Source organism: Mauremys reevesii, linkage group 1 (genome assembly GCF_016161935.1).
Source record: "Mauremys reevesii isolate NIE-2019 linkage group 1, ASM1616193v1, whole genome shotgun sequence".
NCBI classification, from domain to species: domain Eukaryota; kingdom Metazoa; phylum Chordata; order Testudines; family Geoemydidae; genus Mauremys; species Mauremys reevesii.
Genome location: NC_052623.1, coordinates 351074872 through 352114299, shown reverse-complemented (window position 1 = coordinate 352114299; position 1039428 = coordinate 351074872). Strand labels below are relative to the sequence as shown.

General features: G+C 48.9%; 1 protein-coding gene, 5 long non-coding RNA genes and 1 pseudogene across 22 annotated transcripts; 6 read left to right on the top strand and 1 right to left on the bottom strand.

Annotated features, from left to right (window-relative positions):
* Window positions 1-14768: 14768 nt before the first annotated feature.
* On the top strand, window positions 14769-19078 carry LOC120403716. The gene is made up of 3 exons (XR_005597692.1): window positions 14769-14894; window positions 18074-18153; window positions 18973-19078. It is a non-coding gene; the product is annotated as an uncharacterized LOC120403716 (long non-coding RNA).
* A 43517-nt stretch (window positions 19079-62595) lies between these two features.
* On the top strand, window positions 62596-69346 carry LOC120395368. Its single transcript, XR_005592619.1, has 3 exons — window positions 62596-62749; window positions 65256-65455; window positions 67304-69346. It is a non-coding gene; the product is annotated as an uncharacterized LOC120395368 (long non-coding RNA).
* A 71878-nt stretch (window positions 69347-141224) lies between these two features.
* Window positions 141225-766639, top strand: PLXNA4 (plexin A4). Of its 9 annotated transcripts, none has more exons than XM_039519674.1 (32): window positions 141225-141520; window positions 193693-194950; window positions 217177-217359; window positions 445834-445965; window positions 545334-545434; window positions 590664-590787; window positions 598113-598266; window positions 604277-604376; window positions 606513-606627; window positions 636379-636579; window positions 648211-648307; window positions 651531-651721; window positions 660354-660505; window positions 661371-661488; window positions 667641-667777; window positions 670224-670391; window positions 676044-676137; window positions 681906-682145; window positions 683233-683379; window positions 689145-689379; window positions 689995-690137; window positions 695423-695691; window positions 699967-700033; window positions 704220-704366; window positions 717310-717469; window positions 724938-725041; window positions 728619-728718; window positions 730597-730787; window positions 736656-736825; window positions 739223-739435; window positions 758180-758330; window positions 762144-766633. In XM_039519674.1, the coding sequence occupies exons 2-32, from the start codon at window positions 193772-193774 to the stop codon at window positions 762237-762239; spliced, it is 5679 nt and encodes a 1892-aa protein (XP_039375608.1). In that variant the 5' UTR covers window positions 141225-141520; window positions 193693-193771; the 3' UTR covers window positions 762240-766633. The 9 variants fall into 9 exon arrangements, with proteins under 9 accessions (XP_039375608.1, XP_039375613.1, XP_039375614.1 ...); XM_039519675.1 differs by lacking the exon at window positions 141225-141520 and adding an exon at window positions 156147-156296; XM_039519676.1 differs by lacking the exon at window positions 141225-141520 and adding an exon at window positions 192814-192832.
* On the top strand, window positions 626008-628134 carry LOC120369999 (annotated as a pseudogene).
* Window positions 766640-822666: 56027 nt separating the features above from the next.
* LOC120404614 lies at window positions 822667-830292 on the top strand. Of its 2 annotated transcripts, none has more exons than XR_005598082.1 (6): window positions 822667-823165; window positions 826228-826384; window positions 827071-827403; window positions 827807-827871; window positions 828509-828711; window positions 830234-830292. It is a non-coding gene; the product is annotated as an uncharacterized LOC120404614 (long non-coding RNA). The 2 variants fall into 2 exon arrangements; XR_005598099.1 differs by having other exon boundaries at window positions 827807-827882.
* A 26545-nt stretch (window positions 830293-856837) lies between these two features.
* Window positions 856838-925505, bottom strand: LOC120404528. 4 transcript variants are annotated; one of them, XR_005598044.1, is made up of 7 exons: window positions 924689-924856; window positions 924023-924248; window positions 922749-922842; window positions 921672-921740; window positions 918754-918908; window positions 914087-914156; window positions 909784-910328 (listed from the first exon to the last, which is right to left on the bottom strand). It is a non-coding gene; the product is annotated as an uncharacterized LOC120404528 (long non-coding RNA). The 4 variants fall into 4 exon arrangements; XR_005598051.1 differs by lacking the exons at window positions 909784-910328; window positions 914087-914156 and adding an exon at window positions 856838-857119; XR_005598042.1 differs by lacking the exons at window positions 909784-910328; window positions 924689-924856 and adding an exon at window positions 925341-925505 and having other exon boundaries at window positions 913957-914156.
* A 48875-nt stretch (window positions 925506-974380) lies between these two features.
* Window positions 974381-984344, top strand: LOC120404441. Of its 5 annotated transcripts, none has more exons than XR_005598014.1 (4): window positions 974560-974588; window positions 977376-977484; window positions 982043-982201; window positions 983991-984344. It is a non-coding gene; the product is annotated as an uncharacterized LOC120404441 (long non-coding RNA). The 5 variants fall into 5 exon arrangements; XR_005598016.1 differs by having other exon boundaries at window positions 974574-974588; window positions 977376-977524; XR_005598004.1 differs by lacking the exons at window positions 974560-974588; window positions 977376-977484 and adding an exon at window positions 974381-974440.
* The last annotated feature ends 55084 nt before the right edge of the window (window positions 984345-1039428 follow it).

Genomic DNA, 1039428 nt, shown 5'->3' with positions numbered 1-1039428 from the left:
TCATGGTCACTTCCAAGTAGGGTTCCTCCTTCCCCCCCCAGCCAGGCAGCGCCCCAGTGAGCACAGAGCCCTTGCCCAGAATGGTCTGCTCCACGCCAACAAAGATGCCTGGTAATTAAGGAGGTAATTAGTTGGGTAATTAAAGGTAATTAGTTGGATTCTCTCTCAGGCCAGGGACTGTTGGGGAAGGCAAGACCACTCAGCCATTGTGCTGCAGGGAGCATGGTGCTTTGCAAAGCAGCCTCCAGCCGGTTTAACCCTTTCCCTTCCACTCGTGGCTGTGGCATAGAAGATTCCCAGGGAAGGCACAATTCATAGGAGAAATGACCGTTACTGAAACGTTGCTGCTTGGGGGATCCTCATGCCCAGAGACCCCTGGGCACCTCGCTGTAAAACCAATACAGACTAGAGCCAGAGTCCCACAGCCTTGGCTCCGAGCCACCCCGCCATACATACCACCCGGCTCCTAATCACTGGGATGGGCTCTAGGGCAGCATGCAGTCCCTGGAGCGGCTTGATCCAGAATTAGGAAGGCTTTACAGGCTAACAGCCCTGGGGTGTGCCTCAGGGGTAACTGCTGGGTTTAGGGTTCAGTCCCAGTCGGGTTGCTGACCAGGAATCATTGGGGATTCAGCATGAATATTCGGGGGCTCAGGGGAGTCCAAGGTTTGGGGTTTATAACTGCCCTTATTTTAGTGTTATAGGGCTGCACTGAGATTTCAGCTGAGCAGAGAGGAAATCCCTTAATTCACATGACACTGGGTAAGGATCAGAGCTAAATGTCGAGCATTCACGGCCTGGATCCTGTGAATCCTTATGCACATGCTTGGCTTTATGCATGTGAGTAAACCCCATTGACTTCAGTGGAGCTACTCAGATTTATGCATTTCTGTGGGATCAGGGCCTAAGACAGCTGCACAGGCGCAGCATTGCCAACTCTCCTGATTTTGTCATGAGACCAATGATAATTACTGTTTGCTTTAAAGCCCCAGCTCCTGGAGTCATGTGGATCTGTGATGATTTCAGCCTTCATTCTTAAAGAAAAAGTCTGTTTCTAGCCCTTGTGGCTGTGGAGAAAGCTTCACAATGTGACCCTGGTGTGATGTTACTGACATGAACTGTGACCATATAGATCATTGTTGCGAGGTCCTACAGTTGCACCAAATCTTGTACAAAGGAGGTCAAATAAGGTGTTTATGGAAAGGTTGTAATTTGCTAGTTATGGATATGCTGTCTGTATGTGTGTATCATTTTTGTATTTGAAGTTATGAATATTGTACTTGTTTCTCAATGTGTTTGATTCTAAGTAGCATCAATGAAGCATTAAGTCAGCTTCTTGAGAATGGGCATTTACTGAGAATAGTCCTATCAAGAAACACTTAACTGACAATGGATTTTGGGAGATGCTAATCCACATCTGAGCTTTCCTGGGAACGTTCAAACTAACACGTAAACAATGGCATCAGCCTGCAAAAAGCTGAATCATTCATAGACATGTGACTTGCCCAGGTGGCTACAGACTCCATCTTGTTGCCGTGATTTTGCACAGGAGAGCAAAGAGGTGTCCGCCCACAAGAGAGAGAATATAAAAGGCCCTGGAAACCCCTCCATTTTGTCTTCAGCTCAGAAGATAGCCTCTCCACCCCAAAGAGATGCCTGAAAGAAACTGGAACAAAGGACAGTAACTACGGGGGTGGGAGTGATTCTGGACCCAGGCCATAAACTTCAACATTGGTCTGAAAAGGATTGGGCCCAGACTAGGAAGGAGTCTAGTCTGTGAAAGAAGCTTATTGGAACATCTCTGAGAGTGAGATTTACCTGTATTCAGTTTCCTACTGTATTAGGCTTAGACTTGCGTGTTTTGTTTTATTTTGCTTGGTAATTTAATTTGTTTGGTCTATTATTGGAACCACTTAAATCCTACTTTTTATACTTAATAAAATCACTTCTGCTTATTAATAAACTCAGAGTAAGTAATTAATACCTGGGGGAGCAAACAGCTGTGCATCTCTCTCTATCAGTGTTATAAAGGGTGGACAATTTATGAGTTTACTCTGTATAAGCTTATACTCAGAGTAAAACGGATTTATTTGGGGTTTGGATCCCATTGGGATCTGGGTGTCTGGGTGCTAGAGACAGAAACACCTGCTAAGCCATTTTCATTTAAGTCTGCAGCTTTGGGGGCGCGGGCCAGACCCTGGGTCTGTGTTGCAGCAGATTAGTGTATCTGGCTCAACAAGACACGGTGCTGGAGGCCCAAACTGGCAGAAGAAACGGTCTCAGAGGTAGTCTCAGCACATCAGGTAACAGTCCCAAGGGGGGATCAGTGACTGAACCCGTCACACCCAGTGCATCCTAAAGGCTCAAAAAGCAGAAGGCAAATACAAAGAACCCCACATTTATTATATTTACTTAATCTCGTGATTTTAAAGCTTATCTCATGATTTCCGTTGAGGGGTTGGTTGGAGGTGGATTTCAGGATGGAAGCTGAGGAGACCGGAGGCATGGCAGGTCCGTACTGGCCTACCTCCTTCTCTAGCCAAGCTGCCAATACTCATTTACCCCTTTTCTGCCCCATTCCTCATTTCAAGTGGTTTTCTTTACTTGTATTTTTTCAATGGCCAGTTATTTTTAAAGGGGCCACTGTCAGCTTGAATTTCTTCTAAAGTGATTCCTTTAAAAAAAAACCTGTATTCTGCCATGGCCCCCTTTAAACAATATGGCTTGCAACTTGCAAGGAAGTTAGTTGTGGGGGTGAGGAGCCTGGGCATTGATAACAACTGCAGAGTTCCCAACTCTCGCTATTTTATTGTGAGGTCTCATTATATTTGTTGTTTCACTTCAAGCCCTGGCTCTTGGTGTCAGATGATTGCAGGAAAATCTCAGCTTTCATTACAGAGAAACAAGTACATTTCTAGCCCGCATGATTGCAGAGAAAAAACTTGGAAATGTGACCTGAGTTTAAATTGGAAAGCTCAAAGTCCAGAAGGCAAAGAAAAAGAATCCCCGTTTTATTTGTAAGCTTGGATTTTGAAGCCGTCTCTCGTGAGTTTTGGAATGTTTGGGGTTGGCCACCCCAGGACAGGGGCACATGGCCTGAGGCTGGCGCAGTGAGTGGCCCGTTCATTGGTTTAGCTGGCAATCCCGCTTGCACATTGAGTGGGTAGGAAAGCTCCCGGCCTCTGCACACCTCCCATTCTCAGGTCACGGTTGTGGCCTCACAGGAACGATAAGGAAGCATCTAGGAAACACTGCAGCAAACAGGCCTGTGTGGGTTTGTTTTTACAGGCTGGGAAAGAGCTGGGGTAACACCGGCATGTTAAGTAGCCTCCAGTAACACAGCAGACAGTTGTGAATCCACTTTGAGCTTTTAGGATGCATGCTGTGTGGCTGCTGCTAATGCTACCGTAAGCTCTGGATGTGCTGGGATCTGCATATCAACCTAAGAACACCGGGTTTAGGGCACTGAGTCTAGCGACATCATCCGCTAACTGTGCAGCACGTTTTCCTTGAATGGGGAGCACATCCATCAGGGAGCCTGTAATACTGTGAGTGGCTGCATCGTTACCAATCACTATTAAGTCTCCTCTGTTTTCTTTTTAAATGGAAGCTCTTTAATCTGATGTCACCATAATATTGCTCGGTTTAGGAACAACTCCGGTTGGTGCTGCTGCCGCCAGGAAACCAGAGACAGCAATAAATCTGTTGCGCTGAGCCTTGGTTAACCAAGGAGGGTGAGATTCTCTGAGCAAGGCAATAATATCCTCCCCTGTTCCGTGAAATCTCTTTGAGCCATCTCAGTTCTGTGCAGCACCCGTTACAGTGCGATCCAGGGACCAGCCCTGGAGGAATCAGTTCCTGCTGCTCAGGCCCTCTTCGCTGTCGCTGACATGTCAGATTGCGAGCGGTGGGCTTTGGAAGGGAGCGTGGTCTAATGGTCAGAGGAACAGACTAAGAACTGAGGCACATGGGTTCTGTTTCCTGTGCTGACACTGATTTACTGTGTGAGCTTGGGTAAATAACTTAACTGCTCTGTGCCTCCGTTTCCCCACCATACATTGAGGATAATTGGGGTGTTGCAGGGATCGTTATGTTTTACAGTCCTTTGCGATCCCGGCATGAAGGGTGCTAGAGGGGTGAGGAGAGGGATCATTGCTAGATGGAGCAATTAGGGGTAGTGTTAACTCTTTTCTCTGTCTGTCTAATCCATCCATTCAAGATCACATCAGGCCCTCATCGCCGTAGTACCTAAACACCTCCTTAGAGCAGAGCTAACTGACATAGGGTCTGTCACACAGTGACTGGCCCCTTTAAGAGGGAGTGAGGTCCAGTGCCTCTGTGACTAAATATGTGCTTCCAATGGGGAAGGCAGCACCCACTGCAGCCTGTATTGTTTCCACTGCCCTCAACTTCCTGTTTAAATAGCACTAGGGTGGGGGCAAGGCCTCCTTGATTACATCCCAGGCCATAGAATATCAGCGTTGGAAGGGATCTCAGGAGGTATCTAGTCCAACCCCCTGCTCAAAGCAGGGTCAATCCCCAGAGAGATTTTGGCTCCAGTTCCCTAAGTGGCCCCCTCAAGGATTGAACTCACAACCCTGGGTTTGGCAGGCCAATGCTCAAACCACTGAGCTATCCCTCTTGCGAAAGAGCTAACAACAGGGCTAGATTTCTCCCTCCTTCCCATATGCTTGCTGGACACTGCTCTCTGCTGGGTGGGTATAGGTATGCATGTGGGGAGGGGACACCCACTCCTAGCTTTCCCTGAGTTGTCGCTGCAGGCAGGCGAGGCTGAACAAGCGAGGCTTGTATTTTGTGCTGGAGGCTTGAGGTCTGGTCATTCTCACTGCCTCTGAAAGGGAATTCCGTAGTCTTTCCATAGACTTCTCTGGGCTTCCGGTCAGGCCCTTAACATCCGGTGTCATCCAAACTCTGGAGTTAAGCGTCTCTCCAGCTCCCCTCCTGCAGAGTTTAGCAACGTTACAGCAGCAGACGGGAGGAGCTCTGCACCTCCTGTGTATCAAACTCCCCCTGATTTATACCCTGCGTAACTTTTCACTTAATGACAGTATCTGGCTGGGGGATCTGTGCCACTCTGCAAACTCCATACATACAGGAAACACTTCCCTCCTGGAGAAATTGCATTGCAAATTGCATTGCTTCTGGGTTGGAAACCAGCACACATGGTCCCAGGATCATCACAGCATCCTTCAGAACTAAAATGAAGAGGATTAAGATGAATGAGTGGGAGAGAGATTTGTGGATCTGTGTGCACTTAACAATCTGGTGGTAGGAGGAGATCCTTGCAGGACGTTAGTTTTGGATTGACGCTGAAGAAATATTAGGAAATAGAACTACAGATGAACAGATGGGCGGAGCACTTTGGCCATCACCATGATGAAGACAGAAGGGCGGGGGACCTGGCGATATCCAGCAGAGGCCCTGAAAGCAGACCTGGATGCCTCAGTGGAAATGCTGTACCCCGAGGGATATCTCATCAAAATCCCAAAGAAGGAGACCTCAGCAACTGTGCCAACGTCCTTCTTAGAGAGAATGAAGGATGCCGTCGATCCACAGCTACGAGATGAACAGGCAGGTTGCATCCCAGCAGGTGGTCAACCTGATCAGAGTCGACAAGGATGCTTGTTGTCACCACTTCTACAAGGACAAGACCAAGAAATGGCCCAGGATAGAAGACTATGGAGATCTGTTGTTGGCGGCCCATACCCCGGTTGGGGTGACGGGCATGAATGAATGAATGATGGAAACCAGCAGTCACTGGAACACAAGGAAGGGGTAATTCTGGCCAAGCGCCTCAGAACAAACTCTTCCTCTCGAGGGAAGTGCAAGGGAGTCTTTAATCTCCATGCGGAGCAGCCCATGGTTCTCATCTGCAAGACCTGCAACCTCCTACCCATACTGAAAGCTGCATGGAATTAAATGTATCTACCGTGAAAGGAGGAAGGATGTCTCAGAGATTAGGGTGCTAGCCTAGGATTTAATTCCCAGCTGTATATGCCTTAGTCTGTCAAACAGGGCCGAACACACTTCCCTACCTTACAGGGTGTTGTGATGCATTAAAGGCGGTGCGGTGCTCAGATACTGTGGCCAGTTACGTATGTGAGAGAGACAGAAAGACTGAGTTGATCTTTATGGGAAATGAATGTGTCAGTCAAACCCAGGCCAAGCTTTTCCAAAAGTGGGGAGGGGGCTCCATTTTTGGGTGCCCAACTTGACACCCTAAAAGGAACTGAATCAGAAAGTGCTGAGCACTGGCCCTGTGAAATTCAGCTCCCTTTAAAGTGTGTGAACTTCCTTCCCCAAAATCACTGATCACCTTCGGCCCTGGCCCTTAAGGCATCCCCACCCCTGAACAAAAGCTGCTGACAAGGGGATTCAAGTGGCTAGATACACTTTTTTTTTCCTATGGGTGGGATCAAAACCCACGTTCCCTCAAGGGAATTGTTTCTTTTCCATCCCGAGCATAGTGCCCCCTCTCCAGCTAGTTACCTTCTTTAATGCCAATCTGCTTATAGGTTTTTGATGGACAGGTCTGGATTTTTTTGGATCCCGCCACCCATTCAGCAGGGTGTATCTTCTTTATTTTTCCCTATGAATTTATTTGGCAGTGTGTCCACCCCCCTCGCTCCTTCCTGGCAGGGTCACCAAGGCAGCTTGGGAGGAAAATTCTAACCCCAGGGTAACCCCCACTTATTTGCCAGAGAGTTGGAGACTTCCAAGAAATAAGACAAGTACATACAATATATTCAACACAGTAATTATATTAAACAGGAGACAAATATAACATAACAGCGTAAAACACTATTATTAGGGTCACCGGTGCCCACGCTGATAACACCTGTGACTTTCCCCAGTCACATGACCCGATGTAGGAAATGTAAGATCAGTGTCCCGTTGTTACATGTACTTTGTAGGGGCCCTTGATGACCTATGACCACAATATCTTCTCTGCAGTGGCTTAGCAGTGTGGCTGACTGGGTTCAGTACAGCCCAAAGGACTCACAAGTGGGAGAAGGTGGTAAATCCCTCCACAGGTTTAATACGCAGCAGGTTATAAAATCCCCAAACCCTCACTCCCTGGCTTGAGGACAGAGTTCAGGGAGTAGGGGGTCCCCAAAACAATTTCCCTGACTAACTAAAAGATGGTGCACTCACAAACTCCATGAATGATCCTCAGGTTCAGCACTCTGGACTCCTCGGTCACTGCAGAGGGGCTGATCTCTGCTGGCAGGGATCCTCTTCAGGCAGGAGTCAGGCTGCTTCGATCCCAGGATTTCCCCTCACCACAAAGGGGTGCAGGGCTCAAGGTGCAGATTACACAACTGTACTAAAATCCAAACTGTCGTCTCCTAGCCCAGCGTCCAGACACACTCCCAGCAGGCAGCAGCCCTGGACTCGCAGCCAGAGCAGAGCTGACCGTGTGGCGACTGGTCTCACCTAGGGAGCTGGAGGGTAACTCAGCCTGGCTGGGGAAGCTTCCCAGCAAAGTTCTACAAACTGGGAGTCCTCAGTGGAGAGGGAAAAGCCCAGCTGAGGGATCTTGCTTTCAGGTTCCTAGAGGCCAGTTCTCAGGGGGAACCCTGCATGCAGGACTGGGACTCACCAGCTCCCCAAACAGCCAGTCCTGCCCTGGCCCTGGCCCTGGCTGGCTCCAGACGGATTCAAAAATGGCTTCTCCCCTTTCCTGAACTCACAGACCACCTGGAAGATCTTTCCAAACCAAGGCCATCAGCCCACTTTAAGTAAAATGGGACAGATCCTCAGCTGGAGTAAATTGCCATAGGTCAGTGGCCTCACCAGTTGTAGAAATAAAAACGTGAACGACTGCAGCATTGTCTCTCCAGCTAGGAAACGTCTTGCCAAAAAAACAAGCCAAATAAAATGAACCACTGGGGGGTGGGGGGAAATCTGGTACTTAGTATAAATTTACATTGTAAAGTCCATTTTAGACTCCATTGTCTCAGATATGTGCCTGGGTCTGCTGTAGATTTCAGTTACATGTGAATGTGCTGTCATTACAGCTGTGGAAGTGGATGCTGAATTCCAAGCCTGTGGATCTGTATGATAATTTTTAAAAGCTCCTATTGATCTGTTTGGTTTGAAAGCTTGTTGCAGCTGATGGAGGCTGGGGAAATGCCTGCTTGTGGTACATGCAGGATGCTAGTGTCTTCCAAAGTAATTTTGACAAGGGCTGTCAGGCGATTACAAAAATTAATTGCGATTAATTGTGTGATTAATCGCACTGTTAAACAATAATAGAATACCATTTATTTAAATATTTTTGGATGTTTTCTACATTTTCAATTATATTGATTTCAATTGCAACGAAGAATACAAAGTGTACAGTGCTCATTTTATTTTTGACTATAAATATTTGCACTGTAAAAAAGAAAAATAGTATTTTTCACTTCACCTAATACAAGTACTGTATTGCAATCTCTTTATCGTGAAAGTTGAACTTACAAATGTAGAACTATGTACCCCAAAAAACCTGCATTAAAAGATAAAACAATGTAAAACTTTAGCGCGTACAAGTCCAATCAGTCCTACTTCTTGTTCAGCCAGAGAAACACATTTGTTTACATTTGCAGAAGATAATGCTGCCCACTTTTTGTTTACAATGGCACCTGAAAGAGAGAATAGGTGTTTGCATGGCACTGTTGTAGCCGGCATCACAAGATATTTACGTTCCAGATGCACTAAAGATTCATATGTCCCTTCATGCTTCAACCACCATTCCAGAAGATGTGTCCTTGCTGATGACTGGTTCTTCCCGATAACAATCCAAAGCAGTGCGGACCGAAGCATGTTCATTTTCATCATCTGAGTCAGATACCACCAGCAGAAGGTGGTTTGGGTTCTGTAGTTTCCGCATCAGAGTGTTGCTCTTGTAAGACTTCTGAAAGCATGATCTACACCTGGTCCCGCTCAGATTTTGGAAAGCGCTTCAGATTCTTAAACCTTGGGTCGAGTACTGTAGCCATCGTCTTTGCATTTTGTCAAATCTGCAGTGAAAGTGTTCTTAAAATGAACAACATGCTGGGTCATCATCTGAGACTGCTGTAACATGAAATATATGGCAGAATGTGGGTAAAACAGAGTAGGAGACATAGAGTTCTCCCCCAAAGAGTTCAGTCACAAATTTAATGAACACACAATTTTTTTAAAATGCATCATCAGCATGGAAGCATGTCCTCTGGAATGGTGGCTGAAGCATGAAGAGACATATGAATCTTTAGTGCATCTGGCACGTAAATATCTTGCTACGCTGGCAACAACAGTGCCATGTGAACACCTGTTCTCATTTTCAGGTGATGTTATAATCAAGAAGTGGGCAGCATTAGCTCCCGTAAATGTAAACAAACTTATTTCTCTTAGTGATTGGTTGAACAAGAAGTAGGACTGAGTGGACTTGTAGGCGCTGAAGTTTTACATTGTTTTATTTTTGAGTGCAGTTATCTAACAAAAAAGCTACATTTGTAAGTTGCACTTTCATGACAAAGAGATTGCACTACAGTACTTGTATTAGGTGAATTGAAAAATATTATTTCTTTTATCATTTTTACAGTGCAAATATTTGTAATAAAAAAATAATATAAAGTGAGCACTGTACACTTTGTATTCTGTGCTGTAATTTAAATCGATATATTTGAAAATGTAGAAAAACATCCAAAAATATTTAATAAATTTCAGTTGGTATTCTATTGTTTAACAGTGTGATTAAAACTGCAATTAATCATGATAAAATGTTTTAATTGTGATTAATTTTTTTAGTTAATCGCGTGAGTTAACTGCGATTAATCGACAGCCCTAATTTTGACCTTTTCCAGCCATTGCACGTGAGAGAATAACAGAGGAGGATATGTGTGGTGTCTTTTTTGCTGTCTGTGTATTGTATGTGAAAATTTCTAAAAACTCTGAGTTCAGCAGAATTTGTTCTCAGTGTTGCTGCAGCGTGTTAGAAAAGAGGCACACACATACTGTTCTCTCTCCTGGAAACTTTACTTTTGTTCTTTTTTTTTTTTCCTCTCTGTTTTCCTTCATCTTCAAAATAAGCCACTGTGGAGTGAAAGTGTGTGTGTGTTTTGTTTTGGTGTAGGGAAAGGTAGCAAGATGCGTCAGCACATCCTTCAGTGCTTTGCTGAATCAGAGCCTAGATTTATTCAGGAGATAATTGGATCAAATACTGAGAATGGGTGCCTGCCGTGTTTGTGTGTGTGTATGAAAGAAAGAGAGAGAGAGACCAAATGATTCAGCAGCTCCCAGCACTGGTGAGAAAAATCAGATTTTAAACACATAATTCCACTGGCTATTTCTGTTGTACCTTTGATTTGTATCTGTCTCTAACTACTCTGATATGCCCCTAACAAATCGCAAGGCCATGAAGGCAACAGGCATTCGCTCCATAGTGATAAAAGAAATGAAGCCTCCCATAATAACCATCGTACAGAGAATCCCAAACTAGCGGCTTTGTCCTAGGCAAACAGACTATGCTGTGGATGGAGAAACACACCCAGGAACCGTGCAGCCCTAGGAGAGGAAATCTCCCTCAGAAAAGCAGGTCATGTGTAATCCTTCTGCTAGGTGTGGTTGGAGTCGTGCTTATTTCTCTACGGCCTCCTTCAATAGCACTGGCTTGAGTCCCCACCTAGAAACCTGAGAAAACTAACCCCCACCCCTGGGCTCCCTTGACGGGCAGTACTCCTCCTGTGCAAACACGGAGTCCGTTGCATGAAACAAAGCAAACTCAACTGAGGAGAGGGAAAAGGGACACATTAAATTTGGGGAAGCCAGTAACAAAGAATCCAGACTGATTCTGGCCTGCATATTTATACCTGACTCTGGAAATTTCCATTATATGCATCCGACGAAGTGGGTATTCACCCACGAAAGCTCATGCTCTGATACGTCTGTTAGTCTATAAGGTGCCATAGGACTCTGTTGCTTTTTACAGATCCAGACTAACACGGCTACCCCTCTGATAAAAGAATCAACAAGAGCTCTGTATATATTTCAAGTAAAATTCTATCTCACACATGCCACAGGGTGTATTAAACTCCGCTAAGGATTATTATTATGCTATCCTGATGTATAGTCCCATATAGATTAGGAATGGAGCCTGATACAGAACAGGATTATAGGCTGATCAGGTGTCCTTGTTTATAGTCTGATCTGGTATCTGTACCACCACAATTGGTCCCAATTAGCTTCTTTGCTGGCAACCTTAAGAGGCCAAACACTGTTAATTAACTCTGAGTACTGAGTTAACTATGCTCTCACTTCAGGAAGCAATCCCTTTTAGTTCAGGCTTCAGGCACACTGGTGAATAAACCTGTGCCGTTAGCAGGCGACGTCCATTTCTAGTGCTGTGAGTGTGGCAGCAAATATTACCACCACATTCAAAAAAAAGTTTCATTCAGTTCTTTGTAAAAGGGGTGGGAGTGAGCACTAGAGCTTCTTACACCTCCAGGAATTGTTTATTGGATTCATTACTGATGTGTCTAGAAACCACCTGCATTCAGAAAAGCTAAACAATGGCTAGTCTTGCTAAGCATCTCCATCTGGCTGGCGTGCACTTAGATACAAAGAGAGATTGTTTTGATCATTTGCTGTTTACATATTTTCTTGCAGCTTAGTAAAATACAGAAGCCATCCACAATAAATAAATACTACGCAGAATAAATACAATGCATGGAAAAGAACAGTAGTGGATGTGATCATAATGGGTGAAATCCACCCCGTGTGCAGAGCGCCACCACAAAGCCTGTGCATTGGTCCTAACCCTAGTAGGTGAAACTTAAGTATTTGCTGCCTATGAGTGAATTTCTCCCTACAGGAGAATATATGTCATTTATCTAGCACTGAAGGGCTTTACTGGAGTGTGTTGTATATAAAGGGGCTGAGTCCCGTTCACTACCCCAATCAGATGCACAACCCCCTGCACTAGCACTGTGGTGCAGCAGTGTTTTGGGGGCAGGAAAGGTCAGTCCTTTAGCAACGAGAATTTTGGCCTCCATCTAGGCCGAGAAAGGCCGAGCGTATTTCATTAGTCAGCTGCAGGCATTTTGTCAAGTGCTTCCAAGGGAGGATGATCTCACTCAGGAATAGGGTGACCAGATGTCCTGCTTTTATAGGGCTGGCCCCGATAGTCGGGGCTTTGTCTTATATAGGCGCCCATCCCCTGTCCTGATTGTTCACGCTTGCTGATCACCCTACTCGGGAAGTGAGCTCACTGAGACTCCGACCTGGCCCAAGGCTGACTAGTTCCTGCAATGGGAGCTGTGGCAGGGCTTGGCAGACGGTGCCAAGCACATTGCAGGACTGGGCTCTTTGGCTGTGATTTGACCCCTTGTAGAGGAGCTGTTCATTGTCCTCTTCACCACTGAAGGGCTTTGGTCTAAATCCTTGTCCCGGGGAAGCTGGTGGCAAAGCACCCATTGCCGTTAATGGGGCCAGCACTCGGGCCTGATCATACAGCTTGGATTGTGAGGGGGCGACACAGTAATAACACAGGGTGGAGCTGAACTGGAACCCCAGGTTGGGGGCTCCCTCCCCACCTTTGCATTTGGGAGGAAGGTTGGATCTGAATCCCCAGGTCTGAACCCGTCCCCTTTGTTTTGGGTGTGGGCTTGGAAGGAGTCTGGTTCAGCTGCAGATTGGAGAGGGGGAAGGCTGGACAGGGTGGGTGATCTCATGAGGTGGCCACCATTCGAGGGGCCCCAAGCAGGAGTCGTGGGGAGGGGCATCAGACCTGGGAGCTGGCTCCTATTGGGATCCAGATAGACACTCGTTCCTTGGCTTGGCAGCAGTATTAAATGCTGCTCCCATGGAGCTCTCTGCCTTAGCCCACGTTCTCTGGCTGAGCTAAGCCATGGGACTTACCAGACAGAATCTCGTCTCCAGCCACAGAACAGACAGCTATGGAATAACCTGACCAGAGCGGATGGTCCTTCCCAGTGATGAGTTGCGCCTGACATGGGAAAAAAAAGATGTATGTTAACCCTCCCTAAAAGTTTTTTTTAAAAATGGGGCCTGAACTAGAAATGAGCTCCATTTCACATGTGACCCACCAGGCAGCAGAGCCCCCAGGCCAGAGGTCCGAGAGGCAGCAGCAACAGGGCCAGGAGGCAGCTCACATCCCCAGCTCACCCCTGGTCCTTCCTCACCCCATCCCTTAGTGGGTGGCTGATGCCATGAAGCCTGAGGGCCTTATAAACTGTCTCCTCTCTGACACCACTGGATGTTTTATAGACTCTAGACTATAGGACTGGAAGGGACCTCGAGAGGTCATCAAGTCCAGTCCCCTGCACTCATGGCAGGACCAAATACTGTCTACACCATCCCTGATAGACATTTATCTAACCTACTCTTAAATATCTCCAGAGATGGAGATTCCACAACCTCCCTAGGCAGTTTAGTCCAATGTTTAACCACCCTGACAGGAACTTTTTCCTAAATGTCCAACCTAAACCTCCCTTGCTGCAGTTTAAGCCCATTGCTTCTTGCTCTATCCTTAGAGGCCAAGATTAACAAGTTTTCTCCCTCCTCCTGATGACACCCTTTTAGATACCTGAAAACTGCTATCATGTCCCCGCTCAGTCTTCTCTTTTCCAAATGAAACAAACCCAGTTCTTTCAGCCTCCCTTCATAGGTCATGTTCTCTAGACCTTTAATCATTCTTGTTGCTCTTCTCTGGACCCTCTCTAATTTCTCCACATCTTTCTTGAAATGCGGTGCCCAGAACTGGTCACAATACTCCAGTTGAGGCCTGACCAGCGCAGAGTAGAGCGGAAGAATGACTTCTCGTGTCTTGCTCACAACACACCTGTTAATGCGTCCCAGAATCATGTTTTCTTTTTTTGCAACAGCATCACAGTGTTGAATCATATTTAGCTTGTGGTCCACTATAACCCCTAGATCCCTTTCTGCCGTACTCCTTCCTAGACAGTCTCTTCCCATTCTGTATGTGTGAAACTGATTATTCCTTCCTAAGTGGAGCACTTTGCATTTGCCTTTATTAAACTTCATTCTGTTTACCTCAGACCATGTTCTCATTAGACATGTTGGCATTGGCCATTGCATTCACCCTGGCCCCTGCCACTCCTGCCCTGCTCCCTCCCACCCCCAGTCCAACCCCTTCCCCAAAGTCCCCGCCCCAACTCCGCCCCCTTCCTGCCCCTATTCGACTCCTTCCCCAAATTTCTGCCCCAGCCCTGCCTCTTCCCCACTTCCTCCCTGAGTGCGCCATGTTCCCGTTCCTCTCCCCTCCCTCCCGGAGCCTGCTACAGCTCTTTGGCAGCGGCAAGAGCTGGGAGGGAGGTGGAGAAACGGGGACACGGCACATTCAGGGGAGGATGTGGAAGTGAGGTGGGGCAGGGGTGGGGCGGGGCGGGAAGCTTGGCTGCCAGTGGATGCAGAGTACCCACTAATTTTTCCTCCAGCCCCAGAGCACCCACAGAGTCGGTGCCTGTGCTCGCACGGCTACTGTGTTATTATCTCCAGAGCATTCGGCAGCAGTCCGGGCTGCCCCAGGAGGAAGCTGAGCCGGGGGCGATTGGGGTGGTCAGATTGCTGCTCGCTGCCTACACTAGAGCGCTCCTGCAGGGAGGCATCAGCACACTGCCCTGGCCTGCTGGGGTGTCTCTCAATTGCAGCACTGGGAGCCCAGCGAACAGAACCATTCTGCACATCACTACCCACTCCTTCCCGGCCCCACCGCCCCTTTCCCTCCCAGCGCCCCATGCAGCCAGAGCTAGACAGACAGACACACGGCCAGCCTGGCTACTGAGGAAGGCGTTTCCATGGTAACGAGCAGCACATCCGAAAGCTCTCAGAGCTTCCTCTCCTCCACTCGTGACTGGCCAGCTTGAATGGTGAGAGGGGATAGGAGAGCCAGACGGTTTCCCACATAATCCTGGTACATGATCGCTCCCCCTCTTGTGCGCACATCCCGGTACACGCTTGGGACCTGCGTGTGCACACATCCCACTACACACTCGTTCCCCCTTTTGAGTGCACATCCCAGTATGCACTCGCTCCCCCTTGTGTGTGCACATCCTGGTACACCCTCGTTCCCCCTTGTGAGTGCACATCCTGGTACATGCTTTCTCCCCCTCGTGTGTGCATATCCTGGTATGCGCTCATTCCCCTGTGTGTGCGCACATCCCGGTACACACTCGCTCCCCCTCATGGGTGCACATCCTGGTACACCCTCGTTCCCCCTTGTGAGTGCACATCCCGGTACACACTCGCTCCCCCTCATGGGTGCACATCCTGGTATGCACTTGGTCCCCCCAATGCGCGCACACACATTCCCAGTATGAATTTGGCCTCCCTTAGCACTAGTGCATGCCATGGTACATGCTTGGCTCCACCTATCACATTCCCTGCCCCAGTATATGCTTGGCCACCTCACGTGTATGCACCCCCGCATACTAGTTTGTCCTTTTTCACGCACACACACTCCTTTGTGCATGTTTGCTCCCCCCCTCATGTGCACACAAACCCTCGTACACGCTTGCCTCCCCTCACACGTGCACACACCCCAGTAGGTGTTCGGTCCCCTTCCCCCACTACACACACCCTAGTACCTGCTCAGCTCCTTCCCCCACTGCACACATCCTGGTACGTGTTCGCCCCCGCAGCACCTGCCTGCCCCCTGAGCATGTGCACACCCCCTTCCTCCCTGCCCCCAGTGTGCAAGATACATGCTTGGCCCCCTGGCACTAGCAAACATCCTAGTAGACGCTTGGCTCCCCCAGCAACGCCCTCCCCCAGTAGGCACTTGCGTCCCCTGTCATGCACAGACACCCTGGTACGTGCTCACTCCCCTTGCGTGCACAGAGCATGTATAAACTGGGCATTTGTCCCATTGTAGCAGGGGAGTTTCTTTATGTGCGCTGTGCCCTGGCTGAGTGGCGTGAAGAGAGAATCGAAGTCCCCACGGCGATTCACTTCACCCAGGTGCCTGCCCACCTTGACTGTCCCCTCCTGGCCCCGTGTGAATAGGACTCGCATCACAGGGAGAACTGAGCCCAGGGGTTCCTGCGTGTTTACCTCAGTCTCTTCGAGGGAACGCTGGGCAGGGGTGAGAGTGCCCCTACTCCAAGATCCTCCTAACTCAATTGTTACCTTTGTAACCAGTGATCGCTGCACTTCACTTAAACACATACACAAGTTATTTACACCAAAGCCCTCTCCTTGGGGAGTAAAGAGCCCTTCACGGTCTAAGCCCAGTGAGGACATGGCTTGGGAAAGGTTCAGTGCAGCGGCCTCCAATAAACCTTATAAACTACAACCAATTTACTAGCCCGGTGTCTTCTGCCTAGACCTGGACGTGCTGCTCTGACACTGCAGGAGGGGGTGGGGGTCTGGTGCATAGCGCCCTCTCGCCCAGCCACGTTCCCCCCTCTGGGTCTGGTGCGTAACGCCCCCTCGCCCAGCCATGTCCCTGCCCTCTGGGTCTGGTGTGTAACGCCCCCTCGCCCAGCCATGTCCCTGCCCTCTGGGTCTGGTGCGTAATGCCCTCTCGCCCAGCTACGTTCCCCACTCTGGGTCCGGTGCGTAACGCCCCCTTGCCCAGCCACTTCCTCCCACTCTGGGCCTGGTGCATAGCGCCCTCTCGCCCAGCTATGTTCCTCCCACTGGGTCTGGTGCGTAACGCCCTCTCGCCCAGCCTCGTCCCCGCCCTCTGGGCCTGGTGCGTAACGCCCCCTCGCCCAGCCATGTCCCTGCCCTCTGGGTCTGGTGCATAACGCCCTCTCGCCCAGCCACGTTCCCCCCTCTGGGTCCGGTGCGTAACGCCCTCTCGCCCAGCCACACCCCCGCCCTCTGGTTCTGGTGCGTAACGCCCCCCTCACCCAGCCACATTCCCCTTTCTGGGTCTGGTGCGTAACGCCCTCTCGCCCAGCCATGTTCCCCCCTCTGGGTCTGGTGCGTAACGCCCTCTCGCCCAGCCATGTTCCCCCCTCTGGGTCCGGTGCGTAACGCCCTCTCGCCCAGCCACATTCCCCTTTCTGGATCTGGTGTGTAACGCCCTCTCACCCAGCCTCGTCCCTGCCCTCTGGGTCTGGTGTGTAACGCCCCCTCGCCCAGCCTCGTCCCCGCCCTCTGGGTCTGGTGCGTAACACCCCCTCGCCCAGTGATCTTTCCCACTCTGGGACTGGGCAACCAAAACCCCACTACATTTCAATAAGGGGCCAACAGCCCCTTCACGCTTTGGACACGTTATCCCCCCGCACAGTACACACTTGCTCCACTCACAAGTCACCCTGGTGCAAACCTGCTCCCTCCTCACATGCACACCATGGTACACGCTTGCCTCCTCCCCCACCCCCCGGCCCCGCCCCAGTATATGCTACACATACACCCTCCCTTACGATAAATGCTGCATCCCATCAAGGTATACGCTACAGACACATAAACCCCACAAGCTATACGCAGCATCCCACCAGGGCATACAATTCCCACACTGCCCACCGCCCCCAGCAATTCTGAAAAAAAAAGGTTTTGTGTGGAACTGAAAACAAGTTTTTTTTGCTGTGAATTGAAAAGTCTAAAAAAAAAAAACCAGTTGGGCTCGAATGAGCTGTTTCATTGTGATTTTCAGTGTTGTTGAGGTGGCCCAGGACTGTAATGGCAGGTGGTGCAGCAGGTCAGGCCTGAGGGGCGTTGGAAGAGTCAGCACTGTCCTGCCAGGAGCTGTTTGGTGTGTGAGACCGTAAGGAGACTCAGGGCTGGCAGGACACAGAGATGGTGGTTGTGCCTGCCTGCGTTATATCTAGTCAATGTTGTCCATCCCTTCACTTTACAGGTGCTTGACTCAAAAGCCATTGAAGTCAATAGGGGTCTTTCCGTTTACTTCAGTGGGCTTTGAATCAAGCCCTTAATCCATAAAGGTAAGTGGACAGAACTATAGTGTGTTAATCTCATTCTGGGTCTCAGTTTGTGCAGTTCAATAAACCAGCATTGTGCAGAGCGATCCAGTGGTTTGCCTCAGCCTCCTCGCACTCCAGCCTAGATTACCTGTCATTTACCCTCATGTTTATTCCAGGCAGAATTCTGTTGATACAGCAACGGTTTTTGTCACCAAACTGTCAAAGGAAGAAGCTAAACATCTCTAGGCCTATTTAGGTAACACATCTGTTAATCAAAGTGAGATTTGCATGTATAAACTTCAGGGTAGCTGGGCTGCACATTTCATTTCTTTCCTCATCAGACCCAAACATTTCTATGCAAAACAGACCCTGGGTTTTACCAGATGAGCTCAAATAGATTGCTGTGCGAGTATGTCTGTGTGTGTGTGTTTACATCTAAATGGTGTCGAATTTAAGTGACATTCTGCATATTTAAATTCCCCCTGAAAGTTCAACTGGATAAAGTGTTCTTTCACTTTGCAGCTAAAACTGTTGTGCAGCATTGCTGTGCGCTGTTAAACAGCTGCTGAGGTCCACCCCAGAGGTGGCTGAATTTTTTTCTGAAGTGGTTCCAGACAAATCTAGTTTACTTATATAAAATAAGCAGTCCCACTTAGCTTGAAGGGAGTAAGGCAAATCGGGTTTAGCCCATAGCTTTATTGGTCAGTTAAAAAAACACTTTGGGATCCCTTTTTGGATGAAGACGCTGTGCAAAAATGCTCCTCCATTATTAGCTATGTGATTTAAGGCCATAGTTTAAACTGATGCCAATATGAAAAGTTGATTGGCTTGCACTAGAAGCTCAGATGAAAATACAGCTTTATAATATGGAAAGCTTGGCCTGAACTTCTTAATTTAATCATATCATCTAATTGTTATAGTGTGTATATATTGACATATATATAAAAACCAAAACCTCCTTCACATCTCAGTGTATAAATATAGAAAGTATTTTATCTAACGACTTCACCCTTGCTGCGTTCCTTGATGTGTTTCTATTTCTTCAATGGACTGAAAATGTCTCTCTGTTCTTCAGGTAGAACAGTAAATCTGCATATGTTTGAAGAGATTTTGCTGCAGTGGGAGAAAATGGAAATAAATGTTTAGGGCCTAACGGAACAGGTCCATTGATCCCAACCAGAAATGGATCTCATCTGAGCCACTGGGTCCAGTCACTTGTCATCCTGTTAGTAACAGTAGTATAATTTATTTGTATTGCGGTAGCACCTAAGCGCCCTGGTTATGGGCCAGGATCCCATTGTGCTTAGGTGCTGTGTAAAGGCAGAACAAAAAGCTGGCCTGCCAGAGGCCACTTGGCTTGTACTGAGCATGCTCACACAGACTGAGCATGCTCAGTACCATGTGCTGAAGCTGCTGCCCTCACTCTGCCCCTCCCCTATTGGCAGGTAGGGGTCATCTCTGCGGCCTGTACCCCAGAGAGTTTCCAATCCCACCTTTGCCCTTGGTGAGTCCGTTTCCCACCCACACCTTCAGCCTTGTTAGCAGCAAAGAACTAAAAAGTCAACCCTAGGGGTCGCATGGTCTTGAGAAATAAGCACAGAGCAGGAGCTGCTGAGTTCTAATCCTGGCCATGAGAATGATCTTTGTAAATGTCACTTCACCCTCCCAGCTTCCCTAGGACCTAGGGCAGAATTATTACCCCCCTCTGCAGCTGGGAGTGGGAGAACTGGAGCGACTTGCCTACGCTCACACAGCAAGCGTGTGACTACACTGCCAGTGCTACAGCAGCTAGGCCGTGGCAATGTAGACACTAGTTACAGCAACAGAAGGGATTCTTCCCTCTCTGTAGTAAATCCACCCCCTTGAGAGGTGGTAGCTAGGTTAACAGAAGAATCCATCCATCCAGTGTCTACAGCACAGATTAGGTCGGTTTAATCACACCCCTCGGGGGATGAATTTTTCACACCCCTGAGTGATGTGGTTAGGTCGGCCTACGTTTTAGGTGTAGATCAGGCCTAAGTATGTAGCGCAGTCAGGAAGAGACCCCACAACTCCTGCCTGGGCAGTCTCGTGCTTGGAGCACAAGACCATCCTTCCATGCCACCTCCTTCTCTGCCAGTGAGCAAATCCCTTAGCCTCTCTAGGCCTCAGTTCCCCGTACCTCCCAGAGTACAGGGAGGGTTAATTGGTTACTGCACAGTGCTTTGAAGCTGCAAAGTGTTGTATAAGTGCTATGGATAAATCGATGGGTCTCCAAATCCCCTGGATGGATAGATGAGTGAGAGGCAGCCCATCCTCCCATTTCTATTCTCTGCCACTCTCTCTGACACACACCATCCCGGAAAAAGGAAGAGGATGCTGCTGCCCTTGATATCAGTTGATTGCTATGGGTCCAGGACCTTGGACTCGTTTCCAGTTGAAGGTGAATCGATGATGTGTTCTTCACCGTGTAACAGAGGAGAGACTGCGGGGGAGGGGAAAACAACCCATCCCTGGCTGAGATACACACTTGTCAGCTGCCACAGCAACAGAATGATTTACGTCTCAGAATCCCCTTGAACAGAATAAGCGACAGACCTCAGGCAACGGGCGGCCAGTGGCTTTTGCAGCATCCTCTCTTATCCTTGCTGCATGAGTGGAACATACAATGACTTGAATGGGAGAAGCTCCCATATTCTCCCCTTGTTGCCACTCGCAGATGGTGCCTGTTCATTTGAGGGGTTCCCACCCTGGGGCGAGTGAGCACAGGGCTTGGAGTGGGCTGCAAGAGTTTCATCACAGTTGAGAGGAAGGGTGGGCTGGTGGTTAAGGTGCTGGGATGGGACAGGTGAGTTCAGTTCCCAGCTCTGTCCTACACTCACTGTGTGACCTTGGGTGAGTCACTTAGTAGCTCTGTGCATCAGCTGCACATCTGCACCTCCTTTCTCTCGCTGTTTGTCCGTCTGGGTTGTTTAGATTGTAAAAGCTTGGGCTGGCTCTTACTATGTGCTTGTGTAACACCAACAGACCCCAGGTGGGATTGAACTGGGGACTTCTGGAGCTTAGTGCAGGAGCCTCTACTGCATGAGCTAAAAGCCAACTGCCTATTATCTAAGGCTGTAATGCAGACTCATTTAACTCTCTCTCTAAGTGGTCTCGGTGCCACTAGCTGGGACAGACCACCACACCCAGGAGTTGTGTGGGTTACACGTATACAGGTGACAAAACAGTCTAGGGTTGCCAACTTTCTAATTGCAGAAAACCAAACACCCTTGCCCCCCACTCCTTCCCCATGGCCCCACCCCGTCCTACCCCTTCTTCGAGACCCCGCCCCCGCTCACTCCACCCCCCTGCCTCCGTCACTCACACTCCCCCACCCTCACTCACTCACTCACTCACTCACTCATTTTCACTGGGCTGGGAGTTGGGGTGTGGGAGGGGGTGAGGGCTCTGGCTGTGGGGTGCGGGCTCTGCGGTGGTGCCGGGGATGAAGGGTTTGGGATGCAGGAGGGGGCTCTGGGTTGGGACAAGGGGTTGGTGTGTGGGGTGCAGGTTCCAGGAGGGAGTTTGGGTTTGGGAGGGGGCTCAGGGCTGGGGCAGGAGCTTGGGGCATGGGAGGGGGTGAAGGCTCTGGGCAGTGCTTAACTCAGGTGGCTCCTAGGAAGCGGCAACATGACTTTCTGGTTCCTAGGCATAGGCATGGCCAGGTGGCTCTGCGTGCTGCCCCTGTCTGCAGGCACCGCCCCTGCAGCTCCCATTGGCCACAGATCCTGGCTAATGGGAACTGGGGAGCTGGCGCTCAGGGCAGGGGCAGCACATGGAGCCCCCGTGGCCACCCCTATGCCTAGGAGCTGGAGGGACATGTCACTTCCCGGGAGCCACATGGAGCTGAATAGGGAGCCTGCCAGCCCCGTGCCAACTGGACTTTTAACGGCCTTGTCAGCAATGCTGACCAGACCTGCCAGGGTCTCTTTTCAATCAGGTGATCCGGTCAAAAACCAGACACCGGGCAACCCTACTTCCTCCCCATGCGGGTGAAGAGGAGAATAGCCCCGTTCGCTGCCCCAGGCTCTGTCTCTCCAGTCACAGGGTCCCTGGATGCAGCCTCACAGGACCTATCCGACATGTTGGTCAAGGTTCTGGGTGCATCCTCCTCCAGCACAGGCCAGCAGGCAGGGTCAGAGCTTGCTGCTTTCTGTAGGAGCTGTGATTCTGCAGTCCCAGGCTGGCAGGGGTCCCCCAGCAAACCAGAAACAATCATCTAGGAGGTGGGCAGAACCTGAGGGAATCCCTCTGAAACTAGAGGACTGTCTGTCGCAATTGTCTCATGGCGCAGAAGGGACAGGATGGGTCGTACTGAATATAAAGGAAATTCTTCACTAAGGTTTCTGGACGTGGACAGGACACTGCTGTGGCTCTCTCTGGCTTCCCAGCTCCCGTCCCAGCCCATGTTGCCTAGTTATCATGCAGGGTCTCCCTAAATCATGGATGGGATTGCTGACTTCCCTGCCTTACAAATGTGCCCCGACCCTGGGCTTCTTGGGACCAGCCTATGTGGGGAAAGAGTAGCGAGGTCTCAGTGGCCAGTTAAGGCCATAGCCTCAAGGCTGAGATGTCTATGAACAATGTCTTCCTGTGATTTTGGGGAGCAGGGGGGGGGACTGTTATGCTGAGACCTGTCCCTAGGAAGGCAGCTGAGCACCAGGGACGTTCATCTCAGTCATATCGGAGTGACTTCCAGCCACTGTGGTGGGCCAGATTCAAACCTAGAAGTGGGAGATCCCAGTCCCCTGGACCATTCGGTGGCTCCAGCACCCACCTTCTAAATCAGGGCCTCGAGTCATGTGATCACATTGGCGTCAAAGTGCACCTTTTATTTTTTTTAATGAATATTTCTGGCAATCTTGGGTTGTGAAGAAAAGGTTGAAGCCAGGACCCAGGTGTGATTGACACAACGGTGACTGCCTGAGTCTGTAGACAGCCTGAAGCAATAGCTGTGAAAGGGATGAAATGCCTCTTGCAACTCAATGGCGAGTCAACTCCCAAATCCATTGCTCCGGGGGCTTCCACCGACCTCACCCCCAGCAGAGGGCTCTGTGTATGGCAGAAGGAGTGTGCAGCCCCCGCCCACCCAAACAGATTCACCCCAGCAGATGGGTAAATAGTAGGGAGCCCTCTGCAGCCAGGCCTTGCTCTCCAGGGAGACAGAGGGGATCCCATTGCCAGGCCTGCTGCTCCAGAGAGGAAAGAAGGGAGCTGTATGCCCTGGGAGGAAGGATGGTCCAGCAGGCCTGGGATACCTAGGTTCCCTTTCCAGTTCTGCTGAAGGCTGCCCGTATGATTTTAGCACATGACATAGTCTGTTCTGTAAAATAGGCACCTCTCAGCGGTGTAGCGAGCAGGCATACATTAAAGAGTGTGGGGCCCTCGGTGTGATGCTTCTCGGGGCAGCCAGGGCTGTGTGTCACCTCGGCGCTTCCTTCCTCCAGTGTAATGGAGACTTGCCTGTACCAGCTCCCTAGCACAACCAGCCTGTCAGCCACTCATGCAGTCTCCTCTGGGCTATGCCAGCTCGGCCAGTTGACAAGAGATGCACCCCCCCAGCCCCTGCATCCATTCAAAAGTGTCGCAAAAAAGAGAGAATCCAGATTCAAACAGAGACAATTGTGCATGATGGAAACAAATGGTGATGTACAAAACAAAACCATAAAATGCAAACTAGGGCCTAACGCTATTAATAGTGGCATTTCCTAGCTAATAAACTAGAGTCTCACCCAAGAGTTCAGACTTCTGCAGCGTTTGCTGGCCCCAAGGAGCCAGAACCCAATCGTTCATGAAACGCCCCTGCTCCTCAAGGTCCCACCTCAGTGAATGGATGCAGAGAATCTTTCTCCGCCCGGAGCTACACTGAATCAGTGGTTTGTTCTGATTCACAGCCGGGGCGATGCTCTTACTGTCATATTGTTCCTCTGCACGTCCAAGTGAGTTCAATGTTTATAGTGTAACTCTGGTGATTTCCCATTGGTTTTTCTGGGACGTTGCAACAGTAGACAGTTGAGCCATACATACATCATCAGCTAGAAAGGGAGGGGTGACATGTCCTGCCTGCTTGAATGGGCCATCACTGAGACACATGACTCCCTGACTGACTAAATTTCACTTTAACACCCATAGGGGCATAATTTTCAATATAGTTACATTATTCCTTAAATATCACCTGTACACACATCTTGCAATGCTTAGCAGTCTCAGTACGTTCCCAGCTTTCAGTAGAGACCTCACATGCTACCCTTTATGGCTCAGTACCATGAAAGCAGGGTATTAGCTGTAGTGAGTTTGTCAGGTCTGAGACAGGAGTTGCCTGTAAAGCTCCGTGAACTCTTTGCCAGCTGGCCTCTGTATCACAAGTGTAAAGACCCTGCCACTGCAAGTGAGGGCTGGGGCCTCATGATATTGTCTGGATAGGTTTAATACATCCCTGTCCCTGATATCAAACTGATGCAAGTGTCTGGTCTAAAAGGGACCTATAACTAAGTGTGATAGATGCGTTGATTTTTTTTTTCTGGGGTTTAAACACTTTGCATTGATTTGTGTCTCCGTTTGCGTATTGTATGCGAGGCCAATCTGACGGCAGCGCTGCCAGTCGTCCATCAACGGCTCCAGGTGCTTTGTCTTCATTTTGACTTGGCCGCTGCTTTTCAAGCTCGCAGCAGGGATCCTGCCAAGCAGCAGTGGGTCCAAAGCAGTTATTGGAAATGCTTCACCGGAGGCTTCAAGAACGGGGACAGAAAGTTCTGCTGACTGGATGACACGTGCCATTGAAACAACATCACACGCCGGGTAAGCTGGGTAAAATTCACCCCTGGGCCACCCATCTGTGCCTCCCACTTAACTCCCTGCCTTGGGTGAATTTCACCTGCTGTATGAGTGTTCTTCACTGCACAGGTGCAGGGAGAGCTCCGTCTCACCACTGTTATATTTGCCATGTTAGTGTTGGTGATAGGTGCTGGGCACCACATCCCCTCTGGGCCCCTCTTCACACCCTCCTCCCCAAAATGGGTGCAGGCCAAGCAGAGCAAGCTTCCCTGATTGCCCTGCCCAATGGGTCCCTCTGCTGTCCAGGCTGGAAGGATTCCTTAGTTGAGCCAATAGGCCCACTGATTTCTTAGTTTCCCTGTTGAGATTGGAGGCCAGATTTTGCTGACTCCGGTAGTGCTTTTTGGGATGCAAACGCTTGTCCGGTAGAAAAATGGATGGTGAAAGTCCAGAGCACTAAGCAGCTGTTGGATGCTTGTGATGTTAGAACATAAGAACGGCCGCACTGGGTCAGACCAATGGTCCAGCTAGCCAAGTGTCCTGTCTTCAGACAGTGGCCAATGCCAGGTACTTCAGACGGAATGAACAGAACAGGCAATCAGCAAGTGATCCATCATGCCCAGCTTCTGACAGTTAGAGGCTGGGGCCACCCAGAGCCTGGGGTTGCATCCCAGACAATCTTGGCTAACAGTCATTGATAGACCCATCCTCCATGAACTTACCTAATTCTTTTTTGAACCCCATAATAGTTTTGGCCTTTACACCGTCCCCGACAGTGAGCTCCACAGGTTGATTGTGTGTTGTGTGAAGAAGTACTTTTGTTTGTTTTAAACCTGCTGCCTATTAATTTCATTGCATGACCCCTAGTTCGTGTGTTATGAGAAGAAGTAAATAACACTTCCCTGTTCACTTTCTCCACACCAGTCATGATTTTATAGACCTCTCTCATATCTCTCTTAGTCGTCTCTTTTCCAACCTGAGACGTTTCAGTCTTTTTAATCTCTCCTCATATGGAAGTTGCTCCATACCCCTAATCATTTTTATTGCTCTTCTCTGTACCTTTTCCAATTCTAATATATCTTTTTTTGAGATGAGGTGACCAAAACTGCATGCAGTATTCAAGGTGTGCGCATATCATGGATTTATATAGTGGCATTGTGATATTTTCTGTCTTATTATCTAGCCCTTTCTTGATGGTTCTGTCTTATACTATCCCTTGCCTAATAATGGTTCTTAACCTAACAGCTTTTTTGACTGCTGCTGCACATTGAGCTGATGTTTTCAGAGAACTCTCCACAATGATTCCACAATCTCTTTCCTGAATGGTAACAGATCCCATCATTTTGTATGTAGAGTTGGGATTATGTTTTCCAATGTGAATTACTTTGCATTTATTAACATTAAATTTCATCTGCATTTCATGTTGCCCAGTCACCCAGTTTAGTGAGATCTCTTTACAGTCAGCTTTGGACTTAACTATCTTGAGTAATTTTGTATCATCTGCAAATTTTGCCACCTCACTGTTCACCCCTTTTTCCAGATCATTTATGAATATGTTCAACAGCACCGGTCTCAGTGTAGATCCCTGGGGGACACCACTATTTACCCCTCTCCATTCTGAAAACTGATCAATTATTCCTATCCTTTGTTTCCTGTCTTTTAGCCAATTACTGATCCATGAGAGCACCTTCCCTCATCCCATGACAGCTGACTTTGCTTAAGAGCTTTTGGTGAGGGACCTTATCAAAGGCTTTCTGAAAGTCCAAGTACACTATATCCACTGGATCATTCTGACCCACATGCTTGTTGATCTCCTCAAAAAATTCTAGTAGATCGGTGAGGCATGATTTCCCTTTACAAAAGCCATGTTGACTCTTCTCCAACAACTTGTGTTCATCTATGTGTCTGATAATTCTGTTCTTTACTACAGTCTCAGCCGATTAGCCTGGTACTGAAGTTAGGCTTATCAGCCTATAATTGCCAGGGTTGCCTCTGAAGCCTTTTTTAAAAATTGGCATCCACATTAACTATCCTCCAGTCATCTCATACAGAGGCTGATTTAAATGTTAGGTTACATATCACACTTAGTAGTTCTGCAATTTCATGTTTAAGTTCTTTCAGAACTCTTGGGTGAACACCATCCGGTCCTAGTGACTTATTACTGTTTATCAATTTGTTCCAAAATCTCCTCTATTGACACCTCAAACTGGGATAGTCCTCATATTTGTCCCCTAAAAAGCAGGGGCGGCTCTAGTAATTTCGCCACCCCAAGCAGGGCGGCACGCCGCGGGGGGCGCTCTGGCGGTCGCCGGTCCCATGGCTCCAGTGGACCTGCTGCAGACGTGCCTGCGGAGGGTCCGCTGGTCCCACGGCTCCGGTGGAGCATCCGCAGCCATGCCTGCGGGAGGTCCACTGGAGCCGCGGACCAGCGAACGGAGCCGCGGGACCAGCAGACCCTCCGCAGGCACGCCTGCGGGAGGTCCACTGGAGCTGCCTACTGCCCTCCCGGCGACAGGCAGAGTGCCCCCCGGGGCATGCCGCCCCAAGCGTGTGCTTGGCACGCTGGGGTCTGGAGCCGGCCCTGCTAAAAAGAATGGCTCAGGTGTGGGAATCTCCCCCACATCCTCTGGCAGTGAAGACCAATGCACAGAATTCATTTAGCTTCTCTGCAATGGCCTTATCTTCCTTGAGTGCTCCTTTAGCACTTGATTGCCCAATGGCCCCACCGATTCTTTAGCAGGCTTCCTGCTTCTGATGTATGTAAAAACTTTTTTGCTGTTACTTTTTGAGTCCTTGGCCACTACCAATGTGCCTAGAAATGCTGGGTTTCCATGATTAATCCTCTGAGCCACCCAGTCCCCCTGCGCTATTTGGAAGGCTAGGGTTACTGCAAGTCTGAACCAGTCCAGCGATACTGTACCTCAGGGGGTTACAATTGAGAATACCAAATTCAGGACAAACTGCCGAAAAATAGGGCAGGCACACCCCAAAACTGGTGGTTATTCTCCCATGAGATATATCAAACCAGCAACAAAAGTAAACTTCTGTTTCACTCCACTGGCTAACAAGAAGTCAGAAAAGTAGTTTCCTTAGGTATTCCAGTCCTTGTATCGCCACCAAAAACAAGAGACTTAAAGATGAGTGGTTCTTTCGAACCAATTTCATCAGATAAAAGGTTCTTCTGATCCCAAAGGACAAGCCACATACCCAGGTCAGTATATAACTCAGATCTTACCCAATAATCATGCTGTTGCCAATCCTTTAGTATCTCAAATCTAAAAGTTCATTTTTTAAAGAAAGAAAGAAAGGTGAGAGTTAAAATTGGCTAAAGCAATCAAATACATACAATAACTGCAAAGTTCTTGGTTCAGGCTTGCAGCAGTGATGGAATAAACTGATGTCTCAAGTCAAATCTCTGTTTGCATCCAAATCATTGGAAAATCCTCAGTCCCTTGGTTAGAATGCTCCCATTTGTATAAGTCCATAGCCCAGAGGTTTGAGCAGGAAAGAGGCAAAATGGAGGTGTTTCCAGTGCCTTTTATAGCTTCTGCCACGTGGAGGGAAACCCATTGTTTCAAATAAAGCCCTCAGCACAGCTAGTGGAAAATTATAGGTAAAATATGGAGTTTGGAGTCACATGGGCAAGTCACATGTCCATGCATGACTTTGCTTAGTCATAGCAGGACAGTCCATTATGTGTAGATATGCATCTCCCATGGTCCATTGTGAGTTAAGTGTTCCTTGATGAGCCACCTCATTTGAATAGTCCCTTCAAGATGTGCAGGCTAAATACCTTGTGGGCATTACCCCAGGAACAAACATTTGAATTCCAGGTATAGAGTCAATACTCGTAACGTCAAATACAAAAATGATACATGCATACAAATAGCATAACCATATTCAGCAAATCATAACCTTTCCATAGACACCTTACTTGACACATTTTTGTACAAGATTTGTTGCAATTCTATAACTGTGGTAGCAATAATGATCTATGTGGTCATATTTTAATCAGATAATGTTACAGATACAAACTCAGTGCCAGCTCAGCCAGTGCAGCTCCAGGATGTACCTAGGCAGAGAGTTCAACAGAGAAGTGACTGGGTTTCTCTATGGCATATCAAACAGGATTCATTCCTTAAGGCTTCAGGTTCTTCCTCAGATACATGTATCCATAGACCCTGCCAGGTACCACTGGCTGCCATACCAGTAACACAGGCAGACATGCCAGCGGTAGGTGTAGCAAAACGCAAGCCATGGCAAGCCCCCATGGCAGTTTATTGATGCACCTGCTTCTTCTACTCATATCAGGATACCAAGATGGAGAGCCAATTTTAAAGCAGATGCAGGGGCAGTCAGTGGAGCTGACAACACAGCATCAAATCAATTTCATTGTGTTCCCTCCACACAGTAAATGAACTATCTTCCCGAACTCAACTGGCTTGGCTCCTCCACCCCTTGGTGCATGTACAATAGCTGTAAGCCCTTCCTGGGGCTGAGTAGCAATGGAGCGCATGGCCTTTCTGAACCGTGTGTGTGTGTGTGCGCGCGTGCGCATGTGCAGTCAAAGTGCGATGGCTCAGGGCAACTTTTCACCTCTCAGTCACAGGCTCAATTCTGCCCAGGTCAGTTCTGACCAAGCATCATCATCTGGTGACCATACCATGGCTGAAATGCAATATATCGGTGTTACTCTTGTTTCTAGTGGACAATGGTCCATGTCAACTGGCACTAAGGGCTTGTCTACACTACCTGCCGGATCGGAGGTGAGCGATCGATCCAGTGGGGATCAATGTATCACGTCTAGTATAGATGCGATAAATCGACCCCTGAGCGCTCTCCCGTTGACTCCGGTACTCCACCAGAATGAGGAGCACAAGCGGAGTCGACAGGAGAGTGTCAGCTGTCGACTTACTGCAGTGAAGACACCGCGGTAAGTAGATCTAAGTACATTGACTTCAGCTAAGCTATTCATAGCTGAAGTTGCATATATCTTAGATCGACCCCACGCGGTAGTGTAGACAAGCCCTCATTGGCATCCTTAGCAGAGACACCAAGGACTATATTATCCATCAAAAGGTATTTCCTCCAAGTCAGGGGTGTGATGTAGGGAAGCTATCGGGGCTGGTCTGTGGGGAGAGAACTTTGGCACTAAATTTACACGGGTAGGAAAAAAGAATCCGTAAAGGGGAATACTCCACCCTCCTCAGCCCTCCTTGTTTAGAGGAACTAAGATGTGCCTCCTCTATGACAGGCCAACATGCCATCTCTTCCTGATTGCAGCAAGGCAGAGCTCAGTCACCGTCGTTTCTCAGAAGCACCTGCCAAGAGACAGCACTGCATTATGTTACATGACAACAGCACTTTCCAGGAAATTGAATTATATGATGCACTGAAATGATAGTGGCCTTGGCTGAGTCTGGAATCAGCAACATCTTAGGGCTAAGAGTCAACATCTGTACATGCGTCACTTAAGCCATGGCAGTGTCCGTTGAAATAGGGGATGTTAAGCCAGAGTGTTTAGATGATAACTTGCGGGGTGGGAGGGGGGAATTGGTGTTTGTGTTTAACAGGGAATAAACACAGACAGAGCTAAGAAAGCCCAAATCTCTGGTCTGAGTTCAACCTTCTCAGAGCTGAGTTACCGGGGGAATCCTCTTGTTATAATGATCATTTTGAAATGTCTCTCCCCTCAATCCTTCCTGCTGCCTGGGAAGCTTGATTATTAATATTGATCATATTTTAGGTTAACTGCCACTGCTGGGAAAGGCAAAACTAAAAACAGTGACCCCTGCTCCAAAGAACTTACAGTCAACATGCAAATATAACCAACCCTGCTCAGGCTGTCAGCGGGGTTCAAACACTTCACCTTCAGAGCCCAAAGCATCACCTCCTCATTACACAGGGTCCATAAAAAGGCTCCCACTTCCATAGCTTCATACACTGCACTTACCGTTAGGGACAAGCCCCTCGTTTTGTTTTCTGTGTGCCTAGTGCCTAGCAAAATAGGGTCATGGCGTCTGACTGCGGCTCCGACCTGCTGCCGCAATACAAATAGTAATAATAAGGAATCATCTATTTGGCGCTTTGTTTATTTGAGATTCTCGCATTTAAAAAAGATAAAATAATTCAGCAGCAATGTTTTTCTTTTTAGGCTACAATCTTTCGGTTCAGTTTTAAGAATGACTGTTTTCAAGGTTTCTTGGGGTTGCGGGGTGGGTGTTCTGTCAAGAAGATCATTTTTATACAGAAGATGCTACTCTCTCCATGGAGCTAACGGTACTAAAACACATCTCTCCCAGGGATGAGTTGACATGAGTCTTCTCTGCCCAGCCTCTCATGTTGCTTATTTCAATGGCAACCTTAATTTTTAAACCAGACTGTTATAATACAATGGTTAGTGCTTCTTTGCAACCTCTGCTCTCTGCTGGATGAACTCAGAGCTGGCCAGTTGTGGGTAATAGGCCCTATCTTGCTGAGAAGCTCACACAGCCTCCCCTTTAGCTCAAGGCAGAGGGGCCTGAGCTTTTGAGGCTCTTCCTGCTTTCATCAAGACATTCTGATTGGCCATGTCATGTATCATAGGACTTGTCCATACTGCAGCTTAAGTCGATATAACTTGTCGCACAGGGGTGTGAAAAAACACCCCTCCGAGCAACGTAAGTTACATCCACTTAAAGCAGAGTCTACACAGCGCTACGTCGGTGGGAGATGCTCTCCCGCTAACATAGCTTCTGTCTCTCGTTGAGGTGGAGTGGGAGAATGCTCTCCTGTCCCATCGACATAGCATGTCTTGATCAGATGCACTACGCTGCGCCGATGTAGCGTGGTAGTGAAGACAAGCCCTTAGTAACAGCTGTCAAGTCCTAGCTGGTCAATATTTATACACTACAGCGGAGACAGGGACACGATTGTGCCTCTTTGGCATTGGTGAAGCTCAAGTAGCTTCCTGGTTCCAGCAGCTGCTCAGTGGCCCCCTTGAAATTCTTTTATTTGCAAGCCAGCTCACAGACAGTAATGCCAGTTCCAGCCACTTGCCTGTCAAATGCCCAGTGGTGCAACTCCATGGGCAAGCAGGTCAGATAAGTCAGCAGCCATCCACATATGGGCATTTTTGAAAAAAAATCACCTTTGTACATACGTCTATTCACTTGTGTGTGTGTGGGGGGGGGGGCGGTAATATTGGTTTAGGATAGCGGAAATCAGGAGATTTAATCGCCAAACCCAGCACCCTGAAATGCAATACTGTTTTGTCAGTCGGAGGACTGAAAAGTGCCTTGTGCTGAACATTGAGGGAACACGGGAGCTAAAAGACTTCTGATCCGGCACACTGGCTAGGGCAGAAGAGTATCTAATGCTTGAGGGAAAAGCCAGTTTACTCATAGCGCTTAGGCCAATTGTGCAATGGTACATGTGGGAGAGGGAAGGACATTGCTTCTTGCCTCCTATGGCTTTACACCCTGAAGCATGAAGTTTGATTGGCTTTATCTTAGCATGCGTAGCTAACTACTGGTTATAAAACTAGCCAACCTCTTTTACATTCAGATACTGGGCCAAACTTTGGGGTATTGCACCTGCATGGACCAGGTCTATATTATGCCTACAGTATTTAACTCAACAACCTCCTTTAAGTGGCTTCAATGGGCAGAGAGTGCATGGTGCATTGGTCATTAAGTTAATGGCCACAGATGTGTTTAAAAAGGGACTAGCTAATTTTATCAAATACCACAGTAAGGGGCACTGAGTGGCCATGAAAAACACTTGTAGTTAATTCATGATAAGAGCAGTGGAATCAGTACTCATGCTTCAGGGCATCAACCAATTGCAGGGGTTAGGAAGGAATTTTCCATGTATGCCCAGCATTGCACACTTAGGGGGATGCAAAATGGAGTTGGTTGGTTGTTATTCTTTTCATCATTCACGGAACTATCAGAAACTGCTCCAGCTGGCGGGAGGATACTGCATTTGATTGGGCTGTGTTCTGAGCTGGTAGTTCCTTTGATTTGTTCTAAATTTCATCCTGTGTTTTCACACTTTACTCCCTTCATAAACTAAAACACTGCAGTCAAGTCTTCTGTCAGGGCTCAGTCCTATGGCCCTCATTCATGTCAGTAGTCTCGTTGATTCTGAGAGGTCTATTTGTATGGCTAAGGCCTACCCATGTGAGTAAGAGGTGTGGATTCAGACCTTAGTTCTTACTTTGCAAGCAAAATAATCCTAGTGCCCTCTCCACCTGGATGCAGTCCCGCTCTCTGTAAATCTGGAATTAGGCACTCTCCAGTCCTGAGTTAGCAGACTTTTCTCTGCTGAGCCAGGAGGACATTTCAAGCCGTCACAGGTGACTCCCTTTCCTCCCCCAGCCTGGTCCCTGAGCAAGCAGGCTGTGGTGCTGATCGGTGATGGATGGGAGAGTTCTACTGATGCAGTATTTCCCATTATCATGTCAATACACCGGTGTTATAAATTGCATTCGTACCACCGTGACGGCGGCTGCTATGATCTCTGACTGCCCAGCTGAAGCTCTGATTGCATAGGCTGGGGCTGTTTTGTATTTGCGACGCTAGCTTTGGTCTGCAGATGCCTAACTCATTGCAAGCCTCCAGGCAGCTGTCTAATTCCCTCCCACCACCCCTCCACCCGTGAGCGCCTCTGTTGCTAGCCAAGCTCTTTTTGCTGCACACTGCCTGTTTGCTTGCGTAGTGCAAAACGGATCAGCCTCCAGATTCCTAAGGGAAGCGGAGGAGGCAGCTGTGATGGGACAGTCCTGTGCTGGGATGGCTGGGCACCATGCTGCCGTGTGGACGTGCCCTTGACACAGGGCAGGCACGCAGGAAAGCAGTATTGCATTTGTCATTACATTGTCAGCTCATAAGCTCAAGAGTTGACTCCTATCAACGGTTCACTGCAAGAAAACAAACTCGCCTGCTGAGGGGGAATAACTGTTCCTGGACCCAGCTCTGCTCCCTGGTACATTCATATTGAAACCAGTGCGGGCATGCAGGCCTAATGGAGAGAAGGCTATGGGGCCATATGACGCTCTTCCCCTTATATTGCTTTGTCAGCTCTGGTTTGCTTGTAGGGAGCGGGAGGGCGATTTTGTAGTTAACAGACAGGCTTGGGGAGCAGACGAACTGGGCCCTATCACACTGGGCGTCCCTCACACTGCCCTGCCTGTGTGCCTCTTTCCTGTCCTGGAAAGAGCTTTCGGGGGGAGAGGTTGACTCAGTCTCGCTGGCCAAGTTATACATGAGTCTCTTGACTGCGACTGCCTCCTGCTAGAGCCAACTGTGAAGGTGGCGTTTATGGAGAGTCTTGTTCACATTGGGTGACCAGCCATCCATCAGCTGGTACCAATGTCTGGTCACTTCCAGTCTGGGTGGGAGCTGAACTCAGGACCTATAGGTGCAGGCTCTAGATTCCATTCAGAAACGCCTGAGTTGGGTGGGATTCGAACTAGCAACAGAGATGCAGGCGCTAGATCCCATTTCTAGTCACCTGAACTGGTCCTCCAGATGTTTAAGGCCATATGTTCAGCCATAAATGAAACCAATACATTATGTGTTGGATCTATTTACTGTCCATTGGGTCAGCCCGTAGAGAGAAAGATGCAGTCTGAGCACAGGCCAGAGAGCCAGGCGTTCTAATGCCATCTCTGACACTGATTTGCTTTGTGACCTTGGGCAAATCACATCACCACTCTGTGGTCCAGTACCCCTGTCTGTGGCAAATAATCATCATGGAGCTGAAGGGATGGATCCCAGTTATCTAGGTGATTAGTGATCTGAGGGCAAAGTTGATTTTTGCCATTTGTTTTAAATTGCTGGGGACTAGAATTCCTAGGTATGTTAATGCCATTGGAAATCCCACTGACTAAGCAAGGTCTAGTGTGTGTATTTTGTTAATGTCTCTGACTTGTTCTGATTAATCTTATAGCTGGCCATGTGCTTGAAACTGCTGGTGAGTTCTAATAATTTGGGTATCGACCTTTGTCTGTTAGAGGGTAGAACCAGCACACCATCCGCACACAATATCATTTTTTGTTCCATAGGGTCTTTCTGAGTAGCTGCTCTATCTGGACAGTCCCAGACTGTACACACAACAGTTCTCGCCATATGCTGAAGAGCAGTGGGGAGCACGGCCAACTCTGGCATGGCCAACACACAGGCATCTCTGTCATGAGAAAGGATCTGAAATATAGTTACAGGTGATAAGATGAAAGGAGGAGTTAGCATATTATTCTGGACACCATTCTGGGATGTATTAGCAGGAGTGTTGTAAGCAACACATGAGAAGTAATTCTTCCACTCTACTCCGTGCTGATTAGGCCTCAACTGGAGTATTGTGTGCAGTTCTGGGTGCCACATTTCAGGAAAGATGTGGACAAATTGGAGAAAGTCCAGAGAAGAGCAACAAAAATGATTAAAGGTCTAGAAAACATGGTCTATGAGGGAAGATTGAAAAAATTGGGTTTTAGTCTGGAAAAGAGAAGACTGAGAGGGGACATGATAATAGTTTTCAAGCACGTAAAAGGTTGTTATAAGGAGGAGGGAGAAGAATTGTCCTTCTTAACCTCTGCGGCTAGGACAAGAAGCAATGGGCTTAAATTGCAGCAAGAGAGGTTTAGGTTGGACATTAGGAAAAACTTCCTAACTGTCAGGGTGGTTAAGCACTGGAATAAATTGTCTTGGGAGGTTGTGGAATCTCCATCATTGAAGATTTTTAAGAGCAGGTTGGACAAACACCTGTCAGGGAAGGTCTAGATCAGGGGTCGGCAACCTTTCAGAAGTGCTGTGCCGAGTCTTCAGTTATTCACTCTAATTTAAGGTTTCGCGTGCCAGTCATAGATTTTAACATTTTTAGGTCTCTTTCTGTGAGTCTATAATATATAACTAAACTATTGTTATATGTAAAATAAATAAGGTTTTTAAAATGTTTAAGAAGCTTCATTTAAAATTAAATTAAAATGCAGAGCCCCCTGGACCGGTGGCCAGGACCCGGGCAGTGTGAGTGCCACTGAAAATCAGCTCGCATGCTGCCTTTGGCACATGTGCCATAGGTTGCCTACCCCTGGTCTAGATAATACTTAGTCCTGCCTTGAGTGCAGGGGACTGGACTAGATGATCTCTCAAGGTCCCTTCCAGTCCTATGATTCTATGATTCTATAGAGCAGTTTAATCCACTTGATAAAGTGATCACCGAATCCCATTCTCTCAAGGCCCTCAAAGAGATCATGCCAAGCATCCCTGTTGAAGGCTTTTTCAGCATTAAGCTATAATGCTACCAAAGGTTCTGCTGAATGCTGTGATATTGCAGTTTTATCAATGAGTTACCTGAGGTTCTCATGGGGCAACTGGCCCTCTAAGGGGGTCAGGGCCTCGCCTGCCCATGACAGTCCTCTGAAGACCCACCTGCAAGGAACTGGTTGCCCAAGACAGCTGTTCAATGGCCAATAAGTAGAAGAACACCGTGCCCTGTAACAAAGCTGCCTGAGCTCCGTCGGGGGAAGTATTCCCAGGAAAAATGTGGCTCTGATGAGAAGGGGCTTGCAGGGGAAATGGTAACCCTTAGGGGAGAGTGTTCCCAGGTAGGCCACAGGAGTAGCTCAGGGGAAGGAACTGGAAGGGCTCCAGAGGGAGAGAGAGAGAGAGAGACTGTCCCCCAGGTGAAAGGAACAGGAGTGTCCTGAAGAGACAACTGGAGGCCGCTCTCCACGGGCAGGGAGCAGGAGCAGCCTAGAAGCCCTGGCTCCAGCGGAAGTGCTTGGTCTGCAGTGCCCATGGTTAAAGGACTTAGCGGTTAGTTGGACTGATCCTGCCAGTGGATTTCCAAGGAGGCACCTGAACAAGGTCTTGCTTATGATCATGTTAATCTTTGTTGTTAATAAATGGGACCCTCTGAAGGGGCTGCTCTTTAGCTCACAGACAGTTGGCTTCAGACTTGTCCATGCCAGGCGAGGGGAAACTAAGGCATCATATACAATTAGATGAATAACTTTTGCCAGTGTACAAGTACAGGCTTTGGCAGGAATCGTCACCTCAGAATTTATCAGTGAAATGGGCCTGTAACCTATGCGGGTAGCGGGATCTTTCCCTGGGTTGGGTATAATGGGTTGACTTGCCTTTTGCGCTGCGAAAGTAGGGAACCACTCTTTTGGGCCTCATTAAACAGAGCAGTGGAATATTGGATCCCATTTTTCTTTTTTTATAAAACTCCATAGGATTTACCACGTTCCATTTCTTTCACAGCTAGGTCTGTTTCCTGGAGGCTGAGCAGAGTATCTTGTAGAGCTCCTTCTGGGCTTTTGAGATGTATGGCAACAAAGCTCCATCCAGGGATTGGTTCAAGGCTGCCATAGTGGCTGGGGGAATCTGCTTTGGATAATTCCAAATAATGTTATTAATGTCTCTCTGTGTCATGTACGTCTTCCTTTGGGCATTGCATACTAAGGGTATTTCACCTCGATTGGATTTTGATTTCAGTTTCTAAGCTAGGAGTTTGCCTGCCCTCTCCCCTGGCTCCTAGTAATCTTGTTTAAGGTGAAACATAGTAAATTCTGAGCCTGTTTAATTCGTATCTCATTTGTACCAGGACTTATTGTTTGTCAGGGGTGGCTTCTTTGGCATAGTCTTGATCTACATTTTAAAGTTTTTCAGCAAAGGTTTCTGTTTTTTTGTTACAGGGTCTTTTATTTTATTTTTTTTTTGGCTGACGAAGGCACTCTAATCCTGCCCTGATGTAAACTTGTGCTGCTTCCCGTAATATTGCAGTTGATGGGGCTGTGAAAGGTCTCCAGCTCATCATTGATGAAAGCCACAAAGGTGACGTCCGTGAGGTGCAAAGTCTCCATCCTATCTAGAAGTCTCAGCCACCAGCAGGGAAAGCTTTAGATTGACATTTGCATGGTCTGATACCGAGATCATCCCCACTGTGGCCTCGTTGACAAATTGAGCTAGGATGGGCTATTATAAAGTAATTTATCCTCCAATAGGTAGAGTGAGAGGTTAAAAAAAAAGCTATAGTCATGGGCCATAGGACATTTAAGTGTCCCTATATCTACCAGACACAGATCTAATAGCTGTGATAATATTGCTAGCCTGTTGCTTGAAGGTCTGTGCAGTATGGAGAAGATTTGTCTAATATGGGGTCAAGACTTTTGTTGAAGAATCCCGCAAGGGTCTGCTGATTTCCATTAGTCCTGCCAAGAAGTTATGGAAGTACCCAGGTTCCTCTTTGTTTGGCCAATACAGACTAGCAAAGGTTACAATCATTTAGTGCGACATTTGCCATCACAAATCTTCTGGGAGGAGGGGGAGGGAGCTGGTTTTTGCTCAATGACCTGGGGAATCAATCTTTTGTGTATCTGTCTCATAACTCCTTTAGTGCCAGAGTTGTAAGGACTAGAAATAGAGCTGGTCAGGAATTTTTTGATTACATGATTTTTTCACTGGAAAATGCCAATTGGTCAAAACTGAAACTTTTCCCAGGCCCATACCAGGTTTGATGAAATAACAATTGGAGATATACCCATCTCCCAGAACTGGAAGGGACCTTGAAAGGTCATTGAGTCTAACCCCACCTTCACTAGCAGGACCAAGTACTGATTTTTGCCCCAGATCCCTAAGTGGCCCCCTCAAGGATTGAACTTACAACCCTGGGTTTAGCAGGCTAATGCTCAAGCCACTGAGCTATTCCCCCCCAGCTTTGTAGAGAAAGGTTCCTCAGGTGGGAGAGAGAGATAGAGAGCGGACGAGAGAACAAATGAATGAACAAACAAACACCACCACCACCACCACCTCTGGGCACTCCCATCTGATGGAGAAGACTCCGATTCAAGTGTCTGCATTGCCAAATTCTGAGCAGAGGCTTGGACTGGGTCTCGCAGATGCGAGGTGAGTGCGTTAACCACCAGGCTATGCCGGAGTACATCTCTTTCAGTCTCTTCCATGGAGTGGTCCTATGTTGTAGACATCATTAAATATTCATTGGGCCACAGGGAAACTGTGGCTATAGTCCTGTGGTCAGGACACTTACTTCACACGTGAGAGACTCAGGCCAGGTCTACACTAAGAGTTAGGCCAGTGCACAGGTGTGTGAAAAAACCACAACTCTGAGCAGCAGAGTTAATGCCCGGTGTAGACACAGCTAGGCCAATGGAAGGATTCCTCTGTTGACCCAATGTGGAATGGGAACATTTCTGAAATCTCTCAAAGTTTCATGGGATGGGAAAACCATTTCTGGCCCAGCTCTAACTAGAATTAGCTGCTCCCAGTCCTGCTCCAGTTTTTGGGCCTCTCGTTCAGTTAGAAGGGTCTTTGCTTGGAAGTCGTGAATATATACATATATTTTCTTTTAAGAGCTTGGTAATTTTCCAGGAGACACAATTAAAACAAACAAGAGGAAGTATTTCTTCACACAGGCAACCTGTGGAACTCTTTGCCAGAGGATGTTGTGAAGGCCAAGGCTAAAAGAACTAGATAAGTTCATGGAGGATAGGTCCATCAATGGCTATTAGCTAGGAGGGGCAGGGATGGTGCCCCTTGCCTCTGTTTGCCAGAAGCTGGGAATGGGCGACAGGGGATGGATCACTTGAGGATTACCCATTCTGTTCATTCCTTCTGAAGCACATGGCTTTGGCCACTGTTGGAAGACAGGATACTGGGCTAGATGGATCTTTGGTCTGAGCCAGTATGGCCGGTCTTATGTTCTTATGTTAATAGTACTGGGCATGTTGACTGCAATTGAACAACAATACTCACTGGGGGCAGAAGTTTGTTGTTGTTGTTTTTTTATTGGAAATGCACTTTTACTAAAGCTTTGAAGGCTAGTTTCCAGGCTTAACCAGGGCTGTAACCCAGATGCTCTGGTTCTGTGTCATGCACTGGAGTCGTTCTTCAGCTCTGACTGTTGGAGTGAAATAGACGATGCTTCCTTTGGAGCAGCTGCCCTCAGAGGAGATTAAAGCTGGAGCAGAGCAGCAAGGTTTTCCTCTGCTCAGAAAGTAGAACGCAGTGGGGAGGGCAGATTAGCATTTAGGGGTCAGATTTGGTTTGGCCTCTGGTGGAGACAGCGGCCGGCTGGAAAGCTCAGCCCTGAATTCAGGACCTCAGCTCCGAGGCTGTTTACAGCCAAGGTTTTAGTTCAGACCCATTTCCAGCCCTGTTCAGTCAGCTGTCGTGAGGATCAGGGAGAGCTCCATAGCTGCGAAACATTTGCTTGATTTTAAAATAGTGGCTGTCTCTCTTTTTCACTTCCAGGTGGAGAATATTGGCACCCAAACCAGGCCTGGCCTCAAGGAGAATCTGCAAAGGCTTGGCTGGAAATGACAGACTCCTGCCCATCCCTGGGGTTCTTGGCTTAGTTTGAGGAACCCTAACCCCACTATTGCTCCTCTGCCATGATCACAGTAAATGGTAACATCCCAGCTGGACTTTTCAGTATTATACTGGACAGTACATTGTTGTTATTATTATTTACTTTCTGTATTACCGTAGCGCCTGGCAGCCCTAGGCCTGGACCAGGACCCCAGTGTGCTAGGTGCTGTACAGACACAGATCAAACAGAGAATCCCTGCCCCTAAGTATAAAACACAAGACAACAGAGGGATACAGACAGACCAAAGGGGAAGCAGAAGGAAACACCGAGACAATATTGGTCAGCATGGCAGGCAGTGGTCTCGGCTCCCCCAGCAGTCTAACCGTCGTCGAGTGTTTGGTAGCCATCATGGAAAAGGAAGGTTTTGAGGAGGGTTTTGAAGGAGGACAATGAGGTAGCTTTGTGGTTTTGTATTGGGAGGGACAAGATGGGAGAAACCACCATGGGGCTTGTCTGAAAGTGGGTGAAGGGAGGTTGGCATCTTGAGCTGATTGGAGGAGAGAGTCAGCGTCTTGATAGGTGTTTGGGGGGGAGGGTGATAGGCCAGGAAATGCCTGGAAAGTGAAGACAAGCTTATGTTTGATGTAACAGAAAAGGAGGGAGGCAGTGGAGGGATGCAAAGAGAGGATGTGACGTGGGCAAAGCGACAGGCTGGGACAGTGGTCTCCAAACTGTGGGGCGTGCCCCCTTAGGGGGCACAGAGGAACATTCAGGGGGGTGCAGCGGGGCCTGGGCCAGCACCCGGGGTGGGGGGGCAGGGAGGGAACGCCACGCAGCCCCTCTCTGCCCCCAGCTCCATTCCAACTCCGGCCCCAGCCGAGGCCCCGGCTTTGGCCCCCAACCGTGGCCCAGCCCCAGGCTCTGGCTCCGCTCCCAACTGCGGTTCCCACTCCTGGCTTTCGGCCCAGGCCCTGCTCCCAGCCCCAGCCTCGCCTCCCGGCTCCTGGCCCCCAGTCCCACTCCCGGCCCCGGCTCCTGGGGGGGGGGCGGGAACAGATTACATTACGGGTAAGAGGGGGGTGACATAAAAATGTTGGGGACTACTGGGATAATGATAATGATGTTTACAGCAGCATTGTGAATAGAGATGAGTGGGGCAAGATTGCATTTACCGCGGCCAGAGAGAAGGATGGAGAGAGGGCCAGGACTGGGGTAAACATTGAGGCAGAGTCGGGTGTGCATGTGGGATCAGGATCTGTGCTGGTGGGAAGAGGAGCAGGCAGTGATGGTGGGAACTGAAGAGAGGTGATGGGAACAAGGGTGGGGAAATGCTGCCCATGGGAGAAAGGGAGGGAGGAGGAGGAGGAGGGTAGCTGCCATGATGCACAAGGGGGTGCAGTGAAAGCCATGGGGGAGCGGCCGATGCACAAGAGCACACAAAGCAAAAAGAGTGTGGAAAATGCTGGGGGTGGAGAGAATTGGCACAGGAGCAGCTCCCTGATAAAATGCCTTCTGGCGGGGGAAGAAGGTGGCCAAGCTGCACCTCTGGGAGGCTCTGGCCAAGGGAGACAGCAGGACAGGACCATCTCCCTGGTGATTGAACCTGGACTGGAAGATCCATGAGCTGGGGTTCTGTATCCAGGTCCGAACTTCAGAGCTGGTCTTTTATTCCTGTAATAAGCTGGACCAAGCTCCTGGCTCTGAACTCCAGGAAAGATCAGCTCTAAACTAAGGAGTTCAGAGTGCAACAATGCCACATACCTTACCTCAGCGTTGGATCCCGTCACTACAGGCAGCAAGGCAAATAGACAAACCCATCACGTCTGCTGGGAACAGGTACTGAGCCAAAGGTCAACACATGGGCACCAAGATGCTTGTATTTACAGACCACTAATCCAGGCTGCTGCTGAGCAGGAAAGCCAGCTTCACTGTACAGATGGGGTCAGGCGAGTCACAGCAGGGCAATGATGAGTTGCTTTAGGGAAAAAGAAACACACAGAGCCAGGAGTGTAGGACTGGTAGAGATTAGCTGAGTACAGCTGTCTCAGAGAGCAGAGTTCACCGCTGTCTTTCACTCCAGTGGAACCACCAGGCACTGCGGTGAACCAGGCCCTCCAGAGAAAAACACAGGAGCAGCAAGAGAACAGAGAGGTGCAGCAAATACCTAATGCGTTCTCCTTCGCATCCCTCCCACCTGCGCCTGTGACATGGGCAAATGGTAACGGCCTGGGGAGGCGAGTGTGCTATGGAATGCGCCAGCTCACCAGGGCATCGCTCTCCTCGTCCCCGGAGGAACAAGCTCTGTAATTTTAGAGTGGAAACTAGGTTACCAAAAAAAAACCCAACAATGTTTGCAGCTCAGTAAAGTGCAACAGGATCGGCTGAATAAAACCAGCAGGCGCTTTCCTGCTGACTGTAACGAAACACAAGCCTAGGCAAAAAAGTGCCAGTGAAGTCCTCACTGCTAGGCAGGGCTGATGCCCTTTGGCTGGAGAGTTCTAATGCACCGGAGTTCATAAGCTAAGATGAACGCGGCTATTAATACAAGGCGAGTGGACCTTGGTTATGTTTGTTGTTGTTCACATGTGCCATGTTTACACTGCTTCATTTGCTCAGAAGACAAGGAAATCAGGGCAGATGAGAGGAAGGTAGCTCTTGTTAGACTGGGAGTTATGGATTCTAGTCTCAGCTCTGCCGTAGATTCTGTGCATGACCTTGGGCAAGCTGCTTAGTCTCTCTGTCTCTGTAGTGGGGCAGCTGCCCCACTCTGACATGGAAGGGGTTAGAGCAAGCCAGAGAGGCTGTGAAGAGCCCCAGCCAATCCTGGAAGGGTTTATAGGAAGCCAATCAAGTGGAGGCTTGAAGGCAGCCAATCAGGGCCATGCTGGGCCCTATAAGAAGGCTGCAGGGCAGAGAGGAGCAGAGTCTCTCCCTGGAGGACAAAGGGAGAGGAACTGTCTCTTAGAGGACAGGACAGGACAGGACAGGACAGGACAGGGTCGGGTCGGGTCAGCAGAGGCTGGGAGAGCTCTCGGTTGATGACTGCCAGACAGGGGCCCTGACACACAGGGGTAGAGGAGGTGCTGGGGCTACTGGGAAGAGGCCCAGGGAAGTAGGCAGTGGAGGAGAGTTGGAGGAGGGCAGTAAGTGGCTGCTGCTAGAGGGTCCCTGGGTCTTTCCCCCGCACTTGCCAGTGGTGAGAGTGGCTAAGCCAGACTGCAGTTTGCCCTTGGAGGACGGGGCTAGATGAGGAATGCAGTGAGCCACTGGGGCGAGTGAGAGAGCCAGAAGCTGCCGGTCCCCTGGAAGGTGGGGAGAGCCAGAGGAGCGGGCACAGCCAAAGGACAGTGTCCAGAAGCAGACGCTGTGGTCCGGGAGTGACGTGGGTCGGACGGTGGAGACCAAGAGAGTAAAGATGGGCGAGACGTCACTGGTGAAGGGGCACCGCTGAAAGAGCTAGTTCCCAAACCAACCAGCAAGAGGCGCTGCTGTTGTGAGTCTGTGCCCCGTTACAGACTCACTTCCCCATCTGTAAAACAGGGATAATGAATACTCTCTCTCTCCCACCCTGTGGCTGTCTTTTCCATGTAGACTGTGAGTTCCTTGAGGCAGGGATGGTCTCTTATTAGTTTGTGCAGCACCTAGCACAATGGAACCGTGACCTTAGCTGGCGCCTCTAGGGAATACAAATAGTAATAATGATAAAAGTGTCCGAGTGCCCATGTTGTAACATCATGCCAGAATCCGGACCCCTCCCCACAATACACCTTTCATGATCCATGGGTCCTACCCACACCTGTCTCAACCTATGGTGTACTTCATCCAGTGCACAAAATGCCCCAATAGCAACTATGTGGGTGAAATCAGACAATCGATACGCGCTTGAATGAACTCACACAGGAAAATGATAAAAGCCAAAACCACCCATTGCTTGTGGGTGAACACTTTTCACAAAGCGATCGCTCTATTTCTGACCTCAGTCTTCGTCCTCAATGGAAATCTGCACAGCGCCTTCAGAAGACAAGCCTGTGGGGCTTAAATTCATAACTTTGCTAGATACTAAAAATCCTGGTCTTAATAATGACACTGGATTTATGTCTTATTACAACAATCTGTTACCCACTAACCCTCCCTTTTTTGTCCTATGACTGCAGAGGTGTTAACTGGCCACTTGATCTTGAACGGCTCCTTGGAGTTTGTGTTAGCTATTTATGCTCAACAATCTGTTCCGCCTTGTATTTAGCTGAGACCCTCTGAGCACCTCTCTTCCCTAACAGGAAGCTAATCTCTCACCAACAGAAGTTGGTCCCGTAGAAGACATGGCCTCACCCACCCTGTCTCGCTAATATCCTGGGCTCAACCCAGCTACAATAACACTGCAAAGCTGAAGTGATGGCAGTTTCCCTAGTCGGGTGCAACACCGCCCAGGACCTTTGCAATGCTGCATGCTATGGCCTTGCACCTTCTTTCCACTGGCACCGCCCCCAGCCTTGGCCCTATATTAAGGCTTATGACTTTTTTTCTGCAGTGCCTGCGCCAGGGGATGTTCTTCCTGCCAGAAATGGGGCTTTTTTGGGCCTCTTTACTCTGCTCTGGCGCTTTTACCTGGCTGGGAAGGAGGTGAGAATTTCAGCCCCAGACTTATGGCTATCAGAGGCACTGAAGATAACCTATAACAGCAGCATATTGGTTCATATGTTGACTTACTTATGCTGTAAGTATTATACCTCAAGCTTGCATAGCCTCCTTCCATTAGAGGACCTCAAAGCACAGTAAAAATGCTAATGAATTAAGCCTCTCACCGCCCTGTAAGGGAGGTACATATTATCCCCATTATGCAGATAAAGAGGATGAAGGACTCACTGCAGGTCACAAAGCCCAGATCCCCAAGTACCAGGACCTGTGTTTTATCCACCAGGCCAATCTTTGGCTACAAATTTTACCTAATCACTCTTGCAGAAACTTTTGACACCCTTCTCCGTGCTCATTCACATCTGTCATTTAGCCCTATCCAGTAAGAGGCTTTGAACTCTATTTTAAACAAATCTGAATTTGGCATTGATTGCCTGTCCCAGGGCAGCCATGACCAAGTGGTAATCCCTAGGGAAAATCTTTTGCCTGGATTTTACTGGGCTTGGAATCAAAGTGTAAACAGCTGAGCTTGCTTTGGGACACGCTGCAACCAGAGTACAGTCCAATTGGCCAAGAAGCCAGCCGCACCATCAATGAGAGCTACTGGTGGAAGCATGTGTTGCATTTGCTTCTGAGATGGCACCTATTATCGGTCAACAGGCTGGAAGCCAAATTGCGAAAGACAGCCTGTGAATACATTATTCAGCATGAATTCTCTTGTCTCCTGTCCAACTGGAGAGGATTTAGCTTCTGAGTTCTCAGATTTAATTCACTGTGGAGCCTGGATGCGTTGCTATCACCAGCATGTCTGCTGCTGTTATAGGTTATCTTCAGGTGCCTCTGATAACCATCCCTTATTATAGATAGGTAACTGTAAGGTGAAGGGAATAGCTATGCATCAATCAATCATAGTCCACAGGGCTTACCTGATGGAGTTAGGAGCTAATGCAGTTAAAATGCAACTCTCACTGAAAAACCTTTGATGTCCCTCATATGCAGGTTAAACAACAACCAAAGCCCTCCCATCCTCTTTACTCTATGCTGGCTCTACTAAATGGCTGCATTGCTCAGGACTCTGCCAAAGGTGAGCAGCCAGAAGTTGATCCCATAATGGTCACAATTAAATGGTTATCCTCACATGCAGTTACTCTGGGGAGAGATGGGGTCCACCTCAAGAAGGAGAGGAACAGCATCTTTTCACATCGACTCACCAATCTAGTAAGGAGGGCATTAAACTAGCTTCAATGGTGGCAGGTGACAAAAAGCCACAGGTTGGTATTTAAAAAGGAGACCTTAAGAGAGGGCTAAATGCTGGCGGGAGGGGAAGGGAGAACATGGAACATTACAACAGGGTCATAGGAGCAACAAGAAGGAAAACAGTGGGAGAATCTGCTCAACATTTTAAATGTCTATTCACAAGTGCAAGGAATCTGGGGAATAAACAAGAAGAACTGGAAGTATTGGTCCATATGTTAAATTGTGACTTAATTGGCATCACAGAGACTTAGTGGGATAAATCTCATGAGGGGTGTAGCTTGTTCAGGAAGGACAGACGGGGAAGAGAGAGAACGTGTTGCATTGTGTATGAAGAATGTATTCATTTGGTCAGAGGTCCAGAAGGAGGTGAGAGGCAGACCAGTTGAAAGTCTCTGGGTAAGGATAAAAGGGGAAAAAACAGGGGTGATGTCTTGGTAGGGATCTACTACAGCCCACCAAATCAGGAAGAGGAGGTGGATGGGGCATTCCGAGAACAAATAACAGAAATATCCAGAACATAAGGCCTGATAGTAATGAGGGACTTGAACTACTTAGACATCTCATGGAAAAAAATAATACAGCAAAACACAAAATGCCCAGAAAGTTTGTGAAATATCTTGGGGACAACTTCTTGTTTCAGAAGATGGAGGAAGTAGCTGTTGGTGGTGGGGAGCCATTTCAGACTTGATCCTGACCAACAGGGAGGAATTAGCTGCAAATCTGAAGGTTGAAGGCAACTTGGGTGAAGGAGGAAGGCAAAAGGATGTAGGGACAAAATCAGAAAGGCTAGGACACATAGTGACCGCATGGATTTGTCAAGAACAAATCATACCAAACCAACTTAATTTCCTTCTTTGACGGGGTTACTGCCTTAGTGGATGGGGGGAAGTTGTAGACATGATATATCTTGATTTTAGTAAGGCTTTTGACACAGTCCCACATGATATTTTCATAAGCATAGGGAAATATGGTCTAGATGAAATTACTAAAAGGTGGGTGCATAACTGGTTGAAAGATCATACTCAAAGAGTTCATTGAGTATGTTTCATTTGTGGGGGGACAACATATCTATCAGAGACTTGTAGAGGGTCTGTCCTGGGGTGTGTGTGTGGGGGGGGGGGAATAGCTCAGTGGTTTGAGCATTAACCTGCTAAACCCAGGGTTGTGCGTCCAACCCTTGATGGGGCCATTTAGGGAACTGGGGTAAAAATGTCTGGGGATTGGTCCTGCTTTGAGCAGGGGGTTGGACTAGATGAGCTCCAGAGGTCCCTTCCAACCCTAATCTTCTATGATTCTATGAATACTTTCATTAATGACTTGGATAATACAGTGGAGAGTATGCCCATTAAATTTGTGGATGACACCAAGATGGGAGGGATTGCTATTGGAGGACAGGATTAGAATTCAAAATGACCTTGACAAAGTAGAGAATTGGTCTGAAATCAACAGGATGAAATTCAGTAAAGACAACTGCAAAACTACACTTAGGAAGTACTACACTTGGGAAGGAAAAATTGCTGTGAAGTATCCTTCTGCCACTTCTACTTCTGACCAAAATCAGCTCAGAAAAGGTGCTGAGGATTCACACCAGAGAGCTCCTTCATCTGCCTAGAAGGGCACCAGCTGTTGGAGCAGAGGTGTGGAGGAGATTTCCTATGATTACTTGGCAGAAGGAATTGGAATGAAAAATCCCAGCCACTCCCCTTGGTGTCTACTTTACCAGGGGCCTGATCCACAACTTACTCAATCACAAGATGACTATGAGCCACTGATGTGCTACAGCTGTGAAAAAGGGAAATGCAACCCTAGGAGGTATCCGGTGAGGATTTCTAGTGGAGATCAGGAAGTACCAATGCCGTTATACCAGGCACTGTGAAGACCTCATCTGGAATACTGGGTGCAATTCTGGTCACCCACATTCAAGAAAGATGAATTCAAACTGGAATAGGTGGTGACTAGAATGATCAGGAGAATGCAGGGCTTGTTTTACGAGAAGAGATTAAAAAATCATGGCTTGTTTTAGCCTAGGAAAATGAAGGTTGAGCAGGGATATGATTGCTCTCTATAATTACATCCAGGGGGTAAACACAAGGAAGGGTTAAAAGCTATTTAAACTGAAGGACAATGCTGGTGTAACCCAGACACCTCCGGTGTTCTGTCCCAGCTAGTGGCACCAAGACCACTTAGAGAGAGATTAATGAGTCTGCTCTACAGCCTTAGCTAACAGCCATATGGCTTTTAGCTTGTGCAGTAGAGGCTCCTGCATTTAACTCTAGAGGTCCCAGGTTCAATCCCACCTGCTAATGACCAGGGTCTGTCATCGTTACACTGGCACAAGAACAACTGAGTATAAACTAGCCATAACTAGTTGAGGCTGGAAATTAGAAGATTTCTAATCAGCGGAGGAGTGAGACAAGCAACCTAACTAGTTTTAAGATGGATCTAGATAGATTTATGAACATACTTGTCTGATGTGGTTGCCTGTGATAGTAGGAGACTGGACTTTATGACACAGGAGGTCCCTTCCAGTCCTATGTCCTGTGAAGTCAATGGAGAAGCTCCTGCTGACTTTGGTGGTCTGTGGCTTGAGGTGCACAGTTAGGTCCTGATGTCCACTGGTGTGAGAACCCAAAACGCCGTGAAGTATTGTAGCTCTTACACCAGGCCAGCCAGACGGCTGATTTCAGAGACACCCTTTTTTTCATGGATAGTTTAAAGAAACCCTGCTGAGAATCTCAGAGGAAACCTTCCTATTTACTAAGTCACCATGGTTCACCCCACACTCCTGCGGTAATCTTTAGGAGGGTTAGTTCCTAGCAGAAACTCTGCAATCTTGCTGCTGTCACCTGGCTGTCCAAAGCCTATCCTTGAATGATATACATGACAATCCCAGGAGGCTGCCTGCAGCTGATTGATGTCTATCCAAGGTGGTGGAACAGGGACGATATTTACTACTCAGTGGAGAGCCTTTCAGAAAGATGTTTTATTAGGGCTGTTTACAATACAGGAAATGCAATAAAGAATAGAGAACAAACTAAGTGAGGTAAGTATACCATACCTCCTCTTGGGCCAGCATAACAGCTATAATATACAGGCATCCAGACTCACATAGGTCACTTCTTGGCCATCACCTGAAGACGGGAATAGCTTCTGTTTTCTAACTGATATATTGACCCAATAAAAGGTATTACGGCTCACAGTGGGAGAGCATTATAAAGAGAGAGTGATTGCTCCCTTCGGAGAGCCACAGAGGAGTGTGTGTGAGAGAGGGTGAAAAAGGTTCTTTATGTTGCAGAGAATGGGGAGTTCCAACCAAAGATATTTGATTGATGGATGGATAGCTGCCGGGGCGAGTGCCTGTCTGCAGTGGCAGTGGGCTGCCTCCCGCCTGGGTTTGGCTTCTGGGGCAGTGGCTGAGCAAATTGGAGCCCCCTCGGCATGCTCAGAGTCGGCTCCTGTCCGCAGAAGCTGAGGCTGGACAGGGAGCGGTGGCAGCGGCTCAGCTTCTGGGGACAGGAACCGACTCTGAGCATGCCGGAGGGGCGGCGGGAGCTCCGGCTTGCTTGGCCACTGTCCCCAGGAGCTGAGCCTGGGTGGGAGGCAGCCTGCTGCTTCCGCAGCCAGGCGCTCTCCCAGTCAGCAGGTGCGCTGCAGCGGGCAGCGTCCCAGGCAGCCTGGCTGGAAGAGGAAAGGCTCTGGCCCTGCCTCTTCTCTTCCAGCTCTGGCCTCGTCCCTTCCTCTCTCTGCCCCAGCCGGCTGCTCGGGGCACTTGACCCCTTGTGCCCTCCCACGCGTCGCCACTGGATGGATTGATTTGTTTACACAGTGTGACAGGTGACTGTACCTGTTTTACATGTTAAAAATGTCTGTGTGTTTATGTATAATTGAGGTGACACCTGCTATAATCAGACCTGGTTAGATACTGAAAGGGGAAAGGATAAATATTTCACAAAAACTAGGGGCTTGTTTTCACTGGACCATGTTTGAGTCCATTATCTGTGAACTGACCAGGCTGTTGAGGTGGACTGAGCCGTTTGGTCCAATATGGATATTGGATCGACCAGGGCAGAGGGTCACCCCCTCCCACCTCCCGTGTATTGCATCACATACATTTGTCACATAGCAATGAGGAATAGAGGAGTTGAGAGCACATTCGTCAGCCACTTAAGCAGGCACTCACATACTATAGTGGTGAGAACCTATATAAGAATCTATATAAAATAGATTAAAAAATCTATCCCTATTTAGAAAGTCACTTAAACACATGCTTAAATCCCATAGATGTCAACATGATTTCCGCATGTGCTTAAAACTAGGCACGTGCTTAAGTGCTTTCCTGAATCAGGGCCTTCACCAAGGTGTTATTGAGTCTATGAGAAAACATAGTGATCAGTTTGAAAGCCTAAATTTCAAATATCAATACCGGATACTTTGTCAATACTCCATGGGCTGCCCTCTGTTCATCTCTGACACTGGGTAACTATTTTTTAATACCGTATCCTTTAGAGATCAATGGAATTGGGTGATGAAAACTTTTTCCAAGCAAAAAAATCCTCAATCCTTGCAGAGTTCAGCATTTCAGAACAGCAGGATGGTCCAGTGGTTAGGGGGTTAACGCGGGACTTGGAGAGACAGGTTCAATTCTTGGCTCTGACACAGACTCCCTGTGGGACACTGGGTCAGTCACTCGCCTCTCTGTGCCTCAGTTCCCCAACAGGGTAGTGCTATTATCGCTCATTCCTCCTCAGTAACATGGGGATAATAGCAGGGGCATTGTGATAAATACATTTTTGGTTGCAAGGTGCTCAGATACTATGGTGATGGTGGCAGTGTATGTACCATAGACAGATCGTAGACAGTCAATGTTATTGTGCCAGCTCCAGCAATCACGGCAGGATACTGGGCCAGGTCTTTGTCCCTCTGTTTCCCCCCCAATCGTTGGTCTGTCTTATCTAGACTAAAAGCTCTTCAGGGCAGGAATTATTTAGTACAGGGGTGGGCAAACTATGGCCCGTGGGCTGCATCCGGTCCATCAGACCTTTTAATCTGGCCCTCAAGCTCCAGCCAGGAACCACGGCCAATGGGAGCTGCAGGGGCGGCGCCTGCAGACGGGGCAGCATGCAGAGTGCCTGGCCATGCCTCCGCGTAGGAGCCGGACAGGGGGACATGCCGCTGCTTCCGGGAGCTGCTTGAGGTAAGCGCTGCCCAGAACCTGCACACAATCCCCGCCCCAGCCCTGATCCCCCTCCCACCCACCGAACCCCTCGGTCCCAGTCCAGAGCACCCTCCTGCACCCCAAACTCTTCATCCCTGGCCCCACCCCAGAGTACTCACCCCACACACACACCAACCCCCTGCCCAGAGCCCCCTCCCACACGCCAAACCCCTCTCCCACACCCCAACTCCCTGCCTCAGCCCGGAGCCCCCTCCCATTCTCCGAACCCCTCTGCTCTGCCTGCAGCCCCCTCCCACACTCCATACACCTCAGACCCACCCAGAGCCCCCTCTCCCACACCCCAACTCCTGCCCCAGCCCAAACCCCTCCCACACCCCAACCCCTGCCCCAGCCCAAACCCCTCCCACACCCCAACCCCTACCCCAGCCCAAACCCCTCCCACACCCCAACCCCTGCCCCAGCCTCAGCCTGGAGCCCGTCCCACACCCTGAGTCCTTCATTTCTGGCCCCCCCCGGGAACCCACACCCCAGTCCAGAGCTCATACCCCTCCCGCACCCCAACCCCTCTCCCAGCCCAGAACCCCTCCCACACCCCAACCCCTCCTGCACCCCAACCCCTGCCCCAGCCCAAACCCCTCCCGCACCCCAACCCCTACCCCAACCCAAACCCCTCCCACACCCCAACCCCAGTCCAGAGCTCATACCCCTCCCGCACCCCAACCCCTGCCCCAGCCCAAACCCCTCCCGCACTCCCAACCCCTGCCCCAGCCCAAACCCCTCCCGCACCCCAACCCCAACCCCAGCCCAAACCCCTCCCACACCCCAACCCCTGCCCCAGCCTCAGCCTGGAGCCCGTCCCACACCCTGAGCCCTTCATTTCTGGCCCCCCCTGGAACCCACACCCCCAGTCCAGAGCTCATACCCCTCTTGCACCCCAACCCCTGCCCCAGCCCAGAACACCCTCCTGCACCCCAACCCCTGCCCCAGCCCCAGCCCAAACCTCCTCCCGCACCCCCAACCCCTGCCCCAGCCCAGAACCCCTCCCGCACCCCAACCCCTGCCCCAGCCCAGAACCCCTCCGCACCCCAACCCCTGCCCCAGCCCAGAACCCCTCCCGCACCCCAACCCCCAATTTTGTGAGAATTCATGGCCTGCCATACAATTTCCATACCCAGATGTGGCCCACCCCTGCCTTAGCCTGTCTGAGCTGGGGGTTCATAGCAGCAGGGCTGGGACCAGAACCCAGGTCTCCTGAGTCACCCTGCTCTAACCCCCCTACCCCAAGTGACAAAAGAGGCTCTTTCCCACGTGGTTGCTGTGTCTTCGTTAAATATGGCCTCCTCAGCCATATAAATACAGCGCCTCAAGTGGGCCAAATCACCTCAGTGTTGGAGATTATTGCTTTTGGCACTTGGTACCCAACATTACTCATAACAAGTCCTCCCTTGGTGTAAAAACACTTAGGCGAGATTGCATGTGACAGCATAACCCTCCCTACCCTCTCTTCTGCCATAGATCCCACGTTATGCATTTCAAAGCTTGACCCAAAGGCATTAGCTGGACTCTGTTTCGTTTGGCTGGCACGAGGGGTGGGAATTCCCCTGAGAGTAGCAGCGGCCAATTAGTTGGTGCTGATTATCTTATTCACCGCAGTGTTCCTTTTGAAACTTCAAATCGTACTTCTGAGCTTTGTGATCCAAGGAAGCGGCTCAGCAAGAGAGAAAGAGAGAATGAGAAAGAGACGTTGCACAGTTCAAGTCAGCAGCTTCTGTGGCCAAACGCATTGGAAACGGAGTGGTGATTAGGAAGGACGCTGCAAATTCCCAATGCTTTGTGGAGGCAAGAATTGAGATCATCCCTCCCCCTCCTTTATTTATTATTTACAAAGGATTTATATGTGCGCGCGTACACACAAAGCACGATTAAATTCCAAACTGATTTCCTTTCCCACAAATCTTGGAGCAGTCCGTTTTTGCTACACAAAGAGAGAAAACTCTCTGGATTTTTGAAGCTTCTTAGTGCAGATCACACAGAAATGGGCTGCTTGCTGGCCCCTTCCCCAAAGACACTTGCAGAATGGGGTTAAAGCTGTATCTGCCGGAGTGGGGTTTATTGGCGCGTCCACTGACTGGCCATAATCCAAGAGCACAGAGGTGCAGCAAAAAATTAAAATGAATTGGGAGGAGAGCGGGGAGTTAATGGATTTTTTTCAAAATTGGGGTTGAGTTCTGGGCAAAGGTTCATGTTGGTTCTTATTTTTTCCTAACCAGTTCCCACATCCCTGTCTGCAAAAAAAGGAGCTCAAATTGAGGCTACTCGTGAGTGTATGTCTGATACCCACTTCTCTGAGCTGGCTGCCATTTTCCCCTCTTGACCCAGTGTGGTGGCACTGGCCACTCCCTCTCTCCTCCCTTCCCTCCACTGCCTCTCTCTCCCCTCACTTCACTCCCCCTAACTTCTCCCCCTGTAAAGGGAGATGGGGTGGAGACAGAGGACGGGCAGCATAGGATATGACCATTCAGGGAGGGAAAGGGGCAGGGACAGGGTTGGGGGTGGATCTTGGGCAGTGGGTGGAGCTTGGAAGAGAACCACCCCTTCCATGGTGTCCCTGTCTATGCCCCGGGATGCGTTTTTCCCATGACTGTCCTGCTCCTTGCTATGGCTCAGCATTAGTTAGGATCAGAGTCTAAAATAGGGAAGTCAAAAATTACTTAGACAAGTTAAATGTCTTCAAATCACCAGAGCCTGATGAAATGCCTCCTAGAATACTCAAGGAGCTAACTGAGGAGATATCTGAGCCATTAGCAATTATCTTTGAAAAGTCATGGAAGACGAGAGACATTCCAGAAGACTGGAAAAGGGCAAATATAGTGCCCATCTATAAAAAGGGAATTAAGGACAACCCGGGAAATTACAGACCAGTCAGCTTAACTTTTGTACCCGGAAAGTTAATGGAGCAAATAATTAAGAAATCAATTTGCAAACACCTAGAAGATAATGAGGTGATAAGTAACAGTCAGCATGGATCTGTCAAGAACAAATCATGTCAAACCACCCTGATAGCTTTCTTTGACCGAGTCACAAGTCTTGTGGATAGGGGGGAAGTGGTAAATGTGGTATATCTTGACTTTAGTAAGGCTTTTGATACTGCCTCGCATGACCTTCTCATAAACAAACTAGGGAAATACAACCTGGATGGAGCTACTATAACTGGTTAGAAAATCATTCCCAGAGAGTAGTTATCAGTGGTTCACAGTCATGCTGGAAGAGCATAACGAGTGGGGCCCTGCAAGGATTGGTTCTGGATCTGGTTCTGTTTAATATCTTCATCAATGATTTAGATAATGGCATAGAGAGTACACTTATAAAGTTTGCAGACGATACCAAGCTGGGAGGAGCTGCAAGTGCTTTGGAGGACAGGATTAAAATTAAAAAGGATCTGGACAAACTGGAGAAATGGTGTGAAGTAAAGAGGATGAAATTCAATAAGGACAAATGCAAAGTGTTCCTTCCTAAGTGGAGTAATCAGTTGCACACATACAAAATGGGAAATGACTGCCAAGGAAGGAGTACTGCGGAAAGGGATCTGGGGGTCAGAGTGGATCACAAGCTATCTATGAGTAAACAGTGTAACACTGTTGCAAAAAAAGCAAGCATCATTCTGGGATGTATTAGCAGGAGTATTGTAAGCAACACATGAGAAGTAATTCTTCCGCTTTACTCCACAATGATTAGGCCTCAGCTGGAGTATTGTGTCCAGTTCTGGGTGCCACATTTCAGGAAAGATGTGGACAAATTGGAGAAAGTCCAGAGACGAGCAACAAAAATGATTAATGGTCCAGAAAACATGACCTAGGAAGGAAGATTGAAAAACTTGGATTTGTTTAGTCTGGAGAAGAGAACACTGAGAGGGGACAAGATAACAGTTTTCAAGTACATAAAAGGTTGTTACAAGGAGGAGGGAGAAAAATTGTTGTTCTTAACCTCTAAGGATAGGACAAGAAGCAATGGGCCTAAATTGCAGCAAGGGTGGTTTAGGTTGGACATTAGGAAAAACTTCCTAACTGTCAGAGTGGTTAAGCACTGGCATAACTTGCCCAGGGGGGATTTTTAAGAGCAGGTTGGACAAACACGTGTCAGGGATGGTCTAGCTCAGTGGTTCTTAACCTGGGGTGCATGCACCCTCTGGGGGTGCGAGACATGCCAGATTTTTTTTAGAAGGTAAATCATCGAAAACACAAATTAAGCACAGGCACGTAAATACAACTACTTTATTTAATCAAACCTATGTATTTATTAATATTATACATATTTTAACAATTACTGTAATATACAAACAAAATATATCTAGATTTAAGGGATGTGAGAACGTATTTTTTAGGTTTAAGGGTTGCGAGAACATATTTTGATTTTTGATAAGGGGTGCAAGAACAGATTTTGAGAACCAAAGGGGTGCAGGCTGCAGTAAAGGTTAAGAGCCACTGGCCTAGATAATACTTAGTTCTGCCTTGAGTGCAGGGGACTGGACCAGATGACTTCTTGAGGTCCCTTCCAGTTCTATGATTATCCCTGAAGGTGCATCTCTCTGCACGTGGGTCTCCTTCATAGTTTTCAGGTGTTTTTCTGTTTAGACCGAAGCATATAAAACATTAAAACTCTTTAGTTTTTGCCAGCACTGAGTTTTTGTCTCTACCCTCTGCAGAGGAGATTCTGAATCCACCTCCCCAAACACTTCACATGAAGTTGCTTCACCTCCCTCTTTGAAGAGCTGACAGCAGCTGCAGAAGAAATTGGGCCAACTGCCAAGGATGAAAGTTAGGGTGAGAAGAGGTGAAGTCACGGCGGGAAGGAATGGAAATTTGTTTTGAGGTGTTATGTCAAAAGATTCCTTATGATCCTGTCCATACATATTTCATGCCAGCGTGTATCACAGCCATCTGCCTAGTGCTCTTGGATATAGAGATTTGGAAACAGCGTGCAAGCCAGGGTCCTTGCAATGGTTTTCTTTTATCCACTTTTCTTTTACATTTTCTTTAAACATCTTCATTCTGGTGGAAGGAGCTGGATTGACAGCCTGGGAGAATGAGCTACGCCATTCAGTCCTCAGAACTGCTGCAGCCTGAATGGCAGCAGGGCAATCCTTCCTTCCCATTCCAGCACGAATGTGCCTTCCCATACAGACCCTGCCCTGCAGCTGGAATTCATCCTTGTGCAAAGGGCTATGCAACACTATTTCAAGCAGGACTTCAGGCTGGCATTGGCGAAGGAGTCTAAGGGAGTTAGGCACCAGATGGGAGCTGGGAGCAATTCCCTTTGGTTCCTTAGACAATCCCAATCTAGGCACTGCATAATCCGGGTGCTGGCCCTCTGCATAGGAGTGAATGTCAGCGAGCGAACCACCCACTGATTTCAAACTGCATCTCCGATGCTGATGACTTCTGCTCAGTAGTTCAGACCCAAGCAGGGTATGGTAATAGACTGGCTTGTGTGTATGCCTACCGCCGCCCTCTACTGGCTGGACCAAGAACTACCGAACTGCAGGTACATCATTAGCCCTATATTGTTAAGAGTGAGGAGTGATTCTCTTTAACCCAAATAATAGGTGACTTTGGCTTAGGAGAGGGAAGATCAGAGTTCTGTTGCCACTCCCTGGCTGCATTATGAAGTTGTGAGCGTGCATGATGAGTAGTATAGTGGCACCAGATTAGTGGAGGACTCTCTAGCCTATTCCCAGCCCCCAGAGACATTCAGTCCTGCAGGTTTTGCGCTTATCTTGTTCTTTTCCTCTTGGAGTCTCTGCTGCTTTTAATATCTTTGTTCCTTGCTTGCGGCCTGACTTTGTTATCAGCGCAAAACTTTCCCTGACCTGGGCCATCTGGAATGGAGCCCCTGGACTGAGCGGTGAGGCACTGGAGCAGCTGGATGCTGAGAAGAAAGCTGCAGCTGTGTCATTCTGAGTGAAGGCAGCCTGCAGGTGTCAGTGAATTTCTGACAGTGAGTGCAGAGAGGTGGCTTAAACTTTGCTCAGCTGGCCCCAGCCACTTTTCTTCTATGGCAAAATCCTTCCCCTCCCGACGTTCCCTGGACACGTAAAGGGGAAGATTAATTTTAAAGGAATATTGATGAACTAATAGAACTTCCGAAGAAGTGGGTATTCACCCACGAAAGCTCATGCTGCAAAACGTCTGTTAGTCTATAAGGTGCCACAGGATTCTTTGTTTCCTTTAATAGAACTTTAAGAACAGACTGAAATTAATTCAGTGGCTCAAGGACCATAATCAAAAGAGAACCGGGACATCTCAAAAATCACTGCCAACAGCATTATTATGCAGGACAGAAAGCACGGTACTGGGCAGAACTGGGCCATAACCAGAAACCTACATCAGAAACGCACGTCTCTCTACCCCAGTATTTGATTGGAATAAGGTAGCAGGTGGATCTGAAACAGGTGAAGTTTGTCCCAAGTGGAAGAGTCTGACTCAGGGCAGGAAGAGTAGCCTAGTGGGTAGGGCTGGGACTCAGGAGCCCTTGGTTCATTCCTGGCGTGGCCACATACTTATTGTGTGTCCTTGGGCAAAGACTGTATTAGCAGCAGACTGAAAGAATTGTCACAACAGGTGCTTGGATACCACAGTGATGAATGCAGGGTAAAAAATGCAGATAGGTTAGACAGGGAACGAAGGTGACAGGCACCAGGAAGATTTGGCATTAGGCTGGAACTACTGCAAATACAGATGGTACCAGCCAGCCTATGGCAGCCAATGGTCGGCTTTTCAGGACCACCTCCTTGGTGCTGTGATGATGAACATAGTGGCCATGGGCTAGAGGCTGTTTGGGGAGGTTGGTAATTGGACCCAGTGGACCCTCCCTGAGTCTAAGCATCCAAGCCATTCTACAAAACTAGTGTCAATGGCACTCTTTTTTCTCTGAGTTAGCCCAGAGCCAATACCCAGCATGCTGCTGTGTGCAATGGGCTGCTGGAGCAGCCATCGTTCAATTGACACGTAGAGTTGAGGCCCTGGCCACTTGTCCCATAGCACTGTCTGTTAAATTAGGGGATCCTGGTCTAATTCCTACACAAGTGATTAGTCTGTCTGGAGGGATAGGTCAGTGGTTTGAGCATTGGCCTGGTAAACCCAGGGCTGTGAGTTCAATCTTGAAGGGGATCACTTAGGGATTTGGGGCAAAAATCAGTACTTGGTCCTACTAATGAAGGCAGAGGGCTGGGCTCAATAATCTTTTTGGGGTCCCTTCCAGTTCTATGACATATAGGTATATCTCCATATTTAATTTAAAAACTCCTCTGCAGAGTCAGCTGGGTATGACGTTATTTTCTTCACTTTCCTTCCTGTTGGTAAATGGCAACAGTCAATTGCTTGACCACACTTTGGTTCCTTATTTGATCATGAAACATACTTAAACCCAAATAACCACTTTTAGTCTGGTTTATTAATATGGTACAAAAAAATGTTGCATATGATGCCAGTTTCTGAAGAGCAGTTCCTTGCTGTGATGTTACATTCACCTTAAGAAGGTGTGACCCCAAAGCTATGCCCCAAAGCCATTCTTTACAAGTTTAAGACTTGTTTACCAGAAAAGGGTACCATATACATCATTTTGTTAGTTAGCTTTTGCCCTGTTTGTTCTGGTACCATGGTGTGCCTTCCAGATTACGATGCACCTGTATCTTTGTTCTGAGTACATACATCCCAGGTACTAAGAGGGATGAAGGGACTTCCTAGGTTTGTGTGGGCAACTCCTTTCCTGTTGTTAGATAAATTGTCATTGACTGGTTTCCTATTTATTTAAGCGAAGGCTCACTTCAGCTAATGCAAGGTGTTATGGGATACTTAGCATAAATGTTCAGGATTATAGTAACGGTATAGGCCAATTTTGGCTATATAGCCACCTATTAATGCTTAACAGGTATACTTCAATGTTTAAGATGTGCAATTATTATCAGCATAATATATATGTATGCTAGTCAGTGTATATTAGTCATCACTTCCTAAGCTCTCATGTAGTGTCTCTATGTGCCATTAAACGTCTGCCATGTTTCAGTGACAGATTAATCAATTCCTATACGTACATCTAGTTGATAAAACTTTGGGTTGCCATGAGACCAAAGGCATCAGATTAGTTAGATAATCTTCTTTCAGACTAGTTCCCAATAACTAAAGTGATCCAGGGAACCCTGCACTTTTCCTTCAGGACACCTGTCATCATGATTAAAAAGCCCATTTCTATTCTGGCTTGATGGTTTATAGGCGATAAGATTCATTTTGTGATTTTGTGAGTATAGCCCCACATTAAGGAAATGCTTGTTAATTATCTTGTGGTTAATACGATAATTTAGCAAAAACATCACCTATTAAGAGCTCCTCATTGGGTAAAATGATTCTCATTTTGAACACACAAAGTCTCCAACTTAATGAGGTTCACCTTCGATTTGTAGAGCGTTGCAGATTAAAAGCTTATTCCGTTTATAACTCTCCACATCATTCCATTTGTAAAAGAAGACATAAGTCAGTCTTAAACGTTTAACTGCTGCACTGTCTCTCTCACCCCCCAGTTTCAAAGGCCATCTCCCTTCTTGAAAGTCTTTCTGCCCCGACATGTCTCCAGCTCAGTCCTCTGCTGATTGTGTTTTTCTGGAATCAGCGCCACTGCAGCAGAAGTTAGAACCAGACATGAGCCGGGGTCAGTTTGAGGATAACTCAGCCATGTCTATATTACATGGATCAAACTCTGATTTCAGTGACATCGGCAAAAATCCAAGTAACTCCACTGAAGTTGGTGGAATTTCTCGGGCTTTCCACTGATGTAGATGGAATCAGCACTTGGCCGAACATGTTTGAAATCTTCCTGTTTTAAAATGGGCTTTTTTGGTAAACTGATTAGCCAAGGGTGACTAGCAATTTTGGGGGGAGGGGGGGGGGCAACTTGAGATGCTTTAAAGGAGCCTGATTTTTAGAAGGTAGGTGATCAACACTTCCTGAAAACCAGGCCCCTCCAAAGCACCTTTTATCAGGACCCCCAGCATTGATGCCTCCAAAATTACTAGTCACTTTTGAGAATCTTGGCCATTGTGTCAAAGGAAGATACAGAAGCAGCCTCTACCTTCCCCCTCCACCACACCTTCCTCTGTGACTGGCTGCCGGGTCTGGGCTGACTCTCCCTCCTGCAGGGTCGATATGTAATGGGCCTTTTGACCTGTACATTTGGCACAGCTAGACAATTGCTGTTCTCAAGTGGCCATTTTCCAACTGATGGCTGCTGGCTGTGTCTCCCGTCTTGCTGCCTCTCTTCCAGCTGTGCTCTTAACTCCTCTAGTTTTTCCTTTCTTATTCTGGAGATGGCATGTTCCCAGGAGGGCAAAACCACTCCCATGCTAAAAAACAAACCAGCTCTTTAGTTCCACCACGCAGGCCTCTGCCACTTGAGGTAATGGAGTAACTGATAGCAATAGTAGGTTGTCATCCTCTGGGTGGACCAGCACTGGAGGGGGAGGAGCGACACCTTTTGCCAAGGGGTCTCCCAGCTCTTTGCTGACAGCAGAGGAATGATGAGACTCAGGAATCCTGGGATCAATTACAGGTTCTGGAGGGGAATGTGCTCTGGTGGTTATAGCCCAGAGGTGGGCAAACTACGGCCCGTGGGACCATCCGGCCTGGCCCCCGAGCCCCCGGCGGCTAGCCCCTGGCCCCTCCCCTGCTGTTCCCCCTCCCCTGCAGCCTCAGCTGGCTCTGCCACTGGCGCAGTGCTCTGGGCGGCAGGGCTGTGAGCTCCTGGGGCAGCGCAGCTGCAGAGCCTGGCCTGACTCAGTCTCTGTGCTGCACGGTGGTGGGGGCATGGCCTGGCTCCAGCCGGGCAGTGTGGCTGTAGCGCCGCCAGCCACAAGTGCTCCAGGCAGCATGGTAAGGGGCAGGGAGCAAGTGGGGGGAGGTTAGATAGAGGGCAGGGGCCTTTGGGGTGGTGGTCAGGAGGCGGGAGAGTGGATAGGGGGAGGGGCAGTCAGGGAGGGGAACAGGGGATTGAATGGGGGCAGGGATCCCGGGGGGGAAGTCAGGAAGGAGCGGGGGTTGGAGGGGCAGCGGGGGGCAGTCAGGGGCAGGGGTTCCGGGGACAGGGAGAAGGGGTGGTTGAATGGGGGCAGGGGTCCCAGGGGTCCATCAGGAATGAGAGGAGGGGCTGGCTGGGGTGGCGGGGGTCTAGGGGTGGTCGGGGACGGGGAGTGGGAGGGTGTGGATGGGTCGGGGTGCCAAACGGGCCATCAGGGAACGGGGGGCGGGTTGGATGGGGCAGGAGTCCGGGGGGGGGGCAGATAGGAGGTGGGGCCGGGGCCACGACCCCCTCCCCTGACCGGCCCTCCATACAATTTATGAAACCCGATGCCGCCCTCAGGCCAAAAAGTTTGCCTGCCCATGTTATAGACTGTTCTCCCCATGTCCCCACCATGTCAATGCCCTTTTCTGCTCCTATACACTTCTCCCTCATCCTGGCACCTCCTGCGATACCCTCACAACAATTCTGCTCCTATCCACCCACCCCTGGCTCCATTCTGCTTCTATCTACCACTTACCTCTCTCTCCCATCTCTGTCCTATTTTCATCGCTAGGCATTGGAGTCAGATTGTTTCCTCCTCTTCTTTGCTGCCTGTGCACCAGGGCTGAGAACACAGAACAGAGAGTCTCTCTCTTCACAGTTCCTGTGCTGGTGCCACATTAGCTCCCTGCAGTCAGGAGAAGCAATTGCAAGAAAAGTCCTGCTCAGCCCCTGCAGCCCTTGCCTGGAGCAAGCTCACTTGCTCTGTGTGGATGGCACATGTACAGTGCAGCTGGCATGTAGGAGCTGTAATGGGATGGCGCATGCTCAGTGCAGACAGAATCTCTGGAGAATTTAGCTGCTAATCTGTAGCAAATTGAGCCTGTGAAATGAGGTGTTTTGGAGGCTTAGAACATGGCCAGATTTGCACAGGAACAGCAAAAGCCACGTCCGTGACACTTAGCAACCCTCCAGCCAAATGTCAAATCCCTGTTCCAAAGCACTAGAGCATCTTACACAACACTGGTAAGCTTGTGGGGGGGTTTAACATGGCAAAACAATATATTCCTCCCTAATCTTGTTCTTGGAAACAGCTGCATGGTTTTTGCTGAAACTTTCCTAAAAATTCAGCCTGAGGCAGATGCCCAGGGTGGGAAATTTCAGCCCAAAAGGTTAAAGTTTGGCAAAGTTATAATAGAGAGCAGGATCATTATCATGGGAAGTGTCGAGCACCCTTAAGTGAAGGCGGGATTGCCAGTTCTGCCTGTGAACATAGTTAGAATCAGAAAGAGCAGAGGCCCAGGAGTGTCCAATTAACAATTGTGTTGTCCTTAATGGAGCCTGGCTATGCCCTCATTTGTGTGGGTGACTGACACAGGCTGGGTGGCCCTTTAACCCATGACAGATCATCTACCTCCTTTGCCCCAGCTGATCCTTATCAGCTGGAGATGAGGTGGCACAACTCAGTGACCAGACCCAGCTGCGGGAGAGCTGGGTGAATGCAGTGGGAGATGGAGCGGCAAGGCCCAGCCTTGGTCCCTTCCCTAGGAAGCAGCCTGAAAGAAGGTGAGGAAGCAGAACGGGAAGACAAGCTACTCCCAGTGTGAGCTGGAGCTTGACTGGAAGCAGAGTCCTGGTGAGTAGCAGCCTGTCTGAACCCGAGTGAGGGGAGGAGCCTATCAACCATCAGCTTGAACCCCTGAGTGAGGGGAGGAGCCTACCAACCATCAGCTAGTGGGGTTATTGGAGGCACAGAAGCCTGGGGGGAGGCAGGGGGAAAGACTGTACTGGTTGAGGGGGGGCTGGGAGGAAGAGGCAGGTGGTTGGGTTGAAATTTTGGTTGTTTTCATATTTTGATTGGATTTTTGAGGCCCTGGGAGGGGTTGGAGTCTATAAAGTTGTCTGGCCAGAAGGTAAGGTCGTGTCTATGACCCAAGTGGGCCAAAGAACAGTGGGGGAAACTGAGGCAGAGTTGCTGCCTCCGTCCATCCAGCCCCAAGATGGAGTGCTGGAGAAGCAACTTTGCTACAGTGCTTCTTCTATTGGCTTCGATGGGCAGGGCTGACCCTGAAACGTTCTATATTTACTGCTGCTTCACAATGGACAGAGAATGTAAATGTTGGTTCTGTCAGTATGCCAGATCATATTCCTCTCTATGGCTATTTCAGGGCCATTTAACATGCACTTAGCTTGGCGATTATTCCTACCCAATTGCATCGTTTTACACTTAGACACATTAAATTTCATATTCCACCTCTGAGCCTGTTCACCTGATCTATCAAGATTATCTTGTGAAACGGTTACATCCTTCTGAGGCTTAACCACTGCCCTTATTTTATTATCGTCTGCAAATTTAATGATCTACCATGTCTGAATCATTAATAAAAACATTAGCGGGTCCCACTCCCAATATAGATCTTTGCGAGATTCCTCCGCTCGCTTGCTCTGCAAAGATTAAGTGTTATCGCCAGTGTTGGCGTGCTTAGCCCGATAGGGAAATACAATCTGTGCCCCAGTGAGCTTCCACTGTGAATGGGCAGACAATGCCCCTACCCTAAGACAGAGTCATCTTATTACAGATTGGCTGCCACTGTTGCTTTGCAACAAGGCCGTTCCACCTGAAGGAGGTTTGCCATCAAGCAGGCAGAACTCTGATCACATGTGTTCAGATTATTATTAGTAGTAGTATTATGGTTTGTGCCTAAAGCCCCAACTGAGATCTGGACCTCATCGTGCAAGGTGCTGTACATATATGATGCCTGCCTTCTTGGCTGACATGCCAGCAATTGCACCCCAGCAACTTCTAGAGCTGAAAACATGAGTTGCTACTGATTGACCTAAAGAGCCACACCTCTACAAGTGGTGGATGTAACAACTCGTTAGAGAGGGGGCCCTGTAACACACTCAGCAGTGGGTTACACACAAGGCCCTTCATTTTTAGTTTTTAGTTTGTTTAAAATTTCCTGGGAATTTATCAATGTTTATTACATAAGTTTAAAAAATGGGTGAAAATTGGTGCAAAAAATCAACACCACAGTTTTCTGTGTAAACATTGTGGGTGGGGGTAGTAACAAAGAGAGAAAAATTAGATGATTAGAAATGAAAGCAGTTTAATGCTGTGGTTTATTTCATGAACTATACATGAACTGTACATTCACATGTGCATCTCCCACTACATGACTTACTTTAACAGACAGCATCACGTGTACACTTAGACTAACTTATTAACATAAACACATCGACCTAATGGCATGTATTGGGTTTTCTTAACACCGTATTTTCATGTGACCGAGTGGTCCAAAATTCAGGTGAAATATCAGTAAAAATCACACAACAGTTTTTGTAAGACCCAGACATTGTTCAGTAAAAACTGAAACCAAAGGGCCTTGGTTACACATAGGGGGAGACTGTCTCTATCCTGAAGAGCTTACAGTCTAAACAGACGAGATGGGCAAAGGGGGGAAGAAACTTGCCCAAGCTCACACGACAGACCCAGTGGCAGAGCTCAGATTTCCTGGCTCCTAGATCATGCTGTCTCTCCTACCAGTGAGTGTCTTCCCCTGCAGTAATCTGGGGCATACTCTGCTCCATCCACGGCAGCTCTGGTGGACTCGGAGTCTGTCTAGGCAATCTAACCCATCTGTGCTGAGCTCCTCACTGGGGCATGGGGGTAATTCTGTAGCTTCTGGGGAACTGCTGCAGTTTTGCTGCCCTAGGGGTAGGGGCAGGATTTCAGGACTCCATATAGGGTGACCCGACAGCAAATGTGAAAAATTGGGATGGGGGTGGGGGGTAATAAGAGCCTATATAAGAAAAGGACCCAAAATTTGGGACTGTCCTTATAAAATCGGGACATCTGGTCACCCTAAGCCCATACCAAAATCGCTGCCTCCGGTTCCCATAGGAGCTGCTGTGCAGCACAAAGCTCTCTGCACCTCAGTGCCAAGAGGCAGTTTAGGAGGAGCTGATGCTGTGGAGTGGGGGTGCACGGGCAGCCCTGGGGCTGGTGTGGGGGGCCTTCTCATGCCACACCTGTCTTCTCTGGAGGGGGGGGGGGGATTTACATTCCTGCACAGACACCGCGTGACTCACAAATAAGGATTAAATGGCAGCTCACCCCGATTATTTCTCTTTTATGACAGGCAAACCAGCTCCCAGCCATTCATGGCCTTCCCCTCATGCCAAGCACAGAGGGGCTGTTGTAATGGATGGTGATGTATGGAAGTGCTGGTAAGAGACTGATCTCCATTGCCTGGGCCCAGGTTACAACATTTAACACCCTTGTGACATGACAGCATCCAGCTGTGTGAAATGCTTCAGCTCCATAGACCTACACCTCAGGGTAAGCTCAGTCCTCGATCCTTCCCGTGTGGGTGTAGGGAGCTGAGCCTGTGTCTGTTTCACGCTAAAGACACTTGCTGAGGTCAGGAGGGGTTTAGGAGGCTCTAAGGTTGGATCAGGCCCAAGCAATTGCTGTGCTGTGGACTTTGTGCAAGGGACACAATGGTGATGTTGTTTCTCTGGAGACTGAGGGCAGGTCCATACTCACCGCGCGGGTCGACGCGGTGAGTTCGACTTCTCCTAGTTCGAACTATCGCGTCTAATCAAGACGCGATAGTTCAAACTCCCCGCACGCTCCGGTCGACTCCGGAACTCCACCACCGCGAACGGCGGTGGCGGAGTCGACCTTGGAGCCGCGGAGTTCGACCCCGCCGCGTCTGGACGGGTAAGTAAGTCGAACTTAGTGTAGACCAGGACTGAGTAATGCCAGGAGTGTGGAACACGTGGATCTGTTTTCAGCTCTTGAGGGCTTTATAAAGCATTGGAGGGAGGAACAGAATGGTGTGTCCCTTTGTGGTCACTGGGTGTAACACGAGTGTACTGGTGTAACACGAGGCCTTCAGTGGTGGAGCTTGCTGCTTCAGCTGTGAGAGTTCACAAGTGGGGACCTGCTACTGCTCTGCTAATAAAAGAGCATTAATACTCTCCCTATGCGTGGGCCTCCATTTTCTTTCTTCTAGGCAGCCCGTGGCTTGTGAGGTGAGACATGTGAAGATCCCATGGCGTTTGCCTTCAATTCATGCCTCCTCCCCAACCTTTGAGGCATTGTGCCAGAGGGTATCTGTGATCTGCAAGGGGTGGCTGTAACTGGGGGGGATCCTCTAGGGTGGAAGCGGCTGCTAGCTACAATTAATTTAGGAAGCAGGGAGGTATCCGTTGCACTTTCTGTGGCTGCTGTGCAACCACCTCTGGAATATTGCATTTCATTCCGGGCACCACACTGCCAGCAAGATATTGACAAACTGGAGGGAACTCGGAGAAGAGCAAGAAAAACAATCAAGGAGCTGGAGGGATTTGACTTACAGGGAAAGATTAAGAGAGCTAAATCTGTCGAGCGTGGCTAAGCAGTGAGTGACTAAGGGCAGAGGACACACGATCGCAGTCGGGAGAGATTTGAAGGTTGCAGACAGCAAGGAGGGAGAGGAATTGTTCAGTACGATACACAGGAGTGTAAATAGGAGGGAACCGAGAGGGATAACATTTAAAGCTGAACATCAGGGAAAACTTCCTGACTGTGAGAGATTCTGCGGATATGGAATAGTCTCCCAAGGGATGTGCTGGGCACTCCAGCACCTGGGATATTTAAACCTAGACTAGCTAGCCTGTCCCAGCATGCTCTGGTGGCTCAGGCACTGGCCGGGGGTACAGGAAACCCAAGTTCTAGTCTTGCAAGTGAACTGCTGTGTGTCCCTCCACCTCTTTCTGCTTCTGTTTCCCCTCTCATCCTTTGTCTTGTCAGCTCCTCAGGCCAGGGGCTGTCCCTTGCCATGTCTCTAGCACCAGGGGGCCCTGATCTTGGTGCTACTGTGATAAAAAGAATAATATATTTTAAAATGTACCATAGAGAGCAATCCTGCATTGGCCAAGGGGAGACAGCCTGGCTGATCTACTAGGTGCTTCGATGGATATATTGCAGATAGGTGACCAGATGTCCCTTTTTTAAAAGGACAGTCCCATTTTTTTTGAGGACCTTTTCTTATAGAGGTGCCTATTACCCCCCCCACCCTCTGTCCCGTTTTTTCACAGTTGCATTCTGGTCACCCTAATTGCAAACTTTGTCCTTTGGCTCCTTCTGTTTGTTGCAGTTGCTAATGATCAACAGTTTTTTTTCCCCTGGACTAAAAAACAGGTGAATTCAATGAGTTGTGCTGCCTCGTTCTAAATGGGCCGACTCTGCTGACTCTGAGATGGAGGACTGGTGTGAGGTCCTCTCTTCTTTGCTCCTCTAGCAGCCTCCCCATCCCGTTGATCAGCTTGGCAGAATTCACAGCTCTGTTTGTCAGCGGGAGACCGAGCTTGGATCCTGGGGGTCGACCTCGGGCCCTTCACTAAAGGAGTCGTTCTGTTGGCAGCACCCCTGGGATCCTATATTATATCAGGAGGGTGGAAGAAAAGCTGCTGTTAGCAGGAGGAAATCCAGGCCTGAGGTTTGGTTTGACTTGAGGGGAAGTCGTGACATTGATCAGCAGCTAAAGGAATCTCAGAAACAAAGGGTCCCTCTGCTCCCTTTCAGCAATGGAAAATTATACCATGTATCCTTATGGCTCCCGCACCCCCAGAAAGGGCTGATTTTCTTTGCATGGTCCTGCTTTGCACAGACCTACCAAGTGTGGGAATCATGCTTTGCAGCAAGGATGAGAACTGACTTTCTTCCTTTAAGGATTTCTCTCTTCAGGGCCTCACTCAATTTGAATTGAGAGAGAGAGGGACTGTAGCAATGGGGTGGGGGATGTGACTAACCCTGCTTGACCAACTGACTGGTGTGACCTGATCACAGGGTTCCTGAGTTCTAATCCTAGCTTTGGCACTGACTCCATGGGTGGCCTTGAGCAAGTCACTTCACCCCTTTGGGTCTCAGTAAAATTGGTATTTATAAATAATTCTTCCCTCCCTCACAGACAGGGTTGCTGTGAGAACTGATTTCATTAATACTTGGAAAGGAGACTGAAGATGTTAAGTATTGGGCCAAATATATGGCCCCCTAGGAACTGTGAACATTTCAGCACCAACAGTGTACCCAACGCTGTACAAGACAGACTCTGCCCCAAAGAGCTTAGGTCATGCATGTCTCTATGCAGCACACCGTGGCTAATTAGAACTGCATTGTGACAGCAGAGATAGAACTGCAAACCTCAGGCTCCAAAAGCTCTGCCCCTTGAGCTAAAGGAGAATCTCCATTAACCATTTGTAGTACAGGGTCTATGAAACTCAGTTGAGCAGTTCTGATTCCATCCACTAAATGAAGTTGGTGCATGTTCTCACTAACCAGTTCATCATATTAATATTGTTTCCTTTTTATGAGCTCTTCTGAACCTCTCTCCAGGAGAGCTGCATGATTTAAGAGAAGGTTTCCTCCATAACAACCCACCTCTCCCTCCTGCTGCCTGATCCTGGGGGTTTCCTTAACAGTTTTTATATAAATGCTCTCCAGACTTGGAAAAAAAAAAAGAGCTTGGTTTTCTGCCTGGGGTTCTGCAAACTCTCCTGACAATGCTGACTTTGTGACATTGTAACCAGTTCCATACTTTATAAATGCAGCTTTGAATTCACTGCGTGCAGGAGGGCAAGCTGAAGATGAAGGAAAAATTCTTATCCAGATCCAAATAATTGCAGTGAAGAAACACAATAAATGGTACGTAAGGCATTGTAATCAAGTCGCTAGTGCATATGGATACTAGGCTGCCATCTGCTAGACAGATTCAGAACTGCTCAACTGTGTAGCATATGGCCTATACTGTACACTTTTGATGGTGATTCTCCCTTAGTTTGAGTAATAGGAGGCTATGGTTTTTGTATCTGAGTTCCATCTCTGATGCCCCCATGAAGTTCTGAGTAGCCGCAGAGTGCAGAATGGTTGCATTTGTGAGCCATGGATTTGTTGCAGTATAACTGTTTCCCTAGCTGGATAAATATTCCAATATTTTTTCCCCTTCTTCTGCAAGGATTTTGTGCTGGTAGAGGCACCCTGGAGTCTGAAACCCAGCCCACTATTTAGTCCCAGACTAGATAGAGCATGGTCACTGCCTCCTCTGATTTCCCCTTGCAAGGACTCCCTTTGTGACAGAGCTGCTGTTCTCCGTGTCCTGTTCACTCTTGGCCTTTCTGAACCAGATGCCTGGAGGTGTGAGGCTCCATATCCCATCACTGAAAAATCTTCACAGTGGAGATAATTTGCCAGCTGTAAATGTATTAGTGTAACCCACTGCTGTGGGTATTTTGGCTCGTCCCTGGGGCCCGATCCACAGAGCATAAGAGTCTGTAACAGCCCCGTTTAGGGCCGCTTGACTCTTTAGTGCCATCTGTAGCTGCGGGAAGCGGTGTCTGGCACATCCCTCGGCCGGCGCCACTTTCCGCAGCCCCCACTGGCCTGGAAGGGTGAACCGTGCCAGTGGGAGCTGCGATCGGCCGGACCTGTGGATGCTGCAGATAAACAAACTGTCCCGGCCTGTCAGTGGATTTCCCTGACAGGCCGCGTGCCAAAGGTTGCCGATCTCTGCTCTAGAGGGTTCCCAGTTCAGTCCCCGGTGCACTGGCCAAGATGGTGTCTGTCTCACTGAGTCTCTTCCTCTGGTCCTGGCTGGGGCTCGTGAGACCCTCAGGTCTGACAGAAGCAGCTTCACTGCTTGTGCTGTAGAACAATCTCCACTAATAACGATGGGGGCAGGGGGGAATCCAGCAGCCCTTCTGTACCGACTGCCATTGTGGATGGAACCAGGCACTTCCAGTCAGGGGCGGTGGGTATCATAGGCAGGGGAAGACTGTGCCTCCCCAAACAGCCTAGCATGGCCCTGCACGTGCTCCACCACCGCCAGGTCTCCTCCTGCCTGCTGTTCCCTTCTGTGGCTAAGAGGCTGGAGCAGGCAGGCTGGGGGCTGCAGTGCCTGCAAGAGCCCCCGGGCAGAGGCCACATTGTGCTGCATTGCCTGTCCTCCCAGCGCTGGGACCACACTGCCTGCCCAGTGCTCTGGGCTGGGGGGCGCTCCAGCCACCCTGCTTGCCCCTCCACCCAACGCTGGGGCTGGGGGTGCTCCGGCTGCACCGCTCACCCAGCACACTGGGGGGCTAGCAGCCGTGGGGTGTGTGCGCTCTGGGCTCTGGCGGGGGAGGGGAGGCAGAAGGGGCGGGGCCTCGAGCAGAGGGGGAAGGGCTGGGGGCCAGCCTCCCCCAAAGGGCGTGTTCACCCACCACCCATGCTTCCAGTTCTAAAAGCTTGAGCTAGCTTCTTTAGCTAGTAGCTGAAGCAGATGCACATCTCGGTGGACCAGCTGCTAGGGGAGGGATATAACAGGCCGAACAGTGGGAGGTTTTGCCTGAGTAGGGACTTCGCGATTTGCCCCTGCCATGCTAACAGTTAAAATAAAACCTCTGAATCTGCTCCACACGTGGCAGCAGCTTAGGGGTGCTTCTCACCCTGAGTTGAACCGAGTCAGCAATCGGTTTCCAGGGAGCCAAGAAGGGCCTGCTTGTTTGCCAGAGGCTTGAAGTCTGGCAAACAGCTTGCTGCAGTTCTCGCTAGGAGCTGCCTTAACCCCACAGTTGCCATCAGCCATGATAGGAGAGCACTGAGCACAAACAGGCTCAGGGCATTCGCGCTGAACAGCGAGAGCTCTGCAGTGCTGTTTCCTTGGGTTCAACCCTACACCGCTGCTGTCTCGCACTCATGACTCTCCTGGTTTAGGACACATGGGATGCAAAACCATCCTCCCCTGGGGTTGTGACATTGCCATAACACGCAGCTAAGCAGTGTTGTCTGACTTTGCTTATTTCGTCTTCCAGTGCGACTCCATTTCCACCTCCCTTCTCGTTCCTAATTTCCTCTTGTCATCCTTGACCCAGCTAGCGTGCTTGTTAACAGTAAGCCAATTTGTTTGGCGTTGCGTTTGACTTGCAGGCTGCTGTCTGTCTGAATCTTCCTCTTTACATTTACACTATCCTTTCTCTGGCCTCGCGCTTCCATGTGTGTGTATTTACCCTGCTGCACACCTCCCCTCCCATATTTACATCTAAACAAGCCATATAGAAGTGGTCCCCCAACTTTTTATGGTCATGCCTCCCCCCACACCAGAGCTAGGGCTGGGAGTGGGGTCACAGCTCCTGAGGGTGTGGGGAGGGAATGGACAGGGGGAAGGGGATTGGGGTGGGGCTGGAACAGAGCTGCAGCTGGGAGCCAAGGCTGGGGGCAGGTCAGGAGCTGGGGCCAGGAGCGGAAGCTGCAGCCGAGCTGTGGTCCGGGGCCAGGGCTGGGGGCAAGGCTGGGCCTGCAGGTGGGAGCAGAGCAGAGCTGGGGGTGCTTCCACCCTGCCCCCATTGGGGGCTAGCCCATGCCCCACTGCACCCCCTCAAACGTTCCTCTGCGCCCCCCTAGGGGAAGCGCCCCACGGTTTGGAGACCTCTGCCATGTATATATATTGAGATAGATATGTAGACTGATTTTCAATGGTGTTCCCAGCTCCCATAGGCTTCAGTGGGAGTTGTGGGTGCTCAGCGCTTCTGAAAACCAGGCCAGTAAGTAAATAACAATGCACATTGGTTGAGGTTTTCAAAACGGACCTAGGGATTTGGCCACACAACTCTCATTGACATTAACAAAATCCCCAATGAGTTTTGACCACATCAGCTAGTACACATGTCATTCTTGCATATTCTGTGTAGCATCATTTTATACATGCACGGAATATGTGCCTAAGATACTCTTCATTATTTCCATGGGCTGAGGATATGATATAACCTCTAAATCCAGGAACAAAGCCACGAGCAGGTTGTGGATGCTCACTCCTAAAATATTAAAATAAAATGGGCTTTGCATTCTCCCAACCAGAATGCATCGAGTTTATCCCCAGGCTGTTTTGTCCGTGTCTTTCCTCACATTCTGATGTTTGTAAGAAAGCATCATAGTTTGCATACTCTTATTAAATAGGGTATCCAGACTGAACAACCGCAATCTTACATTGATCGTATTCCCATCACCTTGAAAGAAGCACAGCTGGTTTTGTACGTATGCATGTTTGTGATGAGCTGGTTGCTGTGTATGTGCACCACTGCCCTCTACTGAATGGGATCAGAACTGCTCAACTGGGTGTCATAAGCTCCTTACCGCTAATAGCTAACAGAGATTCTCTTTTAGCTCTGCTGTGCTGGTCAAGCAGGAGTATTTCTGTTGCTTTCCCCATGTCATGCCAAGGTATGCAGCACAGTGACAATGGTGACGTTCCTAAAAGGCTGGGGATTTGTGGCACTATGCATAAATGCGACGCACGTGTCGTCACTTCACAACTGAAATGCAGCTACCCCAGAGCTCAGGACAGGAAGTGAAGAGATGCATCCTATCCAATTCCAACTGTGAGGTGAATTTTTCATATCGGCAGAATATACTGTAATTGCTCAGATTGGAATTTGGCCAGAACTAACACTCTACTTTATACATACTGGGGGATATTGAATGACGGCAGGTGAGCAAGGCCACTGTTTTGTGCTTCAGCTAAAAGATGGCCCCTCCAGCAATGTACTGGAGTGCCCCCTAACACTGTGCTGGCCGTCCCGGATTGACTCGGGGAGTAACTACCACCCACTGAAGGACAGCAGAAATGATGAGAGGCGACGATGGAAGAGTTTCCATCTCAGAATCGGTACTAATGATCCGTCCAGAGAAACCCTGAGCAAACATAGCCACTGTGTAGCAGTAACAAGGCAAAAGATGGGATGCCTCTTCTGCTGGACCCTCCCTTAAAAAGCAGCTTCATTATTTCCAGGAGCCCAGTAAACCGAGGAGGAGGAAAGTCAGCCTGTGCCATCAGAGAGCATTTCGAACTAATTGAATCACTGGGTTAGCTAATGCAGCATCCATTAGGAGTGAGCGCCATGGATTCCCGGAGGACCGTGCTGCCACAAAGGAGAGCGAGGAAGCCCCTGACTATGTCTTGAGTGCACATGACCCTCCAACCCCTATGCTGTAAATTGCTTCTTGGGTGACAGCACTGCAGGTGCTGCGTGGAGGAGGAGGACTGGGACAAGTAGGTCAGAGGTTTTCCAGATGATCCTGACAGGTAGGAGAGGCCAAAGCTGTTATTGGCTGGCGTGGGAGCAGGGAAACGACAGCACGGCTGAGAACTTGGCCACCTCTCTGGCTGAGAGGAACAGTTGGAATCTGCAGAAGCACTTGGGCATATTTTGGACGGGAAAGGCTTCCGAAGCGAGAACTGTCAGCAATGAATCTTGGCCCAGGGCACGGAGTGCCTGGCAGATGGCAGGAGAGGAGGGAGTGGGCGTGCAATGTAATGGAGGATTTAAACATGGGTGGGCCCGGACCCTAGCCAGTGTAAATCTGCACAGTGCCTGGAGCTGCACTGGTCCCCAGCAGGTGAGGATCTGGGCCAGCCACCTCCACTATGTGGTTGGAACCGTGCTGTCTAGTGATGCTGGGATGTAGCACAATTCTTCTGACCAGAGTGCATGGGGATATTTTTTTTTCACGAGCTTTCTAACACTGTGCAAGCTGCTCCCCTTAGGAAGCTGTGTCCTCCGCTACAGTTTCCTGGAGCCATGTTGCATGCCTGGCACACACTGATCAGAGAAATTGGATGAACCAGCTCACATCCATTACTGTGTATGGGGATAGAGTCCAGAGCTTCACAGATACGGCCGATGGTTCCAGACTGGTGCAATGCTTCATAAGGGCCGAATAGCATTCTCAGCAGTGCTGCCCTTCTCCACCCAGTTGGGCCCATCCAGGAATGACAAGGCCAGAGTCTCCAAAGAGGAGTGGTGAAAGACCAGCTACGTGGGATGTGACGTTAACTCTGGACAAAACACTCAGCAGTATATTGTAGGGCAGGGGTAGGCAACCTATGGCACGTGTGCCAAAGGCGGCACGCAAGCTGATTTTTTTTCAGTGGCACTCACGCTGCCCAGGTCTTGGCCACCGGTCTGGGCGGCTCTGTGTTTTAATTTCATTTTAAATGAAGCTTCTTAAAACCTTATTTACTTTACATACAACAATAGTTCAGTTATATATTATAGACTGATAGAAAGAGACCTTCTAAAAACGTTAAAATGTATTCCTGGCACGTGAAATCTTAAATGAGAGTGAATAAACGAAGACTCGGCACAGCACTTCTGAAAGGTTGCTGACCCCTGTTGTAGGGAATAACCCTGTGCTGTCTGGGGTAGCCCTTGACCTCATAGGTCTTTCCCGTATGTTTTAAAATAACTTGTTCTGTGCCATTGCCGAGGCTCCGGGTACATCGTATAGAAACTAGCATCCATTGATTCACAAAACAGGAAAGTGTGAGGTATCTCTGTGTCTGTATATCTGTCGTGGCTCCTGGACCCCCACGTGCAATGATAGGTGGCCAAACGGCAGCCCTTCCTGGAGCAATACAAGGAAACAAACGATACCTTTGTAAATTTGCCCATCAGCAGCTGCGGTGGGATGTAACTATTGCTTAGCAGGCAGGGCCGGTGCATGGATGTTTCGCACCCTAGGTGAAACTTCCACCTTGCACCCTCCCCCATCCCTGAGCCCTGCGGCAGCAACCTGTCTCCCCCCCCCACCCTGAGGCTCCCCCCTCCGTGGCGGCTCCCCACCCCACCTTCCATCCTGAGGCACCCCCCGCGGCAGCTCCCCACCCCGGGGAGCCGTGCGGCAGCTCCCCACTCCAGCTCACCTCTGCTCCACCCCCTCCCCGAGCCCTGCGGCAGCTTCCCCGCCCCCCGCCCTCAGGCACCTCCCTCACGGCAGCTCCCCACCCCCCTCCGCCCTGAGGTGCCCCCCGTGGCAGCTCCCCCCAGCCCAGGGAGCTGTGCTGCAGCTCCCCGCCCCGCCTCCTCCCCGAGCACGTTGTCGCTGCTTCACTTCTCCTGCCTCCCAGGTGCTCAAGCCTTCCCCCTACTTGCTGCAGGCAGCCCTCCCCACGCCCCCCTGTCCCAGCTCCCTCCGCCTAAATGCCGGCAGCGACTGGGGTGGCTGAAGATCTGGCTGCCGTGGTCACCACTGAAGAAAATGCCACCCCCCCAAATCGTAGCGCCCTAGGCGACCGCCTAGGTCGCCTAATAGGTTGCACCGGCCCTGTTAGCAGGAGGCTAGTTTTGTAGCCTCTGTGTCCCCAAGGGAAGAGCCATCTATTGTTCCCCATTGAAGATTTATTACGTCTCTGTTTAGACTGAATAATTTAGCCGGCATGAGCCCTGAACCACTTTCAGTTCAAGAGAGGAGACGCAATCTGGAGCTGCCCCGCACCAACAGCTTTACCCTCATACGAGCCCATCAGCAGGCAACAGACAACGTGAAGGGGGGCGGGCGCTGAGTGGCTGCTGCTTGTGCTGCTGGAGACCTCGATGGTTATGTATCTTTTGTCATTACTTTATAATGATGAACTCCGTTGTTAGGAGCCATTCATTACCACTTAGGCGGTGCGGGCTGATGCTGATTTGATAGGATCCAATTTAGCATTTCACTCTAGGCTCCATTCCATAACCATTTTGGTTTAGATGTAAAAGGCAGTTTGATGTCGCCTTGATGGTGTTTTAAACTGCTGTAAAAAATGCTGGCGCGGCAGTTCGATAGTTGTCTGGCTCGGGAGGACATTGCTGGTTTGCATCTTAAGGCGGCTGCTTTTCTTTGTACTGAAATACAGGGTAAGGGGGAGGAAGTTTGTTTCCAGTCTGCTGAAACGTACGCTGAGGAATATAGTGCAGGGAGCGGGACAATCCTGCATCAGCCACTGGGAGAAATGGGGGTGTGTGTTTGGAACGGGTGACCTAGGAGATACAAAATTCAGATGGGTGCATTCCAATACTGAGGGGATGAGTTTGGATATGGCATTTTGGCTTCTCCTATTCTAAGGAAAGAGCGCAGGTCTGATTCAGATCAGAAACTTCCCAAGGTATTGGGAAAGGGAGGGTCTGGAACAAGGCCTGCCTTTACTCTCTCCCATTTCTACCTTTGTGATTCTATGTATCGGATGGAAGCTAGACTCCATTACCAAAGCTGGCTCAAAATTCCTCTCTTTACTAGGGGTGGGCAAGGGTTTTGGACAGAACAAGATCTGCTCCAAAACTAAGCTGTTCAAGGGTGTGTGTGTGTGTGTGGGGGGAAAGTGATTGAATGTTTGTCCTTGTTAGTTTTGCCCCCTGAAGTTCATGTAGCCTCTGAACTCCTTGGTACTGGGACCAGAAGTGTAAAAATACATCTGTTCCCATGGGATTTCCTGCCTGAGCAGAGGCAGGGAGGAGCAGACTTCTCATGTGATCCAGGAGCCCCCAGATTTGCAGACCCCAGTGTTTGAGAGGCACCTCTGAACATTCACATTTCTTCTCTAGATCATAACCCTGAACCTACCGCTACTTGCTTTGAGGACAGGAGGTGACAAGCCTACCCTGATGTCAGTATTCTCTTCAGCCCTTAAATTGCTTAGGCACGCATTCCGTCGCCATCTCGAGTAACTCGGCTGGGGAACCCTTGTCCACAGAGCAGCTGCTACTAGTCTTGTTGACACCCACGGGTGCACGTAGAAGGCTGCTCCATCCCTTTCTACTCTGAAGGAGCCACTGCATGTGGCCATGCTGGGCGGTGGGCTACACAACAGACCCCCTGCACAGATACTTACCATCCTTTCCCCACATCTCCAGCCCTGGGCCCCTGTATTGGGGCCTTGTGCAGGAGTGCAGAGGGCTTTATCATTTGAATAAGATGCAAACCCTGCTCTGGAGTACTGTATCTCTCCCTTGAAACAGGAGTCTGGCTGCTAGTTACTTAACACGTATGTTTCAAGTAGCACTTGCACTGCATTTTTTTCATCCAGAGAGAGGAGGATAATTTTCAACTTGGTGTTTCTAACTGGCTGGAAACCTGGTCCTTGCAAGCAAAGATTCTGGCTGGCAAGTCCTTGTGTTGCATCTCAGATGACCAGGGTGTAATACAAAGAGCCAAGTAGAACTTGCATTTTGCCAGAGCCAAATCGGGAGCAAACTCCAAAAGTATGGAGATCGTCTTCTGAGTGGCTGATTTCCAGTGTGTTCTAAATCTGTCCCAGCACATTCTCTCATCCCTAATAACTTCAGCTACCCCCATAGGGACACATGGTCCCATTAAGACCAGGCCTCTGACATCCAAAAAAGCCTTTGACTGCCAGCTGATGGGACTGGACAAGAGGGGATGGATCACTCGATAATTGTCCTGCTCTGTTCATTCCCTCTGCAGCATCTGGCACCAGGTGCTGTGGGAAGACAAGAGACTGGGCTAGATGGACCATTGGTCTGATCCAGTATGGCCGTTCTTGTGACTATAGCATATGAGTTCAGCTGTCTCCCAGGTGTTTTAGAGTGATGTGACTCAGCTGTGACCAGAGTCAGATACTTAAGCATGCTGCTACCCATTACAGACAGGGCTATAGGAAGATAACACGAGCCACGATAGTAACCAGAAGTTCTGGCTTAGGAAGAGAGACTTTGAGTCAGGGAGGCATGTCATGAAGACTGGCTGCCCTTCTGCGGCTGAGAGTGATATTAACACCCACTGCTATAGGATCTGTGGGTGGGCATGGATGGAGAAGAACTGGTAGGGCCTTCTTGTCCCTTTCCTTGCTAGCGTAGGATTGTGCTTTGATCCTGTATGTCACCGAATGGGAGTCCGAGTTATTCCGTTTGGGGGACTGGTCTATGTTCCTGTTTCCTTCCATTGGTTTTTGCTCGGCCCACTTTGATAAGCTAACAATCTGCATGTCATAGTGAGTATAATATGGGGCACCCTGCAGCACATTCGGCGGGACTTCAGACAAAGCTCCTAATTGCTCTCTCCTTTGTCAGTAATTGTAGTAAGATTCTGCTCTGTAATGAAGGACATATCTGAGTGATAAGTATGAAAACTAATGAGAGAGCCATTGTTCCGCTGATTAGCAAGGCGAATCAGCAGCAGAGCAGGAAGTGAGCAATTGCACTGAAGAAAATGGATGACTCAGGGGACTGAATGATAGCAACTAGAGATGGAAAAGACCTATTAGATCATCTCATCCCACTCTGGCCAGTGCAGGATTGTTCCCCACAGTGCACTCCTGAGTGCTTTGGCCAACCTGACTTTAAATGATTAAAATGAATGGGGTTTCCACCTCTTCCCTTGGGAGAATATTCTACAGTCTCGCTGCCAGGAAATGTCAGAGCTAGAGCTTAAATTTTCCTTTGCTCGGTTCCATTCAGTAACACACCCTTGGCCTCCCTTCATTATCCCTATTCATCCTTGTTTGCAGGTGTTGTGGCCATGTTGGTCCCAGGCTATTAGAGAAACAAGGCGGGGGAGGTAATATCTTTTATTAGCCCAACTTCTGTTGGTGAAAGAGACAAGCTTTCGAGCTTCACAGAACTCTTCAGGTCTCACACCTTCAAATACTGTGGATGTAGTTCTGCATCCTCTGATATTGTTATTTCAGTGAGTTATACAGGTTCTTTTGATCTCACGGCAGTTAGTAACAGGATACAGAAAGCTTTTGCCTTCAGGTCACCGGCTTTGAAATAAATCCAGATCAGGCCAACTGAAGGTTGTCGCCATTTGACAGCTGTTGGGTGGCCTGTGTGAAATGGGCTACGATTAGACCGGTGTCCAAGTCAGAGCTGGTTCTCTTATCTTATCTGTCTCCACAGAGAGTGGAAGGACTGTTAAGGTGGTAATGGGGTAAATTTTACCCCTGCAGCCCACCCAATGCCCTGATCTGTGCGTAGGAGACATGACTGATTTTCTTTCTTTCTGTGTAAAAACAACAAGGAGTCTGGTGGCACCTTAAAGACTAACAGATTCATTTGGGTATAAGCTTTCGTGGGTAAAATACCTCACTTCTTCAGATGGATGAAATTCCTCCTGTGTAGTGCTCTCAAGTCAATGTCCTTCACAAGTACTGAAATTAAATGACCGTATGAGAGACAGAATTGGGAGTTCTGTTTTTTTTTAACATTGAGTTTTGTTTTGTTTTTCAGCCAGCTGATAGAGCAGGCTGAAAAATGGGGAGGGGGGATTCCATAGGAAAAAAGTGATTTTATTTTTTCCATTTGAAAATTTGAATACTGAAAAATTTTGCCTGGGAACCAAAACACTTTGGCCTCAAAACAAAAATTTGTCTGAAAACTGGAAAAAAATTGATTTGGAAATGCTACCATAGTGTCTCAGGAGAGTTGAAGCTCAGGTGCCTCATGTTCCTGTTCTCATCTACAGGTCAGGGTCCCTGATTGGTCTACATTTCCCATTATGCACCACAGTCTCCCCTCTTGAAGAAGGGTCCCTGACCATAGTGCATCATGGGAGATATATTCTGGCGTAGGAGCCCATCCTATAGTGGAGAATGGGGACATAAGGTAATTGAACTACAGCTCATGTCAGGCACTACAGCAGCATATCCAAACTGAAATATTTGGGAGTTTTGGGGTATTGAGTGTTTTGACACAATTTTTGAAATTTTCCATGGAAAGTGGTAGTTGTTGTGAAAACACTTCATTTACCTGAAAAACTAATTTTCAGTTGAGACATGATTAAGACAAAAATATTCTGACCAGCCCTCACTGCAGCGCTGAACCAGGAAGATCATTAAAATATATACCCATAATTCCAGCTCCGCTGATTAGAAGAAGGGTGGTTCTTGTGGCTAAAGCATTGGACTGGGGTTCAGGAAATCAAGGTGTAGCCTCTAGCTCTGCAACAGACTCCCTGTGTAATGTTGGGCAAGTCACATGGGCCCAGATTTTCAAAGGTGCTCAGCACCCAACTTGCTGATCTCTTTTGAAAATCTGGGCTTGACTGTGGGTGGTCTCTCTCTCTCTCTCTCTCTCTCTCTCTCTCTCTCTCTCTCTCATTTCCCCATGTCCAGCTGTGTAATGCAGCAGTTAGCACAGAGCTAGACCGAGCAGATAGGAGACTTACTCTGCAAGGTTTCCTGCCCAGCAAAACATTATGACTTGTTCTAGCCATTATCTAAAACTGAAGAGTCAGTTCAAAGGCACAAAAGAGAAGCCAGAAAGCTTTTTTTTAAAACCAGCAGCTGTTCCCGAAAGCAAATGTAGGCATCCATCAGCCATGGTCTAAGAGCATCAATATCTGCATCCTGATCCAGGCCAATGGCTGAGCTAAGATCAGAGGGAAAGGTTGCACCCCAGACTCTGGAGCTGGCTGGGTCTGGTAAGCTAGAGCAACCAGCAGCCACCCTTTACAAGCTGAGACTATTTGGAACACAGCAGCTTGCAGGCCACCCCCACTTCCCTGGTTTATGTGCCTATGGCAGAAGATGCAATGGAAGATGCAATGCATGGAAGCCCCCTCCATCAGTGATATGGCTAGGGGCCAGTTAAGGTGGGTCCCTGGCTCCTTGCTGCTCAGGGAAAGGATCAAGGGCCAGCGCTTCCAGCATCCTCCAGTGCAACTATGGTACAAACAAGGTAAAACTTTCTGAAGCTTGGGAACAGCGGGAGCTGCTGCATGCTGAGAACTTTTGCAAATCTGGCCTCTGCTTGGATGATTAAAGGGGAGCAGTGTACCGCTGGTTGGAATTTTTTGTAAGGAAAAAAAATTTTTTTCATTGAAAAATGGGGGTTGGCTGAAAGTGAAATTTGTCATGGGGAAAAAATTGGTTTTGACAAAAAAAATTAGGGTTTTCATTTTGAGTCTGGGGGCTTTTGACAAAATCTTATGGGCATCACAATCAATCATTTCCCAGCCAGCTGTAAAGATGAGTTCTTTTGAAAATCTGGCCATAAGTGACTGGTCAAGTTCATGCTGGAAGAGCATAGCAGGGTCAGAAGCTGACCCTATATCTTCTGAACCCCAGCCCAGTGCTCTAACCAGCTCATATTGTGTTCTGATCTCAGCTGCACCAGTGTAATTCTGAGTAATTCCACTAACGTCAATAGAAATACTCTGTAATGAGACAGACTCTGGCCTCTTCTTGGGCTGCTTCTGTCCTTCCTAATGGATCTTGTCTTTCTCTTCTGCCAACTCTGTTCCCTCCATTCCTCTAGGTGCTGGTGTCTTCTCTCTCTCCCACACACACATGGCATGAGAGCCTTCTCCTCTGCAGCTCCTGATGTCTGGAACAGTCTCCCAGCATCTCTCGAGCATTGTTTCTTCAGTCTCCACCTCTCTTTGACTATAAAACGTACATTATCTTTTTTCCATTGTTTATGCTGCCGTCACTGGCCTTATGACTGAATGTCACTGTTTTTGCAGCACTGCTTTATGTAGCTCATTAATGTTATTAGCTGCATTGGAATGTGTTCTAGAGGGTCCGACTAAGACCAAGGGCCCGTTGTGCTAGGTGCTGTACATTCACACAGTGAGATAGGGTCCTTGGAGCTAACAGTCCAAATAGACAAAGACTGGGAGGGGGAGCAGAGGTGAAATGATTTCCCCAAAATGATAGAGTAGAGGTGGGACTAGAACGCAGGTTTCTTGCAGCCTAGTTTGGTGCACTCTTCATTAGACCACCCTGCAGCTTAAATATGTTGCATTGCATTTAACTCTGAAACACACATAAGATACAGCTCTTTTCCCTCTGAAGCACCTGGCACTGGCCACTGCCAGGAGACAGGATACGGAGCTAGAGGGACCTTGGGTCTGACCCAGTATGGCCATTCTTATGTTCTTGTTAATATGAAAGGTCCCAGTCTAGCTAACGTGTTGTTGTATTTGTGCCTTGGAAATCTGACTCCACCACTGTTCAAGTCGTAAAATGGCACACACACTGAACGAACTGAACAGGTAGGAACCCAAAGGAAAGTTAAGATCACGTCCAAAAGGCTTTTTCTATTCACATAGATCCTCAGAGGGGGTTTTATTTTTTGTATCCTTTTAAGCCCTGATCTGGATTCAACAGCTGGTGCTCTGAACGTTTTTGTAATTTCTATGAAATACTCTGAAATGATGGGCTTCTATCAGTTTAAAAAGGAGGCAACTAGAGGTGATGAATTCATCTTCTGATGCCATGGTAGCCGTTCTCCCAGGAGATTGGAAAAGACGTTTGTAAGGAGTATAGGTTGACAAATGCATTTTAAACTTTACTGCATCTTTTCTCCATTTAAAAAATAAATAAATAAAACCTCAAAGCCTGTAGCGCTGATAAAACAAGAGGAAGTGAGACTGAAGATTTAAGGTCTTCCTTTATGTGTAGAAAAATGGCAAGGCAGTGTGGGCTAGTGGGTAGGACATTGGATTAGGAGCTGGGTTCTATTCCTGCCTCCGCTACTGACCGGCAGTCTGACCTTGTGCAAGTCACTTTCTGTCTCTGTGCCCCTTTGTCTGTCTAGCTCGTTGGCTCTTCAGGGCAAAAGGCTATTTCTTGCCTTGTGTGCATCAATGCCCAGGAGGAACTACAACTGGGAAAGGCTGTGGAATTCAATCAGACAAAGGAAGGGAGAAAGCAAGTGTTACTGTCCCAACTTACAGCTGGAAAACTTAATGGCCTGATTTTCAAAGGATCGGAGCGCCCACAAATTCCAGCAAAGTTTGTGGGCGCAGCAGGCAGTCAGCACTTCTAAAAATCTGTCCATAAGTGACTTATTCAGAGTCACACAGGAAATCACTAGCAAAGCCAGAGATGGACTCCCAGGTCCCAGTCCAGAGTCTGAACCACATTCTGGAGTTGAAGCTTTCTTGCTGGGGCATATCTGAGGTTGTAAACAGATAGAGGGGTGGCAAAGATTCTCTTTAGCCTATCGGTGGTGTCAGCAAGGAAAATTATCCCCCAGCGTGAGCTGATAGTCTTGCGTTAAAACGCTTTCTTGCACAAATGATGCGTGTCTGGGTGCACCACTGATTTAAGTGCCAAGGGGCAGGGAGGGCAAGGAATTTGCTCTTGTGTATTTTCTTGACTTCCCTGAATGCCTTTCCTGTGCTCCTCTGATTAAAGGAGGGGGCTGGAGCCAAATAAACCAGTCTTAAATGGCAGTCCCCTTTTACAAAAGAAAAGAAAAAGAAATCTGCACCGGTGTGTTTTCCTCCAGATGAATATTAAAAGACGGCATAATTGACAGCCCAGCCCACTACAAATTCAGCTCCTGTTTGGAGCAAAAGTGGAACAAATTTAAGTTGTTTTCTTGCTGTGGGCATAAAAGGGACTGTGGGCCTCTAATCACTGCCTGTGGGGTTGACTCAGCCATCCATAAACTGCAATATCCACTCATTTATTCCTTTTCATTCAATTGACTCCAAATTGCTTCAAACCAGCGCCTCGGCTGCCGGGGAAGGCGCAGCGCTGCCGTGTTCTCATTAGAATGGACAGCGAGAGGGGCGAGAAGCGGGAGCCTTGTGCAGTCTGGGCTGTAGATATATTTTTTGTTAGCTCTGCAGAGCAAGGGTGAGCGAGGGCACTTCCAGAAAGCGTCTATCTGGGGATAAGCCACAGTTTGCTGCTACGTTGAGCTCACCCTCCCTTAAATTCATCACCGAGCCATGGTGACTAGGGGAAGGAGATGTAAACCAGCTTCTGCTTCTTCAGGACGGGTGGCGAAGGAGGACACGATACTGTTGTTTAATGGGATGTTGCAAAGCCCTTGTTGTTTTCACTGGGAAGGTGCAGGGGACTGGACTGTGGGACTTTAAGGAGATTCCCTAAATACATCCCCTTAACATACGCACACACAAAGCGATTGTATATCCCACGGACAGATGGCTTACGGCTGCATCAGCATCTAAGTTTAGGCCCAGTACCTAATGCAGTGGGACCCTGGATCTCAGTCAGGGCCCCTAGAGGCTACTGGAATACAAACCATAATCATAGAAATAGATGAGCACCAAGTGGTTCACAGTCTGCGAGTCGCCCCTCGACATTTCCCGTACGTAGCTGAGTATCTTGGGTCTGCAGAGACTGGCTGGCAATCCCAAGCGAACAGCCTGGACCATGAGAGTTCCAGTTCTTCCTGCTGCAGGTCAGACTGGAACGGTGCTTCCTATAGGATCTGGGCTCTCCCGGTCCTGGTCCTGGCACAGCGATGAGCAGAGACAACAGGGAAATGATCAACCATGGAATAAAGAAGGGGTAGTAAGAGGAGTTAGCTGAACTTTGCTTGACTTCAGAAAAGCTTTGGATTGGAGCTGGGGGTGAGGGGGCAGGAATGAGATGTAGGGGAGGTGAGTGATTTTATCTAGATCCTTTAGCTCAGCCCTAGACGTTCCGGGTGTGACGTGCAGGAGTGGTGTGTGTTCCCATTCTCGTTACGCCGAGGGTCAGAGGGGGCACAGTCAGGGAAAACCCCACTGAGTTCACGTGGTCACTGGGGCAAAGGGCGTGGGTGTGAGAACTTGTGTCGCTGCTAGGAACAGGCGTGGGGCAGAACCTTGGCTGTAAACTTCGGGAAAGTTTGGATCTGAATCTTGAAACTTTTTGCTGCTCCTCTGATCTCTAGCCACTACTGTGCTTATTAACAGCCCAGCCTGGAAACCTGTCCTATAAATGGCTCCTCTTCGCTACCCTCTTCCCAGGCCTGCCCCTCCGAAACCTCTCAGAGCTGAGCATCCACGCAGGGAGAGATCTGCAAGATCAAACCCCTTGTTTTCTTTAACACTTGCAAGGTTCCATTGAGTTAAGCAGCTAGAGCAGAAAATACTGCATTGCACCAAAGAGACAGGGAGAGGGAGAGGGAAACCCCACCGTCTGACAGGCACCCTGCTCCTGGCAATCCGCCGCACAGTGCGACGGAGGGAGGCATGAGCGGCACAATGAGAGACATATGGCTCAACGGGCGAGGTGGTTTATTCCGCAGCATTTTCACGGCAGGCCAAGTTGAAGGCTCCTGTCACGGCTCAGGCACGGCTGGCCTCCGCAGGCAGCAGTGTAAACAAGAACCTTCATATGTGCTCAGTGGACGCAGGGCTCCGAAGAGGAGATGAGCTCCTATTTCCTGGTGGCGGCTGCTGCTCCGCTGGGCCTTGCTCTGCTCTTCCTCGGCCTCGCTGTCTTCTCTGCTTTTGTGCAGGCACAACATCCCTGAGCTGGAGCTGCCTCTCTCCATCGTCTGCACTTTCTCTTGCTCTGACACACTCACCCCTACCTTTGCAAGGACAGATCTGCCTAGCTGGGGCTTACAAATATCTAGCCCCAAAAGAGTGGGCACTGATCCAATGACCAATCCTAGCAATCCTGGTCTCTCTCTCTCTCTCTCTCATTGGCCAATGGACTCCAGTCCCACCCATCTGACTTCCTAGGCTCATCAAACAGTCCTGGGGCTTTACTCTCCTGGGACCCCTTTTAGAGTTCCACAGACCCAGCAATGGGAGAGAGAAGCTGCAGCTGGGTGCCCCGGTGCTATGGAGAGCGGCTTGATAAAAACCACCCCCCTTACACCCTACAGTTCACGAACCCCATCATCCTCAAAGGCGTGTCCTCTTCAGTGTACAGGCGGGGGACTACAGCGCAGACGGAGAGTGTGTGTGTGTCAACACAGGGATAAAAAACCTGCAGCTGACCCCAGGCCAGCTGACTCAGGCTTGCGGGGCTGAAAAATCACTGTGTAGACATTCAAGCCGGGGCTGGAGCTCAGGCTCTGGGACACCTGTGAGGGTGAATGTTTGCTAAATATCCCAGCGTGGCGAGAGTGAGCTCGAAGGTGTGTAGCTTGAAATTAGTTTTCAGACTCAGTCGTGCTCTGAGTGGGAAATGGTGGCAGGAAAGGAAGGTGGAGAGGAAAAGCGAATCCAAGCGACAAGAGGCAATAACATCTCCTGCAGAGATGGCAAACACAGAGGAGATGTTCCTGCAGAGCACACGGCAACTGAGCCTGGAATCAGGGAAAGAACTGAGAGGGACGGCAGGGGGAAGAAGAAAGCAAAATGTGTATGTCTTATTAATGGGAAATTAAGTGATTTTCTTTAGTTGCCATTATATATCTAAAAACCAGGGGGGTGGGGGGCTGAACTTGTGTGTGTGTTCCAAAGCAAGAAAAATCAGAGCTCCAGCAGAAAATGGTGAAAGGAAAAAAACATTTAGAACAGATTTGGGGGTGGACTTCCCAAGGGCCTAGGAATGGATCCAGCCCAGCGCTGTGAGACTGATCCCAGCTGGGGACCAGCGCCCCATGGTGCTAGACACTATCCAGATACAAATGACACTCCCTATCCAGGGAACTTACTGTCAACATAGGCTGATAGACAACGGATGGATATTGCGAGCTAGAGGAGGACGATGACAAGGGAATAGTGCAACCACGGTGGTTAGTATAACTATCAGCCACTGAAGCCCATCTGAGAGTAACTCAGAGTCATTGACATCTGAGGGCTGCTCCTTGGCCTTCATAGAATCATAGAATATCAGGCTTGGAAGGGACCTCAGGAGGTCATCTAGTCCAACCCCCTGCTCAAAGCAGGACCAATTCCCCTTGAGTTTGTGGCTCAAAATTCAGGTTCTAGTGGAGCCCTGTCTACTTCCCACCTAGTATGGGAGAGGAAGGATGGTCTTTGTGGTTGCAGCCCAGGAGTGGGAGCCCGGAGATCTGTGCTCTACTCACAGCTCTATGGCAGACTCTCTTTGAGACACCGAATAAGTCACGTCTCCTCTCTGTGCTATGCATTGTCCTCTCCATTTGAAAACTGGGAGAACAACACTGACCCACCTCACTGCCAGGGCATGTGAATCTTGATTTAATCCTTCTTCTGTAATGTGCTCTGAGATCCCCAGGTGAGGTCTCCGTACAAGGACAAAGAATGATTAGCTCCTTTAGCTGGCAGTCTCTTCAGAGACCCCAAGTACTAAATGGACCATGGAGGCTAAGAGGACTGGTGATTTTGGGTGCCTCCGTGTTTGGGACAGCCTTAAAGGGCTCGACCTTGAGAGGGTGGGTACTGTGTATGTTCTGAAACTTAGCCCCTTTAAGGTGACTCAAGTTGGGCACCTGTAAAATGAGGCAGCCAGACTTGTGAGTCACTGGTGAGAATCTTGGCCTGACCTCCCTTCTGTCGCCACTGGGCAGGGTTGAGGTATCTCAGCAGGCCAGCAGGTGGGAGGTGTTACATTGCCCTGTGGGTAACTATTTCCAGTTTCCAGTGGTCTCAATCCAAAGCGGCACAAGCTTCATACATGAATAAATAGAGCAGTTGCAAGGACCAAGGTTCAAACCCCCCCACTCAGCACAAGGGTGGGGTTGGTTACATACGTGACACCCTGCAGGGGGCTTGAACTTTGGTAGGCCTCAGAGAGTAGAGATGAGCTTCCTCAGGTCAGGGTGGTGTGTAACACACAATAGGAAAGTGGCTCTTTGTCCCCCTGCTAATGGTTGTGCCACATAAGTGGTTTGTGAGCCTACTACCACACAGAGCATAGTCCTTTAGATCACATGACAGAGGCTGGTGCTTTTAGTGTTGAAGGACAGTCTCAGCTTCAAACCCTTTTGAACCTTCAAATCTTCTCAGCCTTTTGTCAGCCCTAGTGGGGCCAATTACATTTGGAAGACAAGTGCCAGGGAGCAATAGCTTCTCCGTGGTGTCTGCTGCCCTCCACTATAGCCCGTTTGTATTTCTGATTTTATTTATCTACCCCTGTTTGAGTTGCAAACTCCTTGGGGCTGGGACCATGCCTGCAAGCCCCCATCTGCACCAGCTTTGCACAACCGCTCCAGACGGGTGATTGCACAAACTCTTTCAGAAAGGTCAGGGTGCCACAGTCAACACTGTTACTATTCCCCTCCGCTCCTGTTCTGCCCATGAGGCTCCCACGACTCACCAGGGAAGCAGGCAACAGAGCGGCCAGAGCTACTCTCTTCCCTCTTCTGTGACACAACAGCCTGCCTGATGCTGCTGAGCAGCTGTAGCAGGGGAGAGACAGCAGCTCCGAGCACTCTCAGCTCAGTGCGGAGCTGCAGGGGAGAGGGTTGGGCAGGAGGTGCCCAAGTCTGCCTTTCTGTAGCCATGGGGCTGAATCAAACAAGCCGGTTTAAAGACTTGCAGGTTCAGGGAGCACGTTTCCACTCCCTCATCAGATGCATGTTCTTCTTAACATGGTCACCCTCAAGGGCCAGGCTTTATCGCCTCCAGATTGGAGACCTCTGGCTTATTAATGAAATATGACTCTTGGCTACCTAAGCCATCTCAGAATGGACAGCTCTGCGGAGGTGCAAAACTGGTTCCCTTAGTATTCATTTGTCGATGGGACCAGAACATTTACAGCAGCTTTGCCTTTGGGGGGGCTGATAGGGGAGGACAAGGGGGTCCCTGGGTTCCCATCTGAGGGTGGAATTTGGCCCTCTATTTCCAAAGGCTTCATTTTTTTTCTCTGTTCATTTCTGCCATACAACCGTTCTGTGAGTTTGCCCTGTTTTCTAGCAGGAATTAATTGCCTCGGCGGAGCATAAAGAAAACTCAAATGTTTTATGGCAAGATAAACGTGAATGTGTGATACAATTACTGTGAAGCAGCCTTTAACTGACTCCTACTCAAATACGTTCAGTGAATAGACCTAGTACTTGGTTGTTCCTTTATTACAAACATTCCCCCTCCCCCGCCGTGCTTTCCCACCACTACTTTAATACAGAACTATAGACTCTCCCACGTTCCATGGTATTTCATGGAATGCTGTTGCCCTCAGAGGCCATGTGGGCTTGTGGTTAAATCACTGGACTGTGACCCAGGACACCTGGGTTCAATTTTTCACCCTGCCGTAGACTTCTTGGGTGACCTTGGGCAAGTTGCTTTATCAGTCTGTGCCTCCATTCCCCATCTGTAAAATGGATGGGATAATGCTACAAGGATGTGGTGAGAATAAGCCCCTTAATGAGTGTGGGGTACCTAGATACTAGGACGATGGGGGCATATAAATGCCTAGATAGACAAATAGCTGTTGCTTAGCTAAGAATTTACAAGCAAGTGTGAATGCAGGAATCCCACCTCTCCTTCTCTGATCCTGTGGCTCTTTACAGGCGCTCAGATTGGTGATCATAATGGCCCTTGTTGGCCTTAAAAAAATAGATGAAGTCAATGAATCATAGAAGATTAGGGTTGAAAGAGACCTCAGGATGTCATCTAGATTCTAGTCCAATCCCCTGCTCAAAGCAGGACCAACCCCAACTAAATCATCCCAGCCAGGGCTTTGTCAAGCCGGGCCTTAAAAACCTCTAGGGAGCTGGTGGAATCTCCATCCTTAGGTAACCCATTCCATGATTCACCACCCTCCTAGTGAAACGGTGTTTCCTAATATCCAACCTAAACCTCCCACACTGCAACTTGAGACTATTGCTCCTTGTTCTGTCATCTGGTACCACTGAGAACAGCCGAGCTCCATCCTCTTTGGAACCCCCCTTCAGCTAGTTGAAGGCTGCTATCAAATCCCCCCTCACTTTTTTCTTCTGCAGACTAAATAACCTCAGTTCCCTCCTCCTCCCCTCGTAAGTCATGTGCCCTAGTCCCCATATCATTTTTGTTGCCCTCCGCTGGACTCTCTCCAATTTGTTCACATCCCTTCTGTAGTGGGGGGACCAAAACTGAACGCAATATTCCAGGTGTGGCTTCACCAGTGTCGAATAGACGGGAATAATCATTTCCCTTGATCTGCTTGCAATTCTCCTACTAATGCAGCCCAATATGCCGTTGGCCGTCTTGGCAACAAGGGCACACTGCTGACTCATATCCAGCTTCTCATCCACTGTAATCCCCAGGTCCTGTTCTGCAGAACTGCTCCCTAGCCATTTGGTCCCCAGCCTGTAGCAGTGCATGGGATTCTTCCTTCCTAAGTGCAGGACTCTGCACTTGTCCTTGTTGAACCTCATCAGATTTCTTTTGGCCCAGTCCTCCAATTTGTCTAGGTCACTCTGGACCCTATCCCTACCCTCCAGCCTATCTACCTCTCCCCCGCAGCTTAGTGTGAATGAACAATGAAGCTATGCTGGTTTACACTGGGTGGGAATCTGGCTCAATGTTAAACAGGTGCTGTCCCTTTGAGAAGCCAGGTGGCACTTAGCTGGAGTTTCCATCCGACAGATTGTGACTCATCTTGTCTGGGGGCTTTGCACCTGGAGAAGTCTGCACATAATTACCGTGCACCGATCTACTCCCATCGTGTTCTCTAAAGGAAGTGGGGGCAGGCCCTTGTTTTCTCTCCCTATTTTGGGAAGACAAAGTATGTGTATGGGGGGATGGGAGGGGAATCCTGCTTCTGAAACTGACAAGCTCTGGAAGACCAGAGAGAAAAAATTGCAGCCAGGCCTGCAGGAGAACATTGCAGCTGCAATCAAGATCCGAATTAGGCCTTCTCTGTGCATCTCTGAAGAGAGCTCGCTCTCTCTGCGAGGGGAAGGAGCTGCCTTTCTCTCCAGTGATCTATGCCCAGCCTCATCAGGATGCACCACAGGAGACCTCCAGGAGGCTTTAGGGAGGGATAGTTCATAGGTGGCAGTGAGTTCTTTTTCTTTCTGGGTCGGGTGGGAGGAGGGCGGGGGAAAGGCAGCAGCCTCCATTTCAGGAAATAGAAGAAAAATTTTTAAAGGCCCCTATAACCGGGCTCGGTCATGGCAGATGCACTCTGCTGCATTAGGCGTGGGGGAGAGTGGAACTAGCCCAGAGGAGCTGTTGGGGGTGGGGTGGGAGGCTATGCTTCTAGACACACAGGGAGAAAGCACCCCCATACCCCTCTCTGCTCCCAGCCACCCACAGGCTCTCCTACATGGTCCTTTGGGAGTGGCTTGCAACCTCCCCACCTCCGGTGGCAGTACTAGGAGGGAGCAGTCTTTCTGCCTGGAGCTGTGCAGGGATGGCTATTGTATTCAAGAAGGGTGCAGTCCCTTCCCTCTACCACGCAGCGTGACAGAGGCCCAACGTTGCAGCACAAACCGTGGTGGACGATGGGCCATGCAGTCTGCAAAGCAGCTGAGCATCCAAGCAAGTCCCTTGGGAATCCAGGACTGTGTTCAGTAGGGCTCCAGACACGGTGGGGACCCAGAAACAGGCCTAGCTCGGTAGGTCTGCAGCCTCCTTGCTGCAGTATCTGAGCAATGAATTTATCCTCGCAGCCTCTCCGTAAGGTAGGAAACCACTAGACCCATTTTGCAGATGGGAAACAGACACAGAGGAAGTGACTTACCCAGACAGCCTGGGGCAGAGCTGAGAGTTCAGCCCAGGGCTCCTGAGTCCCTGTTTAAATACGAGACTATCCTTTTATCTGCAGGGTCAGTGGGCATCTGTTGACTTTAATGGGTGTCCGGATCAAGGCTTCCCTGAGTAGCAGGCAGCACAAGCAGCTCATTGGTGTCAGCTGCTACCAGCACAGGGCTCAGGTGTGGAGAGGGGGAGATGATCCTGGATGCCAGTCCTGTGGGACCGGCTGCCGCTGGGAGCCGTGTAGCTGAGTTTTGGTGGAACAGCATCCAGAGTCATCTTACTCCACCCCTGCTTCAAAAGCAGCCCCAGGACTTGTCACGAGGTGGCCTGCCCCTTAACAGGCCAGCTGGCCCTAGTCAGCTGGGAAGGGGCCAGGTGATTCCTACGGAGGGCTGAAAGGGCTCAGATGAAGAGGAAAACTGCAGGACGGAGGGGGGCTTTTGTGGCTGGCTCCGGAGCAGGCGGAGGGACGAAGGGGAAAGGTCCCTGGGGCGGGCCCCCTGCAGCCTGTCTCAGTCAGGGGCATAGTGGTGCATAGTGGGGGAGCCTGAAGATCAATCGCTAAGCAGCTGGCAGAGCGGAGCAGTCTGTGTTACTCTGTGAGTTCTGTGTTTGAAAGAAGGGCCCGAACAGTGGTTTGAGCGTGGCATTGCTCCTTCCTGGGCTGGGGAGACAGGCCAGCAGCCTAGGACATCTCCTAGGACACAGCCAAGCTGACCAAACTGATTACACACCCAGGGATTCCTTCAGGGTGTTTAACAAAGATGGTGCCTGCACTATTTGTTGGGCGGCTATGGACACTATGGCTTCAGTCTTGGCTGGCGGGTGGGTGCAGGGGTGGAGAAGCTGATGCTGCTGAAGATCACTCCTGGGACAGTCCCTCTTCTGGGAGCTCGTCCCGACATAGCCCCAGCTGTGGCGCAGTCTCCATTTGGGGTATTGCCATTAACGATCATAAATAAAATGGAACAAGTATTCCCCGGGGGAAATAAACCCAGGTTCCCAATGATGCAGAGAGACAGCTGCTTTCCTTGCATTTATAACCATCCTGCGTGCCCAGCCGACCCCTGTTCTCTGAACCATACGTAATGACAGACACACGTAAGTCATTTCGCCTAAGCCGGGAGGAAATGTACATCTGGTTCAATACAGCAAGGCCCAAACACTCTAGCTTCCTTTTCTTTTTGTGCAACCAGAGCAGAAAGGTTAGAGCACTGGCCTAGTACATGGGACACCTGGATTCGATTCCCTGCTCTGCTATGGACTTCCTGTGTGACCCTGGGCATGTCACTCAGCCGCTCCGTGCCTCAGTTTCCCATCTCGAAACTAGTGGTACTAATGCTTCCCTACCTCTCAGGGGTGTTGTGAGGGTAAATACATTAACGATTGTGAAGCAGCATGTAAGACACAAACATCTTTTTTATTATTATTTAACCATTGTCCTGGGACCATGTAGACAGGATAACATAGAGTGAGATCAGCAAATCCATCTGCAGCCCCTTTGATCCAAAACGTGAGACATTTCCAATAAGCTCATGTACTACATGTAAGCAAAGAATAATAAAATCCCCTGATCTCCTTCCTCTGGATATTTGCTGTAAGGCACATGGGAACCCAGTTCAGCCTAGCTATCCAGACAACCAATCTAAGCAATCAGCAAGCCGACAAATTTGGCTCATTATAATTTTTCACCCTGGAATGTACATGCTCACTCCCAATACCTCTTAAGAGCCATTGCAATAACCTCACCTCAGCTATATGTCTGTCTCGCTAGTCATTGCAGTCCTGTTATTTCACAGCAGTGCTGTGGGGTTTTTTTATTATTATTCTTTTACAATTCCAGTATTGATGTTTCCTTTTCCCTCTTAGCTGAGATAATACCATAGCCAATAACTTCCCCCTTAAACAAGCTCATGGTCAATAGCAATAGATCTAGCAGGCTCCAGCTGTCAGTCTCTCTGCTGTCTGCTTTGTTTTATTTTTCATCCTCAAAAGACGACTCTCTCTCCTCCTGCCTTGTTACGAAACCAGCCTCCAAATTTCTGATTGCAGTGACCTTCCTTGGATCCGAAGGACTGGAGGACATGCCTTTCTGGAGCCCATTCAAAGCACCTGCTAGCTGAGCTGCTTCGGGGGCTGCATAGTGTGTCCTGGGGGGTGAATGTGATGTGCCCACCGGCCTCCCAAACCTACTAGCTCACAGGGTGAGGGATGGAAGCCGGGTCTCATGAGTAGGGGCTTCTCTCCTGGCCAGGCGGCTTACAGCAGTGGAAGGCACCAGCTCTTCCTGGAGTGAAGATGTCTTGCAAATGTCTAACTTACCCATGGGTAAAGACTAAGGCCCAGACTTTCAAAGGTATTTAATCACCTCTCACAGTCAATGGGAGTTAGGTGCCTAAATACCTTTGAGGATCTGGGCCTAAACCATCATGCCAGGAGCATCACTGCTTTGTGACATGGACTGTCAGGAAGAACACTGCAGTTTCAGTGACAGTAGCTTCTCTCTGTCATTGCCTGGCATGGTTTCCTCTTATGGGAACAGTATGAAAATACAGGAGTTGGGAAGTGGGTGTTTTAATAGACTGACTGGTGTGTACCGCTGCTCACGGCTGGATGGAATCTCACCTGCTCAGGAGTGGACTGTCTCAATTTCTAACTTCTGATCTTCTGCAAAAAGAGGGAATGTTAATGGAGATCTCATGGGAATTCTTTTGCTGCTCAGGAGGTATCAGCCAAACTTCTTTAATCGTCAAGCAGACCTGAAGAAGAGCTCTATGTAAGCTCAAAAGCTTGTCTCTCGCCAACAGAAGTTAGGTGCAATAAAATATATTACCTCCCCCATCTTGTCTTTCTATAATCCTCAAGTGACATGGGTGCAGTTTAGCTGATGACCACGGATGATCTGTTTGTGGCCACAGATTTGTGTGGTTTAGAAGTAGGTTGGGTGAGCAGAATGTGTGATCTACCATGCATGTCTCTGGATGACAGCTGGTGGGGCTGTCATAGATTTATTCCCCACTTTGAACTTTAGCGTTCACAAGATGGGGACCTGCATGGACTCCTCTAAACTAAATCCTAGTTTAGATCTGGTAAAAGCTGCCACCAACTAGAAATTCCAGTGTCTAGTACACTCCCTGTTCCCCCAAACTTTCCCTGGGGAACACAGATCCCAGCTTCCTTGGATCTCAACACAAAGGCAAATAATCTATTCCCCTCCCACCTTCTTCCCCCCTCCCCTAGCCGTGGGAGAGATCACCACACATTCAAACTCCTTGAATCAAAACAAAGAGGGATTCACTTTTCCCCCCTCCCCTTCCCCTGAAAATCCAAACAAGGGAAGAAATCAATCAAGTTCTAAAAAAGAAAAGATTTTATTAAAGAAAGAAAAAAAAGTACACTATCTCTGTATTACCAGGATGCAAAAATACAGGGTCTAACTTATAAACCTGGAGAGGCTTTCTCCCCCCCCCCCCCCCGCTTTCTCAGAATAATCAAAGTAACAGCAACAGAAATAAAGATATTTCTTTAGCAAACACACAATTGCAAATGTAGAAATCAATTATAAGACTAAACCGCCTTCTAACTAATACTCACTATACTGAATAGAAGAAAATACTTCAGGAAACCTTGGAGAACTTGAAGAATATGTCTGGCCTCTCTTAAATCCAAAGAGAGAACGGCAATCCAAACAAAGGACACAGACAAAAACTTCCCTCCACAGAGATTTGAAATTATCTTGTCCCTTGATTGGTCCTCTGGTCAGGTGTTCCTCAGGTTACTGAGCTTGTTAACCCTTTACAGGTAAAAGAGACCTTAACCCTTACTATCTGTTTATGACAGGGGCTCATTCCAAACTTGAAATGTTGAGGAATTTGTTTTGGGGGGGTGTTGAAAAATGTCAACAGCAACAATAAAGCAAACTGAAAATTTCACACACATGTTTTGCAAAAATAGCCTATTGGTTTAGATCACCTTTGGCGCAGGTAAAAAAAATTCCCAAATTTGTAACTGATTACTTTTATTAGACATTATGAATTTTCCCCAAAATCTCCAGGTTTTTTTTTTTTTGAGACCAACTTCACTCTAAACATCCATTTAGTGATTGGAATTTGGGGGGTTTGGTTCTTTTAAGAAAATTCTGTTAATGTAAAGCTGGATTCCCAGCCCAGGAGCCTGAATTCCTCCACAGCTATGCAGAGAAGCGATAGCCCTGGGATCAGCAGTGCATGCATCTCTTTCACCTTCACCACACCCTCAGAAAATGAGCCCCGGTGGGCCACTGCAGCACGATTTCATGGAGTAGTCACTCCTTGGCCGTTGTGTGGTTGCTGGCATTGAGAGTACTCATTGTAGCTGTGGCTTCTGTGTTACTGACTGTTGCCCCCAAGGGAAGGGTGATCCAGCGGTGTGGCACGAGCGTGGGGTTGGGAGTGGGGGGTTTGATTATTTGCTCTGCCACAAACTTCCTGTGTGGCCTTAGGCAAGTCACATAGCGTCTGTGTCCCTCAGCCCTGTAAAAGGGAGATATAGCGCTGCTCTACCTCCTAGAAGAGTTGTGAGGATAAATACATTAAATAGAGTGGGATGCTCAAACATTACAGTAATGGGAGCCATGTAAGTACCTGAGATAAGCAGAATCTGGACTGCAACCTACCAACATAATTCATTTCATCCTCCAAATGCTAACAAGCTTTAGTCTCTCCCAACTTGGCCAGGGTTGGAGCCAGTGACTTGAATGTTAACGTCTATACAGTCCATTATGACGCCCCGGTCTGGTCTATCGAGGCCCATCCCGTAATGATGTTTTTTGTTAACGCTTGTAATGTTGTTTGCAATGCGGCCAGGGGAATTCTACCCTGAAATGCTGTGTTGCAGGGCCAGCCATCTTGAAGGCTTGCTATGTGCTAAAGCTATGCTATCATGTTACTGACAATTATCAGTTCCTTCCCCTTAGAATGGTTGTGTTTGATGTTTCTATACAGTGTATTATAAGCTAATTAATGCCGTTAATGATAATGGTTCTAGTGTAAGAAGCCTAAAGTATTATCTCTATTTATCTTCCTGTCACCCTCCTTTTATCAAACCATTAAAGGAGACAAGGCTATGTAATGGAGCAATCAGCCACTGCTGCTCCAGTTCACTAATCTCCATGTGGAAATGGAAAGCACTTTGCAGATGTCAGGATGGACATTATAGCCAGAGCTGCTCAGGGTCCATTGCAACTGAAATCGCTTGCAACACAGGATCAGATTGGACAAATTTCCTGATCTGAAAAAGTATCCAGAAAAATAGTTGAGGAATTGTCCCCATGTTTAATGTTGATATGTTCTAAACAACAGCAATAACATCCGGGTTTTCATTCAAAACGATGTTTTGTTTAGAAATTTAGACTGAAAAATGGTTTACATTAAGAAGGTCAAAGTCCAAACAAAACACTTTGAGGGTCGTCCCTCCCCCCAGAAAAAAGGGGGGGTTTCAGTTAGTGAATAGTTGCAAGATTCTAACTTTTTGTCAAGTATCAGAGGGGTAGCCGTGTGAGTCTGGATCTGTAAAAGCAGCAAAGAGTCCCGTGGCACCTTATAGACTAACAGACATTTTGGAGCATGAGCTTTCGTGGGTGAATACCCACTTCGTCAGATGCAAGTAGTGGAAATTTCCAGGGGCAGGTATATATATGCAAGCAAGAATCAGGCTAGAGATAACGAGGTTAGTTCAATCAGGGAGGATGAGGCCCTCTTCTAGCAGTTGAGGTGTGAAAACCAAGGGAGGAGAAACTGCTTTTGTAGTTAGCTAGCCATTCACAGTCTTTGTTTAATCCTGAGCTGATGGTGTCAAATTTGCCCCAATTCAAGATGGGGAGGAAAATATTCAAACTCTCAAAAATATTTGTGAGATGGTGTAACAAGGCTGGGCTTCCCCCCAGCTTGCTGAGGCCTCTCTGCCAACCCACAGGTTCTTTTAGGCGGGTTTATTGTCCAGTCTTTAAACAAACAAACCAGTTCCTCAGCTTACCCTTGGCATTTGAGGCCACACTGCCTCCCCTTCCAGGGAACTCTGGCAATCCTGCTGCTCCTGCTTCTAACAGTTTTCTAATCCTCTCTCAGCCAGTTCCCTTTCACTGGGTCTCTCCGACCCCCTATTGCCCCAGCTGCAGGCAGGCCCACCTCCTTAACTGGGACATTTGTGCCCTGTTCTGGCACAGGGGTGCTGGACCGACTTCAGTTCCAGGGGCCAGCCACCCTGTGACAGACCAGAAGAGCATTTCCCACCCAGCTCAAGATGTGTGAAGTGTACCCACACTGGTCAGTTGGGCTTAGACTTCACCCCACTCCCTCGTGGCTTGGACCATGTTGCAAGTGTGCTAGAAGTTGGAGGCTAATTTTTCATCTGCAGTGCACAGCGCTGGTTGTTCAGATTTAATCGGTGATCTTTAATATCAGTTGAAGACGCACCTATTGTTCATTTCCCCCAAACCACAAGTCAACCATGTGGCTGCGAAAGCTGCTGCTGTTTCTTTTTTTTATTTTAAATCCCCCATGAAGGAATTATAGTGGTTGGAGACCGTTCATTTCACTGGCACCAGTGCTGAAAAGAGCAGGATAACAAATGTTCCATTAGTGGAAACTAATGCACTCCACTTACTTGAGATGTACTTTCCAGGTCGTTCAATGACCTGATGTTAGAGAGGCAGGAAATGTTGGATGCAGACTGCCTGGCAAAAGTGAGAGGAAGCTGCTGAGTCTGTGCAGCCCAGGAAGCATTGTCTAAGACACTTTTCATTGGAAAGAAGAAAATAAAGCCTGTCTTGAGGGTCTGCTCCAGCCTGCACAACAGCTGAGAGGTCTAAAGCAGAGCAGAGCCTCATGTCGTGGAAGTTTCAGAGGGGCAGCCGTGTTACTCTGTTTCAGCAAAAACAATGAGGAGTCTTGTGGCACCTTAAAGACTAACAAATTTATTAGAGCATAAGCTTTCGTGGGCTATGACCCACTTCATCAGATGTACGGAGTGAAAATTACAATAGGCAGGCATAAATATACAGCATGAGAAATGATGGGGAGTTGCCTTACCAAGTTGCGGGTCAATGATTCAATCAGGGTGGATGTGTCCCATTCCCCAGCTATTCCCAGTCTTTATTCAGGCCTAATTTGATGGTGTCACGTTTGCAAATGAATTCCAGCTCTGCAGTTTCTCATTGAAGTCTGTTTTTTAGGAGGGGGGTTTGTTGAAAAATGGCCACTTTTAAGTCTGAAATTGAGTGTCCAGGGTGGAAAGTGCTATATAAACATATGGCATTTTTTTATTTTTCGTCTTATCGCTGCTAACATCCCAGCCTCGTCTTCACATTTCCTCCACTCAGATCTCAGCTTGACACCGACTGCTTTTCAATCCAGCTTTAAACAGACCTTCTCGGAACCATTTCTTCAGCAAAGCTGAATGCTCTAGAAATGGGTTTCCTTCTACAACATAAACAACAAGGAGTCTTGTGGCACCAGCAACCAAACACCACATAACAGAAACACCAACTCAGGAACCATCCCCTGCAACAAACCCTGTTGCCAACTCTATCCACATATCTACTCAAGTGACACCATCACAGGACCTAACCACATCAGCTGTCTGTAGCTTGTGCTCTAATAAATTTGTTAGTCTTTAAGGTGCCACAAGATTTCTTGTTGTTTTGTTTCTAGAGCATTCAGCTGAGATCTGAGTGGAGGAAATGTGAAGACGAGGCTGGGATGTTAGCAGAGATAAGACGAGAAATAAAAAATGCCTTACGTTTATATAGCAATTTCTACCCTCGAGGCCTCAAAAGTTCTTGCTGAACTTGTTGCTGGTGGCTGTGAATGCTTGGAAGAAGCTTGGACGCTTGGAAGAAGCTTTTGAGAACATAGGCTGGCAGAGCGAGGAGATCAAGCTGTTACTATCTCCGTGGTGGCCCATCCCCAAGTGTTCAAAGATCATGGCATTTTCTAAAAGAAGTAATAAAATCTGGATTCTTTCTATTTGCCTCCTGATTTCCCAGCCTTTAGGGTTCACGTTGTCCAGCTTTTCTCCACAAGCACCAGGCCTAGAAATGTACTTTTGTTTTTTTCTTTTTTTAAAGGAGTGGTGGGATTCTTATGTAATCCCCTGACTCCGGGTACTGGTGTTTTAAGAAAAAAACTGCTAAATATTGTAAGACTGGCAATAAAATTGCAAGATTTGGCCACACCGCACAGGTGGCTTTCATTGGCTCGTTACAAACCACAGGCCTGATTCTCCTCCCATTTTCACTGGCTTTACCATTGGGTAACTGTTGATTTCAATGGAATTTCCCTTGATTTACACCAACATGAAATCAGAATCAATCCCATATGTATACAATATACCTGGGCTCATTTCATCCAACACTAGGGTGAAATACTGCAGTTCTTAAATGGCACCCAGCAACTCTATGCAACAGCTCAGGGCAGGAAGTCAGGAATAGCAAACTATTGTGAGACCACAATATTAATACTTTTCAAATACCTAATTTAAGCAAGCCAGCAAGATGGCTTTGGAAAAGTCAGTTCCTTTCTCTGTTTCTCAGCTGTAGAATGGAGAAAATACCAACCCATCACCCGGAGGTGCTGCGAAGCTGCTTCTCCATCCCTGAATGTCTTGGCTGGATGCAGGCGACGCAGTTACACCAAACGAGGAAGACATCTTTCCTTTGGCAGCATGGCTTCCCAAACAGTCCCTTCCCTTTAGCAGGTCCAGCTCCCCTCTGGACTATCCACCAAGTGACCATCAATCTCCGCCACATAGGCAGTGCGTTAGTCTTCCTTTGGGGGAGGCTTGCACATGAGTGCTGGAAGCTTCTGAGAAGTGGAGGAGCCACCGGTGCCCAGAATGAGGCTCCGCCCCTCAAAGCTCTTCCCCAAATCTGCCTCTTTCTGCCTCTTCCCCTGCGTCCCCGCCCGTCTGCCGCTTGCCAGCTGCTCGCTCCTCTCCTTGGTGGGGGAGCTACAGGGAAGAGATGGCGTGAGGGCGGAGCCTCGGGGGAAGAGGCCTAGTGGAGGCAGGTCCTTGGGGCAGAGTGCGTGTAGAGCCACAGTCTGGGCACCAGTGGCCCCCCACTTCTAGGGGGCTTCCCTGCTGGTGCTCCAAAGGCGGCGGGCTGGCGTGCATCCGAAAGGAGGCGACCCACACATCCATGGCATTTGCCCTCCTGCATGGCCAGCGTTTTCGGGGGAGGCTTAGCCTCCCCAAGCCTCTTATATGCGCCACCCACGCTTAGCAGCAAACAAAACAGTGTCCACACCTGCGCTATGTGCCAGGACTGAGAAATCAAATTAATGCCTAAATAGCCCTGGAAATTAACTCCCCTTTTTCCTCATCTTCTACCAACCTGCACATAGCGACTGGGGAAGGAAGAATTCACAAGCCCAAAGAGGCAAAGGCACCTGCTTGAATACATATGGCTAAGAAGGCCAAGTATAATACACTCAGCATGGCCCACATGATCACTGTTGGCCCGGTAAAATGTCCAATAGTTACAGGGAAGGGGAGTACAGGGGTTGTGTAAATATGAGAGCCAGAAGGGGGGTTCTTACTTTACACAGCACTGGTTAGACTTTGCTTGGAATAGCGGCACAAGATCAGTGTTTTTGACTCTCGTGGTTTTTCTTAAATCCCCAGCTTCTGCAATCAGGATATTACTTGACAGTCTTGTCTTTCATTTAAAATGGTAAGTAAGTTACTAGGCCTCACGGTTGTGGAGAAGAGTTTGAAAATGTGAAACCTCAAGGCTCCAAACTCAGCAGGTTTTAGTTTTAAAATCTCATGGATTTTTTTAAGCCAATCTGATGATTTTTGAGAGCCACACTCGTGATTTTTGAATGTTTGGGGTTGGCCGTACTGCAGGATTGTCTAGAGACCAATTACTTCAGTAGCCCAACTAGAAACATGTTGGGCATCTTTACAGTGGCAGGATGGTCCAGTGGTTAGGGCACTAGACTAGGGCTTGAGAGACCTGGTTTCAATTTCCTGCTCTGCCATAGACCCCCTATGGGACCTTGGGCAAGTCACAGTCTCTCTCTTTGCCTCACTTCTGCATTTATACAATGAGGAGAACAGCACTGCCCTACCTCCCAGGGGTGCTGTGAGGATAAATACATTAAAGATCATGCGGTGTTCAGATATTTTGATGATGAGATTTTCAAAAACAGGTAGGGCCTGATTTTCTGAAACTGCTGAGCACCAGTTCACAGGAATTGAGCCCCCTTTAAGGTGTCTTGAATTGGGCATCCAAGATCACAGGTCACTTTTGGAAAATCCTGGGCAGCACGTACAGTTTTGGGCACCATATGGGAGGCCCCTGTCATCTCGTTCCTTTTAAGCAGAAGACACCATTGAAGTCAATGCCTACAAATCAGTGATAGGATGTAACCCATAGAAAAGAGATAAATATCCTAGAGATAAAGAGCTGCATGGCGACGTATGAATCCAGATCTAAAGTTTTTCAAAGTCTGGGTATGTTTGGTCCAGGGATTTCAGTTCAGATTTGGGGAGAACAGCTTGGATGATAAAGAGACTGGAGAGAGTGGGAGGGTGTCAGGGACTCCATTGTTTACACTGATATAACTCAGAGTGGAATCTAGCTGTGTGCGTGAGGATCTAAGGGTATGTCTTCACTACCAGTCGGATTAGCGGGCAGTGATTGATCCAGTGGGGATCGATTTATTGTGTCTAGTCTAGACATGATAAATCGACCCCGAGCGCTCTCCCGCCGACTCCTATACTCCAGCTCGGTGAGAGGCGCAGGCAGAGCCGACGGGGGGGCAGCAGCAATTGACTCGCCGCGGTGAAGACACCACGGTAAGTTGATCTAAGTATGTCGACTTCAGCTATGTTATTCAAGTAGCTGAAGTTGTGTAACTTAGATCGATTCCCTCCCCCCCCCCCAGTGTAGACCAGGCCTAATACTCTGGTGTTTAAGTAGACAGAAGGATGCTACAAAGAGGATGTGAACAATTGTGCTGTGATAAGACGAGAAATAAAAAATGCCATACATTTATACGGCACTTTCCACCCTAGAGGCCCCAAAAGTTCTCGCTGATCTTGTTGCCAGTGGCTATGAATCATCCCCAAATAATGTTTAATCTTCATTTCAGTCAAAACACTCCTGATCTGGCTGGGAGTTTCGAGACGATCTGATTGAAGTGTGCCCAGGAAACAATATAAAGCATAAATACTAGGGATGCTAAACATGATACGAACATGCCTAGCCATCTATTTACATCCGAAAACGTCCCTGGAGATAATTCCTGATTTTGATCTGCAAATGAGTTATAATGAGAAAAAGAACATTGGCCAATGGGTGCCACTTTTGCAAACACCTGGTACGGATTGTACATTTGTCCCCACTTATTTCGCTGCTTTATTTGTTTTTCAGCCCTTGCACGTCTGACCAAAATATTAACTCTATCTTTGCATTTCTTCCCAGTGCTAATGCACCAGTTGTCCACATGCAACTGTGTTTCTAGCTGATCAAAGGGCGTGATCCAAAGTCCATTCGGATCAATGAGAACTTTTCCAGTGACGTCAGTCAGCTTTGGATCAGGGCCAAGCTGTGCAGGTCAAAGTAGAGCAGGAATTTCTGCCCAAACAGAAATCTTTAATTACTACTAAGAATATCCATCAGCTGGCAGGTTGCAATTACTGCTGCTGGCTAGCATCTATGAATTGTGCCATCAGCTAGTCCATGCTATAACACCCCTCATTTTTATTTCCTTCTCCTAACTTCCCACTGCCTGCATGTCCGTTTCACTCACCTGTTATGTCTGTTAGCGCTTCTGGGCAGGGACTGTCCTTTTACTATGTGTATGTACAGTGTCTAGCGTAAAGGGACCCCAAATGGGTGGGGGTCTCTAGGCACTACCACAATACGCGGCATAAAGAATAGTAATAAGTGTATCGTTGCACAGCACTTTGCACATTCCCTGCACCAAAAGCTTTTTCTAAGGTCTTGATTTTGCTCTCATTCAGATTATGGCAGAGCTCTGGGGATATGTCTACACGGCATTGTAAATCTGGGCTCAGGCTCAGGTTTGAGTCCAAACCCCCCTACTGGCCAGGCACAAATCAGTCTTACTCAGGTCAGCAAGCCCGCAGGACCTGGCTCCTAGAACCCGCCTGGGAGACAGGGGGTGTGTGTCTGATCCCAAGCTCTGTCATTTTGCAGTGTGGATGCAGCTCAAGCCTGCCTCAGACCTGAGTCAGAAGGCCTGTGTAGTGCAGTATGGATGCGTCAGTGTGGTTTGGAGACCCGAGTCCAACAACTGTAAACCCAGGTTTACAATAGAGTGTGGACGCTCAAACATGGCCTTGGACACACCGAGTCCATAAGCACGGGTTCCACAGACCTGGGTTTACAAAGCAGTGCAGACAGACCCTTATTGTTTTCAATAAGAGAAGGAACGCAGTCTAGGCTAGACAAGGCGAACACCAGACATAAGGCAGGAGTAGAGGGGAGGGTGAGTGGGGGCAGGTGACCACACTGAGAAGCATTCCTGGGGGTTGAAGGAGGAGAGAAAGGGTGCTTGGTGGAGAAGGGAGCTTGAATGAAGGGGCAAAGTTACTGTTTTTGCGCATTTTGAAATGTGTCTTTGCTGCATCTGGAGCAACAATTAGTATAATTATTTCTTATGTGTCTCACTGTAGCACCTAGGAGCCCCAGTCCTGGACCAGGATCCCATTGTGCCAGGTGCTGTACAAACACAGAACTAAGAGAGATCCTTTGATGGGTCCCTTTTGAAATGCATTGGCCATGATTCTTATCTAACGAAGGTCTCCTACACCACTCTGGCAGCGGAAAGTGGTTTTACATTATATTACCTCCATTTTAAGATCCCGTTAAACAGCCAGATTGGTGTAAGAGGGGCCTTAATGTACGAACTGAGCCAAGAAATAATCAAGTTTCCCCTGGTTTCTTATTTCTCTTTTCACACCTGAAACCCCCCTCCAAGGAAGGGGGGGGGGGGGAAGAACCATTTCAATGGAACACTATGGTTGTGATTTAAGCCCCCAGGCGCTGGGAAATGCAGCGTTAAGGCTCCCACGGGCCAGTGTTATATGATCATGTAATGAAAGACCCTACGTCCTACCATAATGACTCCACAGACCAGGTCAGAGTTACGGTTGTCCGGGGAGCCTTAACTCTCCGCGGCTTGATTTCTGTGGCCTTGGATAACAACCTGATTGTGCCCTTGTCTCGCACGCCTGCGTAATGTAAGCACTGTAACAATTATCCAGGTCTCTAATTGTTTGAAGCTATTGGATGCAGCAAATAATATGCCGTGTGACACCAGGCAGTTTTGTTAGTGGTCTAATTCGGGCCACAGTGCCACAGACAGTGGTTCATAGTAGGTTCCGCCATTTATCTGAGAGCCAGAGCCATCATGACAAGCACTATGGTACAAACACAATGCTAGGCAGGCAGGCGAGGATGAGCGCATTGAAGGATGCCTGTCTGCATCCGCGGTGGTATGGAAAGACAAGAGAACGTGTATGGGGTGGGTGCTGGGAGGCGCAAGAGGAGCTCAGCAGATGTGTGCTTGCTGCCTGGTCTCTGGTGCTGTCTCTCGCTCCTTACTGTCCTCTTCACTCTCTTTCTATCCCCTGCTTGCTGCCTCTGAATTGAGCCCTGCATTGGGGACTGCACTGAGAACCACATCAGACCCCCTTTAAGCTCCCAGCTTTTTCTGTTTCCCAGCGTTCTGGCCTGGCTTGTAAAACTCCAGCAGACACAGGACGAGGTTGTTAATGGGTGTAACAGCGGGGGAAGTTAGGCACGTTACAGCTGGCAGCCCAAAGATAAATATAAGGATTGCTCAGTGCATTAGGTGCACCTGTGAACGGAGAAGAGCGCTGAGAGTTAGGGAACCGAGGCTGAAATGCTGGCCCCATAGAAATCAATAGGAGTTTTGCTGTTGACTTCAAAGGGGCCAAGATTTCACCCTTCGACTCTATTCCCGACTGTGTCGCTGACTCACAGCGTGACCTAGGGTAAGTCACTTCACCTGTTTGTGTGTCGCTCTCCCCATCTGGCACATGGAGCTAACATTGCTCACCCACCTTTGTAAAGTGCTTTGAGATCGGCCGGTGAAAAGGGTTTGCTTTATCCAGTAAACTCCCAAGCCTGCTTCCAGTGAAATCAAAACTCCCAGGGTATGTCTGCAGAGCAAAGAAAACCTCTCAGCTGGCCCATGCCAGTTGACACAGGGGCCTCTGGGAGAAGGGGCGGTGTGGGGGCGGGGCCTCGGGGGGGAGGGGGCAGTGGGGGGGTGGGGCCTCAGGGAAGGGGTGGTGCAGGGTGGGGCCTCTGGGAGAAGGGGTAGTGTGGGGTGGGGCCTCGGGGAGATGGGGCAGTGTGGGGTGGGGCCTCGGGGAAGGGGTGGTGCAGGGGCGGGGCCTCTGGGAGAAGGGGTAGTGTGGGGGCGGGGCCTCGGGGGAGATGGGGCAGTGTGGGGGTGGGGCCTCAGGGGAAGGGGTGGTGCAGGAGGGTGGGGCCATGGCTCAGGCTCTGGTTGTCCCCCCTACTTTTAAGGACCTTCCGCCACTGCTGCTCTAGGACCCTGTGAGATGGGAGGGTCCCACAGCTCGGGCTTCAGGCCGAGCCTAGAAGTCTGCAGAGCCATGAAACAGCCCTGCAGCCCGAGCCCCGCGAGCTGGAGCTGGCAGGTTTTTCTTTGTTGTGTAGACATATCTCTGGTGGCTTCAATGGCAGCAGATCTCTGACATCATTTTTCAGCAAGTTCCAATAGCTCAGTGGAGAGTAACTAAGGTCAGGTCTACACTGTACCTACATCGGTATAACCACGTTGCTCAGGGATGTGAAAAATCCACCCCCTTGAGCGACGTGGTTCTACCAACCTAACCCTGGTGTAGACGGCAAGCCCATCGACGTTGCCATCACCTCTCACAGAGGTGGATTAACTACGCCAACGGGAGAAGCAACTCGATAAATGATCCTCCAATACCAGAAGCACCTCCATAATCATGCCCTGTATTAGTTATTGTTATTAAACATACTATTACAGTAGTTAGTTCCCCAGGTGAAGGGTTTTCTGGCTTTCGTTTTAATGGAGAGGATTCCCACACCCACCCACAAACCCTTTTACAGGAGAATTGTCACCCGTTACCTGCTGGTTAGAATTCTCCTCCCCATCTTTCCGGGGAATCCCAGCCCTAGCAGACCAAGAAGCACTTTGGACCCATGCTGCATGCGGGAATGTAGAGGAGCGAGCGGCTGCAGTGCAGTGGGAATGAAGCAAAGTCACTGCAGGCATGTGGCTTAAGGAGATAAAAGGGAAGCAGATGCACATAAACAATGAGCAGACAGGGACACAGGAGGGGCTGGATCAGTGTGGGGAGAGATCGCCACAAGTAGGTTTAAGATTTAGTCTTTTCTGCTGCATCTTGGCTCAGCAGGAGGATGTGATTGTTAATTACAAACCCATCTATACATACACCCAGCAAATAAGTCACGGACGGCATGGCAAATTGGCAATACACACGCAATGCTTGGCATCGCTAGTCGCCTTTTGACCTATTCGCATCTGTGAAATCAAATGAACCCATCTGGGCTGCCTGTTTAGAACCTTTGACCAATCTGATGCGGCACTAAGAGTGGTGCTGACCTTTGGCCAAGCAAAGGCCTGGCCTATCCATCTCAGCGTGGCCACCTGTTGACTGGCCCTGTGATGTGAAAATGTCCAAGTGCCACTCTCTCCGGCTTATGAAACCAGCTTGAATTACAACATCACGAAAGCTCCCAGAATTAATCCACCGCACATCACATAAGTTTAGCCATGTCCATAAAATTGGATTTGCTGATGGCTGAGGGGGTTGGCGCTGCACTCAGCCCTGACGCAGGTAGTGCAGGCGTTTAGCTCTGCAAACAACAGAGGTGGCAGTGACTAGGCGCCTTTGGAGTAACAATGCACAAATCTCAATGAAACCTTAAGTGCTGAGAGTATTCAAGACATTCAGTGATGCCGCTCCCACGGGCTAGGGAATAGATTGAAGGAAGCAGAGCTGGCAGTCATGTGTGAATGAGCGTACCGCAGAGCAGAGCGGGAGAGACGTTTGCTTCTCCATCATTAAAGGTGATCTGCAAAGGAAAACAAACTGAGGGGTTTGCTCTTTTATGCTTCTTTATGGTGCATCTTTAACAAAACCTCCTTTTCTCCCATGTGTTTCTCAGGGGTTTGAGTTGAGTGGAAGCTGACAAAAATAAAATAAAAGTTTTTAAAAGCCTAACTAAAATTCGGTACCCTTCTCTGTTATTCAGCTGTCATCACTTGTGATGTTATAATCCTTCTAGTCCCTTCTTTTCCTTTGTGGATCATCCTGAGGACTCAAGCTACTTTTCCCATATTCATCTTCAAAGCACTTTATGACCATTAACTAATCAAGCCTTTAAATAACCCATATGAAGCAGGGAAGTTATTACACATGGGGAAACAGAGGCAGACAGTCTACGTGACTAGCCCCAAGTCACACACCAAGTCACAGGACTAGACCTGAGGCATCCCTGATTTCCAGTAGCACATGGCTCTGGGGGGATGCTTTACTGCTAGGACCACAGGCTGCAGTCAGCTCACCCCAAGCAGTGACATGGCATTTGTATTGCCATTTAAACCAATGATTCTGAACACATTCACAAAGCAGAAGAGCTGACTCTAATCTTCATCCAGGCCATGAACCAAATCAAACTGGAAACCAAATCAAATTGCCCCCCTGACTCAAGTTCAGAGAACGACTTTTTTCTCCAATTGACTCCCCCATTCCACCCTGTAGTCCTCTTCCGCCACACCCGTTTTTCACCGTGTGCACTTCCAGTATAGGAGTAGGGATTGATGGGCTATAGGAAGGAGAGCCACAAAAACGAGGAAGAACATCGATCAGGGAGCAGATCCTCAGCTGGTGTCAATTGTCTTAGTTCCAAAGGTGCTGGAGGTTCAGATGTTTGTCTGTAGCTGAGTCAGAGCAGGGGCTACTTCTCTTTCTGACATGCTTTGTTAGAGACATGCAAGAAGAAAAGGTCTCCAAGGATTTTAGAGTCTGAATCGGACAGAGAGCACAATAAAGGATGACCACACACTGTGAGGGAAGCCAAAGATCAACACCTTGTGGGAGAACAGCATTTTCCCCAAGAAGGCTGAGCTTTAATTAAGCTGTTCAGGGTGTCTACTTTCTCTTACCACGTGCTTGTACGGTGCCTAGCACAATGAAGCCCTGATCTCTGTTAGGTCCATAATATAGATAATAATAATGAATAATAATGAATAATAAAGTCAGAGGCTAGGAGCCGATAACCCAGAAAGGCGATCAGGGCTGGAGAACTGAACATCAGAATGAGTTTTGAGAAGGGGATGGGAGGAGGAGTTTCTAGGAGACCGGTGGCCATGTCACAAAAAACACAGTCATGTATTCATAGATGTTAGGATCAGAAGGGTCAGGTTTGATCATCTTCCAGGGGTTCTCAAACTTCACTGCACTGCGACCCCCTTCTGACCCTGGGGGCAGGGGGAGGAGGGGACGGACTGAACCCTCAGCCCACCTGAGCCCCCCGCCCTGAGCAGAAGCCCTTGGGCCCCCAAAAGTCCAACACTAGCCCTGGAGACCCCATTAAAACGGGGTTGTGACCCACTTTGGGGTCCTGACCCACCGTTAGAGAACTGCTGATCTAATCTGACCTTCTGCATGAGCCAGAGAACCCCACCCGGTGTAGATGGCTGTTCCTCTTGTTGGCAGCCTCAGCAGAGGTGGGGGTGGGGGAGGGGAATGACCCATGGACACTGATCTCTCCTTGGTGTGATCCTACCAGAGCAGGGTTAAAGCTCATTGGTGAGTGGAGGTATAAGGGCCGATTTCAATGGTGCACCTGTTTTGCAGCTAAATAGAGGGACTGTGGTGCCTTCAGTGAACTGGCAGCTTTCATCAGCATTGATCTACCTTATTATTAAATAGTTTTAATAGACGCGGCATAGCTGGATAGCAAACCACAGAGAGAGCATTTCGGCTCCATCCTATCCCAGGGGCATGGAGTGGGAAGCTATGCTGTACAGCCAGGCCCTTAGCGTTAAACACATTGGCTGCAGCGAGGAGACCCGCTGTTAAATGGTGACAGCAGCTGACAGATGGATTCAGCTGCTGAGGCTGCCACCTCTGCTATCCAGCAGCAGATTAAGAATCTCTTAAAAATTACCCCGAGGAGCGCTCATCAGTGAGGCAGCAGCAGGGCATGTGAGGGGATCCCTTTCGGTGGTGGTCTTCCCATTAGCAAACATGTTATAACACTAAGCGACGTGACTGGAGGCAATTGCATTCTGCCCACCTAAAATCCGAACGTCTGCTGTGCCGTTCTAATGGTGGATCTGGCAGCTGACTTCACTGCTTGTCCCAAAGTCTTGTGTAGCCTGGCTGCTGTTATTTTATTAGAGGTATTTCTTAGGTGCATGTCTCTGGGTGCGTCCAGACTACCCGCCTTATCTGCGGGTAGCGATTGATTTATCGGGGATCGATATATCGCGTCTCATCTATACGCAATATATTGATCCCCGAACGCGCTCCCCATCAACTCCGGAACTCCACCGGAGTGAGCGGCGGTAGCGGAGTCGACGGGGGAGCTGCGGACATCGATCCCGTGCCGTGAGGACCCGAGATAAAACGATCTAAGATACTTCGACTTCAGCAACGCTATTCACGTAGCTGAAGTTGTGTATCTTAGATCGACACCCCCCACCCAGTGTAGACCAGCCCTCTCAGATAAATACATTGTGTCCCACTGCAGTTTTAATTTGATTTTTCACCACTTCCTGAGCATTTCTTTTTAGACAAAGACCTGGACCAGGCTAGACAGCCTATGGGAACAGGAAACACTCCAGGTGTGGATTGTATCCATGTAGAGTTTCCTTTTCACCTAGGCCCAAAAGCTGGCTGCTTTGGTTCCTCATCAACATTGCCAGGACAACTGCATCCCAAAAATCTGGTGTGGGGCAAAAGTCGAAGCCGTTCCGAAGCCAGGAAAATCACTGAAAGATTCAAAGAGCTGTCAACCCATCTCTCTCGCCTGTGTTACATACAAGCTCAGGGAGAGATTGATTCTGGTGCACATCAGTGAGATTATTGAACCACCTCTCCCTTTGTCCGGGCTGGCTTCAGATGTGGATGGTGTACCCAAGAGCGACTTAGTTGCCCAACACAAAACATTGAAGATGCCTTTGAGAAGGGCAGGGAAGTTGGCATCATTCTGGTGGACATGTTGGCTGGCATGGGAGAGTTGACCGCCAAATTGCTGCAGACTATTCCCTGTAAGCCCCTGGGGCGGGTTATCGTGGAAATGATAATGAATCAGCGCTTCATCCTGCAAGCTGCAGACAAAATCACCCAGCTTAGGCATCTCCATACCAGACTTCTACAAAGATCTATTCTGGCTCCTCTCTTTTTCAACATATATTCTTAGGACCTATCAACAATTAAGGCCAAGTATGTGGAGAAGATCTCTCTTGCTGATGTGGGTTATGAGCTACACGATAGTGAAGGGTCACTCAGCCTGGAGCAATGGCTACTTCCTTTAATGAGTGGAGACTTACACTAAGTGAGTCTAAGACAGTGGCCACAACCTTCCATGTGAACAATTGCCAGGCCAATCAACCCCGACAGTCCATGCTGAGGATCGCCCACTCCCTTTGCAGCCAGTCGTCACTTACTTAAGAGTCAAACTGGACCATAGTCTAGCACATCATCCCCATCTAGAATACCTGGGGAAAAAAAAGATCACTTCCATCAGTGCCTTGATCCAGAAGCTAGTAGGAACCTCCTGGAGAGCAGGGGGAAATGTTGTACAGACCTCAGTGCTGGCACTGGTATTCGCTCCAGCAGAATATTATGCAGCAGTTTGGAACAGAAGATGGCGTACGCATGTCGTTGATGTGGAGTTGAACACAGCCTCTTGTATCATTGGCGGTTGCTTTAGCCACATATTAGCAGCTGATTTATATGCGCTGGCTTATTTCTTTCCCAAAACTTTAATCAGACGCCTTCACCCTTAAAGCTACATGCAGGGTTATGACAGATGAAAACAACCTGCCACATAAGGCTGATAATGGTTCCAACAGGTACAAATAAGCAACGCACACATCCCATCAGTCTTCCTCCAGAAGGAAACACATACACCTGCAGTCCCTGCAGACTCGCCATGACTATCTTCGTGACATCCCTTTGTGGTGGCTGGTCAGGCATTCGGGCCTAGTGCTGCCGGCCCTCTGCCAATTTCAGATGAACAATGGCATAGCAACGGCTATGTCCTTGCAGAGAGGCAACAGCTCTGGGACAGAGAGGCCGGCATGCTGACAACTTCAGAAGCTCTGATTTACACCCACCTGTTTGCAAGCTGTGATGCAGGTCCTGGGCTAGGCTTAACCGGGTGCTGACTGGAATGGCAGGTGCCTGATTGATTCGCTCCGGCTTCAGCCCTATATCACACTGGTGGAGCGCTGCCGATTGCAATGGAGTTAATCCTGGTGTAAGAATGGGGCTCTTCACAATCCTGACCCTTTCCCTGCAGCGTACAGAGGTGACTTGAAGCAGCTGTAACTGGTCAAATAAGAAGTCCCCCAACACAGTGGAGCACCACTACAGGCGTGAAGACCACCTCCTTGGGTGATTCGCCAGGGACTGAAGCAGGGACCTCCAAAGCTAAATACATGAACTGCTACAGCTTGAGCTAAAGAGACACCCTCCTGTAGCTGGGGGCTGTAACAACTCAAAGCCTCTGTGGGTTGGCACAGCGGGGGGACCCATAACACACACTCACCAGTGGGTTATATAAGCAACCCTGCACTATCACCAATCCTCGCAGGCCCTGCATAGTTAATAATAATGAACTAGTGTGTGCCCCTGATTGACCAGGAGTGGAAGAGTATTTGCCCATGGTGCCGGGCATTACAGGGATTCTGTAGGAGGCTGCCATTAGGGAGACCTGCTCTGACTTGTGTTGGGGGCCGTTTCAGCTCCCACAGCAGCACAGAAACTGGGGTGTGCTGTAGCTCTCCAGGGGAGATGCAGCAAAGAATCTGCCCCTAGGTATGCAGGAATGGAGAGAGGGGGAGATCCTTGAGTTATGCAAGCATCTCATTGACTGGGCCACTGCTTGAGAGTTTAATCAGAAGAAGAAAATCAGGATTCAGTTTAATTTTCACATTTTTCCATCCCTCCTCTCCAAAATGGGAGAATTCATGGAAGCTGTTTTCTCTGCATCACTGGAGACGTCACACACACACACACCCACACACCCACACACCCCTGGTCTACACTAGAAAATGACGTTGCTCAGCTGTGTGAAAAATCCACACCCTCAGCTGTGCAGTAAAGCCTACCTAAGACCCCATGAAGACGGCACTAGGTCAACAGAAGAACTCCTCCATCGACGTAGCTGCCGCCTCTCGGGTCGGGTGGGGATGGATTAACTATGCCAGTGAGAGAACCCCTCCCATCGGTGTAGATAGTGTCTACATGGAAGCGCTCCAGCAACACAGCTGCCGCTCTGCAGCTGGAGGGTTTCAAGTATAGACAAGCTCACAGTTATTTCCTAGGTTTGCTTTTCAGATCTGCCTATTGACATTCTCCCTCCCTCCCCGTCTTCCCCGTTTTTGCTGCTCCCACTCACACATGCTGTGAGGGACTGGTGTGACTTGGTTCTTTTTAACACTCCCAGTAGCGGGGAGACCCAGGGCTGCTTTGAAAGATGGGAAAATAAAATAAACAGGGAGTGACGTGGGAGAGGGAGAAGAATACATGTCAGTTTCAAACCCTGCTGCTGCTGTGGAATGCACATGGGTTTCCACACATCAACGCCTCTTATCCACCAAAGTTATTTCCCCCTGGAGTGAACCTATCAAAGATTTTCAGCCTCTCTGGAGAGAACAGTTCCAGATAACACTGGATTCCCTTGTCAATTTTTGCCTACCAGGCTCTGGCAGCATTTTATACCTGACACTCTGATCTTGACACTCACATTGAAAAAAAGTGTGTGTGTATATACATCTTGTGCTGCTCCCTTCGGCTTTACAAGCAATGCAGCTGGCTTCAGACTTGCTTGCTGCAGGGAAGAAGGGAAAGCAATGTTTGGCATCTATATAGCTCTCCTATTCATCCATGGATCTTACAGTGCTTTACAAACATTAGCATTATTATTCTATTTAGTATGTGCCAGGCCTCTCCAAATAACAAGTCATGTTCCATGCCCTGCGGAACCTGGGGAAAGATTTTCAGAAGAGCCCAGGATCAGATTTCCAAGTACTCAGCACCTCCAGTTGGGGCTGGATTCTCCAAAGAACTCAGCTCCTGCTTAGGATCCTACCTAAGGGCCAGGACCCAGAGCCTCAAAGGTATTTAGGGATTTGACTTCAATGGGAATTATGTGCATAAATACCTTTGAGGTTCCGGCCCCAGGTGTTCAAAAGCATTCATCACCCCCTGTTGTGATAACCACTGATTTTCAAAAGTGGAATTGAGGCGCAGAGAGGTTAAATTGACCATAATAAAGCACGTCAGTGAAGGAGCAAGCAATAGAACCCAGGAGTCCTGAGTCCTCCATTAAAGACTAGAGTGGTGGTTCACCATGTAATGCCGACCCACACAGGCAGCAGAGATCAAACTTGGGATCTCTGAAGCTCAATGCATGAGCTAAAAGACACACCTCTCTGAGCAGGCTCATCAATTTCTAGGGGGCCTACCCACCATTAGAGGGGCACAGAGTGCCACTCCAAGCAAGCAGGGGGGTTACATACCTCCCCCTGGGCAGGGAAGTGCATCTCAGCTGAATTGCCTGAAATCCCACTATGGGCCACCACTTGTAACCCTGACCCACACACAGGCATTGGCAGTGGAGCTCAAACCTGGGATCTCTGGAGCTAAATGCATGAGCTGCAAGATGCATCTCTCTTAGCCAAAGCCATAGCAGGCTCATCAATCTCTAGCCACCACGAGAGGGGCTAGAGTGCCCCTGCTGGCAAGCAGGGGTTACAGCTGTATGGGACTCCCTTTTCCATATAAGGACCCCACTCCCACCTAGCCAGGATCCCATTTAGCCATGTTGGAAGAGCAGGGCGGTTGTGATTTCCTGACACCTGTCAGTCCATGAGCCATCGGTTCAGAACCACTGGGCAAGGCAACCTCACCCTAGTAGCTTGGCACTGCATGGCGACATTCTCAATGGTTTCCTGGTTGTGACCTGATGGTGGCAGCTGCCCTCAGCATTTTGGGAGGCTGGGGTTTTCGCTGGCCTAGGGCCCTTTCACATGACAGAATTAGCCTCAGGGAACCAGACCGCACCCCCAGGCACCCAGCATTGCTTTGTTCCGTCTCCCTGGTTCGTCAGGCTGCTGCAGGCTCTGAGAACAGATACCCCGGAAGAGATGCCTGCCTCTGGGGACAGTGGTTTCAATGAGCTCAGTTCCAGTGCATCAGCAAAGGGGATCAGCGAGAGGAAGGGGAGGTGGGCACGCTCGTATGCAACCTCTATAACAGGGGTAGGCAAGCTATGCAACAGGTGCCGAAGCACGCGAGCTGATTTTCAGTGGCACTCACACTGCCTGGGTCCTGGCCACCGGTCCGGGGGGCTCTGCATTTTAAATTTAATTTTAAATAAAGCTTCAACATTTTGAAACCTTATTTACTTTACATACAACAATAGTTTAGTTATATATTATAGACTTCTAGAAAGAGACCTTCTAAAAAAGGTTAAAATGTATTACTGGCGCGCGAAACCTTACGTTAGAGTAAATAAATGAAGACTTGGCACACCACTTCTGAAAGGTTGCTGACTCCTGCTCTACAACAACATCTTGAGATGGAACAGTTTCTCTGCAACACACACACATGCACGCACGCACGCTCCACCCCGGCTCGCACTCAACGTTTCTATTTACTGTCACCACACAAATGTCACCCTCTACACTCAAAGCTAGTGTGAGAAAAATTACCTCCCTCTGTCCTTTGGACCGGACAGCAGAACCCACCGCCCACTGGAGCACACCGGGATTGCTTTTCAACTGCTGCTCCAGGGGCCACTTGGGCAGATGTCAGTTTTATAGAGGCATTCAAAACGAGTGCATAGAACGGTCGGGGTGTCTGACGGAGATGCTGACCTGTGTCATTACAAGACTCTGCCTGGAGGGTACAGAGCTCAATTAGCCAGAACAATAAAACAAACCATTTCTAAGTACCTGCAACAATTTCCTCTGGCGTGTATGGCTGGAAAGTTATAGTTGGCACAGCTCAGAAAATGGAGGCATTTGGCCTTCAACCTTGCGCTTCCAAGTCAGGCTGGAACAGGCGTTTATACATCCCCAGCACTGATGTTGGCCCCATCGCAGGCCCAAAACAGCCCCAACGTGATGCTAAAGCTAGACCAGGGCCCAAGAGGCATAGCTGTGAGCTGGGTCTGCAACACGCTGTTCTCAAAGATTAGAAGCATCCAGCTCTAGGAGGTTGATTTGATTTGTTATAGAGAAAGGAGCCAGAAGCAAATATGGAGCAGTACCCAAACTTTCCCCAAATGTAGTAGTATTTGGATTCCAGGTTTTGGTTTGGCTCCGACCAGCTAAAACTGACCCCTCTGAAACTGGTCCCATGCAGTACTGAAGCCAGCCTCAACATGATGATAGGAACTGGTCGCTAGGCTATCTGGGTGGCACTAGAACCAGTCCTACCATGACACATAAAGAAACCAGCCCCAGTGCGGTAAGTTATGTTACCTGCAAAAAATCTAGGGCACCTCGCCTATACCCTACCGAGGGCTCAAGGCGTGACCCAATCAATGTAGTCACCCCTACCCTCAGGATATAAGGCACCTATTCTTATCCACTGGGCTCAGGAAGAAACCTGATCAATTTAAGTACTGCCCTTTTCCTTGGGGCTTTCCGGGTCTGCAGAACCTTTTTCCAGTGAGAGAGCCTTACACAGCTGCACTCTAAACATTTATTTATTAGCAACACACACAAAATACATCTACTAAGCAAATTTTTATGCTCACCACTTCCAATATACAGACAAAATTCACCGGTGGGTGTCCAGAAGATAAGGGACTGGACAGTTGAGTGTAACAAAGTGGGGTGTGGGTAGATTGTGTGGGTGAAATTTTCTGTACACGGATTGGTGCACTAAGTTAAGACAGGTGTAGCACTCATGCTTTGATTTGTTTTAGAGAAAGCCATATTGAAAGATAAGATGGCTGGGCCACTACTGCAGATGGTGGTGTTTAGGCATTTTCCATTTATGCACATTGACACACACCAATCACGCACTGGCACCCATGTTTTCTCCTCCCTGCTCAACTCTTTTTTTTACATTTTATCTCTCATGCCCAAATTGCAACTTATTTATGACCTTCTTTGTTTGTGCAGATGGTCAGCAGAAGTTTGTGCACTGCTCAGAGCTTAGCTTATCTATTTTCCCCATTCTTGGGGGCTTTTTGTTTCCTCCCTAAACTTCCCAGCACCTGGGTGTTATAACTCTTGGTGGGGCATTCCTGAGGTGGGGGCACCTTAGCCGTCATGGAGCATTTTTTCCTTAATTTTAGTGGTGAAATCCCTGAGGTTCATGCAGGGAGCCAGCCCTGGCCCCGATGCGCGCCCCTGCTATCCCGGCGCCGCTTAAAGCGGCACTGGGCCGGAGCCAAAACCCCTCCTGCACCTTCCCCCCAACTCCCTGCCTTAAGCCCCCTGCCTGCACTTCGCACCCCTCCTGCACCCCAACCCCCTTCCCTGAGCCCCCTCATACACCCCACACCCCTCTTCTGCCCCAATCCCTTGCCCTGAGCCCCTTCCTGCACACCACACCCCTTCCCACACCCCGGACTCCCTTCCGCATCCCAACCCCCTGCCTCGGCCCTGCATACAAATTCCCCACCCGGATGGGGCCCTCGGCCCAAAAAGTTTGCCCACCCCTGCTGTAGCACTACTCAGTTTCCTGGCGCACTCCTGATTGAATTCAATAGCTCTGTTTAAAACACACAATGGTCACAGATGCAGGGTGGTACCTTCAAGGAGGAGAGTTTTAGTTGCAACCACTGCTAAAGGCTCCCCTGCCCTGTAACAAAAGACAAGAAACCTCCGCCGCTGGCTATTTCACTCAGTCCCCCCTTCCGGAGCGCCAGCATTCATCAATTCCCGGAAGATCCAATAACACTCTAAAGGCTGGACGTGAAATTGGATTATCTGGGCCTCAGCCTTCGTACAGCGAGGAGGTAACTCCCCTGAAAGGCTGACAACAACCTCGCCACATTGCAATTGCTGCGTGGACCTCTGCTGAACCTTGAGTGGCAAAGCACATGGTTATTCCCGTTTCACCTTGCAGCTGGTTTGCTGTAAATTGATTACATTTGTCAGCTTGCTTTTTTTTTTAAATGTTGTGAATGGAGGCTCACTGCAGGTGTGTGAACGGCAGTAGTGTCTCTGCTACAATAGCGCCCTGTTATTCTATGCTCTGTGCTTATCAGCGCTAACAATGAATCAGATGTGCCAAATCAGACAGAAAATATTGCTTTATAAACCTGAAGAACGTATGCAGGGTCTAATCTATCCATCCATCAGCTCCCTTATCCAATCTACCGACAGGCACTGGGGAGACAGAGAGAGACAACAGGTAACAATCACAGTATCATGGTAACCAGGAGAGAGACGCTCAAGTGGCTCGTACGCTATCAGATGCCGGAGATGGGCGCATAGCCACACACGCCGCTTCCCCGGGCTGGAAGCAATAACCAGACACAAAAGGGCAGATGTCACAGTGGAATAACAGCATTATTATTATTTGTATTCGTGTAGTGTCGGCAAATCCCAGTCAGAGCAGACCCGGCTTCTTGTCTTCAAAGCTGTAAGTCGTCTGGCTATCTGAGAGACCCGGCTTTGGCCCTCACCCCACCACAGCACCTGCATTTCACAGTAAGGCACTACTGTCATAAGGCTCCCATGATGCACCATGTGGCTTAGTCAAAGGGGAGACTACCATGCATCATGGAAGAGGTAGTCTAGCCAAGAAGCCCAGCCCATGGGTGAGAATGGGACACTGAAACACCTGAACTACAATTCCCATGAGGCACCACCACAGCATAGGCCAATGAAGTTTAATGTTGAACTGACTCTAAATAAAATGTTTTAGCTCATTTTAACAAACCAAAAATTTCCAGACAGAAAGTCTAAAAAGTTTGGGAAAATCAAAAAATTTCCCCTGGGGAGTCAAGGTTCTCAGCCAGGCACCATTATTAGACTATGCCATGGTGCAGCTGTTGAGAGGGTGCTGTTTGTGGGGCTTGGGGGTGACCTTGATTTCACAGCAGGGAAGCTGTCGCTTACGTCATCTCTGATGCTTGTACAGATAGACTATAGCTAAATGGAAGGGCAGTAGGAGGAAATAGGAAATCATGGTGCATAATCTTCTTTCTCTTTATCTGAGTCACTGTGGGTGATTCATGTCTATTCCCAGCCATTTCTCTTTTATGAATGCATGCTGGGTAATAACACACGAGGACTCCATGTTTTTAAAGCTAAACTGGACCTTTATTAAGAGAACTATTTACAGGGACTCTGCAATTGCAGCTAGCATTCCTGGCATGTGCAAACAGCCTGATTTCCTGCTGTCTCCTCCAAACTCTTCCCTCCTGAGGCATGTGCTCTTCCCACCAGACTCCATGCAGGTTGCTACAGCTGATGTTTCTTATTTTCGAACAGGGACTGGGAGAGAGGTGATGTACACACAGTGCATGCAAGTGACACTGTGCTGGACCTAGAGCAGCCATCTCAGCCCATTTAATGGTGGCTAAAATATGATAGGCCTAATCCACTAAGTTCTGTTCTGGATCTGAGCTGCTACAACATTCTGGGAACTGCCCTCTGTTCGCTGAACTCTTGTGCGAGAGCCAATCACCAGACCTGGAAACATCCCAAATGGAAAATATTTACTGACCAGTGTATGGAAAACAAAGTTCATTTCAGCAGAGGCTACGCTGTGGAGCTCACTGGTCAATGGAGACTATGGTTTAATCTAAGCAGCTGGTCAGTGAAGGGTATTAAGGTAAGAATACTGATCGCGAGACTCTTCCAGGGCAGGTGTTTGGATTATGATGGCAGCCGATTATACCAAGGTGGAAACTGAGACAAAGAGGAGTGAAGTGGCTTGACCGAGGCTATCCAGAAAGAACCTGTCCTATTACCCCTCCACCAATTTTTAGAGCCCTGCAAACCTGAAAATATCTACTTTATATGCACAGATTGTGTTTGCCGATTGGCTGCGGATACAAAATTTACTGCATTACATAGGTGCTTTAATTAGTGTTTAATTGCAGTGTAAACATTTGGGCTTGGGCTGGAACCTGGCTCTAGGACTCTACCTTGTATTTAGCTGTGACACTGAGTACACTTCCCAGACCTGAAGAAGAGCTCTGTGTAGCTCGACAGCTTGACTCTCTCACCAACAGAAGTTGGTCCAGTAAAAGAGATGACCTCACGCACCTTGTCTCTCTAATACCCTGGGACCTACGTGGCTACAACAACACTGCACACAGTTTGTTATGGAGTCAGGTACTGATAGTGGAAGGGTCAGGACAGGGCAGCCTTAATAACAAGGGGAAGCTAACCAAGCAAAACACGCCCGTGGAAGAAGAAAGCAGGGGGATTGAACCTTAGACACCATAGCAAATGGATTAGTCGCCCAAAGACCCAAGGCGAGCTGAGAGGTTCCTCCATGGAAAAAGAGACCTGAACGCCACAAAAACGCTCTCCCGAGTACATGAAGCAGGCACTTGAGCCTAAAACAGGCTGAAGTGTGGCTATAAATGTGGGGAAGAGGCATGTCCATCTTAAAGGATGTGCATCATCTACTTAGTCTGCTGAGATGCATATTTTTACTTTTGCTGGCACGTTCCTGTTTTCCCCACTAATATATTATGAGGATGATTTGTGTTACAGTCATCCCTAGCGACCCCAACTAAGATCAGGGCCGGGTGCTGGGTGCTGCGCACATAGTCCCTGTCCAGAACAGTTTATTGTCCATAGACAAAGGAATATTTTTATCCCCATATAACAAATGGGGAGTTGACATCCAGATAAAGTGACTTGCCGATGGGCATGCAGAAATGCTGTAGCAGAGGCAGGAGTTCAGCCAAGAGTTTTTTGCATCACAGTCCAATGCTTTAATCACAAAACCATCCTTCTTTTCTGTGCCCCCGTATCAACCAGAGCATCCTATCTGATTTAGCTTGGCTGCTTTATCCCCATGTATCTATTCTAAAGGTCAGGGGCACTGTACTTCAGGGACAATGAATACCCACAGAGAATCTCTGCTGAATGGCCCCTGTCAGCATTTTTCTTCTCCTTGGATAAGAACAGATGCATTTTCATATCGCTTATAAAGGGGATTAGGAGTCTTAAGAGACGGAGGGAGAATTCAAAGCATGCCTGTTGTTTGCAATGACTGTGAATTTCCGTTCTAATACAAATCTTATATTTATACAGCAACTTTAATCCCCAGGGATCCCAAAATGCAATATATACAGTATACAAGAGGGAACGCTTCACCCACTACCAAAATGCAGCCAGCTCTGGGGTGGAACACGGCAGCTTTTTAAGAGCATGCAGGAGTGAAGGATGGTTTTGTATTCAGCTGAAACTGCAAGGGGGAAATTTTAGGTAAGACTGAAAGGCAGGATTTCAAAGTGATAGCTGCTCAGCTAGCAGTTGGAAAAGGGCACCAGAGCTAAAACCTTCTTGGACTTTAAGCTGTGCGGCGTTAGGAGCATGTCTGCAGCGGTGGCGCATCTAGTCCTGTATGCTGATGAGAAGGGAAGAAGTGCTGCGAAGAGGTCAGGGTGGAGCACCTTTCTTCTGCAGAGATAAGCCATTGTAATTATCAGTGTTCGGCAGGTCTTTGTGCGGCAGAAGCCTTATCACACGGATCTGTTCATTTGGCAAATCTGCAAGTAGCATCTCTCCAGGGGGAAGGCATCCTAACTGCGCTGGAGATATGGAATTCCTCAGCAGGAGATAAGGAGGAGATTGCATCACAGGCGAGTGGCAGAGTTGAGTTACGAGCCCTAGGCCATGTGCTGATAAGATCCCAATCCCCCTTAGCGTGGTTATTACATAGAAGACATAGCTGGCTTCCCGTCCACTGATCTCTCCCTCAAATGCAAAGCTACTTGACGGTCTCCTGGAGCTGCTGTGACCCAGTAGTGTCTCCTGAACTTGCTGTTCTGTTCTCAACTAGTCCTTTTCTAGGGGACCCTTCTGCCGAAGGGAATGAGACAGGAGTGGAGGAGGGAAGTAAAAAGGGGAGACAAAATACTAAAGGAATAATATTTGTACCTTGATCCAGTTCCTTTTACCCCAAAGAGCATCCTAAACTAGATTTATCCAGCATAGCTGCAATGCAGATAGCTCTGGGGTGGTGGGGAACAACCAGCCAACACACACCACTAGAGAGAAGGGGACATTTTTGGCCAAAAACTCTGGGGTGGAATCCCTTCTCTTGTGAAAATATCCTGTTGGATCTTTAACAACCCCGCAGAGCAGACAGGACCTCGACATTTGAGCATCTCGCCCCCAACCCCCCAGGCTGTGAACTGCATTGTATTTAATGTCTCTGTCGCCAAAGGATAAATTGACTCTACCATTGTGACAAAGTGGGGCTGTTCTTAACGTTTCCTCTGAATACTGTGAGGGTGCCTCAGTTTTTGGCCGACACTCTGTCTCCTGGCAACTAATGGCCAGGCCCTTCCCCCCTGCAAGGGGATGCTAAAGGTGTGGAAGAACAAAGAGGTCAGATGACTTCCTGGCCCGGGAAAGGAACTCAGCAGAGAAGGAGGGGCTGGAGGGGGTTTCAGTTTGGAGCTGGCTGGGGACGGGAAGTGAAGGCAGACGTGGACGTCTGGCTCGCTGGGCCCCAGAATGGACCCAGCTGAGGAGTCCGGTTCTCTGTACCTACAAACTCTGTTTTAGACCATGTTCCTGTCATCTAATAAACCTCTGTTTTACCGGCTGGCTAAGAGTCACGTCTGACTGCGAAGCGAAGTGGGGGTGCGTGCAGGACCCTGTGGCTTCCCCAGGACCCCGCCTGGGCCGACTCGCTGGGGGAAGCGCACGGAGGGGCATATGCTGAATGCTCCAAGGAGACACCCAGGAAGGTGAAGCCGTGTGAGCTTCTTGCCCTGCAGACAGTCTGCTCCAAGGGAGAGGAGGCTCCCCAAAGTCCTGACTGGCTTGGTGGGGAGCAGTTCCAGAGCATCACCTGGGGACTCTGTGACAACCATGGGGAGTGAACCTGCAGTCCCAGGAAGCACAGACAATTGCTATTAATTATATAGTGCTGAGGGTATTCAGGGTGCCTTATAAGCAGCAGAGAGATAGGGCAACCCCCCTGTCCTGGATCACTTATTGGCTAATGATGACAGTGATATTTTCCTAAGAGGTGCAAGGCACCTGCAATTCTAAGGCTGGGTGGGTGTAACGGGGTCTACGAACCCCATTCTGAGCGTAGACAGAGAGGGGCGAAGAACCTCGCCTGTTTACAAGCAAGCAGCTCGATCACATCCCCACACAGCTGCCAGAGCTGCCAATCATGGAGACAGGCACCCACAGCTGTAGCCAACAGAGGAAACAAGGCTTGCTCGAAAGGAGAGTACAGCGAAGGAAAAGAAGGCAGAAAGATGTGGGTCTGGGACAGGAAAAGGGTGACAGCCCTGCACTAGGCTGCCTCTAAGAAAGGAACTAAGGGACTTAAGCAGATTGCAAGCCATAAAATTGAAGGGCTGCTGGTCTTAATTAGGGGAGACGGTCCAGGAATTGACCTGACTGAAGGCGAGCTAAGGGGGGTTAGCCAGGAGAAGCTGGGGCCCCTCAAAAGACAACACCGAGACCATGACAATGGGAAATGGCTTTCCCATCCTGGGAGAGTTTTTGAGCTTCTGAAAAATGTTCCTGCCCTGAATCAGGACAAAATGTCAAAATCTAAACAATGTGACCCCAAATCGGGAAAAGAATCAGGTCGAGTCATTTGGAATATATCATTACGCTTTTGACCTTTTAGTCATTTTTCAACTTTTTTTTTTTTACTAAAAAATAACTTATACTTCTAAATGAAATGTCATTTTGAACCAATAAATGGAACTTTTTAGTTTAAAAAATGTCACAGTGAGGAGTTTCAACTTACTAAGCTTATATATTCCAAAACAGGAAATTTGTCAAAAATGACCTTTTTTTTTTTGCAAACAGTTCTGATGAGCTGGCATTTTCCGATGAAGAAAACTATTTGTTGCAAATCTCTGAATAGGTAAGGGGTGCCTAGCCCCCATGCTCTGCACAACCAGAATATGAGGGATGCAATAATGATTTTATTGCTCCTTCTCCGGAGACCCTGAATTAAACACCTCTAGCAATCTCAAGTAATACAGCTCTTCCCAAACTCCCGGCAATACCATCTTTAGCACAGACTTTCCTCACCCCCCATCACTCCTGCCACTTACAGTGCTGACTTTTTGTCCTTGTTTTACTCTTTTTGCTTTAAATTCTATCCATTGCTACTGTGTAAATCCTATCCTTGGATATAGTATTATATTGCTTATCACCCCTGTGAGGTAGTAAACCCATTTTACAGATGGGGAAAACTGAGACATGATGAGTTTGAAATACCAGTGCTTTACAGCCATTCTTTAACCCTAACAACAGTCCTGGGAGGTAGCAATCATAAGCATTATCATCCCTACTTTATAGCTGGAGAGACTAAGGCCATGTCTATGCTACAGAATTATGTCAATTTAAGTTATGTTGGAGTTTAGCTGCTGCAGTTATTATATCATTTGTGTGTGTCCACACTACGAGCCTTGTGTCAGTGCTGCACATCCTCACCAGGAGTGTTTGTAGCAATGCAGAGAGCAGTGTATCGTGGGTAATTATCCTACTGTGCAACTTGCCACCATGTAGTGCAGGCAGGGCTGGATTTCTAATTAGGCACAGTAGGCACGTGCCTAGGGGCGCTGGCGTTCTAGCTGCACGTAAAGGTTAGAAATGGATTAAAAGTTAAAAAGTTAATACATACACCTCCCCCATGGGCAGCCAGGCTCCTGGCGTGGGTTGGTGGCCACTCGGCATGTGGGGCTGGAGTAGGTTGAGTGTCTGAGTCAGCCTGCCTGGGGATGCTGTGAGCTGCAGCTGGGCAGGGCGGCTACTGGGAGTGTCCCAGATCCTTCCCAATCTCGGCCACCCACTGCCTCTGCCCTGTGCCAGGAAGGGGCATGGCCGGTGCCTCATTCACTTACCTGGGCAGAGCCAGAGCATGGCTGCCATGCCGGGCTGCAGGAGGGATGAAAGACACCCGGGGACCGCTTGCTGTGGGGACAGGCACAGTCCCCTCCCGGCTGGGAGTGCCATGCATGGCGGAGGGTCTGGTGCCTTCCTGGGGAGGCTGTGTTTATATTTCTTTCCTTTTCAGCTGGCGGTGGGGGCGGGGGAGGTGCTGAAGATGTTCTGATTAGGGTAAGGTGAAAATCCGGCCCTGAGTGCAAGGTATTTTGGGAAGGTTTTGCAATTCCTCACAGGACCAAAAAGAGTCATGCAGAGGTGACTGGGAGCATGGGTTCAACTTCCCATAATGCAATGTTCTCCATCCCAGAATTCCATCTGCCTCCCATAATGTTTCGCACCTCTTTTCAAAATCACCCACACAAACCCGTGTGTCCCTCCTCTCTGTCTGCCATCTGTGACAGCAGCATGGAGTTTGCACAGCTTTGTGCTGTTATAATAATTGTGAGCCTCAGACACCCGATCCTGCAGTATTTGTAGAGACACAAGAGGAGCCGTGGGGAACATGAGGATTCCTTAGAGCCTAGATTGCTGTGGGACGTAGAAAGAAACAATTCAAGGTTGTTAGTGGCATGCCAGTTCTGGGCCTGAGAAACAAGCACTGCCTCGTGGGATCGCATTTTCATGCAGGTTGGGACGAAGAGCAGTGGCTGCAGAATGTTCAGATGTGCCAGGCCACATTCTTGGAGCTGTATGCAGAGCAGATGTCAGCCCTCCAGCACAGTGACCCCAAAGTGAAATCTGCACTCTCAGTGGAGAAGCAAGTGGTGATCGCACTGTGGAAACTTGCAACAGTTTGGAATTGGGAAATCCACCGTGCGGGCTGCTGGGTTGCAAGTGTGCAGGGCCATTAATTGCCTCTTGCTTCAAAGGACTGTGACTCTGGGCTATGTGCAGGACATAGTGGATGGTTTTGCAGCAATGGGGTTCCCAAACTGTGGTGGGGTGATAGATGGCACACATATCCCCATCTGGCACCAGATCTCCTTGCCACAGAATACACCAACAGAATGGGCTACATTTCTGTGGTAATGCAAGCACTGGTTGATCATCAGGGATGCTTTACCAACATCAGTGTGGGTTGGTTGGGGAAGGTGCATGACGTGCACATCTTTAAGAACACAGGATTGTTCAGAAAGCTGCAAGCCCGGACATTCTTTCCCAACCAGTGGATTACTCCTTGCTCTCATGGCTCACGAAGCCATACGCTGGCCCCCTTGATAGCACCAAGGAGCGCTTCAACTACAGGCTAAGCAGGTGCAGAATGACAGTTGAATGTGCCTTTGGTGGTTTGAAGGGTTGCTGGCACTGTCTACTCATGAGATTAGACCTCAGTGAAAAAAAAATTCCAATGGTTATTGCTGCCTGCTGTGTCCTGCATAATATCTGTGAAGCAAAGCGGGAAAAGTTTCTGTTGGGGGAGAAGGCGGAGGCGGATTGGCTGTCTACTGACTTTGAGCAGCCAGGCTCAAGGAGGATTTGAAAGACCAGTTTAGTAGTGAGCCAAAGTAGTATGTGTTGCTGTAGTTTGCTTTACCTGTCCTTGGTCTTCTGCAGCCCTGTATAAACTCTTTGGTGAATGCTGTGTGTGTAGTAATACAACATTGCCAATGCAGCTATTAATACTGTCTATGAATGATGTCAGCACCACCCAGCATATATTGTGAACTCATAAAGGTTAATTATGTTTCCAAAACCAGAGCTTTGCTCTATAACCGGGGTTGGCAACCTCTGGCACGCAGCTCTCCAGGGTAAGCACCCCGGTGGGCCAGGCCAGTTTGTTTACCTGCCATGTCGGCAGGTTCGGCCGACCGTGGCTCCCACTGGCCACGGTTTGCCATCCCAGGCCAATGGGGGTGGCGGGAAGCTGCGGCCAGCACATCCCTCGCCCACGCCGCTTTCCGCAGCCCCCATTGGCCTGGGACGGCAAACTGCAGCCAGTGGGAGCCACGGTCGGCCGAACCTGCCGATGCGGCAGGTAAACAAACTGGCCCGGCCCACCAGGGTGCCAGAGGTTGCCAACCCCTGCTCTATAATGATGCAAATAGAAAAACATTTATAACTTAATAAATTGAGGGAAAAGCACTTATGAAGGGGAAAGAACAGTGATTTCCATTCCAGATACATATACACCCACTGTGTCTTTCACAGGTCAGTGTATGTGCGACTGTCATAGACTCATAGAATATTAGGGTTGGAAGGGACCTCAGGAGGTCATCTAGTCCAACCCCCTGCTCAAAGCAGGACCAATTCCCAACTAAACCATACCAGCCAGGGCTTTGTCAAGCCTGACCTTAAAAACTGTGAATGTCTTTAATGTCCCCAGGGATGGAGTGGTAGGGGGTCGAGCAGTGGCCCCTGATGCCATGCAAGATGTTGGGGGGGGGCATAGGGAGGTCCCAGGATGCAGTTCTTTCTGGGCTGCGGAGGGAGGTGAGCATGGGATTGTTGAACCTGCAGGTCCATCAGAGTCTGCAGCATGTCTGTTTGCTACCTGAGAAGTGCAAGGATCTCCGTTGCACATCCCTATCCTTTTCCTGCACCTTTCTCCTCTCCAGGCCATCCCTGTCCATGCTGCCTGCAAGGGTGATACTCCAAACCCTGTGCTTGTTGTGTGAAGCAGCAGAGGCTTGCAGGATCTCTTGGAACATGTCATCCAGAGCCCTCTTCCTTCTTCTCCTTATGTGGATCAGATGCACCACCATTGTGGATGGAGAGACCCTCAAGGCCATATTTGCAGCTGCTGAAGATACAATACACCGAAGTACCACTGTCAGCATCTTCATGAGATAAATTGAAACTTAGGATACTGAACTTACTCCCCTTGATCCGCACAAGTTGTCAGCACTACATTCTCACTTCTCCTTGGGATTCATACAGCACGGCGGCAGTCACAGCAGCCATAGTAAGTATGGCCCTGGGGCAGGAGAGCTCATAGGTATAAGTATATGTGGAATACTGACATCATTTTCCACAGATGGCGGTGATTTTAGCTGATATCTCACTCCTGAAGGTAACGGAGGCTGAAAGGGAACAGCTCCTGCAGGCATCAGGGTGCTGCCCGGGACAACATGCTGCTAGCCTCTGGGCTTCTGGGCTTCCTGCTGAAGTAGTGGCTGTGTGGCGTGGGAAAGTGTCCTACCGTGGCAGAAGAAGTAAGGCAGAAATCTCCAGCAGAGGATTGCAGACAACCTGCAGGAAAGTTTCATCAAGATATCTACGGAGGATTCACAGGACCGCCCCATGCGTATAAATAGAGCGCTCCGCAGGGCCCCCTCTGCCTAACTTTAGAGGGGGATGAGAAGCAGATAGCAACACTACCTCCACTGGTTGTCTCACTGCCTCTTCAAGCACAAGGAAAAAAGATTAAAATCAACAGCTGTGTCCTGTTACTTTGGGGGTTCCATCCCTATAATTTCAAAGCAAGCAGCACCCTTACCAAAGACTCCCTCTCCAGGCTGTAGGGATTGCCCAGGAGTCAGTTTAATGATGCTGCCTGGGGGTATGGATTTGTCCCACCCCTCAGTGACACAATTAAACAGACCTAATTTTCTAATGTAGATCAGGCCTAAGGGACTTGATCAGGATCACTCACACAGCAAGTCCAGAAGCAGGATTAGAACTCAGAAGTTTTTGATGTTTAGCCTAGTGCTCGAGCCTCTGGACCACACGGCTTCTTAGATACACCCCCCTCATAAGTATCTAGGTATTCCATAGCAAGACATGGCTTAGCCATAGCAACATCTTACCCAAGCAGCAATAGAAATGTCTTACCCAAGACCACACAGCAAGCCTGTAGTATAAATCAGAAGCTCTAGCTCGGGGTGGCCAACCTGAGCCTGAGAAGGAGCCAGAATTTACCCATGTGCATTGCTAAAGAGCCACAGTAATGTCAGCAGCCTCCCCAATAGCTCCCCCCAACCCCTGCTCCCAGCGCCTCCTGCCCCCTGGCTGCCCTGCCGATCAGCACCTCCTCCTCCCTCCCTGCACCTCCCGGTCAGCTGTTTCGTGGGGTGCAGGAGGCGGGGGGGGGGAGGGGGAGATGCCAGGGCACTGCAGGCTCAGGGGAGGGGGCTGGAAGAGGTGGAGTGGGGGCAGGGCCTGTGGCAGAGCCAGGGATTGAGCACTGAGCACCCCCTGGCACATTGGAATGTTGGCACTTGTAGCTCCAGTTCTGGAGTCGGTGCCTATACAAGAAGCCTCATATTAACTTCTGAAGAGCCACATGTGGCTCCAGAGCCACAGGTTGGCCACCCCTGCTCTAGCTAGTGTCTATTGGCGCCAATCAACATACTAGCTAAGTTCCTGGCTGCCAGGCCTGTGCTCGGTTCACTAGCCTACACTGCTTGTCTTCTCCCTGTAACCAAATCAAGCCTCCTTGTGACTAGGGGAACAATATCTGCAGGCAGCCTCTTCGCCTGATAAGGTTACCACCTGTAAGAGCTGAGATCTGACACACAATAATAGCTGCGCTGCAGTAATTTATAAGGAAGTAATTCCCACCAAGGGATTCCAGTGACCTTATAAACTAAGCGAGTGGAGCTTGTTGGCTCGGGTCTTCCCAGGATGGAATGAATTCCCTGTGGTGCTCTGCATTCTATTTGGTGCTATTATGGCCATACAAGCATTATCTATAAAAGGAGGCTATTTTACCCAGATGTATTAAATTGTATTAAGGTAGCAACTAGATTAGAAGTAATTGCAACTATAAAAATTAGCTCAACTCAGAGAAGAAAAAAACTCGTTCCCGGAGACAGTGTTTGGCTCTTTCGAATTGCACAATCCCTGGCACGCTTGTGCAGCTGACAAGTTTGAATGTTCTAATGAAATCATAATCCACTGGGGGGTTTCATAGTGACTTGTGATATTAAATTTCTCACTATACTTGGCCCTTAAAGGTCCAATTGCACTTTACACAATGGATTAGGATTCTTTCAGTGCCTGTGTCCATATTCTGCTTTTCGAAAATCAATTACAGTCTGCATTTCTAAATTCTCCTTATAATTTCAATCAGATTGTGTACTCTTCTCTGCTCCCTGTCCAGTCCTGTGGCGTAGCATTATAATGTGCTCTTCATTACACCAGAAGGACAACTTCCAGGCAGTGTTGGATGTTGTGAGGGCTACATGTTGATTTCAGATAAGAGGAGGTATTGTGAGTAAACCCCTGGACTGCATTCCAGAAGCTCAGGGTTCATTTCGCAGCTCTCCCATAGCCTTCCTGTGTGACCTTATGCGCACAGATTTGGCCTGTCTAGCCACACGTTTTGTCCTGGTATAACTATTTTGTTTATTGTGAAATAGTTGTACTAGGGCAATCTCTAGCATGAATGTTACAAGGGTAACTTATAGCAGGATAACTTATTCCTCTGCCCATGTGGAAATAAACTATACCGGTGTAACACACCTTTATACTGCTATAACTGAGCCCACCCTAGGGACCGTTGTGCTGCTATCTCTAGAAAGGAACCGGTAAAGCAGTACAACTTTCTAGTGTAGACAGAGCCTTAGATTATCTGTGCCTCAGTTCCCCACCTGTTATGTGAGGATAAATATATTATAGATTGTGAGGTGTTCAGATACTGCAGTGATGGGGAGAGGGGGCATAGAAGGACCCCAGAATAGCTTTCTCCTACCCTTTGTCTCTCGTCTATTTAGAGTGGAAGTTCTTCGGGGCAGGGCCTGTCTCTTACAATGTGTATGTGCAGGACCTAGCACAACAGGGCTTTGATCATGGTTGGGGCCTGTGTGTAATACATGTAATACTAATGCTGCCACTCTAGCTATGCCAGGACTCTACGGGATGCATTGGGCTGTCAGGGTCCACTCTTGGGAACGAAGGGGCGCACCCCTGACTCAAAAAGCATCGGTATAAGTCCCACAAACAATTTGTCCGCGGGAAGAGCCATAGCTGCTCCATCCTGAACTCCAGCAGCACCTATGGTTACGTCTACACTGCAATAGAAAACCCGCAGCATTGAGTCTCAGAGCCCGGCTCAATGGACTTGGGCTCCTGGGGTGCAGGAGGCAGGGCTGCACATTGCAGTGTAAATGTTCAGGCTCGGGCTGGAGCCCCGGCTCTGAGGTCCGTGCCCCTCATGGGGTTTCAGAGCCCAGCCTGAGCCTGAACATCGACGCTGCAATTTTTAGCCCTGCAGTCCGAGCCTGAGTCAGCTAACCTGGGCCAGCCACAGCTGTGCTGCGGGCATAGGTGCCGGAACTAGGGGTGCTGCGGTGTATGATGGAAGTGGTTTCCATCATACACAGGGTTTCAGTTTGGTTCAATGGCTCTAAGGCCCTCTCCCACTATACAAATTGTTCCAGCACCCCTGGCTGTGGGTCTTTGATTGCAGTGCAGAGGTACCCTCAAAAGCCACACCAGGCAGTATGAATGAGCTCCTCACTTCCTGCACGGCCGGCCGGTGTAATTACCACTGCCTGTACTTGTTCTGAATGTGGATCCTAATTAGATATAAGTGGCAAAGAAATAAGCTGTAAATGCTGATGTGAGCTGCTGTTGAAGAAATATACCCTGGAATAAAAGAAATTGGGGTCATCACCTGACTACACTTATTTAATGCGAGTTGTTGATTAACTTGTGTTTACATGAGTGGTCACAGCTCCTGCCTCCATAGGAGGCTTCTATCTTCCTTTCAGCAGACTGGCTGAAATGAATCGATTCATTGGCTTTAATTGCCTGGAGTAACTGTGGGTCCCTCTGCAGTGGCAGGCAGCAGCGGTGATAGTAATCCCACTTTGTACTGATGTGCCTCTTTGCTCACAATGGGAGGATCTCCATGGACTATGTGAAGGTGGGGAGGTAGAATCATGCCCATTTCGCAGCTGCAGAAACTGAGGCACACTGAGGCTAAAGGGCCCATTCCCACTCCCACTGAAGTTAATGTGAATTGTGCCATTGATTTAAATAGGTACAGGACCTAAATAAGGAGGAAGGCTGATATGGTGATTAAGGCACTGGACTGGAACTCACAAGACATAGGTTCAATTCTTGGCTCTGGCATAAACTCCCTGTGTGATCTTGAATGGGAAACTGAATCTCACCATTTGAGGTTACCATACCTAAGCATCCCATCTGTAAAACAGGCATGATAATGATACTTTTGTTTCCCCACTCACTGTCTTGTAAGCTAGGGAGTGTCTCTTATATTGTATGTATTTGCAACACTTCATACAATGGGGATCTAATCTTGGTTTGGGCCTCTAGCTGCTGCTACCAACATTAAATAATAAGAAGTGATTTGCCAAGTCACAAACAGCGTCATTGGCAGAGTCTAAAGGAGCAGCCAGGTCTCCTGACTCCCCATCCCTTGCTTTTACCATTAGACAATGCTGCCCCCATCCTTAATTTGAACAAAGTACTGTGAAGGAAAAACCCCTCACAAATGGGAAAATGAGGATTTAACCCCTCTCATGCCAGTCCCTCTCTGAACTCCCTATGGAGTTTGTTCTGACACATACACAGTGCCTTGAGAACAGATTATCATTTGGTCATTATGTGTATGAACCACATTGACATTGTCTTTCTCATTTAGAACATAAGATCCTTGGGATAAGGACCATGTCTTACTTTTCACTGAGGCCCCTAATGCTGCTCAATGAATCCTAATAAAAATACTTATGGCCAAGGACTTAACTTTCATTGGAAGCGGTAATTCAGCAATACCCTTTGACTCCCTAGATAAGCTTTCACCAATCAGTTAAACTACTAAATACCTCAGTGTGAGTTATTCTGCCTCTTTGTTTTACAGAATTAACCCGTGGAACTCTCTGCCACAGGATATAACTGACACGACAACGTAACGACAAAACACACAACACCTGTCTTGAAAACTGCCTAATCCCCACTCATTCTTCTTAAGGTAAAGTTGCTGCCTTGTAGGAACTTTTTCCTAGCATGCTTTTTCAGGGGGCTGGCACTTTAAATTGTGCAAGGCAGCTGCAGCTTTAAAGCAGCCATTTGGTAACTGTTGTATCTTCATCTCCTCTAGCTGACAAGTGCTCTTAACTCCTGTTATGTTTTCCCCTTCTTATTCCTAGCACATTCCCACCAAGGCCAAAAGCTCTGTAAGGCCTGGTCTACACTAGGACTTTAATTCGAATTTATCAGCGTTAATTCGAACTAACCGCTCAACCGTCCACACCAGGAAGCCATTTAATTCGAACTAGAGGGCTCTTCTCCACCCGGCAGGTGGAGTAACGCTAAATTCGACATGGCTAGCTCGAATTAGGCTTGGTGTGGATGCTAATCGCTATCCCACAGTGCACCACTCTGTTGACGCTCTGGACAGCAGTCCGAGCTTGGATTCTCTGGCCAGCCACACAGGAAATGACAAAATTTGAATTCATTTTCCTGTCTGGGCGGTTTGAATCTGACGTTCTGGTTGCACATCGGGCGAGCTCGCAGCACCTGCAACGATGCAGAGCTCTCCAGCAGAGGAGTCCGGGCAATCCCAGAATAGAAAGAGGTCCCCAGCATGGACTGACCGGGAAGTCCAGGATCTGATCGCTGTGTGGGGCGAGAGTCTGTGCTCGCTGCGCTCCAACAAGGAAGGTCTCTAAAGCCATGAAAGAGAAAGGATACAGCCGGGATGCGATGCAGTGCCGCGTGAAAGTGAAGGACCTAAGACAAGGGTATCAAAAAGTCAGAGCCAGACATGCCGCTTCTACGAGGCACTGCATGCCATTCTAGGTGGGTCTGCCACCACTGCCCCACCAGTGACGGTGGACTCCGAGGACGGAATAGTGTACCGGGACAGTTCCTCCTCCATGTTCGCCGATGGGGAAGATGAGGAAGGGTCTTTTGAGGATGGCGCAGGCGACATCGAACCCACTCCCGCTTTCCTGACAGCCAGGATCTCTTCATCACCCTCACCGAGATCCCGGACTCGGAATCAGGGAAGGATCAGGCGGTAAGTGCTACAAACAGGGAAACATTTATTTTTTTAAGAAACAGGGATTATATATAAAAAATAGAAATACTATATAAAAATTTTTAAATATGAAACTATACAAACAGCAGGTCTACACATATAGGAATGGAGCAATAGTCCTCTGGGGACAGTTCAAAAGCTCTCAGAGAGCAGCTGGAAAAGCCTCAGCAGGAGGTTCCTTGGTAGAGGTGCCTTGTTGGGTGCTCCGTTGAAGCACACTCTTCCGCGCCAGGCCATCCTCAGGTAAAGGGGACCATCGCAGCATGGCAGCGTATGGTCCTGGTCTGTGCAGGGCTTCTCTTAGCATCCGCTCTCTGAGTCCGCCTGACACGCCTCAGGGTGATGTCGTTCTGGAAGTGCTGCATCTAATTAGTGGAATTAGTGTACTGTTACTATTGTGAATGGTAGACTTTTACTTTGCATAAGAATGACAACAGAGTTTTACTTTGCATAAGAATGACAACAGACTTTTACTTTGCATAAGAATGACAACAGCCACGTGTTGGAGGCCACAGAGGAAAAGCATACAGTGATCTTTCCCGTGCACTGGCGGGAGGGGTCATCTTTTCTGCTTTGCACATTGCCTCCAGCAGGAGAGCACAGCTAAGCACTAACTGATAAGCACTCTGTACTGTAAGGCTTACCAGGACTTTGTGCAAGAGGGATGCAGCTGTCTCGCTATCCAGTGCAATGGCGCCGCCAATGAGAGCGTATTCCGAAATCTCGGACTAGTTCTGAGATCTCCTGAGACTTGGTTCCCAATTTGGTCTTCTTAACTCAAACTGACTAGACTGTGTTTACTGTTGGCAAACATGTATTTGTTCAAGGAAATCACCTACTTTTTCGCATCACACAGCTCGGCTCCTTCCCGGACTGAGAGGCTGGCTCAGATTAGAAAGAAAAGACTAGGGACGACAGGTTCCAGGAACTGATGGCCAGCTCCAGAGCGGAGGCGGCAGAGCAGAGACAGTCGAGGGAGAGCCTGTGTCAGCAGCATCGCACACACCTGGAACGGGAGGATAGGTGGCGGCAGGAAGACCAGCAGGCGACTCAAACGCTGCTTGGTCTAATGAGAGATGTTCTGCAAGACCACAGGCAGGAGTGCAGTGCATCTGCAACCGCCTCCAACGCCAGGAAGTCCTGTCCCCTCACCCAAAGTTACAAGAAGGAGGGGTGGGGCCGTGAGAACTGTCCCTGCACCAGCACACCGATAATGTTCGAGACAACTCTCGCTGTAAATTTGTACAAGCTCTTTCCTTACAGCATCAACCAGTCCCAACTCCAAGTTCAAACCCCCCACTGTGTACTACATTATTAAAAGCGGTTTGGTGTTACTGACTGTTTCCGTCACGTTTCGGGTGTCAGCAGACTTGCTGTTGTTGTGTGTGTGTGGGAATTGTAATTTCAGTGCATAGCCCACAGTGCCATGCTACAGACTTGGCTGCAGGGTCAACTGCAGGGCACACACAGACTGCAGTCACTAGGCACCAGGGACAGTCTGTGTATGCTGCCCCGGGTCTTTTCTTGATGTGTATGCTTGTCCAGGGTCCTGGTGCCTGCCATCCCCGAATGTAAAGGCAGGCTTCCCTTCACATGCACTTGGACCGTAGCCACGATCCTCCCCGGTGCCCTGAGCCCCAAAAGAGCCCTCATCCAGGGGCAGATACTCACCCTTCCCCACACCCCCAAACCCACAGCCCTTCCTGCAAACCCACCCATCAGTGCACACCTAGAATGCTTCCATGTTTCAACCAAGAAACAGAAAGGCAAAGTCAACGAAAGATTTATTATTAATTACTAAAACATGTCCTCAGTTTAAACTTGGTTTATGATCAGGCTCTCTTAAAATCAAGTGGACAGTCACAGGTTACCCTGCTCCAAAGCCTCCCTGATGCACATCGCTTCCGCTGGGATATTCTCTCAGCACGGGTGTCTGGCTGATCGTAAACAGCAGCCAGGCGATTTGCCTCAACCTCTTGCTCTCACAGAGATTGTGGAGCACACAGCAAGCAGATATTCTTTTCGCTGATGTCAGTCAGTAAGGTCCGCCATCTCCTCCACCACCATTCTGCACTTGCTCAGCCGGTAGTTGAAGAGTTCCTTTTCACTGTCCAAGGCGCCTGTATAGGGCTTCATGAGCCAGGGCATTAGCGGAGGATCACTGTAGGTATCTGCACATCCCCAACCGTTATTTTGTGGTCCGGGAAGAAAGTACCTGCCTGGAGGCGTCTAAACAGACCAGAGTTCCTGAACTTGATGTTGGTAAAACGTCCCCTATGATCCACCACAGCTTGCAGCACCATTGAAAAGTAGCCCTTCGGTTAATGTACTCGCTGGCCTGGTGGGCTGGTGCCAGGATAGGGATGTGAGTCCCATCTATAGCCCGCCATCTATGATGACCTGGACATTTCCGAGAGTCACTACCTTTGAGAGCAGTTGCTCAACGGAATGACAGCAATCCCGACCGGTAGCTGTCTGGCGCTGCACACTCAGGGCTGCTCGCATCCTTGTGTCCTGGCGCTTCAGGGCAGGGGACAGCAAGTCACACAGTTCAAGGAAAGTGCCCAGCCACTCTGTGTCATCCCAGACCTGCAGCACTATGCGGTCCCACCAGTCTGTGCTTGTTTCCGGGCCCAGAATCGCGTTCCACACCATGAACGTGACCCATTGCCACCATGATCTCCACTGCCTGGTTTCTGAGAGGTCTGTGCCACTCTCCTCACTTTCTCAGCAGCTGACTGTGGAAGAGGTGGGCGATAAGGTGCGAGAGTTGACCGCGGCCATAAGTGCAGCGATGATCGCAGCGGGCTCCATGCTCGCAGTGCTGTGGCGGCGCAAACAGATTTCGGAAGAGAGGAGGCGTGATTGACGGTTCAATGGCGACAGTTACCCAAAACCACCCTCGACACATTTTTCCCCAGCATGCATTGAAATCCAATGGGCAGTGGGAACTGTGGGATAGCTTCCCACAGTGCTGAATGTGGACTCAGAGTTCGAATTTGTGTATTTAGTATGGATACACAAATTCGACTTATTAAGGTCGAATCCACAAATTCGACTTAAGTAGATTCGAAATAGTCCTGTAGTGTAGACAAGGCCTAAGATTATGTGCATTTATAGGGCAAATGGGAGCATCCAGGGTGGGCCCAGTGGTTTGATCCAGTATGGCCATGGGCAAATACCTAATTCACCACAGCCCCTCCCTTGCTCCAGAATTCAAACCAGACCTTTTGGGAAGTTCCAGGTTTGTTTAAATCACTTCCTCCGCCTTTGCCAATGCCTGGCTAGCAGCAGAAATTCCAAAGTACGGTGAGAGGGGCTGTTCTCTTGATATGTGTCTCCCGACTCCGTAGGCCTGAGGGGACCGATTCTCCTCTCCTTTATGCAGCTCTAACTCTTTGGAGGTCAATGTGGGACAGCGCCTCAGCGGGTGTAAATCATCATCGCTCCATGGACTACAATGGACATGCCAACTGCAGAGCTCTGGCCCAATGGATTTATACCTGGAGAAAACTGAGCTCAAAGGTTTGGAGAAACAGCTTTACTCTAGGGTAGGGAGCCAAACATTTTGATGGCTCATACCACTGTCAGGCTTTCAAGGCCCTGATCCTGTGAGGCAGACCTGACTACCCAGTGGTTAGGGCACTAAGCTAGGACTTGGGAGACTCAGGTTCAGTTCCCTGGTCTATGACCGTTCTCATGGCAACCAGGATTGTTGGTCATCTCGTTATCTCCTGTCTCCAGCCTAAGAGAGATTTGCGTGTGCTTAACTGGGTGTCAGCTCCCTAATTCTGAGCCTGTTAGCCCATCAAATACTCTCCTATACCAGCTCTGTCTTCGCCTTGCAGGTTAACAATAGGAGCACCTGAGTCCCTTTGAATCGCTCCCCTGTGATATCCAGCTCCTGATGCTGGCTATCCACAAAAATCCCATTTGCTCTGCCCCAAAGCAGCAGTGTGACTTGGTTTACTAGTTTTACCTTAAACCACCGCTCCTGGAAACTGCACCGCACCTGTGAGCAATTACAATCAAACAAAAGTGGGTTTATTTAAGAAAGTATGGAGAGTTAACTAGAACCGAGAGTGAGTAGTGGAAACAAATGGTTATACTGCAAAACAAAATCATAGAACATGAACCTGAGTCCACATTTATCCATAGTCACCTTTCCTATCTGATAAAGTGGGTCCCTCCTCCACCCCCAATCCAGTCTGTTGCAGAGCTGGCTGGTTTTTTCATTGGAGCATCCCTGCTCCCCAAGGTGTCCCCTCAGTGAAAGGCCACCTCATGCCTTCCCCCTTTCTCTGTTATCCTGAGACAGTCTTTTGTCTTTATTCCTGTTCTTTTTTTTACTTCCAAGAGGTTTTGACTGTTTGCAGTTGTCTGATGTTTTTTCCTTTGTAAATCTTGGGATGGGGCGAGACTAAACAACTGAGCCTTGGCTGCATGACTGGCTAAACAGGGCGGGGTGACAACTCTCTCCTGCTTGAATGGGCCACCACTGAGACACATTATTCCAGGGTGACTAAGGCCAAGTCTACACGCAAAAGTTACATCAATCCAGCGGAGTCACTTAGAGGTGTGAAAAACCCACACCCCTGGGCGAGGGACGTAGTTATACCGACCGTAACCCTCCCCCCATGTAGACAGCGCTATGTTGGCAGGAGAGCTTTGCCCGCAGTCACATAGCTGCCAACATAGCTACTGCCTCTCGTGGAGGTGGAGTTATTAAGCCGACGGGAGAGCTCTCTCCCATTGGCTTAGAGCGTCTTCACTAGGCGTGCTACAGGGGTGCAGATGCAAATCTGTAGTGTAGACCTGCCCCTAGTTAAGCAGACTTAACCCCCTGTGAAATCATTGGTCAATTTAGCTACTGCCTCTCGGGGAGGTGGATTAACTACACTGATGGGAAAATCCCTCTTGTCGCTGTAGTGAGTGTCTACACTAAAGGGTTGCTGCAGCAGCAGCTGTGCCGCAGTAGAATTTCAAGTGTAGACAAGCCCTAACTTTTACTCCAAGTCCATAAAGCATACTGTCAGTATAGTTCTAATATTCCTTAAATATTGCCCAGATACACAGCTTGCAAGGATTATGACTCTTTACAAGTTACGAGCTTTCTGGAGATACCTCACGTGCTAGTCCAGTGCTCTACCCACTTTTTAGAGATAAATATCCTGCAAGACATGTGTTTGGTGTAGTGAGTGTGTCAGGTGCGAGACCAAAGTTGTTTGCAAAGAACTGGACCCTTTTCAAAGGAGCCTCTGTATCGCATGCTCTGCCAAAGACTTCCCGTGTGACCTTGGGCAAGTCACTTGGTTTCGCTGTGCTTCAGTTTCCCATCTGTGCAATGGAGATATTAGCTTTTCCCTACCTTACACGGGGTGTTGTGAGGATAAATATAATACAGGCTGTGAAGTGCTTTGATAGCTACTGATGTAGCTATATGAAAGCTGAGTGTAATTATTCATCCTATGACTCCAGCTACTTATACAACCCTCATTACCACAGTATCTAAGCATGTCATAGTCCTTTATGGATTTTATCCTTCCCCAGGAAGCATTCTCTCCATATTACAGATGGAGGTCTCTGTTAGAGCTAGGAATTGAACCTGGGTCTCGGGATTTCCAGACCAGGCCTCTACCCACTAGATAATACTTCTTATGGCCTTTCAATAGGCAGCTTTTTTCCTCAGGCTCACCTCATATGGATGTCTCTCCACGCCTCTGATCATTGTCACTAGTCATTGCTGGATGACATTTCTATTTAAACTGTTTGGATTACAAGCTCTTTGGGGCAGGGACTGTCTCTTCCTATGGGGCTTCAGAGGTGCAGGGGTCAACCCATGTGGATCAGCTGGCAGGAATGAGGCCTCAATGGGGAAGAGAGACTCAGCCAACATAATAAGGGATGAATAGCTTCTTGGGTGACAAAAAAGTCTGCTGATCTGTTGTTATAGATGCGGTTTATGTACTGCACAAACGAAGAGTCAGAGAACGCTCGCTACACCCAGCCATGAACGTTGCACAGCGCAGCATTCATACGTTTGAAAGTCTTAAAAAAAATATTGATTTTATAATTAAAACACTCTACCGTACATAAAGCTAAAAGCCATGTATATATACACACATCACGAAAAGCAAACATCTAGATTTAACGCGGCATAAATGTACTAATCACCAACTGTTTAATATAGATCGGTAGCACATCAAAAATAGATGGGATGGAAATGATTATTTGTATTACAGTAGCTCTAGGGGTCACAATCAAGATTAGGGTCCCATAGCATGAGGCAGTCTACGTGCACAGTGAGAGACACAGCCCCCTGACACAAAGAGCTATCGGGCTAAGTAGACAAGACAGACAATGAGTGGGAGGGGCAACAGAGAGATGGAGGGACTTGCCCAGGGTCACACAGCAGGTCAGTTGCAGAGTTGAGACCAGAAACTGGGTTGTCCTGACTCCTAGCCTAATGCCCTGTCTTTGGACCTCATAACTATAATCAAATACTGGCCAGTGCTCTGATCTGTGCAAAATTCATGGCAGGGCTGGGGCCTAGCAGCCTATGTACTGTGTTCAGCCAGCCACATCATCCTGGTTTCTAAATATCAGAGCCTACAGTACGTAGGTACAGTGGGTATAACGCTGGTCTTACTGCCACTAGATCAAGAGTAACTCCATTGAAGCCAATGGAATGAGGCTAGTGTAACACTGGGTTGGGGTCAGAATCACTCCCTGTCGCTTGAGGTATTCTGCTGGACTGAGTCAGGAGATTTGGGGAGTGTTCGAGTGCTCAGTGGATTTATACAATCACATCTCTTCCCCACTGCAGCTCATCAGTAGGTTTCGAACCTGAGACCTTAGGCCTAGGCACTAAAAGCTGGTAGTAAGAGTAGGCTCCTACCTTATTTTAGTTAGTCCAGCCACTAGAGGGGGACACACAACACACGCTGAGCCGTATTTACTCCATCCTACCTTGCAAATCACTTTCACTCTTCACACCTACCTGTCTGCTCATCTTGACTCAAGCCCCCTCTTTGTCCCTTCATCCTGTCAACGCTTGGGCCTTCTCCTCCGCTGCTGTTCTCTGGAACAGCCTCCCTGGATCTCTCTGCCCCATCCCTTCCATCTCCTCTCTAACCTCACCCTGAACGTCCCCTTTCTCTCTTGCCCTATGCTTCTTAATTGCGCTCTCCTTATGGTTTTAATCATCTATCTCCTCCCACACCACAGAGGAGTTTGAGGTTTCATAAGACATCAAGCTCTTTTCAAGCTGTTTCCCCTGTGACCTCCTCCCTCCTGGAAATACCATGAGATTTGCTGTTCTCATGAGATTTCAGCTGCATCCGAACTTGAACTGGAAAACAGGTCCCTTTGGGGTTTGTAAATAGAAATCAAAGAGGGTCTGAGTTTGCTCCATTACTTTATGAGGGAAATCTAATTTGAAAACCGTGACCAGGGCACTAAAATACGGAAGCAGGCAGCAGCCTGAAACCTGGCTTTTTGCCCAAGCCAAAACAGAAGAAGAACCTTGTAACAGGGTGGCTTGCCCCAGGATTTCCAATAAGGCCAACCTGGGATTAAGCCAACCTGATTACAGAATGACCTCCGCCTGAAGGGAATCTGGCAGTTCCCCATAAAGAGCCAGGCTTATGGGGTGATATGGTGCAGCTAGGGAAAGAGCTGGATGGAAGCTCAGAGCAGGGAGGGATCCTAACCAAACAGAAACATTGAGGAACGTTTGCCAGGCAAGGAGGCCTGGGAGAGACTGTGACAAAACAGGGAAAAAAACTGGGAGCCCCAGAAGGAAAGCAAGAGCCTTGAGGTAGGAAGTGGCCCAGGGGGACCCGGGAAGGGGTGGACTGAAGATTGTGAGCTGCCTGGAGGTCTGAGTTACCTGATGGAGAAATCATCACAGTGTCAGAGTGACTATTGGCAGGGGCTGCTAGCCCAGTCAGAGAGTGGTAATTCCTAATGGTGAGTAGACTCCTTTACAGCCTCCAAAGTTCTCGGTTTTGCATCTAAGTGGTACTGCAATCAGCAGTCCTTTCTGTGACTCTGGAATCCAGCTCAGGTTTTCTTAGACACCTTGAATGGTGACACAATGCAGCACGGGCTGTCTAGTTAGTCTGGGAGCTAGAGAAAACCACAGGGTCTGTCTGTCTAGCAGCCTCAATAATAATTAACGCTAGTGTTTTTCATCCATAGATCTCAAAGTGCTTTGCAAAGGAGGTTGGTCTCACTATCCCCATTTTACAGATGGGGCGGGGGGGGGGGAATGAGGAACATAACGATGAAGTGACATGCCCAAGGTCACTCAGCCAGCCTAAATCCTGTCCAGTTTCTATTCATTGCCAAGTGGGTTCTAAACTTGTTTAAATTGTGCTATCTGAGACTCCATCCCAGAATGCTTTAATAGTCACCAGACCATGGATCTGATTTGTTTGGGTTCTGTTCTGGACTCTGTGTAGGAACTGAAGTAGGGAGAGCGGGGTGACTTGATCGGTTTTATAGCTCCTGGGATTTTGGAGCTGGCTTGGGAGCCTGCCTAGCCAGTGATCTCCAGGCTGCTGTAACTCTGGTCTAGTCTACAGGAGAAAGCGGTATTGGATGAGTTAATTTGGTGCAATCACATGTGTGTGGAATCTTGCATGTTGATGTGAGTGCCATTACTGATTGAACTTACTTTAGTAAGCCATCAACTTGACCTCACTTGATAGGCACTGCTAAACTGAAACAAAGGTGGATACGCAAAAGAGCTGAGCAAACTAAACCAGCACAGCTTTGTTGTGGGGCTGAGGCCTTGCTCTCAGCTGCCATAGGCCCCCAAAGGGACCTTCTCAGCAGTCAAAGATAGCCAGAGAGCAGCTATGCCTCCAACGCATTGCTGCAGCTGGGAAGAAGGTGGCTTAGAGTATATAAATGTACAAACTCATAAGTGTACATTGAGGAGCAAAGAACGTCGGCCATACTTACGGGATGGGGGACTCTATTCTGGGCAGCAGTGACTCTGAAAAAGACTTGGGGTTCATGGTGGATAATCAGCTGAAGATGAGCTCCCAGTGTGACGCACTGGCCAAAAGAGCTAATGGAGGGTTTCACAGTTCCCTCTGAAGCAGAGATATTGGGATGCATAAACAGAGGAATCTCATGTAGGAGTAGAGAGGTTATTTTGCCTCCCTATTTGACAATGATCCAACCATGTCCCGTTCCGGTACCTGCAACTCAGGAAGGATGCCGATAAATTGGAGAAGGTTCAGAGAAGAGCCACAAAAATTAAGGGGTGATGTGATTACAGTCTGTATGTATCTGCGGGGGACACCTTTAAAAAATGAGTCTTTCAGTCTAGTAGAGACATGTAAACAATCCAATGGCTGGAAGTTGAAGCTAGACAGATTCAGACTGGACATAAGGCACACATTTTAATAGTGAGAGTAACTGACCATTGGCACTATTAACCAAGAGTCGTGGTGGATTCTCTATAATCGACAACTTTAAAATCAAGAGTGGATGTTTTTCTGAAAGACGTGCTGTAGGCTGCCTAGGCATTATTTTGGGTAAGTTGTCTAGCCTGCGCTCTACAGGTGGTCAGACTAGATCACAATGGTTCCTTCTGGCCTGGGAATCTGTCGGTACCACCTGGGGAAGGCTCACGTGTCGGGGGAATTCCCCAGTAACCAGATCTACGGGTTCTGCAGCAATGATTCCACACCACTCTGTTCTGCACTCTACCCTAGACTTTCTGCTGTCGGAATAACTTTCTCTCGGAGTACAAAAAGATTTGGGACACAATTTGTTGTCCTCTTTTGGCAGTACCCCTTGAAGAGTCTTGGAGAGTTTCTCAAGAAAGTAGCTAGGACACAGAGAGCTAATTTCACCTAGATGGCTTGGAATAGGCTGATTTATTATTGCAGGATCTTAAAGCTGCAGTCAAAAGTTGGCATTTATTTCTCCTCTTCTATCCCACCCCACTGCCTATGCTTGAGGAAGCACTGATCTCAGGGCTAGCAGACTCTGTGGGGCTTAATGCTATTCCGTTCACCCAAGTAGCCAACCATAAATGCATTTTTCAGAAGGAAAGACAACTCCCATAACTTTTAAATTAAAATTTAAAAGCCCTTAATTACAGAGGCATAAATCACTGGGAGGCCTTTAAATCTTCATAATCTTTTATGGCCCGGCATGTATCATTTCCAATTGCATCCTCGTTGACAGGGGACAACAAACCCTGGGCAGTAACAACCATGCTTCCTAAGAGGGACTGTGAACAGTTCTTCTGTTCTCCAACAGGATGAGCAGTGATGACACGCCGTAGGCAGGCCCTTCATTTGGTTTAAAGTTGGACAGTCCTGCTTTTGTCTGACTTGTTCCCTGTCCAGAGTGATATAAACCAGATGTGGTTTTGTCTGGTATCCCGCATGGCATGGAGGATGGGGCCATTTTGAAGTTCACACTGCGCTAGTGCAGGGGGCAGGGCAGTCTGTTCTTCAAAATGGTGTCCTCCCTGCAGTGTGACTTTGTATGCACTGTGTGTGCGGGGTCATGCCGGTGGAGATGAGCCCATGCCATTCCTGGAAGTACTGGAATGCCCGGTATTCATTGGTAATTACCGTAACACACAGGTTGGGGTGAGTAAGTGGTGTTGGGACTGTTCTCATTTCAATTCGTTGGCAGGACAAGCTAAAGGGTGAGGTCTGTCTTCACACAAACTGTTCCGAGTGGTACCAACCACCAAGAGTGGATGCAGTTATACCAGTATAAAGGTGGCTATACTGGTATAGCTCATTCCTGTATGGGCAGGGGAGTAAGCCATGAGAGCTGGCTGGAAAATGTTGAGTTTGGGGGGAAAGATTGGAATCCAAAATATTTCTATTCACATTTGCTTCATGGGAGCAATGGTTTGGGTGCCTCATACTCCCATTCTCCTGCATAGGCCAGGCTCCTGGTCGGACCATGGGTTCCATGATGCACCCTGGTCTCTTCTGATGGTGAGGAAAAAGCAGACCTTACAGGTGTCTCTCAGGGTGGGAATATCACCCACCCAGAATAGGGTTACATGCTGTGCTTGGATTGGAGGCTGACCCCTGTCTGTTCCTGATCTGGTGGCAGGTTGCTCTGTAGCGTGGTGCCATGTCTCTCCTTTCTCCCAGGGTCAGGCACAGATTTTCCTCATTGCTTTTGGATGCAATATCTCTTATGGTGTCAGATAATCTGAGGAAATCTTTCTCATACATCCTCGTATTTGGAAGATTGGACCAGTGAAAGAAGTGGTTGCTTGAAACCCTGACTTCCCAAACTGGCCCTACCACTCATGGGTTAATACCACCCCCCACCCCCCGTCCCCTGCAGGGAAAACATGCCAGCAGATAAGAGATGTGATCATTGTTTATAGTGCATAGTGCCTATCGTAATGGCTCTCTGATTTATTATTATTATTAATCAATCATTACAATAATGATGTGTTAGTGCTGCTTGGGTGAATTTTTACTTTGGCATTTTACTTTGACATTTCAATGTATGTCAAGGGGAGCCCTCACTTATGATGAGGAGTCATTTGGTGTGGAGTTTAAAGCCAAAACCTAAAGACTCTAAAAGTCTTGTCTTGCTTGGACCACTAAAAACTAGTGACTTCCACTTATCCCCTGGAGACAATATCCTTCCATCTCCTCTTCTCTCCTTCCCCTCCCCCCATTGAAATAGGGTCTAATTCCTTCTTGTCCCACATGGAGTATGGTAACTGTATGTGTAGCCCTCCTATGGGAATACCAGGATTACACTTACCTGCGCCTTGTCTCTTTACGGATTGAGCGTCTGCTGAGGGGATTAAAGGGGAGCAGGGAGTGGCTGCAGCAGCAGAGTTTGGTATGCTCTGGAAAATCTCTGCACCAGGGGAGCTTGCACCAGCTGGGTGTGATATTTTTGGATACTAAGTAGTGAAACTCCAGTTTTAAAACGGTCCCTGGTCTGGGAATGTAAATGCATTCAGGTCATGAGTGAATGTCCTCGGGGAATGGCAGTGACTGTCTTCCACTACCAGCTATTGGCTCAATAAATACAATGGGCCAGATCAAGTGGGTGTAAATCTATCTCCAGTAGAGCGAGGCTGTATCACAGCAGCTGAGGCTCTGGCCCAATGTATACTGTCAACTCCCAAGGCTTATAAAGATAAACATGTACAAAATTGTGTTAAAACCCAATGTATTTAGATTGTAATCTCTTTGCGGGGGGCAAGGTCCCTGTTTCCATTCCTCTCTGTAGTATACCTAGCTCACAGATGGGGCTATATTACGTTAGCACAAAGGGGAAGTGACTTGTCCAAGGTGTCCCAGTGTTCATGGCAGAACCCAGTCCGGTGCCCAATGTATTGGACCATACAACATGGCTGTGTGCCATTTTGATAGCTAAAGTGCTGCACTGGGCCTTCCGCTGGCTATCCACACCAAAGTGAATTTTACCTCAGAGCCTCAAAATGTGCTAAGGGCTCTGGCTACTTGCAAATGGGGAGAAGGGCCAAATTCATCAGAATTTATTCATAACTAACAGGTTCAGCTGGTTGAAATGAGAGTGTCCTTTTAATTGTCTCAGCCATTCAACAATGAAGCTTTCCACATAACGGCTTCCTAAGTAACTGTCAGTCTACTGTATAAACTGCTACTAGAGTTGGCTTTTGATTGGCCGATTGTATCACCCACTGCTTGACTTTATTTTCGCTTATTAAAATTGATCCTAAATAAATTTGATATGCCCCAAATTATCTCCCTTAAATTAATTCGAAGGCAATTTGTCTCCTACTAGATTTGCTGCCATGTTAAATCTTCCAGTGCAAACACAAGTTTGTTGGGTCACTCTAATTAATTTGATTTCACATTTCCACCTCCCCCCTCCCCGTTATATTGAATTATTTGGAAATAAGAGATAATGCCAACAAAATAATATGCAGTGACAGGACCGTGGTTTGCTTCTTTGGAAGAAGAAAAATGGTGAGGTGGTTTATTTTTGATTAAATGCCTCAGCTTTGCCTTGGCATTTATCTTTCAGTGGCAGTCCCCGATCAGACACAATGCATAATTCCATTAACATTATCTCTCTATTCATTTGAGAGGGGCTTCAGTGGGGCTTCATAGATATAAAGGGCTACAACATGCACAGCAAGCTTATTCCTTTTGCAGCTTTTATTCCTTTGGCAGGTTTATTCCTTCATCGGGAACTTGTATAAAAGCAGTTGTGGGGGTGGGGCTGTTGTCAAGTCATGAGATGAGACATTAACTGAGTTTAAAGGGACAGCATTATTTTATTTGTCTTATGGTAGTGTCTAGAGAGGCTGCAACTGAGATTTGTACAGCAGGCAGCACAACGGGAACCAGTCGCATAGTTAGAGACAGTCCCTGCCCCAAAGAGCTTGTAATCCAAACAGTTTAAATAGAAATGTCGTCCAGCAGTGAGGAGTGACAATGATCAGAGGCATGGAGAGACATCCATATGAGGTGAGCCTAAGGAAAAAATCTGACTGTTTCGAGGGGGCATGAATCAGAAGGGATTCAAGGAAGGTATACAATATAATGAATGGCCTAGAGAAGGTAAACTGAGCACTCCTACTTGTCCTCAAAATACAAGATCAAGGAATCTTCCGATCAATCTGGAAGGTGACCAATTTAAAACCGATTGAAGGACATACTTTTTTTAATACAGCCTAATTAGCTTGTGCGGCTTGCTTCCAGAAAGTGTTATTGAGGCAAAGATCTTAGCAGGGTTCAAAAAAGGAGTGGGCATTTTATATGGATAACCATATCCACTTGAATAAAATAAGGTTCCAGGGTATATGCTAACCACTAACTGCATGGCCTGATGAGACTTCTATAGATGTCATCTATGGGGTGTCTGGCACCTTCCTCTGAAGTGTCTAGTCCTGGCCATGGGCTGAGACAGGATCATGGACTAGACAGATCACTGCTCTGCTCTAACCATTTCTATGCACCTAGATGCATAAGGAATTCAACTCCCTGCTCTAGATGATGTGACACCAACTCTTACAGGGAAGGCCCAGTACTGCAAAGGGGTCAAAGACCTTTCAAATTCATTCCCAAAATGGTCCATTTTCATAGCAGAATAACCCTCCTGGTGCTGAAGCTAAAGTAGTGACACCTTAGTGTAGGTCCTACACATATACAAAGCAGGGCAGAGGACTGTCCTAGTGTGCACAGCATCTGTACTGCTTTAACTGCAGGACCTAGCATACATGCATGTTTGTTTTTTATTTGTAAGCACTGAGTAATGGGAAGGATCGATCGACTAAGCCCCTCTACATTGAGATAAAGAGGATATTCCCTTTGAAAATGGGCAACTTTAAAGGATGGTTACATAAAGGGACTTAACAGCATTCTTCTAACTGTAAATAAAGGATACAGTGGGGACTGTCCATTGATTCTTTAACAAGTTCTGTTGTTCATCAGGGAAATGGATTTCACTTCCCCTTCCTGTTTCTTTCTTCACTAACCCCTTTCTTTTCTGTTCTTTCTCCTTCTGTCCTCTTTAGTCTGATACCATGGTGATGAGGATGGTATGCAAATATAGGCGTTCTTTGTCTTCTTGTATCTCGCCCCCTATGAAATCACGCCCCTCTCTTTCCATGCCTGGTTGTACCACCTACTATTACCAAAAATCGTGAGTCAGAACCCCCAGGATCAGGAGTGATCGCTACAGAGCGGTCTGAGTATCAGCCACCAGAGAGCCTTGGGATGTGCTTGGGTGTTTAGTCCAGGCTGCCACAGCTTTGCTGCACTCGCTGCCCAGGGCCGGCTCCAGGCACCAGCGCAGCAGGCAGGTGCTTGGGGTGGCCAACGGAGAGAGACGGCATGTCCGGCTCTTCGGTGGCTCCCTCAGTCCCTCTCGGAGGGAAGGACCTGCCGCCGAAGAATGAAAAAGCCGATTGCGGATTCCCCCCACCCTCTCTGCCATCCTCGGCATCAAAAACGCTGGAGCAGGCCCTGTCGCTACCCAAGCTAGCTCGGATATGTCTACATTGGCTGCTATCTGAGAACATGAAACAATGGGTGTTACCATACACACTCTAACGAGCTATTAAGGTAATAGCTCACCTTAACTGATCACGTGTGTGTGTGTATACACACACACACACACACACACACACACACACACACACACACACACACACACACACACACACACACACACACACATCTTCCTAATGTATTTTCCACTGCATGCTTCTGATGAAGTGGGCTGTAGCCCACGAAAGCTTATGCTCAAATAAATTTGTTAGTCTCTAAGGTGCCACAAGGACTTCTGTTCTATTAGCTCTGTACCAGTTACTCTGCCTCACCCCTCCATGCTGAACATCCCAGGTCCTTATCTCCCTGCAGTATTCTCCCACCTCCCTTGCTCGATATTGATTATTCTTCCTATTTGTATTGTCCTCCATAATGAAAAGGCAATGAATTTGTCCTCCTTGTATTCAGTCATTCCACCTGCCTGCTTCCATATCATGGCCTCTTGGCCTGTCTCCTGCAGTTTGAAACGTCTTCTCTCTCATGTCCTCTTAATTCCACAGCGCCGGGCTATGCTTTCTGCACTCCTTATCATTGTCCTCGCTGGTCCCCTGGATCTCATTTCACCCATCCTTCCTCCAGCTGCCCCTTTGCTGTTTGGACGCATGAGAGCCAGGGTCTGCTAGAATGGCCCACAAACATTTGAAGTGGGGGGTGGGGGGAAGAGGAATAGTTCAGTGGGGTTCCGAGGACAGGCAGCTTTTCAGGGACCCAAAGGGAGAGGAAGGAGAGCCTCGGTGGTTGGAAAGCATTTGCAAGATGAGGTGAAGGGGTTGGTAACTGTCTGTCGAGCACTACCTTGGTAGCATACCCCAGGGCTAGGCGGCGCTAGCAAAATGGGAACGAATGTCTTGTCTGCTGATCCCCTCTGGGAAGAAGCAAGCCCAGGTCCTTCTTCTCAACCCACCATGTGGGACAAGAGGGGAGAAAAAAAGATCCAGAGTCGTTCACCTTGTGGTTGAGCGCCACATCACCACCTTCCCGGTGTTGGTCCCGGGCTATTTGAGAGACAAGGTGGGTAAGGTAATACATTTTATTGCACCAGCTTGGGGTCTTTCTGTTGTGTTTCACCAACATCAGTGGGTCCAATAAAAGAGATTATCTTGCTATTATCTCTCTAGAGAAGAGAGAGATTGGAGTGTTGTGGGGGTGGGGTGGGGAGTGGGGGAAGGAGGGGTGGAAGATTGGGAGACTGAAAAGCCTAAAAGTGTTTTTAGACCTAAGGGGGTAGCAACCAGGAGATGGGGGAGGGGGGAGAATAAGGCCGAATAATCAGGGACAGCTTCCTGCCAGTGAGAGCTGTTTGACTGGGGAACAGCCTCCCAAGGGAAGTGGTGAAAGCCCCATTGCTTGAGTTGAAAACTAGACTGGATAACGCAGCAGAATACGTACTGTAGGGAAGAGTCCTGGACTGCTGAGGGGAGGAAGAGGGAGGACTCTCTAAACTATTAGGTCTCTCTGATCTCTAATGATCTGATTTCTGACCATCCCCCTCCTGCCTGTTGCCCAATTTTCTCACAGGGACAATGAGAAACGACTCCTAGGCACCTGCAAAAACTGATGAAAACAAGTCTGGTAGGCAACACATCTAGTACACGAATAGTCCAGCTGCTTGGCAGTGTCCAGAAGGGAAACATTTTAATGGGCACTGATTGACCAGCGTGTCTCATTGTGTAAATGGGTTTCCAGCCTGGTGTTTCATATACGCATCTGCAAATGTTAAGCTGTGCACTACTTATCTGCTGCCTCACAGAGGGAAAATGTTGTAGAAGGGGAGAAACTGTGGCACAGTGGAGTTAAGTGACTTGCCTGAGGTCACGTAGCCAGTCAGTGGCAGAGAAAGGAATGGAACCCAGGCATCCTTCCTCCTGCTGGATTGCTAGGTCAAGCTCATCTTTGCTCTAGATGACCAGGTCCTATCATGTCCCACTGCATGCCTAGTTATATCCTAGCAGCAAGAGCATATGAGTGTGGGGCAGGGGGCGGTGCTTTTTGGACCCCACACAAGTATGGTAAAAAGAGAGACACAGGTGCTTTCCAGATACTCCTTGGGACTCACTCCTTCCCTGTCACTTGAGTATTTGTACCTAGATTCTCCTCCAGAAGCAGGCACTCGACTACGTTGCTGACAGAATCCTGTTCTTCCCACGTTCCCCCCCTCCCCTTCTCCATCCTCCTCTTCATTGCCGGCTGTTTGTGTTCCCTTTCCAGCCGTTCTGTCTTTTTTTTTCCTTGTGTGCCCATACTGGAGGCTGATAAAACTGCAGAACAAATGAGCAGCTTTCTGAATCTTGTGGAGCTTGGGGGGGGAAAAACACCCCAACCCCCAGCTGGCATTAGGGACAAGATTGTAGATCCCTAGAAGGTAGATCTGGAAAAGGCCTATCGGGTTATTCTAATTTTAAATCTCTCAAGCGAAGATTAAGGGACAAGACTTCTTGCTTTTCACACATACTTCCCACCTCCTTTTTCCTGGCAACAACCGAGGGCATGTATTCTGTGCAGTCGGCTGGTTCGGTCTCTTCTAGTCTCAGCCAATCCAGAGAGCGATACTTGGTCTCCATTTGTCCTAGGAGTGTAAGGAATGACCATGCTAAGCACTGGGCCAGCTTGAAAACCAATTGTAATGAAATTTTTATACTCCAATAGCAGGATGAAGACTTCCTTTGTGAGAGACAAAAATGGTGACAGCTCGATAGAGGAGGCCAATTTTGTTTTGGGTGTCGGCCGAGCTGGTGAAGTCGTTTAAGCTTCAAACATCTGAGGCGGGGGGGAGGGGGTGAAGCGGGTGGCCTTCTGCGAGCCGAGCCGAGCTGAGCTGTGTCACCATCCTGAGTTCTCATTGTTTCACTGTGGCATTTAGTGTACAGAAAATTAAATTAACAGCTTTTGAGGGCGGGTGCTCCTTCAGGATGCTGGAGCAATAGGAGGTGTCATGCTAGGGTAACCCAGGCCTGGGGCAGCTTTGTGAGACACTAGGCGAAATGAGGGCCGTAAGGAGCTGAGAAGTGGCATTATCCCAGCCACGTGCATGCCCTAGAGTGCGTCTGGGTGCAATTACACACTGTCAGGAAAACCCCTACCCAGGCTGTCTGGCGTGTCTTGTGTTTTTTGTTTGTTTGTTTTTTTTAAATACACTCATCGCTGTGGCCTGTGGTTTCCAGAGCTGCTGAAATTTCGAGCCCCCTGCAGGTGGCGCTATAATTTAGGTTTTTAACTCTGATTCAGCCCAAGCTAAAAAATCCTCAAGCAGCATCAACTGATTTATTGAGCAAGAATATCTGGCTTTTATCAACTTAAATACAAGGTTGGCTTACAGACCTGTAAAATGGTAGGAGGAGGACAACTTGGAGGGTACTCCCCACCCTCTTTTATTCTTTTTTTTAATTGGCTTCCATGCCCTGTAGTTAGGGGCAATTGAGACTTACGGAAAAAATACCCTAGAAAAAATATTTTTCTGCTTAGAAGCCTTGGATGTTGTCATAAATGCTCCCTGTATGTGGTTGGATAACAAGGGACAAAATGAAAGGATGTGTATGCTGTGAGCTATACACCCAGTCACCATCAGGGAAGAAATCTCCAACCGTTTAAATGGGCAGTGTGTCAACTGCATCAAAATCTAGGACATTATTAGCAAAGGGATGCTAAACAGGATGTTTTTGAATGTGGAGCAAGGGGGAAATCAGGCATTGCAGGTAGAGTGCATGGAAACAGCTCTGATTTGCTAAGCTCTCTCCACCCTAATGCACAATGAGGCCTCGATTCTGATCGGTGCACATTGGGGGGAAAAATAACCCCAACTATACATACAATATGATGGGGGCTAATTTAGCTACAACAAATCAGAAAAAGATCTTGGAGTCATTGTGGACAGTTCTCTGAAGATGTCCACGCAGTGTGCAGAGGTGGTCAAAAAAGCAAACAGGCTGTTAGGAATCATTAAAAGGGAGATAGAGAATATATTATTTCCCTTATATAAATCAATGATACGCCCATATCTTGAATACTGCATACAGATATGGTCTCCTCATCTCAAAAAAGATATATTGGCATTAGAAAAGGTTCAGAGAAGGGGAACTAAAATGATTAGGGGTTTGGAATGGGTCTCATATGAGGAGAGATTAAAGAGGCTAGGACTTTTCAGCTTGGAAAAGAGGAGACTAAGGGGGGGATATGATAGAGGTATATAAAATCATGAGTGATGTGGAGAAAGTAGATAAGGAAAAGTTATTTACTTATTCCCATAATACAGGAACTAGGGGTCACCAAATGAAATTAATGGGCAGCAGGTTTAAAACAAATAAAAGGAAGTTCTTCTTCACACAGCGCACAGTCAACTTGTGGAACTCCTTGCCTGAGGAGGTTGTGAAGGCTAGGACTATAACAATGTTTAAAAGGGGACTGGATAAATTCATGGAGGTTAAGTCCATTAATGGCTATTAGCTAGGATGAGGTAAGGAATGGTGTCCCTAGACTCTGTTTGTCAGAGGGTGGAGATGGATGGCAGGAGAGAGATCACTTCCTCTGGGGCACCTGGCATTGGCCACTGTTGGTAGACAGGATACTGGGCTAGATGGACTTTTGGTCTGACCCAATATGGCTATTCTTATGTTCTAAGTATTTGCCACTCCTCTGAAAGTTGTGGGTGCTCAGCAACTCTCAGGATGAGAGTCTTTGCATCTACACAGCACTGGTTGGATCCTGCTGTCATTAAAGTCAATAGCAAAAATAAATAAATCTGGATGACAGTTCTCCAGATCTGGGTAATATGTCCTGGAGCTCTTTTACTGCAGCTATTCATAGGGCCAGAAGAGGCCATATGGGTTATCCAGTCTTGACCCCTTTCTACCCCCACAGCTTTGTGCATGAAAGAGCCTATAAATAAAGTCTCATTTGTCACTCATCCTTATGGAATCCAGAGATATGAGCAATATATTGACTTGAGCCATTGTTTTAAGAAGTAGAAAGAATCACATTGATTCGTCTACCTCCTCAGATTAAAACAAAATGGCTTGCCAATTACAGAACCAGTTTCTCCTCCCTTGGTTTTCACACCTCAGCTGCTGGAACAGGGCCCCATCCTCCCTGATTGATCTAACCTCGTTATCTCTAGCCTGCTTCTTGCTTGCTTATATATACACACCTGCCCCTGGAAATTTCCACTGCTTGCATCCGACGAAGTGGGTATTCACCCACGAAAGCTCATGCTGCAAAACATCTGTTAGTCTATAAGGTGCCACAGGATTCTTTGCTGCTTCTACAGAACCAGACTAACACGGCTACCCCTCTGATACTTAACAAAAAATTGGTTAATCTACATCGTCTGTTTTAGGGATAGCTGAGTTTTAAAGGCAGAACTGACTTTCCCTGTGATTTTCATATGTATTATTAAACGGAAGTGCAGGTAAGAATGGGCATTAAATAATACCGTACTATTCACAATAGCAGTGATCTGCAGAGGTTATTCACCTTCCATTGTATCTTGCAGATTTGTCTTGCTCTTCCCATGTCATTTGGCTGTGTTATTACTCTTCAGGCTTCACATGGCATTCATTTCTCTGAATGAAAACAAATGATTCCTTGCAAGACGCAAGAGATAAAGAATAATAAATACATTTTATGCACCACCTTAAGAAAAAAAAAAGGCTTTGAATGCCCATCCATCAGGAAATGTAAACCAGGGCTCAGGCAACCCCCATGAATATACACACCCTAGGGAGATAAAATTTGTTTCAAGGAAAACATAATATTGTTTTTAAAAAAATGTACTGGTGCAAAAGGGGAGGGAAATAGATTTCTGCCCAGTGTTGTACTGTGTGCATTTAAAGGTGAAATACAGACTATTCAAAACTTGATATTTGTTTGTACTGTGTCATCACCTCGAGGCCTTGATCAGCTCACCTTGTGCAAGGTGCTGTACACACACCTAGTGAGACACAGTCCTGCTCCCTAAGAGGTCACAAAAATACCTGTTACTTTTGTAAATAACTAACACGGCTGCTCCTCTGAAATCTATTAGTTTTGTATTTATGGTGGAGCTCAGAGCTGCCAGGTAGGAATTTGTGGGGGCATTGGGCTGAGTTCTGCACAAACACGGACAGTCCTGCAGAGGCGGGATTGGTACCTTAGATTTCCCCCGGCTGGAGGCTGTACATGGCACCCGTGTATAGCGCTGCACATGCATTTCTCTTCCCTTTATGTCTTGGACATTTTGTCAAGCGTCCATCACCATAGCATCTGTTCTGCTGATCTTATACTGAATTGAGAGACAGACCTGTTGCTCTGGCTGCCACTAATTCCTTAAAAGCAACGCCCACCCTTCCCCCCGCGCTGCTGCAGACAGGGTCTGTGCCCTCTTGAGTTGCACAGGGCTCGCCCTTTACCTGGCAAGAGGAGGTGCGATTTGGGGGGGGGGGGGGAAGTCTCACGTGCCTGATCTGGAAGGCAGCGCGGGGGGGGAGGCTAAGCCGAGCAAAGATTGATTAATAGGAGCGGATAAAATAAATTATGAGCTTTCCCCCTTCCCCGCGGCTGCCAGCGGTGAAAGGAAGAAGCAGGCGGTGGAACAGCCGCTCCAGGCTGACCAGCCTTCAGCCAGGCGGCCGGAGCGACCGCCTGTGCTTTCCCCAGCCCCTCGCTACCCTGGTCGGATCCTCCCCCATGTGCAGAAGAGCGCACAAGGCAGGGAGGGGGGGCAGCGTGTGAGGGGTTTTATTTTTGAGCTGGGGGGGAGCAGCGTGTGTGTTCGCTGCTTGAGCCCTTGTCTCCCCCTTCCCCCCCCGGCAATGAAATTTCACAATTAGCCCAATCAGGTTGGAGATCCTAGGTGTCACTAGTGAGTAGAGAATAGAGGGGGGGGGGGGCAGAGTGAAATCAAGGCAGCCGGAGTTGCAGGCTTGGCAGCGCTTCAGTGCACGCGCCGCCGCGAGCCGGAGGCAGCAGCGAGCCGCGGAGAGTTTGGTGGCAGCCGAGCTCCAGCAAACTTTGAGCGAAGCTGCCGCGGGAGGGGTGGAGGGACGCGAGCCCGGGGCCCCTCCAGCACCCGCCGCGCCTTGGAGGGGGGCCGGACGCAGGAGCAAGTGGCCGGGAGCGCTGCACACCGGGATTGGGGAGGGTGGTTTTTGGTGCCAACGCCCCCCCACCACCACCACGTTGCTACAGGATCGGCCTTGGCTGTTTGGGCTGGAGGGGGGCGCTTGTGTGTGTCTAAAGACTGAGCCACCCCCTTCCCCCAGCCACCATTGGAGAGCGAGCCAGCGCCAGCGGGAGCAAGGCTGGCGAGACAGCCGCAGTGTGCGCCCTCCCCGGCGGGCACAGAGCAGCGGGGGCAGCCGCGGAGCCGGGCATGGCTGAGTGAAGACGCCCCGGGTCGCCTCCTCCAGCCCCGGGGGAACGGGCGGAGAGGTGCCGCTCCGGACCGCAGCCCAACCCGCGCGCTCAGCGCCAGCCCCCCCGTGCTGATTGGGGAAGGGAGGGAGGGGGATTTTGTGGGGGCTGGCGGGGCATTTCGTCTTGGACGCTGGAGGAAGGAGCTGCCCGGCGCGGGGACGGGCTCTGGGCGCTGCAGCCGTGGAGTATTGGGGGGATCGGAGACACGTTTCCAGAGACACCATCTGCAGTGTCAATGCGGCGCCTGCACTGAAGACCGGGGGAGGGGGGGAGAAGGAAAAAAAAAGCAGCTTTCCCAGGTAAGGAGCCAGCCAGCCAGCGTCCCCGATCTGCGCCAGCCCGGGGGGCGGGGGCGTAGGGGCAGGTAGAGACCCTGCCACACCTGGGCGCTTGGCAGGGTGGGGGGAATCCCTGATGCTATTAACCAAGGGGGAGGGATTCCTTAACCCTCCCCCCAGAGCCGGCACCCTCCCCCTCCAAAAAGAGTGGGTGGGTGTGTTAAAATGAAATCCGCATGGATGCCGAGATTCAATCCAGATCGGCTTCTTAAAACGAGCCACGACTCCAGAGAGAGAGGGAGGGAGGGAGGTTGCTGCATGGGCGATTTGTGTGCGAGGAGCGGATGCTGGTCCTTAGATCCAGATGTCGATCTAGTATCGTCAGCATCTGCCTGTCCGCGCCGTTCGAAAAGCCAGAGCCAGCGACTTGTTAGCAGGCAAGTTTCAGTGAGGTGGCGGGCGTGGGGTGTGTGTGTGTGTATTTGCCGTCGCCTCTTGAGTTCCCCCTTCTGCCTGCCTGCAGCTTTCCCGGGAGGTCCCTTGCTCGGATTCTCAGCCGCGGGAATGGGGGATCCCGCCCCCCACATCTGGCAGCCGCTAGCGGGGCAGGGGGCTGCCAGGATGGGCTTTGGGAGCGTTCCTCCCAGATCGGCCCTTGGAAAGGGATGGGGGTTGCCAGATCCTAGCCCACCGCCCAGTCTCGACGTCCCCCCCCGCCAAATTTCATAAGCTCCCCGTTTGATGAACTTTTCTGGAAGAAACAGACACACTCCAGCTGCTGCTTCTGCAGTAGTTTTTCCTCTTCCTTTCCCCTTCCCCTCCAGCCTCCACTGCAAAATCAGCGCTGGGGTGATAAAGTTTCCCCAGCAGATTCCCCTGTGAGAGCCAGAGACTGAAGTTATTCTGGTTTGCCTGCCAGAAATAGAGGCAGATGATGCCTTCTCTTTAAAAAAAAACAACAACAAAAAAACAAAAAACATCTGTGTGGAAAATGCTAAAGAAATGAGAGAACATGGTCTGGGTGAGAGACTTTATATTGGGGTTTTTGTGGGCCCAAAAATTGGGGTGTGTGTCTTTCTCTATAGATAGGTGTATTCCTCTGTATGTGTACATAGGAAAATGTGCAACGTGAAATCAATCAGACTTGACAGGCTTTATTATCGGGGCTGTTGTTGAACTCTGAGTAAAGCGTGGAGTGTGTGTGTGTGTGTATCCATTGTAAAGCAAAAGCCATCCAATCTGACAGAAGATGCTTTGCCTGGGCAAACCACTGTGATCTCTCTCTCCCTTAGTTCCCATATACTGTATTTTCAAACTTTTTCTTCACTTGACAAGGTTGGTAGCAGACCCTGTTTCCCTGGGAGAATTATAGTTTTGTGTGTGTGTGTGTGTGTGTGTGTGTGAGAGAGAGAGAGAGAGAGAGAGAAACAGCCCTTTTGCTTGATTGGGGGGGGAACACCCACCTCCGATTGGCAATATCTAGGGAAAGAGAAAACAGTTTCTTTTCCACAAGCTGTTGGTGAGGTTTTTTTAATATATCTAAATCTAGCCTGCACAGTTAGTCCTGATAAATCTCTTTGTGCCTCTGTGTACTGCAACTGAAACCTGAATATTGATGCTCCTCATTTATCAGACATATGCCCCTAAATTATGTAGACAGGGAAAAGTGATCTAAACACTGAGCGGCACATGGTTTTGATAGAAATATAATACTCCAGCAGCAGATGAGGTCCTCCCAGCTAAACCCAGGCTTGCAAAGCCTCATCAGTTTGAATATTGTTTAGCTTTATAGTATGTGTGTATATATAAAGAGAGAGAAACCTCCCCATATACCATCACCCACTTCCCTTCTAGGATTTTATAAAGTTATTGCTTTAAGGAAATACTCTCTCCTATAAATGGCATCTTTATTCTTATGAAGAGGTGGTTATGCAAAATACGGGGCTGTATTTTTTTTTATATATATATAAAGTGCAACCTGGAGTCTGCACTAAACTGGTTTCTAGTACAACATTCAGGCATTAATTAGCATCTAAAAAGCTTGGTGTAATGCACTGGAGTTCCATGGCTTCCCTCTGCCACAAGGAACGTGTGATTTGTTACTCAAGTTAGCTAGGCGGTGGATGGGAGTGAACTGCCGCACAGGTAGGGGCGTGTGTGTGTGTTTTGAAAAAGGGGTGGATCTGTGTGGCAGGTGCACAGCTCTGGCTGCTAGAGGTTGCTATCATTCCAGGGAAAGCATGAAAAAGGTTCCAGGGAATTTTACAGCCAACTGAATACCTTCTAGCCCCCCCCCCCCTCCGAAGGACTTATCTTGAGCATGCACCAGCACTCCACAAATATTTTAGAAGGCATAAAGCATGTTAACTTATTCTCTTTATCTGTCCTCAGTTTCACCCGGGTGTTTATAAAAGCTATTTAAATCTGTGAATGCAGAGAACCAGTGGAGCATGGGGTTGCTTGCCTTTGCCTTTTTTCTGATTTTTAATTACAGTGTGTGCCTCTCAGTGTGAGATTAGGTGCTTTCTCTCTCTCTCTCTCTCCCCCCCCAGCCACAGTCTGAAGGCTTCAGGGCTTGGAGAAACATGTAGGTTATCATTTTGTCTAGTTTTTTTTAGGGGGGGAGCTCTTATTAAGCATGCTCTTTATAAGAGATGGGCTTCAAACAGTGCAACAGATGTGCTCTATGTAGCTATGTCTGTTTTTCTTACATGTTCAGATTGAAACATACCAAAAAAAATCCTAAAGGATAAGATTTTTCTTCCCAGCCTGAATATATTCAATGTGGGGACACCTTTAAAATAAGTGTTTCCTTTTAGTTAGATCTCATTTTTAAAAAAACAGCCCCCAGCCTTTCACAAGAATCTGCCATTCAGTCCTGTCTTGAATTTGTGGCAGTCAGAGAAATCAATGGGATGCAAACTTCATGACAGCTGCATGATTAGGTGTGGCTTACATCGACGATGGGCATTTAAAAATACTTCCTTATGATAAATCCCGGTGCTGTTTGGGAGTCTTTGCTGGATAATTGTAGCTGCCTTCCAGGCACGAAAGGCAGTTGAGTCCATTCAGCTTGCAATCCAGCTCTTGGCTACTATGGTGATGAGGACTGTAGAAAATCCTTCCCTAGACAGAGTTTTTCCCTTGAGAAAGAAAATACTCACACCTTCCCCATCAAACTACCTCCAGTCCCCTCTGTGTACATGGAGTGGTTGGCGCTGGGTTTGGTTTGCTCTGAGGGGCTTAGCAAGCTTTGAGGCAAACCAAAGTGATCCAGGCGCACCAGCACTGAGGACGAGGCTCCCAAGTGAACCTTTGCCACTGAGTTATAATAGGTTAGTTTTTTTAAAAGGCTCACAATTGAGTTAAGGACCTGGATTTCGACGTCTCTGGCTTTGTTGGGCTGGGTCGTTAGTCCTCTAATTTCACATCCACTGGCTGAACTGAGAGCCAGGAGTCTGGAGTTCTGTTGTCGCCTCTACCACTGCCTCCCCCTTTGGCCTTAATGAGCCACTTTGCCTCTCTGTACCTCAGTTTCCCCATCTGTATATGTGTACAATAATGGCTACCTACTTCCCAGCAGGTGTTGGGAGGGTTAATTTATGTGTTAAAGCACTCTGAGATCCTCAGAGGAAAGGCGTGTGAGTCGGAAGTATTACTGGAGTTCAGGCTTAGTTGGGGTTAACGCTTATTTGGAATTCATTTCCTGTTTGGAAGGAAAATTGAAAAGCAAAATCTGAGGCTCCTCGTGTTTGTGAGCTAGCACGCCACTGCTGTGTGTTGTGACAGTATTAACGGGGGAGCCTTTTCAGTTCTGGGGTCAACAGCGCCATGCTTTGCGGATTAGGATCTCAACACCATCCTAGTCTAACATCTTAAAGAGATGGTGCCTTATTTTATCATCTAGTCTAGGTATTTACATGGCCCGCAACACTATTGCATCTGACAATCATTAATGGATTTCATTGTGATGCACTCTGGGAAGTAGGGATTTATTATCCTTGTTTTATATATGGGGGAATAGAGGTCCAGGCTAGATTAGGTGACTCTCCCAAAGTCATAAAGGGTCTGTGGTTGTGCTGGGATTTGAACCCGGGTCTCTCAAGTCCCATTCTAGGATCTTATCCACTACAGGGGTGGCCAAATTTACTGACTGTCTGAGTGGAGAGCCAGGATGTGTCTGCCGGGATTGGACGCTTCAGCCCTGGCGGGCGCCTCTTGTGAGACAGAAGTCCCAAGACCCCCCCTCCCTGCAGGGCAGAAGCCCTAAGCCCCACCACCCTGCTGCAGGGCAGAAGCCCTGAGCTTCTCCCCCCCGCCCCCGCAGTCTGGTTATGAGAGGGACGGGAGGGGTGCTCGGTGTAAAACAGCCGCATGTGGCTCGCGAACCGCAGTTTGGCCATCTCTGCATTAGACCATCTTTTTGCTTGCAAGTGTAGTCTGGGGTGGGGTTGTCATCCTGAACGCCTCAAAGGGTATGTTACTGACTGAGCAGGTTGCTAATGGTGACACTCTCTGTAGCAAGAACTGGGTAAAGGCCCAATCCCAGCGCCTGCCTTTCTCTGTTTTTGAAGGGCTTTTTCTTTCTTGTATTGTTTTCCAAATAGACTGTAACTCCTCCCAACAACAGTCACGGAGGCCTGACCAACAAATTCGTCTGTGTGCGCAAAGTGCTGTGCTGTCGCAGTGCTGGGCATTGGATGAGGAGGGTAGTTGTGTTTCAAGCGCATTCGCTCATGAGAGTTTGGGGTTCTCTCTGCTTTTCCCACAAGCTGCTCAAGCGAAGAAAACTGAGCACTCCTGCAGTGTTTGGTCTTTCAGAGATCTTGGAGCCCTTGAAAAAGCATAATTATCCCCATTCTACGGATGGGGAAACTGAGGCACGAGGCGACGATTGGTTCAGCCCAACTCCCGTCAACTCAAAGGGGTCTTTCCACCAACTGTAATAGAAGTTAGTTTGGAACCTAATAGCTAGCCCAAGGTTAAGCAGTGAGGCTCTATCAAGATCCAGCTCTTCTGACTCCCAGCCCCTGTGCTTTAATCACCATGAGAGTGGGAATATTCAGGATGAAATACTTGCAAAATCCCAAAGACAACTCAAACGTGTTGAAATTCAAGTGGCATCAGAATGCCTTAAAATGAGGAAAGCCTGGCCTGGTAGTTAAAACATGAGGCTGGGTTGTCAGGAAGTATGTGTAATTGTTCTAGACCTGTCACTCACATGCTGGGCCACTTTGGCTGAGTCAGCCGCCCTGCCCCCCTGTGCCTCAGTTTCCCCTCTTTAAATTTGGGGTGCTAGTCTTTACAACAGCCTGGGAAGTGTGGATTGTAACGCATGTGGATTGCGGGCACTACAGAAATGCTAAGTATTACTGTGATGATGAAAGCCTATTGTAGTAGCTGTCTTTGGATAAAAGCGGCCCTTTCTCTTTATTTTTTTGCCTGGTACTACTGGAGCTATGTAGCTGTCTTTTTTCCCCTTAATTAGTGTTTCTGCTGTTCTAACTTGGTACATTCTTTGCTCTTTGGCATCCTTTGTAACATAAACAAAACCTGCCCAGCTAAGAGGACCTAAACACTGAAAATGTTCCAGCTGAGCATTTACTATAGCCACGAGCATGACTATGGTGCCATAATGCAGACATGCTTGTTCACAGCACTCGTATAAAGCCCCCCATGGGCCGAAAAATTTTGAAAGGACCCTCTAGGTTTAAAGATCTTCTTCCTGCAGCTTGCTAGTGATCCCATGTTAGCCAAAGAGTGTCTTCCAAAGCTCCCCCAGGCCTGGGCATTATTGGCAATGAGAAGCACTTTAGACACCTTATGTAGGGCTGCTCTTGGATGGAGGCCCTAAGCAGAACACTGCTAGTTCCGTCCACCTTAAGTGCCTGGGTGAATCTGATGGCGAAAGGTGCTTGATTGATGTTCCTGGAGGGCAGACTGAAATCCAGAGAACAGGATCCGTGCAAGCTTCCCTCCGTGCTCCCTTGCCTCCCTCCACTAGAGTGCATCCCTACCCTGCAGGCAAACCTGCTCTGGGAATTGACAGGTCATTTTGTCCTTGACCTCACTGCTGAGGCTGCCACCTAGTGTTGATCTCAGTAGTGGATTTTGTTTTCGGGACCCTTGTCCCACTAGGAAATGGACCAAGACTCACTGAATTGTTTGCAGAGGTACTAAATTGCAGCTGCTAGTAACCCAGGCTGGATTTGAACTGGTGACCTGGTAGCAAGCGTCTCTGTAGCCAACCCTCATCTCTCCTGGCTGCAATGTCTGTTTTCTGACTTCCCCTCCAGCTGTATCTGTTTGTGTGCAAGTGGCCTGTCTGGGTTTCCACACCAAGACTCTGAGCCATCAATTAATGTGAGGTGACTGGCATTAGAACTTTACCTTGTCCATTTGACAGGGTGAATGTGTGGCTCTAATGCAGATAATATGGAATCAGTTTCCATTAAACGCATCTGCATGATCTATTCTCACACTTTTCTCCCCCTGTCCTCATTGCCTGTGATGTACAAGGACCGGGGAAATAAATCTTGATGCTAGATGAACTCTCCAAGCCAACGCAGCATTGAATGCATGTAAATGTTTTGCAAAATGAACCACTCTCTGAATCGGCTTTTGATTCCATTTGAGTGTGAAATACCATATTGGAGAGGAAAGATGGGGGGAAGCATAGTTTATAACCCCAGAGCTGTTTTGCTCTTAAATCATTAAGTGGCACAGTATGTTTCTCAATCTCTGGAAGCGCTGGTACCTGAACCAAGAATTGTGTGTATAGATTTTTTTTTTCACTCCTTCTGAAGTGAATAACAGTTGCTAACATGCACTTACTAACAAAATTCCCCTGACGCCCATTCATAAAGAACCGCGCTGGTGATTCTATCAGCATTAAACTGTTTGGTGACTGAATTTAGAATTATAGGAATCGGAGCAATGAATTAACAGTAAATCAAATCCTTACTGATTCTGTATCCAACTGCAGTGAGATTTAAATTCAAAATATCTTGCCGAGATGAAGTAATCATAAGTCAAGCACTGGAGTTCTGTCAGTCTGGGCTTCTGAGAAAGGAGCACAGCCCCTTTTGAAATAAAAACCATGACAAGCCCATGTATTGATCCCCAGCCGAACTGGGAAATTGCCACTTCATTTCTTCTATAATCTGTTTGCTTGATTTTTATTTTTGGAAGGGAAGATGGTTACACTGGGATGGTGGGAACGGGTTTGAAAATTCTGTGATCGTGTTTCTGTTTTACTTGGTTAGAGCATATTTGATCATCAACAGTGCGTGTTGTTGTGTTTTGTTTTTTTTTGACTAGGGATTTGTCCATAATGTTACATTAGAAAGAAAACTCAGTTAGGAGACGAAAGCGGGGTATCCTGTTGCAAGAGGCTATCGATGGAATAGCAAGCACTTGATGCACAATGCAGCTTTGTTTTATTTTTATAGTATCTTTGTACAAAATGTATTGGAAGGAGACTCTGCTTCTATCACAAGTCACTTGCTGGACAAGTCATTTAGCCTTTCTGTGCCTCAGTTTCCCCATCTGTAAATTGTGGATGATGGTACTACTTTTGAGTTCTGTGGCTCTGCAGTGCTATGCAAACATTACTAATTAAGTCATAATTATACTTCCTAAGTGAGATGGATGAAAGTGGGGGGTGGAGATTCAGATCTGGAACTCATTTTATCTGAACGTCTCTAAAGGCTTAGGCGAATGGTCCCTGTTTGCCCATTGCTAATTCATTTCTCTTTCCTCTGTTTATTAGATGTGTGTCGGGGTGGGGGAAAGAGGTTTTTAATGGGAGTATATGGAGAGGGACAGGAAGGTTGCTCTAGATGAAAGGAGGTGCAGAGGAGAAAGCTCTCTCATCTGTTCTGTGCGAAGAGACAGAACGGAGGCTGTAAACCTGGCAATTTTCAAAAGGAATAGATGTATAGCTGTTCAAGCTGGGCTAAAATTTCCCTTCACATTTTCTTCGATGGAAAATGACTTTTCCATTGAAATGGAAACTTCCCCAGGACATTTTTGTTTTTAATGAATTTTGGGGGGAGGAGGGACTTGGCTGAAAAATGTTTAGCTTTCAAGTTTTTTGGCTGCCCTCCCTCCCTCCCGCCCCCAATGGATAGAAGCCCCTAAGACCGACTCTAATTGTTATTACTTTGGGGATGGGGGGGTTCGTTTTCTTTTTTTTTTTAACATGGTCTTATCTTTCTTTGAATTCTTTGTTTTAATAATAATCTCCCCCCTTTTACATGGGACTCTGAGGGAAACTGCCTTCCCCCTTCCATTATGCTTAGATTTTCCTTTCATGTCAATGAACATCTGTTCCTTTGCAGTCAGTTCTCTGTTCCCCATTTGATTCCATGTTTCTTCCTGGATGTATGGAGCGGTGGGGGGATGCCATCAGTTCTCACTGGGAGCTGAACACAGGATTTAGAGTATGAAGACCATGAGCTTCTACCACTTGAGCTGAAGGTTGATTCTGGTAGCTGTGGTAGTGGACCAGCCACTAGAGGGGGACACAAACACTTACTGAACAGTGGGGTTGCATATTCATTGCATTGTCGTGTCTGTGCTCTGCAGTACTGCCCTCTGCTGGGTAGAATAATAGACCTGCTCCAAGTGTATGTTGATTTTGGCCCTCTAGTGCAGAGGTCGGCAACCTTTCAGAAGTGGTGTGCCGAGTCATTCATTCACTCTAATTTAAGGTTTTGTGTGCCAGTAATACATTTTAACGTTTTTAGAAGGTCTCTTTCTGTAAGTCTCAGAGTCGCAGCTGTGTGAGTCTGTATCCACAAAAAGAACAGGAGTACTTGTGGCACCTTAGAGACTAACAAATTTATTTGCGCATAAGCTTTCGTGAGCTACAGCATCCAATGAAGTGAGCTGTAGCCCACAAAAGCTTATGCTCAAATAAATTTGTTAGTCTCTAAGGTGCCACAAGTACTCCTGTTCTTTTTTCTATAAGTCTATAATATAGAACTAAACTATTGTTGTATGTAAAGTAAATAAGGTTTTTAAAATGTTTAAGAAGTGTTATTTAAAATTAAATTAAAATGCAGAGCCCTCCCAACCGGTGGCCAGGACCCGGGCAGTGTGAGTGCCACTGAAAATCAGCTCGTGTGCTGCCTTTGGCACATGTGCCATAGGTTGCCTACCCCTGCTCTAGTGTTTGGGTTCCCAGAGACAGAAGGCTCAAGCATCACCTTTAGGTGAAGTGGTCGAGGTCTGTTTTCTTAGAACAGAAGGACTTATGTTCTTTCCCTGTGTATAGCTGAAGATCTGTATGTATAATAAAATCATAAAGCTTTAAATAGCACATGTATCCCAAAAAGCTTTATCAGCCGTAACGAATTCAGGCTGAGAGCTCTCCTTTGAGATGACAAGCCTTGTCACCCCTGTTTCACAGGTGGGAAACTGAGGCACAGCGGAGGGGGGGTGAAGCAAGTGGCCCGAATCCTTTGAGTGAGTTGGTAGGAGAGTCAAGACTTAGGTCCCGCAACTCCCTGTCGATGTGAAACCACAAAAGGGTTTTTGTGTTTTTCCTTTGAATGCAAGAATGAAAGTGACCAAGATGGAGAGAAGTGAAATTAAAGTGGAAGGAAAATAGAAGAAGGGATGAGAACATCTTGGTTGAAGGACTGATTAGTGGCTATCGCTCATAGTACCATCTTGCCATGTTTCCTGTGAGTGTTGCTTCTCAGACCTGGCCTTCTGCGCTGCACAAGCTCTTCCACTCGGAGCGCTGCCCTGTTCTGATTATCCCTGTGTGGCTGGACTGCAGGCTGCATTGTCAGCTGGAGGATGCAGGGGCTGGAGCTGGATTTGTACCCTTGCATGTTCAGGCCTCTGTGTCCTGTCCTGTCTCTCTTAGCCCAGTGCATTCCTGTAAGGGCTCGTTGATATGTATCTGCGGCTCGTTATCAATTTTAAATGCCTCCTTCCTTCACTTTACACTAGTGCCGCTATTATTGTCTGCTGCATGTTTGCACTTTTGAGGTGCTGCACAAAGGGATCATAAATTCACACTTGTCCACCTCCCCCTGCCAAAGTCTTAAGGCACCCAGCAGTTCCATCTTCCCACTTGTCTCTTTGCACCATCTTCCAATCCATCCTTAGTGGCTGGAACTCCTCCCTCTCCTTGTCCACCCTTTCAAATCCCTCCTTCACACAGACCTTTGCGGAGACTTTCAGCGAGGACCCACTCTTGCATTTAGTCCTCCCTAGAGACCTACTGAGATGGTTGCATTCTTCGGGAACGATGCCGCAAAGAGCCTGCAATGAAGCGTGTGCATCTGCAGTCAGTGGGACCCAGTGGTGGAGGGAGCATGGCCTTGTGATTTAAGGCACTGGACTGGGTCTTGATCTGGGTTTGAGTCCCAGCTCTGTTACAATGAGTGATCTAGGGCAAGGCACAGGACCTCTCTGTGCCTCAGTTCCCTAGCTGGACAATGATGGGGTGTGCAAGGATCTAGACAGGTCACCTGCCTGCAGGACAAGCAACAGCAGAAGATTAGACTTAGCCAAAGCCCTGATCAAGTTGGCAGCAGCTTCTTGCACCTACCTATTTGCTAAAGGCGCAACCATGGTCAAGGAAACCAACAAACAACCACCAGCTGAGTTTCCTGGGAGCTGAAGAACAGATTCCAGCATGGACAATTGCCACGTGGCTCCTGACCCTGCAATCAAATCAACATGGGTGGATCCTTGCCAAGCCCCAAGGAAGTCAGGTTGGAGCCTTATTTTGTGCAGTGCTTAGATGCTATGGTGATGAGTTGCTATAGAAACACATAAGTTAGCATTGTTATTGAAAGGTGTTTCAGTTCATCTTTAAACACAGAACCGGGATATAAAGAGCCCGATGATGTGGCTTGCTCAGTTGCCCAGATCGTGTGTGTGTGTGTGTGTGTGTGTGTGTGTGTGTGTGTGTGTGTGTGTGTGTGTACCACCTTCCTCTGCCGTGCTGGGCACCATCCACTGCAGGAGACAGGAAACTGCACTTGGATGGCCCAGGGATCTGATCCAGTTCATCAAATCCTACAGCAGGTTTCCGTCACAAGTTTGTTCCTTCATCAGATATGCCCTTTAGAGAGGAATTTGAGTGAATCGTTTCATTATAATTAGCCTCGTCATTTCCAAACTAGTAATTGTGTGTCACCATTTGGGGCGAAGCGTTTGCATTAAGTCCTGTAATAATATGTCTGTTCATCCATCACAAATATCATACTCACAGGATCTGTGATGAGTGTCTGGTAAATGCAGTCTCCTATCTTGCTCATTCTACTCCTGCTTATTTCTCTGTCCCCTGTATGAGCCCAGGGGTGTGGGCTCAGATGCAGGACGGTAGAAGGAAAGCTTGACTTCTGTCCCCACTGCAATAGGCAGGGATGGAAGTTCCTGCTGTGTGGGGCTCTCTCTGGGTAATTGCTGCACTGATCCTACTTGTTAATTACCCACGGCAATTGGGGGCTCCGTATCTGCTAATTGAGGTGACGTTACAACAGGTGACTTCACATGCATTAGAACACCCACTTACAGCGTGAGATGGTTTAATGGGGCAGGATGCAGCTCAGGGCAATGGATCTGATGCCACGTGATGTGTGTGAATGCTTATATATGAAACAGGGTGTCATTACCCCCTGTCTACTGTCTATGAATGGGACCAATTTCAACTCTGTCATATGTTCATAGGTGTTCTTGAGTCACTCCTCTCTCTGCCCACCAGTGGTACTGCCAGACATCACGTGGCAGCCTTGGGAATTGACACGCAGTAGGAGGCGCAGCAGTGTCACTCCTGGAACCATCCACAGATTGATGCTGTGTGGTGGATTGTCTAAGATCCTGATCCTGAGAGGGGCCAAGCAGTGATAGCTCTTATGGAAGTCAGGGGGGGAATTGCTGGCTTCAGGGAGAGTTCCTAGAATGTGTGCACGTTAGTGACCTCTGCTGGATGGAACCAGGCCTGCTCCAGGGTTTGTGTTGCCCTCTAGTGGCTGCTGCACAGGTGGTTGAGGGCGGAGCATTGGTAGCAGGAAAGTCCTGGATTCTACCTCTGCTTTCGGCGTGGTCATGTGACGAGGGAAGTCTGGAGTCAGTAAAGTCCCCTGTGATCCCGGTGTCGTGATGGCTGGAGCTAATACTTGACCTCGTTCAAATCCATTGCCCATGAATGGAGGCTGTCACAGTTGCCTCTAGTGGTGATGCGAGAGAGAAAACAGCAAGGCACAGCTGAACATTACAGTTCAGTGGCAGTGCGTTTTGAAGCAGGACTCCTGGGTTCTATCCCATATGCTTCCATGGGTTTGTGGGTTGGCTGGGGCCTATCGTGTTTCTTACATCTAGCTACAGATGTGTTAGACCACAGGAGTTTCTGTGTCACAAAGACCTTGGTGGCGCTTTACAACTGGGTTATACCCCACTGCTACTCTCTTGTAGAGGTGCCGTGGGTGCGTCAGCACTGCCGTTCTATCTTCCCTTCGTACCTACATTCGCTAGGGCTTACGCAGAGCACTTAACAAAACTTCACTCCTGCAGCAGGAGTCCTTGCTGCTTTTAAGCACCTTTGATGGGTTTATCAAAGCCCAGGAAATGAGGAAATCTCATCAATCATTGCTACTGACTTCTGGGCAAAGCTGCATTAGTGGCCTTACGAGGAAAAATAAACTAGGAGATCAATCAGGCAAATCCTCTCTAATTGCCTTTCATGCCCTGTTAGCTGGCAGCTGGAGAAGGGGCGATGCTAGCACAGATGCACCCCAAGGCACCTGAGATGAGTGAGTCAGTGGGGCCAGAAAATGCAAGGCAAATTTTTAAAGGCACAAAGGGATCTATTGATTTTCAGTGGAACTGGGGAACCAACTGCCCTTTGTTCCTCTTGGGAAATCTCCTTTAGTCTCCACCGATGGCCTCCTGAGATTCCATGTGCTGTCAAGGAACCAGACTTGGGTGGGGGGAGGAGTCTGACTCATGATCCTCTCTGCAGAAAGGGGTAATGGCTCCTGTGCCAGGACAGTGGCTACGGGAGCGATTGCTCCCCTTTGTTTCACTGCTTTAGCTGTGCCCGTGCCCGGAGGAACTGGCTTTGCCAGGAACTGAGGTCAGGAGTGAGGATTTATTCTGCTCCTCATCCTGCTCTTGTCCCGAAGGAGCCTGATGGAAAAGTTCCAGCATGAGGCTTCCTTGGTACGAGAGCAACACCTTCTGTGTCTTGATGGGGCTCTTAGGGGTGCTGAACGTGATATGGCCATCGGTGCCTTGTGCAATTCTTCAGGTTAAGAAAAGAACACTCGGATCTCAAGTTTCAAGGCGTGCCCTGTCGATAGAGGGTTTTTCTACCCCATCCTTTGCAGCATTGCACAATTGGCCAGGGGCAGCGTAGGATTTATTTTTGCATCTCTGAAGCATCTGTTAATAGCTACTGTGTGGAGGCAGGATGCCAGCACTGATGGACCAGTGATGGAGGCTGGTATGGCAGGAGGTGGGATACAAGATGGGATGGACCAATGGTTTAGTGCAGCAAAGAGTGGCAGACTGGATTTAGATGGGCCAATGATATGCTCCAGGATGAAAATCCCTTCATTGAGATACAGCTGAAAGAGCTGGTTCCAGGTGACCTGAACTGACTGCCATTTGTAATGGAGGTGGATCAGACTGACCCTGAAGCTAATGGAGAGACTTGAGGAGGGGCTTTCCCTGCACCCGGGTGCATTTGATTGTTCGCCGTGTTTGTGGGTGGGTTGGATTGTTTTACGGCAGTGACTCTGAGTTGTTACTGAGCCGGGCGTGGGATTGGCGCTACACGAAAAGCCTCAGCCGGTAGCAGGGCCAAAGCTTCCAGCCTGCGTGGCTCTGCAGTGCTGCCTGTGGCCATGCCTCCTGGTGACACTGTAACACTCATTTCACCTGCCTGTTACAGCTCGGAGTTAGACTTGTTCTTTCCAGCCGTACAGAGTGTGGAGGCATCTCTTTAAAGGACTGGGGGTGGGGGGGTGTCTCTGAATGTTCTTTAACTCTTCCCTCCACCTCACCCCCCCCCATATCAGTCAATAAGGAACATGCAGCAGGGAAAACTTAGTTTTCCGGGCATCAACGCTGCTGCTGTTTCATCAGGTGAATTTCGTACCTTTTGATTTTATATTTCCCTTTCTGCTAAGAGATGGGCCAAGGAAGCAGGGTCTGGAGCAGGCTTCTGGTTCTGATCTGAGAAGGGAGGGTATAGGTTGGAGGCCAGAGTTTGGACTGTTTTCATGAGCTCTCCATTCAACTGGTGGGAAAATGGCAAGATCAGGTTCCCGAGGAGGTACTTGCAGCATCTGAGTTTGGGGTGAGAAAATGGATTTGGGAATCAAAATATCAAGGGGTGGGTTTGAATACGGCGCCCCCTCTCCCAGAATTCAGGGGGGTTCCAGGGCCTCATTAGAGGCAAAATCTTGCTGAGGATTCTCGCTGGGCTAGGGCCTGATCCTGAGAGGTGCTGAGACCCCTCATGTCCCACTAAAGTTAAAGGGAGCCGATGATGCTCAGCCCGCATGAAAAGGCACAGAGTGTCTTGAAGAATGGGCCCTTGGGTGTGATCTCCTGCCTCGGTGGCAGTCTGAGTGCATCCAAAGGCAGAATTGTACCCCGTGTAAAAGGGGAAGGGCAGAGTCTAGTGTGGGTTATTGGAGAGAGCTGACTATACCCAGGGGTGATATCGCATGTAAAAAGGAGACTGGAGAGGTATTTTTGATGGCGTCATATGGGGTTTATATAGTCTTGCATGATGGGGAGTGGAATGGGTTTCCTTGGGGACACATTGGTTTGTTATTGTAGGGTTGCTCTTCAGTGGCTGGGCTCATGTTTGCTTATTACCCTGGGGTCACTTATAACTCCTGGCCTGCACGCCTGCTGGCTTGGTGTTGTCAGACTGCTCAAGAGGATCGAGGGATGCACCCTGGTTTTTCGTTATTGCAGAGCTGTGCTCGGGTGCCAGGCTGCGTGTGGTTGTCATCCTTCCCCAGCGCCACATCATGGTGGACTGAATTCACCAGGGAACAGGTGTGGAACAAGGGCTATCAGGATGATGAGGGTAATGGAGAGCCTAAGAGCTCGGCTTATTTAGCCTAGCCAAGTGAAGGCCGACAGGGGATCCGACTGCTCTCTATCAACACATAAGGGCCATAAGCAACATTGGCTAAAGGACAGTGTTGGCACAACAACAAATGGGTATAAATTGTCCATGAAAACATTTAGCCTGGCAATTAGAGAGAGGTTTCTAACCATCCTGGAACAGCCTCTTGGTAGGAAGAGTGGGAGCCAACAACTGAACTCGTTCTAAAATGGAGCTCCAGAAGTCCACGAATGGGATTAACTGATGGCGCTTCCCGCAATAGCAGGGTACTGGACTCAAAGTCCCTTTCAGCGCCATGTTCAGAGGGTCCCAAATTCTGCAGTCCGGCCCCCTGCATCCTGTGCCGATGTTCATTTACACTAAGTTCGCCCTGGCCCCAGGCAGTTCCCTTTGCTTTTTGCAGAATAGATCCTGAGCTCTTTCCTCTTCCTTTCAACAAAATGAAAACCTAAATGCCTTTTCCCTCTGGCTTGTTGTTTTAGAGCTGCTCACTAGGGCTCAGATTCACTGACGCTGTCTTGGTTTTTAATAGGGCTGCTCGTGTGTGGACTTGTTTTACTGTTTCTCAGAAATATGAGGCTGCAGGCGGACTAGTTGGTTCGTTACGGGTTTGCTCACGAGTGCTGGACGGCATTGCGGTGGTTTGCGGCTGAAGGGTTGCTTTTGATCCCCGGACTGCTGGTGTGAACATGTTTGCTTGAAGAAAAGTCATCTAAAGAATGCCATGAATTTTGCAACCTGGTATAATAAAGATATAGGCCATAGTTTGGGTCCTACCTACCAAGACCGTGTCGCCTTTAAAGTGACTCTCCAAATCACAGCTGAGCACTGTGTTGTCTCCTGCCGTAATCTGATATTTTTACAGCTACCGACTGCTTGTCCTGATTCTGCGTTCATTTACCAATTCCAGCAGCATCTCACCTTAGCCAGGGTGGCTTTTCAGCCACCTGCGTAGCAACATCTTTGAGTGGAGCTTTATTACAGCGGGGCAGTGTCATAACATTTTAATAACATCTAGTCAACATGGAGACAAGAAGAGAGACTCAGAGCAGCCTTGATTGGAAAGTGGGGGAGGAGGGAAACAAATTTAATGCAGCAGAAAGAAAAGCAAAGAGAATGCATGTCAAAAACCAAATCTATTCCTCTCCCCCCCCAACCAAGGGAATTGTCTCCTTAGCTCTATTTCACTGGACAAATGGCTCCAAGGGACGAATCTGAAGGAAAATAGCAACTTTAAGACTAGGTTTTCTATACATAATTTCGCAAAGAGATCAGGAAAAGGAAATAGCAAGCAGGCATAATTAGGTAAGTATTATCCATTAGAAGGGGGAAGCATCTATCAAGTCAATTTCCGCTTCAGTGCACAGTCTCTGTACTTTGCATGCCTGATTTTTCAGCCACTCCAAGTGGTGGTATTTGAAATAGGTACTTTCTGAGCATGAAGTAAATAATCATAACACACGGCACTTCTGTAGCACCTTTCATGGGAGGCACTCGCAACACTCTACACCTAGTAAGTGAGCCTCACAACATTTCCAGGCATGGGTAGGACGTATAGTTATAGATGGGGAAACTGAGGCACAGAGTTAAGTGGCTTGCTCAGGGTCACATCTCGAGTCAACTGCAGAGCCAGGAATTGAATCTAGGAACACGGACTCCCACTCCCCTGCTCTGGCACTAGGCATGTTTCCTCCCTATCCCCGTCTGCCACTGAGCGGTAGGTGACTTTGCCTTCTGGACCAGTCTCAATACAAAGGAAGAGTTAAAAACAGAGACGCTGCAAGAGAGTACGAGGTGTGTTAGAGCTCAGCATAGGGGGATGTGAAAACATCATGCACACGTCAGAGCACATATAAGGTGTTCTCTGAAGTCTACAACATCCAGAAAACAGTGCTTCCCAATATCCAAAATACCCTTTAGGCAATGGGACCCTCCCCAATTCAGAGAGCCTAGTTTGCTTTCCCTGTTGTGCCCTCTGTTGGCTGTTAGAATAACAGGTCCAAAGCGTGGACTGCAATTATATAGCCATCAGCGCTTGATTGTAACCCATTTTGGCATGGATGCTGAGATTGATTAAGAACCAGCCTCTAATAGAATCCTCCATCTCCCCCCCCCCAGCCCCTCCCGCGCCCGCTTCTGTAAGTGGTGTTATTAAGGGCTGTCAAGAATTGCTGTCATTGGCACATCTCCACGGCTGACACCCGGCAGCCCTCAGCCTTTGATTCATCTTGCGAGATGAATTCAAGAGTGTGTGTGTGTGTGTGTGTGTGTCCGTGCGCACACAGTTGGCCTATATCTGTATCTGTTTGGGTCCCCTTTTAATTTTTTTAAATTTCGGATAAAGAGCCTGTCCTGTCCTGACCCAGGCTTTGGGGGGAAGGGATCCGAGCTCTTTATTTCACACCCTTCCCGATATCTGCCATGATTCTGTAGTTCCTTTGCAGCCATGTCACTTAGAGGGTGACACTGTCATTCAAAGGACACCATTCTCGGGGTGTCCAGGGGGGTCTGTGAGGGGGGGGGGGTAGGGGGGAGGTCATGGAGAGGCAGGAGTTCCCTGTTCCTCTCCTTCCCACCCTCTTGTGTCTGAGGAAAATCTTTAGCTCTCAGCTTTGCCAGAAGCCCCTAAATTAGCGGCAGCGGTTAGTTGTGTTGACCCAGGTTGTGACGCATTCATCTCCCCTACTCCCCAGGAAGTATCCCCCCCAGCAGCCCCTAGACCTGCAGGTTTCCTGCCCTGCCCTAGCTGCTTTTTGCTTGGATGCCAAGAGATCCACCACTCCCCCTCTCACCACTTAGTAGCTGCCCCATGGTGCACCAGCTACAGCTGTAACCCCATGGTGTCAACACAGACTACAGCAATGGAAAGGGTTTTTCTGCAGTAATCCCACCTCTCCAAGTGACCATAGCTAGGCCGATGGACGAATTCTTCCCTCAACCTAGCTGAGTCTGTGCCAGGGGTTAGGGAGCATAGCCACTCGTGGGGTGGGTTTTCCACTTTCCTGAGCGCAGACACTATATTGACCTACGTTTTAAGTGTAGATGAGGCCAGAGGTTACTCTCTCCTGCTACATGCTGTGCTACATGGGTGAGTCCTGGCGAGCTGGCGAGGCAAGGCACACCTTTTCACTTGCACAGGGGGGGGGCAAGCAAGCAACCTGGCCAAAAAAGAAAGAAAAACTAAGAAACAAATTAAAGCTGGAATAAAAAGCTTTTTCCAAACTGCCCCCACCCCCCATTTCTTTTGTAATCTGAGTTGCTCAAAAGGTTCCGTACTACAGTAGACAAAAAGACTCCAGACCCTGCGCTGTCTTCTCTTCTCTCTAGTCAGTCTTACTGGGTGTCTCTTACTACCCCACCCCCCCCTAGCCATGGTCTGGTCTGGTCATCATTGCTGGCTAATGCAGAAGCATTGCACAAAGCATGCAATTTCATGAAAAAAAAAACCACCCACCCAGGGGGGAGTTCCAGAGCAGATTTTTTAGGACTTGGACGTGTTGCTCTGTGCTCAGAGCTTGTTGTCTCTTCAGAGGTCAATTCCTTATGCCGTTTGACCCATTCATTCTTTCCTAATGCCTTTTTTTTTGCAGATACTGGGGGGGGGGGACTATTGGTCTCACACACATTCTCCCAAACCCTGTGCCATCCACTTTGCCGCGTTTGGGCTGCCAGGATTACAGAGAAATGGGTTTTAGTTTTATGTAAAGACATTCCCCTGGATTCAGGCTGCGCACCAGCTCTTGTAAGATGGCTGGGGGATCCGTGAGCAGAAAGCCAGGACGGAGGCAGTCAGCAGGGGTGTTATCTCTGAGGAGAAGGCCTGTAACAAGCAACTCTAACCTGGAGCAGCCCGGGGCCCGGGGCGGGGGGGGGGGGGGGGCGCGGGGGCGCCCGGGGTCTTTCGCCCGCCGGCCCCGCCCGCGGGACGCGGGGACCGCCCCGCCGGACCCCCCCGGCGCAGCCCGCCGCCCGGCGCACTTCGCGGCGGCGGCGCCGGTCTTGGTCTTCGGCGGGTTCGCGGCCGGTCTTGGGCCGCGGAAGGGCCCCCCCCGCCCGCCCCCGCCCGGGATTACCGGCCGCGGCGGCGGGCGCCCCGGTTCGCGCAGTAATCGCAGCGGGGGGTCGCTTCCCGCGCCAGGCGCCCGAGGGCGCGCGCCGCGCGAAGCGGGCGAAAGAAGCCGCTCCCGCGCCCGCAAGAAAGAGGGGGCCCCCCGAGAGTGAACCCCGCCCCCAGGCAGGAAAACTCCCGTGGGGCCCCCCGTGAGGCGGGGGGGGGGGGGCATGCCCCTCTTGCCCCTCCCTCTGGGCGGCCCTGACCTGGAGTTCAACCCAGCTTTAGGGCCCTGTCTCCGACCTTTCCGAAAGCCCCAAGCAGCCAGTTTATAACCTTTATCCTGAATCTGCTCTCCAGGGAACAAAGGGTTAACATCAGTCAAGCTACTCTCCCCCCTTGCACTGGGTGCTCTGGGACAGCCGTGCAGCCACTGGGAGGTGTAATTCCCAGCACAGGTAGACAGATAGGCACTATCTCCGCTCGAGCTAGCGCCGAAAACCAGCAGCATGGCTGTGGTAGCGGCATAGGCTGCCTGCCTGAGTATGTACAGAGGGGGTCAGGCTGAATTGTACTGGGGTGCTTAGTTCATGCCGCCCTGGCCACGCTGCTATTTTTAGGCTCTAGCTGAAGCAGAGCTAGTGTGTGTCTGTCTACCCATGCTGGGAATTGCCCCTCTCAGCTGTTGTGTAGCGACAAACCCAGTGCCCTGGCCGTTGCCCGTTCAGTAGTTGTGTGGTGGCATTGCTCAAAGGCGCCAGTCAGGATGGCGTGAGGTGCTGTACAGACACAAACCTCTTGTGTTAACATGCACACACCCGGCGACTATGGGGACTAAAAGGAGTTGGTGCACCAACTACACTCGCACGCTCTCTCTCTCCCCTCTGCGACTCTTTGAACTGTTCCGGTCACCAGTGTTCACCAACATGGCTTCCATTGGCAAATCCTGCCCTGCGAGAGCTAGCGCCCAAGATTTTCAAAAGCAACTAATCATTTTGGGAGGCCTAACGGGAGACCCCTTTAAGGCCTGATTTTCAGAGGGCGGGCAGGCACTCAGCACTGTCTGCAAAGCAAGCCCCTGTCAGGGGTCCCAAGCGGAGGCACCCAAAATCCCAACTCCCTTTTGGGCACCTTGGCCATTGCTGCCTTGTATTTCTTTTCTCAGTTCAGGATCCAGCTGTGCAACATGGGGGGCGTGGAAGGCAGGATGATCAAGCGAGTGCAGATTTATCAGAAGAGATGCATTTCCATAACCAATCCAGATCACGTAGGCCTCCTCTGCTTTACTTTTCAAGTCTCTTTGGGGGTGAGGTGTGCTGGAGGTGTGGATGCAGAGTATGTCGCGGAGGAAGGGTTTATTTTTGACTTCTTGGTGCCGTGTAGAGACTCTCCATTCTGATGTCCTAGTTTTCAGCTGCAGCAGCACTTGCTCTTCTGCACAGGTCAGACCAAACAAACCGCCAATGGAATGTTACCTTGTTTCCTGTAGCCAGTAAGAGAGGGAACTTTCTCTACTGAATAAGCAGGGGCGGCTCTATGTATTTTGCTGCCCCAAGCACGGCAGTCAGGCGGCTTTCGGCGGCACGCCTGCGGGAGGTCCGCTGGTAACGTGGATTCGGCGGCATGCCTGCGGGAGGTCCGCTGGTAACGTGGATTCGGCGGCATGCCTGCGGGAGGTCCGCTGGTAACGTGGATTCGGCGGCACGCCTGCGGGAGGTCCACTGGTAACGTGGATTCGGCGGCACGCCTGCGGGAGGTCCGGCGGTCTTGCGCCTTCGGTGTACCTGCCGCCGAATTGCCGCTGAAACCGCGGGACCAGCGGACCTCTTGCAGGCGCGCCACTGAAGGCAGCCTGACTGCCACCCTCACAGCGACCGGCAGGCCGCCCCCTGCAGCTTGCCGCCCCAGGCACATGCTTGGTGCGCTGATGCCCGGAGCTGTCCCTGCGAATAAGAGAACTTTTTTAGCTGAAAGGAGCTAATTTGGTGGGGCAAGGGCTGGGGTAGTACGATCAACATTATGTACCAGTGGACAATTGTCTTCTTACTGTTCATTCACTGTACTGCAGAGAAACTCTTGTATCTGTGTATTTGACGGTTTTGATCCCATATCATCACTGTTTGCAATTAAAGGCTTAACTGTGTGCACCATAGCCCCTATATGCAGACAGCTAATGGGGAGTCTCCCTTTGTGTGAGTGGTAGGGGCATGTGCTTTTGGAGCAAGGGGGAGATCTGAGTTTGGGCCAAAAGCATACAGCATGGTAGGAGCTGGGATTGGATGAGCCAACGATATGGTCTGTATGGCAGCTGCTGTTCAGTCTAACTTTGTAACACTGGTCTGTATCTTTTTGACAGTGAGGAGCAAGGCAGCAGGACCCCGGGTTGCTCTGCAGAGGACTCCATGGGTCTATTTTTAGCTTTACATTTGTTTTGCTGATTAAGTTTATTTTTTAAAACGTGTGGGGAGATGTTCTCTGTGAAACTGCCCCTTCTGCCCGGTGTGTCAGCACCGTTCCAGCCAGGGCTGTAGTCAATTAAGCAGTCCTGCCTTCAGGAACAGGTACTGGATTTTCAGCCCCAACACATTGCAGCCGAAGCACGAGTCTTACAGGGGTTAACTTCTGAAATGAGAGCAAACTGCAGAGCTGCTTTCAGATGTCCTCCTAGTCCTGGTGTTTGCCGGATAATACTCTAATCCATCCGCGGCCACCTGAGACTCCACAGCTGTCACTAAACTGCATATCCTGGCTCCTCGGAACTTCACAGCAATGGCAGGAATCGAACTTGAATTCTTCTGCCCCTAAACAAAGGCACTCTATGGCTTGAGCTAAAGGAGAATCTCTGTCAGCAGTAGGGAGCTTATGATTAAAGGTTAATCAGTTCTGATTGGAACCCATAGAGGGCAGTGGTACGTGTGTGTGTGTGTGCACGCACACACTCTCTCTATATATATCTATCGATAGATAGATATCGATCGATATAGCTGGCTTCTTACTGCATTTGGCAATTCTATAATGCTCTGCATCTTCAAAGCACTTTCTAAGCAGTAGCTACAGAATCCCACACTCCCGTGAGGTAGGTGAAGTGTCTCCTATCCCCACTTTGCAAAAAACGGGGAAGGTGAGAGACAGAAGTGATGGGACGCTGCAAAGAGTACTTCTGTACTAAATGTACTGTGAGAAACAATGGGGCACATGGAATAGATGACTTAGTAGTTTTCTCTCTGTACATCCCGCTGATGACCTTTCTAATGTGCCCATCACCATGGTATCTGGCACCCCACCTCTAATTTCTAGGATTCTATGCATAGGTGCTGGAACTAGGGCTCCTCCTGCACCCCCTGACTTGAAGTGGTTTCCATCATATACAGGATTTGCAGTTTGGTTCAATGGCTCCCAGCACCCCCACTATACAAATTGTTCCTGCACCCCTGATTCTGTGGATGAGCAGACCCAATTCTAACATCCCTCACTTCCAAATCCCCCTCACTTCATGCACAACTGCCCTTTAGGCTGTGGGTAAACCAGAGACGAACAAAGCAGATGGTGTTTGGATCTGAATCAGGTTTGTGTTCGGTGGTGACATTTTGGTTGCACCTGAACCAGAACTGGAAAATAAGCAACTTTGTTCTAGTGGAGCTGACCCAGATCTGAAATAATTAATTCTCCTGGATCCTGAGATTCAAGCCCATAACCCTCCCTTTCAGTGGAAATCTGAAGGGGCTTGGATTAGTGGTCCTGGTTTTGGTTGGTCTGTGTTATACCTGTCCCCTTAGCAAAGCGAATCCTGCGAGCAGCTAAGCAATTACCTCGCCCTCGTTGTGGCTGCTCTAGAATGATTGTTGATAGCACCAAGCTTCTGTATGTGCAAACAAAGGGCCAGATTCTGAGAGGCTCTGAGCACCTGCAGCTCCTAGTGATGTCTGAGGATCTAACCGGAGAGGATATTTATGAAAGGAGGGGGAATCCACTCTCTACAGATGTGCTTTGCAGCGCAACAAGCTGCCTGGAGCGTGGCATTGCGAGGCAGTCATTTAAATGTTTGCTTGTGTGCGGAAGGGCACATTGAAATCCAAGAAAGCTTTAGTGGCAGAACAGCCGGACGAGGCGACCCCCGGTGGAGCTGCAGCGCGAGCCCCAGGCCTCTCGGCACCTTATCACTTCAGGATGCCTTGGAAGCATCTATTCAGGCTCTAAATTGAATGCAATGACCACTGAACTATTTAAAGTGTTCTCAGCAATGGAGCTCGAGTGTGTAATGTGCCTATTCTGCTGGCGTTGGCAAAGTAGTTATGGGCTGGGCGGGGTAAGGTGTTGGGTTTTTTTTTATGTGAATTTATAACCCCGGGAGCCATCAGAATGGGCACGTTTATAAAACGTGCAGGAAGGAGATTATAGTATGTGGAACTGCATCGGCGGGAGATCTGTGCTGAGAGAGTGCGTATATAATGCACAAGTGGGAGAGTAGTCTTGCGGCAATCAGTCTGCTGCCCCTCACTGGGCCACACGCTGCCGTAGAACTTTGGTCAAGTCACTTTCCCTCTTTTGTCCTTTTTTTAGATTGTGAGATCTGGGAGGCAGGGGCCGTCTCTCGCTCTCTGTTTGTACGGTGCTTAGCAAGGAGGCCTTCTCAGCTGGGGCCTCCAGGGGTTACTGTAACACACACAAATGTATTATTTTAACCGGGGTAGAGTCCAAATATGCCATCAGGCTCAGAGCCCCATTGTATGGGTGCTGCACAAACACCTAGGAAGAGACAAGAGCCTATAGTCTAATTCAACACAAGATGCAACAAGTAGGTATAACCAACAATGGGGAGCCAGGCTAACAGTAACACACACACATGTAGACTGGCACCGCACAACCTGAGGCTTCCAAATCATTTATGTGGTTTCAAAATCTACCCCCTCCCAAATATCAGCCATCCCATCTTGTCCTGTTTTTGCCTATTCTCAGTGGGCAATTTCTTGTAGGCGTCGCAGGAAAAGTTGGTCTTGAATAGAGGTTTGAAGGAGGACAGGGTATTGTCCTTAAAAACAAGGTTGGGGAGGGGTGTCCTATGCATACAGGATATATATAACTCTGTGTGTGTGTCTGTACATTCACGTTCCAACATCAAACACTCAAAGAAAGGTTAGGATATACCAGGGTTAAGATTGTCTGTGCAACTTTAATTCAGCTGTGTTGTATGTGTGCATGCATTATGGTATAGTCTTAAACTCCATGATCACATCCCCCCCTCTTAACTTTCTCTTACTGTATTGTTTTATATGTAGTCCTTAGAAAAGCTAACTGGAAACTTCCTCACCCTCTCATCCCTTGGTATTCCAGTCTGGCTAATTAACCTTCTCCATGCTGTGGTCTGGGCACCAGCAGGGGGCACGGCGAGAGCGGAGGAGAGACTGTGAGTGCCACAATGGTCCCTGGCTGTTGGGAAGAGCAATTGTAGGGAAGGTCCTGCTCCGTCCCTGAAACCCTGCACTCGAGCATACTCACTTGCTCTGTTGGAGATGGTGCACGTACAGTCCAGTCAGCATATAGGAGCTGTGAGGGGATAGAGCATGCTCAGTGCAGATGTATTCTTCAAAGACTTTATCTGCCAAACTCTAACAAGCGTCTACTGAGTGTATGCAAACAGTAACTTGGCCAAATTGGACAGATTTTCACAGGGAGGGCAAAAGGCGCATGTCTGATACCAGGGTGACCCCCTGCCAAACATTGGTCCTTGATCCAAAGCATGGAGGTGCTAGAGCTTCTTATAGAAACGTTTTAAAAAAAATCTTACAGCTGATGCATTTTCCTCTAATTTTGTCCTCTGAAATGGCTGAACTGTTTTTAGTGAAGCTTTCCCTCCAGAAATTCAGCTCTGGAGGTAGATGCCCAACATGGAAAATTTCAGCCTGAATGGTTAAAATTTGGCAAAGTTGTGCACAACTGAAAACAGGGTCTAATAATGGAAAATGTTAGGCAGCCTTAAATACTGTATAGGCATTGGTACTTTTGCCACTTATGACACGCCAGAAACTTCCTGCATCACACAGTGTTCTCATGAATTGTACTGATCTGTGCAGAAATATATATAGACAGGCTCTCTATTATACTGTAAATATTCAGTATGTGTGCAAATAATATGTAAATTGATCATACACAGTATCAATCTCTCTCATAAGCTTGTCTGTATCAGTATAGCAAGTATTTGTCTCTTGTCCATATTTAATCCTACCTACATCCATGATGTCTATTCCATTAGTATCCTGAGACTAGAACATAGGACCCAGTGTCTGTAACCTTGGTGCAAGCGCTGTCCTGGCCAGTAAGAATAACTCCCCATTGGCATTCAGACCCTGTGCTGCAGCTGGGTTTGTTCTTTACCTTTGGTTTGATGACGTAATGGTTTGTCAGAGAAGGGAACTTTTAATGAGATTGTTGCCACCTGGTTGGGGGGACCCAGCTGCTCCACTGGTCGTGTCCTGGGGCTGGTTACCATAACCTCCGCCTTCCGTCCTCCCTTCTGTGAAATGGGGTAACGATAGTGTCGTGTTAGGCATTAAACGTATCAAGCCACATCCGCCTTCTCCCCCTAAATACCCATGAACAGAGTAAAACAACAGTTGAGTCCCTACTTATCTGAGCTGCCCAAATAGGCTTTATTATGGCTATCAGAAGACCACTTAGAGTCAATCACCCTTGCCACTGCCTGGCTCAGAATTGCTTCCCAGCAGGAAGCCTCTGCCAGCACAAGTACAGCACTCTCCATTACACTTTACTCACCTCATTTCTCCTGCGTCTTGGGTGACAGCTGCACTGCCTTTGAGGTTAACTGTGACAAAACCCAACTGAAGGGAAAATCTGAGGAGAGGGATTTTTTTTATCAAACATGCCCTGAGGAAAAGTCCTCGAAACGTGCCATCTCTTGTTTTCTTTGGCCTCTGATGTCCTGCTCTCTGGGACTTTATCCCAAGGCTTCAGATGAGGGCCAACTTTGCTATAATTTGGCAAGAACTATTTTGTTTAATGCCATTATGCTATTTTTTTTTCAGTATATCTTTCCTGAGCCATAATTTCATTCAGTAGGAGAGCCCCTTCCTGCACAGTTCTATTCGAGCTGCAAAATGGATGGAAATATCACACAACAGCGTATCTGGCAACATTTTTGCATTCCGGGTCTCAATTCTAGTCAGAACTAGGCAATGCTGTGAAGTAAAGCAAGCACAAGGAGATGATAAACGTTTTCTAATCTCAGCCGTAGTGGCTACCATTTAAAAAGTCAGCATTTACCAGTAGCTACCACCAGGGGTGCTGGAACAGTTTTTGTAGTAGGGGTGCTGAGAGACATTGAACCAAACTGTACACCCTGTATATGATGGAAACCACTTCAAGCCAGGGGGTGCAGCAGCACCCCTCGTTCCAGCACCTATGGTTACCACCTGGTGTTATCTGAGATATCCTTGGCATTCCCCTACATTTAGGGTGACTAGATAGCAACTGTGAAAAAATAGGAGAGGGGGTGGGGGATAATAGGTGCCTATATAAGGAAAAAGTCCCCAAAAATGGGACATCTGGTTACACTACCTACATTTAGAAGAGGAGAATTTTGGCTTTTTAATGGCAATCTTTGTATGCTGAGTTCCCAGTTCTGGGTGAAGACTTGGGATGGTTCAACTACCCCTTCTTTATAACATAGCACTCTTTCCTCCACGGCTCGTTTGACTCATATAGGAACAAGGGGCCAGTGAATCTGTGGTATCAGATCAGGCCATTGGTCCTGTCGGATCACCAGTGCCCCATAACTGATGCTTCAGAGATAATTGGAAACCCTCTCTTGACTAAGTCGGGCTTTGGTCTGGTAGTTAATGCACTGGACTAGGACTCAGGAGCTGTGGGTTCAGTTTCTCACCTCTGCCACAGACTCTCCTGTGTTACCTTGGTCAAGTCACTTAAGCTCTCTGCCTCAGTTCCCATCTGTAAAATGGGGATAATAATAACGCATCCTTTCTCCCACCTGTTGTCTGTTTTTGTCTATTTAACACAGTAAGTTCTTGGTGTTAGGAACTGTATGGATGGATATATCGTGAGAAACAGTCTGTGCCCTAATGGGATCCTGATCTCAGTTGGAGCCTCTGTACTCTACAGTGGTAAAAATGGATTGGCTAGTTGTGCTGTGGGCGACCTTCCACCCTGCCTGCTATTCCAGTGCTGAGTTAATCCCCTCTTCCTTGCTCTGCTAGTGCCCCTGCTTATACCAGTCCTTGGCCCTGAACTCAGCTCTATCGATGCACCCCAGTGCTGCTGCTACCCTGCAATCTTTTGCCTCTGCCAATGCGTCTCCGTCACTAGCTCTGTTATATGTCTGGGGTAATCGGGGAGCAGGCATCCCCTGAGCAGAGGCAGTCAGTGGCACTGAGTGGGGAGGCGGTTTCCTGAACAAAATGGGATTAGATTGGGAGATCCTCAAATGTCTATTTAGTTCTGAGCTGGGCCAGAATTCTCTGGCCTCGCCTTCTCTGCTTTCTGAATGCCAGACCCGGAAGACAAGGAAGGCTCCCCTGATTTTTTTTGCATGCAGTCTTCCCCACTCTAGATGTAAGGCCCAAGGCTACCACAGCTTGTGGGGTTTCTCCAGTAGCTCAGGCAGTATGGACTTGTTTCATTGAGTATATGAGTTGAGTTCCCCTTGTGGCTGCATGGAGTGGAATAGCTCATGACCACAAAGTCTCTGTGATTATGGACTGACTGACTTACTTGGTTTCTCTCTGCCAGGATTTCAGGCAGGCAGCTGAAATATGGTTTGTTGTTATGGGGTTTGGCTCACTCGCCGATTTACGTGAGTATAGACTTCTGCTAGAGACTCGTGACTTCCTGATCTTACTAAAATTACAAAGGGGGAAAACATCCGCCCACCGGTACTAGACTGCAACGGCAACCTTGTCTACCAGCCCGAGCCAGCATGAAAAGAGCTGCTTGCTGAGTCATGGAGAGGCTGTAGGTTTTCTGAGTCAGATCCTCACGTTCGGCTTCCTTGCCATTGCTGGGAGAGCAGTGGTGTCTAGGAAGTGCTGTTCACTGCTCCGAAAGGCTAAGGTGCTCGGTTTGGCTGCTGATCTGAACTGCTTTGGCTGGGATGGAAATCCTGTGGAAGCCTGCCGGGTACTAATGGTCCGTGTGGGCCCTGCTGCTGCGCAGTAGAAGTTCCCTAGCACGCTTTGATCTACTCCTGTTTCAAAGTGGTGTAGATCAAAGTCCTCTAGAGAATTTTTAGTGCGTGGCAGCAGGGTCAACAAGGACAGTTAGTGCACGGCAGGGATAGTGCAAGAGAGATTTGCACACCAGCTTGCTGCTGACTAACTGTTCATATAGACAGGCCCTTAGACTGTCATTTCTCTGGGGCAGGGATTGTGATGATCTGTTTGTACAAGGCCCTGATCTTTATCTGGAACCCTAGGCATGACCATAATACACCTATTAATCTCTCTCCTTCCTGCCTTCCCAGTGCGGCTCTCTAAGAGTTCCACAGGTTGACTCCTTGCCTGAGGAGGTTGTGAAGGTAGGACTGTAACAGGGTTTAAAAGAGAACTGGATAAATTCATGGAGGCCAAGCCCATTAATGGCTATTAGCCAGGATGGGTAAGGAATGGTGACCCTAGCCTCTGTTTGTCAGAGGGTGGAGATGGATGGCAGGAGAGAGATCACTTGATCATTACCTGTTAGGTTCACTCCCTCTGGGGCACCTGGCATTGGCCACTGTTGGCAGGCAGGATACTGGGCTGGAAGGACCTTTGGTCTGACCCAGTATGGCCATTCTTATGTGCAGTACCTCATAAGGCTGTTGTGAGGCTTCATTGGTTAGTGACTACACGGTTCTTAGAGATCCTCACTGCAGACAACTATCTCGCCATTTCATGAAAGGGAGATCAAGAGATGGGAGGTGACTTGTCCAATGGCTCATAGTGAGTCGGTGGCAGAGCCTGGAGTAGAATCCAGCTTGCCGTTCTGTCCTTTAACCACCATGCTGCCACTCATCTCTGCAACTGATCTTGTTTCCAAAAAGGTACCTTCCAAAAGGTACTGAGAACAAGCCACCAAGATAGACAAGATTTTAGTCACCACCAACCCAGGCAGGATTTGAACTGACAGCCTACTTTGGTGGTGCAAGGCTATTCTGTCTATCTTCGGTACCTATGTGACCCACATTAGTGTGATATCTGAGCTTCTGACAGTCTTCAGTGCATTTATTCTCACAACACCCCTGCGAGCTAGGGAGGTGAAGCACAGTCAGAGTGACTTGCCCAAGGTCATAGAGGAAGAACGTAGCAGAGCAAGGAATTGAACCTAGGTCTTCTAATTGTGGGTTAGTGCCTGAACCACTAGACCAGTGGTTCTCAACTTATTTATCGTTGTGGGCCACATATACAGCCCACAATGTGTCACTTGGGCCACAGGTTGAGAACCCCTGCGGCTCCCCCATGCCCCCTCTCAGAGCCCTATGCCCAGAGACCCCTCCTCAGAGTGGGGCCAGGAGTGGACCCCACTGCAGGGCTGGATGGCAGGGCAGCTCTGGACCCCGCTGTGTGGCAAGGCAGCGCAGCCCCAGCGCCCTGGACCCTCCGCGTGAGGCAGAGAAGGGAAGGGGAGCCCTGGCGGCCCCGGACCCCAGCCACATGGGCCCTGCGGCCTTTAGCACACAGCTGTGTGCTAACATGGCCCACGCATTGAGCACTGCTGCACTAGAGCATCCTGCTCTGCTCACCATAGTTACGGCTAGGACACCATAGGTATTGTATTTTTTTTTTTTGCTGTAGTCTTTGGGGAGCACATTCCCTGAGGGTCGCAGGACCACTCCAAACCTGACAGCTTTCCCTTCCAAGCATGAAGTGCGCTGCTTTGACCTGCCTTCGCTGATAGAAACCCAGAGTGCATCATTCATAAATGGAAAAGTACAAATCAAGTCTGCATACAATTTTCCCCCTTTGGAGAAGGAAAGAAGCACACAAGACCGACGGTAATTGCCTCACTCAGGGCTGGTCTACACTAAGGGGAAAAATCGATATAAGATACGCAACTTCAGCTACGTGAATAACGTAGCTGAAGTCGAAGTATCTTATATCGATAACTTACCCGTCCTCACGGCGTGGGATCGATGTCCGGGGCTCTCCATGTCGACGACGGCGGTGGAGTTCCGGAATCGATTGAAGCGCGTTCGGGGATCGATATATCGCGTCTAGATGAGACGCGATATATCGATCCCTGAAAAATCGATTGCTACCCGCCGATACGGCGGGTAGTGTAGACGTAGCCCAGTGATGACCTCTGGAGAGGGCTCAGATACTGAGGTGATGGGCACCATCCAAGAACCCAAACAGAATAGCCTTTGAGATCCATGAACATCACGGTGCATAGCTGGTGCTTTAAATGCCTTGGGCGTAACCTACTGCAGAAGTTAAGCTCTCTATTTAGGACAAGCTGCAGGTTTTGCTGGGATGTGTTTTTTGCCACAGGCTCAAGAGAAAAGCTGCTGTAAAGTGGGGCCCCCTCAAAGAGAGAACTGCCTTCAGTTTCCATCAGGCAACAAACCGACTGCAAGTTCAGGGAGGAAGGATTTAGCTGAAGTTAGAAGCCGGTCTTTGTTGGGGAGTTGTTGACAATGTCCTTGTATGAGTTCTCGCTCTATGCAACTTTCCAAAGAAAAGCCTCTGTCCATGGTAATCAGGGTTTATTAAAAGAAGCCAGGAAAATGTTTAGCTGAGATTAAAGGGATTGTGTAGCTGCACTTGGTGCTGAATTGCTTCACAGCGACTCTGTTGCTGGGAGCCTGCCTCGTCAGCATACGTGTCCGGCCTCCTGTGTCCCGGGAAATGAATAGCTGTGCATGAGTGGAGCAAAAGTAAACAGCGGAATGCACTGCCAGATTAGTGCTGGGCTTCATTAACTGCTAAACCCATACAGCAGGCGTCTCCTAGCAGAACTGGGCACAGGCTTGAAGAGAACTCGCCGGATCACTCTGGTCAGGCTCTGTGTCACAGCGGAGACCTGACTCTCTCTCTAATCACAGACCAGTTGGGGGGCAGAGTTGTTGGCTGAGAAACCCCCTAATGCCTGTGGTTGTGGGATGGTGTCTCATTCGTATCCTAGACTCAAACCTGTCCTTTGATTTTTGGCACCTAGCTGATCCCAAACCCAAAGGGGCCTGTCTTGGCCCAGTGCAGCTGGAATATCATCAGTGATTGTTCTGGCAGAGGATCAGCCCCCCAGGGGCCCAAATCTCACAGCTGATCTTTCACAATCTCTGCGGTTGGATGGGACTATAATCAAGATCGGTTGATCTCATCCGTTTTCCACCTGTTCATACCAGAAGCGGGTGTGTGTCACAAAAGGAGGAATGTTTAATCTCCTGTGTTTATGCTGGGGGATGATCCAGGTGTGGTGGGGCAGAGATTCATGGCAGGGTTTACAATAGCAGTCAGGGGAAATCAGGGTTGGGCTCCAGCACGGACTGCTTTAAATCTGAGCCCCTGCCGCAGCTTGTGAAGCGAGTTCAGTCTTTTGTGTGACCTTGGTGCTGCCGAATCCAAATCCAAACCCGAATTCTCCCCCTGCTTTGGCTTGGCACTCACCCCTCCCTGTGCACTGCTCCAGATTCACATGCCAACCCCTTGCCCCCGCTGTGTACAAACTGCTTTTGAATCCACCCTCTCCTTCCTTGGACAAAAAGGAGCTTGTTTCATTTTTCCCATTGAAACTTGCTGCGTTTTAGGATGAGCTTAACATGTCATGCGATCCTTGTGTTGTAGTTTGAATATCACATGAGTTGCATGTAGCCCCATTGCTCCTCTTCCCAGAGGGCTGCACGCTGTCCTGTCTTTGGAATCGCCCACTAGAGGTTCCTGAGGAAGGGCCTAATGGTATCCTCTAACCAAGATGAGACTGAATGTGGGGGGCAGATTGTCCTGCTTCTGCTCCTGGGGGGTTCACCCACCTTCCTCCGAAGCAGCGGGTACTGGTCTTTGATGGCGATAAGACACTGTACTAGTTGGACCTTGGGTCTGGTCCAGTCTGACAATTCCTAGGTTCCCAGGTGTCATTTTGATGCACAATGTAACCTCTGCTCTGGTGCAGCTCCCCTTTGGGGTGCAGAAAGGGAGAGCAATATCTTCCTTCTCTGGCATCCCATGGAGGTTATGCAGGATCCGGGCCATATGGGCCTAGGGGGTGTGGCAGAGGGGCTGGCTGCTCTGTCTAGCGGTGTCATCCCGGAAATACTGTGAGCTGTTAGTGCTGCGTGATGCTGCATTAGGTCTCGCAGTGTCCCCTTTGCTCTGGTGTGGGTGGGGCATACAGAGGTAGGTCAGGCCAGCGTGTACAGGCAGCTGTCCCTGCACTGGATTGGCTGCAGCCTCTGAGGGGATGCTGCCCATGAGACTCTGCAAGGGGCACCATGGAGAGTTTTCCATGGACGAGGGCAATCTGCCCCACCCCAGTTGCTCCAAAATCCCGTGGGGGTGAAGAAGCATAGAGAACTCATCTCAGATTTTCCATTGAGCCCAGTGCATGCTGGGACAGAGATTTGGGGGTATTGCTCAGTGTTATGTACAATTGCTTTGGGGAGGAAGAGTTAGCTCAGTGGTTTGCACATTGGCCTGCTAAACCCCCCAGATTGTAAGTTCAATCCTTGAAGGAGCCATTTAGGGAACTGGGATAAAAATTTGGGGATTTGGTCCTGCTTTGTAGCAGGGGGTTAGACTATACAATCTCCTGAGGTCCCTTCCAACCCTGATAATCTGTGATTCTATGTGGATACCCAGGCAGCACAGATGTGATCACTCAATACTGTGTCTCAGCTGAGGAGCATTCAGTAACTTGAGATACGGTGCCTGTAATTTGCATATTTTTTCAATATGGACTACAGGTCCCAGCATGCACTAATCTATCTTGATGGTCAACTTGGATCAAGATAGAGCATTGCATGCTGGGACATGAAGTCTCCACAGGCCACACCTTCACGCTTAGTCAAATCCCTAAGTGCAGGCTGCACTGTAGATCTCTGCACGAGGCTGACTTGGGCTCTGGGTTTTTTTGTTTTCCCTGGTAAGCAAATAGATCAGGGGTTCTCAAACTTCATTGCACCGCGACCCCCTTCTGACAACAAAAATTACTATATGACCCCAGAAGGGAGGACCGAAGCTTGAGCCCGCCCGAGCCCCATTGCCCTGGGTGGTGTGGAGGGGCAAAGCTGAAGCCCAAAGACTTCAGCCCCAGGCAGGGGGCCTGTAACCTGAGCGCCGCTGCCCAGGGATGTAGCCCTCGGGCTTCGGATTCAGCCCCAGGCGGTGGGGCTTGGGCTTCAGGCCGGGGCCCTAGCAAGTCTAAGCCAGCCCTGGCAACCCCATTAAAATGGAGTTGTGACCCACTTTGGGGTCCTGACCCACAGTTTGAGAACCACTGAAATAGATCAAAGCCTGAATGCCAGATCTCATTTTCTGCTCCCTTCCTATCTTTTGTTTCCATGTTTATTTGTTTTCTAATCAGTCTCTTTCAGGCCCTGCGGAGTGACAAGCTGGGTATTCTTACTGCATTGTATTGTTTCTGTCTTCCCAGTGGCTGTAATTTCACCATCCCCTGATGTGGGTGATAAGCATTTTGAGATGCACAACACTCTCTTTCTCTCTGGTGCCTCATCTAAGATGTGGCAGGAACGCTGCCCACTCTCTGCTCAGTAAATAACTAATTACAGGCATCCATGTCTCTGCCCTATGCTGTGACAAACACTTCGTTGGTTTTTTTAATAAACCCAAACAATGATTGTAGCACCCAGAGGCTCCATCAGAGATTGGGTCCCCATTGTGCTTGATGCTGTATATTTACCTGGTAACAGACAGTCTGTGTCCTGAAGAACTAACAGACTAACAAGACAAAAGGTGGGAGGAGAAACAGAGAGGTGAAGGGATGTTCCCAAGGTCACACAGCAGCTCAGTGGCAGAGTCAGGAATAGACCCTATATCTCCTAAGTGCTTTCAGCTCTGCTGTCCCTGTGCCTAGCACTCCCTCTGTCTCAGGACATTGGGTGCTCACCTTTGTCAACACTCTTTTCTTTTATGAATCTCTCAAATCACTAAGCCTTGCCTGCCCCTCACACCTCAATAAAGAAACCAACCAAACCTCTAAGGCAGAACCTCCTCCAGGCCCGTCCCCCGATCTGTTTAGATGATGAACATCTCAGGCCAGGGGCTGTCTTGTTCAGTGACTGGCAGGGCAGATGCTTGTCAGACTTCTCCCTGTATGTGAAGACTTTCCCCCATGAGGCTCACTATTTTGAAGTGCATTTTATACTCTGTAAAAGTATTTGTGGCATCTGAAAGTCAAGCTGGGTTCTTTCTGGCTTATGCCTCCACGCTTCTACAGGCTGGCGTGTGTTCTCCGTAACCCCTGTGTAGCCAAGTTGTTTTCAGTCAGCTTGCCTAGCTGCTACCATGGGATGAATTTTCCTTTGCGTTTGGACCCTAACTTCCTGACCCAACCATGAGCTCTGTATAGGCAGACCTCACTGCAGGATTGGGGCCTTGGTTAACAGTGTGATGCTTGACCCATGAGCCACCATAGAACCTGTTTCCTTATCCTGTAGCTGTGCTGTCTTTGCAGGGCTGAGAGAGAGGAAAAAGTAATAAAAACTTTTCTTAAAAGATGCTTTTCCCCTTACGTATTTCTAGTGCTCCAATCACCCCGGTGTCTAGGCAGCCATTAGAAACACAGATTGTAATTCACAAGTGACAAGAACTAGTTTTGGGGGGCACCGTGTGACATTTCAGAACACTGGGTCCAGCTTTCTCCTTTGAAAGAGTCCACCCTCGAGACAGGAGCTGAAGAGGAATCGCTGCACAGGGACAACTCATCCCGTCGCCACTCTATCCATCATAATAAAGATTATTAAAAGCCCTGCTTACAGCCCCGTGTGACTGGCTGGCTGCAGAGAGAACTGTTTCTCACTGATGAAAGAGAGAGAGAGGGAGAGGGAGTCTCTTGAACTTTGTTGTGTAAACTTGATTGTCAAAATATTTGTTGGACCAGAAGGCCAAAGTAAACATGCCTCAAGTAAACTCAGCATGACCTCTGCCCAGCGTGTGTCAAATGCAGCAGCTGGAAAATTAAAGCTGGGGGTGGGGGGGTGGAGGAGAGAAATGCAACTGTCCTTTGTGAGATTTTTGTGTAGACCTGAATTGCGTAAAAACTCGGAAAAGTGACTGTGTGATGCCAGATTTATTCCTTCTGGGTGGCTTTCTGGTCAGATCTGATCAGCTTCCAAGTCACAAGAAGATAGGCCAGACCCTCAGCTGATGTAAATCCTAGAATATCAGGGTTGGAAGGGACCTCAGAAGGTCATCTAGTCCAGCCCCCTGCTCAAAGCAGGACCAATTCCCAGACAGACTTTTTTCCCCCCAGATCTCTTAGTGGCTCCCTCAAGGATTGAGCTCACAATCTGAGTTTAGCAGGCGAATGCTCAAACCACTAAGCTATCCCTCTCTCCTGTTTGTAGCTTTATTGATGTTAGTGGATTCACACTAGGTGTGGATCTAGCCTAGTGGTTCTAAGGCCTTAGCCGCACCTTCAACTCTCTGGGATCCGAAAATCCTGCTGTGTTCACCTTGCCACTTGCAATCCTTGGCACCAGATCTCACCACCCTTGTTTCATAATTAACACCATTTATATCAGTGGAACAACTCAGCATGAGTAGGGGTGGCAGAGCCTTGCCCTTTGAGATGGGTTCCAAAGGAGTTTTGCTTCTGCTCCTGATAAAGAGAGAAGGGGCACTTCGTGAAAGTCTGACCCAGGCTTTGAACAGCCTAATGTTCCGGGGTGTGTGGTTTGTGACTGTCTTTGATTTGGAGCCTGCTCTAATGGTTGCCTCTAATAAGATTTTTGCGCTCAGCACTTAGTTGAAAGTTCGGCATGTGATGTGTGAGCCAGAATGAAATCCAGCTCAGTCTCCGGTAGCTGTATGAGCTCTGCAGGACTCAAAGGACCTGAACTGGCTTTTGTTAAATAAGCAGCTATGAAGAGGAGGAGGTGCAGTTTCACAGGTCCTGGCTACCATACAAATGCAACTATGTCAAGGAACCCAGTAACAATAGAGCTGTCTTCAAACATGGCCAAAGCAGGATTCTGTCTCTGGGTAAAGAGAGGAACTTAGCTGTGTGTTTAAAACCTATGCCAACTTAGAGCTGTCTCTTTAAACCTACGCAGTTAAAGCACCATTCAGAGTTTGCAGTGATGCAGAACAATGGTGTTGGGAAACTCCTTTATGTGGATAGTGTAGACAGGCTAGAAGGACACCGAGTGCCAGTATATGTATCATCTTTGGCTGCACTAAAAACTGCAGCTCCAAGGCGTGAAACGGAAAGGTTTGGGTTCCCATTGGGGCTGAACAGAAAACCGTTTTGTTTCATGAAAGATTTCAGAGTTTCAAAATTTTGATTTCATTCTGATGCAGAAAAAAAGTTCCTGCCCTATCTGATTTGGAGCAGGGACCTAAACCGAGGTGTCCCATGTCCTAGGTCAGGGCCAAAAACCAGGCTATAGAGTCGGTGTCTCTTTCTGGCTCTCTCCTCTCTGGTCCTATGAATATTTAATTTATACAAAGTGGAACGGCACCAGGAGAAGAGGGAGGGAGGGACACTGACTCTATTAGTTACTTCTAGGTAAGAGGTGACTCTCTATCAGAGAGAAAGGGTGGTTAAGGCACTGAGCTTGGCTACAGAAGATCTGGGTTTAATTCATATCTCTGCCACCCATTCCTTGGGGAAGTCACTGAATCTCTCTTCTACTCAAGTTTCCCATCTGTAAAAAGGGGATCATAATTCATTCTGTCTTGTCTGTTTGGATTGTAAACACAGGGACAGGAACTATGTGCCTATATAGTGCTTAGCACAAGGGGACCCCTGTCAAAGCCAGGGCTTCGTAATGCAAATACTCATCCATATCTGTGGCCATTAACCCTTTACATTATGCTTGCTTCCAATGCATTTCTCTGTTGTGTTATTGGGGGGGTGGTGTGGCTGGTTATTAATCTGGCATGAGATTTCTGCCCGTCTTTTCTTTCCAGGAGGGTTCCTTTGTGCTGGTTTTATAGAGCGAGAGCAGAGATGAGAAAGGTGGCATTAGCAATTAAATGTGCTCTGAAGATGACATGGTTTTGAAGGCTGGAGGGGCGGGAAATTCTCCATAGTAATATACTTTTGTTTTCCTCTCCCTTTGCTTGTAGGACAAAATCCACGAAGGGACTTTGAAAACACTTGCTGTTCCGCATCCTCACTCGCTTGGGAATACAAAACTTTCTAACCATGTCGGTGGCCATGTGGAAATGGACTTGCCTGATTTCCCACCTGCTCCTATCTACTATGATGTCATCCCTCGCTAGGCAACAGCCGCCTCATCCAAAGAGGCCCTTTGCCACTTTCCCCGGAGAGCAGGCAGAGGGGACTTTTAACCACTTGGTGGTTGATGAAAAAACTGGGCACATTTACTTGGGGGCCGTCAACAGGATCTACAAACTCTCCAATGACCTAAAAGTTCTGGTGACCCACCAGACTGGTCCAGATGAGGATAACCCAAAGTGCTATCCTCCCAGGATAGTCCAGACTTGCAATGAACCCTTGACTCTCACTAACAATATCAACAAAATGCTCCTGATAGACTACAAGGAGAACAGATTGATCGCCTGTGGGAGCCTTTACCAGGGGATCTGCAAGCTGTTGAGGCTGGAGGACCTCTTCAAGCTGGGAGAGCCCTTCCATAAGAAGGAGCATTACCTCTCTGGGGTAAACGAGAGTGGCTCTGTTTTTGGAGTCATTGTTTCTTACAGCCACATGGATGACAAGCTGTTCATCGCCACAGCCGTGGACGGCAAGCCGGAGTACTTCCCCACCATCTCCAGCAGGAAGCTCACCAAGAACTCCGAGGCGGACGGGATGTTCGCTTACGTCTTTCACGACGAGTTCGTGGCCTCCATGATCAAGATCCCCTCAGACACGTTCACCATCATCCCAGACTTCGACATCTACTACATCTACGGCTTCAGCAGCGGCAACTTCGTCTACTTTCTGACCCTGCAGCCCGAGATGATCTCCCCGCCTGGCTCCACCACCAAGGAGCAGGTCTACACCTCCAAGCTGGTCCGGCTCTGCAAGGAGGACGCAGCCTTCAACTCCTACGTTGAGGTGCCCATTGGCTGCGAGAAGAACGGGGTGGAGTACCGGCTCCTCCAAGCAGCCTATTTATCCAAGGCAGGTGCCATCTTGGCCAGGTCCTTGGGTGCCAGCCCCGACGACGATATCCTTTTCACAGTCTTCTCCAAGGGGCAGAAGAGGAAAATGAAGTCCTTGGATGAGTCTGCTTTGTGCATCTTCATCCTGAAAAAGATCAACGACCGCATCAAAGAAAGGCTTCAGTCCTGCTACAGGGGAGAGGGGACCTTAGATCTGGCCTGGCTCAAAGTCAAGGACATTCCCTGTAGCAGCGCGGTAAGTCACGTGTTTAACCAGCCATGCTGAGCTCCACCACCTGAGCTACTTTATGTGGCTGTTTTGTACCAGGACAGTGTGGCCTACTGAGTAGATCAGACAACTAGGCGCTATAGCTGCTGGGACCCATGCCAGGCTCTGCTGCCAACTCACCATGTGACCTCTTTGTGCCTCAATTTTCCCATTTGTATATTGGGGAGCATAATGCTTTCTTACCTCACAGCAGGATTGTGATTTGTTAAAGAATTAGTGTAAGGTGCTTTGAGATATTCTGAGGGAATCCTCCTATTTACTTAGTTTTTATTCCACAAAATAATTAATTAGAGATGAAATTCCACCTCCATCCAGAAGACCAGCACAAATCCTCTGCACCACTGGAACCCTGACCCCTTATGGTGGCACCTCTGAGTGGAATTTTACCCCAAAAATCTTAATTTGAGGCAGAGTCTAAACTAATTTGCACAGTGAGATTTGCTAAGAAATGGCTTGATTTTTTTTTTAGGGGTCTGGAACATAGACCATTAACCCACTGAAGTCCCCAATTCCCAATGCAGAGCCAGCTCTGCAATGTCTGTGCACCAAAAAATGATAAGGGAATAGCTTGAAGATCAGAGCTAAATACTACAAGATTCAAGGGGACGATTCGGGGGGCGGGCGAGGTGCTTGGGTTTATTCTGCAAATAAGCCCAAGCATGCTTGTGTTGACTGGTCGTGTAGGCTACACTTGTTGGGATCTGCCTCAACCCGGGCGGTGTATTGCAGCCTTTGATATGCTGTACCGAAATCAGCAGTACAGCGTGCACTGCATCGGGGCTGCATGTAATCGTTAGAGCGCTGTGCTTTGGTTTTTCCGTCTTAATTAGCTCCGTCAAGTGAGAGGCAAGTTCAAGTCTGAGCAAAGGGAGAATGGAAAACACAGTGTGCTTCCACTGCCCCCCGGACGAATGGCAGAGTCGGAACGTGAGCACTTAATTTGTGCCTGGGCTTGCATTGCTGAGCCTGGTACCTCTAGGCTTGGCAGGCAGTTCATAGCCCCGGCACCTCTGGGCTTGCTGTATCAGTTATGAATGTAAAATAAGTGCCAGAGCTCCGGCGCCTCTTTCATTGCAAACTAAGCCCTGTGGAATGCCCCCCAGTCAGGTGGCAGACTTGGAATGCCTCCTCTTTGATTCGCACGGTACCCACCCCGCTTTCTTCTGGGGAGTCCCCATTTGGTTCAATGGCAGAGAAATTTAGTCTGATTTAGTTTCTGTGGGTAGTTTCCCAGGATGCTCAGGCCACTGGCAGCATAAAGGGACCTGAAAGCGGGCAGAAATCCCATCTCTGCTCCTGGTAGAAAGAGGCCTTGGTGTAGATGAGAATCAGGCCCTCTCTTTGAATCGGATTCCTTCTGCCCATTGGAGCCAAAGCAACCCTCCTGTTGACTCCAGTGGGAGAAGGATGAAGCCCAGAGGTACATCTGGGTTTGAGTTTCTGGCGCGTGGCCATTTCAAAGAGCTGCCCTTAGGTTGAAGCTGAGGACTTTCCGCTGGGGTTACTTGGTTGGGCCGCTAAACCTCCCCACATAGGGGTATGTGCTGCCTGTAGACATACTCCCAGCGAGTCGTGCTGGGAGTTTGGGACGCTGAAACAAAACACTGAACCTCACTAACCCCATCATTTCAGTGGCGTTGCTAAGCCATAAAAGGGACAGTTAGCTCCCTGTGGTCCCTATAATGAGTCCTCGACGAAAACAATTATTACATTGCATAGGAGAATGTGAGCAAAGAGTTGGAGGGATAGCATGGCCTAGTGGTTGGAGCAGGGGACTGGGACTCTGTTCCTTTCCCAGCTTTGCTCTGTGACCCAGGCAGGGAAAGCTGCCAAAGCATTATTGGGCCTCAGTCTACATCTGTACAGTGGAGAAAGTGCATAGGGAGCCCCGAATGAAAGGCACGATTCGGAGTATTGTTCGATTCTGAATCCTTACATCCAGAAGCACTTTGCTCTGGAAGCAGCCCTCTGGATTTCAGTGGGCTGCCCCAGGGAAAGGTACTAACTCCTCAACTTAAATACAGCTGGCAGAACCCCAGCCCCTAACCCTGGACAGTATAGTCTTTCAGTAAGTGGAGGTGGCTGCAGAGATGTCTGGGATAGACGTCTCTCTAGGGCCTTCTGTCCATTGGTGATTTGCCCCAGTTACAGCCCTTGTCAGCCATCCGTCAGCAGGGCTGCATGGTTGCAGGCGTAAAATGTATCCACAGAGCGGCTTTGCCTGTCAGCACAATGGGAATTGAAGGGTGGCGGGCTACACTGCTGCCTCGCCATCAGAAACTGAAGTCCCCAGCCTGGCCAAAGGCCTCGGCTGACCCACGGGGTGGGTGGTGAGAAGCTCTGGGAATGCTACAGTGAGACTGACAGAGATTAGGCGGAGCTGGTTGGGCTTTTAAGAGATGTGGTCAAACAAAGGTCTTGATTTTTTTGCTCTCCTGTAGTAAACAAAGAGTTCATTCCTAAACCCTACAGCAATAGCCCCCCACGCTGTTGACACATTGCCGTGAGCTGGAGCGCAGGGTACGGCTCCTCCGGCCCCATGTTTTTCGAATAGGGCAGCAAGCAGTTAACAGAAAATCCGAGTCCCCCCCGCTTTGTGGCTGCTTCTTTTTCCTTCCCCGTGCAATGGTTGTTCACAGCCACGACCAAGTTCGTAGAATCTTATCAGTGAGCCATCCCGGCACGCGGCAGTAACGGGACTGCAGCATGCACACGAATAATTACAGAGAAGACGGGGAGGGGCGTGCTGCACTTGACTGCTCCAGCCAGTCAGAGCGCCTTGCGGCTGAGCCAGAGCGGCAGCTGTGACCGCTGGCATCAAGCGGAATGAGCTGTTGAGTTGGTGACTCAGCTGGCCTGCGTGCACCAAGCCTCATGCTCATCGCTTGGGCAGAAGAAGCTGGGTCTGAGTCTCTCCAGCGAATGGCCCTAAGGCTTGAGCTGGCCTGGCTTGCAAAGTGAATTGGAGGCAAAGTACCAGGTGCCATTGCTTACAAAATCTGAGAGAGAGAGAGAGAGAGAGTGTGTGTGTGTGTGTGTGAGTGAAGGGGAGTAAACTAACCAAGAGCAGGGGGTTTTTGGCAGCACAAACTTTCTCACCAAGTAAAGTTTTCAGAAAGGGAAGAATGAAGAACAGCAGATAAATGGATGAATGAAAGATAGTGCACGTCCCTTCCCTTCTAAGGGCAGAAGACAGTAGTTACTAATCTGCAGCATAAATCAGGGAAAATTGGTCATTTTTTATGACTGCTCGGTGGCTTTTCAAACAGGCATTATTCACTTGGGTGATGAATGGTTCCAGGTAATGCTGCAGCATCTCCCTGTTCCGTCAGCACTGTGTACATATGAGATAAGAATAGCTTACGTTTGAATAATACATTTGATCCCACAAGGCTCAGCAATCACATCACCGATCACTATCTGTAACCCACTCTGCTAACCCTCCTTTGCCCTAGGACTGTAGGCGCGTTAACTGCCCACTTCACCTTGAACAGTCTCTTGGGAAATCCGCCAACTCCTGATCTGTGACACCCTTGTGCTGAGCGATGACATTGTGAGTCCCTTTCCCGGAGCTGAAGAAGAGCTCTGTGTCGTCCCGAAGCTTGGCCCTTTCACCAACGTAAATGGGTCCAATCAAAGCGATTACCCGCCCCAACCTCATCTCGGGTTTGAAATGTTTCATTCGTCACAATTATTTGTCACTTTTTAAATCCAAATGTTTATCGAAATGATTATTGGCATTTTCCATGGATAGCGAAGTTTGGTAGGAGGTTGGAGCTCCTACCATTTCAGTGGCTGGTTTGATAACAATTTTTGGGGGAAAAAAATGCGTTTTAAAAACAACCAGCACAAGTAGGTTTACTTTTTAAACCGTGTGACAGGGAAACAACTTTGAACTTTCAGAAAGTTTCATGAAATGTAATTCTATACCTATGGGGGCTGGGGGGAGAAGGAGAGAGACCAGCTCTACTACTAAGGAGTTTAGGACAGGAAGTGAAGAAGAATCTCTTCTTCTCTGATAGAAACTATAGGAGGCATGCAAGTCTGTGACTGTAATTGCTCACGTTCGGAAAACCCAACATAATAAGGGACACAGGGTGAGTGTTTGGGCCAGGAGCGGTGGAAGCACCCTAAAAATGTGGGGGGGCACAGGAGCCCAAACCATGCCCCCACTCCCTGCAGAGCCCCTTCTCCCCAAGATCCCACCTTCAAACTGCTTCCCCTCGCCCTCACACTGCCTTTTCCCCCAAGGCCTCCTCCCACACTGCCTCTTCTCCCCGCCCCCCCAAGATCCCCCTCTCCCGCTCGCTCCTCTCTGCCCCATCCCCCCATTGCTTGCCCTTACAGCTGGTAAAAAGGGGAAGGCAGTCTTAGCCATTCCACTTTTAAAAGTGTGTGTGGGGGGGGCGGGGGGCATGGCCTCCAGCCCCCCCGTTCTGGTGCCCATGGTTTGGGCATAATGGATTTCCACAGGTTTCAGGTGCATTGTTTCTCTCTCTATCTCAGGTACTTATAGGACCCCCATCGCTGTCGTATTTGAGCGCTTCCAATCTTTTAAAAACATTTATCCTGCCAAGTCCCCAGTGCTATTTATCCCCATTTTACAGATGGGCACTGAGGCACTAAGTGACTTGCCCATGGTCACATAGGAAGCCTGTAGTAGAGGAGAGAATCCAACCCAGGAATCCTGAGTTCCAGGCTTACGCCCTAACCACTGGACTATCCTTCACAAGATTTAAAAGCCGGGTGCCTTCGCCCACCTGGGAAGTGCTGGCACCTTGGGCTACCGTGTGCTGTTGCTTTTATCCACATTAAAAATCCTTAACTTATTTTAGGGGATGCGCTTCAGGTCCCGCTCACCTGCCCGTTTGTCTTTCCTTATCTCCCACTGGCTGAAGCCCATCGACATTATTGCTCCCAAGGATCAACGTTTTGGGGGGAGCCTCCTCTAGTGAGCCTCCTCCTGGGGCAGCCTCCCCAAAGGGATGGTACTTCCCAGAGCAGGGTGCTAGTTGGAGTCCACTCTCCATTCTGCGGTTCATCTTCAGGGCCCAGGGGAGCCATCTACGGCCCATTGCTGCTGGGAACAACCAGGGGGTCTGCTGCCCTGACACACCAGAGCGGGATGGGATTGTAGCGGGTATATCCCAGAAGATAGCACTGGTGTCATAGCACTTGCTTTGGAGACCCCAGGGGAAGGGAGCAGATGACCTGACTGGGTGCTGGGTGGGGATTGAAACCCAGCCACGGTGTCTGGGGTGGTGATGTGGAAGGTTTCCTCCGTTGACCCTCGCTATTCTGGAGAGCGAAGGAGTAAGCTCAGCCGCTCATCCTGGCAGCCAGGTCTTTTCATCTGTCTGATTGGATTCTTATTTTTCACAAGCTCCCGCTTGATGAACTGCAGCATAACAAAGCCGAGTGCCTTAAATGAAAAGGTGTCACCTTAGCCACTGCCGCCAGGATACTCTAGTGAAATATCTGTCCAAGATAATCAAGCGCCGGCCCTCAGCCACCACCCGACTGCTGCCTTTTGTGTGTATTTTCGTTTGTCTTTTGGCAGGAAATGGAGTTTGACTGTCTAAATTACTGTATTCAATCTCTTCTTGTTTCTTGTGGCAGCCCTGGACAAAAACCTTTCTGAGCTCAGGAGCTCTCAAAGGGTTGTACAATAATTTCCCACCACTGTAGGATAGTGGGGCTTTGGGGGGCATATCTGGGGGGGGGTTGAAGTTATTCCCTGGTGAGTGGCTTGGCTGGGAGGACAGCTAAAGAAGTGCTCGGATAGCCTCTTATTCTGAGGGATCAAAGTGTGAGTCACAGGGAGGCAGAGTTGCCAGGTAGTTTCAGCAGGGGAATGGTAGTCAGGACTCCTGGGTATATTCCCAACCCTCCCACTAACCTTTTTATGTGAGCTTGGGGGAGTCACTCACCCTCGCTGCATTGATGATGACAAGGCCGGAACATGCTGTGCAAGTGCAAAATGTTATAACGTGGTGACTGATGGGTGCACCACTATCCTGTGGGCGAGAACCAAGACTGCTTAATGGTGTGTCATAGACCCTCTATGGCTAGCAGCTACAGGCAGAGGGTCTTATAGCTCAAGCAGTAGGGGGTCTGTACTTGTACTCATAACACAAGAACTATGGGTCACCAAATGAAATCAGTAGGTTTAAAACAAACAAAAGGAAGTACTTCCTCACACAATGCACAGTCAACCTATGGAACTGTTTGCTAGAGGATGTTGTGAAGGGCAACACTATAACAGGGTTCAAAAAAGAACTAGATAAGTTCATGGAGGATAGGTCCATCAATGGCTATTAGCCAGGATGGGCAGGGAGGGTGCCCCTAGCCTCTGTTTGCCAGAAGCTGGGAATGGGCGACAGGAGATGGATCACTTGATGATCACCTGTTCTGTTCATTCCCTCTGGGGCACCTGGCATTGGCCATTGTCGGAAGATGGGACACTGGGTAGATGGACCTTTGGTCTGACCTAGTATGGCCATTCTTATGTTCTTAATATAGGAGCAATTGAGTTCTATGCTTGCTGTTGTCCTGAAGATCCACGTGCCATGCAACTGTGATGAGCAAGTGGCTGTGAATGTTAGTGTGTTACTATTCATCTCTCCCCTCCCCTACAATGGGTTATCAATTTCGATTTCTGCTTTTGTTGGGAGAACAAACACCCGTCCTAGCAATAATAATACCAAGTTCTTACACCACATTTTTCATCCAAAGATTCCAATGTGCGTTACCGGGTAAGGAAAGTATCATTATCCCCATTTTACAGATGGAGAAATTGAAACAAAGAGAAACACAATTTGCCCAAGATCATGGGGTAGGTCAATGTGCAGCTCAGAATAGAACTCTGGTCTCCTGAATCTGTCCTGGGCACTGGCTACTGGACGACACTGCCACTTGCTAGTCAATTGTTCCCAGGAATCCCCACCTGGAGCATTCTGTCTGCAAAATAGAAGCCTCCATAGAGATGGGTGGCGGTGTGGTAAGAAGTGCCAGCATTTCCAGAGGCTAGGAGAAAAGTAGTACCAAAAGCAAAGCCTTGTGTGGCCTCTCGCCTTAGCTTTCCCCTTTTCAGTCTCCAGGAACAGTAGGGGAGTGGTGGTGGATTATTGTACAGCTAAAACTTTTATTCAGTGCATAGGAAAATATCCATTTCTCTTTGAAAAATGGATGGACAGTTGCGTTTGAATTAAGGAGGTGGGACCTCTGATGCATGGGGTTGTGTGGCATTGCCATACCTTCAGTGTATGCAAGGATCACGCAAGGATGACGATTGGATCAGTTTAGGACAAGTTCAGTAAAGGGTTCTGGCCTCTGCATTTTTGCACATATGATCATTGCACTCATGTCAGTATGAGTTGAGCACTCTCTCATTCTGAGTAGTTCCTGATAGCAGTAGCCTATCAACTTCCGTGGGACTAATTCATGTAACTGCGCTCACCAGTGGGAATATTTTCGGTAAATCCCGCAGTGTAGATGTAAGCTGCACTAGTATGCTGGGGCTCTGTCTCTCTCTAGTGGACAGCATAGCAGTTTGAGTCCATGGGTGCTTCTGAACTAATAAAGCTGCCCTTGTAGCTCAACCTGTAGCGGCTTATTATGTGTTTTAGATCCGGAGGTCTCAGGTTCAGTGTCTGCTGAGGCTGTGACCAGGGAAATAGTTACCAAGCTATAGCCTTAGGGACTCTTCCATGATCCCCTCATTGGGAAGTATTCCTCCTATCCTCCTTTACATTTTCCTTCCGCTTCATTCCATTACTCACACTTCTTACCTTTTTCAGGTTTCCTAAATCCACATAGATTACCAACAGGGGACTCTTGAGCAGGAATAGAGAGGTTATTTCACCTTTATATTTGGCACTGGTGTGACCACGGCTGGAACACTGTGTCCAGTTCGGGTGTCCACAATTCAAGAAGGATGTTGATAAATTGGAGAGGGCTCAGAGAAGAGCCCTGAGAATGATTAAAGGGTTAGAAAACCTGCCTGACAGTGACAGACTTGCTGTATTTAGCTTCACAAAGAGACAGCTAAAAGGTGATGTTATTAGTCTATATTGACCTGGGAAACAAATATTTAATAATGGGCTCTCCAATATAGCATAGAGAGGTATAACATGATCCAATGGCTGGATGCTGAAAGTAGACAAATTCAGGCTGGAAATACGCCATGAATTTTTAACTGTGAGTTTAGCTGACCATTGGCACAATTTACCAAAGGTTGTGGTGGATTCTCCATCACTTACCATTTTAAAATCAAGATTGGAGGTTTTTCTACAAGAGCTTCTCTAGGAATTGTTTCGGGCTGGTGCTATGGCTTGTGTTCTACAGGAGGTCAGACTAGATGATCACAATGGGACCTGGGACAAGTTCTTTCCCGTCTCTGTGCTACGGCTCCCACATCTGACCTTTACCTGCCTTGTAAAGCAGATTCGTCTCTAGGTGAAACATGCTATGGAAGGGCTACATTTATTATCCCTGCACTCTGGTCGAACGAGGACAGGGCTGGATGACTAGAGCTGCTGAGTTCAGCGTCCAGCTCTGCCACTGACTTGCTGTGTGACCTCGGGCAAGGAACTTTACCTCTTTGTGCCTTAGCTTCTCCTCTGTAAAATGTGCCCAGCAATTCTTAACCATTCCACTGAAGCAGCCATGCAGGTTAATTAGCTGATGTAGGTAGAGTGTACGGAACACATGGAGTATTCTAGACTGGACAGCTGGGGCCCAGTGGAGCTGAGTATATGAGAACTGGGTTTGTCCCAGCTCTCCTGCTGATGACCTCTGCGACCTCGGGCAAAGCCTTTGTAATGTTTCAGAAGCACTCAGGAGTCCGGTCTCTCAGATGAGAGGACACAACACTTTGATTAAACATATAAGACACTCAGGTTAGCCTGACTCCTGCTCAGCCAGGACAGCAGGTTGAACAGTAACAGGCCCAGAAATAATGCCTTGTGCATTATTCACACCTTATTCATCCAGTTCACACTGGGCATGCTCAAAGGCTGAAGTTTGGTATTTGAATGGACACGCCCATACTAACATGACATCTCATTTGCATAGTTTTTACTTGATAGCTGCTCTGTAAAGTGCTTTGAGATTTATGGCTGAAAAGTGCCTTTATAAGGCCATGCTGCAGCAAAGCACGTACGCACCTACTCAAGTCAAAGCATGTGCTTAAGTGCATTGCTGAATCAGGGCCTAATGCCCTAGACATGTTATTTATTAGAGGCATCAAGTATTATCCACAGCAGAAAGTAGTCCTTGTTACAGAGAGTACATGCTATGGTAACGCCAATAATAATCCTCCACTAGTTCAGTTTGTCAGCCTGTAACATTGCAAAACAAATATCCCTTGGAAGTAAATTCCTTCCGGTCCTCTCCTCTCCTCTCCGCTCCTCTCCAAAATTTCTTGTAAAGAAAAAAATAAAGCTGCAGATCAACCCCCTTTTAAAATATATTTACTTTAAAAATATGTAAGATTTCTGTCCCTTTAAATGGCTGGCTGCCCTAACCCTGCGCTCTGTGCCGTTCTCTTGGCTTCTTGCTTGCTTGTTGACCCTGCTCACACACAACGTCCATTGACGGTGGAATGGGGCCCGAGGCTGCTGAGTAGTGCTGTTGTGTCTGGGATGTTTCAGGCAGTCTCTCTTAGCTCCCTCCCCCATGTCGCCCCCTCCTCTGCAGGCCGCGTTCGCACTGCATTTGGTGCGATGTGCTCGCCGCCCCAGGGGCGGGGTCTCTTGCAGGTGTGCTAAGCAGCAGCCCCGCCCTGGCTGCCTGAGTGGAGAAGAGCTTTGCTGAGTTTGTCTGAGCCGCTGCAGGTTGCTCTTTGCCATATGTCTCGCAACCGATTAGATTTGTTGTTCCGGAGCTGATTTTAGCCGCTTCGGCTGCCAGGGACCCAGCAGCTCCATTGCACGTGGCTTAGCCTAAGGTTTTCTGTGGGCTCCATATGATTGCCTGGCACTTGTTTATATGCCAGGTGAACAGCTACTTACCAGGCCTGACCTCACGTTGCCTTGCAAGTTTGCCAGCCGAAGGGGATAGTTACGTAACCGCTTTTTAAAAAAAGCAGCAGAATCCAAGAGTCCTACAAGAGCCAGAAGCAAAGGCACTCGGGCTCTCCCTACAAGCCCGATGCTATTTAAAGCACCACTGGCCGCAGGCCCGGAGCCTCACAATATCCCTTCTGTTGAGGAAGGGGGTCAAGGGTACGTTTGAATTTAGCTTTGCCCTCTGGGCCTTGTCGTGCACTGACTTCCGCCCCCTCTCACTTCCCTGACTCCAGTGGAGTTATGTAGGGTGTAAGTCAGGGCTGGATTTGGACTCAATATTTAAAGAACCAGCTAGTGCACTAAACTGGCAATGTCCTTAAAAAAAATTTACATGATGTTTCAATGCTCCTGGGGTGTCCTATGAGATCGCACCCAGCACACGACTTTGTAGAAAGCAAATCTCCCCAAAGCAGCACAGCAACTTGCTCATTGTTATTACTATTGAAGGAGAACCTGGAGGCCCCACTGTACTTGGTAAGAGACTGTATCTCTCCTGAAGAGTTTATGCTGTAAATAGACAAATCAGAATATCAGGGTTGGAAGGGACCTCAGGAGGTATCTAGTCCAGCCCCCTGCTCAAAGCAAGACTAATCCCCAGACAGATTTTTTTTTTGCCCCTGATCCCTAAATGGCCCGATCAAGGATTGAGCTCACAACCCTGGGTTTAGCAGGCCAGTGTGCAAACTACTGAGCTATCCCTCCCCTCCAATCATTAGGTCCCATTTTACAGATGGGGAACTGAGGCACACAGAGGCTAAGTAACTTGCCCAGTGTCACAGAGGAAGCTTGTGATACAGTTGGGAGTTGAACCCAGAGCTATAGAGTGTCTTAGTCTAGTGCATGAGCCACACGGCGAGTCTCCCTTCCCGCTGGCTACCTCTCCCTTGCTTAGACACATGCCAAGAATAAAGAGCGCGGCCTTGCAGGTTTTGCTAAAGAACGAGACTCTTAATATGTCAGCCTATGAGATGTAGCAAGTCTGAATGACCCTTCACCAGGCATGTGCTATATAACATACTGGCTTGTGTGTGAGTGACATCAGAGTCCCTGGCTAGCCCCCCAGCGAGCATAAAGGGATCTAATCCCACCATCACCAGAAGTTTTCCTTTGGTTCCAGTGTTACAGCTGTGCTGTCTGGAGCCGAAAAACCAGTGTTCTAGGCCCAGCTCCTGCTGTGTGTGCGCAATTGATATAACAGTGCCATCCACATCACCCAGTTTCTTTCTCATTTCACCAGCCCCCCACTGTTTAAATCTAGGTACTGTTAGCGAGTCAGTGGCCTGTTTCCCACAGCGGTACAGATACTGGGGAAGTAGGTGTGTTAGTAATGCTTTAAAGATGGGAGAGGCTAGACAAACCATCTATAATATGGACGTGTCCGTGTACATCCCAAAAATGGTGGCTCTGGTGAGAGAAACCGAGACCTCTGTCATCTTGGTACAATAGTGAAGTTGGCATGGCAGCTAGATCATGTGGGTGACATGAGATCAGTAGGAGCAACACAGTATTTTCCCTGTTTCAATGTCATTACCATGTCGCTGTCAGTGTTCCAAAATATAATAGGATTTGTTCAGCTGATTTATCCTGCACACAAGTGACATTATCCAGACGCACACTCGGGTATGGAGAGAGAGCGGGGGAGTCCGAGAGAGAGCAGAAGGGACTAATGAAATATATTCCTACTAATGAGCGAATGACCCATCCCTTGCCAGTGGATCAGGGCTATTGGTCAAGAGTCTGAGCCAGGAAACACAAGCATGTAATCGTTATGGCATTACTGCTTAAAACGAGCGGCCGCGGCTTTCCACAGTACAGATGCGGTAGGAGTTTGGGCTTAATGGCTTGAGTGAATTTATACTGCACTGACTGGTGCGCTCTGTGTGTCTCAAGTACTGATCTCTGGAGAGACAAAGGTAGTAAATGGGAGTTTTTCTGTCCACAGTTTAGGGGGGGTGGGTTTTTTTTAGAGTGATAACTAGAGTTCTTTAAATTCACTTTCAGTTGGATGCTAAGGCCAGCGAGAACTCAGTTCTTCCTGTCCCAAAAGCACAGTACTTGAACTAAAGGGGATTCTCTGTTACCTGTTAGAAATATAGGGCCTTTGACACACAGCTGAGCTGGTTTGCTTGTATCAGATAAAAGGCAAGAGCACATACACAGTGCTCATAGCAGTCCTTAAGCTAACTTCCCAGCACTGTTGTGAGGCTTAATTAATGTTTTTTAACAGCTCTGAGATCATTGGGTGAAGGTGTTTAAATGAATGCAAAGCAGCGTTGTTGTTTAATTTATATAGTCCCGTTGTCACGCATAGCACTTTGCAGCCCAAATTATCATTTTGTCTGTATAACAAAATAATAATTATAGTAATTGTTATTCAGTGGAGAATCTCTCCCGGTTCTGGCTTTGGGGGAGGCATTTGGACTCAATCCTGACAGGTGCTGAGTGCTTGCATTTGCCATTTCCTGGAAGGGGAGTTGAGGGTGAGCAGCATCTTGCCAGGTTTAACGCCTAGACTGCTGGTGCGCGTTTGAGAATAATCAATCAGAAATAGGCCATTGTAGGGGTCTTTCCCCACCCCACCATGCATAACTGAAAAGCTCACCCAAATAATGATCACGTCACTGTTCATATCTGGCAAAAGAAAACATCTTACACATATGTAGCTGCTTATGTCCTGAACGATCCCAAAGTGCTATATGTAAGCCTTGCCAGGGAGACACCAAAAGGGGAGGGGAGAGAGAGAGGAACTGAGGCCATGTCTACACTGTCACTTATGTCAGCAAAACCTGTGTGGCTCAGGGATGTGAAAATAAACACACCGCTGAGCGATATAAATTTCACCGGCATAAGTGGTAATGTGCACAGACTGTGTCGGCGGGAGAGCTTCTCCCACTGACATAGTTACGGCTGCTCATTGGGCGAGGGGGGGGTTAATTATGTCGACAGGAGAGCTTCTCCCACTGACATAGCTACAGCCGCTCATTGGGGGTGGTTTAATTATGTCGATGGGAGAGCTCTCTCCCGTCGGCATAGAGCGGCTACACAAGAAATCTTACAGCAGCGCAGCTGAATCATAGAATCATCGAATATTAGGGTTGGAAGGGACCTCAGGAGGTCATCTAGTCCAACCCCCTGCTCAAAGCAGGACCAATCCCCAATTAAATCATCCCAGCCAGGGCTTTGTCAAGCCTGACCTTAAAAACCTCTAAGGAAGGAGATTCCCCCACCTCCCGAGGGAACCTATTCCAGTACTTCACCACCCTCCTAGTGAATTTTTTTTCCCTAATATCCAACCTAAACCTCCCACACTGCAACTTGAGACCATTGCTCCTTGTTCTGTCAGTAGAGCTGTGTTGCTATAAGGTCTCGAATGTAGACAGGAGTTTACAATCTAAGGCCTTTTGGGCAGGGCTGTTTTTTTTGTTCTGTGTTTGTACAGCACCTAGCACGATGGAGTTCTGATCCATGACATGGGCCCCTAGGTGCTGCTACCATAATATAAATAATAGCAGGATCCCACACAATCTATTCTATTCCATTCTGGTTCTTCTACTGCCTGCATCACTGTAGTAGCTGAGTGCCTTACAAGAGTGAATTATAGAGGAATCCTTTAGTCTATCATTGAAATGCAGCCTGGGGTGGAATGCAGCAGCTGTCTATAACAGGGCTTTTCCCTCTTTGGAAAGCAGCTTCATGCTTATGCAGAGCAGTTCCTTTTGGCAAGAGATTTTTCTTCTCCATGATGGAGCAACAGCACCACACTCTTGATTGCAGCAGCACTAAAGAAAGTGAAGTGCCACTATCTCTCTCTCTCTCTCATACACAGCTTTGCCGCTGGGATATGTTCTTACAAGAGACCTGTTGCAGCTTACTTGATCAATACTTCACTTTTTAAAAGATGCCTAAATGCATATTTACTCAATAGACCTTAGTGGCTTCAAAGGGAGTCTCTCTCCAGTCAATAATCTCTTTCAGTATGAAAAAGATCAGTGAACTTCAGAGCTCATGGAAAGTACTTGGCTGAGAGCCCTGGAACCACTGTTCCCCACCACACCTCAGCCATATGCTTCTCAAACCCTGAGTGGCAGGGGTTACTTTGGGGGCACAAACGGGGAGTTCAGGTTCCTTGCACATTCAGGGTATGTTTTTAGCTAGTCTGCAGATGCCACTTGGCCTTGTGGTCAGAATTCATGCCTGCAAATGAACTGCAGGCACAAGTCCTAGTAGTTGCATTCTGATGGCCTGATCTGCACCTGTGATTGGGTAGCTTGATGTGTTACCATCCAAGACTTGGGCTTGCAAGGCCAGCTTCTTTTGTGCAGGGGGGCTGGAACAATGTGGATAGTGGGGGTGCTGAGAGCCACTGAACCAAACTGTAAATCCTGTATATGATGGAAACCACTTCAAGCAAGGGGGTGCAGCAGCACCCCTAGTTCCAGCACCTATGCTCTTGTGGGTGCAAATTGTACCTGCCAAAGGAAGGCCTGGCTGCTGAAAAGTTGGTCTCAGATCCTCAGCCTCTCTGCTGATGCAATCATGGTGTTTGGGTTTTGGAATGTGGAGGCCTTGTCCACTAAGAAAACATCCTGGAGTCTCCAACTCAGCTCCGCAGCTCTCATCAGGCTCAGACAATGCAGCCAGTCTGCTTTCCCAGCATCTGGCTAAGCTACAGGCATGGCTGAAAATGAGTTGACTGAGGCTTGCTGGTGATGCTGATTGGTAGGGGGATGCATCTGGAGGGTAGGGCACAGGTGTGCCATCTATGGGTGGTACGTATTCAACATGGTGGGGTTACATCTGTCTTGCTCTTCAACTACTTGATTTTTAATGGTGTCTGGAAGTACCCTGTTCTCTCTGTTTAGCTGGAAGGTGACCATGACCCTCTCTTGCTGCAGAAAGCACCAGTTATCCTGGCTTTTGTGGCCTCCAGACTGGATGATTGCAATGTGCTGCCCTAGAAGGTCATTCAGAAGCTTCAGCTGGTGCAGAACACAGCTGCTTGCTTCACTGTTAGCTTTGCAGCGCAGGCTCCCAGTTCATTTCTGATGTGGAACCACTACCCTGTGACTCGTGACCAATCCCACACCATGCATGAGAAAGAGGGAAGAGTTTGCAAACACTCCATAGCTGAAAATTGTTCATCCAAATGCCTCCTCAAATATGCCACAAACATTGATTAGTCAGGAAATCAGGATGGGGTTTGTGAGTGACTCTCAAATGATTATTTGCAACAAATAATCAGCCCAGCTCTATTAGCAGAAGGCCTGAAGATTGAACGAAAACTGCTAGCCTCCATAAGAAATGCAGCTGCCTCTTCAGGAAATTGCAGTTTTTACAATGTGAGGTACATGGGATAGACTTGCACAAGCCATGTGCTGGGAGCAGAACGGTAACATAAATGCAGGTATGTGCTACCTTAAGATTGTACAGTGCTCTGCAAGCTTGCCACCAATCCTTGAATTTACGCTTAAACTACAGGCCAAAAAACCCAACATTTGTTCAAACCCTAGTCAATTAGAGTAACTTTCCCTCCCCCTCCCCCTCCCCTTCTTTGCTTCCTGAATTACAGGTGAAAATCTCTTAGCGTAGTGGGTGCAATTGCTCTGTAATTGGTAAAGTAACTGTAACTGCACTGTCATTTGTATGCAGTGACATGTAATTGCACAGTAAGCATTGCTGTGGTTGCACGAGCGAAGTGCAGTTTGTAATTATAATGTAACGCCAAATGCTGGCTTCTAGTCCCACTCTCATTGTATCACAGAGTTCCTTTGCCGAAGGGCGCTGATGGATTTGGGTGTCATTTGGCTGCATGTTAACTGCTGAAGAGAATGGTTGGTTGGTGGTCTATGCTTTCTTCGGCGAGTGGCCTATGTGTTCCATCTTTCTAGCCCACAAGATGGAACAGACCTGCTAGACCCTCCAGTCCATATCCCTGCAAACACGGGATAAAGATTTCCTTAGCGCTTCTGTCCTGCCTGTCGTTTAACTATCTCCCCAAATTAGCCTTTTTTGATACTTTCTGTTGAAAAGATCTTGAAATCAGCCGATGGAAGAGGTGCTTGTTATCTCCTTGCAAAGACCCAAATGCCTTCTGATGCTGAAACTGTATTCCTATCGGCTGTCGGGGTCGGCTCTGCTGGAAGCATGACCAGTTTAAGTGTGTGCATGCATACTGCAGTAGCCAAGGCGATGATAACTGCGTGAGTAGCCAAGTACCAGCCACTGTATAAAGAGAAAACTTCTAGCTATTAGCTATAAATCAAAAGCAAGGCCTGGCCATTGAGGACAGCCTGATCCCCAGTGAATCTCTGGGATAACTTTGCAGACTGTTGAGATTCCTGGAAAAAGGCCCTTCTGCTGCTCTGTGCTTTGATTAGTGTGAGAGACGCTGCCAAAATGAAAGCGAGGCAGAACTGGGGATAGCTAATCCCATCTGTAGGATTTCCCCAAAATATGGATTAGGCAGTGTTCTTTGTCTGGGGCTGTTTAGAGACACATAGCTAAAGCAGATGTTTAAAGGACAATTGAGATTTATTGCAGCTCCCGTTCAGGCCGGGCTCCCTGATATCTGGCACTTAAATCCGCCAGCTTGGCCAACTTGCTCTCTTCTGCCTGTGGGATCAGATGAGGTGGTGGAAGGAGGCGCGTCAGAACTGTAATCCCTCTGCTGACGTTCAAGTTCTTGGAGGCCCTGACAATCCCTAGCAAGAGCAGAGATGGGCACAAGCCACAGCTGGCCCAGCAAAGTCATTCTTTTCAGGAGGGCTTGGAGCTCTTTTTAATGGACTTAATCTAGGGACCATCACGGTCCTGCCAGAATCCCTCACTAAATCAAACCATTCTCCGCACATCCTCCTGATTTTCCTAAGCAAATGTACTGCTCGGCCAGCGTGTCCCACTGGCAGCTCTGCACACTGCAGTCCTCTGTTTATCCATCCACAGAATGAGGACGATGAAAACAGGCAGTGAGAGTATCCCCAAGTGTCCTGCCGATGTGCCTCGGCCCTGAACTGGAGCGGGAGCTGCTAGGGCTTAGAGAACAGTCCTGCCCCCTTGTTAATTTAATGGCCAGCTGCCAACTATTTCATGTGACAGTGTTTCTGATCTATAGAACACCGTGGGTATAAGTGGTCCCCGGGGTGGGGTGTTAGGCCGGGCCAGTCCCCATGGGGAGTGTGGGGGAGCGCCACCCAGCCCTGCCCCACCCCTAGCTCTCCTCTGGCCTCGCATACAGCCGCAGCTCCAGCTCCCGACCCTGTGCCTGGCCCCATCCCCAGCCGCGGGGTGGCTCCACACCTGGCTGGGGGTCCAGCTGCCAGTCCCCAGAGTGGCCTGGCTCTGCCCCTGCCCTCCGCCTCAGCCCTGGCCATGTGTCTGTCCCCAGCCTTGTCCCCAGCCTCAGCCCCTGGCGGGGGCTGCATTCCCAGCCTGGCGTCTAAGCTGGGGGCAGGATCAGGGATGGAGCCGCACCCAGTCATGGGCCTGGCTGCCAGTCCCCACCATGGCCTGGCTGCGGCTCTGCTCCTGTCCTGCCCTCAGCCTCAGTCCCTGGCTGCAGCTCCGGCCCCAGACCCACCCTCAGCTGTGGCCCCAGCCCCTTATCCCTGTCTGTGTCACAGTTCACCCAACCCGAGCCATGGCCCCACTCCTTGCCCTGGCTCCGGGGAGGGCTGGGGGGCGTGGATGGGGGAAGTGGGGGTGTGTGACCCTCAAAATTTGGGGACCACTGCTGTAATAGCACCTTACAAATTAATCTGTCCTCAGAATACAGCGGGGAGGGAGGGTTCTCTTATTATCCCCGTTTTACACGTGGGGAACTGAGGCAGAAAGATGAAGTGACTTGCCACAGGTCACACAGTTTGTGTCAGAGCCAGGAATTGAACCCCAATTTCCTGGTGTCCAGTTCTGTGTCTCAGTCACACAACTGGCTTCAGCTCATAATATGATTTTCTAGGCTGGATTCGAACTGACACAGTGAGTGAGAGGGGGCAAGACACTGATCCTATTCCTGTTCCCTGGGTATGTCCTTTTGCATCTTTCAGATGTCCTAATTCGGCCAACAGCCATCCTGGAACATCTGGCATTCCTGGTGCTTTAACGCACTAGCTGCAGTTTTTGTTCTTAAAAGTAGTTAATACAAAATTGTCTAGCTGAGAAGGCTCTGGAGAATTTAGCCCGGCTACTCTATATTGCCTTTAGGAGTGTCTGGAATTGAAAATAAACCTGTACTCGCAGCTCCTGACCGCCCCAGCATAAATCTGAACTTACTTTAATGTTTCTGCTGACTAAAGGAGATGGGTATATTGTTATCTTAGCTGTGTATAAGATATAAACACTATAGCTGAGAGCCACAACTGCAAGGGGCTAGGTAGTGGTATAGATAGGGGACTTTTTTTTGTATCTCTGTAGTCGATCTTGGAGAAAGAATCATATTAGCTGAAAATCATTACCATGTGGTGTGTCTCACTTGCTAGCCTCAGTTCATTTTTGGACCTAGAGGACAGTTGCCTGCATAGCAAAAAGTATCCCTATTATTGGCATTTGCGTCAGAGAAAGTGATTGATCCATGGAGATGGAACTAGACGTGGTCTGGCAGGGTTAGAGAATGTTGTGGAGGACTCTGGTCCTGCAGCTGCCTCTTCTGAGGATGACAGCAGGCATTTCACTCTTGAACAGTACCCATGAGCACCAGACTGTGTTGCTTGTAAAAGCTTGGATGAAATAAACAGGTTTTCACCTTTTTGTTTTGCATCTAAAATGGACAAAATTGTGACATCGATCTGACTTCAATGCAAAATGCGAGTTCATTTGGAACCAGGTCCAGTCTCAACCAGAAGGAAATAAGTCACGGTGATCAGAGTTAAGTCTCCACTTATCGGGAGATGTACTCAAGAACTGCTGGTTGAGCTAGTGCTCAGTGCAGGAATCATTGGGTGAGATTTTACAGCCTGCATCATGCAAGAGGGCAGACGAGATGACCACAATGGTCCCTTCTGCCCTTAAGCTCCTTCAGCCAGACAGGTCAGTGTTTGCTGCAGTGAGGTGAGTGGAGTATGCGGGTAGATAGTTATACCAGAGATGCCTTGACCTCATGTCTAAGGATCACGTGCCAACCAGCCTTCACCTCTCAGTGCTTGCCTGCTGCCAACCCTGATGTTTTGGGTGGGGTTTCATATCCTGGATCCAGGGTGAAGTGTCTTGGTTCCCATTAATGAAATGCATCATTTTAGTGGCGAAATAGGTTCCCCCTTCTTTCTTCAAAGCCATGAGAAGAAATAGGGGGATTTTTTTTTCACACCAATAGGATGGGACTTCTTCATTTCCCTCTCTGTCTGTCTGACAAGTGGACCAGGCTAAATGTGGGCCTGGTTTTGTTACACATGTGAAACATCAATCACATTAACAGCAAGGTTCGCTAAGGGTTCTGGTCGAACTGGGCCTGCTTGCAAGTGAATTTTGGTGCAATTTACTCATCCTAGAACATAAGAACTGCCATTCTACCTCAGACCAACAGTCCATGTAGCTTGCTGTCCTGTCTCTGACAATGGCCAGTACCAGATGCTTCAGAGAGAAACCCAGTAGCAGACAGCTATTGAATAATCAACTCAGTGTGTGTTTCTTCCTGATGCAGTTAGTGGTTGACTGAGTCCCTGAAGCATGTTTATTTATATCCCATTTATATTTTTTATCCTATTTAATGTAACTGTTGATGTTCCCATCCATATAAATATTCAAACTTTGTTCAAATACTACTAGCGTCTTTGTCCCAGTGGTATCTAGCTCCATTGAGTTCTACAGGGTAATCACCGTGTACAGTTCTCTTACACAAAGGATGAATTTGGCCTTTGGAGTTTGGCCACATACCTTTTATGCTAAATTGTCTACTGGCGTGTAAACTCATGGCACCCAACTGTGACTCATGGAGCCCTAAGATTTGATCCATGGTTGCTCTCTGAGTTGATATTTTAACTCCTAAGGTGCAGTTCCCAGAGATTAATGATTGTAACAGGCTAGAGCTCAGGTCTTGTTATTCTTTTCTAATAGCTCTTTAAATACTTTGGGGGTGCTTTGTATGTTTATAACTATTTTTAGGACACATTACTCTCCTGTTCAATAAAACCATCTGCAATTACTCCCTGTAATTGCCAGGTGAGGACAAAGCTGATCAACTGCAGGCTTTTATTGCTAGGGAACTCAAGCAAGATCAGTAATTTCTATCTATGTGTCAAGGAAGATATGAGCAAATATAAAGCAAATATAACAGTAATGCTCATGATCATTTATTATTGATCTAAGAAAATTAGATAGACATTCTGCGCACTTATTTAATTAACACTTATAGGCCTCAATCCAGCAAAGCATTTAAGCACATGCTTATGTGCTTTGATGAATCATGTTCATAGAACCTATTGCCTTGGCAAATGTGCTATTATACACCACACTCTGGCCATCTAGGGCTGCTTTCTTGTCACCACCTAGCGTGCCATGACCAACTGGAATGTCACAACACCAGCACTGATAGAACTGCAAAAGCGCGTATTGCTGCTACTAGAGCTAAAGGAGAGAAACTCTGTTAACAGGATAGGGTCTCCTAACATCCAGTCCAATGCCCTCCTCAACAAACCGTATTGCCTAAAGCTAGGGTAGAAGAGATGCCTCTGCCAGTGCTGTCTGCTGCAGCGAATGCATTGCCTATTGATCTCCTAGGAAGCAACATCAAAGAAGCCTAACCATATGCTAAACCAAATGTATTCACAGCTTCCACTGTATCTGATGACTGTCCACTTTAGGCTTTCGTGGACCAAGTTCCAAATATGAAGGTCCTCTGCTGCCAATCCTGAGGTATTCAAGTCCAGAAAGAGACCGTAGTAGCCCAACAGATTGTAGTGGCTGTGAAGGTGTATAAGTGGGCAGGGCAGTTTTTTCAGGTTGTTAGGGGTTTACGGATGTCTTCAGCACTTGGAAATAAAGAGAGAGCCACTACAGAGCTCCAGTTACAGAACCTGTCCTCCATGGGCCCAAAGTGCTTTACAGACACTTAATGAGTTAATCCTCCTCAAAATCCCCCTTTGAGGTGGGTAGGTGTTAGTGACCTCCATTTTACAGAGGGGAAACTGAGACCCAGAGAGGTTAGCTGACTTGACCAAGCTCACATTGTGTGACTGGGGGAGCGGGCATAGAACCCAGGACTTCTGACTCTGATTCCCTTAGAGAGACAAGGTGGGTGAGGTAATATCTTTTAGTGGAATAGCTTCTGTTGGTGAGAGAGACGAGTGTCCGAGCCACACAGAACCCTTCTTCGGGGCTGGGAAATGAGTCCCTTGTGATTTATGTGCATTTCAGACACAACCTGGGAATATTTAAGCTGAGATTCTTTACAGACCATGGGCTTGGTTGTTAGATCATGAATGATAAACTAATAGGCAAAAGGATGAGGTGATGTGGGCCAGTGGGTAGGGCACTGGACAAGGATTCAGGAGGCCCTGGGTTTTATGCATGACTCTACTACTGACTTGCTGTGACAATGGGCTAGTTGCCTCCCCAAAAGTGTGTGTGTGTGGGGGGGCAGAGCCCTCCACCCCTGGCCAAGCCGGAAGCTGAAGCTGGGCCGGGAAGCCACAACCCTCCACCTGCTCAGGATGGGGGTGGGGGACCCAAGAGCACCCAGGGCAGGTGGAAGGTCCGAGGTTCCCCACAGCTGTCCGTGTGGTTTTTATCCTGACCCGGCTCCGGTTGGGGGTGGGGCCTCGGACCCGCAGCCCAGCCATGGTAAGAGCTGCATGGGCAGCTGTGGAGAGCTGGGGTCCCTCCATTTGCCCTGGGTGGGGAGCCCGGCGGGGCAGGGACATGGGCCAGTACTGCTCTCAGGGTCAGGTGGATGGTCCATGGCTCCCCAAAACTGCTGGGCTCCACCTGCCCCCATTCCAGCATCCCTGGCTGTTTGTCTGTCTTGTTTCTTTAGATTGTAAGATCTTTGGGCCAGGGAATGTCTCTTACTGTGTGTTTGTAGAGCATCTGGCATGGGGCTCTGATCTTAGCTGGGGTCCCCTAGGTACTCCTGTATTATTAATCCATGTTCAGTGGCCTCATGCTTTCTCTCCCCCTTCCCCTTTCTGTTCACAGTTGTTAACAATTGATGACAATTTCTGCGGCCTGGATATGAATGCCCCTCTGGGAGTATCGGAGATGGTGCGAGGACTCCCCATCTTCACCGAAGATGGGGACAGGATGACATCTGTGATCGCCTACGTCTACAAGAACCACTCACTGGCATTTGTGGGCACCAAAAGTGGCAAGATGAAAAAGGTAGGCCTGGTCCAGCGTGGCCTTCCGAAGTCAGTGCTGCTAGTTGCTATGGAGACTGGCTGCATCGAGATGAGTGGGGAGCATTTTATAGGCCTGGTGCACGGTTACCTATTTTGTGAGTTGAATTGTATTTGTTGGTGCAAGATTGCACTTCAGCTCTGAGGGATTAGGCTGACATGACTGAGGGGACAAGTTTTCTAATGTTGCACCTTCCAGAAGATGCGTGGCCGTGGGTCTAGCCACCTTCAGACTCTGGTGTAGCGTGGATCCAAGTAAAAACTTTTTCAGCTCAGACTGTCTAATTAAATGGCTGATCACAGGGTGTCTGTGTGTGCGCTGTGGAGGAAGAACTTACTGGCATTGTGGGTTATTAAGAAATATGACTCATGCTTTGGAGATGTTGCTTCAGAGCGATGTGACCAGACATGCTTTTACCACAAACCTAGCATGGAAGTTAGTGGTTGCTTTATCTGGGTAAGGCTGAATGTGTGGTTTATGCAAAGGGAGAAGGATTTCTATGAAAGAAGAGCTGTGTTTGAAAGGTAATAAGCATTGTGTTTACTGGGTAACCATGGTCGATGCCATATAAATAAATACTCTCTTTATGGTATCTGGGCTTAAGTCCCTCTCAAAGTTACTAGGTACCCTCCAAATGAACTGTACATGTCCGTGGCTTAGCTATAGCTTTGTATTGTAACAGCTGCTGTCATTTTATTATATGGGGCACTAGTGTTTATCTTTTGAAGCTAAAGCCAAGACTGAAAGACTTTTACCAGTGGTTTTGGCAGGTGTTTTATTCTTCAGCTACTAACAGCCATTAAAGGTAACCTTCCAATGCTAAAAATGGGCTCTGCGCCCCCTTTTAGAGCCCCGTATGATGCAGGAACAGGCTGGTAGTGTTTGCCTGCATAACAGAGCCGGAGGATGTGCCTGCTGCGAAGTGCTGTGCATCATTACCACATCAGACTATAGAGGTGTGGGAGCGGCTCTCTAGAGTGGAGAATTAGGATGTGTACTGAGCCGTCCTCATGGAGGAGCCTTGGAAGCTGCCAATCTTGGGAAGAAGACTTGGGCTGGATTTTGTGGTGTTTACTTTTATTCACAAAGGGAATTCAAAATGAAACCCCAAGAGAGAGTGTGTGGGGGGGAGTGGGTTGTGTGTATGTGTGGGAGGGGTGGGGGGCGTTAACTGGTGACCTGTTACAACTTGTGTGGACTGTGTATGGAGCAGGGTGAGGGAAGTCACTTGGTCACAGGTATCTACTGCTTGCTTTTTATCTTAGAAGTATCAGGCATGTCAAGTCTAGTCCAGCCTTCCCTGTTCCCGTGGAGGTCTGCCCTGGAGGACCAAGATATGTTCATTGGGAACTGTTTCAGTCCTTAATTAAAGGGGGGTAGGGCTGCTGAATGGTCAATAAGAGTACTTTTCTCTCACTGCTGTGTGTTCAGACATGAGTGAAATGGTCTCAACCCAAACAAGCTAAGTCGTTCGTAAAACCATTTGAGTAAAAATAATTTTCCCCTCCACCATTTAATTACTTTTCACTTCCCTGTTATCCGTGATGTCATCGTAACCTGGCTAATTCTCCAACAGCCTATAGTGTCTGCTAGGAAAAAATAGGGGAGATGAGATCTGAATTACAAATGTTAAAAAAAGAAAATTAGGCTCCACCCCCAACACTTTCATACCTTCTTTATGTATCATAAGATGCAAAATCAGGCACAAGCTCTCTCCTTTCCCCCCCTCCTTTGCAGGTCATTTTACAGACTCTAGGAACTGATCTCTTTCTGTTGGGAGCATAGAAAACCCGGGCATACAGGCTGGGAGGGCTTTTATTTTTACAGTGTGTGGTGGAGACCAGGGGCATCCTTTTAGGGTAAAGAATCAGAGGAGGGAAGCTGAGCTGCTGACGGGAACCTTGGAGAGCTGCCTTTTGTTCCATGTTTACTAAACGTGAATAATGTTCTGCAGACTGTAGCTAACAGGGAATGGACGTGAGAGCAGTGCAGGAGCACAGGGGCTGGGATCAGCAGTCAGCCAACGAAGTGTCTTTTTGAGAGGCAGCTTTCCCCAGGCAGTGTGCGGAAAGCTGCATTAGCCCAGCAAATTTGGGGTACCCGTTCCCTGCAGAAACCTCTCTCATTCCATCATCCCTCTTGCTAGGAGAACAGGATGCGACTCCCAGCAATGCTGCTCCTGTGACTCCTGTTCAGCCTAGAAGGATGGCCAGTGAGCAACGGCTCTGATCTTAGAACACGAGGTTCCCTTCCCTTCCAGATCCCACACATCATGGGAAATTTAAAGGGCCGGTCCGATGCTCAGACATTGCTCCCTCGCATTGCAGGAGCATGGCCTTGCCACTAGGTCTGCTCAAGAGCCTTGGATTTTCACCTGGGACTAACTGGCGCCTGCTTTTTGGGGCTTCACAGTTGGTTTGGTCTCGTTACCCTGGAGGTCTTGTTCTATAGCAGGGGAAGTGGAGTGGCCGAGAGACCTGGTTCCAGCTCTCCCCGTCGATGCTGCCACTGCTAACCCATCCAATTAGCATAGTGTTTGATTTGGGGTTAGAGAAATACCTCCTTGGGGCAAATCAGTCTCTGAAATAACCTGTGTAGGCTCAGATGAACCTATGTCCCCTATGGACCAAGGCCAAGGGTCTCCCAGTGCCTGTCTCCCAATAGATCCTAGCAACGATGTATTTTACTGCTCTCCCCACCCTGCAGACAGCTGGTGTAATGTAACCTGCAGGGCCATACCTGGTGATCTGTTTCTGGGTCAGCCAGATTGGGTGAGCAATATTGCATAAGGGATGGAGTTATAATACACTTGTTTACCTTAAAGGTACAGAATCTATTTCCTTCTTGATACTGAAAGGTTTGCTGCAAGTAATTAGCAGACCATTTTGGAGAAACCCTGTTTCTCCGCAGTTAAGAATGTACTGGTTTGTGTGTGTGTGTGTTTTATATAAATGATACAGATCATATCTCAGGTTCTCAAGATGCACCATTTGTGGAAGCCCTGCAAATTACCCAGTCATAAAGCAATATCAGTTGGCTGATATACAAATGTTATATCCGTCAAAGGAATTTTCCAGTGACAGACAATTGAAGTAAAATATTGTGCTTTACAAGAACACATCATTAGAATGAAAACTAGCCCTGTATCGAGAGTCTGGCCATGTAACCAAGACAACAAAGAAGAAAGAAAAGGGAAAACCAAGCTAGAGATGGAGTGGAAAAAGAGTGAATGAAACAGAATGAAGAGATAAAAAGGACAAAAAGCAAAGTGGTCTAGAGGGAAAATCCCCCACGCACAAGCACATGTTAGAAACTGGAAATGTTAATTGAAAGCTGGTGTCACTTATGGAGATATACCTATCTCATAGAGCTGAAAGGTCATTGAGTCCAGCCCCCTGCCTTCACTACCAGGACCAAGTACTGATTTTGCCCCAGATCCCTGAATGGCCCACTCAAGAAGTGAGCTCACAACCCTGGGTTTAGCAGGCCAATGCACAAACCACTGAGCTGAGTGGAGGGTTGGCTCAGTGGTTAGAGACTTGGGAGACCCAGATTCAGTTCCCTGCTGTGCCACAGACTGTGTGACCTTGGGCTAATCACGTCGCCTCTCTGGGCTTCAGTTTCCCCTCTGTAAAATGGGGATAATACTTACCTTGTGGATAGATCAATCTATAGACTGCAAGGAAGCTGTGTCCAAGCTGCACTACCAGCCCTAGTGTTAGGGAAGGGCAGATGACCATGCAAAGCAGAATGGAGGTTCTATGTGCGTGTGGGGTTGAGGCTTGGCCTAGAGAGAGGGCTGCATCAGTTCAACCCTGCAGGGAATGATTTCCACCCAACTCTTTCAACAGGGCTGTGCTGTAACCAGGCACCGTAGCTGTGTAGGGGGAGGAATAGATTTATTTATTCAACAACATTTTACCAGGATAAATAGCTCTTGGAGCCGGGAAAACCACAGAGGAGCGAGTGTGGTAATGGTGGCTGTGTGTGGGTTTGTGTAATTGGGCAGCACGGCTGCAGAATACTAAAGCACTTGTGTAAGGAGAGAGACTTTTTTTTTTCTTCATCCCTTATTCCATCTGTGTCCAAAGAAACTGAGCAAATAAAAGATCTCCAGGTTTGTCATGTGGAGTTGGTGAGTTCCCATTAATTGCAGGTAAACACAATGATCCTTTACTATTTATCCATGCGATTGGGTTTCTGAATATGCAGCTGATGATGAGCTGGTTTTGATGTTCCCTGGAGGCCACTCGGTTGCTGATGGCTCCATGCAAGGTGTCAGCAGAGAAACCAACTTTTCTCCTCCCTTCTGCTTTGAGGGAGTATGATTTGTGAAAGTTATTTTTTTAAATATTTGGTGACTGGACTTGACTGCAATGCAAAATAACAGTGTGAAGTCTCCCACATCTGCTGAGAGGTCGTCTCCTCCCAGCTTCTGACATCAGCTGGAGTCTGAGAATTATTCTATCTTCTGGTGATGGAGCTGGAAGATGCATCCCTCTCTGTTCTATTTATTGATACCTCTGAAAGTTCTCTTCATCCTCCAAACATGTAGAGCCATATTATGAAAGATGTGTGACCCTGTAAGAGTTTATGGTTCTCTAGATTAATGTAGTTCCATCTCCATGGCCCATATGCTTCAGAAGAGTGGTTCAATCTCCGCGGCCCATCCCGTCCTTGACACCTGTGCTGAATCTGCCAACAAAAGAGCCCAATTAGAGCAGTGGTGGGGTTTACGTGGGCAACTGCTTACTGGGAACTGGAGTGAGACCCACTAATTTGGTCCATGTAAGCCTCTTAAAAGCCACAAAAAAAGATGGTAATGGCATTTGGTTGTACTCCAGCATGATCTAAAGGTGAGAGGCACTTGGATACCAGAGTGATGGGTGCAATATAAGGACCTAGATAGATATAGGCTTGTGTGTCCCATTACCAGACCCTTGTGGCATCCAGTTCCACTTCCTCTTTTAGCATCTGAGGATGGGCCCATTTCTTTACTATCCCTAATCTCCTCTGAGGTGGAGGTGGGATTGCATGAGAAGAGGGTTTTCCCCCATGGTCAGTGCCCAATGTATGCTGCAATTCCATGGTTGCAGAAATTGTTGTGGAATCAGTTCCTTGCCATTTCAAAATCTAATCTACAAACCACGGGGCTGATCCTTGGCACCAAACTAGCACTCGTGACGCTTGTTTTGGACATCTGCTGAGTGCCCAGTCAGTGCAAGTTACCACTCCCACCCAGCGTGTAACACAACACCGTCATTTACATCACTGCACTGCTTAGAACCCTGGCCCTTCCAGCTACACCCTGTATGTGCAACATACTGCAAAGCTATCAAGGTTCCTCACGGTGCCTAGTACAGCAGCAAAACTCCGTTCCATCCACTGTGAAGGATTTACAGTTCCCAGCAAGAACCGGATTTGAAAGAAGCTATTTGCTGGTTCTGGCACAGAGCATCACCTGGCTCCCTTGAAGCCCCCCTAGCTATTAAACCATCCAGCCATCAAGGTGCTGAGAGGTTGTATGTGCTGAGCACTTCCTTGACTTGTTTTCTCTCTCTTGTGTGTGTTGCGTGCTGCTGTCTCCCCCCCGCCCCCTCCCGAGGCTCTGATTCAGAAGCTCCTTGGCGTGTCATGGGAGATGGGGTCTCGGAGCCATGCAATGAGACCTGTGAATGACAATATAACTCCCCTAGATCCAATCTGTACTTCAAAGTCTAGGGGCAGTTGGTTGCTGCCACTACCAAGTGTTTTGTGTTGGCAGTGCTGCACCAGGCCTTTTTACTTAAAAACACCAGCCCAACAGAAACATCAGAATCAAAGGGACCACTGGCTGTGAGAGAAGCAGGGGCCAGGTGATGGTGCACCAAGGGCTTTCCCATGGTAAACTGCAATCTGAACTCAACTGACTTAACTCCGAAGCAGCCAAAGTTGTCCCAAGGCTAACCCATGGGGCAGGCTCTTCCTGGTAAGGCGGGACAGGATGCCATGCCATGTAGGGTGCTGCTTTGGAGGCAGCTGGAGCGCTATGCCGTGAGGGCTCTTCTCAGGTTGGAGAGGACAGTTGGCTATGCCCTGCGGTGGGCTCTTTTGCCGGCCACAGGGGGTGCTGCACCTTACAGGCCTCTGTGGGCCATGCACTGAGGGATGCCATGATTTGCAGCAATGCTTCAGGTTCCTTTGGGCAGGTGGGGGTTCTGTGTGCTGCAGCACGTGCTACGCTGCAGGCACCGTGGGGTATGCAGGCTGCTGGGCTGGACAGTCTGTTCCTTGTGGTGTGCGAGTCTCCTCCTGTGGATAACCATGCACTGCCCTCCTACTGTTACACCGCAGGATACCATGGGGCAGTGGGATCAAAGAAGAACCGAGGCACCAATGGTCTCTGCATTGCCGACTTTTCCCACCCAACAGTCCTTCTCCTCTCATTTGTTACTTGATGGGATAGTAAGTAATCGGCTTATTTCTTCATCTGCCTCTCCAGCTTCCCAATGATGACAACGTGGGGCTCTTTAGCTGGCCAACGCTCCATCTAGCGCCCAGCTAGACGGCCCAGCCAAAAATGGTGAACTCTTGTTTGATTTTTTTTTTCTCCCTGGCTGGCTTGCTCTTTTAGTGCCTCTTGCGTCTGTCTTTCACTTGATTGCCTCTTGCCTGCTGACCCCTCTAACGGGGAGTTGGGTTAAGTGCGATTCTCCTAATTAATTCTGCTTTAATTTAATCTTTTGAAAGAATTTTATCAAAAGAAGGAACCTCTTTTCTCCCCTCCTTATTTCATGGGCTAGTTTAATGCACAATCTCTGGGTTTATTTTTCTATTTCCCCCTGTCTCCAGATAGGCCGTCATTTGCATAGTTGATTAAGCTTCTTATGTTATCAGGAAGCTAGTTGGAATAACAGCCAGTCCCCGATAAGGCACTGCACATCCATCTCTCTTTCACCATGAGCCACATTATTCTCACCCCCATTTGCCTGGGGTAGCTGTTTCCTATGTGTCTGCCACTCCTGCCTTGTGTTTTTGCTCCCTTTGATCTGGCTGCTGATCTCTGGTCCAGGCTGTAGTTGGGTGTGGTTGTCAAAGCCTGGCAGGCCATTCTTAGAGGTGGGAGTGAGCTGATTGCCGGTGTTCAGACTGACAGCCTTGGAGACCAAGGGCCTGATTCAAGAACTGAAATGACACTGGAGTCACTCCCTCTATCCAAGTGAACAAAACTCGTCCGAGAGCAGGATCTGGCTGCATAAGTTCTCTTCCTTGGGGGGAGGGGGGAAACAATAAAAAGCCCCCCCTGCTCATGCCTCCATTGGAGGAATCACCTCTGGGGTATTTGTGTGTTGCCAGAAGGTAGCTTGTTTCCATAACTCATTCATCCCTCTCTGACCTCTTTGCTGAGACTCTCATATCCCATTCAGCGTCATTCATGGTGGTGGTTTTGTGATCTAAATACCTGGCCACAGAACAGGAGAGCTGGCGGGGAGATGTAATTCATGGAGGGAAAGATTTTTTTTTTTCTTGTTTGTTTTTTCCCCCCAAAATTTGCAATGTCATTCAAAATACTGTGATCTGCTCTGTTCACCAGCTGCTCTGCGTTTGAACCATGAACAATTCCCCTTCACTCTGTGATATTCTTCCTTTAAATGAGCTGTTGATGCCTCATGAAAACCTTTGGGGGAACGTTCTACGTAGAATCAGTTCCTCTCCAAATGCCCCAGCCCCTGCCACTTGAACTACGGGAGACTCTCCAATAGCTTTTAACAGTATAGGGCCTAAGACAGAGAACTGAATAGTTCTGATTCCATTCAGCAGAGGGTGGTGGTGCACGTACACATTGCTGAAATGGACACTGTGAGGTTGTTAACCGTAGGCAATGTGCTCTGTTTTGGGTGCCCTGTGTTTGAATATGTTCGCCTTGGATCATTAGTCTTTGATCATTAGCAACAAGCAGTGAATAAGCGGTGAGTTCTTGCTTGGCAAAACCCAGCAAGTCGCTGCTTCTCTCATAGGTTGTGGAGTCAATCCCCCCTTCCCCTGCTGGAGGTTTGCTGGCTGTAACACAGATTTGTGATCTTGGGCAAGATACTTCCCTTCGCTGTGCCTCAATTTCCCCCTTGACAAAACGTGGAGGGTAATATTTCCCTACTCCCGGGGCTGGGGTGGGGCTTAAGCCATGGATGTCTGAGATCCTCGGATGGCGGGCCCCATAGGAATGCACATTATTACTCTTCCTTTGGCCCAAGCGATTAGCCAAAGTCTGGGGCCTTGCAGGGTTGTTTCAGCTCAGATGAGAAATCAGTGATCTGAGTCAGGTATATTCTTGGTGGGGTTTTTTGTTGTTGTTGTTGTTGTTTGTTGAAGTAGGTAGGAACACACAGAAGGAACAAATAAGAGCAGCCAACCATTTCCTTACTCCAAACTCCCCGTCTGCCGCTCCAATGAGGTGTGTGCCCAAGAAGCTCTGTTTCTGCTTTCTCTCAGGGTGATGATGCTCATAACTCTTTCTCTGGGCTTTCTATCTTCAACACACACACAGCCTCTCCCCTGCATTTGCAACCTGGGAAACCCCTCAGTTCACACAGCTTCACTTTGACCTGCCATGCAGCCTAGTATCTGGAGCGCTTCCCTTCCCCCTCCCCTTGTCTGCAGCTATTCTCACTAGATAAAGGGGCTTGACTGCTCCTTCTGCTGAGCCTAAAGGAGGGTACAGGACACACTTGTTGGCTTGAATGAGGCCTAGGTTTGTCTTTGGATCTAAGGGCATGTCTACACTTGCCATTTAAAGCAAGAAAAGTCCCTTTTTTGTGCAAAAACCATGGGAGCAGCTACACTTGCGAATGACTTTTTGCAGTGAAACTCGGAAGTTTCACCACAGAAAGAAAACCACCTCCACCAGAGGCGTACAGCTCTTACCGGTGAGATGCAAGTGAAGACACGTTCCTCCTGTTTACATAGCTTTTAGCTTCCTGAGGATATCCCACAGCACCTAGGTGACCACTCTAGCCAGCAGCTCTGCTGCTCTGTTGCCAGGTAAACAGACATCCACCCCTCGCCCTGTAAACAAGGCCGGCTCAGGCTTTTTTGCCGCCCTAAGCGGCGAAGGGGGAAAAAAAAGCCGCGATTCGGTGGAAGCTTAACTGTGCCGCTTCATTCCTCGGCGGCAATTTGACGGCGGGTCCTTCAGTCTGAGAGGGACTGAGGGACCCGCCACCGAAGAGCCGGACATGCCGTCCCTTTCCATTGGCCACCCCAAGCACCTGCTTCGTTCGCTGATGCCTGGAGCCGGCCCTGCCTGTAAAGCCCCGGGAACTTTGAAACTCCCCTTCCTGTTTTCTTGGCAAGTGACAGGTTTCAGAGTGGTAGCCGTGTTAGTCTGTATCAGCAAAAACATCCAACGAGGAGTCCTTGTAGCACCTTAGAAACGAACAAATTTATTTGAGCATAAGCTTTCATGGGTAAAAAGCCCACTTCTTCAGATGCATGGAGTGGAAAATACAGGAGCAGGTATAAATACATGAAAAGGGGGGAGTGCCTTACCAAGTGTGAGGTCAGTCTAACAAGATAAATCAATTAACAGCAGGACACCAAAGGAGGAAAAATAACTTTTGAAGTGGTAATGAGAGTGGCCCATTACAGACAGTTGACAAGAAGGTGTGAGTAACAGTAGGGAGAAATTAGTAGTGGGGAAATTAGGTTTAGGTTCTGTAATGACCCAACCAATCCCAGTCTTTATTCAGGCCTAATCTGATGATATCCAATTTGCAAATTAATTCTTGGCAAGTGCTCACTTATCTGGCCAGGTGACAATGCCTGCTCCAGAGCAAACGATCCCCTGCTTGGAGCACTGCTGAGCTACTGGAGCTTATCAGTGTTTGGAGAGCGGAGGCTGTGCACAGACCCAGGATGCCCCGAGATCACCCGCTCCTTCCCACAAGACCCATCCTCAAACTGGAGAGAGCTGCGCTGTGGAAGAGCTGCCCTAGAGCGCTGCTCTCATCCCCGATGGAAGTGCTGCTAATGTAAACACTCTCTGACACCTGAGGAATTGAGTATTCAAGCCAGCACTTTTCTTTCACTGGTTCCCTATCACCAGTGAAACGTACAGCGCAAGAACTCTGCAAGTGTAGACACACCCTAAGGGCTTAGCTACACGGGCAATGCTAAAGCGCTTTAACGTGCCTTGTGTGGTCGCGGCGCAGTGCTGGGAGAGAGCTCTCTAAAAACTCCACCTCCATGAGGGGCGCAGCTCCCAGCACTGGGGCACTGTCTACACTGGCGCTTTCCAGTGCTGTGCTCGGGGTGGGGGGGTGTTTATTCACCCCCCGAGCGAGAAAGTTGCACCGCTGTAAAGTGCCAGTGTAGACAAGCCCTCAGACTCACTTGCTGCCAGCCATTAGCACCTGTCAGCATAACATTTGTGATATTCTGAGAAATGGCAAGTGGTTAAATGTTGGCACGTTTTGTGGGCCATCAAAATTCTTTCAGGGCCATTTGCCATCCCACAACCCAGGCGTGCCAGGAGTGGGACCACCTGTCATTTACTGGGAGGATCCTGGAAACATGGGGAGAGGTGGCAACCCTAGGCTGGACTTGCTGTGCCAATGCGAGACTCAAACCCAGCTCCCTGGATTTAAGAAGAATTGTCCCTACACGTCCCCTGCGTGGCTGATGCAGAAGATGATAGGAGGTGCTTTCTCAGCTGGAAACCTCTCTAATGCACATTACAAAGGGAATGTGTGCCCCCTTTGAGTCACACGGAGGACGTGAAGGTACCCAGAGGAGTGTGAGTGTGTTGTTCCAATGGCGGGAGACACATCCAGAAGTGTGCTGGTGGATTAGTCAGAGAGCATTCGGTAAATGCGTATGTCTGTAAGAGCAGAGCTACTAATGCGTGTACGGAGGGTGGTTTTTTTTTATTTTTTTTAAAGAGAGTCAAGATCTGTTTGTAAAAACCACAGGAAACAAAGCTCACGTAATTGGACATGTTACCTGTGGAGACGGCAGGTTGTATAAGTGGCCCCAGGGCTATTGAAAAGGAGTTTCTCTCAGCCAACACCTGAAGCACAGGAACAAGGGGTTTGATTTATAAGATAACTTTTTAATGAAAAGGCGAAAAGAAACCTCTCACCTTGTTAGTGATTTTCAGCATGAACTAATTTGAAGAATCTTCTTCCCTCCTCTCCCTCCGCCCCACACCCAATTCCCCGATGCTGCTTGTGATTTGGAGTCAGCGCAATCCTATGATTACTTACCCTTTTTAGGGCTGTTTCTGTCACTGACTGCATTTCTACCCTTAGGACAGCCTGCCCTGCAGCTTGCAAACTCTGCTACGGAGCATAGGTTTTGCTCTCACTTGATTTGTGCAAGTCCTCGTACAGACCATTAATGTCCTCTATTGAAAGGGATGCTGTCACATACGTTTAGGGGGAAAAAACCCAACAATATTGTTTCCAGCTTGGCACTGGTTGCGAAACCCACGCGGCAGGCAGAGATAAAACATCTTTTTGTTCCTTGCCAATTTGATCTCTTTCCTCTGGCATTCTCCTCCCCCGGCCCAGCCTCTGCCCCCCGGTGGGTTTTGATTCTAATTAGAATGGATGCAGTAGGTTTATTTTGTTTTGTTTTAACAACAACTCCGGCTTGTACTGCTGCGCCTTTTTTTTTGCATTGGCTTCGTGTTTGGTGCACCCTGAGCTCCGCAGGAATTGGCATCGTTCAGATTCGCTAGGAGGAGCACAAAACATTAGTGTTTTTTTTTTTAATAAACCCCACAAAAATGGGCTTCTATGAAATCTATTAGTAGTGATAACTTTGGGTGGGGATGTGTGTCGTTCAGGATCCAGAGGGTCTGCCTCAAAGGTCTAGCAATTTTTTTTTTTTTTAAGCCAGGATAAATTTGGGTTTAAGAATGTGGCTCAGGCCTGGAAACCCCCTTTAAGTTAAACCATAAGCAAGCACAGCAGCTCTCTGCTGCTTGCTGAAATTCCCAGCCCTATGATTGCCTGCTGAGGGTGCCGGTGTAAAGATTCAAGGATGGGATAGGATTATTAATCAATGCAGTGCCCCCATTGTAGTCCTGCTTGGGTATTGTGCCCTGTTGTGGCAGGACGGAAGGAGAAGATGGTCTGCCCCCAAAGAGTTTACAATCTAAGTATTCCTGTAGCTTTTACCACACCCAGACTATATCCCTTCTGGGTGATCATCAATAAAGCACATGCCTCAGTTGCCACTGCATGTGTCTCTGTGTGTACCCCGACGCCACGCTGTGCTAGCCATGCCACCTTGTGTTGTGGAGCGATCTGATTTCCTCAGTGAAGCAAGGTTAGGCAGGCTTTGTATTTGGATGGGAGACCTTGAAGAGAAATGGAGGTGCTGCAGGAAGTGATGCTGGTTCGGTAGCTGGTGCTCTGCCCTCTGAATTGGTGCTGAACTTGTGCCCTGTTGTGGTGTTAAGGGACGCCATGTGACTGCAGATGCTATCGCTCAGATACAAAACTGAGGCCGCATTCCACTGAGGGTCAGTATTGATCTTATGTGTTACGATAATTGTGACAATCAGGTCTGAGACCCCTCCCAGGGGTGAACAGGGGGTCTGAACCCCAGAGAGTAACAGATTGAACCAGCTGGTTGTATACAGCGTTCCTGTGTGTTTAAAATATGTCGAGTAAGGTCGTTTGGGAAAGCTTGTAACGTTCTGAACTTGATGGTCTTTATAAGATATAGACACAGACTGTGGTTATGAAGCTATGTATTTATGGGTATAGAATAGTATGCTCATGACCAGTACTACAATTTCAAATACACCTCACAACCAGGAGGGACTCCACTCAAGTCAGTTGTTTATATGAAACTAAATGTAAGTACCCATCCATTGTCCAGCCAGGAAAAGACAATGGTGGACCAGTAGAGTTAATGGGAAAACATTGAAACTGAAAGAAAACCCAGATTAAAATGCTAAAGCTAAGTACACACCACAGCTTAGGTGGGTATAAATTATGTCATTTGGGGGTGTGACTAAGCCACCCCCCTGAGCAACTGTAAGTTGCATCGACCTAAGCGCCGGTGTGAACAGTGCTATGGCGGCGGTAGAGCTTCTGCGACCGACACAGCGATCGCCGCTCGCGGGGGGCCGGAGTAATTCAATCGACAGGAGAGCTCTCACGCGTTGGCTTAGAACAGCATCTAGGTGTGGTGTTTTCCATGAAACACTAGGTCTGCCCCCACGACAGAGGGCGAGCTAGGAAACAGTTCAGAGGCAGTGAGTAACTTGTATTAGAAAGGGGGATTTAGCTAATAGCAACGTGTGAAGCCTGAGGTTGCATCTTTATGTTTATTTTCTGTGTCTCTTGTTCGTGTTTGCTTTTCCTTACTGTTTCAACATTGAGTCTGATTTGTCTATTAAAAAAACTTTTGGTTTATTTTTACCTCAAGCAGGTCTGTTGTGCAAACCATGTGGCGGGTGTGTGCCAAAGTGAACTGATAACTGGGGGCAGGTTTCACTCCTTCGGGGGGGATGGACCAGAGGGGAAAGGTCCGAATGTCTAGTAGTTAAGAACTCGAGGTAGATGGATTTGGGGAGACTTGGAGCTAGAAGGGTTGTGGAGGTCGCCCTGCAAGGAGGAACTAGACTGAGGGCAGGTGGGGTGGGAACATAGCACTTAGGCACCCAAGGTTACAGAGCAAGCGGTGACAGAACCCCTCACTGATATGGGTGATCCTCAAAACACCACAGTAATATCTTAAGGCCTCAACCAGTTACTAGAGCCCCATTGTGCTAGGTGCTGTAACCACATCTGACTTAAAAAAAAAAAAAGGTACCTGCCCCAAAGATTACAATCCTGGCTACTAAAATCTTGTTGTTTGTGTTACTCCATTCCTATCTTAGATTTTGTCCACACATGGAGGTTTTTGGAATATAAGCTATTCTGCTTATATTCACCCTTTCATGTATAGACCAGCTCTGAAACTGCTGCACAGCTGTAATGAGCTGTGGCCTCATGCATACAGAATAGAGCTGTAGGGAGGATGGGAGTTGTGTTTCATGATGGATTTTGAATTTTTGAAATCTGGCTTCATCCTGAATAGGAGTGAAACCTGACAATTTCAAATTTCTCCCTGAAGGAAAATTATACGTATATTTAGGTCATTTGAAACATTTCATTTTGATTTTGACTTTATTTTGTATTATAATATACTAGTAGCTGAAAGTCCATGCAGCTGAATGGGTGTAATTTGTAAAGTCATGTGTATTTAAAAAAAAGAAAAAGTTGAAAATGGCTGAGAACTTAAAAATTGGATGGTAACAAACCGTGATTCCCAGTGATGCTTGAACCTGGTGGTATTCAAAACAAAAAGAACTCTGTCATTCTTGTAGCTGTTTGCATTGCTTCACACTGATTCACTGCATGGGTGTAATTCATAAAGTTATGTGTATTTAAAAAGAGGTAGGGCTGTCAAACGATTTAAAAAAATTAATCGTGCTGTTAGACAACAACAGAATACCATTTATTTAAATATTTTTGGATGTTTTCTATATTTTCAAATATATTGAAATATATTTCAGTTATAACACAGAATATAAAGAGCACATCACTGACTTAATATTTATTTTTATTACAAATATTTGCCCTGTAAAAAACAAAAGAAATATTTTTCAATTCACCTAATACAAATGCTGTAGTGCAATTTCTTTATCATGAAAGTTGAACTTACAAATATAGAATGATGTACAAAAAATTGCATTCAAAAACAAAACAATGTAAAACTTTAGAGCCTACAAGTCCACTCAGTCCTACTTCTTGTTCAGCCAATCACTCAGACAATTTGTTTACATTTGCAGAAGATAATGCTGCCTGCTTCTTGTTTACAATGTTACCTGAAAGTGAGAACAGGTGTTTGCATGGCATTGTTGCAGCCAGCATCGTTAGGTATCTCCGTGCCAGATGTGCTAAAGATTCTTGTTTCCCTTCATGCTTCAACCACCATTCCAGAGGACATGTGTCCATGCTGATGATGGATTCTGCTTGATAATGATCCAAAGCAGTGCGGACCAATGCATGTTCATTTTCATCATCTGAGTCAGATGCCACCAATAGAAGGTTGATTTTCTTTTTTGGTGGTTCAGGTTCTGTAGTTTCCGCATCAGAATGTTGCTCTTTTAAGACTTCTGAAAGCATGTTCCCCACCTCATCCCTCTCAGATTTTGGAAGGCATTTCTGATTCTTAAACCTTAGGGTCAAGTTCTGTAGCTATCTTTAGAAATCTCACATTGGAACCTTCTTTATGTTTTGTCAAATCTGCAGTGAAAAAGTTCTCAAACCAGACAACATGTGCTGGGTCTTTGTCCTAGACAACCATAACACAAACTATATGGCAGAATGCGGATAAAACAGAGCAGGAGACATACAGTTCTCCCCCAAAGAGTTCAGTCACAAATTTTAATAAACACATTTTTTTTAAACAAGCATCATCCTCATGGAAGCATGTCCTCCGGAATGGTGGTCGAATCATGAAGGGGCATATGAATGTTTAGCACATCTGGTACGTAAATACCTTGCAATGCCAGCTACAAAAGTGCCATGCAAATGCTTGTTCTCACTTTCAGGGGACATTGTAAATAAGAAGTGGGCAGCATTATCTCCTGTAAATGTAAACAAACTTGTTTCTCTTAGCGATTGGCAGAACAAGAAGTAGGACTGAGTGGACTTGTAGGCTCTAAAGTTTTACATTGTTTTGTTATTGAGTGCAGTGTTATAACAAAAAAACCCTACATTTGTAAGTTGCACTCTCACAACAAAGAGATTGCTCTACAGAACTTGTATGAGGTAAATTGAAAAATATTATTTCTTTTGTTATTTTTACAGTGCAAATATTTGTACTCAAAAATAATAGAGAGTGAGCACGGTACACTTTGTATTCTGTGTTGTAGTTGAAATCAATATATTTGAAAATGTAGAAAAAACATCCAAACATATTTAATAAATTTCAATTGGGATTCTATTGTTTAACAGTATGATTAAAGTTGTGATTAATTGTGATTAATTTTTTTAAGTGCGATTAATTTTTTGAGTTAATCGTGTGAGTTAACTGCGATTAATCAACAGCCCTAAAAAAAAAAGCCAAAAATGGCTAAGAATGTAAATATTGGAACTTTGTGCCAGAATTTTGTTTCAGAAGAAAAACAACCAACACAATTTCATGAAGCGCTTCGATTCTGACAGAACTGCATATTCTAACAGAACGTGGCTCCATCCAAGTTTCTTCAACCAGCTTTAATACAGAAACTGTTGTCTATATCCAGGATCAGCCCTGGGACCTTCTGCTCCAAAACATCAAACCTCTATCATTTGGCCTAAACCTAAAAGTAGCAGGTTGTTATGATAGCTATGGCTGGTTCTTAATTGCATGCATTTAACCAGTATATTAAATAGTGATGCTCTGCGCTGTTAAATAGCAGCTGTGTTCGTCTCCAGAGGTGACGATTGCATTTTAGTGGTGGGTGATTAATGGCAAGTGTTAGGCAACCTTAATTAATGACATTGCTGCCAACTCTGCCTATTGTATAGACACTGGGTAAAATTTTCAAAAGCAGTCCAAGTTCCATGGTTCCTAAGGCCTGGATCCTCAAAGGTACTTAGGCACCTAACTCCCATTGTGCATTAAGCATCTAAATACCTTTGAGAACCTGAGCCTAAGTGCCTGTCACTTTTGAAAATGGGATTTAAGCTCCGAAGAGACTTTGGCACTTCTGAAAATTTTACTCGTAGTTTGGACTGTAGATCCCTTTTGTTATATTTGCAAAGGATCTTTGGTGCCTAAGGGGTGCTATAAATGCAAGATACTGTTGTGATAACCCTGCGAGCTTCACAACCTCCTGTTGCTGTGGTCTGTGTACATGTTTTGGAATTAATCTGCCTCAGGACTTTCAGTAACTTTCTCTGAACTGATGGCTGACAATAAATTATAGAGCTGCGGGGAAAAGGTTATCACTGATGCTGGCACAAATCTCACCGTATTAATTTTTCAGAATCTTTCTGATGAAATCTAATTAAATACAGTGACCTGGCAGTGCACAAATCTCCCTGTGTTTGCCTCATTTGTGATACACATGATTAAAACAGGGTTATCAGGGGGTTAGTTATTACCAGTGGTATCAGATGAGGTGGCTGGGGTTTTGCACGCTGCAGATACTTTGATCATTTCCCCACTCCCCATGTTTCTGTCATGGATTTCATGTGCGATCGATTTATCTCCTCAGGGTGTGGGGGGAATGTATTGATGATAGAACTAACCTGAACAATAAGTACAGGGTATGCATGCTAATGCAATTCCTCGCTGCCTCTTAGACTGCAGAACTGTGCTGTCAGGGTAAGAATCTGTCATTGCAGGAAACTTGCAGAAGTAAATGGCTGGGAACATAAAAAGCGGATGGTATCAAACCACTATTCCCAGTGATGACTGAACCTGGTCATATTCTAAATAAAAAGAGCGCCCAGTCATTCGTGTAGCTGTTTCTATCAGTTCACACTGACTCCACAGAGATTCTAGGCATCAGAGTGATGTTTGAGGTTATTGTGTGTGGTGCTTTTGGTATTGTGTGGACACTTCTCTCTGTCTAAGCATATGATATATGAAGCTCTGCAGAATCTTGCAGGCTCACTGCATTAATGCTCCTGGTTCAACATCTTTTAGCATTTTAGATGGCATGGATGCATCAGACTAGGTCTCACCTCAGAGCATCTTTTGTGAAATAAATGACCATAATACAGTTTAAAAAAATCATGTAACCCTTTCTTTAATATGAAAGTTTTGGGAATGAGCAGTTTTCCTGTGAAGGGAAATAGGCTATACTGGTATAAGGTACCTTTATACTGGTATAAGGTACCTTTATACTGGTTTAATTGTGTCCAGACTAGGAGCATTGTATTGCTCTTAACTGTCTTAGTGTAAAAAAAAAAAAAATCTCATCCTGTAACTGACACAGTTATAAAGGAACAAACGCTGTTTATAGCTCAGGACTCAGTTCTGTTACTGTAGTGCCCAGATCAGCATGCAGGGCCTATTGTGTTACATGCTGTACAAATACTAAGTACGAGTCAATCCTTGTCCGAAAGCATTTACAGTCTGACGTAAGTTTGTGATAGTGTTTAAGGTAGCCTTGTAAAATTGTCATAAAAATACAGTGGCTCGAGCAGCAAAATCTGTTCACTTGGCCTTTGTTATGCTGGGTAATGCTAATGTAGACAAACCAATGGAAGTTTTCTTGTCCTTCAAAAACAAATTACTTGCCCCGGGTTTGGATGGACACGTGGAATAGAAGCAGCATTGGGCCAGTGTATGAAAAGATTGGAGGGTTAAAATTTACCATACTGGTTTCTCTATCTAAGGTGAATCATGCAGATTTTATTGAAAGTCTCATGATATTTGGTGTTTTTCTTAAAGCCCCAGCTCCTGGAGTCATAAGATTATGTCAGAATCTCAGATTTCATTTGAAATGGGTGAACAAAGTTTCTAGGCTTCCTGGTTGTGGAGGAAAGCTTGAAAACATGAAACCTAATGGTTAAAAAACTGGAAGGGAAGTCAAAAATTGTTTTAAAAAATCTGATGATTTTTAAGCCAAACTCAATTTTTTCAGGCCAAATTCATGATTGTTGAGTGTTTGGGTTTGACAATACTGTGAATGATGTGCAAAAAGTACTGCAAAGGGCAAACAGTGAAAGGCTACATTTTATAAAGTGTTCTTTCTGTTTTTAACTTTGCAACACAGTGGCTAATCTGCATGTGCACCAGCTCCCTCGGCTAGACGGAATCACCACGGTTCATGTGTGTGTCATTTGCCTTATACTGCTAACAGAGATTCCCCTTCAGCTCAAGCCGGGAGGGCGGGCCGGTGGAATAGGAGGATCCGAGTTCTATCCTTGCTGTTGCTGTAGTGATTGAAGTGGTATGCAGCAGCGACAATTGTGAAGTCCATAAACGACCACAAACTCATTACACCGCCATATGGCACTGTTAATTAATAACATAAAAAAAGAGACTTGTTTCCCCAAGTCCATGATTTTCATCATGACCCAACTTTGCAGCCTCCCGCACCTGTCTCTATCTCCCATCCTGTGATCCAGCTCATTTAAGCTGCTATGCCGCTCTCTTCCCTGATAAGGAAATCCCAGGCACCATCCTCTCAAACGTTGTGATGGCAGCATTGCCCTTTCGTGCTCTGCGGCATGCGGGCCCCACTAAGCAAGATGATATCACTGGCACTAAATTTGTATCAGCCATCAGGCCCCTTTCCCGGTGCCAGGGATGTACTGGCAGGCACTGACGTGACTTATTTTCTATTTTCTGTTTTGTTAGTCCTGTTGGTAGCAGGTGATTTCATTAACTGCTGCTTAATTGTCTGTAGGGAGCCCAGCTATTTGTTTGTTTGTTTGTGTTTCCTGACAGAATCCACTCTGTATGCTTCCTCCCACTTCCCTCCTCCAGGACTGACTGATCGTTGTCATTATCCTGTTTCCAAACCCAGTGCTGAATTTTAAACAGAGACCGGCTCGAGCTACTGACTTTGGATCCTTATTCGAACTCCCAGGTTCAGATCCAGGGTTTTGGCTCTGGCCCATCTCTGATTTTACAAGGGGAATGAAGCACTGGAGTGGGAGTAACAGGCTCTGGGTTCTGCCACTGACTCAGTGTGTGACCCTGGGCAAGTCATTAGACTTTTCTGTTACTCAGTTTCCCCATTAGTTAAAGGGGGTGGGGAGGCAAAGGTGGATGGTTAATAATTCTAACCAACTATATAGAAATGACTAGAGCCCGAAAGGTTACAAAATGCTAAGTATGATGTATGAATGTATTGCAGAAGCTGAAACTAGTGATGGTCCAACAGTAGCTGGAAGATTGATTTAGTTGGGTACTTCATCAAACCATCCAAATGCTGTGGACTCAATTCAGCCATGATCTAAGCAGGTGCAACTCCATTGCGGCTAGTGGGAGTGGGCTGGAAACCTTGCAGTCTGTCGGCTTCACAGCACTGACTGCTGGGAGGACAGCCTTTCCCTGCATTTGCCTCCACTCTTCGGCCTTCAATCCCATCCAGGACATGGAGTGGTGGAAGAAAAATGGCATGTGGGGAAAATGGGGAGGGAGGGCATTATGGAAGGGCAGAGTAAAGGGGGTTTAGAAAGGAATTGAACTTCTCCAAATGTTCACTTTGGGGTGAGGGTACGGCCTACCGTCTCCTTGAAGGTAACTTACGCCTTGACTTGCTCTTGTCTTCCGTGTGCTGTAGTCTCATGCCTCTTGTCTCCTATGGACAGTGTGCAACCTCATCACCTCAAATGTCCTTGTCCTCCTTTCCTGTGGACCTGCCTAGGCTGCCCTCATCCCCTTTATCTCTTTACAGAGAGTCCATTGCCTCCTTACCTGAACTTCCTTTGCCCTTGTTCTGTCATTTCAGGTCTCCCTCCTCACTGTTAGGTTGTCCACTGGCTCCTCCTTTGGAGTCTCCACCCCCTCTGGATATTCCTTTGTCTTCCTCTCATCTTGACTCGCTGGGCTTGTCTACACACTGTAGCCATGCCCACTAGATTTTAGTTGGTGTTGGTCCAGGTTTGAGCAGGGGATTGAACTAGGTGACCTCCTGGGGTCTCTTCCATCCCTAATCTATGGTTCTAGAGGGATGTGAATTCTAAAGTGCACCAGTGTGTTGCTAACTGGCTCATGTACTGGCATGCACTAAAAAGTTCCTTAGCGTGCATGAAAGTTGTACTGTGTAGACAAGCTTTCAATCCCATGGTTATCAGACTCCTCAGTCCGCTTGCTGGATGGTCCAGTAGTTAAGGCATCAGCCCAGGATTTAGGAGGCCTGGATTCAATTCCCTGATCTGCTACAGACTCTCTGTTCACCCCAGTTCTTCTTTTGTATGGCTTGGGTAGGTAGCAACAATTACAAATGTATATCTAGATCTGAGTACTAGTACGTTGCTGCAGCAGTGAGGTGGTGAACGTCCTTTTAGGGCCCCAGCCAAAGAACAAAGGGGGCAATCAGCTATGATGTGCTCCATCGTTTTCGCCTGGTGACCACAGCTGCATGCAGGGATTTGCCTCATTTTCCGTTTACAGAGGGTTTTCCACATCTCCCAGGAGATGTCCTGATGCGATTCAGTCTGCACCAGACTTTCCGACAGAAATCAAAACCCGGTGGTTCCTTGGCAGGGTCAACGACGAGCTGTGTGTTTTGAGTGTCCCAACGCTCCATGTGGCTTTCCATTGAGCCTCAGCATAGAAGTTGAGTGTAAGAGTCCTGATGTGGTTCCATAGAGGGTTTGGGGATTTTAATCGTGTCTTTGGCGGGTTCTGCAGTGCAATGGGATCCTCGTGTTTGCATTGATGTGGTTGAGAAAGCAAGATGTCTGGGCAGCTCTTCTAATCTGTGGAGGCTGGATGTGTGACAGGCCTGGGAGCCAGTTGACTGGAGTCGATTAAAGCATCCCTGACATTATGCACGTGCCGTTACTGAGTTGAGTATGAAGGAGTTTAGTGTGACTGCTGTGAGATCACCCAGTGAAAATAACCCACCAGCCTCGGCCTACAGGCATGTGAAACCTGCCTAGGAAAACATTGAGCAGCATGAAACTTACATGGCTCTGAAAGCAAGAAATCCTGTCAACAGCATAGCATGCATACACCTGTAAATGATTGATTCCCTTTGTCAGCACAAATGTACTTTAATCTGCTAAAAGATCAGGAAAAATACTTAGGGGTGCATTTAAAAGAGAGAGAGATTCTGTGGAAGTCACAATGTCAGCAGCAACCCAGGGTGCCAGTGACAATGCAGCCAGTTAAAAAGCTGGGACAGTCACAATATCCATTGGTCTCTCCTATATCCTACAAGCCTATGGTGACGAGCCACCCTTCGCTCCCCGTGAAGTCAGGCGGAGTGCAGAATGCTCAGCATCTCCCAGGAGGTGTTCAGCACCTTGTTGAGATCAGGCTTCTAGCCTGTAGACCAATTAAGGCTGTGGATTTATTTTGATGGTTGATTGTAACACAGCATCCCTGGATGGTGGTAGTGATTCATCCAGCTGTGAAGATGCCACATGGTCACATGATGCTTATGGCATTGGGGGGAGGCACCCAGAGTGGCCTGACAAACCGGGCTGGTTGGGTGCTGCATATGGGAGATAATGTGGAAGAAGAGACACCCAGGCAGGGAGAGTAGATGGAATAAAGCCAACCTGACGTAATGGATGGGACGCTAGACTGGGTTTCAGGAGACCTGGGTTCAGTTTCTTGCTCTATCACTGTCTTGCTATGTGACTGTGGGAAAATCCCTTCCCCTCTCTATGCCTCTGTTTCCCCACCCACCCTGTCTTGTCTGTTTAGCTTGCAAGCTCTTCAGGGCCAGGACTGTCTCTCACTATATGTCTGCACAGCGCCTGGAATGCTGGGGCCCTGATCCCAGCTGAGTTCTCTAGATCATTTTTATTCATATTTCAGTAGCACTATGCAGGGATCTCTGATGTTCACCTGCCCCTAGGAGTTGACATCACTCAAGAAGGCCCTTTACCAACCGCAGTGCTGCCTCCATCCACATCTGCTCTCCAGTTGTGGGGGGGTAAGTAGGGGGTTGGAAACAGATTTTAATGCACACTCTTCTCACCCCAAATGTGCTGCTTTCTGTCTCCTCGCAATATTGCCGTGCGGAAATGCCACTCTCCAACTCCCCCCTGCCCCCCATCTCCTCCTGGCAGGTTGATCATAAATTAGGTTCTGATGCGAGTATTGAATTTCACTCCAGTTGCTGTTGCTGTGGCACATCTGTGGTCCCTCCTGTGGGTTAATGGCTTCGCAAAAATGAAGTAATAAAGGTTATGATGGCTGTGTTTTAACCTCCTGGCCCCCATTCTATCTGACAGTCATGCTTCTCGGGAACAGTTAAAACCTACTCTCTGCATTTTAAACATCTCCCGATAATGTGGTGTTTCTCCGCAGCTTTTTTTCAAGTGGCTTTTTTTTGGTATTATTTAACAAAGCTGAAGTGACTCTTTCTCCCCCAACCCCGCAAATGTATTTCTTTTTAAAAGGAGAGATGAATTCATGCTACTTAAATAAATAAACCGCTCTCTAATATATGCCATGATTTAATATTTGCATATGACAGGGAAACTAATGCAAAGGGGGAGGGGGAAGGGAAGCACTTCTGTTTGAAATCTTTTGGTGAAAATCTGTTATGCTTCTCTTAGGAACCGGCAATGACTGGTCTATCAAGTCTAGCGCACTGGTCTGGTTTCTTCAAGGGAAAGTGATCCCCTTCTCATGTAGCCCCACTCCCTATTATTGTGGTTAGCCAAGTTTTTCATGGGTGACCGGGGATTTTGGGTGATCAACCTGGAACACTTCAAAGGGGTCTGATTTTTAGATGGTGCCCAGTGCTGATCTCTTGAAAATCTTGGCCATGGTTTGTTACAGTAATGTCTAGAGGCCACACCCAAGATCAGCGCCCATTGAGCTAGGTTCGCTACATGCTGCCGATCAATGGCACATACATAGTTCTATTACTATACTGAGTCTTTAATTTGGCTTTATCCTGACAATGCCCCTGTGAGGTAGGGCAGTGCTATTATCCCCATTGTACAGATGGGGAACAGAGGCACAGAGAGACTAAGTGACTTGCCCGAGGTCCGACAGGAAGTTGTGGCAGAGCATGGGATTGAACTAGGTCTCCTGAGACCCAGTCCAGTGCCTTAACCACAAGATTATACACTTAGGGCTCTTACTGGCGCGGGTGCGGGCGGGTCGACGTTCTTCGGAGTTTCGACTTTCGCGTCTAATCTAATCTGGATAGTCGAACTCTCGCGCGGCGGCGACTCGGTACTCCACCACTGCAAACAGCGTGGCGTAGCGGAGGAGTCGAGGAGCCGCGGGATTGATTCGCGCGGCTGACGCGGGTGGTAGGTGAACTACTAGTACTAATTTTCAGCGCGCTATTCACAAGCTGCTGAACTTGCGTACCCTAGTTCGACCCCACTTCTTAGTGTGGACCAGCCCTTAGTTAATTGTCATGATGGACATGGTAAAGGAAGAAGCTGTGTATCTGGCAATGGGGTAACCGCTTCTGGAATAGTGTGTCCAGTACCGGTGCCCACAATTGAAGAAAGACGTTGATAAGTTGGAGAGGATTCAGAGAAAAGCCATGAAAATGATGATTAAGGATTAGAAAATATGCCTCATAGTGATAGACTCAAAGACTTCAATTTATTTAACTTAACAAAGAGAAGGTTAACGGCTGTCTTGATCACAGTCTGTAAGTACCTGCATGGGAACAAATATTTGATGATGGGCTCTTCAGTCTAGCAGAGAAAGGTACAGGAAGATCCAGTGGCTGGAAGTTGAAGCGAGACAAATTCATACTGGAAATAAGGGGTACATTTTTAACAGTTTGGGTAATTAACCATAGGAACAATTTATCAAGGGTGGTGATTGATTCACCATCACAAGCAATTTTTAAATCAAGACTGGATTTTTATTTTTTTGGTAAAAGCTATGCCCTAATTCAAAAGGAATCATTCTGGGAATGTTCTCTGGCCTGTCGAAGAAAAGAGGTCAGACTGGATGATCACAATGGTCCCTTCTGGCCTTGGAATATACAAATCTATGCAGAATTCCTTCCTGACCCTCTTGCAGGGATCAGTTTGCACCCTGAAGTATGTGTTTATGTGAATGTTATTGTTTCATGATCCAGCCCTCGTTAAAACCCACCAACAACATTTGACTCTCTGAATTCCTGCAACAGCAAGTTCCATGCGTTAACACAAGTGCTCTGAAATTAAATATCTCCTTTCATTGATTCTAAACTTATTTGCCATTAATTTCATTGCTCTCTTATTATGCAGCATATTCCCTTCCTCCCTCTCTCCCTTACTCTGTTAAAGCTACAGTGTCTCCAGCATAGACTAGAGTTTCACCCTGAAAATGCTTTGTGTGGATCCAAGTTAGTTACTGGCCCTGGGACAGTTTCTGAGGAGGGAGCTGGTGGTGGAGATAATGAGCTTGCCATGGGAAATGTATTGGTATCCCTAGTGACTCCATCCTAGGCTGCTGTATCCAGTCTGTGTGCAATTGAGAATAGAGTCTGTGACAACTTCAGACTTTCTTCTTTATTTTAGTACCGTGTGTTACAGCTGCTTGGAGGGAGGAAACAAATTTCTCAATCAGTGAATCTGGTGGAAGGTCACATTCGCCAAGGCAGGAGCAATTGTTTTTCCTTTGACTTGAATTCTTCATGATATCTCCAGAAGCTTTTTTTTCCCCCCCCAAATGGAATATTGTCCATTTTACCACTGATTTACAAATATTAACAAATATGTAAAATGCTGCTGCTTTTCACTCAGCAAAGGCGTGATTGCTGGTGGCAGTAGCCAGGGACAGATTTCTCAATGGCGCGCTCACGTAAGCTGTAAAATAGGAAGTGGCTCAAGGAAAGTGGCTTCTAGGTAACATGGTGATGCGGCCCCTGGGAAATATCTAACATGGATGGATAGACAGTCAGGGTGGGCGCCTAATTGCCTGCAGTGTTAAAACTAGACTGGACAAAGTACTAGTGAGCATACATCCCGGAGCGCCTGGGTTAAAAGGACCGAGGACTAGGCTGGGCTGCAAGAGGTCTCGAGGGAACGCTGAAAGATGGGTACACCTAATCCAGGGCACACCGGGCTCATCCCCATGGTATCCAAGATGGCTCTTGCACCATGTCCTATAGGTCAACCATCCAAACTCCAGAGCCAAGGGCCCCTACACTGAGAATTCCCTTCCATCTGCCCTTGGACAGCTAAGTCTGGGACCATCCCAGCTGAACTCAGCCTCCTTAGTGTCTCCTGGGGAAGGAGGTGTCTGCATCTAGTCAACTGTCTCTGCTACTGTCCAAGTGTTCCCAACCATATGTTATTTAGTTATCTATCCTGTCTGTTCTGAACATCCCAAGCAATGGAGCTTCTGCCCCGTACCTTGGGGACGTCTTACTGTCTAATAGAGCTCACTGGCAGAAGATATTTGCTGATCATCTCTCTGAAATTTTCCCCTTGATTTGGTCCTGCTACTTCCCTGGTGATGCATTTTCTTTCTTTCTTTTCTTTCCATTTGGATATCACCTGAGCTGCTATCTCCTTCTGCATTGGAAACTATTAAATGGATAGATATGTTAATCGGCATCATTACAACAAACTGTCCCAGTCATACTGCAATTCAGGCGTACATTTCATGTTGCCATTTAAATGATGAGATGTTTTTTATGCCACTGACAGCTACTTGAGTTTAATTCATTTTGATTTTGTTAGGAGTGGGAAAGTTATCAGGATTCCATAATTAAAAATGCATGCTTGGGTTATTTATGCATGCTTCATATATTTGTGTATGTTCCATTATAATTCAACATTGGCCAACGGAGATATCAAGTGTGAGGGGGGCCTGGTGAACGTATGTATCATTCAATTACATTTGTGACATCACATTTCATTGGTTGATTTTATGACACCTTTCAATATGTGCCCTGGATACGTTTGGATAAAGTGGGAGTTTTCTCCAGAGATTGCTGGGACTTGGTAACAATGGGTCCACATCCCTTTCCACTTCCACACCGTTCCAGTGTTTGGGGAAGCTTGGATCCAGAGCTGAACTGTGCAGTTGGTTCCGGTCTGTATAGCAGAGTGGATTGAAACCCCAGATGTGAATGAGCCCAGACGTAGCTTGAATGTAAGGCCTTGTTTGCCTCCATGCAAAAGTTGTACTGCCTTCTTTATACTACTATAATTAAAGTGAAACAACTCCCCTAGTGTGGATGCAGTTATACTGGTATAAAAGTGCCTATACTAGTATGGCTATTCCCACATGGGAATGCGAATAATTTATACTGATACGAGACACCTTAATTCTGGTACAACTGCATCTACAGTAGGGGTTGTGTTGCTCTAAATCGTTTGGTAAAGAAATGACACCCAGAACCAATATAGTTATATCAATGCAAAAATTGTGTGCAAACCAGGCCATAGATTCTAGAGACCACTGTAATCGTCTAGTTCAGTCGTTTTCAACCTGTGGTTCACGGACCCCTGGAGGTCCACAGACTGTGTCTAAGATTTCCCAAGAGGTTCGCACCTCCATTTGAAATTTTTTAGGGGTCTGCAAATGAAATAAGGTTGAGAACCACTGGTTTAGTCTGATCTGTGTAATACAGGCCACAGAATTTCACTCGGTGATTCCTGCCTTGAGCCCAATAACTTGTGGTTGCACCAGAGCGGGCATATGGTGTAAAGGGACATCCAGTCTGAGTCGTTAAAACTATTGCTCATTTCCATAGTTCCTCCCTGTGCCTATGGTGCAGCGCTGTGGGTGTTGCAAACAAATGGCAAATCCCAGCATTCTAAAGGCACAAGTGAAAACCCACAGTGCAATATACGACGGGCTGTGGGTATTAGTAGTGGAATGCTTCCTCGAATAGGTGTGGTTGTGGGGGAGATTAGCATGTATTGGTTGAGAAGCTTTCCCAGGTGCGTGGGGCAGGAAGGGTGGCCAGGTGTCTGGTTTTTTACCAGAAAGCCTGGTCGAAAAGGGGATCTGACAGTGTCCGGTCAGTTCTACTAACCAGATACCCAAAGTCCGGTTACTGCGAGCAGAGGAGGTGGGGAGGCACTGGGTCATCACACACGCTAGTCCCTATTCAGCCAGGATTGCCTCCTACCTGCATCAGGTGGGTGCAGCTCTCAGCCCTGGCTCTGCAGGTGAGTCCCTTCCGACCTGGGCAGAAGGGAGTGGCGGGGGAAAGGGGAAAAGCGGCGAACGATGGGGGTGGGGGGGAGGGGAGCAAAGGAGGCGGGCCTTGGAAGAGGCGGGGCCTTGGGGGGAAGACGTGGGGTGGAGGCAGGGCAGGAAAGGTTCTGGCACTCCGGCTGGAGTGTCCGTTTTTTAAATATTACAAAGCTGGCAACCCTAGGCAGGATGAAGAGGGGTGCAAAAATGGGTGTGAGTTTGGATAGGCCAGGATTTAACTCAAGAACAGGCTTTTTTTGTGGGGGTTTGTCTTGTTCCGGTCAATGATCCAAAATGAAGGCGGGAGGAGTGATGTCATGTGAAAATGAAAGGCCCTGCCAGCTGTTTGCACAGTTCAGTGAAGGTTCCCTTCCGGTTACCTGAACGGAACTTTTCTGCATGAGGTTCAGTTCTGCTTTGCTTCCGCCTGTCTGGGCTCCAGTTGCTGAGGGTGGAAGGTGCTGAAATGCAGTGCTCGCATGCGCTTTGCTACCCCCAGAGCTCCAAATAATTCAGACCGGCTCCAGCTGGATTTCCAACCATTTGGTGGCATATCTGAAGGGGACCGGAGAGGTCAGCCTCCTGAGCTGCTCTCAATGCCCTCTAAGGCATCACCGGCAAGCAGAAGTGAGGTTAGAGGGACCTACTCCGAGTCCACATCCCACAGTGGCAGGTTGCGGAGCTCTCTGAAGTGGTGTTCTCTGTAACCATGAAGGAAATAGCTCTGGGCAGGGTTCAGAGATGCGCCGGATCACCGGGAATAGAGAGTTTAGAGACACCGCCTGTGCCTAAGCGACCATAGCCTACGTGCTTAGAACTGCCTTTTTCCTCCTGCCCCAAGCCCTGCCTTGTCCTCTACTTTCCACTACTGTATCTGGTTAGGTCCTGTGTGTTCAGTCTCCATTGAGGGGTTCCAGAAGAGGCACGTCCATTTTTTCTAGAGATGAGTCTCCCACACAGCACTGCTGGCCGGACCTCAGAGCTGCCCACCAGCTATTCTGTAAGGGGATGACAACCCAGAGATGGGACTCAGGCAAACTCCCACCTCTGAACACGCCTGATCTTCGGGAAAGTCCAGATGCATGGCTGGTTCCTTATCTCTATAATGGGCCAAATGAGAAGCCTGGATCTGAACCCCACTGGACTCTGGATGAGTATCTAAGCTTCACAGGTCGTGCCAGTCTGTCTCAGTAAGTAAATCATATCGTGAGCCTTGTCTACTCACCCCTCAACGATCAGCCCCTCTCCCCTCCTGAAGTCTCTCTCTAGTGCATCCCTCCTCCTTCTTTAATGGAATTAATCTTTCCCTTGCCAGAACTGCCTGCATTTTATGTATGCATATATCAATAAAACAGAGGCCTTTCTCCCAGCGGTGAAGGGATTAAACCTTCCAGGAGGGCAAAGGGAGGCTGAGCGTTAGCAGGTGGCACTGGCCTGACTCACCACCTCCCCCTAATCCACTATTCCTGGGGTCGAAGAGGGGGCAAAGCAGAGGTTGCCCAGTGTAAAAAGGCCATTATTTCCATAGCAGAGCGGGGAATGAACAGCTGACCACCTTTACCCTTTGCCTCGCCCCCGGGGAATGGGAGCGAGAAGACAGGCAGAGAGAGCGCAAAGGGATTTAGCGCCACACTCTGGCAGGCAAAAGGATGCAGAACTCCATGCGAACTGTTATAGCTGCAGAGGCTTGGAGATGAGGGCTTCAAGGCAGGGTGTGGGGTGCAACCCTCCAGACACAGCGTGACCGACACTCCCTCTTGGCCAGGCATGTTCCTCCCTCCTCTCTGTTTTCACAGGGGAAATGGGTGCCAAGTATCTAGTGCAATCAGTGGAAAGGACAAGTGAGAGGCAAGATGCTCTTGTGTTTAAAGCACCGGCCTGCAGACTCAGGAGATCTGAAATTGGTTCCCACCTCTGCCACTGACTCTTTGTGTGACCTTGGGCAAATTACCTAATCTCCCCTGTGCCTCAGATCCCCATCTGTACAGCAGGGAGAACAACACTCGCTTTCTCCCCCCCTCCACTGTCTGTTTAGCCTGTAAGCTCTTTGGGGCATAGTCATGTGTACGCATTATGCTGTGCACCATGGGGCCCAGATCTCAGCTGGGGCCTCTAACCGGTGCCAGAATTCAAGGGTTCTCTGTGCCGTTATGTGTATTAGACAGGTTGAACAAGAACTGCCAGCACAGAGTTTTCTCTTCTGCTGCCTTTCTTCAGCCCCATCGATCATGTCTTAATAGCCAACACGTCGCCTCTAACCCAAATATATAGTACCTTTGATAATACTGTGCTCTTCTATAGCAGTTTCGATGGAACACCTCTGAGCACTTAGCAAACTCTAATGAATTAAGCCTGAATACTGGCAGGTGATAGTATCCTCGTTTTACAGATGGGGGAAACTGAGGCACAGAGAGGCTACGTGGTTGTCCCAAAGTCACCTACAGTCTGAATGGCAGAGTGAGGAAGAGACACATAAACTTCTGATCCCTAGACTTGTGCTTTAAAGATAGGCCCATTCCATCTATTAATGCTGCTGAATTTTCAATTGCAGCTCCAATGGATACGATTGTAACTACGTGCAAGCCCTCTCAGGAGACGCTATCCCGTCATTTCTGGCTGGAGATAGGTGCCCTGTATCACCAGCACAGATAGGTATATGTACTGCAGGTTCTCTGGTGGTCTGTACTCTAAATGGGCAAAATTCACCCCTGTATAAAATGACCACTTAAGCCCATTTTTGTGTTGGCCCTTTGCACAGGGGTGAATTTCATTCCATCTTGAAAATATAATAATATACATAAAGAGGGATTTCTATCAAGATCAGAATATCTCTCTATCTGTTAGAGAGAGTGTATGTGTGGGTGTGAGGAGGGAAAGATTATAGCTACAAAAGAACTATGGAATACATAATGTTGTGGTATAAAGTTATTTTTGGCATGAGTTTGGGATATTTTTAGACTGTAAGTAGATTTCTTTTAAACAGCAGCTGTGTTGAACCTGCTGGAATGTTAGAAGTTGTCCCGACGGAGTTAGATTAGCAGGCAGAGTGCAGATGAAAAGTTTGAAGCTGCAAAATTAATACCACTTATCCCATGTTTTTCAGTTTATTCACTGTTTATCAATCATGGTCACGTGTACACAGGTGCGCATATGCACATACACAAACACTGCACTTCTATAAGACCTTTCATTAGTGAATCTCTAAGCGCTTTACAAAAACAGGTATGAATTATTATATCCATCTTATAGGTGAGGAAACTGAGGCACAGACCTGTTAAATGACTTGCAGAAGGTCCCATAGTGAGATGATTGTAGAGTTGAGAATAGACCCGGTGAGTTTAATACGCAGTACCCTGCTCTGACCAGGACTAGGCCATGCTTTGTTAGAGACTTGGCCAACAATTTAACTCGGCCAGTTCCATGCACGCAAATATACCCTCTGGATGTTTTTTTTTTCACCTTTATTTTGTTCCACTGAATTTATTCAAGAGCCATTGTTGCTCTTTGTAACAGGGCCTATTGCTTGTCTGTGGACTATAAGCTGGAGGGCGTGTCGGGTTAGTTACTTGCTTTCTTCCCAGTTCCCCCAGCCTCTCTCACAGGACAATGTTCAGAGGTGCCGGAACTCGGAGTGGCTAGATTCAGACATGGGCTGCACGTGAGGTGACCCCATCACATAGTGATCTCTTGTGAAGCCCACAGGCCATCTCTGGGAATGGGACTATGGGCCCGTCCTTCTGTCCCCAGATCCTTCCCCTTTGAGTGGCAGAGTCTGACCGAGATCAAGCATAGCAAAGCCCCTGTGTGCTCTCTGCAAGGTTCTTGCTGCAAAATGAATTGAGGTGCTTGTGTCTGAGGAGGGCCCTATAACCCCCTTTCAGATCTGCCCTAAGCCAGAGGCACCAGACCGCCTATTATCATTGGTATTACGGTAGTACCTAGAGGCTTGGATCAGGATCCTCGTTGTGCTATGGGGTGGCCGTGCACACTCAGATCCAGCATGTCTATGAATCCAGTGGAAATGACAGTGGGACATGGGCCTCTAGGGCAGTGGGGAAGGAGGGAAGGTTTGCAAACAAATGTCAAGACCACCCTTCCCTTCCCATATTGCTAAATGGGAGAAAGATCCTGGCTAGGTCTGAGTGCGGTCCTTGCGGGGGCGCCCTGGTAGGGAAGAGTTTGAGAAGCCTTGTGCTAAGGCTTGGCCTGGATGCTACTGCTTGATCGCTTGTTTCCCTGCCTCTGTGCCTTTCCTCTTTCACCTGGGCTAAAAATGGGATATTGACAAAGTCCTAATGCTGCCCACTGGGACGTGGGAGAAAATCCCCAAGCCAGCTCCTCCTCCTCCTCCCAGTCTACCCCTGCCCTAAACTATCCTCTGATTCTTTGATGAAAAAGAACAGCTCTGCTAGGTGAAAATTTTCTCGGTCTGGAGGATGCAAAATGTGGTACTGCATTTTACCAGTGTGAGTGGTAACCGGGGCCCAGAAAATGCTGGACAAATGGGTGAATACTTTCTCTGCAAGGCTGCACGTATCATCATCTCAACACAACCTATGCATGGGGGTGGGAGAGAACTGGCTAATCATCTTGGATTTGACGTGTCCATGTTACATTAGCCAAAGGTTTAGCAACGTTTGATTCTTACATTTTTATAATTTCGCCGGACAATATTTGCCTTTATTTTAAGCATTTAATTTTTTTATCTATTTAAATTTTTAGAGTGGCTGGAAATTATGGGGGCAGGTCAGACAATGGGGAGATCTGATGATGATTATTTAACGCCAGTAGACATTGAGATTCAAAAAGTTAGAGTTTTATAATTGTTAAAACACAGATTGTCAACATCACGTGCCAAAATATACCAAGTAAATATCCTTAAATCAAACACTAAAAGTTCTCAGGTAGCATTTTTCTTTCTTTGCCTGCCTGTAAATTTCCATCATCATTGATGGAACTATATTTTTGTCAGTTTTAGTGTGTACAGTGAAAGCAACGTTAGCTGACATTTAATGATAATCAGATCTTTCCAAGCCTAATTATCCATCTCTGTGCATACTGAATGTCAATTGCAAACAGCTCCCCATAGCGGCTGTGTTTCAACCCCTTTCTGCTGCTGGCTGACTCTCTGTAGCCCAGTGGGAGGCCCTGAAGCCACAGAAGAGACAGCTGCAGGCCAGCCTGCTCTGGACTGAGTTCATACTCTGGTATCTCTTTCCCTTTTCCTCCTGGAGTTGTATCATCGCCTGCAGTAGCAGAACCCCTGCCACCTGTTGCTAGTTAAATGCTGTTTGGAACATTCCAGGCTTTGCATGAGTTGAGTTGGGATGAACTTGGCAAGGCCCTTGTACCTTCATGAATAAATGAGGAGGAAAACTGCAAGGTTTCTAGTGCTTACAATGCTGGGAGCATGCAGGCTCTCTTGAGAGCCCGGAATAAAGCAGGCTTGAAGGTATGACTTGCTGAGGCTGCAATAGCAATATATATGCTTTCCACTAATATTTCTGTGGTGCCGCCTTCATGGGCCATCAGCAGGGTTTGAACCATCAACTTTCAGAGCTGCACCATAGACCTCTATCACTTGAGGTGAAGGAGTAACTCTGGTAGCAGTAGTACGTTGTTATCCTCAAGTGGACTAACCTCTAAAAGGGGATATAATATTCTCTGCCAGTGTGTTACATTAGTACCAGCCAAGAGTAGGCCAGACAAGGATCTGGAAACTGCCTCTTCATTTCATACCTAGGAATTGTCATATCCTAATGGACAAGTGCCCTCTAGCCTAGCTTTGATGGCAGACAGTTCCAAAGGCTTCAGAGGAAGACACAACGCCTGACCCCACTACTACCCCTTCCCCCCGCTTCCCACACAAGGAACCTAACTGTGAAAATCTATTCCGTAGTTGGGGCAAGGAAGGTATGTCCTATGTGCTAATCAGCACAAGCCCTGAAGCAACAGGATTGAATAACTATTGTAATTTTTATTCCAATCAGAGTAACTGCTTATGCTACTCTTATCCATGTAATTTTCCTTAATGTGCTAAACTAGTTTTGCCACAGTCATATCAAGCAGCAGTGAGTTTCACAGGTTGGTTTAGACCCTTCTTTGTGGGTGAAGCTGAGGCTTGGATTGAGGATGAACTGGGAAGAGAGGAAGTTGTCAGTCACGGAAAATGCCATGGAAAAGACCATGTGGACTCTCCTGGTGACTCTGCACAGTATGTTCATGGAGCAGTACGTGTGCCTAGAAAGAAAACCATGCCCTTATTGTGGGAGTGTGTGACACAGCCACAATGCAGGCTTGCACATCGCTGCCCTGTCCAGGTTGGTAGCTGTCCACTGCAGCTCTCAGGTGGCAGCATTATGGGAAGCTATAATCTAGACAGGGGCTGGGGTTTTACCATCCTGTCATCTAATCCCAAACCCCTCCTGATGCTCCAACCATTGCTGCTGCCAGGGGAGCTGCACGAGGGGCAAATCTTGGGTACCATTACGACTGCCGTAGTGTGATGTTTTCACAAGAGAATCCGGGTGAGGAAGCCTGTTTGATGTGAATAGCCGCTGCAGCTTGCAATGACACCCCACAGCCTGTTCTTCCGCCAGGTCCTACAGTGCTGACTGCAGCCTAGAGCAGTGCTTCTCAAAGTGGTGGTCCGTGGACCAGTGCCGGTCCGCGAGCCATTGGCTGCTGATCTGCAGCGAGTTTCCTAATAAGAGCGTTGACTAGGATAATAATATGGCACCGGTCCCTGGCACATTTGGAAAAAAAATTGCCAGTCCCCCACATCAGATAGCTTGAGAAGCACTGGCCTAGAGAACTAGGGAGGGTGGGAGACCGTGGGCAATGTCCTGCTCCATGGCAGAACCCTGCTTCTCCCACCCCCCGGATACGCAATTGGTCTTGTCCACTCTGAATGGAGAGAGCACAGCGGGGTGTACTACCCCACTGTGCTGGGCCTGTCTGTGAGATGCCTGGTTAACTGTAAGCACCAAAGGCTGAAATTTTCAAAGCTGCCTAGGAGATTCGGATGCCTGCTTCCCAGCATCCCAAATCCCAGAGGTGGCTTTGGAAACCCCAGCCTAGCAGCCCGGAGGCCAGATGGCTGTTGGAAGCGAGCCAAGATGTCTCTCTTATCCCGTGTTTGATTAAAAGAATGAACTCGAAGGCCCCGCTAGCCCTGGGATTGGAGTGACGTGAGACAGCCAGGCCTTGCAAGCCGCGCTCCCTTCAGCATGCCGCTAATGGCACCTTCAAATCTCTCCTTTTGTTACGGCCTCACAAAGAGCAGCAGCAACCCAGTATTTAGAATGTCTTGCCTCTAAATGCCTCTGCCAGAAACATTTGATAGAGACACATGCTCACCTCACACATCCACATGCACCAGACATATTTGATGAAGGCATTTGTTAGCGGAGATACTTACAATGCGTGCTCCTGCTGCCACCTTCTCTGATTCCTGTAATAAAGAGGAGATTTTTAAAGTGCTATTCTGACGGCTGCTTTACATCTCGGGTGGTATTATGAGGAGTCTGAGTCAGCAGTTTAATACCCAGCCATCTCTTGGAAGAATTTGGACTGTTTGTTTACTATGTTGAGCACAGCCTGCTCCTCTCCGCTATTAATTGACAGGCAGGGATGCTTTCTCGGTCGTTTTAGAAGGCTTGCTGCATCTGCTCAAGGCTCTGGGAAATGCACATTTGGATTATTAGCAAATAGGATATTATTTCAGTGCAAATGTATTTCTTGATACCGGAGGTGTCAAATGCTCTGCCTAACCATCATTTTTTAAATATAGTTTATAGTTTTCCTTGCTTCCCTGCACCACCTACTACTGTATCTGCATTGTAAAATCCTTGTACAGCGTGTCTGTGTGTAAATTATATAGATCTATAATTACACCCACAGAGAGAGATCTATCCATATTTAGATATAGGAGAGAAAGAGAATGTCTTACACACAACCCCTTTTAGGTCACACACTCTGATAATTACAGTGTAGTTACACTGTGGTTGTGCATTTTTTGCTACCTGTAATTACCACTAATTCCTACAACCAGAAAGGTCACCAAGTGATTGAGAATAAATACATTGTAAACAGGATGTAGTTAATAAACCTGGATTCTAATGGTGCTTGTATTAAATGCACCGGGGGGTGCTAAGTAAAGCAGCCATGTCATTGAGGTTCTGATTATATGAATTAATGGTAGTTACATAATGAAAAGCCAAATCACTGTACTTGTATCAAAGTGACTTTGATGTAGTGTAACAATTACACTGAGTGCCGTGTAACGACACGATAAATACAGCGCCCTTTTCAGAGTGTGACCCACTCTTTATTCACTAATATTACTATGATCAAAAGTGCCAAGTGCATTTATCTGTGATTCATGTTTATCCATATCCCAACTGCTGCTGTGTATTGGGGGAAATTTTAGGGAATCTCCTCAGTTGACTTCTGAACATTCACGCCTAAAATACTTCATTTCTTGTTTGACAAACTTTTTTTAAAACAAGAGAACCAATAGGGGAGCACAACACTGCCATCAGCCGCAGGCTGACCAATTGCAGAACAACAGTTAAAAGTGAGATGTTTTGCAAACAACTTGTCTGGAAACTTGCACTGTAACTCTTTAGGAAATGCTTTGTCAGAATGAATCAGTGCATGGAAATTGGGATTAGTTCATGAAGGATTTTCTGATTTTTTGGGCACCGTGGATAACGAATATTATTGGGACCAGCTCTAGTTTTGTGCATGGGCAGGTCACAGGAATGAATAGCCCTGGTAAGTAATATATCCTGGGGCCTGGAAGACTCTCTAGCTTGAAAATCCTTGCAGTTTCTTTTGGATGGATGGCTGTGCAGTGTGCACATGGTGATTTGGGTCTGGTGTATATGACTGTGTATCTGGGAGGAAATCCTGGACCCACTGCAGTCAATGGGATTTTTGTCATTTATTTCAGTGGGGCCAGGATTTCACCCTTGGTGTCTGGGTGAGTGGGGCTAGGCGCATGTGTCAGTGGATCCGTCTTTTTGGTGTCAGGGAAGGTAGGGGTGGAGGGGTGGTACGTATCTGCTCTGTGTGTGTGTGTGTGTGTGTGTGTGTGTGTGTTTGCTTGGGAAGGATGGCCATGAAATCTGCCTCTCTTCTACCTGCTTCCTTCTCCCTGGTCTGATCTCTGCTTGTTCTCTCCTGCAGTCCCACCTTTGGGATCCCCACCCCTGGCAAACTTACTTCTTGAGAAGATAAAATACAGCTTGGCGCGCGTGTGTGTGTGTGTGTGTGTGTGTGTGTGTGTGTGTACACACACAATATAGTATTCTATACAGGTGTGTGTGTGTGTATCTAGATATAGCTATAGATATATCTGTCTGAGGCTCTTCTTCTGATGTCAGGGCCTCACATTCTTCCCATGCACCTGCCAGGAGAGGCATGGACTGGAACAGCTTTGCTTGATGATTTAGCATTTTGTGTCTGTATATAAAGTGTGTGGGGGGTGGGAGGGAGGGAATTGCTCCTCTCTCTCGCTCTCCAGGGTTGCAGGTGTAGTAGGCTCCCTTCCTAGGCACCACAGCACCGTCTGAGCTGCTGACAGTGAGTGGTTCTTCAGGCTCCAATACCTGTCTCCACCAGGCAGCCAGGTGATTTTGTGATTAAGGGAATGTCTGTACGGCAGTACCTGTGGCACCGAGTCTCAGAGCCCAGGTCAATTGACACCCAACTCCCCTGCAGAGTTTCACAGCCCACTGCAATTTTTAGCCCCACAGCTGGAGCCCCACAAGCCTGAGTCAGCTGACCCAGGCCAGCCATGGCTGTGCTGTGCCCTGGGACTTTGACTGGAGTGTAGATGTAGCCGTAGGCACTGGACTGAGGCTCAGGAGAGCACCTATCGCACACTTGCATGAGAGAGCAACAGGATATAACCAGGGATGGAAAGAAAATCCAAACCCTCCACCTTTCCCCCTGCATCATCTGTTTGCTAACATCCTTCTCTCCCTCCATCAGCTGTCACAGTTCTTCCCTCCTCTCATTTCATCCTCCTGCATCCCATTCTGGTCGATCCCCTCCTGTCTCCCTCTTCCTCGCTAACGCTTCACCCCCTGCCTTCCATCTCTCTTCCCTCCTCTCCCGTTCTGTTTTAATTGGCTCCTCCAGGTCATCCTAGTTTCCTGGCCTCTGAACTTTCAGCCAGAGCCGAATGGCCTGTGATTTCCGCTCGCCTCTGGATCTAAACCCTGTCACTGCTAACCTGCTACAGAAATCAGCAGAATGAGAAGTGTGGGGGAGGAGAGAGAGGAACGGACTAGCCACAACTCATCAGCCAGCCTTGGTCTGCAGCAGGAGTGATCACCTCAGATCCCGGGCTAAGGAATCACTTTTCATAACCCGGTATGGTCCAGAGAGGTGCCAACAGGGCCCAGAGATTCTCAGCCTGCTGAGAAGTGCTGTGAGAGACCGACTGTGCGCACCTAATTAAACGGTAATGAAAAAGCAAAGCACAACTTGGAGGAAGGGGAAAGGCAAGGGGCCATTATCAGAAATTCCCTCTTTCTCCCCACCTCCAACCTCCATCAGTCGATGACTGGGCTGACAGGTTGTGGAACTGCAGTGACTGCAGACATTCAAGGCCGAGACTAGACACAAATCTAACACAGGGTGACAAGGCGTCCGGTTTTTGACAGAACACCCGGTTGAAAAGGGATCCTGGCGGCTCTGGTCAGCACTGCTGACTGGGCCGTTGGCTGTTCGGTTGGAGGTGCTGCGCAGCGGGGCTGGCAGGTTCCCTGCTAGCTTCTGCGCTGTGCGGCTCCCAGGAAGCAGCCGGCATATCCCCCCTCCAGCTCCTACATGTAGGAGCAGCCAGGGGTCTCTGCACACTGCCCCTGCCCCAAGCACCGCCCCTGCAGCTCCCATTGGCCGGGAACCATGGCCAATGGGAGCTGCGGAGGTGGCACCTGCAGACGGGGCAGCGCACAGAGCTGCCTGGCCGTGCCTCTGGATCGGAGCTGGAGTGGGGACATGCCAGGGCCGCCCAGAGGATTCCGGGGGCCCGGGGTCTTCGGCGGCGGGGGGCCCTTCCGTTCCTGGACCCGCCGCCGAAGTGCCCCAAAGACCCGCGGCGGGGGCCCCCCCCCCGCCTAATTCCCGCCGAAGCGGGACCCGCCGCCGAAGCGCAGCCCAGTCTTCGGCGGTAATTCAGCGGGGGGGGGGCCCGCCGCGGGTCTTCGGGGCACTTCGGCGGCGGGTCCCGGAACGGAAGGGCCCCCCGCCGCCGAATTACCGCCGAAGACCGGGCTGAACTTCGGCGGCGGGTCCCACTCCGTCTTCGGCGGTAATTCGCCAGCAGGGGGTCCTTCCGCCCCGGAGCGGAAGGACCCCTCGCCGGCAAAGACCGGGAGCGGCAGAAGCTCCTGCGCCCGGCCGCACAAGAGTTTGCCGGGCCCCCCGGAGGGAGTGAAGGACCCCGCTCCGGGGGCCCCAAAAAACTCTGGTGGGGGCCCCCGTGGGGCTCGGGGCCTGGGGCAAATTGCCCCTCTTGCCCCCCCTCTGGGCGGCCCTGGGACATGCTGGCTGGTTCTGGGAGCTGCTTGAGGTAAATGCTGCCCAGAGCCTGCACCCCTGACTCCCTCCCGCACCCCAATCCTCTGCCTCAGCCCTGATCTTCCTCCCGCCCTCTGAACCCCTCAGTCCCAGCCCATAGCACTTTATTACATCCCAAACCCCTTATCCCCAGCCCCACCCCAGAGTCCTCATCCCCCTGCATCCCCCAACCCTAGCGTGGAGCCCCCTCCTGCAGCCTGAACCCCTCATTTCTGGCCGCACCCCAGAACCCGCACCCCCAGCCCAGAGTCCATACCTCTTACCACACCCCAACCCCCTGCCTCAGCCTGGAGCCCCCTCACATACTCTGAAGCCCTTGGCTCCACCCCCCTGCCCGGACCCCCCTCCTGAACCCCTCATTTCTGGCCCCATCCCGGAGCCCTCACTGCCAGCCGGAGCCCTCACCCCCTCCCAGCCCCCTGAGCCAGCTCGGGGGAAAATGAGTGAGTGAGATTGGGGAGAGCAAGCGACAGAGGGAGCGGGGGATGGAGTGAGTGGGGGCTGGGGCCTCGGAGAAGGGGTGAGGCCCGCAGGCAACCCTAATCTAACCGCATAATGAGAATGAACGAACCCTGGAACCCAGAGATCAGCCAAAAGCCACCTCCAAGCCAAACAATTTGACTCTAACAGGAATTGGCTGCTGCCTCACAGAAGGCTGCAGCCTTTCTCCATATTGGCAAATCAGTCCGAATTTCTACAGGTTTGTCTCGCCTCCTGTAACCTGGGCCTGAGGTGGAAATGAAGATTCTCCTGTGAACTTCTTGCAGGGTACATGACATCACAATGCAACACAACCACCCTGTTAATGCAAAAGTCACAGTCATGTGACATATCATAAAGCCACAATTACTTGGTCCCACAGATTTTGAGAAATGGATACACACGCGCACGTGCACACAGAGAGAGAGAGAGAACCCAGCTGGGCTTTTCTGGCCCTCCCCAGACTAACTGGCACTATCGGCAGCCTTTCACTTCAAACTCTTTCCTTTCCACCTAGCATGGGCTCCTCCTTGAGCCACTTAACTGTGATCGGGCCGGGGGAGTGAGGCACCTGCTTGACTAAACTGTCTCCAAGCTGGCAGCATATTATCATAAACACACACACACCCACCCACCCAGCCCCCGGAGTGACCTGCAAAAAGCACAGAGCCACAACTGCCATCTCTGCAGCAGTACGCCTCCCCTCTACCCCCCCCAGTTAAATTCAAAGAAACCCCACAAGGTGTCCCACCAATGCTAAGTGCCCCCTCTAACCACTCATAGACATCCCCCAAAAGCTAATGAGCCAACCTCTTTCTGGCGAGCAAACAAACAACCCAATACCAGGGGGACAGGACCACGCTCTCTCCTGGTGCTGGGGCAAAACCCCCATGAGGGTTTAACCTACGTCATCAGAGTGCTGGAGAGGAGGAAAACAGCGAGCCCCTCGGGGATGGGAAGTGGGGGTGAAATTTCTTGAATGATGAAGCACTGTAAATACAGATCCCATACATAGAGCTGAATGAGCTGTCCCCTCCCAGCCTCTCCCTCCCCGGCGGGACTCAGCTACATCCTCTGTTCAGGTTTCAGCATCCATCTCTCTGCAGCAGCAGCGTATTCCTCCCACACAGACCCTGCTGGGAGCCTGGCACCATGCTGGCAGCCTGCCATGCTCCCATCTGCCTCCCACTCCATCCCAGTCTGCTATTGTTTCCAATCAGTTTAGGAAACAACACTGAGAACAATTAGAAAAGATAACGAGGAGGAATTACATAATTACAGGCCATTGAATCCAAAGCATTTCACAGGCTGAGTTCTGCCCAAGAGCAGTGAAAGGGGGGAGAATAATCACACGCTTCTTTGCCTTAACTTGCCTACCTGAAGGGTGTCCTGGCTGAGCTTTGCAAGGTCCTTGGCTGGCATGAGAAGGGATTTCCCCAGAAGGCCAGTGCTTTACAGGGCCAGAGGAAGGGGGAATCAGTCATTTCTTCCATCCCATATAAAGGGCTGGTAGCGGTTTCAGATTCAGCATTACCCAGTGGGTCATCGTTACACATCGGCCCTAGCTGGTGGCAATAAGGAAGATGTTCAAGGAGCTAATCCGCTATCGAGGTCCCCAGTGAGGCTTATGCAATAGTCCCCCTGGCCAACTGATGGCTTCCGTGTGCCAGCAGCAGGACACCAGGCAGGCAGCGGGCAAGTGGCTGTCAAGGATTTAATAGCAACCCTTCGTGCTGCAACAAATCTGTGCCCACCTAGGACTTCACGGTTGTCACTCTCCTGAAAACAGTTGCCAGCTGGAACTTGATAGGTGACAGCAAAGATCAAACTCAGATTCTCCAGAGCCAGAAGCTGAAGGCCCCTCCATTTAAACTAAAGGGGACTCTTCCTACTTTAAGCAGTATAAGGCCTATAGCACATAGGTATGCTGTATTTATTCTGTCCTTTAGAGGCAGCATTACACTCACACTCTCTCTCTCTCCCTCCCTCCCCCCATTTCATTACAAATTCTGTTAATGTACAGGCTGCAATTGCAAATATAGACCAGGTTTCTTTTTTCCTTCCTGCCCCCCTTGCTCAAAACATCTGCCATAAAGCCCTTCACTCAAGGAGGGTCCCTTCTAATGAGGTTGTCCAAAGTGGCTTTTAGTGAAGGACCCATCACACTTTACTCTGTTCAGATTTGAGTGCATCTCTGTATCAGCCATTTTCAGCATCCCCAAATTCCCTACTGAAAAGCAGTTAAAGCTTCTTTGCTGATCGCTTACATTTAGATAGCACCTTCCGTCACAAACAATCCCACAATAATTTGTAGCCATCACTGCATCCATTGTTGTAAAGCAGCCACTGCAGGAGTGGAACTCAGCAGCTGTTTAACTGCACTCAGGAACACTGCACAAGAATAAAAGGGAAAGGGAAGAACACTCCACCCATAATCACTGATTTGTGCTGCATTCCTCCCCAGAAGTGGCTGCATTTCAAATGATGGGACAGGCAATTCTTTTTAATGTATTGCTTTGCGACCTGTGGGAATGAAACGTACTATATAGAAATGTAAGGTGTCAGTACTTGGATGTTGATTACATAGTGATATTTGGGTCACTGTTACAGCACGATGGGAACTGGTTTAAAGATGAACTCTGATATCAGATGATTCTCCACCCCGCCCATATCTTTGATTCTTGTGTAGTGTTCCTGACTGCTATTAAACAGCTGCCATGGTCCACCCCTGCAGTAGCTGCTTTACAATGATGATGCAGTGATGGCTACAAAGTGTTCTGGGATTGTTTGTGATGGAAGGTGCTATGTAAATGAAAGTTAGTTCCTGTCTGCACAATAAACTCAGAGACCACTTGGCTTCTGGTCTATTCATCCTGGTGGAAAATGACGTAAGTAAACCCTGCTATGAATGGGTTTGTTAACCCTCCGAGACAAATGCTCATCTGGTTAATTTCACCTCTCAAACCCCCTGGTGTAGGTATGCCACTGTGGCCTCTTGCACTAAAAATACCAGCCCCCTGCATACACAGCACAAACCTGGTGAGTTGTTTGTATGGCTGAAGAGAGAGAAAACAATCCTGTGTACTTCTACTGCACTTTTCACTGGAGGATCTCAAAGCACTGGAGGACCACATCCACATCTTCCTTGTGAGGTAGAGATCACTCACAGATATGGGTCAGTACAGAGGTAACTGGGTGAAACTCGATGGCCTGTGTTATACAGGTGGTCAGATTGGATGACCTGATGATCCCTTCTGGGCTTTAAATCTATGGATCTATAATTTAATATGAATCAGTAATGACCCCTATACAAGTCATCAGCAGGATTTGAACCAGAGACATTCACTACCATGCTACAGCCCACTACCATTTGAGTTATTGGAATAACTTCTTTAAAAGTAGCAACTGCAGCAGGCTGCTATCTTCCACTAGACCAACCGCTTGAGGAGCATGTGACATACCAATTATTAGGGTGTTATACTGGGAATACAGAGCCCAGAAGCCCTAACTAAGCCTGTGATCTTATGCTGACCATGTGCCTCCTCAATAAGCCACAAACCAGCCTTCTCCTTGACTCCAGACATGCTCTGACTTCCCTCCATCTTCCTAGCCCTACCTATTACGGCTGATTTGTCATTTGGTTTTGATTTCCAAGAAGAGAGAAGCATCTTGAAGCTCAAGAACTTACTTGTTTGGCTGTATGCACCTCCTAACAGACAGAGTAATTAAACATCACCCATGAGTACTAGCATTACCGGTGATCTTTGATATCTGCTCTGGCTCTGAACACTCTTTTTTATCCTGATTCAATCTATTGCAGCTGCTTAGTATGAATTCCCCCTTTCTTCCTTAACTTCCTGACCTTAGCAATTTTACCATTACCATGTTCTTTATGGTCTAGGTGTATTTCACACCTTCTGAAAAGAAACCACTGCTGCTCCCCTTTCCTGACAACACGGATTGGGACGCTCCCGCAGAAAGACTTCTGGGCCTTCTCTTACCCTCAGTGACCTGTTACCAGCTCCCTATTAAAATACAGTAAAACCAGACACTACATAAGCATTGCAGTAGCCTATTTTTCAAATTTAAAGTCCTATCTGAAACCATACATACTATGTGTATGTGCAAATGAGCTTCAAGGTCTCATTCCAGCTCTGCTACTGGATAATAGTACTCACCTTTGTAAAGTGCATGGATCCTTGGATCCAAAAACAAATAAAAAAATGCATCATTATTTTTAGAGAGATTAGACAGGATAACTCTAGAATAGATGAGATGCACACGTGGCAGGAGTGGACATTTCCTATTTAACCAGTACATTTGGTACTTAATTACCACAGTGATGGGCATGCCAGAAATGCAGAGAGAAGAGAAGGAGAGAGACTACACATCGTGATTCATCGGGAGAAAGGATGGTATTGTGGTTAAGGGCTAAAGTTAGAACTCAGAAAATAGAAACTCATTTGCCACCTCTGCCACAGACTCTCTTTGTGATGTTGGGCAAGTCACTTAATCTCTTTTTGTGCCTCAATTCTATATCTGTAAAATGGGGGATAATAATCCACTCTTTCCCCCACACTTGTGTGTTTAGATTGTAAAATCTTTGGAGCAGGGAATAAGTATATGTGCAGTACTTTGGGGCCCTTCATTCCAGTTGGGCCCTCTAGATGTTACCAGAATGTAATTAATAATTTGCACTTACAAAATCCTCCCATTCCAAATATGGTCATTATGCAGAAAACTAGGAACATTTGGGTTGGGAACAGGGGGAAGCCAGGACTTCAAAGGGAGAGATGGGAAGCAAGAGCAGATGAAATACTTAAGCAAGGGAGCCTGTGTTCATGAAAGTGTCTTTGTGATTAATGAAATAAGAGGCAGGTAAAAACTCAACAGCAAATGTCTGATGGTCTCTAGGTAAAAGGCTCTTCAAAGCTTTCAACCAGGCGACAATGGCTCTTTAAACTATCAATGGTAACAAACCATCACGCTGACTTTTTTATGCACTTCAGCAGAACGAGGGCCCCTGTTCCACGATGGGATGGGGTCGGGGATGTTCAATTTTTGTCTCTCTTCAGAGACTTTCTTTATGGCACCGGTTTGATTTCCCATGATTCCGAAAATGGCTGCCCACCATCAGGGCCATTCCCAGTTGGAACGGCACAATGAACGCAGCAATTTGATTTGATGTGCGAAACTGAAAGGGACCCCTGCTGCCCGCAGGCTCACTGTCTCCCATCGAAGCGAAGGCTGTTCAGTGTTACTCCATCCCTTTCCTTCTGCAGCAGAAGGCCGAAAAGAACCTGCCCAGGCTTCTAGGGAAAGACGCTCCCTCCATCTTGCCACTAACCATAGCAATTTGTCCACCAGCACCCTATGATCTTAATTCCTTGCAGATGTCTTCCCTCTTCAGACTCCATCCTATTAGTGGTCCAAACACCTGCTTTCTAGAGGCATTGGAGGGGGGGATAGGGTGGGCATGAGTCTGTTTGAACCATCCGAATTGCGCTTCGAAGATCCTTGGATGCCTTCCTGCACTCAAGTTGCTGTCGGCAAAACACCACCTAGCACGAACAAATATTAAACAAAAAACGGCGGCGACAAAAAAGAAGCAAAGAAGAGTGAAGAGGAAAAAAAGGGGTTTCAAAACCTGGACAACATCAAGAGCCTGTTTCCATGGCAACCCTTCCTCCATACAGTCGCTCAAGCCCGTTTTAATCAGTGGCAGCATTTGCCAATAAAGTCGACTCTGCTCTGTGCTCCTTCCCACAGATCAACCCCAGGACAGGCAGGGCTGCGTGCCCAAGAAGCAAGGAGGATTTTTGCAGTGAGGTTCTTGAGGTGACAGTAGCTAGAGAGGAGATGCAGGCCCTTCTGTTGAGGAAGGCTTGTGGTGCAGAACTCCCAGGCGTGGGGGGCGCATTGTGCGTATCTCTGCAGCCTTCTCTGCACTAGCTGCTGCTTAAAATCGCCCCAACACTGCAACTTCACCAGTGGAAGTTTTAGCACAAGCATGAATGGACCTGTTGTTTTAACCACTGTGCCCTCTTTGACCTGTTCCAAGCATGCTTGGGCTTCGTAGTGGTTCAGAGACCAGCAGTTGCCTGCTCCCTGTCTCACTAGCACTGCCATTATCGCCAGAGGGCAGCTGAGCCAGTGAAATCAAAAGCAGGAAAAGTTAAGAAACAGCAGGTCTTATAGACACAACTGCAAATCTGCCTGCAGTTACTGCCTACGGGGCAACACTGAGGAGGCAGAGAATAGGGAGATCCTGACACTGGGCCTTGGGTCCAACTGTAGGTAAGCTGGCCTGCCAAGGTGGTGAATGGAGGTCTTGTTTGAACTTTGGCAGCTGCTGAGAAAGTGAGACAAAGTGTGTTAGGTTAGAGCATAGCAGGCATTATCTGTGCCCCTCTGCAGCTGCCCTGATTTATTCCTCAATAAGTTTCGTGGGACAACAGGCTTGGCCAATATATTATGGGCTTACAGGACAAGGCAATTGTCTTGTCATGGACTCCTGCTATTACCCCTCCCCCGTAAGATGCTGCTGTCCAGAGTGAGGAAAAACAACCCCAAAGGGATGAGTGCGCCAAGAGCAAATATATATATATATATATATATATATATATATATATATATATATATATATATATATATATATATATATATATATATATATATATATTAGAGTTTTATAAACAAAACTTTCCAGCTGATTCCAAACTCCTCCCCTCTCCAAGCTTCTGACTTTGGCGTCTTTGTTCAGGTCTGTGCCCAGGGGCTGTGCCACTATACGTACTAAGTTGAGAAGCAGTCCCGATATCACAGGCATGGCTAGGGGAATGGCAGCGGGGTGGGGGGGGCAGGAAGAGAGGGCTCAAACAGCAAAGGCCTTACAAAGAGAGAAAAATGCAGCATTTCTTGCCTTTTGCTTGACTAGGTTCTGGGTGGGTCAAATCCCACCCCCCACTCCCAAGTTTCCCTCTTCACTTCCTGTCCTTACCTGTTGTGTGGTGATGCTGCCATGCTCTTATAGCAACTGCGGCATTTCAGCCCAGGCTGCATTTCAGTGGTAGATGAATGATTCGGGTGTACAAAGGATGTAATCCCGCAGACCTTTACTCTGGCCAGAAGTCCCACTGAACTCAATGGGGCGCCCTGCCTGTGTAAGAATGACTCACGTGAGAAAGGGTTTGCAGCAGGTCCATTGTTTGCAAGAGGTTTGTCAAGCACTAAGGGGTCTTTGGAAGAGAGGCTCTGCACAAGCATCTGTCGTGGTTACCCCGTTACTAATTAATGATTTCAGCAAGAGTCCGTTTCCCCTACCATGACACTGAGTCTCCATCACAAGAACAACAGGTAGAATTGCTTCTCTTCTCCCGTCTGAAAGCATCTTCCACCACCCTTCCACCATCCGTTTGCAATTCAACCCAAAGCAAGAATGACTGAAAACTGTAAAGCTGGGTGAGATTTTCAAACATATAATATCCTAAAATATCCGTTAGCTGGACATTATTAACGACTAGCATTCTTCTGGATCATAACCCATATGAATCATCACTTATCCTGGCCATCCACACCAATAAAATCAGCTACCATTGACAGCCATTATTACTAAATGAGAACCATCCTTAACAACGACAACAACAAAAAAGTGAACAATGCAGTGCAATAGCTGTCTCCAGCCCCGTCACATTTACATGGGCCTGTCGCACCACGCAAGCTCAACCAGACATGGGAAATAACATTATGACATGCGACCACCAACGCGGAAAATAAATAAATAAAGTACCCGCTCCTGCTCAGCGCTGCCCCCCGCCCCCTGCAGTCTTCAGCTTGCAACGCTGTCTCTGAGCTAACCAGCCTGATATTGCCTAAAGGAGTCTGACAGGTAATTTTTACTATGGCAGAGGATAGTAATTTTGCTGTCCAGAGGCAAGATCTTCAACTGCATCGGAAAATACTTACACCCGTAGAACACAAGTTTAATATAATAACAATTCCAGGAGAGCACAGTGAGTAATTCTCTTGTCCTTCCCCCACCATTCCCTTTCCTCCTCAGTGGTTGACGAATGCTTACAGAGTTTTGCTTTAAGAAACACCTCCAATGAATCTCCGTGGAATAAATCAGATATCTCACCCATGAAGGGTGATTATCCGTCTCTTGTTTGTGCAAAGGACCTTCAAGCGATTGCTAGGCCCCAGACAGGCTTATGAGTTATTGGCTTTTCCACGCTCATGAAAAAATCATCATGTTTATCTCTGGAGGTGAAATACCCTTTTCTAGACACAACCCACAGGGTGGGATGGGAAGAGAACAGGTGGCACGTGGAGGGCTGGCAAAGGAGGATTTATGGCATTAGAAGCCTCTCTGTGGGATCCAGATACAAACCCCACAAGGAAAAGTCTCTGATTGTATTGCAGATAGAAACGTTCAGCCCAATGGACAATGCACAGCACAAAGGCTCTTGTATAGAAGGGATTCTCCCCATCCAAAACAATCATTGCTCTGGGGCAAATTCTTCCCCAGGGATCTGGGTTACAGACCAGGGGTGTTCTCTGGGAACTGGGGGACATAAGATCCTATCCATTCATCACCGCAAGCTGCAGAATCTCTCCATGGCCTTAAGGCTCAGCTGGGAGCAGACTCATGAGCCATGCCTGTGCCCACAACTACCCCACCCGTTTGTGGCAGCAAGCAGGGAGCTCCCATTAAGCTGTGAGCCGTAACAGGGGATACATTACTGCTCTTAGCACACCTCCTCCTGTGCACCACAGAACCACAACACATCCAGGGGACTGCAGACCTTTGCACCCAAATCTAGGGAAAGACCGGCCCCCATCTGCAGTATTTTACTATAAACAAAAGAATGTCTCCCTGCCAAAACATCCCTCGCATTCCACTCCAGAAGAGGTGGCAGGGCCTCCATCCACCCTGTAGTCCAAGGGACACGGGCAGCTGAAGAAAGCCTCTTGAAGGCCATCTTCACTCCCTGCTGAGATCTTCTCTTCTAAGTCTGGGCAGAGGAGAAGTGGGACGTGATCATCCCTTCAGGCCGTAAAGATCAAGAGGCTCAGCTCAGGTGCTCTGCCAAACCTTGGGCCAGATCCTCAGTTGGTGTAAATCAGCATGGCTCTATTGAGCTCCATGGAACCACATGGATTTATACCAGCTGAGATACCGGCCCCTGAACCTCCTGGGTTTGCAGAACTGGGCTGGGAATGCCACAAGACCAGCCTTTTCTGGTGGCATGTTGACATATTCCAGAGGGAAGAACGGTCTTTGTTTAGGAGAGGGGGCTGGGATAGGCGAGACTCCTGGTTTCCATTTTTGTTGTTATGTATTATTTGCATCGCTGTAGTGTCTAGGTGCCTAAGTTGTGGAACAGGACCTTGTTGTGCCAGGCGCTGTACAAGCACTGAACAAAACGATGGTCCTGGCCCCAAGGAGTTTACCAACTCTGCCTTGGACTCTGCGTGACCTTGGGCAAATCACTTAACTTTGGTGTATCCCAGTTGGAAAATGGAGAGAAACAATATTCCTCAACCTCGCAAGATTGTGAGGAAGAGTGAGCACTTGGTCGTGCATCCATCCAAGTCAACAGGAAAGCTGTTATTTCTTCAGATTAATAGATGGTGGCAGTGGAGGATCAAGGCCCAATTCCTTAAAATCCCTTGGAAGGCCTGTCTGCAAAGAATTGCTTATTTCTCCTTGTAGTCCCAGCTAAAGCCACAAAGTTCAGAGAGAAATAAAAACACGACTGGGAAGCAGAGACAGCTTTATCCCAACTTTCACCAACCTCAAAAAAACTTTTGGGCTAATTCTTCCCCTCTCCGAGCCATTTACCAGCCACGGTTTGTACAGGATCTGAGTTTAATCTTGAACATCACCCACAATTTAGTAATCAGATACGATGTCTCCCAAGGAAACCTTGTGACTATCAGTAAGAGGGACTCTGACTTGCTGCATGAGCTAACGGGGAGCAGACGCGGCAGGTTGGTGATATGCTAGCCTTTTACCTCTGGCAGCCTAGATTCAAATGGGGGTGTTGTGTGAGGTCCCCCATTCCCTGTCATCATCTTTCTCTCCATCACTCAGGCCTGTAACTTGGGAGTCTTCTTCAGTTCCTCCCTCTCTCTCTAGCTGCCTCACATCCTGGGTATTTTCCAAATCCTCTCACTTCTTCCTCCATCACATCTCTGCGATCCAACCTTTCCCCTCTGTCCAGCCAGCAAAAGCTCCAATCTAGGCTCTCACTGTCTTCCATCTCCCAGTCCTGGGATGGGGATACATTTCAGGAAACCTATGGCTGCTGATTCAATGCAGTCTGTTGTTATGGAATCAGAGTTCAAAGCCGGAAGGGACCACCAGATCATCTAGTCTCCTGCACATCACAGGCCACTAAACTCCCCCACCCAGTTACACCATATTGAGCCCAATGATAGTTGGTTCACAATCCCACCCACCCCCCAAAGCCAACACTCTCTCATTGGCTAGGGACCATGAGAGGCTGCAGCATATTCTCAAAAAGTGAGAAGAAGACAGAGATCATAGGAACATAAGAATTGCCAGACTGGATTGGATCCAAGGTCCATCTAGGTAATAATTGGAGATTGGTATATCTCCTAGAACTGGAAGGGACCTTGAAAGGTCATTGAGTCCAGCCCCCTGCCTTCACTAGCAGGACCAATTTTTGCCCCAGATCTCTAAGTGGCCTCCTCAAGGATTGAACTCACAACCCTGGGTTTAGCAGGCCAATGCTCAAACCACTGAGCTATCCCTCCCCACCAGTGGCCAATAGCAGATGTTTCAAAGGAAGGACTAAGAAACATGTAGGAGCAGATGCAGGATAATCTACCCCCATATAGGTCTCACCCTGATCTCTAATAGCTAGAGGTTGGCTTAATCCCTGAAAAGCTTTAATATCCCTTTCAAAAATAGTCATTAATTCTAATTCTGGCTAGACCATTGTGGATTTGTCCTAGTATCACTGTGTAGCTGCAATACTGCAATTCCCAATATGGACAGACAAAGTTGCTATTTGCACCAATGGGGCTTACCTCTGCTGTCAGTGCAATAGCATCTTCACCTGTCTCTAGGAGGGACTCATACAGGGCGGGTGCACGGCTATCTGGCCTCCAGCATCTTGAATCAGAGCAAATCCTCAATCCAAAGGGTGTGGTTCACGTGCCTGACTGAAAGGGGATAACATTCTCTTTTCTTTAAATCCAGGAGTTTCTTCCTTTCCACTACAGGCGAAGGAGCTGCTTTGGGTATTTTAGATCAAGAAGCCGAAGGTTACTGAGCCAATCACTGCGCTCAGACTCTGTTTCGTGGAGTCTCTGTTGGACTCAATCTGAACTAAGTCACCTAGGCTGGAAATACACGTTTTGCCCTTTGTGAATATGAGAAACACAACAGGGAGAGACAGAAAAATGGGACAGACAGGTTGAAAGAAGTGGGGTGGGGAAGAGGGATAGAGAAAAAGGGAGAAAAATGAGAAACTGCCACTGTAAATGCAACCAAGACCCCTGAAGGCATTCTAACCCAGCATACACCAGCTCTGCTCTGACAGGCAGTTAGGTGAGGTGGGAGGAGAGGGGTCGGGGTATTCCGGGGACACCTATACTGGAATAAAAGACCTGTGGTATGGTTGCAGCTGGCCTGGGTCAGACGACTCAGGCTTGCAGGGCAGACAGTCAGGCTCTTCCTGGAATCCAGGCTCGGACCCTCCCTACTTGAGGTCCCAGAGCTCAGAGTCCAGCCTGAGCATCTACACAGCAATTTCACAGCTCCGCTGCCCAAGTCCCGCAAGCCCACGGCCACGGGCCAGCCGTGGGTGTTTAATTGCTGTGTACTCTCCATTTCCTGACACCGCTGCAGGGAGCTGGCCAGTGCCAAGAGGCGCAGCATGTAAATTCAGGCCTGGGGATTTTAATGCCAGCATGTCCCATGAAGTCTGGATTCTGCCCTGCCTGCTGGTGATTGGCTGGGAAAGCTGGCGACGACTATGGGAACGAGTTGCCTGGCACATCTATCACTGTTTGGGTTTTTTGGTTTTTTTTTTTGGTCTGAACCAATTGTAAAAGTGTTGGATGGAATTCAGACATCACCGGGAGTTTCACAGAGAGAAAACACAGCTGGCTGTCACGTGATAAAGGTAAAGAATCCAAGAGAGTCTCTCTCTTCTAATACTGATCAAGGAACTTTCGTAGAATTAGGGAAATGCTATCTGCAAAGCTACTCAGGCTCTCTGCTTCCCTGGGAGCACCCTACTGACACAGATTTAAAACACATAGATTGGAAGGGGAAAGAATGGGTGAGCACCATGTGTTCCATGCCAGTTCCATTAGGAGTCTGGGATTCACGCACCCAACAGCTCCAGCATGCATCAAACTATGGACATACAATGTGGGCCTAAAAGCTCCTTGTTGCACCTTTGAATTTTTAAACGCCTGCAATTTCGGGTCAGCCTCTGCTGCCAGAGCCTGGTGGGTAGGAAGCCAGAGGGATAAGCCAGCCCAGGAAGCACCCAGGAGCTCGAAGGCAGCTCATGCCAAAGACCGTAGCTCTGTGTCTATAAAACTCTTCTCTGAAAGAATGTTAGTCATAGACAGCACCGTAGATCATCTCGCTCATTAAACTCCATTCAAATCCCCCTGGTCCTACCACATCACCTGCTGCTATAGAACACCCTTCATTGCTCTGCTCTGTTGGGAATGGGGCAGAAGCTGTGTTTCCCCCAGCCCGAACCAGAAATAAATGATCCAGCAATATGGGAATGATACCACCCCTCATTGGTGGGGAGGAGGTCAGGGTTTCTTTCCTTTTCCCCCTTACTCCCCAGCCCACGGGCCTGAATCAGCCTGAACCCTCCTTCTGGTGAAGAAATGTAGGGTTTATCTACACTGCGCTCAAACACCTGTGACTGGCCCGTGTCAGCTGAACTGGGCTTGTGGGGCCTGGCCTGCAGGGCTGTAAAGCTGTGGTGTAGATGTCTGAGTTTGGGCTGGAGCCCAGGCTCTGGGACCCTCCCCCTCTCATGGGGTCCCAGGACACAGGCTCCCTCCCAAGCCCGAATGTCATAATTTTACAGCCCTGTAGCCTGAGCCCTGTGAGCCCAGGTCACCTGGCACAGGCCAATTGTGGGTGTTTAGGTGCAGTGTAGACATACCCGTATATGCAGCTCTTCCTCCAGTGCTTGATGGTGCCACTCAGAGGCCCATTGACTTCAGCCGGCCTTGGACCAGGCCTTGAGTGCATGGCAAGGGCCCACTAATCTTGCAGGAATGCAGGATCCCCCTTCACCATGCTCCTGCAAAGCACTGAGAGGTGTATATTAGAGTTTAACAGGACAGCTCAAACGCTTTCTGGATCCCACTGCCTGAGTGGAAGGAGCAAACTGGCCAATCACCCATCTTTTATATAGAAAGGAGCAGGTTGCCCTGGAAGGCCCCTTAAAGAGGAAACCCCAGTGCTGTAAGGAGCTAACACAGGCTTCTCACCAAGAAGCTTTGCCAGCAGGTAAGAATTGTCGGGGAATAGAGGGAGGGTGCCGGGGCTCTTTGAAGGACCGGCCACCCTTCCCTATAGCTGAGATGTTCAGCACATACAGCTGTTCCTATATGGGTTAGGTTCTAGGCTCATGGGTTGTTATGTTTCCAAACCAGTTGACCATCCACAATATGTGGTTCCTTCTTGACACCTCTCTTGGCTGAGTTTTATGTCCTGTCATGCCAAGCTCTTTGGCCTTCCTGGATGACAGACCCATGCTGCAGGGATCGGGATGCTTTCAAAATTCCGCAGTGAAATCCTCTTTTTGGATTCACCCGCTTCCCACCAACACGCACACCTTGTTCTCTCTCCCTCTTGGTTCTGCACATCTATTATGCGCATTTTCATTAGGAGCATTTTGCAAGCGATCTGTTGATTCATTGTATTAGAATTGCAAACAAATGGTATCATTTTCCCTGCACGCTCTTCATTTAGAATTCAGCATTGATTTCCCAGCATTGTTGGGCCACTTGACTGACACTTCTCGTTGATTTCAACCCTTTAAGATTGCTCTCCAAAATGCTATGGCTCATCAGTTCTTCTGCTAGGCTTTGAGACTCTGCAGAAGCACAAACACCTGTATTAGTTTATGTAGGCCCCATGCCTCCCTACTCCTTATATGGTTTGCCTTGAAACCTTATAGTGCTGGGGAGGGTTGGGAGAGAGCCGGGGGTGAATTTCAAATAAATCACTGATGTAACTTCACTGACTTCAGTTCTTCCTACCCCATAGGAGTCTGGTGGGCATATGCATGCCTAACACATACCAAAACTTAAAATGGCCCTTGAAAATGTAGGCAATGAATCCTCCAAGTACTGGATTTTGGATCCTACCTCGCACCCTGGACAAAGGAATGCTTGGGAGGAGTTATCTGTCTGGCATCAAAACAAACCAATATACTTCAAGATGTCACAATATTCTGTACTTGGATAGAACCTCAAATTCAAGGATTTCACAGATCTATACAAATACGCATTGTTCAGTTCTTGCAACCAGCCTGCAAGGTGGAGATTAGCACCCCCGTTTTGCAAAGGGGGTAAACCAAGGTACAGGGAGAGCAAGGGACTCATCCAAAGTGAGTGGCACTGGCCATAGCTGGGGGATGGAATGGAATGGATGATCTAGTAGATTGCAAACCCTCCAGCACATTTTTCCTTTGCTGACTTCAGATCCAAGATCTGACTTAGTTTTCCCAGGGGATTCAGGTGCACCCCCATATGCATAAACACAAGCCCCTTTGACCGCTAATGTGCCCCCCAGACAACCTTTGGAAAACCCAGTTCTGCACCTTTAATGCTAATATCTCCTGTGTGTGTGTTTCTCTTCCGAATGGCTGATGGATTTTACTGCCGCGGCAGAGCATTGCGAATATGAACTGCTCAGTGTACCAAAATGACATTTGTGCAACTTACATTGTAAATACCTCCTGACGTGCTGACTCCATTGTTAATGTAAGAGCTTTAAGAGGCTATTAATTTCATTATTGCTTGATCAGCAAGGAGCGCTAATGTCCCCCTCTGACACCCTGCTGCTTGGCTGGTTAGGGCTCCTACGGAGAGGAGACTGGAAATGCTGATCAGAAAACACAACGTAAAATAATGACGCAAAAGGGTGATATTCACCCCACTATGCACAAAGCCAGTGCATGGTTTATGCACTACCTTAGCCCACAGAGGGATGGGCTAGATGACTTTTCAGGTCTTAAACTGGTGGGGCTTACTAAGTGTTCTGCTGGCTTTCTGCACAGGGGCTGAATTTCATCCCGTCCGAGCCAGATGGGGACACCAACAGACAGAGGAATCTGTGCCCTTTTCCATGTGCTAAAGGCCAAGAGGGGATGATCCCTCTTGTTCTTTCTTTGTGTTCCATGTCTTTTTCCTCTGCACCCTATCCTGTCTCTCCCACACCGCGGTAAACCCTGCTGGACATCTGAGAAACCCCAGATCTCACAGGGATTGGAGCTGTCCGCATCCTTTCAGCATTCCATGCCACTCAAAAGGCACCCATATCCGTAACACAGGAGGAGCCAGTCTCCCTGTATCCAGGAGCCATCCTGAACTTTACAATGAGGGCCTCAGAACCAGTGAGGTTTGGGAACAGTGATGTCCTGGTTGCTCGCTACATTAAATCCAGTTCTCTTTCAAATACCATTGGAGTTCAGAGCAAGTCAATTCCCCTTGAAATTCAACAAGTTAGAAAGGGAAAAAAAGACTTGTAAAGTCTTGTTGTCCAACCTTCTCCACATGCAGGAGAAAGGAAGTTCCCTTCGAGAGACTAGAGTGAAAGGACATAGACAGCTTTTGTAATGGAAAAAACTATTGGCCCAATGAGCTGATAAAACAACAGACTGATAAGAACTAGGATGAGTCTGAGGAATAACTTCATGAGCCAGATCTATCAGGCAGTGGGAGGGTCTCCCAAAGGAAGCATTAGGAGGCCCAGCACTGGAGTCATGAAGAACTGGACAACACTAGGAAGCAAATCTTCAGGGAGTGAAGGAGGCTGGGCTGGATGTGGCCTACAGCAGTAAGTCTTTTCAATATTTAATGATCCAGGGAGGTGGAAATGCTGCATTGTTTGAAGCTGCAGGATGACCTCAACAAGACGAAAACACCAACTAATGTGTATTTTCATCACCCATTATTTATTTACTGTCATGATGGCCACTGGTCGGTAGACAATTATTCTGGAAAATATCAGCCTAACTCCCTCCCCACAATTTTGCACCAGGATATCAAGTGACAACATAGCCAGTTAGAAGCCATTCAACCTCAGCACTCACTTCCCATTAGCTGATCCCACCATATGGACAGGACACTTGTTGTCAGCTTCTGTTTTTTACTAAGCCTTTTATGTGTGCCCATAAACCTGGGGGGTAACCCAGGGCCAGATTAGAAGAGGATATGGCCCTAGAGCCATAAAGATTTAGAGGCCTGTAAGCACATGGACTCACCCCTGCAGCACCTCCTGCTGGTCTCTCAGGGAATTAGCTTCATTTCCAGCCTGGAGCACCCTCTGCAGGCTGGTGATCTGCCACATCTGGCCCCCATGTCTCTCCTGGACCCTGGTGCCCATTCCCCTTGAGGTGCTGCCCCCTGGCAATACCCCAACACTCTCTGTGGGTCTCCCTTCCCCAGGGAACCCCCACCCACTACCCCCACCTCACCTCTGTCTGGGCTACTGCCAGTCCTCACCTAGCCCACTCACTGGGGAGGACTGCAGTATAAAAGCCACTCATGACGGGCAAGGGGGGTTTGACCTGCTGCCTTCTTCTACCAGCCAGTACCTCTGTGGGCCTGGAACCAGGCCCTGCAGCCTGGGGAGTCGCCAGCCTGGAGCTCCCCTGCTCCTCTGGCTCTTCCCCAGCCCTGCTTCACGCCCAGGTACCCACTTACTCCCCTGCAGCCAGGCCAGTCTCCCTCCACGGCTAGAGGAGAGACTCTGCTCAGCTTCTGGCTGCCCTGGCCTTCTTATAAGGCCCAGCTGCCCTGATTGGGGCGTGGCCCAGGTGTAGCTCCTTCCCCAATCAGCTTGGGCTTTTTCTTCTAGCCCCTAACCCTCTCCTCGGGCTGGCTTCTACCCTGTCGGGGCTGGAGTGGGTAACCACCCCACTACAAGGCCTCTAGTCTAAACTTTACATCATGGATGGGAAAATGCTGATAATAGCCCACCTTAAATGATTAGTCTCATTAGAGTTGGTATGGCAACCCCCATTTTTTCATGTTCTCTGTATATCTATGTTTTCCTGCTGTATTTTCCACTGCATGCATCTGATGAAGTGGGTTTTAGCCCATGAAAGCTTATGCCCAAATAAATTTGTTAGTCTCTATGGTGCCACAAGTACTCATTCTTTTAGCAGGGACTATTTGCAGAAGCAGAAGCCTCCCATGAGTTAGGACACCTGGCTTCTTTCACCAGCTCTGCCTCTGGCACTGTTTGACCTTGAGCAAATCACTTAATTTTGCTGTCCTCGGTATCTCCATCTGTATAATGGGGAGAACAACAGTGAACCACCTTTGTAAAACACTTTGAGATTCTCTAAGTATTAAATAATTATTACAGCCAGTGTTTTAAGGGACAAAACAACTTTCTAAGAGGCCAGGCACATCCTGGGGACCCGGGCAATGCCCATTTCAAATCCCTGATTAGACAATATACCCAACAGGGGCACATTTACAAATTTTGGAATGAAATTACAAAACTTTCCCAGTGTTTGAGTATGTTTGAGTAACTCTTAACAAACTTTGTGTAACATTTGCATTGGGAGTTTAAATTCAGGCATATTAGACAATCCTGCAGTGTTTTACTGCAGCGGCTTCATGTTTTGATGATAAACTGCTCTTAATTGGTTGTTTTGTCATTTGTAGAACTAGGTGGCAAATTATTCCCTTCACTGTGAAATTATTATTTTTTTAACTAAAATGACTTTTTTTTTTCATTTTAGTCAAACATTTTCTTTAGAAATTTCAAGTTTTTGTCAAAAAATTCCCAAAAAAGAATCAGTTTTCGGCAACTGAAATTTTTCAGTTTAAAGCTGGCATTTTGGAGTTTATAAGCTTTAAATAAAATAATTTTCAGCAAAAACTGACTTTTTTTTTTTTCCAAATTTTCCCTTTTCTATAAGTTTTGAGTGGGCTCCAGCCATTCCTTCTAGAGCGCTGTGGGTGTGGAATTGTGTGGACATCTTTGTCTTCCAGAGTAACTTTCTATTCCCCGGTACTGCTGCAGTGCAAGCAATCACTGTAGGAATTTTTGTGACTAAGGGGCTTCCTTTTGCTGGCCCACCCCAGCACTTGTGCACCTCTCACAGGCAGTTCCCGCAGGAAGAGAGGAGAAATCACCAGTCCCTCTCCACAGGGAGCAGGGGAAGCAAAGGATAGATCTGATCTGGTTCAGAGGGCTACTGTGGTTCTGCTCCCTGACAGATCTCACGTGAGAATTCCCCTTAGCAATACACTGGTTTTTACTCTCCCTTCTGAATGTAACATCTTTCTGCTAAGATCATGCAGGGTCCTTTCCCCCGCTCCCTGTCTTCACTGTCCTTCCAATCCCTCATCACTGCTCCCCAACCTGGCCCTGCTGAGCTGCAAGAAGGCAGCTTCTGACACCTCAAACGGTTAGTTAAGAGGCCTCCGTTCTTCACCTGTGCCTCTGGAATTCCAGAGAGGCAGAGCTGCGGGGTTTGTTGCCAGCAGAACAAATGAAAGGGGGATGGAGATGGCGAGAGAAAGAGAAAAGGAAAGAAAAGATTATTTGAAGGATCTAAACAACAAGAGATCAGCAAGAGCCTGGATAATCTAGTGGTTTGGGTGCTAGCCCAGGACTTGGAGGTAGGTAGAGCTGGTGGAAATACTTTTGAAGCAACTTTTTTGAAGGTGGAATATCCTTTTTTTTCCCATTAAAAATACTATTTCATCAAAACCAAAATGTTTCACAGAAACATAACCCTGATCTGTAGCAGCGGTCTCCCACTTCCCAAGCAAGTACCCTAGCCCCCAGGCTTTCTTGCCATCTCTCCTATTGGAGCTGTTCCACTTTGTATTTATAATTAACTATTTATTGGGCCTATAAGAGAGACTGACTCTATTACCCAGTGACTAGTGTATTCACTGGGGATGTCCAAATCAGCGACTTAAGCCTGTATCTCCTACATCCCACCTGAATGCCGTAACCACCAGGCCAGCATGTATCCGACGAAGTGGGTATTCACCCATGAAAGCTCATGCTCCAATACGTCTGTTAGTCTATAAGGTGCCACAGGACTCTGCTGCTTTTACAGATCCAGACTAACACGGCTACCCCTCTGATACTTGACACCAGGCTAGTGGCAGTCTGGGGTGGGCAAGTCTCATTTTTCCCCCCACAAACAAACTGAAAGGGTCTCATTGTCATTTTGATGCAGAAGGAAAACGGATTTCCAAACCTTGAATTTTTTTTGCAAAACGGAATTATTGTTTCCCAGCCAGCCCTATTCAGAAGACCTAGGTCAATTTGCTGCTCCACCACAGACCTCCTGGGTCACACTTGGGCTCTGTGCCTCAGTTTCCCCTCTGTAAAATATGCATAATACCTCCATCACAAAGGTGTTGGGAGGACAAATAAATTAATAATCCTTCGATGCTCAGGAATTATGGTAAAGGGGGCCAGATAAGTACCATAGATACACAGAAATCAGTCAGGCAGACAAAACTCCCCACTGGAAGTTTTTCCTTTGTCAGTAATGAGGCCCAGGGAGGGAGAGACATTGCTTAAGGTGGCTTTAGGACATATGGGATAAAGTTGAGCAGAGGGTAACAAAGGCTAAATCCCATAATACATTTCCTAGCAGTGAGCTCCATCAGCTTGCAGCCCAGTCTCCCAAAGGAAGCAGGGAATGCACCTCATTGCTTGGGACTGGGGCATGTGCCGAAGGGGCGATCCTTTGCTGACTGGGAGGCTGGATTCGTTATGATCTTCTCTACACATGTATCCTCCATCATTGCGGGACACAACCTCGGGGTGGCGGGGGACCATTCCAGAATTTGGACCAATTTGCAGAATAGTATTTATTGGTAAACCAGCTCACGAGGAAGACAAAGGCACAAAGGCCTCTGGGAAGGACCGTCCTTGTACAGTTACGTTACCGAGGAAGTCAAGCCTTATTACAGTCCACTCTCTGCGGTACTGAGGAAGGTCATCTCAGAGCAGCAGAGAAACGACCCTTTCCAAAGAGTCATTCCACCCGATAGCAGAAGGATATTCCACCTTCAACCCAATGTCTGCCTAATAGGGCCAGAGGGGATGTCAGAGGGAAAAATAATGAAGGAGGAATTCAGCATCAGTATCCAAAGAGCACAACGCATGCTGAAGAATCCTAAAAACACAGGCAATGGCCTCATGGGAAGAAAGAAAGCCACGGCCGGGGTCATCCTCAACCATTAGATGTGGTCCTGGGGAACCAGGAGCTGGGAAGACAGAATAGTCTTAAATGGGATGCATGTGTTAGGGGCTGTCTATTAGACCCCTTATCCCCTGCTATATTCTCTTTGCTCTCGTTGTGCTTGTGCTGAATTTACTCCCAATGAAATAATTCAGGGGATACGGTCTCCTGGCATGGTTTCGGAAGGTCGTACAGAATTCTTGCAGTACTTCCATGCCTGCTGTTTAATTTCAGGATGCAGAGCTATCATTAAGAGGAACCTTTGCTCCTGCAAGACACTATAATAGCGGCTTTCATCTCAAGTGCTTTGGAATGACAAATAAACAGCACCACCAATATGCAGCCACCTCGTAAGAGATGACGGCAACCCAACACTGAGAGGTTTTTGGCTAGCGGTGCCAAGACAAGCCAACACTCTTATACAAAGTGCCATGGGATCATTCTCTTGTGCCTATGAAAAGTAGGCAGGGCGTGGGACGTTTAACATGTATGAAGATCTTAATGTGCATGGCATCTTCTGATGTCTCCACCTGCCTGACAGCAGTGGCCACGGTACTGATGAGTTCAAGTGAGACATGTTTTAGAGCCACACACACACGTATGGGCAGACACAAGTAACCAGTGCAGGATTATTGTTAGTTGAGATGGGTCCGAACCACAATGCTGAGGTCCACAAGTTCAAGTGGATGTAGGGCATATTGAGATCCAGTGGTCCAGCTCAGAACCATCCCTGACCCTTACGCCCGTCTGATCTCTTACAGATTTAACTAGCTCTTTACACTGCGCATATCATCACCGTGCCTTCACCAAGCAGAAGAGCACTCCACAGCTCCAAAACACCCGGCGACACCCTCCCCATCCTTGTTCATGCCATCCGGCCTGTTACACCACTGGCACTGCCCACCAGCTCACATTGGCTCTAACATGCAAGGGGACAGGAAGATAGCATGACCATGCTAGTCTGCATGAAAGCAGCTAGCAATGGACCTGATAACAGCAAGGAGAAAGGCAGGGACATGAACACTGAGGACAAAGGGAAAACTAAGTCAGTCCTGCGAATAGCTGGAGTCGCACTGGTACATTCCATGGGGAATTTGGCCTCAGTGACTGTTGCCTTGGCCCATTTTCCATCACTTCAGGCATCAGGAGGCAGATTGGTTAGCAGGAATGGATGTAAACTCTCATGCTTCAGGCCCCAGGCCAACCTCTAACTGAAGGGGTCAGGAGGAAAAGCTTTCCTTGGGGCAGGTTATCCCATAAGTACTTGCTGCAAGGTGTCCTGTATTATGTTGCTTTGAAGCAGCTCATGCTGGCCACTGTTAGAGACCGAATCAGATGGACCGCTGCCCTGATCCAGTCTGGCCATACCTATGTTTAGATACCTCGGCAATTATTTCGCACACTGAACTGCTCAGGCATGGACAATGGGTATTTTGGTTAGGAAGATCAGAGGGAGAGAGAAAGCTGGAAGCTGACACTTTTACATACACCGCATTCTAATTGGGGTCAAGGGATGCAACAGTTCGGTAGCAGCAAGTTATTTTCTGCATCACTGGCCTGTCAAAATATGTTTCTACCCAGATATAAGGAGGGGAGAGGGATAGAGTCCGGAAACAGCTGCCTGACAAGTCTGCTCTAGAAAACGTGGAACATCTGACAGCTGCCAATCTGGGCCAGGCCAGCTAGACGATTTGCACCATGGATCCAGGTGCCTGAGAAGGAAGAGGAGCTAGGAGTCGCAAAGGGCTGGGGCATTGGCATTAACCTATCGCAACGGAGAGGGGAAGGGAGGCATGTAGGAGGCTGAAATAGAACTGTCCCGAAAAAACAGTGCCCTGGTTATCTCAGGCCTGCGCAGCAATTTGATCCTCCTGTTTCTGCCTCTGAAATGTCATTTACTTATCTTTATCCCTGATCTCTAGGGACTCCAGTGGTCAGCAGTCACTGGAGTGACCCCATTACAAAACCAGTTCAGATGAGAGCAGAATCAGTGCCTAGAGGCATTCACAAATCCAGCTGAGCTAGTGTCAACATTTGCCCAGTCACACAAACTGAGACCCTCCCCACTCAGCCAACCCCCTTAGAAAAAGCCTGGACAAGCTGGCTTGGCAGCGCTTCCTGAAAAGCCACAGACTCATGAACCAGCTGATGGAGGGGTGTGATCCAGAGCTCTCTGCTACCAAGGTCCTGACTCTAGATGAACATATCTAGGGACTGCCTTAGCACCAGGGCTGGCTTTAGGCTGGGTCCCGCGCCTTAGGCACTTTTTAAATTTTTTTAATTTTGTTACATACCCGGCGGCGGTCCGGGTCTTCGGCGGCACTTCGGTGGCGGAGGGTCCTTCACTCGCTCCGGGTCTTTGGCGGCACTTTGGCGGTGAGGGATCCTTCACTCACTCCTTCCCCCGCCACTGAAGTGCCGCCGAAGACCCAGACTGCTGCCGGGTATTTGCATCGGACCCCGCTATTCCTAAAGCCAGCCCTGCTTAGCACCCCCTCCTGGTTTTAACTGCCAGGGTAAAAGAATAGGAGAGAGGAGGTCTCCGAGATAGGCAGGTCACATACTACAAAGGACTTATGTGTATATATATATAAACTCCTCTTTGTCTTATCGGTTTCATAACAGGGTTCAACTGTATATATATATATATATATATATATATATATATATATATATATATATATATAGTTATGCTGGAAGATGTTAACAGCTGCCCCTCAGGTCACAGACCTGGTTAAAACTGATGGGTGTACTAAGCACCCTGCATTCAGGCTAAACAGAAGGAGAAATTAAGTGTCTCTTTGTGTAGTGAGAGCTGAAACTATAGAAGCCATCACCCAAAGTACTGGCCGGCATGGCAAGGTCTGAGCAGAAGCTAAGCCGTGTAGACTAAGGGGTTTCCCTGTGGACTGATTGCAACAGATTAATGCCTCAGACCCTACATTAACGTGTGTCTGGGTGTCAGAGAGACAGAACGCAAGCAGAAAGCCAGGAGAGAGCAAGAGAAGCAGTGGAGAATGTGGCCAGGGGAGGAAGCGGAAAGAGAGTTTTTGGGGGGCACAAAACTTGCAGGAAAGGCAGGCTTGGATTTCTGAACAAGGGAACTGCCTTCTTTTTGTTTCTCCTGTTTCCAGGGAAACTGGACTGTGTGGCCATCCTTTGCAAACAAATAGGACGGCACCAAAGAAATACCTGACGTGTATCATCAGTTTCTCTTCCTAGTGGAAACAACCCAGCAAGACCCCAAATATTGGCTATGCAAAGGGGCAGCTATATACAAGCAACAGGTTAATGGCAAAGAATATCATTTAACATGAGATGAAGCCAATAGAAACACTCCCAGCCTGGGGCTATCCCCTTTTCTCATTCAAGCGAAGTTAGCGCTGGGGAAAGGTGCAGGAGGGATGGCTCCACAGCCCATGTACTGCACAGACAGCAACAGCGGAAGCTTTCCCCACACTGCTAAAATGCCTCAAATCTGACCCAGAGCCTCCACCTCTAGGGAAAAGAGGGTCCAATCTCTCTAGGACCCATTCAGTGCCTGCCCTCTCTGCTGAGACTGTCCATAAAGAGAGAGACCCAAAATTAGTGCCCCATTTTGCTTAGCCTGCCTGCACTCCTCAGCCTCCTGCCTACACTGAATTGCACTGAGCGAGGTGCTCAGCCAGAAGATAATCCCGTGTGTAGCACTGTGTGTGCAGAGATGCCCCCTACACACAGCTCCCTTTAAGCCTCCTTGCCTCATAAATGAAGGCTGAACCTCCTTTAATAGAATTAATTGTAAATGCTGATCTCCAGATGGATTATCAATGTAAAACAGCAGCATCAGAGCAGGCAACTTGCACAAGGAGTCTGAGCCAGGTAGGGTGACCAGATGTCCCGATTTTATAGGGACAGTCCCGATATTTGGGACTTTTTCTTATATAGGCTCCTATTGCCCCCCACCCCCTGTCCTGATTTTTCACACTTGCTGTCTGGTCACCCTCGAGCCAGGGCAGCTTGCTTTCCGGTGGCAAACAGCTGTCAATTAACTCAACGCAGAGGCTGGGGAGGAAGCACTGGCACCATGGGACCCCAGATGAAGAACCAGAGACTTCATGCTAAGATGTTTCTCACCGACTCGGACTCTCTGAGCTTGACGGCCCCTTCACCGCCACCGCACAGTCTGGAAGTGGGGTTCTATGGGAGAGGAGTCTCTTCTGATTTGTCTGAAGGTAGCAGCTGACCAAAATCATCCAAGCCTTGTGATAGGAGCCAGACAAGCAGTGACAGACGGTCCCTGCCTGAAGAGATTATAATGTAAATAGACGGGAAAGACAATATTATCCCCCGTGGAGAAACGAGGCAGAGAGAGATGAAGTGATTTGTCCACGGTCACCCAGTAGGTCAGCGGCCGGGCTGGGAATTGAATGCTGCAGACCAAGGCTGGCTGATGAGTTGTGGCTAGTCCGTTCCTCTCTCTCCTCCCCCACACTTCTCATTCTGCTGATTTCTGTAGCAGGTTAGCAGTGACAGGGTTTAGATCCAGAGGCGAGCGGAAATCACAGGCCATTCGGCTCTGGCTGAAGGTTCAGAGGCCAGGAAACTAGGATGATCTGGAGAAGCCAATTAAAACAGAACGGGAGAGGAGGGAAGAGAGATGGAAGGCAGGGGGTGAAGCGTCAGCGAGGAAGAGGGAGACAGGAGGGGATTGACCAGAATGGGGTGCAGGAGGATGAAATGAGAGGAGGGAAGAACTGTGACAGCTGATGGAGGGAGGGAAGGATGTTAGCAAACAGATGATGCAGGGGGAAAGGTGGAGGGTTTGGATTCTCTTTCCATCCCTGGTTGTATCCTGTTGCTTTCTTGTGTTTGCGTGCGTGGGGATTTTTGTCAGCTTGTGCATGAGAGTTCACGTACAGTGGTATAGCATGGGCCAGGCTGCCTTAGCAATGCGAGCAGCAGCCACAGGGCTGGGGAGAATCCAAGAGCTAGAAGCTGCAGACCGGATGCTTTGAGCCTGTCTTCCAGAGGGGCCTGAGGTTTCATGTGCTACGGCCATGCTCCCCTTCAGGTAGTTATCCCGCTGCAGGATCTATTGTGCAATGGTTAAATGGAGCGGCTTGGAAGTGGATGAGAATTTGGAGCCAGCAAACCTAGGGGGTAACATGGCAACACGTTTCCACCCAAAGCTCCTCCCATCCCGTATAAGAAATAAGGCAGCCCGGGCCCTGAAGCAAAGGAGGGGATAGGCGGAGCATGAGACTCCTAGATGACAGGCTAGGGGAGAGGTTAATCACAGCTGTGAACTGCTTCCATGCCAGTCAGGAGTACCGGAAATGGAAAGGCTCTTCCTGGAGCAAGCTTCACTGGCAATGGACACTGCCAACCTGTTGGCACGGGTCTCTCTTTCCTCCTGCCTCCTACCGTACTTACCTAGCAAAGGAGGCCACATCCAATATGAATAAGAAAAAAACATCTGCTACTACACTAGCTAAAGTGGGAATCACAAAGGATTTTGACCCTCATGCTCCAAGGCATTCACTGATCCCAAACTGGAGTCAGGAAGAAAATCTGCCCCCACACCATCACTTCTCCCGCAGTGCAGTACTGTACAGCTAGGACAGGGTTTTTGTTTTCTCCTATGTGGGTCACTGCCTCCAGAGACAGAGATGGACCATTGTTCTCTTCTGGTTTGGCAAGTCCTCTATTTCTGTGAAATGAGCCAGCCCATGAAATCTGACAGCAGTAATTTTGTTTCATGGGAAGCAGGCGTCTTGAGGTTGATGTATTAATGCTTGTCTGGGGGTGCTGAGACCATAGTGTAATGGCGTGTAGAGCCATGGCATGAATGCTCTGTGGGGCGTCATGTAGGACTATGATACAGATGTCCCAGGGGTATGCTGTCAGGTAGTGCTACATAATGACTACATTCTGTTGGCATGCAGATTGGCGTAGTGCTACCGTGGACGTGTCCTGTTGGCACGTATCGTCACATAGCGTTGTGTCGCGAAGGTTCCATTGGGACATGTTATGCTGTGTCATGGATGTGCTATCAGCAGACCTTGTCCTATAGAGCTACATCATGGATGTTCCATAGGCAAACATAACACAGGAACATAGGAACCGGCATCGTGGATCAGGTCCATTTAGCCCAGTACCTGTTTCTGTCTGTGCCAGGCACCAGGTGTTTTAAAGGAAGGTGCAAGAAATCCTGCATTTGGCAGATGTCGGTCTCCCCCTAATCCAGTAGTTGTCAAACTTTGGTACTGGTGACCCCTTCCACATAGCTAACCTCTGAGTGCGACCCCCCCCCTTATAAATAAAAACACATTTTTATATATTTAACACCATTATAAATGCTGGATGCAAAGCAGGGTTTGGGGTAGAGGCTGACAGCTTGTGGTCCCCCCATGTAATAACCTCGCGACCCCCCTGAGGGGTCCCGACCCCCAGTTTGAGAACCCCTGCCCTAATCCATAACAGACATTAGTTTAAACCCTGAAGTGTGAGGTTTAATTTCTCTTCCAAAATTTGTTAGTTTTAACTATTCCAACTCTGAATATTCTTATCCATAGAAATGTCCAATCCCTTTTTGAATCTTACCAAGTTCTTGGCCTCAATGATTTCCTGTGGCAGCGAGTTCCACAGCCTAATTAAACACTGTGTGAAAAAATATTTCCTTTTATCAGTTTGCTATTTCCCAACCTTTAATTTCGTTTACTGTCCCCTTGTTCTTGTGTCGTTATCAGACAGGGAGAACAGAAGCTCCCGACCTACTTTCGTGATACCATTCCTTCATTATATTCTTTTAATATGTTGCCTCTGGTTCACTTCCTTTCTACAGTAAACAATCCCCATCTTTTCAATCTCTCTTAGTCTCTGAACTCCCTCTAATTCTGCACACACAACTACATTGTACATTTGCACAGAGCCGCCCAGAGGATTCAGGGGGTCTGGGGTAAAGCAATTTCAGGGGCCCCTTCCATTAAAAAAATTGCAATACTATAGAATACCATATTCTCGTGGGGGCCCCTGCGGGGCCCGGCACAAATTGCCCCACTTGCTCCCACCCCGACGGGCGGCCCTGGGAAAAATAAACCTTCTGCATCTCGGCACAAACCCAGTTTTGAGAAAACTTCTTTACAAGGTATCACTGGTTCTCAGCATCAGCTAGTGCTAAAAGGCACTAAAGCTCATTAAAAGGGTTGGACAAATATTTTCCGTCAAAACTTTTTCTGGATCGAAAACTAGGGGTTTTTAAAAAGCAGAAAAAAAATCACGGACAATGTCTGCTTTCCTTCAAAATTTGTTGTGGTTTTTTTAATTGAAAAGCTGAAATTAGTCTGCCAAAACCTGAATATGGTTTGGGGTTTCAGAAGTGCGTGGCCAAATATTTGCTGCTTGCTGTGTTTGATTGTTTAAAGAAACAATAAAAAAATTCTGCTTAAAAAAACCCCAAAACTTTTGAACCACCTCAGCTTGTGACCAAACGCCTGAGCCCATCCAGTCAGAGATTTTTCCCGGTTTCTGATACTCTGCTGGCTTCCTTGACTCATATCTGTCTCCATAACTTTGGGTTCATTTAGGTTAGAACATAAGAACAGCCATACTGGGTCAAACCAAAGGTCCATCCAGCCCAGTATCCTGTCTACCGACAGTGGCCAATGCCAAGTGCCCCAGAGGGAATAAACCTAACAGGTAATGATCAAGTGATCTCTCTCCTGCCATCCATATACACCCTCTGACAAACAGAGGCTAGGGACACCATTCCTTACCTATCCTGGCTAATAGCCATTAATGGACTTAACCTCCATGCATTTATCTGTTTCCTAGACTCCATGGGGTCCCTCACAAAGTGGAGATGGTTAATGTGGGTTTGTCTTTAGTATAGCTTATGTCCATACTCCACGAACTGAGCATTTGAGCTTGTTCCAGAATCTGGGATGAGCCTATGTTGTGAGAACTGAAATGCTCAAAATAGCACATGCATGTGAATGGACACAGGGTGCTAAAATTAAATTAACCCAGGGGTTCTCAAACTAGGGGTCAGGACCTCTCAGGGGGTCACAAGGTTATTACTGGGGGTCGTGAGCTGTCAGCCTCCACCTCAAACCCCGCTTTGCCTCCAGCATTTATAATAGTGTTAAATATATAAAAAAGTGTTTTTAATTTATAAGGTGGGGTGTTGCACTCAGAGGTTTGCTATGTGGAAAGGGGTCACCAGTACAAAAGTTTGAGAACCACTGAATTAACCCCTCTGGAGCCTCAGGGAATGCAGGGGAGGGGGGTCTCCCTTGGTAGGGTTGGGAAGGATATTGCTCTTCTCATGTGATCCCTCCCTCAGTGGCTAATTTTAAATGAAGCTACCCTCCCCTGACCTGAATCTCCCTATGGCACTGAAATTAAATATAGACTATAATTTGGCATTTGAGAAGTGAAAGTAGGGTGACCAGACAGTAAATGTGAAAAATCAGGAAGGGTGTGTGTGTGGGGGGGGGGTAATAGGTGCCTATATAAGAAAAAGCCCCAAAAATCAGGACTGTCCCTATAAAATCGGGACATCTGGTCACCCTACATGAAAGGGACGGTAGCCCTAATGGAAAAGCTAACGGCTTGGCTCTTCTGCAAGCCTCAAACTGCTGAATGAGCTTTAGGGTAGGGAAGGCTGTGCCTCCCAGACAGCCTGGCCCTGCCCCCTATCCGACCCCCACCCACTTCCTGCCCCCCAACTGCCCGCCTTTCAGAATCCCCGACCCATCCTGCTCCTTGTCTCCTCACCATCCCCCAGAGACCCCCCAGGACTACCCCAGGACCCCACCCCTGCTCCCTGTCCCCTGACTGCCCCGACCCCTATCCACCCCCCGCTGAGTCCTGACAGGCCCCCGGAATGCTCACGATCCAACCCTCCCATTCCCTGTCCCCTGACTGCCCCCCCAACCTCTGCCCCCTCCCTGTCCCCTGACTGTCCCTGGGACTTCCTGCCCCTTAGCCAACCCCCCTGGCCCCCTCCGCTCAGCCTGGAGCTCGCAGCCCTGCCCCCTTACCATGTGGCTCTGAGTGGGGCGGAGCTCAGGGGCCCCGCTGGAGCCATGCTGCAGCGCTGTCCAGGGACGCTCCTGGATGCGCTGAGGCTCCGGGAGAGGGGCGGAGACGGGGTCAGGTCGGGTCGGGTGGGGCCAGGGAGGGAGCCTCAGCCATTCTCATAGGGGCCCCTGCAGAGCCCAAGGCCTGGGGCAAATTGCCCCACTTGCCCCCCCCTCTGAGCGGCCCTGCATTTGCCTGGGATGTTCTGTCAGAAGACCCCATCCCATAAGAATACATCCTGGATGTTCCGTTGGCCCATGTTCTGTTGTGTCAATGGTGTTCTCTCAGAAGGCCCCATCTCGGAGGGATATAATTTGTGAAAAATCTAACGCTGTGTCATGGGTGCTGAATGGGAACACACCATTATGCAGGGCGACATCAAGGGCCTTTCATCGTCACCTGATATCGGGAAGTAGCTGTCCATTTCAACATCAAAACATTGGCAAGCTTTGGAAAAGCCAACCTGCAGGGAGGGGGCAAGTGAATTCTTATTTACTTAGTGTATACAAACATTGGTTTCCAGCAAATATTTCTCACGCTGAAGAAAAATCCTTCCATTTCCATTTTCCTGCAATTACCCCTCCCTTTTTTCAGGTATATATTTGCCTTAATTTTATTACACGTTTGCATTACACTCACCCCCTCCCTCGAAACACACGTCAAGGCCTAGCTGCCGGGAAATACAATCAGAGCAGCTCTTGTTATTCCAGAGTGTTTTACACAGTTGTTTTTCTTCTGTTACTAGGGGTTTTTTCCCCCCTCCTCCCTTTCTTTCCCAGGCTAGTGCAACTGGCAGAAAATTGGCAGCTGTCAGTGATCCAGAGGTGCCTTTTTCCTTCTAAGTAGCTTAATGGGTCTATATTTATTTTTTATTGTTTTTTCCAGCCTGTGGGTTAATAGAGTATTTAAAAAAACAAACAAACCCTAAGACTCTACATCCCGAACCAGCCTCCTCCCACTCTCACCTTGCCAGGCTGCTTCATAAAGTCCCAGCTCCAGCTGACCACAGGCTTTGCAGGAAGGCTTCTGGGCCATGCACATTTTATTAGTGCTGTCTACTCAGTTTGAAAATGTGCTGAATGGGTTATAGGCTCTAATGAAGGAGGCTGAATTACACTCCAGGCCCAGCTTTTTAATGGACAGGTTAAAACAGAAACAGGCTTCCTTGAATCAGCCCTGTTGTCTCCCCCCACCCTTTTTGTTCAGTTTCTTAATTTCTTTTACTGTTAACAGTGGAAAGACGCAGTGGGGCCTTTGGAATCTTAACGCTTTACATTCTGTAGATACACAGACACAGCCTCATTTAGGTCTGCCGATGGCATAGCAACCAAAGCTGGTTTTGTCTTCTGATCTGCTCTAATGAGTATCCTATGTTGATTTTAAACAATGAGATGGGCCACCAGAGGCCACGCTCCGAATATATTGGCTTCTACTGTTAGGAGTTGAAGGTTGGCTCATTTGTCATAGAACTTGGGAGCAGTGAGAAGATGTCCTCTCAACTCTGAGTTCACCAGGACAGCTTGAGAGATTCATCGCTTTGGGGAAATGTGAGATAGATCCACCTCTGTCCATATCTGCTGGTTGAGGGGAAAGGTTGCTTTCCCGGCTAGCCCTAATGCCCTGTGTAGAATTCCCTCTGCTAGCAAAGCAGATTTTCATGTCCTAGGCTGTTTGGAATAACTGCTGCTGCACAACTTCTGGGCTCTCTCAAGTCTCCACAGGGAGTGTTCGGGGGGGTTTCTTTAGCATGGAAGGAAGTAAATAGAACCCTTTTCTTTTCTGTTTTTACTTTTGGACTGTGACACCTGACTTATTTTTGGTTTTAGATTCTTCGCAGGTACAGACAAAACTATTCCTGTTCAGTTGCTTAGGTGATAAAGCCATTGCTGGCCTGCAGCCATATCACCTTGCATTGTGATCTTCTCCTATTTCATAAGCTGTGCAGAGATGAGCTGCGCGAAAGGGAAATCCCAAGGAACACACAGGTGTTGTAGAAACAGAGGTGTGGATGAGTCAGTGGATTTTTCCTCTGAGTCAGTACAGCAGCAGTGTGGTGTTAAGAGGTCTGGGGTGCCATCTTTCCAGAGAGATCTAAAACCGAGACCATGACTCTACGTCTGGTAGTTACAGATTCCAGGGTAGTTTACTCCAGAGTATAGATATTAGCTTCACTGTTCTGGTCAGATTCCAATATGGGACATTGCTTCACATTATCTTACCTGAATCACCCTGGTATTTGTAACTGGGGATCTACACTTTGCTGTTTAAACAACACAAATACTGGGTTGCGATTTCTCTTTTTTAGAAGCATTTTTTATTTGTTTTAATGCCTTATATTTGGAGAATTGGGCAAATATGCTGATTTTTAGCAGTGACTGAATTTGTCCTTGGGAAAGTTTCTGATAAATCTGCCCAAAATGGGATGCTTTGCCTCTCTTGTGTCTGTGTGATTATTAATATCTCGTGATGTGAGGTCATAGGTCACATCAAGGAACTAACTGCAGATCTAAAAGGAATTCCTTTTCTAGTGATACATGGCTTGACCTTCACCTCCTCTGTAGGAGAGGTGTTCAGGCCTTCAGAATGCTCAGATCGTATGGTAAGACATGATAGCCCTTAGCCAGAGGGATATTGCTCAACTTATCCTTCCATGGCCGTTCCTGTGTGTAAGTCTTGCAGATGAGACTTTAAAAACTGGAGTCCTGTCTGCTCTGGGAGAATACAATGGAGGCCAAATTAGATGATCTACTCATCCCTTCTGGCCTTAAAAATCTATGAATTTAAGAGATGAGGTTTAACCTGGTCTTCTTTACCAAATATTCCCCTCTCACCCTTGTTGTACAGCATGCTGAGTGCAAGCTGTCTGCCTTCCTCTACACCAGAAGTGTTTGCATTCTAGTACTGCAGTACTGTGTGGATAAAGGCCAAACATTTCCTAAAATGAGGGCCTAAAGTTGGGCTCCTAAGTTCATATTTAGGCACCTAAATAAATGGCCTGATTTTCAGAGGTGCTGAGTAGCCAATAACTTCCACTAACTTCAAATTAAGTTATGGGTACTCAGCACTTCTGGAAATCCGGCTTTAGGCCTCTGGACTTGGGCAGCCAAAAATCAGGGCACTGAAAATGAGTGGCCATTTTTGAAAATGTTTTCTTATCTTGTCTGCCTAAATACCTCAGTCTGTAGAATAGGGACAGTGGTACTTATGGTGGTATTCTGAGGATGTAGTTAATGTTTCTGCAGTGCTTTTAATAAGTAAAGAGCTATGGAAGCACAGCCTCCAAAAGGTTAATCCTCAATTGTATAAATAAGTGGTGGACAAACTACGGCCTGCGGGCTGGATCTGGCCCATCAGAGCTTTGGATCCGGCCCGCAGGATTGCCACCCCCGTGTTGTCGCGAGCCCCGCACCGCTCCCAGAAGCAGCCAGCACCACATCCCTGGGGCCCCTTGGGGAGGGTGGGCGGAGGGCTCCACACGCTGCCTTCGCCTGCAGACATCGCCTCCCCCCCCCGCAGCTCCCATTGGCCGGGAACGGGGAACCGCAGCCAATGGGAGCTTCGGGGGAGGTACCCACAGGCAAGGGCAGTGCGTGGAGCCCGGCTCTGCCCTCCCTCCCCCAGTGGCTGCAGGGACGTGGTGTCGGCCACTTCCCGGAGTGGTGCGGGGCCAGGGCAGGCAGGCAGGGAGCCTGCCCTGGCCCCGGTGCGTGCCGCTGCCACCCCGGCGCTGCTCCAGGTAAGTGACGCTGGGCCGGAGCCCACACCCTGCACCCCTCCTGCACCCCAACCCCCTGCCCTGAGCCCCTTGCCACACCCCGCACCCTTCCTGCTCTCCAACCCCCTGCCCTGAGAACCCTTGTACACCCTGCACCCCTTCTCTGCCCCAACCCCTTGCCCTGAACGCCATCCTGCACACCGCACCCCAACCCCCTGCCCCAGCCCTACATTCATAGCCCTGCATGCAATTTCCCCACCCAGATGTGGCCCTCGGATCAAAAAGTTTGCCCACCCCTGGTGTAAATCCTTCAATGAGTGACTAATTTACTTTAAACAGAAGGCTCAGAACTTCCTTCCAAACGGACCAGAGCCAGGGTTACCAGACAGCCTAAATTTTGTTGGCTGTGTTTGACTTTAACCAGTCTATCCTGTGCAATTCAGGATGGCTGGCCAGCATAGCAAGTCACCTGCTGCACAGAAGAGTGTTCGAGAGCAGCCTCTGGGTTTCCAAGAGGCCAAGCACTGGCACGAAATGACAGATCTCTTAGGCCTAGGTTGACGCCCTGTATATATAAGAATATATGAATTGCCAAGGCAGAGCAATGATGCATCTAGTCCCATTTCAGGATTCTGCTCTGCTGGAATTGTCCAATGAGACATCTGGTTGGGTATCCTAATCCCATACACCAACTCAGATTAAATATGCCAACGGTCTGGTATTCTATCTCTAGCCATGACCAATGCCGCAAGGGAAGGCATAAACCTCCCATCATGCCCCTCATTGCGACCCCAGCTCTTGATCATATTTAGCCCCAAAGCAGGGAGAGAAATAACGACTGTTACAGTCACTATTATTCTTAATGGAAATGTGTCATTTTGGAGCATCAGTTTCAAGCATAGCTGGATGGAAAGACCACTCGCCTGCAGGTCGCTCATGAAGCATCTGGAGAGTGCAGACAATTGAATTAAGATCCCACCACGGAGTTAATTCCTAAGGTTCATTTTGCCACTGGCAGCTTGTCAACCTTTAATATTTTTCACTAGTGCCTGGGTACAAGGAGGGAGAGATTTTCTTTTTCTTATTCAGACGGTGGGATAATTAGCAGATTTTAAATGACAGCTCGAGAAATCTACCTAATTAGCTATTATAAAAAAAATCAGCTCCTAAATCAAACCCACAAAATATCCAGCCAGACGCTTCTGACCGGATGTGTCTCAAAGACATTTTTTCAAGCTAATTGTGAGCGTCTGGCACTCAGTGTATTTGAGAGCCAAGTATTACATGGAAAGTGATATTCCTCTGCAGTACAGCAGAGGTGCTAACCACCAGCACCTTGGCCATACTACTCACCATGTGGGCCACTTCCCTCTCTGCCTCCTGCAGCCACAGCTCTTGGGCTAGGAGCCTGACTCTGTGGAATGTGCCTTGAGCTACCTCTAGAAGAACAGGCTTGCAGACCCGAGTCGGGAGTCCTATGACTACCTATGAATCCAGCACCCTTTTATTTGGTGCTTGTAACACAATGCAGTTAACACCTTATAGCCAGGAGTTACTGTGGCTGCAGATAGAATTTTTCAGGAGCTAGTTGTGACAGGGTTTTACAGCACCATGTCATCTAGGATTCCCCATGGTGCCCTCTTACTGCGTTATAGGTGAAACCGACTTATATTGAACTTGCTTTGATCCATCGTAGTGCGCGGCCTCCCCGGAGCACTGCTTTACCGCGTTATATCTGAATTCGTGTTATATCGGTTGGTGTTATATCGAGGTAGCGGTGTATCAGAATCACTGACATCAACGTAGTCTTTTAACCTGCTCTTTCCTTCCTCGCTGGTTTCCTGATGAACAATTAAAACATAAGGCAGCTTAGTGATGGCCGTGGCTGTTTCTGTTAGAGAGGCAAAAGGAGTGGTTTCTGGCTAAGCATGGCTCCTAGCAGGATTAGCCAGGGATGGGAGACTGCCAGAGCCCTGTTCATATCTTAGCAGCGCTAACATCTGACACATGCACACAGTGAGTCCGGCCATTGAATGGGAGTCTAATTGGATGGCTCCATTCTGATGTATGGCTGGCTTAGGCTCCAGGGCTCTTCAGCTTGTTGGATTTTATAGCCTGCTTTCGCCCCAGTTCTGCACTGGGTTCCCACCGAGACAGGCAAGCTAGAGGGAATACATAGAAATGGCATCCAACATAATACAAGGCCTGGCGGATAAAACACTCAGAGTGAGGGAGCAACATTTCCGCTGGAGGCTGGGAATACGAGGTGTTGAGGGAAACATGATCATCATCTCTAAAATCCATGTGGAGAAAACATGGTCTAGTGGTTAGAGCCCAATCCTGAAAGGTAAGGAGATCTGGCTTCTATCCTCTCCTTGCGTTTGGCAAAAGATTGACAGCTGCTGTGCTGTGACCTCCAATCCTAATTATCTCACTGTTACTTTGTACTCCACCTGCTGCCTCCTACGTGGACTGTCAGTTCTTTTTGCAGTGTTGTACATGCCATAGCACACTAGGGTCCTGAATCTGATCCAGGAAGGGGGTCTCTGGGCACTACTGCAATACAAACGAGCAATGATTCCTTCCTTCCTTCCTTTCCTTCCTCCCTCACCCTTCTCAAAAACCGAGACCCTTCCCCTTTCCACAACTCAACAGGAGAAAAGCCATAGACTCCATGGAGTCCACGAGGGGCTTTACTATTGCCAGACTCTGTTACACAGAGCATGCTCAGAGACTACGATAGGTATCAGTGCAATACCTTAAAGACAGACAGGCAGATGATAATGACTTCTCTGCCTCAGTTTCTCCATCAGTAAAACAGGCATAATTCTTCCATAGCTGCTAGGGATCCTTAATTCACTGAGGTCTATAAATAAAAGCCCCTTTGGGATCCTTGGATGGAAGGTACTATAAAATCCTAAATGCAATACTACAAACACTTATTACATGTTTAATTATTACCGACAATGTAATGTTAATACTTGGAGGGAAAGAGAGTTCATTTCCCTCTGGGGGGTTTTCCTTGTAGAAGGATAAACGTACAGGAGAGATTCCAGATATAAGGGTAATAGGCATTCTCAGATACACGTGTAAAACTGTAAATGACTAAAGGGGCTTTAGTCACAGTTGCCAGAGGCAGGTAGGACAAGAAGCAACGGACGGGAGCTAAGGAAAGAAACGTTTGGCTGGATGGTAGGGGAAAAGAGTAAGAGTAAACGGGTGTTGGAATAGTGTCCCAAAGGTGCTGGTAAAAGGGCCATGGGTGTAGAGATTCAAGCAGAGGTAAGTAAAACACTAGTGTTTTGCTAAATAGGGATGAACTTGAGTTCTCCAATCTTAACAGATGTTAGTCACATTGCTTCATGCCCTATTAGAAGACACTCAAATGCTACAGTGGTTAGCATAGTATAAGAATCCATATAGAATAAAATGAATTGCTTTTCTGAGTCAGGGCAATAGGGAGTAGCCCTGTAGAATGCAGAGATGAAACGGTGGGCGGGGGGGCTCTTGTCTCTTCTGCTCCTCTCTGAGGCAGTGCTCGAAAGGACTGGCCCATCAGTCACGAGAGAACCGCAGCATGAGATGAAGTGGAACAGAACTTTACTGAGTGCCTTTCATATCCAAATGTATTTTAAAAAGTGTCACCAAGATAATTGAAAATAACAATAACAAATAATAAATAATAAAAAATAATTAATAACAATTGATAAAAACACGTAACTGGACATGGCTGGGAGAATCCCGGTCTGCAGTAAGCGACAGCTGAGGATCCATAAAGAATCAGAATGAATTGTTCATCTCTTGCGCCTTAAATGAGATTCACAAGAAAATTGCTGAGTTTTGCATGAAAAGCCTCCCTTCTTCAGAGAGATCTCCCTGCCCATTGGAAATGCTTTGGTGAAGTTGGGCAAGGGATTTGTTTGGTCCTCAGCCGAACAACCATGCTTTAAGCACAGCGTTTAGTTGCATTGAGGGGAGCTTTGCCATGGCTCTTCAGCTAAGCAGAACTAGACTAGGTCAGACTTTGGATGGGAAACTTCAAAGGAAATGCCAGGTGCTGCAAGAAGTTGTGGTTGCCTGATAGGAGGCACTCTTCCCTCGGAGTTGGTTCTGTATTGCATTCATGCCCCAGAATGAGTGCTGTTTAAAATGTAGACCCCTCACCCCTTATGATCATCAACATTTGTTTTCTTGGTGTATGCGTATCTGGGTATTAATCTCAGAGTCCTGTCCAAATTCCTACATGTTCAGGCTCCTTAAATGTCTTGGGTAGCAGCTGACACAATATTTCCCTCTACTTCCTGCCTTAAACAGTTGTGCAAGGAAAGAGGTATTGAGTGAAGTGCATGCAAACGAGACAAAGTGATGCGGGTGTGATGCAGACTATTGTCATACTTATGGAAGATGACTGAGCATGCCATTATGTGGGCTAGGGTTGAGATTTTTCAAAGGAGTTTTAGACATGTGTCTTCCACAAATGGCCCTTTTTCTCTGTGACTCCTCCCTTCAAACTCCCCCTCCATCAGTGGAGTCCCATAGACTGCTCTGAAACATCTCAGCTTAGATGGTTTCAGAAGCCTGAGCAGACTTGAAGTCAGCTGAGTGCTCATGCATTTTCTAAGAGTGCTGATTCCCCTCTCCTGCCCATTCTGGGAGGTTACTAACCATTTCATGGTTGCCATGAGCAGCATAAACAGCTGCCAGCCCTTAGCCCAGTTGTGTCTGCATGTCAGTGATGAGTGATGCAGCTCCTTTAAGGTGCTTTGGGATTCTTCAGGATTAAAGGCGCTAGAGAAATTGGCAATGATGTTATTGTGAGCATCTTCCGAGTTGCTTTCGGAACTACATCAGCCCTGGAGGATCTGAATTTCTGTGTTACGTTTTTTCTTGGATCCACCCCATGGAGCCGATGGAAGCACCTCACTTTCAAATGATTATATATTACCGTGAGTCAAGAGCCCCTGCCACGTGCACTATCCCCATTCCTTGGTGCACTGGCTTGTTCATCAGTGTGGAGGCAATTAGAACAATTACTAGCATCTCTACCAGCTGAGCCCTCCCCCTGGTACCAGAGGGTGGAATTTCCCCTAACGCGCTGAGGTTCTGCAGCAATAGGGGAATTCTAGCAGTTACATCAGATTCTCTATGAAACCCCCACATCCCAGGGGCCCTGAGACCCTTTAATATCCCTGCAAGGAGAGCTGCCAGGTGACTGCAGGGCTCCTCTAGGACGGGATCGTTCGGACGGCTTGTGAGTTTTCATTTCCTGAAAGTCTTTCAGTCCAGCGGCTGTGATCAGGCATCTAAATTGTGAATGAAATATTAATGCCAATGGCCAAGTTTGCGTGTTAATAATTTAAACTGTGGTGCAGTGGCATCTCTGCTTACCAGGTGGTGGGGGAAGGGAGCCGTGGTGGAGAAGAAAGGGGGGGGCTGCTGGAGAGCAGAGGATGGATGTTGGAAGGGGGAGGTGTCACAGAGAAAAGGCATCTCTTTTGGGGGCAGGGGACTGTAGAAAGGACTGCTGGAAAAGGAACTATGTGTGCGTGGGGGGGAAGTTTCTTGCTAGGAGATGGAATTGGGAGGGAGGAGTCACAAAATAAAGGATGCTGGTTTGGAGTCTGGGAGATAAAAGATGGGGGCCAGTTTGAAGCAAAGAGTGTAAAAGGGGCCCATTTGGTGATAATGGGAATAGGGTTGGCAACCAGGGAAGGAGGGGCCTATGTGTGGGTCAGGCAGATGCAGCGAGATAAGGATGAGGCCTTTGTGTCGCATAACCCTTTGGGACGGCTGTGTGGTTTGGATTGGGGGCTGGGTGGAGGCTCGGGTCCTGGTGCCTGCCTGCCTCTTCATGCACCAAGGCTTTATATGCCAGCCCACTGATTTTTGCCTGTCTGAAATCTCCTTTCATTTGCTGAGCAGCCTTTTAAACTCATGTCCCTTCCCATAATCCTCCCTTTAATTTTTGGATTGATTTATTCAGCCTCTGTCCCATCACGTCCAAACAGCTTTGCTGCTGGCGTGCTCCGTCGGGTGGTGACTGCTGGATCGCGTCTTTGCTCCTTCCTCCTGGCTCTCCTCCTTCCTCCTGGCCTCTCCTCTCCTTTCCCATACATCCCCCTCCCAGGAGGGTTAAGTGCCCTTTGGGGTGGGAGGGAAGTGATCAGAGAAACTATACAGTTGAGTCGGCATCTCAAGACATTTGTATCCCCACCGCTCCCTTCCATGCACACACTAACACGAATGGGAGCATTACTGTATTAGGGACTGATCCGAAGCCCGCTGAAATCAATTGAAAACACTGACTTTGATGGGCTTTGCATCAGGTCCCTATTAACTAAGCTCTTGGAGGAGAGACCATTGCCCTGTATGTTGGGTGGAAGCCATTCTTCCATGCAAATGTCTGCAGCATCTATGTAACAGGAACCCTGAGACGTGTGTGTGTGTGTGTGTGTGTGTGTGTGTGTGTGTGTGTGTGTGTGTGTGTGTGTGTGTGTGTGTGTTGCTTTAGAAAGATATTTATTGGCATTCATGTTTACTCCAAAATAGTCTTCCTTTCAAATACTGCCCTTTCCGTTAGCTGAGTTTAATTTAAGGCTGCCAAATAGATCAGTTAGGAAGGACTGTCCTGAGCAAATTGCCTTCCTCCCCAAACAGACTCACTTGAGTATGGGTCACAAGAAAGGACTTCTATTGCTCAGTCTCATCATTCATGTGGTCCTCTCCACTTGCAGTCACCAGCCATCTTCACCTCTGAGTTCCCAGGCATCAGAGATCAGGATGAAATCCTGGCCCCGTTGAAGTCAATGATGAAACTCCCACAGACTTCAACAGAACCCAGAGGTGTCAGTCCTCTGACTGGAGTGGTGCCAAGCAGTCAGATTGCTGCTGTGCTCTGCTTCTTCCCTTTGCATCCCTTAGGGGAGCCAGCTACGGGTACGGTCGCTCTATCTTCGGGAATGTCTACACAGCGTTTCGTAGCAAGCCGCTCATCCCAGGGCAACAGACTCTGGCTAGCGGGGCTCATGCTACCACTCTAAAAATAGCTGTATAGACAGTGCTTTGAAGTAGCAACTTTGGCTCTGAAGCTTAGGGAGCCGGGTGGGCTTCAGGGCCTGAGCTCCAACCTGAGCTGCAACTTCATTGTGCTGTCTAGAGCACTTGCACAAGCCCCACTATCCTAAGTCTGTCAATCTGGTCTGGGAGTAGGGTTACCAACCCTCCAGGATTGTCTTGAAGTCTCCAGGAATTAAAGATTTTGTCATGTGATGAAACCTCCAGGAATATGTCCAACCAAAATTGGGAACTCTATCTGGAAGGCTTGCTCCCGCTCACTCCACAATGCTGTGTAGACGTATCCTTAAAGGGCCCACAATGACACTTGCTTGAAGATTAGTATAAATCAGATGCTTCCTGGGGTTACAGCAATGATGGTCTAAAACTCACCCATTGCTTTGACTAACAGCTCAAAGGGCCCTGTTCTGATCCCACTGCACAGAACTGTCCTGCATCTGGATTGCAGGACAGTCAGTCTGCTTTATGTGGGGTAATGCCATTGATGTGGCAGTAGGCAAGGGGCTGGTGATGGTCTCCACCTTTGGGTGCATTTGGCACACCATTCCCACCTTTCAAATTCATTGGAAGTTTGGTGCCTAGCTCCTGTAGGCTTCTCTGACAGTCTCAGCATATCTGCGGAGTGCAGAAAGTGTGCTCGGTACTGTAGAGCAAGAGGAAGACATGGTCCCTGCCTTGAAGGGTTCCTACGAGACATGTGCCTGAACTGGAAACCCAGTTCCCAAGCCCTCCCAACTTTTGGAAAGTTCAGATTTGGATCAGGATCCAGTTCCATATTCCTCAGCTCAGCCCCTCTCCATTGTTGTGTAGTGTTCCTGTGGGTAGCCGTACAATGACTGCATTCCACCCCAGAGAGGGCTGCCTGGGAAATGATCCCTGTAGTTTGAAAAGGCTGCTCTTTCAGGATGAAAGGCAGCATAGAAATATACAGCATTTGTAGTACTGGTATGGATAATGCCGAAGATAACTTGTCGCTGCCTTGAACATCGCACTCTGTGTTAGGCTCAGTGAGATATAATGAGATGAGACTTCGCCGTGACCTGATGCCTGAGGCGAACCCAGTTTGCTCCAAGTCTGCCAAAGCTTTTCCATCTCCATATTACCTTTAGGTGACCGATTCCTGCTGATCCCTTATGGGAAAGTCTTGTAGAATTAAAAGCAAACAATGTCTCTATAGGCTTTACTTTAACCATCTTCTAGATTTGAATAAGAGAAGTCTGTCCCCTGCTATAGAATGCTACAGGAATGTTCAAAAAAAATATGCACAGGAGCTCATTCTCTGCCTAGTAATTAGTCATTTCTATACTCCTCTAATAAATGTCTATTGCTTGTTGGTCTCACCCCAATTCAATTCCATGGGATTTTTCGTAAGGGATGTTCTGCTGATGGATTCAAAATCCCTTCTTTATCCCCTGATGTCTGTCTGGCATTTCATTTAATTTTTTTTCTCATCAGCCAGAAACATTTCCTGAAAGCCAGAGGCACTGATGGGGCCAAGGCTGGCAGCTTGAGACTCGATAAATATTTTCTCTCTGGAAGATTTAGTGTTCGCAGAAGGTGTGTGATTCATCTCCCCGGTCACTTATTTGAAGTAAAATGAAAAGAGAACTTCCAATAAACCAAACCGCTATTCATTTGGGGGTCATAGATCCATGCCCAGAGAGATTCAGTGGAGAAGGGTCTCCAACACGTCACCCGCCCTTTGATTGTCATTATTAAAAGGATACAGTAGAATCCCATTTATAGTAGAGTCATTTTTGTTCAAACACCCTTGAGAGGGCGTTGTCTGTAATTGGGGATACACCTGGCACATTACGGTGCTTTGGGGCCATTCAGGATTTTCATTCAGCTTCACTATACATGGGGTTTTACTGTAGGCAGTCAGACGTTGTGGGGACTGTGGACCATAGTAGCCCCTGGATAGATAAGATAATCGGGGGGTAGTGTGGTGGAACTCTATTCATGCCTCATGCACCTTGCACCTTAATGTCTTGAGGTGAAATCCTGGCTCCATTGAAGCCACTGGGAGTTTTGCAACTGATGTCATTGGGACCAGGATTTCACACTTGGGCTATTACTAGGTGAAATGAGGTGCAATTGATAAAAAGGTACTAGTGCTAAACCGCAGCTCCTTCTGGTGTGGAAGATGGCAGATGTTAAACAGCCCACAGCAGCACTACACAGTACATCAAGGTGAAAAGTGCCAACTACTCCATACAGTTGCAGCTGTGAAGGGTGTTTCATCTGGCAGACCCTAGATTGTATTCCTGTTAGGTTTGCTGTGAATCTGCTGTTTGGGAAAGCAGCAGCAGCAGCCATCACAGCCTCAATCCCAGCCAGCAAAGGCAGCAGATGCCAACTGAGCCTGGCTGGAAACCAGCTCCGATCCTCCCAGATTATATCATCATAAGGTGGCTGACAAAAAAGGGAGGTCAGGGATTGCTCTAGGGTTAGCATCAGAGAAGGAACAGCCTAAAGGGGCAAGATCTCTGGAGAAGTCATGGACATCACCTTAACGTAGGCTGGCAGGGAGATGAGTAGGCAGTTTGTCTCTTGATAGCACTGAGGTTTCGTATTGAAGCCCATCACATTTAATTCAGAAGTCTTATAGTGCCATGTGAATATGCGATAGGAGCTTATGTGGCAGTTGAGGAGACTGCTGGGCCTCTTTTTAAATTAGCCCATAGAAAATCTAACAGATGTTGCTCCTGTGGGTGAAGTACTAGCCTATATGTGGCTTGAACTGTCTGTGTGCGACTGGCTGCAGTAATCTGGCTGCGGAAGATCACACCTGGGACCTGTAGCACATAAGGTGTTGAAATGGATCTTTAATGGCCCACAGCTGGGCAGATTGTTACCAGTACCAGTGAAAATTCGGATTCAATTTGCTCAATGCACAGCAGTTTATTGGAGAAAGAATTATACAAGCAGTAAAAGGTTATATAATACGTCTTCCTAATAAGCCTCAATTCCCCCAAGCATAAACCCTCAGTAACTATGCTGGCCTTACACAGTATCCTGAGTGGCAAACAAAGCAGATATAGCTACCAGTCCTAGATGGAGACTTCTTCTCTTCTCTTCTCTTCTCTTCTCTTCTCTTCTCAGGTACTTGGTCTGTCAATGTCTCCCAAAGCAGGGTCTTGGCTACCCTGAGGCCTTCTGGTTCAAAAGTCCCTCATACCAGGGCCTTGGCTACTCTGAGACTCTGTCTTACAGCGTCACAAACCTCTTCAGATGTTAACTAATTATCTCTGCTTTGCATTTATACCTTTTGTTCTCAAAGGAGTGACATGTCCCAGAAATATGCCCGGTGGGCATTCCGTTACTGGTTTTTCCTAATTAATATTTTAGAAGAGACTGCAGAGCAGACAGAGACCAAAGATCAGGTGACATTTACCCTCTTATCAATCATTCACTTGAAGTCTTAGTGTGGTGCCATCCCAAAAGGGTCATTTTGACCCGGGTCAGCCTGTACCAAGCCCACTGATCGTGTGTTTTACTGGGTGAGCTGGTCATTGGCTGATATGTTTCCAAAGTTTCAAGTTGAAACACACGCATGGATAGAGGCTCAATTAGCCATTCAAGTGCAATTTCAGCACTCTCAGTAAATTCCATATCAACTACCTGATACTAAGAGAATCCTGCTCCCATAATCCTCTAGTAAATTCAGATGTACCAAGCCATACCAAACTCATGTTCCCCACATTCATTCATATCAATCACAACCATTCATATCAGTTTGGCAGCGTTCCAACAGACGGCACATGTTCCTACTGCCTGAGCTAAAGGAGTAAGGAGCAAGCTGTTATGCTTGATTCAGGGCCAACCACAAGGAGATACAATCTAAGGGCCTGATCCAAAGCGTATTTGAGTCAAGGGGAATCTTTCCATTGGATCAGTCCCTGTAACCATCAGCCACTGTACTACACTTGCTGTTTCTGGTGGGTTTTAGTCTCCAGTAGGCGATAACTGACAATTGAATGGTAAAAGTAGCCAAAGCAAATTAGGAACCTGGATCACTCACTCAGTGGGTCAGCAGGGGCTGGGAGAGTGCTGGGGAAGGAGGGCACTTAGTCCCAGGGAGAGAGGAAGTGATGCATCATGGTACTCAATGGCAGATTTTCCAGGGAGGTCAAGGAGCAGCAGTGATGGGGAAGGTGACACCTCTTGGTTCTCGGCTGGCAGAGTGGTGCTTACAGCGTGAAGATCAGAGGGTGAGATGGTTGGGGATGGGGGAGAAGGTGGTTGTCAAAGTGTGTGGAGGAGAAACTGGACCAGTGGAGGTTGAAGAGGGATGGAGAGTATAACCTGGAAGGGGGTGGGGCTCTGTTTTTTATCCCCCAGACTCCCTTGGGGTAGGGACTGGCAGGGGTGTGTGTGTGCGTAATAGATATCAATCCAACTTCCAAATGAAAGGTTGCGAAAATCCCCATGTGCGCTCCCGGTGAGCGATTGAGATTAGCTAAATCCCTCACGTGAACTGGAGCCCTAGGGGTGGATTGGACCGTGCACCTCGTTGCGATGGATCATTTTGAGAGCAGTCCTTGTTTTTGCTCCCCACCCCGTCCCCCCACTTTTCAGGAAACACTGCCACACAAAAACAACTTTTACAGTCTCAATGTACGTGCACCAATGCAGCTGCTCAGCTGTGAGCTCTCTAGTATCGCTGCCCTAAGCCGATGGGAGAGAGCTCTCCCATTGACTTAATTAATCCACCCTCAATGAGCAGTGATAGCTATGTCAGTGAGAGGAGCTCTCCTGCCCACACACCGCTGTCCACTCCAGAGCTTAGGTCGGTGTAACTACGGTCGCCCGGGGGGCGGAGAGTGGCTTATTCACACCCCGAGCGACATAAGTTATACCAACATACGTGGTGGTGTAAGTGTTTGAACAGGGTAGATTTACCTGCTGTCTCCTCCCACCCCCACACTGATCCGGCCTTTATGCTGAGAGCCTGTCAGAAGGAAGCAGCAAAAATCCAGTAGCACCAAGGCCTCCGCTTTTTCCCAGTGGCAGGTCAAGCATTGGCTCGACTCAGTTAGTGAACAGTTTCTAACAGGGGACCGCGCTGCAGAGTTGCAGCAGAAGCAAACAATTCCAGCTAGTCCAATTAACTCAGATCCAGAATCATCATTATAATAAAACTACCTCTATTCTTATGTGTACAACCCAAGATGAGAGGACAATATGCACTTCATGGGCTTGTCTGAAAATACTAAATATCTGCAGCAAAATGACTTCTGTTCTGACCAGGCTTGGGCTGCATTCATCACTGGCAGTTACCCTGTGTGATTGCATAGCCAGACAAGCCACCAGTGACTGTATTCAGAGCATGCTTTGGATTTCTCACTTAATTTCTCTCCTAATGCTTGGGAACCCAAGACTGTTTTGAAAGGCACATGTGTGTTGTGTAAGTGTGTGCGGTGTCTGCATCCTGGAATATGTGAGTATGTTTTGTTGTGTTGACAGTGTGTATTGTGTATTTGTGTTTTTATCATAAGGGCTATTTTTGAGTCTATTTGAATATGTTGCTCCAACTGTGGTGTTTGTCTGTCTTTAGGAGGTGTGTGTGTATATGGGGATGTGGGTGATTGCATATGCATATAGATGAGTGTTGTTGTGACTCCATATTGTTTGTGTGTAAATGGGGATGCGTGTGTATAGGAATGTGTATGTTTAGGTGGTGCATGTGTATGGATATGTGTTGTGACACGTGTTGATATGGATGTGTGTTGCTGTTCCTGTATTTACAAAGTGGGGGGTGGGGATGTAGTGTGTGTGTGTCTGTTTTAAAAAAAAAAAAGAAGCCTGTGAGACCTCCAGTCGGACCTGAGACTAGAATGGCGCAAGAGTGCTCTCTCATACCATTCTTCTGCTGACTTAAAAAGCCAGCTTGGTGTGTCCCTCCCCAGCTTTCTCCCAGAACCCCATACCAGGCTGGGAAGGAGAGAGGGACCTGCTGTGAAAGTTAATTATATATATTCCAGTGGCTTTTCCTTAGTGTTGCTCCAGTTGACCTTGACTGAACCCGTTGCTTTTACAAAAATGAGACCCATTTCTCATCTGAAGTGGGGAGGTTGGTGCTTGTCATTTTTTCCAAGGATGATCCCTTAGTGTCTCCCTCCCACTATCTTTCTGGAATCAGTGAATGGAGAGGAGCAAGTCAAGGGACCAGGGCAGGCCCCACTGAGTGCCCCAGGAATATTGAGACAGACGAATGAGGGAGCTGCAGTGCCTACGCAAGGCTTTGTGGCCTGTTATCCTCAACAGGCCCTGCCTTTGTGTGTCTCTCCCTGCTCCCAGGATTAGTGATGTTATCTGACTAGCTCCCTAGATTTTCACCTTGCCTCAGCTGGCACTTGGTTATCAGCTGGAGATAAAGAAATAAAAAGCATGTACCTCTTTAACCAGGGCTGCCCGAGAGGGAAGCCCGTGTACTCAAGCAATGACCCAGGGAATATAGAATGCCAGCTACATGCTTCACTACATAATAATGCCATTGTTTGAGCCATTCGGATTGGGAGCAGCAGCGGCAGCCAATTTCTGTTGATGTAGCATCTGATGCCTCCCCGTTGGCTCCTGTTCTTCGAGCCAGACTTGGGCTGAAGGTGTCTCCAGGCTTTAATTCTTTATCAGATGCTGCACTTCTACGAGATTAACTGAGGCTGAATGCCCAAGATCAGCAGATTGAAATCTAGAGAGGGATTCTGCCCGCAGTCCCTATCCGCTGCTGTGGTGGCCTACAGAAGCCATAAAGAGCCAGCAAGGAGCTGGAGGAGAATTTCTCCCAGTGCAGGTACTACGTGGGGCCACAGTAAACAGGGTTGTATTGTCCCTCCTGTAAGCCCTGCTAGAGACTGCAGGCTGAGGGAGCAGCCAGGGTGAGTGTGGGTGATGTCAAAGCACAGAAGGGGACTCTAACTTCTCTGTAGTCTGGGCGTGGAGTAGCCCCTGGGAGGCTGGTGTACATTAGAGAAGTGTCTGGCTGTTCCCATTTACTCTTGCGGCTGCACTGGCCCCAGGAGCAGCCCAGAAACCCCAGGCTCAAAGCCACCTTTGCCCCCAGCCCTCTCCCCAGAGCTCAGCCCCCTAGAGGCACAGCCCAGAATCTCAGCACTGGAAACTAGGGAACGCGGGCAGAGTTCAAGAAGTCCTATTATGGCACCCAGAGTAGTTCTTCTCCTCTCAGCCAGTGCGGGATTGTTCTGAACATTTGTGTTCTGTCTAGTCTGGCTTTATGCGGCTAACGTGACGGGGTTTCCATCTCTTCCATGCTGGGAGGTTATTTCACTGAGAAAGACTATCCACAGATTCTTAGGTCATATAGATACCACAAGGCTTCTTCTAAACATCCCAGGTAGGAATCATCAGATATTCTTTCCGGTAGTCTTTTTCTTAGGGTCACCAGATGTCCCGATTTTATAGGGACAGTCTGGATTTTTGGATCTTTTTCTTAAATAGGCTCCTATTACCCCCATCCCCGTCCTGATTTTTCACATTTGCTGTCTGGTCACCCTACTTTTTCTCCCGCTTTCCTGCTTTGCTACTTATTTCATCTGAGCCTTGACACACTCTTATTCCAGCCGGTGGAATGCTGGGTTAGCTTTTCAGTCAGCTAGGGAAAAGGAGAGGTATGTTAGAGGGCAACCAATTTATTTGTTTATTATTCTGAGAGTAGGGTCCTCTGGGTTCCTTAGCTACACATGTCCCTGACATAATAACCCTATTGGAAAACAGGGACAGATGGGTATGTAGCTTTAATACAGGCTTGCACAGTGTGTTAGATAGATTTCATTCAATTTTCTATATGTACAAAACAGCAGAGACCACTTAAAATTGTTTTCACAGATCAAGAGAGCGGAGGTATTTGAGGCGCTGTGTCTGCTGAGAGAGGGAGAGGTGTGCGTGTGTGTGTGAGAGAGAGAGTGTATGTATGGGGACACTCCCTGAGATGAAAAGTTGTTCTGGTCAGAGCAGCACACATGTGAAGAAGCTCTAAAGGACATACCATTTGGTAATGTTCCACTGATTCCAATTGGCAACTAGGAGGAACAATGCATTGCGACTGTTAGTCTGTTGGTTCCTGGGCATAGACTGATCACTAGCTGGGGGCAGGAAGACATTTCCACGAGACGTGTATTATAACACAATTATGTACATTATGGGTATGCTAGGAGGTTGTCTTCCCATGAAGCATTTGGCACTGGTTGCTGTGAGATAGGATACCAGCCTAGAAGGCTAATTGCCCTGTTTCAATGTGGCAGTTCATAAGTATTCTGTCCCACCTTAAGCAATAGGTTTAAATCTATGATCACTCAATTCCTCTTCAGTCCTGATGTGGGGTTGGATTTCTGCTAACCACCACCATCACGACAACAGAATGTCCCACTGTAAGGGTCACAGCAGTTACATCTCTTTGTCTTTGATACTTTTCACACACTGATCATGGTTCTTTGTCAGGATGCAGAAGTTTCCATGTGCTTTCGTGGAAAGTGAACATGTGAAAATATTTTTGAAGCAAAGCCACACATTGTTTAGTTTTCACAAAAACACAGTTATCTGGGGTCACGCCAATGGTATGCATTATTCCACATGGCCCTATGCCTTCTCATCAGCCAGTGATAATAGGAGTTCTTCAAAACATCAGGTATCCTGAAACCTGATTGTCTGAGCATGGGAGGCATAATGCTTTATAATCACCACTGTTGTTTAGTCCTGTTCCTGTGAAAGTCCTCCATTCCTGTAGAAGGGATTTTTCTTTTCTTTTTTTTTTTTTAACCAGGAACTTCATGTTATCAAACATAATTTACCCTGTAGGACAGAAGGAATTTTTGAAGAGTAACGACTGTTCTGATACCTTAGATCAACATTCCATGCCTTGCATCCAAAGTGCTTTATACTTCACCCACCTCAGTCACATGCTATTCTGTTCCCTTATCTTAGCTCCAGCCCCAAACGAATTTTGTTTTCTCATGCAACCCATTTAGCTTAGTTATTAGTCAGAGCTCACTCACAGGCTTGACGGTTGCTTTCTGCAAACATTCGGACGAGCAAATCACTGCTTGCAGGAATGGTCTTGAAAAGCAAACTATAAAGGGCATCAGATGTAGGTGAAGCAAAGTTCAATGCAGAAGTTGCCAGTCAATAACTTTTCTCACTCTTGGCCCACCTGTGGGGTGGAACATGACACTTTATTTAACAGCGCAATTCGGAGCAAGATATAGCTATCGAACTTACTTATCCCTGCTACGGTAGCATCTGAGCACTTCCTAGCCTTTAACAGGGCCGCCCAGAAGGCGGGGCAAGTGGGGCAATTCGCCCCAGGCCTCCATGAGAATATAGTATTCTATAGTATTGCAACTTTTTTTTTATGGAAGAGACCCCCGAAATTGCTTTGCCCCAGGCCCCCTGAATCCTCTGGGCAGCCCTAGTCTTTAAAGTATTTCTTCCCACTATCCCTCTGTATTATTAACCTCATTTTACAGAGGGGGAACTGAGGCACAGAGAGACTAAGTGACTTGCCCGAGGTCTCATACGAAGTGTATGGCAGAACTCATGATTAAACGCAGGTCTCTTGAGTTCTAAGCTAGCAGCCTAACCACTAGCTCATCCTTCCTCTCAAATTCAAAGCTCAAAAATTCAAACAATTCCAGCTAAAGATATTTTGTTTCCTTGGAACTGCACGGTAACATCCATTGTACCCTGCAGAGAAGATCCTCTCAGAAAACCACTGGCGGCTTAGTTTTCCTCAGCAGTCGCCACTGTATTTAAAGTATGTGACAAGCTCTTTAGTGGTGCTAACAACATAATGTAAAAAGAAATTAATCCATCTGCTAAACCTCAACATGTCATCAGATAGTTATCAGCACCGTATAATCGCCTCCTTTTATTATATTAAAAATAACTCGGCCTGCACTATAGCTGAACTAATAACAATGTGTTTTTCCTACAAGATTTCACATCTCTGAGTTAAAACATCCAATTATTTGCCAAAAGCAGATTTTTTTGGATGGGGAAGATTTTTTTTCTTTTTAAAATATGGTTTGTTTGGGTTTTCGTGAGTGTTTGTCCGGGTTTTTTTAAAGATATTATTGTCTTGAGCAGTTTAAGATTATTTTAAAATTCAGGCAGCCCTACTTACTGCAATTCTCAGAGATCACAGATTAGCTGCAGGGAGTTTTGAGTTTAGAAGAAGCTAATTTATTTTAGTTCTTTCCCAGAGTATTAACATGTATCCAGTATTTAAAACCCATGAAAGGGTTAATTTGGAGAGACAGCCTGCTCTCAATATTTGCTAGGTCATTGTCCCTCCCTCAGAATATGAATCAGTGCGGCTTATGATGCTGTAATAGAGAGGTGATGTAGCCTAATGGATAGAGCATTGTACTTGTACTCAGGAGACCTGTTTTCTATTTCCCACCTCTATTACTAGTGATCTTGGTCACTTCCTCTCTCTCTGCCTCAGTTTCCTTACCTGTACAATGGGGCTAATTACACCCACCTGCTTTGTAAAGTGCTTTGAGATCTACTGATGATAAGAATTAGGGATGAAGATGATTATTGTCTTGTTTGATTGGCCATAAGTGCTGTCACTCTATATCATGTGTGTGTGGAGTTCTGGGAAAACCTGATCTATCCTCTTCTAACTTGCTCATTTAGTTTGAATTAAGCTGAGCAGAATGAAGAAGTCTTAAATAAGAAGTTGTCATTTTTGTTATTCCCCTCCAGACACTGTAAGTTATCCCACCAACCCAACAGGGGGAAGCTTGTTAGATTCTTCCATTATTTCCGACCTTTCTTATTTAAACCACGTTCCTTCACCTCCTTAATTCTAGCCACTGGGCCCATGCAGAACCAGCAAATATCACCGCCTGCTGTGCTATTGTACTGAACGGCTCCAGCTGTAATCAGGTCCCCATTGTGGTAGGCAGTGGGCAAACACAGAGTGACAGACAGTCTCTGCCCTGAAAAGCATACCTTCTAAATGGAGAATGCAAACAAAGGGAGTAGTATAATCCCCATTTTACAGAGGGTGAAACTGAGGCCTAGCAGGAGAGTAAGTAACTTTCCCAGCATCACCAGAGGATGTCTGTGGTAGAACCAGGAACCAAACCTATATCTTCTGAACCATAGTGTGGTGCCTTAACCACAAGCCCATCTTTCTCTAGGTAGTTAATAATACGAGTATTTCTTTCTCGAGCACCTTTCTTTGCAGGCGAGGAACCCCCGTCCCCTTTAAATGACGAATGAATTTAGTCACAACACCCTTTTCTCTTCATACCCACAGGACCGCACATTTGACCAACTACGTTATGTTCTGGTGGATTTATTGTTTGGGTTTCCCAAAAGATTAAGCCAGAGGCCACTGCCAGAGGCGAGATTCCACTCTTAGTCATAGAATCATAGAACCATAGAATCTCAGGGTTGGAAGGGACCTCAGGAGGTCATCTAGTCCAACCCCCTGCTCACAGCAGGACCAAACCCAACGTGGCATGACTCCTGTACCTCTGCCAGCAGTGCTTATGCCGATCACGGTTTATGGCCCACTTAACTGGGCCATAAACCTTCCTTAACTGGGAAGGCACCAGGAATAATCTCCATTCGGGGGGAGAAGGGGGAAGGAGCATCGAGGTGAAGCGCCTGAAAGGGAATGCAAAATGACAGGTCAAGTGTAGGCAGGGAACTCCTCACAGGCTGCGCTAAGTGGTGCTAATATGGTACTTGCAAAAGGTTTGGATTTCTCCAAGTCAGCTCTGTTTAGTGATTCCTGTGCAGAGCAATTCCACTCGCGGGGGGAAAGGTCCATTGCTGGGGTAGGCTAGATACAGCCGTGTGATCCTTTCTCCTGGGTTCTCTCTTCTCCCTCCTGTGAGACTTCACAGCAAAGAATTTGAGACGCTTCTTTCTCTGGACTTGAAGAGCCCCGTAGAAAAGGGGTTTTCAATCAGCCTTTTTTAAAACACCAAACTATGGTGGAGTTCACAGCTGGGCTTTAAAATCCCAGCGCCAAGGGTTCCATGCGTCTGGGCTGAGAAATCAGCAAGTGAAGGGGGTTGAGTTGGATACTCCCACAAGGCCCTGTTAAGTCTTGTGCACATTGGGGATTTCACCTATTGATGGCCAGCCCCTGGTACAGCCACACTAGTGCCCGGAAACCCATCCAGTACCCTATGCACTAGCCCATCCTCTCTGCCCAGTGAACTCCTGGAACAGCCATACCCGTGCAAACCCCTGATGTAGATGATGTAAAGAGCCATGCAAACCAAGCAGGGGTGCTCCCACTGATGCAAATAATGGCTCTGTTTATGCACAGTCAGGGTTTGTGTTGGTTGCGGCTCACCCAGCCGTAATGCCAAGGAAAGAGAGCGACTGATGGGGGGAACTGAACAAACACAAACTTTGGCTGAACAATACTTTTTCCTATAAGAGCCCAGTATTCCGCTGTGAATAGTGATCATTAGCACTTCCATGAGGCTCCGGCCTTTGGAGCTTGGTACGGACTTTCATTAGCCTTTCCAGCTGCTCTGGGAAGTAGGAGGAGGATATCCCCTCTGGTTGGCAGGGGACAGTGAGCTAAATGGTGTGTTCCATTCTGGTTCTTGTGACTCTAGTGCTTTGCTGGGAACTCCGCAGCTTCCTTTGCCGTGCCTAGGGATGGCAGTTTTCTTACCTTGGGGGTAGGAGTGAAATGTAGTCTGGAAGATTGAGCATGGAGTGGGCAGGGGGGTGTTCTGTTCAGGACGTACACAGAGAGAAGTTAGATAAAAACGTAAATACTCTTGTTGGAAGGTAGTTGCAACATAACACTATTTTATTTCTTAGAACTCAGAATGATAACACACAAGTACACAAAAGCAGAGAGGGAGGAGACAGGCTGCTCCCTAACTCCTCCCTCCCCACCTTGCTTTAAGCTGGCTCTTACCAAATTGACTCTGATTGCATGCTTCCCTCCAGAGCCTCTTATCCTGCAAGCAGGACCAGAAAATAACCTTGCTCTGAAAGTGATAACTTGCCATTCCAACGCAGTCTTCAATACACCACAATGGGAAACAAAAACTGCACTTAACAGATGGCAATGGGCAAATTGCTGTCTCGCTCTGTGCCTCAGTTTCCCCTTCGGTAACATGAGGCTGCTGTTACATACCTCCATGTCTCACAGGGGTGTCTGGGGGATTCATTCATATTTACAGCCCCTTTTGAAAAGAAGGGTAAAGCTCTAGACTTGGGCTAAACATTCTGGATCATTGATTTCTTGGTCTCTGCAGACAGCAGAAGAGACGCTGTTACTTTGAAACAGTAGATCACCTGCTGCTTTGCTGTGGGTTTGCATTTTGCAAATGAGCCAGGTGCTCTGGCTGGCAAGAGTGGCACTGGGAGGAGCTCTCTTTTTCTTGGTGTGGGGATGTCAGCAGTGGGCAGGGAGGTGGTAACAGGCAGGAATTCCCCGTGTTCCCAGGTGGTGGGTGTCGGAAAGGGTCAGGCAGTGGTGCACTCAGAGTTCAAAGTTCCCCTCGCTCTCCCCACGATAATGACAGAGCTCCCTGCTGCCCTGCCCCTACCCTCCCCCCTCATCCCACTTGGGCACATTCTCTTGTGGCTGGAAAAGCCCTTTGGCCGAATGCCGAGGGATGCTGTGAGCCCGCCAAGCAGCAGCAAAGCCCCTGGTAGCAGCAGGCCCAGCTGGCGCTCAGCCCCTTTCTGGATTTAGCCCGAGGAGTTGATCTCCGTGGATAATGCATTGCAAAGTGCTAAAGCGGGGCTTTCAGCTCAGCACAGAGTGGAAATCTGCCCCTGCCCTCTCTTCTGACGGGGACTCTGGTCAGGTCTTAGGAGATTGTGATGGGTAAATTGGCAAGGGGGGAGGGGGGAGAATTTTGTAGTAATTCAGCTTAGCAAATAGACTGTTGCATCCTTTGGGAAAAGCATGTTATTCTCTCGTCGAGGCCGGGAGAGCAAGAGCATTGAATTGATTTGTGAGGGTAAATATGCCGCAGATCAGGCTTTTGGAAGCATGCTTCCCAATCACCTTGTGCGGCTCCACAGTGCACTGCAAGGAGGCTAATCCCTTTTCCATAGCTGAATTCACCCTTCCCCTCTCCTGTTTCCCATGCTCCTTGAGTAGAGAGGCTGTGATAATTTTTTTTCCCTTTCCCCATTTAAGTTTGCCTGGTACGAATGATTTACCTTGCAATGGCACATTCTGCCTTTAACTCTTTAATTACCAGGATGACCCATACTGGTGGGAGCGAACTTTGAGTCATTCAACTGTGTTATAAACCTTCTATGCACAGTACAAGTGATGATCCATAACTAACTTCATTCATTGGGATCACTGGGCTTTTACACAGCATGAATGTGTATTGGGAGGTAGGTAGAGGGGCATTGCACCCAGCATCAGTCGTTGGAGGTTTATTACAGATAAGCACTGAGGTGTTGGTGTGTGTGCACCTGGGGCGGTTTTGGGGGATGTGGTGTGAGCTCCTCTTCCCTGTTGTCTGCTGCCCAGTGCAAAAGGGGCATGGTTATATAGCCAGGCATGCACTTTCAGTCCCAGATGACTTACTTTAGATTTAAAGATGGTAGTGGTGGGGAGAACAATGAATGCCTCCATGAATGAGAGCACAGTGTGTGTGTTCTGTATCTAATAGGCTGCAGCAGCTCAGAGAACAAAATGGCTGCTGGGTGGAATTTTTCAAAAGCACCTATGTGACTTAGGTGGACACATCCCATTAAAAGTTACTTCAAAGTTAATTTAATTAAAATAATTAAAATTAATTACATTGAAAGTTAATGGGATGTGTAATCCTAAATCACTTAGGCTCTTGAAAATTCCACCTGCTGTGTCTGTAGACCGGCAGAGTTCTTAAAAATTTAAAGATACAGTACACTGAAAAGAGGCATCACACTTTGAAACAGAGCTGCTTGAAAATTCTCCAATAAACCATTTTTCCATTGGAAAATACAATTTCATCTAAATCGAAACTTTCCATGCAACTGTCGAATTTGACAAAATTTTGTTTAGAAAAAGGATTTGAAAAGTGTTTAGGTAATGTTGACATTTTTGGAACAAAACAGTTCAACTTTCTGTCTTGAGATAATTTTCATTACAAAATTTATTTTCTATTATATAATGGAGATAAATGTTAGGTCAAAATCTAAATAAAAAATTAATTTTATCAAAAGGAAATGTTTTGACCCAAAACGATAGGGGTTTTTGAAAAATTTCATTAAATGGAAAATCTGGAAATTGGACATTTCATAACAAAAACAAATATTGAAATCGCGGAATTTCTTGTGAAACAGAAATTCTGGTTCCCATGCAGCTCTGCTTTCAATTTGCATACAGAAGAGGCTCCTCCTTTTCCTCTTTGGGTTGACCAACTGCATCCGCAGTGCTAATTCTCCCCCTCTTTTGCGCTTACAGCAACAATTATCAAATTCACAGTCCATCTGTTCAGCAGGGGTGTAGCCATGGGTAGGCTGGGTGGGCCATGGCCTACCTTCCTAGCATCCAGGCCCACCCAAATCCACAGCTGGGACTCCTGGACCCCGGCTCACTGTCCGGCCGTGTCCCTCTCCTTGGTCTCAGGCCTCGGTCTCTGGCCCCAGTTGGGGGTGTGCATTGTGGGGCCAGGTCGCAGCCAGTGGCGGATTAACCATTGGGCCAATGGGGCCATACCCAGCGGCCCTGGCCACTTGGGGGCCCTGAAAAAATGGATGCTCTGTGCCCTGACCTGCTCTGCCCACCCAGCGCTCCTGCCAGGGAGTGGGGTTGGGGTGCAGGGGCTTGCCGCGCTCTGCCGCCCACCTGACGGTGGAGCAGGGCAGGTCCCTGCACCCCAACCCCGCTCCCCGGCAGGAGGATGGGGGGCAGTAGGGGGAAATGCAGATGGAAAGGGTGGCCTAGGGCTCCACAAAACCATAATCTGCCTCTGGCACTGGCGCTCCCCTCGCCCCCCATCATTGCCCGCCCACCCAAAAGCTGGGGCCCACCCAGTTTTCCTGTCCTAGCTACGCCACTGCTGTGCGGCTGCCAGATTATGTGTGTCTCCTTGTGCCCTCTTGCAGGGAAGAATGGCTCAGTGTCGTTAAATGTTTCCAGAAGAATGATCAGAGATCTGAGCTCTATTTTTCATAAAAAGTATAAAGGGCTCCGAGATACTATCAAGATCTTTCAGCTTCTCTTTTCCTTCCTGTGCAGCTTTTCAAGTGGGAAGCTGGCCTGTGTATCTCTGAGCCATTTACAAGTTGAAGGAGGAAGTGCAGCTCTTTAAAGGGGGACAGGGCTGTGCTTTACCATAATTACAGCAACATGGACAATATTCTCTTCGTATACGCTCATTATAAGTTCTTTATAAACACAGAGAAACCAACGCTCAGATTTCTGTCCAATCTCCATGGGAAATTAGGGCCGTCTCATCTCACAAACGCTTTCTCAAACACAGAGGAAGGCCGTGTCATCTTCATTATTGTTCCGTCTTGGAACGCGTATGTTGGAAAACTGGGGCGTGATTGTCTCCTTGCATATACTGCTGTAAATTAGGAGCAGTTCTACTGGAGTTACTGGAGCTCTTTGGAGGTCAAATGTAAGTCAAAGGAGAATCAACTCCACGCTTCTGAAGGGAAGCAGATGTTTGTAGTGATGTATTGGGCCTGATACTGCTCTCATTGAAGGCAAAGGTAAAATCCCATTGAGTTTAATGAGGGCAGGATTGGGACCAATATTCTGTGCCATTTATTGGAGGAAAAGAATGAGTGGAAATCTGGGGTTGATCATATTTTAAACTTGAACAAGGGTATGGTTTGTATCCAAGATCAGTAATAGGCGGAGGGGGACTTGGGTCAGACCATTCAAATGAAGATTCACATTACATGGGGGCCGGTTAAGAGCTGGCTTTGCAGTTCAAACCAGTGTCTAACATTAAAGAAACCCTAGTTGGTTTGCAAGGGTCTGTTTAAATCCAACCCTTCCCCCATCCTGTTTGAAATGAAATAACAATAAAAAAGAGAGACAAGAATTATTTATGAAATTGCTACCAGCCTCCCCCATTTGTCTTACACCGTAACAAACCCTAAATGCTGGGTCTAACGGCCCTTTTGAGAAATATCCCACCCCGTCCCAATTCTGGGGACTAAGGGTCTAATCCAAAGCGTATTGAAGTCAATAGGAGTCTTTGCATTGCCTTAAGTGGGTTTTGATCAGGCCCTAAATAGCTGCTATTCGTATCCTGGTGATTATTCGGCGTTATTTACTCTTAATTAGCATCACCATAGATCACTCTGTGTGTGTGTGTGTGTGTGTGTGTTTGTCAGTGCAGTGATGCCCATGAGTGAGCCTCTTTGCCCCCTGCATTGTTTGCCGTCTGTTTCTCCAGGGTGGGACAATCTGTTTAATGGAAGCCAAGCTGGAGACCCGGCCGCCACCTCAATTAATCTGTAACCCAGGTCAGCCCCGGCAAGGTAAAAGGTCGGGGCAGGTGCAGTGTTGGGAGCCTTTTTAGCCTGTCTCTTAAGTGCGCTGACCGCTGACCTCTGGAGCTGAGGTCACTCATGGTTTGATGGATGCCCCCTCACTGCTGCCGGCTGATGGGAACCTGTGTGTCTCCATGGATGTTTCAGCTAAAGCTCTGCTCAGCCTGGTTCGTGGATATTGGGACCCAGTATCTGAGCCATTACTGACTAGAGGCAGAGAAGTGTCGTCATTACAGCTGGTTGGAATATAGAGGATTTTTTTGTTTGTTTCCACTGGAAAAAAGTTTCAGTGGAAAATTTTTAACCAGCCCTCATTTTACAAATGAGGGAAACTGAGGCACAGAGGCACCATGACTTGCCTACGGTCATGCAGCAAGCCAGGGAATAGATCCAGGAATCCTGACCAGGGCTGTGTATGACTTTCTGAAGGAACCAAGAGACACCAAGGTATAATGAGTATAGTATAAAAGCCTAGACTGGTGGAGCAGGTAGAAAACCCCAGCTCTGCAGAAGCAGGCTTGAAATCAGATCAGAATCCAAACTTCAGCATCTATGGCTTCAGCTCACTGGAGAGAGAGATTCCAGCTCTGATATGAACCTGGGTCCCAGTTTGGGCCCATCTCTAAGTTAAATCTACAGTCACAAACCCCAAACTCCGGCTAGGTTGGTGAGAATCATGAATGCTCTGCAACAGCCTGTGCTGATATACAGAACAAGGTGGTAACCATGCAGTCACTACTAAGTGATTGCAGTTGGCTTTGATCCAAACTCCAGCAAATCTCCATCCAAGCTGCCCAGTTCTGCTAAGAATTGTTATGGTCATTCCAATACCAAACTCCCAGCTGAGGGGTGTGTGTCTTGGAGCTTGAGTGGGAATGTCAACACTGCTTTTTTTAGCAGGGATGTAGCCATGTAGCATTAGTGGCAAGACGGGCACACCACGATTCACACCACCCCATCCAGAGTTTCATTAAACTGCAGCCCTACCTACAATCCCTCTCTCTCCAAGTGCTTAGCATTCTGCCTGTTGTGGTTGTCAGGGGGGTTTGATGCAATGGATGAATCACCCCATCTGTCACCAGCAGTTGATGCTACTGACTGCCATTTGCTCACTGCTGCTTCCTTTGGTTTCCTTTATGGCACTGATACTCATGAACGTACTGCTGCTCGTTTTGCCTGCGTTGGTCCCTGCGTATCCCGCGAACCAGAGGTTTAGCACGGGGAAGGAGGGTTAATAGGCTGCTTCTTGGATGGGCCTCAGTAACAGAAATAAACTTTAACCAGTGATCAAGGGCAAAGGCTGGGTGGCACAGGATGCCTGTGTTCTGTTCCGAGGTCTGCCAGTGGGGTGTGACTGCTCTTGGGCCTCAGTTTCTCCATCTGTAATCTGTAGATGAGACCTAAGTTCCCTCTAAGCTGTGCGGCCGCGCAGTAGGCTAACAAGGGCCGCCCAGGCACACCGTGGGGAGAGACGCACTAAGGCCCACCTGTAGCCAGGAGAGCTGGGGGGAGTCCTCTCTCTCCACTGCAGCCCGGAGCAGCTTGCACCCCAAACTCCTCATCCCCACCCCACAGCCCTTACCCCCAGCCAGAGCCCTCACTCCCCCGCACCCCAACCCTCTGCACGGAGTCCCCTCCCACACTCCAAACCCCTTGGCTCCACCCCCGCCACATATCACGCCTATATTGGTGCACGTAGCAAAATTCATTCCGCACATGGATGTAAAAAATTAGATGAAACATTGGATGAAACTCATCTCACCTGATACGAGGATCAGTTTGTTAATGTTTCTAATATGCTTTTGGATCATAGACTATCAGGGTTGGAAGGGATCTTAGGAGGTATCTAGTCTAACCACCTGCTCAAAGCAGGACCAATCCCCAACTGGCCCCCTCAAAGATTGAGCTCACAACCCTCAGTTTAGCAGGCCAATGCTCAAACCACTGAGCTATCCCTCCTCCTCTCAGCTGAAAAATGCTCGATGAGTGTTAATGCATTACATGCACTTACCAAAGCCCCAAGGGGGCTCCTTGGGTCTCAGGGAGGGCCCTCATGGGATTCTCTGTGGTAGACATCATCAGTTTGTTGACTGGATGGGATAGCGGGGTGGGGATATGAACCAAACCTTTTTGAATTTCACCCATATTTTGTGCCTGGCCTACATCATGCTCACAAACTTGAGTCATTTTTCCTTTGATCCCAGTTGCTTTGCCTGTCTATCTCCTACCCACAACATGCTCTTTGCTACCGGGGGTAGGATCTCTGAAACCCACATATTATGCCAAATTGGGAGGATGGTAACTATCAGTGTGCATCAGCCCCCGTAATGTTGTACTGGCTGTGTAGAGAGCATTCCTCTGCCTGTGGCCTTTCACCCGGTTGTAGGCATGGCTGGGTCCTAACTGTGGGTCTCTAGACTGACTCTTGTTTGACTGTGAGGAGGGACATCACAGCTAAGCTAGGGACCTTGAGCATACCGGAGAGAGGTTAGGAACAGGAGGGGATGGTGAAGTTTGAAGGCTCAATGGCTAACGTCCTGGTAGAGAATTCTCTTCACCGATATTTTGGGGGTGGACAGATTTCCTCCAAGACTCCCCCATTTTTTACTTTATTACCCATGGAAAGGCCCTAGATTGGGCTTATCCCCCTGCCCATCCAAGACATTGCTGGCTGGAGCTCCCTCTGAAGTTCATTAATGTTGCTTAGGAGCCCTCTTCAGGGGGAGGATTCATTCATCGTAGAGGCGGAGCATGCTTCCTCCACAGCCTTCCCTGCTCCCTCTGCCATGGGGTGTGAAGGATCTGAACCCAGCACCCAGGGTCCGTCTGTCTTTATCTATCTCACTTACTCCTTTTGATGGTTCCCATCGCTATTGTGTCTGAACACTTGCATGTTTCTGAAACACAAGGAGAGCTGTCTCCTTTCTATTGCATATGCTTCACTACGAACAGCTTTGATTTAGAACAGAACGTTTGGCAAGCGATCAGTCCATAAAATATTCTAATCACGGATGGTGCTTTAAATTAAACGTGTAATGAGGTCTCTCTCGTGTTTGGTGGGGTGGGAGTGCTAGTGGTCGGGTGGGAAGGGGAAATGTGGGATATAAAGATTGGATTCCAATTTCAAAGCTAGATCTAGTCTCTCCTGCTCCCTGTACATTCTTTATAGAGTGTGATTGTGCTCCAACCTCCGGCACAGGCTATCCTCTTGTAGGCATTGAGCCGGCTGAGTGTCCCCGGGGGAGCTCATCTGTTTGTGTTTGCAAGGATAGACATGGCAGGGTTGTTTGGACAGATCCCACGATGTGCTAATTAGAAGTTAAAGATCCAGTTTCCAGCACGAGACTTGAATGCATTAGAGTGGGGAGCGCTTTGTAATACACTGGCTTTTTCAGACTGCACACCACATTAAAACCGACTGTGCCTCTTTGATCCACGCCACTAAAATAATTCCAGGGACAAACACAAATGGGATAATAACTAATTTAACTGGAATTATTGGAGAGAAAGCTTGCAGAAGATTAGAATGTACGAAGCAGCCTGTAATTGTTCAGAGTGGGGTCTGATGCCTGCTTATCTATTCTATTCATCTCTCCACTGCATCTGGCCATCTACTCTCTCAGCTGCCCATTAGCCATCATTTAAGTACTGTTTCTGCCTATTGTCTGTCTACTTTGTCTTGCCACTGTATCTGCTTGTTACTTATATCTTCTATAACTAAGCCCGATTCAGTGCAGGAGATAGGTACTAGATATGGTGGGCCGGATTTTGATTTAATATATTGTGGCATAAATCTGGAGTAACTTCAATGAAGTGACTGGAGTTGCTCTGGATTTACACTTGCGTGACTGAAAGCAGAATTTGGCCCAGCATGTAGTCGATAGGTCATAGGCAGATCAAAATTAGCTGCCGCTTTATCCTCTGTCTACAGAACAGCTTTGGTTCTAGTCATTTAAAGGTGGGCCTGGAAAAGCTGGGTTCTAGTCCTGGCTCTGGCATTGATGTCTGTGAGATCTTGGGCTAGTCACTTCATCTGTCACACAATTTCCCCCTCTACAAACGTGAATACGCATGATCATCCCTTTTTAGCAAAGTGCCTTCAGATTTAGAGATAAAATAGCACAATATGCACCAAAAGTGGCGGTGTTGCTGTGACTGTCCATTTTCCAACCAGTGTCCCTATCTACATCATCCATCTACTGTATCTGACTATTATCTATCATTTGCTATATCTGTCTATTTATTGTGAGTGCCTGTTTATCATCCCTGCACTGTACCTATCCATCATCTATCTATTGTATCTAGCTATTACCTATCCATTTCCTGTATCTCTCCATTTACTGTGTCTGCCTATGATCTGCCATCCCTCTACCTGGTATCTATCTGTTCTCCTCATCTACCTTCAGTTCATTTAGATGCCATTTACCTATTCCTTGTTTGTTTTGTGTATTAAAACCTCAGTCCATTTTTGCTTAGCTAATGGGTATGTTTATTGGATCTTTGGAACGGCACATTGCATGTTACATCCACAAGAGGCCTCGATACCAATGTTTTATTCCTGTGAAAACCAAAGAAATTAGGCATGTTTTCACACTGGTCTGAAAGCCTGACCATCTTGCTAAGGTAATGTAAGGTGTAGCTAATGAGTAGAGCTGAATATCTCCAAATCTGCCTTGGAAAACTCCCTCAAGTCAGTCTGAGAGGAACATATATGGCATGCAAGAGGAATAATTAAATGAAATTAAGGAGCTGTATTGATATATCTATGTAAACTAAAGAAAACACAGACCCTGGAGGCCTCTAGGAATCGGTTGCTTTGAGTATTCTTTAAGCTTCCATGGATTTTTGCCTGTGTGTCTAAAGTATTGGTAACCCCTGAGGAAATTTAGTGCATGGGATCAATGAACGTAATACATACATGCCTAATAATAGAAAATGGGATTGACGTGTTGTTCTGGTAAAATCACCCCAGCAGTTAATTTTGCTGCTGCAACAAGCACATCAATAAGGCTCCCTGCTGATTAGTGGAAGGGGCTGGGGACATAACATGGGGTTTGAGAAGACAGTGGGGGTTGGCTTTTCCTACCACTGGAGTTTTGGGGCAGTGGAAAGGTGAGGACTTTTCATTCCAGCAAGGAAGATGTATACCTGGGAACAATACACAATAATGCTTAGCACTTCTCTAACACCTTGCTTCTGAAGGCTAATTAATTTAGCCTCATCATCCCTGGGAGGTCAGGCAGTTTTATGACTCCCTTTTTATGGAGAGTGAACATGGGATGAAGTGACTTATCCAAGGTCACGCACATCAGAGTAGGGGACAGAACCCAGACATCCTAATTCCCAGCTTTTAACTCCTGCTGTAAAACCTTCCCAGAAATCTTGACAAAAACTAGACTCCAAATGATGAATTCCTCGCTGCTTTGAGGCACACAGACTTCATACCAAGTCCAATAAAAATTACCATATCTGAGTTAAAAAAAAAATCGTTGCATCTCAAATCCCCTGTAGATCTGACACTGTATAAATTTTTGAGTGTAAGCAAAACAATTCTGCATTTGCTGTTTTCAGAAATGACTGACTGAGAAAATGGGACAAAAATCTTTTCTTTGCCTGGCTCTGCTGTTTCAGGGGTGGAGAGCAGTGGGGTTAGAGTTTCGGGGGATCCAGAGTTCAAAATGTTGATCTGGGCCTTCTGAATGCTGCCCTGTTACCTACCCTCATTTAATCACAGGGCTGGGGAAGGCCTATATTGGCACATCTGGTTTATCTCCCCTGCAATGCCGGATTGTTCCCTATTGCGCATTTACTAACTAGAGTGAAATGTCGGCAGTCATGGGGCTTCCACCACTTCCCTTGGGAGTCTGATCAACAGCCAGTGCGTCTGGGAGTGCAGCCTGACCAGATCACCACTGTCTCATTGCGGGTTAGAGCTGATTTTTTTCAGGTAATTACGGAACTTAAATTCAGCCTAAGCTTTCTCCTCAAACCTTGACTGCTTCTGGAGTTTCCTGCAGGGCCCTCCCTGTCTCTGCCCCTGCTTCCCTCCATCCAGAGGGCTATGCCCAACTCTCGTATATCCTGGTGGAGCTAACTAGCCATACGTGCCTCAGTGAATCAGTACGCAGCATCTTTCTGCAGCATTCTAAAGTGCATCCTGCCATCCTGTAGTTCTCCTATCTGCCCTTATCTTATCCTATTGCTTAGCCAAGCTATTCAAGTTTAGCTCTTTGCTCACAAATCAGTCCCTCCAGCCCCCTGGTCCTTTTTTGTTGCTCTTCCCAGAACTTTATCCATCTGCTCAATAAGCTTTCTGGTAACATGGTGGTGCCCAGGACAAGTTATCCAGGGTCAGTCTCACACGGAGCTGTGTAAAGCGCAATGGTTATCTTTACGGCTCTCTCATGGACAACTATTATGTCCCTGGCCTAGAATGACATTGGGTTTAGTTGCTGCCATATCACATGGCCAACTCACAAGCTGTAAAAATAAACACCCTAAATCAGAATAAAGACCAGGAAATCTGACTATAAATGGTCGAACTCGGACCACTCTGTATAGCTCCAGAGATGGGGAGTAGCTGGAGTTTTCAAACTGCCCTTCCCGTCACCAAGCAACTCAAAGGAGATTCCATGCAACTAGATTTCACCTGTGTTAATGCTTCAGTGCTTGTTCTGTTGTTCAGTTCCATTCTGTAAGTGTTCTTGCTGCGTGGGCTGCAGGCTCTTCAGTGCAGTGAGCGATTAGGTGTAGTAAACCTGTTGTACAGGTCTCTGCCTGCTTATGGAGATGTGCATGATCAGTGAAATTTGGATCTGGGCCCAAATTTCAAGGGCTCCAGATTTTCGGGATGTTTCGATCTGATCTTTGCATTAGAGGATGCAAAAGTAGGCATGGATTTCTAATCTCCTCTATCCCCGAACCCCTTCCAAATTCCGGAATATTGGGACGGGGGTTTGGAATCAGGCCCATCTCTCTCTCTCTAAATAACAATGAGGGGAATTATCCCTCCAGGGGTGCTCTATGAGAGACTATCTGGGACTCATGTGTTGGTTAATTTTTGCAGCCACACATACCATACCAAAAAGCATCAATCTGCATCGTACAGGGACTGCCGGGCAGCGAGCTGTCTAGTCGGCTGCAGTGGATACTGTACTCTTCCCTAGTTCATTAAGGATCAGTTAAGAAATCACGAGGGGAGAGGGTGTCTGTGGGTTTCTGTTAGATCTGGGCTTCTTTCCAGCATGGATAAAAAGCAAGCAGTGTGTCCTGAGAAATCAACATATTGGGTTTTTTTTAATTCCTGTCAGCTAATCTACACCGAACAAGATGCTGCTGGCCCCAGAAGAATATTGTAGTAATAAGTGCAAAGCATTATTCTAGTGGGTAGCACTTTATGGGCCAGATTCTGACACCACTTTTACTGGTGTCATTCCATTTAAATTACTCCTGATTTACACCAGTGGGTGGATAATAAAGCCCCATATCTCCAAAGCACTGGGAAAACGTTGGTTAACTCTCATAATATATGTGAGGTAACGTGGCATCATCCCTGTTTTCCAGACGACGAAACTGGAGCAATGATCATGTAAATGACTTGCTCATGTCTTCGTAGGAAGTTAGGGAAGAGCCAGGATTAGAATCAGGCAGTGCCCGCGTCCCTGGCTCAGTCGGCTGGCCCGTGCTGTTGCTCTTATAAGAGAGCGCTAATATTGTCCTGTGTCCTGAGATTTCCCTCCCCTCTTCCTATTTTATTTTTTTCTCCACCCAGATGAGAGGCAGAGAAACAAGCTGGATGGATGCTCGATTGGACAATTAGTTACAGCTGGGGGTCTAATCTGATGGCATTTATTTTTGGTGTTATGACTCCTGTGTGCCATGGAAGGCTAAGCATTAGGATACTCTTATTTAGCAGTGGGTCTTATATGGGACTGACAGATGGTGCCAGCGCCTATACCTCGCCTCCTGGACCGTTTCAAGCTTGACTCAGATGACTGCTTCCTGCCTAAGCAACTAGATGGCATGGATAGCTGTTCATTGGGAACCAGACTGACAATGACCTGCCTACTTCATGTAGGCCACTGAAGAGCCATTAAAAGGCGATCCCTTCTGGCCATTACCGACCTGGTCTGGATTTGCACCGGTGACTAGAAGTGAAAGGCTGAGTAACCCCTTCCCCACAGAATCAAAGAAATGTGGGGCTGGAAGGGACCTCGAGAGGTGGTCTAATCCAGCCCACTCCCATGCTGAGGTTGGATTAGGTCTTCTAGGCCATACTAGTCTTACTGTCTCTTCTCTAAACAATGAGGTTCATGCAGGACGTTTCAACTGGCTGCGTGGAGTCTGGGGTCATCCGGGGAAGGCTGGGTGGCCTGAGAGTGTGAAGCAGAGAGCGCAGGCTAGGATGGGTATTTGTACCCAGTTCATTAGCAGGTTCTTTCCTCCATCCTGGTGCAGAGACAGCCATGCCGATGTCTCTGGGGTCTGGCTGAGCCTTCAAGCTTTGTAGCAGAGCGCTCTGAATATCAGGCTGCAGCGGGTCCCAGGAGTGAAAGTGATCGTGTCTGGCTGGAAAGCCATCGCCCATGCTGGCCAGGTTCAGCCATGAAAGCTGTTCCTTTGCAAAAGCCAGATTATGTGAAAGGAGCGCAGGCGGAGCCCGATGACAGCCCTCGCCTTCTGGCACCCGCACCAAGCTGCGCAGCCTCCTTTATGTCTCCTGAATGAAGTTTTCACTTGCGTGCCAGGATCTGGCATGTTTACATATCTGGGGGAAGAATCAGTCACACGTCGCCTCTGTGCTGCTTGAACTGCACTTCCCAGTATTGTTTCAGGGATTCTGAGCTGACAAGCAGCCCGGCTTAGTGCCGGGGACCAAAGAATCACACACCGTGGCTCGCAGAAGGGGAGGCTACGGCTGTAAACGACCAACAGACAGTTCGCTGCATGGTGGGGGAAGCATCAGAAGGCTGGGGGAGGCACCCCAAAACGTAGATACCCAGTGGTTCTCAGCCTTTTCCTGCCTCCCATGTAACTGGAATCTAGCTGGCTCCCCCTCCCATTTAGCAATATGGGAAGGGCAGGGTGGTTGTGATCCCCCAGGGTTCATGGCCCCCAGGTTATTCTTACCCTGGGCCATCCTAACCAATCCTCCCATCTATCGCACTCTTCACAGACCTGTAATGGTTCGATCTGTCTTATTTATCCAATCTCTTCTGTGTGTTTCAATCAGCAGCTCCAAGGAGCTGGGAATGCCCATGTGTTTGCAGCAGCCCCTTGTGTTTAGATGCTCCTCTTGCTTTGCTGTAGATTTCTGATCTCCCTCTCTCCCTGTACAGGTTCTGCTGGCTTTATACTCTTCACAACCCGATGTGCCTGGTGGGATCTATTAGTCTACTCATGTGACTGCCCCATTAGCTACTCTAACCAAAGCCTCAGGCAAATAGTCATTGAGGCAAATAGTTTTAAGCAGGATTTTTTTTTTATTAAAAAAATAGGATTAGATTTTCCTATGAACAAGAATAACATTAGCATCTGTGCCAGCTCAGCTGACATGATCCCAGCCCTTGTATCATAAGCTGATTGCCTATGTGGGTCAGGATATCATCCGTATCAGTCCCTTCCACCCTATAGCATTGCACAGGCGTGGTATTATTTTCGTAGTACTATTGGTGCGAGTGGTGCTTCGCGCACAAAGACGTTGATTCTATCCCACGGCACTTATCCTGTAGTGGTACAATGGTAGAAGAGACTCTGTGGTGCTGAGCACCCTTCCTTCTAGATGAGTCTGATTTCAGAGGGTGTGTAGGGGACCTGGCATCGCACAGAGAGGTGCTCAGTCTCTCCTAACAGCAGCCCTGAGGTAAGACACAGCTAACTCGGTAAAAGACAGTAATAGTGACCAGGTTGGGCGTGAAGGAAGGAGAGTGCACCCTGGGAAGGGAAGACAGCTGCTGCAGGAGTGCTGGGAGAGGGATCAGCTGGTCTTGATTTTCATGCATTTCTGCTTTGCGAGGAATTTTCCATTTGCTGCTTGCGGTCTTTGCCGCGGCCACACACAGGGCTCTGACCTAGAAGGGTGGATGGCATCTCCCATGTCCCAGCTGTAATGAAGGTGCAGCAGCGTCTCTGTGCGTTACTGATGCCACCCTGCCGTGTATGCTGGGTTGAGCACTCCCGGCAAAATAGCACAGCACCTTCCAAACTTTCCTCAGCTTCTAGCTCAGTCTTCCATACAGATGCATATGAGCTGGTCTCTTGAGTTAGCCCTGAAAGGTAATAGCAGAACCAGCAATGGCAGCTTGAGAGCCCCAGGGGACACCCCACGAGGAGGCCTTTCTGTAGCTAAACATTGTGGAGGAGAAACCTGGGTAGTCACTAGCTTAGCTAGGAAGGAGCAGTTAGGACTGCTGGTATGTGCACCAGCCAGGTCTGCTGCGTCCCCCTCCAGAGACTGCTCCCTACAGACAGGGAGAGCTACTGTCGCTGCCATCTTTGAGTTCCTCCTTCAGCTCAAGAGGCAGCAGCCTGTACTTTGCATGGAAGGCTCTGGTTCAACCCCTGTTATGCTGAGGGATGTTACATTGGCAGGTCTGCGATTTGCTTAACTGTCTTTCCTTTGAATGTTTTCCAACGAGGTCTTAATTCCGGCCCGTGCATTCTCCTAGTAGAGACGGGGACAAGCCTGTGTACGCTTGTGCGGTCTCTCTCTGTGCCGTGTTACATCCTGGTGTTTTTACTTTAACACACCCTGATGCTGTAGTTACAAATAAACCTTTTCTTCATACCTAGCGTGGCCAAATTCTGTTCTCAACAACTTGGGTCCAATCCCCTTGAAGTCACTGATCCCATTTAACTGAGAGCAGAATCTGGCCCAGAGAGTCCGAGCTGATGCTTTTTGGTTGGGCCGGGAGGTTACCTGGGGCGGATAAGATCAGCCTGGTACAGAGGCCAGTGGCAAGGAACTGCTATTACTGAATGTTTCCACAGTAGCACAGATCTGCTGTAATGAAATATATGGAGGCAAGTCCCTGCCCTGCGGTTCTCACAGTCCAAATAAGGTCTAATGCAGAGAGTGATGACACCAGACAATCTGGCAAGGAGGTTACATCAAATAAAGATCTCAGGCCAGATTCTGATCTCAGCTACAGCAGAATAAACCTGCGGGAACCCATTGACTCTAGGGGAGCCATTCGGGATTTACAAGGAGCTCAGGATCTAGTCCCAGGTGATTTGTGCATGTGTCTTGTTCGTCTTAGTTGCACTGCTCATGATTCATCTCGGAGGCTCTAGTATGTGCCCGATGCATCCTCCCCTGCACTGTGGTGCAGGGAGTTGGAAGCGTGCTGCCAGTAGCTTCACTGCCTTGTCGGTATTAGTGTTAGTGGAAGACCCTATCGCAAAGGGAAATCAGCATGCAGGAAGGAAAGCGATATACAGGAGGGGGTGATTCTCTCCCAGCCATCAAGTCACATCTCTCTGCTCTTTCGAGAGAAGCCATTTCCTTTAGTACAACATCTGCTGTGTGAAGTGTCCTCTTGAACTCAGCTGTGTTGGGAAGATGGCATGTGGCCTGGGCTCTGTGAGTCTATGGGGCACTCCAGGCCCTCCGAGAGAGGTTGCTGGGCCACCTGCACTCAATTCAATGCACTCTGTGATTTCACAAGGTGCACATTGTACAGGAGGAGACCGTCGACTGCACTGCAGCGGGCCAGCTGCCCTGATCTAGGGTGGAGGGGAGGCTGGAGATTGTGGGGGGGAGATTGCCGCAGGATAGCTGAGAATGGATTGCGCACTCTGCCAGTGCCGGCCTGAGATGGAAACAGCTTCTAAAATTGGCTTGTTGCAATGTACCGGGCAATCTGTTCGGTAGCACCGAGGTGCCAGGCTTATTTTAGCTCACTCTTCTGCCACCTTCAGCATCCCTGCCCCTGGGAACGCAGCACCACGAGCCATCTAGAAGAGCGCTCGTTCCTAATGCAGGTGCTCCTACCCTGGCAAGTGCCGGACTGTGGTGTTCCAGGGTCACCGCGCACCTCACCAATAATTGCCAGCGGGGGTTGTCTTCTAATTTTATTATAAATAATATCAACATTCACCTTTAAATCTCCTCATGCTAAACGCTGAGCTGGCATGGAGCTAGCGACTAGCTTCTGTTTCAGAAGAGGGACCTTGCCAAGAACTGTGGGATGTCCTTTGAAGATTAGGAAGTCAGTGCTATAAAATTATGCAGGCATTATTATTATTTGGTCTCTGGAAGCATCCGAGACGCCTTCTTTTTTTCCTCTCCTAAAGTGAAAGCAGCTTTAAGGTAGCCTCAAACAGATCAGCCATTCAGCAAAGCTGGACCTCTCTATGATCTGCTCCTAACTCCTGTTCCTCTTTGTAGGCTTGTGCACTGTCATCTATCCAGGTGGGATGGAAGGAAGCAGCCAGTTTCCACCAGCGACACAGCACAGTTTAATGTTACAAAGGGTCATTCCACTGGTGGCTTACATCCAAGGATATCAAAACACAGTCCAGCCTGTCATACATTATCTCTCTCTGCACCCCGGGAGTCAGAGGACAGTAAGACCTGTTAATAACAGCCACCAAAGGGACTGCTATTTTTCTGCCCTTGGTACCATGAAGCTGGAGACCGGGGTGTGTTGAGCTCTCATGGGACTGGAGTTTGACTAGCCATAAGGGCAGGTGATCATTTCGCTGGACTCGCTGTATTATCACGCCCATTTTAAAGATGGGAAAAACTAAGGCACGGCAAACCAAAATGTGCTGTCTGAAAAATGTGCTCAGGTTCAGTTCCAGGTGACTGGGCTTGATGTAGGAATCACTCGGTGAAACTCAAAGGCCTGTGTCATGCAGGCAGTCAGACTGCATGGTCATGGTGCTGGCTTCTGGCCTTAACATCAGAGCCACGGATGGCTTGCCTAACTTCACCGGAAGAATAGAGAAGGGAGCAGAACTGAGGCTTTGCCTTACCGCCAACTAAATGGCTAGCCCTCTGTGGCTGCCAGTCTGTGCCCTGACTTCACTGCACAAGTACATGGGGGGTTGGGGGAAGGAGCAAAAGCCCCACTTCCGACACAGGGAAATTAAGTAATTAGCAAACGTGGCAAGAGGGAAGATGAAAAACAAGTGCAGTGATTCATGTTTTATGTCTCCTACGGTACAGAACACTTTAAAGTGTCAGACTGCACGACAGTCACTCTTTAAAGCTAATTAAAGTTTTATAATAAATAGAAACGATTTAAAAAAAATCTTTCTATCCATTTGGTGGTGATGTAGCTCAGTCTAGACACCATGGTGACGAGAAATCCAGCGCTGGCTGAATACACAGATGTGCATTTAAAAAGCCTTCTTTACGCAAATTATTTTCCTTCCTTAAATTCAGTGCAGCCAGTTAATGTAGTAGTAGTAATGCTGTGCCCTTTTATAGTGCTGTTCATTCAGGGACTGCAAAGCAAGCCGACCAGTATCCTCCTGAGGCTCGTAGTTCATCCTGTGCCGCTGACTCGCCGAGCCGTCCAGTTCCCCCACTGATTACCGTCATTCACGAGCTGTAGTACTTCATCCTAGGTGATGCCAGCGCATCCAATATCCTCTGTCACTGTCTTCTGCCACTTCTTCATTGGCCTTCCAGGCTTTGTCTTTCCTCCCTCGGGTACCCACTTAAATGCTGGCTTAGCATGTCTCCCATCTTCCATATGGTATCCATGTCCCAACCACCCGATCCTTTTTTCTTCGATGACATTTTCTAACATGTCCGGCTCCATTACTCTTCCATTTGTTGTTTTGCCTTTTCCATTGAGTCTGAGGATAGGTAGGGGTATTTCCCCATTTCACAGAAGCGTAAATTGAGGCACAGAGTGGTTAAGTGACTTGACCAAGGGTACCCAGCAAATTGGTGCCTGAGCTGCGTGAATTTAACTCTGGAATCCCCAGTCCCATGTGTCTTTTATTGGACCACTTCCTCTTGGTGAGAGTGACATGCTTTCGAGTGGCACAGAGCTCACAGAAGAGCTCTGTGTAGCTTGGAAGCTTCTCTCCCTCACCAACTTAAGTTGGTCCAATAAAAGATATTACCTCACTCACCTGGTCTCTCTAATAATTAAGTTTGAGGCTGCAAGGGAATCCTACAGCTCTTGCCAAGTCTAAGGAAGCAGTCGAAGGCCTAATCTCTGCCCTGTTTCAACCACCACTGCCTCTCCCTCCTCCTCTTTTTCCATTTACTCTCCCATCAGTGCGGCTGATAGTTATGGAATCTTTATCTCACACGTGCCAAAATATACATCAAACCCAATTGAAATTCTAATCCAATTAACATTAAAAGGAAATGAAAGCCCATCAAAATTGGAGGTCCCCATTGCATTAGACACAACTCCCCCTTGGCTTAAATATATCTATGAACCTTGTTAAAATTTAGCATGTGATTCCCAGAGGGCCATCATTTTAATGTTTTGGAGTGGGCACCTCAAAGGCAAGAAGAAGCCAGGCCTGTTTCTCAGATATCTCCTCCTCTTTATTCGGGGGGTGCTGAAATTATTCAAAAGCGTTCTAACCTTCCTGCCTGAGGGAAATAGAGGGTGGCTTTCTCTCCACTTCTCTCTGGAAGTAGCAGGGCTACAATCCTTCCTTATTTGACTGTCGTTCCCTGTGAATGGCTTTTAATGACCCTTCGCCTATGTTATTAAAAACACACGTGCTGACACTGGGAGGAAATGTAGCAATCAAAGAGAGATCCTGAGAGATCCGGGAGAGCCACATTTTCTCTCGCCTTTGCTAGGGGGAATGCAGGCACGAGAGCAGAGCTGTTGCTGTGAAAATAAATCTGCAGCAGCAAGGTTTCTGCATCCCACAATGAGTGAGCGCAGGGTTAACTCTGGCAAATTGCAGAAGTTCAGTTAGCTCAATTAGCAAGTTGAAAGCTATGGCAGCTCTTCCTGAACTCCCCTCTAGGTCCCTGGGCTCTGCCGGCATGCTCAGTGCACACCCACATGCCCTTTTCCCTTGGCTTGCAGCTTCTGAGGTCAGCCTACGTTAAAGAGACAGGGATGGATTCTCATCAGTCTGCCACCAGAGTCAACCTAGAGGCACTGCACAGAAGTCAACAGAGTTTCCCTGCATTGGCGGTGGTGTATGTCAGAGGTGAATCTAGGTCAGAGACCTCCAAATAAGGAAAAACTTACTAATAGATGTTACCGTCTTCCTTCTGCTCCACGTTGGGTGTTTTTAATGTACTTTTTAGTGAATGTGAATAGCCTGCGTTCAGTGCATTAGCAATAAACACCCAGCAAAGCCCTCAGCAGCATCATTCTTTGCACTTTGAGGGCACCTTCCATCTAATGATCTGAAATGGGGAAGCTCATATAACAAAGTTGGGGCATCTTAGACACTACCCAGTTGTCTTTAAGCGGCACGCTGTGTCCATCAGGAAGGGGGTAGAACCGAGAGCCATTACTCCAAAACAAAAGCTGAACTAAGTGAGAGTCTTCTTTAGCTGTGAGCAGTATTGGTTGTCTGACTCTCAGCAAGGCACTTCTGATTCCATCCAGCAGGAGTCATTCTCTGCTGTAATATTCTTCACAGTGTCTTATTCTTAACTAAGGATACGATTTAGTCATCGAGATCACAGATTCAGTGACTTTAATGAACCTTTGTGACTCCTCCGGCTTCAGCCCTTGCGGCTGCGGAGACACAAGGCTAATAGCTCCTTGCCCTTGCTTATGGTAGGAATGTTGTCTTAAAACTTTCCCATGGTTAGCACCACTCCACCACTGGTGATAATAATGGCAACTAGATAAAGCCTTACTCCCGCAGTGCCAACAGCAAAAGTTAGAGCAGGATCCCTCCTGGTTTACCATATGCTAGAGCAGGGTAGCCTTGAATCAGGGAGCAGCATCTGGCTCCCTGCAGTTATCCTTCTCCTCTACCTCTGAACACACTTCGGGTGTAGTGCAGCCCTGCGGTCAGGAGGTTTCTCTTTTTTTTAATTTTTTTATTTTTTCAGCAAGCCACAGGCTGCGGGTCCAGGAAACATAAAACATTTGCTCCCACATTTTTTTAGCTTCACCCCCAAATGATCATAATTTAAACCCTCCTGCACTGCAAATGGCATTATACAATTGTGTTGCCTGAGTCACTTTGGGCTATGGAAGTTCTGTATCATCCTACAAGTGACCGGTTTATCCTGTCTCAAGCGGCTGCATCTCTCTCCATTCAGTAATAGCCAGGACGCTTCCATACTAAGGCCTGGTCTACACCGGGGGAGGAGGGAATTGGTCTAAGTTACGCAACTTCCGCTATGTGAATAATGGAGCTGAAGTCGACGTACTTAGATCGACTTACCATGGTGTCCTCACCCCGGTGAGTCGACTGCTGCCGCCCCCCTGTCGACTCTGCCTGCGCCTCTCACGGAGGTGGAGTACAGGAGTCGATGGGAGAGCGCTCAGGGGTCGATTTATCATGACTAGACTAGACACGATAAATCGACCCCCGCTGTAGATGTGGTAAATTGACCCCCCTCTGGATCGATCGCTGCCCGCCGATCCAGCGGGTAGTGTAGACATACCCAGAGAGAGGGGGCAGACTCTCGCCAACGGCAGTAAAGCAGCAGCTTTCCCCCCCTACATCTGTCCAATTCAGACCAACAGGCTGGCACCATGCTTATGTTCACTGACGCAGGTTCCTTTTGTTGCGCTGGCATCCCGCACTGCTGGCTTAGATGCCATCTGGAGGAAGTCTGCCTCCGCCTGACAGCATGATGGATGGTGACATAGGTGATGCAATGCTGACACCTGCTTATCTTTCTGTGCCCAGTTGCCCCAACCCCTACACATTCATTAAGTCTGCATCTGTTTGCAATAGTTTCACAGCATCTGCTCTTAGTTACCATTGTGTACGCTGAGTTGTATGGACTGGCAAGGATGAAGATGCTGGACAGTTGGAGCAATTTAGGTTTATGAGCACTAAATGTTTTGCTGGATTGATTTATAATTATACTGTTCCCCTCCCCCAGGAACGCTGTGCAGTTTCTCTCTCCAGTCTTGAAGGAGCTACTCATACTAATGGCTTCATTTTCATGGAAGGAGCAAACTTACAGGCTTGTGTTTCTGCAGAGCTGTGGCTTCTCCAGAGCTGAACACGTTCTGAGCTTTGTGGCCATGACTTCCCACTCGGGGTCAGCTAAGCGTCCATCGCAGGCTGGTATATCTGGTTGACAGGGCTCTGTGTGACTGCTCACGCTGTTTCATGTCTATGATACACTCCGTGGCTGTTTCACACATGAGCGTGCACACGCATTCATATACATGGACACCTAAATATCATGTGAGTGCTTTTGCATACATACACATATACACCTCTACCTCGATATAATGCTGTCCTCGGGAGCCAAAAAATCTTACCGCGTTACAGGTGAAACTGCGTTATATCGAACTTGCTTTGATCCGCCAGAGTGTGCAGCCCCCCGCCCCCGGAGCGCTGCTTTACCACGTTATATCCAAATTTGTGTTATATCGGGTCGCATTATATCGAGGTAGCAGAGTATGTACCCCTAAACACACACGCTGACCCTGCATCCCTCTCACTTCTACACAGATGCACTCACCTGCGCTCCTAAACACTCCCTATCTCTCCCTGGCATGCACACACACATACTCAAATGCACATGCTGAATTTGTCTGTGATGCATACACACGTGCTCCTAAACATGCATACATCTCCTTTCCCGCAGACCCACACCCACTGCTCTTCCCAGGTGCGTGTGTGTCTTGCACAGTCACATGTGCTCTCCCAAGGACGCTCCCACATGAACCGCACCCAGCCGCATGCTACAAAGGTGGTGCTTTTATTAAGAGGGCAGTGACAGTGGAGCTCGTGCTGTCAGAGCCCCTTGGTGAAAACGTCGGCCTCTTGAGCATGTGCACTTCGGGTGTATTTACAGTAACTTTTAAAAATGCTCACAAACTAATAACAGCCCCAGCCACAGTAAACACGAGCCGTTTTACGGGCCAGCTGAGACCATTTAATGCCATTCTTGGTGCATTTGTATTTGCTCAATGCCCTACAAGTTTGGCTCCCTCTTTTATCCCTCAGGCAGCATTTCAGTCCTCTGGCCCTCCAAACCAGCCTGCGTTTGAATAAGATCCTTCTGGTAATGGTATTTGTAAAGCGTGTCCTTTACACTAGTCAACGGGGGGGTCCCGGTGCCTGTGCTGCTGCCCAGCCTTGTGGGCGTTGGCAGCAGGGTGAAAGCTCAGCACAAGAGCGGGTTCAGATTGCGCTTAGGAGGCCGGGATGAGCAGGGTGGGAAGGGTGTGCCTCATCGATTAAACCAAGTGCTGCCAGGGAGGGAGTAAGGCGAGTTTCTGGGGTTTCTGTGCGGATGAGTCTCAGGCAGTCTGGCGGGAAAGTTCTGATCATCCCCAAAAGGTTGGATGTTTGTCTGAAGCGTAGCTAAACTTTGTAAGCTCACCTCCCTGCACTCGCCTCCACCCTCTGCAGATCCCATTCTCCTTCCTGCAACCCCCTCGTGGGCCCTGAAACCTGCCCACTCTTGCCGCAAGCCATGCCACATCCCTTTCTTTCCTCATGTTCACTTCATCCTACTTTCTCGTCCTCTTCCTGCAGCCACCCCTTTCACTCTCTCCTTCCCTCTCCCCTGCCCTCAGCTCCTGCACCTCTGAGTGCCATCAACACTCTGTCCTGGACAGAGGAATCCTTGTTCCCTCCCCATGCTTGTTCCTTTCTTTCCTCCTCCCCACACCTATTCTTGATTCAGCCCAATGTTTGCCGTCCCTGCATCCTTGCCCTAGCAGATATCAGTTCTGCTCCATAGTGGAATCTTGGCAGTTCTGGCAGTCTTCTTGGGGGCTGGCTACTAGCTTCTTAAGTTGATCAGAGGCATCCATGTGCCTTCTAGGTTACCTCTTAACTGGAGAAATGCCACAGCATGTAACTGTGCTGGCCCAGCAGAGAGCTGCCACGTTTTCTGGCACTCTGCCATGGGCTTTGTAGATTTTCACAAAAGGTGATGGTGATGGTGGGACCTATTAGGCACAGAAGGGACCTTGCTTTGGGTAGCATCAAGCTTATCCAAACCCTCCATGCGGACTGGTTCACTAATCTGGCAGGCTCTTCTATTTCCTGGAACCAGTTCTCTCCTCCTTAATTTGTAGGTCTCTAAATGTTTCCCCTTTCCCTCTTTCTCTCACTAACCAACATCAAAGACAAATCTCAGTTTCCAAAATGTGATCCCAACTATCTGTTCCTGCAGGTTTAGCTAGAGCCTCGTGACTATGGTGCTTTTTACAGTGACAGAAGCCGCTACTGCATAATTCAGCAAACAATCCAGAAGAACATCAGAATCCAAATTACTCCCATCAGAGGGATCGTTATGCTAAACGCTGCCTCTTAAAATCTGCTTTACTTAGCTTGGTGCCAGTGTTTTCCCCACTGAATTTGTAGGGTTTGGGGGAGGGGGAGAAAAGAGAGACAGTGAGCGAGAGAGAAATGTGTCCTTATCAAATAAAACCCTGAATTGATCCGCGTTTACATCATGTTACTCTTCAGTTTTTTGTGGCTTTGTAAAACCAGAATTCCACCTGGTCAAGGAAACCTCATCAGGTTTGACACTGATGGTCCCCCACCCACCCTACATGGTTAACAGCAATGGATCCCCTCTTGAGGGTGCAGACAGGAGTGAACCTGGGTACTTAGTCTTTTTAGATGACGTCACACCAGTGGTTCTTCTGATGTAGTATCCTCTCTTCTGACAATAGCTGTTGTATGATGCTTCAGAGGAATGCAAGAACCTCCCATAATGCATCCAAGCCAATGATGTAAACTCATCTCAAAGAGGTGAGGACAGCCCTTCCTGACGCTAGCTGTGATTGGCTAATTCCAGAAATAAGTAAATTATAGCAGGAGAGCCAGATGATGTTCCAGGAGCACTGAAATGCAGTGTATGGCTACCCTGTCCTGGTAGCTATAGGGTGAAGAGGACACTCTTGCGCTTCAGGACAAGGTTTTATTATCGTAGATCTCTTCCAGCATATGATTTCTATTCATAGCTCATAGAAGACACAAGTATTAACAAGCTCCATGGTTTAGTTTTGATACATAAATGTGTATGAATATACATGTGAATTAAGTGTGAGCCTTGGCCATCTGGTAAACAAGTTCTGTGGCACTTATTGTTCTCAGGCCTTGGAGGTGTATATGCTGAATTCTTGCAAGTTATTTTGTAATAACCAGCCTAGCACTGGCCCTTGGGGGAAGGACCACATCAACTGATAGGCATTCTCCATTTCAGCTGCTGCTGAAATAGAATGTCCAGTTCTGTTCTGGTGTCCACCATTCAAGAAGGATGTTGATAAATTGCAGAGTTTTCAGCGAAGAGCCACAAGAATGATTAAAGGGCTGGAAAATATCCCCTCTGGCCTAATAATCTATGACATGTGTGTAGAGCTCTGGGAATCATGCAAAAAAAATCCATTTGAGTGAATGTGCTACTCTTGTGTTCATGCTGCTGTTGTCTTAGCTCTGTGTAGATGTTCTAGTGTGTAGGACAATTAATCATAAGAGCACATTCAAAATGAATGTTCTCAGAAAGCGTGTTTCATAATCCGGTTTGCCTGCTTTGAAGAGTGACATTCATTCAGTCAAGGAGCAGAATTATAACACACAACCTATGTGTCCAATCAAAGCAGCATGAATTGCAAATGTTACTGTTAATTATGCATATTACAGGAGCATCTAGAGGCTCTAACTGAGACAAGGTCCCTAGTGCTAGTGAGTCGCCTCGAAAAGCTGCCCACTAGACAAGACAATGGGTGGGAGGAAGACAGGAAGTAGCATAGTCCCCAGTTTATAAAAGGGGAAGTGAGGCACTGAGAGAGTAAGGATGAAAGATTCAAAGCCAACGAGGGTATTTAAGCATGTTTTCATTCATTGCCAGGGAGATGGGGTTGTTAAATCCCCTAGTTAGCTCTGAAAAAGTCTCCATCTCAGTAATGTGCTCAAGGTCACAGAGGGAATCGGGGACAGAACTGGGAATAGAACCCAGATCCCCTCACTCCCAGCCCACTGCCTTAACCACAGGGCATTCCTTTGTCTCACTATGGGTATGTCTACACTGCAATTAGACACCCCCTGTTGGCCCATGCCAGTTAACTCAGCCTCACAAGGGGTTATTTAATTGTGTTGTCCGGTCTTCGGAAGTTGCCCGAGTTCTGGGACCCTCCCATCTCACAGGGCCCATCTCCAGCCCGAGCCCGAACATCTATAGTGCAATTAAACAGCCCGTTACCCCGAGCTGTGGGGTTTTAATTACAGGGTAGACCTACCCCATGAGAACAGCCTCTGAATGAACAGTTCACCTCCAGGGTGCACATCATCCACGAAGGATTCTGAGGAGAAACCCACCCCATGGAAATCTTGATCTGATGATGAACAATTAGTGAGCAGGAAAAAGGACCAAATCCAATGAATATGTGGTTCTCTGTAAGGAATTTGCCCAGCTGTAGGCATATGGGTAGAGGCTGTCATGTCTGAACGCAATCTTTCATTGTTTTGAATACCACTATCAGGTTTCCTCTTCATTGAGCCAGACAGCTCAAGTCTTGCTTAATCTCTCCTCCATGTGTAACCATGCCCACATCCCTTGGCTTGCAATCCCTGTACAGGGTGTGATCACCCTCGTTAGAGAATGGAGAGCCAAGCTGCTGATCTCACAGGACGCCACAAAGCACTGATATCAATACTCGGTAGCATTCTTTCTGGTTTTATCACTGGGAACTCAAACTCAGGCTCTCTGATCAATAAGTGCAGGTGCAGTCAGTGCTGCAAGTGGATGTTATTTATTTTGTTTATACAGCTAGGACCAGAGATATAAATATCCCCGTTGACACAGTTATGGAAACCAGGCCCAGGCTGTGGACGGGCGTAAGTTTACACATAATGCAGGGGGTAGGAATCTTTACAGGGGTTCTATTTAGAAGGTTACTCCTACATCTCTGATTGACTAATAATTGCAAGCTCACACAGCAGCTGCTTGCCTGCATAAAGCAAACTGGGGGCTGTGAGAAATACTCACTAGGAAATGTGGGGGCATCTCCACACCCTGAGGTTTTCAATCAGCCACTATTGCACTGTCACACCAAGGCAGTGCCATTTAGTATGTAGCTCAGGGACTGGGGGTGAAGGCTTCTATTCCTGGTTCTGCCATTGACTCTTGGTGTGTCTTGGTCAAGTTCTCTGTACCTCAGTTTCTTCATCTGCAACATGAGAATATATTGTATCCTATCTTACAGAGGTGTCAAGGCCACATTCATTAATATTTGCAGAGTGCTTTGAGGACCTCAAATGGAAGGATCCATTTGGTGGAAGAGGAAAGTATTATTATTTTTTATTAACACCAGGGGAAATAGGTTGGTTTTCCTTCAGAGACTCCTTTGCATCCCTTTTAGGCCTCTGAGCATTTCTGGCTTCGATCACAATCTCACTGTCATCCTTATGGTCCCCCACCCCAAGGAGAAATGGACTGAGGAGATTCAACTTCTTTGGAGAGGAAGGGAGAGGAAGAATTTGGTGAGAGGAGGAGGTGTCTGGATCTGGGAGGAAGTTCAGGGAGTCCAGGGATTGGGTTGGAAGGTATAGTGTGGTCATGGAGTGGGAGAGACAATGACAGAGTCAGCCCAGAGGTGTGAGCTGGTTAGCGAAGAATAGTTCTTCTTTGAGTAGTGTCCTTGTGGGTGCCCCATTTCAGGGCACCTTTGATAGGAGATTTTTGGTAGCAGTGCCCATTCGGCCCGCCCAAGTGACTCACACATCCTCATGCCCCGCGCCGAGACAAATATGGGTTTGCATGGGCAACCCGCCCTCAACTCCGTCTCAACTGTCTTTAGCCCGAGACAGAGTCGACTGTGTGTCTCCTCTCTAGTATTTTAGCTTTTCTCAGACAGTTACCTTATAGGTACAGGCCTCCTAGTGTTACAGTTGTTGGAACAATTGTTCGATTAGTTTTTTCTTTTCTTTCTTAAAATAAAATCACTTTTTATTCGTAGAGGTAGTTATATAGTTAGGAGATTTCCCCTACTGGGGGTTAAATTTTCATTTTACTTGGGAATGCTGGCCTCCTGTCATGAGGCTATTCCGATAAGTGACAGACACTCCTAGTGCTTCCGCTGTCTGATTCTCATATCCCCAGCAAGATCTGCACTTCCTTCAAGGGTAGATTCCCCCCCCAAAATAGAGAAAATAAGTTTAAACTCCTAACAATGAAGCAAGCACTACGTCCAGCTCTGGATCCAGGAGTGGAGGACATCCCACCCTGCAAAGAGGCTTCCCAATACAGCTAGTGCCCTGTCCACGTCGACATCTCAGTCACCGGATTTCAGTAGAAGGGTAGGTGGTACTGTGGCACCAACTACCGAAGTCACCTATATCTGTCTCCTTAGCAGAAGGAGGTAAGGAGTAAATCTCCAAGAAGTTTCGGTCACCATCTCACAAGGAGTCTACGAAGACCTCAGGTATCAAGGGGGAGTAAAGGTACCATGTAGGCAGTGAGTGAGACCAGTACAAAAAGGAGTCGGTCATCTCAGATAGGCGCAGTACTGAGTTCGGATATCTGTACCCAGAACAGCAGAGACAAGGTTGAAAAGACATGACATGGACGTATTATATCAAACATCAGGAGGGTGCACGTTCCTCATCTTTCTGTTCTGAAATGATTCTCAGCTTCTTACTCTCCAGATATTCAGAACTCTGTGGTAGATGTCCTCAGCAGACATTTATTTCTTAATTATGAATGAGAACTGAACTCCAGAGTTCTCCACAAGATATTCTTAGCCTGCGGGTTCCCAGGGGTCAATCAGTTTGGCATGGCAGCCCACGCAAAATGCATCAGGTATTCCTCCAGTGGGGGACTCGATCCGGAATCCATAGGAGACACACTCCTTAACTCATATCTGCTGGCACTGTTACTGTTAAAGGTTCTTAACAAGATCAAACAAGACTGAGCCAGAGTCATACTGATTGCATCAATGTGGCAAAGAGATCAGGTATCCTTATTTGATCAGACTCACCTCTTGCCTTCATGGAGGTTTCTGATCCATCCTTGCCTACTGACCCAGCATGCCAGTCAAACACTTCACCCAGAACCTGCCGATTCCGAGGCTTCAAGCATGGTTCCTCGAAGGTTTTGAGAATAAAGATATCCTGTTTGTCAGAAGTAAAACCCTTTTCATTAAATAGTAAGAAAGAACATAAGAATGGCCATAGTGGGTCAGACCAAAGGTCCGTCTAGCCCAGTGTCCTGTCTTCTGACATGGCCAATGCCAGGTGCTTCAGGGGGAATGAATAGAACAGGTAATCATCAAGTGATCCATCCCCTGTCGCCCATTCCCAGCTTCTGGCCAACAGCGACTAGGGACACCATTTCTACCCACCCCGGCTAATAGCCATTGATGGACCTATCCAATCTACAAGAAATACTTAGCTCCAGAAATGAAAACGATATTATTTTGGTGTAACAGTTGTCAGATTTTACTGACTCTCTCTCCTTTTCCCAGGGTATTAGATTACCTATTGGAACCAAAAACTTGGGCCATTTCATGAATTCCATAAGGGTTCACTTAGCAGCAATGAGGACTTTTCACACACCCATAGGGGGGTTTTCACTCTTCACTCACCCAACTAGGACAAGATTCCTAAAAGGTTTATTGAATATCTCCCCACAAATCAGAGATTCTACTCCAAGCTGGGACTTGAACTTAGTACTTAACTGCCTTATGAAACACCCCTTTGAGCCACTAGCTACATGTTCTTTATTTGATTTATCAATAAAGACATCTGTCCTGGTAGCAATCACTTCTGCCTGAAGGGTGGGAGATTTGGGGACCTTAATGGCAGCCTCCCCCATTTATGGTATTCACCAGAGAGCAAGTGTCACTATGGGCACCTCCAAGATTTTTACCTAAGGTGTCCTCAGAATTTCATATTAATTAGACCATTCAACTCCCAGTTTTTTGTTCCAAAACCACTCCGGACTACTCAAGAAGTCATACCCTAGATGTCAGGAGGGCATTAGCCTTCTAAATAGATAGGACCAAACCATTTAGAAGATCTCCTAGACTATTTGTATCCATTGCAGACAGAAACAAGGGTTTGGTAATTTGGAAACAGAGGTTATCAAAACATATCTCCTGTTTTATTAAGATTTGTTATGACAGAAATCATATTCAACCCCCTTCGAGAGTGATAGCACGTTCCACAAGAGCACAATCTATGTCTATAGCCTTACTTAAGGATGTAACTGTTGCAGACATCTGTAGAGTGGCAACTTGGTCATCTGTGTATACTTCTTCTAATCATTATGCTTTGGTACCAGCAGCAACATCAGATGCAGCTGTAGGCAATGTTGTTTCTCTCTTTTATACTGGACTCAGCTCCAAACCTCCCACCTTCTTAATGGGAGTACTGCTCAGGAGTCACCTGAAGTGGAGCATCCACAGGGACACTACTCGAAGAAGGAGAGTTGACTCACCTTGCGCAGTAACTGGAGTCCTTGGAGGTGTGTGGCCCTTTGGGTGCTCCACTACCTGCTCTCTTTCCCCTCTGCTTTGGAGTGTCCCTTGTGGGTCTTTGCAATGGAGAAGGAACAGAGGGCGGTTCACTTTGGTAGCCCCACATAGTCTCTGCGTGGGGCATGAGGATGTGTGGGGTGCATGCAGGGGCCAATTGGGCACGGCTCCCAAAAATCTCTGATCAAAGACACAGGGCGCAAGCACATCTGGAGTGGAGAACCCATAGAGGGACACATCTCAAAGAACTCCAGTTACTGCACAAGGATATGTAACTTCTCCTTTTTTCAGGGAGCCCCACAGCTTGGTGTGGACCCAGAATTAGGGAAGAGGTAAAGATTTGGTGGATTTGGAACTTGTTCAGTCCTACTGCACGCATAAGTGAGCTTAGCTCCTGCCAACACCTGGGCGTGAGATATGACAATAGCTGGGCACTTAACCCTTCTGAACTGGCTGCACAGGACACTTGGGGTCAGATTTCTAAAGCTATTTAGGTATGAGAAGGATGATGTCTTCAGCCTCTGAGAATGTGCTATGCTTATGAGAGGGAGAAGCTCTTAATTTTAGTTTGGGGGAAGGGAAATCTTTTTAACGTGCCAATAAATCACGATGGACAAACCTCAGCAGGTTCAGAGAAACCCCAAAGCTCGCATTCCTCAGAACTACCCAAACCACTTGAGTCTTTTGAAGGCAGGTTGGATGAGCCATGGCTGAATATAGGCTTTTCTGTGAGATCTCAGGTACCTCCCAGTGGCCAGCCTTTCTCAGGGTATTCAAGCAGTCGTGTTTCTGGCTAGAACTGGGAGGGGAAGAGATACTGTGGAAAGGGAAAGCAAGCCAAAGGATCATTTTCAAACTTGAGCCTTCCAAAGTGGGGGGCTCAATTTGAATTTCAGGTCAGTTCCAATTTCAGTCAGAATCTGATTTTGGCCAGCCCCTGGTGAAGATGCCTTTGCTTTAGCAGGAGGCTACTTGCTGGAGCCTTGTGTCTTCCAATGCCATCTGGACCGAGTTTAGCCATATATCTCTAGAGGTTTAGAGCAAGCTGGAGATTGGTTGGGCAAAGCTTCAGAGAACTCTTCCGTTCCTCCTAGACAGGCTGTGCTCAGAGAGAAGGCTTTGCATAAGGGAGCACCACTGTCTCTTTGAGTTGGATCATGTATTTAAAATATGTCAGGCATTTGCTACTGAAATCCCAAAGCTCACAAGAACCTGATGCATTGTGATAGAGCGATAGTGTGGCCACCTTGGGGCGATAGAGGGAATGATGCTAGATGCAACATCTGTTATGGCTTGATTCTCGCCACCCAACTTCTCTTCCTTATGCATGAGGAACGTACACTAGAGAAAAGGGAAGACAGGAATGGATTTACCCCTCCCTTCTCTTCCATCTTAATCCTTGCCCTGCCTTCCCTATTTCTTGTTTGGGTTTTAAATAGAGGTGAGCTTGAATGAAAGCCCTAAGGCCAAACAAATCCAAACTCTGTGCAGTGAATGGAGTGGAATCTGAGCCCAGGCATGGATCTGAATTCTGTGGGTGGCTCTGATCCCCCACAATGGACTGAATCAAAATCTGGCCTGCATCCCCTTGGAACTGGGGGTGGGATTCAGAATCAGAATATGGACCTAAACCTAAATTTCATACCTGGTCTCTCTGTATGTAACAGATTCTGATGCCAAATGGCCCTGATCGTTGGAATCCAAACCTGGATTCAGATCTATACTTCTCTGCCAGCCCTTTCTGCTAGAATTGTCCTGAACCAGAACCCTGGATCCAAATTCCGTCCCAACCTTGGGAAAGTTCCAATGTGAATTTAAACTGCTGCTTTCTCTCTCTGTTATGGGGCCTGGATCAGATTCCTGGATCCAGACTTTTGAGGAGTTCATAATCTGAATTTCACTGCACAGCCCTCTCTATCCTTTTATATACGACCTTTGCTTCTCTCTCAGCCCTGAGCCTTCATCCCATTGGCTTGCATCGTGGAGTCACATATGAGACTGATTATTGTGGATTCTTCATGACATAGAAACCCGTAGCGTTTTGCCTTTGCTGCAGGACCCAAGGAGAGGAGAAGCTGGGCACTGAGGGGGCTGAACAGCACAGATATAAGGGGAACGCTGTCCATTGCTTTGCCTTGAATGCCCTCTATCAGACTGAACCCTAGCAGACACGCTCTTCCTTCTCACCGCAGGATGTCAGGGATGTTTTGTTTCAATTCATCCTTTGCTGGAAGAACTAAACTTTTTTAAACATGGAATTACTGTGTCCCAGATGTGAACAAGCCAACGAGCATGGTGCCTGGAGAATGATTGACAACCCCCTGTGGAGAAAGGCTAGTGTTGATCATCGTGTCAGAGTCACAGACAGAGAGAGGTGGCCATTGAGTGTCTTGACATCAACAATTTTCAGCTTTAGTATTCCTGATACCAAAGCAAAGTCCCACTGCATTTAGATCTGTTGGGTACCTCTATTCTTCTGTGTGTGCTTCTCATGTCCAGGTCCTTTCACAGATCTCTCATTTTGCTGGCTTTGTGTCTATGGTGGTTGGCCAAAACCCTAACCCAACTCATTGGATTATAATCAACACTGGCCATTACCCAAGCACTTTCCTGGGACAAATTGTCAGAAATTATCTCCAAATCGGCATGCCTGAAATTAGACCAGCTCATGGAGTGGCGGCTTAGTTTTAAGGGCTAAAGCCTGATATGGGGGATCATAAATGGCCCCTTTGCAAGAGAAGACTGTGCTGCAACATTACAGGAAGTGTCTCAACAGAGAAGCCCATTTTAATCAGCTGCCAACGATAAGAGAGCAAATTAAAGGCTCAATAATTAAATGGTTCAGAGGTTAGGTTGGGAAAGTTGGGATGATTATGCAAAACCAGTCTCAAAATCTTGCATCTTCTGAATTGGGTAGGCAGTGTTGAGAGTCTGACCATGGTTGGTCCTTCTGGTGTTCATGAGAATCTCGAGGGATGGAGATGGGTGAAAAGCTGTAACCTTGGGGTGAAAGAGGTCATCTGCTTTTTGGCCTTCAATTGCTTCATGTTTGGTGCGTGGTCTGAGCGTATGTTTGGATCCGCTTTATTGAGTTCACTCCTTCTCTACAGCAACAAGATTCTATCTGAATTCTGCTGCTTGGGAGAAGCCTCCCTGTTAGCTGTAAAAAGTGCAGCATGTCCGGTTGCTCTCTCCAAGTCCTCTGTGCTTAGCCATGTGGCCCCTCAGGTCCCATTCCCGGCTGTTTGGAGAGTGAAGCACTTTTGCAAGTCGCTCACCTTCCAGGCACACATGCACATGGCTGTTTTTAGAAGCAAACAGATGATGTGCTAATTAAAAACAGGGCACAAGCCCATCCGGATTGGTTTCAAGTGCTGTTCCTTTCATCAGAGCTCAGACATTAACGGAGCTCATTGGCTGGGGAACAGAGCATCTTTCTTTGTTGGAAAGAACAAACATCCCACAGACAGTGATGGGAGAGCAGCTCTGGATTTACGAGCAAATGGTAGCACTTTGAACTTGATAGGCTCTGTGGGGAAATTAGGGAAGACCAGTAGTTATACCACTTACAGTCTTAACGCCATTGATGCCAACAGAACTGCATCCACTTTAACCAGGGTCGAATTTGGTCCTGTAAATCTTGATGCTGGTTGTATCAGGCTGCATTTCCCCTTGTGCAAATCTTTTCCCTGCATTTTTGATCTTACCTAATGCCAAGTGCTGAATGGACCTGTCAGGATGGGGAGGAGTTTAGTGTCTATGTCTGGCCACATTGTCCAGCGGCGAGAATCTATGGCTGCGTCGCCCAGTGGCAAGAGACTACAGCCAGGGGTAGGAGAACCCAGGCCCTCCCTGCTCCACCAGGTTCCAAACCAGGGCCCAGTGAAACAATAATTCAAAATATGAGGCCTGGGGACGGGTGCCCCCATGCCTGCTCCTGGGGCCACTTCTTACCCTAGCTTTGGTCCCCCAACAGATTCCACTGATTTGTTTCTGAGTCCCCCCATGGTTGCGGTCTGGAGGGTCTTCCTCTCTTAGTTGGTGCTTATTGTTGCTGTCCTCCATGGTTGAAGGACCTTGATGGTGGGGCCTGGTCCTGACCATCTGGGGCCCTGGAAGCTTCTCGGCAGGAGCCTGCACCACACAACTGCTCTCCTGCTTGGTCCACCTAGGCTGAGATGTGCTGGTCCCTTTTGAGCCCATCCTCCATTGTGAGCATGCACAGAAGGGGTGGCTGGGCGTGGTTTTCTGGGCCCAGAGCTGCTTCATAGGATATAGTCAAAACTCCACTCTCTGCTGTAGAGGTCAGGACTAGGGCACATTGATAGACCAGGGTGCTACTGCCCTTGCTGTCGCTGTTCTGTAATTAATAAGGGCCTCTTCCTCCTCTGAATCTGTCTTCCTGGCACCTTTCACTAGCATTAAGTCCACTTGATACGTCTTGGTCAGGATGGCATTCAACCAGCCACGCTGCTGCTTCTGTGATGTAGAAGGCAGGTGAAAGGATCAGAAGAGGAATATGGGCCTATAGCACTCTTACTCCTCAAAATTATCATAGTAACTATGGTGGAGTGACTCTTCCCATGAAGACAAACTAGGAGTAGGGGTAGGGTTAGTGGCATCGCACATACAGATTTCAAGAACACTACCAAACACATGAATTATCAGATTGAGTAGCGCTAGCTTGGTAGATTGGGCACACATAAATAGTATGGATTTTAACATGGCTAAATGTAAAATGTGTACATCTAGGAACAAAGAATGTAGGCCATACTTACGTGATTTTTTTTTGGAGAGATGAGGACTTCAGCTTGGGAATCAGTGACTCTGAAAAGGACTTGGTGGTCTTAGTGAATAATCAGGTTAGTTCCCATTGCAAACTCAGTGGCCAAAAGGACTAATGTGATCCTTGGATGTATAAACGGGGATTTCAAGTAGGAATAGAGAGGACATTTTATCTCTGTATTTGGCAGTGGTGTGACCACTGCTGGAATACTGTGTCCACTTCTGGTGTCCACATTTCAAGAAGGACATTGATAAATTAGAGAGGGTTCAGAGAAGAGCCACGAGAATGATTAAAGGATTAGAAAACCTGCCTTCTAGTGATGGACTCAAGGAGCTCATCGCTGGAAGTTAAACTAGCCAAATTCAGAATAGAAATAAGGCGTAAATTTTTAACTGTGAGAGTAATTAACCATTGGAAAAATTTACGAAGGGTCATGATGGATTCTCCATCACTGACATCCTTTAAATCAAAATTGGATGTTTTTTCTAAAAGATCTGCTCTAGGGATTATTTTGGGGAAGTTCTGGGTCCTGAGGTCAGACTACATGATCACAGTGGTCCCTTTTGGCCTTGGAATCTATGACTCTTTTCAAAGAATTGAAAGTCGGGGAATCCCTGGGCATGGTGGCTATTGCCTGGATGGGAGAGTTTGTTTCAGCAAATTGCAGTTGCCTGCCATGGTTGGGAAGAGGAGACCTGTATTATGGAGCTGAGCCAAAGCCCTTTAAAGCTAATGGAGAGTCTCCCAACGACTGCACTGGGTTTTAGATTAGGCTCAGGGAAGCTGTTCTCACAGGGCATTCAAAGGTCTCTGTACTGCTCATTGAAAGGTCCCTATTGGCATGAGACGGCCTGGCTTCTCCTATAGCCCCTCTCCATAGTGCTTCCTGGTGGCTCTTTTGGTTGTGCCATGTGAAACCTGTCCTGCCAAAGTCTCTGGTTTCCCCCAATTCATTCAAAGGTATCCACAGTCCATTCCCTAGCTCACCATTGAATGCCTTGCAGTGGATGTGAGATTTGCCTTCAGACCATTGAAACCAGAGTTATAAAAATGGCATCAAGAAAACTGAGCTCCTAAGATGGGACCCAGGGGCGGCTCTAGGCACCAGCAAAACAAGCTGGTGCCTAGGGCGGCAAAATGTAGGGGGTGTTCCCTGCCGCCAGGGAGGGCGGCAGGCTGGGCTGGCGAACCTGCCGCAGTCATGCCTGCGGGAGGTCCACCGGAGCCCCGGGAGGACCGGACCTGCCGCAGGCATGACTGCGGAGGGGGCGCTCGTCCCGCGGCTTGGCTGGACCTCCCGCAGGCATGACTGCGGCAGCTCAAGCGGAGCCGCCGGACCCGCAAACCGTCCGCAGCCGCGGGAGGTCCAGCCGAGCCACGCGGGACCAGTGGACCCTCTGCAGTCATGCCCGTGGGAGGTCCGCTGCTCCCGCGGCTCCGGGGCGCCTCCCGCGCATGACTGCTTGGGGCGGCCAAAAACATAGAGCCGCCCCTGATGGGACCTTCCAGTTAGACGATCTTGTGACCGAGCGCTGAGCACCAGCAGCTGAACCAGGTCTTGGGTCACTGTAAATCTAATTTGTTCCCCTGGCTAAGTACCAGATCATCCTAGGCTGGGGAGAGCTAAGGAACTAATTAGCCCGTTAACTGCAAAAGTACAATAGGAACTCAGGCAGGGAGTGCAGGGGGAGAGAGAGAAGGAGAAAGGCCAGCAGGGCCAGGGTAAAGAGAGAACTCTTCCCTCTCTAATGATTGCAGGGCACTGTAAATAGAATTGCTGCACAGGATCAAACACCAATTGCTGTGGTTGCTACAAACTGGGGGGCGAGGGGAGACGGTAATGAGGGCTATGCCCTGTTTCCGATCTGGTGTCTGAGTGGAGTAAGGAAGATGGTTGCCATAGTTGATGTTGGATAGACTAGAGGGGAAATGGAGAGACCGTTCAGGCTCAAGGGAAGATTGTGCCCCATCGTTGTCTGGATTCACTTAAAGTCCATTGATTTATCATTTTCCTTGTTAAAAAGCAATTATGTTTCTTTGACGACATATGTTTGTTTTTATTAAATGGCAACAGGGAAATGAATGGAGAGTGAGCGAGCCACCACCTTCCATTTCCCTTTGCAGACAGAGCTGTCAATCTGGTACCTTTCACCAGTGCTATAGTCACTTGTTATTAAACAATGGAGTGGGATGAACTCCATCTGTCCCATCTGAGCCATTGCAGCTTACCCTGTCATAACCCACCCCTTCCACTGTCAGGCTTGCTATATATCCCCTTCTTGTTTTCCCATTCTGAACAAGACCCTGTTACATTTTGTGATGGTTTAGTTAAACAACTTTCACGTGACTCACGCGGCTCTGAGGTTTCTGGAGCGAGAGGGTAATAGGTATTTCTACACTTGTTTTACAAAGGGAGTTAAAAAGAAATTTGTATTGGAGAAAAATGAATTGAAGTGTCCTGTTCAGAGCTGCAGTGTCCTCTGCTCCAGTGTAACCAGAAAGGAATTTCTTTTATATTAAGAGCATTGATCTCAGCAGGAGAACAAAAAGATTAAAAAATGCAAGGGAGAGACATTGGGGGAGAGAATTCCTTCATAGTGTATGGGAGCAAAGCCTAAGGTTTCATTTAGTGTAGATGTTATAATATAATGAAGTGCGTGTTCTGGAATATTTTATATGGTGCTGCTAAGACGGGTATTCTTTACGGGACTTGTCTAGCGGAGATGCCATTGTGGACTGGTCATTTCTGGTGCACACAGTGTCATTTATGGAGTTCCAGTCATAGAGCTCATTCTAGAGATGTTACTTTCAGAGTCACACTACAAGAGCTTCTCTGGCTGTCTCTGAGGCTTCCTTGCTGCCTTCTCTGTATTCTTCTGTGGGGTGTGTTTTTGTTTGTTTGTTTGTCGTTGTTGCTGGTTCTCTTCCAAGGACACATACAGCTCCAGTCCCCTGAGCTTGCATTCGTCCTCCCAGTGAAATCCCTTCTCTCACATAGCTCAGATTCTTGACTGACCTTGCATGTGGCCTGTGTTTTGGGCAGTTGCTTCCATTGTTTTAGCTATATTGTTGAATTAAGGAGCTTAATTGTTTCTTACATCTATCCTAAATGAAGGGCATCTGTCACACCCACCAGCTTCAATGAGGTTTCACCCAACCCCCAGTGTAGCATTATTTATAGAGCATCCTCAGAGTAGTTGTAGTCAGTGCTTTTTACAGCAGATGTTATTTAGAGAGTGGTTCTAGAACAGATGTCTTTGTTCAGGAAAGAAAATTGATCTGATTCTGCTGTCACTGCTGTAAATCAGGAGTAGCTCCATTCAAATCAGTTGATTTATGCCATGGATGTGAGAAGATGTGTTTGTATGCCTAGATTGTTTCCATTTGCAGAGCATTGCTAGAGGAGGATGGAGATGATTCTCCACCACTTTGCCCCATGTCTAGTCAATTACACCTGGACTAAGTGGAGGTCAAAGACTGCTGCTCTGATTTGGCCCTACTTGGCACAGGGGAAGTGAGGACAAAAGGGACAAAGCAGTGGAGAATAAGCCCCCGTTCTGCTGTTCCTTGAGAGTGTCTAGAGGAAATTGTTTGATTCCTGTCTTGTTTGTTTGAAGAATTAGGTTTAAAAGAATTGGGACTGTCCTGTGCAAACTCAAGCGAGGGCAGCGCTAATGATGCATGGCTGTGCTTCTGGCTGCACCTTGGAAAATCCATATCCAGTAGCCTTAGAGAAGCTCTGCCAGTGGTGCTTTGTTTTTGTTTAATGGAGAGGTGAAGGTGTTTGGGAAGCTGTGAGCACTGCCTGGTTCCTAATGGCTGATCAGATTAGAAACATGGTTCCGGCTCAGCGACGCCAGACATTTTACGAATGCTAATGGAGACTCTCTATGTATTCAACTGGAAAAGAAGAGACCAAATCTAAATAAACTCTCTACCTGTCTCTGCCAGGCTTAGCATGTTTGCCTGATGCATTATGCACAGCACATCTCTGCTTCTGGCCTCTGCTGCTGCTGTTTTCTCCATTGGAGCATGCACGGTCAAAGATTAGATCGCTGGATATTGAGCTAATGCGCTGCTATGGCTTTTAACTTCTAGAAGCTGGCTCTGCTTCTGGCTCTTAGGTGGGTCAAAATAAAAAAAAAATGCATTTGGTAGTATCTCCCTAGGCCCTGATAGATATTTGACCACATCACTTCATGACCCCTACAGTTTGATTCCTGTTTGTCAAGTCTGTAGGTAAGAGCTAGTGTTGTCTAGTGGTTTGAGCATGGGACTGTAATTCTGAGTTCTCTTTCAGGTCCCTTTTAGAGCTGCTTGGAATTTTTCTGTCAAACTTGCTTTTTGATGGAAAATTGGGAATGGAATTCTTCATGAGGAGTGTCTGCCTGCTACAGGGAACATTGATTTTTCATTGAAAAACGAATAAGTGCAGACAGAAATATTTCAATTTGTAAATGCTGCAATGGTGACTCATGTGAGTTGTTTCATGTCCCCATTCTCCTTCATGGACTGGGCTGCAGAGTGATGCACCTTGGCCAGAGACTACCAAGAAGCACCACTTCCTCTCACCAAGAAGAGGAGACCATGCTAAGTTGTGGGAGATGTGGTCTGACCAGAGAACCGTGCTTGTAGAGGAGACTAGAAGCTTGAGGCATGTGAACTACAACTCCAATGAGCCACCATGGCAGCATTTCCAAATTGGAATATTTCAGTTTTTAAATTTCTGCTGAAAATCGACATGATTGTCAATGCCCCCCACCATGCCCTGTTTTTTGACCAGCTCTAGCATGTAGTTGCTGACGTTACCTTGGGCAAGTCACTTCACCTCTCTAGGCCTCCAGGTTCCCCATCCTTATGATGGTACCTGCCTGATCATAGTGTTGTGAAGCTTAGCTTATGTTTGTAAAATGCATTGAGATGAAAGGGGTGGTGTAAACATGACATGTCACTGTGGTCTCTCTAGGGCATGGAATACCATGTGGCCGGTCAGCATTGAGGTGCTTTTCCAAAGCTGAGTGTGGAGGAATCTTATCCTGCTAGTTCTGGATTTCTCTCTCTAGCGACTGCTCTTCACAATATTTCACTTTCACAAGAGTCAAAGTGGATGGGAGTCCGGCTGTTCTAGAACCTTCCTGTTTCTATGGCTTGTTACACCTTGCAATAGCAGCACCAATGCTGCGTGCGACCTATTGCTGAGGGATCTGTTTTCTGCTGTTGTGACTGATCCTTCTCCTGAGGACACAGCCCTTGAGGCAAAGTGGTTCTGCCTATACAGGGCTCATCCATTGCTTAAAGAACAGCTGGTGTTGGGGGGAAAGAGAGGAGCTCTGGAACTTTCCTTCTGTGTACCGTCCACACCTTCCAAGAGCTATTTCCCCTCTGCTCTACCCAGTATCTCCCTGATGGTTGCAGCATCTGGTTACATGATGCTGGTTATATCTGGCTCCCTCCCCATAGCACTGCTAAAATTTCTGATTCTTAGAGGCAGTTTTGAGGGCATGAGAAATCCTGACCAAAAGCCTGAGATTGAGCAAGTATGGTTAGCCGTGAGGTGCCTTCACGGTGTATGTGGTGGCCCTGGGTTAGAGTCAGAGTTAAAGTGTGTGATTAGCACAACTGGGAGGGTAAAGGACCTGGCCCCTACCTGCATGCGCCAAGCTTAAACTAAGTCTATCAGCCCCTTTTTTTTATAAGTATTAAAACGCACTAGATTTATCCAGAGATGAGCTAAGGAGCCTTGTCTTCCACAACAGGTCAGAGGGGAGATGGATGAGGTATGGGCTCTGCAGGTCAAAAACAAGCAGGGGGCTGAGATTTTCAAAGTTTTAGCATAGAGGGGCTCTAGCTTGTCTTGATTTTGGCCCTGGTTTTAGATTTATTTTTCATTCTCCTCCTGATCTTTTTTCAGCCCTCCTGCTAGAGTAAGACTCATGTTCCTTGTGCCCAAACAGACTGGCCATGGCACCTTCTCTGCAAGTGGCAACCTGAGTATTGATCAGGAATGTGAGTTGGGGCAGGGGGGAGGAGAATCAGGTTTCCATTTCTGTTTGTAATCCAGCCATTTACAATTCTTCTCTTGCCTCTCGTGCCTTCCTTTTAAAGAAGGCAAATAGAAGTGTGAATAATCAATTTCCTAACTGGAATTAAAAATGGCTCCAGTTAAAATGAGGGAAAGCGTGAACCAGCATGTAAAGTAGCGTGCAGAGGTTATCTAGGTTCTGATTAGCATACTGATCATGTACGAGAACAATTAAAGTGTGCATGAGAATGATTGAGCAGGAGGTAAATTACGTGAAACACCCGAGGATCAGGGGAGCAGGCGCACTTGTGGGGGAGGGCTGATCAGAGGGTTTTATGACTTAGTCAGAGTTGGGCGATTCCAGCTGGAAAAAAATAGTGGCTTCCAGTTGCTCAGAGCAGTGGCCTGAAAATTCATGGTGTCAAGCCAGTCTTGTCACATGGTTTAATTGAGATGGACCCATTCCTTTTGGATAAAAAGAAGTACTAGGGCTGGCACTAGGTGAGAATTGTAGGGAGGAGACTCTACATTCCCTTAACTCTACATGTGCTCGTTAGTTAACGGACTTTTGAAAGTGCTGCAAGGTGCTATGTTGTGGCTGACTGGCTACTCAGTGCCATCCTGTTGCTTCTGTTGTGTTGGAATGTGCTTTTGTGTATGACCCAACCTGGAGCTGTTGCTCCTCAAGGGTCCTTTAACTAGAGAGCTGCTCCAGTCAGCAGCAGGGAATGGCATGGAGAATCAGGGCGAAAGCAATTTGTTTTTCCACTTCATGTTCTCATTTTTTTTCTGACTGGAGCCACACTACAGGCTGAGAAATATCAGCCTGAGCTTTTGCCCAAACTGAAATTAGATTCCCAGCCCTTCTATAGAGGTCAGAAAAGCTTTATTAAAAATAAAACGTGGTATTTTCTGATTTCAACAAAACCACAGGATGATAGAGAAAACAAGCTGGAATTCACACTTATTGGAAATCTGTTGAAGCGCAAGGCAAGAATGAATTACTGTCCAGGTCGTCTACTGAATATAGATAGTCAAGACTCTTCCAGTTCTATTTCTGGACCCAGTCATTGCAGTGGGAACCCAGAGTATATGTCCTCAATTGTTAGGAAATATTGTGTCCACTTGATCGTACACCTCCCAAACACTGACAATGGGCACTGTATGCAAATAGATGTTGTAATGATAATAGCTGGCTTAATTAATTAGCTGATCAAATGGAGTTTGATCTGATGGTTAGAATAGGGCATTGGGAATCAGGACTTCTGGGTTCCATGACTGCCACTGTTTCATGTGACCTTGGGCAACTCACTCCGTTGTCTCCTTTGGTGTCTCCTCTGATGATTGTACTTAATTGCCCGTTTGTGAATCTTTTTGAGATTTGCCAGTGAAAGCTGCTGTACAAGTGCAAAGCATTACAATAATTATGGACAGCTACCTTTTCTTGGGAACAGAAGGGTACTTAGGGCCGGTTAATGCCCTAGATACCTATGCATAAATCCTGCTGACATCCATGAAAGTACCTAGTTTAGTTAAGATAGCTGCCATGTATAAAATGGAATATATAAGGGTTGTAAAGATGCAGATCTGGGACAGTAAATGGCTGATGATGGAAGAGAAAACTACATGCCTGCAGCTGTTTGGCCGTTTATATGGAAGATTTCCAAGGTATTTGTAGTGAGATAATATGATGGATTTTAAAGGTGCTCAGAAATATAATGGGTGATCCCTTTCTTTAAACACTGCATGGATGGCATAGCAAATCACAAAGGATGCCTTCTAGTAGTTCTGACAACAGGTATCAACTATCAACAAGGATAAAGTACGGTCAAGTGAAAGGCTATTATTGATCCCAGAAACCTTCAAATTAAATCCATGTTGCCCACTCGGCATGTGGAACTGAGGTGAGTTTCAAAAGCTCTGTTCTAAATGGCTGCAAGGCTCAGTAATAGATATCCATCAGAAAAGAGACTTGGATCTTGCTGTAATCAATAAACAGGGAAAGGGAATCAGATTGAAACAAAGGAGTGGGGGTGGGGCTAATTCCCTGTGATGAGGGAGCATTACAGAGTAATTTATGACATACATCATTTTAAAGAGAAAAATAAAATTTCCCCAATTTCAAAAGCATAAAAATTCTTCTAATGATGGTTTGGTGCATCATGGAAATGTGATCTTGGTGCTGTCAGATACTTTTAAGGTAAAAAATGTAAGTTTAAAAGTGTTGTCATGGTTTACAAAAAAAAATAAAATGGAAAAAAAAATATTTTCCTTGTTTTTTTCTTTTTCAAGTTGAATTAAACATTTCCTCTGCGGGGCTGGAAAACCAGTCCCAGCAGCATAGTTCAGGCGCCCTGAGACAAGGCAGCGGAACTGTGGAAATTGACTAGTCTTATTTCACTGCCCAAGCAGAACGAAGTGGGGAGAGTAGACCAGCAGTGTGAATGAGGGAATGTCCTCTTTTTCTTTTTACACAAACCCAGGGCCTGGTTATTTTATTTTGCACCATTTGCACTTCTGCAAAGTGAATGTAAAAATGCTGCTGAAATCCACTGGTTCAGTGTGATTTCTGTCTCCTGCCTTTCCCTCCCCCACACATACCTGAAAAAAAAAATAGTGCCTGATCCACATAAAAGGAATGGAAAGCTGAAGGAGACTTGAGGAGAGAAGGTTTGTTTTAACCAAAAAGAGATTGAGAGGAGAGAAGATTGAGATATATCATATAAATATCAGGAGGGAGAGGGAGAGGGGAAGGCAGGAGACTCATGGAATCCAAAATGAACAAATGGAAATAATACAATAAAAAGGAAGTTTGAGGTTAGAAGGTTTGAAAACCGAGGAAATTCTAAGGGAGAGAGAAATTCTGGAAACACAGTGGAAACAAGGGAAACAGTGGAGGAAAACTACTCTTTAAGATTAAGAAGCTTTTTATGGAAAGAATATGGAAGGAATGGTTGATAGGATTTTTATATAAGTCAATAGGTCAATCAACCACCGAGGGTGAGTGAGGGGTTGATTGGGGGATATTGAGTCTTTTTTCTTCTGTCTGTGGCTGGAGAGTCTTGCCCGCATGGTTCAGTTCATTGCCATATTTGGTTTGGGAAGGAATTTCCTTTTTAGATTGGCAGTGGCCCAGTGGGGTTGGTTTTTTCCCTCCTCTCCAGCATGGGGGGGGGGGGCGCTTGCTGGGGGATTATCTGTCTTTGAAGTCTTTTTAAACCAGGATTTGGGGACTTCAACAGCTGAGACAAGGGAGAGAATTATTTCAGGAGTGGGTGGGTCAGCTTTTGTGGCCTGCATCTTGCGGGAGGTCAGACTAGATGATCATAATGGTCCCTTCTGATCTTAAGTTCTATGATTCTATGATAAGTGCCCACTACCCGCTCCTGGAGTTACTCCTTTAGCTGTAGTGGTAAAGGCCTCTGCTTTTAGGGTATTTCTACACTTTGAGCTAAGGGTGTGATTTCCAGCTAGAGAAGACATATCTGCGCTAGCTCTGATTGAGCTAACACGCTAAAAAGAGAGTGTAGCCACAGCAGGAGGGCCCAGAGTACATACCCATCCAAGGCCTTGGGTAGCTAGTAGGGTTCCCAATTTTGGTTGGACATATTCCTGGAGGTTTCATTGCATGACATCATCTTTAATTAAAGATGAATCTTTAATTCCTGGAGACTTCAGGCCAGTCCTGGAGGGTTGGCACCCCTAGTAGCTAGCCTCTCCTGCCACTCACATCACCACGACTACACTCTATTTTTAGCATGCTCGCTCAATCAGAGCTACCATGGGTATTTCTCCTCAAACTAGGTCTTACACCCCCAACTCGAAGAGTAGACATAGGTGGATCATGTGTTCAGACCCCACTGACAACCCATGGTGGGGGCTTGTTATGCTACCATCGTGATCTGGTACCATTTTACAATCACTGTGTACACGAGTCAACAAGGACACGAGGTACAAGGCAATAGGGAATTGAGCCCATAGCTTTTACCCAGGGACGACCTGGGTGCAGCAGGAAATGGAGCCTTCCATTCCCCCTCCAGGAATCCCTGAGGAAGGGGGAGGAAAAAGAGGAGGAAATAGAAAATCTGTTTCAAAATTCATAAAAGCGGGAAGTGAGGTTTTGTTGACATTCATGTTTGATGAAGAGCGAGCACGCAGGCAGGATGAGTTACTTTTTAAACAAACACTGCTGCAGGCTGTATTCCACACTTCCCTCTCAAAGCAAGTGATGTGATTAGCTCTCGTACAGTGTGACAGGGGAAAGCAAGGCTTTGCTGATCAGAATGCTATTTACAAAGGGTTCGCTTTAGTTTTGGTGATATGTTGGATGGGGATGAATGAAAAAGGAGCTAGATAGCAACTCATTAAGCTTTTTGCAGTTGCACGTTCTGCTTGAACAACTGCAGAATCAGAGAGGAAGGGAGTTCATGTCATCCCTGGCTATTCCCCGAAGAAGTCTGAAAGGGCAGGAGATGTTAAATGGAGTCCATTGAATTAGATTAACGGAGATTAGCCCTTACTCCTCCACTAGACTGGGAGATCAGTTGATCAGTTGTTGCTAATTTTTCCTCTTGGGGTTCAGTGTTATCTGAGATTGATCAAGACCTTGGAACATTGTATCTCAAAAGGAATTGCCTCCTTGGTTTAAGTCTTAACAGCTGCAATTTTGGCTCTTTATGAGTTTGCGTCTTGCTTAAAGCCTTTTGGTTAAAATCTCCGTTTTCACATCAGTTTGGAAAGGTGTTCATTACAAAAAGCCTTTCTTTTCCCCAAAGGTATGTTGAAACCAGAGCAGCGTCTGAATGAGTTGATTCAGCAGCTTAATGGATGTGATACTGTGGGATAGGGATACCCATTGTCTCGATCAATCTCAGAAATGGAAAAAGGGTTGTTGCTTTTTGTTTTCTTTGTCCGATAAGGTTGTGTGGGTCCTTTTAAGATCAGAGGAATGGAAAGGGAGCAGATCTTTAATCAGCTTGGATTAGGGAGGGAGTGTTTCTAATTCTTAAGGAAAGGCAATAGTCTTGAGCCGAGATTCAGGAGAGCTGGGTTCAATTCCCAGCTCTGCTGTAAACTACTTTGTGATGTTGGGTAAGTTCATTGTAAGCCTACACCAGCGCAAAATGGGGTGTAAACCATTTCCAGGTCAGAATGGTAGCACAAGAGCAAAGCCTCTACGACTGGGGCCTTTAATCACTCTGTGCATCAGTTCCCCGTCTGTAAAATGGGGTTAATAATCCCACCCTTTGTCTGGCTTGTCTAGTTTGATTTTAAAGTCTTGCTCTCTACGGCTATGTACACGCTGCAGCTTATGTCGGTATGTTGCTCGGAGGTGTGACTAAGGGCTTATTCAAGAGTGTGAATAAGACATAAATTACACTGATCTAAGCACTGGTGTGGACAGCACTATGTCGGGGGGAGAGCTTCTCTGGCCGACATAGCTACCACCGCTCGCGGGGGCTGGAGTAATTAAGTTGACGGCAGAGCTCTCTCCCATTGGCTTAGTCATAAGCGCAGTTGTAAGCTCGGTAGGGTAGCCAGAGCCTATATGTTTGTATTGAGCCCTGCACAAAGGAAGCCTCTATATGCTACTGCAATGCAAATATTAGCTCAAGCGCAAAAGTAGGAGTCAGGACTCCCAAGTCCTACCCCTGGCTTTGCCAGTGTCTAGCTCTGTGACCTTCGGTATGTCATTACTGCCCCTGTGCCTCATCTTACCCATCTGCAGAATCAGGCTAATAATGCTTTACCTGCACTGCGGGCTGAGGCTAAATTCACTCATGTTTGTCAAATGCTTTGGGAGCCTCAGAGAAGTGCCGAATCTTTGGCATCCTTCTTTTGGGCCACACCAAATAACCTCCTTTGTCTCCTAATTAAAGCCACTTGGACATTATTTTTTATCAATACTATGGCCCTGACCCCGCAGCCCTCACACACTCCAGACTCCCATTGACCTCAAGAAAGCAGGACTAGGCCCTGAATGAGTTCCTCTTCAACCAGGAAATCATATTGTCTTGAACCATGATGGTAAGGAGTCAGATTAGCTGAAATAAGGCTGACCATGCCTGACTGGTCAGTGCAGACTGGAGCAAGCCGTGTTCAGCATTATGTCAACTAATCTTGGTTAAAACTTGATGTGAGATCTCATGTGTAGGGGCCAATCGCCATGGCAGGACATTGTTAAACCGGCTGGCTTCACATACCCGTTATGTACCATTTAACCAGGGTGACCCATATTTCCCAAAGGGAAAACAGGACACCACGCGGGGCTGGCCCAACCCTTGTCCCCTCTCCCCGTGTGGGGCTAGCGTTGCTGCTCACCCGAGCCCTGCCTGTCCACCCCCACCCCATGCAGAGTAAGAGCAAATGGGACAAATGCCCACTTTTGGCAAAAAATCCGGGATGGCTGGGACAGGGCTTTAAAAGGGACTGTTCCATCCAAAACGGGACACACGATCACCCGACATTTAACTGCCTGCGTTAGACCACTGACCCTCTGTAATTTCCTGTCTGCAGCAGCAGCCTGGCTCCTCCCGCCAGGTAGTCCTTGAAATAGGTGGAGGAATTAGGTAGGTAAAAACAACGTTGCATTTGAAGCACTGAATTAGCTAGTCTGCGTCGTTCTAGTCAGAGCAAAGAATTTCCTTCCATGCTACAGCAGCCATGGAAATGCTACTTGATTAGCGCATTTCTGAAGCTTACAGTTTGGTACCTAACTTGTAATTAAAAAAAGAAACTGCCCGCTCTTGACTGGAGCCATTGTAGAGAATGTTTCTGTATTGAAATCCAACCCATGCCACTGATGTTTCTTTCTGAAGAGGTGGTTGACTGATGCTAAATGACAGTGGATCACCCACAGAACTGTAAGTGACGTCCACTTATGGGATTGTATGTGACAACATCAGGATCAGTGCTCCTAATGGATCCAATGTCCCTCTCCTAAGGGGCACCTTAAGGAGTTCTGCATGGATGGTTCTCAAACTTCTGTATTGGCGGCTCCTTTCACGCAGCAAGCCTCTAAGTGCGACCCCCGTTATAAATGAAAAACACTTTTTAAATATATATTTAACACTATTATAAATGCTGGAGGCGAAGTGGGGCTTTGGGGTGGAGGTTGGCAGCTCACAACCCTCATGTAGTAATCTCCTGACCCCCTGAGGGGTCACGGCCCCCAGTTTGAGAATCCCTTTGGTGGCTTTCAAAGGCAGATGCCCTTGGGGAAAAAATAGCAAGTCTTATCATCTTGGAACATTTCTTTTATTTTTGTTACTTTAAAGAAAAGTAAGTGTTGATTTCCCCCTCCCCTCCCAAAAGCTGAGCCAGTGCTGGAGCCAGGTCTCTCTGTGACTGGGCTGGCTGGCTGGATCAGTTATCAGACACTGTTGTTTATTTTCTGATTCTGGAAGGAAAAAAAGTACTTTCTGGCACTATTTATATTTCCCAATCTGTGGCTCAACAATGCACCCCAGCTGTTCTGAAGGGTCCAGACCACCTGAGTTTAGATCCTATCCTGCCTACATTAAACTTCTCATATAATACATCGACCACATGGGAAAATTTAAGAAAAATGAGATTTTATTAAAACCAGGAGACCCCCTGACTGCAGGGAGATATTACACCAGTGTTACAAGCGTCTTATCTCACATGAAAGTTTCACATTTCCCCAGTTTCCTTTCCTTTATGCTACTGTGCTTTGTCCCCTCCCCCAATCCCATGTGGCTGCCGAGATATTTAATGCAACTGTTAAGAAGCCAAGACAATTAATAAGAAAACTGTCCAAAATCTTTTATTTTTAAAGAAGGCCCAGCAGATTTTTTACGTTAGCTGAATGACATCAAGGGTTGCTGATGCAGTGCTGAGCTTCTGAAGGGTAATATGAACTGTGTTTCAAGAGGAAAGAAAAAAGGGAAGAAAGAGAAACAGCTGTGTTCTTGCAGAGGTATCAATGGCCCTTGTGTTTTGGGCTTGAACTCATTCTGCATTTTCTTCCTTGCTGGGCTCTGCCAAGTAAGCTCCACCTGGTTTCTAAGAATTCAGTTGGTGTGTAGACCTTAAGCTCATCAGTTGTTCTGCACACTATGGCAACATGGAGTTCACACTTTTGGGGGGAAATGGAACATAGGCTTTTCTGCTCCAAATGCACCTTATTTTTATTATTTATATTGTAGCAGTGGCTAGAGACCCTACCTGAGATTGGGTCCCCATTGGCTATGTTGAAGGAGCTACTCTCTCTTAACTGTAGAAGCATTAAGTTTTATCTCCTTCATTGGCTGCAGACATCAGACATTAGACTTACAGCTAAGCATTCCAACCAGGATAGGGCAAATGTGCACATGCTCCCACTGAGAGAGAGTATTCTAGTCCATCAGTGTCCACTCCTCTCACAAAATTGCTCATGTGGGGTATGCCCACCTGACTCTAACAGATGGTCCTTACTCAGTAGGAACCTAGAATTTATCAGAGTGGATCAGACCCCACTAGTCTATCTAGTCTGGCATCAGCCTTGTCTGAAGCTTCAGATGAAAGTGGGAAATCTCCATAATGCGCCTTGTCAGCTGTGCAGTAAGAATTCCCTCTCGATCTCTGCTGTGGTGAACTGGTGCCCTGATGATTGAGGTTTTTTGCTACTACTTTTATTTTCGTATCATGCATAACTCCAGAAGTAGCCAAAAAACTCATTTCCTCGTGCAGTTGGTTGCCCCAGTCTTTATTGACCCTCCTTGTATCCCTCAAAGAGTTACATTCCAGATCTTCTCATTGGCTTTCCAATCCATGTTACCCTTTCCCCACCCCTCATCCTCTCTCTCTGATTATACCTCTGGGAATGTACATTATCAAGGAGCTGTGTGCAGCCCACTTGAGATGGAAACAGGGAAGTCTCTGTGCATTTCCAGATAATATTCTGGAAGGCGAAGCCAGCACCAGGACTTGCTAAGAAACTTCCAGTTCTCCATTTCCTCTAGTGAAGAATCTCTTAGCTTTTTATCACGTTACGGTGGCACGGCTGTACCTATTTTAAGGACAGTCCCAGCATTCTGTACTGGATGAATTAGCTATCAGATTCCTCAGTCTGAGAACATTATATAAAAGTTCAGTTTCCTTGATGAGCTTTAGGCTCAAAGCAATGGCTTCAAGGCAGTTAAGGTGCATTGGCTGTTCAGTTTGTGCAGCTATTGTTTTATGTCAATACAGCCATTTATTTGGTGCCTATATCCCTTTCTCTTCTCCTCTGGGTTTCTCTATTGCCAGAGGCAATGAGCAATTAGCCAGATGCCTAGGGACATTCTGTTGAGATGATGGCTCAGGGATAGAAGACATCAGACTGTGCTGGTTTCACTTGCCTTTTGCCCTCCTTGAAGTTGGGGAAACTTTCTCTCATCCATGTTGGAGAGTCATGGGCTGTTTTCGCCAAGAAAAGCCTGTTTGCTGAATAAGCAACGTATTTAATTATGTTTCTTGCACATTAGTGATTTAGAGGCAATTGTAATCTTAGCCCTGGTCTACACTGGGGGGGATGGGAGGGAATCAATCTAAGTTATGCAACTTCAGCTACGTGAATAACGTCGCTGAAGTCGACGTACTTAGATCGACTTACCGTGGTGTCTTCATTGCGGTGAGTCAACTCTCCCGTGGACTCTGCCTGCACCTCTCGTGGCGCTGGAGTACAGGAGTCAACGGGAGAGTGCTTGAGGGTCAATTTATTGCGTCTAGACTAGACGCGATAAATGGATCCCCACTGGATCGATCGCTGCCCGCCTTATTGAACAGCCTGTGCTACTGATTTTGCCTGAAGGGAAGATGAGAGTTGAAAGGGGCAGTGGTTGTAAAAAACAAACAAACAAACAAGAAAAACCCAACCCCACCCAATGAGACTGTTTCCCCTCTTATCTTAGAGCGTCTGCAAAGTTTTGGACTGCAAGCCTCAGGAAGGCTTGAATAGAAAGGCTTTGATTGGGGATGTAGCATAGGCTGAGGTGTAGGATATAGAGCTGGTGTAATGAATCCTGGGTTCTATTCCTGCCTCCATCACAAAGTTACATGGACTAGTCATGCCATGTACCAAATGAGAACTGTGTTACTGACCTACCCTTGCAGAACACTTAGATCACTGGATTGAAATATACTGAGTCAGGTGCATGCCCATCGCTGGAGTGGAGGGGGCCAGTGCAGAAAGGAGATAGTTCCCTGACCCTTTGGGGAGCCTGGTGCCTTTTGGAGCACACGTCTCTGTCAGTCAGGCCTGAACCAGCCCAGTTAAGGAGCTCTCATAGACATAATAAGACCTTTATGTTCATATGAAGCACTTTGATGTTGCAAAGCACTGTGTTAACTGGAGATGCTTCTTCTTTCACACGTTTGGTGTTTACGCCCCGTTTTGCAAAGAACATGGGACTGGAAGGAACTCCTGGGTTATCAAGTCCTGTCCGCTGCTATCGTAAACAGCCACGTCTTGTAATCCTGTTCATGAACTTATCAAGCTCTGTTTTAAAACTAGATATATTGTGGGCCCCCTGTTTTATTGGAAGGCTGTTTCTGTCTTCAAGGCAGATTGGTTTCTTCTTTACTAGGAACTTAACCTGAGAAACCTCTATAGCTTTTGGCTTTAGCTCTCTGGCTGCTTCTGCATCTCTCTCAGGAATAGAGCCCTGCCTCGGAGGTTTTTCACTGTGAATCTGTCCAATAGGAAGCACTGTCAGTGCAAACTGCTCCCCTTCCCTGACACCAGTCAAAAGAACCTATTTAGTGGCTTCAGACTGGAACTGACCCAAGGAAAGGTTATGGAATCTGAATAATTTTTCCTTTCTTCTGATTCCTTGGCCTGGTGTGCCTTGGTGAACTGGGGTCTTTTGGTAGGCTGCCAGCAAATCTGAACAGCTGTGAATGTCAGCGAGTTTTTTGGAAAGCAGCGCTCCCCAATGTGTCCTCTGTTTGCTCCACGTGTTTGTTTCTGAACATAAATATGTAACAACCAAAATGCTAATGAATTCCTCCGCTGCCTTCCTCCCATACCCTTAACCCACACACAGACTCATTGCCCAGGCACACCCTCCATGAGTGAAAAATTGCTGCTTAATAAGCCTTTTTTCCCCCTTCACTCCGTCGCTTTTGATTCCAAGCCCAAACAGTGCACGGGCCCCAGCCACACAGCATGCATAATATCACCATTTGCAAACTGTAGGCCTGCGTGAGTGCTGCTGGGGCAGCCTTTGGTCTAGCTAATCTATGCTACCGCTCGCTAGCAAAGGAAAAGAAGAGGATGCCCAGCTCCTCCAAGGTGTCTGGCCAGTGTGTGAGACCTTGGATCATGCAAAGACAAATTTGTAATTGGCTTGTGAATTCCCTGTTTAGACCTTGATGCTCCAGAGAACACAGTGTGGTTGTGATCTAATGTACTAGAAAAAGTTCTTTTTTTTGTTTTGCAGCAAAAAAAAAAAAAAAATTATTTCTTTCTCCAGTAATTAGTATGGAGGAGAGAGCCATAGACACACACACACCCCCAGTCTGGACAGGTCTCTCAACTGGTAAACAATCACAGCAAGCCTTTATACCCTTTTTAGACAATTTCTACAATAATAATACACACAAAAAAAAAGCAAAACACATTTTGTTTTATACATAGCAAAAAAATATCTTATTTGTCTCAATCCTAAAAAAAAAAAGCAAGCCTGCATTTTGGTTAGTGATTGCAAGGTAATACTTTGTACAGTAGTTCCTTCCTGTCCTGTCGCCTCGCACTATCTTTGCTCCTACAAGTCTTACGTCATTAAGGTTACAGTATGGCCTGACTCTTGCTAACTAACATTCAGATCCCTTCAAACCTATATTAATTAATTCTTGGCCTCCACAGTACGCATGGAGGATACCTGGGTGAGCAAATAGCATTAAGTGCAAGGCCCAGTCCTCTTCAATGAGCCTTGTGTTTTCTGTCTACCTACTCCCTTCCTCAAAGTGCGCTTGGTGAGAAAGGGATGGGGCAGGGGTGGAGAATGAATGGGTCTTATGCTATATGGGCTTCTCCTTATGCTCATAAGGTATTCAGCTATGTGCTTCCTTCCTGAGGCCTTACTCCTGCTTTCAGGCAGAAACAGATTGCAACGGTGTCTCTGCAAGGCAAGATCAGGATCCCCTGCACTCTGCCTCCGCTCATCAGTTTCTGCCCTGCCCTTACATTATACCTGTCCACATGATACCTGGTCCAACCAAGCTCGTACAAGCCTCCTTCCCTACAGAGCCTTTAGAGTTCAAACAGCCATCCAAGTTTGTACAAAACAAGCTCCATGAAAAGGTCTGCGCCATCTGCCAGCCATCTGTGGAGTCTGGTGAGAACATTGGACGGGGTTTTTGAAAGCTCGCAATGCTGCTCCCCTTGAAGAGAGTGGAAGTTTGATCATTGGCTTCAGTGGGAGTCACGCCAATGCTGTGCATGTTTGAAATTTCAACGCACAATACTGATCACTTATATGTTGATCGCAAAGGACTTAACAAAGAAGGGTGAGTATCATTATCCCTGCTTCTCAGATAGGGAAACAGGGGTATAGGGCTAAGTGACTTGACCAACATCAGATAGTCAGTCAGTGGCAGAGCTGGGAATATAACCCAGGTGCCCTGGTTGCCAGTACTATGCCCTCTCTCCTAGAAACCACACAGCCTCCTGTTCTGCTCAACTCCCTTTACTGTCCTACAGCAGCTCTTGGTTTCTCTCCAAAAGGTGAAACTACAGGGCTCCTGAAAGGGGCAGAAGGTTACATTGTGTAGTTATTACAAGCCGATAAAGTTTATGCCAATCTTCAAAACATTCTGACTCTAATGTTGGGGAGGGGAAAGTTGTCTGTCCAGTAATTTAACTTTATTGGCAATATTGCTTTTCCAATACACCTTCTGCTTTTCATTTGGCAATCACATAAGGTTCATTTCTGCTCGAGCTTCACTTCTGATCCAATTGAGTTATTGATGTGAGTGAAGAGAAAGGAAGAAAACAAGATTTGTGTCAGTTTCTCTGGGCTCCTACTCCCCTCCATTGCTGCTTTACTTTCACAGATCAAAAAAGGACAAAATAAAACTTTAGATATAATAGAACACATTAGGAAAGACTGCAGCAAACAAAATTGTGTTCAGGCTTCTTTACCATGGCTTTAATCAGGGTGTTGGAGACAACACAGAAGTGATTCATTTAACCAAATCTCCCTCTCTTGCTCTCTCCCCCTCTTTTTTTCTTCTTATTAAAGTTGATTTTAAAAGATTCTCGGAATACAGGGCTGGCTCAATTTTGTTTTCCTAGCAAATAACCCAAAGCTGGATCAGCTATTTTGCAGTTGACAGGTCTGCTCTAAACTAGATTGTCTTCCCTGTTGAATCCATCCATCATTCCTAGCAATAAATAAATAAATCTGAATAAAAATTCTCCCTGAAAGCACATCAGGTACTTACTGCACTGACCTAAGTTGATCTCTATTCCCAACATGGTGAGACCATGGCCCTGCCACAGTATCATGAGCTACTGTGATTTGTTGTAGTTCTTGACATGCGAGTACTGGGGTGAGCTGAGGGTGACTGGGGCAGAGTGTTTGCAAGATCTCTTATTAGGGATTCCCAGTGGAGGAATGGGGCACGGCCTCCAGGCTGAGTGGGATGAACTAGGAAAACTAGGAAGTGGGTTTGGAGTCTGGATGACTCAATGTATTGTCACCAGGATACAGGGCCTTTCACCTTTCCAATCTCACCTGGCCCAGTAGTGACCAGCAATTGTTACTGGCGGGTCTCACATGTGCTTTCAGACTGGAGCAGGTGCAAAGAAGGGCTACTAGGATGATCAAGGGAATGGAGAGCTGATCTTATGAGAGGAGACTGAGAGCCTGGCTTGTTTAGCCTAGCAAAATGAAGGCTGGGAGGGATTATGATTGATCTCTATAAATACATACAAGGGCAGGGAGAAGAGCTATTCAAACTAAAGAACAATGGTGGGACAAGAACAAATGGGTATAAAGTGGCCGTGAATAAATTTAGGCTGGAAATTAGAAGGTTTCTTACCATCAGAGGAGTGAGGTGGTGGAATAGCCTCCCCATAGGAGTGGTTGAGGCAAGACAGCCAACTGGTTATAAGATGGAGCTTGATAAATTTATGACAGGGTTGCCTGCAATAGCAGGGACTGGACACAGTGACCCAGAAGGTCCCTTCCAGTCCTGTGTTCTTATGTTCTGTAGTTTTATGGTCTCAGTCCAGTTCCTAGTGGACAAATGTCCACAACATCAGCACAGTAGGCACTATGGGGCCTCCTTGTTGGTCCTCTCTGCTGTGACTGTCCACCAGGGGGCCAGTTGTGATGGAGGTGTCTGTGCTATGGGCAATATACCGGTGTCATGATGCATGCAATTATCCATCATAACGCTATGTCAGTAATCTATCAACTATGCGTGGTAACAATCTACACATATCTGAAGGGCATACACACCACGGAGGGGTGGGAATTATTCCGGTAGGTATAACTAAGAGAGAAGGATGGAATGAAATTAAGAAAGGGGAATTTTAAGGATCATATCAAAACTTCCAGACAGTGAAATCTGTTAATATATGGAACATTATCTTTGGATTTATTTAAAACTAGACTGGGCAAAAAGGAACTATAAGGAACCATGCTAGTCTAGCAGGGAGCTGGACTTGACCTAATGATCTTTTCCATCTCTAATTTCTACCCTCTTGCTTAGCTTATTTCTCACGTGTTTGTAAGCACTGCGTGTGATCGGCACCTCTTGGCTTCCTGAAGACCAGTTCAGAGAGCAGTGCTCTGGGCTGTAAAGGGCAACAGAGTTCCAGCTCGGAAAGTCCATGAGAAGCTTGCAAGCAGGGAGGTATTTTGGAATGTTTGGTAATTTTGTAGGAGGTAGCAGTAGGAAGAAGCGACATGGTATCTTTAACTGCAGGCCCCCAAAGGGAATATATTTGTTAAACATTATAATTACCCTTCAGTGCTGAACTCTATAGCAATTGAATCCACAGTGATGCACATTACCATTTCTGAAATGATGCTTTCATTTAGATAAGACATGCAATTATACATCTTGATTAGGTCACTGTTCCCAGGGGCTTTGGGTTATTTATTATACGTTGCCCCTTCTTGTAAATTATGCTGTGAAGCTGTGGATAGAGACACATTCTCTCCCTATTCTTCCCTACCCTCTCATTCCTCACTCCACCTTCATCTTTGCCCAGGCAAAATCAGAATACCCAGTAACGCAGAGAAAAATAAACAGAAGGGAGATGTGTAAAAGAGGTGTTGAAAGGATAGTTTCTTGACTAGTCTGCTGACACAGTCAACAGGGCGCCAATTGGGATGGTGGCTTTTTTGATTTAGGCACCGGCCCTCTAAGAAATGGGCTGAGATCCACCAATTTGTTTCATATTGGCCACTGAGCAGCCGTCAGAATGTCACCAGATGCACACGAGAGTGTGAGAGGCTCTGAAGAGCCGAGGTGAAGGGAAGTAGGTGGTGGTCTGGCTAGTCTCAGCAGAGAGCCCAGCGACTGAGTGGACTCTGGTGTCTGACATGCCCTTTTGCCCTTAGAAGTGGCTCTTCTAAGTTAGGGTTTCATTGGCTAAGCAATATAGAGGAAACTTACCCATATCTCACCTGTATTGTTATGTGGAATAAGAAAAGGCATCAGGCTTCATAGATGTCAGTTTGGGACCTTTTTACCAGAGCTAACGAAAAGGAAATTGTTCTGATGAAAATCAGAGCTAGTGCATGCCCATGGTGGGCAGGTCCAGACAACCCCACCCAACATGTCACTTCTCTAGATGTAGGGCATGGCATAGAATGATAATGCACAAGCAGAAGGGGATGGACTAGTGGTGGGATTTTCAGTAGCACTTACTGGCCTAAATCTGTTTCCATCTATCAGTGGGACCAGTTAGGCCAACGCAGAGCGCTTATGGAAGTCCTGCCCTATCTGACCAAATACATCTTTCCTGTACTCCTATGAAGCTGCCATTCCTCAGAGGAGCCAAACAGTTTGTAAGCAGCAGGGTGTAAGCCTAGCCTTTCTCTCTGCCAGTTTGACTACCTCTGTCTCTTCCTCCTCTTCTTCTACTGTGAATGAGAACAGCTCATCATCACCTGTCAGTGACATCACAAAGACATTTTCCACTTGGCTGGAATGGGCAACTCAATCTCAACTTGTAGAAGCAAAGCCCGGGAGAGGAGATGATGCGTCATTTGAGAAAGTCTCCCACTTGCAAATATTTATTTGTAATAATTATCCTTCTTTGAGATCAGAAGAGCCACCGGTATATGAAAGTTAAACTGCCTTTTCACTTTTTTTAAATAATATGTTTTGAAAGTTTGACCAAGCATGAAAGTTCATGTTTTATTATGGCTACTTGTAATCCAGTAAACAATATTTACTGTATCAGAGGGGTAGCCATGTTAGTCTGGATCTGTAAAAGCAGCAGAGAGTCCTGTGGCAGTGGGTATTCACTCACGAAAGCTCATGCTCCAATACGTCTGTTAGTCTATAAGGTGCCACAGGACTCTTTGTCAATATTTACTGTGTTATAATTGGTATCATTAAACTTAGGTGACATTATTAATATTACTAATTAAACTGCTAAAAACCTAGTTTACAGTTACATAAACACAGCAGATCCTGAATTACCTGCCTACACATTTCAGCATCAGGGGCTGGATAAAAGCAAATTCAAATGCAAATGGTATAAACACAGAGTAATCAGAGGAGCAGAGAAATCTAAGACAGAAAAGTCTTATGAGATCTTGTCCATTCTCCAAAGGCTGGGGCACGATAGTTCCCCCTAATAGATTCCCAAGTGCTTTGTCCAGTCTAACTTTAAATGTCCCAAGCAATGGGTCTGCTTCTGTTGAGAGACCATTTCACAGACTAATAGATATCACCATCAGGAAACCTACACCCAGCCTACATTTCTCTTTTGATGAATTCAATCCCTTATTCCTTGTAATAACTCCTAGGACAAAATCAGCTGGTGCAAAAATGGTGCCCAGAAGAGTATTAATGTTAGATGGGCAATCATATTCAAAGGCCAAAGAGGAGAGACAGTAAATTTTGAGGGTATCTGTAAAGACAATTGTTGGTCTTGCCATGTCACAAGATATGCTCTTTATTGGTTTAGGCTTCTAGCAGGATCGGAGCCATCCTAACTCAGCTGGAACTACCTAGTGATGGGCAAAGCCTGAACATTTAGGAAATGTAGTTTGGTTAAGCAACCAAAAGTTTGAATGTATGGCCCAACTTTAGAGCGTGGAAAATCTCTTTATATACATATTTCCTGCCCTTGGCTGATTCAGAAATATTACGAGGGCAATATTTTCCCAATATTTTAGCATTCGAGTCCCAGAATGTGTAGGGCCATGTGGGGAGTTTAAAGTAAATCCCCTGATCGCCCCCCAAACCTTCTGCTTAGGCTTGGTTCAAGTCCTTGGTGAATATTCAGGCTGGATCTTTATTTTTATCATCAAGCGTGTTTCCTTCTCATGCTACCTCACATGGCTGGTGAACCATCTGAGTCTAAGGCAGAAGGAGATATAACAGCAGCTTTGTGATTATTTCTCTCAGTAAAGATGTGTCTGCTAGTACAGTTGCTTCTTGGTACACGGATGACTTTAAAAAAGCAAACCCAGGTCCATCAGTTGGATGTTCTAAGATCTCTCATCTGTGTGGTTGCAGTTGTCAGGGAAACGTCCGCAGCATCCTCGACGTTCAGCACAAGCTCACCTGTCTCAGTTGGCACTGGAGAAAAGAGAGATTCCTAGAACTAGTGAAAACAGATGAACTTGGACCATTCAACAAGATTTACAGCCATAATGTTGCTGGTACTATATTCTGTACAATGTGGGCCTTGGCTGGTGTAAATCAATATTATTCCATTGATGTCAATGGAGTGGCACTGATTTATACCAGCTGAGGATCTGGACCTGAGTCTGTGCACACGTATGGGTCTGTATTTGTGTGTTTGTATCCATAGATTTGACTTGCAGTCCATAAAACCAGTAGATTTCCTGAGACTCACAAATGCTTCTTGCCCCTGCCTAGCTGCCTTGTTGGTCTTCTCTCGCTGCTGGTACCCCCATTTAGCTGTGCATTAATGTTATCCAATCTGGTTTGTATTCAGTTAAGTTCTGGGTGAAGAGTCACATCACTTCTCGTTGTAGTCATACTAATTTGCCTAGCCTGTGTTAACACCTTTTGACTGTTGCACTGACATTTGTGCCAACCCTACAGTGACGGGAGCTACCAAAATACTTTGATAGGGTTGAATCCAGTAGCTTTTCCCCAACTTCTAGCCGTGCCATCCCCATTTCACCCACTTGGGATGTGTCTGTTGGAATATAGCACAGGAAACCTTGGATCCATCAGCCCTGTTCAGTATGTCTGCACTTCTCAGCTACATCTTGAAGCAATTGATACAAAAGGAACAAAGTTTGTCTCATTGAAAGAAAAATCACCATCCCCAGCAGCTCAGTGCTTGAGCTAATAAGAAGCAGCTGCAGAGCAGTGACACATCGGATCTCACACACATGCACACACACACACTCTTGAAATACTGCAGCAATAATTCTGCTATGAGCCACTTTCCTGGAACCATTAAATGCCATACAGCAGCATCCTTTGAACTTGCTGCTGGGGGTAGTGGAGGCTGCTGCAAATTCATTGCTTTCTCAGTGTTCCATTAATGATGACCATGTGTGGCTGGGGGATATGGGGAGGATGGGAGAAGATTAGAGGTGAAGAGATGCACTGTGGTCAACAGAGTTCAAGAGGAGCTGGGCGGAAGAGGAGGAGAGTTAGATCATCTCATATTGGGGTTCTGTGCCCTGAGGCATGGAACTATAAGTGGAGTCACTGCAGTTATTCAGAGTGATTTGGGAGCAGAGGTATGCCATGTGCAGTCACTTATTAGGACTACTCTGTCTGAAACACCATTGTGTATCAAGTGAGAGGCCAGGCTCTTCAGGCTCCATCCAGCACCCTGTGAAGGGTTCTAACCTGGAATGGCCAATGAGGGCAGGGGACTGGACTCGATGACCTCTCGAGGTCCCTTCCAGTCCTAGAGTCTATGAATCTATAAGAGTCAATATTGCAAGTTTATGACAAATATGGGACAAACCTTATTACTAGGGGGACACCAGCCCATGGTCTTGTATGCCTGGTACAAACCATACCTTTGTATCACAGGGGATGATCATCTTCATGACTGTTGCTTGAACAGAGATCAGACACCTCTTAATAGCTCCTTATTATTGGAAGCCAGTGGTGGGACCTTAGGTGCCAGATAAAAGAAATCCCTTAAAATACAGGATGAGTGATCACCAGTCCTAGCCTGTATTGAACTGAACCTTTCTTGAGACACACAATGTTTGGTTCACTTATTTTTTTAGTGTTCTTCAGTCTGCAGGCATCTTTGTGTTAAGCTATTTTCTCAGTCTAAATATTGCTTGTGCTCATTTTGTTGAGACTGGAAAAATGCCAAAACAGTGTGAAAGAATATTTTTTGTTCTCTGGGAAGCAGGAAGCACTGAAGTCCACCTTAGGCTATGTCTTGTGACTTCCCAGCCTAAATGTGACTGTGTTTGTCTAGACGACACATCATGCATGCTATGCTAACACAACTGTCTAGAGTTCGATCCGTATTGCCGAAGTCTTTGGGATGAAGAGATGATTTGTCTATTGTTCCAATCAACAGGGTGATTCTCTGAGCAGAACTCCTGACCTCTGAACCTCCTGAGATTTGTACATTTCTAGTCAGAAGATGGTTGAAGGAGTCAGGTAATATAGAAGCCCCCCAAACCACATTACAAGCAGATGAGGAATTATATTTTTATTAGTAGCCATAGCTCTGGTACTACCAGACCTTTGAAGGTTGAGGCGTCGGCTTTGAGACTCTGTGATTGTAACCTTCCACAAGCGAATACTTAACATGAATTCTCCTCCAGTACTCAGTTTGCTTCCAAGAAAATGCCATTTCTCCAGATTCGCATGTGAACTGGAGCACCGGCCAGAGCAGTACATCTTTTGCTAATAAGCAATGGTGTGTGTGTTATAGTTTTGGCAGCCAGATTGCTTATCTGCCTGATTTAGAGGAGTATAAGCAATTACATCTGGTTCTGAATGGGTTACCCAGCCTGGTTGACTGCTTGGGATTCGTGCCAAGGGAAAGCAGAGGAGCTGTGAGGAGAATACCGAATTTCCCCCTGCGAGGGCTGATTTTAGTTTAATGCAGCCTCCTCGCCCTTAAATCCAATTAAAGGCCTATATTATGTCAGTGGAAATTTATGCCAATCCTAATATAGTCTAATAAGCCTTAAAATAGCACTCTGCTAGTGAAAAGCCCTGTAGTTTAATTTGATTCTGAGCCTAATAACAGGCTTAATATGAGGGAATTGGCCCCCTTTTATTTTCTGACTGGTCTGTACATGCTTTCTTTCCTTTTTAGCCAGTGAAGATTTTTTAAAGCATGGAGGGAAAAAGAAATACATCAGCAGGTTGTCCCTTCTCTGCTGTTGCTTGTTTTGATGATAGTGGTAAAGGCTTCCCAGCTTGGGGTTCCCCACCGTGATGCTACAGACCGACAGACTGTCTAAGTCTCTCTCTGCCATGTCCTTGTGGATGCCTAGCCCTCAGCGCAAGCTCCACATGGATAAAAGAGAGCTCTTCTTAATCCCCCTTCCCATCCCCACACCTCCAGCTCTCTCCGTCACCTCGTTTCTTGATATCTACGGACATTACCACCAAGCTGCCTCCATTCAGGCCCGTAACCTGGGCATCATTCTTGATCTGGACACGTCTCTAGGCTGCTCTGCATCACCTCCAGGCTGTGTCTGCATCTTGCTGATTCTTTCCGCATAACATCACTAAAATACGGCCTTTTCTATCCATCCATACAGCTAAAACTCTCCTCCTGACTCTCATCTTCCTGTGTCTCGATTACTGCAACGGCCTTTTCTCTGTCCTTGAGAAATGCAACCTTGCTTGCTCTCATATCCACTGAGAATTCTGCTGTAAAGATCATTCTCCTAGCCCATCACTTTGACCCCCTCTTTGCATCCTTCTGCTGGCTCCTCCTTCAAGATCTCATGAAACTTAAGCTACTTGTCTTCACTTTCAAGACCCTTCACAGCCTATCCCCACGCTACCTCTCATCTTTCATTCAGTATTGAAAAGTAGACTCCAGCCTCCAGTTGGCCCACAATGCCAACTTCCAATGCCCACTTGTTAAATTTTCAAACATCCCCTTTTCTGTTTTCTCCCACGCTGCCCTGCATGCTTTGGAGAAGCTCCTGTAAACTTTACAAAACCAATGCATTATCCTCATTCAAACCCCTCCATAAAACACTTCTTTGCTGTGATGCCACCAAAAATTTGTCAACGATTAAGCTGCTGGTATGCTGAGACCACTGCTGATCATGCTAACCAAAAGTTAGATTTTTGGGTAGAAATCTAACCCTTTTCCATGAATTGAGTTTGGGAGATGTAATGGGACCAAGTTAGGAATATATATATAAGGATGCAATATAATTTGTATCTTGGAGCAGGGTTCTTGTAGGCCAGCACCATGTTGCTGGAGCAAGGGAGGGGCAGAGATTCCCACTTCGAACTGGATAAAATACTCTTCTTTTTCTGTCCTAAACTATTGTGTAGTATTGCTGTGCGCTGTTCAACAGCTGCTGCATTCCAGGCCAGAGGTGGCTGCATTTCAGCAGTGGAGAAGTCATTTTGATTACTGTACTTGCTAAACAACTTTGAGATAAAAGTCTCCGTAGAAATGTAAAAGATCGTCTGAAATGTAAGTTGTTACTGTTATTTCTTGAGTAAAAACAGTAAGTTACTTCAGGTAAAATATTTGAAAGCATCTAGCCAGTTTTTGAGCCTAATCCCCATTGAGTCATGAAGGCTGGGACCCCAGCTGGCATGATACTGCCCTGTAGTCTGAACTGAAGTGAATATGTCTTCCCCAGTAGGCCAGCTAATCCCTGGGGTTACTCCCTTGCCTTCAGATGGGTTTATGCCAGAGAAGAATTTGGCCCAATGCCTGAAAACTGATACTGTGGAAATATGGTCCCAAACTTGGTCTGTGTCATTGGGGCTTTTTGTTTGTGTATGTCCTTTGTAGGGGGTGACACAATGACTTCTTGCTTGCTGGCACACCCTCCCCCAGGTCTTCCTTGCAGCAGACTGATCAGTTAAGGGCAGTTTATTAACAAAATCATCCTCATATGTGCTCAGACTGGAAAAGTGGCCACTTTCTCTGTGCAGCCATGTTTGCGGACCAGTAATGTTCCATGTCCAATCAATTACCCTGAGGTCTCCAGCTGCCTGCTTTGAGCGGCTTCTTTGGCAAGGGCTGGATTGTTCTGGCAAATTCATCTGTCCAATGGGGAAGGGGGCAGACGGCGAGGAGGTGGGGGGAGTGTAACCCTGAAATTGTGCATTTGAGAGTTGGGGGAAGGTGGCTTGCTGGAGCAAAACAAAAGCTCAGTGTAATGCATGAGTAATTGCATGCTGACAAAGAGCTACAAAATTGGCATGTTCTTCACCCAGAACCCTAGTGCTTTGTCCCTTTGATTAGAATATCTAGCTAGGGGCGTGTGTGTGAGAGAGAATATATATACTGTATAATATACATATAGCCACGTGAGCAATGAATTTATCATACACTTTGAATGCCTATCTTCCATGAATCCACACTAACATTCCAAACTCCTGAGCAACTTCAAACAGCTGCCAGGTGGTTTTTTTTTTTTTTTTAAGAAATCAACCTGCCAGAGTAGTACAGGGGCACTTTCCAGGTGTCTGGGCTTACAGCAGGAGGGAGACCTGTCTGTCCCCTACAAGGGGAAAGTCTTCCAGCCACTGGCTGCTGGCAACACAGGGTGCTCTGCTCCAGGCTCTGTGACCCCTCTGCAGCTTAGAAGTTTACACATCCTGCTTTGTTAAACTGGATTGCCCACTTCCCTATTTTCAGGCCAACCAGTCCTCCGCCTCCATGGAAGCAGTGCACCCCAGTTCACTGGTTTCATCTTAATTCAGTACTCTCCTTAGCACAACACCTTTGGACAGCTTTGTTGACATTTTTTTTTAAACTGAAGTTTATTTAACAGAGCTCGAGGTAAAGATTCCAATATAAGGATTTGGAAACACGAGGTTACAGGTAAAAAAAAGATTTATTAACAAGTTACTTTCCTATCTAATAAGGTTTTTCTCACCACCTGGTTAGTTTTGGTTTGAAATAAAAATATTTTTTTCCAGTTTGATCATTAAGGAATTAATTGATTTTTCAGTTCAGCTCTTATTCCATATATATTCTCTAGTATTGTGTGTATGTTTCCTTTTAAAGAGCTACTGGGTTCCAGCAAGAGGTTTGAGTTTGCTCCCTATGGCAGAGAGACTTGGATTTTTTCCCTCCCTCTTTAGTTGGCCCTCCCAGTTCTGACCCTGTCTATTTCCTCTCTTCCTCACTTCCTTCCACTCTCACTGGTGGCATGTGAGTGCCACTCATCTGCAAAGAGCTGGTCTACTCCTCTCCTTCTGCTAATGCATCAACAGCAGCTCCAGGTGTGCCTGACACACAGGGCCAGAGCAAGAGATGTGCACATAAGGACAGCGCTCGCCTGTGAAATAGAATCAGGAGCATCCCCTGGTAGGCACTCTCCTCCCATGAGGCAAAAGGACAGGCTGGCAGAGTAGCATGGAATGACTTGAGCAGATAGTGGTTGAGCCTTGGCCAACTCATCCCCTGTAGAACACGTTCTTGAGCTGTGGCAGGAGCCCAGGAGAATATTCACAACTGCAAAATCATTACAAACATCAGAGGCCAGATCCTCCGCTCATGTAAATTAGAATTACTCCATTGAAGTCAATGGAACTTCGCTGATTTACACCAGCGGAAGATCGGGCCCAGGTGCTTTAAGTGGACCTAACTCAAAAGGAAACTACTGAGTGTTACTGTTGTCTACCAGTGGGTGGCAAAAGCCTGGAGAAGCACTGAATCCATTAGCATAGTTTCTCCTTTCTTTCTCGATTCTCATCATTTGCCTTTCTCATGTTACTACTACACTGGATAGTCAAACCAACCAGCTGCCTCAGGCTTGTAGGCAGCTTCTCTTGTAGGTGTTGCAGAAGGGAGTTGTACCCTCACACTGAGCTTGTCGCAGCTGGAAGTCACTGTATTGTATATTCGTTTGCGGCAAAAAGAGAATGTTGTGAATTGTCAGCCAAAATTGAAAGGAGAAGAGCATGGCTCTGAGAGAGGGGTGCCCTTTTGGAGGTGGGGGAAAGAGGGAATGCTGTTCTGTATGGGAAGGGGTGAGGCGACCCTTTTCTCTCACTCACATTCACAGAGTCTTGCTGTCTCCAGCCCCTCTTGCTGCCAATCTCAAGCAAAGTATGTGGTAGGCTCCTCCACTGTGCTCTCTATTGAGAGGTTGGAGGTCAGCAAATTCCTCTCCTTTTTCTTGACCCAAGGAAGGGCAGGTTGACCCTTCCTTCTCCAAAAACCTCACCTGAACCCCTGTCTCCCAATGGGCACCTGGTGGATTAGGCAGCACAGGTGCTAGGGGTGCCCTGGCTTGAAGTGGTTTCCGTCATATACAGGGTTTACACTTTGGTTCAATGGCTCTCAGCACTTCCCCTATACAAATTGTTCCAGCACCCGCTAGGCAGTATCCTACACTTTAGCAGTATATCCAGACACCGCTTCATATGTTTCTCTGGCCACAGCATTTTTAAACAGAGATGGGTTGAGGAGGCAGCCTTTCATTGAAAGATAAAATGGAAACCTCTTCCATGTAGAGTGCTCTGAATGCCCTGGTTATCTAAATTCAGGTGCCGTACAACAGAGCAACTAACTCCAAACATCAGAAAAATCACAAGTCAGCCTGCAAAAAATCAGATCAGGAGATTAGCTTAAAAATCAGGAGACTTATAAAAAGTGATAGATTTTAAAAAGTAATCAGTTACGGGACTAGTATTGGTTCATTGTTTCCTTGTGCTCTTCCCTGTCTCTGTCTGTATCCACCTCTTCTCTCATGTTTTGTACTTAAATTGTAAGATATTTAAAGCAGGGATCATCTTTTTGTTCTGTTTGTACAGTTTCTAGCACAATGGGGCAGTGGCCCATGACTAGAGTTCTTAGGCACTGTTGCAATAATAGTAACTTTATTTGTCTTTGAGTCTTTGGAGTATACTCGGATCACATTTTCAAGTGTTTTGCCGCAATCATGATGGCTAAAGACTTGCTTTTAAAAAATAAATGTATGAAAGTGGAGATTCAAAGGTAATCAGCTGAATCCAGGAGCTGGAACTTTATGAAAAACACCAAATACTGCAAGAACCTTGATAAAATCGCGAGAGTTGGCAACACTACAACACTACAAGCCACACGCACACTTCAAATGGAGCCAAGCTGGCCCCTATCTGCAAAGCTTCCAGGTAAAGCCTTACTCTAACACAGGCTTAGTTACCATAGAGACAACTAGGCCTCACTTGATCCAGAGGCACTTGAGCTATTCATTTGCAACCTCTCTGGATTAAAGATTGAAGGTTTTGGATCGTTCTCTTTATTTTTATCAGTGGTATAACACACAGTCTAATCCGAGTTGTACCTCTAAGAAAAAAATAAGGCAAAAAAGCCGACCTGCTTTTCCCATGCTTGTTGTGTAGGCCAATTATCCCAAGTGGTGACAAGTAGAAAATGAATTAGCCATAGCTTTGTAATGTCAGCATTATTTATCTTTTATAAGCTTTGCCCAGCTCAGCTGTGGATCAGCAAAGGAGCTCTTTTATTCTTCCATCCCCTCTTTGATGCTGTTTTTTCACCCTCCTCTTGATATAGTCCCTTTGCTCCGTTGCACCATCACTGCAAAATCTTTTTCTTCTGCTATAAAACGGGAGGGCTTTCTGAACGAGATGAAGGGAATGTGGGGAGAAGCCCTGCAGGGGGTTGGAGTGGGGTCTCCCCACTCCCACCCCACCCTCCACCCCTGCCCTGGCTGCACCATCCTAACCCCTATGATATTGAAATTAGTCTGGGTTTATTTTCTCTGATCTTTAATGCCCAGGAACAAAATAAATAGTTCTGATTCTGATGAAAGCCCCTACTACATACTTTCTTGCCCCGTGTATTTTTCACTGATTCTGTGAGCTCTTTCAATTGTTACAACAGTGACTTTTCAATAGAAAAATGGTATTTGTTAACGGAAGATGGAGACTTTGCAAGAGACCCATGAGTGATGGTGGACATCAAATTAGAAGACAAGCTTGAAGGGCAATATTGCAGAAACCCCCCCACAAATAGTTGGGAATTTTTGGGCATAATGTCATGGACCAAAGAGGCATTAGTGAGTCTCTGTAAAACAAAGGTGAGAATATAAGAGAATACAATATTGCATTCAGTTCCAGGCATCTTAACACCATAAAGTTGTCAGTGGGGCTACTCATGGAGTAAAGTACAACTCAGTGTGAGACAGGGTAGCCAAATCCTACATTTGGCTGGCTAGAGCGATGATTGATTTATGTGGCAAGAGTAATGGAATTATATATAAACTCCAATAATCTTGCCTCATAAATCAATCATTCCCCCATTAATCCAAAATGTATATATATTTGCCAAATGAGAGTTAATGGGAGAAGGATAGAATAACCCTGTAATGAGTTTCAGAGGGGTAGCTGTGTTAGTCTGAATCAGCAAAAACAACAAAGAGTCCTTGTGGCACCTTAGAGACTAGCAAATTTATTTGGGCATAAGCTTTCGTGGACTATAACCCACTTCATCAGATGCATGGAGTGAAAAATACAGTAGAGAGATATAAATATACAGCACATGAAAAGATGGGAGTTGCCTTACCAAGTAGAGGGTCAGTGCTAACGAGCAGGGCCAGCTCGAGGCACCAGCAAACCAAGCACGTGCTTGGGGCGGCACATTTTCAAGGGCGGCATTCCGGGCACCTTTTTTTTTGCTTCCAGCGGCAAAAGCCTAGAGCCGGCCCTGGCAGCAGCAGCTTGTCATGCGCGGGGGCCGCCCTGGAGCCGCTGCAGTTTGCGCCATGGGGAGCAGCGCTCACACCTTGTGGCTGGGCAGGGCAGGCTCTGAGTGGGGGACACTGAGGCTGGGGGCCACCCCGCGGGGCACACGGAGCTGCTTGCAGGTGCCGCAGGGCGGCCACCCCCCAGTGCCGCAGCCAGGGCTGGGCGAAGCAGCCTGAGCCGCCCAGGGACTGCGGCAGGGCAGTCAGATGCAGCAGCAGCAGCGGGGCCATAGAGGGCGGGGCACTGCTGTACGGGGCCTGCATCCCGCTCTCTGGGGCTCCGCTCCCTCTGGGGCTAACCTGCTCCTCAGCCCCCTGCCGGGGCAGTCCCCCGGCTCTGCCCTCCTTCCCGGATCCCGGCCGGTCCTGGGGGCGGGAGCCCTGGCTGGAGGGACACTGGGCTGAGGCGTGGCCTGGGAGCCCCGCTGCTTACCCTGACCCTGCCAGTGCAGGACTGGCTGGAGGTGAGGGGGGAGCGGGTGGAGTCAGCACTGGTGGGGGGGACCCCAGGGCTGGGGTGGCATGGGGTGCGGGTGGGGGAGGGGAAGAGAGAGCCCTGGGCTGGGATGACATGGGGTGTGGGTGGGGGAGGGCACTGATGGCGGTGGGGGTGAGAGCCCAGGGCTGGGGTGGGGGCAGCCAAAACTTTTTTGCTTGGGGCGGCAAAAAACCTAGAGCCGGCCCTGCTAACGAGGCCAATTCTATCACAATGGGAAAATTACTTTTTGTAGTGAACCAGCCACTCCCAGTCTTTATTCAAGCCTAATTTGATGGTGTCAAATTTGCAAATTAATTTCAATTCTGCAGTTTCTCGTTGCTGTTTTTGAAGATTTTTTTGTTGATGAATGGCCACTTTTAAGTCTGTTATTGAATGTCCAGGGAGATTGAAGTGCTCTCCTAGTGGTTTTTGAATGTTACAGTTCTCCATGTCTGATTTGTGTCCATTTATTCTTTTGCGTAGAGACTGTCTGGTTTGGCCAATGTACATGGCAGAGGGGCACTGCTGGCACATGATGGTGTGTGTGTGTGTGCGCGCGCACTGCCTTCTCCTGGCTGGAATTTCAAGCCACCTTGAGTGTGTGTGAATGTCACCCTCTAGTAGCTGCAGTCTGCAGAGGATACAAGCCCTAATATTGCAATCGCAAATGGAGTGGGTCCTCCAGGCCAGGATCATGTTTTCATAGCTGAAGGTTGTGCCACATGTGTGTGGTTTAGTTGGTGTCCTTTGCTTGCAAAATCAGCAGTCTGAAAAGTATTTGAAGGGTATAAATTCTAATGGAGCTTGGGTGGTCCAGCGAGGCATACTGGAGATCCTACTCCTCAACCTGGCAGCTGTGTAACATGGGACCCAGATCTCCACTAGATCATGATTTTCTCAAAGTCATTTGTTCTTTTGAGTTATTTGCAGAATAATTTTTGTGAGTAGCTCGTTTGTGAGCAGTTCATCTCAAGTACTTGCTATCCAAAAGTCTGGCTGGTCTGATTGTTACATGGTACGTTTTCATTTCCTGATTGAATGATGGTAACTCTTGGAATCAGATTTCTGGGGTGACCATTTGTAGTTATGAATGCTAAATTCACTACCAATGAATCTTCAGCCATACTTAAAATCGGTGGAAATTCCTGCTAATAAACTCATTTGATAAACATCAGATGCAAGAGGGCTATGAATACAGGCATAGCCAAATTGGAATAAATATTTCTAGACATTTTTTGCAGGAGTATTTACTTTTTTTTTTAATTTTAGACCCAAACCTCTAAGGTTAATGTTAGGGAGGTGGAAGTTGTGTGTTGGGGCGGAGGGAAAATGATACAAAATATCCATACCCCGACATGTTTTCAGTAAAAAATGCAGAAGTTGCTGTTAATATCCTCTGTATGTACCAACAGCACTTTCAAACATGGCTAGTTTAAGACTGCTTCTATTGTATTTAATTAAGTGATATTGAAATAATGGAGAGGCTACCTCAATACATCCTTTATCACCTCTCTTTAATACCTGACCTGTACAACAGCAGCACCGAAAATAGCTAACCATCAAAAGGTTTGCTTCTCAGTTTAGAGAGAGTGAGAGATTGGAAGATTGGATTCCATAAAGGCAAGCTCCTACCCAGGGCCGGCTTTAAGAACTGCAGGGCCCGATTCGAATACCTGGCAGTGGTCCGGGTCTTCAGCGGCACTTCGGCGGTGGGGGGTCCTTCCCTCGCTCTGGGTCTTCCGCGGACCCCCCACCGCCGAAATGCCGCCAAAGACCCGGAGCGAGTGAAGGACCCCCCCGCCACCGAAGTGCCACCAAAGACCTGGACCACTGCTGGGTGAGTAAAAAAATTAAAAATTAAAAAGGCGCCTAAGGCGTGGGGCCCGATTCTGGGGAATCTGGGGAATCGGCCTAAAGCCGGCCCTGCTCCTACCTACAGTATTCACCTGGCTGCTGTAGCAGGATTACTGGGTAAATCCCCAAAATAGCTTACTAAGCCCATTCAACCACTGCTCTGTGGCCACAACGGCAACTGCTTTTTTCCCTTAACATGATATGCAATTTTATTTTGTAATATTTGGATTTTTTGTAATGACATTCAGCCCTTGGGAAGTTTTGAGAGGAACCCCAGAATTTCAGCTCCTATCCACACTTCTTGGATCTATAGCCTTGGGCTGGGAAGCTCATAAGAACTATACGTGTCATGGATCTATCCAGTACTTCTGACTTTCATAGGTGTCAAATAATAACCTCTCACGGTGTGTCTCAGCACTCCTGCTTCTGCCCCCAGCTGAAGCCCAGAAATATGGAGACAGCACTGGTATGAAAAAGTAATTTAAAAATAAGTTTATCTGGCTTTTATGCATCTCACAAGGATCATTTTGAGTTTGAACTAAAGGTCCATGTTGGTTCTGACATTTAACTAGCGATGGATCCAAACCAACCCCCCCAGATCGCAAAGCTTAAGCTCTGTGGAGGTCTAAAATCTGATCTGAACTTCGTGGCATGTCCTTGTAGAGGTAATGGGCTGAACCAAAATTCAGCATCCAAACATTCCAGAATCTCCAACCTGGATCTGGACTTTGAGGCTTAAGCCAATCTCCTGTTTAAGTGAAAGACCAGGTTGACATCCTGGACAATGTCAGTGAAGGGGAAATATAACCATTCTGGTCATGGAGTCCTGAATCTCTGGTCTTGAGGTGAAGCTTGTGCACAGGTCACAGTGCAAGGCGAGACCCGATTGCTATGCTGAACGCTTACACTCCTGGGACCTGTTCCAGCTGAAGGCGCCCCACAATGCAGGTGCATAAGGTACACGTTAGACCCTAGTTCCTCAGCAACAAGCAGTTCAGTCACTGTCATGAGGCAACATGCAGCTGTCATGAGCAAAGCGTGGATGGCAGGCAGCTGAATGCAAGTCTCCAGTGCAGTTCAGGGAGGTTGGGAGGGAATTTACCCCTTTGCTGAGAATAGTTGCTAGTGCAAGTTTGGGTGACAATTTAAATCAATTGTAGTTTGTAGGGTGACCGGCTTCATTGAACTTAAATTAGCCCTGTCATAGATAACATCTGTGTAGAATGTACCAGCTGTGCTGCTAGACGTGCAAACACTATATTGATTTCACAAATGGCAATGGAGTGATGGTGATGCTGGACGTGTTAAAGGAAGAACCAGCAGGGAAAGAGTTAAGTGCCTATTAGAGTCTGTCCTACATTAACAAGTTAATTGTGCTGTTGTATTTGGGCCGTTCCCCTCACAAGGCAGGCTCCATTTCGAATTGGGATTTACCCAATACTGGTCACACCCAGTGTCTCTTTTTGTCGGGTCAATACATGTGGTCCAATGTTTCCAAAATCCTGGGCCCAAGTTAACCCAGGTCTCCTGCCCAAATTTCTGTCTGGGTAACTCATCATATTCTGCCTCTCTACATTCCCCTGCTCTTTCACACGGGCAGAGCATTCTTCTTCCCTTTCTTCCTGACCTTTGCTGGCAGAAATGGAGCGTGGAGGCCGTGGTTTGGAAAGTGCTTTGAGATTCATTGGGATAAAAAGTGCTCTTTGAATGAAAGATATTTCCTGGTTTTAACAATCTCTGCTCCCCACCATTGAGCCTGATAACACGGTACCTGCAGCCAATGGAATTGAAAAACACTGTTGGCCTTATCATCGAGCGAGAGACCTGAATGCAGCTGAGCATTGGGGTAGAGGTGTTCCTCTTTGCCTAACATTTAGCATCTCCTGGCCCCCAGATAGAGGGTAACTTTCCAGATTCCTCTGGAAGCTAATTTGACACAACTGGTGACATGATGCCCTGGGCAAGAGGTAAACGGCAGCATCCGTGACTATGCACTGTGCATTACATACAGCAAAGAAAGAGAGAGAAGGGGAAAAAAGGACAAGGAAAAAAGGAGAGCGTGTTAGTGTAAGAGAGGAGACAGCCTCGAGCATTGATCTCGGCGCGAGGGGGGCTGAGGAGTCGGGGGTGGGAAAGCATAGTGCTGCAGTTTTCACAGTAAATATGCTGGTGTGTGTTGAGCTTGCTCACCCAAAGTAAATGCCTGTATTTGGGGGGAGGGATAGCTCAGTGGTTTGAGCATTGGCCTGCTAAACCCAGGGTTGTGAGTTCAATCCTTGAGGAGGCCACTTAGGGATCTGGGGCAAAAATTGGTCCTGCTAGTGAAGGCAGGGGGCTGGACTAGATGACCTTCCAAGGTCCCTTCCAGTTCTAGGAGATTGGTATATCTCCAATTATTACCTATTACCTATCATTGTCGGGGTGATTTAGTCTCCAGCCAGGCTCTTTCAAGAGGGAAAGGAGGTTCCATCCCTGTTTTTCAATTACTGCTGCCTTGAGGAAGTGGAGCTGCCGGATATAGGGAATAGAAGCTCCCTAATTTTACCAGGGATGTGTGTGTCCTTGTGCTTTTTTATAGCACCCACTTCTACAACTCGTCTGCTTGGCTCCTCAGGCCAGTGAGGCACTTGGTGTTTAGGACCTGCTCTGGTGTAGGTGTTGATATTGTGTCCATTATTTAGGCCTTGTCTTCACTAGGGAACAAAGTTTACTTTTAACAGGTGTTAGTTATCATGTATTAGCTAACACATGTTAAAAATGCACCTTTTTTCCTAGTGTAGACATGGCCTTAATGGTACTACTATGACTGGGGGGTGCATGGTGCAATGTGCACTGAGCTGCCCCAACTGCATCCCTACTGCTCCAAGGACTCCATCTTGTGTTTGTCGTTCACTTAAATGTCCGGTGAATGTCAGTGGCAGTTTTGGATGCTTTACAAACTGTTGGATTCCATCCCAGAGGTAGCTGCATTTCATCAGATGAAGTACATCTAGATAGGCCTTTCACTTACACTAGTGTAAATCGGGAGTAACTCCCTAAAACTGGTGTGAGAGCGTAATCAGACTCTCTCTCTCTCTCTCTCTTTTTCTAATGTTTATAGCTATAGACTAGAAAACACTTTGGGATCTTTGGGGATGAAAGTCACTATAAAAGGGGAAATGGGACACCACACGGGGCTGGCCCCGGCCCTCCCACCCCCACAGGGCTGGCCCCAGCTGCTCGCCCGAGGCGCCCCCTCCAGACTGTCACTGGTCACTCGAACCCTGCCGGCCCCCCATTTGAGGCTGTGGCTGGTTGCTGGAACCCTGGCAGGTTCCCCCCCCCATTTGAGGCTGTCACTGGAACCCTGCTGGCCCCCCATGCACTGGAACCCTCTCCCGCCCCCCAGTCCAACCTCCCCCTGCAAGGGGCTGGACTTTCTGCTCGCCCCCGCCCGTTCCTCCACACTGCACCCCGCCTTTGTAACAAAAATGGGCATTTGTCCTGTTTGCTCTTGCCAACTTGATCAGTTGGCGGGAGCAAATGGGAGAAATGCCCACTTTTGCCAAAAAAGTTGGGATGGCTGAGACAGGGCTTAAAATAGGGACTGTCCCATCTAAAATGGATATATGGTCACCCTGTAAGATACTTGACTATATTAAGTCCTGGGGAATCAGATAAATTCCATTGACTTTCTACAAATTAAAGTCAAAGAGAGAGAGAGAGATTTCAAGTGTGTTTGTATGTTAGGGGACAAGAATGCAAAGGGAATGCAAGATTAGGTTCCAAAGGGGCTAAATGAAAACTTAATTGCTTAAAAAGCTTCTGTTGCTTCACAGCAAAATTGGAAAATATTCTACTTAGAGACCATTCTGCTCACACATCAGATGTTTTCTTTAGTTCTTTCTCTGTCATTAAAAAAATATATTACCAGGGACATTTTGCATGAAAAGGATCTTTGTATCTTGTGTCCATCTGCTTCTGCGGTTTATCCTTCCCCCCATCTGATGCGCCATAACCGTCTGCTTGTGACATCACAGTCATCTTTACAGCAACCAAAAGTAATGGCCCAGCCAGAGGGGGATATGATACCTTAGTAATGTCTAGTTTTCATATAACCCCATCTATCCCAAAGGATCTCAAAATGCTTTCTCAGTGTGACCAATTAGTGTGCAAACGATACAAAGGGATGACTTCTTTCGCCACTGAAGTGCAGCCATGTCTGCGGTGGAATGTGGCAGACGGCTAACAGTGCACAGTAACATTATACATCCATTTAGGACAGGAATGAAAAAGACTATTGGATCTGTAAGCAGGTTTGGGCAGGGACTGTCTTTTTGTTCTGTGTTTGTACAGCACCTAGCACAACGGAGTCCTGACTGAGGATCCTGGTGCAACTACAATACAGATAATTATTTATTTATTATTAAGAATAAGAATAATTAGGGTGGCCGAATGTAATTGCCTGTGCTTGAATTTGTCCAGTACATTGGAACTAACACCTCTCTGCTTGCCAAAGTGCCATGGTAACTTTAGTTACCATAGCTAGACAGGATATCCATTTTATATCTCATCTCCAAACAAACAGGAATGTAATGTCCTTAGCCAGGGGAAGAAGGAAGTGCAGAATTCTGCTGGGGACTGGCTATACCTGACACGCACTTTGCTACCACAGAGGTGGGCGCTATAGAAAGCCCTACGATGGAGCTCAAGATAGCCCTTCCTACTGGGGCGGGGGAATTGAAAAAAGCAGATTGTTTCCCTTCTCTGTCAGCAGGCACGTTAATCTCATTGCAGAGCTGCTGCTGCTGCAGCAGGTGCAGAAATGGACTGTAATATTACCTACTATCCAAGCCAGGAGTGGATGGCAAGGGAAGCTTCATGTTGGATGATGCTGCTCACATAATCCACTTACTGGAGATACTTTTTCAGTTTACTTTGAATACAGGCTCTCCTCTGGCTGTGTGTCTATCTGTGTAGGCACCACTCTGAGCGACTGGAAACTCCTAATCCTTTGCAAGCATCTGTCCAATAATGTCCCCATCTGGGACCCTTCTTCTCTACGAATCTGGAAGCCTGCCTTGACTTCCCTGGGAGATCAGAGCGCTCAGCACCTTGCAGGATCATGCCCTGGTTGCAGGCAGGGTTGGGGACACAGTGATGCTTTGGAGGGCGCGAGGTCCTCTACCCACCCTGACTCCTTTTGGTTCTGGGGGTGGGCAGGCTGTTCAAAATCAGTGGGGAATCAAACCCTCTTCTTTCATATTCCAGCTTTACAATGTGCTTCCACGCTTGCGATCATCGGTAGAGAATTACAGCCCTGAACTTTGCTAGAGACTAGACCGGGCCCCAGGGGCTCTCCTGTTTGCAAAGTGGCCACATGGCAAACTGGAGCTGATAACATGCCGATACTGGTGAGAGCTGGCAGGCTGAGCACACAAGACAATGCTCAGCAGCTGGTGCTGTGTGGGAGTCAGACATTCTGAGACCAGCTGTCGGAAAGTCAGAGGTGGTGGGTTTGCCTGCAACAAGGGTGTGGGAGTGGGGGCTCTTCTAGGTTGGCTGCCTGTGGAAACAAACAGCCCTGTCTCCTCGCGGCTCCCATAATGGCATCAGGATGATGGGTACAGCTACAATTTAAAAGTGCCATTCATCCTCTAAAGCACCTTATACCATGTAGGTGCGAAAAGGGTTTTGAAGAGCGAATGGGAGAAGTATGGGCACCAAAATACAGAAGCATCACTGTAATCAGACCGCTGGAAAACGGCAAGCTTGCTGAACCCAGGCCACTGCTATGGAACAGACTCAGTGCAGCTGATTTCAGTGGGTCGTTCACAACTAAACTGGAGAATGTATAGTACGGAATGGTCCTGCGCTGGCAGGGAGCTGGGTTAGATCCAATCTGATTTCTCTAGCTAGAATTCCCATAAATCGGTGGGCTGCAGTTATGCCAGTATAAATCGACAGTAACTCTGCTGACTTCATTGCTATGTATTAAGCCTGATTCTTCCCTGACACCAGTGTCAATCAGGAATAACTCCTCTGAAATCAATGAGCCAGATTTTACATTCTAGAAATCTAGAGTCATTTCACTGAAATAATGCATTCATTGGTCTTGATTCTGGGTAGAGCTGGGTGAAATTTTGTAGACAAAACTGTTTTTCAAAGCAAAATGCAGATTTGGGTTGAGAAAAACATTTCAGGAATTTGTGTCAAATTCACCATTTTTTTTGACAAAAACAAAGTTTTTGAAAAAGTTAAAATGTTTTGACTTTTTGATTCCAAAAAAAATTTCATTTAAAATTTTCATTGTTTTTAGAAATGTTTTTAAATGGTGAAATCATACATTTAGTTTGATCAAAAATTTTAAAAAAATCAGCTTTTTTGGTTTGCTGAAAAATTTTCATTTCAGATCAATTCATAACAATTTGGTGTTTTTCTTTTCCTTTCAGCCACAGAATAAAAAAATATATATATCTGCACACAGCTCTAATTCTGATGTCACATCCCTATAAATCAGGAGATACTCCACTGGAGTCAATGGTATTACACAGGAGTATAATTGGGTTGGATTGGAAGCACTTTAGGGGCAGGGACTGTCTTTTCCCCCCTGTGTTTGGAGAGAGCCTAGCAAAATGGTTCATGACTGGCACTTCTAAGTGTTACTGCAATATAAATAATAATAATGAGATTGGAATCAGGCCTGGTAAATGGCACCGAGGTCAATAGAGTTGCTCTGGATTTACACCGCTGTTACCAAGAGCAGGATTTGATCCACATGCCAGCATGCTCAGATATTTATCTGTGTATAATTATATCCAGTAGTTACCAGGTGTATATTGGCACTTCTAGCCCATCCTGCTGCTTGGCAAGCGTCCAGGTTAGCCTTCCCAGAGGCCCACCCGCAGCAGCTCCCTAGCAAGCACTCCAAGATACCTAAGAGCAGGTCACCAACGCAGGGAGGAGCTGGAGTTGAGATGTCAAGTGAGGGCAAAGCTTGCATTGCGTGCCGCTCTGCACTGGGCCTTTCAGCCTTGTGTAGAAACATCTTTCCCATGATTAGGGAGGGTGGCAGGCTGTCAAGGTTTCCTCTTTGTTGTATTGATTCTTCAGCCTGCCTTCCGAGAACGGTCCTGAAGCATCTTCTGGGCTTTTGGCTATTCCCAGCAAGTTAGCTGGACGGCTGGATGGCTGGAGCATACCTTTTGGCACTGCCTTGGGCTGTCTTGTCTCCCGCTTTCCTCCTGCTGGAGTTGGGACACCATGTGCTCTTTCTGATGTGGTTTCAGGGTCCAGAGCTTTAACCTACAAGTTGGACTTCATGCTGCAAGGCATGTTTGGGACCAGGGGTGGCTCTAGCCTTTTTGTCGCCCCAAGCACGGTAGTCAGGCAGTCTTTGGTGGCATGCCTGCGGGAGGTCCCCGGTCCCGCGGATTCGGCGGCTTACCTGTGGGAGGACCGCCGGTCCTGCGGCTTCGGCGTACCTGCCGCCGAATTGCCGCCGAATCCGTGGGACCGGCAGACCTCCTGCAGGCGCGCTGCCGAAAGCAGCCTGACTGCTGCCCTCGCAAGGACCAGCAGGGCGCCCCTCCGTGGCTTGCCGCCCCACGCACGCGCTTGGAGTGCTGGTACCTAGAGTCGCCGCTGTGTGGGTCCACAATACCCCACTGTCCTGCTCTCTGCACTAGCTCTCTGTGCAACGCCAAGTCCAGTTCCAAGTTTCTGTCTTGGTATTCTGTTAGCTATGCTGATTTTTAAAAACGACTTGTTTCCCTGGTCTAGCTAAGGTCTGTGTCATCTGTTGCTCTCTGCATGGCTAAGCCAGCTCCTTGGGTAAATCCAATGGTGCTTTTAGGCTTTGCGTATATGAGAATAGTTGCACTGGTTTAAACGATACTAATTATACAACTCTATCAATATAAAACTATATTGATTATAACCCCCCAGTGTAGATGCACTAAAATAATCCCCAGTTAAATCAGTGCAGTTTAAATTGGTAATTTACCAGTGCATTTAAACCAATTTACCATTTAAACCAATTTACCAATAGGGCTGATTTTTCTTGACTAGACAAAGCCTTTGAGTAGCTGGTGATCCGCACCACTGACCCCAACTCTCTGATCCTAGAACCTAGCACTCACCTCCATGGGGAGGGATAGCCCAGTGGTTTGGGCTAACCCCAGGGTTGTGAGCCCAATCCTTGAGGGGGTCATCTGGGGCAAAATCAGTACTTGGTCCTGCTAGTGAAGGCAGGAGGCTGGACTCAATGACCTTTCAGGGTCCCTTCCAGTTCTCTGAGATAGGTATATCTCCATATATTTATATTTTATAATCTGTACTCTTTACTTAAAACCTCCCCAGTCAAATAAAACAACACACACAAGCAAAGGGGAATGAGAATGTGTATACTCTACATGCAGGATCCTTGTGGTGGATGCCAAAGAATCCCCATTGACTTGTTTTGTTTGTTTACGACTTACTGAGCTATCCAGGATCCATCGGAGGCTGCCAGAGAACTGAGCAAGAAGACTTATCTCTGATGTTTGTTTTAAAAAGAGCCAGGCGTTTAGCTTCTTTCACAGTAATTCACACCCACCCTTGAGTGAGTGCAATTAAGATGTGTTGTCATTGTAATGGGAGACGACTGTAAGTGCTCAGTTGCTTTCAGTGATGGAGCAAACTTCAGGGAACCCCAGCAAATCTGCCTGCTACTGTGCGGCTAATTGGAGTCAGTCATTGCACCAGATTGCACGCGTTTGGGTCTGCTGGTGTGTGTCTGTGAATGTGTGCGTACGCAGGATAGCATCAGAGCATGGGAATGCACATGCACATTGGGCACAAGTATGCATTGGGGGCATAGGTGAACACACATTAAGGTAGGCACGCCCGCATGCATCAGGATATTGGGATGTGCTTACACATCGGGTTTGGGTTTGTGTGGGAACGGCTGTGACTTCATGCTGGGGCATAGGCGGGTGCCTGGAGCATTACAGGTGTGGGTCTGTCCATGCACATTTGTATGTGCGCACACACACGCATGCATGTTGAGTGTAAGTGCAAAATGGGGTGTATGTGTGGCTCTGCACCCTTGAGTGTCTCTGGGTGCCCGATGGGGAGACTGGTCTGGATCTGTGTACGCACATTTGTAACTGTGTCCACATATCAAGTATAATTCCGCACACTGGGGTTTACAGGCGGGCCTGCTGAAGTACATTTATGTGTGGGTCTGCCGGGGTGTCTGTGAGTGGGGACCTGGTGGGGAGAACGGTTTGAATATTTCCATTCCCCTTTGCTTGTGTGTGTTGTTTTATTTGACTGGGGAGGTTTTAAGTAAAAGCCCTGGCACTGAGTGAAGGGGAGCTGATGGAAATATTAATGCCACTGTGCCCTGCAGTCATACTGCTGCAGCTTTTATGCTGCATATTACACAGCAGTGGAATTTAGTTAATTTTATGGTGTGTTATTACAGGATACAAGCGGAGGGTGAGAGGCAGCTTTTGTTGGCTTAGGTTCTGTGTTTATTTCCCAGGAGTGGGGCGAGCAGAGTTGGAAGAAGTAGGTCCCAACACGTGAGAGCAGATGTGCACAGCTTTAGATTAGGCTCTCCTTGAACCAGAAAACTGGGCACTTCCACTCCTCCCCGGGAGCCGCTGAGTGGGGGATTCCTTGCAGTGCCTTGGGACATAGTTGGCTTGCTCTCAGCAGACCCAGCTAGGTGCAGTAGCAGCCTGTGGGTACCCCCCACACCTGCAAGCATCCAGGGAGGGAAATATCCATCCTTCAGAACAAAACAAACCCATTAGCATCCTTTTTTGTGCTGCTAATGAAGCTAATGGAACTGCATTCAAAGAAACAGAGGTTGAGCTGGTATTAAACACCTGGGGAGCACAAGGCAATTTCACCAGAACATGTTTTTCCTTGTTGCCTTTGAGAGCCAGGTCTTTTGATCCCTAAACAGATTACCAGGAGGGGGTGAAGGTGAGCAATCTCCCCTCCTCTTCTCCTTGTAAAGAGCATTCAGTGCCGCACAGGGTTAGCTCCATGGAAGCGTTCAAGCCCCAACAGGTGGGGGTGCTCAGGATGCTTTTCAGTTGACTCTTGTTTCCTCTTCCTGTCGAGAAGTTTGGTTGCAGGTGAGTGGTATTGGCCAACGTTGCCTTGTACTCGCTTCCCCTCTGCCTCCCCTGCCCTTCCACACCCTCCTGGCCTGCCGTTCACACCCACTCTCACACCAGGTTACCAACATGCGGTTTATGACAACAGTTGCTACTGCTCAAGGGATAGAATAGGGAGATGCTGTGAAGCATCTCCTTTCCCCTAGCTCAGTCCTAGCTGCCACCATCCAGTCTAAGTTCTCACGCAGGGCCGTCCACTAGCAGGCCTGTGGCTGTGTTGGAGATACCCAGGGGTGCTTTACCAATGCAACTGGCATCTCCTTTGTTTCCTGATGCAAACTTGAAACTTAGCCTAGTTTTGCTGAAGAGTCATGAACAGGGCTCTACCAAATCCACGGTCCATTTTGGTCAATTTCACGGACATCGGATTTTAAAAATTGTAAATTTCATGATTTCAGCTATTGAAATTTGAAATTTCACAGTATTGTAATTGTAGGGATCCTGACCCAAAAAGGAGTTGTGGAGGGGTGGAGGGGTTGGGATCACAAGGTTATTGTAGGGGGCGTTGCAGTACTGCTACCCTTACTTCTGCACTGCTGGCGGCAGCACTGCCTTCAGAGCTGGGTAGCAGGAGAGCAGCGGCTGCTAACCAGGAGCCCAGCTCTGAAGGCAGAGCCACTGCCAGCACCAGCACAGAGTAAGGATGGCATGGTACGGTATTGCCACCCTTGCCACTCTCCGGCTGCCCAGCTCTGAAGGCAGCAGTGCAGAAGTAAAGAGTGGCATGGTACGGTATTGCCACCCTTACTTCTGTGCTGCTGCTGGCAGGGCGCTGCCTTCAGAGCTGGGTGCCTCACCAACCACTTTCGAGCCACCCAGCTCTGAATGCAGTGCAGAAGTAAGGGTGGCAATACTGCAACCCCCTAAAATAACCTTGTGACCCCCCCTGCAACTCCCTTTTGGGTCAGGACCCCCAGCTTGAGAAACACTGGTCTCCTCTATGAAATCTGTATAATATAAGGTAAAAGCACACAAAGGACCAAATTTAACCGGGGGAGGGGGCGGGGGGAACAGACCAGATTTCATGGTCTGTGATGTGTTTTTCATGGCTGTGAATTTGGTAGGGCCCTAGTCATCAACTTTTCCAGCAGAGATAGATCCAGGATGGATCCTGGATTAGAACCTTCTGAGCTGAGGCCATATAGATCTGGGTCTGATCCTTGCCACATAGATTTTTCTCCTCTTTCAAGTGAAGTCAGGGCCTCTTCAGGATTCTGTATCTAAAGCAGGTGGTTTTGGCTAAGCTTTGCTCTGAGGTTTTAGACTGGAACCTGGAGATTCCTAGTGAAATGAAGGGGTGAGAACCCACTGCAGACTGAAACTGAAGAGCCCTAAGACTGCCAAGACACAAACAGTGCTGTCACGGGAGGGGTTTAGCTGGGACCCACTGCCCTTGGGGAAAACTGCCAGGAGGTCTTTAGAGGTCATAGGCCTGATCCTTTGCTGACACTAGCATGACTCATATGGAATTGCTGCTGGTGTGCATTGGGGTGGGAGCACAATCTAATCTCACGGACAATCAGCACATGTTGGTTTGTGCCTCTAAAAGGTGGTACCTGTAGCACAGCGCCCCCTAGCACCATGCTGGGGCATTGGTTCAGTACTGGCTTAGAGGGAAGAATGCCACCTACTGAATCACTCACCGTGTTCTCAGGTGTTGTTTGCCCTGCAGTGAAAGTTCCTCTCTAAGGAATGTGTTTGGTTCCCTGTGATGATCATGACTGCATAGAAATAAGAGAAATGTGGGGATTTGATTTATTTGGCCCACTGCAAAAAAACAACGCCCCCAATCCTGATGGTGGCCTAAAACAGATCTCTCCATGTGCAATCAAAGATTGTCCTGGGATTCCATGAGTGAGCTGCCTAGCATCTCACATGAGATCCTCGAGAGCACCCGAGGAATTAGTGGGAGGAAGAGGTGGCTGTTACAAGAGTGCTAAGCAAGCTGTGTGTGTGTGTGTGTGTGCGTGCGCACTAATTAGTTAGTAGAGCACTATCTACTGGAATCTAAGACTATGAGCATTGTCTATAAGTTAATAGGTTCAATAAAGTTATTTTTGTGCACTGCAAATGGCCATCCAGGGTGCAGCCTCTTCACCTGCAGCTCCCCAGCGTGGCAATATTCCCATCCATGATAATCCTGGGGGGGATACCACATTTTCAAGGTGCTCTCTTCATCTGCTTTCCCCCTGGCTGCAAGGTGCTGTTATGATCTCACTGCTGCTGCCTTCACTTCATTGTGAATTCCAGGGAAGTGCTGGATTCCGACCGGGAGCAGGTGCAGCAGTTTGGAGAGGTGGGGCAAGCCATTATCAGCTTGAACATTAATTGTCAAATTAGCGTCACACTGCGAAATATGAGTAAATAAGAGTTGGCAGTTTGTGTTTCTTACAATATCCCCCTGTTCCAAGCCGAGGGTGTCGGGGGTTAAATGCACTCATCTCTTTGCCTTCTTCCCCTGTAAAGCCCATCTTGCTCTCTTTGCGCAGGTTGCAGTATTGTCTAAGCAGCATGCAGGGGGTTGCTCTGATCTGTAGGGAATACCTCTTGGGCTGTGATGTTATCTGCTCTTAATAACTAAGCAAAGTTTAACCTGGTCATTATTTGGAGAGGAGGCCTGCAAGGTGCTTCAGGAAGTGGTGTTAGTGATTCAGAAGGCTTTCCCCTGAGTCAGTACCAGCTCCCATACCCCATCATAGTGTGATCCTAGAAGTGCTGGCACATAACTAAGATTCTGTGTGTGCAAAAGCGGTGACATTAACTCTGGTGTCCTGACCAAATTTCAGCTGGGTTGAATATGTGTTGCCTTCCTAAACTCCACCTGAAATTTTGGTTGGATACAGTATCCCTGGCCCTAACCTGCTGTGCAAAGTTGTTGAGAGCCGTTAAACAGCTGTCATGTGTTCCACCCCAGAGACAGCTGCATTTCAGAGGTCGGTAAAGTGATTCTTCTAACAGAACTCTCCTTTTCTCTATACATCTTTATCTATACAGTAAGTATTGTGGTTTCTTTGGGATTACTAGGTATTTACAGTTGAATAGATGGATTGCTTAGCCCTAACTGAGTACTACAGAGATGGGAGCATTAAAGACAGGCAGATAGAGGTGCCACTTGATTACATAAGAACTGGATTTCAGCAGAAACAGCTGGGAGAGCAGTCTCACCTTGAGAAACAACAAATGCAAACGTCTCCTCCTTGAACTGGCTTCCAACTCACACAAGATGTGTGTCCCTGTGCATCTTGCAAGGGTGTGGGATGCCAAGAGGGCAGGCAGGCCTCTTTTATCCTTGGCAAAGAGAAGTCACCTCTCTTTGGCAAAAGGTGAGGCATGTTAGTGGTGGCAGCTTGGCCCAATTGGCAGGGTTCAGAGGCCTTGACCAGCAGGGTGTCTCCAGCATTCCTCTTCCTGACCCTTTCCAAGCGAACTCATTAGGATGTATCTCACTCTGCTCTGATTGCTCTTCTACGCTATTAATTTGTGGTCATATTAATTCCTGCTGCTATTATACAGTTAGGTGATGCAGAACAAAGCTACTCATTAACATGTGGAGGAGCGATTGCTGCTCCTGGTGCAGCTTCTCCCTCCCACTGCTGCCTATGGAAACAGACTCCACTACTACTCTTGCCAGCCGGGTTCAGCTCAGTAGCAGCCCTGATGGCCATTAGAAGGCTAGGGCACTTAGTAAGGAAGGAAGCCCCAAGCACACATGGGGCTGAAACGCTGTTTGTTAGGTCACCGGCGAAAGTCAGCGTAGTGGCCTCATCTCTGTTGTAAGCCCATCACACAACCTGGCAAAAGGCTGGCAGTCTCTGTGAGGCAGATGCCCAGGACTGGAACAGAAGGCTGGGTTGCCAATTTTGGTTGGACGTATGCCTGGAGGTTTCATCACATGACATAATCTTTAATTAAAGATTAACCTTTAATTCCTGGAGACTTTAGGGCAATCCTGGAGGATTGGCAACCCTAAGCGGGTGCTACTGATCACTCCTAGGGTGCACTGGCAGAGCTGTGAGTGTGTGTGTGTTTGGGGGGGTGGTAGAGCAGGAGCAGGACTGGAACAGCATGGGGTGCTGCAGGTCAGGACTGGGCTCTATTGGTAGGATGGCATGGGAAGCTCATAGGGGATTGGTGCTTGTACGAGTACCACAACTGAAATAGCAGGAGGCGATTGCTGGTCAGGATTGAGGTGCACTAGCAGAGCTGGGTATGGGGAGCTCAGGCTGGGAATAGCAGGATGTCCTGTAGGTCAGGAGTGGGGACATTGGCAGGGCCATGTGGGGCACCCTGGACTGGAACAGCACTGCGGTAATGGGGGCGTTGCTGGGCACAGCTGAGGTATGTCGGCAGGGCCGTGTGGGGAGCCCGGCACTGCGGGAACAGGGGTGTTTCTGGGCAGAGCTGAGGTATGTTGGCAGGGCTGTGTGGGGAGCCCGGCACTGCGGTAATGGGGGCGTTGCTGGGCAGAGCCCGGCACTGCGGTAATGGGGGCGTTGCTGGGCAGAGCTGAGGTATGTTGGCAGGGCCGTGTGGGGAGCCCGGCACTGCGGTAATGGGGGCGTTGCTGGGCAGAGCTGAGGTATGTTGGCAGGGCCGTGTGGGGAGCCCGGCACTGCGGGAACAGGGGTGTTTCTGGGCAGAGCTGAGGTATGTCGGCAGGGCTGTGTGGGGAGCCCGGCACTGTGGGAACAGGGGTGTTTCTGGGCAGAGCTGAGGTATGTTGGCAGGGCCGTGTGGGGAGCCCGGCACTGCAGGAACAGGGGTGTTTCTGGGCAGAGCTGAGGTATGTTGGCAGGGCTGTGTGGGGAGCCCGGCACTGTGGGAACAGGGGTGTTTCTGGGCACAGCTGAGGTATGTCGGCAGGGCTGTGTGGGGAGCCTGGCACTGTGGGAACAGGGGTGTTTCTGGGCAGAGCTGAGGGCAGGGCTGTGGGGAGCCCGGCACTGCAGGAACAGGGGTGTTTCTGGGCAGAGCTGAGGTATATTGGCAGGGAGGTATGTCAGCAGGGCTGTGTGGGGAGCCCAGCACTGTGGGAACAGGGGTGTTTCTGGGCAGAGCTGAGGTACGTTGGCAGGGCTGTGTGGGGAGCCCGGCACTGCAGGAACAGGGGTGTTTCTGGGCAGAGCTGAGGTACGTTAACAGGGCTATGTGAGGACCAAGCATGGCGCCTGCGTTCTTTGTTTCTGACTGGTCTGGCCAGCGTTTAGTGCCTCATTTTTAGATTGTCTAAACTCCCCTGCTATTCTGAAGGCTAACACAACCTGAGCGGTGTGTTCCCAGCAGGGATTTGCTGTGCGGTCCTGCACACTCAGGAGATGCTCACACGGCTCAGCGGGTGCAGTGTCTCAGTCCTTAGGTCAGTTTGCTTGTTTTTCCCTACCTGGGGCAGGGAGACATCCAGCTTCCTGTCCAGCAATGTGTGTTTCCAAACCAGGCTGACTGAAGGGTGTGGTGGGGGGATCTCCCAGTGAGCTACAGCAAAGCATCACTGAATCCAAGGAGTTGCCAAGGAAGGGCTGCTGGGAAATGGGTCTGATACCCATGTGAAAAAGGTAACAAGATCCTCGCCGTATGTGCACGTTCCTCTAATGCTGATGTTATTATGACAGAATGCCAGGTCCGGGGGCACTGCTATGCTATGCCATTGGGAAGGAGGAGGATAGAGGGAGAGGGTCAGTCATGGAGGACTGGTCTGATCTGGCATATACCTGTTCCACTTCTGGTTCACAAGAGGAGAATCCAGGCCCTGAGAGTGAAGGATCCAGTTACTTGATGTTTTAACTTTCACAACACTTTCCTGCCTGCTCATTGCTAAAAGGCTATTGAAATTGAAGGGAGGAGACCTAGAGACAAACTATTATAACGAGAGATTGGTTTCATTGGGAAGTCTGAATTTGGGGTTGGATCCAAGCACCTGCATTCTGGAGGGTTGAGATTTGGTCACCCGGTTCAATCCATTATAGAGAGATGTTCCCTAAAGCCCTGGGGTTTGGATCCAGCATACCCGCTTGGGCCCATGTCTGCTGTTACAGCACAGTAAATGTGCACAGCACTGTATGGTGTGAGCTGTGTGCCAAACAAAGGCCTCTCCCCCAAAGGACTTACTATTGCTGATGGCGTATTAGGACCTGGTGGGAAGACGCGGTGCAATGAGACACATGTCCAGAGTGGGGCATAAGGCCAGGAGCTGGAGATGGGTTTTCAGACATTCTTTGAAGGAGGATTCAGAGGGAGCTTAGGTATATAAGTGAGGTGGAGAGAGAGAGACACACTAGGAAAAAGAGAGAGATCATGGAGACACCCAAACAGAGAATGGTATTGCTGGCTTGATTGCTTATTATTCCTTTATTTCTCTCCTTTGCTTAGTAAATAGACTGCAGTCCAATCCACCTGCCTGCCAGTATCCCAGCCAGGCCCACCTGCCCCACCTACCCCCCAATTGGCTCTCTCTAGCTGGCATTGGCTTTCCAGGCAGGCTTATTAATGCTGACATCTCGGGGCACCTACGGGCGAGGCACATGTGTGTGCGGTGCGTTCCCTCCTACTTCCCCACACCACTGCTCCGGGCACTGGAGTCCATTGCCTCTGCGTGTCTGCGAACATCATGTAGCTGCCTCCTCGCTTCTCTCAGCTGCTGGGAGATGAATGGGACAGAAACTTGTAGCTCTTGTTCTCCCATGCTGGGCCCGTGGGTTGCGGGGCAGGAGGTGTTACAGTAAGGCCCGGCCATTCCCAGATGCCTGGGACTCCTGCAGAGCCACCACCATCTGCTGCCCCAGACATGGGTGGACATGGATCATTTCAGTGTCAGCCCTTTTATATCTTAATGCCCTAGTGCCAAAGGTGCAATGGCAGGCACTTAAATTTCACTGCTGCTCGTATCATTCTGACAGACAGCGTGTCCCTCCCCCTCTGGGGCATTCAGGAGTGAGGACAGGCTGCTTGAGTTCATTAAAGCAAAGCATGCACAGAGCGTAGGAGCAGCTAGCGGCATTCTGCTCCATCCCCAGCAGGTATGAGGGGAACAAGCAGAGCTGGCTTTCCCCAGGGTGAGCTTGCTACAGGGCAATCTTGGTGATTGCAGTGGTGCTGTGCGCACAGAGGACCCCTTTTCCTTCCCCTGGTACTGTGGATTAGAGTGGTACAATGAATACTGGTGTTCAGTTGTCTCTGTATGCACCCTGCTGATAAGGAACCTAGACCATAGAAGTCACCATAGTAGATAAGCCCCTTGATCCTTTCAATTGAGTATTCTGTTTCCTGATATATTTGAAGAAACCACTAGTCCATGAAGTTGGCTATACTGCTCCCTGCTGTATGGGATCACCCCATTGATTCATCAAGACCTATACCCCTCTTTCTGCTATAGCAACACAGTCCATTGGTCCATCAGCTCTGATTTCCTGCCTCCAGCCCAGGGGTGGGCAAACTTTTTGGCCCGAGGGCCACATCTGGGTATAGAAATTGTATGGTGAGCCATGAATGCTCCCGAAATTGGGGTTGGAGTGAGGGCTCTGGCTGGGGGTGTGTGTTCTGGGATGGGGCCATAAATGAGGAGTTCAGGGTGTGGAAGGGGGTTCTGGGCTACAGGTGCGCTTACTTCAAGTGGCTCCTAGAAGCAGCGGCATGTCCCCCTCTCCGGCTCCTACGCAGAGGCACAGCCAGGTGGCTCTGCTGTGTGCTGCCCCATCCATAGGCACCACCCTGTAGCTCCCATTGGCCGCAGTTCCCAGCCAATGGGAGCTGCAGGGGCAGTGTTTGGGGTGGGGACGGTGTGCAGAGCCTGGCTGCTGCTATGTGTAGGAGCCGGAGGAGGGACATGCCACTGCTTCTGGGAGCTGTGCGGAGCGGCTCCCAACCCTGCTCCCCAACTGGAGCACCAGAGAGGGGCAAGCCCCAAGCCCCACTCCCCAGCAGGAACTCGAGGGCTGGATTAAAATGGTTGTTGGGCTGGATGCAGCCCATAGGCCGTCGTTTGCCCACCCCTGCTTCAGCAGTAGTGAAAACTCTGATGTTAGAGAAGAAGTAAATACAGATAACTTAGGAGAGGACCTAGGCAATTGTACAGTGTTGTATGAGGAGTGAGCAAGTGTGTAGTTACTTACTGACTCCTGCGATGATCAGCTCAGATTGTAAAGAATGAGACTTTGAGTTCCATCACCTTAGCGCACACTACTACAGATGGTGCTGTCAATCATACAATTATCCAGCCATTTTTAAAAGTTCAGCCATGGCACATGACCAGATCTGTCCTGGGCCATGGAGTTCCGCAGGTATGTGCATACAGAGTGTATTGAAATCCACCCTTTGTTTTCTTTCTGCCCTTCAATTTGGGGTTTTATCACAAAACTGGTCCTCAGCAGGTGGAGAGTTCTGGCAAATCTACGGGTGGAGACCTCAGCTCCACTGAAATTCACTGCAAGCCCCTCTTCCCTTCATCTTGCTTGTTAAACAAGATTCCTTGGTGCAGGTAGGCAGAAGCCGCAGTGGCACCTGAGCTGCCATTTTGGGCCATCTAATGCCAGGCCCTTAAAACCGATTAGCAAAGTGGCCACATTTCAGAGGTATTGAATATCTACAGCTCCCAGTGAAGCTGAAGGGAGCCAGATGGATGGGAGCCAGCAGTCCTATTAATCCACCCCACAACCACAGCAGCAATGGCAGGTGTTCCCCCTAGCATGCCTCAACATGGCCCATTTGCTCCTGGGTACTTCTTATGACTGCCAGCAAGGAGGCCAATTAGTGCTGGTGAGGTGAACAACTGGGACCTGGACTGGAGCCACTGACTCAGTCCAGTTACTAGGCCGCAGAACAGCTATCACATGGCAATGGCCTTCGTTCACTATGACGTGGGATGTCTCTGCCTGTGTGACCCAAGAGTGAGAGCCTTTGCACTCGGCCCACAAGCGGTCATTCAATCCTCCACCGATGGACCTCGCTCTCAGAGATGTGAGCACAGCGCTTATTCTACCCTCTTCTAAGTAGATCTAGAGATCACGTGGATCACTCTGTTCCAGCGTCTGCCTACAGGGCCTGTGGTGCCTGTTCCCTTTTGTTGCAGACCTTGCTGGGAATGGCTGCAGTGTTACGGGAAAGCAGCATGGAGAGGAAAAGAGAGGCTCTCTCGTCAGGGCCACTCAATGCCTGTTCCTGAACTGCTGAGTCATGTAGCTTGCTACAAAGAAGCACAATCGTTCTGGGGGAATCAAGCTACTGCATCCAACCGTGAGAAATCCTGGTTTCCCTTATTATAAGAACATAAGAACGGCCATACCGGGTCAGACCAAAGGTCCATCTAGCCCAGTATCTGTCTACCGACAGTGGCCAATGCCAGGTGCCCCAGAGGGAGTGAACCTAATAGGCAATGATCAAGTGATCTCTCTCCTGCCATCCATCTCCATCCTCTGACGAACAGAGGCTTGGGACACCATTCCTTACCCATCCTGGCTAATAGCCATTTATGGACTTAACCACCATGAATTTATCCAGTTCTCTTTTAAACGCTGTTATAGTCCTAGCCTTCACACCTCCTCAGGTAAGGAGTTCCACAAGTTGACTGTGCGCTGCGTGAAGAAGAACTTCCTTTTACTTGTTTTAAACCTGCTGCCTATTAATTTCATTTGATGACACCTAGTTCTTGTATTATGGGAATAAGTAAATAACTTTTCCTTATCCACTTTCTCCACACCACTCATGATTTTGTATACCTCTATCATATCCCCCCTTAGTCTCCTCTTTTCCAAGCTGAAAAGTCCTAGCCTCTTTAATCTTTCCTCATATGGGACCCTCTCCAAACCCCTAATCATTTTAGTTGCCCTTTTCTGAACCTTTTCTAGTGCCAGTATATCTTTTTTGAGGTGAGGAGACCACATCTGTACACAGAATTCGAGATGTGGGCGTACCATGGATTTATATAATGGCAATAATATATTCTCAGTCTTATTCTCTATCCCCTTTTTAATGATTCCTAACATCCTGTTTGCTTTTTTGACTGCCTCTGCAGTCCACTGACTGCGTGGACATCTTCAGAGAACTGTCCACGATGACTCCAAGATCTTTTTCCTGACTCGTTGTAGCTAAATTAGCCCCCATTATGTTGTATGTATAGTTGGGGTTATTTTTTCAAATGTGCATCACTTTACATTTATCCACATTAAATTTCATTTGCCATTTTGTTGCCCAATCACTTAGTTTTGTGAGATCTTTTTGAAGTTCTTCACAATCTGCTTTGGTCTTAACTATCTTGAGCGGTTTAGTATCATCTGCAAACTTTGCCACCTCACTTTTTACCCCTTTCTCCAGATCATTTATGAATAAATTGAATAGGATTGGTCCTAGGACTGACCCTTGGGGAACACCACTAGTTACCCCTCTCCATTCTGAGAATTTACCATTAATTCCTACCCTTTGTTCCCTGTCCTTTAACCAGTTCTCAATCCATGAAAGGACCTTCCCTTTTATCCCATGACAGCTTAATTTACGTAACAGCCTTTGGTGAGGAACCTTGTCAAAGGCTTTCTGGAAACCTAAGTATACTATGTCCACTGGATCCCCCTTGTCCACATGTTTGTTGACCCCTTCAAAGAACTCTAATAGATTAGTAAGACACGATTTCCCTTTACAGAAACCATGTTGACTATTGCTCAACAGTTTGTTTTTCTATGTGTCTGACAATTTTATTCTTAACTATTGTTTCGACTAATTTGCCCGGTACTGACGTTAGACTTACCGGTCTGTAATTGCCGGGATCATCTCTAGAGCCCTTTTTAAATATTGACATTACATTAGCTAACTTCCAGTCATTGGGTACCGAAGCCGATTTAAAGGACAGGTTACAAATCTTAGTTAATAGTTCTGCAACTTCACATTTGAGTTCTTTCAGAACTCTTGGGTGAATGCCATCTGGTCCCGGTGACTTGTTAATGTTGAGTTTATCAATTAATTCCAAAACCTCCTCTAGTGACACTTTAATCTGTGACAGTTCCTCAGATTTGTCACCTACAAAAGCCAGCTCAGGTTTGGGAATCTCCCTAACATCCTCAGCCGTGAAGACTGAAGCAAAGAATCCATTTAGTTTCTCCACAATGCCTATATCATCTTTAAGCGCTCCTTTTGTATTTTCATCGTCAAGGGGCCCCACTGGTTGTTTAGCAGGCTTCCTGCTTCTGATGTACTTAAAAAACATTTTGTTATTACCTTTGGAGTTTTTGGCTAGCCATTCTTCAAACTCTTCTTTGGCTTTTCTTATTATACTCTTGCACTTAATTTGGCAGTGTTTATGCTCCTTTCTATTTGCCTCACTAGGATTTGACTTCCACTTTTTAAAGGAAGTCTTTTTATCTCTCAATTAAAGGAAGTCTTTTTATCTCTCACTTTATTATCTGCACCTCAAAGATGATAGGGACAGAAACCAGCCTCAAAAGTGAAACCAGTTGTCTTTTGGAAGAGACAAGAAATGGATGTCCTGACCTCACTGGGTCGCTAGATCCTCTGGCACTTTGGGAGCAATCGGGGTGTGATGAGAGTCCATCGTGAGCAAATGCATTCTTAAAATCCCTTCTTTCCTCTTCCTTCCCCCAGTTGCTTGTAATTGGACGTGGTGGTGATCTTCCTTCCCACTTCCTAAAGTCATGCGCTGTCAAACAGCTCTTGTGTTCCACCCCCTAACCCCCAGCTCCTCCAGAATTGCAGCTGGGGAGGGAGGGAGGCAGGGGCACCACGATGGTGCTAACCCAACCCCCCCACTCCACCAGAACCGCACATGACACCAAGTTCCTGTGAGTGTCATATCACACCCATCCAGTCTCAATTATGAAGGACTCTGGCAACAAAGTTGTTAAGTCCCCAGCTCCCCCAGAGCATCAGCTGCTGGAGAGGGGGAGTAAATTAGTAACTTCTTGTCCTCACTTTACAGCTGACTCGGATGAGAGCCAGGAGTGCAGGTAAGAGATCCTAGTGATGTGCTCCGACCTGCCGCTCTCATCTTCCTTGCAGATTTGGTGGGTGATTATTCGTCCAATTGTTTTGCTGCTGTAAGAGAGGAAAGAATAAGTTTCCACCTAGATAAACTCAGCATGACTTTTCCCTGTGGGTCTGCCCAAGGGGAAAACCCTCTTCTGACTCACCCATTAAAGCAGAACAGGAGTGACCAGACTGCGGTCTCAGCAGCCCTACCGAACAGGTTGCAGAATCTGGCTACTAGGTGGGAGATTCTACAGCTTGGTTAAGTTCTGCTCTGCTATCGCACCACTGGGTGACTGTCTTTTGGAGAGATTTCAGTGGCTTCCTAACAAGGATGTTGACAGGGTTGGAATTATGGCTGAAGCCCCCCCACCATCCGAGGTGCCACCTACCTTGATGCTATTGGTGGCATCCTGGTTGGTGCAGAATTTAAAAGTTTTTCCCAGCTGGTGTTGCAACGTCACTGTGTCATGGCATAATGTGTTGATATTGCATTGTGATGCTACATTGCAGTGTGTGGACAGACCTTCAAGGACTCAGCCTCTCTTTATTTCAATCAGAGGATCTCTTGTTTTGAAATCTGTCACAGCCACCATGATTACATGCTAGCCAGTTCATCTGTGAGCCCACCACTGCCCTCCACAGGGTGGAATCAGAATGGCTCACCCGTGTGTCATAGTCCCCAGACCGTTTATGGATATTCACCTTTAGCTCAAGTGGTAGGGGCCCATACTTGTGGAGCAGGAATAGCATAAGAACATAATAACGGCCATAGTGGATCAGACCAATAGTCCATCTAGCCCAGTATCCTGTCTTCTGACAGTGGCCAATGCCAGGTGCTTCAGAGGGAATGAACAGAACAGGCAATGATTGAATGATCCATCCTCTGTCATCCATTCCCAGTTCTGGCAAACAGAGGCTAGGGCCACTCAGTGCATGGGGTTGCATCCCTGCCCATCCTGGCTAATAGCCATTGATGGACCTGTCCTCCATGGATAGTATCAGTTCCCTCTCCACTGTCACTATGAAGTTCCAAGTGTCTGTGGTGTGAAGCAAAGCGACAGCCATGGAGCCTCTGAGTGGCCAAGTATTTGTTACAATCTGTTCTTTAGTTCCTTACTTTCCCTCCTCCGCTTCTCTTTGTATTTGTACATCTGACCTTTCTGAGAGCGGGGCCACACGTGGGCGGATATTTACACAGGAGCCGTTCCATGGTCGAGTGATATTTAGGAGCACAACCAGCCGTTTTCTCCAGAAGTCCCAGGGCTTTGACTCAGCCCAATTACCCACGCTGCCTCCCGGGTGCCTCTTTGGAGTTTAATTCCTTTAGCTGCGGCAGGGTCCTGACAGCAGCATAGCTGTCCACGAGATGCCTGCTGGTGGGTAAATAGGAGTACGGTGCTGACATTTCGGAACACTAATAACCCTGGAAATATCACTGGGGACTTTCTGGAGCTTGGTAAGAGCATAGCCCTTTCCCGTTAGGCGGTGGGCTCTAAGTACAGCCGTCTTTTAGTTTTTATTAATTATAAGGAACATGGGCACAAGCTGACATTAGGTAGCGCAGGCTATAGTTAGGAAACAATGGGCTTATTTATACCACATGTCAGACAGTCAAATTGAAATATGGAGTGTTCCTGATAGAAAGTGACACAGCCTCAATAACACAGTAACCGATATTCTCCCCTTAACATCACGGTTCCCTAGATTTACCAGGCCCTCCTTCCTTACAATGTACCTCCTAGCACTCTGCTCCCCATCATCTGTCTCTCCCATTCTCACCTCCCTTTAGGTCTTTATTTGAACTCTCGCAGGTGCTTTTCTCTCTTGAAGCCAGCAAAAGCCCTATTTTGGTAGGAGAACTTTCCCGGTGCTGGGTTTATTGTGTCTGCTAAGTTGTAGCTGCATGCCAGAGTGGCTCTAATGCTCCCACCAATACATCAGCCACTGGTTGGTCTGGCTGGCCTCTTCTGTTTACTCCAGGGATTCTCAAACATGTTACATCGTATGACCCCATTGTCCTCTAATGCACCTCGGAACAGGAACATCACAGCACATCGGCACAGCTGTTCAAGGATTGCACCTGGCATCAGAGAGTGCCTGGTTCCACGGAAGTGAGATGCCCACTTCTCCGGAAGACTGGAGACCAGGAATGTGAGACAGCTAACAATCATCATCCTCTGCAGCCAACTGCTGGCAGGCCTTCTTGTGGGCTGAGAACAATTGATGCCGTCAGTGGTATTTGTAGCAGCTCTGGCACATCCCTAAAGTATCTAGACATAATGTGTGCTTGATTCTTGAGACTCTGGTCCATTGTGTGGGATGAAATAGTTGGAAGTGGCGGAAGGGGAGAGGAGAGAGGGAAGAGGAGAAGGACTAGGGAGTCGATATGATGATGGGATGATGGATGTTATGCAATGTGTGTAATGCTAAAAGCTAATGCATTAGTAGAGAGATAGAGTAGAGAAGTAGGTAGAGAGAAGTTGTATAGACCTAAGTTATAGACTGTTTGTGTTTTGTTGTCAGTTTTGTTGTGTGTGTTTTTAAAAAGTGAATGAGTTCAGGAAGAAGGAATTCAAACTGGAGGAAGAATAGAAGGAGGAATGGAAAGATGAATGGAATGGAAAGACTTGAGAGAATTGTTTGTGAGGAGGGTTTTTTGTTTAAGGAAGAGGAGTTGAGGGAGATCTTTATATATATCAGAGGAATAATATCAGGGAAGGAATTAGGAGAGAGAGGGACTGGATCAGCTCAGTCACGAGAAAATGGGGAACAAATTGTTGGCAGTCGTGAAGTTTGAAGGAAGTTTAGGAGGTTAGGTTTCTAACCATCAGGGGAGGAAAAGGGAGTGAAACAGGAAAACAACAAACAGGGGAGGGGCGGAGGACCTCTGGCTTTAAGTTAAGTTAATGGAGGGAATGTTGGTGGAGGAGGATATAAATAATAATTAATCAATAGGTCGTCAAATCCGGCCGCAACTGTCAATTAGTACCCATGGGTGGTTGTTGTCTTTTTTGTCTTTTTCTCGAGGCTGGAGAGTCTTGTTTGCTCGGGTTGCATGCTCGCGCCATATTTGGGGGGGGGGGGGATTTTTTCCAGGGAAGATTGGCAGTGGGGTGGGAGGTTTTTTTTTTCGCCTCCCTTGCTCATGGGGGGGGGGGGGGGGCTGCTGACGACACTGCTGCTACTTAGTCTTAAACCAGGATTTGGGGGGGACTGCAAGCTGAGAGAAAAGAGAGAATATTTTCAGTGGTGGTGGGTCAGCTTTTGTGGCCTGCATTTTGCGGGAGGTCAGACTAGATGATCATAATGGTCCCTTCTGATCCTAAGTTCTATGATTCTATGATTGGCACAGTTCTATTAGGTGGGTCTCTCTTCCCCTTCCCTGTTCTTCAGCAGAATTAGTAGGATAAGCTAGATTTCGTTGGAAGCACCGTCTGCCACTTGCAGTATGAGAGGAGTGTTTTCCTTGATGCTGCTGGAATTTAAACCTCAGACTCTGTACCTTTTTCACCCATGGAGAAGACTGCTCAGTACTGTCAGACATTCAAGGCCTAGGATTTCCACTCTAGTTGCACTCCGTTCACCTGGCTAGCCAAGAAAGTCTTATGTGCTACCTGCATACACATGTGATCCTCTGGTCTGGGCTCCGGGGGGACCTTTCACTAAGGTGGGTGCAGACTGGCCTAGGGTGCTTGGGATGATAACAGCATCCCCGTCTGTCTTGGTCATTGTGCCCAGTCAAACAAAAACTGGTCATTTACTAGCCAGATGATCTATGTCCATTTACTAGTTGGGGATCTGTACTGGGGAGGAAGCACACTGACTGTGTCTGATACTTATAGTGCAGCAGCCTACCCTTTCCATCCGCCACTTGCCTCTAGGGCATATTTTTAAGGGCCTTTTGGGGTAGATTCACACCTTCATGAGCAGGGATCATCCACTAGGATCAGGTGGATGTACCCTCATGGGCAGGGATCCTTGCGATCCAATCTCTTCCCTCCCTCCAGGAGTGCTGTGTGCGGCAGCGCTCGCTTTCACAGTCCCAGGGTTTCTGCTGGCTCGCAGTTTGCGCTGATGTCATGGAGCAGCCCTGCCAGGCAGTCGCAAATGTAACTTAAAATAGCTCTCCATGCAAGGCAAAGGGAGGGGGGTGGCAGGCTTCTGCCTGACACATTGACAACTTTCCGCCCAGGGCTAAACTCTCCTCTTTGACTATTGTGTCTCCTTCCTCGTTGAAACCCTACAAGGGAAGGGGGATCCAGTGCCCGGTTGACCCTGCTAACCTTCCTGGCTGGAAAAGAGAAATAAAATCAAACCAAAATCCTTCAGAAGAAATACCAGCATGGTCTTGATAGAAGCAGCAGCACCTCTGCTGATGGAGCTCAGTGTCGCTCAGAATGGAGAAGTCCACTAGCACAGGGAGGAGCTTAGCAGGCCTCTGTCTGACTCTGACAAGGATGGGGGCACCCTTCTGGCTGCTATGCATCATGAGGTTTAAGTCTCCGCTGAGATGACATGCAAGATAGCTGTGCATGCTGTGAATGTCGCCCCCGGATGGGGGACTCCACGGATGGGTTAAGCCTGTCTGAGCCACCTGGCTGTGAGCTTGGAAGATGTAACGTGCCCATGTGGCAGAAGCTGGTTAGAGGCAGCATAGACCAACCTAGAGATGAGCTTTTCTTATTAGCACCTGGAACAAGTGGGTAGGGCCGGCTCCAGGCACCAGCGCAGCAAGCAAGTGCTTGGGGCGGCCAACAGAAAGGGGTGGCACGTCCGGCTCTTCAGCGGCGGGTCCCTCAGTCCCTCTCGGAGGGAAGGACCTGCCGCCGAATTGCTGTCGAAGAATGAAAAAGCCAATCACGGCTTTTTTTTTTTCCTTTTTTCCCCCCGCCGGGTGTCAAAAACGCTGGAGCTGGCCCTGCAAGTGGGGCCTGGTGCGTCACCTCTATTACCCTTTTTACTGGGTGTAGACATGGAGAATGGTGCTGGCAGCACTCATCTGCCTGGAGTGAGTGACTGGCTAACATCCTACCCCTGGGTCCAATGCTCAACAGCAGCCACGGAACTGGAAGCCAATTCTCCTGGCACATCTATGTCAGACTCTGTTGTGGCTCAGCAGTGGGCCACCACACCACTCGGCATCCTGGATGTCTTGCATCACACAGGGGGCCGCGGTTAATTGGAGACAGTAGAGTAGTGATATCTTATAGTCTCCGTGGGTTAGATTTGATGGTGGGTATTTCACTAGCGTGGTGTGGCACCTCCTCACCATTTGTGGAAGAGTTTCCAGACTATGGGATCCCACCTGAGTTATTTCTCTAAGGATTCTGAACCCTAGGATCTCAAATCTAATCGAGTGCCTCCTGCAAATGGAAATGTCTGGGTGTGGGGACTAAGATAGTGTGTGTGGGGAGGTCTCTCCTTGAGCATATGTGGAGTGAGGAGATGTCTACGGGATGGTGGCACATGATTGAAACCAGCAGCTGCCTTGCTGGGAAAGGACGGTTCTGTGTTTGTGTGTGGGGTACCATTCACTTGTCAGCTGTCAGCACGCCTTCTTGGGAACAGAGAGCTAGGTAAAGGGCCTTACACTTTCCTGGCTGTGATGCTATTTTCTCTTCACAATCGGTTGGCTCAAGTAGTGATCTTCCCCATTTAAAAAAAATTTTTTTTTGCCAAGTTGAAACCTGTGTCTCGTAGGTGTCCTGCTCCTTGTCTTACACTCATAAATATTCAGCTTCTCTGCTACAGGAGCCTTTGGGTTGAGGCCCGTCACAGCAAGCATCTTGACTGTGCTATGCACAGAGCATTACACAGATTTTCCTGACCTGTCTCCCAGCGGGATTCAACGTCCAGTACTACATGCTCCTGTCCTTAAAACCTTACATTTTATCCAGGGGAACTTTGACAGATCAGGTTTGAGGTTGTTTGCATTGCTGGCTAGTGGCTTAGTGAGGGCAGGCTCTGGGCAAGCTTCTCACACACTCACAGACATCCTGATCCACTCTTTCAGCCCTGGGATCCATTCCCCTCCTCCCTGCTTAATCTTCACCTTCACCACACTCCACTATGCCAGTCCTGAATGAACGCTAGCTCTGCCACTGCACTTCGCTCCTGTCCCCCAGCTACTCCAGGGCCGTCCCAGCTTTGCTACTCAATGCCTCTTTTCAGCAAAGCACTGATGCATGTGACTTCTTTTGGACATATGTACATGCTTAAAGTTAAGCACGTGCTAAAGTGTTTTGGGGCCTTAGTCTAGGGATTCTGGACAGATCTGTTAATGCCCCTCAATCCTGAGCCTATGCTGTGTTGCGTGGTCAGTTTCTGCTGTGGACAAATGCACTGGAGTGAGACCATCCAACTCATTCACCCTGGTGTGACCCAGCCTGGGATTTGAATCTCAGGGGTTCGCTCCCCTGCAGTACCATCCCCTCAGCCTCCCCGTGGCCCTAGCCACGTCTCCTTAGTGGCTGCTCTGCCTAGACGTTGGTTGAATCCACATATGGCGAGTCCCAAGTCCCTAAGAAGTGGTTGGAAAGAGCTCTCCATGCAGCGGGCGTGCTGAGCTCTGCTTTGAGAAGGGTAGGGTAGGTATTACTGCCAACGCCTGCTGGCTACAGCTGGGTAGCTGCCGTCACTTGCCACTTTCTCATGCTTTAAGTAACCCCCATCCCTCCACTTGTCTTTCAATGGAAGGCACTGCCTCATGCCCCTGGGCTGCAATTTACCTGCAACTGATGCTGCATCTGCAGATAAATGCTCAGCACTGCATGATACTTACCAGGGCAGTTTCTTCTTTCTGACAGGCGCTGGGGCTGAGCTGCGCCACACCCATGCGAGGTGTGTTCCCTCCAGCTCCCTGTCAGAGAGATTAATGGGGCTGCTTTCCTGACGGCTGGCTGAATAGGGCCTGTCCTGTAGGGAAATGCACAGTGCTGCTCGTGCTGCAGAGGCAAATGGTGCAAGCTAGTTACTGCAAACCAGCTTGTGTGAGTGAGAGATTCCTTGGGGGATAAGGGGTTCTGTGCAGGGCCAGGCTACTAGAACATTCTGAAGCCGGCCCTGCAGTTTTAAATACCTGCCATCTGTATGGATCCTATGTGATACGTTCCCAATCACTATCTAAGCTCAGTCTCTCTGGTTCCTACTTCGGGATTGTGGAGGACCAGCAGAGAGCAATCGTTCTGGTGACATGGTTGCTAGGAGAACTGATCAGGAATTTTTTGACTAAATGTTTTGATTTTAACACATTTTTCATCAGGGAGATTTCTCAGGCCCAGGATATGGGAGTGGGGGAAGAAATCCCGCACCCAAGACTGGCCCTATCATTGAGTGGTTAGGGCATGGGGGAGACCCACATTCAAGTCCCTGCTCCAAATCAGGCAGAGCAGGAACTTGAATCTGGAGTTCTCAGGGGACTGCCCTAGCCACGGGGCTAGCAGCTATTGAATGTGGGGCTCCCAGGTGAGTGCCCTAGCCAGGGGGCTAGCAGCTATTGAATGTGGGGCTCTCAGGGGAGTGCCCTAGCCAGGGGGCTAGCAGCTATTGAATGTGGGGCTCTCCGGTGAGTGCCCTAGCCACGGGGCTAGCAGCTATTGAATGTGGGGCTCTCAGGGGAGTGCCCTAGCCAGGGGGCTAGCAGCTATTGAATGTGGGGCTCTCAGGGGAGTGCCCTAGCCACGGGGCTAGCAGCTATTCAATTATCAGCTTCATATATTTTTTGAGAAACCCCCTGGGAGGTCTGAGTTTTGTGCACTAGTTGCTGGATAATTTGTCTGGTTAACCTTCGGCCCTGGGCTGTGATGCCTACACACCCCACAACTGTAACAACTCTGCTGGATCCCCCCGCTTTGCTGAATGTGATCTCAATACTCAATGCTGGGATCCCTTAAACCTTCTCCAACCAGCAAAATCAACCCAATTTTCCCACTAGCACATCTCAGGTGATTCAATCCCCGGAGCAGTGATTGTGCTGTGTGGAGTCATCTGACTATCCTCCAAGTCCCTGGACTCCACCCCTGCCTTTGGATCCCTTCTGCAAGCTCTGGCACTTTGAGTAAAGCACCTCATAGGTCTTTGTAGATTACATGCTCTGAAGTGTGACTGCCTGCTTAGCAAGTTAACCTCCCTGTCAGCTGTCCCAGGCACACAGGCCCTGGCTCGTCCACCTGGGCTCCATGCGCCTCATGCTACTCTGAGCGCCAGGGTCTGCTCCCATGGACATCAATGGGAGTCTTTTCATTGGTCTCACGGGGAATCGGTGCAGGTCCTTATAGAGCTTCCTGACTGACCAACAGGAAAGGTGCAGAGGCCTCATTAATCTATAACAGGCCCTGGAGCTTTGCTGAAGTGTCTCTCTAGCATTTTAAACAGCTGGCATTCATTCCCCCCCGCCCCCGGCACACAAAGGCGAGAGATTTATTCTGGCCAGTTTATCACAAGTAAATCTCCTCGGTTGACTCCATTTTCCATTTTAACGAGAAACGAGCACTTTATAATAACTGTAGAGATTAAAGTCTGACGGACTCTCAAACCATTAACCTGAAGGAAATGTAACAATAAATTAAACACATTAAGGAAGCTGTACTACAAGCTCCAAATTTGTTAGGTAAATTGTACAGTTATTAACAAGCAACTCGACTTATCACAATCCATCACGGGGGAGGAATGGGCTCAAGCCGCCAGTCCGTGATGCGGAGACTTGTGGCACCAGGAACTGGGTAAATACAATTATTAGCCTGCATCACCATGGAAAGCAAAGAATCCAAACACCACTCGCTGTTTGCTCCATACTGTCACCCCCTTTTTAGTTTTCTCTCTCTTCCTCCCAATGTGAGAGAGAAACCCTTGTAGTGCAATGAATGGGGGATTATATACGTTGCTACTGGATGTGATCAGAAGGGCTCAGCTGTGTGTCATAGGCCCTCTGTTTGTTAACTGCTAATGGCGAGTCTCCTCTAGCTTCAAGTGGTGGGTCTGTTTTTGGGAGGGGGCAGGAGGATCTAAGCACGTTACCCACAGAACAGCAGTGCAGGCTTTCCCCATGCTGCCCCCTCCCCCAGTGTATTTCCACACTGGCTGGCTGGGGTCCCCCCTCCCGGTATGATGTGTGCTTGGGGGACAGGATTCAGTTTCTATGGCTCCTTTGAATCTAGTCCACGCTAAGACAAGGAGGCCAATCAGTGCCTATGTGGTGGTGTTTTGCATGATGTAAACTCTAGGGGCTGGTCTTCACTGCCAAGCTAACTCGGATTATAACTCCAGTCCCACCCACTCACAAACCCCCTGACCTTGAGTACATTGGTGCTTTTAACTCTAGCTGCTGGCCCGTCACGGGACACGGGAAGTGCTTGTGGCGCCGCAAGTGAGTGCAGCACCTGGGCGGATGCAGCATCTCAAGGGTGATATCGCAGTGTGCCTGGCCTGCTCTAACTCAAGCTGGGCTAACTCGAGAGGAGTAACTGGAGTGTAGCTAACTTGAGTTAGCCCTTCCCCAGAGGGATGGGGATTCTTCACTGCTCTATGTGAAGCACTGCTCTTGTGGCCCAGAGGAATACCCCAGATGAAGCAGATGCAGAGCTGGCTCTGGCCCCTGCTTTCTCCTCCATGCAATGGGGGTTCTGGGGGATTCCTATGATATTCTGCAGCTACCACTAAGTCTACGGAGCCACAGCAAAGCTAGGGTAGCCCTCGGGACTGAATAGACCCTCAGCAGCCATAGGACAGGAGAGACAGAAGCTGCATCCCGGCACTGGGGAAGGTATGAATCTGTTCCTAGTAGCCTAGAGATTGGACTGGGAGTTCCCAAAGAGCCAACAGATGGGCAGTGACCCCCTGGGCTGGGTTCTACCCACCTGCTCCCCATTAGGTGAAGGATCCTCCCATTCCTGGCAACCTGAGCTGTCCAGACCCCTGCACCATAGGCACGGACTTTCTGGTTCCCAGGGGGTGCTTGACCCCTGCTCTGCCCCGGGCCCCGCCCCTTCACTCCTTCCCCCATGACTCCGCCCCCACCTCTTCCTGTCCCGCTCCTCGCCCTCCGCCCCAGTGCCTCCTGCATGCCATGGAACAGCTGCCGGGAGGGAGGAGAGGTGGGCAGGAGGTGCTGGGGGAAGGGGGAGACGCGGATTGGGGGCCAGCCCCAGAGCACCCCCGGAGTCAGCGCCTCTGCCCGTGCTGAGTCGCCCGAGTGCCTTCGGGACGGAAGGCCCTGGTAAGTGCGCCATTGACTAATTAGCAAGCATGGCAGAGCTGTGGAGGTGCGGGCAGGAAAGGGAAAAGGGATTTCGGTGCCGTGGTGGGACGCTCCCCAATGTGCAGTTCCCTCTGCACATGGAGCATAGAAGTGGGAGAGTCTGTATGCAGCACGCCAGGCAGCCCTTTCTACTTGCTCCCTTTGAAGTGTCAATCAAATAATTTTACATTGATTTTTTTTTAAGCTCCTCTGCTGCTGCTGTACTTTTTTCTCCAAGAGGCCGTTTCTCTCTGGGAACGCCAGGCTTTTCGCTGACAAGCGCTCGCTCCAACCTGAGCGAGGTGGGAATTTCGAGGCCGCTCGGTGTTAACTGCCTTACAAACAGGCTACGCTTTCAGGTCACTGCATGCAGGGAGCTCCCCTGTCCCCACGCAAGCCTGGTTCCGCCTGTTGGCGGCAGGTGTGCAGCGGATCACACTGGCCGCTGCGGTTGCTGTGCTGGCCGCCTGGCTGGACTTGGATGGGTGGAGGCTCAGGTGCCAGTTTATGTCATCGGTGCAGTTCAGACATGCAGTGGGGATGAGGGGTAAGGGCGATTCCTGGAGAGCAAAAATAGTATGTGACCCTGTAATGAAAGACTGTCCCTGGATGCATATGCTCAAGGCAGCTGAATTAAAGTTTCACAGGCAGCCTTAATTCTGGCATTTCCTAACTTCTGAGTGCTTGACTTCGCAACCTGAATACTTTTAACACAGTTTCTTTTTATCCATAATTGCATGTTCAAAACTGCACTTTCTAATGTGCATTCGTATTGCTGCCCTCTACTGGATAGAAGTAAACAGCTCTTTCCTGTGTGTCAAGGCCCAGCTGATGGAGATTCTTTAGCATGATGAGTGGTAAGTGCCTCTGCTTTTGAAGCAGGAGCATCTGAGTTCTACTCCAGGAAACATAGTGACATCTGGGCCATGGTAGCTGGCTTCAGATTTGTAACTCTATTTTGTGTGTGTACACACACACACACACACACTCTCTCTCTCTCTCTCTCTCCCCCTCTGTGCCAGACTAAAGGGGAAGTGAGCAAATATTGCAAACAGCTGGACCCAGTTTGTGAGGAGCTTGGAGGAATTGTTTGCTTTAAAGGTCTTCTGTATGTCTCGGCGCTGTTGTTTCCTTCTACAGCCTAAAAATGCTGCCCTGAATGGCCCCAGAAATGCACCAAACTATTTGGATCACTGGATGTTTGGTAAATATTGGATCCTATTGCACAAATATGTCTCTCATCTGGGGGCCAAGTTTGGATGGATGATTTGATGTAGTTAGGACGCAGTTAAAATTATCCTGTATGTCAAGCCACGTAGACTAGTGTTTTAGATGATCAGGACTAGAAGGATTTGAAATAGGGAAAATACATTTCATTTCAATCCCCTTTCCCAGCTCTGCCATTGCCCCCCCCATCCTGACCGGCATTCCCCTCTGCTAATTCATATATCTCTGCCAGTGCACCTCTGTACTGACCTGCCCCACTTGCTGCCTCCACTCCAACACCGATGCCCTGAACTGCAGCATCCCCTGCTCTGCTCTCAAGCTTCCCGTGAGCAGAGTTACAATTCCCAATTTAAACTCAGACCCGCGAAGATGAAAAGCCAGTGCCTTAACCCACTGCACCAAGGAGACTCCTATTTCAAGGTTACTTATATGCACTCTCCATATCCAGGTGTCTTACTTAAAGTCTCCTCCCCTCAGTCTTCTGGCCACAAAGACCCAACCCGAGTGGTCCGCTGGGCAGGTTGGCTCTGGGGTAAGGTACCTGCAGAGCTTTCCTGGATGTAGCAAAGTGGGGACATTGGAGAACCCCCCGATGATGCAGAAGAGTCACCACAGAGTGAGGTTTGGAGAGGCTGTTGCTCCCAGTCTGTTTCCTTTTCCTTTTAATGCGTTTGCTCTCTGATGTGTGTTGACACAGCAAATACACACGTTTGTACAAACATCCCAGCCGAGGATTCCTTGGGTACGGGATGGGAAATGTGCTGAGCAGATGTCGGGAGGCGACCTGCTGCCTGGCACACTTTGCCTTTGCCAGCAACTCTGAAGTGTCCCATCAGGATCAGCTCACTTGGAATGTGTGGGGGTAGTGGACGCTGAGCCAGAGGAGTTAGGATGCAAATCCCTGCTACACGGAGCCTTGGAAATCCGGGGCCAGCTGCAGAGGGGTGTAAGTTACATATCAGTAAATGTGTGCATGGGAACCTGAGTTATTGTAAGTTATGAGCTCATGTAAGCTACAGGAGCTAAATTACACAATGTGTAACTGACTGAGGGCTTAGCTTGTCTGTCTCTCAGTTCACCCCCCTCCCCCTCCATTTGACCATGGAATCTGTATAAACCCCTCTCTGAATTTCCATGGTCATTTGGGTTGTTTTGAATATACTTAAACCCTGCATGTAAAGATCCTCACCCTAGGTGGATCTCCAGAGAAAAAAATGACTTATTTTGCAAACGATGACATGTATGAATCCCACAAACCTCCCTTCACAAGAGAGCAGGATAGGAGGTGAGCCGCAAGAATGACGAACAAGCTGGAGCAATTGCCTTCTGAGGAGAGATGAAAAGAATACGTGTCTTGTGTTGGGGTTGGCGACTCAGTGGACTGGAGACGAGTTAACTACAAGCATTCAGAGGGTGCAAACAACAAGGAATGAGGGGAATTGTGGAGGGTGGTTGTAGACGGGCCGGACTCACCCCTGCGGCGCCTCCTGCTGGTGACTTCGGGAATTAGCTCGTTCCAGCGCTGGAGCGCCCTCTGCAGGCCGGTGATCCACCTGTCCTCAGGCCCCCGTGTCCCTCCCTGGACCCGGTGCCCTTTTACATGGGGATGCTGCCCCCTGGCAGTAACCCCTTTTCGCTCAGGGCTTCCCCTTCTCAGGGAACCCCCACCCTCTATCCCCACTTTGCCTCCGTGTATGGCTACTGCCAGTCATTGTCTAGCCCCACGCCCTGGGGCAGACTGCAGTATCAGCCAACTCATCACTGGCAAGGAGGGTTTGGGCCTGCTGCCTTGGCCTACCCCTGGGCTGCCCTCTGCAACCGCCAGTACTTGTTAGCCCAATGCTAGGCCGCAGCCTGGGCCTTTCCAGGCTGGAGCTCCCCAGCTCCTTTGCCTTTCCGCAGCCCTGCTCTACTCAGGTACTCGGTCTAGCTCCCTGCAGCCAGGCCCATCTCCCTCTGAATGCAGAGAGAGACTGTCCTGGCTTCTGGCTTCCCTGGCCTTCTTATAAGGCCCTGTTGCTCAGCTTGGGGCGTGGCCCCAGCTGCAGCCACTTCCCCCAATCAGCCCAGCCTAAAGGCTGTTTTCTCCCACCTCGGCCCCTTCCCAGGGCTGTTTTCAACCCCTTCAGGGCAGGAGCAGGGGTCCACCCTGCTACAGTGGTTCATGGACATAGAGCTAGAAGCAATGGGGTGGGGATGTTCAAAGGGAGCCTGAAAATCAGAAAAAAATTGTCTAGTGGGGAGATATACTGAGGCCTCTGAAGGGAAAGGATGAGAGCTGAACTAATTTAAAAGTGTACTGGACAGAGCACTGGAGATTGTCGGTGACAACTCTGCATGAGATACAGAAGGGCAATCCTTATAGACCACACAGCATGTAACCTCCTGCTTTCTACTCTATATTGATTGGGGCAGCAGAAGGTCATGGAGTGAAGCGCTCAGGCATGGTTAGAATGTGAGATCCTTCAGGGCTCCTTCAGTGATGATTCACAGGTGTTAGTGCACCTGTTGTTCTGCCCAACAGCCCATCTCCCCAGGATTTCCATTCTGTCCAGCTCCCATTAGCTTCTCTAGGGCTCCAGCACAGAAAGTGTCCATGCTATGGACAAGGAGCATGCTATGGGCAAGGAGCATGGGTCATGAGGCCCTATGGATAAGTGAAATGGTTTAGACAAATTAAAAACAGACCCCCATCTCTATTCAAAACTGAAACAGCCACAAGGTGAACTAGTAAAATGCCATGGACTCAAGGGCCAACAAAATGCAGATGACACATCACTCTACCTGTCCTTCACCACGTACAACCACACCACTGCTGCCAAGTTGGGTTGGACAGTTTCGGCTCATGGATGAAGAACAGCCGGCGGAAGCTGAACCCAGCAAGACAGAGGTGATGCTGGTGGGCAGTGGGAAGCATTTTGAAGAGTTTGCAGCTATGGTGCCTTCTCTTTTGGTTGAAGTTTGACACCCACAATCGGTCAGTTCAATCTGAAGTTTGACGTTCCTGGATTCCTCACTGATGCTAAATTCTCACATAACGGCATCCATGAGTACTGCTTTCTACCATCTCTGGTTGGCTAGAAGACTCCAACCCATCCTGCTGGACAGTGACCTGGCCTCAGTTATTCACTTCTCCGTAACCTCCCAGTTGGACTTCCGCAATGCGATATACCTGGGTATGAAGCCATCAGCCCTTGGAAAATTCCAATGCTGCAATGCGTTTCCTCAGCATCACAGGCTACCACAAACACATCACTCTTGTTGCCTGCTCCCTGTACTGGCTTCCCATAGAATATTGAGTCCAGTTCAAGGTTTCAGTCCTTCTCTTCAAGATGTTCAATGGCTTGGGCCCGGGTATCTAAAAAAACCAAAGGCTCCAGGGTGAACACCATGGTCAACAACTTCACTCCTCTGACCCAGTGGAACTCTACCATCAGGGCAAAGCTTGTCTGTGCAGGAGACAGAACTTTCTCAGGGGTTAGTCCAAGACTGTGGAGCAAACTCCCTCAGGAACTAAGGAGCATCACAAACCTCCCCACCTTCTGCTCCGAGTGCCAGGCGCATTTCTCTGATTTGTCTTCTGTAATAGAAACACACAACAGTGCAGCTATTGTAACCATAACCAAAAGCCTACTAAGACAAACTGCTCCGCTGCATGCACAATTCTCCCCCAGGAGTGAGGCTTAGGAAGAGTGACCCACATGTGACAGATGATAGTCACGTCACTTATTGCAGGATGACTGGAAGGTTCTCAGATGCTTCGGTGCTGAGGGTGGGAGACTAGAACGGAACTGCATCCTGATCAATCTCAGTCACCCACCCCCTTTGGAAAGGTTCAGTTCATCTTTCCCACCCACCTTTCAATTCCGTGCGTCCCTGTCTGCCCGGCTTTTAGGTGGGGTAGAGGTGGAAGCAGTTAGATAGGAAGGACCTGGTTCTGATCTAACGCTGGTGTCAGCAGTGATGACTCTGAAGTCAACTGACACGAACTGCTGTAAGATGGGCGTAAGTACAGTGAAAGCTGGAGCCCAAGGGAAGGGGCTGTTCTTCCAGTGTTTACAGCTCAACTGTCACCAGGCCGTGTGGGAAATTCGATGTGGGAGCCTGTTCCCTCAGGCCATTGCAGACTCCTCCAGTGAACACTTCCTACATAGATGTCATTTTCAGAGCATGATGCAGACATTCACTAACTGAGCCTCACAAGACTCTTGGGAGAGGTGTAGGGAGCCATCACTATCTCCATTTTACAGAGGGGGAAACCAAGGCGGAGAATGGGAAGTGAGGTATGGAGGGTGCAGGATTGGGATTTGACTTCGCCGTGCACTCCGGTCACTAAACCGTGCGAGAGGAGTGGGCACTCATTTATTGTGTCTCTAGTCATGGCTTTTTACAAACACCAAGAGAGGCCTGGTGTCCAAAGTTCTTCTGTTGCTCGTCATTGTACATCCTGCCTCAGCAATAACGGAACCACTTCAAAGGCAGGTGTGGTGCCTCAGCCGCCCTGGAGCTCGTTAGATCAAGGTGCTGGGGCTCATTAAGGAGAAGCATAGCTAGGAGCTTTATTGATCCTCTTGTACACTGCATGAGCATTCACACAGCTTTCAGTGAACTCCCAAAGTCCTGTCCCAGGTTGCCACAGGCTCAGTGTAAAACCTGGGGAGGATTCTCTGGGAGCAGGTGGTTCTTTGGTCAGGGACAGAAAGTGGGCATAGCCCAAGAACTTCACAGCAAGCCTGCCTTGCAGCATAACAGTAAATGTCAGTGTGTTAATAGTCCCACAGTGGATTGCTTTCATATGTATGCTGCCACCCTGTGGCTGCTGTAAGTAACTGCATCCTCTTGTGCAGGTAACATTCTTAGCAAAGCTATTTGGCAAATTTGGGGTAAAAAATTTGTTTCCATAAAACTATGCCTTTTGTAAGGCAAAATGGTCCCCAAAACATCTTCCAGCTTGGGATTTTAATGCTAGTGAATGAATAAAGATGGCAGCAGGGTGGATGGCACTCTGTTAGCTGCCATCACTTGTTGGCACCATCTGGCAATGGGCCAATCAGAGAGGTGCAGCTCCAAACCTGGGAAAATTTTATATATTAAAAGAAGGTCTCATTAAAACTCTCACGATCCTAATCCACCCCCCTCTTGTATTTCATTTCTCATCCTTGCCAAGATACATGCGCACAGACTAATATTTCCTCCACTGTATTTCCTTTTCCCCGGCTGCCAAGAGATCTGTGTGCAAACACAAGTTTCTCCTTTTTCTAATCATCTGTCTCTTCCTCCTCCAAGGGAGTAAAACAAAACCGAGACAAAAAAAGAGCCATGTTAATTTCGGCTCCATTCAGAAACACAAGGGGGTGGGAGGGAATCGGCCAAGGACAAAATTGGCAGAGAAATAAGTTTTCGTTTTCGGCTTTGAGGATGGGAGCAAAAGCAGCCAATTGCCCTAAAGGGAGGAACGTGTCCCTTTAAACTGCAAAGCCAAGACTTCAAAGATAGTCTGGAGTCCAGAAAATAAAGGCTTAGTGGTGCCTTCCGCTGTCACTCCTGGACAGAAATATTAGTCCAGGGGGAATCATTGCAGCATTGATGAGAGGAGCCAATCTGTTACAGCTAATGAGGTAGTTTGCTGCACAGCAGATCTCTGGGTCCAGAAGGGTGCAGAGACGCCTTATTGCAAGACAAGGCAGAATGAAGTTGCTGCAAAGAGATGCTTCTGTCCTAGAGCAGATGGTTGGGATCCGGTCCCCCTCTGCCTTGATTGTCACTGATGCCAGGCTAAGTCAGCCTGGGAGAACGTTATGAGAATTAGGGATGGTGAAAAATTCCCCACATCTTACCACCAAGGCTGGATTGCTCCCCATGGGCCATTATCCTCCAGTCCTCCGTCTAGTTCCTCTTTAAATATCCCTGGGAGAGCTGCAGGGCTCAGCCTGTGATAAGGATCTTGATGCTCTCAATGTCCCAGGAGATTTTGATCTAGGGTTTTGCTTGACAGGCACCTCTGGTCTCAAAGGATGGGGGTTCTGTCAGTTCCTGGCAGTGACTATGAAGCTGATGGTTATCCTCACCATTGGGCCTGAATTTTCCTCACTCTTTCGGACAGCTAGATTCTGTTTTCATTGACACTGGTGTCAATGTGGAGTAGGCTGGTCCTGTGTATCTGAGCTCAAGATCCGATCCCTCATCTTCTCTGGGCCTCTTGTATCCCAAGACAGAGCTTCACAAGGAATGCCCAAAGGAGTGCCAGGCTGACACAGGGCTGACAGACTTAGTGCTTGCCTGCATTTAAGAAGGGACTATCCATTTCATTCAGGACCCCAGAAAGACACCATTTGGAGGTTGGGAGGGGGGAAGGGAAGTGGGCTGCAGCTGGTCACCTGTTGCAACTGCGCCATCTGCTGCACAGAGAAGCATCAGCTAATAATAATGCCCAGGCCTGCTGTCCATTTCCAAGGATCACTCAAAACACAAGTGGCCAAATATAATAGACTGCAGAACGCAAACTCCCGATATTCCGTTCTCGTCAGGTTCCTGTGCTGTGCCCATCACCACGGTATCTGAGCACCTGTGGTCACCTTCCTACCATTCCCCTCATACCACTCTCCTCCACCCAGCAAGGAAACCTGGGCTAAGCTTGGTCAGAATTGGTTATTAAACTAAAAGGAGGCCTTTCCCTTACCTTTTGCTAGGGAGACCCGGAGACGGGAAATGTAAGCTCTGGTCAATTGCAAATATATCTTCCCTAGCGCTGTATGAAATATCCTCTGGGGTAATTTAAAGGTCTCATATGTGAGGTTACTGCATTTGGTTTCCATTTCTTCAAGTTGACCCAATTTTGCAAGAACAAAGTCAACCCCCCAGAAATGTCGAGAGTTTTCACTGCAAGGGAGGGGGTCAACTTTTGAGTGAAATTGGGCAAATGTGAACTCCAGGCCCGTTTTCAAGCAAAATCCTCAGCATTTTAGAGGTTTCGAACAGCTGTTTGGCTGAAGATCAGTTTGTGCCTTGAAGTGTGCTGGATTTTGCACATTTATATCTGGAAATGGAAATGTCACCCAAAAAAGCAAACCTTTGGGGATGGGGAAAGAACTCAAATATTGGGTGGTAAGATTTAGTGAGAGGATATTTGTTCTTTGCATGGAGGTTTTAGGGCCTGACTCTCCTCTTGCAATGGTGTCAATCTGGAATAACTCCACTACAGTCAGCCCTGCTACCTCGGTGCAAATCTGAAGTAACTCCACTGAGGCCAGCTCTGTTATTCTCGTGTAAACTGGGTGTAACTCTGTGGAAGCCACGTCATATGATGGTGTCAGGAGTAACTCCACTGAAGCTAGTGCTGTTAGCAGTGGCAGCTGGTGGCTTTTTGGACAGGTGAGGCACATATCACGGTCTCACAAATTCCAGTATACGTCCTCCTCCTTGCAGTCCTGGCCAGGGGTCTCTGCTCTGCCCTGCCAGGGCCGTAGCCTCCTCGATGCATCTTGCCTTTGCAGGGGTCAGGTGTCAATGGACCGTGGCCCTGCAGGGAGCCCTCTGCAGCTCCACTGTCATGGCCCCGCTCCCTCTCTCAACCACCAGCCGGGATTGTGGGAGCCATCCTTGAGCAGGAACTGTTCAGCAGAAGGGTGGCCTCCCTTGTGGCTGGGACTTGTCCTCCTCCTTGCAGTCTTGGCTGGGGATCTCTGCTCCACCATCGAGGATGATTGCAGCCTCCCACACACCTTGCGCCTGGTGTCTTGGGTTCCTCAGCTGTGCAGGAAGCCCAGTGCAGTGTCAGTGTTGGGAGGCAGGTCCCTCGCAGCCCCGCTGTGAGAACCAGCCTTAACCGCTGCAGTTCTGCCCCAGACTCACCATGCCCTGGTTACCACAGCAACGCCCTCATAAAGTGACTCCTGAGGGTAGTAAGTTGACGTGGTAACAAGGCAGCTTCCTGAGGCACTATTACCTATGCCGCCATTTGTGCCTCACCCGCAGCACTACCGTTTCCGGCGTCGCGTTCCACTATGGAGAATGTGCGAGTAATGGGACAGATTTAAAGCAGATCAAGTCTTGTGGAGTCACATTACTTATTTAATGTAGACATGCTTAACGGGCCTTAAAAATCTGTACATATACCCAAAGGGTAGTTTGGGGGAACTCGCTTCTCAATTCTTTGATTAGGCTGGGCCTCACTTACCTAGGCTGATGAGCTGCCACTGGCCATTAGCCCCATGCAAGTGAGAGAAGAATCTGACCCCTCACATCCCCTATCTCCCAGTTACTCTGTCCTCCATTGGGTCAGAGCGTGAATGGGCCTTGCTGGAGCCCCTGGGGGAGGTGGGGCGAGGGAGGAAGGGGCCTGAGGAGGTTTGCAGACTGCATTAGCTAGTGGTGCCTGAACTGGTGTCAGAGGCTGGAGGAGTGGAGGATCCAGTAAACCACTGACAGCTGACAGGAGAGCTGGTTACAGGTGAAGGAACCTCTTGGATGGTCTTGGACTTCACTCTGGAAGGGAGGTGTCACCTCTTGCCGTGACAGCAGTGCCCGTGGTGGGCACCAAGGGGAGCAGCCCAGCCAGGGAGAGCCGTGTGAACCGAAGGGGTCGATACGAAAATCCACGGGGATGAAAGTGGCTGCAATTACGTGTCTCAACATTCTCCCTCCCAGGCAGCACTTGATAGGTATATCTGATCCCCCGGCCTTTTGTGTAGTGACTGGCACTTGTTGTATTGATGTTGAACTCCCGACCTTGCCTTGTCTCGCTCTGTGACCTTATGTCAAAACCACTTCGGATAGAGTTTCACTGACTGGGTTAACTCAGGTTCCCAAAGGAAAGCGATCGCTCTTCTCCCGTGAATGACATGCTCTTTCTCTCTCCCACCCTCCCCTGAGGCCCCGGGCTGTAAGGTGAGGGATGCGGGAGGCAGCCCAGAGAAGTGGCTGCGTCTCGTGCTCCACAGTTAATGCTGAGCCTGTCACATGCTCCGTCTGTCCTTAAATGCTTTAGATCAGTGGTTTTCAAATGGGGTACACATACCTCTAGGGTACGCGAGCTCTCGTCAGGGGGTACGTGAGAGAAATCCTGTAATGGTGGACCATGCATTTTATTTAGTAAGACTTGGCAATCTAATCAACGGTATATTCTGACCCTATCTCAGATAGGGGTACATGGTAGTCGACATTATTTGGAAAGGGGTCCGCAGCCTAAAAAGTTTGAAAACCACTGCTTTAGATCAGAGGTTCTCAAGCAGGGGTACGCATTCCCCTGGAAGTACACAGAGGTCTTCCAGGGGGTACATCAACTCATCTAGCTATTTGCCTGGTTTTACAACAGGCTACATAAAAAACACTAGCGAATTCAGTGCAAACCAAAATTTCATACAGACAATGACTTGTTTGTACTGCTCCGTATACTATACACTGAAATGTAAGTACGGTATTTATATTCCAATTGATTAATAATGTTATGGTAAAGATGAGAAAGTCGGCAATTTGTCAGCAATAGTGTGCCGGGACATTTTTGTATTTTTATGTCTGATTTTGTAAGCAAGTAGTTTTTAAGTGAGGTAAAACTTGGGGGGTACGCAAGACAAAGCAGACTCCTGAAGGGCTTACAGTCATCTGGGAAGGTTGAGAACTACTGCTTAGATCATGGGGAAAGGTGCTGGTTGGACATCCCTGGGGACCTGGGGCCCAGAGAGCAGGGTTGTGGCAAAGCAAGCTTCCCCAGATTAGTGTGCCAATGCGCCTCGCTCCCTGATTGGGAAGGAGTGCCTCCCTGGGTCACGGGGGGGTACTGCCAATTGAGCTTCCAGCTGTGATTGTGGTTTCTGTGCCATAGACACCAGACCAATTAAGAAGCAGGCTGAGAACCAGACCCAGCTCATGACACACAGCTATAAGGCTGTAATTATTTTTGGTCACCGTCAAGTTGGGGGCAGATATGAACCAGCCAAAGGGAGTTAAAAGCCAAGCACCAACCCCCTGAACCATTCAGACCCTGGGGATTCTTGATGGTCACTGTGGGAGGTGCTGCAAAGCTCCAGAGGCTGCTGCCCATGTGCCCTCTCGTGCTCTTCGTTCTTGACTGCAAACTGGCGCCCCCTAAGGGTGAGTTTCCCTTGCATGCAGAGGCAACGTTGCAAGGCTAACTCTAGAAACAATTTGAATTTGTATACCGGGTATGTATTCAGAAGTGCACAAAGGGATGGGGGAAATAGCTTGGATGTTCTGGCTCCTGGAGTTTCACTCCAGTTACCAGGCCAGATTCTTCGGTCTGATCAGCTGCGTGGCCTGCTCTTGCTTGGATCCAACGCTGGAGTGTGCTGCATTGAGGTGGCTTGCAGCCTGATGGAGGGCTTGTGAGGGGCCCAAGGGAGATGGTGAAATGCAGTGCTTGGATTGAGTTACTTGGCTGAGAGGAGACGATTCTTGTTACATCTCTGTGCTGTGTGGTGGCTATGCACCACGCAGATCCCAACACGGCTTGCCTAGAGACAGCCCATGAGGACCCCAGAGAACACACCCTTTCCTTAGACAGGCCGCTGCTTCCATGGAATAACACGCCTGCACTACTTCAGGAGGAGACAGTATTAAACCAGCAAAGTGGTCTTGAAACATATTGGAACTCCCAACCCCTCCCTCCAGCTCCATCTTTGATGGGGTCAGCCCAGCCTCACTGATGACTCAATTACTGGCTCAGTCAAGCATCCGATTCACTGATCAGCTTCCCAGCCCCGGCCCTATCTAAAGCTGTCCCTGGTCGGTTAGCCATCCTCCCTTCCCAGGAGTCTCCCTGCCTTCATCCTGGTGCAACAGATGGTCACCACTCACCACTTCAATTCCTCTCACTCTCTTACTTCTTCCTTAATGGTGTCTTGCACCTTGCCCTTCATGCTGGGTGTATCTTTCAGGACCTTTCACAGAAAACCTGCTAATCCTTTAAGTGCATACATGGGGCCTGCTCCCTCTACAGGGCAAGGGCCTTCACTCCCATAATCTCGAATAGGTCTTCTGCATGAAGTTGGGATCATGTCTGTTTATGAGACGCTTGCCCCGAACCTTCTAGCCAGAAGCTTTTGTTGCGTTATTACAAAGTGTTTTTTACACATATGAGAGTCTTTCACTTACTCTAGTGGTTGATTAATTTAATCTTCCGTTTAATTGGATCAAAACCTCTAGAGTCAAATCCTTTATTTTAACAAATAATGCACATTCCAGCCTTTGTTTTGATTAATTTTGATCACAGTTAGACTGATGTTACTGGATAATTCAATCACTGGCTCAGAATATGCAATAACAAGAAGGGACCAAAATTCTGAAGAATCTAGCAGAAACGTCTGTGTTAAGAGGGCAAGAAATTTCTGCACATTATGCTGATACTATTACTGGCCATAATTATTTGGTCTATATAGTTCCTTTTATCTGAAGATCCCAAATACACATGGATTAGGCCTCTCAACAGCCCTGTATGGTAGGTGACCAATGAACTGATGTGTGAGTTTATGGGTGTAGCCCATTAATTTCCATTGCATGGGATCAAAAGTGTTTGATATTGTGTCATAGGCTCTATCATGCTGACAGCTAATGGAGCTTCTCCTTTAGCTCAAGGGGCAGGGGCCTGTGGTTTTGGATCAAGAGAGTCTGAGTTCTAGCCCCATTGTCTCCATGAAGTTTCAAGTGTCCCTAGTGTGCAGTAAAGTGGAATCCACGCAGTCCATAGGTGGTACAGCCCAGATTTGTGAGAGTATTCTTCTTCTTCTTCACATTTGCTAAATGGGAAAACTGAGGCACCATGAGTAAATCAGCAGCAGGCCCAAGATTAGAACCTGTCTCCTCCCAGTACCTTACTCCAGCCAGGAGGCAACCCTGGATGGTGAAGCACAGACTTGACTGGGGCTGTGTATATATAAGGGGAGGAGGGGATCCAGTACAGAGAATTCAAAATAGCAATTGCGCCAAATAGATTTGTTTAGTCTGAGAACATGGAGTGAGTGTGGCCTCCCCTTGGAGTCGCTTTGAGGGCCGGGCATTGCTCTTGCCTCTCTGCTGGTGGCTGTGAACTGTCAGCAGTGCTGGTTCAGGGCCAGGCAGGGGAAGGAACTGATACGTATGTTAACACCCCTTTGGCTCCCTCTGCAAGCAAGGGAGATCAGAGTGAGAGCCGCTTCCTGCTGGAGAGGGGGATTAGCCCAGGCCAGGAGCTGCACATCTGCATGGGTGGGCACCTCAAACAAGACCCCATCAAAAAAATGTTGAGGAAACTCTCTCAGGTTCAAAATGAAATCGCTCAGGCACCGGTGTTTCTGTCCTGTGAAGGACTGTAGAGGGCTTTGAAATCCTTGGATGAGAGGGGCTTTTGTAATGGCCAGAGTGCCGCGCAGGGCCCCTGTGACGCAGCCTAGCACTGGCGTGGGATACCGGGACAATGGGCGCTCTGTACACCAGAGACGGGAGGTGTCAATGGAAGGAACTGCAAAGGAGGGGTGGGGGAGACCTTTTCTGAGCGGGTGGCAGAGCTGCAGATGCTGCTACGTGGTCACTTAATCCCTCCCCTTGGCAGAGTGACTGGAGAGAGGGGGCAATTTACAGCTCTTTTTCCCCCCCCACCCCGAAAGAACACCTATACTCACTCTCTAGCACCACAGCGCCCCGTTCTTAGTAGGAGCCCCAACCTATCCAGCTGGGCGTGGCTGGCAAAAGGGAGAAGAAGTGAGGGCTTGGCCAATGGAAAGGATTGATCAACTGGAGAGGAAGTCTCCCATTGGGCTGGCTGATGGGAGAGGTGGCCCTCGCTGGCGATTGGCTGACGATCGAGCTGGCTTTCGGCGGGCGATGGGGAGAAAGGAGAGACACCTGTAGGGGATCAGTGTATGAAAGCTGAAGGGAGGGGAACAGACCTGCTTTACCATTCCAGCTCTGGATCAATTTCCTGGGCTGCTCACATGAAAGGGGAGAAAGGTCAAATGTGGAGCTTTGTCCCCAGACAGCACTTCCCTTTTAGCTGTGGCAATATTGGAAGATAAGCTCTTTTCTTTTTTGGCTGTAGATAAACAGATGATGAAGGTTATAAAGGCTTCCAGGGATGGTTTTTATGTGATATTAACTTCTTAATAGGTCACCTTGGTGTTGAGGAGCCCAGGAGCGAAGAGACTCTGAAATTGAATTACACTAACCTTTGCAGAGCACAACGCTGGCAATGGGGCTGGTGACTGGGCCCTAGAGAGATGGGGCATCTCATTGCATTGACCCTCCTAGCCTCAGCCACAGGGAAGGTGGCCGGCTGAGGGGTGAGGACTTTGTGATTACTTAGGAGCGCCTGTCTTTTGGGTCCCCCCCTTTCTTAGTTCATTAAAGGTATGTGAGGGGGGGAATTCGGGCTGCTTTTCCACATACAGGCTCCAGTTCCCAAGCCACTGCTCTGTATCCCTTAAGCGTAAGTTCCCAGAGCACACAGGAGAGCCAAGCACGCTGTCCCATGTCCCTCTGATGCATCGTGACCTGCACCCTGTGTGGTCATCGGGCATTGGTGGCGATGTTTTACACCCTGCGTGAATGGCTTCAGGCTGACGGCGAATCAGCCCCCAGTGCCTGCCACAGGAGTTCTGAAAGGAGCCAAAGTCTGCTTGGAAAACATCCTACTTTGAAACACAGTTTAAGATCCCAAATGCTTAGTGCAGCAGAGGGCTTAACCTGGAGCTGTCACTTTGTAAAGGGTACTGAGTGTGTGCTTTTTACCTGCCAGGACCTGAATCTGAGGGGGCAGTGTTTCTTCTGCAATACTTAATGTTGCCTGCCACCAGGGCCGGCTCCAGACCCCAGTGCGACAAGCACGCGCGTGGGGCGGCACTTGCCGGCAGGGGCGGCAGATTGGGCCGGGGACGACCGGACCTGCCGCAGGCATGACTGCGGACGGGTCGCTGGTCGCGCGGGTCGGCTGGACCTCCCGCAGGCATGACTGCGGCAGCTCAACCGCAGCCGCCGGACCAGCGAACCGCCCGCAGCTCCGGGAGGTCCAGCCGAGCCGCGCGACTAGCGGACCCTCAGCAGTCAAGCCCGCGGGAGGTCCGCTGCTCCCGGGGCTCTGGGACGCCTCCCGCGCATGACTGCTTGGGGCGGCGGAATATGTAGAGCCGCCCCTGCCTGCCACCTGCTGCTGCCTGTGTGTGTGTGTGTGTGTGTGTGTGTGTGTGTGTGTGCGCGCGTGCAAACCCCAATCCAAGTGTGTGCTCACTTAGCTTAGTTTGGGTGCACACAGTAAGGGTGTGTGTGATGTTCCTTTGCTCTAGTGTGGGGGTGTATGTGCACATGCTTGGGTCACACTGATTGTGTGGATATGTCTGTGTGCATCCCACTAGTTCCTGTGCCCCCGTGTCAGTGTGTGTTTGGGTGACTGTGCCCAGTATAATTGTGCATATCTGGCTGTACCGCAATGGGTGTATGTATGTCTTTGTCAGGGCCTCAATGTGTGGGGCGGGTACATCTGGACTTGTGTGTGTGTGGGGGGTGGCACCTGCACCCCAATGTGTGCAGTACATGTGTGCAATATCTGCGATTGCCAGAGGTCAGGCAACTTCCTTTCAGTGCAGAATGGTGGGCAGCTCAGAGCCCATGCAGTCTGATTTCCGTTGGTTTGTGGATCAGTCAAAGGGCCCTTTGTGATGCTGCTCGGCGCACCCCTGCGGGGCTTCCCGGCTCTTGGGGTCACTGCATTCCAGGCCTGGTGGGATGGATGATCTCATCTCCAGGAGGAATCTCTGGCTTCCAGCTCCATGAACAAGCGTTTATAAAGAAGGAGCTAGGCCGTGACCCTGAAGGCCCCTGTCCTGTCTGGGAGGCGGCCCATGGAACAGGACAGCAGATAGCCCACCCCACAGCAAGTACACCAAGCCAAAGCACCTCAGAGAGCTTGCTTGTCATGTTCTGATTGGCCAGCAGTAGCTTGGGACCATCCCTCCCCATGACCCTAGCCGTGATTCTTGTCTGTTTCCGGTTTTTTGGTGCTTGCAGTGATACCAGCCCAGGGAATGAATTTTGTGTGAATTTTCCAGCTACAAACAAATCTTGGGCCTTCTTGTGCTTTGACTTCTGATTGTTGAGCTCTTGGTGTTGGTAATCTTGGTCCATCACCCTCTAGAGGCACCTATTGAGTACAGATGTGGTCTCCTCATCTCAAAAAAGATATACTGGCATTAGAAAAAGTTCAGAAAAGGGCAACAAAAATGATTAGGGGTTTGGAATGGGTCCCATATGAGGAGAGATTAAAGAGGCTTGGACTTTTCAGCTTGGAAAAGAGGAGACTAAGGGGGGATATGATAGAGGTATATAAAATCATGAGTGGTGTGGAGAAGGTGAATAAGGAAAAGTTATTCAATTGTTCCCATAATATAAGAACTAGGGGCCACCAAATGAAATTAATGGGCAGCAGGTTTAAAACAAATAAAAGGAAGTTCTTCACACAGCTCACAGTCAACCTGTGGAACTCCTTGCCTGAGGAGGTGTGAAGGCTAGGACTATAAGAGGGTTTAAAAGAGAACTGGATAAATTCATGGTGGCTAAGTCCATAAATGGCTATTAGCCAGGCTGGGTAAGGAATGGTGTCCCTAGCCTCTGTTTGTCAGAGGATGGAGATGGATGGCAGGAGAGAGATCACTTGATCATTACCTGTTAAGTTCATTCCCTCTGGGGCATCTGGCATTGGCCACTGTTGGTAGACAGGATACTGGGCTGGATGGACCTATGATCTGACCCAGTATGGCCGTTGTTATGTCCTTATGTACCTCTGCAGCTGGCCAGTCTGCTTTCCCTCTGCTGCTCTGTCTTGTATCAAAAACTCCTTCCCTGCCCCAGCAGAATGTCACTGTAACAACTCAGTGGTCTGTCTGTCCCTAAGTGCTCTGCAGCAACAGGCAGCCATTTTTTGTGTTGAGCACTGTGCAGACTTTTACACAGGAGACGTGTACACACACACACACACACACACACACACACACACACACACACACACACACACACTGCACTCTCTCGCACAGGCTTCACTTTTGGGTTTTTCAGTTGTGCTGTTCCCTTAATCCGAACTAAAAATCATTCCGACTGAAAACATCTGTTTGCTCGCTCTGTACAGAGAACCAGAGCGGGAGTCAACAGTGTGATGAATGGCTTTAAACAAGCTGTCCCCTCCCACGAATGTTTGTGGCACACTAATGACATTTTGCCAGCTTGAGGCAGACCAAAGGACCTGGAAAGAGATCAGGTCTGGAGCAGCCATTAATACCGTAGGGAACCTGTTAGTTTGCGTATGAACTGCTGCCCTCTATTGGATGGAATCAGAAGGGCTCAACTGTGTGTCAGAGGCTACTGGGGATTCTTTTGCTCAAGTGACAGGACCCTGTGCCTTTTGGAGAAGGAGGGGCTGAGTTTGGAGTTGCCTGAAGCGTGCAGCATACTGACAGCGGGCAAGTTCCTAAGTGCTAACAGAGCTGCATAATACTAAAGTTAAACTCCCCTGACACTGTCAGTGGAATACTCCTTTGGGATGTTCCATTGCACAAGGGGACAACTCGTTTCTAACCAACAGGCTCTGCCAGTGGATCGTGCAGTTACCAGGGGGGATTGAACTTGGCACCTCTTAGCGTGAGTCCTTATTGTGTGAGCTAAGGATCAAATCTCTTAGCTTGGAGGCAGCCGTGAACTTATAAAACCTCTTATGTGGATCTGCCACTAGAGAGGGACAAAGACACACTTGTCTGGTGTGTTACACCAAGAATGGCCAATCCTTAGAGGGGTTAGATGTTGAGCTTCAGTTTGGACCAAACTCATATGGCACATCCTCATCCAGCAGGCCAGCTCCTGCATCCCAGAACCTCTTTCGACATGGCCAGGGTAATGGAGACCATGTTATTAGCTCAGTGCCTCCCATAGTGTTTGCTGCCACCTGCTTGTATTGCAGAATGGCTTCGTTCCTCCTCGGAGTCTGTATTGCTTTTCTTCCTAGAGGAACTATTTTGTCTGGCACAGTGACACATGGAAAAGATAAGGCACATAGGTGCTGTCCTGGTGCTGAAATGTCATGTTTCATACAGAAGTAGCATAATGCCAGATAGACGCAGAGGGCTGGAGAGGCGCCTAGCAGTCCAGTCCGAGTAAGGGGCCGAGTGTAGCTGGCATTGCTCCTAATTCCTCCTCTCGCTCTGGCAGGGAAGTCAGATGCTCTGGCCCCTTTCCTGGAACAGCCTGATTCCCGCACGGTGCCAGATCAGCTACATTGGCTAGCACTGGGGGGCGGAGCCAAGAGTCTGGATCTAGATCTACAGTCCATGATGTTAGAAAGGTCTCTACATTTGGCAAAATGTGGGCTGGACCCTGCCGTTTGCTTTGAGATTGCTGGTAACTTTTCAGGGTGGCCACACAGGCTTGATCCTTGGGTTCTCCCTGTTATACCTCTATAGACAAATTGCAAAACGGGACCTTTCAGCCAAAAGTTACTTTTATTTTCTAGTAAGGGGAGAAAACTGAAGAAAGCACAAAAGTAAAGCCTCCAGGGAGAATGTGCAGTGTATGTGACTCCGCAACATGTGTCCAGAATCTGAGTGCAAACTGGCTGCTGTCTTTGCACACTAGGAGGAGCAAAGAAATGCAAAGGTGTAGTATACAGGAAACCACAGGAAACGCACTTTCAGGGCTATATACATCTCACTCCCTTTGTAAAAAAAAACAGTGGCACAGTCCACTTCTCAGGGTAGGGCTTGGAAACCACTGGGCCTCTGCCTCACAGCTTAGGTATGTACCAGTAGCCTGTTAATGACACCCTGGCATGGCTTATTGCTGAACACTGATTGCTTGGCAGGCCATTACCTTGAAAAATGAGCCCTGCCGAGCTTGCCTTGTGTTGTTACAAACTAATGATTTGCATTGATTAGCACGTGACTTGTGAGTGTCTAATTTATCAATCAGTCGGCGCCATGGGAGTGTGTGTACACCACGTTTTCAAAAATTATGTCATCTGTCAACTGGCTGGTGAATGTTAATCTCATGCACACCTGACACAAAGTCTCACTCAGATAGGGAGACAGGAAGGAAGATGTCCTGCTCATCTCTATCTGGCAGGCAGCATGGTCCAGTGGTTAGAATAGTGGCCTGGGAGGTATGAGACTTGGGTTCTCTTCCCAGTGCTAATAGCTTCCTGGTGTCATTACTATCTGTGTTGCGGTAGAAGCCCCAGTCATGAACCAGGACTCCCTTGTGCTAGGGGCTGTACAAACACAGAACAGAAAGATGGTTCTTGCCCCAAGCACGTATCTTTGTCTAATTTAGATCTACTCTTTGGGGCAGAGAGTGTTTTTCTATATCTGTATGTCTATCTATCTGTTGATGCAAAGTTCTGTCTCTCTGCAGAGAGCCTCTCTAATGGGTGTTACGCACTATACCCTTTCTCATGCAACACTGCCCCATGAAACACAAGCATGAGGCTGCCATGTGGAGCCGTCCAGGACACAGAAAATACAAATGGATGGTTTGTAGTTCCTGGTTCCACCTGGTTCTCCTAAGCAGGGAGGAGCTGTCGGCTCGTGTGTCACCAGCAAGTCACAGCTCAGACCCAGCCTTCAGGCAGCTCTCGCTTTGACCTAATTTTTCAGCCCAGCTGGCTGATTTACCAAAGAGGTCAGTGGGTGACTCTGTGCAAGGATTAGACTCCCCAATCCTGCCAGTTGTGGAGCTCTCTGTGCATGCTATTGGAGCCCAGCTGATTGCATGCGGTGGGATTAAAGTGGAATGCATGTTGGTTAGACGGATTAGCCGGCGGTGTTTTAGGGAATCCTTTTCCTTGAAAACCGATGTTTTGCTGCATGGAAAATGCTCCGGGAGGAGTTGACCACCCCTGACTCTGGTAACACTGCTGTGAATTATTTGTTAAAATTATTTGATCACATTGACCGTAAAGTTTAGTCCTTGCAGGTGAAATGCATAAGCCCGGAGCCTCGCCTCCACAGCGAGTGACTGTACAGCAGGCAACATCAGGATCCCTCTGGGGCGGGTGGGTCCGTCTCTCTCAAGGAGGTGTGGTGGAGTTGGTCTTTGGGTGTGCGGGCACTGTGGAGTCTGCAGGATGCGTGTTTGTGTTTGCAGACGCATTTGCAGGTTGTATGTGGTTGTGCAAGCCTTTGCAGAGGTGTGGGCATTTGTGAGTGGGGGGGGAGTTTTGGGGTCAGTTCCAGTTGGGGTGAAGGGTCAGGGTCAATCCCAGTCTCAGGTGAGGCCTTAGGCTGCCAGCAAGTTTGAAGTGAAGGTGTGGGGTCACTTTGGCCATGGTTTGGGGTTGGTTTTGACTCTGCCTGGACAGGTTTGCCTCACCCCTGGTGTGAGTGGCAACTATCACTGAAACAGAAGTGTCTGGAGAGGCTCTAAAAGCCCTGGGTGTGGAAAGGAAAGAATGCCCAACTTGCCATGCAACGTTCTGACAAGACCAAGTGCAGTGGTGGATTGTCAGGTGAACCCTGAGCTCTCACCCATGGGTCTATGGGCATCAGTCAGATCAACAGTCTCAAAACCTTATCCGGACAGAACTAGAAAAGGCAGGTTGGCTTCATGGCTCAGAGATAAAGTTGTGAACCAGTTGTGCCATTCTTCACTTTTTCACTGATTTTTGTCAAGTCACTGAACTGCTCCATGCCTCAGTTTCCCCATCTGGAAAAAGGGGCTAACGACGCTCACCTGACTTGGAGAGGGAGCCTTGTCCCTTCACTCAGTAGCACTTGGAGAGGACATTCACACCCGTCAGTAAAAAGGCCTATAAAAGTGCAAAGTTTTATTATAAATTGATCAGCTGTTAATGGACATTAGACAAATTAGAGCAGCTCGTTTGGCCAGTGAGCGTGCGCCGAGACGGAGGGAAAATGGGGAAAAGATGGTGTCGCCAGCCCGCTCCCCCTTTGCCAAGATCGATAGAGCTACATCATGTAACCAAAATCAATGGAACAGCAGAAATAGATCATCATAATAACATCCTGCCATTAGATCATACGCCGTCTGCTGTCTCTCTGCCCCCTCCCCACACCAGCAATAGTAGCCAGCGGTGCCGGAGTCTGCTGGGAGACATTAGGTTCATAAAACAGGGAGGAACTGATATTGGAAAAGCAATAAGGTATTAGAGAGGCCCCGGTGCAGCCGTAACGCTGCAGCCGGGCGCCACTCAGTGCGATCGGAATTAATGTGCTCCGCTCCAAGGCTACGTGGACCTTTTGGAAACGGAGCTTTCAACCCCTTACTCCAATCGCGGGAAATGAGGATGTTTTCAATAAGAAATAGGGGACGAGGGGGAGTATGGCCTAGAGCTTAGCGCAAGAGCTGGTTGTTAGCTGTACTGGGCTCTGGCCAAGGCTTTTGAAAGAGCCGTGGGTGGCTCAGTTTATGGTGGGCCCAACTTGAGACACCCGAAAGCGGCCTGATTTTCAGAGGGCAGGCGGCCCGGTCCTGTCGGAAAATCAGGGTCCTTTAAGGTGTCTCACCCTGGGCGCCCCAAAATGCAAGGCCCCCTGATCATTAAATCTTGGCCTTTATCCACTAATTCTGAGTAGCTTTGGGTGAGTCATCTGACCTCTCTCTGCCTCATTTGCTGCCGTTGGCAGTAGGGTGACCAGATGTCCCGATTTTATAGGGACAGTCCCAATTTTTGGGTCTTTTTCTTATATAAGTTCCTATTACCCCCGACCCCCTGTCCTGATTTTTCACACTTGCTGTCTGGTCACTCTAGTTGGCAGCCTTGCAGGGGTGCTGTGAACGTAACCCAGTCATGCCTATAAAGAGCGCTGAGACCCGCGTGTCAAGGGTGCAGTGAAAGGGCAGGGGGCTACCGTGAATAATTGGAGATAACAAGGGGGGCTGGCAGTCAGATAAGGGTTGCTCTTTCCCACGGTCCTTTTAATTTTTTTTCTTTTCAAACGTGGCTGTTGCCGTTGGGTTTCTGTTTTTCCCTGTGCAGCCAGGTGGAGGCTGCTTGTGCTGATCCCAGTGACCTGCGGGCCGCCGGCTTTGAAATACTGCCCCATAATCCTCATTCCAGTCACTTAGGCATCCCCCCTGGGAAATTGGGCAATTTCATGGCCAAAATCAAGCATTAGTGCTACCTGAATGGAAGCTGCTGGAGCGGTGGCCTGGAGGCGTCTGGGCAGCGGATGAATTTCCGTTAACTTCATCAGCGAAAGGCCTGCTGACGCCGCCCGGAGAGTCTTGGGCGACATGCTGTTTGGGGGCAACTTTGCTGATCCAGCCACGACTCTGCATTTCTCTGCCCCGATTGTTTTTTTAAAAATGACTCTCATTCAGCCAGGTTCTTAGTCTGCTGCCTGTTCAGCCAGTGGAGTAACAAGAACATCATAGAAGCAGCAAAGAATCCTGTGGCACCTTATAGACTAACAGATGTTTTGTAGCATGAGCTTTCGTGGGTGAACACCCACTTCTTCGGATGCAAGCAGTGGAAATTTCCAGGGGCAGGTGTGTATATATAAGCAAGCAAGAAGCAAGCTAGAGATAACGAGGTTAGATCAATCAGGGAGGATGGGGCCCTGTTCCAGCAGCTGCAAATTTAACACCATCAGTTTAGGACTAAACAAAGACTGTGAATGGCTTGCCAATTACAGAACCAGTTTCTCCTCCCTTGGTTTTCACACCTCAGCTGCTGGAACAGGGCCCCATCCTCCCTGATTGATCTAACCTCGTTATCTCTAGCTTGCTTCTTGCTTGCTTATATATACACACCTGCCCCTGGAAATGTCCACTGCTTGCATCCGAAGAAGTGGGTGTTCACCCACGAAAGCTCATGCTACAAAACATCTGTTAGTCTATAAGGTGCCACAGGATTCTTTGCTGCTTCTACAGAACCAGACTAACACAGCTACCCCTCTGATACTTAAGAACATCATAGTACTCCCACCAAATGTCCTGTAGTAAAGTGCTCATCAAGGGGTTAACTGGGTTACTCAGCATATTATGAGTTGCGGCCATGCTCCACTCCCCCCTTACTTCCTGTTCAGTTAGTGTTTCTCCCAGTGCTGTTTGCGTTAGAGTGGAATAAAGCAGCATGTCCCAGCCTGCAGCACTGTAAGTAAACTCCCCTGGGCTTCAGTGAAGCAGAGTGGAGTTCAAAGTGTGTTACAAACGTGATTTAAAGAATGAGCGGATCGAGTTATGCAGGGAAACTGGCTGTGATGTCCCAAGCAAAGGGAGATGGCTTTTGGGGAAGAAAACGCAGGCAGAATCGATGGACCAAGTGACAAGGATGCTATTTTTCTACAAACTTCTCCCCTTCTCCCTTCCCCTCCATCCTGAAAAAATAGTGTCCTAATGCACAGAGCACTAGACTGGGAGTCTGTAGCCCTGGGTTCTGTTCTCAGCACTGGCCTGCTGAGTGACTTTGAGCAAATCAGTTCACCTCTCTGGGATGCTGTTTCCCCATCTGTACAATGGTGATAACGATACTGCTCTTCATTGTAAAGCATGTTGAGATCTATGGCTGGAAAGTGCTATGTAAGAGCCTGGTGGTGTTATATCTGATTCAATAGCAGAATGCTGCTTATCACAGTGCAAAATGCAGGTGTTTGTGCTTTACTAGTGCGCTTAAAAATGTGTGCTTTTTACCACTAGCGTGAGTTGTGTTTCATCAGCATTCTCTTCCTATCTCCTCCCTCCTAGTACCTACCACTCCTTTGGGGTTACACCCATTTCTTCCTTGTCGACACACATCACATACCCTGCTACCTCAGCCAAATAATTTCGAACTCCTACATCAGCCCCTCCTGTCCCAGGGGAGATCTGCTCCCAGGCACCAGCCAGCCAGCCACCCATTCATCCCAGTAGATCCCAGCGAAGCCTCTCCCAGCCTTGGACCCCACGCCAGCTGGAGCAGCTCAGATAAAGCTCCTGAGTGCCAGTGTGATGAAGGAAGCTCCTTCCTTCTTTCAGCCTCCTGATCTCATGGGTGTCTCAAAAGAACTCCTTCAGGGCTGGCCGTGGCCAAGGCTGTGAGCGGTGGAGAGGAGGGAGCCTGCATCTTTAAAGATTAGTAGCATTGTTTGCTCATTAAGGAGATCATTTTGAGGCCCATGCTAGCCAGAACGCTTGAGTGCAAGCATCTGTTTGCTACTGGGAGAAGATATTTATTGTCTGCTACTTCAATGGCTGCAAATAAATAGCCAGACCCAGATAATGTTCAAACAAACAAACAGCCAGCTGCCAGGCCGGGTCCCCCAATAGCTGACCTTTGTGAAGCGTCATGCTGATGTTTTAATAGCAACCCGCCTTGCGGAATAAAACCCAAAGACTATAGTCTTCCAAGGAGCGGAATTAATGTCATTATGGCAGGGCCCTTTCCAACTGCCAGATTGGCTTAGTGTGGGGTGGGTGGAATGGCCTGGGTGGATGGCTGTGTGCATGGACGCAATGTGTGTGTGTACATCAGGTGTGGCATGCACTGGAAGTAGGGGTTACTGCAGTGGTACTGGAGGTAGATGAGTTTGTGTACATGTTGAGCAGGTGAGCATGTGGCTATACGGCCATTGGAGTTGGATGCGTTTGTAATGGGGGGGTGTGTGTGTGAACCAGATGTGTTTGTAAACCATGTGTAGAGGTGAATGTGAGCTGGGTGTGCACACTGATCACAGGCAAGGGTGCACCGATGCAGATTGCAGGTGTGGGTGTGCGTGGGTGCGCACTGATTGCAGGTCTGTGTGTGTTGGTAGAGGGAGTGTGGGGATCCACTGGGTCGAGGAGTGCCCATATTAGGTATGGGGGTATTTGCTGAGTGTCGGGGTGAGCATGACTGGATACGTACGAGGTTTGGGGGTGCTGGGTGGCGTGTGTGGGTCTATATGCAGGGGAGTTCCATTTGGGTTGAGCGTTCATTAGAACTCTCTGGAGATTGTGCCTGTCGATGTATTGGCACATCCCCAGCACTTGTATTAAATCAGGAGGGCAATTGGGTTGTACAGCCTCTGCCCGCAGGGCTCCCTCCACACCACCTGTGTATTATACAATGGACAACTCGCAGTTCGGTCTCTCTTTAATCCTCGTCAGCTGCTGGTTCCCCCAGCAGCCACTCTGCCGGGCCAAAGCCATGGGGAATCCTCATGGCAAATCCTCTTTCCTTTTTAAGCCCAAGCATAGGGGTGAGCAGAGACCCCTTGGATCAGTCAGTGTATGGGTGGGGGGGGTGTTGAAGTGGATCAATGCTGCATGCCTCCCTCATCCTCACACCCACTACAGCTGTGGGGGTGCAGGGAGGTTGATCTGTAACACAAATCTTGAGCATTGGATCCAGTTGCCTGCACAGATCTGAAGGGGGCCTAGCAGGTCTTCGTTAGTTCCCAGCGAGCTCACAGAGTGATGGTACTGGCACCGGGAGGCCTGTGGCAGAGTTGGACGCAGGCCAGTCTCCTTCAAGCACTCTTGGTATCACTCCGGCACAGTGGCTTCGGCCCTTACATCTGATGCTTCCCTGGGCAGGAGGCCAAAGCCGCCCGCCCGCTGTCAGGCTCAGGTAGCTAATCCCAAATGGGGATTCGCTCCCAGAACAGCAGAGGGAGGTTGCTGTAGGCCCCGCGCTGAGCGATGATTGTTTTCCGTTTTGATGTGCTCCTTCTTTATTTTCCCTTTAAATATTCCCTTTGCTGGAAACCCCACCATGGTGGCGTTGGGCTGGGGCCTGGGAACCAGGAAATGGCTCTGCCTCTAAACAGAGGGTCAAACCAGCCAGGTGAATGTTATGCTCAGAACTGAGAGGGAAGGGTACATGCAATAGCTGCTGTAGTATGTTGTTGTGTAACATCCCTTTAAGCAGTTTGGGAGCCTGCTACCAGAGGCCTGCCAGAGCAGCAGTGGACGTAGGTAGATAGATCCTGCATATTTGTACATAGTTCATACACGTGGTTATTTGGGATCTAGCTGTGCCATCATGGCTACCCCCTATTCTTAACATTGGGGACAGAACAAGGACTCAACAGCTGCCGCGTTGGCCAGTGCGGAATGGATTAGACCAGGGCACTCTGGAGCTTAAAGCTCGAGCCTCTCTCTGCAACTAGAGACAAAGAGCCAGGCTCCCTGGCAGAGCCGTAACAGACTCGCACAGGCACAGACAGGGCCGGGTAACACAGTCATCAGTGGGTTACACGTACGAAATGACCAACTCGCATAGCCAGGGAAAAGTGGATCCAATGTACTAACCCCACACTAGAACCTTCATTTGTACTGAACGGTAGGGACAGTTTGGTTTCTGTGTGTACAAATGAGTGTGTAGAACAAGGTTGATCCCTCCCTCCTCCCCCTATAGCTGCAGAATGACTTTGCAGCCAGTTAGGTTAGCAGTGGCTGTGAAATCACGTTCTTGCTTCTCCCCTAGAATCGCTGCTTTCCCGGTGCAAGGCTGCTGCAATTGTTTACCTGCACCATACATACAGGGGGAGCTCCCTGGGGGCCACACACTGCGTCTGCACAGATCGGTAACTCCAGTCTGCTGTTTCCTCTGCCTGCCTCTTCCGTCTGGGTGCGCGTCTTCTCTAACAGGCCCAACGCAGGATGAGGGCTCTGGCTGAGCCCGGAGGTGGTCATTGCTGGCTTACCTCTCAGTGCACACACCTGACCCCGGCAGCAGCTAAGAGTGATGGAAACCAGTGACCAAAGTAGCTGCTTGATAGGGTTTCCTAATTCGTTTAGCCCGGCCAGAGATCGATACGGGGAGCTGCGAGTGTCAGAAGGATGGAAACCCCATGGAGGGGGAAGAGGTTATGTAGGATCATGCAAGCAAGTAGAACTTGGAGCTTGAGGATGAAGCTGAGCGACAGGAACGGCACCGGTGAGTGCTTCCCGACAGTGATATCGACCGAGCTGAGGAATAGTCTCCTAAGGGAAGAAGAGGTGGAAGGCTCTATCAGTTGGGCCATTTGAAAGCGGGATGGAAAGAGCCCTGGGCCTCGGGAATGCACAGTAGGGAACAATCCTGCCCTGGGTACAGGCTAGATTAGCTGGCAGAACAGGTCCTTTCTGGTGAGTCGGCCTGTTGGGAAGCTCTTGCCACGTTTTGGGCTGTGGTCATTTCTGAACCAACGCACGGTGCCCAAGGTTTTAGGAAGTTTTTCCCCTTGGGGGCAGGCAGCCTAGATCCCCACACTTTTCTGCACTCCATCCTTCTGGTGTCCCCCATCACACCCAAAACCACCTAACCCATGGCCAATACCACCGTCTGAGGAAGGCTTCACCTCGAATCCTGTGGATACTGTGCCTGCATTTGTCCACAGGGAGGCCCCACTGTGCACCAGCAAAAAAGTCAGTTCACGTGACCTCCCTCTAGCAAAGGGGCTCCCGCAAGGGAATGGTGTGCAAGGGGAAGGTAAGGGAGCCAGTTGTCTGTGATGCACTTCTGTGAATAGGAAAGAGAGCCAATGACATCATTCTCCTAGACCAGGGTTTCTAAAATGTGGCCACTAGTGGATTTTTTTGCAGCCATGACAGCTTCCTGGGCGGAGATGGGGGGCAGGGGAGGAAAGCAGCGGCCCCTCCCTGCAGCACCCAGCTGTTGCTCCTGGATGCACCACCTCGGCGTTTGCTGGTGCTGCCAGCAGGGATCGGCACCCTGCACCGCACAGCCTCCTTGGGGGCTCTGGGCAGCGCCTCTGGAGACATGGGAGGCCAGTGTGCATGGCACTGGAGGACCCTGGGACTCTTCAGGTGGCTGGTGAGTTCCCGACCCACCGTCCCGGGGGCGGCAGGGCTCAGGCTTCAGCCCCGGGGGGGTGGCAGGGCTCGAGCTTGGAAGAATTTTCAGAGCGGCCACCAGCAAGAGTTGGTGGCTGCAGTCTGCGGCCAGCAAAAAATGTGTCGGGAGAACCCCGGCCCTAGACAATAATAAATAACAGAAGGAGTAGACAGTGTTCAGTGCAGGAGTCTGTGATCTGACCACCTCCTGTAGGAGTTATTGAGAGTGACTCTGTCACCAGATCCATCAAGGTGACCAAGTGGCTGCAAATTCTTGAGCCTCTTCCAGGCTGCTCAATGGTTAGCGCTACTTTCTTGCTCTTCCTGAAGGCAGATCTGGTGGGTGGAGCACAGGGCTGGGATCCAGGCACTCCTGACTCCGATGCCCTACTGACTTGCCATGTCATCTTGGGAAAGCCCTTTAACTGCTCCGTGCCTCAGTTTCTCCATCTGTCAAATGGGGGTAAGAATTCTTTGCAGCCTCACCTGGGATTGGTGAGGACTGAGTTCAGTTTGTATGGCCTGACCAGCTCTACTCTCTGTTCATGTCCTCTCGTTCCTGACTCCTCTCTGTGTCTGTCTCTCCTTGTGCCTCTCTCTCAGGTACAGCAGGGCTCTGCTCCATTCCCACCTATTATGCAGAATGACTCAGTGATTGATTTTCCTGGCTGAAAGGTTGAGTTAAAAGAAACGAGCTCACAGACTGGGTGTAAGGGAAGGAAACTGGTTGGTTTCTCAGTATTGTCAAGAGCCAGTGTCCTGTTGTTTCCTCTGGGGTGAGAGGAGAGAGCAGGAAGAGGGGAAGGCGGCCTGTTCTGTACTCCGTTGAGAGAGAGCGTGGGAGCTGGAAAGTGACTGACCTGGATTATTAAGTCCTGGTAGCCCTCGGCCTGCGTTAGTGAGCAGCAAATTGAGAACACGAGTGCAGAGCACCAAGCCGTTGTTCATTCACCCACTATCATATTCACATTGGGCTTTGCCTTCCCTCCTTCCAGGAAGAGCCCATTACTCCTCCTGAGTCGCCGTGCCGGGGAGAAGCAGTGGCTGGGGCTTTCAGGCTTGCCAGCCCTTTGGTGGTTTGGCTGGCGAAAGGGTCCCCTGGCTTTTGGCTACTGGAGAATGGAAGAGTCTGTGAAATCAAATGGCAACAAATTCAAAACATAAAAGGAAATGCTTTTTTCACACAATGAGGAATTAGACTGTGGAACTCACTGCCACAGGATGCCATTGAGGCCAAGAATAAACTAATAATATTCAAAGAAGGATCGGACTTTTATCTGGATAGCAGGAGTATGCAGAGTTAATGTTATGTTGGGAGGGATCGAAAACCTCCTGCTTCAGGGTTTAAGACCTGCTTGGGGTTGGCGGGCAGATTACCCCACATCTGCCTACTGTGGGGTTTCTTGCACCTTCCTCAGAAGCATCTGCTTAGCCCATGTCAGAGACAGAAGGCTGAAGTAGATGGACTGTTGGTTTGATCCATTATGGCAATTCCAATGGTCCTAAAATCAGTGACCTCCCTAGATCATAAGTGATATTCTACTCTGAGAGGAGACTGGCATCACAGGATGCCATGTTTGTGGCGGGTAATTTCTATATGAAACGCGCTCGGTGGCAAGGAAAAAGCTCCCTGCCGTTCTAAGCATCTGCGTGGGACCCATTGCCGGAGGGAATTGCATGCCTCCTCTTGTTTTTGTTGCCCCCTTTGCTCCCCTCCTGACCCACTTGTTTGTCTCACCCACTTGCGTGTCTCACCCCCTTGCAGACTGCAAGCTCTTTGGGGGCGGGGCTGTCATTTTCAATATGTTTGTGCAGCACAATGGGCCATCACCTAGTTGGCCTCTCGGTCCTACGGCCATATAATAATGGTATCTGAACACCTTTTCCAACCTGACAGTCCTGCAAACTCCACTGGCGTTCTTTCCTTTCCAGGTTTCAGAATGGTAGCTGTGTTAGTCTGTATCAGCAGAAACAATGAGGAGTCCTTGTGGCACCTTAGAGACTAACAAATTTATTCGGGCATAAGCTTTCGTGGGCTAGAACCCACTTCATCAGATGATGGAGTGAAAAATACAGGAGCAAGTATAAATACATGAAAGGATGGGAGTTGCTTTACCAAGTGTGAGGTCAGTCTAACGAGATAAATCAATTAACAGCAGGACACCAAGGGAAGAAAAATAACTTTTGAAGTGGTAAGAGAGTGGCCCATTACAGACAGGTTTCAGAGTAGCAGCCGTGTTAGTCTGTATCTGCAAAAAAACAAAAAAAAAAAACAAACAAACAAAAAAAAACAGGAGTACTTGTGGCACCTTAAAGACTAACAAATTTATTTTAGCATGAGCTTTCGTGAGCTAAAGCTCACTTCTTCGGATGCATAGAATGGAACACACAGACAGGAGATATTTATACATACAGAGAACATGAAAAGGTGGAAGTATGCATACCATAGGTATGTTCTCTTTTCATGTTCTCTGTATGTATAAATATCTCCTGTCTGTGTGTTCCATTCTATGCATCCGAAGAAGTGAGCTTTAGCTCACGAAAGCTCATGCTAAAATAAATTTGTTAGTCTTTAAGGTGCCACAAGTACTCCTGTTTTTTTTTTTTTTTCCCCATTACAGACAGTTGACAAGAAGGTGTGAGTACAGTAGGGAGAAATTAGTATTGGGGAAATTAAGTTCAGGTTTTGTAATGACCCAACCACTCCCAGTCTTTATTCAGGCCTAATCTGATGGTATCCAGTTTGCAAATTAATTCCAGTTCTGCAGCTTCACGTTGGAGTCTGTTTTTGAAGTTTTTTTGTTGAAGAATTGCCACTTTTAGGTCTGTTATTGACCAGAGAGATTAAAGTGTTCTCCTACTGGTTTTTGAATGTTATGATTCCTGATGTCAGATTTGTGTCCATTTATTCTTCTGCGTAGAGACTGTCCAGTTTGGCCAATGTACATGGCAGAGGGGCATTGCTGGCATTCCCTGGCATCATCACCAGTAACAAAAGGTTTGCAGGACATGCCCTAGATGAGACCTGGGCAACCCCCTGGGTTTGTCCAGAGGGCAACCATACACTGCTGATGCAGCAGGAGGAAAGGCGTGCACGTCTCCCTCCCATAGTTCTTTTGGGCCTGCAGAGCAAACATACACTGAACATACACAGAGCAGATTGGTTGAGTAATAGGCTGCTGCTATTACAGGGTTGCTGTGGTTTTGATACTTGGGAGGTTTGGTCTCAAATATCCAGCCCCACACGTCCAGCCTCACCCATCTGCATCCTCAGGTGGCCACTTTTAAAACCTCCCGTCCCCTCCAGATAAAATTGTCAGATCATAACGTTTGGGTTGGGATGCTGTCTCTGTGTTAAGACTCGTGTCTCATAGATTCATAGACTTTAAGGTCAGAAGGGACCATTATGATCATCTAGTCTGACCTCCTGCACTCCTATAACAAACCCCTAACCTATGTCTGAGCTATTGAAGTCCTCAAATCGTGGTTTGAAGACCTCAAGCTGCAGAGAATCCTCCAGCAAGTGACCCGTGCCCCATGCTGCAGAGGAAGGTGAAAAACCTCCAGGGCCTCTGCCAATCTGCCCCGGAGGAAAATTCCTTCCCGACCCCAAATATGGCGATCAGCTAAACCCTGAGCATGTGGGCAAGACTCACCAGCCAGACACCCAGGAAAGAATTCTCTGGAGTAACTCGCTATGTCTCCGTTCAGCCTTTTAAGACACTGGCACTTCAGTGTCCATCACTGATGCTATGATGATGGGCCCAGCATGGGCCACCTAGGCATGCAAGACAAGCCCATCCAAACAGAGAGTGCCCTGGAGCTAACCCTTGTGCCTCGGAGCCCATGGTCTGTGCGGTCCCAGCTCCTCTCCAGTTTGGATTAGCACTTCCTGGGCTTACTGGGTGGGGGTACTGCCGTGAGCATGGTTCTGACGGTGATCCTATGTTGCAGGAGTGTGTGTATGGGGAACGGGGTGTGTGTGTGTGTGGGTGTGTGCATATCGGGAGAGGGCTGTGGGCTGTCTGTGTGTTTGCTGGAGGAGTTTCTAAGCAGCTGCCGGCTTGCAGCTGGATCTGAATCACAATGTGCAGTTGAAGTGACAGCCCTGTGGTGTTACAGGGCCTTATCTCAGTGCCTCATTTGCCTGCGGGGACTACGTCACGGGGAAGGAGTCCGTGGGCAACCCTGTCCTTGCCTTTCCTGTGCAGTACTCTCACTCTGGGGCCTGGGTGGTGTGTAGGGATGGAGGCACATCGTGTGTGTGAATAGATTATTCCACAAAACCCAATGTCGGCAATTTCCTGTAGTGCCACCTGCTGGCTAAAGGAGAAATATTCGTTCACATGGAGATGTTCCACCTCTAACCCAATAGGAAACTTACTAAAGCATTATTTTACCTTTACCTTTGCTCCTCCATGCAAGCCCCACAGCTGGGAACGTTGTGTGAGGTGAAATGTACCTAGGACCATCCTCGTAGATTGTTACATAAATTATCCATCCCTCCAGGATGTCCTGGACAAGGGTTGGCTCCTAGTATTAACCTTTGGCTGGGAATGCAAGGAACAAGACTAGCAATGTTTGGGCTGTGATGCAGCTTCCCCTGGAGTGGTCTATGTTTCCATGGTGGAGTGAGCTACTAATTCATAGCCCACTGATTGGCTTGCAAACCCTGTGCCAGGAAGGGAAGACACTCATGTTCTCTCTCCCCATTTGTCCTTGCTTTGCAGATCCGCGTAGATGGCCCCACCAATAGCGCCCTGGAGTACGAGATCGTGCAGGTGGTGGACACCGGCCCCATATTACGGGATATGGCCTTTTCAGTGGATCATGAGCACCTGTACATCATGTCTGAGAAGCAGGTAAGCCTCCCAGGTTGTTTGGGATGCTTTGAAAGCCTTGATTCTGTGGCTGGCTGACTGGCACCCAAATGTCTGAAGCAGCAAGTGCAGCCACTAAAGAGATGCTGAGGCTTCAGGGAGCATCTTGTGATATGTTGGGTTTAGAAACGATTGGACTGATATTTATAGTGGGCCGGCACTGAAGAGTGCAGGAGCAGCGCTGAATTATACTAGCAGGTACCATTCTTTTTGCTCCAAGCAGAATATACGAGGGGCTGGAACCTCTATTGGGCAGAGGGAACTAGAGTCTGGGGCAAAGAGGTCCTGTGGGGGAAATCTCAGAACCAGCCACACTAGAGGTGAAAGTTTAGATGGAAGTTTATGTTATTTAAAGTACCAGTAAAACCAGACATCAGGAAGGGGACAATTTGTCATCCAGGGTGAGAGCTCCACCTGCTTCCAGCCACCTTCCCTTCCAGGCCTATGGAGGGGGCTTGCCTTGCTGGGTGTGGGAGATGGCAGGGCTGCTGCGGTGTATTGTTGTTGAGAGTTCTAGGGGTTTATGTTGGGTGCCTGGGCACAATGCTCATTTCCCAGAGCTCTTGAAGTCCATTGTGCATTATGAGGTTTTGGGGGTGTATGAAGTTTTCTAATGCGCTCAGAGCTTAGGACAGGGGCTTAACCAATCACAATCAGTGGAGTTGTGCAGGCTTGTAAAGCGCTTTGAGATCACCATCTGGAAGGCCAAGAAAGGGAAAATGTATCATTGGTCCTTTGTGTGATAAAGGAACGCTCATGCCCTGCTTGCCACTAGATGGCTCTTTGTGGTACTGGAGACTGCCAGCAAGGGTGCCAATTGGTGCCAGTGGGGATAGGGTTTTCTGCATTCTGGGAGCCACTGACTCATTTCATGGAGGCCACCTAGCAGCCCTCAGATGGTAACAGTGACAACCAGCTGGCAAATCAGCTGCCTGTAGGGCTCCCTAGTCCACTGCCAGTCACCTGGGGGGTGCAAGTCCCTTTGGGTAGGACGTGCTTTGCTAATTCTTTCCACTCAGCGGAATTCCTGTTCAGTCTCCCCTCCTGCCCAGTTCCCTTCTCCCAGCCACTCAGGAGTCAGACACAGCATGTGCTTTGAAAGCCTCTCTTAGCCCTCCCACTGTCCCAGGGTCACTCTGCACGCACCAATAGCCAACAGCCTCCTGGAGGGAACAGACCTTCCTTCCTCTGGTACTTTCCAGCTCTCTCTTCCTCTCCTCCCTCTCCAGCAACCTGACATCCACTTTCCTCCCAAGCAAGTCCTCTTTATGTGGGTACCCCTATCCTGGCCTACAAACTAGGGACTGAACCAGAGACCTTCTGAGCTGCTACTGCTTGAGCTAAACAGCCAAGCCACCATAACTGGTGCTGTAAGACAGTGGCTCTCAACCTTTCCAGACTATTGGAGTCCGATTTGTCTTGCGAACCCCCAATTCCACCTCACTTAAACACTACTTGCTTACAAAATCAGACATAAAAATACAAAAGTGTCACAGCGCACGGTTACTGACAAATTGCCGACTTTCTCATTTTTACCATAGAATTATAAAATATAAATATTGTACTTAAATGTTGTCAATATTTGCAGTGTTGTTGTAGCCATGTTGGTCCCAGGATATTAGAAAACAAGGTGAGAAACAAGCTTTCAAGCTACACAGAGCTCTAAGCTTCTTCAGGTCTGGGAAAGGTACGCAGAGGGTCACAGATAAATACAACCTCGAACAGATTGTTTAGCATAAATAGTTAGCACATATTCAAGGGACCATTCAAAGTACGGTGGCCTGTTAACACCTCTGCAGTCACAGGACAAAAAGGGAGGGTTAGTGGGTTACAGATTGTTGCAATAAGCCATAAATCCAGTATCATTATTAAGTCCATGATTTTTAGTGTCCAGCAAAGTTATGAATTTAAGCTCCTCATGTTTTGAAGGTGTTGTTCAGGGTTCCTTGGAGGACGAGGACTGAGAGGTCAGATACAGAGTGATCTCTTTATGAGATGTGTTTGCCCACAGGTGATATAGTGTTCTTGTCTTTTATCATTTTTCTGTGTGAGTTTATTTGAGAGCGCATTGATTGCCTGGTTTCACCCACATAGTTGTTATTGCGGCATTTACTGCACTGACTGAGGTATATCCCATGTGGTAATAGGCCTGTGTAGGACCCATGGATGTTGAAAGGTGTGTTGTGGGGGGGTTATTGATCTTGGTAGCAGTGGAGATATGTGTATGGGTTTTGCATCTGTTGTTCTGGCAGGGTGAGTTGGTGGGTCGTGATCTCTGGGGAGCTTGCTTCTGATGATGAGCTTGGGGAGGCTGCGGGATTGTCTGAAGGCCAGAAGAGGGAGTTTGGGAAAGATTTCTTTCAGGATGTGGTCCCCATCGACTAAGGGTTATAGTCATTTAACGATGCATCACAGGGGTTGCATGTCTCATCAATATTTTTTCTCATTTTTTGTCAGACTTTGAAATGTCAAAGATAATGTTGCTGGAGTGTTGTCCAGCTGTGCTACCTAGCTCATGGCAGTATTGCCAGATCCATATGACACATGGCTAAACTGGAGCTAAACAAGGTGAAGTGGCCTGTTTAGGGATACAGGGTGGTGATAGGGCTGAGAATAGAACCCAGGAGTCCTGGCCCTCAACTGTATCAAACCACTGTCCCTGTCTTACAGCACTGAGGGTGGCCAAGCTATCGGGGGTAGCCAACAGAGCACAGGGTGTTTTTATTTTATATATGATCTGATTTGGTGAAACATTCAAAGCAACATAAGCCAGTGCCTGTCCCTGATGCTTTCTGTAGGGCAGCCAGCCATGCTGGTGACAGCATAACTAACCTAGTAAGGACGTTCCCTATATGCTCATGATATCTTGCACTTCAGGTGCTGAAATGAATTAGCATTTGCAAGGGCTGGGCAGAGAGAAGGGTGGGGTGAGGTGGGGTGGGGGTTGAGAGCAATTCCTGTGGCTGTGGTGGGTATTTGTTTTTCATAGAGATTCCCAGGATACTGTTAATTGTGCTGCATGTAAACTGCCTGGGTTGTGCCCACAAAGTGCTCCTGGTGTCTTCAGGCCTGTGCAGAACCGGAGGTGAGATTTCTCCCCGAGAGTCAGGGGGAAAATGGGCCCAACAACGTAAGCTGACATTTCCAAGCCTGGTCGGGAGTTGGATGCTCAGCTAATGATCAGCTTTATAAACTCAGCTCCATCCCTAAACGTTCCCTGGCATCGCGTGACAGCATGCGCGTGAGCTCCAGTGCCAGGGCTCGGTTCCCACTCAGGTCATTACTTCCCGCCTCCCCAAACCCCCTTGCGGCTGTAGTTGGGGGTAGTATTCCTCTTCACGGCCTGTCCTGAACTGTTCCGCAGTGTTGCTTAATGCTGTAAGGTCCTGATCCACTTAGGCACATGTTTAACATTAAGTGCATGAATAGCCACTGGAACTACTCCTGTGCTTCAAGTTAAACACCGCTTAAGTGCTTTGCAGGATCAGGGCCATGGTGCTCAACCCTAACATTCCGGGGGCAGCTGCAGATCATGGGTGGGTGAAGTGATTCCTCTCCATATAAAACACCTTGAGATCCTTTAGGATGGAAAACCCTTTAAAAACAGGATTTTATTATTCTGGAGCTGGAAACAGCTCAGGATCTACTGAGAGATGGTAAACGAGAGCCAGTCGTTCAGAAGAGCCTGTGTCTTATGGCCTGGACTTAAAATCCCGCAGCTTGTGGGAGATTCTAGCTTTTCTGGCTGACACGTGATTCTGGGGTTAAAGGCGAACCACAAAGCTTTAGAAAACAAAAGAGAAGTTAGTCGTGTTATCCTGCCACCTCCTGCCAGTGCCAGGGGCCGAGCTGGGCACGGGCACTAAGGGAGATACTTGTCCTAAGGTAGCCACTCTGCACCAGCCCTGCATGGAGACGTGCGGCCCCATTCTCCGGGCTCAGAGCAGTGCAGCTGCACTTGTATAAATACTCAATATAAACCAGCCCTGAGAGTCCTGTTTCCCAGCCCCTTGCTCTATTAGACGGTGCTCCGAGAAGGCTCCCCCAGTATGCTCATGTGCTATCACAGCCCCTAATTGTCTTTGTTTTCAGCGTGCGGTTAGGGCTTTTTGTGGGGGCGGGGAGGTAGGTGGCTAAATGACAACAGTGCCATGTGCTGCCTAGATTCAAAGTAAAGAGCGGGCCTGGCTCCAAGCCTGCCTTCTGTGACCGATACCAGCACGTTCCTTTCAAGCAGCAACTCTGTATGCTCAGACGTGACAACCAGGACTTGTCGGCACAGTCGGAGGCACCCATGGGCTTAGGAACAGGATGCAGCAGAAGGGCTCCACTCTATATAAATATAAATAGGGAGAGAGTGATAGAGAGAGAGAGAGAGAGAGAGAGATTGATTTGTAACCAAAAGATCAAGGAGAGCCGCAAAGGCTCCATTATTTCGCCAAGGTGCAGCTGTATAATAAAGCAATGAAAACATATGTTTCAAGTGCCTGTCCCTGGAGTGGGTAGGATTGGTGTGTATGGTGGATCTGTCATGATTTATCATGAAATCTGCCATTTAGTCTAAGGATTCACAAAGGGCACCGAGTGACTTATGAGCGGGGTGGCTGCTTCTCCGTGAATGGGAGGCGTTGTGAGGTGCTGACAGGAAAGCTGCTGCTCAAAGGTGTCATTTCCTCACTTATCTGTCTTGATGACACTTCCCGCCCCCCTCCAACTCCTCCATCAGTTTGGCAGGTTTTTATCATCAATTTCAGTGTGTGGAGACATTCCCCCGCGGTGATTGGAATTTCGGTACATGAGAGTCAATCGTTCTCTCATATACACACACACACACACACACACACACACACACACACACACACACACACAGAGACACACACACACACACACACACCCTGATTCTGCACTGCCTTGTGCAGTCATTTATGCCTGTGCAAAGTGGGCGTAAAGTGCTTTCAGAGCAGAGTGGGAGCCATACAAGGCAGTGTGGAATCAGGCTCACAGAACCTCTTACATCTCTCCCGCTTCTTCTCCCACTTCCAACCAGCTCACCTCCCTTCCTCAAGCCCCTACACTGCCTTCCTTTCTCCTTCCGCATTAAGGCCCTGATCCTATGAGCTGCTCCCCATGGGTGGACCCCTGCTCAGAGTCCTATTGACTTACAGGGTGTTCATGGGGGGCTGTCTGCATGGCGTAGCTTGAAGATTGGGACCCTAGTCAAATGCCTCATTGTCCCTTTAGCTCTGTCCCTGCCTATATCCAATCTCTCGTTTCCTCTCCGTTTCACTGCCCACTTCTGATCTTGGTACTGTAGGGTTTACTTGAGGCAGCCTCCCGTCCCCCACACACCTCCATTCTGCCCTCTTCTGTGAGCCATCTCTGTTCTGATCTGCTTGCTGAGGATGTCTCCACACCTGCTTCAAGCAGAAGTGTTCAGGTGACGGTGTGATCTAGCAGTCTGAGCCCAGGACTGGGAGCCAGGAACTCTTGGATTCTAATCTGGGTTGTCACACTGTGAGCTCAGGCATGTTATTTGAAAGGAGACAGTGAAGCCAAAAATCATATTGCCATATCAGTGTTGTCGACTCTTGTGAATCTCACGATATTTGGTATTGTTTCATAAAGCCCCAAGCTCCTGGAGTCATGTGATTACATGATAATCTCAACTTTCTTTTTAAATAGAAGTTACATTTCTAGACATCAAGTTCACAGAGAAGGGCTGGGAAACATGAAACTTAAGGGTTCAAAACCCAGAAGCCCAGTAACAAGAACCCTACACTTATTAATGTTCAAAGCTCATGATTTTTTAATCAGTCTCATGATTTGGGAAGGGAGCTGATTCATGATTTTTGAACAGTAATGGTTGGCAAATACTGCATTCTGACAACGTTGTACTTACTGTTGCCAAAAGTAACCTCTATATGACAAGAAAATGGAGAGGGTGTTTCCCCGCCCCCCCGTATTTTTTTAAATTTGTTTACTTGGTACATTTGAGTCAATTTCACTCTTGAAATTTCACTTCCTGTCTCATGCACTATTGGGATGACATTACTCTAATGCATTGCTCTGGGAGCAGCTCAGTTGCAATTGGCTGCTGTTCTTTGAAACAGCCTTCGCACATCCCCACTCTTAGGATGGCACATGTCAAGAGTGGGACTCTGCAGAGGTCAGCCCGAAGAACTCTGATTATTGGTGGGTAACCTCTTTTTGACCACCACCACCAGCAGCAGCAGCAGCAAAGCTGAAGTTAAAATGGTTGCAGACAGGAATGTGTGGGTGGGAGATAGGTGTGTGGGCTGCACCAGGGCTGATGCATGGCCTGGGATCTTCTAAATATTGGCACAGCAGTATGAGATACTCATATAAAATATGTTTTAAAAGGAATTTAACAAAATCACTGAGGTGGGACTAAGGAAAGGATGCTCTGTCTGAAAACAGAGGTATTAAAAGTATGCAGTGTTGTTGTAGCCATGTTGGTCCCAGGATATTAGAGAGACAAGGTGGGTGAGGTAATATCTTCTATTGGACCAGCTTCTGTATCTTGAACCTCTTGGTGTCTGCTTCCCAATCAGCAAAATAGGGAAGATTGATACTTACTTGCCTCATGAGATGTATTAATACCGCTGAGTCATTACAGCCAATAGAATAGCTGCATGCAAATTAGCTGTAGAGAATAAGGTGATGATTGATTGAGTAACTTCTGATGTCACAATGTCCCCCCTCTTGAGTTAACTGAGGTGTTGATCTGCCCCAGTCTAGAGCCTATTAGTTTCTTCATTAATTAGTTTCTTCAAATATAGCCTATGCATAAGATTTCAATTATTTTTAACTATATGGAATGTTTCTAGTTTCTTGGCCTACAACAGCTGGCGAATCGTGTCTACCCTGAATCACAGTACGGATTCAGGGCTGGAAGATCAACTATAGACATGATATTTTCTCTGTGTCAACTGCAAGAAAAGTGCAGAGAGCAAAACTGACCATTGTACATCGCCTTTGTGGACCTAACCAAAGCATTCGACACAATCAGCAGAGCAGGTCTGTTTGCAATACTAGAAAAGATAGGATGCTCACCAACTCTGTTAAATCTTATATGTTCATTCCACAACAACATGAAAGTTTGACAGGTCCACTTCAGACAGCTTTGAGATGAAAAGCGGAGTGAAGCAAGGATGTGTTCTTGCCCCTACACTCTGAAATCTTCTTCTCGGTACTCTTGAACTGTGTGTTTAAGGACATGAAAGATGCAGTGTGTCTCCACACAAGATCAGATGGAAAACTCTTCAACCTGTCCTGACTTAAGTCAAAGACTAAAGTCAGAAAGGTGCTAATCAGGGAACTTCTATTCGCTGATGATGCTGTCCTCATAGCCCACAATGAAGATCTACTACAAGAACTCATGGACTGCCTTTCAAGTGCCTGTCAGGCATTTGCTCTCATCATCAGCATCAAGAAAATGGTTGTACTAGGACAGAGGGTTCCACAAGATCCTTCAATTACCTTAAATGCAAACCAGCTACAAGTAGTCCAGATGTTCAGCTGTTTAGATTCTACAGTGACCACCAACCGTTCACTGGATGAAGAACTAAATGTTCTCATTGGAAAGGCTGCCACCACCTTCAGAGACTGACTAAAAGAGCATGGAACAACCCAAAGCTGACCACTAAGACCAAAATGCTAGTGTACCAAGCCTGCGTCCTCACCACTCTCATGTATGGTTAGGAAACATGGACAACTTATGCTCCTAGGAGAAAAGGTTGAACAGTTTCCACCTACGCTGTTTACGCCGCATACTCAACACCAAATGGCAGGATAAAGTTACCAACGCAGAGGTTCTTCAAAGGGCAGATTTACCAAGTGTGACAGCCCTGATCAAGCAAAGACAAGTTTGCTGGCTGGGCCATCTGAGTAAGTTGGAAGATGGATGCATACCCAAGGACATGCTATACAGGAAGCTATCAGAGGGAACAAGAACAGCACATCCCAAGCTTTGCTAGAAAGACACATGCAAGTGAGATATAAAGGAATTTGGAATTGATCCTGACCAATGGGAAGTCTTGGCAAGTGATCATAACAAGTCTCCATTGTCTCCATCAGGGTATCAAAGTCCATGACAGAAGCTGGCTCCTACAGCTTGAAGAGAAAAAGCAAGCAGCTCCCAGCCAAGATACAGACATTTGCAATAACTGCCAAAGATCATGCAAATCTCGGATTGGCCTATTCAGTCACATGGGACATTGCAAACCATCTACATCATACGCTGCAATCCCCACTGTCTCTCGCAGACAAAACAATGCCAACAAATGGAAAATTTGAAATGTGTGAGTTATTCCAAATAGGTCTCCTCAATAGTATTGCTAATCCCAGGTGTTCCAAAATCCCGAGTCGGTGCCCGGAAATAACAAGATTGGCTTAAAAATCATAAGATTTTTTTTAATTGGATTTCTTTTTATTTGGATTCCGGTTTCTGAGCCCTTAGATTACACTCGGGTCGCATTTCCCAGTTCTCCACAGGCATGAGGCCTAGAAATGTACTTATTTAAAAAATGAAAGCTGAGATTCTCCTATTATCCCATGACTCTGGGAGCTGATGTTTTAAGAAAAAAAAAATCAAATATCACAAAGCTTGTGATAAAATCCGAAGGAGGGAGAGATGTTCTTTCTGTAAATGGGCAGATCTGCTCCCAGTCCAGGCCAGAAACAATAGACAAGAGGGTAGGAGGTGAAAGTTCCCTGAAGATGGTTTGAGTTTTCAGCAAAGGTTTGGTGTGATTTGTGTTATCTCTCACTCTTTTCTTCTGTCCCTACCAGTCCCAGCCATAATGCTTAGCGATACGTTAAGTGCTAACTCTCAGCCTACCCCTGCCCTTCCCTTTGCCTCATTAAGTATCTGTTCAATAAGATCAGGTGGATCCCTTCAAAGAAATGACAGAGTCAGCACCACACTGGCCTAGCGCTGAGCTGGAAAGGGGAAAGGCACCGGGTGCGTGTGTGCGTGTGTAGATCAAGCCTGCCTGTATTTCTCGGCCAAGAATGATAAAAGCTCTCTGGCCCAAAGGCAAAACGGCAGCATATTGAGCTGCTGAGTCTCTTGAAATAATTTCTTTATCAGCACAATGCATATTATGGCAAAGAGTCATAATTTAGCCTGGTTTTAACTCTTCTGCTGCCAGCATGCAGACATTGAATGAGCAGCCGGTGCTTTGGTGTTCTCTGGGCTGTGCTGCCTGCTCCGTTTCGGAGCCTGGATGGGGCTGAATACAGGTGCCATGGGCAGCAGGCAGAGGGAGTTGAGATGCACAGACTGTCCCATTCAAAGGAGGAGAAGAGATTCCGGTGGCTGTTGGGTCATGTTTCTCTGCTCAGTCCTGCAGGGCAGCATTTGTGTTTGGAATTTCATCGCTGTGTTTGGTGGCCTCATCTGTAGCCTTTTTGCGCGGGGATGTAGCTCTTTGTTGCCATGGGAATGCTTTTTCAAGCAAATTTGGTGCTGAGGAAAGGGGATGGATTGAAGTTATCTATTTATTCATGGATCTGGTATTATTAGACATGGTGTATTGGAAGGAAGGCTGGTCTTGTGGTTAGAGGACCAGACAGGGCCTCAGGAGATCTGGGTTTCATTCCTGGTTGTGTCACAAACTTCTTGTGTGACCTTGGAAAAGTCTCTGTGTGTGACAGTTACCTGTGTGTAAAGTGGGCAAAAGGGCACTTTCTTAGCTCACAGATGGGGAAATGAACTCCATTAATGATTAGGGGGTTCCCATGTTGCACAGGGTTGAGGGCATATCAACATAGATAATGTGCAAGGGGAGGTTAAAAATCATGCTGAGGTCTAACAGAAAAGCAATGGACCATCAAGGAACTCCTGTTACATGAAGGGATGTAGGTGATCCATCTCCACTTCTTTCCGCCATCTGCTAAAACACAAAATGAGTTACACCTGGCAAGAGACATAAAAGGCAATCAGAAAAGCTTTTATAAATGCATTAGGAGCAAGAGAAAGACAAAATTGTAGGTCCTCTGTTTAGCAGGGAAGAAGAGCTAATAACTGATGACATCAAGAAAGCTGAGGTGTTTAATGCCTATTTTGAATCAGTATTCATCAGAAAGATAAATTGTGACCAGATACTTAACACAATATTAACAACAAGGGGGAAGGAACAGAAGCCAGAATAGGGGAAGAACAGGTTAAAGAATATTTAGATAAGTTAGATGTATTCAAGTCTGCAGGGCTTAATGAAATTCATCCTACGGTACATAAGGAAATAGGTAAAGCAATATCTGAACTCTTAGATCTGGTCTACACTGGGGCGATCGATTTAAGTTATGCAACTTCAGCTACGTGAATAACATAGCTGAAGTCAACGTACTTCGATCTACTTCACTGCGGTGAGTTGACTGCTGACACTCCCCTGTTGACTCCGCCTGCGCCTCTCGCCCTGGTGGAGTACCAGAGTCGATGGGAGAGTGCTCGGCAGTCGATTTATCGCGTCTAGATTCGATGTGATAAATCGACCCCCGCTGGATCGGTCCCTGCCCTTCAATCCAGTGGGTAATGTAGACAAGCTTGCCCCTAAGTGATTATCTTTGAGGACTCATGGAACATAGGTGAGTTCCCAGAGAACTGGGAAAGGGTAAACATAGCGCCTATCTTTAAAAAGGGGAACAAAGAGTATCCAGGGTATTATAGACCATCAGCCTAACTTCGATACCTAGAAAGATACTGGAACAAATTATTAATCAGTCTGTAAGCACCTACAGAATAATAGGGTTGTAAGGAACAGCCAGCAAGGATTTGTCAAAAACATCAGGATTTGTCAAAGATTGGTCAAAATCATGCCAAACCTTCCTAATTTCCTTCTTTCAGTGGCGGATTAGCCATGCTCAGGGCCCCCAGCCAATTGAGGGGCCCTGGAAAAAGGGTGCTGCAGCAGAAAACTGCCGCGGGGCAGCAGAAACCCGGAGCCCTGGCAGAAGCCGTGGGGTGGGCAGGGGAAGCCCCAGTGCCCTGACCCTGGTCCCCAGCAGAAGCGCCGGGCAGGCAGGGTTGGGGAAGTCCTAGTGCCCGGACCCCACACTGCAACCCTGGGGACTGGAGGAGCTCTCGCTCCCCCTGCGGCCCCGGGACTGTGGCAGGGGAACAGTGCTTCTTCGGTCTTGGGGCCGCAGTGGGAGGGCGGGCGGGCCAGAAAGGAGTCAATGGGGGTGGGGTTGCAGGGGGGGAATGGGGTGGGACTGTAGGTGAAACAGGAGCAGGGCCGCGGAGGAAGGGGTGAAATGGGGTGGGGTCGCGGGTGGAACAGGGGCGGGTCCGCCAGGGAAGGGGCAGAATGGGGTGGGGCCATAGGCGGGGCTGCAGGCAGAAGGGGTGGAAGGAGAGTGGGACCAGAAGTGGAAGTTCTGGAGCCGGGCCCCCCCCCCCCCACTTGCTCTGGCTCAGGGCCGAAGAGATCATAATCTGCTTCTCCCTTCTTTGATAGGGTTACTAGCCTAGTGGATGGGGGCAAGCCGTAGACAGGATATATCTTCATGTTAGTAAGGCTTTCGACAGGGTCCCACATGACATTCTCATAAGCACATTAGAGAAATATGGCCTGGATGAAATTAATATAAGGTGGGTGCATAACTGTTTTAGAGACTGTGCTCAGAGTAGCTATCAATGGTTCTCTGTCAAACTGGGAGGGCGTATCCAGTGAGGTCCTGTAGGGGTCAGTCCTGGGTCTGGTGCTATTCAGAATTTTCACTAATGATTTGAATAATGAAATGGAGAGTATGCTTATAAAATTTGCGGATGACACCAGGCTGGGAGGGGTTGCAGGCACTTTAAAGGACAAAATTAGAATTTAAAATGACCTTGACACATTGGAGAACTGGCCTGAAATCAACAAGATGAAATTCAGTAAAGATAAGCGGAAACTGATACACTTAGTAATTTAAAATCAAATGCACAACTACAAAATGGGGAACAGCTGGGTAGGTGGTAGTACTGCTGAAAAGGATCTGGGGGTTATAGCAGATGGCAAAATTGAATATGAGTCAACAGTGTGATGCAGTTGCAAAAGAGGCTAATATTCTGGGGTGTATTAACAGGAATGTTGCCTGTAAGACTTGGGAGGTAAGTGTCCCACTCCACTCGGCACTGGTGAGGCCTCAGCTGGAATACTAGGTCCAGTTCTGAGTTCGACCCTTTAAGAAAGATGTGGACCAATTGGAGAGAGTGCAGAGGAGAACAAAAAAAATGATAAAAGGTTTAGAACTTTGCCATTGGATTCTGTCTATCTAAGATACTTGCATGGGGCTCCTCACAATCTTTTTAACGTTTTTATCTACAGAGCCCCATTGTACAGAGGGGGAACTGAGGCACAAGGAGACTAAGTGACTTGCCCATGGCACACACAGGAAGTCTGTGGCAAAGCAGGGAATTAAATTAGGGAGCCTCAGACTTGTGAGCTAACAAGTTGACCATCCTTCCTCTCTGTGTGCAGCAGTGGAAAGCAGCAGTCTTTGGGGCGCTGCTGTGCCATTTGGATGTGACTATTTCAAGGGTGATATAGCACTTGGTACAGTCGTTACCTTTCAAAGATTCCTGTTCCCTCACAGTGGCCACATGACAATACTGTAGTTGTTTCCTGTCCTAAGTGTGCTGCATTAGGTCTATAACCAATGCTTTAAGACTAACAGCTGTGGCACTATTTGAGTCTCATCTGGCTGTTAGAATTCTTGCAGATCCAAGATAGTTCCTCCTTATGCTGCTCAGAGGCAACTTTTCTCCATAATGCAAGGAAGAGAAGGCACACAATGAAATTAATTGGTGTCCGATTTAATCTGGGAGAAGGCAATATTTCCTAAGAACAATGTCTAATGGATCGGAGGAACTCCCTGCTGCAGGATGTTACTGAGATTCAAGAAAAGAACTAGATTGCACATGAAGAATAGAATCAACGGTGCCATTCACTGGGATGGATATGAGGACTGTTGAGTCTCATGTTTCAGGGCATGAACTGATCCCCAGTTGGAAAGTTAAGCAGACATTTCCTCTGTGGTGTAGGGTTGCCTGATCAGGTGCGTTACAAATTCTCTGGTATTGACAGAGACAGTCTGCTTGGCTAGATGGGCCATGGGTTTGCTCTGCTGTGGGATGGCCTATGTGGAAACACTCAGCATGTTTTGTGAAATGACTGAACCACCTTGGGACCCTGAAAGGAGCGTTGGAGTTAGAACCAAAGTGCCTGGTTTTAATTCTTCTCCTCCTCCTCTCTCCCCGCTCATGGATTTCCAGTGGCTCTAAACGGAGGCAGATTGGCTGTTTGTGGTTGCAGTTGAGAAGAGGTCAGCATATTAAGTGCAGCTCAGAAAGCCACCTCCTTCTAATCTTGAGGAATTTAGTGGCAAATCTGAAAATCTCCATCCTCCCCCTTCCCCCCAACCCTGTAATAGACCCGGGAGAGGAGAAAAGAGGGAATCTAAGAAGCCGGTGATTACATGAGGAGCCTGGCAGCTCTGTAATCCTGGACTCCATTAAACATCTGTCTCCGCCAATTGCTCTGACAGTCAGGTCTCCTCCTTTCAAGTGCCTTACGTTTTCAGGTCACCATTTCTTAATCAACCCCCGCCCCCACCCCTTTGATATTCCACTCAATCCTGGAGGATAGGGCACCAGTGCCCACAAGGAAGGGGCTTTAAGTATTTCAACACAATTGTAGTTGAGTATATGTTTCAAGTGAAGCTGGTGCTTAAGTGTTTTCCTGAATCAGAGCCCCAGATCATTTGGGGAGTTGGGTGGAAGAGAGTGCGCTGCTTGTTTCCCACATCCTTCCCGTTTTCAGTGGGGCTTGGAAGCTGCTTCCGTTGGTGGTTATTGAACCTTCCTATCTGTGCCCTTTCTTAGAAGAAAACAATTGCTGTCTCTGAGAATGTCATTATACCCGTTCTGCTGTGGTGCATGGAGTTAACAAAGTCAGATGCCCTTTACTATCTATACACTGCACCTTTAAATTTCTAAGCTTCCTTCACATGTACAATGTTCAGTAGCCATTTTGTTGTCAGAGCTCAGCGCAGACTGTCTGAAGAGAGAGACACACTGCTCTCTCTCTCTCATGCACACTTTACTTTTGTTCTTTCTTGTTTTTGTCATCATCATCATCATCATCTAAAGGAAAGGTCATTCTGTGAGCGAAAGTGTCTGGCCACTCTTGTGTGTAAAGTAAACACAACTTCCCAGTTGAATAATACTGCACTGTAGCTCTCCTTTCATTGATCTTATAGCAATTATTGTTGGAGATGAATATATTGGATCAGATAAAATCAGATCCAGCAAAAACCTTCACTCAAAACTCAAACTGAATCTTTTTCCTCTTTTTTGTTGTTGAATGTTTGAAAAAGTGCCTTAAACTTTAATGTCTCTGTGAAGTTTCTGATTGTAACTGGAGACAGAGCTGTAACTAGGCATTTTAGTGCTCAGGGCAAGCAAGCGTATTTGTGCCCCTTACCATTTTTTTCATCATTTTTCCAACCCCGTAGCTTTGCGCCCCGCCCTGGTTACAGCCCTGACTGGAGACAAATGAGAACTGAGTGAGACAAGATGATGCAGAAAGTGGTTCTGGGAGGTGATTTATTTGAGCATAAGCGTTCGTGGGAAAGTTTATGCTCAAATAAATGTGTTAGTCTGTAAGGTGCCACAAGGACTCCTGTTCTTTTTGCAGACACAGACTAACAGGGCTGCTGCTCTGAAATCTGGTAGGTGAGTATGTGGCTTGCTTTCCTCTGAGTCAGGGTCCCAGATGGCCAGTGCCATTTGTCCATCAAATGCCCCAATGTACCATTTTTTGGATCAAGTGTAAAATTTCAGAGGTTTTGACCATTTTGATCATTAAGGCTCTAATGACCCTCTTCCAAAGAGTAAACTCACTAGTCCTATTGTCCTAGCTCAGTGCCAGCTTGGGTCATTACCATTCTGCCTCCCTAAAATCCCTGCCATGGTTTTAACTGGATATAGGATTGTTATCTACGTATTGTCTTTAACTGCGCAGTGTTAAACTGCTGCTGTCTCCTCCCCCCCAGAGGCTGCATTTCAGTGATGGATAAATGACTCCCTGTGCATAATGTGTGTATTAGCTTATAAAGTCTGGTGGTGAAAGACACTATATTAATGTAAGGTCATTGTAATAGTTTTGGATGAGCATTCACGCCTTGGGAAGCTGTAGCAGGGTGCTGGTGCAAAGGCACGTAATTAGCCCCTGCTCAGCGAGCCCCAATTAGGGGAAATAGATTGGAGCTGGGGAGAAGTCTGGTGCCTGGCCTTTAGAACTGGCTGCACCTGAAGGTTCAAGGGCTATAAAGGCTGGCTGGCAGCCCGAAGAAGGGGGGAATGGCCAGGGGAAGGTCAGTCTCCGGGCTGAGGGCAGACTCTCAGAAGAGGAGATTGCAAGGCCTGCAAGCTGTATATAGCAGCAAAGAATCCTGTGGTACCTTATAGACTAACAGACGTTTTATAGTCTATAAGGTGCCACAGGATTCTTTGCTGCTTTTACAGAACCAGACTAACACGGCTACCCCTCTGATACTTAAGCTGTATATAGTATATCACTGGTGGTGGGAGAACATGGTGTAAATAAAGCCACGGGTGCTGCAGAAGGAGAAGCCTCTCTGTGCTTTATTGGGGCAGCCAGTGGGCCCCAGGAAGAGGGGTGGGCAACGGACTTGTTCCAGAAGCTCTGTCTGAAATGAACCTTCTGATCACTAGCCGCTGCCCCAGACTGCAGCCTTTAACCCATGCCTGGTATACCAGGAACGGGAATGGAGTGATTCTCAACGACAATACACGTACCTCAGGCTTTTGTGCCTGGCCCTCTCACTAGTCTAGCGTTCATCTTCATGGCAAACTTAACCCAGGCTCAGGCGAGGTAGGCGGCACCCCCTGAGCTCCAGGGCAGACCCCAAGGTAGCTGTTAATGCGTGTTGCTACCTCGACGTAACTGCAGTGAAGGCATGTAGCCAAGGGAAATCACAACAGTCGAGTCACGATGGTCCTCCAATCCTTTCCAATAAGCCCCCTGACCAGAAGTGGATGATCAATCTGCCTCTTATTTTTCCCTCCAGTATCACCTGATCATGAATCACATCCTGTGATGGCCGATAAGGAACAGAGCTGTAGATATCACTTGTGTTACGCGTTATCCAAGCAGGTGGAACAGGCACATCCCTTGGCAGAGAAGTTGCTAGTCCAAAGAGAAGAAGCAGTTTGGCCAGGAAACCAAGGCATAAAGCTGGTGCTGGAATGATGTCTGGGAGCCATGCCATCTAGCCAGAGGAAAGAGACCGGAGCATGGGTGTGAAGAGAAAGTGATGGTGGCCGGATAGCAATTTTATTTTAGCAGGCTCTGAAAGGCTTCATTGTCTATGGTATTTGTGTGGACACTCCTGAAATACGTGCAGCACAGTAAGGGGTGGTAGGATCAAAAGAGATTTGACGTCTGGATCGTAGCTGCAAGGTTTGGTAAACTCCAAACTCAACATCATCACATGGAAGCAGCTGGCCGTTTGGTGGGCAATGCAAAATGAGTTTGGGGTTGCTTGCTCCCTGCTTGGCAGCCTCTACAGGGTGCCGTTGAGGCTGAATTACTCTCCCTTCTACTCAAATACATGTGCTAGTCTCTAAGGTGCCACAAGTACTCCTGTTCTTCTCCCTTCTGCAGTGGTTTCTTCAGGGCAGAGGTGTGACCCATTGCTGGGCCACAGCATGGGGAAGCATGCAGTGGGCTGCCCCTGGCCTGTAGAAACAGGCCCTCAAGCTGACCCCTTTTGCCAACGTTAAATCCACGTGCGAGGGGAGAAGTGGAGGGCAGAGCTCACAGCTCATGGCTACATGGGGGATTTGTGTATGGCCCTGTGGGTTGCTGAGTTCCTGTCCTTGTGCTGTATGACCTTGGGAAATCACTTCTCCTCTCTGGCCTGCGTTTGCCCCATCTTTAAAATGGGGATGCTACTGATTCACTTCACAGGAGTGTGAATGGGGCATTCGTAGTGTAGCGCTTTGGAAATGCAACACCCTTTACTGCTTGGATCCTGAACCATCAATCTCCACAGGCGTGTTCCAGTTGCATCTGGCTCCAGTGGAAGAGCCCTTCCAAAGAAGGCTGCTTGTTTCCCCCTCCCCCAAGGAAATGAGCCCAGGAGTCATGGCCTGAAGCAGTTGAGTGAAGCAAAGCAACAGCCTAGGTTGGGTCCCTGACCTGCCAACTGGCGTAAGAAGCAAACCCATCTACAGACATCAGTGGCTGAGCAGGGGCTGCTGCCTCCTTTCCAGTGTCGGTCCTGTAATATCTTCCAAAGTGGCCATTTGCCTTTAGTTTCAGCCTGTCTCTCTCTTGCTCGCTAAGAGCATTAACTGCCCCTAAGGCTTTCGCCTCGGGCCATTAACTAGTGGGTTGGTCATTATGAACCACTTGGCAGTGACTGATTACGCTGGGCCTTTTCGCTTAGGAAAATGTGGAACTGATTGGCTGCGTGACCCCATTTGACCTCTGGAATTCTGAGTGTAACCTGGCTTCAGAAATAATAAACTCAAATAATTAGCAGAGAAATCCTCCAATGACATGACTAATTGATTGGAAACACCAGTCCCCAAGACAGGCCGGCGGTAAACAGAGACACTTCTAGAATTTCCTTGCACTGGGACCCATCTGATGTTAATCCCCTTCTTTGACAGCGGGCTGGGCATCTTGGGCAGGGTAGCAGTTGGGGGCACGACTCTTGCACAGAAATACTCAGGAAGAGGTATGGGAGCTGAGGGCCTGTCTGCTTTTCCTGCCATTCATCAGCTGGAAAGCTGAGCTGTCACCTTCTGGAAAATAAATCCAGTCTCTCCCCCATGTAGCTCTGCCATGTGTTAAGAAAGACCTACCCTTTTCCACACACTTCACCCTTTGCTAGTCCTTAGTGCCCCCCCCCGGGGGGGGACGGGACATGCCCCACACTGGTGTAAATCTTCGTAATACGATCCCTCCTGCCCTTTCTTACATGCGTCTCTGAGCCCTGAGACAAACAGTTAACGGTGTGAACATTTCAAGTATCATCGGTAGCATCTCAGTGAGCACCCACTGAAATGACTGAGGCACTTTGCACCTCAGAGCTATTGTTTCAGGCTCACCGCAAATTCAAGCAGACGTCGGTCACATTTTGAAGGTTCTCTTCGCAGTCCTAACAATGAGAGAATTCTTTTTTTAAATGAAAGCTGAGACTGGTGAACAACTGAGACATCTGTCCCTGCCTCTGGCTAGTCCCTTGCAGCGGGCGAACCCCTCCACTTCGAGAAATGCTGCTACGCAGTGAAATTCACTGTAGCGCACAGGGACAGCCTAAGACACATCACCCCTATTTTGAATAGTTAAATGGCGCTTTGCACAGAGGTGCATTTCACTCCTACTCCTTATTCCCAGCTAAGGATTTATTTCCCATCTAGCTAATTGACTTAGCTTTTGTTTTCTGTTAACATCTTATCCTCAGGCTTTGATTTGCACAAGCCTCTGTGGTTATTCATAGTTGTTTGACCCCCGATGGGAATGTGATTGGTCACCTAAGTCACATGATGTTGTTCCTGCAACTTTAAGATGGCCACATGAACACTGCCCGTGTGGGCATTCCGATGGGGTTAGGGATCTAGCTTGGGAGGGACTCAGGAGGCTGTCCCGGCCAGGACGTGGGCAGTTTGACATAGTGATCAGAGCAGGAGTTGGAATCCAGGCCGGGTCAGATGCCAGGAGGTTAGAATCTGAGATATGCCAGGGGGCAGACTGAGAGGTGTCAGGCGGCAGGCAGGGTCAGGTTACCAGGAGACCAGAGTCAGGCAGTAGGAGCAAGTAGCACAGGAGAAGCCCAGTTGCATGGACAGGTTTTTGCACGGACAGGTTATTACAGGTTCTCCCCACTCCCACGCAGGCCAGACGACCTTCCCTTTTCTCCATCAGACTGTATTTCTTTTTTAAACAGACAATCAATCCATTTACTACGAATTGTGGCATAAAAATCACATGAGCAGATAACCATCTGTATTCACCGATTCTTCCACCTGCCACCACGGGAACCTGTTCTGAAGGATTTAGGGGGCTTATTCTTTCTACCAAAAGGTAGATGCAGCAAGATGTTTGAGGCTTTTAATTCTGACTCCTCCCGCCCCCAACAATGAAAGTTCATAGATGCAGGTATCGAGAGCGGGGGAGGGGAATTGCACACAAGGTGAAAAATTGCAGGTTTTGGTCTGTTTTTCTCAAAAGCAAAAATGGGGGGAGATTATTTGGTGGGCAGGTGGCTCATCCCTAATTCCCCCGCTGAGTCCTACAGAAGCAATGGCCAATTTTTTATTGGGCAGCTGAGATTCTCTTGAACAATTGGTATTTGTTTTGGGCCTGGATCAGATGCCTGGAAACATGTCATGTATCTCAGTGAGATGATTTTTTTTGTTTGCCATTTATATCTAGCCACCATTCTACCCCAGAAAAGAGCAATCTGTCTTCTCTGGTGCAAATTTACCCCAGGCTTAATATTAAACATGGGGAATTATCATCTGCTCAATCCACAGCTCTGGCTGAGGTCTGCTTGGTACAGGGAGCAAAAGCTTTATGGAACCTTTGCACTTCTCTGCTTCTTCTACCTGGTGTAAATCAGAGCTCCCTTAGGGCTGCTCTAACTTTTACCCAGCTGTCTGAAGAAAGCTGTTGGTAAATTGGAGAGAGTTTAGAGAAGAGCCATGAGAATGAATTATTAGAAAACCTGCCATGTGGTGATAAACACCAGGAGGTCAATCTATTTAGCTTAACAAAGAGAAGGTTAAGAAGTGACTTGATCATGATCTATAAATACCTACGTGGGGAATAAATATTTAATCTTGGGCTCTTCAGACTAGCAGACAAAAGTATAACGAGATCCAGTGCCTGGAAGTTGAAGCTAGACAAATTCAGACTGGCAGTATTGCATAAATGTTTAACAATGAGGGTCATTAACCGTTGGAACAATTTTCCAAGGGTTGTGGTGCATTCTCCACCATTGGCAATTTTTAAAGAAAGATGTATGTGGTTCAAAAGGAATTTTTTCAGGGACGTTCTCTGGCCTGTGCTATGCAGGAGGTCAGACGTGATCACAATGATTCTTTCTGGCCTTGGAATCTATGACTCCGAGGGCTCCTTCTAGCTCCTGGAAATAGCTGAGGTGTAGCGATGTTTCAGCCAGATCCCATATGTGGGGGGCTGAATGAATGGTGGAGGGAAACACGGAGCAAATCTGCAGGCTATACGATCCTTGGTGTTTCCCTACTCTAAGGAAATTCCCAGCTTCTCTGAGTCTGCCAGATGTATGCCAGAAATTGAGTGAAAGGAGGCTATGATAGAAAATTGGTCCCGGTATTTCAAGCAGAAACCTTATGGTTTATAAATGATAAACTAGACAGTATAACGTGTCTTTGTTTATAATGTGGTGGACAAACGTGTGCCAAAATACATGCCTGTAACATATATCTATGCACACTTACATAGGATCTCAAAGGGTTTTACACCATGTAGACTTGATTCTGCAACCCTGGTGTGCTCAAGCTCCCCTAAAATTAGTGAGAGCCCTATGAGATAGACAGGGATCATCACGGCTTTTTCCACCACTGACGTGCATCTGGGGTGGAAGGCAGCAGCTGTTTAACAGCACCATTATACTAATGTGTCTGCAAATGCACCAGGAGAGTGAGGGGGCTATTTGGATAATGGAGTGGCTGAGACAATAAAATTAGAATTGTATTCCTAGCCTCAGTCGGGTGGAGGGGAGAGGTCCCTTTCCGTTTTTCAGAGCATCTCCTGATTTTTTATTCCCCCGTGACATTCCTGAGAGAAAAGGAGGAGGATTGGAGAGGAAAGGGAATAACGATGACACTCTGCACTTAGATACCACAGCACCTTTATTGCTATTATATTGTCTAACAGATATGGAAACTGAGGCATTAAGAGGTTAATCTGGGAACAGGGAACCCAGGGGTCCTGACCCTGTCCTGTGCTCTAACCACTAAACCACACTGAAAAAGACAGAATCTGGAGCATGACTAGCACTTGGGACCCCGGCAGAGACTACCCCTGGTTTAATTTAACCCAGGAGTGCCGCTGGGCTTGGTTCCGAGAGTTCAGGACGTTGGTGCATATGGATGAGCTGACGCAAAATGCAAAGAGTGGGGGAAAGGAGACAGAGATGTGCAGCCAATGGACGCTCAGTGCTTTTCTACAGCCAAGGGCTCTTCACAATCAGGCTTGATGTGATTGACGTTCACTTTAACCCATCTGTGTGCTGAGATGTGATGCAGAGGAAATTCTCTGCAGTCACAAAGCCATGAGGGATTAAGGGCCTGATCCAACTCCCATTGAAGTCAATAGAAAAAAATACCATTGGCTTCAGTCGTTGTTAGATTGGGCCCTAAGAGAGAATGTGGCTGTAGGTTAACGCAGTGCACAAGTGTCAGGGATCTGCCTATCGTATTTGCAAAGTGCCCATCACCATGGTATCTAGGCTCCTGGGTACTTTCCCTGTTTCTGCTGCTGATTTACTGGGACCTTGGGCTAGTCACTTAAGCTCTATGCACCTCAGTTTCCGTTCATGTGTAACAGAGTATAATATGGATGAAGGGTGCTTTTCTGTTGATCCAGCAGAGGGATGGGTTCCTGAAAGCCCACACATCTGCCACATGTGGCAGGATCAGTGGGCTGGCTTGATGTGTAGATCATTCTTACTTAGGGAAAGTCACCTTGGTCAAGAACCTGTGAAATTTTAATGTTGCGTATTGACACTCTGAGGGCATCCGAGTAAGCTCTTCATGAGGAAATCGATATTTGTCTGACGTTTCAGTGGATAATGTTGCTTTTCTCTGATTTTTTTCATTGGATTCGGCTAGCTTTTACCAAATTCACTAAAAGGGGTGTGAATGGATCTTTAATCACAGAGTTAAAAGAAGAAATGCCCTTTGGTGTGTTGCTAACACCACCGTAAACTGAAGGAATTTTATCCACTGTGCCCTCCTAGATGAGGTTTGTATGCTTTGTGCACTTCATTCAGCTCCGGCAGCAAGGCTGGCCTGGCCTGGTTAGCCAGTCTGGTCAGTTTCACTTTTTCTGAGTATTGCACAGTGCTGCTCTGTTGGGGTTCCCAGCTCGGCGGGAGAAAGTTTACAGCTGGAATTTAGGCATGCAGAAAGATGCCATGGTGAGGAACAAAACAGAAAATAAAACTTGCCTTAGTTGAAAAGCCCTGCTCCTGTTCCCCCTGAAGTGGGTATCAGAACACTCTGTGGCTCAGGATCTGTCCCATTAACAATGAATTCTCTGTAGCACATTTTAGGTGGGGCCAGAGCTACATATTTGCTCCTTAATAAAAGGCACATTTGCAAGGTCCTGTCTGTGCTCTGCTGTGGCTGTCAGGCTAATCAAGACCTGCTGCTTTGGAGCCCGTGAGTGGAATGCCATGTGGGGCACTGAATCATCTGCCCTAGATGGCCTACGGCAGGGATCGGCAACCTTTGGCACGAAGCCCAAGAGGGCCGGTTTGTTTACCTGCAGCGTCCGCAGGTTCAGCCGACCGCAGCTCCCACTGGCCACGGTTCACTGCTCCAGGCCAATGGGCGCTGCGGAAAGCGGCATGGGCTGAGGGATGTGCTGTGGTCTATGGTTTAGAAGAGCTATTCTGCTAAATCATTAACAGCGAAAGGAGCATCGGCCTGGTATGAAGGTAAATTTAGTTCACTCTGATTTAATAATTTTTGGAGTGCACAGCTTCCTTGGTAGCAGAACCATTACCAAGTGTTGTAAACTCACCATCCATTTGGGGCCCACCTTAAGTTGATAGAGTCTCCTTAAAAAGAAATAACTCCATCGAGCATGTCAGCAGTAATGCATACTGACCAATTAAAGGATTGACAGTTCCTGCTCTGGACTGCATTTAGAATTCATTACATTTCGGTTTTCAAATGGAAGCAGTGCAAATGCCAGAAAGAGTCATAATGGAGCTAATGTTTATTTCTGCTTACACTTGTATGAGTTAAAAACAGATTAACCTTTATATACCAACAGAAAGTCATTTCCTTGCGGAAACAGATGACTCAGGAGATAGGCACAGGGCCTTTCACTTCTAGACCACCAGTTCAGATGCTGTCCCGGTTTGCAGTTCATCCTATCTGATGCCAGTTTGATGGCCTTTGTGAAACAATCTAGAAGCCTTAAAACCCAATCCTGTGCCATTGAAGTCAATGGGAGGTGTGGCATTGATTTCAGTGGGCGTAGGATCAGGCCTATAATCCATCTCCTAGTGGACAATGGACATGCAGGTTGTCTTACAAAAATCCCCTTCTCCACCAGCACCAGCTGGCTCCCTCATGGATCTTCGCTCACATATGTTGATATGGTCCCACCAGGGCAGGGCTGAGTCATGTTAGTGGAGAAGCTTACAGTGGTGGAGAGTCCTGTACCTGTTCCATGGATATCCAGAGGACCTCAGTCTCCTGCCCTGTCCAGTTTCAGTAGCACCGATTTTACATGAGAAAGTCTATCGCCCCAGGAAAATGGAATAGGAAAACCCTGGCCGAGCGTTAACTATAGACTCAGGCCTGTGCTCTTCCATAAGTGCTAATTATTTATTCAGCAGAGTAGAAGAGCGAGTAATGATCTTACATGCAGTGCCCTATTAAAAAGTGTCTCCACTTAACTGGAGGTCATGGACTGCTCTCTCCATGAATGACATCGTCATTTCATAAAAAAGCTTTTTCATTAATTAAAATCCTTTAACCTTATATTGCATCCCGGCTCTGGTAAAGCCGTACCATTTCCCAATCAATACCTATTACCATATTTCCTAGAAAGGCGCTTTCACCCCTTTACCTAATTATCAGATGAAACTAATTGTGCACATTCAGAAGCACTTTGTGTCTCTAATATCCATTAACTAGATCAGAGCTGTGATCCGTGTGTCCTTATGGACTCTTGTCCATATCAGTAGTCCCAAAGAGTATAAAACGCTGTTTGGTCTCATTCAATTGACATTTCAGTCAATGCCAGGGGAAAATCATAATTTGGTCCTGTCCTTTTCTAGACAGGCTAAGAGGAAGGGGATGGTCTTGTGGTTAAGTCACTGCTTTAGGAGTCAAGGAGATCTGGGTGCAACTCCCTGTTTGCCACAGGCTCCCCATGTGACCTTGGCAAATCACTTAGTCTGTGCCTCAATTTCCCCTTTGAAATACGAGGATAATATTTGTGTACTCCCCCTTTGTCTGCCTTGTATTGTTACTGTCAGCTGGTCTGAGTAGGGGCTCTCTCTTACCGTCTGTGTGTGTGTGTTTGTGTGTGTGTATACAGTGCCTAGCACAATGGAGCTCTGAGCTTAGTTGAGGTTTCCAGGTCCTACCACAATAGATACATAATAATAACGACACAAGCACTGAATATGAAGCGGAGAGAAGTCACTTTAACTCTAGATCCCTACCCCCAAAACTGGGTCCTACCCTGCAAGTCCTTGAACACCTTCAGCACCCAGTGATTTTCATAAGAATTGTGGGGGTTCAGCACCTCTTATGACTTGGCCTTGCCTACAGACTTGTGAACCAGCAAAGCTTTCTCCCCGGTAGCTGGAATTAATATTCTCGTTCCAGTCCCCCCAGTACTAACAGCCTAAAAATTAGTTGTCTGTGCGCACGAGAGGTGAGCGACCAGGTGCCCGAGAATGCACAGTGGAATTATTGAGCAATTCTGCTTTAATTAACCGCGTCAGGAAGACGGGATTGAGGTGCTCAGCGGCGGCGGCAGCATCGCTCAGATGACATGAACGAACGGCTGCTGCCCGGAGATGATGGAACTTACCCAAGGAATATGGAAAGCTATTTTAATGTTGGATTCCTTTGAGAAAGCTGGAACAATAGCCAATAACCATAAAATCACTGGGGCAGAGCTGCAAACACATGAGGGGCATCCCTCAAGCACTTAGCGCTGGGAAAGGAGGCTTTTTATCAAGGAGATGAGAGCACAACAGTACCGGCAGCTGTAAAGCTGTCATCAGCATGAGGGAGCCTATGTGGACGTCAGACTGAAATTTCCTGTCACAATCTCCACTGCTATAGGGGGAACAGTCCTGGGAGTTAGGACTCTGCGGTTCTAGTCCCAGATGAGCCACTCCTTTTCTGAGATAAGATGCCAAGGCCTTTGTCTATCTCAGTTTCCCTCATTTGTAAAATCAGCATAATATCAGCGTATCTCACAGGGGTGTTGTGGGGCTTAAAATACTATTTATTGTGTGTATATAACACCGTTCTTGCCAGTATTAATGGGCGTTTACACTGGGATCTATAACACTGGAATGCAGCCACTTCTGGGGTGGAGGGTCATAGAAAGTGGGCAGGACATTGCCCACTAGTGGAAGGAGGACCAATTTTGACCAAGTGCACTGGGACAAAGATCTTTTACAAACAAACAATGCCATGGAGATTTAGGCCCCAATTCAGCAAAGCAGTTAAGTGTGTGGTTTAAATGCATTGCCTGAATCATGGCCCCAGCGTCCGTCTCTGTACATATTTGTACAGCTCCCTTCACCATGGCACATTCACGCGGCACCTAGGGTTAGGAGGTCTCACCCGACAGTTCCCCGCACACTAAATTCCTGCTTCTCTGCTGATTTACTTGGGGGAAATGAAGCGCTGAGTCCATGTCGCTGTGACTGGACCTGTTTTTCCAAGGCATGTAGGTGTTTTGAACTTGAGATTTAGCCAACTTTCATGTACGTAAAGTGCTCGAGCCCCTCAGATAGACGGTGCTGTCTAAGAGTCTGATCCAAAGCCCATTGTCAGTGGGATGCTTTCAATCAGGCCCTAGAATGTACCGTCTCTTATTTCATAGGCAGATGTCAAGGTTTGACTAGTGCTTCAGAGGCACATTTAATTCCCTTCGCTTGGCTTGCTTATCACCTGCTGGGCCTGGGCCTGAAGCAATGCAGCCATCAGTGCTGGGATGCATCCTGCAGGGACACGCCAGCCGGCCAAGCTCTACATCTGCTCAACGGTGTGTGCGCGCACGCTTGAGTTCTCGCTTCAGAAATGTGATGGGACATGTTCTAAGCCCCTCTGCTGGTTGAGAGCACCCATCAGGCTCCTTCAGCTCTTCAGGAAGTGGAAGTGCTGTGCACCGAAAGTCAGGGATCTCAGGGCTGAATCCCACCTCCCCGCTCTTGTTTGCTATTGTTGCATCAGTGATCTTTACAGGGAAGCTGAACTAAGCTATGGGCACCTTTTCATTGTGCGAGGGCACTGAGTTATATCTCAGGCTGCTTATCCAGGGCTCCCGCCTGAGCTGCGACTTGAGATTTTCTTCCAGACGGGAAAGCTCTTCTTATCCCTTTGTGAAGTCCCAACAGCCTCCCCACCCAATCATTTTTACCATGCACAGGGCTCCTGGGTCAGATAACTTGTCCCTAAAGCTGAGGTGGCCTGGATCCAGATTCCTCCCCTGGGGCTGTTCCCAAAAGGGCCAGTCGGAGGTCACCAGTGAATGACACGAATGTGCTTCCTCAGCCCTCTGCATCTTTATTGGCTTGGGAGGGAAAGACCACGTGTGATCCTCATACTGGAGTCTTCTCGCTGCTTTGTGTTATGCAGTTGCTGGAGCGCTAGGCCAGGCCTGTGTTGCCGCGTTTTCTCGTTTGCTTACCTGGTGGATGGGTGCATAATTCACTTTCCAAAAGGAAGACTCTCTTGCTATTATGGGGAGGAACTGGGTCTCTGAGTGAGGTCCAAGTCTGGTTTCCAAAGACAAGGGGATGGGCCCAAACCTTAGAAGGGGAAATACCAGGCTGTGATGGTGCCGGGGGATGACGGGTTAAGTGTGGTTCCATAAATCAGTGGCTTCAGCCCAGCCTGGGCCTCTAGGCCAGAAGCAGAATTGAAGATCCCTTGATCCCCCAGGCTGGCTGGCGTGGATGGCAAGGCTGTGCCAGGCTCTGGGTTTGAAGCTCTGTAGAGGGTCCTCCTCCTCCTGGAAGGGTTGAAAGTTCAAGCCTGGGGGGGTCATAACTGAAGTCTGATTAGCTAACACTGGGTTTTGTTAAAGATCTTGTGGTTAACAAAGGACACAGACAAGGCTTTAGGTGGCACCTCCTCCGGGGCCCTCTTCCTTTTCCCCCTGCAGTCCCAAAGATCCCGCACATGGGCAGCCCACCCCTCTGGTTGAAGGGGGTGGCCTCAGCTCCCTTCGGAGCTCACTCATGCTGCTGATTGGCTGGCCGGGGTTTGAGTGCACCACATCTTCAATGAGCCGATCCCACTGCAGGCAGCCCAGAAAAGTTCCCGTCTGCTCCTTGCGTCGGGAGTGCGGGAGCATCACAGGCTGGGATTTATATTTTTTTGTGAGTCGGGCTGTGCCGGCTTTCAAACAGCGGTTGCCAGGGCTGAGATTCAGAGCATTGGCAGGGTGGCTATTGCTAATCCATGGGATACTGAGCTGCTGAAACCTGGCCAAGTGCATTAACAGCAGAGAGATTAGTCCTCAGTATCTCAGCCTTTAGCTCGGTGTCTCCAAATGAGGCACATTAATTCCTGGCAGGTGAATGGCCAGTGGCTCTGCTGGAGCAAGAGGCGAGGAAGCACTCTGGAGTAACTGAAAGATTAAGTGGCTCTCTTTGTGAAGGTGTAGTCATAGGCTGAAGGGTGCAAACTGGACAGCGTGGCAGGGCCCAGACCATGCATGACTCAGCAGGATCACTGCTGTGATGGAGCCCAAGGGAGAACTGGTCGGAGCAAAGGGCAGGGAGAGGGCTGTTGGCCAAGAAAACTCCAGAGCTGAAGAAATGAGATAGAGAGCCGTGCTGCTGGGGTGCAGAGAGCACGGTACGGCCCAGCTCTCTGCAAAAGCACAATAGGGTCCTTCCTGGAGAACTGATAAGCCGTTCTTGAGAATGGGTTTGCTGCGATGGCACATGGGAAATGCCTAGCTAGACAGGCGGAGCTTGCTAAGCTAAACCCCATCGTTTTTATATTTGTGACCCGGCAGAATGGCCAGATTCCAGTTCAGATCATGACATTCCTCCTGAAGTTTCCATTATGTTCAGGATTCTTCACTTCCTCCTGTAAACTGCTGGACAACAGTGTAGGGGCAATTGCAGGGTTCCGCCCCAGACATGTCTGCATTGCAGTTATAGTAGAGTGCTCCTGGTGTAATATTGTAACCTATCCAAAGACTTCCTGGTTTTCACAGTGCTGCACACCATGGCTGCTGAGAACATTGCCATGATAACAGGGATAGGATTGCAAAAGCACAAGTCTTTGCTATTTGAGGTAAAGGAGAATCTCCATTTGCAGTTAGCAGTATGGAGCCTATGACACACAGTTAAGCCATTCTTCTTCCATCCATTAAAGGGCAGTGAGGCACATGAACTAAACGGCAAGATAGTCTTAAAGTGCTTTGGAATTCTTCAGGTGGCAGGTGCTATATAATTTAATGTCAGGCTTGAACCAAAACCCCAGAGCTAAACACTTTGAGAACATGAGATTCTGGACCCAACCTTCATGACTCACAGTAACTAGTGGTTACAGAAGACCAAGCGGCAGTCTGTCCTGCCTCATGCCCCATCAGTAGTAATGGCCAGGACTGGAACATCAGAGGGTGCAGCGGGTCAAGCTAACAGCGCAATGGCAAAGTTAGGTGTGGCCTAAAAGCGGAATAGCAAAGAGCTGCAGCAGATCAGTATTGGCAGAGCTGTGAGCAGCCTAACACTGATATAGCTCAGGGGAGCAGAGTCAGGCTTGAGGCCCATTGGCGGAGTTCTGTGTATGGTCTAGAACTGGAATAACAAAGGATGCAGCTGCTCCCAAAAGAAATTAAGTGGATCTAAGACAACATCTCCGCTTTGCACTGGGGTGTGATTCCCAGCTCGAGGGGACATGCTCACGCTGGCTGTCATTCAGCGAGCTCAGTAAAACTACTAGTGTCACCACAGTAGCGCAGGCAGCGGTGAGTAGCAGCACAGGCTACTCATCCTGAGTACAAACCCACTCGAATGCCACGACTAGGCCCTAGGGGTTGCAAGTGTGGCTACACAATTATTTTTAGTGTGCTACCTAGATGAGAGCTAGTGCGAGTAAGTTTGCTTGTGTTGGGATTTGCATCCCGGCTCCACGTGTAGATGTAGCCACACATCCTGCACAACTATCCAGGAGCACCACGTCTCCCATAGCAGGCCAGGCCAGAAACCCAAGATGAGACTAGGACAGGGATGGGCAAACTACAGCCTGGGGGGGGCCGCATCCAGCCCTCCAAACATTTTAATCTGGCCCTCAAGCTCCTGCCGGGGAACGGGGTCCGGGGCTTGCCACGCTCCACGCGGCTCCTGGAAGCAGCGGCATGTCCCCTTTCCAGCTCCTACATGTAGGGGCAGCCAGGGGGCTCCATGCACTGCCCCACCCCAAGCACTGCCCCCGCAGCTCCCATTGGCCAGGAACCAGAGCCTGAAGTAAGCGCTGCCCAGAGCCTGCACCCCTGACTCCCTCCCATGCCCCAACCCCCTGCCCCAGCCCTGATTCCCCTCCCGTCCTCTGAACCCCTCGGTCCCAGCCTGGAGCATCCTCCTGCACCCCTAACCCCTCAGCCCCAGCCCCACTCCAGAGCCCCCAGCCGAAGCTCGCACCCCAACCCCCAATTCCGTGAGCATTCATGGCCCGCCATACAATTTACAATCCAGATGTGGCCCTCAGGCCAAAAAGTCTGCCCACCCCTGGCCTAGGAGGAATAGTGCCCCAGCTCTGGGGGAGGTCCATTAGCAGAGCTCTTCATCAGAAATATGAGCAGCATCTTTCATGCCGCACATGGCTGTAACCCAGTGCTCATCCACCTACAGCTTGAAAACTGAAATCTGTCCTTTTAGCGTCAGTGTGAAAACGCCAGATTTCTTTAATGCTGCTTTGATATTTACAGCACTTAGCACATTTCAGTGGTGCAAATAGACTTTGAGCCTGCTCTGTAAAAATAAAACCTCCACTTTGCCTCTTACATATATCTATCTATCTATCTATATCTATATCTATATCTATATCTATATCTATCTATCTATATATATATATCTCCCCCCTCTCTCATTGTACGTGCACTGAACTGGTCATTAGTTCGGAGTTTTTGTTTTTTGTGCTGCAGGGGGAAAACATTCCCTCATAAATATTTGATCGTGATCATGTTATTACTTATTGTACCAGCAGCACAGCACAGGGTGAGATTGTACCGGTAGTCACCTTCAGCACTGGGTCCTGGACAGCGCCTTGTCCTTACTTGTGCTCCCAGGGCTATGTCTACACAACAGCTCGGAGGGTGCTTCCCAGCACTGGTAGACAGACATGCACTAGCTCTGCTCGAGCCAGTTTACTGAAAATAACAGTGTGGCTGTGGCAACTTGGGCTAGCCACCTGGGTACGTACCCAGGGGGCCAGGGGCGTGAATGGGTTCACTCTGGAGATTAGTAGTAAATTCCTAGGTTTCAGTGCATGTGTGGTTCTTCTTCGAGTGATTGCTCCTATCCATTCCATGTAGGTGTGTGCGCGCCGCGCGTGCACGGCTCTTCGGAACATTTTTAGCCTAGCAACTCCGGCGGGCCGGCTGGCGCCCCCTGGAGTGGCGCCGCCATGGCGGCGTATATATACCCCAGCCGGCCCGTCCGCTCCTCAGTTCCTTCTTTCCGCCCGTGACGGCCAGTAGGAACAGTGGAGTGCTCTCCTGTCCTCCACAGCTTAGCGTTCTCCGTTAGTTAGTGTATATAGTTATCACAGTTGTTAAATTTTGTTACTAGTTCTATAGTTAAGGTTATATTACTCATTAGGGAGTTAGAGGGATTAGCCCTCTTCTTCCGCTTATGCCCGGGTTTCAAGCCCTTGCCAGCGGTCTATGCCGGTGAGTGACCCGCACGACGCCTGCCTCCGCTGTCTTGGAGAAGCTCACCGGTCGGACAAGTGCCCCATCTGCGTCGCTTTCAAGCCTCGCACGAGGAAGGAGCGGGACTCGCGCTTGAAGCAACTACTCATGGAGTCGGCCCTCCAACCTCCGGCACCAGCACCGGCGGCGCCAAAGACTGCCTCGTCTAGCAGCGCGCCGACCGCACCCAGCCGCCCCGGTGCCGAGGATGCAGCGCGGCACCCGGCACCGCTCCGCCTCCCCGGGAAAGAAGCGCAAAGTGCCGAAGACGGTCTCGGATAAGCAGAAGAGACCGTTAGCCCAGCCGCCTCCGACTATAACGGTGCAGGCTGAGGCTGTGCACAAAACGTGCACCGTGCCGTCGACCGGGCGCCGAGTCCGGCACCGCCCAGCTCCCGGTGCCCACTGACGAGGCTGAGGCTGCCGTCCACGCCCGAGGCGTTCGCGACGGCAAGACATTTAATCGAACTTACCGCTGATGCAAGCGCTCAGCGGCCGGTGCCACCGGTGCGGCCTCTCAAGTCTATTGGGAAGCCACTTCGACCCCGTCCCGGGCACCGAGCCGATCGCAGCACCGCCGCCAGGTCGCGATCCCGTTCGCCACGGCACCGCTCTCCGCAGCACCGGGCACGACGATCCACGCCACGACGACGCTCCCGCCTGCTCGCTACCGCTCCCAGTCGCAGAGTCGCCGGTACCGTAACAGGTCCGGCTCCAGGCACCACGAGAGGCGGCGAGAGTCGCGTAGTCGCTCCAGGCGCCGCCGCACGCGGTCCAGATCCGCATCCCGGCACCGTCGGTCGCGCTCCCGACGCCGCCGGTCGAGCTCCCGGGGCCGCCGGTCGAGCTCCCGGGGCCGAAGGTCGAGCTCCCGGCACCGCCGGTCGAGCTCCCGGCACCGACGGTCGAGCTCCCGGCACCGCGACACCCGCAGGTCCCGTTCGCCGGCCAGAGAACGGGACGACCGGCACCGTCAGGCGGCACCGCGGGGGCCCTTTACTCCGGCACCGGACGTCCGCCCGGCCACCGCTTCGGCGCCTCCCTGGCCATCAAGAGAGCCCTCCGTCGCCTCCCCTGGGGGCAGCGCAGTTGACTTCCGGGCGGGGTCCCTCCCACCAGAACATGGGCCGCAGCAATGGGGATTTTGGGTCCCTTGGGCCGAACATGAACAGGGGCCCCCCCTCCCGCCGCGACAGCCAGGCTCGGTGCGGTCGGTACCGGTAGCCACTGTCAGCAGGCCACCTCCGTCCCCCACTCCACAGGCCGCCGACCACGGCACGCTCTTGGGGCATGAAGCGGTTCCCGCACACACGGAGCAGGCACCGGAGGAAGTGCTACCGGGTCCTTCCTCATCCTCCTCCCCCGATGAGGCGGTGGCAGGGGCGGCACCGTCGGAGCCCCCGCCGATCGACCTCAAGACTCACCAGGACCTTCTCAGAAGGGTAGCTAAGGCCATCAACCTACCCGTGGAAGAAGTCCAGGAGGTCGAGGACCCCATCACGGACGTGGTGGGGGAGGACGCCCCCGTGAGGGTAGCGCTCCCCTTCATTCGAACAATACAAAAAAACAATGCCGCTATCTGGCAGTCGCCTCCTCCGTCCGCCTACAGCGGAGTTGAGAGGAAGTACTCGGTCAATACCTGTATGTTCACCCGCCGGACTCTCTAGTTGTCCAATCTGTCAATGACCGGGAGCGACACGGCCAGCCGCGCGGCCCCAAAGGCGAAGGAGTCCAAGCGCATGGACCTGTTAGGCGGAAAATTTACTCGTGGCGGCCTCCAACTCCGTCGCCAACCAAATGGCCTTGCTCTCAAGATATACATTCAACATCTTGGGCTGCCTAGCCAAATTTGCAGAGCTCACCCGCAGGATTCCGCAGGGAGTTCTCGGCACTGCTGGAGGAAGGAAAGCTAGCTTCACCTTAATTAAGGCAGCGGTAGACGCAGCGGACTCGGGGGCCAGGACCATAGCGTCAGGGGTAACCATGCGACGCATTGCATGGCTTCAGTCCTCTACTCTGCCGCCGGAGGTCCAGTACACGCTCCAGGACCTTCCTTTCGAGACGCAGGGTCTATTTTCTGAAAATATTCAAACCCTGAAGGACGGCAGAGTGGCGATCCGCACATTAGGGATGCACACGCCGGCCACCCAAAGGCGTCCCTTCCGGCAGCAACCTTATCGCCCTTTCCAATACAACAGACCTCGCCCGCCTAACAATCGGCGCTCGGCCCCCTTCCGCCGCAGACCATCGGGCGGGCGGCGGAACCAAACCCAGGGATCGACCAAGGCCCCTCAGGGCCCAAAGTCGGCCTTTTGACGGGACGCCCGAGGGCCGCTCACCTCTCTCCAATCAGGATCCACCCCTTCTGTTTTCCGATCGCCTTTCCCGCTTCCTCCAGGCGTGGTCATCTGTAACTTCAGACAGCTGGGTCCTCAGCACGGTCCAGTACGGCTACCGCCTACAGTTCATTTCGCCCCCTCCCTGTCCCTCTTCAGGGACCCCTCTCACGAGCAAGTCCTCTTACAGGAGGTCCAGTCTCTGTTGAGCGTGGGTGCCATCGAGGAGGTGCCTCCCAGCAGGCGAGGCAGGGGATTCTATTCCAGATACTTCCTCATCCCCAAGGCGAAAGGCGGCCTTCGTCCCATCTTAGACCTCCGAGAGCTCAACAGATACCTGTGCAAGCTCAAGTTTCGGATGGTGACCTTGGGGTCCATTATCCCTTCCTTGGATCCTGGAGACTGGTTTGCTGCCCTCGACATGAGGGATGCCTACTTTCATGTGGCAATCTACCCCCCCCACAGACGCTTCCTCCGCTTTCTGGTCGACGGAGCTCATTACCAGTTCGCTGTGCTCCTTCGCCTCTCTACGCGCCGAGGGTATTCACCAAGTGCATGGCGGTCGTCGCCGCAGCCCTCCGCCGTCGTCGCATCCACGTCTACCCATATCTCGACGACTGGCTTATTCGGGGCCGCTCCCAAGCGCTGGTGGCGAATCAAGTATCCGAGGTTCTACATCTGTTCCGGTCTCTCGGCCTCCTTGTCAACACCGAGAAGTCCCTCCTAGTTCCAGCGCAAAGAGTGGAGTTCATAGGAGCGGTCCTAGACTCCAATCTGGCCAGAGCGTGCCTACCTCGCACTCGGCACGACACGTTGGCCTCCCTCATTCGGGCACTGCAGGCCTTTCCGACGACAACGGTGAGATCCTGCCTCCGCCTCCTCGGTCACATGGCAGCGTCCACGTTTGTGACCGCGCACGCCAGGCTACGACTTCGCCCATTCCAAATGTGGCTGGCGTCGGTGTACCGTCCTCATCGCGATCCCCTAGACATGGTGGTGACGGTGGCAAAGCCCGCTCTCCAGACGCTCACCTGGTGGCTGGACCCAGAAACGGTCTGCGAGGGAGTTCCGTTCCGCCCGCCTCGCCCGTCAATCACCCTGACGACGGACGCCTCGGCTGGGGGGCTCACGTAGGAGACCAACACACCCAGGGTCTCTGGTCGCCCCAGGAGCTCTCCCTCCATATCAACGTCCGAGAGCTGAGAGCGATCCGCTTAGCTTGTCTGGCTCACCTGCAGAACCGCTGTGTAGCGGTCTACACGGACAACACCACAGCCATGTTTTATGTCAACAGGCAGGGCGGCGCGGTCCTCCCCACTTTGCAACGAGGCATTGCTCCTCTGGGATTTCAGCCCACGTCGGCCGCCGGCGTTTTTTCTGCCGGGAGCGCAGAACACGTTGGCCGACCGCCTCAGCAGGTCCTTCGCCTCTCACGAGTGGTCCCTTCGCCCAGATGTGGCGTATTCCATCTTCCGGAGGTGGGGCTTTCCCCAGATAGACCTCTTTGCTTCCCGGACCAACCGCAAATGCCACAGGTTCTGCTCCTTCCAAGGCCAAGCTCCAGGCTCCCTCTCAGATGCGTTTCTCCTGTCATGGACAGAGCCTCTTCTCTATGCGTTCCCTCCGTTTCCGCTCGTCCACCGAGTATTGCTAAAGATCCGCAGAGACAGAGCCCGCATCATCCTCGTCGCTCCGGCCTGGCCGAGACAGCACTGGTATACCCTGCTGCTCGAGCTGTCGGTTCGGGAACCCATTCCCCTCCCGCTGTGGCCGGACCTCATAACCCAGGACCTCGGCAGGCTTCGTCACCCGAACCTGCAATCGTTGCATCTTACAGCTTGGTTCCTGAGTGGTTGACCGACGCAGAGAGGGATTGCTCCGCAGCGGTGCAGCAAGTGCTGCTCGAAAGCAGGAAACCTTCAACGCGAACTACTTACCTCGCCAAGTGGAAGCGCTTTGCCCTCTGGTGCGACCAGAGAGGTATCAACCCTTTCTCGGCCCCCATCCAGACTGTCCTCGACTACCTTTGGTACCTCAAGGGTCAAGGTCTTGCACTCTCGTCCCTCAGAGTGCATCTGGCAGCGCTGTCAGCATTTCGACCAGCTATAGGAGGTCGCTCGATCTTCTCCAACCCGATGGTGTCACGATTCCTTAAAGGGTTAGACCGTCTCTACCCGCAGGTGCGGCCTCCTGCTCCGACATGGGATCTTAACCTGGTCCTCGCCCAGCTCATGGGCCCACCCTTCGAGCCCCTTGCTACTTGCTCTCTCCTCCATCTTACCTGTAAGACGGCCTTCCTCGTGGCGATCACATCTGCCAGACGGGTCTCAGAGCTCCGCGCCCTGACGGCGGGTCCCCCATATACCGTCTTTCACGGGGACAAGGTGCAGCTTCGACCTCACCCGGCCTTCCTCCCCAAGGTGGTGTCGCCCTTCCATCTCAACCAGGAGATCTTCCTCCCGGTCTTCTTCCCGGCCGCATGCCCGCCGGGAGCAGCAGCTGCATACCGACGTCCGCCGTTCTACATCGACCGTACGAAGCCCTTTCGGCGTTCGTCCCAGCTGTTTGTGGCAATAGCTGACCGCATGAAAGGCGAGCCAGTCTCCTCGCAGCAGATTTCTGCCTGGGTGACGTCCTGCATCCGAACGTGTTACGAGCTTGCTCGCGTTCCCCCGTGTCGACTCACCGCCCACTCCACAAGGGCACACGCCTCATCGGCCGCTTTCCTGGCCCATGTCCCCATCCAGGACATCTGCAGAGCGGCCACCTGGTCTTCAGTCCATACCTTCGCTTCCCACTACGCGTTGGTGCAGCAGTCTAGAGACGACGCAGCCTTCGGCTCTGCGGTACTACACTCCGCCACGTCTCATTCCGACCCCACCGCCTAGGTAAGGCTTGGGAATCACCTACATGGAATGGATAGGAGCAATCACTCGAAGAAGAAAAGACGGTTACTCACCTGTAGTAACTGGTGTTCTTCGAGATGTGTTGCTCCTATCCATTCCAATCCCGCCCTCCTTCCCCACTGTCGGAATAGCCGGCAAGAAGGAACTGAGGAGCGGACGGGCCGGCTGGGGTATATATACGCCGCCATGGCGGCGCCACTCCCGGGGGCGCCAGCCGGAGTTGCTAGGCTAAAAATGTTCGAAGAGCACACCTACATGGAATGGATAGGAGCAACACATCTCGAAGAACACCAGTTACTACAGGTGAGTAACCGTCTTTTCCTGTTTGCTCTGTGTGTGTGTATATGTACATTCACACGCACAGAGTAATCACACAATTATAGATAGTTGTCTAGCGATAGTTTTGTTTATTGTATATATCATCATCATCATCATGTTCCCATTACGCCTCTGGCGTTTAGGGCAGCGACGAAGCTCCTCCACTCCTGTCTGTTTCTGGCAAGTCTTTCAATGGTTCCCCAGCTGTGCCCCAGGTTTTTCAGCTCAGCTTCCACAGCTCTTCGCCAGGTTCATTTCCGGCGGCCTCGTTTTCACTTGCCTTCAGGTGTCCATCTTATTGCTACTCTGGTGATGGAACCAGTTTCCATCCGAAGCACATGGCCGATCCATCTCCAACGCCTCCTGGCAATGAGGGTGCTCATATCCTCTTGGCTGCACTGTGTCAGTAGATCTTGGTTTGAGATTGTTCTGGGCCAAAGATTTTTCTAAGCCACGCACACGCTATAGAGAACCATCTAGCCATAATGTGTGTGTGTTTAAGTGTACATATATATGAAACTTTTGAACATGGCCAGCGTCAGAGTCCCATTTTGCTTGACTGGCTGGTGAGTTGATCTGAATTTTAAGCTATGCGTATGTAGACAGTTGTAGCTCAGTGTATAATTCTCAGTTTTATCTTCATTACCTCCCCATCCAAGTGGGTTTTAATGGTTTAATTTTTAAAGAACATACCATCCTGGAAGTGGAAGACGGGCAATGACCTTCTGGGATGGGTTGCTCTACTCACCACTGGATGGTGCCACCTCCTGGCAGTTCTGGGGATTATCTTGGTCAAGACTGACGCCCCTTTCAGTGGTTACACCCCCGCAGTTTCTCCTCTGCAGCCCCTCTGTTGCTCTCAGGAGCCACAGCTGTCCTCTTCATGACTCAGCTCTTCAGCTAGGTCTCTATCATAGTTCCCCGGTGAGTGGGGTGGAGCATATTCAGATTCCTGCTCTCCAGCAGTCTCAGGCAGTCTTCTGCTTCACAGCCCCATGCTGCCACTTCTGCTGTGGCTGGCAGGGGAACCCGCGCCCACCCTCTCCTCCAGGTTCCACCTCAGGGGCTCTCTATGCAGCAGCCAAGGTCCGTCCCCTGCACCTTGCTGCTCCCTGAGCCGCTTCCATACCTCCCCTCCTGGTTTTCCCTACTCTCCTGGGTTTGCCTGTCTCTTTACTCCCCCCTCCCGGGAAGGAACTTTAGGTAACTTGTCTCTGCAGCCCCACAAACCCTCCTCCCAGGGAGTGACTGCAGACTGCTCCTTGCTGCTTCCATTTTCCTGTCGTTTATAGAAGCCCTTCCTGTCTCTCGCAGGCGAGCTTCTCTTTAATTAATCGCCTCCAGCCAGGGCCATCCCTAGCCATTTTGGTGCCCTAAGACAGGGTGTGTGTGTGTGTTCCCAGGCCTCCGGGGCGGGGGGGGCAGGGAGGGAAGCAGGCTTGGGAGGCAGGGGCACGAGCTGGCAGAGCAGAGCGGATTGGGGCTGGGTTGTTCCACTTCCCGCTGCCTGGTGAGTGCAGGCCCAAGCCCTGCTGCAGTCCTCAGGGGAAGGGGGTGGAGTGGGGGCAGAGGTGGGGTGGGGGCAGAGCAGGGGGTGGGGGCTTTGGGGAAGAGGCGGGGCAGGAATTGGAGCAGCACGCAGCTGTGCAGAGCACCAGGAAATCTGGTGCCCCAAATTTCCTGGTGCCCTACGCAGCTGCGTACTTTGCATACGGGTAGGGATGGCCCTGTCTCCAGCCTGGAGCCCCCCCTTTGCAGCCTGATTAGCTGATTGGGCCACCTGGATTATGTTAAACAGTGTACATTGGAAGGCTCTGATCCTGCAAGCTCATATGAATGGGTGACCGGCTGTTCTGCACAGAGCCCCATTCATGTCAGTGTGTTGAACCAGTTGCAGGATTGGTACCAAGATTTCTATTACCGTACAATGCTTGGCCTGATGCTGGGGACTTCCTCACATGAGTGCTCCCATTGACTTCATTGGGACTACTCACATAAGCAAGGATTACTCAGGTGTGTGGGAGCTGCGTTATCAGGGCCTAGGGTTTGGGCACTGGGCTGGGAGTCGAGAAAGCTGGGGTCTAGAGCTGGCTCTGCCATTGTGCTGTATGACGTGGGGAAAGTCACTCTGTGCCTCGGTTTCCCCTTTAATGCTCTTTGCCTATTTAGATTGCAATTCTTTGGGGGCAGGGGCTGTCTCTCACTCTGTGTCTGTGTAGCTCCCAGCACAATGGGGCCCTGATCTCAAATGGGAACTCTGCATGCTATCATAATACCAATATTATGAGGAATATAAATGTTTACTTTGCTAGTATGCTTGTTCCATTGTCTGTATTTAAAGAGAATCAATCCCCAAGCTCATACACACACATGTAAATGAGCATGCAGGCAGAGCCAAGCTCTGTGTTCTTGACTCACTGATTTCAGTGGGAGTTTGCCTGAGTAAGGACTGAGTAAATCCCGAGTGAGGAGCTCAGGATAGGGCACCTTGCAGGATCAGGCCCTAGGGAGACAAGACTCCTCTTAGGAAAAACAAACACTGTTGCTCTCTATTATTTTTGCCAGTTGCGTAGGCACGTTCCATGCGATTCCTAGTTAGAAGTGGGTCTGGGTCCATATTTCCGTCAATGCGGCGTGGCTGCTTTCTCTGACCTCTGCCAGACTGCCTATTACCTCAGCTCTGCTTCTCCTCACTCCCGATCGCGTTATTAAAACATGCAGCGGTGTCTCTTGACTCAACAAAATGTAACAACGGTGGCAACAGAAGAGGCTAATAAAGATAAATCAGGTGCTCGCCGCTTACGCAGAGGAAAGATGAAGTAGCAATGGAGCGAGTTGGAAAGCACAGTGCTAGTCGGCAAAGTGACTCTAGAACAGGGGCTGGCAAACTTTTGGCCTGAGGGCCATATCGGGTTTCCAAAATTGTATGGAGGGCCGCTTAGGGGAGGCTGTGCCTCCCCAAATAGCCAGGCGTGGCCTGGCCCTCTGCCCCCTATCCAACCCCCACTGCTTCTAGCCCCCTGACAGGCCCCTCCCTGGACTCCTGCCCCATCCACCACCACCCCTGCTCCCTGTCCCCTGACTGCGCCCGGACCCCCTCCCTCTGACTGCCCACCACCCCATCCAACCTCTCCTCTCATTCCTGACAGGCCCCCGGACTCCTGCCCCATCCACCACCACCCCCGTTCCCTGTCCCCTGACCGCCCCTGGACCTCTTCCCCCTGACTGCCCCCCACCACCCCATCCAACCTCTCCTCTCATTCCTGACTGCCCCCCGGGACCTCTGCCCCCATGTTCCCCGCCCTCTGACTGCCCTGACCCCTATCCACAACCCTGCCGCCTGACCACCACCCCCAAATCCTCTGACCCTTATCAAACACCCCCTGTTCACTGCCCCCTTACTGCGCTGCCTGGAGCACTGGTGGCACTACAGCTGCCCAGAGCACCAGGACAGGCAGCCGTGCCACCCGGCTGGAGCCAGCCACACACCGCGCAGCACAGAGCACCGGGTCAGGCCACGGCTCTGCAGCTGCGCTGCCCCAGGAGCTCGCAGCCCGCTGGTGGCGCAGTGAGCTGAGGCTGCAGGGGACGGGGAACGGGGGGAGGGGCCAGGGGCTAGCCTCCCAGGCCAGGAGCTCAGGGGCCGGGCAGAGGGTCCCGCGGGCCGGATGTGGCCCACGGACCATAGTTTGCCCACCTCTGCTCTAGAAGATGCATCTTATTCAGGCGGCCCATTGGCAGCAGCTACCTGGGTGTCTTCAAGTCCCATTGGCTAACTTGAGCAAAGCAGTGGTGCATTCCCATTGACAGGGCCCTGGACTGGGACATGGCAGACCTGGGTGCCATTCCCAGCTCTGTTACTGATCTTGGCAAGCTCCTTCACCTCTGTTTCCCTCCCACACATTGTCTGTTTTGAGGGGATCTGCTCTCACTATGGGTATTGTAAAGCGCAGTTGGGGTCCAGATCGCAGTCACCGCTTCTAGGCACTAATATAACCCCACTAATCCTAAATCTCACTGAAAGAGCTGGAAAGCGTAGCGCTGGAGTAGACAGTGACTCTAACAAGGGCATCTTCTTTCTTCACATCCCAATATCAGATCCCTAGGAGTCTTCAAGTCACGTCTGCTAATTTTACCAACAGAGAGCCACCCTTTGCCTCAGTACAGGTGAGCAATTCCCACTGAAGCCAATGGAAGTGTGTGCATTTAGCTATCCTGACCCTCCTTAGCCGTGCAAAGCCCAGAGAGCTGTGGGAGAGTGAGTCTGCTAATGGACGGGTCTCATCCACTAAGATCTGATGGCAGAATCTTTCCTGCCAATGCAAGAGCCCAGCTGGGTTTTCAGATCCCCGGGGCAGCTTGCAGTGCTGGAGTTATAAAAACAAACCTTCTTGTAAACGACTTGACCTGAGACACTCGGTAGGGACCACTTGAGACCCAAACACACTCGGACTTCGGCAGGGTTGGATCTAGATCTGAACTTCAGAGCAGACTCAGATCGCTCTGATGGGCCAGCCCCAACCCCTGGAACTGAACAACTTGGGGGTATAACATCATCTTCCCATCTCTACGGACAAAATAGCTATGGAGCCCCATGGTTACAGTTGCTTTTCTGACTCTCACTGCGCTTCACCGACACGCAGTAACTCGGCGCATTTGCTGTTTAATGGTAACGCCTGGAATAAACACACTCCTAACTGCAAGCCTCCCCCCCCCACCAGGTTCTTAAATTGTTAAATGTTTTGCCGCATCGATCTGAACAGCTGAGCACAAAACGCTGAGCTGTAGTTGAGACCTCCTGCAAGCCCAATAAACTTAATGGAGATCCTCAAGAACTTTAACTGGGAAGATTTAGTTCCCAAGCAGGAACCTTGTCTGGTGGTGTCCCTCGTTTTGCCAGCAACAGCTGTTCACACTGCGAGAGGCTCATTTGCACAATCAGAACAAAATGGGGGAGGGGGGAGATCAGTACAACTCAGAGCAGGCGCCAACTGCTTCAGGGTGAATAGAGGAAGACAAAATAAACTAGCTTAGGGCCCGATCTAGCTGAGCCCCTGCAATTGTGATTGAGAGCTGTCAGAGCAGAGGTACACCACAGCTCCCTGGATTAGCCCCATACTTGAGAAAGGATGATATGGGTGGCTGGGAGAAGACGGGTGGTTCCTTGTAACTAGTGCCTGGCCCGAGTGCATGTGGCTGGAAGCACTAGCATTCCCCTTGCCTCCTCCCCTTGCGTGACTGGTTTGGATGGGTTCACTCCCAGGGGTTTCGCCATGAGCTGTAGGAGTGTTGGCATCAGTGGAGGGAGCCAGAGCACGTCCACATGAGAGACAAATGCCCCAAAGGGGGAAAGTGAATCCGTTTACAAAGAGTCTCAACAGGTGGAACTTTAACCAAGTTACACCATATTTTTATGTTGGTGAGGGTAACTAGCCATTGCACCAGCTTACCCAGGGAATTGGTGGATTGCCCATCACTTGCAGTCTTTAAATTGGATGTCTTTCTAAAAGATATGTTCTAGCTCAACCACAAGATATGGGCTTGATGCAGGACTCACTGGGCAAAATTCTCTGGCCTGTGTTGGGTAGCAGGTCAGACTAGATTGATCACAATGGTCCTTAAATCTATTAAATCAGTAACACGCAGTGACTTGATCTAGAGAAATGAGAAATGAGAGAAATGGGAGAAATGAGCAGGGCTCTCAATCCTCATATTTCAGAGCGTTGGCTGATCACCAGTAGGGGTCAGGAAGAAATTTTCCCCTGCCCCATGGACCAGCCTATTATTGTTTGATTGTCCAGCTGCACTATGGGGGAAGGGGAGTTATGTGTTTAGAATCAAAGTGGGGCCTGCTCTGTGCTTCCTAACAGTTAACTGGTTCATTAAGGCTACAAGGGAGGAGGAAAGACTCCCAGAGGAGCACGTCACAGTAAGTTGTATGCATGACTCAGGGGCTCATCCCCGCACGTGAATTAGGAGCAGACACCCTGAGTACCCTGCTCAGACAATCAGTACAGCTAGACAGCATAGTATCATAGAATATCAGGGTTGGAAGGGACCTCAGGAGGTATCTAGCCCAACCTCCTGCTCAAAGCAGGGCCAATCCCCAACTAAATCATCCCAGCCAGGGCTTTGTCAAGCCTGACCTTAAAAACCTCTAAGGAAGGAGATTCCACCACCTCCCTAGGTAACCCATTCCAGTGCTTCACCACCCTCCTAGTGAAATAGTGTTTCCTAATATCCAACCTAAACCTCCCCCACTGCAACTTGAAACCATTACTCCTTGTTCTGTCATCTGCTACCACTGAGAACAGTCTAGATCCATCCTCTTTCGAACCCCCCTTTAGGGAGTTGAAGGCTGTTATCAAATCATCCCTCATTCTTCTCTTCTGCAGACTAAACAATCCCAGTTCCCTCAGCCTCTCCTCATAAGTCATGTGCTCCAGCCCCCTAATCATTTTTGCTGCCCTCCGCTGGACTCTTTCCAATTTTTCCACACCCTCCTTGTAGCGTGGGGCCCAAAACTGGACACAGTACTCCAGATGAGGCCTCACCAATGCTGAATAGGGGGGAATGATCACGTCCCTCGATCTGCTGGCAGTGCTCCTAGCATTCCACAGTCTGTGTCTGAGCTGGCTGCTGGGTATCATCAGAGATGTAACACCATGGGCTGCGAGTGAAACTCCCCTTCGGGAAGGCTAGCACCCCCGGTCCCGAGGCTCCTTCCTTTCCAACCCCACATGCCCACCGGAGCCCCAAACCCGCCCCCCCCAATGGCTGGAGGAGCCACAGTCGAACTGCCCCAACCCTCGGGCTGCCGGCTGGCCTGAGCACCAGTCCAGACCCTGGCCCAAGCCTCCCCAAACCCCCGAACTGCTGGCCCCACTGGCTGGCCCAAGCCCTGAGATCCAGGCCACCAGCTGGAGCTGAGCCCCCTCCAACTGCCGGGGAGAGAGGGGAGAGGCAGGATGTAGCGGGGAGGGGGTCTCACAGGGAGGGGTGGAGGAGAGGAGGGACCAGCAGGCAAGGGGACCTCCAGAGAATGGGGGTGCAGTAGAGGAGGGGGAAGGAGAGACTCCCCAGGTAGCAGCTGTGGCGGGCAGTGGGGCCTCGGGGAAGGGGTGGAGCAGGGAGGGGATGAGGCGGAGCACAGGTGGGACCACCATGTCCCATTCGTTCGGTGGTGGGTCAGCGGGGGCTGCACCACGGGAGGCTTAGCCTCTCCTGTTCTATTATACCCTCCACCTATGGGTAACCCTTGTCCTGGGTTCTAAACCTACTATGTGAAGTGCTTAATTCAGGGTCCCCTTTCTCCTTGTGCCTCTGTCCCCCAGGCTAAAGCTCTCCCCTGTAATCATATTAAGCAATGGCCAACACAGATCATTGGGCCAAATTCAGCCCTGAAATAAGTTGGCATTGGCTTGAGCTGAGTTGTGTATAGCAGAATTTGGGCCATCATCCCCCCGTGTTTGGCTGTTTGTTCTGGTCACCTTTCGGTAGGTGGTACTTCATCCAGCATGAAATACTAGTGTGATGGGCCTTTAGCAAAACAGTAAAGCAGCAGAGACCTCAGCTCTTCCCTGAAATTTGCCCCACTAAGTGAGTGAAAGATAGAAATGATGGTTCAGGGTTTAGAGATTAATGGGACCCAACCAAACATACTGTTTACCCTGAATGATCCTCAAGTGTGTGGCAAAGTTTGCAAACTCATTGCATGCCAGATACACAGGGATTGAATCACCTGTCACTGAAATGCAGTTGCCTCTGGGGTGGAACTCAGCAGCTGCTAACAGTACATGGCAGTGCTGCTCAACTGTTTAGAATAGGAACTCCTCCAACTGAAGGACACCATGTTCAGTTGAAACTTCAGGGGGAGCTTAGGGAGGCAGAATGTAACTACCCACAGGTAAATCCCCCAACTTTATGAAAACTGTAATGGGATCTTCACAGGCTGCAAGTGACTGGGGCCTTGGTTTAACTTCTCAGCCTTACCCTGTGACTTGCATGAGCTGCATGAACACACTTATCCCGTCCCTCTCTCCTTTGGTGGTGGGAGCAGATGAAGGCACATTTGTCTCCAGCCTTGGCTCACACAAGGTTAATCTTGGCTCCTTCCAGGGCTAATTCACTGCTTGTAGGGCCCTGCCACATGCCGTATTGATCCCCTCCCTTGATTAGTCAGTTTATTGAATACCCCGGCTTTTCTAATCTAATTAAAGCAAGATAAATACTCAGCACTGGGTCCTGGAGCCCTGTGCTGGGAGTAATCAGGGAAGGGGCTGATTAAAAATGCAGTAGGCTTCAGGGATAATTTATGAACTAGCCGCCACTGCCAGTATGGCAGGCTGCTTTTGAAGGGCTCTGCTCCGTCTGCAGTTTGAAGTTGGTGCACCTCTTTCCCAGGAGGGCTGATTCCCTCATTCGAGCGGGAAAATCTATCCTCTAAACACAAACTTTTCTTCCTCTTTCTCTGGATGTTTGGCCAGGCCCCCGCCCTGCTGTGCGGACTCATGTGGGTAGTACTTATATGAGAAGGCATCCTCAGTGGAGTAGGAAGGACTCCTGTGAGTACAGATTGAAGGAGCATGATCATCTAGACCTCTTCCTTGCCATTCTAATTACAGTAGCGCAACGCCAGGCTCAATGGAGATTGGCGTTATGAGTCAGGCACTGGAGCAGGACTCAGGAGATCTAGGTTCATTCCCAACTCTTCCATAGACTTCCTATGGCACCCCAGGCAAGTAAGTTAATCTTTCTGTGCCTCAATTCCTCCCAGTGTCTATCTTGTCTTTTGAGATTGTAAATTCTTCTGGATAGGATGGTCTTTCACGATCTGTATGTACAGCACCTAGCACAATGGGGCCCCTGTCTTGGTTACGGCCTTTAGCTGCGACTGTAATACAAATAATTAATAATAATCAGGCTTAATTCTTGTGCGTTCCTGTCTTTGCTTAGTGATTATAGACAACAACGTAATGCCCCCGGATGGTATTTGCAGCTGTGCCAGATAAAATGATAATATGTAACTCTTTACAAACAAGAATTGATTGACCCTCACAGCCCCGCTATGAGGTGGGGGAATCTCATTGTCCCCTTTGTATGGGGAGGGGGAACTGAGGCAGGGAGGTTGCAGGGATTTGCCCAAGAGGAGAGCGAGTGCCACAGCTGGGATTAGAACTCAGGAGTCCCTGGCTCCCACCCCTGTATGTCCTCCCAATGACTAGATTAGGCAGATCTTGTGTTTTGGGGAGAAAGGTAATTACCTATGGGGCCTATTTCCAGTCTGACCAGGTGAATTCCCTCTGCCATGTCAGCCACTGCCAGAGGCAGGACTTGAGAGCTCAGTGACCTGCTCTCATGCGCTAGAAGTGGAGATCCCAGGCTTGGGGTCTTATTCACTCCTGAGTCTTTTGTGGCAGAACTCAACTCAGACCCTGGCGCACACATCAGAGGGTGCAAATTTCTCCTGCTGGAGGGGCTTATAGACATGCGCGCACACACACACACACACACACACACACACACACACACACACACACACACACACACACACACACACACACACACACACGTCAGCCTACCACCAACTGGGGCTCTGATGAAGTCCTGGCCTCATGCTAAAGCTGCTCTCTGTGGTGGAATCTCTAAGGAAGTGCAGCAGTGGAAGCATTTCCCCTGGCCATGAATGAGTCTGGGGACACAGTGACTTGCTCAAAATCTAAATATCAGCCTAGGTGTATGGGGGGAAATGAGGAGCCAGGGTATGAAACATTAGACCAGGGGTCGGCAACCTTTCAGAAATGGTGTGCCAAATCTTCATTTATTCACTCTAATTTAAGTTAATTTAAGTATCTTTCTATAAGTCTATAATATATAACTAAACGATTGTTGTATGTAAAGTAAATAAGGTTTTAAAAATGTTTAAGAAGCTTCATTTAAAATTAAATTAAAATGCAGAGCCCCCCAGACCGGTGGCCAGGATCTGGGCAGTGTGAGTGCCACTGAAAATCATCTCGCGTGCCGCCTTCGGCACGCATGCCATAGGTTGCCTACCCCTGCATTAGACATTAGGAAAACCCTTCCTGACGGAGGAACGCTCCCAAGGGACCTGCATCGTTTGCAATCAGACTGGACGATACTCAGCAGGAGCCAACCCGCAGCATGGCTTATGGGGTCTGCACTGGAGCCCCCTTTGCCATCCGCTCACCGTGTCTAATCTGTTCCTAGGATCCTGTGTTTATTTGCTCGGGAGGGGACTGTGTAAAGAAAACAGCAGTGCCATTTGTTCTGATCTCTTTCTCTTGCACATGACTTGACTTCTCCCAGACAAGAGCGCAAACCCAGTCGGGGGAAGGCAGCGAGGAGGAGTTCAGCAGCCAGATGTAATTGCATTTTCCTCCGTGATCGCCTCAGGCCTGAGCCAAGGCCCTTCTGTGCCTCTCTCTCCTCGATGCATTGTGTAGAACTGGTCGAAAATTCAGTTAAAAGGCCACTTCTGGGTCTCGGCTGTAGGAACATAAATTGTGCGAGAATTTTTCGCTTGCGTACGCCTGATGGGTTTTGCCATCCAGCTCTGCAAGGCTGGGTCATATTTCATGCTCCTTCCATCCCCCTGATCCTCGCTCTCTCATCAGGAGTCCTCGTAGTTACATATGTGAGCTCTCTCTTGCGGCGGCTGTACAGCAGGCCTGTGTTTTACGGCGATGTCCTAGTGAAGGGATATCTCTTATTGCGTTTATAAAAGGCGTGCCAAGATTGATGGGGTGTTGGAGTGGATGATCGCAAATCCAACAGCCCCAAGCTAGCTGGGAACATAGATGGGGGATTGCAGGGGCAGGGTAGCTTCCTAGGGGACATGTGTCATGCTTCTGGCAGAGAGGTGCAATTTATATAAACAAGGGGTGAGATGTAAATCCTGTCCAAGTTGTACGAGGCTTCCTCTGGGCAGCTAGAGCACCTGGTGCTGCTGTGATGGTTTGAGTCGAGACCTTTTACAAAGCACCTGGTACAGTAGTCCAGCCGGCCTTCTTACCCTCCTCTACCCCCTCTCTAGGGTTCCCTCCTTTTCCATTGATGCCCATCAGCGAGTTCCCTCCTCTCCCTCCTACAAGAGTCTGAGACTGGTCTCCCACCTCCCCAAAACTGCTCTTCAGCACCATCTGAGACAGTGTTGGTGCCCATTGGATCCAGGCTGCCAAGACTTTTCCAATAATTCTGTTACACTGGGTGACTTCCTAATCTGAGACATTGAGCTCACTAAAGATCTTCCAACTCCATCTTGTTCACAGAGGCAGGGTTATTCACTCTGAATTAGCGCTGTGTGAATAACCATTTTTAAAAAAAATCACTGGCAATTCCAAAAAATCGAAGAAAACGATTTGTTTTTTGTCAATCCGAAAAGAATTTTTTTCCAAAATTGTCAGTGAATCAAACAGTCAAAAAGGGGAAAAAAATCATGTTGGGTCAAACTAAACATTTAGCTTTGATTGTTAGCAGTTCTTTAACAACTTCTAATTTTTAAATAAAATTAAAGGACATTTCAAAACAAAGTCCTTTCGAATTGACAAATGTACATTTGTGAAAATATTGTAAAGTTTTGGTTTTTAACCAAAACAAAATGTTGGGTCAACAGAAATCTGCATTTCTCCCCCCCCAACCCTCCCCCCAACCTTTAGTTGAAAACTTCTGCCCAGCTCTACTTTTAATACTAAAACGTAAGAGCAGAGGATTTGACAGGACCTCTTGGCTCAGAGTCCAGGCCCTCCTATCACAAGGCAGCTCTGTATAATCCCTTTCAGAAACGTATCAAACACCATGTTAAATCAGTTGGGTTTCTTGTCCCCACTCCTGTCTGCGCTGTTTTTCGGCCTGCCGTCCTTGAGGGAGCCTGGGGCAGGAGTGTCTGTCAGAGGACCCAGTGGTTGCTATGTGGCCTTGGCGATGCCACAGTTCAGTTTCTCACATTCTGTGCTTCCCCTACTGAGGCTCTAGGAGAGATGGCGAATGAGCTAATTCGGTTCCTGCTCCTCTCTCCTGGAGACACAGAGGCAGTCGCACTCGAGCGCAGTCACCGGTAGGCTCTAGCAGCTATTGTGCACACCACAGCTGGTGACTCGCACCCACTTGTCTCCCAGACACGCTCACATTCTCCCTCCCTACAGAGACAACTGCCCCGAGTGTCCCAGACACACCCACTCTCACTCACACAATGGCAGTCTACACAAACACCCACACTGCTTCCTTTATCACCAAAAGGGTCACGTCGGCCCACGCACACCCACCCATCCACTCATCATAGTGGCAGCCCCAGAGTCACGCAGCCAGGCTAATCCAACCACAGTCACACGCCCCTGTAGGCACATCACAATTCACACAGCATTTACACAGACAGGCCAACAGCCACACACCGTCAGTGCCCTCAGACATACAGTGTTACAGGCTCAGAGGCACACAGGATCACCCAGTCCATAATACCTCATCAGCATGGCAAGTGTTGTCAAAATGTAACAGAGACAGACCTGTCAGGTCTCTCTCAGAGGGAGATGACAATCTGCCTAAGATAAGTCTTCACGCTGTATTTGGGGTTTGATTCCTGATGTGGGGTAAGGCCGCTGCACATCGCACTGTTATCTCTGCTGATTTTCCTGTTGAGAAGGCTTGTCTGGTCCCGGAGAGCTTGAGGAAATACACTCCTTTGTATTTTGGATGTCGGAGTAGAAAGTTCTTGATCCAGCATCTGTCACGGCGGTTGCACAATCGCTTTTCTCTGGGTTGTGCTTTACATCTTCCAGTTTCCACTTCTAAATTACAGTCTCTCTCACACACACACACACACACACACACACACACACTCTCTCTCTCTCTCTCTCTCTCTCTCTCTCTCTCTCTGAGTAGCTCTAACAGTTTGAAATAAGCCTTGGGAAAAGGAAAAAAAAAAAGAAGCTTGCTACATGTTGCTCCAGCAAACGAATAAATCACAGAGCTGTGCAGTAATAAATCTTTCATGAGATTAGGGCCATCCGGCGATTGTGTAGGGAATGTATAAATTTCACAAGCAGATATATTAAAAAAAATCTTTAGATTAGTTATTAACTTTGGAAACACTTGATGAGTTTCGATTCATTAAGTGTTTCACAGTCTTGTTAATTTAATAAGTGCCAATGAGGCCATAATGTAAGACAACAATCAGTAATTTGGAGGTGGGGGGGATAATAAAGTAGTCATTACACAGCAGAATGTTTAATCAAAGAATGTGGAAACTTACATTTCACATTAATTTGAAGAGGCTGGAGATTTAAAATTTATATTAGTTCTGACACAGGCAGGCTTTCACAACTAGCCCATATGTCTTGTATAATTGCTCAGAAATGAATTAAAAAGCTTGTAATTTTAGTGGCTTTGTGTTGGTTATTGTCTCCCCTCGCTTCTTAGGTAACATGGAAATAAAGGGAAAACAGATATGGTCCTTCAGAACCACGCATAGTGCTCACCTGAGGCCTTATGCCTACACATCTCATGGCAATTGAGATCCAGTTCAGGAAAGCATTTAACTAAGCACCTCTTGAAAATTAAGTGCCTTCCTGAACTATGGACATTCAGAAGTGCTGACCAATCAAAATTCCAGTGGAAGGGAATGGGACCGTCAATGGGATCTTCAGCACCTCTGAAAACCAGTGTCTTGGTGATCTGCACAAGTGCTACTGGCTACACTAAAATTGATTTTTTTGTGGTTACTGTGTCCTCCCTAACTTTGGCTCTCTCCATTGGTTGTCTCTTGTGCTAGGTTTGATTACGTGTTTGTGCAGCACTAACACAACAAAGCCCTGATCTTTGACTGAGGTTTGTAAGTGCTCCTGCAATGCAATTAACAGGGATTGGAGGGGACTGCAAATAGTAGGAGCCAATCCTCCCTGGGCTTGCTCCTCTCTTTCCCCAGCCCAGTGCTATCTGAAAAATCGAGGCGACAAACTCATTGTGTGCGTGGGTGTGTTTGTGTTAGGCATTGTGGGTGTGGGGGTGTTTGTTGGTCTGTGTGCAGGAGTGCTTTGTCTGTAAGTCAGTGTTCCTTGGTTGGTGACTTTGTCTGTGTGAGAGTTTGTGTTTTCAGGTATCTTCTTCAGGTTCCTGCCCAGGATTTCACAACATCCACACAAGTGGCTGACCCTCAGAAAATCCAATCCAAGTCGTTCGCTCTGCCCAGTGCTGAGATAGGACTTTGGGAGTTTAGCTAGTGCTCACGCAGCAGTAGGGTGAGCAGATGTCCCAGTTTTATAGGGACAGTCCTGATATCCAGGGTTTTGTCTTATATAGACACCAATTACCCCCCACCTCATGTCCATTTTTCACACTTTCTGTCTGGTCACCCTGCGCAGCAGCAGTGCAGATATAATACTAAAACTCATGGTTAGGTATCCCTCTCTCTGCATCTCAGTGATTTGATTGAAGCACCTTGTAGGAACTTGGGACACTAACTGTGTGTGTGTGCATGTTTGTAACATGAGGGAGGAGAGGGGTCTGAAAGAAATTCCCATGGAGTACCCAGTGTCCACTGTGTAACAAACCCAAGTCACTGCATGCACAGTCTAGAGCAGTGGTTTTCAACCTTTTTTCATTTATGAACCCCTAAGAAATTTAGAATGGAGGTGTGGGCCCCTTTGGAAATCTTAGACATAGTCTGTGGACCCCCAGGTTGAAAACCACTGTTCTATGGTAACAACAAGCTTTCATGGACCCCTTAGACATTGTCTGTGGATCCCCGGGGTCCATGGACCCCAGGTTGAAAACCACTGGGTTAGAGCACTGGGTCTGGGCAGAAGCACGCCATGGGGCCTGTATGCAGGGTGCAGTCTCTTAAGGTCAAGGTGTGCATGACAAAGTTTTTCTGCAAAAACTTGCATCGATGCATAGTTGATTATTTTTTGATTGTTCAAGGGTGCGTGAAATCCCAACGGGCTACAACCAAATCCCGGCTGCTCTGGTGCTGCAGTGGTCGGAGCTGATTTGCTCAGCCAGCACAAGGATGCTCCCTGGCTAATTAAACACACCTCCTTGTAAACATCTGAAAGGGACGGAGTGGAGGGTACAGCCTGGGCAGGCAGTGAGACTGCACTGCATCTGGATTCCATCTGGTGCTGTAGCCACCCGCATTATCATTCCCCTCCTCTTAGAGCTTTGGACTCCAGCACATTCTGAGGGAGGTGAGGACGGAAGTTTTGAGGCTTTCATTCCCCTCTGATTTGGCTAAACTCTTGAGACAAGGGAAAACCTGGGCAGCTGTAATTTACTACTCCATTACGCAATGTATCTAGCCACTTTCCCAGCCTTTTACAGCGCTGAGGGGAGAGAGCAGGAGCTGCCTCCTGGGGTGCACAAGTGGCTTTGAAAGTCTGTTTTCGTAGTGTGAGGCGGTGCGGTCCGATTCAAACACCATCCAGGCTGGGATGGGCCGAGGTGTGGGCTCTGCTGCTGCAGGGAGCCAGGAGTGTCCTATGGGATTCTTGTCCGCAATCACGACCGTGGGAGGGGAGTCGATGTGGGCAGCGAAGGAGTGCAAACACTCCACTTTTTGGAATGATCTTAAATAAGACCTGACTCTTACCTAGTGCTGTATGTGCACTGCTACCACACTGATTGACGTGGTATAAGAACCTCAATCGATTTGTTTGCCCACTTTAAGAGCCTGGTTGTAAGAGTCTTAGTGTAAATGAGAATCAAGCCCTGTTGAATTTATTCTCACAAACATCCCTGTGAGGTAGGGAAGCATTATCCAGATAACGGAACTGAGGCGCCAACAAAGAAGTAACTTTACCAAGGGACAAGAAGTAAACGCAGGTCTCTGGGATCCCAGAGCCTTAACCACAAGACAATCCTGCCAGGATTCCCTTCATTTCCAGGTAGGGAGTTTTGGTGGCACAAGAGAGAGTAGAGGAAAAAGAACATCCCCTCCAGTATGGTAATGTAGCTGGAACTCCTGTACAGTTGGAACGCACAACATTTAACATTCCAGTCTCTGTCCCTAGCCCCGGTCTCCTGGCCTCTTTTCCCTCTAGTATCTCGGCCTCCCCATCACTCTTCTTTATCTTCATCCCAAGTATCTGCAAACCATCTGCACATTTCTGATACAGCAGCTCTCACTCCTCTTCCCTCAGGCTGATGGATCCTATTCTTAAATTTCCTACATTCCCCCAAATAAAGCCCCGAATAAGATTTTTTTTTATTAAATACTTTCACGACACCGGGAGCTGCATAATGATAAGGAAGCAAATACACCTAATATTTGTAAGGCTATTGCAGGCTGTTAGGTATCCTCAGGTGGTTATTTGCACAGTAAAGAGACTGATTTGGGGGCGAATACTCTATTAAGTAGTTTCCAAATATACATCTATGGATGGATGGATCATCTGTACATTCTACTGGTTTCTGATGAAGGAGGAGGGCAGGTTTTCTGGCTGGAATTGAAAGCCTGTTTTTTTGCTCCATTCTCTGATGCTACTTTCCACGCTACTCTTTGTGTACTGAGTGGGTTAGTTTAGTGCTACAATCAGGCATCGCAAAGGGCAGGCACTGCCTGAGGCACCTTAATGCTGACCTACAGTGCCCCCCACTATTCCTGGCTTGCCCCCTCCACCTGCGCTGGTGACTGTGCTAGTCCAGCCTAAAAGTCTACACTGCAATTAAACAACCCCTTAGCCCGAGCCAGCTGGCATGGGCCAGCCAGGGGGTCTTAATGTCAGTGTAGACATACCCTGGGTGGCCACAGGACAGTGTGCGGAGCTGCTCAGTAGCATGGGAGCAGGGACTGTGTGTATGTATGCACGTGGGTTTGGATGTCTGGCACTGCAGATCCTCCAAATGGATGATTTCCCGGTGGGTCTGGAAAGATGGTCTGAGTGAGAGGCTGTTGCTGCACCAGGGCATGGGGCTAGGACTTTCTCATTGCCGTCAGTTTAGTTGGGGATGAGGAGCCAGGCATCCAGTATATATCGGCACTTCTTCGTCCGGAGACGGTAGGACCCAGTTCTGGGCCAGGTTTTGGCCTTTGTGCATACCTCTCCCATTTCATCCCAATTCTTTCATCTCGTTTCCACAGCAGCCCAGAAGACGGAGCCTTCAGTTCCGTGAGCCCCATACCAGGTGGTAATGTATATAGTCAGCATTGGAGGACTAGCTATGTTCTTAAATGACTCCTCCTTCTTTAGCCAAAGCATTCAGGGCCCTGTGTAGGAAAAATACCATCATTAGCATCCAACTGAAAGCATAGTCTCTTGAAAATTCAAGTGAACAAGGGGCTCTACCACACCCAGAAGGGAAGAGGGCGATTGGGAGGGAGGTTGGTATCAGTATTTGGCTAGCAGTGGCCATTGCAAGAGGCAACTCTGAAATAAAGAAAAGCCCTTGAGCTTTGCGAAGAATGAAACTGAGTCAGTTCCACACCTCAGGGCCTGCTACGGTAAGGCATGATGGTGGGATCCCTGACCTGCAGGTGGTGTCTGCAGTGTCGTCGGCATTACCTCTCCTGACTCTTTAGTCCGGATCAGGATTTGGGGAGACCCTGTGTCCTAGTGACAGCAGGCAACACAGTCTGGGAACTGCTGGGCCAGAGGGATGCTGTCTGTGTTCAAAAGTAAAGGACTGCCTGGCTAGTCATGACTGCCAAGCCCCGTCTCTTGTCTACAGGAAGGACGCAACCATCTCAGAGGACACACAGGCTCAAGGAGGAGGTCTGGGCTCAGACATAGCCAGAACGTACCTATTTAGGGCTTTAAAATGAAGCGGAGAGCACCTTTCTCACCACTCTCACAGCCAGCTCCAAGCAGGCCATTCTGAGCTCAGCATCAGGCAGCTTCTGTTCAGAAGTGCTGCATTAAGCTCATGTGCTGTGCCTGACTGAGCTCTCTGACCCCCTGGGGAAAGCAGCCAGCAGCCCATAGGGGCTAGGGCCGAGGGCGTTCACGGGGGCAGCCCACGTGGTGACTGGCTCGTGGAAGCAGTAATTGGATTGCGCGATGAGTCAGCTTCTAGCAGCAGCGCCGCGGATCGGGACGGCTGCTTCTTTTCGTATTTGCAAAGCAGGCGCTGGCCTGGAATTATTTCCATCTGTTTCAGAAGCGTGGTTTGTGTGTGTGTGTGTGTGTGTGTGTGTTATATAACACCAGGGGTTTCACACCCCACTGAGCAGCCTGCACTCACTCTAGCCGTCACCTCCTTCCCTGTGTCACTGCGGGACGCCCACCCTGGAGGAGAGCTGGACAGATACGTGGGGCTGGCCAGGTTGGCAGATGGGATTCCTAAACAGCCCCCACAGGAATCGCTCCTGTTTCTGAATGGCCCGATCACTCAGATGGCGGGGGACATTCTCTGCTCCTCCAAATGAAACACCACCGGGTTTGACTCAGTTGGTGCCCCTGGTTTAGCCCCCCCGATGGCGTGGTCACTCTATCCCGTTAATGCGTGCTCCTCCAAGCTGTGTCTCCTTCTCCCAGTCCCCTCCGTTAGCTTTTCTCTCTCATTAACTGTATGGGAAACTCTCTGTGGCCCAGACATCCTTGTGGGAGTGGGACAGCGTGCAGTGTTTCAGTGGAGGTGGGCTTTCCCTGTAAGGAAGAGGCAGTGTTTGTCCAAGTGTTGGAAAAGCACCTTCATTTACTGTTCCTGGGCATCTAGCACATGGTAGATTGCTAGTAATGTAGCCGCCGGCTCGGCTAGCACAGTAATGAGTGTGGGATGGATGGCTGGGCAAGATTTCTGTTCTGCACAGCACAGAAGCAGTAGCAGCTGGCAGCTGATGGCATCAGCAGAAGCAAGTAGAGGTGCAGTACGCATGTGGGAGGTGATTGGGTAATAGAAATACACCTCTATCTCGATATAACGCTGTCCTCGGGAGCCAAAAAATCTTACCGCGTTACAGGTGAAACCGTGTTATATCGAACTTGCTTTGATCCACCAGAGTGTGCAGCCCCGCCCCCAGAGCTTCACCGCGTTATATCCGAATTTGTGTTATATCAGGTCACGTTATATCGGGGTAGAGGTGTATAGTCCCATGCCCCAGATGGACACCCATGACAATTGTGGTGCATGGGAAGAATTTCTCAGCTGACATGGATGCAAATATGTACAGATATGCTGTGTCTAATAGTGCTGCACATACAGTGCCGTGTTACTTCCGCTTTACCCATCCATACCTGTTAGCTCTGGGGTGATCATCTCATAGAGGCACCTGCTGTTGGAATGCAGTGTACACTTAGCGTTAGAAAACGGAGCAACATGGGGAAATGAATGGGAATCATGCTGTGCCTGTAACAGGTGTCTGAGCTAATCAGAGACAAATGTGTTAAATAAATAAATATGCCCCCACACTCAGTTACATGAGTCTAAAGTCTCTTTTATCTGAGGGTCTCAAAGCACTTGATGAACATTGGTTCTTTAGTGCACACCTCAGCCCTGGGAGGTAGGTGAATATCATCACCCCCATTTCATACAGGAGGAATCTGAGGCACAAGGAAGACAAGTGATTTGGTTGAGGCCACATTATGAGTGAGTAGGAAAGCTGGGGACAGAATCTCAAGCACCTTGACACCTGCTGTGATCATTGGGCAACACTCCCTCACACTAGAGAAGCAACGAGAACATTGAGTTCAATGGAGCTATGTCAGTTTACACCAGATGAGGATCTGTCCCTTAATCTCTCTCCAGCCATCCCCTGCTGATAGAGGATGTGGGGAAGGGGAATAGTCTCTCTCCCCATGTAGGAACCTCCAGCCGCCCTGATCATATTCACAGCTGCACTGTACACTTATTTGTGTGCATGTTTTTCCCTTGTTTACATCAATAACTTTCTCCTTTCCCCGTTTGTTTCCCCTTTCCCATAATAACTTTTGAGAAGGAGGAAGGGGATGCGTGAAGGCTGAGTGAATTTCATGCATGCAGAGTTTTCCAGCCTGCTGCTTTCGCTGTCCATATCCTGGAGATTAGATCTGAGATGGATCTTCTTTTGTCTGAGCTGTTTGACAAACTTAATGTGCAGCCACATAAATTATTCTCCCTCGAGGCAGTGGAAATGTCGGCCTGTGTCTATGCCAGTGACACAGCCGTGTTTACCCAGAGTACATCTCTACCAGACAGCATTCACAGGGCCCTATCTCTCTACACCCACTTGTGTGCACACGTGCGTTACATGACATGTCTAATAAAACACAGCCCACCCGAAACAACCTATAAATAACATGCATATCACACAACCACATTACACAATACATATGATACACAGGACATGCAATACCATATAGAACATGCATGGCACACACAAATCTGTTACATTATACAGATGAGACACAGCACACACAGCTCATGAAATGTGTACCATGCATTTCCTGGTTATTATTACACAATACATATGCTATGCATATGACATGCCATACACAATACATAAAATACACATACCACACAACACACACTATATAGAGCATATGAATATGTACCCATAAACATAAGATACTCACAACATAATACACTGTATATAAAACACACATGCAAAGATGATTTAAAACATACACACACAGTACTTTTAATAAATAATACACATAGCATACTAATTATACATACAATATGTGATATCTAACATATAACACACACACCAGACATGTATATTTATATATACACACATAACATACAATTTAAGTGTATATACATAGAGAGAGATATGGATATCTCCTAGAACTGGAAGAGACCCTGAAAGGTCATTGAGTCCAGCCCCTGCCTTCACTAGCAGGACCAAGTACTGATTTTTGCCCTAGATCTTTAAGTGGCCCCCTCAAGGATTGAACTCACAACCCGGGGTTTAAGCAGGCCAATGCTCAAACCACTGAGCTATCTCTCCCTCCACAGTACATGTAACACACACATGCATACAGCATGTAAACCCACAACAACATGAATACATTCACAGCAGTCACATAAACAGACATAACACACATGAATGCATACACAAGCACTACATGCATGTACAATGTGTACACTTATCACATTACTGTGGGTATTAGGCTCTGCATTTCTTCCTCCATCCGCAGCAAAGAATCCCTCCTCGGAGGCAGGCTGCATCTCTTTTATTAGCTTGCTCGGAAAGGCTGTGTATTACAGAGGTCAATTTGTGCTGCATCACATATATTTTTTTAAATAACCTAAAAAAAACCCCATTTATCTCTGAGATATTTTTATGCAGAACTGGAACTTGGGCACTGAAGTAGTGCTTATAAAAAGTAAATCTTACGAAAAACAGTGAAGCATAAATTAAAGTTTGCTGGGGCTTGGGTTTTCATTATACTAGTCTGAGACACCATGCACTGTGGCAACATTTCCATCTGTAGCCAGCGATGGCTGACCAGCTCCAAAGAATTGTGTTGTCTATCTAGTCTCTGTCTCTCTTGGCCCCCAGACCTTTATTTGGAGCCTCAAACCATCTTTCCTTCACTATCTCTCTGCTTCCAGTTCAGTGGACTCTTAATCCTATTTTTTCCAATGCCTCTGACCTCTCACAAAGAGCTGTCCCATTTTAATTGACAGTGTAATTTTTTTTAATACTGATTTATTTAAAACAAAGCAGCTTTGTGTGTGGCCTCTATTCTATCAGTTTAAACCTAGCTTATATCCGTTTAGGTGGTGTTGGTTAATGTACAGGTGCAAGCTAAAACAATAGAACTCATTTTAAACAGATATAAGAGAACCCACATACAAACCTTGCTCTGGTTTAACTAAACCAATTTTAAGTTAAATTTAGTGCAATTTCTGTGTATAGACAAGCTGGAAATGTCTCAACTTGTCCTGTGCAGCAGGGACCCATTGGGCCAGACTGGGTATAAATTGGTGTGTCATTGAAGTCAAGTGAGTGAATCTGATTTACGCCAGCTGAGGATCTGGCCCATTTTGTCTGAATAGTAGTCGGGAAAGGTTGGTTTCAGTCATCTCATTCCAAGTGGACCCATCCTTTGACTAGAGGTTGAATTCATGGTGGCTAAGTCCATAAATGGCTATTAGCCAGGATGGGTAAGAATGGTGTCCCTAGCCTCTGTTCGTCAGAGGATGGAGATGGATGGCAGGAGAGAGATCACTTGATCATTGCCTGTTAGGTTCACTCCCTCAGGGGCACCTGGCATTGGCCACTGTCGGTAGACAGATACTGGGCTAGATGGACCTTTGGTCTGACCCGGTATGGCCGTTCTTATGTTATGTTCTTATGTTAATGAAGGCTTGGTTTTGCTACCTAAGAGCCTAGTTTTTTGTGTTCTTTTCCAGGATTAGAAATTCAATCTCTGAGTCTAGTAAACTACTATACTTTTATTAAACAAAAGTGAATGAAAGGAAATTAAAAGAATCACAACAAAAGTTCAATATAGGTAGGAGGGGAATGAATAGTTCTATAAACTCTGTTTGCAAAACAATCACTCAGGCATTATATAGTGGGTCTTAAGTTATCACCAGAATATACAGTAGATCAGCATTTCTGCATGAACCGTAACATCTGCTTTTGGGATTACATATGTGTATACTTGGATGCAACCAAATACAAATCTATTCTAGATAAAGGAATATATGAACCCTACCATGTCAGCGATTGCCTCTAATCCAGGGTGATTCCTGCAAAGTTCACTACAGAGATCTGCAGGCTAGGTATTCTGGCAGGTTGTCAAATATCATCTAGAACTGAACATTTTAACTCTTTATTTTCACTCAGCGGTGGCTCCTCATTTTGTGTTGCAACAGTGTGGGGCTAAAGTTCTGTTTAGTTTCTCTTGGGCATTGTTTTGGAAGTCTGTTGTAGTTAATCATCTGGATGATCCTGGCTGGTGGGTAGCAGAAGGTACTCAGTGTGGTCTCATATATCTTGTGTCTGATCTTCACTCACTTATCCTCAGGTGCTTTCTTCAGGTCTGGTCGGGCTTGCTTGTTGGCTATCTCATGCCAGCAAAGACAGATCTCTGACTTCTCAGGGATCATTGAGAAAAAAACTTCTTTTCTCTGGAGGTGCCTTACAATCCTTTTTAAAGGCCAGGAATTGGCAGTAGGGCTTTCTTCCCCTGACAGAGAGAGTTAAGTTGGCAGCTTTATTTAGCACAGTAGAAAACCTACTATCAATTAAAGACACATGGCCTTGTTGAGCATCCTCAACTTCTGCTGTTGCCAACAGAGGCTCGGTGCCCACCACATCTGGAAATCAGGTCAGCAGTTACTTATGTCTACAGAGTTCCCTGGTTTTGAACTTCCCACATTGACCTCCTGGTCTTCAGGCCTAGCTGTTACTGTCTTTAGTTTTTTTACTTCTGATACAGATCTTTTCTCTTCCTCTCTTGTCTGTCTTTTGTCTCTCTCTCTCCCTTTCTTGCATGCTCTGTTGTCCGCAGAGTCTCTGCAGACCCTATTTACACATTCCTCTTTGAACAGACTGATCACAACAGTGGCATTCCCATAAGCCTGGTCCTACTAGAGTTATTTGGTACTTCTCTGGAATGGGATTAATTGAAGAAGAATGAAAACAAGGAGGTGAATGGCCTTGACCATGGAGTTGGCTTTTGAAAGTAACATTTTGAAAGGACTCATTCGAGTTAAACTTCCTATACGTGTTTTCAGCTGGCCTTGAACTGCTCCTGTCACTTGTGTTCTCAAGAAATTTTATATCGTTTATTACTAAAGATGTTTAAGCGTTTTCTTATGCGTCTGGGGCAACTTTTCCTTCTTGTTCCCTCTTTTTGAACAGAAGACGGGTTTACTGTTAACACATCTACTTTCCACCTACCAAGACTTGCCATTTGCCATTAGAATAGTTGCCATTCTCACGTAGGCAGCTTTCATTGCAATATTATCAAACTATAAAATTAAGTGATGCATAACTCTTTGAGTAATTGATACATAATTAACAGGCAATAAGTGCATACTCTAGTAAATCGACTGATACTTAGGAGGCAGATGTTGGAACCCTTACTTAGTTTTACAGGGTCCTTATTCACACAAAACAATCAGCAAAATCAGTGGAAGCCCTGCCATGTAAGGGCAGAGGAAGAAGAGAACAAGGCCTTCAGGAGCTGGAACTCCAGTAGTAACTAGTAACACACAAAATTAGGTTATAATTTGGTTGTTTCCAGGTTTTTTATAGTGTTGTCTCGCACAACTAGGAGTGTGTTCCCAATCTCCCAGAGTTGTTCAAATGTCTGCTCTGGCTGCTCCAGCTCGCCTTCCAATGCAAACATGAGTGGGATTATCCCAGAAAGCCATACAGCAGCCACTCATACTAACACTAATAACAACAATAGGCATAGGAGGGGACAAGGAGGCTGCTGTGTCTTGAGTGGCCAACCACTGTAAAAGACTTGCATCTGCTGGTCATTCACTGCCAGGTAGACAATTCTAGAATCTTTGTTTTCTAGCATGTGATCAATGTTCTGGTCAACTAGGAGTCTGTGGCCTCTAAATGTATCAACAGTCTCTACTTCATCCTGGTGATATTTTGGCTGTAGAATTAAGTTTCCTACAAAGATCAAGGCATCTGGTAGCACAGCTATCAGGTTAACACTGGATGTTAGGTGAATCGCAACATGCATATCTTACATAGGATAGACAAGAGTTACACTTGACTCCTGGGTGCTAACCAACCACTGGTCTTTCTGATCTTGACAGCTTCTTTGGAATTTGTGATGGACAGTTTACATTTCTCAGTCACTTCCTGACTTCAAACCATGCATCACTTCATCAGCATCTGTTAGGCACAGCTTGATAAAGCATAAGCAGTGATCCTCTTTGATTTGTCAATTCATATTTGTTCTGGGTACCGTCTACTGATGTTGGATTCTTGGTAGGCAAACATGGGTGGAGTTTCAAATTGCAGGTAGGTATCTTTCAGCCAGTAACCGACACTGAGAACTAATTTCAGCTGATACACGTCATGCAATTCAGCATGAGGCAAAATTAGCAAAAATGCCACTTCTATCTTCTCAACATCAGCATGGATTTGGAAGGCACTCCCTATGCTGTATGCGACTTCACTTTGAAGAGGATCAAAGTCCACCCCTTCTGGTGACACATACTTTAAGATTTCTTTGAGAACCTCCTGGGGAACTAGATGGGCTGATATCTGGATTTTGCATAAATCCCAAAGGCATCTGTCAATCTGATTTAGCACCTTGATTATTAACTGTGAACCTGGCTGTCGAATGGAGATGTCTTTACTGACCGTGGCAATTTCAGGGACATGATGGGAAGGGCTACTAGCCAGGTTGTGGTAGAGATTAATTAGCACCATTGCCTCATCAGGAGCTGATCCCAGGTTCACCAGGCCTCTCTGCTGCTTAAAGAGCTGCTTCTGGATGCTTCCATGTTTGTCTTCAAAGCTTCAATATTTGACTTGAGGGCAGGAATAAGGTCGAAAGTAGGGAATGCTCCAGACATCAAGATGAAGGCATCATTGACTGATGAGCCAAAGGAGGGTGCAAGGTTTTCTGTCACCTGGAAGTCTTCTCCATCTAACTGAATTTGTATCAAAGCATCTTCCAGCTTAAACATGTATCGTTGTTCGATTGACTGGGCACCAATTGCCCAGTTGTGGAACCATAGTTACCCATCACTGACTAACTCTTCCAAGAGTCCTCCCAGGTATTGCCTGAGGTTATGTGTTGGATCCAGGCTCATTAAACACATTGGGGAGCCACAGATATGTCAGTCAATACAAATCCAGCTGCTGCACTTGGCACCACTCCTGACTTCAGCTCCCCCCCGCCCCCCCCCCACCATGTCAGCGGGAATCCTGGTAGTTTTGCCTTCACAGACAACCCGAAGAATGGTCAGGATGATGGTCGTCATCTGTAAAACACATGCAAACTCATACATTATGTTGCATGAGTATAGTCTCCATTCTTCATCTGCTGCCCGGCCTCTCCTTATGCAGATAAAAGAAGCTTGCTTAATGTTTGTTTATAAAGTGTTAAAAAACTTCCAATGAAAGAAAAGTTCAACACACAGAGTAGCCTCAGTTTATATTTATTTAGCATCAGTTATTCACTAGGATCCAAAAATGTTTAGGAAATGATTTACTTAGGAACTGCCATAGCGGATCAGACCAACCGTCTATCTAATCCTGTATCCTGCTGCTGACAGTGGCCAGAAATAGGAATCCCTATGCCCCTCACTGAAATGCAGCCAAGCTTAGAACCAGAGAGCAGCAGTGCACTGCACAATAGAGAAGAGTGGGGTGGGGAGGCAGATTTTTTACTAGAACCACCAGGACAAACCTTTATGATCTTCAGTGTTCATTGGGAGCAGTGATGTTCCCCTCTGGTGTTATCTGGACTGGTGATCTGCTATGTCACGCCAATCCTTGATTCTGGGGGCCAGCCTTACCCTCTTCTGCTGTGAGAACCTCCACTCCTGGGCTGTTCACGCACAGCCTCTGGCATGTAAGCTGCTCCTTGGATTGTGCAACCGAATGACACTAGCCAATATCTCCGGTCCCAGACACAACCCTAGGAACCTCCGTCTTGCAGTGTCCAGTTATGCCCACTAGATGCTGGAAGCTTATATGAGTTTGTCAATTTTACAAAGAAATTGATATGTACCAGGCTTGTTATCCCAAGGGGAGCCTCTGACACACTTCAAACCAAACGCACTGCTTCAGATAGAATAAACAAACAGATTTATTAACTATAAAGATAGATTTTAAGTGATTACAAGTCAAAGCGTAACAAGTCAGATTTGGTCAAATGAAATAAAAGCAAAACGCATTCTAAGCTGATCTTAACACTTTCAATGGCCTTACAAACGTAGATGCTTCTCACTACAGGCTGGCTGGGTGCTCTTTAGCCAGGCTCTCCCCTTTGATCAGCGCTTCAGTCGCTTGGTGTGGTGGTGTCTGTAGATGGAGGTGGAAGAGAGAGAGCATGGCAAATGTCTCTCCCTTTTATCGTGTTCTTTCTTCCCTCTTGGCTCTGCCCCCCCCTTCAGAGTCAGGTGACCATTACCTCATCGCAGTCCCAAACTGGCCAAAGGAAGGGGGGTGACTCACTCGAAATCCAACAGAATCTTCTGTTGCTGCCTAGGGCAGTGTCCTTTGTTCCTGTGAGGCTGGGCTGGGTTTGTCCCATACCTGCCCTGATGAGGTATGAACTGCCCCTCTGTTCTTGGAGAGTTTTTGCTTGGGCTTGCTTTAAGCCATGAGGACACATAACTATATACATGAAATTATAACCTATAACATCACTGTAACAGTTATTACACCTCTACCCCAATATAACACTGTCCTCGGGAGCCAAAAAAATCTTACTGCGTTATAGGTGAAACCGCGTTATATCGAACTTGCTTTGATCCGCTGGAGTGCACAGCCCCGCCCCCCCAGAGCGCTGCTTTACCACGTTATATCCGAATTCGTGTTATATCGGGTGGCGTTATTTCGGGGTAGAGGTGTATAACAACAATGCTCAGTATATCATGAGCATTCCGAAGACACTCGACGTAACAAACTTTGCACTGGATACCACACAACAATCATTTTACAAGGATGAATGTGGGGGTGCTGGGTGTTCCCCCGAGGTACAGAGCGTCACAATAGGACCTTGTGTTTGTTTTCAAGGTCTCATCTGAAATACCAGGAGGTCCATGGAATTATATTTTTCCACTGCAGGGGGATGAATTATCAGATTTCTCCTGGCAAGATCTAAACTGCAGCTCCAGAGAATTTAGGTGTTTCAGATCAGGTGCTTACTAAGCCCTAACCTTCTGGGAGCAGGCTGAGGTTGTTCCAAATGGTGTTGAACATCACAGATATATGCTTGTCAAAGCGAATTAAAGTAAATTAAAAAAAATCTTAGATTATAAGGCCAGAAGGGACCATTGTGATCATCTAGTCTGACCTCCTGCATAATACAGGCCATAGGACTGCCCTGAATTAATTTCTGTTTGAACTAGAGCTGAGGACCAAAGGACTTGGATACTACTAAAGAGCAACGGTAATTAATTCCATAGTGGATTCTCATGGAGGAGGGAGATGGTTGTTCATGTTTAACTAGAGTGAGATTCACCTCCATGCAGAGGGACTGGACAAGTCCTTCTTATGGTCCCAGTCCAGCAATGTCCTGAACATTTCCTGTCACGGAGTCACTGGGCGATGCTCTGGAACTGCTCCCCACCAAGCCAGTCAGGACTTTGGGGAGCCTCCTCTCCCTTGGAGCAGAATTGTTCAGGGCAAGAAGCTCACACGTCTTCACCTCCTGGGTCTCTCCTAGGAGCATTCAGCATCCTCTGCCCCCCCGTGCGCTTCCCCCAGTGAGCCTGCCTCAGCGGGGTCCTGGGGAAGCCACAGGGTCCTGCCCCCCACTTCGCAGTCAGACGTGACTCTCAGCCAGCCAGTAACACAGAGGTTTATTCGATGACAGGAACACGGGCTAAAACAGAGCTTGTAGGTACCACGACCCGGACCCCTCGGCCGGGTCCATTCTGGGAGGCAGTGAGCCAGACCCCCACGTCTGCCCTCACTTCCCGTCCCCAGCCAGCTCCAGACTAACAACCCCCTCCAGCCCCTCCTCCTCTGCTCAGTTCCTTTCCCGGGCCAGGAGGTCACCTGACCTCTTTGTTCTCCCACACCTTTAGCATCCCTTTGCAGGGGGGAAGGGCCTGGCCATTAGTTGCTGGGCGACAGAGGGTCGGCCAGAAACTGAGGCCCCCCCACAGTATTCAGAGGGAACATTAAGAACAGCCCCACTTCGTCACACTTCCTGCGATGAAGGTGACAGTGCTCAGCACCATACAGCTTTAGGTCTTAAGTGAGACTTATCCTGTGTATGGGGCCTTATGAGGGTCCCCTACACTGGAGGGAATTTCACCCACAGGGCCAGCTTCAAAGCTGATTCAAGTGTGTTTGCATAAGCCTAGAGTGAATCTACATTCACCTTCTTCTAGGTTCCTTGACAGGTACAATTTGACATCAGTTTAGGCTGTTTTTAGTACCCTCAGCCTTAGGCTTCCTTAGAGCTGTTTTTCAGACCAGCGTCCACTTCCCGTGGTGTAGCTAGACTCCCCTGAATTTGGCCCACTGAGTCTATGTGAGTATAAAGAAGCCTAGAACGTTATGTGCACAAACTGTTTTTCCCCATGAAAATTTCCCATCCTTGCTACTGGTGATGCAACTCCCCCAAAGCTAGCATTAGTATGTACAATGCACTAGTGACTACTGCCTTTAGACTTGTCCTGCTCCACCCTGCTCAGAGGGGTGGTTGCAATGAAAACAGGCCTGTGTAGGCAAAGCCTAAAGTTTAACTCACACTGCGTTACACACACCCCTGCATTTGGCCCTCCGTGTTTTGATGGTAATTGCTTATCTGCTGATAATTAGAAACAGGTCTGAAAAACAAAATACTGTCTCTTATAAAAGTCTTATTAGCAAATAATTAGGATGTATACTCCAATTAGAGAGGGAAATCAAAATCATAACTCCATGATTGCAACTTTAGCAAAAGCAGCAGAGAACAAAATAAAAAACATCATTAATTGGACCTTGCAGTGGGATTTGTCCTATGGGTCAAAAAAGGAAGAATATTTCCTGAACAGTTTTGAACAACATCTAAACAGAATCCTATTGTTCAAAATTTTTCATGACATTTTCCGTCTTTCAATGATAAAATTTCAAAACAATTTTAATTTAAAATTTTCATTTTTGTGAGGAACCCACCCCTCTACTTTCTCTCAGTTTTTTTACGCCTGCTCCATTTCCCCCCCCCCCCCCAGTAGGAAGCAGTAAAAAAAAGTGGAAGAAAATGGTATTTTTCTCACCAAACAATTTTTTTTTTCAACAAAACAATTAAACCAAAATGAAACTTTTCTGCAACATTTTTTCTTTTGGTCAGAAAGCCATTTTTCATCAAAGAACATTTTGATGAAATAATGTTGACTAGCTGTACCTGGGATCAGCAGAAAGATCTATTGCTTGGGCAAAAGGAGTAACTCCATTAGCTGGCAGCAGTAGTAGGCTGTTGTACTCTATTGGATGCAGCCACTGGAAGGGTATACAACATACATTCTGCCCATGTATTACATTTACATGGGTGCATGCATTTTTGTGGGTGTAATTTTGGTGCAGGTATTGGAAAATCAGGTGTTAAATTTAGTTGAAGCTACTTCTGAGCCAACTCACTGAACAAATTCATTCAATTCACTGTCTCATCCCCATTAGTGGTGGATCACGTGCACTCAGCGCAAAGGAAAGGTTAGATATTCCCCTCTGACAACAGACTGGAAGCTGGTCTACATCTCCCAGGATAGAGAACAAGGTGATCATTGTTCTGCAGCTGTATCTGAAGCTGCCCCATTTCCAGTGGCTGTCAAGAGTATTAGGGTTTTTACTGAGATAATGAAAAAAATGCTACCCTGAGAGAGAGAGAGTGTGTTCAGATTTCAGGTCAAAAAGCTGTTCCAATAAACTAGTTATTCTGTTAGCTGCTTCCTGCAGACAATCAAGCTGGGGTTTTAAATAGAGTTTAGGGGACTGAGGTTGTGAAATCCCTATAGGAATTAGGTGTCTAACTCCCTTAGGCTCTTTTGAAAATCCCAGGACTACTCCTGAGCTGAGTGAGGCTTCGCTCATGGTAGCAAGGTCTCATCGGAAAGAAGAGGTCACGTCTCCTAGTTATTAACGGTGGTAACCTTAATCCTACAAGTGCCTGAATAGTGTTTGCTGCCCTCCAGGCTAAGTGTGAGTGGGGGCTGTGCGTTGTCACAGCCCCTTGAACTGACCTGCAGTCAGGTACCCTTGCAGTCCCGCTCCTACACGAGATAAGAAAAGGGGCAGGAAATGGATGTGTTTGAAGAGATCCGGGCTCCAGCATGGCCCTCCTCATGCCAATGATGAAGCTCCCCCTTGGCTTCCTCCCTGCTACTGAGCAGGAGTAATTGAGCAGCGTCGTCTTAACACAGAGTGGGCTTCCCTTGAACTCCTGAGCCTGCTGTCCTGACACAGGCAACGTGCCACCCAGGTGCTATGCAGGATCCAGCCTTCATAGGAGAGAAAGTCATATCTTATGTCCTTTATTGTAGGCCCAAGCAGTAAATCCAGCTGTAACTTTAGTGCCCTCATGGCCAAGATGGAGTCTGCTCTGCAGGCAGCTCTGGCCAAGAGAAGGCGCACGCAGGAATGCAGCAGGAGAAATCCCTTCCACCCCAGGGGCACCTGTCCCAAACCCCCCAGAGTGAAGAGACTCACCCACCAGAAAAGTACAATGGCTATAAGAAAGGAAAATATTTATTTACAGAGGGATGAGAGGAGAAATACAACAAGGGGAAATATAGGGGGAGCAGGAAAACAGGGTTGCAGCCAAACCAAGGCCCCACGGGCCCAGTGATAGCACAGTCTGGAAGGGCAGACACCGAGCAATGTGTCTGCACACAGAGTTCGGGAGTCCTGAGCAAAGTTCCCGTCCAGTGGTGAGTCTTGGGTGCTCCTGGTCGTCTTCGGCGCCTGTGAACTTTCCCCCAACAAACCCCTCTGGTGCCCTCTTCTGCCGCTCTCTGCAAAGCCACACAGAGCGACCAGCTCCCCACTTAACTAGCTACAACCTCCCTCCTTGTTCCCAATGCAGAGTCACAAGCCCCAGTACTCCCAGCCCCATGGAGCTCTGGGCAGCTGTGATACTGGGTCCAGCTCCGGCCTGTCCTTCTCGGGCGATTCCTTCCTGGCATAGGGCTCCTCCTGGCTCCTGTCCTGGGGTGTCCCCGATCGACCACCCTGACCTTCCCAGGCTTCAGGCAGGTTCTCTGCTGCTTCACTTTGCGAGGGTCTCTCCCTCCGAGCTCCAGAGCCACCCCCTGGAGTTTCCCTCCTTTCTCTCACTGCTCCCTCTCCCCCCTTAGGAAAAAGATTTAAAGGGGCCATGCTCTCTAAACCCCAAAGGGGTTACACAGCCTTCCAGGGTAACTGCATGTGTGATATAGACTTTAGATACAGGCACTGCATCCGCAGAGAGCTGGGCTGTGTGCGGCTGCAGATAAACGGGGAGAGACATAGCGGTGGAGAAGTGAGTATACGGATGCAGATGTGTAAGTTATCACCTCTAATAACTCCTGACGATTTAGCACTAACTATCTGCAGGTGCTCTGGCATTAAGGAGCTGTTTCTCGCCTTCAGCTGTGAGTTTAAACTCCAAGCCTGAGACTTGTTCCTGGGTGTGCTTGGGTCAGGTTCCAGTGACAGAGTTTCCCGCAGGCGTTAGTCTGGCAGCTGCTGTTGTGATTAGTGTCAAGGGGATACCTTAGCAGGTTGGTGGTGATAGACCCTGGTTTCGTGGCTGCTCAGTGAAGGACAGCAGCTCACCTTCTCCATGTTTGTCTCAGCTTATCCCTCGGGTCTGTAGTGCAGGCACTAAGTCAGGGAAATGGGGTTCCTGGCTCTTGAGGGGTCACCAAGCAAAATCCCTGCCTGCCATGCAGTGCCTGAAAAGGGGCAGCTTTCCCTTGCATGCCCGAGATTCGTGATAAACACCCCTCTCATGGCACGGCTGCAGCCCTCATTGGGAAAAGCCCTGCTCCAGAGCCCACGACTCCCAGGTCTTCATGCCAAAATGTTACTGTCTCTAGTCTGTTTCTCTCTCAGTTGGGCGGGAACGGGATCGGAGTCCCTGGCTCCCGCCTGTCTCTTTGGGGTCTCTGCTTTCCCTTTTAGCAGACTCCTTTCTCATGTCACACACAAAGGGGAGGCTGTTATGTCTGCCTGGCTCATTAAGGTGGCAGTTGTTTGTTTGTAACCAGTCTGGGGCAAGATTAACTGGAGAGGAATGAAAGCAGGCAGGAGGAGAATAGCCTTGATTTACAGGTCTGTTTTGAGCAGGTTTCTAGGTTCTCTGGGGTGTGCTCATTAAATACAGACGTTCTTATCTGTGTCTCTCACCTGACCTTGAGAGGCTGCATGACTTGGTTCCTCAGAGAAGAGTCAGAAAGTCTGTCGCACTGATCAGTTCTGGACCCAGGGTAATTGTGCCTGGAAAGCAAAGCCATTCGCTGTATCTAGGGAGGATTCTTATTCATGCCAAAACGTTCACCAGTGTGGGTAAAACTTAGTGACTACATCAGGACTGGGCCCCTTAATAACACTGGGGTAGGATTTCCAAAGGGCTCAGCAACCTGTTAGGGAAAAAGGTTGGGATGCCAGGTGGTGAATGGAGAGGCCCAGGTTCAAGCCCCTGATCTGCCACAGACTACCTGGGACAAGTCACTTAGGTCTACATTTTTAAAGGTTTTAGTCACTGCTCCACTCAGAGTTGCACCTAGGAGCCTCAGTCTCATTGAAAAGCAATATACCTTTAAAGATCTGGGCCTTGGCCTCTCTGTGCCTCAGTTCCCCATCTGTACAATGGGTATAATAGCACTGCTCTGCCTCCCAGGGGCCTTTGGGGGTAAACAGTTGTGAGGCACGCAGCTAGACAAATGTAGGCACTGAAGTGGCAAGATTTTTTTCAGTGGGAGCTGCTGGATGTTGAGCGCTTCTGGAAATCCACTTACTGCTTTGCATTCCCAAAGCTCTTTGAACTAAATCTTGTACCTCTTGGACATGAGGGAAGTGTGGTGTTAGAGATAGAATCATAGAAGATTAGGGTTGGAAGGGACTCTAGTCCAACTCCCTGCTCAAAGCAGGACCAACCCCAACTAAATCATCCCAGCCAGGGCTTTGTCAAGATGGGGAAAGCCAGAGAGTTTAAGGGACTGTCCCAAGTTAGTAGCAGAGCCAGGATTGGATATAGGAAAATCCTGGCCCCCAGCCTGAGCTCAGACCACTAGACCATGCTGCCACTTCTTTGTTCATGGTTGCAGGTAACTGGTCTCTTTCCCTTCTGCTTCACTCCTGTTGACTCCTCCAGTCACCATGTCTGTGGGTGTGTCTTTCACACACACAATGCTATATACTCCCCCCTGTCCTGAAGTGGAACACCTCCTTCTTACTAACCAGGGCCCTGACTCAAAGCCCAGGGAAGTCAGTGGGAGGTTCCTTTACCATTAATTAGCAGCGGCCTCATAATTGTGCCCCCCAGTGGCAGAGAGCGGAATCACAGGATGCCGTTCTATCTTTGAGAGCCTTTCACAATCATCGGAATGTCTGTCTCTCCAGAGCAGCACAAGTCCCGATAAAGGCACCCATAACAATTATAATTAATAAAAAATGTAAATAGCCCTGTTACACTAAGAGACATGATACAGCAGTCCAGTTGGGAAGGATTAATTAGCTTCCTGCAGTGCAGTTTGATGGATCGTTTACCCCAAAAAAGGAGACACAATGAATGATTTCCCCTCCCCCCCCATATAAAAAATGAGGGCTCTTGTCAAGAGGTGGCTTGCAAATCAAGTTACAGCCAGTGTTATTTGTTTAAAAATGACTCAGGTCCCATTCATCTCACTGTTACGCCATTAATAATGCAAAGGGTAATGACGGTGATGAATATTGTCCAATGAATGCAGGGGCCTGTTCCAGAGGGAAAATGAGTTATTAGCCCCACCCCCCACTTTCAGGTGTAACCTTCCGTCTATAATTCGCAGAGGCTTTTTATGATTTATTGATACGGCAAACGGATTTTTATAATTGAAATTGATTTTCAGCTTAAGCTTTGTAAATAGACTGATCCATAAAAACTCGGGTCAAGTTGTACGGGAGAGGGAGGGAGGGAGGGAGGGGAGAAGTAGGAGGGGCTCCCAGGGAGACAGGGAAGGAGACAGAGTGGGTGTAGAACAGAAGGATGGTGTGGAGGAGAGATCGGAAGGGAAAGAGGAGAGAAGTGTAGGGGAGAGGGATGGAGGGGGGAATGGTAGAGTGGGAGGGAAATGAACACGGGGAAAAAAGAGAGAGCTGAGTGGGGATTAGTGTGGAAACTACCAAGACACGACATGGGTTTTCTGAAGGTCGTGTGGGTTGCATTGAGCTCTCTGTCCAATGAAACACCGACATGCAAAGAGCTGGAACTGGGTCCTCCGGCTGCTTAGAGAGAGCCTTTGGGCTCATATTGCTGACAGGTGGAGATTCTTGGGAGCATCTCTCCTGCTTTCGAGCCCACAGACTGTCTCTTGGACCAGCCGAGATGTGGGAGCGCAGCAGAGAGGGACACTGGAAGCATGGGCCCTTTTTGCCGAGCAAGAACTTGTTGTTGTTGGACTGGAGGGAGTTTTCTTAAGCCCAAGTTCCATCATTATCAGTTGTAATGACTCCAAGAGCAGCCAAGAAAAGCAGCTGGAGCAGGGAGCAAAATGTTGCCCATTGTTATGGAATGTTGTGCAAAAAGCGACCTAGGGCCTGGGTTCCTGGAATGGCATTAGCTTGGAGAGCGGCAGGGCCGCCCGGAGGATTCAGGGCGCCTGGGGCAGGGCCGGGTCTTCAACGGCAATTCAGCAGCAAGTCCCTCTTGAAGGGAAGGACCCGCTGACGAATTGCAGCCAAAGAAAGAAGCGGTGGCAGTAGAGCAGCCAGGTGTCACCGATCGCGGCTTTTTTTTTTTTTCCGCAGCTTGAGGTGCTTGTACTCACCCGGTGGCGCTCCGAGGCTTCAGCAGCACTTCAGCAGCGGGTCCTTCACTCACTCCGAGTCTTCAGCTGCACTGAAGGACCCGCCGCCGAAGACCTGGAGCGAGTGAAGGGCCCATCGCGAAAGTGCTGCCAAAAACCTGGAGCGGCTCGCGGAGCCCCTGTGGGGCCCGGGGAAAATTGTGCCACTCGCCCACCGCCCCCCACCCCTGGGTGGCCCTGGAGAGCGTTGTGTGTTGGTATGAGGTGTCACATTATCAGCCCCCAGCCACTGGCCTCCTCTCTTTGGGCCATATTTTCATCTCGGTGTAAGCCCAGAATAAATCCACAGGAGTTACTCCATATTTACACCAGAGTGATAGGGCAGAATCTGCCTGGCATGCACAGAGCAGGGGCAGTGCAGGCTTCCTCTGCAGTGCCTTGGGCCTGACCTGGAGTGGAGAGAAGAGAGCTCAGTCTCCGGGAGCTGGTCACGAGGCAGCCAAGCATGCCAGGTCCGATGTTATTTTAGGGGTGTGGATACCAGCCCGTTTAGAAATGGGCCACAAACCCACCAGCTTCTTTCACCCCAATCACTGGATGGTCTTCAGATGGCAAGAGCTTTTGCTCACAGCTGACATGGGCTGGGTCAGAATCAGCTAGCTGGAGGTGAAAGGCTACGCAGCCCACTAGTGATCCCTGATCCATCCTATCCCAAGGGCACCAGACCCAGTGAACAGGGCTGAGCTTACATTGGAAGGGTGGCCACTCGCTGCAGGTTAAATAATGACCACACAGAGGGTGCTTAAAAAACCCAGTTTCTGCAGTATAGGGGTTGCCACTGTTAGCTAATGCTAATACACAAAAAGTGTTCCATTCAGTACAGGGAACAGACCCCAGCAGCAGCACGGTCCGGTGGCCAGAGCCCAGGCATCAGGGGACCCGTGTTCTGTTACTTGCTTGGCAAGTGCCTTCACCACTCTGGCTCAGATCAACACTGGTAAAACAGCAGTGATGATTCTCGCCTGCCTTTTAAAACGTGCTAGAGAAGAATAGATGGAAAGTGCTATGTCGTCTTCTGGGCTCAAAATTCTACCTGTTCTGCAGGGTGACTAGCCCTGAGCTCCTGTCCAGGGGAAACTCTCCCTCCTGCAGGATTGCTAAGGCTCCAGGAACATAAGTGCTGTGCATTATTGCTGGCAGGTTGGGAGTGGTCAGTAGTTCATGCTAGAATCAAAACACGAGAGATCTCAAAACCCTTAAACCTTCAGGCAAACCACTGTATTAACTTTACTGACAAACCTCTTCCCAGCATAGGCAATACAGCCTTCACTCTGGCTATTCCTGCTTCTGAGTCACTTTTCTAGCCAGCCTGCTTTTATACCATGACTCCTTCCCTTAGCCAATAATCTTGCTGTATAACCTCACCGATTGCTTTTGGGAAATCTATGTGCATAACACCTATTACATTTCCCTTGCCTACCCTGACGGTATTGCTGTAGCTTCAAAGAACTCCAACAGGTTAGTTAAGCAAAGGGCCTCATGCTTGTAAATCCACGCTGGCTGTCTCCTCTAATCCAATTATGCTTTACAAGGTGCTCTCTTGCTAAATCCTACAAAATTGTTTCTGATATTTTTACCCACAATTTATGTTAAGCTTCCTGGTATATAATTGCTTGTCTAATCGTGTGCTCCCATTTCTGAATAATAGTGCTAGGCTTCATGTTTTTTCAGTGCTCCTGTGTCACCTGAGCACTGCTAAAATATCACCTAAGACTTCACTCATTTCTTTCCTTATTGCTTCTAAAACGTGGATTTACATTAGCTGCACCTTGTCTTTACTTGGCATTAAGGGAGAGGCCCTTTATTTTCACTGCTATCTTTACACCATCTAAATCCTTCCCAACTATGCCAAGAATCAAAATGAGACTCTTTCACGAGGGCTGGGCTGTGTTCAAAGGGAGGCTGGGTTTTATTCAGAATCGGGGGGACATTACTCAAATAGGATGGGCCTTACACAAAAGAGGCAGATCGTTGCTCCCCGGACATGGCCTTGCCATTGAAAAAGAAGCGCGGGAAACCCATAAGAGGATGAATATGTCAGGCTCCTTGACCTCAGGGTTTTACTGCTGAATTCTGGGAATTTTTCAAGTTAGAAAAGCACATGCTGTAAGGTAGCTGCCCTAGGGAGGTTAAAACCAAAACCTGGGTGCAGCTTAATGAGAAGTTAATGGGTAAGAGGTGGCTATAGGGACGGAGGTACGATAGGTTGGCTTTGTATGCGTTTGTCCCTTTGTCCTGGTCTCACAATTTGACTGGTGGGTGTGACTCCCACCTAGGTCAGGTATACACTACAGACCTATGTCGGTATAACTACATTGCTCAGGGGTGTGACCTTAACCCCCCATGTAGACAGTGCTATGGTGATGGGAGAGCTTCTCCTGTTAACGAAACCATCACGTCTTGGGAAGGTGAATTAACTGCGCCGATGGGAGAGCTCTCTCCTGTTGCCGTAGGAGTGTCTTCTCTTAAGCGCTCTAGCAATGCAGCTGAATCAAGGCCCCTAATCTCGAACATGTCTTGAAAACCAATGACAGTAGCAATTCTGATGGCTCTGTCCCAGGCCATTTAAGACAAATCAATAGGACCATTCAAGAAATCCTAACACAGTAGGGGTAGGACATTGTGTCATGATGCTGCATCATTACGTAGCCATCATCAGTAATGTCACAACCTTGCAACATGACGATTTCAATCAAGTGGCAACCCCTAGTCTAAATTCAACCAACAAGAGGGAAGAAAGCCGAGCTGGGAAACTGGATCCTTAAATTTGGTAAAAGGGAGTCGATTCTTCAGTTTGATTCCCTTCCTCTCAAATACCACATTTCAACCTTCAGCCTTCGTTCTAAGTTACAACAGAACATTGTCCCAAATCAACCCCCCTGCGATTAAACATCACATTCCCTTAACTGGGTTTTTGTTTTAGGAATCTAGATCCGTGGTATTTTGAGCCAATAATTTGTGCATCAGGTCCCCCCAGCTAGATGTAAAGTAAAATGGATGAATTGTAACCCCCTGGAAATGATGTTTATAATGGGAACCGATGGATCCTTAGCTACCAAACGGAGAAGGCAGATCTGTTGTACAACAGGCGAGAAGGCAAGTGTAGGTGATAGAAAGACTTTTGCTCCCCCATGCACATGTTTCCCACGTATAAATCTTGATGTGTACTTCCCCATTGCAGCATCACTGAGACAGTCCATTTATGAAGAACTATCTCTGATAGATGGGGGTTCAGTCCCGCCTTGAATATTCCCAGTGAGGGTGACGTCAAGGCCTTCCTTGGTGGCCAGTTCCATAATCCAAACTACTAATATTCTACTGGAAATTTCCTTGGTCCCAATCTTCTTCTGCCACCATTTTCCCTTCATTCATCCTCCATTATACCTTTCCTCAGTCGTCTTTTCTCCAGGATGTCCAGCTGCAGTTATATGGACAGAGGATGGGTATAGGATATGCATGTGAATACTTAAAAAGCAGCAGGGCTGGATGGCTTCAGGGGATTGTTAGTAGTATATGGAGCCTTATCTACTAGGTGCACTTGTCCGTTACCTTCTGATGATTATATTTAATTTGTCAGTGGTCTCAATTTGGTTCCTAGAGGGCAGGAGTCAACATCAGATAAGCCACCAGAATTGGCGCTAGCTGGCTCCTTTGTTTGCTGTCTTAGCGGAGAGGCCAGGGATTGCATCATGGAGACTGAGCTCCTCTGTTATCCCATATAGGTGCTCCCTCCAGGTCCAGGTAGAGGCGCGTTGGCCTGGCTCCACCACCAGCCACACTGTTGTCTTTTGCCCTTCACTCAACCAAGGTAATACAAAGGAACCACACAGGTACAGCACTGTTCAAATCACAGCATTTACTCGCTGTGTACAGCCTGGCTACATGTATGCACCGGAGGCGCTGTTAATTTCCTCAATTTAGCCACATGTTCAGCAATTGCTTCATTTTCGTTTTGATCCCATTTATACGAGCAGAATTGCTTTGCAGTCCCCGGTGGCTTTAGGGATAAGTGGTTTGAAGAGTTTCCACCATCTCAGCAAACACTTTGTCTGGATTTAACTGGAGCTGTTATGCGGCACAGCAAGTTATACGTTTTAGCCTCCATTACGCTGAGTAACCATCACCTTTTCTCATCATTTACATCATTAGCTATTACATACGGTTCCAGTCTCCTGATAAAGGTGGGCCAGCCCTCTGCTGAGCTATCAAACATGTCTATTTGCTCTCAAGAGCCACGTGTTTTAAATGCTTTTCCCTCCAAAATGAGCAGGTTGCTCTCGATCCCAGTGGGTGCGCTTCCCCTTCCAGGTTCACAGTCCGTAAACCTTGTCAGTCTCTGTCTCTCTCTCTGTAGTCCTGGATAAGAATCCCATCTGCATTTCACAACTCAGAGATGTGGGATTTTAATCCAGGAATACAGTAAATGGGGAGAGGGCAAAGGACAAGGGAACGTGAAACTGAAAAGGTAAAAGAAAAGGTGTGTTAAAAGAACTGTGTTTGCATATAATTTTCCTCTCCATCAGAGCATTCATTGTTTTTCGTATGGGCTCATAAACAGCCCTCAGTAATCAGCACTGCCTAACAAAAATAGGCAGAGCCCCTGGCACTGTGGGGATTCTAACCACCTTTACATTTGTTTCTCCACACCCCCAAGACTTTTGAAAACACATCTAGTTGCTTTAGCTCCTCCCTTTGCTGCTCAGTGTCTAGAGAACATCAGTCAACTGCAGGAGCAGCAGAAGCTCATTAAAAGGGGGGGGGGGGGCTGAACTGTGGCCCTGCCCCCTGCGTCATGCTGCCCCCAAGGCTTCACCCATGCACGGCCCCGTCTCCCCCACCCTCATGCTGCCCATTTCCCCCGAGGCCCCGCCCTCACTCTGCCCCTTCTCCCTGAGCCCCCATCCCCTCACCACCTCTTCCCCTGAGGTCCCACTCCCACACCACCTCTTCCCCCCAAGACTCCGTCCCCAGCTCGCTCTTCACCGCCCCCTTCCCCCCGACACTTGCAGTTATGGCTGGTAAATGTGGGAGGGCCCCCATGGCCCCCCGCCCACCCTCTTCCGGCACTCCTGGTCAACCGAACCTTTTCGTGTAGCTGCCTCTTGAACTCAGGAAGGGACTGAACTTCTTTCACAGCATTCTGACTCACTCAGGGCCTGGAGGAGTGAGTTTCCTCACGCTCCGTTAATGGCACTGAAAGTACTAAGCAGTCTTTGCTTTCTTCACTGTGTATTGTAATGCAGGTGGTCTTTTCCCACATAGGCACCAGAATAATCATGGCACATGGGTTGATTTGTACCATTTCACCTGGGCTTCTGCCCCAGCAGCCACATTTTGGGGCCTCATGAGTTATCAAGGACATTTCCAATTTATCGTTCACTGCTTGGACAGGCTGTCTGGTCTCAGACCTTCCATCCCTAACCCCTTTCTTCTGAGTCTTCTTCCAAGTCTTATAACCTGAACTTTCTTCTTTGAATTGCCCACTTGATTCCTTATTACCTGATCCTTTACCCCACTTTATGGGGAAGATTGTTCTCCACCTTCCAACGCTAGCTGAGCATTTCCAGATTCAAGAGCCCACCTAGCAAGTTACTAGAGGCCTTCCATGGAGAACCTCTAGCCAGCCATCCTTTCTGAGCTAAAGCAACGATTTCTCTCATAGGGCTCTTATCTGGGTTGACCATCAACTCTTTGCAGTCCTTTACAAAAATGGGTAACTTTCTCCAGACACAACTACTTCAGCGAGAGTGATCGTGTGTGTCACCACTGCTTTCAGCAGTAATACAGAACCATCTCATCAGACTGCGTCCCACATGTGTCATCCATTACGTATAACATATAACTTTATAAATAAGAGCTGTTGGGCTTATCATTTCTGTATGATGTATCATCAACTCCTGGCGTGACTAATTAAAGTCTCCACTCACTTTATCCAGCCAAACTCTAGGGTTAGTAGTAGTCAGTGTCCACCTCAGAAACTCATGTTATAAGCTTCTGGGATATTTTCAAAGGCCTTGGGGAAGTCCTATCTATGGTGATATGCTCACAGATTTGTGCTTCCTTCTTATGAGAATCCTACATATCAATTTGCTTAGCCTTCTCAGACAACCCTCTCTTGTCTGGGATCCAGACCTTAGTCTGTCGCCTAGAAGATACAGTCAAGTCTACAGCCTGAGTTCCTGTGTCTCCTGAGTTTTCTCTAATTTCCACTTCAGAGTATCCCTCTCTGCCTAATTAATGAGTCTGTTCTTCTAATTACTTGTATTCTTTCTCCCTCTTAGTCAGTCTTTCACATGCTGCATTTAATGACCAGCTTAGTTTATCATTGTACCTCTGCAGAACCCTGAACGTTGGATTTCTCTTCAAACCTCCTCTGACACAATCACCAGAAAGGCTGAACCATATGCAACATTCCTGTTGGCATTAGGATACCTCTTCTCCTGTCCTTCACAATCCCAGTAGGAATTTCTGCAATTTGTCAGAGTACCAGCTGTCCTACTCTGCTTGATCAACACCGCCCCCCCTCCATCCGGTATTGTTGCAGTTCCGACAAGGTGTGCACTTGTGTTAGCGGGACAAAGGATGTGGCGATGTGGGGAGGTGGAGAGGTCATCTACTGTGAGTCATTGTCAGAGACAGGATACTGGATTAGATGGACCCTGGATCTGATGCAGTGTGAAATTCAGGAAGCACCTTACACCAACAAAGTTGCAAGCCACTAGTATTTAAATCCCCATTACTTTGCCAATCCAACTGAAGGGGACTTGAATCAAAAATAAAATTCATAACTTAGGTAATCAATACAGCAATTTAGAAGAAATCCAGAGGCGGCTGAGTCTGTCTTTGCTCACTAGCAAAACCACAGATGGGTCTTTCCTGCTGCATGCTGGACACTTCGCTGCTAGCATTAGTTCTGCATGTCACAGCACTGCTTGCTGTAACAGCCTGGTGATTCAGAGAACAGACCCCGTGTAAATAGCAGTTCAGAAACAGTGTGGCAGTAAGGTGAATCGATATATACGTCGACTTTTCTTCCAAAAGCTAACAGGGTGAGAACCAGAGACTTATTAGCAGAATCTAGTCAGGCTTTTAGGTTGACTGGCTGGTGTCCACCCCTGGCCCTTGTTGATTCTGGACCCGTGTTGCCTATGGAAAGAAATGTGACTCCGTCAGTCTCTGTTTTATATATTAATGAAAGCTCTTAGACAACTGAAATAAAATCAAGAGGACATATCACCACCAAAGCCAAGTTATTCCTAAGAAAGCAAAACTAAGATTAAAACACCACATCTATCAAAGCAGAATCAAATCAAGATCAGATAAAAAAAGTCAAGCAAGTTTGCATCAATATTGGATTAGATTTCAATCCTTGTTTTTTTTTTATGAGAAGTTGACATTTGCTATGGAAAGGAGATGCTTTCCACAAAAATATTCATTTAACGGAAACCCCAATCTCCCGCCAAAAACAGTCATTATGGAGAAGTTTTGACCAGCCCTCGCACACACTTTAACAGAACACACTTAATAGGCAGAAGCTGCACAACTCTTACTCACCAGAAATGAGAGAGGACAATCTCAGGGTCTCTCCAGATCTTTTAAACCGAGTACACAATGAGCATCTTTGTGAGACAATATTTACACCTCTTTAGACCTGGGGAACTTTTTACACCTTCCCCGTCGGGGTTTTAAGGATGTTCACACGCCCTCATTTACTTTCATTTTCACATCCTACAAATAAATTAAACAAAAAGCTGGGACCTCACTCAAGACAGACATAAAACAAAAACAGAAACATAGAAAAAGTGTGATACTGAAAATGACAAGGGGCTCGTGAACTCCTCTGCTCTCAGTGTCTTCTGGACTCACCTAGAGCAGGTACAGGACATGCAGACAAGGATCCAGCTGGTAATGTTCTACTGACACAGTGCTGCTCCCAAGTGGACCTTCCCTTGGTCTAGGGAGAGATTGGCTGAAGGTTGGTGTGACCTATTTGTGGATGTTGTGACTCCCTCTCCCCAGGGTGATCAGTGCTGGAGATTCTGGAACATCAGTCTTCCCTCAGATAGTGTGTTGACCTAAAGGCTTCTCAGCCTTACCCCTGATTCTTATCGTTTACGAATTTTACTCTGCTTTGCAGAGCCTCCCACCAAAGTCCTGGGGCAAATCAGGTGTGAGGTCTACCTTGGAGCCTACAACTCAGTCCAATTGAGTTTGATTTAGATTGTTTTTAGTGAGCATCAACTCAGAAAAGTCCCATTTAAGTCAGTAATTTCAAAGTTTTTTGGTATTTTTCATATCAGAGAGCCCATTGGACTCACCGGAAACAGCAAAAGTCCAGATGTGCAAGACCATTTTGGAGAAGTTAGTATGGTCTTTTCTGGGTCGAATGTCTTAAAAAGACATTATGTCACCAGTTTACAGAAGACTCAATATAAAACTCCTATAAAAATAACTGATGAGAGAAAGCACGACAAAGCCGGCCAGTCAAACATCCTGGCATCAGCAAAATAAAAATAAATTCAGACTTATGGTAAATTTTATCACCTCCACTTTCTCTTCTGCTTGTCTAAAACCAGAGATTCTTATTCTTCTCGCAAACAAGGCAATTATGGTAGCCTTTCTAGTTTGGAACTGGGCTCTAGGACAGAGAACATACCTTCTGAAATCTAAATCTTGATAGAGAAAAGTTATTTTAAAACTCACCAAGATGAAACCCATCAAAAAGATAAAAGTTTAAATTGGACGGAAGGTCTATATATGCCTATCCCAGCTATTCTCATCACATGGTGGAAATTATTATTGCAACTATTTGGCAAATACTTATAGATTCATTGAGTGTAAAGACAGAAGGGACCATTGTTCTTATTGAGTCTAATCTGCTGCATAACACAGGTCACAGAATTTCACCCAGTGATTCCTATATCAAGCCCACGGATGGAGAATCCATCTCATCCATATCTCTGTATCTCTTTCTAGTTCTTAAATGACCCTCAGTATCATTGCATCTGGGGCACCTCCCAACACCCTTGTGAGATAGGGAAGGCCTATAACCCCCATTTTACAGCTGGGGAACTGAAACACGGAGGTAGTGACTTGTCCAAGGTCACACAGGAAGTCTGTGGCAGAGCAGGGGCTTGAATCCAAGGCCGGTGGCCTGACTGCTGTGCCGTTCTTCATTTCGGGACATTTTTTTCCCCACTGGAACAAATAAACACATTTGCAGAAATCCCAGATGGGAAAAAGAGCTGAATTCGCAATGGATTACTGGGCCAACTCTAAGGAAAGGAATAAAGATGAAAAATGATGGGGTTACAAATGTCCCCTATTTTCCATGCAAGCCTGAGATGTGAGGTCTTATAAAATCTATACATCCTTCGTGAAGGATACAAACATCCATCGAAGAAAGGAAGCTGGGCACAAGACTTGATTTCTATTTTACTAAAGAAAAACCCGTAAGAATGTTGTAATCCCTCAGGTGACTAAAGCAGAAAATATACCAGTGACCCCAGCCAACTCCCATTGATTTCAGTCGAAGGAAAGACAGTCACTGACTTCAGAGGGATTTGAATCTGATCTCCAGTTCTTGTATGTGTTCCTGTTCTCCTGTGCTCTGTGAACATATGAGCCTCATTCTCCTTGGAGGGTTATTTTTGATGCCTGCTGTTGGTGGCAATAAAAGACATGGAGGGGAGCTGCTCTTTCTGGAGGAGTGCAGAGTATGTTCATGGAAAGATCAGAGATTTGCAACCAAGCGGTAGCAGTCTGGAGTCACCAGCTTCCACACAGTGATTGCCACACGCTTCTCCACCGAGAGGGCAGCTCTCATTTGGGTGTCCTTGCGCTGCAGGGCTGAGGTGAGCTCAGCACACAGTTCCAGGAAACTGGCTTTCCTCATCTGAAAGTTCTGCAGCCACTGCTCATCATCCCAGACCTGCATAACTATGCGATCCCACCACTCAGTGCTTGTTTCACGAGCCCAAAAGCGACGGTCCACCATGTGCATCTGCTCTATAAAAAGCAACAAAGAGTCCTGTGGCACCTTAAAAGACTAACAGATGTATTGGAGCATGAGCTTTCGTGGGTGAATACCCACTTCGTCATCTGCTCTATGAATGCCAAAAGCAATCTCATGTTGGTCCTGTTGGTGTCGGACAGCACGTCAGGCAACTGTGACTTCCGTTGACTTTGGAACTTCAAGATTAACTGCACTGCCATTCGCAGTGTGCTACTGAGAGCTAGCAGAGCATGGGAGGACAGCACAGGATCCATGGCGGGGTGAGAAGAACTCAAGGGACATTGAAAAATGCTGAGAACTGAAGATGGAAGCACATGGAATGCTGGGATGGAGAGCAATGCATTATTGGACAGTGAGCCTGGACCCATGATGTGCCGCGATCCACTCTGCCTTCCCACAAGACCTAGAGGCAGAAGGTGGAGAGCTGAACTATGGGATAGCTTCCCACAGTGCATTGCTCTCACTGTCAGAACTACTGACCCAAGTGTGGACGCACTATGGTGACAGAGCAAGACAGTTTGAACATGCAACAACCATTTTCTTTTAGCACTTTTGAATCATCAATAAAACTTCCGGCAAAAAAACTCTGACAGTGTAAACCTAGCCTAAAGTTAAACTTCTTCTTAGCTTGTTCATCATTGCAGCCTGTGTGTGTGTGAGATAGAGAGAGAGAGAGAGAGAAGAGGCTGGGGAAAGATGGAGTTATAATTTTACAGTTCACTGGTGCGAAATGGAATCCGATAAGTAAAGCGCTCTCTGCAGCTGCTTCTGCACTGTGTAAAGCTGCAAGAGCTTGCAAATGTTATCAGCTGACTGCATGGGCACGTGTGTGCAGGCATGTTTCTGTGTGAGCATGTGCAGCGTGTGTGTAATACAAACACCAGGACAGCTCTTCTCAACTGGCCATCCTTTACCAAAAGACCAGAGTTGCAATGCTGGCCAGGCAGAAAGAGCTCTGGTTCAGTGCAAAGGCCTCAGGCTGGGCACCTGGGGCTCAGCCTTAGGACTAATCTACAGGAGGAAGATTCATCAGTTTAACATAAGGTGAGATTTTTAAATCAATGTACTATGAAACCAGTGCAAAAGGCTGTGTGGACACTTTGACTTTGGTTCAAAACCAGACTCATTTCACTTTAGTGCAAGTTGATGGGCAACAGGTTTAAGCTAAGCCACTCAGAAGCAGAAATGAATGTGCCCATGTAGGGGGGGTTTACTGGCTTAAATGAATCGGTTAAATTAAACTGATGCAAATTGGTGTATAGACGAGGCCTTAGACTCGCTCTTTAACCTTGAGCAAGCCACGTAACTGCTCTGTGTCTCAGTTCCCCCCAGGATGATGCTACTCTCCCCCCTTTGTAAAGGGCTTTGAGATGTATCGGTGACTAGTGCCGGTATTGTTGCAGTTCCGACAAGGTGTGCACTTGTGTTAGCGGGACAAAGGATGTGGGGAGGTGGAGAGGTGGAGAGGTCATTGCTGTTTCTTCCAAGGTCCCTCAGTTTCTGCAGCCCAGCTCTGAGCCCTTGAAATGGGACTCAGCGAGCACGTTGCTGGAGTGGCTTGGCGGGGTCAGCGGTTTCCTGTCCTGTTAAGTGTCACTGGAAAGGGAGGCTGTTGTTTTATGTGGGGGCTGGCCCCCAGGGAAACTTTTACCTAGTTACTCTGGCTGATCTGAGGGGCGGGGCTTCCCTGCCATCTCAGTGCTCTGAGTCAATGAGAGGGGAGGCTCTGGCATCCTGAAATTACAGCCAAACAATTGGTATCCGTGGAATTTGGTAGTGATGGGAGTTAGGAGAGCAGAATGAGAACAAGCCCTGTGAACTCAGAGTCCTGCCCTGCTACCTGACGGTATTAGGACCTGGGGCATAGGCGGTCAGGCTTAATGGTCAGAGTCGGGAGTCGAGGGCCAGAGCCGGAGTCAGAGTTGGGGATGGAGCTGAGGGTCATGGTCAGGAGTCAAGCCAACGTTGGTAGCCAGAAGAGGAGCCAGGGTCGGAGTCAGGACTGGTAGCCAAAGGTCAGGAGTGGAGTGTAGGGGCAGGAGCCAGAGACGAGGCCAGGATCAGGCACGGATCAGGTGCAGGGCAGGAACAGACGACAAGGGCAGGACCGAGGCAGGAACCAGGAACAGGCTAGAACTGGAGCAGGAACTGTGAACAGGGGCTGGATACAGATTGCAGGACACAGGCAAGAGCTGGGTCCAATGCAGCAGCAACTGAGAATCTGCCCGGTTGCTTGGACAGTCCACTTCAGTCACTTCCTGGCTTGAGTAGTGGGTGCGAGCCAATCAGGCGACAGCATGCCTTGGGCGTGCCGATAGGATTTACTGTGGGGACTGAGCTTCCCAGATTTGTGAGGTGCTGCTTCATCTGTCCTGCTAGTGAAGGCAGGGGGCTGGACTCGATAACCTTTCGGGGTCCCTTCCAGTTCTATGAGATAGGTATATCTCTATACATTCTACCTTGGACAACCAGGGAGTGTCAGAAACCTAGGCTCCCCACAGCCCCGGGTTCTAGACCCCTTGAAACCAAAGACCCCATCATTCTTGGATCCTTACAGACAGATAGGGCAGTGCTAATGTTTCAGAGGGTGGATCAGGACGAGCCCTTTTAGCCTTGCAGTATTTCTTTCTATGTGTAGCTTGATGCCAAATAGACCCCCTCTTTCTTTGTGGCCTGGGATACAAAGGTTTGTGTTAACAAGGCTTGGTGTTCACTTGAAAAGCATGTGAAATGCATCTTAGCAAATCCCTGAGTCCAACTCAGGTTGCACTGCGGGCTTTTGTAAGTGATTCCTTTAAAGAGCTAGGTGTAATAAGAGCCACAGTGTTAGAATTGCTTTGATCTTCCGTGTGGAGAGCTCCTTTGACATGTCTCAGTGTGCTGATCCCACTCGCTTTCAAGATACCATCCTGGAGACCACCTGGATAGTATCAGCAAAAGCTCTGTAGGGTCTTTGTGTAGTTTGGCATCTCTGTCTCTGGGGAACTGTGCCTCAGGTGTGGTACAGCTGATGGTGTTTTCCCTACAGCCATCAGACACCATCAGTCTCTCTGCCTGTTCAGTCTTTTCTGTTGGGCAAGGATCCTGCCTAGTGGTGGATTTTGTGTTGTGAGAGCCTGACAATGCAGAATTGAATCAAGACCCCCATTTCACATAGTCTTTCAAAGAGCCATCAGAGGGTAATCAAGTCCTTAGATTGAATCAGCTCTCTAGTGCCTCATTACCAGTTCCTAAGCCATCCATTCCCACAAGTGCTCTGGGTTCCATGTGTGCATGTGGCTTAAGGCTTAAGGAGCTGGAGTCTCAACTCCTTGGTCCAGCTAGTGGTCAGAAATCACCTCAGTCCAAGAAGATAGAAACACAAAGGAAAGAGAAGCTCCCACTAGAGATCAGCTTTAATGGTGGGAAGAGAGATGGTCCTGAACAAAACCCCAAGGAATGGATCAAACCTGAACTCTGATGGGGGAGCCAAACCCAGATCTTGCTTCTGGTGCCCATCTCTAAATTGTGTCAAACCGAATCAATCAGCCAGCATGGTTTTATGGACAGTAGGTCTTTTCAAACAAGCCTGATTTAGTTCTTAGAGTAGGTTACAAGTTTGATTGATAAAGGTAACTGCATAGTTGCGTTGACTTAGTACTACATGACATGCTGATTAAAAAAATCATACAGTATCAAGCACACGTTAAATGGATTAAGAATGGGCTAACTGACATATCAAAAAGTAGTCGTTAATGGGTAATCATCACTGAATGGGGCTGCTACTGTTGGGTTTCCATGGGGATTAGTAGTAGACCCAACACTATTCAACTTTTTCATCGGTGATCTGGAAGTGAATACAAAATCACTGCTGATAACATTTGCAGGTGACACAAAAATGGCAGAGTGGCAAATAATGATGAGGACAGGGCAGTCATACAGAGTGATCTGGACTCCTTGGTCAGCTGGGCCCTTTCAAACAAAATGCATTTTAATACAGCCAAATGGGATGTTATACATCTGGAGCAAGGAATGCAGGCCATGCCTACAGAATAGGTGACTGTAACCTAGAAGACAGTGCCTCTGAAAAGGATTTAGGCATCACATGGCCTTCCAATGCAATGCGGTGGCAAATAGGGTTAATGCAATCCTTTGCTATATAAACAGGGCAGGAGGAGTAGTGAGGTGACTTTCCCTCTGTTCATAGCTTGGGTTAGACCAATACTGTGAACAGTTCTGGTGTCCACATTTTCAAAACAATGTTGAAAAATTGGAGAGAGTGCAGAGAAGAGCTACAACAATGATTTGAGGACCGGAGAAGATTCCTCATAGTGAGAGACTTAACTAACTCAACCCATTTATCAGAAAGAAGACTGAGGCGTGACTTGATTAGAGTGTACAAGCACCTTCCTGAGGAGAAAATACCATCATCAGAAGGCTTATCTAATCTAGCAGAGAAAGGCATAACAAGAACCAGTGGCTGAAAGCTGAAGCCAGACAAATGCAAATGAGAAAAAGACACAAATGTTAAGAGTTTGGACGATTAACCATTGGAACAGGCTGCCAACAGAAGTGAGGGATTCTCCATCTCTTGATGTCTTCAGATCCAGACTGGATGCCTTCCCAGAAGATATGCTTTAGCCAATCACAAGTTATGTTTTAGTCAAAGACAAGCTATTGGGCTCAATACAGGGGCGGTGGAGTGAAATGTAATAGCCTGTGACATACAGGATGTCAAACTAGATGATCTAATGGTCCCTTCTCGCCTTACACTCTGTGAATCTATGAAATCCCTGAACTTGAACACTCTAGAACATCCTTTAGAGAATGTACAGAACCTACAGCCCTGACCTGGCCTTCTGATCCATCGATGGAAATACACTTCGAGGGGCTGGGAGGGAGGTTTCAGTGTCTGGATCTGAATTTTTCATCTTAGGCCCAGCTCTGATCGCAGATGTGTGAAACTTGAAACCGTGGAAAATGCTGCAGTTTCCAACTGAGTTTTTCTTGGAGCATTTTGGTTCATTCCAACCTGAAACTCTGGGGTGTCAGAACCCAGCTGAACATCAGCCAAAGAAACAATTGTACAGATGCCTGAAAACGACCACAGCTGGGTAGCACTAATGATTGCCCAAGCTTCTGAGTATACAGCTGAGTCTTCATGAGATTCCTCCAGCAGTAATGGCACTTGCTGGTTTTCCCTCGTTTAACAAATTGCAACATGTATTTGAGAGCACAGGCCGCTCTCTTTCCTCCCAGGGCTGCTTGTTAGCTCTAGACTCAGACCCTTGTTAACACTGTGGCAGTGGGTACAGCTCCATGGATGAACAGGTATTCAAATAGTCATGAATAAAGTATCTCTCGCTCTTTTATTGGCAAGAGTTTGTTAGCCAAAGCCCAGATGAATTGTGAATGCAGCTTATTGCTCTTCAACTTCCCTGGTCTTCGATCTTAGGCCTCTAGTTTGTAGATCAGCTGGCCTGACCTTACAGTATCTCTGTTGATGCTATCGTAGTGTTTGGGGCAGACCGATGAACGCTGCTCAGACAGTCTCAGCAGAGAGCTGAGGGCACTGCATGGAAAACTACTCGTGGTGGAGAACAGAGCGGACAGGTGAAGGGAGAGAGACTGAGTGGGCGGAGGGGTGTCAAGCTGCCTTGCAGTGAGTTCCAACCTCAGGGCAGACTCTTAAGAACCAGGGCACAGACCCCAAATTGGCTGTGAGTTCTATACTTAGATTTCACCAACCAATGATCACCTGTAAACTCCTCATACATTGTCACAGACAGTCCCCTGGGGTTCTCCAATCTGTCTTGCCACCCAGCTGAGCCTAGCGTTTTGATAGATGATCTCTTACACCAAGAATCACAACAATATTCTAGTTACTCCCAGTTCTAAAGGACTAGTCACTTACCCCAGGTCAATTGCACATTAGATTTCACACCAAAGACAAGTCTATTAGCTAATCCTTTGATAAACTATATACAGATTTATTAATAGGAAAAGGAAACAAGAGTCATTTATAAGGTTAAAGCAGGTAAACATAGATACACACATGAGTTATTATCTTAAGTTTCGAAAGGTAATGGGAGCATATATAATAAACAAGGTCTATATGTTCTTTAGGATTAACCTCAGCTAATCAGCTTATGCCTAGAAACCTTGCACCCCAGAGTCCAAGCAGCACAGAGATACAGTTTCTTCTTGTTAGGGGTTTTTACCTCTCCTCCCATGTGCTCTGAGCTGTGGTCTCAACTGATAGGAGGAATCCACTTGCATGACTCGTCTTTATGGGAGGGACAGCAGAACAACAGTATTTTGTCCTCTTTAATGTCCCACAATAGCCCGCCTGGTATCAAAGGACCTTCCCTTTTGGGCTGGACATACCATCTTCTGCTGGAGATCAGCACATCACACTAGTTAATGTCTCTCTTCATTCTCGTGATTTACACAGTCACGGGAACTTAGACCAGGGCTAAACTACAAACCTATATCAGTATAACTACGTCGCTCAAGGGGGTGAAAAATCCACACCTAAGCCCCCATGTAGACAGTGCTATGGTGACAGGAGACCGTCTCCCATCGACATAGCTACAGCCCCTCGGGGAGATGGATTAACTGTCCTGATAGGAGGCGGCGTAATGTCTTCGGTAAAGCACTACAGTGACGCAGACAAGCCCCTCAGTACAAATGCTCAAGTAGTGCCGTACAATATGGGACATAGAGGTTTCCTGTGAGATTAAGGCATGGAGCAATTTACAAGCATTCAATAAAGTCCAAACACTAAACACATTCTTATCATTCTAATACCTGTTTTAGCAATACAGACACACAGGTGAGCCAGGCTGATCCCAGCTATGTGTTTGTTAGTAGTCAGATGAGACATGGGGACCTTGGCATGAGCTGGCACCTGGTGTGCCAGTGTCACAGCAGGGGAAGTATTTACTGTCCCTGTCCATGCAGGGACATGTATTTCCTCCAAGGAACTGGGATAGGAAACAGCACCCTGTTTTTAGTGATGCCCCACTTTAGGCAGGAGCTTACCTGACAGGAGACCTGTGTTCTAATTCAGACTGTGCCACTGGCTTGCTGTGTGGCCTTGGTTGAGTCTCTTTGTGTCTCTGAGCCTCACTTTCCCCACCTGTAAAATGGGGCTAATGATGCTTGCCCACCTTTGTAAAGTGCTTTGAATTCCAAGGCCGAGGAAGAAGTTGTTCAATCGAGTGGATTACAGTCACACAGTGAATGAGGCCTGGACATGTTTGGGTTAGTGGTGGATGAGCTCAGGAGTTTCAGCTATTTGGTTCATAGGGAAATCCAAAGGTTTCCCACCCACTGGAGGGGAACAAGCTGGCTCTTGAGAGTCCTGGTTCCTGCAGTGTCATAAGGGACAGCTTTTCTAGGGGCATCTGAACAGCTCTGCTTCCACCCAAAACCAGGAAGTGCTGAGGCTCATGGGAATGAAAAATGTTACGTTGCTGAAATTATTCTGATTGCCCCTCCCCCTCCAAATCAGCTCACCTTTGAATGAAGGTTCCTTCCTGTTTCTCAGCTGGTTGCTCCCTGTACCAGACTAACGTCTACGTACAACATCTGCTCCCACATCAGCTGCTTCCTGTAAACCCCAAACATTTACAAACAAGCTGGGGAGACGGTGGGGACGGGGGAGACTATGCCAGGGAGTGGGTGAGGTGTGCTAATGTGAGGAGAGGGAAGGTGTGGATGCATTGGCAAGAAGATGGGACCGGATAACTGAGAGAGGGGATGGAACTCCTCTTGAGGAGATGGTGGAACAAGGTGACCTGGGGAGAGGGTGGAACATGGTAGCCATCATCATTAGCAGTAACAATCCGACTTTCCCTGGGTGATTTAGCTTTTCACGCCTTTGACATTAGCCCTCAAGTGGTGCCGGACTTCGAAAAACCCAGCGCTTTGACATAAATTCCATTGCTGGGCCCAATTAAATCTATATATAGTCTTTATAGAGCCTAGCTAACGATCTATCCCTCACTCGGCATGCACGCCTCAGTAACCGCACAGGAACCGGTGCTCATTAAGATTGGGCTTTCTCTCCTTTAATTGTGACACTAGGCTCTCCATTTTGAAGGCTTTTGAGTGCAAACATCTTGCCAAACCTCATTTGTTATACGATTTGCAGCCTGCAATTATTTGAAACACTTAACTTGTGGGACCACGTGAGGCCAGATTCATCAGTAACCAGGCTGGGGATTTGGAGGGAGCTGAGGTGCGTGGATCAGGAGTGGAGCTCAGGGACAGCATGAATTGCAAGTTGACCAAAGTTGGGTGCTTGCAGGAAAGTTAGTGGGGAGAGGCAAAGATTGTTGCTGGTCCTGGATGAAGAGGCTCTGAACCCTCCAGAGGCCTGAGCTAGTGGGGTGGGTTTTGTTTTTAACTTGTGAATTCTCTGGCTTAGTGTAGAGAACTCAGTCTTTTTCCTTCACCTTTATGTTTGCCCCATATGATCTCCCTCTGTCTATTGCTGGGAGTGTCACTGGCTGCACAGAGGAGAACCCGCTCACACAGCTAGAGAGGAGAGTTGGGGATAACAGAGGAGGGAGGGACAGATCCTGGACACGGTGATAGGCAGAAATGAGTGTGTGACTTGAACAGGTAATTTACCCTACCAGTGCCACGCAACAGCCACATTGACCTCAAGCTTAATTATTGTGTCATATGTTCTCAGCAGCTACTGCTGCTTCTAATTAACTCGCCTTAATTAAAGCCCCTGGTTTTTAACGTTCTGAGCATAGGAGAATAGATTTGCTGGGAGGAAGCTTTACACTGAGAAGGAATAGTTTGGAGTGGCATGTGCATTGGCTGTGCTGGGACAGGAGAGTGGCGTTCGCATTGGCTGTGCTGGGAAGGGAGAGTGGCGTTCGCATTGGCTGTGCTGGGAAGGGAGGGTGGCGTTCGCATTGGCTGTGCTGGGAAGGGAGGGTGGCGTTCGCATTGGCTGTGCTGGGAAGGGAGGGTGGCGTTCGCATTGGCTGTGCTGGGACAGGAGGGTGGCGTTCGCATTGGCTGTGCTGGGACGGGAGGGTGGCGTTCGCATTGGCTGTGCTGGGAAAGGAGGGTGGCGTTCGCATTGGCTGTGCTGGGACAGGAGGGTGGCGTTCGCATTGGCTGTGCTGGGAAGGGAGGGTGGCGTTCACATTGGCTATGCTGGGACGGGAGGGTGGCGTTCGCATTGGCTGTGCTGGGAAGGGAGGGTGGCGTTCACATTGGCTGTGCTGGGAAAGGAGGGTGGCGTTCGCATTGGCTGTGCTGGGACAGGAGGGTGGCGTTCGCATTGGCTGTGCTGGGAAGGGAGGGTGGCGTTCGCATTGGCTGTGCTGGGAAGGGAGGGTGGCGTTCGCATTGGCTGTGCTGGGAAGGGAGAGTGGGCATTGGTTGTGCTGGGACAGGACAGCTGTGTGCAGTTTGCAGTGTCATTCCCACACCCCATTGGAGGTGAGATGTCACTTACATTAGGTGTCTCAATGTTGTGGACTGGAATGGAACCCAGGATCCATTTCTAGTGCAACTGGAGGATCTCCTCTTAAACTGGTTTTAGAATCATGTAAATAAAAAATTACTCCTGATTCACACCAGTATACGGTAGAGGTGGGTGGATCAGGCCCAGGGTTTGGTTTTCAGTTGGGTTCCTGCTTTTCACACACCTTCCTGCTGGGATTATGCACAGGAGTTGCAGAGACTTGCCTGAGATCACACGGTCAATGGCCCAAGCTGGATTGGCATCCCAGCTCTCCCAGAGTCCTTTGCACTAACCACATCCTCAGGAGCTTTGCTAAGGGAACACAGAACCTGGTTCTTGGGTGGTTTTTGTCTCAACCTATTCAACAAACAGCATTAGCGTGAATGCTCTATTCAGGGCTTTGAAATGAAATCAGCCTCTCTTAATCTTGCTGCAGCTTTTTGGGGGCCAGCTGAGCCTTGAAAGATAGGAGCAGCATTCACTGAACCCACACAGCTTGACAGAGTCACGTTCAGTGTTTTGGAAATGTATCTTTTGACTATTGGGAAGGAAATTGGCTACTTAAGATGCCTTTTTGTACATTTAAATTGACTTAGTCCATCAGACTGAATAAATCCAGCTGCTGTATTAACAGCCAATTATAAGAGCAGAGATGGAGCAATAATTCACATTTTGACCAGAATGGCGGCAGCTTAGAAAAAAGGAACGTGTATATACTGAAATGATAAAAGAGTCAAATATGGAAACCAGAAAACGAGGGCTGAGCAAATACCAGGAGCCTTGTATAATGGCAGAAGGGGCAGCCAAATTTCTAGCAGGATTAGCTGATTAGTGTCAGCCAAATCCAAGACCTCCATCATTTTGTTTTAAATGACTCCATGTAACTCAGTTATACTAGAAAGAGATGAAAGAGGTGGTTTTTGGAGGGAGCTGGTCCTACTTATGGTTAATGTAAAGATTGGAATTCAGGTTTCCAGTTGATTTGTGAGGAAGGGTGGCTTAGTGGTTAGGACACTCAGTCATAGGCGCCGAACACCCACGGAAAAAAATTAGTGAGTGCTGAGCATCCACCAGCAGCCAAGCTCCCCGCCCCTAGCACTCCTGCCGGTCAACTCCTCCTCATCCCTCCTGTGCGCCGCAGAACAGCTGTTCAGTGGTGTGCAGGAGCCACTGGGAGGGAGGAGGAGGAATGGGGAGGAGGGGTGCTCGGGGGAGGGGGTGGGAAGAGGCAGGGGTGGAGCGGGGATGGTTCGGGGCCTTGGGGGTAGGTGTGGAGTGGGGGTGGGGCGGGACTAGGGGCAGAGCAGTGGCAGGAAGAGGCAGGGTGGGGGTGGGGCTTTGGGGAAGGGGTGGAGTGGGGGCAGGGCCAGGGGCGAGATCTGGAGAAAGGGGTAAAAAGTGAGGTGGCAAAGTTTGCAGATGATACTAAACTACTCAAGATAGTTAAGACCAAAGCAGATTGTGAAGAACTTCAAAAAGATCTCACAAAACTAAGTGATTGGGCAACAAAATGGCAAATGAAATTTAATATGGATAAATGTAAAGTAATGCATATTGGAAAAAATAACCCCAACTATACATACAACATGATGGGGGCTAATTTAGCTACAACGAGTCAGGAAAAAGATCTTGGAGTCATCGTGGATAGTTCTCTGAAGATGACCACGCAGTGTGCAGAGGCGGTCAAAAAAGCAAACAGGATGTTAGGAATCATTAAAAAGGGGATAGAGAATAAGACTGAGAATATATTATTGCCATTATATAAATCCATGGTACGCCCACATCTCAAATACTGTGTACAGATGTGGTCTCCTCACCTCAAAAAAGATATTCTAGCACTAGAAAAGGTTCAGAAAAGAGCAACTAAAATGATTAGGAGTTTGGAGAGGGTCCCATACGAGGAAAGATTAAAGAGGCTAGGACTTTTCAGCTTGGAAAAGAGGAGACTAAGGGGGGATATGATAGAGGTATATAAAATCATGAGTGATGTTGAGAAAGTGGATAAGGAAAAGTTGTTTACTTATTCCCATAATACAAGAACTAAGGGTCACCAAATGAAATTAATAGGCAGCAGGTTTAAGACAAATAAAAGGAAGTTCTTCTTCACACAGCGCACAGTCAACCTGTGGAACTCCTTACCTGAGGAGGTTGTGAAGGCTAGGACTATAACAATGTTTAAAAGGGAACTGGATAAATTCATGGTGGTTAGGTCCATTAGTGGCTATTAGCCAGGATGGGTAAGGAATGGTGTCCCTAGCCTCTGTTTGTCAGAGGTTGGAGCTGGATGGCAGGAGAGAGATCACTTGATCATTGCCTGTTAGGTTCACTCCCTCTGGGGCACCTGGCATTGGCCACTGTCGGTAGACAGATACTGGGCTAGATGGACCTTTGGTCTGACCCAGTACGGCCGTTCTTATGTTCTTATGTTCTTAAGACGGGGGAGGGAGGGGGCTTGGAGGAAGGAGTGGAGTTGGGGCGAGCCTGTGGTGGGGGGGGTCGAGCACCCACTCTGAGTAGAGAGCAAGTTGGCGCCTATGCACTCAGTTAGGACGTGGGAGATTTAGGTTTAGCTCCTGGCTCTGCCTCCGACTCCTTGTGTGACCCTGGGCAAATCACCCAATCATAGTCCGTTTCCCATCTGTAAGATGAGGTTAGCAACACGTCCTTCATCTGCCTTGTCTATGTAGATTGCGAGCTCTTTGAGGCCAGGACAGCCTCTTACTAAGTGTATCTGCCGACAAGCACAATGGGGCCCGATATTGGTTAGGCCTCTAGGCACAATAGTAATATAAATAATATCCCAGCTCGTGCTGTTCCGCACCAGCGGCACCTCAATGTTTGGGATCTCCGATCTCCCCACCCTTGGTTAGGTGTGTCCCAAACACTCATTAGAATTCCACCTCGGTAGAAGATCACTCCTAAGAAGTGTCATCGGGAATGGTTTGAGTGTGTCAGAGGGGCGGGGTGGGAATTAGGTGTGCTGGAACATGGGGACCAGGGGCCATGGCCCCAGCACTTTAAAAAGGGGATAGGTGGTACAGGGAATAGGCGGGAGTGTGGGGAACAGGCCGGGAGGGAGGCAGGCTCAGGGAGGAGTAGCGCGAGGGCAGGGCCTCGGCGTGAATGGGTGATGTGAGGGCAGGGGCTTGGGGGGAAAGGGTGGCATGGGGGGGCAGGGCCACGGTTTGGGCACTGGTGGGCCCCCCCACTTTTAAGGCACTTCTGCTGCTCCTGGTGGGAATCAAAATCTGGTTTCAGAGATTGTTTCAGCCTTCACTGCAGAAGATGACTCGATTCTAATGCCTCTATCAGTAATGATGAGGAGAAGACGTGATTGCAGGGCTGTGTGGACTTTTCTTTTTCATATATCTTTGGGGCAGCGTCAAAGGCTGATTGCTCCTAGAGGGCACGGACAGTTCTTGAGACTTCAGACTCACGGAGATGAGCTGAATTAATTGCAGATTATGTTCCAGGGTGAAATATGAGCTCTGATGTTGTCTTATTTGCTCGATGTTCCCTTCTCTTAAGCTGATGACCCCTTGGTGGCTTTCCTTTCAGTCACAGCTCCTTTGTTTTCTGTGGTCTCTCCCTTTATTAATTAGAAGGGCTGACACTGCAGCTCAAGACATTTATCAGCCTGGTACAATTGTAATTAATCTCACAATAAAGCTGCTTGAGATGAATTCATACAGGACCCACTGTACCAGCAGTAGCACACAATGATAGGAGTGGTTATACTGGACCCTCTCACTAGGGCCTACACCACAGAACATGGCGCATGGTTTGGTGTGAGTTCATACTGGGTAGCTGTGTGTCTTGGAGGCATTAACACAAAACAAGATGTGTTGCTGTAGCACATACCCATGTGTCTCAGGTTCACCAAACGGGATGCATGCAGTACAGGGCCAGGTATGTGAAATAACCATACTCCCTAGGTCCTGCTGCTGCTCTCACTGGATGGCTGAATGGTGATCAGATACCACAGTGATGGGCAATGATACAAAAACCTACAGAGGTAGCTAATTTCTGTTACATCTTTGCAACAATTTGCCAATGAGGCCACCCCACCTGGGTAGTTAACACCTGCTACTAGCACAGTCAGGCTTTTGCGTCTGGCTTGACAGAGCGTTGTCTTTTCCTCAGAGCTCCATTTTCATTCTAATGCTGGAGTCACAACTAGAGGTGCGTGTGGACCAGGACGCCAGACTGGAACCCCATGCGATGACGGAGAAGTGCACATTCTGATCTAAACTTCACAGCTCAGACCCCTTCATGTCAGACGGGTGCAAACAGGACTAGAGCCCTGGCAGACTTTGGGGAAATCGAGGTCTTCAATTAAAGTGGAAAATCAGAGCAGAACCCTGTCTAACATCAGGGTAGTTTGGATCTGGATCTGAACTTCATAGCTGAGACCCACCTGTATTTACAAGTTTCTGTCCTTCAAGGTGGATGAAGGTCCAATACATAATAAATTGCTTTTGGATTAGGGAAGGACAGATTTACAGTCTTTAACCACTGAATTATGAGCTACTTTTGCAAGTATTTTACTGGGTTAAAATCTAGGGATAGTCCAACCAGACCTGAGAAAGGAAGAACCAGCCCAGCCCAGTTTTTAACGGAGGGTGATTAACCAGTGGAACACACTACCAAGGGAAGTCATAGAGTCTTCATCTCTTGATGTCTTCAAATCAAAACTGGATGCCTTTCTGAGAGATAGGTGTAAGGCCAGGTTTACCATGCCAAGTTTGATTGGCACAGTCAGGGGCATGAAAAAAACACACACACGCCCTGACTGACATAGCGATACAGGCGAAACAGTCCATGTAGGTGCAGCTATACTGGGGAAAGAGTTCTTTTACCAGTACAGGTTATGTCGTTCAGGGAGGTTTAACTAGACTGGCAAAAGAACGCCTTTTACGGCATAAGCTGCATCTCCACTAGGGGGCTCTGCTGGTAGAGCTGGATAGACAAAGCCTTTGGAGTAGGGATGGGCAAACTTTTTGGCCCAAGGGCCACATCAGGGTTGCAAAACTGTATGGAGGGCCGGGTAGGGAAGGCTGTGCCTCCCCAAACAGCCTGGCCCCCTCTCTCTCTATCTGCCCCCTCCCACTTCCTGCCCCCTGACTGGCCCCCTCAAAACTCCCGACCCATCCAACCCCCCCCTGCTCCTTGTCCCCTGACCGCCCCCTCCCAGGACCCCCCCACCCCTAACCACCCCCCAGGACCCCACCCCCTATCCAACCCACCATCCCCTGACTGACCCCTGACCCCCATCCACACTCCTGCCCCCTGACAGGTCCCCCAGACTCCCACGCCTATCCAACCCCACCGTTCCCTGTCCCCTAACCACCCTGCCCCAGAACCTTCGCCCCATCTAACTGCTGCCTGCTCCCTGCCCCCTGACTGTCCCCCGGGACCCCCTGCCCCTTAATCCAACCCCCCTGCTCCCCGCCCCCTTACCATGCCGCTCAGAGTGGCAGGATTGGCAGCCATGCGGCCCGGCCGGAGCCTGCCACACTGCCCGAGAGGAGCTCACAGGCCCACCGGCCAGAGCGCCAGCAGTGCGGCGAGCTGAGGCTGCAGGGGAGGGGGGACAGCAGGGGAGGGGCCGGGGGGCTAGCCTCCCTGTCCGGGAGCTCAAGGGCCGGGCACTCAAGGGCCAGGCAGGACAGTCCTGCAGGCTGGATGTGGCCTGCGGGTCGTAGTTTGCCCACCCCTACTTTGGAGTGTAGATTATCCCCAAGTCCAACAAGTTATTGGGCTCAATACTGAAGTATCTGAGTGAAATTCTATGTGTTATACAGGAGGTCAGACTAGATGATCTAATGGTCTCTTCTGACCATAAACTCTATGGTTCTATGGACTCTCTACCCCATCCCCCCCATAGCATCCCCATAACCTCTTGAACCTTCCACCAAAACTTTTTAAGGTGTGAAAAAGTTTGTATCCTGTTTTCCCTGTATTATTTTACCTATTTCCTCTGCCCCTTTGGCCTGTACTCATGAGATTTCCGTGGCCACTTTTGTAGGCCCAATCTTCTAGAGGTTTCTTTGAGCTTTTGATGTTTGCCCATAGTTATGTAAAAGTGCCCAGCTGCAGTAGCTGGTTTCTTTGGGGGATTTACCATAGGCAATGGTTCTCAGCGGTGTTTCATCAGGGTAATAACATACTGTATCATCTGAAGGAATAAACTTGCCCTGCCATCATGGGCTGGTAGGAAGGTATGGGTGATTGACTGTATATTACGGATCCACTCTGGAGCTCATTCAGTGGGAAAGACACTCTCAGGTCATTGGACACAAAATGTAGATTTTGGTTTAAAAAAATGGAAATCTTTGCCCTGTTATACGGGAGGTCAGACTAAATGATCAGAGAGGTCCTTTCTAGCCTTAAACTCTATGACTCTGTGAAATGTTTTAATTAAAAAGAAAGAAAGAGAGAGCAAGGAATATGCAAAGATGCTTTCTCGTGGTGGGATGGTTAAAACACTCCTCTGCAGCCAGGCTCACAGCCGTCTCTTTCAGATCACAGTGCCGCTAGTTCCAGCTCTCTGACTGCTTATATCCTATAGCCTTCTCTGGAGATTAGCACCTCTACACACTGAGCTACAGGAGCTTGGAGCGGCAGCTTGGAGGCATGGAGAAAGTCATAAACCTCTTTATGTTGTCTCGCCACTAGAGGGGACAAAGAGACACGGTGCCAATGTGTCAGTTGGCAACAGCATTGGGCTAGGATAGGAAAACCAGGAAGTGAAACTGTGTGTAAACAGAAAGCCCAAGTGGAGCAAAGTGCGGCGTATAAACAACCGCCGGGAGGTTTTGAAATTCCTTCAGCTGCCCTAAGTTGGAGCTGAAGTCCAGGGGGCCGAGGGCTAGAGGAATGATAGCTGCACGTGGAAAATAAAATAGCTGGAGTTTCCAGAAGAAAAGATGGGCTTGTGGGCGACGCTTGGTGTGCGATTTATTGACCAAGGAAATATTCACCATGGAGTAGGTGGGGCAAAGAGGTCTGGAGACAAGAGACCAGGAGAGAGCTCTTAGAATGGAAGAATGGCCAAGTGGTTGTAGGCTGTTATCCTAGGACTGGGTTCATGTCCCTGCTCCACCCCAGACTTCCTGTGTGCCCTTGGTTAAGGCACTTAGTCTTCCTGTGCTTTAGTTCCCATTAGTAAAATGGGGATAATAGGCCTGCACTAGCTCGCTAGGGTGTTGTGAGGATCAGATGCTGTGATAAAGGGGGGCCATATAAGTCCCAGAGAGAGGTATCTAGAGATACTTTCAGAGCCTGTGGTACCAGTTCAGGCCCCGCAGTTGCCCTCCAGGGCATAAGCTGAAGGTGTGTTGATCAGATGAATTAGCAATTTAGCAATGCGTTCTAGAGCCGGGCTTTGCAAACAGGCTGTCTGCTGTGCTGAGCCCGGGTCTGTCCAAACAGAACTGAAGCAACAGGGCAGTATGTGTGGGGCGGGGTGGACGTGAGCCTGTGCGTGGGTGTTTGTTTCAGTGCTGGGTGTGTGTGAGCAAGGGAGAGGGTATGGGGCAGAATCCCCTGGTGTAACGCCATTGATTGTAATAGGGTTGTGCCGGGTTGGAATTTGGACCAACGTGTGTTACAAACAGCTTTATTCAGGGGCCGCACTGCGTCATTCCCTGCGTGGCTGGCCTGGGGAGCTCTGCACAGGTTCCCTTCTGAGAGGCTTGGCTCCAGATTGCTGCAGCAAGGAGCGTGAACGGCTTCACACCCTGCGCTCCAGAGTGTAGCAAGACTGAAATGTTCTCTCCCTTCCTCCCGCAGCTGACCAGAGTGCCTGTGGAGTCGTGCGGGCAGTACAAGACCTGCAGCGCGTGCCTGGGCTCCGGGGACCCCCACTGTGGCTGGTGTGTGCTTCACAACACGTGAGTACGGCCCGATGGCATTTCCCTCCATCCGGCCCTGCCTCCCGTGCGCTTTTCTCACTCTCTACCGGGGCACGCAGCAAAGCTGCAAATGGACAGGGCTGTCCCTGGGGGGGCACAAGACATCACTCGAAAATGCGATCCGAGCAGCTCAGTTGGGGCCTCGGAGACTGAGAGAGGGGGTCCTTGCTGAAGCAGTCGTCTTCCTTTCACTTAGAATGGTAAAGAGAATAATGACAGAGACAAGGCAGTCTGGGTTTCTCCCTTCTGAGTGCACATGTGAGTGGATAAGGAGGGACTCAGCAAGACCCTGGTCCAAAGTCCATTGAAATCAATGGAAAGGCTCCTGTTTGCTCCACTGTGTTTTAAATCAGGCCCATTCGCTCTCCACTGACTCTCCACTGTTTACATTGTTTTGACCGCTGTTGATTTCAAGGGAGTGACTCCTGCTTTACACTATCTTGAGAGGAGAATCAGGACTTCAGGATTCCATAGGCACAGGGGGCCACATTCATAGGTAACGTGTAAGGGGGAACTGCCCCATTTCATCTCAGTCAAGTGTTAGCTCTGAAACCTAGTGACAACAATTTAAATGTCAGCCCAACTGTTTCAATGCAGATCCATCTGGCTCTTCTGGGACAGTGGGCAAAGTCTGAGCGGATAATTTCCACCCCACGTGGGTCCCAGGATCAGTGTCCAGGAGGGAGTCTGCTCACTAAAATGGCACTGCAGGGAAGGAAGCCATACTCTGAAATACAGCCTTGCCAGGTGCCTCTAGAATGAATGCAGAACTTCAGTTGAGGTGGCCCGAGGCCCTGCTGACATTGCAGCACTTTGTATTGTTTTCCTTTGACCCCGAGGCTTCCTCTCACTAACCTCAACACCCACCTCCCCTTCTGCCCTGCAGAGAACCCTCTTCCAGTGCCAGAGAGAGCTGGGTCTCAGGCTTGTCGAGCTCAAGGCTGGGGCAAGCTGTGAATGGTGGGATAGCATCACATGCCAATGGAGCCCGTGACCTGGCAGCATGTCTGATCTTCATGGCCATATATAGACCAGCAGAGTGCAGCTGGGGGCAGCGGGGATGAATATGCCCAAAACGAGGAGTCAGGTCCCGCCTTTGCTTAGGCCCTGGGCTCACTCAGGAGATCCTGGGCACACCTGGCCTGAGCTGAGGTTTGTAAACGTTACCCCAGCTATACCGAGCAAGCTGCATCCAGGGCCCTCCTGAGAACGTGAGGCCAACACTTGTATTCAACAGCCAGATTTGGTGTATTCTCCCTCTGCTCTTCTTCTCCCGGGCCCATCACCGTGGCACCCGAGCAGAGTGCTTTTTGCTATCAGTGACCTAGCCAACGAAGGGGCCCACCTCTTCTGTATCAAGGACCTGGGTGGATTGCCATTATTGATTTGTTTATGTAGCATCTTTCACTGGAATCAGTCAGCTTTATGTCAAATGACCCTCACGGGACAGAGGGATTGGCTGGCGTGTGGGCTTGGTAATGGGCTAGGAGGCCTCTTATCTCTAAGTCATCAGCTCCATCCATCCCAGAGTGACTGAATGCCGTTAGTGTCTGATCGGTGCTTGGTGGCTTGCATGCAATGAATCGGTGGCTCTTGGTTCATTTCCTAGCAGGCAGGTGTCCACCTCCCAACAAACAGCCACCTTTTGTGCACTGATTGGTCTCTTCAGTGAGGGTCTCTGCAGAGCAGCCATGAACTCCGTCCCCAGCTCTAGAGATGGTTCCTCTGGGTTCAGGTTGAGGCATATTGGAGGCATCAGCATAGGGGAAGCGTATGGTGCCTCTGCCAGCCCTGCACCCTTTGTGTAGGCACATAGGGGGTGTCGGGGCTGTCAAAGCACGCTGAACCCCCCACCTGTGGGATCTGGTGCTGTGTGGCTGATGATCACGTGCAGCGTATTCTGAGGGTGCAAGGAGTGACAGATCCTCCCTCCTACCCAAGTCTATAGGAACCTGAAGAACACTTTGGTGTGACTCAGGCACCCATCACTGCTGAGAACCCCCCAGGCAGAGGAGTGAACCCAGCACCTCTTGGTCTAAAGCATGAGCCTCTACTACTGGAGCTGAAGGACTCATTCCTTAATTGGAGAGCAGTAGCAGGCTGTTATCCTGTGTGGATCAGCCCTGGGGAGTGGGGGCACAGGTATGCTTGTCCAGTGCAGTGCATTAGTTTGATGGTGATTGTGACAGTGATGTATGAAGCACACGGCCGCATCACCAAGGTTCCTGAGCTGTGGCACAAACATCATGAATACGTCACGTATCCCCTCCTCTCCAAACCAAGAACCAAACACGGCCGCCTCCGTACCGAGCGGGAATGGGGGGCCCTGCCCAGGGTCTAGCATTAAAAAGCAGCTCAGACATTTTTCAGACAATAATTGGACGTCGGGCTAGGGGATGGCAATGCAGATAAGGCAGGGAGGGTATTTCCATTGTCTAGCTAAATCCCATTCATTTACCTGCAAGGTGAAAGTGGAGTCCCTGAAAGGTGGGTGAAGTTAGAGCACAGACCCAGGTGTGCCTTGAATACCAGCCTGACGTCACCCAGCTCATTTCTTCTATTGGAGGAAGCATGTAAATCTGGGTCTCCAGGTCTGGCCTGGAGAAGTAGGTGTCATTGCTACCCGACTGGCTCAGTGATAGGGATTCCAGATGCATAGAAGAGATCATCACACCACATTAGCTGCTGATTGAACCATGGCAATACCAGATATTTCATCTCAGGCTATTGCTGCAGCCACCCAGGGTCAGTGGCAGGGATCAAGCAATCAATGCACCTAGCAATAAATCCCCAGAGAGAGAAAAGGGGCAGAGACAACTGCAGATTGCACAGCAACTTGGTGCAAGGGAGCTAAAGAAAATGCTAGCCAGCGTATAGTAGGGAAAGGAGAACTGGATTCAAGACTAGGAATCCCATGTGCAAACCTTCCCCCCAACACCCCCCTTCTCCTCCCTTAAGGAGGAAGGATGACCTTGTTGTTAATACACTGGCCAGCACAGCAGGATTCCTGGGTTCTATTCCCAACTTTAGGACAGACCTGGGGGCTTGTTGCTTAACCTCTGCTTCCTCCTCTGTAAATGGGGCTGCCCTTTATTTACATGCCTTACGGTAGGGCCATGAGGGCTAATTCACCTTGGCTTTTGAGGTGCTCCGAAAGGAAAACATGTAAATCCTCCCTCTAAATTCCTTTCCTTCGTCCTGCTTCCCAGCCGTGAGCTCCGCGCCAGTGCTGCCCACGGCCTCGCCTGTCCTTGGGCGAAGCCACTGTGTGCTAGAACCCGAGTCCTCCCTCGCTTCCCCCAGTGCCACGCCACTGACCTCAGGAAGGTAGTGCTGGGGGGAGGAGACTCAGGCTCTATGGGTTTTACTAGGAAACCGTATAAGTCAGTGACCACAACTCCCTAAGAAAAGACGACAGTGCTGTGGCCACTTCACCACTCTCTGCCCTTGCCTTGTTGTCCTGTTCCCGCCCCATTGCGTCCCGGGGCCTCTCTCCAAAGCTCCTGTAATACGTCTGATCTGGTGGGGCTGGGTGAGCAAGTTTGGCTCCAGTTAGAACCACCCGGCCTGGCAAAGGACGCTTCGCCCTGAAACCAAACCTGGAGTGAACTAGGCACTCGGGGGGGCTGAGAAGGTTCTTTGTCTTCTCTGCGATCTCTGGGTTTATTTTTTTTTATTTGCCTGCCTCTGCCCCTCACACTGGGCTTGGAAGCAGCAGGGCCAAACCACAATAGCCGGGCTGTCCAGGGCATTTCCAGCCAGGCAAGCAGCCGGCAGTGCGATATCCCTGGGCTCCCATAACCTCCAGCTCCTGTTCTGCAGAGTTAAGCTGTCCAGCTGCCTCAGGGTAGCAGCACCTGGGTGTTTGGGTCCTTATTGGCACTGAACCTTAGAACATTGTGAAGTTCATTAATCAGCCTTTCCTAGACTTGCTGTCCAATCAAACCCCCACCCCTCTGCCCACACGAGATCTCCAGGAAAACCTGTCAGAACCGTTGCCTGTCACTAGTGTTAATACATCACCCTGTGTCACCTTTCAGCCAAGGGTCTCAAACGCTTCGTAAGCAGGAAGGAGTCCAGCCTCCTTTGAGGTAAAGTGATCCCTGTTTTACGGATGGGGAAACTGAGGCATGGAGCAGGGACGTGACTTATCCAGGCCCTCGCTGAAAGAGTAGGAATGGAACTCGCAGCTCCAGACTGCCAGGCGTGTGCCTTAACTACAAGAGCATCCTTCCTCTCCAGTATCAATCATCTTTAATTAATGGCAGTGCAGGGCATGCCGTAAATTGCTCACCTAACGGAGAAGGGTGGCCTGTCGGGTGTGCGTAGCTGTCTGTTTATTTCTAGAGTGCTTCTCACTGTTGGATCTGAGCATCAGTAACTGCGGTGCTCAGTATAGGTGTCAGTGCACGCGGCTTGTAAGGTTACCCACAGCCCCATCCACTGGAAGCTCTGAGTCTCCAGCCGGTGATCTCTAGTGAATGCTTTAGCCCGGAGGGCTGGGAGCTGGGATGGTGTCTGGTGACTGCTTTGTGATCCAACTTTGCATTGCGATCCTGAATTCTCTGTGCAAGGGGCAGCGTGCCAGCGCCCAGGAATTGATTTCTGTGACTCTCCCATCCTAATCTTACAGGGGGAAATTTGACTCTATTGAGAGAGACGGGGGTGGAGGGAAGCGTGAGGAGGGGGTAGGGAGGGACATTGATTGGCTTCTACATGGCAAGGAAGAGAGCCGGTCACTGGAGCTTTGCATTGCTGTATCTCTAGCTCTCATCTCATTCCTCTCCTTTCAGTGGCTCAGCTCCCCTCCGGGGCTGCGTTTAGGCCTCTTTAGGCTGTGATGAATCATTTAGATGGTATAAATTGAAAACATGGGGCTCGGCTTCTGCACAGGTCTCCAGGGAGGCTGAGGGAGGGGCGGTAACCAGGCTGGCACAGAGAGACCAAGTGCCTAGGACAGAAGGCAGCTGGTGAGCCAAGGCCAACTGCAAGGTCACGATAGTGTCACTGAACCAGAGCACGAGGACGGGACGGTGAAAGTTTTCTCTCAGTGGGAAACAAATCGCTGCTTTTCCACTTGCTGCCGCAAGAGGCATCATCGTGCCAACCAGCCTCCTGAGCCGAGCCCTGCCCAGCAGTGCCCTCCAAATCTGGGGACAGACCCCTCACCCCGCCACTTCCCTCCGCTTGCCCTGCCTCCTCTGTCTCTGGGCTTTCTCCAAATGGTGTCTCAGTGCTTCCCAGCCATGGAACAGCTGAGGGTTGCGGGACTGAGAGGAGCAAGGAGGCAAATGGAAGGATCCTCCCCAGATGTTTGATCATGACTCCAAGACCGTTGGAGAGTGGCTCAATCTCAGGCAAGGAATGTATATTTTAGGATGGGGGATAAACCTGCTGTGTCCATAGCTCCCCCTCCCTATTTGGATGGCGGGGGAGGAGTCACTGGCTTGTGGCCATATGAATGCCTGTGCAGCATCCTGCACACACGTGGCTGTGGCCAGGCGCACAGGGATACATGCCAGTCCCAGCATGCAAAAACACACCCACCAGCAAATACCTTGCCCAAAGCACACACATCCACAGCCCGAGGCACCAGCACCCCAATCACTTCCAGCATGCGCAAGCACCCCCCGTCTTCCCGCAACGACGCTCTTGCCTGTCATGCAACCCACACGTGCCAAAACAGACATGCGCACAGAGACACGCATGCAAATGTATGCCACATAAATGTGCACTGGCCAACACCTCTCACTCCCTCACGCACACACACTGAGTTACATTGTTGCCTTGCTTCCAAACCTGGACCCCCACCACTCCATGTCAGTCTCGCCAGCTGCAGCAGCGGGCCCGTGCCACTTATGGAGATGAAAGAGTGTGAAAACACCCTCCTCTTCACAGACATACCCTGCTCCTGCAAACACACATGGTGACCAGTTAGGATCTTAGCAACGTATAGCACCAAGTTAGGCCACAAGCTGCTGTTCCTCCAGCCCTGAGCAGCGGCAGCGTGGAGCTAGGACGTGGTTGCAATGACTACCGGAAGGGGATTCTTTCTTGAGGCTGCTGGCCAGAGGCAGGAGTCTGTGCTTTAATGCACGCTGGGCTGCCTAGTGTCACTGCTATGTAGGGACGCCGTAAGGGTATGTCTGGCCTGGAGCTGGAAGGTTTCATTCCATACCCGTTGAGCTAACTTACTAAAAATAGCAGCCTAGCCATGGCTTGCCCAGTTGCCCAAGTCCATAGCTAGAGTTTCAGGTGGGATTGTACTTGAGCCGTCCCACCGGCCGTGGCTACGCTGTTATTTTTAGCAGGCTAGCGCCGATCAAGCTAGCGTGGGTCCGTCTGCCGGAGCTGGAAATGACAGCTCCAGCTCCAGGCCAGACATAGCCTAAATCCTGGCCGAGGCTAAGCAGTCACAGCAGGAACTGCTGGCTACAGCACATCGCCCAGCTGCAGGCACAGTCTGCAGCCAGGGAATGGGATAAGAAGGAGTTGCCAGGAGATTTATCTGCTAGTTCCCAGCCTTGGGACCTGACCTTGCTCTTGCTGAAATCAAGCCACAGGGAAGAGAGAGAGAGAGAGAGAGAGAGAGAGAGAGAGTGTGTGTGTGTGTGTGTTTTGCTCGGTCGTGTGTGTGATGCTCAGGGACCGCTCAGTGTTTGAAGAGCGCGGCTTTATTCTGCATCTGGCTCCAGCCGGCTGTTTGGAACAAGAGCTTCACGGCACCCTGCCCAGCTTGTCTGTGGGAAGCTCGGCCCAGTCCCCAGTGCCGCACCCCACAGCGCTGCCCTGTCTTATGCCAGGGGAGGAACTGACCCCAAACAGCCCTGGGACAGGGGAAGCACAAGCTGCCTCTCTGGGTCCCCGTGCGGGGCTCTGTGCGGTGCTGCGATGCATTGGCCCTGTCACCCAGACTGCCTCAGGCTGCTCTCTCGGCTGTCCTCCAGCGGAGCAGGCTGGGCCTGGCTAGCGATTAGCTACCACCATGGGGAAACAAGAGTTTCTGGGGCAGAAAGTCCTGTCTGAGAGGGCGTCTATCCCGGCAGTTAGCTCTGGTCTTCGGTGTCCGCCCCCTTTCACCCTGGGATCTGGGGAAGCTTCTCCATCCAGAAGTCACGAGGCTCATTTCTAACAGATTGTCCTGGTACAAAGGAAAACTGCACTTAAACAACTGGCTTAGTCTGGGGGCTTTTTTCTTATTTTTCTTCCTCCCGCAGACTCATGCCCAGACCAGAAAATAATGCTGTCTCGCCTCGGCAGGTAACGTGATGCCACAGAGTAGGCACAGTCTCATTGATTGACCCTGACTTTACCTTTCTTGGTCAAAGTCTTCTGAGTCGCTAAAGAGAGTCTCCGGTAACCCAAGCCGCCTGCAGAGGCAGCGATAAGATCAGGCGCGAGCTCTTTAGAAGTCTTTCTCTCGCTTGACTTTTAGTCGGCTGAAAGGATGTCGCTCCCCCGTGGGCTGAGGTTCTCCCGCTCTGAACTCCTTTAACAAGCGCTGCCATGGGAGACAGGAAATGTCGGGGCCCGCTCTGGGAAGTGATGTTTGCATGGGAAGGCCAGGAGGGATTCAGAGGGGGGGACAGGAAGAGCACCCCGAGCCCCACGCTGTTCAGAACGTCAGCTCGGAGCACTGGCGAGTGAATGGGATGGTGGAGCATGTAGATTCCTGCTCTTGGCTTGATCCTGATCCTGGGAGGTATCCTGCACCCACAGTTTCACTGAAGAAACCCGCCCTCAGGGGCCCAATTCATTATTGTCTGTGTTACACCAGGATGTAAACTGCTGTCACGTCAGAATGGTAATGTTTTTTGCATTGGTGTAAACAACTGCACAAGAGCAGGGCAATGATGAATTAGACCAGGTATCGGCAGCCTTTCAGAAGTGCTGTCCCGAGTCTTCATTTATTCACTCTCATTTAAGGTTTCGCGTGCCGGTAATACATTTTAACATTTTTAGAAGATCTCTTTCTATAAATCTATAATATATAACTAAACTATTGTTGTATGTAAAGTAAATAAGGTTTTTAAAATGTTTAAGAAGCTTCATTTAAAATTAAATTAAAATGCAGGGCCCCCCGGACTGGTGGCCAGGACCCGGGCAGTGTGAGTGCCACTGAAAATCAGCTCGCGTGCTGCCTTCGGCACCTGTGCCACATGTTGCCTACCCCTGAATTAGACCCAGGAACTGCAGTTGCGACTGGAACCCTGTGTGGGGTCTGGAGGGCTTCTTATGCTCTTCCTACCCTGGGCATTAATCCCGCAGGGGCCTTGCTGTCTGCAAAGAGCGTTGAGAGCTTCCAGTAGGAGTCAGAACAAAGGTACATTGTTTGTTAGAGGTGAGCCTGACTTCCGCTGAATGGTGGCAGATTTCAGATTCAAACCCAGCTCTGGCTCTGAAGCTTGTGGCTGGCACAGAAGGGCTGAGCTGAACCCCCAAATGCTGGGGAAGTTCAGATCTGCACTTTGCTCCTTTCGCCCTGTTTGTTCTTCCACCTACATGCGTAGCTGAGCTTAAGCCCCATTTCCTAGTGCAGTCGGAATGGCTGTTGGGCAGAGTTAAGGTTGTTGGACTGGTTGGAGTCACATAGGAGAAAAACGTTGGAAGAAAATCCTGAAACATGGAATTTGGTTTGGAACTCTCTGAGGTGTTGCTCGGAAGTGGCAGTTGGGGGAGAGGGGGGCGTAGCCGTTGAGCTGCATCCCCAAGCTGTGGCTGGTTCGGATCATGCGCTGTCTCAGCCGGCACTCAGACTGAGTCTGTAGCGGAAGCTTGGTCAGAGAGCTAGGCAGAGTGGAGTAATCTACCTGAAATGGGCCTTGACACAGAGTGAATCCATCGCTTTCTCAGGTGGTTATTGAAAGAGGAGAGGATGTTTTCTGCTTTGCATAAAGGTGCTCGCAGCAGGGGGACCTGATGGCTCGGTGGATTTATACTGGGCTATTCAGCATCTTGCATCACATCTATGTAAACTTTAATCATAATCCGTTGGTTGAGGCATATCTAATGTACCTCTCCGTTTAGCACCTCAGCATCAGATCTCACCTGGAGCAGAGCAGAAGTGCCCAAAACATGTAATCATCTTGGAGGCTCTTTCATGGCTTTGTGAAATGAGTTTTAGGTCCAGAGAGAGCAAATCCCCTGTTAACGTCCGAAAGGCTCTGAGGCAGTGGTTGGCTCTTGATAAATCACATCCGTCTGTGGTGTACAGGTGTGGACGTTGAACAAACCACCCTGAATTGCACCCGGTGGCCTCAGCAGAAAGGCCAGTGACAATGCCTGGAGACCCTACTATCCATACAGGTAGAGGTAGCAGGGTCAGCCTGGAGCCAGCTGGCACTGCCCCTGCCCCTTTTCTGATCTCAGCCTGCCAAGATGCCACTCAGATCCCTTTCAGGAGCGCTCCATTGGTTTCCCATAAATAGTGGCGCAGGACAGGCCTGTGCCCTTCGCAGGCTGATTCATCGGCACGGCTGTGGCTGCCTGAGGCGACACACGGATTTTACCGGGCCCCGCAGACTGGAATACGCTGGTGTCTGGTAAATGTATTTTGATAACAGGCTTTTCCCTTGATTAGTTCTTCCTAGCTAGAGGGCAGTGGGGCGGGGTGGGAGGCTAATTAGTTTGTGCAGCGGGTTTCCGAATGAGCCTTTCACTACAGCAGATCTGGCGAGCTTGGTGTCGTACTTGTGATTTGTCTCCATGACAGAGCAGCCGCTTTGCAGTCTCTGCTCAGGGGAGGTGGGAAGGTGGGGGGCTGTTGCTACAGGTCAAGAATGAGGAGCATTGGCAGAGCTCTGTGTGCGAATCGGGACATGAGGCAGGGCTGCCAGAGCATGGCATGTTGTACATCAGGACTAGGATCTGCCACAGCTCAGGGCAACTGCCCCTGTATTTCCCTTCAGTGGTCCAGCCAGGGCGCCCGCTGTCAGGCTGCTGGCTCCCCAGCCGCTGCCCTTCTGGGTGGAGACCCACATCTTTCTCCCTTCTGACAGGGGTATCTCCAGCCTGCACAGCTCGCTGCTTCCGCTGTGCATTTCCCAGCGCAGACAGGTTAGCCAAGCGAAGCGCACCTCCTTGCTTTCTCTTCAGAGAGAGTTAACAGGTGTAATGGCTACAGACTCCAGGTACCACACAGCACTTCCGATGCAAGCCTGCTCTAGTCTTACGGGAAAAAGCAGTACAGAGAAAACATTAAAAACAATAGATGAACCTACGCACTAATAAGCTTACCAGGCACGACCCCAACTCGAACATGGAGTCTTTCAACCCCCCGCAAGGGGGATTCCTTGGGGTTACCAATTCATCACAGCTTCAGCACCCAGTCTTATGAGGCTTCAGTAGGCCAGTCCTTCGAACCCTTCCCAAAGGATTGGGGCCCTCCATGGACCAGTGATCCTGTCTGTCTGCTGGATCAGGAAGAACACCCTGACCCAGTTTAAAACCAGGCTACTTCTCTCCAGACCTTCTCTCTGTCTGTTGGTCCCTGGAGGATCCAGTTGGAAGGGGGGTGGCTTCAAAAGGTTGATAATAGAGGAAGTTCATTAGCATCCTCCCCTCCCTACTAGAGAAGGTACATTCAGTGCCACAATAACCAGGGCCGTCCCTAGCTATTCTGGGGCCCTACGCAGCCTCCCCCACGGGGTGGGTGAGTGGGGCCCCAGGCCTCTGCGGGGTGTGGGCGGGGAACAGGGGAGCTGTCCCCAGGCCTCCACGGGGGGGGAGGGGAGGGGAAGCAGGGGGGCAGGCCCCAGACCTCCCCGGGGTGGGGGGAGCAGGGCTGGCTTGGGGGGCAGGGGGGAACTACTCACCGGCGGCGCAGCTGGGGTGGGGTCTGCACTTCCCGCCGCCGGTGAGTTCAAGCCCAGCCATGCTGCAGAGCTCAGGGGAGTGGGGGCGGAGCAGAGGTGGGGCCGGGGCGGAGCAGGGGCGAGGGCCTTTGGGAAGAGCCGGAGCAGGGGCTGGAGCAGCACACAGCTGCACAGGGCACCAGGAAATTTGGTGCCCCAAATTTCCTGGTGCCCTACACAGCTGCGTACTTTGCATACGGGTAAGGGCAGCCCTGACAATAACACATACACAAGTGAATTTTTAATGCAATGGACCCTAAAGGTATTAACCCTGATTCAATAAGGTTTTAACTTAATTCAGTAAAGTTGATCTTAAGTCCATCAGGTTTGTTCAGGATATTACAGGATATTGTCCGTCTGTCACAGGTTGCCTCAGCACAGCTGTGTGGGGATCTCTGGGCTACAGTTGCTGAGCGTCCCGTAGATCAGAGTCAAGGTGCCGCGGCTGCATTCCACAGGGCCCAGGACTGGAATCTCAGGCAAGGCTGCAGGTCAGGACTGAGATGCATCAGCCGCATGTTGGGGGCCCAAGACTAGGGTAGCAGTCAGTGGATGGTGCTGTTCAGCATTTATGTGTGTGATCAGAGGAGAGCCTGGGACTGAAATAGCCAGGGCTGCTACGGGTCTGGATTGATGTGCATTAGGAGGCCTAGGTTACCTGGTGCTTTGGTAGATGAGGATTGAAGTGCACATTGGTAGAGCTGCATGGTAGATGCAGGCATGGGAAAGCAGAATAGATGTGCAGGGGAAAGTTATGCTGTGTTTGAATCTAGTGAGTGGTGTCCAGATGCTGACTTGAATGTTCATGATCAGGGCCTGTTTGTATAAGTGGGTGTATTGAAACCCCAAATCTGAACACCCTAGGGGAGGCCAAACTCCTGATCTGAGTTTTGCAGCTTGGGCCGCTCTTTGCTATATACAGAATTTCACGCTGGGTTTCTGGTAAGCAGTTCCACTGCGTTTCTAACTTGCTACAGATCAGAATAATGAATGCCCTGTAGGGTTCCTTGCAATGCCTTGCAGCCTCTGGAGCAAAATCACAGAGAGTTATGATGGATGGATGATTTGGAAAATTCAGTTTCCGTCATAGGGCTGCTTCCAGGGAATTGATTTCTGTCTTATTGTCAGACATTCCTCAGTATCTCTGCAGCCAATAACCTGCCAATGAGAGAAAATGGCACAGCGAATGAGTTCTCCCAGGGCGGGGTCACGTCTGCCTCCGAATGTGTTTTCTCCCTGACATTTCATCATCCTTGACACTGTCAGATTCCTGGCAGGTCTCAAAAGGGGGAAAAGCAGGAGGGTTTCCCTCCTGAAATCATTGCTAGGAACTTTTTAGGACACTCAGCTGCCTCCTGGTATGGATGTTCATGCACACACGGGGTCACACACAGGCCTGTCTGCTCTTATTGCACGCACTCACACACACATACAGAGAGAGTCTTCTTGGGTTTTTTTGCGCACACATACGCACAAACACACCCCACATTCTCTGCGCGCACAAACACACCAACAAACTCCCCTTAGCATGGCCACCCGTGCGCACTCTCTCTCTCACACCACCCCTTAGCTTTCCCTGTCATGTTCACACACACACATTCGCACCTCCGCCCTCTCACGCACGCTAACCCTTGAATTGCCTCATGTCATCCCTGCTCTCAAGCGAGGGGGCCTTTGTCACTGTCCCCTCCACGCACAGCGGCTCTGCACGAGAGGAGGAGTCTCGGCGAGAAATGAAAAGTGCTCCCAAGGGCTGAGTTGGGTGGAAACCTGGGCTGGCTGTGCGGAGTCCCGCTAGGCGTGGACAGCTTGCACATGGCAGCAAAGGATCGAGCTGCTCAATGTGCCCTGATGTGGGGACGTTCTCCGGGGAGCAGACATTGAGGGGAGCTGAGGCTCCACATTTGCCTAGATTATTTTCTTCCAGTTCTCTCTATATGCTTTGGTTTCATCCAGCCCCGCATCCTCTGCCACTCTCCTCCCCCAACCACCCTCAACAACACACAGACCTCTTATTTCCTTCTGGGCTTTGAGCAATGAGCCTCTTTCTCCTTTCTGCAGCATTCCTTCTCCCATCAGCTCTCACCCCAGGCCTCTTCCTTAGCTGATTTGGAATAGCATTGAACTGAGAGCATGAAATGTCTCCCAAGGCAGAAGCCATTGCTTTAATTCCTTAGCCCCCTGCCATGAATTAGGGCAGCCAGATGAAAGGCTGAACCCTGGCCTTGCGGGGAGATACGGGAGTCCTTCCCTCCCCCGTCCCTCTTTACTCAGTCTGTTCATAGTGCGGCTTAGAATATTTATATGGAATATATTCCAATCTGGTACCACTGGCTCCTCCTGTGAGAATAGGGAGATCCCCAGTAACAGAACAACGTGCCCTTAGACTGGTGAGCTGGGGCATCATCAGCTATTTACAGAGGAAGAAACTGAGACAAAGAAAAATGAAGAGATTTGGCCAATGTCACAGCTGGGTATGGAACAAAGGACTCACGACTTCCAGGGAAATGCCCCATCCACTGGCCTGGGCTAGTACCCGGTGGTGGTTGGAGGCCTGAGTGTTGAATTTTCACGGGGGCCGTGTTGCGATAGCGATGGCTAGACCTAGGCCTATAAGATGTGCAAATGCAAAGAACAAAAATGTTTAATTGCAAATCTATTTCCTCCTCCTTCCCTTCCCCCCTCACAGCCTAGTTGCCCCTGGCAAATTGAGCCACAGCCAGCACAAGGCGCTGCTAGGAAGCTACATGCCAGGAACAGACACACTCTTCTGCTGGCGATCTTGTTGCAAAGACAGGAGTGAGTCTCAAAAGTGCTGAAGGGTCTGGAGTGAGTGATCAGGAGAAGTTAAAAGAACGATAGCTGTGAAGCTTGGTTACACAGTGACCCAGGGTGGGTTGTGGTAGGCAGCTGCCTCTAAGGATTGTAAGGGTCTAAGCAGCAAGGGAGCCAAGAGGTTATAGCAAGGAGCACTGGGGGGGTTAAGGAAAGTTTGTGCTGAATGCTAAGGAAATTTCCTAACGGTGAGATCCATTCAGCTGTGGAACAGCGTTCCAAGGGAAGCAATGGGAGCCTTTTTGTGGGGGACATCTAGAGCTGAGAGGAAGTAAGATCCAGTGGTTAGGGTACCAACGTAGGACTTGAGAGAGCTGCATTCAGTTCCCTGCTCCGTCACTGCGGTCAAGTCACTTAGCCTCTCTGTGCCTCAGTTCCCCATCAGTGCAGTGGGAATAATAGCACGGCCCTCCCTCAGAGGGAGGATAAAGACATTCAATTAGGACTGCCAAATGATTGAAAAAATAATCACAATTAATCGCAAGATTAAAATAATAATAATCACGATTAATTGCACTGTTAAACAATAGAATTAACATTTATTTAAATATTTTTGGATGTTTTTCTACATTTTCAAATATATTGATGTCAGTTGCAACACAGAATACAAAGTGTATAGTGCTCACTTTATTATTTTTTATTACAAATATTTGCACAGTAAATAGATAAAAGAAATAGTATTTTTCAGTTCACCTCATACAAGTACTGTACAAACAAATGTTTAGCACATCCGGCACATAAATACCTGGCAACACTAGCTACACAAGTGCCATGCGAATGCTGTTCTCCCTTTCAGGTGAAATTGTAAAAAAGAGGTGGGCAGCATTATCTCCCATAAATGTAAACAAATGTATTTGTCTGAGGGATTGGCTGAACAAGAAGTAGGACTGAGTGGATTTATAGGCTCTAAAGTTTTACATTGTTTTGTTTTTGAATGCAGCCATGTAACAAAAAAAATCTACATTGGTGAGTTGCACTTTTATGATAAAGAGATTGCACCACCGTACTTGTATGAGGTGAACTGAAAAATACCATTTCTTTTGTTTCTTTTTTACAGTGTAACTATTTGTAATAAAAATAAATATAAAGTGATCCCTGTACACTTTGTATTCTGTGTTGCAATTGAAATCAATATATTTGAAAATGTAGAAAAACACCAGAAATTATTTATAATAAATTTAACTGGCATTCTGTTATTGTTTATCAGTTCGATTAAAACTGCGCTTAATCGAGATTAATTTTTCTAATCGAGTTTATTTGTTTTGAGTTAATGGAGTGAGTTCACTGCGATTAATTGACATCCTACATTAAACCCCTACATTATATGCATCTGTGGGTCATAGCCCACAAAAGCTTATGCCCAAATACATTTGTTAGTCTCTAAGGTGCCACAAGGATCCTCGTTGTTTTTGCTGATACAGACTAACACGGCTACCCCTTTAAAGATTGTGAAGCGCTCAGATACTCTAGTGGGGGGAGTCATAGAAGTACGATGGATGGGTAGAATTGGGCCAGAGGAGAATACACTGTCCAGTAGGGGCCTACTCAGTGCTGGTCATAGGGCGTGCAGGTCTTTTCCATCTTGCAATCTAACAAGCAGGTTTAGGATAGTGGGGACCAGAGAATTAGACCATGGGACATCAGTATCAATGGATGAAAGATAAATGAATCCTCATTGGCTGTGTAACTTCTTGGAGATACAGCCTGTGCCTACATCACCCTGAGCATTTGCTTGTCTGGCAGAGAAGTGGCAGCATCAGAAGGGTTAAAAGAGGAAGGACCCATTTCTATCTCAGCAGCAGGTTTGGAGGGGAGGAGAGCTGCCTGCTCTTTTGACTTGCAGCATAGTCTCTCCCCTCTGTGCTTCTTTCGGGCCCCAGGCAGGAGAGTAGATCTACATTGGAATTGAGATATATTCAGAAAATAATCACAATCTAGCTACCGCATGCCTGGGAGTGTCATTCCTCCAGCTCGCTGCAGCTTAGCGCTGGCTGGCAGTATTTTAAATACCCATTTCCCTCCCATTGCCTGGCCCTGGAATGTTGGACTCATTGAGAGACGGCAGGCTGCTTTGTCTTGCTTAGGTTTGGCATGAAGGCAGCAGGTGGTGCTGCCAGGAAAAAGTAGGTCTGGGAGAAGGGCCTGACTCAGGGGGCCGTGGGGAGGTGGAAGGGCCTGGCTCTGGAAGAGGCTGTGAGAGAGAGCTCCCACCACTTGTGTCCTCCCTCGGAACCTCTTTGAGTCAGGAACCAGCAGTCAAAACCGCTTCTGTTCCTCCGCCCTCTTTGAAGGCAGGTCAGAGTCAATTGGCCAACCCTGCCAACTAGGCTTGTGTATTCCATGAAGCGCAAGGGTCAGGATTTTAATTGAGATAAAGTTTTCTTGTTGTGTCTGTTCTGCTCTCTGAATGTCACCCCGCCTGGATTATGGCTCTGTGTGAACGGTGCGTCTCTGTCGGACACATTAACACAGGTTGCTGGCTAGAGGTGTTATTTTTTTTTAATTCACTGATGCTCATCTAAAGCCACGATTGGTGGCCCTCCCTCTGCAATGGTGTCTATAAGGAATCAACCAGTTAACAACGGCATGAGGGGTAGATTGGGACAGTTGTCACTGATTTGATATGTGTATAGTTACTGGGGGTAAAGGTAGATTGCAAATGTATACAAAAATACATGAATTGATTGCATCCCTCTCCCCCTTCCCATTATGTGTCACTTCTTGTCTTAGACCTCGATCCTGAAAACAGGCATGGGAGTAACTTTAACCCTGTGCATAGTCCCGTGGAGTTCAAAAAGAGGTGTGCTGGGACTGTCTCCCCCTGTGTGTTTGTACGGTGCCTCTCATCAATGGAGCCCCGAGCTGAACTGGGCCCTGCCAACATGTAAACAAGAGTTTCTTACCCCATGCTCTTCTCTCTGCCCTAGAGAATTAAAAGCATAATACTGAAATCAACAAGTCCCTTCCACCATCTACAAGGCCTGAGCGAGGAGGAGGAAAGGTTCCGAGTGTGAGGTTGTTTTAAGCGTAGCTAGTGGTTTAAACAAAACCAGCCCACAACCACTACAACGTTTCTTTACCTCCTTCCTATTTAGGCTATGGGCTCTGATTTTAATGGTAAACTCCTCGGTTAGCTAGAGTCGGCTGAGTATCTTAACGATTCGGTCGGGTGGAAATTAGGGCTAGCGCCAGTGATCTGGCTATGAGCCTCATTCTGCTATCGGCCAGTGGGTGTGTGACCACACAAACTCTGAACTTCAATCTGACAGGGTCAGGTGCACAGGAAGCTCGATATTTCAAAATATTTTTCGTTTGCCCGAATCTGCTCTCCGAAGCGCGAGCCGATGCAAATGAAATCAAAATAAAATGTCAGAGCTCCAAAAAAATTCTATCATGTGATCGTTAAGGGCAGGCAAATCCATGCGGATCATCATCAAAAGACAGCAGAAAGATCAGAATCCTTTTAAAAATTCCAGACAGATGCCATAGCAGGGACTCCAGCGACAGCGCAAAGGGATGGAGGAAGCCAAAGAAACAAAAGGGCTGAAGCATGGACCAGGACCTGAGCCCTATCCACAGTTCCTGCAGAAGCAAGCAAAAGCTTCTGCAGCCTGGCTGAGCTCTCTTCTAGGTCACACACAGTGTCAGCAGGTCAGGGCCATCCCCCCACCCACCCCTACCCACCCCCCCCCCCCCCCCAGAAGAAAAGGTAAAACACCTCTGACTCTTTTACATATCACCTGCTTTCTGTACTGAATTGCTGCATCACCACACCATGCTGCCTGCACCCCCCGCCATCCCCTGTTCCCCGCCCATGGCGGTTGATGCATCAATAATGGAAATCCATCCTCATCATCAGCCTCTGATGATGCATCATCATCATCAGTCATCCTCTCATCATCAGCAGATCAGTAATGGTACAAAAAGGACTGGTAATTGGCCTGCCAGCTGGCTGGCTGGATGATTTTTTTTGTGGATGTGGATGCATGGTGCAATACAGCATCATAGCATCAGGGGCTGGGCTCCAGGGCTCCCCCCCCACAGCCCCCAATTGCCCATGAAAAGGATGCTGGGCCCCCTGGCTACACCCTGGGATGCTGGGCTTCTCTCCTACTGTCTGTGGAATGTCCTGTCTGGCTGCAGCTCACAGCTGCTTCTCCTCACTAACAAGTCACTCACTAACATTTTTGTGTATTTTATCATTATTTATTAATTTCACACAACAAGGGGGACAGGGACAAAAAGGAAAGAAAGGCTGAGGAAGAACATCAACAGGCAGTGGGACCACCCTGTGATAGCAGGCCCAGAATAATTACATACAGCAAGCAGGCAGCTGTCTGCTCTCACACTATGATGCAGTGGTTCTCTAGTCTACTATCCTCTGGTAGGCAGCACTGATTCTATTTTTATGATTCTAATTTTTAGAAAAGAAGGGGGGATTGACTCAGGATCATTCCCAATTTTGCTTGCCCCTGGCTGATATTGCTGGGGGGCGCAGCAAATGGTACAAAAAATGGGGCAAAAAATGGAAGGTGCAATAATGTGGCTAACCAATCTTGGCTTTTTTGGCTGGGCGCTGGCAGGGGGGCACTAAACAAATGTACAAAAAAAGGACTGAGCCATGAGATCATGATCATCCAAAGTGTGAATTTATGATGGATGTGGATGGTGCAAGTAACCATCTCTGCTGTCATGCAAAAGCAAAAAATGCAAAGCATGCTTCTGCTGCTGCTCTGTCTGCATCTAGTACACATACGGTGAGAGTCACAAATGGCAAACAAAGCTCAACAATTGCCATGATTGCCATGCATGCTGCTCAATCAGGGCAAAAGGGGAAATGCTTGTCTGCCGTTGCTTTCCCAGACGAAGCCAGAGTGACTGACGACATTTACCCCACCCCACAACGACAATGATTTTTTTTGCCCCATCAGGCACCTCATCGGATCTCAGGGGCGGGGAGGGGGGGGAGGGGGGGGGAGGCTGGGGGGGATAGCTACCCACAGACAGCTACCCACAGCAGAAAGATCGGCCAGCTCGGACCATGGACACACACCACGATTTAATGTGTTTAGTGTGGTGTGGCGCTTTTCGATTTTATAAATCTCTTTTTTACAAAACCGGTTTATGCAAATTCGGAATAGTCCCGTAGTGTAGACGTACCCTGAGTCTTCCTGTCCCATTGATAGTTCGTCATTCAGTTGCAGCTCTGGCAGCTCAGGAACTGATCGGTTCAGCTGTTGAGTGTTACAGTTAATATCCTATTGAGCCTGGTGGAAAGTGGGAGAAGATCTCCCCTGAATTAAAAGTAAAAGTAGCTGCAAACGGGTTGACTTTTCACTCTGCCTGGATGTTTGGGGAATCTAATAAAAAACATTAAAAGAAAAAAAAACACGCATACAGCAAAGGACAGCAAAATCAATTAATAACAATAGTAGCTATTAAACATATTGCACTCCGGAGCGTTATGGGACTGGCCTGTAGCCCTGACATGATTATGACATTATTAACATAATATAAGAAGCCTGCTGAAGCCCAAAATTAAGGCCAAGCAGTGCAATACTATATCTTTAAATATCTGAAATAGCAACTTGTCTCTTTTGGGGTCAGAGACATTTATAGACCAAACGTCTACCGGAAAATGGATTGCAAAAAATGGCTGTTGCAGCTTCCCCCTTGGGATGAACGCAGTGGGGGTTAGCTCACTTTTTAGAACAGTTTGAACACCAAGAAGGCAGAAATTCGGGTAAATCTGGCGTGACTCCATCGGCGGCAGTGTGTCACTGCAGTCCGTAGTCATGCCAGTTTTACTCCAGTGTAACTGAGGTCAGAATCCGGCCTGTTACCTGTACACGCTGCTGGCCTCATTTTCCTCTCATGTGCATAACTTCACTGATGTCTCCACCAAGAGGAAGGAGGGTTTGTGGTTAGGGCACTGCACTGGGACCCAGGAGATCTGAGTTCTATTTCCAGCTCTGCCACAGGCTCCTCGTGCGACCTTGGGCAAGTCACTTAATCTTTCTGTACCTCAGTCCTCCGCCTGGAAAAGGGAAATAACTCTGCTCCCTTTGTCTAGATTGTAAGCCCTTCAGAGCAGTGACTGTCTCTCACTCTGGGTATATGCAGCACCCAGCAGAAAGGGGCTCTGAGCTCAGTTGAAGCCTATGGGTGCTATTGTAATACACATAATCATGGAGTTACGCTGGGGAATTCAGAGGAGAATCTCAGCCCCTGCTGTTCCAGAAGGGGCTTGCTTGGGACCCTTTCCCACAGAGGTAATTGCTAAACTGCTCCTTACTTCTCCCAGGATGCAACAGGCAGGGCTGGCTCTGAAATGACATTGGAGCAGGATGGGGTTTGGCAGCTCCCCCATGCTGCCCCAGAGCAGGGAGCTGCTTTTCCATTCAGCTACTCAGCGGTCCTGCTAAGAAACCTCAACTCCCTTTTATTAGTTGCAGCCTTTGAACTGCCGTCAGGCGCCTTCTCTGAATTGTGTTTGATTAGCTCACTAACTGCGTGAAGGGGAAGCCAGGATCTTTTTACAAGCCTTTCAGCAGCAACAGCGGGGAGTAAAGATGCCCATTAAAATGTGTGTTCAGCTCGGCTCAAGTCAAAGTCGCTTTCGCTGGCTCTCTCATCCTTTCTTTTTTCCTTCTTTGATTTCGGTTGAGAAAGAGGTTGGTACCAGCGGTGTCTTTGTGAGTGTAATATAAAGCAGCGTCGTCCCAAAGGATCAGGACTCCTGGGTTCTGTCTCTACCTCTGCCACTGACTTACTGTGTGACTTTGGCCTTGTTAGGTCACTTCTCCGTGCCCCAAGTTCTCCATCTGTAATGTGATTAGCCAAAGGGCCATATTCTCCCTCATCTAACCAGTAGGATACATGCTAAGCTTATCTTAGGTGCCTCTAGATGGGTGATGGATGCGTTATGCATGGATATCCCCTCACGCCATCACTCCCAACATACGATGGTTCAAAGTCACTGGTCTCAAATGCAGCCTGCTGGTCACTCTAGTGGGACACAAGGGATCTGAGGGTCGAGAATCACCTGAGAAATGCAACCTGCCAGGAGCTAGCCAAAGGATCCCCCTGGATCTAACTCTTGTCTCCTCCCATTACTGGGAAATATCTAGACACCCCTGCTGCATCTCACCTTGACATTGACTTGGTAACAGAGTTGTTAGTTTTCCTTAAGCTACCACTTAGAGGCCATGTAAGTTTGGAGATTGGTGGGAATTCATCACAGGCCAGGGCAGGAACAGATGGTTGGATCCAGCTCATGTTTTAATGAGAGCAGCCCCTCATTAGAGCCAAAGAGTGAGCCAACTTTTCCAGGCTCTGCATTGCTGGCCTCCTCCTTCCCAGCTGCACCCAGAGCATTACCTTGTGTTATTGATGGTCCCTTTCTCCCTTTGGAACTAGTCACTAACTATTTTTTTTTGGGACGGGGAAGGAGGGAGAAAATCGTTAGGGCAAACACTGGCTGAGACTGAGCCATGACTGTCTGGTTGTGTCCGAGTGGCTGGAGGATTGGTTGGGAGCAGTGAAGGCTGGGAGGAAGTATGTAGATAGGCATACATTGTGTGTATCAGCACCGTGCAATCAGTCTCTTTCTTAGGGGCACTGATTCTTATCATGACCAGCAGGATTTTATTATTATTATTATTATTATTATTAGGGCTAGTTAGAAAAAAAATGTCCCCTTGAAAATTTAATTAAAAATGGGGTGAAGGGGGGGACATTTTCATCAGCATTTGACACACAAAATTTTGAGATTTCAGCAAAAGGTTGAATATTTTGCCCAGAACTCAAATGTTTCTGATTCAGTAATGCCACCATGGTACTCCCTGAGCACTGTAGTTTGGACACTTCATGCTCCCATTACCCTTTATGAGCCAGTGTCCCTGGCCAGACTACATCTCCCATAATGCATCACAGTCCCCCCTCTTTGCTGAGCTGCTGTGGTGCATCATGGGAGTCCCTGGCTGCAGTGCATCATGGAGGCTGTCTGGGGAAGCTGGTCTATAGAAGAGAATGGGGGCATGAGGCACTTGGACTATGTCTCTACTGTGGTAGCATTTCTGAATATATATATATATATATTGCTTTTTGTTTTTTGTTTTTAATGAAAAGCCAAAATTTCCATGGAAAACAGACCGTTTCCATGAAAAAAAAATGTTTAGACAAAAACCCAATTTTCTGTTAAAATATTGTTTTGATGGTAAATATTCAACCAACCCTATTCGTTATTTATGTTATTAGTATTATGATAAGACCTAGAAGATCCAGCTGAGATCAGGACCCTATTGTGCTAGATGCTGTACATACACACATTGAGAGAGTCCCTGCTCTGAGGAGTTTACAAGATAGAGAGGGAGGGAGAGTATTATGATTCCCATTTTACAATGTGGGAACTGAGGCACAGAGAGATTCAGTGACTTGCCGAAGGACACAAAGGGAGTCTGTGGCAGAGCCACCATAAATTGTCCCCACTGTATTCTAGCTTCTCCATCTCTGCCCTGAGTTCTGCAGGATGTGTGGTTTAGGGGCGGCAGATCCAGTGTTCCTGGGCTTCATTCCTAGCTCTGCCACTGACTGGATGTGTGCCCTTGGGTCAAATTACTAGTTAATTACTCTGGGCCTCAGTTTACCTGCCTAAGGCAAGGGGATAATTGTACAAGGCTGTTGTGAAGCTAAATGCCTGCAGAGCACTCTTAGGTCTGTTTCTTAGGAATGTGTGTTTTTGCAATGTCAGCCCTGTTCTTGCCAGATTCTGTGAGCAGGGCCTGCCTCTAACTCAGCCTTTATATCAGCAAAGTTTTGACAGCTACTTTAGCCCAGGCCTTGGGCCTCATACCAGGCCTCTGATACGAGGGCTTATGTTTCTGGCCCTCTTCCTACTGCAAGGTCCTTAGATGAAAGGGTGCGGTAAAAGGGGACCATGTTGTGTTCCACTGGTTATTCCCAAACAGTGGAGAAGTGGATTCCCAAGCCAGGGGCAGGGAGCCTTTTCTACTAGCGTGCCAGTTTTCACACAAGCTGCCAGTCTAGCAGATGAGCCTTTAAAACAAAAAACAAACCAACAACAAACCACCCAGCTAGAACTGTGCACATTTTAATTGCCTATTGAATTGCCCCCCTGGAAGCCAGGCTTCCAAGAACAGCTGAGGTCAGCATCCCCTTGTCTGCTCAGCCTGAGCTGGCTGTTTCTGTGGATTGCCCAGGTCTATACCTGCCAGTGACCTTCCTCTAATTATTTGGAATCCATATTATAGACCCTTCTGCACAATGCAGCCAGTGCTAGGCGCACAGATTAATAAACAAGACTAGAACTTGCTGTTCAATGGACTTGGCTGTTAGCCATCTCCCTCTATTGCTTCAGCATCTGATAAAATGACACAAGGCCTTGGTCAAAGATGCTTTGCCTGCAGGGCTTTGTTAGATTGATTGAGTGCTTGATTTTGTAGGAGAAGAGGGGTGATCCCACTTGGAAAAATACAAGCTAATACATCTGCAGAAAGATAATCTACTCAGAAGGGCAGAGAAGCCTGGGAGAGCAGGGACATCGATGGTGGGTCAAAGCTGCCTGTGGACAGTAACTGCGATTCAGGGTCTAATTTTCAGAGGTGCCGACGATCCACGTCTCCCATTGACTTTGTGCGGAGTCACAAGTGCTCTGTGCTTCTGGAAACCCAGGCCATACTGGCTACATTGAGCCCTGATGGAAGGAAGCACAACTCACCGGCAGCTAGTGATCTGTCCATGAGTCTGCAGTTCGATACGGCATTAAAAAAAGTCCAGTGCGTGCCTGGGGCATCACATCACAGAGGAGGGTGGTCTGGGTGACGCTGCTGCCACTGCACCCGGAATAGCACGTTCAGTTCCAGGCGCCAGGCAGGGATTGACAAAGGGGAGGGCGGGCAGAGAAGAGCAACTAAAAATGATTAGGGGGCAGGAGGGGCTGGCTGCTGAAGAGAGAGATAGAGCTCGAATACATCTAGCTTGGCTGAGTGAATAAGAGGAGACGTGATAGCAGTTCACAAGTACTGGAAGGGTGTGAATACCAAGGAGGGAAGGGGATTAGATAATGTAATACATGGAGTGTTTACTAAGAATAATGGGACAGTGGAGGCTGAATGTCAAAGGAAAGTTCCTGCCAGTGAGATCCGTCAGCTTGCGGAGTTGTCTTTCCAGTAGAAGTGGTGGAAATCTTAACAGGAGACTGGACAAAATGCTCGTGAATGTGCGTAGGGACCTACCCTCTGTTGGCAGAAAATAGACTGCATTAGCTAATAGGTGTTTTTCCATCACTGGATTGTCTGGGTTGAGAGACACACAGGGTGTTTACCACAGATGGAGCTGGGGGTTGGAGGAAGGCTAGTGATTGGCTAGAGTGATAGCTCTACTAATGTGTAGATTTCATGATAGGTGCCCTGTGGTTTAATTTGCAGGGGCGGGATGTGAACCAACTCTTGTAGTTTCAGCATTGGCTTGGATTAACCCCAATTCCTGCAGAGCCCCCTCTATACCCACCCAGCCATCCCTTCTCTCCAGTAAGACCTGAAATTCCTTCCTTACCTTAGCTGTATTAGAGGAGACGGAACATAGGAGTGCAGTACCAGGTCAGACCAGTGGTCCGTTTAGTCCATTATTTTGTCTCCAACAATAGCCAGTACCAGCTGTTTCAGAGAGGATGCAAGAACTATATACATATATTGTTCTCTAAGGCAGTGGCTCCCAAACTGTGGGTCCCGACCCCCTTTGAATGGGGTCGCCAGGGCTGGCTTAGACTTGCTGAAGCCCGAGCCCCACTGCCGAGGGCCGAAGCCAAAGCTCAAGGGCTTCAGTCCTGGGGGAAGGGCTCAGGTTGCAGGCCCCCTGCCTGGGGCTAAAGCCTTTGAGCTTCAGCTTTGCCCTCCCCCCCCCCCCCCCCCGAGCAGTGAGGCTCAGGCTTTGGGGGCCCCCCCCCCGGCCCGGCGTTGTGAAGTAATGTTTGTTGTCAAAAGGGGGTTGCGGTGCAATGAAGTTTGAGAACACCTGCACTAAGGTATCTGCGGATGTTCTCATTAGCCATCTAAATGCTTAATTTTAATTTGAACCACACTAGGCCTTTCAGATCCTGAAGAAGAGTCCTATCTTTAGGCAGGACAAGCTTGTCTCTTTCACCCACAGAAGATGGTTCAATACAAGATATTACCTCCCCCATTTTGTGTCTCTAATCTCAGGGACAAATCTGGCTACAACAACACTGGAAATATCTCTCTGTCTGTAGAACCACAGAGGTATGAACACCAGAATTACGAACTTACCAGTCAACCACACACCTCGTTTGGAACCGGAAGTACGCAATCAGGCACCAACAGAGACCCAAAAAAGAAGCAGCAAATACAGCACAGTACTGTGTTAAACATAAACTACTAAAGCTAAAGGCAAAGCAGCATTTTTCTTCTGCATAGTGAAGTTTCAAAGCTGTATTAAGTCAATGTTCCGTTGTAAACTTTTGAAAGAACAACCAGAATGTTTTGTTCAAAGTTATGAACATTCAGAGGTACGAACAAGCTCCATTGCAGAGGTGTCTGTAACTCAGAGGTTCTACTGTATCTATCCTGTGCCCATCACCATGGTATCTCAGGGCTGTAGTTGTTCTGAGAGTGGAAGACATCTATCTCCAAGACTGTCAGACTGGCCCTTTCCAACAGCACTACATTCATTAAAAATAAGAGAAGAATTATTGGAGGACTCACTGTTGTGTGGACGTTCTAATAGATTTTTTATTTCCCTTTCCATACAGAGATTGCACAAAACCTGGCCATACTAACGCTGTGTTACTTCATCAATTATTGTGACTGGTAATGCCGATACTGTGCAGTTTGCCAGGCTGCATTAAGCATGTTCTGGTCTGTTCTATTAAATGGCAAGGAAGCCTTTTGCTGATGGATAAAGTGGGGCGTAAAACCTGACTGGAATCAATCAGCGTAATTGTCTGAATGTGTGGCAGGTAATAGGAAATGTTCCGCTTATTATTGGTTGTTTTATAGAGAGAATGGATTAGTGTTCTGCCACCTTTTGTGTTTCATATCCTCTCCTGAGCGATGCGGGAAATTGATGGATTTAGTGGATTGCTCGTGACAGACCAGGTTGGAGTGTAGAGGCTGGCCTTGTACTCCATGGCTGACTAGGACACTCAGGGCTTGAAGGGGAGTCTAATATTTTACATTTCTTCCACCAGTAATTCTGCCTTGATTGCCACTGGGGGAAGTGCAATCATCAGCCTGTTCCATAACCGAGAAGTCCAGGCCAGGACTTCAGGAGACCTTGTGTGGTGACCCTAGGCACCAGAGGCTGGAACCTAGAGGCTTAAAAACACACCTGGGACAGGCCATCAAGTTACAAGTCACAGCTCTCTCCACTGCAGCCTGGTAGGAGTAGGAGTGCATTTCGACAGGGGGCTCATCCCCTGGCTTGGAGACAGGAGGAAGGAAATAGTCCACATTGAAGTGCTGTCACCCTGTGCAGATTCTAGACCTGACAAAAAACTATCTGGACTGCTACTGCTACTAGCTAATGGAGATTATCTTGTAGTGTAACTGGTAGAGTTGCTGGGGTGGGATTTGAGGGTCATCAGCTCCAGACCAAGAATGAACAGAGGTTTTCTTGTCCCTGATTAAGGAGCAATCTAATGCTCCTTAGCTAGAAGCAGGACTGCTGAGAACACTCACCTTTATCCTCTTGGCCCTGGCTTCAGGGACTGCCTGGCTCACCAGTGGGTCAGTCTTCTCCTTCTGCCTGGGTGCGTATCTGGCCCGTCATCACATCCCAGCATTCTTGTGAGGTAGGGATTTAGAACCTTACAGGCGGGGAACACAGGCCCAGGGAGATCCGTGACTTGACCAAGCTGGAAATTGGATCCAGATCTGAGTCTTAGCCCAGTGTCTAAGCCACAAGAGCAACCTTCCTGTGTGGCTTGCCTGTTAACATGAGCTTCACAGACAGGAGGGTACTTGGTGCAGGCTGCAGTCAGGGGCTAGGAGAAGCAGGGTCTCCTGCCTGTTTCCAAGGGGAAGAGCGAGACGCTGTGAAAGAGCTTTTCGTTCACTCGTTCCTTTCCTCGTTGGGGAGAATTAACCTTCAAGGCAAAATTATATTTCATGCCTCTGGGAATGAGGTAAACAAAATTAGCTCTCTGCTGGCCTTCCAGGCACCATCTATGTTTGTGTGCAGGCCCATTCCCCTGCAGACCAGGTGATCAGAGCATTGTGTTGAGGAATATATGGAACCCCTGGGAAGAGGTTTAGGGTCAGAGTTCAGCCAGGCTATGCTGCACATCAGCACATGGGAAATCAAGGTGAACGAACGGCCCTGATGCCTTGATAGCTATAGTTCTACATGTTAGCTGTAGTTCATGAGACCAGATCCTCAGCTGTGTAAACCGATGTAGCTTCCCATGGAACTAGGATCTGGCCCATAGACTTCAGGGCCGGAAGGGACCATTGTGATCACCTAGTCTGATCTCTTGCAAACCACAGGCCAAGTCGGCTGATATCAGAGCTGATTCTGGTGCAGCTCCCCAACATCTGGACACAGGCCCAAGTCCTCCTGTCGCATTAGTACCTGTGTTCTTATCTAACTCCTTTTAAAAACCATTTCAGCTTGTGAAATGCTCATTGCTGCCTTCATTAGTCTGTCAGCTCCTCTGCGGAGTCACATGTGCGCACCTTGGGTAGGGTCTTAGAGAGAGATCTTTCTAGTCCATGGCTTGCTAGATCCATGCCCATCCCTTGTGCTGTGAGTCTGGCAGATCACACACACTAGCTGGGGCCAGCCCAGGACTTGGGATGGAGCCTTCTAAGGCAGTGATTCTCAAATGTATTTGGTCGGGCCCCTCTTCTTTGTGTCTGTAGTCATTTATGCCCATCACCACCACCCCCGCCGCCACACAAGTACATATACCACCACCCAGCTCTGAAGGCAGAGGGGAGAGCAGCGGCCGCTGGCTGGATGCCCAGCTCTGAAGGCAGAGGGGAGAGCAGCAGTTGCTGGCCGGGTGCCTGGCTCTGAAGGCAGAGGGGAGAGCAGCGGCTGCTGGCCGGATGCCCGGCTCTGAAGGCGGAGGGGAGAGCAGCGGCTGCTGGCCGGGCTCCCGGCTCTGAAGGCAGAGCGGAGAGCAGCGGCTGCTGGCTGGGCACCCAGCTCTGAAGGCAGAGGGGAGAGCAGCGGCTGATGTCTGGGTGCCCAGCTCTGAAGGCAGAGCAGTGAGCAGCGGCCGCTGGCTGGGCGCCCGGCTCTGAAGGCAGAGGGGAGAGCAGCGGCCGCTGGCTGGGCACCTGGCTCTGAAGGCAGAGGGGAGAGCAGTGGCCGCTGGCTGGGCGCACGGCTCTGAAGGCAGAGGGGAGAGCAGTGGCCGCTGGCTGGGCGCCCGGCTCTGAAGGCAGAGGGGAGAGCAGCGGCTGATGGCCGGGTGCCCAGCTCTGAAGGCAGAGGGGAGAGCAGTGGCCACTGGCTGGGCGCCCGGCTCTGAAGGCAGAGGGGAGAGCAGCGGCTGATGGCCAGGCCCCCGGCTCTGAAGGCAGAGGGGAGAGCCGCGGCTGCTGGCCGGGTGCCCAACTCTGAAGGCAGAGGGGAGAGCAGCGGCTGATGGCTGGGTGCCCGGCTCTGAAGGCAGCGCTGCGCCCGCAGCAGCACAGAAGGGCAGAAATGTGGAAAGTGATATTTGTCAATGTCACTTTTCACAGCAGACTTAGTGCCCCATTGACACCTTTACTTCCGTGCTGCTGCTGCCACCCCAAGGCTGACAGCTGGAGCCTTACTGCCCCTGGGCTGACAGCTGGAGCCCCAACAGCCCGATCTGTCAGCCCCGTCACCCCACCACCCATCTCCGGATGAGGGATTGGGGAATGGTGGGGGTGGGAGGAGAGTCTGAGCCCGGGTGGCGGGGTTCCAGCTGTCAGCCCCAGGTCGGGGGTGGCTCCGGCTGTCCCTCCTCCCTTTCTCCTGCATGTGCACAGCCCTTCTGCACAAGCCTCAGCCACCCGGGGCTGAGAGCCAGAGCTCTTTAAAAAAAAAAAGCACACAGCTCACGCCTCCCTTGACAGGTTCCTGCGCCTCCCTTGGGAGGCCCGCCCCATAGTTTGAGAACCACTGCTACTGCAGGCAGTGGTGATGATGATGCAGTAGGGGGCGTTTTTCCGTCTGTCCTGGTCACAGCAGGACATCAGGAAGAAGTTCTGTGCTGCTGCAGAAACCACCTTTTCCATGAGGTCACAAACCAAGCTCCTGAACTTGATTGGCTCTCAGACTGTCCAAGGAGAACAGAGCCATAAAAATCAGGATGGTCTCAGAAACCCCAAGATGGGCTGACCACCTTCACCAGAGCAGGAGAGGATGGGCTTGCCTTTGTGGCATGCATGCATGTGACGGTTGCCAATTTTGATTGGCCATATTCCTGGAGGGTTCATCACACCACATAATCTATAATTAAAGATTAATTTCTAATGCCTGGAGACTCCAGGACAATCCTGGAGTGTTGGCAACCCTAATGCATATGTACCCCCTCCCACTCAGTGTTATCCCTGTCCTTAGCTCTGCACTGTTTTCTAATGTGGCCATGGGTGCGTCATCTAACCCCTACCTGGACTTTCCCATTCCCATTCTTTCTCTCTCTCCCCTTCACATTTTATAGCCCTGGTCTACACTGGGGGGAGGATCAATCTAAGTTACGCAACTTCAGCTACATGAATAACGTAGCTGAAGTCGACGTACTTAGATCGACTTACCGTGGTGTCTTCACCACGCTGAGTCGACTGCTGCCGCCCCCACGTCGACTCCGCCTGCGCCTCTCGCGGCCCCTGAGTACAGGAGTCAACAGGAGAGTGCTCGGGGGTTGATTTATCACATCTAGACTAGGCGTGATAAATCGATCCCTGCTTGATTGATCGCTACCCGCCGATCCGGTGAGTAGTGAAAACATACCCTGGGTGTTCTAATGTGCATTGACCATAATAGCTAGGTGGGCTGTCTCTGTGTGTCGATCACAGGCCTCTCTCTCGCTTGCTGTAATACTACAAGGTTTGTCCACCCCCTGAGTCCAGTCTGCTGGACCTGTCCGGCACTGAGTACAGCGGCCGAGCTGTCAGCAGACAGAGCAGCAGTGGGTGGGGAGAGGGCTATGGACTCTTTAGCCTTGGCAGGGAGGAGGCAGAATCCACAGGCTGGGGACAAAGCTGATATCTTGGGTGGAAAATTAAATCAACAAGTGCAGCATAAGCCAGGCACCAAATAACGCTGTAGCGGCAGCAGCAAAGCCGGCGTCTAAATTGAAATACGTTTGCCAGGGATTGTCCACTGGTGCTGGGAGTTATTCTTTCCATCGCTGTAGTTACAAATTAAGTTCTGCAGAACGTAATCATCCTCTCCTCCCTACAATCCCCTCTTTCCTTTTCGTTCTAATTTTCCACTTGGCTGGGAATTCTCCAACAGCGAAAGTTCAGGCTTAGGGGAGGTCCATGCAAGCTGCTCCATTAGACTGGATAATCTCACTGGAACCACTGACCTGAATAATAACACCTTTACCTCACGCCTTGTGCCATATTCAAATGGTGCTTAGCACCTCGGACTGTGGGGATGGCTACGGCAGAGTGAAAGGGGGTGAGGTGGGGCTGGTGTCTGCACCAAGAGGCTTTTGTCTTGGGCAGTGCCACTGTCCTCTGTTCCTCCTGCCTCACTCTAGTTTTATAGATCTTACTATTCCCCTATCTCAACAGACAGTGAATAGGCCTAATTCGAATCCCCCTTATGCTGGGTTTGCACCCCTGATTTCAGTGGAGTTACTCCTGCTCTGTGCCCCTGTGAGAGCACCTCCCCCAGCATCGAGGTGTCTGGGCTGGCTAGAGTGTTTCTCTGTCTTTAGGTCACAATCAGAGCCTTGAGTCCTGAGACCTTTGAACGTCTGCTGTGAGTGGATTCAAAGCTGAATCCACGGATCTGAACCCAACCCTGTGGGATGGTTCTGGGCCAGAGCCAAGTCCAGCAGGGGCCGATTTCTCAGTTTGGATGTGACTGGAATCTGTTCTCATGAGGTGGGCAGCTCATGAGTCAGAGTCGAACTTGAACCTAATCTGGACTCTGAGACCGGGGCAGCTTTTCGGCATTTCATCTGTCCCTGGAGGAGGAGAGTTCTTACATCACTTCCCTGCACCTGGGCGACAATGAAATCTCTTGGAATCTATACTCCGGTGACAAAGAGGAAACAATTCCATCCTCAACAGCCATACAAACACCAGGGTTTTCCCCCAGGGCCTCAAGATCCACCAAGGAGAAAGGGCAGGGATTATAGGAGATGACATCTGCCACCCTCCTCTTCAGCATCAGCGGGCTCATCCTATCCAGCCGCCTCATCTACACAGACATTTTGATCGGTTGGTCGAGGGCTATGTACCAGTGACTGTGGATCCATCTGTTTCCCACCTTTTGTTTACAAATTGCTTATCCCTCTTCCTACGTGTTTGGGCCCATGTAACTTTGCATGCCTGGGTCTTAAGCATCGTGGAACTGAGCTATGCCCTCCAGTTCATTTCTACCTCTCCTTCCCACTGCCCCATCCCTCGTGTTCCTGAGCCCTCTCAGAATGTGGTGACCGTCACGCAGTGGGAAAGGGGGAAATGGGGTCTTTCTGTCACACTGAAGAGGGCCAGCTGAGAGGTGCATTTCCTTGTCCCCAGCCCTCCCTCCTCCCCACTCATTTCCTGGGCCGGCAAACTGTTTCTAATTTTTCATGAAACAAAGGCTCTGAATTTCCAGGGATTTGCATGTGAAGTGTTTCCGTTCATTTCTGGCATTAATGAACCATAGACCCCCCCCCACCCCCTTGCAACCCACCCTTGGCCCTTCCTCATCGGGAGCTTGTCTAGTGTGGGTCAGTGCCATTGCTGGGCCATCTCAGAACCAAGAGTGCTTGTTCTGGGCTTCCCAGGGCCCCTAATGGAGCTTGGATCCTTCTGTGGCTGGGGGTGAGAGTCACTGGGCTGCCACTCCATTTACGCACATCCCATGGGTAAACTGAGCAATGACAAGACAATCCGCAGCTCCAGAAAGGGGGAGGGTCAGGCCCCCCGGGAGCAGGGGTGTTATTTATGAAATCTTTGAATTTGTAGGGCGGGAGGCGGGAGAGCAAATCCCTTGCACACATGCCCCCGAGGCCTTGGGGGAACGTTTATTAAATCACTCCGATTCAGGGAGGGGCCCACCTGGGGACAGAGATAACAGGACAGAGACTGCACTGAGGTTCTGCAGCATGAGCCGGGTGAGTTATCAGGGCAGCAATTCGGCTTCTATTACCATGCATTAGAATAGATTAGCAGCCAGAGCAATTATCATCTTCACTCTGTTTGGCTAAGTGACAGGGTCGGGGGCAGGCCAGAGATGTGCAGGTGAAGGAGCCAGCCTCTGCCCTCCTGGACCACTTCCTGGGGCAGCAAGATCACTGGCCTCTTGCCCCCTGCCCCCAGGGCTCTCCCAGTAACACCACGGGCTGCAAGTGCAAGGATCCTAGGAGTCAGAGATGGAAAAGGCCTATTACTGTAGGTCAGGGGTAGTCAATTATTTTTTGTCAAGATCCAAATTTCTTGGTCAAGGTCTAGTCAAGGTCCAGAGACAATAACAATAATGATAATAAGTAAATAAAAAGATTTTGGGATCTGTTCAAAAGACTCTGGTGGTCTGGTTTTGGGTGGCGGTTTGCCTATTGACTACCCCAACTGCCGATCAGCTAGCCATGCCGTGTAGACCAGCTCCCCTGATATTTTCTCCAGGCTAGTTTTAAATGTCCCAAGTGATGGGACTACTGGAGAGGAAGGAGGCTTTGTGGGTAAAGCAGTGGACGGGGACTCATGAGATCAGTTCCCAGCTTTGCCACAGACTCCTTGTGTGACCTTAGCCAAGTCACTTAGCCGCTCTGTGCCGGGGTTCCCCATGGGTAATAACTCCTCCTTGTCAATTTAGCTAGTAAGCCCTTCGGGATGGTGTCTCTGTAGCACATGGTGCCTTGATCTGAGCGGGTGTTGCTGTGGCATCCGTGATAACATTCCCTGCTCTAATGGATGTCACAGTTCGGATGCATCCTTTGCTGAGTTTCATCCCTCCTCCCCTAGTTGTGTCCCTCTCTCTCTGGGGTGTTTACAGCCTTTCCACCCTGCAATGACAGCACCCGGGGTTGATATTTTGGGGCGGTTTAACCTCTTTCAGCCTGAGGTGGGTAGGCCTTGCGTGTTCTCTAGCAGGAATGGGAAGCAAACCAGCCGCCCGCCCCCGCCCTGATGCAAGGGGATGGCAAAGGGGGTGGAAAGAATCAAGATTCACCACATTAGCACAGAAAGTTTAAGGTCAATTATATCTACGTCTCGACATTTCTGGTGTTCCTATCCTTAGGACCCTGGGGGAGACTGGAAATGTCAAAACACCGCAGGAGCTGACCTTAAACTTTACGTGCTAGTGCAGTTTTGTTTCCTTATCCCTTTTCTTGACTCCAGCCAGAAAATTGCCAGGATCCTGTAGAAGGAAAAGCAAATTTCAGCTTCCTCCCTCCTGCCCCAGCCTCGCTGTCTTCCCAGGCTAGGAGAGGAGGGTGATCTCAGGAGAGATGAGGCTGGTTTTCTGCAGTGCCTGTATGAGACCAGTTTGTGGGCCTGGTACCTGCTTATTTGTTCCATATCTGGCACTTGGCATCTTGAAGCAAAATCCATCCCCGAAAGCAGTTCACCTTGTCACGCTCCATCTCGCACAACAGACAGACTAACAGGGGAGATGGGGCTGAGCCCAACCCCCCATGCAAACCACTCTGAACACCAAGGAATTTCTGATCCCAATGTCATGCAGCCCCATCTCTAGGCTCAGGCGAGCCTTCCTTTTGCTGGCTGAATAGGCCATGATCATGATGGCACTTGGCTTCCATAGAGCTCCCTCTGCTGGCCAGTTCATGAATGGCATCTCTGAGCTGACTGGGATTCCGTATTTCAGAGGGCCGAGGTCGAATCAAGCAGGACGAGGGCTGTTTACAGAGCTAAGAGAGAGGGGTCTGGGGAGATGTTGCTGTGTAAGGCTTGATCCGTGGGAAATGACTCAGGAACCTACTCAGCAAAGGCCGGTAACAGCTGAGAGTGGCACAGTGCAGCGAGGTGGCGATAGCCGGCAGGAGCGGGGCATGCAGCTGCCGCGCCAACCCCGCGGGCAGAAGGGGGCCATCAGAGGTGACCTGACGCAAGCCCAAGCGGGCTGTGTTTTCTGACCTGACCTGAAGCCGACATTTGTAGTTGGGTCCTGTCGGGTTACAGAGCTCTAGAGAGTGTGTAGGCAAACCTGGCACATCAATCCAGGGCCACCCAGAGGATTCAGGGGGCCTGGGGTCTTCGGCAGCGGGGGGTCCCCGCTTCGATGGTAATTCAGCGGCGGGGGGTCCTTCCACTCCGGGACCCACCGCCGAAGTTCCCTGAAGACCCGCGGCGGGGGCCCCGGAGTGGAAGAAGCTCCGGGGCGGAAGGACCCCCCACCGCCGAAGACCCGGAATGGAAGAAGCTCCGGGGCCCCTGGAGCGAGTGAAGGACCCCGCTCCAGGGGCCTCGAAAAGCTCTCACAGGGGCCCCTGCGGGACCTGGGGCCTGGGGCAAAGCCCCACTTGCCCCCTCCTCTGGGCGGCCCTGCATCAATCCGCTCAGATAAGCCAGTGCCCAGCCGCGGGTAAGAATTGTACTGTCCCTGACTCTGTCCACAGGAGCCTCCACTCATTTCACTCAGCATGAGGCTCCATCCCACAGTGACATCCTATCAGTGGCTAGGACATGGGCCCAGGACTCAAGACACCTGGGGGGGGGGTCTAGTCCCTGCTCTGCCACTGACTCGCTATATGACCGTAGGCCAGTCACTTAGCTCCTAGGTGTCTCAGTTTGCCCCTGTGAGAAGTGGGGATGATGATACTGATCTGCCTTTGTCAGGTTCTTTGGATGAAAACACTAAAGAAAAGGATTAGAATCAGGGCTCATGAGGAAACTGGGACCAGGATCTGTAGAAGGAACTGGTCTCCATCTGCAATTTGGTGTCATTTTGGGTCTTGGGGGATCTCTCTGCAAGTTCCCATCCGGGCCCATACTGTCCCCAAACACATTAGGGTCAGCTGCACATTTCTGTAAGTGTCATCCTGGAGACCCTGCATCAGCATTTCTAGTGAAACCATAACCCTTCCCGCTCCCCCTAGCCCTTCCACACTGTGTGATCAGACCCATGGGTTATCTGGGAACTCGGGGGGGAAAGCGGCAGATGCCAGTGCTGTACAGGGCAGGGGCTTGGAGACACAGAGCTTCCTGCACTGTTCAATTTGGGAAGAACTCTCCCATTCTCCTCTTGGGGCTGGTGGGGGAGCCAGACCTGAGTGTACTGATCCCTGGACTCCAGGGCTGCCCATCCAGTCCTGCATCAGGAGTGGGAGAATCCTGTCAGTTGGACCCTTTGCCGCCCACCTGCAAATACACCATCCTGCTCCCCTCGCTCTGGCCAGTGCTGTGAAATCACTGCTTTCCTCCTGGGGCGAAAGGATGGAGACCCCCTGGATCCTGTTTCTGTCTCGCTCTTGGGGATGGAGACGATCCTGTTTCATAGAATCACAGTGTCATAGAATATCAGGGTTGGAAGGGACCTCAGGAGGTCATCTAGTGAGACCAACCCCCTGCTCAAAGCAGGACCAACACCAACTAAATCATCCCAGCCAGGGCTTTGTCAAGCCTGACCTTAAAAACCTCTAAAGAAGGAGATTCCACCACCTCCCTAGGTAACCCATTCCAGTATGTCACCACCCGCCTAATGAAAAATACCAGTGTAGGCGATACCACTGGGGCGAGAGACTGGGGTCTAGACCCACCCCCCGTTGGCAGGTTTCAGAGCCCCAGGCCCCTGACCAAGGAGGAATGTCTACACTCATATAGCATGAGGAGCGTTGTCAACTGTCTAATCGCAGAAACCCAAACATGCTTGCCCTGCCCCTGCCCCGAGGCCCCTCCCCTGCCCCACCCTTTCTCTGAGGCCCCGCCCCCACTCATTCCATCGCCCCCTCCCATCGCTCACTCTCCCCTCACTCACTTTTGCCGGGCTGGGGCAGGTGGTTGGGGTGCGGGAGAGGGTGCGAGTTCTGTGCTGGGGGAGCCAGGGCAGATAGGGAGCCTGCCTTAGCCACACTGCGCCACCGACCAGTTTTTGAGCAGCTTATTAAAATCTCCCAGATTGATTTCAGTAGCCACCGGGAGATCAATTCCGAGAGATTCCTGACCAATCCGGGAGGGTTGGCAACCCTAATGCGTGAGCCCCACAAGCCCATGTCAGTTAACCTGTGCTCTGAGACTTGCTGCGATGGGTTTTTTCTGCAGCACAGAGATAGAGTCAAATTGTGAACCTTTTGCTAACGTTGAATAGACCCTTACTCCACAAGTAATCCCACTGAATTCACTACTCACTCAGAGTAAGGGTCTCACAACCTGGGCCAGAGAGATCATGTGACTTGCCCAAAGTCCCAAATGGTGTCTCAGTCAGAGCTGGGAAGTGAACCCTGATCTCCTGAGTCCCGGTGCAATGCCTTCACCTCATCCTTGGTTTCAGGAGCACTGGGTTCTGTTCCTGCCTCTGCCACAGACTTACTGTGTGACCTTGTACAAGTCATTTCCTCTCTCTGTGCCTCCATTTCCCATCTGAACAATGGGAATAATATCAACCTTGCAGGGGTGTTGTGTGACGATTAATTAGCTCTGAACAAAGCCCTTTGAGATCCGTGGACCAGATGCTGTACAAGTGCAAAGTATAAATTTCATATTATTAAAATAATCGATCAATGGGTAGAGCCTAGAGGGTTGGAGTTAACACCATTTGTTCTTCATGGAAGCGGCTGAGGAAATGGGATTCCGTATTAAGAAATCTGATCCCAGCCCAGAGCTGGGATTCCATCCAGCTCTGGACTGGGATCAGATTCCTTAATCTTTGTACTGATTAGACAGACAGAGCCAGGACATGTTTGTTTGTTTAATGTGCAGCCGATACTGACGTAGCAGGAGTGGTTAAAGCACAGAGGGAAGCAGCTCTTTTACACCATAATCTTATGAGAATGGGCTCCAGGGTGGAATATGACATGTTATATGTCTTAAATGTAATGTGATGCCATTGGGTAGAAACAAAGCCCAGGCTAATTTCAGTGTGAACAGCACTGAATTAGATTATACAGCAGTGAAAAAGGATCCCCGTGTATTGACAGACCTGATATTTTAGAGTTACTGATGTTTTATTACAGGGAAATAGAATTGTTGGCAGCGCAGGTTATTTTCCTGGATACGCAGTAATAAAGAAGGTATCAGATGCACTGGGTAAGGGAATACAACAGTCAAGGCAACATTATGAGGTTCGGGGCTATGCAGGGTCTTATCAGAGAAGACATATCAGTGGTTGGTTTTTAATCTATTCAGTCCACTTGTCTCAAATTCCCTCAAATAGCTCAGCTGTTTAGACAGGCTGTAATTCTTTCATGTGACTCACATTTTGATAGTGGACATATATTTCAAGAACCCTTACTTAACATATGTGTAGCTGGTAGTGATGCCTATAGTTAAGGTTGGGTGACAGTTCCCATTATAAGACCCTGTTTTCAGTTGCTTATAACTTTGCCAAACTTAAATGATTTCGGCTGAAATTTTCCATGCCGGGTATTTGCCTCAGGCTGATTCTTTTATTTCAATACTTTTACATTTCAGCTAGAATGGTTCAGCCATTTCTGAGAATGAGATTAGGGGAAAATGCTTTAGCACCTCTCTGCTTTGACCCGAGAATGAGATTAGGGGAAAATGCTTTAGCACCTCTCTGCTTTGACCCAGGCACTTGAAACTTGGCATGGGGTTTGGTTTGCCTTTTGTCAGGGCTGTGCCTTTTGCTGCCCCATGAAAATCCACCCAAAGTTGGACACATTACAAGCCTTAAAAAAACAACAACCTGTTTGTACATTCTCAGTAGAGATTTGTTAGAGTTTGGCCCCTAAATTTGCTGAAGATTCTGTCTGCAGTGGGCATGCTCCAGCCCAGGGATTGAGGGTTTGAGCAGGACTTTCCCTGCAATTGTTCCCGCCACTAGTCAGATTTGTCTGTGGTGTCGGGCACAGATACTGAGAGCAAGGAGACAGTCTCTCCTGTTCTCTCAGTGCTCCCTCTGCTGGCACCCAGGAAGGGAGGAGGAGCAGAAGGAGAAAGCTGCCTGACTGGAATGCAGCAGAATGGGAGAATAGGAAGAGTAAAGCAGGAACCAAGGAGTGGATGAGGACAGGAGCGAGGATACAGGGACAGGAGCCAAGGTGGGGCAGATAGGAGCTGCAGGAGACAGGGCAGAATTGTCTATAACTACTAAAGCACATTCCCCTCCAGAACCTGGAATTGAACCCAGGAGTCCGAGTCTCACCATTCCTCTGCTGTCAGTAAAGAGCTGTGAAATTTTCTGGCATAGGTTGTGTCTCATCTTCCTCTAGTGGCTGGTCCACATAAGAGTAACCTGCAACTGCTGCCAGTTGCTTTGTTAGCTCACGTGGTAGAGGTCTGTGCTGTGGGTCTAATGGGCTGAACCCTGCTGGTGACCCAAGTTGGGGATCACTATGGCTCCATTGGATATAATTTCTGTTCGGTCACATTGCTGCATTTTTTTAAATTAGGAAATTACATTTAAAAAACAAATAAATAAAATGTTAAGGCTGCAGAATCTAGCACTCAAGTGGTAGAATTAAGACTGTGTGGGGAAAAGTAGTATGTGACCACGCAGTGAAAGGCTGTATCGTAATGCATGTGCACGGGGGGCGGGGGCAAATTAAGGGTGCAGAGGGAACCCAATTGTGGCATATCCTAACTCTTGAGTGCTTGACTTTGCAACCTTGACATTATATTAACATAGTTTATTGGATAGAATAATTATTTATATTACAGCAGCACTTGAAGTCCCAGCTTGTTGTACAAACATTTACTGGGAGCCAGTCCTTGCCCTGAAGCGCGTACAGTCTAAATAGACATGACTGGCATAGGGGGGAACAGGAGACAAAGGGGAGGGTCACACAGCAGGTGAATGGCAGAGCTGGGAATAGATCCTGGGTTTCCTGAGTCCCAGTCCAATGCCCTAGACCAGTGGTCCCCAAACTGTAGGGCACGCCCTCTAGGGGGTGCAGAGGAACGTTTCGGGGGGGTGCACAGTGGTGCCTGGGCCAGCACCCACAGGGGGTGGGTAGGGAGCACCCAGCACCACCCAGCCCTGCTCTGCCCCAGCCCAGCTCCGCCTCCAGCCGCAGATCCATTTGGCCCCTTGCTCTGCCCCCAGCCCAGCTCTGCCCCCAGCTCCGCCCCCAGCCTAGCTCCACTCCACCCCCAGCTCCGCCCCCAGCCCAGCTCCACTCCTCCCCCTGCTCCGCCCCAGCCCAGCTCCGCCCCCAGCCACAGCTCCACTCCGCCCCCAGCTCCGCCCCCAGCCCAGCTCCACCCCAAGCTGCAGCACCACTCTACCCGCAACTCTGCCCCCAGGCCAGCTCCAGCCCCAGCCACAGCTCCACTCCACCCCCAGCTCCGCCCCCAGCCCAGCTCCACTCCTCCCCCTGCTCTGCCCCCAGCACAGCTCCACCCCCAGCTCTACCCCCAGCTGCAGCGCCACGGCTCCCCTGCTCCGCCCCAGCCCTGCTCCGCCCCAGCCTCAGCTCCACTCCACCCCCTGCTCCGCCCCCAGCCCAGCTCCACCCCCTGCTCTGCCCCCAGCACAGCTCCAACTCCAGCCCCAGCCACAGCTCCGCCCCCAGGGCAGCTCCAGCCCCAGCCACAGCTCCACTCCTTCCCAGCTCCACCCCCAGCCCAGCTCCAACTCCAGCCCCAGCCACAGCTCCGCCCCCAGTCAGCTCCGCCCCCCGCCACAGCTCCACTCCTCCCCAGCTCCGCCCCCAGGCCAGCTGTGCCCTCATTCCCTCTCTGCTCCCAGACCAGCCCCGGCTCTAGCCCCAGCTTCTCATCCCCAGCTCTGCCTTCATCCCAAGCTCCACTGCTGAGCCCAGTGTGCAGTAATTGGGGGGACGGGATGGACAAGATGCCATTACTGATAAGGGGGGGCGCGAGAGGAAAAGTTTGGGCACCACTGCTCTGGACCATGCTGTCTCACCAGTTTCCCTTGGAAGTCCCTCATGTGGGTTCATGCTGCTCAGTGGGAGGAAAGGTGCAGACTGACTGAGAGCTGGAACACATTTTTGGCTACGATCACCAGAATTCTGATCAGGGCCCAGATCCCCAAAGGTATTTAGGTGCCTTGCTCCTACTGAAATCAACAGGAGCTCGGCATCTAAATACCTTTGAGGATCTGAGCCTACGTGTCTGCCTGACTGACTTCAGCAAAGCAGGGCATTTCATTAGTGCTGGAATGAGAGGAATTGCCCATGAGGTGTATGTATCCCTCAAATAACTCTTCCATCAGCTTTTTGGCATCAGGCCAGTAGCCCGTCATTCTGGGCTTGCTGCCTTCCCCGGCCCCACGTCGCCCCTTGCCCCCACTGGCGTCCTGGGCTCCCCACCCCACCCATCCCCCCATTGCACTGGCCCCCATTTCCTCCCTGGGCTCCCCACCCAGCCCTCCATCGCCCCAGCCTCCGCTGCTTCTCCTGGCCCTCACCCATCCCCATCCCCACTGCTTCTCCCGGCCCCTCACCCATCCCCATGGCCTCCGCTGCTTCTCCTGGCCCCTCACCCATCCCCCCATCCTCCACTGCTTCTCCCGGCCCCTCACCCATCCCCCCGGCCTCTGCTGCTTCTCCCGGCCCCTCACCCATCCCCATCCCCGCTGCCTCCCCAGGCTCCTCACCCACCTCCCCGTTGCCCCTGGGTCCTGCTGCCTCCTCGGCTCCCCATTCCCTATCTCCCCAGCCTCCACGGCTTCTCCCGGCCCCTCACCCGTCCTCCCAGCCCCCACTGCCTCCCTGGGCTCCCCATCCATCTCCCCATTGCCCCAGCCTCCGCTGCATCAAAGAAATAAAGAAAGGTAAAGGGGTAAAGTCCAGGTAATCCAGCCCAGTCACTGTCTGTCGACCTCTGGCCCCCAGGTGCAGCAGGAGTGGAACCTAACAGGCACATGCAAATCTCTCTTCTCCTGCCATCCATCTCCATCCTCTCTGACAGAGAGAGGGGGACACCATTCTACCCATCCTGGCTAATAGCCATTTTATTTATAGCCCCCATGGAATTTTCCCCCAGTCCCCTTTAAACATTGTTTTAGTCCTCCTAGCTTCAAAACGCCCTCCAGGTAGGGAGTTCCACAGTTTGACTGTGGCGCCGTGAAAGAGAACTTATTTTTTTTTTTTGTTTTACCTGCTGCCTATTAATTTCATTTGACCCCCCCTAGTTCTTGTATATGGGGAATAATAACTTTACTTTTTATCCACTTCTCAAACATCACTCTCATTTTTATATATACTATCATCATCCCCCTTAGTCTCCTCTTTTCCAAACTGAAGAGTCCTAGCCTCTTTAATCTTTCCTCATATGGGACCCTCTCTAAACCCCTAATCATTCTAGTTGCTCTTTTCTGAACCTGGGCTCCCCATTGCCCCTGTTCCCTTCTGCCTTCCCAGGCTCCCCTCCCCCATTCCCCTAGGCCCTGCTGGCCTCCCCCCCATCCCCGCCCAATTGCCTCGAGCTCCCTTTTGTGGCCTTGCACCCTAGGCCGCCATGCTCCTTGCCTCTTGATCATGGTGCCACCACTAACCGCAGCGGCCTGGGTGGCTGCCCACGTTACCCACCCGTAAGGCTGGCCCTGCTGGGCTATTCCCAGGAGAAGACTCCTCATGTCACAGCTTTTCCTCCAGTGTTTTGTGTCCATTTTCTGCTGTAAGGGTGGCGTGCAGAAATCTCTCAGCAGCATTTCCCACTGGCGTTCCCGCGGAGAGGGCTGACTTGTGGTATTCAGAGCAGTTAGCATTCTGTCCTTCCAGCCCTCTGGAGACCCAGCATTTAAAATTCCCCATCCAGCTTGCAGCAGCAGTAAAGAAGACTAATGAGACATTGGCTCCTAGCAAGAAGGGGGTATATTATATGAGTGCAAAGATAATGTGTGGCTGTCACGTTCCAGATTTGCTAACTCAGGCTGCAAATCTCATGAGAATAGCTGAGATCTCCAGTTCCTACACTTCCAGCCCAACCCAGGAAGTGAGAAACTTTCCCCCAATCAGCGACTTAGGCTTTGGATGATGATTCTTGTCTCATCCAGGCTCAGCCACAAGAAAGAAGCCCAGGGGCCAAAGTTTGGATGCAGATCTAGGCTGCCCCAAATCTCAGACATGCTCAGGGGGGTTGGACCCATCTCTAGCTCATACCTTTCAGCTGTACTCTGCTGTATAATATTCTGATTATTTAATTGATATAATTTGTTGTGCAGTAGCACCAAGAGAGCTCATTCAAAGACCACAGCCCCATTACGCTAGGTGCTGTACATGCTCAGAATAAGAAATCATCCCTGCTCCAAAGAGTGAGGCGTCTTAGTACAGATACTTCTCAGTCCCTCCCCTTGCACACAAGTTTGGAAGTAGGTGAACAATTTAACACCCACACTTAAACTTCTGAGCAGATTTGAATGGAAGCAATATTGCTGCTAATAATACAATCCATTGAAACAACCTTTGCAAATTCATACCATTAGCTTAATGGCAAAAGGTAATTGGCATGCAATTGGAGCTGTCCTGTTATATTAACCCTGTGGGTTTCTAGGCAGACGTCTTCCTCTCGCTGAATGTGACGGGCAACAGGCATGGAGCCTGTATTTTTCATGCTGGTTGAAAAAAGATTTGGAAAGAAATCGTCTCAAGCCTAGCAGTTCATATTCTAGTCCCATGTTTACGGGGCCCTCCTGAGATGATCCGAGACAATCTGAAACAGCACAGATAATATTAGCACTCCTGGAACACTTTACACTTTCAAAGTAGTGTCCGACCCTTACTCCATCCTCACAGCCTCTGGGAGGGGGAGAGGTGAATATTATTAGCCCCATTTTATGGATGGGGAAACTGAGACCCAAATGTGTTAGAGCAAACATTTTCCAAAGTGACTGGTGATTTGGGGTGCGTAATTGGGACACTTAGGGCTGGCTTTCCCCAGTGCATTCGCAGCTGCCATGGAGATTGACTGGAATCGTGGCTGTTTAGCATCTCGGAGAATCTCTGGGCATTGGAGCCTCAAAATCAGTGGCCACTTTTGAAAACTGTGTCCTCAGTGAATTGCCTCCGGACACCTAGTGAGCCAGGGACAGTTGGGAATCCCTTATGTCCTTTTCTGGGAAGGGACGTACCAGGTTAAAAGATGGGAAACAAAGAGCAGGAGTAAAGGGTCAGGTATCACAGTGGAGAGACATAAATAGCAGAGTCCCCCAAGGATCTGTATTGGGACCGATGTTGCTCAACGTATTCATAAATGGTCTGGAAAAAGGGGTAATAAGTGAGGTGATAAAGTTTTCAGACTATACAAAATGACTCAAGAGAGTTAAATCCAAAGCTGACTGCGAAGAGTTACAAAGGGATCTCACAAAACTTGGTGACTGGGCAACAAAATGGCAGATGAAATTCATTGTTGATAAGTGAAAAGTAATGCACAATCCCAACCATCCATACAAAATGATGGGGTCTAAATTAGCTGTTGCCACTCAGAAAAGAGATCTTGGAGTTATTGTGGAGAGTTCTCTGAAAGCATCTGCTCAATGTGCAGCAGCAGTCAAAAAAGCAAATAGAATGTAAGGAACCATTAGGAAAGATATAGATAATAAGACAGAAAATATCATAATACCTCTATATAAATCCATGGTACACCCACACCTTGACTACTGCATACAGTTCTGGTCACCCCATCTCAAAAAAGATACAGTAGATTTAGAAAAAGTACAGAGAAGGGCAACAAAAATGATTAGGGGTGTGGAACAGCTTCCATATGAGGAGAGATTAAAAAGACACGGTCTGTTTAGTTTAGATAGAAGATGATTGGGGGAGGGTATGATAGAGGTCTATAAAATGATGAATGGTGTGGAGACAGTGAACAGGGAAGTGTTATTTACCCCTTCACACAACAACAGGGAGTCACCCAATGAAATTAATAGGCAGTAGGTTTAAAACAAACAAAAGGTAGTGTTTCCTCACGCAACGCACAGTCAACCTGTGGAACTCGTTGCCAGCGTATGTTATGAAAGCCAAAAGTATAACTGGGTTCAAAAAGGGATTTAGAGAAGTTCATGGAGGATAGGTCCATCAATGGCTATTAGCCAAGATGGTCAGGGATGCAACCCCATGCTCTGAGTGTCCCTAAACCTCTGACTGCCAGAAGCTGGGACTGGACGACGGGGGATGGATCACTTGATAAATTTCCGTTTTGTTAATTCCCTCTGAATCATCTGGCACTGGCCACTGTTGGAAGACAGGGTATTGGGCTAGATGAACCATTGGTCTAACCCAGTATGGCCGTTCTTATGTTCCTGTTGGAGGATTCTTTATTCCATGGTGAGGGAAGTACCCTAGGATTTCCAACTCCCAGATGATTTCTCCTGCCTGCAGCAACCTCTTGTTCCCAAGTGCTACCTAGGTGCAGTGACCTGAGCAAAGGGAATGTACCTTGCATGCAATATGACTGCTGCAGCCACTGGTACCCCATATTCTGTCCAATCCTGATCTGGAATCCCATAGCCTAGCTGGTAAAGGGGCATGTGATCTTTAACTGCTTGGTCCCCAGGCTGTTTTTGACCCAAAGCTGTTACCCTCCGAAGGCTACCAGGGGCCAGTGGGAACTGAGTAGGAGGATTCAGGCCATTTCCAATGGACAGGTATCCACATCCCAAAAGTCACCAACAGAAGAGGTACTAACGGGCAGAGAGGCCAAGAAATAAATGTGCCATGCAGACTGGGCAGCCCTCTCTGCCAGAGGTCAGGGCTGAGGTATGTAGGGTTCCATAGTGAGGGAAGCTTGCACTGCTCTGTTCATAAGTAGAGGACCTGTCTCCAGAGCTGTCCATCTTTTTCTGGGGCTGGGCTTGGATCTTCTCTACGCACCTCCTGCAACACAGCATTGTGTAGCTTCACTTTGTAGCTACGTCATCCCTCAGAACAGGTGCTGCATTCTGACGGCACCAGATGCTTTTAGCCCAAGGCTCAGATAACTCCCTAGTGAAGTGCACTGCACGTGCAGCAATTCTACCCACTTAAAACTCCCCCTGTAGTTTTGATTGGATATGGGCTGCACTTCCTAGCTGAAATGGCTGCTGTGCATTGCTAAATGCCAGCCCCGCAGAATCTGGTGAGACACAGTCAGATGATCCTGTGAGGTTGTGGTGAAGGGGTGATGGCACTTACCCCCTTCTCCTTTAGCCGGTGGCAGCCCCCGTGGCACAGATTCTCTTCTTGTGTCCCATGGCAATCACTTGCCGTGCCACGCGGCTTTGTCGTTAATCTCTGGCTCTGTGTGTTCCCTTTTTCTTAGGTGCACCAGGAAGGAACGGTGCGAGCGCTCCAGCGAGCCTCGGAGATTCGCCTCGGAGATGAAGCAGTGTGTCCGGCTCACCGTGCATCCCAACAACATCTCCGTCTCCCAGTACAACGTGCTGGTAAGCAGGATAGACCCTCATCTCCACAATGTCTCCTCCTTCCAGGGAAGCCTAAAGAGGTCTCACCCTCATTGCCAGGATTATGTCCCTGGTTACCCGTAACCTTTCATTGACGCACTCAGGCTCAGTGGGAAGGACTAGCAGCATTATTGGATATATTTGGTCTGGCCGGATGTCTACATAGAACTCACTGTCTCCCTGGGTGCTCCCTGACATACACTGGGGTCTCACCCAGGGAGGAGGCTCTCCACTTTGATTGTTCCCGATTAGGAACATGGAGGGGATCTTTCTTATTCAAGTGTTTGCACATGTGCATTCCACTCATGGTGTGTGCATGCCCCGCACACAGTCGTCAGAAATGTTTCTCTCCGTGGTACCCAACGGGGCAGCTTGAGCAGCCTCTGCTGCTGCGTGCCACTGTGTGCCAATATAAAGGGCCCAGCCACTCCCGAAACCTCTCAGTTCCTTCTAACTGCCTGTGGCAGTCGTTGGAATTGCTTGGCTTACCTTAGCAGGTGCTCTCAGTGTGTTCATTGTAAATTAATTGCAGATCAGTTTCTAGAATCATAGCATCTTAGTTAATACTGTAGAGAGTGTACCTTTTCTCTTTTGGTCCCCAGTTGGGGGCTTTTTCCGTTAGTCAGTACAAAGGGGTGCCTCACTCACTGGGCTTCAAGCCCTGCATCTCTTGCACGAGGCCAATGCCCGTGAGTGACCCACACTCAAGTTACTTGAAGTGTTTCAGGGAAGCTAGTATTCAGGATCATTGCCAAATCCACAAAGTCCTTACGCTTCAGACAAGGAAAGACAGAGAAGCGTGGGAATAAGAGTAGAGTGCAGCAGAAACCTAAGCACTCCTCTTCTGTGGCACTGTTGACTCCGGCACCAAGGCAGGTATCATCGAGTCCGGGGCTTGAGGGAGCACCTTCTACATCTGCGGAACTGCACCATCCTGAGAGCATCTCAGTACCGGCCCCACTGCAGAGAGACATTCAGAACCTTTCAGTGCTGGTATGTCTGGCGGTGCAGGAGACCGCTCCGCTCAGTACCTGCAGACAGAGGGGCACCAGCAACATTGGTGCAGCACTCAATGCTGTGTCAGCCTCAGTTGTCTCAAACTGCACGTCCATCGGTACCGCTGAAGGGGGAGCCTGAAATGTTGGCTGCACTGCGTCCTCCTTTGATGAGGCATTGGTCTCTGGCATTGTTGGGAGTGGCCTCTCCTTGGTCCTTTGAATCGGAGATTGGCTCCTGTTTCCCACTCTCAGAGCCACTCTTGCTACTCTCCGCCAAGGGACTACTACCCTGATAGGGAACCTTCGGTGGGAGTGCCATCGAGTGGGTGGCCAGGGGTCACTGCCACTACCTGTCCAGTGGCTTTTTTGGAATCTGTGGGGTTTCCCCACTGTTTACAGGTCATACATGAGACGTTCCTGTTCTGTGTCCATAGAGAAGTGTGAGATAAAGTTTCGCATGGTCATCTTGGCTTCCATAATCCCCTCCCTGGATCCTGGAGACTGATACACTGCCCTTGATTTAAGAGACACCTACTTTCATGTGGCAGTTTATCAAGGTGACAGAAAGTTTCTCAGGTTCATACTAAAGCACTTTCATTACCAGTTGACTGTGCTGCCTTTCGGCATGTCAGCAGGTCCTTGGATTTTCACAAAACGTGTGGCAGTGGCAGCTGCTTTCCTGAGGAGACTAAGAGTACAGAGTCTGCCCTTACCTGGATGACTGGCTAGTCAAGGTCTGGTCCAGGGGTCACTTTCTCTCTAGTGTTCAACTCATCCAGTCAATCTTCAAAGCTGTGGGTTTACTGATCAACACAGACAAGTCTACTCTTTGTCCAGTTCAGAGGATAGAGTTTATAGGAGCAGTGCTGGACTCTACCCAAGCCAGAACATTAAAATTCAAAACAATTTGCTGTCTTGTGACCGTTTTCAAGGTTCACCCAATCACAGCATCTCCAAATGGTGTGAGGCACTTGGGGCATATGGTCTTATGCACATAGGTTGTACCTCAGGACTCTTCAGGTCTGGCTGGCCTCCATTTAATCACCAAGTTGGCACCATCTGAACACTGTACTCACTATGCCCTTTCAGGTTCTCACTTCGCTAGATTGGTGGACTGATTCACTCAATGTTTGTGTGGGCATTCCCTTTGTCCACCATCAACCTTCACAGACACTGGTGATGGACACATCTGCCCTGGCGTTGGGGGTTTATCTGGGCCCTCTCTGAACTCAAGGTTTGGGGTCCTCAAGGAATCTCTCTCTTCATATGAAAGTCAGGAAGCTAAGGGCTGTCTGCCTAGCCTGTCAGATCTTCCTACTCCACATCAAGGGAAAAAACCTGTTTGTTCTCCCAGACAACATGGCAGCCATGTTTTACCTCAACAGGCCAGGAGGTGCTCGCTCTTCCCTGCTTTGTCAGGAAGCAGTTCATCTATGGAACTTTTGCATTGCCAATTCAATCGACCCTGAGTCCTTCCAGGGTGCAGAATTAGGAGGCGGACCACCTAAGCAGATCATTTACGAGTCACCATGAGTAGTCTTCCCACCTGGATGTTGCCAGATGTATTTTCCAGCAGTGGGGGACTCCCTAGATAGACCTTTTTCAACCAAGGACAACAGGAAATACCAATAATTTTTCTCCCTGCAAGGCCACAGTCCTGGTTCATCACAGACACTTTCCTGCTACCGTGGATGAAAAAGTTCTTCTACACCTTCCCCCCAATCCCACTCAGACACAGAGTGCTGAGAATGATCAAGTGGACCAGGCCTTGACAGCACTAGTTTTCCACTCTACTGGATTTGTCAGTGGAGGCTTCAATTTTGCTCCTGTTGCACCTGGACTTGATCTCCCAAGATCTTGGTTGACTGCACCACCATAACCCGTGGGCCCTTCATTTAACGGCCTGCAGGGTCTATGGCTAACTTCTAGAGAGAAGTCTTGCTCAGAGCAAGTTCACTATGTCTTGTTAAATCGTACAAAGCCTTCTAGCAGAGCTGCTTACATGTCAATATGGAGGCATTTTTCTGTTTGGTCTTGTCAGTCTGGAGCCTAGCCAATGCAGTCCTCTCCAGCATATCCTGGACTATCTACTGCACCTAAAATAGCAAGTATTAGTAATATCTTCTATCTAGGTCCACCTGGCAGCAATATCAGCTTTTCATACTCATGTGGATAACTATTCTATATGCTCTAAGGATATGACAATCAGATATGTGAAGGGCCCGGAAAGGTTGTACCCGCAAATAAAGGAACCTATCCTGCCCTGGGACTTGAACCTAATTTTATTGAAGATCATGGGGTCACCATTTTAGCCTCTAACAACATGTTTCTTACTGCACCTATCTCTGAACTGTGTGCTCTGACATTCAAACCGCCCTGCACAATCTTTTTTAAGGATAAAGTGTACTTGCACCCTCATCCAAGATTTCTCTCCAAAGTGGTATCTAATTTTCATATTAACCAGCCAATTTACTTACCAAAGCCACATGCCAATAGAGAGGAGCAACATCAGCACACATGAGATGTTAGAAGGGTGCTGGCATTCTACATAGACATGACTAAACAGTTTTGTTTGTCAATTCAATTGTTCAAGGCCATAGCAGACAGAATGAAGGATTTCCTGGTCTCTTCACAAAGAATTCCATCTTGGATAACTTCCTGCATTTGTGTGGGATTCAGCAGGTATTTCCCTGCCAAGCAAAGTGATGGCACATCCCACAAGATCACAAGCAGCCTCGGCGGCGTTCCTTGCACAAGTCCCTATCCAGGAGTTCTGTAGAGCGGCCTTCACACCTTCGCATCCCATTACGGCATTATTTGGTACTCCAGAGATGATGCTACATTTTGATGAGTTTTACTCCAGTCTGTGTGCACATGAGTGCCTCTCCCTCCTCCTACTTTATGAGTCACCTTCAGTGGAATGCACATGAGCAATCACTCAGAGAAGAAAAATGAATAACTAATCTTGAATAACTGTTGTTCTTGGAGATGTGTTGCACGTGACCATTCCACCACCCACCTTCCTACCCCTCTGCATCAGAGTTGCCCAGCAAGAAGGAACTGAGGGACGTCAGGGACGGCTGGGCCCTTTACACCAGCATGCATGGGCATATGGCACCAGAGGGCACTTGAGCTTCCCCGACAAGGGGAAAATTTCCCATGACTGTGCGTGGGGTGGTGCACATCACGAGTGGAATGGATGCGTGCAGCACATCTCAAAGAACAATAGTTACAAAAGGTTAGGAACTGTTTCCTCCAGTTCATTGCGAGGAGTTGAATGCAGTTCTGAAGAGGAACCACAGATCCATCAAAGAGGAATGCTTACCCATTGCAGCCAACTTCTTTACCTCAGACACCAAAGATATTGGACTCTATAGCCGTGTGCAAACTATGGGCAATTGGCATTGGCTGTGTTAGAATTCAGCTTCAAGGACTGCAGTGGGGAAGCGTGCTAGGACCATTTAATATACTTCAATTTCCTTTCACTTCATGGACCAGGGTCTCTTTCTTGAACTACCAAAGCACCCAGGCCTGGTACAATTTCAACACTGAACACCCCAGAGCAGAGGTATGGGAACGCTAGAAATAGCAGCCTGCAGCCCATCTCTGCCAGGGTTTATGCTTTGCTACATTCAACCCCCTCTCTTCCTCGGCGCTAGGTGTGGCCCCTGTGGCAGAGAGCTATTAAAGGCAGCAGGACAGTTATGGTGCCAGTGGAGCAACGAGTGTTTCTGTTCCTTGTGGAAAGGCCTTTTCTAGGGACAAGAAGGGAGTTCATTGTAAAGGACTCATTCAGTTTCCAACCTGTCAGCAGTGCCCATTATATTGGAGTTTTTGTGTTGTGAACGTGTGCCCACTAGGAACTGAACTGGGGCCTATTTTATACAGACCACTGAACAGTTGCCACATGGTAACTCTTTCTGGTCATATTGACCTGGGCTGGATTTGAACTCACAGCCTAGAAATGAAAAGCTCCATCTCCCTTCAGTGTTCCTTTGAGCCAGTCAGTAGCTCCCCATTCTTTGTGGGCTCAGTGGAGTGCTCAAGGTCCACTAGCTGGCCATCCCTCAGGTATTTAGGGTAGGGTGTTTGAGGTCTATTTTTTAGCCTGTATGTCCAGTCCCTGTGCTTTGTTTCTGCCTCTTACCTTTCCTGTGACTTAACCTTCCCAGGTGTACGACAAAAGTGATCAGAAACATCGTAAATTGTTTGTTCTGGGAGTGCAACTTATTATTTTTAATTCTCTCAATAGTCTTTGAATTCTCCTATGTTAGAATAAAGACTGGCTCAGGGTTATTGAGTCACCGTGGCAGTGCAAGTCAGCCCAGAGCTATTGTTGTCCTCAGCATATTGCTGTCTGATGGCCCTTATGAACTGAGTTGTTGGGTCTCAGTCAGCTCCTAGTGGACTGGTGTCCACAGCACAGTAACCACCATCTCAGATGGTTTATTGGCAAACCCGAGCACAAGTCAAAGACTGATTGGATCATGGAGACTACACTGAGTTTTGGGCAGTTCTGGTTAGGGGAGAGCCTGTTCCGCGATCATGCCAAGTTCTTCCCTGACGTGAGGGTAGAGAATGTGCCTGTTTGCTCAGCCCGTGCTCAGACCTATGGAAGGTATTGTCCACATGGCAACACTGACTCTTCTTTGGCAGCAGAAGTGCCCAGGGAATTGGGAGTCACATCTGGGTCTGGCTCAGTCCTAGGACTGTGCGAGAGGAGAAAGGTGCTGGAGAAGAGGGCGTTCTCTACCCACTGCAGGGGCTTCAAAGCAGGAGCTTTTGTTCATTGGTGGCAGCTCTAGGCTTATCACATTTGTGCCCAAGCTTTCCAGGCCTTTTCCTTGGCGACTGTGCTCGGAGAAGCGACAAATCTGCATTCTGCATTTTACACACTTGTGAGCAAGTTCCGTGGCTGAGGCAGCGGCCTGGTGAGAGCTCCAGCCTTCCCCTCCACTGCTGGTCCGGGTGCATTGGTGGGAGGGAAGAAGTGACAGAGGTGGAGCTATTCAATAGAAGCACTATGTGTTGTCCCAGGGACAAACCCACCCCAGTCCTCAGGGCTTCTCCCTCTCCCCTCCCATAACTTGGCAGGAACAAACTACTCCCCTTAACCAGGCAATGAATTTACAGGTGAATTATAAGACTGGTCAGACTAATGGTCCCTGTCTTCTGCGCCCTTGCTGTCTCTGAGGTGGTTAATGCTGGATGCCTTAGGGGAAGGCACACAACTCCCATAATGAACCTCACTGGGTGATGAGAACATACCATAGGAAGGCAACGAGTGGGATTTTGTTCCCTCCTACTGCTTCATGGATGGGCAGAGGGACAGGTCCATTATGCCGGTAGCGGCGCTCCCGCTGCATGTGATTGGGTCTCAGATGAGACTCAGACTCATATATTTGTGGCCACGGTTTGTTACCATGGCATGTGGGGGTGGTGGGGTGGATGCAGCTGACTGAGAGCAGAGTTATAATTAGAATCATAAACGGAACTCATGTAAAATGGATCTTCCATTCCAAATGCTAAGAAACCCAGTGAGGCTTTGTGAGAACGTGAACGTCCTGGAAACCAGCTGTTTGATTTGTTTATTTCATTACACTTTATTAGTGGCAAAGCCAGGGGATGTCAGGGATTCCAGAGTGTCCTTTTATTTACGATGCTAGTGCCCTAACACATCGTGACCTCGAGGCCTGCTGCTCCTGTAACCGAATGATCAAACGGGGCAGGCATTTCTGAGCTGCCTGTAAAGGTGAAGTAATTCAGCTGGCCCACTAGAGGGAGCGGATGCTGGTGGCTTACTGAAGGCTGTAACTAGACTCTCTATACACAGGAACTTGTTGGTGACAGAGAGCTCCCTCTGCTGGTGATGCTAGGAGAGGAGGCGTAGAGAGTTAGACTGGAGCGCTACAGTTTCTCTGTAGTCCGCAGAGTGCCTCTTGTGAGTAATAGTCACCTTCCTCAGAAACCTTGTGCCAAGGGGCCAGCAAGCCCCAGTCTTCACAGCCTATTCCAAAGACGCCCTTGCATGACCGATGTTGAGCACGCCACGCCACTGACCCGACTTGAACTCACCCTGCACGGTGAAGCAGCAGCCACCGCCCCTGCATAGCCACACGCCACTTGTGTTTACATTTGCATTCCATCCCCCACTCCCCAGAGTCGCTGCTTTCTGTTGAAGGAGGATCCTTTATCTAGCAAGAGGCTCTTTGTCCAACCTCTCCAGTGTAATTCTCTTCTGCTGGCCTCGTCTGTCTGTCGTTGAGCTCAGCACTCTCTTTCTCTCTCTCCCGCTCCCTTTGCTTGCAGCTGGTCTTGGAGACATACAACGTCCCTGAGTTGTCAGCAGGGGTCAACTGCACCTTCGAGGACCTTTCCGAGATGGACGGCTTGGTGGTGGGGAACCAGATCCAATGCATCTCCCCGGCTGCCAAGGAGGTGCCCCAGATCATCATGGAGAACGGTGAGTGTCTCAGGCCTTCCCTACGTGAACACTGGGGTGGGTGCGCTGCTTCCCTCTGACCTGTTGGTGAGAGCACAGCAGCTGGGAGAACAGCACATTATTGGTTGGGCATGTGTCCGTACGGGTCCTAACGCTGCCGGTGTAGCAGCAGCACATTTACGAGCATTTTGTCCAGTCCAGTCTTATCCATCTCACATGATGGGGCTTGCATCCCAGACCAGTACATCTCCGTGTCAGGTACTTTATCCAGCTATTCTGCCTGAATGATTCCCTCCTTAATTTCATCACACTCCTCCTAGTTACATCTCTGCGTGCAGCTCCCTAAATCAGTCTCTTCTTCTCTGGCTTTTACACCCTTCAGGTATTTGCAATCTGTTATCCTATCCCTTTCCCATAATAACCCCTTGCCCAAGCCAGATGTGCTTATCCTTCCATGCCAGCCCCTGATCTGTTTGGTTTCTCTTCCCTCTGTTGTCTCCAGTTTATCCGCAGCCCTCTGCAATGGGCACTCAGAAATGAACGCAATATTTCCGGTGCATGTAGGGCTCTAGCTCCCCCTAGTTGCGCAGCAAGACACTGTAAGATGTGCCTATGCTGCTAGGCTTCCCCCAAGGCCTTAAATTGGGTCACAGGCGGGTGGTCAGGTGCAGGGAGAAGCTGCCATTCTTATTCTCTGTGTTATTTGTGAACTCTAGCGGTGAATTTAGTCCCAGTGAAAGATGCCTGGAGGCCCACAAGCTCTCCCCGCTTGCACTTCAATTCTGGAGTAAGCTAAGGAGTCAGAAGGCAGTTCCCGTCTCCACTTCCCACTCAATCCTTGCCTGCTGTTGACTAGCCTACCAAGAAGGATGCTAGCTCGCAGCGCTTGTGATGGGGACTTCTCTGGTGCGGACCATTGTCCATTAGGGACCCGGCTCAGAGCCACGAGCAAACGAAAGGAGTGACACTAGAGTGATGGAGAAAAAGGGGCACTTCTAGAGTCTGATTTCCAGAGCAGTTGAGTTCCCACGGCTCCCATCACCGTCAATGGCTGGTGTTCTGCACCTCTGAAAATACGGCCCTTGGTGCAGACCGCCAGAGGGTGGATTGAAGAGAGGGGTGGGAGGTTCCATAGCTTGTTCCCAACCCCCAGAGCCAGCCAGTCCCCAGAGCACTGGCAAAGTTGTTAAATATGAAGCAGTTAACAGAGCTGTCAAAGCCATCGGCAGCAGATGGGCAGTAGAGTCGAGTGCTGGTGGCACAATGTATTCAGGAGTGTGTGTGCGTGTGTGTGTGTACATGTGCGTGTGGAGATGAATTGTCAAACTTGTTTTGGCCTGATTGATTAATGAATCTTTCTGCTGAGGAGGAAAATAATAGAGGTGGAAGGGCCAGCCAGGTCAAAGCCTTGAATTAAACATGGGCTCCTTCATCATAAAATTACTGCAGTTACTTCACGCATATAACATCCGCTGCGGGTGGGCCCAAGGGAGCCGACTGGGAGGTATGCGGGGTTTGGAGTTGGTGGAGAGGCAGAAAGGGTTAATGATAGTGGAGTGGACGGAGGATGCGGGTAGATGAGGAGTGAGAAAAGGAGTGGGTGGATTTGGGAGCTGGATAATGGGGGGAGGGGTCGGCTCCAGGGGAGGCTCAGTGTCTGCTGTGGATGTGGGGCTGGCAGCCTGTGAGCAGTGCATGTTCCCTATGGGATGAGAGTGGTGCATGGAGGTTGCTCTGGGAGAGCATGCTCAGAGGGGAGCAGGATGGAAGGAAGCGAAGAGATGTGATTAGGTGGGGGAAAGCGGAAAGAGACTTCAGCATGGTATTGAGCCCCCAATGTTAGGGGGGCTCAATGCTAGGAGAGGAACCCCCTAAAGACTCAACACACACCTGAGCATGGCAATCCCCTGGGGAACTCAGCAGCTCCTCCCAGCCCCTGGGGCTGCTATTCACATGGGGATCGGCCTTGGTGGAGTTCGCAGAGGACACCCCCTTCGGGACTCAGCACAGTGTGATGTTCACAGGAGAACCCCCACCCGAGGTGCTGCACGTCCCCACAGCAGGCTGGTCCCTGGGTTCATCCCACCTCAGCAGAGCAGGTGTAAGGAGGGCCTGTCTGTAAGGGAGTGTAACTTACACCACTCACTCATCACTTGTGAATGTAGCACCGCGCCCCCGTTGGGTCACACTCACCCCGCCCAGGCTCCAAGCCTTTAGCAGCAAGCAGCGGAAATAAATGAGGGCAGAACGTTCACCCGGAAAATGAGTCCCCAGCAACGGAGAGCAGGCGTGCCCTTCCAGTCCTGTGACACCACAAGGCTCAGCAGGCCAGCCAGTCATCCTGCAATCCACCCGGCCTCCCCTCCTGGGGGCATGTTGTGACCGCCTCAGCCTGCAGAATGAAGCACCGTTGCCGTAGCTTTCAGTGTTCATGTCCTCCTTAGTCCGATTAGCTCCACACTAACATCGCTCCCTCCTCCTCTCCGCTCTCAGCCTCTCACTTGTTGGCCTGAATTATCATAGACTCTGATTAGTAAGAGATGGAAAAGACCTGGCCAGCCCTGGCCAGTCCAGCTCCCCCATTGGCGTATGAAAGAGTATTCCCAATGGTAAACTTTCCCCTGGCTGATTTTAAATGACCCAAGAGATGGGACTCCCATCACTGAGAAGGGTCAACCATCTAAAAGAGACCTGGAAGCTCTTATCTTAGATTTTACTCCCACTGACTGAGCTTCTTGAAGTAAGGACTTCACGGGTCAGGCCCAATCTACCTACATTTTCCTGTGCACAATTCCTACTTATCAGGCCTAGTCCTGGGGCCTGTACTCAGGCATAGCTCCTGCTGACATCACTGGGGGGTTTGCCTGTGTGAGGACTCCAGATCTGGCCCATTATTCCTAGCTGTCTCCTTGGAGTACCATAACCAGTTCAACCACAGCATGTCTAAATTTCAAAAAATGGACAGGGGTTAGGAAATGCCATGCTCTGATAGCACAGTGATGCGTGTAGTTTAAAAATCTAGAGGGACAGTCCTTAGTCATTGCTTGGCCAAGCCATACATATTTAATCCTCTCGAATCTTTCCTTGTGAGTTTTCATTGCTCTTTCATTGCTCTTCAGTGGTTGGGGTTGGTCCTGCTTTGAGCAGGGGGTTGGACTAGATGACCTCCTGAGGTCTCCTCCAACCCTTATAGTCTATGATTCTCTGATTCTTTCAATTTGAGGGATCCGTTCTGGGGCTGAGGTGCCCAGAATTGGATGCGCTATTCCAAATGTGATCTCTCTCTGTCTCTTCCCCGCCTCCCCAACACACCCATCATTGTGGAAGCTGACAGCCTGATGATGTGATAACACATATAGCTAAAAATTACATTGGATAACGTTTTCCAAAACACCTAAATGACTAAAGCCCTGTGTGGATACAGAAATGTGGATCTGCATCCGATCCACGTCCGCAGGAATCAACTTGTATCCACCCCGCGATTCACAATTTGTCTTTTATCTGTATCCACATATGCACCACACCCACAGCTGCACGCTACCTGGAGTGTCTGTGTGCATGTGTTGTGTACTGTATAAGAAAGCTATATAGCTTAATAAACATGCACATTAATATTACTATTATTGTTGTTATTGTTATTTTAAACATCAATCTGATTATACAACCGGCATCAGAACAAATAGCTTTTTACATTAAAAATAATGAAACAAACCTCTCACCTCAATAATGCTTCAAAATCACAAACTGAGCTATGAAATAAAAAAGTCTGTGGCCTATTTAGCTTGTGATTTATTAAGTCTCATAGACTCATAGATTTTAAGGTCAGAAGGGACCATTATGATCTTCTAGTCTGACTTCCTGCACAACGCAGCCCTCAGAATCTCACCCACCCACTCCTGTAACAAACCCCTGACCTATGTCTGAGCTATTGAAGTCCTCAACTTGTGGTTTAAAGAGCTCACCAATCCCAGTTTCTTTGCACCAGCCACTGTTCACCCTGTGGAAGCATGCAAGGGGAATACAATCGCTGGGCTACAGTGCTTTTTTGTCAGGGTTTGCCAGGGCTGAGCCCCGGCACCTCTCGGCTTGGCAGGTCATTCTCCTGTGTGGGGGAGTGAGGAGCAGTGACAGGTGCTCTGTGATTCCGGGACAGTTTCCCCACGTGGGCTCAGGAGGGGGATGCAAGGGTTAGGGGTACAGGAGGGGGGCAAAGGTGCTCTCATGTTGCTCAGCCATTGATTAATTTGTGCCATACCAGGTCAGCTGAAGAGGGAGGCAGCTGCTTCTGCAGAGTACATCAGTGTGGCTTCCCTCTCCGACTGACCTGGAACAGCAATGAAGTCAGGAGTGGTTTCCTAAATTGCTTGGCTGCTTAAACTGCCATGCTAGGAGCATGCGGGATTTTGCTTCCTGTCTTGATCTATCACCTCCCCTTTCTCTGTAGGGGGGGTTGGGAGGGTTGTAGGCTCTGGAAGGCAGGGAAGCAGCCTCATAGGCTATGAGCTGCAGAAAGCTGCTTCTCTGCCTTTGAGGGCCTATATTTAGAGGCCTGTGCGAATACAAAATTTGTATCCGCATCCAATCCGCCATCTGCAAAAATGGTCCGCGGATTCAAAGTGAATATCTGTGGATTTACAGGGCTCTATAAATGACCAAGGAGCCTAAGTCACAAATGCATATGTGCCTTTTGAAAATGGGATTTAGGCTTGTAAGTTACTTAGGTGCTTTGGAAAATGTTACCCATTGGCTTTATTTCCTACCACCATGTGGCATTGCAGGCTTCTGTCTGCTGAAGTTTATTATTCATGGAGTGGAGCGTAGCATTGTTAACAGCGGCTACATTCCACTCCAGAAGCAGCTGCATTTCAGTGGCAGGTGGAATTATCCCTATTTCTCCCTTCCCTCCCTCACAGAGGTATTGAAAGCTTTAGGTTAGTTAACATTTATAAGCAATTTGAGGTACAGTCTTATGCCTGGTCTACACTAGGAAATTAGATCAGTATAACTTCGCTGACGGTGTGAAAAATCCATCCCCCTGAGCCGCTTAGTTAAGCCGACCTAACCCCTGATGTAGACAGTGCTAGGTCTATGGAAGAATTCTACTGTCGCCCTAGCTACTGCCTCTTGGGAAGGTGGATTAACCATGTCAACAGGAGAACCCCTCCTGTTGGTGTAGGTAGTGTCTACACTGAAGCACTACTGTGGCACTGCTGCAGCATTTAAAATGTAGACAAGCCTATAAAAGTAATGCCTGGAAAAGACCCTGCAGTATTAGATCGAGTCCAGAAGAGAAGTCTAGAGTCTGCAGGCAGGGGATGTGGCAACAGAGCAGTGTTATGAAGTAGTATTGTTGGTCGTTATTTGTCGCGCACGATCAGTGTGAGTAATGCTGTACAAAACACAAAGGCAGACCCTGTTTCCAGGACCTTCCTGTCTGAATTAGGGGCAAACAGCTCAATTCAGACACACACAGCACTGGACTGGGTACCAGGAGGCCTGGGCTCTATTTTCAGCTCTGCCACTGACCTGCTGTGTGACCTTGGACAAGTCACTTCCCCTCTTTGTGCCTGTGTCTCTTCCCAATCCCACCTCTGTCTTGCATGTTTAGATGGCAGGTTCTTTGGGGGTAGGGACTGTCTCTACCTCTGTGCAGGCCTCTGATCTGAATTAGGGTGTCTAGGCGCTACTGAAATACAAATTCAGAATAATAAGAGCATTTTCTTAAGTGGCCACTGATTCTTGGTGCCTCAATCTTTGGGTGTCTGGCTTGAGACCCTTTTGGCCTGACAGTGGAATACCCAGCCCTCCACTCAAACCCAAGGAAGCTGGAGGTGCTCTGTGCTTCTGAAAATCAAGCCCTAGACATCCCAAGCTGGGAGCCTAAAAACTGCCATAAAACTCTTGGTCCCATTTGGCCATATTGCTGTGGGCTGTGCGATGGTGCAGATTTTTGACATGGCCGTTAATGATTCATTTGGTTATTAATACAATCGTCCAGTCATCTCTCATGATCCTTATGCTTTTTCCACAGGAGACCATCACATTGTCCAGCTCCAGCTCAAGTCCAAGGAGACAGGCATGACCTTCGCCAGCACCAGCTTTGTCTTCTACAACTGCAGCGTCCACAACTCGTAAGTTTGTATTCCCCTGACGTGCATCTTCCCCACCACAACCTTATCATGCTGCTTTGAATCTGTCCCAGCTGCCCACCGTGGCTGGTCCAGGTAGCACAGAGACGGCCACTTAGGTGTCGAGGAGACCTGCAGTCATGTCTCTTGGGGCTTGGTAGAACATCTATCCCACAGATTAGCCTATGCTGGGTGACAGGTACCCTCCTGCTATTGGAAATGTGCAGGACAACATGGAAACAACTTATTAAACTTCCTAGTCATGGGCTTTGAGCTGACTTGGTTTGTACTCAGGCAAAACACCACATCAGTGGGGATTTGTCAGAGGACTGACTGAGTGGAAATTGAGTCACAACCTCGGCAAATGGCCATGTGGACTTTAGCGGCTACTCATGTGGAGCGTGATCCTGCACACTCTTGTGCTTTATCAATCCTTGCTCATGCCATTAGTCACTGGGACCACTCCAGTTAGTTAGCACCTGGCTCGGTACTAAGTGTTGGCAGGATTGGGCCTTGAATGGACAGAGGGCCAATTAATGGTAAATTTGTTTTTGTGTGTGATGTGGACACTGTTCTCTAGGAACTGGATTGCTACCACAGGCTGATTGGCCATAGAATAACCTTTTCCTACCAGGAACCCCCTTTCCATCCTGGATTCTCCTGCTGTGTATCTGGGATCTGGCTGGAACGCCCATCCTGTTAAGCATTATGGGAAGAGCAGGGTGGTCTGGACCGATCCACCGAGAACTCCTCCTTTAGAACATCCGATGTGGGACTAGAGTCATCACTGCACAGGAGATGAGTGTGTAGGATTCATATTCCAAGGCAGAGGGAGGACCCCTCTTCAGTGGATTGCTCTGTTCCTGAGCAAGGCAGATGGGCTGTGCCCCCATGCCCAGGCCATCACCTTTCCCAGACAGGGCTCCGGAAGTGCCAAGAGGCGATAATTACTGCAGCGCAGTGATTCACAAGCAAAGGCAAATCCTATTTCCGTGTCCCCGCTGCTTTGACAAACAGCAGCCGGGGGGGAGGAGGGGAAGAAACGAAAGTGATGGGGTGTTAAATATTTATGGCATGTTTTGGTTTCTGACTTGACAAACTATAATACGCTATCCATTTTTAATTTGATTTATCAGAGTAAGTACTTGTTACCAATTTAAAAACCAGCTCTTTGCATCAGAGCTTAGGGTGGATTGACACAGAGCAAGATTTCAGAGAGGACGGAGAAGTGATGTCTGCCTGATGTGGCTGGGTGGTATTTTTCACACATGTATGTTTAAAGGATCAAATGGCACATCAGTGCTAGTGAAATTCCCCCTGTAGCACTATTTAAACCCTCCCTTACACGGGTGGGACCGGCATTGGCCATCCTGGCCAGATGAACATGTGCGCAGGGAGCAACTGAGAGTCCTACCATCTGACGGCGCTGATCTCAGTTCAGTTCCTAGTGAGTCCACACAAGACACAAAGAAGTAATGAGCAAGGACACGCAGTTGCAGTCAGCCTGGCTTTCCCCCAAGAAAGCAAGAGATGGTAACATATGGGGAAAATAAGCAAAAAAGCCGACCTGTCCTTTGACCCTGGGTGATGAGCTTTTCTCCCGAGTAGCTGCTCTGATAGCCCTCCCCCTGCCCACCCTGTGCCAGGGCAGAGGGGAGTGGAGCCAAATTAACCCCGTGCTCACCAGAGAGTTGTACCCTGTTCCACTTGGAAAGTGGGTCAGTAAAGCTGACATGGAAAGGTGCATTCAGAGCCATTTTGTACAGGCAGATAAGGGTCATAACGGGCCTAATTCTGTTCTCTGACACGGGGTGTAATACCCGGGTACCTCTGTTGACCTCTCTGGAGTTACTTTAGGTTTACTGAGGTGTTTTTGGAATCAGGCCTAACGTCTCTGATTCACACCAGGGTTGGCAGTGCCCATTCTGCTCACCGCCACTGACCAAAAACACCGTCATGACTGGCATGTGCGTGAACCAGTTTCCTTATTGGCAGCCGCAACAGATAGACCAAGGACTGAGTGGCCATGGAGACTGTGCTCCCCTCTGAGTCGTAGGGCAGGGGGGCCCTTGACAGGGGAGTGTGTGCAATCCCTGGGTTCTTGAGGGCTTCAGTGAGTTCTTCTCTCTCTCTCCCCAGGTGTCTGTCCTGTGTGGAGAGCCCCTATCGGTGTCACTGGTGCAAATATCGCCACGTCTGCACCCACGACCCCCGTTCCTGCTCCTTCCAGGAAGGGCGAGTCAAGCTGCCAGAGGTAGGAAGGGACACGGGGGGGACACCGAGGGTTCGGGGGCTGGGCAATGCTTATGTCTGACTGAAACCAACAAACTGCCTCCTTTCCCAACCACCCATTCCTGCCCCTTCTACCCTGTCACTGCAACAGCCCTCCCCTCCCCCATTCCTGCCCTTTCCGCCCCCTCACTGCAACATCCTCCCTGCCCCTCCCCCTCCCCCTCCCCCATTCCTGTCCCTTCCACCCCCTCACTGCAACATCCTCCCTGCCCCTCCCCTATTCCTGCCCCATCTACCCTGTCACTGCAACAGCCCTCCCCCTCCCCCATTCCTGCCCTTTCCGCCCCCTCACTGCAACACCCTCCCTGCCCCTCCCCCATTCCTGCCCCTTACTACAACATCCTCCCTGCTCCTCCTCATCGCCCATTCCTGTCCCTTCCACCCCTCACTGCAACATCCTCCCTGCTCCTTCCTCCCCCATTCCTGTCCCTTCCACCCCCTCACTGCTACACCCTCCCTGCCCCTCCCCTATTCCTGCCCCTTCTACCCTGTCACTGCAACATCCTCCCTGCCCCTCCCCCATTCCTGTCCCTTCCACCCCTCACTGCAACACCCTCCTGCCCCTCCCCATTCCTGTCCCTTCCACCCCCTCAATGCAACACCCTCCCTGCCCCTCCCCATTCCTGTCCCTTCCACCCCTCACTGCAACACCCTCCCTGCCCCTCCCCATCCCCCATTCCTGTCCCTTCTACCCCCTCATTGCAACTTTCTCCCTGTCACTCCCCCTCCCTCATTCCCACCCCTCACTCTCATGCTCCCCTCAACTCACCTTCCCCTTCCCTTCCTCACTTTGCTGCCTCTTCCTACTCTCCCCTCACTCCGTTGAGCCCGGCCCTTGCTGCTCTGTGCGCTGGACACCTGCTGATGTGGGCCAGCATCTCTGAGATCAGGCTGAAAGCCAAATAACTTCCCCTGGCTGGCTACCCCAATCCCTCAGCACGGTAACGGGTCGCACGCGGGTATTGCTGCAATGTCTGACGGCTGAAGCCAGCTGCCAGGAATAGAGGCGAGGGTGATCAAAGTGCTACCACTGGAGAGAGAGCTGGCGGGACAAAAGCACAGCCTGTTCGATCGGGGGAGTCCTCTGGTTCTGTTTTCAAGCGCTGCCATCGCCGGGGCTTGCTGTGCGTTTGGGTCCGTTCTCAAACTGTCAGGGTGTCAGGCGCAGAGGTGCTTGCCGCCAGCCGGTGCGGTCCGACTCGCTGTCAGCGTCTGAGTGCCCGCATTTCTGAGCTGAGCCAAGAGCTCTCCCCAGCTGGGTTGTTGTCCCTGCCACGCATGGTGGAGCAGGCGCCGCAGATACATAATGTGTTGTCAGCCTTTCCCGGGCTTGACTTGGACATCCGAATGTAAGACAGGAACGTAGGGAGCGTCAGTGATGGAAGCCATTACAGCTGCCACTGCTCACCGACAAACAGGCTTCCTGGCTCTCGAAGCCAAGGGGGCTGCAAAGATAGGATGCACTCGTACGGGTGAGGGGGGCTGCTGGGGGGAGGAAGCGGCTTTTAGGCTTGTGCTCCTGGTTACTGGGAGCCTCGATTTCCCAGTCCATCACTGCTGTAAGCAGCCGCCCCTGGAAGGCGAGGAGAGGCCTCAGTGCCACTTGCCTAAGACAGGGCTGTATTGGGCCCTACGGATTAGCACCAGAACTAGCTGCTGCGCCCAGCCTGGCCGGAACCCGGTGAGCAGTCACCGCCGAGCGGAGCTCAGGAGAATACAGATGGAAAGCCACTTCATGACTGCGTGGTGAGGAGAAGCATGAAAGCGTTCTGGCCTGGCGGGTAAAGGACCCGAGCTGACCTGTCTATTGCCTCTCCAGAGGGACCAGTATCTATTACAAGGTCTGATCTCTCATGACTCACCGGGCACAGAGACTGTCGCTGAACTCCAGCAGAAAGCTGGGAATCCCTGTTCTCCGCTGACAGGTAACAATTTTTTTCCTGGCCGTGAAGGTTCGTAAGGTATAAAACCTTAAATTGACAATGTTGAGATGACACCCTTGCATCTCTGGGGGCTATAGGATAGCACCCTGGTCTGTGACCCAGCCAGTCTGTCCCCAGTCCTTTTGCTGGGCCGCCACACATTTACTGCACCCTCTTCCCTCTCACTTCTGAAGCCACCCTTCTTCTTTAGCAGCCTGTGGGTTGACAGTTCAATCCTGGAGGCAGCAATCTTGAACTACAGTGACAACTGTGCAGGACATAAATATTCATGGGCAGGAGATTGCCGGTACTTGGCCTGTTGGGACTCAGCCTTCACTGTTAGTCTGCTTTGAAACTTGCTGGGGACTTGGCAGGAAGACAAGCTGTTCCGGCCGTCAGTCCAGCATTTGGTGTTTCTGGTAGGTCTTTCCCAACCAGATGGCTGTTATTCCCCAGGATCAAGCATCATGAGGAATTGGCCACGGCCAAACACCCCTGCCTGTCACAGCTTCTTTCCACCTTTCACCTCTGGATCAGGTGGGGCCTCAACTCGTCTCATAGGTAATATTTTCTGTTGCACATGTTTCTGCTTTCTGATGGTGCTGCAGTGCGATGCCACTGTGGTTTGGATCCTTGGCCATCCCTTTGTTCAAGCTGCAATGCACATGCAGATTCCTAGTTACCCAGTCAAGAAAACTGGTAGGTGGCAGTGCTGTTTGATCAAAAATGGTCCTTTCCTCTGCAACTGGTGCCATCTAGATGGAGTGCCACCCTCCTGCTTTTGAGAACTGGAGTGGATGCTGGTAGCCTAATTTTCCTCTCAAAACATGAACAAGTAAGCAGCAGTTTAGGTGGCTGCTTCATACCTTCAGCTGATTTGTTTCTGAGATATATTATATGTTTGGCTGTGTGAATTGCACTCTCAGTCACCCCGTTTGGTAGAGGATACTCCCATAAAGTTACAGTATTCTCCTAAGTGGCTTGAGAAAAATCTTAGTCTCTTGGTTTACAAATGAGGCACAGGCACAATCATCTTTCACTTTGGACCCAGCATCTGGCAAAAAGCAGCTCAGATCAGGATATGACATTCTTTGTCCTGCTGCCTCATGTAGATGAAGCACCGCTGAGTATTTGGAAAGATGACTCAGCATCAATAGGGACGGACAACCTCCAAAATCAAAATCAACCATGGTGGTTTGCTGCCTGGAAGCACGAGGAATGCCACGTGGCTGCAGGGCAGGTTCTGTGCGGTTGCTGGCCTGGTCTCCACATGTTTGGCATTCCTCAGTTAACTACACCATAGAATCAAAGAAACTGGAGCTGGGAAAGACCTTCTAAAGCATCTAGTCCATTCCACAAAGGCCAACGGGGGATTGGCCCAGAGCATATTCTGAAATATTTTGTCCAGTCTCCTTTAAATTTCACAAGTGGCAGGTCTTCCACCACCTCCTGGAGACATTATTCCATGCCTGAGAGATTTCTCAGTGAGTATTTCCTGTTATTCAGCCCAATATTTTCCTCTTTTAATTCCATTCCATGTCTCCAAGTTGTGTCCTTTTCAATTCTAGTCCTTTAACCATTCCTGCCAAACCCACTAACTACTTGTGCTGGAGCACTGGTTCCTCAAGCCATATGGCCTTCGAGCTTCTTCAGATACGGCTATCCCTTCACCTACCCTCAGGAGCCTTTCATGAATGTGGATGAGATGTTTCACTGCCCAGTGTGGGCATCAGCTGGGACCCAGTTTCTGTCTCCTCTACAGCCTGCCTTCTTTCTGTCATCTTCCAAAGCATTCAAAACACCATGTCATTAAGTGAACCTTTTTCTGTTGGTCTTTCCTCTCCATCCCTAATGCCCTTCTTGCTACCATGATGTGCACTTTCCCTGCTTTAGGAAGTTCTTCACTTCCCCAGGGAAGGGGGATGTTGCATACCACTTGGGAGAAGGATATATCTGCAGTATCAATTGAGCAGGCATTCATACCACCTTAAAGTCCCAGTGTGATGGACAGAGCATCCCATTTGCAATCTTGCAGACACACAGCTAAGCAGTTTAGTGACTTCTTGCCAAGCAAACAAGCATTGACGGAACTTCATCACATGTGCAATTGCCAGCAACTCCTCCTATTTAATCAGCATTTCAGCATATCAGACTTGTTCCCTCCCCCACAATCTGGCCCATTTGCTGCCCCACTCACCTTAATTTGACTGTCTTTCTATCTCCTATTGCAGCACGTTGAAACCAAACCCCAGGCCTAGTGTGAACTCAGTCTTCCCAATCTGGTAGCACATGTTCTGGCTGTGCTTATATTCATGACCCCTCTTACGTGCTGGAGTGCTGAGAGGGATCCCTCAGGGGCTTGTGTAGTCAAAGCTTGTGTCTATGTCCCACTTTCCTCAGATGTTCCTCACGTCTCCTGGTATATATAGGTCTGACTCCCTTGCTGGTCTCTCTCATAGTCTCGTACAGTATGTTCTGATGAGAACTGTTGTGTCTTTTATTGTTATTTACTGATTTGATAGGGTACCAGCTTGCTTTGAAGAATTATCCTACATAAGAATGGCCATACTAGGTCAGACCAAAGGTCCATCCAGCCCAGTATCCTGTCTACTGACAGTGGCCAATGCCAGGTGTCCCAGAGGGAGTGAACCTAACAGGTAATGAGCAAGTGATCTCTCTTCTGTCATCCATCTCCAACCTCTGACAAACAGAGGCTAGGGAAACCATTCCTTACCCATCCTGGCTAATAGCCATTAATGGACTTAACCTCCATGAATTTATCTAGTTCTCTTTTAAACCCTAAATCCTATGGGCTGTGAGGTCATCTACTTCACCTCTAGCAGGGCCAAGATTTTCCTTGCAGTATAGGCTCCTCTTCACCACCTAGGACATGGCATGTGACAACCCTGGGGGTGGAACATGGCAACCATTATAACAGCACCAGCAGCACTGAACGAGATCCACAGAAGGAGAGAAGGATACCCTAGCTGAACATGCAGGGGGAATTTTAGACAGGCAGAATATAATTACCAAGGGTCAGATCTTGAGCTCCATGCTCAGTTCTCACCCACTGAAGTCAATAAAAGTTGGAATAAAGACCTCAAGATTTGGTTCCTAATTTGGGACCAGTTTCCTGTGGGCAGGGCCGAATTAAGGTTATGAGGGGCCTAAGGCTCGTGGGAGGGAAGGGCCTAAGTATGAATTACATATTGCAAAAAAAATTATAAAGTCATCAAACATTTCTCTACACACATATTTACATATTATTTATTCAGCATTGGCACCCCACCATGTCCCTGAGAGTGATTTGGGCAGTAGGCATCCCTTGGGTGGTGAATCTCTAAGAATCAACCAATGACTGGTTGATGCAGAGAAAAAAATGTACAATTCTTGGACAAATCCAAAAAAAAAAGAAACTGCTTCAACATAACAATAAACAGCAGACTGGCCAACAAGGTTGAGTGAGTGTGTAGCACATGGTATGTAGTCAACCATTTTGTCTTGGCCTGCATCCCTGAATATTTGCCACTCATATTACTTGCATTGTCATAGCTTTGGCCACAACAAAGGCTGACATCAAATCCCATTTTCAATGGAGTAGGTACGCGGCAAGTTTCTCCCCTGTGTTGGTGATGTTTATGAAAGTCATGAAATACTCAACTGTTCCACTGGATAGACATAACGCAAGATGACAGTCAGCTGATCTACATGTGACACATCCGGTGTTGAGTCAACGGACACTGAAAAATATCCCACATCTTTGATCTCGTCTACAATGGCTGATAGCGTCTTCTTTGCCAGCAGTGCAATGAATTCATCACAAATAGTCTTTGAGAGATGTGATGTATGGCCTTTTCTACGATTTGCGTGTTCATTGATGCTGAGCTAAGAGTCGAATTTAGCGATTAGCTCTAAAATGCCAAGGTAATTGCCATTGTGTTTCGATCCAACAGTCTCATCTGAGCCACAGAATGGCAGACCACGCTCAGCAAGAAAAACTATGGTTTCAACTACTCATCTGAGAATGTTCTTCCAATAAGCACGAGCTTCCAAAAATTGGTTTTCCATTTGGGTATCAATTCTGCCACTAACTTTCTTTCGGGCATGGTAGCTGCTAACTGACAATGCATGCTGCTCACTCATTGCGTGATTGGCAATGTAGGCAGTCTTCTTCCAATCACCTTCACAGAACATTCCCCACTTTTTGGTATCAGAAACCAGGCAGCAATAAAAAACAGTTCACTTTCTTCTTAGAAGGTGAATAGATGGGCCATTCTCGCTTGCCAATCTGTTTGTTAGGCTTCACATATTCAAGCACCGATTTGGTCAGAGAACGATTCTGATTAGTGTACTCTCGCTTTGTCAGTGAAAAGGCAGCATCTAGATTCTGGCATTTCTGTGAGCCCTTCTCAGTCCAATATGCCATGAGATCTTGAGAAGTCATGTCCCATTCGCCTGGATCGCTGGAGAAGGATATTTTTGTATTAATATCACTGGGAAAGTCTTAAGAGGAGTGGGGTGAGACTGCAGCTAGAGAAGTCACAGGAAGCCGGTCCTTTTCATCAGGCACAGCAGGTTCACTTGGGCTGGTATTCGCCTGGACTTCCTCACCACCAGACTTAGTAGGAGGCAAAAACGTTAGGAGAGAGAGAGAGTACCTTTCAGCACTGCATCTTATCTTTCCCATCTTTCTTTGGCCTCCTTCAATTTCTGCCATCCTCCTTTCTTCGACACAGTTTCTATCGTGCAGTGTAAGCCTACTCTGTACAAAGTTCAATATTGCTTGGGCCCACACACACTTACTTAGCCCACAGAGACAGAATCACAACCACCATCAGCTGAATCTGCACTTTTGATGGATTAATTTGTACAAAGCAATATCTAATGAGACAAAAAATTTCCGATGGCCCCCGCTACCGTCGCTCAGCTGTTACTTCAATATGGAATGGAGGGCTTAAAGGGCTTAAAAATTAGGGCCTAATGTAGGGCCTAAAAATAGGAGGGCCTAAGTCTATAGCCTTATTAGCCTATGGGTAATCTGGCCCTGCCTGTGGCCCTTTAATTAAATAGTAGTTTTGCTTGGTTTAAGAGTGAAGAATTGGCTCTTGGAATTCAGCCAGGATACTGCCCTGACCCTGCTCACAGAAAGTGCCTAGATACTCTGGTGGCGTGTGCTTTGTAAATTACACAGACAGACAGATGTTCACTGTCAGGACTTTGGCTCTGCATCTCATGCCTAAGCCAGGCAAGAGTTTGGTGAATCAGCGCTGGAAAGGTGGGCATGAATAAAGTTGTTTTGAAGCTGATTGGAAGAGGCGTGTTTGCTTTTGGTTAAGAACTTCAGCAGGGCCCATAAAACAAGAGTATTTATGATTATGGCGTTGAACTCAATCAAATAGAGTTGACGATGTCTCAGGGTGATTTGTGGCAGAAATACTTCACCCTGACATATAATTTCCTTTTACAGCAGGTTTTTGAAGGCTAAGTCTGCTGGCTTGAAATATACCAAGCGAGATCCGGCTTTATAAAAGGAGTTGATATTATTCTATTGGGTGGGGAGGAGACGGAAGATGAGGAAGCAGATCAGAGATTTAAATACTAAACTGTTTTGTCCAAGGAGTCATTTACAAAAGCCAAAGAGGTTTAAGAATCCCTTAGGAAGAAGGAGAGAGGTAGTTTATTCCACAGGTAGGTGTCCTGCATCTTCCTCTAAAGCATCTGGTACCAGCCAGTGTTGGAGACAGCATATGAGACTATCATTTGCATAAGAGTAGCACCTAGATGCTACAACTGAGATCGTGGCCCCTGTGCTCTGCACAGTATAGGTGTAAAGATCTTACAATCTAAATCAGGGGTTGGCAGCCTTTCAGAAGTGGTGTGCCGAGTCTTCATTTATTCATGCTAATTTAAGGTTTTGCGTGCCAGTAATACATTTTAACGTTTTTAGAAGGTTTCTTTCTATAAGTCTTTAATATATAACTAAACTATTATTGTATATAAAGTAAATAAGGTTTTTAAAATGTTTAAGAAGATTCATTTAAAATTAAATAAAATTCAGAGCCCCCCGGACCGGTGGCCAGGACCCAGGCAGTGTGAGTGCCACTGAAAATCAGCTCACATGCCGCCTTCGGCACACGTGCCATAGGTTGCCTACCCCTGATCTAAATGGACAAGACAGTCAAGGAGTAGGAAGGGAAACTGAGGCAAAGTGATTTGTCCTTGGGCACACAGCTGGTTAGTAAGCAGAGCCCCTATCCACTAGAGCAATGCTGCCTCCTATAGGTGAAAATCTGCTCTGATCCAGAATGGCATTCTCATGTTGAGTCTTAAGGCTTGATGGTAAGCCAGGAGTAACCTACTTGAGTTGATGGGATAAAGAATTAAGGTTCCTTTTGTGCTGTATTGCTCTGTAAGATGAACACTATCGTGTTCTGGTCCTTGCAAGGATTTTAGCTTTGTATGGAAAAAAGAAACGCAAAAAGCTAACCCAGATAACAAATCTTTATCTGCTGGGTTTAAAAGATACATAATCATTTAATTACCTTGAAGGAGGTTTTCATCTTTCCATGCTCATCCGGCTTGTGAGTGTGTATGTGTTTTTCTGCCTCCCCCAAACAAGCTTTTCATTAAAAGGATTTTCATCTGTCATCTAAAAGGGAAAAGAAGAAAAAACCCGCGCACCAAAGTGTTTTATGTTGAGTTGTACGTGCTAACGACAGTAAAGCCCACATAAAAGAGCAACTGCTTCAAATGTTAATTTGTCAAAAGCAAGAGAAAGCCCTGGGAGCCGCATGCTGGGGAACAGCTGCCGAGGAGCCGTGCACCCAGTCTCCAAGTGCTTGTGCCTGCCTCACACTCAATGAGGAGCTGCGCCGGAGGCCTTTGCGGTGAAATGTGCTGATTTCTCTTTGTCCCCCTGCTTGTTCTGACTGAGTAAACATTGCGGGGGCGGGTGACTGTGCTTGTGAAAAAGGGGGGCGGAGAGTGACATTGGGAACCAGGTGCTGGTCAGAGATGTGCAGGCAGGTGCCGGTGAAACTTCTTCCCTCTCCCCCTCCTCCCAGCTCTGCCAATGCACCTCTGTCCTGTCCTGAATATCCCCAATGCTGAGGTGGCACGAGGTGAACTTCCTGTAACCTCTTGGGCACGTTATTTTGGAGTGTAGTTGGGACTTTCTACCCAGGCCCATGTAACTCAATTGCACCGGTCCTCCTACTTCCCATAGTGCATTGCCCTATGCCTCACTGGTTTGTGTGAATGCCCTCTGGGCTCTCTGTCCCCTCCTAAGGCACTACGGCAAAGGAACCCATATTTTCCCAGAATGCATTGCTAGAAACACAGATAGCCCATCATGGTTGTGTTCTGGGAAAAGACTCCTGTGCAGAGACATCTGTGGTTGTCTATTTTCTGATTAGTGTCAGGGACTGGTTGCACTTGTATTGTGGACAGGGCCTTGAAGTGATACATGTCCAGTCGTTACTGTGACAACAACTCAACTTCCAACCCGTGCCTAGTTTACCAGCTACTGTCCCTGTCCTGAGACGCAGCTGCTTAAGGTGTCACTGCTGAAAAATTCCATTTCTGCTCATTAATGGGGCCGTCATTCCACGGGGAATCCAGTGACAGCTATAGAGATGCCAATATCGCTGCCTCTAATTCTTCCCCTCTTGTTGATTATCCACTCATTTATCCTGGCACCTGTCTGTCATTAGGAAAAAAGAGTGAGGTTTTGTAACTATAGCAACTTGCAGGCAACCTGCTGCGTTTGCATGAGCATGAAGAGAGGATTGTCAGAGGAGTGAAGGTGAAGCGATGAGAGCGGAGTTTGGGAGCCAACAGCAGCTCAATTAAGACACAGTCAAGCAGGCATCTTGGAGCTTGGCCTCCACAGCGCCCCCAGCTGGACAGTGCAAGTGGAGAAAGGATCGGTACTTTCATTCTAATTAGCTGAAGTTTTTGGAAACCCCCTAGAGTGCAGGATAGTTAAAGGCACAGTCTTACAGAGGACCGTCCTTTCCAAGTATTTGAAAGGTGGAAGCTGGAGAAAGTCCAGAGTCACAGATTTGAATCCAGATGTGGCTCTGGACTCCCTAGAGACTGAGGGAATTTCCAAAATGCGGGCTTGGTCCCAGCGCATCTCTACTGCAAACACCAAGAAAGGAGAGGACTTGGATCTTCAAGAGGGGGGTGTAACAGAGTAATGAGATGAGATTAAATAAGGAAAATGTAGACTGTCAAAAGACATTCCCTATCCATTAGATCTTAGATCTGTTAGACTGAGAAGTAGACAAGGGTGTAGTGGAAACGACTGAAAAGTGGTTTAGTGGATAAGGTGCTGGATGGCATCTCAGGAGATGTGGTTTCTATTTCTAGCTGTGCCAATGACCAGCTCCCCTCTCTTTGCTCTGGGAAAGTGAGTTCCCCTCTCTTTGCTCTGGTTCCCTCACTCCCTTATCTATTTAGATTGTAAGGTCTTTGGGGCCGGGAGTGTCTCTTACGGTGTGTTTGTACAGCACCCGGCACAATGGGGCTCTGATTTCAGATTTGGCTTCCAGGTACAATTGCAGTTCCAATAGTATTAATAAGCCCTGTCATTTGGGACATTTAGAACTGGGCTACAGAACTGATTTTAGGGAACAGTCTTGTACTGGCCGGGGATGGGATGGGGAAGAAGAGAGACTAGATGTGACCCGGCGCTGTGTGACTCAGTCTGGTTTTGTATTGCCTTCATGCCTGCTGTCCTTGCCATCTTCCAGCCAGCGCACAGAAAACTGCATCTGCTTTTCATCTGTGTCTTATCAGGATTCCTTATTCCTGCAGAGTTGTATCTGCCGGAAATCGCTGCTGGCTCAGGGCTGCTCTGCAGCTGCTCTCCCTGCCGAGATCTCTTGCCAAATTGCAACGGGAATTGAGATTTGTTTCAAACAGGTTTGGTCTCCCAGTGCCCACCCCACATCTTGCCATTCCACTCCCCTTCCCAGCCACCTAATGTGGCCTCTGCAGGTCTGCCCCTTGTTGGGGAATTTGCCTGGCCTCCATGGGTAGTGGCTAACCAAGAACGTACTGCTGTGATGTGCTTGAACAGCACTGAGAGGTGGTATGATGGAGGTGAAAGAAGCCTCTGGCACCATAGACTAACCATACCCCTAACTCTTACCAGTTGGACTAGTTGCTGTCGTGGTTTGAGCTTATTTATCCCGTGGGACAAAATAATCACAGAATGCAGCGTGGCAACATTTCGCTCTTCCCACCGCTACATTGCATTGGTGTGAGATGATGCTGTTTCACCTCCTGCACTGATATAGGGTCACAATACTGTGATGCCCAGAGCAATTGTGGGACTTTCTGACTATCTAGCTTGCAGTCTACAACACAGGACGTCAGGACTGTAGTATTATTTGGGAGCCAGCAGTTGCCACTAGTACAAGGAAGAAGGAAAAACCCCACCATTCAGAGCCTGCTTTGGGTGTTCACCTGCCTCTGAAGTATGTGGCTTTGTCTTTCCCGCATTTTAACTTCAGCTGCATTTGCTCCCTTGGGAGCTTTGAGCATCTGGGCCTCAGCCAAGGGGAAAAGCTCTCAGGAAGGGGCGATGTTAAGCCAACAGATAAAAGGTGACACTGGAATACGTCTTCCACTCAGCCTGGGCTACTCCTTTCCCATAGTCCCAGGAGTCTGTGGCCAGACCCTCCCATTGGCCACACATCTATTTGCTTTGGCTTGGGCTTTATCTCTTGCAGTCACCAATCTGTGGGAGAAGGAGGGTGGGAACAATCCCACTGTCACTCTCCTGACCTTCCAACTGCAGAGGCCAAAGGGTTTCAAACTCCATGTTTTTTTCAAAATAAAAGCTGTAGAGCCTGATCCCACTGAAGTCAACGGGAAATTTGTCATTGAGCTCTGTTGGGCCAGGTGAGTATCTGAGCGGGACAGGGGTAGCCTCGGGGGAGGAGGGAGTCACGCAGCTATAACACTTTGGGTGCAAAAGGGAAGTGTCCCAAGAAGAATTCTGTCACAGGGTGGCTGGCCCTTTAAAGGGAGACGGGTCTCAGCCCCACCTGGACACCGCCAGCTCTCCTCCCCAGGAGGGTAAAATGAAGCTCATGTGGCCATGGGACTGAATCAGACCTCAGGGGTGGCTAAGGGAGAGGCTTTGGGTGAAGCGGAACTTGAGCAAGAGGAGCTGCTGGAAGGAAGAACAACGCTGCCAACCCACAGTGCCTAGAAGGAAGGCTTGAAACCCTAATCTAAAGGGGTGAGTTTGTGGGCCAGGCTGGCCAGGATTTAGTAATCCCAGGAGGAGGGCTGTGGAAACCCTGGGTGAAAAGGGGGCTCATTTTGCTGGACTAGGTTAAACAAACTAGACCCCCCAGAGAGTGGGAATGTTGTTTTCAAGATTTGTGCTGTGAGAATGATTTCTGCAAACCTCAGAGGGAAATCGAGGCAGGCCGTCTGCAGGGCTGTCGCAGGCCATGCAGGGACGCTCTAGAGGTGGAGACTCTGTTACAAACTCCTGTTCATATATAGTCTCATTTTTGAGGGCTGTATATGGGGTGCCCCCCAAAAAAGGCTCAGGTACATTAAGTAACCCTGTCCCCATGTGGTTTGGGCCTTCATTGAGCAGTCACACTCTCCTTTTATCCAGGGCTATCACACTGGATGGGCAGCGGACCGTGCGCAAGATGCTCCCGAATGCTCTCTGCCCTTCTCTGCTGCAACTTCACTGCAACCATGAGGCAGAAAGGAGCAGAGACTGCAAAAGGGCTGAAAACACTGCAGCAGGGGCAATTATACCCAACTGGCATGACAGCTCCTTTCATCTCTGCCCCACTGTGACAGCTCCTGTAGTGGGGACTGGAAATGAGAAGATCTCTGTTGCTAGCACCTCCATGGACTCACTGTGTGGCTACGGGTTTTAACCACTCTGTGCCTCAGTTTCCCCATCTATACAATGATACTTACAATGTTATGGGACTGTTCTGAGGGTTAATGATTTAATGTGTATAAAGGGTTTTCAGATCCTCTGATAAAAGTCTTTGCAGAAGTACTGAAGATGAGTATCCATGTTCACTGAAAGGAGTCCATACTAGAAAGAAGGACGCACATTCATCAAAACTAGAGGTGGAAAGATGTACGTTATGAGGTCATACAGTTTGTGCAGAACTGTTCTCTGCACCACATTTTCTATGACTTTGTCCAATCCATTTTTAAAATTCCCAAGCAAGGGGGCTTTCGCCTCTTCCCTGGAGAGCTATTTCACAGTTTAATCAGTGTGAGCCCATGTCCACACACACAACACGTAGTGCAAGGGGACCTTTAGGTGCTACCATAATAGGAGTATTAAATATCAGTCCTGGGCAAAATAATGGAATGGCTAATTTGGGACTTGATTAATAAAGAATTAAAGGAGAGTGGTGTAATTAATGCTGGTTAACATGGGTTTATGGAAAAGGGATCTTGTCAAACTAACTTCAGGGGCAGCATGGTCCAGTGATTAGAGTGGAGGGCTTGGACTTGGGAGACCTGGGTGTAATTTCCTGTTCTGTTGCAAACTTCATTTGTGACCTTGGGCAAATCCCCTAGGGTATGTCTACACTGCATTGTCAACCCGGGTCTGTGGTAGTGCTGCCCAGAGGGGGGGGCAGGCAAGTGGGGCAATTTGCCCCGGGCCCCGCAGGGGCCCCCACGAGAGTTTTTCGGGGCCCCTGGAGCAGGGTCCTTCACTCGGTCCGGGGGCCCCGGAAAACTCTTGCGGGGCCCAGGTCTCCGGAGCATCTTCGGTGGCAATTCAGTGGCGGGGGGTCCTTCCGCCCCGGGACCCGCCGCCGCAGTGCCCTGAAGACCTGTGGCGGGGGGGTCCTTCCGCCCTGGGATCCACCACCGCAGTGCTGGGTCTTTGGCGGCAATTCAACGGCAGGGGCCCCCCGCCGCCGAAGACCGCAGGCCCCCTGAATCCTCTGGACGGCCCTGGTCTGTGGGACCCAGGTCTGTGGACTTGGTGTTTCTAAGCCTGGACTCGAGCATCCACGCTGCATTGTAAACCCGGGCTTCCAATTTCTAGACTCAGGTCTCACAGCCATGCCAACATGTCCGTATTGAAATACGCAGACTCTCTCGCATGGATCTGTGGCTTGAGCTGCATCCATACCCAAAATGTCAGGGCTTGGACCCACATCATAGTGGGACTTGAGCTCTGGCCCATCCCGCTAGCAGAGGCCTGGGTTCTGAGTGCTTGCTGACCTGAGTCAGACTGATTTTTGTGTGGATGGGAGTGTGATGGAGCGATTCTGGCGGGACCCAACTGAGAGTGCCAAATCAGGACCAATTGCTTAAACTGGGCAGTCACAGCCCTAGGCTGGGGTTTTTCCACCTCTAAGGCAAACCAAACCAGCCAGACAAAAAGGACTTTGGTCTCACCCCACTGGCTAACCACAAGTCACACAAGCAATTTCCTTAGACACTCCAGTCTCCCAGTATCCCCACCAGTGCACTCGTCCTGGGGATGAATGGTTATGAAAACCAACACCCCAATAAAAGAAAAAGGTTCTCTCGATCCCAAAGGACCAAGCCCCAGACCCAGGCCAATATACACATCAGATCTTACCCACAAATCACGCTGTTGCCAATCCTTTAGAATCTAAAATCTAAAGGTTTATTTACAAAGGGAAAAAGGTAGAGATGAGAGCTAGAATTGGTTAAATGGAATCAATTACACACAGTAATGGCAAAGTTCTTAGTTCAGGCTTGCAGCAGTGATGGCATAAACTGCAGGGTCAAGTTAAGTCTCTGGAACATCCCCTGCTGGGATGGGTCATTCAGTCCTTTGTGCAGAGCTTCAGTTTGTAGCAAAGTCCCTCCAGAGGTCAGAAGCAGGATTGAAGACAAGATGGAGATGATGCATCAGCCTTATATAGGCTTTTCCAGGTGTAAGAACCTCTTTGTTCTTACTGTGGAAAATTACAACAAAATGGAGTCTGCAGTCACATGGACAAGTCTCTGCATACCTTGCTGAGTCACAAGGTGTGTCTGCGTTCTCTCCATGGGTCAATTGTGTAGCTGATGGTCCTTAATGGGCTATCAAGCTGGCTAGGCAGGGCTAACACCAACTTGTCTGCGGGGTTACCCAGCAGCAGAACACGCTACAAAATACAGACAGTACAAAGCCAATACTTACAACTTCCACTACAAAATGATACACAGACATACAGACAGCATAATCATAACCAGCAACCCATAATCTGTCTTTAGACACCTTAGATGACCCCCTTTATCTAAGATTTGGTGCCACTGCAGGACCTTGGTTGCAACCCATGTTCTATATGGTCCCAATTTATATCAATAACGTCACAGGGAGCAGGGCTTGGGCTGAAACCTGAGTCAGAGCCCAGGCCTGGTGTGCACCGTAGCCATACCCTTAAGGCTCTCTGTGCCTCTGTTCTCAACCTGTAAAATGGGGGGTAATAGCACTGCCCTGCCTAACAGCGGTGTTGTGAGGATACCTGTAGGGGATGGTCACCTGCTCCAGCCTGAGAGGGCTGTCGCTGGGAGCAAGCAGTTCCCAGGCTGATTGGGGAGGCAGGCTCAGCTGTGGCCACACCCCAATCAGGGCTCAGCTGGCCCTTATAAGAGGGCAGTGGGCCAGGAGCAGAGTGAGTCTCTCTCTACTGAGAGAAGGGCCTGGCTGCTGGGAAGCTGAACAGGGCACCTAAGAGGAGCAGGGCTGGGGAGCTCCTACCTGGAAAAGCCCCAGGCTGTGGCCTTGTCAAAGGCCAGAAAGATACTAGGGTGCAGCCCAGGGTAGGGAGAGGCAGCCTGTGGTGATTGGCTTATACAGACTGCAGTCAGCCCCAGGGAAAGGGAGCTAGATGATGACAGGCAGTAGCCACTGAGGTGAGGTGGGGGTTCCCCTGTGTGGGGAGACCCAGACAGTGGGTGTACTGCCAGGGGACAGCGCCTGAGGATGAGGGGCACCAGGTCTGGGAGGGACACAGGGGCCAGCAGCAGTGAGGCACCAGCCTGCAGAGAATGCTCTGGGTCAAAGGAGCTAATTTCCAGGAGGACCAACAGGAGACACTGCAGGGGTGAGTCTTGCCCCCGTTACAATACCCATTAAAGACTGTGAGGGGCTTTGATGCTATGGGGCCATTTGGGGACCTAAAGTAGCTGGATTTCATTTTCTGATCAGAATACAAGTTTGATTGATAATGGTAATAGAGTTGCTGTAATAGAGACTTAGACTTGTGTAAAGCATTTGACTTGGTGCTGCATGACATTTTGATTCAGAATGATATGAAATCAATACAGCACACATTAAATGGATTAAAAACTGTCCCACTGAAATGTCTCAAAATGTAGCTGGAAATGGGGAATCATCATAGAGTGGGTGTGTTTCTAGTGGGATCCTGCTGGGCTTGATTCTTGGCCCTATGCTATTTAACACTTTTATAAATGACCTGGAAGAAAACATGACATCATTGGTGTCAAAGTTTGCAGAGGACCCAAAAATTGGGGGCATGGTAAATAATGAAGAGGGCAGGTTGCTGATACTGAGTGATCTGCATCACTAAGTGAGCTGGAATAGTATGTATTTCAGCAGGGCTAAATGTAAAGCCATACATCCAGGAGCAAAGAATGTAAACTCTACTTCCAGGGGGCTATCCTGGGGAGGGGTGAGTCTGAAAAAGACCGGGGGATTATGTTGGTTAATCAGCTGCACATGAGCTCCCAGTGCAACACTACCCCCAGTAGGACTAATGGGGTCCTTGGGTATGTAAACAGAGGAATATTGAGTAAGTGTAGGGAGGTATTTGTCTCTATTAGCACTGGTGTGACCACATCTGGACTACTGTGTCCAGTTCTGGTGTCCACACTTCAGGAAGGATGTTGGAAAAATTGGAGAAGATTCAAAGAACCACAAGAATGATTAAGAAAACATGCTGTGATGAAGCAGAGAAACTGCCAGCCAGCACAGCAGAGGTTAAAGAGAGCTTCTGGGCCCAGCTAGCCCCGCCCCATTATACCCACAGCCAATGCCAGGCCTGGAGGGGGAACAAAAGGAGAGAACCTGGCCCAGTTCGGGGCTAACTGGTGCAGAGGCAGGAGCTTGCTGCCTCCCTGCCTGAGGGGAAGGAGCATTAGGCAGCCAACAGGGAGTGAACACTGTCTCCCCAGTCCAGTGAAACTGCGAAGGGGACCTAGGCGCTTCCAGAACCTGAGCTAACTGAGTGAGCGAACCCCAGAGACATTACAGGGCCTGTCCTCAACAACCTGTGGGTGCCCTACCCAAAGGAGCCTGGGACCATGGCAAGGCAGTGCTCAACACTGGACTAGAGGGGCCACACCGCAAACTGAACAGACTGGTAGGAAGTAGCCCAGGGCAGCAGATTTTTACTTCTTGCTGGGAGGAGTCATTTCCTTCCTCTCTTCCTCCCCCCCCGCCCCGGTTCAGGGGTTGACATACACAGGGCCCTGGGCTGGGACCCAGTGGAGAGGGAGGGCTGAGGTCCACCCACCCCCAGCCTCAAAGACTGAGGCTCCTCAACCAAAGCCCATTCTGCCCTCTCCTCCTCACTGCCTGGGCACCAGAGGTATCTCTGAGAGCACAGATGAGACAGTCTCATCACCTGGCCCCAACCCAGCCCACAGCACTCTGGAGCTGCAATTGCAGGGAAAGTCGTGCTCAGCTCACTTGCCCTCGGCTGGAGCATGCTCAGTGGTGATGGAGTCACCAGAGTTTTTTAGCTGTGATGCTCTAACAAGTCTCTACTGTGCATGTTCACAAAACAGGCTCATGTTGAAGGATTTCCTGACTTGGGGGAAAAAAGTTTTAAAATGGTTGTAATGTTTTTAGACATTTTCCAGTTTTCTGGTTCTAAACAACTTTTCATTTTGAAAGCTAACCTAATGAGAGTGAAAAGGGGGTTTAAAAAAGAAAAGGTCAAATTTGAAACAAAACCCCCTGAACTGGGGGAATATTTGAATCCAGGTCTCAGCTTCCAGCCTTGGGCTTGGCTCTATAAACAGCCCAAACAGGAATGCCAGATCCAATCCTCCTGCACTGGAGGAGGGCGGGGCTCCTTGTGGCAGCAGCAGGGCTGCTCCTGTTCCTGTTGAAATCAATGGCAAAGCTGCCGTTGTCTTCAGTAGTGAAGGGTATGGTTCTGGCCTCCGTATTCCTGTTGCTGTGGACCATGAATAAATACCCAGTATAATGAAATGGACAGATCAGCCTTCAGTGATTGAATCAGTTCAGCCAGTATGCGGAAACATGCAGAAAATGGGGGTGGATAAAGGCCCTGTAGTGGCTTCTTGGAAGGGTGGAAGAGACCCTCATGCCGCCTGGTGCTGTCACCCATCCATCAAATGAGACCTTCAGAAGTCTCGTTAGGAGTTGGGAGCAGGGATAAGAGTCAGCTGGGGCTGACAGTTTTGCAGGAGCCAGAGAAAGCAGCTGAGGATCACCAGAGTTAGGAAGAGCCCCCGAAGCTTACACTGCTCCCAATCGTCTTCCATTGATCATTAGTCAGTTCAGCATGAGGCCAAGCTGAGTGCTTCCCCTTTACTGGATAGTGACTGTATCCTCAGCTAATAAACACCTTGCGTCTTGTTTGTAGCCCAGGATGCTGGTATATCCGGAAGCAGCCTCAAGTTTGTATCTGTAGCAAAGGGGCTAAATCCTAAGTCCCTTTGACAGCTCAGCTCTGTGGATGCTTTCAGAGTTGTAGCAGCCTGGTTTAGAGACAGAAATAAAGTGGCACTACTGCTATGTCTGTTTGCATGGCCACATGCATCATCAAGAGAACAGCCAAGTGTTCCAGCTATGGGAGCTGCACCTAGCAATGTGTGGAGAGATGTGCACCTCCATTGCCCCATGACCTCTGTACACATCTAGTGCACTTCAGCTTGGTTGGGAGAGACGCGGGCTGACTCTCAGATCTGCAGGTCTGGGTGCTTGTAACCAAAGTCACTGTGTAGGGTAACCAGGTGTCCTGATATTCAGGGCTTTTGTCTTATATTCGTGCCTATTACACTCTAACCCGTGTCCCAATTTTTCACACTTGCTATCTGGCCACTCTATCACTGTAGGACAATAAATATGCTGCCCAGGAGGCGAGTTGCAGGATTGCTATGCCCAAACATTCAAAAATCATGAATCAGCCCCCCTACAAATCATAAATTGTTTTAAAAAATAATTTTATTTGGTTTTTGAGCCTTTGAGGTATACTTGGTCTCATTTCTAAGCTTTTCTCTGCATGAGTGCTAGAAGCTTGCTCTTTTTTAAAAATGAAAGCTGAGTCTCTCAGGTAATCACATGACTCCAGAAGCTGGGGCTTTAAGCAAGTGTAAAATGTTGCAAGACTTGTGATAGAATTGTGAGAACTGGCCACGCCACTGTTTTTCAATCCCTTTTCAGAGTAGAAATGGAGGCCACTAAATTTCTCCTAGTGGGGGGCTGGGTTTACTGGCTCATGTAATGGACTGGGGTGTGGCCATGCAATCCTGATGGACCAGAATCCTGTTGAGGATTCTGACATGTCAAGTTGTTCACAGGAGATGAGTGCTTTCTCCTGAAGGCCCAGAGCCTCCATATGTCCCCCCAAGTCTCCTGTCCCCTATGGCTTTGTCAGGAGTCATGTTGACATGCAATCCCCAGCTGGCCAATAGCCTATCTCTCTGGGGTTGGACAGCATAGAGAGAACACCTGCATAACGTAATGTGAAGAGCATCAGCATGATCTTATGATCTTGCCATGGGAGACTCTCAGAGTGTTACAGGGGGTGAATGTTGCCATGGAGAGTTGCTCATCCCCAGCTCCGTCCCCTGAAAGCCATGTTGTCGGAAGAATGTAGAGTTGGCATGAAGGGGCTTCGTGGAATCAGAAATGGTGGGGAGATGGATTCCCTTGACCAGAGGAGCATGTTATCCACTCTCTTCATCCCCCTCCTTAGCCCTAGGTTTCTCTCAACACTGCAGTCAGCTGGCACTTTGTCAAAGTATGTGTGAGCACATGGGGGTGTCTTGTCAGATTTCCCCCAGTATATCTCCAATGGCAATGGCCTCACACTGTGGCAGTCTCCTCTCCTTCCTGATTGTGTCAGATGGAGTGCTCCCTTCATCCTCACCCTAGGACCTGGCCCACTGGCTCTTCCCCTTGCTCCTCCCTAGACGACATGTGGTGCTCACAGCACCATGTTCCCAGCCCCTCCCATCCTGGACAACAAAGACGCAAGCTCAGGATTGTACCTTGGTCCCCAGTCTGGCTGCATACTCTGCCTCTCCACGTATTGGCCAGCTGTATATTAGAGTTGGTGCTGCCGGACTGGAGACCCTCTCTTTGAATTACCCGGAGGGATGAATCCATCTCAAGTCAGCAGAGACCTCAAGGTACCATCCCAAGGCTGTTAGTGTCCTGTGTGAAATGAGGGGGGCTTAATGTAGTTCCTGGTACAGGGGGGCTGACATCGCTGCAACCACCATCATACATCATCCCACCTCTATGGCTGTCACAACCAGGGCCGCCCGGGGGGGGGGGCAAGTGGGGCAATTTGCCCCGGGCCCTGCGGGGCCTCCCACGAGAGTTTTTTGGGGCCCCTGGAGTGGGGTCCTTCACTCGCTTTGGGGGCCACGGAGCTTCTTCCGCTCCGGGTCTTGGGTGGCAATTCGGCGGCAGGCGGTCCTTCCGCCCCGGGACCCACCACCGAAGTGCCTTGAAGACCCACAGTGGGCGGTCCTTCCGCTCCGGGACCCACCCCCCAAGTGCCAGGTCTTTGGTGGCAATTCGGCAGCGGGGGCCCCATGCCGCTAAAGACCCCAGGCCCCCTGAATCCTCTGGCTGACCCTGGTCACAACACAAAGGCCAAACAATGGACTATGAAGCCTGAATTTATTTTCTGCCTTTCCACCCCTGTATTGCAGCGCCTAGTGTGGTAGTCCCTCCAGGTCACAATTGACACATAGTGCTAGAACACAGTAGACAAAGCTGGCACTGGACAAGTACTTGGTCTGTGGATAGAGGGCTAGTCTCCGGGCTGTCAGGTAGGCACCTTTCCCGAGCACTAAACAGATCCAGTCGTGGCAAGGGCGGAAAGGGGCTGGGTAAGGGAGGTCCTAAGAGGCACCGCGAGGTCTTGCGCGACAACATCCAGGGCATTACAAAGCCTGCGATCTGCCGGTTGGCTCGCGGCGGCAACGTGAAGCACATCTTGGGGCTGATCTATGAAGAGACCTGCGGGGTGCTGAAGGTTTTCCTGGAGAACATGATCTGCGATGCGGTGACCTACGACGGTGATGGCCACGGATGTGGTGTACGCCCTGAAATGCCAAGGGCGCACCCTGTACGGCTTCGGGGGCTGAGTCGGCTTTTAACCCAAAACTAAACTCGCGTTCAGTGTCTAAGGACACAGAGCTGGTCTTTGTAATGGAATCCCTGACAGACCCTTAACTAAGACAGAGTTGCTGGTCGCCACAGTTATGCCAGTCCTCAATTATTCTGTTATTATCTCTGCAGATGTTTACACTTTCCATAAATCCCACTGCCTTCTCCTCATCAGCTGCCTTTAAGGTTATGGGCATTTTTTTATATATTATTACTTTTGCTCTCCCTCAGTCACTCTAATGGCATTATAAACCTCGGAAATACAGATAAAATATACGGTGCATTAAACAATTCTTTGGCCACTTGAGCTTTTCGGAGCCAGTCTGATTGCTGCCAGTGCCGATGTAAATTTGGAGGATGTATATCCAGAAATTTATGAAGCCTGGAATCCTGCTGGCAAAGCATTGACCTGATTCCACTTTATAACCTAATAATGTTCCCCGATACCCTTCCTGTAAATTTTAAATTTAATTTTACAGCAATAAGAATTAGTGGTGTAATAATGTAAACATAGTGTGCGCTGTAAATCAACAATGTCCACCTGCTCCGTGTACAGAGATGGCTTGCTTATCGCTTCACCTAAGTGCACTGGTTTATTCCACTGGGATTTTTTTGGCAGAGTGGCTGTGTGTTTTCAAAGGAGTCTAAAGATGCCAGATTGCCAGCCTTACAGACTGAAGCCTTGTGTTTTCCCATGCTGTACCTGTAGTGTGGGCCAATACGAGGAAAACTTCCCCTGCTCTGCCTTCCCACTATCTCAGTCCTGACCCGGCGGGATGAGCTTTAAGGGTGAGAGGGGCAGGGCCAGATTAATCTTTTGTGAGTCCCAGTGCCCAGATCATGGCCCCACTCCCTGCTCCGCCCATACTGAGGCCATGTCCCTGCTTGGGCTCTTCTCCCCAAGGATCCGCCCTTGCTCTGCCTGAGGCCCTGCCCCCACTCAGCGTCTTCCTCCCGATGCTCCCACCACCACTTGCATGAGGGGGCAGAGAGGAGCGAACGGGGCGATGGGGGGAGGGGGCAGAAAGGGGCGAGTGAGGGAGGCCTTGGGGGAAGAGGCTGAGCGGGGCAGGGCCTTGGGGTGGAGCGGGGGGCAGGGTCCCTTCTGAGTGTGGACCCAGCACCACAGCACCATTGGTGCTGTTGTAACCCCAGTACTGGAAAGGGGAGATCAGTGAATGGCCCATCCAGCCATTGGCATCTCTCTCTCTCTCTCTCTCTCTGGGTGAAATCCTAGCACCAGTGAAATCAGTGGCAAAAATCCCTCTCTATCAAGCTATTCTGTGCCCATCACCATACCATCTCCGTGCTGTAGTTGTTCTGTAAGTAAAAGACATCTGTTTTCAGGACTGTCAATCCAGCCCTTTCCATTGGCACAGCAGTCATTAGCCATGTTCTGCACAGTACAGTTTTGAAGACATGGTCCCTGCCCCTAAGAGCTTACAGTCACAGGGTGGCCCTATGAAACTTACTATCTCATTTCAGCGCTGACATGAGGTGGAAGGGCAGGGATAGGCATCATCAATGAATATATGCAGTCATCCAGCCAAGGCTAATACACAGCCTGTTGGAGCAGAGATTTATTTTTTCAAAGTGTATGTGCTAGATAAATGTCTTTGTCTCACTTCTCCTGGGCATTGGGTCTTGTGGGGTTTGAATGAGGAGGGTCTGGTGATGGTGGCCAGGGGTATCAGTCTAGCAGGGGGATTCCAGTTATAGGAGATGGAGTGAACAAAGCATAAAGATGGCGGTGGGAGGAGTGGACAAACTGGGCATTGAGGATGGCGGCCCTGGGAGAGCGGATGGGTAGGAATGATGAGGGACCAGCTCAACTCAGTCAGGAGGTGCAAGGCTATACAGGGCCTTGATGGTGAAGAAAAGAAATCTGAATGTGACATACTGGAGAAGAAGGAGCCGGTGGATAGAGCCAAAATATAGGGTGTTGTGGTCAGTTGGATAGCCAAGGCAGATGCTCTTAGTGGCTGTGTCTTGTATGGAGTGGAAGCCAGAAAGGAAGAGGTTTTGGTAATCTAAATGGGGGCTGAAGGTCTAGCTCTGTCTGTCTTGTCATTTTCCGGTCTCTCTCCAATGCACATATCACTGGTAAATGGGTACCACTGCCTGCTGAGACTCCCAGTGAGGGTGTCAAGCCAATTAGTACCAACACTGATGCGAATCCTCATAATCCATGTGATGTTTGTATTAGCCTGTTTCTCACCCTTTGGTGCTGAGCTTTAAGTGGCACCTCTGCTTGAATCTCACTGCAAAAGAGCTGTGCAATGGGGGGAGAAGAGCAGAGAGATAATGGAGGGGAGATGTGGGGCTTTCATCCTCTGAATGCTTTGTGTGAGACCAGATGGTGAAGGTATGTGGTTTTGCATCTCCCAAACCGGGAACCCAGGGACACAGAGAGGACATTGAGAGATGCATGTATGTGGCCAACCTCATGGATGCGGTACCTTTTCCCATTTAAAATACCTGGAATTTTAAATAGTTAAACAAATTTCTCCCCTTTAGCATCCAGAAAATGGAACAATTTGGCCATGACATTTAAAACCAAGGTCCTGATCATATGGCCATCAAAGATCCCCAAATGCTTTTCATAAGAGGAAGGGTGTCAACCCAAATCCTGGCCAGATCCTAGCGCTGGTAGAACAGTGTTCTGGTGAGGTGTCAAAATTTCATTAATGTGTATAGATGCAACCATGCAGAAAAAAGTCACTAATCTGCTCTCTGTTAAGCCACATCCATCATAGTCTGCACAATATTGGAGATCTCTCTCCACCTCTCAGCAAAGTTTTAACAGAAGCTCCTGTAGAGGGATCATTCATATACTATAGTGGTGAGGCCCATATTAGAAGATAGACAGAAGTCTCATATTGCCAAGACTTATGGACCAGTGGGATCCAGTGGATATAATGTACTTGGACTTTCAGAAAGACTTTGACAATGTCCTTCACCAAAGGTTCTTAAGCAAACTAAGCAGTCATGGGACAAGATGGAAGGTCCTCTCATGGATCAGTAACTGGTTAAAAGATAGGAAACAAAGGGAAGGAATAAACAATCAGTTTTCAGAATGGAGAGAGGTAAATAGTGGGACCTGTGCTGTTCGACATATTCATAAATGATCCAGAAAAGGGGGTGAACAGTGAGGTTTGCAGTTTGTGGACGATACAAAATTACTCAAGATAGTTAAGTCCAAGCTGACTGTGAAGATCTACAAAGGGATCTCACTGAACTGGGTGGCTGGGTGACAAAATGGCAAACGAAATTCAGTGTTGATAAATGCAAAGTAATGCACATTGGAAAACATAATCCCAACTATACATATAAAATTAGAGGCAAATTAGCTGTTACCACTCAAGAAAGAGCTCTTGGAGTCCTTGTGGAGAGTACTCTGAAAACATCTGCTCAATGTGCAGTGGCAGTCAAAAATGCTAACAGTGTTAGGAACCATTAGGAAAAGGGTAGACTTAAAAACAGAAAATATGGCACTGTATAAATCCATGGCATGCCCACATCTTGAATACTGAGTGCAGTTCTGATCGCCCCATCTCAAAAAAGATATATTAGAATTGGAAAAGGTGCAGATAAGAGCAACAAAAATGATTAGGAGCATGAAATGGAGCAACTTCCATATGAGGAGAGATTAAAAAGGCTGGGACTGTTCAGTTTAGAAAAGAGATGACTGGGGGGATATGATAGAGGTCTATAAAATCATGAAAGGTGTGGGGAAAGCGAATAGGGAAGTGTTATTTATCTCTTCACATAACAAAAACTGCGAATCATCTGATGAAATTAATAGGCGGCAGGTTTAAAACAAACTTAAGGAAGTACTTCTTCACACAACGCACAGTCAACCTGTGGAACTTGTTGTCAGGAGATGTGAAGACCAAAAGTATAAGAGGGATCAAAAAAAATTAGAGACCTTACAGGAGGATAAGTCCATGAATGGCTATTAGCCAAGATGGTCAGAAATGCAACCCCATGCTGTGGGTGTTCCTAAACCTCTGACTGCCAGAAGCTGGGACTGGACGTTAGGGCAGTGCTTCTCAAAGTGGTGGTCTGCGGACCGGTGCCGGTCCGCAAGCCATCGGCTGCCAGTCCGCGGCGAGTTTCCTCATAAGAGCATCGAATAGGATAATAATATGGCACCGGTCCCTGGCACATTGGAAAAAAAAATTGCCGGTCCCCCACATCAGATAGCTTGAGAAACACTGCGTTAGGGGATGGATCACTTGAAATTGTCGTTCTGTTCATTCCCTCTGAAGCATCTGGCACTGGACACTGTCGGAAGACAGGATACTGGGCTGGAGGGACTATTGGTCTGACCCAATATGTCAGTTCTTGTATAAGCCTTTGTTATTTTTGGAGCTTTAGAGCGTACTACAAGGACTTATAAATAGTGAAAACTAAACTACCATTGACAAAATGCTATAGCATCCTTGGTTGTTTTATTCTCTGTTCACTGACGTGCTAACTGGCAAAATTCAGCCATTTGCAGTGGGTGTCTGTGCCAACAGGGCGAATTACAAGCTTTGAGTGTGTGCTTATTAGCTTAATATAAAGAGTTACACGAAATTATAGAATTAAACTACACAAGTTAAATAAATTAACAAGGATCCACTCTGCAATGCATGCCTTGTATAAATGAGATTAGTTTTTTTTTTTGTTCTCTTGGAATCTGATCTAACTCCCATTGGAGACAGCAGAAAGACTCCCATTAATTACTAATCAGCGGTAGCGGGATCAGGCCCTTACATGCTTCAGTCATTCAGGGTAGGTCTGTTATGGTTTCCGTACACACAGAGCAAGAGGTGCTTTTCCAGCCTAGGTGATATGTATTTCAGATTAAGGAAAACAACAAAGGAAGAACAAATGTAGTGTCCATGGCAGTGTACGTTTCACTCTCTTGAATCCCCCTGCTGCTAGCAGGCAGACTTCTTACCTTTAAAGGTACAGTCCTGAGCAAACACCCATAACTAATTACCGCAGAGTATCTTCGGGATCAAGGTTATTAACTAGTTCCTCCTGACACTTCGTAGGAAGTAAATGTTGGATGCAGATTCGAACCCGGGGCCAGGACTGAGCGCCCTGGCTTTGTACTGTACATCATCCAAAGAAATTGCCTTTTTAAATTTCAATTAGAAAGAACATTAGGTCAATCAGATAAAGCCACATTGTGAGAATTTCCTCTTTATGGCGCTCGCCTCTCCAATTATCTATAATGAACTTCCTAACAGAGCCGCAAACCTTTTTATATGCAAACGAGTCCTTTATTGGGGCTGCCGCAACCACCGCTTGTTAATGAACTCGAAACAAGTGTTATCAGAAAGGTTACGGTGCTTGTGGGGAGCGGTTGGCGGTGGCGGCGGCAGTGGTGGCAGGATGCGGGGGACAGGGATAAAGGGAAACAAGAAAATTCAGTCTTTGGGGCTTGGAGTGACTCCCAGGTAATATCTTCCTCCCCTCAGCCTCCCACCTGGTTCTTAGGCCTTTATATTTGATGTATGTCAAGAGAATCCCCCGCCCCAGTGGCAGATAGGGTTTGCCCACCTTTCTGCCCCAAGGATTTGCTGTGTAAATGTGTCCCCACTTGCAACCCTGTAGCTGGAGGCAGAAGCCATTACTGGGGTGGGTTTCTGGGCGGTGCGGGAGCAGGGAGTGATTTTGGGATGTGTTCTATGGGAAGCTTCGCCACAGGTGACCCTGTCTGGAGGGCTGAGCCCCTACTGAGGCAGGGAGAAAACCGAGGCTTTCAGTCGCCTTTGGAAGCAGGAACCCTGTGCAATGAAAGCCAAGCAGCATGGCTAGCGATCAAATTGGAAGTGATGCAGAGCGCGCCCAGTGCCTGGTTCCCTTACAGAGTTTAAATTCGGACACCATGTTCACTGATGCAATCGCTGAGTGGGCACCTGCTTTCAAGCAAACCTGGGGCCTGCTGAGGGAATTTGCATTGAGACCATGAGAACTGCACAGGGCTGAATGAGTCTCACCAGAAACATGGTGGCCCTCATGGATTCTGGTGGCATTTCCGTTTGAGATTTTGGATTTGTAACTGTAGTGAACCCCACGCAGATCCAAATGAGCAGATATCTTCATCCTCGAGTCTCTGCAAAACTGAGCCATGACTGGGGCCCACTCACTCTGGGAGCCTCCCCATTTCCATTCCACCTGCCCCCACCACCATCTGCCTTTCTGTTGATCTCTATAACATTGGGCTGTACTCTGCCTCACTCCCACTGAGTAGCGGTTTAACCCTTGGGCCAGGCCTGAGGTGAGGTGCTACCTGCTTCGGAGGCTCCGGTGAGGGTGATGTGGAGCCGTAATACTGAGAAAATCCTCTTCTGGTTGGCAAAGGCAACAGTATAGCCCCTTAGTGCTGCCAGAGTGGCCTTTTGTTCAAGGCCTGGCTGGATGCATTCCTGTCAGGGATGCCTAGGGGAAGTTGTCCCAGCCCTGCCACAGTGCTAAGTGTATTCAAGCCCATATAGAACTTAGCCTTGGCAAAGCCTCGTTGAAGGCAAAGTGGCTGTTCCCTCATTGAGAATCCATTACTCTTAACAGTGCCGTTGCCGTTGGATGGATTCACCCGTGTATCTCCAGGGGGCAACTCTGCAAAGGTGGGAGGGGGCTTGTCTGGGAGGAGAGCAGGTTCTGCCAGGGGCAGGCAACTTCTGAACCGGGCTGTGGCTCAGTAGGAGCTCCTCTGAGGGAGGCCGCTCCCCTGGTGGTCATGTCCAGCCTCTCCTCAGCTGTGCTGGCCATCTGAGGAGTCCCTGGCAGACCCGCATCACTTCATCTCTTGGCAGCAGCTTTTCGGAGGCTCTTAGTAACATAGCGTAGATGTAGGTGCATACAGGTGGCAATGCCAGGACAGATCAATGGACTATCGGTCCAGTGTCCCCACTCAGACAATGGCCAAGTGCCGAAGCTTCGAGGCAGGGGTGAACCGTCCCACACCTTATCGCATCTAACTTATCCCATGTGGTGGGTGTGGCTGGGATATCTTCCTGACCCCTGTAGAGAATCAGCTCACACTGCAGTGTGACCATTGATGTCCCTCATCGTTCTGTTCCTAGCTGGTATAAGTGCCGATGTTACATGTCGAATCCATTTCTCCATCTTCCTTAGATATTTGCCTCCGTAAGATACTCCCAGCACCTGCAGGAACAAGGTCCCAGACTCTCTCAAGCCATAAATCCCACTCTCAAGGCTTCCATTTTCCTCCCCACTCCTACATAAGTCATGCTAAACCTCCCCCTCCTACGCCCCTATATGCAACCTACACAATAACTTAGGGACATACATGGTTCACCTGCATTTGCCCGTATAGATTATAAAGATTGATTGTCAGGTGCTTTTTGTGTGAACAAGCAAGACAAAGTGACCGGATAGCACGGTGTGCTTGATGTAGCAGACTCTGCCCTGTGGCGCTCTGACCCTGGCAGAGGGCAGGCGGTGTGAAGGATTGGGGGCAGCGCAGTGAGAGATCCCTGATGATAATCTCTCAGGCCTTGTCTGCATACAGAAGTTGTTAACTAAAAGTGTGAAGTTAAACAGCTGGAGATAACTGGCCTAACTTTGTATGGGGACACTCCGCAGGGGTGTTAAACCTGGCTTGCTTTGGTTTAGCTGGCGAAGCTAAGGTTTAAACTCAGGTAAAGTGCCCACCTGCAGAGTTGCGCTGGGTTAGCTAAATCAGTTTAATTGCACGCCGTTAATTCCTTGTGTGTGTGTAGAGCAGGTCTTATGCTCACAGAGCCCCTTTGATCCAAACTGCCATCCCAGTGCCCCCAAAGAATCTCCGAGGGTTAAATTCCTTCCCTCTCTGAAAGGCAGGGGCAGCCCATCTGTTGGGAGCTGCGCTACGTGACTAGCTCAGGACAGAGCCTCCTAGATGGGCCTGAGCCATCAGATTCCCTTCCAGCGCTGAACTTTCCCAACATTTCAGGATATTTGGATCCAGGGTTTTGATTCGTCCATTATTTGTCCCTCCCCTTGCGGTAGGTGAAGCCTGAACCCCCGATCTCATCACCTCCAAACTTAAGGCACTTACATTTTGTGGCATGATCCCATGTCTAGCCGGAACCAGCTTTTCTACTGAGTGTTCGTTGGCTAGTGAGGGTGGCGGTGCTTTGTGCCTACATCCAGCCTTTCTCTTTCAGTGCCTTGGCAGTGGAGCAGTGCTGAGTCCCAGCAGAGAGGGACTCTTTATAGAAGTTTCCCACCAGCTGATTAAGGCACAGGCACCGAGGAGTTCCATATGGAGCTTCTTCTAGTCCTCATAGACCAAGCCTGCAGTGTGCGGGGGAGTGAGGGGGTATTGGGAGGTATCTGTAGCGCACAGGAGGACTCAGTCTGGGGCATGGACCTCCTACTAACTGGCTTGGCATGTTTTCTCCTCTCCCCCCAGGACTGTCCTCAGTTGCTCCAGGCAGACAAGATCCTGGTGCCGGTGGAAGTGATCAAGCCAATCACCCTGAAAGCCAAGAACCTGCCACAGCCGCAGTCGGGGCAGCGGGGCTATGAGTGTATCCTGAATATCCAGGGCAACGAGCAGCGGGTCCCCGCCCTGAGGTTTAACAGCTCCAGCGTGCAGTGCCAGAACACCTCGGTGAGGGAGTCCCGCGGGCGGGCCCTTTGCAGCGGCGTGGGGGTGGGCGAGGGGAAGGAGCCCCACAGTATTGGCCTGGTGGGAACCCTGAAGGAAGGTGACAAATTCCTAGTTTCCATCCCTGTTTACTGCAGGGAACAAGCTGCCCTCAGATCAGCCCCACACGTACCAATGCAGATGGGCCCCTCACCCACACCACAGCATGCGCCCCACCCTCATTCCCAGGAGTGTGAGCCACGTTTCACAGCTCCCTTGGCCTGGCTGGAGATTGCGGGGACGTGAGGGAAGTGCTGCCTAACACCTGGGAGGAAGCTGCTCAGGCTGTCCTCGCACAACTGCATTGCGCTTCGAGCCAGGACTGAAGCCCCCCCCCCCCCCCCCCGCCAGTCCAGCTCTGGACTTCCCGCACAGCCCTGCCAGTGCACCTCAATCCAGTCATTAGGACCTTAGCCTAAGACTTAAGAGACCTAGGTTCAGTTCTCTGTTCTGCCAGAGGCTTCCTGTGTGGCCCAGGGCAAGTCACTTAGGCCCAGATTCCCAATAGTAGTTAGGCTCCTATCTCCCATTGATTTCAATGGCCCCTGACTCCCTTTCTGAAGCCCACCATCTCTGCTTCAGTTCCCCCTCTGTAACAGGGGGCTAATAGCACCTCCCTGCTCCCCTGCCGGGTGTGAGGCGGAATCCATTAAAGGTTGTGAGGCGCTTGGAGATCTAGTGATGAAAAGTGCTACATCAAAGCTAGGTTTTATGACTAGATCCGCTGCCTTTAGAGTCCTGGGGCATCACACACTGCTAATTCCAGCGCTTCAATCCCGTCATTCTGATCCCCTTGGCATTACAGTGCTGGGTGCTGCACGCGACTCTGCCAATGCACTTCAATCCTGATGTGCGGCGCCCCTTGCTGTAGCAATGCTGGGGTGCCATCCACTGCTCTGTCAGGTCTCCTCAACTCTCATGCAGCTGCCCCTGTAGTTCCAGTCCTAACCTACCACATCTCCCAGCCACTTCCATTTCACCACAATGCCAAGTTATTACCCTAGTGTTATAATCCAGAGCACTTCTGCAGTATCTTCTATCCAATGAGCTCAAAGAGCTTTATAGACATTAGTTAATTGAGCCTCACAACCCCTTATCAGGGAGGGATCATCATCTCCAGTTTACAAATGGGGAAACTGAGGCATAGACAGTTGACGGGCCTTGCCCAAGGTCTCCCAGCAGGTGAATGGCAGTGCCGAGACTTGAACTCAGTCCTAACTCCTAGACTCCTACTCCACTAGTCATGAGCATCCTGACATGCGCGGTTTGTCCTGCAGGAGAAGCCAAATAGATGAAGCATTTGTTCAGAAGGGCCATCAATTGGAAGCCAAAGCAGCAGCTGTAAAGGGAGCATATTTCACACAGTAACAGAAAGAATCAAGGTTAACACAGTCAGTACCACTGTGATGGGGCCAAATGAGAACCCAGATAGACGAGCAGGCAAAGAACAGGGAGTGTTAAAGGGCCCGGAGCGAGAAGTGGTGTGAAATGGTTAGAATCACAACTTCACCCTGCCAGTGACTCACTGTGTGACTTTGGGCAAGTCACTTTGTCTCTTTGTGCTAAATTTCCTCCCTGTGTGACCCAGGATTACTAACTCTGCCCTGCCTCACAGGATGGATATGAGGATCATGGGAGGAAAACCCGTCTTAAGAGCCAAAAGTGATTTCTTATTGAAGCTGGTTTTCCAGCAGTGTGTGTGAGTGTGGAAGGGTCGTTCAAGGCAGGCGGTTGCCCAGGCAGGGTGATTTCATGTATAGATTTTGCTGTATTATCATTATTGTTGTTGTTATTTGATGATTTATTACTCAAAGGCTTAATTACAGGCATCAGCCACTTCCCTCCAGCACTCAAACTCAGGCAGTATTCTGTTGCATTAAACAGCATGTTGAAGGTTATAGGCCGTTAACCGCATTTTATGATCAGTTACAAGTGAGCATTTCCCCATCAAAGCCCCTGTTTGTCCCCCTGCTTCCATTACTGGGGAGCGCTTGAGTTCAGGATTTTGCAGAAATTTGTGGTTTGAAAAATGAAGAGCCCATTAAACACCTTCCATTTCCTTTCATGTGAGTGAAAGACGGAAGTGAAGAGGGATCTGCTAAGGTCTTTATAACTGGCCATAAAGCTGTAGTGGGGAGAGAAAGCAGCCAGCCAGTCTACGCCGTGAATTCCCAGGGACACTGTTATATGGTTCAGTATCAGTCTGGCAGCCCCAGAGATGAAGGTCAGGATTTTCAAATGTGCCCAGTGACTTAGAGTGTCTCCATTTTAGGGGGGCCCAGCTTGAGATACCTTACATGGGCATGGGGAGCAGCAGGGCAAGTTTCCCCCATATGCCCCTCTCAGTGTGTCTACAGCGCCCCTCTCCGGGTGAAAATGACATTCCATCTGCACGGCCCTTTCAGGCCTTGGCTTCCTTGCTGGGACTGCCACGAGGGTCCCCCTGGCATCCCTTGTGCTGATGGGTTTCGTTACTTAGCCATCAGTCCCTGGGAACTGAGCTCTTCAGGGCAGGGAGTGGATCTGCTTGTGCTGGTGCTGCCAGATTCTCCATTCCAGCCGAGATGGTCTCAACACAGGAGCAAAGGAGGTGGTTTTAGTCCACCCTTGTGCCTCCCAGATTCTGTTGGTCCCAGGCATAAGCTAGAGCAGCCCCAGGGATTGAGCTAACCTGCACCCTGCTACAACAGTCCCTCTACAGCCTATGGCAGCAGTCCCAAACTGCTAGGGTGCGGCATGCTTTAGCCAACCCCCTCATTTCCCCCAATAAGCTCTGTCCTTACCCAGCCCCACTAGCTCTTCAACACAAAAAAAGAAATGCGAGGCCCAATTTCTGATCTCAGTTATACTGGTAAATTGGGAGTAACTCTCCTGAAGTCATGGGAGCCGCTTAGGATTTACACTGGAGTAGCTGAGATCAGAATCGGGGCCTTCCTCTACTGGCCTTGTGGAGTTACTCTGGATTTACACTGGGGTAGCTGAGATCAGAATCAGGCCCTCTTGTTTTAAATAGTTACAACTTCAATTAAGCAATGCTCTGAGGCCACTGGGAGGGGATCAGCCTCTCTGAGTGGCCGTGAGTGATGCTGTACGCACCTCTGGCTCTGGAAGGCTGAGTCCGGCTCTGCCTTGTCTTCTGGCCTTTGTGGCAATATTTCATTTAATAACTGCAATAAGTCACACCAGGCAGTGCATTTCGGAGCAATTATTGCTCTTGTCAGGTGGTTTGAGCCTCTCAGCCTGGGCCTCGTGCTCCATCACATCACCCAAGGCATGCAATTATCACCCACCCAGACAGACCCTGCCTGCCATTACATATTGCACTTCTTATTCTGTGTGCTGCAGCCAGGCTGGCCCAAGAGTGAGGGGATGAAAGCAGAGAGCGTTTAGGAGGAGTGTTGAAAAAAAAACCTATCAGGAAGAATGGCTGTAACGGTGAGATCTATTAGCATGCAGAACAGCCTCCCCTGTGGGAAGCAATGGGAGCCCCGCCGCTTGCAGTCATTTGAAGCTGGACTGGCCAAAGCTCTGAGCAAGCATCATGCACAGGCAGCTGGCAGGTGGGTGAGAGATGGACTGGGGGACCAGGAAGGTCTTTGCCATCACTAACTCCTGTGATCTGTGTACACACGCCCACTCGGTTTGATCTTCTGCCCCTGGCTGGCCCCAGCACTCGCAAGCTGCATGGACTGATCCTTGGCCGTTAATTCCCTGCCAGTGCTGCATCTTATTCCTCGTCGTACCCCTGCACACGTGAGCCTCAGCGCTGTGTGCCTGAGACCCCTGTGTAGCTCCACACCGAGTGAGGATGAGCTGCCTTGATGGGAACTTCTTGCAGTTGAGTTTACTGAGCTCAGGAGTGTTTGTCTGGGTGGCACAGAGAGAGAGAGAGACATTGTGACCCTGTTTGTAGGAGACATTAGAACTGCTCTCTTATGTGTAAATCAAAGATGGGCAGAGGGTTGGGCACTCACACATATCTTAATTCAGAATTAATAATTCTTATTTGTGTATATTAAAGTAGCACCTAGAAGGCCCAGCGAAGTTCAGGACCCCCTTGTGCTAGATGCTGGGATCTACATAGACCAGACAGACCGAGGTGGGAGAACAGAAGGGTTACTATCCCTGATTGATGGGTGGGGAACTGAGGCAGAGACAGGCTAAATGACTTGCTCAAGGTCACACGGGGAGTCTGTGGCAGAGCCAGACACAGGTTTCTGGAATCTCAGCCCAGAGTCTTCGCCACAAGAACACCCTTACCATACTCAGGGGACACGAGGAAGTACTAAATCATAATACAGTGCAGCCTCCCTGGGGATGTTTCCCGCTCCCTGTGGAGGCCAAGCCTTGGGTGGAGAGGGGATGAAACACTTTGGCCTCGTGGCATTGCCCTGGGTGTGCTGGTCTGAGGCTGGCCACAAATGGGATTTGTCCTGTGATCTTGACCTTTGACCTTTCTCCACGCAAGCCGGGTGTTTGGTTCGCTAACTGCTCGTGCCTGGCTCTGTGGAAATACGCAGTCTCATAGGCCTGCTAGACTGATGTGGGTTTTTAATTAAGGGTACTTGTGGTAATAAAATCCCCACAGAATCTGTCGAGGTTTCATAGCTCCAGACTCAGTCTAGGTTTACACAGAAATGTGTAACGCAGTCACGGAAACCAGATGTGAAATCAAGACGGGCGACATATGTACCCTGTTAAAGATCCATTTGTGCCCCGTTCCCCCCCCATATACACACCTCCCCACGCTGCAGCTCATGAAAATGTCATAATGCCATTATATAAATCCATGATATGCCCACACCTTGAATACTGCATGGAGTTCTGCTCACCTCATCTCAAAGGAAGATGTATTAAAATTGGAAAAGACAAAGAAGGGCAACAAAAATAATTAAGGGTGTGGAACAGCTTCCCTCTGAAGAGAGATTAAAAAGACTGGGACTGTTCATCTTAAAAAAGAGAGGATGAAGGCGGGATAGGCTAGAGGTCCTTAAAATCACGGCTGGTGTGGAGAAAGGGAACAAGGAAGCGTTATTTACCCCTTCACATAACACCGGAACCAGGAGTCACTCAATGAAATTAATAGGCAGCAGGTTTAAAACAAACAAAAGGAAGTACTTCTTCACTCAACACACAATCAACCTGCATTGCCGGGGATGTTGTGAAGGCTAAAAGTAGAAGTGGGTTAAAAAAAGAGTGAGAGAAGTTCATGGAGGACAGGTCCGTCAATGGCTATTAGATGAGATGGTCAGGGACGCAACCCCATGCTCTGAGTGTCCCTAAACCTCTGACTGCCAGAAGCTGGGACTGAATGGCGGGGCTGGATCACTTGATAAATTGCTCTGTTCTGTTCATTCCCTCTGAAGCACCTGGCGCTGGCCACTGTCAGAAGACAGGATCCTGGGCTAGATGGACCATTGGTCTGACCCAGTATGGCAGTTCTTATCTTCTGCATTTGGTGAACTACATAGCAACTTTGGTTTGTGGCACACTCTTTCCTAGCTGCAAATGCTGGAGCATTTTTTCCGATTGCATTTCAGGAACAGAGGCAGTGGGGGCTAGTGAATAGTGTCTGGGGGTGGGAGGCAGGAACACCAATGTCTCATCCCATCTCTGCCACTGCTTGTGTGTGTGACCTTGGGCAAGTCTCTTCACTTTGGTTTCCCCATCTAGAAAACGAGAGGGGCTTTGTGGATTAAACAGTTAACATTTGTAAAGTTCAGTTATGTAGCGATAGACTTGATTTTACTGTTCTACTCCCAGCCTCTCTCTAGACACAGCAATAATCAGAGAGTTTAACCATCCCTGCATCAAACAGCCATTCAGTGTAGAGTGTCTTGTGGCTTAAGGATTTAAGCTATGTAGAGGGACTGTGGCCAGAAGCTGTTTGGTATATATCACAGGGCTGCTCTCTATCTGTATATGTAAACAGTAAATAAAGAGCCAATAGCTGGTACTCCAGAATATATATATATATAGTTTCTGGAGTTTGTAGGACCGATCAAACTTCGTATGCTCTGCAAATGGCTTCCTCAGGCAGCCCTTCATCAGCTCGTGAGCACTGAGCTACATCTGTGAAAGGGCAGCCTCTCCTTTGCAGGTGCAATTTGAGCCTCTACAATTTGTGCTTCGTATTCTGCACACACATTTGACCTGTGGTTGTGACTCCGGTTGTTAGAGGCGGAAGGGCTGAGATTTGCATTCACGGTTAATTTTTGCCAGCCCACAGTTACCGATATCTATTTTACAGGGGCAAATTGTCCCTGGCAAATGGAAGGTTAACAGACTCAGGGGGCTGTGAGCAAACTCCAGAGCCTGCCACTGACAATGCACCGAATATACCAATCCGGTGCCTGGGGTGTCCTAGCTGGAACTGCACCAGCAGTCTCATGCAAAATAGGGCTCAAGTGGGACATAAGTGGTGCCCGGGCCTAATGCTGAACCTCTGAGTGCAAAGAAAGAGCTGGTCTCTGAGCTAGCCAGAGCCAAACCATTGTCAAAGAGAGGCAGCACTTGGGATGCACCTGGGAATTAACTGGAGGGCGGTGCAGCCTCTGGTGTGCGGGTGTAACATGTTCCCTGAGTGCAGCAGAGCCACGTGGGCAGGCAGGAGCATTGTGCACCTGCTGCGCTCTCCGAGTGCCCACGAAGCGGGCATGGCCGTGATAGTGTCTGGGAAATGGCTGGGAACACTGAATGTGCTAACTCTGATTCTGTCAGGCACTTCCCTGCAGCTAATACGACCCCTTTGTATTGGCCCACCAGATTGCTTCCAACAAACTTCTGGGCCTACAAGGGGTAGAGGACAGTCTCCCTGGGCCCTTTGGGGTCAGTTCTGCTCCGTGTGTGCAGCAGCACGCATCAATGTCAACAGGAGTCACCTGTGCATAGCCAGGGAAGGATAGACCCTGTGTAATACCCTGGGGAAAGCTGCACTAAGCAGTATACAGACACAAACCCTGATGCTCGGAGTTTTCCAAACCACAGGAAACTTGCCGCTCCACCATGGATCCCAGAGACTGACAGGCCCTTCTGTCTACCCGCCAACATACTCAATGCATGTTTTTAGGGCCAATGGAAGGACTCCCAATGACTCCAGTGAGCTTTGGACTGGGCCCTCAATGACTCCGAGTCAAACCAGGAAAGCAGGACCAAGAGTGTTGTGGTTTTTGTTTTGCTCTGTGAATTGCTTTGTCCCAAAAGGTATCTACCCCCTCAAGAACAGCCTTCAAACCCAGGACAGCGACAGTAAGATGAGCAGCCTTGGGCTCAGCTCCTCAGCAGGTGCAGACTGGCCGAGTCGAAGGAGTGTTGCCAAGAGAGATCTGTGAATCCCAGTGTTTATTCCCTCTGAGTTGATTCTGGTTGCAGATCAGCTCTGCTAAGTTAACAAGTTAAAAATGTCACTCCCACCGCAACTTCCAGTGCTGCAAACAGCCCAAGATCTAAAAAGCCAGCTGGGTTCTTGCTGCTGGCACGGACATCCTCAGTGGATGGAAGGCTCCAGGAGAGGCAGGATGGGATCCAGCTGGTTGTTCCCTACTGTGCTGGCTCTGCAGTGCTAACTCCCAGCACGCTCAGGGAGATGATCTGTTGAGGCAGAAGGTGCATATTGTTAGTCACTCATGTGACTATACCTGTGTTTAAAAGTGCCCCCTGGTGCTATGTGGCCCAGGAACGCGTCTGATCATTCATACTGACTGGCCATGAGTGAAGCGTGCATTTCACACTGGAGCTGTGGCAGCTAACGAAGCTCCCGCTGGCATCTCATTGGCATGAGGGAGCAGCAGAGGACAGTTCTACCTCCCTAGAACCATCCTGTGCCATGAACAATACACTTTCAGCCATCGCGGCTCGAGGAATAAGCCTCCCCTCCCTCCGACTGGCTTTCATTTGTCTGGTGCGAGTCCTTTTCTGTCATCAGGCAATTGTCTGCAAAGGCAGCCTCAGACAGATCAGCAGGCTCAGGATGTATTCAGAACAAATTGACACGTTTCACTGTCTCATAAAGATGAAGGCTCCTTTTGGAAGCTGGCTGGGCATCTCCCCATGCAGCAATGTGGGCAGAAGGCATTGATTCAAGCAGAGGGTGGGGGGTTGCAGACTAAAAACATGCTGTGGGAAGGAGCCAGTTCACCTGGGGAGATGATACATTCATTGGCTTTCCCTGTGATCTTTTCTGATAGGATTCCCATTGTGCCATCTCCCACGGCTTTCCTGGCTTTAACTCATTCCTACAATGGTGCAAACAGGCAAGGAAGTATTTTTATCACCATCACACAGGTGGGGAAATTTGAGGCCCATAGAACCAAAGTGACTTGCCCAAGATCCCACAGCAAGTCAGCAGCAGAGCCAGGATGTGAAGGACCCAGGTTTCCCGGCTCTCACCTATTTACTTTAACCACTAGGCGGCTTTAGCATTTAGGGGCTTCCTCTGCTGTTTAATCCGTGGGGTCAGTTAGTGATGATGGGGACTTTAAAAGGTTTGGGAAAGTGCTCCAGAGTTCAGACCCTTCTCAGAATCTCCTGGGACCCTCAAAGTGGGCTGGTGGAGAGAAGCATAGTGTGTGCTGTTGTGCAGCTTCTCTTTGCCTGGCCAATGTGATCTAGCACAGACCTAGGCACCAGGACTCCTGAGTTCTCTTCGCAGCTCATACTTACTCATTGTTTGACCCTGGGCAAATCATGTCACCGCTCTGTGCCTCAGTTTCCCTTGTAAAATGGGGACATTAGCAGCTACCTATCCAACAGGGTGTTGCCAGTTTTAATTAACTGGTGTTTGTAAAGTGCTTTGAGATCTGCAGATGCTACAGAAGTGCAGAGAATCCATTCCTCAGTTTCCCTGTCCGGCAGTCCTGTGTCTCAGGCTGGTCTGGGCTTGCTGTGGTGAAAGGGTGCTTTGAGGAAAATCAGTGTTTGGGGGAGAGGCTGTTTTGAATTATCCCACCGTTTATTCCTGGTGACATGGAGAAGTGTCATAAAAATGCTAATAGGGAGCAGATTGGCGGGTGCAGCTATACAGTACAGGGCACTGCTATCCTGGGAGCACGCTTTACCTCCATGGTAACCACGCAGCTCTTACCCGTAAATACCCTGCAACTAAATCATAATCACAGGTTCCTGCAGATTACAGGCTAATTGCGTTTAGCTTGCTCTGAAAGAAATTACCATGTAACTAGCACTAACTCTGCTGTAATGGGCAGAAATCATCATACCTTTTACCCTGCAATTACATGACAGTTTGTAGTCCTGGGTGAACCCACCTGCAAAAGGTTCAGAGCCTTGGCTTCTGCACAGCCATTTGGTCCGGAAATCAGGCTGGGAATCTCATGCGAGGGGGTGATCTTGTGGGGTCTCCACACCTTTCCTGTGCTTTAGAGTGGGCCAGAAATATCCCAGGCCAAATCCTGGGGCCTTACTAACTTTGTGTTCGGTCTGTATTTAGACGAACTCCCATTGACGTCAAGTGGGAGTTTGGCCCAAGCGTGGACGGAGCAAAACTGGAATAAGCACCCCAGGATCCGTCACCGTTCTTTGTGGGTTGTCAGCAGTTCTGCTTCCTGTCTCGCAGGAAGTGCAAGAAGCAGCATAAAATGACGGGTTGAGGGGAGAAAGGAGCAAATGTGACTCAAACCTCAGGAAAGGTTCCCACTTGAGTTTGGCTTGAAGGTTCAGATCAGCTCTTAATCCCTTTTCTCATCCCTGAAAGTAGCTTGCCGTCCTCTTAAGAGTAGGCTCTGGAATCATCATTGTCATGGAAGCTGCTGCTCAGCCCAGTTTGACCATCAGGTTCTGCTTCACAGGCCTCCCTCAAAAGCATCAGGCTAGTCCTTAACAGTGCGAGCAACAAAGTAGTGCAGTATGGACCCAAGGGGGGTGCCCAGGGGCCAGCACCACAGAGATTCAAGAACAGCCACAAGTTATCAATAGGAGTTAGGTACCTAGATATGTGAGGATCTGGGCTCTGGGCTGTAATCTTAGTTCTCAGCAGCTAATTAGAAGTGGGTCCATGTGACGGGATCTCTAGAGTCATCAGCGCCCTGACACGCCTCTGCCTAGACAAACCTACTCAGGCCTGGGTACCACAAAATTTAGCCCTCCAGGGCCTAGAGGGCGAGGAAGGGACAATAACCAATCAGGAGCCAGCAGGCCAGTTAAGAAGACTTGCCTGCTTTTTCCCCGGGGAGTGCAGGCAGAGCTGGGTCAGGAGCAGAGCTTCTTACTCCTATCCCAGAGCTCTGGGTGGGATCAGGGCTTCGTTTAAGCCCTGCCACCAAGCCGTTACTTTGGGTTTGTTTACAAGTTTCAAGGCACCCCCTCAGCCAGAGTTTGAGTTTAACTTGAATTAGCAAGGAAAGAACGGACACCATGCTCTCTGCACGAATTTCCTTGCTCCAGGTGGGCTGCCGCAGTCTGGTGATGGGAGAGGAGCCCCGTGGGGAAGCAGAGCGTGCCACGCACTGTGGCCTTGGTGACTGGTCACTAGTGGTTTTCCTTCTGAATAAACATGGCAGCAATCATGCAGGCATGTGGGCCTGGGGCATTGTGGTGGGGTCTTTTAAATGAGATAGGAAACCCATAGTCTCACCACTTGTGTCCATTAAAAATCCAATGAGCCTTGTCTCAAGAGTAGGGATGTTAGCCTTGGTGGCCTAGCAGAATTCCAGTCCTGGTAACTGTAGTCAGATTAAAATCCCCCTTCCAGTGTCAACTCAGTACAGCATTCTTCACATCATGCTGATCTGCTGTGTAGTGTTGCTCTGCACTGTTAAACAGCTGCCACCTTCCACCCCAGAGGTAGCTGCATTTTGCACCCAGCTTGTAAAACATTTTCTGTCTCTTTGAGGCGGAAGATGCCAGTGATGTGGCACTGCGGGGTTCTGTAAAATACAGTAAAATGAGTGCTTGGTTGTTGGGCTGGTCTCTCTGATCTGCCTATAATTGTCTGAATCTATTCTAATGATTGTGATGCTGTAAGGGAATAAGTCTTCTCTAGATGATATACGGTTAATTTTTGTGGGATTATGCCGATTTCAGCACCAAGCCCCATGCAGATGCACCTCAGAGATACACCCCACACCGCAGAGATACATGCAATGCCTCAGAGATACACCCAAAGCCATAGAGATATACCCAACACCTCAAAGATATACCCAACGCCTCAGAGATACACCCAATGCCACAGAGATGCATCCAATAACTGGATGGGACACCCCAAAGATATATGAAATAACAAGAAAGCACACCCAATCTCTTGAAGGTACACCTCAGAGATGCACTCAAGAGCAAATACACCCAACAGCTACAAGGTACACCTTAGAGATACATGCAAAATCAGGAAGACGCACCTAAGAGATGCATCTAACTCCTAGGGTGTTCCCTTAACTGCTAGCACCTCAGGGCCATCAGACATTGAGAGAGAGAGAAGTTCCCTGCACTGAGAATGGCTAGTCACCATCCCTCTGAGAGCTCAGCAGTGGGAGTCCCTGCAGTCAGTGGTGTGTGGAGAGGGTGCCATTTCCCATGTCTGGGGCTCATGGTGGGGGCTGCCCCACACGCTGGGCCTGATGTTTTGTTTTTCTCTCCTGTTTTTAGTATTCATATGAAGGGATGGAGATTAACAGCCTGCCGGTGGAGCTGACAGTCGTGTGGAATGGGAATTTCAACATTGACAACCCAGCGCAGAACAAAGGTAAAGAATTATTTCAACTTGTCCTTGGAAGCGGTAACCTTAGCAACAGACCACATCACTCCACACACTTAACAAAGCAGCCACTGTTTATCTGCGCAATCTACCTCATGGTTGTTCTGTGCACTCCGCAAATTACTAATTTCTGTGCTCTGTTTTTCCTCCGAGCACCTGAGAAGTGGGACTCCCCTCCCCCCGCTCCCTCCCACGCTCTCCACCTTCTCTGTTTCCTCTTCCTCTCTCCCTGTCTCCTCTTGTGTCCCTCCCTATCCCTGCGCCCCCTCCTTCTCTCCCCTTCACCTCCCTTTCAATAAGGCTCTTCAAGTTAATGCACCCACAGCTTGTCTCTGGTCTCGGTTCAGATGCGATGTGGTAATGAACAGGGAGGGAGGGGGCAGCGTGCCGGCGAGGAAAGGTTGAATGAAGTGAAGTGATAATGGAAAAGGACTGAGGCCCACTCCTGGCCAGAGAACCTGGCTCCAGTTAATTGCAGCAGATGGCCAGGGGCTGATCTGACTCTCACTGGGGAGCTATCGCCCATTCAGCCACATCCCAGAGACAAGCATATTAGTCCAGAGTTTCACTGCAGCTGGATCTTCCACTTCTTCGCCAGCCTCTCCTTCCCTCCTGCCCCTTGCCCTCAGTTACCCAGTGGCCCTGGGCTCCCTCTCTTCTCAGATCCTCTCTCGCCTTCCATCGCTTCCCTTGAAGGTTTTCCTTTCCCCCTCCCTTCCCCTTTCCTGTCCCCCTGCTTCTCCCCTCACTCGCTTCTCCTCTCTCCTACTTCCTTCCTCCTCCTCAGCTCTGCATCTTCCCACTTTACTGTCCCTACGGCATCTAGAGGCCCTCCCTCTGGCTGGGGGGTTTGGGGATGTGGTTCTCTCCAGAACCTGCCCTGCTGCACTGTGGGAGTGGGGACTGGAGCACGACAGGAGGGCAACACGTCTTCTCCCACATAGGATGCCCCCCTGTTCCCTCTTCTTCTCCCTGCACCCTCCTCCGTGATCTCTGCCCCTCCGCTGGATCCCCTGGGCAGCTGTTTTCCTGCCTGCACATTGTCAGGGACGCGGGGGCTGATATTCAGTTAGTGACAGGTGACACGTTCTTCTAAGCTGTTGATCGGCTTGTTCGGCCAATGTGCCAGGGCCCTACTCTCCGCTGGCAGCTTGGTGGCCCAGCACATCAGCGCTGCTCTGACCAGGCTCCAAGCAGGCAGAGCAGGCTCTTCCCATGCAGCCGCAGGGCTGCCTGGCTTGCTCTGCGGGAGTCAGTTGTCCGTTATCCACTCCATCCAGGGCCTCTCTGATGAGGCTGCCAGGAGGGAAGGCCATCGGTGATGTCCATAGCTGGCCACTATCCCCTGGACTGTGACCTCTAGCCTAGTGGCCCTATAGCAGCTATCACATAGTCACCATTGTTGGTCACCACCAACCTAGACTGGGTTTGAATCCTCAGTCGAGAGGCAAAAGGCCCCGCAGCCTGTTACTTATCGCCCTAAGCCACTCTGTCCCTTCTCTTGAATTGCTGTCTTTTGAAAGTCAGTGGCATGGAGTGTAATGGGCGTGAATGGCTATTGACTGTGTGGAGGGAATCAAAGGGGTTTTCCGTCAGTGGCACATGAATGGCCAAGTTAACAGTATAATTTTCACAGTGGGAAAAACCCAGCCCTTCTAATCAGCTGTTCTAAAAGCACTTCCCTTGCCACAGCATGCTGTGAGCCTGAGTCCCTGCTGCAGTCTGCAGAGAGCAGAAGGGCTTGCCACAGACCTGTTCCATATGGAGACTACAAGCTCTGAATGGCAAGGACCGGCCTATGCCGTGCTCAGCATGTGCTAGGTGCTGTACAAATAATACCACCCTGCGAGGATGCTCTCTGCTCAGCATCACTGGATTATCTGATTTCTATGAGACTCGACACAGTACATTTAACATAGACTTCACCCAGTGAGCCCATATGCTAACAGACCGACAGACTGACTGTGACTCCGAGAACGAGAGCAGATGTCACCCCAGAGGGACCCACTACAAACTCCATTAGGCCAGTGCACTCGGTAATGCAATGTGGTTGTTAAACACTGGCCTTTCCTCTCTGGAGATGGGAGTCCAGATTTTGGCCAAAGTCACCGATGGGGTTTGATTGGCCCAGCCAAATCCCAGATGGGCACAGACAGAGCCACTGCATAGGTTATGCTAAGATCTGAGGCCCATCACCAAACCACCCTACTATTCCATTCCACGGGCAATCTCTGCTGAGAATGGACCCAGGTCTGGGGTTAGTGAGGGATTCTTGCAGATCAAGTTGGAGATGCCTTTTGGGATTGACCCGAAACCATTTTTTAATTTTTTTCCCCCTGAATTGCCAGGGAAACAAAAAATCAGTTCTTTGTGTAGCTTTAGTTATCAAGGCTCATTAGTTGCAATATGGAAAATGCTTTCACATCTTCATAATAGCATATTATTATACCAAAAATCAAAGATGAGTTTTAATCCTTGGCATTTGTATTAGAGAAGGACCAAAGTTAGTCCCTCAACTCCCACATTTCCTGAGGTGGCGGAAGAAGGGGAAATGCTCATTTTCAATTCTGGATTCAAACCAATGCCCAGAAATTCTGCATCTGTTGTTATTAATGATCATTCTTTATTATTTATTTGTACTATGATAGCACCGGGAGGCCCCAACAAAGATCCCCATTGCCTGAGGCACTGTGAATGCACATAGAGACGGCCCCTGCTCACAAAGAGGCACAATCCAAATAGACAAGACAGATAAAAAGTGGGATAGAAGCTGGATTATTATCATCCCCATTTTACAGATGGAGAATCGAGGCTGAGACAGACTAAGTGACTTGCCAAAGGTCCACAGGGAGTCTATGGCAGAGGTGGGAAATGAACCCTTATCTCCTGATTCCCCAGCCAGTGCCTTGACCACTAGCACATTCTTCCTCCTGGCTCTGATGCAACTAAAATGTTGTGAGATTCCTGATCTTTGCCCAACCTAGGACTGTAGCAACTGGGCTTCCGTTCTTTATGCCCCTTCGGAGACTCTCCTTCCATCTAATATGTTATCGGCTATAGAATATATAATAACTTCTATTTGGCCTATGTTTCCCTATGTTCATTTCTGATCCATTGCTCCTACTTACCCCTCTCAGCCCTCCCTCCAGACTTCCCCTCCCTCCATGGTGTGTACACTCCTCAGGATCTCTCTCCTTCGCTGTCCCCACAGTGCACCTGTACAAGTGTGGGGCCATGCGGGACAGCTGCGGCCTGTGCCTGAAAGCCGACCCAGACTTCGAGTGTGGCTGGTGCGAGGGACAGAACCAGTGCACGCTGAAGCACCACTGCCCCATCCCAGAGAACCTGTGGCTGGAACTGTCCGGGACCAAAGGCAAATGCACCAATCCCCGGATCACTGACGTAAGTTGTTCTCCGCACTCTCGTTAGTGTCAGGTCACCAGCTTAAAGAGCCCATCTCTCTTGAGCTGGTGGATTTCTCTGCTTTGTCTTTGGCTCAGCATTGGAACTGCGCCAGGGCTAAGCTCTGTCAGTTCAAGCAGAGCACCCGCTGCCTCTCGCGATGGGAGGTCAGACTCAACATGTCTCATGGAGGAGCCCCCGGTGCCTTCCATGACAGCAGCCCAGCTGGGATGACACAGTCCCCTCCCCCCCCCCACCTGGAGCTGGCTGCTGAATCCCAGCCCTGATCCCAGGCATCCTGCCAACTCCAGTCTCCGGAGCACTTTGTGGGTGTGAAGTGAAGTGAGAGTGCAGGCTGCCAATAATGCTTCTTGACACCAGCAGCACAGACAGAACCACTGCCTAGATTATGCTGAGATCTGAGGCCCACCTGGTGTAAACTGGCAGGACTCCATTGACATCCATTTACACCACCTGATTGTTTATGAGTGGGAAGCCCCCTCAGAGGCACCATGGCCCTGGAGAACACGGGCCTTCCAGCATTCAAGCCTTCACGTGAGTGGGATAATTACAGAATTGTGTAGTTTAAGGCCAGATAGATGGAAACTCCATTGCTGGAGACTTTTAAGAGCAGGTTAGACAACCTAGATAATACTTAGTCCTGCTGTGAGTGCAGGGGAACCTCTCGAGGTCCCTCTCAGCCCCACGATTCTATGCTTCTATGACCACCAGCATATCCAGCCTGACCTCCTGTATGCCACAGGCCACCGCCACCACCCAGCACCCGCACACAAAACCCAACAACCGAAATGAGACTGAAGTGTCACGGCCCACAGGCGACTAGACTGTTCTCTGCCATAGGCAGAGCACAGGAAGGACCCCCAATGGCAGGGAAATGTTTAAGTGAGATATACCCAGATAGTCCTGGGAAGTGACCCACACTGTCATGCTGCAGGGGAAGGGGAAATATCCCCAAGCTCACTGCCAATCTGCTCTGGGGGAAAATTCCCTCCCAGACCCACATGTGGTGATCCTGAGCATGTAATCAAGAACCAGCCCAGCCAAGCAAGCCACCTCGGAGCCCTGGCCCACCCCACCCTACCCAATGTCCCATCTCCAGCTGCCGCCATCCCTGATGTTTCAGAGGAAGCAGATGGGGCAAAAAAACTCTCTCAGAGTACACAGGTCTGGCCAAAACAAGAGAACTCGGAGGTGTGTCAGTCACTGGCAAAGGGAGAACAAGGCTGCTCTCAGGAGGAATGCCTCCTCAGTGAAACGGGGAACCCACAATGGGATGCTTTCCTGTGAGGTTCCTGTCATCTGCATTGTTCAAGGAGAAAGAGGTGAAGGGAGAAAGAAAGGGAGAGGGGCAGTAGGAGAGATGGGAGGAGAGAGAAGACAACTAGAGAGGAAAACGAGGTCTCAGGTCTCGTGTGGTTTTGGTTGTTATCCCTTGGGAGGTGCTCAGATACGGTGGTGATGAGTGCCATTATAGTCACCAGGTAGTTGAGACAGATCTCAGCACTAATGATGGGGACCATATAATTCCCTAGGTAGACAAAGAGATTCCTCTCCTTCCTGCTGGTGCTAGGGATGTAAGTTCTGGAGTAACTCGTCCAGAAGTGCATAGGGAGGGTTATGACTAGAGAGATGGAGAGGCCTGAGTGGGAGAGAGACAGATTAGAAACAGCAACTTTAGGAGTCGGGACCTGATGAAATAACACGACTGCCCCCACTGAGAATCCCCACATGGGCTCAAGCACCCATGGGAAAAAAAAAAAGGGTGCTCAGCACCCACCCATCACAGCTGTTCCCTGGGGCAGCTGTTTGGTGGATCAGCTGTTTGGTGGCTGGCGGAGAGTGACGGACAGGCAGGGGGCCTCAGGGAAGGGGACAGAACAGGGGTGGGAGGGGCAGAGCAAGGGCAGGGCATTGGCAGAAGGGGCAGAACAGGGGCGGGGCCTCAGGGAAAAGAGCAGAGAAGGGGCGGGGCCTCAGGCAGAGAGAGGGTGGAGCACCCACCAGGAAAAATAAAAGCACCTGTGACCCAGTGGTATGTTTGGTGCTCAGTGCCTGCCCAGCTGTTTGCAGCAATACAGTGTTAAGAATGAACCCTGGTGTGGTGCTGCTGTGCCTTCCATCCCAGATGTGGCTGGGTGGCGGTGGAAGGTGAACTGATCCTTGAATATACAGGCCCATATCATCTTCTAGGTGGCACAAAACACAAGAAGGGGGAGTTCCCAGATGTCTACCAAACTGTCCACTGCGGAAGGGCTTGGCTCTCTTTCCCTAGGTAACTGACCCCCTAAATCTGCAGCTATTGGGAGATCTGTGGAGACCAGTCCATCGAGGAGAAGACCCTGCCCCTCCCCCAGATTAGTCACTGTCTCCATTTTCCAAAGGACACTTACATGAGCATTGTTCTTGGGGTTCGGGGTGCGGGGATGGTGTGCGGGCAGCAGTTTCTGCAAGGTCGAGGGAGGACAAAGGTCCTATGTCTGGGTCAAAGTGGGACAAAGTAGGCAATCTGGCCTGTTGGGATGAAACAGGACTGAGGTGAGCCAGTCCTCGCCATGGCTAATGCGTCATTTGCAAATAAAAAATGGTAGAGTTTGCCAGCGGGTTTCTTTCTCAGGGTCCAGGGATCTCCGCTGGTGATAAGCAAATCTCCAAGGGCTCTGCCAGCTCTGTTTAGAATCCAGAGGTACAGACTCTGTAGCAAAGTCTGTCTGAATGTGTGGTCTGGGGCTGGAAGTCTCCTGAGAACAAAGCCTGGTGGGAATCCTGATCCTTTATACGTAGTTCCACTGGGGTCCTAACTTCTGTGAGCGGAGCTTCTCTCTGTGTTCAGCACATCCTCGTCCATCCCAAACAAACTGCCAGTCTTCTCCAAAGCACCCCTGTGATTCTGGGTGTTTGCATTTCTGGGTACCTGATTTTTCAGAGATCCTGGCACTCTCAGCTCCTATTGTCTTCAGCCAGCTCCCAACACCAGGCCAATGCATCTCAAGCTGGGCACCCAGAATTAGTGGCTACTTCTGAAAACTTTCACCCGGGACACTTGAAATTTAAAGTGGGGGGGAAAGTTGAAAACTATTTCCAAAGTTATTTTTTCCAAATCCTGCCAAGGGTTCAGAACTTTCTCATAGACCCAGAGATTTTAAGGCTGTACGGGACCATTACGATCCTCTACTCTGACTTATTGCATAACAGAAACCAGAGAACTCCACCCACAGTCCATCCATCAAGCCCATATCTTGCAGTTGACAATTCTGAGAATCCACCCTCTGTTTTTGCGCCAGGCTTCCTCCCTGCGCCTGTTGTGTTTGTGCAACAGGCGGTAAAGCATCCATGCTCCATCCTTCAGATGCAGCATGGAGGTGCATTGCTGTCTCTGATGGCATTTCCTCCAGCCACAACGGCCCCACGGCTCCTCCAGATCATCGCTCTATTCGCTCATGAAATCTTCTGATTGTCTGGCATGCTCATAAGTAGCTCTTGGAAAGTCTTTTTCTGAGCCATTAGCATGGAAGTAATCTCAAGTGGCTGGATATATATTGCAGCTAATGGTATGTCTGGAGCAGTTGGTGAGAGCATTCTCGTTCTGGCTGGGAGCCAAGAAAATATCCATGAGGAGTAGAGCGGATGAAAATTAAAAACGCACACACACAACAACACAAAAGCTCCCCGGTTATTTACTGGCTCCTGCATTTATATTGCCAGTCAATGAAATTAGAGGACTATAAAATTTCTCTTTAAGAATGACAAGTGAGAGCTGTAGCATTAGGCTGTCGTTAGCAGCAGGTGTAAATTGTGACACGGGGTCTCCTGGCTGAATGTATTTATGGCGGTGCCTAGGCCTCTTGGCAGTTTTCAGTCACCCTCCCTCTGCTCCCCAGACTGAAACTGACAATCCTTGTCCCATTTGTTTGAACCAGGATGGAAACGTGCGGCCAGTTCTTCTCTCTTTTCTCTGAATCTAGACTCAAGCAATAACACGCTCTCCTCTGTGCATGAGTGTGTGGTCTGCAGGTTAGAACGCTGCCCCACAGGAGCTGAGGGAATACCTGGGCAGCCTGATCCAAAGCCCATTGAAGTCATGGGGAATTTTTCAATTTCAATGGGTTTTGGATCAGGCCTTTTGTTGGGGTAGCCTCTGAGACCTCTGAGGAGTATCCTGGGGTGGCTTCTCAGATCTTCTCCACTCAGTCGTCTCGGAGACCTTATCCACTCAGTTCCCAAGAGCTCAGCTTGACTCGGAACTCGTCACTGAGGTTCCTTTATTGCCATACAGTCAAACTACACTTGAGTCGATCAGGCTCAAGCGTAGGGGCTGGGTACAGGGCATGCCACACATCCAAAGTTACACAGCAGCCCCCTTCCTTTATATACCTTTACACATCACATTACATTCACTCTACATTGCATCCCGCGTTTTGGGATTGGCTTGGTTACTTTGCAGGAACTAACCCATACACAGCGTGCTCTGTCCATGTTCGACTTTACTCTTTACTTCATGGTTACACCCCTGATTCTCTTGCCCGTTGTTAGCTTGCTCTTAGTAATTGGTTCCCAGGGTGTCTCCCCTCTTCTCTTCGCTTGCTCAGGCATTCTGTCTTTTAGCTTACGTTTAGCACAAACACTCCATTTTCAGCTTGCTGATCTAGTAGCCTCCTTAATCCGGTCTTCTAAGAAATGAGGCCTCCCCCATGTTTAATTACTCATGGCAGTGGCCAAAGTTGCACAAGTGTGAATGGGCTTTTCTAAAGCACTGTGTAGGCCTCAACTTGCTTTCACTGAAGTCAGCTGGTAAAACTCCCACTGACATCATTGGGAGCAGAGTTAGATCAATGTGGAGTGCTTTTGAAAATCCTACTGTTTGATCCCAGAGGGGCCCAACGTAGCAAAGGTTGCACCCAGATCCAAGCTCCCCGAGCTGCTCGCATGTTGGGATCTGAGCTTTTGTTTCTTCCCCATCTCTAGTTTTAATGAGCACAGGAGTGATGTGAGGGATGAGCCCTGGAAGTGCGACTGAGACCCCAATCTGAGCCAGGCCAGTCAGACTCAGCACCGAGTGCCTTGACTTCGGGAAGGAGTGTTCCTCCTACTGGACCGATCACTATTCCCAATGCCCAGAAAAAGGTATAAGAAAGGGCCGGCCAAAAGGGGGCAATCCCCGGCACTGAAGACAGCCAGGCATGGGGATCAGAGTAGAGTGTGATCTAAGCCAAAGCGCTCCTCTGCCTTGATAACACGGAAGTTGACACCATTAAGTTTGGTCCCAGAAGAGCCTTCTATATTTGCAGCAGTGTGTAGCACCAATGCTAACTCGGTACCCACCACACCAAGGCGTTTCCCACTGCCAGGGACCTTCTCTTGCTGTCAGTACCTATATCACCGACAGTACAGGAGTCGGTGTTATCAGTACCGGTGCAGAGGAGTGAACCTTCTGGGTCCTTTCAACATTCAGTACCACACCCTTTGGTACTGTCAAAAGGGAAACCAGCTATGCTTGCCACACAGTAGACCTCTCCACTATGACATCGATCTCTGGCACTGGTGGGAATGGCACTCCCGTGGCACTGGACAGAGACTCGTCCTCTTCCGAGTGGGAGATCAGGTCCTAGTCCTTCCATCCTAAGAGCTGCTCTCATTACTCCTCCAGGCATTTCCACCCTTCCATGGACCCAGGCATAGGAATAACATTGAGTAGTTGGTCAGGAGGTCACTGGGGACCTACCCTAGTCCAGTGGTCATTTTGGAACGCATGGAGGTTTCCACCAGTTTCCAGGGTGTATTCCAGGTACTCCTATTCGGTGGCCTTGCAAAGATGGGCACCACTGTCCCATTAGGCAGCAGCCAGTCCAGACTCTGGTACCAACCCTGGTACTGAACGATTCAGGATATTTGTAAAGCAGCAACCTTGTCATCAGTGCACATGTTCTCCTCCCATTACGCCATCCCTCAGCATTCCAGAGATGCTGCCAAGTTTGGTTGAGCTGTACTGTTGAGCTCTGCTGCAGTCTGTGTGTTCATTAACTCCGATCCTTCTGCCTAGTCAACTGCTTGGGCGTCACCTAGAGTGTTATGCACATGTGCAATCACGCGAAGAAGAAAAAACGGTTACTAACCTTCCGTAACTGTTGTTCTTCAAGATGTGCTGCTGATATCCATTCCACAACCCACCCTCCTGCCCCCCTATGTCAGAGTTTTCCGGAAAGAAGGAACTGAAGGGGCTGTTGGACACTTTATACTGGCACTAACGGCCTGCGGCAGCAGAGGGCGCTCAAGCTGCCTCAACGGGTGCCGCTAAGGGGAAAAAAATTCCAGCAACTGTGCTTGGGGTGCGTAGGCACCTAGCGTGGAATGGACACGCGCGACATATCGTGAAGAACAACAGTAATGGAAGGTTTCCACTCTGGGAAACGTTTCAAGATTTTGACTTTTTGTCACAATACAGGAGAAAACAAATTTCAAAATGTTGGAGTTTCCTGCTGGACAGAAAATTCTGTTTTCTGCTAGCTCTACTCTTTAAACATACTCCTTGCTTTCTGAAAAATTCTCATCTCTCTCTCTCTCTAATTGCTTTTCCGTAGCTCCTAGCACCACAGCATCTCCACCCAAAGGTGAAATCTTTGGCAAGGCTGAGGAAAATCTCCTCAGCTGTTTCTGAGAACATTGTGTTCAAGGCACCGTCCCACAGGAATTAAGCATCTTACTAGGTGTCAGAGGTGGGAGTGACACACAGAGCTGGGTTTGAATCTCAGGTTCCAACTTCAGGGGCATTGGAATGTGGGCTTTTTTTGCTTGGCCTGGTGTAGAAATTGCGGTCAGCTGTGGAGAAGGGGTTTTTTTTTGGATTTAGGAGATTAGCTCAAACTGGCTCCAGTGTGAAGCTCTCAAAGAAACACCAATGGACAGAACAAATGATCATTCTCACTTTGGTGATTTGGAGCTGCCAGGTTTGGTGGGGATGATATGGCGGGGCACTTCATCACCACTGGAAAAACGCGGTTTCATTGCAAAGAGCAGGCTGCAGTAGGTTCCCCTTACACCAAGGCTCACTGTGCCGTCTCCAGGCTGGGCCTGTTACAGGAGCTTCTGCAAAATCGAGCTTTCTCAAACTTAAACTGATCAAGAACAGCTGCCCCCTGCTGGATAGAGTACAGTCAGATCTGCTCCGGGGTCTGCCAGTGTCTCACCCACTTCTGCTCTGAAGCCTAAGGACTGCACGGAGTAGAGATGTCTGCTTTTGCAGCAGAAGAGTGTCAGTTCTATTCCGTATGCTGCCTGTATGCATTTAGCTAGCAGCTATAGCAGCTGGTCCTGAGTTGTTACTGATTGGCACCCTTTGGGGCTATAATTCAGCTACACACCCACTGTTGCCAGCTATCTATGCATACGTGGCCTAGGGAATATAACTCACCATCTCCCCTCTTATATACAGTCTCTGTCCTTTGCATGCTGGTACAAACTGGGTTGGTGGCACAGATACTGGAGAGTCAGCGGAGCAGTCCTATAGCTGTAGGAGGTGGGTTGCAAATCCCAATACCATACCCCTTTGCAGTCCTTGATCCTCTCCCATGGGGTCCATCATCACTCTGGTGCCCACCGTAATGGCAGGTGGGGCCTTGACAGTGCAGTTTGTGGGAGGTGTTTCAAACTCAGCACTGGAAGGCAGCAGAGAGCCGCCAGGTTCTCCCAGCTCTTGCCAGCATCTAGGATATCTTTGCCGGGGAAACTGCAAGGCAAGAATCTAACTGCCAGCATGGCTTCCCAGCTGGCAGTGCTAATAGCAAACAGGTGAGAACATCTAACAGGGAATTCCCACGCCCCATCATTTCACTGTGGCGTGATCCATGCCAGTGCTGGCAGATGGCGCCCAGGGCATCATCTGAATGGGCAGCAAAGGCCTTTGGAACCATCATGAGAAGCACCTTTCCTTCATCATCTCATATGGCAAATCATTTAGGTCCCATTTAGGCTGATCCAAAGCTCCTTGAATGGGAGTCCATGTCCTGACTTCAATGGGCCTTGGATGAGGCCCTGAGTATGTAGGAGAGATTGGTTGGACCTTTCTGTCTTGGATTCCTCTCATCCCCCTGCTCCCTCTCTTCCCCCACAGCTTTCCACTGATGAAGTTTTAAGGCTGATAGACATTTACAAAACCTGGAGCTTAACCTCAGTGCAAAAGTCCCACCCCCGCACAAGTAGATAGACTTGTTCCCAGGTATCCCTTGGTAGGCCGCATGCAGAGCTGGCCTGGTGCAGCGTTGCTCATGTAGGAGAGGCAACGGGATGTATCCCATGGGGTGGAATTTTGGAAACCATGTGTTTGGGACCAGAAGCGAGACACAACAATGCAATCCTTGAGGAGGCCATTTAAGGAACTGGGGTAAGATTCTGTTTGGGGATTGGTCCTGCTTTGAGCAGGGGGTTGGACTAGATGACCTCCTGAGGTCCCTTCCAACCCTAATATTCTATGATTCTATGATTCTAGATGTATTTGGGAGGGAGCCATTCACGGTGACGTGAGCCTGCGATAGTCTATGAGATGCTGATACCACTTCTGCCTTGGTGGCCTTTGATATGCCAGTGTGTTTATCTGTTTGCTCTTGCCTCTTTTCTTCAGATCATCCCGGTGACAGGCCCTCGGGAAGGAGGAACCAAAGTGACGATCCGGGGGGAGAATCTGGGCCTGGAGTTCCGGGACATTGCATCTCATGTCAAAGTGGCTGGAGTGGAGTGCAAACCACTGGTGGAAGGATACATCCCGGCAGAGCAGTAAGTTGGACTTGTACTGGATTGTGAAACAAAATGCTCAGTAATAGCCTCTGCTGCCCCCTCCCCCTTAGCTCCGTGGGAGGAGTCAGAGCCCCCAGGAAGCCAGGAGAAGCCAGTATTTGAATGTATTCTTTGTGCAGACAAACCACGCACAAACAGCCCAGGAAGAGGAGGGTTGGGTAATGCGTAGCTCCTCTCCTACTCCAGCTACCACAAAGTCACTCCCAAAGCACTGCATCAGACTCTGGCGTGGCAGTGAGTCTGTTGTGGTCTTCCCTGTTCATGCTCCCAGCAGGAGCTCCCACGCGCCCCCCTCCCCCCGGTTTTGTTGAGTAAGGGCATGTGGATTGTCCCCTACTCCTGGGATCTCTGCCCCACCTTGGTTGACAGCCACCAGCGATGGGCAGAAGAGAGCTGGTTTAGGTCCCATCTTCAGGACAGAAGCACTGAGAACTGAGTTTGCACTGCAGTGGCCAGCAATGAGTGGGAGCCCAAGAGCTGATGTGGGATTGGAACCCACAGCCCAACCCAAAGGTGAGTCCTACTGCTGTGCTGGACTAGCAGATGGATTGGTAAGAGGAGAGGGGAGAGACTAACTGGCCAGATCCTCAGCGGGTGTAAATTATCCTAGTTCTATGGCTTTCAGTGGAGTTTTGCTGATTTACACAAGCTGAGGAGCTGGCCAAATGGTCCAGAGACGTACCTGATCAGAGAACAGCTTTCCCCAGGGATTCCTTTGGGTCCAGCGCTGGCAAGGAGTGAGCAGGGTCTGTCCCCAGGGCTGCGGGCTCTGCAGAGACAGGTCAGTTGTACCAGCGTGAACTGACCCGAACCCCTTGCCCTCCCCTCTATGCTTTCCATGCAGGATAGTGTGCGAGATGGGAGAGGCCAAACCCAGCCAGCACGCCGGATTCGTGGAGATCTGCGTGGCCGAGTGTAAGCCCGAGTTCATGGCCAGGTCCTCCCAGCTGTACTACTTTATGGTAAGCCCCATAACAGAGCATCGCCCTGGGATCAGAAGGAACTAAGCTCCCATCCAACTGCCATTTAGATCAGTTAACGTCTTTCCATTGAGCTTGAATAGGAATGGAGTCTGTCCGTCATTTTCTCTCACCTTCTTCTATGCTCCTTCTTTCCCCTTCCCCTCCACCCCAGCAGCAGGGCCCATATTCAGCATGCATGACCATTCCTTCCCGCTAGAAATCTACATGCCATTGGCTGGTGTTCCTATAGGATGCAACAGCTGTAGCAAGTGGTGCTGGTGCCTTCCGGGTGCATTGGGGAAAGCAGTGCTGTGATCTGGAGGACAGTTTGGGCTGATTAACCAGAAATCTGAATGGTGGGATACACTGGACTATAGAACAGTCTCCCAAAGGAAACTGAGGAAACCCCATCCCTGCAGCCATGGAGACTATACTGGGGAACCAATAGGGAATGGGCTAGGATTGTTGTCTGCAGGGAACTCAGTGTGTGATCCAGGCAACTGTCATCCTCAGGAGCTTTTCTAGCCCATCCCAAATATTCTCCATCTCATCATGGCTGCCCTCTTGTTCCTGTTCCAGGCACCATAGCAAGCACTTGGAGATGATGGGGATGGGGAGAAACTAGATGGATGGGCCTGGCTTAAAACACAAGAACCTTGGTATTCAGACTATTTTGATGCAGTGAGACCTTCCTCCCACCTACCACCAAATCCTGAGGAGAACTAGTGCTTAGCCCTGGGCCTGAGGGGTGTTGGGGGAGAGGAAGAGCTAGCCCATCTCTCCCGGGCCTGAGGGGCAGTGTGTAGGGACGTGGTCTAGCTCTGCTGGGCCTGAGGGGTGACAGGGGAAGAACTGGCCCAAATCTCCTGAGCCAAGGGGACACACACACTTGGTTCTGCTGGGCCTGAGGGGCGATGGGGGAAGAGCTGGCCCAGATCTCCTGGGCCAAGCGGGGGGAGCACACTTGGTTCTTCTGGGCCTGAGAAGCCATCCTGTGTCCCAAGCCTGGGACCACAAAGGCTAAGGAATAGCCAGACAGCACCAGAATTTGATGGCAAGAAAGCAGTGCGAAGACTGAAAGGCTCTTCGCCATGCTAACAGTGCCGTGAGAGAGTGAGCAGCTGAAGGGAGCAGCTTGGGTGACAGCTGGGAGCAAACTCTCGGCCTATCCAGTGGGCACCCTGCAAACCCCATCAGGGAGTGTGTCACCACCCTGGCTCTCAGGGTCACTTATGCCTGCAGATGCCATCGTTAACTGCATGGTAGATGCTGGGGTGGGTCATGCCTGCTGCTCCCAGAGGAGCCCCACTGCAACATAAGTGCTAATGAGCATTTCAATCACAGCAGCAGCCTGGAGCCAGCCCTGGAAAAGGAGCTGGGAAACTAACGGGAGCTGCTGAAGGGGGTGGGGGAAGGCAATAGAGCTCACCAATACCACCACCCAGGTGAGAGCCACCGCTGGTATGGGATACACACTGATCCTTAGTACCACCGCTCCATGGACAGTCACCCCGCCCTGGCTGCAGTCCTGGGGATGGCCACATGTTCCAAGAGGAACATCCTGTGCCTGATGTGTGGGGCTGGAGAGAGATGTGGTCAGAGCCCAGGGCTCAGCTCTGATAGTGCCTCTATCCATTGTCCTGGGCCCGTACGTTCAAGCATGACACATCTTTTACCATCCCTTATTTCTGCAAAGAAGAGTCTCAGAAGAAGGGGATGTGCAGGATTCCCGCTGTCCCCACAACAAAAGGCTGTGCTTTGGGTTTTATCTGGAGTCAACTTTGTATTCGAATGTCCACCTGGACACGGCAGCTACGCTGCTGTTTTAAGGAGGTAGCAGCAAGCAAGTGGATTTGTACTTTCTGCTCAGGGCATCAGTCCGCGATAAGGTGTGGCAGGCAAACAAGGAGGCTCTGGGCCTGACTCTGCTCTCAGTTACATCAATGTAAATTAGGAGTAATGCCACTGAAGTCAGTGGAGTGACACTGGTGTAAAACTGATGTGAGAAGGGAATCGTCTGTCTGTGTGCAGTCAACTCCTCCTCCCCCTCACTCCATCTCCCCTCGTTTCCATCATGGACCACTTGTGTAAGAGACCTGCTAAGGCCCCTTGCTAGGGTGTGCTGGGCTTACTCGGCCCTTTTTGTGTCAGTGAATGTGCATACGTGAAGCCAGCAGATCTCGATGTGTTTTCAGTGAGATGCTGTCTTCATTCCCAAAGAGAGCTGGCTTCGCCTCAAAGGGGTTTGAATGCATCTGAGCATCATTTTTCACCAGAACGGGCATTGGTAATGAAATGTCAATAGCTGCGGTTTTCACATTCTGCTAGGGATGTTTCGCTAACCTCTAGCTCTCCCAGTGCTATTCAGAAGCTACGGTTATGGGGACAGAGAAGTGCCTAGACCAGGGGTCGGCAGCCTTTCAGCAGTGCTGTGCCGAGTCTTTGTGTATACACTCTAATTTAGGGCTTCGCGTGCCGGTAATACATTTTAACGTTTTTAGAAGGTCTCTCTATAAGTCTATAATATATAACCAAAGTACTGTTATATGTAAAGTAAACAAGGTTTTCAAAATGTTTCAGAAGCTTTATTTAAAATTAAATTAAAATGCAGATCTTATTAGTTTAGTGTGATCCTTGCCCTTGCTTTTCCTTGCTGAGTTTTCCAATGTCTAGTGGCACGTATTTGGATACTTTAAGCTGCACACAGGCTTCTGAGTGATCAGTTGTTAACTGGCTGGAACCCCAGATCAGCCGCTGAGGTTAGTGGAGCTGGCGGCTGGTAGGGCTGAGCAGGGACAGAGGCCTGGACCCTGTCTGGCAGGGGCCCTGCGCTGGAGTTCCAACCGGAAGCAAGGTGAGTGGGGCTGCAGTGGGGACCCCGGCTGGCAAGGGGCCAGCAGCCAGAACCCCAGAGTGGCAGCAGGCTGAGCGTCTCCGCCCGTCCCTGCTCTGGGGTTTCAGCCGCTGGCTCCTGCCAGCCAGGTTCTCAGCCCACTGCCAGCCTGGGGTTCCTTCCCCCCGGCCATCAGCGGGCGCTGAGTGGGACTGGTGGCGGGTCCCTGGCTGTCAAGAGGCCAGCAGCGGGAACCCCAGAGCGGAGATGGGCTAAGCGGCTCAGCCTGCCCAGCTCTGGGGTTTCGGCCGCTGGCTCCTGCAAGCCGGGGTCTCAGCCTGGGGTTCCCCTAGGCCAGCAGTGGCTGCTGAGTGGGACCGGCAGTGGGACCCCAGAGAGGCAGCAGGCTGAGCGGCTCAGCCCGCCCAGTGTGCCATCAAAAATTGGCTCGCGTGCCACCTTTGGCACGTGTGCTGTAGGTTGCTGACCCCTGGCCTAGACAGAGAGCTCCCATCAGGCAGAGAGAAGGGCTCTTCCAAGACATTACCCTTTAGCTTGTTACCTTTGTCCGTTGGTAACAGCTTCTTCCGCTGGCTGTTGCCTTCTTGGCTGCCACTTACTCCATCCGTGCCTGAGTCTAACGTCAGTGGGGTTTTCTTTGCTGAATACCTCCATACCGTTGTGCTAGACAGGGAAAACAGCTGCTCTCTAGCCCACCCTTCTGATGCCTTCTCCCATGTTCATCGCTCCTTCGTCGGCGAGTCATATTCCTGGCTCTGCTCAGCCCCAGTCCCAGGGAGATGGTTACGTTACCTACACATCACGACAGGCCTTGCAAGGCTGCAGCGGGATTTGACATACTAGACTCAGGGACGGCAGCTGCAAGGACAGAGCGATGCTCAGTGATCAAGGAGGGGAAGCTGCCACGGGAGCAGGAAGGGTTGGGAGAAGGATGGCCCCAGGTCAGGCATAGTGGTAGCAGGCAGAGAAGGGAAGCTCTGGAGTAGGACACCCTGGGTGGCATCATCAGTAAGTGCAGATTGTGCCAGTGGCAGGGTGGGGAAGCGGGTTCACAAGAAGGAAATAAAGGGAAGAGAGGACGAAAGCACCAAGGAAGGACACGCACTGTTTGTGGAAGATGGATTGGACATCTCCATCTCCATCCATTCAGCCTGTTACAGCTCCACTAATCCTCCTTGCATTTTCGGTTGCATTTTGCCAACAAGGAAACGGTAAAGAGTCTGGAGTCTGATTTTTAGTGTAAATACCCTAGCCACAAATCCTCTGATAATACCCCCCCAAAACTCAGTGACCCTCTGCAGCAGGGCATCTTGGTTGGGATTCCTTTTTGGTGAGGACCATTGAAGGCAGGCTGGTGAAGTCATTTGGATAGGTTTCATATAAAACTAAACAGAGGAGAAGAAAGATGCCTCAGGAGATTGGGACAGGGATATGGAGCCTGTCACCTTTAGGACACTGGGGCAAATTTCACTGGGATTCTTAGTGATTGAAAGTAGCCAACATCCAATGGCTGTTTAGTGGCTTATGTGGAATGAGCTGGTGATTTTCAGTCCAAATCCTGCTAGCTAGACAGAAAACTGCATCAAAGCCAGGACCTTGACAGTCAGCACTAATTTGCACCCTGGTTGGCAGTCTTGAGTGAGAGGCTAAGGAATCAATCGGTGGGACATGGTGATTGCACCTGCATCTCACCGAAGGATGATCCCATGAGAGCAAGGTGCCAATGCAGGGAGCTTACCCTGCTGTGTAGAGAAACTTCACACTCCTGGGCTGCTGTCAGTTCAGCCCCTTTTCTAAGTGCTAACTTCATTTGGAATGAAAGCAGAGCAGAAAGGTTTCTGTTGTGTTTCAGTGTGTTTTCAAAATGATTAGCCAGTGATGGGGGGGCTGAATGAGGGAACCAGTACGTGTGTTGGGTGGTTTTATACAATTTTATCAATGGTCTCCAAAGCTCAGGAATATGATAATGTATTGTACCTGCTTGTTCAGAGGAGTTGGGAGAGCTTCAAGCTTTTGTGCTATCATTCTTAAAAAGAAAAAAAAAACTTCATTTAAATGCAGATAGTAGCTTTTCACTTGGGAGTGAGTGGAAAGTTTTTCTATTAAAATGCTAATGAAAGAATAAACTGTAACTTCAAATTTCTCCCTGAAAATGGACGCCTCCTCTCTGTGTTTTGGTATCATTGTAATCTGTGCCTTCGGAGTAGGATTATTGTATCTTGATTGGAGGGGTGTGGGGGGAGTTCATTTTTTCTTGGCCGTTAAGGAATCTTTTCAGATACATTTGTCCAGCATCTGGGCATATTTTGAAGAGCAGCTCAAAAAAATAAATAAAAAAAGAGCACCAACTAAATGAAATGATGATTTGGAAATGATACCTTCCCTTAGTAGGAGTGTTAGGGTAGCTCATACAGATAAATGCTTTGTTGTGCCGGGCATTGTAGATACACCCAGTCCCAGACAGTTCCTGCCCCAAAGATCTCACCATCTAACAAGATAAGACAGGTAGTATTATAACCCTCATTTAACACATGAGTAACTGAGGCACAGAAAGATCCAGTGACTTACTCAGGGGTCACCCAGCAAGTCTGTGACAGAGCCATGTGTTGAACCCAGATCTTCAGAGCCCCAGTGCACAAGGCCACCCTTCCTTTCCTTTTTCCCTTATGGGACAGTCCTATGTAATCGACTAGAGAGTGGTCAGCTTCCTACAGAATGTTCAGCCCCACTATAGAATTCCATAGCAGGGTTATTATCCTGTCACATTCTATACCTTGGCTTCGAAAACCTGTAGAAAGGAGCTCATTTGCTATTAACATCAACTGGGTTTTTGAGTAATGTCTCTATTGTTTTTGTCTCTGTTACGCCCTGTCGGATTTCTTCATGCGGTTGATATAACAGACATTCAGTGCCGCTTCCGATCTATTTAGCCAGTGCAGGATCTGAATGGCTTGGCTTCCTGGGGCGCTGCTGTATCAGAGCAAAGTTACTTCTGAGCTTTCTCTGAAGGGCAAGGGAGACCTGGGGCCCTTGGCTCTGGTCACTCTATGCTTGCAACTCCCTTTTGAAATCATTGAACGTTTATGAGCAGCTGGGACATCTGGCCCAGTTTCAGGAGGGAAAAGGTAAGAGACAAGACAAGATAAACCAATAGGATCATGGTCGCCAAGGCTCATGGCGTCTGTTGCTTACCAGCCCAATAGAATAAGGCAAAATACTAAAGACACCCCATTCCTAGTGGTACCGACTGGCAAACATACCCCCAATGCACTCTCAATGTGACCCTTTCTCTCCACAGACTCTGACTCTCTCTGACCTGAAGCCAAAGCGGGGTCCAGTGTCGGGGGGCACACAGGTGACCATTACAGGCACCAACCTGAATGCTGGCAGCAACGTTGTGGTGACATTTGGCCGGCAGCCCTGTCTCTTTTACAGGTGTGCACATAATCCTTCCCTGCGGCCCATGCAGGGGGCAGGGAGCCGCGAACAGAGGGATGTGGCTGGCGTTGTTTTCTGATGGGACTGTTGGGGCACCAGGCTATGAAATAGCCTCCCTCTGTCTGTCCAGCGTCCTTGGTGCTGGGCTGAGCATGTGGAACGTGGTTACAGTGCTCCAGCACCTTCCCCATATGAAAGGGAGCTCATTAGGTCTCATCCCTGTCCCTATAGGATATTAGTTCTCCTCACCTAATCGCCATACAGGGGGTCCCAGCTCATGGAGAGGTGACAACTGGACTAGCAGGGGGGATTGCAGATGAGGGTTTAGGTTCACTGGCTGAGACGTTTGGAGTCTTCGGACTGGAATAGCTGGGAGTGTTACTGGTCACATCTGAGCCACATGGGTAGCGCTCTTAGGGGAAGTGGAGTGACCATGTCGGCTGGACAGGACAGTACTGTCACCCCCTCCCCCTTGCATCTATAAGTACCAAATCATTCAGGCACCATTTATATTAAAATTAAAAATCACCATGAAAGGTGTAACTCAAAAGGGAGGGAGCATGAAACCAAAGACTGGCTAGACCTTCCCTAAGCACCCTGAGGACCGTATTAGTATAGGTGTGAAGCAGATATAAATCATAGTAGCCAGGCCTATTATAGTTTCTCTCTTCTATGCACACAAGCACATCTCTTGTTGTGTGTCAGTTCTGTTCTGCAGATAGAGACCCACCTCCTGCAGTCCATTAGAGGATCCTTATTTTGCGTGTCCCTGGGTGGGAAGACAGGATTCATTTCACTGTTTTGATTAGTATTTGATGTACATTTTCGATGGTCCCTGGTTAAATTTCATTACCGTTCTCCGCGGGACCTGTGCTCTGCTAGTCATTGTGGGAGTACTGTGCAAAAGATTCCATCCCACACCCCTGCCTTATCAGGGAAAAAACTGATTGATTCTAAGTATTAAAACAACCGATGGCTCAGCTGGAGACAAGGGCACAGAACTTTTCAGCTCTAGATCAGCAGTGCACTTCCACTCCAGGACGGTGGTGTCCAAGAGTCAGTGTCCTCTACTGGGTGTTCATTAATCCACGTGAAAAGGAGTCCAAGTCCAGGTCTTAGTGGTATCTACAACACAAAATCTACCATCCCCACAATCAACACTAATGTAGCAAGTAGCAACCAGTGGTTCCCAGAGAGGCCAAACACTGAGCAGGGTTTGAGACTGAATGCTTCTCCCACCTCCAAGGAGGCCTGCCCATTGCAGGGTTGAGGCACATTGGCAAGGTGATGGAGGGGGAAATTGCACAGCTATCATGGCCCACGCTGCATCTGTTCTGGGGTTACAAGACTTCAGTCTCCTGGGCTGTCACTATTGCATTTTTCAAACCCTTTGAGTCATTCACGGGTGTGTGGTGACCTGACGCCTGTAATTTATGGTCATGTGGTAACAGCCTGGGATTTAGGAGTTCACATGGGCACTGCAGCTGCATCGGCACTGCTTAAAGAATCATAGAATCGCAGGGTTGGAAGGGACCTCAGGAGGTCATCTAGTCCAGCCCTCTGCTAAAGCAGAACCAATCCCCAACTAAATCAAAGAAGAGTGAACAGTTAGTGTTCGAGGAGCAGTGGAGCCTGTAGACGGACACTGTATGTGAGGGCAGCTGAAGGGAGGCCGGAGGATAGAAAGGGAGCAGACGTGAGCATGCAGGTAACAATGAGCTCAGTTTGATCTTCCTGTGATTGTAGTTAGTGATGAGACTGAGTAACAGATCACTGACTCCTAAAAATCAAAGGCAGTAGGACCTTGGGTCTTGCTCCACCCATTACAGAGGGGGAGGCCAGCTGCAAAATTCAGACCTAAATCGGGGTTTGAACCTTGCCACAAACTGGGGTTTTGGTTCGGGCTCCTCTCTAATTACAGTAAAATACCTCCCAGTGCATTAGCACCTTCCGTCCAAAGATCCCAAAATGCACTGTGAACATTAATTAGCTGAGCCCACCGGTCCCCCTGTGAAGTAGGTGGTGTCATCCCATATTACAGGTGGAAAAACTGATGCAGAACCAACCCGCGGCCTTTCTTATGGCAGTGGTCACTGCTGAGGCTTTGAAGGAAGAAACCAAGCACTCATCAGACTCTTAATCATGCAGGGCTGTCCCTGGATGGAAATGTTTCTTGTCAGGTTCTGTTTATGCCCTGAGGCCTGAGCACTGAGAGCCCTTGCAGTTTGATCCTAGCTAGTGTGAATGTAGATGCTAATTTTTAATCAGATACATGGGCTATTCTGTTCCCACAAAGTCCACAGTAGGGAATTCCCCAGGTTAGGGATGGGTTGGTTACAAAGCACTGAATGGGGATTGGGCAGCAGGGTTGGTGGCAGAGCCCTTTCATGGTGACATTGTCCTGCTCACACGGTTCATGCCTGGCTGTTTGTTCTGCTCACAGGAGGTCCACGAAGCACATTGTCTGTAACACCACGGCCTCGGACGACGGCTTTGATAAGGTGAAGGTGTCCGTGAGGGTGGACAAGGCCAAGATACATCAGGAGTTGCAGTTTGAGTACATGGAGGACCCCACCATCCTGAGGATTGAGCCAGAGTGGAGCATCATCAGGTACTAATACAGACCCCATTTCCTCTGTCCTTGGCTCCCGTTTGTTCTCTGTTGCACAGCTGGTTCCAGGCGGGTGGGCTTCTCCTGCTGATTAAGACCCCAGTTCAGCCATGCACTTTCCAGTGGGACTTAGGTGATGTGGCCTTGACTTCAATGGGGCCTAAGCATGTGCTTTGCCGAATCAGGCCAAAGAGCCTAATGGGAGCAGAGGGTGCTCACAGGGCTACGCCTGGGTGACGATGCCTTACGCTGTACATAGTGCTCTTCAGCGGGGTGGCTTCCAAAGCACGTTGGGTGTTGTGTCTTGTGTGTGCGCACGCGCCATGCATATGGAAGATCTTCCGTTGACCAGGAAGAGTTCGATGGTGACTTTGGATGGTAGCTGTGTTCCTTCCAGGAGCCGCAAGGGGACTTTGTGCAGTGCTTGTGTCTAAGAAGCCTTCTGCATCTCCTCTAGCAGGGCACAACTTCCCTGCTTAAGGAAGCAAAATCCACACAGGAGCCTTTGCCGAATGCATGTCTTGGGAATACCGTGGCGATTGTTTTAATTACAAGGTGGTCTCGTGTCTGAGGTTAGAGATTTTTGCCCTGGTACTGAGGACTGGAGAGTTTCACCCTCCACTTCTATGTCAACCCCTCCGCCTCCCAAGTTCCAGGCTTGCCTCCCAACTCCAGGATTTTCCCTATAGGCGGTGGGGAAAAGGACTGGATTATTTTCTGTTGAAGACTCTTCCACTTTCCCCTGTGGCTGGCTAGACCTATGCTGATGTATCTCCCAGAGGATCTCAGGAGAGAATTTTGTGAGCCCTCTGGGTTTGGCAGACAAAATAAAAACCCTCTGGAACTTGAACTGCTGCTTTTTGAATGAGGTTCGAGCAAGTTTGCGTCACATTACTTCCTTTTTGAGCTTTTCTACACCATAGGGTAATGTGCTCTCCAGGGGTGTGATTTCTCAATTGCACAAACATGTTGCACATTAATTGGTCCATTCAGACCCTGCCGGTGAGCACTAAAGGTTCCCTTGTGTGCTTTAACATTGCGCTGTTTGAAACTGTGCTCCGTCAAATCACACTAGGAAATCTTCAGTGCCCGCCAACAATGTCTACACCGGCCAATTAATGTGCACTTTAGAAATCACATCCTCCTAGTGCGTGTTACCCCATCACAAACAAACCGTTTACTTTCCACTGCTTTCCTGCACTTGCTCCAGTTGGTTTCCAAATTGCAAGCGCCGGAGGCGATTTGTGGCCTGGCGGGGTCTCTCGTTAGATCTCCAGCCCACGTCTGCAGGCCCAAAGGGTTCAGATAGCGTGGAGATGCCTCCCTATTACTGAACCGTCATCCTAACCAAACCTCGCAGCCATTGGAACCCTCGCGAGTTTCCTCCAGGACAGAGAGGTCCACACCACACCAGTCACTCAGTCCCGAGTTGCTCCATACCCCGTTGTGACTGTTTTAATATTTGTTTTGCCGTAGCACCCAGCGGCCCCAGAACCCCATTGTGCGGCACAGACACAAAGAAAGACATGGCCCCTGCCCACCAAGCTGCACATTCTAATAGCCCTGACCTGTGCCAAGCCCAGCTTTTCCCCTTAGTTCCACTGATGCAACCCCATTTGCTCCAGCGGGGTCGCACTGAGAACAGTAGCTGAGAGGAGACTTTGGCCCTGAGTGTGGAAGGAAGCAAAGCCTTAGACAAATACTGTCACAAGCCTGCGAGACTGGCCCAGTGAAGAGAGAAATTGGTCATTAAATGCTCTAGTATTTCCTTTAAAAGATACCAAATAAGAAATATGAGTCTCCTCTCATCCATCCATCACAGCTCTCAGCTCCCCTGTCAACCTGGAGTGATTGGAGTGTCTGGGGATTAGGTCGTGTCTTGTAAAGACCCCGGCTCAGCTCCCATCCAGAAGATGTTTTCACAAATCAATTAATGACTTTAATTACGGTGGGGAATTTACCAATTTTGCCAGATTGAATCTTTCCACATTGGGCTTGTGGCTTCAGCGTCTGGATTTTCCATTTGGGGGGAGTTGTTAGTCACAGAGTTCAGGTTATCGCTGAAATGAGAAAGCGTTTTACTCTGTTCCTCGGTGAAAGCGAGTTTAGTGCTGGCGAAAGGCGCTGGATTGACGGCTCTGGACTGGAATAGCAGGGCGGAGAGACTCCCTGTCCCAGTGCCCGTTCCCCTGAGCCATCCAGTGCTCCATTGCTATAGACAGAAATGAAAACCTGTGGTGCCCTCGGACTGAGTGTCTGTTCAGCTGCCAGCGGGTAGCACGGACAGATGGGAGGATGCATCTCGCTGTCCAGTTAGTCCCTCCGCCCCTTGCTGTTCTAAGGGGCTAGTAGGGGGGAATCACCAGTGTTCATTTGGTGGAGATGAACAGCAATGGCTTGAGTGTAATGAGTCACCTCTGAACCCGACGAGTGCTCGCTGAGCCCCGCCAGTTAGCGCCGCTGAGCTGCTGAGCTATCCCTCGGCCGCAGCTTGCACGTCTATCTGCCAGGCCTCAGCCAATCCACAGGCTCAGGTCTAACCAGGAGTCCCCAAGGCCAGGGATGGGGGCTCCCATTGAGAGCAGCCACTCCAGCCTGCTCAACGTCACTACCTTGCCCGGAGTATCCCCTGCCACTTGGAGGGTCTTACACGCTGCTCCTGTTCCAGCCTGCGCCTGCTGCTGCCTTGGTCTTGTTCCAACCCTGTTCTTGATTCCTGCTCTGACTCCTGGCTCTGGTCCCCAGCCTGACCGCTAGGCCTGACCACCGCTGTTCCAACCACTTGGCCTCACTATCCACTTCTCAGTTTGACACTGAGTCAGGCACAGTGCCAGCAAGTGTGGCAATCTAATACAAGGCATCCAGCGCACCTCAGTCCTGCCTTCAGTTCCACTTCTGAGCCTCTTCTTGAGGTCAAAGCCTTGGAGAACGGTGAAGGGGGACAGAACAGAGCATCCTACATTAGCACTGTATCTCAGCATCTCTTTTCCTAGTGTGGAGCTAATCTCTGGAGCGCTCCGCTACAGGCAGTCATTGAGGCAAGCAGCAAAGCAGGGCTTTCAGAAAGGGCTGGATCACTGTATGGCCAGTGGTGACGTGCGGCTTTTTGAACTAAATCAAGAATGGTTTAATTGACCCTCATGCTTGAGGCTGTAAGTTGATCAACTGCCAAGGTCAGGGAAGAATTTTCCTTCTTGCCTCTACTATAGTTTTGCATTCTTGGCAGGGGAAAGGTCACCTTCTAAGCAGCAGGTATTGGCCACTGCTAGAGGGCAGGGTGCCAGATGAGAGTTTTATCGTACAATACACTTCATCACAGCAACTTATGGGTCTCTCTTCGACTTGCCCCTGACTTCTGAGTTAAGATCTCTGAAGGCTGAATGAGTGTCATTACACCAGCCTTGCAAAGTCTGTATCAGGCCAGGCACAAATTCCACTCACCTGCCATTTTCCATGGCAATAATAGAAACAAAAGGATCTTATTTGACTTACACATCCAAAAAATATTACTCACACTGGGTGAGTAGAATTTTACAAGGCTCCATTAAAACAGATGGTCTGTGGTTGATTTGAGTTACATTTAGCATCAGCTGGCTCTGAAGAGTAAAGAAAACATCATAGAGCCTCCCGTCCAGTCAGGGATCCACTTGAGAAAAATCCCAGACCCCAGCATTATCTGACACACAAGCTGTCAGCAGCGTCCCCATCTGCCATAGGCGAGATGTGCCCAGCCAAGCCCAGAGCCAGAGGTGGGGTGGGGAGAGTAGGAGGTGAGGAGTTGTAGACACAGGCATCATCTCTCCACCTAATGCAGTGTCACGTCCTCAACATCCCATAGTTTCTTCCCTTCCATTTCTCAGCATGCACAATAAAGGAAGAGAGAGATTGAATGGCCATTTAATGTCAGGTAGAGAGCTCTCACCACAGCAGGGAGGCCAGGGAGTGCTGGAGAAATCCTTACAGAGCTACTGGTGTCTCATAGAATCATAGAATCTCAGGGTTGGAAGGGACCTCAGGAGGTATCTAGTCCAACCCCCCGCTCAAAGCAGGACCAATCCCCAACTAAATCATCCCAGCCAGGGCTTTGTCAAGCCTGACCTTAAAAACCTCTAAGGAAGGAGATTCCACCACCTCCCTAGTGAACCCATTCCAGTGCTTCACCACCCTCTTAGTGAAAAAGTTTTTCCTGCTATCCAACCTAAACCTCCCCCTCTGTAACTTGAGACCGTTGCTCCTTGTTCTGTCATCTGGCACCACTGAGAACAGTCTCCATTCGCTTCTAAAACCAGAGACACTGTTCATCCTCCCATGGCCCAGGGTGACTGTGCTCTGAGCTACTGCCAAGCGGGATGCTCAGGGATTCCGGCTGGGGAAAATCCTGATTGACCTAAAGCCTGGGGGGAAGATGGAGCGGGCTGAGTGAAGATCTCAGCGAGACAGAGGGGAAGGGGCGGAAGGAAGGGCCAAGCCAGTCAGAGAGGCAGGAGGTGGACCTGGTTGGTATCAGCCACAGAAGTAAAGCCTTGGCCAAAGGCGGTGGGACCAGGGAGAAGTGTGCTGCTGTGCATGCCTCCGGCTGGGGCCTCTTAGTGCTCTGATCAGCTGAGCTGCCTCTTCCAATCAGGGGTTGCTTCTCCAGCCTAAACACACTAATAGGCCCTTTCTCAGCTTTCCGGGCTAGTATGGGGTGAACACCACCTTACACACAAGTAAAGCTAGTCACAGGTATGTCTACCCAGGCTGCAGTCACATCTTGGATTGCAGTGTGGACATGGGTTTGAGAGCCAAGCCTAGATCCAAATGGACATTTTGCAGGTTGCCTCCTCTCTCTAATGGGGTGGACCAGAGCCATGGATTAAAACTGAATGCTGCAGTTGGAGCCTCTCTCTTAGGGCGTGTCTGCACAGCAGCCGGGAGATGGGTAGACAGACACACTCTAGCTCTGCTCAAGCTAGCACCTAAAAACAGCAGTGTGGCCATGGTGGCTGGTCTGATTACATAGCGAGGGGTTCAGGTGGGTTTATACTGGGGCAACTAGCCCGAGTCACTGCCCGTGTCACTGCAACGTCGAGGCACTAGTGTGAACACCTCTTGTGCAGGTATGTCTCTCCGCATTGGGAATGACACCTCCCAGCTGCTATATAGAGAGACCCTTCGATTCTGCCATTGATCTCCAGAGATCAGTGTGCCCACGAGGGTACAATCAACTCATTCATACACTTTGCAATGAATGTTTAGAAAGTGAGTGTAAAGCAGGTGACAGGTCTGAGAAGGAGAGCACCAGAGAGCGGGGGCTTCTGTGTTCAAAGCCGTTTGAGTCCCCTGTCACAGAAACAACAGAACAAGATGCACCCTGGAGAGATGCAGCTAATACCCGTAGTGAGAAAGAACCCAAGCTACAGGTGCTCAGAGGGAGGGGAATACCTGGGAGTCACAGCAAATCAGATGGGGGTTTACAATGTGACGTGGCAGCAGAAATCCTTGTGTGAATGTTTGGACCTGATAGATGGGGCATCACCTCCCAGACCAGGGGTGTGGAAGCCCCTCTCTGCCTGTCTGTCCAAGGGATTCGCAGATCACCCATCACTGCAACATTCAGTTCCGGGCCTCGATAACAGGCAATTCTTGTTGTTCCTTCTTTCTGTTCTGTAGTGGAAACACCCCCATAGCCGTGTGGGGAACTCACCTGGACCTTATCCAGAACCCTCAGATCCGGGCCAAGCATGGTGGGAAGGAACATGTCAATGTGAGTATTGCTGCTGGGAAGGGGAGCGGTGTTAAGGAACGTGGCTGGGCTGGTGAAAGGGGCTATGGGACAGCACTGGAGATTGGAGTCTCCTGTTTAGCCACAAAACAGGCATAGCATTAGCAGCCCAAGCAAGCCTGCCTGCCCAGTGTGCCTCAAATCCAACCTGCAGCAGCGAGAGGGGAGTTGATTCTCCAAGATCCAGGTGGTCCCCAGTCTCTGCTGTGACAGTTAGTGGCAGGGATAGTTTCTGTTATGTGGACACGTGTCATCTAGGAATTGTCACCGATTGCCTGTTGCACACAAGGCCCCACATTGCATTCCGATATTAATGATGTGGGTCACCCAGCTGCCATGCCAGAGGGTGGAAGGTAAGTCGGGCACACTGGAGCAGCAGGGACTGGGAACACCCTGCTGTCACTTTAGCAACACCCTATTAATGTTGGCAAAGTGCTTTGAGATGACTGCCTAGGAGTCCTGCGGAAAGGGATCTGCGGGCTATAGTGGACCACAAGCTAAATATAAGTCAACAGTGTAACACTAATGCAAAAAAAATCAACATCATCTGGGATGTATTAGCAGGAGTGTTGTAAGCAAGACACAAGAAGTAATTATTCCGCTCCGCTCTGTGCTGATAAGGCCTCAGCTGGAGTATTGTGTCCAGTTCTGGGGGCCACATTTCAGGAAAGATGTGGACAAAATGGAGAAAATCCAAAGGAGAGCAACAAAAATGACAAAAAGGTCTAGAAAACATGACCTGTGAGGGAAGATTGAAAAAACTGGGTTTGTTTAGTCTGGAGAAGAGAAGGCTGAGGGGAGACATGATAACAGTTTTCAAGTACATATAATGTTGTTTTAAGGAGGAGGGAGAAAAATTGTTCTTGTTAACCTCTGAGGGTAGGACAAAAAGCAGTAGGCGTAAATTGCAGCAAGGGAGGTTTAGGCTGGGCATTAGGAAAAACTTCCTGTTAGGGTAGTTAGCCACTGGAACAACTTGCCTAGGGAGGTTGTGGAATCTCCATCATTGGAGGTGGTTAAGAACAGGTAAGACAAACACTTGCAAGGGATGGTCTAGTGGGTGTTACATAGTCCTGCCTTGAGTGCAGAGGACTGGACTAGATGACCTCTTGAGGTCCTTCCAGTTCTACGAGTCTGTGAAACCCTTGGAAGAAAAGCCCCAGAGAAGAGCAGAGGATTTGTTCTTACTACCAGCTCCAGACCCTATGAAACACCCACACTCTCGCTCAGCCAGGCCCCGTGGCCTTGCATGCTCGTTGCCCACCAGCAGCTAGCACTGAGTGATGCCTCAGACTCCAGCTGCCTGTTCACACTGCGGCTGAGGCTCTGGCAGGCCCATTTTCACGGAGAGAGGAAGCAGGCAGCGGCTGTGTTGCCCTTCTGCTGACATGAAGAGTGACAGTCATGAGGCTGCTTGAGAAACCAGAGGTCCCATACACCTGCCCTCAAAATGTCAGCTGTCCCCAGCCTTCTGGAGCCATCCCTGATGTGTTCTCCACAGCGAGTTACAGAGAGAGGCTGCTGACCCAGGGGAGTGGCTGGACTCCACTTACTGTGAACACAATAGTCCAGCCTGGGCATGACCTGAGGCCCTGGCACTGCTGGCCAAGGCCCTGATCCTGCTGGATGCTGAGCACAGCCTGAGAAGGGTTGAGTAGCTGATGGCATTCTGCCTCTGCTGGGATCAGGCCCAGACTCTGAGTGAGGTACAGAGGCCTGCCTCAGCCCACCAACCAATACTTTCCTCCAGCAAAGTCCCAGGGAATCCCAGGCTGGAATTCCTCATCCTCATCCTCTCCCCTGGTGGTTGGTGACGACGAGGAGCTAAACACACATGCTGGCTTCCCTGGCACCTCTTCTCTGCCTCTGCAACAGCACAGCAATAAACTACATCTATCACCCACAACTACATCTGCTACCCACAAGCCCCTGCAAAATGCCACCAATCCCTTTAGCCTGTGAAGGTCTGTGTGCCTAGCAGAAGTGACTGGTGCAGAAATTACCCTGAAAGCTCCAAGGTCCCTTCCAATAATACATCCCTTCAACAAACCAAGAGCCAGAACCCTCCTTTCCCACCCCATCCCTTCCGCCTCGCCGGTATAATAGGCCAAGCCACTCTTGATTAGGCTCTATGCCAGCTCCCAGAGCGCTCATGTCGAGCTAAATCTGGAGTGACACCGCCTGGGCCAGCAGCGGCAGCGAGAAGAGATTCGCCTGTGCCCAGGAGTCCCCGCGGCAGGGCGAGGAGACTGACAGGGGCAGGCTTTAATCAGGGCTTGTTGCTGTGAGGAGCAGAGATCAAAAGAGCCGGGGGGCAAGGAGGGAGAAATGAGCTTCCTTCTCTTAAAACCCTGTCTCATCCGAAGGAAACCACACGTACGGCTGTTGGAACATCAAGCAAAAAAACCCACCAAACAAACCCATAACAAATAAAACCCAGAGACATCCCTGGGTGATTCTGGAGCGAAATTAAAAGGGTGCAAACTAGAAAGGGTCATTGTGACTGGCTAGGAGGTTAGCATCAGCTTCATAGTGCCTCCGGCCTTACCTTGCTATACACAGGGATGGCTTTTTAGGGAAGGTCTCTGCTGCAGGGGACACCAGCTGACACTGGCCCAGGCTTTTCTCAGGGAGTTTGGCATCGATTCTTTGGGCCCCTCTCCCCTTGCTTTGCTCACTTTTACCTTTGCACGGACACACATCGTCAATAGCCTCAAAGGCACTAGTGCCCTCATTTTCAAAGACGCTGGGCACCTCCAGCTTCCATGGGCTCCCTGGGGTTTGGGGGTACCTGGCACTTCTGAAAATCAGGCCAAATGACCCTCATTTTCAGAGATGTTGAGCGCTCACAGCTCCCACTGACTTTAGCTGTAGTGTGTTCGTGGCTTCTGAAACCCCAGGTGCTACTGAACAAATTCTTCTCTCACTTACTGGTGTAACACCACTGGCTGGTGAAGCTGCTCCCAATTTACACCCAGGGCCGGCTCCAGACCCCAGCGCGCCAAGCGCGTGCTTGGGGCGGCGTGCCAGCGGGAGGGCGGCAGGCGGCTCCAGTGGACCTCCCGCAGGCGTGCCTGCGGAGGGTCCGGTGGTCCCATGGCTCCGGTGGAGCATCCGCAGGCGTGTCTGCGGGAGGTCCACCGGAGCCATGGGACCAGCGGACCCTCTGCAGGCACGTCTGCAGGAGGTCCACTGGAGCCGCGGGACCGGCGGACCCTCTGCAGGCACATCTGCAGGAGGTCCACCGGAGCCGCGGGACCGGCGACCGCCATAGCGCCTCCTGCAGCGTGCCGCCCTGCTTGGGGCGGCGCAATTCCTAGAGCCGCCCCTGTTTACACCAGGGTAAGTGACAGCAGACCCAGGCCATTAAGTCCTGGTGGGTCTCCTGGCTGCGGAGGGCTGGCTATGCTGCTCCTGAATTGACCAGAGGGGGAATTCATGTTACCCCAGTGAATCCGTGGTAGAGCCAGGAATACGACTCAGGAGTCCTGATTTCCCATCCTCTGCTTTAACCACTAGACAACACTCCTCCCCTTTTGTCCTGCTACCTCCCTTTATCCCAGCAGTGCCATGTAATGGCTCCTAGCCTGAGAGGTAGGGCCAAACCCAGAGAGAGGCTGAGCCCCTGCAGCCCCGTTGAGTCAGTGAGTATTCCAGGTGCCTGTGGCCCCCCAGCATTCGGCCCCTACAGAGGGTGTGGGAGGCACGTTCTTGGCTGGACCCGAGACATGGAGTTGGGTTGGAGCCTGATTCCACCTCCCATGACCTCCCCCCACTTACAATAACCTCTGGGGGCGATCCTGGGTCATGCTAGGTATTTTTCTATCCTGTTGTATTTAACCAAGTGTCACTTGGCCGATAGATTCTCCAGCATTCGGAGCTAGCTGCCTGCAATGCTTCATCCTCTTCAGCAAGCACTCGTCATCCCCCTGAGAGGGAGCAACGTGAGGCTGGGCCACCTAGTGACTAGCTCAAGCTATAAGTGCCCTCGTCGGCCGGCTCTAGGCACCAGCGCTCCAAGCATGTGCTTGGGGCGGCACTTTCCAAGGGGTGGCACTCCGGCTTGGGGTGCCAAAAGCCAGGAGCCAGCCCTGAGCAGAGGTGAGCTGCAGCGGTGGGGGGTGCGGGAAGGGCTGCAGGAAGTAACCGCTCCCCCCGCCAGCTCACCTCCGCTCCAGTGCTGCCTGCTCCCCCAAGCGCGCCGCCGCTCCGCTTTTCCCCTCTCCCTCCCAGGCAAGCCTGGGAGGGAGGGGTAGGAGGGGAAATGTGGCACACCCGGGGGAGGCGGTGGGGCTGGGGATTTGGGGAAAGGGTTGGAATGGGGCAGAGAAGGGGTGGAGTTGGGGCGGGACCGGGGGGCGGGGGGCAAGGGAAAATTGTTTTGCTTGGGGCGGCAAAAAACTTGGCGCCGGTCCTGGCCAACAGGCCATGTTCTAATTTCACTTACTCCGGTGTCAAACCAGCAGATCGCCACTGGAGTTACACCAAGCTTAGATCAGAATCAGGCCCCATGTAGACTGCCCAGCTGTCATGGGCAGATGACCCCTGGAGAGGGATTTAAACGTGCGAACTGCTGGTTGACTCGGCGGGTGAGAGCTCTTGGTACCCAGTCATAGCCTGAGCTCCTGTGCACAGGCTGATCTTCAGCCTTTCAGTGCTAGAGCAGAGCTGTCCCAGTGCAGCTCATCTGCATGGCTGCATCCTCTGCATTTCATTTGGTCCAAATCACTTTTCTCATCTGAATTAATCTGGGCAAAATCGACTCCAGCCCCTGTATTAAAGTAGACGTAATAGTGAACGCTCTTTGAGCAGGGGCGGATTGTGGCAAACAGTCAAAGGGATGTTTGAAAAGGAAAATCATAAAGCCAGGCTTGGGTTCATGATTATTTGTACTAAAGTAACTTTGAGAGGCCTCCGCTGAGATACGGTCCCCTTTGCTGGGCGCCGCACATATGCTTGGTGAGAGACAGTCCCTGCCCTGAAGAGCTAACAGTCCAAATAGGCAGGACAGACAAAGTAATATTACGCCCATTTTACAGGTGGGGCTCTGAAGCACCTTGTCTACATGGGGAGTTATTTCAGAATAACTCTTCCTGATGAACACCAGGTGTGGACACTCTTGTTCTGGAATAAGAGGAATGCCCAGATCTCCTGGGTCCCAGTGCAGTGCCTTAAATGCGAGGCCACCCTCTGGAGCCAAAATTTGGATACTCCAAACTTTGAGAGGCGGGGGAAGGCAGGTTCAGTTGACCAGCCCATTATTGGGATTGTGGCCGCTGACAAAACTGAGATCCTTCTGCAGGTGCAGCTTTTGGACAGTTACCGGGGAGAAGGGGATCTGGAGCTCGGGTTGCAGGACAAGGCAGAGCTTTCCATTCCGGGGGGAAAGTGGTGACACCAGCATCCTTGGAGTTCAAAGCCCCCCATGGAACAGGGCCAAGCTGCCCTTCCACTGGCCCCCACAATGTGCCTGAGCCCTGAGCCGGAGTAACTGAGGACTCGCTTGCAGGAGCGACGGACTCCCCACGCCCCTTCCAGCTGTGGCCCCGGCTGAGTGTGCTCTCAAGGTGCTGACTGCAGTGGCGGAGTGACTGTGGTGCCCCAGCTGGTCCCTCCCAGCAGCCCAGTACCTTCCTCTCCCCAGCCGTGGGTGGGGTGTTGTTTTATTGGAAGGGATTCAGTCGCTTGCAAAGTGTCTGTTGGGGGAGGGGCTGCTCTGATAACGCTCCCCCTTGGCTCATGCCCTCTAGATCTGCGAGGTACAGAACGCCACGGAGATGACCTGCCAGGCCCCAGCACTGGCCGTGGACCCAAATCACCAGTCCGAGCTAACCGAGCGCCCAGAAGAGTTTGGTTTTATCCTGGATAATGTTCAGTCCCTGCTGATCCTCAACAAAACCAACTTCACCTACTACCCAAACCCAGTCTTTGAGGCTTTCAACCCCTCGGGCATCCTGGAGCTGAAGCCAGGAACGCCCATCATACTAAAGGTGAGGAGATGGGGGTAAGGGGGCAGCATCAGAGAATGATGATGCCCTCCAGGAACACATCCGGCCAATCACAGCTCATGCCAACATCCTACCAGTCCCAACAGAGCCCTCACCAGCATCTCACCAGTCCCAGCATCACCAGTCCTAACAGAGGGCCTGCCAACATCCCTCCAATCACAACAGAGACTCCACCAGCATCCCACCAATCGCAGCACTGCTCCTGCTAACATCCCACCAATCGCAGCACAGCGTTCTTAACTTTACCCCAAACCACAGCAGATATTATCTTGTGCTGTAGGACCCTGGTGTACAGATTAGATTTAGCAGCGGCAGAAACTGCACTGAAAAGGGAAGCATGGAGCGAGAACGTTTGTGATATTCCATAACATCCTAACCACAAGGGACAGAGCTTCGAACAACTAACCTTTTCACTTCTTGACAGTTCACCCTAATGGAAGTACACGGAGTAGACCCTCAGCTGGTGTAACGCAGCATAGCTCTGTTGACTTTCCTGGAGCTACACTGATTTACACCAGCTGAGAATCTGGCCCCATGGCTCTGCCGTACGTGACAATATGTTTATTATGACAGCCAGATGCTGCACGTTTGGAATTATAAAGCTTGCTCACTCGCCATTTGTGCAAATCCGAGAACAGCCCCTTTGTGGTGTGAGACATTCTGTGAGCCAGACAGCAAGCAAGAGCACTTTATGGCCTACATTTTCCAGTATGGGCCCCTGTATGTGATGTGTGTGCAAACAGACAAAAGACACTTTCACATTCAAAACAGGTCACCATTTTGCAGGTGTAAGTGTGTTTTGTGGGTCCAGTTAGTGGCTTGTGCAGGCACAGACTAGACTAGTTTTGCAAATATAGGCCTGTAATTCCAAAGAGACAAGACTCAGGGGAACTCTGTACCAATCTGTCCCAATCTTCCAGGGGTGGGTCAGGATTTACTCTCATTGGGGAAGGCCATAAATGACGAGCCAAGGAGGGCATGTCTAGTGGTGGCACTCACATCACAGGGACAACCCAGTGGCAGGTTACACCCTGCTGAGACGTTTGTGGGTTTGCTCCTCTCGGTCCAGGGGAAGAACCTAATCCCGCCGGTGACTGGAGGGAACGCCAAGCTGAATTACACCGTGCTGATAGGCGAGAAGCCATGTGTGGTGACCGTGTCGGACGTGCAGCTGCTGTGCGAGTCCCCAAACCTCATTGGACGGCACAAAGTGATGGTAAGCCGGGCGTTAATGGGAAGCCCCGAGAGAATGGGAACCACTGAGAATTCCGGGATCCTTTGGCATTTGGAGCCCATTATGGTAGTCACTAGGGACTTGGTGACCCCTCCAGAAGGCAACGCCCCAGTCCTGGGTGGGAGTGTTAAAATAAACAAACTTGGAGACCCTTGTAGCTCATGGGGGATCTCTTAAAAGCATACAGCCCCGAATAGCCTCCTCTTGCTGGCACCCTCCTTATAGGGAATCCCTTCAGTAGAAGCCCACTTCTCTGCTTTGCATGGGACCAGCTGTGTGGTGCCAAAGTACTTGTGCAATGTGGCTACATGTATGGGGCATGATGCCTCCATGCCACCAAATGCTCCGGGCGGGGCGGGGGGGGGGAAGGAGGCTGGGAGGGGAGTGCTCTGCTTGGCTTAGCACTGGCTGCAGCAATAGTCAGCATGGAAAGAGTTAAAATCTGCCACCTAGGAACAGAAAGGAAGTGCAGGGCATTGACCATAGGGTGAATGGATCTTTGGGCTTTGGTGCCAAAAGATTACGCAGCCGCCGGCATAATTTAGTATTATTGTTAGTATTATTCCTATGAAAAATGAAGATAGTGGTGAAATTGTGGCCTGAGAGGTAGCTCCTCCTCCCCCCTCCGGATCACTCCTTTCTCCTCCTCTTCTCCATACTTTGAATGAGTCAGCAAAATCATTTGCATTCTGCAATCCTGTTGGTTGGAAGAAATGAATCTGCAAATGACATTACACCCTGGGCATGCCAACAGACAAGGCTGCTGTCTGCAAATGTGGATGGGCAATGTTTCTGATTGACCCTGATCAATTTATTCCCCTTCCCCTCTCCAGGCTGGTAGGGGAGATTTTTTTTGGTTCTAATTTCAATGATGAGAAATCTGTAGAGGTTGCTGGAGATATAATATTTGGGTACGTAAGGAGGGAGTGTTTTCTGAGTTAGAGCAGAGAACTGGTGGTTAGGATGCCCCAGTTTCCATTTTCACCTCTGCCGCAAACTCACTTTGTGACCTTGGTCACTTCACCTCCCTATGCCAGAGTTTCTCCTGCTGTAAAATGGAGATGATAATCCGTGCCAGCCATAATGCGGGGCTCAATTAATCCACAGTTGTAGAGCACATTATGATCCTCCAAGGGAAGCACTAGGGATGCCATTCTCTGCTTTAATTCCAGGGCTTTTGAATAGCCCATAATGAGTCTGCCAGCATTTTCATGGATGTAGTTAAAAGGGTGCTCAGTCACGGGCTGGCAAAGCCAAGGCCTGGGAGATAAGCCAAGAGGCAGGAGGATGGCAAATGAACCCAAGGGGTTCAGTGAGACTGAGAGCAGAATCGGGCCTTTCCATGACACAGGGATTCTCTGATCACTGCAGCCCTGGGCAGGTAGAGAGAGTCATAGAATGAGGCTTCCCCTGTACAGGAAAGGCCCCATTAGAAACGTGGGAAGATGGTTGCGTTTAAACATGTTTGTGAGCATCAGTAACACAACAAAAAGAACGAGGAGTCCTTGTGGCACCTTAGAGACTAACAAATGTATTTGGGCATAAGCTTTATGCGCAAATACATTTGTTAGTCTCTAAGGTGCCACAAGGACTCCTCCAGTCTGTATCAGCAAAAAGAACAACACGGCTACCTCTCTGAAACCAGTAACATGACAGTGCACTAAGGGTGAGTTAATGCCACAAATCTGCAAACACGGAGCCATTGCTCTGATAATGGCTGAGCTGTGAATCAAGGACAGACGGTTACCTGCAGTAAAAGCCACTGTTTTAGGAATGGCACAGAAGCTGGAATTAACCAAGGGAACAGCTGTTCTGGGGAATGCCTTCTCCAGTATGACACTGTTGTTCCTCAAGTTAGTGCCTCGCTGTTTCACTGGAACGCCACTGTGAGGATGAGGACGGGGGTGGGAATTAACAGTCAGATCTCCTGGGTCCTTCTGCCAGTGATACGCTGCATGATCTTGAGCAAATCACTAAACATCCTCGTTGCTGGGAAGCTGGGGGGTGGTAACACTTACCTAGGTCCACAAGGGCTTGTGAGACTGTATGAACAATTGCAAAGTGGGATAGTGAAGTAGGAAACCACGGTGATAATGTTTTGTGTTGATGTCAGCGTGTTCCCTCCCTCGGTCAGCTCTCGGTGCAAGGATCAGCAAAACAGTGACAGAGTTAAATAACAGGAGGAGAGAGAAAACTAAAAGACCTGGATCGAGTGCATGGTTTTGAGATGAGCTATGAAAAGGGGGAGAGGGTCACTGAGGTGAGAGGCGCAGGAGGGCTCTTCCAGAGGGGAGAAGCTGCAGAGGAGAGAGATGCGTGTACAGTATGTGAGAGGAGGTGTGGGGGGGAAATGGACGATGAGAATAGGGTTTGCATGGAAACCTCAACTGAGGCTGTCTCCCAAATCCTTAGTCACTCCTGTGTGGAGGTCAGGTCTCCAGGGCTAGGTCTGGGAGGGAGGGAGCATGTGCTGGGATGTATAGAGTCCTGTTGCAACAATAGAATTAGCACAACGATCATCCTATCGTAAGCTAGATTGTGAGTAGAGGATCTGGCACAAATCTACTGCCACTGGTGCTGGATTCCAGTTTGGCCTGAGGCTGGAGGAGAGACCTGATACCACACACAGTCTCACTCCCAGAAAGTATGTCCAGGTCGAGGTCTTTGGCCAGGCTATGTGTGTGTAGAAAGGATATGGAGGCATCTGCTCTGTGCTTGGACCATATATGAAGTGCAGGATTCCAGGTTTCCGCTGATTTCTGTCCCCCCCCAGTCCTCGAAATTGCAGGAAGGATCTGAGCAATGTGTTTGCAAGAGGCGCGGATCGTTAGCCTCAGTGCAGTGAAATCAAACGAGGTCAAAGAAGGCAAGAGAAGAAGAAACTGACAAGGAAACCAGGTTGCTTCCTGTGAAGCCAGAGCTGAGAGCAAGGATGTTAACTCACAGAATCCTAGGAGCTGCTGATCAGCCTGTCTGCTAGGGTGACCAGACGTCCCGATTTTATAGGGACAGTCCCAATATTTGGGGCTTTTTTTTATATGGGCTCCTATTACCCCCCACCCCAGCCTGATTTTTCACACTTGTTGTCTGGTCACCCTACTATCTGGTCACATCTAGTACGTCCCCCAGGCAGGGCAAGATTGCTCAATCACGTCCATGTTCAGGGCCACCCGGAGAGGGGGGGGGCAAGTGGGGCAATTTGCCCCGGGCCCAGCAGGGGCCCCCACAAGAGTTTTTCGGGGGCCCTGGAGCAGGGTCCTTCACTCCAGGGGCCCCGGAAAACTCTCGCGGGGCCTGGGCCCCCGGAGCTTCTTCCGCTCCCGGTCTTTGCTGACGGGGGGTCCTTCCGCTCCGGGGTGGAAGGACCCCCCGCCGCCGAATTACCGCTGAAACGGGACCCGCTGCCGAAGTGCAGCCGAAGACCCGTGGCGGGGCCCCCCCAACGCCGAATTACCACCGAAGACCTGGCTGCACTTCGGCGGCGGGTCCCGCTTTGGCGGTAATTCGGCGGTGGGGGGTTCCCGCCGCGGGTCTTCGGGGCACTTCGGCGGCTGATCCCGGAGCGGAAGGACCCCCCACCGCCGAATTACCGCTGAAGCGGGGGTCCCCCGCCGCCGAAGACCCCAGGCCCCCGGAAACCTCTGGGCGGCCCTGTCCGTGTGAAATAGTCCCTGCAACAGGGCAGCCTCATTTTGGGAGACGAGCCAATGAGCTGAGGCGTCTCTCTGGTAGGATGCATTCTCTCACATTTAGTTTAGCTTTCCTGTTCCTTAATCTCATCCCTGCTTCTCGGCAGCTCCTGTACACTCCCCAGGACAGACACCCTGCTCTCCTCCTCAGACAGTGCCCTGGCCTCTAGAGCTGCCTCTCACTATGCATGGCACACGCATTCGCAAGAACGCTCTGCAGGAAATCCAGGCTTCCCTTCCATGTCTTTCGAGCGGGTGTTTCATTTTTAGCAAGCTCTTGATAAGCAGGTTCTACATGCAGAGGCCCTGGAGCTGCAGGTCCTGATCCCAATCCCAGCAGCGCCCACTCAGCCCTTCACCTTCCCATGGTAGACACGCTGGGCCAGATCTTTAGCTTGTGCAAGTCAGGGTAACGGCACAGAGGGGCGGTGTCGATTTACACCCCCTGAAGATCTGGCCCCTTTAGTTCCCTGCTGTTTACTGTGGGTGAGTCCTGCAGACAAGACCATGAAATCCAAGGTCCCGCTTGCTCCGTGTGGCCATGAATCCCTGGCACATGCTGCCCCACAGCCCGTTGTGAAAAAAAATCTCTTTCCTCCAGCGCTTGTTTTCTGGGTCACCCCTGCTCTACCCCGCTGGGACTGTGTGTAACTCCACAGTGCGTGAGGCATGTTGTGTTCCTGCAGCATGACCGGCAGTATGTGCGTGTAGGACGAGAGTCGCGCTCCGCTGGGAAGAATTCCTTCTGTCGGCTCTCACAAAGTAGAGCCTGAAAAACAGGTCCCTGCCTGCGAGGAGGAAAGAGCAGGCAGGAGAGGAGCGGTCTCTCCTCAGACAACTCGGGGCGGCTCCAGCCTGGCGCCGAGGCTTTGCTGGAATGCACTGGGTGCTCCTCAGCAGCAGCCAGCGTCTCAGGCAGGGCCTGCTGTGCCTGGCAGGGAAGAAGAGCTCAGGCAGGATCCGCTAACCCCAGCGACAAGGCTGACTGGGGCACAGGCCCTGCACAAAGCTCCTGGGGACGACAGTAACGTACGCTGCTCTCTAGGCCAAGCCGCTGCCTTCCCCTCCCCCGCCGCCTCTCTGCCACCCCTGCTCGCGGGGCTCCACCCCAGGGCGGTAACGCTGCCCAGGGCCAAGTGTGTCCCACTCTATACAAATGACTGGGAACAGCATTTAACAACTAACCCTCTAGGGCTGCAGTCTGGAGCTATGGGCAGGCTCTGACGACACACGGGCTCCCACCAGCCCCGTCTCAGAGGTGATCCGGGGGGGCAAACCTCTGGGGGTCAGCAGCACGATCGGTTGGGGTGCCCGCTACATGGTATCGCCTCACCAGGAAGTGACCCCTAGGAGGCCACCTAGAGCTCCAAGCAGGGCCGTCCCTAGGGGGATGCGGGGCCCAGGGTGGAAGTGAAGAATCTCCGTGTTTTTTCGTCCCCTGTGGCTTCTGGATCCAGTTTGTTCAGTTTTACAAATCAGTAGAAGACTGTTCTTCCCGCCAGCTCTGCAAACTGTCCCTGGGCTTTGACATGTCAGCTGGCTTCTTCTAGCGCCCTGCCCAGTAACGGGGGCTGTCTCATCACAACGCAGCTGAGAGGCCGATGCACATTCTGGGGCGGGGTGGGGTGGGGTCAGCGCAGAACAGCACAACACAACACAACAGGGTCAGGCAGCAGATGACAGAACATACCCCAAGCTGCAGTTCAGCCAGGACACTGGGACTAATAATTCTGTTCGCACAAGAAGGTGTTTATAGATCACACGCCACGTGAACTGTACTGCTAACGCCAGCCTCTAGCACCATGCTGGGCTCAGTGTCCCGTCAGAAGGAAGTGTGCCACCTCCTGTCACTGGCACCACTTTTCTGGGGTTAGCGGTCTCCCATCCGAGCACTGAGTGCTTCAGACACTGTTTAGCTTGGGAGAGCAGGGAAGGTCATTGGCTCAGGTGCTATTGCTGCAGGTTGAGGTGGTTAGAGTTCCTCAGAGGAGTAGCCAGGCTCTGGGAGGTCCTGTTTGCTGGTGTTTGTAACGTGTCTGTTTGCTAATTCCCCTGCAGGCTCGAGTGGGAGGATTGGAGTTCTCCCCAGGAATGGTCTACATCTCTCCTGACAGCCCACTCAGCCTGCCGGCCATCGTCAGCATTGCCGTGGCTGGTGGCCTGCTCATCATCTTCATCGTGGCCGTGCTGATTGCGTACAAGCGCAAGTCCCGCGAGAGCGACCTGACCCTCAAGCGACTGCAGATGCAGATGGACAACCTGGAGTCCAGGGTGGCACTGGAGTGCAAGGAAGGTACGATGGAGAGGTGGGGCCCCCAGGCCTGGCAGAGGACATGCTGAAAGGAAGATATTCAGTCCCTGAAGGATTGCAGTGAAAATACAGCTCTAGCTAGAGGACCCCAATCCACCAAGTTCGGATCTGGCTTTGGATCACCCTTCTCCAAAGTTCTGGCCAATTTAGATCCAAGATCCAGTTGGGTCTATTCAAAAGATAAGGTTCAGCCACTGAATCTGGATCCGGTACAGGAGCCAGTCATCCTTGGAGCTCAGGAGCATTTTCGGACCCAGTCAGGCCCATCTCTGGTTCTGACACAGTTTGGCCCCATCCACCCGGGCTGGACAAATGGTGATAAGAACGGGCTTTGCTGGAGCCCTGTTAAAACTGAGTTTCCTAAATCAGGGTGGGGCTCTGTCTAGATGGACCCTTTGTCTGGCATTAGATGATGGGCAGAGGCAGGTGGGTGAGCAAGTACAGCCTGCTCCTTCCCCACCTATCTCTCCATCTGCACATCCTCCTCCTCCCCCGTCACTGGTTACACCCATACAGGTGTTAGCCTGACCTCCTTCCAGGTAGGGTCAGGGTGGATCTGGACCATCACTTCACTGGGGATGGGTTTCTTTGTCTCAGCTTTTGCAGAGCTTCAGACAGACATTCACGAGCTGACGAGCGACTTGGATGGTGCTGGCATCCCCTTCCTTGATTACCGCACCTACACCATGAGAGTGCTTTTCCCTGGCATTGAAGACCACCCTGTCCTGCGGGATCTGGAGGTAAGCAAGAACAATGACCATCTCCTCCCTCCAGCTGCCTGTTTGGCCCCTGCCTCCCCATTCTGTCTGTCACGGCGCCGTGACACTGAGTGACACGAGCGAGGTCACTGCCTTGTGACACGGCCTAATCTGTATTGATGCAGCATAAAGACACCACATCAGCTCACTGGGAGGCTGCTCTGCAACAGCTGAAATAATGGTGGGTCTCCCGGATGAGCCCGGATGCCAGGCTCACAGGGGGGAGACCGGAAAAAAGGGAGCGTTCCACCAGTGATGGGATGAGTGGTGCGTCCATATTGAAGAGTGCCAGGATATGTGTGTGTGTGTCTGTCTGTCTGTCTGCCTGTCTCCACTGCATTAACTTCCTCATGGGATCGGGTCCTCTTCCTGCTGGAGTGTGTGTGCTCTTGAGTTTTTCGCTGAACAGACACTAGAGGTGGGGCCCCAGGCAGATCCACATACCCGTCCATGGCATTGCAGCATTCCCTGGCAAGTGCACTGCCCGTGAGCACGCTGGCCCCCGGGACGTCTGTGCAGCCCTCCAGGCATGGTGCCCCCCAGGACATCTGCGCTGCTCATGGGCACGGTACCTTCTCAGGGACCTCTGCACTACCCAGGGCTCTGGTGTCTTCCAGGACGTCTGCGCTGCCCATGGGCACAGTCCGTCTGGGATATCTGCGCTGCCTATGGGCACAGTGGTCCTTGGGACCTCTGCGCTGCCCACAGGCGCGGCACACCCGGGACGTCTGCGCGGCCTCTGGGTGCGGCACACCTGTGATATCTGTGCTGCCCATGCGCACAGCAGTACTTTCAGAAAGGATTGGTAGCACCCAGACAAGATATTTTGTTAACATGTGAAACGTGCTCTGTAACGGCATTGCTCTTCTGGATGGGATAACAAACTAGCCGCATTAGTGCTCAGCTTCAAACGCTCCCTGGGCTTGGAGGGAGCTCAGCACCCCTGGGCTTTTTCCACCCAGGGAACCTCCCTGGGTCCTGCGGGTTGGTGCGGTGCAGCACATCACTGGTGGGAGTGAGTGTGGTGAGCCTTATACTAGTCCCAAGTGAGCGTCTGTCCACATTGCAAAGACCACGTCAGAGTTTGGCGCAGCAGCCAAGCTCTGCTCCAGGGAGACCTGGGCTGGGATAGCTGGGCGTGCTGCGAGCCAAGCCTGAGAGGTGCATTGGCAGAGCTCCCTGTCAATCTTGGCAGGCTCTGTGCTGTGGAGAAGCCCAGGAATGGGCTAACAGGGAATGCCTGAGGCCAGGACGGAGGTGCATTGGCAGAGCTGCATAGGGGAAGCTGGCACAGGCTCTACCCTGGACTGTGGAGTCATTGGATGTAGCTGGTGCTCTCACTCCTCTTCATGGGGGCTGAAATTCAGCTAACGCTAGAGGAACACGCTTGCATAGAGCAGTGACCGTTCAAGCTTCCTTATTTGCCAGCATCTTCCCGGGAGGGCTATCAGGGAGGCCAGTTGTTTCTCGCGCCCCAGTAAGGAAAGGGAAGTAGTGAAGCAGCTCGGATGCTACTTTGTGGTGCCCAGTGGCTTTTTATTGGTGAGCATGGGACAGCCATGTACCCGGAGCACAGACGTACCCTGGGCCTTGTCCTGCTCTCCCCAAGCTCTCCTCATTTGGTTTTATTGAATAAACAGTTTCCCCCAAACAATGCATTTGCACACATACGTGCACACACAAAGGTGCTTGCACGCCTAGGGCCAAATTCTGCCCTCATTTACACTAGCAAACACCAATGGACTAGAATAGAAATTGGCCTATCCAATGCACTTAGTGCCTGCTCCCATATACACACATACACAGAGAGCGAGAGCTTTTCCCAAGTGCATTGCAGCCAACCAAACCTTCCAGCGCTCAGAAATCAAACCATTTCTTCTGACCCCTTTGACCTCTTGCTCTGTTTCCCCATCATTCAAATCCAGGCACGTTTTTTCCACCTCGTAGGCGACAGCAGCACTTCCACTGCCGGTCTGCTTTGCTAAAGAAGCCAGTGCAGGGTCTTTTCTGCTACCAGGGCTGGCTCCAGTGCTTTTGCCACCCCAAGCGGTGGAAAAATAAAAAAGCCACGATTGGCACTTCTACTGCTGCCACTTCATTCTTCAATGGCAATTCGGTGGCAGGTCCTTCCCTCTGAAGAGCCGGATGTGCTGCTTCTCTCCGTTGGCTGCCCCAAGCACTTGCTTGCTTTGCTGGTGCTTGGAGCCGGCCCTGTCTTCTACCTTCTTTCTAGCGCCAATAAAGAGTTAAAGTGTATGAAAAGAACACACACCATGCCTTGCCAGCTTGGTGAAGGTACCAGTTGGGAAAAAGCCCCAGCACGGGGCCTATTCAGAGCAGGTTCTCATTCCCACCACCTTTTTAACTAATTAACTACTTCCAGACACAGCTGAAATAAACTTTATGCTGCTCCAAAATTTCCATGGGATTAGCCAGTATTAAACATGCAAGCAAGCGAGTTAGGGCTAATTATTTCCTCACTGGCAGGGGTGATGGGTTGTACTTGTTTGTTCCGTTTTTTGCTTACAGACAAGTTTGCAATCTGTAATTTCTGGGAAAAAATTGACCCCTCTAAAGGAGTTGACAGTGAGGCAGTTAAACACAAAATCTGGAAGCATCAAAGCTGAACCCTCAGTCCACCTATCAGTCTGCACAGCAGCACTGATGCTCCATCCCGCAGCCAGGTGCCTGGCAGGACAGCTGTCCCAGGAGCGAAGGCAGCTCCTGGGAAGCTGCCATTCAGGGTTCAGGTGATGTGTGGAAATGAGCCTGGGGCCTTTGTCTAGTCCCCGGGCCTGGACTGTGGCACGGGGTGTGGAATGGAAAATGCAACTCGGCATGGCTCCATACAGGAACGTGCACCAGGACTAGACTAGCAGGGGTTATGCAGGTCATCAGGTTTTAGGTTTATCGGTTGAGCTGCGTGTAGGAGCCCAGGAATGGAATTACATGGGGGGGGGGGCTGCAAATCAGCACTGGGGGGGGGGCAATGGCGGAGCTCTGGGGCGGGGGCAGGATTGGAATAGTCACTGCGATAGGTGAGGATTGAGGTGGGTTGGCGAGCTGGAGTGGGGGCTGGATTGCAAACAGTGCGTGCAAAGGGGAAGGCCGGAGGAGCTCCATCGGTGTGAACCGGAGTAGCAGGGGCTGCTGCAGGAAAGGACATCACAGCTTATTAATTTAACGCAGGTAAATCCCCCCTCCCCTTTAAACACAGCGTAGAGTGGGTTGTTGGTAGAAATGAAATGAATTTGTTAACAAAATGTACATAAAATGAAGTGAACTCATGTGTGAGGAATGAAAGGAGAAAGAGTGACAAGTAAAACAAAACAAAATATGCCTTTAAAAGTCTAAGATTTAATCTAGCAAGATACGGGCTTTGTTCCAGGTGGGTTCTCTCATCAGTCATTCTTCTTCCCAGCCATGGCTGACTCACTCAGTCTGGACCTTCCACAGAAGTACAAGGTGTTGGCTTCCCTTGTCTTCTTAGGTGAAAGATCTTTGCCTAAGTAGGATTCTCACCTATATTCCATTCCAGAGACTTCAAGCCCCCTTGGTTGAAGGACCCACCTTTCTCAGCTTGCAAGAGCCCTACCATCTTCTGTCTGCCTAGTGATGGATGCCAAAGATGGTGTCTGCCCTTGCTTATATCTTCCAAAGTTAAATGACTTTGTTTCAAGAGACAGGATGATCTCATGCTGTTCTTTCCTTCCCGTGGGCTTCCCATCCCCCCTGTGTAAATGGGGCTTCCGTTGTTTCTAATTCCACCATGCTTAATGTATGTAGGAGACAGGTAGACAGCTGTGACATCCCCTCCTGTATGGGCAGACTGTACAGCCTAATATCAATGAGTATCCATAATTCCTTACATAGTGTTAATACAGACATTTCACGTGGCATTAATCATTGTGCGTCATTAGCTTTCAGAAAAGGCCTCACTCTGATACTTGTACAATACAATAATATTGTACACAATCAGCTGATTCAGTTGCTTATCACTTACAGTTCAACTCCCCTGTCTTTATAGATCAGGAAACCTTTGAAATTGAGTCTTCTGAAAAGTAAAACCCAGCCCCAGCTCCTCTCTCCTACTGGATGTACACTCCATCCTGTTTCCTCCCCCACTTGTATGTGTGCGGTTTGCCTCCACCCCACGTTAACTTGATGGGTCTGTTCATTGGTTATATGTAAACTGAGGTAAACACACCTTCCTTTATTTAGGATAACAACTCCCCCTGACATAGCTGGTTCACACAGGGCAGGTCTTCACTAGTGTAGACTCAATAAAATCGATCCCCAATCGTGCTCCCCGTCGACTCCGGAACTCCAGCTCACGAGAGGTGGAAGCGGAGTTGATGGGGGAGCAGCAGCGGTCGACTCGCCGCCGTCCTCGCAGCCAGGTAAGTCAACCTAAGATACGCCGACTTCAGCTACACTATTCACGTAGCTGAATTGCGTATCTTAGGTCGACCCCCCCGCTAGCGTGGATCTGGGCACAGACGTCGGTTATAATGCCAGCATAGATTCACAACCCTTAATACCCATCATGTACGTACCTTATGCAAGAATATTAATGATCAGTGAGTTGTTAGTTTTCAAATGATACCTCGGCAGGCATATTTTGTACAAAGATGATTTGTGTGGAGGGTGTGAATACAGGGGTGTTTGGTGTCACGGTTGGCATGAGCCAAGTGCCGATGGGGTGGAGTGCATGTGTGGGGCGGGTTAGTAGGAGCTGGCATGGCCTGGCCCCTCGTTACAATGGTGTACACTGTTGCAGTGTGACCTCATCAGGCCATGAAATCAGGGGAGAGTTAGTGGCTTTCACAGACGCTGACTTTTTGTTTCCCCGGGGATGCTCCACCCCCTGCTCTGCCCTGAGGCCCTGCCCTCACTCTGCCCCCTCCCCGAGGCCGCGCCAGTGCCTCCTGCCAGCCACTTGATGCTCCCCTGGCCACGCCTGGACCCACCAAACAGCTGATCGGCGGGCAGCCCCGGGGGCCAGAACCACCGTGTAGGGTGACTACACAGCAAGTGTGAAAAATCAGGACAGGGGGTTGGGGGGTAATAGGAGCCTATATAAGAAAAAGACCCCAAAATCGGGACTGTCCCTATAAAATCGGGACATCTGGTTACCCTACCACTGTGGCTGGTGGGTGCTCAGCACCCCCTATGTTTTTCTGTGGGTGCTTGAGCCTCGGAGCACCCGTGGAGTCAGTGCCTATGGTGGCTTGAATGTGAAGGAAGCCATTTTCCTCTTTTCCCAGGTCCCCGGCTATCGGCAGGAGCGGGTAGAGAAAGGGTTGAAGCTCTTCGCCCAACTCATCAACAACAAGGTGTTCCTGCTGTCCTTCATCCGCACGCTGGAGTCCCAGCGCAGCTTCTCCATGCGGGACCGTGGCAACGTGGCCTCGCTCATCATGACCGTGCTGCAGAGCAAGCTGGAGTATGCCACCGATGTCCTCAAGCAGCTCCTGGCCGACCTCATTGACAAGAACCTGGAGAGCAAAAACCACCCCAAGCTGCTGCTGAGGAGGTGAGTCACCATTTGGCTGCTGGCTAGTGTGTGCACCCAGCTGCCCTCTACTGGCAGCATCCTCCTGTCTTTGGTACTCTCCTCTTCCCTGAATTTCCTTCCCAGCCGCAGTTCCCACTCTTGGTCCTCCCCAGCCACTAAAATAATCAGTGATTAAATAGTTAATGTTGACACTGAGGTGTCACCACTGGGGTTTAAAGTTGATCGTTCAACCAGATGATCTGGGGCAGGAGCATTCCAGTTCCCCAAGTCCTTGTTTCAGGCTGCTTGCAGACTCAGACAGTCCTTCCTGCTTCGCTTATACTCAGTGTCAGGAGGGATGGGTTCTTTGTTTTTTGCTTACAGACAAGTTTTCAATCTGTAATCTCTGGAAAAAAATCTAGAAGGTCACATCTAGAAGGTTGTTTCTGAAGCCACAATAGGTAGAAACTGACTTTATTTTTTTTTTAAATGAAAGCCTGATAATCTAAGTATGTTATGCAGGCCATATAAATACACCACCCATGAGCCAGACGTTTGACAACCACTAGGTTAGTGTATGTGCACCACTGCCCACTACTGGATGGCACCAGAACTGCTCAGCTGTGTGTCACAGTCCCTGTTCCAATATGAGCAAATGGAGAGTCTCCTTCAGCTCCAGTGACAGGGACTGCATCTCCATTCAAGCACTGTCTTTAGGAGCACCGGGATGCAAATTCTATCGCTGCTGTGGCTGCCAAGCCCTGAGTGGCACCAATGAGCAGTCTAGTGGTGACTGTGAAGTCCTGGTGTGCCGTGGGTCTGTTAGGAGCTCTCAAGGAGGGTATGTTGGGTATGATCCAAGCTGGAACCACTGCACTCACAGTGTTTCTGCCTCCATCTGAAACCAGGAAGCGGAGTAGACTGGGCAAATCAAAGTGATTGAGCTGGGGCAGACGGCTGGGCTGGCTCCTGCTGGAGTTGAAGGGTCTCATTTAAAACACCAGTGCCTGGAAGTCCTCTAGTAATAAATCTGCTGTGCTGTCTTCAGCTAATGCTCCCCCCTTTTGCCAGGGCATGATCCCTCCCAGCTAGTCCCCATCAGTACCTCTGCACAATGGAATGGGTCACCCACCTGACCCTGCTTGATTTTCCCAGGACAAGCCAGACGTTCCGGGTCTCTCTCTGCTCTCAGTGAAACTGGTGTAAATCCCCAGTCACCCCACTGGCCTCAGTGGAGTTACACCAGCACAAGCTGAGCAGAGATTGGCCCTCCGTATAATTTGGCCGTGCTGTTAACAACGGAGCGAGCGGCTCTGGCGGAGGAACGCCTGGTGCCGTCTGCGAGGGAGGGTGCTACGTGGCACGCAGCCCATGGAGCAGTATCAGTGGAACAGAGGACAAGTGCAGCCGTCTCTCAGCGTTTGAGGCTGCTGAGTAGGGAGCCAGGAGCACAAAGCAGCTCTTGCTTTTATTTTGTTTTACTCTTGTAAAGTAACTACCCGCTGTCATAATTCTAGGCTTACAGCCGTGCTGGCAAAATTCCCACCAGCCATTCGCCTCCTGGAGGTGTCTCTGGTATCTTTGCATCTCCTGCTCTTGCTTCCAGCCGCCCTCTCTTTTCCCCCACTCCTCCTTCCCTCTCCTCCCTTTGTCTCTGCTTCTTTTTTCTTCCCCCATTCTCCTCCTCCACTCCGGACACTGTTCCCTTTCTGCCCAACCCCCCTTGTCTTCTCCCGCCACCTGTTCTCTCTGCCCCGTCCTCCTCCTGACAAACTGCACGAGTCCCCTGGAACTTGCGCAGAAGCTTCCACCTGAGTGCAAGGCGGGAGCGCGCTGGCAGAGGTCAGCGAGGTGCTTGTTCTGCTGAAATAGAGGTCCCCCGCTGGGCAGCGCCAGAACAGAACCCTCTGATCTTACAAGGGAACACGAAAGCCCCCAGGCCATTTTCTACTTTGGAATGCGAATGAGGTTGTTGCTAGGCCATGATGGGGGCCAGGCTGCTTGGTGCTTAACTACTTCTCCCCCATGGAGCCTCTGTTGGCAAGCAGCAATCTCACTCATTTGCGGAGCCCGAATCCCTCCCTCCACGGTCTGGGTCGGCATGTCTGCCGGGAGGAAGGAGACGATCGGAGAGGGTTTCCCATCTGGTGCTAGCTGGTAAAATCCCATTGCAGCATCTCTGTGACAGTGCTGAGGATGCTAGATCCATAACTGAATAAAGAGGTATCAGGGTCCCCAGAGCCGGCAGGGCCAACAGGGCATTCGGTTTTCTTTATTGACGTGGAACTGGATTTGTGACATGCGGTGAGCATGAGGCTTCAGGGCTGGGCCATATAATGCAGAATGGGCACTGCCCCAGGGTGCACAGCACGCTGCACCATCGGGCCATGTGGTGCAGGGTGGGCACCGTGCCATGCCACGAGCTGTGCGCTGCATGACACTCGCGAAACACCAGGCCACAGGATGCACTGTGAGCATCAGGCCATCTTTGTGCTGCAGCGGCAGGTCGTGTGAAACTCAGGGAGCAGCGGGCGTCAGGCTGTGCCATGAACACCGGTCATGTGAGCACCAGGCTGCGTGACACTCCGTGATCATGGGCCGTGTGGGACACAGCAACCAACCGACAGGCTAGTGGCAATCACTGAATGAAGCGGGTGGGCGAATCAGGCTGATTCGAAAGGGGGAAATCTGCATACACAGCCACCTGGACAGCCAGAGGCGGCGGGAAAGGAGATACAGAAAAGGCACCAGGGAGTTCCCAAACTAGACTCTGAGGCTGGCAAGGGCTTGTCATCAGCTCACCGGGCTGCGTAGTAAAAGGGGCATGGTCCTGTCAGACAGGGCCTGGAAGTTCGGGTCTGCTTTCACCACCCCCGGACCGGGCGGAACAGAGACATTCTAATGGGAACAGCGTTCAATCGAAAACAGGCTCTTCGGGGAAGCGGGATCTTCAATGTGTGTTTGCGTGGCATTTAGTACAGTGGGGCTCTGGACTGAATGGAGGCTGCTCCCAGAATACAAAGACGCAGGAACGAACATCCAAACCCACGCCCCTGCAACGGTTGCCATCCAGACCCGCAGCGTGTGGCTTATGCATGCAAAGCAGGAAGCAAAACTAGCTAGGAACCAAAGGAAGCCGACAAGTCTTTAAGTCAGGGCAGTGAGGTACACCAAGAGCAGAGAGGCGGCATCAAGAGAAACAAGGACATTCTGGTGGTTCAGCAAACTCGCGTGTCCTAACAATAGAGAGAGAGGAACCGCACAGAGACCCAGAGGAGCGTCACTGACCGTGCTGGGGTTATTCTGGGTTCATGCCGGTGTAACTAGTGTCTGGCACGGCGGTTTTGACTCAGTCCCTCGCCAGGCAGAGCTCCCACTGAAGAGTCAGCGCGAGTTCTGCTTGAGTACGGATCAACTCGTAACAGAGCGAGAGCCCCACAATTCTGAGGAGGGCTTTTAACTCCCCCAACTCAGTCAACAGATCCAGCTGCCCTGATACTCAGCGACAGGTGAATTTCCTCCACTGGTTTGGATCCATCTTAGGGATTTATTTGGCCCCCATCACCGCAGTGTCTGAGCGCCTCACAATCTTTAATGGCCCCAGGAGGCAGGGCGGTGTGGTGAGCCCATTGTACAGCTGGGGAAGTGAAGCACAGAGCAGCTAAGTGACCTGCCCGAAGTCTCACAGACTCTCCTTCTTCCTGATGGGTCACCAGAATCTTATGGCCAACCCAGACAGTGACTTTCCTGGAGCTACACATGGGGGGCACTTGGCCCCTGGAGCCCTCTCGGTTGGACATTTCCAGTGTGTCCTTGTGTGTGTGGTTTCAGAGTGGCAGCCGTGTTAGTCTGTATCCACAAAAAGAACAGGAGTCCTTGTGGCACCTTAGAGACTAACACATTTATTTGAGCATAAGCTTTCATGGGCTAAAGCCCACTTCACCAGATATCTCACACAGTACGCAGGCACTTTCAATCCAAGCCAGAAGGTGCAGGGCATGGCGTGTGGTGGGAGAGAAGTTAATCCAGACTTTTCCAAACCTCCAAATAAAGGTTTGCAGTCATTTTGGTGGGTGGGAAAAGATTTCAGGTGCTTTTGATTTAGTCTGATCTGGTTTGCTCGTCCCAGTAATAAGCAATGCTCTGTAGTTTGCTTCAGTAAGGGGACGGCAAGCTGCTGCCACCCCGGGCTGTCCCGGGCGTGGCCCTGACCTGCTCAGACACCTCTTACCCTTAGCAGTAAGCTCCTTCGGTCCGTCTGATCAGTGTGACTAACCATCTCCCATTCTCTTTTTCTTCCGGGGGTGATTGTAGGACGGAGTCTGTGGCAGAGAAGATGCTCACTAATTGGTTCACCTTCCTGCTGTACAAGTTCCTCAAGGTAAGAGGGGGTGACCCTCCTGGCCATGAGACCACATCACTCATGGATGATTTGGTGGGGGGGGTGGGCAGACGGTGCTGGGCGCTTTCCAGACACACGAGAAAGGACAGGCCCTGCTGCAAGGAGGGCCAGGCTTAAGGAAAGGGGTCACGGGCTAAGGGCATTATTTCTGAATGCTGCGAGAAAGGGGCAGTAGGAAGGCGTGAGAACTGGGTGAGACCAAGAGGAGGTCAGGAGGAGGGAACGCTGCTCAGAGCAGCTGGCTGGCAGGTTTTTGTCGTACAAGAGATGGGTCCCTGAGGGGGTGTTTCTGCCAGGACGGGGACCCAGTGAGCAGGTGAGGGAGCACATTGCAGCAGAAAGCTCAGGCTGTGCTCTATCACAGCCCGTTCAGAGTGCAGCTCTGACCCCACCAGACCCTTATCCTCACTGGTGGGACCTTCTGGGTCCAGTGGCTGGTGACGAGGAGGCCTTACCTTATCCTGGTTTTCAAAGGCAGCAGAAGATTGTCTGTCTCGGCACTTTGCCTTAAGCTGGGCCAAAGAGCAGCCATCATGGCTTGTTCAGTAACTCTCATACCAGGCTCCTCACCAGACCTCCTTCACCCTGGGCTAAGACCCTTCCAAAGGTCAGGAGGGGAGTGTGCTGCCTCCGTGATAGCCTGGAGCCTCTCCTTCCAGCACAGACAGAAAGCCATTCCTGACAGCTGGGCTAGGTGGGAGAAGTTGGCGGTTCTCAGTCTGGTTCTCTGTCCATGGCACTGGCACCCTCGCCTGGAGAATTGGCAGGAATGAGAGGGCCACGGAGTATGAATTTCAGACCCACCCCTAACAGGGTTTCTCCCGAGTAGCAGGCAGTGGAAGTTTGCCTGCTCTGTGGGTGGCCAAGGCGTTCAGTGTGCAAGACACCAGCACTGAATTCACTAGGGAGGAGATGGTATTGTAGCCTTGGTTCCCATGCTGAGACTGCCAGCAGAGGTGCTCATGATGATGTTGCCTTCTGAGAGCCCACCGTGCCTCCCCTGGGCCACCACCCTAGAGACAGAACCCACTTGGACTTCAGACATGGGCCTGAGCTTTCCAGCAGCACACGTCAGATTCCTCGTCCTTCCAGCCACGCCGGGGCAGGATGGGAACTGGCCAGCTCTCCCAGTGCCATTCCCCTGAGCCAGCCAGCCGCCCCCAAGGCACAGCCTCTCCTAGCAGGAAGGTTTGGAACGTCCCTGGATGGTAATTTCAGTAGCTCCTAGTACCAGATTCCCATTTTCAGATGAAAAGCGGGGCTCAAACGAGGTGACTCACTAAAGCTCTGCTTTTATAAGATACACCCCCCCCCCGCCTTCAGCTTCTTGTCTTCCCGCCCTAGCCTAGACACCAGCCTGGTAAGGGCACTAGACGGGCACATGGGAGCAATATGCGGCAGGCAGATAAGCTAATTAAGTGGCAGATGGGTGTAGGAGCTGAGAAAGGGGCCACGTTGCTTAGGATTATTAACTTGTTTTCTCCAGGATTTACACCAGAGGACAACGATCCCGCTCATTGATTTGGGACAGACTGCTAGAGCAGAGGGGCAGCAGTGCAGGGAAGGGGGAGGGGAGGGGGCGGGAGGGGAAGCAGTGCAGGGGACGGGGAGGAAGCCGTGCAGGGAAGGTGGAGTGGAGGGAGGAGGAAGCCGTGCAGGGAAGGGGAGGGGAGGGAAGAGGGGAAGCAGTGCAGGGAAGGTGGAGGAGGAGGAGGGGAAGCAGTGCAGGGAAGGTGGAGGGGAGGAGAGGAGGAAGCAGTTCAGGAAGGTGGAGGAGGAGGAGGAGGGGAAGCAGTGCAGGGAAGGTGGAGGGGAGGAGGGAGGAAGCAGTGCAGGGAAGGTGGAGGAGGGAGGAAGCAGTGCAGGGAAGGTGGAGGGGAGGAGGGGAAGCAGTGCAGGGAAGGTGGAGGAGGGAGGGAGGAGAAGCAGAGCAGGGAAGGTGGGGGGAGGGAGGGAGGGGAAGCAGTGCAGGGAAGGTGGTGGGGAGGAGGAAGCAGTGCAGGGAAGGTAGAGGGGAGGAGGGGAAGCAGTGCAGGGAAGGCGGGAGGAGGAAGCAGTGCAGGGAAGGCGGGGAGGAGGGAGGGGAAGCAGTGCAGGGAAGGGGAGGAGGGAGGGGAAGCAGTTCAGGAAGGTGGCACGGAGGGGAGGGGAAGCAGTGCAGGGAAGGCGGGGAGGGGAGGAAGCAGTGCAGGGAAGGCGGAGGAGGGAGGGAGGAAGCAGTGCAGGGAAGGCAGAGGAGAGGGGAGGGAGGGGAAGCAGTGCAGGGAAGGGGGAGGAGGAGGAGGAAGCAGTGCAGGGAAGGTAGAGGAGGAGGAAGCAGTGCAGGGAAGGTAGAGGGGAGGGAGGGAAGCAGTGCAGGGAAGGCGGAGGGGAGGGGGGAGCAGTGCAGGGAAGGGGAGGAGGGGAGAGGGAAGCAGTGCAGGGAAGGGGGAGGGGAGGAGGAAGCAGTGCAGGGAAGGGGTAGGGAGGGAGGAAGCAGTGCAGGGAAGGGGAGGGGAGGGGAGGAAGCAGTGCAGGGAAGGGGAGGGGAGGGAAGCAGTGCAGGGAAGGTGGAGGGGAGGGAGGAGGGAAGCAGTGCAAGGAAGGGGAGGGGAGGGGAGGGGAAGCAGGGAAGGGGAGGGGAGGGGAGGGGAAGCAGTGCAGGGAAGGGGAGGGGAGGGGAGGAAGCAGTGCAGGAAGGCGGAGGGAGGAGGAAGCAGTGCAGGGAAGGTGGAGGAGGAGGGAGGAAGCAGTGCAGGGAAGGCGGAGGAGGGAGGGAGGAAGCAGTGCAGGGAAGGCGGAGGGGAGGGAGGAGGAAGCAGTGCAGGGAAGGCGGAGGGGAGGAGGGAGGGAAGCAGTGCAGGGAAGGCGGAGGGGAGGGAGGAGGAAGCAGTGCAGGGAAGGCGGAGGGGAGGGAGGGAGGAAGCAGTGCAGGGAAGGCGGAGGGAGGAGGAGGAAGCAGTGCAGGGAAGGCGGAGGGTGGGAGGAGGGGAAGCAGTGCAGGGAAGGCAGAGGGGAGGGAGGGGAAGCAGTGCAGGGAAGGCGGAGGGGAGGAGGGAGGGAAAGCAGTGCAGGGAAGGCGGAGGAGGAGGGGAAGCAGTGCAGGGAAGGGGGAGGAAGCAGTGCAGGGAAGGGGGACGGGAGGGGAGGAAGCAGGAAGGGGAGGGGAGGGAGGAGGAAGCAGTGCATGGAAGGCGGAGGCGAGGAGGAAGCAGTGCATGGAAGGCGGAGGGGAGGGAGGAAGCAGTGCAGGGAAGGCGGAGGGGAGGAGGAAGCAGTGCAGGGAAGGTGGAGGGGAGGAGGAGGAAGCAGTGCAGGGAAGGCGGAGGGGAGGAGGGAGGGAAGCAGTGCAGGGAAGGCGGAGGGGAGGGAGGGAGGGGAAGCAGTGCAGGGAAGGCGGAGAGGAGGGAGGGCGGGAAGCAGTGCAGGGAAGGGGGAGGGGAGGGAGGGAGGGGAAGCAGTGCAGGGAAGGCGGAGGAGGGAGGAGGGAAGCAGTGCAGGGAAGGCGGAGGGAGGAGGGAAGCAGTGCAGGGAAGGGGAGGGGAGGGAGGAGGGGAAGCAGTGCAGGGAAGGGGAGGTGATGGGAAGCAGTGCAGGGAAGGCGGAGGAGAGGGGAGGAAGCAGTGCAGGGAAGGCGGAGGAGGGAGGGAGGGAAGCAGTGCAGGGAAGGCGGAGGAGGAGGAGGGGAAGCAGTGCAGGGAAGGCGGAGGGGAGGAGGAAGCAGTGCAGGGAAGGGGGAGGGGAGGGAGGGAGGGGAAGCAGTGCAGCGAAGGGGGAGGGGAGGGGGCATGGGAAGCAGTGCAGGGAAGGTGGAGGGGGAGGAGAGGAGGGGGAGGAGCGTGGAGGGTGTGAAGGGGAAGGGAGGAGCGTTATGAAATTGGGAGAGGAAGGGGGTGGATGGACGTGCCGGGGAGAGAGAAGCAGTGGGAGGAGAGAGGGGGGATGAGTGGGAAAGGGGTGAGAGGACGGGGAATGGAATGGAAGGAGAGAAGAGGAGAGCTGTCGGGAGCAGAGAGGTTGGGGGCTCGAGTGACCCTGGGCCAAGTGCCAGCAGTGCAGTACCAATGCCCGGCAGGAGACGGTTCCCCCTTTAGGGCTGGGCTTGTGCTTGGAAGCCGGCATGTAGATACCGATGATCTGCGGCACCGGACATCACCGGGTTTCCCTCCCTCGTGTCTCCGTGCAGGAGTGCGCTGGCGAGCCGCTGTTCTCCCTCTTCTGCGCCATCAAACAGCAGATGGAAAAGGGCCCCATTGACTCCATCACCGGGGAAGCCCGCTATTCGCTGAGCGAGGACAAGCTCATCCGGCAGCAGATTGACTACAAGACGCTGGTGAGTGCTCAGAGCAGCCCCTGGGATCTGCTGGGGAAAGTGTCTTCCGGAAGGGTCAGCGGCCGGGCTGCTGCCAGGTTGGACAATTGCCATTTATGCTGCCGGAAGGACACAGCCTTGCTGGACCAGCGTCTCCTCAGGCAGGGTTTGGGAGGCACGGTGTGCAGGGAGAGCTGGCAGGTCGTGTGTGGGCCTGGCTGAGACTCCTACAGGGCCGTGTGTGTGTGAAGAGAATAAAGGGAACAAGGCGGGAGGAGACAGACCATGGGGGGGCCATTTGTGGTGCCGAGTGAGGGCATGAGATCTGAGCTCCAGACCAGGGCGAGTGGCTGCACTGATGCTGGTTCAGTGTGATGTACGCTAACTGAGCCCCAGTGAACTCTGCCTCTGCTGCTAGTCCAATGGGCACGTTCTTTGGGCACCAACTCCACAAAGGCCGAGGTTACGCTAACAGCCATCCCCAAACCGCAGTGCTCGGGTTCCTGCAAAGAGAGCGCTGCAGGGCGGCCTGTGCTCACAGCACGCGGAATGAGCTTGCAAACAGAGCTCGCGATATGTTTTTTGTGTCCCACCGTGGCTGTGTACGCTGGGGTGGGGGAGAGATGGGGAGAGATTGCTCATGAGAAGCAAATGGCTGAGAGCGGATTACTCTGTCGCTCCGGGGAGCAGGCCTATATCCCTCCATCCCCCGCAGCCAGGCTCACAGCTTCCTACGGGCCTCTGAACCCACTGCAGCACTGCCCTGGCATCTCAAACCTCTGGGGGGCCTTCCACCCCTCCCTCTGAGCTTCCACTGGCCCCCTTCCCTACTGCTCTGACCTCCAACAGCCCTCCACCCGTAGGTGCAGGGTTGCTTTTCATCCATCTGTCCTGCCTGCCAGCTCTTCCCTGCCCTTCCTCAGCTGGCCCCCCGAGTCCTTCTCCCTCTAGCTCTCGCCCGGGACCTTCCTGCCCCTTCAGCCGACCCTTCCTCTGAGCAACCCACCCCCGACTTCTGTGGTGCTTCTGCGGGAGGATCTCGCAGTGCTCCGCCCCAGGAGGCTGGCATTTCGCTGATGCTGAAACTGCGGTTAATAGGGAGCACCAGTGCCCTCCATCCTGCTCCCTCTGCCTGGCCACAGCTTCCCTCCTCCGCTCTCCTCTCTGCCATCGGACCGACGCTCCTCCCTAATGCTCACTCCCACACTGGGCAGCCAAGAGTGCAGAGGCTCCTGCTGCAGCGTTCCCCGTGTGAAGTCCCTGCCGCCTCAGCAGCTCCGTGCGTTTCATTTGTCTAGGACATATGGACCGGGGGCAATTCCTTTCCTCTCCCCATCTGCGTGTGTGGGTTTGTACTGCACACCTCATCCCCTGCACGAAGACTATGGAGCAGGAAGACTATGACTTGCGTGCAGGATTTGCAGTGGGGATGAAGATGTGTCCCCGGTAACGTAGTGACAGCCGAGTTACCGCCTGGCTGGTTTATGGTTCGTGCAATTTGTGCTGGCAGGGAGAAGAGGAGAGAGTAAGAATCCCAGATCTCCTGTATGACGAGGCTATAGGCGCCGACTCTGTGGGTGCTCCGGAGCTCAAGAACCCACAGAAAAAATAGGAGGTGCTCTACAGCCACAGACCGAGGCCCCGCCCCCACTGCCCCAAGGCCCCGCCCACACTCCACCTCTTCCCCTGTGGCCCCGCCCATGCTGCACCTCTTCCCGCCCCCGCTCCACCTCTTCCCACGTGGCCCCGCCCACACCCCGCCTCTTCCCCTGTGGCCCCGCCCATGCTGCACCTCTTCCCACCCCAGCTCCACCTCTTCCCACATGGCCCCGCCCACACCCCGTCTCTTCCCCCGTGGCCCCGCCCATGCTGCACCTCTTCCCCGGAGGCCCCCGCTGCTGACTCCTCTCCACCCTCTCCCCTCGTCACTCGTCCTTAAGGCAGGAGAGGGCAGAAAGTAGCAGGCGGGAGGTGCTTGGGGGAGGAGGCGAAGAGACGCGAGTGGGGGGTGAGTGGAGGGAGCCTCAGGGGAGGGAGTGGGGGCAGGAAGAGGTGGGGTGGGGGTGGGGCCCTGGTGAGGGGGCAGAGTGGGAGCGGGGCAGAGCGGGGGTGGAGCACCCACCAGCAAAAACACAAGTCAGCGCCTGTGTGCTGAGGAGATAGCCGCGCCAGCTCTCAGTTAACCCTCCCACCGTGGCATTGTTAGCAGAGATAAAGGACAGTGGCAGCTGGTGGGGGAGCTGGAGCAATGGGGAAGACAGAAGCAATAGAGGAGGGGAGCTACATCAGGGGAAATGGAGATAGGGAACTGAAGGACGGCAGTGCCCAGGGACGACCTAGGGATGGAGCAAACCAGCTGTGGCAGGTGGTTGACATGGGAGCTGCAGCTGTGCCCAGCAGCTGTGCTGTGGGAGAAGCTATGTGATGTCGCGGCTGGGGAAGTGAGGAGGGCAGGCATGGAGATGGGTGAGGACAGGTAGGGAGCTGCAGGCTTCGCCAGGAAGATCAGCTGTGTGTGAGCAAAGAATTTCAGCAGACTGATGCTGTCAAACCATTGAACAGAAGCTGTGATGACCCCCTCTTTGACATCCATTGTCAGTGGCAGGTCATTTCGCTGATGTAGAGAAGTCTCAGATCAGCGACACCTTTGATCTTTGAGCAGCTCCCAATGTGGTGCCTAAGTGGTACATAGGAATTAAAGAGTTAAAGACAGGAGAATCAGCTGGTTCAAAGCAAATAAGAACATCCTGGAATATGGAACCTAAAACTCAAGCCAGCCCTGAACAGAAGCTTTGTTGAGGTTGGGAAGAATTCTGATAACTTTTCCAAAGATCATTGGTCGTTATCTTCAGAACATCCATGAAATATCCAGTAGTTGCTCCAAATTGCCATACTGTGATTTCTGAGATACCACAGTTATTTTGCAGGAACACAGTTTCGCCCTAAGATATGCAACTTCAGCTATGAGAGTAGCGTAGCTGAAGTCAACGTATCTTAGGTCAACTTACCTTGACTGCCGCCACTTGCCCGTCGACTCTGCTTCCACCTCTTGCCGCGGTGGAGTACAGGAGTCGACGGCAGAGTGATTGGGGATCGATTTATTGCATCTACACTAGACACGATAAATCAGTCCCTGGTAGATTGATCACTACCCACCGATCCGGCGGGTAGTGTAGACATACCCATTGGAATGGCCATAATGGATCGGACCCAAATTCCATCTAGCCCAGTATACTGTCTCTGACATTGGCCGTACAAGCTGCTTCAGAGGAATGTATCAAAAACCCTGCAGAAGGTAGTTATGGATTTACCTACCCCAAGGGAGTTTCTTCCTGACCCCTAAGAATGATTGGGTTATGCCCTGAAGCATGAGGGTTTATATCCCTTACTGCAGTTGATTTCCTATTCTGAGTGTAATACTGCAGTAGCTTCACAGTGCTGTTAACTGCGGCCAAGTGTTGGCTTTTAACAGTGACTATTGTCTATCGGCTCCTAACTAGGATAAACAGGATGAAATGGAGTGGGGAATACTGAGGCTGCATATCAAGTATAACTTACTGACTGGAGGACCTATTCACCTGTGGAACAGTCTCCTAAGGAACATGGGACAAGCCGCGTTTCTTTAGACTGGAGAAAGCAGAGAGAATGACCCTGCCTTGGCCAGTGTTCAGATAGACTGGATGAGCTAGTAGGTCTTTTCCATCCCTAGCTTCTACAAAAGCCATCCTGTTCTAGAGCCGGTTCACACAGCATCTCAGTATTGTGACCCCTTCCTCCCAACAGCATCCTTCACATCCACTCTTAAAGGTATTCCGCATGAAAAGTCACTTCCCATTCACTCTGCTGAGGCATTTAGCACCAAGGTTTGCATTGCAGAAACTCAGTGTAAAGATCTATCATAGCTTCTCAAAAGGAAAGCCAGACTTTCCCCCCCAGCAAACCACAGAACTCCCCCACATCAGTATTATAAAATTTATAGCCTCTAAGGCCTCATCCAACCTGACTGCCTACAAACCACAGGCCAGGGAAAATCTGAGCCACAGTTCCTGCATCAAGCCCGTGACACGAGTCAGAGCATCTCTTTTTTCCAGTATTGATGTAAAGACTTCAAGTGATGGAGAATGTCCCTAGGTAAATTGTTTCAATGGCTAATTGCACTCTCTGTTAAAAAAAATTGTGCCTATCTGTAGCCTGAATTTGTCTAGCTTCAGCTTCCATCCCTTGGATCGTGTTCTGCCTTTTTCTGTTAGACTAAAGAGCTGTCAAGTATCAGAAATCTCTTCCCTGTGTAGGTACTTGCAGACCAGGACCAAGTCCTCCCTTGACCTTCTCTTGGATAAATTAAGTAGACTCAACTTCTTAGGGCTCTCCACTAGAAAGCAGGTTTTCTAGTTTTCCAGACCTCAAATCGTTCTCGTGGCTCTTTTCTGAACCTTTTCCAATTGGTCTTCACCCTTTTTGAAGTATGGGAACCAAAACCAGGGCTCCAATAATGTTGTCTCTAGTGCTGTATACAAAGTTAATACCAGTTCCCTACTCCACTTGATATTTCCCTGTGTGTGCACCCCAAGTGAAGCGGGAATGCAAGGGGAAACCCACCCCAACTCCTCAAGCTACCCTTTGACGTTCAGAGAAAAGGGGTTGGGGAAAAGAGAGGGTGAGCGAATAGGAAAGAGAGAGAGAGATTAATTGCTTTGCTAATGAGGTGAGGGGTGTGAGATAAGGGGAAGGATGTTCTTGTGGTCCAGAACTTGGGCAGGGACTCAGGAGAGTGCAGGGTCAGGCCCCAACTCCATGTGTGGCCATGGCCCAGTCCCTTAATCTGTCTGTGCCTCCCCTGCATGTGTATAAAATAATAATTCTTCCGTTTCCCTGCTCTTTGTCTGTCTTGCCTGTTTAGATTGTAAGCTGTTAGGGCAGGGACTGTCTCACTACGTGCTTGTCCACACCTAGTGTCATGGGGCCCAGATCTCACTTTGAGAAACACGGCAAGGGAGAGAAAAATATAGACCCAGATTGACAGAGGAATCCTTTCCACCAAGGAAATCCCTCCAATCCTTTAAGGTTGGTGGATATAAAGACGGGGTAGTAATTATGCATCAGCCTGAACAGAGCTCTCTTCCATTCACTTGTGTGTTGTTTGATGTTAATCAGCTTTCCCTCTTACATCTCAAGAGCAGGCAAATATATCCCGATAGGAATCTTAGCCGATTTGCAGAGATCAGCTCCGGCGATGGAGATTAAAAAGAAGCAGAATACGAATGAGGCTTTCCTTCCTTTTGGTCTCTCTCTTGTTTCAACTGGGTTGTTTTTTCCCCATAAATAGATGTTGTTTTGGTGTTGTTTTAAAAAATGAAACAAAGGAAGAACTGCTTTAGATTGCTGTTAACGTGATAGAAATGCCATTGAAGCAAATCCCGATCCCTCCTCTCTCTAAGTCAGCTGGTCCCCTCTGAAGAGTTTTGCACTATGTCTGGATAGCAATCACAGGGTTTGGCATGTGCCAGGGTGTGGCTATACGATCTTAATCCACCCAACATGCCCGGGGTCCCTGGTACATGACACTTGGAAACGGCTGTTTGTAGCAGTTGGCCATGAGGTGCCAGTCTAGGGTTGGGGAAGGAGGAGGTTTTTTTATATACAATGTTTTATTATTCATATCTTTATTTAAATGATTACTGAAAACAGAATCAGGAGAAGTGAAGCAATTTAGGGAGTCAGTATTGCCCTCGGGGGTTTCTCAACCTCACCCATGTGCCTGGCTGACTAGGTTACACTGCTTGGGGCTGGTTCAGCTCCAAACCAGGTTGCTCATCCATGGCAGCAAAGTCCTGCCAGTCTATCTAGAAAGTGACGTCACGGAGTCCTAGAGTTCAAGGCCAGCAGGACCCACCAGATCCTGTAGTTTAACCTCTTGTGTATGACAGGCCACCAACACCACCCCCAACAACCAAAATGAGGCCAAAGTATTGCAGCCCACAGGAGATTAAACTATGATGTGCCATAGGCAGAGTAAGAGGGACCAAAGTTCACCAGGTGCCTGAGGTCCCTGCAGTGACAGGGAAGTGATTTAAGTGAGAAACACCCAGATAATCCCAGCAAGTGACCTGCGCCCACATGCTGTAGAGGAAGGCAATGTCTAGGCATTGTGTAATGTTCTGTCTACTGGTGTGAGTGCCCCCTGGAGGCAGCAGGTACCTAAGGAATCGTCAGTCAGAGAGAGATGACGGGAGAACAGATTTTTAGTGGTCAGATGCTCGACTCGAAAAAAAAGTTGCATCACAGTCGACAATGAGCATTTCTCCAAACTCTGATTCCTATACATTCAGATCAATAGAACTGAGAGTGCTGTCTCTAATAGTGCCACCTGATGTTCTGTGCCTTAATCACATGGGAGTGAACCTCTGCCTGGTCTACAAGCCTTTTATAAAACTCACCTAGATTGTTCCATATCTTAGAGCTAGGGTGACCAGACAGCAAATGTGAAAAATCAGGACAGGGGGTGGGGGGTAATAGGAGCCTATATAAGAAAAAGACCCAAAAATCAGGACTGTTCCTATAAAATCGGGACATCTGGTCACCCTACTTAGAGCCATTTAGCTCCCAGTCTGCAATGTGCTGAGCGCTCATTGCCTTCACTGGGAGTTGCAAACGCTCAGCGGCTCTGTGCAGAGTAAGACACTAGATGTGAAGCTCCTCACCCTGCACCACCTCCCTGCCTTCCTCTGCTGGGAATGAACAATGACCCATCTCCTGTCCAGCCACAAATAACACAGATTGACACAAATAAGGCAGAGGAGCAAAGGCCCCAAAGTCCCTTTGAAGCTGTTGAGAGAATTTTATAGTTGGTGTGTGTGGTGGGGTGTCCGATAAATGTTGAGCGCGTGTCTGTCTCTGAGCGGCATGCGCACACTGTGTGGTCCCCGCGCACTGCGACGGCTGTAGAACTAATAGCCTAATCAATTAACATCGGTCAACACCGTACCCTGTTGGGAGAAAACATTCTCCAAGCAGCCCTTGAGTAAGGCCCATCAGAGGGAAAGAAACCACTAATGAGCCATGAAAGGGCTCTCCTGTGTCTCTCCTCTTTGGGGATTACCTCCTGGATTGATTTCTGCCAAGCACTGCCACTGAATGCCTCCTTCCAGGGCTAAGAGCAGGCGAGGAAGAGTTGGCACTCCCCCACTGCTGTCCTCAAGCCTCTGGGTGCAGTTGTCTCCATGTCACAGCACAGATGTGTCCAGGCGTGACTGCAGTGTAAACATCCCCAGGCTGTGATTATTATTTACCTAGAAGCCCCAGCTGAGAGCAGGGTGCTGCATATACACACTGTATGGGATCAGCGTGTGCTGAAGAGCTTGTGATGTAAGCAGATAAGGGATGGGAAGGGAAACAGAGGCACAAAGAGATGATATGCCCAAGGTCACCCAGCAGCTCAAGGGCAGAGCTGGGGTTAGAACCCAGGTCTCCAGACGCCTGGTCCTGTGCTCTGTCCATTAGACCATGCTGCCTCCGTGATTGGTGCCCAGCTTGCTGCCGCTCAGTGTGGCATTACACACCTGCAAAGCCTTCCCTCAGCTCTTCCAGTGACCTCCCAGGAGAGGCCTGGGTAAAGCAGGACAGGTGACAAAGGGGGAGCAGAAATGTCTCGTCTCAGGAGCTGTCTGGTGGTTCTCTGCAGGGCGCGGGGACAGGTTGTGAATGGCTGGGTGCTGGCTGCTCATGCATTGGTGTGAGTATCAAAGTCTCAGTGAAGCACACAGCCCATACAAGACTAGCCAGCTGGAAAGCACAATGAAGCAGTGCAAGCCACCAGGAGCCTCCCCCTCCCGGCTCTAAGGAATGTGTCTGTGCCTCTCACTGGACCACTGTGAGAACTACGGTCCTGGGGTGCGTGTCACCCATTGGCTGCCCTATCCCGGAGCGCAGCCAGGCTGCAATGGAAAGTCCCCAGGCACAAGCTGCCTGCAAGCTCTGCCCTTCCATTGGGGACTGGAGCTGTCCCATGCAACCCAATACATGGGTGGAACCAGTCCTGGAAGGGGTGGAACCAGGCCAGGCAGGGGATGCTCATCTTCTGGTCAGCTTCCACCAGAGGGGTCCTGTGGCAACCCCACTGGAGTTTAAAGCTGCCCTCCCCAGACAGAATCTCTCCAGGCATGCGTGGGGTTCGGTTTGCTGAGTGGGAGTGAATCTGGCCATTTGTATCCTGGGGGATCCTGGAGAAACCCCCCATTGGATCCCGCAGCCTACATGAAAGGGGCAAAGGGGATGTCCGCCAGCCCAGGGCGTTATGGATAGGGCTCCACCAATTCATGGTCCATTTTGGTCAATTTCATGGTCATACATTTTAAAAGTCATAAATTTCATCCTGTCAGATATTTAAATCTGAACTGTCACAGTTTTGTGACTGTGGGGGTCCCCACTCAAAAGAGGCTCTGGGGGAGCGCAAGGTTATTGTAGGGAGGTCGTGGTATTGCCACCACTAATTCTGTGCTGCCTGTGGAGCTGGGCCCTACACCAGCAGCTGCCGCTCTCCAGACACCCAGCTCTGAAGGCAGCAGCACAGAAGTAAGAGTGGCATGGTATGGTATTGCCACCCTTACTTCTGCGCTACTGGTGGTGGGGCGTTGACTTCAGAGCTGGGTGCCTCGCCAGCAGCCGCCGCTCTCCAGCCGCCCAGCTCTGAATGCAGTGCAGAAGTAAGGGTGGCAATACCATGACCCCCCCCCCACAGTAACCTTGTGAGCCCCCCCATGACTGCCTTTTGGGTCAGGACCCCCAGTTTGAGAAACGCTGGTCTCCCCTGTGACATCTATATAGTATAGGTTAAAAGTGGACCAAAGAAACCCAGTTTTCACGAAGGAAGAGCAGATTTCACAAAGGAAGAGCAGATTTCACAGTCTGTGACATGTTTTTCACGGCCATGCATTTGGTTATGGGGGATGCTCAGAGACTCATTAGGGGCATCTCCAGCAGTCCCACTCGGGAGCGGACAGTTCACCCCACAGTTGCAATGCATGGAGGAAGTTCATTGTCTAGAGTTAGCTCCAAGCTCCACAGCTTGTCTCTCTGAGTTTCGGGACCTTGAAAAGGGATTGTTTTCGGCAAGTAATAAATGTGTTACATAAAAAACCTGAATAAAGAGGCCTGACCTCCACTGATATGTACACCAGACGACAGTGTTTAAATTGCACTGCATGGGAGGAGGAGTGTAGAACTGCACTGGAAACTGGACACTGGCTGAGAAACAAGCGAGCGGCAGGGAGAGCTCAGATTTGTACAGCTGCGGGGGCTGCAAGAATCCAGCCATCTGCAGTGCAGTATAATGGGAAAGAGACGGGAACAGAGGCTACACAGCCCCCAGCCCAGAGAAACTATGGTTCTGGCCTTTGCAAGTACAGGGAGGTGACAGGCGTAATGGTTCCCTCTCTGCGTTTGGTTTGGATTTCCCGCAGAGATGGGTTACATTTCCAAAGCAGAGCGTTTGGGAGCCCCTGCCCTGCTCTTTGAAGAGTTACCTCCAAATTAAGTCGTGTTCTCCCCTCGTCCCTCCAGCATGACTGGTCTGGGAAAGAAAAAAGTGAGAAGTGATGTGATCAAGGCAGATCATAGAATGACTGGTCCAGAGGGAGTTTTTCTAATCCCATAAGGAGAGGACACCCCATGAAACTGAAAGGCAACAAAGTTAAAACAGCTTGACATCTCCCTAGGGCGCACATCACAGGTACTATCCGAGTGCTGATACAGCATCACACAATGGGCATTATTGGGAGCTGACATCTTCCTCCAGAACAGGTGGCATTAGTCACCATCAGGGACTGGACAGTCACTGCTCCTGTTCCATTATGAGAGTATCTGTGTATCTAATCTTTCCCAACCCCATTCACAGTTTAAGGGAGAACATCCATTCCCATCCCCACCCTGAGGACCTTTTCACTGGAATGGACTGTGATGGGCTGTATGAAGTATTTGTTGCCCTGTGCTGTGGCACACCCCACTCAAAGAAACAAATTTAGACCTCCAAGAATGGCCTAAGAAAAGCCCTCCCAGGGTCAACTGCAGGTGGAACCAGTGAGAATTGGTCCTCCAGCAGTTAGTAAGGGCTGGGAGCCCAACCAGCTGGTAAAAAGGGCTGGCTACTTCCTCCAAGGGTCAGTTCTAGGTGATGAATGAGGAGGGATTTGATAGCTGCTTTCAGCTACCTGAAGGGGGGTTCCAAAGAAGATGGAGCTTGGCTGTTCTCAGTGGTGGCTGATGACAAAACAAGGAATAATGGTCTCAAGTTGCAGTGGGGGAGGTTTAGGTTGGATATTAGGAAAATCTTTTTCACTAGGAGGGTGGTGAAGCACTGGAATGGGTTACCTAGGGAGGTGGTGGAATCTCCTTCCTTACAGGTTTTTAAGGTCAGGCTTAACGAAGCCCTGGCTGGGATAATTTAGTTGGGGTTGCTCTTGCTTTGAGCAGGGGGTTGGACTAGATGACCTCCTGAGGTCCCTTCCAAACCCAATATTCTATGATTCTGTGATGCTGTGGTAGAGAAAGAAGGAACCTCCCTGCCTTGTCCTGAAAAGCCTGAGCTGGTCAGGTGCCTAGATCTAATTGCATCTTTTGATTGAGTCAGCAAAAGGCTGTTTTGTTTCCATTGTCAAATGTGAAGCCAGGTGGCCACCTTGAGTTTGGACATCAGTGTGGCTGCTGTAAAATTAAAGGGAGCTTGCTGCTGGCAAACCCGAGACACGGACATACAGCCGTACACTCACTCTCCTGTGAGCTCTTGCCGTGAGCGGCAGGATGGTAAATAATCAGCATGCACCATCAGGACCGCTTTCGTCCTTGCTAGGGATGAAATTGACAGGGTCCATTCTCATCAAGGTCAGCTCAATCCATCGTGCGTCAGCTATGGATCAAAGGAGCCCTGCGCCATTCATTTTGTAGGGGAAACACCTTAGCAAAAACTCCTCTCTCTGGATTTTTCACAAGAGCTGAGCTTTGCCCAGGTGTCCTTGATCAAAATGTCCCGTCTCTAGAGTTGTGCGTGATGGGGCTAGTTGACACCCCCAGCAATGGCCTCATTGTAGTGATGCTCTTTGTAAACATCTGTGAGATCCTTTGAGGCGAAAGATGCTAGAGAAATCTTACTTGTTATTGTATTATTGGCTTGTTTATTAGCTGAATTCATGCGTTTCCTCCACTCTTGGAGTGACACATAAATAACAGTATTATAATCGTATTAATATCTCACATGTATATTGCACCTTTCATTCAGAAGATCCCAAAGCCCTTTGCAAACAACGTACAGTGACTGCTTCACCCACCACTGAAAAGCAGCCGCTGGGGTGGCACGTGACATTCCTTTAATAACACAGAACAGCACTGCTCAGTAGATTAGGACAGGAAGTGAAGAAGAATCCTGTATCTAGTGACTCCTGGAGCTATGGAACACTACAGGGGAATTTACAGTCAAAATAATTTGGCCAGGACACCAAGATTAACACCTCTACTCTTGTAAAAGGGCCATGGGAACTTTAACAATCACATGCAACCAACAGCTCAATTTAACTACCCTCCAAAATATAAAGGTGCCTTACGTTTATAAAAGTTTATACACTTAACCCTCCCTGGCCAAGAAAAAAACAGAATGCTGAACTTATAAATGTCCGTGAGTTAGTGGCCAAATTTCCATTACATTCTGTGTGTGACTTTAAGATATCCCCTCCCCTGCCTGGCCCCCATCTGCTTTGCATTTAGCTGTTGCACAGAGGCTGGGGAGCAGATGCTGTTGTCCTCCGAGGAACCAGAGGCCTCTTTAGTTGGGTAACGTTTCTTGTGCCAAGTGCCAGAGCAAGATGTAATTATTCAAGAATCCTTGTATTTCCAAGTAATGGAATTCACCTGATGCAGAGGCTATATAGGATCTCAGGGTTGGAAGGGACCTCAGGAGGTCATCGAGTCCAACCTCCTTCTCAAAGCAGGACCAACACCAACTAAATCATCCCAGCCAGGGCTTTGTCAAGCCTGACCTTAAAAACCTGTAAGGATGGAGATTCCACCACCTCCCTAGGTAACCCATTCCAGTGCCTGTCCCCTAATTCTGCAGAAGAGTTTGGACAGAAAAGAAACTAGGAGTTCAGGGATTCAAGACCAGGCTACCTGGACAGTCAAACCAAGGAGGCGTTTATTGAACTGTGAAGCTCTCGAAGGGGCTGTGGAAGACTCGGAGGACTAGGTCATCAGTTCAGATCTAGCCCAGGGTCAGCACTGATCAAAAGCTGTGAACGTTTTGTCAGTGGCTTGTGTGAAATGAGTTGATTGGTTGGCCACTGTCCCATTCCTAATGGGACAAGTACCCTGATGGCAAATGCAGGGCTGGCAGTAATGGGCTCCTGGATGGCAATCACAGAAGAGAATCCAAGGTGAGGCTCAAGGAAATTGATGAGCTAGCTGGGTATTGTGACTCCATTGGGAGAGGTCCCCACGTAGAGGGGAAGGGGTTGAAGAGAGACAGACGAGGAGAGCAGACATCCCTCTGCATCTTGCTTGTTGTAAGATCCTGAGCAGGCAGCTTGGACTCCAGCTGTAAGGGCCAAACCCTGCTTCCAGTAAAGACAGTGGGACATTTGCCATTAGCTTCAGTGGAAGCAAGAGCAGACCCTGTGTGATGCTAAATGACCCCGGTGTAAGGGAGTGTAGGCAGCCCCGTCGTTGATTGACCGATATAGACACCTTGTTTGGGTCTCCAGTGAGGGAGGAGAATGACCAGGTTAATGAATCATATAGGTGTTGAGCATGATTCTTGTACCATTCCTGGCTAGAGTCACCTGAAGGTTTGCCCTGGAGCCACCCATGCTGTAGGACCCTGTGGCTAGCTCTGAGCTGTCTGTGAAGGAGTAGCGATGAGGGGGTCCCATGTCTTCCCCAAGGGTGTGGCTCTTCTCACTGCCCTTCTGTCTCCCTCCTTCAGGTCCTGAGCTGCGTGAACCCTGACAACGTGAACAGCCCAGAGATCCCCGTGAAGATCCTCAACTGTGACACCATCACGCAAGTCAAGGAGAAGATTCTTGACGCCATCTTCAAGAATGTGCCGTGCTCCCATAGGCCCAAAGCTGCTGACATGGACCTGGGTATGTGAGCATGTGCCCCATCACGGTGAGGGGAGGGAGCAGGGAGGGCTGTAATTCAAACCCAGCTGGGACCTTGTGTTCAGTTCTGAGCCACCACCTCACCAGACAGAAGGGGACCCACTGGGACGTGTTCAGAGCAGAGCAGCAGAAATGAGAGGTGGGCTGGCGGGATCAATAACTGGAGACGCTAGACCCTCCCTGCCCTCCAGACCATACACCTCTGCTCCTCCTGCCCCAAGGACAGCCCCAGAGGGAAGAGAAGCCTGCGTTCCTGCTCCTGCGCAGGGGAGCCCAGCTGGCCAAGGACTGGAAAGGGTCGCTGCGGTGCTGAGAACCCTAGGGCCCAGTTGCCCCATCCTGCTGGAAAACCCCCAGGAGTGACGGTGATCTCAGTTAGGTCCCTCTTGCTGAGATCTCTTGCTAGTCCTTCTGTCAGGCTGGAGGGTTCAGGTGGGGTTTGCGCCCTCGCTGAGACAGCCCCTTGGCCCAGGTAGTATTGATTTCCAGCCCCCAGCTCCACTGGCCACAGGGATGGGTGATGTGACTCCCCATGGTCCCCAACACAACCCACCCCCTGCTGGTTGCCTACCCTGCCTAGGTCCCACAGTGGAGAGCAGCAGGGACAAGGGGGAGTGCCAGGAAAGTAGCTGAGTCTCCTCCCTGCATAGGAGCGGGAGATACGCACCCGGGGCTCCAGAGTGCTCGTAGGCTCTTCACTACATTACGTTACCGCTTTAGAGTGTTATAAACCAAAGGACTTCACAGAGCTCATGCGCTTTTCACCACGACACATTGTTTGCTCTTCAGCACTTCACTCGGCTTGGACAATGGAACGAGACATGTCAGTTTGTTACATGTCTAGTTGGGTTCATAGTCCAGTTCTCAGGCACATTCTCTAAGCTGCAATGTTTGGGGTTGCACAAACACGGTCTGAGTCCAGAAACCTCTCTAGCCTAGCTCTGAAATGAAAGCACGGGGAAGGCTGAGAGATCTGCAATCGGGTATAACAGCAGGTCCCAGATAGCTCCTCTTTGCTGGAGGTTCTGGCAGGAGGATAGATGAACAGACACAGCACTGTACTAAGTGCTGCTCAGGGCCACCCTTATGGTCCCTGGTATGGTACTTGCGATTGCATCCTGGGAGCAGACTAGCCAGAATTTGCCCTCTGTGACCTTAAACGAAAGAGACTTGAGTGGAAAATTATGGAGTCTATAAAATCCTGCAAAAGCAGATGAGAAACCAAGAGGAAAAGGAATGGACTGATGCCAAGAAACCATTCAGGACGATAATGAAGGCAGAAATGAGAGGTCAGGGATTGAAGTTAAGGGCAGGGGAGGGGGAAGGAGAGGGATGCCTGTCAGCAATTGCAGCAGGATTCTTGCTCACAAAGGGTGGTTAAAATAATGGAACAAGCTGCCAAAAGCAGCAGCAATAAAAACCAAATCATATAAATTAGCAAGAATGAACCCGAGATATTTTTGGAGCGGACGAGTATCAGCGAGGGACTGGGTGAGGGTGAGAGTGAGGCCAGCCAGGAACTGGAGACCCGGGGGCGGCGGAGTCAGGCTGGATATATTGACAGAGGGTGCTGGGTCTGCTAGGGGACTGCGGAATACGTAGGAGCGTTGGTAGGACAGGGAGCCAGGAGATCCATAAGCACTATGAGGAGCTGAGGCTGGATTCGAACCACCTCAGACAATGGTGATCTAGAGGACAAATGAGCTAAAGGTTAACGTGCTTTGGCCTTAATCAGCTAGGCCTGAACGAGACCCCCAGATCCCACGCCCTCTCCAGACTGTGAGCAGGTTTAGATCCAACTCTGAACCTCCGAGCGTGGATCTATCTCTCAGCTGGATCTGAACCAGAATCCTGTATCAGAACCGCCCCCCACTTCCTGGGAGAGTTCGGATTAGGACCCTAATGAGCCATGTGATCTCTGCTCTGGTCCTTACAAATGCGTTGGAGCCGCTGAGTGATGGGGAAGGGGTAGTGGGTCCAGCGGGGATTAACAGGCATTATACACACCTGCCCCCGGGAAGGACATAACTTTCCGTGCCCGTAAAGGGGCTCATTAATAAAGAGCTTATTAACATGAGGCATCCACACTGGAGATGGAAAAGACCTAGGCATGCCTCATCCAGGATAAGCCTGTTCCCAGCAGCGAGTAAAGCAACAGGCTCTCTTAGCTCACCTGCCAGGGAGGATGGAGAGGTCACCCTCTTTGGAGGAGTCCGGTGGGGAAGAGGGGTGTACATCCAGAGGGAGACACAGCCGTTCCTCCCAGAGAGACAGAAGCTCCTTGGAACATGGGGGTCCTTCAGTGACAGTGAAAGGAACACAACGTGGACGAGAGGGGGGTCTGCTCTTCGGATGTTCATAGCCTAGGTGAGCATGAAGCTCTGGGGATCAGTGCCACCCTGGTGTGACCACTTTGAACAGCAGGACTCACTGGGTGAACTTCTCTGGCTAATGTTATGTAGGAGGTCAGACTGGCTCTCAGTGGGCCCTTCTTGACCTTAATCTCCATGGGTCTCTGTTTTGCATTGCCAGGGCTGCTTTGCAGGGCTCTCTGTGCAGGGAAGGAAGCAGCAGGCTAGCTAATGAGTTCCTTTGTGTTGTTAAGTGCAGGGGAGCTGCGGCGGGAGCAGAGGTGTGTAGCTGCTGAAAGTGTCCTACTGTTGTTCAGTTACACGGATGCCCTGGGGCGCTTGTTGGCTGAACTCCGTCATTCTGGGCACCTCGAGGTTACAGTTTAGTCCAAGAGCCAAATTACTGAAGGCTTCTTTTTACAGCGCCCATTTCAAAACCCCCTAACTAACGCAATAGCCACATCTTTAAACGAGCGTTAAGGGGTGGGGGAGGATCCCAAAACAGCCTCTCTCCAAATGGAGAAATTCCCTCCTTGCTGTGCTCTGGTTGCTTTTAGCAGGGAGTGTAGCTGGTGGAAAGCGATTGATTGACAGCCCTGGGTAGTGGACAGGTACAGCCTGGGCGATAGCAGGGCAGGTGAGCTGTGACCTGGAAGGATCAACTCTAGAATGAGGAGTTCATTTAGTCTCTATGACCCATCTGAATTAAATACTAATACAGGAGCGGGACGGCCCTGCCCCGCCATGGTGATGGACGAGATGGGGCCTAGCGGGGCTCTTCCCTTCTCACCTCTGCGGTGGGAGTTCGTGGCCCCTCTGCCCACCAGCGGTGCCAACCACTACCCGCTTGCGATGTTCATTGTGTCAGCAGTGTGGAGACCTGCCCGCTAAGAACAGGGCGGAGGCTCCCAACTCACTTCCCACAGGCCACCAGTCAGCTAATGGTAACAGCTTTCAGTCACTGCCTGTCTGGGGGTATTGGAACCCGTAGCATAGGGAGGAAAGGCTCCTCATCTCAAGTCTAATCCCCTGAGCCGGCCCATCCCATGTCTGGCGCTCACTGTTAGGTGTGAAAAGTGTCCTGTCTACTCCAGCACTTGGGTGCCAAAGTAACCAGTGATTTTGGGGGCCTTAATTTTTGGGGGTGCAGCTTGAAATGCTTTAAGGGGGCCCAGGTTTTGGAAAGTGCCTGGTGGGCACCCTTTGAAAATCAGGCCCCTTTAGGGCACTAGCAGTTCGGGGCCCAAAAACTGAAACATCCAAAGTCACTGATCACATCAGAATATCTTGGCCAGGCCCTGTTAGGGTTTGGAGTCGGTGGGATACTCCCAAAACGTCTAGGCGTTTGGGGCCTGGTAGGATTGGCTAAGTGTGTTACAGTCTCTACCTTCCTTTCAAGAGCTAAAGCTGGCTAACGCCCAGGCTTAGCAGTTGGGGGATCTGCATTCTGCCATGAACTCTTGGGGTGTCCTTGGACAAACTCATCCAAGACACATCTGGGAGTGAGGTGACCAACGTTCACTCACTTGAGATGGGACCCAAGCACCTAGTTGCCCTTCTTGAAAATCTCCCCCTGAATCTCTCTCTGCCTCAGTTTCCTCCTTGGTAGACTGGGGCTGTTAATGCTCACCTGCCTCAGAGGGGCTGTGGGCAGGGTTAACTCATTCCACTGCACAGCACCACGGGGAACCTGGCAGGGAAGGGGAAGTGGTTAATGGGATTAAACAGTAGGACTCCAAGATTCCAGGCTACTTCTCCCTGGGAGTCCGCAAGCCCCACCCAGACATCAGCTGCAGCTCAAATAACCCCTCTTGTCAAAGGCCTCGGGAATTTCCCTTTTCTCTTGAACTAAAAGAGGATTTTTAAAAAAATAAGTCATTCCTGCGTGCGATAAAAGGATACGCTGTCTGCTGAATGAAATATGGAGTTCATAGCAACTGTCTCTTGAGTTTGCATTTACCGCCACTCCCGATTGGAAGGCAAGATAAAGATAATGGGATTTTTACCTCCCTCCTGCTCTCTGGAAAGTGGAAGTGTAACAAATTGGATTGGAGTGTCTCTCTCCTCTGTGCTGGTGCTGTGAGGAGTGCGCTGATCTGATGGGAGAGGGGACGGTGAGCAGCGGCTGAGGAGAAAGCTAACAATCTTCCCTCAGTGCTGTGAATATGAATGCAGGGGTCACCTTTATCTCCTTCCTGTCCTCCCCATATCGAGCACTTCCCTTTCAGTGCTGGGAGTGACCAACCCTGTCAGTGCTAGCACAGAGGGAAAGGGGATTTAAGGAACAGCTGGGTAAACTGTGAGACGTTAGTTACTAAAGGGTGTCTTTACTCAGACTAAACTCCCACTAAAGTCAGTCGGCCAAATTCTGGAGTCGCTTCTCAGCCCTGCCCCAGATGCCCGCTGAAGTCCGTGGCGCTTGGCCAGAGGAAAAAAATTCAAGAAATCCTGAGTAAGGGCTTCAGGATTCAAACCTTTCAGTGGATTTTCACCCATGGAGATGAATGGCTCTTGTGTGGCTTGAAACATTCCCCTGCGGAGTTCCCAACCCAAACACAGCCCTGGGCTAGCCTGGGAGAAAACGAATGAAACTGATGAGAAACAAATGTAAAATCAAGGGGCCTGATTAAAGGGGCCTTAAAGTGGGTGGAAATGAGAAGACGTCCCGCACAGGGCACTCCCTGACCAGTGTGGAGCTGGTGTCATGACTCTACATTAGCCCTGCTGCCAGTCCCCAGGAGATGGGGGGGGGGAATCTGAGGGGGTGACTGGAGTGCACTGCACTATGGCTATTCTCCTCCCCCCGGGGCCTGTCAGAAGCAGAGAATGAGTTAGATCAGCCCTGCACAGTCCTAGAATACCGGGAGAGCAAAGAGAGACAAAAGCTACGTTTCCCCTCCATTCCCAACCCACCCACAAAACTGAGAATCGGGCCTGTCTGTCTACTGACCTAGCTATGCAGGAGTGTATATGGCACTGAACGATTGCAGTGTCACTGACCAGGGGTGCTGCTTTTTTGGGGTGGGGGGAGAATTAGACACAGGCGCAGGCAGTACTGGCAAGGATAAGGGATCCAATGAGGAAAGGCCTAGGAGGCATTGACAAAGCGGCAGTGGAACGCCAGCTATTACACTCTATGGGACACTCTGGAATAGAAAGAGCTCCTTCCGCATGCTCCTCCCCTCCCACCTGGGTCTAGAACAGCTGGGCTCTGGGATTCTTGGCAGGTGTGGCTCGGAACAAAGGGTTGTGCTTTGACAGTACCGTGATATCACGGGTGTGATTTAAGGAGTTGGGGTAAATCCTGGCCAATCTGGGATCATCCCTAACCATGGTAACTGTTACTGACCAGCCAACTGCTACATCCCTCAGAGATCTCTGTTCTCAGTGGCATCCAGCAATAAACACTCAGCACCTGATCTTCTGCTAATTAAAATGAATAGTAAAAGCAAGGGTCAGTTTTATGAGTAAAGTTTAATTGTGGGATGAGAAAATTGCTGAAAGCAAAAGAAATTTTCAACAATTCTTGACTTTCTACATTAGAAGCAGTAAAGAGAGTTGGCAGGTGATGTTTCCACATTCAGCGGTTCATTTTAATTAACTCAAGGACATGGATATGGTTTGATGACTGGGCTCATGGTTCAGCTGTATTTGGCAGTGACCACGATGGTTGAACCATGGGTGGTTCTTTTTGCCTTTGGTTAAACCAAAGTTGTCTATGGCTAACCCATGGTTGGCTGTAGTTTCTCCCAATTAAACTACTGTTTGACATCTTTGGTCACGTTCATGGTACTATTGGCTATTCCCACACGTGGTTAGCCCAGGGGCAAATAAGGCAAGTCTTCAGTCTGAGGGAAACTGGGGCTGTCCCGTTCACATGGAGGTATATATCAACCCTAGTTTCAATACAAGATTCTCCCAAAGGCAGCCACCAGATGGGACTGCCCAGTCAGCAGAACATAGAGACAATTACCAGCACCGCATACTCATTCCAGCACTTGGCATTTAGATACCATGCTGATTGGCATTAGATTAGATGCCTACTGTAGCTGGTGAGAAACAGGATCCCTATGCATTTGCATATGGCTGGGTAGGGTTGTGTTGGAGGAGGCAGGGTCTTATAATGGGCAGGGCGTGGGATTGGAAGGCAAGAGGCTTGGGTTCTGTCTCCAGCTTCGCCCCTGGCTGGCTGTGCGCTGCAGTCTCCTCGTCTGTAAGAGTGTCAATGGACCTCCCCCTCCCTACAGGCAGCGCTTGGAGATCTGCGGGTGAAAAGTGCCGTACAAGCACCAAGCACTAGTATTGCTTGAGCCCAGTGGTCCACTTGGTGCTGTGCAAACCACTAAGGACAGCACCGTCCACACCCAAGTTGCTGTCACTCTATGGCTCAGCTCTTCAGCTGACATCAATCAGCTACACCTTGCAGCCCAAAAAGTCCATGGCCCTACGACCAGACTCAGAGGCCCCTGGGGTCTGTGGGCAACAGCTACATTGCATGATCCCAACGGCTGAGGTCGCAGGAGCTGGTCTGTGCTCATCTCAGCCAGGAGTTAGACTTTGGGGGCACGTGTGTGTGTGATGAATGGTAGTGGGATATATGTGTTTTATCCTGAGCAAGCAAACCCGTTCAGGTAATGTAAGAACTGACTCAGAACTTTGCCATGTAGTTTATGCTTTTGGGTACTTCCCTGAATCTTTGAAGGTTCACCTGTCCCTGGTTTGCAGGGGTATACGTGGCATGGGCAGGTATATGGAGTGTGCCTTTTCCCGTGTGTGGGGGGAAGGGTAGGGTGACCAGACAGTAAGTGTGGAAAATAAGGACAGTGGGTGGGGGGTAATAGGAGCCTATATAAGAAAAAGACCCCAAAATCGGGACTGTCCCTATTAAATCAGGACATCTGGTCGCCCTAGGGAAGGTGTCGTGTGCATCTCTGTGCACTGTGTGTATCTTTGGGTCACCTGACAGATGTTTATGGGCCGGTGTTGTCATGCTTGATGGTACGTGGTCTCCATGTTACATGTGCAAGGTTTATGCTGAGCTGCCTCCTTCTCTCTGGGACTCGGCAGAGCAGAGTGAAATGTGCCCTTTCTCCCTGCAGAGTGGCGGCAGACGAGTGGGGCCCGAATGATCCTGCAGGACGAAGACATCACCACCAAGATAGAGAACGACTGGAAGAGACTCAATACCTTGGCGCACTACCAGGTAACGAGACAGGAGCCCTCTGCCAGGGACACAGGCCTGGCCAAGTTACCTGCCTCTGCTAGCAGTGCTCAGTGCCAAACAAACAACTGGACTGGCACTGCCAACACTTGTCTCTCTCTGCTCCAACCCATCTACCCCTTCTCCAAAGGCCACCGACAGATCTCACCCCAGAGACTGTCGCTGTTGCACCATCTGGTCTCCTAACACAGTCTCTTTGCACCTCCTAACACAGTCGCTTTGCACCTTCTCTCTTTCTCCACAGGAGTGTTACACTGCTGCTCTCATCATCTGAGCTGCTGCTCCCCTGCCAGCCCTGTCTGAGATCCAGGGCTGGAACAAGCAAAGAGCAATCCCAGGCAATGACACTCTGTAAATAAGTTCTGTCGTTTCCCCCTTTCCCCCCACAAAGTGTCAGACTGTTTCGCTACAACACAAACAGGAGACACTTTGAGCTAGAAAGTAGGATAAGATGTTTCAAGCTGAACTAAGTAGCAGCTGCCCTGAATGGCTTTTAAAAATAAATAATATAAACGGTCAATAAAAACGGTTTCTGCTATTATATTATGTCAGATGAGAACATGATTTGACATGATATGACATCATATTCTGCACTATTACTGATGGGTCTTGAAATAATGTAAAAATAATGCTACTAATATTAAAGTAAACTACATTTTGAAACACAATTTTTGTTTCTGAAATGAAATTTCAAAATTTTCCTAAACAATTTTGCTTCTGTTTCCAAAATATTTGTTTTTGTGGAAAATTTCATCAGAATCGATGCAATTTCACACCCAAAATCAGTTTAGTTGAATCAGCATTTTCCAGCAAAAAAATATCTAGACAAAAATTTGATGGCCAGCTCTAACACCAACCTCCCATGATTCTTCTAGTGAGGATTTCCCCCTGCCTACTCTGCCCTGTGCGATAGGCGGGGAAGAGGGCAGATCAACAGTAGGAAGGGGAATAAGAGAAGGGAAAACAACTCTGCTTTAAGGGACGAAGATTGACAGCTACTCAGCTGCCAATCACTGGGAAGGAAGGGGGATCTTTGACATTAGCAGCGGTAGGAGTTGGCCTGTTGTCTGGAAGCTGGAGGGAGAGCAGTGGAACAGACAGCAGCTTTGTCCAGCAGTGAGGGCGCTGACCAGATCCTGGTTCTAGTCCCAGCTCAGCCACTTTGTCCCCATAGAGGGGGTGTCATTTCCCTGAGGGGATAATGATACTAACCAGTAGGGACAGCTGTCCTTACCTACTGCTGGAAAGTACTTTGCGATCTACGGCTGGTAAATGCTATAGGCCAGATCCTCAGCTGGTGTAAACCACTATAGCTCCACTGGAGTCAGTAGAGCCACACCAGTTTACACTAGCTAAGGATCTGACACTGAGAACAGGGCTGGGAGCTCCTGAGTTCTAAGACTTGCACTGGCTCCCTGGGCACGTCACATGGGACCAGGTTGCCAAACAGAGTTAGGTGCCTGAAGCTGTAGATAGGTGCCGAGTGGGATTTTGAAACGCACCTAACTCCTGTTCCTAGACTGCCAAATCAGAAGGGCCCGTTGTGATCACCTAGTGCAATCCCCCGGAGAACCCAAGCCAGAGAGCTTCCCTTGTTTGAGTCAGAGCAGATCTTTTAGAAAAAAGCATCCAGTCTTGATTTAAAAATTGCCTGTGACGGAGAATCCACCGTAGCTTCAGTTGTTCCGATGGTTAATCACCCTCCCTGTTAAACATCCGATGTCAGTGAGAGTTTGGTACCGACACGCTCTGGAAAATCCCACTAGGGGTCTAGCTACGTCTTTAAGTGCGTAAATACATTTACAAACCTGACCCTTAACCTCTTAGTGCCCCACCTGTAATATGTGGCTAATACCCAGAGATCTTACGCAAGGGTTGAGAGAGCTGATTAATTAGTATCTGTAAAGTGCTTTGAAGATGAAAAGATTCTGTATAAGAGCTAATTATTATTATTACAGAGACAAGAGCTCGTAGCTCTTCACAGGTTTGGGGGGCGGGTGGGAGAGGTTTCTTCTTTTTATAACTTCTTATTTTTCCAAAATGCTCCTGATACAGCTTCGCTTTGCTTCCCCACTGGCTCAGAATTACTTATTGTTTCACTTGCTTTTGAAAGGAAGCCACACAGATGCCTAGCTAATGGATCGGAAGATTTGTCTCGTTTCAAGAGGCTCTCTCCCCCTTTGAGATGTTATGTGAGACTTCCTGCAGCACAACAGATATCCAGCTGCCATCTACAGGGGCAGAACAATAGAAACACCATTTTCCTCCTCTGTTGCAGTAGTGGCAATGCCCTGCTGGTGTGGCAAAGTCCTGTGCCGTATCAGGAGTCTGTGCATGTCTGCTCTGATGCCAGGAGGTCGTTTGTCACCTTGTATATGAAATGCCCATTCCCATGAAGTGTTGTCTAGGGGGAAGAATACTGACACGTGTCATGCCCAACTAATTTGCTGAGACCTTGGAGGAGCAACTTAATTTCAGTCTGTGAGGGGCACTACAAGGAACCGGGTCCCAGCTGTTCCCCTAGATCTCAGAATTTGGCCTCCCCAATGAATTTACTGTCTCTGTTAACATCAGCTTCTCTTTGAGTGTTGAGTTCTTTTCCCATGGAGATGGCCTGAATCAGAAGCTCAGATCCAACCTCCTGAAAACTTGAAAGGATCTGAATTCCCAGATCCTAACCCATCACTGGTTCTGGTTTGGATCCATCACTGGAGTGGGCCTGTTTTCCAGGCCCCACATAGATGAGGCTGAAATCAGATTCCAGCCAAAAATGATGGAGAATTTGCAAGATCAGCTGGTCTCATTAAACTTCCACTAGTTGTGGCTGAAACCTTGTGAGAACAGCTGATGAGATTTGGGGACCATCAGATCTGAACCTCAGAACCTGGTGTGTCTTGATCTTGAACCCCAAGCTCTAGCCAAACCCTATTTCAGACTCTTCAGACCGTCTCTCATTATAAGAGCTTGTGTCATGGACCTTTTGAATGTCACACTTCTGTTCTATGGACTATTGAACAATTAGAAGAATTGGCACTTCCCCACGTTTAAAAGATAAGCCTGTTGCAGTCTCTTGTCCATTATAAAAACAATCATGTGGGTATGGATCTCACGCTGGGCACTTTACAGACATGCACAAAGACAAGGCCCTTGAGCGAATTCCGTGTCCTTGTCCTACAAACTCTTGCTCATGGGAGTAGCCCATTAATGGCCTGCTCCAAAGTCCATTACAGTCAATGGAAGGCCTCCCATTGACTACAGTGGGCTCTGGGTCAGTCCCTCTATGGGCCAGATTCTACCTTCATACCAAGTAGGCCCATTGACTTGAGCAGAGTGATTCCAGATTTGCAGTGGGGGGCAGGAGAGGAGTGAGCAGGGTTTGGCCCCACTCCCATGAGGAAGGGTTTACAGGGGTGAGTCATAAGTAACTAATGATGAGATCCTTCCAGCAGGGACAGTGATTGATCACTCGAGTTTCACTGGCTGGGTTTCCTTTATGTTATCGGGTGTGCTTTTTGGCCAGCTCTAGGAGGATTATTCCTAAGTTCTCTTTCCTCCGCAGGTGCCAGATGGATCGGTGGTAGCATTAGTCTCCAAGCAGGTCACTGCCTACAATGCTGTCAACAACTCCACTGTCTCCAGGACCTCAGCTAGCAAGTATGGTAAGGGCCTGTTTGCTGATATATGTTAGGGGATATATTGGTGGCCACAATGGTGGGGAGATGTTGAGCACGTGCAAAGGGAACAGCATGCCACAGCCAACTGACATTTGTACAGCAAGTGAAGATGAAAAGCACTGGACAATCCAAGGGCTACGTTATTCTAATTAATGGCATCTATGGAAGATCACTCTTTTATCCAGGTGACTTTGGCCTGGGTGAGATTACACCTGGAACAGTAAAAGTTAGCGCTTCTCTAGCGCGTTAGCTCTCCAAGCACTTTACTGAGCAGCTCAGGTTCCATTATTACCATTTAACACATGGGGAGACTGAGGCTAGGTGACATGAGAGATAAAGTGGGTCACACAGAAATTCTGCTGCAAAGCCCGGAATAGAACTTAGCTTTCTTGAGTCACCAAGACCATCTCCTCTCTCCTTCCCAACCGGCCGCTGATGCCCCCACCTGCGTAGCTGCCTGTTGGTTGGACTTCTGGCCCAAAAAGTGCAGCAGCAGGTGAGGGTTAAAGGGAAATGAGTTTCCAGTCTGCAACAGGAGAATGATACAAACCATCCACTGCCCTGGATCCAGCTGCCTCATCCAGTTTTTTAAATATATGAAAGTAAGTCTGATCCTCCTCATCCTCTGTAGCTTGGGGGAAAGTACAGTTACTCAATGTCCAGGGGAACTCGCTTCCCCTTACTCCAAGGACATGAGCAATGCACCAGGACTTATTAATATTCATGTTCTTTGCAGCGTTGTTGCCATTCTGGAAGGACACTATGACCTTTGCAAAAAAGGGGTTTTGGGTGGTTTCATTATTGTTATATTTCCTGAGTTCTGTGCTACTGGATTATTAGAAGAGGGGCTGAGGGACCAGTGGGGGAAATGTGGTGAGTCAGAAGTGATTGTTAATTGCAGTAAAGGGAGCAGCAGCCAGAGGGAACATGGGTACTCCATCCAGTAATTAATACAGGGAAGCCAGTAATGCATTAATGAAGCTGCTTCAGAACCTGCTACTGGAAGGGGCACCATCTGTGTGTTAACTACAGTTGAAATACAGTTAACTTGTGGCACTGCTGGAGAGCCGGGGGTTTGCCCAGGCTGTCACCCCAGGCCTGTGGAAAGGGAAGTAGTAATGCTGGAGGTGGCTTTCAATGGGGAGTCACGCCATCCATGTGGGCATGTTTGGGGACCCAGGGTGCAATGAGCTGAGCAGCCCCCTTTAGAGGAGGGAATGACACAGTGGTGAGTAGTGAATGGGGTGCATGGGGGGAAGGAGGGAGCAAATGGCTCCAGGGAGAGGTGTACCAGGCCCAGCACACATCCAAAGACAAGCCCATGGACTGTGAAGCTCTTTGGGCCTCGCCCAGATTGCTGCTCAGCATCTGCAACTTCTGCAGGAGCCAGTGAGAGCTGTGGATTCTCAGTATCCTGCTCTGATTACACACAAAGGAACCCATTTCCAGGAGTGGCTGCCTGCCCTCAGTCACAGCAGTAACATGTCCAGCAGCACATCGCCAGTGCTGGACCATCTCCTTTTCTAAACATACTAGTGTCTTGTCCAGCCTGGCCGTCGTTGTGCGGCGGGATGAGGCTCCCATCCTTTCCCCCAGGAGATCCTTTCCCGGGCTAACTGAACTCATTGTAGGAAAGTTTTTCCGTGTATCTGCTCAGTTGCCTAGGAACATCTAGATGTGTGCGGATGTTGTAGGTGCAGCTAAGGCAGCCATTGTGGGGAATTTGGTAGTGGATTTCCATTTTTAAAGCAGACACGACCGCAGAGTATTTCCTTGGAAAAACACCTTGACCCCCTGAATGTGGCCACCTCTTCCTGAAGGTGGAGGGCTGATTCTTGAGTAAGCTGTGGCTTTGTGTTCCAGAAAACATGATCCGTTACACGGGCAGCCCAGACAGCCTGCGCTCCCGCACACCCATGATCACACCTGACCTGGAGAGCGGCGTCAAGATGTGGCATCTAGTCAAGAATCATGAGCATGGAGACCAAAAAGAAGGTGACCGGGGCAGCAAGATGGTGTCCGAGATCTACCTGACCCGGCTGCTCGCCACCAAGGTATAATGCCGGAGAAGGGCAGTGGAACTTTGAAGACATGGGCTTCAGAGGGGTTGAAGGAGGAGATGGGACTCTTCACGAGCAAGACAGGAGAGACTGTTCCCAGTGTAAGGGGAAGCATGAGACGAGGTGTGAAGCCAAGGGAGGGTAAAGGGAGAAGCTTGGGAAGTACGTGGGGAGAGCGCAGTAGAAAGTGAGAAGAGCTTGAATTTAGGAGCCAGTCAGTGGAGAGGGCCAGAATGTGGGGAGACAACATGTGCAGAGCGACGGGACAGGAAGTTGGCTCTGGGACCAATGGTTTGGGTCGGCTGGCTTGGAGGAGAGGGGAGAAGAGGGGAGACCAGGAAGAAGCAGGTTACAATAGTCAAGGTGGGAGGCGATGAAGGCATGGACAACGGGTTAGTGAGGAAAGGGTGGCTTTTGGTGGTATGAACGAAGGGTTTAGTGAGAGACTGGGGAGGGGGAGAGAGAGGGCAGCAGCGAGGCTGTGAGCCTGGACGAGGGAGGAACGGTGGCATTACCAACAGTGGCTTCCTGCACAGGGATCCCTGTGTGTGCAGAATTATGTGGGCAGCAGCAGATTGGTTTGAGGATATACCCTGAATTGTTTGTAGAGCCGACCACATGTGATTCAAGAGGTCAAGGGGAGCCTAGGGAGCACGTCCTGGACATGTTCAAAGGACAAAGCCAGCCTGGCAAAATGGGACTGTGAGTTATGCCACAAACCCGTAGGGAACGTTACTCACTGTCCCACCCCTCCCTCTGGCCCACGCGGACACCAAGCTGTCTCACCAGTGGTGCTTGCACTGGAAGGCGTACCAGCCAGTTAGATGCTTCATCATGCATCGTGGAGGGGCAGCTCAGCAGGATGGGCTGAGACAAACACGCTCACCTCTCCGCAGATTAGGTTATGTCACTCACAGAGAGCTGGGGGAGCCATCTTGCCTGATGCATGGACAAAGGAGGGAGCGAAGCGCTCAGTGGAGCATGCTGGCTTGACAGGGGGGAGCAGCAGGCATCTGACGGGCTGCGGGGAGCACATTGGTCCTTGGCAGTGAGCACTCACTCTCTCGTCCCGCGCAGCCCTGCATGGCAGATTGCCTGACAGATCTATAACTTTTGTCCCATAAATGCTAAACTTCTGCACGGCCCCACCTCAATGTCACGCGGTGCTGGCACCTAGTTATTGACCCGGAATTGATTTTGCTGACACCTCAAATGCTGCTGGCAGCGCAGCAGGCAGGGGCTGCAAAGGGATGCTGCATTTGGGGATGGAAACAGCCACTACAGGGTGCTCGAGTCCAGGTCAGTTCTCAATCCTTATCTTCAAGGCGCACCGTAGCCTGGACCCAGGGTATCTAAAGAGCCTGAAGCCCTGGGATGAAAACCATAGTTGACCGCTCCACTCCGGTGGTCCAGCAGAACTCTCCACCACCAGGGTCAGGTTCATCTGTGCAGGAGACAGAGGTTTCTGGGGCTGGTCCCAGACTGCCCAGTGAACTCCCCCAAGAACTAAGGATCATCCCAAACCTCCCCACCTTCTGCTCCCCATGCAGAGCGTGCTGCTTTGGTCTGCCTCCTCTGACCCCAATGCAGTGACCAGGTATGGGTATAAAACAAACCCTAGCATTCTGCTAGGCACACTGTGGAGAGGAGGAGAGAACAAACCACGTGACCGATGTTCGTCACATTGCGTAATGCATGACCAGAAGGTCCTCGGATACTGCAGTGATGGGAGTGGAATAAGAACCTGTAGACTAGAACATGGGAGGACATGCTGGCTCAGGGGATCAGCAGAGGGCCACACAGCCTTTCGCCACCTTATTGCTGGTGGAAATCTGGCTCGGGTCCACAGTGGCCAATAGTCATTAACATCTGGTGGCTGTTCAGGGGCCTGGGCAAAAGGAGTTGGCTGCATTTAAGTCTTGTTACTAGTACAAAGATCTCTAGCAGAATCATAGACTCATAGAACCCCAGGGTTAGAAGGGACCGCAAGGAACATCTAGTCTAACCCCCTGCCAAGATGCAGGATTTGTTGGGTCTAAGCCATCCCAGACAGATGGCTCCAGCCTCCTTTTGAAAACCTCCAGTGAAGGAGCTTCCACAACTTCCCTGGCAGTCTGTTCCATTGGCCGGCTGTTCTTACACTTAGGAAGTGTTTCCTGAGATTTAATCAAAATCCGCTCTGCTGGAGTTTGAACCTGTTACCTCTTGTCCTGCCCTCTGTGGCAAGAGAGAACAATTTTTCTCCATCTTTTTTTGGCAGCCTTTCAAGCATTTGAAGCCTGTGATCATGTCCCTCCTTAATCTCTTCTTTTCCAAACTAAACATACCCAGGTCCTCCAGCCTTTGCTCGTATGACTTGCATTCCATCCCTTCAATCGTCTTTGTCACTCGCCTCTGGATCCTTTCCAGTTTCTCTACATGCTTTCTATACATTAGTGACCAAAATTGGACACAATACTCCAGCTGAGGCCTCACCAGTGCTGAGTAAAACGGCACTATCACCTCCTGTGACTTGCATGCTATGCCTCTGTTAATGCAACCCAAGATTGAATATGCTTTTCTTGCAGCAGCATCACATTGTTGACTCATGTTGAAGTTGTGATCCACCATAACTCCCAGATCCTTCTCAGCAGTGCTGCTGCCAAGCCAGTTATCTCCCATTCTGTAGTCTCCCCTTGTTGGCAGTCTCATTAGAGAGGCCAAGGATGGGGTTCGGACTCCATCCATGGAAACTGAAAGTCTCTCCTTCCCTGGGTCAGGGCTGGGCAGTTTTCAGCACTGCTGGTTGATAGGCAGATACCTAAAGCATGTCCATGCATTATTAGCATTACATGGATGTGAATAACTAGCAGTGCTGACCGGGGCACTTCCCCACTAACCAAGGGGCTTTGTGCGACTGCCCCTGATTAGAGAGGTTGCTGGGCCCGCTCTTCTCTGGCCCCAGGAGTCTGCCGACCAGCCTGGGGATAAGGGATATGAAGAGGGCCAATCTTAGCACAGCTCACACGAGGACCTGTCAGAGGGTGAGGCTCACCTGGCACACCTTCCACATCCTGCAGCGGGAACCTCTGGCACCGGCACGTCACTCTCCTCTGGGGCAGACCCATCAGCAGTAGCGGTGGTGGAAGCTGCTGTGTAGACAAGGCTCAGACGTTTATAACCATCAAGTTATCTAATCCGATTCTGAGCAGAGTTGGACAATACAGTGGCAAGACAGCCTGAGGCCTTCCTACTCTGTAGCAGCCACCATTGCTCTGACCGGTGGAGATGTAGTGGTGGCGAATTCGTCTGCACAGCCATAGTTGTGTGTGTACACACACACACACACACACACACACACACACACACACTCTCTCTCTCTCTCTCTCTCTGAGTCTGTCCAGGGGACTCTGTCAACACATAAGTCCTGCTCTGGTGTTTCAACTGTGTGCTCCGTCCCCTGATGGGACAGCCTTTGGAATCTAATCCTCGGCAACTGAATACGAAATCCTAACCAGGTTATTCTTCTGTCGATGGACACAGAGTATGCAATTACTCTGTCTGTCTTTGAATGTGCCCTTCCCCATAGCATCTAGGGGCCATAATGGGTCCGGCAATGTAAAAATAAAGGGGCACCCCCATGGGGCGAGATCCCTAGCTGATGTAAATCAACAGTCATTGGAGCAAGGCTGATTTACACCTGCTGGGGATCTGGAAGCCACTGAACATCCTTGGTGTTCAGCTCAGATACTGGTGGACCACAAACAGAACTCCAGATTCTGCCTGTCCCATCTGCCCTCTCTTGGGAGCCAGGCAGGGAGCCGTCTGGGAATTTGACACAGCTACAAGGAAAACCAGAAAGCCTATTCCCCCCCATCCTGGCACTTGGTATAAGAGAAATTTCCTCTCCGCATCTTGTGCCTCTGAGAGAGAAGGAAGAGCAATTGCTGCTAACACAGTCCGGGGCATACTTCGCTAAACTGAGAATGGTTTTTACCCTGCTAAGTCCCTGACCTCTGAGAACTGGAATCTTTTGCCTAGAAGCCTTGGAGGGTTTCTTTGCATTCGGCTGGGCAAGTGAGAGAAGCAATTCCCCCTGGAAACTGATCCTGAGGGCAGCTCCTCTGTATTCGATTTCCCCTCCGGGCCCTCCCCGTGCTCAGACGTGCTGCAGGGTTTTGTTCCGTTTTTCAGGAGCTCTCTCTCTCTCTCAGTCTGTTTGTTTCTCAAAGAATACATCAAATGGGGCATCAGCAAGGGACATCAGCCTGCTAATTAAGCTTTGGTGCGTTCGTTAGTGCTGTGTAAACTCTACCCACCCTGGCAGAACTCGGCACTCCACTTCCAGCGAGGGGAATCTTGTCGTGCATCTGCCGAGACAGCAGGAACCTTTCCATTGCAGGGAATTTGTCACTTTAGGAGTTGAGCTGGTTAAGCAGTTACAGTTATTAACGTGTTGTAGGTGGAGATTTCCTAGCTCTGCTGAAAGAGGAGTGCTGGGAACACAGGCTGGAGCTCGTACACAACCACCTTTGCCAGTTGCATCTCAATCCTGGCCTGCAGCTCACCTTGCCATTCCAGTCCGGTGGCAGCCTGGTCCTCCTGACCTGCCCTGCCCTCGGATTTCCACTGCCAAGCCTGCGCCCCCTCAGCATGCACCAGCTTGGTCACTGCGCCTCAGCTGTGACCTACCTGAACCTCTGTTCCACTCGCAGGCCCCAACACCACTTCCCTCATTGCACCCCCAGTCCTGACCCACCTGACCTCCAGCACTCACTGCACCTGCTATCAATGCACCTCCATTGTGATCTCTGTCACCCCTCCTATCCCAGACCTGGGCACCACTCCTGGCTTCTGCCTGGACACCAATCCTGACCTGCATTACTCTTCGCTGTTTCACTTGCGAGCAGAGATTGAATTCATAGGAAGAGTGGGGTGTGGTTTTATGGTGTTCATCACTCATGGGGAGGACCCTGGGCCGTTGAAGATGATAGGTGTGTTAAGTACATGTGCCCACTCAACCTCCAGACCCCTCACGTTCAGATTGTCCCGTTAGGTGTCCTGTTCCTGCTGATCAGGCAGTGATCACGGTGGTTTCTAAGCATGGTGATCTGGGATCTCTCCTATGGGAGCGGGAGGAAACCTCATCAAGCTCTACACTAGCATATATCGAAGCCAGGTTCCACTTATGCATTGCATGATGGATGCTCTTTCAGGCCCTACTCCCAGTGAGAGGATGGCAAAATATCGTTGGGAGCAGGATCAATCATTTGTTGCTCAGTGCACAGGTCAGGCTTCTCTCGCATGCAAAATGCCCACCTCTCCCATCCCCATCCCCACAACACACTGGAGCAGGTTGACTTCACTGGAGTATCACCAGTGTACACCTGCGGCAGATCTCCCCAAACCTGAAATCTCACAGTCCCTTTTGCGATATGCAATGTGCCTGATGCTGCTCACAAATCCCTTGGCATTCTGTGACCTGGGGGCCAACAGGAAGACCCCATTTAACAACACAGGAGAGCAAACCCTTCCCTTTCTCCGCTGAGTGTTCCCCACCACTGCACCTCAGCCCTCTCTAAGGAGAGAGAGGTAGGCAGCTTATCTGGCCTGTTCAGTCCGTGGCTGCTTGCTGAGGCTGCTATCCAGGTCCAAGGCCGAGGGGGGTCCCAGTGATACGTGTGCCTGGCAACAGGGTTTAAAGCTCCAGCTTATTTCCCACTGCACAGCTGTCAGATGGCACCAGCTCTCAGTCGCTACTTCCAGGGCTGCAGTCTAGTAGCACTCCTCTGAGCCAGCCTGGCAACCCAGATTCCCCAGGGAGGACATCAGAGCCCCAGGGCAGTGTCTCACTCTCTTCCTCCTCCTCCCCTCACCCCGCAGGGCACTTTGCAGAAGTTTGTCGACGACCTCTTTGAGACGATCTTCAGCACGGCGCACCGCGGCAGCGCCCTGCCCCTTGCCATCAAGTACATGTTTGATTTCCTGGACGAGCAGGCAGATAAGCACAACATCCACGACCCCCACGTGCGGCACACCTGGAAGAGCAACTGGTCAGTGTGATCCCTCCGGCGCGGCCCTGCTCCGGGTCCCAGGCGGAGGGGGAAGGGTTTGGGGTTCTGATGCCCGGGGAGGATGGGCTTGTGGGTAAGGCACTGGCATGGGCTGCAGGACACCTGGGTTCATCTCCCGGCTCTGCCGCAGACTCCCGGTGTCATCTGGGGAAAATTACTTGGGGTGCATCTCTACTGCATTCGGGGGCGGGGGTGTGATTGTAGCCCCAGGAGACGTACCTGAGCTGGTGCGGGCTGGACCCTGGGTAATTACTCATGCACCTAGCTCGTGTTGCCGCAGCTTCATTGCTCCGGTACCTGACTGAGCTGGATGAAAGCTAGCGCAGGTATTTCTCCTCAAGCTGAGATCGCACCCTGTGACGACAGGCTAGACATACCTTTAGTCTCTGTGTCTCCCTCTGTGAAAGGGGTCATGGTAAGTCCCAGGGGTGCTGTGGGGATAGAGCCATTAAGGGCCGTGAGGTGCACAAATGGTGACAGGGCCACACAAGCACCAAGTGAGGACAGAGCTAGGTAGAGCCTGACTCTGCTCCAACCACTAGACAACGCTTCCCTCCCCACACTTGTTGCACGTACTGGAATAGAGACAGGGGGCTGAGATCTCGAGAGAGAAGGATCCCTGCTGCTTTTATCCTTTTAGTCTCCCTGTTGCAAAGAGTCCCCTGGGGAATCTTTCCCTCCCTACTTCTGTGTAAATAGGAGGGACTATAAAAGGCACAGCAGAGGAGAACCACAGGACTCCCAGCTGATGAGTTTTCTCCTTTTACCAGCCATGCTGACTGGCAGGTCGGCACAGTGCCGTGAAATAAAAAAAGAAACCCCATGCATCAAAGAGGCTTTCAGCTAATGAAACATTAGCATATTATTAACATTATCTGTGGTGCTAATCTAAGGCTGATTGCAGCCACTCAGACTAAATGAGCAGGAGGTTTATTTAACGGGGGTAGGGTGGAGGAAGAAATGATCTCTTCTCAATCAGATTAAATTAACTCCAAGTCACTTCACAGGCCTCATCATTCCCAGCCAGCATTCCCCGCGCTACCTGTGGCTGGCTGGAGCTTAGCATCAGAGATGTTAGAGATGCAAAAGACCTGTTCCAGGCCACCTTCCCCAGCTCCTCCTCCTCCTGCCTGCTGCTGTTGCAGGTGCTAGCACAGGCCTCTATTCTCCTAGCGCTTCCTCAGGTCGAGTTTCAAATATCTCCAGCAACTGGGCTTCGGGCGCTTCCCTTGGGGAGACTGTTTCACTGGAGCCTAATGAGATTGTCTACTGGGATGCTTTTTTCTGACGTTCAGCCCACAAGTTTCCTTGCTCCAGAGGAGTCCGTGGGGAAGATCAGGTGGTGATGTAGCCAAGAAGGACGTATTAACACTGCCTGCTGGTATCTGGAGGGTGTAGACACCAGTGGTAGAGGTGAATTGTTTAGGATGGTATTATGGACACAGGACAACTAGAAGCAATGGGATGAAATTAAGGAAAAGAAAATGTAGGTTGGCTGTTAGGAAAAACCCGCTGTTGTGAAGATCTGTTAGGGTGGAATAATCTCCCTCCAGGAAGTGATAGAAGCCCTAGCCCTGGAGACATTTGAAATTGGACTTGCTAAAACCCTGGAGATGGAGATCCAGTGGGTGGGCTCTGATAGCAAGGATTCATCTCCCAACTCCTAGTTATAAACACAGAGCTGTGCAACGCCCAGCCTGTTGGAACTGGGGGCTGGCTGAGGGTCCAGCTCTGCAGGATGGCACAGGATGGTTACATGCCATTACGGTATCAACTGGTGCACAGAGTTATAGCTGTGAAGCTAAACCCCAACTCCCCAGTATTATCTGTCCATGTCCACCCCAGGTATTGCTGAGACCGAAAAGCCAGACTGCTCCCCACTTACAAGCATTAATTCTACTAAGGCTTTGCATGTATATGACCTCTTCTGGCCACATAGGGTGGAGTGATTAGCAGTCAGGTCTCATCCCAACACCCTTGCGAGGCCGGTAAGTATTATCCCCATTTTACAGACATTAATAGGAACCACCGAGAGGGTAAGGGGCCAGTTCTGCCAGCCCAGCTAGTTCCATTGATGTCAATGGGGCTCCTTGCAGAGTAAGCGGCTCCTCAAGGCGAATAAAGGTGTCCGAATCTGGCCCTCCGTGAATGATCTAAGGATGCCCTGGACCAAAGCCAACTCTGGAGTCAACTCCCTTGACTTGAGTAGAGTCCCATCAGGGATGAGTTTGAGCCATTGCGTAGCAGTTTACAGCCAGAAAGCCTGCCTCCCAGTCACATGCTCCAATCCTGTTGTTACTGTAGTGTAGCGAGATCGCCTGTGAAACAACACCCCGACTGAACCATCTTCTTCCACCTCTGCCTTCCTCCCTGCAGTTTGCCACTACGATTCTGGGTCAACATGATCAAAAACCCCCAGTTCGTATTCGACATCCACAAGAACAGCATCACAGATGCCTGCCTCTCGGTGGTGGCTCAGACCTTCATGGACTCCTGTTCAACCTCGGAGCACCGTCTGGGCAAAGACTCCCCTTCCAACAAGCTTCTGTATGCCAAGGACATCCCCAGCTACAAGAATTGGGTGGAAAGGTGAGTCCTACACGGCGGAGACGGGTTGGCATGAGCCAGAGCTGTACAGCGTGGGCCTGCTCTGTGGGCAGAGGCTGCAGCCTGGCGTCCCGTGTGCTGCCACTGGTAACGGAGCTGCATTAGAAGGCTTCAGCGCTTGGCTATTTAATTTGGTTTAAGACCTGATGGAAAGAACCATCTGGGCCATTTAGCTCGATATGCCTCACGCCAAAGATGGACAGGTCAGTGAGAGGAATATGCTGAGGTTGTTTTCGGATGTTATTTCTCTGGCGGAGAAACTGGTGTGTGGAGACTGAGGGAAACGGATAGTGTGACTGATCGGGGTTGAGGCCTGCCACCCAGTCTGGGAAGGATGGCTCCGTGTTCTAAGCATTGGGTGTGTAATCTCTACACACTGCAGAGCCACCAGTGCAAATCCTGGTTCAGCTGCCTTGTTTACCTTCTGAAGCTAATAGATTTCCATGCAGGTGACCATGTGTTGGGTCCTTTGGATGAAACCCTGAAGAACAAAGGGACAGGCTACTTTGGACTTAAAGATCTCCAGGCATTCTCTGACAGAGCAGGGGTTTGCCCAAACACCCTAACCATAAACTCCCCCACCTGCATACTCACTGCTGTGCAGTGGACTGTGCACTCTCCCAGTTCCTATCTGCACAGTTCAGTCAGTGCTTTCTGCCCAGTTAATGTAAGATTTTTCTTTTCATCTTAATAATAGAGAGGTAGATCTTGTGGGACCAGCTCTGGCAAAGCTCCTATGGACTTCAGTAGGAGTTTGCTTGAGGAAGCTTTGTAGAATTTAATGCATAGTTTGTTTTCCAATGTCCCCATGTTTGGTAGGCAGTACTGACAGGTTTTGGAAATGCACAGCTGGAAAATGCTTGCTGTACACTAAACATGGACCCAAGGTTAACATCAGGGAGTTCATATAAAACTGTGCAGAGTTTTAAACAATTATTCAGCTGGCTGGATAGATAGATACTGTCTACAGTTGATCACACACCACACTGGTTTATATGAATTCTTCGTTATTGTAGCTATACCTGTGTATATCACAGTATATTTCTTTTAATGGAGGGGTTAGTCATTCTGATATGTCAGCGAAAGGAGACCGTAGCTGGTTAAAGGTTTCTATGCTTTAGTCAGAGTTAAATGAAATCCTTTCTAATGCAGCTACTGTCGGTTACTGATTTTGTCCAGACAATTATTTTTAGCAGCAGTTTAGACACTTCCATTTTTTACGAATGTAGTTTCTTAGCAACCAATCGGGCACTTAGGAGCTACCTTGCTTAATTATGACCTATTTCTTATACTGTGCCCAAGTTTGCTCATATGTAAAGAGCTTGGGAACAGGCTGTATCTGGACACTGGGAATGAGCTATAGAGATATTTATTTGTGGATTGTGCATTCAGGTCATTCATGACCCAAAGATGTTATGATCTGGTAGCTCTTTGGTGGTTTGTGTGAAATGGGATGTTGGTTTCAATGGACAGATACCTAGCTCACAGCCTCCACTGCAACTTGTACGGTCACTCTCATTAGCAATCAGCTGATAGGTCCAAGGACTGAAAGGGTCATGGTGACCAAAGTCCCTTCCCATCCCTAGAGGTGTCTCTGTCCTTCAGGTTGTGGGGTGAGGGCACTTTGGTGGGAAGGGGGGTATGGAGAGCTTGTCCCAGTGCTGTGCCTCTTCTCTGGATAAATAGATAGCTTCAGTCTCCAGGGCTTTTACCAGCACTGTATTCATTAAAACTGGATCGTGTGGAAGGATGATCCCCAGCAGTAGGTGTTACTCTTTCTTGGAAGCTTTCCCAGAACAACTGGATGAGTCTGCATTCATAAATCAGGTGCATCAAAGCTCCCACTGCTAGTTAATATTGCCAGCTTTTATCTGAGACAGACCCGGGAGCTGCTGGGGTGATTTTTAATGGTCTACAAAAACTTTGCAAGGTTCCTTGCTGTTGTATTAGCTGAAGCCCAAAGCAGGTTGTGAGTCTGTGAATATCAATGTCGGTTTTGCCACTCTTGTCTTTCCTGAAATGCAAGTGCCTGGCTCTGAGATGCACAATGCACCTGGAATGAGGATGATTGTTGCTTCCATTTCAGAGAAACCAGCAAGCGGTGCCTAGATCCTAGGGTGATGGGTGTGTTAAGGATGGAAGATAGGACGGATTTGCACCCAACTGCTAATGAATTCCTTGCTACTTTTTTACAGCCAGGTAGGGTGTGAGTTATTCCAGTTAATGCAATAGTCATCGTCAGCTGACAGGATCGTCACTCAAGACAGTTGGGTTTTAAAGACAGGGAGTCACAGCCAGAGAGTTTCTGAGTTGCTAAGGAGTTTGCAAGAAGGAACCTGAAATCAGATGAATTGTCCTGTGTAGGAACATTAGAGCTAACAGTGATTGTGCACGGGTGCTTGGTGACAATATCTATCTGGAGGAACTCTGGAGCAAAAGCAAGGTATCTGTCCTAGTATGCATCTATCTAAAATTAATGCTGACTTAGCTAGCCCATCCCAGACACCCCCGTGCTCCAAGCCAGCTACTTGTAGCTGCTGGTTTCTCTGCTTGGAGTATGTAAGGGTGCTCAAAAGACATGAAAGCAGGGTCAGCGGCCATGGTTACTCCTGGGGGAATTCTGCGTCAAAAAATTACAAACTCCGCGCCAAAAAATTAAACATTCTGCATATTTTTATTTGTCAAAACAACACAATATAATCCACCAGTTTCAATTATTGTAGTAATTTATTTCAAAATACCCGTCAGCAAGTATGTCTATAACAATACAGACAGCAAAAAAGATTCAGGAAATGTTTTTTGACAGATTCCTTACTAGGCATATTAATACAGAACGCTGAGTGCTAATTCATTTACACTACAATACAGAACCATATTTCCCACACCCCTCAGAAGCAGTGCAACGGCTTGGGGGAGTCAGGGGCAACGGAGGAGCTGAGGAAGAGGGAAGTAATTGCTGGAAAGGAGCCTGGGAGTGAATTTGGAGGGTTGTTGGGTATGGTTGGGAAAAGTATGGAATAGGTTTTTTGGGACGACGGGGAGGGATTGTTAGGGAGCTTCCTCCATGCAGCCCCTGGCTGACCCACAGCCTTTCCCATTCAGTCAGGCACATCTGCCTGTGTCCCTCCATCCCCACTCAGACACCCACTCCCCCCATCCCCATGTGGCCCTGCACCCCCTCAGTCAGTCCCCTCCACCTGTCCCCATGTGTCCCTCCACCCCCCAACCCCATGTATCTCTGTGCTCCCACTCAGCCACCCCCCTTCCCCCATGTGGCCCTGCACCCCCTCCTCCATCCTCATGTGGCCCCACACCCTATCCCCCTGTGACCCTGTGCCTCTGCTCCCATTCAGCTCCAGCCCAGTCTATCCGCACTAGCTCGTATGAACCCATCTGTGACACACACTCCCAGCAGCCCCATGTGCCTCTCACTGTCTGTCTTCTGACCTGGCCTGACAGGTGCTGTGAAGAAGGCACTGCAGGTTCTTTCTCTTCCCTCTGGTAGCTGGGGCTGGCCGGGAGTGGCTGCTCTGTTCTAGTGCCACAGTGCCCTCTGGTGGGCAAAAGACAGGACTGCAGCAACTTCCCAGCAAAAGCTATTTTCTGCGGAAACAATTAAAAGTATCCATGGCACATGAATTATGCGCATGCACAGTGGCACAGAATTCCCCCAGGAATACATGGTACATGTTTCAAGCAGAACATCCAGCAGCACCAGGTGAAAGTAAGTGCTGGGTATGGATGAGCACCCAAGCAAAATACTACCCAGGCAGAGCTTGGGCTGTGGGTGCAGGATGGGGGGGGAACAAAAGCAGGTTCAGACCCTGACATATTCCCAGCTTGCTCTTCTGGGCCCATGGTTTAAATGGACTTCTAGGTTTCAGTGCTGCTGGACGTGGAGCTGAGCTCTAACCAGAACCCCGATCTGAACAGCCCTGAGATTTGGAAGAGCTGAGTTCTGGATTCAGTCTCTGTAGCTGAGGCCACCTCTGGGTGAAAACATGCAGCGAAAACTAGCTAGAGCCAGCCAGAGCTTGGGCATCTCTGGCACAAAAGGTGAAGGTAGGATGGGGCAGGAGAATGAGATGGAGAACACAGGAAGAGACAACCAGGTATGTGTGTGTGTACCAGCAACACTCAACCGGTGGTTCTAGAGGGACAGGTGGCTTTTCAAGACCCAAGATGTGCCGCTGTTGTCTGATTGGAGCTCTTCCTTGCTCTGCAGCCGGACAGAGGGGAAAGGACAGAGGAGAGAGTGGGCCTGTTGCCGATCTCACCTACACTGGTGTAAGGCCATAGGCTTCACTGGAGTCACCCTGGATTTACATCAGCGCAGCTGAGATCAGAACCTGTTCAAGTTTGCTTCAGTGCCAATATTGCCCCTTTGAGCCTAGAAATCCTGGGGATTTGGGAGCACTTAACGTAATCCCAGAGCACTGAGAAGGGGAATGTGTTCTGGCTGGGACCGGCTCATTAGTATTCACTAGCGCTGGAAATATGACAAAGGGCTGCGGCTGACCTTTCGTTTCTCTCCACGCTGCCAAATTTATGATAACACTTGTTTGAACTTCATTAACACGGCTTAATTGCATTCGTCACGATCAATAAATCGTTGCCGTACAGAAGCCTGTGGCATGAAGGCAGGAACGCAGGGACCCAAAAGAGGGTAGTGGGACAAAAGACCAAAAGCCACTGTACGTTTCCAGCTTATGCCCAGGCATCGCATTAAGCATTTAAGATACAAGTGGTGGCACAAAGAAAAGATCAGGTGCTTCCCTCTCACCCTGATGCTCCTCCGCAGGCTCTTACTGTGCAGTAGCAGTAACTACTCTGAGTACATGGTGAAGCGACATTTATGAGCTTTATTTTAGACACACTCTTACCCCTTCCAAATTCTGCCATCAAAGAAATTTAAGTCTCAACCTTGGTGGATTGAGTCTGGGGCCAGGAGACAATTTTTCTGCTATGTTTGAAGTGAACTGGACAAGGGGTTCCTGAATTATGATACCCTAAAATCCAGGTGTTCAACAGAGTTTGAAAAGCTGGCTAACCTCTTCTGGCCATTTTACAGCCAGAAAAGAGAGCTAGTTATGAAATGGACTGACCTAGTGCAACAAAAACTTATTCGCGGAATAAACTCTAATTATAAAAAAATATCGAGACTTTAAATAGTAACATCAGGGTGGTTCACCAACTCCAAGGAGTTCAGAAGAGAGATCAAAGGACTGCTGGAAATTTCAGCTTCCACTTTAAACAACAGTGAGTTTCTAGCCCCTCTGGCACAGAGGAGGCTCAAAATGTAACTGATCACTAGGAAGGGGTCTTGTCAATAGAAATAATAATAATAACCAGCTCTTGTCACCTGTAGAGCTCAAAGGAGGTCAGTATCATTAGTGCCATTGTTACAGATGGGAAAACTGAGGCATGAAGTGGGGAAGTGACTTGCCAAAGATCAACAAGCAGGCGAGTGGCAGAACAGGGACTAGAACCTATTTCTTCTAAGTTCCAGTCCAGTGCTATACCCACTAGGCCGTGCTGCCTCCAGCAGAAGGCTGGCGTTATTCAGATGAGCTGAGATCCACTTTAAGGAAGCGATGCTCACCAGTTAGAAACATCTAATCTTTTCATCACAGATCGCAACATGAGAACAGAGAGTGGGAGCCACTTAAAATTAAATCACTCGATTCATCTATTCAGCGGCAGGCTGGAAGGGGGTGCATCCCTGTGCTGCCTGTCCCGTCCTTCCTAGCCCCACTTCTTCCCTTTTGCAGACCTCCTCAAATGCTCATTGGCTCTGGACTGTAGGATGCCTGCAGGAAGCGTGTGTGGGCTGGGCTGGGCTGGGCTGGGCAGAGCAGGGAGCTGAGAGGTGCTGGGGGAGCAGTGGAGATGGGAGCATGGGCAGGCAGCTGAGATGGGACAGTGGAAAGGGGAGGCAGACTGTATTTGCAAGGGTACAATATATGGCCCTCAAAGGGTCTTTAATGAGCAGATGTTAGTTCCTTTCCCCTGCCTTGCGGAGGTTGGGGCATTCACTGTAGGATTAGCTGCCTTTACAGCAAGGCTGGCTGAAGACTTACTAGCCTTTGGCACAACAGCCCCACCAGTTCCCCTCGGAGAGGGTAAGGAGCAGAAAAAGCCATAAAATCAAGACACAAGAGGCTGCCTGCAAAGGTAGAACACTAGTTACAAGCCATTAATAGCAGATCTCTTGATCTGAAGAATGGGTGAGTTGAGCTTCATTTGGAGTCAGGGCCATCTGTTCAACTATAAGACTAAATATTTCATACCCCAATTAGATGCTGAGATTCCTGCCTTGAACCTAGGCTCTCTCTGCAATCAGACCAATTTGGTGTAACAGAGGCTTGTGGGGGTACCCAGCTGAGAGAGCTAATACATAAACTTAAGCAGCTGTGATGCCTATCAGCCGACCAAAACAACCCCTTAGTCCATCTGCGTATGATTCAACAGATGAAACAACTTCATGGGCTTGAATTGCTCCAATTTGCTGCTAGTTCATTACCAAGCTTTTCTCCAGACCGTCTCTGATCTACCAGTGCCAGGTCTGTCAGATACCGAACTCCCATTTGCATGCTTCTTCCTTCGCAGTGTGCAGGATTCGGAATGCTATTGCATAACCCTAATTATGTTATTTCTGTAATTGCGTTTGCCGTCTGCAGCACATGGATTTGTTACAGGCTGCTCAGATGCTAAAACGATTATTAATGAGCACGATCCCAAACCAGCAACGACAACAACAAAAAAATCCGGAGGTAGGCGATTAGCTCCACTAGCCAGGCCCAGGGCTCCCTGGAAGAGATCAGCGCTAAGGGCCGCACCAGAGTTGGTCTCTTCTCCCTTGATGAGTTAATGAGTGACTGGGTGCAGACAGTGACAGCATGGGCAGGGCGCTGCTGTAATTCTGCAGCCTTGTGAAACAGGTCCCATAAAACAGGGTTTATGATGCCCAGTGCAATGCCACAGGCATAAGCAAAGGGGCCAGGTTTATTCCCCTGGCTGATTTGGCTCGTTTTCTTTCAAGAGATAATTAATTGTAAAGCTCTTTCTCCTAAGGGGACAGGGAGCATGAGGAAGGGAGGAGAGTAATTTCTCTCCCTTTGCTAAGAATGAGTGAGATGCCCACCAGCAGGTCTGATACACTCCACCCAGCACCGATCAGAAGTGCCCAGTCATACGAGCCAGCCCTGCTTTTGTTCAAGGGGCTAGCTACAATGGTGGGAAATTTCTGAGCTGTACCACAAAGTCAGCTGTTCCTCCAGTTTTACCTGGCCCTTGCTTGGCTGCGTAAGGGCTAAGTGAAAACTGAGTAAAGACTCAGTAAGGACGTGGCCATTTCGCCTACCAGGATTCTCTACTACATGAATTTCTGATGGGCTTGGATACTACATCAATCGGTTCCTAAGGGTATGTCTTCACTACCGGCCAGATCGGCAGACAGCAATGGATCCAGCAGGGATTGATTTATTGTGTCTAGTCTAGACTCAATAAATTGATCCCTGAGCGCTCTGCCCTCGACTCCTGTACTCCCGCTCAGCGAGAGGCGCAGGCAGAGTCGACGGGGGAGCGGCAGCAGTCGACTCACCGCGATAAGACCATCTAAGTACATCGACTTCAGTGACGTTATTCACGTAGCTGAAGTTGAGTAACTTAGATCAATTCCCCGCCCCCTAGTGTAGACCAGGGCTAAGAAACATATAGGTGCTAAGAACTCACCTAGCTATGGTCGGACTGCGATGGGAGAAAGCGAAACTGGTGGGTTCTGTAACGGCCAGCCTAGTTTGGTTGTAGGGTACATGGTTTAAAAGCCTCTCCAAAAACTGATTTCTCAGTTGAGAAAACCGTTAGGGCCCAGCTGCTGCACTGCCATGGTGATGAGCATGGGTAGATAAGCCAGAGTGTATGCAGGGGTGGACAGAGGAGGGTCTGAGCCATAAGGTGGGAGAGGGTCCATGGACCCACCAAGGTTGGACCCATGAGGGTGGAAGGCTTGGCCAGAGAGTGCTGGAGGTAGCTATGAGGGATGGGGAACAGCAGGTGGAGTTCTCAGGGCAGGCAGCCAGGAGCACTTGGATTGGTCCACTGGGGATGCTTTGTTCAATTAGATTCACACACCCATGTCTAGTTTCATCCACCAAGGACTGCGTCTCCAAATGCCTAAAGCAGGGAAGGGTTCTGCATCCTCTCCCCTCCAGCCTGTCGCACCTTCCTGTGGAAGCTACTTGTTCTGCACAGCATTTGTGGGGCGGAGGGGCAGGGTTAACTGAGACGCATCGGCCAAGGAATGATCCAGTGGGTCATACAGGTTGGAGGCAGTAAAGTAAACGCATTACTAGTAAATGTCAATTTCACCTGACATATCGAAAGCGATTAAGAAGAATATCCATTGAGAACAATTGCCACACGCAGCCTCCCCCACACTACCAGCACCCTGCAGGGCACCCTCTGCAGCCCCACTGTCATAGCCCCACTCATTCACCGGCCGAGCGTGCGGGGGCCATCCCCAGGAGGAGCTGTTCAGCAGTGGGATGGCCTCCCCCTCAGCTGGGGTGTCTCTGCTCTGCTACTGCCCACACCTCATGCCTGCAGGGATCCAGTGTCACCAGCCTGCAGCAGCAGCCCTGCTCTCATGGCTCGCTCACTGCTCGCTCATTCACCAGCCGGAGCACAGGGGTCATCGCCAGGCAGAAGCCATTCAGCAGTGGGGTGGCCTCCCCCTCGGCCGGGAGCTCATCCCCCTACTCACAGCCCTGGCCAGGGGTCTCAGCTTTGCTGTGCCAGGCCCACAGCCTCCCTTCCCCCCACCTCCCGGTGTGTGGGTGTCTTGGGCCCCGCTGTCAGCATTGCCCTAACTCCAACCTGAATTTCCTACAACTATGAAAATTAAAATAGAACCATAGACTATTAGGGCTGGAAGAGATCTCAGGAGGTATCTAGTCCAACCCCCTGCTCAAAGCAGGACCAACCCCAACTAAATCATCCCAGCCTGAGCTTTGTCAAACCGGGCCTTAAAAACGTCTAAGGATGAAGATTCCACCACCTCCCTAGGTAACCCATTCCAGTGCTTCACCACCCTCCTAGTGAAATAGTTTTTCCTAATAAAAAACAAGGTTGGATAAACCTAGAAACCCCCAATGCCCCCACTGCAACTTGAGACCATTGCGCCTTGTTCTGTCATCTGCCACCACTGAGAACAGCCAAGCTCCATCCTCTTCGGAACTCCCCTTCAGGTAGTTGAAGGCTGCTATCAAATCCCCCCTCACTCTTCTCTTCTGCAGACTGAATAAGCCAAGTTCCCTCAGCCTCTCCTCCTAAGTCATGTGCCCCAGCCGCCTAATCATTTTTGTTGCCCTCTGCTGGACAGTCTCCAATTTGTCCATATCCCTTCTATAGTGGTGGGACCCAGACTGGATGCAGTACTCCAGGTGTGACCTCACCAGTGCTGAATAGAGGGGAATAATTACTTCCCTCGATCTGCTGGCAATGCTCCTACTAATGCAGCCGAATACATCGTTAGCCTTCTTGGCAACGAGGGCACATTGCTGACTCATATCCAGCTTCTCGTCCACTGTAATCCCCAGGTTCTTTTCTGCAGAACTGCCGCTTAGCCAGTCGGGCCCCAGCCTGTAGCAGTGCATGGGATTCTTCCTTCCTAAGTGCAGGACTCTGCACTTGTCCTTGTTGAACCTCATCAGATTTCTTTTGGTCCAATCCTCCAATTTATCTAGGTCACTCTGGACCCTATCCCTACCCTCCAGCATATCTACCTCTCCCCCCAGCTCAGTGTCATCCGCAAACTTGCTGAGGGTGCAGTCCATCCCATCATCCAGATCATTAATGGAGATGTTGAACAAAACCAGCCCCGGAACTGACCCCTGGGGCACTCTGCTTGCTACCGGCTGCCAACTAGACATCAAGCCATTGATCACTACCCATTGAACCCGATGATCTAGCCAGCTTTCTATCTACCTTATAGTCCATTCATGCAATCTACACTTCTTTAACTTGCTGGCAAGAATGCTGTGGGAGACCATATCAAAAGCTTTGCCTTCGTCAAGGTATATCATATCCACCACTTTCCCTATATCCACAGAGCCAGTTATCTCATCATAGAAGGCAATCAGGTTGGTCAGGCACGACTAGCCGTTGGTGAATCCATGTTGACTGTTTCTGATCACCTTCCTCTCCTCCAAGTGCTTCAAAATGGATTCCTTGAGGACCTGCTCCATGATTTTCCTGGGACTGAGGTGAAGCTGACTGGTCTGTAGTTCCCCGGATTCTCCTTCTTCACTTTTTAAAAGATGGTCACTATATTTGCCTTTTTCCAATTGTCTGGGACCTCCTCTGATCACCGCACATTTTCAAAGATAATGGCCAAGGCTCTGCAATCACATTAGCCATCTCCCTCAGCACCCTCGGATGCATTAGATCTGGACCCATGGACTTGTGCATGTCCAGCTTTTCTAAATAGTCCTTAACCTGTTCTTTCACCACTGAGGGCTGGTCACCTCCTCCCCATACAGTGCTGCCTAGTGCAGCAGTCTGGGAGCTGACCTTATCTGTGAAGAGCAAGGCAAAAAAAAAGCATTGAGTACTTCAGATTTTTCCACATCATCTGTCACTAGGTTGCCTTCCCCATTCGGTAAGGGTCCCACACTTTCCCTGACCTTCTTCTTGATGCTAACATACCCATAGAAACCCTTCTTGTTACCTTTCACATCCCTTGCTAGCTGCAACTCCAATTGTAGCAGTGAGCAGAGATTTCTGCACAGGAGTGTTGCTGGATGCGGGAGAAGTGAGCAAGGTGATTTATCTCTGATTAATCCCAGAGAATGACTGGTGCTAACGGAGGGCTTGGGAAGTGCCCAGGCAACCCCCCATGAGCTGAACTCGTTCCGTTGTGCAGCACAGTCACGCCCACCTACATGGGTCGCTAGCCACCGGAGAGAAGAAGGGAAGACACACAAAACGGGCAGCGCTGGAGCTGTAGGAGATGCCATCTTCTGCCTCCCAATCTCCCCTCTCTGCTGTCTCCGCCTTTCTGCAGGGATGACTGATCTGGAATAACAGAGGAGACTCGAGCTGCAGAGCTCCCAATCCTAGCAGGCTGCTGGAGCTGGCTTGCTGTAAATTGAACTGTCATGCCATCATAGGCACTTGAGCTTGGTATCTGGAGTGCCACTCAAGTGCCACCTCGGTTGGGCTGTCACCCAGCTGTACAGAGCACCTGGGTTATGATGTGGAAGAGAGACAGAAGTGAAGGAGAAGGTAGCAGCACAGGAAGGGGTGTGACACAAGTACTGGAGCAGGTACACGTCCTTGTAACACTAAACAGTTGTTGGCTTCCAAGCACTTCACGAGCGCTGCAGAGAGGCTACTCCGTATACAGTGCAGGAGGACCAAGTCTGGCTGAGGGGGATTCACATGGTGAGATAGGCAGCCTGGCATCCTCCCTGCTAGAAGCTCCTCTCCACTAGCTCCCTACTGAAAATCTAGGACGGGGTAGGCAACCTATGGCACGGGTGCCGAAGGCGGCACGCGAGCTGATTTTCAGTGGCACTCACACTGCCTGGGTCCTGGCCACTGGTCCGGAGGGCTCTGCATTTTATTTAATTTTAAATTAAGCTTCTTAAACATTTTAAAAACCTTATTTACTTTACATACAACAATAGTTTAGTTATATATTATAGACTTATAGAAAGAGACCTTCTAAAAACGTTAAAATGTATGACTGACACACGAAACCTTAAATTAGAGTGAACAAATGAAGACTCGGCACAGCACTTCTGAAAGGTTGCCGACCTCTGATCTAGGATATCACTACAAGCTCCAGGCAGGGAAGCAGGGGCTAAAAATTGGTGTGATTAGAGCTGGCCAGGAAACTGTTTTCTTGTCCCTCAAATATTCTTGAGAGTTTAACATTTTTTCCCTGTCTTGAATCGGGACCAAACTTCAAAGTCTTGAAAATGTTCACACGCTGAAACACCAGAAAAAAGATTCGTTTGGGTCAATCGAAACGTCTCATTTTGAGAATTTCAAAACGTTTGTTTTGATTTCAATCTTTTCTAACTCTTTTTTAGTCTACTTAGCTGACGTTTCTAAACAAAAAGCTTTGAATCCGAAAACTGGAGTTTTTCATTGAGAAAGTGTCCACATGACGCATTTTGACAATTTTGAAATGTTTTTTTTTTTCAACATTTTTTCGAGTTGGGCGATTCATTGAAACCGACCAGGAATCAAAGCTTTTCAGTTTTGACAAATCAACATTTTTCACCAAAAGCACTAGGCTCCTCAGCGATGTATTTCTTCTCAGCAATATATTTCTCCTCTTCATGGGTATTTCTCACAGGAGCCTTTCCCCTTATTTAAAGCATGGACAGACAAGTGCTTCGGCGTCAAATTCCCGACCAGCTCCAGTTGCGTTTGGCTGGATGCACAGTGGCCTGTTGCTGGTTCTCAGTCCGGTTTGTAGTTGGTCCAGTGTCCACCTCTCAAAATGCACCACCACCAATTTGAACACCAGGCCCCCTTCTTGGCAGTCTCAGTGGGGAAGCCTGAACTGCAGCCCCCTCCAGGTTAGATCTGAGGCACATTCACAGGGAGCAGGGTGGGGTTAGCTTGCACCTGGGCCGCCTCAGCAGAGCCTGTTCTGCACACACAGAGGGCATCAGTCTCTAGAGCGCTCAACCCGGCACCTGGGAGAGGGTTACAATTCACTGGAAAACTGGTAGGGGGACAAAGTGCAGGGCTGTGTGAGGTCCTGCAGTGGCTGCTCATGGCCAGCCGCCATCTTGGATCCACTCACTGTGAGGGGCCAACGGTGAGCAGCTTTGTGTGGAAGGACTCTTCTAAGATTGCCTGGTGGTGGGGGGGAGACATTGTCGGGGGGGGCAGCCCCTCTTGAGCAGAGACTGCCTGTGGGAGACACCGTCACCTGTGGGCAGCATTGTTACTGCCCCATGCCTGGGAGGAGAGAGGGGCCCATCTATGCCAACAACCTTTTAGTGGCATTTGCTGGGGGTCGCTGCCTACAGGAGGAGCAGTTGACGCTCCTGGTCTACTGGAGGCATTGCCTAGGGTCATGTTAAAATACCACAAGGCCAGGCTGGGAGAGCCCCTCACATGGAGGTGCTGAGGGCCAGGGGACTCCTGGGTTCTCAGTCTGTGACCACAGATGCAATCCCTGCACTGAGGGGGCGTGCAGGAAGTGCACCGTCAGTTCATCCCAGTCATGCCACGACCCAGTTTTCCTGCCACACTGGCCTGCAGAGCAGCACAGCGTGTTCGGTACACCTGTCCCTTGGCCTGCACCTCACTGAGACACCCCTCCCCAGTGGACACTGTGGCTCCACACTGGCTCCTATGGAGGCAAGTGGCGAAATACTACAATCTGACCATTAACATTTGTATAGCATTTTCCATCTTCAAGGCCCTGCTGAACGTTAACCAGCGAATTCTCACAACTCCCCAGTGAGATGGATACAGCATTGCTGTCCCCATTTTACTGAAGGGCAACCTGAGGCCAGGTGATTTGCCCAAAGTTAGATAGCATGAGAGCTGGGATCAGAACCCAGGAATCCCTGCCTCAAAGCCCTGCCCCTCAGAAACGAAGCTTCACACTCAAAGTCTGGGACTTGTTCCACTCTGCAATAGCTGTCGCTAGCCAGTGTGGGGTGTTTCCCAGCTCCCACAAGTAAGGGAGCCACGCTACTGGTAGAGCACCGGTAAATGTGGGGGAGAGCCTGGGCTGAGTGTGCGGTTTGGGCTTGCCAGGCCACATTTCCCCTCCCAACCAACCGTTCTGATGACGCTATTAACTGGAGGGCAAGGGAAGGTTCAGACTGGTTCTGAAGCCGGGCCCGTTTACATAGTGTGCTGTGGCTTCTCACCAAAGGCCTTATTGATTTTGAACGTGATGTAATCCCAGTGCTCTCTCATTTCGCCCAGTGGGAGGGCGCCCATGGAATATTTATAAAGAGCAGGGCTCCTCTCCACTGGCAACTCTTCGGTTCCATAAATCAATGCACTCACATTGCACTGTGGGCTCTGATCCCCACCTCTCTTCCCCACAAGCTGCGCTGACTGCACTTAGTCACGGAGTCCTCCATGTGCCAAAATACGTGTTCATTTCTCAGCCAGCTGGGCACTTTAACTGGAAGCTTTAACTCAGAGGAACATGGGATTATGCTCCAACAGAACCATTACTGAGGTTACCCAGCCCCCAAAGCCCCCCTCTTGAGAGCAACACAGGAGCACTGAGCAGGAGCAGCAGAGACCCTGTAGCATAGAATCATAGGACTGGAAGAGACATCGAGAGGTTGTCTAGTCCAGTATCCAGTCCTCTCAAGGCAGGACTAAGTATTATCTAGACCATCTCTGACAGGTGTTTGTCTAACCTGCTCTTAAAAATCTCCAATGTTGGAGATTCCACAACCTCCCCAGACAATTTATTCCAGTGCTTAACCCCCCCTGACGGGAAGTTTCTCCTAATGTCCAACCTACACCATCCTTGCTACAATTTAAGGCCATTGCTTCTTGTCCTATCCTCAGAGGTTAAAGAGAACAGATTTTCTCCCTTCTTTTTGTAACAACCTTCTATGTACTTGAAAATTATTATCATGTCCCCCTCAGCCTTCTCCAGGATAAACAAACCCATTGTTTTCAATCTTCCCCCATAGGTCATCTTTTCTAGACCTTTAATCATTTTTATTGCTCTTCTCTGGATTTCCTCCAGTTTCTCCACATCTTTCCTGAAATGTGGCGTCCAGAACTGGACACAATACTCCAGTTGAGGCCTAATCAGTGCGGAGTAGAGTGGAAGAATTACTTCTCGTGTCTTGCTTACAATACTCCTGCTAATACCTCCCCGAATTATGTTTGCTTTTTTTGCAACATTTTTGCATTGTTGACTCATATTTACCTTGTGATCCACTAGGACCCCCAGATCTCCTTTTGCAGTGCTCCTTCCTAGGAAGTCATTTCCCATTTTGTATGTGTGCAACTGATTGTTCCTTCCTAACTATGCATTTGTCCTTATTGAATTTCATCCTATTTACTTCAGACCATTTCTCCAGTTTGTGCAGACCATTTTGAATTTTAATCCTATCTTCCAAAACACTTGCAACCCCTCCTAGCTTGGTATTGTCCACAAACTTTATAAGTGTACTCTCTATGCCATTATCTAAATCATTGATGAAGATATTGAACAGAACCAGAACCAATCCCTGCGGGACCCCACTCATTATGCCCTTCCAGCATGACTGTGAACTACTGATAGCTGCTCTCTTGGAACAGTTTTCCAACCAGTTATGCACCCACCTTATAGTAGCTCCATCTAGGCTGTATTTCCCTAGTTTCTTTATGAGAAGGTCATGCGAGACAGTATCAAAAGCCTTACTAAAGTCAAGATATACCACATCAACCACTTCCCCCCATCCACAAGGCTTGTTACCCTGTCAAAGTTTTCAGGTTGGTTTGACACGATTTGTTTTTGACAAATCCCTGCTGACGGTTACTTATCACCTGATTATCTTCTAGGTGTCTGCAAATTGATTGCCTAGTTATTTGCTCCATTATCTTTCCAGGTACTGAAGTTAAGCTGACTGGGCAACAGTAAATGTGGGGAGAGCGTGGACTGAGTGTGCAGTTTGGGCTCGCCAGGCAGCATTTCCCCTGTGAGCCCACTAGCCATGGCCATGGGCAGCAGGCGTTTGAGTCCCTGAGCTCTTCTGTTTCTTCTGCAGTCAGTTCTGCAGAGCTGGCTCCTGAGGAGGTTACGGGATGCTCTGCCTGAACCCAGACTCTTCCCAATTGTGTTATCAGGCTCCGGAGCCAGTTATCAAAGTGGCAGGGCAGGTTGCAAAGGCTCGTCAGGCAAGTACCACGCCAAGATCACTTTCCACTTGAGGTAGTACAGTCCAGTGAGTGGGGCACAAGGCTGTCAGTCAGGAGACCTGGAGGCTCCGGACTGGCTCTCAGTCCAGTTCCCAGTGGACAGGTGCCTTTGTTACAGAAACTAACACCACAGTTGCCATTGATTTGGTGCTCTTGTTGGCAGCCTCATCAAAAAGACCAAGGGGTCTTGGAGACTGCACTGTCCTCTCCCCGGCCTCCTGGAGTCTTGATCTGGAAGCTGTAGGCTATGCACAGAGCTGAGCGTCAGGACACCTGGCTTCTAGTCCTTGCTCTGTTGTGGCCTCGGCGTTGTCCCAGCCCCTCTCTGTGAAGTGGGGATAGTAACTCAGAGCCACGCAGTGGTGTAAGCAGTATATGTGGGCAGGCGTACACAATCAATGCTCAATCACCGTGGCCGCCTGGAGGAGCCGGGGGTACTACAACGTGCCGGATCTCCCACTGCAGCTTATGGCCATCCCCTGCCCGGAGAGCAACAGGGCCCCGTTTCGTGGGCGACGACTCCGCTCTCCACCCTGCGCAGTCAGGGGTGTTCCCTTGCCTGCCTCATGGAGGGATTCTCATACAGCACGTCGGAGTCCAATTTCCCTGCCACGGAAGGCGGCCTGTGGCTCAGCAGGTGGCTCGGAGCTGTTTACAGGACACCTGTCAGCTATTTTGGCTCCTTGTCCTTTCTGCCTCCTAATTATAAAATTGTGGATCCCGTTGGCGAGAGGGTTTTTTTGTGCACAAAATGTCAAATTGCAGAAATTAAAAATGTAAATGCTGGTGTCTAATTAACCAGTTGACAGCAGAGCACAGCTGCGAGTGACAGTGACGGATTGCCTTCTGCAAACTTTGTCCTCCAAGCCCTGCTGTACCTGGGGGAGGAAGGACATCGAAAATAGCAACTTCCTTAAAGAGAGACAGCCCGGTGTGCAATGCCCTGTGCAGTAGCAGCAGCAATAGCCCCGCAGCTCCAAATCCCAGCGGTGAAATCCCGGCCCCATGGACGTCGGTGGGAGTTTTGCCATTGGGGCTGGGATTTCCCCCCATGAGCAGGTTGGGTGCACAGGGAGCTCACTGCTGCGCTGGGCCAGCACATGTGTTTATAAGACCGATCTGGGGGGAAATAAGGGGAGATGCTGGTAGATTTTTGGTGCAGTGGGGTTGTGGGGGGGACGTGCTGGGAAGGTTGGAGTGTGGACGTGATTGTGGATGCATGTGGGTGTGTGAATGGAGTTGGCATAGGTTGTGTGTACTGTGGGTTGTCTATGTTGAGGTATTGGGATGAGAGAAGATGCATGCAGGGGTGCACGTGGGGGTACAGCCTGTGGGGGACATCTGGGGGCATGCATATGTGCAGTTGGCGATATGGATGTGGCATAGGGTTGCCAACAGTCCCGTTTCACATGGGACATCCCTTATTGAAATAGAAAATTGCCTGTCCCGTACTAAATCAGTATCCAGCACCTTTTATCCTGGCAGGTGGGGCAGGTGGGGTGGTTTGTATGCAGTTGCTTGGGCTGTCTGCTCATAATGAGAGCACAAGATCCCCAGCTCCTAGCAATAGGGTTCTCCTGATTCCCCTGGCCAGCAGTCTGGTTCCGCAGTCCCCATGCTGCACTTAGCACTGGCCTGATCCCACGTTGTGTCTGACAGTGGTTTTGATTCAGCTGACCTGGGCCAGAGCTGCAGAGCTGAGCTCCAGAGCTGAACTCGGGGGCTGTTTGGAGCCTGGGTTTTGGGTTGGACCCAGTTCTGCTCTTCTGCTTAGCACAGTTCTCCTAGAACCGGCAGTGCCACTGCTCACCTACCTGATGGGCGGCAGCTTTGGCCAGTGCAATTCGACTCCTCGTGCCGAGCACCTTACAGTGAGGGCAGGACAAAGCGTTCCCCAAAGAAGAAAGCTGCCGCTGAGCTGCAGCCCGGCCGCGGTTGGCAGAGTCCATTCTCAGGACGAGCCCTCCACATGTGCTGTCACCAAACAGGACTACATGGTCCAGCTCACTAGGAGGAAGCAGGCAATCCCCAGAACCATTAATAATTGTCTAAGGCCCCAGCTGATTATCTGGAGGATTCTCTGCACCTTGAGGTCTTCAAACCACGATTTGAGGATTTCAATAACTCAGACATAGGTTAGGGGTTTGTTACAGGAGTGGGTGGGTGAGATTCTGTGGCCTGCGTTGTGCAGGTCAGACTAGATGATCATAATGATCCCTTCTGACCTAAAAGTCTATGAGTCTATGAGCTGATGTCCTCCTACCATCTCCAAAGTCCCAAGGCTGATGAGAGCGCACGGTGGGTGCTGCCATAAATAACAACCCCTGATGTGTGGGTGCCAGTCGAGCGTGCACAGATCTGTGCCTCTGAAGATCTGCCCTTGGAACACAACATCACAGGGGGATAGAGGGTGCTGCTTATTCCCTTGTGGCTATGGGGGAAGATTTACCTTGGATTCTTAGGGGAGGTGATGCTACCTTGGGGCGAGTGGTTCAGTAGTTAGAGCACAGGGGTGGGAGCCAGGAGGTCTGGGTTCTTTTCCAAGCTCTGCCTTTGACTCACTAGGGGCACTTAGGGTAAATTCCTTTTCCTCTCTGTGCCTCAGATTGCCCATCTCTAGCATGAGGCGAATGATGCTGACCCCCTCCGAGGGCTGTTGTGTTTTCACACCCAGGAAGTGCCCCAGCTCCCATGGTGCAAATACGCACATAGCTTTTCCATACCACCTGCCTGTTGTTAACTGGCAGCCCCGGCCAGCCCAGACCCTCGCCTGTTCCCCAAGCAAACCTGTCGCTCTCTCCATTCCCCCCTTAGGTACTACTCGGACATCGGCAAAATGCCGGCGATCAGCGACCAGGACATGAACGCCTACCTGGCGGAGCAGTCTCGCATGCACATGAACGAGTTTAACACCATGAGCGCGCTCTCCGAGATCTATTCCTACGTGGGCAAGTACAGCGAGGAGGTGAGCGAGAGGGGAAGTGGGGCGTGCTGCCAGACTGCCTGAGAGCACAGGCCGGCCAGGCCAGAAACCCCATCGCTCACCGGTGCCCGTCCGGTTTATTTTCAACAGAGGGCTTGTGCGGGTGAGGGACGGGGAGCAGCAACTCAGACTGTGCAGGCTTCTCACCCGCCCCGCTCTCCTCCCTTGTTATTTCACTCTCACCTGGCCTCGCTGTGGAGTGACACCAGGGATGAATTGGGCCCTTCAGGGTCTACTTCCCAGTGTTTGCTTCCTGTTCTGTATCCCATAGAGCACCCGGAGCCCCGTCTCGTCTCTGAATGTCCATCGGCACCATGCCGGAGGCCCTGGGTGCAGAAACAAAAGGAAGCTGATTTCAGCTCAGATAAACTCAGGCTGCCCAACTGAGCACGGTGCAAAGCGGGGATGAGGGGAGTTTTGGCCGGGCAGGGGGGTTAGTTACAGCCGGCTGTGTCTCATGAGCTACACCAGGCAAGCAGGAAATTCTGCAATCTAATTAAAAAGAGCTGACTTAACCACAGGTGCGGATGGCCAACATCTGCCAGCACTAAGGCAAGGGATTAGCAGGGGAAACAAATTCTCTCAAGCCGCTAGAGAAACAGAAGCCATTCCCCGGTCAGATCTAGACAGAGATGAGCAGGAGAGAGGGCTCTCACTTCTCTCAGTGTTTGTGAGCAGAGCCCTGCGCAGATACAAATTTATTTCCACGTATATCCGCATCCGTGCAGGGCTCTATTTGTGAGTGGACCTGGTGTTTGACAGGGGCTAACTGCACTGGCTAGAGCCAGCAGGCCCTCTGCAAATTACTCCCCACATCCCATGCATCCAGGGCCGGTGCAACCATTTAGGCGACCTAGGCGGTCGCCTAGGGCACTGGGATTTGGGGGGTGCCATTTTCTTCAGCAGCAACCGCGGCAGCCGGATCTTCGGCCGCCCCGGTTGCCGCCGGCATTTAGGCGGGGGGAGAGCGGGGAGGGCCGCCTGCAGCAAGTACGGGGGGGTGGTGGGTGGCATGTAGGGGAACTCCCCGCCCCAGCTTACCCCTGCCCCGCTTCCTCCCCGAGCATGCCATGGCTGCTTCACTTCTCCCGCCTCCCAGGCTTGTGGCGCCAATCAGCTTAGGCACGGCAAGCCTGGGAGGCGGGAGAAGTGAAGCAGCGACGGTGTGCTCGGGGTGCTCGTGCTCGTGCGTGGAGCAGGGGTGACCTGGGGTGGGGGGGTGTCTCAGGGCAGAGGGTGGGGAGCTGCCATGGGGGGCTGTGCCTCAGGGCGGAGGGGGGGAGCTGCCGCGGGGAGGGGGGCGCCTCAGGGTGGGGGGTGCGGGGGGGCACAAGGTGGAAGTTTCACCTAGGGCGCGAAACATCCTTGCACCGGCCCTGCATGCATCACAACACTGCCTTTGGAATGCAGTGCCCCCAGACTGCTTCACTCGGCCACTTCTAGCCAAACCTGCAGCCCACATCCCCTGCTCTTCGGTCATTAAGTTTCCTAACAGCTCTGATGGCGCAGCTCTGTCTTCCCCTGATGCCCTTTCAGTGCTAAGCCCTCAAAAAGCTCTGCCAATGCACCGTACTCAGCAGCATTCCCTGCAAAATCAGTCCGAGGGACATCTCTGCAGCATCCCTTGTGACTTCAGTCCTGAGTCCCCAATGCATCTCCCTCCTGAGCCTAGGGGGAGGGATAGCTCAGTGGTTTGAGCATTGGTCTGCTAAACCCAGGATTGTGAGTTCAACCCTTGAAGGGGCCATTTAGGGATCTGGGGCAAAAATCTGTCTGGGGATTGGTCCTGCTTTGAGCAGGGGGTTGGACTAGATGACCTCCTGAGGTCCCTTCCAACCCTGATATTCCATGATTCAGTAATACCTGCTATGCCAGGGTCTGGCACCACCTTGCTCTGCCAGTGCTTCTTAGCCCTAGCCTGCAGCTCCCCTGCTGTTCCAGTTCAGAGCTCTGCCCATGCACCTCCAAGTCCTTCCAGCTTCTCTTGAGCAGAGAGAGGCCAGGTGTGCTTTGTGGGGCAGTGCTGTCACGATGTGTGCCACTGAGGACTGGGACTACTAAATGGCTAACAGCATTTTCACTTGGGATCTACAGCCCAACCTTTCAGCCCTTACTCAATGGAGTAAGTCTATTGGAACTACTCATTGGTGAACGGCTGCAGGATCAAGCCCCTAATTGGTTTTGGTTTCAGAACCTGAGTATCCAGATGCAAAGGGCTAGTGAGAGAACCCTTTGCAGCAACACCAGGAGAAGGGCAGTGTTTAGTACTCGAAAAGCACCCGTGTCAAAAATCCAGCATTGTGCTGTTAAGGGCCCTGTAGTCTCCTACAGTCCCTGGGCTGTCTTCCCTTGACTGAGTGCCCCTTGCCGCATAGGGTGAGTGCACATGGCTAAGACTCCCCCCTGTGCAGAGGGGCCGGCCTACAGCGTATGCACCACTCACCTCCGTGGCTGGGAGGGTGAATCAGATGCTCCCCTCCAATTAGTGCAAAGTAAAACAAGTATAGTTAACAAAGGACCCAGCATAAGGAATAAAGATAAGGAAGGGTTACAAGCAACCAAAAGTAAAAATACACTTCTAAGACTAAAACCTGATTTTACAAATTAGCCTCCCTTCTTCCCAGAAGGGTTTCTCACCTCATGTCTTTTCCTGCCTGTCTGGCCAGGATCCTTCACACATCTCAAAATGCCCGGTTCCTTTGTCATCAGGTGGAGGATAACTTAGGGGTGGGCTCCCACTCTCTTTACAGACCAGGAAGCCTTTGAAATGTGTTCTCAGATAAAGTTCCTTTTCTCCTGGTGATTGTAGAGGCCATGTGGGCTGCTGAAGACTTCATGCTGGTTCCTCCCCGGTGGTGTTAGTCCAGTGGCTCTGCCCGCCCCTCACTAGGCTGATGGCTTTGGTTACCTTCTCTGCAAATGGACCTTCACTGTCACTTGCCTGACGAGCAGGCTGCTCAGCCGAGCAAATCCCCATCCCTTTGTCTAGGGCAGACTGGGCTTATACCTGGTTTGCCAAACACATTTTAAGAACATAATTCTAGCCCGTGTTGCTAACCCTTTGTACACACCGTGTACACCCCCCCCCCGCAGTGATTGGCGGCACCAGCGTGTCGCCGGTTCGTATCTGATCCCTCACGTGACACCTTTTTGATACAGATTGCAACACCAGCCTGAGGTGTAGTGTCTCTGCCAACCTGCCCTCTCAAGGGAGCAGCTTCTAGAGCACAGACAGTGAAAGCACCCTGCTAAATGCGGAAGGGGGGCTGCTTCGGCCTGCACAATCACTGTCCTGTCAGAACCTCCCTCCCTGCCTGGTAAACTGCCTTGTGGGGCCACGGGCTAAGCTGACCCATTCCCCCCATCCCATTTACAGACCGCCTGCCCCCCCCCATCCCATTTACAGACCACCTGGCCCCCCCGCTCCCCCCATCCCATTTACAGACCGCCTGCCCCCCCCCGCTCCCCCCCATCCCATTTACAGACCGCCTGGCCCCTCCCCCGCTCCCCTCATCCCATTTACAGACCGCCTGGCCCCCCCCGCTCCTCCCATCCCATTTACAGACCGCCTGGCCCCCGCTCCCCATCCCATTTACAGACCGCCCGGCCCACCCGCTCCCCTCATCCCATTTACAAACCGTCTGGCCCCTCCCCCTCTCCCCTCATCTCATTTACAGACCGCCTGGCCCCCCGGCTCCCCCATCCCATTTACAGACCGCCTGGCCCTCGTTTGTGAGACAGGACGTGGGCCTGCTCGTAATGAATGACGCCATCTCTTCTCTCTCTCCTTTGCAGATTCTCGGAGCCCTCGATCAAGATGACCAGGCCGGGAAACAGAAACTCGCCTACAAACTTGAACAAGTCATAACCCTCATGAGCATAGACAGCTGAGAACTGGCCTGCCAGGGGACCCCTGGGAGGGAAAAACCAAGCCGTGCCTCAGTCAAGATCACCATCTTTACCAAGTGCAAGTGTAAGCAGAGTCACCTGATCAGTGCTCTCTCTCTCTTCCTCTCTCTCCTCTCTCCAAACCTCTAGGCCAAGCCCCAGGATTCCCGGGAAGTGGTGGTGGAGGAATCTCAGCTTTGGGGGACATCGAGACATTCAGGTGGAGCTCTCTTGTTCACAGCTTCTCCTTCCTCCCTCGCCCTAGAAATACCAGATCAGCTGTATCCAGATGGGAAGCTGGAAGGTGGCCTCTGCCATGCTGCTTTAACTGCCCTCCTGGGCCCATAGCCCCAGAGCGGCCATGGAAACAAACTCAGTATTATTAGAGTCTTGCCAAGGGGAAGCTACTCCCCTTGCTTAGCCTGCCTCCAGGGATCCCAACGGGGGCAGGAGTGAACCTGGATCCTTCTCCAGCAGAGCCGTTACAGCGCCTTTGGTCAACCTCAATCCCACAGGTGGGAATTCAAGGCAGATCTGGGAAGCCCCAGGGACCTGGTTGAAATTGGAGCAGGACCGTCGTGGAACTGGGGACACTAACTATCTGGGTGAACAGCAACGAGAGCTGTTCTCCAGGGATGGGGGAAGGTGGGGGCCTCACCTTGCCCCCCGCCCAGTTTTTCGTACGTTTATTATTATTTTTAAAACAGATCTGTGTCCCTCCCAGTCTTTCCCGGTGTGTCCTGTCAACCATGTAACTGCAACAAAATGCTCTCTGCCTAGTTGTACCCCATTGGTGGTAATTGTGTCCTCCTGGCGGTGTATAGCACCCCGTTTCCAACCACGTCCCAGAGAAGACAAAGGAAGCACGCTTCATTCTGGCCTTGAAAATCATGACGGCCCAGGAAATGGATAAGTTCTACTATGGGATTTTTGTTTGCTTCTCTTTCTGAGCTGGAACAAGATGGTTTTTGTTGAACGACGTGGGGTGTTTGCTGCAAAACGTGAGGGTAGGTCCGTGGGACAATCATCAGTAACTTCCTCTCAGGCTGCTCTCAGGAGGAAGTGACCTCGCTGCCAGGGGGGGAAGTGACCTCACACCTATTGGGCCTTTTTCTTAAAAACAGTGCAAAGTTTTCTTCTTTAATATTCCAAACTAAGTGACTGTTTTTTCGGTAAACACCGAGCCACCCTTCTCCCCCTTGCTCTCCTTTCCTGTCCCCAGACATTCCTCATGTCCCACTCCCATCTCCCTCCCCGACAATTGACTCATTTTCAAAGCACAGCTGGTGCCTGCAAACTATATCCCTGCTCCTCTGGTCCCTGGTGCCAGCACTCATTTGTCTCCCCTCCCTCCCGAGGTCACGGTCGTCTTGGAATGGGCATGGATGTGAGATGATGCTTGTCCACTCCACTTCCCCAGAACAGCTGCATCTCCGAGGTCCAAGCCATCTTGTAATGAAACACAGGAGAGACCCAGTCCTCTCCTCGTTTTGTTTGATCGCAAACTGCTCACTTTGATACCATCTCAGCTCAGCGTGGCAGAGACACCGACCCCAGAGCACAAACCAGAAAACCTCGAATTTGGCACATCACTGAGCGAGGATGGAAGGAGGCGATGGGTTTGCACCTGTCCCTCAAGGAAAACAAGAATGCTTGCTAAGAACATGCACAGAAGTGGACTGCAGCCAGCTGCTTCCATCCACAGAGGATAAGCTTTGGAGAATGCAGGGAAGAGGACATCTGTTGAGTGTGATGGGGAGGTGATGGTCAGATGCAGTCTGGTTCATATAACTTGCTATCAAAGCAAAAGCACTGTGTGACAGGGTATTGCCCGTGGATTGAAGGGTGGGCAGAGTAGGGGAAAGAATTAGTTATCAAGCTGATTTCATTCATCCACACACTTAAATACATAGGCAGTGCTTTCTACAATGGCCAATGAACGATGATTCAACAGTAGTAAGGAGGCTGTTGCAAGATTTATATTCAAACAGCAAAGCTTAGGGACACATTTTGGTTTTTAAATACCAGGCATTGTGTGTGAGTGTGTGTGTGATTTCTATTTGTTGTGCTTGCTTTCTTTTACGTTGGTCAACTGACCAACTTGTCACGCACCTTATGGACATTTCAACACTTGCTAGAGGACTGAGTGCTGGGGACGTTTTGGTTTGGGTTGGCAACGTCATGGTTTTAATAATTTGGTTAGGTTGCAGTGTGTCCCTGATCAGATGGTTATGGCAGTGAAGTGGAAAGAGCCATGGGAGCCAGTGATAAGGAAACACACACAAATTGCTTTTTTAAAAAATACATTAAAAATGAAAGAAACCAAAGGTTTTGACAAAGTGCCACAAATGATAAATACAGACCCTATTCCCATGACTTTTACTCAGCAGGCTGGTCGGATCTAAGGATAAAAAGCTGGTTTCAGAGAGATGAGTGACCGGCAGCCAGCTGTGCTGCCCAGAGATGGATTTTGTTTGCACATGTGAAGGGAGGGAAGGCGACATATATATATATGTGTGTGTAAGAGGTATTGAAGGAAACATGTGTGATTTTGCACAGCTAGAGAAGTTAAAAAAAAAAAAAAAGAGAAAGAAGAGACGTGTCCTGATTCTGTTTAGAGTTGCAGGCTTTTCATTATTTTAATTTTTTGCCGGTACAGAATTTTTCAACTTTTTTTTTAATTTGTCAAAGAAGAACTTGAACACCTCAGAGAACTGGCGAGAATGAAAAACTCATTGGAAGTGGGAAGCATTGTGAGCTTCAAACCCCGACCCCCTTCTTCTCCCCCACCCCCGAGGATTTTAAACAAATCTATATTTTGCTTCATTTTTATTTTTGTATCTGAGCTTTTGGTTGGTTGGTTTTGCCTTGAAAATGTGCCGAAATTGTGATGTGAATGTGTGAGCTCTGCTCTCCATGCCCCTGTGCCCCCCGTACTCCCACCTTCCCTGTAATCCACGGTCCTAGGAAATGTCTTGGCTCCCCCCTCCCCAATTTAATTTATTTTTTTTATGTGCATGTGAAATACAATTAAAAACAAAGACACACTAACTGAAGGAAGAATGAGCCTTGCTATAATCTAGGTGAGTTACTTTCCTGATTCCTTTGCCTATGTCTTTTCTCTGGCTGCCTGTGACCACCCAACCTGAGTGGTATGTCACGCTCAGGCCTGGGATTTAAGCTACCCATTGAGGGTTTGATCCAAAGCTGAATCAGTGGAGAAATGTTCCACCCTCCTGGCTTCGTCTCAGGGCCCAGAGTTCCTAGATCACGTGTTGCTATTTCATGGGTGTGACCCACATGCTGCAGGCAAGACAATTAAAGAGCTCTGAATGTCACCAGATGTCACGAGGCAGGCCTGGGGGATTCTGGCAAACTTCCGGACAAATCCTAGCCCTGGCCCTGTGGGTTTAGGTAAGGGAAAGGAAGAGTTAACTTGGGGGATTGGCACCTGGGTCTGAACATGTGGCAGCCACAGTACAAAGCACTGCCTAAGCGACCATGTCCTCACTGGTGCTGCGCTCCTCCATCTGTGTTGCTAGGACTACTGGAGCACCTCCTGTGGATCCTTGTGCTGCGTAAGCTGAGCTGCTCTATGATTCTTTCCTAGTGAATTGTGGGAGAACTTGTCTGTTCTTCTGGGCACATGGGAGGATTGTGGGAGGGGACTGGAAGACGATCAGCACTCGAGTGATTTAGCCTGAGTCCTCACTGCAGCGTGAGTGAGAACGGAACCCAGACTGTAGTGTAGCCTGTATCCCCAGCTAGCCCGGTGAGAGGGATTTGTGTGTGGACAGGCAGTAGGTTGGGGAAATGGCTGAGTAACTCAGCATTGCAGCCATACTTTGAGGTCTGTAATGGTGGAAACTTTAGCAAACACTGTGAAGCGTAGGGATGATACAAACCCAGGAGAAACCCTGGAACCACAGCCTCCTTCCTTGCAGATGGGACTGGCCCCACACTGGTCCTGGGCAGATTCAATTCATAGGGCAGATCCTCATCCGTTGGACACCTGCATCACTCCACTAGCTTAAAGGAGCTGCAGCACTGATTTAGACAAGCTGAGGCTCTGACCCCTGTGATTACCTCTTCGTCTCATTCAGAGTTTGGTGCCCAGGCATGAAAGCTAAGATCTAAAGAAGCTTTGCCAGCTGATAGCTGGTTGATAATTGGATTGCTTGTCAAAAGTGCCGTGCTGGCTAATTGAACCATCTTAACCATCATCCCCAAATGGAGGCTCTTACCCTAACGAGAGATGGTCAGGGCAACAAATTCACATTTTGGTCATTAACAGTGATAGATTTTGTAAAGTATAATGGCCTTTTTCCCCATTGGTGCAGAGAGCCAGCCAGGGCTGGCTCCAGGCACCAGCGCAGGAAGCAGGTGCTTAGGGCAGCCAATGGAAAGGGGCGGCACGTCCGGGTCTTCGGCAGCAAGTCCCTTGGTCCCTCTCGGAGGGAAGGATCAGCCGCCGAAGAATGAAGCAGTGCAGCTGAGCTGCCGCCGAAGTGCCGCCAATCGTGGCTTATCTTTTCTTTTTTTCTTCGCCACTTGGGGCAGCAAAAGGGTTACATGCCACTCACAGCAGTCCACAGGCAGATGTAACTAATGGTCAAGAGATGAGACAGCACAAGAAAACGTTGGCTGATATCAAGAGGAAATGGCCTAATAATAAGCTCTACTGTAGAGAACAACCAAAGCCACAAAGTGTGGATCTTTGGCATAGTCTCCTAAGGGAAGTGCTAGAAACCCAAATGGATGGAGTCCAGTTAAACTGGGCTGGGAATAGCATTGAGTTGTGACTAGACAGATGGCCCTAAAGTACAATCCTGCACTCGCAGAGGGATGGACAAAAAAACTCAACTTTTACTTGTCTTTCCTGCCTCTGACACCTATGCCTATTAGTATGACAGGCCTACACTCAGCTGCTGCTAGGAGAATATGGCCGGAGTATCATTCTTGTGGCCTGCTGCTCATTGTGAACATTGGGATTTGGTGAAAAGACTTCAATCAAGAGCGGCAGCCTTAAAAAACCTGAGAGTGACAAGTAAGGCCCTGACACAAAGCCTATAGAAGTCAGTAGAAACGTTCCCACTGACTCCAGGGGGGTTTGGATCAGGCCCTAATGGCAGCAGAAAATTGACAGGCGTTTCTGACTGTGATTGATTTTTCCAGCTCTAATTATCTGTGATTCAGTCACTGGCAATTGCGGCAAGACAAACAGAAAAGCCAGGGTGAGGAGAATGAACTGTGTTTCCTCCAGCGGGAACGTCCTTGTTCAAGGTCCCGTCAGTTAAACCTGTCTGAAATTCATTGAATTTTGAGATCTGAAAAATAAATGTTGGCAACATTGTAACTGAATTTAACCACCACCCCCCACACGCACACACACACATACACACACTTTTAAAAAAAAAAATTTTTGACCAATTCTCGAGACTACAGGAATAAACTACCTAGGGAAGTGAGGAATTCTCCACCTCTTGATATCTTGAAATCCAGAATGCCTGTCTGGAAGTTATACTTTAGCCAAACACAAGTTAGGGAGCTAAATACACACATAACAGGGTGAAATTCAGTGGCCTGTGAGATTCTGTGTCCGGTGTTGGTCACCGCTGTATAGCAAGCATGTAGAGAAACTGGAAAGGATCCAGAGGCGAGTGACAAAGATGATCAAACGGATGGAATGCAAGTCATACGAGCAAAGGCTGGAGGAACTGGGCATGTTTAGGTTGGAAAAGGGGAGATTAAGGAGGGACATGATCGCAGTCTTCAAATGCTTGAAAGGCGGCCAAAAAAAGATGGAGAAAAATTGTTCTCTCTTGCCACAGAGGGCAGGACAAGAGGCAACAGGTTCAAACTCCAGCAGAGCAGATTTAGATTAAATCTCAGGAAACACTTCCTAAGTGTAGGAACAAGAGAACAGATTATCTGGGGAGGTTGTGGAAGCTCCTTCACTGGAGGTTTTCAAAATGAGGCTGGGTGGCCATCTGTCTGGGATGGCTTAGACTCAACAAATCCTGCATCTTGGCAGGGGGTTAGATTAGATGTCCCTTGCGGTCCCGTCTAACCCTGGGGTTCTGTGATACAGGAGGTTATCCTAGATGATCTAATGGTTCCTTCTGGCCTTAAGCGCTGTGAATCTATGAGCTGGTGAAAATGGTTTGAATTTAAAAAGAAAAGGTTGAGGGGAAAATGTGTAAAATGTTTGGGGAAAAGATGGGACAGGTTTTTCCTTTTTTTAAAAAAACAACTCATCACGAGGGACAGCCCTGGCACCTGGTAGCAACCCTCCTGAAGTTTGGAAGCTGCTATTTATAGGCCACACAACTTTCTTAGTGTCCCTTTGACATTACCAGGTAAATTGAAATAGGGAAGCAGCCCCATCTTCTGGGCTTGGAAGCTGTCCCCAGCTTGCAGTACAGGCAAACCCAGGTCCAGATGCCTCTGTTGTGGAGACTTTGGAGAACACCCCGTCGTTCAGCCTTCAGGGGTTTGTTCATCACCAAAGTTCTGTGGCTTTCTGTGCTAGGATAGGCCACCCCGTTTTGAAAATGCCACATGCAGAGAAGCTATCAGCCATAAATCCAGACAGCTTTCCCCCCCTCCCCCGCCAGAAGCCGTTTTGGCCCCTTTTCTCCTTGACTGTCCGGGTCTGAAGACGCAGGGAAGAGGGTGTGGTATGTAAATGTGTGTGCCTCCCCCAGCAGGGGATTCTGCATGGCCACCAAGAAAAGACCCCCATGGTCCAGCTCCTCCACTGGTGTAAATCAGTAAACGGTGGTGCCACTGAAGTCAACGGAGCTACAGTGTTTGTGGATCTGGCCCACTGCATCTGCAAATGAGGTTAATCCAGCAGGGACTGAGCAGCCCAGCGACCCTCGGGATGAGCTTTCAGTAGTCTCCTACCATTGGAGGGCGTAGTGGGGAGTTCCCTGCCAACATCCAAGCTCCTATGAGTCACACTGCGAGGCCCTCTCCCCAACACCAACCGGTGTGTGTCAGCAGCCTGAGCGTGCTCAGCATAGCCCCTGTGACATGCATTAGATACGCATACGCCGCAGCGTCCTCCAGGACAGGTGGGAGAACAGGCGTGGCGATGCTGTGGCAGAGCAGCACCCTCATTCTGCCATGGATCGGGATGCAAAGAAGGACCACTTGCCACTGTGATTCGGCGAGCTGCCATGCCCGTTGTGCATGGGGCGAATTCCCTCACCCTTTCTTTTCTAGTTTTGACACAGCAGCTGTTCCTGTTCTTAGGGAAGCAGCCTGATCTAATGGAGTGAGCCCAGTGCCAAGAATGCCTGAATTCTAAGCTCAGTTTTGCACCTACCTCCTCGGGCGGCCCTGAGCACGTCCTTAACCTCGCTTCCCCTGTCTGTGGAACGGGTGACTAGCAGCGCTGTGCCTGTCCCGAGGCCGAGAGGGTTAATGATTGTTTGCAATGCACTTTGAAAATGGGAAGTGCTAAGTATTAAGGATTATTTTGGTCAACTGAGTTCCGAGTGCTCCACACTATTTTAGAGGTGCACGGCAGGGTCCAGGCTTCAGAGGGAGAATTAATTTGCAGAATGATGTTGAGAAAAGATTTAAACCCAGAAAATCTTACCAAAAAAAAAAAAAAGGCGAGAGCGAATATAAAGCTGCTTACGCTGATCCAATGGTCACGAGTGCGATTTTTTGTTGTTGTCGGCGTTGTTTGTTTGTTGGCTTTTCTGTTCTAAAAATGGAGCGTTTACCTCAACAATTTGTTTCTACTTGGAAACAGATCACCTGCAAGAGACTTTTCACCAAGGAGCAACATTCAGGGAGGGCGGGGAGAGGGGACCTTTATATTAAAAGGAGGGGGAAACATTCTATGGTTAGTACATGTCTGCATTTCCCTTTCGATGAAAATACGCGTGGGGTCAGATCCTGAGATAGGCTCCTTCCTAAATCACTCCATTGAGTCCAGCAGGGTTTGCAGCTGCTCAGCTGTACCAGGATTCAGCTCGTTAGCAGATTTGGCCTTCTGCTCTCAAATGTCTCTGCTGGGTTCCTTCTCTCTGCACACTGCAAGCTGGCTGCATTCCTGTGTGCCTGGGATATGGACCTAGGGTCCCATACTCGGCACTGCAGCTTCATCTGCAAGATTGCCGAGGGGAGGCAGAGAGGGACTAAAATTATACACGCAGATCAGGAAAGCCACTGGGCCAGCTTCTCAGCTGCTGTAAACCAGGGTAGTTCCATTGACATCAATAGAGCCACTCAAACTTCAATGAGCTACTCTCACCAACGCAATCGATGAGCTGTCCAGCCGCAATGCGTCTGATTCACAGATCTAGATTATGTCACTCTCTATAAGATCCTCTTCTACCTCTAGACTCCAGCGTTCTGCTGGTTGAATACCTTCAAGTATCCAGAGAGCTGGACTCTGAAATTCTGCTCCCCCTGCAGAATTTTGCCATAGGGAAGGGATGCTGTTGTTAGAGGGAATAGCTTCCAGTAAATGGCAAGCAAGGAGAACATGAGGAGAGAACAGATCCATGTGGCTGACCAGCCATCTCTCCCCTGATCTGAAACCCCTCTGCAAAGACACCCTTTCTCTAGTTGTCTCAGCTTGCTGAGCTAAGCCAGCAACCCGACAGTGCCCAAGCTGCATCCTGCACAATAACTGCCGTGTCCAAGCCAACGCAGAAATATCCTGCACAAACTCTGTGTTGTTTTAAATGTCGGTGCTGGCCTTTTGCAAATCCTGGGAGCAAACCATTTTCCAACACAGTGAGGTGGGGCAGCGGGGGTGGGGGGAATCAAAGGGAGATCTAGGTGCTAGCCCAACGTGCTCTCAAAGGGCCCCCAAACACTGCATTGGCTAACAAACCAGTATAAGTGACAGCTGGGTCATTTCAAGCAACAGGCCAGTCCCTTTCTCGTTTCTGAACTGGACACAAATTTTCTCAGATGGCTCACGCTCCCCGCTGGCTTTGATAAAGCTTCCACCTTAAACACGAACTCAACGTAAAGACATATCCTTGGACGACAGTGTTACTATGCGCCTCAAAGAGACGACCGCATTAGAAAGGAGGTCGGGATCATTTTTGTTGTCGTTGTTGGTTTGTTTTCTTTGGAAATGATCCTAGTTACAAAGAAGAAAGCTCTCTACTATTTAAATTGGAAAGCCGTTGTTACTTGGTAAAGGCAAAGCTTCTGTACCTTTGTTATAATTAATTGTATACCTGTGTATGTAAATATAAGGCATTCCTATTTTGCAGTCCAGAACAAAAAAAAACTATTTGTAATATAGAATAAAGTTTATTAAAAAAATAATAAATAAAAAAGAACAACATTGTGATTCCCTGACATCTATGACTGTGTGGAGCCGGGGGGCTGGATGCGACACAGAGACGGGGGAGGAGAACCCCAGCCTGCACCCCAAACGCGGAGGATGGGCTACTGCTGAAAGCCACACCTGGGCAGAGTGTTTCTCAGATTAAAATTTTGACACCACTTGACGTGTTAAAAAAAACCTTCAACAAAATGGTCTTGACGTTTCCCCTCCCCCGTTCTCCCCGCAGTTCTAGAGCATGGCGGAAAGCTTCACCGGATCACCAGCTTGAGTTTACAAAAAGGGTGGAGAGACGGGAATCGGGGCCCCCCCCCTTCTCTTTGACACTGGCGCTGCTTAAGTGCTGGGGCTGGGAGTCACGTGACCAGCTCGAAGGCGGCTGAGGACTCGCCCAGGTTGGCCCTTTAAGCAGTGGCATACCAGGGACTCTGCAGCCGAGCCAGCTGCCCCTCGGGCCAATGGGGTCTTTCCACTGACTTGATTGGCCGTTGGCTCGGGCCCTCCCTGTGAGCCGGGATCTGGCCCTGTGCCCATCCCAGGGACTAACGTGGCATTGGCCTTCAAGCAATGCTACAAAGCCACTAAGAGAGACAGCCAGCCAAACGCAGCCCAGCCGGGCAAACAAAGGCACCAGCACATGCACAACGAGAAGCTAGCGAGCCACACCGAGCCCACAAGGCAGCACAGTATCCAGCTTTCCCCAGGCCCTGGTGCGAGGCTGTTACACTCTTCCAGCTGTGAAACGTGCCAGGGAGCGTCACTGCGAGTGGTCAGGAGCTCAGCCCAGGCAGAGGCAGCCCCACCAATGGCACAGCGCCCTCTAGCACCGTGCTTGGGCACTGAGGGCAGGACGGACCCTGAGGCAAGTGCGCCAACTCTGAACCCCCAGCTGTGCTTGCAAAGTTCCTCCGCTCCCTCGGCCTGGCCATATCCCACAGGGATATTCCTTAGTGAATATCCAACCTCCCATGGGGGGTGCCCTGGACCTGCAATGCTGCACCCCCTGGGCCTACCTCGCCCCCGCTTGACACCTGCCTAGTCATTGAATCCTGTGCTGAGCTCATGGGAACTGGCACCATTCCCAAGTGGGAGCGTTTGACTGACAGCCACTGTGCACACGTCAAAGTGACAAGAGGGGACTTGCTGCACCTTCCTCTGAAGCAGCTGGTGCTGGCCACTGTCAGAGACAAGAACCCGGGCTAGAGGGACCCTCCTGGGCTGAGCCAGCCTTGCAGGTCCTATAGTGTGACCCAAATCCTCTCCACTGTGGAAATAGGTGGCTTGGTCTGTGAGGCTGCCCATGCTGGGGCTGGGGTCTTGTCAGCCATGGTCTTGGAACTTGCCTCTAAGGTCAACAAACTCAGTTGCCATCTGACCAAAGGAGGAAACAATTACCAGCCCCCAAGGTACAAGCCACCAATGCAGCCCAGCTAAGCTCCGCTGTCAACATCGAACCTCAAGGTGGCTGGGTCATGTCTCATAACCCTTCCCACCCCCACCCCTCCCCAGCAAACAAAGAGCTAAGTGGGTCCAGGCTTGTTTGGTGAGCAGACGGGGGCCTGCAAAGGAAAAGCCACAGTGTCCCTGGAAATCATTCCACTGAGTCTTCAGTGGGTGCTGAATGGCTGCCCCTCCCGGGCACTGGCCCCACTCTGGCTGAGCCCTGAGACCCATAGGCTGTGACAAGGCAGGTGTGTGTATGCACCAGGGGAAGAGCCCTGTGTCAGGCAGCAACTGGGGCTCATTAGCAAAGCTGGATGGAGACGTGATTGGTCAGGTTCAAAGGCAATTCACCGCCCCCCCACCCCCCAACCACCTGATTTTTTTCACAATTTTCAGTCTATCAAGATCCCTCGTAAGTCCGTTCCAGAGCAGGGGTTCAAATCTGGGTCTCCCACACCCCAGCTCTGTGCCCTAAACATGATCCCCACCCCCCTCTGGCCATATTGTGAATGGCTGAAATGCTGTGTGTCAAAGTCACCAAAAGGTCTGGTCGACCGAGGCTGCATTTTTTGGCAAATAAACGATTCGGGTGCAAAATGTTGCCCAGCTCTGCTAGTCAGTAGCCCTGGGGAAGTCACCACCCACAGTCCCGACTGACCACAGTATGTGGGGGGCAGCGCAAGCAGCTCACTGGGAGGCAGCAGGCATGTGGCAGGGCTCTTACTGCCACTCCTTTGGCCAGCCCGTTACCGCTGCGTCTGAGCACCTCACAGCGTAGGTGTATTTTTCCTCCCACTGCGCCAGTGAGGTAGGACTGTGCTATTAAGCCCGCTGAGGGCCTGAGGCACAGAGTTGCTAAGGGACTTGCCCAAGAGCATCCAGAGAGCCTGTGGCAGAGCTGGGCATTGACCCCAGGTCTCCTAAGGCTCTGGCTAGTGCCCTAACCACGGGTCCAGCCAGCCTGTCTGGTTAGCTCTGCCTGGACCGTGAGTCTGCTTCAAACCAGTGAAGTGAATCCCATTATCTCATGCACCTCCCCCGTTCGCCCGCCTTTCGAAACACGGCGGCTGGTGATGCTGCTTCACAGCCCCGTGGCTGTCACGGCCCTGCTCCCGTCGCACTTCCTTGTCCCTGCGCACCGAGAGGTTAAGGCCCCGTAAGCTGATGAGGCTGAAGAAAGCTGGCAAGATCGATGGGCTTTTCAGGCCACGGTACAAACGCAATTTGTCCAGGCCTTTGGGACGCAAGTAGCTGCTTATTGATCCCAGCCTGTTGCTGATCAGCTGAAAAGGGAGCATGAAAACAAGCAAGAAAGCCTGTGTGAGCGGGGAAAAGGAGCGGCCCCCCCACAGCACCTAGGCAGGGTTCCACTGGGCTACATAGCAAGTGTATCAGTCACTACTTACTCAGTAGCCCTGGCCTGGGGCCCCATTGTACAAGACACGGTACAAAGACATAGTGTGACACAGTCACTTCCCCGAAGCCCTTACACGCTACACAGACAAGGCAAAGGGTTAGGAAGGGAAACTGAGGCACGGAAGTGTACCATGACTTGCCCAGGGTCATACAAGTCAGTGGCCAATGCTGCCATTACTGTAACAAAAGGGGGTGATGAGCGAGGGCGCACAGCGAGGCCGCACTTGGGTGGCCGTCTCTTGTCCAGCCTCCAGCTTCCTGTCAGACACACACTGCCTCGTATCGGTCAGGCAAAGAGTCACGACAGGGCCGCACTCACCCCCTTCCCCTCATGCAGCACCGTTCGTGCCAAAGGCGACACACATAATCACAAGCAACACGGGAATCACGTCACCTGAGGCTGAAAAGCGCCCACAGCTGGGGTGAAACAGGGCAGCTGTTCAGCAGGACGCACAATGGTGCAGACAACTAGGGTCGCTCACTGGACTTGCAGGGGGAGGGTAGAATGAAATCACCAGGCTGGCCAGGAAGCTGTGGTTAATATCACCCCTGCTCTTCGGTTGGAAATCTTCCCTTGCCAAGCGTGAGCAGGATCCTTCATTACCTCCCCCTCCAAAGACAGGCCCCTGGGGGGTGGAGAGCAGTGAGTCAGAGAGAGGAATGACACATACTGACTCAGCAGCACGCCCACATCCCTCATCCTCAGGCAGCACCATGCCCTGCCCTGCAGATCTCCCACCGAAGTACCAGGCAGGACTACCACTGCTTAGCACGGCAGAGCCAGCCAGAGGAAGGCTCATGGGAGCCACCCACGTTCCATCCCTTGCTACTCATCGAGTTACAAGAGGATGGATACTTTGGCTTGATTGTTATTAGCAGAGGATTTAGCAGTGGCTTGACTCAGACAGCAGCCAGAGCGCTAATGCCCAGGGAGACGACAAGCAGACTGCTGCCCAGCTAGCCGGGGGCAGAGCGTGCTGGCTAATGATGGGTGGTGGCAGGCACCTCTCCCCGATGAGCAGTGCAAAGCAATACAGACCAGCAAGTGCAAGCGAGGTCTCAGCTGCGCAGAGGTTGCTCCCTGGGGCGCGGGACATGTGCATTCGGCACAGGCATGTCTACGCTGGAGCCGTTAGCCACCACTGAGGATTTAACTGTAGCCAGGACACAGACGGTTGCTGCTAGTCGTGTTCAGGCTGCGGCCTACAGGAAGCGGATCAGCCAGGTGAGCGCTCTCTGGCCAGCCCAGTAGGAGGCGCTGTGCTAAGCCAGACATTGCTCTCGGCCCATCTCACAATGGTATTTGGCTGGAAGCGTATTTCAAGGGGTGCTAGGTTCTCCTCTGGCCTTACCCACCCTGGCAGGTAGGGGAGGAGAAGGGGGCGTAGACTCATTAACAAGTGGAGGCTTCCACTAGTAAAATTCACAGGAAACCCCATGGCACATCCCCTCCCCAACGTGGCAACTGTCTATTGCACCTCGGCCTAGCTGCCCCACCTGGGTCTTTGGCAGCAGCACGGTCGAGTCTTTAGGCCGATGCCCTGGCACGAGGCTCGGGGGCAGGGGAGGTGGATCCTGAGAGCCAGGTGGCCGAGGGTTTTTGCAGCATTCTGTATTTTTTGCTCCTTGTTTAAAAAAACTGCTGTGAGTGGATTTAATGCCAGGGAAAGGAGCAAAGAGCTGGCGAGCCAAGGGCTCTCAGTGCGCCCCCCACCCCGCCCCCCAGGACAGGCAGGACGCGAGCAGAAAGGGCCCAGGGCACTGCACCAACCCCGACCACCAGTTCCCAGCCTTTTCCATAGCAAGCCCCCACTTGCAAGAGCAAAGCGTTTTGAGGCTCCCCCATCTAAAGGGAGGGTAGTGGGGCCCTCTTCACGCCGCAGGCCGAGCCCCCAGGCGGCCGGTTTGCCACCGGCATGCCCCGGTGGCTCCAGTCCGCACAGCTGACCGGGCCGTTAAAAGTCCAGTTGGCCACAGCGGCCGGCTCCACGCAGCTCTGCTAGGTGCAGGAGTGACCAGGGAGTCTCCTCCCGCTGCCCCCGTACACAGGCCCATGGCCAATGGGAGCTGCGGAGCCAGGCGAGACATGTTGCTGCTTCCTGGGAGCCACCTGAGGTAAGCGCCAGCTGGAGCCTGCACCCCAACGCCCCCCTTCCCCAGCCCTGAGCTCCCTCCCGCACCCAAACTCCCGACCACAGCCTGCACCCCACATCCCCTCTCGCACCCCGATCCCTGCCTCAGCCCTAAGCCCCCCCACCACACTCCAAACCCCTCGGCCCTACCACAGCCTGCACCCCGCATCCCCTCTCGCACCCCGATCCCTGCCTCAGCCCTAAGCCCCCCACCACACACCAAACCCCTCGGCCCTACCACAGCCTGCACCCCGCATCCCCTCTACTTTTGATCCCTGCCTCAGCCCTAAGCCCCCACCACACTCCAAACCCCTCGGCCCTACCACAGCCTGCACCCCGCATCCCCTCTCGCACCCCGATCCCTGCCTCAGCCCTAAGCCCCCCACCACACTCCAAACCCCTCGGCCCTACCAGAGCCTGCACCCCCAGCAGGAGCCCTTCCCCCACCCCTACATGCCAACCCTCTTCCCCAGCCTGGTGAAAATGAGTGAGGGTGGGGGAGAGCGAGTGACAAAGGGAGGAGGGCTGGAGTGGACAGGGGGCGGGGCCTCGGGCGGGGGCGGGGCAAGGGATTCCGTTTTCTGCAATCACCTACCCACGGCCCAGGCAGACAGCGCATCCAGCCCCACAGCCGGCGCTCCAGCCGTGCCCAGCTTTGCTGTCGCAGTGCGAAGGCCGCGCCCCAGATGGGCCTGTGAGCTGATGCATTGCTGGGGCCCACGCTCCTTCCATCGAGGAACCACTGCCCGAGTTCATCAGCGTCCGTGAGCAACCCTCGTAAATGACATGGGAAAACAGGGCCCTTCTCTGCAGGGGCTTATAGTCATCAGAGCGATGCTTGACCACCTCCCAGGAGAGCACGACGCGCCATGCCTAGCGGGCACGTGTTGTGCTCCCCTCCTCGCCCCAGGAGGCGACGCGTGTGCGGAGCCGTGTCTTGCTTTGGTGGGGTTGGGCGGGGTGTTAAATACACCTGCTGCTCTCTGCTGTGGTTAGAGATGGCAAGTTGCGGCAATGCACCCTGCCCCGGGCGTGGGACGTGGGGGGGGTTGTGATGGGTGTTAATCTCCGGGGAGTTGCACCGTTTGGGATCAGCCCCCAAGAATGTTCTGGCTCCTGCCCAGACGAGCTTTACCCTTATGGCGGGGGGGGAGGGGTTGGAAGGTTGTCTGCAGCCCATAAGCAATCCCAGGTGGCAGCCGAGAAGGGACCTTGTAAGACCCAGGCGGGAGCTCCTTCCCTTTCCCACCTCAGCACCCCCCACAGCTCATGGACACTGCACAGCGTCGGCAGCCTGCATCAATTCAACCCCCCTGCGCTGAGAGACGTTTCACTTAGCCTCCCCAGCAGCTCCCCCACACCCGCTGGCCAGCAGGTGTACGAGGGAACGCCCCAATGGACTGCCTGCGAGGCCCGAGCCCCTCCACACCTTGCCGCGTGAGTCTCCCCGAGATGGGGACGAGCAGCCGTGGTGTGAATCACGGCCCAGGCGGAGACCAAGCAGCTTTCGGCAGAACACGTGGTTCAGGGGGCTCCTTTGATCATCGGGGCTTTGCTAGTGGACTGCCCTTTGCGGGCAGCCGGCCGCCACACATGGTTTGGCTCTGAGTGGCTCCCTCTTGCCCCCTGTTAACAAGTGGATGGCGTGTTGGGCTGCAGATTGATTTTCCTACGCACACCCCATGCTATTGCTTGGGGAGGTGAAGCCGGTGATAAACAGCAGGGGGTGGGGATAACTAATTATTTATCCTGAGCCAAACCCCCGGAGCTGCACACCGCCCGGCCAGAGGTCACGGCCCGGCTGGGCCCCTGAGCTTCCTGCTGTGCCCTAGCCAAGCACCCCTTTCTCTCCTTGCACTGGGGAAAGAAGCAAACCTGCTTGGGACTGATCCGCCGGGAGGCAGTGCACCCTAGCGGCTAGAGCACCGGGGCGCAGGAGGCCTGCCATGGACCTGCCAGGTGATCTTGAGCCACTCACTCCCCTCGCTGTGTTTCTGCGCCCTGCCCCTCGGGTTGCCTTGACTATGCCAAGCGCAGTGGCTTCAGAACTCTCTCTCACTGCATGTACATACAGCGCCCGGCACATCAGGGCCCGATCCCAGCTGGGCCAGCCAGGTGCTACCATAATAGACGTAGGGCTTGACATAAGACCTAATCTTGACCTTTGCCCAAAACGCAGAGGCTCAAAGAAAAAAAAATGGGGCATAACATTTTCCCATTCCACGTTATCTTCTGCTTTGAATTTCCTGGTTGCATCAACTCTAGCAGAGAAGCTCCTCATGAACGTTATCGCCTCCAGAGACAAAGCCTTACTGTACACGAGCTCGCCCTCAATAATACACTACAGAATGACCTACCCATGCTCTGCCATCAGCCTGGCGTGGTGGGATGGGCCCACGTAGCACCGACTCCTCAGCACGCCGATCCCGTACCGCGGCACTGAGCAAGACCCAGGGATGTGGACAGATTACAAATCCCATGAGGCAGGCTGGTCCGCCACGTTCTGGACTGGCTGGGACCAGCTCAAGAGAACTTGTTCTCATGAGATTTTGAGCCCAGTTTAAAATCAGGCTGGTACTTACCAGCAGGAAGAGAGGGAGAGGCAGCGAACTGCAGTAGCCAGTTGCAAAATGGCCACTCCAGGGCGTAGCTGCTTCTCAGTGCCAAATTGAAGGGGCCAGCTCCCAGAAAGGGAGCCAGAGAGAAAATTCCTATGAGCGGGCAACCCTGCAACAGGGAGTGTTTGGAGGAAGCAGGAAGTCACCAAGGGGTTGTGCCATACACCACTGGCTCATACTAGTGCCACCCGAGTGAGTTTTAATGTCACTGATACATGCACAGTCTAGGCCGAGGTGAGGGGTGACAGGATGAGCTCTGCTAAGTTTGGAGTTTGTGGCTAGCCCTGGCGGTTGGTGGACGTGAACCCAACGGCCTGCTCTTTCTGCATGTGCATTAGAGCTGTTTAGCTGCTAGAGAAGATGACCTGTAAGGGCATCAAGGCCTCACCCCTCAACCAGCACAGGCTTAAGCCTTGTCTGTTTCCTGGGGCTTTTCCCAGGTTGTTTGAATAGCCCTGAGCAATGCGTCTCCCAGCCCTGCCCAGGGGGAACTGGTCGGCCAAGTAATAGGGCCCACTGTCAGGAAGGGGATTCTCCCCCTGCTGTTCAGCCTCTTTTTTCAGCCTGTAATGCCTCGGTGCAGCCTCTGGGGGGCGCTGCCGCAGCCACGTTCAGAAGGTGGTGTGAGCGCCGGCACTCAGCCCGGCTAACACCCGTGACCTGCTAGCCAGGTGCAAGGCATGGTGGCCAGCCATGTCCTAGCCCAGTGTCTCACCCAACGGCCTGGGCCAGCTCCTCAGCTGGCGTAGGTCCACTGACTACCCGTGGAATTCCTGGCCTTATGTCCTTCGATACCCCCCACCAGGGGTGAAAGGAACCCCAAAGACTGACCGGTACGGGGGCCAGGGCCGGCTCTGGTCCCCGAAGGGACGTGGCTTCGGGCGGAAGGGACGTGGCTGGGGGGTCAGCATCCCCAGCCAGCCCTTCCAGGCCGCCTGGCCCGCGCCGCCTGGGCTCCAGCGGCGATTTAAAGGGCCTGAGGCTCCAGCCGCTGCTGCGGCAGCACTTTAATGTGGGCTGCATACGGCCGGTACCGGCTTCTTACCGGGATGCTGTGCTGTGCCGGCCCGGCCCGGCTCACTTTCACCCCTGCCCTCAGCCCATCGAGCTTGCAGAAAGAGCCAGACTAGCCTCGTTACCAGCCAATGCAGGTCTGGAGCCCTCCGCTCTCCCTGCCACTGGGGTGTGAAGCCCCGGGCTGTGAATACCGAGCCGATGATGCGAGCGGCTCCTGAAGCTCTTGGCTCCCTTCGCGTCCCACGCCAAGCCAGCCGCACGGGCGCACCAGGAACTCGCCTGCTGCAGTACGCTGAGCCTGGCTGACGGCTGGAGGAGGGTGCAGCGCCGGCCTGCGCCTCTCTTATGCTATCAAAGGCCTCCAGTGAATTAGCTCCAGAAGAGGCAGCTGTGCGTTACGGGGCTGGAATGCCATCAAGGGTTTCTGGCGAGGCCATAAACCATGGCTCTCCCCCGTTCCTCCCAGATAGAATTATAGCCCCATAACTCAAGAGGGGCCTGCTTTGTGTCTGAGAGAGCGGATACTAGGAGCCAAGCGGAGGGGGGGTTGTCAATCGTCTGTTCGCATTCGCTCCCGCCATCCTGCCCCCCTGCTGCTCCAGCCCCAGTGGTTACAGAGGAGGTGCTGCTCCTCCAAATTCCTGTCCTTTAGCCCCCTATTCCCCTCCCACGACTGTCTCCCCTCCTGCCTCTGCGCCACCTGTTCCAAAGTGCGTACAGGCTCCTCGGCAAAGCGTGGTCAGGGCTCCAGGACGAGTGACTTTCCCAAGGTCGCCCAGCAGGTCCAGGGCAGAGCTGGCACTCGACACTGGGTCTCCTGCTGATACGGTGCCCGCATTGCCCCCCCCCACCGCCCCAGAGCATTCAGAACCAGCTGGCCACTGAGCCCTGGCCCTCCGCCAGGCGCGTGCCCACGAGCACCTTTTAAAAGCCTTGGCTGGATACTACCAGGGTTATCAATGGCTGGAAATTGCTGCTCGGATGCAGCGGGGCATGGTGCCAAGCCTGAGGGGCTGCTTCTCCTCGGACGAGCACTAGCAGAAATCAGGCGCAACCAGGGCTGGCTCCAGCACTTTTGCCACCCCAAGCGGTGGGGAAAAAGCCGCGATCGGTGGCACTTCAGTGGCAGCTCTACCGCCCCCGCTTCATTCTTCAGCAGCAGGTCCTTCCCTCTGAGAGGGACTGAGGGCCCCGCCGCTGAAGAGCCAGACGTACTGCCCCTTTCCATTGGCCGCCCCAAGCACGTGCTGCTGCCTGGAGCCAGCCCTGGGCGCAACCCCACTAAAGTCACCTGTGTGGACTCAGGCTCAGGCCTGGAATGTTTCTACACCCCGAGGTGCATGAAGGACTCGCATGCATTTCTCTTAAGGCCCAAATCCCGAGTGCCTCATTCTGCGCTTTGAGTCACTTCTGGGAGAGAATTAAGCTAAATCAAAGGGAGAGGCACTTTAATTCTGACCAAGAGAGTCCACATAGCGACTTAATGTTGTTTAACGACTCCACTTTAAATTCACATGCTTGGCTTCCCTGAGTGTCCCTGTGTAGACAAGCTCTTAGGCAAAAGGCCCAGGCCCTGCAAAAGGCGGTTGGTCTGAGAACGGATGGAAGAATTTGGCCCTAAGGGTCTAATATCAACGATCAGGGCCACTCTGGGGCCAGCAAATGCAGTGACCTGCTCACTGGAGCAAAGTGACTCATGTGCACGTTTGCAGGCTCAAGCACTGCACGTTTAACCACGCCGCTCCGTAACACAGGTGCAGTGGGGATCTTGAGCCGGCTGCTCTTGCTGGCTGTTTATCTCCAGTGGAAAAAGACAGCTGCAGCGCGGCGGGTGCCCGGCACTTCCCGTTATAAGGAGATCGCTTTTGTTGCTTAGAACTGTGCCGCACTTTGGCCGTGCCGGCTGAAATTTTTCCAGGCTGGGCCTGTGAGTTTTTCCAGCAAACACAGTCAGCCATTTCTGAGCCGCGTTTAGTGGGGAAAACTAGAACTAAAAAGTTCTTACAACCATTGAGAAATTCTACCCTCTCTGGGTATGTCTGGGAACGAGCCACTCGGCCCAGGTAGGCAGCCAGGTATTAGCTCGGTTTGGACTAGTGTGCTTAGAACAGCAGTGTGCAGCCTGGGTGTCAGCCCAGACTGTCTCCCTGAGCACAAGCCCCCCTGAACCCTCTGGGTGGGACCCTGGGCTCAAGGAAGTGCCTACTGACCAATCAGAAGCGAGGACTCCATTGTGCTTAATCCGAAAGGGGTGGGGTCATCACTTTGCCCAGACCCAACATGGAATATTTCAGCCCCTGGCAGTACATTTTCCAAAGGATTAAAAGCAAATTGCAATGGAGGGGCTGGCCCAATGTCATTCTACTGAGCTAGATTCGGGTTTTTCACAGCAGCCTACAGAATTTAGTTGCCCAACTCCCATTCAGCGGAATGGCCACTAGGCATCCAACGCCTCTTGGCAGTTTTGAAAATCTCTTGTTCTCTCTCAAGCCAAGATTAGTGACAAGAATTTCTCAGCCCTGTCTGGGGGAGCAAGGGAGGGCTTGGGGCAGGGTGGGGAAGCTCTGGGCTGGAGCGCAAGATTGTTGAGTTGCCGTCTCACATCTGCTGCCAAGGTCCTGTGTGACCCTGGCCAAGTCACACAACCTCCCCCTGCCTCCAGAGCCATCTGTGAAATAATCCTCCGGCCACACGCTGTTGTGAGGACACATCCAAATCAGAGGAGGCGCTCAGGTAGGACTTGTGACGCAATCTGGTCCAGCAAAGCACGTAAGTTAAGCATGTGAGCAGTGCCACTGGCTTCACTAGCACGACCCAAGTGCATAAAGTTACGAATGTGCTTTATTGCTTTGCTGGAGCAGGGCTGCCTTGTGTTGCACCAGGCAGGGTGAACCTCTTACCGTAGTGTGCGCTATACAGAGCCCTAGATAACTGACCTGAGGCAGTTCCTCCGCTGGTCTAACTTGTGAGAGTTCCACTGGCTTCCATGGAGCTCTGACAGTTTCCACCAGCTGACGCTCTGGTCTATAGATTTTAAAGCCAGATTATGATCATCCAGTTCAACCTCCTTGTAGCGGGGTGGTCCCCTGCTCCTGCCCTGAAGGGCTTGAAACAGCCCAGGAGAGGGCTGGGGCTGGGGCCAGAAGCCTGGGCTGACTGGGGAAAGTAGGCTCAGCTGTGGCCATGCTCCAGTCAGGCCCAGCTGGCCCCCATAAGAGGCTGTGAAGCAGAAGCAGCCGTCTTCCTCTGCCTGTAGAGGGAGACGGGCCTGGCTGCAGGGAGCTGGCGACAGGGTACCTGAGTGGAGCAGGGCTGGGGAAAGGCAGAGGAGCTGGGGAGCTCCAGCCTGGAAAGCCCCAGGCTGCGGCCTAGCATTGGGCTAACAGGTACTGGGGGTTGCAGAGGGCAGCCCAGGGGTAGGCCAAGGCAGCAGGTCCAAACCCAGCCTTGACAGTGATGAGTAGGCGGATACTGCAGCCTGCCCCAGGGTGTGGGGGCTAGACAATGACTGGCAGTAGCCTGATACTGAGGCGAGGTGGGAATAGTGGGTGGGGTTCCCTGGGGAGGGGAGATCCTAAGACTGGGGGGTTACTGCCAGGGGCAGCACCCCAGGTAAAATGGCACCGGGTCCAGGGAGGGACACAGGGGCCAGAGGACAGGCGGATCACCGGCCTGCAGAGGGCGGTCCGGAGCTGGAACCGAGCTAATTCCCAGAAGTCACCAGTAGGAGGCGCCGCAGGGGTGAGTCCGCACCTCTACACGCCTGTATAACACAGGACCGAGAATTTCACCCAGAGATTCCTGTGGCCAGCCCACCACTTCTGGCTGAGCTAGTGTATATTTGTTTTGAAAGCTATCCAGGCTTGTTTTAAAGATGTTGAGTGAATGCGAAACCATCATGACCTTCAGTAACAATGGTTACTGACCCTCAATGTTAAGCAACCCACCTTCGTTCTAGCCTGGCGTTATCCTCCACCCGTTGGAGCTTGTTTTGCCTTTCGTTAAAAAAAAAGTCTCTCACCGTATCGTCTCCGTGACTTTGAACGGTGCTGGCCTCCATCCTTGATGCTTCCCAGCAGGAAGACCAGTCGAGGCGGACACAAGGAAACAACGCCTTCCTTGGAGTGCATGAATAAAAGGCAAGCGACTTTCAAATATTTATTGCAAGGTAAGTGCTAGGGCAGGGGTAGGCAACCTATGGCACGGGTGCCGAAGGCAGCACGCGAGCTGATTTTCAGTGGCACTCACACTGCCAGGGTCCTGGCCACCGGTCCGGAGGGCTCTGCATTTTAATTTAACTTTAAATGAAGCTTCTTAAACATTTTAAAAACCTTATTTACTTTACATACAACAATATTTTAGGTATATATTATAGACTTATAGAAAGAGTCCTTCTAAAAACGTTAAAATGTATTACTGGCACATGAAACCTTAAATCAGAATGAATAAATGAAGACTCGGCACAGCACTTCTGAAAGGTTGCCGACCCCTGTGCTAGGGTTTCACTTGGTCAGCTTGCCGTGTGTTTGTGACAAGATCCCTCTCGCAGGTTTGCAGCCGCAAGAGGCAGAGATGGTCATCTGACCGCGCGTTACAAATATTTCCCTTTCCTCAGAGCCCTTCGCCAGAAATGGCTAAACAGCATTATACCGGGTAGGGTGCACTGCGCTTTCAAACGCACGCTGCAAATCACATGCTAAAATCTTTGGGAAGGAAAGAGAACAACAATGGCAAGGTCAGCAAACAACGGAGCTGCGAATTGGAGCCGACAAAGCTGATAGGGAAAACATCTGGAAAAATGAGATTAAAGTCACTCAAATATTAAAGATTTACATATGTCTGGGCTAACCCCAGAAGAAGTGCATGGTACAGATAGGATTGTTCCCTGTGATCAGCTCCGTGGTCTTTCAGATGCATATAAACTCCTTTAATTAGCCAGATTACGCCGTGTAACTTCTAATAATTCCGCTTCCTAGAAAAGTCGCCGGAAGGGAGGGGTGAGAGCCACTGGGGTGGCTCTTGTCTGGGGGAGGGGTCACCTCAGAGGCTTGCTTAGGGTTTTTTGTTGTTGTTTCTTTGGAAAATGGTCCTGTTTCTTCCTTTGGACTGAATTTCAATTAGCAGAAGGACAATGCTATCAGGAGGCACTGAATAGCTGTGGAGATAAATCTGGCTAGGAGATGCCGATGGAATATCTGAAATAGCCTGAGTGTAGCAGTCCTGTAAAGCTTAGATTACTTTGACAAAAAAACCCAGTTTGCATGTCAGAGAGAGGGAATAAAGGGGAGAGGAGGAAAGTTGCCTATTGAATAGTTTTCTTTGACTCCAAAGAAAAAGGATAAAAGAAAGGAAGTGGCTCATTAAGGACACCCAAACTGCCTGATCAGCAGGGGAAGGACTCTAGTGCCATCTCAAAGTGTCTAAGCCAAGCTCCAGGACAGAGCATGGTGAGCCTTGGCTAGTATGTATTTGGGAGAGCACCAAGGAAAACTCTGGGTGCTGTAGGTGTTGACAACAAATTCCCACAGCCTGGTGAGAACATTCTGAGACAGTGCTTGGCCCAGCGTCCCAGCAGGGTGCTAAGGGACACTGTGCAGCTGGAGTGTTCATGAGATCGCTTGCTAGGGTGACCAGACGTCTCGATAAAATTGGGACTGTCCCGATATTTAGGCATTTGTCCCGTGTCCTGACCGATGTTTGGTCGGGATGCGATTTGTCCCAATATTTCGCGGCGCTCCGGCTTTTTTTTTTTTTTTAATTTTTTTGCTCTGCCAGCGACCCCCCCCCCACAAATGTGTCCTGCTATTTTCTTCCTCTCATCTGGTCACCCTATCGCTTGCAGCTCTTCAAGATCCAGTCATTTCAAATGGCTACAGCATTCTTCACTCCCAACCCTGTATTGTTGGTGGTGCTCCTCTGGTCCAGCCCAGAAGTGGCTGCATGTCAACGATGGTTGATCTACGTAGATATAAGGGAAATTTTTCAATTTGCCAAGGTTATGTAGGATTGCATGATGCTGGGACGTCTGCTCCCGAATCCCTTAGCTATGTATGACGATCCTCCTCTCTTATCTTCAGAGCCTTCTGGCTGAAAGGTCTGGCACTGCCTTCATACTTCTGCATGAGAAGAATAAGAGGACAGGTAGGTCACCACATGGCCACTGTTAGTTCTAAGAAGAACAGCGGTGCCCACAGGTAAGAGGCTGTGCCCAGGGGACATTACTGGAAGCCTAAACAGAAGCTAAACCAGAGGTGGGCAAACTGTGGCCCACGCAGGGCCGGCGCTTCCATTAGGCGACCCTAGGCGGTCGCTTAGGGCGCCAGGATTCGGGGGGCAGCATTTTGTGCGCTCCCCACGGGGCGCGCGGGAGCTTCCGGTTCCGCTCCCGGCGCACCGCCGAAGAAGGACCTTCTGCCGACGTGCCGTGGGAAACAGAGGCAGGCAATTGAGTAGCTCAATGACTGCCGCTGTCGCCTGCGGCATTTCAGCGGAGGGTCATTCTTCGGCGGCACGATGGGAGTGGAACTGGAAGCTCCCGCACGCCCCATGGGGAGCACACAAAATGCCACCCCCGAATTCTGCCTATGGCGCCAGAAACCCTGGCGCCGCTCCTGGGCCCACAAGCCACATCTGGCCCACGAGACCATCCTGCCTGGCCCTTGCGCTAGTCCCCAGCCCCTCCCCTACTGTCCCCTGTCCCCCGCACCCTCAGCTTGCCGTGCCGCCAACGCTGTGGGCAGTGGGGCTGCGCACTCCTGCTGGGCAGCACGACGTTGTGGTTAGCTCTGGCCAGGCGGCACGGCTGCCAGTCCTGCTGCTCTGAGTGGCATGGTAAGGGGATGGGGAGTAGGGGGGAGTGGGATGGGGCGGAGGTTCCGGGGGGGACAGTCAGGTGACAGGGAACGGGGGGAGGTGGATAGGTGTGGGAGTCCTGGAGGGCCTGTCGGGGGGCAGGGTGTGGATAGGGGTCAGGGCAGTCATGGGACAGGGACTGGGGTGTTTGGATAGGGGTGGGGTCCCCGGGGGGCAGTTGGGGCGGGGGGTCCCAGGAGGGGGCAGTCAGGGGACAAGGAGCAGGGGGGGTTAGATGGGTCAAGGTTTTCTGAGGGGGGAAACTCAGGGGGTGGGAAGTGGGAGGGGCGAATGGGGGCGGGGGCCAGGCTGTTTGGGGAGGCACAGCCTTCCCTACCAAGCCCTCCATACAGTTTCAGAACCCCGAAGTGGTCCTCGGGCCAAAAAGTTTGCCCACCCCTGAGCTAAACTTTACTCTAGTGTCATTGGTTGCAATGAGCCCAAACCAAAACCTAAATATGGGGGATTTGGAATCCAGGTCTGCACTGAGCCCTGCTGAGGACTAGCCTCTTTGAAGAGTTAATATTGCCCTGACACACACATGCTAATAACATGCCTTGCTCATCTTTGCACATTTCATGCCAGGATTTGCCCTCCTGATGAGTCATGAGTTTGGAGGATCCCTGATGTTATAATTTACGGTCAGGGCCGGCTTTAGGCAGATGCCCCTGATTTCCCCGAATCGGACCCTGTGCCTAAGAGGGCCCTGCACCCTAAAGAAGATCGCCTAACTTTTAAATTTTTACTCACCCGGCAGCAGTCTGGATCTTCGGTGGCGGGTCCTTCGCTAGCTCCGGGTCTTGGCCACATTGCGGCGGCAGGTCCTTCAGTGCCGCGGAAGACCCGGAGCGAGTAAAGGACCTGCCACCGAAGTGCCGCCGAAGATCCAGACTGCCACCGGGTATTCAAATCGGGACCCACACTTCCTAAAGCTGGCCCTGTTTACGGTACCTTTCCTGGATGCCTGGAAAGAAATCAGCCACATCAAACTGGAAGGGACTGCCTGGGTCACCGAGTCCAGGCCAGTGCTATCACTGGCAGCCACGTCATAAAAGGCCATTCAGAAACTTATCAGGCTCTATGGGAGGTGGTGGAATCTCCATCCTTAGAGGTTTTTAAGACCCGGCTTGACAAAGCCCTGGCTGGGATGATTTAGTTGGGGATTGGTCCTGCTTTGAGCAGGGGTTTGGACTAGATACCTCCTGAGGTCCCTTCCAACCCTAATCTTCTATGATTCTATGATTCCATTTTAAAACCAGTTAGGTTGTTTGCCCCCTGCTACTTATATGGGGAGGCTGGCCTCAGCTCTGGAAAGGCTACTTCCCACTTTGCTGGTTAATTGCATGATAACCCCTACAGCAAACTGGGGCAGACACCTAGTGAGTTAGCTAGTACAGTATCTCTTCCAGGTAGGGAGAGAAAGCATGCTACTTCCGATTGACCCCAACAGGAAGAGTCTGATCCAGTGGCTCTGAGCACCACGCCTGGGCGAGTTCACCAGAGGGGTGCCCTGGCCATCGAAAGCCTAGTAAGAAACAAAATGCAGTCATGGACTCTTGGAGTTCTTCTCCCCGGACAATAATGTGATGTCCAGTTCCTTCTCCCAGCCCTTCAAACCATTCTAGCAGCTTCGTGGCCCAACAATACCAGAACCAACTCAGTAAGTAGCTGATACCGAGATGGCTGCCAGATACCAAGATGGCTGCCAGTGACCTCCACCATGGCCACACATCAGACAGTATAGGCACAGTACAGTCTAACTTCCCTAGAGGAGGGGATGCGCTGATCAGAAAAACCAGACAGGAACATAACTCCTCCTTCCCCTTCAAACCACTGACCTTCTCATTCACCTGGCGAGTTTAATGGGCTGAGATCTCCAGCAGCAGAACCTAATAAACATCATGGCATGAGATACTGCAGGGCTGTGACTGCTGTTTGAACTTTGGGTCTGAGAATCTATTGAGCACTTTAAGAGATAAGACACACAAGGCTCAGATTCCTTTGGCCGCTTTATCTGCTCACATCTGTTTATCTTTAATACAATCTGGTCTCGGCAGTGCAGTCGCTGGTTAATTGCCTGGTAGCCCCTGCGGCTCTGGCATGAGGAACAGGATGGGAAGGCCCCTGTTAACCTATTCCAGAGTCTTAAAGGAGCCATGAATCTTCCTGTTTCAAAAATTAAAACCAATTAAAATCCCCGTTAGCTCAGGCTGTAAAATATCAAACATATTGTCCAGAGACCACCAGAAACAGCCTAGGATTCCCGAGGAAAGCATGGCACCATCAGATGGAGACCTGGGTCCAGATCAAGCATTCACCCTGCGGTAATTAACTCCACTGAAGTCAATAGAATTAGTGGGCCTCGAACATACGATGGCGTTGGTGGCTGATGGTGTCTACGCACCAGGTGGCTCCAAGATAGGTGAACTGGTTCAAATAAAGTGAGAGCTGGCATGCACCCAGATCTGGGTTCCTACAACAAAAAGGTGCCTGGGGAATATTCATGGAAATGATACAGGATTAAAATACATGTTACATTAGTGCTGGACTATGATGACCATATTTTCCCAAAGGGCAACTGGGACACTTCACAGTGCCAGCCCAAGCCCCCCATGCTGTCCGCCTGCTTGGCCCCTGCTGCCTTCTGGTCTGGCTGCTGGCCTGCCCTGCCGCCCCCTGCCGGCCTGGGGCTGCCCACCAGCCCACTCTCCTCCTGAGCACAGTTGGATGATTGATTTGGTTGAGATGGTCCTGCTTTGGTGAGCAGGGGTTGGACCCTCCTACTCCTCCAGGTCCCTCCCCCCCTGATTATTATGATTGCCACCCTTCCCCCCCCCCCCCACCCTCCGCGTTCCTCCCCCCCCCAGTACAGGTTGCACCCCACTTTTTTTTGGCAAAAAAAAACAATTTAGAAGAGGGTTGTTGGAAGGACTCAGAGGATCATCTAGTCCAACCCCCTGCTCAAAGCAGGACAAATCCCCAGACTTTTTTTTTTTTTTTAAACCACAAGTCCCTAAATGGCCCCCTCAAAGATTGAGCTCACAACCCTGGGTTTAGTAGACCAATGCTCAAACCACTAAGCTATCCACTCTTGTTAACTGACCATCAGGATGCATGGGACAACCCATAGATATGAACCCAGATCTTCTGAATCCCAATCCACTGCCTTAACTGAAAGAGCCTCCTTAACTCTCGACAAAGCCCCCTCTTTGCTTCCACTTGTACTCACGGCCCCTTTTATCTGTGAGCCTTCAAGCAAACAAGTTCCTATTGACAGGAATGTTTGTAGAAAGAGTTGTGAATATCACGCGTTGTAAATATCCCCACGAGCAGTGGCCCCAGATATCCCCTTGTGGCCATGGGGGAATCCATAGGGGAAAGCCCTTTTGCAGTATTCACATAATGGATCCAAGCAATAATGAATGTTTGCAAAGATGAAAAGGGCCATCCAATCAATGGACAGAAATAACACCATGTGACTTAGGAAGCCAATCACACAGCACAAAGATCAAACTCAACAGCCTGATTTACGAACAATTGAGATGATAATGTTTATTCACACAAGTATTTGAATAATCACAACTAACAAATAAGGTCATACAAATGTGCTGGCTAATTCACAGCCTGGCAAAAAACCCGAGAAGGGCTAAATTTGTGAAATACATTAAAGACGTTAATTCGACCAGCTGCAAAATTCTAGACTGCAATGTCGGGGTGGGCAGTCTCCCAAGGACAACTGCTCTTCTGAGATTTCTGCCACTTCCTGTGGCTGCTAAGTCTAGCCACCTCGGTTGATATTTCATAGCTTGTGGCTGTTCAAGAAGTTGCTTGTGAGGTTTTCACTTCAATTAGCCTTGCTCGCTCTGCAGCTATGGTCAAGAGGCATAGAATCATAGAATATCAGGGTTGGAAGGGATCTCAGGAGGTCATCTAGTCCAACCCCCTGCTCAAAGCAGGACCAATCCCAAACTAAATCATACCACCCAGGGCTTTATCACACCTGACCTTAAAAAGCTCTAAGGAAGGAGATTTCACCACCTCCCTAGGTAACCCATTCCAGTGCTTCACCATCCTCCTAGTGAAATAGTGTTTCCTAATTGTCCCTGCCAGCAGGTAGGGGATCTTGGGGGACAATTACTGCACTGGTGGGGTGCAAAATAAACTTTATTAAGCAAATGCAAAAATAGAGAAAATTTAATAGTGAGGGGTATGGGGTTTGTTAAGGTAGACAATTGGGGAGGGGTTTCTTTTGGTGAACAGTAAGGGGGTTTTCAATAGTGGGGTACAATCCAGTAGGATACAATACAGTGGGTAACCAATTAACACTGAAGTATAAATGTAACAGGTAGCTAACCATTTTCTATGTAAAGGGTGTGTCACAGCAGCATATAACCAACTAACAGTTATGGAAAAATATGTCAAATAACAAACAATTCTAGGTAAAAATGTGTCACAGTGGTGTAAATGTAGAATGTGAGGTGTATCAGAGAGGAAAAAGTAACCAATGGGGTTTTATGCTAGACTTCAGCAATAGGAGCGGGGTGAACACGTGAGGGAAGGAATTAAAAGAGAGAGAGCATGAGGTGGAGGGAGATTTAAACTTAGGGAGACACAAAGAACAAACAGACTATAAATGGCTGGGGAAGCCTGTGGTGGGGAGGGGGGTGGCTGACAGTGGGAAGACAGACTTAATCACAATTATACAGAACACAGCAAAATCTTATCTATGATCTAACTTAACCAAGACTACACAAATTAGCAAGTAACAAAACACAATGCAACAATTCTCTAAGCCTAACTTACAGAGTACAATGCTAAACCTAACTTAACCACAGCTATGCAAAATGAAATTACAATTTATTTACACTAAAGGCTAAACCTAACCTAATGGGTGCACCTTATGCTAAGGGTAGTTTTAGAGGGCAGAGTGGTGTGTGCCCAGTGGTGGCTGCAGCAGTGGGGCGGCTGCAAGCTAGAAGCAGATTACAGATACAGACCAAGGAGTTATTTTGGGTCTGTCTGTTGGGGAAACAAGGCTAGCAGCTAGGACGGGGGGGTTTGCAAGAGGGAGTTCTTACCAATACCCAGGACAGCAGCAAAGGCAGAAGCAGGTACAGCAGTTTCAGCATCAGAGGACTCAATTCGCTCACAATAATCAGGAGATCTCCAGGCAAAATTCGTTGTTCGTGGGAGGGGAGTTTAAAAATGGGGGTACGCTCAAAAATAAAACGAGAGCGGAGAAAGGACCCCCCCAGAACTCCTGGCTGATCAGACCAGGCAGCAATGCAGGAATCTTTCCTAAGGTCTGATTAGAAAATGTCTGGTTATAAAGGCAAACTTAGGCAGTTTCCCGCCAGTAACTTTGATTGGTTCCCCTGGTTAGAGGGGAGGAGAGGAGACTTCAGGTGGCACAGACATGTCTGGGCTAGTTTCTGAGCCACAGGCATTACTCATACACTTAGCTATGTGGCCATATTAGGTCTTGCATACCTGGGCAGAGCACCTCTACACCGAGCCCAGGTCTAAACAAAGGAGCACAAAAGCCCCCCTCCCTGAGCAGAGCAATGGCTCCAGTTAGTCTGCACAGGCCATTTCAATGAGCAGGGCCAGGCTGTGACTTTTGTTAGCCCAAGGCCGGGAGGGGCGGCCACACAGAACACCAGAAAGGCGAGGAAAAAAAAGGAAAGCAGCAGGGAGACAGCTGTAACAGACACTAATAACCCTCAGCTTTGTCGCGGTTTAAGGTAGTGGATGTGGCTGTGTTTTATTGCTTATACTCAAGGGTCTTTCAGTTAGCTGCTGGTAATATCTGCCGCCCCAAACTATTTGCTACACACACCCACACAGTTACAGACAACAGTGACAATAGGCCACCCTATTTGCCTTCACCCCACCAAAGGGAACCACCCCATTAAGGCAGCCAGCAAAGGGGCTCAAGTGCATTAAGCACAACTCTGACATATTCCACCCACAAGAGGGCAGTAGTGGGTGAGCACAAGCAGGCTCACACACACAAACGCACACCAGAAGGGGGAAGTGATTTACACAGAGGCAAAAATGTGGTCTAGCGGTTAAACCAGGGAGCTGGGAGTCACATCATTTTGACAATGCAGACCAGTGCGGGGCTGTGTCGCTCCTGCCCTGCAACCTGGGGTGCCCCACAATGCATTGCTGCTGTAGCTCCCAACCTGGGCTCCTCACAAGCAGCCAGACAGAATGCAGGTCACACCCTGAGCATCTGAGTCTAGCCATGGCCCTGGTCCAGCAACTCTGACCCCAGCCGCCTGCCAGCAAACAACAGCCACACTCTGGATTCCACCAGCCTGGGTTAGTACTTGCAGAGTGACCCCAGCACACTCCCAGTCCCAGATTTTCTCCCAAAATGTGGGTTTTGTGCTGTTCAGCCCTCTCCTGGCAGTCCAGATATATTTGGTCCATTGCCCTGCTAAGTGGGTAAAGATACAACAGTCTGCTACCCTAACGAGCTACTCACACAATTCACAGCACTGGCCTCATTTTGATTAAAGAATAAAACGTTTATTTAACTACCCAGCAACTGGTTTTAAGTGAGTACGAGCACAAGGCATGAAAGTCAGAAATGGTGCCATGAGAAAGATGAGATGCTTTCTAGAGCTAAAATGTAACAAACTAGACTTGATGCAAGAGGAAATTCTTACCATTGGTTCCCAGCAATAGGGTGACCAAATTTCAGGTCAGGATCTCTTCCAAAATCCTATGGATGCTTCTTTTGTCGCATTAGGTGAAAAAGCAAGAGGTAAATAGGGAGAGAGAGTCCTTGGGGGTCTTTTTGCCCCTCGCTTTATAGTCCAGTCCCTGTTTGAAATGCTTTTTCCTCAGGGTTACCTCTAGATAAAGTTCATTCCCACGGTGAGGTTGGAGTCATGGGGTCTTCTGGTGAAAGAAGTTCTATGCTGTTGTTTGCTAAGCTACAGATCTGTTTGTTCCTGTCCCCCCCGCCTCCCCTTCCTTTGCAAAGAATGGCCACTTGATAGGTGACAACCCTTCAACTTTGATGACACCTGGCTAGAAGCATCAGCTTGTTCTTTGTCTTTGAGAAACAGGTTCAACCCCTCCCCTGATTTGCCTGATAAGCACATTTCAGTCATGATTTTTACTTATGTTCATAACTTTGCATACAATGTTGCTACACACATTTCATCATGAAATTATTGACCAGCGAGTTATTTGTTGTCAAACAACACCTCACAAGGCGGATTCTGTACAGAGCTTATTACAGTTGTGTGTAGGGTACGAATAGAGGGGTGCATTCGCTCTCAGTCACCTGGGTTCAATTCCTAGAGCAGTGTTACTAATTTATTGTGTGGCCACGGAAAACTCATCAGCAGAACTCCGCACCCCACCCCAAATTGTGGAGTTTCTCCTGAGCTAACAGGCTTGACCAGCCAATCCCAGGAGTTCAAATATCATGAGTCAGCACCCCACAAAATTATGAGCTCTGCCCTGGGATTGGCAATCAGAAAATTAACATAATCATAATAAGCCATGGTTTGTCATCTGTCTTCTAGATCTGGGGCTCCCCCTCTCTCTGGGTCGGGGTGTGTGTGTGTGTGTGTGTGTGTGACGAGACCGATTGCTGATTCAACTGTAAGTACTCACAAAAAAATGCAGGCGTCATCTCCCCGCAACCCTCCTCTGCTCCTTCCCACTACCCACAGCCCCCCTGGTTCCTTCCTGGAAGATTCAGGCATTCCCCCTCAACTGAGGCTGATGCTGCTGAGCTGGAAAAGAGGCAGTTCCACCCGGCCACACCGGCTCTGCCCTGCACATTGCACAAGGGTGCCCTGGAACTGCAGGCCGCTGGAGTGACCAACTGGCGGGGGCTGAGGCAAAATTTGCCAGTTTGCTCGTGAGATTGCTCTGAAATCACGATGGTAACGAGTATGTCAGCAACACTGCGCCCTCCCCCTTCCTTCCCCCGTGGCTCTCTGACAAGAGATGTCTAGGCCTCAGGCAACTCACACATTATCCCACACCCACCCTTGATTAATGGGATGCATCAGGCTAGAGAAATAGGTGTCCCCCCCATGCAAATCATAAAAGGGGCTCCCCCTGCCCAGTGCATCATGAATAATTTATTGTCTATCCCCCTTCTCCCGTCCCTCCATTTGCTGCCAGCTAGGAGTGAGGTCAGCCCCAGGGCCAAAATCTGCTGCCATCAGTCACTGCTGCCGACACTTTGAGGAAGGGTCTAATGGCCCGTTGCCTGGGCTAATGACCTGAGAAGGTTCCCTTGCATTTAGCCATTTTAGTGACTGTGGATGCAGACGCCAAGATCACGTCCCTCTCATTGGCAAGGAAGGGAGGCAGAGGGGAGATGGTCTCAACCAAGATGGTGAGCCAGCTTATGGCAGCTTGGCAAACTGCACAAAGTTGTTCAGGAAGGAGCTGAGGAGAGCATGGTTTCCATGACAGCAGAGCAGAGAGTGTGCCGTCAGCACCATGGCACACTGGGTGGGCCACAGGGTGCAGTTTGGCAGCACCAACAACCCCCTCATAAGCCTCCTCTGTGCATTCATCTAGCACTGGTCAGAAAATGGAGGGGGCGGGGTTTCCATGGAACTTTTCGAGTTTTCGGTGAAAACTGAAATATTTCAAGTCTGAAATGCCACCATGGTGCCTCATGGGAGTTATGGGGTGAGCATCTCAAGCTCATTCTTACTGATAGGCCAGGCTCCCTGGATGGACCACATCTCCCATCTGCTGGTGACGGGAGGCAGTGCACCATGGCAGTCTCATGGCCGTGTTGCATCATGGGAGGTGAAATCTGGCTGAAGACCCCGGCCCGTGGAGAAAAATGGGCTCATGAAACACTCAGACGATAACTCAGGTGCATTGCTAGGCATGAGGCACCATTTCAGAATGGAAATATTTCAATTTTGGGCCAGGCATTTTTTTGTCAAAAAGCTAAGATTTTCCAAAGAAAGCAGACACTTTACTGAGAAAGAGGCAACTAAGGGGGATAGGATAGAGGGCTATAAAATCAAGAATGGAGTGGACAAAGTGAATAAGGAAGTGCTATTTACCCCTTCACATAATACAAGAACCAGGGGTCACCCAATGAAATTAATAGACAGTAGGTTTAAAACAAACAAAAGGATGTACTTCTTCCCACAATGTACAGTCAACCCGTGGAACTTGTTTCCAGTGGATGTTGTGAAGACTATAAGTGGGTTCCAAAAAAGAATGCGAGAAGTTCATGGAGGACAGGTTCATCAATGGATATCAGCCAAAATGGTCAGGAATGGAACCGCATGCTCTGTGTGTCTCTAAACCCCCAACTGCCAGAACCTGGGACTGGATAACAGAGGATGGATCACTCAAAATGACCCTGTTCAGTTCATTCCCTTTGAAGCATCTGGCGCCGGTCACTGTCGGAAGACAGGATACTGGGCTAGCTGGACCATTGGTCTGACCCAGCATGGCCGTTCTTGTGTAGTGGTTGGAGGATACACATACTCCCCAAGTGCAGGTGCCTTATGTTGCTAGTCACTAAGGCTTGCCTCTCCATGTGTGATAGCCATCATCTTGGCTGACACTGGGGAACTGAACCGGGGACAGTCCAGAGCTAAAAGCACAAGCTGCTACAGCTTGAGCGAAAGAACTAGGCCTCCCTAGTGGCTCAGTAGCAGACTCATATCCTCTATGAACTGAACAAAGACGGAGACCCACAACACCACTCAGCAGTGGGTTACACATGTATCTCCCCCCGGTGTTCAGATGCATCTGAAGCCGAGGGTCCCTCTCTGCAGCTCAGCTGCCTCCCCAAGGAAGGATTTTGTCCTGTTGAAAAGTGCCACCAGAGCAGTGGCAGTGCATGAGCTCCTTGACACAGTCCTTCCAGCCACCCAGACACTCAGTACCCAGTGCTGGCTGCCCAACAAGGCTCAACCTTGAGCTGGAAGGAAGCTCCCCCAGGCAAAGAGTGTGTGCTCAGTCTCCGTGCCCTGTTCAGTTACTGGCCTCCCGACTGAGACGCCTAACAGGGGAGTCAATGTCATCACTAAGGCTAAGATTTTGTCATGGTTATTTTTAGTAAAAGTCACAGACAGGTCACCGGCAATAAACAAAAATTCGCGGAAGCCATGACCTGTGTGTGACTTTTGCTGCTGCAGCTCCATGGTTTCCCCCGCCACCGTGGTGCCTGGGAGCTGTGGGGGTCCCCCTCTGCCCACGGCAGCTGGGAGCTGCAGGGTGACCATATATCCCAAAGAGAAAACGCTCGCCCGAGGCGGCCCCCCTCCATCCGCACTGTGCAGAGCTGTCGCCTGTTGCTGGACCCCTGAGGAGGCCCTGCTCAGGAAACTGTCACCTGTGGCTGGAACCTTGATGGAAGCCCCCTGTCGCCTGTCGCTGGAACCCTGTCAGGGCCCAGCTCCAGAGTCCGGCAGCCCCAGAGGCTGAAGCAGAAAATGTCCCGGAGGTCTCTGGAAATCATGGATTCATGGTGATGTGAGGACCTGGCCATTATGAAATGGACTGCAACCACCCAGCTCTTGTCCTAGGTCTGGCAGTCGCTCTCTTCTCTTAGTGGAGCTCCAGTCCCCACAAGGCGACTACGGGGGCGTTTCCCCTTCCCACAACATGGAAAAAATATTATTATGCAAATGATTTTTTTTTTAAACCTAGGGCTACGTTGCAAAGGGGAGGAAATGCTCTGACCAGGGAATCCAAGCCAACGCTGAATGAAGGGCCTATGTCCATTGTGAGTAAACTAGGCTCTGCACAAATACCCCTCTTTCCCCCCCCACCCCCCGGTGGTGAGACATTTTCCCTCGGCAGCCCTGCTACTCTTCCCTCTACTGGCTCTATGGACTTGGAGTTTGACCATTCACCAGCAGCCGCCCCAACTGCTACCATGAACCAGTCACTCACTCCACATTTGCATGGATCAAATTGGTCACATGTGAAGCAGGGATGACCTTTTAGCTTGGGACATGGCTCATGCAGGTCTATTCCTTCCAGAGGTGGGGAGAAGAGACGCCAGTAGAAGAGAGGCAGCCACCGTGGCTGCAAAGAAAACTTGCACGTCACGAACCAGGTGTAAAAAGATGCAGCCTGAACCTGTATCTCCGAGAGGTGTGAACGGCCCCCGCACACCTCAATGGCACGTTAACGCTGAAGCCCAATCATGACTGTTTAACATTAGCATTGGTAGTCAATCAGCTAGTTCACCGCTGATCAAACATGCAGAGAAAGAGGGACATACATATTATGAAGATCTGCACAATCTACTGCAGGTGGCATCTCATTTTGGCGTCACCAGAGGGTAGAACTTGATTTAGAAGTGGCGCCTGGGATCATGCCCCTACCTCCCTATGCATTTTCCACCCCGGACTCTCCCCTAGTATGTACTCCAGTGCTAAGCAACAATGCATACAGGGCAATCAGAATTTCCCTGCAGTACCACACAATTCCACAGCCTTTTGCTTTCTTGCTCAGCCTTTGTGGTGATGAAAAGCTACTCCTCTCCCTTCTCTTTCCTCCTACGCTCCCACAGGCCAATGGCCAGAGTAATCCAGGTACAGAATACGTAGCAGCATGAACCCAGCCCGGATGAAGTCAAGCCAGTACGGAGATAAGATTTAGTAGTGGGGGCCAGCTGGAGGGCGCAGGAAGAGATGTTCCGTGTCCCAGGCAATTATCTGATTGATGTTCAGAGCCAGAGGGAGTCGAAGGGAGGACGTCGTAATTCCTAGCTCACTAATCCCAGAATCATTTAATTTCCATGAGAGAAGGAATCCTCCTTCGTGTACCTAGGGGTCAGGCTGAAAAATGTTACTGACAAATCAGTCACCTGTGAATGAACTTCATGAGCCGGCTTCCATGCAATGCCACTGACCGTGTCGGCCAATAGCTTCTGTAGTTCTACTTCAGCTGCCCTTCCCTGCATGAAAACCCCGGAATGGCCTCTCTTACAGCCTAAAGACACTCTCCAATCTCATGCCGGGAATTGGGTCACACAGCTCTGAAATGCAGCAAGCTCTGGGGCGGAATGTGACTGCACAACAGCTTAGGGCAAGAAGTGAAGCACCCATTCAAAACAGCAGGGAGGATTCTGGGAGGCAGACCATAAATTACCCAGAGGTGGACTTTGACTGGGACTCCCCTGCACCTGTAAGAAGTGGGTTGGGGTCTTTAATAGCTACTGATGCCCACCCAAGTTTAAAGTTAAGGGAGCACCTCCAGCTGCACAGCCTCCTCTAGCACTCTGCTGGGCCATTTCTCCAGAATCAACAACTCAGTTCCTTGCATCATCCCACATTTTCCTCTGCGGCCTCTGATCCAAGCACTGCCCAGGCCTAACCCTCCTTAGTTTAAGAGACTGGCAGTGAAAACCACCATCAGAGCATAGTGTAGAGCAGTGGTTCTCAAAGCCGGTCCGCTGCTTGTTCAGGGAAAGCCCCTGCCGGGCCGGGCAGGTTTGTCTACCTGCCGTGTCCGCAGGTTCGGCCGATCGTGGCTCCCACTGGCCGTGGTTCGCTGATCCAGGCCAATGGGGCCTGCATGAGGGGCGGCCAGCACATCCCTTGGCCCGTGCCGCTTCCTGCAGCCCCCATTGGCCTGGAGCGGCGAACCACGGCCAGTGGGAGCCACGACCGGCCGAACCTGCAGACATGGCAGGTAAATAAACCGTCCCGGCCCACCAGGGGCTTTCCCTGCACAAGCAGCGGACCGGCTTTGAGAACCACGGGTGTAGAGCACTGGTGAGGGTGCTTTACAGGCCTCTTTTCCCCTTGCTGACCTGCAGAGCCGTTGCAGACCCCCAGCTCTTGAGGACTGGCTTCCTAGTGAAAGCTGTAGCAGCTTGTGCTTTCAGCTCTGGAGATCCCTGGTTCAAGCCCAGTTTGTAAATCGAGAGGGCGGTGGGCACATAAGCACATGACCCCAAGACCACATCCTGCAAAGGAACTGCGCAGTTACTGGGGAAAGTCAGAACGGTTCCGGGGAGGATCCTTAAAATGTCTCATTTTGCACTGATAAATCTCCTGCAGAACACCAAGAGGGGACAGCATTTGAATTCAGCACTTGAACACCAATCACTGCCTAGAACCCCAAAGGAACAACCTCGTTAGCTCTGCTAATAGTCTGGTCTATTACAGATGAGCAGCTCCATTATATTCCTCTTGCGCACAGAGAAAACAAACAAGCCAATGTGCCCCTCGCTTTTGGGAAATTAACCTCCAAATATGTGTTTCCTTCCTGGTGAAAAGCATGGCTCATTCTCTCCTAAGTGGAGAACCCACTCAAATTGCTCATTGAGGAAGAGCTATTCTCTGGTCCCCCCAGCAATTTGCCAGATGCTCAGCTGCAAATTTCTATGGACCTTACTACCTGTGCTGGATGAAACCTTCAGAGATCTCTCCGGGGTATGCAGCCGAGAGCAGTGACTTGCTGGTGAAGCCCTGCAGGGCTCTTGAGAGTCACAGCTGCCAGTGCTTTGGTGCCTTAACTGTGGTAGCCACAGCCTCTTGTCAAGAAGCCCTTAAGCCATGACCCTAGCATGACGGTTCTCGGGTACCCAGGACTGTGAGTCACCATGTCCTCCCCGGCCTCCAGCTGGAGGGAGACTTGCTTGTGCTTAACGGGGTGTCAGCTCTCTGACATCACCAGTCTGTGAGCCACACAAGCACTTTCCTCTGGGCTCTGCCAGCCCTTGCTTTGCCCTGCAGTTTAACGATAGGTGCACTCCTATCCCCACGCCCCTTCTAATCATTCCCCTGTAGTGTTCGGCCCCTTATCCCCTGAACACTCACAGACACCAAGTCCTCAAGGGAACGGCGCCCACACCAGCTTGTGTGATTTAGCGCAGGATTAGTACTCAGTTTAACACCGCAGCACTGAGATATAGTGATAGTGAAAACAACCATACGTTTATTATCAAAGGACTAGTGAGTAAGGATAATGGAAACAAAAAGCTACATATAAAACAAAACCATAACACACTTTCTAGAGACTACACTTAGCAGGCTCACCTCCTGGCTAAAGGAGTCTTATCTCAGCCAAAGGCTTCTGCAAAGCATCTCAAAGCAGTTCCAGTTGTGTCTGCTGCAAAGAACTACCTCATTGCCAATGCAGATTGGTAAATGTCTTCTCGATGTTTGCCTCGCTATGTCACAATATAGATTATAGTGTCACATTGCATTGCCATGTTGCAATATTGCGTGTCCACATCACAACACTGCACCATCATATCATGGCACAAACAAAGTAATCCCTCCCCATGGTGAGCTGAGAATTGTTTTATGTTTCAAGGGCTAGATTCTTAACTGCCATAAATCACTTCCACTACCATTAAGTGAATATATAATTGGTTAAGCAGCCACAAAGAAAGAGTAACTATGAATGGAATCAAGTATCAGAGGGGTAGCCGTGTTAGTCTGGATCTGTAAAAGCAGCAAAGAGTCTTGTGGCACCTTATAGACTAACAGACGCTTTGGAGCATGAGCTTTCGTGGGTGAATACCCACTTCGTCGGATGCATGGAATGATGTCAGATTGGAGGGAGGTGTCAAGTGCGGTTTCACACAGATCTGTTCTGGTTCCAGTGTTATTTAACATCTTTATTAATGACCTGGATATAGGAATAGAGAGCATACTGATCAAATTTGCAGATGAAACAGTGCTAGGTGGGGCTGCAAACACTTCGGAAGATAGAACTAAAATTCAAAGGGATCTTGATAAATTGGAAAACTAGGCTATAGGCAACAAAATGAAATTCAACAAAGACAAATGTAAGGTTCTCCACTTAGGAAAGAAAAAACAAATGCACAAATACAGACTGGGGGATAACTGGCTTGGTAGCAGCACCACTGAGAAGGATCTGGGAGTCGTGGTGGATCACAGCCTCAACATGAGTCAACAATGTGATGCTGCTGCTGCCAAACCCCCCCAAAACAAATGCAATTTTGGGTTGCATTAACAGAGGCAGAGCATGCAAGTCATGGGAGGTGATAGTAATGCTCTATTCGGTGCTGGTGAGGTCTCAGCTGGAGTACTGTGTCCAAATTTAGTCACCGCTGTATAGAAAGGATGTAGAGAAACTGGAAAGGGTTCGGAGGCGAGTGACAAAGATGATCGAAGGGATGGAATGCAAGTCATATGAGCAAAGGCTGGAGGAACTGGGTGTATTTAACTTGGAAAAGAGGAGATTAAGAGGGGACATGATAGTGGTCTTCAAATACTTGAAAGGCAACTATAAAAAAGATGGAGAAAAGTTCTCTCTTGCTGCAGAGGGCAGGACAGGAGACAACAGGTTCAAACTCCAGCAGAGCAGATTTAGATTAAATCTCAGGAAAAACTTCCTAACCGTAAGAACAGTAGGGCAATGGAACAGACTGCCAGGGAGGTTATGGAATTTCCCTCACTGAGGTTTTCAGAAAGATGCTGGCTGGCTATCTGCCTTGGATGGTTTGGATCAGTGAACATAAGAACGGCCATACTGGGGCAGACCAAAGGTCCATCTAGCCCAGTATCCTGTCTTCTGACAGTGGCCAATGCTAGATTGATTTACCCCAACTGAGGATCTAGCCACAAGTGTGCATTTCCAGTGCGGGGTCAGACGTTTGAGTTGAAACCTGGCCAAGCTTTTGGGACAACAGCCAGAGCCAGCTGTGCCATGGCTCATCCCCCCCCTCCCTTGTACAACTGATGGCTTTTAAATTTGCTGTGCGGGAAAATGTGGAAGTAAACGTTGACGGAACCTCAGAAAAGGTTCAGGGTTCAAATCCTGACCAGCGGCTGGTAAGGGCTCTTACTGTATCTACGCCCATTCAGCCGTCCCTCACGATACCTTCCGTGGTAGCTTTTTCTAACTATGATTTACTTACTGTACTTTGGACTCTAGTACCTCATTTGTTTTATTTGTTAGGCAACAGAGGCTTATTTCAGTGGCTGAATAAATGTCTACCATAGATTTTATGCTGGTCTCTCTTGTCATGTGGTTATTGCTGCTTAGGGCTAAGCCTCTGTTATCTCTTGATGCTGCCGCTGAGCTGAACAGCTCATTCTGATCTGGTGATGGCAGTACAATAACCAGCTGTTCTGACTCAGAGCGCTGCCAATAGTCATAGATCTCAGGCAAGCTCAGCTCATCGGCTGGTCCACCCACCAACAGGCTGAGCACTTTGGGTCCATTGCCGTATCTGTAAACAACATTTTCCTCATTGTTACAAGGGAGACCCTCCCACATGCTGGCACAGTAAGAGCTTGGACGCTGCCGACCCCTGGCAATCCAGGGTTCGCTCAAATCACCAACAGTCCATAGTGTGGAATTACATCAATCCCGTCATTCCTCATCTGCCCAATGGGCCACATTCCAAACCACCGCTCGCCAATCAGTCTGGTCCTTAGCCACTGGTTAACAGGATAATTCAGTTCAGAGGACTCCACTAATTTTCCTGATCCTCCAATTCTAGCGCAAACCCAGGCACTCAGATAACACAGTGACGGCCAGAGGATAAGACCCTGAACAGAAGAGAAGAATCCTCCCTATAGGATCTGGCTTCACATACCACATTTGATCGACTGGTCCTCCCAAATATCGCTGGTATTTTTGGAATGTTAGTGTCCTTTGCTGGTTCCTATAGAAGTTTCCTACATTTCCTGCCATCTGGGCAAGAGGTAACCCAAATGGAGTTCTTCCAGGGATGAAGCTGGGCCTCTGTAGCCCTCCCCTCGGCACCGCGAAGTTGCTCCTGTCACCATTAATTAATCTGCTCTGGGTCTCTGATGAAAAATGTGGCTGTATTTACCACAGAGTCACAGCCTTCCTCAGCCGCAGACATGGAGAGCAAAGAAGGCACTTGCAGTTTCAAATGCCTTGTTTTAGATAAAGGGAGAACACAAGTTGAAAGAACAAATGTAACGTCTCCACACAAGAGAGAGAGCACAGTGTGCATCGTCTCTTCTCTAACATGCTATAAAGAAATACAGATTTCAAATCAAGGGGAAAGCTGCTCCCCCCCCCCCATCACCCGTAGCTCCTCATTCAACATTAGAGGAGCGAGTTGTGCTCCTCCTTTCAACCTCCCCCCACCCTATCACCCCAAAGAAGACACCTCGGCGTTTCAGCCCCAAAGGTGAGGCTCTGCAAACGGTCTGGGTGAAAGGAAATGTGCATGAAGAGGATTTAGGATGAAAACTGGTTTGGAACCATTCATGCAGCAATCTCCTCATATGAGAACTCCTTCTTCATCGCATCCTGCGGGCACTGGAGGGGACCTGACGCTAGGTCAGCAACATGGTGAAAGTAAGCTGGTACGCCCTGGTACGGCATGCCAGCAAGAACTATTTAAAGGGCCAGGGCTCCCACTGCCTCTACTGCCTTGAGCTCTTTAAATAGCCGCCGGAGCCCCGCCGCTGCTACCCCAGGGCTCCGGCGGCTATTTAATGGACTGGGGCGGTAGAAGCAGGGAGTTCTGGGCCCTTTAAATAGCCCCCAGAACCCTGGAGTAGCAGTGGGGCTCTGGGGGCTATTTAAAGGGCCAGGGGCTCCCGCTGCCTCTACGGCCCTGGCCCTTTAAACGGCTGCTGGAGCCCCCAGCTGCTGCTGCTACCCCAGGATTCTAGTGGCTATTTAAAGGGCCTGGGGTGGTAGAGGCAGGGGAGCCCCGGGCCCTTTAAATAGCCCCCAGAGCCCTGCTGCCGGAGCCCTGGGGTAGCAGCGGCAGCTGGAGGCTCCAGCAGTGGTTTAAAGGGCCTATGGCGGTAGCAGTGGCCGAGCCCTGGGCCCTTTAAACTGCTGCCGGAGCCCCTGGCTGCTGCTGCTACCCCAGCGGGGGAAGTGAGAGGCCACTTACTGGTACAGGACAGGCCGGGGCTGGCTCTGACCCTCCCACCCTCGCCCCTTCCACCTGAGGCCCTGTCCCTTCCAGGTGCCAGAGCCGGCCCCAACCCAGCCCCGTACTGGTAAGTCCCTATTTCTACTTTCACCCATGGCAACATGAGAGGCAGGATTCACATACACCTGGGAGGCAGGATTGACTCGGGTGCGGGTCTGCTGAACCCAGCCCAGTGCCTGCATCGCAGGACTCAAGGTGGTGAGGGTGTCAGTTACGGTCTGCCTGTGGACGCTCAACATCAGCAAAATGTCTCATGGCCTGAAGTCAGATTCCCCAGATGGGCCGCATGCAGCCCGCAGGTTGCCCACCACTGCTCTAATCCCTTTGGGATTGCACTCTACTTCCCCAGTGCCACCCACTCCCTGTCCACCTGCTCCTTTCCTTTCTGCCAGGAGGGCCTCACAAATGGGGAGTGAAAGCCTCTCCTCCTAGCACAACCAAAGTTCAACCTCCGGTTGGTAAACAGCTGTAGCTGGGCGGATTCCAACGAGGCCGAGAAATACAATATGTACTCAGCAGTAAAGCTGCTTTGCAGGGCCATCTATCTCCCTGCCGTGTGCCGGCAGTAGATCAGTTCCTCTCCTTCGTTTCACCAAGGGAGATGCGGGCCCCGAGGCATGGAAGCTTAAGATTAAGCTTGATAAGTTTATGGAGGGAATGGTTTGATAGGATAACGTGATTTAGTCAATAGGTCAATAACGTGCCACCACTGGTTATTACTACCAAGGGTCAATGTTGGGATATTGAAAGTCTTTTTTCCTGAGTGTCTGGCTGGTGAGTCTTGCCTGCATGCTCGGGGTTCAGCTGATCGCCATATTTGGGGTCGGGAAGGAATTTTCCTCCAGGGTAGATTGGCAGTGGCCCTGGAGGTTTTTTGCCTTCCTCCGCAGCATGGGGCAGGGGTCGCTTGCTGGAGGATTATCTGCTACTTGAAGTCTTTAAATCAGGATTTGGGGACATCAACATCTGAGTCAAGGGAGAGAATTATTTCAGGAGTGGGTGGGTCAGCTTTTGTGGCCTGCATCTTGCGGGAGGTCAGACTAGATGATCATAATGGTCCCTTCTGATCTTAAGTTCTATGATTCTATGATTCTATGAAGCTAAAGACTTTTAACTGAAGGGCTGATGTGCAGGGAGGATGCTGGAGCATGAGCCAAAGCCTGATGCCGTCCTTCTCTAAACCCTGAGGGGTTTCATGGACCAAGGCCAGTCCCAAAGTGGCTAGTGTCAGAATGAGGCCGGGCTCAATTCCTGGTTCTGCTACAGACTCCCTGTGTGAACTTGAGCAAGTCACTTAACTTCTACATGCCACCTCAGTTCTGCTGTAAAATGGGGGTGACAAGACTGCCTTGCCTGGCACTGCAAGTTCTTTGGGCCCAGCGCTCCCTCTCACTATGTGTCTTCACCGTACCTACCGCAACGGGACCCTGATCTCAGCTGGGATCTCTAGGAGCTATGGTAAGGTGAGTACATCGTAATCAAGGTGGGGATCCGAATTTTGTAAGTGGTCCTTGGCTTGTTAGTGGACCAAATCCAATGTTGGAGCTGAACCACCTCCCTCCTCAAGGTGTTTGTAATCCAGGTCCAAGGTAGGTGGCTTGAGCCCAATTCACTAGAAGAGCCCCCTTCCCCAAACCTACCCAGACACTGGGCTACAGCAATGACTAGGGAAAGGCAAACCACTATAGCTAGCCAGAAGTTCCACCTCCTCTTGGACTTTCTACAGCCAAAGCAGTCCCTTGTGAAGGGAGGGGAAATAACATGGTTCCCTTTTGGTTTCCAAGTCCCCCTGGGTCACAGCTCAGGGCAACTGCACCTGTATTTCCCCTCAGTGGTCCAGACAGGGCGCCAACTATCCGGCTTCCGGCTCCCCAGCCGTTGCCTCTCTTGGGTGAAGACCCACATCTCCCTCCCTTCTGACTGGAGTATTTCCAGGCTGCACAGCTCGCTGCCTTCACTGTGCATTTCCCAGCGCAGATGCTCTGCCTAAACAGATCTGCTTGCTTTCTCTTCCAAGACTGGTACCACAGTGAGATTGCTATGGATAGAAGTTACCACGCAGAGTCTTCTAGGCAGGCTTACTTTATTCTTAAAGGTTAAAGCAGTACAGAGAAAAACCTACTAAAAACAATGAAAGAACGTACACACTCGCTAATAAGCTTACCAGAGTTCATCCCAATTCAAACATGGGCGCTGACAGGATCGGTCCGTCAACCCCCCACCCTAGGAGAGTTCTTTGGGTTACAAGTTCATCACAGCTTGAGCTCAGAGCAAGCACCCCAGGATAAGTTTCGTCCACCCATTTACACAGATCAAGGGGCCTTGATCTGGAGTTTCCAGAAACAGGTAGTTAGTATACAAAGGGTCTCCCTCCCCAGAGCATATCTTCAAAAGGCTGGTTTTGGAGGGGGAGAATTTGCATTCCTCTCACCTCAAGGTATTTCCTAAGGAAATCCACTGCACACATGTTGTTCCAAAAAGACCTTAGAACTTCCTCATCCCTTTCAGAGATTGCATTAATCTTGTCTTCCTGCTCAAGACGTTCCATACTCCCGCCCAAGGATACATAGACATGTGCATGTCCCATATAATGTACCCCAAGGGTATTAACCCTAATTCAATACATTTTCATTGAATTAAGTAAAAGTTTGTTCAGGACATTACTGGATATTGTCAGCCTGTCACACCCGGGGTTCTGCCCTGGGCAGGACATACTATACGGGTGATCTCAGATCTTAGCCTCTTTTTACAAGAGTCCCATGAACACTGAGACGCCACACCCAAACTTTTGGTTACTTCTCCACTAAACCCCCAAACCTTTGGAACATTGCACATGCTCAGTGTTTGCTGTACACCCAGCGGCATTCGTCACTGCTTTCCACCTTGTGTAATGGCACCGTCACCGACCCCATTGTAGAGCGTCGCCGGGCTACTCCGTTCCCTTCTGGCCGGACGGTAGCGGGCTCTGTGTCACGCTGTACACTGCTGCCAGCACCAGGCTCTTCAAGCTCTAACTCCTGGTGGGGTCCCATAAACACAGACACTCTGAGTAGCGGAGGATTCCTTTACTGCGGCTGTCCCAGACACTCAGTGCAAACCCGCCCACAGCACAACTGCTTGATCAGTTACCAGATCAAACCAGCAATCCCCAGCCCAGCCCCCAGGTACACCCCAGAGTACAGGGGTAACTGCACTCTGGCTCCTCAGGCCGCTGCCCTGTATCCTCCTGCTGCTGATACTGTTATCACCCTGCCAGCAACTGGCAAAGGGTTGATCCCCTGCCCACCTTCTAGCCCCAGCTCTCGGGTCACCTGCTGCCTGGCCTGGCCTGCCCCACTCTGCTGTGCCCTGCCCTGCCCTGCCCTGCCAGCTTTCAGGTTACTTCCTCCAGCCTGCTGCTCCAGCTCCAGCTCCCAGGTAGACTCTGCCCTCAGGTGACAGGTCCCTTTCCTGCATGGGAGAGGGCCCCCTACTGGTTGTATCTCAGGGTAACAGTCATGAGCCAGTAGGTTAATTACAGTAGGATTTTATACCCATGGTGCACTCACTTTATATGGGTGCAAATGACCAGACGAGGGGCTGGGCAGGGGAGAGTCAGACCCTGACACTCAAGAGTGAGATCGATCCCCTCTGCACAGAACGGGTAGCCACACTCCACCGCCAAAGTCCTGTCCCAGCATGCCCTGGGCACAGTGCAAAGCCTGGGGTGGATTCTCATGGGGAAGGTCTTTGGCAGCTGTTCCAAAGCCCTGGTCAGGGACATAGACTCTCCTTGGGACACTGCAGTGGTAGCTGAGAAAGGCTGTGTTCAGATCTGGATCCGGATTAGGATTGGAATTTCAGGCTCTTAGCTCCTCTTTTGGGTTTGGATTCCTCAGTGCTACAGGATTGCAAGGGGAGCCTTACCAGAACTTAACCCAAAAATAGTCTTCCAAAATTTCTACCAGTTTCTGCTAAAAGCTTGTAAGGATGCTGGGTTCTCCCAGGATTTCAGCCACGGACAAGCTAGGCTTGGAGAACAACCCAAAGGGGGGGGGGTGGACGGACATAGTGTACTTAGATTTAGCCTTTCCTTTGGTCCAGTCCCAAAGGCTCTCTTGACAAGGTCCTCAAGTAAGCTGTAAAGAAAAAGTCCTTTTCATGGGATTGAGAACTGGTAAAGGACAGGGAACAGGGTAGGAATTAATGGGTAATTCTCAGAATGGAGAGGGGTAACTAGTGGAGAGGGGAGGTCAGTGGTGTCTCCTTATCCACCAAATATTTTCCCATTTATTAAAAAGAATGGAGAAAAAACAGTGAGGTGGAAAACAAGTTTGCAGATGATACTTAAGAAGATACAGAAGATTAAGAAGAAAAAAAGACTAAAAGAGAAAAAAAAAAATCTCACAAAACTAAGTGAAAAGGCAACAAAATGGCATAAAAAATTAAATGATAAATGTAAAGTTAAATGTATTGGAAAAAATAACCCAACATACATACAACATGATGGGGGCTAATTTTGGGGGCTAAAGTAAGGGAAAAGGAAAAGATAGTGGAAGATGATAGTTCTGTGAGATAGTGAAGAGAGTGCAGAGAGCAAAAAAAAAAAAGTCAAAAGCAAACAGGATGTTAGGAATCATTAAATAGGGATAGAGAATAAGATATATATAATATTATATAAATCCATAATCCATCCACATCCCACATCTGTGATGTGAATGTCTCCAGTCTCTCAAAAAAAAAAAAAAAAAGCTAAAAGAAAAAGAAGAAAAAAAGAGCAAAAAAAATGAGAAGGGTTTAAGGGAGGAAGAGAGGAAAGAAAGAAGAAAGAGGCTAGGACTCAAAGAGAAGAAAGAGAAGAAAAAAGAGGAGATATAGGTATATAAATGATGATGTTGAGAAAGAGATGTGAAAAAGGTTAAAGTTTTTAAGGAAAATAATACAAGAACTAGGGTCACCAAATGAAATTAAGCAAATAAATTAAAAAAAAAAAATAAAAAAAACTTCTTCTTCTTCTTTCTTCAGTCAACTTGTGGAAACCCCTACCTGGGAGTTGTGAAGTGACTAGGAGGGAAGTTAAAATGTTTAAAAGGGGACTAATAATGGGCATGGTCCATAAATGGCTATTAGCCAGGATATTAGCCAGAATGGTGGTCCTCCTCTCTCTGTAGGTCAGAGGATGATGATGGATGGAGAGAGAGAGAGAGAGATCATTGTTGCCTGTTAGTCTCTCCCACAGGGGCACCTGGCATTGGCCACTGTCGGTAGACAGATACTGGGCTAGATGGACCTTTGGTCTGACCCGGTACGGCCTTTCTTATGTTCTTATGTTCTTATGTTCTCATTTTGGAGCTGCAACGACCTCCCCAGTGTCTGTTATCAGCAGAGAAGGCTTTATCCACAAGGTGTATTTTATACCTTGATCTGGACACAGTCAGGCTTGGGCAGCAGTATAAAACCCGGAGAGAGACAGATCTGGTACCATAGTCCTATGGTCTCCACTCAACTGGATCAGGGCTGAGCCACACCTGCGGTCCCAGGTGTCCCTGAGCCACACCTGCGGTCCCAGATGTTCCCAGGGCTTGCTTATTTAGAACGTGAATCTATCCAGCTGCATTACCCCAGAGGAGCACATTTGTCTGGGGAGGAGATTGTGGAGAACATGGCAGTCTCTGAGGTAGCTGGGTCCCTATTCATTAAGGGCCTGATTTCCCCAGGTGCGGAGCACCTGCGCCCCCATCGATTTCAGCTGCGCAGCACCTTTGCAGATACACCTGGGACCTGTACTCTGCTGACACCCAGAACAACCTCCCTGCTGTCTACTTGGCTGGAAGGGGTAGGTGGGTATTATCTGCTATAACTGTGTTCTCAACTGCATCACCTGACCATCCCACTTATACTCAATTTGGGACACTGTAACTGACATGCAGAGCTGTGACCTTCTTCCACCTCAGCCCTGCAGCTCTGTAGCAGCCCAAGAGGAGCCAGGAGCCGGCCAGTATTTCAACGTATTTCAGCTGATCAACTGTGTGATCTGAACTCATGCTGCCTAATCAGGATCCAAGCAGGCTGTGCTAGAGGGCTGGGCTCCCACCGACATCCTCCATCTGCTACGGGGATGGTCAGGTGCAGTCATTTTCCTCGCTCCCTTTGTAATAGCCATCACTGGGAATAATGTGGCTCCACATTTATATGCTTTAGTTACTGGGGTGTGGCCATGTTACCTTGGGCTAGGCTTCCATTGCATGCTCATGCGAGACAAGCAGGTGTGGGTGTGTTCAGCGCATGCATGAGAGACCTCCAAGGTGCACCAGGAAGCAGTGCATCTTTCTGGTGAAGACGGTGTTTATCACCATGGTTCCTCAGTACCTGCTGACTCAATGCCCCCAGGAGGGAGAAGATGTTCAGATACCACAGTGATGGGCAGCAGTATAAAACCCGGAGAGAGACAGATCTGGTACCATAGTCCTATGGTCTCCACTCAACTGGATCAGGGCTGAGCCACAGTGGTGGAGGAAAGAATCCAGTGGGTTGTTATTATTATGTGTATTATGGTAATGACAAGTAGCCCCACCCTGGAGCCAGGCGAGGCCATCTACATTCACAGAGTATGCGACAGTCTCTGCTCCAAGGCGCTTACAGTCTAAATGGACAAGCCTGATGCTCATTTACACTCAGGCACCTTCACATCACTCCATCAGCATAAAGGGGCCATAAAGAGGGTGTGAATTTTAGATAAAGGGGCCTTGACTGTAATTTACATACACTTTAAGGCCCCTTTACACTCCCAGAGTGACGTCAAGGGGCATTAGTGTAAATGGGAATCAGGCCTAAAAGGTGGAAAGGGAGTATTTTTATCCTCATTTTACAGATGGGGAACTGAAGCACAGAATGATTAAGTAACTTGCCCAAGGTCATAAAGGGAGTCTGTGGCAGAGCCAGGGACTGAATCCAGATCTCCTAAGCACTAGATCAGAGCTTTAATCATAAGATCATCCTTCCTAACAGCCTCAAACTAGAAACGCAAGCAAACAGGTTTCTACGCAGCTTGGGTTCCAACTCTGTCTCTCTTGTTTACCAGGGACCACACTCCATCTGGCAATCACACAGAGACATCTAGTGGCTGAATAACATACTGCATATAAACATATGACAAGGGGGTAGGGCTGGGTAGGCCCTAGGGGGTGGCAGCAGTGGTGGGAGGGGGTCATTTGGCCCAAGATCCACTAGCTGTTCTGTTCGGGGTGAGGGAGCAGAGTGGCTACAGCAGCTTTGAGCCAGGAAGAGAAGAACGAACCCTATCAGAGAATCACTTGAACTGTCCAATACCTTGTCCAGCTGCCATTATTCCTATCATCTGTAAATGCATAAACTCTCCTCCACTGTCTGGTAATGGCAATCAAGGGGGGAAAAAAACCCCTCAAAATAACCCAGCAACTTTAGAGCTCCCCTGATTTATTCGAAGCCATTAGGAAAGAAAGGAGACAATGTGAACCTGGAGACAAGGAATGTAATTAAAAGGAGGGGAGAGCTGGCTTCTCTTTTGTAATCACTGCTTCCGGAAGGCAATATGCTGGGGATTATAGCGTTTCAGGCCCAGAGTGGTAACATATGGTGAGTCTCTGCTCGTTCTACATTAAATCCTGACATTTTGCAGCTGTCAAGATAAAGCTGTTTATATGAGTAACATTGTCGTTTGTTTATAGGGAAATAATATGTAGCGAGTTATGATTAATCAAGGTGTCTAAAACCTGCTGCAGGCTTCTTAAATAGATTGGGTTTTGTGCCTGAGTTTTTGTCTCTTAAATTACTGACTTCATTTTTCCCTTTTGTTTCTAGACCTCCCGGCTTTGTTTTCGTGTTCCTTTCTGGAGCCCAGAATGCGCCTCCTGTGTTCCTTTCTGGAGCCCAGAATGCAACAGGCCAACTGCGGCTGTCGTTTATACCAGCACAGCCCTGGCATATCATCTCTGCACGGAGGAGAGGGAAACCACGAGAAAAAGATTCTCAGCTGGTGTAAATCCACTGACGTCAGTGGAAGTGATACCAATTTACACTAGCTGAGGTCCTGGCCTTTCGCTCCTGGATACCCAGTTTGGGTGCCATTCCCTGCACTGTTTCAGCGCTGTAATATCACTACCCGCTGCAGGGAAAGTGTGGACTCTGAACAGGGCTGGGCAGGTAAGCAGCGGAGCTGCTTTCTATCGCAGACAGGTACAGAGAACACTGTCAACATCTCAGCACTTGGACACTGATGAGAACCAAATGTTTGGCTCTATTGTTTGTGGGGATGGCGTGTGTGCTGCAGTCAAGGAAAGTGACTGTATGGTAATAATGAGTACTGCACTGGAGCAGCACCTAGGGGCCTCAATCAGGATCAGGACCCCATAGTGCCAGATGCTGTATACCGCCCCCCAGCAATGGTCCCTGTCCCAAGGCGCTTCCACTCAGTACATAACACTTTGTGTGGCTCCTCCTGCATGGGGATCTCAGCACTCCAGCTGCGCAGCGAACAGTAATTCAGTTTCACGGAGGAGCTCAGAATTTTGAAAGGTGATATCGTTCTGATTCTGAAATTCTCTGTGCAGCAGAATCTGAAAACCAGGGTCTTGAAAAATCAACACATTTCACGGTGATCATTTCAAAACATAGTTCTGCCGGGGGCCTGAAGGGTATCTGGGAGCCAGGAAATGCTGACTGAGCGAGGAGTTCAAAGCTTGGGAACCAGCCTCCCGGGGTCTTGAGTTCCTGTCAGCTCGCCAGGCGGGTTGCTGAAGATCTGGGAGCCGGGAATTCTGGGTTTCTGGAGAGCTGGGCGATATAATTGGCAGGGAAGCAGGCAGGTTTGCAGCGGAGCCTTGTCATAGAATCACAGACTTTAAGGTCAGAAGGGACCATTATGATCATCTAGTCTGACCTCCTGCACAACGCAGGCCACAGAATCTCAGCCACCCACTCCTCTATCAAACCTGTGTCTGAGCCATTGAAGTCCTCAAATCATGGTTTAAAGACTTCAAGGTACAGAGAATCTGTCTGTGTTCCATCGGCCCTTGGCAAAAAGCAAACCATTTCCATTGTGATGAATCTGCATCCTCTGGCAGAAAACCATTCTGTGTGTGGATTGCCAACCAGCCCAACTGGAGAAAGTCAGTTTTATCTCTGGGGATTCAGTGATGCAGACAGGCCATCTTGGAGCATGGCCAGTGGGTCTGTAGCAGAGCTGGGATCAGAACCCACAGGTGCACCCCCAGAGACCTGCAGGCCACCCACAAGCCCATCCCTTCCCTCCTTCTAACTCTGAGCACAGCCCCTAGGGGAGGAGGGAGGTCTCCCCTAGGGAAAGCAGGAGCCTATACAAGAAGGATGCGCTCCACCTAAACCAAAATGGAACCAGATTGCTGGCACTTAACATTAAAAAGGTCACTGAGCAGTTTTAAAACTAAGGGCTGGGGGAAAGCCGACAGGTGCGGAGGAGCACGTGGTTCGGACAGAGACCTCTCTTAGGGAAGGCTCTATTAATGGAGATTCTCTATGTCCCAGTAAGGAGGAGAGGATGGAAGATGATAAACTACAGGTAGGATCTGATGAGGAAACACTCAAATGAAAAAAAAGTCCCATTCAATTACATCATGTAATGGCAGACAGCTAAAAAGTGACAAGATTTTAAAAGTGCTTATATACCAATGGCAGCAGTCTAAATAATAAAATGGGTGAACTAGAGCGCCTCGTATTAAATGAGGATATTGATATAATAGGCAGCACAGAAACTTGGTGGAATGAGGATAATCAATGGGACACGGTAATACCAGGGTACAAAATATATCAGAAGAACAGAACAGGTCGTGCTGGAGAGGGAGTGGCACTATCTGTGAAAGAAAGCCTAGAATCAAATGAAGTAAAAGTCTTAAATGAACCAAACTGTACCATAGAATCTCTACGGATAGTACTTCCATGCTCTAATAATAAGAATACAGCAGTAAGGATATATTACCAACCACCTGATCAGGATGGTAACAGTGGCTGTGGAATGCTCAGGGAGGTTAGAGAGGCTATTACAATAAAAAACTCAATAATAATGGGGGTTTTCAGCTATCCCCATATTTACCGGGTACATATCACCTCAGGACGGGATGCAAAGAGATAAAGTTTCTTGACACCTTAAATGGCTGCTTCTTGGAGCAGCTAGTCCTGGAACCCACAAGGGAAGAGGCAATTCTTGATTTAGTCCTAAGTGGAGCACAGGATCTGGACCACTTGGTAATAGTGACCATAGTATAATTAAATTTAACATCCCCGTGGTGGGGAAAACACCGCAGCAGCCCAACACTGTAGCATTTAATTTCAGAAAGGGGAACTACACAAAAATGAGGAGGTTAGTTAAACAGAAATTATAAGGTACAGTGCAAAAAGTGAAATCTCTGTAAGCTGCATGGAAACTTTGTAAAGACACCATAATAGAGGCTCAACTTAAATGTATCCCCCAAATTAAAAAACATAGAGAACCAAAAAAGAGCCACCGTGGCTAAACAAGAAAGTAAAAGAAGCAGTGAGAGGCAAAAAGGCATCCTCTAAAAAGTGGTAGTTAAATCCTAGTGAGGAAAATAGAAAGGAGCATAAACTCTGGCAAATGAAATATAAAAATACAATTAGGAAGGACAAAAATAATTTGAAGAACAGCTAGCCAAAGACTCAAAAAGTAATAGTGTTTTTTTTTTTTACGTACATCAGAAGCAGGAAGCCTTCTAAACAACCAGTGGGGCCACTGGACAATCGAGATGCTAAAGGAGCACCCAAGGATGATAAGGCCATTGAGGAGAAACTAAATGAATTCTTTGCACGGGTATTCACGGCTGAGGATGTGAGGGAGATTCCCAAACCCAAGCCATTCTTTTTAGGTGACAAATCTGAGGAACTGTCCCAGAGTGAGATTTCATTAGAGGAGGTTTTGGAACAACTAAACACTAAGAAGACACCATGACCAGATGGGATTCACCCAAGAGTTCTGAAGGAACTCAAATGTGAAATTGCAGAACTACTAACTGTGGTATGTAACCTATCATTTAAATCAGCCTCTGTACGAGATGACTGGAGGGTATCTAATGTAATGCCAATTTTTAAAAAAGGCTCCAGAGGTGATCCTGGCAATTACAGACCAGTAAGCCTGACTTCAGTACCAGGCAAACTCGTTGAAACTATAGTAAAGAACAAAATTGTCAGACACATAGATGAACGTATTTTTTGTTGGGAAAGAGTCAACATGTTTTTTGTAATGGGAAATCATGCCTCTCCAATCTACTAGAATTCTTTGAGGGGGTCAACAAGCACGTGGGCAAGGGGGAGCCAATGGATATAGTGTACTTAGATTTTCAGAAATCCTTTGACAAGGTCCCTCACCAAAGGCTCTTAAGCAAAGTAAGCTGTCATGGGATAAGAGGGATGGTCCTCTCATGGATCAGTAACTGGTTAAAAGGTAGGAAACAGAAGGTAGGAATAAATGGTCAGTTTTCAGAATGGAGAGAGGTAAATAGCGATGTCCCCCAGGCGTCTGTACTGGGACCAGTCCTATTCAACATATTCATAAACAATCTGTAAAAAGGGGTAAATGGTGAGGTGGCAAAATTTGCAGATGATAGAAAACTATTCAAGATAGTTAAATCCCAGGCAGACTGCGAAGAGCTATACAAATATCTCTCAAAACAGGGGGACTGGGCAACAAAATGGCAGATGAAATTCAATGTTGATAAATGCAAAGTAATGCACATCAGAAAACATAATCCCAACTATACATACACAATGATGGGATCTAAATTAGCTGTTACCACTCAAGAAAGAGATCTCGGAGTCATTGTGGATAGTTCTCTGAAAACATCCACTCCATGTGCAGCGGCAGTCAAAAAGGTGAACAGAATGTTGGACATCATTAAGAAAGGGCTAGATAATAAGACAGAAAATATCATATTGCCTCTATATAAATCCATGGCACACCCACATGTTAAATACTGCATGTAGATGTGGTCACCTAATTTAAAAAAAAGATACATTGGAATTGGAAAAGGTTCACAAAAGGGCAACAAAAATGATGAGGGGTATGGAACGGCTTCTGTATGAGGAGAGATTATTAACAAGACTGGGACTTTTCAGCTTGAAAAATAGACAACTAAGGGGGGATATGATTGAGGTCTATAAAATCATGAGTGATGTGGGGAATGTAAATAAGGAAGTGTTGTTTACTTATTCCCATAATACAGGAACTAGGGGTCACCCAATGAAATTAATAGGCAGCAGGTTTAAAACACACAAAAGGAAGTACTGTATTTCTTCACACAAATGCACAGCCAACCTGTGGAACTCTTTGCCAGAGGATGTTGTGAAGGGCAAGACTATAACAGGGTTCAAGAACTAGATAAGTTCATGGAGGACAGGTCCATCAATGGCTGTTAGCCAGGATGGGCAGGGAGGGTGCCCCTAGCCTCTGTCTGCCAGAAGCTGGGAATGGGTGACAGGGGACGGATCACTTGATAATCACCTATTCTGTTCATTCCCTCTGGGGCACCTGGCATTGGCCACCGTCGGAAGACGGGACAAGGGGCTAGATGGACCTTTGGCATGACCCAGTGTGGCTGTTCTGATGTTCTCAGGGGCTCTGCATTACACTGACTCCTGATCTCACACGGGTGGGCTGTGCATGGCTCCCCCCGCAGCCTGTAAATGCCAGGGTGAGAGGGCTCCCCTTTCTTTCCTCTCCAGCCCATAGGCAGGGCCGGCTTCAGGCACCAGCGCAGCAAGCAGGTGCCTGCGGCAGCCAACGGGAAGGGCCGGCATGTCCAGGTTTTCGGCGGCAATTCGGTGGTGGGTCCTTCTGTCCCTCTCAGAGGGAAGGACCTGCTGCCGAATTGCCACCGAAGAATGAAACGGCAGTGGTAGAGCTGCCGCCAAAGTGCTGTCGATCGCGGCGTCTTTTTTTTTTCCGCTTGGGGTGGCAAAAACACTGGAGACGGCCCTGCCCATAGGGGCAGAGTCTGCTGTTCTACAGCAGATCCAGGATACTGTAGTATCACTAGATCATTGGGACGCGCTCCGAACCTATTTGGTTAAATCTCTAAGGCATATAAAGCACATTTAGGGCCGTGGCTCCTACGTGGCTCTCCATTGCCTTAGTTCCTGTATTCTCCACTTAGGAAGGAACAATCAGTTGCACACATACAAAATGGGAAATGACTGCCCAGGAAGGAGTATGGCAGAAAGGGATCTGGAGGTCATAATGGATCACAAGCTAAATATGAGTCAACAGTGTAACACTCTAGCAAAGAAACCAGACATCATTCTGGGATGTATTAGCAGGAGTGTTGTAAGCAAGACACGAGAAGTAATTCTTCCGCTCTACTCTGTGTTGATAAGACCTCATCTTTCCAGTTCTGAGCGCCACATTTCAGGAAAGATGTGGACAAAATGGAGAAAACCCAGAGGAGAGTAACAAAAATGATTAAAGGTCTAGAAAATACGATCTATAAGGAAAGATTGAAAAAATTGGGTTTGTTTAATCTGGAGAAGAGAACACTGAGAGGGGACATGATAACAGTTTTCAAGTCCATAAAAGGTTGTTACAAGAAAGTGGGTGAAAAATTGTTCTTCTTAACCTCTGAGGATAGGACAAGAAGCAATGGGCCTAAGTTGCAGCAAGGGAGGTTTAGGTTTGACATTAGGAAAAACTTCCTAACTGTCAGGGGGCTTTTTTTCAATCTTCCCTCAGAGGTCATGTTTTCTGGACCTTTAATCATTTTTGTTGCTCTTCTCTGGACTTTCTCCAATTTGTCCACATCTTCCTGAAAGTGGTGCCCAGAACTGGACACAATACTCCAGTTGAGGCTTAATCAGTGCAGAGTAGAGCAGAAGAATTACTTCTCGTGTCTTGCTTATAACACTCCTGCTGATACATCCCAGAATGATGTTCATTTTTTTTTGCAGGTGCTACACTGTTGACTCATATTTAGCTTGTGGTCCACTCTGACTCCCAGATCCCTTTCTGCAGTACTCCTTCCTAGACAGTCATTTCCCATTTTGTATGTGTGCAACTGATTGGTCCTTCCTAAGTGCAGTACTTTGCATTTGTCCTTATAGAATTTTATCCTGTTTACTTCAGACCATTTTGCGGTAACCCATTCCCTAGGATTCCCTGTTAATCTCTTTAGGGATGATTAATGTGGTTGTATTTATCTGACTACATTGGAGTTAGATCTTGGAGAAATGCGTATTGTTGGCTGCGATGCAGAAGCATGAGCACGTCACCAGTAAACTGTTCTCCTTTAGTCTCTCTCTCAATAACTTACTTCTCAGGTGTAGCTGATGCCTCCAGGCTGTGCCTACACAAGCAGACTTTGCCCCTTGGAGGCCATACCCAATCCTGTCGACACTCAGTGCCGGCTTTCGGTACCGTGGGGCCCAATTCGAAGGAGCTGCCACTGAAGTCACGCCGCTGTCTGCAGCGGCAGCTCAATCGCTGCCGTGGAGGAAGGTCCCTCCGCCGAAATGCCACCGAAGACAGCGGCAACGATTGAGCTGAGGCCGAAGACAGTGGCGGGACTTTGGTGGCAGCTCCTTCAGGATGTTGCGGGGCCCTCTTAGGGGCGCGGGGCCTGATTTTGGGGAATCGGCTGAATCACCCTAAAGCTGGCCCTGTCGACACTTTCACCCTGGTTCTCGTTTCCTCCTATTCCCCATCTTGTGCCTGGTGCGCTACTCAGTCTCCTGCTCAGCCAACCCTGCTCACACCTCTGGTGCCACTGGCCCCACTCCAGCCCTCCTGTCTGGTTTGTGTTGCATTGGTTGGACTACCTCTTCGCTGCAAGGGATGCAGGAAATGAGGAGAACCCCTTCCCACGGGAAACTGAAAGCCCTCTTTGCCCTGCTTTTCATGCATCCAGCCAACTTGTTTCTCAAGACGTCTTGTGCCAGCTGAGGATCTGGCCCCTTATATCCGTATGGTGCTTTGAGATCCTCACTGTCGAACAGCTGCCCTCGCTAAGCGGGTTCCCTCTGCTGTAGTTTGCATTTTTGCTACTCCAAAACCACGACATGTTTCACAAATCTGATTTTCCCGTCGCACTAAAATCTCTGTCCATTAACTTTGGATCAGGCCTTATATGCTCAGTTTACAGGGTTTTATTATTATTATTATTATTACTATTATTTATACCAGTAAACACTCATGCTCTCTCAGTGGTAATGCAGTGATCTCTGACCTTGTTCACTTACCCCTGCTGTTTGCCTTCCCAAGTGAGTTAATAACTTCCCTCTAGAGCCATCAGCCCCGGAGGCTGATTGTTACATAAGTCCATGTAGCTCATCTGGAATAAAATGTTAGGTTAAGCCAAAAGCAGCTTTTTTTTTCTAGCTGAATTGTTTAAAGGAAATGGTGCTGGTCCTGTTGTCATTATAGAGAACTGTTAATGAAGACTGCAGGGATATTTATAGATATGCAGTCCATAAATCACGTTGATGAAAGTCCCTAATAGCTACTTAATTGCACATAGTATTTTCCTATTAAAAGCATTTGAGGATGTTTTGCATCCACTCGTCTTTCCGGAAAAATGTTCAAATAATGTATTTGCAAGGCTGTGCTAATCCACCCTGATCTCACCTGCCTTTGAAGGATTAGTCGGATAAAAGGATTTTAATGGTGATAAGTAACTTCTTGAGAATGTTCTGACTCTGTGGCGGATCCTAGAGATATTTGTTTCTGATGATCTGCTCAGAAAATTGTTTTGAAAAGTGCCACCTTCTTAGCTGAATCAGACCCTTTGACAGAGTGTTTAGGGCTGGATCCAAAGCTCACTGAACTCAACTGGAATCGTTTCATTGACTTCAATGGCCTTTGACTGACAGAGGCGAGTGAAGGATTCATAGTAAATTATTTTGTTCTTCCACTTTTGCCTCTTTTTTAAATCTTCATTATCTGTCAGCCGCAGGGCCGGTGCAAGGAAGTTTCGCACCCTAGGCGAAACTTCCACCTTGCGCCCCCCCCACCCCCCAGCCCTGTGGCAGCTCCCCCCCCCCTGCACCCTGAGATGCCCCCACTGCGGCAGCTCCCCTCTCCCCGCCCAGGAGCCGTGCAGCACCTCCCCACCCCAGCTCACCTCTGCTCCGCCTTCTCCCCAAGCATGCCGCCCCCGCTCTAATTCTCCTCCTAGGCTTGTGGCGCCAAACAGCCTAGTTCGCCTTAATGGTAGCACCGGCCCCGGTCAGCAGACTGCAAAATCTGCAATTTCTTCGTGAATTTCTCCTTCCAGATAGTTCTCTCGCACACAAGGAATTCCCGGCATTTACTTGATCTTCAAACTTCACCCTGTACTGGTCATGTGCATGAGTCATGTGACATTGCTTCTGTCCCCTGATTGGGAGCCTTCTGTAAATAACCACGGGGAATTTCAATCAAGTGGGAATTTCAGATTTGGGCTATCCAGTTAGGAGTTTCTTTTCTGGGAATAGTCACAAAATCACACATTTATTTTTGTTTTTATTTTTTATTGTTTGTGTCACGTAGTGCCTAGGATCCATCGCCCGGGGTGCTAGGGGCTGTACGGACTCAGAACAAAGGGACAGTCCCTGCGCCTACGAGCTGACAATCTAAGTATAAGACAAGAGTCAAGAGATGGATACTGACAGACGGGGAAGAACAAGGAAACAAGACAGTACTGGTCAGCATAACTGGCAGTGGTCTCATGACACCGGCAGCCTAGCCATGGTCAAGTTCTTTATAGGCCCCGCAGGAAAGGAGAGAGCTGAGAACTGATTTTGTGAGTGTCTCTGCTGCCAAAGCTGAACCTACTGGGGGCTCCCCAAAAAGCCCAACTGTCTCCCCCAGCCCAACCCCCCAGCTTTGCCCACAACAGCTACGATTCAGAAATGATTTGTCAACATACAAATTGGTGGCACATCGAAAACGGAAAATTTGGGGCCAGCATGAAATAAATGGCATTGCATAGAAATAGAAATGCTGGGGGCTGGTTTCATCTGCATGTTTAATTAATTACAACCCTCTACTTTCTTTTAAAACGTAAATGAACCTGCTGAAGAGTTTCCAGCCTGGGGTAGAATTTGCCTGGCCTGGTGAGCTAACTTTTTGGAGTACCAGGGACCCTGCCAATTCCCTGGTAATCCCAGTGGAGTGAGAACAGCAGAGACACTGAAATATAGAGGGACATTAGAAGAATTTCAGAGATTCCTTCTTAGCAGCATAATGCAGCTCAACCCAGCTCTGTGCTTCAGCCGACCCGACCCCAGGTCAAGAACGCGGGAAATCTTTGCATCCATAACAAACGTTGGGAGCTGTGTCTTTGAACTCTTTGCTCGCTAGCAGTTCCCTAGACAGCGGCCAGACTTGCTCTGAGTGTGTGAGTGTGAACGGGCGGATGGATGGATGTCATGCACTTTGTCACATCTCAGACCCAGAGTGGTCTCCTGGTTAGAGTTTGGTCCAGTGGATAACTAATAGCCTGGGACTCAAGAGATTCATTAGATTCATAGATTCCAAGGCCAGAAGGGACCGTTGTGATCATCTAGTCTGACCTCCTGTGTAGCACGGGCCAGAAAACTGCCCCCAAATCATTCCTAGAGAAGCCCGTTTAGAGAGACAGCCAGTCTTGGTTTCAAAACTATGAGTGATGCTGCTCAGTGTCACCTCATGGCTTAGAACTCTCCAGTATCTCATAATGGGAACAGATTCCGCAGACCTTTGCGTGCTCCAGCCTTGTTCTTGCTCCAGCCTTGTTCCAACCCCGATCTGGACTCATTCCAGATCTGATCCCCCCGGCTTCATCCACTAGGTCCAACTGCCAATGTGCTGACCCCTAAGCCCGACCATCCCTGTCATACTTTCTGACACCGCTCCTTGCCTCTCTCAGGTCATGCCTTTGGCCTTATTTTCAGAAGCACTAAAGGCAATGGGTGCTGCAGGTGAAAAATCTGGCCAGAACGACCCAACGTTGTGCCTTCCTTCCTTTGGAGAACAGATTCAATGTCATGGGAAGTCAGGGAAAGACGAATTGTTCCCGGAGATGCAGCCGCGCTAACCATTTGTTTGACACACGGGCTGTTTTCAAAGGTCATTCCATGGCCAGTCGTAGCCATCTGTTTTTTTTTTTTTTGCAGGATGAGAGATTGAAATAGAAATCATTGCTGAAATGGAAGTGTGTGTTAGTGATAGAGTGACCCTTCCACAGTTCAGTGTGCTGTGACCTTCATTAATTTAGAAGTAGCAAGGTCCTGGGGTACGTAAACTAGTCATCTTCTTCCCACCCACAGTGGGTCTGGTGACACTGCATGGCTGTGTTGGAGGCTAAGAGCAGTGGGCATGGGCTCTCCCCAGTTCCTTTGTGAGACAAGTGTGTAGATCCCTGGTTAACTCTTTGGCTGCGGCACCCAGCAGATATGTAGAAGCTCCATTAGTTCCATGGGGCAATGGATTTAGGGGCACTCAAGTCATTGAGGGTCCGTGTAAGACAGTTTTACTGAGGTTGACAGGGACAGAAATAACTGTGGATTCCAGTAGAGCAGCAAAGACGCCTCTTTTCTTAAAGCACGGTTGTGGGACCTTATAGAATGACACATTCACACCAGAGAGCCCCTCCTTGTTCACATTTAGAGTCACAGCTGCTGAACCTAGTGAGGAAACACCACTGTCACTAGCACATTCCCCTGCCAGCGCAGCACTCATAAGGGAATGTCCGGGTTAGCTTTACCTTGTCCCTTGGCTGAGGGGAGCCAATGGGGTAGACCTGGCTGGGCCAGCAGCGTGGTGTGTACTCTAAAAGGGCTTGTGCAAGCTGTATTTATTTGTTCTTTGATACTAAGTTCAATAAACCCTACTTTTAAAACTGTCCCCGGTCTGGGCGTGTACCGGTGGGCAAGCACAGGCAGCAGAAGCTGAATTGCAACGATCTGGCCTCTTTGAGAGACGAACCTACCCGAGGGTGCTGGAGACTGTGCCAGGAACGGTTGCCAGGGAACAGTTAATGGTTTGCAAGCACAATGGCTGGGAAAGAAGCAGAGAACCTTCCCACAGAAGCATTGAAATGCAGGGCTGGAAGGGCCCTCGGGAAGTCATCTAGTCCAGCCCCCTGTACTGAGAAAGGGCCAAGAAGACCCTTAAAAACCTGTTCTTAAAAAACTGTGATGATGGGGATTCCACCACCTCCTTTGGAAGCCCGTTCCAGAGCTTAACTACTCTTAGAGTTAGAAAGTTTTCCCTAATATCTAACCGGAATCTCCCTCGCTGCAGGTTAAGCCCATTACTTCTTGCTCTGTCCCCAGTGGACACAGAGAATTGATCATCCTCCTCTTTATAACAGCCCTTAACATGGAGGCAAGGGGCCTTTTGTACTAGGTAAAGAACAACGGTGACTCTCTGGGCATTCCTGGGAAACGTCACAGTGAAACTGCAGCAAAAAGCTGTTTTGCATCAATCAAATGTAAAAGAAGCTACTTAAGGGAGCAGGAAGAGTTGGATTGTCTATCTGGCAATAACACCTCTTTGCTACAGCACAAAAAAGGAGCCAGCTGAAATAACGGAAGTAGAGACCATTTGGAAGCAATATGCTGCAAAATTCAAATGGCTTGAACTGAAGTTTCAGGAAAGCGTGAAGGCAATGGAAAGCCAGTTCTCAAGAGCAGTACAAGAGCCAGAAAAGACCCCCGCAGGATTTCCTGCTCCGGCCACTTGATTTGAGACAGGAAGTACTGTCTGCCTCCCAAGAAGCTGACTCCAACATCAGACATGCCCCTGTCCTGGTACAAACACGTCCCTCCATTCAGTCCTCACAGGGCTGCAGAATGACAGTCCTGGGACTGTGACGTGCCCTTATTTAAGAGATAATCAGGTTGCAGGTGCGACCTCGTCTGAGAGCTGTGCACTGCTAGAAGTGACGAGGGAGCGAAGCAGTAGAGGCTGTGGAATGGACCATGTGCTGGTGCTGTAGCACGTAATTCTGTGTTGTGGCTTTAAAAAATGAGCAAAACAAGCCCGATTGGTCCAAAAAAACCTCCCCAAACCACCTGGGAGTGGGGTTAGCACCTGTGCATCATGACACTGGGCGGGGTTTGAGTCATGACATCATTGCACTGGGCATGGGACATGGTCCAAGAAACAAACAGGCCCCAGAGACTAGTGGAAAAAATGGCAGGCTACATCTGTATGAAAAATCCCGCCCACCTCTTCATCGAGATAAGAGAACTAAACACCAGGGCTGATGAGAGCCACGGGGGGAAAGCCCAAATTAACCTACTAAAGCAAACTGTCCAGGCATGTGCCAAAAGAACCCATGATGCTATGAGCGCTGTGTTGCCCAGACACTGCCGTTCTTGCAATCGCTGGGTCAGATGTGGCGGGCAGTGCGGGGAGATCATCCGATCTGGGGGTGAAACACTGACACAGCCCTGGGAGGGCGAGCTGGATCCCATGCTGAGTGGCGCACTGCCATCCAAATTGTTAGCCAAGTCCCAGTGTCCAAATCTCTGTGTCTGGTGACAGAGTGTAAGCCAGAAAAGAACCCAGCTCAGCTGGGCTCCTTCAGATCCCAGGCTGATGGCGCAGTTAAAGAATGTAATCCTTCTTGCTTCTCCTCCATCCAAACAAGCCCATGGCCTTCCTGTGTATATTCTTTCCCGCTCCATCCAGTCGGACACTCTGATAAAACTTGGCGGGTTAAACTCCTTGGGCCAGGGACTTTGCATATCTACAGCACTATGTGAAATTGTTACATAAACGAATATAGCCATTTAGTAACCGCTGTGCAGCACAGCTGTTAAACAGCGCCCACATCCCACCCCAGAGACATCTGCATTTCAAAGCTGGGTGAAGTGATTCTTTTATATATGGCCAGCTCTGGGTCCTCTGCTCTGATTTCTTTGTGCTGCTCCAGTGGCACAAAGAGGACGGGGTTGGGAGTTTCTTGAACAGGGCTCCCAAGGATTCTCCTGAAATAGGGAGCTAGCCTGCTCCCCCAGTGGAGGGGGAATCCTACCCCAATGCCAGGGGCAGGGTGTTCCTGGGCAGGCCAGGATCATGGCCGGGAATTTGAAGGGGACTGCATTCCTTAGAGCAGCCCTTAGGCTGCTCTAGGTGACTCCAGAAGCAGGTTTGGGCCCCAGCTGGCCTGAGGATCAGAGAGCAGAAAAGTGTCTTAGACCCTGCTACCTTGTTCCCCTCACGCAGCCCAAGTCCTGCCCAGCTCAATCAGACCCTGGGACCCAGCCCGCCCCGCCAGGTTGGTGACCCTTTGTGCAGCCTTCAGGTATTCTATAAATCCAAGGTCATTATTGTTGTTACCGACAGTTGATACCAAGAGGGAAGGGGGCAGCTGGAGTCATCTCAAGGAGTCGCAGCAGAGGGGCGGGGCCAGGCCATTTCACACCCATCCTTCCTGACTTATTCCTCCACAACAGGCCTTTCAAACGGGGGCACGGCATGCAGGCGAGATCCTGCAACTCAGGTAAGGCTGGCACTGGCTGGGCTACTACTTTTTTCCCCACCCTCACTCCAGCAGACCTAGGATCTTCATTCCAGAGACTCTGTATTTCCTAGACAGGACGAGCGTTCCCTTTGCAAACTGCCTGGGAAGCAAAGTCAGGCTGACTTACAGAGTGCAGATTAAACAAACACACTCCCTGGCGGTGCCTGTATTATTTTTTTCCCCCTTCCCTCTGCCTCCTTCTCTCGCTCTCTCTTTAATTAATACACAGCTGCACACCTCTCCCTACAGCAATTACAAGGTGCTAATGTTCTCAGACAAAAAAGTAAAGGGAGCAGAAGGCAGATAGGCTACGCGATCACAGCGCCCGTTCCCCAAACGCCTTCCCTTACATGCCAATTTATCCCCTGCCAAGAGATAGCCGTGTTGGAAGGGGAGAGATACAGCTTCAGATTGGTGCTGCGCACCAGCCGCGATCAGCGGGTGGGAGCTGGAGCGGATTGCACAAGAATGCTGCAGGATCCCACCCCTCCTCCTGGGGGCGCGAGGGGCTCGCGCGGGGCTCACGCACCCCCCCGGACTCGCGTCCACAAGGAAAGCTCCTGGTTTCAGAAGGGGATGGACTGCTCGTCTCCCTGCCAAAGGGAAGGGCAGCGGGCTGTTTCGTTGTTTAGAGGCAGTGGTTTTCAACCTCTTTTCATTTGCAGACACCTAAAAAATTTCGACTGAAGATGCGGATCCCCTTGGAAGCACCCAGGGGTCCGCAGACCACAGACTGAAAACCACTGGTTTAGAGTCAATGGAAGCGCTCTGAGCTCAAGAGTACGAAACTGACTTGATCTGTGAAGTCCATCAGCTCAGTAGAGTCGATCCACAGCTGAGGAGCTCCTGAGAATCCAGACTGGCCTGGCCTTTAAAAACAGGCATTTCCGGGGCTTCTGAAAAGAGGATGGTCTTGTGGTTAAGACACTGGACTGGGACTCTGATGCTCAGCTCTCCATGTGACCTTAGCCAAGTCACTTAGTCTCTCTGTGCCTCAGGTATTGCGGGGGGAAGGGGGGTTAATACCCCTTCTTTTGTCTATTTATATTGCAAGGAGCGGGTGTGGCTTTTGCTGTGTGTTTGCACTTCACTAGCACAACAGAAGTTGGTGGGTATCCGTTAGAGTCTGTACACACTCCTGTAATACACACAATAAATAATAAGCAACTGTGATGTGCAGGGGATCAGACTAGATTATCAACAAAGTCCCTTCTAGCCTTAAAGTCTATGAGTCTCTTGTAGTACTGTAGTGTTTCTATGTGCTGTTAGACAGTGGTCAAGTGTTATCCTAGAGGTGGCCGCATTTCAGTGGTAAATGATGATGCCATACCTGTACCTAGTCTGTAAATTGCTTTGGAAATCAATTTCAATTGTAAAGCTCTGTACATATTTTTAACGTAGGGCTGCTGACAGGTGCTGGGTTGACAGCGCTGGACAATGGAGCCTTCTGATTGTCTGCAGAGCAGGTACTGCACAGGTGGGAGCATCCCCTGGACACCCCAAGCAATATACCTCCCCCGACAATGCAGTTTCTATGGCCTAATCGCTCCTTGGCCATTCTGCCAGCAAGAGTCACAATGGCAACTGAGGGCAGCTTGTGGGACCTGTCTATGTAGGACTGATTCTCCAGCTGACTTCTCGTCAGCCATCAAAGAACATTGAGATGGCACTGACTTCTGGCCACTCTCAATACGCTTGGGCTGGATTTGAACCAGTAACTTGAATTCACTCCATCAGCTACACCCTAGACCATGCATCTCTCTCACAGAGTACGGTGTGCACTTCTGCCTGGCCGCTATCACATATCCCACACAATCACTGCAGGAGAGGCCCCACCCAGCTTGATTTTCTATGCCCTACGGACCCGTTGTGGAAGATACAAAAAATCCTGCTGATCATTTAGGCTTATCCCATGACCCAATGTGGTATATGGCACTATGGCACCACTGCATGGGATTCCATTTCTGTGTGTTGCACCTTTAAGTCTAAGGCTTGTGCAGCCGATCGACAGTAGCAGCCATTTTGTGTTCAGTCCAGGGCAGATTGTTACCGATCTCTCTCACTTGTACACACACTGAGTTTTGTTCTTCCTTTTCCTCCTAGCTGGAAAAAAACAGTCCTTCCGTGCTTGCTGTCCGTGCATGCTGAAATGGAACAGCTGTCAGCCTTTGTGCAAGGAACCCTGACAACGAGGACCTTTGGGATGCAGGGAGGCACCACATGACATTCCTTTCAGGGCCAATCTCCGCAGCCCAGGTTTTCGTAGACCACAGGGAGCCCTACTGGGGTTTGCAGAGGTCACTGAGGTGGCAGATGCCATAGCATGGGCAATCATGGAGCCTTTTTACCTTTTGTGACTGTCGACAGAGATGGTTACCAGCCATACTGCACCATCTACTAATCCATAAATTGGTAAAAGATGATCATGGCTACCAGTCCTTTGCACTGCACCATTTGTTATATCTAAAAAAAGAAAGTCCTCCTAGAGAATATGGGCAAGTGTACTAGAGAACCACTGTATCAGAGAGCACAGCTGCTCTGTGTCAGATCCTGCAGAAATTATGAGTTTCCCCCTCCCTTCTGGGCTTCTTCCCTCTTCCCCCCCATCCTTGTGTGTGTAATAAAGTAATATGGAATGAGACAATAACTGAACTTGGAGAGAGATGATGAGAAGGAGGCCTCCTCCAGCTGCTATGGTGTAGTCCACAGACAACAGGGGAGAGTGAGGGAGGAGGAGAGGAGCCCAGCAGGAGAGCTGAGGCAGTTGAATCTTTGTTTTAACACAGGGGTTTGGGGGGGGGAAGGACTGATGCAGCTGTGGCTGCTTGATGATGATGATTTGATGATGATATGATGATATACCCCACAAATTAGGCACCAGCTACAGCAAATAGACCTCACCAATGCTAGTCTGCATGGTTACTAGCCCTTGCTGTTGCACCCCCCCAATGCCCCATGAGATGATGAGTAGGACAGATACCAGTCCACCATGCACATCAGCCACCCATGGCGGGGTTGGGAGGAGGAGGTGTTGAGGCATGCAGCGCATCGCTGCGCAGCATTAGGTCTAGTGCAGTAAAAGAGTAAAAGAGAGGATTGTTTCCTTCACTGGGTGGGGGTGGGGGGGGTGGAGGGGGGGGGGGTGCCCTGGGTGCCCACCCTGGACACTGTGTGACCACCCAGAAGCTGGAGGAGCTTTGCCAAGAGAAGAAATACTGGGACCAGCAGAATGCTGGGACTGGGGGGATCCTCCAGTCCCAGTCCATCCATTTGTCCTTTTGGCTTTTTCTTTTTTTCATTTTTTAGTTGTGCTTGTGTGCGCTGAGCCCCTGCTATGCTGTCTGTTTTAAAGATTTTAAAAATTTTTTTTTTTTCTGTTTTTCTTTGATAGAACAGATTTGCCTTGATTTGATTTGCCTGCCACATCCGATCGCATGCGTCCATGCTTTCTTTCTTTTTTCTTTTTTTTTTTTTTTTTGCACATGCTGATGATCTGAGCTGCGCTCAGGCAGCAAAAAAAGAAAAAAAATTCAAAAGTTTTTTCCTGTCTACCTGGCCACTGCATTGCCTCCAAGTCATTGAGGTGTGAGAGGTCAGTGGTGCACTGTGGTACCGGCCGCGCCAATACCCGCCAATCTGCGCCACACACTAACCTAACTAACCCTAAATAATTCCGAGCAGCTACTCTCTCTCTCTCGGAGGGAGGACAGAAGTTTGTTTAAAGAGCCTTTATATATATATATAAAAGGGTCTGTGTGTGTGTGTGGCGTTAAATCGGTTTTACGCTCCTAAAACCGGTTTAAATGCCTAGTGTAGACCAGGCCTGAGGAAGGCACAGCTGTGATGAGACATAAGGGGCCAAGAATGCCTTTAAGCGGATGATGGACAAGCTGCTGACATCACGGCAATAAACATGTTCAAACGCAGCAGTGAATACTGACAACCTGCCACAGGTGTCAGTGGCAGATTTCCCCCCTTGCTCCTGTACCATTAGGTCTCTGGCCTCCTGCACATGCAGATACCTGGCTTGCCAGTGCAGCACTGACATGCCCCACTACATACTCTCATCTGTGAGGCCACCTGGGCTTAGTACCTGGAAGTAGAGGCTGAGGCAGGCCAACTCAGAGAACAGCAGTGACCCTATTACTTGTTCATTAGCAAGCAGCCACTGCAGACCTTGCTACTGCACTCTAGCTAGAGCACCCCCAGCAGGTCAGGGCCACACACACAGAATCATAGAACATCAGGGTTGGAAGGGACCTTAGGAGGTCATCTAGTCCCACCCCCTGCTCAAAGCAGGACTAATCCCTGCACAGAATTTTACCCCAGTTCCCTAACTGGCCCCCGCAAGGATTGAATTCACAACCCTGGGTTTAGCAGGCCAGTGCTCAAACCACTGAGCTATCCCTCCACCTAGCAAGGCAGAGCACCTGATCACTCCTTATAAATGTCCTACATCAGCCACACAAATCTCCTTCTTTGTACATCATGGGTTATGCCTAGAGATAGGCCTGAGGCAAACAGACCCCATAATCTTGCGGATGACGAGAGACGGCGTTTCAGAATCCAGGTTTCGAGCCAGGTGCGAATTTTGCAGCTTGCTTCTAGTTCTGTAATGGGAGCCGACACACTAACATGTAACTTACAGCCCCTGAATACGCCCCCAGGATTCACCTGGGGTTCTCCAAGGACTCTCCGCATAACCAATCCTTACGGCGCTAGCTCCCCTTTAGAAAGGCGTCTGAATTAACCTTACAGCACCTCTTAGTGGAAGACAGTGATACTGCTGCAGATTTGTGTCCGTTTAGTAAGCAAACCTGTTTCCATCCCAAATTACGACACTGGATTCTCCTGTTGGGCCTGGGGTATCCAGAACCATCCTGGCTTTAGACGTTCCAGTGGGGTTTTGTAAACCTTGGTGTGAGATGAAGAACTAGGAAAACAGTAACAGATGGAGGAGCCAGGAACAGGGTCGGGAGGTATTTTTACGACTTATTTTTGTTGCATTCTGATCGCCCTCGAAGCTTTAATTAGATTTAGGCCCTGTCTATCCGAGCCCTGATTGAAAACATACTTGTGATATTCAGCCACCAGCTAGAAAGGAAACTGGTGCAATGAGATCTTGTGGCATGGGCGTGGGTGGGGATGTGGGGGGAGGGGGGAAGGCCATAGCAACAGAGAAAGCCTAGCAAGGGGGCTACAACCAGGAAGGAACATAGGAGGAGATGTAAATGCAAATCAGGGCTGGTCTTAGTGTTTCATGGTCTGTGTAAGAAAGGGACAGAAAACCCCATCTGTTTCCTTCCCCTGTTATGGGAGAGCTCCCAGACTTTTCTCCCTACAAGACAGTTGGCCAGCACTGTGGGTAAACCCACTCAGTTCAGAGGGGCACTGGCAGAGGAGATGTTTGGCTCTCTGGCCTTCGACCCCTCACACTGAGACCCTGGATGGAGGCAAGGCTTGAACTAGGTGGAGCTGCTCAGCAGAATAGCGAGGGCTGGGGGAAACAGAGAGCTGGGGAAGAGAGCTGTGGTTTAGGGTGAAGCAGTGCTCTCCATCCAGCTTGCAAGGTGCATTTCATCCACCAGGCTTGGGCACAGAGGACTTTTTTCTACACTGTCCATTCTTTTCTGGCCACAGTGCTACTAGCAATGGGGCCGTGATGCTCCATGTAGGACTGAGCCAGGTGCAGAGAATGGGGGAGGGGAGAAGACCACATGCATTTGGGGCTGGAAGTAAATGTCTGGTCCTTAGATCTAGGAACTTTCAGGCTCAACATTATTGAGCTTTGCTCAGCACCACATCAACCTAAACCCAGCCAGCCTCTCAGGGGGCCAAGACAATGAAGTGTGTGTTACATTCTCCCCCAGTGACTGGTCTACATAGAGGATAATAGCCTACTGCCGTTACTGGCAAATGGCTTACTCCTTTAGCTCACATGGGAGAGGTCTTTGCTGTAGGCCTGGGTTCAAACCCGCCTGCGGCCCTTTGGTTTGGAGTAATTGCATTAGGCAACGAAATCAGATACTCCTCTGTATATTGCAGATAACTGGATTTAGATAAAAGCCCCTCACTGACAATATCATCCACATGGTACAAATCACCTGCAGACCTTTCTGGCTGTTTGCTGAGGAAGATGCAAGCATCGGCCAACGAAGGAGGAACTCCAAGGCTTTGTGGATCTACACCAGGGCGACTGAGCTAATCTCGGCTAATTCAATTTCAGGCAGTATGAGAGTAAGAGTATTCTGCCTTCGGAGATGCACAGCAGACGTTGATAATGAGGGAAGATAAATTAAAGACAGAAGAAGTCTTGGAAAGTGACCCTAGTTTGAAGTGTACAACTTGAAATACATCCAAGGGGCTATCTGGGAAAGCAGTGGGAACGGCGATTGCAGAGCATGGCTCTCATCTGTGGTACGTAGAGAGATGTATGCGATAGGGCACAGTTCCAGACCCCTACTCACAAACAAATGGAGACTATCTATTAACAGCGCCAGTGATGGGCTTTTTGCTGCCCTAGGCACCTCACACTGGTGCAGTGTCCCCTGCATCCCAAAAGCTGTATTGGGGGGAAGGCAGCCAGGCCAAATCCACTGAGGTGGCTCCCAGCTACTGATGGACAGGCCAGAGTCACATAGTCACTGCACAGCAGCTCCCATCTGATAGTGCGGGGATGGAAGACAGGCTGAGGGCACCCCCTTAAAAACATCATTCTTGGCATCTGCTGATATGCCCTCTGCCTAGCCCCAGCCCTGACTCTTAGAGGAAATACCCTCTCCTGAAAGGCCGTTTCACTTTCACAAAGCACGCAATACGGTCTCTGCACAAACAGCATTGACCTTTTTCACGGCCGTATCACACTGGCAGCTCATAGTCATGCTGCTATCAATGCATACACAATGCATCTCCTCCTCTCTCGCTTCCAACTGATACGTCCTCAGCTTAGAGCAAAAATTCTTCTTGTTAATCCCTAAGTGCATGACCTTGCACTTTGCACTATTAAATTTCATCCCATTGCTATTATTCCAGTTTTCAAGGTCGTCCAAATCTGTTTGTGTGATATGCTTGTGTGATATTCACTGGTATATCCCACAATACCTTGGAACAGGACAACTCAGCATTTGGCATAAGTGGATAGGAAAACTGTCAAAGGCAAAATACACTAATATTCTGCCCTGGTACAAGCGGGGAGGTTCCTCCATGGACTCGTACCTGGAATGCAAGTATCCAAAAGAAAGAGAAGGTACAGAACAAGTTAAGGAACTGGCTCTTAGATGGTGTACAAAATTCTTTCTATCTTGTGAGCAACCATCCTATAAATACAAGGAGTCTTGCAGGCGTATCTTTGAAGCACACCTTCTGTGTAAGGGCTACACACTGGGAGAGAAGAATTGCTTCTCTGCAGGAGGGTACATGAAAGAACATAAGACCGGCCATACTGGGTCAGACCAAATGTCCATCTAGCCCAGTATCCTGTCTTCCGACAGTGGCCAGTGCCAGGTGCTTCAGAGGGAGTGAACAGAACAGGTAATCATCATGTGATCCTGTCGCTCATTCCCAGCTTCTGGCAAACAGAGGCTAGGGACACCATCTCTGCCCATCCTGGTTAATAGCCATTGATGGACCTACTCTCCATGAACTTATCTAGTTCTTTTTTTAGCCCTGTTATAGTCTTGGCCTTCACAACATCCTCTGGCAAAGAGTTCCACAGACTGATTGTGTGTTGTGTGAAGAAATACATACTTTTGTTTGTTTTAAACCTGCTGCCTGTTAATTTCATGACTCCTTTTCGTATTGTACTGCTTTGTCTTTAGATAATAAATTTGGCTACGTTCAATTATTTGGTCTCTTGAACATTTTTCAGAACAAACCGCGAGTGTAGTCAAGCAACTGGCTGTACTTTTAATCGATAGATTGGTACTGACGCAAAGGGAAGAGCGCCACCTATTGACTCACCAACACCTTCAGCTCTCCCAGTCGAGGCTGACTGGCTCTGACTCTGCTTAACTTATGAGATCTGACCAGATGAGCAAGAAAGTGGCTAAGGGAAGGAGAGGAAAGCAGAAGGAAAAGCAATTTCTCTTCCCTTGTAGGATAAACGCCTAAAGAGCTTGTGTTAAAAGTACAGTGCTCTAATCAGAGCCGATTTGGTACTGACATTGAACCACTTCTAAAGGCTCCGGGGAGAGGAAACAAGCGTAATCTCTGATGAGCAGGTGCAAGACAAGAGGATGGGTTAAAAGCGAAGACAAGAAGAAAACCTCCCCCTTTGCACAGTTCTTCAGAAGCGAAGGCTGGTGAAAAGAATCCGACGTTATGCAACGTATCAAAGAGTCTCGATAGGATCGCTGCGCCAGAATCACAAGAGGATTTCTGAGCCAGCCCTGGAAAATTAAACGGACGTGAACAACAGCACGGACCTTTGGAAGCTCTGTGATCTGTTTGTCATTGATCGGCGTGGTCTCCCAGCACAGCTGGGTGTGTAAGCAGCTTGTGTGCCGGAGAGGGAGGCAGGGGCAGATGTGAGCCTATGATGGTTTCCGAGGAGGGGCCGTAGGAAAGAGAACATGGACATTTCTCTGCAGTACTCGGGCTGCTCAGTGCTGGTGAACCCCTAGGGTGCCATAGCGTGCTAGGTGTACAGTGCTTCACCAGCTGTAGCCCTGGTAGGTCCCCAAACAACTCAGACACATGGCTAAGGGGGAGGGTGTTTTACTAGGGCTGGCAGGAAAGGGGTAGGTTGCAGATCCCCTAGGACAGAAGCTTAAATGGTTTCAGTTCAACGTGAGCCGTACTGGTTCTTGTTTGGGCCTCTGGGGAGTCCCAACCGAGAGCCAGGGCTCTCCAGGCCTAGTGCCTGCCCCAGCCGAGTCTCTATTCCAAGCAAATAGGGGCTTGCCGACAGGGCCGGCTCTAGGTTTCTTGCTGCCCCAAGCAATAAATAAATAAAACCTCTGGGAGCGCAACTGCCAAAACAAAACAAAACAAAAAGGTCTCCGGAATGCCGCCCCTGAAATTGTGCTGTCCCAAGCCCGTGCTTGGTTTGCTGGTGCCTAGAGCCGGTCCTGCTTGCAGATTACAAGACCAGGCTCAGTTGGTGCCCTCTGCACTGGCCTGGGATTGCCACCTGTCCCAGTTTTCCCAGGATTGTTCCTTTTTTGAAGGAGCTGGCCTGGGAAATCTGCTGGGATGCTCCGTACACACTGCCAGCTGGCCAGTTTTATGGGCTCCGGCTCGTCCCAGAGGTGCCGGGGTTTTGTACCTCCGAGGTGGCAACCCTAATTGGCTCCCTGCCCAGCCGCTGCTGCTCCCCAGTAAACCCCACTAGACCTGCACCTGTCAGGCACTCACAGCCTGTCCCAACACACAGCTCTGCATATGGCTCCTGGGGAATCCATGTCTAGCTTCCCTGCAGCTGCGGCTTTCCAACACAGCTCGGCCCCTTCCTGGCCCAGTCAATGGGCTTTAGACTCCAAAGTGCCTAAATCCCTTTTTGAAAATGATTTATGCTCCTATATCAGTTAGGCATTGAGACACTGAGCAGAGCAACGCCTAAGTGCCTGGGTCCCAGAGACCCACCCAAAGTAAGTCTCTGCCAGAGGCAGGACTTGAACCCCACTCTTCTAAGGCCTCCGCTAGGGCCTTAGTCATGGGACAATTCTTTCTCTCAGGGTATGTTTACATTACCTGCCGGATCGGCGGGTAGTGATCGATCTGTTGGGGATTGATTTATCATGTCTAATGTAGACGCAATAAAATCGATCCCCGATCGCTCTGCCGTCGACTCCGGAACTCCACCGCGCGTGACGGGAGCAGCAGCGGTTGACTCGCCGCCGTCCTCACGGCCAGGTAAATTGACCTAAGATACGCCAACTTCAGCTACGCTATTTGCGTAGCTGAAGTTGCGCATCTTAGGTTGACTCCGTCCCCTCCCCGGGTGTAGATCTAGCCTCAGATGCAGGAGACTTAATTTCCTGCTTCATCACCTGTCTGCAGCATGGGCCAGTGGCAAGTGCATTTGACTTGCAACCAGCAGGTCTGTTGTATTAATTTAGGTGGAATACATGGGCCCAGCGAGTCGAAGGTGTTGACATTAAACAGTTGTCGATAAGGTTTGGCATTCAGAGACCTGAGCCTGCTTAGCTGGGTGGCAAACATCCCAGGAAATCCATGCGAAGGTTTGGAAGTGTCTGGGTTAGGAGACACAAGTGAAAAGGTGCTAAATAAACGATAAAGGACTTGGAAAATGAAATGAAACGATTATATAAAAGAAACAGAACCAAACCCCATTAGAGTCCCCTTCAACAGAGAGGGTATCAGCTAGATCCTCTTCTTTTCCGGGACACCCTTTCTTGGTGGAAAGGCAAGGGGTAGGTTTTTTGCTTAGCTCCGACAGGTGGAAGATGGTCACTATATTTCTGTTTTTGACAAGCAGGCAGACACAAGGGGAGAAGAGGCAGGAGAGTAAGAGAGGGCGGGACAGAATACGGCTTTTATTGCTGCTCTTGGGATTCTGGGCTGAAGGTTGGATACAGACAGCTGCTCTGCGGTGGCAAGTCAGCCATGACAGCTGTTGCTCTGGGCCCCGGTTCATCGCCTCGGCTGGGGTCTCTCTGTCTAGCACTGTCCTAGATCATCCAGCTGACAGCAAGAACTGGTCACCCACAGAATCTGACGTTCACCTAATGATCAGCTGCATTGGGTTAGAACCACCAGGGATGCAGACCTCTGGACTGGGAAATGAATGTAGAGGAGGTCGATTTCACTCTCTGCAAGCAGTTGGGTGGCAACACCCATGGGCCAAATTATTAGCTGGAGGCAAATGGGAATAGCGCCATTCAGGCCAACAGAACTATGCAGAGGCATGTTACAGGCCCAGATGCTCAGCTGGTGTGAACGGGTTAGCTCACTTGGCAGTACAAGCTTTATGAAGCGCAGCCATCGCTGGGATGGGAACGCATCAGCTGCTTAACAACAACCCGCAACATGATACCACGTTTCAGGACCGGAAAGGAAGACAATGGAGCTGTACTAATTCACAGCAGCTGGGGATCTGGGCCTGTAACATACACACATAGCCCCTCGTCAACGAGAGCTGGATTAACCTGCCGGTGAAGGACCAGAAACACCTATTAATATAGAAAGAATTCCCATTGGCTGGATAGCTAAGAATCCCTCCATTAAAATACTCCGGCTGTTCTCCTCGGAGGCTTCTTTATCCCCATCACAAAAGAAAACTCAGAAATATGTTGTGTGAAATATCAGGACTAATGAGACCAAATGGTGCTCATATGTGTGGCTGGTTTTCTGGGGGAGCTCGACAGTTCACCAGGCGTGCGTTCGCTTCAACTAATTAAGAACGGTTCTTCAAATAGCAGCAAACGGCTACGGAGGGCATAGCCGCGGAGTCAGGCGAAGAGGGAGCGTGTGTGCGTGGCAGAGGTGCAGAGTGGCTAGGTGTGTGCGAGACGGGTGAAGAGAGGTGCACGTGTCGGGGATTGACAGGCAGTGTTGGTGGTGAACGGTATATGGGGAGGGTGTGTATGGCCGGTTGAAAGGTCAGGCATTTTGCTGTGTGTGTGATGGGGAGTGGGGTTGTGTGGGTTGGGGATGGTTGGGATGTGTTGATGGTTAAGAGTAAACCTGGAAGATGGATGTGTGTGCGTGCTGGGGATTGAAGGACAGTGTGCTAGGTGTGTATGTGACGGGGGTGGCTGCGACATACTGGTGGGTAGGGGTATGCAGGAGGGATGGATACTGTGTGTCTGGGTGAGAGAGAAGCTGGGTGGTTTGTTATGTATGTGAGAGTGACAGAGACAGAGACGCACGGGTGTGTTGGTGATTAAGGGTCTCGGGGGGAATAGCTGTAGTGAAACACGTTGAATGCCCTGCTGAGCAACACAAAGATCTTGTGACTCACATAAGATCAAGGACCCATATACTCTGTAGTGAGGTCCCTGGGTTCTATGGTACTGTGTTGAAAATCCTGGGAAGTCTGTGCCAGCTTCTCAGTCCTCAGACACAGGAAGTTTGTGCTGCATTAAATGTATCAAGGGATAATACAGTCCCCTGTGTTATTCATTTGGAGACAGCGAGAGAAGCAAATTACCCAGAGATTTCTGCCAAAATGATCAGCAGTGAAAGAGTTAACATGATATTGACATGGTCACCATTAGGGCTCAGAGTCAACAGCCCGTTGAGATGGATGGGCATTTCAGAGGTCAGACCTGGATCCATCTGAAGATCCAAGTGTTCGGATCTGGTGTTTCTGTTTTGTGAGTAAGAATCCCTCTATGAAAATGCCTCACTCTGATTCCTTAAAAGTGTGTTTTAACTAACTGGGGCATGAAAAGCCCAAAGGTAGGAGCTAGTACAGGCAGTGGCCCCTGCTTTCCCAGCTCTCAGTGTGACAGGGACTTCCATCGTAGCTGTAGCTGCAAACTTCACACAAAGACAACATTCAGGGATGCACTCACACAGCATGGCAGCTCTGCAATCACCAGAAGACAAAGGCTCCAAAACCTCACAACATAATGTAATACACTGCCAAAGTGTGTGCTGTGTCCCCCTCTACTGGAAGGTCTGCATAGAGCATAACAACCTACTACAGCAGGGGTAGGCACAGGAGCGGCGCCAGGGTTTCTGGCGCCCTAAGCAGAATTCAGGGGGCGGCATTTTGTGCGCTCCCCACGGGGCACGCGGGAGCTTCCGGTTCCACTCCCATCGTGCCGCCGAAGAAGGACCCTCTGCCGAAATGCCGCAGGCAACAGCGGCAGTCATTGAGCTGCTCAATTGCCTGCTGCCGTTTTCCGTGGCACGTCGGCAGACGGTCCTTCTTCGGCGGCACGACGGGAGCGGAACCGGAAGCTCCCGTGCGCCTTGTGGGGAGCGCACAAAATGCCGCTCCCCCGAATCTTGGTGCCCTAGGCGACCGCATAGGGTCGCCTAATGGAAGCCCCGGCTCTGGGTAGGCAATATATGGCACGCGTGCTGAAGGCGGCACGCGAGCTGATTTTCAGTGGCACTCACACTGTCCAGGTCCTGGCCACCAGTCTGGGGGGCTCTGCATTTTAATTTAATTTTAAGTGAAGCTTCTTAAACATTTTAAAAACCTTATTTACTTTACAGACAACAATAGTTTAGTTATATATTATAGACTTATAGAGAGAGACCTTCTAAAAATGTTAAAATGTATTACTGGCACACAAAAACTTAAATTAGAGTGACTAAATGAAGACTCGGCACAGCACTTCTGAAAGGTTGCCGACCCCTGTACCACAGCTTCCAGCTCGAGCCGTAGAGGGGCTGAAAGCCCCGAGGTTCAAACCCTGCTGACAATCCATGAACAGAGTTGCTATAGCAACACTCAACATCTGATGGGCTAAGGTCCTAACCAGGGCGGGGCGAGTGGGGCAGCCGCCCAGGGCGCAAAGCCATGGAGGTGGAGGGGGGACGGGATGCGGGATCACGTGCTCTTCCCCAAATTTCTGCTTTCCATTTAGCACAGAGGTTTTACAACCAGGAGCCAGTGGATTGGAAGCTGGTGGGAGCTGCCCAGCTCGCTCGTGCCTCTGGCTCTCCACGCTATGGGAGCTGGGGCACTGGCTAGTTGCCCGCCACCCCTCCCTGCCCTGCTCCTCTGCACAGCCAGGCGCTCCCCAGGCAGGGCGGGCGGCACAGCTCAGAGCTGTGCCCCTGACGCGCTCTTGCCTCTCCTCCAAAGGAGACTGGTGCTGGCTGGTGAGGCCCCCTGGAGCCGGCCCCTGCCCGCAGAGCCCGGCTGCCATGAAATGCTCCCTGAGGAGCAGCCTCAGAGCCAGGAGCACCGGGGCACTACGATATTAAATATGGATCTGACGGTCTTGAGTCCCGTAGCGCGGTGGTCACCCCGCTCCTGGAAAGGGCTTAAAACAGCCCTGGGAGAGGCCTGTGGCGGGGGGAAAAATCTGGGCTGATTGGGGGAAGCAGCCACAGGTGGGGCCACGCCCCGATCAGGCCATGGCTGGCCCTATAAGAGGGCTGAGGGCCAGAGACTGGGAGGGAGTCTCTCTCTCATGCTTCTTGAGCTAGAAGAACCTGGCTGCCGGAGAGCTGAGAAGGGTACCTAAGGTAGAGCAGTGCTTGGGAAGGGCAGAGGGATCTAGGGTAAAGGGCACTAGGGAGGGACACGGGGCCAGCGGCAGGCGAGACACCGGCCTGCAGAGGGCACTCTGGGCTGGAAAGAGCTAATTCCTGAGATGACCAGCAGGAGGTGCCGCATGGGTGAGTCATCACCCCGCCACAAGCCCCCAAGAGACAGCCCCATCAGCCCTGAATTGACTTTATTCTGCCTCAGCTGCTACACACCCAAACTTCTGATCTGCCCTTAGCTTCTCTGTCCCAAACAACTCTAGTTACGCTGGCCTGACAGGGCTTCCTTCTGCTTCTTTGGCTTGGGTCAGTTCCATACACACTTAGCTGACAGTTCCGTGAAAGGGCCTGAAAAAACCGTAGCAGAACTAAAGCAATTATTGTAATGCAGCTTTAACAGGGGCTGTAATGAGACAGAATTAAAAATGTGCCAGCGTCATCACAATCCGCCGTTCCCAGTGACCTCCCAGAGGCACTTCGCTTGGAAATGACAGCCAGCCGGGAAATCAAACAGCCCTTCTGACTTCACCTTCTCCTCTATGTGAAGGGTGGCTGCCGACGGAATGAAAATCACAGCCAGGCCAGCTTCCTCGGAAGTTCTGTCTGGGCATTGCCGTCTCTTTTGGACAGGGTGGTGGTTGGTTTTTGCAGACCAAAGCCCAGGCGCCATATCCCTGCCCCCATCCAGATCCAAGCTTTGCAACTAGTCCCATTTCTACCACTGGCCAACGCAAACCTCTGGATCTGAACAAGCCAGTGTTGCCGCCGATCTGGGCGGTTTCACAGAGATGGGTCTGAGCTGGGAGGTTCAGCACCGAATCCAGACTTTGAGTGTGGGGGAGAAGTGGCTGTGCAGGCAGGCTGCGGACGTCAGAAAGGGGCCTAGTGGAGAGGCTTCCTTAACTATCTGCAAAGCTCACTGAGATGGGGTGAAAGGCAGGGGCGGCTCTAGGTATTTTGCTGCCCCAAGCACGGCAGGCAGGCTGCCTTCGGCAGCTTGCCTGCGGGAGGTCCCCGGTCCCGTGGATTCGGCGGCATGCCTGCGGGAGGTCCACCGAAGCCGCGGGACCAGCAGACCCTCCACAGGCAAGCCGCCAAAGGCAACCTGCCTGCCGCCCTCATGGCAACCGGCAGAGCACCCCCCGTGGCTTGCCGCCCCAGGCACGCGCTTGGCGTGCTGGTGCCTGGAGCCGCCCCTGGTGAAAGATGCGGGGAAACGCAGAGTTAACACCACCACCTGGTGATTTCCAGCTTCCTGGCCCCGCAGCTACCCCTAATATCATTAACCATCGTTGTTAGTCATTAAAGGCAAGAGACAATTAGATGGCTCCTGGCAACCCCTCTGTCCCTGCCCGAACCGTAAATCATCATCATCATTCATGCCCGTCACCCCAACCGGGGTATGGGCCGCCAACCGTAAAGCCCAATAGGAATCCCATGCGACCAGGGCTGGTGAGGAGCCGCTGCGCCCGTCTGTGCTGACTCTGCCTCCCCTGAGCTGCTTATGCAATGTGATCTATCCGCAGCCCACGTCAGTGTGCAAAGCGCCTGTCACTGCACCAGCCTCCCCCCGGAGTGCCAAGGAGAGGCAGAAAGGGCACTTAACACCGAGGACCCGCACATTGCAGACCCTCCTCCCCTTTCTGGTACGGTTGCCAAGGCTCATTAACACACTGTGTCTGCAATGAAAGAAGCCCACAAGATGCTGCAGCCCAGCCCTGGCAGCTCTGGATGGATGGCAGGCCCCATGCAGATAAATACTGCTGGGCTCGTCATGCTGTGGGCTGTTTTCTCCTCTGCCTTCCTCCTCCGAACTTCCATCTGTTGTAGCCAAGCTGAGGTGTGAATGGTTTGACAAGGAAAATTCTCCCCACCTCCCCGCTGCATCCTCGGGCCGACCTCGGGCAGCCTGTCAATCTGCCAGCACCTGAACGAAGGGATTAGAGGAGCGGCCGGGACATCTGGGAGACCCAGACGATCGATAAGGAAGGCTCTGCTTTCCCCAAGGCTTTGAGCTCGCCGGGCATCTGCACCAGACCCTGCCACGAGTTGTTGCTTGCTCTTGGAGTGTGTTGACATAGGAACCGACAGCAGCCGCTTCAGGCCTGGCACACGTGGAGCACGGCGCTGCTTGATGTTCCCTGCGAGGGATGTTCGACTCCCCTTTGGAAAATGTGGGCCAGATGGATGGTGTCATCCTGATTGCTGTCACGGGGAGCGAGACTCGGGAAGAGGCATAACTTAGCCTTGGCGTCTCTTCGCTTCACCCAGCCAGGGCTAACTGGAAACCTGCTAGTGAGCGGGGAGCCCATGTCCTGGGCGCCGAAAGGCACAGGGGCTTTGCTGGTCCATGACCCAGCTGGTGCTAAATTTCAGCTGGGACGCAGGTACCCTGGCTACCATCAGCAAATCGTCTGGCCTAGTGGTTTGAGCCAAGCAGTGCAGGAGAAAAGGACGGTTATCTAGGGGTGATGTGATGCACCAGTTTGCATCCATTTGTGCTAGCTACAGAGGTATGAACGTTTCCAAACCTTGGAGCGCAGGGCTCAGGGATCTAAGCATCAGGTGTCAGACGCCAGCATCCCTTGGCATGACAACCCCGAAACCCAGTCGACTCAATCGTTCACTCTTCCAGGGTTGATATGTGAGGCCTGATTTTCCATCACATCAGCTTTATGCTACGTAGACTCCACTGAACTGATGTACTGCAGAGCAGAGTCAGGCCCATTAAGCTCTGTACAGTTTACTACATAAAGGCTTTAAAACTTGGGTCCCGCCAGTTCAGTGACAATGTTAACAAACCCCAGCACTCTGTCTGCCCTACACACGCAGCCGACTCACCCCTGGACAGCAAAGGCTTTTCCCGAACCCTGTGATAAGCATGGCTGCAACATGTAGTGACTGGCCCAAAGCTGGACAGAACCAGGCTAAAGTTTTAAGGCTTTAGTGCACAAGCTTTGTAATTAAGATCGACGTTTTCAATGCGTCCCTTGTTTTGGGCATCTCCATTTTTTCATGCCCAAGTTGAGACATCTAAGACTTGTTTTCAGGGGTGCTAAGTGGTGTCTGCAGCTCCTGGAGGCGTGGGTGCTTGGCTCCTCTGAAAACCCAGCGCCAGATGTCTCAAGTCAGGCACCCAAAATCAAGGGACCCTTTTGAATAGTTCCATCATCGCACCTTCCATGCGAGGGTCTTAACAAGACGGTTACAAATATTGATGGATTGAGCTTCACCACCCAATTGGCCTGATTCTCATTTACACCGAGGCCCCTTCGCACGGCTCGAGCCACGTAACGGGGCCTTAGCGTGATGGCACTTCAGCGCTTATAAAGGGCTCTTAGTGTAAATGAAAATCAAGCCCATGAAGTAGAATGGTTCTAGTCAGTATCAGCCTGTGCCTTTAACTCTTCATAGCAAGGGCCTGTTGTTTGTCTGGCCCCGTTATATTGCGCTGCCCCATGTGGGAGAAAGTTTGTGGCACATTAGCCCAAGCGTATTTACACCAGGCTAGGAGCGAAAGAAATGCCTGTACATGGGAAGGATCTGCCCACTGAGCTGCTTATCCCAAACACAAGGGTGTGCGGTGTAATCGTAGGAGAGGAAAAGCTCGCAAAGCTTATTATGCTACCTCTGCAGAGAGCGGAGGACCGTTGCTGCTTGCATCTGCAGCATTACAGCTCCCCGCCTATTAGTAGGGAAGAAGAACAGCTGGGATAAGTAATTCCTATCTATAAATGCAAAGAGCATTAACTCAGGCACTCACTGTAGACTGCACATGTTCAGGTGTTAGGGAGGGTCCATCCGTGGCCCCAGATGCCATTAACTGGTTCTAGAATAACGCTGTTGACAGCATCCTTCCTGGTGGAGGTAAAGTTGGAAGAGGATCGAATCTGGTTTCATCTACTGCCATATCCATAATCCACTCTGCAGGCAGGAGATGAGCTCTGGGGTGGAAGGCACCAAGGAAAGTCCCAGTATTGCAATAATAGTGCTGTGAAGTGCTGAGTCCTCAAAAGCTTACAAGGTTCATAGCCTCTGTGCTGGTGACTTTCACCCCGATATAGAAAGATGCTGAGGCTCTTGTCAGAGGAGACATTGAGACAATCAGGTGCTTTCAACTCCTGTGTCTGAAGGAAAGGTGAGCTGGAGAAAGGCTTCCTCCAAAACCCAGGACTTGGACAAGCCAGCTCATCTAAAAGCAAGGAGGGAAAATTATGCTGGACCCTGTGAGACAGGAGAGTGATGGGGGAGATGGGGTTGCATAGCACCTGCCACCAGATTAGGTAAGAACATAAGGGATCAAACCCCAAACACAGTGTATAACCCACCCCTGTGAAGATCATACTACCGCTTACCGGTACCAGGGGGTTGTACACTTTGGCCACACTTGCTTATGCTATCATTAGAATATAAGAATGGCCACACTCAGTCAGACGAATGGTCCACCTAGCCCAGTATCCTGTCTTCTGACAGTGGCCGATGCTAGATGCTTCAGAGGGAATGAACAGAACAGGGCAATTATCCATCCCCTGTCATCTAGTCCTGGCTTCTGGCAGTCAGAGGTTTAGGAACACCCAAAGCATGGGTTTGTCTTCCTGGCCATCTTGGCTAATAGCCATTAATGGACCTATCCTCTAGGAACTGATCTAATTCTTTTTTGAACCCACTTATACACTTGGCCTTCACAACATCCCTTGGCAATGAGTTCCACAGATTGATTGTGCATTGTGTGAAGAAGTACTTCCTTATGTTTCTTTAAAACCTATTGCCTATTAGTTTCATTTGGTGACCCCTGGTTCTTGTGTTCTGTGAAAAGGTAAATAACGCTTCCCTATTCACTTTCTTCATACCATTAATGATTTTATACACTTCTATCATATCCCCCTTAGGTATCTCTTTTCTAAGCTGAACAGTCCCAGTCTTTTTAATCTTTCCTCACATGGAAGCTGCTCCATACCCTTAATCATTTTTGTTGCCCTTCTCTGTACCTTTTTCCAATTCTAAAATATCTTTTTTGAGACGGGGAGACCAGAACTGCACACAGTATTCAAGGTGTGGGCGTACCATGGATTTATATAGTGGCATTGTGATATTTTCTGTCTTATTATCTAGCCCTTTCCTAATGGTTTCTAACATTCTGTTTGCTTTTTTGACTGTGTCTGCACATTGAGTGGATGTTTTCAGAGAACTCTCCACAATAACTCCAAGATCTCTTCCTCGAGTGGTAACAGCTAATTTAGACCCCATCATTGTATATGTATAGTGGGGGTTATGTTTTCCAATGTGCATTAGTTTGTACTTATCAACCTTGAATGTAATCTGCCATTTTGCTTCCCAGTCATCCAGCTTAGAGAGATCCCTTTAGAACTCTTTGCAGTCAGCTTTGGAATTAGCTACCCTGAGTAATTTTGTATCATCTGCAAATTTTGCTATTTCACTGTTCACCCACTTTTTCAAATCATTTATGAATACGTTGAGCAGTACTGGTCCCTGGACAAATCCTTGGGCAACCACACTGTTTACCTCTCTCCACTCTAAAATCTGACCATTTCTTCCTACCCTTTGTTTCCTATCTTTTAATCAGTTACTGATCCATGAGAGGCTTTGCCTCTTTCCCATGACAGCTTGCTTTGCTTAAGGGCCTTTGGAGTGGGAACTTGTCAAAGGCTTTCTGAAAGTCCAGGTACTCTATAGCAACTGGATCAGCCTTGTCCATATGCTTTTTGAGTTCCTCATGTTGACTCTTCCGTAACATATTGGGTTCATCTATGTGTCTGACAATTCTGTTCTTTACTGTAGTTTCAACCAGTTAGTAGTTCTGCAATTTCATATTTGAGTTCCTCCAGAACTCTTGCGTTGTCACTGTTTAGTTTATCAATTTGTTCCAACACCTCCTCTCTTGACATCTCAATCTGGGACTGTCCTTCATTTTTGTCACCTAAACAGAATGGCTCAGTTGGGGGATCTCCTTCCCATCCTCTGCAGCGAAGACTCATTGGAGCTAACTGTCTGCAGCACCTCCTTCTGGCAGAGTCATGGAATGGCAAGCACCACCCTGCCCACCTTTCTGGTTGTGTAACGTGATGGACAGTCAGCACTTGAGTTAGCAGGGAGAGGAGCAGGAAAAGAGGCTGAAAAACTGTATTGTTTAAGAGGGTTGATTAATAAGGGGTGTGTGTGTGACTGCTGGAGTGCTGTGTATCACTCCATGCTTGGTTAATTCACGCGTCACAACGACGTACCTGCAGTAAGATATACTCTTCAGAAACAGGCTTTGTAATCATGATAAAAACGGGGGAGACCACGCACAAGAGCTAGTCACGAAAACAGGTGAAAACCAGCCTTTCAGCAGAGCTCGCACTCCAGCCAAGATGGACGGCTCCCCGAGTTCACTGTTTTCTGGGCTGTAATCTTTTTATTCCCTGCCACGTGCCAGCTTATGAAGTTCCATCCTGGAGAACACGTCATGGAGCTCACGTGTCTTCTTCCGTTGGTGTCGGAGGCTGGGGGTAATAATAGCAATGAGATGGATCTTGCCTGTCAATCAATGCGTTGCTGATGACTGCAAAGGCACAATTGATATCCTCAAAGGCAGCCACTGCTCAGGGTCTGATCCAGCCCTCCTTTGCCCCCCTCCCCCTCCCACTGGCTGCAGGTCAGTGCCAGCCATGCAGTGCATCTGCGAGCAGACTCTGACTCCAATAAGCCACGGGGACTTGCTTCAGAGGTTTATTTATTATTGGCAATATGGTACAGGGGACTGGCCACTCAGTGTGAGGCCTTCGGCCAGGAGCAGCATTCTGGGCACTTGTGCCTGGCTAGTCCTCCTGGCAAGGTTCTAGGGGAACCCAGTCCCTCCCTCTACCATGGATTCCAGCCCACGGACCCTTGTGGCAAGTGGTTAAGGTCTGTCTGACCAGAATCCAGGCCCTCCCTCTTGCTTCTCCCCGGGCCCCTAGTCTCAGTCCCCAGGTGACAAAGGAAAGGAAACAGAAATAAGGAGCTGCTGCAGCATCTCTGTCCTCTCCGGACCCTACCACCCTGTGTGCTCATGCTCCACCGAAGGCCTGCCGTGCTTCTATCTGCGAGCTGAGCGTGAGAGCTCTGTCCACCTCCCGAGGCTGGGGCCTTCTGAACTGAGCTTCTCCCAAGACTCTCAGGCCTGGCAGGAGTGGAGGGGTGGGGCTGCCTGAGGCCAAAGCAGCTTTTTAACCCAACCCTTCTTGCCTGGGACGGGGTTTGTATACCCCATTGCAAGCCCCCACGTGCTAGGTGCTGTACATATACATACAAAGAGAGAGTCTTTGCTCTGCAGAGCTTGTGATCGAGACAGACTACAAAAAGGGTGGTGGAAAGGAAGCGTTAGAGTCCCTGAGACAGGCCTGTAGAACTCCTGTTAACAGGAGAATTATCCATAGTAAGAGCACTAGAATAATATACTGGCAAGTAGGCATCCCTATGGCTGCCCTCTGCTGGGTAGCATCAGAACTGGGTGTGACAGGCCTCATACTGGCACCCACTATGGGCAATTCTCTTTAAGCTCAAGTGGCCGGAGTTTGTTTTTGAGTTGCGAGATCCAAGTTCTAATCCCACTTTCTCCTGGACTCTGCAGTTGGCCAGAGTGAGCATCACTTCTATAGAGCCACCCACCTTTATTAATCTCCATTTCCCTTTTAATTTGTTTAAAGGACAGGAAACTGCCAACTCTGAGCCTGGGTCTGTTCTCAGTGACACTGCCAGAACCCCACTGAAACAGCGAGGCTGCACGGGGGCACATGAGAGCAGACGTGGGACCAAATTATCACGGTGTTAAAAAAATAAAAGAGAAAAGACCCACTGTGAGTGGAGGAAAATGTAATCACAAGTAGATACAAGAAAAGGAAGATTTGGCCTCTCGTCAACCCCACTGGCTAAAGTTCTTTGCACCAGTGTAACTAAGAATGAAACCTGCCCATTGGCTAAAGACCTTTGCACCAGGGTAATTAAGAATGAAATCTGCCTCTCTGTCTCCCTTCTATTTTCCCATACGTCATTGCAGTAGTGTTTGTTGAACTGGAAACAGTATATTGTTAGCCCTAAAAGCAATTTGTGGTTATCCTAATTCCATCAGTAGTGTTCTAGCCAGGGTGTGTCTGCCACTGACCTGCAATCAGAACAGATCCACTGTGTGACATAGTCCCCATACAGCTAATGGAGGTGCACCTTCAGCTTAAATGACAGGGCTCTGTGCTGTTTAAAGGAGAAGGATCTGCGTTCTTTCCCACTGTCTGTGTGAAGCTCTGAGTGGCCCTGGTGTGCTGCATAGACATAACCACTGAGTCCTACATGGCCATGGATTGATTACTTTTTACATAGAACGTGTAGCCTCCTAGCTTGCAGTTACCTATGTAGATAATGGGTCTTGCCTGTCACATTGTCATCCTCAATTTATTTAGTTTATGTCGTTAACCAGAAAAATTCGATTAACATGACACCTCTGGATTCCCAAAGGCCCCCGAGACAGCAACACACAGTCCTGTATGTGGAGCTCCTGCCATATTCACAGTGGAATGGAAATTAGAAATGAAAATCATTCATGCTTGGGGTTCAGTTTCCCAGGAACCCACCCGAAAACCCTGTAGTGCTTCTTATGGGCATTGGGAGGGAATTCTGGGCGAGCACAGTCCTACTATTGAATGACATGGTACAAAATCTAGGACAACAGCCTCCTCTCACAGCCACGTTGTGGATTCCAGCATGGATAATCTACTCAGCCAATCAGTGTGGCTCTCACGCTAACAGCAATGGCAGTCCTGCATGTGTAGGGGGAATAAAATATTAGGGACAAGATCTAAAGCCAGCCCCTCTGCTGGTGATAATCATAACTTCAGTGGAGCGAGTCTGCTTTTCACCAGCCCTGCTGTGTGAGTCTAAAAGAGGACTCTCCATTAGCTCTGAGCACTATAGATCATCTGACACAGAGTGGAACAGTTTGGATTCCATCCAGAAGGGGGCAGCAGCACATAGCTAAACTAGCTCTTTTATCACAGTATAAAGGGCATTGAGGTGGCATTGGTTTAGCCCATGGGGTGGTTTTGATTATTATCATCACTGGTGAGTGCTCTGCTCAGCAAGTCAGGGAAGATGGGCTTAATTCCGCTTTCTATCACCATAAGTGCTGCTGATGGAGCCTCTATGGAAAGACTCCAGTGGGAGTTTGAGCGAGGTCTGAATCAGTCTCAATATGCCCATGTGGATGTTGGTAGGTATCAGACAGATGTCCTGGAAGCCAACTTCAGACTATTCAGGGAAAGAGTTAAGAGCATCTGGGGTAGCTTTCTCTGAAATGCTTCCAGTTTCACCTACAGGGCGAGCTAAACAGGGGGAACTTCAAGTTCTCAGTATGTTGATGGTGTAAAAAGGAGGGGAACAGATTAGGCACTAGGGAACTTATTGGAAAAGGGACAGACTGTGTCTAAACCAATGTGGAACCAGGTTTCTGACAGGGAAAATTAACAAGGGGTTGAATAAGAAGAGGCACATAGCCAAAAATACAAACACCAAGGATGAGATTTTCAAAGCCACCTAAGGGATTTGGATATCAAAGTACCTGGAACTAGGCTGCCAATTCCCATGACAGCTTTGAAAGTCTCAACCTTAATGTCTGTACCCCAGTCACTGGCATCTGAATGCCTTTCCAAATTTCAGTGACCAACCGATTGCCTAGTCTAATGTCTTTCTTTGGAACTTCCTCACCCCTTCCAGATTCAGTCCTCAGTACGTTTTTATGCTTATTTTTATTCTTGCTATTGATTCTTTGTCCTATCAGTGATGATTGAGGGAAAGCTGTGTCAAAGGGTATGTCTAGATTAATGAGTCGTGTCCACTCAGCGTAGTGCTCTGTCCCCAGCTATATGGCTAGGCTATATAGCAACTGATGAACTTGCTACAGCTATGGCTGCGAGAACTGCCACTAGAGGCTCCTGTACTAAGAAGTTAAAGGTTCCCACGTTCAATTCTCACTGCTGACAACCTAGCCAGGGCACTAGTCCTCTGTTAGGAAAAAGAGGCCATGGTTAGGTTAAGAGTAGTTAATGCTGATTTTACTCTACACTAGTATAGAGGCAGATTAACCCTTTTACTTCCATTCAGCTCTAGGGTTGACCACAGTCAGATGGATTGAGGTAAAAGGGGTTTACCTACTTCTACACTAGGGAGGAAGTCAAAGGTAGCAACACTGCCTTAGCTTACGCCAACTTAACCTTGATTGCTTTTCCTAGTCTAAGAGATGGGTCTTCGTCTGATGTCAGTCAGGTTTGTGACCGTTCTGAGCTCTTGTGGGATGGAGTTTTCACAGCCAGGGGCCAGCTGCCGAAAAAGCTGTGTCTCGCTGCCACTAGCCTCAATCCTGTGGTCGACCGCTCCGTTATTCTAGAGGCGTACTGCCGCTGTGGTATAGCAGGTCCTGAGACACCTGCTCTTAGAAAGAATCGGTCTCTTAGAAAGCTCATTGAGGCTTTGAAGATCAAGATCAGGACTTGGAGGAGCAAGACCAAAGATAAAAGCATTGGCGTGATATGCTCTTGATAGGCCGTGGCTGCTTAGCAGGTGGGGCTTGTTCCACCAGGTGAAACTCTGTTTCAGTGACTCGAATTTCATTCCCAAGTATCGTGTGTTGTAAAAATCAAGCCTGAAAGTTGCCAGTTCATTGGTCACCAGCCCATGCCCACTGCAAAGGGGTGCAGTCTCATGGCCAGCAGAATGTTATTGTACAGCTGTTGCTACTGGAGTAGCTAGTGTCAGTGAGGAGTCCAAGAAGAGCCCTAGGCTGAATACCACTTGAATGATGGCAAGTGGCAGAGGTTTTCCTTTGAGGGTGGATATGGTGGCGGCTAGGCCCTTTGGTACATTTCCCTCTTCCCTCCAGCATCTGGTCATCATGCAAGATTTGAACACCTGCCTATTAGGAAACAAATTTAAAACTAACAAATCATTTCACCTTCCAAACGGATGCTAACAAATTAGAAAGGGGTCAGAAAAGGGCTCCAAGAATGATTCAAAGCCTTATAGTGAGTGGCTGATGAAGCTCTATTTATTTCATTTATCCAAGAATTTAAGAGGTGACTTGACCTACAGGTGCCTGCATGGGGAAGACATTTCTGATAGTAGACAGCTCTTTAATCTAGCAGAAAAAGTCGAAACAAGGTCCAATGGTTGGCAGCTGAAGCTAGAGAAGTTCAAACTAGAAATAAGGTGCATGATCATAGAATCATAGATTAGGGTTGGAAGAGACCTCAGGAGGTCATCTATTCCAATCCCCTGCTCAAAGCAGGACCAACACCAACTAAATCATCCCAGCCAAGGCTTTGTCAAGCTGACCCTTAAAAACCTCTAAGGAAGGAGATTCCACCATCTCCCTAGGTAACCCATTCCAGTGCTTCACCACCCTCCTAGTGAAATAGTGTTTCCTAATATCCAACCTAAACCTCTCCCACTGCAACTTGAGACCATTGCTCCTTGTTCTGTCATCTGACACCCACTGAGAACAGCCTAGATCCATCCTCTTTGGAACCCCCTTCAGGAAGGCTGATATCAAATCCCTCTCTTCACTCTTCTCTTCTGCTGACTAAATAACCCCAGTTCCCTCAGCCTCACCCTGTAAGTCATGTGCCCCAGCCTCCTAATCATTTTCATTGACCTCTGCTGGACTGTCTCCAATTTTTCCACATCCCTTCTGTAGTGGGGGGACCAAAACTGGACGCAATACTTCAGGTGTGGCCTCACGAGTGCCGAGTAGAGGGGAATAATCACTTCCCTCGATCTGCTGGCAATGCACTACTAATACAGCCCAATATGCCATTGGCCTTCTTGGCAACGAGGGCACACTGTTGACTCATATCCAGCTTCTCGTCCACTGTAATTCCCAGGTCCTTTTCTGCAGAACTGCGGTTTAGCCAGTCAGTCCCCAGCCTATAGCAGTGCATGAGATACTTCCTTCCTAAGTGCAGGGCTCTGCACTTGTCCTTGTTGAACCTCATCAGATTTCTTTTGGCTCAATCCTCCAATTTGTCTAGGTCACTCTGGACCCTATCCCTACCCTCTAGTGTATTTACCTCTCCCCCCAGATTAGTGTCATCTGCAAACTTTCTGAGGGTGCAATTAATCCCATCATCCAGATCATTGATAAAGATGTTGAACAAAACTGGCCCCAGAACTGACCCCTGGGGCACTCCGCTTGATACCAGTTGCCAACTAGAAATTGATCTGTTGATCACTACCCATTGAACCCGACAATCTAGCCAGCTTTCTATCCACCTTATAGTCCATTCATCCAATCCATACTTTTTTAACTTGCTTGCAAGAATACTGTGAGAGACCATATCAAACCTTTGCTAAAGTCAAGATATACACATTCACTGCTTTCCCCATATCCACAGAGCCAGTTATCTCATCATAGAAGGCAATCAGATTGGTTAGGCATGACTTGCCCTTGGTGAAGCCATGTTGACTGTTCCTCTCCTCCAAGTGCTTCAAAATGGATTCCTTGAGGATGTATTTATTGACAGTGAAGGTAATTAACCATTGGAACAACTTACCTAGCAGTTTTCTATCACCTGAAGTCTTTAAGTCAACACTTGACATCTTTCTAAAAGATCTGCTGTAGCTCAAGCAGAAGTGATGGGACCAATGCAGAAATCCCTAGGTGATGTTCTCTGGCCTGGGTTATACAGGAGCTTGGACAACGATCATAAAGGTCCATTCTAGCTTTCAAATCTACATATCAATGCATTTCACACAGGCCAGAGAATAGCAATCAAGTAGGAAGAACCTTCATTCAGAATTGTCCTGAATAAGTACCCTAGGATCATGAGGCCCCATGGTATTGCTGAACCCCTAAAACATCCATCTCCCCTCCCCCATCCTCTTCACTTCCTCATTAAATCCTGTCCTCCTTGGTCCAAAGAGAGGAAGCAAAAGAGGAAGAGGGTAAGAGAGAGGAGTAAGGGACCTCGCCCTTTCAGCCTGTGACAGCCACAGTTCAAAAAGCTGATTTCTTTTCTTAACACAGTTCACAGACCAAGCCAGAAGCTTCCCAATGCTAGAGTTCATACAGTTATTTATTTGCAGCAGATAAAAAAAAATGAACCAAGGAAAAAGCCCTGGTCTTCTTCTCTCTGGTAAAGTAAAAAGGAAATAAAGGAGATTGATCTTTGATCTTGGATTGGGATCAGCTGTATCTATCATCAATCAATTCCCTGCCTTTGCAAGGCTTCAGGCACTGGTGCACCTTGGTCCCTCTTATTCTGTCCCTGTGGCATGCAATAGCCTAATCTCCTGAGGGCTGTAATACTTTGGTCTAATTCTGGTTGTCAGGCTTGGCATGGGGGTGGCTGGGTGGTGGGGGTGGTCTGTAATATACAGGAGGTCAGACCTCCTGCAAAGACTCTTCTGGCCTTACACTCTCTGTCTATATGAAATTCTAGCCCTTTTGAAGTCAATGGGAGTTTTCCCATTAACTTCAGTGGAGCCAGGATTTCACCCTTTGCCTCTCTTCCTCATCAGACGGGGAGCAGGGACACAAGGGGTGTATGGATGGGTCAGGGTGGGTGCATGGTCTTCTTTGTCTTCCCATAGACTGGAGAAGGACAGGACAGGAAGGCCGGTAGGCCGGTCAGGACCTGGATGTACGTTCCAAACTATTATGCAATGCTGCGTGTGTGGGAATTGCTAGCTGCATTCTGACATTGTTTCCATGGTAACTGATATACTTTCAAGTGGCGAAAACAGAGGGAGACTTAACAACGAGACGAAAAGCCCGGCACAAATGACAAATGAATTGCGTGGTGGTGCAGACAGGCCAGGACACCGTAGTGAGCGCTGGTTTGTTTGCAAAGACCGATGTGACCCCGACACCATGACAGGGCCGGCAGCGCTGTCCCTCCTCACCGCTTTTCAGGACCATGTCACAGCATCACTTCGATGGGGTGAGACCCAGCTGGGGGCTGGGGATTTGACAGCTAGTGCCTTCCCTTCAGTGAGAGTGGTGAACCAATGCCGGCATGTCCTGTGATGCTTCCAGAATAGTCAAATGATTCTATTAGGGTAGCGCCTACACAGGGGCGGATTAGGGTTTTGTGTGGCCCCTGGGCCAGAGCAGGTAGGGGCTCCTCCCCACCCCTTCTGCCTCCAGTCCCTCCCGCCCATGGCAGTCCTGGTGGGGAAATGGGGTCGGGGCACTGGGGCTTGCCCCGCCGGTACGACGCTCCTTCCCGGAGCAGGGGAGCGGGGTCAGGGCACAAGGGTTTGCCTCGCTGTGCCCGCCTGCCTGGTGGTCCTGCAGGCAGAGCAGGACAAGACCCTGTGCGGTAACCCCGCTCCCTGGCTGGAGTGCTGGGCAGGCGGAGGGGGTCAGGGCATGGGGGCTCCCATTTTTCCGGGGCCCCCCCAATTGGCCGGGGCCCCAGGGCACAGGCCCCGTTAGCCCAGTGGCTAATCCACCACTGCACCTACAGGCCCAAACTGAGATCATGGCCCCGTTGTGCTCGATGCTGTACGTGGCCGCTGCCCCAGAGAGCTAACAATCTACACAGGCACAGTCAGCGCTACTACCCCAGTCTTACGGAGGGGGAACTGAAGCACAGACAGAGGCAGGGACTTGACTAGCTCACACAGGGAGTCTGTAGCAGAGCCGAGAACTGAACAACAGATCTCTTAGGGCTTGGCTACACTGGAGAGTTGCAGCGCTGGTGGAGGCTTTACAGTGCTGCAACTTAGTAACTGTCCACACCTGCAAGGCACATCCAGCGCTGCAACTCCCTGGCTGCAGCGCTGGCTGTACACCTGGTCTGCTTGGGGTATAACGAGTGCAGCGCTGGTGATGCAGCGCTGCTCGTCAGGTGTGGACACACACCAGCGCTGTTATTGGCCTCCAGGGTATTAGGAGATATCCCAGAATGCTTTTAACTAAATTACTCTCTTTGTTTTGTTGTGAACTCGGGGCCCCGGGAGCTGCCTATCTAAAAAACAAACACAGCTCCTGTTTGCTGTGATCAATCTGTAACTGACTGTGAACAATCAATTGAGATAACCCACTACCTTGCTGTGAATGAGGCAGGCAGGGGGATGAGTGTTTGCTTGAGGAGAGAAACAGCGGGGGCAGGGGGAGAAAGGGAGTCCGTTGGAGCAGCTGCTTATCTGGTCTGCAGGCTGTTTGCAGTTAAGAGTAAATGAGGGGTCGAGGAAATTTTCAGATTTTGCAAGGCAGGGAGCTGAAGTGTTGGCTCCAAAAATCCACTCTCTCTCTCTCCCCCGCTCCCTGTCACACTATGCCCCACCCCACCCCCCTCTTTTGAAAAGCACGTTGCTGCCACTTGAAAGCTGGGATAGCTGCCCATAATGCACCACTCCCAACAGCGCTGCAAATGCTGCAAATGTGGCCACACTGCAGCGCTGGTAGCTGTGAGTGTGGCCACACACCAGCGCTTTCCCTACACAGCTGTACGAACACAGCTGTAACTCCCAGCGCTGGACATCTGCAAGTGTAGCCAAGCCCTTAGGGCCCTGGTTAGCATCTTAACCACAAGCCTCCACCCCCCTTCACTTTGCTCAGTTTCTTAAGAGAGGCCAAGACCACATTGGGCTCCTGAAATGAGGCCAGCTCAAAGGTGTGTGTTGTGATGCTAAACATATGGACAGTAGGAAGCACCTAGCGATCCTAGGAGGGGAGGTGCTAAAGGAGTGCAAAGGGCTGTTATAGACCAGAATATAAACCCTTTATAGGACGCAAGTCCCTGCTCTCTGGGCGCTGCCTGTCTCTGGTAGCAGCAATAGCAAGGCCCAATTCTCCTCTCTCCCGGGAGCACTTGTTAATGTGCTAGGAGACCACACGGTGCTTGAACCCATCTGCATCTCTCGCAGCTCAGCACAGAGGAGTTAATGGTTCTGGTCGGCGCTTTCACTAGGCGCCTCAAGGAGTTTCCGAGCTTCATAACTGGGCTATGAGTACGAAACGTCTCTGGAAATAGACAAACCCTAAACATCTTGGCTCCTACTGGGCTGACCTTGTACCAAGGTGAAAAACACACTAATCACTCAGATCAAGGCATGGTCATTTAGCCCATTAACAGCTCCCCCCACACGGCTCAGAGGGAACCTGGGTGTCAATGAGATTGCTGCTGTTGTCGACAGCTGGTCCCTAGAGAGGCGAGAACACAGACTAGATAATGTATTTATCTTAAGGGAAGAGCTGGGAGAAGAGGAAGCCACAGGCCAGGAGAAACAATGTATGTCTAGGTTTCAATCTCCTTAATCTACTATAAAGAAAACAAGTAATGGGGAAAAATAGACCAGTCTCTAGGCAGAGGGTAGCCTCTTCCGCTTCTGCTTAATTGATTAATTCCTTCATAGCGGAGTTATCTCTTTGATGTGCCTTTCCATAAAAGCAGTTCAGAAAGTTCATGGGAGTTAATCCGTGAAGATGGCTGGAGCTGCAAAAAGAGCCATCTGATTAAAGGACGAGGCGATCACTTACACCTCAGCGGCTTTCAAAGTTGTTGTGAAAGTCTCTGTTAACCTTCGCATTTCAAAGTTCGGTTCTTGGCACTGGGGAATGTAAAGGAGATTTTTATTAGAATCAAAATGAGCATAAAAGAAATTCAGGGGAACTTGAGCAAAATTACACACACCACACAAAATCACACGAGCAAAGATAGGCAGATCACACACACACACACACAGGTCAAATTCAGCCTTGATCAATGGCCTTCTTTCTTTCTTTTTTTTTTTGAGTCTTTGCTGCTCTTTATTGGCAGATCCACATGACACACACACACACACACAGGTCAAATTCAGCCTTGATCAATGGCCTTCTTTATGCTGGGGATTTTCTCTGACTTCAGCCACTGTTGTAACAGCACTTGTGCAAACCCCTAGTGCAAACAGGCAAAGCGATTATTCCCACCAGTGTAGGTTACCCCGGCTTGCAGCCAGCCTCAGCTGAACCAGTCCAATATCAGTTTATTGCAATTTATCCGGTCTGTCCCAGGACTTTGCACTGGTGCAGCTTACACCAGTATCTGGCCATCAAGGGGTGAAATGAGGGCAAGTCCCCAGGGTAGCCAAGACCCACCTCCATTCACTTTCCAGCTTCCCAGTGGCTGCAGACTGAGCTGGCATTCTGTCCTGGACTAGCACAAAGCATAGCTGTTTCAGTAGGTGATACCTTTCCTTAGAGCGAGTGCTGAGCCAGTGCCTTAGGGACACTGGTTTTAAGATCAGATGTGAAACCGAGGCCCTGGGCACCCATGACTAGTAAAGATTCCTGGGGGCAGTTCGCAGAAGCAGGGCTGTTAACCGCAGCCTCGCTGCTAAATCCTCTCTGGGTCCCTGGTGGCTACATTTCTGCATATGCACATTTCCCTTGAATTCAACCTGGAATCCTCCTTCACGTCATGTCCTAAGCAGAGTGTAGCTGTGCACCCTTAAACAACTCCTGTATTCCACAGAGGAGGTGGCTGCAGTGCAGCAGTGTGGACTGTAGATACATTTTAAAGTGCGTGGGAATCCCTGAGACATTACACAAACGTAAGATACCAAGATCTATTTGTGTCAGCGATAGAAGCTTCAAAACTCCAGATGAGTCCCTGGGGCTTCTATTCATCTACCGCTCACTGGTTATGTAATGTACAGGGAAAGCATTCATTGTGTCACCCTCTGGTGGCTAGTCCACTAAAGGATAACAGCCTTCTACTGCTACCAGCTGATAGGATTATTCCTTTAGCTCAGGTGGTAGAGGTCTGTGCTAAAGGTCTCAGCTTCAAACCAATACAATACACTTATTTTTCCAATTTGGCAATACTTGTTGTTAGCTGAGAGCTAGCTCCAGGTAGAACAGCAAACTGGGATGAGGATGCGTGTCAGATCCCTGGTACTCTTCCCTCTTTCCCATCCCACCCCCAACTTTGGCCAACCTGATAGTGGTAGCGGAGGTCACCCAGGAGTTCTCCTCCTGTGACAGATCATTCAATGAACGGCCAAACATTGACACATTTGCTTTTAGCACCATGGTCAGAGCCTGGAGGGGAAATGGTTGCAAGGAAGAACCCACGCGTTTCTTTGTGCTGAGCTGCTCCAACCCCCAAGAAGCGGGGGAGAGAGATGGAACAGTCCTGCAGCTCTTTATGGCTGCATCCCTTCCAGTGAGATCACTGAGATGGACAGTGCTCTTCCATCCAAGTATGGGCCAGGCCTGACCCTACTTAGCTGAGGAGAGCTCTGCCCAGGATGCATTAGCTCCAAAATTACTGGCAGCCACTGCCTGCCCCGGAACAGAATTCTGCTCTGGGCTAGGTAAGGCTGTAGGATGCACCATGGCTTAGTAGCATGGGCATGGGCACAGACGGCGCAAGATCTGGGTTCTAGACTCAGCTCTGCTCCTCCCTTTCTGTAGGATCTCGATGAAGCACTTTGCTGCTCCATGAGTCAATTCCCCCTCTGTTCTGATGTGGAGCATCCTTAGTGAAGTGCTGGGAGGTGACTGGGTGAAACGGGCTGTAAGAGTACACAGCATGATGACGATGACGTTGCCTTGTTTGGCAAACCATGATTTTAGTTCAGCTGGTTTAAGCCCCCAGCAGCCCTTGGGTAAAGGAATCGGTGTGTCGGAAATTAGGCCTCCTCGGTGAACCAGATCAGGAGGGGACGTGCTATTCTATCCATCATTCCCTTGGGTGACCAGAGAAGCAGCTAAAGGCAAAGTCCTAAACAGCCCAATGCTAGAACTCAGCTGCTAAGTCTCAACGTGGTTGATGAGATCATGGGCCGGGCTTGTGTTTCCCCATTCTGTGCTGTTTGTCCTGTTTGGTCTTCAAGTAAATGAGACTGGACTTGAACAACACCAACGACTGCTCCAGCCCATCTCAATTAACGTTTTTGCCATTCCCCAAAAGGACAACTCTTACCATCTTGAATACCACCTACGAGACTTACACACAGGGCTGGGGGTTTTCTTCCTTCTACAGACTGTCTACAGCTAAGGGGAAATAGAGGAAGGGATATTGTTAAAATGGAAGCTTTACTTAATACTCTGCATGTCAAATGTTTTCTGTTTTCCCCTGTATCTCCAATAGAAGGCTTGAGAGATTCGAATGGTGGTTGTGCACCCTGGTACTAAGCAGGATGAAGTCTCTGTATTCCAGAACCCTGAACCTTGTTTAAAATCATTTAATGTTGGTCAGTGACAGGATCATGTTAACACCTTTGACAATCTGGGCCCATTTATTCCATTGAAATCATTACAATGGTCCACAGGCATTAAATGAAATAATAATAGCCACAAGTACAATAGCTTCAGGCTGCTGGTTCAAATCCGGATCTGGTCAATAGTATCTAAGAGCCTGAGCCTGCCAGGTGATGGGCACCTTCAGCTCAATGACTTCAATGGGAGCTGAGGCGGCTCAGCATCTCACAGGATCAGCTCCTGAAAGCTGCTGGCGTCTGATGGCTGTTCCATCTGAAATGAGTTTGCTGGGTTTCGGTCTAATTCCCAGGGAAGTGGTGTCCACAACACCAGACACACATCCTCACCACTGGAAATAGCTTGCAGCCCTGTCAGCAGGAAGGCCAAGGAGCGAAGAAGAGACCTGACTCCTCTCAAACCCCTAAAGATGCTTCTCCCTCCCACTAAAATGGAGGCATATCAACTGGGCAGTGTGTGAAAGTTTGCACTGAAACTTGTACCTCTACAATGTCTAAGTAGAAGGCTGAAGGGCTATTAGTCCTTGGATTTCATCAACATTCACACCATATGGAACTCCTGCCTATAGGAGTTAAGGTTTGGGTTTGGTTCAGTAAAGGATCCAGGAGTATGAATGGCCATCTAAACGTGTTGTGTGGAAATCTCATAAGAGAAGCTCTCTTCCAAGATATCTCCTACTTCTCCAGATGCTGGAAATGCCATGTGATATAAGCCCTCCCATGGTATTTTGACATCTCTGCTTCCAGTCTCCTCCAGAAAAGCATCACAATCAGGAACAATGGTAGGTGGTGAGTCTTAAGCAATTTTTCCTAACCTGAAAAATAGCCTTGGTGTCTGGCTCCCATTTTGGGTGGATTCTTATTGTATCCACACTGCTGCACTCAGCCTAAATAGTCATATCACAGGATCCAAAAACCCTGCATCATCTTGTCAGTAGCCACAGCTGGCTAGCAGCCATCAGCTGCAGGTAGCCACAGCTGGCTAGTTCATTGAATCTCCCAACTAAATTTGCAGTGTCCTTATTTTTCAGCAGCTGAGGAAACAAAAATAATGTAAAAAAACCCTTTAAAATACAAGAGCCAGGCTGTTAAACTAAACAATCTTCCTCTCTCTCCCGCTGTAGTTAGATATGAAGGGTTAAAATCCCACTCTTTCCATCTGAGGACACCTTAACTGGCACCTTGGATCTGTTCTTTTGGAGTCTGTATCCTTGGCAGAGTTCCAGACTCCCCCCCCCATATCACTCCTTTGAAATCCATCCTCCTTTGTGTGTGCAGCTGAGCTCCTTTGAGAAGACATGAATGGGGCCCTGACTGGGCTGAGACCAACAGCAGAAGTTGTCAATTACGGTCGGGTGGTTGTTTCGCTGGGTTCTTCCCAGATCCTTGCCTCCCGTTCTCTGCTTCAGTTTGATTATTCCGTCCTGCCTTCCCCCCTTGTTTACTTTACCTCCTTTCTGGATTCTGGTTAGAGCTGGCTGAATTCTGCACAGCAGTGTTTGGGAACAAATGTCCCAATTCCCAATCCCATGACATCCCTTCTTGTTCTCCATTCATGGACATTCATGTACATGGGGTTTGTTGACACTAAAAACTGCCCTCTCGGTAGCAAAGGGCCACCAGTAGCATTGTGGTAGGAGGAAAGATGGTCTTGTCTTCAAAATCCTGGAGTGGGACTCAGGAGATCCAGGCTCAGTGCCTGCCATAGACTCCCTGGATAAGCTCGGTCAAGTCACTTAAGCCCTTTGTGCATAAATGGGAAGCCAGGTTGCGGTTTCTTTGCTAAACCAGTCACACTGGGCCCCCCATTTGGTGAGCTCTAAGAAGAACAGCTCCCAAATAAAGAAACTCTCCTGGAAACGTGCAGCCAGGGGGTATTTCAGCTTCCTTTTAATTAATTTTTCAGATGAGTTTAGTGCTTGTGAAAGGTGCCAGATGAATAGCCCTGGAGAGCAAACTTTGTGTGTTATCCCTAGAACGGCAACAGGAACAGACGGAGTGGAGCAAGCTTCCCCCAACCCACCACTGAGCCATAGCCGTAAGCTGGACGGGACACCTCTAGGTGAGAGGGGAGCTCAACCTCCAGGACCCGTTCAGGCCTTGGATTCTCTGCTGAGGTGGGGAGCCAGTTACAATGAGATCCACTGGGAAATGGACTGAGACCCCTCGGCCCCATTCACTTGGGCACAGCAGACAGCGAAGAGATGCAAGTTGATCCAAACTGGAGAAAGGCTATCAAGATTGCTAACCCTCTCTGTTACCCAGCCCCCACTAACAAGAGCCTGGGGGGTGACACCAGCCTGGTCTGTTTGAAACACAGGGCTGTGTTCTGCCCAAACAAGCAAAAATACAGGTCATTTGCCAGGCTAGCCTCTCCTGCGCCTTTGAAGGGATGGGATTTGCCTGCCAGCAGCAGAGAGGCTGGCTCTGGGGCCAAATGGGGGATCAGCACTGAAACAGTGAGGGTCAAAACTTCTTTCGGGAGTCAATGACGGCGTGTGTCTTCCTGCCTTTGGCAAGGGCCCTACATCCCACAGAGTGACTGCTTTTAATGATGAGGGGACCTTTTCCCTTCTTCTGCCCTTCCTTTCTTCCCCACTCCCTGTCCACTCACCCCTGTGTTCCCTGAACAAAGGAGCTGTGAAAACGTAGCTTAATCCCTTGGCTTCCTGGCTACTGAAAATCTGTCTCAGCAGCAGTAGCTGCTGCCACAAACGAAGAGTGAGGGAGCATCCCCATGGAAAGGCTGGGGTTTGCTAAATGACGCCAAGTCCAAAACTTGAGACTCAAACACCTTGGATCTTCCTAAGCTTCAGCACCCTTGGTAGGAGACGACAGATGGATTCGCCCGTCTTCTGTCTGCAGCGCTGCTGTCTGAAGGGAGATGGTTTTTTCTACGCCTTTTAATCTAGGAGAGAGGCACTTCATTACAGGGAGATTACCGAGACAGCACAACAGAAGGAAACGTGGGCAGAATGACAGCCCGCCAAGCGGCAAGGAGAACACTGGGTGCAGGAGCGTTGAGCCCGCTGCTAGCCAGTCAGTGGCAGCAAGGCAGTCTTGTGATTGAGCATGGGACTGGGAATCAGGAGAGCTGGCGTCAGTTGCTAGCTCTGCCACCAACACCGTGTGTGGCCTGGGGCAAGTCACTTTCCCTCTCTGTGCCTCAGGTCCCCACCTGTACAATAGGGATATGATACTTCTTCTCTCCTGCCCTTTGGCTGTCTTGTATTCAGACCTCACTAGGGCACAGAACGCCTCTCACTCTGTGTACGTATGGCTCGATGAGACCCTCTAGCACTACTGTGACAATAGTATAACCACCCCTGTAGGCCTGCTGCAGCAGAGGGGCATGGACAAAAGACATGTCAAAGTCCAATAGGAAACAACTGTGCATGGACCAGATGGCCTATTAGGTCTCTAACATCTAGGAGTGAAGGTGGTGAGATGGTCGGGGTGGACTGGGACAGGAAAAGGTGTTGAGATACATTGACAAAACAAGTATCATTACTCTCGCTCTGCAGACGGGGACCTGTGGCACAGCGTGATTATATTACTCCGCAAGGCCATATAGGTAGGTAAGAATTGACCCTTGCTTTGGTGAGCTACGAGCCCCTGCCATTCGTTCAAGCCCAGCCATCCCCACTTTAAAGCCATGCCCCGTAACTGGATGACAACCTACTGCTGGCCCAATAAGCTGCCCAGGATCTAGGTTTCCAATCCCAAATTGAGAGAGCATCAGGTAGAGTCTAAACGAAAGCTGGTTAGGAGAGGCCCATGTGCTGCTTAGCGGCTGCCCTTTGCCGTGCTTTGCCTTGACATGGGCTAAGGAGGCCAGGGGGTTGGTTTTACTGAGGATCTGGCTCGGCTTTATCCAAGGCACCAAAGTTCAGGATGTTTGGATAAGAGGTTTTGTTTCATCTGGCTTGATGCAGGCTGCAGGGTACATATGGGACTTACTGTCCCAGGAGGCCACTGAGGTCAACGTTGCGTTTTTGAAAGGGTTGGATAATTTCATGACCATGATTTATAGTGATGTAAATTAAGATACTACAGATTGTCAAACCTCACGTTTCCAGGTATATCCAGGGGAGACAACGGGGGATTTTTCTCCCAGGTATAACATCACACTATAGACCAGGTGCATAGTGAGCTGATTTGGACTCTTCTATGAATCATTGCATATAAGCCACTGCTGGGGGCAGGATGAACCAATGATCTGATGTAGCCTGCAGAAAGCACCGTAACAGAGTCTGATGCAGTACAGCAAAAGGTGGATGCAAGGCTGGGTGGCTCAATGATAGGCTCAGTATGACAGGAGGCAGGATAGCGACTAGATGGACGGATGCTGTACGCCCAGGATTTCAAACTAGTTCGACGAGTGGTCCGGTCCAGCGTTACAAATCCTTGGTAAATTCTATTCTCGGTTACACTGGGGCAAACCCAGAGTAACCCCACTGATGGCAATGCCTTTATTCCAGATTTACACCACGTAACCATGAGCAAGATCTGACCACTCGAGGAAATGAATCTCACAAGTTCCTGGCTCTTTTCACAGAGTTAAAGGGCAGAAGGGACCCTTAGATCATCTAGACGGGCCTGCTTTGTAACACAGGCTACAGAATTTCACTGTTACCCCTGTATTGAGCCCAGCCACTTGTGTTTGACTAAAGCACATCTTCCAGAAAGGCATCTAGTCTTGATTTTAAGAGAACAAGGGGTGTTTCATTACATCGCCAGTGGTTTTGTCCAGTCCCTCTTGAGAACTTTTTACAAACCAGAATCCATGTACTTGGGAATGGCTACTGAATTATTTTTTCCATTGGGTTCATGAAGGCAGGGACGTCTGAGAGTTGCTTTAGTTTTCAGCTCTTCTGCCTTATCACTCTGTGAAGTTTTATGCCAGCTGTGGTCACCTGTTTGATTACAAAGTGTCTGCCTTTAACTCCAAATTAATTCTGATTACTTAAACTTCCCTTGCCTGGCGGGGGAGGGGGAGCTCCAGCTGTGTGAATTCAGAGCACCGGCTTTTTTTAATCTCTGTCTCTTTCCCCTGCACTGACTCTAATTTTGTGGTTCTCTGCATTCCCCGAAAATAACCTTCAGTCCCAATTTCGATCTGTCATATTCATTATATCACAGCTGTCTGCAGACTATACTTATCACTCGCAATCCACTCAGTTACACTTGTGATTAAAACTGATTGCGAGTTTGAGCCTGACTGCACTGCCTGGAAATTGGGAACGTCTTTATAACTTTAGACAGCAGATCAAAGGGCCTCTGATTAATATTGCAAGGCCATGGAGATGTTACGCTGAGTCTCTCAATCCCAAAACGCTTGAAGGTGTACAAGGTATTTATGTATCTGGACAGATTAGGGACAGGCCAACTGGACTGTTTAAAATTAGAAATGGGCCCAAACTGAAATCCCAGATGTACATTTGGGGAAGGTGGGGATTGAAATCTGAGCTCAGATACTGGGAACTCAGCTCATTCCCTGCTCCAAATGTTGCAAATGGCCTGAAAATCTTTATATTGGCCTGAACCAAACCTTCATATTCACAGATTCATAGAGTTAAAGGCCAAAAGGGACCATGTGATCATCTAGTCTGACCCTCTGTGTGCCACAGGCCATTAAATGTCACCCACTTACTCCTTATCGAGCCCAATAACGTGTGTTTGATGGATGCATAACACATGATTGGTTAACGCGTATCTTCCAGAGGGGCGTCCAGTCTTGATCTAAAGGCATCAAAAGATGGAGACTCCATCAATTCCCTTGGTAGTTTGCTCCAGTGCTTAAACATCCTCACCGGTATGAATTTGTTCCTTATTTCCAATTTGACTTGGTCTGACATTAGCTTCCAGCCATTGGTTCTTGTTATGCCTTTCTTGCTAGATTAAAGAGCCCTTTCGTACTCAGTATTTTCTCGCCAGGTAAGTACTTATACTCTGAATTCAAATCACCTCTCAATCTTCTTTTTGGTAAGTTAAACAGACTGAGGTCTTTAAGTGTCTCACTATGAGGCATTTTCTCCACCTTTCATGCATTTTATAGTTATTTACTCCTCCTCTCCAATTTGTGAACATCCTTTTTACAATGTAGACACCAGAACTGTACGCGGTATTCCAGCAAAGGTCTCACCAATGCTGTATATGCAGCGAAAATCACCTCCCTGCTCTCCTGTTTATACATCCAAGGATCACATTAGCCCCTTTTGCAAGAGCATCACTTGGGGAGCTCACGTCGAGTTGCTTGTCCACTGTGACCTCTAAATCCCTTTCCGAGTCACCGCTTTCTGGGGTACGGTCCTCTGTTCCATAAGGACAGCCTGCATCCCTGGTCCCTAGATGTCTAACCTTGCATTTGGCTGCATTAAACACATTTTGTTTAAATGGGCCCAGGTTAACGAGTAAGCTAGATCACTCTGTATGCCTGCCCTGTCCTCTTCATTATTTACCACTCTGCCAATCTGTTACCCAGGGTTCCTTCAACCCAAAGCTATTGGTAACTTTTACTCTGTGCAAGGAGGTGTCAGGAAATAAATCAGGGGAGACACGGCCGTCCGACCGATAGATGGCTGGCACAAACAGGACAACACAAGAGTGATTTCACTTAAAGCTAAACTTTACTTAGTCTCAAGCACTTACACACGTCCGCAACAAGCTAGTAAAACACCCCCAACTTTCAATAATTACTGAAGCTGAGTGTGGCTCTTGAGTGGCACAGTGGCAGCCCGTCTGCTGGTGGGGAACACAAGATGCATCCAGAGGGAGAGACGAGTCCCGAAGGGTCCCCCTTACCTCAAACTTTCCCCCCTTATTTATACATTAGTAATAGAATGACATGTCCCTTAAAGAAACCTTGTTAAGGAAGCAGTTTCAATGATCAAGCAAGAGACTCCTTCTGATTATTGATTAACCAGGTGTGGGTTTTTCCAGAGTTTGAAGCCTTGAGATGCCAAAAGACATTCCTGGGGCACATCCTGCTCTTCGAAAATGTATCAGCAACTTCAACACAATTCTTATCAGGAAGGACACGGGGTCAAGCTGCCCTTTCTGTGGCAGCCAACTCCCTCCCCTCCTGCCTTGGTCAAGCTGAGATTGTTGAATGGCCAATAGCAGCTTGCTGACTAGGCCGCCTTTAACAATAAGCCATAGTGGTTTCAAGCTCTTTACTGGTTTGGCAAAGTCTCCCTGTTTAGATCATTGTGTCATCCGCAGTAATTTTCCATTTATTTCCAGATCATTGATGAAAACATTGAATAACGTCAGATCTAGTGCTGATCCCTGCAGAACCCCAGTAGAAACAGCCCCGTTTGATGACTCCCCATTGAGAACAACTTTTTGATATCTGCCAGTTCACCAATGCCTAAAACTTTTAACATGTGCTTTATTGCTATTGTATAGTGCATATTTTTGTATCTGAATGTCAGGCTGCACTAAGTCAAATGCCTTAGAAAAGTCTAAGTATATTACATCTATGCAGTTACCTTTCTCAATCAAATTTGTAATCTCCTCAAAGAATTACATCAGGGTTGGCAAGACCTATTTTCCAAACACCATGTTGAGTGGCATTAATTATGTTCCTATCTAAACATTCTTTGTAGTGTCCTATGGATATCCACCCGTCTAGATTCCTGAACGCAACTTTGAAACAACCAAAGAAGAGGCGGATGAGAGTGATTCCGTTCCAGGTTTTATGCTGAGCTCATTGCCATGCAGTAACAGGACTTTGGGAGTCCAGTGGGTGCTGCTGGATACCAGCACAGTGCAGGGATGATCAACTAAGCTTCTGCTCCTTGTCTCACTTCGCATGGAGTCTCAGTGCTTTGATTTAAGGAGCCCCCAATAACTTGGAATACAGTCTCCTCCAGCTTTGAAGGGCTCACTAGACATATGCAGATCAGAACTTTATGGTTTGGGCTCCTCTCAAAACAAATTAAGAACTGGCTTGAACCATTGCTTGACCCTCGCCTGGGAGTGAATTTTGAGCTTAGAAAAAGGAGCACTAACCTATTGAGTTTGGGCTTCAGGCTTGGCAAGAATTGAAGCCTCCTGAATTACGGACACTGTCCTGGTTTGTTTTGTTTGGATTAGAGCACATGAAATTCTTATACCAAAAGTCAATGCGGCTTTTTCAAAGCATTCAAGTTTTGAGCTGAGGTTCAGGCACCTTCTGATTTTGTTTGAACCACTTCGCCCATCTTTTGGTGTGAGAGCACTCGACAGAACCATGCAATCCTGAGCATCAAGCAACACCAGGCCTACAACCACACGCCATATGACAAAGAGCAAGCAGCCTTCCTCTAAGAACAAATGCCAATTCTCCTGGGGAGCAGCCAGAAGCCTGGAGCAATCTCTCACTAGATTGGTTGCAGCCAGGAGATTTCCTGTAACAACCCTGAGAGTGTAACCTTATGGCCAAGGTCTGACCTCTCCCTGCTGCACTGATTACTACAGGCTCTCAGATTGCAAGGGAGGCCCTTCCGTTCTTCATGCTCAGCTGGCTGCGATCTGGAATCAGAATTAGTTCTGATCATTAACACTTGGCTTCCTCCCCTCCCCCACCTCCCACCCCAGTGCTCTCCAGGAGAGAGTCCATTGCCACCCTACACAGGTTTCAAAAGCATACTTGATGTAGCTCCACTGAATGAGAATCTGTTAGCCTAAACCAGGAAGACATTACACTGACACATAATCATACACGTCTGAAAAATCCCCTACGCACCCCAGGCAGATCTTATCACCGATGCACAGCAACATAAGGGTTCTTCCTACCGCTATCTGATCCATAGTACTGACAATGGGAATCATTCTTGTCCACTCTATTCTGCAGAGCTTTTTATCATCGAAGTCTCTGAGCGCCTTCCAGTCGCGCATTAAGTGATCTGACTAACATCTGTTGTTTGCAGTGTTGTTGGAGCCGTGTTGGCCCCAGGATGTTAGAGACACAGGGTGGGCGAGGCAATATCTTTTATAAAATCTTTATGGTATCTTTTATAAAGAGACACACTTTCAAGACACAAGCTACACAGAGCTTGAAAGCTTGTCTCTTTCACCATCAGAAGTTGGACTAATAAAAGATATTACCTCACCCACCTTGTCTCTCTAATAGGACTAACATCCGTCACATGTGGTTCGTTCTCTCTCATCCTCACCCCAGGGGGAGAACTGTGTGTAGTGAAGTGGGTTGTTGTGGTGGGGTTTGGTTTTTTTTTTTAAATGCATACGCTGCTCTGTGTTTATATCGGAGAAGGCAGGTCAGAGAAGTGTAGGGTGACCAGATGTTAAGGGGAAAATATTGGGACCACCTCAGGGGGGGGATTGTTGTTTTTTTAACACTCACCCGTCCGGGAGTTCGGCGGCAATTCGGCGGTGGGTAATAAACCTTGCCACCAAAGACAGAAGCACATGCCGCCGAATTGCCGCCAAAGACCAAGAAACAAAATATCGGGACAAATGGCGTCCCAACCGTACTCTGGTCGGGACGCGGGACAAACTCCTCAAAATTGGGACAGTCCTGATTTTATTGGGACGTCTGGTCACCCTAGAGAAGTGCGCCTTGCACTTGGAGCAGAAGTGGTGAGGTTTGGGATGGTCCTTGGTTCATCTCATCTTTCTACAGTAACTTTCACCCAAAGTACCACAACACAGGGATTTGAGGGCGCTCTCACGTTGGCAAAGTTGTAACGAGTGAGTTTTTCTGAATACTAATATGACATCACAAAAATGTGGGTAAACTATTAACATCCCCACTAATAAGTCACAACACAAGGACAGCACGGTGACTGCAATCTACTAATTGTCAGCAATGCACAAAAGCAAAGTGGAAAAGAAGCAAGAAAATGCAGCTATGCCAGCTTTGCTATGGTAATACCGTATTTTGTCATGTATCACACACATTTTGGTTTTCTGAATGTTCCCTATAAGCGCCAGTGACGTTGCTTTATTGGTCAGAGTCCAGCAGGGCACACCAGATAAAACCGACACGACAAAGAAGACATAGAACTGAGCATTACCAGCCTGTTCCATATGTAGCCCATTCGCCGTTCCTAAGTTACCATTCATCTCATGAATAAATGACTATCCTCCGTATTTATATGATTAAGAACAGTTAGGCAATAAAACTAGAGCTCTGATCCTGCAATTCACAATGGACAGATTCCTGTGCAGCCCCTCAGAAGACTTCAGTAGGGCTCTGTTCAGACATAGGCCACTGTCATTGCATTGTAAAATGGCAGGATTGGGGCCTAGATCACTAAGAACCAGAGGTAGGTGAGGCAAGAAATGATTCAAGCAGAGCTTCAGTCAGACCTGACAAATGTCAGATCAGAAGACTTAAGCAACTGCCATTTACTATATTGTTTGTACAGCCCCTAGCACAATGGGGCATTGATCTGGCCAGTCTCTAGACCAGGGGTGGGCAAACTTCTGGGTGAGGAGATTGCATGCAGGGCCATGAATGTAGGGTTGGGGCAGGGGGTTGGGGTGCAGGAGGGAGTGCGGGGTGTGGGGTATACGAGGGGGCTCAGAGCAGGGGGTTGGGGTTCAGGATGGGGTGCAGAGTGTGGGAGGGGGGTCCTGGAAGGGGGTTGGGGCAGAGGAGGGGTGTGGGGTGCATGAGGGGGCTCAGGGCAGGGGGTTGGGGTGCAGGGAGGGGTGCGGGGTGTAGCAGGGGGCTCAGGGCAGGGGGTTGGGGTGCGGGCTCTGCCCAGACACCACTTACCTGGAGCGGCTCCGGGGTGGCAGCGGCGCGCTGCGGGGCTAAGACAGGCTCCCTACCTGCCTGCCCTGGCCCCACACGGCTCCCGGAAGTGGCCGGCACCACATCCCTGCATCCCCTGAGGAGGGGGGGGAGGGGCAGAGGGCTATGTACTGCCCAACGGGGAACCACGGCCAATGGGAGCTTTGGGGGTGGTACCCACAGGCAAGGGCAGCGTGTGGAGCCCTCTGTCCTCCCACCCCCACCCAGGGGCCGCAGGGACATGGTGCCGGCCGCTTCAGGAGCAGCGCAGGGCCCGTGGTACCATGGGAGTGGCAATCCCGTGGGCCGGATCCAAAGCCCTCAGGGGCCAGATCCAGCCCACGGCCCGTAGTTTTCCCACCCCTGCTCTAGATGTTATCACAATAGATCGATGTTCAACAGTAATAGGCCAAATGTACATAGCTAAGGGAGGGCTTCACAAAAAGTCGCATGGGAGAGGAATAGAATAATCCAACTTTTTAAATAAGTGTTTGGGGCCATTTTCCTAGTCCTTGTTCATGGGACAGGTGACCCTTAGCACCACAATCTGCTGCTTCCCGATTTCATAAAATACATTTTTATTTCTACCAAACATTAAGACGATGCCTTTGACACACATGTAATAACAATTAACATAAGCAAAGAGGAAAACAGCTGGTTCCTCCCAAAACAGCCCCACTCCAGCCTTTCCCAAAAGCCGGGGGCGGGGGGAGGGGAAGCGCTCTGCAAGAGTGGAGAGGAGAAAAGGGGGGCTCGTATTACAGCTCAGACAATGCCAATGTCCAAGCTGGATCTTGGTTCCAGGCACAGTCAACAGAGGTTTCAAGAATATGTCGTATCACGCAGCCAGTTCTAGAGGTTTGAATCACATTTCTACATGTTTCTAAGATTTATTACAGGGTTTTCTTTGTGAAGAGCAAATAATCCCTCAACATACCGTAGTAAAACAATGGAAGTGACTATTTCAGTGCCTGAAAACCTTCCTAATGAGCCTAGAACTATTTTTACTCCACAATTCCTTCTCTCACCCTGGCTGTCAAGGATTTTTGGTGTCCTGGACAACCTAGGAAATATATATCCAGCCCAATTCCTGCAGTGACTAACTCAATAAATGTCATCGAACGTTTGGGGCCCCAGGCAAGTCACCTGTTCTGCCTGCAGCGCCTGCCCTATAAACTACCAAAGCCAATACCTGTGGTATTAACTTGAATTATTATCCCCCTGCTCTCAGTAATTTCCTTTCCAGAACCTCTTCGCGCAAGTAGGCTTAGCGAGATCGACAGGAAAAAAAGAAGATAAATCCCTGGTTCTTAATACCACCAGAGATCATTAAAACAATTGGACAACTCTGGTCTTCTCACTATTCACATTATTTTCGGTTTAGCCAATGAAATGGGATTGACGTGTTTCTTTCTGTATCGGTTCTAGTCAGTTATGCTTCTTGGTCCTCAGACACTGTGCAAAGCTCTTATTTCACAGCCAACCTGTGTGCAGACACCTTCCAGAAAACACACTGCCAGCCATCCTTTGTCTCAAGGGTTTTCATTTGTTTCCAAACAACACAGTGTGTGAAAGCTTTAATACTATGGTGATGGGCACCGTGGAGATACCGATAAATAAAGGGTCCTGACATTGCATCATTTGTGGCTTTGTTACAAACTCAGCACAAAGGCATCAAAAGGTTTATGAACCTTCCAAGCTCATGTGGGTTACTTAACTGCTGTATCGAAACTATGTCAAATCCACCGCTTTGCATAATGCTGAAGTGGAACTAATGTTTTGTTTGGGGTTTGCTTTCAGTTTTGGGGATTCTGTCAAAACAAAAACTCCGAACAAAAATTAGGAGGGTGCTGAGCCCATATGACACAAAACTGAAACATTCATGGACCCCTGATAATCATAACCAGGCAGTTTCACGCAACTCTCATTCACAACCCTGCAAGGAATGCTTAAAATGCACAGAAATACTCATTTAACTGACATTGAAAATATTAAAAACGCTTTCATTGCCCTTTGATGCCAATCGTGCTTTTTGGATAGGCTTTTTTTTTATGATATAAACATGTAATGTTTCAACTGTTTGTGATATATTAAAATTGTTAATGCAGCCCGTGGAGCATCTCACTAGGCTGTTTAATATGCTGGTGATCTCATGGATAAAGCATAGGCCTGGGGGTCAACAGATCTGAATTCTATTCTTGGCTCTATCAGTGACAGATTGTGTGATCATGGATATGCCATCTAAGTTGCTCTGGGCTATCTGTAATATGGGGATAACTATATTTACTTCGCTTCCAAGGGAGTTGTAGAACTTAATTCTTGAATAGTTCTTTGAGACCTTCTGGGGGACGACATAACAATGGGAAATATTATTACACAAAACACACATTTTGGACCTAACATAGGGTGGCACTTTAAATTCTATTCTATTTAGGTTGCATTGCGCCACCACTACGGGAAATGAGCTATGCCCACCTTCTCCACCAGCTTTGAGGCCTGGATGGAGAGCATTCAAACCAAGATGTCATTTCCATCCGCTTTTTGAATGACGACCCACCAGCTTTTTAGCTGCTTTTTTTATTTCCGTTTATTAAGCAGCTAACCAAAGATCTAAACGTTCACTTTCCAACACATGTCACAACTCCCCAGTCCCCCCAAATGAAGTTATCCACCTCCACTGGTTTAGGAGTCACAAGTTTCCTACCCAGCACAAACAAGTTCCTCCCTGTTCAAACCAACCGCACCCTGCTCAGCCCCTGTGTGAGAAGCATTTTGTGTTTTAATTATTGTTTATTATTACACGGCGAGGGTTTGTGCAGGCCTTTGAGCACATTAATGACGATGATTTATCATCATGGTCCAGTGGACAGGGCATGGGACAGGAGCCAGGACACTGTTCATGGCTTGGTCACTGCAGCTTCCTGTACCTCAGTTTCTCCCCCACCCCACTGTTGAAACTGAACACCCTAACCCCGCCCCTTCCCCGAGGCCTCGCCTCTCCGCTCACTACATTCCCCCTCCCTCGATGGCTCGCTCTCCTCCACCCTCACTCACTTTCCCTGGGCTGGAGCAGGGGGTGGGGATGCGGAAGGGGGGTGAGGGCTCTAACTGGGCGTGCAGGTTCTGGGGTGGGGCCACAAATGAGGGGTTCATGGTGTGGGAGGGGGCTCCAGGTGGGGGGATAGGGCTGAGGGATTCGAAGGGGGGCTGCAGGTTAAGGCAGGGGGTTGGGTGCAGCAGGGGGTGAGGGCTCTGGGGTGGGGCCGGGATGAGGGGTTCATGGTGTGGGAGGGGCTCCAGGCGGGAGATAGGGCCGAGGGATTCGAAGGGGGCTGCAGGTTAAGGCAGGGGTTTGGATGCAGGAGGGGGTGAGGGCTCTGGAGGGGGGCCGGGGATGAGGGGTTCATGGTGTGGGAGGGGGCTCCAGGCGGGGGGATAGGGCCAAGGGATTCAAAGGGGGGCTGCAGGTTAAGGCAGGGGGTTGGGTGCAGGAGGGGGTGAGGGCTCTGGAGGGGGGCCAGGGATGAGGGGTTCATGGTGTGGGAGGGGGCTCCAGGCGGGGGGATAGGGCCAAGGGATTCGAAGGGGGGCTGCAGGTTAAGGCAGGAGATTGGAGTGCAGGGGGGTGAGGGCTGGGGGTGCAGGCTCTCAGGTGGGGCCAGGTGTGAGGGGTTTGGGGTGCAGGACGGGGCTCTGGGTGTTTGGGGGCTCAGAACTGGGGCAGGGGGTTGGGGCTCAGGGTTGGGGTATGGGCTCACAGTCAGCGGCGCAGCAGGGCTAAGGCAGGCTCCCTGCCTCTCCTGGCTCAGCACTGCGCCCCAGCTTAGGCACCGCAAGCCTGGGAGGCGGGAGAAGTGAAGCGGCCGTGGCGTGCTCGGGGAGGAGGCGGGGCAGGGGTGAGCTGGGGCGGGGAGTTCCCCTGCGTGCTGCCCCCCCCCCATTACTTGCTGCAGGTGGCCCTTGCCGCGCTCCCCTGCCCCAGCTCCCTCCACCTAAATGCCGGCGGTGATTGGGGCGGCCAAAGATCCGTCCACCGCGATAGCTACCAAAGAAAATGGTGCCCCCCAAATCCCAGTGCCGCGGTCGCCTAAATGGTTGCACTGGCCTGAGTTTAGGACAGAAAGTGAAGAACTGCATCCAGCTGAAACGACATGGAGCATTTAGGGAGGTGCCCAGATTTTAATCTGGCCAGGACATCATGGTTAGCTCTTCTGAACAGTGCCATGCAATCTTTGCTAGTCACAAGCAATCAGGAACTCGAGTCTATGTTCCAGGGGTCGGCAACCTATGGCACGCATGCCAAAGGCGGCATGCAAGCTGATTTACTGTGGCACGCTGCTGCCAGCCTAGCGTCCCGGCTGCCGGCCCCACTCACCTGCTGCTGGCCTGGAGGTACAGAACCCCGGGCTGGCAGCGGGCTGAGCGGGGCCGGTGGCCGGGACCCCGTCTGGCAGGGGCCGGCCTGGGGTCCCAGCTGCTGGTCCACTCAGCTCACTGCCAGTCTGGGGTTCCATCTGTCAGCCCCTGTAAATGTAAAATGTATTCCTGGCACGCAAAACCTTAAATTACCGCGAATAAATGAAGACTTGGTGCACCACTTCTGAAAGGTTGCCAACCCCTGCTATATTCCATCCGAAAGACGGCATCTCCAGCAGCACAGTGCCCCCGGCACCACGCTGGGACACTGACTCATTGGGGAAAGTGCCACCTACTCACTAACCACTTCTGGCAGCAACCTGGGTTTTCTTGATGGCGGTCGTTTGAGTGCTGACCTCACCCCATGCAGCCCAGCTCACAAGGTCCTCCCCTGAGACAGCCAGCAGCCAGCAGCGAGTGAGGCTGGGCAAATGATCAACATACCAGTCCTTGATGGGATTCTGGCAATGTTATAAAGATTTTATATCTGATCCTCGCCTTTGATTTCTGCCCAGGAAATACAGCCCCGTTTTATTATGGACCCCTAAGTAACACAGCCTCTTGGCACATGCCCCATGGACTTGATCAGAGGCATTCATGAGTGGTGGCCTTGTTGGGCTGGAGCTTGCAGGGGACTGTGAACTCACATTGAGGACCAGCAGAGACTCCTCGTATGACAGCTGGAAGCAGCTGGATAAAGCACCTGGGTATCCCTCTGTCTGCAGCAAGGACTATAACTAACCATTTTGCATCCCATTTAGTGTGAGAGGAACTGCTGCTCCCCACAGACATTTGGGGCATTTCCTGTCAAGTGCATCATGGGTCACAGAGACTTGGGCCTCTCCCAAGTAACAACATGCAGCTATTTCTCTCTGATGGTTATCTGGAGGCCTTTCATAGAATCATAAAATAATAGAACTGGAAGGGACCTCGAGAGGTCATCTAGTCCAGTCCCCTGCACTCATGGCAGGACTAAGTATTATCTAGACCACCCCGATAGGTGTTTGTCAAACCTGCTCTTAAAAAGCCCCAATGATGGAGATTCCACAGCCTCCCTGGGCAATTTATCCCAGTGCTTAACCACTCTGACAGGAAGTTTTTCCTAATGTCCAACCTAAACCGCCCTCGCTGCAATTTAAGCCCATTGCTTCTTGTCCTAGCCTCAGAGGTTAAGAACAACAATTTTTCTCCCTCCTCCTTGTAACAACCTTATACGTACTTGAAAACTTTTATCATGTCCCCTCTCAGTCTTCTCTTCTCCAGACTAAACAAACCCAATTTTTTCAATCTTCCCTCATAGATCATGTTTTCTAGACTTTAAATAATTTTTGTTGCTCTTCTCTGGACTCTGGACTGTTCACATCTTTCCTGAAATGTGGAACCCAGAACTGGACACGATACTCCAGTTGAGGCCTAATCAGTGCGGAGTAGAGTGGAAGAATTACTTCTCGTGTCTTGCTTACAATACTCCTGCTAATACATCCCAGAATGATGTTTGCTTTTTTTTGCAACAGTGTTTCACTGCTGACTCATATTTAGCTTGTGATCCACTATGACCCCCCAGATCCCTTTCTGCAGTGCTCCTTCCTGGGCAGTCATTTCCCATTTTGTATTTGTGCAACTGATTGTTCCTTCCTAAGTGGAGCACTTTGCATTTGTCCTTATTGAATTTCATCCTATTTACTTCAGACCATTTCTCCAGTTTGTTCAGATCGTTTTGAGTTTTACTCCTATCCTTCAAAGCACTCGCAGCTTAGTATCATCCGTAAACTTGGTAAGTGTACTCTCTATGCCATTATCTAAATCATTGATGAAGATATCAGGGCTGCCCAGAGGGAGGGGCAAGTGGGGCAATTTGCCCCGGGCCCCAGTGGCCCCCAAGAGAACAGCTGAGGCTCCCGCCTCCGCCCCTCTCCTGGAGCCTTAGCGCATCAAGCGGCGTCCTCAGACAGCGCCGCAGCGTGTCTCCGCGTGGGGAGGGGGCGGGGCTGGGAGCTCCGGGCTGAGCTCAGCTCCCTCCACTCGGCATGGCGCTCACAGCCCCGCCCCCTCCCCACGCGGCTCTGAGCGGGGCGGGGTTCAGGCCCCCGCCGGAGACACGCTGCAGCTGTTCAGCGAGGCGCTGAGGCTCTGGGTGAGGGGGGAGCCGGGGGTAAGAGGCTGGGGCCAGGGGGGTTGGCTAAGGGGCAGGGAGTCCTGGGGACAGTCAGGGCACAGGGAGGGGGCAGAGGTTGGGGGGGCGGTCAGGGGGCAGGGAATGGTGGGGGTTGGATAGTGGGCGTTCCGGGGGAGGGGGGGTCTGTCAGGACTCAGTGGGGGGTAGATAGGGGACAGAGAGCGGGGTGGGGTCCCAGGGTGGTGGTGGTGGTGGTGTCTCTGGGGGACGGTGAGGGGACAAGGAGCAGGATGGGTTGGGGATTCTAAGGGGGGCAGTCGGGGACAGGAAGTGGGTGGAGGTCGGATGGGGGTAGAGCCAGGCTGTTTGGGAAGCAGAGCCTTCCCTACCCTAAAGCTCATTCAGCAGTTTGAGGCTTGCAGAAGAGCCAAGCTGTTAGCTTTTCCATTAGGGCTACCGTCCCTTTCACTTCTCAAATGCCAAATTATAGTCTACATGTAATTTCAGTGCCATAGGGAGATTCATGTCAGGGGAGGGGAGCTTCATTTAAAATTAGCCACTGGGGGGAGGGATCACATGAGAAGAGCAATATCCTTCCCAACCCTACTAAGGGAGACCCCCCTCCCCTGCATTCCCTGAGGCTTCAGAGGGGTTAATTCAGTGGCTCTCAAACTTTTGTCCTGGTGATCCTTTCACATAGCAAACCTCTGAGTGCGACCCCCCCTTATAAATTAAAAACACTTTTTAATATATTTAACACTATTATAAGTGCTGGAGGCAAAGCGGGGTTTGAGGTGGAGGCTGACAGCTCACGACCCCCAGTAATAACCTCGTGACCCCCTGAGAGGTCCTGACCTCCAGTTTGAGAACCCCTGGGTTAATTTAATTTTAGCACCCTGTATCCATTCACATGCATGTGCTATTTTGAGCATTTCAGTTTTGACAACATAGGCTCATCCCAGATTCTGGAACAAGCTCAAATGCTCAGTTTGTGGAGTATGTACATAAGCTATAGTAAAGAAAAACCCACAGTAACCGTCTCCAGTTTGTGAGGGACCCCATGGAGCCAGTGTCTAGGAAACAGATAAATACATGGAGATTAAGTCCATTAATGGCTATTAGCCAGGATGGGTAAGGAATGGTGTCCCTAGCCTCTGTTTCTCAGAGAGTGGAGATGGATGGCAGGGGAGAGATCACTTGATCATTGCCTGTTAGGTTCACTCCCTCTGAGGCACTTGGCATTGGCCATTGTCGGTAGACAGGATACTGGGCAGGATGGCCTTTTGGTTTGACCCAGTATGTCTGTTCTTATGTTCTAACCTAAATGAACCCAAAGTTATGGAGACAGATATGAGTCAAGGAAGCCAGCAGAGTATCAGAAACCTGGAAAAATCTCTGCCTGGATGGGCTCAGGTGTTTGGTTACAAGCTGAGGTGGTTCAAAAGTTTTGGATTTTTTTTAAGCAGAATTTTTTTATTGTTTCTTTAAACAGCAAGCAGCAAATATTTGGCCACACACTTCTGAAACCTCAAACCATGTTCAGGTTTTGGCAGACTAATTTCAGCTTTTCAATTAAAAAAACCACAACAAATTTTGAAGGAAAGCAGACATTGTCCGTGATTTTTTTCTGCTTTTTAAAAACCCCTAGTTTTCAATCCAGAAAAAGTTTTGATGGAAAATATTTGTCCAACCCTTTTAATGAGCTTTAGTGCCTTTTAGCACTAGCTGATGCTGAGAACCAGTGATACCTTGTAAAGAAGTTTTCTCAAAACTGGGTTTGTGCCGAAATGCGGAAGGTTTATTTTTCCCAGGGGTGCCTGTGGGGGGGAGCAAGTGGGGAAATTTGCCGTGGGCCCCACAAGGGCCCCCAGGAGAATATAGTATTGCAATTTTTTTATAGAAGGGGCCCCCAAAATTTCTTTGCCCCAGGCCCCCTGAATTCTCTGGGCGGCCCTGGAAGATATTGAACAGAACCAGAACCAGAACCAATCCCCGCGGGACCCCACTCATTATGTCCTTCCAGCATGACTGTGAACCACTGATAGCTATTCTCTGGGAACTGTTTTCCAATCAGTTATGCACCCACCTTATAGTAGCTCCATCTAGGTTGTATTTCCCTAGTTTGTTTATGAGAAGTCTTTTCTGAGTCCACACCAAAAGCCAGCGCCCAAAGTTGGCACCCTCAGCAAAGAGACCAAGGCCTCAGTGGCCCAGGGAGGCTGAACTCCCCTCTGATCCAGGGCCCTGGGGCACATGGGCAAAGCAGGAGAGTGGGAGCATCCTACATCTGTCTGCTGTATCCACCTCTTCTATGCTGCGCCTCATCCAGAGTCCGCACCACGCCTCACAAAGGAGGTAAAACCCATTATCCCCATTTTACTGATGCAGAAACAGAGGCACAGAAGGGAAAGTCATTTGCCAGGGCTCCCACCACAGTCCAGCAGCACAGCCATGAAAAGAAGCCAGATCTTCTGAGTCCCAGCCCAGTGCTCTATCTGCTGGGTTATGCTCTCACAGCACGGCCTGTCTCTTTGTTACATGGCCGTACAGTGCCTAGCGTAACGGGGCTGAGCCTGAAGGCAAGACTGCAGGACAAAGGATTCCTAACGAGGGAAGCTTGTACAGCCAATGCTGCATCTGCTCTGAGGATTTTACTCTTCAGGATTGCAAATCAAGCACGGCTCACCAGCCATACATGTGTTTAAAGAGCCCAGAGCTCGGGGCACACAGAGTCCCTCCCTGCAGAGGGTGGGGCTTCAGAACCCGAGCTCCAGCTGGAGACACAAGATCAAAGTGCTGTCTATACAGCTATTTTGAGAGCGCTAGTGTGAGCCCTGCTAGCCCAAGTCTGTCGATCCGGGCTGGGAGGGTCCAGCTCCCTGTTCAGTCTTCGAGGCTGCAGCCGCCACATCCGAGCTGTGTATTCTGTGGCCTGGCAGCGTGCTGGCCATAGTGACATCGGCTAGACGCTCACTTTCAGAGCCTAATCCAAAATTAGCATGCAACCTGCAATCGGGAGGGAGTAGGCTGCAAATGAGAAGCAGCAGCTTTGAAAGTCACTTTGCCTCCTAAGTAAATAAATAAAGACGAAATAAGTAAACGGGCAGCAGAGAGTAGGCTAAGCCGAAGAGATCCATTCCACGGACAAGGCTTGATTTGTTTGTTGTTGTTGTTGTTGTTGTTCTCTTCCCTTTCATTTCTGCAAAGGTCAGCTCTAATAGGGGACCCTTGTTATCGCTCACACATACTGCACACCCTTGCCAGCCTGCTGATTTCAGAAACCCTACTGCCAATTCAGAGCCCGAGCCGAGCACAGAAATAATGTCATCTCTGCTGCTGATTGCTTAAATTAGACCTTGTGTAAGCACAGGGAAATGACAGGTGGGCAGATTTGCCAGAAAACACCACAGTAGCCTCTGGGATGGAATCTGCAGCCTCTTGCTAAATAAAAATCACAGGGTGTTGTTTTTGCACAGGGTGTCTGAGTCTGCCCACTCGGCAGATTCAGACAGGGCTGGGTTCTTCAGACGTCTCTTTCCTCTTACGATCTGTCCGCAAAGAGATCTGGCCAAGCTTCTCTGCTGGAGTTAAACCTGCAGTGACTTAGGTTGTGTCTACATTACAAAATTAAGTTGACCTAACTTAAGAACATAAGACCGGCCATACTGGATCAAACCAAAGGACCACACAGCCCAGTATTCTGTCTTCCAACAGTGGCCAATGCCATGTGCTTCAGAGGGAGTGAATAGAACAGGTAATCATCAAGTGATCCATTCCCTGTCGCCCATTCCCAGCTTCTGGCAAACAGAGGCGAGGGACACCATCCCTGCCCAACCTAGTTAATAGCCATTGATGGACTTATCCTCCATGAATTTATCTAGTTCTTTTTTGGATCCTGTTATAGTCGTGGCCTTCACAACATCCTCCATCAAGGAGTTCCACAGGTTGCCAGTGCGTTGTGTGAAGAAATACTTCCTTTTGTTTGTTATAAAACTGCTGCCTATTAATTTCATTTGGTGACCCCTAGTTCTTGTGTTATGAGATCACTTCCTTATTTACTTTTTCTGCACCCATGATGATTTTATAGACCTCTATCATATCCCTCTTAGGGTTAGCAAACAGGCATGGCAGTAATTACATCACTTGTGCTAGTCTACACCTTGCTCCTTCTGTTGGTGGTGTGCATCTTCACCAGGAGCATTTGCCCCAATTCAACTCTCAGAATGTGGGAAGGCTTATGAAAACCAGCAACGGTCGATGTAAGCAACGGGGGTGGGGAGGGGGCTCTGTCCTTCTCCCGCTGCGCTACCCTTCCCCCACCATGGGCACGGTCAGCTGCTTTCCCTGGCAGCTGGGCCTGGGTGGAGAGCAGGACGGAGCTGCTCTGGGTCCCTGCTCAGAGAAGTGTGGCGGTTGCCTGAGAGAGCGTGGCTGGGGAGGCGGTGTCCCTCTCTCCGCTGCCTGCCCAGCCCAGCTGCCAGAGAGAGGGGCCGAGCATGCTGGGGGGCAGGCACAGAGGGAAGACAGAGCCCCTCTTCCTCCCCCCCGGCAGGCCAATCTGGGGGTGCACTTGACCCTGCATGCCCTCCCACGCATCGCCTCTGCTCCCAACGGAGTCTGGATCAGGCCCTAAGTGATTTGCCACTGGCTACTCCGGGGAGAGGCTGGGATTCACTCTAGATATTCACAAGGCCCCTATCACCATGACAGTGGAATTCCTGACTCCTACACCCACGGTCCTTCCCCCAGACCCCCGACACGCAGCGTTTCTCTAGGTATCTCTCAGCCTACACTACTGCCCCACTAATCCGTCTACACCGCTGTCTATAGCTATCTAGCGAGACTGGAACTACACTGGCAGGAGCCCAGGCAGACGTCTCCTTTCTTCAGCGATAGTGAAGTCTGCACCATTAAGATGATGATAATTGTTACCGCATGAGCCAGGACATGATTAATCATTGCCTCTTCTTTTTTTTTTTTTTTTTAGAGGTTGGGAAATGTCATTGCCTCCCTAGTCACTTTAAAATCCTTGTCGTCCCGAAATTCTAGCTGTAAATACAGAGAGGAGAGAAAGAACACGGGCGTCCCAAGAGAGCACCCCCACCTCGGCTTTCCCCCCCCCCCGCCTCCCTCTGCCTGATCTGACTTTCTCCCCCATTCTCTTCATCGTCCGGGCTCTTCGGAGCTCTGCCAGCCACCCTGCTGAAGGGGAACTGAATGGGTGGCTGTACATTGAAATTAACATCCAGCCAAAAGGAATACAGAGCCGTGATTAATGGCTTTTTAATGCTCCGGCGTTTTACACAGAGAGCACTTTGTTTTAGTGCTGCGCGCTGGGGTCTGTCTAGCAGAGAGTGTGCGTGTGTGGAGAGAGAGTTTTCAACCATTTACAAAGAAAGACCATCCAGGGCTTTGTGAGTTGTAATTAGCCAGAAAGCTTTGTGTCTGGAACATCTTAACTCAAAAAGGAAAGAGAAAAAAACTCATTAAAAGACATGTCCCCTAACTAGCTGCTATGCTGCTAATTGACTTTCTCCTCCTTGGTTTAATTTTGAAACAGACTACTTGATTAATTAACTAAGGCACCGGGGTTCCAGCTAGCTGCACTGGGAGTTCATAGCTCAGTGTCCCAGCCTCTCTGACACACGTGGCTTCTTTAAGGCCATCTCCGTGGGTAATGGCTGACACTGTTCTCGATCTCATGAGTTAAAGAAACCAAATGGCTGTTTATGCCTCCGTAATGGTTATCGGCAGGGAGGGTACGGACAAGAGCTAAAAAAGCCAGAAAAGTCTTTCATTTGTTTAGCTGATTTCTTTCTTTGTTTTACTAATCTCTTTATTTCTTTTATAAAGATTGTTACACTTCTGTCCTGCAACCTGTTCCTGCCAGTATGTTGACTGGTGGAAAACCCTGATTATATTTGGGACCACAACAGTTGTCTGGATTTCCCCAGAAGTCCACCTAGCCTGGTGTCCTGTCTCCTGACAGTGGTTAGTACAAGATGCTTTACTGAAGTATTTATTATTTGATTGTTTGACTGTCCTGCATAGCAAATCGTCATGGATCAGGAACTCATTGTACCAAAAGGTGGTCTCTGCCCCAGAGATTCGATGCCTTTATGGAAGATATGGATTAGTCACACACAAGTTATTGGGGTCGATGCAGGAGTAACTGGCTGCAGTTCTATGGCCTGTACCATACAGCAGGTCAGGAGATGGTCTAATGGTCCCTTCTGGGCTTAGAATCTATGAATGCTTCGGGGAAGGTGCAAGGAGTCAGGGCCGGCTCCAGACCCCAGCGTGCCAAGCGCGCACTTGGGGCGGCATGCCGCGGGGGGCGCTCTGCCTGTCGCCGGGAGGGTGGCAGGTGGCTCCGGTGGACCTCCTGCAGGCGTGCCTGCAGAGGGTCTGCTGGTCCGAGGCTCCGGTGGACGTCCCGCAGGCGTGCCTGCAGAGGGTCTGCTGGTCCGAGGCTCCGGTGGACGTCCCGCAGGCGTGCCTGCAGAGGGTCTGCTGGTCCGAGGCTCTGGTGGACGTCCCGCAGGCGTGCCTGCAGAGGATCTGCTGGTCCGAGGCTCCGGTGGACATCCCGCAGGCGTGCCTGCGGATGCTCCACTGGAGCCGCGGGAGCAGCGGACCCTCCGCAGGCACGTTTGCAGGAGGTCCACTGGAGCCGTGGGACCGGCGACCGCCAAAGCGCCCCCCGCGGCGTGCCGCCCTGCTTGGGGCGACGAAATTGCTAGAGCCGCCCCCGCAAGGAGTTATGGAATAACCTCTTCACACAGGGAGTTTCCTGCTGACCCCCATTAGCTAGAGGCTGATTTATGCCCCACAGCATGAGGGTTTCTAGTTCTTCCAAACTTTGGTATTAACCTTTACTAATGTAACTCTGGGTGTACTTTAATCTTTATGAATACCAAATCCTCTCCTGAATCCTGCTAAGTCTTCAGTGATATATTGTGGCAGGCTGTTCTGCTGGCTTAGAAAAGGACCTAGGCCCATGTACAAATATTAGAAATTATGATCAAGGCTGAATTTCCTTCATACGAACTGATTCTGATGTCCAGGGATGCTTCCCAAGGCTTGGAAAACACATATAGTCCAACAACACATGAGGACCTGTGTGACATTCCCCTCTGGTGTTGTCTGGACCGGTGATCTGCTAGGTCACTCCAATCCTTGACTTTGGGAGCCAGCCTTACCCTGCTCTGCTGTGAGAACCCCCACTCCTGGGCTGTTCACACACAGCCTCTGGCATGTAAGCTGCTCCCAGCCATTGCAACCGAATGACACTAGCCAATATCTCTGGTCTCGGACACAACCCTAGGAACCTTCATCTTGCAGTGTCCAATTATGCCCGCTGGATGCTGGAAGCTTATATAAGTTCATCAATTTAACAAAGAAATTGATATGTGCCAGGCTTGTTATCCCAAGGGGGCTTTCTGTCATGCTTCAAACTAAACGCGCTGTTTCAGGCAGAATAAACAAACAGATTTATTAACCACAAAGATAAATTTTAAGTGATTTAAAGTCAAAGCACGACGAGTCAGATTTACTCAAATGAAATAAAAGCAAAACGCATTCTAAGCTGATCTTAACACTTTCAATGCCCTTACAAACGTAGATGCTTCTCACCACAGGCTGGCTGGGTGCTCTTCAGCCAGGCTCTCCCCTTTGATCAGCGCTTCAGTCGCTTGGTGTGGTGGTGTCTGTAGATGGAGGTGGAAAAGAGAGGAAGAGCACGGCAAACGTCTCTCCCTTTCATCGTGTTCTTTCTTCCCTCTTGGCTTTGTCCCCCCCACCCCCCCTCGCTTCAGAGTCAGGTGAGCATTACCTCATCGCAGTTCCAAACTGACCAACGGAAGGGAGGCGGGGGTGACTCTCTTGAGAGTCTAACAGAGCCCTTTGTTCCTGTGAGGCTGGGATGGGTTTGTCCCATACCTGCCCTGATGAGGTGTGAACTGCCCCTCTGCTTCTGAAGAGTTTTTCCTGGAATTGCTTTAAGCCATGAGGATACATTTTCAGCCTCATAACTATATACATGAAATTATAACCTATTACATCACTGTAACAATTACTATAACATCCCTATAACAACCATGCTCAGTGTATCATGAGCCTTCCGAAGACACCCAACATGACAAACTTTGCCTTGGATACCACACAATCATTTTATAAAGATGAACATGGGGGTGCTGGGTGTTCCCCCAAGGTGCAGAGTGCCACAACCTGGTCACAGATATTGAAACTAATGCCCCACCTCCGAGTGCCTCAGGTCCCTCCACATAGCCCCCTTTAGAAAAAAAGTCCAGCCTCGCAATGTGCTCTGCAAGTCAATGTACGGGGGTTCTGGGGAGCAAAGGGGAGAGTAGTGAGTTCCAGACTTGCACAGGGAAAAAGCCCTATCAGCAGCTCCTTCTGCTTCTAACAAGAGAGTACTAGATGGAAGATCTCTGATGACAACCAATGTATCAAACAGGGACAAAGACATCTCAAAAGTACTTAGGGGCCAAGGTCCAGATCCTCAAAGGTATTTAGGTGCCTAACTCCCATTGAAATCAATGGGAATTAGGCACCTAAACACCTGTGAGGCTCTGAGCCCAACCCATTTAGTGCTTTATAGTTCAACACCCCCCAACTCCAGTTCCACCCACAGGCCAGAGGAGTCTCTGGAGCAGCAGTGTAATGTTCTCCCCTGCACCAAGCACTGCTTTGCAAGCCGTCAATATTCTGCACCAATTGTAGCTTTCTGAAAGCTTGTAAGCTGCAGCCCCAGGTACAACACACACTTATCTAGTCCTGAGGTCACAACAAGGGAGCCAGTAGAGCTGGCCAAATATTTGTGTATCTCAACATTGTGATGAAAAGCTACGCATTAGGTATTCATTGATAATAGCTGCCTTGTCATTAAAAGAGCTTTGGTGCTTGTGAGGGGGAGAAGCATTTTTGTCCCCAGGAGGGATTCTGCACACAGAGAAAATGAGGCACAAAGAGGTGAAGTGGCTTGCCCTACACAGCAGATCACAGGTCACTTTAATGGGGAAAGTAATTAGCCACTGGAACATATTTACAGGGCCGGCTTTAGGACGTGCGGGGCCCCATTCGAAAGAGCTGCCGCCGAAATGCCGCCGAAGATGACGGTAACTCGGCGGCAGCTCAATCGGTTGCCGCTGTTTCCCGTGGCACTTTGGCGGAGGATGCGGGGCCCTCTTAGGCGCGGGGCCCGATTCCCGGGAATCGGAGGAATCGCTCTAAAGCCGGCCCTGCATATTTACCAAGGATTGTGGTGGATTCTCCATCACTGACAATATTCAAATCAAGATTGGATTTTTTTTCTAATAGATTTGCTCTAGGAATTATTTGGGGGCAGTTCCCTGGCCTGGGTTATGCAGGAGGTCAGGCTAGTTCATCACAGTGAATCTATGCATGTATTCAACATAAGCCAAGTCTCTCAACTCACATTCTAGGGCGCTCCTCTGCCTCTCCTGAGGATCAGTGCTGAATTTCACATTCCCATAGGTGCACAGAGGAAGAGACTGTGGCTGGATTTAGAAAGGTTGAGACCCGGTGGTTAGAATATATTCGGGGTTTGCATATTCTAACAACCCTTGGCAGTTTCTCTCGAAAGATGACATTTCTGGTGTTAAAAAAATTACCTTTTTGTGGAAAGGCATTTGAATGAGAGTTATTTTAATCACACATGATCTCAGGAATCATTTTAAATCATTGGAAGGACAACTCATCACCTGTGGAGAACAAATGAATTGTGTCTTCAGCTCAGATGGCATCTAATGAAGAGGTTATTCAGCGATTACTGGACCAAATGGACAAGCTTGATAACATCCACAGTGTATTTCTTTAAATCAGTGGCTCCTGTACAGTGGCCTCTGGGTCACCAAAGGTCAACTGAACATTGGTTGGAGGGCTGCAGAAAGCTGGGTGAAAACAGTGCAGTCTATTCTGTTTCCACTTGCTAAATTGCATTAAAAGGATCAAGATATTCAAGATTAACATTGGCAGAAAGACAAACTAAACTTCCCAGAACTTGTATGTGCACTGCATAAAGAAAATCTGGGAATTAAATCTCATGCTTCAGGGCGAAAAGCATGGTGGTTAGGAAGGACTCCCCCTCCATTCCCAGCCAGGTATAGCATTCTTCAATTAGCTAGATGGATCTAACCCATCTCCTACTTACCTACCTACTGCGTCTAGGTATGCCCAAACGCCATGGTAGCTAGGCCCCAAATACACGAGTTAAACGATTCCGCATTGTACCAGCCTGACCAAATCCTCTGCTTCATCAATCAGAGAAGTTACACTCCATGGCCCTGACCCAAAAGGCTCCCACTGACTTCAGGGGACCTTAGATCATGCCCCACTTGTCTTCTCTGGAAGTAAGATCTCTAGTGGAGATAAAGCACTCATTGTCTGCTATGTTGCTGTCACTTTTAGAGAAGGTGAGCTTGGAAAGAAACAAGAGATGGATTCCTCCTGGGGTGCGAGCTCTATAGTTGGGTTTGCTTTGCGCAGAAGCTCTTGCCCGCATCTCCTGGCAGTCTCACCTGTTGATTGTGGACGGTCTCCTGGGATCACCGCAGAGGGAGAATTAAGCCCTAACGTGTTCCTTGCATGTCTGGACGTGGGGTACCTCTGGTCAGGATGCCAGATCTGATGCCCCACTGGTGCAATCCAATATGTCACACCTGAGGTTCCTATGAAATTTACCAAGCATCGGAACCAAAAGCTGCTTTCTGAGGCTACCCAATGCTCACAAAAATCCGAAAGGTGACCTCCTCAATGGGTCTAACCATCAGTCGACTTACCCCCTAGCATGTACTTTCAGAGAATCCAGGACTCCCCTTGAAAAGGCTCCAGCAAAGCAGCAGGATGCCTCCCCCGGGTGGTGTTATTTCAATTGCCATAGTGACAATGACATTTAGGATGGGTTGCAAGCAGTGGTATCAACTAATGCCAGACAAGGGCCTCATCATTTCTCTGCTGCACGCTGAAAACAGTCCCCATCCCTCATGGCACAGCACGAGAAAGCAGCTCTTGCACCCTTAACCCATACAATAGCAGAGGGCTCTAGAGCTGTAATAACTAAGAGAACAACCTTCTCTCTACCTGGCATTAGTAAGGACAGATAGCATAGTGTTCCGCCTTTTGCTCTGCACCTCAAGGCCATAAATACACCCCTCCCACTCTGCTAATCTGTCATCAGGACATGGAAAAGGCACCTACTTCGAAACAAATCGATGTAAATTTGAAGAGCTTGATTCCAAGTTGTCCCACCTTAAACAACTCTGCTCCCTGCTTGGTGTTTCTATTTGCCAACTATGATTATTCCCCCCTTGTTAGGCATCCATGAGACATAGACAACAGACACAGCTCACGCATACCCAGGGAGCTGAGACTAGAACCCTGAAAATCCAGTTCCAAACACCAGGCCTCTAATGCTTGAGATAAAAGAAAACTCTCTTAGCTGATACAAGTAGTAGAAGTAGCTCCCTTGTGTTGTCCTGGGGCTCGGCCACTAGAGAGCAGCATCACTTGCTCTCCCTCCCAGACAAAGTGAGTTACACCACCTGCTACCTCCCTGGGTCACTGTTCTGCCAATCAATGCACATTCAGTGTGTGGGGCGTAGCGACAGTGTTCCTCCCTCAGCATCACTTATCAGACAATGAGAGTTGTCCTGCAGGCCTAACGCCTCTTTCTCATGCTTCATTGGTTGAGTGCATTGTCACTTTGCGGGTGGGGTTTGAGTGTCACATTGTCACATTGTGGGTGGGGTTTGAGTGTCTTAGGGAAGACCGGCCCAGATTCATTCCTGGGTCCATATCAGATTTTACCCAAGTCCCTCCCGCTGAGAGGTCAGTTGAGACGTGGGCTGCAGCACGGGAACCTGGCCACAACCTCCCCTTCACTGGAGGTCCAAAGAGTGGCCTGGTTAGAGCACAAGAGGAATAGGTTAATTCAAAGCCTTCCTGTGGCAATCTCCAGCATGGGCATTCCCACCCGTCACAGATGTGATTTAAAGCTGCCCCCACCCAGCAGTTACCTCCAAGGGAGGGCAGCAGTGGCAGCCCCACCTGCCCTTCTAGAGGATGCAGGATGGAGTAGGTCACCCCTTCATCTTGGGGGACCCCAGCCTTCCTCCTCAACTGCTGAGCAGGGGCATGATAGCTCTCCCTTAACAAGTGCCATTATTCCTCTACTTTGCCTTTAAACCCAGACTGGATGAGATGGATCTCCTGCTACTCCAGCCCCATACATAGAGAAGCAGGAGCACCAGCATAACTACAGAGACAGCCAGGGGTCCAGAGACCCCACCTCCCCCTGGTCCCTAACGTGGTGCCTCGGCATACGTACAGCATGCAGACCCCTACGGCCTTAGCTTTTATTTTGCTGTTATATCACATTGCAAGCGGCCCGCTAGCTTCTCACCCTTTGGCCCAGTTTGGATGACTTTCCCCCAGGCGTATGCACCTGCGTTTGTCTGGGTTCAGTTCACGCTGGACCCACAGATATAATGGAGCCGTCTGGCTCCACTCAAGACTCATCTGCTAATGACAGGTAGGGCGGACGTCCTGATGGCCAGTTCCAAAGTGCTCTGCTTCTCAGGTGATTATTTACGGCGTGTTCAATTTATTACCTCCCGAGGAGCAACGCTATACAGCGCATGAGCTATTACACATCAATGAAAGCTCATTCGCAGCGTATTAATGTTTGCGGGCCCATGCACACCCACGTACACCAGAACAGTTGCTGGATGCTGTTGTTTTTTTCTTCCTCTTTGGGTTGTAACCCGCTCTGGCTCAGGTGTCAAATCCTATATCATGCTACAACATGACGACTTCATGGTCCTTACCCTGCTGCATGGCCTGGGTATTCGGGACCTAACAGCAACAGCAGGGACAGACCTTGAATCTTCCGGCTAACTTGAATGAATGGGAATCTCTAATAGCAGTAAAGGACCTTTGATACTCAACTGAGCAGTTCTGATTCCATTCACTAGAGGGCAGTGGCATGCAGGTGCATGGGCAAAGTCATTGCAGTACAATTCAATTTAATCACAGAGAGCAGGGCAGGGGGTGTCAATTTTTTAAAAAACAGTAACGGTTCATTCATAGAATTGGTTGGAGAGTGGGCTGGGTTCCCATGGTAACCTGTTGGCAATGAGGCTTGCAGGGAGAAAGTATTCTGTTTGAAATGGCTTCTTATGCTGCCCTGAATTGAACTGGAAATATGTTGTGAATTCCTGCATTGGCTAGAAGACACAGGGCCAAAAAAGTCTGACTCCTTGCTTCACCTTTGAGACAATGAGTTAATGTAGGAGGGATTGCAAGTGGGTTCCTTTCACTGAATGCTGATTGGTTGGTGTGTTAGTTAATATAGGTGCTAATACTGGGAACTTCCATCTAGCTCTGTTCCATCCTCTATGATCTCAAAGAGCCAGATTTGCCCATGCTTACTCACCACAAGTAGTACCTTCCTTGGTGAGTAGTTCCAGGGATACCCAGGAGATTGCACCAGGGGTACAGTCCTACTCAATGGAAGGGTGTCCCAAAGAGTGTTAATAGAATATCAAGGTTGAGAAAGGACCTCAAGAGGTCATCTAGTCCAACCTCCTGACAGATTTTTACCCCAGCTCCCTAAATGGCCCCCTCAAGGATTGAATTCACAACCCTGGGTTTAGTAGACCAATGCTCAAACCACTGAGCTATCCCTCCCCTCAAAGGCCCTGATTGGTTGCTGCCTTGTGCCTTCGTTTACATTACAGCTGGTTGGGAATTTTTAGGCAAAATGTTTTTTCACCACAAAAATGCCAGTTGTCCAAAAGGAAACTGTGGGACAGGGTCACCTCTGACAAATTACTGGATTCGGGAAAGAAATGTGGAAAAATAAGTTTCTAAATTGCCAAAATGTCCCTTTCCTAACATTTTGGAAACAAAAAGTTTTAGTTGTTTGGTTTGAAACGAATTTCCGTTCTGAATTTAATTTATACTAATGAAAAGTCAGAAGAAATAAAAATAGAAACCATTTTGAAAAAGAAATTTGGTTTGTCGGTTTGCAAAATTTGGGGGAAATCTTCTCTAAAGCTCAAAAATTCTCACAAGCCAGGATTGCTCTAGCTCTCAGTAAGTATCTTGGGATAATTCATCGAGGCTCTGGATTTCAGAGGAGCTGAAATGGTCTCGCTGTGAGTGATTGCAAGCTGGTCGGGGCAGAGAGCTGTCACTGTGCACAGGGCGGTGGCCAAACACCTAGAGCTGGCTGGGATCTGAAAGCTTGATTCTGCTGTCAGTTTCGATGGCTTGAATCAGGAGACTCCCCACTGGAGTCAATGGTGTACAATGGGTATAAGTGAGAGCAGAAACAGAGCCTGAGCCTTCAGGCAGCTCTGTGGCACGTGCCGCACACCAGCGACGGAGCAGTGCCGGTCGCACCCTTATGGCAAAGCCAGCAGAGCTCTCTCACGTACGTCTACACAGCACACGCAGCCCTGGTTTGTCGGATCTGGGCTTGTGGACTCGGTGGGTCCAAGCCCATGCTTGAGGCGACATGTTGGAGGAACACAAAGGGGGGCATCAGCTAAGGGGAAGTACGTGACCCCCCGCTTTACTCCTCCCCACCCCCAGGCTGGGGCCCCCCACATGGTCCCTGTCCCCTCACCATTCCATGTTACCTGGGGTGGGGGCTTTGTCTTCCCGCTGCGCCGGCTTCCCCTGGCATGAGGGGCCACTCCCAGATGCTGCCCGGTGCCACCCAGCAGCTACCTGGGAGCATGCAGTCACTACGCCGCAACGGGCAGCGTTCCAGGCAGTGTGGCCAGAAGAGGAGAGCCTCTGGCCCTGCCTCTTCCCTTCCGGCTCTGGCCCCTTGCCCCACACAAGCGTTTGGGGAGGGGCATGTGACCCTTTGTGGCCCCCCCCCACGTCTCCCCTGTGATTGCAAAGCTGGGTTTACAATTGCTGGACCCAGGCCTCACAGCCACAGTAACACATCCGTGCTGCACTGTGCAGGCCTTCTGACTCAAGTCTGCAGCTTGAGCTGCGTCTACACAGCACAATGACAGGGATTGGACCCAAGTCACAGAGGGAGTCGGGCTCTGACCCACCTCTCTAGCAGGATCCTAAGAGCCAGGTCCTGAGTTCTTGCTGACCCAAGGCAGACTGATTTGTGTGTGGACGGAAGTAGGGATGTGGTCTCAACCCTGACTCAGAGCCTAGGCTTATCATGCAGTGTAGCCATACCCAGATTCTTATTCCTCAGACAGGAGCATTCTGCTAGCTCCTTGAGGCTTCAGCACGGTTGCAGGCAGGGCTGCCAGTCCAGGCCCTCCCTGCTGACACCTGAAGAATTGACAATGAGCCACCAAAAACTCTCCCTTTCTCCTTCTTTTAAAGGGGAGCGCTGACCAAAGCCATTGGAGATGGTGACAAACCTTTTGCTGCCTCCCTGATCTAAGATCCTCTCTCACCCCAGGGGGGCTGGCAATGACAGCTCTGGGGGAAGGACAAAGCCAATTGCCTACAACTATTTCACACTCTTAAAAACACCCAACCCATTATCCTGCAGTACTGTCCCCCGCACTCCCTCCCTCACCCCTCTGTGATACCATTTTCCACTAGGCTGGTTTTGGAATAATCCTTGCTACTCGGAATGAGCCTACAGGCATTGGATTATTATCCGATCTGCATATGAATGGCAGCGCCCAGCGCGCGAGGAGCAGCCGCTGAAATGAAATGCTAATGCCCATGCAGCTGGTGGCAGGCAGCCTCAGCAATTCCCCTGCTGCTGGGATCGCAGAGGGTCAGGGGAACGTGGCTGCCTTTTGGATCCCATATAAATCCGCCTTCCAGGGCAGGCATAACACTGAGGGCCTAGGTATTAAAGATCCCCTGGCACTTTTTGTAAGAGGTGTCAGAGCCCATCTACCACCAGGTTGTAATTGGGAGGATTATGTTCTATCTCCTAGGCACTTCTACAGCCATCATTACTGTAGTATCTGAGCACCTCAAAATCTCAATGTATTTACCCTCACAAAACCCTCATGAGTGCGGTTATCCCTTGTTTACAGAGGGGGAACTGAGGCACACAGAAGCTAAGAGGCATGCCCAGGAGTGTGTGGCAGAGCAGGGGAATGAACCCTGGCCTCCCAACTCACCCCTACCCCGTAACCACTGGACCATCCTTCCTCTCTGCTGCCTACCTTAAATACACAGGATAGGTTTGCTCGTGTCATGCTGCTGTACACGTTTGTCACCTGAAGCAGAGGCTGCACACAGACAAGGCTTGGGCCATGGACTTTGGGATCAACAGCACATACCTGTCCCCCACGAGCTAAAGTAGAACAGCTCTGCCTATGATGAGAAGTCCTCAGTGCTAGCTGCTAAAAGGGGACATGCCCACATGTCATGAGCCAGCGCAATACAATTCAAAGCACAAGCTGCCCACCAACTGGGATCAGGGAAAAGTCTCTGGTGGTTCACTATGGTGTGGTTCCTCAGGTGTGTCTAGCATCAGCCATCGCTGAAGACCATAACAATGGAGGACATGTAACATGGCTCTGTCCCAGACCTGTCTTCTCCAGGGTTCTGCATTAGCGGGGAGGGGGAAACCTGCATACAGCCCAGGAGACACAGCATCATTTTCCCAGGGACTCGTTCTAAAATGGACTATGGCAGTTAGAGTTTCTCCTGAAGATATGGGAACATGATCAAAGAGGTCATAGTTACCTAGATTATAAGGCCAGAAGTGACCATTGTGGTCATGGGGTTTGACCTCACATATAATACAGGCCACGGAATGTCCCTGAAATATCAATTCTGGTTCAAAGAGGACGCCTTTTAAAAAAAACCTTCCAAGCTTGATTTAAAATTTGCCAATGATGGAAAATCCACCATGACCCTTGGTAAATTGGTCCAGTGGTTGTTAACTCTCACTGTGAAACATTTCAATCTGACGCTCTGCCCACTGGCAGCACCGTTGCCTGGTCGTGGCTGAGCTCAAAGCACTAAAGAGCAAAAGAAATACCCCCATGACGGTGGACAGAGTCTGACACTATCAATAGAGAATCTGGCGGGCTGTCTTGGAGAGAGCATTCTGCCCTGCTACAGAGCCATGAGTAAAGCGCCACGAACGCAGCACGCTCCCATGTCTAATGCTTCAGAGTGCACACTGACGGGGGTGGGAAGGAGTTCCTCTCACCCACACGCCCACCGTCCCCTCAGTTACCATGTGTAGGGCTGACTCCAGTCCCCCACTTCACTCTGCAATCTCAGAGGAAGCAGCATGACCAGACAGCACAGGCTCTATCCCACCCTTTCCCCGTGTCCCTGCCCTCTCTCTTTCACTGGTTTGTAAAGCTCTTCAGCGCCTTACTGCTCTGTGCACCAAGAGCTGAGTGTGTTTGGAGAACAAAGACATTCAAAATGGAGGACAGGCAATTTATGGAATAAGCCCTCCCTGGGGGTGGGGCTAAGGCCCCTATATATAGCTCTGGGTGGGCCTTAGAGCTAGAGGAGGGAAAGAGAGAAATAGATTACTCCAAGGCTGTTACAGGCCCTGCTCTGTGTGCTGTTTTGAGGGAGGGGAGAAAGGGGAATTAGCCGTGGTTCAGAGGTGGGGAACAGAGACTGAGTGACTTCCCGAGGTCACACCAGAAGTCTGTAGCAGAGCCAAGAAATGGATCCAGATCCTCTTAGTCCTAGCTCGCTGTCTTACCCACAAGGCTCTGCCCCTGCTCTTTGCTAGAGATATTCTGTAATTTTGGCTGAGAAGAATCAGCCATGCCCCCTTCCCTGGAGCCTGTGAAGCTCCCTGCTCTGCAGGGAACAAGGGGGTGGGGTAGGGTTAGCAGTGCAGCCTCCCAACAGGAAAACCACATCTTCCATCCCCACAGCGGGACAGCTCCACTTTCCTGGGGGACCCTGCTGGTAATCAGGTTTCCTTCCAATAAACCCCAGCACTGAGCAGGCTGCTACCAATAACCAGAAACAAGTCACATGCTGACAAACCCGCCAGCGCCACTAGCATGTTCCCAGGGTACCAATTCCTTGTTCCTTCCCCGCCACCCGCAGTCCACCAGGGGCAATAAGATTAGATCTTTGTCTCATTTATAAGCTCAGCTGCAAAAGGCAGTTGAATGGCATCTTGATGTATTAGAAAGTGCAAGCTAAGGACTTTACGCTCTGCCTCTGGTGGCACACACATGAGAGGAGGAATTGCGCATTGACTAATGTGGATGAGGGGGACACGCGTCTAATCCAATGAATATTAATTAAAGCAGCTGCGGATAAAAGATGCACTCACAGAAGGGCGGCAGCTTTTCCATTTCCCCATAAAATTGTATTGGATTTGACTCTGCAGCTTAATTTCTCATCCTTCCTGTCCCCAACCCATGTGTGGAGCTGATGACAGGGAATCGCTCGCTTGGCTTTGCAGTGCGTGTGTGGGAGGGGTGATTGGACGGAGGCGGGAGTCCCACAGGCGGCTGGAGAAACCCCAGTACTGGTATATTGGTATTAACAAAACAAGAGCAGAGGGGGAGGGAGAAACTCGTTTTTCCGGGAGTGCTGCCTGCAGAGCTTTGTCCATCTATGGGTGGGAGGGAAACCACAGGGCTAGGCAGTACAGATGGGGAGGGGATGAGCTGGGAACTGGAGGGAGCATAGATGGGCCACCAGCCTCAGAGTGGCAACACTGCACTCACCTCAACTCTGCCATGGTCTCTTGGGGGTAAGCTGATGCAGCCTGGGCATTAAAGTAGGAGGCAGGAGACCTGGGTTCTGTTCCTTATCTCCTTGAATTCAGGCAAGTCACTTTGCCTTGATTTCCTCTGTCTGTCTTACCTATTTAAATGCTTGGGTAGAGACCAGCTCCCACCCTGTCTGTACAGCACCTAGCACCACAGGGCTCTGATATTACTGGATACAAGCCATATGATTATTTTAATTTCCCTTTGTTCTTTCTCTGTGGGTTGGCATTCAAAGGAGACTGTATATGGGGTGCGGGGTGGCAGCAGGGGTCTAATAGCACAGCTCATGCACTGTGGTATCTGGGAGCTGAAGGCAGCCAGGATGAAATGGAGAAATAAGGGGCCATCTGTTAATTACCTAACACATTTTTTGTGATTTTTAAGACCCATCCATCCCTCCTACAACTTCATAACACTGAAACAAACATGCAAAAATTAAGGACCCACCCACCCCTTAATGCATTACGTAATTTACGGACAGTCCCTAATAATAATGAATAATACATTCTAATCCCTCGATCCAGTGCAAACCGAGAGTCCAGGCCAGCTCTGCAACCATTTGCTCTCACTGACGTCTCTGGAATTGCTTGCCGTACTAAACACGAGTGAAGGTTTGCCCCATTGCACTGCAGATCGCGAACACGGATGTGTTAATGGCCTATCTGTAAAAAAGGGAAATGATGGTGCAGGAAGCAGCCACATTGCCAGCTTGTTGATCTCTGCCAGGAAGCTGTAGCTAGAGACACAGGAAGCTATGGCCAGTCACAGGGCTCAGCGAGAAGTTTCTACGGTTGCTTTTGCAGATTCTGTGCGGAGCTGGTTGGAAAGTACATTTTTTTCCCACCCAGAAAAGGTTGAGTTTTCGGCAAAAAATCAATGTCTGAAATGTTTCAGCCAAAAGCCGACATATTTCAATTCTGAACTGCCCCGCAGTGTCTCATGGGAATTGTCATTCTGGTAGCGCATGCTTTCTTCTCCTTTATAGGGCAGGCTTCCTAGTCAGACTGTATCTCCCATGAGGCACCAGGGTCTTCCTCTCGGTGAAAGGAGGGGGTGATAGCATGGCTGTGGTGCATTATGGGAGATAAAATCCAGCTTGAGAGCCTGTGATTACTAGGCACCCCTGTATTCATACCCTATACACTATTACAATGGTATCTGTACAAAATATGCCTTGTGAGGTATCGTATGAAAGCTAATTACATGCTGGTTATTAATATCATTGTAAAATGCATGTGTTAATGTTAGATATGAAGTTACGAATTCCCTCTGTATGACGTTACTAGAACAGCCTAGCCTAGGTACAGGTGACAAACCGTCTGTCCTAGACAAATGAATATGGAATTACCTCAGTGTACATATTAGCCATAAGCAGAGCTATCGAGCTAAACCAGCAGGGGTTATCCTGAGCCTGAACTTAGACACAGAGAATTATCATGGCTTCTGCACCCCAGAGACATAGAAGACTGAATCCCTAGAAGGCTTCACTGACTTGTATGACAAAGACATCCCTTTGGGGCTATAAGGAACTGCGAGAGGCTCCATTTTTATTTATCCTTCTCCTTATAGGCGACAAAGAAACCAAGCCATCTGAGCTCTGTGATGGGTCCTGGGCAGGCTAGTCAGTAAAAAGCTGGGAAGGAGATGGGGGGTGGAGGTGAGAGAAACCATCTTGAACAAAGACTGTCTTGCCAAGTTAAGTTTTAGATTTTTCGATGGGTTTCCACTCTTATTTCCATATAACCATCTCTGCCTTTATCTCTTTTACTTGGTATCACTGGATCCATGCTCTTTTGTTGCCTCAGATCGTTTTACTATAAACCAACTCAGTACTGTGTTTGAAGGGCAGGGTGTATTTACCCCAGGTAAATTAACAAGCTGCAAGGTACTGATTCTTTAACAGTGCAGCAAACTTAATATCGTCTGTCAATGCACAGTGGTAACGGCTGTGCATTGCAGAGAAACATCTCTGAGGCGCTCAGGGGCTGGAAGTCGCTGACTGTTACCTGCTAGGTGAGGTTTGGGCCGGGACAGTTTGCTGGTGAGGAAGACGGCTGGGTGTGGCAGGGAGATCTGATCGCCAGCAAAACTCATGCTTGCTGAGGCAGAGAGGTAACACAGTACAGTAGAAAGAACAGGAGTACTTGTGGCACCTTAAAGACTAACAAATTTAAGGTGCCACAAGTACTCCTGTTCTTTTTGCGGATACAGACTAACACGGCTGCTACTCTGAAACAGTACAGCAGGTCACAGCTCTGGGTATCCCCAGCAGCGTGTTACAGGGTCCAGCCCATAAAGGAGAATGGGAGCTTGAGGCACTTGAATTACAACTCCCATGAGGCAGCATTTTAGAATCCAAATCCATCACTCTTCACTCGGTTTGGGGGCTTCCAGCTTTTCAACAAAACAATCAAAGCTTTTGCTGGAAAGCAAATTATTTTTCCCAACGCATGTTTTTTGGTCCCTATTTGTGCATGTTTTCCTCTGGAACTTCTTTCTAATCTAATTTAGATCTCTCCAAGGCAGCTGTGTGGGTCTTCTGGTTTGCGGGGTGGGGGGATGTTTTCTATTTTTCCAGCGTATTAGTGCCTTTGTCAGTGCTTGGTGTGGTGCCCAGGTCGCTGTTCCCCTGAGCAGTCATTTCTCTGCAGTGTGTTTGGGTCTTTCATACAGCAACAGGGGAGGGAAAAAAGTTTGTAAAATCAGTCTAACCAGACAACATGGTAGTGAAGCTACACAACTTTGCAGGGGAACTTGGGCAGCTGTCACTCTTAACTCACTCCTTTTCCATTGGCTAGAATTTGAGTTGTGTTCCTTTAAATTTACTAGCAATCTAGGTTGAGCCTAAGGGGCTCCAATGGAGATCAGGACCCTAGGTGCTGTACAAAGAATCATTTAAAAAGCCAGCCCCTCCCTCAAAGAGCTTACAATCTAACACCACAAGCCTGCTATTGGCTCCCTGTGAGTGAGTGCCATTGACTTCAATACAGGAATCCTCCCACACAGGGTCAGTTGCAGGATATGGGGTCTAGGGTACAATAGGTGGGTGAAACAAACAGGGTAGGGGGCAGAGGTGGAGGACAAGGCAACAGTCAAACGAACATGAAGTCCATAATTCACAGGGGCCAGAAGTGACATCACAGCCCAGATGGATTAAAAAAAACCTCCTCTCCTCTGGCCAGCCGCTGAGTTAGATTAAAAATCCCATTTAGTGGAGATATTTTGACATCTGTAATGTTGTTTGGAAATAGAAAAGCACTTTAAAAAGAGAGGGGAAAAGCACCAGCCTCGCCATGGGAATGGAACTGAAAACAACTGAAGGGAGTGATTCACAGGTCACCTGCTGGCGTGCATGAGTTTCACTCAGCTTCAAATGGCTCCTGACGGCTTCCAGTTGTCTCCAATCCGATTTATCAGGGTTACATTGTACACGGGCCTCCCTCTTGCTTTCCCTTTCTGGACGTGGTGCTTCCTGCCAAGTTTCTAAGCCATTTAAACTTGGTGCGGTTTCCAGTCCCCCAACTATCAGCCTGGTTTTGTTTATCGGCTGCTCCCAGATGCCGTCATCTGAGGGAGCCTGGAGCAGCCTTTGAGCTGGACTGCTTTTGAGCCATAAACAGGGGGAAGGGGGCAATCCTTCAGCTTGAAGATATCGGAGTTCCTTATTAGGGCCTCCAAAGCAACTTAGAAGGATTAGAGATGGCATTAATATGGATGTGGTTGGAGCTCTGTAAACAGAGGGCCCTGCTCTACCATGATTAACTGACTGATGTTTGGGCAAAGCTGTTAGAGCGATGTTAGCCTGGGAGAAAATGCTGCCTCTCAGGAGAACTGTTGGCGTCATCTCAGTACCTCTTTCCAGTTCTCTGAAACTATCGTGGGAGGTGGGAGAGGCATGACAGGCTGGTACTAAAGATTGACTCCTCCCTCCATTGAACTCAATGGCAAAATTGATCACCGATGCAAACTGGGCCTGGATTTCATGCCGAAGTTTTGTCTACATGAAAAAGTTGCACCAGTTCTGTTTCTAAACTGCTTTAGTTAAACCAGTGCAACCCCCTGTGTAACAATCTGATTTCATTTTAAGAGTGGTTTAGCGTAAACCGATTCTGAATAGGCTTCAGCTAAGCTGAAATCAGTAAGGCTGAAACCCAAATAACAGCATACATGCAGGCTTCTGCACTGGTTTAAAAAACATACCTTGAGTTAAACCAGTGCAAGTTTCCCAGGTAGGCATGGCCTGGGCCAATGTCCATCTCAAATGCATCAGAAACCTGAGACATGCGTGGATGGACAGATCTGTAAGTGCTCAGCATTGGATCTGGTTGCAAAATGGAGTTTCTATCTCCAGAAAATTCTGAGCTTTGGGGATTTATTTGGCCTAGTGGCAGATTAAGTGCCATAAAGAGAGAGACAACATCTTCCACCTAAGCATTAGCCTGACTCATACAAATAGATGGGAATATTTCTTACATGCATTTCTTTTTAAATATATCTTACATGCAAATTTCAATATATGCCACTGAGCCCTCAATAAAAAAACAACAACTTTCCAAATGAGCCAGTTCAGGGCTTTGAAAAATGACATTAAGGAGACAGCATGGTCCAGCAGCCTGGGATTCAAAAGACCTGCCACTGACCTGCTCCGTGACCGTGGACAAGTCATTTCTCCTCCCTCGGCTTCTATTTTCTCTCCCATCCTTTGTCTACCTAGACTGTAGACTCCTTGGGGCAGAGATTGTGTCTCACTCTGTGTATGCGCATTGTCTATCACACTGGGACCCTGATCTCACTAATTGTAATATGTCCAGTACAAAGCCTTCCATCAGCAGAACAGGTTTGCTCTTGGACATGCTTTCTTGAAGGATCCGTGACTCCACATCACAGATGACTTATCCACGGCAGCTAAAAAACTGGCCCCTGACGTGCCTGTAGGTACAGACCATACTTTATGCTGTGCCCAGAGAACAACAGTGGAACATGCTGCAGGGCTGATGGCTCTTGTCTCCAGGGAGCAGATACAGTATCTTGCAAAAGGTTGCCTTGTCTGAGTATAGACAGTGTTCCAGCCCAATCCCACTGCTGCAAAATGTTTATTGATTTCAGTGGAGGCAGGATCAGGCCCCCTATGTGCATTCCTTTACTTGCACAGTTCTGTGTGTGCTGCTCTCATCTTCCCTTCTGTGTTTCCAATCCCCCAGCGAAACCTCACGAATGTTGCCAGTCAATCAAGGCTATGTCATTTTCACCTCATGTTACACGTATAATTTATAGTGCAAAGTTCAGTCTAGCTTCAGAGCTCAATCGAGTGGTTAGCACAAGAAACCAAGACTCAGGACTCCTGGGTTCCATTCTTGCTACCCAATCACTGTGCGATCTTAGGCAAAGCTCTGACTCTCCTCAGCAATGGAAGGAGAGCAGGGATGCTGCATGGTTCCTCCTCAGCTGCAAAGGTTGTGTCATCCAGGGCCATGCGCTGTGAGATCTGCTTTACTGCTGCTCCAAAAAGGATCAGCGTGTCACAAACAGCAGCACAGGCATTAGCTGTCTGAGGGCTTGGTCTTACGGGCCAGGGTAGTAATCCAGCTCCTTTCCTACTCTATTCTGGACTGGTCCTGCTCCGTTATTTAGATGGGGGTGGGGAGGCTGTCTGTGCCCTCTTGTGGCAGAGTTAGAAATACAGCCCAAATCCCCTGACTCCCAGCCCTGTGCCTAGCCCTCCTTCCCTCTCTGTAATATTCTCACACCACTCAGGGTACGTCCTTATGCAGCGTTAACTTGAGTGATCCGCGCCTGGGTTAGCCTAGCCAGGTGCAGGCACCCACATCGCATAGTCCAGCTTGAGCTACCATGCCCTCACTGGTGCTGCGTTCCCCCACTTATGCCACTAGGACTTATGGAGCATGTCCCATGGTCCTTTGTGCTGCAGTAACCTGAGCTGCTCTATGATTCCTTCCCAGTGAGTTGTGGGAGAACGTGTCTGTCCTTCTGAGCACACAAAGGGGATTGTGGGAAGGGACGGAAGGACTATCAGCACTTGAGTGGTTTAGCTTGCATGCTCACAGCACGGTATGGGGATACGAGCCCGAGTGAAAGCTCTTGCAGAGCCAGCTTGGTGAGGGGGCTTCACGAGTGGGAAGGAGGAGGGTTAAGAGCAACACCCCACTAAGAGCCCAGACTAACTCTGCAGTGAAGACAAGCCCTCAATGTTACTCTCTGACATACCAGCAGCTCATTTCCCCAGTTTGAGTCCTCCAGGCAGCCAATGAAAGTGACTCCCATTACAATGTGATTTCTGTTCAGTGTCCTGCGTGAGATGAGTGGGTGGTGATCTCAGCCTGGTTCTCATTAGGTATGAGAGATTGTCCCCATCTCCAGATGGTCACTCCCACAGATGACACCCTTCTTGCCAGGGCTGCGTATTGGTATTTAACTGTCACGTCTGTTTCTCTCTAGGTTATTTGGGTATAAACTGGCAAGGAATAAATGAAAAATTAGAAGAGGGTTTCTCACTATCCGAGGAGCCGGCTTCTGGACCAGCCTCTCAGTAGGAAAGAGTGCAGGCAAACTACCTAACTTGTTTTAAGATGTTTCTTGATAAGTTTATGAATGTGAGTATGTGATGGGGCTGCCTGTTAGCAGGGGACTGGACTCAGTAATAATAATGGAGATATATCTATCTCCTAGAACTGGAAAGGACCCTGAAGGGTCATTGAGTCCAGCCCCCTGCCTTCACTAGCAGGACCAAGTACTGATTTTGCCCTAGGTCTCTAAGTTGCCCCCTCAAGGATTGAACTCACAACCCTGAGTTTAGCAGGCCAACACTCAAACCACTGAACTATCCTTCTGTCCCTCATGCCCAGTGACCCAGGAGGTACTTGCAGTTCTATGCTTGTATTCTATGGCCCACCTCATGGTACTGTCCCAGCTGTTAAGGAATTTAGCCTGGTATCCCCTCCTCTAGTAATACTTAGGACAATAGAGCAGGGAAGATTAACTGGCTGGCAATGGAAAAATACAGGCCCAGCTACAAGTCTCTTCAAATCCCTTTCTGCAGGATTTGCTTTATTTCCAAAACCCAAACCCCTGTGTAAAAGCCACCTCAGGCTTTCCAGCTGGGAGCAGAAAGGACTCACCCTTCTCTTTTAGTAGCCTTTCGTGGCTACTAAGGAAGGGCCAGAGCAGGACTCTTCTGACCTTGAGTCTCCTGGCTCTGTCTGAGAGGCGGGAAGCCTTATATGGCTTCCTGCTGGTCACAGGCTGGCTCCTAATCATGTACCCTTTGCCAGGTTTAAAGCACCCAGGGCACCAGGGGCGGCTCTAGGAATTTCGCCGCCCCAAGCACGGTGGCACACCCCGGGGGGCACACTGGCGGTCGCCGGTCCCGCGGCTCCGGTGGACCTCCCGCGGATGTGCCTGCGGAGGGTCCGCTGGTCCCGCAGCTCCGGTGCCTGCGGGAGGTCCACCGGAGCCGCGGGACCAGCGGACCCTCCACAGGCACGTCTGCGGGAGGTCCACCGGAGCCACGGGACCAGCGGACCCTCCGCAGGCATGCCTGCGGGAGGTCCACCGGAGCCGCCTGCCGCCCTCCCGGCAAAATGCCACCCCAAGCACGCGCTTGGCGTGCTGGGGTCTGGAGCCGGCCCTGCAGGGCACACAGGGATGTGTACACATGCCCCAAACCCTCTTACTAGCAGATTTTCAGGTGTAGCTCTTAAAGCACTTCCCGAAGGCAGGTAAGAATCATATACCCATTGTCTAGTTAGGGAAACTAAGGCACACAGAGAAAGAGGGAGACAGGGGAAGTGACTTGCAAAATTTCCTATATGCCTTGAACCCAGATCTCCTAAATTCCAAGACAGCAGCGTAATCAGCCTTCCAGTTTCTGCACAACACACCTGTCAACCTGGCAGACCCTGCTGCCTGCAGCGTCTGCCGGCCATTTTGTGTTCAGATCTGACTGTTACAGAGGAGACACGCCCACTGTGCTCTTTCACGGAGACTTGATTTTTATTCTTTCTCATTTAGTTGGTCTCTCCACGTAAACGAAAAGTCTGGACATATATTTTCTCTTGGTGGATGGTGGAGTGTAACAGATCCTACCTCAGCTAATGCAGGCAGTGAGCCATCCCTTCCTCCCTAGACGTGGCCTCCAGAGTCAAGGTATATTGGGCAGAGAGAAGGTTGCGATTCTGTGGCTTGGGCTAGCTCTGTTTTATAGAGACAAGACATCAGCAGTGTCAGTCAAACCTTTTTCAGCTACAGGTCTCGCCTTGAGTTTAAGGCATTAGAGTGGGAGCCAGCTGACCTAGGTTCAGGTCCTACTCCTGCCACCAACTCCCTGTAGGAATGGAGGGTAGGCAGGTCATCTCAGTTCCTTGTCAATCCTTCCTGTGTCTGTTTAGAGTGTAAATCCTCCTGGGCAGCGGCTGGATTAGCCCCTATCACAATGGGGCTCTGATCTCTGTGAGAACTTGCCTAAGTATGGTGCTGTAACTCCGTCCATAGACTCTTGCTGCTCCTATAGTGGTGACAATGTAGAGTCAGCTTCTCTGCAATGACTGTGGGATTTATGTGGGCAGAGACAAGCTCAGAATCTGTCCCAGTCCCCCAGTAATTTCCCCCACTGCTGCTCCATCATCCAGGGTTTCTGTAATTAATCCATTACTGTGATTGACACAATCATCACTTGGAAGAACCAAAATGCTTATTACTTATTTTGAAGGGGTTCAAATGCCAGCTCTGAATCTTCCCTCTCTTTATTTTTTTTTCGGCATGTGTGCTGTGGAACTGTGTCACCACTTGTGATTATACCGAGCAGAAAAATTACAGGAGTGACACAAATTACTAATTACTTTATTATGCAGCGAAAAAAAAATGAAAGGCTGGAAGTTGTTTTAGCAAATTCTATTTTTAAAGAAATAATTATTGGGTTTGAAATGTACTAAATTGAGTAATTCGCTGCCAGATCCCCCTCCCCCGTTAATCTTCTTTCTTTGCTCTATAGCTGGTATTCCAGATAACATTCAAGTTGCGTGTTTTTTAATCCACTATTGTTATTAATTATCTAGACTACAGTAGCACCCTAGCTCAGATTGGGATCCCATTGTGCTAGGTGCTGTACAGACACAGAGTCCCAGCCCCCAAGAGCCTAGGTTCAAAGGTATTTAGGTCCTAACTCCCATTGAAATTAATAGCACCTAAATACCTTTGAAAGGCTGGGTCTTACAGTCTAAACAGGTAAGACAGACAAGGGAAGAATTATCCCCATTTTACAGATGGAGAAACTGAGGCACACAACGATTTAGTGACTTGCCTAAGGCTACACAGGGAGTCTGTGGCAAAGCTGCAAATTGACCCTAGATCACCTTAGTCCCTGCCCAGTGCCTTCACCATGAGACCATATAATTGCCACAAAGGAGCCACTCGTCCGTGCTTCCTACATTGTTGTTGTAGTGCAAAGCTGATCACTGTCCCACAGGACACTTATCATTAGCTTGGAGGATCTGCTGCTGTCACTGTAGGAGTCCCTTGCTAGAGTCCCTCTTCCCCCAGTCTGGAACTGTTTGTCCATTGCTGGGCACCGAGTGGCTGGTCATCTTGGGGCCTGGCCCCTCTCCATTGAAATCATTAGTGGAACTCCCACTGGCTGCCATGGGAGCAGGCCTCGGGGAGGCAATGCTGTGACTGAGGTGCAAGTTCCATTGAGATCTTTCTTTGTGGGGGTTCTACACACACACACACACACACTGCAGAGCAAGCCAGAGTCCAACTCACAAAGCCAGTCCAGCAAGTCAAACGTTTCTTTCTGCAAACTGCTGTTCAAATCCCAGGCCACTCTGAAATGTTTTATATTGTCCAGGCTCACGGAAATGCTGTTTGACAGTTTAATGGCCTCGTTCTTTATAATGTTTACGTACGTCCTGTGCCAGAATAAATATCTTCCAGCCCCATGCAGGGGTCACAGCCAAGTTCCCCTTATTCTTTTGTGTTCTCCACTTGTAGCTGAGCCCTCGTGCGCAAATTCCTCCTGGGACCACCCTCCACTTCTGATTAAACACAAGACGCTGACGGCTGCAGCCCACGACAGTCTCAAACCTGCCATAACGTGAGGCAAATAAATAAACCACAGACGCAAAAAGAAGAGAACAATGAACATGCGCCAGGAAAGAGGAGACCGTTCAGAAGCCAAGTCTCAGCAGAGGCATTAGGGCATTTGCACAGTGCACCAAAGGCCACTTGGAGAAACTGCCATCAACCTGTCACACAGAGTAACCATTACGCTGGGAAGCAGGCGAGTGGACAAGGCCCAAGATTTCCTTTCCGAGATAAGATGTATCCCTTTACATGTAAATACAGTAAGGAACTGGCATGTGTGTATTATGGTTGAACGGTAGCTCTGCTCGTCTGCCCTCTACTGGACGTTGATGGGATCAGAATGACCAGATGGAGAGAGAAGGTTGAAAAAAATTGTTACATTCCGTTCAAAATGTTGAAGTTGTTTCTGTTTGGCAGGGTTTGAAATTGAACGGTTTTGGGTGGTGAGTCCGTCCCTCCCTCCCAACAAAAATGTCAAGTCACTTTTCCGTTTTCAAAAAAGGCCATTTTCTGATAGGAAAACAAATGGCAGTTCAGAAGGCATCAACCACCGCTCCTGAGAAACTGGTGCATTGTACGTAGGTTAAGAATGTGCAGTTGCATTCAGCATTGAATTCACAGATGAACCCAGGCTTTATTGCAGGTGAAGGGGAACTGCCTTTTCAGTGGCATATTATGCAACCTAATACTCCTACCAGTCCATCAGGAGGCTGGGTCTGTATGTTCAAGGTCATAGGTAAATGCTGAGAGGCCACAGGTCAAATTGAAGGTTTGGTGGCAACTCTCGGGGAAGGCCCTTTCCGTGGATGGGGCGATTGATCCCGGAGGAGGTTCTGTCCAGCCATTCATTCTGCACAAGCTGATTCTATCAGAGGCGTGTGACAATCAGGCTCCAGACACCCCAAGGGGAGAGCGGAACCCCCAAAAGAAACAGTTAAACTGAGTGAGTGAATATTATGTCATTGTGTTGTACAAATATGTCAAATCAGGGCTGCCCAGAGGATTCTGGGAGCCTGGGATCTTCGGTGGCGGGGGGCCCTGTTTCGGCGGTAATTTGGCAGCGGGGGGTCCTTCCATTCCGGGACCCGCTACCAAAGTGCCCCGAAGACCCGCTGCAAGGACCTCCCGCCGCTGAATTGCAGGCAAAGCGGGACCCGCTGCCAAAGTGCAGCCGGCTCTTTGGTGGCAATTCGGTGGCAGGGAGCCCCCGCCATGGGTCTTCGGGGCACTTCGGCAGCGGGTCCCAGAACGGAAGGACCCCCCGCCGCTGAATTACCGCCGAAGACCCGGCTGCACTTCAGCGGCGGGTCCCGCTTCGGCGGTAATTCGCCGGCGGGGGGTCCTTCCGCCACGGAGCAGAAGGACCCCCCGCCGGCGAAGACCGGGAGCGGAAGAAGCTCCGGGGGCCCGGGCCCTGCAAGAGTTTTCCAGGCCCCCTGGAGCGAGTGAAGGACCCCGCTCCAGGGCCCCCGAAAAACTCTCGTGGGGGCCCCTGCGGGGGCCGGGGCCTGGGGCAAATTGACCCCCTTGCCCCCCCCCACCCAGGCGGCCCTGTGTCAAATAAGGTCTTTTATGACAGCCTGTAATGTTCTGAAGTTGACAGGCATTATGGGCAGGGGCGGCTCTAGCTATTTCGCCGCCCCAAGCATGGCGGCACGCCGCGGGGGACGCTCTGCTGCTCGCCGGTCCCGTGGCTCTGGTGGACGTCCTGCAGGCGTGCCTGCGGGAGGTCCATCGGAGCCGCCTGCCGCCCTCCCGGCGACTGGCAGAGCGCCCCCCGTGGCGTGCCGCCCCAAGCACGCGCTTGGTGTGCTGGGGCCTGGAGCCGCCCCTGATTATGGGATATGTATACAGTCCATGGTTATGAATTGATGTATTTTTGTATATAGACGACCGTGCTCATAAATGTCTGCTCCACTTCACAGCAGGGCAGGAAGCAGTCAGGCAAGGAGCGGCACCTGACAAGCCAGTTGTTTTCATAAAACCAGCTTCAAGTGCTCATCCCTTGTCCACCCCTAGAAAGGACTGTTAAAGTCAATGGAAAGAACAACTGGGATTTTCCCCCTGCTCTGAATAACCATGAGTTACCATGCCAGGAGCAGGTGGGGGAAAGGGGTACAAATGCCTTTAAAAAGGAGGCTTGAAACTGAAGTTTTTATCCAGAAACTGAGGGGCAGTCACTTGGTGCGTGCTCTCTGTGAAACCTGGGGTGTGCTGGGAAACTGTTCAGAGGCAATAGGTAGGGCCATTCATTTTCAGTTTTTAATTATTTAAATGTTCCTGGGAATTTGTCGGTGTTTTTTACCACAACAACTAAAACAGGTGAAAATCAGTGCAAAAAACAATTAATCATTTTTTCTGGGTAAATATCGGGGTTTATTTTGGTGGACGTAAAGAAGGAGGAAAACGTATTCAGTAGATTAATGCTCTGAACTCCGGTCATCAGTGGGGTTTGCTGCAGAACTAAAACAGAACTCAAAACACAACGCCACTTCTGAGTTTAAGAAAACAGTACATCTCTAATCCCCAAATAAAACTGTCAGTTAAATAAACAGTTTACTGTTGTAGACTTAGAACTATTAGCCTATAAATATTTACATTTAATAATTGGGCCGCACCATTTGCAGCGCGTACACTCAACTTCATCCTTTTCCCCTGTTTTTTTTTTAACTTTTAAATACTTCCTTGTGTTCTGAAACCTAGTCTGATCCAGCTTTTCATTTTCTTCCCATTTTAGTGTCAGATCTTTAAACCGTTATCTGCTAACAGCTTGAAGTGTGTACGTGGTGGGCGTGAGATTCACCAGTATGTTCAGATGCGCACACACTTCAGAGCTTGCGGGCGGGCCTGTTTGTTTATTGTATGTATCTTCTAGACTAATACATAGCCTGACTTCAGCAGGCCGCTTTGCATATACACACAGACTAATGTATTATCGTAATACATAGATCTCATGCAATGTATTGTATTTTCCTAATAAAACAAGTTAGTTTTTATATATTTGAATGATACAAAAGTAGGGTGAAAATCAGAAAAAAAGTGAATAATACTTTTTGTAAAACCCGGGAATTTTTCAGTAGAAATCAGTTTACACTGAAAACGAAGGGGCTTAGAAATCGGTAACTTGTACTAGATCAGGGATTTTATCTCATTTGAAAATGGAAAGCCTGAGGTTCCAGGGTGATGTTTATTTTATTTTCTGTGTAACCGGTCTGTGTTTGCTTTTCCTTACTGCTGCTGCTTTGAATCGGTGATTTTTTTGTTAAATACACTTCTGTGTTTTTACCTCAAGCAGGTCTCTGGTGTGCAGGCCGTGTGGAGTGTGCACACCAAAGGAAGCTGCTTCCTGGGGGGTTGGTTTCGTGCCTTCGATGTGACCAACTGGAGGGGAAACGTTCCCGTGTCTGGTAGTTAAGAGCTCAGGGAGGCCGGATTTGGGGAGATTCGGGACTGGAAGGGCTGGTGGTGTCACCCTGCATGGTGTAACTAGACAGCTGGGAGCCAGGGTGTGATGATGTGCTGGTGGGCTGGCCACTGGTGCCAGGAGTCTGAACCAAAGCCCCACAGCACAAAGGTACCCAAGGCTATAGGGCTGGTGGTGGCGAGAACCCCTTACTGGTCTGGGTAGTCCCCAAAACGTCACATAGGCCTGAATGGAGACACCAGATACACAGGGCTTCAATCCTCAGGAGTGGCTGCAATCCATATGCAAATTATGTAAACGGCCCCTGTCTTTATTCCGGGCCAAGCTAAAACCTTTGACAACCCCAGCTTTTGAAGAGATTCAGAATTCAGACCTGGACCCAAGTTTTGTGGCTTAGGCCCAACTCAAGAATCAGGACAGTGAAGGACGCTGCAGCAGCCTCTGTGAGAAATGTGTGGTTAAATTGCCGGTTAAAGTGACCTCCACGTGGGAGCGGAGAATTGGTTCCCTCGGGCTCATGGGAGATGGGAGCACAACATGATCAGCCCTTGGGGAGTGCCCTGGTATGTGTTTGCATTTATGTTAGTTAGCCACTATATATCTCTCTGTGTTATACAGTTCCAGAGAGAGTGGGATCCCTGGTAAACAAAGGAGACAAAGCTAGAACCCAAGTTGTGTGGAAGCCTGTTTGTGTTCATAGTTCTAGCTGTTTTCCTTAATAATCACCTCCTGCTTCACGTGGCCTGAGATGCTATAGAAAAGGAAGGGAATGCATCATCCGCTCAGGCAACCTCCTTCCCCTGCACACCTACACATACAGCCAAAATTCAGATCAGGGCTCATGCATGAAGGAAGTCCAAATCAAGGGAAGGTCCCTGCCATTCAGTGTGTGTAGGGGATTGCTTAGAACACCTTCACAGACATGAGCTACTGTGCGCTGCCATGCAAGACAGCCTCTTCTATTGCCAAGCACAGCAACCACAGACATGATCAATCTGAAAGGGAAAAACCAAAAGCCTTAAAAGACACGTCATTCTTTTTCTCTTGCTAAAATGCACTGTAATGAACTGGTTAGTCTATGGGTATGTGTTTGCACCACTGCCCCCTATTGGATGGAATCAGAACTGCCCAGCTGTGGCCAGATGGACCCTCTATTTGAAAGAGTCAGAGGCAATTCTCCTTCAGCTCAAGTGGCAGAGGACAGTGTTTTTGGAGCAGGAGGCACCGCGTTCTGTCACTGAATTTCCAAATGCCCGTTGTGTGCAGCGTAGCAACAGCCATGAAGGCCTGGTACGCAGGGATTAATTCCAAACCATGCCAGTCTCTCCTTGTTTGGGGGTTTTCAATGCAGACTCAAATCATCCTCCTCAAAAAGCTTGCTGAGGTTCACTTCCATTTGGATGCAACCTGAACCACGCTGCCAGCCAAACCTCGGCTTGTTACAGGTTTGCATCACATTCTGCAGAGATCCCAGTTTCACGAGGATTTTGACCCGAAATAGAACAAATCATGGGGTCTGGATCCAGGATGGGATTTTAACCCAAATTTCCCTCAACCTGAGTGTGCTGGGGCTTGAGGAGGCGGGCCAAGTGCAAAGTTGAGTCCCGGTCCAAATGTGGATCTGGATCTAACCTCAGGATCCAGTGTTTGGTTCAGGCCCATCCCCAAACTCCCAGAACCGTGGAGCATTCAGAACCCAGTTCCAGGTCTGAAATATCTTTATAATGGACCAGTCTCCACTGACCGTTAGAAGTACTGAAATCCCAGCCTGGATTAGAACTCTGTGCCTCGCATGACATCTCTCCAGGTGCTCCCAGCCTGCACTGTCATCATCATGATGGCATGGTGGCAAATGGTTCTGTATTCCATTAACCCCCACATGCCAACCATCCAATCCCCCCTACTGCATGTCTTACAATATGCCAATACGTTTAAAGGGGTTGGAAGGGCATATATTACAGCCTAATGGAAAATCAATTACACAGCATGTAAAATGAGAAAATTCCCTGTCATTTTCACCCAGTTTCTCACACCACTCCCTGCTCCTGAGTGACAACAGCAGATTATGTCTATTTACGGCTATGTCGAGGAGCACAGAAATAAGCAAAGGTAGAATCCAGACCTGGGGCCTTTCTCTAAATGTTCTGTCAACCTGGGAGTGAGTCATCGCACAGATGCAGTTCTACGCTGGCTGTGTAAAAAGCACTTCTGTTTGCCATTATGGGTGGGGGAAAGAAATTTATTTCTGGGTAACAATTTTCTCCTATATAAACAAACAAAATCCCTAACAAAACAAAACACGGTGTCTAATTGGGAGCTGCAGAAGACAGCATCCCCTGGAGGGAAACATACGGAGCTTTAAAGAGGTTAATACCTCGGAATGCATGCCCCCGCCTCTGATGTTCACAACCTCCACAGGACTGCTAGCAACAATTGTTGTTAATGAGGGTTGTGATTTTTAAAGAGGTCTAGGGGGTTTAGAGACATCTTTCATTAAAGTTAATGGAAGATGTGTCTAAATCCCCCAGACAGCTTTGAAAATCTCAGCCAAGATGCTTAAGACTCTGAGTGTCTAACAAGCTGTAAATAAGGACCAGCCCCAAAGCCCACAGCAGTCAGTGGAAAAAAAACATTGCCTTGGGTGGATTTTGGATCAGGCCCTAGAAGTATAACTACACTGGCTCATAGAGGTGGTGAGGCTAGCTCCTGATTACAGAGCTAGGCAGTGTACAAGGCAGAATTAGAACACAGAGCTGGTCATGCTTAATGCTGTTGTTTACCCACTAGACCACATGGTCCTTTAAGCCAATAGCTTCTCTCTGGGCCAGAGTCCTCCCTGGTGTGATGCCACAGGTACCACAGTGTTACATCAGGGATGCATCTGTATCTCATTTATTCCATCTGTGAAATGGGGCTCCTCGTACCTACACACAGACGTGAGACAACGCCTAATTCATTAATATATGTTTAACACATACAGTAGGGGTCAGCGTGGTAGCCCTGTTAGTCTGTATCAGCAAAAAGAATGAGGAGTCCTTGTGGCACCTTGGAGACTAACAAATTTATTTGGGCATAAGCTTTCGGGTCATTACAGAAAGTAAAAACTATTTCCCCATGCTAATTGTTCCCCTACTGTTACTCACACCTTCTTGTCAACTGTTTGAAATGGGCCATCCTGATTATCGCTACAAAAGTTGTTTTTTCTCCTGCTGCTAATAGCCCACCTTAACTGATTAGTCTCATTAGAGTCGGTATGGCAACACCCTTTTTTTTCATGTTCTCGGTGTATATATATCTTCCTACTGTATTTTCCACTGCCTGCATCTGAAGAAGTGGGGTTTAGCCCACGAAAGCTTACGCCCAAATAAATGTGTTAGTCTCTAAGGTGCCACAAGGACTCCTGTTCTTTTTACAATAAGGGGCTGATCCTAAAGCCCACGGAAATCAGTAGAAGACTTCAATAGGGATTGGATCAGGCCCTGGTTCCAGTGTATTATTATATAACATGTTCATAGGACTGCCATGTGGGATGAGTATGAACAATAAACTGATACGTAGCACATCTCCAGTACCTTGGAAGATAGCCACGGGCTTAACAAACCTTCATGGATTTAGCCTTATGACACCCTTTGGAGACAGGCCACAGGTAGCCTACGTGACACAAGGAGAAGACAAGTGATTTGCCCAAGGTGATGCAGCAATTCACGGGCAGAGTTGGAAATAGAACCCGGGCATTCTGAGTCTCTAGTCCCCGCTCTAACCATTGCACAAGTCGCCTTGCATTTAAATCCCCTGTTGCTGGGCAGTAGGCTGCTGACATCAGGCTTCATTTCAAATGTGAGCGAGAAATGTGCTCAGCTTCCTCATCTTTTCATCCCAGCCATCACGCCTTGAGCTTCAAAGTCATCGGCTCCCCTGAGCCTAACAGGAACAGCAGCCTGAGACGTGTTCATCCTAGATGACACCCAGGGAATTCACTCTGCGCTCCTTGCTTCTATCCCAGTCGCGAGCAGCTTGGCTGAGTAACCCCCTCATCTACAAATCAATGGGAGAGTCCTGATTTCAGCAGCTCACTTCCCAGCCCCATAAGCCCAGGGTAATTAAGCAGTAGTGGCTTCATTCCCGACACCACATTTTCTCTGTTTTGCATGCTTAGGCCACCATGTCGTGACAGGGCCTGTTGACGTCAGGTCGCAGCCCAACTTTATCACACAGAGTTGTGATTCTGTCAGCCTCCCAACGGGCTGACATTGGGGACCACTGGCAATAAGAGAGCAGAAGTTGATGTTACACAAGCTACGGAGCCATCTGCTCTTGTTGAGAGCTGTAGTATAGAATATCAGGGCTAGAAGGGACCTCAGGAGATCATCTAGTCCAACCCCCTGCTCAAAGCAGAACCAATCCCCAAGCAGATTTTTTATCCCAATTCCCTAAATAGCCCCCTCAAGGATTAAACTCACAACCCAGAGTTTAGCAGGCCAATGCTCAAACCACAGAGCTATCCCTCCTCCCAGCCTCAGCTCCTCTGGGAATCGGGCACAGATCAAGACACAGACAGCACAGTGGCCAGTAGGTTACGCAGCACCCTGGCACAAAGACCCTCATGTCACTAAGCACCACCACAGCACGGTTATTTTGCCCTGCAGGCAAACAGGGAACAGGCGATCATCCTGCTGGGCCCTGGAGCCAGGGCTGAGTGGGTCAGGCCGTTAGTGTGGGTTTAATAAGACTTTACACCTTCAAAGTACCGTACCAAACTGTCGCTCATTTCTCCTCGCACGGCTGCGCTGAGACAGGGCTGGCTGATGGGTCCACATCTACAGCTGGGGAACAAGAGGCCCAGGGAGGTTAAAGCCAGTATTTGGAGAAGTGGCTGCTGCTTTCGCAGTCCCAGCTCGTCCCACTTCGGGCCTCGTTAGCTGCAGTGCTGAGAATCCAGGGTTCCGGGAAGGAGGTGAATGGGTTGGACTGGGACTCAGGAGAGCCGCGTGTGATTTCCCCAGGCTTTCGGCATCACCCACTCTCTCTGCGCCTCAGTTCCCCGGCTGTAAATGGGGATAATGACCCGGTTCGGGTTGCAAGCTCTCCAGGCAGGGACTGTGTGTCTACAGCACCAAGCGCAATGGGCCACTGATCTCTGCAGGAGCCCTAGCTGCTGCCCTAATCCAAATAATAACTGACAGTAAACCTAATTAAAGCCAATGGAGCTGTGAGTGCTCAGCACCTGGGAAAGCCAGGCCCCCAACCTGGCAGCCAAGTTGGATCCATGTGGCAAACAGAACCAGCAGAGCAAATGGGAAGCAGAGAACTCAGGAGCTCCTGGGCGTGAGTCACATGAAAATGCTGGCTATGTACACGGGCTATAGCAGGTACCACCTCGGCACCGAGGTGCTTTGTCCTTTGCCTTCTCACCTAAGATAGGGTGACCAGATGTCCTGATTTTATAGGGACAGTCCCGATTTTTGGGTCTTTTTCTTATATAGGCTCCTGTTACCCTCCACCCCGGTCCTGATTTTTCACTTTGCTGTCTGGTCACTCTAGCCTAAGATCACACCGTGAGTTCTGGCAGAAGGAAAAGAGCTCAGCTCCCTTGAGTACCAGATCTGCACGTTAACGCAGCCCAGCCCGCTCCCCGCTCGTAATAGTGCCTAGCTTTTTCATCAGTGCACAACAAAGCGCTTTACAAAGGACGGTATCCCCACTTTGCAGAAGAGAAAACTGAGGCGCAGGGACTTACCCACAGTCACCCAGCAGCAGAACTGGGACTAAAACACAAGTCTTCTGGGTCCTAGTCAACTGTGTTATCCACTAGGCAACTCTGCCATCCACTGCATTGTGCTGTCTCTTTAATTTCCCTCGTCATCATGAGCACTGGAGCCCGCCCCCCCGCATTCCACAGTCCCAGCAAAGAGAAGAATGAGTTCAGAAAACCATCCCCACACAAATGCAAGCTGCAGCCTGTCTCTCTGATAGCATGGGCATATGTGCCCAGTGCTCATTGCTGGTGTATCCCAGGAGATACATTAGATGGATGTTTATCTGCAGGGCTTGTGCTAAGCGGCCTGTGCACCCATCAGCAGATGGCAGAGCCGCCAAGATTGATGGGTAGCGCACAGAAAGAGGACATTGCGGGGGTGGGGGTGCAAGATAACCCTGGTAGTCTCCACCGCTGACGTCTAGGAGTGCGTACGCTTTCCGGAGACGGAAAAGAGTGAGAGTCTCTCTCTCTCTAAAGATGACTGCAGATTCAGAAGCGGATGAGGAGTTATTCCATTAGCTTCATCCACACTGCCTCTGGACTCAGAGGCTTTATTTTGTTATGTTGGGGCTGGAGATGTTTGTATTGGGAAAAGACCTACACCCAGCACTGGAGAACTCAAACCAGGAGTTAGCCCAGGTCCCCCCTTCTCCTGTAATACCCAGGGACAGGGCATGGGCCCTGCTCCTGCCCCCTATACACCACTCCAGCAGTGCATAGGGGCTATTAAACTGCTTCGAGAGGTTGAGGGAGGGTTCCGCAAAGGGGCTCTGTCAGGGCCCCTGCACTGTCCCTCTTGCAAGCCTTGGCAGAGGGGGCATCGGGTCAGGCCCCTGGCACATGGTGCTACAGGGTTTCTGGGCTGCTCAGCTGCCCATGAGCAACCTTGGCCAGACTGCCATAAACTAGAGCAGCCCAGAATATGTAGGGCACAAAAGTGGCATGAAGGTACATTCGCTGGAATAACTCACGACTCCCTGGCGGAATGAGGAAAAGCCACGGGACACGGCAATACCAGGGTACAGGTGAAAAGGTAGGAAACGAAGGGGAGGAATAAATGGTCAGTTTTCACAATGGAGAGTGGTAAATAGCAGGGTTCCCCAAGGATCTGTACTGGGACCAGTGCTGTTCAACATATTCCTAAACGATCTGGAAAAGGAGGTGAACAGTGAGGTGGTAAAATTGGCAGACTATACAAAATGACTCAGGATAGGTAAGTCCCAAGCCGCCTGCGAAGAGCTACAAAGGGAGCTCACCAAACGGGGTGGCTGGGTGACAAAATGGCAGATGAAATTTGATGTTGATATGTGCAAAGTAATGCACACTGGAAAACATACTCCCAACTCTACCTACAGAATGATGGGGTCTTGAAATCATCATGGCTGGTTCTCTGAAAACATCCGCTCAATGTGCAGCTGCAGTTACAAAGCTAACTGAATGCTAGGCACCATTAGGAAAGGGATAGCTAATCAGATAGAAAATATAATAATGTCACTCTATAAATCCGTGGTACATCTTGAATGCTGCACGCAGGTCTGGTCACCCCATCTCAAAAAAGATAGACTGGAATTGGAAAAACTATAGAGAAGGGCAACAAAAATAATTAGGGATATGGAACAGCTCCTATACAAAGAGAGATTAAAAAGACTGGGGCTGCTTATCTTAGAAAATAGATGACTAAGGGGGATCGGATAGAGGTCTATAAAATCTTAAATGATGTGGAGAAAGTGAACAGGGAAGTGTTATTTATCCCTTCACAGAACATAAAAACCATGGGTCATCCAATGAAATGAATAGGCAGCAGGTTTAAAACAAACATAAGGAAGTATTTCTTCACACAACGCACAGTCAACGTATGGAACTTGTTGCCTGGGGATGTTGTGAAGGCCACCAGTATAACTGGGTTCAAAAAAGAATTAGATAATTTCATGGAGGATGTCCATCAACCCCATGTTTTGGTATCCCTAAACCTCCAACTGCCAGAAGCTGGGACTGGATGACGGAGGATGGATCTCTCAAAATTGCCTTGTTCTGTTCATTGCCTCTGAAGCATCTGACATTGGCCATTGTCAGAAGACAGGATACTGGGCTAGATGGACCTTTGATATGACCCAGTATGGCCGCCCTTATATTCTTGCTCCACATTCTGAGCCGTTCCATCTGTGTTGTTGAATCCGGCCACCTCTGTCAAATCAAATCACATATTTCTAATATTGTGATCATTCTAATATCTCACACAAATATCCCTTATCCTCTAGGTCTGGTCCAACCCCATTCAGCTCACCATAGCTGTAGAAACTTGTCTTTTGATTTTAAATTAAAGATCCAGCCAAAAATGCTATTTGTGTCCTGGTGACTATTTCATGATTTGACATCCAGCTGCAATACTCAGAATACTCTTCACTTTCATTACAGTGGAAACCTTCAGCCAGGCACTGGAAGCATTGATTAGTTCTCATCACCATCCTGGCTGAGGCAGCTCAGCGTGTTTAATCATTTTACATATGGGTAAACTGAGGCACAGACAGGTTAAGAATTTTGTCCAAGGCCATGCCAGGGCTGAGAGCAAGAATACAAGAGCTCTGACTTTGAATCCTTTGTTCAGACCATCAGAAACGCTTCCTCCCATGTGTAGTTTATAAGGGACCTGGTCCACCCAATCTAGGTGGGGACAGAAATCTAGAGATGTTCCTCTAGGCACTTCCTCTTTTTGCCATCTGAGTAAGCTGATGGAGGGGGTCTTTCAACCATCCAGATATCCTCGCTAACTCTCTACACTGAAGATTGTCTGAGGGTTCCCAAGTTAATTCAGAGCAGATCATTGGCCCATCCAGGCCCATATGTTATCACCAGCAGCAACCTGTACCTGATGCTTTGGAGGAGGTGAAGCCCCCACCTTCCATAGCAATTCCTTAAATCTCACTGTGCCTATCCAGAAATGAAGTCCTGCTGGTTTATGGCAGCAGCATTGGGAATTTCAGGATGGGTTCTTTAATAATCAGGGAGCAAATGCCTAAAGAGGCTTTGCATGTCTTCAGAATAGTCCTGCATAGACATGCAACACTGCCTGAGTTTTAGGCTGGGCGCCATGCTGCACCTGGGGTAACCCTGTACAAGTAAGAAGGGAGATGGGGTTCCTTCTTGGCACCTCTAATGCCCCAAAGTGTGATGGTGTAACACCTCCATAACAGGATCTGAGCCTGCATAGCTGCAAATGTTACTAGCACTCAAACACTTAGCTAGTCCATTACAATGATCCCAGCTATAATGTTTTTCTTCATGAAATGCAGCTGCATTAGTAGCAAGAATGTTGCGCGTCTCTCTGGAGACCCTTAGGCCTACAGGATAATAGTTTGAGATCTTCGGGTAAGCTAAGGTCAGACAGTGCCTGAGTGGGGCTCATTCATTTATTAGTAGCGGGAGTGATATAGTCTGAGCCCAGCAGTGGGAGCCAGGAATTCTCAAGTGCTAATCCCAGCTTTGGCGCTGATGCCCTCTATAGCCTTGAGCACGTAGGTGGGCCTCAGTTTGCCCATCTGTTAAATGGGGATAATAATACTCCCCTAGCTCACAAGAGGCGTGGTGCAAATCAGTTACCTAATGCTGTCAGATAAAGCAGCGCTAGAGAAACACTAATTAGCAGCAGCTAGGCCCCTTCTTACCAGGTCAAATTCCAGCTAAGCCAAGCCAAGCAGTCTCAGGAAGCCACAGTGGGCCATGATTTCAGTGGAGCCGCTCCAGATTCACACCAGTGTAACCGGAAGCAGAATCTGCTCCATTTCTGAAGACACTCCGGTCATGCAGATTGAAGCGACACCTCAGGAGAGAGAAAACAAAAGTCTGTCTTTCTCAGGACAGCCCATCTGGAAGAAGCCATTGTCTCCCCCGACCACATGCCCAGCTCTATCCTTTCATAGATCATAAAGCCCCCTGGATGCCAAAGGCCTGGTGGTGTGATCATTTCCATGTGTTCTCATGAAAAGGGTGAGCCGACTTCCCCCTCTGGCCACGGGATGGAATATGGGACTGATCAGGAAAAGAGCTGTTGGAACAGATTATTTATTATTACCAATAACATCTAAATCTCCTCTCTGTTTGAAGGATACACCGAGTACAAAATTCAGCCCCGGTGTAACACCACTGAAGTCAATGGAAGAGTCAGACCAGGGATGATTTGGCCATTAGGGACTTGCTCAGGCAACATGACCATTGAAATGCTGAAAACAATGAGCGCTGAAGACACTCAACACCTCTCAGGGGGTTCTCAACATCCCTCCCACGAGCCCTGTATGACGGCGGTGGGATCTGGCCCATTGTAAGTAGAGGTCCCCATGGTTGCAATGCAGTCACTTTTGCAGGGGAAAAGAGGCAGCTGTTTAACAGCACACCGCAGCATACGGCACTGCTCCTGCTCCTGTTGACATCAAAGGAAAGACTCCCCTGGCCTTCAGCGGCTACAGGGTGAGGCTAGAAGAAGGGGAATTAGGAAGGATGCTACATCCAAACTGAAACCACTGTGGGAGGCTGGGCGCTTGGAACGTCAATGGGAATTTTGCCAGCACACCAGGGGTCTGCAGTGACCGCTGCTAGGCAGGATCTGGGTCTTACATTACACTTGAAAAACAGCGGCATAATGCCCCAGCGCACGGGTGTATTGATTCAGCAAAGAGTGAGAGGAAGAAAGTGGGGTAAACTAAACGGACAAGGCATTCTTCTTCTGGAATAAGAGTGTCCACACATGGAGCTAATCGAGTGCAGCAAATCAGGGATAACTCCATGCATAGGTACATCCCACGTGGCACTACAGTGGTGAGCAGAGTTACACTTGACACGGAATTAATCCTCAGGCCCACCCACTAACTGTGCATGTTTCATGCCAGGCCCAGCTCTGTCTCCCTGCTCAGGCACCACTGATGCTCACCGCGCTGAGTCAAATGTCTTTGGAAAGAGCGGAACTGGCCCCAGTGACTGGCTTTTCCTTTTAAAGCAACCCCTTGTCACTGGCTGGCACCTCGCTAGCCGGGAACAGCGCACAAATGACAGGCTGAATGGATGTTGGCGTTTATGGCATACAGGCCTGGGGCACAAATCTGCACCTGGGAAACGTCGGATCCATTCAGCGAAGCCTAATTGATTGTTTCCGGCTAAACCGCTGGAGGGGAAAGGGAGTCAATGGCTGCATAAGCTTGTTTGCAGTTGTAAAACAAACATCTCCTCTCCTGCATTAAGCAGAAGGATATTGGCCATGCCACACTGGAGAGAGGGGTTAGTGAAGGGGCAAAGTGTCAGGGCGAGGATACCCCAGCTGAGCTGGCCCACTCCCCTCATCTCTACCTCCGCTTCTGACCCGCCATAGCCAACCAAGAATGGCTCTTCTAATAGGCCATTGTCAGAGCCACATTCTTCTGCTCGCTCTCTCTTCTGTTCCCCTTCCCTTGTCACCCCCAGCCCTCTCTTTCCATCTTCCTTTCGGGCTCTGACCCTGGATGCTGCCACGTTGGACAGTCCTGTGGCAGTCAAATATTTGCAGAAATCCCAAGCAGACGAGGAGTCCCACCCTCCCTGTGGTCTACAGCCCATAGGTGGTGAGATCACTTGGTCTCTTCCCCCCAGAATGAGCGAGACACCCTTGGGCTAGGACTTGGCCATCGGAGAGCCTTCCGTGCACCCAGTACCCTCTGATGGCAGTTACATTTGGCGCGTGCTGTTGGTTTGCTCTACATTGCAACTGGCCCGTGCCAGCTGACTTGGGTTCGCGGGGCTCGAGGTAAGGGGCTGTTTAACAGCAGTGTAGACATTAGGGCTCAGGCTGCAGCCTGAGCTCTGGGATCTTCCCACCTCACAAGGTCTTAGGGCCCGGGCTGCAGCTCAAGCCCGAACATCTACACCACAATTAAACAGCCCCTTAGTCTGCGCCCCGGACGCCTGACTCAGCAGGCACAGCGGTGCGTTTTTAATTGTAGTGTCGACATACCCCTAGTGGTGATTTCTCAGCCGACAGTGCCTGCCTTTGGAATTCACGCCCCTTGGCAGCATGTCAGAGCTCATGTCTTGCAAAGAAGGCCACTCACCTGTAGTTGGAGTTCTCCAAGTCTATTGTCTGGGCATATCCATGCTCTCAGGGGGTGTGCGCCCACTCAGAACCCTCTGGAAAGCCGTGACCAATGCAGCTGTCTGCACTGTAGTACCCTGGTTTGAAGAAGTGCCTGGGTTGGCCCCCAAAGAGTCTAAGAAATCTGCTATGGGAACTTCTCCATTAGTTCATGAGGGCGCATCCAGTCACTTTGAAGCTGAAGGACCAGGGATCTAATCCTGGCTCCCGACAAATAGGGTGTGTTTGATGTATATGGAAATGGCCCGATTTCCAAAGGTGCCAGTTCACTTCAGTGGGATTTATGGGTGCTTAGTGCCTATGAAAACCAGGCTACAATTGCAGATTCTGAAAACAGGCATTCATTACAGCATAGCCCTGATAGAGCCGAGCATTTAGAACAAGGGCACAGAGCTGGGTGGGTGGCCCCAAGTTTAGAACAAGGGTGCACATGTCCCAAGTAGAAGGATCTGCACAGGAAGCTCTCACCTGGGCACAGCGGCTTATTTTGTTTCATGTTCATCTCTTTTTATTTTCTGCAGTTAAAGCCCCTGGATGCTGCAGAAAGAAGAGCAACGGAAAGCAATGCCTAGTTAATCCACCTCACATCGAGCCCTGTAAAACCGGTTGTTGCTGTACATCCAAATGAAGAAAGAAAAAAGCCAGCCCAACAGCCCTCGAATCAACTCCACCTCCCCTTGCCAAACCCGTCACAGCCTCCAAACTTTGCATCCTCTGCATAAGCAGTCACTGCTACACACACCGATGAGTTAACTCACACTACCTGAACACAAACAAGCTCTCCTGTGCGCTCCCGTTAGTTCTGTTTGAAATGAATGACGTGCCCATCTCTGTCTGTTGGCTTCCACTACTCCACATTACACATCCCAGTCTGTGCTGGGGTAGCTTACAAAAATGGGACCTATTTAAAGTGACACTGATATGCAATTCTAGTCCTCAAATTTAGGGGCTTTTTGAAGAAATGGAAAGTTTTATGAAAACTCTTAGGAATATAAATTGAAGCTAGACAAATAACTGATTTTAAAGTTCACTGAAAGTTCTGAAAAATCAGGTAAAAAATTGTTTCAGGTTGATGTGCAGCAAACATTTTGCGGAGACCAAAAAGTTGGAAAAAAAATCCAGTTGCTTTTGAGCTTTTTAAAAACATTTAACAAAATTAAAATAAAATTGCTGTAAAATTTGAAACAAAAAGTCACTTCAAATGAAAAAAATCAAAATGTTTCATTTAGAAAATGTTGAAAAAAAAAGTTTCAACTTTTTCAGATTTTTTTTTTTTCGTGACCAAAACCATTTGGGAAAATCAACATAAATTTGCTAAATGTTTTGGTGACCAGAATTTTTATTTTTTAGTGAAAAAAAGTTTTGTTCAGAAAATTTCATCCATTTCTAAAATAAATATTTTCATCATTTAAAAAAAAATCAATGACGTTTTGATTTCTGTTGGCTTGTTTCTAGTTTAGACAGTTAGCAGCAGTATTGGGATTCCAACCACAAACGCCTGGGAAGAGTGCCTAGAAAATGCTACGAGAAGAAAGTGAAACATACCAGTCTGGTCTCACTGTCCATGGTGCGCCGTGTGTCTCACACATGCAGTCAACAAACAGCATCAGTGTTGTGGTGTAGGAACTGGGGCAAAGACCTTCAAAAGAAACCAGTGATTTTGGGGGGACAACTTAAGGTGCTGGTTCTCAGAAAGTGCTGAGCACCTGCCCTCAAAAGATCAAGCCCCTTTAACATGAGTTAACCAAAGAGCACTAGCCTTTATCTACCTAAGGCAATGGCCTGCATCACCTTAGTATCTGAAAGCCTCACAATCTTTAATACATTTATCCTCGCAGCACCCCAGCAACACAGGGAAGTGCTGTTATCCCCATTTTTCAGATGGAGCACTGAGGCACAGACGGACTAGGGCCCAGATTCACAAAGGTAGTTAGGTTCCTAGTGTCTATTGAAATCAGTGCAGGTTAGGAGCCTAAATGCCTTTGTGAAGCTAGACCTACGTGATTTGCCCCGGATCGCATAGGATGTCTGGGGCAGAGGAGGGAATTTAACCCAAGTCCCTGGGTAGTGCCTTCACCTTTGCACCAGCCGCCCTTTCTGTTAACATTGGCCTAGGACAGGGGTGGCCAACCTGTGGCTCCGGAGCCACATGCAGCTCCTTGTATAGGCACCGACTCCATGGCTGGAGCTACAGGCGCCAACTTTCCACTGTGGCAGGGGGTGCTCACTGCTCGACCCCTGGCTCTGCCACAGACCCTACCCCCACTCCACCCCTTCCTGCCCCTTCCCCTGCCATGCCCTCACTCCTCCCCCTCCCCCCAGCCTCCTGCACATGAGGAAACAGCTGAGGGGAGGGAGGGAGAGGCACTGGCTTGCTGGTGGGTGGGAGATGCTGGGAGCAGGCTGGGGAGCTGCTGACATATCACTGTGGCTCTTTGGCAATGTACATTGGTAAATTCTGGCTCCTTCTCAGGCTCAGGCTGGCCACCCCTGGCCTAGATTATTGAAATCCTGTCTGTCTCAATAATCTACCCTAAGGGTTTGCAGGTAGCACGGGTGGGATATTCAACTCTCCGTCTGCCTCTCTGTGCCAGTGTTTATACAGGAGGGTTTATCTCGACGATCTCCCTTTAACGGGAAGGAGATTTTCCCGTCATGTATTTGGCACTCTAGAGAATGGAGGCACCAGCGCTGATATGAGCAACAGCTCTGCGAGCAGAGGATCCAGAGTGCAGGAGATTTGTGATGCAAATGATTTACTAGTGTTCAGCTGGAAACATAAGGGATTTCAATATGGTGAGCCAAATCGGATTCATTACCTGACAATTAGCTCTAAATTAATGCAAAACTTGTACAGCGTGATTGAGCTCGGAGGGGAGAGATTTTTCTGACAGTCGGAGTCAGTGAGATGTGTGGAATTCAAACCCTGTCTGTTTGGGGTAGGGTGCAACCGCTGTCACTGGGGCAGGCTGGCTCTGGTGAACTCGTGGCCGTAGGAGCTAATGGCAAAACTCCCGGTGATTTCAGTGGTGTCAGACCAGGACTCTGGGGGGAAAAGGGGTTTAGATTTGGCGGGAAGATAGGCAGACAAGCAAGCCTGGGCGCTACCACAACATATACATAATTAATAACAACATTCAGATCTGGATCCTGATGGCCCCAAAACTCAGGGGTGATCGGCTCCAGCCTTCTGTCCTACCTCCAGGCCAGGAGATTCTGATCAGAATCCGAATGCTCTCAGAATCTGGTGATATTTGGACCTGGGGTTTTGTTGGGGTCTTCGCCAGCCCTAAAGTAATACCCAGATATTGGAGAATTTCTTGGTGAGATTTCCTCCCCTGCCCCCAGGGCCGGCTCCAGGTTTTTTGCCTCCCCAAGCAAAAAACAGGGAACAACACTGAAGAGCAACACTGCTTGGCCACTAAATCCCTGACCCCTTCCCCTGACCTCTGAGCGTGTGGGTGGGAGAGGGAGCCCCCCCTTACCCTGATGGGGATGGCAGAAGAAGGGCCTGGGGCAGCAGGGGCATGCTGGCACTGGCCTCCAGTTTCCCTAGTCCCAGGGTGGACTCGGCTATTCAGCTGAACCTGGCACAGTCAGGCCAGATGCTGAACCATCAGGAGAGCCTCTTGGTGCAGAGATGAGGGAGGAGAAGTAGCATCTCGTTGCTAGGCAACAGCTCCTGCCCATCCTTAAAGGGCCAGGGCAGGGCCTTAGCTCTTAGCAAGTGCTGTTTATTTGTGCAGATCAGAGTGATTTCTGCCGCCTAGAAACCCGTCGCCTAGCAATGAGACGCTAGCTCCTCTTTCCCATCCAGTGAACCGAGGCTGCTCCCGCTCCGGTTTGCTGCCAAACCTTCCCCTTCACACCCCCTCTCAGCCTATGGCAAGTGCTCAGAACTCTCCTAACTGCCAAACTCTTGGGCTCCCTCCCACCCAAAGCATCTGCTACCGCAGAACGGAGGTCCTGTTTGTTCTGGTGCTGGGGACAAACATGACTTTCCACCATATTGTAACAAATCCCCGGCCAGCTAGGACATCGCTGTTGTCACGACGCCTCATGCTGCTGCCATCAGAACTTCCCAGCTGCCGTGAGGATGAAACCTAGATCCTCTTGCTCTGAAAGCTCAGTCCTTACCTCCTCAGGAGAAAGGAGGATCTCCATGAGCTGTTAGCAATCTAGGGACCATTGCACAGTTCTGATTCCATACAGCAGAGGACAGCGGCCCAGGGATGCATTAGCCATTCCACTGAAGCCAGAGCCGCAGGGTTGAATAGTGTGAAATCTGTATGTCACTGATAAACTGATCCACGGAACCACCACACTGTCACAATGCATCCAATAAGCTTCTGCCTATACTAGGTGTCTTCTGCCTATAGTCAGCTTCTGGGACCCATCAAATCAGCCATCCGTCTGCGAGACGTTCCTAAATCTAACACAGAACCGTTTGGTCTGCCACTACTGCTGTGATTTAAGGCAGAGTTGGAAGAGCAAAGATCAGTGTGGAAACCATGCTGGCCACCGCTGGGGTCAGTCACCACCTCCTTACCACCACAAGGAGCGGGGATAGAAGGGAGTCTGAGAGATGATCTGCCCTACCTCTTCTGTGAGGGGGAAAGAGAGCAGGTGTAGGGAAGGGGATGGAGGGAGGGGAGAGGAGAGACTGAGTGGGTGGGTTGGGTTGGGTTGGGTTGGGTGGGAAGAAACTAAGAATAAGAATTATCCTACCTGGGTAATAAAATCGACATGCTGAAGATGACAGGCCCAATTATTAATTCAATCACACACAAAGATGCCTGGGGAGGTAAGACTAGAACTCTGGACTATCAAACTCCAAAACCACAGCTCTCAGCCACTTGAACCAAAGGAGACCCTTGTGATGACCACCATGTTGGCTAGCAACCCAGTGCTTGAACCCGCCCTCTCCAGAGCTAAGATGGATGAGCTGCTACAAGGCTGCCAAGGCCCTTGAGCTGTGGGTGGGAACAGACTCCTGTCCTCAGTGTAGTGAGCACAGAGGGGGAGCCGTAACACAAGCTGACCAGTGGGTTGCATCAGCGCTTGCAAAAGATTTTGTCACCTCTCTGCAGCTCAGCCAGGAGGCACCACATTTTCGAAAGCGCTCACCTCCTTCTGTGACACTCGTGGCTGGAGCTTCAGAACTGCTCAGCAATCGACGGGGAAAACCTGGCCATTTCTTTTGTGTGCTTACATGGCAGATGTGCTCGTTTGAAATTCTGGCCCCCTCAAACAGGTGACTCTAAAGGGCTGCGTGATCTGTCTCTCACGCACGCAAACACACATTATGGGACCCCCCGACACTGGATCTACTGCCCTCGCTGTGTCCCAAAGAGGAGCAAGACGGGCTGACAAATCCATCACACCCCACACTCTCAACCTGGGATGATTTAAAAACCTGTGAGCCCCTTGCGCCAGGCCCATCCCCAGATGGAGAGCACCATTACTCCATGGCCCACGCCATATGCGTCTCCTTTCCCCAGGCTACACTGGCTCCGAGAGAAACCAGATCAACAAATCACCAAACAACGGACTGAGATGAATTAACACTTGTTAAAAGAACAAAGCCTGCAAGCCAGTCTGGGCGCAGCCATCCCTTTCCTAGCGAGAGCGTGATTGCAGTGGCCCAGCGGTTCTTGCCACCTCCAATCCCCCTTTCACACTTTACCATACTTTGCTTTTGGGGTTGCTTTTTAGATTGAATTTGTCAGTCACCATTCTGGAGATAGCAAAGCCGCTTTCGCTGTCTTTATTGTGGCGGGCGTGAGGCAATTCCAAAGCATCTGTATTCATTCCAAGCAGCATTAGGAAGCTGATGATTCAGCCAGCTGCCGGCAGATAGCGGCTCTCTCCTTGAGATGACTGAGTAATGCGGGAAGAACCTAGGCAGCTTGCTCCCCTACGGTGTCTCTTGATTTATTTATTTATTTTAAGCAGAGCCCATTTATCATACACTTACAGGAGCTGAGCCTTAAATGGTTGTATCCCATTAGACACGGGGATGGGGTCAATTCTGCCCCTAATTTACTTGAGAGACCTTAAGAGACATAGTTGCTGTATGGAGGGAACAGGGGGCTGGAGACTTTGGTGTGAGGTGCATGTATATGTATTAGTGTCTGAGGCTGGGAGCTCCATGCACCAGCACAGCCGGTATATGAGTCGCAAAAACACCAGTGGCCCTGGGATTAGCCCTTGCAGCTCCAAAAAGCAGCGTGTCTGCCATGCGGTAAAGGGAATGACGACTAGGGGATGCTACAAATAGGTCCCTTATCCTCCCCTTTGGGCCAGCCAACGGGATCAGTGCCCTACAACGGGGCCAAATGCAGAGCTGGTGTAAACACTCCGACAGGGTCAAGTGAAACTGAGTTTGCTGCTCTCTCCCAGCCAGGGCCAGATACAGACCTGGTGCGACTGGGTGCAGGTTCAGACTGGGGGTGCGTTCTGCAGATCAGGGCTGAGGAGCAAAGGCAGAGCTGAGTGAGATGCTGCATGGAGGCACTGAGATGGCAGAGCAGAGACTGTTGTGTGGGCTGGCAGGCACGCAATTAGTTTCTTCAGAAGCAGATTTGTGCTTTTGATGCTGAAGGTCCCAGGTCCCATCTCTGTTGGTGACAGCGAAGTCCGTAGTTAGGCAGGAACAGGTACGTTCCACAGAGTCAAAGGGACACAAGGTGGGAAGGGTCACATTCATCTCTCGTGTAATCTCCCTGCCTTCAGTGGAATTCCCCCATGGCTGAATCTCTGGTATTTGGGACTGTGCGTTTAAGGGGTGAGCGACTCGTAATCATTTGGCCTCTATACAGAAGAAAGCAGGTCTTGCGAGCTCCTTAAGCACTGAGGCCAAGATGTTCAAAGGTAATTAGGTGCCTAAACACCTTTGAGGAGCTGAGCTGGAGTGAAAAGTGCCCACCACACCGTTGTGGTTATAAGACCCAATCCAAAGCACGCTGAAGTCACTGGGCTCTGGCTCAGACTCATCGTGAACATTACTCTGTCCCAGTGCTGGAGACTGGAAGAGCCGACCTGCCTCTCCTCTGGAGATCCCAGGGCCTGCCGGCAGTGTTCCGCCTAAAATGCCCTACACTAGGTTAATGATCTAGGACTTCGGCTAAGCCTGGAGTTCACTGCTGTGACTGCTGACGGCGCAGCTCACTCCTTCATAGCAGAACCCAAATACTGATGCCCCGTACCCTGCTCGTCCTCCGGATATTCGACCTCTGGCTCTCATTGTCTGCTGCTGAATGTCAAACACTTAGAGAGGTGAGCAAGAGCGACCTTCTGCTATGCCCCGCGGCAGGCCAGGCTGGGGCTGAGGTGCCAACAGACCTCACAAGTTAATCAGAGCCTGGCAAGTGCTTGGACAGGAGCATGGTGAAGTGGGGAGCGGCACTGGGGGCTCAGTAGGGACCCCCCTCGTTACAGAGGTCCTGGTGCTGGCACTCACTGCGGTGCAGGATGAGATGTAAAGCCCAGGCCCTGACCACTTGTGGCTGTTTGCAGGCAGCTGCCGGTGCAGCTCAGTCCAATCCTGCAGCATCCCTTGTTAGGCAGGTCCGGTGCACCCCCTGTCCTGCCCCCCCCGCCCCCCCGGTGATCTCTTGTACATGCCTGTATCTACCTAACCCCACTTGGTGTGTCGATGCCATATGCACAATTCAGAGAGCAGCATTCTTTCCAGAGGTCCTTGCCTCCATCCCTCCCCTGATCTTGCCTTTTCCTTGTCCAAGGGAGAACACCCTATCGGTTGTCTCTGCTCCCCTAAGAGTGGAGCCATCTTTGTGGCTGGGAGGCCTGTGTGACTCAATCCACGTTTGCATCATCCCCTACAAGATGGGAGACTTGGTCTCATCCCGTATCTTCTCAACCCCCTGCTCCTGCCTTTCACCTTGGGCTTTGTGCATCTCTGCAGCCATTGCAGTGGGTCATGGGGAGAAAGGCAGCCGCTCAGACGCTGGCATGTTCCTCTTGAGTCGGCTGTAGCAGGCCACCTAGCATGTTCCTCCTCCAAAATATCCAAGCCGCCACCCTGCCCTGATTCCTCTCATGCTCCCTGCCCAATAAAAGTTACTTTGATTACCTTTAGATTGAACTGCCGGGGGAGGGAGCGTAAAGTGCTGGAATGGGACGCCATCCTTACTGCTCAGTCCATGGGCACTGCTGTTAAGTTGCCACGGCAGATGTATAATTGCAGCTCACTTAACAACATGCAGCGCGGCCTATGGCTCTGCTGGTCAGAACTTGCCTGGTAGAAAGCGATGCCAGGTGCAATGCAGTGGGGAGGGAAGATCCTCTCTTTGCAATGCAAGGAACTTAGGGAAGAGAGGGAAGATGAAAGGGGGAGCGGTAACATTTCAGGCTTGTAACTCAGTTACAGCGTTGAGAATCAATTCGCTGCACCTCAGATGCCGGTTTGTTTTCATAGGAAAGCTGAGAATTCGGAGAAGAGGTCAGGTCCTGCTGTCAGCTACAACACACAGCCAGGGCTGGGGAATAAGATACAGGAGCCTCGCAACTCTATGCTGCTGGCGCAGATCCAACCCAGTGCCTGAAAGCTGCTACAAGCAGCTGACCTGTGTGGAAAGAGTTTGGGGGTGGATCTCTGGCCAGCTGGTTGCAAAATTGACCAGCGCTCACTGGCTCCTTTGTAGGTTGTCTCAGGAGACAGGACAATGACTGAATGGGATTGTGATGTCACTAGAAGTCACCCCTCCGGGCCGTCCCCCAGAGAGGGCCCTTGCAGGTTAGGATTGGGGCAGTTGAGGGTGGGGGGAATAAGCCTGTGATGTAAGTGAACTGAGGGATTCAAGCTCCAGGGCTGTAAATCAGGCAGCTTTTGTCCATGTTAAGGCCTGGCCTCCACTGGAGATTTTAGATGCATCAGGGCCAACCCCCTTGCATAGACAGGCAAAGCCACTGAAAGCTCAATGTGAACGGGTGCAGCTCACGCTGGTTTCAAGCAGGAGTGCATGTGCCGTGCTATAGCAGCTTTGCCTGTCTGCACTAGAGTCATGCACTGCAGCAGCAGCACTGACAGCTGGAATCAGGTGAATTCCCAGGGCTGACAGGGCTGGAATCCGTTCACACAAAAATTGTGTCCCGAAGAAAGCAGAGTATAGCACACAGGAAATGCCCTGGAAAGATCAAGTGGGCACATCTAGAAGTCTGACAGATTGCCCCAGTACAAACCTCCTTCTGCAGCGCTGGATCCCACGTGGCCATGCAATTACTCCCACTGGAGCCTGACAAGCAGGTATGGTGTCAGTATCTCCTCTATGGGAGCAAGCACAGCACAAAATCTGGGACCAGCCTGCTTCCTTCCCTCACCATCTTTGCCCTTACACAGCCCCCATCACCGCAGTATCTGAGCCCCACTGATCATGAATGGGTTTTAGCCCCCCCAGTACCCCTGGGAGGTAGAATGTCTACTTTATAGCCAGGAAACTGATGCAGATTAAGTGATTTGCCCAAAGTCACAGAGGGTGTCCAAGTCAGGAACTGAATACAGGTCTCCAGAGTCCCAGCCCAGACCATCTTACATATACCCCTAGACCATTGTCTATCAGTCCAGTGTAATTGTTTCATATTGACTGCACTTGTACAAAGAACAACAGATCTCCCCTAACGAACCGGCCACAGCAGCAGAGGAAGGGAACCGCGATGTTACACTCACTCTCCCGCTACACTGATTTCAGAACAGATCCCAGAATGCATTGTGGTTTGGAGAGGCATGTCTCAGGCCGCCGGGGAAAAAGGCAGCGCAGGCATGTTCTTTTGAGTGATTTCCACTTGAACTAGGTGCCCTGACAGGCGCGGGACATTGGGGATTTTCAGAGTGTGTGTGGGTGTGTCTGGTGTGTGAGTCTGTGAGGGTGTTTCTGGGAACTACAGCCCGTTGGGGACTTTCCCCACTTGCTGCATGGAGCCTGTGCCACAGAACTGCCACCGACACCAAAGCAATCGAGGCTGGTGATTTGCAATGAAGGAGGCGCCAAAGATCAAGCAATTAGGGGCTGGGGCTCAAGCAATTTGTTTACGTTCATAACTGATGCAGAAAGCCCAGATGTGCCAGGGCTATGAACTGCCAAGTCCAGATGTGCTGGGGCTCTGAACTGCCAAGCATAGAGGTGCTGGGCTCAGCCCTGGCACAAATTAAGCACCGTTGGTGACACCAGATGAGGGAAGTATTGTTCAGAGCCAATTTGCCATTCTGCTCTCACTCACCCCAGTGTAGTTCCACTGATGTCACCGGAGTCACTCCTGATTTGCACCCAGCAAAGTGAGAGCAGGATCAGGCGCTGTGCAACTCTAGTGCATACAAGGCGCTGCAGTCTCCTAATGGTTAATGAGATTTTTCTGTAGGAGTTAATGTTTCGCACCAGCCTGCATGGAAAGCAGCCGGAGCCCTTGCTCTGAATGACACCCAGATTTTGTTCAGCGAGGTGCTGCTTGGGACTGCCGGCCTTGTTCTTTTTGCAATGTTATCTAACTGTGGTGGAGGGTTCCCTCTACTGGCCAGAAGTGTGATGGCTTCGGTGCCTTGGCTCTGTTATTTAGTGCCTGTTTCGCTGCAGAAAAGCAGCTCTGGAATGGTTGGTTGGTTGGCTCCAGAATCAGAGGAAAGAACCAAAATGGGAGGGTTTGTGGGAATGGCTCCTTCTCTGCCTCTACGAAGAGTATGAACTTTAGCCTTGTTCTCTGGGTAACTGCATGGATAAATGAGCTGAGATGATAGGGAGCTGTGAGTTACAGACAGCTCCTGCCCACCTGAACCTAGCTTAGCAGAGCTCCTGCTTGCTTTGGCAAGAAGAAAGAAATGGATGATACTGAGATACCCACCCCAAACGCAGCTCCAAACTCATCCATTTCATCCTCACCCATAAAAATTTCACATTCAACAACAAATACTTTGTCCAACCACAGATACTAGGATGGCTCTCCAATATGCCAACCTCATCATGGGCCACCTAGAAGAAGAATTTCTGGACAAATGCACCACAAAATCAATGATATACCTGAGATACAGCGATGATATTTTCATCCTCTGGACAGACGACTTAAACTCCCTCACAGATTTCCACCACAACTTCGACAACCACCATCCGGACATTAAACTCTCTCTGAAACACTTCCACACTAGCATCAACTTCCTGGAAACCATGATCAGCTTCAACAAAGGAACCTTATAGACAATTATATACAAAAACCCCACAGATCACCACACTTACCTTCAGAGATCCAGTAACCACCCCAAACACATCCAGAAATCTGTTATCTACAGACAGGCACTCAGATACCACAGAATATGCCCAGAGAAAATGTCCAGGATATGCACCTAAACATACTCAAAACTATCTTTACCAAACAAGGACATTCCACCAGAGAAGCAGATCACATCATGGAACGAGCCACCCAAATACCCCAAGAGAACCTGCTCCAGTACAGAAATAAAACTCCCTCTGACCACACATCCCTAGTTGTCACCTACCACCCCACACTGCAACCTATACAGAGTACCATCAAACAACTACAACCCATACTCAATGGGGACTCCCTCCTGAAAAATCTTTCCTGAACCTCCTCTTCTGGGCTTCAAACAATCCCCAACCTCTCCAAATTCATCATCAGAAGCAAACTCCCCGCAGACCAGGACACACCAAATCAAAGTGGCACCAGACCCTGCCAGAACAACAGATGCAAAACCTACAGACATACCGCCACTGCCACAATGATCAAACACCCATCACAACACACCTTTCAAGATCCATTGATCCTACACACGCCTTTCATAACATGTGGTGTACCTCATCCAGTGCACTAAATGCCCCAATAACAACTATGTTGGTGAAACCAGACAATAACTACGCTCTCGAATGAACTCCCACAGGAAAATGATAAAAGACAAAACCACCCTATCACCTGTGGGTGAACACTTCTCACAAAGCGATCACTCTGTATCTGACCTCTGAGTCCTCATCCTCCAAGGAAATCTGCACAACGCTTTCAAAATCCGAGCCTGGGAGCTTAAATTCATAACTTTGCTGGACTCTAAAAATCATGGACTGAACAGAGACATGGGTTTATGGCTTATTACATCAGTTGATAACCCACCAGCACACACACACCGCAGCTGCGTTCCCCCTCCTCTCCTTTCCTCCATGTGACTGGAGTTAACTGGCCACTTCATCTTCAACGGTCCCTTGAAATATGCATTAACTACTTATGTTAAAAAAGCTGGCCCAGCTTGTATTTAGCTGTGACATTCTGAATATGTTTCCCAGACCTGAAGAAAAGCTCCGTGTATCTCGAAAGCTTGACCTTGTCCACACTACAGGTTACTTTGGTATAACGTCACTCAGTGGGTGTGAATAATCCACCCCCGAGCGACATCAGTTACACCGACCTAAGTGCTGGTGTGGACAGTGCTATGTCAGCGAGAGAGCTTCTACCACTCACATCGCTACCGCCCCTCGCTGAGGCAGGAGTCAGTAAGCCGACGGGAGAGCTCTCTCCTGTCGGCTTAGAGCATCACCACCACAAGCGCTATAGTGGTGCAGCTGCATTGGTAGGCACAAGACAAGTCATTGGCAGGCACAAGACAGAACAAACCATGGCCGTATCTGTGCCAGGAGCAAACCCAGGACATTTGGCACCAGTCGCAGGCCACTGCCAGCCGACCTAAAGAGCTCTCTTAGCTATGAGTAGTGGGCTATTACACTTGCTGGGTCCGACCACTAGAGGGAGACATGATCACAGTAAGTAATTAACCAGACATGGCTGCACTCCGGGGATGGTTTGGGGAAGCCGTCCTGCTGGAGTAAGCGCACAGGGACAACAGGAAACCATAACGGGGCAGCACATACAGGGATGCCACACACCTTTACTGCAAAACAAGAGAACAGCCCTACGCAGTCGTCCGCTAGCAGGATGGGTATGTTGAAAACAGGCCATTTACATAGGGCGGCTGGACTGTGCAGCTGATTCAGTCCCAGGAATAGTACCAGGCAGAGACGCACTGGTAGATAGAGAATGCAGTGACCAAACAAAAACAGACTGGAAACTTCCCAGTTGTAATAATTCTCACTCATCTTTTCTCTCTCGGCTCCTTTCCTTCCTTTCCCCCTCTCTCTTACTCTCCCTTCAGGCCTCCTCCCATCCCTTTGACACATATACCTCTCTTTCTTTCTGTCTCTTTCTCTCCTCCCACCTCTTCCTCTCTCTTCCCAACTCTCCATTACTATCAAAGAGAAATGTCTGAAGGGCCTGAGGCACTGGATAGTCCCTGTATTTCAATCCAACTTTGTGCAATCTTAAGTGAACAGCTTGGTTGCTTCTGCCTGTCAGAGAATTTAAATTGCAAATGAAATAGTGAAATGCCGCAGCCAAGGGTCTGTATCAGTGACTTTGGAGAGCACAGCCATTGCTTAGCAACCGGAGGGCGGGGGAGACCTTTATGCAGCAGTTACGTTCCATTTGCAGGACTCCACCTGACCCAGGAAGGTGGGGAAGAGGCAGGTCGTAGAACACGCCAGGGACTCAGTAAGGGGTGTCTGTGCGAGAGACATTGACACTGGCAGGCAAAGGATGCAATTTGCGGGAGCTCAATGGAGGGGAGCCCAGTGTCATGCCTCTGACAGTGGCCAATGCTAGATGCTTCAGGAGCAGGTATACAACTTCCCATAATGTACCTCACAGTGCAATACACTTCCATGCAGAGAAATTCCTTCCAGACTCCAGATGATGGTGAGCACCATAGAGCACGAGGACTGAAAGTTATAACTGGTGTAACTGCTGAATCTGTTCTTACCTTGTAAATGTCTCATTCGTTCTTAACATGCTAACCTAGGCAAGTTACTGGTCTCAATACAGAGGTAACTGAGTGAATTTCAATAGCCTGTGATATGCAGGAGGTCAGACTAGATGAGCTACTGGTCCTTTCTGGTCTTAAAAACTATGAATCTGTGAAAACTCACTTAGCTATTGCAACAACAACAAGCTCTTCTACACTGATTTTCATCCACAGCCCTCAAAGCACTTTGCAAAGGAAATAATGTATCATTATTTTAGTGTATAATATAATGTCCTGCAGCAATGAGTTCCAAAGGTCTATTACATGTTGTACTTAAAACTAATGCCAGTATCTGCCTGTTTAACAATCAGACAGACCTGGCGGAAGGCATTTTCTCTCCCCGTTGTTCCAACACACAGGGTTAATGTACAGAGGTCTGACTTTCTTCCACCGTGTTGTGGGAATAGACAAGATCCAGAAGCAGAGCTCCATGACCCAGTGAACCTTGTGTCATGTCTTATAGATGGTGTATTTTCTCCATGTGCTTGTTAGACAAAATGTGCTGCACATATATGGAAAATACGTGGTAAACTGTAGGTCACCAGGCCACCTTGGATTGTGATCTTGGGAGGTCTCAGTCTAACGAGGGTAGACCTGGCACAGTATTTGGATGGCCACCAGACAAGAGGTGGCGCTCTTCCCTTTGAGTCAGTAGTGAGTAATCAAAGCCTCAGTGTGGCACTAAAGGCCACATTTCTGTCTCAGGGGTCAGGGCCGGCTCCAGGGGTTTTGCCGCCCCAAGCAGCCAAAAAAAAAAAAAAGCCGCAATCGCGATGTGCAGCAATTTAGCGGGAGGTCCTTCACTCCGAGCAGGAGTGAGGGACCCTCCGCCGAATTGCCGCTGAATACCTGAAAGTGCCGCCTGGCTCGGGAGTTGCCGCCCCAAGCACCTGCTTGATAAGCTGGTGCCTGGAGCCGACCCTGTCAGGTGTGGTCTCTCTGTTTGTACAAATGTGTTGGGGGAAACATTCCCTGCTTCAAAGAACTTACAGTCTAAGTAACTAGCAGAAAGGAAGTGGGAACTAACTAAGGCACAGAGCGACTTGTCTAGTATCACAGGAGAAGCCTGAGGTAGAGTCAGGGATTGAACACATTCCTCCTGAGTCACAGGACCATCTTTTCCGTCCGTTAAAGCGTTCGTTCAACTGTTCTTAAATGGATTGATGCCCAGGGATATGGCCATGGCCCATTCCTGGTGCCCAAGCTGCATTCTTCACTTCCTGGCTTACACTTTTGTGTGGCGTTACTGGCAGCTGTTAGCAGCTGATGAATCTCACCCCAGAGGTGGCCGCTTTTCACTAGTTCGGGAAGTGTTTCATATAAGTCGCTCACCTTCCTCAGAGGGGTTTTGACACCTAATTGATTGTTTGCAAAGTGATCTGCAACATTAACATTCAAACGAGTACTACAGACATGCAAAGTATTGTTCTTATTAAAGAAACAGAATTTTACAAAGCCAGACAGTTTGGCATGACTTAAAAATGCATCCAGTGACATAATACAATCCTGGGTGTCTAAGGGCTTGTCTTCATGTACAGGGGCGCAGCTGTTCCGCTGTAGCACTTTAAGGAAGCTTTTCCTATATTGATGGGAGAGCTTTATCGGTTGGCATAGTTAATCCACCTCCCTGAGAGGCAGTAGCTATGGCAGCGGGAGATGATCTCCTGTCAACATAATGCTGTCTACACCTGCAATTGCAGCGCAGATATACCATCTGCCTGCCTGGGCCTCAGTTCCCCATCTGTAAAGTGAGGATAATAATATTCCCTTTCTGTCTTGTCTGTTTTGATCATAAGCTCTTTGGGGGCATGGCCTAGCTCTTATTGTAAATGTACGGCACCCAGCACACTGAGGCCCCAATCTCATCTGGGGCCTCCGTGAACGACTATGATATGAATCATATTAAAAGCCTGTGGAGCACAGTCCCGAGCCATCGAGTGCCGTGCCATCATGCCTGCAATGGAACAACAGCAGCATGCTGCTGCACAGATGCTGGGTTGGCTAACCAGCACTGAAGTGGTTAAACCAACACTGCCACTTCTGTAACTTATAGGCTGAGCACCCACCCAAAAGAGCCAGGAGACTTGGGCTCTGAATCCTACTGCAAACACATTGCCTCCATACCCAGACTTATCAGCTCTATGCATGGCTGGTTCACTTGTCTGATAGCTACTCTACTTACATGATTTGCTCAGGCTGTCATCTTCTTCTAAGTCCTCCTGGTCTAAACTCCAGGAGACTTGCAACTGTTTAATAGTGTGGGCTTCTCCCGCAGGGCTCTTTGCCTGGTCTCTCAGGTTAATTGATTTGGGCTTTGAAGAGGATAAAGTCATGGAGACCAGGAGCCAGGGCTAGTCTAAACCTCTCCATTGTAATCCGCATTGCAGAGAAATAGCTTTCCCATGTAAATCGTCACGCTCCAGGTACAGACTGTAACAGCTGCGAGTGAGGTTAGAGAGTCAGGACCTTGCCGACACAAAGAGAATGTTGACCAGCGCGTGCACAAATGCACAGAGGAGTAAGAGGTAGTAGGGGCCCTTGGCCAGAGACAACTGCAATCTCTGAGCTCTCGTGAGCATAGGAGGGCTGCCTGTTACCAACCTCGGGGGCGTTAGCCTCCTCAAATGGCTCGGGGAGGAATGGGGCAGGGGCAGGACTGTGGTGGAGCTGGTGAGCAGCAGTTGAAGGACATTGCGCTTTCCTAAGGAGGGAGGAAGCAGACGCATGTGAACAACTCCAAGGTGGCAGGGCTCCAGTGACCCCGGCAATGAGTCACTTGTGGCCTAGCCCTGGATATTTTCCTGTTGGGTGGGCACCTTTTCACAATCCGCACCACAGGAGAGAGAACCAGGCTGGCAGTGGGGCTGGATCCTTATTGGGAAAGGGTGTTGTTCCTGAGACCAGGGACAAGGCCAGGCCTTTGAAGGCCCATTCCAAGGCCAGAAGGGACCACTGTGATCATCTAGTCTGCCCTCCTTTGTAGCATGGGTCAGAGAACTTCCCCCAAATCATTCCTACAGCAGCTCTTTTAAAAAACATCCAGACTTGCTTTAAAAGTTGCCAGTGATGGAGAATCCGCCACGACCCTTGGTAAATTGTGCCAATGATTAATTACTCTTATTGTTAAAATTTCCACTTTGAACTTGTTATGGACTGGGATGTAGGCAGCCTGGCCTACTAGTCAGAGCAGGAGTCAGGTCTAGTGGGCAAAGCAGGTGTCCATGTTGAGGAACACAGCCAAGGGTCAGCACCAGAGTTAACTGCTAGTGACCAGAGCCAGGGGGCAAGCCAGAGTCAGAACCATGAATCAAAGCTGAGGGTCAGAGCAGAGGTCAGATACCAGATGCCAGAGCCAAGGGTCAAGCCGCAGTCAACATCAGAGCCAGGACTGGGAACTGATGGCTGGAGACGAGGTGTAAAGGCAGGAACTGGAGGAGAGGCAAGGATCAAACGTTGAGAACAGGCTTGAAGGCAAGGGTGAGACAAGAGCAGGGCAGGAATCAGGAACAGGTTTGGGTGCAGGAGGCAGGCACAAGCAAGGTCTCCAATGCAGCCCCCACAGGGAATCACCTTGTTGCTCAGACAAACGTCCTGTGTCTCCTTCTGGTTTAAATAGCACGATGGGAACAATTGGTGGAGCTTGGAGATCCTCCAATCAGGGCTCCCATAGGTGGTGGGTGGTGCCTTGGCTAATGTTATAGTCCTGCTAGCTTCTCGGCCCACCAGCAAACATTGGGTGGAGGCTGGGATGCAGCATCTGTCTGGGCTCAAGACCTGGGATGTCACACTTGGACTAGCTTCAACTTCTAGCCATTGGATTTTGTTATCCCTTTCCCTGCTAGATTGAAGAGCCCATTATCAAATATCTGCTCCCCATGTAGGTACTTATAGACTGTAATCATGTGATCTTTAAACTTTCTCCTTGTTAAGCTAAATAGAGTGAGCTAATTGAGTCTATCGCTGTAAGGCAGGTTTTCTAACCCTTTAATCACTCTCATGGCTCTTCTCTGAACCCTCTCCAATTTATCAACATCCTTCTTGAATTGTGGACACCCGAACTGGACACAGGATTCCAACAGCAGACACACCAGTGCCAAATACAAAGATAAAATAACCTCTCTACTTCTACTCAAGATTCCCATGTCTCTGGATCACATTAGCCTTTTTGGCCGCAGCATCATACTGAGAGCTCATGTTCAGCTGATTAACCACCACAACCCCCAAATCTTTTTCAGTCACTGTTCCCTATGATAGCATCCCCCATCATGTACGTATGGCCTAATTTTTTGTTCCTAGATGTATACATCTATATTTAGCTGAGACTATATTGTTTGCCTGTACACAACTTACCAAGCGATCCAGGTTACTATGTATCAGTGACTTGGCCTCTTCATTATTTACCACTCCGCCAATTTGTGTTGTCTGCAAATTTTATCAGTAACAATTCTGTGTTTTCTTCCAGGTCATTGATGAAAATGTAAAATACCACAAAGCCAAGAACCAGTCCTTGCATGACCCTACTAGAAAGACATGCTCCATAATGATTCCTCACTTACAATTACATTTTGAGACTTATCAGTTAGCCAGTTTTTAACTGATTTAAATCCATGGATTTGATCTATTTAAATCCATATTAATTTTGTATCATTCTAGTTTTTTAATCAGAATGTTACGTGGTACCAAATCAAATGGCTTATAGAAGTCTATTACATCAAGACTATTACCTTTTTCAACCAAACTTGTAATCTCATGAAAAAAAATTTAAATTAGTTTGATGGGATCTATTTTCCATAAACTAATGTTGACTGGCATTAATTATATTACTGTCCTTTAGTTCTTTATTTATCTAGTCCCAAATCAGCCGCTTCATTATCTTGTCCGGGACTGATGTCAAACTGGCAGGCCTATAATTACCTGGGTCATCCTCTTCACCCTTTTTAAATATTGGCACAACATTATCCTTTTTTCTGTCTTCTGGAACTTCCCAGTATTCCAAGACTTACTGAAAAATCAACATTAACAGTCCAATTAGCTCATCAGCCAACTCTTTTAAAACTCTTTGATGAAAATTTTCTCGATGTGCTGATTTAAAAATGTCCAACTTTAATACCAGCTGTTTAACATCCTCCTGAGATACTAGTGGAATGGAAAGAATGTCTTCATTATGATATGATATGACCACATCATCTGTTTTCCCCCAAATACAGAATAGCTTAATTGAACTTTTCTGCATTATTATTGATAGTTCTATCATTTCTAGCTAGTAACGGACCAATACTATTGTTAGGATTCTTTTTGTTCATAATATAATTTTAAAAAGCCTTCTTGATGTCCTTAACTCTGCTGGACATAGATTTTGCCTTGTGCCCCATTGCCTCCCTTATCAGTTTTCTACAATTCCTAACTTCCTATTTATAGTCTTTATTATCAACTTCCCCTTTCTTCCAGTTGTTTTATATGTATGATTTTTTCTAGCTGCTTTCTCTTCCCCCTCTAAACCAGGTCAGTTTTTAAAGCAGTGCAGCCTTCTTTCTTGTTTATGGGATTGTGGCTTTTGGAATATTTAGTAAAGTGTTCTTACACAATTCCCAATTATCATTCACTTACAATGATCGGGGGCGGGAGAGCAGTCGTTTCACATGTTACAGATAAAGAAGGGTGCTGAGCACCTGAACTCCAAATACGGTGACCAGACAGCAAGTGTGAAAAATCGGGATGGGTGTGTGTGTGGGGTGGGGGGAGGGTAATAGGAGCCCATATAACCCTCACTCCCCCCCCCCCCAAATATCGGGACTGTCCCTATAAAATCGGGACATCTGGTCACCCTAATTCCAAAACAGCTTTACAAACAGAGAAATCACTTCACCCCCCTCTGGGGCGGAGCAGGCAGCCCCTTAAGAGCAGAGACAACCCAGGTCTCCCAAGCCCTAATCTCTCTCTCTCTGCAGATTTAGCTAAATGTAAAGATCCTCTGGTACATTTTCACAAAGGTAATTTGGAAGTGTGTTCGCCCAGGGTAAATTGCACTCTGCTTCCTTCATTTCTCGCTGCAGTTTCCATATTAGGCTCTTTAACAAGGAGGCATTTATAGAGCACTTTGAACATGAAAAGCAATATTCAGGTTATCTCTCTGATGGTTTGATACTGCTGCCCATCACTGTTGTAGTTGAACCCTCTATATTATCATAGAATATCAGGGTTGGAAGGGACCTCAGGAAGTCATCTAGCCCAACCCCTTGCTCAAAGCAGGACCAATCCCCAACTCAATCCCCAAATTACCGCCTCCAGGATTGAACTCCCAATGCTGGGTTTAGCTCAAACCACTGAGCTATCCCTCCCTCCCTATATGTGTATATATATCTCAATCTATTGATTGATTTCCCCTTCTGAGCTATTATGGGGCACTGGCGGGCACTGTTAAGCTGTTGCCATGCTGTGCCACAGAGATGGGTGCTGCAGAGAAGCACAGGCCAAAAGATACATAGTGATGGAGGTGCATTGACCATGGCCTCCAATGTGTCATTCCGTGCAACAAAATCCTCCAGTCTTAGACATCAAATTGTCCTGATTGGATATCTTTTTCACCATGTGACATGGTTTGGCCTGTTGGTATGGATACTGCACCAGGCACTTCTGCCCTGATTAGGCTCTGTGGCCCACGCAGCCCCAAAGGGGAGCTTACCCAGGGGGAGGCTGAGCTTACCAGAGAACCAACCCAGGTAGGCAGTGATGGTGAGGGAAAGGTGGGCACATCCACCCTCACGTGGGGCATAGCTACTTTCACATAAGAATGCAGAAAACTCTTCCCTCAGCTCTCCAGCCTGTAAAATAGGCCCCTTCTTACTGACTCTGCTGTTGTCCCTGACCCCTGGGTCTCAACAAACAGATGCTGAGATCCCAGCAATATGCCTGTCACCTCCCAGACTGGCACCTGCCAGGTCCAGAGAACTGGTGTTCCCCTCCTCAGCCTCCTCCCCAAGGCATCATGTGGTGTTTCAGGGCTGTCCAGAAGCAGTTCTGGCTTCATGGTTGGAGTTCCAAGGATTCCACCCAATTCATTGTAAAAAGGGCATGTTTTCAGCCACAAGGCAGACCTGCCATTATTGTCCTGGGTCCTGAGACAGCAGATGCAGCCGTCAGTCCCTTTATCTCACAGTTCTGAGCAATGACCACCTTGGCCAGTCACCTGATCCTATACTAAAGTATGTGTCCACTAGCCCTGGATCTCCTTGTCGCCCCAGAGATCCAGCAGTTCCTGTACAGTGGCTTCAGGCCAGTGGGCAGCATGTTTGTGGGATGAATTCTTCTGCGACAGGCTTGCAATAGAATCAGATGATGTGAAAGCTGAAGGAGGAAGAGTCGATCGCTGCGAAAAGACCAGGCCATTCTGCTCCATGGTGTGCACAGCACTGGTTGCACAGGCAAGCGGCTTCCACTCAGCATGACCGCGGGGGAATGGAGAGCAGAGAGCACACCTGGCAGACCACTTAAGCAGTGACCAGAGAACTTTGGTATGGCAGTGGGAGATGTATTTGCACCACTGGGGCTATCAGCTCAGCAGTCCCCATTCACAGGGGCACGGCCCGAGTGGAAACTAGAATGGTGGAGGACATCATGGTTAGTCTTGCCTGAAACATGTCTAAACCCAACCACCACCTATATACTGTTAGAAGCACTTTTCTGTGGGGACACAAGGGGTGAATCCTGGCTCCTCTGAAGTTAACAGGAGTTTTGCCATTGACTTCATTGGGGCCAGGATTTCACTCAAGGTGCATTACAGTGGCAGAATCCAGTGGAAAGGGCCAGTCTCCCTTTCTGCAAAACAGGCAGAGGAGTGTCCTCAGAGGGGTGTCAGGAAACACAGCTAATTACTGTGCATAAAGCACTTTTGGATCCTGGGATGAAAGATGCTGGAGTTGTACAAAGCATCCTCATCATTAAACTCCTTAGCCACGGTAATTCTACACGGTCATCACTTATGTGAAAGTGTTTTATTTGAGGGAGAATAATCATCGCTTGCTGCCAACACATGCAATCCAATTACACTGTGAACGAAAGGCCGTTTTAAAGGCTTTATCACTTCCCGGCTTCATCATCTTCAGCGAGAAGCCGTGTTTTCCTCTTTTCCTTTGCTATTAGGTATTTGCTTCCTTTTCCCCTTCCCCTTAACTCAGTAAAGTGACCATTACAAAGACTAAAAACATTGGCTGCATGCCCAAATCCTCCCTGACTCCCCCAAGAAGTAGAGAGGACCCTGTCAGCACCTGCTTTGGTTTAATTAGCAGCAACACTTTGCACTGGGAGCGAAGAGACCACAGCATTGAATTGATGAACAATAGCATCACTTTGGAGAATTTGTGTCTTGCCTCTTTCCTTCTTTTCAAAAATATTTTTGCTTTGAGCAGTAGATCTTATTCCTTTAACAGTTCTAACTCTTTCACAGCATCCTTCTGTGCAAGAATTATTCTTTAGTCATTAAGGACGTTCTTTCTTTCTTCTCTCAAAGTTGCAACAAAAAGTGTTAAGGCACTAGTCTCATCTCCTGGTCTTTGTCCCTTTAAGGCCAGGTATGCTTTGGGAAATTGATCACGGTCTGAAAGTATTTTCCGCAATTGGGTTTATTCGTACATTCATAGATTCTATGGCCAGAAGGGTCCACTGGGATCATATAGTTTGACTCCTATATAACACAGGCCATAGAACTTCCCAAAAATAATTCCGGCTTATGACTGGTAAGCAGCATGGCTACCAGTCAGTCTGGATGGGGTTTATAACTGGGGGTCAGACTGGATAAAGTAAGTGTTGGTATTCTCCTAAGGCCCACCCACAACTCAAGCTCCAGCAATATATGACACTAAACTTAGAGCTGCATGAGAAACAGCTTTCCCCTCCCTTGGGAGTTTTTGGGTTGTCAGCAGTTTTTCCTGTCACAAATTGGGACCCAAAATAAATAAATAAATAAAAATCTTGAAAATTTTCTCAAACTGATATTAAAAAAACAAATTTTTTTTTACCAGATCAGTTGAAATGTTTCATTTTGAAGTGCTTTGTTTTCAAACATTTGTTTAAAAAACTTTTTTTAATATAAATTAAAATGTTGAAACAAAGCCATTTTGAACCCAAAACCAAAACTTTTCATTTTGAAAACATGAAAAGGGGACATTTAGACAATTAAAAAAAAATTGAAAAAAAAAAATAGACTCGGGATTCGTTGCTACGGGCCCTTTCCTGTAATAGTTTTGGTTTCACCAAATCATCATTTTCTGATGAAAAATGTTTTCTTAGAAAATTCCCAAACAGCTTTAGCCAAAATGAAAGGACACTTACAGTGACTATATCAGAGGCAGTATGGCCTAGTGGATAGGGAACTGGACTCTTCTAGGTAAGGTCTGTTCTTCACTATGTGTTTGTGCAACACCCTGATATTGGTGAGGCCTCTAGGTACCCCTACCCTACAAATAAATAATATCTGCATCATATGATTGTCCCTCTTCTTTCTTATAGGACTTGGTCAGCCATGTAACATTTAACAATGTTGCAGCTTAGATAGTCATCCTGGGATTCAGAGTTAACACCACACTGAGCTGAATAGCGGCTTGTCAGCGGATTACCCTTACTGGCCCCATGTGGCCTGCTGGCCGCAGGTTGCCCACCACTAGCCCAGAATCTTTCACAGGCGCTTATTTTCACAGGCAGCTAGTTTTCTATCTAACCTTTGAATAGATCTCCAGCTCTCGCAGCCGTGTGTTGGCACTGAGATAGCGTCTGAGTTGAAAATTTTGTTTTGTTTTGGGACTGTAGGTCTGTGATATCCATACTTTGCTGAGTTTAGTGAATGCTCTGGATGCCTTTCCTAGTCTTGATGTCACTTCTTGAGGTCTCCATTGGCTAGTATGGCGCTGCCCAGGTAAATGAACTGTTCAACTCTCTTGACGTTTTTGCCTTCTAATATGCTGTTACTGCTTGATGGCTGAGTTTCAAGCATGTTTGCTTTGGCATAACTGTAAAAATTACACAGAGGAAATCTAACAAATGAATGCCCAACCCGAAGCAGAGTTTTTGCCTTGAAAAGAGAGAGATGTTAGGGCCTCTATGAAGTCATCTAGGGACTTTGCCATTCATGGGCGGCAGGTATCATAGTCCGGGGGAGGCTGTGCCTCCCCAAACAGCCTGGCATGGTCCTGTCCACAATCTGCCTCCAGGCCCCCTTCTGCAGTTCCCACTCTTCCCTGGCCCAGGCTGGCTGGGGCTGGGGCGGGCTGGCCTGCCACCAGGACTCAGGCCAGCTGGCACCGGGCCACACTGCCCATCCAGCACCTGGAGCCATGGGACCGTGCTGCCCGGCGCTGGGGACGCTGGGACCGTGCCGCCCGGCACTCCGGGGCTGGGGACGCTGGGACCGTGCTGCCCGGCGCTGGGGACGCTGGGACCGTGCCGCCCGGCACTCCGGCGCTGGGGACGCTGGGACCGTGCCGCCCGGCGCTCCGGGGCTGGGGACGCTGGGACCGTGCTGCCCAGCGCTCCGGGGCTGGGGACGCTGGGACTGTGCCGCCCGGCGCTCCGGGGCTGGGGACGCTGGGACCGTGCCGCCCGGCGCTCCGGGGCTGGGGATGCTGGGACTGTGCCGCCCGGCGCTCCGGGGTTGGGGACGCTGGGACCGTGCCGCCCAGTTCTCCAGGGCTGGGGGTGCTCAGGTGGTCCAGGGCTGGGGACCGCAGTGGGGGTGCTCTGGGCTCCTGTGGGGGAGGAGGGAAGAAGGGGAAGGGGAAAGGCAGGGCCTCCAGCAGAAGGGGAGGGGCCAGGGGCTAGCCTCCCCCGGTGGCCGGTTGAAGGGTTAAAATCCATGTGCATTTTATATAACAACCATTCCATTGGTATATGGATTGTGCCAGCTCTTTCTCAGAACCAAAATCCAGAGTTTGGCCTGGAGACCAGAGGCCTAGCAAATAGTGATTAGCTAAGAGAAAACTGGGGTAAACAGATAATCTTGTTTTGCGAAAATAGGCCTGGTCAGCAAATTGCCAGGTGTTGGAGCTAAGAACTAAATAATTGTGTCTTATTCAGAGTTGCAAATTGAACAAAGGATCCCTGTTCCTATTGTGTCAATCTCTTCTGTAGGGAACGTTCTTCCCACAGATCCAACCTTGAGTTTATGAAAAGTTGGCACATGTCAGTATAAGATATGGCATCCTTCCACCTCCCTTCCCAGGGACCAATGCCCTTCCTTAAAACATAAAGGGGACAATCTTTATTGCCATATACTTTCACTGTTTCTTTGCTTTAACCCCTAGGAATGTACCTGTTGGACAATCAAAGGAGTTGCTCCATTCCTATGGACCCCAAATCAAAATTCAACATATATATTTTATACTAATAACATTTTATCAAAGTATTAAGTAAATGTTAACTTGCTAACTTGAGACCATGGGCGGAGACATTATGTAACCTTTTAACCATTGGCTAATGTGCTATCTTGTCTTGCTGCAAAACCTCTCCTGGGGTGTGGAACTGCCTACCCAGTCACTTTCCCCCGCCCATGGAAAATCTATATATTCTATTGTAATCAATTGATTGACAGCGTCTCTGAGCCTAATAAGCCAGGTGACAGTCCGCCAGCGCTGTGTGTAATAAACTCCTATGCTTGGCCTCTACACGGTGTGGATTTATGTCCTTCACCAGCTCACCGGCCGCCTGTGCTGCTATTGCCATTGATTATAAGTGTAAGGTGCTCAGATAGCACAGTGGTGGGTGGCAGTATAAGACCCTGGGATAGATAGATGAGTACTGAATGCATTGATCCCACATACTGCGCCAGTCAGTTCTACTGCTGTTCAGGGCATGGGGGCAGGGGTTGTTTTTCTTTTTTAAAAAAGGGGGAAAGCTCTGGGAACGTGTATGTAAAAACCATATTAAAAGAGCACAAATGCAGACCACAAGCAGCATGGGACTGTGCATGCAGAGCAGGAAGACCTGGGTTCTGCTCCTCTTATCGTCTCTAGGGCCCGAATTTTCAGCTTGCTGACAGCTGTGAAGTCCTAGGTGGGCATGGAATCGTTCCAATCCTTACCTCGCTACATGCCGGGGTGCTGTGCGGCTTAATTAGTTAATGCCTGTACAGCACTTTGAAGATGAAGAGTGCTAAGTACTATTATTATTAGAGACCATTTACGTGCACACAGATTGGAAGAGATAATTGTTACCTTTCATTTCTTCTCCTTCTGTTACAGAGAATGGGAACTGGTTTCCCTGGGAAAAGGAAACGAAGGGTGGGATTTGATGCAAGCAGAGGAAGATCTATCCGCTGTATCTGAGGATGATGATGAAGAGAAAGGGGATGAAAAGTGGGAGAGGAGCCCTGATGTGGCAATTCTGTATTGTAAGGACTCAGCAAGGATGGCAGCTTCTGGGGATGAGAAGTGACTGGGTTACTGAATGGGGATCAGTTGGTATAAGTTACCAAGTGGGACACTTAAATACCCATTAGGAAAATGAAGAGAGAATTTACTTGTAACCTAGTGCCTTGAATTAATGTACACCTGTCAGGATGGCCTAGGTATACGCCATCCTGACCCAGCACGGGGAATAGACTAGATGGTCTTCGGGGGGCCAATCCCGCACCCTGGCATAGGGTTAGACCCTGGCTGTCCCTTCTAGCCCTATGACCCCAGAGTGGAGCTGCTGAATTTTTTCAGACAAATAGTTTAATTTGCTGAAAAATACAGTTTCAATCGACCCCAAACGAGTTGTGAATAAGTTGACACTTATTCACCAAATAGACTCGGCCAAAAACAAGTTGGGAGACTTAGATGCAAAACGTGGAGCTGGGTGTGGGAGGAGTCCCACCTCATAACTTTTAGCCCAGCGGTTAGGTCCCTCACATGCAGTATGGAAAACCCAGGTTCAAGTCCTTGCTCCATTTCAGGTAGAGGGGGAACTGAACCTGAGTCTGCTATATCTAGGGTGACCAGATGTCCTGGTTTTATAGGGACAGTCCTGTTTTTTGGGACTTTTACTTATATAGGCGCCTATTACTCCCCAACACCTGTCCCGTTTTTTTCATAGTTGCTATCCAGTCACCCTAGCTATATCCCAAGTGATTGTTCTAACCACTGGACTAAAAGGTATAGGGTGGTCTTCGGCTCTTCCTCTCCCAGCCCTTTATTTCCTTTGCTGTTAAGTGAAATAGAGCCCAGACATGAAATGGTTCGTTTCAGCTCGAAGGAAGCAGATTTGGTGCAGGTTGGACCAATTTTTTTTTTCAATTTTTCAGAACTGCCAGGCACCTGAGAAATCTGTTATTTGCCCAGCTCTTGTATAAAGTTAATTTAGTAATAGGAAAGTCAGAAAATGCACCCAGGATGAGGGACGTTTCCTAACATATACTTCACAGCAGCTCCTTGAGAGACAATGCAAGAGCCATTTTCCTTGATGCTCTGACTTGACCCCCCGGGCAGCTCACCGTGGGCAGATGGTCCAAGCATGTGAGCAGAGAGAGCAAAGAACTTTGGTTGGATTTAAACACAGTCCCTCAAGGACAGGGAGGACAGAGCTAAGGGGAGCAGCCCCAGCCCCCGGAGGTTAGGGCTGCACGGGGGGTAAGATAGGCCTGCTTAGGTAGCCAGTTAAAATAGACGTGCATATAGACCTTTCATTGCTTTAAAATCCTTTTTCTCTTACACTATGCTTTGTTCCTAGCATAGGCACCAACTCTGTGAGTGCTCCAGTGCTCCACAGAAAAAAAATTGTGGGTGCTCAGCACCTACCAACCACAGCTCTTCAGCAGGGTGCTGCCGATCAGCTGTTTGACAGCTGGGGGATGGGTTTGGGAGAGGGTAGAGAGCAGCGAGCAGTGTATGGGGGACTCAAGGAGGGGGAGGAGTGGGGAGAGAAAGAGGCTGGGGGAGGGCATAACATAAGAATGGCCATCCTAGGTCAGACCAAAGGTCCATCCAGCCCAGTATCCTGTCTATTGACAGTGGCCAATGCCAGGTGTCCCAAACCTGTTACCTAACAGGTAATGATCAAGTGATCTCTCTCCTGCCATCCACCTCCACCCTCTGACAAACAGAGGCTAGGGACACCATTCCTTACCCATCCTGGCTAATAGCCATTAATGGACTTAGCCTCTATGAATTTATCTAGTTCTCTTTTAAACCCTCTTATAGTCCTAGCCTTCACACCTCCTCAGGCAAGGAGTTCCACAGGTTGACTGTGTGCTGTGTGAAGAAGAACTTCCTTTTATTTGTTTTAAACCTGCTGCTCATTAATTTCATTTGGTGACCCCTAGTTCTTGTATTATGGGAATAAGTAAATAACTTTTCCTTATCTACTTTCTCCACATCACTCATGATTTTATAGACCTCTATCATATCCCCCCTTAGTCTCCTCTTTTCCAAGCTGAAAAGTCCTAGCCTCTTTACTCAGTGGGCCACCAGGAAATTACCCAGGGCCTACAGTTCACAGGCATTTATTATTTCTATTGCAATAGCACAAAGGGACTCTAAACAGGCTCCATGGCACTATAATTATTTATTAGTATTACTGGTTGTGACGGAGCGATTCTGGCGGGACCCAACTGAGAGTGCCAAATCAGGACCAATTGCTCAAACAGGGCAGTCACAGCCCTAGGCTGGGGTTTTTCCACCTCTAAGGCAAACCAAACCAGCCAGACAAAAGGACTTTGGTCTCACCCCACTGGCTAACCACAAGTCACACAAGCAATTTCCTTAGACACTCCAGTCTCCCAGTATCACCACCAGTGCACTCGTCCTGGGGATGAATGGTTATGAAAACCAACACCCCAATAAAAGAAAAAGGTTCTCTCAATCCCAAAGGACCAAGCCCCAGACCCAGGTCAATATACACATCAGATCTTACCCACAAATCACGCTGTTGCCAATCCTTTAGAATCTAAAATCTAAAGGTTTATTTACAAAGGGAAAAAGGTAGAGATGAGAGGTAGAATTGGTTAAATGGAATCAATTACATACAGTAATAGCAAAGTTCTTAGTTCAGGCTTGCAGCAGTGCTGGAGTAAACTGCAGGTTCAGATTAAGTCTCTGGAAAACATCCCCCATTGGGATGGGTCCTTCAGTCCTTCGTGCAGAGCTTCAGTTTGTAGCAAAGTCCCTCCAGAGGTCAGAAGCAGGATTGAAGACCAGATGGAGATGAGGCATTAGCCTTATATAGACTTTTCCAGGTAAGAAATCCTTTGTCTTCACTGTGGAAATTTACAGCAAAATGGAGCCTGGAGTCACATGGGCCAGTCCCTGCATACTTTGCTGAGTCACAAGGCGTGTCTGCCTTCTCTCCATGGGTCAATTGTGTAGCCGATGGCCCTTAATGGGCCATCAAGCCAGCTATGCAGGGCTGACATCAGCTTGTCTGGGACACTTCCCAGAGGCAGAGCATAAAACAAAATATAGACATTACAGAGCCAATACTTATAACTTCAACTACAAAATGATACACAGACATACAGACAGCATAATCATAACCAGCAACCCAGAACCTGGTCTTAGACACCTTATATGACCCCCTTTACTTAGGATTTGGTGCCACTACAGGACCTTGGTTGCAACCCATGTTCTATATGGTCCCCATTTATATCAATAACGTCACACTGGTATAGAGCCAAGGGGCTCCAGTCTAGATCAGGGCCCCATTACGCTAGGTACTGTACAAGCAAATAACCACACGCCCCGAAGAACTCACAGTTTAGGATTTAGACTATATGCAACAGATGAATGGACAGACATCAGTTCGGCCACTGGTGGGCCAGGACTACTGCCTGTCATGCTGAGCAATATTGTCTCATTGTTTCCTTGTCCTCCCCCATCTGTATCCATCCATTGGCACTTGTCTTGAATTGACTTTGTAAGCAGTTTGGGAGAGGGACCAACAATCTTTTGTTCTGGGTTTAGAACCATCCATACAATTTCAGGCTAGAAGGGACCACCAGATAATATAGTCTGACTTCCTGTATCTCACTAGCCACCAACAAGCCCCAGCACCATGGAGTCCTGGTCCTTGACTAGGGTTCCTACGCACTATGATAATACAATTAATAATAATAATAATAATAATAACCTGGGTGGGACAGGAGAAAGAGGACAAGTTAGCAGTAGAAATAATTAAAGAGCCACTGCCCCATTCAGTGGGTTAGATGTGTGAAGCTCAATCATTCTAGTCTGTGTGAGCCATTTTTTGTCAGCCCACATGGGTGCTCCCTGCCCACTTCCTCATCTCTCACCTTGAGTTTCAGGTTCAGAATCAACCCGACAGCAACACTCATTTCAACTGGCCACGTTTCAACACAACTATCAGTGCCAAACCATAAACTGGCCTGGCCTGGCTTGAAAATCACTCTTGGTGCAAGAGGGTACTGTGTCCAGTTTTGGGCCCCACATTAGAAGAAGGATGTGGAAAAATTGGAAAGAGTCCAGCGGAAGGCAACAAAAATGATTAGGGGGCTGGAGCACATGACTTATGAGGAGAGGCTGAGGGAACTGGGATTGTTTAGTCTGCAGAAGAGAAGAATGAGGGGGGATTTGATAGCTGCTTTCAACTACCTGAAATGGGGTTCCAAAGACATAAGAACATAAGAATGGCTGTACCGGGTCAGACCAAAGGTCCCTCTAGCCCAGTATCTGTCTACCAACAGTGGCCAATGCCAGGTGCCCCAGAGTGAGTGAACCTAACAGGCAATGATCAAGTGATCTCTCTCCTGCCATCCATCTCCAACCTCTGACAAACAGAGGCTAGGGACACCATTCTTACCCATCCTGGCTAATAGCCATTTATGGACTTAGCCACCATGAATTTATCCAGTTCCCTTTTAAACATTGTTATAGTCCTAGCCTTCACAACCTCCTCAGGTAAGGAGTTCCACAAGTTGACTGTGCGCTGCGTGAAGAAGAACTTCCTTTTATTTGTTTTAAACCTGCTGCCTATTAATTTCATTTGGTGACACCTAGTTCTTGTATTATGGGAATAAGTAAATAACTTTTCCTTATCCACTTTCTCAACATCACTCATGATTTTATATACCTCTATCATATCCCCGCTTAATCTCCTCTTTTCCAAGCTGAAGAGTCCTAGCCTCTTTAATCTTTCCTCGTATGGGACCCTCTCCAAACCCCTAATCATTTTAGTTGCCTTTTTCTGAACCTTTTCTAGTGCTAGAATATCTTTTTTGAGGTGAGGAGACCACATCTGTACACAGTATTCGAGGTGTGGGCGTACCATGGATTTATATAAGGGCAATAATATATTCTCAGTCTTATTCTCTATCCCCTTTTTAATGATTCCTAACATTCTGTTTGCTTTTTTGACCGCCTCTGCACACTGCGTGGACATCTTCAGAGAACTATCCACGATGACTCCAAGATCTTTTTCCTGACTCGTTGTAGCTAAATTAGCCCCCATCATATTGTATGTATAGTTGGGGTTATTTTTTCCCATGTGCATTACTTTACATTTATCCACATTAAATTTCATTTGCCATTTTGTTGCCCAATCACTTAGTTTTGTGAGATCTTTTTGAAGTTCTTCACAATCTGCTTTGGTCTTAACTATCTTGAGTAGTTTAGTATCATCTGCAAACTTTGCCACCTCACTGTTTACCCCTTTCTGCAGATCATTTATGAATAAATTGAATAGGATTGGTCCTAGGACTGACCCTTGGAGAACACCACGAGTTACCCCTCTCCATTCTGAGAATTTACCATTAATTCCTACCCTTTGTTCCCTATCTTTTAACCAGTTCTCAATCCATGAAAGGACCTTCCCTTTTATCCCATGACAGCTTAATTTACGTAAGAGCCTTTGGTGAGGGACCTTGTCAAAGGCTTTCTGGAAATCTAAGTACACCGGATCCCCCTTGTCCACATGTTTGTTGACCCCTTCAAAGAACTCTAATAAATTAGTAAGACACGATTTCCCTTTACAGAAACCATGTTGACTATTGCTCAACAGTTTATGTTTTTCTATGTGTCTGACAATTTTATTTTTAACTATTGTTTCGACTAATTTGCCCGGTACCGATGTTAGACTTACCGGTCTGTAATTGCCGGTATCACCTCTAGAGCCCTTTTTAAATATTGGCGTTACATTAGCTAACTTCCAGTCATTGGGTACCAAAGCCGATTTAAAGGACAGGTTACAAACCTTAGTTAATAGTTCCGCAACTTCACATTTGAGTTCTTTCAGAACTCTTGGGTGAATGCCATCTGGTCCCGGTGACTTGTTAATGTTGAGTTTATCAATTAATTCCAAAACCTCCTCTAGTGACACTTCAATCTGTGACAGTTCCTCAGATTTGTCACCTACAAAAGCCAGTTTAGACAATGGATCTAGACCGTTCTCAGTGGTAGCAGATGACAGAACAAGGATTAATGGACTCAAGTTGCAGTGGGGGAGTTTTAGGTTGGATATTAGGAAAAACTTTTTCACTAGGAGCGTGGCGAAGCACTGGAATGGGTTACCTAGGGAGGTGGTGGAATCTCCTTCCTCAGAGGTTTTTAAGGCCTGGCTTGACAAAGCCTTGGCTGGGATGATTTAGTTGGGGTTGGTCCTGCTTTGGGCAGGGGGTTGGACTAGATGATTCCTGAGGTCCCTTCTAACCCTGATATTCTATGATTCTATGATCCATTCACTGCAGACAGCATACTCAGGCTATAAACTGCACGCACACTGCAAAGCTGGAGCTATAAACCTGTCCTGTCAAGCTCCAGAAACGCAGATGCACAGCATTTGAACTGAATGAGAACTGCATTTAGACTGTAAGCTCTTTGTGGCAGGTGGCCATGTCTTTACTTGCTTACATTCTGGATTGCTCACAAGTAATAAATACTATAACGAATAATTTGGGGACTATGGTGGAGGAAATCTCAATTCTTCATAGAGTTTCAGCCCATTTGTTCCACTGGGGGATCCAGGAATTTCCCCGTGCCCCACCCCTGCTGTGAAATAGGCCACAAATGCCCTGAATCCTGGGAGATCAGTGGAGGCCAGAATCCTCTCCCTCCATACTGGATCACTGTCCTTGGTTACCTTCTCCTCCCACTGTTTTTAAGGGGCTTCACTGGCAGGGCTTCTGCAGCTGAGAGCTATCCCAGACACACCTCTTGGAGGAGGTGGTTGGCTGCAGGAAGATGTGGCAGTCTGGGATGGTCTTATCTCCCTCGATAAGTCTCCACATGGAGTAGGGAGACTATGCACATTCTCTCCTAGCATCACCCTCAGCCCACCCACTCTTACCCTAGTCCCATCCATCTCCAACCCCGTTCCCCATCAGTGAATCCACCTGGAACCGCTGAAAGTGTCCTATGGGCTACTGAGGAAAGCAGGAGCATTACCATGGAAGCAGCTAACCTGCGCAGGGGAATCCACACACAGTTCATGGGGATACATTCATGTCCCAGAGTAGTAGATTCCTTATCTTCTCTCCAGGAAACCACTAGAACCCACCTCCATACTCTCTCACACACAAAGCCAGTATGTTACATGGACCTCAGTGGAAACTAGGCCCTGGGCCCCTTTGAAATTCTGCCCCTGACTCCCTCAGAACTTGGCCTTAGTCTCTGTGAAACTCCGTCCCAAAGATCACCCCAAAACTCAGACTCATTTGAGCCCTAGCCACAGGCTAGGCCTCAGGATTTCCCAGTACTTGCCCCTTGCCTCTCACTGTAACTTCACCTGAGAGTCATTGACGACTGGGCCTTAGACTGATTCAGAAATTGGCCCTGGTCTTTCCATATAACTTTGCCCCAGGCTGGCTCAAGACTAGGCCTTAGGCTCACTTAGAACTTGACCAAAGCCTCTTTTTGAAACTCTGGGCCAGACTTGCTCAAAACCAGGCCCCGAGTTGATGCAGAAGTTCCCAGCTGTTAGCATACTTCCCAGGAAGCTGAGCCCAAGTTTTGCTGTTTGCTAAAAGTTCCCGCACCCGGAAAGCTTTGCATGGCTTTGGGTTTCAAAACGAAAGCATCACACTGCTTTATTATTTCACAGCCTCTTTACATTCTGATTGAAGGCTGCAAGCCTAGGATTCAAGCTGGCGTCAGGATTACTCCTCCACCTGTCAGGAAAACTCAGTCTGAAAAGAACGATTAACACTTCCGTAATGTGCCAGGGGACAGACTGATCTGCATGTTGGCCAAAGGCAACTAATGACTGCTGTTTACCTTGATGTGGATGTGCTAATGTGTGGGCAACCGTGATAGCACAGTGTATCGTTAGCTTTATGTCTCAGCAGGGAGCACTGGCGTGTCTTTCCTTTTCTGATTTCATACCTCCCCCAGGAGTAGGAGGAGCAGCAGCACATGCCAGTGTTAGAATCCCAAGTTCTGATTCCCACCTAGCAGATACTGCAAGCATCAGTGACAAAAGCTATGAAGTCCAAGGTGGACCACCACCACTGGCCTCTCTATCATGGGCTGAAACAAAAGTACCCCAGCTTTGGGAAGTTCAGTCCCAGTTCAGAATGCGGCAGCTTTTGCCCATCTTTCATGCCCCGGCTCACTTGGGTTCCAAAACACAGCAGGCAGCTCCCACGGAGTCCCACCTATCGCCAGTATTTCCACGACCAAACATCTAACACTGTCCTTTCTGGGAAGCTAATCAAGCTTCCATTCATCTCGAAAGACATAAGGGGTTCTCAGACTTTTTTTGCTGGGAACCCCTTTGAAAATATTTCAGGCTGTGACACCCCCCCTCATACCATGCCACTCTGACATCTGCATTGCCTTCAGAGCTGGGTGACCAGCCAGCAGCCGCCGCTCACACGAATCGCTGCAATAGTCTTGTGACCTCCTTTTAGGTCAGGACCCCCAGTTTGAGAAACGCTGGATTAATTAGACTGGATCAGAATAGTGCTTCATATATCCTGGTATCCTAATTCATGCTGTAGTGTCAGTTGGTGCTGCTCCGTATTTCTGATGTCCTAAGCCAGCTAAGCTGCCTGATGGACCGCCCTGCCTGAGGAAGCCAGCAGGCCAGTTCTTAAACCTAGCGGCAGCAGCAGTTCGCTGACTGCTCAACGCGAACCAACCCATGCAACAAACCTCGATGCCAACTCTGCCCACATATCTACACCAGCAACACCATCACAGGACCTAACCAGATCAGCCACACCATCCCGGTTCATTCACCTGCACGTCCACCAATGTAATATATGCCATCATATGCCAGCAATGCCCCTCTGCTATGTACATCGGCCAAACTGGACAGTCTCTAAGGAAAAGGATAAATGGACACAAATCAGACATTAGGAATGGCAATATACAAAAACCTGTAGGAGAACACTTCAACCTCCCTGGCCACACAATAGCAGATTTTAAGGTGGCCATCCTCCAGCAAAAAAACTTTAGGACCAGACTCCAGAGAGAAACTGCTGAGCTCCAATTCATCTGCAAATTTAACACCATCAGTTTAGGACTAAACAAAGACTGTGAATGGCTTGCCAATTACAGAACCAGTTTCTCCTCCCTTGGTTTTCACACCTCAGCTGCTGGAACAGGGCCCCATCCTCCCTGATTGATCTAACCTCGTTATCTCTAGCTTGCTTCTTGCTTGCTTATATATACACACCTGCCCCTGGAAATTTCCACTGCTTGCATCCGAAGAAGTGGGTATTCACCCACGAAAGCTCATGCTGCAAAACATCTGTTAGTCTATAAGGTGCCACAGGATTCTTTGCTGCTTTCACACCCCCACAGGCTCTCTGCTTCCCGATACTCATCTCTCCAAGCCCTGTTGCCCCTCCACCGCTCCAGCCCAGATCCTGCCCTGCACCCAGCCTTGTTCCCATCCAGTTCCAGCCTTGCTCCTGCCTTCCCTGACTCCTGGTGATCCAGTTCCAACCCTCAGCTCTGACTCCTGACCCCAACTCTCCCTCAGCCCTTGGCTCTGGCATTTGGCCTCTGACCCCTAGGCCTGACTCCCACTGTGACCACTAGGCCTGACTGCCTATGATCCATCCCGCTGACACATATAAGGTCATACCACTCATTCATCTAGGTCAGTGGTTCTCAACCAGGGGTACGTATACCCCTGGGGGTACACAGAGGTCTTCCAGGGGGTACCTCAACTCTGAGCTAGATATTTGCCTAGTGTTACAACAGGGTACATAAAAAGCACTAGTGAAGTCAGTACAAACTAAAACTTCATACAGACAGTGACTTGTTTATACTTCTGTATACACTGAAATGTAAGTACAATATTTATATTCCAATTGATTTATTTTATAATTATATGGTAAAAATGAGACAGTGAGCAATTTTTTCAGTAAGAGAGTGTGCTGTGACACTTTGGTATTTTTATGTCTGAGTTTGTAAGCAAGTAGCTTTTGAGTGAGGTGTAACTTGCGGGTACGCAGGACAAAGCAGACTCCTGAAAGGGATACAGAAGTCTGGAAAGGTTGAGGGCCACTGATCTAGGTCAGCTTCCTGATTCCTGCAATACCAGTTTAAAGCACTGGCCCATCTATATTGATATCCTGCTTTCCGCCATACTGCACCCAACCCTTGGTCCATCTGTTTTAGTACCTCATCCCCTCTCATAGCAGATCAGATCAGTGGATGATCTATTCCAGGGGTAGGCAACCCATGGCACACATGCTGAAGGCAGCACGCGAGCTGATTTTCAGTGGCACTCATACTGCCCGGGTCCTGGCCACCGGTCCGGGGGACTTTGCATTTTAATTTAATTTTAAATGAAGCTTCTTAAACATTTTAAAAATCTTATTTACTTTACATACAACACTAGTTTAGTTATATATTATAGACTTATAGAAAGAGACCTTCAAAAAACATTAAAATGTATGACTGGCACGTGAAACCTTAAATCAGAGTGAATAAATGAAGACTCGGCACACCACTGCTGAAAGATTGCCAACCCCTGATCTATTCTGATAGCTGTCATCCTGCCATAATGGATCAGGTGACTTGTTCATCTAATGCAGTGTCTGTCTCCATTGACTGGATCAGATCAATGGTCCATCTAGCATGGCATCCTGCCTCAGGTATTGGCCACTACCTGAAGCTTCAAAGGCAGAGGATGCACCCACAATGCACCTGGCCAGTCAGGCATTGCTATACACCTAGGAGTGGAATCTGTTCCTGATTGTGCATGGGAGCCTGAGATTCAATTATTCTTATCATAGGATGCTGCCTTATCTCTTCTGACCTTTTCAGTCACTATTAGTCCCCCACTAGAACTGTCCAAAGCTTTATGGAAGCCAATGAGCCATAAGGAAAATGTTGATAAGTAAAGATGAAATTTTACAACACCCATTGGAGATAGAAAGATAGATAGATAGATAGATACTATTCTGGAAAATTCATAAGCCGTTCCTCCTTTCCCCATCCCTTTTTAAAATTACACCCGTTGCTTCAGTGAAATTTATTACAATGGAAGAAATAATGATGTTTTAAAGGTATTTTTTTATTTCTAAGCAGAGGTGTGGGGGCTTCCCCGGTAACAAATGGATGAAGATGTGAAAGCTTATTGGATTGTCACGTTGGATACATTATCCCCCAGGGCTCTGAATGAAGAATTAGACCACGGAGATCTTATTTGACATTAGATGTTTCAATTTCTCCAAGAACATTAGGCATGTTGGAGTCAGCGCTGGATTCAATAATAAACATCTGAATTGACCCCCCCCTTCCTTTCCCCCCTTTGCCCCCTAGCATTTTAAGTTAGAGACACGTTATTAAGATTTATTTTACATTTTTATTATTACACTCACAAGAAGAGAGATCATATTTGCATAATTCATTTTTATACAACAAACCTTTATGTATTACTTACAGCTGCTAAATTTTTTTCTTTAATATATAAGTGTTTATATGGCAGTAAAACAATGACAGTCAAACAATATACAGAAAATGATTTAGTTTGTCCCTGCAGATACTCCTATGTGTTTATTAACCCTAGGGATTTATTTTGATTAAAATCTCCTTGCTTAATGCTCAGTTGAGGGACCAAAATTATATATTTGGCAGTGGCTTCCCAAGTTTAACGCCAGATCTTTTCACTGATGTCTGGTATGGGCATTGAAGGGCAATATGTCTGTTCCAAGGAGCTGATGCTGGTAGCAGGAATCTGCATTGTTACCAGCTCCAAATGAGACTGGGGTCCCAATCTGCTGTGTGCTGTACAGACACAGAGTAAGGGACAGTCTCTGCTACAAAGAGGTTATATTTTATATAGACAACACAGGCAAAGGGTGGGAGAGAGTAAGTATTATTATCCTCACTTTACAGATGGGGAACAATGGCACTAAAAGATTGAGGCTAAAAGATTTTCAAAAGTAGCTAGTAATTGGAGATATACCAATCTCCTAGAACTAACCTTGAAAGGTCATTGAGTCCAGCCCCCTGCCTTCACTAGTGGGACCAATTTTTTGCCCCAGATCTCTAAGTGGCCTCCTCAAGGATTGAACTCATAACCCTGGGTTTAGCAGGCCAATACTCAAACCACTGAGCTATCCCCCCCCAAATGTGGGGTGTCTTGAATTTTGGCTGCTCGGCTGAGACATCTGAAAGAGGCTAGGTTTTCAGAGGGCAGGTGGCTCAGTGCTTTCCCAAAATCAAGACTCTTCCAGGTATCTCAAGTTGAGCACCAAAAGTCTCTCCTCACTTTTGAAAATCTTGCCCTAAGTGACTTGCCTCAGTTCACATGGAGTCTGTAGAGGAGTAGGGAGTTGAACCTGCACCTGCTGAGCCCTAGACCGTGACCATCCTTTTTTGAAGGACTAATTGCATTCAGAGGATCACACAGCCAACCCTGTCTTCCAAGCCTGCTCCTACTAGGATGAGAAAGGGGATGGAATGAAGGCCATAATGTGGGGTGCGCCCCCTAGGGGTGCCAAGGAATGTTCCTGGGGTGCAGCAGGGCCTGGGCCAGCCCCCATGGGGGGCAGGAAGTGAATGCCAACCAGCCCCGCTCTGCCCCCATCTCTGCCCAGGCCCCACCCCCAGTCCCAGCTCCAGCCTCAGGCTCCCTAGCAGGGCGTGGGCAGATTCCATTACAGGTCGGGGGGAGGTGGGTGTCAGAAAATGTTTGGGGACCACTGCCATAGAGAATACCAGGATATCAGGAGCTGGGGTTTTCCCCCTCAGACAATATTTTACTTCTATTACCCTCCGGCCTGGTAAAGGTTTGTAATCAGCAGGCAGAGAGACAACAAGCTACAGTCTTGGGGAGTTAAAAATCCCCCTGTCCTGTAGGCAGGGAGAGTTTGGGGTTGATTTTATTGACAGCAATGCAGTGCTATTCAATGGACTTCACTCTCCAGGACTGGTAGTGGCAGGACAATAGGTGGATGGATTGATGGCTCAAACAGATTAGACAGAAGTGTATAAGTGAGGGAGGAAAACAGGGGTGGATTAGATTTTGCCAAATCCCCCATCACATTTTTAAATGCAAACAAAGGGTAGTGCTGGAGTAAGTCCCCACTGTACCTGAATCGCAAAGTCCAAGCAGATGGGTTGGGTTTGCAGCCATTTTCATACCTGCTGTAGAACTGATAAATGAAATTGTTTTTAATTGTTCACTTTATTAATGTAACTTCTGTTCACCATTCACTACACTTGCCTACATTGTACCTTCTGTTCACTGTTTGCCATATTGTAATTCAAACCCCATTTTAAAACACTCACTCCATTTTGTAAAAGCTTCCTCCAATCTTCGTTTTTGCAAACCCTGCTGTAATCTTATTAGTTTAGTTTAGATGTGTGAATGAGGTATGAATGGATAATGGAATCAACCTCCAGCCCCAGCCTGTCCTGATGAAATAAAGTTCAAACACCACTGGCTGAAGATGCAGACAAGAGCCCTAACAAAGTAAAAAGAGTCCACCCTAAAAAGAAAAGGTACAATAAAAGGAAGATCAAAGCCAGGTCCAAGGCTAAAAGTCACGCCTGCAATTGACGGGTGATCAATCACCAAACCCAAAGGCAGCCTGACACAGCAAGACCTATAAACTCTGGATTCAAACTAAAGCCTACAAAAAGGATGGGTGAGATAGAAGGTTTTGGGAGGGTAACATTCTGCTGCCAACATGGAAGGGCATCGGTGCATGCCCAACAGAGATCCAGCTCATCCTTGTGCCCGGTTTTCCTGGCCAGTTAGCCGCTACAAGCTACGAACCCAAGCTGCAAAATCAAGCCACAAATCAAGTATCTTCAGGACTGGTAACTATGCAGCAGCTGCACAACATCTGATGAATGTGTGTGTGTGTGTGTGTGTGTGTGTAAATGTGTGTGTGTGTGTGTGTGTGTATATATATAAATGTGTGTATAGGTATTAGGTATAATGCGTATGTATAAAAATTAAGATATTAGTTATTGGTCATAAATCAAATTGTTATCATAATAAATGTGGCATCTTTGTCTTGCCCCCTGAAAAGATCCTGTGTAGTTTTGTCTGTACAACACTGCGCTGCACACACGGCCAGATTCTGATACCTTGGCTCCCACTGAGTGGTACCTTACTTCACACACAGTCCCACCAAAGTCAGAATTTACCGTATCATGACACTTTGTTCACATCATCTTCACTCTGCCCACTCATCCATTTCTGCATGGCCTACTTCTAATATTCAATCCCCCGAGTAGCATCACAGAGCAGCCCATTAGAACAAAATCAACACCATCGTCATCATTCCTCCTCCTGCCTGCAAATGCGGGATTTTTCTCAACTACCCTCCTCACCTCTCCAAATGATGCCAGTCTGAAGCTCAGAACTGGCAATGATCAGGCTTGCAGGAGTGACAGGGTTAAGATCTAATATCTTACTATCCATCACTACAAACAGAGACATACACCATTGTGTGGGAGGGGTGGAATTCCCAGATTTCCATGTGGGTACACAGCACTTCTAGCTGTGATATGTCCCAAGATATCAGACCTTTATTATGTACTATTATTATTCATGTTTATTATGGTTGTGCCTAGGGACTGATTGAGAAGGGGACCCCATTGTGCTGGTTCCTGTACAAACCCAGAGTAGCAATGTCTCATATTATTATGGATTAAATAGTTATTTTAGGGCATTTTAGTGGTTTCTAAATTGTACCAGTTATAGTTTTCCTCTCCTGCATCCCAAATTCATACTGATAAAACCTTTAACCATGTGGTATTCTGTTAGAGAGAGAGAGAGAGTTCATATGCACAATATACTAATAACACTTTGCACTCATCCAAGGATCTCAAGTCATTTTGTAAACATAGTTTTCAAATAGCCACCCACCACTGCTGTGGGGTTGGGAAGTATCATTATCTCCAAATATAGAGGGGGAAACTGAGGCACAAAGAAGGGACGTGAATTGCCCAAAGTCATAGAGGAAATAAGTGGCAGAGTCAGGGATAGAATCCAGGAGTCCTGACTCCCAGTGTGGTGCTTTAGACACTTTGGGATTGTCTACGAGGGCAGATTGACAAGAATATCTATTGCAGAATAGCTCCCCCTGTGGGCATTCTATTCCAAATGAATTCGTGCACTTGTGAGCATGCTAATTATTCTGCAGTAAAACAACTTTTATTCCGGAATGGCATGTCCACATGGGGACACACAAGCAGCTATTCCAGAATAGCAATTGCAGAACAGTTTGTTCTGCAATAGTTACTTGGGACAATTCCCCCCTGTAGACAAGCCCCCCACTATTATTTTTTTCAAGCTATTTCCTTTTTCTGTTTTTCACATGCTGCAGTCAGTGGCAGTGGAGGTGGTGGTTGCTATGGTAACTTCCCTTTACCCTTCTGCTAGTTCTGCAGGATTTGAAATCCATTTGTGAATGTGCTTCATTCTCTCGTTCACCCTTGAAAGCAACCGCTCTTAGGAATATTTCAGGAACACAGGAAAGGCCAGACTGGATTAGGCCCATGTAGTGCAGCATCCTGTCTGCAACAGCAGCTAGTTCCAGATACTTCAGAAGAAGGTGCAAGAAAGGCCATACTATAATAACCTGCAAATAGAGGACATTTCTTCCTACCCCCCCAGTTAAAGGTAGACTTATGCCCTGAAGAATGAAGGTTTGTATACCGTAGAATGCTTTTATCCTCTCTAAAACAATTGTGGATGTTCTCCAGCTCCACAGTCAGATAAATGTCTAATCCTTCTTCAAACCCCAAACTCTTGGCCTCATTGATATCTTGTGGCAGGGAGTTCCACAGGTTGGCAGGGCAGTGTATAAGGACAGTGTTAATTTGGTTGGCTTTATTTTCATAGGGTCTTGTCCTTTTGTCATAAGAAAAAGATAAAGAGAAGCACCCACATTTACCTTTTATCATCCTTTACTTTACATGCCTCTATCATGTCTTCTTTGAGTCTCTAAATAGGCCCACTCTTTCCATACCGCTAGTCATTTTCAGTACTGGTCTCTGTACTCTATCTAGATCTCTCAGGTACTTTTAAGGCTCCCACCACCTGGGTATTCATCCCCACAACAAACCTGGTGAAGCAGAGTAAGACTAGAATCCTCATGTTACAGATGCGGAGCTGAGGCACAAAGAGGCTAAAGCTACATCTACACTGTCCACTAACCCTGTGTTCTGACTCAGGGTTGAGCCCCAGATCCCCTTCCATCCACAGACAAATCAGTCTGACTCAAGCAAGCACTCAGGGCCTGGGTCATGAGAGCCTACTAGGAGGCTGGGCCAGAGCTTGAGTCCCACAGTGACTAGGGCCCAAGCCCTGTCATTTTGCAGTGTGGACACAGGTCAAGCTGCAGACCTGAGTCAGAAAGTCATCAGAGTGCAGTAGGGACGTGATCACGTGGCTATGAGGCCCAGCTCCAGCAATTGTAAATCCAGGTTTACCATGCAGTGTGGATGTTCAAGTACAGGCTTGGAAACACTGACCCAGGCTTAGTGACTTGCCCATGGGCACATAGGGAGTCTATTGCAAAGCAGGGAATTGAATAGGTCTCCTGAACCCGAGGCAAGTGCCCTAACCACTAGACAATCCTTCCTGTCCAGATACTACACTGACGCTATAGAAGCACACAGATAGCTCCTACTTCTGCTCTCACTTTTTTGAGACCCCTCCCTCCCCATGCCACATCAGGGATAAAGGTAATAATTGGAGATATACCAATCTCCTAGAACTGGAAGGGACCTTGAAAGGTCATCAAGTCCAGCCCCCTGCCTTCACTAACAGGACCAATTTTTGCCCCAGATCCCTAAGTGGCCCCCTCAAGGATTGAGCTCATAACCCTGGGTTTAGCAGGCCAATGCTCAAACCACTGAGCTATCCCTCCCCCCTAATGTGATGGTGGAGGTCACACAATGCATCCTAGGCCTTGCAGTTGTCCGGACCCAACAGAACGGCTTTACAGGGAATACCAGCTTGTTTGAATCAACCCCTTCCCCAGATGAAATGGCTGCACAGTGGCGGTCAGTTTTCACCACCATTGTGTTAGGTGGTGACAGGGTAATAACACAAAGGCATTTTTGCTTCAGTGACAGGGTAATGGTTACATGGTACAGTGCAATGGAAACAGTGTCTACTGAGACACCCTTCCATGCTAAGAAGGCTGTCTTCACACTGAGAAGGACTAGAAGACCCACCATATCTTGGATTAGATGCAGCATTGACTTGCATTGAAGCCCAGGTCAGCTGTATAATTCTTTCCTGGGTGTCTGGCTGGTGAGTCTTGCCCACATGCTCAGGGTTTAGCTGATTGCCATATTTGGGGTCGGGAAGGAATTTTCCTCCAGGGCACATTGGCAGAAGCCCTGGGGGTTTTTCGCCTTCCTCTGCAGCATGGGGCACGGGTCACTTGCTGGAAGATTCTCTGCACCTTGAAGTCTTTAAACTATGATTTGAGGACTTCAATGGCTCAGACACAGGTTTGATACAGGAGTGGGTGGGTGAGATTTGGTGGCCTGCATTGTGCAGAAGGTCAGACTAGATGATCATAATGGTCCCTTCTGACCTTAAAGTCTATGATTCTATGAAAGCAGGGTCTCCAGTCCAGATAGGGCAAACGATAAAAATCCCTGAATTCGCTGGCCTTTGGGGGAAGGAGGGCCCAGAACCAAAATGTACTCAAGAAAGACTACAATAAAACACAGCATCACCAATAACAGGGTCGTGGCTTACAATAGCATGAGGCTCATTCACCAGCTCTCACCCACAGCTTCCCAGCCTGCCGTCTTCCTCCTGTTTCTTGTAGGGTGAAAAGCCAAAAGGGGCCCCAGTGATCATCTAGCCCAACCTCCTGTTTAATACAGGCCAGAGAACTTCCCTCAAACGTCCTAGATGGGATCCACAAAGATACTTAAGCACCTGGGTCCCGTTTTTAGGCATCGCTGCGATCCACAAAAGTCCAGCTCGGCTGCTGCCTCCCCTGTTAGGTGCTTGAACTCACTCAGCACCTACGTTTGTGCAGTAAAAGTTCCCTAGGAGCCTAAGTCTCTGCCTCCGAGTATGCACATTGCTGCTCCCCCTAGGTGTCCGGACACCTACCTCCCACCTAAGCCCCAAAGCGAGCCACAAACCAGAGGAAAGATGCCTGTGTTGAGTGCAGGTCCTGAGCAAATAGGTGTGCTCAGAGGCTTTCGGAAACCACAGGACAGCTGGGCGTGAGATGAGTCTGTTTTCCTAAAGTCATGCAGCTGGACAGTGGCAAAGGGAAGAATAGCCTTTCTGACTTCCAGTCCAGTGTGGTCCATTCAACCACCCTGCATCTCATGTGTTGTGAGCATCTCCAATAACTAAATAAAATGCTTTCCAACTGACTAAACACAGCCCTATGCACTAGCCCTCATTGAGGACTGGGGTATATAAGAAGGATGGTGCTTTATGCTGATTGGAAGTTGCTGGGCTTGTGGCGGGGGAGTGGATAAATACATTTCAGCACAATTGTCATGGAAATGAAAAGCCATCACTTATCAGAGTCCCGTAACTCAAGAACGGCCTTTCCAGTTGCAGTGCTCTGAAGGAAGCTGGGCATCTCAAGTCTTTGAGTGAAATTGTATTAAATTATTACATCAAGAACATAGCGGATGAAGAAAGTGGATTTCATTTCTCACTCAGGGAAACTCTGTCTCAATGTCTCGCTAGCCTACTTCCTCTTGTGCACAAATGTGTACAAGATTGTTCTACTCCATACTAATTAACCTAAAAACAAAAACAAAAAAATTCCCAGCACAGATCCCCTAGAGGCGAAATTTTGTGCCAAAGTGAGTTTTTTCTTTGAAAGGTAGAGTGGGTAAGTGTCAAAATCTGGCTTGTGATGAAGATTGTCTCATGCCTGATTTCATATATATGTTATGAGGGTCAGTGGGAGCTGAGAGCACTCAGCACCTCTCCAGAAGTGTTCAGTATCTCACAGGATTGCCATCCACAGAGAACATGTTTTAGAAAGATGTTACTTTAGGGCCTGATCCTGGGCCATTGCAATCAATGAGGATATTTGCTCTGGACTTCAATGGCCTCAGATTAGACCCTTAATCAACAATCATGTGAGTTATAGTCACTTAAAATATACAAGAGTGACCAGTTTGTATAATTAGTGGACCCATGTGGTTAATGTATTGTTCAGGGGGAAAGATGACCCTGGCTGGGATGGGATTTTTGAAGTAGAAAAACATTTGGTGAATATTTTCTTGGAGCTGTTTATTTCCTGAAAAAGCCTGCCTATAACATTCAACCACAAGTTACTGGGCTCGATGAGGGAATCAGGGGTGGAAACATTTGACTCATGTTATTCAGGAGGTCAGACTGATTATCAGAATGATCCCATCTGACCTCGAAATCCTGCCTAGAATGTACCCATTAAAAAGAAGATGATGTAGGAGGACATCTGCACAACTTTAGACAGACATCCTGTTGTTGCAACAGAATTCAGTGATAGGTCAGATGGGGTGAATTTAGCGATCAGAACCCAAACTCAAAGAGCATCAGGCTCACCCACCGCTGGTACTTATCCCAACAGAACCTGTCCAGCTGAGGGTTGTCCAACATGAGTCTTTCTATCACAGCTGTAGAATGCTGCATGGAGACTAGGCTAAAGTTAGAAGGGGTTTTCCCCATGAAGTGGTTCCCAGGGAGAGTTACAGTGTATTGCTGGGATAGCAGGAAGAATGGGGAGCTAGTTTTGCAGAGAGAGGGCATCATTTTCTAGGGCTATCAAGCCACCTCCCTTCTGTAGAACTAAAGCCATCTAAAAAATAAACCATAACAGGTAATTATTCCAATAACCATAGCAAGAGACACTGAAGTAGGTTTTCCCAAAACCGATCCTTTTGTCTCTCACGTTTATTGACCTTAATTATACAATTCCTCCACTGATGCCAGCTCTGTTCTAGTGTCCTTGAGTAATATATAAATCACGGGGAAGGAGAATCTTATAGGCCCTGGGGGTCTGTCCCACAGCAGGCTGAGCAAATCTTGGGCTGCATATTGTTTGGGACCATAGAATTTACCACAACATTAATAAAGGCTGTGTGAGATGGTCTCCAAAAGGTGAAATTCATACTCAGGTACCAGCTTGCTATACATTCGGTGCCATACAGGACCTGGTGAAGAAAATTAAACCTGCCACTTGAATTTCCATTCTCCTGGTTACTGTCTCCCCATGCTGGAGTTTATGGGAACAGAATTAATGTGGTACTAAAGGTATTCTGAAAACATTGAGAGTGGCAAATTATCACATGAAAATGCAAATTGTGGCTTATCTGGACTGTTCCACAGATGTTATGATTTATCCTCATTTCCTCTGCTGTATTTTTGAGTAAGATCTCACTAAAAGGGGGTAAGAAAGGAGAGAAAGACAGAGCAGAGTAGCATTCCATCTGGAGTGATTTATAGCTCCTTTTATCCAAATGTAGAAGGCTTGGCACAAAGAGGGACTATTAAATCAATAAAATCTCCATCTATCATTCAGCCTTTATCTGATGATGACCAAGAAATACTCACACACACAAAACACACACGCAGCTGCATAGCCTCACACTCCCTCCCCACGCTTGTAAGTGCCAGCATCCAACCACCCCTCACATCTACACAGAGGCACCGCTATACCATGTATACACAAAGACGCACACCCAGAGCCAGATCTTCAGCTGATGTAACGGACTTAAATGGAGCTACATGAGCTGAGGTACTGGTCAACTGATCTCAGTTAGTATGCTGTAAATCTGAAGTGACTCCATTGATGTCAAGGAAGTTATTCGAGGAAGCAGTTTAGCCTAATTGATAGTGCACTAAGCTAGGAAGCAGAAAACCTAGATTCTGTTCCTGGCTCTCCCACTAGCTTGCTGGAGACATTGAGCAAGCCACTTCCCCCCTCTGGACCTCAGTTTCCGTACTCGCAATATGGGGATCAGGACGTTACTCTCCTTTGTAAAGCACTTTGCAATCTACTGATGAACAGTTAGATGTTATTTACACCCTACTAACAATGAGAAAACAGGATCTAACTCTGACATTTCACATGCCTCTTCCTGTACATTCAGTTCTCGTATACAAAGCACATGCCCATTCTAACAGCTACAATTCTGCCTCCTTTTGCCAGTGGTTCTCTGTGTCTCCATTTTGCCATCTGTTAACCGGGAATATATTATTTATTACTAATTATTATTTCACTAGCACGCTTAGTGTGCATGCTGTTGTACAGACAGTTAAAGGGTTGTACAGTAATACAAAAGGATAGGTCAGATCCTGAGGTCAATACTCTGTATTTAGTCAGCCACTACTCAGGCAAAACTCCCACTGAAGTGTAGGGTGAGTAAGTATGAGTGAGGGCCATGTAGTGGGGGTCAGAGTGTGCTATGCACCCCCCTCTATAACCAATCCACAGAGAGTGTGAGTTTGTTACCTTGAAAAAATGGCTCTTTAGCACCAATCCCTGGTGTAGGTCAAGATGGTGGTTGTGAAGCTGCTCACCTGAGGCCCGGAAAAGCTGTTGCATGAAAGGGAAGGGGCTTCTGCACTCCAAAAAGATACATTTATGTGACGATGGAAAACCACATCCACAATTATCCTCAGCCTACAGCACAGCAGAGGAGCGAACCCGACTGTCACAGCAAGGAGAGCTCAGCTGTGGGATCTGCAGCTGAGACATGGGATGGAGGTGGATGTTCTCAGTGTATAAAGGGTTGGGGTGCAGAGACATGGAGACCGGGCCATGGAAACCAGAGATTCCACTGGGAGACAACACTCATTAGCATTTCTTTGCCCACAAGAGGTCAACCATACACCCTGCGCAATGAATCACCTGCCAACCTTGCTCTTGAGCCTTTCAAAGAAAGGTGCCAGCAGACTCAGCAGAGTGCTAGCTTCAGCAGGGCAGGCGAAGAAGAGCTCTCCTGGCTGTGCCGAGAGATCTACTGGCCACCTGGATTCACCAGACATTTGCTAGTCTCAGCAGGGCTCTATGGTGCAAGTGAGTGTGTAGCATTTACACAGTAAAGTGAGCCGGAGAGCTCCTCTCCAGCAGCTAATGCATGTTCGGATACAACTTGCCCTGTCTGCACTAACATCTTGAAACAGGTGACTTTGAAAGTCTCCGCTAACACATTTTAAAGATTCACCTTGTATCCTAGTCCAGACAGCCCCGTAGTCAGCAGCACTTGACTGAGCATGTGGGGTCCACTGAAGACTTATCGCTCAGTTCCTAATACATATTCTGACACCATCCTTGCGGCCCCCTTGCCCGGTGCTCTCTGGGGTGGAGAGAACGACTGCAAACCCATGGTGGAAATCCCTTGGGCACCCAACCACGTTCTGTATCCTAGCTGATGCATGCAGTGAGCTACACGCATTGGAAAATGTCTCCTAAAGCCCTTTGTGCCTCAGTTTCCCAATCTGTAAAACAGGGATAATAATACTGACTCTCTCACAGGGGTGCATTAACGTCTGCAGTGCACAGGAAGCTCCTCCAGGATGTGAAGTATTAAAGATGATTCGAGCTTCAGGCTGGATATGGGCTTGAACCAAAAAATTCTGTTAGTCCTTCATTGATTCCAGTTAGAGTCCAGCTCTACTGATAATAACTCTCATTGTGTCGGAGACTGAAACAGCAATGACTTAACTGCCTTTAAAAAAACCAACAAGCAGCCTGCTCTCCGGATTATGCAACGGGAACTGTAAATAAGATTTCTGAAGAGCAGCTGGGTGTAATTACCTCTGGATCTTAGTGCCGGAGAGGAACGGGAGGGCAAAGCGTCCATGGCCCTGCCCTGAATTGGAACTAAAACAAGAGCATGCTTTGCAATGCCATTATCTCAGTCCTACACTGGGTACATACACATGTCCAGCTGCAGCAAGGAGCCGCATCCTTTTAACAGGGTTGCCACCTTTCCTCCCCAGGACTCTCTCCATAACTAACGTAACACTGGCACCTAACTAATTGAATCAGAGTTTGATCAGCAGGCTAATTGAAGACTCTCTCCTGTCCATTTCAAGTTTGCATGATTTCCCATTGCTTTCTGAGCTGCTCGTGGACTAAGGAAAAGGGGAAAGGAGAAAAGAAAGAAATGGCAAAAAGCGGCTTTACTTAACAGTTGCTATTTTGGTATCAAAAGGAGTCTGCATTGTTGATTAGAGCACAAGATCATTATCCCTCCTAGGAGCCAGATGAAGGTCGCTGAGTTAACCTTCAAATCGTGCTGTAACTGGAGGCTGGTTTTGTGCATGCTGAGCCACACCAGAAAAAAGGAAAGCAACTCAGAGGGAGTGAGTCAAACTTCAGTTTGGCTGTCGGAGTGGGAAGGCAGAGGGGAGGGAAGGTGGAATTAACTTTGCTGATTACTGTGTGTTGTTAATGTTTAGTCAAACAGAGCCCAGGCTGTGGACAGATGGAAATAAACCAATTGTTTTTTTAAGTGCTACGTTGCAGACGGTGTACAGCCTATCTTGACAGGCTGACAACAGAGAGACGCCCCAGATAAATATTATTGACCGATCGATAGATGGAACACTAGATAGTAATAAATCACTAGGTTTTGATGCATGGGACTATATTTGTATATTAAAATCCCTAATGCAAGTAAGGCAGTTTGACTATGTGGGGTGTAATGTATTCAGCAGCCTCCTCCATGACTGCTTAGATCAGGCCAGAATTTAAGAGACTCTTTTCCATGCCCTACTAAAGGGTAATAGCCTACTACTGCTAGCAGAGCTACTCCTTTAGCTCAAGTAAAAGCCTGTGTTTTTGTACTGAAGGCCCCAGGTTCAACTCCATGGTGCTTAGTTGTTATCATGATGTTTGAGAGGCCAGGCTGGTAGTCAGTCTGTTTATTAGCTATGAAGAGCCACACAAACTGTCTGTGTCCAGTAGTCTCAATAAAAAGCATCCTGTACAGTCACTATAGCCAAGTCCTGCCTATACTCACCTCAGCTCACCTCAGTCCCTGGAAAAATCATGGAGCATGTCCTCAAGGAATCCATTTTGAAGCACTTAGAGGAGAGGAAGGTGATCAGAAAGAGTCAACATGGATTCACCAAGGGCAAGTCATGCCTGACCAACCTGATTGCCTTCTATGATGAGATAACTGGCTCTGTGGATATGGGGAAAGTGGTGGACTTGATATATCTTGACTTTAGCAAAGCTTCTGATATGGTCTCCCATAGTATTCTTGCCAGCAAGTTAAAACACCATGGATTGGATGAATGGACTATAAGGTGGATAGAAAGCTGGCTAGATCGTCGGGCTCAACAGGTAGTGATCAGAGGCTCGACATCTAGTTGGCAGCTGGTATCACACGGAGTGCCCCAGGAGTCGAGCATGGGGCCGGTTTTGTTCAACATCTTCATTAATGATCTGGAGGATGGGATGGATTGTACCCTCAGCAAGTTCATGGATGACACTAAGCTGGGTGGGAGGTAGATATGCTGTGAGGTAGGGATAGGGTCCAAAGTGACCTAGACCAATTGGAGGATTGGGCCAAAAGAAATCTGATGAGGTTCAACAAGGACAGGAGGAAGGAAGAATCCCATGTACTGCTACAGGCTGGGGCCCGACTGGCTAAGCAGCAGTTCTGCAGAAAAGGACCTAGGGATTACAGTGGACGAGAAGCTGGATATGAGTCAACAGTGTGCCCTTGTTGCCAAGAAAGCTAATGGCATATTGGGCTGTATTAGTAGGAGCATTGCCAGCAGATTGAGGGAAGTGATTATTCCCCTCTATTCTGCACTGGTGAGGCCACATCTGGAGTAATGCATCCAGTTTTGGACCACCACTACAGAAAGGATGTGCTCAAATGGAAAGAGTCCAGCAGAGGGCAACAAAAATGATTAGGGGGCTGGAGCACATAACTTATGAGGAGAAGCTGAGGGAACTGGGTTTATTTAGTCTGTAGAAGAGAAGAATGAGGGGGGATTTGATTGCAAATTTCAATTACCTGAAGGGGAGTTCCAAAGAGGATGGAGCTCGGCTGTTCTCAATGGTGGCAGATGACAGAACAAGGAGCAATGTCTCAAGTTGCAATGGGGGAGGTCTAGGTTGGATATTAGGAAACACTATTTCACTAGGAGGGTGGTGAAGCACTGGAATAGGTTCCCTAGGTAGGTGGTGGAATCTCCATCCTTAGAGGTTTTTATGACCCAGCTTGACAAAGCCCTGGCTGGGATGATTTAGTTGGGGTTGGTCCTGCTTTGAGCAGGGGGTTGGACTAGATACCTCCTGAGGTCTCTTCCAACCCTGATATTCTATGATTCTAAATACAGGCACAGACTCTCTGACACTGTCAGGTACACACCCTCCATTCAGTGCCAGGAAAATGCAAGCCTCCAGTCTGAAGTTCCACGACTAAGGAACTAATTGTGCTGAAGTTTGACTGCTCTGAGAACCGCTCCCTTTCCCAGCAGTGCTCGTGCCCTTGGCGTGCTAATCCATCTCTAACAACTCCTATTGTAAGTCAATCAAAATGTCAATTTAGCGCTCACCTTTTGTTGCATCTTAAACCCTTGTAATCCCTGTCATTGTCTCTGCATGTTAAATACAGCTCATGTTGTCTAGTCTCCCTGATGCCTCCTTGTGCCACATCAGCGGCGTTGTCTGGGGAGACTCAGGCATGGATGTGACAGCTCACGGGCAGGACACACAGAAGGAAATAATTAATAAGAGGGGTTTGGGGGGCTTAGTGGATCAAGCTTCAGCATTTCAACGTGGTCTCCATGGCCTCAGGACAAGATGAAAAATCCCTCGTAAGCAGCATGACAGAAGGGTGCACCCTAACCCCCCCGATGCTGCAAGAGTGTGGTGTGGAGGATCTTGCAGATAGGGAAACTGCAGCAGCTGCTTGTTTCAGGGAAAATATTTTAAAAGCATCCCTTAAGGCCTGGTTTAAGTGCTACTGAAGTGAGGGTTTTGCCATTGACATCAATGGTCCCCAACTGAGCAGACTATATTGACTCAAATACATCTTGTTGGGTCAGAAATAGGTACCACTGATCCATTTCAGATTAAACAAGAACTGGTCTGAACCCTTATATTTTGCCCCCATGTTCCATCCTAAACAATTCCTCTCTCCTGCATGGGGTTTGTGTGCTTCAGACCTCTGTAGGTCATTAGCATATACGGGCACTTAGTTGTCACTTGCCTCAAAGATACTTCTCTAGATCTTTCTCCTTAAATCCCTCCTGTCTCTATCACTAGCCCCCAAACTCCCTTCCCAGGTTGCTGTAGCTGAAGAGAAAATGTTCAGGAGTTCCCATGCTCCAACATAAGAACGGCCATACTGCATCAGACCAAAGGTCCATCTAGCCCAGTATCCTGTCTTCAGACAGTGGCCAATGCCAGTGTGGATTGCCACGTACACGCAGGGGCGAAAGAAAATGCAGGCCTGTTATTTACCAGGCTGCACGTGGCAATAGACTATATTGGTAAGGGATGCCAGGAGACTATGGGTCACAATGCAAACTGCAGACACACACACACACAACTAAAGTTAATCAATTTAAAGTTTTATTGGGGATAATTACAAGGGGTAAGAGAGCAGCGTATGATTAGGTAATAGAGTTAATGAAACTTAAAACACACAATGACTAAAATATCTACTAACAATATTTATAAACAAAGATGAAGCATTTAGTAATAACCGATACTTACAAATACAAACCAACGCATAAGGACCGGCAAACGTAGAAACTCTGTTTGAAACACGTGAGCTGAGAGAGAGGCTTCGAGGTGATCAGGCTCGGTTACGGGTATACACAAGATACACAGGATTCGTTTTTCTTTCTCCTCTCCCTGCCTGCACATGGCAGGCAGGCCTAAAGTACCAACTATGACATCATAGATGTGTCATAGGGGACGGGGCCCAAAACCTGTTTGTGTTCGTTTCTGATTGGCACAAGCAAAGTTTACACCAAGTAGGGGAGCAGGTGCCTTAAAGTCTGGCTTCGCCCCCAAAAGGTGAGGAAATGCATATTGTTTTAGAATGCGTTCAACACTGAATGACAAAAGAAGAGGCCAGGGCAATACCGGTATGGGCAAGTTTTACAGGATGCAGACAGGAACTCATCTCAACAGCCAGGTGCCCCAGAGGGAATCAATAGAACAGGTAATCATCAAGTGATCCATTTCCTGGCGCGCATTCCCAGCTTCTGGCAAACAGAGGCTAGCTAGGGACACCATCCCTGCCCATCCTGTCTAATAGCCATTGATGGACCTATCCTCCATGAATTTATCTATGTTACAGATTAGCACGCCACCACAGCGTAATGTCTTGGGAAAATTCCCCTTTGTGCCCAGGCCCAGGACTTTGGGTCAACCAAAGGACAAATAGGTTCCAAACAAACACTCCAAGCTGTATTTTTCACAAGAAGCAGTGCACGTCAGGACAGAAAACTTAGGTCTGTATTATGCAAACATCAGGCCAAACTGGACATATTCAGGATAGTTGTTAGCTCTTTTCCTTTACTGGGAGTTTTAGTGTAATTAATTATCAGTTCTAAGTATCCTGAGATACACACTCACCTGGTCTTTGGAGAATCTGGTGTCTGTATATTAGCACTCCCTTACCTATCTGAATCATACATCCCTCATAAGAAAGAGAAGAATAGCTGCAATATTCCTATAAAACACCTGGAAGGCATGGGCTAGTAGGAAATGCATGACTGGAAACAACTAGATTTCCTGCAGCCACGGGGCCAAATTAATCCTTCATCTTTCCACAGGAGGCAAATTAAGGTCCATTAAGCTCACTGTTTTGGGGCTGTTTCAGATGAGACTTTCTGCAACTGCTCCATGCGGTGATCCCACAAGACTCCAAGGCACTTGTCATAACATTGGGCATTTGCTCTTGCCACAATTGAAGCTTCCTTTATTGTTGTGCCATGTGCAAGTTGGAAGCTGGCCACCACCTCAGCCAGGGCTGCAATTATTTCAGTGGAGCTGAACAGTAGATATAGGGATTGGGAAATTCTTTGGGAACAGAGAGGTGCCCCATTAACAAAAACTGTTAGTAGAAACCAAAGGAAATATATTTCAGCAAAACCACTGCCAGCTCAGATTTTGCAGAGGTTACAAAGCTACACACAGCCTGCATGCTCAGAATTTCCCAGCAGCAACTTATGTTGAAGTCAGACTTCCCTAAAGCAGTGATTCACCATGGTTCACCGCTCCAGGCCAATGGGGGCTGCAGGAAGCGGAGCGGGCCGAGGGATGTGCTGGCCGCCCTTCCTGCAGCCCCTATTGGCCTGGAGCAGCAACAAGCGGAGGCCCTAGTTTGAGAACCACTGCCCTAAAGCATAGCCTTCTGCCACTTGAGCTAAAGAGTATCGCTTTTCGTTTTAAATTTCTGATTCAAGCTGGAGGAAATTTTTCATGCAACTACTTTTTCATCAAAAAATACAGATTTGGGTTAACAAAAACAATTTGTGGATTCTGGTTAATTTTGGCAAATTGGGGAAAAATGAAAAAAATGGAAATGTCAAAATGGTTTGTTTCAGAAATACTGAAATGGTGTTTTGACTTTTTGTTTTGGAAAGATGATTCATTTTGCAATTTCCCTCAGTTTTATTTTAAAATCTTTTATAAAACCCTACAAACCCCAGAAAACTAAACAAAACAGGTTGCTGTAGGTCAAAAGAACTGAAAAATCCGTCATTGCACAGCTCTGCTTCTGACACACAGTTGAGCAGTTTTCTTTTCATCCAGTAAAGAGCCGTGGTGCAAATATACGCTGGCCAGTTCATTACATCATTGGAGTAGAGCGTGGCAGCATTTGAGAGCAATAGCAGAATATATCAGAATACCCAGCCCTGATAGAAAAATCCCATCTTGTGTAATATAAAGTTATTTCCCTGGTGATAGAACTCTATAGCAGTGGTTCTCAAGCTAGGGCCGCCGCTTGTTCAGGGAAAGTCCCTGGCAGGCAGGGCCAGTTTGTTTACCTGCCATGTCCACAGGTTCAGCCGATCGTGGCTCCCACTGGCCGCAGTTCACCGCTCCAGGCCAGTGGGGCTGCAGGAAGCGGCGCGGGCCTAGGGACGTGCTGGCCGCCCTTCCTGCAGCCCACATTGGCCTCGAGGGGTGAACGGCAGCCAGTGGGAGCCGCGATCGGCTGAACTTGCGGACATGGCAGGTAAACAAACCGGCCCAGCCCGCCAGGGGCTTTCCCTGAACAAGTGGCGGCCCTAGTTTGACAACCACTGCTCTATAGGATCTTTTTTTTTTAAAACATATAAAGGTTCGCCTATTCTATTAGATTCTACACTTCCGATTGTTAGCACTTTTTGTTCTGCCTTTGTGCAGCACCTAGCGCAATGTGGGCGTGGTCTATAACTGGGGCTTCTACTGCAATATAAATAATAGGGGGGTTACATTAGGTTAGCATAGAACCCTGTTACGTTTCTATGGAAGCCTGTAAACTTCATCCTTACTAAAATTCCATCAGACTCTTGCTGCGATTTGCTGCTGAGCATCCTCAGCTCCCACTTACATCTGCTGAGAGTGACTTCAAGCATGTGGCCATGATGCAATTTTAGACAACACAAAAATGCAATAATGCTAAATACCAGCATGATAGCCACCCTCCTGGCCAGCTCACCAGGGACTGAACCAGGAGACCTCAAGAGCTAAAAGTACAAGCTACTATAGCTTGAGCTGAAGAGCCAACTCTCTGCAATTAGCAGCTCTCCTAATTCCTCTCCTCTGTTGCTTGCACAGCAGGGGCCTATTGAGCTACACCAGAATGTTGGCACTTTGATGGAGGGGTAGGTTTCTCAAGTATCCAAGACAGGAATGGAGCGAGAATGCTCCCCCTCTTGAGACAAAAATGTGTTATTTTTGACATAGCGTTCTAAAGCTCTGTAATTTGGTCTTCCTTTCACCCTCTCTTTGACAGTATCTAACACCAGTGCAAACTCAGAAACATGGATATTTCCAATTAACCCATCAAGAACAATGTATTATTTTCCAGCGCTTAAGTCATTCAAAAATCAGATGGCTCAGTGGTATGTTCAGCATGCTAAATTGTAACTCAATGTCAAGTGGGTGAGTGATGTGAGCTTTGCCTTTTAATGCAGAACAATGAGGATAATCAATAGATCCGAGTCTGGGAAATCCAGGGGGCACCAGAGAGGGCTCTAAATTATGGCAGAGCGAAGGTGCCCAGGGAGGATAGAAAAGGCAACCTTCCCGGAAGCTGAATTGAAAAGTGTTTGTAACTAACTAAATGAGATGTATCTAGAGATAGAGATACTGTTTAAGAACCCACATCAGTAGCGGAGCATGAATATAGAGCATTGCCAAGGTACTAAGGACCAAATTCTGATCTCCGTGACAGCAGTTTCCATCCAGTCTTAACTCTGCTGAAATTGATGAGGTTACTCTGGATTTATAGCAGTGTAAATGAGCTCAGAATCTTGGCTTAAAGTGTTAGGCACATCCAAAATACTCCTCACTTGCCAAATTCACTGCCAGGTATCCTGACTGCATCGGTACCTGCACAGTATGTGCCACAATACATTTGGAACACATCTCCTTCCCCATGGAAAGAGAAAATCCCCAGTGCTGTTCACAGTTATTTTCCTTCTCCCACCCAGTTCTCTGGACAGAATATGATGCTCACGCTGAGCATTTAACAGCATAAGCACACGCCTGGGGTCTGTTCCTCAAAGCACATGTTGGTGCCTGGTGGAAGCAAATGGATTTCTTTGTGGGCTCCTCCGGTGCTCATGGGAAGATGATGTGGTTTTTCGCCTGTCTTCAAGTATAGAAGAACAGCTAAGTGTTATTGATCTTGGATCTAGGGGGAATATTTGTGAGAAGCATGCCCTGGCATCAGTCCACCACTTAGCTCATATTTATTATTCAGTCATGGAGAGGGAGCGAGAGGAGTCCTGGCAGCATGCCCTCTTTGGACAGCAACAGAGCAAAGCTAGAGACTGAGGAGAGAGAGAGGCTGTTAAAGGAAGGGGGTCAAGGGCAGAAAAAATGGGGAAATGGGAGCCCTGGATAAAAATGAATTGTAAATTAGATTCCCCGCACCCTTATCAAATAATGGAGGTGATGCTATGCATTTCAAAACCCACATTAGCAGAGCAGCTTTCGTGTGTTGCATCAGGAGTGAAAACCAAGGCAGGATACACAGACACTGCAGTCCTTACAGTGAGATTTGCAAACAGAGAGCGAGACAGACTTTCAATCTAAAATGCCCTCAGTGGTACGTTAAGGAAACCATCAGGAAGAAAGAACAAGAGCAAAGTCTCCTTGGGGAGAGAGCACTGTGTGTGCACGTCTGCACTGTAACAGGATGCACCTACTCTGAGAACAAAATGGCAGCTGTCTTCCCAGTCTGGGCAGATTTCTTAGCAGTTTAAAGGTGTAGTCCACCAAAACCAAAAGGCATCAGAGTAGTAATTGTGACAAAAATGTCTTCACGGTAAAGAGCAACTAGGCAGTGGAGTAGTAACTCTTGTGTTACCCTTCAAGGCCTGGTCTAGACTAGGATTTAAAGTTGGGATGTTAGATCAGGGTAAGAGCCCAGGCAGGGACATGTGCATCCTGAAGATGAATACATGGCTACGCAGATGGTGTTGATGGGAGCGGTTTGGCTTCTTTGACCATGGGATGCTGTTCTGATAAGAAGGTCTACTGGGAAGAGATGGGGTCCACCTGACCAAGAAGGGGAACAGCATCTTTATTAACTGACTTGCCAACCTAGCGAGGAGGGCTTTAAACTAGGTTCAACGGAGGCAGGTGGCAAAAGCCCACAGGCAAATATAAATAAACTGACGGTAACTAAGGGTTAGATGTTTGGGCAAGGGACGTGGAAATTTACAGTAGGGTTGCAGGAGCAACAAGATGGAAATCAGTGGGGAAATCAGATGAAAAGATAAATTATGATTTAATTGGCATCACAAAGTCCTGGGGGATAAGTCTCATGACTGGAATATTGGTATAGATCAGTGGTTTTCAAACTTTTTAGGCTGTGTATCCCTTTCCAAATAATACCCCCATCTGAGATAGGGTCTTAATATACCTATGATTAGATTATTTAGTGAGACTTGGCAAAGTGCATTGTCCGCCATTACAGACTTTTTCTCAATACCTCCTGACAAAAGCTCATGTAGCCCAGTTTGAAAACCACTGGTCTACAGGGGTATAGCTTGTTCAGAAAGGAAAGGCAGTGGGAAAAAGGAGGAGGGGCTGCATTATATACTTGTTCCGAGGTCCAGAAGGAGGTGAGAGGCAGCCCAGTCGAATGTCTCTGGGTAAAGATAAAAGGGCTCTCATAGACCACTAAATCAGGAAGAGAATGTGGATAAGGCATTTCTAAAGCAAATAACAGAACTATCCAAAACACTGGACCTAGTAGTTCCAAGATACTGCTGCATTTTTAATTGAGATGTTAGTGATTCACAGAAATAGTATCAGGTCCATTCTTGATAGACACACATTTGGATCTAAGTGACCTATGGGCCTTGTAATCAGGTGAGCGACATTGTCACTGAACATTTCCAAGAGCAGGTCCGATAAAGACCCAATCAGGGAGACAGCATGGTCTAGTGAGTAAGGGTAGGTCCACACTACCCGCCGGATTGGTGGGTAGCGATCGATCTATTGGGGATCAATATATCGCGTCTCATCTATATGCAATAAATCAATCCCTGAACGCGTTCCCGTCGATTCCGGAACTCCACCAGGGCAAGAGGCAGAAGCGGAGTCGATGGGGGAGCCACGGCCGTCGATCCCGCGCCATGAGGACGGGAGGGAAGTCGAAATAAGATACGTCGACTTCAGCTACGCTATTCCCGTAGCTGAAGTTGCGTATCTTACATCGACCCCCCCCCACCCCCACTCCCGCGTAGATCAGGCCTAAGGTAGTCACCTATGACTCGGGAAACCTACGTTCTATTCTGGGCTCTATAAATGACCTTCCGTGTGACTTTGGGCAAGTCATTTCACCTGCCTGTTACTATGTATCTCCTCCCCCTTATTGTCTGGCTTCTTTGTTTAGATTATAAAATTTTCCAAACCAGGATTCTCTCACTACGTTTGTACAGTGCCAAGCACAATCCCCAGTGTCGGGTAGAGTCTCTAGATGCTACTGTAATATAAAAGAAATAAACAAGAAGGTAGGAAACCAGCACAGGGCTGAATGGTCAGCCAGGGTGGCCTTGTAACAGTTCAGAGGCCCTATTTGTTTTCCAGGGAGGAAAGAGTGAACTCCTGGTTTAGCCCACCTACAGGTGTACAAGTGCTTTACATTATAAAAGCATCAAAGACACAACATTGAGGAAGACGCTTTCGAGATGAAGGGGGGTGGGGGCTGAGATGGAAGGGTGCCAATACACTTTGTCAGATTAAACAGTCCAGTCAGCAAGGATGCAATGAATCCCCCCCACCCCACTGCAGCCTGGGGCTCTAACTGAAACATGGGCATGCCTGATTTACATGTTTGTCTGTTTCTTCCCTATTTAAAAATGAAACCAAGATCAATCCAAATAAGACACAACCCTCCAACTCTATATCCAGGCTAAGCACAACTTGACTGTTCATGGTCTCAGGAGCTGCATGGGAGCCTTCGGCTTCTGCTTTGACCTGTGTGTGTCTGTATCTCTTGGATTTCATTCCGAGTATTAGGTTCCCGTGACCTCAAAAACTTAAAATAAAATTCAAGCAAAGCAGTCATGGTTTGATGCAGCGGCATAAATCGCCCCTGCTTCCCTCAACATTCAACGTTGGTTTCTCAAACCGTAAATCTGGCATGTTATAAAAGTTTCTTACAGTTCTAGATGTGGATAATGTTGGAGAGTTTATACGTAGAAGACAACTAGACCTGTATACCTGTAGATAGCGAATCCAAAGAGCACCATCTGCTGGTTTATAAGATTATATAGTGCACTGTTCATAAACGTAGAGGTTCAATGGTTATTGCCCTCATGTACTGCAAATGGCTTGCAGAGTTTAACAAACAGCAAGTTGTGTCTGGCTGCAACTTAAAATGGGCAAATTATTAATGCTGGAAAAGCATGTGGTAGAGCTGAAATGTAGATGGCTTGTTAACTACAGCACCAAATAGAAATACTGTATATGGGGATCCTCTATGCCAGGGGTTCTCAAACTTGGTTTGTGGCTTGTTCAGGATAAGCCCCTGGCGGGTCACAAGATGCCTTGTTTACCTGAGCGTCTGCAGATATGGCCACTCGCAGCTCCCATTGGCCGGGAACGGCCACTGGGAGCTGCGAGTGGCCACACTTGCGGATGCTCAGATAACAAAGTGTCTCACAGCCCACCAGGGGCTTACCCTGAACGAGCTGCGATCCAAGTTTAGGAACCTCTTCTCTATGCAGAGTAATGTAGCATTTCTGTGAGCTGTTAAGAACTGCCATGTTCCACACTGAGGTGGCTGAATTTCACTGATGGATGAAGTAACACCTGTGTAACTAAGTCATAATCATGGCTCAGTCATAATCATAATAAGGTTGCAGCCAGGATATTCAGCATATTTTTGGGATGACTTTTATATTATATTATATTATATTATATTATATTATATTATTACAGGGTGAGTCTCCTACCTGGTATCATGAAGACATTAGAGTGAACAATCGACTGGCAAAATCCCTTCTTTGTAAACTTGCTGTTCAGACAAGATCACACTAGGGCACACAAAGAAGTTTTTACCAGGTGAACCAGAAGAACTAGCCTGCTTTTCCTAAGCTGGTAAGAGCTTGTCTCAGCTGGAAGCTATTATCTGCATGGTCTACATGCCTACTGCAGCTGCTGTTTTTTCAGAGTCTGAAGCCAAGTGGCCAAATCCCCAGCCAGAGTAAATCAGAATAGCTCCACTTACTTGATTTACACCAGCTGTGGATCTGGCCCAAGATGGTAAGCAAGGCAAACGACTGCCGTAGCTAGGAGACCCATGCTGATCTCAGACAGCAGCATAAGAACTTATGGAATGCAGCCAAGGGACATGCAAGGGCTGCCATATCAAACTACACCAACCATCCATCTCAGTCCAATAACCTGCCTTGGGTGGTGGCCTGTACATGGTGTTTCAGAGGAAAGCCAAGCACCCCATAGCGCATCTGGTTAATTGTGCAATACTCTGCAATGAGATGTGGGGAAGAGAGCAGGAAGGACTGTCTTGACCCCAGCTGGCAATCAATTCATGCCCCACATCAATCAGCCTGATGAGAGTGAGCAACGAATGGAGTGCTTGTCATTAGGACAGGATACGTTTAGGGGATGGATCAAAGGAAACCATACCCTGGGGGGCTATTCAAGAGGCAGCCCCATCCAGCAAATAGGATTATTGGTAATGATGAGATAATTCACTGAGAACCCATGTCAGGATTAAGTGACCATCTTGAGCAATGAGGGCAGGACAGAGCAGGGAATGGGAAAGCCACAGCTGGATCTCGGATCTTGCATTCTGTGCCCATGACTGTCACTGCCAAGGGTTATTGGGCAGGCTGAAGGTGGGCGAGATGGTGGGGTTAAGAATATTTCTTATTTAAATGGCTCCTTTAATCCTGAAGGATCCCGATGTGCTTTATAAACACGGGCCAGATTGTGATTTGTTACACTAGTGCAACCCCAGAACCACCATCTCTGTCTCTTAGGTAATTCGGCAGCCCCCCATAAGCATAGTATCTGAGCACATCACAGTGTTTAATGTATTTATCCTCACCACACCCCTGTCGGTGCTACTGCAAGTGAGGTACAGGTGAAGGTGGGGAATAGGTGAGGTAGGGAATTGCTTATTATCCCCATGTTGTAGATGGGGAACTGAGCTACAGAGAGGCTAAGGCTCAGGCCCTCAAAGGTGTTTAGGTGCCTAACTCCCATTGATTTCAATAGGAGTTAGGCTCCTAAATACCTTTGAAGATCTGAGCCTAAGCAGCTTGCCCAAAGTCACAGAAAGAATCTGTGGCACAGCCAGTGAGTTGACCCAAGTTGCCAGCTAGCATCCTACCCCTTGGACCATCCTTCCTCTCCTGCCATCTGCTCTCTTCACGGCTTCAGCTGAGTTACTCCTGACTTACGCAGCTGTAATTGCGAGCAGAATTTGCTCTATTTGGTCTGCCGTGGGCCAAATTCTGCTTACACTTACAATGGTGTAAATCCAGAGTTGCTATATTGAGTTCAGTGGCTTGAAAAGGAGTCATGCTGAACTACTTTTGGACTCCTAAACCACTGAATTAAAAAAAGAAAGGGACGTAACCCCCCTTTCAACTGAAATCCTTAAAGCAGCCTTCACCATAGTGTCACTGCTAATGCTTCCCCAATGCAGAGCCAAATTCTGCTCTCCTTTACACCGGTGTAACTCACCACAAAGTCAGTGAGGTTATGCTGGATTTATGCCAGTGAAAGCCAGAGCAGAATTTGGCCCACATGCTTTTAAAATGTTTTGTGAGTCTTCTGAATGAAAGGTAATATTAATAATTCAATTACGACTACTACTAAGTATTAATGATGCTTATTGCATTCTCATTTCTTCTAACAGAAAAATGAGGTGATATATAAAGAGCCACTATACAGATATTTTGGCTCCTGCATCAGATTCTGCTCTCACATCTGTGCAGGCCCTTCAGAGATACTCATTCCAGTAAACATGTAAAGATGAAGAACTTCTATTGGAAGCAGCAATTGAAGATGCCACCAGATCCCTGAAAAACAATAGTGCAGCTGGTCAAGATACTATGCAGCCTGAAATGCTAAGACATGATGGCAGAGGCATGGCCATGCTCCTTTGCAAACTAGTTAATCTCATTTGGATGAAGGGTGAATCCTTGAAGACTGTCACTGCTCAGACGTTGTACCATTCTTTAAGAAATGTGAGCTGAAAGATTGTGATAACTGCTGAGGAATAAATCTTACAAATATTCCTTGCAAGGTATTCTGTAGAGTGATTCTTGGTCAAATGAAGCGAAGAGCAGAGGAAATCCTTTCTGAGTCACAAGCTGGTTTTAGACCTGGACGCTCCACCCTCAATCAGATATTTGCTTTTTCGTCCAATCTTGGGGAGACACACAGAGTTCAGCAAACACCTGTGTTGTACATTCTTTGATTTTAACAGAACATTCGACTCTGGTAACTGAGAGGCTCTATGGAGAGCTCTCACATGGTACCGTTTTAGCAGCAAGTTGATTCAAATATTGCAGAGCTTGCAGTATGAGTCAGCAGTGAGCTGACAGAGTGCTTTGAAGTGAAAACTGGAGTCAAAGAGGGATGCATATTCAATCTAATACTTTTTGCTCTATACCTAAAAGCTTCTTGTCCAACTCCCCTTGTAACACTGGTGAAGGCTGTAGGATGTTGAGGAACATCATCCATCACCTTGACTTTGCTGGCAATAATGTAATGATAATGCCTATAAGAACATAAGAACAGCCGTACCGGGTCAGACCAAAGGTCCATCTAGCCCAGTATCCTGTCTACCGACAGTGGCCAATGCCAGGTGCCCCAGAGGGAGTGGACCTAACAGACAATGGTCAAGTGATCTCTCTCCTGCCATCTATCTCCATCCTCTGACAAACAGAGGCTAGGGACACCATTCCTTACCCATCCTGGCTAATAGCCATTAATGGATTTAACCACCATGAATTTATCCAGTTCTCTTTTAAACGCTGTTATAGTCCTAGCCTTCACAACTTCCTCAGGTAAAGAGTTCTATACGTTGACTGTGTGCTGCGTGAAGAAGAACTTCCTTGTATTTGTTTTAAACCTGCTGCCTATTAATTTCATTTGGTGACTCCTAGTTCTTGTATTATGGGAATAAGTAAATAACTTTTCCTTATCCACTTTCTCCACATCACTCATGATTTTATATACCGCTATCATATCCCCCTTAGTCTCCTCTTTTCCAAGCTGAAGAGTCCTAGCCTCTTTAATCTCTCCTCATATGTGACTCGTTCCAAACTCCTAATAATTTTAGTTGCCCTTTTCTGAACCTTTTCTAGTGCCAGTATATCTTTTTTGAGGTGAGGAGACCACATCTGTATGCAGTATTCGAGATGTGGGCGTACCATGGATTTATATAAGGGCAATAATATATTCTCAGTCTTATTCTCTATCCCCTTTTTATCTCTATCCCCTCTATGGAAGAATACAGCCAAGAAGCTACAACTAACTGGTATCGAACAGCCAGAGAATGGGGATTAAAACTGAATGAACAGAAGACTGAACTAATAGTAATATCAAAAATCAACAAACAGGTTAAACTTGTCATTCATGGTGTAAACATTGAACAAGTAGACAGTTTCTGCTACTTGGGTTCCATCATAAGGTATGACAACCACTCTGAAGATGACAGGGACAAGTAGATAACTGCTGCCAGCAGAACATTCATGTGCCTGAATAAAAGTTTTTGGAACTTTAAAACAGTGCCCATGACAGCTAAAACCAGATTATATACAGTGCTCTGTTTACCAACATTACTTTCTGGTTGTGCAACATGAGTACTGACAAAGTGTCTGGAACAGAAGCTGCACACATTTGAAATGAGATGCCTGCCCTGTGTCCTAGCCATGACAAGTCTAGATAGACTAAGATATAAAAATATCCACAGAAGCTAGAAAGTGAGGTGTGTGACTGCAATCATCAAAAGGCGTTAACGACAATGGTTTGGTCATTATTGCTAGAATGTACCAATTACCTAAAACTTTCAGCTATGGAAGAGTGAGAGAGAGAGAGGCCATGCACATCCAAGGAGATAGTGCCTAGTTAAGGATACTGGCGTATTCCATGCCTGACCCTTGAGATGTGTGTGTTATCCATCTGTCTGCATAAAGGTTTTATAGCATGTTCATCTCAGCACCTAATCCTGGCCTGGCCAGGTATAGCTGGGAATAGAATCCCAGTATCTCGATTGTCCAAAAACTGTGGTCAGAAGTCACTGCTCTTTCTTGGCTCTCATTCAGAGCTAGACCCATCTTCCTTGACTTTTATCTTTATCCTCAGCTAGGGAGGTTGTTTACTGAATTGAGACTGTCTTTCAGAGCAAGGGGACAAATTGATTCCATTTAAAAATTTTCCTCATCCGCAGCAAGTAAAATATAAAACTGCATCAATCTGAATGGTGGTTTCCCCAGTGGAAAAGATACAGCCCGGAGACTCTGGCTTGGTCTGGTTTTTTTAAGGCAGTATACAGACAGACATAACAACAGCATCTCCTGTGTGAAGGCAGCTCACCAGCTGCCATTGTTTATTGATTTGTTCACCTCCATTTACCTTTGCAGAAAAATTCAGTGAGTCCAATCTGCTTCCTCTTTGTGATGAGGAGACTAAGCAGGGAGGATTCTAGATGCATGAAATACTGTATAACTCTAGGCAGAGGGATCTTGGAGAGCCGTAAGCGACACCTTTTCCAATCTGCCCTGAGCGAACACATTCTTCACATCTTGATGTTGCAACCAAACCTCTTCACCACATGTTGCATCGTGATGACCTCCGAAAAAAAGGGGTATCTTGTCATAGCAAAAGGAACTGATGTTCTGATGCAATGTATTCTCGTGTTACAGGTCAGTCCTACAGAATAGGAGACAGTATCTTAGAAAGAGGTGACTCTGAAAAGGCTCTAGACTAGAGATCATAACAGAGAAGCAACTCAAGATGAGCTCCCAGTGAAAACCTGTGGCACAAAGAACTCTGGCATTCTGTGACGCATAAACAGGGGAGTAGTGAGTAGGAATAGGGAGGTGATTTTACCTCTTTATATGGCGTTGGTGAGACTGAGACTGAAATACTATGTCCAGTTCTGGAGACCACATTTTAAAAAGGATGTTGAAAAATTGGAGAAGGTGCAGAGAAAAGAGACAAAAATAATTCAAGGACTGGAGAAAATGCCTTAGAGTGAGAGACTTAAGGAGCTCAACCTGTTTAGCTTATGAAAAAGAAGATCAGATGAAGCCTGATTCCCTTTTTGGAAGGTATGCTTTAGTTATTGGGCTCAATACAGTGGTAACTGAGGGAAATTCGATTATGTGTGTTATGCAGGTCAGACGAGATGGTCTAATGATCCCTCCTGTAAATTCAGGTATTGCAAACCACATTTCAGTGGACCTGCCAGAACTTAAACTTGCCCCAGTGAAATCAAACTCATTCTATAATGTTAGGCGCAAGTGGCAATCTAAGGAGCTGAGTCTGCAACCGTGGCTTATACATGTCATTCTTACTCCTGTGAGTAGCTACTATGGATCCATAAGTCACTGGGCCAACTTGCACAGTAATGTACTGATTCGGAGGGGGTGTCTTATGTTGTCCCTAAGTGGCTGAATTTGCAGACACCCTCTGCTACCCAGGTCATCTTTATATGGTGGTCTGAGGAGTTCAAGGAACAGGGTCCTGGCTCCATAACCGTGTACAAGATACATCTAGTACTTGTATCTATTGTCTGCAGCACATGCACATGGATTCATTATGGCCTGAGCAAGGATGACTCGCCTGTTTAAGGGACACAAGATCCAGTTCCTAAGGTGCACTAGAACTTCTCAGAGTTTTCTCAATCGGCATTAGGTTATTGGATTGTTCCTCCTGCTCAAGCAAGTGAAACTTCTTCCTCACTCTGGACTGGTCTGTTAATTATTATCAACATTTTCTTGTGGTATAAGGACAAGTCAGATGAAATGTCAGGGCAAAGGTGTGCTGCAGGCTTGCTGAGCCCTAGGGGGTTACAGGGCACATCCCCAGCCTCAGGTTGCTGTGTCGCTCTTTCTGGAGGTGTGTCTCTCTCTGAGTTAAGATGCCAGATAAGGCAACAGCGGTTCCCCATCTCTGTTGGCTAATCTGAATGTCTACAATTTAGTGCTGGTGAAAGGTGCCAAATTCCTCTATTTACCCACAGGTTGCACTGCACTTGGACTGCCAGCCGCCCCCAGGCAGCCCTGCCAACAGGCCTCAATCCCACCTCTGGGGGTGAAGGACTGAATGCTGGGATTTCTCCACTGCAAGTCAACATGGGTTGAGTGCCTAACTGCCTTAAGCCCCTTGGAAAAACCCATCAGTCTTCATGGCCTGTTCAATCCTTTGTCCTTGTTGAAACTGCAGTAAAAATCCCCAGTCCTGACTCTTTAGTGAGGAAAAACTCCCCTGGAAGTCAGGAATCCAGGATCAGGCACTAAACGACCAGTGAGTGTCAGTCACGATGATTGATATTGTTCGGGGGTTATCAGTCAGTAATGGCTTTGGGAGCTGGAATAAATCAGTCTCTCATTAGGGAGATCGCTGCTCCCTCCCATTAACACTGGATGGGAGCGAAGCTAGGAGCCTGGTAATTGACTTTTAGCTCTAACTGTAATCCTGGGCTCCTTTAGATGTCTATTAGCCCCCAGTAATAGGTTGCTAATTGGGTAAGATGGCCTTTCAAATGAGATGTAAGAGGGAGGCCCTGACCGCTTTGAGGTCATTAAAGATCCCATAGCACTTTGCATCAGAGCAGAGGTTGCATGGGAGGGGTTACCACCGGCTCCCAGCCAAATTCCAATGTCACTAATTGCATTATGCCACAATGTCCATGTTGCTTTGCTTGTAATACAGAAATATCTTTAGTAAAGCCTTTATTGAAGGGGTTTCTCTATCTTAGGGTGCCTGGAGCTTAGGGGGATTTTAAAATAAAAAAATGTAAAGGTCACGGCATAGAGACACAACACAGCATAAAGACACCACAGCTGGGTATAATAGGAGGCATAATTGTGTTATACAGACAATACAAAAACAACTCAGGGAGAAGACGATAAACAGGAGCTGGCACTCTAAGCATTCACAACCCCCTAGTTTTGTGGGAAGTGGCCAGGTGCCTCAGATCGTGAGCCCAGTGAGTCCCAGGAAGGTGGGGAAGGGCTGCTAGAAAGGGCAGCCTCCCCCTACATACTCAAAAAATGATGCTGGAGGGAGAGCTGGGCTGAAGCCCTGCTGGTGAGGTGCTCCCAGCAGAAATGAGGGCTGTAACTGCGCTGGTATGTCTCCTAGCTGGGGGTGAAGGGTCTCCACCAGTAGAGAATCAGCATTCTAGGCAGCCACCTCTGTGGCCTGTGCTTCCTGCTGGCCCAAGGAAAAAGGACAGAGGACTAGTAACTGCTAAGGGAGCTCTCCGTCAGCACTGCACTGGAGCTTAGGATCTGGGAGCAAAAGAGCAGGTCTCCAATCCAAGCTCTGCAGGCATGGGGCTGATTCCTTTAGTAACTGGGACTGGTCTTTGCAATTTATAGATTTCTTACAAGCACTTCATTTCTTCCCACTCCCCCCCTCCCACAACCCGTCACAATTGCAGATATCCGGCGTGCATGAAGCTGCGCTTTCTTTAATGTCACCAGTACATTCCGCCTATGAAATTCACAATCTGTCGTTTCATTTGGACATGATTTTCTTCACATTCTCTTCCAAACGGCTGCTGTGCCCTGTTTAGCAGCTGCTGCGTTTCACCCCACAGGTGGCTGCATGGAAGGCATCGCAGGAGCCGCAGAGAGCGTGGCAGTTAAGGTTGGCTAAGTATGTCCTTTCTTGCCCCCTCTTTACAATCACATATAACTTTGCAAACCTTAAAACTTCGGGGCTGAAGTGTTACAAGTCTGGACTTGGCCAGAAGGTGACTGAGCAATTCTTTTAGAAAGCTTCAGCAAAACTCAGCATTGCCATTTTGGAGAACAGAGTTTGGGGGGGGGAAACACTTTCCCCATGATTTAAAAAAAATCAATATTTTTTGAGCAGCACTCACACAGCAGGATGGGCTGTTGAAATTTGGTATAATCCCCATTAAAGGACAAGTGCCTTAAAGTGTTCTGGTGGGGGACTGCCTTTGAGTTTAAAAGTTATGATCTCTCACTCTCCCCATGCATATTATACTTTGCAAAGGGTTTTCTCACTATGTTCATAAAGGGCTTGATCCAAAGTCCACCAAAGTCGATGGGAAGACTCCCACTGACTCCAGTGGAGGTTGGATCAGGCTGAAAGAATGTACCTAAGGAAGTCCAGGCAACACGTGCCAGTGGGTGAATGTGTGCTCAGAGTGAGGCGAGGGTTCTGCAGGGTTCCTGGCTTCACGGGCTGAACATCTTGTAAGGCACGACAAGGCGGGGCAGCTGCTCTTGTCACTGTCACTTGTTCCATCTGTTTGTTCCATACGTCTGTTGTGCATTGCCACTCACCAAGACGGGAAGCTCTTTGGGACACTGAGGGTGGGATCCACAGTTACGTAGGCACCTAAACACCAGACTTGGGAACCTACGTTTGGGGTTTAGGCACCTAAGTCCAAGTGTTAGGATCCACTGCAATCCACAAAACTCTCAGAGGATCCTGTTGGCACCTAGACTCAGCTAAGTTTTCAGGGTAAAATTTAGGCATCTGGATGCCTGTCTCCTGCCTAAGCCCCAGAGCAGTTCACAGACCAGGGGAAGATAGACATTTGGCCACCTCACTCGCATGCAGGGCCCCCTCCCAGAGCAGGTCCCATTCAAAATCCAGCCAAAGGAGGAGGAGGAAGGGCTGGGGGTGGTGCCCACCTTATAATTTGTAGCCCAGTGGTCAGAGAACTTTCCTGAGAGGTAGAAGACCCCTCTTCAAATCCTTTCTCCCCCTCTAGCAGAAAAGGGGGAATGAACCTGGGTCTCCCACCTCGCAGGCAAGTGCTCTAACCACTAGGCACCATCACCATCTCCTCCTCCTGTTTTGTGTGGCGCGAGGCAAGTGCCTAGCTCATTCCTGCAAGAAGTGCCTTCGGTGCCTAAGCCATGTGACTCCTGGCCGCAGAGTCTCTGAGCCAAGCTAGGTGCCTCCCTGCAGCCCAAACGTAGGTACCTCCCTCTGTGAGAGGGGTGGGGCTTGGCACAGACGTTCCTCTTGTCAGCACCTGCCATTGGCTGTTGTAGCTGGCTCCATGCCTAGTGTGCTGGCTTTTGTGGATTGTATGTCTACACTGCAGAGAAAAACCCATAGCTGGCCCGGGCCAGCTGACTCAGGCTCCCGGGGGTCAGACTGCGGGGCTGGTTCATTGCAGTACAGACTTCCAGGCTCAGGCTGCAGCCCAAGCTCTGGGACCCTCCCACCTCGCAGTGTCCTAAAGCCCAGGCTCCAGCCGAAGCCCAGACGTCTACCCTGCAATTAAACAGCCCCTTAGCCCAAGCCCCACAAGCATGAGTCAGCTGGCACGGGCCAGCCACAGGTGTCTAACTGCCGTGTAGACATACCCCAAGGTTCCTGTCTCTCCCCATTCATTGTATAGGGACCCTGGGCACCCAACCCAGGCTTTGTCAATCGCAGGGTTGTTCCTGTGATTTTTTAGATGCCTAACAGCTTCTTTATGGATCGTGCCCTGAGTGTTTTTCCCATGTCTATGTAGAGTGCGTAGTGCAAGGAAGGCCTGATCCCTGACTTGAGCCTCTGGACCCTCCTGTAATCATATTAACGACCTGTGCCAGGAATGAGACAGAGGCCACATTCAGTGCATTCTGCATGGAGCCCCGTGGATGCTTTGCTGCCTCTGGAGATGGATGCGCGGCCCGAATGGCATTTGTACAGCACTCTGAGGTCCTTGGCTGGCAAAGTGCTGTATAATTCACCAGAGAGAAAAATGTGCTCCCATCTTGAAAGCAGGACCATGTGGCTGATCCCCACCCCAGGTGTTACTGCAGGGTACAAGGAAAGGGCCAATTCACTTGCTAGGAAGCTCTCTAGAAACCATGCTGCAGGCTGGCAGAAATGAGACAGATTCGCTGATGGACACAAATCTCAACTCTTGATTTCTTTCCATGCTGGGCCCTGAACTTTGCAGGCTTGACATCATTTGTTGCCGATGATATTTGCTTAGGTTTTATATCTGCCTCTTATTCCGACAGAAAATGTTCCTGTTGGACAGAAAATTGTTTACAGATCCATCTTTTGCCAGTTCATGTTGCCAAGGAGACCAGCTGGTGAAGCCTTAGGGCCAAAGGTTTCTCTGCTCCTTTGACCTTTGTTGAGTCTGAATGGCAGAGAAAATGCAGGTTTCCAAAATTGCACACTGGAGGTGAGAGCATCTACATTAATAACAGCAGAGAGAGAAAGGCTTCCGTGCTGACCTGGCAAGATCAGGGAGAATCCCTAATGGGGTCTGCAGACTAGAGAGAGATGTGTGGAGCTGAGCTTCCAGTCCATCTGTATGCCTTGCAGGTATAACCCTTGGGGCTTTAAGCACATATTCCTGGCAGCCCTGAGAAGACATGACTTTCTGCATCCGTAATAACAGCTATCAAGACTCAAAGAGCAGGGTGAAATCTAGTTTGGAAAATCTCATCAATGAACCTCAGATAGGATTCAGTCTCTCTTGTGGGAAAGCCCAGTGGAATGAGAAGGAGATTCAAACTCCTGGACACATGGCACTTAGGATATCTAAGTTGGAGCAGGGACTCCCCACCAGCCACTGCCAGTGAAACAGCTCCATGATAGGGAGGAAGAGAAGTTTTCCCAAAAGATACTGCAGTCTCAGGATTTATTACCTTCTGCATGGATTCACCACTAGCTGCTATGCCTGCCCCTCTCCCGGAGGTCCTCGATAGCACAAGCTTTGCCCCTGCCGAAGGAAGAGTCACAGATCTGTGCTTACAGACTCCCTCCATACTCAGTTTGTGAGGGAAGGAGATCACACCTCATAGGTAGGAGAGATTACAGCACATTAATGGCAGATTTGGGAATAGAACTCATGGTTCCTAATGCCAACTTGTGTGTTCCAGCCACTAGGCCATGCTGCCTTCACATTTAAATGGCCTTCCATTAAGCTTATTTACTAGTTCTCATTTGGAAGCAGCTCTACATGCAGTTCTCCTGATTTCTTTAGCGCCTTATGTCCAAGAATCTCAAAGCGTCTGTCAAACAATGATGAATTCAGCATCACTGAACTGTCACGAGGAAGGCATGGGTCAGAGCTGGTAGAAATGCTTGCCACTGAAGATTTATCAACAAAATTTGCCCATTTGCGAGGTCTTGAAAACTTCCCTGAAACCGGAGCAATTTTATGATTTTTTTTTCAATGAAATTGTTACACTTTACTCTCTCTCTGCTGTTACATAGAGGGATGACCAAGGCTTTCCTCCCCAGAGGTGGCTGCATTTCAAAGGTACAGGATGGATGTTAAAGCAACAAAGAATCCTGTGGCACCTTATAGACTAACAGACGTTTTGCAGCATGAGCTTTCGTGGGTGAATACCCACTTCTTTGGATGGACGTTGTTTTGTAAAGTTCTTTGAAAGGAAAGGTGCCGCATTTATGTAAAATATGATTAATTTAGGATGAGGCACAAGTCAGCAACAGCTCTGTGTGTTTCTTAGACTTCACAGAGAAAGCAGACACTCTGAGAAAACCTCGAGACAGCGACTTTACCGCAACAGACAGATTGAAAACCCATCTCTACAACATGTAATATTTCCCAGTGTAAGGAGATAACTGCACAGTAAGGCTTCAGCCGCGATGAAGGTTTATGATAGCGTGACATCTAACTTTGTGCAGGTAACAATTACAGAGATCTGGAATCACACGCCTTCTGCTTCAGTGACTCCTTACACTTTGATTGCAGACTGTGGGACAGAACGCCACAGATCAGTACAAGTGTCACTGGGCTTGAAGTGTGTGAGTGATAAGTAAATCACTTAGGATATCGCAGCCAGAAAATCATCTGTGTGTTTAAGAGCCGCACTACCGGTTTATCGGGTGATTTGGTTTTGAGTTTTGGGGGGTGGGGGGGTTGTAAGGAAATTGTGTAACTGAAATGATCAGCTCAGCAGCTTCTAGCCTTTCAGGCTCAGGTGGCTTAAATGCCCGAACACAACACACCTGCATGAAGCAATTGAACACTGTGTCCAAGCTGGCTGAAAAGAATAGGAAATGATGTCAAGATCAGGAACTACAATGGCTGTTAAGAGTGTGTAGTGGGTTTTGTCATGGTCTAGTGGGTAGAGTGCAGGAGCGGGAACCTGGCATTTCTAATCCCAGCTCTGGCATTGCATTTTTGTAATACCTTAAGCAGATGTCAACCTGCCCGTGCCTCAGTCTCCCCATCTGTGAAATAGGGATAGTACCGCTTATCTCATAAGAACAGCCATAGTGAGTCTGACCAATGGTCCATCTAGCCCAGTATCCTGCCTTCCAATAGTGGCAAGTGCCAGATGCTTCAGAGGAAATGAACAGAACAGGGCAATTATCGAGTGGTCCATCCCGTCATCCACTTCCAGTTTCTGGCAGTCAGAGGTGTAGACACACACAGAGAATGGGGTTGCCTTCCTGACCATCTTGGCTAATAGCCATTGATGGACCTATCCTCCATGAACTTAGCTATTTCTTCTTTGAATCCAGCTAGACTTGTGGCCTTCACAACATCCCCTGGCAACAAATTCCACAGGCTGACTTTGCGTTGTATGAAGAAGTACTTCCTTAGTGTTTTTTAAACCTACTGCCTATTAATTTCATTGGTTTATCTGTTTTTTGTGTTATGTGTAGGAGTAAATAACATTTCCCTATTCACTTTCTCCACACCAGCCATGATTTTATAGACCTCTATCATATCCCCACAGTCATCTCTTTTCTAAGTCCCAGTCCCAGTCTTTTTAATCTCTCCTCATATAGGAGCTCTTCCATACCCCCAATCATTTTTGTTGCCCTTCTCTGTCCTTTTTCCAATTCTAATATATCTTTTTTGAAATGGGATGGCCAGAACTGCACACAGCATTCAAGATGTGGCATTATATTTTCTGTCTTATTGTCTATCCCTTTCCTAATGGTTCCCAACATTCTGTTCGGTTTTTGGACTGCTACTGCACATTATGCAGAGAACTACTCATGATGACTCCAGGGTCTCTTTCTTGAGTGGTAACAGATAATTTAGACCCAACCATTTTGTACATATAGTTGAGATTCTATTTTCCAATGTGCATTCCTTTGCATTTACCGATATTGAATTTCATCTGCCATTTTGTTGCCCAGTCACCCAGTTTTGTGAGATCCCTTTGTAACTCTTCACAGTCAGCTTTGGACTTAATTATTTTGAGTAATTTTGTGTCATCTGCAAACTTTGCCACCTCACTGTTTACCCATTTCTCCGATCATTTATGAATACGTTGAACAGCACCAGTCCCAGTACAGCTCTTTGGGAGATGCTGCTATTTACCTTTCTCCAATGTGAAAACTGACCATTTATTCCTATCCTTTGTTTCCTATCTTTTAACCAGTGACTGATCCATGAGAGGACCTTCCCTCTTATCCCAGGAGAGCCTATTTTGATTAAAAGCCTTTGGTGAGGGACCTTGTCAAAGGCTTTCTGAAAGTCTAGTACCCTGTATGCACTGGATCCCCCTTGTGCAAGTTTATTGTCCCCCTCAAAGAATTCTAATAGATCAGTGAGACATTTCTCTTTACAAAAGCCATGCTGGCTTTCCCCCAACATATCATGTTCCTCTGTGTGTCTAATAATTCGAGTCTTTACTAATAGTTCCAACCAATTTGCCTGGTATAGAAGTTAGGTTTACTGGCCTGTAATTGCCAGGATCACCTGTGGAGCCTTTTTTAAGAATCAACATTACATTAGCGATCCTCCAGTTTTCTGGTACAGAGGCTGATTTAAGCGATAAGTTACATACCACAGCTAGTAATTCTGCAATTTCATGTTTGGTCCTGGTGACTTATTACTGTTTGCTTTATTGATCTGTTCCAAAATCGCCTCAGCTAACACCTTAGTCTGGGACAGTTCCTCAGATTGGTCACCTACAAAGAATGGCTCAGGTGTGGGAATCTCCCTCAGGTCCTCTGCAGTGACGACTGATGCAAAGAATTCATTTAGCTTCTCCACAACAGCCTTGTCTTCCTTGAATGCCCCTTTAGCACCTCCATCACCCAGTGGCCCATGGATTGTTTGGCAGGCTTCCTGCTTCTGATGTCAGGGGTCTTGTGAGTGATTGTACAGCTGCTTGGGTGAAAGGTTGCGTTCTTGGGTATTATCATTTCTCATTCCATTCCCATTTCAACAGTTGTAAGGCACAGCATGCAAAGAATGGCTTCTTGCTGACACAGCACCTCCACTCTCACTGACCAGAGATGCTGCTTTTGGGGGTCACCTTGTAACCAGTGAAGAAGCAACGGTTCCCGTGTGACTTTCTGGTACAGGCACATTCAGCCTCTTTTGACGGAGACTCCCCTGTTTGATTAAGTGCCCCTTTAACCTTTGGCCACCAGTCTGCAGATACAGCAGACAGAGAAAGGCTGATGGGGAGAGCAGGAGGAGGACAGTATATGCAAAGAGCCACTTCCAGCTAGACAAACTTAGCACAGCTCAGCCAGATGATGCTCCCTTTGGGGTCACTTTGTAGAGCTGCTGCCTACACACCACATGAGTTCTGGTGCGACTCTTCACTGCAGTAATACCCAGGACTAGAAGGAATGGAATACTCTGGTTAAATCCGTGGGATCGTGTATCCTTCTAGTGGCTGGCCCCAGCAACTACAATGGTCTGCTACTTACATCTAGCAGAGCACTTCTTCCGTTCAAATGGCAGAGTGGATGCAGAAGGTTCAGTTCCCATTGAGGACCACAATACAAGTGAATATGTAGCCAGGATTTGTCAAACGCTTTTGGAGCCGTGCTACCTGCTGTTGCACTGCTATTTGTTTACCTCTGCTCTACTCTCCCCACATACCGCAGTCATAAGCACCTCAGAAAGTTGTCTAATCAATGAATAAATAGCACCTGAGTGCTGGCTGGCAGACACGAGGCTAGAAATTTGGAACATATGCTGGTAATTGTAGTTCAGAGTGAGGGTTGCGCTTTCATGTCACAATCGGTAGAATGTCTCATACAACCAATGACAGGTTTTATAACCTTCGGGGGAAAAATAACAAAGGTACCATGTGCTTTGTAATGAAAGCTTCTCAGATGACAGAGCTAGCCTCCCCAGGGATGTTCGGAGCCCTTCCAAGCTCAAGCAAACTCAGAAGACGGAAAAAAGGAATACACATTTTATTTTTTGTTTTCACTATAGCAAAAAAGAAAGAAAAGCAACGCTGACTCCTGGAATATGCAAGAGCATGGTCATCTGATCGGGCTGAATCGTGTCAACAAAATCAGGTTCCCCGTGGTGCTAGGTGCTGTACAAACACATAGTAAGAGACAGACCCTTCCCCCAGACAAAGGACAGTCTGACTAGACAAGACAGACAACAGAAAGATTATCTTCTCACTTTCCCAGATGGGGAATTGAGGTGAGGCACAGAGAAGGGCCAGGTTTGCAAAATGAACTCAGCATGTTGGAGTCTTTCAGTTGACTTCAGTGGTCATTGAATCAAGCCCTTCATGACTTAATAGGTCTTTTCCAGCTCCAATTTTTGCACCTTACCGGCTAAATTCTTCATGTGAGGAAAAATTGTACCAAAATGTGGGCTCCTAAGCCCTGCTGCCCTGAAATGCTAATTAGTGGAGGAAATGCTGGCTTCTGAAGGGGACAAGTGGCAGTCACACACCCTATCGGGCTAGGAAGCTGTGGTTGCTCAACCCACAAATTCGAAGTGATGAGTTTTCTGTTATCCCCTATGGATCCATTAAAGCACCAATTTCATTTTGGGTCTCTCAGTCCTGTTTATATTTTGGCTGGGGTGCTACCCAAATATGAGTAAAGTAACAGAGGCATGGAGCTCCACACTTCCCTGTGCGGGGCACCACTGCAAGCAAGCATTATATGAGCTACATATGAGCTAAATATGAGTCAACGGTGTAATGCTGTTGCAAAAAAAGTAAACATCATTCTGGAATGTATCAGCAGGAGTGTTGTAAGCAAGACATGAGAAGTAATTCTTCCGCTCTACTCCGCCCTGATTAGGCCTCATCTGGAGTGTTGTGTCCAGTTCTGGGCGCCACATTTCAGGAAATATGTGGACAAATTGGAGAAAGTCCAGAGAAGAGCAACAAAAATGATTAAAGGTCAGCATTAAAGAAAACACGACCTGTGAGGGAAGACTGAAAAAATTGGGTTTGTTTAGTCTGGAAAAGAGAAGACTTGTGGGGCGGGGGGGGGGGGGACATGATAACTGTTTTCAAGTACATAAAAGGTTGTTACAAGGAGAAAAATTGTTCTTCTTAACCTCTGAGGATAGGACAAGAAGCAATGGGCTTAAATTGCAGCAAGGGCGGTTTAGGTTAGACATTAGGAAAAACTTCCTAACTGTCAGAGTGGTTAAGCACTGGAATAAATTGCCTAGGGAGGTTGTGGAATCTCTGTCATTGGAGATTTTTAAGAGCAGGTTGGACAAACACTTGTCAGGGATTGTTCTAGATAATACTTAGTCCTGCCTTGAGTGCAGGAGACTGGACTAGACGACCTCTCGAGGTCCCTTCCAGTCCTATGATTCTATGATTTCGTCAATGACTGCATTTTGCCTACAAGAAACTGGTCAAATTTCCTGACGGTAGCCTGCTGTGAAGGCCTTGTGTGCTAGCAGTTACACCATAGGACTGAGCGCTTGGGTTCTATTCCCAACTGCCACAGACCTCATTTGTGACCTTGGGCACATTACTTCCCCTCTCTGGCCCACAGCTGAACCATCCGTAAAATGATTTTACTCTTTCAGGCTAATCTCGTGTTTTTAAAGCACTTTGAGATAAAAGATACTACTGGGGTTCAATGCATTATTCCCTGCATGATCAGAAAAGTGTCGATTGTAAGGCCAGAACACAACAATTGGAGCATCTATTCTCACTCACTCTAGATCTCCCTAGCGTAGATAATTCCCACTAATATAACCTGATATCAGCGTCCACTCCCATTGAAATCAGTGAGAGTTCTGCTTCTGAATTCAGCGACAGCTGCAGCCCTTTCCTGCGAGCTTTCCGGCTCAACATGCATGTTCCAAAATGTGGATGACGATTAAAAAAAGGAGAAAAAGAAAAGAAGTCTACTCAACAAGTCTTATCCAGTGTGAACCAAGATACCAAGTAGCAGCTGCCATAGTAAGAGCAATCAACACGTTTAAATCTTTACAAGATGAACTGGTTGTAGCGCTTTGGGGTACTCCAGGACACATGCACAAACATACCCCCCCATAGCCAGTGATAGGGTTTTGTAATTAAAGATGCCCCACAGCAAGTCTGTGCTGTGCAGAATAATACTATAATCTTTACAAATCCCTTTGCTTCCTTGAAAAGATGCGGCAAAGTCAAAGGCAGAAGGCACAGGAAAAAATAATAGGACCAAAGGCACTCAGGATGCAATAAAACAGAGGATTAGATCTACATTACTTTCATTACATTATATTGTATTTTTATTATTAGGTCCACTGTTATCATTTAATCTTATAACTGCCGTGTCTGATAGAGTGGAACAAAAACAAATGGAATTCATTCCTCCTCCACCCTCCACCCCACACGCACACGGAGGAACTAGAGATTAAGGGAAGATAAGCATCACATGTAATTGAATGAAAAATGCAAATTGCAAAAAAAAAAAAAAAAAGAAGAAGAAAATAAGGTGCATTGGGGTGGGTGAGGCATTGGGGATGCCAAACTGGCATGAGGCTAAATACCCTTTACCTGTGTCCCCAGCTAGCTGGCAGAGATAGTTAACCATGCTGGGATTTGATCCCAGTCTTGTTTTATTATTCAGGATCAAGAATATGAACATAGGGCCTGATTCTCCCTTCAGCTACGGCCCCTTTACTATTCCTCCTATCTTTCCTTTGTGTTAGGATAGTTTGCTGTTGTGCTTTTAATATTTTCACTTTGAGAAACGTCTAGATCTCCTGAACTCCTTTTTCCCTTAGATTTTCTGCCCATGGGACCTTATCTACCAGTCTATTAGGTGCTGATTATAGGACCTGTTATTGTTGTTTTATTGTTTATGAAGGGAGGGGTGGTCTAGGGGTTAAAACACAGGCCTTGGACTCAAAACAACTGGGCTCTCTGCCCAGCTGTGCGATAGATCTGCGGTGTAGCCTGGGGTAAGTGTCCCCCTGTGTGTTGTTTTCCTCATTTCAAAAACAAGGATGATGAAATAATATTTGCCTGCTGCCCAGGTATGTGGTCTGAGGCATTGCTGTTTATAAAGTAAAAAGTCCCTCCTTGCCCCATAATAGGCTAGGGCTCAGTTCATAAAGTTGATGGTCAACAAATTACAAAGGAAATACATCTTCACGTAAGCCAAATCCAGTCACTTTCACTCACATGAAACTCCCAATGACTTCCATGGGAACCAGACTGGTCCTGTAGTCAAGTAGACCTTTCCTTGAATGAAGAGGAGTAGGATCCAGTTAAAGACTAGCACTAAATGAATACCTCAAGTCAACATTTGTTCATATAGAAAAATCAAATACACTTGGGCCCTTCTGTGTTTGCTTTCTGCGAATATTCCAGCGAATAAGTTTCCTGGCAGGAACATTCATGGGAACAGCGTGCATTACACAAATAGTCCATGGAAGCACATTTTGAACTCATGGGGTCGGATTTTCCGAAGTGCTTATAACTAGCCAGTCTGATGAGATTCAACAAGGACAAGTGCAGAGTCCTGCACTTAGGATGGAAGAATCCCATGCACCGCTACAGACTAGGGACCGAATGGCTAGGCAGCAGTTCTGCAGAAAAGGACCTAGGGGTTACAGTGGACGAAAAGCAGGATATGAGTTGACGGTGTGCCCTTGTTACCAAGAACGCTAACGGCATTTTGGGCGGTATAAGTAGGGGCATTGCCAGCAGATCGAGGGACGTGATCATTCCCCCTCTATTCCAAATTGGTGAGGCCTCATCTGGAGTACTGTGTCCAGTTTTGAGCCCCACACTACAAGAAGGATGTGGAAAAATTGGAAAGAGTCCAGCAGAGGGCAACAAAAATGATTAGGGGGCTGGGACACATGACTTATGAGGAGAGGCTGAGGGAACTGGGATTGTTTAGTCTGCAGAAGAGAATAATGAGGGGGGATTTGATAGCTGCTTTCAACTACCTGAAAGGGGGTTCCAAAGAGGATGGATCTAGACTGTTCTCAGTGGTAGCAGATATCAGAACAAGGAGTAATGGTCTCAAGTTGCAGTGGGGGAGGTTTAGGTTGGATATTAGGAAAAACTTTTTCACTAGGAGGGTGGTGAAGAAGCACTGGAATGGGTTTCCTAGGGAGGTGGTGGAATCTTCTTCCTTAGAGGTTTTTAAGGTCAGGCTTGACAAAGCCGTTGCTGGGATGATTTAGTTGGGGATTGGTCCTGCTTTGAGCAGGGGGTTGGACTAGATGACCTCCTGAGGTCCCTTCCAATCCTGATATTCTATGATTCTCTGTGTTCCCACTGAAATCAATGTGCTTCTGAAAATCTCACCCGCAATCAGAAGGATTCAACCCCTTGATTTGAAGAGTTAATGCTCCCCCAGTCAGGGACTAGAAATGATACCACATGACCAATCAAAAAGCGCTCATCAAATAAGGAGCTCGCAGCACGGAATACATAAGCAGGGGGAGGGATAGCTCAGTGGTTTGAGCATTAGCCTGTTAAACCCAGGATTGTGAGTTCAATCCTTGAGAGGGGCCACTTAGGGATCTGGGGCAAAAATTGGTCCTGCTAGTGAAGGCAGGGGGCTGGACTCAACGACCTTTCAAGTCCCTTCCAGTTCTAGGAGATTGGTATATCTCCAATTATTACCTGAGTGACTTGTGAAAGGTCACACCGATAATCAGTGACAGCGCTGGGAATAGAATCCAGGAGTCCTGATTCTCAGGCCACCGCCCCAACTGCTAGGTCCATTTTAAAAACATTGTCCTCCCACCAAAATTGCTGGAAATCTCTGTCAACAACAAAGCCAGTAACTTGCAAAAACAAAAATGAAGATTAAGTGAAACAAAGAAATTACACTAGGGAGGAGAAAGAGCTGCCTGCGGGGAGTCAAAATCCACTGCCCTGGGCTACGTCCTACCAGTCTGTTCAGGGTGTTGCCCCTGTAGTCCGTCTGCTGGGCAGCTTGCTTCCCATAGGGTCCTGTCTTGGTCTGGGTTGGGGCCAGGTGATGAGACTGCCTCATCTGTGCTCTCAATGATACCTCTTTGGTGCCTGGGCAGTGTGGAGGAGGATAGGGCCGAATGGGTCTAGCTTTGGGGAAACTGGCAGAAGGATCTGTGCCCGCTAGAGAACTCTCCCCTCCAGAGTCTGGAATTGAACTCAAAATTCCCAAGTCTCTCCATTCCTCAGATTTTAGCAAATATCTGTGAAATACGCTGGCAAAGCGTCTCATCCCCCTCTCATGCCAGTCCACACTGAGGATTAATAGATTTTAAGGCCAGAGGGGACCACTGCGATCATCTGGTCTGACCTCCTACATAACACAGGCCACAGAAATTCCCTCAAGTGATTCCTGCTTCAAGTCCAATAGCTGTGGCTGAATTGAAGCACATATTTGAGAAAAATATCCAATCTTGATTTGAAAATTGCCAGTGATAGAAACCTTGGTAAGTTGTTTCAGTGGTTAATTACCCATACTGTTGTGCATCTTATTTCAAGTATGAATTTATCTATCTACAACTTCCAGCCAGTGGATCTTGTTACACTTTTGTCTGTATATTTTTGTTCCTCATGTAGGTACTTATAGACTGTAATTAAGTCTCCCCTTAACTGTCACCTTTTTAAGCTAAATAGAACAAGCTCCTTGAGTATATCATATAAGGCATTGTAACAGGTGGCTTGGAGCACTGGGCAGCCTACTGGTTAGAACATGTGGGGCTGTCAGTTTGGTTGAGGAGCCTCAGTCTTTAAGGCTAGGGGTGGGGTATGGGGGATCTTGGCCCTCCCTCTCCACTGGGTCCCAGCCCAGGGTCCTGGGTATGTCAACCCCTGAACAGGGAGGAAGGAAAGCAATGGAAAATAAATAGACGGATCGGCACAGAATAGATAGTCTTAAACTTATCTCTGGAAAAAAATGAAGGCACACGAGGCAATGTGAAAATTAATCGTGTTTTCTGATTAACAAGCACAATTAAGGAAACAAAACAAGAAAACTATCGACGCCTCTTGGGAAGGTTATTTTTACATTATTCTGATCACACGAGTCAGTCAGCTCTGGGTGACAGCTTTATTCTGATCGCTATTAGAGGGACAGAAGCAGATAACACTACCAACTAATTATTAGCACAATCAGTAATTTCTCTGCAGGGACCAGGGACACAAACAAAACTGATGGGGATGGGGATGGGGATTTTTAAAAAAGGAAACTGCAGATGTGAAGGAGAAATTGAAACCAATGGGGAAATTATTTTTGTAAACCAGAAGCGAAGGGATGAGGAATGGTTAAGCTGATTTCATGGAATAACACTGGCAGGTCCTTTAAGGTCAAAGCAAAGATTAAAAAGGGTCCCCCTCCAAAACAACCCCCTTCTGATATTTTGGAGAAATAATACAAAACTATAGCCAACACTATTGCTGTTACTAATATATTATATTAAGGGGATCCCGGGTGCATAGATGCACAGAAAAACACACACACACACAAATTACATCTTGGAATGCCAGGGAAATTCCAGAGAGATAGGGGAAGTGAGGTAATATCTTGTATTGGATCAACTTCTGTTAAATGGACTATTATCTCTTAAGTGATAGAGCTCAGAAAATAGTTGTCAAAGGAGAATCAGCACTGAATAGGGGTGGGTTTTCTATTCAACATTTTCATCTTTGACCTGGAAGTAAATATAAAATCACTGCTAATAAAATTTGCAGATGACACAAAGCTGGACAGAATGATAAATAATGAGGAGGGCAGGGCAGTCATACAGAGCTCACTAGATCACTTGGCAAGCTGGGCCCATTCAAACAAACAGAGCCACACGCTAAGTTCTACCTCTAGGAACAAGGGATGCAGGCCATACCTACAGAATGGGTGTCTGTATCGTGCAAAGAAGTGACTCTGAAAAGGATTTAGGGATCACAACGGACAAGCAACTCTACATAAACTCACAGTGCAATGCTGTGTCAAAAAAGGGCTAATGCGATCCTTGGATGTAAAAACAGGGGAATAGTGACTAGGAGCAGGGAGACAATTTTAACTGTATATGGCATTGGTGAGACAGATCTTGGAATACTGTATATATTTCTAGTGTCCAGAAGGTGTAGAAAAGAACCACAAAAACGATTCTACATCTCTCACCATAAGGCATTTTTAAGAGCTCGATTTGTTTAACTTATCAAAAGGAAGATTTCAAGGTGACTCAATCATCATATATAAATACTGTCATGGGGAAAAAACACTAGGGACTAATGGGCTCTTCAATTTAGCGGAGAAAGTCAGAACAAGAACCAATGGCTGGAAACTAAAGCATGACAAATTTAAATCAGAAATAAAGCGCAAACTTTTAGCAGAGGGTGATTAACCCTTGCAACACACTACCAAAGTAAAAGCGGATTGTCCATCTCATGATGTCTTCAGATCAAGACTGGATGCTTTTCTGAAAGGTGTGCTTTAGCCATAACACAACTTACTGGTGCCCACAGAAGTAACTGGGTGAAATTTAAGGGCCTGTGATACATAGGAGGTCAGACTAATGGTCCCTTCTGGTGTTAAACTCTGTGAGTCTATGAATATTAATACCAGAAGTTTTGTGCATTCAGCCAATCAGGGAACAAGAATATCCAACTAAGCATCGCAGCTTGAATATTGAATATGAGACAATTTCAGTGAATCATTCACAATCAATACACAGAGTTAAAATAACCAAGTGGGATAATTTCAGATTGAAGGTAGTTGAAATCTTCTTACAGATATTGTGTAAAGAGGTCACCTTTGTCCGATTAATTATCATAAGTCACAAGTTATCCACCTGGCTCTACCTAGCATGTGAATTACAGCGTTAAAGATTGATATTAACAAGCTCCTTGCACTGCACCTGGGAGCAAATATGGAGCTAGTGTCGACTTTGGAAAATAGCTGTTACATGCACTATATGGCGGTCACTGCTGAATAAACAGGTGCACTGGCTGAAGTATCTGAGTGGTCTTCAAGGTATATCATAGTCATCCAGTCAGGAAGCCACAAAGACCTGGACAGCTGTGGCATGGTCCACCTCACAGATGCAGTTGCAGTCATCTAGCTAAAGTGAGATGTAGCAATCACATACTGGATTGTGGACCTCCAGCATCCAACAGAGAAGACTATTGCATGTCAATTCCCCAGATCCAGCTATGTGGCAGTATCATCCAGAGACTCTAACTAGGCAATGAGGCATCAACCACCCCACCTATATACATTAGTCTTGCCTGGAAGCTGCCTTGCATGTCTCTCGATGAAGTTGCAACATTTAGATCAACGGGTCATAAGGCGTCATCACGAAACAATGCCATTCCATGCTGTGCTGTGAAGTTTTGATGTCTCAATATACAAAATACATTTGGGGGCAACTTTAACTATGTTGCCAGATTGCATGAAAAAAAGGAACAGAACTATGAAAACTGGGTTTGTCTTTGGGGAAACTAAAGCACAGAGAGACTATGTGAGTTGCCCAGGTTCACACAGCAAGTTGGTGGCAGACCCAAGATTTAAACTCACAACCCTTGACTCACAATTGTGTGCTCTAGCCACTAGGTAAAACTTGCAAATATAAGCATCCTGTTCCAACTGTTAAAAATTCTCTATGAAATGTAGATTGCAAACTTTATGCAGTGTCCCTCTTCCCTTCAGTAATCTCCTCCCCTTTGAAAGAGAGGTTAGATATCCCTCTAGAGAGGCAAAGGAATGCAAGGCATCATGGGGAATCTCTCCCACACAGAATAGGAATCTTCCCATCACTTTCCCCTACTGATACTTCTTTAAAATGGTTGCTTCCAAGACCGCCAGCTGAAGACTACTTTGCTTTTACCAACACACTCAACTTCTGGTGAGAGATATTCTAGCTCACATCCTTTGTTCATTATTTTCCACCACCACAAACCCTGGGTAAAGATATCATCTAGGAAACCCTGTATAATAAACTCTAGGTTGTAATTACAATATATATTGGTTTGTAAATGCATTCGTCCAGCAAGGAGGTTTGGTGTCAACATTCACAGAGAGAGGAGGAAAGGAATCATATTAGAAATCAGGTGAAACAAAGGATGCCTGGAACGAAAACACAAAGGAAAGAGGAAGATAAAGACAATGAATGAAAGGTGGTGCATAATTTTAATGGTGGAAGACAAATTCAAAACACAGGGATCCCAGCACCTCCACTTTCAGTGTCAGTACCATGAGTTCGGATAGGCAGAGTGTCACCATTGTTAGTTTTGAAAAGGAAATGCCAGTCCAGTGCTTAAAAAGAAGTAAAATAAAATCAGAGGTGAGCTGAGGCTGGCAGTATGCAATTTAGCTAAAGAAAGGGGGTCGACTAGCTATGGTACTGGCTGATAACCCACAGGCAAGTCACTTCATCCCCCGTGCCTCAGTTCCCTATCTGTAAAATGGAGAGATTACTTCCTATCTGCCCTTTTTTTCTGTTTAGATGATAAACTCTCTAAGCAGGAACTGTGTCACACTATGTGTATGTACTATGCCTACCATAACGAGGCCTTGATCTCATTTGGGGTCTCTGAGTGCTACTGTAATTAGAGCTGGTAGAAACTGCTCGTTTTCCCCCCTACAAAAAGTGGATTTTCAACCCAAAATACAAATTGCCACCGAAAACCAGAAGCCAAATATTTTTTAGTAAAATGTTCCGTTTTCGATACACATTTTTTGGTTACTGGAAACTGAACATTCTTCTGGTTTGAGTTTTTCATCAGAAACTCAAAAACTGTTCACAGGATTTTTAAAATATACATAAATATATTCATTTCCCACAAAAATAATTGGCATTTTTGACAGCTGTAACTGTAATCCGAAGAAATAATAATCAACTGACCTTGGCCAAGGAATCACTAGAAGACAAGATGACCTTGTACTACAGAAAAGGTGCTAAAAGCAAGTTGTTTTGTGCAGGAGACTGAGCTAGATCTATCTGGGTTTAATGACTTGCCCTCCCTTCTTCCTGGGGCATGGAGGACTGGATGCAGCAGGACTAATGTGATAGGACTGGAGGCAGGGCTGGGGCAGCAGTCCCCTTATCTCTATCAGGTAGTGGTGTGGAAAGGAGCCAGACCTCCTCCAAAGGCGGGGTGGGAAATTTCTTTAAATTCAGAATCTCTCTCTGTTCCTTGCAACAACTAGATCTGGACAATTAGCAGGATAAATGGTATCTCGTTCTTAGGGCAGCATGGATACCAGCTGCTGTCTCCAGTGGAAGATGCTGTTCAATCTCTCACAAATACTCTGTAAATGGATAACAGCTGCACTGCCCCATTCACTGGATGGTGGAAGAAGGCCCCGGGGAACAGGTCTGTATTAGGACCTGCCTTCCTCTGGGTAATCCCATTACAACCAGCTTATCATAGAAACTAGAGATGGGTATATTCTATGAGGTTGTCAGTCCCATGACCCTCCCTGGCTGGTGCAGGACTGTGGCTTTTATCATGTCCCTACGGCTATTCCACAGCCCAGATTATCCCCCCGCTAGGAAGTGTTTGCTGATTATTTAGTCTTCAGTTTCAGTTCACCCATTTCTCAATGCTGATGAGACCAGTGTACCACCCTAAATGACTCCATGCATGACTGGGCAGCCTTGGGGAACCAAGCGTCTGATCGCTATCTTTTATTAATGTACGTGAACCATACAAAAGACAAGGCACTTCTATATCACACAGCTCAGGGATCTGGAAGGGAACTCCCCAAATTTGGATGTTTAACTTGAGCTATGCAGCTGTTCCAAATTGCTGTCTCTTTTGCTTTTGGTAGCTATAGTGCATGGTGTATCGCCATCCTCACAAATGCTCAAGCTGGAGACTGCTAATATAACCCACGGGTGAGCAGAAGGCTCATTCTGTGCCCACAAAGGATATGAGACTGATAGACATACAGGAGAGAGCATCTTTAGCTCCGGGTGTAGCAGTTCATGCTTTCAGCACTGAAAGTTCTGTCTTCAGCTCCTGCTGCTAGCATCAAGATACCTGTCACGCTAACACAAAGTGTTTCTTTGCAACTAAGTTGATGCAATAATTGAGACTTCTGTCTAGAAGTGTCAAAAGTAACTAGTGATTTACAATGCTTCCTTTTTGGGGGGTGCCCAGCATAAGACACCTTAAAGGGATCTGATCTACAGAGTATGGGTGCACAGTGCTTTCTAAAAATCAGGCCCTGTTAAGGCAACTCAAAATGGGCACTCCAAATCACTAGCTGCTTTTGAAAATCCTGGCCTACACCTCTGCAGAATGAGATGCCCATGTTTTCCATATTTCCAGTCCCCAATAATTTTGTTTCCTTTGCATAAAAAATAACCTACTCCACATCCTAAACTCCTAAGTATTATTCCACTAAGTATTATCCACTTAGTGGTTCAGTGGCCACACTAGGCTTGGAAAACACCTAAAGGATTTCTTAACAATCTATTAGCGGTGGCTTAGTTCTTTCAGAAAAAAAATATTTTCTCCCTCAATAGTAGTTAATGGATATGAATACATGGAGGCTTATGGTAGTTCAAAATTATTTCAGCTGAACAAGATATTACTATTGCAACCCACAGCTCCCTTGCTTTAAATATTTAAAATCTTCTCTTGGTATTTCTTTTTTCCAAGGGGATTTTAAAGGAGGAGATGGGGAATTGGATTTAAAATTTCCCTTTGGTATTTGCAATCCAAACACTACAGAACTGGACAAGAGCATGAGAGAGCCTCTGAATTTTAATGTGCCAACTCAGGAGAGGCCTAACGCCTATGTTAAAAATATAAATCCTGCAAAACCATCTTCTAGTCATGCAGTGTTTTCTGTCTGAACTGTAGTGGGATGAACTGGCTAGTGTGTATGTGTATTGCTGCTCTCTGCTGTGCCATGTGTCATAAACCCAATACTGCAAACAGCCAGCTTGAGCTTAAATGGGCTGCTGTGCTTTTGTAGGTGAATCCCTATTCACTGTATCTCCCCATATTAAAAAATTTCACAGATTTTAAGGCTAATGCGAACTATTATGTTCTTCTATTCTGATCTGTCACATAACAGACTGCAAAATTTCATCCAGTGATTCTTCCTTTGAGCGAAATAACTGAGTGATTCATTATCGACGTGCATGGTACCCCTTATAGTCCTGCTGCTTTGCCGTGAACTTGGCATGGAATGGGTGGGGCAGGCTGCACATCTAGAAATCACATGAATTCAGGCAGTGACTGCAGAAGTCATTCACACAGGTTTATCCAAGCAACTGTCAAGACTGCCCCAGCAGGAGTCATCAGTAGGGACAGAACTAGAGCCTGGGACCTGCAGCACTAAAAGCAGAATGCCTAAAGAAACAACTCCCCTAGTTTACAGCAATAGGAGACACTTATCCTCTTATGTACATCAGTCACTGGAGGAGGAGCTACACTGTTTAGCATGGGTTAATTTATGCCCTCTAGTGGTTGGGTACCTGTGTGCGTGTGTGTGTGTATGTGAAGTCAGGGGATGGGGTATGGTAGAATGGGCATGAGTTAAAAAAGAGATAATGGTTATTTGATGTCCTATGAAATGGGTAGTTGTTCTCAGACCAATTCCTGTTACCCTGATGTCCACACCACACCTGCACTGCTGCTGGTATGAACTAACCCCTTCCTTGGCAGTCTCAGAAGAGACCAAGGATTGAATGGGCTCCAGGGAGCCTTGTTGAGGCACGTTAGTCAGGGCAGTGTTGTGGGACGCTTGCTTGTGTAGTGATTGCTCTGGGGATAAAGGGACGACTTCCTTCTCCAGAGTCGTCAATGTGATACCTTTCGCTGGCACTAAATGGCTTAACAAAACAATTTCATTTAGGCAACCTGCAATCCTGAGCAAGTTGTGTGCATTATTTGCAGCATTCTTCTAAAATTCCAGATGCACGCCACAACTCATTTACTTATGATTCAACTCAGCTAAAAGTTGCCAAAGGCTTGAGTAGGAAATTGAGTCTAGAAATGTCAGCCGTATGCCGGAGCAGCAGCACCAAGGTTTAGCCACAAGCTCTCTCATTAAGGTTGCTAATAATTTGCCTTCAGCACAGACTATCAAAGGTTCTCTAGGGTCTTGTCTGAATACAACGGGTCTGATCCTGATCTGACTCATACAGACTTCACATCAGCATAACTGTAAGGATTTCAGCAGAGTGTCTCTGGATTTACACTGGTGTGAGAGAACAGAATCAGAACCAATGGGCGTGATTCTCAGTCACACTAAGAACCCATTGCATCACTCTAATGTTTGGTTCCTAGCTCTGCCACTGCTCTACTTTGTGTTCTTTGGTAGGTCACTGAGTGGCTCTGTGCCTCAGTTTCCCCATCTGTAAAATGAGGATGGTATTATTCATCTTACTCATAGGGATGATATGAGGCTTAATTATTTGGTCAGCTCCTCCACACAAGGACAACTACGGAAAATGTTCCCAAGCTCTGAACTCTCTTGAATTTAGGCAAACCTCCCACTGCAGTCAATATTGTTAAAAATATTGTAGTCTGAGGGTGTTTCTCCTAAGTAAGAAGCTCTATACTTTCATTAAAAAAACACACCTCACTGATGTGAGTTGCATCACCTAAATCACAGAACCTAAAGCAGCTTGTGCACAGCTCCACACCTGCTGTTCCTCTCCCGACACATGTCCTGTCCCTTCTCTGTCACACACTAACCCTCAGACACTCCCCCTCTGACTTTCTGCCACTATCTCATCACACGCTCCATCTCACACACACGTTCGCTTTGTCTGACACACACATACACAATCCCAACACAAAGACTGAATCAAATGTTCATTTAACAGAAATTGGGTTTTTAAAAAGTAGCAAGACATCTGCATATGATGTCATTTTATTATTACAATCAGGCAAATGAAGTTTTAAAGCAAATTTGAAATAAATTCTGGAGGATTTATTCCAGCATTAAGACAAATGCCACAAAAAGTGGTCAGCAGATTTGCTGCAGCAACACGAATCCATTCAGTAGCTTTACTGGGCAAGGAATAGTGGGAACAACTGGGTAGGGCAATATTGTTTTCTGTCATTTATTGGACTTGAGTCTCCTTTACCAGGGGTGGGTTTTGTCTGGGATGTTGATAGCAAGTGCTTTCACCACCATCCTGGTGCCACCTGCCCTGCAGGAAAGGAGTGACATTGTTTTACAGGAACTCAATGCTAGCCAATGTAGTTGCCTCTGAAGACCAGGAAATCCCAGGAAAGTTTGAGGGCCTCCCACCTCAGATATGCACATCTATACACAAACACACATTTGTTCAAGTGTTCTCCAGGTCCTCCAAAGGTAGAACAAGAAGTAATTGGCTTAAATTTGAAACAAGTGGGATTCAAGTTAGATATTAGAATATCAGGGTTGGAAGGGACCTCAGAAGATCATCTAATCCAACCCCCTGCTCAAAGCAGGACAAATCTCCAGTTTTGTTTTGTTGGTTTTTTTAAACTCAAGTTCTCTAGATAGCCCCCTCAAGGGTTGAGCTTACAACCCTGGGTTTAGTAGGCCAAATGCTCAAACCACTGAGCTATTCCTCCCCTCCAAAAAGGCTTGCTAGCTACATACTAGTTAAGCACTGGAACAGGTTGTGGAAGCCCCTGTCCTTGAAGGTTTTTAAGAACAGATTAGACAAACACCTGTCAGGGATGATCTAGGTATACTTAATCCTGCCTCAGAGATGACCTCTTGAGGTCCCTTCCAGAGCTACATTTCTATGGTTCTATGATAGTATATAGAAAAGTTCTATATATTTTTTTAAACATAAGCCCATAGGGTTCAATAGATATATGACAAGGTTCTATGGAAATTACTCTAAATCCCTACAGAAATTGAGAGGATAAGATCCTCGATATAGGTTTCTTGAACCAACTTGTACAATGGGGATGCAATTCTCTAATCAATTCTGTAACTTAGTTGCAAAGACCGATCAGAAACCCTGTGGCTGGTTTGCATCAGAGATGCAGCCTTTGCTCCAACAAAGCATGGATCTTTAGCTGTATTGATATTTGGAATATGCTCACCCAGGGATTCGGTGAGCAAGAATAAATGCTCTAAATGTACATTGCCCACTCAATTGGACAGAAACAAATACATGGCTCTGCACTAAACTGTTCCCTGGACACGCCACAAATGTGGCATGTTCACTGTCCGCGGTATAGGTCTGGGTTCATTTTCAAGAGACAAGCCCTTGTCGGTGATGCAGTGTAGTGCTCGGAAACAGATACCTGGTCCAAAAATACTCCGTTGAGCTGGTTAGCAGGTGCATTCACATCATTACTCTCTCCTGGATAGAATCACAACTGTTCGGCTGCGTGTCATAGACCTTATGCGTCCAACAAGTGACAGAGATTGTCCTTTAGCTCTGTAGGCAGGGATCTGGACTTTCAGAGCTGGTGGGTCAATGTTCTATTTTCTTTGCTACTAAGAAAGAATGTCTAGGTGGCCATAGTGTGCTCCCTAGTAACATCTGTGAAGTCCTAGGTGGCCATGTATATGTTACAATATGCTTTCCAGGTACTGACTAATGTGAATCAGTGTAGTCTAGTCAGTTAGGGCATTGGCTTGAAACTTGGGAGACTTGTGTGCCATTCCTGGCCCTGCCAAACAACTGCTGGGGGGCACTGGGAAGTCAATTCATGTCTCTGTGCTTCTGTTTCCCTTCCCACTCTGTCAGTCTGGTTTATTTAATAGCAAATTCTTTGGGGTGGGGACTGTCTCTATGTGTTTGTACAGTGCCTACAGCGATAAGGAAAAGCAGAAAAGTGCTGGGTGGCAGAAAAAGCATGTGCAGAAGAAGAGAACATTTGGAAAGGAAGATGAAATGAAGAGATGTTAAAAATGTCACTCCAGTTATTGTGGAGAAACTTCATCAAATAGAATGGAAAAGTCAAATTTAGCTTGTTTTCAGATTTTGGTGAGACTTAAAAATCAAGCCAAGTCTGGAGAAACGTGCATCACTGGTTTGGTGATAGTGATTTTTTAATTCTGGGGATTTCGCACATGTGTAGAAATTTTTCATCCAGTGCAGATTCTAGATTTTGCTAAATATATAAGATACGATTCCTTTCCATCAGACGTCTCACTTGTTATCCATTATGTACGAATTGACAGAAGTGTCCAGTTTAGGATAAAGAGCAGCGGTATAAGGATGTGCACCGTTTCTTTAGATCTGTAGCAACTAGCAGACAGGCAGAAGGGTGGGGGAAGGTCTGGACAGAAACTTTACAGTCAAGCAGAAAAAGTGAGTCTTTGTCTTCATTGCAAAAGAGATATGTGTTTTACAGTAAGATAGCTATTTCATTATAGGAGACAAGGCATAGGTAGATTTTAACTTAATGTACGCAGCCAATGTCAACTTTATCTCCACACCTGGGGTTTCCCTCACGTACCTATGCCCTGTCTGCTCTAGGATTTTAAATCAAGATATCCAGTTTGGAGCCCTACAAGCTCCCTTGCTGTCAGAGAATAGCAGCCGAGCTGTGGGAGGGATGCAGGGGACAGTAGCCCCTTCCCAGCAGGGGCCATCATATCTGCAGATCCCCATCTACTTCAGGTCTGGCTCCCATTATCCCAGTATCAGAGCACCTCCCAGTCTTTAATGTATTTATCCTCTCAACACCCCTGTGCGTAGGCAGGCCACTTGTCCTGTTTTAAACCGGACAATCTTGCTTTGGCAATGTTTGCCCCCCCATTTTGTCTGGTATCAGATGGGGGATGCCATAATGGAGCACACGCTGCTCTGCCCCTGCCGGCATGACCCCCCACACACTGTGTGTACAAGGTGACACTGGCTGGGGGATGTGGCCTGCTCTTCAAAATGGCACCTCTTGTGCGGCGTGACCTCGTGCACATTGTGCCTGTGAGGTCACACCCGCGGGGACAGGCTCACACTGTTCCCAGCAGTACCAGAAAGTCTGGGTGAGTAAAGAAGTGCTGTCATCTGCACTTTAAACCGACGCACAGAGAGACGAAAGCCTGGTCTACACAACAAAGTTAAGTCGCCATAAGCTGTCTTGCGTCAACCTGGTTGTGTATGTGTGCACATTTCAGTTTGTCTCCCACTCATGTAAGCTCTCCATTATGCCAACAAAGTAACTCCACTTCCCTGAGCAGCATTGAGCCATGGCTGATATGGGGAAGACGGGTCAGACCTACGGGGTTCACTCATCACTGGGAAGAAGATTTTGGCCAGATTTTAAAAGTGATCATCCACTTCCAGCTCCAAAACACACCTAAAAATAAAATAAAAGCCCCATCATGCTGGACTGAAAAAATTCCACCACCTCACCGTCTGGCTCCCTTCCCTCCCCCTCCCTGCATTCATATAGGGGACTACTGATGACTTAAAGACCTTGTCTTAATTTTCTCCATGACTAATCTATTCCATTTTCACTTAAGGGAACCCTCAGTGGGATAATAAGACAGCTGTTGCCTTCCCCCACTACCCGCAAACTAGGAAATTAAATTTAAAGCACTGCTTTAAATAGGCCCGGCTCCATCTCATCACCACTTCAGACACTCCTGGAGTGTCTTGCCCTTAAGTGCATGTGTCAGGCCAATCAAGCATTATCCAAATCGCTCCTATCCTTACACAGCTGTGGTAAGCAGTTTGTAATGAAACTGAACTTCCAGAGCCCATGGAGCAAACTTACTGAAATGGTGCAGAGCTTTTTTTCCTTTTTACAGTAAGTGAGAGAGTTTATCCGGTGGTTAAGATCTTGAGAAACCTGACTTCAACTTCCTGCTCTGCCCCACACTTCCTATGGGACTTTAGGCAAATCGCTTAGCCTCTGTGCACCTCCATTCCCTCTGTGTACCGTGTGGATAACAGCCCCGCCCTGCCCCACAGGGATGTTGTGAAGATAAATCCATTAAAGATTGTGAGGTGCTTGGATACCACAGAAACAAAGGCTGAGGTGAATTTTCAAAGGGGAATTCTGTTCTTAGTGGAAGGCCACGTCACAGCTCCAGGGTGGGTAGGAGATTTCATTTATTTGTATTAAAGTCACCCCCACCAATCAGGATTACATCGGGTACAGTACAAATATGTTGTATAAAACAGTCCCTGTCCAAAGAGCTTATATTCTAAAAAGACGAGAGAGACAAAATATAGAAAAAAGGGTGAGAACATGCAAGTCTTCTGCTGGGTACTGGGATGTATGGGGTGAAATCCTCTTCCTGTTGAAGTCAATGGCAAAACTCCCCTTACCTCAGTGGGACAGAATTTAACCTAGAGAGATGAAGGGCCAGAGTGTGACTCCCTTACCCTCAGTGGTGAGGAGATACTGCTAGAAATCCCATTTACATCAATGGCAATATTAAGTGTATGTCTTTAAAAGGTCTACTTATCTGATGAAGTGGGTATTCACCCACGAAAGCACATGCTCCAATACATCTGTTAGTCTATAACATGCCACAGGACTCTTTGCTGTTTTTACGGCTACCCCTCTGATACTTATCTGAGTATCTGATCATTGCGTGCAGTGGAGTTGTAGCTGTGTCAGTCCCTCCCAGGGTATTAGAGAGACCAACTTCTGTTGGTGAGAGAGAAGCTTTCGAGCTACACAGAGCTCTTCTTCAGGTCTGGGAAAGCTACTCCCAGTGTCACAGCAACATGCAAGGTGGAGCAGATTGTTTAGCTCTGTGTGGCCCAAAAGCTTTTCTCTCTCTCCAATATCTGGTCATTGGCAGGAGTAAGAGACTTGTAAACAAGGCTTTGGGACACACAGGAGAACTGGAATAGAAGCAGGAACAGAATCCAAGTCATGGGAGCTGCATAGCAATCGTTACTTATCCACAGGGCCATCCATCCTCCATGTGGAAATACTAAATTAATATTTCACTATGGATGGCACCTGCCTGAAGAAGTGTGTACAGTCATTAAGAATGCTTGAATTCTCATGACAGCGAGTACACAGGTAGCATCCAAGACCTTATTGTAAGGCTTTAGGAAAGCTTCCTTTCCAGTATTATATGATCTGACTTTCAGCTCCTGAAGAGTCAGAAGTCAAGTCCAGCTGCTTGTAGATTCTGAATCCCAAAATTATATGTTATAATTGCTTTATTTCCTTATACACGTCTACGGTCCTCCATTGTATCTGGAGGCTCAATAATAATTACTTTCAATAAAGAACCTTATAAACATATGAATTTAGGAGCACCACTGGAGCTGGTAGAATTTCATAAAATTTCAATATTAAAAAGAAATATGTTAAAAAAACCCAACTAAGTTTGTATTAATTCCTCTCAACCTATTTTTACCAGCTATACTATCATTGGAAATGTCAGCAAAATTTTGAAATTGAGAAAATCAGGAGAGTTGTTCCTTCCTATTTTAGAGATGGGGAACTGAGGACCAGAGAGATTAAGAACCCATCTTGAAACACTGACTCCCAAAGCACGGTACAGACTACCAGGATTCGCTTCACCCATCATTTAAGTATGGCCACATTCATAGATTCATAGAGTTTGAGGCCAGAAGGAAACATTAGATTATTTAGTTTGACCTCCTGTATAACATTAGTGTATAACAGAGATCATTAATTTCACCCAGTTACCCCTGTGTTGAGCCCAATCACTGATGATTAAAGCATAACTTGTGTTTTGGCTAAAGTGTATCTTCCAGAAAGGCATCCAGTCTTGATCTGAAGGCATCAAGAGATAAAGAATCCATCACTTCCTTTGGTAGTTTGTTCCAATTGTTAATCACGTGTGCCTTATTTCTCAGTTGAATTTGTTTGGCTTTAGTTTCCAGCCATTGGATCTTGTTATATCTTTCTCTGCTAGATTAAAGAGTCCTTTAGTACCTAGTATTTTCTTGCTGTGAAGGTATTTTACACACAGTATTCAAGTCACCTCTCAGTCAGATTGAGGTCTTTAAGTCTCTCACTGTAAGGCATTTTCTCCAGCCAGCAATTTTTTTGTAGCTCTTTTCTGCATCCTCTCCAATATTTCAACATCCTTTTTAAAATGCGGACACCAGAACTGTACACGGTACTTAAGTATCGGTCTTGCCAGTACTGTATACAAAGGTAAAATCACCTCCCCACCCCTATTCTCCCATTGCTACATCCAAGAATCTCATTAGCTCTTTTTGCCATAGCATTGCACTGGGAGATCATGATAAGCTGCTTGTACTCTGGGTCTCCGTCACCCCTTTCCAAGTTATAGTCCCCCAATTTGTAGGGATGGCTCATGTTCCCTGTTCCTAGATGTGAAATGTCACATTTGGCTATAGTAAAACACATTTTGCTTGAATGGGCCCAGCTTACCGAGTGAGACATATTGCTCAGTGTCACTGGCTTGTCCTCCTCATTATTTACCCTTCCGCCAATCCTGATGTCATTCACAAATTTTATTAGCAGTGATTTTAGATTTGTTTCCAGATCTGGGGAGGAATGGGGGGACCATTTTATAATTAAGCAGGAACACTTCACAGCAGTTTAAAAGGCCTAAAGTTAGCGCTGGTGATGATGGCTAGTGTCTCAGGCATAGGTCTGGGACTCTGGAGATGTGGGTTCTATTTCTCACTCTGCCACTGAGCTCTGATGTGGTTTAGGGCAATTCACTTTCCCTCCCACACACCTGTTGTCAGTCTTGTCTCTTCAAACTGTGAGCACTTGGAGGCAGGGACTGCCTTTTATTATGCATGTGTACAGCGCCTAACACAATGGGGCCCTAATCTCAGTCGGGCCACCAAGTGCTTCTGTAACACAAAAGTTAATAATTTAAAAGAGTCCTTGACAAGAATCCTGTATTCGGTAGATACTGCAGGGAAGTAGAATGCAGTTACCCAAACTGGCCAGCACCCAGGGACTAACACACCTAATTCATGGAGATGTGGGATGATGGCTCTCTAGCTAACCAATCTATGCCATGCTTATCCGGTTCAGAAATGACCCATATCTTAAAGGGGTACAATGAGATGGATTGAGAGTGGGAGGCTGTTCCAGAGAGCAGGAGCTGCAGAGGAGTAGGCTGTCATCCCACCAGTGGCTGGATTTTGTGAAGGGTCAGAGAAGTCAGTGCCAAATGGCCAAAGAGAGGAGGAGCGAGAGAGAGAGAACTATCAGGGATTTAAGCTGGGGAAAGTCTCTCACCCAAAACACCAAGTGTGTAGAACTAGCTCAGTCCTTTCCTAACCTTTGACCCAGCACTGGATCCTGCTGCTCACCCCCCATTCAGCTGTAGCAGCAGCTGAGGTGCACAAACTGAACTGGAGGCTGGCACCTGTGTCTCACGCTAAAGCCTATCACAGAGGATGATCCTTAAGGAAGGAGGGAGCTTACGGTGAGAACACCCAGGTCTTGCCGAGGGGAGAGTGAGTCCCCAGGTGCAGTGGCAAGAGGTGGGGGTATTAATATTAAAATGAATGGCTTCAGACAGAAAATGAGTATGCAACAGAAGGAAAATATTCCTCCACTTATTGTTTTTTCAGCCAGATTAGGAGAGAGTAATGTGAAAAATAACACCCACTCCCACAGGATTCATCTTCCCATGTTAGCCTTGCGCTCTCAGTTTTCTTTCTCGCTGTCTTTTCTGCTCTCATTTTTTCTTTCTTCTCCTCTCTGTACCCCCTTCTTTTCCTTTCATTCTCATTTCCCTCTCTCTTTTTTTCCCTCTGCAGAAGGGGCATCATCACCTCCAGAGCATCCCCTTGAGGCTGAGTGTGTCTCTAGAGGGGGCTAATCAGCCTTACATCTCCTGAGTTTAGGATCTCCTTTTCTAAAAGTCCCTGCTTGGGTGCATAGGGAAACCTAGACCCACCCACTCTACTGAATTCCAGCTCAGGGCCCTTGTTTAGATTGAGACAGCCAGAACCAGTCCTTCACTATTCCCTGAGCTACTTCCCATCTCTGTAGTCTCCCCCAGCCTCCTGCCCTGTTTCTCCCTCATTACAGCACTGATATTGTCTAACCATGTCTCACCAGTCTGTTAGAGGGATCCTCTCTCTATAAGGCCTCTGTCTCTCCGAATATCATCTGTCTCCTCTGCAGCTTCCCCCTCTAAGTGAGGTCCTTAACCTTTCATCATACTCAGGTGCATCCCTGCATAATATCTGCTTCCTCTTTACAAAGAAATTAACTCCTTCCACGTGAACCTCAGCTGATGTATTCCCCCTGGTGGAACCTGTCATAGAATCATAGAATCTCAGGGTTGGAAGGGACCTCAGGAGGTCATCTAGCCCAACCCCCTGCTCAAAGCAGGATCAAACCCAACTAAATCATCCCAGCCAGGGCTTTGTCAAGCCTGACCTTAAAAACCTCTAAGGAAGGAGATCCCACCACCTCCCTAGGTAACCCATTCCAGTGCTTCACCACCCTACTAGTGAAAAAGTTTAGCCTAATGTCCAACCTAAACCTCCCCCTCTGCAACTTGAGACCATTACTCCTTGTTCTGTCATCTTCTACCACTAAGAACAGTCTAGATCCATCCTCTTTGGAACCCCCTTTCAGGTAGTTGAAAGGTAGCCTGTCAAAGGTAGCCTGGGCCCCTGACCCCTTCAGAGGGAACAGCTACCCTCTGAGGCCCTCTTTCTCTCTCTTTCTGTCTCTGCCCCATTCTCTCAGTACAGTATCCCATCATGGCCTGTTTCTTGTTTTACCAACTCAGCCAAATCAATTCCTCTGAAAAAATCCATAAAGAAAAGTGGGTGTGGGGGGGTGTCCCCCACATGCTGATTGTGGCCAGGCTGCCAAACGATTATCCCTTCTACAAGCTACTGGATCCTTTGAACACATTTCAGTTGATGTGGCGCATTAATAATGTTTTAGGCGAATGGGCATTGGAGATACATTAGTCGCCCATGCGTGATGCCTGATTGAGGTGTTCGTCACTTCTTTGTATCCTTTTATGTACAGATTTTGATAATGCCTTTGGGCATGTTATATGGTTCATGTTATCCCTCCCTCTGTTTCTTTTCTCTCTCCTCATTTTTCTCTCTCGCACAGACATCTCTTTTCTGCCTCTCTCTGTCCTTTCATTTCTCTTCCCTGTCTCTCCCTTTTTCTGCCTGCTCTCGCTCTCCCACTTTCACAGACCAGTGCTTGGGGCAGGTTTCCAGTGGCCATGAAGAAGTGCACTACTTTATTTTTTATTCACTCATATGGTCATGACTGCAGAAGGCATTTTTCTTCTTCTCTATCAAGCGAGTGGAAGAAGCAAACAGCAACACATCGGGACAAGGACCAATCTAATGCCGACAGTTTGCAATGGCATGTAAACACTGTTGGCAGAAGAGAAGCACACAGATTCCCAGTGTCCCTAGTCCACAGCTAATTCCTGTGCCCCTCTGCAATGAGTAAACTGGGGACTCTTTATGGATTTTCTATTATGATTTTGCCTGGGAGAGGTTCTCTTGTATCTTCCCCAGAGCCTGCAGTCTGCTGGGGGGGTTGCTAACAGGCAGTCAGACACAAGAGCACACATTACGAAACTGGATTTGCTATGAGTGTGTGTGTGAAACTGACTGAAATGAGGGCCCCTAAGCAGACAGAAGCTGTCTTGGATGAGCTTCCTCTCTAGTGTTGAGCTAGTAGAAGCCACACTGAGCTAGTCTCACTTAGAAGTTAATTTCTACTCAATTTTACCTCATCATATGTTCACACACACACCCCGCACACACACACATACACTTAACCAAAGAAGTTTAGAGCAGTGGTCCCAAACCTCTTCGTCTGTCAGGCGCCAGACGAAGGACCGTGGCGGCGGTCGAGCATCCGCCGAAACGCCGCCGAATTTTTCGCTTGTCGAGAGGCGTCGCCGCCGAAATGCCGCCGAATTTCGGTGGCATTTCGGCGGATGCTCTACCGCTGGCAAGGACGCAGGCGCATTTAGATGTCCCCACAGGCGTCATGGCACCCGCGGGCACCGCGTTGGGGACCCCTGGTTTAGAGTATGTCTCATCCTGTGCCAGTAAACATTAGTCATTGTTATAATGCAGTGGTTCCCAAACTGGGGTTCACGAACTCCTGGGGGTTCGCGAAATGTTACAGGGGGTTCTCAGGAAAAAATTCCCTAATGGCAGACAGAGCTTTCCATAGGGACCCCGGGCAGCACAGGACCAGCAGCCCAGAGCCCCTGGACTTCCAAGAGCTAAGCAGATCAAAGCAAGCATGTCTATCATACTGAGGAGATTTAAACTTCAAGACTCATAAGAAATGGAAAGGGAGGTGGATATTTTTTGCTGTTTTTAAAATGAAATAGGCAGCTAATATTGTTTTTTAAATTATTATGAAGAACAAGTTTAAGCTTTGTTGTAACGTGCGTTGTTTGCCTGGACTGCTCAAGACCTGAATGCTTGTGTAGGAGGAACTCTCTGACTTGGCTTCTTAAATACCTTCCTGCCGTTTCACATCTGATACTCCTTGATGAAACATAAGAGCCTTGTTTTATAACCGGCTTATTCAAAGTGATACAAGCTACGAAAGTGAGATCTTGGGAAAGTGTTGCCATTTTCATAATGTAAAAAAAATACTGTAATGATAAATAATAATTAATAATAAATAGTGTGTAATAATCATGTCATAAAAACCAATTTTATATTTCCAAGATCACTGCTTTTATAATTTATATGCAGGTAAAGGAGCACATCCCTGGAAATATTCATTTTTAGGAGGGGGTTCGTGAGACTTGACATTTTAGTGAAAGGGGTTCACAGGCTGTTAAAGTTTGGGAACCACTGGTTATAATGAAAACTTACCCAGAGATTGCATCTTTCATCTCACAGCATTTTATAAGAGGAATCACTTCACCCATCATTTAAGTGCAGCCACTTCTGGTGGCGGGGGGGAAGCGGCAGCTGTTTACCAACAGAGAGGAATGCTTCACAACAGTTTAGGACTGGAGATGAAAAAGTATCTCACAATTAGATAGAAACAGCAGGATGAGGTGTGGACTTTTGGGAGGTAGAGGACAATTATCCAAATTAGAATTTGGCCTTGGCACAGTGGTTTAACATTCCTAATTCTTGCAAAACATTAAGTGCCATGCAAACTTAGAATGGCTACAAATGGGCAGGATTTGGGGTTTTGTACCTTGCCAAGACGGATGGACTAAATTCTGGGGTCAGTTATACCATGAAACTCAGTAGTCAGGAAGCAAGAAGAAAAGTGTGTCGTGGATCAAAAATTGGCTCGGAGACAGAAAATAAAGAGTAGGATTCAATGGCCAATTTCCATCATGTTTGTTTTCTGTCTCCTTGTATGATAAAAGTTTTATAAATAGTAGGGAGCAATGATCAAAGAGATTTCAAGATGACCATGCAGACTTTCACATTTGTATTCATGAGATGTAAAAATCTCTCAGCTGAGCATAATGACAACCTTGTCCGAGTTACCCACAGAGATTGAACCAGACAACCCATGAGCTAAAGCCACAGCCTCCACCACTTGAGCCAATGGACTGGCGCATAAATGCAGTGGTAGGCTCATAAACCCCCTAATGTGGTCAAACCTCTGGAAGTGGGTCAAAGATCCTCATTGAGTTAATGCAGGCTACATGAACACTCTGAGAAAACACATTGAGAGGATTGTTAAAGTAAATTCTTGGTTTTGATTCAGACCAATGTTCACGGATTTTTTTTTTTTGCAGTCTCAGTCCAGCTCTATGTACGTGCAAGTTGTGTGTGGAAGCGTAGGGATGTAGCAATCACCAGTACTAGGTCTTCTGATGTTATTTATTAATGATCTGGAAAGGGGAGTGAATGGTAACATAACAAAATTGTCAGATGACCCAAAGTTATTTAGGTTAGTCAAGTCCAGAGAAAACTGTGAGAGCTTCAGAGAGATCTACATAAGCTACATTAATGAGCAACATGATGGTAACTAAAACTCAGTGCTGATAAATTAAAAGAAATGCAGAGTGGAGAGAAAAAATTAGACCATTTACACACTTTGCATGGTTCTAAATTAACTGTATCAACTTGAGAAAGGACCTGAGCATCCTTGCAGACAGCTAAATGAAGACCTCTGCTCAATATGCAGATGTGGTCACAAAACAAACAAGAGGTTAGGTTGCATAAGGAATGGGATGCTGAATAATATAGAGAATATTTGAGTGCTTTATACAAATCAATGGCATTACATCATCTGGAACAGTGTGTACATTACTGATCACTCTACCTCAAAAGGACATTGCAGAATTAGAGAGGGTTCAGAGAACAGCAATGAGAATGACTAGCTGCGTGGAAAAGCTGTCCTAGAAAGAGAGGTTAAGAAATAGAGAGTATCTACATTAGAAAGGAGATGAGTCAGAGGGGGCATGATGATGTATACAAAATAAAGAAGCTGGATTGGGAACTTCTCTTCTCCCTGTCTCGTAGCACAAGAGTAAGCGGGCACTCAATGAAACTGAAAGGTGGCAAAGGGTAGAAAGGAAATGTCTTTTCAGACAGCACATAATTGTTGCAGGAGATGAGACTAAGTAGTCATAATAGATCCCTTCTGGCCTTAAAATCTATTCAATCTTTATAACTTGCATCTTCAAGTACCCCACCTTTGAACTCGGTCCTCTCAGTTTTCCTTGGAGGTCTCCCATCCAAGACCCGGCTCACCTTTAGCCTGCTTAAAGTAGATCAGAGAGCACAAGGGTGGGGGGAGTGATGTCTGATGGATTGTCCGTTCCCTATTGCAAGAAGCCCATAGGCCCAAAGGTTCACTTAGATGCTGGGAATCTTTAGATATTTTCCGGTTAAAGAAAATGAAAATGTCCTTTATATCCGGATAAATAATCCTTCTTAGGCTTTAAAGCTCCGGACGAACAGTCGATTCTACTTTCTTGTCAGATCCTAATCTGACATGCTGATAATGAAGAGAGGGGGTAGAAATCACAGAGAGGAAAGCCGTGTCATGGGAGGATTTGCACAGCTGGGAATGGGATGTCTTTAAAATGAAATTAAATATTAGGAGGTGGAAAATAACATGGAGACAGGCTGCGCTGAAAGCGATACGGGAGGGAGGTGGAGAGAGACAAAGAATGAAAGCAGATCAGTTTAAGCATGAAAGAATAGAAAGGAACAGAATAATAACACTGACTTGTAAAGCTGAAATCAGATTACAGCTTCCCCTAGTGAATGAACTCTTGTGTAATGTAGTGCAGGGGAGTCTATAGAACTGGTGTGATTCCCCTTTGGGTGCTCATGGGACATTAAATCTCTACTTGTGTGTGTAAGATATTACAGCTCTGTGTGTCTGTGTGTGTAACAATATGTCTCTGCGTACATGTGTAACAGATGTTTCAGGCTTGTCTACACTTGAAATGCTACAGCAGCACAGCTGCACGGCTGTAGCACTCCAGTGTAGACACTTTGCGCCATCTTCAGTGCTTTCTTATCTTGCAGAGACACTCGGCTGGTGTATGGGGGGTGTTCCTCAAGGCCATATATGCCAAAGCAGAAGGAACAGTGCACAGAAGCATGATTGTTAAGTTCACCCACAGTATTGAAACATTTCAGTGAAATACACCTCTGGTAACATAACAATCATTTTCTCACTGACCCTTGGCAAGCATACATCTCGGAGAACACCCAAAGCATGGTGAGTGTTGGATGAGGGAGGGTGCTCTACATGGGGACGCCGACTAGGGAAAAAATTCTAAAATACTCCCATCCTTTTCCACGGACGGGGCTCATTGTAGCAGATATCTCGCTGCTGAGGGTAAGCAGGGAAGCAAGGGTACGTCTGCTACACACTTGTCACTTCTGCCCTGGTCCCTGTGCTGCTTACTTGCTGCTTTAGTCCCTGCACAAGTGACTGCTCAACGGCGCGGGAAAGTTTCCTACAATGGGGGAAGGAACAAAGTTGCTCTGCCAAGGAACCTGTGGCAGAGGATTACCAAGTACCTCTAGGAAACTTTCCTAGAGATCTCTCTGGAGGATTCCCGTGAGATCGTGGCATGCATCAACACTCTCTTCCGCTGTACTGATTAGCTTCACAGGGAAATGTCCAGCTCACATAAACACAGCCAGCCTTGTACATTTTTATACCCTGAACCCACCTCCGCACCCACCCACAGCCACTTACCAGGCATCTCCCTTTCCTGCTTCTTGCTCGACGGAGAGCAACTGCTGAGACTGGCTAGACACCTCCAGAGTGGAAAACAGTTCCTGGCTGCCTGCCCCACCAGGCGACCCCGCTGGGAGCTCCACATCTTCATCTAACTCCAACTCTTCATCGATGACTTTGTCCTCTGGGTTAGGTCCTCTTTCCGCGGCCTCCAGGTCTGCCAAAGTATCCATGGGGCTCTTGGTGGTGGAGGTGGGGTCACCACCAAGGATAGCGTCCAGCTCCTCATAGAACCAGCCGGTGTTAGGTGCAGCACCGAAGCGCCAATTTGCCTCCCTTCACTTATGGTACAGCTGCCTCAGCTCCTTTATCTTCGCTCTGCACTGCAGCATATCCTGATCATAGCCCTTTTCACATAAGCCTCAAGAAATCTGCCCGTAGGTAACAAAATTCTTACAGCTGAAGAGCAGCTGGGACTGCACAGCCTCCTCTCCCCATATACTGGGCAGATCCAGCAACTCAGCAGTGGTCCAAGCAGGAGAGCATTTGCTGTGATAAGCTGCCATGGTCACCTGGGAAGATGTAATGAGACCTCTCTACACGGAGCCAACAGGAAATGGAATTTCAAAAATTCCCGGGGCTTCTATGGGGGACGGGCTGATGGTTGTTTACCTGGCTGCAGGGCAGTGGAGTTCAAACTTCTGACCAGAGCGGTCAGGATGAGCATTGTGGGACACCTCCTGGAGGGCAATTAAAGTGATAAAATCAAGTGTGGTGTCTACATGGGCACTTTTTGGACAAAAATTTTGCGCAAAAAGTCTTATGTCTCTTGTTGGCGTGGTTTTATTTTGTTGCCAAAACAGGGCATTTTTGCCACCAAAAGTCGCATTGCAGTGTGTAAGCATTCACTGTTTTGTTGACAAAAGCTGCCTTTTGTCAACAAAACTCTATAGTATAGACAAGGCCTGAGTGGATCAAAAAATGGGTAGCGAAGTGTGAGTTAACCAAACAAGAAATAACTAGCCTTGCGACTGAAGATCAAATAGGGCAAACAGCCTGTTACCCCAAGAAATCCAAACCATATGTTTTCAATCCCAAATTATAAACTATATATTTGCTTGCCTTATAAATTAAATATACCAAGTATAGTCTGCTTTGTCTGTTAATATGTCTTTCACCCCAAATTGGAAGCTGCACATTTGTCTCCTCTGTGAATGGGATAAACTCTCTCTCTATATATAGGAAATATTTCTTGTTCTGTCGTAAGCCCTAAATAATGTGAAATGCTTATATACAATAAAAGAATGCATGGGGCATATCCACCAAATTTAGAAGACTATAATGGATATCGTTTGTTTTCTGAGCAAATGCTTGTTGCACTCCGGAAGCAATAGGCATTGTATAGCACAAAAATGAAAGTTGAAACATATGATCACCTAACCAGAGTATAACTCTGAACTATTTAAAAAAATTGCTAAAAAGTTGAGAAAATCCAGGAAATACTTCAATCCTTGATATGAATCAAACATAAAAAGCCTCCGATGAGAAAAGGATTGAAGAAATATGTTACACACCATCGCCCTCTGCTGGATACCAATGGAAACAACAGTGAAACAGAAGACATCTGCGCATTCGGTAATCAAATGCCCAATAGAAATCAGAGGGTGGCCTCCTCCAACAGGCCCTGGAATCAAGATATATAAAACTGAGGTCACCACCATGTGGCGGGACCGTAAAGTTGACTGAACACACAAAGAGGCGGCAGAATTCTCCCCCTTGTGATGAACGCATGGACTAGCCCTGTGGAAAGGATTCTCCCCATATCCCATGGTTAACAGGATCATAAGAAGTGGTGAGATTTCATTTCAAAGACAGTATTTCTCCTTCTATTCTTTAGTATAAATTACACAACACTTTCTAATGAGAGCTCAGGTAACCATATTTTAGATTTTAACTAGTGCTAACGGCATGCTTTCCTTTATAAGTCCAAGCAAATTTATCTAAGAGAGATTTGAACCATAACTTCAAGCAATTGCTTTTGATATTCTACACTTGTCTCTTTTGGATCAATCCATTCAAATAGCAGGGATCACGCTCTCAAAGTGCCTTAAAGATACATGCATACTTACTCCTCGGAGAAATACTGGAAATGCGATAGATGTGTTAGCTACTAACAAACTAATAATCGTTAGTAAATAAGACAACCTGATGATGTGCATTATTCCTTGGTATAACTGCTGAGCCTTAGTCCAATTGCTTGCAAAACTGCATTGGTGTGTGCAGTACATACCTAGACCATTAGTAGTCTCTACACTTGAGTGGTAGCTGTTGATACTGATGTGGGTGTGAGTGAATTAATAAATTGTTCATTGGTTAAGAATAACCAAGTGTCCTGATTTGAGAAATACTGTACAAGTTAAAAGTTGACATGAAAAATGCCTAGCATTAAATTAAAAAGCTGATGCTCCCTGGACTCAGTGAAATGGGGTTATCCTATTAGATTCCACTCTAACATTGGCTATAACACTCATCAAACTGGCAAATCCAGCTTGTTAGATTTCAGCTTTAAAATCTACCTGGCACCTACAGTCCTTGTGAACCAGAGGATCAGACTGCAGTGAGGGCTCACTAGTGATTCAGGGAAAGGTGCTGTTTTCCACCCAGCACATCAGCTCTTCTAGTTGCCAGAGCTGAATAAGCTGTTGGGTATGGGGATTGGGGGTTTCCATCTGCCAGATTCAGACATCTTTTTTCTCTCTCCTGTTAATTAATTAAATGGGGGAGGGGTGGGAGACCCAGCCAACAATCACTCTCAACCCCCAAGGCTTAGCTCAGTGGAAAGGATGCTGGGTTGTAGCCAAAGCCTTTCTGCTTCAGCCTTTCCCATGAGTTGTGGAGCCAACCACGTCAAACTCTTTGGCATGGTTCTCCAGGTCATTCCAGAATGTGACGAGAACAGCATGAAGCCCAAGTCAAGAGAGATCCAGGAGATTGCACCCCATTCCCTCCATCCTGCCAAATTTCTATGCTTTATATGCATCCCAGTCCAAGCTACCTTGTAGCCAGAGAGGGCGGAAAGCAGCTACATAACCAGCAAAAATGATCCAAATGGGTGTCAGGTAGGCCTTCCTTGACATGGCAGGCATTGATTGGTGGCTTCTGTCAGCCAATGGCAATGCCTGAGGCCTTTCATCAATTACCACTAGCACTAGATCTCTCTCTGTGATCCCATATCTAAAAGGTCAAATCCTGAGCCCATTTAAGTCAACAGAAAACTCCTACAGGCTTCAATGCGACCTGCGTGTCATGCAAAGTCAGTAACACAGCTCTGCCAGCTAGGCCAGTCTCAATTTTGGCAGGTGGAGAGGGAGCAGAGGCTGGAGAGGAAGCACTGTCAAGTGTAACAGCAAATTGTGCCAAAATTATAGGCTGGAATAAACCACTAAATTGTGTGGGAACTTGCAGATCCAGCTAGGCTGCCGGCATAAAATGACACTGATAGATTGGCCAGGAAAATGAACTAGATGCTGAACCGGAGATGCCAGCCACTGATGAAATATTAATAGAAATCAGAAATGGCAAAAAATCTGCCAGCAGCTACACCTGTCCCCCATCTCTGCCAATGTGGTTTGGGTGGCTCTCTACCAGGGCCGGCTCTAGGCATCAGCGCAGGAAGCAGGTGCTTGGGGCGGCCAACGGGAAGGGGCGTCACGTCCAAAGGGAAGGACCGGCCGCCAAATTGCCGCCGAAGATTGAAATGGCTCGGTAGAGCTGCTGCCGAAGTGCCGCTGATCGCACCTTTATCTTCTTTTTTTTTTCCCCGCTGCTTGGGGCGGCAAAAAAGCTGGAGCCGGCCCTGCTCGCTGCAGCCTGTTTCTCCACTGCACTACAAGAGCGGCTCTGCGTTCCTGTCTACACAGAACGGTGCTTTTCTTACCAGCTCTGGCCTGCCCTTACTCTCCTGCTTCCCCACCTCCCCCCTGCACTGCCTATCTCAGATCTGAACCATAATATTATAGTTGCCCCCATCCCTCTTCCCACTTGAAAAAGGTGCTTTGGGTCTTTTCCCCATCAGTGAATACCAAAGTCCTCCTCACCTAACCCCTACTCCCCCAAGAGATGCTGCATCCTTTATCTCTGGCACTGTGGGTGGGAGCCAGTGCTGCGTCCCGCAGATGCAGGCAGACTGAGAAGCAGCTCCTTGCCTTTTCTTTTTCACAGGAGGAAAGCTCCTCATTTTGCTGTTGGTCTGAGTCACCCAATCAGATAAAGATGGGCCCAACCCAAAACCTCAGATTCAGACATCTACAAACATTGGGATAGGATCTGGATCCAAATGTCCCATCTCCATCTCACACCTTCCACTTCTCCCTAACAGGCCAAACCCAGCCCCCATACCCACCACATCAGAGCTTTTGGGGAGGCTGGCTCCTGATCCCTAACTTTGTAGTTCAGGCCCCTCCCAAATTATAAATAATAAATGTCATCCCCATGTTACAGATGGGGAAACCTAGGCATGATGCATCTCTATCTAGTTTCTATCTATCTAGATTTTTTTGTAGCACACAGCACCGTAAGGGCTAAATTCTGATCTAATTTGTGTTAGTGTAAATCTGGAATAATGCCACAGACATCAAGGGAGTTCCTCTGGATTTACATAGTCTAAATGAGAGCAGGATCTGGGCTTTACCCAAGGCCACACAAAGTGGCAGAGCTGAAATTAGAAACCAGGAGTCCTGTGCTCTAATCATGAGATAGCACTGCCTCCCTTGTACGCAGGATACAAAGCAATTCCGAATGTACTTTAGATAAGAACAGACCCATCTGTATCATGGTGACATTGCATTGTGATAGGATGATGTGCCCAATCCACCTGTCTTCTTGTGCTCTGCAGGAGAGAATGCCTAAAGATGTTCTCTGCTCCCTCCAACAGCCACAGGATAATTAACCCTGTCATTTGCAGTTATATATAAAGCCCTTTGTTCCACCAGCCCTTCTACGCTAAGCTCTGGTATGGAACATTTCCACTTTCCAGCCTGCTCATGCCAGACTCTTCCTATCTGCCATGAAACAGGGTAATAAATTGCTCTCTCCTAAACTACTTCTCTGTGTTGCTGCTGCTGCAGCACCTACTGAAAAAGTTATTGTTAGAAGAGCTGGAGATGATGCTGAACTTCAATTAGGCCCTGCTAGTAAATTAGTTGTGCAGGGTGACATTTTCTAATCATGCAATATTAGCATCCTCCCTAATTATGAAATCGTAAAGCTAACTTCTGGTTCATAGTAAACACCAGCTCTCTTGCTACCTAAAGTGAGTGGGCGGACACACACACACACACACACAGCATTTTGTTAAGGTTATTTTGCTGCTGTTTGGAAAGGTATTGCACATTTGCTGGAGCTGAAATAGCTGCTGCGTCCCTGAAAGGTCACACACATCTCAGGCAGAGTGAATACTAGGGGTACGTCTACACTACGCGCCGGATCAGCGGGTAGTGATCAGTCTATTGGGGATCAATTTATCGCATGTAGTGTTGATGTGATAAATCGATCCATGATTGCTCTCCCATCGACTGCTGAACTCCAACTCAGCAAGAGGTGGAAGCAAAGTCGACAGGGGAGAGGTGGCTGTCGATCCCGCGTCGTGAGGATGCGAAGTAAGTGATTCTAAGTCGATCTAAGATACGTTGACTTCAGCTACGCTATTCTCGTAGCTGAAGTTGCATATCTTAGATCGATTTCCCCCTCCCCCCGCCATCCCAGTGTAGACCAGGCCTGAGGAGCGTAGTTAGGAATACCAGATAGTAGAGGGAGAATCTGTCAGAGAGAGGTGTGATATTATGGTGAGGAGCTGTATAAGAACCAGAATAGAATAGAAGATGAGGATAGTGCCGTGAGAGAAGCAACTTGAAAGCAGGTAGTATAGAGAGAGTATCAGGGCAAGATAGTAAAGGGGGACTACCAGAGTTAGTATTAGAAAGCACCAGACCATACAGAAACTCTCAAAAAGTACCAGACGGTACAGACAGGATCAGAGAATACCAGGTGGTACAAGGAAAATAACAGAAGTTAAAGAAAGAGGATCAGACTTTTGTACAGACATAAGAATGTAAAGGAAGATGACATCATAGGCCCATTCACCATGCTTGAAAATGTTACTTTCCTGTTAGCTTTGGTGTGCAAAGTTACAGCTCATTGTGAACCGGGGAAGAATCACTTCTGAGCCCCAAATAATAATGTCTTTGTGAGTCCTGTTCTCGATTCCACAGGCATCGTTATTAGATCTGGCTGACTGCAGTACCTGGCCAAGGGTCCATCCCATTCAATTGATCCACTGCCCACAAGTCTGCTCCTAATCAGTAAAAATGGAAGTCACCAGCAATAATGGACTTGGTGCTGCCTGTCTAGTGTACGTTATTAATTATCATTAGCGGTAGCACCCGCTATGTGTCGGGTGCTTTCCAAACACTTCTGAAGGGTGGTCCCTGCTCTGAGGAGCTTGCAGTCTAAGGACAGACAAGTAGGCTGAGGTGAGGGGAAGGGGACCAACAACAGGGAATGTAGACAATAATATGATGTATTTAAGCCGCACGGTGGGAGGGGTGTCTTTAAGAGGCACTTGAATATGGAGAGGGTAGGAGCCCTGCGGATGAGCTCAGGGAGGTCATACATACGTAGGGGGCCACGTGGAAGAAAGCATAGAGATAACTGTGATAGACAGGAGGAGGACGAAGCTGGAAACAGCACTCCCAGGTTTCAGTTTTGATTTATCCTGAAAATATTCAGACACATTTCGTGACATGAAAGAACATCAAACTATTTTATAGGAATGATGAATGGGGTGTCACGCTTTTCCTCCAGGAACCCTCTAAATTAAATAAAACGGGTAGTGTCATTCCAAACGTGTGCCCTGTGTCTATACATGTCCTAACGGGCTTTACTGGCAAATCACCTGTTTCCAATGACTCTGCAAGGCAATGGATACACTTGCTACCCGCTGTTCCCATTATATCCAGATAATTCAGCATTTCTTTGCAATCTCTCATGATATGTACATATAAAAACTTGAATGGTAATAAGCTTTTTCCCCAGACCACAAGTAGGCTGTTTCCTCTGCCTGTTCTTTTTCCATGCTCTGAAATAATCTGATTTTATCTGCCACGGTCCTTTTTTGCCAAATTCAATTGCAGCATAGAGCCTACAAGCATTTTGAATAATGAGTTTGTCTTAGGGGGCGAAAGGTTCTGCTTGCTCATCCCAGCTTTGGAAAGAGCTGAGTGTTGTGTTAGCTATGCCAAAAAGGAGCCTGAGCTGCAAACACATTAGGAAGGATCGATGCTTTAAATCCATTAACACTGGTGAATTGCAAATGAAGTTAGCAACTGCTGAGCATCACTGATTCCACAGCACGCCTGAGTTCAGCTGGTTCATTTCTCTTCAGGATCAATGCCACAACTGATGGCTACTGCAGTTGCTTCCTTCACAGAATACACAGGGCATGACTTCCAGTCTTCAAAGTTAATTCTTCAGGGCATTGAATACCAATTCATCTGGGTAAACAAGCATAGCTCAAGTGTGTAACCCTCCTAGTCAGCCAAGGCTAACACTGTATAAAACCATTAGAGATGGGACCTAGCCAGACCCTTGGTTCAAACTTTGAAGAAGTCGGATCCAAACTTTCCATCTAGCTCGTTCACCTATCATGAGTCAAACCAAAATCCCAGATGCAACCACTACCCAAATTCAGGGGAAATTTGGATCTTAACTTCGTGGCTTCTGCCCAAGAGCAATACCAATATAGATATTGGCTGGTTCACAATATAAGATGTTTTGTTTTTTTAAAAAAAAGATTCTTATGATCTCTTGCAATAATCTTGTGAACTGTTGCCCTAATTCAAAATGACCACCCACTCCCACTGTTTTCAATGGGACTGAAGCCAGGTTGACCTCAGTGAACATGGCTGCCCCTGCACACTCCGCATGACTGTAGGGGACAGAGAGGAAGGCTGACAGCAGAGATGGAGGACAGAGGAATTCACTACAAGCTTAAGAAATCACACATGTTTTGGTGGCAGGGGAAATCCACTTAAGGCTCAAAAATCAGATGGCAGACCATAAACCAATCCAGTTTATGGGTTTGTATTTTTAATCTCATGATTTTTAAGCCAGTCATGATTTTTGAAGGGTTCTGACTCAGCACTTTTGAACCCCTGTGGTCCAAGCTGTGGACTTAGGCCCAAATCCACAAAGGTACATAGACACCTAAATCCCAGTTTAGGCTCCACTGTGATCTACAAAACACCCACTCCCCTGCTACCTAACCCTGTACATGCCTAAGCTCACTCGGCACATACATTTTGCTACACAAGTTCCTCAGATGCCTCTGTTTCTGTCTCTGAGGCTTTGAACTGCTGCCTCCTAGGTGTCTGGATGCCTATCTCCTGCCAAAGCCCAAGAACAGTCCACAAACTGTGGGGGAAATAGGCAGAGAAACCCCATCTCACCCATGGGACCTGATCCAGCTGGAGTGCACAGAGGCTGCCTACCCAATCAGGCCCCATTCAAAATCTGGCTAGAAGAGGAACACACTTTATATAACTTTTAGGCTAGTGATTAGAGCATTTTCCTGGGCGGTAGGAGATCTAGGTTCAATTCCTCCCTCTGCCTGAGTGGGAGAAAGGATTTGAACAGGGGTTACTCACAGCTTTAATAAGCCTATGCTAACCACTGAGCTATGGAATAGTCTGATGCAGGGCTCCTTCAGTGTCTCCTGTTGAAGTTGTCCCACTGTGTATAACTAATTGAAGAGTCATTGGAGCATGGAGACTGTATCTTGGGTCCCCCACCTCTGAGCTGGGTACCCTAACCCCTAGGCTACGGAGTTATTTTCTCTGTCTGGGGCTCACTCTCTGGCCCAGTGCCTCTGTAGGTATTTATCCAAAGTGGAACTGCTTCACCAGGAGAGATTGAGGGAGCCCCACCATCAGAAATGGGGGTAGACCCTTGTTCAAATCCCTCCTCCTCATCAGGCAAAGGAAGGAATTGTACCCAGATCGTCCACACCCCAGGTGAGTTCTCTAACCAGTAGGCTAAAAGTTATCTTAGCTTCAAGCAGACTGGTAGTCCCACTGATGTCAGGTGAAACAACTCTTGTTTCAGATTAAGCACATGTGTACGAATCTGCAAGCTCAGGGCCTAAATCATTAAAATAAAATGGTACAAGTGTCTTATGCATATTAAAATGACCAAAACTTAAGAATCAAAGGGCAGCTTCTGTTCTGGCAATCTGATGATAGGAATATAGGAACAGCCATAGGGGTCAGACCACTGATCCCTCTAGTTCAGTACCCTCTCCATGACAGTGGCCAGTTCCAGCTACTTCAGGGGAAGTTGCAAGAAGCCCTAGGAAGGCAGTTAAGGAATAACTTGCCTATCAATTCACCTTAACTCAGGCTGGTTGCCCCCGAAAGGAGCAGGGAAAGTGCTACATAATAGGTCTTCTCAGCACATGAGAAATGAGGATCAGGTCATTTGCATGTAGGGTTGCCAATTTTGATTGGCTGAATTCCTGGAGGTTTCATCACATGACATTTCTTTAATTAAAGGTTAAACTTTAATTCCTGGAGACTCCAGGACAATCCTGGGGGGCTGGCAACCCTATTTGCATGTGGTCTACAAGCTAGGGATTTAAACCTGGATTTCTCAGTATGTCATTTATTAAGGTCTGCCTTGACAAAAGCAGCCACTGATTTTGATGACATCAATACACAGTGTATTCATAGTGTATCCAAATCTTCCCCAATATCAACCTGATGATGTATTTCAAGAGGGGTCATTTGACAGGTTAACGTTGAACATAAGAATATAAAAACAGCCACACTAGGTCAGACCAAAGGTCCATCTAGCCCAATTTCCTGTCTTCCAACAGTGGCCAATGCCAGCTGCTTCAGAAGGAATTAACACAACAGGAAATCATCATTTTGCACACATACACAGTTCCATCATTCAGACATCATGGAGTAACATTAATGCCAAACATAAAAGCTAAATAAAACCCTTTACCCAGTGTGACTGGCCTCATATTTCAGCAAAATGGACCTAGTAATGCTTGCAATGTTATTATGGGCCACCTTTCTGCTTAGAAAAATTGTTGATTCCCTTGCAAAATTACCAGGCGGAAGGGTTACAGGTCACCACTTACAACCATTAACAGAATCTGAGGTGAGGGAGAGGCATTCAGGAGGGCCTGATTCTGATCCCATTTACACTGGTATAAATCAGGAGTAATTCTAATGAACTCAGTGAAGGGATGCGTGTGTAAACCAGTGTGAGTGTGACCAGAATCGGGCCCTGGGTGCCCTCCAGGATGGATCTTGCAATTTTATGGGACAAAGCAATTGGAGGTGGATTGGTGGGTTCTCCATCAATTGTATAGATGGCCTTGGCCTGTTATTACAGCAAGCATGAAACAGCTGCTAGACTCTCTGTTAGCTGGATGTGTTGGGTAATTCAGGGGCGTATGTTTTAAATACAGATTTTTCCCCTCCAATTCACAGGTTCAACTCCAGCCCAGCTTGGCAGGGATCGAACGCTGTTACCGTCCAATGGCTGTTCCGTGGCCTGTATGAAATGAGTGCTAGATAAGGTACTTAAATGGCACTGTAGTATCTGAGCACTTCAGAATCTTTAATGGATTTAGTCACACACATGGCCTGTGAGGTAAGGCAGTGCTATTATCCCCCTTTTACTGAGAGCAACTGAGGCACAGAGAGGCGAAGTGACTTGCCCAAGAAGTCTTACCCAGGAAGTCTATGGTGGAGCAGGGAAGTGAACCTCTGTCCCCAACTAAGTTCCTTCTAAGCTGCGCAGTCGCCCAGCACTCTGTCAAGTGCCGCGCGCTTCAGGTGCCTCTCTCTCCTTCTGCCTTGAGCCCCAGCCAGCGGCTCCCGGGAGCCTCTTGCTTGTTGTGCAGAGTGGCGGGGAAGGGGGTTGCTGATGTCAAAATGTCCCCCTCCCCCCACCCTCCTGCCCCTGTACCCAATCTCCGCAGAGCTGGGGCAGGGGACATGACAGGGCTCAGGAGTGGGATGTGGGATGGAGCTTGCTTGTGGCTGCTACTGTGTCTGAACAAACAGGCTTCAGACTGGTGAGTGCTGATCTACTTAAAGGGACAGCATGTCTCTCTCTCTCTCTGGGTACGTCTACACTACGGGACTATTCCGAATTTGCATAAACCAGTTTTGTAAAACAGATTTTATAAAATCGAGTGCGCGCGGCCACACTAAACACATTAAATCGGTGGTGTGCGTCCATGGTCCGAGGCTAGCGTCGATTTCTGGAGCGTTGCACTGTGGGTAGCTATCCCATAGCTATCCCATAGTTCCCGCAGCCTCCCCCGCCCCTTGGCATTTCCGGGTTGAGATCCCAGTGCCTGATGGGGCAAAAATCATTGTCGCGGGTGGTTCTGGGTAAATGTCGTCAGTCACTCCTTCCTCTGGGAAAGCAACGGCAGACAAGCATTTCGCGCCTTTTTTCCCTGGATTGCCCTGGCAGATGCCATAGCATGGCAATCATGGAGCCTGTTTTGCCTTTTGTGACTGTCACCGTATGTGTACTAGATGCCGCTCACAGAGGCGATTCAGCAGCGCTACACAGCAGCATGCTTTTGCTTTTGCATGACAGCAGAGATGGTTATCAGCCATACTGCACCATCTACCAATCCATAAATTGGTAAAAAGATGGGCATGGTTACCAGTCCTTTTGCACTGCTCCATCTGTTGCTGTCATAAGTGCCCCTGGCTGCTCTTAGCCAGGGCGCAAAGTTAAAATTGGGAATGACTCCCTGAGTCAATCCCTTCTTTTTGGTATCTAAAAATAGAATCAGTCCTGTCTAGAATTTGGGCAAGTGTACTAGAGAACTACTGTATCATAGAACCAGAGAGCACAGCTGCTCTGTGTCAGATCCTGCAGAAATTATGAGCTGTATGCTATTCAGAGGGGGTGCTCCTGCAACAACCCCACCTGTTGATTCCATTCTTCCCCCAGCCTTCCTGGGCTACTGTAGCATTGTACCCCCACTTGTGTGATGAAGTAATAAAGAATGCAGGAATAAGACACAGTGACTTCTTAGTGAGAAATGAGTGGAAGGCAGCCTCCAGCTGCTATGATAGTCCAGACAGGACAGTAAGGAGTGTGGAGGAGAGGAGCCCAGCATCCCTCTGCTAGTCCAGGGGCAATTGAATCTTTTCTTTACACATGAAGGGTGGGGGCTGAAGGAGCTCAGCCCCCTGTTGCTATGACGATGATGGTTATCAGCCATACTGCACCATCTGCCAGGAAAAATTAGGGCCAGGCGCCCTTGATTGACCTAACTGATGCTAGTCAGCATGGTTACTAGTCCTTTTGCACTGCCCCATGTGCCAATAGGCTGATGATGAGGACGGGTACCAGTCATATTGTACCATCAGCCACCCATGGCGGGGGGGGAGCAAGGATGTTGGTGTTCAGTGCTGCAGCATCGCGTCTATCTGCAGCATTCAGTAAAGATAGGGTGACATGTAAAAGAGTCAAGAGAGGATTGTTTTCCCTTTCACTTCTGGGGGTGGGGGGGGGCGTAAATTGCCGAGCTATGCCCTGACCCACCGCGGACACGGTGTTTGACCCTAGAAGCATTTGGAGCTCAGCCAAGAATGCAAATGCTTTTCGGAGACTGCAGGAACTGTGGGATAGCTTGAGTCCTCCAGTCCATGAGCGTCCATTTGATTCTTTGGCTTTCCGTTACGCTTGTCACGCAGCAGTGCGCTGAGCCCCTGCTATGGCGTCTGTCTGGAGATTTTAAAAAAATGATTTTGAATTTTGTCTTCTGTAACGGAGCACTGATTGAACAGATTTACCTGCCCTTACAGCGATCACGTCCGCATGGTCCATGCGGGAGCTCTTTCTTTATTTTGATTTTTAACTGCATCGCCACACGTGCTGATCGGAGCTCCATGCTGGGCAAACAGGAAATATTCAAAAGTTCGCGGGGCTTTTCCTGTCTACCTGGCCACTGCATCCGAGTTCAGATTGCTGTCCAGAGCGGTCAGTGGTGCACTGTGGGATACCGCCCGGAGGCCAATACCGTCGATCAGTGGCCACACTAACCCTAATCCGATATGGTAATACCGATACTAGCGCTACTCCTCTCGTTAGGGAGGAGTACAGAAACCGGTTTAAAGAGCCATTAAAATCGATATAAGGTGCCTCCTAGTGTGGACGGTTGTGGCGTTAAATCGGTTTTATGCTCCTAAAACCGATTTAAACGCCTAGTGTAGACCAGGCTTCTCTCTCTCTCACACACACACACACACACACACACACACACACACACACACACAGCGTGACTCTCACACACACATAGCGTGACTCTCTCACACACACACACTGTCTGTCTCTCTCACACACACTGTCTCTGTCTCTCTCGCTCGCTCTCTCTCACACACACACATACCCCACACACACTGTCTTTCACGCTCACCTCCTAACACATACTTGTATTATTGTAGTTGTTACTTCTTGATACTTCCTGCAATGCACATATATTCTCTGGTTTCAGAGTAGCAGCCGTGTTAGTCTGTATCCACAAAAAGAACAGGAGTACTTGTGGCACCTTAGAGACTAACACATTTATTTGAGCATAAGCTTTTGTGGGCTATCCGACGAAGCGGGCTGTAGCCCACAAAAGCTTATGCTCGAATACATTTGTTAGTCCCTAAGGTGCCACAAGTACTCCTGTTCTTTTTGCATATATTCTCTGTAATTTTATTCTTTCAAAGTGCTTTTATTTTACTTTTTTGACTGGGCTATGCATTTCATAATCTTTATTTCTCTCTTATGCTTAAATTTAATTCTTTCAGTAGTAAGTTCTAAAATGCCTAACCTGTCCTGGCTGGAGCAATTATCCCTAGGGCAACTTTTAAATATATATAT

Bases quoted from the DNA above. Each gene is read 5' to 3' on its own strand.
- PLXNA4 (XM_039519674.1), top strand. From the start codon at position 193,772: ATGTCGGTGGCCATGTGGAAATGGACTTGCCTGATTTCCCACCTGCTC. The intron at 648,308-651,530 runs GTAAAGAATTAT...CTGTCCCCACAG, and splicing joins CAACCCAGCGCAGAACAAAG to TGCACCTGTACAAGTGTGGG. The intron at 676,138-681,905 runs GTGAGTATTGCT...CATGCCCTCTAG, and splicing joins GTGGGAAGGAACATGTCAAT to ATCTGCGAGGTACAGAACGC.